This window comes from Taudactylus pleione, unplaced genomic scaffold, assembly GCF_031769625.1.
Source record: "Taudactylus pleione unplaced genomic scaffold, aTauple2 ptg000041l, whole genome shotgun sequence".
NCBI classification, from domain to species: Eukaryota; Metazoa; Chordata; class Amphibia; order Anura; family Myobatrachidae; genus Taudactylus; species Taudactylus pleione.
In genome coordinates this window covers 34,957,985-35,942,423 of record NW_028284443.1, presented here as the reverse complement: position 1 = coordinate 35,942,423, position 984,439 = coordinate 34,957,985, and the positions used below count along the sequence as shown (strand labels likewise).

Below are 984,439 nucleotides of genomic sequence, written 5' to 3'. Positions count from 1 at the left end.
GGTGAAAGGAGAAAGTAACATAGAAAAATGTTTTTGTTTTGCGGGCTGATAAATTCAATCTAGGACACAGGTTCTCAAACTCGGTCCTCAGGACCCCACACAGTGCATGTTTTCCAGGTCTCCTCACAGAATCACAAGTGAGATAATTAGCTCCACTTGTGGATCTTTTAAAATGTGTCAGTGAATAATGAGTACACCTGTGCACCTGCTGGGTGACCTGGAAAATGTGACCTGTGTTGGGTCCTGAGGACCGAGTTTGAGAACCACTGACCTAGGATGCACCTGTTAAACTGGCCACACATCTAAAGATTATCTGTCCAACCAGCCAACTAGTTGACTGGTTGGAATGAAAATCTGGTAAGGTATACAATCAGCAATTTGCTCCCAAACGCTGGAAAATGGACCAAAACTGTTGTTTGAACAAATAGTTTAGATCACAGGTTCTCAAACTCGGGCCTCAGGACCCCAAACAGTGCATGTTTTCCAGGTCTCACAGAATCACAAGTGCAATAATTATATCCACCTGTGGATCTTTTAAAATGTGTCAGTGAGTAATGAGTACACCTGTGCACCTGCTGGGTGATCTGGAAAAAGTGAACTGTGTGGGGTACTGAGGACTGAGTTTGAGAACCACTGGTTTAGATCAAACATTTAACAAACTTGTCTGACGACCATTTTCATCTGTTTTCTGGCATTTAGGAGCAATTGCTGATCATCATTTACTCCCATACATTACCAGATTTTCATTCCAACCAATCAACTAGTTGGATGGTTGGATGTAAGTTGGTCTAGTGTGTGGCCAGCTTAACATTCTGTTCTGTTTATTCTCGTTGTGTTGTAGTCACTTTGGGGTCCATTCATTATGCTAATTATCAGAGGCTGTGCAGCCCCAATAATTATATCCAAGTCGCTGCAAGCAGCAGCAGTGGATACAAAGGGGTATATTTACTAAAGTGAGAGTTTTTAGAAGTGAAGATGTTGCCCATAGCAACCAGATTCTAGTTAATTAATCTAGCTCCTTATAGAAGATGATAGCTAGAATCTGATTGGTTGCTATGGGTAACATTTCCTCTTCTAAAAACCTGCTGTTTAGTAAATATACCCCAAAGACACCAGAGCAATACAACATTGCTCTGGTGCAGAGACAGCTGATCTGAAAATTAGGTGTCTCCACGATCTCTAATACACCGTTTAACATCGCTATTGGTGGGTCACACCTGGGATTTGTACACGTCTATCCCGGTTGCGACCCGCCTGAGACCCCTTTCAGACTGGCGGCCCGACCTGGCATCGCTGCTGAGCCGGTGCTTGGAGATGATCTCATCTCCAAGCGCCGACTCTCCCTATGTACTGAAAGGGACCCCGGTCGCCTCAACCCGGGTTACCCGTTCAGACCACACCACGAGCTGGGTTGAAATGCCCGGTCGCTCGACCCAGGTTATTTCAACTGGGCTCTTTCATATTGCACAGTAACCTGTGTTGCTGCGCATTCATGTACAGTAGCCCGGGTTATTTTAAGGCAGTGTGAAAGGGATATAACACTGCTGCTTCTCGCAGCAGTGTAAAGTAAACTAGTGCCTAGTCTGACTCGGTAGTGCCACTGTGAATGCCCAACCATTGACGGAAGGAGTTTGGGGGGAAGGGATCAGAATGGATCCCTCTTCACATCCTGGGACTCCTTCTCATAGGGAGGAGCTGCGGTCCGGGAAAAATATATATTAGGCACTGTAAACTGCATCTCCCGACTTAAGTGCAGAGCACAATGCGGACCATTGAATAGCTAATTCCCGGTGCTATTCAACATCGCATTTAATTGAATTGCCAACTACACATATGATGCTCACATCTATCCTCTCCGGAACTCTTGCCATCTGTGTTGGTCCTTGTTACTGAATGTCTGTGTGTCATTTCTGCTCAGATGTCCTCGTCACCTTAGGCTCAATCTTACACAACCTTAGCTTAGGATATTATCATCAGCCTGACATCTCTATTTCTGCTAACAACATAACAATAAACCCTATGATTTACACTCGCTGCCTAGGTGTCATCCTCAGCCTCTTAACAGGATGGCAGCGAGCCACCCTAAACTAGTGATGTCACGCCAAAGTGGTGGAGCCGCTGGCTCTGGGAAGTTGAGCACTGCCTGGAGCGTCTTAAGGATGCTCCGGGCAGCTCTACAGGTGCTGTGCCATGGGGCATTGATGGTGCTGCACCCAGGGCTCTGTCCAACTGCACCGATCGCAGACCCACTAGTCATGACACTGGTCATCCTTGACTGTGAAATGTCCTATTACCTACTGTACCTGACATCTTAATTTCTGTTGATAACACAACAAAAGCCTGTAAAAGAAAAAACAGCGCTAGTGGGTATGCATTCGTTGTAATCTAATGAAATCTCATATGCGGCTTGGTCATTGTAAAAAAAACACATGGTCATATGTGTTAAAATGAATACATACAAAAATAGCCATATAATCAATGGACCTGTCAATGAATAAAACAGTGTGCACACTGATCCAGAATATTATTCGGATGGTCCCAAATTCCTGTTTGAGTCACTCTCGCCAATAGCTGATATAGTGGTGTGAATATACTGTAGTATGAGAGTTCCGGTTTTATATCTAGTAAGTAGAGAAACTTGTATTACCCAGAAGCTCAGAAAAAGTCCAAGCTGATATCATTTAGCAATGCGCCCTGGCAAATATCCTAACAGGAGGCAGCAGATGGTGTAAGTGGATATCACTTGTATAACTGGTCCAGAAAATACCTAGAGGACAGTCCAACATACAGCTCAACGTGTTTCCATGTGGAATAGACCCACACCTTCCTCAGGAGCACGTGTATAGGTCCCAAAATATAGTCAGCATGTATCCTACAACAAAAACCTGTACTACTCAATCTCACCGCCTAAGCATTATCCTTGACTCGGATTTTACCTTTTTCCCTAAACCCAATCTGTATCCATAAAATCTTACACTGTATACTCAAGACTGCAAAAACTTAAATTAATTAAATTACTCAAACTCCTGCATTGACTATTGTATTCTTACCTTAGTGGTCTTCCCCTAACCAGACTATATTTTTATTTGAATGCAGCAGCCACACTAATTTTCATCATAAAATATTCTTCTACTGTAGTATAAAATGCTTTTACTAACATACAAGGTGATAAAGCTGCAACAACATCTCTTTACATTTATTTTACAATGTGACTTTTAACCACACTCATAGCCAGCACCCACTTCATGGTTTTGGGCTGCATCCACTCTGTGGAATTCGTACAAGATTGTAACTTTCATATCTTCAGGTTTTCCTGGAAAACTCTCATTTCAAACAAGCTTATCAAATCCCCAAACGACTCAATCTTGCTAACTTTTGCAGGCAGGACTCAAAATATCCATTCTTCTGTGGCAGGTCCACGTGTGTGTGATGCTACAATTTGCGTCACTGTGGCTCTGCTCTATCGCGATTTACAGCATTACAGTCCAGAGGCAGGGCCACAATAATGCAATTCACTGCAATTGCTCCACCCACATAACAGGTGAAGAGGGTGGCATGTGGGAGGGATGCCCACTGTTGGAAGCATAGATCACTCCCACAAAATCAGAAGTCTCCGAGTTATTCCAGGAGAGTGGACAACTATGAGTTCACTTTACTCTTTCTATTCTCAAACAACCATCTGACCCCAAAGCAATATTACTAGACCACATAGCCCTATAAAACACTTTTCCAATAGCAATCTGACTATAATGTGACACTTAACCTAAGCTCACCATACTATCCCTTTAACTTAGATCCTCATGAATTACACAGGTTCTGTGGTTGATTAAATCCAGGTGAAATACAAGCTTGAAGTCATCCAGCCACAGAACCTGTGTAATTCACAAGTTTCCCGGTTTACAGGGATAGTATTGTAGGCTTAACTTAACCTCATGTCTCAAACTCCTGTTTTACTAGTGCAGGGGTTCTCAACCCCCAAGTTTTCCCAACATGTTGTGTGGATTTCTGTCTGTGGAAGCAGGTGGGATACATACAGACCTAGTAAAATAGATTAATGCACCTGTGCATGATTAAATAAATTCACAACACATGACATATAGTGGTACTTGAGGACCTGGGGGGCCTATGTATCAAGCCAGTTTTTACATAAAATTATGCAGAAACTGTAGTTTCTGCATAATTTTATGTAGTGAATCTATGTACTAAAAGCACAATGCAGAAGATTTCACAGAAATCTCCAGCAGAGTGCTAATTAGCACTTCAGATCGCAGTCCCCATTATTATCAATGGGGACTACGATCTGACCTCTATGTATTAAACTCCAAAAAGTGAAGCTTTTTAGAGTTTAGCCACTGTAGTTTACACAATCTGCAAATTATGTAAACTACCGTCAGCCTATGGGGGCTCTAGGTGCAGGAGAGAGATCTCCCGGCCAGTTACGGAAGTTGACACTGTGTGCATGCACAGTGTCAGCTTCCCCTGGAGAAGTCTTTCTTCTAAATGCCGGGGATATAACTCGCGGGGACAGCAGTTACCACAACCGCTGTCTCTGCGAGTTTCTCGTAGTACAGTAACTATATATATATATATATATATATATATATATAATGTGCCAACGCGTTTCATCCCTATTGTGGGACTTCTTCAAGGGCCTTTGAAGAAGTCCCACAATAGGGATGAAACGCGTTGGAACATTATATATATATATATATAGTTACTGTATATGACTATACTACCTACACTGTATGGTCATTTTATTTGCCAATAAAATGGTTATTTTTATTCAATACTGGCTTATCTCCATGCTGCATAATTATGGGTCCCTCAGTTGCATGCACTTAGCCCACCTGGACGCAAGGAGGAGTCAGACCAGCAGATAATCATCCTGGGTAAGTAGATCCCACTTACCTTATACTGCATTATAGTGTCATAAGGCATCCTGATACTGCGTTTCCTATTTCCGAGGTGGCGTTGATTACAGAGGAGGTGGCACCCAAAGCATACAGCTTTCGTCATAACAAAAGTGTTTCACTGCAACATCCAGCCTACAGTTTTTGTCTACCTGTTCAGCCAGATAGACTGATAGCACTATACATCAATTGCATAAGGAGGGATTGTCCCAATTTTTTGGCACCATATAAAGCCCTGAGTACATCATATTTGATTTACAACACCCAGCCTACAGTTGTTGCCCACCTGTCAGAATCAGAGAGACTGACTATTTCAATTTTAAAGAAATCACTGATATACATCATTGGACGAATTCCTCATTTATTTTAAGTTCAACCTCCAGCCTCAAGTTATTGCCCACCTGATGTCATATATTCAAAACACCATAGTTAAAAAGATCAGAATATTTAGACTTTAAATCCTCACACATAATTTGACATTTATATACCCATTTACCACAGAGCGCTTTTCTCCTCTTTTTTAATATTTTGTATTATATCTACCAATAAAAGGTAGGATTTTACACGTTGGGGAACTGATCACAAAAATTCAGCTGCCTCATTACAGGGTCATTCCTGTTTGCATTACATGTCTTTATGTTTAGTCATAGCCTATTCTGCAGCTCCCAACAATGTACATAAACAATTGATTAGAACAAGAAAATAGTGACTTACAGTACAAGACAATGCAGTACAAGTACATGGTACAGTATATAAACAATGCTGCAACAGTGATCATAACACTCAAATAATTGTAATGGTAGGAGTCAAGGGTTAGGATCCGTAAGTAATAGTAAGGGAAGGAAAGCACATGGCGGGAGAAAGGGCCCTGCTCATGAGAGCTTACATTCTAAAGTAGGGGTGGGCCCCCCAGCTGACTACACATTACAGCATGCCCTGCAACAGTTTTGCTATTTGACCATGCTAAAACTGCTGCAAGGCATGCTGGGATATTTCGTTCAACAGCTGGATTGCCGCGAGTGTGTGAAGCTTGAATTGTGTTCTGAACCAGTGTAGGGCTTGTATAAGAGGGGAGACAGATGTGATATGTTTGGAGAGGAAGATGAGCTGGGCAGCAGCATTGAGGACAGATTGGAGTGGAGAGAGGCGGGAGTCAGAGAGCGCAGATAGGAGGTTACAGTAGTCCAATCTGGAGATGACCAGTAAGTAGATGAGGGTCTAACTAGCATCCTGGGTGAGAGAGTGTCTGATCCTTGAAATATTTTTGAGTTGGAAACGGCAGGACTGCGAAAGGTTCTGAATGTGTAGTTTGAAGGTGAGGGAGGAGTCAAAGATAACTCCAAGACAGTGCATTTGGGGGTTAGAGGAGATGGTTGTTACATCAATATATAATGAAATTGAGGTTATGTGGAAGGGTGGGAAGATGATCAGTTTAGTCTTAGATATGAGATGCCTGGGGTTTTGAGGACTGGGAGGAGATGAGGTTTTTGAAATATGACTGTTTAGAGAGGGAAAGGTAGGATAAGAGAATACATTTGAAGTGAAGAAGTTTAGAAGCAGACGATTATGTGGAGATATCGATAAGAATATTGGAAGTCACCTAAGATAATGAAGGGAAGGTCTGAGGAGAGAAAGTGAGGGGGCCAGGAGGCAAAGTTGCCATGACTATTCATCCTTTCTTAAGTACATACTTATGCATCACACTAATACCCCTTTTCCACCTAAATGCCGGGTCTGACCCGGAGTTGGAACAAAGTTCCTATCCGGATCAGACCCGGGATTTTGCCGGCGCTGACTCGGGATTTTCCCGAGTCAGCGCCGCTCACACCGCAGTCGGGTCTGCATAGACCCGGCTTTTGCGGAGTGAAAGTGGACGCTTGGAGATGATGTCATCTCCAAGCGCCACTGAAGCCGGACCAATCGGCCGGCTAGCAGCGCACTCCAGGTCTTCGTGACCCGGAGTGCGCTGTTCCCATAGCAGGGTTTCACAGGCTACGCCCGTGTTAAACCCTGCTAGTTACCTGGGTTGGATTGCCGGGTCACTCGACCCGGCGATCCAACCCTCTGCCCTTTTACACCAGGGAGCTGCCCGGGTTAACCCTTCAAAAACCCGGGTTTTAGCTCCGGTGTAAAAGGGGTATAAATAGCTTGTCCATTTCCTTGTTCTCCCACCATCCCAGTGAAGCAAATTCAGCTCTATGAAATAGATATGGAATCCTCTACTGCACTGCAAGTTTGCAACAATATAGTTCCGGCCATATAAAGAAAGCATTCTTCTCACGGTTTAAGACTATAGATGACAAAGAAGTGCTGCTACATAGTGATAATCTCATTCAATCAAATGAAGCACACACTGGCCCCAGTATATGTGGTTCCATAGAAGCATATAGATGTTGTAGTGCTAGAGGTCTACACTTTGCGGTGCTGTGGAGCGCAGGAGAGGCATGCCGACAAAAGGAAAATACTTTGTTGGACATGTGCAGTTGAACCAGACATAAGCAGAGGTGCAAACCTGTAAAGTGGGGTGAGATGCCACAGGTCTGAGGAGAGAGACTGGGCAAGCAACATCTCTGAAGTGGTGCCAAGGGAAAAAGCCACTGAATACCCAATGAATAAAGTGCTTGGGACTGAGTTTACTAATCTGTGAAGAGAGAACCATTCATAGAGATATAATGCACCAGTTGAATGCTAGACTATCAGTGACAAATCTAATTATTACTGTGCGCCGATGATAGTTATGCTACTGAAGACTGAGCTATACTATCCCAAGCTTTTAGCGCAATTTAAGTCGGATATTGACAACTGGAGTGGCTGCTATATTTCGTGGATTGGTCGGATCAATGCCGTCATAATGAATCTATTGCCGCGATTGATGTATTTATTTCAAACCTTGTTGGTGCGAGTCCTTTCATATGTTTATAAATATCTAAATCATATAACACCCCAATTTATATGGTCCAAAGAGCGACCAAGGGTAAAACGTGACATTTTACAAAAACATACATCTAGAGGTGGCTTAGGTCTCCCAAACTTTATTACATTGCAGCTAGGCTTGCTCAGTGTCTTGTGGAGCCAACCAAAATTGGAGAGAGTATGCGTTATGATTGAAGCAAACGCTATACGAGTAGATTCGCCTTCTACTTTACTATGGCTTCCTACTATAAGTGAGATCATAGCTAAAGTGTGGCACATACAGTATATTTTATGGAATACATGATGAGTATTTTACCCAGTTCTTCCAAAAGTTTTATTAAAATATGGGATCCCTGGACTTCAAACTTTCAGATGTCCCCAGCATTCCTATAAACTTGGTCACGAATATTCTATACTTTAGTTGTATTATGTCTATCCCTATGCATACATTTGGTTCTCCAGTTGTAGGTAAAATTATATAGGAGTCCAAGTCACAACCTTCCTTTTCTCTTTTTTTTTTCCCTCCTCTTTTACGTGGTTTGCCACACCACATGTCTCTCTCTTAGATGAAAACAGTTTATGCAACAAATATTTCTCATTCAAAATGTCAATTTATTAAATTTTTTTTGTTATCATATTGCATATGTTCTGGTTTATTTTTCTCTGTTAAGAGCCTCTGCTTAGGTTCCACTGTTTATTTTTAATCTATTGAAAAATATATTATAAAAAAATTAAAATAAATGTATTATAAAAAAAGAGACTGAGCTATACTGTATATACAGTATTATTGGAGAGCTGAAGCTGTTGTTTTCCTAAAATTAAGGATGATCAGCATTAGATGATAACTTTGACTATTGTGGATTCAAAATACATGCATGTAATAGAACAGTGACCACCTAGCAAGTGAGTACTTCAACGAAAGATCTCTGTGTTCATCTACAAGTTAAATGATAGGGGTGTGCACCAGCCACTTTTGTGTTTTGGATCTGGATCTTTCTTTGTGTTTTGGATCTGGATTGGTTTTGCCAAAACCACCCTTCCGTATTTAGTGTTCTGGGTTTTGTGTTTTGGATCTGTATTTCTTTGGAAAAAATCATAAAACCCCCAAATTCTGTGATTTTAGCTGTTTTTATTTGTTCCTACGCTATTATTAACCTCAATAACATTAATTTCCAGTCTATTCTGAACACCTCACAATATTGTTTCTAAGCAAAAAGGTTGCACCGAGGTAGCTGGATGACTATGCTAAGCAACACAAGTTGGCGGCACAAACACGTGGCCCATCTAGGAGCGGCACTGCAGTGGCAGACAGGATGGCAGTTTGAAAACCTAGGCCCCAAAGAGTACATACTGCAAAAAAAAAAAAAAAAACAGAGATGCAAGATGGAATTGTCCTTGGGCCACCCTTATGTTGAATAAACAGGACATGCACACTTTAACAAATCAATCATTTCAGCATCAGGGTCTGCCACACGACTGTGGCTGAAATTATTGGTTCGTTTGGGCCCCCACAAAACAAGCTGGCAATTAATCTGTCTCTGCACAAACTGGCTCTACAGAGGCAAGATGTCGTCCTCATCCACCGATTTTCCTCACCCTCTTCGGTGTTGTCCTCATCCTCACAGAGTATTAATTCGTCCCCGCTGGAATCCACCACCACATGTCCCTCTGTACTTTCTGGAGGTTGGTCTTCCTGGAAGAATTGATAATTCATTTTGATGAACATAGTCTTCTCCACATTTTGTGGAAGCAACCTCCTACGCCTTTTGCAGACAAGGTTCCCGACTGCACTAAAAACTCTTTCGGAGTACACACTGGAGGGGGGGCAACTTGGGTAAAATAGAACCAGTTTGTACAGGGGCCTCTAAATTACCTCTTTTTCCTGCCAGTACAGGTACGGACTGTCTGACATGCCTACTTGGATGCCGTCACCGATGTAATCCTCCACCATTCTGTCAATGGTGACAATATCATATGCAGTGACAGTAGACATGTCAGAAATTGTTGCCAGGTCCTTCAGTCCGGACCAGATGTCCAAACTTGGTCCTGTCTGCCCTGCATCACTGCCAGCGGGTTGCTAGGATACCCAAGTTGTTTCCTGGCAGCCCCATTTGCGGGAGAAAATGAAGAAGGAGCTGTTGACGCATCACGATCGAGCACGGTGGTCCAATTTCAACAGATTGATCAACCTCGAATCCTGGCAAAGCGAATGAAGGCCTTCATCCACAAGTCCCACATGCCGAGCGGAATCGCTCCGTCTTAGCTCCTCCTTCACTTTCTCCAGCTGCTTCTGCAAAAGCCTGATGAGGGGAGTGACCTGACTCAAGCTGGCAGTGTCTGAACTGACTTCACGTGTGGCAAGTTTCAAGGGCTGGAGAACCTTGCACAACACGGAAATCATTCTCCACTGCGCTTGAGTCAGGTGCATACCCCTTCCTTTGCCTATGTCATAGGTGGATGTATAGGTTTGAATGGCCTTTTGCTGCTCCTCCATCCTCTGAAGCATATAGAGGGTTGAGTTCCACCGCATCACAACCTCTTGCTTCAGGTGATGGCAGGGCAGGTTCAAGAGTGTTTGCTGGCGCTCCAGTCTTTGGCACGAAGTCGCTGCATGGCGAAAGTGGCCAGAAATTTTTCAGGCCACCCAAAGAGTCTCCTGCACGCCCTTGTCGTTTTTCAGAAAATTCGGCACCACCAAATTTATTGTGTGAGCAAAACATGGGACGTATTGGAATTTGCCCAGATGTAATGCCCGCACAATATTGGTGGCGTTGTCAGATATCACAAATCCCCAGGAGAGTCTAAATGGGGTAAGCCATTGGACAATGATTTCCCTCAGTTTCTCTAAGAGGTTGATGGCGGTGTGCCTCTTACTGAAACCAGTGATACACAGCGTAGCCTGCCTTGGAATGAGCTGGCATTTCTGAGATGCTGCTACTGGTGACGCTGCTGTTGTTGCTGCATAAGGCGATACATCTACCCAGTGGGCTGTCACAGTCATATAGTCCTTAGTCTGCCCTGTTCCACTTGTCCACATGTCCGTGGTTAAGTGGACATTGGGTACAACCGCATTTTTTAGGACACTTTTTGTGATGTCTCTGTACATTCTCGGTATCACCTGCCTAGTGAAGTGGAATCTAGACGGGATTTGGTACCGGGGACACACTACCTCCATCAATTGTCTAAATCCCACTGCACTAATGGCGGATAACGGACGCACGTCTAACACCAACATAGCTGTCAAGGACTCAGTTATCCACTTTGCAACAGGATGACTGCTGTCGTACTTCATCCTCCTCGCTAAGGACTGTTGGACGGTCAATTGCTTAGTAAAAGAAGTAGTGGTGTTCCTACTTCCTCTCTTGGATGATGAACGACTCACAGCAGCGGCAGCAGTAGGCGTAGCAATGCAGGATCCTCCAGAGGAATCCCGGATAAGAGAGTCAGTCATGCCAGTGACATGGCCTGCAAGACTACTTCCGATCCTGACTGAGAAGGAAATTGACGAGGAGGGAGTTGACGGTGTGGTTTGCAGGCGCTTGGATACAACAGGACAAAGAGATTTTGGTGTCCCTGGACTGCTTACGGTCTTAGCCACAGTTTCTGAACTTGATAGTAACTTTTTATGATGTATAAGGGAGGATGTTCCTAGGTGGTTAATGTCTCTACCCCTACTTATTCCACCTTTACATACGGTACATATGGCAAGACAGTTGTTGTCTGGATTTGGATAGAAATATTTCCAAACCAAAGAGGAGGAATGTTTGGCCTTCTGCCCAGGCATGACCGTGATGGGCTTTGTCATCCCACAGACAACAACGGTCTCCCTCGGTGCCTGATTTAAACAAACCACATCACCATCAGAAACCTCGTCAACTTCCTCCTCAGCGCCAGCTACACCAATATCCTCATCCTGTTGTACTTCAACAGTGACATCTTCAATTTGAAATATATCAGCAACTGGACTGTGGGTGCTCCTTCCAGCACTTGCAGAGGGCGTGCAAATGGTGGAAGGAGCCACCTCTTCCCGTCCAGTGTTCGGAAGGTCAGGCATAGCAACCGCCGCCACACTTGAACTCTCCTTGGGGATTTGTGATATCTTCTTAGAAGAACGCACAGTTCTTTGCTGTGCTTTTGCAAGCTTAACACTTTTCATTTTTCTGGGAGGAGGAGGGCTTCCATCGTCATGTGAAGCTGAACCACTAGTCATAAACATAGGGAAGTACCTTAGCCATTCCTTGCCACTCGGTGTCGTAAATGGCATATTGGCAAGTTTACGTTTCTCCTGAGATGATTTCAATTTATTTTTTAAGGTAATTTTACTGAACTTTGGATTTTTGGATTTTACATGCCCTCTACTATGACATTGGGCATCGGCCTTGGCAGATAACGTTGATGGCATTTCATCGTCTATGTCATGATTAGTGGCAGCAGCTTCAGCACTAGGAGGAAGTGGTTCTTGATCTTTCCCTATTTTATCCCCCAAATTTTTGTCCTCCATTTATGTGATATTGATATACATGCGGCTAAGGTGCACACAAACACAGAAAAAAACACTTGGGGTTCCACCACCCTTCAACAGACCAGCTGGCCCTTGACTTATGACACAGGCGCACGCTTCGAGCTGCTACTTTGTTGATGCACGTGCGGCTAATGCGCACACAAGCACAGAAGAAAAAAAATTGTTTTTTTTTGCACTTGGGGGGAGCACCTCTGATGGACAGAATACCCCCTGGACAACACTACAGCACCCCTTTAGGACTACAGTGACACAGGAGCCACTGAAGCCCCCCTCTTCTGTCTGCACACAGCTCCTATGGACAACACAGCCTTTATGGGACAACAGCACTGCACAACACAGCCCAGCCTGCCCCTATGGACAACAGCAGCACCAGCACAGCAACCCCCACCCTCCCTCTTCACTGTCCAAGCCGGAGTGAAAAATGGCGCCGACCCGGGGACCTTTTATAGAATCCAGAATCCGACAGCAGTATGATGACGTTTTGTCTCGATTTCAGTTCCGAGCCAGGTGGGAAAACCTGAGCCTGACTCGGTTCCCGGCTCTGATCGAGGGGGGGTTCGGATTTCTAAAATCCGAAGCTGCTCATGCCTAGTAAATGATTGATCAGTCTGGATTATTAATAGTCTGTTGTGTTGTCATATATTTTGCCGTTTCATTATGTGTGCTTATGTGAATGTGGACGCGCGCGCGCACACACATTATATATAATGTTGAAGTAATTAAACAATTGCATTTTCTATTTAGTAATAGCCAAGATGAGCTGCAACAACTAAAGTTAACAGTTTGTTTGCTTGCAATAAGAAAAATAGTTTGTTGGTTACTCATTACAATATTGATAAGGGAATTAATGTATATTATTACAATCTCATTTATGGCGTATTGTGTGTATGGGCCTAGCCTCTCTGCTACAGCCAGCGAAGTCCAAGCCGGAGAGAGAAAGGGAAGATCCACAGGAGCTGCTGTCTCGACAGTAAAGTACTATCAATACCTAACTTATCTGTGCCCACACTACCACATATATGCCCCGAATATAAAATGTTTACTATCTTTTTTTAGGGAGCTGGAAAAGGTGGAGGAAGAGCAGCTAATTGTGGAGGAGACCTGAATGTGCCTCTAGACTGCAAGATAGGTCCACATTAAACACATTGATTATGACAAGTTTCACATGTGTTTTTAAACACCCCAAAATGACATGTACAGTCAGGTGCATAAATATTGGGACATTGACAGAATTTTCATATTTTGGCCTCTATTCACCACCACAATGGCTTTGAAATGAAACAAACAAGATGTGCTTTAACCGCAGATTTAATTTGAGGGTAATTACATCCAAATCAGGTGAACGGTGTAGGAATTACAATGGTTTCTATATGTGCCTCACACTTTTTAAGGGGCCAAAAGTAATGGGACTATCAACTCAAAAGCTATTTCATGGACAGGTGTGGGCTATTCCCTCATTATTTCATTATCAATTAAGCAGGTAAAAGGTCTGGAGTTGATTCTAGGTGTGACATTTGCATTTGGAATCAGTTGCTGTCAACTCTCAATATGAGATCCAAAGAGCTGTCACTATCAGTGAAGCAAGCCATCATTAGGCTGAAAAATCAATACAAACCCATCATAGAGATAGCAAAAACATTAGGTGTGGCCAAATCAACTGTTTGGGACATTCTTAAAAAGAAAGAATGCACTGGAGAGCTCAGCAACACCAAAAGACCCGGAAGACCCCTTTAAACAACTGTGGTGGATGACAGAAGAATTATTTCTCTGGTGAAGAAAAACCCCTTCACAACAGTTGGCCAAATCAAGAACACTCTCCAGGAGGTAGGTATATATGTGTCAAAGTCAACAATCAAGAGAAGACTTCACAAGAGTGAATATAGGGGGTTCACCACAAGATGTAAACCATTGGTGAGCCACAAAAACAGGAAGACCAGATTAGAGTTTGCCAAACAACATCTAAAAAAGCCATTGCAGTTCTGGAACAACATCCTATGGACAGATGAGACAAATATCTACTTGTACAGCAAAAAGGAGAGGGGGGGGGGGGGGGGGAAGGAGCAGGTGCACACTATAAGCACTAAGAATACAAATGATCAAAATATCTATAATAGACTGCAATAATTAACATGGTTTTAAATGTAAGGTTTCTTAGTACATGTTTGGCCAAAGATGTTTGCCCACCTACCACGTCACGGTGAACCTTATACAGGTGGGTCCCTAACATCTCTAATACTGACACACTAATTAATTTATCAAGGACTTACCTATCATAGAGCCCATTAGATGTGTGTACTGCAATGCAAGGACCCATACCAGTTAAAATCACCTGGGGCAGGCAGGAAGAGTGCTAGCCCAAAGAAGGGGTCTCACCTTCAGAATGTACCTTAAATACACACACACAGGAAATGGGAGGGGCTGGGCTGCACATCCTAATATTAAACATAATAGGTGCTACCATGCTGAGACCAATAGTTCTACAGCAAAAAGGAGAGGGGGGGGGGAAGGAGCAGGTGCACACTATAAGCACTAAGAATACAAATGATCAAAATATCTATAATAGACTGCAATAATTAACATGGTTTTAAATGTAAGGTTTCTTAGTACATGTTTGGCCAAAGATGTTTTCCCACCTACCACGTCATGGTGAACCTTATACATGTGGGTCCCTAACATCTCTAATACTGACACACTAATTAATTTATCAAGGACTTACCTATCATATCATGTATAAGGTTCACCGTGACGTGGTAGGTGGCCAAACATGTACTAAGAAACCTTACATTTAAAACCATGTTAATTATTGCAGTCTATTATAGATATTTTGATCATTTGTATTCTTAGTGCTTATAGTGTGCACCTGCTCCTCCCCCCCCCTCTCCTTTTTGCTGTAGAACTATTGGTCTCAGCATGGTAGCACCTATTATCATGTTTAATATTAGGATGTGCAGCCCAGCCCCTCCCAAAGATCTACTTGTACCAGAGTGATGGGAAGAGAAGAGTATGGAGAAGGAAAGGAACTGCTCATGATCCAAAACATACCACCTCATCAGTGAAGCATGGTGGTGGTAAGGTCATGGCGTGGGCATGTATGGCTGCCAATGGAACTGGTGATGTGACTGCTGACAAAAGCAGCAGAATGAATTCTGAAGTGTTTCGGACAATATTATATGCTCATATTCAGTCAAATGCTTCAGAACTCACTGGATGGCGCTTCACAGTGCAGATGGACAATGACCCGAAGCATACTGCAAAAGCAACCAAAGAGTTTTTTAAGGCTAAAAAGTGGAATGTTATGCAATGGCCAAGTCAATCCCCTGACCTGAATCCGATTGAGCATGCATTTCACTTGATGAAGACAAAACTGAAGGGAAAATGCCCCAAGAACAAGCAGGAACTGAAGACATTTGCAGTAGAGGCCTGGCAGAGCATCACCAGGGATGAAACCCAGTGTCTGGTGATGTCTATGCGTTCCAGACTTCAGGCTCTAATTGCTTGCAAAGGATTTGAAACAAAGTATTAAAAAGTGAAAGAAAGATTTAGGATTGTTTAGTTTGTCCCATTACTTTTGGCCCCTTAAAAAGTGGGAGGCACATATAGAAACCGTTGTAATTCCTACACCGTTCACCTGATTTGGATGTAATTACTCTCAAATTAAATCTGAAAGTCTGCAGTTAAAGCACATCTTGTTTGTTTAATTTCAAAGCCATTTTGGTGGTGAATAGGGGCCAAAATCTGAAAATTCTGTCAATGTCCCAATATTTATGCACCTGACTGTAATTATTGGGCCATTTAAGCTACTTATAAACTTCTAGAAACCTTATTAGTCTTTAGGTGAGTGTCCAAGGGGTTCTACACAGTTTCCCGACATTTTTACCTTAAAATAAAGATTTTTCCCTACCATCTTTCACTGAAAGGGGGGTGCACACAAATAAACGCAAATTTTCTCTGAAAATAAAAAAATTAAGTTTTGAATAAGATTGCAACTGCACTTGTAGTTTTCACTACAAACTCGCACCTAATTGGATTGACCCCAATGCCTGATGTGGTGAATCATTAAAGCCAACATGCACTTCTGCCTACTTTCCAAGCATTCTTCCTCACTGGCAGCTTTGCGGAATATCTCAAAGAAATCCTTGAAGCAATCAATACAATCAAGGCAGGCTTAAGGGCCTGAGCAGAGATTCGGACACTGACATGATCTAGTTCCAAAATAGTCGATCCATGGACATCGATGATTGGCGATCCATTGGCGGATCAGGGAAATTCAACATGTTAAAAATCCTGACTCTAGGTTGTGGAATTCTGACTTCGTTGAGTCCAGTGTGAGATTGACTAATGTATTAAAGTTTTTATCTTATGGTACAGGGCTCCAATTAAACTCAAAAATTCTCCCCCAAAATATAGGCCTCGTATTGGAGATTTAGCAATACACCTGGCAATATATATATTGTGGGTATGACGGTTTTCCATAAAGTAATTTTAGACCACTTAGATCCATAAATATTGCATGTACACCTTCAGATTCCTGGAGCTGGCTGCCTTTTGCACATCACTTGGCCTGCGAGATAGCTGGACCATGGTGAACACCTTTAACTATTTGTCATATTCTTCAAACCATTCCTGAACATTTTTTGCAATGTATTTTGCCAAGATGACATGGATACCAACACCACCATCCCCGTCTGGTTCAGACTAGTGCTGGTTATGGGCAATGTACCAGAATTTACCAAAATCCTTGTTATGTGTGCACATCAGGAGAGTGGCTACAAATGGTATTATAGGTAGTACCTGGTCCCTTCCATGACCTGTATCCTCTCCCCATTGACTCCTGGTGGTAAATTTACTAAGAATCGAGTTTGGGTGAGACTGCAATCTCGGGTGAGATGAGGCATGTTTTTCAAATCGCGAATTTACTAAAGGCAAAGTCGGGTGAGTTACAGAGAGATTTCTCTCAACTCACTCGCAAAACTTGGAAGAGCTAGCAAACTCGAATCTTCTCATCATGGGCCAAACTCTGAATTACTTTTCACCTAAAAGATACAGAACGCAAATTTACCAAGAATCGAGACGAGAATCTTTTGTGAGATGCTTGCAAACACTCTGCCAAATTGACGTTTTAAACACTCACCTCCAGAGCTGCGAGTTTGGCTGAAACATACACAAATCATTGTGTTTTGTGTATGTTACTTTTTGTAACTTGTTTAAATAGTGTTAATTATTTAAAAAAAAAAAAATGATGTGAGGTACCCCCCGAAAAGACTTGCCAGCCAGTCCTGGTTCTTAAATACAGTGGAACCCTACACATTTTGTTCCCTGTAATTTTAAGAACCAGGACAGGCTGACAAGTTCGGGGCTGGTTAGTCTTTTGGGGGGGCCCTCACATTATTTAAAAAAAAATAACCCGGTTTTTGCAGGTACAATACAAGCAGCTAACACATATCTCACTGATATGTGCAGCCTGCTAGCTCGGGAGAGATTTGCAGAGAGAAAACACTGCAATCTCGGGTGAGTAATCTCATCTTCACTTGCAACTCGGGGAAGATATCTCGACCTGTATCACCATCGGCAATCTCAATTTCAGCTAAACTCACTTCTTAGTAAATTTGCGAGTAGAAAAACGGGAAAATCACCCGAGATTTGGCAATGCACATAGAGATTAACAAAAACAAACTCGACCATTCTCGATTCTTAGTAAATTTACCCCCTGGAGTCTTACCTGATTCCTGGACCACAAATACTTCAGTAACGTTTTTAGACATATCTGCAGTATCATGAAGGTAACAACTTCCAGTCTCTCACAGAGATAATAAGTATGGCAGGCTAGAGCTATAAAATTAAATGAACTGTGCATTATGAACAATTCCTCAAACATATTTGAGAAACTATGGCATTCATATCTTGCTTATCAGAATGCTGACAATGGGGTCTATGTACTAAGCCTTGCAGAAAGATTAAAGTGGCTGCGTTTGAAAAATGACAGGAGCTGATTGTTTGGTACTTTATCTCCATCCACTTCTTCTCTCCCCAAGGCTTAGTACATAGACCAATATATTTTTTAATAGTTCCCTACATTCTTAACGTACACCTACAATCTGTGGCACCTGAGGCGCAACCTACCGCAGGGGTTCTCCTTCCCTTCTGAGCTTGGTGGTACTGCTCACGCTACCCCATTACTACACCCATGCCCTCCCCTTCCAATTTTGGCCCATTACATTCACTTTTCAACATCTTATGTTGCTCTATTATCATGCTGTAACTTTGCCAACTAATTGTATTATTTCCACAGTTGTTTCATAAATTTGTCTTTATAAAATCACCATGATGCAATCTAACTTCTGAAACGTGGAATATAACTTCTACCTGGAATGAGCAGTTGTCATCACACTGTGTTACTCCATTTTCACTTATGATGAACCTTTAACAACATAAAATCCATGGAACAGTTATTCACAAATGTTATATCAAATTGAGCAACAGTGTTAATGAGGTTACAGGAGATTTCAGGGACACATCCTACTTTCATTAATTGTAATTTCCAGTATAATAATTTTATTTAGGAAAAATAGTTTCTTATTATTATTTCAGTTGAGAATCACCTTAGATATAATGGAGTGCGTAGTTCCAAGGCAAGGGACGCCCCACTATTTGGTACATTGCTGACAGCTAAGAGACGGGGGCTTCCCAAAAATGGACATCATCTTTAAACTGATCATTGGTGTTCACAGGCTTGGAGTGGCACAAAACTATGCTGGCACTGTACCATGCAAAAAGTGGCAGTGGGTAGAAAAAGTGCACAGATTATAAACTGCTTTGTTTCACGGGTAGCATATCACATTCAGCAACTAAAGTACTTTTTATTTATTAAGACAAACCTGGGAAGAACCAACTAACTTTGTTAGGTAATAAAAGAAGCTTAGAGAAGCCATCTGTGGGAGGGAAAGGCAAAGAGGTGACAGTGACCCCTTTTAGGGTCACCTAGATTTTTATTTAGTGTTTGTCACAGGAACAAGAATAAAATAAAATACAGTAATGTATAAGCTACCGTTGTAACATTGTGCTCATACGAGTAGTAATGATATCAATACCATTTTAGTATACTTAAACCAGGTAACAGATACTCACATTAGAGAAAATAAAAACAAATACATATTTTAATAGTAATGTACGACTAACAATAGATGAATAATGTAACACACATGATAAACATTCCAGCATACATCAGTAACGAAATGACAGATCACTGGTTTACACGTACTCTATTTTACAGCGAATCCATGCAAGTCTGTAGAGTCTGGTCCATTTGGACAGGGAGAGTTCATTGTCCGCTTCTTACGGAAAATAAAACAGCCTGCATGTACAAATGCTGGTAAGGCAGGACCACATCTAATTACCTGAAGAGAAGCAGTTACCTACTTTATAGTGTGAAAAAACAAAATTTGTACAAAATAGAGCGTGTGTGTGAAGTTGGAGGTTGTAGCCCTATACTGAGGTAAATAAAAAAAGAGAATACGAGGGGGGTGTGCAATAAGTTTCCGGTTCTGCAGTACATAGGTAGAGTAGACACAATCTGACTGTCTGGTTGTGAACTGTAATCTCGGACTAAAGTTCTTGTGAAATTTCAGGGCACAGAACCGTATATAAGCAACACTGCACACCGACGATGTCAGCTTGTTCACTTCCTTCACAAACACGTTATGGAGCTCAACAAAGGCCACTGGAGAGCCATGATCTTCTACAACTACAAGAGTGGTCTGCGACAGCTGGAGGGTTCTGACCAGCTGCGAGCTGCTTCGGGGGAGGAAGCACAGTCCGGAACCACTATGTTTGAGCGGTATGTTGAATTTCGGTGCGGGAGACCAAGTGGTTTGAGAACATGCAACTTTGCATAGACTCCTTTGGTGAATACTTTGGGAAAATGTAAAGTTCACTTGGTTTGTAAATAAAATACTTTGTGTGCAACCAGAAACTTATTGCACAACCCTCGTACCTATAAACTTTACACATTAGCCGTTTGGACTCATCTTGTATTTCAACATTTATAAGCAATTAAAGCCAGTATTTGATCTTTACCACACGGCAACCCCCCCTTCCCCACAATGACAGAAAAAAAGAAAATGTTTCTGTAGATATTCTCAAGACGCCAGAGGCACATGCAGCATATATTATAAAGGAAATAAATAATGTAACAGTCAGTTTGTTCACTTCAGTTTCTTAGGTCCCACAGTGTAGCAACTGTAGTAAAAGTCCTTATTCATGTAAAAAAAGAAAAAAAGACCATAGTAAACATTTTTCAGAGATAATAAAGCTGTGCATGTTCTACAGAAACTCTGATTGCACAAGAAGTAAATCTTTTGTTTAATTAAATTTTAATCTTTATTTAGTAAGTAGTAAGAAATGATGTACCGTAGTGGTGGGTAAAGACACGTCCAAAGTATCTGTAGATAAATGCATCATTGTCAGCAAGGTAACTTAAATGTCCCTTTTCTTTAGGATCCAGTGGTGTTTGCAGGAATGTCGGTAATGTTACGTCTGATCCTCACACTGCTCCTACATCAGAAGTGGGACTGCTACATGTGACCTCTCATCTGCTGTTGTTCTAGCTTGCGTTTCAACAGACTGTAGTTCTCCCTTGTCCCAGGGGCAGAAGGGTCAAGCTTCATGGACATTTCATAGTATTTCTTGGCCAGATCTAGCTGTCCCCAGCGATGGTAAAGCACAGCTGAAAAAGAAAACAATTTTGGAATGTTTGGTCAATCAAGAATAATGTTTGTTATTTACAGCATTTTAACAGTGTCAGCTTTATAACTTCAAAAAGGATTATGCAATCTTGAAGATGTAAAGCAGACACTGTTAAAATGCTGTAAAATCACATTATTAGTACGTCTGCATCCTGTGTTCGGCCTAACAGTGTCTGCATTCTCAGTGTCTACCTTTAAATGAGGGGGAGATAGGTGAAGTCTTGGTAACTGGGACTAATAGACTATGGGGGCGATTTAATTCAGGGAGATGTTTAGTACGACTAAAGGATTTCTTCTCGCCCCCTCCTGACTTAAGTGCCGGCCGTGTTGCTGTTTTCCGGGTTAGCACAGCGCAAACGGCCTTTCGGCCGGAACTTAGTCTGAGAATGCCAGCTAGTGTGACTAAACACCCAGCTTAAGGCTTGGTATACTGGCATTCTCAGACTTAAGTGGTTCTAGTCTGATTTAACAACACGGTCAATTGACACATTAAACAAACAACTAATAGCACAAATTAGGATACAGCCATAGATTAGTATTCACCATTAGACTTCTGGTCTGAGCTATGTCTTGCATGCTGCTGGACGCACATCGCTGTTCAAATGAAAACCTAGAGAAATTATGTTTTTGGGCAGCCTATAGTTATGTACTTTAAGGACTCTTGTCTAGACAGCTTCAATTAACTCTTTAATTCATATAAAACTGGCAATCTGTAGCCTATCTGGCTCTTTTGCTCCTCTTGCATACATTCTACGCTTGGAGCAGACATTGAGCCTTATGTAGAGCAGTTTGTGTAGGGTATTTTGTGTGAGAACACTCATTACATGGCCAGAAAAGTGATCACATGCATATGCAGCTTTGCAGCAGTTACTCCAAGCTGCTCTTAGAGAGGTGATGGGGACAATCTAACGTAGGCAGGGAACAGTAAGAACTTGCGAACATGCAGACTGGGACACAAACACATATAGATGTTTCCTCACTCGCATTTGCAGCAGTCGCTCCAAACAGCCCCTCTTGCCGTGCCTGGTCCCGTGAGACTCTGCTGGTGACGGGCGTCATTTTTTGCCGATATGCACCAGGAGACTGTGCTGGTTAATTTGAATCAGCATGTGAAGTGCTATGATGCAGCGACCGCAGCTTTTTTCCATGTCAAGTTCTATTTACAGACTCAGTCACACACAGATATACAAGTGTCACATATCAAATTAATCAGCACAGTCTCCTGGTGTGTCATGGTCACATCGCGACTTAGATGCTAGTGTAGTTGCACGAGAACCTGGCGGCTAACTCACGCCAGACATATTGTGCAGCATGGCTTATTGAAGCTAGATGAGCAAGGGCACATCTGAAGGTCTGAGAAAGTTGCATTATTTGCGGTTGATCTAGGGCAGGTGTGAATAGCATATCATGGCGGTCGCCTGTACTAGTGAAGCACTTGTGATTGACTACTTGTGAAGGCACCACTGTTGCCAACTGGCTCTTTTGTCATTCTTCGGATATACTGTATATTCCATGAGAGATGGGAATGGGTTTCTGATGGGAATCGGTATGATTTACCGCCGGACCCATGCCCGGCGGTTGGAATCCCGACAACGGCATAACGGCAGAGGAGGAAATCCCGATCATCCAAGGTAAGTATTCTCTAAGCTAATTCTACCCCCTAACCCCCCTTAGGAGTGCCTAACCCTAACCTTCCCCCCCCCCCCTAGTGCCTAACCCTAATCCCCCCTTCCCCTAGCCTAACCCTAACCTTCCGGGGGGGTGCCTAACCCCAAGTCCTGCGTGGGAACCCTAAACCTAACCCTCCCCGCGGCTTTCTTTGTTTGTTTACTGAATGCAATTGTGCCTGTATCTTGGGGACCAATTGCAGTCAATTCTGTTTTCGAGCCCCTTTACCTGGAAATGTGTAGTTTCATCAGGCAAGATGAGGATAACTTATGAATTACCGACCATAGATTCGAATTGCAAAAATAAAATATAATGCTAATCATCTCATCATCCGCTCAATAAAAATATAATTTGACAGACGGCTCCAGTTCTCCCACAATGTTCCTGCTTTCCATGCGTGTTTTAGTTCTGTGTGCCCTGAACACTTTGACAAGAGTTCTGCTGTAAGAAAAAGCAGGCCTCAAAACAGCGCTTACATTTTTTTCTTCCATTCTGCTCATGCTGTTCCTATACAAAGGGCCCGCACATGGAGACATTTACTGTGCGAACAGTCATCACCTCATAATGGAAATGCTTCACTCCAATAGGTAGGCCTTTTGTACACCCTTATTTTTGATTGATATTGATTTTACCCTTTTCAATTACTACGCAGTGAGAATGGACTGTTAAACATATGCTTCTTGACGTTTCAATCTTGACATTGTTAGATAATTAATTTTCCACTCCATCAATAGGAAAATATCTCACAGTGTACGTATCTACAGTGTGACAGTTTATTCAGTTTCAGATTTTAAATGGCTCTTACCCAAATTGCCGTGATAACTCGCAGACGAAGGGTTTGCTTTAATGGCTTTAAGGAACAAACCTTCAGACTCCTGAAATTAAATAGAAAATCTGTACATTCTTTGAAGGCTAAAGTACAATTTGTCAGAACGATGTGTACAATAGACTAGTGTCAAAATAGTTTCAGTTTTCTCTCATCACTGAAGAATATTCTGACTGCATAGGTTTTGGATAAATGTTCATTACAGTACAAAAGGGAAAATGTAATCTGCAAAGCAATAAGAGACTGTATCTGCATATTTGCATGTATTTATCAGTGGGTGCCAAGTAGCAATGAAATCAGACCATAGAACAATGCCCTCATGTGGCCAAAATGTCAGAACAAAAACAAAAAGTGAAATGCTTACAGCGTACAAGAAATGGTATTGACAAAACATATCACAAATATCTAAATATATACATTAAATGCATTAGTTAAACAAGGGAATTGATTTGAATTGTTTAGTTTACTACATAAAAGGTTTGCCCATGTACTTCTCATATTTTCCAATGGCACATGTATACAGACCCCACAGTAACCTGCTCTTTTACTGCCGCCCAGGGCCGATGCTACCTTTAGGCAGCCACCTAAGGGAGCTGGCCACAGGGGGGCGCCGCTGAGTCCACAAAAAAAAAATAATAATGGCATAATTCACGGTGGCAGGGTTATGAGGTACATTATGAATTTGGGACACTACTTTATGGCATATTATAAACTGGGGACACTGATGCATGGCATATTATGAATTAGCGGCACTGTTATGAGGTACATTATGATTTTGGTGCTCTGCTGTGTGTAATATTCTATATAGTATATTATGAATTTGGGACACTACTGTATGGCATATTATAAACTGGGGACACTGATGCGTGGCATATTATGAATTGGAGGGAGTAGGGACAGTTGGTGAAATGTTGCGTAGGGCGCCCAGAAACCTTGCACCGGCCCTGCTGCCGCCACAGTAATTATTTCTCTGTGCTATTAACTACACTTATTTGAAGACTACAACAGGTACAGTTACACCTGAAGTTTAAAGCCAAAGATAAATAGCACAGATCCGGGTGCAGCCACCGATCACCAATCATGCATAGCACTCAGAGCAGACCAACCTTGTACTTCTGAGCCTTTCCCAGAACATTAGCTAAGGAAAATGTGATGGAGTGGTCATGTGGTAACAGTTTTAAAGCTTCTCTCCCAATAGCTTCAGCCTGAGCCAAATTGCCTAAGTAAGACACACAAATTAAAAAGCAGAAGACAACATGTATTTTGTGTTTAAAAACATTTTTCAAAACAAAAAATAGTTGTTTACCTGTATTATCCAGCAGTATGATCATGTTATTCCAAGCCAAACTGTGTTGTGGCTTCAAAAACGTGGCATTTCTCCAGGCATTCAGTGCATCCATATGTCGATTTAAATCTGCATACTGAAAACCAAGGAGTATTAAACCAGAATCTGTCAGGCTTTCTGACAGATATAACACCAATTATGCCAATAGCGGAACAATGTAAAATGCAGCTTCCCGTTTGTGCCTAGTATTGGAGAATTCGTCCTGTACAATTTTCAGCCCCAACTATCTGCTTTTACCAAATATGTATAAGCCAGATTCTAGGTAGCAATGGCTAGCTCTAGAGCAGTAAAAGCTACAAAATGTGCCCATTTAGAGCTTATGTTGGGGTGTGGGGGGGTGTCACAGAGTAAATTAGCCAAAGCACAGTGCAAACTACACATTTGCAGCATCGTGCAGGAATGTGGTGCTGTTTGTGGAGGAGCACTGGCTGGTAGAAGAAGTTGGACTGAGTGAGGTTGTCCCATGTACAGACTAGGTGTAACAGTTGGACTGAGTGAGGTTGTCCTATGTACAGAGTATGTGTACAAGTTGGACAGAGTGAGGCTGTCCCATGTACAGAGTAGATGTGCCAGTTGGACAGAGTAAGGTTGTCCGATGTACAGAGTAGATGTGCCAGTTGGACAGAGTAAGGTTGTCCGATGTACAGAGTGGGTGTGCCAGTTGGACAGAGTGAGGTTGTCCGATGTACAGAGTAGATGTACCAGTTGGACATAGTAAGGTTGTCCGATGTACAGAGTAGATGTGCCAGTTGGACAGAGTGAGGTTGTCCTATGTACAGAGTGGGTGTACCAGTAGGACAGAGTGAGTTTGTCTTATGTTCAGAGTAGGTTTACCAGTTGAACAAAGTGAGGATGTCCGATGTACAGAGTAGGTGTGCCAGTTGGACAGAGTAAGGATGTCCGATATATGGAGTAAGTGTGCCAGTTGGACAGAATGAGGTTGTCCTATGTACGGAGTAGGTGCACCAGTCGGAAAAGTAAGGTTGTCCTATGTATGAAGTAGTTGTGCCAGATGGACAGACTGAAGTTGCCCTATGTACGGAGTAGGTGTACCAGTTGGACAGAGTGAGGTTGCCCTATGTATGGAGTAGGTGCAAAAGTTGGAAGAGTAAGTTTGTCCTATGTATGAAGTAGGTGTGCCAGATGGACAGAGTAAGGTTGTCTGCTGTTACTAGTTTAACCTTTGCAGTGACAATGGGACCTGCAAAGAAATATCACAATGGGGGAAAACATTCACCCTGGTGAAGAATGAAGAAGAAGAAGAAGAATCTACTCGGCAAAGAACCCTTACATAATTGCTGGAAGTCTTACAGTGAGAACATATCGTGGCCCTCCATTCAAAGTCATTTTCTTAATATACTGTAGCACTCCTAGAAAACTGTAATGTTATTTTAAATTGAGGCAAATGAAATTACAATTTGGCCAGAGCGAGCAGAAGGAGCCAGCAAGAAGGAGAAGGTCCCAGCAGCCCTGGTGACTTCGAGAGGTGATATTATTTGATGGGTATTTGTTTCTTAATGAAGAAAGGTAATAGTCAAAACATGTTCTTATTTTGTAAGTGAATATCAAACTGATTAGAAAAGGGAGACATCTATTTGTTTGTGAATATTTTATTATACTGCTAACTTATGACTTCCAACTTAATAATGAAAATAATAAAATTTTGGGGCGAAAAGTTGTGCCTGGTGGAGGCCTGATCCCAAAATCCGCCACTGTGATGAGACCACATAATAGTGGAGGAAGGTAATTAAGTATTCTGCCCTACTTTCAAAACAAACCGCAGTTGTGAAATTGCTCTTTTGCTTCCCATATGCTGCTCATGTGAATTCTACACAATTATACCAAGTCATGTTTCCAAACAAACTTTATTGTATGCCAGCATGTTTCTGTGACAGTTAACCAATAACCAGCTGAAGGAAAGTGTCACATCAGACGGTGTTGCACACTGTTCAGAAGGGGTTGGGTATGAAATGCGTACGGCCGGGAAGCCGCATGACAAAATCCAGACGCCTCAAGCCCGAACGCTGAAAATCCTGACTGGGGCTGCTAAGTACCCTAACCCTCCCCTCTCCCCCCCCTAACCCTAACCTCCCCCCGATGGTGCCTAAACCTAACCCCTCCTCCCCACACCCTAAACCTTCCGGGGCGGTGCCTAACCCTAACCTCCCCCCCGGGGGTGCCTAAACATAACCCTCCCCCCCCCCCGCAGCTAAGTGCTAACACAGCCCGGCTTACCTTCGCTCGGGAAGCAGCCTGTCAAGATTTCGGCGTCGGGATTTCGACGCCTGTCTTCAGTCCCGCGTTGGTATTAAGACGCCGGGATTTAGACAGACGGCCTTCCGGCCGTCGGCATTTTGACTGTATCCCGTTCAGAACGGATGAATGATTAACTCTCAGTTATACAAGCTTTTAATGAGATTTTACTAGTAAATAAGTGGAGAGCAAGGTACTTTGATCTGTAATTGACATACTGTAATAATCACTATTCTGTATATAAGGTTCTGAGCTAACATAATTTGAGCCAACATAATTTCTGTAACGTCTGGATGTTAATGTGATTAACTGGTACAATGGTGCACTAGACATTGAACTTTAGATCATCAAGTGTTCAACCGCTCTGTAAAAATGTAGGCTCTAGATTTCCTATATCAGTCAAAAGAGTAGTGTATTTTGCAGAAATGAATAGAGGGATAGTGGTCCATGAATATATGTTTATATTTTAGTAATAAATATTAGTATATTAAATGACTGAACTCAATAGAAAAATCATTTTAAGATACCTTTTCAACTAGAAGGGATTTTGAATGTGTTTGTATTAATGACCACAATGAAGAGATCTAAGAATAATGTTTTCTCTAGGAAAGTGCTTCTCACATCCAGTCCTCAGGACACACCAACAGTGCATGTTTTCCAGGTTTCCTCACAGAATTACAAATGATATAATTAGAACCACAGGTAACAATGAATATAGCAAGGATATATGGAAAATATGACCTAGTCCAAGGACTGAATTTGAGAAGCACTGATCTAAGACCAGAGGTGGACTGACAAATCCAGAAGACAGGGATAGGGACCAATATAAGTAGCCCAGCTCATCTGCTCCTTCAGCCACCAATTATGCATGTATGCCAATGATAGTGTCTTCCCCTACTTCTCACCATCTCCACTCTCCTGCATCCCCAGCTGTCTGTCATCATCTCATCTTGGAAGATTCAATAATTTCTTAAAAATGAACATTGCTAAAACTCCCCTAACCCCATCTTCTCTCCCTCTCAGTTGACAACACAACTCTCTCCCCCCCCCCCCCCCAATCTCCCAGGACTGCTGTCTATGTGTCATCATCACTTCTGCCCTCTTCTTCATCCCTCCATTTTCAGTAACTCTCCCAAGAATGTCGCTTCCTTGTTTGTCATTTTTCCATGATGGAGCCCTTTGTCACTGCTACAAGAACACTACTCACTCTCTTGCCTTGATTGCTATAACCTTGTCCTCACTGGCCTACCATTCTCCCGTCACACCTTTCTTTAGTCCTCTCTCAAAAACACTTCAAGTTTACTCTCATGCAGCTTCACCTCCACTCTACCAATCAGTTCACTGGCTTCCTGGCCCATATAGAGTCAAGTTCAAACTACTCTCACTCACTAACAAAACCCTCAGCCAGTCCTCTTTCCCCTAGAAACTCGAAATCCATTGCCACACAAACTCTCACCCAGATACTCCACTCTGCCAAAGACCTTCATCTCCCTTCCTTCTCACTCTCATCCTCGGGACTGCTCCCAAAATCTAGAATGCCCTCCCACACATAGACTTTCATTCCAGGCTTTAATTGGGACATAAACATTTTAATTTTAGCCAACACTCCCTCCTTATAACCCTCCACATCCCCTAGTTTGTTCACCTCTCCCTCTGTGTGTCCACCTACCACCTCTAGAATGTAAGCTCTTTACAGCAGGGCCCTCCATCCTATTATATTCTCTTCATTAGTACTCAACTTACAGGCTGTAACTGTGCAATCATGTACATTTCTGAACTCATCTGTAACTTCTCATATGCCTAGGCAATGATTTTGTAGTCTATCCCCCTATGTACAGCGTTACAGAGGAATCGGTATGATTTACCGCCGGACCCATGCTCGTCGGTTGGAATCCCGACAGCGGCATCCCGGCACAGGAGGAAATCTTGATCGTCCCCAGGTAAGTATATACTAACCTATTTCTACCCCCTAAGCCTCCCTTAGGTGTGCCTAACCCTCCCCCCAGTGCCTAACCCTAACCCCCCCTTCCCCGCCGCCTAAACCTAAGTCCCCTGGGGGGGGGGGTGCCTAACCCTAAGTCCCCCCCGGGGGTGCCTGACGCTAACCCACCCCTCCCCTAGCCTGAGCCTAACCTCCTGGGAGGGTGCCTAACCCGAAGTCCCCCCGGGAACCCTAAACCTAACCCTCCCCCCCCCGCAGCTATCCGCGCTCGGTGTCCCTTTGATCGGGATGCCGGGCGTCGGGCTCGCGGCATATGTCTAATGACAGGGGTCAGCATATCGATGCCTGTCTTTAGACCCTTGCCGGGATATGATAGTTGGGAAGCCGGCTGTCAGGATTAGGTCCGCCGGCTCCCCGACTGCTTACCGTTACAGAACCCTTGTGGCATTATATAAATAAAAGATAATAAGAATAAGGGTTCTCATCTGGAATAAAGTAATCCTAGCCAAAGTTGCATAGACTACTGTATTTTCCTACAGAAGGGTCAATAATCCTTACATATTGGACATAACACCTTTGCCACATACATTAAAGGAATAAATCAATTCTATTCTTGTAAATAACAGTCACAGTTGACCTTTTAGACAAATAACATGCCTGAAAATGGCAAAAGCAATTATACTGAGAGCAAGAGGACATTTACCAGTCGTCCCAAGTTGTAGTAACAGTCTGGATATTTCTTTCTGTATTTGATAGCAATTAAGTAGCTATTTTCAGCTTCTTCAAACTGTTTAAGGCTGTTCTGCACAATACCCAAGTTCATCCATGCAGCAGAAAAATCAGGTCTATAATTGGTATACAAAATACACAGATGAAATAAGGGCAATCCACCAGAATATACAGTACCTACATCTTCCCTATTCACTTACTGGATTGACACAGCTCGAGATAAGAGTTGCTCTGCTTCATGGAGTTCATCTTTCTCTTTAAGTATATTGCCAAGATTGTTCATTGCATGAACGTATTTTGGATTTAACCTGGAAATGTCAAATAGTATGTAAGGAACGTGGCTAAAAACAGCACGACATGCCTCACAGTGTACCTGCCAGATATTCACTATCTAGAGTAATATACAGGTACTGAGATCTTCGCTAGTAAATAGATTATATTAAGTGCTCTTCGTGTTTAGGATGATGGCATCTTCCTGTGATACAAATAAATATTCCACTGTGGAATACTAGTAAATGGAGGGGAATTTCTTATCATTTTAAAACAAATATTATCATTGTTAATCTCTGAGTAAGCAGGAAAATTGCACTTTGTGTGATGCTGTGACAAAGCCAAAGACACCATCGATGCACAACAGAGATTGATAAATTGTGTTCAGGACCTCAGGCTGCTGTACATTATCTGTAGTACAACATTTCACATTATGTTCTGAAATGAACACATTTAATAATAATGCAAATATATCATCACAGAAAACCATCAAACATTACCTTACAGCTTCTCTGTAGTACTTAATGGCATCTGTTTGAAGACCTTGATCTGCTAAATTTTTACCTACATTGTAGTGCACCTATAAATGATAAAAACTATACTGGATCCAATTTGCAAATAAGAAAATAAGACAATACATAGACATAAGACAACACATAAGAAAATGGACAGATATATAAACACACACAGGCAATCTGATCAGTTTGCTGTGTGTGTATGTGGGCTCAACATTAACAGCAGAATTGAAGTACTGATCAATATCATTCCTGAACTACGACAGTCTAAAAATATGGTTGTTTGATTGCTGACCAGCCAGTGTGTGGCTACCAGATGGAGGCACTAACTCCACGTGATCAAATTTCTTGGCCTGAGCTGAAATTTGGTCACCAATGTGGGTGGAAGAGTTAAGCTGGGTACACACTGACACAATGTCAGCACGATATGTAGTTTCCGGCCGACTTGGAATGATATATCGGCCGCAGCGCTCAGAGTGTACGGCCAATATGCGCGCTCCCGTGGTCGCATGTGGTATCGTCCAGTCGGCTGTGCTGCACGTCCAAACAGACTATATTGCATGCAGCCCCGTTGCAGGTAATGAAGGACGGAACGAGGGATCGTTCTGTCGTTCATTTCCTCGTTCTAATATTTACCCGAGGTACAATATGTCGGGCCGACATATCATATCGGTACACATCGCTCAATGTATACACGGCATTAGAAAATAACCTGGCTACCCAGTGCTCCGGAAACCAGGCAGGTCTGTCTTTGTATGTGCAGCTTTACAGAGAATCTAAAGAACACCATATTAACGCAAGTGCACAAATAATCACAAACACCACTAATGTCAAAGCAGGTCTGTCAAATTCATTAATTGTAGCTCTGTTTTCACAGCACTTCCTCTAGTGCGAAGAAAAGTCATAATGAAAAGCTAAGTGTTCTCCTATTAAATGCCAGGCAACATTATGCTTTAAATGAAAACTGCAGTTAAAATGTTGACACTATAATAGGATCATTTTGAAGTATTAAAAAGAAGAAATGAAAAAGATTACCACATGTACCTTATAATACGGAGCAGTTTTAAAGAAAACATGACATTTATTTAGCAGACGCAGCATAGTACAGACATGAAAGCCTTCATCCCACATCATGAGATGTACGTATTGGTGAGCTATGTTTCTGTGTGGATGAGCAACAGTTTCAAAACTGTACTTTTCAGTGGCACAGGTGAGGAGGGGCATCCGATGTCCTAATCCCAAGTAATTATTACCCGCACCACACCTCTCTCATCACCCCAGTCTGCATGTAGCTGTTCCCAGTCCTTCCCCAACCACACCACAGATATAATAAACCAGCTATATTCATAGGGCTCGATTCAATTAAAGAAGGAGCTCCCGAAGCTATTCAATTATGCACGCTGTTCGGTCAGGGAATGCCCACTCTCCCGCCCCTCGAGCCTTAAACAGGGTGTTTAGTTGTGAGAACGGGCATTCTCTGACTAAACATCCCAGCGCGATGCTGTTTCTGCCATGCTAATAATTTATTTTTATTGAAAACCAACATCAAATAAAATAAACATGCCATAACCGGTACAGAAACAGCAAAGTATATCGTAATACATTTAGCATGGTGCCAGAAAGAAAACAGTAAGTGTTGGGTCACATTTTATAAGAAAACAGCACTTCTCAGGTACACAAAAACAAATAAGAAGTATAATCATAATAAAGAGAGGAAGGAGAAGAAAAAAGAAAAAGAAAAGAACCTCACTGCTAGAAAAAAAAAAAAAAGTAGAAAGCAATACAATGAAAATAAGGGAATAGTATGTCAAAGCATTGTACGGCACCCTCGAAGGAGGACAGAAACCTCTCTCCACTTCACCACCCCAGCCCCTTACAGAGCGATTTGTAATGATCAGATTCCTTAAAAAGGAGCCAAGGGTACCAGATCGCTGTGAAATCTTGCTGACCATGATGTCATACAGACCTCCAATATACTGTGATTAACGCCTTTGAGGCACTAAGTGTATGCCGCAGTAAGGTTTTTTAAAAAAAAAAAGTACCTGCGGTCTACGTAGAGTTTCAGAAGCCAGAAAACGGGGCAGGAGGGCAAATCTTCCTGTAAGCTAATACCTGCCGTCTCTATAACCTTATCCCAAAAAGGTCACAATAATGAACACTCCCACCAGATATGCAAATGCTTCATTACATCTCCAGCATGAATTAGGGACATCGGTACCATCAACATAAAACTTTGTAATGCGTTTCTACCACAAACATATTGAGTGAGCTGGAAAATGTGTTAATAAAAATTTCCAGCCAATCATCCTCCCGCAGTAGACCCTGCAAATCAACCTCCCAGTCCATTGTCAATTTAGGTTGGATGGAAAAGAGGTGATCAACAAGCAATTTATAAATAAAGGACAGAGGGTGTGAAGGATAGGAGTGAGACATGCACGTTTTCAAATAGGGTGAGACCACAACCATAAGCGTTAGTGGGTCCCAGGCCTTGGGGAAAGTGCTGAATCTGGAGATATTGCCATGTCTTCCTGTTAGGCAGGTCCCATTTGGCCTGTACAGAGGGAAAACTCATAATACCAGGAGAGTCGAACAATTGGCCTACTGTCAAAATTCCTTGAATGCACCATAATATAAATGATTTGGGCACCAACTCTGGAGAGAAGGCTGGATTTCCATACAATGGAGTTAAAGGGGAAGGACTAGGTGAGAGGAGTGGTTGAGACTGGAAACGTCACCAGCAGGAAATAGAAGGGCCCAGTAAAGGGTGGCATAATTGTGGTAGGGTATGTAGCCAGGGCAACCCATGGGTCAGAATAGAAAGAGAAGCAGCTTCTATATCTACCCATTGTTTCCCATCAGCAACTCTACACCATTCCATAACCCTAGTGAGCAACACAGTGTGGTAATAAGAGAGGAAATTAGGCAGTTGTAAACCCCCCATGTTCTTTCGCCTATACAGTACCTAAAACGTGGCCTCTGACCCGCTCACACATGGGACCTCATTCAGAGCCGGTCGCACAGAGCGTGCGGTTGGTCTGAATGAGGGGAGGACCTCTTGAATTTTCAAGACGTCCTCCTTTGCGGTGGTAAGGCTGTGGATTAACACCCACAGCCTTACGACCGCCTAAGGTGATGGTCGCGATGGTCAAGACCATCGCGACCATCGGGGCTTACGACGAGACCCTAGGGTAGGGTCTCCCTTGTCGTAAGCCCCGGAGAGCTTTCGGCTCTGTCTGAGCCGAAAGCTATACACTGACATCACTAGTGATGTCAGTGGGGCCGCCCCCAAACGGTAGGCGTTCCCATGGGAACGCCTCCGTTTGGGCTGCCACCCCCCCCGGCCCGCCTTCCAAACGGGGCGAGCTGTCAATCAACATCGACAGCTCGCCCCTTTGGATCGAGACCCGCTACGACCGGCGCTGTCGGTCGTAGCGGGTCTCACGCATGCACACGACGGCGCCGGCGCCGTCGTGCGCATGCTCTGTGAGGGGCCATCGACCCGGTCTGAGCGCATCCGCGCTAACGACCGGGTCTGAATGACCCCCATAGTCTCTAATGACAAGGTGCAATTCTGTAAACCAAGAGTACGGTATTGATATGGGAAGAGTTTGCAGAAGATAGAGGACCCTGGGTAGCACATTCATTTTGATTACTTCAAACCTCCCCGTCCACGAGATCCTTTTGGAGCGACAGGATTGAAGGTCTGTTTTGATCTTATTAAGTAATGGAGGAAAAAATCTGGGAGGGGTTCTTATGTAAAAAAACAAACAGGTATTTAGCCTGCGTAGGATGCCACGAGAATGGAGAGATAGAATGTAAAAGCCTTGTAAAGTAGCATTATCCACAGTAAGGTTCAAAGCCACTGATTTGGACAACTTCTCCTTAAAATTAGAGAGGGAACCAAAACATTTAAACTCTGAGACGGTTGGGCACCAAAAACAATGGAATAGTTACTATGGCAAGAAGGTCAACTGCAAAAAGGGCTAAATTAAATTCTCTTTCACCCACTTATACTCCTGATATGTTAATGTTCCGTTGAATGGCCCTTGCCAAAGCCTCCATACAAAGAACAAATACTAGAGGAGATAAGGGACAGCCCTGGTGAGTACCATTCAAAATCGGAACAGGATCAGATAAAGCCCTGTTAATCTTAACCTGGGTTGAGGGGTTGGAATAAAGGGCTCTTATCCTCTGAAAACTAATCCGGCCCAGACCCAAATGCTCCAGCACACCCAACAGGAAATTGCAAGGCCACCCTGTCAAAAGGCCTTCTCCACGTCTGTAGACAGGAGTATAGTTGTACTTTGCTGCCATGAGACCATATGAATCAGGTTCAGAACCTTAGTGGTATTGTCCCTGGCCTCACGAACAGCAACAAAGCCCACCTGGTCCGAATGGATCAAGCTAGGAAGAAGTAATTTGAGGCAGCTGGCCATTAATTTAGCAAATAGCTTCAGATGAACTTTAGCAGGGATATGGGCCTGTAGCTGGAACATTGAGCCGGGTCCTTCCCCTCCTTCGGTATAAACGTAATATGGGCCAATAGAGATGGTAAAGAAAAGGGTGAAAGATCCGAAACCTCACTGAATGCTTGAAGCATCAAGGGGGAGAGAACGTTGTTAAAGATTTTATAATAGGCAACCCATCAGGGCCTGGGCTCTTACCTTTGGGGGTTAACTCAATAGCCCCCTCTAATTCAGTTAGAGTAAATGGCTCCTCAAGGGCCATTACATCGGCCTACAAAAGGGTGGGAAATCCAACCTCCTCAAGGGAAGTCTTCATGGAAGCCTTCTTTAACAACAAATCATCCTCAGTTCTCGGACCCCTCAAATTATATAACTGGGAATAGTATGAACGAAAACCTGAGGATATATCCTTTGTGGAATTTACAAAAAGACATCGATTGGGCTTTTATTCAGGCAATGTATGTGGATGCACGCTGGGAATGGAGAGCCCTAGCCAGTATCTTGCTGGGTTTGTTTTCACAAAAGAAGTAACAGCTACGAAACTTCTGTGCATCTAATTTAATTTTGTCAGACATAACAAATATTAATGGACTGACAAGCATCCGGAAGAGACTGAGAAGTCACCGCGGACAGCGAGGACTTGTGCACAAGTTTCAAGGCCTGTATACTCTGCTATAGCTTCCCTCGCTGTTAGCTGCTGCTTTTTGATATTTGCCCCGAGCTGTAAAAGTTTGCCTCGCAGTACACATTTGTGTGCTTCCCTGATTGTTACCTTTGACGTGTCAGGCATGTCATTTTTGCAAAGGATTTTTCTATCGCTTCCTTACTTAACCTGTTGCCTACAGACTGGGTCTTGAAGCAGCATGTCATTCAAACGCCAAGAATAAGTCTTATGACAAGGCGAGGGAAGCCTAATATTCAGCGAGATAGAGGCATGATCTGACCAAGAAATGTGCCCCATTTTTTGTGTTTTTTTGCTAAGTGCAGATACCTGTGGGGAAGGAAGAGGTAATCTAGTCTGGTGTAAAACTTGTGAGGGTGCAAATAGAAGAAATAATCTTGCATAGTAGGGTGACATATCAACCAGTTTATGTTCATGCAAGATTCGTTTGACTCTACGGTGGAGATTATCAAAATATCTAGGCGATGAGTTGGAGGTGTCTAAAGTAGGGTCTAGAGACCAATTTAAATCACCTCCTAGCACTAACACCCCCTCAAAATTCTGGCTGGACAAGGCTTAGGGCCCTATCAAGGAAGACTGTTTGGGCACTATTTGGTGCATAGATGTTGACAAAGGTGAATGTCTGAGAGTATATCTTGCACTTCACCAGCAAGACACGGCCAACAACTAACTGGGGGGGATAATATCAGCTATAGGAAGATGATGGGCAAACAGAATTGCAACTCAGTGGCGTCACAAGGGGGGTGTGAGCCGCACCTGGGTGTCACCCACCGAGGGGCGACGCCAAGGTGCAGACTCCTCCTTAGTGACATGAGCCGGGTGCTGCACTGTATAATTAAGTGCAGCACTCGGCTCCTGACACAGTGAGGGAGCCGGCCGTCCCCCTCAGGACCTCGGGGGTTTGGCCGTAAGGCCACACCGCTTCCCGCATGGCCAAGCTGCTGCCCGCGAGGCTACGCCCTCTTTTTGGGCGACTCGTGGCTATGCCACGCACACAGCTTCCCTCCCCGCGTGACACCGCGGGGAGAGACGCCACTGTTGCAACTCCCAAGGTCTTACCCTCGGGTTAATAGAGAAAAAGCCACATGGGAAATCTCTATTCCTGAGAGATGGGGCATCATCCCCTTTTAAAGTGTGTTTCCTGTAAGAAGGAAACATCAGCCTTCTCCGCTCTCAATTCACACAAAGCACGACCCCGCGTCTCAGGAATATTATGTCTTTAGCATTAATAGAGACAATCTTCAACTGAGACATCAGAGAATAACAAAAAAGCTGCTGAGTGGAACATAAATATACTTCGTTATGAACCTCCTACAAAAGACAAGACATAAAAAATAGGGAAGACATGCGAGAGACAAATAATGAGTAGTATCCTGGCAGTGAGGAAAAAGAGAAAAAAGTCAAAACAGAAGGGGAAAAAAAAAAAAAGAGAAAATAGTAGACAACTTAAATATAGAAATATGACACGGAAAAATAGAAGAGAGTGCGCTACACCGCGCCTGAGTGACCTAATGAGAAAATCCAGTTCCGCCACTAAGCCCAGGACCATATCTAGTGGTGCAAGGAGGCAACAGGGGACAAAACGGCTGCGACCACTGGCAGAACATCGAGACATGGCATATAAACAATAATATAAATCAGAATGACAAACACATGAAAGAAATCAAATATACCCTAATAAAAAGAAACGCTGTATGAATATGACAAAGCAAATAGCAGATGATGGTAATGACAATGGTAGCTGCTGGCACTAGCAATGTGCTCATGGCTGGATCATTATTTTGTCACAGGCAAGATGGGGAGTTGTTTCTGCCATGTAAAAGAAGTTTTGTAGTTAATTGGTGCCTAAATAGAAAATGCACTTATTTGCACACAAAATAAATGGTATACAAAATGGGCAGAATTACTATATAAATGTCCATGTCGTACACTTGGTGTAAGGTAGAATATGCTGCTGCCGATGACAATGCATCCGGAGCTCTGCGTATGTGCTGAAATACAACTCCATGCCCTATTATTCGTAGATTTTCCTACTGACTCTGCGTCAGTCCCTTAAGGTCTTAGAATATTTTGCTATTAAAATGTTCTTTTAGAAACAGAGGATGCGTTATTCAAGTATTAAATTGTATTTTAAAAGATTTAGATTTAATACACTGACAAGAAGCACTTGAACGCTCAGCCCCAAGGAATAAAGAACCCAAAGGACTTACTTTAGCATTCAGAGGACACACAAAGAGTGCACTCTGGAAGAGGAGCTCCTCAGACTTCCACTGGTTACTTCTGTAGACACAGCGCACTACGTTGATGGCCAGTAGTCCCAGTATAGCCAGTGTCACAAGTTTCTTAAGATAAATAAATAGTACGTACATAAAAATGGTAATTGACTCAATGTGAAAGTAGCATGTTAGCACATACACCACCTAAATAACATTATCATGTTACATTTACATACAGGTTCAAATGTTTCTGAATTAAACTCAGTGCTACAACTGTTACATAACACAACAAAAAATATTTATACAAAATGCTTCTGGAAAGACTATAAGGGGTAAATTTACTAAAGTGACTTTTTAGAAGTGGAGATGTTGCCCAGAGCAACCAATCAGATTCTACCTAACATTTAACTAGCACCTTCAAGATAATAGCTAGAATCTGATTGATTGCTATGGGCAACATCTCCACTTCTAAAAACTTTCACTTTAGTAAGTTTACCCCTAAGAGTTGTGAACAATACAATAACTTCATAAATTGCTATGCGTAACTAAACAAACTTTCACTTTCATCCAATTGGGGACACTCAAAACACTGGATTTAGAGAGTGGTATCAGAAGCTTGGTTACTTTTATAGTTACCTTAAAAAGCTCAAGAGCTTCATATTTAAAGTTATAACGCTAACAAGGTTAAAACTATTTAAATAGCATTACTACTGTGTCAGCATTCTCTGGTCAACATTACACTAGAAAAGAGAATATAGCTTGTCAGATACTTAACAGCTAAAATATCCTTGCGCCTTTATTTAGTTTATTGGTTTATCCACCGTATGTGCTGCTAGTCCAAATTAGCCAGTAACCAACTGTCCCGATTCAGACACACAACTATACAAAATTACAAAAAATGGACTGGGCTACTGGTAAAAAGCATGACAAAAGTAATACTATTATATACACACACATTTTTTTCACCAGTAGCACAGTCCATTTTTTGTAATTTTGTATAGTTGTCAACATTACATTGTCTACATTCTCACTGTTGTCGGATCATACCGTACCAAACCCTTTTTATGAATGCCAATGTCAGGCACTATTTTCGAGAGTTTATTATTTTATCTTTTAATTAACGGTCATCTGTATTTTTAAGTCATGACTGGGGATACCTGGAGCTGGCAGAGGATGTACCTACTATACCTCTGCCACCTTCTCGGCTCTCACTGTGTGATGGCATCTGGAGGAGACCTGGTCACAGCTGATGCAGTTAGTGATGCTAATAACAGGCTCCTGGATAGGAAAATTAAGACCATTCATAAGTCAGCCGCAGAGGCATTCCTTAGCTCATCTTCACTTCAGATTGGGCCAATATAATGCAGTGAAGGGTTGGTTAGAGCAATTTGCGGACGTTTGGAACCTGGCACACCAAGATCGAGTTTGCTAACTGTGGTGGAGCATATCTGTAATGCCTCAGGTTATTCTCGGTTTGCACAGCCTTAGTAGTTCGTGAGAATGATGCATGTTTGCCCATTTTCTGAATTAGATATTGAAGTTACAGTTAGCCTACTGTAGGCATAACTCCTTCACAGGCCCCATCTGGCCTTCAACCCAACAGTAGAGCCATGTTAGTGGGTAGAGCAAAGCAATAACCTACACTAAGAACTGGCAATAGTAATCTTTTCCAGGGAGCCTCGTACATAGAAGAAACCTACGTCTGGGGGAGCCCTGTTTAGTTCTGGCTGGGCATTAAAATTCTCACTGGACCATGGTTGTTTGGGGAGAAGACCATTTTCTAAATAACATTTGTGTAGGAACACCTTATTCAGAGAGCACATACATTTGATATTTATCGGTTTGTAGATCTGCGCAGGAGCAGCATTGAAATGTGCAGATCTGGTTCTGTAAATCGGTCGTAGTGACCCAAGGCTGCAGCATGATTGACATGTTGCTGGCATCTGGGGCGGCGACGGGCAGCATTCCAGAAAACAGGCATGTCGGCCCAGTTTTCTGGTCATGTCGAAGCCAGTGGCTGCATCATTTAACGCAGCTTCACTGGCCTCAGCAGTGTGATTTGTCCGGACATCCCCGGCTACTCAGATTTCCGATGTTCACACAGTTGATCCGCTGCAGCTTCTTCGGACGCAGCCTTCGCATCACAGAAGCCTGCAGTGGGCACCTTTTTACACAAGATGCCAGCTGCGGCTTTTGCATATTTTAGCACACCCGCTGCGTACAAAGATGGAGGAGCTGTGCTATCATGTCCATCTCTGAATAAGGCCCACAGGTGGCATCTAGTTGAAGTCTTACTTGCCAGTTGAAGACTGCTGAGGGCATGGAGATACCTGTGCTTAACTGCTGCCAGGCGGTAGCAGACTTGTGTGAGACTTTTCATAGCTAGATGGGAGCAAATATGGTTATTGGTAAAAGGTGGTTCCCAAACTCGGTCCTCAAGGCACCCTAAGTCCAGTTTTTCAGGGTATCACTACTTAAGCACAGGTGACTTAGGGCCTGATTCAGACCCACTCGCGAGCGGCTGTCCGCTCGCAAGTGGGTCGATGTTGTGCACTGCGCATGCGCACGACGGCGGGAGCTCCGTCGTGCGCATGCGCCAGACGCGGCGAGCGAAGGACTTTCCTTCGCTCGTTGTGTCTGATCAAAGGGGGCGTGCTGTCGATGTTGATTGACAGCACACCCCCTTTGGTGGGCGTGCCTCCCAGACGGGGGCGTTCCCAAAGGAACGCCTACCGTCAGAAGCCGGCCCACTGACATCACTAGTGATGTCAGTGGGAGTGATTTTGGCTCTGATAGAGCCAAAATCACTCCGGGCCTTGCGGTTGAAAACCTCAAAAGCAGGCTCCGGCTCGCAGTTTCGATGGTCGCGATGGTCAAGACCATCGCGGCCATCAAACTGCACGCTCGTATAGGCTGTGGGTGGTGACCCACAGCTATACGAGCGTCCAGGAGGACGCTCCATAGTTATGGAGGACGGCCCTCATTCAGAGCGTGCACTCTGCTCAGAGCGTACGGCTCTGAATGAGGGCCTTAATTAGTACCTCAGTCAGCTTGATTATACCATCTATGCACAAGCATGTATATCCTTAAAACCTCAATTGTTAGGGTGCCCTGAGGACAAAGTTCGGGAACCCCTGGCATAGCTAATTGCATGTGTGTATCTCTGTGTGTTTACTCTGGAATTAACTTAATTGGGAATGTTGTTACTTTGATAGTGGACTGTTTGCCGATTATATATATATATATATAAGCAAACAGTCATTTGCACTGTTTTTCTGTGCATGTTTTCCAACCTGCATCACAGTATTCAACCTCCCTGCTCCTATGTCCATTAACTTGGTGCATTTTGGTTGTGTAATCACAGAGAAGACATTGACTGAATGGACTCCTGGCCATCATTATAGTAGAGAAAACCAGATCATGTGTTTATTTTTGTGTATTAAGCTTTCTACAAATGTCCAGCAAAATGGTTCATTATGGCTTCTCAATTCTGTCTTTGGAATATCATAGAAATCATATTCTTACCTTTTTCTTGAATTGTCTGCAGATTTTACTGTAGCCGTAAGTCAGTAACATGCAATAACCTACACTAGGTAGGTAGAGGACTCTCTCAGCAATAACAAACCCAACTCGGAAGAAAAGATTACTTGCAGGAAGAAAAGGGATTGTGAGAAATCCTAATCCCATGGTGAGGATTCTGGTTAGTAAATGAAAATACAAGTTAGGAACCAGATAATAGAAATGGTTTTATGCATATTACACTGATCAACACCCATTTTATTGCCAATCATATTAGAGAGATCTTGGGGTATCTTTGTGGTGCCGATTCCAAACAGGACATCTGTTTTGGTAAGTTGGCTAATTTTTTGGATACACAGATGGAGGGGGAAAATTGTAGAATGATTGCGGATTGCACACCTTAAGTATTCGCGTGTCTCACCTTCTAGCAAGTTCTGATAGGTTCCCATATGTACGCGTTATGGCTAAGTTCCCTCTTACTTAATGGGATAAGTTATCTCAAGAACTAGAGCAAATTCGAAAAAAGAACTTCAGTAACCCCAAAAATACCCTAAATTCTTTCAAATATCCTTGGCAACTAGTGTGCTCTTCTTAATACTGTAAACCACTAACAGGAAAATGATGTCATGCTCATGGCTATAAGCAGAGTCAATGCCGTGAGCCGCCTCACATAAACAGACATTAAACTCCTTGCAGAAAAAAGTACAGCCAAGCCTAATAATTCAGCCAGTGTCAGAAACGCTGACGTAAGGAAATGAGAAAGCTTGCCCGGTATCACAGTAGTGGTGGAGAGGAAGGAGGGTAGAATGTAAGAAAATGAGCGAGCAGGCAATGGTATGCTGTAACTAGGCATTCAGGGTCATGGTGTAAATTAAGATCTACTTCATTTTGCCAACCTATGTCTCCAAGAAACAAAATAAATATGCCAGGCACGGTTATACCCATATTATTTGTGGTACCAGCTATGTGGCAATACTAATGCCATATAGGAGTATAAAAAGTTCGCAATTGTCCCCAGCCCCGCAAATCTATGTGCATCTAGCACAATGAAAGAATGAGGAAAACTTTCATATTTGATCACAATATTTAAGCCTGGAGTCCAGTGTCAAGGACTCCTCATTTTTTGTAGTGGTGGTGACAACAATTGTCTTTCTATTTAGTATTCAAATTCTCCATTTATGCCATTAATACACGTGTGTGTGTGTATATATATTATATATATATATATATATATATACACACATATACATATACACACGCACACAGTTTTATTATATATTTAGGTAGGGGAAACCCTGAAGGCCTTCACCATTGTCATATCTACTTCTGCTTCCTGGTTTCAGGTCTCCTCTATTACTGCCTTGGCTTACCTCTTTTCATGAACTGTCCTAATGACATCACACTGTTACCTCCATGTAGCAATACAAAAGTGCTCAGCATAGACACTGTGTACAGCTCAGCTGATCCATGGCCAGGAAACATTCTGCTTCTTATCTGGTGCCAAACACTCAAACTGTCTCACAATAGCTTGGTGTGGCAAAGTGGGTGGGGAATGATTTTGGAGAGTTCTACAATATGCAACCGCCATCTTTTAAAACTGGAAGTGTGTGTTATGGGTCCGCTGGTTTAGTAAACTCCACCTTGTTCCCTCCAAGACCACAGGTGTTACACACTAAAAGTGCTTGTGCTTAGCATATTTCAGCTCACTGAACTTTATACAGTTATAACCAAGACAACACATGTTAGGAGGCATGAGATTACTGAAGGTGGTGCTCACAGGTGTTTGTACATAGTCCAAATGTGATAAAATTTTGTAGTGCGTGCATGTGTATTTACACAAGTATAATGTGGCAACTTTATTCTAAAATATGAAGTGGGATTACACCTTCAGTATAGCTACAGTAGACGCCTGCACTTTCCATTTGTACACAGGTAACTTATCACTGAATCAATAACAGGCATTGTATTAAGGCTTGAGCTACAGCTGTACTCTGTAGTATTTTGTAACCAGTGATAAAACCAGTTTTAAAAATAATTTTGTCTTTGGAAATTTTGGTTATGCAACTATTTGAAACTAGGATTGTAGCCATATTACATTTAATGATACATCTTGTATTTGTATTTATTTATTGATTATCCTCCAATACAGAGAATGTATGCATATACAATATAGGTCTAGGGAAACACTAGTTTTGTGTAGATCAGTTGTAGAAGCAGGAAAGGGGAAGATTTAAAGATCATCAAAACACCACATTAAATATTAAACAAGCACCATTACATACTAACATCATATACTATTCATTTACCCATGCACTGAATGAGGCAGACAACAGAAAGTGTTGTGAAAATAAAGAAGGTTACTGTTTATTAGCAGTGTCTAGAAATGTAGGTATCATTAGTTTATGGCTCCCTACTGATAATAAAAAAAAAAGCCAGGCTTCCAATGCTTCCATTATTTGAAATGCACAAAACAACTCACCTTCTCGTGTGGCCATTACTGGAGAATAAAGCCTGGTACAATAAGCCAAGCAAGCAGAACCAAAGTGCTGCTGGTGCCATTATCCGGGAATCGCTGAGAGATTTAATAAGAGGTATGCAGCCCATTGACCAATCAAAGCAGAGCCACCATGGGCACAGCAGCAGCCATCCATTTAAGGAATAATAGTAATTATAGTTTATTACCTGTCATTAAGAGAAGAAAAAAAAAATCAATGTCTAATATTGAATGTTAACAAAAAAATTATCAGTACAGGTGCATATCCCTGTACTGGTCCAGCTTACACAGCTTCAACATATAAATAACCTATGTAGTCTATTTTTGTAAATCACAAATCAGAATGGTTTTAAATTGAGTATACCATTCCTTCAGTGTTCATGGTATATTCGGTTTGAATAATCTACTATTAAGGCATTACTGAATTCTAAGCAGACATTAAATAAAAAGGTAAATTGTTAAATGTAAAGTAATACTGAAGGTTAATAACTATTCCAGATTATTATTATTTTCCTGTGTGTAAGTGGTATTATAATAAGGTATGGTATGAAATAACTACAATAGCTCAAGAGCAAAAGAGTACAATATTAAATGTAATAAATACAGACATGTAAAGAAGGAATGCCAAAAGGATTTGAAGTAATTTAACAATGGCAGCTAAACACTAAAACAGCGCTACATGTTATACTTGCATCTAGCAATCGTTTTCTCACACATACACATTATTAATATACAGTATATATCATGCCAGATATTCTCTAGTGCTGAAACAATTAAGTATATTAGATTACAAATCATGATATAGAAATACATATAAAATGTACAATTAGAAATGTGCACAAATGGTAGAGTGCCCTTTAAGCTTACATAATTTGTAAGGCACTGTGGAACCCTTGTGGCGCCATATAAATAACAGATAATAAAAATAATAATAATATTAATAATATGTATGAGAGCTTACAAATAAAGCATTGGCAAATATGTAACACTAGCATGGGCCATAAATGGTTTATTCCCTGAAGAACTCTCCTGGAGGTGTGAAACTCAGAAGCAACCAGCTGACCTATTGACCTATCTGACTGTTTATCATTTAACATCATTAATTAAGCTTTGTTCAGTTAAAAAAAAAATGTATCAGTGAAGCATTAATCTAGTCACTCTTTCATTATTGGTGGTTCTAGCCACTAACTAATGTATAAGTGTACATCACATGTGACATTATAATTATTTCTGTGCTCGGTACACATAAGAATGCATTTAATTTCAGGTAATTTCCTAATCACACCCTGCAACTATGGGTTTTGCTACAATAAAATGAGATTACGACAATGTAAACTCATAGTAGTCTGTAGTAACAAAAGAGGATTTAAATGTGCTTCATTTATAGTGGTGATAAGCCTATAGGTACTGGGTATTTAACAAAATACCTGCAGAATATAGACAGGAAGCGTCATACTCACTCTCACAAGTGGGTTATCTGCAAAAGAGGCTGGGTTGTCAACATCAGTAAATGCAGGTGGTCCTGTGCCCATTATACGCCAGCGTACATAAAGCATTAATATACCCCCAGCGGCTAACAGGCTTATCCTTGGAAGCAATCCCTTCTTTAGAAAAGATGAATTCTGAAAAAAAATAAATACACAAAACATGTTTGTGTTCTCGAAAATGTACATAGCCCTAAATAAAGTCTTTTTCCTACAGATCTATATCCTAATGCACTGAATAACAGCACATACTGGTAAGATCCAATTTATCATACGCAACAACTTATTCTACAAGATGCCAGAGACACAAAATAATAAATAGCTGAATGACAATAATAGTAAAAACTGTGTACATCTCATAGGAACTGGTGGCTATTTCTGTGATCTGTTCAAGAACTGAATTTATTCCAAGTTACTTCCTAACCACACCTTGCAGAATCAGGATTTTGCCACATTACAGCAAAGGTATTTGCATAGCACCATGAAAATCAAAGGGCAGAAGAGGATTTTTTCGCTACAATAAAGAGACTTCTTTCAAGAATGCAACTGAGCGACAGACATGAGATCACACTGTGCAGTAACCGAGGAGCCCAGAATCTGTTCTGAATAGGAAATGGGAAACTGAATACACTCACCTCTGGGGTTCTGTCCCTGTGCTGTACCTTCTGGATACATTCCAGCATGTTTAACTTGCAGATTACAAAGACATCAAACACAGCATTCAAACCCTAGAAAAGACAATAATCTTTTGTTATTTCCAGAAACCATTAGCTGTAATGAGGGGGAGGTGAGGAAGGGGGTTAGGACAACTGAAATATTTAAATTCAACATTAATAAATCAAACACTATTTTGGTGTAAACAAGATGGGAGGCATGGAAAATAAAATAAAATAAAATCTTATATCAATTCATACATAGCGGACATGGATTTTTTAATGTTCTCCAACAACAGGAGGGTTTTCTTAAATTATTTTACATGGCAGTTTTTTTTACTAACACAGGATTTACTGTGTTTGTACATTCATTAAAGTATACATTATTTTCTTACCAAGACAGTTATGCCTTGCTCTTTGCATAACATGGCAATAGCACCAAGAAAAACGCTACACAGTACCCAAAATACAGACGTATGTTCTTCTTTATTAACTGTGGGGAAAAGAGATGTTCATTCATTTTAACAACACCTGTTCTCCATTATAAACAACTACTAGTGTAAGCAGACAATATTACTACAAATGCTTTTGGTTTTAACATAATTAGATTATTTTTGTTTCACAATTTTCAACAAATAAAACATTACTAGCTGTTAAATAAAACATTACTAGCTGTTAATATTTAGCAAATTTGCTCCACAGAGCTACACATTATGTGTGTACAGAAAGAAGGAGCCGATTACTTGTGAGTACATATATCTTTCATGTGTTAGATTATCAAGAATAATCAACTTCAAAATCAGGGAAAACAATGTTATTAAGTGAAATGATTTGGAAGTAAGCAGCATAGATCAAAAACACAAACGCTGTGAATTAAATTCATACAAGAGCAAATTAATAAATTGACTCTGTAGGATGAGGATATGGTACAAATAGACAGAGGCACCAAACCCTCGAACCTTGGGCTTAACAAATGGATTACTAAAGCATGAATCCCAATATATCTGTATTTCAAATCATCAACAACCTTAAAGTGCTTGTGTGCTGTTCATTAAAAATATAAATTGTAAAACAACTCGAGTTTTAGAATGTTATAGCAGAAAAGAGCACTGCTTACTTTACAGATCAGCTACAAGTTTCTCACTGGATCCTGACATGTAGAAATCACCGGTCAGACTGAGTCTGATTCACTACGGATCGCAATTCTGCTTATACGCATGCACCGCAGTTGCTAATATCAGCGGTGCTATTTAAATGTGTGCATTCACATTGCGATTGCAGCCTGACATGAGGACACCCACTTGCCCTTACTCACATCCGTATACTAGGGCAACATAGCGAAACAATCGGTAACATTGAGTAACATCGGACCCATATGCACACTTGCATAAGCCCTGACTTTACTCAGAAATTGCTAACAGACACGCACGCTATCAATGCTATGACTGATAATGGCTATGCAGTGGATAATTTATGCACATCCTTGCAACAGCGTTGAAACGCACGGGCACGCCTGCGTTAGCCCAACACTCCCCCCGGCCACCACCCACAAACGGCACTTCCCGCTAATCACTATGCTCTGGAACTGCGTAGCCTCTGCAAACACAGTTCCCATCGCAATTGCTATTTCGCACAGGCGCACTGCGATACATATGCAGAACGCAACAATCAACAGTTTGCGTGAGTCTTTGCACCTGCGATCCGTGATGAATCAGGCCCTCTGACAGGTAAACCAGCTGTCCTGCTACTAGCAACACCTGTTATTTACACCTCACTTTTATTATCATACCATTCAGTGCACAATATTTGTCATCCTTAATGTTTCTCATTTTCCGTTTATACGGCTGAACATTGGACATTTGGTGAGATTTATACCACTCACAGTCCAACGCAAAAATAAGTATCTTGTTTTAATATACTTTCATTTTTGTGTTTAATTCAAGTTAAAATATTTGACTGAACAACCAGGTATGCCCTACTTTGGATCGCACAATCCTCTTGTAAATCCATGCAATGGTGTTCATACAGGTTAAATGGCATCCCTACTATTGGGTGGGTATGGGATGCCGGCGTTCAGAATCCCGATAGCGGCATCCCGACAGGGTTAGGATGCCGACACTTGTCAGTAACTATCCTACCCCTACCACTGAACCTAACCCTCTCCTACCTTAGTGCCTAGCCCTATACCCCCCCTCCCCACCCCTCTAGTGCCTAACCCCAACACTTACAGTTGGGATGCCGGCGGTCAGGGTGCCGAAGTCGGGATTTTGACCGGTGTCGGGATTCCGCCGCCAGCATCCCGACCACCGGGATATAAACTACACTCCCTACTATTAATGTAATGCAGTGGAATGACAATATTGCCTGCTAAAGAAACTGCACCAAGCTACAACAAGAGTGTAAGCTGCAATAATTACAAATATCATCAAACATATTTATTGGTAGAAGTACTATCCTATCATTTGATTGTCCATGATGATGACATAGTCTCGGTGTAGTAGCAAATGGAATGTCCAGCAGGGGCGTAACTAGGGGCTTTGGCGTCCAGGGCAAGTTGAAAAACGGATTGAAAAATGGAGCCCCCGCCCCTTAACTTATGTGAACTGAGCCTTTTGCCCAAGGTCACTTATAACCTGTGTCCCTAAAGCACATCTCCACATGGTATGCAGTCGGGATGCCGGCCGCCGAAATCCCGCCTGTCATTAGATCTGCGCCGGGAGCCCAATGCCCGGCATACCGAACGAAGGTAAGCTGGGCACCGGGTGCAGACAGCCGCAGGGGTAGGCGGGGGGTGGAGGTTTCAGGACTTCTGGGGGGACTTCGGGATAGACACCCCCCTGGGAGGGTTAGGGTAGGGGGGGTTAGCGTTAGGCACTCCCCCACACCCCGGGAGTCTTCGGTTTAGGGTGCAGGGAAGGGGGGGTTGGGTTTAGGCACTTACAGGGGGGGCGGGGGAAGAGGGTTAACAATAGTTAGAATACTTACCATCAGGATTTTCAGGGCTGCCGGTTTTCCGCTGTCAGGATTTGAACCGTCGGACATAGGTCCGGCGGTCATTCATACCGATCCCTTCCACACTGTACATTGCCCTAGCTGCCAGAGTCCCCCCTCTGCCGGGCCTGTCCTGGTGACCAGGGCACGGTGCCTTACTCGTACCCCCCTCATTACGCCAATGATGTCCGGGTCATTAGGTAGCAGGCATCACTTTAAGCGGTCATATATGGCCACTCTACATGGTCCTGCTGAACACCCAGGCATGCAGTCAGCTAGCTCTACATGTAGAACATTACAATCCTGTTGGCTAATGACAAATGGTACCTGCCCGATTTGTTTCCTCTCTGAAATTCAGCACACCTGGGTTGAAGTTATGTACAATGAACAATGCATTTATTGAGAAAACCATTCTTAGCAGTCCTTAGTGAAGACCTTTCCTTGATAATGACAGAAGAGGCAAACCCATAAACGACCAGGTAAGATTTATAGTAAAACAGAATAGCCTCCAAAATGACACATTTCATAACTCACGTTGGAAAAAATAAATAAAATTGAAGAGCACCCACCACAAGGTAGAGGTCCCATGTTCTAAAATATTATTTGTTTTTGTCTCGCTTGTCCAGCCAGGAGGATGGCGACTTTGTAGTGAGCCAAATATACTAAAGAACATGTGTGGCATTGCTATCTCTTCCTACCAGCCGCCTTCCTCTCACAATCAGTAAGAGCTAATTCACAGGATGGGAGGCCGCTGCTAGAGCAGTCTGCTTATACAACCTATTCATGTGCAAGTCAAATGGTTGGAGCAGAGTCTTGGGTTGAGCTAATGGATAAATATAATTTATGCGCCGCTCAACAGAAGCTATGTGATTAAAACATAGAATTTGACGGCAGATAAGAACCACTTGGCCCATCTAGTCTGCCCCTTTTTTACCTTTTGATAACCTTAACCCTATGTCATTCTCAGTTCTCTGTAAGGATATTCTTATGCCTATCCCTAGCATGTTTAAATTGCTCTACTATCTTAGCCTCTACCACCTCTGATGGGAGGCTATTCCACTTATCTACTACCCTTTCTGTCAAGTAATTTTTCCTCAGATTTCCTTTGAAGCTCCCTCCAGTTTCAGTGCATGTTCTCGTGTTCTAGTACTTCTCTTCCTATCAAGAATGTCTCCCTCCTGCACCATGATATATTTGAAAGTTTCTATCATGTCCCCCCTTTTCCTTGTCTGCTCCAAACTATAAATATTGAGATATTTTAGTATTTCTTGTTAAGTTTTGTGATGTAGGCCATGCTCCATTTTAGTTGCCCTTCTTTGTACAGTCTCTAATGTATTTATATCCTTCCAGAACTGAACACAGTTTTCTAAATGAGGCAGGACCAATGACCTATATAGGGGCATTATTACTTCTTACTTCCTGCTACTGATTCCTCTACCTATGCAATCTTGTATCAGTCCCCATGTAGATGAAAAATAGAGGAATAGCTCATCCGCTTAGGGGTGTATACAATATAATCACATAGCCACTGGTGAGAATCGCACAAATGATATTTATCCATTTACATTTGTTCAGAGGCTGGACACCATAAATACTACAAATTAGAAGTTTACTTTTAAGAGCAAGTGTCTGATCTACTATATATGAGCTGGAGCTGACCCCCTTCCCTGTGAGCGAAACAGAAGAGGGGGTGATCGTATTGCCCACATACTGCATATACTAGGATCACTAAAATGGCGGCCATCTCAACGGTGAACGCTTCAGCCAACCTATCTTTATATAATAAGTGCAGACTAATTTAATTACAATTACATTTGCAGCTTCCTTGTCCATGATCCCCTGATATAATGTCATTACTATGAAAGAAGTGACATACCCTTTAACTACTATTCATAAGTCAGTGATCAAAGAGAAAATCATGCCTGTAAGTGTTTATTTTAATGTACATAACTTACCAAAAGTTTACATATTTCTTTTCCACCAGAGGAATAACAAAATACTCTGTACAGAACATTTAGTAGGGACACAAATGTTCATCAGTAAACAGATGAATTGTCACATCAGGCTTCCTCTACAGAATTTAGTAGCATATATTTAAAGATGTATTAGTGCTTTTATCAAACGTGGTTATGAATCTTTCTGTTCTCCTCTAACAGCATGGATTTCTCTATGAAATTTAAAAAGGTCAGCGAGTTGCTATTTCTTTGCATAAAGTTAGCTATTGTGCACTTAAAACGTCGTGTGGAAATCGGTTTTCCGATTTGTAATGAAAGTCAAGGGCAGCAGATGCAGTTTGAAGTGTTACTCTATACTGCGTGAGATGCACAATGTCAGCACATAAGCCTTTTGTTAATACTTTTAATGGCGCTGTGTGATTTCAAGCTTTAGAATGTCAATCTAAATACTGTACTATCATCTCAGGATCACAACATGTCAAAAAGCAACAGCTGAAGTCTCATTCCTGGTAACTAAATTACCAGGAACCACTGTAATGCTAACTACTGTGCACATTGGTTAGTATTGCTGCCTCACAGCGATAGGGTCATAGGTTTAATGTCACCCACGGCACTGTGTGTGTGTAGATTCTATGTTCTCCCTGTATGTCCTGTAGCTGCTTTCTAATGGACTCATGGGGGGTGGGGGGGTGTTTAATGGCATTTACAGTGCAAGTTCATATGGGGTAGCGATGCATGCTAATGATTAATCTCTTTAAAAAGCTGAGTAATATGGTAGCAATATAATAAATTATAATACCTGGGAGATCTCTCTTCCTCAAGTCAAAACAGCAAAAGAATAGGGGAAATCCTTTTCATAGACCCCCCCATCACCAAATTACTAATCTCTAACAAAGTACCACAAACTACAGTTATTGGAGAATATTGAAAATGTGCAAAGCTTGTACCAGTCCACAAGATACAGATCAAGAGAGTCTGGGAATGTCATAGCTCAATCAATCAGGTGCATTCTCACAAGCAGTGGTGTCATGAGGGGGGTGTGGGCCACACCCAGGTGTCACCCTCACGGGGTGTGACATCAAAAATGCCGGCTTCCCTGCGATGACAGAAACGGGTGCTGCAGTGTGACATTCTCCTGCAGCACCCGGCTCCTGTCATAGGAGAGGAGCCGACAGCCCAGTCTCCGGGGGAAGCCCAGCATCTCCGGCGATGCTGGGCTGCCCCCGGAGTGAAGTTATCGGGATCCCCCGCGAGGCCACGCCTCTTTATTTTAGGTCACATCCCCTTTTCGGGCGCGCTTCGGGGTAGTCAGAGTGCGGACCAGGTGTCACCAGACCCGGTGACGCCTCTGCTGACAACTAACAAAACTGTGAAGCTATTGAATTGATGCAATGTGAAAACCTCAGCAGTAGTATTCACTGGAGGGAATGTCCTTCCCATACAAGCAATGTATGGTAGAACACACACATCAAATATAAATCCAGCTTTAGATGTGCTGACTAATTTTTTTTTTTTTTTAGCAAAAAGTGTTTATTAGTTTTAATTTAATTCACATACCACTAGGTGTTTGTTTACATTTATTATTATCCTTTATTTTTATGGCACCACAAGGGGTCTGTAGCAGCTTAGACATGAGCAAAAACAGGATTGTGGCACTTACCGATAAATCCCTTTCTCCGATTCCATAGGGGACACTGGACGATTCTAGACAGAGGGGTATAGACGGTGCTAAGTAGGAGCTGGCGCTTTCAATTTTAAGAAGTGTGACCAGCTCCTCCCTCTCTATACCCCCCTACAAGCCCAGTCTTAGAAAACTGTGCCCGGGAGAGCTGAGAAAAAACAAACGGCAGAAGAGGAGGCGGAGCAAGTACACAGAACATATGAAAAGGTTGAAATAACAGTAACACAACCAGACAAACAGTTCTCTAACAGTCATAACATAAAATGACCGCAACCCTGGCAGGAAGGAACAGCGCAGGGTGGGCGTTCGGTGCCCCCTATGGAATCGGAGAAAGGGATTTATCGGTAAGTACCAAAATCATATTTTCTCCTTCATCCACTAGGGGACACTGGAGGATTCTAGACAGTGGGGACATCCCAGAGCACCCATCACGGGCATGAGAGCGCTGAGAACCCTGCAAAACAGACTAGCTAAACTGCTTTGCAGAGGTCACAAACGTGTCAAATCTATAAAAACGAATAAAGGTATGCCGACCAGACCAAGGAGCCGTCCGGCAAAGTGACTCCATGGTTAAAAACCTGCGAGCAGCCGCCCGTAAGGAACTCACTGAGCGAGTGGAAGGCGGAGGCTCCCTAGATGCGGCCACGTACGCCAGTCTGATGGTCAGACGAATCCAGCGGGCTAGCGACTGTTTGGAAGCTGGCCAACCAGCACAGCATAATACAAAACAAATAGAGTGTCTGTTTTACGTATGGTTGTTGTCCTCTCCACATAGTTCTAACAACATCTAAGGATCTTGACGTATGTGAAGCCTGTGGAAGAACCGGAACCACAATAGGTTGGTTGTGTGGAAAGCCGAAACCACTTTAGGAAAAAAAATCCATTCTTGTATGGATTTCCACTCTATCCTCATGAAATACCATGTATGGAAGACAACAGGATAGAGGTCCTAATACCGACACCCTCCTGGCTGATGCCAGTGTGAGAAGTGTTACCTTCCCCGAAAGATATCTTAACTCCACAGACTACAAAGGTTCATACAGAGAAGACTGTAAGAAGGAAAGGACAAGATCAAAATCCCATGGAGCCATAGGAGGAACAAAGGCTGTAACCGAATCGCACCTTGCAGAAAAGTCTGCACCTCCGGTATCAAGGCCAGCTTCTTTTGTAAGAAAACCGTCAGAGCTGAAAATAGAACTTTCAGAGAATCCAACCGCAGACCGGCTGAAAAACCTGTTTGCAGAAAAAGCAGAAATCTGGTTAGGTTGAATTTTGTGGGAGGAGCCCCTCTACATTCACACCATGAAACCTAAGGCCCTCATTCAGAGCCGCTCGTTAGCGGCAGTACGCTCGTTCCGAGCGATGTTTGCACATCTGCGCATGCGTACGGTTTTTAGTACGCATGCGCGAACCAGTCAGTGCGGCCGAAAATCGTTGGTACGCAATATAGCGAGGGCCTGCTATTTTGAGTGACAGAATGAGGCGTATGTGGGTGGTAACAGGGGAAGGTGCTTGAAAATGGGGAGTGGAGATCCGAACGCAGGCGTGCTTAAAGGTCAAAACGGGCGTTTTATGGGTGTGCATATTTAAAACAGCAGCGTCATTGACCACGTCACTGGGTTATTTTATAGCCAGAACTGCTCGCAAATTTGTGGTAGCAAACACCAACCACAAGAATAGCGAGCAGTTCATACGCTGGTCGATGTACTCGATTAATCTAATAAATAGCGGACATGACGTAGGATGCGAGCGGCCAGGGGGCGTTTTTAACAAATAAACGAGCGTATGTTTTGCACGCTCGTTCAGACTTAGAGGTGTGAACAGACTGCAATGTGCGTACGGATCATTTGAATAGCCACCCCTTGTTTTTAAACGAGCGACCACAAATAGCGAACGGCTCTGAATCAGGCCCTAAGTCTTCCTAATACGGTGGTAATGTTTATAAGTAACTTCCTTATGAGTTCCAAGCATAGTAGGGATTGCCTTGGATGGTATCCCTTTACGTCTCAAGATGGCCCTTTCAACAGCCACGCCATCAAACGTAGCCGCCTTAAGTCTGGATAGACTAAAGGACCCTGTAGTAAGAGATCTTCTCTCAGACAAAGGAGCCACGGATCATCAATCAGCAGAAGTTGAAGGCTGGAATACCAAGCTCTGCGAGGCCAACCCGGAACTACCAATAGAACCTTGGCCTTCTCCCTTTTGATGCGTTGTAGAATCCAAGGAAGAAGAGGAAACTGAGGAAACAGGTAGACAAATCTGGAACTGCCACGGTGTTGACAGTGCGTCCACTGCCACTGCCTCCGGGTCTCTCGACCAAGAACAGTAGAGAAGCAAATGATGATTTTTCCTGGATGCGATGAGGTCGATATGGAAGACCCAGTGTTGGACCAGCAGTTCAAAAACCTGCGGAAGTTGTACGTCCTGCCGGCTGAGGTAGTCTGCCTCCCAATTTTCTACGCCTGGAATGTAGATTGCGGAGATTGCCATCACAAACTTTTCCGCCCAGGTTGGAATCGGCTTACCTCCTTTACAGCCGCCCGACATCTGGTGCCGCTTTGGTTAATGTACACAACTGTCGTGGCATGGTCCGACTGGACCCTGACAGGTGATCTGTTGTCTGAATAGTGTATAACACTGCCCGCAATTCCAATATGTTTATCAGCAGACTCGCTTCTTGTGATGTCCAGTGGCATTGGAAGTGATGTTTCTGAATCACAGCCCCACATGCTTTCAGACTTGTGTCTGTGGTGATAAGAGTCCCATCCCACACTCCGAATCTCTTTCCCTCCAGTAGGTGTATCGAGTTCAACCACCAGAGAAGGGGTATCTTCCCCAGGAGTCGAATGCAAAAATGCATAGATACCAGATTATGTCGAATCGAAGGACCGTCCTCACTATCTCCTGAATGGCAGTTGCTTTTTCCTAAGAGAGGAACATTCTCTGACATAAGGTATCCATGATCATACCCAGAAACTGTAGCCTCTGTGTCGGTTGCAGAGGAGACTGGGGAAAATTCAGAATCCACCCATGACGAATTAGACGGCTATGAGTTACTGTGATGTTCTGCAGTAATTGGTCCCTGGAATGGGCCTTCAGCAGAAGATCACCCAGGTAAGGGATAATAGTGATCCCCTGTTACCAAAGGATAGTCCTCATCACAGCTATGACCTTTGTGAATATCCTGGGGAATGATAAGCCGAAGGATAAGGCCTGAATCTGGAAATGAGAGTTCCGAACTACGAATCTCAGAAACGCCTGGTGAGGTGGCCAGATAGGGATGTGAAGGAAGGCGTCCTTGATATCCAGAGATATCATGAATTCGCCACCCTCTAGTCCCTAAATCCCCAACTGAAGGGACTCCATGTTGAACTGGAAAATCCTTAGGCAGAGATTGAGATTAGAGTAGGTCTGACCAAGCAGTCAGGCTTCGGAACCACGAAGAGACTGGAGTAAAAAAAACTTTGTCCGGTCTGATGTCTGAGAACCTGGACCACCACTCTCTTGGATAGAAGCTAGTGTATAATGTAATGTAAAATTATACTCCTGTCGTTGGAAACTGGCCAACCTGTAGTGAAAAAAACCAAGGAGACTGAAAGCCAAGCTTGTATCCCCGAGTGATGAGATACCGTACCCAAGCATCCGTACAAGATTCCGTCCATACTTATCTAAAGTCCTGAAAACGCACTCCCACTCTGGGAACCCCCAGGTGAGAGGAAAGCCCGTCATGCCTAGGCTTGGTAGTGTACTTAACCTCATGTTGAATGGAAGTGTTTTCACAGCTTTCTTCGATTCTGTATCAGCCTTCAGCAGATTACAACGACAGGACGCAGTATCACACCTGCAGCTGTACAAATTCTTCAATCTCCTGTCCGATGTCTTTAAAAGACATGGCCCCAGGAACCGGTAGCATCGACTTCTTAAAAAGCCGTGAAACCGATGGATCTACTGTAGTGGGAGAAAAAGATAATAACCGCCGGGACATCCGGATGTTCCCAAGTTGACATTTTTTGTTTCTTTATAAAGAACTACTGTGGAGTAGGGACTAGTGTCCTCCTCCTGTATGTGCAATACCTGGCGGATTCCAGAAAATAAAGCCTCTATCCCATCTGACACTGTTTAGTGGTACAGGAAACAGCCATGGTTTTGAGATCCCATGAATTTAACTAATGGACGTCCCCCATGCTTCTAGAGCCTCTGACCTGGAAGCCCCTCTCTCTGTCCGAGAAGCCTCCAGCTCAGCCGAGATATGCCATTGCTTGAGCCACAGCGCTCTACGCGCCGACATCACCTCATGGAGGGGGATAAGGAAACGTCATTGGATGCTTCTCCAAGGTAAGACGCAGCTTCACCTATATGTTATGCTAACGGAATAAGCTCCTTAACAGTAGCTTATCTCTTAATCAGCCAATTGCCCAAAGCTCATTTGCTTTGTTATCATTACCTGCGCCGTACAAGACTGCGAATTAGACATCCCTGAAGATTATTGATCAGTATGCAATTTTTACAGGGAGAACACACAAACTCCACACAACCAGTGCAGCAGTGGGAATTTGTGTTACACAATAAGGAGTTAATGACTGCCCTTGTGTAAACTAATCTGCACAATATTTGCAGGTAAATAACAGTTGAGACGCCTCTAGAGCCTCATGATAAATACAGACCGCACACAAGCAACAGTAAAGTGTAGTGAAAAAGGTCAAAAGAAGAAACTGGGATACAGAGAGGCAGGAGAGAGCCACACTTGCCCTAATAGCTCTCCTAGCAGTGCCAGAAAATGCTAGGCATAAAAGGAAGTAATCACAGATACTTAAATGCTCTCCTGACCAGCCTAAACCCCACTGTGTACTTACAGTCCAGGTTAGGCTACCAGTTTTATGCAGCAACGTTTTTCTCAGACAGAGTCCCTCCGTATAATGGCTGCCAGCACACTTCCAGAGAAGCACTGGGACCACTGGGAGGAAAGAGCAGGACTCCGGAGCTCAGCTCCACCTCCCCTGCTATGGCGCCTCATTTAACTAGAAGCGCGCTATGTATTGTGCTCAACATGTTGAGCCATAGTAAGACATATTGGGCCTCATTCAGAGGCGGTCGGAGGATGCAAGCGGTCGCTCAGAAACTGGGCGGCCACTTGCATCCTGACCGCCCGCCTCTGTTGCGGTCGTTAGGTTGTGGGTTAACACCCACAGCTCTAACGACCGCTCCGGTGATGGTCGCGATGGTCAGAGACCATCGCGACCATCGGGGCTTACGACGAGACCCTAGGGTAGGGTCTCCCTTGTCGTAAGCCCCGGAGAGCTTCTGGTTCTGTCTGAGCCGGAAGCTCTCCACTGACATCACTAGTGATGTCAGTGAGGCCTCCCCCAAACGGCAGGCGTTCCCATAGCCGTCGTGCGCATGCTCTGTGGGGGGCCATCGACCCGGTCCGAGCGCATCGGCGCTAACGACCGGGTCTGAATGACCCCCATTGTCTCAGTAATTGAGTGCCATGTATTAGCTTGAGCTATTTAGGCACATGTCTGCCGTTTGGCTGCTCCGCTAGTCGGAGCAGTCTGCTGCTGAATATACCGCCCTTGAAGATAGTAACCTGGCTACCCCGCTAGTCGTGGAGCCAGGGAATACCACGGAGCTGCCCGCTGCCAGCGGCGATAATGACTGATGGGGGCCCTTAAACGCGCTGCAAGCAGCAGCATCTGGAACCCAGTAAGTGGAGACTGAGGTCTCTGTAGTCGGAGACCCCAGGCGAAGTACGTGCACTTACGATTGGGTCCCCACCGGCAGCTCCATCGACGCAGATAGGCAGCAGCTATTGCCTGTCTGTCCTCAATAAACTTCTTTACTTCAGCGCAGCAGCGCTTTTTCTAATTAAAAACCCTGAGGAGAAGTGTGCATACACAACCAGCTCCCCTCAGGCACTAACGTAGACTGGGCTTGTAGGGGGGTATAGAGGAGGAGGAACTAGTCACACTTCTTAAAATTTAAAGTGCCAGCTCCCACTTAGCACCGTCTATACCCCACTGTCTAGAATCCTCCAGTGTCCCCTAGCGGATGACTGAGAAACTAAAAAACAGTGACTAATGGTGTATACACACGGTCAGATTTTTCTTCAGATCTGAACGATAACGATTTTAAAAATCGTTCAATCGTTCATATCTGAAGGAAAATCTGACATATCTGTCAGATCTGTCAGCTGAACGATTTGAATGATGTGCGTTCCCGATGGTCAGATAACGATATCTGACACCTGATGTGTTTGCAGTCAGACGTGGCCGATTCCATCCATTTTAATGCAGTCAAAAATCGTTCAGTCGTTCAAATCTTTGGTAAAATCGTTCATCTGACAGATCTGAGAAATCTGACCGTGTGTATGCACCATTACAGTACAAAACAATGCAGGACATGGTTTATAAACATAGCTGCATCCGCGATCATAACACCTAAATAAGTAGCAGCAGAGGAGTGTGGAAGGGAGACAGAGGAGGGGAGAAAGAGGAGACTAAGGGGTCAATCCTATTAAGTGTGAAGGGTGCGAGTTGCCATTGCAACGGTATTAAAACGCCAGCAATGGACTGGCATGGCACCTCACACCATTCGCTGCCCGCTCTGAACCCGAATTCGCTGAATTTTGCTCGGAGCCCTATGGGGCTGCGAGCAAAATTCAGCAAATCCAGGCTGCCGTAAAGTGCGCCCATTGCCACGATGACTCGCACCAGCGAGATCATCGTGGCTAACAGGAATGAGCTGTATGGGTTTAAATTTAAAAAAAAAAGTGTCATTGTATTTGTCCTGGAAACAGACCATTGATAAGACTCACAGCATAATAATAGCACATGGCAGAGACAAGTAGAAATATTTTGAAGTCAAAACATAACTGGGCATTTATACATAAGTAAAGTATAGCTGTATATCACAGGCAGTGATCCATGTGTATATCATCATGCTAGAACGCATGCTTCCCAGTGAAAGGAGGAGTGACTCAAGTTTTAAGGTAGAGCTGATAGTACATGCAAAGATAAACAGCTGGTACAAGCTAAGGACCTGATTCAGACCAGCTCGCAAGCAAGCGGCCGCTCGTTGCAGATAATGCTCGCTAATATGCGCATGCGTGTAGTTCGCAGTGCGCGTGTGCAAACTAGTACGAGCGATCGGAAAGTGCTCGCTTGCCCTGCCATGACAGCCCAGTGGAATGAGTGACAGGAGAGGCCGTTTGTGGGTGGTTACAGGGGAAGGACAGTAGTAACGGGGCAGTGGAGTTGCGGACGCAGGCGTGCCAGAGTGTTTCAACGCCATTTCAGTGGCGTGCATAATTAACAGGCAGCGTCATAGCACACGTCACTTGGTTGATTTTTACACTGAACTGCTCGTAGTGCTTGCGGCAGGGTACAGTCAACTGCAAGCGCTGCGGTCTGTTACCGATGGTTCCCGATGTACCGATGGTTGCATATATTTCCTAGAGATGACGTACACTAGTGGGCGGCTAAAGACAGGCTGGTGGGTGTCACAAAGTGATCGCTCACCAAGACATACTGGGCGTGCTTATGCCTTGCAGTGCGAGCGGCTGCCTTGATGTCACTTAGCTGAATTACCATACGCTGGGAGCGAGTGGCCGCATCTAGCGAGCAGGTGTGAATCAGGTCCTAAGTTCCAAAGCAGAACACAATATTGACGTATCAGTCCCAATAATCACAATTGCAAGTAATAAGGGGATTTAACAAAATAATGTCTGTATATGGCAACCAGTTTTACAAGGAAGAGCACATTTACATACCAAAGTGCCATATAATACAGATATTAAGGGAAACAACCATATATATGTACATAACCAACACCATCAATAAACACAAATTAGAGAACACATATTGCACTTTTTTTTTAATGGAGTATTTTATTCTTTTTCATAAACATACACATACTCATAAAATAAAAAAAATAAAATATAAGAAGCAACAATCATCAAAAAAAAACAATTGAGCAGACAAAACAGCACATAATACAGAAATTTGGTACCATTGAATCAAAATAACACGTATACATATAATCATAGTGTAACCAAGTATACAAGAAACTCGTACATATAGAAGTACTAAACCACAGTATGAAACACCTCAAACACCTCCATTTAGGGTAAATGAAGAATCACTAGAAATAAAAGTATGACCACAATATGTCACTATGACCTAATCATCCATATTATCTAGTAGTCAGACTATGGGAACGTCGGACCTGTCGACACTTTAGCATATCTGGATTTTAGCTACCTCTGCCAAATAAGATTAAATTTAAATTCAGCCTTACAGGCAATATATAGGTATCGCTCATGGGACACCGTGGCATTTACTAGAGACAGCCATTCCCGAAATTCAGGACCTGTGGTAACCATCCATGAACGTGCTATGCAGACTTTGGCCAGGGAGCACGAATTAAGAATATACTGTCTGGTGTATCGATCAATGGTATCCTCGTCCAGTGTATCTAGTATACAAACTACCGGTGTGAGAACAGACTGAGAAATACTGGTAGAGGTAATCACACGAATCACCTGATACCAGATACCCTGAACCTGTGGGCATGTCCAAAGGAGATGCCAAAAGGTACCCAGAGTGTGTCCACATATGGGAAATTTAGCATCAGGACGACCACCAAATTGGAGAAGACATTCATTGCTGAGATAAGTTCTATGGATCGTAAACAGCTGAATCTGTTGGAATCTAATAGATGCTGTGGATTCACTCGGACATCCCAAGGCCATTGACCAATAGTCATCGCACATCGGGTCCACATCTTCTTCCCACTGTGTTTTTAGGCGTGGTAGATTAGAAGAGTGATGAGCCACCATTATACACAAGTATATAGAGGAGAGAGTTCTTTTAGAACAAATAAAGTAATTTGAGTGGAGGCCTGTATATTGTGTGACATCCCTGAAAATTGATCTGTTAAAGTGGGTCTAAATTGTAAATAACCGTAAAAAATCGTTTGGGGGAGCAAGTACTCATTACGTAGTTGAGAAAATTATTTCAAACACATTACCATTATAGATGTTCCCAGTGTGGCTATGCCTCTGCCACCCCAAAACACTCTAGCTTGAAGAGAGGATAGTTCTGACAGTGACTTGGCATTCCATAGAGGAGTGTCAGGGTCAAGGTCTTCAAGCCTTAGGAGTTTATGAACAGACACCCAAATTTTACCACCCTGAGTGAGCAACTGGGGACCCAAGCGGTATTCGTGGCCTGCAGTTAGGGCTTGAAAAGGAGAGTGTGCTGGTGAGGCCTGAGCTACAAGTAGCATATGAAGAGCACCCACTGAGGTTTCCAGTAGCCAGAGCCGCAAATGCGATTGTTGAGCAGTATAGTAATAAAAACGAAATTTAGGTAACGCTAAGCCCCCATCCATTTTGGCTCTATTAAGAAAATATTATACAGAATTAGAGCATGATCATCCACGTAGACCAGAGAAGAGACCAGACCCTCCACCCTGCAGAATAATGACATTGGAAGGTGAGTGGTGAAAAATATAAAGAAGTTTGGGTTGAACTATTATCTTAACCAGATTTACTCTACCAGTAAGAGTGAGAGGCAATTTGCTCCATGAGCGGGTTTTGGTCTTGAAATATACAAGTTGTGGTTGGATATACAAAACAACGTAATCTGACGAGGAGTTATTTATCCAAATTCCTAAAATTTGAATTTATCTACCCAACTGAGGGGGAGGGGTATCAATGAAGGATCCGGACAGCGGGCCCGATTCATTACGGATGGCTATTGCAATTGCAGCTGCGATTATGCACGCAGTTTCACTGCAAAAATATGCTAATGATTGCAATCGCAATACCGTCGCAGCATAACATAAGGACGCCTACTTTACCTTACACACATCTGTAATACTTTGCAAAAATGCAAAACAATCAGTAACCGAGTACAAATCGGAGCCTCACACACACTTGCACAAGGTCAGACCTTACGCAAGAATTGCTAACTTCATCGCACGCAGCGAAAGACCAAGCTGCATATGGCATCGCAGTGGCTAATTTATGCACGCCTCTGTAATGGCATTCAAATGCACTGGCACGCCTGCGTTTCACCACCACTCTCAAACAGTCACTTCCTGTCAATCACTCTGCAATGGGACTGCGTAGTCACTGCGATCGCAGTTCGATCTCAGTGAAGTCTACGCACACGAGCACTGCGATGCATACGCAGAACGCAACAATAGGCCGATTGGTAATGAATCAGGCCCAGGAACCGCAAAGGTGAAGGATATGTGACTTTTCCAAGTTTGTTGAAAAAGCCAGGAACAATAGGAAATTGGGACATTAACTGAAGTGCAGTGGGCATAGATGTAGAATAATATGAGAAAAAGAGAAGAAGGTCATCGACATATAATGCCACTTTATCCTCTCTGTCCCCTAATCTAAGTCCCCCAACTCCCGGGTTTGCACGCAGAAGACAAGCTAGCGGCTCGCACTCTGCAATTGTTACAAAATGCACAGATGTCCCAGATATCACAAGGCCACAATCAAGGAAAAAATAAATTAAAAAGAGATCCCAAATTCATATCTGAGCGCCAGATAATACATCTAAGATGTTTTTATCTTGAAGCAATGATTAATAATAATTCTAACTTATAGGTTATTAACCCTACTATCATGGTCTGCAATCCTGCAGTATAGTAAAGGGCTTTATTTTTGCTCAAAAAAGCACAACCATCCAGTCCCCAAATATGAGGGTTATAAATCAATATAGGCAAAGACACAAGCTTTCAATTTTCAAAAAGTCAAACTATATACAGGCCAAGGAGGGAGAGAAAAGCTTTAGGAAAAATTCAGATATTAACCAGTTAGTAAATCATTAATCTATGGATACCTAAGAGGGGAATTAATTTTAGTATTATGTTAATTTAAACTCACAGCATATTGTTCTATAGCTTACATATATTATATATAAAACCAGATATATGCGATATCATAAGTGCACTACTAAAAATTCAAATGATGAATAAAAGTGTCCTTTTGAAACAGTGGCCCTGATTCAGAGCCGGTCGCTCTGAAAGAGCGCTCGCTCTGAATCAGGGCGTTTTTTTTGGAGCGGCCTCCCGGCCGCTCGCATAGGTGTGCGTGACCACCCACAGCTATTGCGAGTGGCCAGGATGATGGTCGTGATGGTCAAGACCATCGGGCTTGTGACGAGACCCTTGTGGTAGAGTCTCGTGGCCGCAAGCCCCAGAGAGTTTCTGGCTCTAATAGAGCTGGAAGCTCTCCCACTGACATCACTGGTGATGTCAGTGGGGCCGCCCACAAACAACAGGCGTTCGCATGGGAACGCCTCCGTTTGTGAAGCCACCCCCACGCCACGCCTACAAAACGGGGCGAACTGTCGATCAACATCGACAGCCGCCCCCTTTGTAGTGAGCCACGGAGCGAGTGCTTTTTGAGCTCGCTCTGGGGCTCGCGCGTGTGCACTGGGCCACCATCGACCCGCTTGTGAGCGGGTCTGAATCAGGCCCTGTGTCCAGTCTAGAGTGATTAAACAGGCTAATTTGGCTTGAATCCTCATTAATATCCCAATAGTGGGGGTTGGTGCATCCCATACAATCTGAAAATATAACCATCCACCGAATCACCCAAAAATAAGGGCCCATTGGCCAGTCATTAGTTGATATCAAATATATTTTATTCTTGATAAAACCATATACAAGCTTTAAAATGTGCTTACTGTATAAAAGACGGTGTCAGAGAAACCAATGTTGTTAATAAGGGAGATGTTACAGATACCTGCCAGCACACTTATGGGTGTGAGCTTGAGACAGGATCTACTCAGTTAGCACATGGACAATGACACTCAATACCCAATGCGTTACATCCGTAAAGATGGACTTCTTCAGGGGTATAAGAAGGAGGAAAAAAAAATAACAGCAGAAGACAATTCATGGCTGTTCTTAAGAATGTGTTTGCTCATAAATATCACAATGAGTACTGACTTCAATGAAAAACCAGGGAAGGTCCTAACAGTCCTCAGGCAAAAAGTGGTATCCACCAGTAATGATCTAAAGTGAAGTGTGCTCAATTGCTCCTCTATAGGTCAGCTCCTCAATGCACCATCACATGTAGAAACAAGAAATGGTGGCTTTCATGGTTTTTTATTTTCAATTTAATATTGCTCCTCCTGATGAAGTCCAGCTAATATATAGAGTGACGAAATTCATTGAGGGATTGCGTTGACCTGAACTCTCTTCCAAATAACTAATTTTACGTTTTTCATGTACGAGTTGATATTGATGTTATGTGCTAAGCAATTTATATTGAAAATACGACACCATGGAAGTCACCATTTCTTGTTTCTACATGTGATGGTGCATTGATGAGCTGACACATAGGAGGAGCAATTGAGCATGCTTCTGTTTGGTCCATCCCCGGTGCTGCAGAAAGGACAAGGACCCTTGTTTGCGATTCTGGTCTCTCCTAAAAGGCTCTATTTTGATGTGCCGATTTAGATCTATGCTAGGTATGCATATTGACCAATTTATACTTTTGGTTACTAAATTACTACACTAGAGGGCGCTTGTTTCTCATTCTGTTTTTAGTATTAAATACCTCTGGGACATCACAACGACTGTCTACACGGAGAAACATACAGCGTCCACCTGAAACACGGGGAGTGTATTTATAGAACTTTGCTACAAATACAGACAATCTTTTAGGTGCACAGCTATTTCAATAACCTTTGAATCTTAATTTAAAGATGGATAGATAGATAGATAGATAGATAAATACAAATATGATTACTTACTTCCTGGTAGGGCTTTGCTGTATCCAAGAAATGATAAAACAACAAAAAATGCACAAAGCAAGTCAGCCCTGCCAACAATTCCTGCGACCTATAAATAAGAGAAGATAAAAAGCTCATAAAACATCCAATAGGCCAACACAAATACATAACTGGAAAAAATATGAGATATGGTAAGAACTTACCCTTGTTATCTCTATTTCTACGAAGTCCATAGGGTTCCACAGGATACCTTGGGGTATAGGTGTGACGTCAGTCGCAGGGCACCAAAGAGTTAAGCTTTCAGCCTCCCAGGATGCACTAGGTCCCCCTCCTATACCCCGCCCCCAGGCCAAGGCACCTCAGTTAGTTACCAAGCCATAGGCCGGAGGAGGAGAAGGAAGAGAGAGAACAAAGATCTGGACACATACAAGAATCACATTCTCACCAGAGGGAGACGGAAAACCGGTGACCAGAGCAAAGCCCATCTGCAGCACAGGTGCGACAGGGCGGGAGTCCTGTGGAACCCTATGGACTTCGTAGAAATAGAGATAACAAGGGTAAGTTCTTACCATATCTCATATTTTCTACTTCAGGGTCCATAGGGTATCCACAGGATACCTTGGGGATGTCCCAAAGCAGTATCCTTTAAGGGTGGGGACGCTCCTGTGCAGAAAGGAGAATCCGCCGCCCGAAGGAAGCATCCTGAGAGGCGAAGGTGTCAAACCTGTAATACCTCACGAAGGTATGGACAGAAGACCACGTAGCAGCCTTGCAGATCTGAACTGCCGAGGCACCACGTCAAGCTGCCCACGAAGGACCCACAGACCTAGTGGAATGAGCCTTCAGAGAAGGAGGGACCGGTAGGCCTTCATGAAGATAAGCTTCAGAAATAGCCATACGGATCCAGGCTGCCAAAGTTTGCTTTGAAGCAGGCCAACCCTTTTTACAGAAGCCATAGAGGACAACAAAGCGTCCGACTTCCTAAACAAAGAAGTGCGGTCCACATAAGTCCTTAAGGCCCGCACAACATCCAAAGAGGCCTCACCCACGGAAAGACCCGGTGAGTTAAAGGCCGGAACCACTATTTCCTCGTTAACCTGAAACTGGGAAACAACTTTGGGGAGAAACTCGGGCCGAGTGCGGAGCACTGCCCTGTTCCCATGAAAAAAACCAAGAAAGGGGGTCTACAAGAAAGAGCCCCTAACTCAGAAACACGTCTGGCTGAAGCAACGGCCAGAAGGAAAACAGTCTTAGCTGTTAGCCATTTAATATCCACTGAGCCCAGTGGTTCAAACGGCGGTCCTTGGAGAGTCCTCAGGACCACAGCCAAATCCCAAGGCGCCACAGGTGGAACAAAGGGCGGCTGAATACGGAGAACACCTTGCATAAAGGTGCGCACATCCGGGATTGTAGCAATCCTACGGTGAAACCAGACAGATAGGGCCGAAACCTGTACCTTCAAAGAAGCAAGGCGAAGCCCATGATCTAGTCCCGCTTGCAGGAAGGCGAGAATCCGAGACAGACGAAACTCCCGCGGTGCATAACCTCTCGGTCGACACCACTGGAAGAACGTATGCCACACGCGATGGTATATCCTCGCGGAAGACGGTTTCCGAGCTCGTAACATGGTACACAGCATAGAGCTGGCAAACCCCCAGGACCTCAGCATGGCCATCTCAACAGCCACGCCGCCAAAGACAGCCGAGTCAGGTCCGGGTGAAGACAAGGACCCTGAGACAGAAGGTCCGGTCGTAGCGGCAACCGCAGAGGACTGTCCACGGACAGACCCTGAAGGTCTGAGAACCAGTGCCGTCTGGGCCACGCGGGAGCTATCAACAGGAGCGTCCCTCCTTCCTGTTTGAATTTCCGGATTACCCGTGGAAGAAGGGAGACCGGAGGGAACAGGTATGCGAACCTGAACGTCCACCGGACGGACAGAGCATCCACCAGAGACGCCCCTTCGTCTCTTGTGCGAGACCCGTACACCGGCAACTTGTTGTTGTGCCGGGACGCCATGAGGTCGATTTCTGGAAGACCCCACCTGTCCACCAGTAGTTGAAAAACGTCCGGGTGCAGGGACCATTCCCCTGGATGAACGTCCTGGCGACTTAGAAAGTCCGCCTCCCAATTTAGCACTCCCGGGATGAAGACCGCTGATATGGCCGGAAGATTGCGCTCCGCCCAAACCAGGATCCGAGAGACCTCTACGAGAGCCGCCCGACTGCGAGTTCCTCCTTGCCTGTTTATGTAGGCCACGGTGGTAGCATTGTCCGACTGGACCTGCACCGGGTGACCCTGGAGAAACCGCTGTGCCTGCAGGAGAGCATTGAAGACCGCACGGAGTTCCAAGATATTTATTGGAAGCTCCGCTTCTGTCGGTGTCCACCTGCCCTGGAACAAGTGTGGACCCGAAACTGCTCCCCAGCCTCGAAGACTGGCGTCCGTTGTCAACAGGACCCAATTTGGAACCCAGAACGGACGTCCCTTGTTGAGGTGGGTCATCTTTAACCACCACGCAAGGGACAGGCGAACCTCCGGGGTGAGCACAATCGTCTGGAACTTCAGAGACTGAGGCAGCCCGTTCCACTTGGACAGGATCAGGTGCTGCAGAGGTCTAGAGTGAAACTGGGCGTATTCCACCATGTCGAACACCGACACCATGGAGCCCAGTAACCTCATCGCCGAGTGTAAGGACACCCGGCGGCTGTGCAGACAACTGCGCACCCTTGACTGTAAAGCAGAGATCTTGTCCTCCGTCACGAAGATCCTTTGCTGTCCCGAGTCCAATAAGGCTCCAAGATGCAGAATCCTCCGAGACGGGATTAGAGTGGACTTCTGCCAGTTAATTAGCCAGCCGTGCCGTTGCAGCAGTGCAATGGTCAGGTCCAAGTGGTGTAACAGGAGCTCTGGAGATCCTGCCACCAATAACAGGTCGTCCAAGTACGGCAACATGCGGACTCCTTGCAGCCGCAGAGAAGCCGCCATGACCGCCATAGCGTCCTGTATGTCCAATGACACCATGTAGTCCCCAGGTTCCAGCGCCAGAATGATGGACCGTAGGGTCTCCATCCGAAACTTCGGGACCCGCAAAGACTTGTTGAGTGCTTTGAGGTTGAGAATCGGACGATATGACCCATTGGGTTTCTGTACCAAAAATAGATTTGAATAGAAACCCTGGCCCCTCTGGGAGAATGGAACAGGCACTATAACTCCAGCCTGGAGCATAGTGTGCAATACCTTCCGCAGCTCCGTAGCCTTGTTCCGGTCTGATGGTAGACCCGTGGTGAAGAATCGAGCCGGGGGTCTGTGCCGGAAGGAGAGGGCGTACCCGTGAGAGACCACCTCCAGAACCCAAGTGTCTGTCGTAGTGAACGACCAACACCGGGAGAACTGCAGCAGGCGGCCTCCCACCCTGGGATCCCCCAAGGGGAGACCCGGACCGTCAGGCCGCAGGCTTGTCATCTGGCTTGGGGGCCGGACGTCTGGTACTCCATGCCTGTTTCCGGGGCTTGCCCGATTTCTTAGGGCCAGCCTGTCGAGGAAACGACTGTGGTTTGGGCCTGCCCTGGGCCCTAGATGACCGAAAGGACGATGGTCCAGAACCAGAAGGAGCAGCGGCCGACGGGAGACAAGCAGATTTGGCTGCCGCCAGCGTGGCCACAATCTTATCCAGATCCGGACCGAAGAGAACTTCTCCGGTAAACGGCAACGCTTCCAGACCTTTCTTGGATCTGCGTCCGCCTTCCAGGATCGCAGCCACAAGGTGCGACGAGCAGCTACCGCTGCTGAAGAAATTCTAGACACCAGAGTACTAATGTCTAGAGCCGCCTCGTTGATGTAGGTGGCCGAATCACGGAGATTGCCAATCAACTCCGCTTGTTCGGCCGGACAGTCGGATTCAAAAGAAGCCTCTAATGAATCCGCCCAGCGCTCCATCGCTCTGGCAACCCAGCAAATGGCCATAGCCGGCCGTGCTGCCCCCCCTGCAAGGGAATAAGCGGACTTCAGGCAGATTTCTACCTTGCGGTCCGTAGCATCCTTAAGGGAGGACATGGATGGCATCGGCAATGTGGCACTACGGACAAGACGGGTCACGTGAGAATCCACCTGTGGAGGGGATTCACACTTAGCAAAATAATTATCCGCGAACGGATAAGCCACCGCCAGGCGTCTCTGCGGCTGGTATCTTTTGCCAGGTTGTTTCCACGCCTCCTCTAAATGGTCCACCAACTGACCCGAAAGAGGAAAGACTGTGGCATCGCCCTTCACATCTTTGAAAAAGGCATACTTAGATTTAGCCGCTGGGGGAACTTCGTCCTCAATCACCAAGGCTGTGCGGACCGCCCGAATAAGTCCAGGAATATATACTTTGGACTTAGCATCAGCGTCCTTAGTATGGAAAGGTTCCTGATCGTAAGGATCCAGAATCTCCCCATCATCAGACGTCCCTTCGTCATCCTCATAAGGAGCGGACAGAGACGCCACCGGCCTTTTATGAGGCCGCATCACAGACTCCCCTTGCAATACATCCGACAAGTGCTGTAAAGAACTCGTCAGGGAGTTAACCCACGCTGGCTCCTGAGAACCCGGGAGCGGGGAAATAGGGAGACTGTGGGGTACCACCAATTGTCGTGGGAACCCCTGCATGGGTGACGACACCACAGACTGCTGGGACAAACCCATCGGAGTAAACGCGGGCTGCGGAGCTAACTGGCCCACTAAAGCTGTTAACGCCTGAGCGAAACAAGCCCAGGGCGGCTCCTGTACCGGTGCTGTAACCGTAATAGGCCGCGCCATGGACAACACTGCCGGCAAAGGCCCTCCGCGCTACCCTCCCCCTCCGCTAACGGTACTTTGCACGTGGTACACTGTAGCCGGAGGGGAAAATCACTTTCAGACATGATGGCACCACGTATGTGACCTCTCTCACCAATTAAGTATTAAATAGGCGAGAGACCACCCTGCAGCACCGCACCGCAAGGGCTTTAGCAGAAAGAACAGGGACAGTAATAAAGCTGACAGTTTAGTGAAGAATAGTTACAGGCAGCGCTAGCACAGTCACATACAATGCAGAGAAATAACAATTCCTGCACTAACAGCGCTGATCACTCAACTACACAGACACAGGGCCTGGTAGGACACAGCGCTGCATACACAGACCTGAGCCACAGCGGAGGAGAGGTATGCGGGGGGACCCAGACCACGATGCTTCCTTCCAGACTTCCAGCAGCGTTCACCATGCGTTGCAGAGAAGATGGCCGCCGAGGAGCAGAGAGAAGCTGGCCTGGGGGAGGAGCGCTGACACAGGACCAGTCAGCACAGTGCAGAGAGGGCTGTGTGCAGCGGGGGAGGCGCCGGCTGTGAGACAGGGAAGGCGCGCTCCCCTGGCATGCATTTAACCCCTGGGACGCCGCAGCGCTACCGCTCTGCTGCGGTCCGCTGTCCCAGGGGGTAGTGGAAGCGCAGGTTGGTCGCCTGGCTCCACGCTGCAGCCAGTCCCCAGGGAGCCCCCTGCCTGGGGACTTAGGACCATGTGATCAGCGGGGACCCACCGCGGGACCCCGCTGCTTACCTCTGTCCCCCTTGAATCCGGCCATGGTCCGGAGCATCTGGGGTCACCGCTAGCTGTGACCCCAGACGCCCACCAGCATCCCCGGATCAGTACCGGCGTTCTGGTACCGGCGGGGTGTAGGGAAGACAGCATGGACGTCAGGACTGACTGTCCATGCTGTTCATCCAGTTGTGCAGCCACAGCTGCATGAAGAATAAGCTTCAGGGGCTCTTCTAGCCCCCACTCCAACAGGTGCACCCGACTCCGGCCGGGCACCAAACTAAACTGAGGTGCCTTGGCCTGGGGGCGGGGTATAGGAGGGGGACCTAGTGCATCCTGGGAGGCTGAAAGCTTAACTCTTTGGTGCCCTGCGACTGACGTCACACCTATACCCCAAGGTATCCTGTGGATACCCTATGGACCCTGAAGTAGAAATAGAAACCGCTTCGTTCTGAAAATGGGTGCAATAATGTAAATGCACCCAACAGTCCTAAACTTCCAATGTCAACTACAGGTTTTGCAGTCATCATACTTATTCAGACTGAATGGATTTAATCTCAGGTGATGTGGAATGTTTATTTGGCTATTCACTACATGGGGCAACAGAGAGCCATGTCAAAATCAGCAGCTTGTCCAAAACCACTTTATAAAGGACCACTCTGCCTGAAATAAGTGTTCAGTGTCAGGTCCAAAGTGGGATGTGAACCCGGACTGGGTGCAGGGAAGTCCTTGTGAGAAGTTTCCTGAAACTGAAACGAGGCTGGACGAAGTGGATATCTGTTCATGAATGTCCTTAGTAGAAGTAATGGAGGACGTGATCCTGACAAGGAGTTAAACCCCACAGGAGAGTTCGGAGCACCACGTCTGGAGCAGCTGAGATCAGAAACCTAGTACCGATGCTGGCTAATGTTGCTGGTGGAGGAGTCTCTGTAACGTGGCACAAGCAGCAGGATAGGTCACTAGAACCAACTGGCGGAGGTACTAAGTGGAGCGGGAAGCAAAGAACACTTCAACGGAGGAGTACTGCACACTGGAACGTTGTCACCAAACGAGACTAAAGGAGCACAGAGAACTAGCACACAGACTAGCTGTGTAAGACATTGCACTGGCAACTCTAGAACTCCCAGGAAGCAATAAATACCAGAGCCTCCTATGCATCATGCAGACTGGATTGGTTCATTCCTGTCATGTGGCCAGATCCTAGATGGCGGCGCCCAACACCCGGCAGCATCCGTTCAGCCTCTTAGCCACCACATCCCTGCCAAGCCAGACACTCAGCGCTGCCTCTCGGGGACCCGCTTGCGTACCCTGCCAACCACCTGCACCCGGACCCTGCCAGAGCGCCCGGACAGGCAAGTCCCGGACCCCCATGGTGCTCCAGTGTGGCCCGTGACATTTAGTCAATGCTGCCAAGTTTTTTTGTAGCTGCTATTAAGGATTTACAGATTGATAGGTGTCATGCTACCACTATGGCAACCACAGTCACGTGACATATCATGTAATTAGCAGAGAAGATTTGGAAAGCCTGCATTCTTTGCACTTTTTTTTTTGCAACACATTCTAACTGTACTGTGCAGGGCAAACACTAGACAATATCGCTCATGGAGCATATCGTCCAGTGCAGGGGTGGGGAACCTTTTTTTCTGCCAGGTGCCATTTGGATATTTGAAACATCAGTCGGGGGCGATACCGGCCAATGTGCCAGCGAATCGACTGTGTTCACAGAGTGTGTACCAAGCTTAAGGGACACGCACACACAGGATTACGGGTGCGTGCCCCCCCCCCTCCCTCCCTAAATCCCCAACAGCCCTTTACAAGATGTGCTAATGGGTGACTGCAGGCAGCTCTGGTATGTCACACAAACAGTACAGTAATAGTGTGTACTGACTCATAGATGCAGCCTACTTCCTACCATTGCACGCACGCAGAGATCACTCACCCCCCGTCACCTGCTCACATGGTCTGGCTGTGGTCCCTGCTGCTCCGCCTGCCGCTGCTGAGGGTGCCGCTGTGACCTGATTGGAGACAGCTTTGGCCAGTGCCTCCCCGATCCAGCCGGCCAGACTGTGACAGCAGCCGAGGCTGGCCCAGGAACCCTGCAACTTCAAAGGTTGTGGGTGACTGCCTTCTGGTGCGAGAGTGCGGCAACATATCCACAAGAGACTATCACCATGGCCCCCCTCCAGCAGCCCTGCCCGGACCTCCCCACAGGTTCCTATGCCTGCCGCTGAGTGGGACACCCGCTGCGCTGTCTCTGCTGCCGCTGAAGGGGAACCACGCTGCAGCTGAGGGAGAGAGAGCCACAGCCGGCCGGGCCTGATTAAATGATCTTGCGGACCGTATCCAGCCCGCGGGTCGGAGGATCACCATCCCCGGTTTAGTGGATACCAACCTTTAGCGACGGAGATTGGCATTTTCAATGCACTGTACACTACACTGTCCTTTGACACAAGCACACGACACGAGCTGTCTTAGGGATTATGGGGCACGTGGAAGTATGCTCATAGTAGGTAAATATTGATTCTCTGTCTTCTCCCACCCAAACTGTGATGGCTCTGGGAGATTGGGGTGCTGTTAATCAGCGCGCCACCAATCTATCACCTGGAAATTAGCTCTTAGAATGTAAGGAACTAGAGAGGATCTTGTTGCTGGTAGATTTTCACTTGGAGTACCTTTATTTGTAAACATCCACCAGTGCAGCTGACCATTATCGGAAACCTTCGTTCCTGATGAGTAGACGTGACAATTGCATTGCTCTATCAACTCATTTTCTTTCTTAAATACTTCTAGACTTCCAAGCTTTCCCAAAGCTTCAAGGCTTTTAATTTTGGAAAGCTTTCCATAAAGACAGTTTTCCTTTGTACTTAAAGCTGGTAAAGCTTTCACTTTTGTAGAGCTTAAGTTTGAGCACACACAGTGGAGCTCTATAAATCATCTATTACTTCCTAATCCTGTAACAAACATGCTGTCTGAAAAAGGTTGACCACCCCGGTGAAAGGACAAAAACATCGGTATTAGGTGTAAAAATATGTAGACTAGTAGCATAATGTGTGACATAAAGGAAGTGCAGGATCATTTTTATGTCTCCATCCTCAGGAGTGCTTTGAAGGTCTGTAACAGCATCCCCATCTGCTGATTTTGCTTCATTTCTCCAACTAGCCACCGGGTTTCTTTCTATCCTCTGTGAATGCAGTATTGCTTTGCTTGATATGTATTTTGTTAACTCTTCTCATTAGTCATTAAAGAAAGGTCTGTACCTTCACAAACAAGCTTTGTAAATCATACACAGCAGCCATCCTTGATGGAATGGTGGAATGACAAGCACTTCAGAAGCCTTCACATGTGAAGATGTTCCATGACCTTTCAATTGAACAAAAAGATCGAACTTTACCTACTGAAGTACGATGAAGTTCATATAGTGTTTGACACCTACATAGAAAAATCACTCAAGAAGGAAAGGAGAAGCAAAGTAGAGTCCGTACGAAAATCACGGACTCTACCAATATTGTAAAACCATGAAATTGCTCCTTTCTCATTGTGAAACTAAAGATAACTTAGAAGTTCGGGTGTTGTTGCTCTTCCAATATCTTCATGAGATTGCTTTTGTTTGTAGGCAGAATCATTGTCCCATCTAAGTTGAACATTGAAAAAAGTACAGCAGAAAATTCGTAATTACTCAGGCATTCCTGTAGATCAATCTCATTTCGACTTCTTGAAACAAACAAGTGAAAAATTAACAATCAGCCTTCATCTGCACCACGGTGTATGATGTCTTTACTTTGCATGACCTTTTACACAGCTTGAGGTTCACTGTCTTCATTGCCCATAGGTTACAACCGTCTCGTTGTTGTTTTACATTTGGCATCCTTTTTCTGCCATTCTAGATGTGTTCTTCTGAATGTTTTCATCAAAACTACCTTTGTTGAGATGTTGATCAGATCCTTTCTATTGTATGTCACAGGATTAGTTAATGTCATGACCAAGTTGTAGATCTTTTGAACATCTTCCTTTTGGTGTATCACTTTGGATGATGTAAGGTGGTAATGGTTGTAATCTGTGATTTCCAACATATTTTGGCTTCTGTAGATATCCTTGAGGTCTTAGGAGAGGCTAAATAAACGTGTTATAGCTGTTTTTTTCTGAGTAATAATAACCACACCACCAAGTACTTTCATTGCTCTGTTTTGTTGTTCAAGAGCTTTGTCTGCATCTAACTACCCAATTTTCCCTAATAAACTCATCCCACATTTTTGCTTTCAAGCTTTTTCATGTCTGCTAAGTACCATGCTATCATACTTGCATCGTTCATAAAACCAAAAGTGAACAAGTACTTAAAAGAACTCTTCAAGTGATACAAGGTGTAACTCCCAGTTTGCAGTTCGAACAGATCTAATAAATAAGAGCCTTGTGTCCACCATATGAATGTACTGAAGAGCTACCCTAAGAGTTGCTTTTCCTTTAGATTCTATGGCCTCAAATGCTTCCATTTTGGATATAATGTCTAAATTCTCAAGAACTTTTACAGCATCCGTATGAACAATTTTCTATCTTGAAAATCACCAACTTGTAGAGTTCTATTTAACTTCTTAAGCTCAGGTTCAAGCTTATTCTTGATTTTAATATTGTTTGTAGAATTCATCAATGATGCACTTGAAAAGCACAAGACTTAATGACGTGTGTTCTCAACTACTCTTCTTACGCACCTCCCTGCTAGAATCTTGCATACAACATTATCATAAAAGTACAGTTAAGGATGCCTCCGCTCTTGTATCGTCACAGAAAGAACCAATAGCTTGAAGCATCGCCATTATTATATGTAGCTCATCTAGTCTAAGAATCCAGTTTGTTGAGAATTCTTTTTTTTAGACATGGCTAATTTCAAAACAGGTTTATAAAGGCCAAGATCCTATGATACGACTGTCTTTGATTGTGGAGTAATAAAAGATGTTAAATTCTCAAACTTCTTTAGGAATGTAAGCTGTGTATCTGTGCTTGTTGGGCTGGAATCTATATCAAAAAATGTCTAGAACACCTTTTTGGTTTTTTTTATGCTGAACTAAACAAGTTCTATACAAAATTGTGTTACAACCAAACAAAACACATGGTAATACATGAATATATGCTTCATTACCAATGCATCCCCAGTAGTCATACATTTCCGTCATTTGAAAATCCCATGGAATTACACATGCCCCTAGACTAATTAAGCAAAGTGAGCCTAAAAATGTGCTTCTCACCAGAAATGCAACGCGTAATGTGCAAAACGCATCTCATCAGAGATGTAAAAGGAGCCCCGATTCCTGCCAATTGTACGTTGGTCTTTTTACAGAGTGTAAATGGCTGAGCAAGATTTTAGCAACACCTCTAAAATTGCCCCATCTCCAGCCAATTTTAACATTTTAATCATGTCAGTATGTAAAGCTCACATTTCCACTGCTGGCTAAGACAAGGAGCACTAGTCCATCTGTATATTATTAGGAAGAGCTATACCCTCCTACCCAATCCTCCCATCAGCCATTGCAAATGTCCGCTCCTCTGTAAATGCTGCCTCCTTGCTTCATGAACCTATATACTTTGGTGGAATTCTAGATGAACTTGTGAAAACTTAGTCACATGGCACCTCTATGCCTGGTTGTCATTACCCAGTTATGTTTTATTACTGTTTGTTCCAAATTGCAAAGCACAACGGATTATGCAGTAGCTGTTAATAATAATAATAATAATAATAATAATAATAATCATAATTAAAGAGGTTTTTGAGCTGCACTTTGGCCAATTTTGGTGACTTAAATGAAGTCCAGAATGAAAGTTCTCTAGGTAAGAAAAATACATTCACATTAACCACCTAGTCTACAGCCCTGTAATAAGAAGTGGGACAGTTCTGATAATTATTGAAATGCATGGGTAGTTGAAAAATTAATAACCTTTTGTAATGTGTTCTAAAAGTTAAATTATATTTTCATTTGGAGTAGTTGACCTGGTATTTTTCGTGATAGGATGTTACATATTTTTTTAAATTGGTGCAGTATTAATCCTAAAAATGTGGCCCTGTTTTTTTTTATTTTATTTAAATAATAATATACAAAAGAAGTCTTTTGGCAGCAAAATCACTAACGGAAGAACAGTATTCCCCATTCATTTAAATGTCATTCCAAGTGTGGTGTCCTCACTTAAGACACCACACTTTCCTGATCAGACCATTCTAGAAGGCCAGTGTAACTCTGCCCTAAAGAGAAGGACAAGTTAAGCAAAGGATAGACAAGAAGTAAAATAGCTCACACCTGGCAACTTAATAAATGATTTTGTCATTTAAAAACAAAGAAAAAAAAGTTCCCTGAGAAGTGAGCTACTGCAAGGATGAACATGGAATGATCACCACAGAAACCACACATTACTCCAAAAGACATTGGTATACAGTATATAAGCACATGATGAATAACACTGATGCAATCATAACGCTGGTTCTCCAGCGAAAATCGAGAATATACTTACACATTCTGTATGTACTGGATGCACCGCAAACAACAAGGCACTTAACAATGCTGCCTTGGGAGCATGTATTATTTTTTTTCCTTTGTCGCATGTTCCATCACCAAATAGTAATAAAAAGACATCAAACATGAGAACTGACACAATGCAATGTAAGATTATGTTGATTACATGAAATCCGATTGGGTGCAAACCTCCAGCAAGACTGTAACTGATCCTGTAATATATATATAAAAAAAAAAAAAAAAAAGGTTCATGACGGAGGAACACAATAATATGTAATATATATATATGTTGTCCTGGCGACCGGGATTTCCAAGCCCCCCCCTACCCCCCACCGCCGCAACGAAGCTCCTGCCGGGCGCCCGCTGAAATGTTACCGGCAGATGCCCGACTCTCCACAGCGGCAGCCGGAGCTCACACCTGAAGTCCGGCGTACGGCTACCCCCACGGACAATATGGGAGAGACGTCATGACCTCTCTCCAATAGATCCGAAGAGTGGCAGACGGCAGCGGACGCAGGAAGGTAAGTATTCTGTTTTTTTGTGTGTGTGCGCAGCACACTTAGAGGGGGTTTAGTACTGGGGGCGCTATTAGAGGGGGTTTAGTACTGGGGGCACTATTACAGGGGGCTTAGTACTGGGGGCACTATTAGAGGGATCTTACGACTGGGGGCACCAATATAGGGGGCTTACGACTGGGGGCACTATTTCAGGGGGCTTACTACAGGGGGCACTATTTCAAGGGGCTTACTACAGGGGGCACTATTTCAAGGGGCTTACTACAGGGGGCACTATTTCAAGGGGCTTACTACAGGGGGCACTATTTCAAGGGGCTTACTACAGGGGGCACTATTTCAATGGGCTAACTACTGGGGGCACTATTACAAGGGGCTTACTGCTGGGGGCACTATTACAGGGAGCTTACTACTTGGGGCACTATTACAGGGGGCTTACTACTGGGGGAACTATTACATGGGGCTTACGACTGGGGGAACTATTACATGGGGCTTACGACTGGGGGCACTATTACAGGGGGCTTACTACTAGGTTAAGGGGCACTGAAAGGGCTTGTGTGGTGGTCTATACAAGCTTTCATATATTTTGGTAATGGACGATGGTCTGGCTCCTAAACTTTTAAGATGGCTCCTAGATTTTACAAAAATTTGTCGAGCCCTGATATATATATTTATTTTTTTACTATTTTTTTTTTTTTTAACAGTAACAGTAAAGCATCCAGAGACCATTCATGTGTGGGGTTACCCAAGAGCGTGGGCTCACTCACAATTTTACCTAAGAACACAGCCATGAATAAAGAATAGTACCAAAACATCCTCCAAGAGCAACTTCTCCCAACCATCCAAGAACAGTTTGGTGATGAACAGTGCCTTTCCTAGCATGATGGAGCACCTTGCCATAAGGCAAAAGTGATAACTAAGTGGCTCGGGGAAATAAACATAGAAATTTTGGGTCCATGGCCAAGAAACTCCCCAGACCTTAATCCCATTGAGAACTTGTGGTCAATCCTCAAGAGGTAGATGGTCAAACAAAAACCCACAAATTCTGACAAACTCCAAGCATTGATTAGGCAAGAGTGGGCGGCCATCAGTCAGTATGTGGCCCAGAAGTTGAATGACAGCATGCCAGGGCGAATTGCAGAGGTCTTGAAAAAGAAGGCTCAACACTGCAAATATTGACTCTTTGCATAAACTTAATGTAATTGTCAATAAAAGCCTAATTTTACTTCAGTATACCACAGTAACATCTGTGTGTGTGTATAATATACATATATATATATACACACACACACACACATATATATATTAGTACACAAAGAAGTGTCGGCGCCAACTTGGAGTTAGTTCAGAGGATTAATTAGGATATATATATATATATATATATATATATATATATATACGTACTCCCTTGGTATAATAGGGTGTCAGCTAAGCCCAATGTGAAAGGACTTTTGGAGTAGCCCTTAGTAGTGAAATGTTATAAGTGTATTAGGTGATGAGCGACTGACGTATATTAGTGCAATAATTTATAAAATGTGCAATTTAACCAGCAAAACATAATACACAGAGTGTATATATGAAAAAATATAGGGCCTGATTAAGAGCCACTCGAAGCGGCAGCTCGTTCGCTCCGAGCGATGTTTGCCCAACTGCGCATGCGTACGGATCGTTATACGCATGCGCGAACCAGTCAGTGCGGCCGAAATTCATGTGTTCGCAAAATAGCGAATGCCTGCTATTTTGAGTGACAGAATGAGGCGTATGTGGGTGGTAACAGGGGAAGGTGTTTGAAAACGGGGAGTGGAAATCCGTTCGCAGGCGTGCTTAAAGGTCAAAACGGGCGTTTTAAGGGAGTGCATAATTAATCCAGCAGAGTCATTGACCACGTCACTTGGTTTTTTTAACTCAGAACTGCTCGCAAAATAGTGGTTGAAAAAACCAACCACAAGAATAGCGAGCAGTTCAGACGCTGTTCGATGTACTCGATTAATCAAATAAATAGCGGACATGACGTATGGTGCGAGCAGCTAGGGGGCGTATTTTTCAAATTTACGTTCGCATGTTTTGCTCGCTCGTTCAGACTTAGAGGCGTGAACAGACCGCAAAGTGCGAACGGTTCATTTGAATAGCCACCCCTTTTTAGAAAACGAACGATCGCAAATAGCGAGCGGCTCTGAATGAGGGCCATAATCACAATTTAATAATAAAATACAAAAAACATACATGTAAATAGATACTGCTTAAGTAAGCACAAATTGTGCTGATAAATTAATTATCCACAATGTGCAAAAAGTGCTTATAAATATTTTTAAAAATGCTAAACACAATTCAACCGTTTAAAAGCGATTAAAAGCGAGTAGAATTCATATATTTAAAAAATCCAGTATCACAGAGGAATCAATAAATAAAAACAAGTAAAAAAGCTCATTAAAAAAGTTCCAAACTTGTTCTTTTAAAAAATAATAAGTTTGAGTGAAATATAATGCTTATCTGTAATAGTTAATTTCAGGCAATGGCAGCTCACCCAACGCGTTTCATCCACTTGGGGACTTCATCAAGGGGTGTCTGTAACCAGGGTTTGCCACTTTTTATACCCTTTGTGAGACAGGACTCCAATTGTCTCATAAGGGCCATCTTTGACATCACTTCGGTCAGTCACATCCGGAATTGCGCTCTTTTTATAAAACATTTAAAACTTATTGGAAACATGTAGATTTAATATACATCATCCTTAGTAGACTGTCCATAAGTCTTATATCAGTTCCAGGTTTGTTATGGTGTGACTCAGGGCCCCCGATCGTACAAGGACTTCCGCCCTTATCCGCTCCGCTTCCGCCCAATCATAACATCACATCCATTCTAACATTTATCATAAGCGTCTGCATTAGTGATGTTGCGTCCGCCATTTTGTTGAAGTCTATGCGCGGCTGTATTAGTGGTCTGGTTTGTATCATCCACTTTAGTGACACCTCAACAGAACTTCTGGACTTAAGTTTTGAACCAAGAGGAAGGAAGAGTCATTACTAAAACATACATCAAGGAGGTAGACACCAACAGCTATCTACATTATAAGAATGTCAATGTGGTTTGAAGTACGTAGGGAAAACTAAAAGACCCCCCAAATTAAGGATTCAAGAACACATCCGTAACAAAGAGTAAAGTAGAAGGACATGCGGTTTCCAGGCATTTTATTACGCATCATGATTCTAACCCTGAAGAATGTACTTTTAAAGCGATTGAACACGTGACTTTGGGAGAACGAGGAGGAGATTTGAGTAACAAACTTTCGTGGAGGGAAATGTTTTGGATTTTCCAACTTAATACAATGGGTCCAAATGGGTTTAACGAAAGTTATGAAATTGCCCCTTCCCTATGATGGATGAGTTGGTAGCTGTGGATATCCTTTACATTATCTACAACCTTACCATTGTACTGATGCCCAATCTCGTCTGATCTTGGAAGCTATGCACAATTGGGCTGGGTCAGTACTTGGATGGGAGACCACCTGGGAATACTCAGTGTTGTAGTGTAATATCCACAGTAGGGCGTACATTAGCCACTCAGTCCACCTTAAGGATTATGGGTTACATACGAGTCGAAGTTTTATGGAATATAATAAAATGAAAATGAAGATACTTCTGCTGACTGGCCTGGATTATGGAATACTGACTTTATTTTACCTAATTTATTCCACCTATTTTTTACATTAATCCTGGACTTTGGACAATCATCACCCTATACTAGTGGAATTATATAAATATATATTTTTTCAGTAACATCTTGTCGCTCACTTTTATACACTACACCTATAGAAAAAATATGTACTATATGACGTGATTTACGTTACTAGCTAGGTTCCAAATACACTATAGTGTGTGATGCGATTCATGTTACTAGTCAGGCTCCGTATCATATTTATTTATGAACACATCCACTAATCTCTCCTCCTTTTTGAATCATCAGCTTCATATGGAAAGATGGCGTCCTGGTCACTATGGCAACAGCAACACTGACGTTCCAAGAACAGGAATAAGACACGCAAGCGCCAATCACAGTGCCCAGCAGGGAATAGACTTGATGGTATCAGCGAACGAAGACAGGAGTTGGAGAACGCCTGGAGTATCTGTCTGGATGATACAAACCAGACCACTAATACAGCCGCGCATAGACTTCAACAAAATGGCGGACGCAACATCACTAATGCAGACGCTTATGATAAATGTTAGAACAGATGTGATGTTATGATTGGGCGGAAGCGGAGCGGATAAGGGCGGAAGTCCTTGTACGATCGGGGTCCCTAAGTCACTCCATAACAAACCTGGAACGAATATTATGGACAGTCTATTAAGGATGATGTATATTAAATCTACATGTTTCCAATACGTTTTAAATGTTTTATAAAAAGAGCACATTTCCGGATGTGACTGACCGGAAGTGATGTCAAAGTTGGCCCTAATGAGACAATTGGAGTCCTGTCTCACAATGGGTATAAAAAGTGGCAAACCCTGTTTACAGGCACCCCTTGATGAAGTCCCCAAGTGGATGAAATGCGTTGGGATAGCTGCCATTGCTTGAAATGAACTATTACAGATAAGCATTATATTTCACTCAACTTTGTTGTCCTGAGGAAAGGGTGCCGAACCCCGAAACGTTGATAGACAATAAAATCCCTCTGGTGAAGGTATTTGCATTTGTTTGTCTCAGAGTGCCGCCTGTTCTATCTCCAGTATCTATTGGGGGTGCTGTCCCCCGGGGAGGGCACCGGAGCAAGATTGGGCTGACTGCCTTAATTTTCTAAAGTGGAGTGCCGGAGCATTTGGATATATATATATATATATACATATATATATATATACATACACATATATATATATATACACACACACACACACACACACACACAACAGGATTTCAGCTCTTACACCACCTGCTATTTGTAGTAAAGTCCAGCATTCATGAGGCTGTTAGACTAAGGCAGGCATGTCAAACTCAAAAACGGGAATTTACTACCATTAAATTCGGCTGATTTCTTCATTTTTTCAGGTTGAAATCAGGTGGTTTAAACATTTAATGCCACAAATTCGTCCGTTTTGAACAATAGAAATATCCCCATCGGCTCAAATCGGAAGTACTTTTCACTTTTTTAATCCAAAATTGGGAATTTACCATTATTCGTTTTGCTAAAGTCGCCCGTCTTACACTCAAATCGGGGACTCAATAGAAGTTTTAAATTCACCACATCCTGAGCTGCGAGTTGCCATCGAACATACACAAATCAGTGTGATTTGTGTATGTTTCTGAATGGCAAGTGTGTTCTAAGGGTTAATTTGGGAAAAAAAAAAAAGGCTAATCAGCCCCGGACTTGCCAGTCTGCCCTGGTTCTTAAAATTACAGGGAACAAAATGGAGTAGGGTTGCCCAGTAATTTAAAAAGAAGCACCTGGCTGCAGGGTCAGTCCTGGTTTGAATTATAGGGGAGGAAAAAATTGCGTAGGGGTCCCCCTATAATTAAAACCAGCACCGGACCCTTTCTACGGGGGTTGATGCCACAGCCAGGTGGGCCATTTCACCGGGCCCCCCAGCCGCAGCATTAGTCCTGACCGCTAGGCCAGGATCCCTGGGGAGTTGGGCACCCCTGGCCTAGGCTGATAGCCCGGGGCTATCCCCGCCACCCTAGGGCGGTGGGTGGCAGGTTGAATGGAAATATTAACATTGTCATTACAATGGAACTACAGGTCCCAGCAAGCCTCCCCCGCATGCTGGTACTTGGAGAACCACAAGTACCAGCATACTTGGCATTAAGGGCCTGCTAATACCTGTAGTTCACATGTAAAGAAATGTGTAAAAAAAAAAAACCACACAACACAAACACACACCGTGAAAGTACAGTTTTATTACACACACACACACACACACACACACACACACACACACACACACGAGTGGTCCCCTTGTCCAAAGTAGGCATCCAAGGTTTTCAGAATACAAAAAAAAATGCTAAAAACCGTCCCGCGCAACAGATACCAACCAGGATGTTTGATATCTCCTGAATGAAACGCTCAGACACTGCTTCTGCCTTTATAGAGCCGTATCTGAGCGTTCATTGGCTGAGGGAGGTGAGCCCCCATCTCTCTCAGCCAATGAACAGCTCCTCCATTGAAGTCAATGGTGGGAGCCGCAGGTTACTAAAGTTTACTCTGCAGTTCCCACCATTGACTTCAACGGAGAAGCCGTTCATTGGCTGGGAAAGGTGGGGGCTCACCTCTCTCAGCCAATGAATGCTCAGATACGGCTCTACAAAGGCAGAAGCCGTGTCTGAGCGTTTCATTCGGGAGATATCAAACATCTTGGTTGGTATCTGATGTGTGGGTCGGTATTTGCGTTTTTTTGTATTATGAAGACCTTGGATGCCTACTTTGGACAAGGGGACCACTCCTGGTAATGTAGGTGTGTGTGTGTGTGTGTGTGTGTGTGTGTGTGTGTGTGTGTGTGTAATAAAACTGTACTTTGACGGTGTTTTTTTACACATTTCTTTATAAGTGAACTACAGATACTTAATGCCCCACATGCTGGTACTTGTGGTTCTCCAAGTACCCGCTTGCGGGGGAGGCTTGCTGGGACCTGTAGTTCCACTGTAAAGACAATGTTGTTAATTCTATCTTTTACACACTACATACAAGATCAACCCGCCACCCACCGCCCTAGGGTGGCGGGGATAGCCCCGGGCTATCAGCTTAGGCCAGGGGTGCCCTGGAGAGGGGGACCCCTTTATTGGGGGGATCCCCAACTCCTCAGGGATCCATGGCCTTGGCTGACTAGCGGTCAGGACTGATGCTGCGGCGCCCGGTGAAAGGGCTCCCCTGGCTGTGGCATCAGCCCCCCCCCTAGAAAGAGTCCGGTGATGGTTTTACTTATAGGGGGGACCCCTACGCAATTTTTTCCCCCCTATAATTAAAACCAGAACTGGCCCTGCAGCCTGGTGCTGGTACCTAATTTACGGTGGAACCCTACACGTTTTGTTTCCCGTAATTTTAGGTACCAGGACATGCTGGCAAGTCCGGGGCTGGTTAGCCTTTTGGGGGGGACCCCACGTAAATTTTTCTTTAACATATTTAACCCTAAAAAGAAAAGAAAAAGAACAAACAGTCTGCACATATTTCACTGATATGTGCAGGCTGCTTGTTCGGGAGACAAATTCGGCCTATTTAATCGGGACTTCAAATAGGACAGGATCGACCAAATACACCATCAATCAAAACGAACCTGTCAAAACCGGGACCTTGGTAATTCCCCATTTTATAAGTGTAAAAAACAGCCGTTTTTGATAGATCCAAAACGATTTGAAAAACGGGACAAATCGGGACCAACACAAATGTTAATAAATTTACCCCTAAGAGTGTGAGGGTCGCAAGAATAAAAATAAAAACGTCTTATATGCAATTTTGAAAGGGTTATTATTAATAAAAATAATGCAGTGCCCCCTGTAGTAGTGCCCCTTATGCAATGCCCCCTGTATTAGAGCCCCCTATGCTATGCCACTGTAGTTGCGCCCATTATGCAGTGCCCCTGTATAAGAGCCCCTTATGCAATGCCCCCTGTATTAGAGCTCCTTATGCAGTGCCCCAGTAGTGTCCATTATGCAGTGCCCCTTATTCAATGCCCCCTGTATTAGAGCCCCTTACGCAGTGCCCCTAGTCCATTATGCAGTTCCCCCCTGCATTAGAGCCCCTTATGCAATGCCCCCTGTATTAGAGCCCCATATGTTTTGCCCCCAGTAATGTCACTAGTAGTGCCCCCAGTAATGCCCCTTATGCTGTAACCCCTCTCAGTATAGAAAAGGCCCCACTCCCCTGTGCAGTACTTACCTCTTCACGCTGGCCACTGCTCCCGGGTAGACGCCTGCCGCTGACTGGATCCAACTGGATCCAGCAGGGCAGGCCGCTCACATGACTGGGAACGCTGGCCTCTGAAGCGATCAGAGGCTTCTCTGATTACTTCAGAGACCAGCGTTCCAAGTTTAAACACAAATATTATGTGGCCCTCACCCCTGCCACGATCGGAGCTGAGCTCCAATCGTGGCAGGGGTGACTGGGCTGCATAATATATGTATTTGGGCCCACATAAAAGTGTTTATTTGGGCCGCATGCAGAGCGCGGGCCGCGAGTTTGACATGCCTGTACTAAGGTGTAGAGTTCCCTAAACCACAGGCCTAAGGATGCTACATCAGAAGTTTTAAACCAGAAACATCTTAAATATAGAGAATACATGGCTACACTGTAATTAGCTGAGATACATAGTAAAACAGGTATACAGCTTGCATCATAATTATATTAAGTATAGATGTTCAACATAGCCAGTTGAATTTTTTTTAAAAACAACCCTAATTAGTGAAGATGATAAACTGTTAATTCAATCGCAAAGCCAAATAAACACAACTCATTATCTCACCTGAATGTTAAGACTGTGAGAGGTCTGTAGGATTTGTGGCTAGCATTGCTACTGAGTTTAGTACCCCAGAAATCATGTATCCACAGATCACCAACTGTAGTCTCTTCTCGGAGGTCCTATAATTAAAACCAAAGTACTTTAGTACATATGCAGTGTGTGTATATATATATATATATATATATATTTTTTATTTTTTTTTTACATATTGTAATTTATACTCATGTCATCTTTAACTAGACACTATATATGTTTTTGTAGATATTTTTTTATTAATTATCCCCTATATCGTGAACTGCTATTGTCACCTGACACAGTCTAACTCTAAAATGGTGCTGTTATGAGACAAAAAGCTCAAATACAAGAAGCAAAAAGTGCCAGTTATGCTTGAAGAGACATCAGTGTAATGCAAGATAGGAAAGTACCACATCCTGTTATTTTTCATAAAATTATTGCAACCATTACAAAACATAACCTTAAAAAAAGCAGCCTTCTATTTGGCACAAGTCCCTTTATAGCCTAAGGAGAAATTCAATTAACCACAATAAATTTACCACGGGCTATTTGATCCCCCAGGTCTAATTAAATTCAATTAGCCTCAAAGGCAACCTGCAATTAATGTGGATTTTTTTCGGGACTGATCAGACCCGAAATGAAATCTCCATTAAAGAGCATGTTAACGGGTGCGGCAACTCTGTTATAGCACAGGTCCGTAAACTTACCATGTATTCTATGTGTTAACGCCCGTTAACATGTTAATTTAACGGGCGTTAAAAAGGGTCTCCGGCAAAAAAGGGTCTGGAATTGAACAAGCCCAGGTGTTAAAGCCCAAGGCAACCACTCTTTTTCGCCCCTGTTAAATTAACAGGGTTAATTGAATTTGGTCCTAAATGCTATGATAAAAAGCTTATATTTATTTTTTAAATATTTATCTTTTAATGACATTTTGTCATAAGAAAAACTAACAGGCAAACAATAACATATCATCCAAATTAACTATCAGACATTAACCAGCATATAGGGAGGGGAAGCTATGTACGGAGACACAGCACTAGGCGCTAGCCAAGGTCCAGCTATATAAGATACAGAAAAAACACAGCAGCTACTCCTTAAGAGAGATGTGAGCTCTCCACTAATACAGATAAAGATCAGGGTTTTGGGGTAAAGGAAAGGGCTCAGTATTTCTGTTGTTTTTAACCTCAAATTTATATAAACTACACAATTTGAAAAAACAATACTCATAATTTATTACTCAACATTTTGAATTTTTTTTAAATTACCGTTTGAGGAGGACATGCAATGAACACCTCAATCAATATATTTTTGTGGACCCAATATGGGTCGTTATTTAGAAGTGGTCACATCAAGAAATAAAACATAAAATATATTGCATAAAAAAGAAATAATGAAACTAAAAACCAAGTGTCGGTTTCAATTTCCCTTCACAGTAGGTATGTAAAGTAGGGAGGAAGTAATACTCTTGTTAATATTCGTTCTTAAATCACACCTGTATTAATCAGGGAGAAATGCACATATTGCTTCTTCTCCATTTCTTTGTATATGTAGAGAAGCAAGAGAGTTTAAGAAAGCAACACTGTTGCCAGTTTGAGAGTCCTTTTCATACAATTGTATCCGACTTTATATAGTCACCGAGTTAAAGCCTATGTTTAGAATACAATTTCAGTTAAAATGTCATATATATCCACTGTTAACCGTGGTATAATGGAAAAAAAAAAGTTTAAAAACACATGTATATACGAGAAAAAAAAGGAACGGTCTCACCGCGTTTGTATTCTCCAGGGTCGATTCTGTGTTCCCCTGTGGGTGTTCCGTCTCATATATAGAGAGTGGTAGATATGTGTCGAGATCCTTAAAATAACTTTGAGCTTTGTATGGATGCTCAGGGATGTCCACCCAGTACACAGATTTAGATTGCTACAGCGCAATGTATGCGGCAGCAGTGAAATAGTCCATGCAGCGGGTAGCCATGACTAAAGACGCCCTAAGATGTCCAGGTTGCTGGGATTACTTTTTTGTAAAAGCCGCTAGTTCCGCTGGTGATGTTGTGTTTCAAGGTGGAGTGTAGCTTACGTGCCGCGGACACTTAACTTCTTCTCCTTCAGATAGGGGTTCAGACGTTGTAGTGTAAAGAGGTACCTTCGTTTCAGGCTGTGACAGGACCGATGCCTTGACGCTTTTCTCTGCCTTAGTATCCGGCAGTTTCCTCAGAAGGATCGGTGACCTGTGACTGACTGGGATCGTATTTAGTCCTGTGAATACAGGTGTGGGCAATTTGCATAATTCATCATTAAAGGGGCCTATCCATTAGCAGAGAAATTTAACGATATACCGTTCAATTTATCTGCGATGGATAGGCCCTGAACGATGACAGATGCGCACTCCCGCGGCCGATAAATTGAATCTTTCATCTCTCCAATATGTTGGTCAATTATCGCATATCACTGCCAGATATTATCTGGCAGTTTATATGCGGTAAACGTCGAACGACGAAAGATATTAACAGCAGCTACAGAGCGCTGCAAAGAAACAAATCCACTCCCTGAATAATGTCATGTGATATCGTTCATCTTTTGCCAAAATCTGTCATGTACATGACAGATATCGTTCAGCACAGCCACCGGAATTTTCAAGGGATGTCTTTTGTCTTTCATCCCTAACAGATAGGCCCCTTAAGTAGCCTGTCTTACTAAAAGTTCAATTAGCTTAGAGAAATCCCCAGGAGATGTCTACTTAAGGACACATCTCCCTAGCTGCTACTCCAGTTTCACTTCTATAACACTCCATAAAATACATGATCTGTGAATGTAGTAGCCAAAAAGATAATAGTCTCTTCAGAGAATATTTGTCTCTAGGCTGGTTTCTTGTGTGACTGCTTGATTTGTGGAAGCCGGGTATATATTCATATAGCAAGTGGCAGTTGCAGACGTGGATGTTGCTGTCTACTGTATATGTGTATAAAGTTTATATAACAGATTATAAAAGGAGTCTTTTTATATAAATAATAATAATAATAATAATAATAATAATAATAATAATATTCATACATATTCTAACCATGCATGCATGCATATGGAAATAGATAGTAGGTGCACTAAAATTATACAGTGCCTTCATAATATAGGTGCATCATAAAAAGGGTTGACACTGAGGGTTGATACATATGAGGTCCACAAAAATATATTGATTGAGGTGTTTATTGCATGTCCTCCTCAAACGGTAATTTAAAAAAAAAATTAAAAACATTGAGAAATAAATGATTATTGTTTTTTCAAATTGTGCAGTTTATATAAATTTGAGGTTAAATACAACAGAAATACTGAGCGCTTTCCTTTACCCCAAAACCCTGATCATTGCCGACGCCAGGATTTTGACCGCCAGGATTCTGAGCCCCGGCATCCCGTACCCAACCTGTGAAATGGTTCCACCACATACTGTATTACACAAACTATTCCCAACAGTAACAGTATAATATTTATAAAATGATGATTTTTATAATCATGCAGACATTTTAAATCACATACAGATTGAAGGGAATGTACAAACTTCCAAACAATATAACATGTATCAGCACACACCTTATTATTGATGATCGCTTCAGAGTCATCAAACACAAAGTTGCCATTATAGCTATTTGCGAAACACACGAATGAGAGCAAGCCAATTAGGAATTTAGCCCAGATTCTAGAAATGGAAAACAATGGAATGTCTTGATCCAGAGCTTCTGCTGGTGCCATGGTATGTATTCATGCCCAATTATACACTTCAGCATTCTGTATGGTCACAAACCTAGATAAAAAAAAAAAAATTTATTTCTTGATCTGTTTATTTACATAGACAATTTAAAAAGAACACAAAAATTGATTTGAGTTTTAACAATCAAAAATTAAAATGAACTTCATTAAATTTTTATATATATATATATATATATATATATATATATATTACACACACACATATAAAATATATGAGATATGGTATGTAAGAACTTACCCTTGTTATCTCTATTTCTACAAAGTCCATAGGGTTCCACAGGATACCCTGGGGTATAGGCTATGGCAGAGACATCGGGCACCACAGAGTTAAAGTTTTCAGCCTTCCACTCCTTTAACCCGTCCCCCGCAGGTGGGGAGTTTGACTGGGGCGGTACACCTGTCAAACCGTAATGCAGGTGTCCTAAGGCGAGCTCAGGGAGGACAGAAATCTCCCGTGGAGAGGCAAACCAGTTACGTAACAGGCCATAGGCTGGAGGAGAAGAAAGATCTGGAACACACAAGAATCACATTCTCACCAGAAGGAGACGGAAAAACCGGTGACCAGAGCAAAGCCCATCTGCAGTACAGCTACGACAGGGCGGGAGTCCTGTGGAACCCTGTGGACGTCGTAGAAATAGAGATAACAAGGGTAAGTTCTTACCATATCTCATATTTTCAACTTCAGGGTCCATAGGGTATCCACAGGATACCTTGGGGATGTCCTAAAGCAGTATCCTTTAAGGGTGGGGATGCTCCTGTGCTGAAAGGAGAATATGCCGCCCGAAGGAAGCATCCTGATAGGCGAAGGTGTCAAATGCATAATACCTCACAAAAGTATGGACAGAAGACCCCGTGGCAGCCTTGCACAGCTGAACAGCAGAGGCACCACGTCGAGCTGCCCACGAAGGATCCACATACCTAGTGGAATAAGCCCTAACAGAGGATGGAACAGGAAGGCCTTCATAAATATAAGCCTCAGAAATTGGTAATTGTAGTGCATGTGAGGCGCAAATAGGAATTCATGATTTTAATATGTCAAAAAATTAAAAAATAATAATACAAAGGGAGATCAGTAGGAAAATACACTTGTGAATGTCAATGAATATTAAAATTATTATATGATTAGTCTAAAAAATATTAACACTATAGCTTAGCCCTAAATATGTTAGCACAGCATGAATATAAAATTATAAAATAATGCTACATGTGCTTATAATTGCAATGCAAACATTTAGGCACCTCAGAAAAAAAGGACAGGTCAGTGCATTCCCAATAATTGCATCAATGTGTATACAGCAACATCACACATAATGGTCCATTTTAGCTATTGTAGGTTGCAGAATAAATTCAAAAGCTGTTTTGAATAATGTGAGTCATTAAAACAAACTGTCCTTCACCATAGCAGGTGGATAACTAGATGTTAAAAATGCAGGTTATTCATATAATAATTTTAATATTCATTGACATTCACAAGTGTATTTTCCTACTGATCACCCTTTGTATTATTATTTTTTAATTTTTTGACATATTAAAATCATTAATTCCTATTTGCGCCTCACATGCACTACAATTACCATTTGAGTCCACAGTGGCACAGGAAAGCCACAGACATTTGAAGCAGCACTAGGAATTAAAACAAACCCAAAAAAACATATGAGCAGTAGCTTCCTATTTAGCTTTCTGTTTAAGAGCGCATTGAACCACGTCTTTCTCTTTTCAAGCCTCAGAAATTGCCATATAGAATTGGTACGGTCAATATAAATCCTTAGAGCCCGTACCACATCCAAGGTGGCCTCACCAACCGAGAGGTCTGGAGAATTAAAGGCCGGCACTATGATTTCCTCGTTAATGTGGAAAATAGATACCACCTTCAGGAGAAAACTAGGGCGAGTGCGAAGCACCGCCCTGTCCTTATGAAAAATGAGAAAGGGAGGCCGACATGAGAAAGCCCCCAATTCGGAAACCCTTCTGGCCAAAGCAATGGCCACAAGAAATACAGTCTTAGCTGTAAGCCATTTCAAATCCACTGAGCCCAGCGGTTCAAATGGCGGTCCTTGGAGAGCCCTCAGGACTACAGCCAGATCCCAAAGGAGCCACTGGTGGAACAAAGGGAGTCTGAATATGAAGTACACCTTGCAGAAAGGTGCGGACATCAGGAAGATTAGCAATCCTACGCTGAAACCACACAGAGCAGAAACATGCACCTTCAGAGAAGCAAGGTGAAGACTGTGATCTAAGCCCGCCTGTAGCCAAATCCTGGATATCCGGAACACATGAGGATCATAGTCTCTAGGGCGACACCACTCAAAGAAAGTATGCCATACTCGATGGTAAATTCTTGCAGACGCAGGCTTCCGAGCTCTGAGCATGTTGTTAACCACAGAGCTGGAAAAACCCCTGGACCTTAAGAGGGCTGTCTCAACAGCCACGCCGTCAAAGACAAAAGACTCAGGTCCGGGTAATGGCAAGGACCCCGTGACAACAGGTCCGGACGTAGAGGCAACAGCATCGGAATGTCTACAGAGAGACTCCGAAGATCTGAGAACCAGTGACGTCTGGGCTACGCCGGAGCTATTAACAGGAGTGTGCCGCCTTCTTGCTTACATTTTTTTAACCACTCAAGGAAGAATGGAGGGAAGAGGTACGCAAACTGGAAGGTCCATTGGACCGACAGAGCGTCTACCAGAAGAGCCTCCGTGTCTCTTGTTCTTCACCTGTACACAGGCAGCTTGTTGTTGTGTCGGGAGGCCATGAGGTCTATCTCTGGAAGGCCCCACTTGTCCACCAGGAGTTGAAACACCTCCTGGTGAAGAGACCATTCTCCTGGATGCACGTCCTGACGGCTGAGAATGTCTGCTTCCCAGTTGAGGACTCCTGGGATGAACATTGCCGAGATGGCAGGGACAATGTCCTCCACCCAAGTCAGGATGCGGGCACTTCTGTCAGCACTGCCCAACTTCGGGTTCCTCCTTAGTGGTTTATGTAAGCCACCGTGGTGGCGTTGTCCGATTGTACCTGCACGGGTTTTCCGTGGAGAACATGTTTTGCTTGCTGGAGAGCATTGAATACCGCGCAAAGTTCCAAGATGTTTATTGGAAGCGCAGATTCTGCTGGGGGTCCACCTGCCCTGGAACAAGTGTGGACCAGTCACTGCTCCCCAGCCCCGGAGACTGGTGTCCGTCGTCAGAAGGACCCAGTTTGCCACCCAAAAGGGACATCCCCTGTTCAGGTGAGTCGTCCGCAACCACCAGGCCAGAGACAGACGTACCTCCGGAGAAAGCACCATGGTCTGTGTCTTTATCTGATGGGGCAACCCATTCCATCTGGAGACGATTAACTGCTGTTTTAGTCTGGAGTGAAACTGGGCATATTCCACCATGTCGAACAGTTACACCATGGATCCCAGTAACCTCATCGCTGAGTGAATAGACACTTGGCAGCTCTGAAGGCAACTGCGTACCCTTGCCTGTAAAGCAGAGATCTTTTACTCCGTCACAAAGATCTTCTGTTGTTGAGAGTCCGGGCCCCGAGATGAAGCATCCTCTGCGAGGGAACCAGGTTGCATTTCTTCCAGTTTATTAACCAACCTTGACTCTGTAACATAGTTATTGTCAGTTGCAGATGGAGCTGGAGGACCTCTGGAGACCCTGCTAACAACAGAAGGTTGTCCAGATAAGGAAACAAGCGGACCCCCTGCATCCGCAGCTGGACTGCCATTACCGCCATGACTTTGGTAAAGACTCGAGGCGCTGTTGCCAGACTAAAGGGCAGTTCCTGGAACTGAAAATGTTGGTCGAGCGCTGCAAACCTGAGGAATTGCTGGTGTGTTAAGATAATGGGGACATGCAGGTAGGCGTCCTGAATGTCCAACGACACCATGAAATCCACAGGCTCCATTGCCAGTATAATAGAATGCAGGATCTCCATCCTGAACCGATGAACCCTCAAGGACTTGTTGAGGGATTTGAGGTTGAGGATGGGTTGGTAAGACCCATTGGGTTTCTGCACCAGAAAAAGATTGGAATAGAAACCCATGCCCCTCTGGGAGAATGGAACAGGCACTATAACTCCAGCCTGGAGCATAGAGTGCAACACTTTCTGTAGTTCCAGGGCTTTGCTCTGATCTGACGGAAGGCATGTGGTGAAAAACCTGCTGGGGACCTGTACCGGAAGGAGAGGGCATTCCCCCCAAGACCACCTCGTGTACCCAAGTGTCCTTGGTAGTCAGGTACCAGCACTGGGCAAACCAAAGAAGTCTGCCTCCCACTGTGGGATCCCCCAAAGGGAGGCCTGGCCCATCAGGCAGAAGGCTTATTGTCTGACTTGAGAGCGGGGAGTCTTGTACTCCAAGCCTGTTTTTTTGGCTTGGCAGACTTCCTGGCCCCGGACTGTCTCGGAAAGGACTGCACTGTAGACTTACCCTGAGCCCTATAGGGCCGAAAGGATGAAGTACCAGACCCTGATGGGACTGTTGCCGAAGGCAGACACGCAGACTTCGCTGCTGCCAGAGTGGCCACAATTTTGTCCAGATCAGGACCAAACAGGACCTGTCCATTAAAGGGCAAGCATTCCAATCCCTTTTTGGAATCTGCGTCCGCTTTCCAAGAGCGCAACCATAGGGTGAGGCGAGCGGCCACTGCTGCCGAGGAGATTCTGGAAGTGAGGAGACCTATATCCAAGGCTGCCTCATTAATGTACGTGGCTGAGTCTCTGAGATTGCCCCCTAACTCTGCCTGCTCAGCAGAAGAGTCAGTGTGCAGAGATGCCTCCAAGCTATCAGCCCAGCGCTCCAGAGAGTAACGGAGTGTATGTGACTCCCCTCACAGATAAATGCTTTTACAGTGAGGCAATGAACAACCCTGCAACACCGCACCGCAAGGGCTTTAGCAGAGGAAGAACAGGGATAGTAAAATGGCTGACAGTCAGAAGTGAAAGTACAGGCAGCAGCGCTAGCAGTAAGTCACATACAATGCAGAAATAAATCCCTGCACTACCAGCACTGCAATCAACTACACAGACCAGAGCCTGGTAGGAAACAGTGCTGCATACTCTGACCTTAATCGAAGGAGAAGTATGCAGGGGGACCCGGACCGCGATGCCACCGGTATTCAGCGTCCAGTAGCGTTTGCCAGTTCCTAGAAAATGGGCACCGAGGAGCAGAGAGGAGGCAGGCCCGGGGGAGGAGTGCTGACATAGACCGCCAAGGAAGGCGTGCTCCCCTGGCATGCAATTAACCCCTGGGATGCTGGAGCTTAATACGCTCTGCTCAGCCCGCTGTCCCTGGTGGTCTAGTGGAAGCGCAGGTTAATACCTGGCACTACGTGCAGCCAGTCCCCAGGGAGCCCCCTGCCTGGGGACTTAGGACTGTGTATCGGCGGGTTCCCTCCGTGGGACCCCGCCGCTTACCTGCCCCCTTGAATCTGGCCACAGTCCGGGTAATCCGGGGTCACCGCTAGCTGTGACCCCAGACACCCACCAGCATCCCCGGATCATTACCGGCGTTACGGTCCGGCGGGGTGGAGAAGCGACAGCATAGACGTCAGTACTGACTGTCTAGGCTGTGCAGCTCATCTTGTGCAGCCACAGCTGCCTTGAAGAACTTCAGGGGCCAGTACAGCCCCCTCTGTAAATGGTGATCCGACTCCGAGCCGGGCACCTACGAAACTGGTTTGCCTTGGCTCGGGGGCGGGGTATAGGAGAGAGACCCCAGTGCATCCTGGGAGGCTGAAAACTTTAACTCTGTGGTGCCCGATGTCTCCGCCATCGCCTACACCCCAAGGTATCCTGTGGAACCCTATGGACCTTGAAGTAGAAGGAATAAAAAAGTAGATGGAATAAAAAAACAAACGTTCTGGGTCCCCACATTTTGTGAATTAAAGAATGCAAAGGTGGGGAAACCTTTTTTAAAAAATACTTGTAAAACAAATGCTGCGCTTCATTATTCTGAGTTTTATTGTTTTTGTTATGAAAAATAGCTTGTAAAGATTTTTTTATCGAAAAAGATTTTATACTGGAATAAATATATTCATGTCCACATGAACTGTTGACTTATTATATTTTGGGTGTTCTTCCCTTGGTGTGAGGGTTTATTTCTAGTAAAAGGTTATCCACAAAAAAATTCCTTCCAGAGAAAGGTTACAACGTGGATCATACAGTCTCAGAGAAGACAACAAGAATTCTGGGTCATCATCGTATCTCCCTCTACTAAAAGACTGAATCATTAAAAAGAATAGACTGAGATCATTCATCATTTACAGACTGTAAATCATTATTAGCGCCCCTTCCTATATATTTGGTGTGTTTTTCTAATCCTTCTAACAGGGGATTTGGTAAAGGGAGCAGCTTGTGAACTCACTAAGTACTGTTATTTATCTTCTATATAATTTATATTTGAAGCGCAAGTTGAAGGCATTGTCTTTGTGTGAGATATATATATATATATATATATATATATATATATATCTATATATCATACATACACACAGTATATATGTATGTTATCACACATTCATAGGTTAGTTAGGCGCTTGTGATATGTCCAGGTCAAGCTTTGGTATTACTTATTTGCAGCCTCCTAACAAGTATAAATTCATGTTTCTGTAGGTCTGCACGAGCCACGTATGCGTAAATACAAACTTGCAGTACTCGGCCACTCGCAAGAGCAACCCTTCCGCCCACTAACCAGCCTCTCCAGATGCAAAATATCATAAGTGACAGATGTATGCAGGTCTGAGCATGGACAGAGTAAAATACTCTATGCAAACTATTGTAGTACTCACTCTGCATCAGCGAATGCATAAAAGCCATAACAGTAACTAAGGCCCAGCACAAAAAATAAAAAAACAGGTAACATTCCTCTAAAGCAAATATTTGAAGCAAGACAAATATGGACACAAGTACTACAGTCTTTGCCTTTTGGGGGCTGGAAGTGGACATGATCTCTCAAAGACTGTTCACAACTATTAATAGATTTTTTTTTTATTTAACTTACAATAAACGAGGAATGTTCTACAGCATGTAGCATTTGTATCACCTAATTAATAACAGTTCACATTTTATTTGCAATGCTAATGCACTTATCTGCATGAGGATAAACTACAAGCAAAACAGAGATGGAAAAGGCTGTAAACTTATGAACAACAATGTGATTTTCGGAAATGTCGGTGAGGGTGAATCGTATATTTCTATCAATATATACAGAAAATTATTTCTCACTTTATGAAGGTCAATGTAGCAGCTGTTCATCAGCAAGGATTGGTACTGTAGAACAGCGTTTCCTAACCTTGGTCCTCAAGGCACATTACCAGTCCAGGTTTTAAGGAAAGTCATACTTGACTTAATTAGTGCCTGAGTTATGGCAATTTAACCATCTGTGCTCAAGTATGGATAACCTTAAAACCTGAACTGTTAGTGTGCATCCAGTACAGAGGTTGAAAAATACTACTGTAGACAGTACTTTAGGTTAGAGGTTCCCAAACATGGTCCTCAAGGCACCCCACCATCTCAGGTTTTAGAGAGATTCACAGTTGAGCACAAGTGGTTAAATCAAATTGGCTGAGGTACTAATTAAGTCACCTGTGGCCAAACATGGATATCCTTAAAACCTGCACTGTTATGGCACCTTGAGAACACTATCCGGCATTGTTGTGGTTTTGGGCCAACACATGCAGCGTTATTAGGTCAAATGGCACATAAAGCCACCAGTATTGTAGAGTCTGTGATGGTGCCAATACTGTATTACAGCCTTTAGCAGAGAGCCAGCTAATGGCACTGGAGGACTCAGTCATGCATATTTTTCTATTGGAGAACCATAGATGGCTTTTTATTGCTTACATTTACCCAGCAGTGATAAGTAAACCGTGGTACGATCCAGCTCATGCATTCAGGTAATGCGGGATTTACAAAAGGGTGTCCCATATTTGCTCTAAAGGTGGAAAAGTGGCATATGATATTAAAAATGATTTGTCCAAAATTAGACAATCACTTTAAATATTGTAACCATGTACATCAAAAATAACTTTATAAAAAGGAGAATTATGGTAAAACCTACCCTTGTTAACTCTCTTTCTTCGAAGTCCATAGGGTCCACAGTGAGACAATAGGGTGTAGGTGGGACTTAGGGGACCAACAGCAAAGCTTTTCAATCCCAGGATGCTCCGGTCCTTCCCCCTATACCCCGCCCACAGCCTGGGGGCAAATCAGTTTTGTAAACAAGTGCAAGGCAGGAGTAGGATAGGAGAGAATTAAAACTGGTACACTGAAGAATCGCACTCTCACACAGAGAAGGAAACAAGTGACCAAGAGAAGAAACCCATAGAAGACAGGTACGTCAGGGCGGGTGCCCTGTGGACCCTTTGGACTTTGAAGAAAGAGTTAACAAGGGTAAGTTTTACCATAACTCTCCTTTTAATCTTCAGGGTCCATAGGGCTCCACATGAAGACAATGGGGATGTCCCAAAGCAGTTGTTCAAGGGTGTTGACGCTCCTGAGCAGAGAGGAGAACCCTGCGCCCGAAGGAAGCATTCTGAAAGGCAAATGTATCAAAGGCATTGAACCTAAGACAGGTGTGGACAGAATACCACGTAGCCGCCTTGCATAGTTGTTCAGCAGAGGCACCCACGAGGGACCCACAGAGCGAGTAGAATGACCAGATACTGTAGCTGGCACAGGAAAGCCAATCTGCGTGTAAGCCTGTGAGATAGTCATGCGAATGCATCTGGCCAGAGTCTGCTTTATAGCTGGCCGTCCCTTCTTATGGAATCCATATAAGATGAAGAGGGAGTCCGATTTCCTGATGGAACTGGTGCAGACCACGTAGATCTTTAGAGCACGGACCACATCCAAAGAGGCCTCACCTGCCAAGAAGTCTGGTGATTGAAAGGCCGGAAGCACAATTTCTTCATTAATGTGGAAACGAGAAACCACTTTGTGAAGGAAGCCCGGGCGCGTTCCAAGATGGATTAAAAAAAAAAAAAAAAAAAGTCTGCGCAGTGAGCCACTTGACATATACTGATTCCAAAGGTTCGAATGGAGGTTCCTGAAGTGCATGGAGAACCACTGTCATATCCCACAGAGCCACAGGAAGGACTAAGGGAGGTTATATACGTAGAACACCCTGCAGGAAGGTGTGAACATCCAGCAGAAGAGCAATTCTGCGCTGGAACCAGATGGACAGAGCAGAGACGTGCACTTTCAGAGATGCTAGGCGGAGTCCAAGATCCAATCCAGCCTGAAGAAAGGCAAGTATTCTAGAAACCTTAAAAACTTGAGGGTCATAGTTTTCTAGGGGCACACCACTGGACATATGTATGCCATACTCTGTGATAAATCCTGGATGAGGCCAGTTTACGAACTCTGATCATGGTCTGGACCACAGAGCTAGATAATCTCTTAGACCTTAGGAGGGATGTCTCAAGAGCCAAGCCGTTAAAGACAGATGGGCCAGGTCCAGATGTATGAAAGGACCCTGAGACAAACAGGTCTGGTCGTAGAGGAAGTTGAAGAGGAACGTCTATGGAGAGACTTTGAAGGTGGGAGTACCAATGGCCTCTGGGCCAAGCCGGAACTACCAACAGGACCGTGCCCCCTTCCTGTTTGAACTTCCAAAGAATTTGAAGGAAGAAAGGATATTGGAGGGTAGAGTTACGCCAACTGGAAGGTCAACGTCACAGATAATGCGTCCACGAAGGCCACGTTGGGGTCCCTTTTCCTGGCTCCATACACTGGAAGTTTGTGGTTGTGATTTGAGGCTATGAGATCCACATCTGGTAGACCCCATTTTTTTCACCAGAAGGTGAAGACTTCTGGATGTAGAGACCACTCTCCTGCATGCAAATCGTGATGGCTGAGGAATTGAGAATTCCTGGGATGAACACTGCGGAGATGGCGCTCGGTCCATGTGAGAATGCATGACACTTCTGCCATTGCTGCCCGACTTCAAGTGCCTCCTTGGTGATTGAAGTAGGCCACTGCCGTGGTGTTTTCAGACTGTACTTGTACTGGCCGGCTCGGAAGGATATCCTGAGCCAGAGTGAGAGCTCTGTAGATGGCTCGGAGTTCTAGGACGCTGATTGGTAAGACCGCCTCGGCTGGAGTCCAGCGGCCCTGGAAGGAGTGCTGGCCGGTCAACACACCCCACCAGTGGAGGCTTGCATCCTTGGTTAGGAGTAACCAGTCCGGGATCCAAAAGGGGCATCCCTTGTTCAAGTGGGATGTCTATAGCCACCAGACTAGGGACAGGCAAATCTCCAGGGAGAGACTCCATCTGGGATCTGAGCAGATGAGGCAGCCCGTTCCACCTGAAGAGGATCAGGTGTTGTAGGGGCCTGGAGTGAAACTGAACGACCTCCACCATGTCGAAGGTGGACACCATGGATCCCAAGGTCCGTATTGCAGAGCGAATTGACACCTGTGACAATGCCTGTGTAGTATTCCGTGCACCCGGTTGTTGTAGTACTGAGATTTATTTCTGTCGTTGGGAAGATTCTCTGAACCTGAGAGTCCAGGAGGACTCCCAGATGTACCATTCTTTGAGAAGGTGTCAAGGAATCTTTTTCCAGTTGATCAGCCTACCGTGCATTTGTAGAAAGGCAATGGTTATCTGTAGATGGTGGTGAAGAATTTCTAGGGAGCTGGCCAACAGCAAGAGATTGTCTAATTATGGGAGCAGTCTGATCCCTTGATGACGAAGATAGGCCGCCATAACCTCCATGATCTTGGTAAAGACCCGACCAGCCATTGAAAGGCCAAACAGAAGAGCCTGAAATTGTTAATGTTGCTGTAGTATAGCAAACCGGAGATATTGTTGATGAGAAGGCGCTATAGGTACATGTAGGTAAGCGTAATGAATGTCCAGAGACACCATAAAGTCCCCAGGCTCCATAGTAAGGATAATAGAGCGAAGGATTCCCATACAAAACCTGGGCACCCTGATAAACTTGTTCAGAGACTTGAGGTTGAGGACAGGCCGACAAGACCTGTTGGGATTCTGAACTAAGAAAAGGGTAGAATAATAGCCCTTCCCTCGCCGTGCGGAGGGGATCAGAATTATTACTCCTGAGAGCAGTAAGGACTGAATGGCCTTTTGGACCAGCAGGGCCTTGCGTGGGTCCAATGGGGGACCCGTGCAGAAAAACTGCTGGGAGGGGGGGGTGTCGCCACAGGAAGGATTGGGCATATCCGTGGGAGACCACTTCTCTTGCATCAGACCACAACAGATGCCGAGGTAAGAACTGGGCGAATTGAAGAAGTCGGCCTCCCACCCTGGGAGAGGCCTGCAACTTCAGGCTGAAGGCTTGTCCACAGATTTGGTAGGTGGATGTCTAGTAGCCCAAGTTTGCTTGGTCCTAGGCTTGGAACCTTCTTTGACATTTGATGCCTTGAAAAGAACTGACCTTTAGCTTTTCATTGAGGACGAAAGGACCGAAAGGATGACGTCCGAGGCTTCACATTACTGTATATGCAGAGGGTAGGAACGCCGTCTTGGAAGCTGCCAAGGTAGACACAATTTTGTCCAATTCTGGGCCAAACAGGATATCCACTGAATAAGGCAGAGACTCCAAAGCCTTTTTAGAGTCCTCATCTGCCTTCCATGAGCGGAGCCAAACAATACGACGGGTTACTACAGAAGTGGCAGATGGCTTGGAGGCTAGGAGAGCCGTATCCATAGCTGGTTCACCCAAATAGGAGGCTGCATTTCTAATGTGAGATATGTAGGACAGCTGTTCCCTCGAAGCATCAGAGGGAAATGTCTCTTCTAGGGCCTCTGCCCAACTCTCAATGGCCTTAGCCACCGAGAGGCCGTAGCGCTAGCGGGACGAACAATAGCTTCTGTAAGAGAGTATATAGATTTTAGACAAGGTTAAATCCTTCTATCCGTAGTCTCCTTCAAGGAAGTTGCAGTATGGATAGGTAAGGTAGCATTTTTGACAAGACGTGTCACTTGGGAATCCACTGCTGGGGCAACTTCCCATTTAATGCAAACAGTAGCTGGAAAAGGGTAAAAGGAACTTAAAACACTTAGGCAGCTAAAATCTTTTACTGGGCATATTCCATGCCTCACTCATATGATGAGATAGCTGATCAGAGTGAGGAAATTCTGGTAAAATTACCTTTTGTCGTTTAAAGGATGGCTGTTTTGCCTTAGGAGCAGGTTTTTGTCTCTTCTAATTGAAGAACAGATTTTACAGCTCCTACAAGTGCAGGTATATTCAATTTAGAGAGGAGTGAGAGAGGTCTGCATCTTCTGCCTCCCCAGATGATAAATCAGAATCTGATAGCTGGGTGGACTGGGAAGATAACACAGCACACTTAGTAGGTTTACTAGGTAAGGGTCTCTCTTTTTGCAGCAGTTGCTGAAAAGCTGGTATCCGCCAGACTCTGCACTGAGATAGAAAGTCTACCCATGGGAGAGGCAAAGGATTTGCAGGGAGTACCTGCTGTGGCCATCCCATAGGGAGAGCTACCACAGGGACCGTTAGATGGTCCACAAGTTTTTTCCATCACCTGTGAAAAAGTAGCCCAGGGTGGGTCCTGAGGAGAGGACACCGGGGCTGATGGTCCCGGGGCAGTATAACACGATGCACAAAGACCATCCTAAATGAGGTCCTCTGAAGTTAAGCCTGCTGAACAGGACATACAAGACACCAGAGTGGGAGGAGCAGGCTGCTTGTCAGTCTTGCCTCTGCCGACATAGCTGCAAGAATAATGTAACACAATCTGGCACAGTGCAGTAAACAACCCAGCTGTATGTGTAATATGGCACAGTGAAGTGCATAACAGCGATATATAGCCCTCACAAATATATGGAGATGTGAGGTACAATGAACCCCCTACACCTTTAGTATGCCAGAGTTATAGCAGAAGGGAAAGGTACAAGCTGAGTCATATGAAAAAGAAAACAGACAGCAGCACTAGCATAAGTCACATACAAAGCAGAATATACAATATAACTGCAGTGAGCACTAAAATAAACTACACAGACCGCAGTGGCTGGTAGGCTATAGCACTGTATAACCTGGCCCTTGGGAGAGGTATACAGGGAGACTGGACCCAGCGTTCCCAGAGACCTGAATGCAGAAACTGGCCGCCGTGGGTCTCAGAGGGGGCGGAGGGTGAAGGAGGACAGCAAAACCTCAGTGGAATGGAGCCCTGAGCTGGGGGAGGGGGCCGCAGAGAGAGCGCCTTCTCCCCTATGCTGACTTTAACCACCAGGTCACCTCTCCTTATATATGCCCTGTGCCAGTGCTTATAATGCCCTGGTGGTCTAGTGGAGTCTCGGATGAACCGGTGTCCACTTCAGCGCCACTGGTCTGTCTCCTAAGACCGGAGGTAAGACTGCGCATACACGCGGGTCTCCGCCTTACCTGTCCCATTGAGTCCCGGCTGTAGTCTGAGGTTCGGGAAGCCTCGCTAGCTAGGTCCCCCTCAGAGCCCTGCCGAGAGTACCTAGCCGAGGGCTGGTGTTACGCTGCTGCGGAAGCGTGATGGAAAAGCAGTGCAGACGTCCAAAGGACTGCCTCGTGCTGCTGCTCATTAGAATAAATAAAACTAAAATTAAATCATAAAAATAAACTTGGGCTGCTTAATAACAGCCCCCTGTTAAAACGGTGATCCAGCTCCTGCCAGACACAAATGAAACTGAGTTGCCCTCAGGCTGTGGGCGGGATATAGGGGGGAAGGACCGGGGCATCCTGGGATTGAAAAGCTTTGCTGTTGGTGTCCGGTCCTCCAATTCCCACCTACATCCTATTGTCTCCCTCTGCAGTATTAGACTGTCATTAGACAGTTGTCATGATGATCTTTCTCAACGGGTGTATTGCAGGAATGTATACTGTATATGAGAAGCAGTAGAAACTGGAATGATGGACGTTTTTGGAAAGTTACATACAGATCTGCTCCCAGAGATAGACTGGTGTTCCTTGCCCTCGCCTTGCATTACTAGATGGTGCATTGTTGAGACAGGTGATAAATTAAGCCCCTGCACTACAAAGAGAAAAAAAAAAAACACACCAACTGACCTATTTATGCTTAGAGACAAGGAAAAGAAACAGGAGCATTTTATGATCTACCAGTCTCTACCTAACTTAAGCTGGGCATACACTATACAATTTTCTGTCAGATATCTGTCCAATCTGGCTGGTTGAAATAAAAAAACCTGGTAATGTATGGGAGCAAATAACAATAGAAATTTGCTTCGAAACACTAGTTAAAGGGACCAGATTTTCCTTCCCACCAGACAGATTAGACAGATAATTGTAGAGTGTATGCCCAGCATTAGAAAGGAAGCTGCCTATTGTTATGGCTGCCATGGAGCATTGAAGAAATAAAATCGGTAATTAGTCTGGTATAGTATACAGTCAGTGCTGGATTACCAACTGGGCAGCTGCCCCGGGACCCCCCACACATAGCTACATCACCAATGTAGGAGGCAATGTGACATATGTGAACTGTGGTTTCTGTGTAGCATAATGTGTACTGGGGGCACTACAGTGTGTTTAACACATTTGTGGTGCGAGGAGTAGTTACACATTATACTTTCTAATAACATCTTCAATATATAATATTTTTAATTATATTGGTAGTGGGCCACACAAGTTAGATGCCCTAGGGCCCTAACAAACCTTAATCCGGCCGTGTATACAGTGCTTCTACCATGACAGTTTATTTACTCAAATGAAGTCAGGGATGTTCAACTCTTTCAGGATGATAGCATCCACTGAGCAACTAACAAAAGGACTGCTGAAATCAGTGAAAGGTGAGATGGAGAGGTTTGCTGTATACTACAAAAATTTTGCCTACATGCATGAAATTTCCTATTACACATTAAATTTGAAGTCACCAGCCCCACTTCCATAGCAGCCTTGAGTGGTCTTACCCGAAACCACCACTATTTAAGTGTACTCACCCCTTGCTGGCTACAGTAGATCTTCTCTCTATGCTGATAAGGTGAAAAAGTCATGCAAACTGCAATGTGCCAATTTCTGGAGAACTGACATAGGGTTTGATTTACAACTCTTCCCCATTGCCATACCCCTGTAAATAGATGTACCCTGCAACTGCGGAGCTCCTTGGCTTGAGGACCTGATTCAGACCTGCTTGCTAGGATGCGTTCGCTTGTAGCTGGCCGATTTTCACATTGTGCGCATGCATACACATTACAATGCACATGCGCGAACTAGTGCGAGAGATCGGGAAGCGTTCGCTCGTTGTGCGCATAGACTGCCCAGCAGAGTGAGTGACAGGAGAAGCAGTTTGTGGGTGGTGACAGGGGCTGGCCACTATAAACGGGGGAGTGGAGTTGCGAACGCAGGTGTGTCTGAGCGTCTTAACGCTGTTTCAGAGGCGTGCATATTTAAGAGGCAGCGTCATAGTATGCGTCACCTGGCTGGTTTTTACACTGAAGTAGGTGTGGTTAGCCTCAAGCACTGCGATCGCATCCGATGTACCGATGGTTGCATACACTTCAAGTGGGCGTCTTAAGACAGACTGGTGGGCGTCTGCATACACTGAGCGATCGCACGCCACGACATAGTGGGCGTGCTTATGCCTTGCTGTGCGATCGTCTGCCTGCCAAAATTTGCATATACTGGGTGTGAGCGTACGCATCTAGCAAGCAGGTCTGATTTTGAGCCCTGAGACCTTACGTTGAAGGAGGGGGTTTTGGATCTAAAACATTACTCCATGGGTAGATATTTCCTTTAGGAGTAATCTATTGGTCTTATCTTCCCAATGAACACATTCCCACTTTAAAGATGTTATCTTTTTTTTAATACTGTTAGACCTAATATGTAAATTATTTCCAGAAGCTACTATGAATTCACAGATATATGTAAAATGTATACCTAAACTTGCTATTAATCTCTGTTATCAGCCACTTCAGATTGAGGGGAGGCTGACCACAATGTCTTTCAATGATACTAGTGATAGGAAGCCTGATGTATAAAGGAAGAGGTCTCTCCATGATCACAAGCCTATCTAAGGAACGATCTCTATCTCAGATAAGCTACCAACACTTTTATATATGTATTTATCAATCTTATTAACTTTTTATTTGTATTAATAATATTATTATATAAACTAACTTGTATTACAGGTTTAGGGGCTCTTTAAAGTGGATAACGGAATCATAGACATCATCATACACAGAACTGGACAGGCTGACAACAGATGTAAAGTATTCTAGATAAAACAATGGGAACATTCATTGACTTGTGCCATCACACACACAAAGGGACAACAAACATGATATGTAAGTGAAAGTCACCTTTCATGCACCCTAATTACTTATACATAGACAGTTTGGTGTAGGGTTACCATGCATTATCATACCTGCTGTAGACCTGTGGTCATCCTTAACATACTAACATGTAGTAGCTGAGGCCCCCTCATCTGTACAGGTCAGAAGCCACATAATGCAGGTCCCTCTGTCTACTGCTCCATCTAGAAACGGACATTTACCATCTATACATAATGAAGCTGCAGCAGGCTTTATTTGGGGATAGGGGAAAAAAATAGCTGTGCTTTGTGTCTGAGTGTGCACCCTGTCTGCTGGAAGCCGGAAAGTAACTCACTACTAGACGTTGGCTGCGCTGCTGCTATTGTTACTGTACTAGTACTGCTGCTGCCTTTGTTGTGTCCTCCTCCTCCTCCTGCTGCGGCGGCGGCGGCTGCCTGGCTGGCCGGGGGAGCTGCTCCTGTGCTGCCATCACCAGGCACGGAGGGAAGGGCTACCAGTGCCACACACACCTATCATACACCTTGTCCTGCCCGTAACATCACACTGCCCATATGCTGTGTACAAGAGGCGCCCCTATTGGTCTATTCTCATTGCACACTGATTGGATATTGTTATCTACCTTTCCATTGGTTACTGCGAGGCTTTCCTTTTACATACACACACACAAGAGATATATCTGTATTGGGTATTATTGAGCTGAGGTTAGATGTTGATGGTTAATGCACACCAATGTGTGACATATGTAAGTACAGACGTGTGTGCGCCTGCTGGTGGTTATCAAACATTGGACACGTACCAATGTGAATGTCTCACTGGGATTTGGCTGTGAGCCCACCAGGTCTATATCCAGCTACAACTGGAGCAGATAACAATACAACAGCTCTTTCCCTTGTTTATATCCTCCTGCACCTCTGCATTTCTTTATCTACAGAGTATACATATATCATGTCATGTACAGCCATGGCCAAAAGTTTTGAGAATGACACAAGTATTGGTTTTCAAAAAGTTTGCTGCTTCAGTGTTTTTAGACCTTTTTGTCAGATGTTACTGTTTTACTGAAGTAAAATTACAAGCATTTCATAAGTGTCAAAGGCTTTTATTGACATTATATTAAGTTTATGCAAAGAGTCAATATTTGCAGTGTTGACCCTTCATTTTCAAGACCTCTGCAATTCCCCCTGGCATGCTGTCAATCAACTTCTGGGCCACATACTGACTGATGGCCGCCCATTCCTACTTAATGCTTGGAGTTTGTCAGAATTTATGGGTTTTTGTGTGTCCACCTGCCTCTTAAGGATTGACCACAAGTTCTCAATGGGATTAAGGTCTGAGGAGTTTTTAGATGCTTTGGGCCTGATTCAGAGCCGTTCGTTAACAGCAGTACGCTCGTTGCGTTCCGATGTTGAGTAACCGCGCATGCGTCGGTGTAACACTGCGCATGTGCGTACGGCATTTGCAAGCTTTTTTTGTCTCGTTCGTCAAATAGCCTACAGGAAGTGACATGTCAAATGTGATTGACAGAACCGGGCGTTTTTGGGCGTTGACGGGGGTGGAGATGGAAAAACGCAGGCATGGCGAGGCGTTTTTGGGGCGTACATACATTATTAGATGCGAACGTCAAATGTGTTTGTACCAACTCATACGTCACTGGATGATCCTCTTTCCCTTCAAAATGCTCGCACAGCTTAGGGTCTGGATTACTCGACCACATTGGCGATGGCCTTCTCCTCCGTCCCGGCACTCTACGATGTTGCATCGATTAATCACGGCTTGTCAGAAAATCAATTAGTGTTGTATTGAAATCCGGCTTGGTATGTGTTTTGAAATCAGTTTTTTGGGTTAGCACAAAACCGTACGCAGGTGGAAATCATAGCTGCTAATGTCAGGATTACACAATCAATTAGCGTACATTTGTGGGGGTTTATTTTGGGGTTGTTATTTGGTTTTTGGCCTATTGTAACAATAATGACATCATGTTTGTGTGTTTTTGGCCATTTTGCTTTTGCCTGGTGAATTTGCATCCTTATGTAAATTTTAAAACCTTCCCTTTTTTTCTCATGTAAAATGTTGGTGTTGCGCGTTTTTGCCTTGTGGACCAGGATTAAATGTAAACCATTTCTACAATAATGTCAGAATACAATGTCGTACATTTTTGGCAAATTTATTGGTTTAAAAAATCAATTTCATGCACATTTTTTACCCAAACATTTTTTGCAGTGTTAATTCCAACAATTTTAATAATTGTGCAAACATAAAAGTTATGGAAACGTAAAGCTAAAAATTAAAAACAATTCACAAGAAAGGAGAGGGAAGTTTTGGCCAGAAAGGAATATGGGGCAAGCACAGAAGGAGTGTGGGAAAAGTAGCCAGTGCTGTCAACGTTTTTTCCCCCGTTTGGCAGGGGGAGGGAGGGCGCCAGACCGGGTCCGGGATGTCATCGGGCTGGCCTGTCCAGAGGCAGATGTTGTGGCCTCTGGACTAGGCACATTTGGAGGATTGGCTGATGTTGTGCCAGAGGTGGAGGATCCTGATGTTCCGGCAGGAATGGAAGTCGGCTCCACCATGTGCTGGAGAACGAGCTGCTCCAGGGCATTGGCGATGCGGATGTTGGCCCTGGTATTTTCCGCCAGGGCCTGACCAATGGTCACGTTGGCCGCAGCATTTTGCTCCAGGGCCTCAGCCACCCGTACCAGACTGGCGTCCATCCTCTGCAGAATCTCCGTATGGAAATCCGATTTAAAATTGAGTTCTGTGAGGAGGGACACTGCCTGCGAGGGGGATTGCCCAGGACTGGCTTCTGCAGGGTCCTCAGCCGGATGTACTGGTTCCTCCCCTGCAGAGCCTGCAGAAATTCTGCGGCCAAGGCTCCCCTCTGGAGCAGACTCATCCGCCTGTGTCTCTGTTGGAAAAATGAGAAAAGAGTCACATTAGAATCTACATATTGGCACATTAACATTTCAGAGTTGGCGACATCACAATATTTACCTTGGACAACATGAGGAGCCGCAAAGTCTGGCACGTCCGTATCCATGTTGGACACACCAAACACCTCCACAGCCTGCACACACCCCTGTGCCAGCTCTTCTAAATCATTCAACTCCAATGACACAGGGGTGGGACCCCCACCTGTCCCCCTTGCATGCCTAGCCCTGTCAGCCATTTTTTGTTTCAGGCGATATTTGAAGTCTTGCCATCTGTGGGTGAAAAAGTAGCCATTATTCATGCATTCTTTCACCCAGTTTTTTTGGGTGGTCAAGTTTTTACTTACCGCCGTTTGACATCCCAGGCTAGACGGACAAAATCACCCACCCTATTGACAGCAACGGCTACCTCCTCCCACATTCTCCACTTCTGGCTTGCACTCATATTCCTGTCTGCCTGTGGCAGGATGTCCACACACTTCTGAACCAAAACCTCCATCTCCTTTCTTGTGAATTGTGGCTGCCTTTTCTTTTTGCCAGCTTTTGACGGAATACTGGGCCCAGCAGCCTCTTCCATGTCATCCTCCTCACCTATTTGTTTAAATGCTGAGAATTGTAAGCTTCACAACTTGCACTATATTATGTTTCAAATTAATCATTGTTTCCAAATGCCTGAAATACTTACCGCCAGACTGTTGCCCATTGTTTCCCTGGTCTGTAGCCATGTCTTAGCTCCAAACAAGAAATACACCAGAACTTTTTGGTTGGCTCGTGACGTATTTATACATGCGTCCTTATTTTTCGGCCGCATCATTGATTGTGCGTTCCTATGATCCCTCCTTAATTTGTGCGGGAAACTAAACACTATTTATGGCTTGGGGCGTCTCGAGTCGAGGTGGCGTTTGTTGATTGTTGGAGGTTACGTTGGTCGGAGTTGATTGTTGGCGGGTTTTGGAGTTGGCGTTGGTGGGAGTTGTTTTTGTTTGCTATATTTCTTTATTTTTTTTCCGTTCGCTTTTTTTCTGGTGGTTTTTTTTTTGGCGTTTATTTATTTGGTAAGTTTTTGGCAGTCTAACTTTTGATCAATTTGTGTCTCCTTCTTTTCCTGAATTTTGGCACGTTAATTTATCCAAATTTCATCTTTGTTAGGTTTTTTTTGGCTCTGCCCCAACGACCTTTTGATCCGGAGACTTATATATTATCTATTGGTAAGTTTATTTTTTCACTTGGTTATTAAATGTTCATGTTTGTATTTACGCAACTTTGTTTGACCTTACACTTGTAACCTTTGTTTTTATTAGTCAGAAATGTTTCAAATAATTCGTGTTTTTCTATCTGCGTAGTTTTGTACTTGTATTTGCGAACTAATTAGCGCATTTTTAACTGTTTCTATTGTGACTGGTATTTGCGAACTAATTAGCGCATTTTTAACTGTTTCTATTGTGACTGGTATTTGCGAACTAATTAGCGCATTTTTAACTGTTTCTATTGTGACTGTTATTTGCAAACTAATTAGCGCATTTTTAACTGTTTCTATTGTGACTGGTATTTGCGAACTAATTAGCGCATTTTTAACTGTTTCTATTGTGACTGGTATTTGCAAACTAATTAGCGCATTTTTAAATGCTTATTTAGACCCGTTAAATTGGTTGTGTTTTCCCTTTAGCATTTGTTGACTACATTTGGGCCCAATTTGAGGTAGTCTGCGCAATGTCGTTTTGCTATTTGGGCAAATGTGTGTTTCTCCCCTTTTATGTTTGGTCTTGCACCCAATTTTGATTCATAAATGCCCAGCCTAAATTGTTGCATTTTTATATTGTGATTATTTACAGTTTGTCCCAATCATGACAATACCCCGGCATGTAAGCATCAATGGATTGTATCATCAAGCTAAGTAAAAATCTATTTTTTTGGGGGGGAAAAAAGCCTTACATTCAAATCTTGCCATTTCAGGTTGATCTAGGTCGGATTGTTCTGGCCATGCTCCCGGAAGCCGACCAACCTCAATCTCGTCCCAGGCGTAGGCATCGTAGGCGTGCAAGGCCCCAGATATATCGAACACGTGTCACCCTTTTTGGAATGCCCGATAATGAGGTTTTAAGACGCTACCGTCTTCCTCCCAAAATCATCATAGACACTCTCTCATTAATAGAGAGTGATCTTGAGCGGCAAATTGACAGTCCTACAGCAATACCACCACTTACGCAATTTATGGCGGTGTTACATTTCTGTGCCTCAGGATCGTTTCAAACAACGGTGGGAATCGTGGCGGGCATCTCCCAATCCTCCTTTTCCCGGATCCTGAGGGCAGTGATGGAGTCACTTTTCAAGCACCTCCATCTTTTTATTCAAATGCCTTTGGATATGGGTGCCCTTAGTGTGGCCAAGGCCAATTTTTACCAAATAGCTGGCTTCCCACACATCATAGGGGTTGTGGATGGTACTCACATACCACTTCAGTCTCCAGCACGGCTGGAGGCCATATTTCGCAACCGTAAACACTATCACTCCTTGAATGTAATGGTGGTATGTGATGCCTCCCTCCAGATCCTGTCCATGAATGCAAAATTACCCGGAAGTGCACATGACTCATTCGTCATCCGGCAATCAGGGATATGGCACAAATTAAACAACCTACAAGCTGGTGATGCGTGGCTTCTGGGTAAGTGGAGACCTTTAGTACATAACAATGTTAAGCTTGATACACAGTGATCCTGATGTTGTCACTTGTTTTTCACAGGAGACAGTGGCTACCCTTGCACGCCCTGGCTGCTCACTCCTTATTTGGCTCCCACACCAGGGCCACAAAGTAATTTTAATGCCGCACTTACAGCCACCAGGCAAGAGGTGGAGCGCTGTATCGGCCTTTTAAAAGGCCGATTCAGGTGCCTCCACCGCTCTGGTGGCGAGCTCATGTATTTGCCGGATATGGTTTCGAAAATTGTGGTCCTGTGTGGGATATTTCACAACATCGCCATAAGGAGTGGTGTCCCAATGCAGCCAGAGGATGCCTTACCTGAGGATGGCCCCCCCGAGGTTGGTCGGAGGTCAGTATGTGGAGGGGCCATACGCGATGATGTGGTGGCCAGATATTTTAGGTAATTATTGGCAACACAACAGTGTTTAGACACAATGTGGTAAGGATTGTTTGAGAACATCTAATTATTTTGTGTTTTTTTCTCCATCTTCTGTTTGTTCTCATAATCTTTGGGACTCCAACGATGACTACTTCCTGCTACCCTAAAAAAACCTTCATGTGGAAACTTTGGGAATATATTATGGAACCCATATTGCAACGCCACATTTGTGGAATCTTGTTGGCATGGTCCTTCGTCAACCAGTTCTTGATTTTTTGTTTGAATTTTAAGTTTGTTGTATGTGTTGTATTTATGATTATCACTGTGTGTTTTGTTTGTGAGTGAACACTTTGTTATTTTAGTTATGTTGTGAATAAATGTTTTGAGAGTGTAATTTTGTATCTTTTTTTGCCCATTACAAGCAAGTGTAACCAGGTTCACACACGTTACATTTGCCTAAGGGGTAAGCCTGTAATGACGCAAGTTGAGCTAAAATGTAAGATGTTTTCTGGGTCCAAACCAACACCCAAAGGAATCCTGTACAATCAGTTGGCTTCGTAATATCGGCCTAAGCAGGTTGCCCCCCAAATAGGAACATGTAAAATGTAGTAATATATAATTTGTACAACACCAAAAAAGGCCAATCAGATTGTTACTGTTAGGTGTTTCTTGTGCCTGTTTTCCTAAAAAATACAACACACAATCTTAGTGACAATAATTGCAAATCCTTGCTGGAAGAGTCTACTTATGTCAGTGTAAACAATCTCTGATTTGGAAACAAGGAATGAGACAGAACGTTAAGTTTAAATTTTTAATTTATTTAACTTTTGTAAAAAAACAAACTAAAACTGGTTCTTAAGGAGGACCGACAAATGGTCAAGGACCACCAGCAGCCCGATGACGTGGTCACGCATACGCCCCACACATCCGGCTAATTCAGCCATATGCCTCTGTTCCTCTGTGGGTTAGAAAAGTGTTGGGATTAATACATCAATAATGAAAACACATTAAAAAACAAGCCAAACCAAGCTACCCAAAAATGTCAATATTGTGGCCCAAAGCAGAAAAAACCAAGCACCCCAAAATGGTCTACCCAAAAATTACAAGTCAAAAAATCAGATTCAGACAGGTGTGATATGTGTATGGTGAAATCAGCAGTAACAGGTAAAGACAAACCGAAATCTCCCAAAAAATCGCCCAAAAAAAGGGACAGACACATGATTACATACAAACAGTTTTTGCCAAAAAAAACACAAAAAAAAAACCATACAGTTCAAAATAACGGCCGCTCCAGAAGCCACTCCCTCGTCCTCCTCGGAGGTGCCTCCATTCCCCAACGAGTTTGGCGGGGTGATTTGGGATTCAGGGGAGGGGGTAGTTAGAAGAGGGGTGGTTGGAGGAGAGGGGTAATTGGGATGGAGGGGAAGGAGCCCCGAAACATCCTCCACAGGGTCTGTGCAGGCTGGGGAGGAGGGGGAAATAGGGGAATTTGGGGGTGTGGAGGGTTGGGTTGGGGAGAGTGGGCGAGAGCGCCGTCTTTGATGGCGATGACGCCGTAGTCTTCGCTGTGCCCCTAAAAGATGTGAAACAAATTGTGGTTAGTTTCAAACAAAACCGAGTTAAACACTAATTTATGACAACACAAATATGAAAACATGGCCATGCAGATATGAGTACAATGAATAAATAGGACATACATGAAAACATGGCCATGCAGATATGAGTACAATGCATAAAAAGGACATACATGAAAACATGGCCATGCAGATATGAGTACAATGAATAAATAGGACATACATGAAAACATGCACACGCAGTTAGGGCCACAAAGATAAACATGAAAACCACAGTCCCAAAAACTTACTTTCCGCGATCTGCCTGCGAAAGCATGCCAGCAAGCGGGGCGTCCGCCGTTGCAGGTCCGACCACCTGCGCTCCAGCTGGCCGATCTGGCGGCGTGAGCTGAAGGAACGCAGGCGGCCACGTACCTCCGCATATGCGGAACGCTTCTCTCGATTTGTGATGGGTGGAGGCTGGCTGGTGATCCGCCTATCCATCACCTCGGTTAACACCAGCAGCTCGCGCCTGGTGAATGCCGAGGCTCTCATGATGGCAATGGTGTATTTGTTAAAAATCATATTTAATAAAGACCCGAAAATAAATTTGATTGGCTAATGTATTTGGGTAATTAACAGGACCAATTCTATTGGTTAGTGTATGAGTCATGTGTTCGACAGGGCCACAAATCTCTTGAGAGTTATGATAGGCTTGATGCAGTGACATGCGTAAGCAAATTTAAATAAAGAAATGAACCCAGGAAAATATGCGTGGTTAAAAACAAATAAAACAATTGTTTAATTGGCTCTAACATGTATTTTGACAAATAAAAGCGAATGTTTAAGCCGTACGTATTCTGTGGGTAAACACAAACACGGACAAGATTAAAGTTTATTGCATTGTCAAAAAAACAATTAAGCTAATTGATATATTGATTAGCATGATACGATTGAGGGAGGTAGGCAGAAAAAAGGAGCAGGTAATCGGAATCTGACAGTCCCACTTCCGGTTTGTACTTGTGCGTGCGTTCCCTTCAAGCCACTTCGGGGATGTACGCTCGCTATTTGGCACGCTCGTTAGTTAGAGGAGAGGTCGGTAGAGTTTGGGGAGGATGTTTAGCTGCGTTCGAAAATACGAGCGAGTGCTTGAATTTACATATTTTTTTACGTACGCCGAACGTACGAACGGCCACTTGCGTCCGGGTCTGAATGAGGACCTTTGTTCCTGGAGCCACTTATCACTTTTGCCTTATGACAAGGTGCTCCATCATGCTGGAAAAGGCATTGTTCATCACCAAACTGTTCTTGGATGGTTGGGAGAAGTTGCTCTTGGAGGATGTTTTGGTACCATTCTTTATTCATGGCTGTGTTCTTAGGCAAAATTGTGAGTGCCCAGCCCACTCCCTAGGCTGAGAAGCAACCCCCCACAAGAATGGTCTCAGGATGCTTTACTGTTGGCATGACACAGGACTGATGGTAATGCTAACCTTTCCTTCTCTGGACAAGCGTTTTTCCAGATGCCCCAAACAATCTGAAAGGGGATTCATCAGAGAAAATAACTTTGCGCCAGTCCTCAGCAGTCCAATCCCTGTACCTTTTGCAGAATATCAGTCTGTCCGTGATGTTTTTCCTGGAGAGAAGTGGCTTCTTTGTTGCCCTTCTTGACACCAGGCCATCCTCCAAAAGTCTTGCACTCACACCTGCCTGCTGCCATTCCTGAGCAAGCTCTGCACTGGTGGTGCCCGATCCCGCAGCTGAATCAACTTTAGAAGACGGTGCTGGCGCTTGCTGGATGTTCTTGGGCACCCTGAAGCCTTCTTCACAACTATTGAACCTCTCTACATGAAGTTCTTGGTGATCCGATAAATGGTTGATTTAGGTGCAATCTTACTAGCAGCAATATCCTTGCCTGTGAAGCCCTTTTTGTGCAAAACAATGATGACTGCACGTGTTTCCTTGCAGGTAACCATGGTTAACAGAGGAAGGACAATGATTTTAATCTTCACCATTCTTTTAAAGCTTCCAGTCTGTTATTCTAACTCAATCAGCAAGACAGAGTGATCTCCAGCCTTGTCCTGTCCTTGTCAGCACTCACCTGTGTTAACGAGAGAATCACTGGCACGATGTCAGCTGGTCCTTTTGTGGCAGGGCTGAAATGCAGTGGAAATGTTGTTTTTGGGATTAAGGGCCTGATCCAGCAAGTTACACACGCTAGCAGACGCACGCACCCAGCCGCTGCGAGAATATGCTAATCAATGCATACGCACAGAGACCGCAGCACAAGATGCAGACACCCAGCCCCATATTAAACCGCCCAACTCCCTTTACTCAAAGCCTGATCAGTACGCAAGATAGCATAAACATCGGCAACATCGAGAACCATCGACCACATTTGCATAATAGTGGTTGATCAGACCTTGCGCAAAATCTTGGCAACTTCTTATGTGCACGGAGTCTCATCACTGTCTGTTGCCACACTGGCTTAATTATGGACGTCCCTAAAACGGCGTCCCAATGCTCAGGCATGCCTGCGTTCGCACGACCACCCCCTGTCTCACTACCCACAAACGGCACTTCCTGTCAATCAATATCAGGGTCTGCGTACATGCTGCGTGTAGTCTGCGTATGCTTACCAGATCGTACCAGGTAGTTCGCGCACGCGCAGTACGGAATCATCGACCAAGTGCGTGCGTTCTCTCCTGTGCGTTCCTTCCTTCAGGTCCGTAAGGTGCACACACACGTAAAGATTTTCTGTCCAACCATCTAACTATTTGATTGGTTGGAATGAAAATCTGGTAAGGTATAAAAGCAAATGACAATCAGCAATTTGCTCCCAAATGCTGGAAAATGGACAAAAACTGTTTGAACAAATTGTTTAGATCAAACATTTAAGAAACTTGTCTGACGACCATTTTCATCTGTTTTCTGGCATTTAGGAGGAAATTGCTGATCTTCAGTTACTCGCATACGTTACCAGATTTTCATTCCAACCAATCAACTAGTTGGACGGTTGGACAGAAAATCTTTACGTGTGTATGCAGCTTTAGGGCCTGATTCAGAGCCGCTCGTAAGCGGCCGCTCGTTCGCTCCGAGCGATGTTCGCACATCTGCGTATGGGTCGTAATGCGCATGCGCCAACCAATCAGTGCAGTCGGAAATCAAGTGCTTGCAAAATAGTAAGTGCCTGCTAATTTGAGTGACATGATGAGGCGTTTGTGGGTGGTAACAGGGGAAGGTGCTTGAAAATGGGGAGTGGTGATCCGGACGCAGGCGTGCCAAACGGGCGTTTTAAGGGTGTGCATAATTAACAAAGCAGCGTCTTCGGCCACGTCACTTGGTTGTCTCTTAGCCTGAACTGTTCGCATGATTACGGTAGGAAAATCCTACCACAAGCACTGCGAGCACTTCAGACGCCTTTCGATGTACTCGAATAATCTAATAAATAGTGGAGATGACGTAGGATGTGAGCGGCCAGGGGGTGTCTTTACAAAATAGCGAGCGCATGTTTCGTTCGCTCGCTCGCTCACACATAGAGGCGTCAACAGACCGCAAAGAGCGAGCGCTCAATTTAAATAGCCAGCCCCTTTTTCTGAACGAGCGAGCGCAAATAGCATCCGGCTCTGAATCAGGCCCTTAGTTCATTGTCATGGCAAAGAGGGACTTTGCAATTAATTGCAGTTCATCTGATCACTCTTCATGACGTTCTGGAGTGTATGGATATTGCCATCATAAAAACTGAAGCAGCAGACTTTGTGCAAACCAATAATTGTGTCATTCTCAAAACCTTTGGCCATGGCTGTATAATTATATTATTGTAACCTGAACATATTATTATCCAACCCCCTGCATATTATTGCTGGAAGGTTTACACACTTCACTCTCCACACAGAGAACCTGATTCATAGGTGAACGCTAATGCAGCCGTGTTTTCGTATTTTTCTGTGCGCAACTGCATCTTTATGATACTGCCACAGCCAATGGGATTCATACAGAGACACCCACCGGCTACGGCGATAATCCGCTGCTTTTCATTCATATTAAGACACACATTGGTCGCACCATGTAACATTGCACCAGCCCTATGGAGGTGCAGAATGCATTGAACATGACCGCCGAAAATTACATTTGGGAGCTGATTGGCTGGAGCACCATTTATCATATGCAACAAGTTTTATCACTCATTGTGAGTGATAAAACTAATTGATAAATAAGGTCCATACGAGAATATTCATTATAATAGTTAAATATCCTTTGCGGTAGTAATTAGGTTTAGAACTTGCATGGAGTTCTAATTACCGGAGGAATTCATCATTCCTCCTCTCCATAAGTATCTATTCCGAAAGGCTATAATTTTTGCGATGACAGCTTTTCGGGAAATAGATACTTTCTACTTCAGGGTCCATAGGGTATCCACAGGATACCTTGGGGTATAGGTGATGATGTCAGGCATCGGACACCACAGAGTTAATTTTCAGCCTCCCAGGATGCACCGGGGTCCCTCTCCTATACCCCGCCCCCGAGCCAAGGCAAATCAGTTTCGTGGGTGCCCAGCAAGGAGTTGGATCACGTTCACAGAAGTTTCTTCAAAGAGCAGCTGTGGCTGCATAAGATGAGCTGTACAGCATGGACAGTCAGTACTGACGTCCATGCTGTCGCTCCTACACCCCGCCGAACCAGAACGCTGGTACTGATCCAGGGATGCTGGTAGGTATCTGAGGTCACGGCTAGCGGTGACCCCGGATTACCAGGACTGTGGCCGGATTCAAGAGGGCAGGTAAGCGGCGGGATCCCGTTGCGGGCACCTGCCGGTAACACAGGGCCTGATTGAGACCCGGTCGCAAGTGCTGAGCGCTCGCAACCGGGTCGATAGTGGCCCACAGCGCATGCGCACGACGGAGCCAGCTCTGTTGTGCGCATGCGCGAGACCCGGCTAGCGACGGGCAATCCATCGCTCCGGGTCTCTCATCAAAGGGGGCGAGCTGTCGATGTTGAGTGATAGCTCGCCCCCTTTGGTGGGCGGGATGGCTACCCAAACGGAGGCGTTCCCATGAGAACGCCTGCCGTTTGGGGCTGGCTACACTGACATCACGTGTGCTTCACTGAAGGTGCAGGTTTCTGCCCTCTCAGTGTGGTTTCAGCATAGGATTGCTACACTTCCTGATGTCCACACCTTCAATCAAGGTGTAGTTCGCATACAGCCTCCCTTTGTTCCACCTGTAGCTCCAGCAGTGGTACTCAGATCTCAGGAGTCTATCCATAGATGCTCCGATGCTGTTGCCTCTACGTCTTGACCTGTTGTCTCAAGGTCCTTGCATTCACCCAGACCTGGGCCATCTGTCTTTGACGGCATGGCTGTTGAGACTGCCCTCTTGAGGTCCAGATTTTTTTTTCCAGCTCTCTTGTTTCCACCATGCTCAGAGCTCGGAAGCCATCTTCTGCAAGAATTTACCACCGAGTGTGGCATACTTTCTTTGAATGGTGTCGACTTAGAGGATATGATTCTCAGGTTTTTAGGATATCCAGGATTTTGGCTTTCCTACAGGTGGGCTTAGATCACGGTCTTCGCCTTGCTTCACTGAAGGTGCAGGTTTCTGCCCTCTCAGTGTGGTTTCAGCATAGGATTGCTACACTTCCTGATGTCCACACCTTCAATCAAGGTTTAGTTCGCATACAGCCTCCCTTTGTTCCACCTGTGGCTCCTTGGGACTTGGCTGTGGTCCTTAGGGCTCTCCAAGGACCGTCATTTGAACCACTGGGCTCAGTGGATCGAAAATGGAACCCAGCTAAGTCTGTGTTTCTTCTGGCCATTGCTTCAGCCAGAAGAGTGTCAGATCTGGGAGATCACTCATGTCACCCCCCATTTGTAATTTTTCATAGGGACAGGGCAGTGCTGCGCACTCGTCCTGGGTTCCTACCTAAGGTGGTATCTAGTTTCCACATCAGTGAGGAAATTATGGTACCAACCTTCAATTCCCCAGACCTATCTGCTGGTGAGGCCTCCTTGGATGTGGTACGGGCCTTAAGGATTTATGTTGACCGTACCAGTTCATTTAGGAAATCGGACTCTCTGTTTGTCCTCTATGTTTTCCATAAGAAGGGTTGGCCTGCCACTAAGCAAACTTTGGCAGGATGGATTTGCATGGCAATTTCTGAGGCTTACATTCATGAGGGCCTGTCTGTGCTGTCGAAGTCAGATAATTGGATATGATCGCTTGCAATTATTATCTGACGATTTAGTCGTCTATGGTCTGATGACGAATTGTTTGGACGCTACTCTGCATCAGCGCAATTCCGATACGCACAAATATATATTTATTTTAGTACAAGGTTTAGTCAGAGTGTGGAAAACAGGTTTAACGTGTATGGCTATTGTTGTTTGCATTTGTTTTGAGAAACTCTGCATACTGATACAATATGCCTGTAACAAATAATTAAAATGTAACACAGATAGTGATATGATCAGAGAAGGGTTCTAAATGCAAAGTTGGTAATCATTGTCAGGAACCTGCAGATCGTTAACAATTGTATACCTTTTTGTTCAGTGCTGTTTTGGTTCATAGGAACTGACACCTATACTCTAATTAAGTGGAGAGGGGCCTGTCGCAAGCTACCAGACAAGGTGGCAACAGCAAACAGCTGGGCATCTCCCCCTGCTTAGCAATAAACCTTTATTTACAACTTAGAATTTGGTTCAGGCAATGTCTAAATATTAAAATATGTCAAAAATGGATAATATATATATTAATCCATCACAAATACACTGAATTACATAACACACACACTTAGACTTACATGCATACACATACGCATGCACCTTTGAGTGCGCACACATATACGCGCAACGCAAACTAGAGAAACTACACAATATTCTCACACTTACACATACAATAACTTATAAAAAGGTTCCTTCACATTAAACGTAATATTAGAGGCTTTAGTAGCATATAATTATGTTGTGAAATGTATGTATATGATATTTAAGGTACAGAAGCTAGTATACATGTCATGTTTGGTACCATTCTAAATCCCTGTTTATTTGTAGATTATTAGTACTATTGGCAAGGAAAACGCAGCATGCGTTCGGAAGATATGAATTATAGGTTAGAATGTATCTCTGTATGTAGTGTCTTTTTTATTAGTTCTTCGGAGGGAAACCTACACAAAGAAGCAGTTGGAAAGCTGATCCATACCTCTGATGACACCATATGAACTAACCAATGAACGGAGTGACTTGAAGCAAGAACCAATGAGCATCTGTTATTCTGTGCCTTTGTTGTCTCTGAAACCTGTACCGAATATAGGCTTGTGAGCTGGGGCAGTAGTCAGTCATTTTCTCCATATCCTTGGGTGATAGTGACCGCAGATTCAGTATTGAAATACTGCATACTGGGCCACTGCGCACGCATATGTATCGGTTTGTACCTTTGTATTTACTTGCTTTTTGAGCTAATTGTGTTAGATCTAAGCGTGTAACTTTCTTTTTATTGCAATATAACTTTTTGTGCATTGGAACTACCATTGGATTGGAAAGCAATTATTTCTAATGCGACTTGTAGCACTAAATAGCAACATTTTGGGTATATAGATTTAGGGGTATCAATAGTACCATCCTCTCTTAAAGCAGCTTGCCGTGGTGCCTCTGCAGTTCAGCTGTGCAAGGCTGCCACATGGTCTTCTGTCTATATATACCTTTGTGAGGTATTATGCATTTGATACCTTCGCCTCTCAGGATGCTTCCTTCGGGCGGCGAATTCTCCTTACAGCACAGGAGCGTCCCCACCCTTAAAGGATACTGCTTTGGGACATCCCCAAGGTATCCTGTGGATACCCTATGGACCCTGAAGTAGAAAATAAGAGATATGAACTTACCTTTGTTATCTCTATTTCTACGAAGTCCATAGGTTCCACAGGACTCCTGCCCTGTCGCACCTGTACTGCAGATGGGCTTTGATCTGGTCACCAGTTTTTCCGTCTCCTTCTCGTGAGAATATGATACTTGTGTGTTCCAGACTTTCTTCTCTCTTTTTGTTCTCCTCCGGCCTATGGCTTGTTACGAAACTGAGATGCCTTGGCTCGGGGGCGGGGTATAGGAGAGGGACCCCGGTGCAATCCTGGGAGGCTGAAAATTAACTCTGTGGTGTCTGATGCCTGACATCATCACCTATACCCCAAGGTATCCTGTGGAACCCTATGGACTTCATAGAAATAGAGATAACAAAAGTAAGTTCTTACCATATCTCTTATTTTTCTCTGCCTATTCCTACCTTACCACAACTGTAATCAGTGCTGCGCATGCGCCATTCTGTTCACAAAAGTGGCGTATGCGCTGCACTGATTACAGCTGCAGTAATTGAAAATACCAAAATCTTATGTCCCCGCACCCCACCACCGCCTACCGGGTCAGCTGTCAAACACTGCAGCCGCGGACCCAACCGTTTGGTCTGCAGCGGCTACAAGGGGACAGGACGGCCAGGCAGATGGGGCTGTAGCCTTTTTCTATTTAAACTTTACTGTGTTCTCTACGCCGCAATGCTGCTGCCGCTGCCAGGAAGCATCTCCCCTCCGTTTCCTGGTAGCACTTGTAAGTGCAGTTAATTGAAGAAGCACTGACAAGTGTCACTGGGGAACAGAGGGGACGCTGCCCAGCAGCATTGCGGCGGGGAGAACACACAGCGCAGAACGGGTCTGCTGTCCCACACGCAGTCTGGCAGCAGATTGTCAGAGATTGACAGTCTGTTGCCGTTTCTGGGTGGGGAGGCGGTGACGGCATCCATTTCTCAAAACAGGCGTGTCGCCACCAATGGGGGGGGAGTGGAAAGGTTAGGATCTCCATCGGCTGATGAGATGGTCGGCTTGTGTGACCCCATGTTCACTCAGCTGGCTGATGGAATCGCAGATGATCCAATGCTGCGTCCTTGGTCCCAGTCTGGTTCAAGCCTCCTGTTCCATTTTGGTTCTACTACTGTTACCTCAGGTTTCAATCCAGTTCCAGTCTGGCTAAATCCTGTATGTTTCATTTTGATCCAGCCTGAAGTCTCCTGGGTGTATCATATACTATCCTAGTGCATACAGTGCCAAGTCTTCAGTCTACAGTGATCCTGACTTCAAGCAAGTCCTCCGAATACAACTCTCCTGCTTATTGCAGGTTCAAGTAGACTTTACCTGTATTGCACTTCAGATTACTGTACTTTGCTGCTCAGCAATTGTATTGCCTATTCTCAGCAGCGCAGCTTCTAACCTAGTTTTGGAGCTCTCTACTCACCGTACCATCAGTACCACTATCGGTAGTGGTTGTTGCCCTTATGGTCCTCTCTGAGGGGTTAATTTACTAAGGGGGTCAATCCAATTAGGTTTGAATTGTGAGTAGCGAGTTTGTTTCATGAAACTAGCAGGCTTAGCACGAATGTGCGCACCCGAGAATTTTCCAATCCAATTAAAAATGCCTGTTCGCGGTTTGCGAATTGACTACCAAATGCGATGTGAGATGTGCATGAAAAACCATCCTGAACCCCCACAAACTTGATCAATTCATTAGCAGGACTGTACAGAAGGCTGTTTGTGGGCATTAGAAAAGTACTGAAGGTTTTTAAATTAAAAAAATAAATTTGCCTAACTAACGAAAAAGTTGATTTGAGTGTAATTTGAGTTTTACTTAACCCCCCAAAAATGACATGTGATTATTGGACTAATTAAGCTAATTGGGAACTTCCAATTGTCTAATTAGTCATTAGGGAGAGTGTTGAAGGGGTTCAGCACAGACTCCCGACATTTTAACCTTGAAATAAAAATGCTTCTTTCCATCTCTCACCCTCAGGGAGGTGCCAATGGAAAAATGCGAATTCACTTTGACTGGTTCAGTGCGAGTTGCTAATTGGATTGCAAAATTAATTTACTATGCAAGTTCAAGGAGAACAAAGAAACTCGCACCTCGCAATTCACACCTAATTGGATTGACCCCTTACAATCATGTCTGACCCGTGTTTGTTTGAGATTAAATACAGATAGGAATGATCATACACAGGTTTTTTTTTTTTTTAAAGAAAATCGGAATTTAAGGTCCAGTGTTTGACAGGATCGTGTTTTCCGATGGTGTATGTGATCGTTCCTACCTGTGTTTCCTGCCCATGTTTCCTTCCCGAACAAGCAGCCTGCACATATCAGTGAGATATGTGCAGGCTGCTGTGTGTAATGTTTTAAAGAAATGGTTAATAAAAAAACAAAACGGTGAGAGGTTCCCCCCCCAAAAGCATGACCAGCCCCAGGCTCCAGGAGCCAGTCCTGGTTCTAAAAATACGGGGGACAAAATGTCTAAGGGTCCCCATATTTTATGAATCAGCACTGAGCTCTGTGAGCCAGTACTGGTTTTAAAAATATGGGGGGAAAATGGCGTTGGGTCCCTGTATTTTTATAACCAGCACAGGACTTAAACTAGCCAGAGTGTTATGCCACAGCCAGGGCACCCTTTCACCGGGTCACCCCGGCCAAAGCATTTACACCCCAAACTAGTCAACCCAGGCGGGGATCCCTGGGTAGGTGGGCCCCCCAATAATAATTGGTCTCCCCTCTCCTGAGCACCCCAGGCCTAGGCTGAAGCCCAGGGCTCTTCCCTGCACCCTTCGCCAGGGGGTTCCATGGGTAATAGTGTTAATAATAATAGATGTATACTATTGTTTTTTACAGTGGGACTACAGGTGCCAGCGTGCCTGCCCTTTGGCACTTGTGGACCTACAAGTGCCAGCAGTCAGCCGGCACTGGTAGCCTCACTGTAAAAAAAATAATAAAAATAAGACAGTACACACGCACACCATACATAGTATAACTTTATTACACACTAAACTCATACATATACATACCTTCTCCCCAGTGATCGGTCCCCTTCTCCAGTAGTAATCCATGATTATCCCTTAAAAAAAAAACACCTACCTCCTGGCGCAGGTCGGTCCTCTTCTCCAGTAGAGTCCCAGTTAGACAAGACAAAACAAGTAACGTGACCCACGGACAATGAAGAGATGTATGTGTTTCCACATACATCTCTTCATCGCCAAATGACAGAGACCTCGTGGGTTACGTCAGTTGCTGGGCCGCCAGGCAATCAGAGAATGCTCTAGAGCAAGCGGCTGCTGATTGGCTGATTGAGCTGCAGCTACCTGCATATGTCCCTGAATTACCCTGCTCTGTGAGTCTGCCACATATGGCCTTCCCTAAAGAATTGCAGGAATTTATTGCACAGTGCATTACTACTAACCAGGACCGTTACTAGGGTGTGCGACCTGTGTCATGGCACAGGGCACCGCAGGGCAGGGGGTGCTGTTTGGGTCTGTCAATTTTCCTTTTTATTATCATTCTCACCTCTTCTTTTATTGCCAGCATCTCCTGGCTGCCCCTATCTCTTCCCTGGCCCTTCCCCATGAGGCCATGGACCTTTTTCAGGTGCACTATCTTGAGTCCTTATTTAAAAAATGGGGGGGCGCTAATGCTCTCTGGCACAGGTCACAAAAAAGTCTAGTTACGGCTCTGCTACTGACACCCATCATAAAAGGTATCACTGCCATACACTAGCCACATTGTCTTCTTACCATTCTAGTCTTCATGCCAATCCTGGGCCCACTGCCACCAAAGTAGGAGCTGTGAAAACTGGTAGTGATCACAGCTCTCTAATGGTGCAATAATTAAATTGCTGTAGTTATAACCTCTGCATATACTATGCTAGTACAGAGCACTTCCTGCACTAGTACCCCCGTCATTGCAAACCCTCTTTAATATCCAGTTTATACTTGTCAGCCACAGGGCCTGATTCAGACCCGGACGCTATTTGCGTCCGCTCGCTGGCTAAAAGGGGCCGGCTATTTAACCACTTAACTGACGAATTTTGTTTCCAAAAACCGCTCCAAAATTGTCGTTTTTTTTTATGACTGAATAAAGTCAAGAACATCTTTTTAAGACTTATCCAACACGATTTTATTATTTTTTATTTCTAAACACAGTATACCATAATATTAGCAAAACTTATGGAATATTGTAGTGATGGTTATTGACAGCTGTACCATTGATGATGGGCCCAACTGATGTCAAGGAAACATCGATGACTGCACCTTCAAACAATCGATGATTATCTATCGATGGGGCAACCATCGATAAAAATCATCACTTGTTTTAGACCGCAGCCACCGATGTTTCCTTACAGTATCGGTGACCATCAACAATGGCACAGAAACTTGTTATCGGTCATAGACCATTGATAGTTTTGGAAACCATCGATGGTCAGTGGCAATCCTTTGTATACTGTATAGTATACCAGCCCTAATCGGAGGCCATGTATCGAATCTTGATCGATACAGGACTGCCATAATCAAAACAAAATTGCCTATAACACCTATATAAATATATAATATGTGTGTGTGTGTGTGTGTGTGTATATATATATATATATATATATATATATAAACATACACACACACACACGTGTGTGTGTATATATATATATATATAAATATACACACACATATATACACAGGCAGGGCTCTGGATTGGTGTATATATCCATGGGTGGGAGGGTGATTGGGAGGGACACGGTGGGACCCATATCCAGGGGCTAGAGCAGCTGCTGCCTGCTGGTGGACGAAGGGGAGGGGGAAGGAGGCCCGACAGCTGCCCGGCGGCTGCTCTGTGCGGCTGCTGCTTTGTCCTGGAGCACCGCGGGCTGTAGTCTGATGTGCCCGGCGGCTGCTCCGTCTCCTATACAGCCGCCGTGTTAAGGGGAGGGGGGGGCGAAGCGAGGCTGCCCAAGCACTGCTTCCAGCAGTGAACGGCATAGGGGTAAGGATCTAAGGGAGCAGAGGGACGGGGAGGTCCCTCTGAGATGGGCGGCTGCTGGAAGTTAACTTCCAGCAAGCCGCCCACAGGGCGTTTCTGACTGGTCGTATCAGATACGACCATGTCAGGGAAAGCCCAGTCTGGTGTGGTCGTATCTGATACGACCATGCCAGGCAAGTGATTAAATCATGCTCTCGCACTGCATCGCATAAAGCCGCCCACTAAGTAATAGCGAGCGGCCGCACGATGCGCTCGCACCTGTATAAAGACGCCCCTTTGCCACTCGCAACACACGTCATCTCCGGCAGTTTTAGGATTAATCGGGAACATCGAGAGCCATCGGAGCTGCTCGCAGTGCTTGTGGTAGCCTTTTCCCACCACAACATTGCGAGCAGTTCAGGCTAAAATACAACCTAGTCACGTGTGTAATGACGCTACTTTGCTAATTATGCACACCCATTAAACGCCGTTCTTCCCCTGTTAGCACCCACAAACGGCACTATCTGTCACTCAAAATAGCGGCCTGGCTACGAGCGAGCACTTTCCCATCGCAATATCTGGTTTGCACACGCGCATTGCGAGTCATACGCATGCGCAGATTGTGAAAAATCGCTCAATGCGAGCGCAGCATAACGTCCGGGTCTGAATCAGGCCCACTGTTTCAGAGTGTTCCGTTTCCTAAACACTTCAAGTTACACTTCAGAACTACATGATCCCAGTCATCATTGACTATATGTCTATGAGAAACGTTGCGGCAAGACCGTGTAGCATATCCTTTAAGGACCAGTTGCCATGAAGACCTAGCCTTTACAGGTAATTTCTCCAACAATCATCAGGAATTGGTGCAAGAGTTAACTGATAAACCAGAACTTTTCTCTTCACAGTATTGGATAGTCATATGTCTGACCTCAGAAGAGCCATCTCTGTGCCATTTCAACCTCCATAGAACGTGCTCCTACATTTTCGTGGTAAACAAGATTATCCTTTACCATGCCGTGAATTTGATCACAGTGCAGAATCAATATCCACTTCCTTTAATAACATACTGTTAAAATCTTCACCAAGATAGACTTTACAGGGGCTTACAACCTGAACTGGGCATGGGCCCAAGAGATTAAAGGAAGACATTTCAGAATCAATATGGCTGTCACTAGATCCCCTTTGCCGAAAGGACCTTTTTGAAGTGAGGCGCTGGGCAGAGTCAACGACGGAGGGCAAAGGCATTGGTGGGACTCAGACGTGTGTGAAGTGGTGTAGTTGTGACCGGTGAGGACAGAGTCCATGGTGTTACATGGCATCCATGCTATGTGGCAGCTCTATGTGGCTGGTAGGTGGCAGTGGGATCCCAGGAGAGATGCAGCCAGCACCTGATGACTCTCCGGCCGGTCGCATCACATGTGCTGAGGAGGGGGGAGGGGGGCTGCTAAGTCTGCCTAGTAAGGAGGGAGGGGTATTAGGTGTGCTCAGCATGGGAAAAGGGTGTGCTTAGAGTGCCAGTATGGAGTTGGGGTACTGTGTGCCCAGTAAGGGAGGGGGTGGGGGTGTTACATTTGCCTAGCAAGGGGGGAGGGGTGGTAAGAGTGAACAGAATGTGTGTGGGAGGGTGCTAAGTGTGCCCAGTATAGAAGGAGGTGGGAGTGCTAAGTCTGTCTAGGAAGTGTTTAGGGAGGGGTGCTAGGTGTACCCAGCATGGAGGGTGCTAAGTGTAAGGGAGGATGTGGAGGGGCTCAGTCTAGGTGTACCCAGTATGGGGAAGTGCTAAGCCTGCCTGGTAAGGGTGGAGGGGTGCTAGGTGGACCCAGAGTTGTGAGGGGCTGTCTGCCTGGCAAGGAAGGTAGGGTGATAGGTGTACCTAGTAAAGGGGGGTACTTAGTCTGCATGGTAAGGGACAGGGTGCTAGTTGTGTCCAGTAAAAAGAAGTACTAATTGTGCCCAGTAAGGTGGGTACTACTTGTGTCCAGTAAGGGAGGAACAGTGTGCTAAATGTGGCCACTAAGGGATGGCTTGCTTAGTGTTAGCACGTGAAAGCGCATCGACCCGGGATGTTTGTTGGTGTAAATCGGAATTAACTTGGGAAGTTTGCAGGGTTGACCACGGGTCATTCCTTTGTCACCCTGCAGTGTAAACGGCGCTATCCGGGCAGAGGCGGATTTGCCACATGGCAACATAAGCGGCCACTTAGGGCCCGGCGGGTCCCAAAGGGCCCGTGACCGTGCCCCACAAAACTAAATGGAAGGAATCCTTTTCCTTCCTGGAGGAGCACAGCGTGCACCGCGTGACGTCATGACATCACGCGGATCCGCCCTGCACTTTCACAGTGTCTGCACTGTACTCTACAGTGCTTAGAGGGAGAGTGAGGGGAGTTGCTGCCTAGCTCCATCCAGCCCCGCTGGTGCTGTGTGTAGGAACCCGCTTCAAGTGTCTCATTGGTAATCCCACCCCCATCACCTGTACAGTCTGGAGAGAGGAGGCTGCTAATCTCTGAGTAAAGGAGAGCTGAGCCGGTCTCTGGCTGCATGGCAGTGCTGGAAAAGCTTCCTCCGGAGGTGCAGGTCCATTTTTCCTGCACCCATCTGCTATAGTCCGGGAGGGGGAGAGGGCGAGCAGGGGGGTCCGTGGGGGGTTGTTTGGCTGATGTCTCCAGAGCTCTCCTTCTATAGCACAGGGGGAAGGGGGGCTGCAGGGGGGAGGGGGCGGGGGTTGTGTGTCTTCTTGTGCTGTGTGAATGTATAATAAATGAATGTCTGTCAGTCAGTGAGTGTGTCAGTAAGTGGTGTCAGTGTGTGTGTCAGTAAGTGGTGACAGTCAGTGTGTGTCAGTAAGTGTTATCTTTCAGTAAAGGGTATTTGTCAGTAAGCAGGGGCGGATTGGCCTTTACTTTTATCGGAAAGAATGCCGATTGGTCTGTCGGGCCGCTTGTCAATTGTGGCCCCGCCCCCCGAATTGTGTCACCCGGCTGTCACTTGTTTTTAGCATGAATGCCTGTCACAGTTAGACAAGCGCTCTGCTGCCCGCGGCCCGCCTCTTCTCGCGAGAAGAGGCTTTACTTACTGTTTACAACTCCACCTGGAAGGTGAGCTGTCTCCTACGCTGCCAGCACCAGGAAAAATAGAGCAGCAGATCCGTGACCGGCGGTGGCAGGTGGGGTAAGTAACGGGGCCGCTTAGGCAGCCAGCCCGATTGTCTCTCCTCTCTACTCTGACCCCTCCCCAGGCTGTGAAGTTACTTTAACTTCACAGCCTAAGGAGGGGGCAGAGTGGAGAGGAGACAATCGGGGCTAGCTGCCTGGGGTTCTCAGGCAGAACGGGGCTGGGGTGGCTGCCTGGGTGACAGACAAAAAACAAAACTGCCAGAGGCTTCCATCGGCACCTGCTGCAGGAGTCATGCCTTATTTGTTTTTAAAAGCAGACTGGCTGTACTAGTTTGGGCTGGGAGAGGAATGATATGATGATCTGTACTAGGTTAGGTGCAGGCTGAATATTCAAGATAGGAACAAGGAGCTGGAAACTGACAAGCAGATTCTGGCAGGGTTTCCACAGGATATCAGTAGCAGAGCCAGTAACTAACGGCCTTATTAAGCACAAATCGCACGGCTGCGTTCGCACACACAACTCGCTAGCTGCGCAAATATGCTAATGAATGCAATCGCACGGCAACCACAGTACTATAACAAGACGCCCATCACTGTATAAAGCCGTACACTTCCCATGACATGCATCTGCAAGTCAGCGAAAACATTGGTAACATCGAGTAACATTGGAACTAGAGATGAGCAGTTCGGATTCCACAGAACCGAACATAGGGGATCCGAGTCCACCCAAACCCTGTTCGGGTGTTCCCCGTCTGACTTGGATCCCCGTTCGGGGCCAAACGATGGCCTCCTGATGTCGGAGTCTTGCGAGAGAATCCGACGTCAGGGCTTCTCTAGTGTAGGGCAGATCGCTGTGATAGCGGTCTGCCCTACACAGACACAAACACACAGCCGCCAGCGGCAGCTGTGTGTTTGTAATAGCAGCCAATGAGAGTCAGGCAGAGTCTCATTGGCTGCTGCACGGAGGGAACCAGTTGGAGCTCACTCATGAGCTCCGTTTTCCGGCTCCCTCTGCGCGTAATAGAGCACAGCAGAGTGGATGGTGGCAGGAGCGGGGATACAGGTAAGTTTTTTTTTTTTCATTTTTTATTTGTGTGTTTGTAAGGGGGCGCTACTGGGGGCATGCTAATGGGGGCACTGCTACTGGGGTGCATACTACTACTGGGGGCCTGCTAATGGGGGCACTACTACTGGGGACACTGCTGCTGGGGGGCATACTACTACTGGGGGCCTGCTACTGGGGGCACTACGACTGGGGGCACTGCTACTGGGGGGCATACTACTACTGGGGGACTGCTACTGGGGGCACTACTACTAAGGGCATACTACTGGGGGGCATACTACTACTGGGGGCATGCTACTGGGGGCACTGCTACTGGGGGGCATACTACTGGGGGGCATGCTAATGGAGGCACTGCTACTGGGGGGCATACTACTACTGGGGGCCTGCTAATGGGGGCACTACTACTGGGGGGCATACTACTACTGGGGGCATACTACTTTGGGGCCTGCTAATGGGGGCACTACTACTGGAGGCCTGCTAATGAGGGCATACTACTACTGGGGGCATGCTACTGGGGGCATACTACTGGGGCCTGCTAATGAGGGCACCACTACTGGGGGCCTGCTAATGGGGGCACTACTACGGGGGGGCATACTACTACTGGGGGCATGCTACAGGGGGCACTACTACTGGGGGCCTGCTAATGGGGGCACTGCTACTGGGGGGCATACTACTACTGAGGGCACTGCATAGGGGGGCCCTACTACTAAGGGGACTGCATAGGGGGCACCACTGCTGGGGGCATTGTGTAAGGGACACCACTGCTGGGGGCATTGTATAAGTGGCACTACTACTGTGGGCATTGTATAAGGGGCATTACTACTGTGGGCTTTATGTATAAGGGTCACTACTCTGGGCATTGTGTAAAAGGGTCACTACTGTGGGCATTGTGTAAAAGGGGCACTACTGTGTGTCATAACATAAATAAGAGACACTACTTTATGGTGTAATGTGAATCAGGGACACTATGTGCGGTGTAATGTGAATAAGATTGTGCACTGTGACTCCTAGGGCCGTAGCCCACTTTGTAAACAAGTACTGTGATTCTGCTGGCCGTACCCCACTGGGTGGGTGCACTACTTTTCATTTCTGCCACTGCTGTGTGGCAATGTGTCATAGATGTGCTTTAAACTGTGGTGTCTGTGTCGTTGTGCCGCTGCTGTGTCGCTTAGTAACCAGTCAGCTCACTGCAACCTTTGGCCAATAATGGTGAAAACTATAATTTAAACTGTGAGGTGTTCTAAATTGACTGTAAATGACTGGAAATTAAGGTTATTGACGTTAATAATACTCTAGGAAGAAAAAAATAACCCAATTTATGTGATTTTAGCTTTTTTTTTTGTCAATTTTTGTAAAAAAAATCCAAAGCCAGTCACCGCAGTTTGGCAAATCCAAAGACGGCCGACTAATTAGAACCAAATACAAATCCGGCAAAAATGGTCCGGTGCACATCCCTAATTGGAACCATTCGCACAGTTGTGGTTGACCTGACCCTACCACAGAAACTGCTAAACTTCCTGTCACCATCTAGTCCTCTGCCAGCATATGCAATCGCAGGGGCTTAATTATGCACGCCCCTCTAACGGCGTTCGAACGCACAGGCATGCCTGCGTTCCTTCGACCGCCCCCCCTCTCCACCCCCAAACGGTCACTTCATGTCAATCACTATGCTCACTGCGATCACTTCCCGATTGCAGCTGCCGGTTCGCTCACGCGCACTGCGATGCATATGCATGCGCAGGGCACAAACATCAACCGGCTGCATGCAAATGCAGCCGTGCGATCCAACCTGATAAGGCCCTAAATGCAGAGCAAAAAGCTATAACCACCAGGGAAAGCTAAGCCCTCCCTGCCTTTTAACATAACCTAGGACCAATCAGAACCACAGAACATAGACAGACCCCTTGCAATAATTAAACTGCAGCTGAGTAGCTGCACATACAGATACAGGCCCCTGGCAATTACACTGCAGCCGAGTTGCTGTAAAAACAAAAGGAAGCATCGCTGCTGCCTAGCAACCGAAGGGACTATTGGCCATAGCGCTCATCATGACACATCAATTCATCACTCTCTATTTTTTATCCCTTTTACAGTGAACAGGTATTTTTTGGCAGCTGAAAATTTGAGAACGCCCTTTTGTTTTAAAAATAAGGTACTTGAATGTGATGGAGCTATTTTGAAGAATGCCTGATTATCACGGTAACTTTTTTGTAGCAATATAAACAATTGTTTAATGAGAAGCTTTTTCACGTTAAATATTGTCAAATTTCCAATAGAAATCAATCAACATAGATGCAAATAAATCAACACGACCGTAGAATAAAAACTGAGTGATCGTTAATACTTCAGCGGACCAAATAACATGACTGATCACCATAGAATAGAATAAACTTCTGGAACAGTTGGGTTGAGGACAAAGGTTGCTGGAGCAGTTGTTAGATGCTGTGCTCATCAGACTTGACCTAGACGTATCTGAAAAGAAGAAATCTTCTCTTTTGTTCCTTTTCATGGTAAATCAGACTTCAAAGCTCCAGCACAGTTCCTTTCCTCAGCAACTTGATTGGATGCCCGATGAGATGCATTATCCATTTACCAATAATGTTGTTTTTTTCTCCCCTTTTGGTTATTTTACCACCAAGATTGTATAATTGTGTATCAGGTGCACTTACAATGGGCTCTCACAAAAAAAACAATGTCTCCCTATAAATCTTTACTCATTCAAATAATTAAGGGGAGTACATGTGAATCTTTGACAGCGTCTGCATTAGATCCCACTATTTAGTTTCAACTGTAGTTTGCTGTGAGTTATATATATATATATATATATATGTATATATATATATATATATAGTAGATAGATGCGGACTGGCACTCCTCTAACTAGGAAATATATGCCCAAGTGGCTTCTGGAGAACTGGATTACATAGTATGAAGAAAACAGTGCACTCAGGGCAAAGTGTATTTAAAGATACATCACAGCAAGGGAACCTTGCTGTGATGTATCTTTAAATATACTTTGCTGATTTTTTCACAAGACCCTGAGTGCCGCTGTTTACAGTATATATGGACTTATTTTTTTTCACAATTAAAATTTGAGGAAATATTAGTTTACCAAATTCAATGTAATTAGTTTTACTTTAGACATTTTCTTTACCAGATTTGCTCCTATGACTTTTCAAACAATAACTGACATTTCTTGTAGCAAATTGTGACACAAAAAGTAATAAAGTAAATTGATCATATAAAATGGCTATTTCATAATAAGCTCTGTACAATATACTTATAACAAGTTACTGTATGTGCTCATTAAAAATTATTTCAGCCTGCAATTCTTTCACCTAAAATGGAACAGAAGAAAGTCAGCTCATATAGCTATTACTGTAGGAGGAACCTGAAAAAGAACAATATTTACCAAGGTGCTTGGCTTAGTAACAAAAATATCATTTTATTTAATGATATTGTTTAAGTTATTCTTTAGAATCACAGGTAAATTTAAAGTGATGTACTGTAGATCAATACAATTGTTGTATTTGAGCTATAGTTGTGTTCAGTCCTTCGACTCTGTTTAAAGTAAACAACAGAATATCCTGGGTTCTCCAATATCTAATTTATTATCTGAGTTTAATGTTTTCATTTTAGTCTGTATGATCTGGGATCAGCCACCTGATGGCAGCAGTGAATTTTAATCATTAGACATTTTCCCGGACATTATTCAGTTGCTCATTTTATTAGCAGATAAACGTCTTTGTTTTCTTAGGAATAACCATGTTAAATGTATTAATGTGGAAATACCAATGAAACCTTATAATGTCTGAAGTGCAGGTAATACAGTATATGCAGAAACTGAGCATAGGTAAGAAATGTTTGGCTATCACAGTATGTACAGTATCTGTACTTAACCAGTATAATAAATATGATTTCTCGAGTTTGGATGGTACATTGTATGTTTATATAGTGTCACATTTAATACCTGAAAGAAAAAAAAATATTTTAAAAAAGTAGTGTTATGGTGAGAGTACCTGTATTTCCAAATTAACTAATCCCCAAAAAATGAACCCTTATATTTAAAAATCCCCCCAAAATGAACCCTTATATTTAAAAATCCCCCCAAAATGAACCCTTATATTTAAAGACTTCCTGTATAGGACCTCTACTCAGATATCTGCATTATACTGTCTTAAGTGTTATTAACATGAAGTATTTACTGCCTATAGCCTGTAAATAGTAAAATTACAGAACTCTCCACACCTCCAAGGCTAGCTGTTAATTCAAGCGCATGCACCTTAAGCCTGACCTTTATAAAGAGGGTGGTATGGGGTGACAAATTGTAATTTAACTACACCACACCTAGGCTTCGGTAGTAGCTCTGGGAGTCCAGAAGGTGCCCCAGTGGTTAATGGATTATTCATCAAATAACCTAGTAAGACAGATTTTCTATTATCGTACATCGTGGCAATAGAATATATTTTTGGGGAGGTATTGTCCAGCATCAGTAAAAATAGACTTACCAAATAGCCGGCCAGTCGGGGGCCATTTTGAGCAGACGTGACCTTGCATTCATGTGTTACACAATGCTCTGCACCTGAAGCCCAGTCTAGGGTTTCCAGTTGCAGATTCGTAAATAATTAGGAACAAAAAAATAAAAGTTTATTTAATTATTTATAAAAAATATAGTTAAAAGAGACATTTTCACCAGGTTTAAACCTCTTCTCCCTTTGGTAAATAGGCTTCTAATTGTACAGCAACAGAGGGGATGATTCAGCCCCAGGCGCAGTCCTGAATTGGTTGCAATTTACTAATGATATTGGAGCTGCACATGCACCGGAACTGCAGTGCGCATGTCTTGTGATGGTGTTGCAGCTCTGGTATTAGTGCCGTTAGCTGCAGCCTGATTAACAGACTGCAGGGAATTTGGCCCACCATCGAGGAGCATTCCAGAACACAGGGGCATGTTGGTCCTGTTTTCTAGCGATGCCGAAGCCAGTGACTGCATCCTAAGATGCAGTTTAACTGGCCCCGGCAGCATAGCTTTGCCATGCATCCTGAGTAGCCTGAGGTTTACTAGGAGGTCCAATGCTGTGACCGATGGTCTCAATGTTGATCCGATGCTGCATCTTAGGATGCCAGCAGTGGATCAGAGAAGACATCAGTGGGCATCTTTTTACACCAGACGCCTTCTGTTACTTTTGCATATTTTCGCTCAGCTACTGTGTACAAAAGGGCTGCTGCAGAGACATTGGCTATGGAGAGACACAGGGAAAGGGGGCAGCTGATGCTGTTGGAGAGACACAGGGGGTGCTGTGTCTGCTGGGGAGACATGGGGACGAACTGGCTGAGGTTATGGAGAGACAGGGTAGGAGAGAGGGCTATGGAGAAACACAGAAGGAGGAAGTGAGCTGGGACTGCTGGAGAGACACAGGGGGAGGGAGCTGGGGCTATGGAGAGGCACAGGCGGGAGGGAGCTGAGGCAGCTGGAGAGACACTTGGATGATATTGTTGGAGAAACACAATGGGAAAAGGGCTGGAGATTTTCCACAACTTTCTAGATTAGAATGAAAAGGCTGGGACACAATAATCTTTATTAATACACAAATTCTAAAAACAATGTGATTATTTACATGAATAGTGAATACCAACTGAAGTTATCGTCTGCCCAGGGAGGATAATTTTTTTCACAGGTCCCCCATGCAAGGTGCCCCCCCAAAAATAAGTGTACCGTGCCCTGATATTTCTGTTGCTGGCCCTGAACATTAGCTAGCTGTTCACTATGGGAGATAACTTTCTGGTGGGCTGGAGTGAAAGTGATGCACAGGTGTGGCTGGATGGCTGTGAATGTGCAGTTAAGCAGCCAGGTCCGAACCCACTTCTTATCGTCAGGACGGACTGGTACTGGTGCCCATGTTTTCCGACAATCTCACATTGGTAAATACCCCCCCAAATTTGCCTTATTACCATGGCATGCGACGATAATTTTTTTTTTATTTCAGTGGCATTTCATATTATATATAGGCTTTTAAGTATGAGGGAAAAACCTTCATAGAAGCATGTCAGTGAGCACCTGTTGCATACGTTTCTAAATAACCAGAGGTGCCCAGACCTCGTATGAGGAAAACTAGTCGCATTTCTACAGCATATTAATTTACTATACTATATTTCTCAGGTTTAGTTCCAATTCAATGTTTTCTTTGAAGCATTCTCTAACTAATCAATCTATCCTAATCTTGTAGTTGTAGTATTACTCAAATTGCCAGTAATAAAGCATTGAAAACTCTTTTTTATGTTGGACCTTTATGAAAACATGTCCTGTGGAGATGTGTTTAATATAATGCAGCTTAACCGCATTAAGGTGCAGGTCTGGATTCCTTGTAGGTGAGATTTTTTCAGCTTATTTTACAGCAATGCAGATCTCTCAAAACCACAGTACTGTAACTACAATAAGATGCAATAAATTCAAGTGAATGGAGGTCAGACATTTTCTTGACACGGAGAATCAACTTCCCAATAAACTGAATAAGAATGAGGAACGTGATAGATGGAGAAAACTAAAATTACCTTTGAAGTGGTCTTTGGTTCCTCAGTATAAATCAGAGCTAAATTGCAGTGGATCAGTGAACTGTCAGTGATAGAAATAAACACATTCAGGCTTTAGCTGTACAGAAGCATTTGCCCATTCTGAGACATCATTTGTCATTTCTTCCAGCTGGAGATTTGCTGAAGGAGGGAGCCTATCACTATGGAGCAGCTGTCTGAGGACGCAGATTTTCACATGGCTAGACTTCATCAGATTAGCTGTAAAATACAAAGGAAAACATTTTCGAAGCGGCTGTGTTCTCAGCCTTCGAAGATTTGGAGAGAATTTAGTGAAATAAAACTAGAATTTTTTTGGAATAATAAGGATTTTCTCCTGCATGCATATACTGTAGATCATTCCACACTGATTAAAACAATGAATGACAATGCCGTTACTGAGATACCACAATCTGTAATTGATTTACAGTACCTTGATCAAGTATTCAATCATCTTCGTTTAGACTGTGGGTGTAATGGTTACTAATGCTGTATACATTGATCTGCAGTCACACTAAATTTACTAAGTGGAAGGCTGCAAGGGGTCTAGAAACCAAAGGGACCTGCAGTGGTTCTAAAGCTAAAATACAGCATTAACTAAAGGTCATTTGGCCCTTCTAAACAGAACCTGATGTCGATCCCTGTCAGTTTCTAAAGCAATATCCTGCCGCTAACCCAGTGCAAACCCACCGTGTTTAAAAGCCTGCATGCTTGTGTTTTGTTAAAAATAGTAAAAAACACAAATAAATAATAATAGTTAAAAAAAAGGCATGGTCATCCCCTGCAAATTGATAACCAGCCATAGGCATTTGAGCAGGGGTGGGCAATAAGCGGCCCTCCAGCTGTTGTTGAACTACTAATCCCAGCATGTTTTCCAACAGTTTTAGCATGGCCAAATAGCAAAACTGTGGAAGGGCATGTTGGGATGTGCAGTTATATAACAGCTGGGGGACACTTATTGCCCACCCCTACCTTAGAGCCTAAGTTGGTAATGACAAAAATCAGGGGAAAAGTGGCCTGGGATCCCCTCCTCCCTTCACTGACCAGCACTAGACTGAACCAGACAGGGCTGGTAACACTATGGCAGGGGGACACATGGCGGCACCTCCAGCTCTGACCACACAGAGCAGCCCTAGTCATCTCTGTTAGAGTCTCCACAAGTGAACTCTCAGTCGCAACGGTGTTCCAGAGGGAGCTGTTTCTTTATTTTTTTTGCCAAGACCTGTGGATTCTATATAGAACAAAGGGGACCTGTTACATGGATATATATATATATATGTAATTGTGGAATGAGGGTTGTGGTGGTGTCTTTAATAAAATATTCAGTGTGATATCAGGTACCAGCGGGCCCTGGATGACTGGGCATGCTGGCACTTGTGGTTCTCCAAATACCATCATACCCTGACAGGCTTGCTGGGACCAGTAGCAATTTGGTACAGAATTTGGTTTTGCCTTTAAAATTATTGCTGCTTTAAAAATACGGCAAAACTTACAGGAGTTCCCACAATGGTACCAGCTTGCACCCTATTACATAAACCCCCTATATCTGCTTTCCACTTATTGTTTCTGCTCCTTCCCTCTAGGATGTAAGCTTTCAGGAGCATTTCTCTTTTCCCTTGTGTTTCCCTTCCTTACACTGCACCACTGTCTAACTATTTAACTCTCTAAGCCCAACCTCCTGAGCACTGGCCTACCTGACAGGGCCGTAACTAGGGGTGTGTGTGGTGCGGCTGCACAGAGCACAGCGCTCTGAGGGCGGCACCGCAGCTCACCCACAGGTCCTGCATCTGGCTAGCTGGGGGCTTGTAATGGCACCCTTCTGCCAGAATCTCTGCAGCAGTGCCACCTGGAACGTCCTAAGGACACTCCATACGGTCACAACGCTTCCCTTACAGCACCCCAGAGAATCCTGAGGATGCTCCGGGCATTACTGTAATCACCAGTCCTGGCGCCGGGTTCAGGACACGTCCCCTTCACGTGATGTCATATGGCCTGCACCAGGCGCTAGGAGCACTGACTACGGCACTGCTACCTGACATGGATGCTACTTATTACAGATGCAAACTATCTTGTCGGGTTGGGTATGGGATGCCAGCGCTTAGGATCCCGGTGGTCAGAATACTGATGCCAGTCTCCCGCAAGGTTAGGATACTGAAATCTGTCGGGTAAGTATCCTAACCCTATCTCCCCGTAGTCTAACCCTAAACCTCTCCCCCACAGCCTAACCCTCCTCCCAAGCAACCTTACCCTAACCCTCCCCATAATGCCTAACCCTTAACCCTAATCCTAACCTTCCCCCTAACCCCAATACTTATCATCGGGATGCTGGTGGTCAGGATGCTGGCGCCAGGATTCTGGCTTGAGCGCTGGCATCCCGACCGCTCGGATCTCAGCTGTATCCAGAGTTGTCAATAGCTGGATCTGCAATTCTATGTTCTGTCAACTTTTTGTTGATTGGTCGCTGTATAATGTTACATTGAAGAATTATGTATTATGTCCTCTATGAGGAATAATGCAGCTATCTCGCTGTGCTCCATCTCCACCTGCCACCCTCTGACCAATCAGCGTGGCTCTATTAATTTCCCTATGGAGAATATCCAAAAGTGGCCACTCATTACTGGTGGGGTCCTGAAAGGGACATCTTGCGTTATCTATTATGTTTGTTTTTTATTTTTTCCAAGGACCTTGCATGCCCACATGGACTGAAAAGGACCTCACCCATTGGATTGAGTGAGTAATAAATGGGTTAAAAAGGGGTGTTGGGGAGTGTTTTTCAATAAATAACTTTGTACTACAATGTGTGGGTGCTGTCTTATGTTTAGTATTTGTTTTTACATGACTACATGTGCCAGGGGGCCCTTGATGCTCAGGCATGATGGCACTTGAGGTTTTCCAGGTGCCATCATGCCCTGACAGGCTTGCTGGGGCTAGTAAAGAACAATATTATTTATAGTATTAATTACTCATTACCCCTTACCTAAAGCCCCTGGGGGTACAGAGAAGAGCTCTAGTGCTATTGGCACATGTGTTGGTTGTACCCAGCATGGGTGCCTGCCTACTTTTTTGCGAGCCTTATTCCACTGGGGAAACCAGCCCTGTTGTCAACTGGCCTAGGGTTGGTTGAATCATGATGGGGGAATTCCTACACTGCCAGTCCCCTCTCTATGATACCATTAGCCATAGCTGTTCAAGACTAGTGCTGGTAATGAAAAAAATTGGGGGACCCCATGCACTTTGTCCTGCCCAATTTTTCCAATACCATCACAGGAAGGTTGCCTCTAAACTGCAACCTATCACAATCGGTGAATTTCAGACCAGACTCACCAGAAACTCACAGCAGGAAATTTTGCTGGAAACTTGGAGCCTATTCCATTTCCTCTATATCATTACAAGATTTCTTATGTGATAGTATATTGTACTCATTTTAGAACTTTTGTTTTTATGGACTCAATCCAATTTGCCGCAAAGCAAGGGGAGCATAGAAACACTGACAACAGCACCGCAACTCGCACCCCTTGCGGCCTAATCTCACCCTGGACTCGCATATTTTTTGGGTGCAGCCCTAAGGGGCTGCAAACAAAAGTCTGCACATCTGGTATTACAGCCGCACTTACTCGTGCCCTGCGGGAACTCCCACATAATTAGATTGAGTCCTAAGTGTGATGTGCTTTGAATAAATTGTGTGGATTTGAATGAAACTTTTTTCCGATCATTGATGTTGTTTTATGAACTCTTTGAAAGAGATGTATCCAGGAGTGGCCCATGGCAATAAATCAGCTACTAGGTATCAACTACATTCTATAAAATGGCAGGTAGAAGTTGTTTGATTGCTATGGGCAACTTCTCAACTCTTTAAATGTCTCTATAATATTGATAACATTTAAGAGGTGGATGAAGGTGTCTTGTAACAATTTTCTGACAAATTACTTTTTTTAATGGATGAAGGTGTTATGACCAAGGGAACATAGTAACAGTGTTATTTTAAATGTTGGTAGCCTATTTACTGATATATTTTGTGGCTAAAAGTGCTATGTCTAATTCATGTCAAATGTATCTTTAACTGTAAATATCTCAGTTTCTTCTAAACGCAACATAACACCTTTATCCACTCGCCTCCTAAATTATATAATTCCAATTTATATTAAACTATATGTCCTCCTCTCTTTCTCCTAAACCAGGGGTAGCCAACCTAGGTCCTCGAGAGCTACTACTAACAGTTCACATTTTCCAGACCACCGAGCTGGTGCACAGGTGTATTCATTACTCACTAACACATTGCCAAATTAAGGTCCTTATGGGCCCGGAGCTGAAATTTCTGAAGGGCCAATTGTGTGTTACCGCAGTGGTTGTAACAACTGATTTGGGGGTGTGAACAGTGATCTGGGGGTGTGGTCTGTGCTATGGACCATGGAGCATAGCTACCCACCTACATTCAACCATCTCAATCTCCCTCCCCTCTTTGATTATATGAAGCATACACTACCTGTTCTAAAGAAAATAAATTAAAAAAACACAAACTATGGTTTATTAATAAATGCAACAATTTTTATTAATAAAGTGCTTTACAGAAACATAACTAAAAATTGCTAGTTTTCCCATATTTAATTTTGAACAAAGTTAAAGGTGCAGAACATGAAAACATAATAACTAATATTACAATATTCAGGAATAAGTTTCACATTTTTGGCAGGATGCAGACATAATACTTAATACTCACACCGCACCTACTGTGGCGCCATTTTATCGCACATGATGATATCACAGTCTCACAAGATTCAATGAGACGGAGCATCCACACCACAAGTGAGCTGTAATTGGGATACTGCTGTGCCATTGTTGGCCCAGTGTGTGGGCATTTAGCTTGGTAATTATTATGTTTATAATTATATGCACCCTGACAAAAAATGTAATTGCATTTAACATTCAAATATTGCGCTTTAATTTGCCATTGTTTCAGACATCCAAAAATCAAACATGCTCTCTATTACATATATATATATATATATATATTTATAATATATAAGTTCACTTTAGACAGGCAGCACAAACCTTAAGCTACATAGTTAGGAGTGCCTGGCACATAAAATAGGTAAATGTGAATGTAAAAAAAGAGCCAGCATATCCAAATTAATCAAAAATAGAAAACGTTTTATATCCACATGACATTAGGGTTGGGTATGGGATCCCGGCAGTCGGATGCCGCTAGTCAGAATACCGACAGCGGCATCCCGAGAGTCAGAATCCCGTTACCTATACATAAGTATTGTAGCACTAACCCTAAGCCCTACCCTAATCCTTCCTAAACCTAACCTCAACCTTCCCGCACCCTAAACCTAACACTCCTTCCCTGGTGCCTAAACCTAACCTCCCCCTCCCTGCACCCTACACCTAACTCTCCCCCCTTAGTGCCTAACTCTAACCCTCCCCCTAGTGCCTAACCCTAAACCTCCCGATACTTACCTTCGGGATGCCGATGGTCGATATTCTGGTGCCGGTATTTCGATCATCAGCATACTGCACGCCAGGATGCTGACTACATCCCCTTATTTATATATAGATATACATATATATAGTTACATATATAGATATATACATATGTACTATACACACACACAAATATATATATATATATATATATATATATATATTTGTACTGTCAGTCCGGCACTCCCATATAGTAAAAATGCAACCTTGCCCAGGTGCCTCTATTGAACAATGATGCAGAAATAGACGAAAAAAATGGCACTCCGGGTCTTCAAAAATGCTGATACTTTAATCCATAAGTGGGATAATCAGGCCGATGTTTCGGGGCCACAACGCCCCTTTGTCAAGGTAAGTAACAAGAATGTGAGTAAAGAAGTGACCTTAAATACCAGAGAAGAACCCCGATCGTGTCCGGAAAGCAGGTGAGTGCGCGGCTTGCCGGTCCTGGAAAGATGATATCATCCCGTTGATGACGCCTGGGTTGTCCGGGTAACCAGGAAGCCGTTCAGCCTGTAGTGCGTGTAGATAGAAAAGAAAACTTGAATCAAGGAGAACACCATAGAGAAAAGAATCCCCATATTGACAATGTAAATAGCGTGTCAGGACAGAGCATGCGCATATAGTTAAGAACAAATACAGTAACAGTGAATGTAAATAATCGTTACAAAACATCAAGCCCTTATTTACAAACAGAATGAACAAGGAAATATACAGTGCATCGCTACCTTATCAAATTGACATAAATTTGGCATAACTAAACTGCATGGGTTATATCTCTAAAATTTATAGGGAAATACTTTCCTATCCCTAACCCATACAGAATGGGTGTGCCGGAGTGCCATTTTTTTCGTCTATTTCTATATATATATATATATATATTACAGTATATATAGATACTGTATATACACACAGTATATATATAAGTACATACACTCTATGGACAGATAAGGTCACTTTTATTTTCACTCTTGTACGTGTGATACCTACCATTTGTTCTTTGTCCAGATTAAATATATATATTATGTTTTAAGATATTGTGGAGTTTCCTTATCCTTGGGACCTAAGTGTTCCTAATTACTTTGAAGTATTTATATGTGAATATTATTTACTCCACTGGACACATCTGTATGGTACACACTGTGTGTGATTTTTATGCTTTTCTTTTACATATACACTGAATTTACTTGATGGTCAGGTGACCGAAGATCATTCCTTTTTAATGATCAGTCTCTGGATCCTCTCATATTCTCATGCACTTTATTTGGCACTTAATAATTGTTTTTACACTAGTAGGTGCTCTTCTATTTATATTTACTGGATATATACATATATACACAGTGTATATTTATATATATATATATATATATATAGTATAAATATGTGTATATATTATACACATTTGGATTTTACTCAAAATATATATTTTTATATAATTATTAAACTTTAATAACTTACTCTGCCCACCCTGCATTATGTATAAAATGTATACTACAATACAGCAACAACCAGGCAGTCTGGCCAGCAGGACTGGCAAGCAGCTCACCTCCGGACCGCTGCTGCCAGGCTGCCTTCACACGGATCTGCTGTGCTGCTGAGCATGCCTGTGCTGGTGGACATAGCCGCGGCCAGGCTGATCAGGGTGCGGTGGTGGCTGGCGGCAACTATATGACGTTACGCGCAGTGACATCACATGGCGCAGAGGCGGCATCACTGCAGAGTCACTGTGCGTTAGCGGAGCTGGGAGGGCTACAGAAGCCCTCCATGTGCCACCATCATATTTACGCATTCGGCTTGTGAGCCACCGGTGCCGCGGGTGGAGTGGGGAAGTTAGGGGGTGCGTGTCTGGGGGGGTGGGGCTTTGGATGGCCACTAGCAGGTTGCTGTAGAAGGAAAAAAATCCTGTCTACCGCAGCACACACAGCAGCTGCTTCTGTGGACCTTACCTGATGGTGGGCCTGGAGCTGCAGCTCCATAAGCCCCATTATTAATCCAGCCCTGCACTAACACATTTGAAAAGATCCACAGGTGGAGCTAATTATTTCACTTGTGATTCTGTGAAGAACCCTGGAAAACATGCACAGTTGGTAGCTCTTGAGGACCAGGGTTGGCTACCCCTGCCCTAAACTGTCTATTTCTCTTTCTACAGGTGACTCCTTTCCCGCTCCCTCTCTCCATTTTTTGTATTCTCATCTTTCGTTTTTATTTATTTATTTGTAACTACTGAAATACCTTCTCTTTTTTGCATATACTGTGAGTGGTGTCTTCATTCATTACAACAACTTTTGCAACTTTGAACACTATATTCAAATTCTATAGGAAATTATATAAGCTCTAGGTTTCAACATTTTGCACAAGTTAAGATGAAACTGTGTTTTATTGACCATAGTTAGCATTGCATAATGAATTTTGGGGATCATTCAGACCCGTTCGCGAGCAAAGGACGCTCGCAAATGGGTCGATGTTGCCTCACTGTGCATGCGCACGACGGAGGGAGCTCCGTCGTGCGCATGCGCAAGACCCGGACTGCGACAGCCAAGCTGTCGCTCCGGGTCTCGCACCAAAGGGGGTGTGCTGTCGATGTTGATTGACAGCACGCCCCCTTTGGTGGGCGTGCCGGGGGCGTGCCTGCCAGACGGAGGCGTTCCCATGGGAACGCCTACCGTCTGAAGCCGGCCCCACTGACATCATTAGTGATGTCAGTGGGAGTGATTTTGGCTCTGATAGAGCCAAAATCACTCCAGGCTTGCGGCAGCGAGACCCTACCGCAGGGTCTCCGTCGCAAGCCCTATGGTCGCGATGGTCAAGACCATCGCGACCATCATCATGGACGCTCGCTATAGCTGTGGGTGGTAACCCACAGCTATGCGAGCGTCCATGAGGACGCTCCAAAAAAAGGTAGGAGGGCCCTGACTCAGAGCGAGCACTCTGGTCAGAGCGTTCAGCTCTGAATCTGGCCCTTTGTTTTTAAATTCAGGAGACCTGAAATTTGTGTTTGCTATCCTGCACAAAGTTTCAGCTTCTGAGGGACTTCAACCCCCGGGTTCCTCACCGGTACTTCGTCACTGGACTCAATTAGGAGGCTTCATCTACCAAACACCCTTTGACAGCTACTGTTTTTGCCTTGCGTGGTCTGATGACTGCACATGCGCAACAGCGCACAGGGGTCCCGAAGCAGAAATTAAATGACCGTATTAGTGTTCAGTTTACCTTCACACACTGCAAGAATGGGGTCCTATCCCTGTCCCTGCATGTGATTCTTAATATACTCTGGCAATGCTTAATTTCTTATGCGGAAATTAGAAATAACTATCAGACAGGGGCGGTTTAAGAGAGGAGGGTGCCAGCGTGCAGACCACTTTGTTTGGGCCCCTTCCTTGCTGAGGTGCAGTACACTCTGGCAATGCGGGACTCAGGCCGGCTATTCTTTGACCCAGCAGCATGAAGTCATGGTGTCACGCGTGCTGTGCAGGCAACAAAATATCTTTGCCGGCTGCCGGCCTTCCTATCTCACCCTGACTGTGGCTGTGCCCTGCTGAATACAGCAGAGGCAAGGGGGACACATGAACTGAGCTCCCGAGATTCCTGAGGGGCTGCGGCCCCCTGGAATCTCTGGGCCTAGTACAAGTGTCCCCTCTGTAGCCCCCTGTCACCAGGCCTGTTTGCAGCTATATCATGAAGTTTATTATTATTTAATTATTTAGTATTTTTTGTGCAAACACACTTGTAGAACTAACCTTACCTTTTTTTTGTTTATTTAAAATCATCCATTTTTGGGTCTCACAAAAAGGAAAACTTCACTTGACGTGCTGTCCTACTGAGCTGATTACACATCACAGCAACAAGCCATAATTATCTGTTGAGCAAAATAAATCTGTAAGTGCTTTTATTAACGGTATTTGGTACTTGCGACCTGTCAGGATGATGGACCCAAAAATAAACATCTAAACACGAACATGCCGGAAAAATATGTCTTGTTAAAACTGTTCTACTATTATACTTAACAAGCATCTTACTGACCTTTTTATCTATTACAGCAGCAAAGGTGGAAAGTGTAACTATCACTATGCCAATATCTCTGTTGTCTGTGGTTCAGGAAATGCTTGCCATGCAGATATCACGGCACACGAGAAGATGGAGATTCTGAGCCATTCTACACAGGTTTGGTACTACTAACAAAGATGCGCAAAGTATAAACAGCCTACCCACTCTGCACCAAGAACTGCTGCATGGCGGAATGGGCATTGCTGCTGGGAATCCATATGTCGCCGCCCTCTGGGCCAGCACAGGATGAGACCACTGTGGAAAGCGGTCTTGAAGGGTACTCCAAATATATATAGAAGGAAGGTAATGAATGGTGGTTCTGCTGGTGAATATACAGTATACTGGTGCTGGTGCTGTGAGGTAGAGAGTAATGCTATCTGAAAAAAACAAAGAAAAGAAAGTACAATGTGAGACTATTAAGGTGCACATCAAGACTTCCAGGAATTAATGTTTCCTAATTGATAAAACATAACCTTTATTCTTAGTATCATAAAAAATTTTTTTATATCTTTATTATTTTTCTTAAAATAAAGAAAAAGAAAGAGTGCTTCTAGTAAGAAAGGGTGTTTAAAAATATATAATTTGTTCCACTGAATCACAGTAACATTATTTTCTTTTTTTAGCTAATATCCTTTTAGGTTTGTCATGTGCTCATAATATATTGGCACAATCTGCACTGATATGTATAATTCTGTGTATTTACATATCAAAAAAGTTTATTCAATGTATTTAATGCATAGTTTGATAACATAACCAGGGCCGGATTATAGGAGGGGCGAACTGGGCGATCGTCCAGGGGCCCCCACACCTTGGGGGCCCCCACATTGATGAAAATAATGACTGGAACCTGGCCAACAAACCCTGGCCGGGTTCCGGTCTCGGCAGCATCACAGCAGTCCACTGCCTCTGATTCACCCGACAGTGTCTGTCTATGGAAGCCCCGCCCCTTGTTGACAATGCCGCGATTCGCGGGTGCATGGGTAGGGGGCGGGGCTTAATGCAGTGAAGTGCCCGCCCCCATCAGGAGGCTCATGGGTTGCATGCTGCAGCTGCAAGAGGTTAGTGTGTGCGCTCCCTTCCTCCATCTCTCTCCCTTCCTGTCTCTCCCTCTCTTCCTCTATTTCCCTCCTTGTCTCTCTCCCCATTCCTCTCTGACTCATTCCCTCCCCCTCTCTCCTTCCCTCACACCTCCCTTTCTCTTTCTCCTAATTCTCTCTCCCCTTACTCCCTCTCTGTCTCTCTCTCTCTCTTCCTTCTCTCTCCCTGTAACTTCCTCCCTCCCCCCCACTCTCTATCTTTACTGTACATATATCTAAGGCCCTCATTCAGAGCCACTCGCTATTTGCGGTCGTTCGTTCTAAAACAAGGGGTGGCTATTCAAATGAACCGTTCGCTGTTTGCGGTCTGTTCACGCCTCTATGTCTGAATGAGCGAACAAAACTTGCGTTCGTTTTTTGGAAAGATATGCCCCCTGGCCGCTCGCATCCTACGTCATGTCCGCTATTTATTAGATTAATCGAGTACATCGACAAGGGTATGAACTGCTCGCTATTCTTGGGGTTGGTGTTTGCTACCACAATTTTGCGAGCAGTTCTGACTATAAAATAACCCAGTGACGTGGTCAATGACGCTGCTGTTTTAAATATGCACACCCATAAAACGCCCGTTTTGACCTTTAAGCACGCCTGCGTTCTGATTTCCACTCCCCATTTTCAAGCACCTTCCCCTGTTACCACCCACATACGCCTCTTTCTGTCACTCAAAACAGCAGGCATTCGCTATTTTGCGAGCACATGAATTTCGGCCGTACTGACTGGTTAGCGCATGCGTATAACGATCCGTATGCATGTGCAGTTGGGCTAACATCGCTCGGAACGAACGAGCGGCCGCTTACGAGCGGCTCTGAATCAGGCCCTAAATCTCTTTCTTAATCTATAAATATCATACATATATATATATATATATATATATGTACTTCCATATCTTTGCGGCCCCCTGGTTACGCTACTTACGTATCTTCACTGAATAGTGAACATACGTAAGTAGCGTAACCAGGGGGCCGCAAAGACGGAAGTACCATATATATTCTCAATTTATATCTATCTATCTATATATATCTCCCCACTCTGAATCCTGTGTTTTACCCTGGCAGTGGCCCTTTTTATTTATGGGGCCCCCACAACTTATTTGCCCCGGGGCCCCCACAATCCTTAATACGGCCCTGAACATAACAAACAGTATATATTCTCTGAGAAATAGAAAAATCTATTCTCAGTTATTAGGAGAGCAGTTGCAACAATGTTAGCTAATTTATTGGTACAGTGTTGCCTTAGTCCACAGTAATATTTTTCAGATTGAGAGTAATAATTTTATTAACAAATCTTAATTGTTATATTCCTTTATTTTTATAATGGATATCTTAAAGATGGTAATATATACTCTCACTCATTAAGTTGTTGTTCCCGGCTTACATAATGACAGCTATATTGGTTCTAGTGCATATGATTTATAAGATAATGTGGTCTTTGCTCAGTTTCATATACACTTTATTGTGGTTGTCACAGTGTAATTTTATTTTCCTTTGAGAAATACAGGTTTAACTACTCGTTGTCATCGATTTAAATTTTCATATTTCAGAAATTTCTGTGCTGAAAAAGACAATCAAATGTGCATTTGTAAATCCCCACGTTATTACTGTGGTTTAATTTGTCCGTGCTAGCCAGTATTAGGGAGCTCTTTGTGATTAATCTCCCTTATTTATATATACTATTTTTTATAGTTTGTCCATAAATATGGTTAATACTGGACCATCTAATGTTCTTAAAAGAACAACGCTCCAGTATGCGTGTTGTAAACATGAGCACACTGACCCTCTATATTCATGGGTATTAGCCCACAGATATGGTAAGTAGCATTCACGGAGCAGCTTTTACCCTCATTGTGTTCTGAAATCATGCACTGGTATGCGCGCTATGAATATATACACATTAGTACTGTGAACCAAAAAAGCTGAGTCTCAGCGGTCTGAGCTGTTTATGACCACGCGCTGGTGTGCGCACTATATTTACAAGCACACTGACACTGTGGACCGCCTGGACTGTGATTCAGCGGTCTGAACTATCTATAACCTATACGTATTTCGCTGGATGTCCGGCTTCTTCAGGGCAAGCCGAGCAGGTGTCTTAGTGGGAATTAAATACCCTGCACTTGGTAACCGTTGATTGGGGGTGTGTTTGGAGATTTTCTTCAATAGAATCTTTGTTTTTATCTCCCTGATTGAGTCTTTCTTTATTGTGTTATCATATTAAAGGAATCTGGAAATCCTTAGAACAATAAATATTATTTTAGTAGTTATTTGTAATATATATAATCTCTTAGAATTAAATTAATTAGTTTATTATTTAATAGTACTCTGCATGGAATCATATTATGTGTATGCCTAATTTTTTATTATTATATTTGGTAAGTCTGAACATCTCTAACTATCCCATATTACTTCAATAATTTATTCATAGTGTATCTTATTCACCTACAATCATATTAATTAATTAATAATACCATATATAAAATCGTTAAGTGTATATATTTAATATGATTTATCAATATTTATACAACCATTAAAAATCTTTATTATACATTATATAAGTGAAAATAAACAAATACAAAGTGAAATAAAAATAAGATAAGGTGTTTAAGAGTGTCAGTTGTCTAACACATTTTAAATAATGTGTATAAGGAAAATATCACCCCTGAAAAAAAAAAACTAATTAATATAAAATGTACTCTTTAAAAAGGGTTAAAAATAATAAATTAAAATAATACTCTCTCTTAGTGACTATTCTGCTGTTATTTAACTGTGAAAAAAACCCTCAAATGTGATTATGTGACTATGTTCTATGATCCTATGTATCCTTACGGATCTAATGTGTCACTCCCAATATACTATCAAAAAAACATTAAAAAATATTGTAATAATATATCTATATGTGGTAAATATCGAATATAAACTTAGATATTCAAACTTTAAAATTTATGGATATGTTCTTCTCCATTTTTATTCTCAACTTTGGAATCCATGTATACCATGAAGATACTTATTAGGATATTCATATAGTTTACATCAAGAATATCTTCTTTTTATGAGTCCCCGTATATTGCTTTAGCTACTCTAAAAAAACTATATAATTATTATTTTCGTTTAATCCTTTGGGGATGATTGTGTTCATCATATATATCATCCTAGTTTCTCTTCATTCCAGTTCTTTTTTTATATCTCCTCCTCTGATCCCCAATCGAACCCTTTCCATTCTGAAGGCCTTCAGATGTTTTGGATTGCCTCCATGTTTCATCAGGAAGTGTCGAGCTACACCGGTAAGTTGTTTCATTTTTGTTTTGTCCTTCTCAGCATTTCTGATGTTTCCTACATGCTCCAGAATTCTTTGTTTTAGTTTCCTACTGGTCATTCCTATATATCTTTTTTGGCATTCACATTTCAGACAATATAGTACTCCTTGGGATTCACAGTTAAAATATTCTTTTATTTTGTTGGTATTTTCATATCTGTCTGTGAAATTTTTAGTACTTTTCATATAAATACAGGCTTTACAGTGACCACACGGATAACTTCCTTCAAATTTCCCTTTCCTTTTAAGATTGGAGAGATGACTATGCACTAATCTATCACCAATGTTCTGTGACTTTCTCCAACTGATGTTCACTCGGTCTCCTATTTGTTTGGCTAACTCTTCATCTGTTAATAAAATGTGCCAGTGTTGTTGGAGTGTAATACGGATCTTCTTCCACTGATTACTGTATGTTTCAATAAATTAGATTTTTTCATTTTCAAGTTTCTCATCCTTTTCTTTCGGAATTACAATGTCCTTCCTATCCTTCTGTTTTGCCTCTTTGCTTGCTCTTTTTATGCTTCATTTACTGTATCCCCTCTCCAGTAACCGTTCTTCAAGTTCTTTTGTTCTCATTTCAAAGGTTTTCATAGCCGAACAATTTCGTCTTATTCTCAGCATTTCTCCTCTAGGGATACCATTTCTGGTAGCTAGATGGTGAGAGCTTTCAAAGTGTAAGATATTATTTGTGGTTGTTGATTTCCGGAACATATCTGTTTCTATATTTCCTAATTTTGTGATTCTTATAGTAAGATCTAGGAAGGTGATTTGTTCTTGGCTCATCTCCATTGTTAGTTTGAGATTAAAAGGATTATTATTCAGTTCTCCTATAAATTCTTTAAATAATTCTTGTGGTCCTTCCCAAATTATTACGAGATCATCAATGTAACGATGCCAAGAATTAATGTGTTTTGTGAATTTTTCCAGTCGTTCGTTGAAAACATGCTCCTTTCCCCTTCCCCCCCCCACCCGAGGTACAGATTCGTGTAAGTGGGTGCACATGTAGTTCCCATAGCTGTACCTCAGGTCTGCAGGTAGAATTTATCATTAAAGATGAAATAATTTTTCATCAAGATGAACTCCAATAACTCACACAAAAATTGATTGTGATCATTTTCTTTTTCCATCTTTAGGAAATACTCCGTTACTCGTATTCCGATATCATGATTTATACTAGTATACAGAGACTCTATGTCACATGTGCAAATCCAGGTGTACTTTGTGGTATGTAGATCTTCCAACTTATTTAATATGTCCATAGTGTCTCTTGTATACGATGGTAGTTCTGTTACAAATTTCCGTAAGTATGTATGCACATATATGCTCACTTTGTCTGTCAAGCTTCCTATACCGGACATGATTGGTCTCCCTGGTGGTCTTTTTGCATTTTTGTGTACCTTTGGAAGGACGTATAATGTGGAAATTTTTGGATTTGCTACCCACAGAAACATTAAATTCATCCCTATTGATAATATTCCCCTCCAAAGCTTCCTTGATGATCTTATGGAAGCATTCTTGATAATTGAGAGTGGGATTTGAGAAGACATTTGTAGCATTTTTTATCATTCAGTTGCCTCTGGACCTCTTGTAGATACTCTTTTCTAGGCCACAAAACAATATTTCCTCCCTTGTCTGAAGGTTTGACTATAATTTCTTCCCAACTTTCTATTTCTTTAAGGGCCTTTAGTTCTTCCCTCTTGATATTTCTAGTTTTCTCATGGTATTTCCTGTTTGCAAAGATCTTATCCACATCTCTTGACACCAGATTTTTAGAGGAACAAATATTCATCGTATCAAAATTATTTGATTCTTCCTCTAATTCACTCAGGGCTTTACAGAAGGGAGTGGGAGGACCAAACGAAGAGAAAGTACAGGACATACAAAAAATAACGGAAGAGAACAAATTACAGATAATAAATCTATCAGATAGGATTCTAACAGAAACACAAATAAAGGTATTATCAAAAGGACTTACTTTCTCTCCATCAAGGTATCTGAACAGGTTTGAGGTTGAAAAGGACTTACAATTGTATGTAAGAAAACTTCTATTAAAGAAATTCTTCATTAATAAATGCAAGGATGGAGAAATGATTGGGGACTCCACTTCCTTAACCTTAAGTGAACAGGAACAAGAAGCTCTACAAGCCCTGAGTGAATTAGAAGAAGAATCAAATAATTTTGATATGATGAATATTTGTTACTCTAAAAATTTGAAGAACAAATCCAAATTCACACCACCTTCAAATATCTGTCCACAAATATCAGTTTATCAAAATCTGGTGTCAAGAGATATGGACAAGATCTTTGCAAACAGGAAATACCATGAGAAAACTAGAAATATCAAGAAGGAAGAACTAAAGGCCCTTAAAGAAATAGAAAGTTGGGAAGAAATTATAGTCAAACCTTCAGACAAGGGAAGAAATATTGTTTTGTGGCCTAGAAAAGAGTATCTACAAGAGGTCCAGAGGCAACTGAATGATAAAAAATGCTACAAATGTCTTTTCTCAAATCCCACTCTCAATTATCAAGAATGCTTCCATAAGATCATCAAGGAAGCTTTGGAGGGGTATATTATCAATAGGGATGAATTTAATTTTCTGTGGGTAGCAAATCCAAAAAATCCCACATTATACGTCCTTCCAAAGGTACACAAAAATGCAAAAAGACCACCAGGGAGACCAATCGTGTCCGGTATAGGAAGCTTGACAGAAAAAGCGAGCATATATGTGGATACATACTTACGGAAATTTGTAACAGAACTACCATCGTATACAAGAGACACTATGGACATATTAAATAAGTTGGAAGATCTACATACCACAAACAACACCTGGATTTGCACATGTGACATAGAGTCTCTGTATACTAGTATAAATCATGATATTGGAATACGAGCAACGGAGTATTTCCTAAAGATGGAAAAAGAAAATGATCACAATCAATTTTTGTGTGAGTTATTGGAGTTCATCTTGATGAAAAATTATTTCATCTTTAATGATAAATTCTACCTGCAGACCCAAGGTACAGCTATGGGAACTACGTGTGTGCCCACTTACACGAATCTGTACCTCGGGAGGTGGGAAAGGGAGCATGTTTTCAATGAACGACTGGAAAAATTCACAAAACACATTAATTCTTGGTATCGTTACATTGACGATCTCCTAATAATTTGGGAAGGACCACAAGAATTATTTAAAGAATTGATAGGAGAACTGAATAATAATAATTTTAATCTCAAACTAACAATGGAGATGAGCCAAGAACAAATCACCTTCCTAGATCTTACTATAAGAATCACAAAATTAGGAAATATAGAAACAGATATGTTCCGGAAATCAACAGCCACAAATAATATCTTACACTTTGAAAGCTCTCACCATCTAGCTACCAGAAATGGTATCCCTAGAGGAGAAATGCTGAGAATAAGACGAAATTGTTCGGCTATGAAAACCTTTGAAATGAGAACGAAAGAACTTGAAGAACGGTTACTGGAGAGGGGATACAGTAAACGAAGCATAAAAAGAGCAAGCAAAGAGGCGAAAGAGAAGGATAGGAAGGAGCTGCTAATTCCGAGAAAAAAGGATGAGAAACTTGAAAATTAAAAAATCTGATTTATTGGAACATACTGTAACCAATGGAAGGAGATCCGTGACACACTCCAACGACACTGGCACATTTTATTAACAGATGAAGAGTTAGCCAAATAGGAGACCGAGTGAACATCAGTTGGAGAAAGTCACAGAACATTGGTGATAGATTAGTGCATAGTCATCTCTCCAATCTTAAAAGGAAAGAGAAATTTGAAGGAAGTTATCCGTGTGGTCACTGTAAAGCCTGTATTTATATGAAAAGTACTAAAAATTTCACAGACAGATATGAAAATACCAACAAAATAAAAGAATATATTAACTGTGAAACCCAAGGAGTAATATATTGTCTGGAATGTGAATGCCAAAAAAGATATATAGGATGACCAGTAGGAAACTAAAACAAAGAATTCTGGAGCATGTAGGAAACATCAGAAATGCTGAGAAGGACAAAACAAAAATGAAACAACTTACCAGTGTAGCTCGACACTTCCTGACAAAACATGGAGGCAATCCAAAACATCTGAAGGCCTTCAGAATGGAAAGGGTTCGCTTGGGGATCAGAGGAGGAGATATAAAAAAAGAACTGGAACGAAGAGAAACTAGGATGATATATATGATGAACACAATCATCCCCAAAGGATTAAAAGAAAATAATAATTATACAGTTTTTTTAGAGTAGCTAAAGCAATATACTGTGTCTCATAAAAAGAAGATATTCTTGATATAAACTATATGAATATCCTAATAAGTATCTTCATGGTATACATGGATTCCAAAGTTGAGTATAAAAATGGAGAAGAACATATCCATAAATTTTAAAGTTTGAATATCTAAGTTTATATTCGATATTTACCACATATAGATATATTATTACAATATTTTTTAATGTTTTATTGATAGTATATTGGGAGTGACACATTAGATCCGTAAGGATACACAGGATCATAGAACATAGGGCCTGATTCAGAGCCGGACGCTATTTGCGCTCGCTCGTTCAGAAAAAGGGGCCGGATATTTTAATTGAGCGCTCGCTCTTTGCGGTCTGTTGACGCCACTATGTCTGAGCGAGCTACCGAAACATGCGCTCGCTATTTTGTAAAGACGTCCCCTGGCCGCTCGCATCCTACATCATCTCCGCTATTAGATTAATCGAGTACATCGAAAGGCGTCTGAACTGCTCGCAGTGCTTGTGGTTGGATTTTCCTACCGCAAACATGCGAACAGTTCAGGCTAAGAAGCAACCAAGTGACGTGGTCGATGACGCTGCTTTGTTAATTATGCACACCCTGAAAACGCCCGTTTTGACCGTTTGGCATGCCTGCGTTTGGATCACCACTCGATATTTTCAAGCACCTTCCCCTATTACCACCCACAAACGCCTCATCCTGTCAATAAAATTAGCAGGCACTCGCTATTTTGCAAACACACGATTTCCAATCGCACTGACTGGTTGGCGCATGCGCATTATGACCCATATGCATTCGCAGTTGTGCGAACATCGCTCGGCGCGAACGAGCGGCCGCTTACGAGCGGCTCTGAATCAGGCCCATAGTCACATAATCACATTTGAGGGTTTTTTTCACGATCAAATAACAGCAGAATAGTCACTAAGGGAGAGTATTATTTTAATTTATTATTTTTAACCCTTTTTAAGGAGTACATTTAATATTAATTTGTTTCTTTCAGGGGTGATATTTTCCTTATACACATTATTTAAAATGTGTTAGACAACTGACACTCTTAAACACCTTATCTTATTTTTATTTCACTTTGTATTTGTTACTTTTCACTTATATAATGTATAATAAAGATTTTTAATGGTTGTATAAATATTGATAAATCATATTAAATATATACACTTAACGATTTTATATATGGTATTATTAATTAATTAATATGATTGTAGGTGAATAAGATACACTATGAATAAATTATTGAAGTAATATGGGATAGTTAGAGATGTTCAGACTTACCAAATATAATAATAAAAAATTAGGCATACACATAATATGATTCCATGCAGAGTACTATTAAATAATAAACTAATTAATTTCATTCTAAGAGATTATATATATTACAAATAACTACTAAAATAATATTTATTGTTCTAAGGATTTCCAGATTCCTTTAATATGATAACACAATAAAGAAAGACTCAATCAGGGAGATAAAAACAAAGATTCTATTGAAGAAAATCTCCAAACACACCCCCTAACAACGGTTACCAAGTGCAGGGTATTTAATTCCCACTAAGACACCTGCTCGGCTTGCCCTGAAGAAGCCGGACATCCGGCGAAATACGTATAGGTTATAGATAGTTCAGACTGCTGAATCACAGTCCAGGCGGTCCACAGTGTCAGTGTGTTTGTAAATATAGCGCGCACACCAGCGCGTGGTCATAAACAGCTCAGACCGCTGAGACTCAGCTTTTTTGGTTCACAGTACTAACATGTATATATTCATAGCGCGCATACCAGCGCATGATTTCAGAACACAACGGGGGTAAAAGCTGCTCCGTGAACGCTACTTACCATATCTATGGGCTAATACCCATGAATACAGAGGGTCAGTGTGCTCATGTTTACAACACGCATACTGGAGCGTTGTTCTTTTAAGAACATTAGAAAACAGAGCTGTCCAGTATTAACCATATTTATGGACAAACTATAAAAAATAGTATATATAAATAAGGGAGATTAATCACATAGGGCTCCCTAATACTGGCTAGCACGGACAAATGAAACCACAGTAATAACGTGGGGATTTACAAATGCACATTTGAATGTCTTTTTCAGCACAGAAATTTCTGAAATATGAAAATTTAAATAGATGACAACGAGTAGTTAAACCTGTATTTCTCAAAGGAAAATAAAATTACACTGTGACAACCACAATAAAGTGTATATGGAACGGAGCAAAGACCACATTATCTTATAAATCATATGCACTAGAACCAATATAGCAGTCATAAAGCTGGGAACAACAACTTAATGAGTTAGATTATATATTACCATCTTTAAGATAGCCATTATAAAAATAAAGGAATATAACAATTAAGATTTGTAAATAAAATGATTACTCTCAATCTGAAAAATATTACTGTGGACTAAGGGCCTGATTCAGAGCCGCTCGTTAACAGCAGTACGCTCGTTGCGTTCCGATGTTGAGAAAGCGCGCATGCGTCGGTGTAACACTGCGCATGTGCGTACGACATATTGCGATTTTTTTTTGTCTCGTTCGTCAAATAGCGTACAGGAAGTGACATGTCAAATGTGATTGACAGAACAGGGTAATTTTGGGCGTTGACGGGGGTGGAGATGGAAAAACGCAGGCGTGTCGAGGTGTTTTTGGGGCGTACATACATTATCAGATGCGAATGTCAAATGTGTTCGTACCAACTCATACGTCACTGGAACATCCTCTTTCCATTCAAAATGCTCGCACAGCTTAGGGTCTGGATTACTCGACCACATTGGCGATGGCCTTCTCCTGCGTCCCGGCCCTCCACGATGTTGCATCGATTAATCACGGCTTGTCAGAAAAACAATTAGTGTTGTATTGAAAACCGGCTTGGAATGTGTTTTGAAATCAGTTTTTTGGGTTAGCACAAAACCGTACGCAGGTGGAAATCATAGCTGCTAATGTCAGGATTACACAATCAATTAGCGTACATTTGTTGGTGTTTTTTTTTGGATTGATATTTGGTTTTTGGGCTATTGTAACAATAATGTCATCATGTTTGTGTGTTTTTTTCCATTTTGCTTTTGCCTGGAGAATTTGCATCCTTATGTAAATTTTAAAGTGTTCCTTAAAGAGCCCTTTTTTTTTTTTTCGGTTAAATTTTGGGGGAGCTCGTTTTTGCCTTGTGGGCCAGGATTAAATGTAAACCATTTCTACAATAATGTCAGAATACAATGTCGAACATTTTTAAAAAATGTATTGGAAAATAAAAACATTTTCATGCACATTTTTGGGCCAAACATTTTTTGCAGTGTTATTCCCAAAAAATTTTTTAATTGTGCAAACATAAAAGGTATGGAAACTTAAAGCTAAAAATTAAAAACAATTCACAAGAAAGGAGAGGGAAGTTTTGGCCAGAAAGGAATATGGGGCAAGCACAGAAGGAGTGTGGGAAAAGTAGCCAGTGCTGTCAACGTTTTTTCCCCCGTTTGGCTGGGGGAGGGAGGGCGCCAGACCGTGTCCGGGATGTCATCGGGCTGGCCTGTCCAGAGGCAGATGTTGTGGCCTCTGGACTAGGCACAGGGCTAGGCACATTTGGAGAATTGGCTGATGTTGTGCCAGAGGTGGAGGATCCTGATGTTCCGGCAGGAAGGGAGGTCGGCTCCACCATGTGCTGGCGAACGAGCTGCTCCAGGGCATTGGCGATGCGGATGTTGGCCCTGGTATTTTCCGCCAGGGCCTGACCAATGGTCACGTTGGCCGCAGCATTTTGCTCCAGGGCCTCAGCCACCCGTACCAGACTGGCGTCTATCCTCTGCAGAATCTCTGTATGGAAATCCGATTTAAAATTGAGTTCTGTGAAGAGGGACACTGCCTGCGAGGGGGATTGCCCTGGACTGGCTTCTGCAGGGTCCTCAGCCGGATGTACTGGTTCCTCTGCTGCAGAGCCAGCAGAAATTCTGTGGCCAAGGCTCCCCTCTGGAGCAGACTCATCCGCCTGTGTCTCTGTTGGAAAAATGAGAAAAGAGTCACATTAGAATCTACATATTGGCACAATAACATTTCAGAGTTGGTGACATCACAATATTTACCTTGGACAACATGTGGAGCCGCAAAGTCTGGCATGTCCGTATCCATGTTGGACACGCCAAACACCTCCACAGCCTGCACACACCCCTGTGCCAGCTCTCCTAAATCATTCAACTCCAATGACACAGGGGTGGGTCCCCCACCTGTACCCCTTGAATGCCTAGCCCTGTCCGCCAGTTTTTGCTTCAGGCGATATTTGAAGTCGGCCCATCTGTGGGTGAAATTGGAACCATTATCCTTTTGTTTTAAATGGGTTTTGGTTTTAGGGGGGTCAAGTTTTTACTTACCGCCGTTTGACATCCCGGGCTAGACGGACAAAATCACCCACCCTATTGACAGCACTGGCTACCTCCTCCCACATTCTCCACTTCTGGCTTGCACTCATATTCCTGTCTGCCTGTGGCAGGATGTCCACACACTTCTGAACCAAAACCTCCATCTCCTTTCTTGTGAATTGTGGCTGCCTTTTCTTTTTGCCAGCTTTGGCCGGAATACTGGGCCTAGCAGCCTCTTCCATGTCATCCTCCTCACCTATTTGTTTAAATGTTGAGAATTTTAAGCTTCACAACTTGCACTATATTATGTTTCAAATTAATCATTATTTTGAAATGCCTGAAATACTTACCGGCAGACTGTTGGCCATTGTTTCCCTGGTCTGTAGCCATGTCTTATCTCCAAACATGAAATACACCAGAACGTTTTTTTTGGCTCGTAACATATTTATACATGCGTCCTTATTTTTCGGCCGCATCATTGATTGTGCGTTCCTATGATCCCTCCTTAATTTGTGCGGGAAACTAAACACTATTTATGGCTTGGGGCGTCTCGAGTCGAGGTGGCGGTTGTTGGAGGTTACGTTGGTCGGAGTGGATTGTTGGCGGGTTTTGGATTTGGCGTTGTTGGGAGTTGTTTTTGGTTTGTCTTTTTCTTTAATTTTTTTCCGTTCTCTTTTTTTCTGGTGGTTTTTTTTTTTGGCGTGTATTTATTTGGTAAGTTTTTGGCCATCTAACTTTTGTTCAATTTGTGTCTCCTTCTTTTCGTGAATTTTGGCTCGTTAATGTTTCCAATTTTCGCCTTTGTTAGGTTTCTTTTGGCTCTGCCCCAACGACCTTTTGATCCGGAGACTTATATATTCTCTATTGGTAAGTTTTTTTTTCCACTTGTTTATTAAATGTTCATGTTTGTATTTACGCAACTTTGTTTGACCTTACACTTTTAACCTTTGGTTTTGTTAGTCAGAAATGTATGAAATAATTCGTATTTTTATATATGCGTATTTTTGGACTTGTATTTGCGAACTAATTAGCGCATTTTTATCTGTTTCTATTGTGACTTGTATTTGCGAACTAATTAGCGCATTTTTAAATGCTTATTTAGACCCGTGAAATTGGTTGTTTTCCCTTTAGCATTTGTTTAATACATTTGGGCCCAAATTGAGGTAGTCTGCGCACTGTTGTTTTGCTCTTTGCCCAACTGTGTGTTTCTCCCCTTTTATGTTTTGTCTTGCACCCAATTTAGATTCCTAAATGCCCACCCTAAATTGTTGCATTTTTAAATTGTGATTATTTATAGGTTTGGCCAATCATGACAATACCCCGGCATGTAAGCATCATTGGATTGAATCATCAAGCTAAGTAAAATTTCATTTTTTGGGGGGGGAAAAAGCCTTACATTCAAATCTTGCCATTTCAAGTTGATCTTGGTTGGATTGTTCTGGCCATGCTCCCTGAAGCCGACCAACCTCAGTCTCGTCCCAGGCGTAGGCATCGTAGGCGTGCAAGGCCCCAGATATATCGAACACGTGTCACCCTTTTTGGAATGCCCGATGATGAGGTGTTAAGACGCTACCGTCTTCCGCCCAAAATCATCATAGACACTCTCTCATTAATAGAGAGTGATCTTGAGCGGCAAATTGACAGTCCTACAGCAATACCACCACTTACGCAATTTATGGCGGTGTTACATTTCTGTGCCTCAGGATCATTTCAAACAACGGTGGGAATAGTGGCGGGAATCTCTCAATCCTCTTTTTCCCGGATCCTGAGGGCAGTGATGGAGGCACTTTTCAAGCACCTCCATCATTTTATTCAAATGCCTTTGGATATGGGTGCCCTTAGTGTGGCCAAGGCCAATTTTTACCAAATAGCTGGCTTCCCACACATCATAGGGGTTGTGGATGGTACTCACATACCACTTCAGCCTCCAGCACGGCTGGAGGCCATATTTCGCAACCGTAAACACTATCACTCCCTGAATGTAATGGTGGTATGTGATGCCTCCCTCCAGATCCTGTCCCTGAATGCAAAATTACCCGGAAGTGCACATGACTCATTCGTCATCCGGCAATCAGGGATATGGCACAAATTAAACAACCTATAAGCTGGTGATGCGTGGCTTCTGGGTAAGTGGAGACCTTTAGTACGTAACAATGTTAAGCTTGATACACAGTGATCCTGATGTCACTTCTTTTTCACAGGAGACAGTGGCTACCCTTGCACGCCCTGGCTGCTCACTCCTTATTTGGCTCCCACACCAGGGCCACAAAGTAATTTTAATGCCGCACTTATAGCCACCAGGCAAGTGGTGGAGCGCTGTATAGGCCTTTTAAAAGGCCGATTCAGATGCCTCCACCGCTCTGGTGGCGAGCTCATGTATTTGCCGGATATGGTTTCGAAAATTGTGGTCCTGTGTGGGATATTTCACAACATCGCCATAAGGAGTGGTGTCCCAATGCAGCCAGAGGATGCCTTACCTGAGGATGGCCCCCCCGAGGTTGGTCGGAGGTCAGTATGTGGGGGGGCCATACGCGATGATTTGGTGGCCAGATATTTTAGGTAATTATTGGCAACACAACAGTGTTTAGACACAATGTGGTAAGGATTTTTGGAGAACATCTAATTATTTTCTTTTTTTTCCATATCTTCTGTTTGATTTCATAATCTTTGGGACTCCAACGATGACTACTTCCTGCTACCCTAAAAAATCCTTCATGGGGACACATTGGATATATATTCTGGAACCCATATTGCAACGCAACATTTGTGGAATCATGTTGGCATGGTCCTTCGTCAACCAGTTCTTGATTTTTCATTTTTTTATTCAAATGTTGTTTTATGGGTTGTATTTTTGTTTATCACTGTGTGTATTGTTTGTGAGTGAACACTTTGTTATTTTAGTTATGTTGTGAATAAATGTTTTGAGAGTGTAATTTCGGTCATTTTATTGCCCATTACAAGCAAGTGTAACCAGGTTCACCCACGTTAAAATTTAATAAGGGGTAATCCTGTAATGACGCAAGTTGAGCTAAATTTAAAGATGTTTTCTGGGTCAAAACCAACACCAAAAGGAATCCTGTACAATCAGTTGGCTTTCTAATCTCGGCCTAAGCAGGTTGCCCCCCAAATTGGAACCTGTAAAATGTAGTAATATATAAATTGTCAAACACAAAAAAAGGCCAATCAGATTGTTACTGTTAGGTGTTTCTTGTGCCTGTTTTCCTACAAAATACAACACACAATCTTAGTGACAATAATTGCAAATACTTGCTGGAAGAGTCTACTTATGTCAGTGTAAACAATCTCAGATTTGGAGACAAGGAATGAGACAGAACGTTAAGATTAAATTTTTATTGTAGACAACTATTTTTAAAGAATAAAAAAAAATTAAGGACGCAGGATGACAGACATATGGTCAAGGACCACCAGCAGCCCGATGACGTAGGCACGCATCCGTTCTACACATCCGGCTAAGTCCGCCATACGTCTCTGTTCCTCTGTGGGTTAGAAAAGTGTGGGGCTTAATACATAAATAATGAAACCACATTAAAAAACAAGCCAAACAAAGCTAACCAAAAATGACAATATTGTGACCAAAAGCAGAATTACCCCAAAAATACTAAGGCCCCAAAAATGGACCCCCCAAAAATTGCAAGAAAAAAATCAGATTCTGACAGGTGTGATATGTGTATGGGGAAATCAGCAGTAAAAGGTAAAGACAAACAGAAATCTACACCAAATTCTCACAAACCACACAAAAAAAGGCACAGACACAGGATTACATACAAACAGTTTTTTCTAAAAACTAAAAAAAAAAAAATAACGCCCGCTACAGAAGCCACTCCCTCGTCCTCCTCGGAGGTGCCAACATTCCCCAATGAGGTTGGCGGGGTGATTTGGGATTCAGGGGAGGGGTAGTTACGAGAGGGGTGGTTGGAGGAGAGGGGGAATTGGAATGGAGGGGAAGGAGCCCCGAAACATCCTCAACAGGGTCTGTGCAGGCTGGGGAGGAGGGGGAAATACGGGAATTTTGGGGTGTGGATGTTTGGCTTGGGGTTGGGGAGAGGGGCCGAGAGCGCCGTCTTTGACGCCGATGTCTTCGCTCTGCCCCTAAAAGATGGGAAACAAATTGTGGTTATTTTCAACCCAGACCTAAACACTAATTTTTGAAAACACAAATATGTAAACATGGCCATGCAGATATGAGTACAATGAATAAATAGGACATACATGAAAACATGGCCATGCACATGAGTACAATGAATAAATAGGACATACATGAAAACATGGCCATGCAGATATGAATACAAAGAATAAAGAGGACATACATGAAAACATGGCCATGCAGATATGAATACAAAGAATAAAGAGGACATACATGAAAACATGGCCATGCAGATATGAATACAAAGAATAAAGAGGACATACATGAAAACATGGCCATGCAGATATGAATACAAAGAATAAAGAGGACATACATGAAAACATGGCCATGCACATATGAGTACAATGAATAAATAGGACATACATGAAAACATGGCCATGCACATATGAGTACAAAGATAAACATGAAAACCACTGTCACAAAAACTTACTTTCCGCGATCTGCATGCGAAAGCATGCCAGCAAGCGGGGCGTCCGCCGTTGCAGGTCGGTCCACCTGCGCTCCAGCTGGCCGATCTGGCGGCGTGAGCCGAAGGAACGCAGGCGGCCACGTACCTCCGCATATGCGGAACGCTTTTCTCTATTGGTGATGGGGGGAGGCTGGCTGGTGATCCGCCTGTCCATGACCTCGGTTAACACCAGCAGCTCGCGCCTGGTGAATGCCGAGGCTCTCATGATGGCAATGGTGTATTTTCTAAAAATCATTTTTAATAAAGACCCAAAAATAAATTTGATTTGCTAATGTATTTGGGTAATTAACAGGACCAATTCTATTGGTTAGTGTATGAGTCATGTGTTCGACAGGGCCACAAATCTCTTGAGAGTTATGATAGGCTTGATGCAGTGACATGCGTAAGCAAATTTAAATAAAGAAATGAACCCAGGAAAATATGCGTGGTTACAAACAAATAAAACAAATGTTTAATAGGCTCAAACATGTATTTTGACAAAGAAAAGCGAATGTTTAAGCCGTACGTATTCTGCGGGTAAACACAAACACGGACAAGAGTAAAGTTTATTGCATTGTCCAAAAAAAACCAAAAAACCAATTAAGATAATTGATATATTGATTGGCATGATACGATTGAGGGAGGTAGGCAGAATAAAGGAGCAGGTAATCGGAATCTGACAGACCCACTTCCGGTTTGTACTTGTGCGTGCGTTACCTTCAAGCCACATTGGGGATGTACGCTCGCTATTTGGCATGCTCGTTAGTTAGAGGAGGGGTCGGTAGAGTTTGGGGAGGATGTTTAGATGCGTTCGAAAATACGAGCGAGTGCTTGAATTAACATATGTGTGTACGTACGCCGAACGTACGAACGGCCACTTGCGTCCGGGTCTGAATGAGGGCCTAAGGCAACAGTGTAGCAATAAATTAGATAACATTGTTGCAACTGCATTCCTAATAACTGAGAATAGATTTTTCTATTTCTCAGAGAATGTATACTGTTTGTTATGTTATCAAACTATGTATAAAATACATTGAATAAACTTTTTTCATATGTAAAGACACATAATTATACATATAAGTGCAGATTGTGCCAATATATTATGAGCACATGACAAACCTAAAAGGATATTAGAGCAAAAAATTAATGTTACTGTGATTCAGTGGAACAAATTATATATTTTTAAACACCCTTTCTTACTAGAAGCACTCTTTCTTTTTCTTTATTTTAAGAAAAATAATAAAGATATAATTTTTTTTTTATGATACTAAGAATAAAGGTTATGTTTTATCAATTAGGAAACATTAATTCCTGGAAGTCTTGATGTGCACCTTAATAGTCTCACATTGTACTTTCTTTTCTTTGGTTTTTTCATGTATACTCAGTGAGCAAGGTAGCACTCCATCCCCCCAATATTAAGAAATGGAATATAAATCATATTCTATAAATAATATGGAGTGATAAATATAAGGAGAGGGATAAGACAACTACAAAATATCTTAATAAGATTGAACATTCTGTGCGGGACTTCACACAAACCTTTTTTGAAGTAATGCTATCTGCACAGAAATGCTGGATGGAACTAAGGTATGATGAGGCATGCTGATTAGAAGGGAACACAGGCTGGAACTGCAAGGTATGAAGCACTGCAGGCAGCACTGGAGCATAGGTTGGAACTGAGAGATATTACGCACTATAGACAGCACTGGAGCACAGGTTGGAACTGTAGGAGGGATATTTATATAGTGCAGATATTTAGAAGTGGACTTGTTTCCCATAGCAACCAATCAGATTCTAGCTATTATCTTCTATAAGATGCTAAATAAATGATAAGTAGAATCTGATTGGTTGCTATGGGCAACAACACCACTTCTAAAAACCCACACTTTTAAAATATACCCCTAGGTGAGAGGTACTGAGGGTAGTGCTGGAGCCCAGGATCAAGAGGAGATCTGTAGAATATAGAATAACCAGATAGTTGAACGAGAACAGGAACTGGAGTCACTAGGGAGACGCCAAAAGTCCGCAATCCACAGAGGAGTGAAGAAGATTTGGCAATAAATTGCCAGAAAAGTAGGGTTTAAATTTGGTGCCTGATCTCAGAGTCCCTGGGATAGTACAGACCCGGTCATATAGCTGTATATGACTGGCAGCTTTTCGAAGATTGTGTCGTCCAGGACACGTAGTCGCTGGAACACTGGCATCTGTCCAACGCTGAGAGAAGCGGATCCTACGAGCAAGTAGGAAATAACCAGCACCGATAAATAAGTATCCAACTCGCTGTGAGTAGCAGCTGTAGATACAAAATCACTGGAGCAAATAAGCATTCAGAAAACCCGAAAATAAGCGGACTTCATGTACTTCTTCACTTCCGTAGCAGTGAAACTTGCACTGTCGAGTCTGACTCGGCAGTGCTAGTGTGTCTGCTTGAACTGGGATTCATGTATGCGCACAAAGGCCCGGCGTTCAGCGACAGGAGACGAATATGGGCGGGACAACCCGGGTGCGGGAACAAGCACCATCTGAAGATGGTAAATGTTCCGGTCTCTCAAATCGAGGCAAAACGATAGAGATGAAATCTCGCGGTTTGCAAGTTTTCGTCTCTATGATCAATGTAGTATATAAGGGACCATGTGACAGACGCCAGTTCACTCAGGCTGTGGAGACTGAACAGGGAGGGTGGGTAGTGTAAGGCTGGGAGAGGTGCTGGTGCTGTCTGCTGTGTGCTGGGCTGGTGCTGTCACTGTGCTGTCTGCTGTGTCCATCTGGGCTGTTGCTGATCCATCTGGGCTGTCTGCTGTGTCCTGGGCTGGTGCTGCTGATCCATTCTGGGCTGGTGCTTTGCTGTCTGCTGTGTCCATCTGGGCTGGTGCCGAACTGCAGATACATCTGGGCTGGTGATGTGTCCATCTGGGCCCAAGTGCTGGACTCAAAAAAAAAAAATATAGTAAAAAAAAAAATCAAAGTGTCTTTTATATTTTTCTGTCTGTGTGCGTGCATGTTAGGCTTAACCGCAGTACTGCACAAGATCCAGCCAGCAATGCAAGTTGCAACCTGGTGCTGCCCGACTCGTGATCAATCTGTACTCTGGGCCCAAGTTCTGGAGCTGAATAAAAATAAAAATCAAATTTTTTTTTCTAATAATTGTCTGTGTGTCTGTGCGTGTTAGGCTTAGCCACACAAGATCTAGCAAGTCGGCAACGCAACCTAGTGCTGCCCGACCCCAGTCATCAATCTGTGCTCTTTGCCCAAGTTCTGGACCCGAACCCCCCCCCCCCCCCCCAAAAAAAATAGTGTCTTTTGTCTATTTATTTTCTGTGTGTGTGCGTGTTAGGCTTAGCCACACAAGATACAGCAAAGCAACCTAGTGCTGCCCGACTCCAGTCGTCACCAATATGTGCTCTGGGCCCAAGTTCTGGACCCGAAAAAAAAAATAGTGTCTTTTGTATATTTTTTTTCTGTGTGCACACGACTGCACGTGTGTGAATTTTGTAACCGCACCTTGGCTACACTATTGGTGCTTGTGACACTGCTTCAAGACCACAGAAAATATGCAGGGCTGTCACATGACAGGAGAGCAAGGCCAAGAACCACATGTTGTAGCTGCCGCCAGGGCCGGTTCTATAATTACGCAAGATACGCAGTCGCGTACGGCGCCACATTGTGGAGGGCGCCCTGACTGCGACCATGCTAATTTATTATTCAGCAGCTGAGCTCAGGGCGGGCGGCGGGCAGACTGACACAGCTGCACCGCGCTTGTAATGGGCGGCCCCTTGCTTATAATTAAGACTGACCTGACGTAATGACATCACGTCGCAGGCGCAAATAGGGCTGGGGCTGGACGCCGCAGTGAGGGAGAGTGAGATTTGCGGCCATTTTCTTGCTTTGGACTGACACTGCTGAACTGTGAGGTGGGCGCCGCCAGAGGGACAGTGGTACCACCAGGTTGGCCATTTGATAACAATAGAGAAACTGAGGAAGACACTGCTGAGAGCGAATTCCCCCTGGCCGAGAATCTCCCCGCGGGCGGGCGCGCAGGCAGACTTCAGTTGCCCTCTTCATGCCTGACGCCGGGTAGCAGGTAAAGCATGCGCCCCGACCACTCAAATTTTGTTTATATTTATCATCTGCAGGGTCGCGGGCCCGGTCACACAAAGGTGACATCGAGATATTAATAACTTAAGGCCCCGCCCCCTAGCGTACGGGGCCAGGAAGCAATTGATGCTGTCAATGCTCTGCGTTCTAAACATTAAGTGGGGGAGGAGGAGCCTGACTGTGCAGCCCGCCCCGCTCTGACATGCATCAGCCATCGCGGAGAACAGAGAGCACAGCAGGCAGGAGAAGCAGGAGCAGAGTGGGAGGAGACTGAAGCAAGAGGTGAGTAGATGAACTACAGTAAATATAGTATGTACAGTGGCCAGTTATAGCAAAGCAGGGGTTAATCTGCTGCTGCACGGGACAGTGTAGAGACTGAGGGAGATTCTCACCTCCCCCACCATGTTCTTGGCACATACAGAGACAGCTGATGCAGTGTGCACACTTGGGAGTATAGATCTTCTCCCTGCCTGTCACTACACTGGCTACTATTCTGCCTCTTGAAGCAGCAGTAATGTGACTGACCTGGACGGAGAAAGTAAGGAGCTGCTTTATTTAACTTGATTGTCCCAGTAGCTGCACATGGGAATGGGGAGGCACAGCATGCACAGTCAGTAGCCTTCATGTATACACAATCAGACCCCCTTCTGCCAGCCTGTCACCAGGAGGATGTTGTCACCACCTGCAGAACATCACCAGGTACCTGGAGTCTTCTCCCTGCAGTATTCATGATGTTCTCTCACTGACCACCTTCCCCCGACCAGTTGCATCTCGACTCAGACAGCTATGGCTGTGACCTATGTCAGTCTGGCTGAGGAGTACCATATATATTACAATTTACATGCAGCTAAAAGGTACATATCACAGCCTGCCCCCAAGTCTGTGTGCAGAGCTCCTACACCAACACCCTAACCCCTCTCTACCCACCACTACCTCTCTGCACTACCCTCCTGACTCCTGCATGCCCACCACTACTTCTCTGCACTACCCTCCTGACTCCTCCATGCCCACCACTATCTCTCTGCACTGCCCTCCTGATTCCTCCATGCCCACCACTATCTCTCTGCACTACCCTCCTGACCCCTCCATGCCCACCACTACCTCTCTGCACTACCCTCCTAACTCCTCCATGCCCACTGCTACCTCTCTGCACTGCCCTCCTGACCCCTCCATGCCCACCACTATCTCTCTGTGCTACCCTCCTGACCCCTCCATGCCCACCACTACCTCTCTGCACTACTGGCCTGATCCCTCCATACTGTACCTGCCACTACGTATCCGCACTACCACCTGACCCCCTCCATACCTGTCTTTGCCTCTCTGCATTACTCTCCTGACCTCTCTATACCCTAACCTACACCTCTGCACTATATCACTTAGCCCTACATAATTGACCCTTTCATACCCAGCACTACAACACTGTTCTGTCTGTGAAGCCCCTGGTTTTATTTGCCTACAACCAGAGATTCATTCCTCACAAGGCCACGTCTCTCCCCATGAGACTACACTCACATTTCTGGAGCTCACGCACAATGGCGCACACTACTGTGACCTCCTCGGTGATCAGCACTATATTATGTACAATAACAGAAATGATTGATGTGGGCAGAACACCAAGCGTTATACACTTCACCAGCAATACCCCATCTGTATGCATCTTTATTCTGCATGGAGCCCACAGCTGGTGTGTCTGTGTACTTTAAATGCCAGGGCCAATTTTTGGTCCCAGTCCTCTGCCGTTCTTCCGATCAGCGAGCTTGTCCATGCAGTACAACAGTGTGCAGTCACATAATCACTCTGGTCTGAGTGTCTGGCCAGGCCTAGTCTCCGAGTCCTTTGTCATACACATTAACAGTTATTTGCATGCTGATTGGTGGATATCTCTGGCCACTTACCAATCACTGTGGTCTTCACATGCTGATTAATGTATGGCTGGAGCTATCCACCAATCAGAGTGCAGCTAGCTGCAACAGACAACAAGCAGAGCCAGAGACTGGTGCAGATGGCAGGACAGGAGGGGGAGGAATTTACATTGTCACCACCTATAACCCTGACGTATGGTGAGGTCGTATTACTGCTTTTTAATATCTTGGTATGATTTTTTATTTTTAAATAAAAAAACCCCCACCAATTAAAAATATAGGTATACATCTTTCTCATCAGTTAACGTGCTACAAATATATTCCATTAGCTTGGTAAAAAAAATACAGTGCATGAGAAGCACATTAAAGTGCATTAATAAAAATGCATTTAATGTAGGCTTTAAATAATTTTCTAGTGCATTTTACTATATGTGAATGAGCCCTTAACTTTAAGTATTGTGATGTTGGGATCAGACCCCAATTGTCAAAGTTCACCAACTTATTGTCCCTGGTTCCTATGACCCCTAAACCAGCTCTTTTCAAAAAAATTTATTCAGATTATCCACATATAATAAACTACCTTGTGTCCCAGATGTTGCATTTGTTTTTTTTTCTCCTCTGTCTTTCCTATTATTCCTATATTCCCTCCCTCCTCTTCTCTCCTCTCCAGTGTCTTGCTCCTCTCTTTCCATGTCTCCTGGAAGGTTCTTTACATTACACTCATCAAGCAGGGAGTGCAGCTGATAATCTCATTGCAAGTAATTGTTTGTGTTTATGAGCCACAAAATGATACCAGTACTCACAGGACCCTCACAGGCCACATCTAGGGTCACTAGAATGTTCTCCATTGTAAAATGGCAATTTATATTGCATATTGGTACCTAGAATGTTCTCTGTAATGTATATAGCTTACTATCAATAATTAGAATGGTTCTTGTGTATATAGTGTGTGTGTGTGTGTGTGTGAATATGTGTGTGTGTGTGTGTGTGTGTGTGTGTGTGTGTGTGTGTGTGTATATATATTTCATTTATTTTATGTTTGCCATATCATCCCTTCAATTCGGGACATGTGAATTACACAGGTTCCTTGGCTGATTACGACCTGGTGAAATAGAGATTTGAAGTCCTCCAGCCACAGAACCTGTGTAACTTGTGTGTCCTGAATTGAAGGGATAATATGGCAAGCCTACATATACAGTAGATCACTAAACACAATTCATTGACTATTATAACTGCTCCCACATTATACAAACCACACCTGCAGGGGTTTTTGTTACAACCATTTCTCCATTACAGTAGGCCGGTGGAAGAGCTGAAAGAAGCCAGCCAGCTCCTGATTGGAAACGCTGGAACATGTGCAGTGCATGCATTGTTGTTTGGCTGTGCTATAGCGGGAAGATACAGTAGCGCAGGGAGCAGAGATTGGATACTGGAGCCAGCCCCTTCTGGTATGTGCAAGTTAAAGGATTTACCTAAATTTCACCTAATGGGCCCCATCCATCTGCGATGGATTGCCACGATCCCGCGATGCTGCAACCCGGCATTGCAGAAATCCAACATGTTGGATTTTGCCGATCGAGCTCGAAAAATTATCGCGATCGTCAAATCGCCGACTTTTAACATGACAACTGTCTGCGATCCGGTGACGGATCGCAGAATATCGGTGGTGGGAGGTCGGCGTTTCCCATCGCATCGCCGGATTGTGACTACCAGTCGCTGATGTATGGCCACCTTATGATACACTAGTGGAGCCAATGGTGATACAGTATTGACAATGGGTGACAGCTGTATGTGTGACAATTAGTGACTGTTGTGTTGAGGCAATGGGCAACTGCAGTGTGTATGTGTGTGACAATGTCTGACTGCTGTATGTGTGTGTGATAAGGGGTAACTCTATACACCTGCATAGCAGCCATGTCTATCCTCAGTAACAATAGAAAAAAAACACAAGGTGGGTGGCTACTTTTGGCAAGCAGTGAATAAATGCCGTGTGCATGCGCGCCACATCTATTAAATAGAGAGAAGGACTAGGGGCATGCCCAGCAGCTCCAGGAGTGCTGGGCATGCATCCAGTGTGACAAAAATGTGGTGTGGCTCGTGGGTACGGCTTTTAATATGATAACACACCCCCTTAATAATTTGGGCATGCACCAGAAGTGCACGCAACAATGTGCCTGGGGGCGCCAAATAATATATTCGCTTACCAAAAAAATTGGGCTAGGGCCGGCCCTGGCTGCTGCCAGCAGTCATCATGATAATGCAAGACCATCAACTACCTTGTCCTCTATGAAGGCCCATGCCTTCAATCCTCAAGGGTATCTCAACCATCATCTTTGCACAGTCCTCAACTCTATTAATAATTATATCAATCAGTTTTGAGGCAGCAAGCTGGATGCAACCTTTTGGCCCTTTAACTAGATGAAAAAAAATCAATATTGTGAGCTGTGAGGTAACCAAAATTGAAACTAGTGGAAATAAATGTTGAGGTTATTCATACTGTAGGAACAAAAAATGCACATTTTATGTGATTTTAGCAGTTTTTTTTTATTTTTTAAAGAAAAAATTCCAGTTCCAAAACCAAAAGACGAAAACAAAACACCAAGGAAAAAAATCTAAAACCAGATTCAGATCCAAAACCAGGGGAGATCCAGATCCAAAACCAAAATAAGAGGGTCGGTGCACATCTCTAGTTCCGGTAGTCATGCTCTAAACAATCTGATATTTTCGAAGTTTGATGAAATTTAGGTCCCCATACAAGCGTGTAGGGACAGAGGGCCAGATAGGGGCTGAAAGGAGATATCTGTGATGTCTACTGCATTACCTTAATAATGAATAGCCCCAATGTGTCCTTTGACCTATGCTGAAATTTATTTGTGACATCTATTTCTGTCCCCCCCTTTATCCTCTCTATCAATTGTTTTACTTGTTACAAAATATTGCTCTACCCACTGAATGGAGAGCATTCTGGAGTGAAGATCATGCTGATATTAGCCTCACTGCATTCCCAATCAGCATAATCTAAATTATTTATTTAACTCCACTTTCACTTTTTGTAAAGCTACAACTGGATCAGGCAATCACTCATTTTCTTTTAGAACCCTCCACACTGGTCTGCCTTGATAAACGCTCAACCTGATCAGTAGGATATGTGTCTACCATGCCCAGGGCCGGTGCAAGGTTTCTCGGCACCCTAGGCAGAACTTCAGCCTACTGCGTCCAACAACCAGCAATACCACTTCCCAGCCCCTTAGATCAAAGTGTGGAGGCGGCCTGTAAAAAGTACTGCAGCTAGCGTCAGTATTAAGTCCAACTTAATTTTGTGATAAGCAGACTCAGTGATGCCCCCCAAATCCCAATGCCAATCCGGTCCTGACTATGCCTGCTCTCACTTCTGCTCTTGACTGCTTCCCAATTATGCCCTGTTAAAACTGCACACAATGGAACACTAGCTGAACAAAATGGAGTTTTTTCTTGGACTTTTCACTAAAGCGACTTTCCAGGACTCCACTAAATAATGGCACCTCCATCATAATGACCCCTTATAGGCCTCTGCACCTATTTTATCTTATTACTCCCTCCTTTTAGAAGGTAAGCTTTCAACAGCAGGGTCCTGTAGCGGGTTGGGTAAAGGATGCTGCCGCTCGGGATCCCGGTGGTCAGAATCCTGACGCCAGCATCCCAACAGGGTTAGGATACCAACACCTGTCGGTGAGTTTCCTAACCCTCCCTCTTTCCCTACCCTAACCCCCCCTCCCTGGTGCCTGAACCTAACCTCCCCCTAGTGCCGAAAGCACTATGCCGAAAGTTTATGTCACACAAGGAATAGAATAAAGGCCATTATTACTACAGACGGACAGAGATTGCTTAATCCCTCGTCCATTGAAGATGCATTTGCCGATTACTATGAAAAATTGTATAATATATGCAATGATCCTACTACTCCCCAACCCACGCATGAACTTATCTCCTTATTTCTGGAAAAACTGCATCTCCCCAAATTGACAGCTGAGAAGTTAGAGTCTCTTAATACCCCATGTTCGGAAAGAGAGGTTTTAGATGTTATTAGGGCACTCATTCTGGGCAAAGCACCCGGTCCAGATGGATTCACTAACTCTTTGTACAAACATTTTTCACTTGCAGTTGCCCCTACTCTTACCACTCATTTTAATTCAGCCACTAGACAAGGGTCCCTACCAACTGAGATGTTGGAGGCCCAGATTATCACTATCTCTAAACCTGGGAAGGATCCCTTTTTATGTCAGAATTACAGACCAATTGTCCTCATTAATTCTGATGTGAAGATCTTCTCTAAATTAATTGCTAACCGCCTCTCCCCACTTGTTTCCCAACTCATACATCCTGATCATGTGGGTTTTTAAGGATATTGAATTTCAACCTCTATATGCACCTACCTATACCTTCTAAACCCTGCCTATAAACCTCTAAAATTGACACTATTTGTGTACGCAGTCATACAGTAAAATAAAGACTTTAGACCTTGAACATGTGTTCCAAAGCACAAAGTATTATTCAAGTAAAGTACAGTCAGTTACACGCTGTGATCTAAGTACAATTTAGCGCAAAGAATTATACAGACCCAAGATACAGTCATACATACGCAAGCGCTCTGGACCAGATTCCTGCATCAGCAAGAGACCTCCGTCAATCAGCAATCAGCAGAATAGACTAGAGACCCAGGGTCAGAGCACACATATTTATACCCCCCCAGAAATAGACAACACAATAGAGGAGTTTGTTGCTGACCCCATTGGTTCCCAGTGCGGGTGCATTTGTTACAGGGCATTTAACAGGTTGATTCAAATGGCCACAGTCCAGCCTCCAACAGCTGGTTGCCTTCGTTTTCCCACCTCATGCAAATCTAGACTGTTGGTTTTACAAAGTACATTTTGGTTCTTTATGTCTTTACGGTCTATAAGTTGCGAACGCATGTTCCGATCTTCACACCGATGATAACGGAAAGCTGTGGATAAAGTGCGGATCAGTATAATATCAAACACGGCTTACTTATCACGTATTAAACCTTTAGATACCAAAATAGTTTTTATTTCACAGCATTTGTAATAAATGAATAAAACTTGGATCTTTTACTTTATAGCTATGGAACCTTTTGTGTAAGTGTGCATTATGTAAGTATTAGGGATATGGGAAAAGACGCTAGTTAGGTTTATTTGATTTGGGGCAGATGTGCACGCATGCAGCTAATAAACAGCATTTGCATGCAGGATATTGTGCATTCGCTACTGAGCATAATGTGCGGTGTTTATGCCTGAGATTCTATTTATGATGGCATATACACACACACATATATATATATAATATACATACATACACATACACACATATCTCATTCCTTACTAACAGTTTCAAACTGCAATGCAAATGTGTTACGGGCAGTGAGCTTCACTTCTCAAACAAGGTGGAGAACCCCAGCTGTGAAGCTGGGGCCATTCTGTCTGGGAGTGAGACTAAAACCTGTTTAGGATTCAGGCAAATTCAATTGTGTAGATCAATGTCTGGGTTATATTACAATTGCCACAACTATACTTGTCTATATACAGGGATTCCCAATTTGTATGTAAAACACTCACAGTATTCTGGTGTATTGTCTATTCTATATACTTTTCTCAGGAGGCTGTTTTTCTAGTTGTTTTTGGTAGATTATCAAAAACATTGCCATCTGTACTTAGCTCGTGAGTTGTAACTGAAAATGGCGCTGGCCGCAAAATGGCGTCTTGCAGATTCTTATTTTTAAGGTGGAGTCTAGCTGCCATTCGCAAGATGGTGTCGCGCACGCTAATTTTTACGCTGATTCCGTCTCAGCCACTAATCCAGCTTCGACATTTTGTTAGGGGATGGCAGGCTGCAGATAATACACATAGGGTTTTTGATTTGGCTGAACTGTTAGTTAAAAGGAAACAGGAAGCTCTCTTACTTTTCCTAGATGCCGAAAAGGTGTTCGATCGACTACATTGGAAATTCCTTACCTCTACATTAACAAAGTATGGTTGTCGAGGAGAAATACTCTCCTCTATAGCGGCCTTACATAGCAATCCAACTGCTAAAGTATTGAGCAATGGTTTCTTGTCTTCCCCATTTGCTATTTCAAATGGCACGAGACAGGGTTGCCCCCTTTTGCCTTTGATGTATGTGTTGGCCATTGAGCCTTTCACTGCTCCTGTCTGAGATTTGTCATGTTTCCTAGGGATTGTGGTAGCTTCCACGTGCACAAACTACTATGCTTATTTGCAGATGACGTTTTACTATTTGTTACCAGCCCGGAGTCCTCTCTGCCTGCCCTACATGAAGTTATAGATGGATACAGCAGTGCATCTTTCTATAAATTAAACACCTCCAAGATGGAGGCATTACCCTTTTATATCTCTCAGAAGACACTTACCTCTCTTCAAAATACTTATAAATATCAATGGAAGAAAGAATCCCTCATATACCTTGGTATCCATATTCCAAATAATGATTCAAATTTTGCTGAAATTAATTTTTCTCCCATTATAATACATGTTGCTGGTCTTTTAAAAAGTTGGATGGTCTTTGATGTCTCTTGGCTGGGCAGGTTGCTAGCATTTAAGATGATGGTACTACCCAAGTTAATGTATCTGTTCCGCACAATCCCTTATATGGTTCCACAGCGATATATAGCCCAAATACACAAACTTATATTAAAGTATATATGGAAGGGAAAGACTCCACAAGTTGCTTATAGCCATTTAACACGTCACAAACATCAAGGTGGCCTAGATGTCCCAGATCTTTTGGCATACCACCATGTTTGTTTGGTGGCTCAGATCAGTAGTATTCCTAGTAACTCGAAACCATGGGTTGACTTAGAGAGAGCTTTGTTTCCCCACTTTCCCTTGGCAGAAATTATCTGGACCCCTAAACAACTTCGGCCAATTTCGACAGAATAACCTAGAGCAATATTGGACTCCCTTACAGTGTGGGATGCCACTATAGGAACTTCTCAGTGTATTATTTTACCCACCTGGAATATCTCTCTTTTGGCTCTTTCCCGCTTAATTCCAGACTTGCGTATTACAACATGGTGCTCTAGTGGTATAAACACAATTGCAGAAGTACTTAGTAATAATTCTATGTGTCTCTTTTCGTATTTACAGACACAATATAACTTACCCTCAAGTGAATTTTTTCTTATTTACGTATTAATCATTGGGTCTCTGCTATGTTTCGAATCACTGGTTTTCTAGCTCTGCCCTCTTCTTCTATTTTAGCTAAAGTGACATCTGGTAATGCTCGAGGGGCTATTAGTTTTTGGTATTCCTTATATATAGAAGACAAGACCCCTACTAAATCTTCTGCACAATTACAATGGGAAACGGATTTAAAGATTACATTCACCCCCCAGCAGTGGGAAGGAATTTATTTAACGGCTCATCGATTCTCTAAATGCTCTAACCATCTGGAGATGCAATTCAAGTTGCTACATAGGTTGTATTTTACACCCGACTAAGCTACACAAGATATGGCCATCCCAGTCAAAATTTTGTTGGCGGAACTGTTTGGAGCAGGGAGATATCCTTCATATATTTTGGAATTGTCCAAAAATCCAAAACCTCTGACATGAAGTATTTACATCAGCATATAAAGTTCTTAATACTCAGTTTCAAGAGTCCCCTACCATAGCTCTTTCTCATATTTATCCCACAGAGATGTCCACCCCAGACAGATATATTTTAGGTCATATTTTGATTGCCACTAGAGCGGCTATTGTCCAAAATTGGAAAAGCCCGTCTCTCCCGTCCTTGCATAACATTTTAGGTAAAATTCAATATGCTTTCCAAATGGAGACTTTAGGTATACCATACTCCTCTGCGGCCTCTTCCCCATTGGTAAAATGGTTTAAATGGCATGAATTTGTCACAGATGGTGAGGGCGCCGCACTGTTCCTTGAGGCTAATTGATCTTTATCTATGAGCTGGCCTTTACTGAGGTTGGTGTTATTGTGTGCCGGATACTTTATTACCTAGTATACTGAGTAAATTGTCAGGATTGAGAGTTTGTTATAATATGTATTTTTATTTATATATGTATTTTTTCTCAGTTTATTGTAATTAAGATGTTTATTATATTGACAGCAATGTCTGATTCCTTCCCCCTCCCCCTCCCTCATATTTCCCTTTTTTTCTGTATTTTTCCTTTCCCTTTCTATGTTGTTGTTAATGGAACAAAATTTTATAAAAACTATTGATGATAAAAAAATAAACATTAGAGTTCATCCCAACTCAGAATCCCCCAAAGATACTTGATCCGTTTGCACTCGGAGCTAATACTGCACTTTCAGCTGGAGAGGAGAGAGAGAAGGGGCAGACTTGCCAAGTGCTGCGGAGACCATTGGGATAGAAAGGAGAGCAATTACTGCAGCACCTTGGAGGAGTGCAGACGCAGACACTGCATGTGGGAGCAGAGGATTAAGAGAATGGAGGAAGAGAAGCAGTCTGGGCCCTAAAGGGGAGTGCGGTGCACATGGGGGATCTACACCGCACACCCTGCACCCATTTATTCAATACTTAACTCTCCGGAGTTCCACATCGGCGGTAGCAGCGCTGTGCAAATTGCCTGGAAAGTGGCCGCCACAGCCATCTTCCCAGTCTTTTGCGCAAGCGCAGTGAGGAAATCGCAAGGAAAGTGGTTGCTGCGCCATTTCTCTGGGGACCTGACAAAGACTAGCGCCCAGAGTGTACTGCTATGCTCAGTTCGTTGCCAGCCACTGGGTAGAGAGGAGGGGGATCCTCCTCTCTTAATACGCCCCTGGAAGCAGTCCACAGGGCATGTGGGAGCAGAATGGAGATGTAAGGGAGTGTGAGCAGAATGGAAAAGGAGAAGCAGAATGTCTACTGTATGTTTGTCCTTTGCCAAAATTATCTAATTCCCTGCTGTTCTGACCATGGTATAGTTGCACATTTTGCAGCCCAATCATGAATGATGTACACCTTTATTGTAGTAGGACAGCAAATTCCTATCCTGTTGAAATTAGCTGTTTTATTCAATGTGCATCTCACACACAGGTGTATTTGGTGTGTCTCATACACAGGTGTATTTGGTGTGTCTCGTGCACAGGTGTATTTGGTGTGTCTCATACACAGGTGTATTTGGTGTGTCTCGTGCACAGGTGTATTTGGTGTGTCTCATACACAGGTGTATTTGGTGTGTCTCAAACACAGGTGTATTTGGTGTATCTCATACACAGGTGTATTTGGTGTGTCTCATGCACAGGTGTATTTGGTGTGTCTCATACACAGGTGTATTTGGTGTGTCTCGTACACAGGTGTATTTGGTGTGTCTCGTACACAGGTGTATTTGGTGTGTCTCATACATAGGTGTATTTGGTGTGTCTCGTGCACAGGTGTATTTGGTGTGTCTCATGCACAGGTGTATTTGGTGTGTCTCGTGTGTCTCATGAACAGGTGTATTTGGTGTGTCTAATGCACAGGTGTATTTGGTGTGTCTCAAACACAGGTGTATTTGGTGTGTCTCATGCACAGGTGTATTTGGTGTGTCTCATACACAGGTGTATTTGGTGTGTCTCGTACACAGGTGTATTTGGTGTGTCTCGTACACAGGTGTATTTGGTGTGTCTCATACATAGGTGTATTTGGTGTGTCTCGTGCACAGGTGTATTTGGTGTGTCTCGTGCACAGGTGTATTTGGTGTGTCTCATGCACAGGTGTATTTGGTGTGTCTCGTGTGTCTCATGAACAGGTGTATTTGGTGTGTCTAATGCACAGGTGTATTTGGTGTGTCTCGTGCACAGGCAGGGCTGCCACCAGAAGTTGTGGGGCCCGGTACTAATAAAATATTCAGGGCCCCCCTGGGGAAGAGCATAGTGCAGGGAAGGCTGAACCTTATTGGGGGGGGTAGGTTAGGAAAGGCTGGAGAAGAGGGAGGCACATGGGAGGGAGGGCTGTTAGGAGTAGGGGAGAGGCACAGGGCAGGGGAGGCTGTCTGGACTTGGGGGGGGGTGGATGCGCAGTGAGAGGCTGGCTATGTACTTACTTCAGCTGGTCCGGAGAGAGCGGGGGCCCAGGTTGCAGGGCGGCAGGAGTGCAGTTATGCACCTGCAGCCACCAAGAAAGCGTTGGTGCCATTTACAATAAGGCACTGGCCACGAGCCAATCACAGCTCGCGGACCGACAGCCAATCAGGAGTGGCCACTGCTGATTGGCTGCTCGCGGACCGACAGCCAATCAGGAGCGGCCGCTGCCGATTGGCTGCTCGCGGGACAACCAATCAGGAGCGGCCACTCCTGATTGGCTGCTTGTAGAACAACACCCAATCAGGAGCGGCCGCTCCTGATTGGTTGTCCCGCGAGCAGCCAATCGGCAGCGGCCGCTCCTGATTGGCTGCTTGTAGAACAACACCCAATCAGGAGCGGCCGCTCCTGATTGGCTGCCGTTCCGCTCGCGGCTGGAAAGTGGAAACTTATTTAGATGCTGCAAGTGCCTGCACGCCGCGTCTTCTCCATTAATGCTGACCACCGGGCCCCCTCTCTCTCCGGGCCCGGGACAACAGGCCCGGCAGTCCCCCCCCTGATGGCGGCCCTGTGCACAGGTGTATTTGGTGTGTCTCGTGCACAGGTGTATATGGTGTGTCTCATACACAGGTGTATTTGGTGTGTATCATACACAGGCATATAGCCTACATACTTTGAGAAACATTGCAACTGTATATACTCTCTGGATGTCCACACACTGGTGACTGGCCTCTCCCCTTTAGTGCACCCACTCATTATTTAATGGTTTCCTACCATTGCATTCCACTGGTGGGCCCTACATGCCCCAGTCTGACACTGGGCCAATTACTTTGTTTTGTTTTTTTCTATTAGGGCCAATGTATTTTATTTTGCCCCATCGGGGACAATGTGTGAGTTGTTTTTCTCCGTGAGAGACAATATGTGAGTTGTTTTTTCCCGTGAGAGACAATGTGTGTGTTGTTTTTCCCCATCTGGGACAATGTGTGTGTTGTTCTTCCCCGTGAGAGACAATGTGTGTGTTGTTCTTCCCTGTGAGAGACAATGTGTGTGTTGTTTTTCCCCATCTGGGACAATGGGCGAAATGCAGGAAGGTGAGATTTGACTGCATTTCTTATATGCACCAAGCCCCAGAATGCGATGCCATCCAGGGCTTGGTTGCGATGAGTAATGTTAAATCTGTGACTTATACTTCAATAATGGTTTCTTAATAATCTGGACACTGGGCCTGATTCAGACCCGGTCGCTCTGACAGAGCGCTCGCTCTGAATCAGGGTCGTTTTTTTTTTTTTATTAGAATGGCCTCCTGGTCGCTCGCATAGCTGTGGGTGACCACCCACAGCTACAGCGAGCGGCCATGATGATGGTCGCGATGCTTAAGACCATCGCGACCATCGGGCTTGCGACAAGACCCTTGTGGTAGGGTCTCGTGGCCGCAAGCCCCGAGAGATTTCGGCTCTAACAGAGCCGGAATCTCTCCACTGACATCACTCGTGATGTCAGTGGGGCTGCCCCCAAATGACAGGCGTTCTCCTGGGAACGCCTCTGTTTAGGCAGCCACCCCCCCGGCCCGCCCACCAAAGGGGGCAAGCTGTCACTCAACTTCGACAGCTCGCCCCCTTTGTTGCGAGACCCGGAGCGACGGATTGCCCATCGCTATCCGGGTCTCGTGCATGCGCACGACGGAGCCGGCTAGATCATGCGCATGCGCTGTGGGCCACCATCGACCCGGTTGAGAGCGCTCAGCGCTTGCGACCGGGTCTGAATCAGGCCCGCAGTGAGTGTTGCATGCTTTTTTACTGTAAAACTGCAGGAAACCAAAGACACAGAATACAGATTCTTATGCCAACTAATACACTCAAAAAATAAGATCCGTTGTAACCTTCCTCCAGAATACATATACAGCAATAGGAACTATATACACTACACTTCTCCCAACTTAGATAAATGCAGACATAGAAAGAGGTTAACACTATGCAATGTATATGTTACCCCAGAAGGCTACAAATCAAGCCTTTGGGGTGCCTTAGGAACTCTGTATGGGTAAAGATGTTTAAATCCCAGAGTGACAGGCTGCTTCACCAAAATCACACTAGAAGGTTCAGGATCAGTTGTTGTCACTAAGGGAACCTCCTGCTCAGGTGACTCCGTAACTGGCTTGAGAACAGTCTTTGTAGCAGACCCAGAAGGGTATACATAAACGCTCCGCATCACTTGCTTGGCTATGTCCAGGTATCGACATACAGTACAGTCAGTTTGCCTCATGGCCTCAATTATTTGATCAACATGGTGTTGCCACAATTCTCCTCCCACTTCAATCACGCACATCAGAGGGACGGATTTGGAAAAACTATTCCCGGTTGCCATTTGTCTCCTCTGTAATCATGGACGAGCACCTCTTGGCCAATGTCGAAGGTCCGAGTAGGTTTCTGATAAACAGCTTGAAACTGTTTGTCTTGTACCTTGCATCTCACATCTGGTTTTAACAAGTCCCACTGAGACTGCAAGTTCCATTGCACAGCAGGTGGCTAACCGGTAGTGGAGTGCTCAGTTCTACGATATATAAACAGAAAGTTGTCTATCTTGTGTTGCAAAGGCAGATGTTCATTGTGCATGGACTTGATAGCTTTTTTGAATGTTTGTACAAATCTCTCAGCCAAACCGTTAGTGGCTGGATTGTGTAAAATGTTTAATGCCATTGTCTCGCATGAACTTTTTGAATTCCATGGACACAAATTGTGGCTCATTGTCACTGCATACTTGCTTGGGTAGACCATTTCTGGCAAATATGGTTCGCAGAACAGCAATTGTTTTCCCAGATGTAGTGGATTTCATCTTTATTACCTTCTGGCCATTTTGAATGGGCGTCCACTGCAATAAGAAACATACAATCCATGAATGGACCAGCAAAGTCAATATGTACCCGCTGCCATGGAGATGATGACCATTCCCAGGGGTGTAACCGGGCTAAGGGCGGTGAATTTTTAACTCTTTGGCATCCTTCACATCCTTTGTCAATGTTTCAATTTGACCCTCATGTAAACTTTCCAAAACTCTGTTTCGCAGTTTAGGTGGTATTACTACTTTGGACCCACACAATATAGTTCCTTGATAGACAGAAAGTTGATCTCTCCTGGCCAAAAATATGTAATATTGAGCATTGCCATGTTTAGGCCAACCTTTAAGAGTTAAGACCATTACTTTAGATAGCACCGGGTCTTTCCGTGTTTCCTGATTGGTTATGTAATTGGTAATAGGTAGCTGTTCTATTAACATATTGTGATACACTTCCAGTGGGTCTCTACCATTGTCCTCCTCACTTTGGGGCAAGGGGGAACACAATAGACCATCAGCATTGCCATGCAATTTTGTTCCTTTAAACTCAATGTCATATGTGTGTGCACCCAGGAATAATGACCAACATTGAAGAGAAGCAGTAGTCATGGCTGGGACTCCCTTTTGGGGGTTAAAAATGGATACCAATGGCTGATGATCAGTTAATAGTGTAAACCTTTGTCCATACAAATATTGATGTAATTTCTTTACTCCCCATGCTAGGCCTCTCGATCAATTTGACATAATTCTTCTCTGCTGCTGTCAAGGACCGTCAAGCAAATGCTATTGTTTCTCGCTTCCATCTCTCAGTTGATGTGACAACACTGCTCCAATGCCATATGGTTAGGCATCACATGCCAGTCTGATGGGCAATTTTGGATCAAAACGAATAAGGACTTTATCGGATGCAATCATTTTTTTTGTTTCTGAGAATGTATTACGATCCTCTAGCTATTGCTAGGACCGAGATTGAGGTATTGGAGATACGAGGCACATCGAAGAACAGTCACAAGCAGGATATTAAAATCATGGCAGTTTACTTAATAAGTGATATGGTGGACCTGGAGGGCCAGTACAAACACAACATGTCAATGGTGCAGTAAGGAGCTGATACAATAGGGCAGTCAATAGAATATACTGTAGACTTACAGCCCAAACTAAAGTTGGTGAATGGCCATGAGGCCTAGTTGACAGCCATGCTTGAAACGTGGCATAGAAGCAGGATTGCTGGATGGCCTGGGGGGCCTACTAGACAGTGATGCTTGAAACTTAGTATTGAAGCAGGATTGCTGTATGGCCTGGAGGGCCTAGTAGACAGCGATGCTTGAACTTGGAGTACTTGGGTCACTTAGAAGCCTGGTGAGCAGAGTACACGCATCATGTACAGATTATAACTGTAAGTCTGGATGCACAGTAAGCAAGTAGCATAACCAAAAGTTCCACATGAAAACTCTATAGCCGACAGGGCAGCGACAGTCCAGGAAGTTAACATAGGATCAGCTGCCAATCAGGCAGCACTAGGAGGAAACATGTGAAATCCTCTGACGTCTGGGTCTTCTAGCAACCAGCAACCTAGAAGTATGGTCAGGAGCAGGAGGAATATTGGCAGGAGACAAGTCCTGGACTGGACTTGTAACAGAATGCTTTTGTCCATTTCTTTTGTCCATTTCCAATGTGCATTTTTCTGTAGTAGGGCATTCAGTGGGTGTAGTACTGTGGAGATGTCTGGTAAGAACTTGTGATAATAATAACTCGCTAGGCCCAAGTAAGATCTCAGTCGTGACACAGACTGGGGCCGGGGTGCTTGCAGTACTGCCTCAATTTTTTCATTTGACTTGTGCAGGCCCTCTCTATCAATTACATGTCCACAATAGGAAATGCTTTCTTGGAAAAATGTACATTTGTCTATACTTACTCTGAGTCTGTATTCCTGTAGTCAGGTTAATACTCTTTCCAAATTATTTAAATGATCCACATCATCTTTGCCTGTTACAATTATGTCATCCAGGTAACACTGTGTACCTGGTATTCCTTGTAGGACTTGATCCATTGCTCTCTGCCATAGTGCTGGGGAAGAAGATAGTCCAAACACAAGACGGTTATATTGTAATAAGCCTTTGTGTGTATTGATGGTTAGGTATATCTTGGACGTGTCCTCTATTTCTATCTGTAAGTATGCTTGAGCTAGGTCAATTTTGGAGAAGCTGTCACCCCCTGAGAGAGCTGCCTCTATTTTAGGCAAAGGATACTGGGCCTGATTCAGAGCTGGACTCTCTGACCAGAGCGCTCGCTCTGAATCAGTGCCCTCCTACCTTAAAATGGAGAGGCCTCCTGACCACCCACAGCATATGCGAGCGGCCAAAAAGATGGTCGTGATGGTCTTGATCGGGCTTGCGACAAGACCCTTGTGGTAGGGTCTCGTTGCCGCAAGCCCTGGAGTGATTTTGGCTCTATCAGAGCCAAAATCACTCCCACTGACATCACTAGTGATGTCAGTGGGGCCGGACTCAGACGGTAGGCGTTCCCATGGGAACGCCTCCGTCTGGCAACCACGCCCCCGGCACGCCCACTAAAGGGGGCGTGCTGTCACTCACCATCGACAGCACGCCCCCTTTAGTGCGAGACCCATAACGACGGCTTGGCCGTCGTTATTCGGGTCTCGCGCATGCGCACGATGGAGCTCCCTCCATCGTGCGCATGCGCATTGGGGGAACATCGACCCGCTTGCGAGCGTCCTGCGCTCGCGAGCGGGTCTGAATGACCCCCACTGTTCGTATTGTAGTGCTGGATTTATTGTCATTTTGAAATCTCCGCAAATGCAGATACTTCCCGCTTTGTCCTTCTTTACTACCGGAACTAAAGGTGTAGCCCTTTCACTCCATTCTACAGGGGAGAGTATATCAGATTCTTCCAGTTTCTGTAATTCCTCCTCAACCCCTGGCCAGATAGCATATGGTACTGTACGAGCTTTATGAAACTTTGGAACAGCATGTGGATCCAACTCTATACTGTCCTTAATGCCCTTTAGCGTGCCTATCCCTTGTTGGAAAATGGGTTGTACAGCAGCTAACAATTTCGAAAGTCCTTTAGTAGCTGCGTCACTTTTAGATACATTAGATGTGGCAGGCTGTAACATGTGAATGGAATGCCAATCAAGTTGAATTGTCCTTATCCATTTACGGCCCAATAGCGCCGGTCCACCCTGTGGAAGCACGTATAATTACAGCTTATGGGTGTTACCTTTGTATTTCCCAAATACTTTTATTTTTCCCAACGGGGACACAGGTTCACCTGTATATGTGTGGAGTGCAACTGATGTTTTCTTTTTTTTGGAACATATTTTATTGTAAGACTGAAATAAACATTACAATATAGCAGTCAAGAAATAACATGACATAAAAAGTAGATAAATCCAAAACAATGTCCATGGAGTCACAAAACCACAAACGAGGCACTATAAGGCCAGAAAAGTCAAACAAAATAATGCAGTAGTGGAGACAGAGGGCCTGATTCAGAGCCGGACGCTCTTTCAGAGCGCTCGCTCTGAATCAGTGCCCGCCTATTGTATTTTTAGAGAGGCCTCCTGCCCGCTCGCATAGCTGTGGGTGACCACCCACAGCTAGTGCGAGTGGCCAGGATGATGGTCGCGATGGAAAAGACAATTGCGACCATCGGACTTGCGACGAGACCCTTGTGGTAGGGTCTCGTTGCCGCAAGTCCCAGTGGACTTCTTGCTCTTACAGAGCAAGAAGTCCACCCACTGACATCACTTGTGATGTCAGTGGGGCCGGCCCCAGATGGTAGGCGTTCCCATGGAAACGCCTCCGTCTGGGCAGCAACGCCCCCAGCCCGCCCACCAAAGGGGGCGTGCTGTCACTTAACATCGACAGCACGCACCCTTTGTAGCGAGACCCGGAGTGACGGTTTGCCCATCGCTATCCGGGTCTCGCGCATGCGCATGACGGAGCCGCCTCCGTTGTGCGCATGCGCACTGGGCCAACATCAACCCACTTGCAAGCGCTCGCGAGCGGGTCTGAATCAGGCCCAGAGTACAGCGAGAATTATATATACAGTATATTAAAAAATTTCAAAAGGCGGTAGCACCTGTGGGCAAAATTTCTTAATTATGCCAAGCTGTAAGTTGGACTGCAGCACGGAGCGGACAATGAACCTCATTCAGAGTCGGTCTCAAGCGATGAGCGCTCGCAACCGGCTCAATGTTTTGGTCCTGCGTACGCGCAGCGGCTGCACTGCGCGTGCGCAAGCCCCGGAGCAAGAGAGAAACTCTCTCGCTCCGGAGCTCACTACAAAAGGGCCGGCTGTCGATGTTGATCGACAGCTCGGCCCGTTTTGTAGGTGGGGCGGCGGGGTGGTTTCACAAACGGAGGCGTTCCTGACGGAACGCTTGCCATTTTGTGTGCGGCCGCAGTGATCAGAGCAGGAAGCTCCCTGGGGCTTGCGGCTGCTGAGATCCAACCTTAGGGTCTCGTCGCAAGCCCCGATGGTCGCGATAGTCTTGACCATCGTGACCATCACCCTGGTCGGTCGCTAAGCTGTGGGTGGTAACCCACAGCTTAGCTAGCGACAAGGAGGCTGCACTTAACAAAAAAAAAAGTGGCCGCCCTCATTCAGAACGAGTGGTCGCTTCTTGCGACCGCCTCTGAATGAGGGCCAATGTGTGAATATAGGGGAGATAGATGGTAAAAAACTTCTCTGACCCTTTAGCTTTATTAAGAGATAATTCCAATCAGTCCATATGGAACAAGTATATGATATTCTAGGTTGTAAAAGAGCTAATAGCTGACGGGCACCTTTACGGGGACAAGACGACCCGGATGTTGGCACGATATACCACATAGCCCACTCAGGTGTTAATTCAAAACAAATTCCCAGCGTGGTGGATATATATGTGTGAACTGATGTTTTCTTTGAAGGAATCACAGTAAATAGTAGTTTGTAACCACTTGCATTTATCACTGACAGAGCAGAGCCTGTGTCTAATTCCATTTGTAAGTCAATACCTGCTACATCCAAGGTGACCTAAATCACTTGGCGCTCTTTTGCCGTTATAGAGTGCACCTCTAGGCTGCCTAAACCTTTGTCTGTCCCAGTACTATCAGTAGAGTCTGACTCATTGTCGGCTGCCTTATGCACCTGGGGTGTTCTATATTTTATCCCAGGGGCTTTGGATACTTGCGGGCAGTTGGGTATTTTTCCCGACTGGCACACCCTTTCAAACTGGGCTCTTTTCCTATATATTCTATTTTCTACATATCTTGTCTTTAAGTCAGCACTGACTGGCATCATGTGCGGACTTCCCAGAGCAGACACAGGACTGTCTTTAATTCCAATTAATTGAATTAGCAGTACATTCTGGTCCCTTTTGTTCTGATTCTGATGCATCCCAGGTTGCAGTCTCCATTGAAATAGCTATGGATAGTGCCCGCTCAACCAGCAATTTCTCTTGTATACCTGCACTTGTCATCCCACAAACTAAACGTTCTCTTAAGGCATCTGATAACCCTGCTCCAAACTCACAGTGTTCAGATAACTTTCTCAGTTCAGCAATGTACTCAGACACACCCAGTTTGATTCCTTGCGTGAAACCTGAATCTTTCAGCAATCACTAATGGTTTAGGATTTAAATGCTTTTGTAAAATGTCCACTATGTTAGTGAATTACTTGCTAGCTGGCTTTTCAGGTGTTGTTAAACTCCTCAGCAAACTGTATGTTTTGGCACCCATTACACTGTGTAAGGCTGCTACTTTCTTCACAGTATAATTCCACTCTCTCAATATATGTAGCCCATACTTGCCTACCCTCCCGATTCGGCCGGGAGCCTCCCGAAAATCGTGTGCCGCTCCCGCCCCCCCGGAAAGGCAGGCAAGTCTCCCAGCCCCCGGCGACCCGTCCGGCAACCCCCCGGTTACAGTGTAAATCCCAGGCAGCAGGGGACTGGTGACGCGATTTGCGCTGTATCGCATCATCATGGCCCCGCCCTCTGCTTCACAATGCCATTAATATCGGCATTGTGAAGAGGGGGCGTCGCCACAATTATGCAATTGCGCTGTCATGTACTAGCTCCGCCCCCAAATTCGAGTAATTTGCTGGCCACACCCCCTTTTAACCACGACCCGCCCCCCCTGCCAAGAATGCCCGACAGCTCCCTCCCGGAAGGAGAGAGTGAGATGTCGGCAAGTATGATGTAGCCCAGTCCTCTATAGTACTATCAAAAGCAGCTATTGTGCCAATATATCCTAACATTTTGCCTTTGTGTCATTTTTCCTCCCCTCCTTAGAGAAAGACTGATATAACTCACGTTCCCCTTTATTCAGGCTAGGTGATGCTGGCAGTCTGCATGTGCTGCTCCTTTTGCACCCCATAATTGTGCTGTGTCAGCCCACTGGTGCTCCACTGATCACTGGAGCAATCCTGAAGAAGAGTTTAATCCTTGTCGCCAGTGTTATGTGACTTAGGGGCCTATTCATCACACCTAAACATTCGTTTTTAAGCTACTTTTCTCCAGAATTATGTATCCCTTGTATTCATTAAAAGGCTTAAGGCAGGAGATATGACTAATATCTCCTGGTTAAATCATTCTCCGTTAATTTCCACACTCCCCATATTACTATGTCTAAATACTTGTATTCATCAAAGCCCGAAAATCTTAGATTTACTTACCTGCTTTCAGCGTTGTCCTTCTCCGACTCTCCATCGCTCACTCCTCAGACTTCTGGCTCCGGCTGCACTGTGTGTTCACTGCATGCTGCTGCTGCTGGGAAGCATCTCCCCCTGTTCACCAGTAGTACTTGTAAGTGCTTCTTTAATTAACTGTTTATTTACTATAAACAGTTGATTGAAGACGCACTTACAAGTGCTAGCGGGAAACAGACAGTGGGGAGACGCTTCCCGGCATCTGCGGCATGAAGAATGCATAAAAAAAATAAAATAAAAGAAGTCTGCAGCACCCTCTTCTCATCCCTTTGAAGCCGCTTATAAGTGCAAGGCAGCCGGGTCCACCAGCGGCTACCGCACATATAACATCCGGGCAGTCCCGGAAGGGAGGGGGGAGATTGCGGGGAACATGTCCGGAGGTACCGCCGCTGCCGATGACACCATGGATGGAGCGGGCAGCAGGCAGTGCAGAGGTGATGGAGGGGGCAGACAGAGGACGGCAGGGGATGGACATGTAGGAGACGGGTCCGGAGCCACTGCCGATGACACCATGGATGGAGCGGCCAGTGTAGAGGTGATGGAGGGGGCAGACGGAGGACAGCAGGGGATGGACATGTAGGAGGCAGATCCTGAGCCGCTGCTGATGACACAGTGGATAGAACAGGCAGCAGGTCTGAGCCGGACATGACCCTGGACAGATCCCTGCACAGCAACAGCAGTGCAGAGGTGATGGAGGGGGCAGATGGAGGATGACAGGGGATGGACATGTAGGAGACGGATCCGGAGCCACTGCCGATGACACAGTGGATGGAGCAGGCAGCAGGTCTGTGCCAGACACGGCCCCGGGGGACAGATCCCTGCACAGCACAGGCAGTGCAGAGGTGATGGAGGGGGCAGACGGAGGATGACAGGGGATGGATATGTAGGAGACGGGTCCGGAGCCACTGCCGATGACACAGTGGATGGAGCAGGCAGCAGGTCTGAGGCAGACACGGCCCCGGGTGACAGATCCCTGCACAGCACAGGCAGTATGTAGTTTGTCAAATGCGAACGCAATGCTTGAGGTTGCTTTACCCTACCGCAAGCATTGCGAGGAAATCAGTGTAAAAAAAAAAGACGTGATGTGTACTATAACGCTGCCTATTAATTATGCACACCTCTAAAACGGCGTTAAAACACCCAGGCACGCCTGCGTTCGCATCTCCAACCCCCCCGTTATTAGTGTCCTGCCCCTGTTACCACCCACAAACGGCCTCTCCTGTCACTCATTATCCTGGGCTGCCTTTGCTGGGCGAGTGAGAGGGTTGCGATCACAGTGTGTAGTTCGCGCACATGCAGAATGAAGCGTGCGCATGCGCATATGCAGAACATCTGGCTGCTTGCGAACACACAGCGCGAGCGAGCGGCTCTGAATCAGGCCCTTAGTCCACATGACAGATGACTTATCCAGAGGGTGGTTTATTTACCAGGTAGGAACAGGTGACATAGGGTTAAAAGCAGGTTCAGGTTAATACTTAATAGGAGTGTCTAATTGAAGCCAGGAGCTTTAGGGTTATCCTGGAAGTTGTGGTGCACTGGGTTGCACTCACTGTACTAAAGTCAGTGGTGGTAGTGAGATGCTTATTATAGTAAGCAGTGGTGGGATGGTGGGATAGTGTAGTGGGGTCTCATGTAGGGCTCTCCCACTCAGGGGCACATTTGTTCACTTTTACGAACGGGGAGGAAAGACATGGCGAGGTTCCGTGCATACGCAAAAGGTGCATGTTGGAAGGTGCGCTTCCGTGGAGAGCTGCTGGATCCTAGTGCCTGATGGTGGTTCTCAGCATAGAGAGGCAGGGCAGTGCTTCTCATGTCATAAGGTTACTACAGCTGATAATGTTGCCATGTCAGACTGTAACCCCTGACGGAGAAAGATTACCTTTGCATCAGGAAGCCTATTTAACAAGCATTGTCTCCGTGTCTGTACCATCGCAATACTGTCCTCTTATCGCCATCTGAGGCTTTAGCTCTGCTCTGCCTACAGTTATTTTAGAGCCGCCTATATATGAGGAACTTTTAGAATTTTATTTCCATGACCACATTAAATTCCTAATCCGCCCCTGGTGGGAGGTATGCACACTGGCACTGAAGATACACTGTTATTAAATTTTGTAAATGGATGTTCAACTAAGGATCTTGGCTGACTAGAGAATCTATGGGCCTGATTCAGCAAGGATCGGAAGTGCTAAGACGCACGCAGTCGGACAATTTTCGCGATCTGCGCATGCGTTTGCATTGCAGTGCACAAACTAGTCACTGATTGGGAATGAGAGCGCAGTGTGTACGCAGACCCATCGCAGAGTGATTGACAGGAAGTGCCATTTGTGGGTGGTGACGGGGTGATCGGTAGAACGCAGGTGTGTCAGTGTGTTGGGATGGCGTTGCAGGGGCGTGCATCATTTAGTCACTGCTATACCACATGCAGCATGAGGCCTCATAGCGTGCGCTGAAGTAAGCAATTCCTGAGTGAGGTCTGACCTGCCTTAGCTGTGCATATGGGTCCGATGTTACTTGATGTTACCGATTGTTTTGCTATGTTGCCCAATTGTTCAGATGTCAGTAAGGGGAAGTGGGCGTCCTATGTTAGGCTGAGATGGCAATGCGAATGTAAACATTTACATATCACCGCTGATATTAGCAACTGCACTGCGTGCGTTTAAGCAGAATAGCGATCCTTGCTGAATCTTACATTTTAGAAAAAGCGCATGATGGCGCATGGACGAACTACAGATCAGTGCAGGAGGCAAGGTCTATAAACACTGTCATTGTGTCATGTGCTGGGTTTACTCCTACTGTATGTTTTCACTGACTACTCGAAAACAAAGACATTGGGGAAATATAATTGTGTGCTTCTGTAGTATAATATGATGTTGTATGGAGAATATTAGACAGATGGAGCACATGGAATACTAATACTATCATATTTTATTTTGTAGGAATAAACAGACAGATTATGGGGCATGTTTATCACAATCCTCATCTCAGATTCAGATGGGATGTGATAATATTGCCCAAATTCATAATGCGATATTTGGTTACATCACCAATTATCACATGCAGGGACAGAGCTTGCGAGAAAGCTCTGTCCGTGAATCCTCTTTTTGGAAAAAAGAGTGTGACTGTGCATGTGCCGCCTGCTACAACCCTAGTCCCTCCCCCCTTCCTGCCTCAGCTAATACTTACCTGTTGATCTCCTCTGTGACTCCGGTCAGTGAACGCCGGGCTTCTGCGCCATGATCCCAGTCAGCTGCTCTGTGCTGTGACCCGGCATCTCAGTTTACAAACAGAGCAGCTGACCGGGGTCACGGACCAGGAGCCCAGTGTTCAGCTGGCCAAAGTCACTGAAGAGCTCACTGATCACCAGCCCCTGGTGCAGGTAAGTGTTAATATCATTATTTTTTTTATTCTAATTTATTTTTCTTTGAAATCACCCTTTGGTCAGACACACATGGCTGATTACAGAAACCTACTTCAGGCTCTGCTTTCCCTGTCAGCACGCAGGGAACGCTGAGCTTAAGTAGGGGAAATATTCATAACGTCCCCTCCAGATAGCGTTATTATTGTATAGCGATAATAACGTTATTATTAGTGTTATTATCGCAGGGTATTTTTTCACAATTTATTTTAGTAAATCGGAAGCATATCGCATTTCCCATTACAAGTATGGAAAATGCGATATGCTTACTAATAGAATGCGAAATTAAAGGCTCGGAGTAGTTTTTTATGAAAACTGCTCCAATAGTCTTTTAATAAGTGATGCTAAAATAATGTGAAAAGGGTGTAAATGGCGTCACACCGCTTTACAGTGCCTGTAATATCGGCTCTGTACAGTGGAGGGGCGTGGCCACAATGACGCGATTCAGCCACCACGCCCCCCCACACTGCCAACCTATTACCATGCCACACGCCCCTGTTGTGAGGAGGAAACAGACCTGGCTGCCCCCTCCCGTAGGGGGCAGCCAGAAAGTCAGTAAGTCTGCAATATATCTCTTACAGCAAAACTGAAATAGCTTTTTTTTAAATCATCGTATTTAATGGAAAGTTTGTACCATTAAAGGATTTTATATATGTGTTTGAACGTAATTTACATAGTTATCGTCCTACTCTGTCAAGCTTTATAGTACAGGAAGTTTTTTAAATAAGCTATAAAGCAGATTTCTGGCCTTGGAGACCTAAAGGTTTAACGTATTGGCTTAGAGTTAATTAAAGTAACTTTATCACATCATGGATGTGAGCTTAGTGTCAGTGAGAGAGAGATTCCTCTGCTGCTGGCTTAACAGGAGCATCCTGCCAATCTTATCTGCCTTGACAGCTACGGTTAAACTGTTCATTTTGAGCTATTCACAGTTTAATACACAAGTCAGAGTTAAATATGTCTGTGACATTTTACCATTGGCAACAAGGCCTATGGGATTAATTTTATCATTCTATTATTCTTTTATATACAAATAAAAAGTATTCTTATAAGGGTTATCAATATACATACATTTTATGTAATTATTCTTGAATTACTGACTTTTATGGCTGAACACATGTAATGGGAGTGCAGAAAGTGGCTGCTTTAAGCCATGTTGTGTGCAGTCCTTTTATGCATGTAGAAGGCATTAGATAGTGGTCAGCATTAGGTGGTACAAAAGAATGTTAAAACTAGACACACCATAAATCCTCAAGGCATTGTCTTTAGGCTTCTATGCATGCGTAGTTTGTTATACTTTTCTTATCAGTATTTAACCAATAGAGTAGTTGGAAACAGGCTTGGGGGGAGATTTAATAAAGCTTGGAGAGAGATAAAATTGGAGATAAATAGCACCAACCAATCATCTCCTAACTGTAATTTTTCCGGAGGAGCTTATTGGTTGGTGCTTAGCGTCGTGGGGGGTAGCAGCAACGGTGGGTCGGCCATGCGCGGGCTCTTAGTCGCGGTATTTTTTCCGAAAATATCGCGACTAGAGTGCGGATGGGATCCGCAGGGACAGAGCTTTATCAGAAGCTCTGTCCCTGCAAGGGATTTATAGTAAATCCCTGTGATATTGCCAGAATTCGCAATGCGAATTCACTCGGTAATATCACACTACAATCCGCATTCAATATGCGGATTGTAGTAAATAGAGCCCAGAGTGTGCATTAACTTTCCAATTGTGGACATTTTTATTTGTTTTATTTACATAAAAGCAGGTGCCACCACTATATATTTATTTAAGCTGTCTGTTGACACATACTGTAGCAAAGTTTAGTTTTCTTTTGTTATTTTCTCATACACTTTCTAGCATTATAGAAAGTTTTTAAAATAAAAAGTTGAACTTATAAAAATTACAGTTTATGGCACTAGTTCTATTACTGAATTAGCTTTCGCTATCCACCACTGAATGGAACATGGTAGCACATACTGTATAACCTTTATGCCTCTTAGATGCTGAATAAAAATAAGAACTATGATGTTAAGAAGCATCTGAAGCATCTGCCACATTTAAACATCTCAGCTGCCCAGCTCCAGGCTACTCTGTGAAGAAGTACATGCCGCAGCTGGGATGTAAATGTCATGGAGCAGAAACATCATGGAACAATTAACACTGATATATATATATATATATATATATATATATATATAAAATGTTACTAAATATATACATATATAAACAGAAGTCACCCTGGAAATGCTGGACACCTAAATCCCAGAGGCGGCAGTGTGCCCGGTGCTCAGAGCGGCTTACCTCCCAACCAGCAGATGGGGATTCAGCAGCAGTGGGGGTGGCCCTGGGACTCATGCTCGGAGGGAGGGAAGGACAGTACACACGTGTGGGGGCTGGGTGGATGCAGCTCCAGCATTGGGCTGTAAACATCCAGATGAAAGGGCCTGATGGGGGGCACAGATCCTACACGGCTGGCATCGGAAGACAAACAGGCAGAAGAGACACAATAACAACGATGAGCTCCGCGTGGTCCCTGCTCTGCCTTCCTGGGCACAGAGCACTGGAGCCAGGCAGCGCATAACCGGAGAAGAAACTTCTCCCAGCATGCCACACAGCCAGCACTGCATGAGGCGCTCGGTGTGACGGGGCGTGGGCTCCATGCCTCTATGGTTGCTGCTATTTCCAAGTTGGAGAAAGGACCTCTGTGACGTAGACACCACGTGACCGCTGCAGGAGGCTGGACCGCTCCTGTGTTACCATCCACTAGGGCATAGAGGGGGAATATATATTTGTGGCGAGCGCAGCGAGCCACCGTGCCCGAAGCGTGGCGAGCGTAGCGAGCCCGCGAGGGGACACTTTTGGTCCCCCGTTACCATCCCCGCCCCTCCCCCTTTCAGGCCGAGTCACGTGGGTGTGACGTCACAGGGCCATCAGCCCTGTACAGTCTAGACCTAACCATGCCTCTATGGAGACTCAGCTGGAAGCAGCTATGCGGAATCCTCCATTCGTGGGACACAAATGTCTCTTGGGCCACTCATCTCTCCACAAGTGGTTACGTTAACATGCGGTTTCACACTCCTCCAGCTAACCAGAGGCCGTCCTTGTCCTCCCCATGCTAGGCAAGGTGCATTACAGACAATCGCTGCAATGCTGTCCTAGATGCAGGAGCCAAACGTCACTCTCCCCTTGTCAGTCTTTGAGAAGCCTTCCACCCAGGTTGCTTGGCACTACAGTCAGCAAATAAGGCTGGATGGGAGGGGTCATATGGCAGCAGTGAGGGGAGAGTGGAAGACAGAGCAATAGCTCTCTGGCTGCTCAAGTGGCTCTGCTCCCCCAGATTACACGAGGAGCTGCTGCTGGAATAAGCTCAGTTGCTTATTTCTGTAATGGCTTCTAGATGGGGAGAAAGGATCGATGTGTGTGTATAGCCTATGATCTCAAAGAACATTTCAATGAAAACCCGATCAAAATCTGTTCAGTAGTTCTTAAGTTTATTGCGAATATACATACAAATGAACAATTTTATGTATAAATATATATATAGATATGTACATACAAGCATAAAGCAAAAGTCCTCATAGGCAAATGCAGGGGGGGTTTCTGTCTGCCTGGAAACCACCTCCCCAGCACATACCATGACCACAGTAGAAATAGTAATATAATAGAATTTTACTAGTGCTGCATGTTCTCCTCAGTATCACAAATTAAATAATTAGCACCACCTGGGGATCTTTTAACATGTATCAGCCAGTAATAAATAACCTGTGCACCAACTAGGAGATCTGGAAAACATGCACTGTCAGGGATGCACTGCTATAGAGCACAATATGTAAATATATGTCCAGGGCAGTGCTAGGTTCTTCTGCTGCTCCTCCAGGCTCCCGGACTTGCTCCAATGCTCTAGCGTGGTGCTCACATCTAAAATAAAAACATTCAGTTCAGGCAGGATGTCCTTACTGCCGCATCAAATGACTTATTGTGATCCTGTAGGGAGGCAATCGGGAAGCCGACTGCCTAAATACCGGCAGCCGGCTTCCCGACTGTCTTATCCCGGCAAGGGTGAAAGGCCGGGCGTCTAGATGTAGACGCCTGCATTTCCCCGACGCCGGGAGACCGGCGCCCGGCATCACGATCGTAGTGATGCCGGGCGCCGCGAGCGGACAGCCGCGGGGGGGAGGGTTAGGTTTAGGGCTCCCGGGGGGGACTTAGGGTTAGGCACCCCCCGGGAGGGTTAGGGTTAGGCTAGGGGGAGGGAGGGTTAGGGTTAGGCACCCCCGGGGGGGACTTAGGGTTAGGCACCCCCCTGGGGGACTTAGGTTTAGGCAGCGGGGAAGGGGGTGGTTAGGGTTAGGCACTTAGAGGGGGGATTAGGGTTAGGCACCCCTAAGGAGGGTTAGGGTTAGGGGGGTTAGGTTAGTGGATACTTACCTATCCATGATCGGGATTTCCAGCGCTGTTGGGCTTCCGCTGCGTCGCACTCTGCTTCTGTCGGGCTGCCGCTGACGGGAATTGAACCGGCCGACGGTATTTCATACCAATTCCATCCTGTATGTGCTGGAATTATGACACACAATACACAGTGTATGACGCATATTAAAGCTGGATAAGTACTAATTCTGCCCTCTTCATGGACTGGCCACACTCGCTCTAAAATCAAGCTTTTGGAAACCCCCCTATACAAATCCTGCGTTTGCCACTGGTCCTGCACCTGGCTCTGCTCGGGTGAAAGTCGGTGATCATGGAAGTCACGCACGCCCTTTTCCCTGCATCACTATCAGGACCAAGTGAAGATTTTCTCTTAGGCATTGTGAAATCTCCACCAAAATGAACCAGAAGCTGCATATGTGTGGTGTGTGTATATGCATATGTGTGGTGTGTGTATATGCATGTGTGTGTATATGTATATGCATGTGTGTGTATATGTGTGGTGTGTGTATATGCATGTGTGTGGTGTGTGTATATGCATGTGTGTGTATATGCATATGTGTGGTGTGTGTATATGTATATGTGTGGTGTGTGTGTATATGTGTGGTGTGTGAGTGTAGTTAATTAACATAACGAGATAGCCTGTTACTCGCAGGATCTGAACATTTCAGTGAAAACCTAATCAAAATTGGCTCAGTAGTCCTCGAGTTTATTGGGAACATAAGGAAGGGATGTGCTAAACGAATAATGCGGTAAACCAAGTTGTCAGGGTTTTACCGCATTTTCCGTATGTATCATCAGCTGGCCCCCGGGTCTCCGATGCGGAGGGTAATGTCAGCTTTTGCTGGCGTTACCCTATAGAAGCTTATGGGCTTTCAATCGCGCTGCTATGAGGGATCCGGTCAGATCCCTCCCAGCATGCCCTGCGGCCGCCACATCACTCTGCGCATGCGCAGATAGACTCCCGGGTCATAAACCTGGAGTCCATGGCACAAAGCACATCGCAAAGGACAGCTCTTATTGGAAGAGCTGTCCTTTGCGCTACTGATCGCATATGTTAGTGCATATGCGATCAGTAGGAATGTGAAGCATGGCGGGATGTACTTCGCAAGGTTAGTACATCCCGCCCATACAAAAAATGCAAAAAATGTTGTAGATCTTTTTATATATATATATATATATATATATATATATATAAATTATATATACATACAGATGTGTCTTCATACACTGTAGCTTCAGTCCCACCAAGCACATTATTTGCTCAAAATGTTCGTATTATTCACACAAATAAAACAACTGGATGTGTTAAAAACTACTTAGCTAGACTGCCCTGATCAAATTGATGTGTAACATTTGTATATCTATGTGGGACTGAGTCTGAATTTGCATACAAAGTACTAAGATGCAGCGAACGCAGCTTTTTCTCACGCCAAGTTCCGTTCTGCTTCATCTGCAACTGTATGTTTTTAAAACTAATTCCTGTATGGTTAAAGTCACAGCCCAGCATCTCTAGTACATTACGCTACACTTCTCAGTGCGGCTCAGTTGTGTCAGGTGTCTCCCGAAATCAGGTGGCGCTCCCGGCTGCCCTGAAAAGTGGACAAGTCTCTGAGCCAGGAATTTAACTGACCAAAGATCTAGGTTGCTCAATGTTGTATCTTGGTGGACAGAAAAGCACAGTCTTTTAAAGTGTACATGCCAAGGGGAGATGAAGGAACATAGCAATCAATCTGCATAGGCTTCTGCTTGTATTTGAGAGTCTGAACTGCAATTACTGTGTTCACATTTGAAGGATATATATATATATATATATATATATATAAAATCTTGTGCAATAGGGAGCTCCGTCGTGCGCATGCGCCAGACGCGACGAGCGAAGGAAAGTCCTTCGCTCGTTGTGTCTGATCAAAGGGGGCGTGCTGTCGATGTTGATTGACAGCACGCCCCCTTTGGTAGGCGTGCCGGGGGCGTGCCTCCCTGACGGGGGCGTTCCCACGGGAACGCCTCCCGTCAGAAGCCGGCCCACTGACATCACTAGTGATGTCAGTGGGAGTGATTTTGGCTCTGATAGAGCCAAAATCACTCCGGAGCTTGCGGTTGAAAACCTCAACCGCAGGCTCCGGCACGCAATTTCGATGGTCGCGATGGTCTCGACCATCGCGGCCATCAAAATGCACGCTCGTATAGCCTGTGGGTGGTGACCCACAGCTATACGAGCGTCCAGAAGGACGCTTCCTTTTTCATGGAGGCCGGCCCTCATTCAGAGCGTGCGCTCTGCTCAGAGCGTACGGCTCTGAATGAGGGCCTAAGTCTTTTAATTCAATTTAGAGATTTCAAGGGAAGATAGTGTGTATTTATGAGAGACATCATATATTACTGTACTTGCTGGGCTGTTATTTCCCAGTCAGCTGCAACACAAAATAATAAAAGATGAAAAAATAAAAAACAATTCCTGGTTTAAAAAAAATTCTCAAGTTTTTTAAGAACACTGCATGGTAAAGGTAACAGTCCATCATGTTCCTATCTCATTCTATATCTACTTGGTGTAGTAGCAGTTACAAGTTCAAGTACAGTAGCTTTACTCCTGTCCTGGTATAAATCAATGATAAATCAGTCTATAGAATAACAGGAGCATCCAGGGGCGTATATTGGGCCTGATTCACTACATTTCACTATTTTGATCGCAAGCTGTGATTACACATGCAGACCTGCTGTGAAAAATATGCTAATGTTTCCAATCACAAAGACAGCATAGAGACGCCCACCACCGCTTTTGCACATCTGTAAGGCCTCGTCGACCTGTATATATGAGTGAGTACTCAAACTGCCGTCGCAGTGGCTAGTTTATGCACCCTCAGGAAACGGCGTTCAAACAGACAGGTACGTCTGCGTTTTTCCAACCACTCACCCTTCACCACCCTCAAATGCTAACGTCCCATCCCTCGATCTGTGATGGCTTTTTATCTGTGTAAGTGACCGCAGTGCGATCGCAATGCTAACTTGCGCTCCCACACTGCAGTGCATATGCATGCAGAGTACGCACTAGCGGACAATAAGTGTACACTCTTTCAGTTGTGATGTGTAATGAATTAGGCCCATAGATCGGTGATAGGCACGTCTAAAACAAAAGTAATGGTGGGCGGAGTTACACCAACTCCCAAACCCTCATTTGCTGCATCATCAGCTTCATCTTATTGTCCTGTTTATGACAGCACAAAACTGTGAAGCTGCAGTATTTAGGATCCTGCTTTATTAGGGAACACCAAGCTTCTGGTAAACAAGTCCTGGTGAAACCAATGTCTTCTGTCTCTGGGATTCCCCTTTCAGCACGCTCATCAGTGGCTTCAACTTGGCATAATATTTCACCATTATAGACGTCAGAGTCTTGTTTTACTGTGCTCAGCAGTGACAGCAGATGCATCACTCCCAGTGGTGGGTTTTACATAAGGGCTATAGCCTCCCCAGTAAAATCCACAACCACAATGAGCCAGTGCCTGTACTGTGACTGGCAATGGCTTCCCATTGGTAGCGCTACCTGCCAGTCACGTACAGGACAGGCAACCCCAGAGGAAGGTGTTTTCTTCCCCTGGGACTGACAGTCCACTCTGTGATTAGGCTGCGATTAGCAGAGAGTGGCTTCCAGTGGAGCCACTGCTCTGCCTTTCAGGCAGCCCTACGTGGCTTCTAGGGGCTGCAGCCAATCCAGTCCCTAGAAACCGGTGTTATGCTCATGTGTCGGGCCGGTGCCTGCCAGATCCATTGTGCAGGTGGTGGGCCCAGGTCAACCAGACCAGCAACGGAATCCCCCTCATGCAAGAGGGTGGGAGCCGCTGCTGATCACTAATCTATATTTCACTGTGCCATAAAGGTGGCCTAGGCATGCTGGGACCTGTAGTGTTATGGTTAATTGTTTTTTACACATATTTAACCAACACCCACCGCCTAGGAGTCTTATGAACAGCCTTCTTGCTATCAGCATGAGTCTGATTTTTGTAGGAGAAAAGAATATGGGCATGACCCCTCTCTTAAGAGGAGTATCTGCAGCTTCTTCAACTCTACATAGCTTGTAAGGTGCAGGCCCTTACTGTACTCTGGCCATACACAACTTTATTATCTAATCCCCGGGAGATGCCTGGAGAGCAGACACAGCTGGCCACTGTGGGGGCAGGTTCCTATGTCATTAGGCCCCGTCCTGCATTTTCACTTCATTTATTCCCGCCCCCTCCATAGGGAACCGCAATTCATGGCATTTATGCCATGTTTCTCTGCAATTAATCCTCATCCTGCCCATTAAACTAAGAAGTGGGTGGGATGCGGGAGATCCGGATACTCTTCCAGACTTGCGGGGGGCTGCCCCAAAATTTGTGAGCCTCCCCCAACTTCCGAGAGATTAGGTAAGTATGACTCTGGCTACATCAGCCTGCCCCTTATCTCCCCCGTTCTGCCTCTCTAAGCACGTAGAAGCCAGGGACATGCAGTCATACTCCTGAGATTTGATATAAAAGTGATTAGAAATTTAGAATAATGCAAAGAAGATATTTAGAACTTATAAACATCTTTTTTGTTTATTGTAATAATTTTATAGTTAACACTCACCAGCTTTGTGGAGCTCCCTGGGACTGCAGGGAGAAGAGAGATGAGGCGGCAAAAGCTCAGCCTCACTTCTGTATAGTCAGACACTGCTTGCAGAGCTGGGGGCAAGGCCACACCACAGGCAGTAAGCTGCACAGAAAGATAGTTAATATGGGAGGGGTGTGCCTTGAGCACTGATGGACTTGGATGTGTCATGTGACCAGGAAGTGCACTTTAGCGATCGGAGCTCAGTCAGCAGCAGCAAGAGAAGACACAGTGATGCAGGTAGGAGAATCAATGGACGCTAAAGCTTAGTGTAGTGAGGGGAGAGTTACAGTGAGTAGGGGGTGAGACAGGTTCCCAGCACTCAACCCATCTCCAGGTGTGCCTCCCCAGTCATTGACCACACAGCACGTCACTGGTAGAAGCACAATGGGGAGATGCATCTCCATCTGCATACAGACTGAGACTATTTTTTACTGTGCATGACAGTATGGGAAAAATACATTCTGTGGGGAAAAAAACATGCAAACTGCATTTATGTCCAACTTTATATACATAAGATCCAAAGTACAGATAAACACAATTAGAGAATGCACTTCAGAGTAATAATTTGTCTTAAAAAAACTGCCATGTCACTTTTCCCAATAAATATTTAGATAAATGTAGCTCCATTTTAGCTAGTTATGTGTAGAAATCACAAAATTGATGATCCTGCCAAAGGTTAGGGGTGGCTTAGCTCTTCCTGATCTTACACTCTACCAAGAGGCATGCCTCTTAGCTCAACTTAAGTTTTGGATTGCGAAGAACCCTGAATCCTGCTGGGTTCCTATGGAGAGATTGACATGTTCATCATACCCCCTGGAGGATATTTTATGGACCCCTAAACTCCTGCACCCAGCCTCCTTGTCGTTTCTTCCCTCTCCACATGCTTCTATTCAGGTCTGGGACAAATTATTATCTAGAATTCCTGGCTTCCCCCCTCAGTTCTCAGTTCTTTTGTTATGTGCAATTGCTAAACTTATACCTAATATCAATCTCTCCCGCTGGAAAGCATGTGGCTTAGGTATACAATCGGGAAACCTGCTGCCTTAATACCGACAGCCGGCTTCCCGACTGTCATATCCCGGCGAGGGTGAAATGCTGGGCATCTAGATATCGACGCCTGACATTTCCCCAATGCCGGGAGACCGGCGCCCGGCATCCCGATCGAAAGGATGCCGGGCGCTGCGAGCAGACACCCGCAGGGGTGAGGGTTAGGTTTAGGGCACCCGGGGGGGACTTAGGGTTAGGCACCCCCTGGGAGGGTTAGGCTAGGGGGAGGGAGGGTTAGGGTTAGGCACCCCGGGGGGGACTTAGGGTTAGGCACCCCCCCGGGGGACTTAGGTTTATGCAGCGGGGAAGGGGGGGTTAGGGTTAGGCACTTAGAGGAGGGATTAGGGTTAGGCACTTGGGGGGGAGGTTAGGGTTAGGCACCCCTAAGGAGGGTTAGGGGGTTAGGCTAGTTTATACTTACCTTAGCGACGATCAGGATTTCCAGCGCTGTCGGGCTTCTGCTGCCGGGCTCTGCTCATCTATCGGCCATGCGGCCGGCGGTATTTCATACCGATTCCATCGCTTATGATCCTTAGGCGACCTTCTAGAAGGCACTGTATTGCTTCCAGGGGTGGATTGGGCCACCGGGACAGCAGAAAACCCCTCTTCCCTTTCCTGGGCCGCTTTACATTGACCGCCAGCTGGTCACTCTGACGGCCGCTACCAATTGGGCAGCAGTCATGAATGAGCTTCTGCACATGTGCAGAAGCTCATTCAGCAGTGTAATGTGAAATGGCCACGGAAGGGCTGCTGCAGCAGCTCCTCCCATGGGCCATTGCAGAACACGTGAGTGACACCTCATGGCTCTGCCTCCAAGACCAGCAGCCACAATGCCCACCAGCACAGGAGCCGGGAATGGGGCAGAGCAGCCGACCGTAGGACTCATGGAAGCGAGCGGCCGCGACTGGCACCGGCAGTGGCACTGTGAGTCATATACTGTATATATAGGCTTAATTAAAGACTGCACTCCAAGATTCTTGTAAATAATCATGCATGTAATGGCATCAACGTTTCAGAGCCCCTGTGGCTATGTTTACTTGATTGCCATGAAAAAAGAGCCACGAGGGGCTCTGAAACGTTGATGGTGTATGCCAATACATGTATGATTATTTACAAGAATCTTGGGGTGCCGCAGTCTTTATTTAAGCCTGGCGATCTTACTACTGAGGCCACCCAAGAAGTTGTCTTTATCAGAGAGTGCCAGTCCAGTCTCATATATATATATATTTATATATATATAATATGTCACGGCTGCCGACACTTGATTCTCCTGGAGGGAGGCAGGCCTGCTAGGCACAATAAACTGGGGTGGTCTTAGGAGTGACCTTTCCATGAAACTCAGTAGCACAGGATAAAAGTTAAAATAGAATTTATTCACAAAAGAATTATAATCAGCGAGGTCAAATAAAGTCTCAAACAGCACAGAGGTTCACATATGCAATAATAAGTGTAGGAGAAAATCCCCAAATATATATATGCAGTCTTTAACATATAAGAACTAATGTGGTAGGGAACCACAAGTGCAGAATGAGGCTAACACCTCAGGATTAGATTGAGGATCTTTGCCAAGGTAGAACTCTGTAGTAATGGAAATCCGGAGCAGAGCGGGCCCTGCAGAATAATATAGTTCCGGGACAGGGCCGAGCTCTGCGGTGCAGTGAGAGATGAAGCAGACTTGAGCCTTGTGGGGTAGTGAATTCGGAGCAGGGTTAGGTTAAGCCCTGTGAGGCGATGAAATTCCAGGACAGGGCTGAGCCCTGCGTCATGGTTAGAGTTCGGAGCGGGGTTGAGCCCCGTGATGCTGAGAGGATTGTAGCGGGGTTGAGCCCCGTGATGCGGAGAAGATTGTAGCGGGGTTGAGCCCCGTGATGCAGAGAAGATTGTAGCGGGGTTGAGCCCCGGGATTCGGAGAAGATTGTAGCGGGGTTGAGCCCCGTGATGCGGAGAAGATTGTAGCAGGGTTGGGCCCTGTAGTGTGGCTAGGGTTTGGAGTGGGGTTGAGCCCCGTGATGCAGAGAAGATTGTAGCGGGGTTGAGCCCCGTGATGCAGAGAAGATTGTAACAGGGTTGGGCCTGTAGTGTGGCTAGGGTTCGGAGCGGGGTTGAGCCCCGTGATGCAGAGCTGACACTATAACAGTGCAATTGACAACTGTAACAAGGATGAGTTCAATATCCACAGGAACGGAAAGACAACAGGCAAAGTAAATAGTGCAGCAAAATGGTGAAATTGCAGTGATGGAGCAATAAGCAATACTTAGGCAATAGGAATGCTGGGCCCTGTAGTGCAGCGGGTGACTGACATCAGAAGTTCATCTGGAATACAACAAAAAACACAGCAATCCACAGGCACAGCGGGGATCTGGCAGGAGTCCAAGAAAAGACCTGAAAGCAACGTTGCACAGACACTGAGACACAGTTAGTAACAGGCTTTATACTAGAGTCTGTGATCCATAGGAAGTTTCAGAACATGTGACCCAAATGGAATCAGGTTTGAAATAATGAGCAATCTAGGAATCCCACAACCTGACGACACCTGGGAAACAGATGATCACTTTAACACTCTCTCCCCTGAATGAGAAGCATGCCAGCAAGCAGGATAGCTCCTCCAACGACCACAATGGAACTTTGGCAAAAGTAGTCTATCTTTATGTACTGAAATAGTTGCAGTCCTGACAATATATATATATATATATATATATATATATAAAACAACAGAGGGAATGGGCGCCAATCAGGGTTCTTATACGGAATAAAACACGACACTGTCACAGCATAGTGTGCCCAATGCCATTTCAGTTTAATAACCTTTTACAAGGACAGATTGATTGTGGATCCTTTTGGGAGAGCCCCCGGGGCACCATTCTTAGTTTGTTTATATATATATAATATATATGTATATATATATATATATATATATATATGTATATTTTTATTTTTTTTTTGTGGCCAGCATCTTCCCTGAATCCAGTCACGTCACAGTCATGTGAGGCGTTCCTGTGATGTGTCTGCCCAGGGAAGCCTGGTGTATTGCTGGTGGTATCCAGGGGCGGATCCAGAAAAAACTGACAGGGGGGGCACCACGCTAGGGGAAGGTGGGGGTGGGTGGTTTTTGCGCACGCCGTAGGTGCGCAAGTTCCTGGAAAAGTGGGTGTGCCCTCTAAGCAAAGGGCGTGGCCTGACAGGGAATGCCATACCCACGAGCCACGTCCTCATTTTCAGCACTCTGAGGGCATGGAATACATGCAATAACTAAAGCCAAGACAGTTTATGTCCTACCTGCCAGCTGGTGGTCTAAGCTCCATTGGTAGTTGTCTAAACCTTGGAAAGTTTCAGACCTGTCTGGAAAAGAAATGGGGAATAAATACCTGCATTTAATAGTGTCAAGTAATTTAGATCCCTCCCCCTGAATCTGCAACTGCCAGCTAACATAAAGCATTACAATGCATGGATTTCTCACATTGCCCTCTCCCTGCCCATATCTTTATTACTGCCCCATCCATAGCCATCTCATTGACCCCTCCCATCATATCGCTGATTGCTCCCTCCATTGTTCTCATTCCCTTGCATATCTCCCTGATTGCCCCTTTCATAGCTGTCTCACTACCAGTTCCTTCCACATAACTCTTACCTCTCACTCATTGACTCCCTTACTGCCCCCCTAACAGCACCCAGTGTCCACCTCAGAGCACTCACTGTCCCTTTCATTGTCCACCAAGCAGCACCCCTCCTCACTGCCACCTCACAGCACACCCCTCCCCACCGCACAGCACCCCCAGCCCCTTTAGCAAACACCTCACAGCACTCCCTCGGACCATCCAGTGTCCACGTTACAGGACTCCCCACTCACTAGCACCCTGTGTGAGACATTTTTGAGCGCCTCAATGCAACTATATCCATAATTAATACTTTTACTATTTTTAATATTAAAAACACACAACATTGGCTTCTACTTGGAAAAAAAAACATTGCTCCTCACGGGAAAAAATAAAACACATTTGCCCCATAGGATAACAAAATTGGCCCCACAAGAATACAACACACAGGAAAAAAAAATAATACACCGCTGCCCCCTCACTGACGACTAACATAACATGTCAGTAGCAGAAGCCGTGGACGGCACAGGTCTGGTGTTTGGCAGGGTCAGAGAGTCTTTGGATACAGGTCTGGTGAATGACAGGGTGAGTATGCGGAGTCGGGTATGGTGAGTGTGCGGGGACAGGTCTAGTAGGTGACAGGGCAAGTGTGCGAGGACAGGTCTGGTCGGTGATAGGGTATGTGGGGCAGATGATGAGGGCGACAGGGTGAAAGTCAGTAGGCAGGTCTGGACACAGCATCCCTTCCCTTCTCTTCCCCTCCAATGTTCTCCTCTCACAGTACTTTCCCACTTCAATGCACTCTCTCCCTTCATCATATCACAGCACACACACCCCCACCTTCCATCATTATTCACCACATCATAGCACCCTAACCCTTCCCTCAATATTCACCACATCGCCACGGGCAGCACCAGCAAGCTGCTTACCTTCAAACTAAGGACTCCTGCAGTATCACCCACAGCAGCCTGCCCTGACGTGACACTGCTGAGGAAGAGAGGAGCTAAGGAAGGCGGAGCTGCTTGGGTGCTCCGATTGTGTTATAAGTGTAATAAATACAGGGCAGAGCCCCCACTCCGTGTTTCTGCAAATCCAGCCCTGCAGCCAGCCCCCTTCTCTGTCCCCAACTCCAGTAGCCCCACTTCTGTGTCTCCATCGCCAGCAGTCATCCTTCTGTGTCCCCAGCCAGCCCCCTTCTGTTCCACAACTCCAGTAGCTGCCCTTCTGCATCTCTACCCCCAGCAGCCCCCTTCGGAGTCCAGAGCCAGCACCAGTAGCCCACCTTCTGTGTCCCTAGCACCAGCCAGCCCCCCTTCCGTTGTCTCCATACCCAGTGGACCCCTTCTGTGTCTCCAGCCAGCCCCCTGCCTGTGTCCCCAGGCAGTCCCAGTAGGCCTTCTTTCTGTGTCCCCTGCCCCAGCAGTCCCCCTTCTGTGTCCCAGCTGCCCCCCTCCCCCCGTGTCCCCAGCAGCACCCCTTTTAAGTCCATAGCCATGTCCAGCAGCTCTTCGGTGTACCTAGATCCAGCAACCCCCCTTCTATGTCCAGAGCCAGCCCCAGCAGCTTCCCTTCCACATGCCTAGTCTGCCCCTTTTCAGTTTCAGAGGTTATGGATTATCAATCGCACAGGATATACATGTCTCCTAAGTTCAGGGACAGTGGTAACCCCTTTAAATAATTGTACAATCAAGGGGGTGCTACCATGGACATATGAATTCAACAGCAACAAAAAAGAGAAAGAGGGATTGAAATGTCCAATAGTGGTGCACTAGATTATAACTTTTATTGTGATATGTCAAGTAAAATATATATCCCTGAGTTGTAACAGGGAAGGCAGCGAAAATGTTTAAAATGCAGATAAGTAGTGTCCCCAGCCCCAGCAGTCCCCCTTCTGTGTTCCAGCTGCCTGCCCCCCCATGCCCCTAGCAGCACCCCTTTGAAGTCCATAGCCATGTCCAGCAGCCCTTCAGTGTCCCCAGATCCAGCAACCCCCCTTCTGTGTCCATAGCCAGCCTCCAGCAGCCCCACTTTTATGTCCTTCCATATGCCCAGCCTGCCCCTTTTCAGTTTCCCCAGCAGCCCTCTTCTGTGTCTCCAGCCTCAGCAGAACCCCTTCTATGTCCCTAGCAGCCCCGCTTCTATAGCCCCAGGAGTCCTTCTTCTGTGTCCCCAGCCCCAGCAACCCCCCCTGTGTCCAGAGCCAGCCCCAGCAGTGCACCTTCTATGCCACGACTCCCCAGCCAACCCCAGTCTTTTATGTCCCCAATCCCCAGCAGCCCTCCTTCTGTCTTTAATCAGCTCCCTTCTATGTACCCACTCCCCAGCCTTTTGTCCCCACTCCTCAGCAGCCCCCCTTCTATGTCCCCACTCCCCAGCAGGCACTCTTCTGTGCACCCCATCTTACCTTGCTGCTCAAGGCAAGCGGCTGCGGCTCCTCCCTCCTCTCCTCTCTTCAGCGGTGTGCGATGACATCAGAACTTTATTGTGCGCCGGCAGACGCTCACGTACATCGAGTAGCTGCACAACCTGGGGAAGGCTGACAGCAACAGCCTCATCCTCGTGGCAGCCGTGCAAACAACAACTCCTAAACGACAGGGGGGGCACGTGTCTGGGTGCACCCCCTGAATCCGCCACTGGTGATATCTCTGTATGAATCTGCTATACTTGCTGTCGTTTCAACCGCCATTGCCATTTTTCAGTGTTTTATGATTGCAATAAATTGTTTTACTATTTGATGCACGATGTGGCTCCCCCTTCTTGTGCTTTGATTTTAGGATAGATAGGCGTAAATACTATAGGTACAAGGGATTCAGCTGCTATGGGGCCCAGAGCTTAGGGGGCCCATCTTAATTGTCAACGTTACATGCATTAAATAAATTTTCATCATTGGGTGGTACATATAGGGGCCCTTATAAATTTTGCTATGGGGCCTTCAAATACCTAGTTACGCCCCTGGATGAATGGATAGACACAAACATGTTTTTATATGGTGCATTGATTTGTACATTTATAAAAAAAAAGGGATCACACATCACTGTGTATTTATAAAAACCATACATATCTGTCTATCCTCTAGTCATTGCCATGTATGTAATATTGATGGTGTACAGTAGGAGCATTATACACAGGTGATAGGACACAGAGGATTTGTCTCATATGCAGACCCCATTGTACGGCCTCTGCCTGCAGCCAGGTATGATCTCTGGCTGGGGAAGTGTGTGTGAGCCACATATTTACATTACATTGACCATAAAGAATTTGATTTGGTGCTGGACCACCAACCTGAGGCACGCAGGGTGCCGCGGTGCACAGTTTGGGAACCACTGGTATACAGCATTGTGGGCTTGGTTCTGAGTCAGACGCAGTGACAATGGTGTATGCAGTGGAGCAATGTTTTCATCTGATTTGCACCATGCTTCCTTCCTGCTTTTGTTACAGAGTGTCAGTACTTATTCAGATGTACACACAAAGAAGGGAATTACAAATGTTAAGGGCATTCCTGGGCAGTTACAGGTCTTTGGCTTATTAGATGCAGATGTAGCGCAGCATGGCCATGTTGCTCTAGAGTTGTGGGTGTGTCACTGAAAGTGGCTGTGTACAGAGACTCTAAATTGCTCGCATTGGAGGCCATACTCAGATGGATGATCTGCACCGAGCATTGGGCTGGTGAAAGTATCAATGGTGCGACCGATGGTGCATTTAAGACACACAAAGCATGAGTGCAGCATCTGTAGAATAGTGGGCGTCTCAGTCCTTGCACATTTGGGAGCATGGATGTACACCAGGGAAGGGCACTGTAGCAGCATTAGCATAAAGTCACAGACGAAACTGTAAAAGACATAAGACATAAGGAAGGCCACAACTGCATCCATCTCAGAATCAGGCCCTATGAGGAGGGATCCTGCCCCCTCATCAGGCCACGCCCCAATTAGGGCTACCATAAATTTCCCGGGCTGGTTTTCCATCCCAATGCGCTGCTGATTGCTTCCTGTTTCTCTTCTCCAGGAACGATACTCTCTTCCCCATTCTGAATTACTTCATTATTTTAAAATTCAACAATGGGTCAATAGTTTACCTCGTCCCCTGGGAACCTCCTTGTCCCCTCGCCTCTATAGTCACGGCTCGTAAGCACTCAATTGGCACTAAAAGCAACATCTCTTTTTAGTACAAAATTATTTTAGATCTACTGCCTAATACCAAATCAAATGGCAAGAAACACTGGGATGCCATGGCATGTATATGTGAGGAAAGGTGAGGACACCCAGTTAATAATGCAGAAATCTCAGTCTAACCCCCTTCAATTTAGTCTAAATGAATCCCCTTGTTGTTACTTGACGTCATTTTATATCTTATTGATTATTGATGTTTATTTCTGTACTGCAAGATTTGTCCTTACATGTTTAGTTTATACATCATATGTATTATGTTCTATCCATTTTCTTCTCCCCCTCTTCATTTTTGTACCCCTTCTACAATTTTTTTTTTTCAATAAAAATTATTACTGTTAAAAAAAAGCTGCCATGTAAATTACATTGGGTTATTTACCTTCTGGAGTAGCTTGGGTTCTCCACTGCAAAAAATACTTTCTCTTTTTTTTATTGAAAACTATTTTTTTTTGTATTTGTTCATAGTTGAATTGATGCCATAAAAATAACTTTTATTGCACTTTCTGAGGCATCTCCTAGGACCAGGTGCAAAATGATTCTGTAATTTTATCAAACACCATTTTGCATATGATAAATGGGCTTGTTTGCAAGCAATTGCCGTTCTTGTAGCTTGTAATTAATTTAATGATACCTCTTGCATGCCAGCAAATGCATTAGTAAATCACATGTTAGTGGGAATCAACAAAACCCCCAATGCAAAGCTTTCATTATTATTGTACATAAAGAAATATATTATAATTATTATGGTTTTGGTACATTGAAGTATTGTTATATTTACAGTCTTCTATTGCAATGACCACAATAGGTTAAAAAAAATGTACAGTACATTATTATTCATTGTTATGAAAGAACAAATATATCATGTCTGTAATATATTATTTTTTTTACTAAAAAGGGAAGTTTCTCCAAGAATGTGCATATAGGACTGATTTAGGAATTTTCAATAAACTAAATTCAGTACAATTAGTAAAATTGAATGAAACATTTGCTCTAAATCTCCAAATGGCTCGGGTTCACCCACTAAAATGGTCTGATCATGCCCCTATATCCATTGATCCTTATGGTTTGCTATCTTGTCCCCGCCCCATTAACGACTGCCTGCTCCATAACACAGACGTGGTTTCCCATCTTAGATCTCGGCTGGTGGTGTACTTTGAATTGAACGATTCCCTAGATATCTCTAGATCCACTCTTTGGAGGGCCCATAAGGCGGTTCTCCGGCGACACCGGAGTAGTATGGCTTCCAGGTAAAACAAAATCCCTCACCAAAATCAATGCGCTTTCCATTAGGCTTCACTCCTTAGAGTCCGTGAAACTAAATCGGAACTTGACCTCCTCCTCGCTAAAAAAGTGGCTAAATGTCTTAATTGGCTTCAGCAAACTTTCTACGAAAAGGAGGATAAAGTAGATAAAATTGTAGCGTCACGTCTTCGAACAGCTAGGACACGTACTAATATTATCTCAATTCGTGGTTCTCATAACCAATTATTATCCAGTGGCCATCAGAACTGCATTCCAAGACTATTACACTAATCTCTATAACCTGCTGGTTCCCTACTCCACCCCACTGATTCAGGCCAGTTCTGAATTGGCTGCAGAGTTTGTTGCCAAATCCAAACTTTCTAAACTCTCCAACTCTGCTCTTACACAGCTTAATGCCAAGGTATCTATTGAAGAAATAGAACTTACAATGAAAGAACAGAAGAACGGCAAGTCCCCAGATGGGCTTACGGCCGTATACTATAATAAATTCTCGGGTCTGCTTGCACCCCACCTACACTCTCTTTTTAACAATGTTCTTCAGGGTGCCCCCGTCCCTCCTGAAATGTTGGAGGCCAGAATTCTAGTAATCTTTAAGAAAGGTAAGGACCCTCTTCACTGCGCTAGCTACAGACCTATCTCTTTTCTTAACCTAGATCTGAAAATATAGGCCAAAATCTTGAGAAACCACTTAAATGCATTCCTCCCCTCTCTGATTCATTATGATCTGGTAGGCTTTATCTCGTGACGCCAGGCATGGGGTAACACCAGACGTGCTGTCGATCTTATTCAAATAACAAACTGTGGAAGATCCCCTACTATTAAGCTATCTTTGGATACTGATAAAAATTTGATAGGATCTCCTGAGGATTCATGAAAGCTGCCCTTGAAGAATTCGACTTCACTGGCGACTTCCTCCTGGCATTGTACACTACTCCTTCTGCTAAGATCCTGATCAATGGTACACCATCTGAGTCTGTCGCTATTAGTAATGGCACAAGACAGGGGTGCCTCCTATCTCCCCTGATATTTGCCCTTGCTATCGAACCACTCGCTTTTCAGATTAGAGCCAATCCTGACATCCAGGGTGTGCATTTGGGTTCTACTGTTTCTCAGATTTCCTTTTTTGCAGACGATATCCTGCTTTCTCTGACCCATCCAGCACTCTCTCCCTTCCCAAACTTTTCACTGTGCTTCAGTCCTATAGCACTGTCTCTGGGTATACAATTAATTATTCAAAATCAGAGGCCATGCTGCTCCATGTTTCCCCCCGAAAAGCCAAAGTTCTTAACACTCATTTTAGCTTTAAATGGCAAACTACAAAGATCAAATACTTAGGGATCTACCTCACCTCTGCTACGACTTTTTCACGATATGTAAACCTCTTTTCTCCAAGATGCAGACTGATTTGACCTGTCTTGTTATTTCATGGCTGGGCAGGATCATAGCTGTTAAAATTAATATTATTCCAAAATGGCTCTACTTTTTTCAAATCCTTCTCGTAACTGTCCCCGCCTCCTTCCTTAGAAATATCCAGAAAGTCCTTACCCACTTCATATGGAACCATAGACCTCCACGTTTTCTGCCAATGTCCTGAAGAAACTGATACTAGAAAGAGGCAGAGGTCTCCCGGACATCAAACTTTATTTATCTCAAATTGTTGCCTCTTATGTTAATCTCCCCGACCCCACTATGGGCCCCCCAATGACCTGCGTTTGCTACATAGCTCTCTACTCTTAAATTTGACCCTGCCATATAGGACTTATACTCTTTTAAACTGAATCTCACCACACCATTGTCTCCCTTGCCTCCTATATGGCACAACCCCATTTCCCCCTGGTTCTTCTACTGCAAGATCTCATGACTGGATCCGGGGCGGGCCTTAAATTCCCTGCGGATTCTCCAGCCACGGTCAATGGTTTTCCATAGCTGAGCTTCAACAGAACTCCCTTCCCTGGATACGTAGGACCACATTCAGAGTCGGTTGTTGCGGCCGCACGGTCATACGCCACCGATGTTCGCTAAACTGCGCATGCGTAAAGTTCGCAATGCGCGTGCGCAAACTAGCTGCTATGATCAGAAATTTCTCTTTACTTGAACACAGCCAGGTTGGTAGTTTGAGTGACAGGATGAGGCGTTTGTGGGTGGCAACAGGGGAAGGTGCTTGAAAACGGGGGAGTGGAGATCCGAACACAGGCGTGCCTAATTATGCGAACAGCGTTTTATGGGAGTGCATAATTAACAAAGTAGTGTCATGGCACACGTGACATGGGTGGTTTGTACACTGACCTGATCGTAGTGCTTAAGAGAGGAAATGGTCAACCTTAAGCTCTACGACCAGTTCCGATGGTTACCGATGGTCTCGATTAATCCTTATATGGCTGGAGATGACGTGTAATGCGTACGAGAAGGGGACGTATTTTTTGTCTTACGGCCGCATCCCCCCCTTGGTCGGCCAGCTAACAATCCGATCTTAAGGACGCAACTTGCAAGTGCATCATTTGCATATCCGGCCCCTTTTCCCTTATGACCGTGAGGACGCAACGACCGACTCTGAATGAGGTCCTTAATCCCTTTGAATTTTTCCAAATTCACCATTTTGTTGCGGACATCTTCCATCCTTCAAAACCTTACCATTTTTGAAAGCCTTTGAAAGCCTTTGCAAGCACTACCCTTTGACCAAAGGCTTAATCTCCCAACTTTATTCTATTCTGCTGGACACTGCCCTTTTCTGTTCCAACTCTCATGAGAATGAGTGAGAAAAATATCTCGGTCCCCCTCCGGCTTCCTCATGAGGAAGCATGGGATAGCTAAAAGCTCTATCTCTTCCAAAATTGATTTATTATTTATTTATTAACAGTTTCTTATATAGCGCAGCAAATTCCGTTGCGCTTTACAATTTGAATCAACATTAACATTATACTGAGTTGTAAAAGACATACATACATACATAAAAGACATATATAAGGGTAAGAAGGCCCTGCTCGCAAGCTTACAATCTATAGGGAAACAGGTGTTGATACACAAGGATAGGTGCTACATATTGCAAATTGGTCCAGCCCGATTGCAGATGTTCTTGGTGGGCTGTATAATCCAATCACACATGAAAGTTGGCCTAGAGTTAGGAGGATATTAAATTGAAGAAAGAGAAGATGTGATAGGTGTTTTCTATAAGAAGAGAGTTAGATAGGGAGCTATAAAAGGTTAGGTGGGCGGTCCTGGAATCTGATAAGCTTGTCTGAAGAGGTTAGTTTTCAGAGAACGCTTGAATGTTTGGAAACTAGTGGAAAGTCTTCTTGTGCATGGGAGGGCATTCCACAGGGTGGGCGCAGCCTGAAAAAAGTCCTGTAACCATGCATGGGAACAAGTAATGCACGGGGATGAGAGACGCAGATCTTGTGGAGAGCAGAGATGTAGGCTTGGAAGATATTTTGAGATAAGTGAAGAGATGTATGTTGGTGTGGTTTGGTTAATAGCTTTATCTGTGAGTGTAAGTATTTTAAATTGAATACGGTAGAAGACCGGCAGCCAATGAAGGGACTGACAGAGTGGATCAGCAAACACTGAACGTTTGGTGAGAAAGATCAACCTCGCAGCTGCATTCAAAATGGATTGTGGTGGGGTGAGCCAATAAGGAGACTATTGCAATAGTCAATGCGGGAAATAATAAGTGCGTGTATTAGAGTTTTTGCAGTGTCTTGCGTAAAATATGGTAGAATTTTGGCTATGTTTTTTAGATGTATGTAACAGGATTTAGAGACAGATTGAATTTGGGGAACAAAAGACAGTTCGGAGTCAAGGATGACACCTAGGCAGCGAGCTTGTGAGGTGGGGTTGATTGTCGAGTTGTCAACAGTAATAGAGATATTAGGTTGGTAACTACTATTTCCCCGGTAGAAATATAATTAATTCTGTTTTGGATATATTAAGTTTGAGGTGACGAGATGACATCCAAGATGAAATGGCAGGGAGACATTCAGTGAGACGGACCAGCAAAGATGGTGACAAATCTGGGGAGGATAGGTAAATTTTAGTATCGTCCGCGTACAGATGATACTGAAAACCAAAAGAGCTGATTAGTTTGCCAAGAGAGGTGGTGTATATTGAGAAAAGCAGAGGACCTTATACTGAGCCTTGTGGTACTCCAACTGATAGAGGTAACAAAGTGGAGGTAGAATCAGAAAAGTGAACAGTGAAAGAGTGATTAGACAGGTAGGATGAGAAACAAGAAAGGGCTGTGTCTTGAAGACCTAGGGATTGTAGTGTTTGTATAAGAAGAGAGTGGTCAACAGTGTCAAAGGCAGCAGAGAGATGTAGAAGAATTAGAAGAGAGTAATGGCCTTTAGCCTTGGCAGTGACCAGATCATTTACTACCTTAGTCAGTGCTGTCTCAGTGGAGTGAGACCTCTGAAACCTCGTACAAAATGTATTACTGTCGGTATTATACACCTACGAGACTTAACAAAATGTTCCGCCCTCTTCTCCTGACTGCTGGCGGGACTGTAGCTGCAGGAGTACTATCCTGCATATATGGTGGACATGCCTGATTATTGTTCTATTTTGGGACTTGGTTCATGCGCTCTTAAATTCCCTCTTTGAGGCTACAGTTACACAGGTTCCCTGGATATTTTTACTATGCTACTCCCCCTTCCCCCAAGAGCCTAACAAATTTTCCAAAACACTGGGCGCACACATACTGGCGGCAGCTAAATCTTTGATAGCCTTGAATTGGAAGAACACTCCCCCCGTCTCTCTCTGCACTTAAACACCAGATATGGCATGTGGTGACTATGGAGGAGGCACCCCTTTCCCCTCCCACCGCTGTTCCTATATTCATCCCCCCTACCTTACCCCCATTCCAGTTCACTTTGTTATTACTGTTAATCATTAATTTCTCTATTATAAAAACTGAAAATTGAAACACTGGTCACCTGTTTATGTTTATTCTAGATTATATTATTCTATATTACTGCTAATATTTTGGCACAGTAATTGTTTACTTCAAGATTCGACCTGGTTGCACTGTTGCATTCTCTCTATATTTTCTGTTTGTCTCTTTTCTCTATGACACAATACTATTGATATTCTTTCTGTAATTTTGATTGACAATTCAAAATAAAGACTTATAAAAAAACTGAATGAAACATATTTTTTGCCAAAGGTGAGATTTAATTATTGTTTAATCAAAACAATCAATTGGATGATTGGATGAGCTACAGTATCTAGCATTGCATACTAGAGATGAGGGTAGGCCTCTCAGAACACTTATACCCATTTTCCACCAAAAACCCAGGTCTGACCTGGGTTTTTGGACATGATTCCAACCCAGGTCAGACCCTGTTTACACTGCATCTTCGATCTGGGTTATTCCTGGGTCAGCCCTGCTAAACTTGTGAGGTCATAAAAAGTGGGAGGTCACTGCTCCACAGCCACCAATCAGCTAATTTTAGGCATGACCCGGGTCGGATAACCCAGGTCGCGCCATTTACACTGCACCATTACCCATTTCCAACCCTGACAGCTACCTGGGCTGATTCCCAGGTCACTTGACCCGGGTTATTTTTCAGGGACAATTATTGCAGCAGTGGAAAAGGGATATTAGTGGTTGCTAGAACTCACAAGCAGTGTGGCCATGTCCCACCCAACCCTGCTTACAGCTACAGTGAAAGCTTAATGGAGGTAGATGTACACCTCCCATGGTGGAACTCATTGAACATCCAAAGGCAGCACACCCACCCACCTGCCATTGCCTTCTCCCAGACACCACTGTTGACAGGAATGCACTCCACAGTCATTACGGCCCACACACCTGGTTATATATGAGCACTGGTTGGGAGCAGTGGGAAGCGCAATACACACCAAAGTAGGCTACAGGAGGGCAACTCTTGATATTTTTTTTTTCGTGTAGTGCAACATCATGGCAAAGAGCTGCTGAAGGGAAGAGGAGCAGGGGACAGGACCTGTGAAGATGAGTGAGCATGCAGCCGGAACTGCAGACAGAAAAGGCAAGAAGAGATTGGAGTGAACTAGGAGGGGGACAAGGTCAAAGAGATACAGAGTGAGACTGTTACAAGTCGCGGTCACGACTTGACACTTTCTGACAGTATGCCCAGACAGGACGGGGTTACTCCAGTTCTTCCTGTTGCTAGGAGATCGGCACGCCTCAGGAAGTGATGTGTTTTCCACAAGTGCAAACCTGATTGGAACTTCAGCCTGTTTATTTATACTCACTGATCTATTGCACCTGTGCCGACTATAGAGTGCCTGTGAGTTCCCTCAGCCTGGCTGCAGAGTCAGGTTGTTCCTGTTCTTCTGTTCACTGAACTCCAAGTAGCTTCCGTGCTACCACCTAACTCCAAACGGCTTCCTGGCTGCATCCAGCAGCTCCCGTGCTGCCAACGTTCACCATACGGCTTCCAAGCCACTCCAAGTAGCTTCCTTGCTACCACCAATCTCCAAACGGCTTCCTAGCCGTATCCAGCAGCTCCCGTGCTGCCAACGTTCACCATATGGCTTCCTAGCCGTTCCAAGTAGCTTCCATGCTACCACCAATCTCCAAATGGCTTTCTAGCCACATCCAGCAGCTCCCGTGCTGCCAACGTTCATCCTACGGCAAATACCCCAACAATGGCACCATCGCTGCAACATTGGTGCACTTGCCGCACCATCGGCTCTTAAAGCCATTATCAAACCATAGACTGTTTATCTATGGCAATTGCCCCAACATCGGCACCATTGCTGCAACATCGGCACAGTTGCCGCACCATCGGCTCTCAAACCCATTATTAAACCATAGACTGTTTATCTACGGCAATTGCCCCAACAACGGCACCATTGCTGCAACATCGGCACAGTTGCCGCACCATAGGCTCTCAGAGCCATTTGATAACCCTAGACTGTTTATCTATGGCTATTGCCACACCATCGGCACCATTGCCGCACCATTGCCGCACCATCAGCACCATTGCTGCACCATCTGCACAGCTGTTACATCATCGACTCCCAAGCTATTGCCCAAAAAAACAAACTGTACTCTCACAACATCCGTACCATCGATATCCTTATAATCATCAACTGTGTCAGTCCTAACTGTACATTCTTTACCTATTGAATTCCCCTGTATCTCCATGTGAGCCGCTATTACCTCGAGCATAAGTCCAGGCGGCCGCTTAAGTACCGGTGAACGTATCCTAGTTCTAAGGGAACAACGGGCGGTTGTTATTGGCAGAAGATCTTGCTAGATGGGTTCTTGTGGTGTCACATGGGGTAGGCATCGGAATTTGTAACATTATAGTCAGCCCAAATAATAATAGTTGATACACTAGGATATAGTTACAGTAAGTGTTGTGTCGGACTTATAATTCTGCTGTCATGGAGCAGGGACAGAGTCTTGCTAAGATGCTTGCAGCCCAGATCCAAACTCTTAACCAGAAAGTCCAGGAACTCACTATATGAGTTGAAGAAAACCATTCTCCTGTGCATGCAGCTCCTCATCTAGAACCTAAGATGAATTTGCCAGATCGGTTTTCTGGGGATCGCCAACAGTTTTTAAACTTTCGTGAAAGTTGCAAGCTCTATTTCTGACTTCGTCCGGCCTCTTCAGGGACACCATTGCAACAAGTTGGACTGGTAATCTCTCTCCTTCAGGGGGACCCACAGACTTGGGCCTTCGGACTGCCTTCTACTCACGCGGCATTACAGTCAGTGGAGGCTTTCTTTACGGCCTTGGGACTATTGTATGATGACCTGGACCGTGCTGCTTTGGCTGAGTCCAAGTTGCGTACTCTCAGACAGGGCCAGAAGGCAGCAGAGGATTACTCATCAGAGTTCCGCAGATGGGCTACTGACTCCGGTTGGAACGACCCAGCTTTACGTAGCCAATATCATCTTGGTCTTTATGAGGCCATCAAGGACATCCTTGTGCAACATTCACCATCTGAGTCCTTGGATGACCTCATGCAACAAGCCATAAGGATTGACCGGCGGTTACGGGAACACAAACGTGAACAAGATCTTCCCATCAGATCGCCTCTTCTCCTGCTTGGGTTCCATCCTCGGTCACAGAGGAACCTATGCAGATTGGCGCCTTTCGCCTATCGTCAGTAGAGAGACGCAGAAGACGGTCTCTTGGCCTCTGTATGTACTACGGTGACAAGGGGCACACAGTGAATAACTGTCCACTCAGACCAGTAAAAGACAAGGCCTAAGTGTTCGGGAGGATTTGCACTTAGGCTTGGCATCCATTTCCTCCAAAAATTCTATTTTAATTCCAGCAGTCATCCAGCATGCCAATTCCACTTTGTCTACTTCAGCCTTCCTGGATAGCGGGGCAGCAGGCAATTTTACGGATTTTCTTTTCTGTCACACTCTGGGAGTACCAGCTGTCCCTTTGGAACAAGAAATTCCTATCTGTGGTCTAGACTGAGGTTTGATTTCATCAGGTCATGTGAAGTTTAAGACACCTCCTCTCCATTTATCAGTGGGTTCCTTACACTCGGAGACTTTGGCCCTCATTCAGAGCCATACGCTCTGAGCAGAGTGCACGCTCTGAATGAGGGCCGGCCTCCATAACTCTGGAGCGTCCTCCTGGATGCTCGTATAGCTGTGGGTCACCACCCACAGCCTATACGAGCATGCAGTTTGATGGCCGCGATGGTCGTGACCATCGCGACCATCGAAACTGCGAGCCGGAGCCTGCGGTTGAGGTTTTTAACCGCAAGGCCCGGAGTGATTTTGGCTCTATCAGAGCCAAAATCACTCCCACTGACATCACTAGTGATGTCAGTGGGCCGGCTTCTGACGGTAGGCGTTCCCTTAGGAATGCCCTGTCAGGGAGGCACGCCCACCAAAGGGGGCGTGCTGTCAATCAACATCGACAGCACGCCCCCTTTGATCAGACACAACGAGCGAAGGACTTTCCTTCGCTCGTCGCGTCTGGCGCATGCGCACGACGGAGCTCCCTCCATCGTGCGCATGCTCAGTGCAGAACATCGACCCACTTGCGAGCGGACAGCCGCTTGCGAGTGGGTCTGAATCAGGCCCTTTGTCTTTTTATCTCCTCCATTGTCCCTTGGCTCCAGTAGTTCTTGGTTTTCCATGGCTTAAGGAACATTGGGCCTGATTCAGAGCGCTAGCTCTGAATCAGGGCCAGGCTTTTTTTTTCGGAGCAGCCTCTCGGCTGCTCGCATAGCGTGGGTTGCCTCATGGGTTACCACCCACAGCTATAGCGAGCGTCCATGATGATGGTCGCGATGGTCTTGACCATCATGACCATCGGGCTTGCGACGGAGACCCTGCGGTAGGGTCTCGCTGCCGCAAGCCCTGGAGTGATTTTGGCCTCCGTCTGGCAGGCATGCCCCCGGCACGCCCACCAAAGGAGGCGTGCTGTCAATCAACATCGACAGCACGCCCCCTTTGGTGCGAGACCCGGAGCGACAGCTTGGCTGTCGCAGTCCAGGTCTCGCGCATGCGCACGACGGAGCTCCCTCCGTTGTGCGCATGCACAGTGGGGAACATCGACCCGCTTGCGAGCATACTGCCGCTCGCGAGCAGGTCTGAATGACCCCCTCAGTCCGCTAAAAGGTTGAATTCCCGGCAAGCACGCTGGGCTTTATTTTTTACGCGGTTCAACTTCCTTATCTCCTTCCGTCCTGCTTCCAAGAACATCAAGGCTGACGCCCTTTCCAGGAGTTTTGGACCTAGTCAAGAGATATCCAGGTCACATGAAGCTATCATTACTGACTCTTTCTTCCACTGTGCACTCACCCGAAAGCTGGCAGATCTCATTCGGGCACGTCAATCGGAAGTACCTCCGGAGAAGCCTTCTGGTCGATTGTTTGTCCCAGAGAAGTTTAGAAGAGCAGTTCTTCTGGATTTTCATGCCTCTCGAGTTGCTGTTCTTCTGGCATCAGTAAGACTTTACTCTCCCGCTCTGTTTGGTGGCAGTCTTTGAACAAAGATGTGCATGAATTTGTCTTGGCATGTTAGGTATGTGCTCATAATAAAACACCTCGGACGGCTCCTTCTGGTCTGTTGCTTCCACTTTCCATACCTAGGAGACCCTGGACTCACATTGCCATGGATTTCATCGTTGACCTCCCACTATCTGCTCGATGTTCCATTATCTGGACGGTGGTGGACCGGTTTAGCAAAATGGCACACTTCACACCATTGCAAAAACTTCCTTCCGCTAAGGAACTCTCCGGCCTGTTTCTTCAACACATTTTTTAGGTGCATGGCTTACCGATGGATATCGTGTCAGATAGAGGATCACAATTTGTGGCACAGTTCTGCAGAGTGTTCTGCTCCTCTCTGGGCATTGAGCCTAGTCTTTCTTCAGGTTACCATCCTCAGTCGAATGGACAGACTGAGCGTGTTAATCAGTGTCTGGAACAATATCTATGCTGCTATGTTTTCAAGTGTCATAATGACAGGGTATCTCATCTGCCGCTTGCTGAGTTTGCTTTTAATAATTCATGCAATTCTGCATCTTCTGTATCCCAATTCTTCTGTGTTACAGGACAACATCCGAGGTCAAATGCCTTCGACTCTGGATCGCCAGCTTCTTCTTCTGTCTCTCGGATCCGACATATTTGGGGCAAGGTTCATCAAAGCCTTTGGAAGGTATCTCTCCGCTCCAAAGAATCTGTTGACAATCATCGGAGGTTGTGTTGTTTTAAGAAAGGTGATTTGGTTTGGCTCTCCACCAAAAACATCAAGCTCCGTCAGCCTACACAGAAGTTGGGTCCCAGAATTATTGGTCCATTCCGAATTATTTCACAGGTGAACCCAGTAGCCTTCAAACTTCAATTGCCCAACTTTCTCCGTATTAATAATACTTTCCATTGTTCCTTGCTCAAACCGGTCTTCTCGTCAGCCAATTTCAAACTCAGGTCCTCTGCCAGGCCTGATTCGGTGATGGTCCATGGTCAACACGAGTTCACAGTGGAGAAGATCTTGGACTGTAGAATTTCCAGGGGTCGTCTACAATTTTCAGTCCACTGGAAGGGTTATGGTCCAGAGAAACGTTCCTGGGTTCCTGATTTTGCACTGCATTCTCCCAGGTTGAAAAGGTGCTCCTTTCAGGAGATTCCAGACAAACCAGGTTCTGGGGGTTCTTCAACCCCGCGTCAAGGGGGGGTACTGTTACAAGTCGCGGTCATGACTTGACACTTTCTGACAGTATGCCCAGACAGGACGGGTTTACTCCAGTTCTTCCTGTTGCTAGGAGATCGGCACACCTCAGGAAGTGATGTGTTTTCCACAAGTGCAAACCTGATTGGGACTTCTGCCTGTTTATACTCACTGATCTATTGCACCTGTGCCGACTAGAGTGTCTGTGAGTTCCCTCAGCCTGGCTGCAGAGTCAGGTTGTTCCTGTTCTTCTGTTCACTGAACTCCAAGTAGCTTCCATGCTACCACCTATCTCCAAACGGCTTCCTGGCTGCATCCAGCAGCTCCCGTGCTGCCAATGTTCACCATACAGCTTCCTAGCCACTCCAAGTAGCTTCTGTGCTACCACCAATCTCCAAATGGCTTCCTAGCCGCATCCAGCAGCTCCCGTGCTGCTAACGTTCATCCTACAGCAATTACCCCAACATCGGCACCATCGCTGCAACATCGGTGCACTTGCGGCACCATCTGCTCTCAAAGCCATTATCAAAACCATAGACTGTTTATCTACGGCAATTGCTCCAACATCGGCACCATCGCCGCAACATCGGCACACTTGCCACACCATCAGCTCTCAAAGCCATTATTAAACCATAGACTGTTTATCTACGGCAATTGCCCCATCGGCACCATCGCTACAACATCGGCACAGTTGCCGCACCATGGGCTCTCAGAGCCATTTGATAACCCTAGACTATTTATGGCTATTGCCACACCATCGGCACCATTGCCACACCATCGGCATCATTGCCGCACCATCAGCACCATTGCCGCACCATCGGCACAGCTGCCACACCATCGGCTCCCAAGCTATTGCCCAAAAAACCAAACTGTACTCTCACAACATCCGTACCATCGATATCCTTATAATCATCAACTGTGTCAGTCCTAACTGTACATTCTTTACCTATTGAATTCCCCTGTATCTCCATGTGAGCTGCTACTACCTCGAGCATAAGTCCAGGTGGCTGCCTAAGTACCGGTGAACGTATCCTAGTTCTAAGGGAACAATGGGCGGTTGTTATTGGCAGAAGATCTCGCTAGCTGGGTTCTTGTGGTGTCACATGGGGTAGGCATCGGAATTCATAATAAAAAGGGAGGGCATGTGGCGGGAAAAACAGGACGTTTATACAACAGCATGAGGCTGGAGATGTGTAGGGGCTTGAGGCTGGGAAAAACTTTAATGGGTGGGCACTGCTGGATTAAACCCTGTGGAGGCCCCATGGCAGTCAAAATCTTGGGGCCCTCCTCGCAAATTATCTCCTAATAAGTTTTTAAGTTTAACAATTTGAATAAACCGTACGTAGGATGCACCGAAAAGTTTTTACAAACTGACAGCTGACAGAAGATGAGATTTTAAGAGACAAACTGTAATGTGAATCTGATGTCTATGGTTTATGTACTTTAAGTTGTTAATGGGTACATTACATTTATACAGTATTTTCTCTATAGAGTTTTTAGTGTAAAGTTTTTGTTTCTTTTTAATTGATAAATTTTTTCTATCATTTGGAAACTATGTAAGAATTGAAAGCTTGATTGTAATTTTCTTTCAAGATCAAATCAATATTATTTTGATCCATTGTTGCAGGGGCCCCTAGGTCATAATCCGGAACTGATGGTGGTGCTGGAGAGACTCAGGGGAATGAGGCTATATGGTAATTACAAAAGCTAGCGAATGACTGGTACAAAATATTAGTATGTAGATATGAGAGAGTGCACTTTATATAGCTTTACACAGTGCTGTGATTAGTATTTTTTGTGTAAATGTTTTATATTAATGAGGATCAAACAAGCAATAACAAACAAATGTATAACAAATCTAGAGCTTTCAATTTTGAAATACAAAACTGATGCATTTGAAATTAGCACAGTCTCTGGAGTAAACAGATTATGATAAGCAACAGGATATGATGGCACTAAATCAATGGTAATAATATTTTACAGTAATAACTGGAGACTGGCACATTTATCGGGGAAGAATTGAGCAAAATAGTGAGTACAATAGGTCATTTTAATGTTATGGCTATTTTACATAGACCAATTACTTGGAGTCTATGTGATACAAGTATTGTGTTATTGTAACAGGCTTTACAGGTGTAACACCCCCAATTTGGTGGAATGTCAGTGAGTGGATCGTACCTGCTTTTCTTCTGGAACCTGCTTGGGCGTGGATCAGTGCAGTTCCTCTTTTCAGGCTCCTCCTATCATAGCAGAGAGACAGGAGACCCCCCAGAACCCAGCGCAGAAACCAGACCAATATAAAGAAATGGGGGTTTATTACTCTGGATCACTTTTCTACTAGGACAATTCTAAATGAACATTAGAACATGCAAAGGTACACATATAGGATATCCCATTAATAAGCTTAGATTCACTCTATACATACTGTATGCTTCTAATAAAACCTCAGACTAAACATATGAATGCCAACCTGCTCCCTCTATGTGTTAGAGGTGGTTAAACTAAATATACCAAGTTGCAGTTGTAGTTTGCAGAATCTGGAATGGTTCAACTATAAATTCAATAGAGAGCACAATGGGCCTCATTCAGAGGCGGTCGGAGGATGCAAGCGGTCGCTCAGAAACTGGGCGGCCACTTGCATCCTGATCGCCCTCCTCTGTTGCGGTCGTTAGGCTGTGGGTTAACACCTACAGCTCTAACGACCGCTCGGGTGATGGTCGCGATGGTCATAGACCATCGCGACCATCGGGGCTTACGACGAGACCCTAGGGTAGGGTCTCACTTGTCGTAAGCCCCGGAGAGCTTCTGGCTGTCAGAGCCGGAAGCTCTCCACTGACATCACTAGTGATGTCAGTGGGGCCTCCCCCAAACGGCAGGCGTTCCCATGGGAACGCCTCCGTTTGGTCTGCCACCCCCCCGGCCCACCTTCCAAACGGGGCGAGCTGTCAATCAACATCGACAGCTCGCCCCCTTTGGAAAGAGACCCGCTACAACCGGCGCTGTCGGTCGTAGCGGGTCTCACGCATGCGCACTGACAAAACATCGAGGCGGCCGTGCGCTCGTAGACCGTAGGGCCGCCTCTGAATAAGGTCCAATGTCCCTGGGAGTACTCAGAATTCACTGTACAGCACAAACTTTATAGATAACACTGAACTGTATTACTGGTATCCAAAATGGCGTCACTGTCTCTGCCTGTGAGGTCACTGCACAGTTCTGTGTTATACACTACTGCTGTATATACTGCTGCAGGCTTGTGCCACTGTACAGCAGTATGCTGGCTGCCCTGAGATCACAGACTTATATGTGCTGGCTGATCTCAGTCTTTACTGTGGTGCTTTTCACGTGACATGTGCTGTAATGCTTGGGATACCTGTGCAGATGCCAGCACTTGTCTTTGCAGCATGCACACTCTCTCCTCTCCTTTGGGCTGCAGCAGCTTTAACAGATCTGTGTCCTATCAGCTTCTCTTATCCTGCTGCCTTACATGGAAGGGGTCTCCTCCTCACAGTTACCCTGATCAGCTGCTGATCTCTGCTCTCTGTGCCCTCAGTCACAGCACTCTCCAGCACACACCACGGCTCCTGTCACGCTCTTCTCTCACTTCCTTGGTTTTACTTTCACTCCTGGGCTGTGTAGTGCTGCTCACAGTTGGCTGTTCCTGGGTCCTAGAGTCCCTCCACAATGCAGATCCAGAACATTCCCCAGCACAGGGCAGCACATAAAAGTCCACATAAATGAGATCCTTATGGGGTATCACACAGGATCCTGACATGATGGCCTGTAGGGAATCACCACCTGGCACAGCACTTCCCATATACACCAGGATGGTGGAAGCAGAAAGGGGAAATGTGAATACTCAGTGGAAACATAGCGGAGTGTGTACAGAGTGAGTAGCTAGAATGAGGCTAGCAGTTGCACAGCACTGGCCAGGAAATGATGGGCAACAGATCTCCGTTGAAAGGAAGAGTTTACCCATAGCCACCTGACTCACAAAGGCGGAGGGCCAGACAAGGAACAAGTACAATACCTACTGTAGCAATTTACATAAGCTGTGTCGCTCCCAGGGGCGCTGAGAGAGGGGGGTACTAATCACACTCCCTTCGTACCTGTCAGAGGCATGGGACTGAGGGGCTAATTCAGCAAAGGACAGAATTGCAAAGTTGCACATCAGCAGCATTACAATTCTGTCCTTGCAAATGCAGCAGTAGGTGTATGACACCCCCTGCTGCATTTGCGTTCCCAGCACTGCAACAAACATCTCAGGCTGGGATAACCATCACAACCCATAGTGGACGGCGCTGACCAGCTGGGTACGCCTCAGTTTATGAAGGCTGGCCAGCTTGCGAGGCCAGACATTGTGTCTGTGGACGCAGCCCCTGGCCTTGACACTCCTGTCCCCTACCACCCCTAAATGCCTCTGCCTGTCAATCAGGCAGAGGCATAGCAGGGGCTGCGCGAGATCACGCAGGTGCCGTTCTGTACATGTAATCGAGAATCTGCGTTCAGCATTGCACTTGCATGCTGAATCAGTCCCTGAGCTAGGACGGATTTCAAAGCCTTGAAGGCCCTGCAACAATCTGCTGTTCAGTTGACCATCTGTGGAAATTTATTTTTTGTCAAATCAGTCAGTAGTTTGGCTAGGGTGCTGTAGGGGGGTATAAACTTGCGATAGTAACCTGCAGTTCCCAAAAAAAACATGTCCTGTGCCTTACTCTTAGGGGTAGGCTACGCAGTGATAGCCTCCACCTTGTCTGGCTTTGGGCGAAGGGTACCTATCCCTACTCGGTGCCCCAAGTATTGCACCTTATGCATGCCAAGTTGACCCTTCTTTGGTTTGATAGTCAGACCTGCACCACCTGATCCAGATGGATCAGGTGTTCCTCCCAGGTCTTACTGAACGATGCAATGTCATCCAGTTAGGCAACTACATGTCCTTGCTGGCTCTTCAGGAGGTAATTGACCAGGCGCTGGAAGAAAGTAGGGGCATTTTTCATTCCAAAAGGCATGACGAGAAACTTGAACAGTCCAAATGGGGAGATACGCTGATCTAGCTGCACCTCGGACAGCTACTCACTACGGTGACAAGCTTGGTCCCATGATAAACCCTGACACCTCAAGGTGCTCTAATTAAATCGGATGATGATCCCTGCACCTCAATGGCATGTGACAGTCACTTTGCTGTTCCTAAAGTAGATGACTTCCCAGCTATGGGCTGTGGGCCTGATTCAGGGTTGTACGTTATTGCGACTACAGCTACGATTTTAGCAGCTGTGGATGTGAGAAAATCTGCTAATGTAACAGCCACAGAAACTTGTACTGAGATGCCCAGCTGAGCTTTTGTAGCTGTCCACAACTGCGTACACATATGCAGCATCAGACCCAGGTCAGGCAAACATCAGCTCCTTCAGGGAGTCTATGGTCCCTCTGAATTGACCACTTAACTGAGATGCCGGAGCCATGTTTTCTCCGTACAGGATCAAAGACACCACTGAAAACACAGCTGGAATTGCCCGGAAGACGCCTCTATTTTAGCCATCACTCCCCGTTACTTCTCACAAAATATTTGCATCATGTCAATCATCTGAGATGGAATCCTCACTGCAACCATAATCGCAATTCAATCGCCGCAGGTAAAATTCCGGCTGGGACGCATGCGGAGACCACCGATAATCTCTCAACTACATGAACATCAGAATAACAAATCTGAATCAGGCCCTGTGTGTGGTACTACCAGTGCACTGCGGACATTATTAGCATCACTGCAAAAATCCAGTAATGAAATGGTTTAGCGAGACCAACAAGCAATCAGTCACATGCATGCAGTACCCAATCACCTGACCACACAGCAAAGCAAATTCATATGAGAACCCAGAGCTGTAACTAGACTTTTTGGTGCCCTGTGCCAGAAAGAGCATTGGCGCCCCCCTCATTTTCCAAAGGGACATAATGCACCCAAAAAAGGGGAATGGTCTCATGGGGAAGGGCCAGGGAAGAGATAGGGGAGGGCAGGAGATGCTGGGGATGAAAATAGAGGAAGCTACAAGTGAGAATGATAATAAACAGAAATATGACAGGCCCAAACAGCGCCCCCTGACCTGTGGTGCCCTGTGCGATGGCCGCACTACCCTAGCTACGGCCCTGTGAGAACCCCACACACAAAGCAATGTAAATCATTGCTCACGTATATTCTATATTCACCATAATGGATACAACCCACACAAATATAATCAAATCTTGATGCTACTGTGTAACATTCTGTATAGTATTTCTACCTCCTAGTGCTACTACCAGCACTAAGTGCATAACATATAGATTTCCACTATATTGCATAACACAATATCACATACACAATATATACAAACGCTTCAGCCAAGTCAGTCAGAAACATGTATTGAACTATACAAACATAATTACATTTTTCCCAGAGCACATAATGATATATTTACCTGGAAGCCATAATGTCAGACCTGCAGGGGACATGTATGTGGAATTGGAAAGCAGTATAACAATGTGTTGAATTGGACCAGATTAAAGATGGAAGACAATCTTTGAAGACCTGTTTAAGTGGAGACATTTGGAGAAGTCCACTTTTCCAGCAATGATACATACTGTATATTCATGCTAAATATAAAAAGAAACAAAAAACAAACCAGGAACAAAAATCAGTCCAGTTGCCAATATTTCTCTCTGTTGGTAACAAATGAAATTCACCTGGCCCCAGCAGGCATTGTTATAGTGCTAATGGAAGTTATTTTCAGTTATCATGTCAGGCCGTAAGTATACAAAGGTGGTAATTTCTCTTATAATCTACAGACGGGTTTATGTCTATAGGATAAGCTTTTATCTTCAATGCTAAAACCATAAACATGACAACCGAGATCATTCTCAAAGAAGATAACATATGACCTTCAAATCCCAGATGGTCTTCAGTCAGAATTATCTGAGGCAATGTAATGTTTAGTTTCATGTTTATATTGAGATTACTTTACAATAGATTTATTTTAACAATTACCTTTGCCTTTATAATAACATTGCCATAAATGCATAAGTTATCTCTGTTGAATGACAACCACTTCAAAATTACATTCAAATTCAGTGCTGACTATTCATGTAGGACCCCAAAATGCTATTGACTTGTCTTTCTTCTTTCAGTTCTTTATATAGCATCTTGCAGATTGCAGAGAATCCCAGTTACACCCAAGGGTTTACGTCAGGATTAGGGTTAATGCAAGTTTTAGACTTTTGAAGCCTAAGGGGTATATTTAACACAAACCAGATAAACTAATACTTACATGCACCCAGGGACTGGTGATCAGTGATCCGGTGAACTGTGACTTTGGTCATCTGATTACTGGGCTCCTGCTCTGTGACCCCGGTCAGCTGATCTGTGTAGTTAATTGAGATGCTGGCCAGGACTTCACTGCATCTCCATTTAATGATGAAGCACAGCGATCAGCTGACTGGGTCACAGAGAAGCTTACTGGTCCCTGGGTGCAGGTAAGTGTATTTTTTTTATTTGCTATTATAACTATTTTTATTTCTTTGTGATCAGCCTGTGGTCTATCAGACACACATGGCTGATCACAGAAGCCTAATCCAAGCTCTGCTCTCCCTGTCAGCAGGCTGAGCTGGAGTAGGTCAAGATAACGTTATTATTGCAAGGCTCCATCCCGATATTTTTTTTACAATTTCTTTTAGTAAATCTGAAATGGATCACATTTCCCATTACAAGGGAAATGTGATTCTACTTACTGAAAGAATGTGAATTTAAGGGCTTGGGGGAGTATTTTTTATTTTTTATGAAAACTCCTACAAAAGCCCTTTCATCAATTTAGGTGATACTAAAATAATGTGAAAAAAGGTGTGAAAACTTCAGTTTTCACATTATTTTAGTAAAAAAAAAGATTGATAAATAGGCTCCTAAGTGAGAACCTACTCATAACATTAAAAACTTTATTTAAATGTTACCCTCTCGCCATCAAATCAGCCCAATCAATGAGTCTCTTTCACATGTGTACTTGTAGGCAATGTATCTTGCGGATGACTGGCCTAATCCAGGTGAATGGAGGGAGGACTTCTCAACTATTTTTTAAACAAATACATCAAAAAACATGAAGATTTCTGTGGTCACAAGATGTAAAACCCACCAGGATATGAAAGAAGGAAACTTCTCTGGCAATTTCACATGATGTGAGATAGGTGTTGAGCATCAACTGATAGCATTGTTCCCTATTCTGTAACTTTGAAGATCTGAATGCAGTAGCTTTAGCAATGATATCCAGTTAATTTAGGGGACAACTGAACTTAAGTACAGTATATGTTTCCTAATACCATTCATAAATATATATTTCATATTGAGTATATACAGAGTATAGATAGATCAGCCATTTACTGCAAAAAGGGGTCAAAAGCTGGCCACAATGCTGAATTAATATCCACCAGTAATACATGTATTGTATGTTTGTACATGTTGGGAAATATAGCCTGAAGATGATCAATGTCATCATAGTTAAAATAGTCCAACAATCAATCCAATTATCAAATTACTGAAAATAAACCTCCTCCTGTGTATAGGACAATCTCTCAAAACCTTGTTATAAATATTTTGCTTTCTAAAACACAAATGCATATTTTGTATACATATGTGTTACTATTTGTAGCTTTATACCGACCAATGTTTTGTGGTCCTTTAAGAAATAACCATTCCACTATATAGAGTATCATTGAGTATAGTGATACAGCTGTCATTATGCTTTTATAAACAACAGTCAGAGGAGCCTATTTAACAAAAACTATTTTTGTGGGATATCGTCAGAAAACACCTGCAAATATTAAGAATCAACTGAACGTAACATGAAGGGACCTCAGCAGTCATCGGAGATATCTGCTGTGGTCCCTCCATTTGCGACAGCAGTAGCAGCCCCCATTTCTATAGGGGCTGTTAGGCTGTCGGATTTGCAAAGCATTAGTCGCTGTATCCTATGGGTGCAGAAATTACCCGGAGAAAGTTAATTAGCATTGCAGGCTCCCAGTATAGTATACATTGGTGATCATTTCACTTCTTAAACATCCCAGGGATGGTCTCCTTACAGAGTGCATGGGTATATAAGTACATCCTGGTGAATCTTTGGTGTCTATTTATCAAATATTTGTGGGATATCCCCCGGGGGGTACCCGCAAATATTAAGTATCGAGGGACCACAGCAGATATCTCAGATATTTTGAGCGGTCCCTTCATTTTCAACAGCAGAAGCAGTTCTCATAGGTTTCTATGTGGTCTGCTAAACTGTCGGATTTCCCAGGCTCAGGAATGCAAAGCATTCCAGAGTCTGGCCCCGGCAGCCATCACCATGTTCAGATGGCATTAGCCACTGGGCTACATAACTCAGAAATTACTTGGGGAGGGGAATCATGGCTGCCACACGTAGTAGTGCTGCAGGGTCCTGATAGAAAAGTGAAATGATTGCATCCTTTTTGAGCCCCTGTCCATGCATGTGTATATTAGTACATATTGGAGAATCTTAACTTCATATAGCGGAATTAAAAAATTATAATTATTGGGACTATGACCCGATAATAAATATGCCCTTTAATTTCTTATTACCGCAATTAGCAGCAATAAGAAATTATAATTATCAGGTCTAGGACCCAATCATTCATAAATGTGCCCAAAATACCTTACTCCAACGGTACTTGTCAGAAGCACTTTTTGGGGAACAAAACACTTGGATGTTTAAAGTTTATGGCACAATCAGACTGTTGTGCTGTTGGTGTAAGCCACACTGTTGTGCTGTTGGTGTATGCCATGTCACAGATGCCCTAGGGAGGGAGACTTATTCAGAAATAGAACTCATTTTTTATTTACACACAATAAGCAGCCGACATACACTTTTCTGTAATGTACCTTTAAAACCAAATCCATCAAACGAGAAAACAAGAAAAGAGGAAAAAGGCAATGTTTGGTATTGAATTATTTATTGGTAACCCACGTGTACTTTCTTTAAGAAAGAAATACAATATTTAGTCATATTTACTTACATGTATAACAGACTACATTCATTTCCACTCACAACAAAATACACATTTTCTTCGTGAGTACTCTGTAATCCTGTCAAAATACTGCCTGAGATACAAATCTGTTATACTACAATCACATTTCATAATACAACAGAGAAAAATCTGTTTCACGTGTGTAAAAGATAAATAGTGGAGGTCATTTCCAACGCGTGGCACAGTGCTCTCATGGTGCAAAAGGGAGTCGGGACTGACCATTCTGTTACACCATTGCACCAACATTTTGACTACTTGTATGAAAAGAATTGATTCTTGTGTTTGCAGACATTCACCAATATAGTAGATGTGTGAGCCTGATATTTAATATTTAATGTGTGAGCCTGACATTTAACTGCGGAGGGAGTTGAGTTAGCAAACCATAAAGGTGTCTCTCATAGGGGTCTATTTACTAAGCAGTGTTAGGAGACAGAGTGAAAAGTGATAATAAGAAAGTGATAAGGTGCCAGGCAATCAGCTACCAACTGTCATCTCACAGGCTGTGTTTGAAAATTGACAGTTGGGAGCTGATTTCCTGGCACCTTATCACTTTCTTATCACTTTTCACTCTGTCTCCTAACACTGCTTAGTAAATAGACCCCATAGTTACCAACATCTCAGTCAGTTCCAGGGACAATTAAAGGAACCTAGGCATCTCTTTGGCAGTGCAATATATATGGTTCTTGGGCATTACTATGATGATGAACATGGCTATGATGTCATTTCAAGCAACTGTCTGGAAAATAATGTATGAAAGAACATGTATGCCTTTGTGATTCATTTATTTCTTCAGAATGTGATAGAATAGTCCATTCAAGAGTTTTTTTTTTCTAAACAATGTCCATACTCCACTTGTTCTGTTGGTATTGTACCCTATCTGACGTAACGTTACCTAAATAATCTGCAATTCAACGGGAGGGCACAGTGTGCAGACATGACTACATGAGCGCCCCCCCCTGTCATGCCATCTTACTGTAACGTGTAATTACTCAGTGGTGGGGTGGCATTTAGACATCCAGGGTTGGACTGGCCCACATGGGTACAGGGGAAATCCCCGGTGGGCCCCACTGCATGTGGGCCCACCTGCCCTCCTCTAGGTGTCATGGTTTAGACCTCAAATTATAGGTTGTTACTTTATTAGCCAGTTACCTGGTAGAGAAGGACCACTGATCAAAGGGGGCTTGGTTCCCTTCTATAGACACTACACCAAGATTTGCCTAATCGTTAGCCAAGCGTCTTGTGGTGGCTGGCCACCCCCCCTCTGGCAGATGACCACACCCTTACCACTGATTCCCCGGTGGGCCCCTCATTGCCCAGTCCGACACTGTAGACATCTCTATACACCCTATTCTGCCCTATTACTTCTGAAGAAAACAAGTCCGTCCGTAAATATAGACATAAAAAATTCTTAAAGCAGAGACAATAGGAATGTGAAATGAGAGCTATATTCAATATAAAGAAATCTATCCATATTATTAGGCAGTATTGAAAAATAGCAACTTTTTCAGAGACACAATATTCATGGGTCTGTCCCTAGAAATTGGGGACATTTGGCAGATATGTTTATGTGTGAGGAACTATATGTCTGTCACTGGTAAGCTGTCCATCCATGGCTTGTCATTTACAGTTGGGCTCTCACACTATGGGCCTGATTTAGAGATTTACGCAAAGCCGATATTTTCGCAGATTGAGTGGTTGTTTGCACACGCTACTATTGCGATTACTCTCACACATAGGAACCGCTCGCAAATTGAGTGACAGGTAGTCAGTGTTTTGGGTAAATGGGGGTGGTTAGAAAAACTCAGGAATGTCTGACCGTTTAAACGCGTGCATAAATTAGCCATTGCGTTCTCCTTTGCAGAATGAGAGCTCTCTGCATGTCAGAAGAGCTGCAGTGTTTGCGGCTCCTCAGACTTGAGTTACATGCTGCGTGACTGCCTGATGTGCATCGATGTTACTGATGTTTACGCTGTTGCATGTCGTCGGACGGATATGAGAAAGCAGCAGTGGGTATCCCTATGCTTCGCTAAGCTTTTTCAGGAATTAGCATATTACTAATCGCAGATCGCAGTTGCAATTGCATTAGTGTACATCTTTGAAACAGGCCTTAATGTCGACTTTTCCTTCTTTTCTGTTGTTTACTTTAACTTTGATTGTTAATATGAATGAGAATGACAACCGTGCAGTGTAAGGAGTGTACACACTGTCCAATATAACGATACATTACGCACGCAGTACACACTACACATTCCCGCGTACGACGGCACCGTTCATTGCATTGTACCATCTGCTGTACAGAACAGCAGATGGGATGATGCAATGAACGACGGATTGGGGGTACAATCTATCCACGTCGGAACGATATATCGAACAATACATCTTATCGTGTGTACCCAGCGTATGGTACATTCTAAGGCCATAAAAGGGGGTGAGCAAAAGAAATCCAAACAGTGCATTCAATACTGTCAAGGACCAGCCATCACATGGGACAGATGTGTATAATCAGACTTGAAACAAAAACTAAACATGCATTTGAGCTCCATGCCTACATGGTGATAATGACCCCCAATAAGTGTACCAAAAAAAGAGAAGGTGAGTACCTGTTATTTTTAATTGCAAACATGACCAACACAACAGAGCCAGTATAGGTAATTGGCAAGTAAAGTACTGCTGTGCCCAAAGGTGACACAGTGAAGGCATCATAAAACACTGCATTTACATTACTGTCTGCTCCACACACATAACAGTCTGCTAATCATTTGATATTACTACAACATTGTCAAATCAAAAACAAACAAAACATACAAAATGAAACTAGACAGAAGAATTGCATTATATGTAATCACAGTTCAGGTTCCGCACAGATCTTTTTTTTTTTTTTAAACAAATATCTCAAATACCGTTGGAAATGTTTGAAATGATGTTTACAGTGTTTTAAAGCTCATAGAATATTTATCTGCTATCTACATAATGCAAAATAAAGAAACTTATTTATAAGTTTTATATAAAAAAGGTATTTTTCATGTTAATTATATTGTAAAAAGGGTTCATGTTAATATCTGCTGCTACACCAACCTGCACTGATCTTCCCTGTTTTTCTGGAGAATATATTACCAATGACTGTTTATATAATTGTTATAAATAATTGTTAGGTTGTGCAACATTTCATAGAATACTGTAAACTGTCAGTAAAGAATGTTGAAAAAAATATTAAAAAGGTAGTTAGTAAAAAAAAATATAGTCAAATACATTGCCAAAAAGATAAAATAATGCCCAATTCAGTATTGTTATACTTATTTTATGATTTCAGTTGCTTGCACATATCATAAATGTTCTGGAGGCTATTTATGAAGTGTAAACGTACCTAGATTTCAGCTTGGGCACATTTGTGCGTGCCTAGCCTTTGCAGGGGCTGCTCTCATGTGTACAGGAAGGCACACACTTACATATGCACTTAGCATTGCCTCCCTGGTACGCTTCATAAATCCTATCCACTTCTTTCCATTCATTTATTAGACCTTTCATATTTTTCTACTTTATTTTAGGCACAAGAATATTGGATTTATTAATAATCTAGTAAAATAAGCCAACTTGTAGTAAAGACTGCTGAACACAGTTATTTATAAAACTGGTTCACTGATCACTTCTCAGTGGCCTTGTGTTTTTGACCTGTTCAATATCACAGATATGGTTATGATATGAGATTTAAGTTTTTCTGATCTTGATGCTGCTGAAAGATTGCTCTAACTCCCACAAGACACATTTTTGCCCAGTCAAAGAAAATAAAATAATGCTCAATAACTAATAATGGTTATGAACTAGAATGTAAAATATGTATAATATATAATAGCCCGTCAGAGCCAAACATGAATATATATTGTCATAATTTGGATGAAAAATACAAGTAACATGTACCTCCAAATAACAATATTACAGGACAGGGGAACAGTGCACAAAGATCTGACTGCAGTGCTAGTGTGGGCTTGGGACAAAAAGGGCTTTTCCACTGAGTACCGAGTTTTCTATTGTCAGTGAGGGAACCAGAAATGAGCATCACACAGTGGCACATTCCCAGAATCCTCAGTGCTAGGTGTGACCATTTCTGAAAATATATCTAGGAGTGAGTCCTGGGTAGTTTACAAAATAGTTTGATTAATGCAAAATCTAAGATGAGAACTAGATAAATATGAATGTTAGAAAACCACTAAACCCCAATTTCAATATGATCCATACTATATAGTGTATGCACATTTTCAGCTCAGTAATACTCAGCCTTTTATATAATAATATAAAATAAAGGGTTTTCTTGCTCCTTGAAACATGATTTTATTAATGAATTCATTTGAACAGTAATCTTAATGAAATAAAATTGTGAGACTCTATGAAAATCAGTCACTTGAGCCTTATTGTAATCCTGGCCAGACTGGCTGCATACAGACACATGGATATTTTAGGTTCTGTTTGTTAACAAATAACACAAAATATTTTCAACTGTATGTGTTCAGGGCCTATAAAAAGTATTCACCTCCTTTTGACATATTTTAAATTTAATTCCCATATTTGGTCATTCTTACCACTGAGAAACTGAAAATACTTTACAGGGTTTTTTTTTTGTTTGTGACATACAGTATGGTTTAATAACGCTGTATAATATGGCACAGAGTATTAGACAGTAGCAATGTTTTGTTTCAAACTAGTCCCATCTGTCAGATAAACAATGTTTCATTGGCTTATAAGCAGGAATGCTCAGGCATATAGCACATTAGTAATGTATTTATCATCACTAGCAGATTCTATACATCACCTATCTTTTTCTCAGGACCTGATTGAACAACTGAGTTTGGTCTTTTGGGGGTAGTCTTCTAAATGGTGCATACAGATCTCCAGTGACCTGATGCAAAGCTTCAGCCGCTGTTCTGCTGACAGCCATGGAACCTGCTGAATGAGTACATGGCCATCTAAGCTGATCTATGCTTTTCTTTCATCCTTGTTTCTTTTTTTTTACATATTTTCTGCTGAGGTAGAATTTAAAATTCTCTATTTATTTTCCTTTTCGCCAGCCAGCGTGTGAGTGTGGTGCTCTGCTGTACTGTAACCCTGCCTGCTCTGATTTGCTGGCTAGTGAATCACATTCCTGTGTCTTATTTATCATTTCTTAGCTACATCACATTTGCTTCAAGGCTTTTTCTCCAGGTAGTCACTGACATCTTCTTTTTAAAAATAAATGTGTGCCTTTAATTTTGCATGTTGGCATCTTTAATTTGTTCTTTGTCTTCCTGTTTCATTTTCTTTTCCAAGTGTCTGGTTTGATTGAAATCACATCCTCCCTTGTGTTAATCAATTTGTATTGATAAATTGCACTTTAAACATGTTCCTCAATTATGGAGGGAAAATCCAACAATATACTGTAGACTACTGTTTTTATTCATAGAAACATAGAATTCGATGGCATATAAGAACCTATTGACCCATTTAGTCTGCCCCTTTCTTAAACCTTTTAGTAACCTCAACCCTATTTGATTCTTAGTTGTTTGTAAGAATATTCTTTGTTTCTCAGAATTACATAAAACCAGACTTAAAGCTAATTCCATGTCAAAACAATTTACTGTGACTGTAGGATCACAATGACATTGTCCAGTTAGTGTGTGTAATGGACTGTGGTCATAATACCAACTGCGGGGATTCCTGCGTTCAGAATGCCGTGATTCTGACAGGTGTCGGGATCCTGGCGTTGGCATCCCGACCCCCGGCATCCTGAAGGTAAGTAGTGGGGTTAGGCACTAGGGGATGGGTTAGGCACTAAGGGGGGAGGGCTAGGTTTAGGGTGCAGGAGGGGTAGGTTAGGTTTATGAACTAGGGGGGAGAGGTTAGGTTTAGGCACCGGGGAGGGTTAGGAGAAGGGTTAGGATACCGACCGACAGGTGTCGGTATCCTAACCCCTTCGGGATTCTGACTACCGGGATCCCGATATTCAAGAATTAAATATAGAAAAAAAATATTAAAAGGAAAAAACAGATACCGAGTACTTCACTTTAAATATATTTAAAGTGGCTAAACTGCAGTGAATGCAATCCACCACAGAATGGAATGTACTGTATGTCTAAAACATAATATAGGCAATAAAAAATGCAACACATGCCCTTAATTATCGCTACAGATAATATATAAATAAGAAAGAAATAAAAGCATAAAACGCTGAATAAAATAGCCAAGGCTTAAAACTTCTGTCCTCTATTGTTGGGAGCAAAAGCTCATGTCCTCACTTTATTACTAACATATTGGGGGATAGTGATATGGAAAACAGGTTAGATGCTCCAGATCAGTAGTTTTCACTTTCTACACAGTTTGTAAAGTCTATAAGGTTGTAGTACTGAAGTAGCAGCCTAAAAGCCGGGAGAAGTTTAAAGGTGCACAGATGGACTGCATTGAACATTGCCAATACAACTTAATGGATGGCTGTCATGGTTTTCCAAACACCTGTGTCCAAAGGTTATGGGTAGACTGTGATGTCAAACTGCTCCAGGTCATTATGTTTGCCAGAAGGATTTTATGCCTGAAGAATCAACAACAGTGTCACTAAGCCCCAATAGCAGGGGTCTGGCCACTATATCCCAGAGGTTCTACTAGTCTCATGATGAAATGTTGGGGATCAGATGTAATGCCCACTCTTCCATTAGATGGCATTGGGTTTTTAATATGTAATTATTTTTTTTATTATTATTTCTATAGAGCTCTGCAGCAGCATTACTGCTTACAGAATGATATGTATTAATTATGTACATCTCTATATTATCTCACATTACATATACAGTCATTCTTTTTTAAATATATATATGGCTTCTCCTTCACATTTTACGTAGGAAAGTTCAGCATTCTGCAGGTTTTCACACAAAAAGGGATCTGAGATTAGCAATGGGATGATTAAGAGACATTGCTTTTTTAGAATACCTCTTTAAATCCCCTAATCAAAGTGCACTGGCATCCCTTACCAGGCGAATACTGATCAGTCTTACGGTGGGGTGCAGAGTGTACCAGTTAGGACTCTCCATTACAGGAAGCTAATAACATTTAAATAAATAAAAATAAAAAGTATAATTTTCATCTACCTTATGTTATCATACATAAAGGCATTTCTTTTAATAATTTTAACAAATTATAATTATTAACAAAACAAACAAACATATAATTTCACAGTATTTTTTGTTTCAACTGGATTTTTTTTCCAAGTCAGCACACTGTAAATGTGAAATCACTATCTCAAAATTCATTACATTCATATACAGGATATGACAAACACCATTTTTAACACAATATAAGTTATTTTATAGAATGTTACAATTATGTTCAATATAAAACAATAGTCAATATTAGCAATGTTTGGCCTTGTACATTCTTGTATATATTAGACAAAGATAATCAAGAATAAGAACAAAATGTGAAATGTATTTTAAAAGGTTGTAACCATAGTTCTTAATACTGAGCAGTCCTTTGTTGTATTTTGGTTTATGTCCCAGTGGTTGTATAGTATAGCCACATCAAGGTATATTTGCCAATGCAAACAGATACCCACCAATTATATAGAGAAATATTCTGGTGGCACATGCTAGAGGCGTGGTATATGTGGACCTGCATTTGGTGTCGTGGTGGATCCAGAACATGGGTAAACCGTCCCAGTTTTCTGGAATGCTGGGAAATTTGCAATGACTGATGAGCGATTTTACACATATTGTAATGCATATTTTATGCTTGGATGGCAAAAGCATTACCGAATCCCAGAACATGGTTTGTCTCCTACAGATGATGAAGTGGCATGTTTGCCACAAAGTTATATTTGATAAGTATTGGTATGGTATAGAAAAGGCTTTCTGTGCTGTTACACTGTAGTGGGAATTTTGCTTTGCATTGTCCTTACATATCAAGGAGGTCATCCCCACTTTCATCGCTCTCCACAGTAAGTTGCCTTGTCCACCATTTCTTGACTTCTGAACCACAAGAGGCAGCATCAGACATGGCGTTCATCTTACACACTACAGACTTCATAGTAGTGCGACCTCCAAATCGCAGATTAACAGAGGATACAGAGTGACTTATAGGTTTTGGTGCTGTAAAAAAAACAAAAAAACCCAGAACATTTCTAACTTACAATTTTTTGTTTTTGTTTTAACATTTTATGTTTATTACTATTACTGTAGTTTACTATTGTATAACTACTGGACTGATTAATTTTTTTTAAAGACTGCTCCACAATGAATCCATGTTCTCATGAAGTAAAGCAATTAATTCCGTGGAATGATAGTCTATCATATTGTGTTCTTTCATCTGTGAAACCTTAACCAATACGGTAAATAACTTGAGATTAGGAAGAAGACGCCTGTGCATGCTGATTGATGGAGCATTCTATTCACCCACCTGCTGGTAGATGCCATTGGCCAAACCTTCTGGAGCGTTTTCCAGCTTCAATAGAATCTTGCCGATAGCTTCCTCTATCAGAAAGTGTCGGGCTTAGAAGTTGCTGTTGGCTACTTGTCTGTGGAACAAATAAAATAATATTTTATTAGGTTTCTGCATAAATACATCAATTATTATGAATTATTCAATTTCTAAAATTATCAGTTTTGCTGAATTCCTGGAAAATAACTAGGACACATACTGTAGCTACAGGTTATCACAGCTGTGCAAAATACATTAGCAAACAAGAAAGCTCACTTGTACAAAACTCAAAATAACTAATATAACAGCTAAATATAGTCTATCTTTGGTAAACAATATTTCCAACATTGCTACAAAATATACTGTATATAATTTAAGGGGAAGCCTACAAAACTTAAGGGAGACTACAAAACTGACCCCTCTGCAACCATAAACTGGTCCTTATTCACACTTGCCCAGATGATTGTCAAATAATAGCCCTTTGAATTCAATGTAAAATGTTGGTCACTGTTCCTAGTAGCTACTGTAGATCTAAAAGAACATTTTTCGAAACCTGTCTAGATGTTTCTGACATATCCAATAATAGTTTAAAATCAAATGCAAAACAAAAACAGATGACTTCAACCCATCCCTCTAACATTAAAATAAAATGATTGTACTTCAATTTGATTATTTAAGCTACTTTATAAATGTGAAAATTAAACTGATAAATCATTTTGACAATACCTCTGGTCATTATAGTATTAATCAATGTATATATCTGTGTGTGAGTCCTTTCACTGTTTCTTTTCTAGTTAAAATAAAGTCATATTTAATGTGTTGATAATTGTTCCAGACTAGGCCAGTAAACATACTGGAGTACAAGACAATTCATTTTGTTAACACATCAATTAGAAATAAAACCCTGTAATTGATAAAAAAAGTAAAAAAAAAAAAGTAAAATTAAATAATTAAATATAATTATGCCAATATGTAACACCCAGAGGCGCTGACAGGGAAGTGGGGCTGGTACGAAGCAGGCATGTGCTTACTGGGAAGGCATAACCACACACTGGCAAGGTACAAACATGTTCTGGAGATGGCACGACCATGCCCTCCTTGGTGCATCATACTTTTTGCTCAAACTAGCTCAGCTATGCCTCCTCATAGCCCCCCCCCCCCCGCTCTGAAGGGAGATGACACTTTATCCAACCCTGTTACGCTTACTAGGCTACGTCCCTTTAAGACCAGCAGAAATAAGCAAGCTGTATGATGGGTTTAGGAAATGCCTATGTAATGGAGTACCTCTGGTTGTGCATTGTCTTGGTTACTGAGGTTCATGTCGTCACTCGGCTGTGTAGTCTCAATACTAGGAGGATTCAAAAACCTGCTGAGTTCTTGTTGTTGACTCTCTCGAAGACTGTGGATGATGCTACAGGACTGCTGCTGCTTCTGAAGGGAGTCATAGCAACACAAACAATACATTTTTCATATGAATAACTCCTGCATTCAAAATATAAGCTTTCAACAGATTTCAATACACTTTTCTCTTAATTATTGTAAATGGATGTTTACAGTACATGCTAGGGAGGTTCAAATTTACACTTGATGATTACACTCCCACGTTGTGTATTGAGCATGTTACCATGGTCATTAGTCATTTTTATTTCAACATTTTGGTCATATCACTTTTCTCAATGTGTTTACTTTGCAATAAGCATCACTTTGTTATAACTTTTGTGGAAATATACAACTGAGGTCTTCACCTTATAGTCAGGTTCTGCCCAGAGTCAGAGTCTTTGCCGCAAAACAAGTTACACAACTTTTTGATACTCCACTGAAATCCACGATAAGCTAGTGCGGGTTTCAATGGAAGTTAGTGCGACTTTTAGTTCCCACCTCAAGAGTAGGTGAAAAGTAGGTAAAAAACTTTTAGTAAATATAAAAATGACAGGACACAATGTTGTTCCCCTGTGACACCCCTCACAATGAATAATAGTGTATTGAGAGGTCATTAAGTATAATATGGGCAGTAAAGACATGTCATTTTCTCAAAATAGCTAAAAAAAATAGGTTTAATGATGTGGGACATGTATTTAGAGATGTTATATTGATGGGAAAGGGGATTTTGAGCTTACAGATTTTAGTTACCGGTGTTTTTTTCAGATGTATTTTATATGTATCACTTAAAAATCGCTATAGAAACATTTTAATATATCCAGAAATTCTCTAGATATGTTTGTTTTCTGAATACACTTGCTGAATATCGTTTTTTCATCATTTAAATTAGTTGCAAAAATCAACCATTTAGTGCCATGTAACTGCCTCCAATACTTTGCTTCTGGCCACTAACAGCCTCCTACACTGTCCTGCTTCCTTATTTACCATTTTTAGGGGATTTAGGGTGATTTCCACACTCTTTTATGCACTTCACATAGGTCGTACGCTGCAGAATTAATGTGCAACATTGCCACAATGCTCGAAACTTGACATTGAAATTAATTGCAAAGAGATCAGGAGGATGCTAGATGACAATACCCCGCAAAGTGTGAGTTATGTAACACATGACTTCACACTACAGGGTGCACGGCTAATTGAATTGGGCCCCATATATACTGTCTATACTGTACCTCTGTGATATCGCTGTCCAGGTTTATCAGGAACTGCAGATTAGCCCAGTAAGAGCAGTTGCATTCATGGGTAATTCTTCAGCCCTTTCATGACAAGGTGCCTCTACCTACTACTATTATTTTATTATTATTGTGTAGTTTTATAGTGTCACCATTTTACACAGCGCTTTCCAGCCCCAGCACTGTAAGGCAGCAATGATGACCACTACGGTGGCCAGTACCAATATCTGGGGCTTTGCTCATCCCTACTTGGTGTCCCTGTATTGCCTAAGAAGCACATGGAAGAGGTGGGCAAAGCTGAGATAAGACATAATTGGGTTTCATATGAAGAGTAATCCTATATATAGTAAGAGAAACACCTGAAGCTATGTGTTACTTACGGCTCGGATACGTTTGAGACATTTCTTGAGCCACATGCGTATTGTTTGCTTGGCCACTTCTTCCTCTATTGTGTACTCCAGCTGTTCCCGGGCCAGCAGCTCCTCCAGCTGCAGGCTCTTCCTGATGTCCACAGATCTGTATGACAGCATGCTGCAGGAAACAGGCCAAAGTATATAGAAGGTCACTTTATCTGTATTGTTTCAATTAGCACACAGTGAATAGGAGGAAGTTTAATAACATTCTTTTCCGTAATGTCCCTATCCGTCCCAGTTTACCCCAAACAGTCACAATTTATATGGCACTGGAATCTTTAGTATGGGTGCTTATTGTTATAGGGTGTATAAAGAAAAATCTGGATTATAGAAGTGAATAGAAATGGGCCCCAATAGTTGTGTTTGCTAGAGCCCTGCCAACTATCCTCTCCTGCTAATTTCTTCCTATGAAAGATAAACACCATCACACCTGGAATTAGCATTCTGAAAACCTGGGTTTATAACAAGCAAACATAATTGGTGTCTTTATCTGTATGGTTTATTCTCTTAAATTAAATGTCAAAGCAACAGGAAGCACACTGTATGTATAGGAGAAGCATCACATGCAACAGTAACAGAACGGGAGGGGCAGTGTGTGCAACAGGAAGTACACATGGTAGGAGGAACACTGCATGTTACAGTACACATGGGAGCAGCACTGCTAGTACACATGGGAGGAGCACTGCATGCTTGACATTCTTACCCACTCTCCAGGAACAGCCGTGAGGCTCAAGAAAATCAGGTGGCGGTACTGGCCTTGGAGCTTAAATCCACCCACCCACAACTCCCCCCCCCCGCAGCTACCCACTTACTGAACAAAACTTGCAGTCCGGGGAGAGGGGGGGGACTTGCGGTGATGTGATTTACACAGAATCACATAATCGTAGCCCCTTCCCTGCTTTACAATGCCTGTGATATCGACACTGTATAGCAGAGCCACAATGACACAATCCCCCGCCGATGCTCTGCCACACCCCCTACTGTGCCTTCAGGGAGGGGGTATCCAGAAAGTCATCAAGTATGATGCTTGCATGCTACAGTAAGTATGGATGGGAGAGGCACTGCATGTTATAGTACACATGGGAGGGGCACTGCATGTTATAGTACACATGGGAGGGGCACTGCATGTTATAGTACACATGGAAGGGGCACTGCATGTTATAGTACACATAGGAGGGGTACTGCATGTTATAGTACACATGGAATAGTCAGTGCATGCAACAGGAAGTACACATGGAATGGGCCCTGCATGCAAGAGGAAATACACATGGGATAGGCCTTGCATGCAACAGGAAGTACACAGGTGAGGGGCACTGCATGCAACAGGAAGAGCACAAAGGAGAGGTACTGCATGCAACAGGAAGTACACATGAGAGAGGCACTGCATGCAACAGGAAGTACACAGGTGAGGGGCACTACATGCAACAGGAAGTACACAGGAGAGAGGCACTGCATGCAACAGGAAGTACACAGGTGAGGGGCACTGCATGCAACAGGAAGTACACAGGTGAGGGGCACTGCATGCAACAGGAAGTACACAGGTGAGGGGCACTGCATGCAACAGGAAGAGCACAAAGGAGAGGTACTGCATGCAACAGGAAGCACACAGGAAAGAGGCATCGACAACACCACTGCCAGGTTGAAGGGGGACAGAGATATCAGTAAACAGAAGAGCAGCAAGGGACTTTTAGAGGCTTTAGGGGGCCCAGCTCATTAGGGAGATTTGCATATCACAAGTACAGTGAGTAAATTCAGGATATAATGTTGATCTGGTAAAATTCACTAAATTTTAATTTATGAGTGGAGATTTTCTTTAATTTTAGTAAATGGGGTCTTTTCCATGCCTACTTACAGATCATATCACTATGTATCGGTATGCAACTTGGACACTTTTTCATGGACAAAATGTATTTAAACGGAAAGCAAGAAACATAGTTTACCCCAATAAACTGAATTTTTATTTTAATATTTCACCCTTACTTTTTATGTGACTGTACAAGTAAACAAAATAAACAAATGACTTTCCCTTTTCAGACAGTTATTTCTTAAATCTTTTTAAGAATCTTTAATGGTATAAGATACTTTACCTAAGCACATCATGAAAAGTAACATCACCACCGCTATGCAAGCGTTCCATTTCATAGCACATGTGCTTAAATAAAAGCTTGTCTTTGTCCAAGTCTACTTCTAATCGGCCACGTAACAGTCTCAGGAGAAACTTCACACGAAATGTTGGAATTACACCCTGGGTAGTAATGACACAAATCCATGTAATTTCACTCTATGACAGTACATCTATTTCAGTCATATAAAACGTATTTTTATTATCTATTACTAGTAAAATGGACCCAGCATATGCCGGGTCTCCGCAACCCACCCCCATCCCACCCTCCTGCAATACTTGTGCTAGTTACTCCTCTGCTTGACTGTCCCCTCTCTGTGATGTGAGCTGTTGGATGGGAGGGGGGGGGGGGGTTATTTTCAGGACATGCCATTCTGCCTTATTATATACTGTAGATGGCGTTAGGTCCAGCACATCACAAGCATAAGTGGTTATTTGGCTTATGCAAACTTAATCGCATCATCGTGGCCCCACCCCGTGCTTCACAATGCCATTAATATCGGCATTGTGAAGAGGGGGCGGAACCATGATGACGCGATCGCGTTGTCATGCCGGGCCTCGACTACTTTTACAGCAACACACACTGTGAAAGCCCGACAGCTCCCTCCCGGAAGGAGGGAGCTAAATGTCGGCAAGAATGTTATATAATGTGTCCCTCTAATGTAATGATCACAGTCACCATAAGTAAGCATGTGTAAAAAAAAAAAAGATTACCTCTCTTTTATCATCAACCATATTCCAAATTATTTGATAATGACGGAGGTCATTGGGACTTAATAGTTGATCTTCTTCAGTGGAGTAGAACAAAGAAAAGTTCTCTACAATTATGGCTGAAATAAAAAAAACAAAGATGTGCATGATGCTCTATAAAAATATTTTATACAGTAGGAACAGTGAAATTACAATGGCTCATTTACGAAGTGCACTGCAAAATCGTCTTTAGTAGGGTTGTGCACCTTGATATGTGATGTTTTATTTCTGACATAACACATATGGTTTCTGACCTTTGTAGTACAGGTAGTAACTAAGAAACTCTTTGAAAAAAGTCTCATCCAGTCTCATTTATTATTTATGTATTACCAGTTATTTATATAGCGCACACATATTCCGCAGCGCTTTACAGAAAATACTTGGAGCTTAAAGTCATTATTCTCTACCACATGTACACTACACACGGAATCGGTATGAAATACCGCCAGCTGCATGGCCGGCGGTTCGATCCCGGCAGCGGCTGCCCGTCAGCTGAACAGATCCCGGCAGCGGCAGCCCGACAACGCTGGAAATCCCGAACGTCCTGAGGTAAGTAAAAACTAACCTAACTACCCTAACCCTAACCCTCCTTATGGGTGCCTAACCCTAACCTCCCCCCCAAGTGCCTAACCCTAATCCCCCCTCTAAGTGCCTAACCCTAACCCCCCCTTCCCCGCTGCCTAAACCTAAGTCCCCCGGGGGGCTGCCTAACCCTAACCTTCCCTCCCCCTAGCCTATCCCTAACCCTCCCGGTGGGGTGCTTAACCCTAAGTCACCCCCGGGTGCCCTAAACCTAACCCTCCCCCCCTGCGGGTGTCCGCTCATGGCGCCCGGCATCACTACGATCGGGAAAATGACAGGTGTCTAGATATAGACACCTGTCATTTAACCATTTAACCCACGCCGGGATAAAGCAGTCGGGAAGCCGGCTATTGGGATCACGTCAGCCGGTTTCCCGATTGCATCCCCTACACACACATACACACTAGGGTTATTTTTTTTTGTTGGGAGCCAATTAACCTGCCAATATATTTTTGGAGTGTGGGAAGAAAGCAGAGAACACAGAGTCAACCCACGCAAGCACAGGGAGAATATACAAACTCCACACATGTTAGGGCCGTGGTGAAAATCAAACCATAGACTTAAGTGCTGTGAGACAGTAATGCTAACCATTACGCCATCTGTGCTGCCAAGGGAATCGGTACACTGTTTCACTGTTTTACTCTGTCCTTTCTGGTCACATCCCTCTACTCTAGTAACTGAAAAAATAGGAAGAAACAAAGACTAAAATGTCTATTTATTAAGAAAAAAATATTTATTTAAAATGTCTTGCCAGAACAGCAGCTGTGATAAGAGGCTGTCCCAGTGAAAAATTATCTAGTGGCGTCCCTCGCCTTGGTGTCACCAAGTGCCAATTAACTTATAGGATGCGCGGCAAAGCCGTGCACCGGTACAAAAAGAGGACGTGGGGACGTGACATCGCAGGTAGGGGGATGTGGCATCGCGACCCGAACCCCTGTTTTAGTTACTCCGGGGGTGCCGGAGATGAGGACAGCTCCCGGGGACCAGTCTGTGTGCAGTGCTGGCTCCCTCATTGTGTCAGGAGCTAAGTGCTACACATAATGCTACAGTGCAGCACCCGGCTCCTATCACTTAGGAGGAGTCTGCACTTTCATGTCACCCCTCCTTGTAACGCCACTGGAGCTATCACTATCACATTACTACAATTTCTGATGCTGCGCATGCACGGCAATAAGGTCACACATTAGTGGATGGAGGCTGCTGGAAAGGGATAATGCCATCTTCAGATGGTGTTAGCCAACAGGCCCAAGCTCCAATAAGCTATGCTTTTCGGAGCTTAATAAATAGGGGCAGACCGCAGTCTTCATTAAGAATAATAGGAACTTTAATATGCCATGTTAATTAGCAGAATTCATGAGATATCTCTATCTCCAGCATTAGGCGCTTGCTAAGAAACCTCGGCCGAGCTAACCTGCTTAAAATGATCTCATTTCCTCGCTTAATATATCGTTTACAATCTCTTTCAACTAAAGCAGATGTCCAACGGATCAACGCTCTTTCCATAAATTTATATGGAAGGGGGGTAGATCCCACATGGCCTGTGTATACTCTCCCAGCCTAAATCCATTGGGGCATTACTACTGGGGGCACACTAACAGGGGGCATTACTACTGGGGGCACACTAAAGGGGGCAATATTACTGGGGGCACACTAAAGGGGGCATTACTACTGGGGGCACACTGACAGGGGCATTACTACTGGGGGCACACTTAGGAGGGGGCATTACTACTGGGGGCACACTAACGGGCATTACTACTGGGGGCACACTTACAGGGGACCACTACTGGGGGCACCATATAAAGGGCAATACTGGGGGTACTGCATAGGGGGGAACTACAACTTGGGCCACTATTTAAAGGGCACTATTGGGGGCACTGCATGGGGGGACTATACTGGGGGCACTATATAAGGGGCCCTGCACAGGGGGGACCACTACAGGGGGCACTGCATAGGGGGGATCACTACTGGGGGCACTACTGGAGTCCAGCATATTGGGGACCTCTCCTGAGGCACAAGGGGCACTGCATAGGGGGGACTACTACTGGGGGACTGCATAAGCGGGACCACTCCTGGGGCCCAAGGGGTACTGAACAGGGGGGACAACTACTGGGGGCACTGTATAAGTGGCACTGCATAGGGGGATCACTGCTGGGGGCACTACTGGAGTCCTGCATAAGGGAGACCTCTCCTGAGACACAAGGGGCACTGCATAGGGAGGACCACTACAGGGGGCACTGCATAGTGAGGTCTACTTCTGTGGTCACTATATAAGGGGCACTACTGGGGGAATGCATAAGGGGGACCACTCCTGGGGGCAATGTATAAGGGGCACTACTTGGGGCCTGAATAAGAGGGACAACTACTGGGGGACATTGCATACTGGGGGTACTGTATAAGTGGCACTACTGGGGGGACTACATTAAGGTGCATATGGAATGGAAAGCATTGTTCCCAGAGTGACGAGAAAGGAGTGTGTCATGGTGATGGCTTTTTCCATGAGACCACGGCCCCTTAATTTGTTTGGGCACGCGCAACAATATACCTGGGGGTGCCAAAAAATATACTTGCTTACCAAAAAATTTGGGCTAGGGCTGGCCCTGGGGACACTGCTGTGGTTTCTTTCCTTCACCAACATGACCAGGAGATATTGGAATCTATTAAAGCTAATCTACTTCTGTGGACAACGCGAAAACATTGGCACATACTGCGCCATAAGGCAGGACTTAATGCCTTTCACTCCCTTTCTACCCCTCATCCATGGGTCAAAAGGTCAACAACAAAAATGGTCAACACAAGATTTTTTGTTTTTTTAGGGTTAGGGTTAGGCACTTACCCCAACGGTTAGGTTTAGGCACTTACAGCGATGGTTAGGGTTAGGAACTAGAAGGGACTGTTAAGGTCAGGCACCTACCCCGATGGTTAGGCACCAGGAGGGAGGGTTAGGCACCAAGGGAAAGGGTTATTATTATTATTTGGTGCTCCCCGTCACAGCCGCTGACACTGTAATGTAGCAATTTGCATGCAGACAGGCTATAGAAAGACGAAGGCAGTAGCTGGTGGTCTGACATGGAGCTCTCCACTAGTGTATGGTGCTTCTCAGGTGCCGAGAAGGGGTGCCATGTATTGGGTGGCCGGGACAGTACACTCCGGGTACATAGTTACAGACATAAGCGGGGTGAATATGTTGTGGACAATGGAGGAGGTGCCCCTTCAGAGCTGGAGCCCGGCGGCAGGCGCCTCCATTGTCTCCCATAGTTCAGCCCCTGATCATGTGATATGTATACTGCATACAAGCCTTGTACTCTTACTATACTATCTGCATCTCATTAATAATAATATGAAAAATCATAGCAAGATGAACATGGGATCTCCAGGCAGTAAACACATCACACAGAGATTCTAGGTGAAAGTACAGAACACTCCAAGGACACTGTCACTGGTCCGCACTCTATTTAGTACTGTAGCTAGATTTAGTACTGTAGCTAATTTTTGAAAAGACAAAACAAATTTGGTTTGTTTGGACAGCTGCTATAATTATCTTTTTATGTAAGGATTTGTTTCCCTCTGTGTTTAATACATGTCATTCCCTGGCAATTAGTGCTTGAGCCTTTATCATTTATATATTTTTTTTAACACTACATTTATACCAAAGGGTGATACAATTTATTTATGATATTGTATAAAATGCATATTTGTCTGTTGCACTTACCAACCAGTAGATTTAACATGATATAGGCAATGATGACATAAAAAGAACAGAAATACATAAGTGCTCCAGCGTAATTTCCACAATCAGTTTCCCAGTATCTATTGTTATCTGGAGTGCAAAAAGGAGGCTGCACCTGAAATGAAGAAACAAATCTCACTAAATTGGGTGACACATAAGCATGACTACAGTTCAGACTACAGTATATCGATACAGGTCTGCACATCTTAAGCTGCCCACAAGGCACGAATTCTGATGGCAAATTAGGTCAATTCAACCAAAGTGTCCAGGTATTGTACATTGCATCCTCAAGTGGCTAAAATGTTCACAAATCAAATCAAATTACTATGCTCAGAATGAAACGTGGCCGCCAGCATAATTCTGGAAAGGAAATGTTCAGTCTATAGTTTAGTTGTTAGTGTATTGAAAGATATTTAGATATTAGATCTCATCCGTTGTACATCAGTTTTATGCTCTAAAGCAGAGGTTCTCAAACTCGGTCCTCAGGACCCCACACAGGTCACACTTTGCAGGTCACCCAGCAGGTGCACAGGTATACTCATTACTCATTGTCACATTTTAAAAGATCTACAGGTGGAGCTAATGATTTCACTTGTGATTATGTGAGGAAACCTGGAAAACATGCACTGTTTGGTTCCTGAGGACCGAGTTTGAGAATTTGTGCTCTAAAGAACACACTTATTAAATGGCTTAACAAATTAGGATAAAGGGAATAACACATTCAGTTAATATACCGTAACACACCAGTTTTATTTTTTTTAAAACATGTAGCACATGCTTCAAACAGATTTACAATGTACTTTTAACTTATTACATTTTAGTGAATACTACAGCTATTTATGGTAGCAAATGAAGTGTTTACAACAAGTGGGAGAGGGTAACCTTTACAAACAGAGCAAGGTATTTTTTAAATTTATAATTGTATAATGGACACTTTGTACAGAAGGCATGTAAATACGTATATAAGGGAATATTTGGTAAACACATCAAAGAATATTAGAGGTACTTGATAAAAGAGGTCACAGATATAAAAATATAGTATGAAATGTTGTTGTACAGGATTTGTAGAAATATAAGTACTGTTGTAATATAATTAGTGTATTTGATTTTGCGGTTTCCAAACTATATTTATTATTGTTTGTATGCATAAACATTTGCAGTCATATGGTCACAAACATGTTAAAAATACATTGATTAGTTTTTGTATAGCACACAATTTCAATATCAAGTTTTTTTATTTAAAGTATGATAGCTAGTAAATATGTGGTGTTAGGAAATTCTAGGTTTTCCTTAATTTAACATGTATTAAGTTGTATGGTCCATTAAAACGTGTTGTCTCCATAGTCTGTCCATGATTAATACAAAGAATAAAATACCCCACCTAAATTCAAAGTTAATGAGATACACCAAGGCATCACTATACAACTGTTTAATCGAACTATATATTAAATTCTCAGTGAAGATTTTATTGACTTTTAGCCAACATAAAGAGGTTTGTGTGACATCCCGCACAGAATATTCAACTTTATTAGTTTGTTTTGTAATTGTCTTATCCCTCTCCTGATGTTTTTTCACTCCATATTATTTATGGAATATGATTTATATTCCATTGTCTCTTTATGTCTTAATATGGGGGAATGGAGTGCTACCTTGCTCACTGAATAAACATGAAAAAAGCCAAAGAAAAGGAAATAAAATGTGAGACTATTAAGGTGCACATTAAGACTTCCAAGAATTAATGTTTACTAAATTTATAAAACATAACCTTTATTCTTAGTACCATAAAAATATTGTATTTTTGTTGTTATTCTTAAAATAAAGAAAAAGAAAAAGTGCTTCTAGTAAGAAAGGGTGTTTAAAAATATATAATTCGTTCCACTGAATCACAGTAACATTAATTTTCTTGCTTTGATATCTTATTAGGTATATCGTGTGCTCATAATTTATTGGCACACTCTGCACTTATATGTATAATTCTGTGTATTCACATATTAACAAAGTTTATTCAATGTGTTTTATACATAGTTTGATAATGTAGCAAACAGTATATATTCCCTGAGAGATAGGAAAATCTATTCTCAGTCATTAGGAAAGCAATTGCAACAATGTAAGCTAGTTTGTTGCTACACTGTTGCCTTAGTCCACAGTAATGTTTTTCAGATTGAGAGTGATCATTTCATTCACAATTATTAATTGATATATTCCTTTATTTTTATAATGAATATCTTAAAGATGGTTATATATACTTTCACTCATTAAATTGTTGTTCCCGGCTTGTATACTGACAGCTATATTGGTTCTAGTGTATATGATTTATAAGATAATGTGATCTTTGCTCCGTCCCATATACACTTTATTATGACAGTGTAATTTTATTTTCGTTTGAGAAAAACAGGTTTAACTACTCATTTTCATCTGTTTAAATTTCCATATTTCAGAGATTTCTGTGCTGGAAGAGATATTCAAATATGTATTTATAAGTGTATTCCCGTGTTATTACTGTAGTTTCACTTATCCGTGCTAGCCAGTATTGGGGAGCCCTATATGATTAATCTCCCATTTTCATATGTACTATATTTTGTAGTTTGTCCATAAGTGTGTTTAATACTGGGCAGCTCTATTCTCTAATGTTCTTAAAAATCCACGCACCAGTATGTGCGTTGTGAATGTGAGCACACTGACCCTCTGTATTCGGGCATTTGCCCATGGATATAGTTAGTAACATACATGGAGCAGTTTCCACCTCCGTTGTGGTCTGAACTCATGCGCTGGTATGCGCACTGTGAATATATACACGCTGGCACTGAGAACCAAACAAGCTGTATCTCAGCGGTCTGAGCTGTTTATGACCACGCGCTATAGTTACAGGCACACTGACACTGTGGACCGCCTGAACTGTGATTCAGTAGTCTGAACTATCTATAACCTATACTAGGGATGGGAATCATTTGATGTTTCATTGGAAACATTGCTCAGATGGTTTTGATGTTTGATGTTTAACCCTGCAATGTTTAGCATCCAATGTTTCATTACATCGCTAGTTTTCTCCCCCGATGTTCTTCCCTACTTTTTACTGGTGCGTGGATTTTTAAGAACATTAGAGAATAGAGCTGCCCATACTTATGGACAAACTACAAAATATAGTACATATGAATATGGGAGATTAATCATATATATAGAGTAGTTAAACCTGTATTTTTCTCAAACGAAAATAAAATTACACTGTCATAATAAAGTGTATATGGGACGGAGCAAAGATCACATTATCTTATAAATCATATACACTAGAACCAATATAGCTATCAGTATACAAGCCGGGAACAACAATTTAATGAGTGAAAGTATATATAACCATCTTTAAGATATTCATTATAAAAATAAAGGAATATATCAATTAATAATTGTGAATGAAATGATCACTCTCAATCTGAAAAACATTACTGTGGACTAAGGGCCTGATTCAGAGCCACTCGTAAGTGGCAGCTCGTTCGCTCCGAGCGATGTTTGCCCAACTGCTAATTTGAGTGACAGAATGAGGCGTATGTGGGTGGTAACAGGGGAAGGTGCTTGAAAACGGGGAGTGGAAATCCGATCGCAGGCGTGCTTAAAGGTCAAAACGGGCGTTTTAAGGGAGTGCATAATTAATACAGCAGCGTCATTGACCACGTCACTTGGTTTTTTTTAACTGCTCGCAAAATTGTGGTAGCAAAAACCAACCACAAGAATAGCGAGCAGCTCATACCCTGTTCGATGTACTCGATTAATCTAATAAATAGCGGACATGACGTAGGATGCGAGCGGACAGGGGGCGTAGTTTCCCAAAAAACGACCGCAAGTTTTGTTCGCTCGTTCAGACCTAGAGGCGTGAACAGACCGCAAACAGCGAACGGTTCATTTGAATAGCCACCCCTATTTTCTGGACGAGCGAGCGCAAATAGCGACCGGCTCTGAATCAGGCCCTAAGGCAACAGTGTAGCAACAAACTAGCTTACATTGGCCCTGATTCAGAGCCGGACGCTCTGACCAGAGCGCTCGCTCTGAATCAGGGCCCACCTCCATAAATATGGAGCGTCCTCCTGGACGCTCGTATAGCTGTGGGTCACCACCCACAGCCTATACGAGTGTGCAGGATGATGGTCGCGATGGTCTTGACCATCGCGACCATCGCCAGTGCGAGCAGAAGCCTGCGGTTGAGTTTCACAACCGCAAGGCCAGGAGTGATTTTGGCTCTATCAGAGCCAAAATCACTCCCACTGACATCACTAGTGATGTCAGTGGGGCCGGCTTCTGACGGTAGGCGTTCCCTTGGGAACGCCTCCGTCTGGCAGGCACGCCCCCGGCACGCCCACCAAAGGGGGCGTGCTGTCAATCAACATCGACAGCACGCCCCCTTTGATCAGACACAACGAGCGAAGGAAAGTCCTTCGCTCGACGCGTCTCGCGCATGCGCACGACGGAGCTCCCTCCGTCGTGCGCATGCGCAGTGCACACCATCGACCCACTTGCGAGCGGACAGCCGCTCGCGAGTGGGTCTGAATCAGGCCCATTGTTTCAGTTGCTCTCCTAATAACTGAGAATAGATTTTCCTATCTCTCAGGGAATATATACTGTTTGCTACGTTATCAAACTATGTATAAAACACATTGAATAAACTTTGTTAATATGTGAATACACAGAATTATACATATAAGTGCAGAGTGTGCCAATAAATTATGAGCACACGATATACCTAATAAGATATCAAAGCAAGAAAATTAATGTTACTGTGATTCAGCGGAACAAATTATATATTTTTAAACACCCTTTCTTACTAGAAGCACTTTTTGTCTTTCTTTATTTTAAGAAAAACAACAAAAATCATAAATACAATATTTTTATGGTACTAAGAATAAAGGTTATGTTTTATCAATTTAGTAAACATTAATTCTTGGAAGTCTTGATGTGCACCTTAATAGTCTCACATTGTATTTCCTTTTCTTTGGCTTTTAGCCAACATAATAAGACGTACAATCCTTTTCCCCCAGGCTTTAAATCTATGTACCGGTCTTATTGTGTTCCTCTCTACTTACCATACAGTCATGCATTATTTTATTCCAGTCTTCACCAGTTACTATCCTGAAGAGCACGGTTATAGCTTTCCCTGCTGTGGAGAAGTTAGCATGCCTAGGCAGAAAATAACAAATTAATTAACACACAGCCTACATTGTATTTTTCTAAAGTCTCTGGTTCTCAACTTTAATCTGATTGTTACAGATGCAGATCATTATCTAGTGGAGCTATCCATTAAAATACTTTCTCCAAAAAACTCACGTTTCAATTATAATGCTACTGCGTGTTTGGCAAAGTGTAGCAAAATTGAGCAAAGAATTTAATAAGGAACCATATATTTCAGTACATAAAATAAAATTATTCCCAGTTGGACTTGTTTATTAGGGTTTATGCTCTTGAGCATCTGAAATACTAAAGTTATGTATTTCCCATTCTGTAGAAGTATTCAAAAAAAAAAAAATCGAAAATTGTAAACAATTGTTTGGTGAGCCCAAAAAGATGCTCTTTTGGGAAAAGTAGGCACCTCAGAATGAAGGAACAAGTGACATCAATGTGGCCAGAGGTACTCAGCACCTTGTGATAGACACCAAGCTCTTTTTTTTTTTTTTTAAGAAAAGAATGAGTATTATGGGTCTGATTCTGAATTGTGAACAAAGCAAAAAAGAGCAAGTAACTTTGAAACTTGGTAAAACCTTGTTGCAGCATTTATGGGAACATGCAGAAGCAGCCAGTATTTAGCATGTGCAAAGTTACTTGCTCGTTTTTGCTATGTGTTGATTTATAATAAGACACCATCTATAAGGGCTTCCAGTAGCCAATGTCCTACAACATTAGTGCTAGCTAAAAACAGCAAAAATACAGGGAGCAACACCTGGGGTGTGCAGGTTAAGTGGCTTGGATGATGGCAAATTTGTATGTATTTCGTGAAACACATTAAATACCAGAGATATCATCACCAGGAACATCTGCAAATACAATTGCAGAGTGCAGGATACACTACGCTGCCAGCACTAAATTCTGACCCCTATACAGTGGCCTCTTGTTCCCCACAAGTGTGTAAATTTAGCAAAAATTGCTGCAGCGGACACAGCCTGGATTGTAAGGATTGTTGTATGACCGTACAGACCAACAGGAAACTATTGGTTGCCCAGTCACCTACCCCTATTCAGTGGTGTAACTTCATCCCAGGTGCCCGGAGGCAAGATAAATGTTGGTGCCCCCAAATTAAAATGTACTACCCCCCCAGCACCTATGCCAGCCCCAGCTGCCGCCCCCTATGCAGTTCCCCCAGTAGTGGTCCCCCTGTGCAGTGCCCTCTGTAGAGTTCCCCTTTGTAGTGCCCCCCAGTAATGGTCCCCCTATGCAGTACCTCCAGTAGTGGTCCCCCTTTGCAGTGCCCCAGTAGTAAGGGCCCCTGTAGTGCCCCCCGTAGTAAGCCCCCAGTAGTAAACTCCCTGTAGTGCCCCCAGTAGTAAACTCCCTGTAGTGCCCCCAGTAGTAAGCCCCCAGTAATTCCCCCTGTAGAAAGCCCCCAGTAATGCCCCCTGTAGTAAGCCCCCGTAATGCCCCCTGTAGTAAGCCCCCTGTTGAAAGCCTCCAGTAATGCCCCCTGTAGTAAGCCCCCAGTAATGCCCCCTGTAGTAAGGCCCCCAGATTGCCCCCTGTAGTAAGCCCCCTGTAATGTCCCCTGTAGTAAGCCCCCTGTAATGCCCCCTATAGTAAGCCCTGGTAATGCCCCCTGTAGTGCTCCCAATAATGCCCCCTGTAGTAAGCCCCCAGTAATTCCCCCTGTAGTGAGCCCACAGTAATGCCCCCTGTAGTGAGCCCCCAGTAATGCCCCCTGTAGTGAGTCCCCAGTAATGCCCCCTGTAGTGAGCCCCCAGTAATGCCCCCTATAGTGAGCCCCCAGTAATGCCCCCTGTAGTGAGTCCCCAGTAATGCCCCCTGTAGTGAGCCCCCAATAATGCCCCCTGTAGTGAGCCACCAATAATGCCCCCTGTAGTAAGCCCCCAGTAATTCCCCCTGTAGTGAGCCCCCAGTAATGCCCCCTGTAGTGAGCCCCCAGTAATGCCCCCTGTAGTGAGTCCCCAGTAATGCCCCCTGTTGTGAGCCCCCAGTAATTCCCCATATAGTGAGGCCCCAGTAATGCCCCCTGTAGTGAGCCCCCCGCGAGCACACACACATACAAAAAAAAAAAAAACAATACTTACCTGAAACCCTGCTCCAGTGCTGCTGCTTTCCGTCCCCGGCGCCTGCTCCTCGGAACTATGGGAGTGACATCATGACGTCACTCCCATAGTGCATTGCGGGACCCGAAGCGGAGCTCAGGAGTGAGATCTAGGGATGGGCAGAACAATTCACTACACTGAGTTGAGCCACATGGCTCAACTCAGTGAAGTGTCTCGAGTCAGTGTCTCGAGACATGACCCTTTAGATAGTACAGTGCTGTAGCCAGCAGGGGAGCCAGCGACTCAGAGTGAGTCGCTGACAGCTCCGCACCCCCCCCCCTCCCCCCGCAGCCCAGCACTACAGCTCAGGGTTCTCACTGACTCTCCTGAGTCAGTGCACTCCCCGAGCCCTGGCAGTAGCTGCGCAACTCAGAGTGAGTCGCTGCCAGCTCCGCCCCCTACCCTGCTGATCTGACACAGTGCAGAAGTATAATCAGGTCGGATCAGCAGTGTAGGGGGAGGAGCTGCCATTCACTCTGGCTCCCACTGACAGAGAGGCTAGGGGAGGTGAGTGTCTCGACACACCAAACACTGAGTGACTCGAATCACTCACTTATCTGAATGATTCGAGTCAGTGTGTTGAGACACTCACTCACTAGCCATCTCTAGTGAGCTCCGTTCCTCCGGCTACCGCCGGGGGGAAAGAAGGAGCTAGGCGCCCCTGATAACACACTCAGCGGGCGCCCGGCAAATAGGGGGTGTGACCGCACCCCCCGTATTGACGCCGCTGGAGGGGGAGCACCGATCAGCGGCGCTCCATCTCCATAGCAGTGCCCGGAATGGCCCGGGGGACAATGGAGCTAGGTGCCCCCTTAAGGGCTGGAGCCCGGCGGCAAATGACTCCATTGTCTCCTGGAGTTCCACCACTGCCCCTATTTATTCTACAGTCTAGCTCTACATATTTCTAGGCAAATGGTGCTGGAGTCTTATGACTCCCAAGCCCTAGTGACTCCCATTATAATCGGCCACCATAGCAGGCACTCAGGAAGTAAATAAGTTGGCAGAGTTATGTCTCTCTTTAGCTACCATACTAAGGGAGCGTCATTTACCTAGCATTTAACAGGATCACCTGAGATGTAGCCAGTGGGGTTCTGACTGACACAACAATGCAATATTGCATTGTCCAATATTGTCAATAAGGCGGCCTTTGTATCATCCAGGGGAACTTTACATGAGCATATAGTGATAGGTACACAAATACAAATGCAAAAAACATGTGATTTCTCATTTCTTTCATGACGAATTTAAGACATAAGTGAGGCTATGGCAAACAGATTTTGAATAGAAAAATGGAAATGTTTACATTAATAAATGGTCCCAAATTGATAGTAAACAGAACTCTGAAGTGCAAGGTACCTGCATGGCAGAACTTCCGTAAAGCAGAAAGTGGCATTTACCCATGAATGTGGGAGATAAATAGGTGCATTGGAAGTTACAACATGTTATGGTCCATTTCTTTGCTCCCACAGCTTGTTCGTTCTATTGCATGTGATATACAACATTGCCTGAGAGTGAATATGTATGGCAGTCACTCACATATCATTTGGTCACTATGAATATTGGAGATCATGGGGTCTATTAATTAGCTAAATACTACAGTAAATTCTTCAAAAATTACCATTTCTGAGGATTTCTACATATAGTATCAGGGCTAGTTGACAATGGGCACTGCAGCAGATATTGCAGTCCCTCGGTTATCATTTAAAAAAAAAAAAGCAGCACCCATAGCTCTCATAGGGACTGCAAAAATGTCCCATTTAATAAGCTCCTAAAGCCTAGCTTTTGGTTTCACACACTTTCTTTCCTCACCCAACCCGCTAGATTGCCTTCAGTCAGGCTTTTGTTCCCAACACTCCACTGAGACTGCACTGACTAATGTGGTCAATGGTTTGATCGTTGCTACATCAAAAGGCCATTACTCACTTCTAATTTTCCAGAATCTTTTTGTGCTGCATTTGAATGTGAATTACTGTCTTAGACTCATGCAAATGCTATAAACCTGGTTTTCATCCTACATATCAAACTGCACTTTCAATGTTCGTTTTTCTGGTTGCACCTCCTCTGCACTTCCTTTACAAATTGGAGTACCATGCATTACAATTTGGAGTACCACTTCAAACTTAATCTTTCAAAAACAGAGCTGATAATATTCCCACCGGCCAACAGAAGTTACATACTTGTCAACACAACAATCAATCCTACCCATCAAGCCTGCTGCTTAGGTATCATCCTTAACTCAGAACTGTCCTTTGTTCCCCATATTTAATCTCTCTCTCTCTCTCTCTCTCTCTCTCTCTCTCTCTCTCTCTCTCTCTCTCTCTATATATATATATATATATATATAAGAAATATTTTCAGAATATGCCTGTATCTTACACAAGACACTGCAAAGATGTTATTCATGCACTCATTATTTCCTACATTGACTATTACAATAGTCTCTTTACTTTACTGGTCTTCCCCTAAACAGACTTTCACCCTCACAGTCTATTTTGAATGCAGGAAAACATTATTCTACTGCTGCTCTGCTATAACACTACACCAACATACATCTCTACTTGTATTTGAAAATATACCGCCTCTACCACTCTGCTCTGCACAAGATCTATGTCTCTTGTTCACACTCATTACCTGCTCCCAATCCTGATCATAGGACATTTTGCGGGCTGTACCCACTCTGTGGAAAGCCCTCCCACGCACAACAAGACTTGAAATTTCCCCTCTTCAGACATACATATCATATTTCAGAATCACCCACTTAAGCTATTCTAACTAATTACCTCCCATCTACACAATACCTATGAAATGTACATTTATTGTTCCATGCTCAAACAACCCTCTGACCACAGGCCATAATTTGCTATAAGACTGGATCAAACAGCCCACAAAGCACTTCCTAGCACTTAACCTCATGTACTGTATAAAATTCCCATTTCTCTATAGATTCTAAGCTTGCGAGCCTGCGTTTCTTACCCACAGTCTTGTTTCATCACCGTTTTTTCAATTGTAAAGAGCAATGGAATATGCTGGCATTACATAAATGAAAAAAATATAATAAATCATAAATAACTAGGAAATGCATTGTAGCCTATAGACTACATATATATATTTTTTTTTTTTCTAAGAGAGTGAAATTACAGTATATTTAATTGGGTGACTCAGAAGATGGGTAAATCAGCCCCATGTATTTCACTGTATTGTGACGGCAGTCCTTAATCAGTTTACTAAGTGTGTAATGAGGACAAATCTGCTTCTCAGCTTCAAGGTTCATTACCATTTGTTTTGGATTAACAGTTGATTAAAAAGACAGGTATATTTTTCATTCATTTTCTGCAACAAGGTCAAACTTGGTGCAAAGGTTGGCTGATACATTTTCTCATTGAATGTTGTATACTGACCTGTTAATGTTTTCACCATATTTTACTGTTCCAAAAAGGACAACTCCAGCGAAAGCATAGCAAAGAAGCAACAGAAACATCCCAACAATAATGAAGAAGCTCTTGTACATGCTGACTACAACAGTCAACAACAGCATCTTCAAAGTAACCTGGAAACAGTAAGTCAAATAATTTTATTCAGACACGATGTATTTTAAAAGTTGTAAATATTATTCCATTATTTTTAGTTTAATTATCCAGTCCACATATATGACTCATTCACCCCTATCTATCACACCTATGTACTTTGCAGCTGTCAACTTCTGTCTGAAAACTGCATGAAAACAAGAATGAATGGTTTCTAATGGGCTTATTTCTCCCTACCATTGTGTTCTGGAAAGTAAAGGTCACTTTTGGATTTTAAGATTGCAGCACAACCTATTTATCAGGTGTTATTTCTGGACACCAGTGTAATAGTTTGTATTGGGAAAAGCACAATGCATCAGGGGCCAAATGTAATAGGGTGAGAGTTTAGAAAATGTGAGAGTTTAGCAGTAAGCTGTCACAATTTTGTATTTTCAAAGTGGGAAAACATCTGTATGAGAGTTTAAATTGTGAAAGTTTTTTGAGTCTGATAAACATGTGAGTTTGTCTGTTCTCGGCCTAGTTTACAAAGTGTGAGAATTTACTCTTACATGTTCTAATCTCTCACCCTATTACATTTGGCCCTAGGAATGCTTTAAAATCACATCAAAAAAGCATTGATAAACGTAAAGGTGACTTTCCTCCGCCCAATACCGCTGTACTAAGACTTATATAGCAAATATCGTTCTAGGTTAGCTATAGCCGATCCCAAAGGAATTACATATTTATAACATATGCCATGTCCCTCTTAGAAAAGTGGAATGCTATTTTATCCACAGTACACCAAGCAATAGATAGTGGAAACTACAATAGGCCTGATGCATAGTTGAATGCAAGTTATCTGCAATTGCTCCCACATTGCGTGCAGGGAACCTAAGTACATATAGTCGCCCAAATGCGGAGTTGTATGAATCTTGCATCCGCACCACACATTTCTGCCTATTTAATGTGGATCTGCCTTTTTCGATGTATTTTACGTGGATCTGGCTCTTTTAATGTATATACGGAGGAGGGGGCACTCAGACTTTTATCTTGCCTAGGGCCTCATGGGGTCTTAATCTGTCTCTGTCTGTCTCTCTGACCCAGCCATGTTAAGGAGGATGGTGGTCCTGCACTTGTAACATTCTTATGGTGGGTACACACTGGCAGATGTATTGGCCAATCAATTGATCAGCCAATATATTGTGTGCCCGTCGGCCAGTGTGTACCAGCGATATGTCTGTGAATGATGGCGTTCACAGACATATCGCGTCAGCTGTGCTGCACAGCCGATGGAGAGATATATCTGCAGATATATCTGTCCATTGTGCTATGTGTACGGGTGATCAGCCGACCGCCTGTACACATGCAGCCGCAGGGAGGGGGTCATGGCGTGACCCACGGCCAGATGATGGCTGTTCAGTGTGTATGAACAACCATCATCTGCAGATATATCTGTTAGGTATGTACTCAGCTTTAGTTATCTCTGCCCACTTTCCATGGGCCTGGCCTAGCTGTAGGGCATATTTAATTTATCAAAAGCCACAATGTGGCTGTCCCTGCATAAATAGTTAAAAAAAGCCCCAGACCTTGCTTTACTAGTAGAAAAAACCCAAAAGCCTGGACCTTACTTTTATGAGTAAAAAAAAATAACAAAAACAAACTGCTTAATTAGTTTTAAAAAAGCCACCAGGCAACTATAAAAGTTTCATTTCTGTAATTCATGTTTTTAAAATGTAATTCTGCAAGCAGTTTTATAGCAATAGAGAAAAATATATAGGAGAAGGAACCAAGTGCGCAAAAAGAACAAGCAGCTGGTGCAGTTGGTATTCAGAAGAGATGCCCTTCACCCTCAAATTTTTATCCACATGTAAACAAACGAACACCACAATTCCAGCGCTATAGTTTACAACAATACTTATATCCAGCTGTTTGATGGGAACTGCATCTTGCAGAAATCATCAGTTGGAGAAATGATTCAAAGGGTTATCCTTTTCTTGGTGAAAATATGGAGGATGATAATCCCATATACAAAAAAAGAAAAGTGCATATAGTGCAATATCGTTTAATCATGTAGACATGACATAAGGAAAAAACAGGTGAACATAAAAAAACTACAAGTCCCATGACTCTGCTGCGTCCGGCCAATCTCCTATCTCTGGAATCGGGCACATGACTCCTTAATTTCCGCTCTACCAGTGTGTTGAAGCGACTCGTTTTATCCGTCGCGCGACGTCACTTCCGGTCAGTTTCCATGACAACCGGACGCGTCCACTGAAGCCAGAATGAAAGCCCCGATGCATATATTTCACAATGTAGGGCCAGCGGGTAGGGAGTATTTGGCATAAATAAAGTGCTTTGTGCCTGGCGGTCTTTTTCTCTATAATAAGTCAGAAATAGCAATGAATATCACATATATAGATGGCCAAATATAAAAATCTAAATATAATAAAAATCCCTAATCTATTATAGTGAGAAAACAACAAAGTGCACAGTGCAATAACATTATCCTAAAATGGTCGGATTGAATAAGAAGAAAGGAAGGTGAAATGAAAAGGAAGATCAAATCATTACAGAAACCATTTAATTTCAAAATCGAGGTTTAATCCTCCTGGTTTTAAAGTGTCCAATTCATAAATCTTTTTCATCTCTGCCCTAGCCAATTGTTTAGACAGATCTCTTTGTCTCCAGTTTCCTTTGATCCACATTAATCCTATGAATCTTTTTATGGCTAATGGCGAACAATTGTGATATTCAGATTCCAGAGATAGGAGATTGCCCGGACGCAGCAGAGAGTCATGGGACTTGTAGTTTTTTTTATGTCTAGAGACCAGCTGCGTCCGGTACAGTTAGATTGGACGGGGTATTTAAGAGACTGAGTCCCATACAGGATCACTCTAACTTTGACCTTGAAAAAGACCCAAGCTACGGGTCGAAACGCGTTGGATACTTGTTTCTTCACGGACCCCACGGGACGATAAGGTGCGGATCTTCTAAGGACGCTGATGCTATTTCATCCCAGCCCTGCACGCTGAACTGTGGTATTGCTATATGCACAGGAAAGACCATACTTTTGCCAGCTACACTCCATGATCCGGTAATTGTTGTCCTCCAGCCGATTGGGGATTCTTTGTGATATTTATACCAAACCTTTGTGCTTTTATTAGCACCTGCTTTTGATTGAAAATCATTGTTATTATTTGTGTTCACCTGTTTTTTCCTTATGTCATGTCTATATGATTAAACGATATTGCACTATATGCACTTTTCTTTTTTTGTATATGGGATTATCATCCTCCATATTTTCACCAAGAAAAGGATAACCCTTTGAATCATTTCTCCAACTGATGATTTCTGCAAGATGCAGTTCCCATCAAACAGCTGGATATAAGTATTGTTGTAAACTATAGCGCTGGAATTGTGGTGTTCGTTTGTTTACATGTGGATAAAAGTTTTATAGCAATAAACCACTTTATGTACTGTATATAAACTTTCTATCATGCTTTTATAGAATTTTTGTTTTTCTAGGGGGTGCAGTTTTTCATTTTGCCCTGGTTGCCACAAACCCTTGTTACGCCACTGCTATGCCCATTACTAGTACATTTGAAATTAAAACAAACAAATATGAAATCCAATAGTAATACAAAAGAACACTGAAATGAGATACAGTACCACACTGGTACTTACAGTGTCCCGGATGTTTTAACTATGTTTTATGCGAGATGTAGACACCCCCTATACTAAAGCAGCCAAAGGCACATTTTCACACTGTCAGAACACTGCAGACCAATCTTTCCCTTTTATTTAGGTGCATCAGATTTACCTATGAGTCTATAGTTTGGGATGTTGTTATAATGTCACAATTTACAGATTTATTAAGGACAAAATAAAGCTAGTTAGGAAAAGCATCTCATATGTAATCATTAAAAATAATATCTAAAGATTAACCAGAATAGTTCAATTGTATTCCACTTATACGTATTGGGCCTCCTCCTGCTGCTGTGTATAATATTACTGCTGTGTTTTTCAGCTTGACCAACCTTGGGAAAACCTGAAGTAAATGAGGCACGCTGGGTTTAGGAGGGTGGCACATGGTAGATCAATACATGCCAATGTACCTCCAGTGACATGCCACCCTCTTTTACCTGGAGAGCTCTGCTCCATTCAGGGCCAAACTGCTGCCTATTACTGTGGTCAGAATTAAAGCTTGGAGGTTGTCTCAGATCTTTTAAGTATATTTATCACAAATGTCAAATATATACAACAAGAACTGATGCATGAGACTAAATTAATAAGAAGCTCATTATTGCCCCTTTTGCTAAAACAAAGAGCACATGTGCCATAGCTGTAGTTTAATGCTTCAGTGACCACATACAAGGAGATGAAATAAACAATTCAGGACAACGCAGGCTGGCTGAGTATTATGGGAGCAGGCATAATGTCTTCCCAGAACCTATCTTCCCTCAGGAGATCAGTTACCAGTACCTGCTGGAAGCCAGGAGCACATTATGTCAGTTATCTCCATTATGTCTTTAATCACACCTAACTGAATTCTCTATCAGTCTGCGAGAGGGATGGGGCTAACGTTGTTGAATTGTTGCTTTTTGTTTTTTATTTACTTGCAACTAAAATTATACAGAGAGTAAAAATATATTTAATGTAAAATATTAAACAACCCAAAAACACAATTAACATGAACACAGTATGTGTGTGCACATTGGTGAGCTAAGTGGCATGATGACAAGTGACCAAGAAAAAAGGCATTTTATGCTCTGTTTAGAGATAAGAGTAAATTGCGGGTAGTTATTTTTCTCTCAACATGTCTATTTAGGAGAAACATGATTTGAAGCAAGACATTCTGATACAGGGTTTATTCAGGGGATGTGTTCCCAAAGTAAGGAAATGCAGTTACAGAGACAAAATAAAGAAATAAGCCTTTGAAGTGAGGTGTTTTCAAAGAGATACATTAAATAAATCCACAGTATAATTTACAGAGAAATTACGGCAAGAATACTTTTATCATGTGTCATTGATTCTGTATGTATGTATGTATATATATATATATATGTGTGTGTGCGTGTGTGTATATATTTGTGTGTATATATATATATATATACATACATTACATAAGACTCATATAACGATCAGCCATAACATTGAAACCACCTGCCTAGTCTTGTGTGGGCCTAGGTGTATTTATAATGAGTGCAGGGTGTGTGGTTCACATTGGTCTCTGGGTCCAGGGAGGCCCCTCACCGCACACCCTGCACATAAGGTATACTTACCTTGCTATGGAAAGTGGGTGTTGCCTCTTCTGCTGCGGCGCCATCTATTCAGTGACATTTTGGGAAGATGGTGCTTCGCGGAGAAAGCAAAGACTATTGCACTGTGCCAGAGCCTTTGTTCTCTTGTGCGCATGAGTCATCTTCCCAAAGATGTCACTGGGAACCTGACGCCGCTGTGGAGGAGGCGCCACCCGTTTTCCTGAGCAAGATAAGATGCAGGGTTCGGGGTCCCGCTGCATATGGGCCCCCTCAGATATTAATACACCCCTGCAGGAACTCCACAAGACCTCTGACAGTGTCCTGTGGTATTTGGCACCAAGACATTAGCAGCAAATCCTTTAAGTCCTATAATATGTGAGGTGGGGTCTCCATGGCTCTGACTTATTTTTCCAGCACATCCCACAGATGCTCGATCGGTTTGAGATCTGGAGAATTTGGAGGCCATGTCAACACCTGGAACTCTTTGTTATGTTCCTCAAACCATTCCGGAACATTTCTGCAGAGTCAGGACGCATTATCCTGCTAAAAATAAACACTTACCCCTAGACTCCTATGACAGAGACCCACGTGGTAATTGTCCGTTCTGGAAGCACTATACATACAGTACATGCGCGTGGGATCGTCACAGCTTGTTTTGTTTTACCTGGATCTATTCTTGGTTACTAAACCAACACCCTGGTTATGCCAATCCATATGCACACCTGCAGCACACTCACCACACTAGTCACGTTAGCCAAACTCTGAAATCTAGAAATCATAATGCTGTGATTTATTTTAGATTGTATGTGATAGAAATGGGCTTTATGTCTACATATGTGTAATTTGTACATCTGTATAATATTACATCATAATAAGTCAAATTGGCTGTAGACCGTTCTATTTGGAGGACCCATGTGTATGAATGTTTAAAGGTGGACAGTGTGATACATAAATATAGATACGTATTGGATTGATTTGTATATAGGAACAGAGGTGGTATTTGTATAATGGTGCTATGTGGTACTAATAATGGTGCTTGAGGAAAGATATAGGGCCTGATTCAGACCCGTTCGCTATCTGTGTACGCTCGCTGGATGCGTATGCAAATTTGTCAAAGTGACGCCACGGGAAGCGAACGCTCGCCAAGGCATAAGCACGCCCACCATGTCTTAGCGAGCGGCCACTTTGTGTATGCGTCCGCCCAATCGCACAGGCAGAGCCGCCCACCAGCAACACATCATCTCCAGGAAGTGTATTAAAACATTGGTACATCGAGCACCATCGGATGTAAACGCAGTGCTTGCAGGAGCTTTACCCTACCGCAAGCATTGCAAGGAAATCAGTGTAAAAAAAAGGCAAGTGACGTGTAGTATGACGCTGCCTGTTAATTATGCACGCCTCTAAAATGGCGCTGAAACACTCAGGCAAGCCTGCGTTCGCATCTCCAACCCCCCGTTATTAGTGTCCTGTCCTTGTAACCACCCACAAACGGCCTCTCCTGTCACTGATTACCCGGGGCTGCCTTTGCTGGGGAGCGAGAGGGATGCGATCGCAGTGTGTAGTTCGCGCACACGCAAACGAAGCATGCGCGTACACTGAACATCGAGCCGCTTGAGAACGCACAGCGCGAGCGGCTCTGAATCAGGTCCATAGTTGTGATATACTGTAGCTAGCTGGATGCAATGTAACAGCATAAGGTATAACAAATACTGTGCTGCCATTTTAAACAAACAAATTTAAGTTTAATCAACACACATCCCTCCCCCTCTTTCCACCCATTCACACAATTAGCAGCAGTGTGAGACACATCCCCACAATCCTCACAAGCACAAATGTAAAGTAAAAAGAATATATGGTGTTACCATATGTATTATAACATCTGTACTATTGTTTTATATGGATTATGTGTAAGGATTGCTATAAAACATCAGTAATGAGAATACAAAATATTTTGACTGAGACTATATATACTTTATGCAATCTTTCTTGGTTAAACTGAAATTTACATTTGCGAGTGGTTAATTATTGATATGCGTTATAAATAGTTATGAAAGTTGACCACCAACTGCAAGGGTTCATTATTATTGCATATGAAATGTGTTGGCATATGACATGGCATGTTAATAACACAATGCCAGTGTGTAGGTACAGTATACTGGTTAAAACTGAATGCTCAAATTAGTCCATTGGGCGATTACATTTTTTTCATCCGTGGCTGTGAGTAATGGACGCCTGACGGAGCAATTCAATTGTTGCTCTAGCTCAGTGTTGGCTAACCTTGACACTCCAGCTGTTGTGGAACTATATATCCCAGCATGCCCTGCCACAGTTTTAGCATGCCCTAATAGCAAAACTGTAGCAGTGCATGCTGGGTTATGTAGTTCCATAACAGCTGGAGTGTCAAGGTTAGCCAACACTGCTCTAGCTGGACACATTTCTGCTCACATTATCCTGAGGTGGTAAGCAGAAATGTGTGAATAGTCCTGGTTTTGGGCTCCCAAGCTGCTGTTCAGGGGCACTAACCAGGACTTTAGACAAGTTTAGCCACTTTACGTGGCTAAATTCTGTCTATATGCGCAAAACATGCACGAAAAGGCAATTGAATATCACCCCCATAAGTAAGCAGGAGTTGTCATGACCATTACAAGGAAAAGGTCTAACAAAACATATTTCTGAAAATTGTAATATGTGATTTCACATTTATTAATGTATTATTAGAAATGTAAAATGATACATTGGATAATAGAAAAGTACTGTACACAGTTTGTGCATCTTGACAGTAAGCAAGTGAAGTTGTACTTACATGTTTTCCACATATAGAGAAAAACCTAAAGACTATTATACAGGCGCCCATCATATAAGTATATTCATTCTGTGAAGTAAAAATGACATAGTTAGGTCTCAGAACAGTCCCGCTAGCAGGTTTTTCAGTTTCTACATATTTTACTTAGGGAACCATATAATTTCTACAAGTAGCTGCATATTCAGGGCTTGATTTAGAGTTGGGAATAAATCCAAAAACATAATGCACTTTTCCAACGTGGCAAAGATATTTAGCACTGCGGGGGGTGGGACGGGGGAACGGGGACTTTTAGAGAGGGAAGGTGGTGTGTCCTAGCTCTAACTTTAAGTTTCAGCATAGGAATAAAGATGCCTAGTACTTGTGAGACACATACAAAAGTAGGCAGCATTTTACAGACTCTGGATGCCAAAAATAAAAATAAAAATAAAAAAAAATGATGTATTAAATATCATACTGAAGAAAATAATATTTAATTACAATCCATGATTGTTGTGGAGCTCTAAAACGCCAGTTATCTGCAGACCAACAAAATAAAGTAAAAACTATAAACAATAAGTTGGATGCATCTTTGTTATATATTGTATAGGCGTGCCATTAACGCCACGGGTGCCTCATATCAATACTCTGTACTATTGAGGCCCCAGCATCTCTCCACTATGTAATTCTCACTCTGCGGCTTACTGCTTGGCTCCATTCTCCTCCTCACATTAGGACACTTTCCCCCATCACATGCAGCCCTGGTCACTGTTTCCCGCAATCTCATCATTTCATCTCCTGCTGCTGTAACTGTACCAATAATCTGAACAGCTACAGATTCTTCTATCTCGCCAATATCAAAACTGCCAACATCATGGATAAGCAGGAGATGGGGGTTGAATACAATATAACAATGATGGAAAAGATGATTCAAATTATATCTAATATATAGTGGTGTCTATCTAGACAGACAGATAGATAGATAGATAGATAGATAGATAGATAGATAGCCCTGGCAACCTTTGCTTTTTTAATTATGCTTATATTATTATTTCTATAGCATAATATTAGACAGAATAAGTAAGTATTCTAAATAAGGATATAACTGTTTTGCAGAAATTAATGAAATCCTCTTACAAGTAAGGCAAAATGTAGTATAACCCAAATAACACCAAGGGATGTCACAAGTAGATCATATCGATTTCTCCTACTTTGCCAAAATCCAGCTGGTGACATAGCTGTAATCTTCATTGTTACCTGTATACAACACAAATCAACAACAGGTTATTAATTATATACTGCATGAAAGAAAAAGATACATTTTCATAGTATCAACCAGTTGGCCCATATATATGTATATGTATATATATATATATATATATATATGATGAGCGGCTCAGTTCTACTCGGTTACTTTCGGATCTGCAAAAATGAATAACCATGTGGAACCAAACCGCTCATCTGTAACTTCAGTGTATACAGATGTGCCCACATACATCTAACCTCCGTGCAATACAAGTCACACCACACAACGCGGGCAGGGGCATCGAGAGCCCAGCTGGGCCCAGGTGAAGGGGGTGTGGCCTAATCACGGGAGGTGTGGCCACAACCCCTTGAGATAAAGAAGAAAAAAAACACTTTTGCAGCACTGCATAGTGGTGCTGAGCGCTGGGGAGAGGGGCACTGTGAGCCCCTCAGCCCGGTGCAAAGCCAGAGGGGGGCACAATCAGTGTGATCGCTCCCCGCCACAAGCATAGGAGACTGCTGCGGCTGCTGCTCAGAGCCGAGAGCAACTCCCACTGACATCACTTGTGATGTCAGTGGGGCCGGCCCCAGACGGTAGGCGTTCCCATGGGAACGCCTCCGTCTGGCCAGCCACGCCCCCAGCACGCCCACCAAAGGGGGCGTGCTGTCACTCACCATCGACAGCACGCCCCCTTTGTAGCAAGACCCATAGCGACGGCTTGCCCTTCGCTATCCGGGTCTCGCGCATGCGCACGACGGAGACGCCTCCGTCGTGCGCATGCGCACTGGGCTAACATCGGCCCGCTTGCGAGCGCTCAGCACTCGCGAGCAGGTCTGAATTAGGTCCAGAGAACATAGGCATGCTGCATATTATTTTAATCAGCAGAAGCTGCTTGTCCTATCTATTTGCATCGTTGTACGAATAAGACAGTTTTGAAGGTAAAAAGACGCAAGAAAAGACACTCGGCACTACTGAGTCACAACACGGCATGGCGCGACCAGAAGGGCTGTTTAACGTGCCAGGAGGCTAGATGTATGTGGACCCATCTGTATACACATACAAATTTATGTGCACCTTTATCATGTGACACTCACGGCCGCCTTGAAGAGTGGGCAAGTTTCTCATTCGACCACCACCTGCCCGCACCCACCCCTCCTGCATCCACTTTTCCCCTGCAGCCGCTCACTGATACAATACAATTGGCCGGGCCAGGGGGAGTCGATGAAGCAATTTACGCTGACTCGCGTCATCGTGGCCTCGCCCCCTGCTGCCAATCAGAATAAGAATTTTCTTTATTGGCAAGTATATTTACATATACACGGAAAATGACTTAGTGAAGTAATCTCAGCATTGTGTAGAGGGGCGGGCCGCAATGACGTGATCATGCAGTCACGTCCCCCGATCTGCCCCCAAACATGCGTCACACCACCTGTTGTGCCGACCTGCTGCCTCCTCCCGGACGGGACAGCCAGATTGTCGGCAACTATTATTTTCTACACATTGACAATTTTAGAAGTGTTAAAATTCAGAGGACTAAAAAAGAATGAGTTCTATTTTCAGGGCATTGAACCTTTATTGTTCTCTATAGAAATTGTTGCATCATTAACTGTGTACAAAAGAATGCTGTATTCCACTGCAACCAATAAGAATGTAAGAAACAAACAGTTTTAGAACACTATTTAGAAAATTAAAGCAAATATCTGACTGGTTGCCGTGAGTGTTGGGAACTTTAATTGGTAACTTTAATCTCACCAAGGGGTAAATTTACTAAAATGGGAGCTCTATTTAAGAAGTGATGTTGCCCATAGCACCCAATCAGATTCTACTTCTCATTTATCTACCACCTTCTAGAAGATAATACCTGGAATATGATTGATTGCTATGGGCAACATCACTTCTTAATAGAACTCCCATATTAGTAAATTTATCCCCAAGACACAGTACAATGATGTATTACAGGCATTTCAGCATGGCCATCATACAGGTTGGTTGATGTAATCAAATTATACTAAAATTTGTGTCCATCTATGCAGTTCTTCAAAGTGATTGTGGTGTGATATGAGTCATTAAGCTACTACAGTGCAATCTCCAGTAGTTCCCAAACTGTGCGCCGTGGCACCCTGGGGTGCCTCAGGACACTTGCAGGGGTGCCTCAGATTAGTGGTCCAGCACCAAATTAAAAATATTTATGGTCAATGTAATGTAAATATGTGCACAAACAGAAGCACAAACCTGTCCACCACATCATAACTGAACCTAAGGATGACAGGTAAGCACAATTAACTCACTTTACTAAATTTTTTTCTGAATTTCTCAATGTCAAATTTTTGGCTTAGGGGTGCCGTGAAAACAATACTGATACTCGAGGGCGCCGTGATTCAGAAAAGTTTGGGAACCCCTGCTTTAAGCAATTATCTAGAAGGGAATCGGTATGATTTACTGGTTGACGGGATGCCGGAGGTCAGAAGACAGACAGCGGCAACCCGATGTTGCAAATCCCGACAGGCGTCGGTAAGTAGCCTAACCCTCCCCATCTCCCCCCTAACCCTAACCTCCCCCTGATGGTGCCTAAGCCTAACCTCCCCTGGTGGTGCCTAAACCTAACCCCCCTTCCCGCACCCTAAACCTAACCCACCCCAGGCGGTGCCTAACCTTAACCTACCCCGGTCTGTGCCTAAGCCTATCCCACCACGACAGGGGGGGTTAGGTCCCTAAACCTAACCCCCCCATCCTTGGCCTAATACTAATCGTTTCCTCTTAAGTTTAAACTAACCTTTCCATAAATGTCATAGTACTGTCACCCTTGTATCCAGCCCATCTGTGTCACCCCTGTCTGTCTGGCCCCTCCCCTTAGAATGTAAGCTCTCACGAGCATGGACCTCTTCCCTCATGTGCTTCTCCTTCACTTAATTATACTTTGATATACAACAGCACCCAACCCTTGGTTGATGACACCATGCTGCTTATCTAATTGTTATGCAGCAATGTATTAATCATGTATCTGTCTTGCATTGTTTGTACTGTTAATAACTGTTTTCTTGTGTGCTCATTTGTTTATGTACATTGTAACCCGCATACTTACCTTCGGGATGCCGGCGGTCGGGATGCTGTCGTTGGTATCTTGATCCCTTCGGGACACCGGTGTCGGCATTCTGACGGGCGTTAGGATTCCGGTGTCAGTACCCTGACGTCCGGCATCCTGCCTGCCGACATCTTGACTGGATTCCTCTAAAAGATGTATGCATGCTTTGCTAACATAACTCATTTTATGGTGTCTGTGGGGTAGATGTACTAAGCCTTGGATTGAGATAAAGTGGAGAGAGATAAAGTACCAACCAATCAGCTTCTGACAGTCATTTTTCAAACACAGCCTATAAAATGACAGTTAGGAGCTGATTTGTTAGTACTTTATCTCTCTCCAAAGCTTAGTACATCTACCCCTTATTTCTATTCATCCTTCAATTCAATAGACTGTATGTTTAATTTAACTACAGATGTGTCCTCTTACACCTATCCCTTTTGCGCCATATGTGCAGCGAGATGTCTAGCGTGAATCCAGTGCTTTGTATTTTTCTCCAAATTTTTGCTACTTTTACCCTCAGCTTTGCTACCTCTCCTCTATTGAGTTACTTTTTCCTTAATTTTACAACCAAAGGCCCCTGCACACCAGACCAGTGGCGTAACTAGCGGTGGTGCAGCCGGTGGCTTGCACCGGGGTCCGCTGTGGTGCAGGGGCACAAAGCCGCCGCTGCACCCACCTCTAGTGTCCCCCGGGTCCCACAAGTGTAGTGCAGACCGCAGTGTGAGCGGTCAGCACTACATAGTAACAAACACACAGCCGCCAGACAGACTCTCATTGGCTGCTGCATCCACTTAGGCAGCTGGATGGAGCTCACTAATAAGCGTCAGCTTCAGACTCCCCCCTCAGCGAGTGATGGGACAGTGCAGAGCGGGCCATGAGGAGTGGACAGTGGCGGTCGCAGCAGGAGAATGGATTCAGGTAAGTTGTGTTATTTTACTTTTTTTGTGTGTAAGGGGGCAAGGGAAGACACTGGTACATCATAGGTGGGGCGCTACTGGGGGCACTGCATTGAGGGGGTGGCCGCTACTAGGGGCACTGTATGGGGGGGGCGCTACTGGGGGCACTGTATGGGGGGCGGGTGGCTGCTACTGGGGGCAGTGTATAGGGAGGACTACTACTGGGGGCACTGTATAGGGTGGACTACTACTTGGGGCAATGCATAGGGGGGAATAATACTGGGGGCACTGCATAGGGGGATTACTACTGGGGCAATGCATAGGGGGGCGTACTACTGTACATGCAGAAAGATCTGAGGTTGTAGCTAACAATGCCATGCTGCCGAATGCAGCATGGTTCCCGCTACCCCCCGCCGTTGCTCACTCACTGACGGCATCGCCAAGTGTGTATGCACTTGCCGATACCTGCACCCTCGTCTGGTTCAGTGCGCATGATAGGCCAGCTGGGTACACATCGTCTAATGTGTACCCAGCTTTAGTTTGCAATTAGTGTACTAATTCAGCATTGCATGCAAGTGCAATGCAGAATGCATATTCCCGATTATCAGGAATCTGCGTGTGCGCAGGACCCGTTCTGCGAATGTGCAGATTGGATCCTGTGTGATAGCACGCAGCCCCTACTGTGCCTCTGCCTGATTGACAGGCATAGGCATTTATGGGGCGGTGCGGAGATAACAGCCGTTCCTGGAAATGGGGATGTGTTCGCCCTGTTTTCCGGGAGTGACAAATACAGGGACTGCATTCACGGACGCAGTTTCCTGGCCTCACGAGCCGGCCAGTCTGAGTAAGCTGACTGTCGTCAACCATTACGACCAAAGGTCACGATGGTTATCCCAACCTGCGGCCTTGGTCGCAGTGCAAGGATCGCAAAACCAGCAGGGGTTGTCATACACCTCCTGCTGCTTTTGCATGTTTGCAAGGACGGAATTGTTTGTGTGCAGCTTTGCCATTCCGTCGGTACTGAATCACCCCTAAGTAATCAGAATTAATTTTTTTTTGTTATTATTATCATCCTTTATTTCTATGGCTCCAGAAGGGTTCCGCAGCACCTTACAAAGTACATAAACAGTTAAGCTGAACAAGAGAACAGTAACAAGACAATGCAGGACAAGTACATGGTATATAAACATTGCCACAACAGCGGTCATAACCCTCAAATAAGTAGTACGTGTAATTAGTGTTACAACGGAATGGTATAAAGTTGCAGATTAAGCATAATGATGCATGGTGTGGATGATTAGTAGCGGACTTGTCTTTTGCCTTTTTAACCTGGATTGTGTGCTCGGTGCTCCTACCTCAACTTTGCTACTTTTTCCTAAATTTTGCATCAAATGTTGCTCATCGTTAGGCTAGCCATATTATCCCTTCAAATTCGGAACACATATGAATTACACAGATAATGTGGCTGGTTGACTTCAAGTCTCCATTTCACCTGGTTTTAAGCAGCCACAGAACCTGTGTAATTTACATGTGTCCTGAATTAAAGGGATAATATGGCAAGCCTACATATAGTGCACTAGGTACTTAGGATTAGTGTTTTGGTGCGGCTAAGTAACAAAGTATCTTGTGCGCTAAACGGAGCTATTGGGCTTGATTTTAGGATAGGTGTATGTGGGCACATCAGTACTGCAAACAACTCTTCATGTTTTAATTTCACAAACATTCTGCTGACTTAATCAAAAGTAGAACTAATAAAAATGAAGTGTTCCAAAATGAAGGTTTGTTCTATTACAATGAGTGACAGCTGTTTTTGTTTTGCACATTTTATTTTTTGCACATTTACTTGTGCGACAGTTTTCAGAAATATCCCTCATTGAATATAGTGGTACAACAAATGCCCCCAGAATGATAAATAACTTCCCATTAGTTTGTCTATACATACGATTAGAAAGACTGTATATTACCTCTAGTACAAAAATGAAGGTGAAAACAACTGACATTGTTGCTAGAGGAACAGTTACAGGATCATCCACGTCCCACTGGAACAAAACAAATTGTTATATTGTGTTTACCACTACAGCAGACTATTAGCACAATCCACATACTTTGCAATGTGATTAAAGGAGCTCACTAGCTTGATCTAAATTATATTATACAGTTTATATATATATATATATATATATATATATATATAACAAACGGCCCCAATTGTAGGAAAATGGAACCAGGACCAGCACACCACAAATTTCATGACATTTAATTAGCCAATATAGCAAATCACCATGTGTAGAAATGTACATATACCGACTGGGCACAAAAATGGAACGGGTAGTACTTAACACTTCAAATGCAGGATGGTAACCGGGGAGCTATGGTCTGAACCCGGACAAGCCCCGACGTTTCGTCTAGCTTCATCAAGGGACTAGTAACTGACTATCCAGAACAGGAATAAATACCTTTAAACTGATAAGGCAATACAACTCACCTGCGCGCAGCAACAGGTGGCACCGTCAGGTGCAGGCAGGGTCCACAAGCGCGTGCATATCCCGGTCTGCCACGACCTCCGTCATACTCAGCGCGCCTGCTGATGACGCGACCGAGGTGACCATGGCAATGGCTAACAACAGGACGCCGCAACATTGCTCCCGGCCATCACCACGGCCATCCTGTGCAGGCACAGGGCTAATGCCCACAAAAAACAAATACACAAATACACAGATACTCATATGACAACACAATAAAGACTACATCTATACACAGTAATAACAATCATATCATAATCATCTTAGAGCAACAATTGATATAATTAGCATTAACATAGAGTGTAAATGACATATATAACAGTCATCACAGAGGGTCACAGAATGCCAAAAACCAAGAGTTTAGAGAGCTCAACCATATGTTTATCATTGTATGCATCCAAAAAAATGTAAAAAAAAATTTATTAATTGATGATATTCAACAAAACCTAATAAATTTAATCCAAAAAGGCAGAAAAAGAGAATTCCTCATTTAGTCCATGGGGAACCATGGTCCCAAGCTTGTAAATCCAACTGCATTCCTGTCTTAGAAGCATCCTATGCTTGTCTCCACCTCTTTTGGGAGGAGGCACATGATCAAATGGCATGAAGCAAAAGTCATTGATTGTGTGTCCACTTATAACAAAATGCCTCGCCACTGGTGGCGTATTGCTTTCTAGCTGTGTGTAGGCTTTTTTAATCGAGGATCTATGCATAGATATGCGTTCCTTAAGCATACGAATAGTCTTGCCTACATAAATCTTTTTGCATGGGCAGATAATGCTGTAAGTTACAAATTTTGTGTCACAGCTCATTCTGTGTTGAAGATTGAACACCCTTCCACTGCTAGGATGTGTGAAAGTACTACCCGTCCTCATATATTTGAAATTGACACATCCTGTGCATCTGAATGCTCCATGTTGTAAACTGAGCCAATTGGCCCTATTGGAAACATGAGAGCCAATATCAGCTGTGGCTATTCTTTCTTTTAGATTTCTACTTCTCCTGTAACAAAAGAGAGGTTTAGATCCACATATTTCTTTTAAAACTGGATCAGTTTGCAGGATATGCCAGTGTTTTAAAATGGACTGTTTGACAATCCCTGAGGTAATAGAGTATGTACTGCCGAACACCAACCTGGTGTCGGGTGGTGGCAGTAGTCTGGGTTTTAAAAGGTCCTGTCTGTTTAAGGATAGACATCTTTGTATTGATTGATCAACTTCAATTTTAGAATATCCACGGTGAATGAATTTTTGTCCCATCACCAACAGTGCCTCATGGAGTTTACTCCTATCCGATGTAATCCGAGTTACCTTGACAAGTTGAGAAAAGGGTAGTCCTCTCTTGAAGGGCATAGGATGAAAACTGGATGCTTCCAGTAGAGTGTTTTTATCTGTAGGTTTGGTGTAAACAGTAGTCGAAAATTTACCATCGATAATTTTGATGCAAACATCCAAATAGTCAATAGTGTCCGAACTATATTTGTAAGAAAATCTAATGGACCCTGGCAATTGGTTGAGACTCTCCACAAACTCCTTGAGAGCTGTCTCTCCTCCAGTCCAAAGAAAAAACAAATCGTCAATAAACCTAACGTAAAATATATGACGAAAATAATCTGTTTTGCATAATGTATCTCTTCTTGTAAAAATACATATATAAATTAGTATAAGAAGGGGCCATATTGGACCCCATAGCTGTACCCTTTAATTGAAGAAAAAAAGCATTATTAAACAGAAAATAATTTTTATGCAAAATAATTTCCATCAAAAGTAAAATGAACTCTATAGGGGGGCCTACATAATACGGACTGGAGGAGAGAATCTCTCTAGTGGCATTCAAACCATCTACATGTATAATGTTTGTATAGAGACTCGTGACGTCAAGCGTCACTAAGATGCAACTAGTGGGTGGCTGGCCAAAACGAGCTAATTTGTTCAAAAAATCAGTAGTGTCCTTTAGAAAAAAGGGAGTGTTCTGCACAACTGCTTGAAGAAAGTAGTCCACATATTGTGACAAGCTCTGACAAAGAGAACCTCTAGATCTGATGATGGGTCTACCCGGGGGTCGAATCAGCAACTTGTGTACTTTTGGTAATAGGTAAAAGAGGGGAACACGAGGAAAATCTTGAATCAAAAAACGTACAGTATGCTCATCTATCCAACCATTATTGAAACCAAGGGATATAACAGCATCAATCTCTGTCTTAAATTTATCAGTAGGATCAAATTCTAATTGTTTATAACAGCTATGGTCGTTGAGTTGGCTCATGGCCTCGCTCACATAGTCATCGTAGTCCAACACGACCACACCACCACCCTTATCTGCGGGCCGGATGACTATGTGTGCATTGTCCCGCAACTCCTTGATAGCCAAATCCTCACCTCTAGAGGTGAGGATTTCTCTTTTTCTGCCTTTTTGGGTTAAATTTATTAGGTTTTGTTGAATATCATCAATTAATAAATTTTTTTGAAATTTTTTTTTGGATGCATACAATGATAAACATATGGTTGAGTTCTCTAAACTTCTGGTTTTTGGCATTCCGTGACCCTCTGTGATGACTGTTATATATGTCATTTACACTCTATGTTAATGCTAATTATACCTATTGTTGCTCCAAGATGATTATGATATGATTGTTATTACTGTGTATAGATGTAGTCTTTATTGTGTTGTCATATGAGTATCTGTGTATTTGTTTTTTGTGGGCATTAGCCCTGTGCCTGCACAGGATGGCCATGGTGATGGCCGGGTGCAATGTTGTGGCGTCCTGTTGTTAGCCGTTGCCATGGTCACCTCGGTCGCGTCATCAGCAGGCGCGCTGAGTATGACGGAGGTCGCGGCAGACCGGGATATGCACGCGCTTGTGGACCCTGCCTGCACCCGATGGTGCCACCTGTTGCTGCGCGCAGGTGAGTTGTATTGCCTTATCAGTTTAAAGGTATTTATTCCTGTTCTGGATAGTCAGTTACTAGTCCCTTGATGAAGCTAGACGAAACGGCCGTCGGGGCTTGTCCGGGTTCAGACCATAGCTCCCCGGTTATCATTCTGCATTTGAAGTGTTAAGTACTACCCGTTCCATTTTTGTGCCCAGTCAGTATATGTACCTTTCTACACATGGTGATTTGCTATATTGGCTAATTAAATGTCATGAAATTTGTGGTGTGCTGGTCCTGGTTCCTTTTTCCTACAATTGGGGCCGTTTGTTATATGGATTTCTCTGACCTGGCACCCGCTGTTATTGTATAAGCTGTGTGCGTTCCATTTTTTAGGTATATATATATATATATGCATAGACAATGTGGACCGGCACATCTTATTCAAAAAGCAGCTGCTTGGTTGCCCTCAGTGTCACAAAAACAAAAAGCAAAATAATCTGCGGCACTCCAAGACTGATGATAAAAGTCAAATTGTATTGAAGATATGTGAAACATACACCAACATTTCAAAGCCTCCAGGCTTCTTTGTCAAGGTTTATCCACATAACATACATAAATTCAAATGCATATTCTTACCTTAAATAGGCAGGGACTGAACTGCTGCAGACCGGGGAGGAGGGAAGCACCACGTGTTCCTGGACGTCCCGAGATGACGTCATCACGGCGCTGCCGGGTTGTCAAGGCAACCGGCCAAATGCCGGAAACAGTCTCCCCGGTCTGCAAAAGCAGAATCAGGACAAGAATTATAATACAAATATGCCCAGAACAATAATATAAGTGTTAATTAGCATATTAACACCACATAGCATCACAAATAGAACACTAACCACTAAATACAACCTGAGTGAAATATGACACTCACGGGTGTATAGACAGGGTTACCCCGCAGACAAAGAAAACCAATTGATAGGTGATAATAATAAGATAATGAGAACAGGTCTAAACCAGCATAACATGAGCATAAATATTAGTAAACCCACAGTTACTACACAATTGGGAGAGATCAGGACTAATATAATTACATCAAGACTTTAACGAGTTCCAATTAATTGTTTCGTTTAGTCCTAAACGGGCAATAGTACCAAGTTGATGGATCCATCTAGTCTCCAACGACAAGAGCCTTCCTGCTCGATTGCCACCATGGAGCGAGGCCGGAACATGGTCAATAACCATGTGTCTTAATGAGGCTAATGTGTGACCTAATAATAAAAAGTGCCGTGCCACTGGCTGATCCGAAGATTTCTTTAATAATGCTGATTTTATTGAAGATCGGTGAACGGCCATCCGCTCTCTTACTGTGCGTGTGGTTTGGCCCGCGTACTGTAGTCCACATGGACAAATAATGATATACACAATGAAGGTTGACAAACAATTCAAAAAGTAATTGATGTTAAAGCGTTTGTCTTTGTGAGAATGCTTAAAGGAATCGCCAATGATCATGTGGGAACAGGTGGTGCAGTGAAGACACTTGTAGCAACCTGGAGTTCTATGTAAAAATGATGTCGATCTAGGTTGCGCTTTTGATGTGAGATCAGTTATGTCAGTATGAACTACTAAGTCCCGAATACTCCGGCCCCTAGTGTAGCATGACATGGGTACTTTATTTTTCAAACTTGGAAGATCCTTATCTGTTTTGATAATTGGCCACAAGGCTTTGGTAGCTCTCTGAACCATTGGGCTACTAAGCTGAAACTCCATCTTCCATGGAATTATATTTTTCTTATCTTTAACAACAGGGCTTAGTAACATATCACGTGGCATTTTCAAAACCTCATCTTTGGCTTTATTGAGAAGCGATAAATTATACCCTCTCATGAGGAACTTGTCAATAATCTTATTAATTTCTATGTTAATTTGATTCAGGTCACTCGTGATACGGGCTACCTGTATCATTTGAGATTTGGGTAAACCGTATTTAAGAGGTTTAGGATGGTTACTGCTGGCAAGAAGTAAAGTGTTTTTATCTGTAGGTTTACAATATACACCAGTAGAAATTTTACCATCGATAATGGAAACTTGCACATCAAGGTAATTCAACGAAGATGGACTAAATTGGAACGTGAATTTGATGGGTGAATCTGCTGCATTGATCTCAGACATAAAATGTACAAATCGCTCCTCTCCTCCTGTCCATAGGATAAACAGATCATCTATGTAGCGTGAAAATAATAAAACATATTACAAGATAGATGGATTTGAGAAGAACAATTTATTTTCTTCTTGAAACATGTACACGTTAGCATAAGAAGGGGCGACATTGCTCCCCATTGCGCAACCGGACAATTGCTGGTAAAAGGCACCGTTGTACATAAAGTAATTTCTGGTTAGAGTTAATTCTAATAATTTCATAAATAACTCCATATTGAGGCTAATAGTATGTTGTTGTGATAAAAAGTTACTCCCGTGTGTGGTATAGACGTATATAGACTGCTGATATCCATAGTACAGATGAGTGTATTAGCTGGCACAGAGCTAATAGTATTCAATAAAATTAAAAAGCTGGTCGTGTCTTTAATATACGTAGGTCGTTGTGTCACAATAGGTTGAAGAATGGAGTCCAGGAATTTGGAAATTGGTTGGTATAATGAACCTCTTGCTGATATAATCGGTCTGCCGGGCGGAGAAATTAAATCTTTATGTATCTTCGGCACAGTATAAATGATGGGGACCACCGGAAAGTCCTCACTAAGGACCTCATTCAGAGTCGGTCGAAGTGGCCGCACGGTCGTATGGGAAAAGGGGCCGGATATGCAAATGATTCCCTCGCAAGTTGCGTCCCTAAGTTCGGATCGGTAGCTGACCGACCAAGGGAGGAAGCGGTCGGAAGACAAAAAATACGCCCCCTTCTCGTACGCATTGCACGTCATCTCCGGGCATATAAGGATTAATCGAGACCATCGGAACTGGTCGTAGAGCTTGAGGTTGACCATACCCTCTCTTAAGCTCTACGATCATGTCAGTGTAAAAACCTCCCATGTCACATGTGCCATGACGGTACTTTGTTAATTATGCACTCTCATAATCCGTATGCACTCCCATAAAACGCCGTTCTCATAATGAGGCACGCCTGCGTTCGGATCTCCACTCCCCCGTTTTCAAGCAGGAGCTGGGACCTCTTCGTCCTGGCATTTTATTGGCCCGGCGGTTGGGCGTCTTTTTGTCATGGGATCCACTGTAGTATTGTTGGTATCCCCTAAAGGGACCGATTGGGGTTCTAAAGCCTCATCTGATCTTCGTGTAGCAAATTTGCTATCGCTGTTAGAGGTATAAACCTCTCTTGTTCTATTCTCGCGTCTCTGGCGCCATCCCTGGTGGGGTTTAAAGATGCCATGTTGTGGTAACCGTGACTCTGTCCCCGTCAGCCACCTGTAGACTTTATTGTCTTCATAAACGTTGAGTACGGTCATACGTTTATTCTTTTTGAATTTGATTAACTCTTTGCGATGATCCTCACACAGGGATTGTAATTTATGCCACCAATCCTTATTGCGATCGAGGCTTAGAAGCTATGCGTGACTTTTTATCACAACAACATACTATTAGCCTCGATATGGAGTTATTTATGAAATTATTAGAATTAACTCTAACCAGAAATTACTTTATGTACAACGGTGCCTTTTACCAGCAATTGTCCGGTTGCGCAATGGGGAGCAATGTCGCCCCTTCTTACGCTAACGTGTACATGTTTCAAGAAGAAAAGAAATTGTTCTTCTCAAATCCATCTATCTTGCAATATGTTTTACTATTTTCACGCTACATAGATGATCTGTTTATCCTATGGACAGGAGGAGAGGAGCGATTTGTACATTTTATGTCTGAGGTCAATGCAGTAGATTCACCCATCAAATTCATGTTCCAATTTAGTCCATCTTCGTTGAATTACCTTGATGTGCAAGTTTCCATTTATCGATAGTAAAATTTCTACTGGTGTATATTGTAAACCTACAGATAAAAGCACTTTACTTCTTGCCAGCAGTAACCATCCAAAACCTCTGAAATACGGTTTACCCAAATCTCAAATGATGCGGGTAGCCCGTATCACGAGTGATCTGAAACAAATTAACATAGAAATTAATAAGATTATTGACAAGTTCCTCATGAGAGGGTATAATTTATTGCTTCTCAATAAAGCCAAAGATGAGGTTTTGAAAATGCCACGTGATATGTTACTAAGCCCTGTTGTTAAAGATAAGAAAAATATAATTCCATGGAAGATGGAGTTTCAGCTTAGTAGCCCAATGGTTCAGAGAGCTACCAAAGCCTTGTGGCCAATTATCAAAACAGATAAGGATCTTCCAAGTTTGAAAAATAAAGTACCCATGTCATGCTACACTAGGGGTCGGAGTATTCGGGACTTAGTAGTTCATACTGACATAACTGATCTCACATCAAAAGCGCAACCTAGACCAACATAATTTTTACATAGAACTCCGGGTTGCTACAAGTGTCTTCACTGCACCACCTGTTCCCACATGATCATTGGCGATTCCTTTAAGCATCCTCACAAAGACAAACGCTTTAGCATCAATTACGTTTTGAATTGTTTGTCAACCTTCATTGTGTATATCATTATTTGTCCATGTGGACTATATTACGTGGGCCAAACCACACGCACAGTAAGAGAGCGGATGGCCGTTCACCGATCTTCAATAAAATCAGCCTTATTAAAGAAATCTTCGGATCAGCCAGTGGCACAACACTTTTTATTATTAGGTCACACATTAGCCTCATTAAGACACATGGTTATTGACCATGTTCCGGCCTCGCTCCGTGGTGGCAATCAAGCAGGAAGGCTCTTGATGTTGGAGACTAAATGGATTCATCAACTTGGTACTATAGCCCCTTTAGGACTAAACAAAAAAATTAATTGGAACTCGTTAAAGTCTTGATGTAATTATATTAGTCCTGATCTCTCCCAATTGTGTAGTAACTGTGGGTTTACTAATATTTATGCTCATGTTATGCTGGTTTAGACCTGTTCTCATTATCTTATTATTATCACCTATCAATTGGTTTTCTTTGTATGCGGTGTAACCCTGTCTATACACCCGTGAGTGTCATATTTCACTCAGGTTGTATTTAATGGTTAGTGTTCTATTTGTGAGGCTATGTGGTGTTAATATGCTAATTAACGCTTATATTATTGTTCTGGGCATATTTGTATTATAATTCTTGTCCTGATTCTGCTTTTGCAGACCGGGGAGACTGTTTCCGGCATTTGGCCGGTTGCCTTGACAACCCGGCAGCGCCGTGATGACGTCATCTCGGGACGTCCAGGAACACGTGGTGCTTCCCTCCTCCCCGGTCTGCAGCAGTTCAGCGTGAGTCCCTGCCTATTTAAGGTAAGAATATGCATTTGAATTTATGTATGTTATGTGGATAAACCTTGACAAAGAAGCCTGGAGGCTTTGAAACGTTGGTGTATGTTTCACATATCTTCAATACAATTTGACTTTTTTCATCAGTCTTGGAGTGCCGCAGATTATTTTGCTTTGTATATATATATATATATATATATATATATATATATTTTAGGGATGTGCAGGCTCGGACTTTGTCCAGGAATGATGATGTTTGTCCATGCAAGATGACGTTTTGCCTCTTTATGAGTTCCGTTTTTTTGGAGGGAAAAATCCGAACTCGGCGTGCAAACTCGAACCTATCCGAGCCTGCACATCCCTAATATATATATATATATATATATATATATATATATATATATATATATATATACTGTGTGTGTACTATATATGTTTGTGGAGGAGAAAGATACAGCACCTATAAAGTGCAGATTGTGCAAAAATAAATAATACGTCAGCTTGACTTTGTTTAAGTTGTTGATCCTCATTTTTGATGGTCCAATAGGACAATAAATATATACAGAGTAGGAAATATTAAAGGCAATATTAAAAACATTGTGCATATTTGTAGAACTTTTTGACCCTCCCGCATTATACAATTTTTTATCTATTTTTTAGCATGATAAAATATGATAATAAGAATGGGGTTTAAGCAGGAATCAATCAACAATCCCAATATGCATAAAAACCCAACCAAATTTATATAACAGGAACATTTTATTACATTAAGGATAGAAAAGAAATTCAAAAACATAAACCAGGGGTATGTACGGACAGCGAGCCTCCAATAGGTAATGAACATACAATAAATTAGTATAAAATCGGCTTATCTGTCCAAATGGGGAGTCAGGTAATAGCAGTGTTCCAACGCGTTTCATCCAAATATGTGACTTCTTCAAGGGGATCCCCTTGAATAAGTCACAAGTCTTTATATTTTTTAATTTAATTATGCAGGAGGGACAAAAAGTTCTAAAAATATGCACAATGTTTTAAATATTGTCTTTTATGTTTTCTACTTTATATATATATATATATATATATATATATATATGTTTTGTCCTATTGGACAATCGAAGTACCTGAGGATCATCAAGCTAAACAAAGTTAAGCTGGCATATTATTTAATTTTGCACAGTTTGCACAGTGATTTCACAAATCTATGCACTTTATAGGCGCTGCATCTTTCTTCTTCACAAGTATACCTTTGTATAGTGTGACTTACCACACATATATTGAATATCCAGCTTCCATCTGTTAGAACAGGTAGCGCTGATTAATTTACATAACTGAGTAGAGGAGTGCTTATTTATTATATATATATATATATATATATATATATTAAATGTAAAACAGATTTTGATATGTTTAACACTTTTTTGATTACAACATAATTCCATATGTATTCTTTCATAGTTTTGATGTCTTTAGTATTAATCTACTATATTGAAAATAATTTAAATATACAAAAACCATTGAATGAGTAGGTCCAAACTTTTGACTGGTACTGTATATATACAGTATATATGTATGACAAGGGAACTAAGCACACATGCCGAGAATAGTCATCCTCACTGGATTGAGTACATCTGAGGAATATCTATTTAAAACCATTGCCTCAGCAAAGCATGAAACACTCATTGGAAATTAAGTATATCCAAAAGGAGAGATTTATTTAAGCCAGCTGTGGCTAGATAAAGAATTGAAATATCTATTGGGAATCTCTGTTCGGATATTAAATACCCCTGAAGAGGTTGATATTTGACGAGACGCGTTGGGTGATAAAGCAAAAGTGACCGAAAGTGGGCTAACTTGCTGTTAGCTCAGACTCCTGAAGAGGACAGTCATGTAGCCCATATAGACCACTCTGCATGTGCTATGTAAGATTTCAATTATGAATCATGTACACAGAAACTGATGATTGCATTTTTGGGTTAACTCTGGTGTGAGGGTCTCATTGTAGAGACATAGAGAAGACCCTTATCCTCCAACTTTAACAACTTAAAGAACACTGAAAGACTTAACAGGACAACCAAAACGTTATTGAACCATTATAAACAAACTGTGCTGGCACACCATAAGACCCCCGATCCATACCATATATATATATATATATATATATATATAAGCACTCCTCTACTCAGTTAGGAGATATAAATATATATATATATATATATGCATAAAATTACATAAATTACATAAAATTCCATCCACCTTAACCATATAGATAGATATAGAAATTAATAGATCTGAGTCAGTTGTATATCAATACCAATTTACATATTCTCTCTTTGGGTGAGTCATTTTATAATCACAATTACACCAATTTGCAACAATACATTGTAGAATTGACATAATGTCGTAATCTGGGGTGTAACACTCCATTAATCCATTCTGGAGGGCATTGTTTGCTCTTTTAAGCATGTCTGGGGACTAGTGCATGTGCAGTGTAGTACCGTTGGGTTTTAGCTCACGTATTCTTGTACATTGTTTTTTTATACAGCGTACCTTGACTGAGAGTAAAACTGATTGCGCCAAGACAAGTACTGCAATAGTCCTCTTGAAAAATGGATGCTGTGTTATATCGTACATTCGTGCTCTGAAGCCATCATTGTCTACAAAACAAACACCAATCACAAAATAATTTTTTTTTAAATTGAAGCAACGTATGTATGGTATGCTCTCAGAAGGCCCCATTACAGAAGTCTGCAAAGGACATTTATGTACATGGATGTAAAACACAGGCAATCATGGCTTGGATGCATTTGTCATTAGCAACTGTCCCTAAATCTCCTGTTTGATCTCCTTTCAGGTACATTGCTCCCTAGTTGCATATTTGAAGTTCAACATGATGCTGACCGTTTAATGCCCACATCTGTTTCCAATAGATTAACATGGATGTGCCCTATATAATCACAAACACTATTATATTTTACTGAAAGTCCCAAAACCAAGTTATTACTGATAGTTACACGCATATAAATAAGCAGGTACTATCTAACAGAATTTATTAGGCAGACTCATTATAATTAACAAACAAACAAACACATTTGGGGTGATTGTGAATTGGACGCAGTTGCTGTAGTGGCTGAGTCTTTTTGCGCAGTTGCTACCATGTCTTTTTGATAATGCCTTTGACGATGGGCGTCCTATTGAGAATCAGCTGTGGTGTGATTGTGCTGATGTGTGTACAAAGGCGCACTTAACAGCCTGGCCAATGGACACTGCACCTATGGCAGGCGCAGAATGTCTGACTCACCATGGCCGATGGTGTCAGTGGAACCGCATCTTCAGACACAGTCACTGCCCCCTCCACCGTTACCACTCAGAAACGCCTATCAAAATTGCATGGATCTCTATGCAATTTCGATCTGAGTCCCCCGGCGGTAAACATCTGAACACATGCAGTGCATCATCAATGTATGCGCAGAGGTAAAATATCGGGCGCTTGCATCCGATGTTTTACATGCGTCCGACTGTGTCATTATGAGAAAGGCATAAGTTCCTTTAATTAGTTTTCACTGGCTTTTTCCTATGTCCATCAAAAGCCTTGCAACCAGTGCATTAAAAAGGCTGTGAATGTTGTTTATTATTCTAATTTAAAATAATAATTATTTTTATTTTTTCATACTGTATATTGTAAAATATAGCTATTGTGGCACCTAAACAACAACTTACGTAATGGGCCTGTCCTCAACTCTGACACATATAAATTACTTTTTCGTTTAAAAGCCCCCATACATCTGCGACGGATTGCTGCAATGTCCCGTTTTGCCAACTCAGGGCTGAGGGATCGGGATTATTCAACATGTTGAAAGATTTGATTCCCCGATCCCAACCTGGATTTGGCAAGTCGGGAATTTATAACATTTTAACCACGGACCACTGATTTCACAGATCGGCGGCTTTGGTCACCGATCCACGGACCAGGTCAGTGTTGGCAAAACGGGGAGTTGCGGCTCAGGTGTATAGGTCCCATAACGTAGACCACAGGTTCTCAAACTCGGTCCTCAGGACCCCAAACAGTGCATATTTTCCAGGTCTCCTCAGAATCACAAGTGAAATAATTAGTTCCACCTGTGGATCTTTTAAAATGTGTTAGTGAGTAATGACTACACCTGTGCTCCTGCTGAGTGACCTGGAAAACGTGACCTGTGTGGGGTCCTGAGGACCGAGTTTGAGAACCACTGACGTAGACCAATTCATTCTGATTATTCCCTAAGGGAGGCAGAAACGTGTGTGGCAACCTGTTCCTTTCACTCTACACAATGAAACCAAATAAGACCGTTGCCACTGATTATCCTTCATACATTTCCTGCTACTTTTATTACAGTAAGAGCACAGGCCAAACATAAAACAAATGCAAGTGAGAAGGAACAGTTAGAAGACTTAATACCTGGACGAGGAGGGAGGTGGAGTGGTTGAGCTATCTTGAGTCTGCTTTTAAGATCTTCCCATCTCCTTTGATCAACAGTCAGCAGAGCTGTTCCCTGGGTAGATGAGAGACAAATCGCATGTATTGGTATCACGTTAGGTATGCAGAATAAAGTAGCATGGTTGCTGTCTGAATCAACGGTTTCTGCAGATTCATAATGAGAAGTGTAAATAACAGATAAATAGACATAAAGCACCAAGGGCTATATTTAATAAGCCATAGGTTTTCAAAGCTGCTGTTTCTTGAGATTTCAAACAACAACATTATTGAATGCATTTAATATTATGACTGTTTTAAATCCCGCAGACAAACTCTCTGAAAATTAGTGATAATCTGATAATCTACCTCATAAATATAGCCCCAAACTGCTATAATCCATGCTTCCATGCTTATATCATTCAGTATGAAATTAAAAGTTTTGTTGTCTGTAGAATTTCAAAACCCTATTAAATACTTTAAAAAATATGAAAAGATATAATTCTGAAAATCACAAAACTTTTTATTTAAATACATTTAGGGGTCTATTTACTAAGCAGTGTTAGGAGACAGCGTGAAAAGTGATAAGGTGCCAGCCAATCAGCTCCTAACTGCCATCTCACAGGCTGTGTTTGAAAAATGACAGTTGGGAGCTGATTGGATGGTACCTTATCACTTTTCAATCTGTCTCCTAACACTGCTTAGTAAATAGACCCCTTAGAATGTAACAGTTTTAACAACTTAAATTCTAAATTATCCGGTGCTCAAAGTAGTCTTAATAATCAGTGTTCTGAACTACATAGGAAGAGCAGTCAAGTGGCACTAGCTACCAGATTCACTACAGTTCGTTATTCTGTTTATACGCACGCAACTGCATTGCTAATATCGGCGATGATATTTTAATGTGTGCATTCACAGTGCATACGCAGCCTGACATAAGGACGCCCACTTCCCCTTACTCACATCCATATACTTGACCAAGATAGTGAAACAATCATAACATCGGACAGTTAGAGTAGCCTAGACCTCACTGAGGAATTACTTACTTATGCGCATGTTATGATGTCTCAGGTGGTATCTGGTATCGCAGTGGATAATTTATGCACACCCCTGCAACGGCGTTGAAACGCACTGGCACGCCTGCATTCGTGGGCTCAGGGGAATGGGGGTAAATGGGCTGTTGTCAAATAAGTCAGAGAATATAGTACATAATATGACAAAGAGACTTGAAGTGGAATGAACATACCTTGCAGAGAATAAAGTAAAGCACATAGTGCCTATAGCCTCATCTCTATTCTGATGTATAGTTTCCAGGCAAAGTATTTTTATTATCAAAGACACACCCAATAACTTTAGTCGCTAGAGGGCAGTAAAACTATATCTAAGCACAAATCAAATCACTGATCTGTAGAATGATTAATTAGGACATGTATAATGTATATGTAATATATACAGTATAGATAGGTTAAAGAATGAGAGCATTGAAAAGAGATTGTGTACCTGATTCAGAGATGCACGCATTGTCGATGTTGGACTCAGTGGATCATTTCTTTCCTACTGCGCATGCGCCAAAGCCGCACTGCGCAGGTAGTTAGCATTTGGGGGAGGTAATAGGGGGTGGCTAGAAAAAAGAAGGTGTGTCAGGATAGTTTTTGGAGCGTGCCCTAGAGAGCCTCTGCAAATTTGTTCACAGCTGGAAAGTCCTCGGCATCTTGGGTGAGACGTTCATTCTGAGACAGCATAGGCTTGCTCGGCGGTATGATGTGCGACCGATGTTTCAGCTTTTGTACATAAACGGCGAAGTGAGACGCCAACAGTGGGCGTCTCTGTGCACAAGACAGCAGCTGAGTCATGAGTAGTAATCGTTGACCAAACATCTTCTTCTGGGAGAGGGGGGGTCTCTTAAGTCCTCCTTATACTGGAATATAATACGGGAGATGGAAGGCTCCACTGAGAAAAGAGGGGAGTTGTTAAAGTGGGAAATCATTACATATTGTAAAGGTCTACAGTGACATAGGGGCTCAAAGGAATTCACGGGATGGGACAGAACCAAAACAAAGGAGAGGTAACAAAATGGAGCAATTTAAGATATTGAAATATATTAATCAGGAAAGGAGAATTTCACCTGCAGGTCACCTATGGAAATACAATAAACACATCCATCACAAACTGGGCACCCTTATTGATCCAGGGAGAAGAGCAGGAGAGAGACAAGCCTGGATGAAAATTGGGGTTTCTCCACAGCGAAGTAAAAGGGGAAGAGCTACATTTGCAACACCTGGTGCAGGAGTCCCAAAGTTGACAGGTAAAACTAAAGACCTGGTGAGTAGAACAGACTAGATGCTGGAAGTGAGGGGATAGACCTATAATGGCGAGCAAGGATGACATTGTACATGTCTATGTTTCCAGGTATATCCAACACAGACGACTACTGGAAGTGAACTATGTGAAGGCCTGGCTAAGGTGGGAGGCTAAATAATAAAGCTTAACATCCAGGAAACCATGACCACCATTTGTGGTGGCCCTAGGCAAGTTGGCAAAGCTAGTGCTAGGAATTTTATCCCTCCAGACAGACTGCCCAAAAGCATGGATCTGGGCAAGAACAGTACATTAGGAACTTTACAGGCAGTGCCTGGAACAGGTAAAGGAGCCTTGGCAGGAGATTCATTTTGAGAGCTGCTATCCGTCAGAACCACAAAATGATGTGACCAATCCATGTCACCAGAATAAATATGCTTTTATAGTGCAAAGGACAGTGGGGTAATTTTCTTTATAGAGAGAGTTGCAGATGTGTCCACAAACATCTTACCTCTGTGCGCTACAAGTCACATTAAACATAACGCGTGAGTGCCATGTGACTAGGTAGTGCTTCTTTTGTGCGGCTTTTTACCAACATTACAGTGTCAGTGGCTGTGACACTGTATATCGTAGCTTATATGTCCTTGATGCAAAGTTATAATTATGCCGAAGCTTATCCAAGAGGAGGTGGGAATATGAAACAACTGGGCCTCAGTTTTAGAGTAATTATTCTTCTACCCTGAGATTGTCCCATAGGTGGACAGAAAATTCAAAGAGGTCCAGAAGGGATAGGTGAGAGGAGGAAAGGGTAAGCAAGACATTGTCCATAAATAAGGAAATTTTAACTTTTTGGAGCATATTTTGATACCCATGGCATCTTGGGAGAAGTGGATCCTTGCGGCCAACTGTTCTATAATTAAAATAAATATTAGGGGGGACAATGGGCACCCCTGCCGAGTCCCGTTGGAGAGAGAGAAAGGTTCTGAGACAACACCATTCACTGAAACTCCAACAGAGGGGCTGGAATAGAGTGCACAAATCCCAGTGAGGTAGGCCCTATCACACCCAAAATAGAGAAGAGTTTCAAGCATGAAAGACCAGTCAATTTTGTCAAATGCCTTCTCTACATCCAGAGAAAGCATGAAAGTAGGCACCTTAGCAGTATTAATAGAATGGACAAGGTCAACCACATGTCTGCTGTTGTCTTGTGCCTGCCTCCCTGGTGTAAAATCAACTTAGTCACTATGCATAAGCTGGAGAGGACTGTATTTAAACGGGAGGCCAATTATTTTAGAATAGAGTTTAACGATGGGCACAATGAATAAGGTCCTTACCCTCCTTATGAGTGATTATAATTTTGGCTTCAAGAGCCTGTTTTGTGAAGGGGTTGCAAAGTGGATAGATGGGGGACAAGCACTTTTTGGAAACATTTATAATAAGAAGCGGTAAAGCCATCTGGGATGGGTGCTCTATGTGAATTAATTAGTTTAATAACAGAGCAAATCTCTTGTAATTTCAAAACCAAATGCCTCCATAGTCTCTGAGGAGAGACGAGGGAGGCGGCAACATGAGAGAAACTGTTTTATCAATGACTAGAGTTTGCTCGCAGCTTCGCATGCGTGGATGTCTGTTATTGCTTAGCGGAACTAATTTTACAAAGACAGTAGTGGCATATGATATTGTGATATATATTTTTTATTGTAGACATTGATCATAAAATGTCTTTGTAAACAATATTTGCAGTTTTTCCTTCAGGGATTAACACATAAGATGCTAAGGGCTACTAACTCGTGAGCAAGCCACTTAACCTACAGTAACACTAAAGGTTGCAAGTAACATGAGCAGCAACTTTATGATATGTAGTATTTCTCTTGGTGCTCCATCTACTGGATTGACATGTATACTACAACTTCACGAGTCAAGATAAACTGCCTGATTAGTGTTTAAAATACAGTCAGGTGCATAAATATTGGGATAATAAAAGGGAACAGGGGAGTGGGAGGCTTCTGCACTAGTTAATATGTAGTTAAATCTTAAACCAAATAGAGAAAAAGAATACCCTTAATTACAAATCACCAATTATATTATCGATAGAGTAATAGGGTGTGCTGCCTAGGGACATTAAACAAATGCATAAGAGAAGAAAAAGAACAAGAATGTCCTCTTAGTTGGTGCACTAATGAATCCTTAATAAAATATAACTTTTAATCAAAATATTTAAAAAGCAAAACTAAAGTGAAATGAAATATGGTATCAATGATTCCATACCAAACTAAAATGTATAGTAAATTGTATGTGTCTCTGTAAGCGATTCAAATCATGAGTCATATATATCCACCTGAAAATACACCATCTATTAATAAAATATTTTAATGTTGCCGCTGGGAGAGCAAAGAGTGTTTTTCATCCACGTAAGACAAAATAAGTGCTATGTTGCGTAAGCAAAATTAATTATTCACTGGAGCAATATATGTGATTACTAATCAATGAAATATTGTGATTAAGTATTCATTGAGCCCAGAATTGGGTCAGAGTATATCACATATAGAAAACCTCTCTTATAGATATTGTTACTGCCGAAATATTAGGTAATTGGAGACTGATAAATATCTCTCTATATGAGCTCTAGTGTAGCAGTTCAAATACTGCAACAGTTACAATTACTCAATAGTTTGTTAAGAAAAAAGAGACATTGTTGTGAACACTGTTGCCATAAGTTCGCCTGCCTGTATCTGCTAGGACATCATAAGGAAGCCTTGGTTATAATGCTGAAAATATTTATATGTGGCTTAAATAGGTAAATCACCTATAATTGTATTTCAGCAGTGGTCCTGTCAGATTAGTCAACGCAGATAGATCTCACTATAATATCTCACATAAGGAGAATGTATACGCACAGCAATTAACATATGTCGGTTACTAAATGCTGTGAATATATGGGTTAACAAAAAGCAGTTGCATTCACCAATAACATATTTGTATATACATAGAAATTTGAGATATGTAATGGATATTACTCCTGCCTATTGTGCTAATAACGACAGCTCTCTCTGATAGCAACCCATGTATAAATGCTGTGCGGTTACTGAATGCTGTGAATATATGGGTTATATGGATTAACAACAAACAGTTACGTTCACCAGTAACATATTTATATATACATAGATATTTGAGATAGGTGATAGATATTGCTCCTGCCTATTGCTCTAATGGCGGCAGCTCTCCCTAATAGGTATTAGTACATGTAACAGCGTTCATCACTGTCTTAAGATGCGGCTTGGGTGTAGGTGGAAAATGACTACATTCGCCATTTAATTATGCATTAACACGAGGACACTGTACTGAGTAGTAAAAACTACTCTCTACCCGCCGACGTAGGTTTCACCACTAAAGTTTTGTCAAGGCAACCCGAGTTTGCCGAGAAGGTGTCTAATATTCACATAGGATGACCAATCATATGGTCCATACAAGTCACATGCTTGCGTTAGCCAATGGGTATGAAAATACCCCTTCCTCTCTCATTCTAACTTGTCACATGTATCAATATCAGCCAATAGAATATTATTAACTTCGTGAATAGAGAAAAAGAGAAGAACGGTAATTGTTCATATTAATAGGATCCTTTAAATGTGGATGATTAAAGATGATAGTTGATAGATACCCCAGAATGAATATATAAATGAAAATTAATATTATGTTCTATAATACACATCGATGGTAATCGATGTAAAAAAAATTCCAATATATATAAAGAAATAAATCAGTCAATTAATCGAACATAAAGAATAAATTAGTGTGAGGCAGTGTTATAATACATGAAAGTGATATAGTACAGTGCCCAAAGAAAATATGTAAATGTGTGATCGTGCGAGTGACAAATGAAGATGGAGACGAACAAAAAGAATGGTCTCCAATAAGAATATAAAAATTAAAGAAACGTGACAAAAACTTGAAAAAATTGGTTTAATAAAAAGTGAAAAGAGTTCTTGCTCTTTAAAAAATTATAAGACAGTAAGATATTACAGTGAAGAATGGTGAGTAAAGAGTGTAAGTAAAATGTTAATATGTGCCAGTGCTCACAAAAAATGTTAATTATGAGTGAATAATCATATATTAATAAAATATGTATATGAAAAAATATAGAATTAAGATTAAATCTGGTTAAAGTATTTATGTAATCCAGGGTTTCGATATACTAGATGATCATTTGTATGGCAATTAATATTAATAAAGGCCAACAGATTTTACTACATTCACTGAATTAAAACCTCCCCACCATAACAATCCCCTAATATCTGAATTTTCGGAAGATGATAGACGTATGATTGAAACATTAGAAGATTTGGATTCAGAGACTATTAAACCAACCTCACAAGATCTAAGACCTTTTGATCAAACTCTAATTAAACCGAAATCAGTGTTCTTTCCGGACCTAAAAATCTGTCCTCCAGCGAAGGTTTTTTTAGACCTGGTTTCCAAAGTTTTTGATAAGCTTTTTATGGATTTAACTCACTATAATAGTGCAGATAACCTTACCAAAGGGGAAAGGATAGCACTTAATCAAATATCTAAGCGGTAGGATACTATATTAAAGCCATCTGACAAGGGACGTAATGTTGTTCTATGGCCTAGGTCACTATACATAGAAGAACTACACAAACAGTTGAATGACAAGCAATGCTATAAGAGACTTGTATTTAATCCCACTCAAGATTTTTTGGTGAAATACAAGAATATACTCTCCACAGCTTTAAATGATGGAATTATATCGAAAAAAGACTATGAATTCCTGTATGTAGAGAATCCCAAAGTACCTACATTGTATTTACTACCTAAAATTCACAAAAATGATCGAATACCACCTGGCCACCCAATTGTCTCTGGGAAAGGCAGCTTAACGGAGAAAGCAAGCATATTTGTTGATCAATATCTTAGACAATATGTCTTAGCTTTACCTTCTTATGTTAAAGATACAATGGATGTTTTGAGCAAATTACATGATCTAACTGTTACTCCAGGGACTTGGTTAGCTACCTATGATGTAGAAAGCCTTTATACCAGCATACATCATAAGAAAGGGATTGAGGCTGCCAAATACTTTTTAGATATGAGTAGACATCAAGAACTGAAACCTTTCCTACTCACCCTACTGGAGTTCGTACTAACTAAAAAAATGTTTACTTGTGAGGATCAATTCTACCTCCAGGTTAGAGGAACGGCTATGGGTACAGCCTGTGTGCCTACCTATGCTGGCCTCTACCTGGGTTGGTGGGAAAGGGAATCCGTTTTTGTGGAAGATCATGAGAAATACACAGATCACATCTTAATATACTTACATTATATAGATGATATTCTGGTTCTTTGGGATGGAGAGAAACAACTATTGGATGAATTTATGGATATACTCAACAGCAATAGTCTAAATCTTAAACTTACAGGAGAAGTGAGTCAATCCTCAGTTCATTTTTTAGACTTGACCATTAATATTCTAGATAATGGTCGTATTACCACCGATATATACAGAAAACCTACTGCCACTAATAGCATTCTTCATTTCACAAGCTCCCATTTACCAGCCACTTTGAAAGGAATACCTAAAGGCGAAATGTTGAGAACTAAAAGAAACTGTTCAGAAGATCATGTCTATCACAAAAGAGAAGAACAACTGTGTAAGAGACTAATCCAGAGAGGATATAGCAATCGTCTGATTAAAAGAACTAAGCATGATGTTAAGTCTTACCACAGGAATTCTCTATTGGTCCCAAAAACTAAAACCAATAGGCAGGAACCAGTGAGATATGTGGGAACATTTAACAACAAATGGCGAGATATAAATTCAATTTTACAAAAACATTGGCCAATTTTATTTACAGATCATGATCTAGCCACTTTATTGCCCAAGAAGATCCAAATGAGCTGGAGACGTTCGAAGAATTTGAAAGATCTTCTAGTTCAGAGTCATTTAACACCTATTAAGAAGCTTACTTATCCTATTAATGGTTCATTCAGCTGTAAAAGTTGCAAAGCATGTCAATACATGATTCCGACCAAATTCTACTTTGATGATTCAGGAAAGAAATGGAACATCCATAATTACATTAACTGTAATTCGGCAGGAATTGTTTATCAGCTAAGATGTCCTTGTGACAAGAAATATGTTGGGAAAACGATTAGACCTTTGAAGGTACGAATATTGGAGCACGTCAATAGTATAAAAAATTCCAGCAATGACAAAGCCAAATTCAAAACCCTTACTCCAGTGGCTAAACACTTTTTACAATTTCATAAGGGAAATCCTAAAGGTCTACAAGTTTTTGGCATGAAGCAGATCCAACTAGGTATAAGAGGTGGTGACCTTGATAAGGAACTTCTTAAATTTGAGACAAAAATGATCTTTTTGATGAAATGCATTCATCCTAATGGCCTCAATGAATTTAATAGTTTCTTGCCTTTTTTAGATTAGATCTTCTCAATATATCGTTTTGATTATCGGGTATCTTAAAATGAACTATCTGTATACTTTGACAACTTATAATTGTCCGGGTATCAATTTAGTTATTTATTTGGACAAGGTATATTATTTCTTATCTAAAATCCATCCCTATGTATCCTGCCTGATTGCTCATCATAGCCTTACACATCTAGCTCCACAGATATTTATGTTGATCCTTGTGAGTCCCTTTATGTCTTTCTGTGATTTCTTAATATCCCAATTTACCAATATTGAAGTGGGTACGATGTAATATACTGATTCTTGTTTGTGTCATGTTATAATTCTAACAGGTTGAAATTATGAGATGCCAGTCCTTTGCAGACTGATGGCACTATTACATCCCTAATAGGTTGAAATTTGGAAGTACCAGCTCTGTGCAGATTCATACTTGATACATCTGGTCACACAGATATTTATGTTGATCTTCGTGAGTCCATTATGTCTGTTTGTGATTTTTTAATATTTCAATTTAACAATATTGAAGTTGGTACGATGCAATACACTGATTCCTGTTTAGCTTAAGTTACAATTTAAACGGGTTGAAAATAGGATGTGCCAGGCTTTTGTAGACTGATGGCACTATTATACTCCTAATAGGTTAAAATTTGGAGGTACCAGCTTTGTGTTGATTGATGGTGTGGTAGGGGATAGTTTTGAGTTTCCTCCCTACTATTGCGATCTCATGGTTAGGGATTGTTATGGTGGGGAGGTTTTAATTCAGTGAACGTAGTAAAATCTGTTGGCCTATATTAATATTAATTGCCATACAAATGATCATCTAGTATATCGAAACCCTGGATTACATAAATACTTTAACCAGATTTAATTATCTTAATTCTATATTTTTTCATATATATATTTTATTAATATATGATTATTCACTCATAATTAACATTTTTTGTGAGCACTGGCACATATCAACATTTTACTTACACTCTTTACTCACCATTCTTCACTGTAATATCTTACTGTCTTATAATTTTTTAAAGAGCACGAACTCTTTTCACTTTTTATTAAACCAATTTTTTCAAGTTTTTGTCACGTTTCTTTAATTTTTATATTCTTATTGGAGACCATTCTTTTTGTTCGTCTCCATCTTCATTTGTCACTCGCACGATCACACATTTACATATTTTCTTTGGGCACTGTACTATATCACTTTCATGTATTATAACACTGCCTCACACTAATTTATTCTTTATGTTCGATTAATTGACTGATTTATTTCTTTATATATATTGGAATTTTTTTTACATCGATTACCATCGATGTGTATTATAGAACATAATATTAATTTTCATTTATATATTCATTCTGGGGTATCTATCAACTATCATCTTTAATCATCCACATTTAAAGGATCCTATTAATATGAACAATTACCGTTCTTCTCTTTTTCTCTATTCACGAAGTTAATAATATTCTATTGGCTGATATTGATACATGTGACAAGTTAGAATGAGAGAGGAAGGGGTATTTTCATACCCATTGGCTAACGCAAGCATGTGACTTGTATGGACCATATGATTGGTCATCCTATGTGAATATTAGACACCTTCTCGGCAAACTCGGGTTGCCTTGACAAAACTTTAGTGGTGAAACGTACGTCGGCGGGTAGAGAGTAGTTTTTACTACTCAGTACTGTGTCCTCGTGTTAATGCATAATTAAATGGCGAATGTAGCCATTTTCCACCTACACCCAAGCCGCATCTTAAGACAGTGACGAACGCTGTTACATGTACTAATACCTATTAGGGAGAGCTGCCGCCATTAGAGCAATAGGCAGGAGCAATATCTATCACCTATCTCAAATATCTATGTATATATAAATATGTTATTGGTGAACGTAACTGTTTGTTGTTAATCCATATAACCCATATATTCACAGCATTCAGTAACCGCACAGCATTTATACATGGGTTGCTATCAGAGAGAGCTGTCGTTATTAGCACAATAGGCAGGAGTAATATCCATTACATATCTCAAATTTCTATGTATATACAAATATGTTATTGGTGAATGCAACTGCTTTTTGTTAACCCATATATTCACAGCATTTAGTAACCGACATATGTTAATTGCTGTGCGTATACATTCTCCTTATGTGAGATATTATAGTGAGATCTGTCTGCGTTGACTAATCTGACAGGACCACTGCTGAAACACAATTATAGGTGATTTACCTATTTAAGCCACATATAAATATTTTCAGCATTATAACCAAGGCTTCCTTATGACGTCCTAGCAGATACAGGCAGGCGAACTTATGGCAACAGTGTTCACAACAACATCTCTTTTTTCTTAACAAACTATTGAGTAATTGTAACTGTTGCAGTATTTGAACTGCTACACCAGAGCTCATATAGAGAGATATTTATCAGTCTCCAATTACCTAATATTTCGGCAGTAACAATATTTATAAGAGAGGTTTTCTATATGTGATATACTCTGACCCAATTCTGGGCTCAATGAATACTTAATCACAATATTTCATTGATTAGTAATCACATATATTGCTCCAGTGAATAATTAATTTTGCTTACGCAACATAGCACTTATTTTGTCTTACGTGGATGAAAAACACTCTTTGCTCTCCCAGTGGCAACATTAAAATATTTTATTAATAGATGGTGTATTTTCAGGTGGATATATATGACTCATGATTTGAATCGCTTACAGAGACACATACAATTTACTATACATTTTAGTTTGGTATGGAATCATTGATACCATATTTAATTTCACTTTAGTTTTGCTTTTTAAATATTTTGATTAAAAGTTATATTTTATTAAGGATTCATTAGTGCGCCAACTAAGAGGACATTCTTGTTCTTTTTCTTCTCTTATGCATAAATATTGGGACATTGACAGAATTTTCATATTTTGGCCTCTATTCACCACCACAATGGCTTTGAAATGAAACAAACAAGATGTGCTTTAACTGCAGACTTTCAGATTTAATTTGAGGGTAATTACATCCAAATCAGGTGAACGGTGTAGGAATTACAACGGTTTCTATATGTGTCTCCCACTTTTTAAGGGGCCAAAAGTAATGGGACAAACTAAACAATCCTAAATCTAGCTTTCACTTTTTAATACTTTGTTGCAAATACTTTGCAGGCAATTACAGCTTGAAGTTTGGAACGCATAGACATCACTAGATGCTGGGTTTCATCCCTGGTGATGCTCTGCCAGGCCTCTACTGCAAATGTCTTCAGTTCTTGCTTGTTCTTGGGGCATTTTCCCTTCAGTTTTGTCTTCATCAAGTGAAATGCATGTTCAATCGGATTCAGGTCAGGGGATTGACTTGGCCATTGCATAACATTCCACATTTTAGCCTTAAAAAACTCTTTGATTGCTTTTGCAGTATGCTTCGGGTCATTGTCCATCTGCACTGTGAAGCACCATCCAATGAGTTCTGAAGCATTTGACTGAATATGAGCATATAATATTGCCCGAAACACTTCAGAATTCATTCTGCTGCTTTTGTCAGCAGTCACATCATCAATAAATATAAGGGAACCAGTTCCATTGGCAGCCATACATGCCCACGCCATGACACTACCACCACCATGCTTCACTGATGAGGTGGTATGTTTTGGATCATGAGCAGTTCCTTTCCTTCTCCATACTCTTCTCTTCCCATCACTCTGGTACAAGTTGATCTTTGTCTCATCTGTCCATAGGATGTTGTTCCAGAACTGTAATGGCTTTTTTAGATGTTGTTTGGCAAACTCTAATCTGGTCTTCCTGTTTTTGAGGATCACCAATGGTTTACATCTTGTGGTGAACCCTCTATATTCACTCTTGTGAAGTCTTCTTTTGATTGTTGACTTTGACACATATACACCTACCTCCTGGAGAGTGTTCTTGATTTGGCCAACTGTTGTGAAGGGGTTTTTCTTCAGCAGGGAAATAATTCTTCTGTCATCCACCACAGTTGATTTCCGTGGTCTTCTGGGTCTTTTTGTGTTGCTGAGCTCTCCGGTGCGTTTTTTCTTTTTAAGAATGTTCCAAACAGTTGATTTGGCCACACCTACTGTTTTTGCTATCTCTCTGATGGGTTTGTTTTGAGTTTTCAGCCTAATGATGGCTTGCTTCACTGATAGTGACAGCTCTTTGGATCTCATATTGAGAGTCGACAGCAACTGATTCCAAATGCAAATGTCACACCTAGAATCAACTCCAGACCTTTTACCTGCTTAATTGATAATGAAATAATGAGGGAATAGCCCACACCTGTCCATGAAATAGCTTTTGAGTTGATAGTCCCATTACTTTTGGCCCCTTAAAAGGTGGGAGGCACATATAGAAACCGTTGCGTTCCAGTCTTCAGGCTGTAATTGCCTGCAAAGTATTTGCAACAAAGTATTAAAAAGTGAAAGTTAGATTTAGGATTGTTTAGTTTGTCCCATTACTTTTGGCCCCTTAAAAAGTGGGAGGCACATAGAGAAACCGTTGTAATTCCTACACCGTTCACCTGATTTGGATGTAATTACCCTCAAAGTAAATCTGAAATTCTGCAGTTAAAGCACATTTTGTTTGTTTCATTTCAAAGCCATTGTGGTGGTGGTGAATAGAGGCCAAAATATGAAAATTTTGTCAATGTCCCAATATTTATGCACCTGACTGTATAGTTGGATTTTCCTGCGAAATAGATATTGAGATATATATATATATGCATACATATATAACTGTTTGCTTTCAGGGTGTTAAGGGCTCAGAGTCACTAGTGGGGAAAATCCCTGCACAGCCTTGAGGGCTGGAGTATCTTGGCAAGATGTGGCCGTATAATTGTGATGCGGCCTTTGGGTCCTGTCGCAGACTCTGGGCTGATTGAGGCCTGAGGGCTTATGAGTGGCGACGCGGCCTTTGGGCCGGTAGCAGCCTCTGGGCTGGTTGAGGCCTGTGGGCCTATGAGTGGTGATGCGGCCTTTGGGCCGGTAGCAGCCTCTGGGCTGGTTGTTGCCTTGAGGGCAGAACAACTTGGCAGGAGGATGCTGAGTTGCTACCAGTGCAACCGGGATGACACTGGCAACGGTGCGCTGGATTGCGCACTAAGGATGCTGAGTTGCTACCAGTGTTGCCGGATTGACACTGGCGCTGGACACAGACTGGCACTTCAGGTAGAGGAAGCACACCATGCCGCCTTGATGACACAAGCAGCACGAGCAGGTGGAATGCAGACTGCGCCACCTGGATGGCTCAAACGGCAGTAGATAAACACAGTAGACTGGCTCTGGAACTCGACTTGAAAACAGGACACTGGAACAACCGGAAGTATGAGAAACTCTTTCACCGGCAAAGAGTGAAGGGCTGGCTGGAATTTAACAGAAACAGGGCCCAACCAGAGCAAGTTTCCCTAATGACACATTATTGAGCACCTGGGCTGTGTTCAGACAGGAGAATCAATCAGTGTGCACCTGATTGTGCACACAGACAGGCAATAATTAGTGCAGAGGCTCAGCAGCAACCAAGACTGGAACTGCAACAATATGCTGCTAACCACAGATCCTAACAGGAGGAAGGAGGAGACTTCAGCGAACGCTTGTCCGGCGTTCACCCCGCACAGCATTGGCAGTGCGGCGGCTTGTGACACAGGGTGTGCAATATATACATATATATATATATATATATATAGAACAATGGAAACGACCGGCACAAGTATACCGCAGAACGATGGTATTCGAGCCACTAAGAATTTTATTACCAACCATCCTGATTATATTGGACCAGATCCCGGATTTTTTGCGGCTCTGATTGAACACACCCTGACCAGGAACTATTTCCTATTTGATAGCAAGATATACACCCAACGAACTGGATGTGCTATGGCTTCTTGCGTAGCACCTAGTTTTGCTAACATTTATATGTTTGGTGTCGAAGATGAATTCTTTTTGTTAGATCCCAATATTGTCCAGTATATCAAGGGTTACTCAAGATATATAGATGACATCTTTTTCTTGTGGTCGGGGTCTTTGGAACGATTTTTACAGTTGATGACTGACCTTAATAACAAACATCATGCTATTAAATTTACTTTTGAGTACAGCTATAGCTCAGTCCACTACTTGGCTGTTACCATCAATCAAAGTGATTCATATGAGCTACAAACCACTATGTTCTATAAACCCACAGATTGTAATACCACTTTGCAAGCTAGTATCCATCATCCTAAATCTTTGAAATTGGGACTTCCGTATTCTCAATTCCTCAGAATCTGGAGAATCTGGAGCGATAGAAGTGACGCTATACTACATATTGACAACATGTCTCGGAAATTCTTAAAACGTGGATATCACTACAAAACACTGAAAAGGGCAAAGGATAAGGTATTGGCTATCTCTAGAATCCAGGCATTGACTCCCCGTGGACCTAAAGACAGGTCCAATAAAGTTGTTATACCCAACAATTTACTACAGCCAGCAGACAATTTATTCGTTCAGCTAATGAGATCTGGCCAATTGTTGCCAATGACCCTAAATTACCTGCCCTTCAAGGTTCTTCCATTTTAACCTCCTATAAAAGAGGGAGGAATATTAAGGACATTGTGGTACACAATGATGTAAGCCAGTTCACTAAGACATCGTCTTCTCATTTTTTGACTCGTCCTGCTGGAAATTACAAATGTATTGGGTGCATCACATGCAGTTTTTTAGAAACAGGCAATGCATTCTATCACCCCAGATCTGGCAAAAAGTTTCTGATTAAATATCCCTTGACATGCTCCAGCAAGTTTGTAATGTATATAGTTAGGTGTCCGTGTGGCATGCTTTATGTGGGCAAAACTTCTCGTCAATTTAAAGAGAGGATGGCACTGCACCGCTCCAGCATTAGAGCGGCTATTGAAGGCAGAGTATCGGACCAGCCTGTGGCGAAACACTTCAAGGATTTCCATCATAGTGTTTTCACCATTAAATATAAAATGATTGATTGGGTGCCCACCAACTTGAGAGTAGGTGACAGAGACCGCATTTTGCTCCAAAAAGAAGCCTATTGGATTCATACTCTGCAGACCGTGCAACCACTGGGATTGAATGAAATGCTGTCTTTGAATTGTTTTCTTTAATTGTTTTTGTTATGTCCTACTCTGCTGTGATCTGATTATCCATTTTTTGGATACATTGTGTTCCTTGATACTAACAGGCAGTATTTTGCGTCCATCTCGATACTATTGGATGTATTTATGTTATAGTTTCCAATTACTAAGTTGACTGGTTACGTGGCATCTATGATAGAGCTGGCTGTTAGTATTTTATAATTATACTGCCCTTTGGCATTTATATACTTTATACACACGATATGATGTGAGACTCAACCCGCCTATTAGTGTTAGGAGATCGTTTTAAAGCCCAGCATGGATATAGCCTGTTATGATTGTTACCTGATTCCGTACTGTGACTCAATGGTTGTACTGTTATCCCTAGTTGCCATGGTGATGGTATACACGAGAATCCACGCCTCCCCCTGTGAGTCACCGACCGACGGCGCTATGCGCGCCCATGACGTCATCGGGACTCGAACAGGTCGGCGTGACACGAGCACCAGGGTGATTATGGTATGTATATATGTTTGTTTGCTACATGTTATCTTTTCATTGTGTCTTGATAAAAGAGCTGAGATGCTCTGAAACATTGACTACACATTAGACAGTGTTTCTCGATTTTGTTATACCAGTCCTGGAGTTCCGTCCATCACCTATATCTATATATATATATATATTTATTTATTTATAATTATATGCATATAGTCATTTTGGACTTGAGGAGCCTGTGCAAATTCCGATAAAAACATTTTTTGTCTCCATAGTACATAAACAGTCCCTAAAAGTATATTTGTCCCCAAAAAAATATATTTATATACATCTAGTCACTTTTGTCTTGAGCCTGCACACTGCGCGTGCCGAGTGTCAAGCGTCTGGTTTTTCCTTTATTGCTCCTCCTGATGTCACATTGAGATAATACATGCCTCAGTTTCTTTCTAGGTGAGTAAGCTATATAATATTGATAACTCAATCCAAATTCATCCCATAGTTTTTGCGTGATGCCGACAGAAACAGACATAGTTTCTCCATAGTTCAAAACACAGGGCCTGATTCAGAGTTGGGAATAGAGAGAGATATCTCTCTCAATTGATCATGTTGGTGAAACCATGCTGCACTGTAGGTGGGGCAGATTTAAAATGTGCAGAGAGATTTCGATTTGGGAGGAGTGTTTCCAAGCTGACATGTAAATTGTAGAGTAATAATAAAGCTTTTCAGTATTTGTGGGTTTTTTTGCAAAATCAGCCAGTATTTACCCCACATGTAAAAAAAATTATGTATTTACACCCCTTGCATTGCAACATGGTTTGTTCAGGTTCACAGTTGAGAGAGATATCTCACTCTATTCCCAACACTGGATCAGGCCCACGGTCCCAATGAGTACATTTCTAAAAAAAAAGTTTATGTACAGACACAACCATTACAACTTTATTATAAGTATAGATGAAGAGTGAGCGGCCAAAATGGGACTGGGAAGGTTGTAGAGCTTTTCATAAAATTTAAGAAAGACTTCAGCAATTAATTCAGGGTTGTGGGTAGGCTTAACCTATGGGGTCTTAATGGACAATATATTATTTAATGATGACTTCTTCAGTAACCTAGAAGTTAACAGTCTATCTGCTTTGTTCCCCTTTTCATAAAATGACTGATTTAGCCACTGTAGAACTGTAGAGCATGTTCTGCCTCAGTGGTGAAGAGGAAATTCAGCTCACCACTGGCTGCCACCAATATAGAATAATGCTCTGCCAAGCTGGAGGACTTATGGCCCATGTCTAGGGAATGGACCAATGCCAAAAGATTTGTATTAACCATCTTGGTTTAGTGGTCATTTAGTGCTTAAGTTATGATGAACAACGAAACAATGAAAGAATATTCCAGCACTCAGATAATCTATTCATCTGGTTTAAGATATATTGGTGTAGATTTACTAAGCTTTCTAAAATGAAAAGTGGAGATGTTGCCCCTAGCAACCAATCAGATGTTAGCTATAATTTCCCTGTTTCATTTTAGAAAATGATACACAGATTCTGATTGGTTGCTATGGGCAACACCTCCACTTTTCTGTTTTAGAATCTTTAGTAAATCTACCCCATGGTGTAGGATGAATGTTGGAAATACAAAAATATCAGAAAACATGATACTAGAAGCAAAAAAAAAAAAGGATTGAATATGATAAAGTGAGGTGTATACTGTATGTCAATTATCCTTAATCTGAAGAAAACGTTCTCATACACACAATTTTTCATTGTTATCACAAACCGACTTCTCTTGTTGATTTGTAACTAGTAAGTGCCCACTTGCACCTGCTACCGGACGGGGGCGGCTGCAGATCTATGTTTTGCATGCACAGTCAGTGCTACATACAGTGCAGAGCGGCTCCTGAGTCCCCTCATCAGCATACCTCCCAACGTTTGGGTACCAAGAATAGGGGGCGTGGCTTCATGGGAAGGGGCGGTGCCTCATGAAAACGGGACAGAGCCTCGTGGCAACCCCCATTTACGTCACTATAGGGGGTGTGCCCAGCACTCTCTGAGATGCTGGGCAGCCCCCAGGCTCTCCCTACACTGGTGAACAGATGCCATGCACATGCGCACGGCATCTGTTCACCTTCTGCACACCCACTGCTCTGCTTAGCAGAGCAACGGTATATGCTCTCCCCAACCTCCCCCCCACCGCGGGACACTGCGGCCCGCAAGTGGGACAGCGGGACAGTCCCAGAAAAACGGGACTGTACCGCTGAGAGACACAGGGGAGGCTGTTGACACAGAGGGGGAGGCTGATTGACATAGAGGGATAGGCTGAGAGACAGAGTAGGAGGCTGATTGACACAAAGGGGGAGGCTAAGTAACATAGGGGTGGAGGATGATTGACAAGAGGGGGAGGCTGATTGATACAGAGGGGGCAGAGGCTGGAGTGAGTGCAGGAGGCTGTCCCCTACAGGAAGCTGGAAAGATGGGGCAGGAGGCTGGAGGGGATACAGGGGGCAGTAGGTGATACAGGAGGCACGATTTTGTTTGACCCTATGTTGTATGATGATGACATTGGTTATATTGCTACACAAACAGGCATCTTCTGGATCATGTAAAGGATGGGTAAGGTGCGCTCTCTGGTTGTGCGGGGTAGGGAGGTGGTTGTGTATGTTCGGTGTAATATATGTGCGTAAATGAGAGACTGACGATGAGGTGCAGTGTCAAATATTTTATTAAGTAGGCATAATAAAATAAAATAATTAAATAAAATATTTGACCCTGCACCTCATCGTCAGTCTCTCATTTATTACATATATTACACCGAACATACACAACCACCTCTCTACCCCGCACAACCAGAGAGCGCACCTTACCCATCCTTTATCAGTTCTTCTCTTAGGTAGGAATCGGTACTCCGACCTTAGGTGCAGCACTCTCTCCCCCTCCCCCCCGTACTGCCCTTCACATCCCCCAAATCTCAAATACATCCCATACACACACATTCCCCAACCCCATCCACACAACTCCCCCCCCATTTACCTCTGGTCACTAACGTCCACCCACGCAACCCCGCCCTCCCCTCCCACACCCCCTTCAGTCATACCACATGAGCGAGGTTCACCAACAATTATCTTTAACCATCTTCTGGATCATATGATGTACAAAAATAGTGATTACCGTCTGAAGACACTGGGCCAAATGTAATAGAGTGAGAGTTTAGAAAATGTGACAGTTTTCTCACTTTTTAAACTCGCCCATTATAATAGAGTCCGAGAACAGGCAAACTGACATGTTTTTCAGACTCAAAAAACTGTCACGATTTAAACTCGCATCCAGATGTTTTCCCATTTTGAAGATACAACTCGATCAATCAATGTAATAGTGTTAGAGTTTACTGCTAAACTCTCACATTTTCTAAACTCTCACCCTACTACATTTAGCCCAGTATCTGCCCGGGGAGGATCAGTTTCTTCAGAGGTTCCCAATTGCAGAAAAATCACCGTATACTGATGTCTCCTTTCTCATCTATCTTCAATATGCCATGCAGCACGATTTGCCTGGCGTGAATGAGTTGAAAGGTCCCATGCAACTCCGTTAACATCAGACGTCTTTTTTTCTGAAAATGCGTCTTAGGTGCAATGTAATATGATAGGGCTCCCCTGGCTGTGGCATCAGTCCCCAGTTAGAAAGGGTCCAGGGCTGGTTCTGTGATTTATAGGGAGACCCTACGCAAATATTTCCCTGTACATCCAGAACCAGCCCTGCTTCCTATAGCCCAGTGCTGGTTGTACTGAGTACAGGGAGACCCTACGTCATTTTTTCCCTGTATTTAGTCAACCAGACCTGGGTTTCAGCAGTCCAGGGCTGGTTCTGTTTTGGGGGGACCTCGCGTTTTTTTAATTTTAATTTTAACTCTTTAGTCACTTTTTCCAGGCAGATACATGCAGGCATCTCACTGATGTCTGCATGTATCTGTGTGAGAACGAACTGCTCATGCTGAAAGTGAAAGCATGAAGCAGTTCTAAAGTGTCGGGGATTTGCAGTTCGTTTTGAAGTGTGATTTGCCGTTTGATTTGGACATGAACATGCCGAATCGAACAGCAAATCACTGTTCAAAACCGACTCAAATCAAATGTGTTTTGCAAATTGCAAAACAAATCGAATAATAGTAAATGCGGTGAAAAAACGGTTTTCACTGCATTCAATTTGAGTCGATTTGAGAAGAGCTAAATCACTCCTCAAATCGACTTGCAAATTGACCTTTAGTAAATTTGCCCCTAAGTCGTACACAGATAGTGTCACATATCAAATTAATCTGCACAGTCTCCTGGTGTGTCCTAGTCACATCACACTGCAAAATAAAATGCAAAACATTTGCCTGGTGCTAGCAGAGTCTGATGGGACCAGGCACGCCAAGAAAAGCTGTTTGACACAATTGCAGCAAAGACAAGTGAGGACACATCTGTAGGTAAGGTGTGTTTGGAATGGAATGGAGAGGAATGCTCCCAGAGTGATGAGAAATGGGTGGAGTGTCATGATGACACATCACCATTTTCAGTGACCATGTTCCTCATGACACATGGCCAAACCCATTTTTTGTGCATACAGTACCACGAAGAAATTTTTCTACTTGCACCACTGGCGTCACATGACACATCACATCCGTGATGTTGATGAGGAGACTCAAGAGCCGCTCTGCACTGTATGCACTGTGTGAATGCAGAACACTGAGCTGGAACGGGACCATTGAAGAGGAGCTGGCCACGGAAGGTGAGTAATCAGGGTGCACAGACGGGCATATAGCAGAGCGTCAGTGGAGAAAGTCACGCTCTAAGGCTGACTTCCTCCATTTCAAATTTATTCTCTCTTCCTACAGTGCTGCCCTGTCTCTCTCCAAACAAACATATTTCAAGAACCTCATCTCCTCCCAGTCCTCAAACCCCCGGCGTCTCTTTGCCACTTTCAACTCCCTACTCTGCCCTTCCCCTCCTCGCCTTCCCTCCTTGCTCTCTGCCCTCGACTTTGCCACCTACTTTACATCTAAAATTGACTCCATATGTGAGGACATCATATCCCATCAGACCCTCAGCACTCCTCCCCCTCCTTGCCCTTACCACCCCTCCCCTTCTGTCTCACCAACTCTGACATCCTTCTCCCCTGCTTCTGGAGAGGAAGTCATGGCCCTCATCCGGTCCTCCCCTCCTTCCACCTCCCCTCTTGACCCTATCCCTTCCCGTCTCCTCTCCCACCTGTCTCCTTCTGCCTGTTCCCATCTGGCTCACCTCCTTAATCTCTCCCTATCATCTGGCACTGTCCCTTCTGCATTCAAACATGCTCTTGTCTCCCCCATTCTTAAAAAACCTACCCTTGATCCTAACATACTTTCCAACTATCGACCCATCTCTCTTCTCCCTTTTGCTTCCAAACTCCTTGAGCGTATTGTCTACAACCGCCTTACCACCTTTCTTTCATCCCACTCCCTCCTTGACTCATTTCAATCTGGCTTCCGATCTCTCCACTCCACTGAAACTGCCCTCACGAAAGTCAGCAACGACCTCCTTGCTGCCAAATCCAAGGGCCACTACTCTCTGCTCATTCTCCTTGACCTCTCTGCTGCATTTGACACTGTAGACCATCCTCTCCTCCTGCAAATCCTTTACTCTCTCGGTTTACGTGACACTGCCCTCTCCTGGCTTTCCTCCTACCTCTCTGATCGTTCCTTCGCTGTGTCCTCTCATGACTCCTCTTCCCCTCCACTTCCACTAAAGGTAGGAGTTCCCCAAGGTTCTGTTCTGGGGACCTCTCCTTTTCTCCCTATATACATCCTCTTTAGGTGAACTCATTAACTCCTTTGACCTCCAATATCATCTCTATGCAGATGATACTCAAATTTACCTTTCCACCCCTGAGCTCTCCCCCTCGCTCCTTACCCGTATCTCCAACTGTCTCTCTGCTGTCTCTTCGTGGATGTCCCAGCGCTTTCTTAAACTTAACATGTCTAAGACTGAGCTGATCATCTTCCCACCCTCTTCCACTACATCACTTTCCACAATTTCATTATCTATTGATGGCACAACTATCTCCTCTAGCCCCAAAGTGCGCTGTCTTGGAGTTATCCTAGACTCCTCCCTCTCCTTTAAACCCACCTCATGCTCTTTCCTTCCTATCTTCCCCTTCTGTGTCACGCATGTCTGTCTGCCCCTCCCCTTAGAATGTAAGCTCTCATGAGCAGGGACCTCTTCCCTCATGTGCTTCTCTTTACATTTTCTTCTACTCTCTACTCCCCATTAGGGTACCTAACACGGGACCGCCAACTCCCGGCAGCTTATTGTCAGTGCTTTAATCACTATTTCAGCAATGTATATAAATCGTGTCCTTGTCCTGCACTGTAATGTACTGTAAGTTACTTGTTTCTTGTTCACTTATTAGTTCTATGTACTATGTAAGGCGCTGCGGAACACTTGTGGCGCCATATAAATAAAGGATAATAATAATAATAATAATATAGACGGAGTACTTTACAGGATATTAGGGAGACAGTGTGAAATATTATTGGTTGGGGCCCCTACAAGCCTTAATGTTGCCCTGTATTAATGTTATTATGACATACTGTACAGTCTAAATAAAAAATGCAAATCATTTTGATTCAGTGGTCACAGGTGTACACTTAGAAGACAGTTTTCAGCTGTCCTCTCAGAGAACCTACCCAGTGTCGAACTGGTACATAAAGGCCCCACCAGAGGTTTGCAGTGATAGTGGCCCATGCTTAAGGGATGTGGCTATACACTGCTAAATTTGATTGGCAGCAGTGCGGATCTTGGTGTAGTTTCTATAGAAACATACCAAGCACCGATGTTCATCCATGTTTCTGCTCTACCAGGTAACTGACCCTCTAATAGAGTAACAATGTGTAATAAGATGAACGCACATCTCCGATGTTCAGGGGTCTGCGCCTGTGCAGGATCCGGTTTTGCGCAGGTGCACAATGGGTCTTGTGATCTCATTTGCAGAACCCCTTAGCCGCAGCATGCTGCGGCATTTGGCGGGGCGGAGCGGAGGCGTGCCTGTTCGCTGTTCCCATAAACAGAGGCGTGTTGCCTCCATTTTTCGGGAGGGACGAGGCCAGGCAATGGCGTCAATAGGGGGGTGAGGGCCTCACTCGGATGTCACCCGATGAGACTGCTCCTGACACTGTGAGGGAGCTGGCTGGCATGAAGGCTTCCATAACATTTTTTGGTATTGCCGCCTAGTTAACTGCATTCTGTCTAGAAGGTCTGGATTGAATGCTTGGACCAATGCGGCCGCTATCAGAAGTTAAAATGTCTGTTAATGCTGTAGGAGTATTACAATTATATAATTGCAAGAAAGGACACAATTACCAAAACAGTTAGGCCCAATGGAAGCAGCGAATTTTTCCTTTAGCTGCAGATACGGGTGTAATATGCATTACCGCCGGCCAAGCTTCAAATCCCGACAGCAGAAGCCCGGCGAAGATCCCGATCGTTAATAAGGTAAGTATAACTAACCTTAATTCCCCCCCTCTAACCCTCCCTTAGGGGTGCCTAACCCTAACCTCCCCTCTAAGTGCCTAAACCTAACCCCCCCTTTCCCTGCAGCCTAACCCTAAGTCTCCCGGGGGGCGGATGCCTAACCCTAACCTCTCCCCGGGGGTGCCAAACCCTAACCCCCCCCTTCTCCTAGCCTAAACCTAACCCACCCCAGGGGGTGCCTAAGTCCCCCAGGGAGCCCTAAAACCTAACCCTGTCCGTGCCCGGCTTACCTTCGTTCGGTATGCCAGTCGGCTTCCTGACTACATCCCGCAGATACACCTGCAAATCTCATGGGGAGAGATCTACTTTGCAAAATAGGATGTACTGTCTTTTGCACATCAGATGAAGTTTACTTGCAGATTCAACATAATAAATATTACACAGTACAAGACAGGAGGTTGAGGAAATGGTTAGCCAAATACCTGTAACTTTAGTAACTTATGGACACAGGATTCAAATGATGTTGGTAAAATGATATATGTTAAACCGGTTTAAGTACAACTCAAGCATGGCGTTAAATTCTCTGTATAAGTACCAGAGTATTCGGGAGCCCTTCTGGTTGTGGATTCCACATACCCAGGCCATATCTGGAGAGGAGTAGAGTCACGATGAGGGGCTGTGCCAAAATATATCCTGTTAACCCAAGTAAGTGTGTATCACAGACTCAGAGGGTTCACATATGAAATTTGAGATATTTAACATGATATTGCTATCAGCCTCATTGTAGAGTCTTAACACGTTATCATCATTACTGTTGATTTATGCCATTGTGATTACTGCCATTGCTGATTTTTATTTCATTATCATCAATGCTAATAATGATTTTTCCTACTGCATGTTATTACCAAATGCTATTATTCAATGTCATCACCTTTGTGTTATTGTTCAGCAAATCTTTTTCACTAAAATTATTCTATTGTTATTTAAATGTAATGGTTACAGTTATCTCAGCCACTTTATCTTTGTCAATGACATCCAGTAATAATTTTCTTTTACAGCTGGCCTTTCAGATACCTGGATATATAATAAATTTTCCAAGTGGTTTTTCCCCATTTTTCTGGTGCTGTCTGTGTGTGGAGTCATCATCATTAATATAATACTGTGGTTTTCCAAATTAATCTCCTGTAGACACAATGCTGTAACAGGGCTTTATATGCCCCCTAAGTGTATGACATAATGACGTAATGCAGAGGGTCACCAGCGCTGGGAATTACAGCACTGCCTGGAGCATCCTCAGGATGATCCGGGGGCTGTACACGCTACAGTGTACATGTCTAGAGCTTCCTTTGGACACTCTGGGCTACACTGCAACAGCAATTCTGGTGGCAAGGTGCCATTCCAGGCAACCTGCTAGCCAGATGCAGGGGCCATGGGGCAGCTTGCGTACCCCTAATTAAGATTCTGGTAAGACTGTGTCAATTTCTCAACCCAAAGACAAAAGTAAGATGAGGCACTGCTTTTGAGAGGAGGTCAAAATAACCTAACTGTGAAATTCATTACCCCTATCCCTTACAAGTACATGTAGACATCAGCGGTGCAGGGGCTACTAACATTTGGGAGTTTCATAATTAATATTGTTGGAGTGCATAGATCTTACCTTGTTTTCATTGAAGTTGGCAATAACCACACCAACAAAAAGAGTCAGGCCTATCATGCACCCAAGGAACACAAAAACATGAATATATATTCCATGTATCTGCAAAAAGAGACAGTCAAATGTTAATACAGACTAACACCAACATAGGATAATATAGGAACTATATAAAATATATGTAAATTTACCGGTCCTACACGATGAATGATGACATCTCGGACTTCAACCCAACCTTTTAAAGACAGCACTTCAAATAAAGCCAGCATAGCATTTCCCACATTATCAAAATTAAAGTTACGAGGATTTGCCCTGTAATATTAGAAAAATATTAAATAATCAGCAGAGTGAAACAACATAGTATTTGTATGGGTACAAATCAAAACATAAAGAGCTTACAAAAGTATGTAGTATCATCTCCTAAAATTAATGCAGGTGACATATATATGATTGAGATTGCCAGGAAAACTGGTATCGCACATACATGGGCTGATTCTGAGTCGCACACAAAGGGCCTGATTCAGAGATGGATTGCATTGCATAGCGGCACACAAGCAGCTGTTCTGAAACAGACACCTCCTTGCTGCATCTGGGTGATCCCAACGCTGCGACTGAGGTTGCTGTCTGAGATCACCATTGGAACGGTATGCAGTTATGAGACCGGTGGATGCATGGCCGCCGGTCTCAATACCGACAGCATAATCCCGGCAATGGATCTAACATAGGCGTCGAAATGCCGACGCCTATGTTAATCCCGAAGCTGGGACCCCGACAGGAAACCGGGCCGATTGTCCAACGCTGGGGGTAAGTATGTATGTAGCTGGGGATGGGGGGGTTAGGTTTAGGGCACCCCAGGGCGACTTAGGTTAGGCACCCCCCTGGGGAGGGTTAGGGATAGGCTAGGAGAAGGGGGGGGTTAGGTTTAGGCACTAGGGGGTGGGTAGGGTCAGGCACCACCCCCTGGAGGGTTAGGTTTAGGGTGTGGGGAGGGGGGTTTAGGTTTAGGCACTTATGAGGGAGGGGTAGGGTTAGGCACTAGGTGGGGAGGTTAGGGTTAGGCACCCCTAAAGGAGGGTTAGGGGGAGGGAGAGGATTAGGAATATTTAACTTCTTCCGCTGTCGGGATCTTGTGCATCGGGCTGCCGGCGTCGGGATTTGAACCGCCGGGCTTACGTCCGGTGGTCAAACATACCCATTCCCATTGGAACAATCGCAACCATAGGTTGAGATTGTTTCCCTTTGGCCAGGCTGCAATAGCTGAAGATTACCACAGCCTGACTGGGTCCTGGTAGCTTGCGAGGCCAGGAAATCTGCATCCATGGACGCAGACCCTGGCCTCATCACTCCCAGAAATGAAGGTGACATGCCCCTGCTTCTGGGAATGCAGGCCATCCACTGCACTGCCCCCCAAACGCTTCTGCCTGTCAATCAGGCAGAGCCTTGGGGGCTCTCCGAGCAGTATTGCAGGACCCGTTCTGTATATGCACAGAATGGGTCCTGCCCAAGCGCACACCATGTACCATCAGAGATGTATGCTAATCATAAGGTTATCGTACATCTCTGATTCAGGCCCAAAGTGCCTATAGTTGCTGGCAGCCACATAAGTCTGCTTTACTACTATGCTAATACCACTATCTGTTCAACTAATGCGGTGGTTTGCGCCAGTGTAAGCAGAAACAAGTGCCGCGGATTGATTTTACACTTGCCGTCACAACCATTATCATTAGTATCTGCACTTACACCAGCCCCAGGCTAGAGATGAAGTATGTCTGAAACAGGATTTCCTTCCCCGTACGCATGGAGCATTTGATACACACCCACGACACTCCTACAAGTCAGGATGATTACGTGCAAATGCATTGTCACCCCCCCAGTTCTCACCCTGAAACACCTTATTTCACAGAGACTCAGATTCGGCCGAATTCCATCAGACTCAGGTTAGGATGGATATTAGAAAAGAAGCGGAAATTCGCATCTGCGCATGTGTTGTATGTAAAATGTTGTGCACAGAGATTTCTGCGACTCAGAATCAGCTCCACTGTCTGCAGGTAAGTGTATTAATACAGGGAAAGTCAAAATGATGTTCCTGATTTCAATGATTTCTATGCGAAATGTAATGAGCGTTTCTTGTTGCGAGATGTGGGCTTTGAAAGGTAATCTCTCAAAGTTCAATTCCCCGATGCTGGTTCCACATGGATTCTGCTAATGTTTGTCAGGAGTCAGCTGAGGAAAATGGTGACTAGCATAGAGCAACAGGCATTCTGTGTTCTTGATGTTCATACAAACAAGTCTGTCATGAACGCTCAACAACATTTTTGGACAAAATATAGGAGGGAGCCACCAGTGGTAAGTCAATTCAGAAGTGCTATTTACAATTTCAAGACACGGTCCCCATTTGCAAGTGAGAATAGACTGGGCATCCATCAATAGGGGAAGAAGCAGTGTAGCTTGTCAGATGAAGTTTCGGGAGCAGCCCTCACAAATCCACCCACCGTGCAGGCCGAGAACTTAGTATTCCATAGAAAAATGTATTGCGGGTTCTGCAGAAACATTTGCAATGAGACCCTACTATCTGCAAATGCTGTGAGCTCGGAAGAACAGCAACTTACACCTGCAAGATATCTCTTTGGGCTAATGGAAAAGAACGGTTTCCGTGAAAAGTTGTTTTTTAGTGACGAAGCAGCGTTCAGCATTTCAGGAAACGAAAACCTACATAACATGAGAATTTAGGGGTATTGAAAATCTCTATGCATTCTTGCAACATGAAAGTGATTCCGCCAAACTCGCCGAAGCTATTGTGACAGGAGTTACCTACCTTTTCATGCTGGAACTATGGCTCCTCCCACAGCTGGAAGAAGACATTGCTGACTTCATCTTTTAACAGGATGGTGCCCCTCCTCATTACCATAACGATGTTCTGGGCCACCTCAATGACAAGTTGCCACAAAGATGGGTTGGTCGTGCAGCTGCGGAGTTTCAAGAACTGCTACATTGGCCAACATGTTCCCCAGATCTCATCCTATGTGATTTCTTTTTGTGGAGTTTCATCAAGGATTGTGCTTGTATAACCACTTGCAATGAAGTTGGTTGACCTGTGCACGCACATCAGAGCAGCCATCACAGAAATTGATGCCCACGTGCTACAAAGGGTTTGGGAGTAACTTACTTGATGTGTGCTGTGCTACACATGAAGCGCACATTGAACATTTATAATTTGTCTGAAAGAAACATCAAGTTTTCCTCGTCTTTACCTGCATTACAATAAACTTGAGTAAAAAATCATTGAAATCAGGAACATCATTTTGACTTATCTTGTACTTTCTCATGGCTTAAACCAGACTTCTTCTATACAGTTATTTGTACAGTTAATATTACAATGAGAAATTAAGCATCATGTAAGATAAGATGCCATGGTAGCTTTACTTCTGACATCTTTGAGAAACATGGCCTACCAGGGAATTTGTAATCAGTTTTTATCAACTCCTCAGGTTGGTACTATGGAGCAGAAGACAGCAATACTTTGCATACTGTAACTCTTCACCAATTTTCTTAATATCACAACTTTTTATAACCATACAGTTCCTTGAGAAAGGACAGGCTATAACTGAAGGTTGGGAAGAATCTGGTCAAGCTGCATAAGGAGTTCCAGAAGTGGGGAGAAGTCTTTGAGACGTAATGATAAGTGAAAGGGAGTGTATCTGGTGACAAAGTCAGATTTAAGAGGGGAAAAGTTGGTTATGGTGAAAAGCTTAAACTGAATTCTGGAAAAAATGGGAACTCTGTGAATGGATGAAGATCATTCTCATTGCTGCATTTAAGATGGTTTGTAGAAGAGAATGACAGGTGATAGAAAGGTGGAAAGGGGGTGTATTCTGGCAATGTTAAAAAGAGGGAAGAGACAAAACAGAGCATTGGACTGTATTTGAGCAGTGAAACTAAGTGCAGAGTTGAGGACAACACCATGGCATTGGGCTTTGGAAAACGGGAGATACTGTAGTGATATTGCCAACCATGGTAGTGACTAGAAGAGGGATAGTAACACTAGAAGGGGAGAAAATAATGACTGACCTCCTGTGTGGACATATTGAGTTTTTGGTAGCATTTAGACATTTGAGATGGCAGAAAGGCAGTTGGACACAATGTATAAGAGAGAAGGTGTCTGATCATTGGAGGACAGGTAGATATGTATGCCAGCATAGAGGTGGTACTGAAGGTCAAAGAAGTGTAAACGTTCACAGAGAGAGGAGTTCTAAATAGAGAAAAGCATGGGGCCAAGGACAAAGCCTCAAGGAAGTATAGGAGAGGATGTGTCATTAGCAGAAATACTGAAGTAGCATTCAGAGAGCTAGTTGGTGGACCTGGAGAAAATAGTACTGAAAGTCCAAAATAGCCAAGAGAATGAGGTTTGTTAACTGCTATAAAGTGGCACAGAGGTTCAAAGAGGATGAGTAGAGCATTGAAGTCTCAGTGGAGTGTATGAGGTGGAAGCCTAATGGCAAAGGTTAGATAAGAGAGTAAGAGGAGAGAAAGTGGGCCAGGCATTTGTATACAAGACCTTGAAATCATTTTAAAACAAAGCTGAGAAAAGAAATGAGGCAGTACCTGGAAACAGAAGAAGAAGCAAATATCTTTCTTAAGAATAGGATACAAGAGTGCATGTTTAAAGATGAAAGGTAAGAGTAGATAGGAACAGGTTGAAGGGATGATCTAGGTGCAGGCATTGAGGAGGGTGTAAAGGAATTGGGATGGAACATTTTTACATTTTGATGAGAAATAAGAGGAGGGGATTGTGAAAACCTGATCTACAGCAACAGAAGAACTGAATGTGGGGAATGTGAGTAGAAGAGAAGTTACTGTAGGTGTGGTGTAATGGTTCTTGCAAAAGGAGATTCTTGACGGGTGGTGTAGATTTTGACTATGAAGTAGCAGGTAAAGTCATGAGCATTAAGGGAAAATGGGGAGGGTGGTGGTCGGCAGAGAAGCAAGTTGACAGTGGTAAAGACGCAATAGAAGTTGGTCAACTGGGGGTATATGAGATCCATTAATGGGCTTTATGAAAGTCACCGCTTCCCAGCCGGGTTGCAGGTGAAAATTTAAAATGGCATCCACAGTCAGTGTAAAGCATGCCGGAAATTACACTAACTGCAGATGACGGTTTAAATTTTCACCTACAACCCACCAGAAAGCAGCGGCTTACAAATATGTTGCTTCGTTACCATTTTTACATTCTATTTATTTCTATTAAATTGGACTGAACATATTATCTGCTCCTGTGCTGTGAACTGCTACTACCTTCTGCTAAACTAGCCTGCTCCTAGCTTGTGAGGACATTTATAACCTGTGCTTTACTTGAGGTAATAGTGTGGAGAGCACAATATAAAACCTCCTTCCTCTACCTTACACTAATAAACATTATGTTAATTTTACCGACATACATGCAATATAGATATACTATTACCAGTGGCGGATTTTACCTAGCCCCCCCCCCCCCAGTAAAATCTGACACCCAGCAACAGGCTGCCTGGCAGTTGCAGCTGTGGTGTCGCTATGGGGGTGTGGGTCGCACCGGGTGTCACCAGACCCGGTGACGCCTCTGAGTGGCAGTAGCTTCCATTGGAAGTGCTCCCTGCTAATCACAGCTGCACAGGCAGTACCAGGGGGAGTGTTTTCTCCCTGAGACTGCAAGACCAGACTGCAATTAGCAGAGAGAGTACTTCCAATAGGTGCTATAACGGCAGCCCTATCTGGCTTCTAGGGGCTGCAGCTGATGCAGCAAATAGAAGCCTGATTTATATACAGTATAGATGAGAACATTTTTAAAGTCACTTACCAAACTCTTGGAACCCAAAATCCTGGCTTCTTTTCTCCTGGTTTTAACTTCAAATTTAGATTTTTAGAAACACTGACATTAATCCTAAATATGCCATGGCACCTTTCCTAAAATGGAACATGAATGATACAATCAAATACATTATATAAAGTAATATCTGATGTTCTCAAACTCAAATGCACAGGAGGCCACATTTGAAAAATTGAAAAAGGACCCTCTTCTGCTTCATTGTGTGCTCTTATGTTCATTGAAAATTGCTACAGCACACAATTAGGATATGCATCTTCACTGGGCTGCATATTCGCATACGCTGGATGTTGCTCACTATCACATCATTAATATACTACAGTACTTATGCATGCGAGTGGTACTTAGCACCATCAATGACTCCTTAAGCCAAATGATAAAAGATAATTCTGGGAATAATAAGAATCAATAAACTGCCTTAGCTCTAAGTATATAAGGAGCTGATTTTGAATGTCATGCAACATACCTCCTGGCACACCATAGCTGGGGGAACAGCTACTGTAACGAGCCGTGCAATACAAGCATGCACTAATGAATGTGACACTACTTCTATATGTCATTTGGTAAGGGCTCTCATGGTTATTATCCTGGTCCGAACGGACCCTGATAATTAACATTCCGGCGCGGAGATAGCTGGTCCGATAATAAGCTGTCTCCACGAAACTTTCCACTGCTCCTTTCCAGCAGTGTAACTAGTGCGCCTGCAAAACCTTCAGGTCACGCATGCACACAAGAGCCCCGGCGTCTGGCGGAAAGAGACGGATAGGGGCGGAGGGATCTGAAAGGATCACACTTAGCAACCCGGGACTCCTTCACATAGGGAAGGAGTGGGTTTCGGGAGCACTCGTCATCTGAAGATGGCGAATGCTCCCGCAGTCAAGCTCCGAAAATATTGTATTTTCGGAGCTTGATGAGTGATGAACAGCGGGAGAGAAAGGTAAGCAGGATATATCTGTGATATCGCCTGCATTAACTTTTTGATGAATGGCCCCAAACCTTAATTTCCAAAATAGCAGGTGAAAATTAAATTAAGTGAGGATGAATAGACCCCTTACAGTTAATAAGCTATTATCTAAACATATGAAGTACTAGTACAAGTGTTCCTTTCTGTGTGAGGGCATGCTGTTATTCACACATGAATAGGGAATGATCTAAGCACATTACAGAGCACTTACCCGGGTATCAATATTTGGATCATTGCACTTTGCAAGCTTCCCTGCAAACAGCTGGACACCAAAACTGGCAAATACTAGCATCAGCGTAAGAAGAAGAATGGATACCTGAAAAAGTTATAATTACATTATTATACAATGGGCTATATTGATTGTGAATGCCATGTTTAAACTGATACTAATTGGAGGTCATCATAAAACTTGGAATCATGAAAGAAAGCACAAGACATCAGTTCTGGAAATCACAGAACTCATATGAGGAGTGAACTCGTTTCCAAGCTCTACATCTCCCAGTAAAGACAGGGGTGTTCATTTACAAAAAGGTTTACACAGTGTAGCACAGCTGTATATGCTCGATTGTGCCTACTATAGGGGGTCACCAGATATGTACATATGTTACACCCTACACTAAGGGGCTGAGGGCCTGATTCAGAGATGTACACAATGCCCATTTTTACACAGATGGAGCAATTGTTTGCCATTGCGTATATGTGCCAGCCGCACTGCACAGCGCAGTAATGGGTTTATGACTACGCCCGCACAGTGTCATCTTTGGAGGCGGTAACAGAGTGGGGGGGGGGAGGGTAGTGATTAGAAAAACACAGGTGTGTCTTACCATTTAAACGCCGTTACATGGGCGTACATAAATGAACCAATAGTATATCAGGCTACTGCAGGGGTGTCACATTCGTGGCCATCCAGCTTCTGCTGGACTACATATCCCAGCATGCCCTGCCATAGTTTTAGCATGCCATAATAGCAAAACTGTGGCACTGCATGCTGGGATGTGTAGTTCTACTGCAGCTGGAGGGACGCAAGTTTGACACCACTGGGCTAATGCGACTGCTCGCAACTACACCCACTTTTCGTGCGATTCAGAATCAACCCCTAATTCTGGTCATGATCAATCTGCATATATGCGTGGACTGGTGGAGTCAGACACAGGGAGCAGCTCTAGTGATATCACAGTAACTATAATAACTACATTCTCAACTTTTTATGAAAAAGAGACAAAATGGACAACGTACACTAGGTTTAAATCAACAGGAATTATGTTATAAGCCAGAGGTTCCCAAACGTGGTCCGCAAGGCACCACTACAGTTCAGGTTTTAGAGATATCCATGGTTGAGGACAGGTGGTTAAATCAAATTGACTAAGATACTAATCAAGTCACCTGCGGACAAGCAGGGATATCCTTAAAACCTGGACTGTTAGGGTGCCTTGAGGACCGGGTTTGGGAACCTCTGGTATAAGCAATATCAATAAAAGACAATATAACAGTTTTACAAAGATATATCTTGTTCATATCAAAGTTTAATTTTAAAAAATAAATAAATTCACAATAGTTTGAACATACCAGAAATATTTCCTTGAACCCACTGAAAAGTTCACGTACAACTTTCCTCATCTGAGGTACCAACTTGAATATGCGGAGTGGTCTCAAGCATCTCAGTACCATTAATAGCTGAGTACCAGATTTAGCTGGAACATTGTGCGGCATCCAGCAGAGGAAGATTAAACTGACCTTGGAATTAAAAATATTTTGTAATTATTAAATGAAATGAATATTAATGATAAAAATAACAATCATTAATAGTTACAGTTGAGGTTAATGTCATTGCAAATGTCTATGTGTTTCAACATATTGAAAAGACGAATTAACAATAAAGCAGAGAGATATAATCTCAGTGGAAAAAGGTTGTATTTTACAATTCTTAATCACACATATTGGGGCTGATTCACAGTTGTACACAGCTCCATTTTATGGACCTGCAGATTTTAGTACTACACATGTTCCATGGTTGAGTGCTCGCAACTATGAGCAATTCTGGGCGATTGAGTGGTGTACTCATCTCAGTTGCATCAACACCTGCCACATGAGAAAGGTGCTCTGAAGTCAACTGATTCACTTCCTATAGGATGAGCAGCTCTCTAAAATTGGATCTGCATATATTGAAAATCAAAAGCATATAACAGAAAATCAGAGGCGACTTTGCACGTTTTGCAACTGCGAAAATATGCTAATGTTTCCAAAGCTTACCTGAGCATATTGCCCAGTCACCATCCTCTGATGTGTGATATTGGGTGATCAGATACACCAGCTGCAGCGTATCTGGTCCAAGATCCCAGGTTTTTCCAAACCACAAGAAGCAGGACCTGGGAATTGCTCTAATACCGGACCCGCAGCACAAGCCTGGTCTGTGGCAGGTGTATCTGATCAGAGGGGGTCCTCTGTATGCATTTATAATCCTTTTGCCAGAGTTATGAATATGTATAGAACATAAATCTCACCAATTTGTATGACATCATTTACATATGAAAATAAAATCCACAATGAAAAGTCCTAAGTCACTATAGACAACGAAGACCTTGTGCTTAATAAAATCACTCTGTAAAATCAACTTAATTGTTCTAATACTATGGTTAATCTATAGCTTGTTATAAATATTTACATGGTCTACCAATGTGCTGACTTACAAGATATATAAAGATGTCCATCACACCTCCAAAATCCCTTATAACAGCTGTGGGAGTAAAGAATAAGCCATCTGCCATAATCTTCAGGTTCAGTTCAATGCTCATGAATATCACAAAGACATACTCTGCAATCTACAACACAAGGACAGAAGGATTAGCAAAGTGATAAACAAATGAATTCAAATGAATGAGATTTATAAAGACATTTACCTGCAAAGTTGGTGTGTGCATTACTCTTCTGAAGGGGGATTCAAACATCATAGATATACAGGAGCATATGGTGACCACAATCATGACCCAGTCTAGGTAAGTCACCAGCCCCAGGAGGTCACTGTCAGAAAGCAGACACTGATTAGCACAAGTCCCAAGTGACCTGCCAATGATCAGAGCTTATTCCCACCTATCCACTCTTTGTGCCCTTTTTACACATTCATAAATGCATGAAAAGTGCGTCCAAAAATATTAACACTGTGTTTAAAATGTTAGAATACAGTATGGCCTAATTCTTCATTAACACATACTATCACTTTAATGTATTGTATTTCTAGAAGCACAATCATGCGAATCACATAGAAAAAGCTTAAAAATGCATCTGCATTAGTTTCCAAGCATTTTAATCCATTTCTTAGCGCATATGTTTTCTCTAGGCAAAAATGCTTGGTGACATTTTTTTACTTGTTTATTCATCTTTATTTGTACAATGCCACTGTAATAGTCAGCCAGGGTACAACACAAGCCCTGGGTCCATTGGGTCAGGGACTGATGTGAATGATTATTTACTCAGGAATATGTAGGCACTATATAAATAACTGTTGTCTTCTTTGTATTGGTCCATCTTAGTAAGTATTGCCTGTGTACCATTTAAAATTGTAAATTGCTATGTAAAATGTGTTCTGTATATTAGATGATAATAATAATAATACATATGGAGCTTTATCTCCTTATAATTACAGATAACAAAATAATAAATAACTGTATATATTAAGCTGTAAAACAAGCAATATTCTATAAATGAAATTCACACAATAATAAGTGCATTTTCTGTAATTAGATGCTGTTCTGATTATAATGGGAAAGACTGTGTACAACTTTCTAGGCTCTGAGCAACTCCTTGTCATGTGGTTTCTGTGCTCTTATCTTAGCGATACACAGTATGGTCCTGCCAGGATTCTTCACGTTATGGTGTAAGCCATTAATTATATTTCCCAAGTGACATCAAATGCTCTTGCCTGATATGATTTTCTCTGACACAGAAAGAAAACAGACAATTTCCGTCCATTACATGGATTAAGCCCACATAAGGAGAGAAATGTGCTACAAAGTACGGCATCTTTACAGCAACAAAATCTGTTCTGCTTATGAAATTCTGACAGATTACTGCTGTAGAAACTTGTATAAAAGACCATTATAGGATTTGTTACTAAGAGTGGATAAAAAGCAAGATCTATGGTGTTGGTTTGAAGACAGACTATAAAAGAAGAGAATAATAAACATTATTGAAATGAGATGGAAGCTGGTAAATGAAGTTACAAAACATAGAGAAATACTGTGGTAGCAGGAACAAATATGCTACATGTGCTGAGTACTGGACAGTTGCCTATAACATAAGGATAGGTTTATTTAAAATTTAAAAAGCTAAATTTATACTTAACGAAATAAAAATCAAATACCGTTTTTAGAAATAAAATAAATATCAATATAGACACTACAGCACAGACAACTGATGAATCCCTGCCCACCCACAATATTTTATTTTGGTCTCTATTCCATAGTATCTAGCTTTAGCACAAGCTGCCCAGTTTGGTTAGTTATTGTATATTTCAAGTCAGTAATTTAGGGCTTTGGATTGGGATTTTATATAAAGTTCTGCCTAAAGTTTATTATATCTTGATGTTAAAGGTCCTGTTTTTATAATACATTAATAAAGTTGTAGCTTCAGCATTCTTGACTCCTTTGTTGGTTAAGATAACGGAGGAAATTTAATATGGACATAGTGACATAAAACTCTAGGACCTGGGGCTGCTAGTCAGTAAACACATCAAGGGGATGGGGCCTGTGGTAGCTAGGTTATGTAAGTGACCTATAGGGTTAGGTCATGACATGAGGAGATGGTTGGCCCTTTCTCTTCTTGAGTTATGGCTGGAGTGTGGTCGGTCTCTTTTGCTGGATGATGTTAACCCGCTCTCCCATCCCAATTGGCTGATGTCAGCTTTGCAGATCGGATGGCCTAGTTGGCATGTGACTGTAGTTGGAGGTGCCCTGAGGTGTTTCTGGGTCTGTCAATGGAGGCATAGGCGATTGCCCCATGGAGAATGGGAGCACTATCAGTCCAGGTGGGCTCCTTTTTCCCATGGGGTGAGGCGTTAACAGGCAGCTCAAGTTGGGGGAGGGTGGAGTGGGCAGTTGACCACCACCCTTCCCTTTGTTGTCCAGAAAGGGGGTGGCAGTAGGCCATTAACAAACCCCCTTTTGAGTTGATGTGGTTTGGGCTGGAGCTTGGGCACATCCTCCTATGTTTTGGTAGTTTTAATTGGAAAACTTTTCAGTTATTTTAGTTAATTTTATTTAAGTCACACACAGTTGCCAATTAAGTAGGCCGTCCATTCCTTTGGCACCATACTCCCTGGAATTTTATAAATAAAAGTTAACCTATTTGTTAGTTTGCAATATGGTTGTCCGTGTCATTTATTCGTAGGTGGATGCATGTGTGCATGGGTGATTGCAGGCCCTAGGCCGATAGAAGTTTTATTTATAATATATGCAGATTCATTAATGTGTAAATACTGCCCTCTGGTATTGGTCCAATTTGCAGCCATAGAGGCCAAGGATTACATATTGCTTTTGTACTTATCTGTATTTGTTTATCTTTTATTGGAACTTCTTAATATCACTGTTACAGACATTTCTAGTAAATACTATTATAGAAATAATTAGTAAGAATGGAAAAAGTGTTACATTTTAAGGCTAATGAGTGGTAATAATCTGCCAGAGCTGCATCCTATTTTACTTCCAGTACATGGAATAGAGACACAGGGGAGAGGCATGCAGGTAAGGGATGATTTTATCCTGATGAGGAAACATGTAGCTTGTACACGCTGGTATTTTTACTTAAAGCTGCACTAGTATCACAAACCGTGCTAGAGACCTCCGTCCTAGACCCCTGCATCTACCCATATGTTTGTGTCATTGCTGCCCGCTGAGCCGTTGGCCTGCTGTTCCAGTAATCTCCGATACGGGGCCTCCACTTGCGGATCGTCTGCAGCATCCCCACTGTTGCCTGTGTCCCTCTGCCACAGATCCATGCGCGCACGGCGTGCCAGTATTCAAGTTTCCCAGTACATGGGCGCAGGCATCTTTGGCCAGGTCAGGTGATACTCGTGCATCCAGTCAGCAGCCATCTCAAGTTGCTTCAGCCAATCCGCTTCAGCCTGATGGTATCAAAGACCTTCCTGTAACACATGCTGGTTGCAACAATGTCCATTGCTGCTGCATGACCTTTGTTCCTGAGCTCCCGTTGTGATACCTATGCTTCCTAGCATAGCAAGGCTGATTCTCTGGTTCTCTCTATGTTCCTGATTTCCCAGTGTGCTACCAGCGTTACTCCAGCCCGGAGTCATATTCCAAGTTCCTCAAGTTCATTCCACGTTACTCCAGCCCAGAGTTATATTCCAAGTTCCTCAAGTTCATTCCATGTTACTCCAGCCCGGAGTCATATTCCAAGTTCTTCAAGTTCAATCCTCATTACTCCAGTCCAAGAGTCAAGTTCTAAGTTCTTCAAGTTCAATCCTCATTACTGCAGTCCAGGAGTCAAGTTCTAAGTTCTTCTAGTTCAATCCTCGTTGCTTCAGTCCGGAGTCTATTCAAAATTCTTCAACTTCATTCAGTTCCAAGTCTACGGTTTCTTCCTACAGTTCCTTTCCAAGTTCAGTGACTGCTCAGAGACTTTTGTTTCACAGTTTTATTCAGTATCTTCCAGTTGCATTATCTCTAAACAGAGGACTATATTATAACAACTTATATCACAGTCTCCTCTATTACTTTAAGAGCAGAAACTACATTAAACCATCCAGTTTCAAACTACCTACTGATTCGGGTGTCTCTGTTTTACAACCCAGTTCGGGTACACAACTCCAAGTTCCCCAGTCCGTGACAACTAGCAACTAATGTGCAACCTCACTATAACCTAGGGCTCCTTCGTTCCTCTCAAAACCCCAGTTGAACACCAAAAGATTGTCCTCCCACTCAAACTACCCTTTTCTGATGACATATAAAGATGACTTAATTATTTTCCAGGGTTCTGTATTACTGAACCGACAGAGCCCCCGGCTGCAGGTAGGAAGAATGGGTGTCCCTCCTTTCCCACATCCTGCCAACTTCCTAGTGATGGGGGCAGGATGGAAAGTTTAATGTCGGCAATCATTCGACTGTGGGGAGGGGGCGGGGCCAAAATGTCCCTCAGTGATCAGCTGCAGCTCCTCTCCGGGCTTCCGGATAAGAGAAAAAAAAGGTTAGCAAGTATGCATTTCCCCTATACATATGCATACAGTGGAAGAAAATTATAGCCATGCCCCTCTAGAAATCTGGTGTTTATTCCTGACAAATGTCTAAGAAGTCTATTTTCTCTAAACCCAGCTTAGCATAATCACCCTTCTCTAATTTTGCACAAGTTTTGTTTACATTCTACACCGTGGGGGCGATTCAATCGTTTTTTTTAGCCATGGTAATTAATGGACGATCAATGTACTGGGTCAATTTAATTGTTTTTGAGCGCCCATTAATTATTGCACTTTTCACATCCAATTAGACCGGGTTTAGCTACGTAAAATGGCTAAACCACCTGAAATCCTGGTTAGGGCGCCCAAAGCACAGACTTATTACACATTTCTGCTTGCCACCTCAGGAGGCTGCGAGCATAAAAGGCACCTGAGGCTATTGCACCCAAATGGAATTGCTCTGCTGGGGACCCAGAACTGACAGTCACCAGAGCTTTCAATTGAATTACCTCCGTGATTTTGTGCCTCTTCTCTTTTTTGTGGTGATTCACTGGGAGTTTGAAATGGAAACAAACATTGGGCCTGATTCAGACCCACTCGCGAGCAGCTGTCCGCTCGCAAGTGGGTCGATGGTCTGCACTGAGCATACGCACGACGGAGGGAGCTCCGTCGTGCGCATGCGCCAGACGCGACGAGCGAAGGACTTTCCTTCGCTCGTTGTGTCTGATCAAAGGGGGCGTGCTGTCGATGTTGATTGACAGCACGCCCCCTTTGGTGGGCGTGCCGGGGGCGTGCCTCCCTGACGGTGGCGTTCACAAGGGAACGCCTACCGTCAGAAGCCGGCCCACTGACATCACTAGTGATGTCAGTGGGAGTGATTTTGGCTCTGATAGAGCCAAAATCACTCCGGGCCTTGCGGTTGAAAACCTCAACCGCAGGCTCCGGCTCGCAGTGGCGATGGTCGCGATGGGTGGTGACCCACAGCTATACGAGCGTCCAGGAGGACGCTCCATAATTATGGAGGGCGGCCCTCATTCAGAGCGTGCGCTCTGCTCAGAGCGTACGGCTCTGAATGAGGGCCATTATCTGATCTCTACACATTGGCCTCGCTACAGATGTGCATGTTTATTTTATAAGAAGTGACAAACACTATATTTCCCTTCTTTTTTGTTCCAACTATGCAAGTGCAATGGAATTGTTGTTATAGTGCAGCTTTAAAGCATCACATACATGATAGCTAACAAACAGTCCTGTATGTTCTGTATTTATCCTGTACACACACACACTCACGCACAGTATATACAATTTTTTGTACTTACACAATTTTTGTACTTACTATAGCTGGTGATATTTGGTATTTTTCACTGCTCCAGTAATAGGATCGGTCTTTGAACTGTAAAAAAGATTACATGCAACACAAAAATGTCAGTGTATTTCTTTCTATGACAGTAGACTTTAAAATAACCTTTTATGAATAAGTTATTGAGCAATTTTTGTGGGTTTCTGGAAGGGTCATGAAAAGCTCAATGCAGAATATTTTCATAGTAATGATGTTTTCTTTGGCTATTTCAAAGAAAGGTGAAGACTGAAGCCAGAACTCTGCTGTGGATCATAGAAATGTTACATAATCCTGTAGACTATGTTAAAATATGTTAACAGGTTACATAAGGAGTTAATTGTAATATCAGCACTGCAGTAATGTTTCTCCAACATCAAACAAATGTTTCAATTAAACACTGTAAACTTCTTGAGCACTCTAATGGTGCGTACACACGGGACGATTAAAATGCTCGATATGAACGATGACGTTATCGATTAAATCGTTATCGTTCATACCGTGCATTTTTTGATTGCTTCCAACCCACCAACGGCCAGCGATGCGCGGGCACGCATGGATGATAACGATATCGTCCATCGCCAGTGCATGCAGGCCTACCTGGTTGATATCGTTGATCGTGGGTCGTTGGTGGGTTGGTGGTGTGCTGTATGATCGATATTGATCATATAGCACAGCCGGGATATCGTTCAGTGATACCGTTATCGCTGACAGTCGTCCCGTGTGTATGCACCATAAGGGACTGATACTGAAAAAGCGAAAAAGCAAAAAAGCAAGTAACTTTGCACCTTAGCATAACAATGTTGCACTGCAAATAGAGGAGATATATAGGGGAAATTCAATTAGACTCGATAACTTAGCATGGGTGAAAAGGCAGGTAGTCTCGGGCTTTATCGTCTGAGGCTATTCAAGTAGACTGCCCTTTTCACCCGAATGAGTGTTAAAAAGGGGTTAACGCATAGAGTCAGTGAAAAGTTTACGGTCCTATGCGTCAACTGGGTGTTATCACCCGTTAACTGCACACTTATCAGGAATTTCTGTTTGTGTCTCTTGAGACCTGAAAATAAATCTTTTAAGTTGGGCTAATTGAAAAGCCCCCAGTGAACAATTAACACCTGTTAACTTAACAGGGCTAACTGAATTCCACCCAAAATGTGCAGAAAGGTTTACATTTGAGAGAGAAATGTCCAAATCTAAATTGCAATTTAAAAATAAAACTGGCCAGCATTTGGAGGTACATGCAAAAGCAGCCAGTATGTAGCTTGCATGCAAACATAATAATAATAAATGTTGGTGCAACATGGATTTGTCCAGGTGCAAAGTTACATGCTCTTTTTAATTTGCTCCCAATTCAGAATTAGGATTTTAATATTGGATTTGCTCTGCACCAATCGCTGTAAAATCCTGCACAGTATTTCTCAGACACTGATTAAGTTGTTACTAGCACATAACCCCTTAGTTTAATCCTGGTTCAACTTCCTGTGTTTAGTGATTTAACCAGTGGTGAAATGAGTAACAAATAGAGGGCCTGATTCAGAGGCGCTCGTAAGCGGCCGCTTGTTCGCTCCGAACGATGTTTGCCCATCTGCGCATGCGTACGGATCGTTATACGCATGCGCAAACCAGTCAGTGCGGTCAAAATTCATGTGCTCACAAAATAGCGAATGCCTGATAATTTCAGTGACAGAAAGAGGCGTATGTGGGTGGTAACGGGGGAAGGTGCTTGAAAACGGGGAGTGGAGATCCGAACGCAGGCATGCTTAAAGGTCAAAACTGGCGTTTTATGGGTGTGCATAATTAAAATGGCAGCGTCATTGACCACGTCACTGGGTTATTTTATAGTCAGAACTGCTCGCAAAATTGTGGTAGGAAAAACCAACCCCAAGAATAGCGAGCAGTTCATACCCTGGTCGATGTACTCGATTAATCTAATAAATAGCGGACATGACGTAGGATGCGAGCGGCCAGGGGGCGTATTTTTTCAAAAAACGACCGCAAGTTTGGTTTGGTCTTTCAGACCTAGAGGCGTGAACAGACCGCAAAGAGCGAACGGTTGATTTGAATAGCCACCCCTATTTTCTGGACGAGCGAGCGCTAATTGCGTCCGGCTCTGAATCAGGCCCAGAGAGTCTTAATGGACTAATGGGCATATTTATCAATTATAGGGTTTTAGGCCTGATCATTATAATTTCTTATTGCTGCTATTCACAGCAATAAGAAATTGTGTATCACCCAAATGTATTAAAATACACATGCATACACATACACTCTCCCTCCCCGCACCCTACACCTAACCTCCCCCCCAGTGCTTAAACCAAACCCTCCCCCTAGTGCCTAACCCTAACCCCTAACCCTCCCTCTAACAACAATACCTACTGTCAGGTTGCCGGCAACGGGATTCTGGCACCAGCATTCTGAGCGCCGTGATTTCAACTACCTCCCCATGCAGGGAGAGGGACTACTAGTGATGACCGAAAACAAATCAATGTGTTGTAGTAATTGAGAATCACAGGGCCATTATGTGGAATTATATTTTATTACTAAATTAAAATTTTGCAGAATGAATTTGTTGCAGTTCCGTTATTACTGTAATAATGTCTAATATTCAGCAGCTTACCTATCTCCCTCCTCTCTGCTCCTTTAATCTATCCTTATCCCTACTTACAGCATCATTTTCCTCTCTCGATGTTCCACTTTTGCTGCCCCTCTCTGCCAATTGCTCCTTGTACCATTTACAATCATATTTAGATCTCCCTCTCAGTTCATTTCTCGGGATGTAGTTACTATACTGGCGGTCGGGTGCTGGCTCTCAGAATACCGGCGCCAGAACCCCGACAGCACTCGGAATCCCAGTGCCAGAATCCAGACGGAAAGTATTAGGGTAGGGGGGAGGGTTAGATTAAGGCACTAGGAAGAGAGTTAGGGGGGAGTAAGGGTCGGGATTCTGATTGGGTCAGCATTCTGACTGTTGGGATAACACTGTCGGTATTCTGACCGCCGGCATCCCGACCGCTGGGATCTCGTACCCAAACCCATCTCTCCACCCAAGCTTATGGTAGCCTCATGAAGTTACATTCTCTGCAGTCCCGAACTTTGCTCCCCTTTTCCTGTGTGGCTATCCCTATGTAATTATAAAATCTGCCAATTATAATGGCTATTATGTATATCGGCAGGAGAGTAGCGAGGGTGGTTTCGGAGGAGCATGAGCTTTGGGCGCCAAAATGGACAGATGGTGCCATCCAGGGTTCTGGATTTCATGGGTGCTACTCAGTATGACGGCCGCCTGTTAGCTTTATCTCGGTTTGTTTGCTCTATGTCCTAAATAAGTTACAGATCTGAGATCCGTTTCTACATTTCATGCTCCCTTAAGATTCCCAGATTGCCCCCCATCTGGCCCTCCCTTCTCTGTAATCATCATCTGTCACCTCCCCTTTCCTATCAGATTAATTACATTCACTTCTCACCTCTTTAATTCCCTCCCTTCTCTACCCTGTGATTGGCTCTTTGCCCCTGCCCACACCTTTCTTATTGGCTTCTGTCACCACCCCTCTCCTTTTCCTATTGGCTTCTATCACCTCCCCTCTCAGATCGGCACTTTCCTATCCCCTCTCTTCTTTGATCCCATCCCTCCTTCTCTCCTCATTCATTCATTGTGCTTCAATGGACTTAAAAGTGACACATCTGAGGTAAAGTCCTAAACTTCAATTATAAGGAATTAGATTAAACAAAGTCACTGCTTTGCTATTTAAAGTAATGAGATGTTCCCAGGCATGACCACAAAGTGTTATTTGAAAGGTCTTTTAAAAAATATTAGGAGACCTGATACAATAATAATGGTGGTAGACAGAACATGATTAGTAGTACTCACATTAATATAGGTGCAATGTGTATTTATGAAGTATGAGCATAGCTGAGAAGGGAGCTTCCCATAGGTGTTCCCACTCCAGTGATAGCTGCTTGGGGCAGTAATTGCAGTAATAAGCTGTGCACCCTGTGGAATCTCACTCTAACACATATATTTTGTCAATTTAAGTTAAATGATCAGAATATATAATACAATCTGCTCTATTGACTAATAACAATGATTCAAAGGAGATAAAAGTCAGATCCTAGGTGTTATACATAAATAAAGCAGTGCCAAAGGAGCTACCCCTTAATGTCCGACAGTGCCTCACCAAAGCATTCTATTCCCCCAATGGTACCTCAGTGCCAAGTGTCATACTGACACTGTTTGCTCTTTTTCTCTTCACGTCAGTATTCCCCCACAGACTGCCCATACCCCACTGGCACAGTTCAGTACAGGGAGGGGAAGGGGGGGCGCTAGACATGCACTTTCTACGGACGCCATGGTTCCATGCTACTACTCTGGATATCTGTACATCAATAAAGCTGTGAACCTGTCCACAACTGTCTATAATTGTCCTCTTTGATCTCTCATCTACTATTTATTTTAGTGTACAGTATGTTCCATCCACTATATACTGCACTAATAATTAAAGAAGAAAGACAGCTTCACCATGAACAATTGGTTATTTCATGTAAAAGTGGGTAAGCTGCAGAGAATAATTTTTTTTCAAATTATGCCTTTCTAACTGGAACTGGTATCTGCAGCTACAATTAGTAAAGGATGTATCCAATTGCCATTCTCTTTATCCGGAATTACAGTATTTTACTATTTACCTTATGCATACACAGTGCTCGAAGTGTGCCGGTACACGGTATCACATACCGGCACTTCCTTCAAGCACTGATTTTTTTTTTATTGTTTCAGGGCAGGCGGAGGCATCACTTTAGCACTAGCTTCTCAGGCAGCCAATCAGCGGCCGGCAGCGGGAGGCTGCTGATTGGCCACACGACATGCTGCAAGAAGCTCTACAGAGGAGCTGGGCTGAGACGAGCAGGAACTGAGGGGCAGAGCGATGATGCGGTTGTGTTACATGCTCTGCCTAAGCTTCTCTATTATGCCGGGTGTTCAGCAGCTTCAGCACAGAGCCGCAAGCCATGGCCAGTCTCAGTACCCAGACTCTGCCTGCATGCTGACGATGTGATGTACTGTACAGTACTGTACTTTCACATTGTCAGCGTGCAGCCAGAGTCTGCCTGCAGCCTCTTCACCAGCGGCACTGGCCCCGCGCCACGGCCACTTCCCTCTGATGATCTGGTCCCCTCCCTGAGTTCCCTCCTTTCTCCTCTCCTCCCCACCTGACCTGGCTCTCCTCCCCTCCCCACCTGACCTGGCTCTTTTCCCCTCCCCACCTGACCTGGCTCTTTTCCCCACCTGACCTGGCTCTCTTTCCCTCCCCACCTGACCTGGCTCCCTTTCCCACCTGACCTGGTTTTTTCCCCTCCCCATCTGACCTGGCTCTCTTCCCCACCTGACCTGGCTCTCCTCCCCACCTGACCTGGCTCTCTTCCCCTCCCCACCTGACCTGCCTCTACTCCCCACCTGACCTGGCTCTCTTCCCCTCCCCACCTGACCTGCCTCTACTCCCCACCTGACCTGGCTCTCTTCCCCTCCCCACCTGACTTGGCTCTCTTCCCCTCCCCACCTGACTTGGCTCTCTTCCCCTCCCCACCTTACCTGGCTCTCTTCCCCACCTGACCTGGTTTTTTCCCCTCCCTCCCCACCTGACCTGGCTCTCTTCCCCACCTGACCTGGCTCTCCTCCCCACCTGACCTGTCTCTTTTCCCCTCCCCACCTGACCTGCCTCTACTCCCCACCTGACCTGGCTCTCTTCCCCTCCCCACCTAACCTGCCTCTACTCCCCACCTGACCTGGCTCTCTTCCCATCCCAACCTGACTTGGCTCTCTTCCCCTCCCCATCTGACCTTGCTCTTCCCCACCTGACCTGGCTCTCTTCCCCTCCCTACCTGACCTGGCTCTCCTCCCCTCCCCACCTCGACCTGGCTCCCCCCCACCTGACCTGGCTCTCTTCCCCTCCCCACCTGACCTGGCTCTCCTCCCCTACCCACTTGACCTGGCTCTCCCCCCCCCACCTGCCCTGGCTCTCTTCCCCTCCCCACCTGACCTGGCTCTCCTTCCCTCCCCACTTGACCTGGCTCTCCCCCCCACCTGACCTGACTCTACTCCCCACCTGACCTGGCTCTTTTCCCCTCCCCACCTGACCTGGCTCTCCTCCCCTACCCACCTGATCTGGCTCTCCTCCCCTCCCTACCTGACCTGGTTCTCCTCCCCTCCCTACCTGACCTGGCTATCTGAATAAAGGCAGTCTCCAGTGCCGATGGCGTCCAGGCGAAGAGGAGAAATTGAAAAGGAGTGGAGAAAACAGAAGAAGCAAATAGTTGCAGAAAAAAAGGTGTTATGTTTTAAATGTTTTAAATGTTTATAATATATCTATTTAATAAGGTAATATGTATATGTGTATTCATTTAATAAATAATATATTTAATATTTTAAATGAAAGTATATTTCATTTAAAATATTAAATATATTATTTATTAAATAAATATATTTAATAAACAGGGGTAAATTTACTAAGAAGTGAGTTTGGTCGAGTTTTTTTAGTTTTTAAACTCACTTTGCTTCACCAAAACTCGGGTGAGTTTTTCCTTATCAAACTTGCAAATTTACTAAGAAGTGAGTTTAGCTGAAAGTGAGTTTTTCGATGGTGAAGCAAAGTGAGTTTTTTCTTCCAAATTGTGAGTTTAGATGAGAGTTTAAGGTGAGTTTAAGGAGAGGTTAAGGAGAGTTTAGATGAGAGTTTAAGGAGAGCTTAGATGAGAGTTTAGATGAGATTACTTACTCGAGATTGCAGTGTTTTCTCTCTGCAAAACTCACCCGAGCAAGCAGACTGCACATATCAGTGAGATATGCGTAAGCTGCTTGTGTGTTTTAATACCTGTAAAAAACGGGTTAAATATATATATTTTTTTATACACACATACTTACCTGCTCCCAAATGTTCACGTCCCTTCTCAATGTAAAGTATCCAATGGTTCTACCTGAAAAAAAATCCAATACTCACCTTTTGTCCCACGATGTTCTCCGCAGTATTCCAAAGAGGGCCCCAGAGACACTGTAACAAGACGCTACAGCATATTGTTACAGTATCGCTAATGACAGCTCCGGGCTTGAGCAATCAGTGCTGGGGTACCAGCCAATCAGCGGCGGCTTCCATTAGTGGTCGATCATTGGCTGGGACCCACGTGGAGAAGCTGCTCATTGGCTAAGCCCACGTGGGTCCCAGCCAATGAGCCTCTGCTAATAAAAACCACCGCTGATTGGCTGGCGTCCCAGCACTAATGATTGCTCAAGCCCGGAGCTGACAATAGCGATACTGTACTGGGTTTAGCCAATAAGCAGCTCCTCCACGTGGGTCCCAGCCAATGAGCGACCACTAATGGAAGCCGCCGCTGATTAGCTGGCGCCCCAGCACTAATGATTGCTCAAGCCCGGAGCTGTCATTAGTGATACTGTAACAATATGCTGTAGCGTCTTGTTACAGTGTCTCCGGGGCCCTCTTTGGAATACTGCGGAGAGCATTGTGGGACAAAAGGTGAGTATTGGATCTTTTTTTCAGGTAGAACCATTGGATACTTTACATTGAGAAGGGACGTGAACATCTGGGAGCAGGTAAGTATGTGTGTATGTATGTAAGTAATAAATCTTTATTTTCACGGTGTGTGTTGTGTTTTTTTACACATTTCTTTACACGTGAACTACAGGTACCAGTGGCCCCTTAATGCCCCGCATGCTGGTACTTGTGGTTCTCCAAGTACCAGCATGCGGGGGAGGCTTGCTGGGAGCTACAGTTCTACTATAAAGACAATGTAGTTAATTCAATTTTTAACACTACACCTACACTATCAACCCGCCACCCACCACCCAGGGGTGGCGGGGATAGCCCCGGGCTATCAGCCTAGGCCAGGGGTGCCCTGGAGAGGGGGTCCCCTTTATTGGAGGGGTCCCCAACTCCCCAGGGATCCCTGGCCTGGGCTGACTAGCGGTCAGGGCTGGTGCTGCGGCAGGGGGGGGGCCCGGTGAAAGAGCACCCCTGGCTGTGGCATCAGCCCACCGCTAGAAAGGGTCCAGTGCTGGTTTTAGTTTTAGGGGTACCCCTACGCAAATGTTTTACCCCTATAATTAAAACCAGGACTGGCCCTACAGCCTGGTGCTGGTACCTAATTTACGGTGGAACCATACTCGTTTTGTTCCCCGGAATTTTAGGTACCAGGACAGGCTGGCAAGTCCGGGACTGGTTAGTCTTTTGGGGGGGACCTCACGTCATTTTTTTTTAAATAATTAACACTACTTAAACAAGCTAAAAAAAAAAAAATCACAATGATTTGTGTATGTTTCACCCAAACTCGCAGCTCAGGAGGTGAGTGTTTAAAACTTCTATTTTTCATCTTAAGTACTTCCGATTTTGGCCGATGGTGAGTTCTTTCGAGTTTGCAAACTCACATGAGTTTTAACAGTGAAAAAAGAAAACTCACTTCAAACTCACTTCAAACTCACTAGTAAATTTGCGAGATGAAAAACTCACGTGAGTTTGCAAACTCACTCAAACTCACACAAACTCGACTCTTAGTAAATTTACCCCACAGTGTGTATTTAATTAAAAATATTAAATATAGTATATATTATTATTTATAATTGATGCGGTCATATTCCCGAATGTGGGGATTCCGGCAGTCAAATGCTGTCGCTGGAATCCCGACACTTTTCAGAATACCAGTGGTGAGTATTGAGGTTAGGGGTAAAGTTAGTGGTAGGCCCTAAGGGGTTTAGGCTGTGATGGGGGGTGATAGATTAGGTTTAGGTACTAGGGGGTTAGGTGTAGGTTGCGGGGAGGGAGGGTTAGGGGCATGGCCGGGCAACATAATCAGCCTGCACTGCGCTGCAAGGAAGCGGCAGCCTGGAGAGGCGCCGCCGCTACATACTCCATTTCCCGGGTGCCCGCTGAGATTTTGTTACCAGCAGGCACCCAGCAGCTCTTTCTCTGAAGCGGCAGCCGGAGGCTGGAGCTCACTCCTGAGCTCAGCCTTCCAATTCCCGCAGTGGGTGAAGGGAGATACGTCATGACATCTCTCCCATATTGCCCAGCACGAGGACCAAGGAAGGAGTAGTTAGACAGTGGTGGCTGCAGGAGCGGGGCTTCAGGAAAGTATAGTATTGTGTTGTGTGTGTGTGTCTGTGACTTTGTGTAAGGGGCACTACTACTGGGGGCACTGAATTAGGGGCACTACTACTGGGGGTATTGCATAAGGGGCACTAATACTGGGGGCACTGAGTAAGAGGCATATATACTGGGGGCACTGTGTAAGGGGCACTAGTACTTGGGGGCACTACATAAAGGGTACTACTACAGGGGGCATTGCATAGTGGGCACTATTACTATAGGGAGCATTGCAAAATGGACACTATTACTACAGGGTGCATTGCAAAAGAGGCTCTATTACTACAGGGGGGGGCATTGCTAAAGTGGCACCACTATTACTTTGGGCATTGCAAAAGGGGCACCACTACTAATGTGGGCATTGCATAAGGGGCACTACTATGGGCATTGTGTATAAGGGGCACTACTGTGTGTCATAAAGGGAATAAGGGACATTACTATGTGGTGCAATGTGAATCAGGGGCACTATGTGCGATGTAATGTGAATAAGATTGTGCTACTGTGTGGTTTAATTTGAACTGTGGATACCATTGTGTGACCATGCCCCTTTTTTGTGAGATCACGACCCTTTGTGCACTGAGCTCCTACGGTGCGCACTGTCCCTTTGTAGAAAACTTGAAAGAAGGGCGCAAATTTACTTTGCGCCAAACACCCTAGCACTGGCCCTGACAGTACAGCTCAGGTGAGGGCGGTCGGCTGCTCTGTGTACTGTACTGTAGCAGTGTGTGAGTGTATGGGGGGAGAGGGACGGCCTTTAGATATAAGACATGCAGCAAGATGTTCAATAATTCTCATAAACTGGGATCATTACCCCTGTGGGAGACTACCCTGGATTTATCTCCTGCTCAACTGCACCTGTCCTGAAACACAATGTAAATGTGACCTCCTTATAGAGCAGGTGTCAATGAGCTGTGATTCTGCAGCAGAGCAGGAACCACAATTCCCCGCACTCCCAACCGGCTTCCTTATTCCATGACATGCATGGATTGTACTTAGGGAGGAATGCTCCAAGAGTGACAAGAAACAGGTGGCGTGTCATGTTGACACGCCCGTTTAGAGTGGCCATGCCCCTTGTGATGCCCATATTTTGCCGTGCCTTTGGCGCAATTATTTTCGTTATGAACACTTCTAAATATTCCATACCCCCACACTTCGATCACTGTGGATATACTGTACAATCTCCAACATAATATACTTGATACATTTTTTTTAATGATTTGGTTTTTTTTGCATTTTAAATAAACATCATTATATAGGACTTTTTCAATAAATATTAACTAGCCCAGAAAATAAAAGCAGAGAGTGCCAATGGCATCCAATACTGTATATAGCATATGATAAATTAGACTGTGCAGTTACAATTTGAAAAATAAAGATACAGTATTTCCATAGACATATTGTGAAACCAGAGATGGTAACTTGACATTAGCATCATTTGGCAACTACTGTATAAACCTTTCAAATATATGCCAACTGCATTAGTTTCTCTTTACATAAACTAACTTGTATTTTAAATCGAAAGTTTTTGAAAAAAATGCAGAACAGCTCATATGTTTAAATCTCGTATTTCATTGACAAGCCAAGAGAAAATGGCAAATATCTTAATATGCACTTGGGAATATGTATTTAAAATTAGAAAACAACACTGAGACAATTCCATTTCCATCTGTAAATATGCCACCCACCCAGTCTGCACACATTGCTGCTAGACAAATATGCCTATCATATTGGCTGCTGCAAAGTAGATTCATCATAAGATATATATATATATATATATATATATATATATATATATATATATATATACTGTATACACTGAAACACAATTTTCTGACTGCATTATCCTTGCAAAGGACAGTAGCTTCAAGTATACGTAATGAAAAGGAAAGCAGGAGAGTACTGTTATATCAGAATATAATACTACACAAAATACATTCCGATAATAGTCTGTAGCCACCAGGCTATTGTGAATAGAAAATAAGACATAGAGTATGAATTTAAAGCAGCTAAGTTGATGAGATGGGAGAAACAGTTCTTATCTGTCAGCCATAACATTATATGTTTCTGCCTAGAGAAGAAAGAGGCAAATAATGCCACAATCCAACACAAAGAAAATATTATTAAGGGCAATAACAGCCTGAGGAAATGAAAGGCATGAGCATGAGATAGGAGTACAATAAAAGATGTAAGGATACAAAAACATTATGAAAACAAAAAAAATACTGTATATGCGTCTTTTGTACTATTAAACTTGGACCTACCATTCAGTATGAATGCATGACTCCTGGTACAGGTTTGCTCGAACTACAGAACCAGGTAAGATACTTATTTTTTGTTTTTTCTATGCTCTTCTGCTCCATGAGAGGTTTCTGTTCTCCCTGAGCTCACCTTAGGGCACCTCCGTTATGGTTGCCAGGTGTACCACCCCAGAACATGTATGCAGCAGATAATGATTTGGGCTATCATTTATTTACAGATAGCAATATTCTCCTGCTCTAATTGGAGGTTTCACACCTAAGTAACTTGTTAATGTTTGCTCCAATAATTATTTTATGACTAAGGTGATGATACCCGTTTTTCATTAAAGGAAATCTACATATTCAAATAACTTAAATGTATCAATTATTTGTGTGGTTGCAGCTTTGTATGCCAATAGCTTAAAACAAACAAAAAAAGGCAAAAAGATAAATATATTTAGAAAAAGTTGAAAAAGGGCAAGTGCAAATAAATACACTTTAAGGCATGTCATCTAATGGTGGATAACCAATTTAAGCATAAACAAATAATTTACTCCCTTTTCAAATGACAGCATTGTTGTAAGGGGATTGGTTTAATAGTAGATCCTCTATAAATCCATTGATTGGCACAAGATAGTTGGGCATAGAGTCTAATGGCTCCCAAACAGTGGTCTTGGATGCTGTTGCAAGGTGACCGCATATCGCGGCCTCCCAAAAACTCCCACTAGGTGATGGTCCTGATAATCAGATACTGAGTACTAAACAACTGGGTAAAGGCAATCCAATAAACAAGCCGAGGGCCAGGAACAGAAGGTACTGTAGTCACAAAAAGGAGCTGGAATCAGAAACCAACAAGGAGTTTATGCACTTTTGCACAGCAGAGAAACCTGTAAAGCATACATGGAACACAGGGTTTATAGAGGAAGCCATTTACCGTGATTGGCCACATGGGGGTCACATGTGACAGTCAATGACATAATTATAAGATAAGATAGGCAGAGTATGATAGAACAAGAAGGAGAGGAACTGTGAGATCATGGTTCAAAACCCAGAGGAGACAATTTAGAAATACTATATGATACATGGGAACACAGATACTTAGTAAGAATAGGGGCAGGCATGTTTAGCTTTAGGCCAATATAAGAAATAATAGTTAATATTATTTTGTATATTTTTACAAAATGTTATATCTTTTAAATACTGCAAGAGTCAATTATGTCTGAATAACACTTGGTGCTTGCATTCTAATAAGTATGTGTCTATATAAACAACTCTCCCAATGACCCACTAAGAAGGGTCCTCTAAAATAATTTTTATTTTTAGAAAAATAAATGCTAAGACCTTTATTGCTCACCAAAAACCGCATTAAAACCTAACAAGATTAAGTTAAGAAAATAATTCTAGCTTCTTTCCTGTTATATAAGGACCTCTTGACCTTTTAAAAGTCAGGTTGGGACTATAAATCAACCATTATCCAAAAGCTATTATTCCTGAATTATCTCTGCATAGCTGAAAAGGTTAGAGAACAAGTAGCATATTTAACTCTGGGCTTCCATTTATGTACATTCTTCCCTAGAAATAAATGTCACAGATTTTGTCTGTAAATGCAGATACACTGCAGGGAAGTCTGTTTGTACTTTCATTACTTTCATTTTCTGGCATACATGTTCAGGGCAATATGAGATACTGCTTGGAAACATATTGGGGCTGATGAGTTGGCAGAATATGCATTAAAAATTAAGCTCTAAGGGGGAAATTTATCAAATCTTGAAGAGAGATAAAGTAAATGGAGATAAAGTACCAACCAATCAGCTTCTAACTGTCATTTTTCTACCACAGCCTGTAAAATGAAAGAAGCTGATTGGTTGGTACTTTCCCTCTCTCTTCATGGTTTGATAACTCTCTCCATAAATCTCATATGCTTAGACGCACACATCTCAAGCTGCATCAAGCTCTGTATCAGTAGCATATTCCCCAGCTTACGTCAACCATACCTATACCCACACACATGTATATACACAACCAGGTTATAAGCATAAGAAATGTTTTTTAACATATTCACTGTTAGGCTACATTTGAATAAAAAAATGTATGTATACAGTAGATATTATATTCCTTATTGCATTTGCATATACATATAAGTAGCAAAAAACATTAAAATACACCAACAAAACATAAAATATAAGCACAATCAAAGAAAAAAGTACCTATCAACTTCAGAGATGAACTTGCAAGTAGCAATAAGCCAATCAGAGGTGGCTAGTTAGTGGCAGTGACCATTATGATCATTATTACTGTGTATTTGCACCAGCTCTCAGGCTCAGGTAACTGATACTGCTACTGACTAGCAGTTATGAGTCTCCAGTCTCCACGTGAACACACCCTTACTGTACTCAGCCTACGTTAGACCACCCCTCCTCTCCCACACCCTGCCTCTCCAGTCACAGACGCAACTGTCAGACACCAGCAAATCTGTACACAGGCATATGTATGCAGTATTTTTCTATGGGTATGAGTAGTACAAATTTGCAGAATTTAAGCTACACAAAAAGGCCTACGACCAGCATCAGGACCATTTAACCATGTAATTGTAATTATTAAAGGTATCTGTGATACAATTTTTGAATTCTTCTTGTGCCCAGTCATTCCACGCCGTCTTCTTAAATTCACCTTTCACTGGATTTTTAGGGGTAAATTTACTAAACTGAGAGTTTTTAGAGGTGGAGATGTTGCCCATAGCAACCAATCAGATTCTACTTAACATTTAACAAGCACCTTCTAGAAGATAATAGCTAGAATCTAATTGGTTGCTATGGGCAACATCTCCACTTCTAAAAACTCTCATTTTAGTAAATTTACTCCTTAGGGCAGTGTTTTTCAACCACTGTGCATTAGCACACTAGTGTGCCGCGAGCAGTTGTCAAGTGTAACGCGGCAGTCAGCTCAGCACACTTGTAGTGTGGTGTGTTTTATTCCTGAGGAGGCCACTGTAGTGTGTTTTATTCCTGTGGAGGCCAATGTAGTGTGTTTTATTCCTGTGGAGGCCAATGTAGTGTGTTTTATTCCTTTGGAGGCCAATGTAGTGTGTTTTCTTCCTGAGGAGGCCAATGTAGTGAGTTTTATTCCTGAGGAGGCCAATGTAGTATGTTTTATTCCTGTGGAGTCCAATGTAGTGTGTTTTATTCCTGTGGAGGCCAATGTAGTGTGTTTTATTCCTGTGGAGGCCAATGTAGTGTGTTTTATTTCTGAGGAAGCCAATGTAGTGTGTTTTATTCCTGTGAAGGCCAAAATAGTGTGTTTTATTCCTGAGGAGGCCAATGTAGTGTGTTTTATTCCTGTGGAGGCCAATGTAGTGTGTTTTATTCCTGTGGAGGCCAATGTAGTGTGTTTTATTCCTGAGGAGGCCAATGTAGTGTGTTTTATTCCTGTGGAGGCCAATGTAGTGTGTTTTATTCCTGAGGAGGCCAATGTAGTGTGTTTTATTCCTGTGGAGGCCAATGTAGTGTGTTTTATTCCTGTGGAGGCCAATGTAGTGTGTTTTATTCCTGAGGAGGTCAATGTAGTGTGTTTTATTCCTGTGGAGGCCAATGTAGTGTGTTTTATTCCTGTGGAGGCCAATGTAGTATGTTTTATTCCTGTGGATGCCAATGTAGTGTGTTTTATGCTGAGGAGGCCAATGTAGTGTGTTTTATTCCTGAGGAGGCCAATGTAGTGTGTTTTATTCCTGTGGAGGCCAATGTAGTGTGTTTTATTCCTGAGGAGGCCAATGTAGTGTGTTTTATTCCTGTGGAGGCCAATGTAGTGTGTTTTATTCCTGAGGAGGCCAATGTAGTGTGTTTTATTCCTGAGGAGGCCAATGTAGTGTGTTTTATTCCTGAGGAGGCCAATGTAGTGTGTTTTATTCCTGTGGAGGCCAATGTAGTGTGTTTTATTCCTGTGGAGGCCAATGTAGTGTGTTTTATTCCTGTGGAGGCCAATGTAGTGTGTTTTATTCCTGAGGAGGCCAATGTAGTGTGTTTTATTCCTGAGGAGGCCAGTGTGTGTGTATATTTTTATGTTGGAGCCGATGTTTATGTTTTTTCATTGGTCACGCACAACGCATAGCTGGATAGTTTGCCCTGGCAATTTTAAAATCTTGTGTAGTGTGCCTTGATTTAAAAAGATTGAAAATCACTGCCTTAGGGGGTATTGAATTAGCTCCGAAAAATTTTCGGGTATAAAAAACGGGAGAAAACAGCTTCTTATCAGCTTCTGAGGCAGGCGAAACAAAATCCCGCGAAAAGTGCCGGCTTCAGGGCTAATAGGATAGCCCCGGGCGAGATAGTTAGCAGCTGTAATTTACAGCGGCTAATTGATACCCCCTATGTGTATGAATCGAACTGGGAGTTTTGTATTGTAATTGTATTTTGACAATTACACCCAAGGCATAACACTTTGTGAGTCTCAAAACACATGACAATGCACATAAACTATCTATAAAGATACTACAGCTGGCTCCACCAAACTGTGATGGACCCCCTAAAGTTACTATGGAGGAACACCCTCAGCTCAATAAGCTCTCTGCTGGTTGCAAACACCACACTATGCTCCCCTGAGTGCTGCTTAGATGGTAGAGGGAGATGGGCCCGGAGTAACTGGTGTGAAAGGTCCCCTCAACTTCTTGGCCCCAGTAGTTACATCTATACCCAGCACTATAACAACATTCATTTCTATTAGATCTAAACACTCATTTTCTTCAGTGCAATGCAAATGACATTATATCTGAAAAGCAGGATATTTTGCCTAAGATTTTATTTTATTTTTTCAAAAATAGTTTCAATGAGAATCCATTTTCTGCAGTGCTACACAAGTTACACATAATGGGACATGGGGTAAATACGTTCTATGTGAGAACTCCTGTTACATTCATGCAGAAGATAATACAATACAGTATATGATGAAAGTAGCACAGATCACGGCTTATGAAGACGGTGAGTATGCAGTCTATCCATCACTCACGCGTTAAATCGTGCTCGAACAATCACCCGACAGAAGTTTCTAAACCTGTGCTCACGACCAACGATGAAGAGCGGCTTGTCAAAGTATGGGTGGTTCTCCCGTAGCTCCTCTTCTTGTACTTTCCTTATGGAATAAAGGTAGATCAGCCAGAGCTAGTTACTGTATGCATGTGTTCATCAAGGGGTCTAGTTACTAAGCAGTGATAAGAGACAGAGTGAAAAGTGATAAGTCTGTGATAAGGTGCCAGCCAATCAGCTCCCAACTGTCATCTCACAGGCTGTGTTTGAAAAATGACAGTTGGGAGCTGATTGGCTGGCACCTTATCACTGACTTATCACTTTTCACTCTGTCTCCTAACACTGCTTAGTAAATAGACTCCTTAAACCTTAGAGTAAAGCACAACAAATACCTTTTCATTTCTGCTTGCTCCTTTTTTTCCTGGATCATTTTGATTTCACTGTCCTCTCTCTGGGCATTTCTGTACCTTACAGTGTTGGAGTGCTATAATTATTAGGGGGGAAAGGAATAGGTCTTATGATGCTTTATTGTGCACTTATAATCAGATTGTTTAACATGACAGGAAGACATTTGTTTGCAGTTTATGTACTATAATATAAAACAAATATAATGCCCATCACACACTACCAATCATACAGTAGTACGCAGCTATGTGGGTGCCCAAGCACTCCCAATATTTCTGGTTCCCACACTCATGTCTATGTATAGCATTTTAAATTCATATGGTGGATATAATGTGAGCACCCTCAAAAATGATAAAACGTTGGCTCCCTTGCTGCTAATTCTCATTCCTTCATCTTACTCCACATTAAATATGTGCCAGAGGAAAATCCTTATTACCCCTATTAATTCAACTACCGTACACACCCAACCACAGTCCCAACATTTGTGTGTTAACACATAGCTAATGAGTAACAGGCATCTTTTTGACATGAGTTAGTGTCTACATATTTAATCCTGTAGTAATCTTTGTATTCAACAGTCCCAATAGTTGAAATGACAGATAATAGGATGACAGAACTACAGCACAACAATGTCGTTCTGTCATCCCATTATTCAATGAATATAGGATTTAGGTTTTAAGAATTGTTCTCTTATTTGAGCAATATTTATTACATGTTAAATGACCAAGTGTTGCTTATTATTGACCTGGGAATTCAGTTTGGAGAGAATGGTAAGAAGAACTCTGTAGTTTCATTGATTTGTAGATATGGAGGTAAAAGGGAAAACACAGTATTCATTTATTTATGTAATATTACAATAAATATTAACAAATTATGTAATATTACAACAGTGGCAGAAAGAAACAGATAATCTTAAATATACTGCTGAATGTGATCTATGCTACTGTAAGTAAGATATCTACACTGAAGTGCCAAAAGACGGTAATGGTAGGTGGTGTCACCGTACCGTGACATCTTGGAAATGCCCAGCCATGCATCAATTATAATCTGACATCTCGTGAGTTAATTTGAACACTGGCTAGGCTGTTCATTGCAGGGGGATGTGAATTATCAGAGTTTCAACTGGGCTTGATAGCGGGTGCCTGATGGATGGTACATTCCATTTCCGAAGTTGTGTGAAAGAACCATTCAAAAAACATGCTGTGTGATGGACACATTTCAGTGCCATCATCTATAAACTGTTTTTGCTCACATATAGAGGGTAATTCAGAGTCGGTCGCAAGCGCTGAGCACTCGCAACCGACTCGATGTTGCCCCACTGGGCATGCGCACGACGGAGCCGGCTCCTTCGCTAGGGGTCTCACAGCAGACGGGGCGAGCTGTCGATGGTGAGTGACAGCTCCCCCCGTTTGGGAGGTGGGCAGGGGGCGTGCCTGCCCAAACGGAGGCGTTCCCGCCGGAACGCTTGCCGTTTGGGGGCGGCCCCACTGACATCATTGCTGATGTCAGTGGGGAGTTTCCTGCTCGATAAGAGCAGGAAGCTCCCTGGGGCTTACGAGTGCCCAGACCCACCTTAGGGTCTGGTCGTAAGCCCCGATGGTCGCGATGGTCTTGACTATCGTGACCATCACCCATGTCGGTCGCTCTGTGGGTGTTAACCCACAGTTTAGCGATCGACAAGGAGGCGGTCGTTCAGGATGCAAGAGGCAGCCCTGATTCAGTGCGACCGCTTGCAACTAACGACCGCCTCTGTATGAGGTCTATAATCCTCTCAGCAAAACAACAAAATACTGAGGTTGCGGAAAGATGGATTTTGTTTCATAAAAGTGCATTTTTTTACATATATTTTTTGATATATCTATTACATAGCTCTATGTTATCTTTTGCCGGTATATGTTCAGGAAGCCGGCCGACGCAATGCCGACAGCCGGCTTCCCAACTACTTAATCCTGACGAGGGTTAAATGACTGGTGTCTAAATCTAGACGCCTGTCATTTTACCGACGCCGGGAGACCGGCACACGGCATCCCTATCAAAGTGATGCCGGGCGCCAGACGCGGACAGCCATGGGGGGCTTAGGTTAGGGGCTCCCGGGGGAGACTTACAGTTAGGCAGCCCCCTGGGAGGTTAGGGTTAGGCTAGGGGAGGGAGAGTTAGGGTTAGGCACCCCCGGGGGGATGTTAGGGTTAGGCACCCCCCCGGGGGACTTAGGTTTAGATGGCGGGGAAAGGGGGGGGTTAGGGTTAGGCACTTAGAGGGGGATTAGGGTTAGGCACAGGGGGGGAAGGTTAAGGTTAGGCACCCTAAAGAAGGGTTTGGGTTAAGGGATAGAATTAGATTAGTTTATACTTACCTCAAAGAGGTTTCAATATATTCATATAGTACTCCACACTTCCCTTAGGAATAAATCTCAATAGATATCCTCTGTTATCTTAATATTCATTCCATCTGGATCATAAAGCAGTGAGGAAAAGTAACTACTGTAATTGATAATAAACAGTTCACTGAGTTATATCTGATTAAATCTTAAAAAAACATCAGTCAGCATATCCACTTTGTTTGATTTCCCAGATTCTGTATATCAGTCTAGTATATCAGTCTTGTATATCAGTCTTGTACAGCAATTGCTTTTACTGGGAAAACCTCTTATGATAAAGGAAAAAAAATCCACCAGTGCTGTGTAGATGGGATATAGAGACCCAAGTTAGGTCACTAATGACAAATCAATCTCTGTGTTCAGGTATGTTCAGCAGTGATCCAAACTGCTGACCAGGTAATGAAGTACTCACAGATGGTGCTCAGTGTGATGTTCCCACAGCAGGCAGTTTAGCATTACAACTTCCTACTGCAAGGATGTGTGGAGACCACCAAAGGGAGCCTGTAGCGCGTTTCCCCGCCTTATAGAATACCTCAGCGGCTTCCTATTGGACATTATTTATAGTTCCCAATACAAAGGTATTAGTGAAATAAAAATATAGATTTTACAGATCCAGGAATATTGTCAGTTGCTGAATTATAATTCTAAGTTAAAAATATTAATAGTTATTATTATTACTATGATATGACTGCTAGAATGCATATTAGTGTCTGTTGAAAATACATACATCTTGAAAGGAGAAAAGGCCGAGTAAAAATGGCTGCTGGAACGGTCCTATTGGAACGCATACATAGCAGAAGGAAGGAATACAGGCAGTGGCCAAATTAAAATGGGCACTGGAACGCATAAAGACGTCACGTGGAACGCATAACCGGAATGGGCATGGCCTAAGTCTGCGATGTATGCAAACAGACATAGCAGCTTCATTTAACAGTCAATTAAGGAGGCATAAATAGCTCCAGTAATAGCAATGGAGTCACTCTGTCTGAGGAAGCCGCTGAGATATTCTATAAGGCGGAGAAACGCGTTACAGGCTCCCTTCTGTGGTCTCCACACATCCTTGCAGTAGGAAGTTGTCATGCTAAACTGCCTGCTGTGGGAACATCACACTGAGCACCATCTGTGAGTACTTCATTACCTGGTCAGCAGTTTGGATCACTGCTGAACATACCTGAACACAGAGATTGATTTGTCATTAGTGACATCACTTGGGTCTCTATATCCCATCTACACAGCACTGGTGGGTATTTTCCCTTTATCATCAGAGGTTTTCCCAGTAAAAGCAATTGCTGTACAAGACTGATATACTAGACTGATATACTAGACTGATATACTAGACTGATATACTATAGTGGATATGCTGACTGAAGTTTTTTTTTAAGATTTAATCAGATATAACTCAGTGAACTGTTTATTATCAATTACAGTAGTTACCTTTCCTCACTGCTTTATGATACAGATGGAATGAATATTAAGATAACAGAAGATATCTATTGAGATTTATTCCTAAGGGGAGTGTGGAGTAGTATATGAATATATTGAAACCTCTTTGAAGGTTATGACTGTGTCTTTTGCTGCTATATCAACAAGCTCGGATTAAGCCTGATTTTTTTCTTTTTAAATAACTATTATTTTTATATTGTATTTTATTGTGTTTTTATTATGGCCATAATATCATGTATTATTAAAATGTATTGCAAATGATTATTGTGTAACAAATGTTTCATTTTGGCAGCGCTTCCTATTATATTGTATATTTCCTTCTTTATTCAGTCTGTAAAGGTGTGACAATTACCTCTATTAGGAAGCTGCAGCATTTATTTTAGAGAGATCCTTTTTTCCCCAATTGATTTGGTGCCAGGTTGTATCATTTTTTCTTTTTTACCTATTGGTTACATTAAAACAAACTTCATGGTTCAGGGTGTTGTGTATATCTATATTTTAAAATGGAAGTCTCAGATAATAATGAACAGCCCAAGGTTCCCATGTCTCGGAGAATGATGCTGGTCATGAGATCCATTTGCCCAAGTCTGCACATTTTTATATTTTTACAGTATGTCTGGTATTAAAAACAACTTGCTTTATTTATTGGTGGCTTCTATATGTCTTTTTTTTCCCATCCAGAGCTCTCCGCATGATTTTACCAGCAGAATTTCTCATTTGTGTGGCAGTAATTCAGTGGATTTCTTATGCCTATGTTGGTATCATTCTGATGTATCAGTGCAGTATATTAGACATATTAAACTTGTTATATTTAATCACAGTGGAAATACCACTAGACTGAGACTTAATTTAGTTATATAATTTATTATGTGTTAGTGCTTCTTCTTTGTACATAAGAATCCTCATATTACTACTGTGTGTTGTTGACGGACCTGTTCCAATATAACTTAACTGTCTTGGCTTCCTATGTATCTCCACTCCCATACTCACATAGGGGTCTATTCATCATCACTTATTTTTTCACAAAACCATGTGGAAATGAACATTTTCACATACTTTTGTAAAAAATAAGTGTCAGGGTTATTCATTAAGTTTTGAAAAAGCATTTTTTTCGGAACTTGATGGTGTTACTGAACGCCACTTTCAGATGGCGTTCAGCCCCCAATAATTTTCACAGGCTGCTGTGTATACGCAGCCTGTGAAAATTTACATGGCAGCCACGGCAGAGGGATCTATTCAGATCCCTCCCTACTGTGTCTGCATTGCCGAGTCCCGGAGCTGAGAGCACCGCCAACATGTGGCCCGGCTCACCGAAAGAAGACAGATGAGCTAGGAGAAGGGAAGGGCATGCGGCAGCGAGGGTGATCTGACACCCGCGGGAGGGGGGGGCAGGGAATTGGTCACCGGCGCGGGGGGTGGGTACACTCTGGACTGGATGCGGGTAGTTGAGTGCTGGGAGAGGGAACACAGAGGCGAAGATAGAGGTAGACTGCGGGCTGGGAGCTGCAGCTCCCTCCACAGCACCTTTAGCCTCTCCGGAGGCTTGTCACTGCTCCTGCCTCCATCTACAACACTGCTGGTGGCTCTCCACTGACACTGGAGACAGGCTCTGGCGCTGGCAGGGGAGCGCAGGGAGCATGGCTACGTGAAGGGGAGCATAGGGAGAGGGGACACTAGGGACAGGCAGCGGATTGGGGAGCACAGGGATAGGAGAAAACAGTGGAGAGGATAGAGGCAGAGACTGTGGGTAGGGAGAGGGTAGACACAGGGCAGAGGATGTGGGTAGGAAGAGGGGTAGACATGGGCCAGAGGGTGCGGGCTAGGAGGGAGACAGCATAGATAAAGGGGAAAAGTGTCACAAGTCCAAAAAGCTGTTCTGCAAAAAGAGCAGCTTTCCGGAAGTGATACTTTAGTTAATGAGGTATAATGAATGCCTCCTAATGGTGCTTTGAACTCGCAGCCAGTTCAAAACATAACTATCACTAATGATAATTATGTAATGATGAATAGGCCCCATAATGAGACCGGGCCTGATTCAGACTTGCTCGGACCGACCAATGTTTTGCAATGTGCGTATGTGTATGCATCGCGTGTGCGAACTAGACCGAGCGATTGGGAAGCATTCGCTCTCCCAGCAGAGACAGCTCAGCTGAATGAGTGATAGGAGAGGCCGCTTGTTGGTGGTAACAGGGGCAGGCCAATGGAAACGGGGGAGTGGAGGTGTGAACGCAGACGTGCCTGAGCATCTTAACTCCGTTTCTGAGGCGTGCATAATTAACAGCCAGCGTCATAGGGCATGTAACTTGGTTGAATTATGCACTGAAGTGCTCGCAGTGCTTGCGGTAGGGTACAGTCAACCTCAAGCGCTGCGTTCACTTCCGATGGAACCCGATGTACCGATGGTTGCATACACTTCCTGGAGATGACGTGCGCTAGTGGGCATCTTATAACAGGCTGGTGGGCGTCTGCTTACACACCGCCATCGCATGCCAAGACATAGGGGGTGTGCTTATGCCTTGCCGCGCGATCGCCTGCCTTGCCGTCACTCAGCCGAATTTGCATACGCTGGGAGCGAGCCTACACATCTAGCGAACGGGTCTGAATCACTAACATAACCACACAAGTGGCAGGACCTTAGAAATTCTATTTTGTACATCTGCATGCCTATCTCACCTGCATCCAACCTGTGCATTATGATAACCTGTATGTGTTGGGGTCAAATGTTCTTAATTGGACTGTCTACAACCCAATACAAAAGGGACCATAGACCAGGAATCATATCAGAATTGGATACTATAGGAAAATGAATTAATCACTCTTACTAGCTATCATTTTTACAATACATATAGACATTACAAATAGGATGGTCTCTTCTGAACAGCCTGGAATAGACATACAGCATCTATATACTATAAAGCAGTCACGTCAACTGGTATTTTGATGGCTACATTCAGGTTGATTTGTTTTTATTTGTTCTACACTATGTAATTTCTAGAAACAGTTTCAGTGGGAGTATACAGTGGCAAACGCAGGATTTCTAGTCAAATGCTTGAGCGAGTGTGCCCAGTCCATGAAGAGGGCATAATTAGCAATTAACCATCTTTAATATGTGTCATACATAGTGTATAGCGTGTCATGATAATTCCAGCATATACAGGACCAGTGATCACAGTAAGCCATTATATATGAGCTGAATGTTTTTATTTCAGATGTGGGCTCCATTCCAGAGCATTGGAGCAAGTCTGGGAATCTGGGGGAGCAGCAGAAGAACCCAGCACTACCCTGGGCATTTATGTACATATTGGCCTCGTTATGCACTGGATTGTGTATTATTATATGGTATTAATAATTAACCATATTGATGGTCTATAGCAGTGCACCCCTAACAGTGCATGTTTTCCAGATCTCCTAGTTGGTGCACAGATGTATGTTAAAAGATCCACAGGCTGGTGTTAATTATTTAATTTGTGATACTGAGAAGAACATGCAGCACTAGTAAAATTCTATATTACTATTTCTATTGTGGTCATGGTGTGGGCTGGGGAGGGGGGTTTCCAGGCAACCGGAAACCCCCCTGCGTTTGCCTATGGTATATATTATTTATAATTGTGCCAATTGGGTCTAAAATGTACCTTAGCAAAATTAACTAATTTATACTACAAATACCATCCAGAAAACAGTCATAAAAATATGTGTTATCTTTGTAGCTAATACATCATGTTTTTCAACAAAATATGACAACCCTTCTTACCTATCATGAACGTTGATTAACAATATTAGTCAAACACCAACTGAAAAAAGTTATTAGTCTGCACAATAATTGTCTTGGCCAACAAAAGAGCATTGGTGACACTCACGTCTTGTGTTAATGTTTCCAGAGACTTCCCCCTACTGATTCTTTGACTGTTTGAGCCATGTCTTAGTGATCTGTAACAATACGGAAAATGCAGTTTTACAATGATTAAAAAACAAAACAAAAGAAAGAAACAAATTAAGTACAGTCTTTTAAAGCATGCCGCTTAAGAAAGAAAACAATATTTTCTTTGAGTTTTACATTATTATTCCTGTTGCATGTGAATATATGACATTTATAATAATGCATCTTTCAACAGTATGTGTAAAGGAAATGGTTGACTTTTTATTAGAAAAGTTACAGTAGTGTCTGCAACAGATGCAATAGACTCATACAATGTGATAGTTACTTTAGGTACATGCACAAAAACACCCCACACTTCCTGGGTAAAGTTACCTTCTTTCTTGCCGTATATGATGTTGCACACTAAGGATTGATCTTTCCTTAGCAGGCTGCCCTTCAAACGAACCACTCAGCATGCGCTGCCTTGTGCACGCTCTGTAAGAAATGATTTGCAAAGGAAAATAAATTAGACTGTACAACATGAAACGACATAGAGACCCAGTAGTGTGCTAGATGATATTACAAATGGAAACGTATATTTCTTGTCTTGTAGGTCAAAAATATATACATCACCAAAAAGGGGAATTTTTCTTTTTCTATTTTTTGTTTTTAATACCATCCCTTTTCAAAGACAGGCTGCAAACATTTTTTTAAGCTCAGTAAAAATATATTTAATGAAAAGCCAATAATTTCAAAATGTGCATTTGTAAACATCTATCCTAAACTGGTGTCAGGTTGCGGCCTAGGATCGGCCGTTACTCACCTCAGCGGCAGTTTCCCCTGACGCCAGGTGCGGCAGCGAGTGACACGCTGAGGATTATACCTGGGGTCTGCTAAGACATCCATGTGTTCGCTCCATGATTTGGTTACCGTCATAGGCGCAGGGGTTACCGTCATGGGCGCAGCCATGACAGTCTACATCACCTAATTGCCCTTTACCCAGCGGTAGCATTGGTTGCTGTCAGCTGACCCTATCCTCCAATGGACTGCTACCTTAGGGTATTTAGTCGGGCTCCAGACAACAGGAAGTTGCCTATACAACATCGTTACTTCCAGTGTATACTTGCTGTTGCAGCGTTCCAGGTTCAAAGCCCCTTTCTTCCAGTGATACTCTCCTAGTGTTACCCATGGTGTGTGTGTACTCAGTACGTCATCCGAGTACTATCTCCGAAGTGTCATCTTCCTGTGCCAGTTCTACATCATCCAAGTACAAATGCCTAGTGCCATTCTCCTGTGCCAGTTCTGCATCTGAAGCCACAGCATATGTACTTAGTACATCATCCAAGTACAATCTCCTAGTGCCATCTCCTGTGTCAGTCATGAGTCTGAATCAACAGGGTGTGTACCCAGTACATCACCCAAGTGCAAATCTTCCAGTATCATTCTCCTGTGCTTTCCCTGTGATAGTGTTTTTCCATTTCCCACTTGATACTTGACCAAAGGGCCGCGACTTGCTTGCTGGGTGCAGCTTAAGCCCAAATCCCGCTTGGAGGGGTCAGTGGTGAAGACCTCCCAGTAAGTTAGACTCTGCACCTTTGGTCAGGTCTAGCCAACATCCTAAACTGGTGTCAGGTTGCGGCCTAGGATCGGCCGTTACTCACCTCAGCGGCAGTTTCCCCTGACGCCAGGTGCGGCAGCGAGTGACACGCTGAGGATTATACCTGGGGTCTGCTAAGACATCCATGTGTTCGCTCCATGATTTGGTTACCGTCATAGGCGCAGGGGTTACCGTCATGGGCGCAGCCATGACAGTCTACATCACCTAATTGCCCTTTACCCAGCGGTAGCATTGGTTGCTGTCAGCTGACCCTATCCTCCAATGGACTGCTACCTTAGGGTATTTAGTCGGGCTCCAGACAACAGGAAGTTGCCTATACAACATCGTTACTTCCAGTGTATACTTGCTGTTGCAGCGTTCCAGGTTCAAAGCCCCTTTCTTCCAGTGATACTCTCCTAGTGTTACCCATGGTGTGTGTGTACTCAGTACGTCATCCGAGTACTATCTCCGAAGTGTCATCTTCCTGTGCCAGTTCTACATCATCCAAGTACAAATGCCTAGTGCCATTCTCCTGTGCCAGTTCTGCATCTGAAGCCACAGCATATGTACTTAGTACATCATCCAAGTACAATCTCCTAGTGCCATCTCCTGTGTCAGTCATGAGTCTGAATCAACAGGGTGTGTACCCAGTACATCACCCAAGTGCAAATCTTCCAGTATCATTCTCCTGTGCTTTCCCTGTGATAGTGTTTTTCCATTTCCCACTTGATACTTGACCAAAGGGCCGCGACTTGCTTGCTGGGTGCAGCTTAAGCCCAAATCCCGCTTGGAGGGGTCAGTGGTGAAGACCTCCCAGTAAGTTAGACTCTGCACCTTTGGTCAGGTCTAGCCAACATCCGGTACTTGTGGATGAGGAAGGCATATATCCAGGTCCCTCACCTCAGATTCCTTTCTCAACCAGGATCCACGTCTTCTAATCCCTCTACAGGGGACCACCATAGCCCAAACGTGACAACTGGGTAAAAGCTATAAATGGCCTAACTGCCTTGCCTGAACATACAGTATGTACAGCAATAACACGGCTTCATAATGTGGTGAAGCACAAAAGCTAATAAGTATTTTTATAGTAAGCATGTTCAGCAGAACATCTGGGATTAGTTGCTCTGGAGCAGAATACTGGGGGTGAAGTGAGTACTTTTCAAGCTAAAATAACCAAATCAAGGTTCTGTTGCAGCTCCTCACATTACCCCGAGGCACAGGCAACATCTGAAGAAGAGAATCACTCAACACCCAAAGAAGATTACATTTCTTACTAACAACCCTGAATAATAATTATTGAATATATTGACTTATGTTAATAAGTGTACGTTACAATAGTTAGACATTTCAGCTAGTGGCTTCTGAGAGTGATTTTTAGAAACACTTATTTACAACTGAAATATAGCTTAAATCTAGTTAGAGGATATCACTAAAGCTAAATTATATTTAATGTGTTCCCCTTAGAAGTCAATGAAGTAATGCCGAGATACCTGACAACACTTAATGCTAGTATTCACTTCACACCACACCACAGCCTTCATTACCTGAGGATTTTATTTACTGCAGTTTCCTTTTCCAGGAGATTTCGTGCTCTGATACTAAAAACTGATTTGCGTAGCTGAAAAGAGAAAACAGAACACATTTCTTTTTAAATTCAAACACACTTGTAATTATCAGCACTAAAACCGTAAGTTTCAGCAAAATTAACTTTGAGAACTCAAATTTCTGGGTGAGTTTATTTTAATATTCTGCAAAGGGTCATACAGATAGCAGGTAACAACAGGTGCTGGCATGTGTATTAAGTAAATTAAGGCTCTCCTTTGTAATTCATGGATAGGTATCTTACAAATACAGAATTGATTTTTAAGCTGCAAAATATATCATAGCTATGTACAGCACAAGCTATATTACATACAACCTGTGTGTTATCCTAACTTTTCCCATTCAATTAATACCCCCATTTATTTCAATGTAGTGAAAACACGTGTTGTAGTTTTCACTAAAGAAAATTGAAAACATCCAAAATGTCAGTTATACAAAATCAGCCTTGGACCCATTTTGCAGCAATATTTAAACAACTGCATCTATATTTCTTTAAAAATAGAAAAAATAAAATAAAAATTCTGAACCAAATTATCTCTAAATTATTATCCTATCACTACGTTCCCCTGCCCCTCCAAGCTTCTATAGAGGCTTGCCTACACTCGCCTCACACAACCTACTTGTTTCCCTTTAGTCAGGATTTCATTCCCATCACTCCCCTGAAACTGCATTGACTAAGGTGGTCACGGATAAAGCAAAAGACCACTACTCACTTTATGTCTCCTGGATCCTTCTGCTGCATTTGACACTGTGGACAACTCTCTTTTCATGCAAACGATTCAGAATACTGTCCTGTCCTGGTTCTCATCCTACTTATCAAATTGCACTGTCAGTGTTTGTTTCTCTGAATCCACCTTACAAGTTGGAGTACCACAAGGCTCAGTCATAGGTCCTCTGCTTCTATATATCATATATCTTGGAAAACTAGTAATCTCATTTCTATATACAGTAGTATCAACTCTATGAGGATAACAGGGACGGACTACGTGTAAGAATCACCCCTTGCCGTAGACATGTGCACATGGATAAAAACTCATAGTTATGTGTCATGGGGCATGGCCACACACAACCCGGGGCGCAGCCTCACAGCAATCCCCCTTCTAAACATGCCTGTCTCTCTGCCATTTCATTTTGTATGTCCTCTTACCAACTCAAAAAAACTGAGCTAGTAATATTACCACCAGTCAACAGCCCTCAAACCTTCTACCTAGGTCAGTGTTGGCTAACCTTGACACTCCAGCTGTTATGGAACTACATTACCCAGCATGCACTGCTACAGTTTTCCTATTAGGGCATGCTAAAACTGTGGCAGGGCATGCTGGGATATATAGTTCCACAACAGCTGGAGTGTCAAGGTTAGCCAACACTGACCTAGGTGATATCTTTGACTCAGTGGTGTCCTTTTTTCTCCGCATTCAATCTGTTTTCTAATCTTGTTACCTACACCTCAGAAATATTTCCAGAATACGCCCATATCTCTCACAAGAAACTGCAAAAAACTTTAATGAATAAACACTAATTACCATCCACATTGAATATTGTAATTACTGGTCCTCCTCATAGCAGACTTTCAACCCTACATTCTCTTATGATGCCACCGCTACTGTAGACTGATTTTCCTTGCAAAACATTCTTATACTGCTGCTCTGTTTTGCCAGACCTTACATTGGCTGCCTGTATTTTACAAAATTCAATGTATATAATAATCTGCTAAATTTTGTCCTGACCCAAACATGCATGTGCAGTGGGAGCTAGGGCACACTCTGCCCTTCATATTGCTCCTACTGTTAGGGGGAAAGGACAGACCCTAGTTGGTAAAGGCAGAGGCGGTAAGAATGGAGAAAAGCATGGAGGTGAGGAAGGGCAGTGGACAGTGCGGCAGGGAGGGGTGAATGAGCTGGCTGAGAGGGGCAGAGTGGTACAGAGGGGAATCGAGATGGAGCATAGCAGTAAGGAGTGGGACAGAGCAGTGAGGTGTTGGGAGGAGCTGTATGGGACCGGACCATGGTGACTGTCCAATGCTGAGTCCCTTTACTAGTATAAAATACTTCTACTAACAATGTGATAAACTCTACACCAATATACTGTACATCGATTGTCTCAAAATATCACTGAAAGGACACCTCCACTCTGCACAAGATCTGTGTGTCTAATCCTCACTCATTATCGGCTCCCAATCCCAGTTCCAGGGCTTTTTTGGGGGTTGCACCCACCTTGTGGAATACCCTTGTTTGCACAAGACTTTCTTCTAGCTTCCAAACCTTCCAGCATTCCCTGAAAACCCACCTCTTCAAGCATGCTTATCAAATTCCAGAACTACTCACACAGGACTTGATTCAGAGGTGGAGATTGCAGCATCCATTATTGTGTCTGTTACCGGTGTTTTGGCTGTGATAATATGCAAGTGCTAGTATCAGCCTTTCCCTGGTGTAGTAGCCCACTTTCATTCTCTCTGCACGATGTAACACCACTGGTGATTTTTGATACACCACCATTGGCGCACCATCGCGTGCACCATTGACAGTTACACCAGCCTTAGGGCAGGTGCAGTTTCTCCATCTGAACATGACCTCTGTGAATATGTGTCTGAGAAAGCAGCCACTTTTCACTGACACCCTCAACACTCCCATAACACGCCTATGAAACAGACTGTTTTTGCATTCACGTAGGCCACCTCCCAGTCACCGCCCAGGAATACCCATCACTTTGCCTCTACATATCTGTCCTAATCGCAACAGTATCTTTCTGTGTACACTCATGTAACATGTGCTGTAGGGGTTTTCAGGACTTTTTGAGCATGCACAGTGGCAAATAATCACTGAGAATCAGCACTGCGTTTGAATTGCATGCTCCTCTGAATCAGGCCCATAACCTATTCTAGTTAATTATATCCCCTCCACTCATAACTTTACACATGTCCTCTTTCTACACTCCAGCAAGCCTTTCACCCCAGGCCAACATTGCTGTGTGACTGGGTCATCCAGCCCACTATGCACTTTACACTTGCAGTCTGGCTGGATCAGTATGCAATATGAAGCACTTAACCTCAGGGAATGCAGTCAGGATGCCGATGGTCAAAATCCCGACCGCCAGCTTCCCGACGGTTTAATCCCGGCAGGGGTCTAATGACAGGTGTCGAAATCTCGACGTCTGTCATTTTACCTATGACGCGAGCCCGACACCCGGCATACCGAACGAAGGTAAGCCAGGCGGCGGGCGCGGACAGCCATGGGGGAAGAGGGCTAGGTTAGGGGCTCCCGGGGGGGACTTAGGGTTAGGCACCCCCCCGGGAGGTTTAGGGATAGGCCAGGGAAAGGGGGGGTTAGGGTTATCCACCTCCGGGGGGAGGTTAGGGTTAGGCACTCCCGAGAGACTTAGGGTTAGGCTGCGGGAACGGGGGGATGGGGGGTTAGGTTTAGGCACTGGGGGGGAGGTTAGGGTTAGGCACCCCTAAGGGAGGGTTAGGGTTAGGGGGGGAGAAGATCAGGGTTAGATAGTCTACTTACCGATCGGGATTTGGATGCCTGCCGGTCTTCTGCTGTTGGGAATTGAAGTGCCGGGCATATGTCCGGCAGTCATTCATACCGATCCCAATCTCAGGTATCAAAATCCCTTACATCTGTCTCTCTGTAATTACCCATTCTTACATATTACCATGTTCCCAGTTGTAAAGCATAATGCTGGGTACACACTGGCTGATATATCGGTCATTCAATTGAACGGCTGATATATTGTGGGTGCATTGGCCAGTGTGTACAGACGATATGTCTGTGAACAACGTTGTGCTGTGTGTACGGGCGGTCAGCTGACCACCGATACACTTGCTGCAGATGCTGCGGGGTGGGGAGTGTGACATGATCTCTGACCAGCGGGACCCGTGACCAGTTGACAGATGATGGTTGTTCAGTGTGTATGAACAACTATCATCTGCAGATATATCTTTTAGGGTGTGTAACCGCCTTAACAAAATAATGCTAGCGCTATATAAATAAATGTTATGAAACAGTAATGTTAATAAAAGTGCAATGGGTTTGCAGTGTGTGACGGCAGTATGTAATGAAGCAGAAGTTTGCACAGGATGAAAGGAGGAGTTGAGCGGAGTGAGGGTGTTCCGTGTACAGATACACAACAGGTGTATTGCAGTGATGTGCGGTCAGGTGAGGCCTAGCCTTTCCCGTCATACTTAGGTATACTCCGGAGTTTTTACTATAAAAATTATAAGAAAAATCTAAAGAAAATATTATAAATATCTTCATTGTATTATTCTAATAATTTTTATAGTCAAAACTCTGGAGTAAAAGGTGTGTGGCAGGTGAGGCACTGCCTCCCCTGTCTACCATTTCCGCACATCCCTGATCAAAACACACCAAATTTCCAGCACTATATACTGCTGCACCTTTGTATAATGCCCACATGTACCCTCGGGTTCATATATGTATGTGTAAATCTGGCTCTGATGCCAGCAAGTGCCTCCCCAGCCATTTACCTCACTGCACGTCACTTATTGGTGCACATAGAGTGGTGGAGCAATGCAGAATGAGAATTAATACATTATATAATTCCTTCCTATACGGAGAAGCACATAACCCATTTTCACTTTGTAAACAGCTATTTGAGAGTCTCACCCTATACTTTAAAGGGATCCATTTTATACCTCCATGGTACATTGCAGCAGGCAAAATGGCATAAAAACCTTTACACAAACAATATAATACAAATATTTCTAAAGCCCCCTCACTTCTATTGATTGATTTAAGATATAAATATAGCTATACATTACCAAGCACTGTTTTAGGAGAAAAAAAAAGTTTCAGTTATTGAACTGGTGGTATCTAAGGAGTTGGATTTTGATATGATGTTTAAACTATTACCCAGTGCAGGTTTTCCCACCTCGTTACACACAGATCTAGTTTCCAGAGGCATCTACAGATGTAGAAAGTAGGAGAGCAGCTTGAAGTGTGCTTGATGGACCAATCATCCAATAAAGTGCTGTATTAAGGGGATGTGGTCTGCAACGGTCTGAATACCAGCACCGAAATCCTGACAGGTCGGGATCCCGGCACCAGTATCCTGACTACCACCATCCCAAAGGTAAGTATCGTGGTCTTAGGGGTAAGTTTGGGTGCGGGGTTAGTTAGGCACTGGGGGAGGGTAAGGGTTAGGCAGCGGGGAGGGGGTTTTAAGTTTAGGGTGTGGGGAGGGGGAGGTTAGGTTTAGGCACTAGGGGGAGGTTAGGTTTAGGTACCGGGCAATGGGTGTTAGGTTTAGGGTGCATGGAGGGGGAAGTTAGGCTTAGACACTAGCGGGGGAGGTTAGGGTTAGGCACCGGGGAGGGAGGGTTAGGGTAGGGGTTAGAAAAACCCTTTTCTGTCTTCCCTATTGGTGTCAGGATTCTGGCTGTCTGGATGCCGCTGTTGGTATTCTGAACAGCGGCATCCCAACAGCAGGGATTTCAGATGCAGTAAAGTGCATTGGTGATGTCACTGATGATAGCGCTAATTCTCATGAATATTGGGTCAGCAAACTAAATAGATTTATGTACTCCATCAGCAACAGATGCTGGGAGTTCTTGTGAGGTTCATTGTGAGATATTAAAAGTCGTCAGTTTTTGGTAGTGATACTATATGTGATTAGTAATGTCACTAAATGTTCTCTTCACTCTGTGTTATATAAAATGCCAATGCCAAAAATGATTGAGGTGGAAGACTATACAGGCTAGCAAGCCATAAGAATGTATTTTTAACAAATTACTATTACATCCAAACCTAAATTGTATTTAGTTTTGTTCTTGCTGTTGAGGAACTCAGGAACTCCATTTACATGCAACAATCAGAGATTCTCAGTATTAATGAATATAAATATATATATATATATATTAGGGGTGTGCACCAGCCACTTTTCGTGTTTTGTGTTTTGGTTTTGGATCTGGATCTTTCTTCGTGTTTTGGATCTGGATTGGTTTTGCCAAAACCACCCTTCCGTGTTTTGGGTTCTGGGTTTTGTGTTTTGGATCTGGATTTTTTCTTAAAAAATAAAGAAAAACGCTAAAATCACATAAAATGGGCCTTTTTTTGTTCCTACGCTATTAATAACCCCAATAACATTAATTTCCACTCATTTCCACTCTATTCTGAACACCTCACAATATTGTTTTTAGGCCAAAAGGTTGCACCGAGGTAGCTGGATGACTATGCTAAGCGACACAAGTGGGCGGCACAAACACGTGGCCCATCTAGGAGTGGCACTGCAGTGGCAGACAGGAAGCCAATCAGCGTTATGGTGCCCATTTGCATGTAGCACGAACCCGGGAGATCCGTGCTACATGCATCTGTGTGATTGGCACAGAGCAATGACAGGTCCGGGAGACCCGTCTGTGCTGCTGTGGTAAAAAAAAAAAAAAAACCTGTGTAAAAAAAGAAAAAAATGGCGTGCCCCCCCCCCCCAAAAAAGAGCAACCAGCCCCGGGCATTAGTAACCCAGTGCTGGGTGTGCTTAAATACAGGGGACAAACAACGTAGGGGTCCCCTGTACTTAAGCACAACCAGCACCGGGCTAGTCAGAACCAGCGCTGGTTGCCAAAATATGGGGGACAAACGACGTAGGGGTCCCCCGTATTCTGCGCAACCAGCTCTGGGCTTTGATCCGGTCCTGGTTCTGGAAATACAGGGGAAAAAAATTAGTAGGGTTCCCCTGTATGTTCCAGAACCAGCACTGGACTTTTTCTAGCGGGGGGCTGATGCCACAGCCTGGGGAGCCCTTTCACCGGGCCCCCCAGCCGCAGCATCAGCCCTGACCGCTAGTCAGCCCAGGCCGGGGATCCCTGGAGAGCTGGGGACCCCCCCAATAAAGGGGTCACCCTCTCCAGGGCACCCCAGGCCCAGGCTGATAGCCCGGGGCTATCCCCGTGGCGGGTTTATTGTGTGGTGTGGTGTAAATAAAGAATATCAAACATTGTCTTTACAAGTAGAACTGCAAGTCCCAGCTAGCCTGCCCCGCATGCTGGTACTTGGAGAACCACAAGTACCAGCATGCAGGGCATTAAGGGCCCACTAGTACCTGTAGTTCACCTGTAAAAAAAGTGTTTAAAAAAACACAGGACACACACACCGTGACAGTATAAGTTTATTAAACATACACACACACACACATGTACACATACTCACCTATGTAACCTGTAGCATCGGTCCACTTGTCCGGTAAAGTATCCATAGGGGACCTGTGAACAAAAACATACTCACCATCTCCTATGCGAGGTTCTGTCCTCTTCGTTCCAAAGTAGGCATCCCCGGACTTGGCAAAAAAAAAAAATCGAAAACGCGATCCACGAACTTAGTACCGTTCTATAGAACGGTACTTCCCGAATGAGAGCTTAGCGGCGGGGTATCACCATGGAAACCCCGCTGCTAAGCGTTCATTGGCTGAGAGAGGTCATCTCCTGTCTCTCAGCCAATGAACGGCTCCCTCCATTGTAGTCAATGGTGGGAACCGCAGGGTAAACTTTAATAACCTTGCGGCTCCCACCATTGACTACAATGGAGGGAGCCGTTCATTGGCTGAGAGAGACGGGAGATGACCTCTCTCAGCCAATGAACGCTTAGCAGCGGTGTTTCCATGGTGATACCCCGCTGCTAAGCTCTCATTCGGGAAGTACCGTTCTATAGAACGGTACTAAGTTCGTGGATCGCGTTTTCGATTTTTTTTTTTGCCAAGTCCGGGGATGCCTACTTTGGAACGAAGAGGACAGAACCTCGCATAGGAGATGGTGAGTATGTTTTTTTTCACAGGTCCCCTATGGATACTTTACCGGACAAGTGGACCGATGCTACAGGTTACATAGGTGAGTATGTGTACATGTGTGTGTATGTATGTTTAATAAACTTATACTGTCACGGTGTGTGTGTCCTGTGTTTTTTTTAAACATTTTTTTACAGGTGAACTACAGGTACTAGTGGGCCCTTAATGCCCTGCATGCTGGTACTTGTGGTTCTCCAAGTACCAGCATGCGGGGCAGGCTAGCTGGGACTTGCAGTTCTACTTGTAAAGACAATGTTTGATATTCTTTATTTACACCACACCACACAATCAACCCGCCACCCACCGCCACCAGGGGTGGCGGGGATAGCCCCGGGCTATCAGCCTGGGCCTGGGGTGCCCTGGAGAGGGTGACCCCTTTATTGGGGGGGTCCCCAGCTCTCCAGGGATCCCCGGCCTGGGCTGACTAGCGGTCAGGGCTGATGCTGCGGCTGGGGGGCCCGGTGAAAGGGCTCCCCTGGCTGTGGCATCAGCCCCCCGCTAGAAAAAGTCCAGTGCTGGTTCTGGAACATACAGGGGAACCATACTCATTTTTTTCCCCTGTATTTCCAGAACCAGGACCGGATCAGAGCCCAGAGCTGGTTGCGCAGAATACGGGGGACCCCTACGTCGTTTGTCCCCCGTATTTTGGCAACCAGCGCTGGTTCTGACTAGCCCGGTGCTGGTTGTGCTTAAGTACAGGGGACCCCTACGTCGTTTGTCCCCTGTATTTAAGCACACCCAGCACTGGGTCACTAATGCCCGGGGCTGGTTGCTCTTTTTTTGGGGGGGGGGGGCACGCCATTTTTTTCTTTTTTTACACAGGTTTTTTTTTTTTTTTTTACCACAGCAGCACAGACGGGTCTCACGGACCTGAGATTGCTCTGTGCCAATCACACAGATGCATGTAACACGGATCTCACGAGTCCGTGCTACATGCAAATGAGCACCATAATGCTGATTGGCTGAGATCCATGACAGACGGCTCTGTCAGCCAATCAGCACTTTGCCCATTAAAAGCAAAGGCATTTTTTTTTAAAATGGCCGCTCGAGGCAAAACCTCGAGATCCAACAGCAGATCTCGAGGTTTTGCCTCGGGAGAGGGATCCGGGGCAGACAGGGAGATCCGAGCTTGGGCTCAGATCGCCCCGGATCCCCGAAGTTCGGGTGGGTTCGGTTCTCAGGGAACCGAACCCGCTCATCCCTAATATATATACATATTTATATTGTTTGGTGTATTAATAAACTTGGGGATTGCTAGTTATAACTTACAATAAGGGTTCCTCCTCAGTGCTGGGGTCTCATCTACACTATTATATGGTCAGTTCCATAAAGCCTCCCCCCTTCCTCGTTACCCTACAGTTTTTTAGTCTATTTGGAGAAGCCCTACAGATTTCCATAGGTTTCTTCTAGGGTCCTCCTGACATCAGTGCGATTAGTGATGATGATGGAACGTAGAGCAGTTGGACTTGGTGATGTGCTGGTGGAGAGGCCCCAAATGCGGATAATCACATTTCAGTTTAAATGAAAATGGGAACCCAGATATATAATGTACCACAGAACAGACTATATAAAGTTACGCTGACAATTCACTTTAATGCAGTCAAACCAAATAGTTGCTTGCCAGTTTGTAATTTGTTGTTTTTTTGTCTACAAGAACTACTGTACAGCAAACACACTCCTGAGTTATTAAACATAGAATTTTGAGAAATGGTTCCAGCTGTTTGTGTAACAATGTGTTTCACCTTATTAATACAAGTAATGTGCTTTAAACAAACATGATTGCCTCCAAAGATTTTATATTAGTCTCTAGTATGTACGACTATGAAAGAAAAGGTCAGATGCATTTAAATCTTGGTTATCAATCTTTACACTAATTGCAGCCTGAACTTTCACAGCCGTGGTTACTGAAACACCATTTAGCAGGGATTTCTACCTCTGAATGAGTGGACACATTGATTGAGGTCAGAAGCAGCTGGACGGTGCATGTTTTATGCAATTACTACAATCTTTTGGGAATTAAATGTCTACTATTCAAAATCAGTGTGATTGAAATCTGCCATAAAATTAAAATACATCAGCTCTGCTGTGTAGGATTTCCTATATGTACTACTAAAATTATATTTTGAATTCAGCTATCACATAATAATCAAGAAATATTTCATAATCAACTGAATTATTGTGTAACATGTTATGATTAAACTCCCAAAGGATATACTTTGATTATCAAAACAGTGATAGAACCATCTGCCAATGCTTGTTATCACCAGGAAGCAGGACAAGCTGCTCGGCATTTTCAGAATGTGTTGTGTGGATTATGTGATTTAACATTAACCATCTTCTATGTCAAACGTAAAAAAAAAATAATAATTTTATTTTATTTTTCAAAAGCATACATACCATAGCCAACGAGAAAACAACTCTACTTGCATACACTACACTACATAACCAGCCCATAAAATTTGCATGGAATGAAAACAGAAGCTTTAACAAATTCATGATTCTATGTAAAAAAAAAAAAAAAAAAAATTAATAAGTGCTCAATATTTTGTATCCATATTTGACTTTTTATTCAATATAATATATTTCCCCACAGTAAGACATTTTACAGTAATATGGCTTCTTTATTGCACTTTAAGGCCCGTATTCAATTTGAGGCGAAAAGTCCAGACTTTTCGCCTACTGGACTTTTTGCCTTTTCGTGCCCGCTATTTCCCGTATTCAATTTCAAAGTAGGCAAAATCGGGAACCGGCGAAACTTGCTCTACGTAACAGAACTGGCATGTGGTGTCAGCAGCCCAGCCGCTAGCTGGTGGTGGTGTCAGCGGTTTCAACCCCTAGACATGAAGTAATCATGTAACGGGTGTAGGGGGCGGGAGCGACACGGTTCCTCCTTTCTATGGCCCTGCTTCAATCTCTGCTGTAACACATCCCCTATCACCTCTGCAGTAACACATCCCCTACCAACTACATCCCCTATCATCCCTGTAGTAACACATCCCGTACCAACTACATCCCCTATCATCCCTGTAGTAACACATCGCCTATCACCTCTGTAGTAACACATCCCCTACCAACTACATCCCCTATCATCCCTATAGTAACACATCCCCTATCACCTCTGTAGTAACACATCCCCTACCAACTACATCCCCTATCATCCCTGTAGCAACACATCCCCTACCAACTACATCCCCTATCATCCCTATAGTGACACATCCCCTAACACAGTGGGTTTTCTGTGACGTCAGAAAGAGAAAAATAATTCCTTTTTTGGGGGGCAATCTTTATCAATTCTTCACATAATAACTAAAACATAACTTTTACTGGTAATTAATTAAGATTTGGTTGCAGCATTATCCCTAAGGGTTATATTACATATACAAAAAAAACAAATTAATTCCTAACGCATGCGATTATGCCCGGAATGATCACACAAAATTGTGGTCATATAGACACTCTCAAGTGTGTTAAAGAGAAATTCAAGGGTGAAAATAATTATCCAATTATATCCTATTTCAGACACAATAAATTCTTATTACTCCAGTCAGCAATGTGTAGTTAGTTTACTGGAGACTGAACATCTTTAAACCATTGAAAAAAAGAGAAAGAAGCTTAAATAGCATTGAGAAATGAGAATTTAAAACACAATTAAATCAATCACCTAATGATCCTGTATAAGAGAAAGGAACAGGAGTCCCATCCACCATTCTATTCATATTTATCCATCAAGTCATATATTGTAACAAGCATAAGTAGGCAAAAGGGTTACACAGTGTAATCAATATGTTATGTCAGATAGTAAGTGATTGCATATAGACATTCACATAGAAAAACACTTTATTTGTTATACTTTTCTAAAAAGAGATAAAGATGCCTAGTATTACACTGCCAGGAATATCTGCTTTCCAATCATGTGGACAGTGAATGGTAGATGAGAGAATCCCTGACAGTCTTTTCAAGGCAGAAGTAAGAAAAGGGGGACACTTCTGCTGTCTGTATGAAAAGTTCACCCCTAAGATACCCTGTTACCAAGCATTGCAGCTTGAAAAAAAGGGGACCAGATGAGAGAATGAGAGAGTGTCCAGAGTACCTGATGTGTCAGTGCTGTGCTCAAATAAAACAGTCCTTTCTGCACAGGCCAGGTCCTACGCTGCCGCTTCTTGCAGCTTCTCTAACACATGTTTCACCCTTGGAGGACCTTGTTCAAAGAGTAGCCATGTGTGATGTCCATTTTACCTTTTCCCAATATACATCCCCTATCACCTCTGCAGTAACACATTCCCCATCACCTCAACAGAAATAAATCCTTCTCCCCCGCCTTTGTGGAAACATATGCCCCCATTTCTGTAGCAACACAACCCCCACCTCTGCAATAATAGCACCTCTTACCTCTGTTGTAATACATTCACCCCCACTTATGTGGTAACACATTTATTCCCACCTCTGTAGTAACACATCCCCCACCTTTTGTTAAAAGTTAAAACCCTTCTCCACTACCTCAGTAGTAACATATTCTCCCAATCTCAATAGTAACATATTCTTCAAACCTCTATAGTATTAGTAACACATTCCCCCATCACCTCTACAGAAACACATTTCCTCAATCACATCTGTAGTAGGGGTGAGCGGGTTCGGATTTCTGAAATCCGAACCCCCCCGAGCCCCCCCGATCCGAGTCCGATCCGAGTCAGGCTCGACTTTTCCCGCCTGACTCGGATCTGAAATCGAGGCAAAACGTCATCTTCCCGCCTTCCGAGTCTCGCGGGTTTTGGATCCTATATAAGGTACACACGTCGGCGCCATTTTCTCACTCGGCTGTGGACAGTGAAGAGGGAGGGTGGGAGTTAGGGCTGTGTAGTGTAGTGTAGTGTAGTGCTGCTGTTGTCCACTACTTCAAAGTCCATAGGGGCTGGCTGTGTTGTGCTGTGCTGCTGTTGTTAATAGGGGCTGTGTCCACTACTTCAAAGTCCATAGGGGCTGGCTGGACTGTGTTGTGCAGTCAGTTCTCCATAGGGGCTGTGTCCACTCCAAAGTCCTGTGCAGTGTCCCAGTCCTAAAGGAGTGCTGTAGTGTTGTCCAGGGGGTGCTCTGTCCATCAGGGGTGCTCCCCCCAAGTGCTAAAAAAATAATATATTTTCTGTGTTTGTGAATTGTGTGCGCAGTAGCCGCACGTGCATCAACAAAGTAGTGCCAAGCGTGCGCCTGTGTCATAAGTAAAGGGCCGGCTGGCTTGACCGTTAAGGGTGCTGTAACCCCCGAAAGTACACTCCAGTCCAAACCAAAAAAAAAATTATTTTCTGTGTTTGTGAATTGTGTGCGCAGTAGCCGCACGTGCATCAACAAAGTAGTGCCAAGCGTGCGCCTGTGTCATAAGTAAAGGGCCGGCTGGCTTGACCGTTAAGGGTGCTGTAACCCCCGAAAGTACACTCCAGTCCAAACCAAAAAAAATATTATTTTCTGTGTTTGTGAATTGTGTGCGCAGTAGTCGCACGTGCATCAACAAAGTAGTGCCAAGCGTGCGCCTGTGTCATAAGTAAAGGGCCGGCTGGCTTGACCGTTAAAGGGTGCTGTAACCCCCAAGTACACTCCAGTCCAAACCAAAAAAAAAATTATTTTCTGTGTTTGTGAATTGTGTGCGCAGTAGCCGCACGTGCATCAACAAAGTAGTGCCAAGCGTGCGCCTGTGTCATAAGTAAAGGGCCGGCTGGCTTGACCGTTAAAGGGTGCTGTAACCCCCGAAAGTACACTCCAGGCCAAACCAAAAAAAAATTATTTTCTGTGTTTGTGAATTGTGTGCGCAGTAGCCGCACGTGCATCAACAAAGTAGTGCCAAGAGTGCGCCTGTGTCATAAGTAAAGGGCCGGCTGGCTTGACCGTTAAAGGGTGCTGTAACCCACAAAGTACACTCCAGTCCAAACCAAAAAAAAAATTATTTTCTGTGTTTAGCCGCACGTATATATCAAATCGATATAACATAAATGGAGGACCAAACTTTCTCCGATAAAAATAAAATAGAGAAAGATCAAGAACCACTTCCTCCTAGTGCTGAAGCTGCTGCCACTAGTCATGACATAGACGATAACATGCCATCAACGTCGTCTGCCAAGGCCGATGCCCAATGTCATAGTAGAGGGCACATACAATCCCAAATGGCAAAGTTCAGGAAAATGACCTTGAAAAAGACATTTAAATCAGCTGAAGAGAAACGTAAACTTGCCAATATGCCATTTACGACACGGAGTGGCAAGGAACGGCTAAGGTCGATCCCTAGTATGTTCATGACTAGTGGTTCAGCTTCACATGACGATGGAAGCCCTCCTCCCACTAAAAAAATCAAAAGAGTTAAGCTGGCAAAAGCACAGCGAAGAACTGTGCTTTCTAAGAAGATATCACAAATCCCCAAGGAGAGTCCAAGTGTGGTGGTGGTTGCGATGCCTGACCTTCCCAGCACTGGACGGGAAGAGGTGGCTCTTTCCACCATTTGCATGCCCCCTGCAAGTGCTGAAAGGAGCACCCACAGTCCACTTGCTGATATGCAAATTGAAGATGTCACTGTTGAAGTACAACAGGATGAGGATACTGGTGTAGCTGGCGCTGAGGAGGAAGTTGGCGAGGAGGATTCTGATGGTGATGTGGTTTGTTTAAATCAGGCTCCGGGGGAGACAGTTGTTGTCCGTGGGATGAAAAAGCCCATCACGGTCATGCCTGGGCAGAAGACCAAACATTCCACCTCTTTGGTCTGGCAATATTTCTATCCAAATCCGGACAACAACTGTCTTGCCATATGTACCATATGTAAAGGTGAAATAAGTAGGGGTAGGGACGTCAACCACCTAGGAACATCCTCCCTTATACGGCACCTGCAGCGCGTTCATAAAAAGTTACTGTCAAGTTCAGAAACTTTGGCTAAGACCGTAAGCAGTCCAGGGACACCTAAATCCCGTTGTCCTGTTGTATCCAAGCGCCTGCAAACCACACCGTCAACTCCCTCCTCGTCAATTTCCTCCTTAGTCAGGATCGGAAGTAGTCCTGCAGGCCATGTCACTGGCATGACTGACTCTCCTATCCGGGATTCCTCTGGAGGATCCTGCATTGCTACGCCTACTGCTGCCGCTGCTGCTGTTGCTGCTGCTGGGAGTCGTTCATCATCCCAGAGAGGAAGTAGGAACACCACTACTTTTACTAAACAATTGACCCTCCAACAGTCCTTAGCGAGGAGGATGAAGTACGACAGCAGTCATCCTGAAGCAAAACGTATAACTGAGGCCTTGACTGCTATGTTGGTGTTAGACGTGCGTCCGGTATCCGCCATTAGTGCAGTGGGATTTAGACAATTGATGGAGGTAGTGTGTCCCCGGTTCCAAATACCGTCTAGATTCCACTTCACTAGGCAGGCGATACCGAGACTGTACAGAAACGTCAGAAAAAGTGTCCTCAGTGTCCTGAAAAATGCCGTTGTACACAATGTCCACTTAACCACGGACATGTGGACAAGTGGAACAGGGCAGACTAAGGACTATATGACTGTGACAGCCCACTGGGTAGATGTATCACCTTACGCAGCAACAGCAGCAGCGTCACCAGTAGCAGCATCTCAGAAACGCCAGCTCGTTACAAGGCAGGCTACGCTGTGTATCACCGGTTTCAGTAAGAGGCACACCGCCGACAACCTCTTAGAGAAACTGAGGGAAATCATCGCCCAGTGGCTTACCCCACTTAGACTCTCCTGGGGATTTGTGATATCTGACAACGCCACCAATATTGTGCGGGCATTACATCTGGGCAAATTCCAGCACGTCCCATGTTTTGCTCACACAATAAACTTGGTGGTGCAGAATTTTCTGAAAAGCGACAGGGGCGTGCAGGAGACGCTTTGGGTGGCCCGAAAAATTTCTGGCCACTTTCGCCATTCAGCGACTGCGTGCCGAAGACTGGAGCGCCAGCAAACACTCTTGAACCTGCCCCGCCATCACCTGAAGCAAGAGGTTGTGACACGGTGGAACTCAACCCTCTATATGCTTCAGAGGATGGAGGAGCAGCAAAAGGCCATACAAGCCTATACATCCACCTATGACATAGGCAAAGGAGGGGGTATGCACCTGACTCAAGCGCAGTGGAGAATGATTTCCGTGTTGTGCAAGGTTCTCCAGCCCTTCGAACTTGCCACACGTGAAGTCAGTTCAGACACTGCCAGCTTGAGTCAGGTCATTCCCCTCATCAGGCTTTTGCAGAAGCAGCTGGAGAAAGTGAAGGAGGAGCTAAGACGGAGCGATTCCGCTCGGCATGTGGGACTTGTGGATGAAGCCCTTCATTCGCTTTGCCAGGATTCCAGGGTGGTCAATCTGTTGAAATCAGACCACTACATTTTGGCCACCGTGCTCGATCCTAGGTTTAAAGCCTATGTGGTGTCTCTCTTTCCGGCCGACACAAGCCTGCAGAGGTGCAAAGACCTGCTGGTGAACACACTGTCAGCTGAAGCGGAACGTGACACGTCAACAGCTCCTTCTTCATTTTCTCCTGCAACTGGGGCTGCCAGGAAAAAACTTAGGTATCCTAAGCAACCCGCTGGCGGTGATGCAGGACAGGCAGGACCAAGTTTGGACATCTGGTCCGGACTGAAGGACCTGGCAACAATTTCTGACATGTCTACTGTCACTGCATATGATACTGTCACCATTGACAGAATGGTGGAGGATTACATCGGTGACAGCATCCAAGTAGGCATGGCAGACAGTCCATACCTGTACTGGCAGGAAAAAGAGGCAATTTGGAGGCCCCTGTACAAACTGGCTCTATTTTACCTGAGTTGCCCCCCCTCCAGTGTGTACTCCGAAAGAGTGTTTAGTGCAGCCGGGAACCTTGTCAGCGAAAGGCGTAGGAGGTTGCTTCCACAGAATGTGGAGAAGATGATGTTCATCAAAATGAATTATCAGCTCTTCCAGGGAGACCAGCCTCCAGAAGGTACAGAGGGACCTGTGGTGGTGGATTCAAGTGGGGACGAGTTAATACTTTGTGAGGATGAGGATGTACACACTGAAGAGGGTGAGGAATCGGTGGATGAGGAGGATGAGGATGACATCTTGCCTCCATAGAGCCAGTTTGTGCAGGGACACATTAATTGCCAGCTTGTTTTGTGGGGGCCCAAACGAACCAATCATTTCAGCCACAGTTGTGTGGCAGACCCTGGCGCTGAAATGATTGGTTTGTTAAAGTGTGCATGTCCTGTTTATACAACATAAGGGTGGGTGGGAGGGCCCAAGGACAATTCCATCTTGCACCTCTTTTTTTTCTTTGCATTATGTACAGTTTGGGGCCTAGTTTTTCAAACTGCCATCCTGTCTGCCACTGCAGTTTCACGCCTAGATGGGTCACGTGTTTGTGCCGCCCACTCGTGTCGCTTAGCATAGTCATCCAGCTACCTCGGTGCAACGTTTTGGACATAAAAACACTATTGTGAGGTGTGAGGTGTTCAGAATAGACTGGAAATGAGTGGAAATTAAGGTTATTGAGGTTAATAATAGCATAGGAGCAGAAAAACCTACAAATTCTGTGATTTTAGCTGTTTTTATGCTTTTTTAAAAAAAAATACAGATCCAAAACACAAAACCCAGAACCCAAAACACGGAAGGGTGGTTTTGGCAAAACCAATCCAGATCCAAAACACGAAGAAAGATCCAGATCCAAAACCAAAACACAAAACACGAAAAGTGGCCGGTGCACACCCCTAATCTGTAGAAACATATGCCCCCCACCCTATAGAAAACATCTTACCACCCTTAAAAAGACACGTCCCCCCATAACACATCATGTTCCATTTACTAACTGTAGTAACCCCCCCCCCACATTACAAAACATTCCCCCACCTTAGCATACATATTATCACACCTGTAGCAACACCTGACTCTCCCATGAGGGCATATTAGCACAGTTGTGGGCTATGCAGCATTGGATGGAAGTGTAGCAATGCCTGTTTGTGGTGTATCATTGGCAACAAGCATACAGTGGGCAGGTGTTAATGTCCCCTGATAATGACAAGTATTACACCAAGTGTATGGCTACAGGGCAGGCACACCACAAAGATGCCTGCAACTCTGCATGTGGATGAATATACGCATCCATGGCATTTGTGTTCAACTCAGCATCAGGCCCTAATAGTATAATAAGTTTTCCAGTTGGACCATAAACAATATACTCTTCCCATTACACCTAGTGCCACTCCATACGTTCCTTTCCAGATATTGCAGATTTTCCCAATTCATCTTCCCTCATCTACATTCATTATTTGTCATTTTTATATCATATGTCACATAATTACGCTTTGCCCATGCAATGTTCCCTAATAGAATCTCTTTGTCAGTGTAGTCACCATTAGTGTGATCTCTGCGCTGTATTAACTTTAGTTTCCACACAATAAACCCTTTAAAGACGCACAGGAATTTGTACGGGAGAGGGAAGTGGGAGATATTCTGGGCCCTCATAAACGGTCTAAAATAAAACACGTCAGACTTGTGCTGACACTCCTGTGGGCAGAAGGACACCCTGCTGCACATACTGTAATGGGGGTCCTGCCTCACTATCCTAATTTACTGCAGAAAAATACATGATCTGATCAGAGCTATCACGGAATTCCAAATTCCCGATTACCCTCTGTGCCCCTCGTTTCCTAGGCCCATCCCTCTCACCTCACATCCAACTTAAAAATTTCTTCAATGTATACTAAATGCAGCCAATGCACACACCACCCCTGAGAACCTTGCAAAAGTTTGGATGCCCTGGACAGGGCTGTAATCAGATATTTTGGGACCCGGGACTAACAAAAGAGGCAGGGACCCCCAAGTCCTCCCCAAACTTTCTCTCCCTTTCTCTATTATGTACCCACTTTCTTTCACTGCGCGCCTGGCTGTATAAATATATAACTAATACAGATGGCCCAGCTCACTCTATCCTACTCTCTTACCTCTACACTCTCCCTCTCCAGCCAGGCAGTCCCTACTACCCTCACCCGCATGACATGCTGGCTGCTGCTGCAAGCCTGCAAGTCTCATCATGACTAACCTCCTTGAAGGAGGCTCCTTATTCTCCTTAGCTGGCTGGCTGGTGCGGCTCCTCTCTCTTCCAGTGGCGCTGCGTGACGTCACGCGTGCCGACTAAAAAACAACAACATAATTGAACAAGTGGGTGGGCAGGAGGATCGGCGGGCCTCCTTGTCCCCTGTAAATCAATAAGGTGTTGCACAGGTAGTCGGCACGGTGCGCCGGTCGGAACGGGTCACCCTTTCACTTAAGGGGGTAGTAGCGGGCGGTGGGACCGGGCCCCCCTCCTTTCTGCCAAGTGTCCAGGCCCGGCAGTCACGTGTATAGTCCCGGCAGTCCCCCCTGATAGCGCCGTAGCCCTGGACCTTGGCCAGCCCTCTGCTGAATGCTCTATGATCCCTCTGCATTACTTTCCCACTAATATCATCATCCAAAGAATCCCCCCCCCAATTCCCTATCTTCCTCCTACCTGCATAAAGAGTTATGACTCAGATTGAGAATTAAGGGCCTAATTCAGACCCGCTCGCGAGCGCCGAGCGCTCGCAAGCGGGTCGATGGTGCCCTAATGCGCATGCACACGATGGAGGGCACTCCATCGTGCGCATGCGCGAGACCCGCAAAGCGACAGCCAAGCTGTCGTTATGGGTCTCGCACCAAAGGGGGCGTGCTGTCGATGGTGAGTGACAGCACGCCCCCTTTGGTGGGCGTGCCGGGGGCGTTGCTGCCCAGATGGAGGCGTTCCCATGGGGATGCCTACCGTCTGGGTCCGGCCCCACTGACATCACTACTGGTGTCAGTGGGAGTGCTTTTGGCTCTGATAGAGCCAAAAGCACTCCTGGGCTTGCGGCAGCGAGACCCTACAGCAGGGTCTCGTTGCAAGCCCAATGGTCGCGATGGTCTTGACCATCGCGACCATCTTTTTGGCCGCTCGCCAAAGTCCAATTGGCATATTAATGGTTACTTTTTCAAGAATATAGTATGTGGCTTTTTTATTGCGCAATGGCATAACTAAGGGGAGGTCGAGCAGGGCGTGTGCCCTGGGCGCCATAGGTAACGGCCCGTCCTAGTTAGCCAGTGTAGTGCCGACTGCAGTGAGTGAGGTCAGCACTACACATTTACACAGGAGGGGCGCTAGGCTTCCCTGCGCCCAGCGCCGTCCTGTGCTGCACAGCCGAGCCCCTTAACTCCCCCTGAGTGCTTACTCAATAGTGCCAGGCAGAGGGTGGGAGGCGGGCTCAGGCTGGTGCATTTGTACACACACATCGCTGCCAGCGCAGCGGCGATGTGTTTGTTAATTAGCAGCCAATGACAGACTCCCATTGGCTGCTGCGCCCACTGCAAGAGCCGGCTGGAGCTCACTCATGAGCTCTGCCTTCCGGCTCCTGCAGTGGGTAATGGGAGAGATGTCATGACGTCTCTCCCATAATGCAGAGCACGCCAGCCTGGGAGGTTTGATGTGCAGACGGCGGCAAGGGCAGTAGCTGGAGCGAGGATTCAGGTAAGTTTTTTTTTCTTTCTTTTTTTTACTTGCATTCGTCTGCACTGCATCGGAGGGAGGGGGGGGACCTCTACTGGGGGGGACTACTAATGGGGGCTCTACTGGGGGGGGACTACTACTGGGGGCACTGCAATCAGGAGGGGAGACCTCTACTGGGGGGGACTGCTACTGGGGGCACTGCAATCAGGAGGGGAGACCTCTACTGGGGACTACTACCGAGGGGGGGGACTACTACTGGGGGCACTATATAGGGGGCTTACTACTAGGGGCACAAGGGGCACTGCACTGGGGGGACCACTACTGGGGACAGTACATAGGGAGGACCACTACAGGGGGCACTGTATAAGGGGCACTGGATAGGGGGGATCACTACTGGGGGCCTGTATAAGGGGGACCACTACTGGGGGCACTGCATAGGGGGGACTACTACTGGGAGCACTATATAAATGGCACTGCATAGCGGTTACCACTACTGGGGGCACTGCATAGGGGGGGCTACTACTGGGAACACTATATAAAGGGCACTGTATAGGGGGTACCACTACTGGGGGCACTGCATAGGGGGGGACTACTACTGGGGGCACTGCATAGGTGGGGGCACTGCATGGGGGAGTACTACTGGGGGCACTATATAGGGGGCACTGCATAAGGGGGACCGCTACTGGGGGCACTTTATTAGGGGAACTACTGGGGGGCTGCATAAGGGACCATTACTGGGGGTACTGTATAAGGGGCACTACTAGGGACCTGCATAAGAGGGACCACTACTGGGGACATTGCATACTGGGGGTACTGTATAAGGGGTTAAGGTGCATATGGAAAGGAATGTTCAGTGACGAGAAAGGGGTGTGTGTCATGTTGACATGCTCCATTTTAAAGTGACCACGCCCACTTTTTTGACACCCTGGGCTCCAAATACCCTAGTTACACTACTGTTATGGCGCCATTGCTCCATTATTGTTTAGTATTGTATTTGGTGCACCATTGTTTATTGTTCTTCTATTGTCACTAAAAAATGTTTAATTAAAAAAAAGTGTCAAAAAAAAATAAATTGCAATTTTATAATTATGTCATTGCATAAGTTTTAAATGAAGAAGAGTAATTAGCATACTGTTTATTTCCAGTTGTATAATTGCAGTACTTTGTATAAAATAATAAAGTTGACGTCTGCTATTTGTATGGTTCTTTGAAAGCCTGTATTATTTGTAGCCTTGAAACGAGTTCCCAGAATTCTCTTTACGGACATTTCTTTAACATCCTTCCCACACACTTTTTACTTTATAAATTGCGGTATGTGATGAGTAATCCGCCTCTGACACACCACATAATGCATTTCCAGTTACACATTACAAGAACTATGAATGAATAAAGATTCTAAAAAGATGATAGCTATGATAGTTCTCAGAGCTTATGCATGGCAATAATAACGTTTCCATGATCAGTATGCATCTTTATTAACATATATAAAGCCACGTATGGCATGTTCTGCTTAAATTCAAATAATTTATTCCGTATTTCATGGGCACAGAGATTATTGCAGAAAAGCAACAATGAATGCATGTGTTGTATGGAGAATAGTATATCAGTAATTGATTTTGCACAAGGGGAGAAGATGTCAGAATCAATTGCAAGTGATTGTACAAGTTTTCCAGATTCTGGGATATCAATGATAACAGTAAAAGCACTAGTAGAATTGGTCAGGACTGGTTAAATACTAGTTTAGTAATTGCTGAAATCATGACGGCAATATTTACATTGCGGTACAAGCTACGTTACCACTTTGGTGAATATGCATGTCTGCCACAGTTCGTTGGTGGAGAGGGACCGGAGGACCAATCAGAAACTGCAAACTCCATTATTGTGGCTTCCGATTGGTCTTTCTGCTCACACACCCTCTGTAGTTATGCACTGGCCAGGTTTTCATCTAGTGCAGGGAGTCTAACAATGGAGCGCCAGGAACCACAGCCGCAGAGAGATGCATTTGAATCTCAATGTGGGCAAAGAGCGGAGGTAATGCTGCATTAAACAGAATCTGTGAATAAGTCATTTTGTGTTCACACATCCTTCGTGGCAAAAGAGAAAATAAATCTCAAAATGTAGACAAATAATTGGTTTGTCCTTGGCCTCCCACAGGTTTGTTTTAAATATGCTGCTCAGACTTCCTACCTTATTTCTGTGTCTCACCAAGCACTGTATACCACCTAGGCAAGTGAGGCTATTTTTTGTGCAATTGGATAGGACACAATTCTCTGCACTGGATATGTGTGCGAAATCCAAAGGCAACAACAGTAAAGAAGAAATATCTCCAATGCTTTGATGAAAAACAGGGAAGGAAGCAAGAAAGATAAAACAATGCAAGACATAGTAAAAGTCAAAGGACGGCTTGTGCAAACCAATCAGTTAAAGCTGCATGAAGTGGAAAGTTTCTTTAAACACAATGTTGTAGTGGTAATAGCACACACTCCAGCAATTATAGGGATTAACAACTTTTTGTTTAGTAGAAAAATGTACAAAAATAGACTTATGGATAACAGCATTTCAATAGATATAACAAGAGACTTTATTAATTAAGAATACAGCGAGCTGAAATGCTAATATATGGATACACACACACACTTTACAAGGTGTATTTTTACCTTTTGGTCTATGTACTTATTTTCCTCAATGCCTGATCGTTTAGAGTGATCGCAGGAAGAGGAAGAAGCTGACGGAAGCCTTCTCAGCAAGCAACTCGTGTCCTGCTGTTGCCGATCAATAAATTGCTTCATGAAACTTTCCCTTGAGAAAAGAATTAAAAGCATATAAAAGCAATGTTACAGGCAATGTTAAATAGCAAAATAAAAGCAAGAATGATAGAAGGCACTTATGGTTTAACCCTTAGGGAAGCAACCTGTGTCTGTCCAGCTGTTATGCAACTACAAATCTCAGCATGCCAGTTCAACCAGAGTAAGTTTGTGAAAATAATTTTGATATGTAAAGTGTAAAAAATATTTGTAAATAATTTTATTAATACACCTCTTTGAATCAAGCAGACACCCTTGAAACCATTAGCATCAATATATATATAAATAGAACCTCATTGGCTTCTGTAGAAAGATATGCCACTTGTATCTCTTGCATGGTTGCCTAAGGATGTCCTGACTGCCCTTCAATATGGGCAGTAAGCTGTCTGACATACTTTGTCTTTGAGTCCTATAATATCCAATGAATGTTTCAGCGGTTGTTGGGGATGAAGAACATCCTGGGCTACACAAAACCAGTAATTTATTTTCAGTTTCAAGAGACAACTTCTGCGGTAGCCAACACAGTTTTTGGAATGTGGATGTGTCAATTAAAATCCATGGCTTTGTGCAGATGTTTATCACCTCTGCACCTTTATATAATGCTAATAACAAACTAGATGTCCTCCCATGTGCTCCTTTTCAACTGTGTGCATGTGTGCCCTGTTGTCTGACCTCAACTTTACTGCTCTGAGCTGCTGTGCCCCCTACTTGATACACTTGTGTGCTTGACTATGTGTTTCCACTGACACTCAGATACTGTAAAGCTATGAGTGAGATGAGTGTTTATTAGGGAGATTAAGGTGCATAAAAGGGGTAGAAAGCAAAAGATCAATGCGGGTGGTGTGGCATTCAATGTAGAAGCGGATTGGCAAGTCAAAGGCTGGTCTAAAAACAGCTCCCGCCAAGGTCTAGCAATAAGTGAAATACTGCAACTCCAGCATGAGGTCAACTATTGAATCAAGTAGATGTTGTACCAAGTGGGACAGAGGTCATAAGCAGAAGGTCAGTCTACTGCAGGAAGAGAAAGTGCAGAATCAGGATAAACAGCACATGGTCTGTCAGGTTAAAATCTAAGACCAGGAATACAGACTGGACAGCAGATGCAGGAGCACAGGAACAGTAGTGTGTAAGTGTTGTAACCCAGAGGTTCCCAAACTCTGCCATTACAGTCTAGGTTTTAAGGATATCCATGCTTGAGCACAGGTGACTAAATTACTATCGCAGTCAATTTAATTTAACCATCTGGACTCAAGCATGGATATCCTTAAAACATGGACTAATATGGCGGAGTTTGGGAAAGTCTGTTCTAACCAGTGAGACACTACTTGCTGATTGCTGCAATTTAAAGGAGGTGTGGCCAATGAAGGCCTGCATGAGACCAGCCCCTAGATGACATATCAGACATGTGACCACAAGCATCTAGGACAGACAGGAACAAAACAGATAAGGTAGCAAGGGAGACAACTGTACAGTCTGCTGCCTGCTGCTTCTAACAGCAATTAGGCAGTTTCGGACTGGGGCATGAAGAGCCCACCAGAGTAATGCATTGATAGGGGCCCATGCTTAAAAAATGTGGCCAGTCACCACAGAGAATTTCCGACCATTATAGAGGACAGTCAACATGGATACAACAGTGCATGGTCTATTTATTCATGTTTTTGCTCTAACAGGTAACTGACTCTGTAATGTAATAGAGTAACAATGTATAATTCAAGTGTCTGAAACTTGACATTACAAGAATAGGTAGGCAGTGGGGCCCACTGGGAATTTCCCCTATAACATGTGGGCCAGTCCATCCGTGCAATTAGGTGTTACTGGTCATCCAATAATGCAGAAGGGTAAGACAACACTGAACCCATAAAAATCTTACAATTGTATGTATATGTGCCATTTTGCCTACTGTCTCTTACTACTCCCTCCCTTTAGAATGTAAGCTCACACAAGCAGGGTCCTCTAAGTCATGTCCATTCTCCGTCTTCCTAACATGTCCATATCTGCTGATGAATTGGTTCTGTATGCTTTTTGTACAAACTGCATCCTTTCATCTTATTTTGCATAACTGTTCATGTCTTTCATATCCTAGGTTTTTCTCCTCTTGAAATTGCACCCCATAATTTTTATTCTGCCTACTGTACCTGTAACTAACATTACTGTAATGCTTTGCTCTGTATTTACACTATGGCTATCTATCATGTATTGTACTTGATTATGTGACGGATCGATCATGAGATATTAGACAGCATGCAACCCTTTGTATTTATTAAGTGGATATCTTTAAATTACCAGCATGGTGACCTGCAAATTAATTTTTATGTGTATTTTACTTGACCACTTTTTAAGTTTATAGTCTCTTTTCCCTGACCAGCTTGGAGACAGAGCGTCAGACAAATATAGGGAAGTGCTGAGATCAGGGAACAGATAACAGTTTATGGGGTAGCAGAAGAGTTTTGTATGGTGACTCATTACTAATATGTCAATGAAATACTAATCTACTCTCCAAATTCCTTGAAGATCTGTGAAATATCACAGACCCTGAACCTATACCAAAAGACCTCTCCACACCTGAAAGCATGCTCTAGACAAAGGGTCATAAGACCTCATTTGTATTGACACAGAAAGCCAAGTACAGAATGTGACAGCCGAGGCAGGCATAAAATGCCATGTAGAGTTCTGAAACTTTGTACAATTCTTGGGAAGCCAATCTGACAACAAGAACTGCTCCATTTTATTGCATCTCCCAACAAACAGATTCATGTGAGGACTGTTCATTTCTAACCCTTTCTGTTTATAAGAGAATAATTTGACTAAGACGAAATTCTGTGTCTTTCTTATTAAGTGCTTTTTAATATATACATTAAGCATTGTGAGTATCTTTTTCATATTAAACATCATTTAATAAGATTGGGCTATGTGATTCTCATTGGATCCATTTTGCCTGTATATTCAGCTAATCCCTGCCAAATATCTGTTTTACAGGTTATTATTTGGGTAATGACAACTGGGGCTTAACTGTAGTTGTAGGCAGGGCTGCCATCAGAAATTGTGGGGCCCGGGACTTAGAAAATAGGCAGGGCCCCCCCTCCCATATAGTATAGAAACTGTGAGCCGGAGGAGGGCGTATATACAGTCAGGTCCATAAATATTGGGACATTGACAGAATTTTCAGATTTTGGCCTCTATTCACCACCACAATGGTTTTGAAATGAAACAAACAAGATGTGCTTTAAATGCAGACTTTCAGATTTAATTTGAGGGTAATTACATCCAAATCGGGTGAACGGTGTAGGAATTACAACAGTTTCAATATGTGCCTCTCACTTTTTAAGGGGCCAAAAGTAATGGGACTATCAACTCAAAAGCTATTTCATGGACAGGTGTGGGCTATTCCCTCGTTATTTCATTATCAATGAAGCAGGTAAAAGGTCTGGAGTTGATTCTAGGTGTGACATTTGCATTTGGAATCAGTTGCTGTCAACTCTCAATATGAGATCCAAAGAGCTGTCACTATCAGTGAAGCAAGCCATCATTAGGCTGAAAAATCAAAACAAACCCATCAGAGAGATAGCAAAAACATTAGGTGTGGCCAAATCAACTGTTTGGAACATTCTTAAAAAGAAAGAATGCACCATAGAGCTCAGCAACACCAAAAGACCCAGAAGACCACGGAAAACAACTGTGGTGGATGACAAAATAATTATTTCCCTAGTGAAGAAAAACCCCTTCACAACAGTTGGCCAAATCAAGAACACTCTCCAGGAGGTAGATGTATATGTGTCAAAGTCAACAATCAAGAGAAGACTTCACAAGAGTGAATATAGAGGGTTCACCACAAGAAGCAAACCATTGGTGAGCCACAAAAACAGGAAGACCAGATTAGAGTTTGCCAAACAACATCTAAAAAAGCCATTACAGTTCTGGAACAACATCCTATTGACAGATGAGACAAAGATCAACTTGTACCAGAGTGATGGGAAGAGAAGAGAAGGAAAGGAACTGCTCATGAATCAAAACATACCACCTCATCAGTGAAGCATGGTGGTGGTAGTGTCATGCCGTGGGCATATATGGCTGCCAATGGAACTGGTTCCCTTGTATTTATTGATGATGTGACTGCTGACAAAAGCAGCAGCATGAATTCTGAAGTGTTTCAGGCAATATTATATGCTCATATTCAGTCAAATGCTTCAAAACTCATTGGACGGCGCTTCACAGTGCAGATGGACAATGACCCGAAGCATACTGCAAAAGCAACCAAAGAGTTTTTTAAGGCTAAAAAGTGGAATGTTATGCAATGGCCAAGTCAATCCCCTGACCTGAATCCAATTGAGCATGCATTTCAATTGATGAAGAGAAAACTGAAGGAAAAATGCCCCAAGAACAAGCAGGAACTGAAGACATTTGCAGTAGAGCATTACCAGGGATGAAACCCAGCGTCTGGTGATGTCTATGCGTTCCAGACTTCAGGCTGTAATTGCCTGCAAAGGATTTGCAACAAAGTATTAAAAAGTGAAAGTTAGATTTAGGATTGTTTAGTTTGTTCCATTACTTTTGGCCCCTTAAAAAGTGGGAGGCACATATAGAAACCGTTGTAATTCCTACACCGTTCACTTGATTTGGATGTAATTACCCTCAAATTAAATCTGCAGTTAAATCACATCTTGTTTGTTTCATTTCAAAGCCATTGTGGTGGTGAATAGGCGACAAAATATAAAAATTCTGTCAATGTCCCAATATTTATGGACCTGACTGTATATATATATATATATATATATATATATATATATATTTATTTACGCACACAATCACACACACACATACATATATATATATATATATATATATACACATATACAGACACATCCATATATACATACACACATATATACGTGTATATATAATGCAGATATACACACACACTATATATATATATATATATAAAATGTATATATACCACACACACATATATATATATAGTGTAGATATACACACACACATATATATATATATATATATATATATTTTTATAATGTGTCTGCCCTGCCCAGCATTTTCTGACCTACTTACCTTTTTCCTTGTAGAAGGCTCCGAGTACTTCCTTCTGACTTCTCCTCTTCTCATCCCCCAGCAGATGCTGCTCCTCCATCACTGCGGCTCCTCCGACCTCTTTCCTCAGCGGCGCTGCGCGACGTCATGAGCGCCGACTACAGTACAAAAAAAACTTTATTGTACATAGGGGCCGGCAGGTCTCTATGTGTCCGTTTGTAGGGTGGAGGAGCTGCCCGTGCAGGCGCTCCACTATTTACTTAATGAGGACCAGGTCTGCGGCCAGTAGCAGCGGCTAGGCCTCCTTTTGTTCAAGGGGTAGTGCGGGGCTGCTGCTGGCTGTGCCAGAGTGGTAGGAGCCGGTGGGCCCCCCCCGTTCTGTCAGGATCCAGGCCCGGGACTCAAGTCCCGGCAGTCCCCCCCTGATGGCGGCCCTGGTTGTAGGGATAACTTAAGGCTTCCTCTTTGGAGTGTGTCATTCCTGAAGCAGCCTTATTGGTGGCAGTTATAACAGTGAGTGAAAGAGACACTGGGGAGTGTAATCATTTCTGTAAACAGTGGCTGTTTTTTTTTTATTAATTTTGTGACAGACCCACGTCATGCAGGCTCAAGTGAGTGCTCAACTCAGGGCCAGATTATAGAAGAGATGGACGTGGCGGTCGTCCAGGTGTCCCCATACATTGGGTGGCAAATATTGCCCCAAACTGGACTGGCAGTGTCACAGATGTTTGAGACCCCGAAACAACAAGAAACTAGCATATCTGCCCCCCCCCACCCCGGCAAATGCTCTGCAGGCGGCACGTGCAGACCAGCAGACTGCATAAGCCACTACTTCACAATGCATCCGCTTTACCACAGTTGTTCTTTAGAGTACTCCACTAAGGGTAACTTCCTAGATCTGGTCTCCGCAATGCGCCCACACTTCCATCCCATTGGTGACTACTATCCAAACTTATTGAGGGTAAGTGGGTGCTCAGGTGGGTTGTTACATTTATTGGTGCAGTTGGTGGGAGTACCCACAAATCTTAATCTGGTCCTGGCTGAACCTGACAAAATTATGGACAGCTGTTAGAGATTGCAATATCTTGGAACCAGATTTGCAACAGTACTCTGTAATTGTTTATTTGTTTTAGGTTTACCCCTTGCACAGTGCTGCAGACATTTATGGCACCTCATAAATAAAAGCTAATATTAATATTAATAATTTCATACAGCTGGTATATTATGGAGGCAGTGGCCTTGGAACTATGCTAGTGGTAGGAAGGATTGGATATAAGGAGGGGGACAAAAATGTTAGAGAAGAGTGTTCTCCTGTGCTGTTTCCTCCCCGAGGGGATAACATCACAGAGACACCACCGCGCATGTGCGACTTGGCACACGCCACTTTGTAGAGTGCCACAATACTCAACACAGGTGAAAGTAGTATTACCAGCATTAACGCTATTATAGGCATCACCAGTGACCACCGCTGTTACCCTGCATCACTGTGTATACCGCTATTACTGCTGTTGATCAACTGTGTTACTGCTGTTGCCAATAAACCTGCAAACCTGGTTAAGGACTCTCTGAGTGGACTAACCTCTGTTTCATATTCATATTCTGCTTTTACCTCTCAGGTTCCTCCAATAGGTTATATTATGAGCCCAGTACCCTGAGTGTGAAAGTATACAGAGAAGTCCTGTATTTGGATCAGCACAGACAGATCACAAATGTTGCATATGACAATATAAATCCTGATGAAGGCCCTGATGAAGAACCAGCGCCGGTGAGAATGATGGCACCAGCATCCCGGCGCCTGCGATCCTGGCTGGTAAGTATGAGGGTTATGGTTAGGTTTAGGGTTAGACACTATGGGGAGGGTTAGGGTTAGGCTGTGGGAAGGGAGGGTTAGGGCTAGGCTGCGGGGAGAGAGGGTTAGGGTTAAGATGCGGGGAGGGAGGGTTAGGGTTAGGTGGAGGACCTGGGGTTAGTGTGGGGGGTACTTACCTTTGGACGTCAGGATTCTGACTGTCAGAATGCTGCTGTCAATATTCTATTCCCGTACCCATTCCGTACAGTTTTCCTGATTCAGCATGGATCGCAATTGCAACCGCATACGCAGATCGGCTGATTGTTGCCCACTGCACATGCGTATGCACTGCACTTGTGCGGTGATCGCACTGTGATTACGCACGCAGACAGAAATCCATCACAGAGTGAGTGACAGGCTGTGAGCACTTGGGGGTGGTGACGGGGGAGTGGTAGCAGAAATGCAGGCGTGCCTGTCCATTAGAACGCTGTTGCTTGGGCATGCATAAATTAGCCACTGCGATTGCAATTGGCTACGCAACTTGAGTTCTCACTGTGTGCGACGAGGCTTGCAAATTCTGCGATGGGTCAGACCTGTTGTAATTGTTCGTGAGGGGCCGATGCGCTTCAATGTTACCGTTGTGTACACAGGACTGCAAGGTATTACAGATGTGAGAAAGCAGTAGTTGGCATCTCTATGCTGGCTGAGTGGTGGAAGACATTAGCATATTTTTGTAGCAGCATTGGTGCAATTACATAGCTGCGATCAGCAATTGCGATCAGTGCTGAATCAAGCCCACTGAGCTGTACGAAACTGTGTGCATGCACAGACATGATTGAGTAGACTGACAAGATTTTATCCATTTTCAGCAACTAACATTTTTATGTGTCCAGGTGGATGACAAGAAGGTTGCAAAGGCAATGCTGCAGAATCTGATGCCTGAGTTTGACGTCTTGGTGGTGTCTTTGGAATTCCGTTGTGAGCAAGCTATCAATGGTGATTGTGAGGGCTCAAGTGCTGCTGTTTCAAGAATGCATACCAGTTCAGACAAATGCTGAGAGCTCTGCTTAACTCACAAGCCCAAAGGACATAAGTACAAATGGTTTAATATGTCACTAAGTCAGACATAACGCATCTGAATGCAGACTGAAGACTCAAGTGGCATGCAGAAGAAGCTTGCTAAAAGCTTGCTAAAAGAAATGTCAGCTTTACATGTCACAGACCATGGACAGACCATCTGTCTGTCCATCTCCAGTTAATTACATCTGATGCACCGGCAGGCCACGGCAGACATAGACATACAGCAGCGGTGCAATTTGAATTTGCCACTGGTCGCAAGCCAATCGGAGCTCGCGGACCGACAGCCCATCAGAACCCACCACTGCTGATTGGCTGCCGGTCCGTGAGCTCTGATTGCCTCGCAACTGGTGACACTCTTTCTCCATGACTGCCTGCCAGTGCGTCAGGTGTAATCAGCTGGTGAGCCAGTACCAAATCAACATTGCTGGCTCCTGGACCCCCCTTGGTGACCCTGACTGGACCGGCCCACCTCGTATGCGTGACTTAGTGTAGGGGGAGCGACTGTCCACAGAGGCAGCTCGGGCACCATTGCAGCCGCACTTCTTACACCCCCGGTAGTTACAGATGAATGTTAGCAAATAACTACTAAATGCTGCAAGCATGTTTTTCAGGGTCCAGTCTTCAACCCAGGCAACACCGGGTATCCCAGCTATATATAATAAGCAAAAAGTGTGTCTGTCTGTCCGTCTGTTTGTCCTTTATGCACGGTCAGAGTTTTGGATCTAGCTCCACCAAATTTGCCATGGTGGTGTAGTTTGACCAGGATAAGTTTTTACCTAGGTTTGAACTAAGTCAGAGCTACACACTGTCACACAATCCCAAAAAATGGGGAAACTCTTAAATTATACAGGTTCTGGTGCTGGCTCCAGTGGAAATTGCCAAAAAAACCTGTGAGAAAGCTACACAAGTATATTTTTAACCTCAGTCTGAGCAAACTTGATGACTCAAGCAAGTTCATATTAAATCCAGAGCCTCTGCGTTTGCATGCAAGGGTATAACTAGAACTTTGTGTGCCACATAGCAAGATCTTAAAAGGCCCCACCAGAGGTATAAAAACACATCCATTTGCCCCCACACAAAGGACCTCATTCAGAGTCGGTCGTTGCGGCCGCACGGTCGTACGCCACCGATGTTCGCCAAACTGCGCATGCGTAAAGTTCGCAATGCGCGTGCGCAAACTAGCCACTACGATCAGAAATTCTCTCTCCTTGAACACAGCCAGGTCGGTAGTTTGAGTGACAGAATGAGGCGTTTGTGGGTGGTAACAGGTGCTTAAAAACGGGGGAGTGGAGATCCAAACGCAGGCGTACCTAATTATGCAAACGGCGTTTTATGGGAGTCCATAATTAACAAAGTAGTGTCATGGCACACGTGACATGGGTGGTTTGTACACTGACCTGATCGTAGTGCTTAAGAGAGGGTATGGTCAACCTTAAGCTCTATGACCAGTTCCGATGGTTACCGATAGTCTCGATTAATCCTTATATGGCTGGAGATGACGTGTAATGCGTACGAGAAGGGGGCGTATTTTTTGTCTTACGGGCCGCATCCTCCCCTTGGTCGGCCAGCTAACGATCCGATCTTGAGGACGCAACTTGCGAGTGCATCATTTGCATATCCGGACCCTTTTTCCTTACAACCGTGCGGCCGCAACGACCGACTCTGAATGAGATCCAAAGCCTATTCAGCTTATGCCACACAGACCTCTTTCAGATTTTGCCACACAGAGCCCATTCAGGTTATGCCACACAGTAGTGCCCCCTTATTCACAATGTGCCATAGAGTAAAGCCCTTTACATTACACAGTAATGCCCCTTACACATTATATCACAGAATAATGCCCTTTACAGTAGTAGTAGTAGTAGTAGTAGTGCCCCATATAACACATTATTCCACAAATAGTAGTGCCCCCCACCAGCAACTCACCTCCCTGTGTCCCTTCAGCAGCTTCTCGCCTCCCCCTGTGTGCCATCAGCAGCCAGGTGTGGATTTGGTGCTGGGCCACCAGCTAATTACAGCTGGCACACCGGCAGGCAGCGGCAGACATGGACAGACAGCACCAGTCAAATTTAAATCTGGCGCCGATCGCGAGCCAATCGGAACTCATGGACTGGAAGTCAATCGGGAGGTGCCACTGACTGCCTGCCAATGCGCCAGCTGTAATCAACTGGCGGGCCGGTACCAAATCAACATTGCTGACACCTGGGCTCCCCTCGACAGCCCTGACTGCACCAGCCAACCTTGTGTGCGTGACTGAGTGCAGGAGGGAGTGGCGGCCCACAGAGGTAGCTCTGGCACCATAGCAGCTGCACCCCTTGACCCACGATAGTTATGGCACTGTGTGCATGCATGTTAGCAAACAGTGGGGTCCTTTTCAGGATCAATGAAATGGGGTTATAGACTAGGACAATATAAACAAATAAAGGCTGCAGTTGTACTTCAGGGTCCAATCTTTAACCCGTGCAATGCCGGTTTCCCAGCTAGTGTTAAATTATATAAGAATGAAATATGTGATGTGAGATTACTAAAAAATAAAATCTGCCGACATGCCATGCTTCTGTCAAGTTGACGTTAAAACTGTATCCAATTATATCTAAATAAATTCATATTTAGTTTTTGTTTAACATAGAAAGTTGTTTTTACATTAAATGGTTTAATCCTTTAATGTAATAAATATATAACAGCCCCTCCATTAGGGGCCTATTCATCAAAACATAATTATCACTTGTGATAATTATGGTTTGAACTCGCTGCGAATTCAAACAAAGTTTGGGAGGCATTCATCATGCCTCCTGTCCTAAACTATCACTTCCAAAAACTGCTGTTTCTACAGACTTCTTTCCCGCTCTTCCAGTCTGTCTTCAGTTTTCACTGCTTGTCCAAGCATACACAGCTTGAAGACAGGCTGCAAAGATTCTGCTGCTGCAGGAGAAAAGAACCTCCTTCCCCCACCTATCTGCCCGCACGGCCGCTCACCAACCCCGCCGATGTATGGGGTCAATTCTGTGTCCAGCCTCCAGACTAAACTGTCCCCCCCATCCTAAGCAAAGCTGTCACCGCCACCGGAGACTATGCCCCCCCCGCCTATCTGCCTGAAACACCTACCCTATCTGCCTGAAACAGATCCCTCTGCTGTATCAGATGCTGCAATCTCAGAGTGGCGTACAGCATCACTGTCATTTTAGAAAAAAATGCTTTTTCGAAACTTGCTGAATTACATAATTTCCACATACTATAGTATGGGGCCTGTGGAAATTGTCGGGGGACAACTGTAACCAGGAGATATCAGGGATATCTCCTTAGTTACAAGAATGATGAATTGTCCTGGCACTTAATTTCTACAAAAATAGGTGAAAATCTTAATTTTCATCTACTTTTGTAGAAATTAAGTGATGATGAATAGATCCCTTAGGACTCTATTTACTACAATCCGCATTTTGAATGCAGATTGTAGTGTGATATTACCGACTGAATTCGCATTGTGAATTCAGGCAATATCGCAGGGATTTACTAAAATTCCCTTGCAGAGACAGAGCTTGCGATAAAGCTCTCTCCCTGTGAATCCCCTCTGCACACTTACCACAGTATTTTCGCCAAAAATACTGTGACAAGTGCCGACGCATGCACCGACCGACCGTCGCTAAGTCCCCCCCCAACGCTGAGCACTGCCCCCATGATCATGGACCCCCCATGACCCCCCCCTCCCTTAATTACACTTACATGCAGTGATTAGTGCTCCGGTGATGTCCTCCGTGGCTCAGGTCAGCTGACATCCCATCTTGCACTGGGACCAGTGCAGGATGGGAGACCAGCTGACCGGAGGGAGGTCATCACCTGGAGCCCCGATCACCGGTCCCTGGACTCAGGTAATTTTTTTATTTTACTATTTTTTTGTTCTTTTTTTTTACAGTGTGTCAGCGTGTGGTCTGTATAGACCACACAGCTGATCACTGGGGCCGGCTCCGGGCTCTGCTCTGCCGGTTATTATCCTGCCTGTTAGGTGGTGTTATTATCACAGGGCCTCCCCCAGTATTTTTTTCACAATTTGTTTTTAGTAACTACCAGGCAGATTGCATTTCCCATTACAATTATGGGAATGCGATCTGCTTACTAAAAATTAGTGATAATTAGAGGTTGGAGTAGAAGTTTATGAATTCTACTCCAATTGCCCTTTAGTAACTTTAGGTGAAACTAAAATAATGTGAAAAGGGTGTGAAAACACCCTTTATCACTTTATTTTAGTCAAAATAATGTTAATAAATAGAGCACTCAGAGATATTTACATTGTATTATTAACAACTATGGATATTTACTTAATAGTTGTGTCCCAGCAATACTGTGCTATCACAGTGTACCACATTTTAAAGGACAGTGAGCCTGATTCATGACCCACTCGCAAGTGCTATGCGCTCACGAGCGGGTCGATGTTTGGCCACTGTGCATGCCGGAGCCGGCTCTGATGTGCATATGCTAGTGACGGGCTCTCCGTTTCTACAGGTCTCGCACCAAAGCGGGGCAGCTGTCGATTTGATTGACAGCTTGCCCCATTTTGGAGGCGGGCAGGGGGGCTGCCCAATGGAGGCGCTCCCAAAGGAACGCCTGCTGTTTGGGGGCAGCCCCACTGACATCACGAGTGATATCAGTGGGTGAGCTTCCGGCTCTAAATGAGCCGAAAGCTCACTGGGGCTTGCGGGAATGAGACCCTACCACAAGGGTCTCATCGCAAGCCCCAATGGTCGCGATGGTCTTGACCATTGCGACCATCAACTGTCCTCTCACAATAGCTGTGGGTGGTTACCCACAGCTAAGCGAGCGGCAAGGAAGCCGCACAAAAAAAATACAAAAACGCCCTGATCCAGAGCGAGCGCTCTTTCAGAGTGTCCGGCTCTGAATCAGGCCCAGTATGTGATAGGGAAAACTGGGAGGAAACAGAAACAAGGAACTCCCTTAACTGGTGTGACTATTATAGCTTATAGCCAGGAACTACTAGAAAAAAAAACGGTTAACAGCACTAGCATAGAAATCTGGAATTTACCTGATGTATAAGGAAATCTAATTAAAACAATACAGTTACATATTTTAAAACATTATTAATGTTATCTATAAAGTGATGATGGGGTATGGTGTGGAAATATTTTTTATGGAATAAATAAATTATCTTCCCAAGGAATCTATATATCGTATTCATGTTTAGTATGCATATGTGTGAAAAACCATAACTTGTTTAGATGAACTAATGTTATATACTCCAAAAGAGATATATCCTAGTTATATGATTAATTAGTATAATGCTGAATGCTTCATACTATCCATTTTCGATCACAAAGGCAACACCAATGTGGGCTGCTAAACTGTGAAATTTACCAAGCTTTGTCCTGGTACCAAATGCCATCTTTAAATGCGTTAGCCTTTGTAGCCTATGAGCTATATCACACAAAATCTTCTGGGAGAGGGATCCATAGAATCCCTCCCCAGTACTCTCCACGACCACATACATGGTCTATTGACCATGCATTCACAGCAACACAGCCAGGATCTGAACCCAGAAGAAACTTGATTGCCTTAGCGATTAATTTACTTCTTACACATCACATGGATGTGCTGCTATTAGAGCCCCTGTGCCTGCAGATGATTTTTGGTAAATGCAGGCAATACTTAATTTCTTATTGTCGTGATACTTGATACATACAAGAAAATATGCAACCACATCTGCATAATCATTGTATTTATAAACATCACATCTATATTGTGTGTCCTTGAAAAAAGTCCCATGGATACTGAATAGTTAGATTAAATATGTTCCATACTTTCACTAATGGAAAGTCTTCTTTATGGATTGCACAGAAGTTGCCTATTAGGATATTTACCCCTTGCACCCCAACAATAATGCAGGAAGTCAGTTTGGCAGCCCACCTAAACATATGTAGCTGACACTAGTAATATATGCATCACTACACAGGTGTTACATTTAGTGTAGGTAGTATGCTGTGATGCAGACTGGATGGTAATTATTTGAAACATCCACTGTGGGAAATGCAGAAAAAGCAATTAAAACCAAATTACCTTATTTTAGGAACTGTGAAATCAGAAGGAAGTTTGGAGATCTTCACCATCTGAGGTCTGTTGGGGAATTTTTCAAAGATACGGAGGCGTAATGGTAATTTCTCTTTGGTGTCAGCATTTGCTTCACTTTGCTTCAACTGTACAAAACATGTAGAGAAAAAATATTGAAGCACTGATTGCAAGAAACAGAAGATGGCAGCAAAGTAACATTACTTCAGTGACTGAAGAAAGGACATTATGGTTAATACTGTACATGTTTTCACTGCATGCATATAAGACAATTTCTGAGAAAATATTTTTTACATTTATATAATCACAATTTGCAGTGTGTTTAAATACTTGTATGTGTTGCTTATTTAAAAACATTGGCGATTCCATAAGCAGTATAATGACTGAAAAATGAGCAATTTGAAGAGAATGTATAACTGCATGGCAAGTGCACGGGAGACTACAGTTCATGAAATATCCCACTAACCACAGACTAAGGGGTCTATTTATCAATGGGAGAAGAGCCCTACATCTGCCTTAGAGTTTCTTCCTATTTATCAAACGTTGCAGCCTGTGGTGGCCATTACTGGAGCTCTGAAATGATAGCTTCCCCATGCCAAGCATACATACCAAGGACATGCCGTTCTCTTATGCTTTCGCCATCTCAGGATGACGATAAACAAGCAAAAATACTTTAATGTTAAAAGATATATAATATAATAAAACAATTATTTTTACTGCTGCCGGCTAGCATTGCTCAGCTGCTGCTACAATTGTTTATTTTTTATTAATAGGCCCAAAAATACTTATTTTCTATCACCGCAACACAAACACTGGTCTTTTCGGGCTATCTGATAAATAGGTTCGTTAATGATTAGAACACAAAGAAAAGTCGTTTGCATGACAATGTCTAACACTGCAGAAGGATATGTACTTAAAAGGTTTGTGAAAATATAACAATAAATCATCAGCAATTGCTGACATCACTTCATGCTGAGCTAATATGATTCCCTGACATTCTGTCATTCTCTTACAATGATGTAAACGAGGTTCTACTGTAATGCCAAATTAACATGAAGGACAGCCCTGTCTGGTGCTCTATTAAGTTGGAAGGAACATGTATTTAAGAAATGAATAAAAAAAGACAATGATATACATTTTGGAATATGTGGCTAAAGTCTGGGCCAAAGCATTGATGACTGTGGAGCAGATAGGGCTAAGACACCAAATCAAACACTTTGGCCTGATTCAGAGATTTCCGCAATGCCGATATTTATGCAGAATGAGCGATTGTCTGCCATTGCACATGCGCGAAAGCCGCACTGCACACACACAGCGATTGTTTGCCATTGCACATGCGCGAAAGCCGCACTGCACACACACAGCGATTGTTTGCCATTGCACATGCGCGAAAGCCGCACTGCACACACACAGCGATTGCATTACGATTACATTCACCCAAAGGATTCACTCGCAAAGTGAGTGACAGGTAGTCAGTGTTTGGGAAATTTAACTGGGTGGTGGTTACAAAAACGCAGGTGTGACTGTGTACACACTGTTTCATGGGTGTGTATAATATATATTGTTTATTAAACAGTTCACTTTATAAAACATCAACCAAAACATACAGAGGTTAAAGGAAACAAAATCGTTACACACAACAAATAACAGGTCATATCTAGTATAAGCTCAAAAGTGATCCAATTTTAGGTATAACAAACAGCAAGGGGGACACCCTCAAGAGTAACGGCGTGGCAAACCGTGGGGTAAGGCCTGTGGCTGGGAGCTACAAACAGGAGAAAAAGATAAGGGTAACTATCTGCTAAACGGGGTTGGGGTATTTTGGAGGCCAACCAAGGACTCCAAACCTTATCAAAGGATTTGGACGAATTATTAATTATGCTAGTCATGTACTCCCTCTTATAGGTACATCTGAAAGAACTGACTGCATAGGTGATGTGTGGGCGACCTCCAGTCGGCAGCAATTTGGCAGGTCGTAGCAGAAACAATGTGGTGCATTAACTTTTTTTGGTGCCTGGATAATGTTGGGAGACCCAGAGGAAGGAAAAAGTATTTAGGATCAAAAGGGACAGGGGCATTAAATAAGTGTGATATGACGTTTATTACTTCCTGTCAAAGAATAGTTAACTTTGGGCAAGACCACCAGATGTGGAGAAAGGTGCCGTCATCAGAGCATCCCCTCCAGCATCTGTCTGTAGTGTTAGGGAACATTGCCTTCAGCTGAGAAGGTACATTGGGCCTGATTCAGACACTCACTCGTTCCTGGCTGATGTTATGCAATTGCACATGTGTATGCATCGCAGTGCGCGTGGGTGAACTAATCCGAGCGATCGAGAAGTGCTTGCTCGCCTAGCAAAGACAGCCCAGTGGAATGAGTGACAGGAGAGGCCATTTGTGGGTGGTAACAGGGGCAGGGTAGAAGTAACGGGGGTGTGGAGGTGCGAACGCAGGCGTGCCTGAGTGTTTCAATGCCATTTCAGAGGCATACATAATTAACAGGCAGCGTCATAGTACACGTCACCTGGTTGAATTATACACTGAAGTGTTCGCAGTGCTTGCGGTAGGGTACAGTCAACCAAAAGCGCTGTGGTCAGATCCTATGGAACCCGATGTACCGATGGTTGTATATACTTCCTGGAGATGACGTTCGCTAGTGGACGGCTAAAGACAGGCTGGTGGGCGTCTGCATACACAAAGTGATCGCACGCCAGACATAGTGGGCGTGCTTATGCCTTACCATGTTATCGTCTGCCTTGACGTCACTTAGTTGAATTTGCATACGCTGGGAGCGAGCGGCCACATCTAGCGAGCGGATCTGAATCAGGCCCATAGTACCATCTAAATAACAGTTTATATACATTATCTTTAATTTTAATGCAGATGGAACTGGACACTGCATTGTCCCAAATTTCTGACCTTTCCTCAGTATCCAAATGAATGCCTAGATCGGTTTCCCAGGCTAATTCATGGGAGTCACACGCGGGATGAGTCTCCTTGACAAGCAATGCATATAATACAGAAATTAAACCCTTGGTTGAGGGGTGTCTCCAACAAATAGTCTCAAAAGTAGTGAGAGGCCTAATAATAGATTTCATCTTAGGATGGAAATGCCTGAGCTGTAAGAAACGGAGAAGTCCTTAGATGGGAGTGCTGATTGTTCTTGAAACTGAGAAAACTGGGGGAAATTATTGGGCAATTCAGACTTGCTCGCTAGGCTGCGTTCGCTCGTAGCCAGCTGATTTTCGCATTGTGCGCATGCGTACATATCGCAGTGTGCGTGAGCAAACCACAGCGAGAGATCGGGAAGCGTTCGCTCGCTGCTCATAGACTGCCCAGCAGAGTGAGTGACAGGAGAAGCCGTATGTGAATGGTGGCAGAGGCTGGCCACTAGAAACGGGGGAGTAGAGGTGTGAACGCAGGCGTGCCTGAGCGTCTAAACGCCGTTTCAGAGGCGTGCATAATTAAGAGTCAGTGTTACAGTACACGTCACCTGGCTGGTTTTTACACTGAATTGCTCGCAGTGCTTGCGGCAGGGTATGGTCAGCCTCAAGCACTGCGATTGCATCAGATGGTACTCGATGATGTACCGATGGTTGCATACACTTCCTGGAGAGGACGTGCGCAAGTGGGCGTCTTAAGACAGGCTGGTGGGTGTCTGCATACACAGAGCGATTGCACGCCAAGACATAGTAGGCGTGCTAATGCCTTGCCGTGAGATTGCCCGCCTTTGCCAGATTTGCATATGCTGGATGCGTGCGAACGCATCTAGCAAGCGGGTCTGAATACAGCCCTGTGTCAGGAGTTGAGTGCTGCACTTAATGCTACAGAGCAGCACCTGGCTCCTGTCACTGAGGAGGAGTCTGCATTTTGGCGTCACCCCTCAGTGGGTGACACCCGGTTGTGGCCCCCTTGTGAAGTCTCTGCATGCAGGGGCGGTTTTTGTCCTAACCAAATTAGCAAGTAATTTGCCTGAACAATTACCCCAATGAAAATATTTAAAACAATGTCAATTAATGAACATAATTTTGATAATCTAGATACAGTATAACAAGGATTTTTCAAACATAATCTAAAGTATAGGTACTTAGCATCTTTATAGTTTTACTTGTTCAGGGGACATAAGAACACTAGACTGAAGAGGATGGCACACGATTGAATGTGATTTGGAGGTGGCATCTATTTGGTGAATAAGGCTAATAACATATGCAACTCATTATATAGACAACAACAAAACTGCGCCTTCTTTTCTACTTTTGTATGGTGCAGTACAGTGGGGCTTGGGTATATATCCCATTTAGTTATGTATTTGTAACAAATCAGACCCAATATACATATATATATATATATATATATATATATTGTGATAGAAGCACTGGAGAAGTTAGGGATGGCATGTATATGTGTCCCAGATTCCTGTAATATGTATTTTAACCCCCAGGAAGAGTCTGTTTTACAAACAGATCTGAGTGTCAGTTTTTGGTAAAAGCTGGAGAATGGGTCCTGGGGATGTGGATGTGAGAGAGAAGGGAGGGCTCCATCCACAGGGCCATTTCAGGTGTTAGGCCTTTCAGCCTGAGAGCAGGTTAATTAGGTATTACACCTGGAAGTGGCTCAATATAGCTGTGTAAGAGTTTTGATGCAGTGTCTCACACACCCTGGGGAGAACAGACACTGAGGTTTGTTCAGAGACACTGTGACCTTTTTAAAGTGCTGTGTTTGTGGTGAGGTAGTAGGCCTTGCCACTTGTAGAGAGGAAATTACCTGTCTAGTCAGTGCCCAGCCAGGCTAGGATTTATTTTATGTTTGGTTTATTTGACTACTGGTGTTGCACAATAAAAACTGGTGCCAACCAGCTTGCATGAAAAACCACGACTGGAGTGCTGTTTCCTGGCTGCTGTGTGTAAGGAGGTGCCCATCTACCCCAGGAGAGGGGGCCCCTACCCTGATCTTATCACAATATGTATCACAACACTCAATTTTGAAGCTGCTGTTCAAAAAAATCAGAGGTCACCTGATGATAAGATGTCTGCACGAAGCGTACAGGGCTCACAGGGGGTTAACCTGGGGGCACAGTACTCGGCTGATCCGAAGAGTTTACCTGTTCAGCCGAGTGATCACAAAGGTGTGTACCCAGCTTAAGACTTTGAGATGCTCTGAACATGTTTTAAAAATTGCTTTCTGATGATACAATATTATTTAGAAGCAGTTGCTGCATTTGGTGCCTGATAACTATTCTTTTGAAAACCATTTACAGTCTGATACTGATAGCTAACTAAGGCCCTCATTCAGAGCCGTACGCAAACAGCAGTACACTCGTTGCGTTCCGATGTTGACTAACCGCGCATGCGTCGGTGTAACACTGCGCATGTGCGTACGGCAGATTGCGAGCTTTTTTTGTCTCGTTCGTCAAATAGCGTACAGGAAGTGACATGTCAAATGTGATTGACAGAACAGGGCATTTTTGGGTGTTGACGGGGTGGAGATGGAAAAACGCAGGCGTGGCGAGGCGTTTTTGGGGCGTACATACATTAGCAGATGCGAGCATAAAATGTGTACGGACCGACTCATACGTCACTGGATGATCCTCTTTCCCTTCAAAATGCTCGCACAGCTTAGGGTCTGGATTAGTCGACCACATTGGCGATGGCCTTCTCCTCCGTCCCGGCACTCCACGATGTTGCAGCGATTAATCGCGGGTGGTCAGAACAGCAATTAGTGTTGGATTGAAAACCGGCTTGGTATGTGTTTTGAAAGCAGTTTTTTAGGTTAGCACAAAAGCGTACGCAGGTGGAAATCATAGCTGCTAATGTGATGATTACACAATCAATTTACGTACATTTGTGGGTGTTTATTTTGGGCTCAATTTTTTGGTTAGGGCCTATTGTAACAATAATGTCATCATGATTTTTTTGTTTTTACCTTTTTCTTTTGGCCTGTTTAATTTGCATCGTTATTTTAAATTTTAAACGTTCCTTAAAGAGCCCTTTTTTTTTTGGCATGTAAAATGTGGTTTTTTGCCAGTTTTTGCCTTTTGGCCCAGGATTAAATGTAATCCATTTTGACAATAATGTAAGAATACAATGTCAGTTTTTTATTTTTTTTTTATTGCTCAAACAAAAACTAAAATAATTAACCGATTTGTGGCAAACAATTTTTTGCAGGGTTCATTCCCAAAGTTACAATAATTGGGCCAACATAAAAGATTTATGAATTGTAGAACACAAAATTAAAAACAATTCACAAGAAAGGAGAGGGAAGTTTTGACCAGAAAGGAATATGAGCCAAGCACAGAAGGAGTGTGGGAAAAGTCGCCATTGCTGTCACCGTTTTTTCACCCGTTTGGCTGGGGGAGGGAGGGCGCCAGACCGGGTCCGGGATGTCATCGGGCTGGCCTGTCCAGAGGCAGATGTTGTGGCCTCTGGACTAGGCACAGGGCTAGGCACATTTGGAGGATTGGCTGATGTTGTGCCAGAGGTGGAGGATCCTGATGTTCCGGCAGGAAGGGAGGTCGGCTCCACCATGTGCTGGCGAACGAGCTGCTCCAGGGCATTGGCGATGCGGATGTTGGCCCTGGTATTTTCCGCCAGGGCCTGACCAATGGTCACGTTGGCCGCAGCATTTTGCTCCAGGGCCTCAGCCACCCGTATCAGACTGGCGTCCATCCTCTGCAGAATCTCCGTATGGGAATCCGATTTGAAATTGAGTTCTGTGAGGAGGGCCACTGCCTGCGAGGGGGATTGCCCTGGACTGGCTTCAGCAGGGTCCTCAGCCGGATGTACTGGTTCCTCCCCTGCAGAGCCAGCAGAAATTCTGCGGCCAAGGCTCCCCTCTGGAGCAGACTCATCCGCCTGTGTCTCTGTTTGGAAAAATGAGAAAAGACTCACATTAGAATCTACATATTGGCACAATAACATTTCAGAGTTGGTGACATCACAAGACTTACCTGGGACAACATGAGGAGCCGCAAAGTCTGGCATGTCCGTATCCATGTTGGACACGCCAAACACCTCCACAGGCTGCACACACCCCTGTGCCAGCTCTTCTAAATCCGTCAACGCCAATGACACAGGGGTGGGACCCCCACCTGTCCCCCTTGCATGCCTAGCCCTGTCCGCCAGTTTTTGCTTTAGGCGATATTTGAAGTCGCCCCATCTGTTGGTTAAAAATGGAACCATTATCCTTTTGTTTAAAATGGGGTTTGTTTATAGGGGGGGCAAGTGTTTACTTTCCGCCGTTTGACATCCCGGGCTAGACGGACATAATCACCCACCCTATTGACAGCAACGGCTACCTCTTCCCACATTCTCCACTTCTGGCTTGTACTCATATTCCTGTCTGCCTGTGGCAGGATGTCCACACACTTCTGAATCAAAACCTCCATCTCCTTTCTTGTGAAATGTGGCTGCCTTTTCTTTGTGGCAGCTTTGGCCGGAATACTGGGCCCAGCAGCCTCTTCCATGTCATCCTCCTCACCTATTTGTGTAAATATGCAGATTTCTCAGCTTCACAACCTGCCCAATATTATGTTTCAAATTAATCATTGAGACAAAATGCATGAAAGACTTACCGCCTGACTCTTGTCCATTGTTTCCCTGGTCTGTAGCCATGTCTGTGCTCCAAACAAGAAATACACCAGAATTTAAATGTTGTTTCGTGACGTATTTATACATGCGTCCTTATTTGACGTACTGTGTGCAATGTCGTTTTGCTCGTTGCCCAAATGTGTGTTTCGCCTACTTTATGTTTTGTCTTGCACCAAATTTAGAAACATAAATGCACAGACTAAACTTTTTAAAATTAATATTGGGAATATTTTCAGTTTGGACATATCATGACAATACCCCGGCATGTAAGCAGCAATGAATGGTATCATCAAGCTAAGTTGTTTTAATTTTTCTTTGGGGTGGGTCCAAAGCCTTACATTCAAATCTTGCCATTTCAGGTTGATCTGGGGCGGATTGTTCTGGCCATGCTCCCGGAAGCCGACCAACCTCAATCTCGTCCCAGGCGTAGGCATCGTAGGCGTGCAAGGCCCCAGATATTTCGAACACGTGTCACCCTTTTTGGAATGCCCGATGATGAGGTTTTAAGACGCTACCGTCTTCCTCCCAAAATCATCATAGACACTCTCTCATTAATAGAGAGTGATCTTGAGCGGCAAATTGACAGTCCAACAGCAATACCACCACTTACGCAATTTATGGCAGTGTTACATTTCTGTGCCTCAGGATCGTTTCAAACAACGGTGGGAATAGTGGCGGGCATCTCACAATCCTCCTTTTCCAGGATCCTGAGGGCAGTGATGGAGGCACTTTTCAAGCACCTCCATCATTTTATTAAAATGCCTTTGGATATGGGTGCCCTTAGTGTGGCCAAGGCCAATTCTTACCAAATAGCTGGCTTCCCACACATCATAGGGGTTGTGGATGGTACTCACATACCACTTCAGCCTCCAGCAAGGCTGGAGGCAATATTTCGCAACCATAAACACTATCACTCCCTGAATGTAATGGTGGTATGTGATGCCTCCCTCCAGATCCTGTCCCTGAATGCAAAATTACCAGGAAGTGCACATGACTCCTTCGTCATCCGGCAATCAGGGATATGGCACAAATTAACCAACCTACAAGCTGGTGATGCGTGGCTTCTGGGTAAGTGGAGACCTTTAGTACATAACAATGTTAAGCTTGATACACAGTGATCCTGATGTTGTCTATTCTTTTTCACAGGAGACAGTGGTTACCCTTGCATGCCCTGGCTGCTCACTCCTTATTTGGCTCCCACACCAGGCCCACAAAGTGAGTTTAATACCGCACTTACAGCCACCAGGCAAGTGGTGGAGCGCTGTATCGGCCTTTTAAAAGGCTGATTCAGATGCCTCCACCGCTCTGGTGGCGAGCTCATGTATTTGCCGGATATGGTTTCGAAAATTGTGGTCCTGTGTGGGATATTTCACAACATCACCATAAGGAGTGGTGTCCCAATGCAGCCAGAGGATGCCTTACCTGAGGATGGCCCCCCCGAGGTTGGTCGGAGGTCAGTATGTGGGGGGGCCATACGCGATGATGTGGTGGCCCGATATTTTAGGTAATTATTGACCAAACAACAGTGTTTATACCCAATGTGTTACGGTTTGTTTGCGTTCATCTTTTTTGAAATTCATTTTTGACCCATCTTCTGTTTGTTTGCATAATCTTTGGCACTCCCACGATGACTACTTCCTGCTACCCTTCAAAAACCTTTATGTGGAAACGTCTGGAATATATTATGACACCCATATTGCAACGCCATATTTTTGAAATCATGTGGGCATGGACCTTCGTCAACCAGTTCTTGATTTGTTGTGTGTTTGTTTCCTGTTTTTGGTATGTGGTGTATTTCTGATTATCACTGTGTGTTTTGTTTTTGAGTGACCACTTTGTTTTTTGATTTCTGTGTAACCAAACTCACAAACGTTAAATTTACCTAAGGGGTAACCCAGTAATGAAGCAAGTGGAGCTAAAATGTAATATGTTTTCGGGGTACTAACCAACACACCAAGGAATCCTGTACAATCAGTTGGCTTCGTAAGATCGGCCTAAGCAGATTGCCCACCAAATAGGAACCTGTAAAATGTTGTAAACTAGCATGTTGTCCACCCCAAAAAAGGAAAATGACATTGGTACTGGTAGGTGTTTCTTGTGCCTGTTTGCCTTCAAAATACAACACACAATCTGTAGTGAGATTAATTGGCAATCCTTGCTTGAAGAGTCTACTTATGTCAGTGTAAAGAATCTTGGATTTACTAAAAACGCATGAGACAGAGCGTGAATTAAAACTGATTTATTTGTAAACAATTTGTAAATAAAAAAAAAAAAAATCTAATTCCTAAGGAGGCCCGCCAGATGGTCAAGGCCCTGCAGTAGCCCGGTGACTTGCTCCCGCATACGGGCCACACACTGACAGATTTCTGCCCGACGCCTCTGTTCCTCTGTGGGTGACAAAAGTTTGGTGATTAATACATCAATAATGAAGCAACATTCAAAAACAACACAAAACAAGCAAAACAAAACGTACAAGCTTGTGCCAAAAAACAACATTACACGGATAAAACCCAGAGCCCCAAAATGTCGTAGGCCAAAAATACAAGGGCCCAAAAAAAATGCACACAGGTGTGATATGTGTTTGGTGAAATCAGCAGGAACAGGTAAAGACAACCCCCAAAAAATCCCAAAGGCGACAGAAAGCCCACAAAAATGGGGACGACACAAACAGTTTGTGGTGCCCAAAAAAACAAACAAAAACATACCGTTCTGCAAAACGCCAGAGCGAGAAGCCACTCCCTCGACCACCTCGGAGGTGGCTACATTCCCCAAACCTAGGGGCAGGGTGTGGGCAGAATCCTGGGAGGGGGTATTTGGAGGAGGGGCGGTTGGAGGAGAGGGGGAATTGGGCTGGAGGGGAAGTAGACCCGAAATCTCGGCCACAGGGTCTGGGGAGGAGGGTGTAATAGAGGAATTGGGGGTTGGAGAGAGGGGCCGGGACTGGCGTCTTGTCTGCCGATGACGCCGTAGTCTTTGCTGTGCCCCTAAAAGATGTAAAAAATATTGTGGTTAGTTTCAACAGGAATCCAAATACAAAAAAAAAACATGCACATGCAGATATGAGTACAATGAATAAATAGGACAGACATGAAAACATGCACATGCAGATATGACTACAATGAATAAATAGAACAGACATGAAAACATGCACATGCAGATATGAGTACAATGAATAAATGGGACAGACATGAAAACATGCACATGCAGATATGAGTACAATGAATAAATAGGACAGACATGAAAACATGCACATGCAGATATGACTACAATGAATAAATAGGACAGACATGAAAACATGCACACGCAGTTAGGGCCCACAAGATAAACTTGAAAACCACAGTCCATAAAACTTACTTTCCTCGATCTGCATGCGAAAGCATGCCAGCAAGCGGGGCGTATGCCGGTGCAGGTCCGACCACCTGCGCTCCAGCTGGCCAATATGTCGGCGTGAGCCGAAGGAATGCAGGCGGCGACGTACCTCCGCATATGCGGAACGCTTTCTGCTATTTGAGATGGGTGGAGGCTGACTGGTGATCCGCCTGTCCATCACCTCCGTGAGCACCAGCAGTTCGCGCCTGGTGAATGCGGCGGATCTCATGATGGCAATGGTGTATTTTTAGAAAATTCATTTTAATAAAGCACCCAAAAAAAATTTGATTGGCTAATGTATTTGGGAAATTAACAGAACAAATTCTATTGGTTAGTGTATGAGTCATGTGTTCGACAGGGCCACAAATCTCTTGAGAGTTATGATAGGCTTGATGCAGTGACATGCGTAAGCAAATTAAAATAAAGAAATGAACCACAGAAAATTTGCGGGGATCCAAACAAATAGAACAATTGTTTAATTGGGGCTAACATGTCTTTTGAACAATAAAAGCGAATGTTTAAGCCGTACGTATTCTGCGAGTAAACACAAACACGAACAAGATTAAAGTTTTTTGCATTGTGTTGAAAAAAAAAAACCAATTAAGCTAATTGATACATTGATTGGCATGATACGATTGAGGGAGGTAGGCAGAAAAAACGAGCAGGTAATCAGAATCTGACAGGCCCACTTCCGGTTTGTACTTGTGTGTGCGTTCCCTTCAAGCCATTTCGGGGATGTACGATCGCTATTTGGCAGGCTCGTTAGTTAGAGGAGGGGTCGCCTGAGTTTGGGGCGGATTTTTAGCTGCGTATGAAAATACGAGCGAGTGCTTCAATTTAAATATTTTTTTACGTACGCCGAACGTACGTACGCCCACTTGCGAGTGGGTCTGAATCAGGGCCAATGAGTGAAATGTATTGGAAGTCACTTTGATCATAATTATGATCAAATATAACTATTAACTACACAGATTTGTAGGTGACTCATTTTCTAGCTAGCAGCAGTATTGCTAAAATATGTATATAAAAACGACACTACTTAGTATGCTTTCAAACAAATATACCATTCTCTTTAGGAAGCATGAATGTAATAGATCTTCTGCACAGATTAGTCTGCAAGATAGTTATGGACATAGGAGATAGAAAATACTATTTCCCGGCTGGTGAAAAAAAGGATTAGATATGACTAATCTTGTTTCAAAAGTAATTAACACAATTTGGGGCTGATGCTCAGTAGGACAGAAATTGTTATCCAGCATTGTGTGCACAGAAATAAATGTGTGTATATATATATATATATATATATATATATGCAGAGCCTCCTATCTCTACTCTTGGTTAGCTACTGTATTAGTCATCATCATCAGTGCTCACTTCCACCAGCCTATATTTGGTGTAAAAGATACATCCGGAAACATGCGTATTTATGGTTCCGTCCAGCTCTGCGCAGCCTACAGTCCAGGTGATATGCCCACTCTGAGCTGTGCCTACATCAGAACACCCCATTACAGCTCAGTCATAGGTAGTGGTGGAACTGAAATGCGTATGATTGTGGATAGCCCATTCTGTGTATGCGCAGTTTCGAGCATGTGTTGTGCAAAAACACACAAGATGCTGTATGCTCTGCCAACAGGCATTTGTTCAACTCAGCATTGGGTTTTTTATATTTAGCATAATTGGATATTTATCAATTCTCAGCAACATTGCCTGTAACCTACTTTTCTGGTTGTTTTACCGTTGATTTTAACCACTTACTTGGCATTTTAATTTCCAAAAACTGCTCAGAAATCGTTGTTTTTTTTTATGGTTGAATTGGGTCAAGAACATCTATTTAGAACATATCCAACATGATTTTATTAACAAAAATATATATATTTTTTAAACAAATCACGTTAACATCGATTTTTATTAAATCAGAACATCGTGCTTTTGATTTTCCCAGTGGCTGCTCCTCTGAGCAGACCCAGGCATACACTGGGAGGCTGAGCTGTGGTTAATTTACATTTCACAGGTCGGCTGCTCCTCTCTGCAGGAGCCGGTAGGGGGTTCAGCCTTGCTGACTAATCAGCAGTAATCGGCAGCATGTCAGACACTGGAGGGTGCAGGGATGCAGAGCGGCAGGAGGCCCTTCTGTTAGTGGTGGCTGCTGGAAGATTAACTTCCCGGGAGCCGTCCACTGTGCGTTTCTGACAGGTCACATAATTTGCAACCGCAAACACCTGCACCTCCGCAAACGCTGGCATCTTGATCTATAAACTCAAATTGATGAACTGGTGCATGCACCTGTGTAAGGGCTCTATTTACTACAATCCGCATTTGTAATGCAGATTGTAGTGTGATATTACCGAGTGAATTCGCATTGCAAATTCAGGCAATATCACAGGGATTTACTACAAATCCCTTGCAGGGACAGAGCTTGCGAGAAAGCTCTGTCCCTGCAAATCCCCTCCGCACACTAGTCACGGTATTTTCGCAAAAAAATACCGCGACTAGTGCCCCGCGCATGCGCCGACCGGCTGCCGCTGCTACCCCCCCGGTGCTAAGCCCCATCCCCGTCGTTAAGCCCTGCCCCCCGCAATCGCGGACCCCCTGTGACCCCCCCACAATTCCCCCTCTCCCTTCATTACACTTACCTGCATGATCCGGCCTCCGGTGATGTCTTCCATGTCCTCCGGTCAGGTGATATCCCATACTGCACTGGGACCCGATCACCTGATGACCGGGTCGCAGTGCAGCATGGGAGACCAGCTGACCGGAGGGGAGACATCACCGGAGCCCCGACCACCGGTCCCTGCAGTCAGGTAAGTTAATTTTTTTTGGACTTTTTTTTTTACTTTTTTTATGCTGTATCAGTGTGTGGTCTGTTTAGACCACAAAGCTGATTACTGGGGCCAGCTCCGGGCTCTGCTCTCCCCGTTAGCGCAGGGCAGGAGTCCGGTAACCTGGGGAGACCCTGGATAACGCCACCTCCAGGTGGCGTTATTATCACAGGACTTTCTCCGGTATTTTTTTACAATTTATTTTTAGTAACTCTGGTCGGATCACATTTCTCATTACAATTATGGGAAATGCGATCTGCTTACTAAAAATAAGTGATACTTAGGGCTTGGAGTAGAATTTTACGAATTCTACTCCAATTGCCCTGTAGTAACTTTAGGTGAAACTAAAATAATGTGAAAAGGGTGTGAAAACACAATTTTTCACTTTATTTTAGTAAAAATAATGTTAATAAATAGAGCCCTAAGTGAGGCATACAGCACCAGAAAAGTAATTTTGCGCTGCTCTTCTGCTGTTTAGTAAGTTAGTGCTTGTATGTTCAATGGTAAATTTATTTAAAATAAGCTCATTGTCATTACTTTATTTAGACTGATTTATGAGCCATCACCATTTTAACAGTAGGTCTTTTTTATCCCAAAATGAAATTTAAACCAAACTGTAAGGAGACAGTGACATGAGCTCCGCATAGCAGATTATGATTACAGTTATTTTCAAGATGAAACAGAATTTAAAACAAAGTTGATAAATATAAATCACTTTCTTTAATAAAAGTATATTCTTTCTTTGGAAAGAGGGAAACTAATATTTGTCTGCTATCTGAAAAAGAACAAATCTCATAACTTGTAGAGTAGACTGTTCATCCTTGTCTATTACATCTAACTCCTGTCAGTTTATTATCTAGGACAATAGGACCAACAAATGTCTGTTAGATAATAGACACAGCAAGATTTTAATTCAGTTGCTTATTCTACATGTATTTTGCAAGACGCAGTCCGTTTGTTCCCAGTCAAAAAAGTAGGCAAAAGACTACCCATTTGTGTGAAATCACTCAAGTATAGTGGTCTATTTATTCATCTATAAAAATGTGACATATCCAACAAAAATGGGTGTTTATCAAAGGAGGAACTCAGCAGATACTGGAGATAATCTGTTGTTGTCTCCGCCTTTATGTTCGCAAGTGCAGTCCCCATAGGATTCGATGGGGATTGCGGAAATGCCTCATTTACCATGCTCCAAAAAGTCTAACTTTTTGCAGTTTGGCCTATTAGCTAAAATTCTAAGAGGTAAATTTACTAGGATTTGCTTTTGGTTGATTTGGTATTTTTCTGTGATTTCATTGTGTGATTTTGCAAATCAGAGATTTACTAAAACCCAAATTGATGGCAAACTGCAGGTGAAACACAACTTCGCACTCCAATACACGGCAATACACCATTGGACCAACATTGTATGCTTAACATTGTCAACAATACATATCACGGATTTAATAAGAATTGTGTTAATCAAATCTATCAAAATCCACCAATATTGCAGTACAATGCACTAAATAATAAGTCTGCCTATGATCAAAGCACTGCACAGATCAATATGATCTATGCAGGCATTGGTGTTTAAAGGATTAATCAAAAGATTAATGTTCTTTTTTTAAATGGCTGGAAATCCTCAGGAAATGGGGACCTCAAAAATTAAATGGGGTCCGCCCTCCCGAGGATCAACCAGTCTTCCTGCATCCGTGGAGTCGTTGGGTGCAGGGATAATGGTGTAAAATATAGAATTTATATTGTTCTTTACAATGGAATTACAGGTCCCAGCAAGCCACTTGGGTATGCAAGGCACTTGGAGAACCACAGGTGCAGTACAATACAGCGTGTTCGTGGGTTTGGAAAGCTGCAAGGCACTTGGAGAACCACAGGTGCAGTACAATACAGCGTGTTCGTGGGTTTGGAAAGCTGCAATTTTTATATTTCCAAGACAGGAATACTACTAGACAAGGGAACTAGAGGTACCAGCGGGCCCTTAATGCCTAGACATGCTGGGACTTGTGGTTCTCCAAGTGTCTTGCATGCTGGGTCAGGTTTGCTGGGACCTGTAGTTCCACTGTAAAGTTAATTCTATTTTTTTCCTGCCCTCGGTTGACCAGTTTTGGTATTGTGTCCCTACACTGTGGGTCTCCCAGCTATACTGTAAGCCACCCAGCTGGGTCAGCCTGGTGCTGGTTACTGGCAAATAGGAGGAACCCATGCCAGTTTTTACCCCGATTTTACAGTACCAGACGGGGCTCTGAGGCCCAAGGATGGTTATTCTTTTAGGAGGGGGGCACCTTCATTTTAAAAAGTAACCCTTTATTTACATGACAGAAATTGCTGAGTATCACCATCAAATGTAAATAGTCAGTCAACTACGCTGATTAGAAAATTGGGGTTTTTGACTGAAAAAGTTCTATCGATGCCCAGCAATTATGTTTAGTACCTGCAGATTGGATTCATTGATATATTTCCTATCATTTGTTCCTACACTAAATCTAATACCTTATTTGAAGATTGTTCACAGAGAATTGGAGCACAAGAATGAGCTAATCTACATCATGTCAGTGACAGCCAGGGCTCCACAATGTAACAGCTCATATAGTTTACATGGTTCCTAATCTCAAAGATTCCAGATGATTTGTCCTGAGCTGTCATGTCTGAGATAGGGTAATATTAGTAAAACAAAATTGGTTCCAGGCAGGGTTTGGACTTGAGCCCTGAGCCTCAATATGCTGTTATTAGGATTAAAAAAATATAAACTCATGTTACATTAGGTGTAAACTGTGGTCACAGAGGGTGGTGTGGGTCTTTGTGGACCCTCCTCTGCAACCCAGTTCACACCCAATGTCTAATCAACCAACAATAGGCAAATTGGAGATACAGTGGCCCCACATAGTTGCTCAAAACACAGAAAATTTTTCATTTTTTCAACAAAGGGCTTTTGAGGGAGAGTGTAGGGATGCGAGCACAGGTCACAGCCACTCAGATAAAGTAACCAAACAAAATAGAACACTGTGCTCCACTGATGGAATAATACAAACAATATACTTATGTAAGATCCACAATGTCTGTGCTCCTTTCTCATGTCTGTGACTTCCTCCTTATGTATTTTTCTAGTTAGTTCCTCCAATCAAATAAAGGGAAACAAAGGAGAATGAAAACTGATAGTGTAGTATGTTCCAAACTTTTATTAATATGTCCACACACTCTGTATTGGACTCCAATGTACCAATCCTAAACTATGGGATACGTGTAGGTCTACTGGTAACAGGTCACCCATGAAGAAAAGAATGTAACAGGAGGCTCACAATAATGCTTACATCTGACAATATTCACCATACATATAAAGTTATCTTTTATCCCTTCTGTTCCCTGGTGTTCAGGCCAGTAAGTATCTGTATCTCTAAACACCATATGATATTCACACTTTCACAACATGCTTACATGTATGCTTACATATGTGCCGCAGTAGATCCCCAAATAGTGGTTTCTTTGTCTGTTATTCCTTAGATCTCCTTACAGTAAAAAATGTACGTTTATTTACAGATAACAAAAAAATATAAAAAGCTGCACCTACTGTCTATATAGTTAAAATGTGTACATTACAGATGAAAATAGCCACTTGGAGAAATAAAATAAATAACCTGGGTATTTTTACCCAAGTGGTAAAGTAATGAATCACTGGCAGGTAGCATGCAGGTATTCTAACACCGCACCAACGCATTTCGACTTGTAGTCTTTTTCAAGGCAGTGGTGTCAACTCTTCCTGGACTGGTATTTATACTGTGTATAGTCCCACCCCTTCCCCTGGGTAGGGGCACTGAAAATCCATTAAACCACTCACTTAAATATATTAAAAACATACCTACGCACAATAAATCAGACAAAAATGACAAACATCTATGAATCTTCAACTTATGTAAAATGTAAATTTACTTTATATTAAATCACTTCTGGTTCCGGGAGGTATCGGGTCTCACCAATCCCGCTTCTTCGACACTCACTCGCACTAGAGTATGTCATTTTTAGCCTCTAGTGTGAGGCTAACTCCCGATTTGCGTTCCAGCATCAAACCAGAAGTGGGGCTGACATCGTGTATGCGTGTCTCTCAAACGTAGGTAGTGGGGCTACGATGTACATTCCCAGAGTCTAATGATAGTCCCGCTTGTTCGGCTAACTCACTTACGGAGGTGTGCCTTACAGGGATTGAATATTCCACTGGATAAAATGCATAATTCACATTCATAATAAATATATCATATAAAAATAGGACATATAAATTAGCTATGAAAAAATGAAATTGCTAAAAATTATCTCAAGTCTAAAAAATGCCCTTGACGGATGAATAAATAAATAATTTTCATAAGAACCACTTGATATCGAATTCTGCATTTAGCCCACGTGGTATTAACGTTTTTACTTCATTTATAAATTTAATTGAGCTTTGGGCTAATGCTATACCTGTATTTTTTTACACCAATTTCCTGTGATTTTTTTTTTTATTGAAATAATCTGAATCGATGGAGCATGCATGTACCTGTTTGAAGTGATTAGATAAATGGTGCTGATCAAAGCGTTTTTTTATATTTCTGGCATGCTGTGCACATCTTTCTCGAAGAGTGTGTGATGTTTTTTCTATATATTACAAATTACATTTGCATTCTATTAAATAAATGCAATTTTTACTGTTACTGGTCATGAAATCTTCGATTTTGAATTTCAGATAATTTGAATTGGAAGTGAATTCTTCTACTTTTTCAGGCGTATTCTTGTGTATTTTGCACATCGGACATTCTCCACATCTCTGGAAGCCAGTGGTTTTAATACGGCCTACTCTCTTTTCCGGAATTGCCCTTTTGAGCAGTCGGGTCTTCAAATTATCGGCACGTCTATATACAAAACTCGGTTTGTCAGGAATGATTTCCTTAAGAATAGGATCTTTCGTAAGGATATACCAGTACTTATTGATTATACTTTCAACTTCCCTATATTGACCATTAAACTGTGTTATGAAAGGAATTTTTTGTTTAATGTCAGCTTCTTTTTTCTTTATATATTAATAAATTCGTCCTTCAATTTCAATAATTTCCTTAATCTTTTTGTCGAAGATAGTATTATTATATTCCCTTTCTAAAAAAATATTGTTCATATTACCAACTTGTTTCTTAAATACTTCAAGTTCCAAGCAATTCCTCCTTACTGTTTGAATTTGAGATGCTTTTCAACCACACTGGAGGGTGGTTACTAGAAGTTGGGATATAATTAATATCTGTCGTAAGTAGTTCTTTGTTTCCATTTATCCCCGTTAGTATATATACACAGATCTAAAAAATTTACCTCCTTTTAGCTTATCTCATATGTTAGAACTATATTATATGAATTTGTTTAAGATTTCACAAAATTTATATAGATTGGTCTCACTTCCATGCCTAACAAATAAGATGTCATCTATATAGCGCATCCATTTTTTTAAAATATACTTCAGGTATATATTGTTATCCCAGATGTGTCTATCTTCCCAAAGGAACATAAACATGTTGGCATAAGCCGGGGCAAATCGTGTGCCCATTGCCGTTCCCTTGTTGATAAAATTTGTCTTTAAACCAGAAAAAAATGTTCTTTAATATAAAATGTATAGCTTTGTTAAAAAATTAAATCTTGGTTTGTTCCATCCCTCCTTTCTCAAGATGATGTTCTACAGCGTCCGGGCCCACTTGATGTTCTATATAGAATATAGGGACCCAACGTCAGCGGTTACCAGGAAGTCTCCCTCCGCCCACTGTATATCTTGAAGGTTATTGATGACATTAATGGTGTCCTTCAAGTAGGATTTTATTTTTATCACCTCTGTTTGGAGATAATGATCTACATACTCAGATAAATTTGCTGTTATAGAATCCGTACCCGCTACAATCGGGGGACCTGGTGGGTTATTAATGTCCTCATGTATTTTTGGCAAGATATAAAATACTGGTATGGATGGATTTTTATGTATAGTAAATTTGGATTCTCTTTCATTTAAAATGCCCAACTCCTTATATTTTCTCATCATCTGGTTTAGTTCTTTCTCTATCCTGGCACTGGGATCTCATCTTAAAAGCTGGTAAGTATGTCTATCATTAATCTGTCAGAGCCTGCTTCTCTTAATTATTCTTGTCCATTATGACAATGCTACCCTCCTTATCGGCAGGTTTGATAATGATACTATCATTTTCTTCTAAAACCTTCATAGCGTCCTTTCTTTTTTTGATGAATTCGGTTTTATACCCCATGTTGGTGTAATCTACACACCAATTTATTGAAATGTTCTATATAGCAACCCTTTGCATGTACAGGATTAAAGGTGGATTTGGGTTTGAAGTTACATCAATTATCAGAGCTTCCTTCTCTTTGAGTTAAAAAATATCTCTTTAGAGTCAGGTTTCTTGTAAACTTCTGAATGTGAATGTCCACATAAGAGAAAAATTTATTAATTTTACTATCTGGTGCATACTTTAAACCTTTGTTCAATATTGACGTTTCTTCAAAATGTGTGAACTTAGGTTAAAAATATGGTTATCCTGTTTAGAAATTGTGGGAATTGAGGGATGGGCAGGTTCTGGATTAGATTTTTGATTCCCAATTTTGTTACCCTATCCTCAGATAAAGCAATTCATGCCTCTCCTTGTAAGAGCCCTGCAGCCCAATGACAAAGTCCAGCATTTGCTAAATTGGCTGATATCAGGTCTGTTTTTTTTCAAGTGTGGCATAATGTGAACCGAGGGCACAGTGTGGCATAACTGTGAACTGGTGTGACTACAATGTGCCACAATGTTAACAGAAGGCGCTATGCAGCATAATGTAAACTAGGGTGATGCTATCGGGCATAAAATGAAGTAGGACACTGCTATGGGGCACTAAAAGAATAGGGAACTACTATGGGTATAAAATGAACTAGGATACTACCGTGGGGCAAAAAAGTACAACTTCTGCAAAGAGAGGTGTCTCTCCAGAAGCGTGCCTATTCAAAATGTTTCCCACAAGTTCTAGTTACAGCCCTGAGTAAAAGTGTCAGTGTTCACTTAGGAGCCTTCCAGCAACATATTAGAATCTGGCAAGGAAGACAAAGAGGTGACAGAATTCAGTGTGCAAGTACCATGGGGAAAGTGAATGGTAAACATTAGGAATCTGGATACAAGAGGAAGGTTATGAAGTAGGGAGAAGTCAGGCAGGGGAGATATGGGGCAGACATGAGACAAGGGATACTTGGAGAAGATGAGGCAAGGAGTCATAAGACAAACAATGGACAGGGAACACTCATAGGATGGACACACAGACATAATTCATGTCGGGTCTGACATGCACAAGTGGGACAGAGAAGAAAGAAAATATTAAAGTATCTTGGAAAATATTTAGAGATACAAAATGTTCTGTACTTTAATTAATAATTACATGCAAGTGCAGCACATGTGGTCCTATGCCTACCATATAACAGCCACATGTCCACTACATACATTCCCATGCCTACTATATAACAGCAACATGGCCAACGATTAAAGAATACTGCAAGCAGTGGAGGAATTGTATTATGTACAGAGATCATTCCTGACTAGGAACTGGACCAGACAGGGGTCATTACCATTTGGCACTATCTCTGAGACAGGAGAGCAAGCTACTACTCAGGACTTCTGTAAGTACAATTATATTAAATATTTATTTTAATCCTCCCCTTCCCCTGCATAGTGAACAGTGTGTAACAGGTGCATGCTATCAGTGTGTTCTATTTATAGTAATTACTGTTTATTCATCATTGTATCTGACCTGTTTATAATGGTCAGTGTGATCTGTGTATAGTACCCAGTGTGTACCAGAGTGTTATGTCAATGTGGAGTGTGTACACTGGCTTCACAAGGGGGGTGCGGGCTGCACCGGGTGACACCATTCAAGGGGGTGACACCAAAATAGCAGAGCTGCTCTGTTATTTTGGTGTCAGCCCCTTGGATGGTGTCACCGAGCAGCCACACTGCAGTGAGAGGCTGGGGGCTGCCCAGCAGCTGCTACTGCACTGAGTAAGCCAGGCTTACTCAGCAGAGCAGCACAGAGGCTACTGGACAGCCCCCAACCTTCCCCTGCCCATTGAGTGCCGAGGATGGAAGGCATGACATGCGGTCACATCCCCAAGAGTGGCACACATGAGTGGGCATTGCTTCAAAAGGCCACATCCACTTTTGCGTGCACGGCTCCGACGTGCAAGAAGATGGGGCTCGGACTGACCGCCGCAACGGATGCAATTAAGGTAAGTGACGCAGCTGAGTGTGTATAGTGCTTACTGTGTGATATTGGTGTTGCTTGTGTAGGGTCATCATTGTGTGTGACCTGTGTATAGTGATCAATGTGTGTAATGTGTGTGATGTCAGTGTTACCTGTGTATAGTCAACAGTGTCAATTTAATTAGTCTATGTGCACCTAATAGAGTGGTAAAGCTGTATTGGAGAAGATGAGCCCCAGGCTATTATCTTGCTTAAGGTCGCATGGTGATTAGTACATCACTGTAGGCAAGGCCAGACATGTGTGGGGCATGTATGCACTCTGTGTCCCCCTTTGTGTTTGAATGCAGTATCCTTATGTATGCACCCTCTGGGGTCTGTGCATCACTGTCTCCACTGTATATGTATTTTTTCCCTTTTACTTTATACCTTGTTGGCCACAGATTTATACCCCTTTTAGACATACTGAGATTCCCAGGATTTTGGCCTGCCTCAGCCAAAACTCCCGGGTCTCGTGTATGTGTGAAAGGCACCTACCCGGGAATACGTTCCCGGGTAGCCGACCCTGTAATTGACCAGGGTATTTCCCGGGACTTACTGTAAATCAACCCTGCTCTAGTATGTATGGTGCAACCTGGGATTTTACTCCCGGGCTGCACCTAGCAGCTTCTATAGGCTCTATAGATGTCATTGCTTATTGGGAACAAGCTACAGAAAGTTTTGCTTTGGGAATGCAGTCAACCCTCAAGAACTGCATTCTGTTGATTTGACTGCATTATGAGGATAGTGCATCCGGCCCTTGAAGTGTGCTTCCTGGCTGCCCGCTGGAACCAACACAGCAGGAGCGAGCCTTAAGCAGCACAAGTCTGCAAAGATTTGTTTATTATTTTCAAATGCAAATAAAGATGTCCCAACGATACATGTTAGTAACTTTCTCACTCCCTCATGAATAATTATATTATGCTCCTATTTTCAGACACTAGGGTCCCATATGTCTTAAGTGCCTTAATCCAGCACTGGGTGTTTATATGTACAATGTAGTGCAATATGATAGCATTTTCATATGTTTACAGTTACTATTACTACTAGTAATAATAATTAAATAAAATGTTCTATCACATAAATATATACTCACTCATCAGTGTACTATTTGAATGATATAGGGGAAACCGTAGTACCCGGAAGAAACCCACGCAAACGCTGGTAGAACATACAAACTCCAGCATATGGCCCTGGTTAAGAATTTAACTCATGGCCCTAGTGCTATGCGGCACAAATGCTAATGTCAGGACTGCAACTATTTCAGTACATAAAGATAGACTACTTTTGCCAAAGTTCCATTGTGGTCGTTGGAGGAGCTATCCTGCTTGCTGGCATGCTTCTCATTCGGGGGATAGAGTGTTAAAGTGATCATCTGTTTTCCAGGTGTAGTCATGTTGTGGGATTCCTAGATTGCTCATTATTTCAAACCTGATTCCATTTGGGTCACATGTTCTGAAACTTCCTATGGATCACAGACCTCTAGTATAAAGCCTGTTACTAACTGTGTCTCAGTGTCTGTGCAACATTGCTTTCAGGTCTTTTCTTGGACTCCTGCCAGATCCCTGCTGTGCCTGTGGATTGCTGTGGACTTTGTTATATTCCAGATGAACTTCTGATGCCAGTTATGCGCTGCACTACAGAACCCAGCATTCCTATTGTCTAAGTATTGCTTTTTTCTCCATCATTGCGCTTTCATAATTTTGTTGCACTTTACCTGTTGTCTTTTTGTTCCTGTGGATATTGAATTCATCCTTGTTACAGTTGTCAACTGCACCGTTACAGTGTCATCTCTGCATTACGGGGCTCAACCCCGCTCCTAACCCTAGCTACACCACAGGGCTCAACCCTGCTACAATCTTCTCCGCATCACGGGGCTCAACCCCGCTCCGAACCCTAGTCACACCACAGGGCTCAACCCTGCTACAATCTTCTCTGCATCACGGGGCTCAACCCCACTCCGAACCCTAGCCGCACCACAGGGATCAACCCTGCTACAATCTTCTCCGCATCACGGGGCTCAACCCCGCTCCGAACCCTAGCAACATTACAGGGCTCAACCCTGCTATAATCTTCTCTGCAACACGGGGCTCAACCCCGCTCCATACTCTAGCTACGTTACAGGGTTTAACCTTGCTCTGTCTTCATTATACCACAAGGCTCAAGTTTGTTTCATCTCTCACGGCCCCGCAGGTCTCGGCCCTGTCCCAGAACTAGATCATTATGCAGGCCTCGCTCTGCTCCATATTTCCATTACTACTGGGTTCTATCCTGCCCAAGGTCCTCAAGGCCATCCTGAGGTGTTAGCTTCATACTGGACTCTGGGTTCCCTGCCATGTTATGTGTTAAAGACTGCATATAAATTTGGGGATTCTCTCCTATACTTATTTTTGCATATATAAATCTCTTTGCTGTTTGAGACTTTATATGAGACCTTACTGATTATAATTCTTTTGTGAATAAATTCTATTTTTCTTTTATCCTGTGCTACTGAGTTTCATGGAAAGGTCATTCCTAAGACCACCCCAGTTTATTGTGCCTAGTAGGCCTGCCTCCCTCCAGGAGTCTCAAGTGTCGGCAGCCATGACAGCTAATCACTGAACCACCATGCTGTAATGTTATATTAATATGTATTTATGTAGTAACAGGTACACATGCAGTAATATATTACATTTATACAGCTGAACAACTAAAAATCACCACAAAAACAAAGAAAATTTCTTGGCAGGTAAATCTCACTAAATGTTAGCTATTACAGGTTACAATGTTCCATAATGTTTTCTTCAAGAAAATGCATAACAGTAAATTACTGCCAGATCAGTCAGCCTCCATTAAATTCTACTTTATCTTTTCAGTACCTGCATTTCTTTGTCTCGCATTCAATACTTCTATACACACGATAAAGTGAGCAGTAAACAAATGATAAAATACGAATATAATTTATTCTGGAGTTGGTGAACTATAACATAGAGCTATCTCACACATGTTAAGCTGTAAAAATATGTCACATGAAAATACCTGGAAATTGTGCCTGTGTCGCTAGTGGGATTTAGCAAAATACACGGATATAACAGAGGGGTATATTAATATATGCCAGCACCTCTTAGTCCTTTTTTTCTAAAAATAAGAGAAAAAATAATAAAAAGGAGAATTGTTGCTTCAGTGAAGTTCTCACAGCTCAGTAAGTCTGTTCTGGGCTTATACAGCTTAATTGACAAGCTCATTATCATTGTGGTTGTGATTAAATGCTCCATTGCCATTTCAAGGATTATAAGTATTCCCGCTGAGCTCCACATTTTGGGAAGAATGAGGAGAGCCGCAGTGTTAGAATGATGAACACACACCACAGAATAAGTCTACTTCTTTCATTGGTTTTCATGGACAATATAGTACTGCACAGGAAACTTACACAAGATCAATAATTATATATGATAAATATATGGAAGTATTTGGTCATAAAAGATAATTGCCCTCCAAATAACAAATGTAATTTTTTTTTAATTCCCCTGTTTGGTAGGAAAATTTTATAAAGTTACCTACACCAAGACCACCACCAAAATCACACATACCTCAACCGTAGGGTCACTTATAGGTGCCTCCTCCTGCCCCTCTGTTACCCTGTCACATTTGCATAAAACTAGCTTATATTAGCTTATACTCAGAAAGAAAATTTGATAATTATTAAAGACAATTTTAATTTACCTGTCTCTGATTTTTGAAAAAAGAGTAAATCTGACACACACATTCCTGTAAAAACAAAACAATGGTAGCCCACTTGTAAGACTTTAACTATTGCCAGAGTATTTATTCTCTTTCTAGATCTATTACTTTGTTTTTCTGTATTCTAGCAGGAAGCCTGGATGGCTGTACAGGTTGGGTACGGGATCCTAGCTGTCGGGATGCCGGCAGTCAGAATACCTTACTGCGGCATCCCGACAGTCAGAATCCTGACACAAGTAGGTAAGTGTCCTAACCCTAACCCACCATTCCCACAGCCTAACCCTAACCATTCCCTCCCACATCCTAACCCTAACCATCCCCTCCCACTAACCATAACCATCCTTCCGCAGCCTAACCCTAACCCTCCCCTCCTGCAGCCTAATCCTAACCCTCCCCCCCGCAACCTAAACCTAACCATTCCCTCCCACAGCCTAACCCTAACCCTTCCCTCCCAAATAGTAACCCTAACCATTCCCTCCCGCAGCCTAACCATAACCATCCTTCCGCAGCCTAACATTAACCCTTCCCCCTGTAGCTTAACCCTAACCCACCTTTCCCGCAGCCTAACCCTAACCCTCCCCTCCTGAAGTCTAATCCTAACCCTTCCCCCGCAACCTAACCCTAATCCTCCCCTTAGTGCCTAACCCCTAATCCATACATGCCGACTTTCTTGCAATCCCTTCCGGGAGGGTGCTGCCAGGTTGGTGCAGCAGGGAGAGTGGGGTAGGCTGAAGTGGCCAGAGCGGGGGCGTGTCCTCGCGTTCTCATCATCGCAGCCCCGTCCCCCCGTTTATAATGCCGATATTACCGGCATTACAAAGCAGGGGGCGTGGCTATGATGACTTGATTCAAGGCGAATCGCGTCATCGCTCCTGAACCGCCCACTTTCACGTGCGGTCGCAGTGATTCGCGGGGGGCTGGCAGATGATGTGGTAGACTTGCCCCCTCTTGTGGGGTGCCGGGACCGACACCCGATTTTGGGGAGGCTCCCGACAGTCCCGGGAGAGTAGACAAGTATGCCCTAATCCTAACCGCAAAACTTAACGTCGGGATGCTGGCAGTCGGAATTTTGGATATATCCCAGCTGTACATGTACAGTGTTTGACAGTAAAGAATAGCTGTGCTTCTAAAATCGCAGTTTGAAATAATCTTACTAAGGTTAGACGTAGTGGGTGAGTTAGAGCATGTTAGCTAGTTCCATTCCTAATAAATCACTTATCGCCTTTGTATGCTTTGATCTGGTACAATATGTTATATGGAATATAATCCAGATCACAGTATCATTTTGTTTACATGTCAATTCCTGCTGCAACCTACAGGATTAAGGAGCCTATTTATCAAATAATATTTGAGAGATATATCTCGAAAATATCCGTTTCCAGGGGGTAACCACAAACTTTAAGGATCCCCAGGATATATCAAAGAGGGGCCGCATCTCCGATATCTGCCGCAGTGTTTCTATATCTGACAGCAGAAGCAGGTTTCTCTGAGGGCTGCTAGGCTGTTGGATTTACCTAGTTTGGCCCCGGCAGCTATTATTTCCGGCGTTAGCCACTGTAGAAAATGGGTTACTTACCGCAGAAATTACTGGGAGAATGTTCTGTATGAACCCTTCCCGACAATCAGGGGCGCCGAGAGAGGGGGGGGAGTGGGTACTAATTACCCGGGCCCGGGCTTACTGGAGGGGGGTCTTGGGTCCAACGCCGCCCCGCTCCTTCCTGTCAGCTGAGCAGCCCAGCACACGCTGCTGGGTGCTGGGCTGCATAGGGAGACTACTTGCTGCAGCAGTCTCCTATGTTCCCCCCCCCCCCTGGAAATGCGCTGGGCTGAGGGGCTCACAGCGCCCCCCCTTCGCAGTGCTGCAACAAACTTTTTTCTTAAAGGAGTGTGGTCACACCTCCCACAATTAAGCCATTGCCCTTCACGCAGGACCGGACCGGTTTTTGGCAGCCCTTCCGACAATGGCAGCTGAACATGTGGGGTCAGCAGACTGCGCATGTGCAGTAGCGCTCTGGGGTCCCAATAGAGAAGTAAAATGATTGCATTAGTGATCATTTCACTTCTTACACATCACAGGGACCAGGTCCTTTTGGAGCCCCTGTCCCTGCATGTGATTAATAATACATTATGGAGATCTGTAACTTCTTCATGCCGTGAATAGCGGAAATAAGAAATTATAATTACCAGGTCTGAGACCCGATAATAGGTAAATATTCCCCTTTATATGCAAAAAGGTCCATTTTGTGAATGTACAGTGGGTCTGATTCAGAGCCGGACGCTCTGACAAGAGCGCTCGCTCTGAATCAGGGCCGTGCTACCTATTATTGGAGCAGCCTCCTGGCCGCTCGCATAGCTGTGGGTGACCACCCACAGCTTATGCGAGCGGCCAAAAAGATGGTCGCGATGGTCAAGACCATCGCGACCATCGGGCTTGCGACGAGACCCTGCGGTAGGGTCTCGCTGCCGCAAGCCCAGGACTGCTTTTGGCTCTATCAGAGCCAAAAGCACTCCCACTGACATCACTAGTGATGTCAGTGGGGCCGCCCCAGACGGTAGACGTTCCCATGAGAACGCCTCCGTCTGGGCAGCAACGCCCCCGGCATGCCGACCAAAGGGGGCGTGCTGTCACTCACCATCGACAGCACGCCCCCTTTGGTGCGAGACCCATAGCGACGGCTTGGCCGTCGCTATTCGGGTCTCGCGCATGCGCATGACGGAGCTCCCTCCGTCGTGCGCATGCGCACTAGGGCACCATCGACCCGCTTGCAAGCGCTCGCGAGCGGGTCTGAATAAGGCCCAGTATGTATAGGATATTTTAATTAAATGTGAATATTTTGTCAATAAATATTTTAATAGAATTTAAAGCAATATTATAACAAGATCTCCTTAATCTATTTTTGCATAATGAAAACATACAAGTACGTCATCAATGTGAAAATGGAAGATACCCGACATGCTCCATCCCTGCTGTGGTCCAATAAGTGCACAAAAGGGTTTCTACTGTATTATAATTGTTTTGCATTAGGAATACTACACTGTGCGTTATTGTATGCTGTTGTTTTTTATGTTTCAATCAGAAGAAAACTCTGAATTGCAAACACATGCAGCCCTGTACATAATTATATGCTTTTTATATTCATATAGTCTTAATAATGTGTGGCGACACTTTAGTATATTAGTGTAGCTGCTGTATACCACTTTAATATTGCGCTGTTTTTCTTCTCATTTCCATTCTGTAAAACCCAATGCTGAACTGTAATGAATGTAATAAGAGTGTATAGATTATCTTGAAACATGACATCCCTGCTAGGGATGAGAAAATCTGACTTCAAAGTTGTGATGCTTATGGAGATAGCAGGGATATTATATTTCATGTGTTCTGGAGTTTAAGATAAGGAGGAGGGAGATTTAGTTGGAGGTGGAACAACGCATGTCCTAAAATGAATTTCGGAATTATATTATATTCGCATGAATAGAGTAACAGGAGCAAACAAACATATGAGAACACCTATAAGGACAGAAAGCAGTGCAAGGGGTCAATTCCATTAGGGGCAATTTCAATTGAAACTGACTGTATATGTTTTGTTTTTTATTATACATGTATAGAACTTCTACTTTTAGAAAGTGCATAAATTATTTGATTTATAAACATATGGATAATTCTAGAATGTGACTAAGCAGCGGTTTAGATAATCACTTCAGTGGATATTAGAGATTGGAATGTCTGATTATAATCAAAATCACCATTAACATAATTAAAGTCACCATTTAAATCTATGAGCAATCAAATAAATTGTTCTTTTAGTCATTCGTTAGAATTAGTTACAATATAATAAAAATAAGAAATGGTTATGTCTGTAATAAGCAACAGTGGATTAATACGCAATCCTCCAAATCAGGTTCTTTCAAACCACTTTATTTGCAGATAGAAACGTATAGCATGCAGTAGGAATAGTATGTTTTAATTGACGGAATAATTGAACAGAGAAGAATAGGTCTAATGTAACATAAAAGAAAATGTCATTACTAAAGATGTGGCAAAAGCGGAAGATATCACAGGAAATTAAGTATTTCAAGCCTGAATAGAAATGTTGGGAATGTTTTCTTCTAGAACGCGGCTTCTCGGGCTTTCTCAAAAGATTATAATGGACATGTTGCCTAGTTATGATTGCTTACCCTTTATAACTCCACCTGGAAATGGAAAACAAGTATTGCGTTCCCATGATAGGTAATGTGTTTTTATGCTTAAATACTGTTGTTACTGCTACTGTACTATACAGTAGTTACTTGTGTTTTTTCTCTCACTCTACATCTGTGTTATGCTCAATTATCCATGAAGATGAACCAAATGAATAAATACAGAAAGAGCAAATCAAGGACAGAGCCCTGAATATAGCATTGTATTAATATTAGCATCAGTGTTATAATCAACTTACATAATTAGTGATGTCATACGGTATATTAGTACCATACAGTTGAAATATTATTACATCCAACAGAGAAAACATAAACAATCACAAAAAATATTGCAAGAACTACTGTGTTTAGGGCTGCAGTGTAATGTGTACAGTAGCAATGAAAGTGAAAATGATTAGTTTGCTTTCCAAAGTGAAACATTTTATAAAGAGAAGACTATCATCTGCATCCCTCATAGGGCTTAATTCAGAGATGTACAATGCTGCTGTAGGGGATCGCAGACGCCTGCTACAACCACCCCCAAAATGGCACAGACCTGCCTGCTTTTTGCTGACCACTCCCCCCTTTCCGCCCCCAAATGGTGCCTTCCTGTCAATCATACTGCATTCCTTGATGGTATGCACATGGGATCGCAGAGGGGGCTTGACGCATACGCATTTCAATGCATGTGTAGTTCACTGATAATCGCTTAACTGCTTATATATCGGAACAGTGTGCATCTCTGAATGAGGCCCCTAGTTATAACCTTGTTTACATACACTTTGGATTTCTTTGACATGTATAAAATCACTTGGCACCGGCATTTTTTCAGAGGTGTCTGCAGCACTCGGCAGACAGGTCGGTATAATCTAAGGGTGCAGTGTGTGGTGCCCATTTGTACCTCGCATCCTGCACCCATTATAAATACGCACATGAATATGTTAATGCATAGAGTTTACCTTTTTCCTCTGTAGATACATAATTTACACCCATTGTTTCTTTTTCCCTATTGTAGCTGATTTAGCAATGGCAGAAGTACCAATATGTTGATGCTTTTTGGCCCAGCAGTGAGGAGGACCTGATGATGTTTGTCCATCCACATCTGAGATCCATGCTCTGCTGTTTAGATCATGCCTGCAAGCTAGTGCAGACACTGTAACGCCTTCTTTGAGATTACAGTATCAGAACTGAAATATCATATTTGTAGTGAATCCAGTGTTGCAAGTGAAATAGATTTCTTAGCGGTACTGACATGACCCCATGTCTCAGCTCTCTGGGGCATGCCCAGCACTTCGGCACATTTTATATATATATATATATATATATATATATATATAGATAGTAGATAGATAGATAGATAGATAGATATATAAAACAGAACACTGGATAGATAGATAAAACATAGAACTATATACAGTAAATTGACAAGGAAACAGACACTTAGGGGTATATTTACTAAAGAGCGGGTTTTTAGAAGTGGAGATGATGCCCATAGCAACCAACCATACTGTGACGAATATCTTCTAGAAGGTGCTATATAAATGTTAACTAGAATCTGATTGGTTGCTATTGGAAACATCTCCACTTCTAAAATCCTGCACTTTAGTAAATATACCCCTTACTGTATGTTTGTATACTTGGTTATTTGATTCATTATATCATTATTAATCCAGAAGAAGAATAGCACAACACAGGTCTCAAAAGTGCATTGAGCACACATGAATAAAAACTTGAAACAAATTCTGACCATTTCCTGACCATATAATTGAACATACAGGATCATGCCTAAGGCTGCTGATTGGCCGGCTCAGGAGTGCTTGGAGACAGTGGCGGATCCAGGGGGGTGGGGGGGGGGATTGGAGCGATCGCACCCCTAGCACAGTCCGTCCTTTTTCTCTCCTCCGTATCACTGTGTGCCCTCCCCCTGCTCTGATTCTTGTTCAGTGCCCTGTGCTGTGTTGGGAGCTGCTGTGTAAAGCTGGCCACACACATAGCGATCTGCACATGATCAGCCGATGTGTACGATTTGTGTTCAATTTCCCTTGAAACTCTCCCCAGCAGCTCTGCACACAATCTGCACACAATTTTGTGTCCAATCTTCATACGATCTCTCCTGCATCCAGACTTTCATAGTGCATCGCCTCCTAGATTGTCAGATCTGCCGTACTGCACAGCAGATCTGACGATGCGATGTGGGACCAGCGGGGACGTGCATCACATCGTGATCGTGAGTGGGTACTCACGATTTACTGAGGATTTGGCCATATTTTACACGATTTGTCCTCACGATTCATTGAAATTGTCCAAATCGGGTAAAAAAACGCCATGTGTGTGGGCAGCTTAAGCGCACCGCGTTACCGTCTGGGGGGTGTGTCTGGGGAGCCAGGGAGGGAGAGATGGCTGGCCGGAGACTATCATCCCTACACTGTCATCCATTGCACAGCAATCCTGCCCAACACGTCCTCAGCACAGGCAGGTAATTGGCTGCCGTGGTTCGGCAGGGGCACCACTGCTGTGTGTGTGACTGGAGGCACCTGGAGATACAATAGACATAATGGGAACTTTGATTTGAGTACTCACCGGGGTTTTGGAAAGGAGCTGGGAAGGAATAACAAGGGAGGGCTGCTGCTGCTGAGATAAAGCTGTCAGGGATCAAAGTCTATCTCTTCCCTGACTTGTACAATTGTGGCTTTAGGCTGCTCATAAATCTGTGTTTCTAGCTATTTAAAAAAAATGCATTCTTGTCAGACAGTGCAGTGTATACCCACAGTTTCAGTCCTAGCAGCTGTGCACTGTCTGTTACAGTATTCTGTCCTAGACTGTCCCAATGCTGCTGTTGTCCTAGAGGTACTGAATAGCCATAATTCATAGAGCAGAGCTTCTCACCTGTTTTTTTTTTATTTCTTACATGAGCCCAGTGTTACAGTAAATGTTCACCAACCAGGGGCAGCTCAATGCCCAGGCTGACAGGCTTGCCGGGAGTGCCATAGCCTGAAAGGTGTAGCCCTGCCTCAGCCACTGGCTGAACCTTGTTAGAGGCACACTCTGCGTAGCTCACCACAGAGTTTCAACCTCTGACATGCGTGGTTCCCTGACACGGCTTTCCTCTCCTGAAGCTATTGGACGTGTCCGAGTATCCCACATAACGAGGAGGAGTCGGAGTCAGAATTAACCATTAAATCACCCCCCCCCCCAAAACAAGAGAGTCTGCTTGGAGATGACGTCAACTGTAAACGGCGATGACCAGGGAATAACCGTGAAAGGGGTAAGTCATCTGAAGCCCCATCTCCAACCCATGTTAAGTGTCACGAGTCGTATACGGGTTAGAGCTGGGGCTTCAGTGTGAAAGGAAAATCATCCACTCATGAAGTGGTTAGGTTTAGCTATGATAAAATAGCTGTTACCTATATGTTTGGGAATGTTTTTAGCAGCACTTTGTAAAGGACATCTTATATTTTATGTACAGATGAGCGGTTCGGTTTTCCTGAAATACAAACACACCCGAATTTAGGGGATTCTAGTTGAATCGAGTCCCAGTTAGCAATCACTTAGTGGTCTTGAGTCCCGGTTCTGTTCTGTAATGAGTTTGGAACTCGGATTTAAACATGCTACTTTTGGATTGCATGTAAACAGGTCCAAATTCCTTGATTTTAGCTGTTTTAGCAATTTTTTTTATCGATTTTTAAGGCTTCAAAACCAAACCAATACCGAAACCGAACCAAAACACTTGAGGACGGTTTTGCCAAAATAAAAAAAGTATGATGAATTAGAACCAAAACACGGGGGTCCGTGCGCATCTATAATTGTATGTTAAGTGGAGCTTACGTCAATTCACTCCATTTTTTTTTTCTGCCAATTTGGAAATCACTGATACATTTCTATGTAAGGGGAAAAAAGCTGATCTTTCAATGGTTCAGACTTGAATAAGTTAAGTTGGACACTTTCAACTAAAATGAATATATTAATATATTTTACATAGTGTTTAAAATGCTTTGAAACTGTGGGCCACTGATAGATTTTCCCATTGTAATATAATTGGTGCCATATGTTTTCTTCTGAAGAAATACAATTTAAATGAAGTTTACTTACTGGAATCATGTACAAAACAAAACAGAAAAACAGCTTCTCAGCTGTTAGAGTGTGCATCTAACATATGGCCATTTGCAATTAATACCACAGCAAGATGAGCACTAAAAACAGCGATGCTTCTCTTTTAATCATTGATGCTTCCCAAGCAGATGAGATGCTTTTTGATTTTAAAACTATTTCACTTTAAGTTATCAATACATCTGCTGGTTCTAAGCTGTTCTGTAGCTCCTGTAAACCCCTGCTTATTTCAGTTATGTTTGCCACTTGTCAGTGAGCTAATGGCAACAAGCTAATGTGATGTACATTAAGCATCATTGTTCTAATAGAGTTGGCCTCATTTCCAAAATGGAATAAAACAGCTCCTACGCTCTGCTATTTCACAATACGTAGTTCGTAAACTTGCATCTATACACATCAATATTCTGGGGATATCAGGGCAGTATGTATATCATGTGCAACTATTGTACATTTTAATTTCTTTAATAAATTGGTAGAAATGTAGCCATATGTTGCGGTGGAGCACTGGATGGATTCACCTAAATGTGGAAGTCATAGGTTTGAATGGGATGCGGTCAATATCCCGACCCCCTGGGATTCTGGCGCTCAGAAAGCTGACGCTGGAATTCCGACACTAGTTAGAATACTGGTGTCGCCATCCTGACAGCCCGGATCCCGAAGGTAAGTACTGGGGTTAGGCACTATGGGGAGGGTTAGGGTTACGCACTAAGGGGGGAGGGTTAGGTTTAGGGAGTGGGGAGGTTAGGTTTAGGCACTAGGGGAGGAGGTTAGGTTCAGGCATCGGGGAGGGAGGGTTAGGATACTGACCAACAAAGTGTCTGTATTGAAACCCTGTTGTGATGTCAGTGTTGGGATTCTGACCGCTGGGATCCCAAATGCCGGCATCCCATATGTATTCCGTTTGAATGACCACAGTGGTATGGTTTGTGTAAGATGGCAAAATATTAATATTCTAGTAATATGGTAACAAGCTAAAACTACTAAAGTAGTCATGCAATATAAGCAATATTTTAAAATAAGTAGTGCCCAATGGTGAAGTAACAAAAAATATTGTACTTTGATAAGAAACACCTGATAGTGAGTAGCTACATATTAGATAAATATTAGGAGCTTCTCTGAAATAAACAAAAGGATCTAATTTTCAAGAAGCTTTAAAAGGCTATGCACATGCATAATGTAATACAATAAAAAAAATAAAAATAACCATACAACTATAACAAGTACATCAACGCAATATGACTCTCGGCACAAAACAATATAAACTCCAAGTGTCCTTACTTCCAGATGAGTTTCAGGAATTTCAACGACAGTTTATAACAAATCAGTGAGAGTATATTGGCACCTGTAAAATACCATACTCTAGACTTTTTCAGAGGATTCATTCCTCAAGGTAAATCAATTTACCCATGCTGTATTAATTTCCAGGGAACTGCTGCTCACTCCTGATGCCCTTATCTGGAGAGAGGATCCTTGGCATTACATCTTTTGAAATGTATATTCAGATAAGTTTTTATACATTGTGCTAAGGGTGTAAGGGGTGGGGAGCAAGATGGGGTTGATGGAGGGTTCAGGTTGGGTTTTCTGTCCTATAGTTGGGAGGAGGGTTCATAATGCCTCTATATTAGGGCTATTGAACTATTTTGAGTAGGCCACTCTGAAAAATTAGGGGGATTTGAGTTTTAATATAAGAAGTGAACACAGGTAAAGTATAAAATATATGATATTTTTTATTAAAAGCACGTATAAACTGAATGAAATGTTCAGTAAATAGAAGAGAAAATAAAAAACGTTGCTGAAATGGAAAACATTCCCACTTGGCACAGACTCTTGTGATAAGGCTGTGGTATTGGCCTAACTTCAGGGCCGATTAAGGGCAGGGCGACAGGGGCGATTGTCCAGGGGCCCCCACACACTGTCCCCGGTCCCTGATCCCCGGGCGCTTCTACTAACTACAACTGCTGCGGTGATGGTCCTCGGCAGCTCAGCTGTTCCCTTACACAGCGGCTGCCGAGGAGAGTGACTCACTACAGAGACAGTCACAGTCTCGTGAGATTATGATGTCAAATCTCGCGAGATTTTGACTGGTCTCAGAGAAGAGCCCAGGCTGCCAGCACTGCGTGGCTTGCGTGCAGGGCACAGCAGCTGCTTCAGCGTTTCTCTGTGCGGCTGGCCGTGGAGCAGAAGAGCTGGCGGAAAGGTAGCCCGCTGTCCCACCACGCAATATTATAAATATATGAGCATTTGTAAGTTTGCATGTATGTACTGTGTAAGTATATATATAAATATACATATATACTGTATATACACTGTATACATACACACACATACTTATACTCTCTGTATGTGTGTGTGTGTATAACTGTATATATATATATATATATATATATATATATATATACACAGTACACACACACTTATACTGTCTGTATGTGTGTGTGTGTACATACTGTGTGAATATATATATATATATATATATATATACATATACATACATACACACAGTATAAGTGTATGTGTATATATATATATATATATATATATAAATAAATTGCACACACACAAAAGGGCACTGACCAACACCAAGGTTAATCACACACACACACATATATATGTATATATATATTTTATATATATATATATTTATATATATATGTGTTTGTGTGTACATATATCTACAGTATATATACATATATACTGTGTATAATTTTATTGATTGGGGCCCTCACAAGTTTGTTGCCAGGGGCACCCACAGACCTTAATCCGGCCCTGCCTAACTTTAATAATCAAAAGCAGCTTTTTGCGCAGGAAAATATCCTGCAGAAGCCGCAACTATGCTTGCTGTCAATTTTAGTCACCACAACTGGGTATTTTTTCCTATCTTGGCTGGCAGAGAGGCTGAAAATACAAATCAAAAATTATATGGAATAAAAAAATGTCACCTAAGCTTGCATGCATAATGATCACATCAAGCCACATCACTGACAACCTGATGCCACACTGTAGTGCCCCTTGTTCACAGTATACAGTACCACACTTTAGTACCCCATAACCACATTTCCTAGCATGCCGTGACAATAGGATTTTGAAAGATTCACCTTCATCTCTACAGCTCCATCCTCCCTACATGTCACCAGTATCATTCCACATGTGTCTCTCTAGCACCATCCTCCCTGCATCTATACAGCGTCATCATCCCTGCGTCTCACCAGCATCATCCGGCAAACATCTCTCCAGTGCCATACACCCTACATCCCTCCTTAGGGGTGCCTAACCCTAACCTTCCCCCCAGTGCCTAACCCTAATCCCCCCTCTAAGTGCCTAAACCTAACCCCCCCTTCCCCGCCGCCTAAACCTAAGTCCCCTGGGGGGGTGCCTAACCCTAAGTCCCCCCCGGGGGTGCCTAACCCTAACCCTCCCTCCCCCTATCCTAACCCTAACCTCCCGGGGGGGTGCCTAACGCTAAGTCCCCCCCGTGAGCCCTAAACCTAACCCTCCCCCCCGCGCGGCTGTCCGCAGCGGCACCCGGCATCACTTCGATCGGGATGCCGGGCAAAGGTTTCCCGGCATCGGTAAAAATTACAGGCGTCTAGAATTAGACGCCTGTCAGTTAACCCTCACCTGGATAAAGCAGTCGGGAAGCCGGCTGTAGGGCTTATGTACGCCGGCTTCCCGATTGCATACCGTTATGAATAGCTACAAACACTGTACAATATATGCCATGGACACCTTATCTGCTGTGAAACCAAAGCAATAGTAGATGAAGACAAATATACTGCATACTTAAATTTAGGGGTGAGCGGGTTCGGATTTCTGAAATCCGAACCCCCCCGAGCCCCCCCGATCCGAGTCCAATCCGAGTCAGGCTCGACTTTTCCCGCCTGACTCGGATCTGAAATCGAGGCAAAACGTCATCATCCCGCCTTCCGAGTCTCGCGGGTTTTGGATCCTACATAAGGTACCCGCGTCGGCGCCATTTTCTCACTCGGCTGTGGACAGTGAAGAGGGAGGGTGGGAGTTAGGGCTGTGTAGTGTAGTGTAGTGTAGTGCTGCTGTTGTCCACTACTTCAAAGTCCATAGGGGCTGGCTGTGTTGTGCTGTGCTGCTGTTGTTAATAGGGGCTGTGTCCACTACTTCAAAGTCCATAGGGGCTGGCTGGACTGTGTTGTGCAGTCAGTTCTCCATAGGGGCTGTGTCCACTCCAAAGTCCTGTGCAGTGTCCCAGTCCTAAAGGGGTGCTGTAGTGTTGTCCAGGGGGTGCTCTGTCCATCAGGGGTGCTCCCCCCAAGTGCTAAAAAAATAATATATTTTCTGTGTTTGTGAATTGTGTGCGCAGTAGCCGCACGTGCATCAACAAAGTAGTGCCAAGCGTGCGCCTGTGTCATAAGTAAAGGGCTGGCTGGCTTGACCGTTAAGGGTGCTGTAACCCCCGAAAGTACACTCCAGTCCAAACCAAAAAAAAACTTATTTTCTGTGTTTGTGAATTGTGTGCGCAGTAGCCGCACGTGCATCAACAAAGTAGTGCCAAGCGTGCGCCTGTGTCATAAGTAAAGGGCCGGCTGGCTTGACTGTTAAGGGTGCTGTAACCCCCGAAAGTACACTCCAGTCCAAACCAAAAAAAAAATTATTTTCTGTGTTTGTGAATTGTGTGCGCAGTAGCCGCACGTGCATCAACAAAGTAGTGCCAAGCGTGCGCCTGTGTTATAAGTAAAGGGCCGGCTGGCTTGACCGTTAAGGGTGCTGTAACCCCCGAAAGTACACTCCAGTCCAAACCAAAAAAAAAATTATTTTCTGTGTTTAGCCGCACGTATATATCAAATCGATATAACATAAATGGAGGACCAAACTTTCTCCGATAAAAATAAAATAGAGAAAGATCAAGAACCACTTCCTCCTAGTGCTGAAGCTGCTGCCACTAGTCATGACATAGACGATAACATGCCATCAACGTCGTCTGCCAAGGCCGATGCCCAATGTCATAGTAGAGGGCACATACAATCCCAAATGGCAAAGTTCAGGAAAATGACCTTGAAAAAGACATTTAAATCAGCTGAAGAGAAACGTAAACTTGCCAATATGCCATTTACGACACGGAGTGGCAAGGAACGGCTAAGGTCGATCCCTAGTATGTTCATGACTAGTGGTTCAGCTTCACATGACGATGGAAGCCCTCCTCCCACTAAAAAAATCAAAAGAGTTAAGCTGGCAAAAGCACAGCGAAGAACTGTGCTTTCTAAGAAGATATCACAAATCCCCAAGGAGAGTCCAAGTGTGGTGGTGGTTGCGATGCCTGACCTTCCCAGCACTGGACGGGAAGAGGTGGCTCTTTCCACCATTTGCACGCCCCCTGCAAGTGCTGAAAGGAGCACCCACAGTCCACTTGCTGATATGCAAATTGAAGATGTCACTGTTGAAGTACAACAGGATGAGGATACTGGTGTAGCTGGCGCTGAGGAGGAAGTTGGCGAGGAGGATTCTGATGGTGATGTGGTTTGTTTAAATCAGGCTCTGGGGGAGACAGTTGTTGTCCGTGGGATGAAAAAGCCCATCACGGTCATGCCTGGGCAGAAGACCAAACATTCCACCTCTTTGGTCTGGCAATATTTCTATCCAAATCTGGACAACAACTGTCTTGCCATATGTACCATATGTAAAGGTGAAATAAGTAGGGGTAGGGACGTCAACCACCTAGGAACATCCTCCCTTATACGGCACCTGCAGCGCGTTCATAAAAAGTTACTGTCAAGTTCAGAAACTTTGGCTAAGACCGTAAGCAGTCCAGGGACACCTAAATCCCGTTGTCCTGTTGTATCCAAGCGCCTGCAAACCACACCGTCAACTCCCTCCTCGTCAATTTCCTCCTTAGTCAGGATCGGAAGTAGTCCTGCAGGCCATGTCACTGGCATGACTGACTCTCCTATCCGGGATTCCTCTGGAGGATCCTGCATTGCTACGCCTACTGCTGCCGCTGCTGCTGTTGCTGCTGCTGGGAGTCGTTCATCATCCCAGAGAGGAAGTAGGAACACCACTACTTTTACTAAACAATTGACCCTCCAACAGTCCTTAGCGAGGAGGATGAAGTACGACAGCAGTCATCCTGAAGCAAAACGTATAACTGAGGCCTTGACTGCTATGTTGGTGTTAGACGTGCGTCCGGTATCCGCCATTAGTGCAGTGGGATTTAGACAATTGATGGAGGTAGTGTGTCCCCGGTTCCAAATCCCGTCTAGATTCCACTTCACTAGGCAGGCGATACCGAGACTGTACAGAAACGTCAGAAAAAGTGTCCTCAGTGTCCTGAAAAATGCCGTTGTACACAATGTCCACTTAACCACGGACATGTGGACAAGTGGAACAGGGCAGACTAAGGACTATATGACTGTGACAGTCCACTGGGTAGATGTATCACCTTACGCAGCAACAGCAGCAGCGTCACCAGTAGCAGCATCTCAGAAACGCCAGCTCGTTACAAGGCAGGCTACGCTGTGTATCACCGGTTTCAGTAAGAGGCACACCGCCGACAACCTCTTAGAGAAACTGAGGGAAATCATCGCCCAGTGGCTTACCCCACTTAGACTCTCCTGGGGATTTGTGATATCTGACAACGCCACCAATATTGTGCGGGCATTACATCTGGGCAAATTCCAGCACGTCCCATGTTTTGCTCACACAATAAACTTGGTGGTGCAGAATTTTCTGAAAAGCGACAGGGGCGTGCAGGAGACGCTTTGGGTGTCCCGAAAAATTTCTGGCCACTTTCGCCATTCAGCGACTGCGTGCCGAAGACTGGAGTGCCAGCAAACACTCTTGAACCTGCCCCGCCATCACCTGAAGCAAGAGGTTGTGACGCGGTGGAACTCAACCCTGTATATGCTTCAGAGGATGGAGGAGCAGCAAAAGGCCATACAAGCCTATACATCCACCTATGACATAGGCAAAGGAGGGGGTATGCACCTGACTCAAGCGCAGTGGAGAATGATTTCCGTGTTGTGCAAGGTTCTCCAGCCCTTCGAACTTGCCACACGTGAAGTCAGTTCAGACACAGCCAGCTTGAGTCAGGTCATTCCCCTCATCAGGCTTTTGCAGAAGCAGCTGGAGAAAGTGAAGGAGGAGCTAAGACGGAGCGATTCCGCTCGGCATGTGGGACTTGTGGATGAAGCCCTTCATTCGCTTTGCCAGGATTCCAGGGTGGTCAATCTGTTGAAATCAGACCACTACATTTTGGCCACCGTGCTTGATCCTAGGTTTAAAGCCTATGTGGTGTCTCTCTTTCCGGCCGACACAAGCCTGCAGAGGTGCAAAGACCTGCTGGTGAACACACTGTCAGCTGAAGCGGAACGTGACACGTCAACGGCTCCTTCATTTTCTCCTGCAACTGGGGCTGCCAGGAAAAAACTTAGGTATCCTAAGCAACCCGCTGGCGGTGATGCAGGGCAGGCAGGACCAAGTTTGGACATCTGGTCCGGACTGAAGGACGTGGCAACAATATCTGACATGTCTACTGTCACTGCATATGATACTGTCACCATTGACAGAATGGTGGAGGATTACATCGGTGACAGCATCCAAGTAGGCATGTCAGACAGTCCATACCTGTACTGGCAGGAAAAAGAGGCAATTTGGAGGCCCTGTACAAGCTGGCTCTATTTTACCTGAGTTGCCCCCCCTCCAGTGTGTACTCCGAAAGAGTGTTTAGTGCAGCCGGGAACCTTGTCAGCGAAAGGCGTAGGAGGTTGCTTCCACAGAATGTGGAGAAGATGATGTTCATCAAAATGAATTATCAGCTCTTCCAGGGAGACCAGCCTCCAGAAGGTACAGAGGGACCTGTGGTGGTGGATTCAAGTGGGGACGAGTTAATACTTTGTGAGGATGAGGATGTACACACTGAAGAGGGTGAGGAATCGGTGGATGAGGAGGATGAGGATGACATCTTGCCTCCGTAGAGCCAGTTTATGCAGGGACACATTAATTGCCAGCTTGTTTTGTGGGGGCCCAAACGAACCAATCATTTCAGCCACAGTTGTGTGGCAGACCCTGGCGCTGAAATGATTGATTTGTTAAAGTGTGCATGTCCTGTTTATACAACATAAGGGTGGGTGGGAGGGCCCAAGGACAATTCCATCTTGCACTTCTTTTTTTTCTTTGCATTATGTACAGTTTGGGGCCTAGTTTTTCTAACTGCCATCCTGTCTGCCACTGCAGTGTCACTCCTAGATGGGTCACGTGTTTGTGCCGCCCACTCATGTCGCTTAGCATAGTCATCCAGCTACCTCGGTGCAACCTTTTGGACATAAAAACACTATTGTGAGGTGTTCAGAATAGACTGGAAATGAGTGGAAATTAAGGTTATTGAGGTTAATAATAGCATAGGAGCAGAGAAACCAACAAATTCTGTGATTTTAGCTGTTTTTATGCTTTTTTTTTTAAAAATACAGATCCAAAACACAAAACCCAGAACCCAAAACACGGAAGGGTGGTTTTGGCAAAACCAATCCAGATCCAAAACACGAAGAAAGATCCAGATCCAAAACCAAAACACAAAAAGTGGCCGGTGCACACCCCTACTTAAATTACAATGTTATACACCAAAGTGACGAAATAATGTTTCTGTGTGCAGTTTGTGAAGTCTTTCCCTGTTACTGCAGGAGGTGGATCAGTGGAAAGGTGTGAACCGTGCATTGTTTCCACTCAACACATAAGCAACTCCATTTAGCTCTACAGGGGATATTAATTTACTATATAGCCCTAAATAAATATTCCTATTTTATATGCATTACTTCAAATCAACCAGTATCAGTGCAGTCTAACTTTTATTTTATTTATGTTGGAAGTGTTGTTCTACAACCAAGACTCAGAAAACTCACACTTACTTGCTAGTGTATGTGACCTGGTAGAGTAGTATCCACCAGCACCTCAATAAAATGACAAGAGCCTTAGTTGATGAGGGAGCTCATCAGCTTTCTATACACCCATTCCTGCAGTAACGTTGGGGCCACATAGGCATCTGATCCTGAGTGTATTCAAGTCTGCTCCACTTGCTTCCATATTAAGAAGTAATATAAGAGGATACCTAGACTATGCATGCAGGTCATTCCACATATATGATATGCTGCTGGTCTGAGCCCTCATTCTTCTTATGCTGTACAACCTATTGAGAGCAGTCTACATTTTTGAAGTTTGAGAGATCCATGTCTTCAAACTGCAAGTGTGTAGTCATAACAATAAAATATCCTCATAGTATGCCATCAGTTCATGGTGTCTTTCTGCATTTTAAACAGATTTCCATTACTAGAATTATGACAGCCCTGTCCTGGCTTTTTTTCTATTTGAAATTAGTCTTTATGGACTTTACTTCACAAGAGCAGATGGTGTCCTGACATGCTACAGTATTAGAGCGATTAAGCCATCTCCATGGACAGCTCTGCTGAATGTATTATCGGAAGGGAACTGGAGACAGAGAAAACAAGTGACCATGAGTTTGTGTTGTGATTACAGCACCATTAGAAAGACACATTGGAGGGAGGTGTCTACCATGTACTGCTGTCGCCTGTAACCTTCCAGAACTTTTTGTAGCTTCCAAGAGCTCTATTTATTAACATTATTTTTACTAAAGTAATGTGAAAAAGGGTGTTTTCACACCCTTTTCACATTATTTTAGTATCACCTACAGTTAGTATCACTTATTTTTAGTAAGCAGATCACATTTCCCATAATTGTAATGGGAAATGTGATCTGACCAAAGTTACTAAAAATAAAATGTGAAAAAATACCGGGGAAAGCACTGTGATAATAACTCCACCTGGAGGTGGCGTTATCCAGAGTCTGCCCCGGTTACCGGACTCCTGCTCCACTCTAACGTGCAGAGGAGAGCCCGGAGCCGGCCCCAGTAAACAGACCACATGCTGATTCACTGTAAAAAAAAGTAAAAAGAAAACAAACTTACCAGAGTCCAGGGACCGGAGTTCGAGGTTCCGGTGATGTCCTCCCTCCGGTCAGCTGGTCTCCCATGCTGCACTGGGGCCCGGTCGTCACCTGACAGGGTCCCAGTGCAGTATGGGATGTCAGCTGACCGGAGTGACAGAAGACATCACTGGAGGTCCGATAACTGCAGGTAAGTGTAATTAAGGGACGGGGTGTCGCAGGGAGGGAGTAGGGGGGATGGCAGGGGACATCGATCGTGGGGGGGCGGGGCTTAGTGACGGGGCGGGCTTGGTGACAGGGGGGTAGCAGTGGCGGCCGGTCAGTGCATACGCGGGGCACTTGTCACGGCACTTTTTGCAAAAATACTGTGATAAGGCTCCAGAGGGGATTCGCAGGGACAGAGCTTTCCCTGTGATATTGCAATGCGAATTCAGTCGGTAATATCACACTACAATCTGCATTACAATTGCAGATTGTAGTAAATATGGCCACAAGTACTGTGCATCCTCTTTGCTGTTGTATTTTGACATTTGATTTATAAAAAAAGTCTAATAATTTCACTTATGAAGAATTTACCGTAACTATTATGGCATGAGTTATATACATTCTCTGAAAAGGAGAAAATATTTGCACCTCATATACCACAATTGCCACACTTATTTTACTTTAGCATTGGATGCAGGTCCCGCTGGCAGGGGGCCACATTGCACCCCCTCCCCGTGGCCTCTGCTGCAAGTGTACGAGCAGTCGGCCAACCGCCCGTACACACAGCACGATGGACAGATATATCTACCATCAGCTGTGCAGCACAGCCGACACGGCAATATCTGTGAACAACGTTTCGTTCACAGACATATCGCTGGTACACACTGGCCAATGGGCACACGATATATTGGCCAATCAATTGATTGGCCAATATGTCTGCCAGTGTGTGCCCAGCTTTAGTCACAATGCAGCCGCAGACAAAGCCGCTCACAATATACCATAGACACTAGGCTGCAACTTTTCTCACACAGGATTTGGTACAAGTACTAAGTTGCAGATGAAGCATAACAGAACGTAACAGGAGGAATAGCCACAGCCGCTCGTATCAGAACCCTTTTTACACAGATTTGAAACTCAGTTGCACACAGATGTACAAATACTGCAAGCCCCAGTGGTCAGTGTATATTAGCAAGTACTGTAGTAATGTCGCTTCTGGTTGTTTTAGCAGTGCAAATAAGACACAATTTTGAGTGAATAAGATTCTTGGCGCAGCTGAGCTGTACAGACCCTGGCGAGTCGAGGGGAGCTATTTGGTGCGGCTTGAGCCACAGTGTATAAGAACACAGCTGTATAAATGCACCATGTTAGTATGTTAGTGGCAGAATGCTAGCGTACTAATGAACATGAGAGTAGAAAAATCTTGAGGACTGCGTGGCTTCCACTGTTCTCAGCATAACAAATTCCATAAATCACATCTCTGCACAAAGTAATAGAACTTTCTAAAGATCTTAAGGGCTCTAGGAAATATACAGTATATATTACATGAATTTCTGGTATGTTAGACACATAGATAAAAGTGGTGTTTAAACGGTGTGGGAGCAATACAGCAATAGTGTCCCCATGCAAAATTGAATGGACGTTGTGATGATTGGATTATATTGACAGTAGAACTGTAAACGGTTTGTTTAAATTACCTGCTTCAGCTTTTTCAAATCTTCATCAAGCTCCAGATTGTCCAAGATAACCGCCACAAATAAACTAAGCAAAATCTATTGGAAGAATGTAGAAAACAAAGTTATATTTAAAAAATGTATGCAAATCAGTGACATAATGATATAATGGTTACTGGAAAAATATAACATCTATTGTATAACATGTTATGTTTCTTACCAACTCAGATAATATAAATGTGATTTATTGTACATTTTTCACTTGCAGTATGCAGTGCTGGGATCTGCTATATTAAGAATCTATTTGCACCATTACAGATATTGTCAAAGCCAGTGCTAGTGCACTCCCAAACTTGCCCTACGGTGGGATTCTCAATTTCTCAGAGGGTCTTGCATCTGGCTCACGCTTATTTTGTGGCATATGAGAAGTGTTGAGTGACATGAGGATTTGTCATACCACCTGTGTCTGGCATGGATTTGCAGATTGTACACCAGGGATGGCCAAAATGTTGATCGCAATTGACCGAAGACCCTCGATTGGTAGATCACGGTGGACGTCCAGCAGCAGCCAGCAGCAACCAATAAGAATCAGGCTGATTCTTATTGGTTAGCTGAGCCAAAGCCGCTGCTGGTTGAAGCTGCGACCAACTAAAGCCACAGCTGTCATGTCCTCGTTGTGTGACAGCAGCAGCCAATAAGAATCAGATTGTTATTGGCTGACGCAAGGGCTCAGGGCCAGCTCCATGTGTTGCCGCGCCCTGTGCAGAGAGGGACAACGACGGCCCTCACCCTGAAAAGAGGACATGGCCTAATTACCACACCCCTGGCCACACCCCTAAATTATGCTAATTGGGTGTGCCCATATGGCACGTCTCCCATTTACCATCAGGCTGGGGGAAAGCCCAGTACTCCTTCAGTAGCTGAGCTGCCCCCAGCCCACTCACTGCACTGAATGGACGTGGCATCCATTCCTCTTCTCCGGGGCCGGCACTGGCACACAGCTGCGGCAATGGGGCTGCCCAACCTCACCACCGGCAGGACACTTCGACCCACGGGTGGAACAGCGGGGCAGTGCCCGAAAAATGGGACTGTACCACTGAAAATTGGGATGTTGGGAGGGGTGCGCCCTCTATGGGGTGGTGCCCCTGTTCGACCGCACTAACATGCCTCGAGCTGGCCCTGCCAGGGCCGGAAGGTGTGGTTTCCTGGGGGCTGCATGGTTGCAGACAAAGTTCACCATGCTCACCTGCCTCCACAATCCCAACTGCCAGGTGCCTGCTGCGATGCATGTTTCACAAGCAGTGCACCCTTCTCTTCCTGCACATCCTCAGCGGACAGATCTTCCTGCTCCTGGCTGGCTGCAGCGCCAGCTCCCAAGCCCCAGAAGAACCATGGTCCAGGTGCCCATCCTCAATTTCTCCCCGGAGCAGGTGGCCTGTGTGTGCACAACACTGGAAGAGCCTGGGGACATCGAGAGGCTGGGACACTTCCTGTGGTCCCTGCCCGTGGCAACCAGGGAACTGGTTTAAAAGGAGAAGGCAGAGAGACAAAGCAGCAGCAGCTGCTAAGAACAGGTCAGTCCCAAAAGTATGGCATTGGCCACCCCTGTTGTACACCGTTAGCTACAGGTTAAGTTTACAGTTTGCTGCAGCTTAATTGATTGTGTTATACTGATGCAGACTTGGACCAGTTGCTGGCAATGATTTGTTAACACCTGATGCCTGTTACATCAGCCTCAGGCCTATATGAACAAGCTTCCAACTATCTCCTGGTATCAGCTTCCAATGAACGTGAGTGCTTGAATCCTTACTGATTATGACCTTGGCTTGTCCAACAACCTTCCTGACTTCTTGGGGTATATTTACTAAAGGTCAATTTTAAACAATTTAAAATCAATGAAAATCGTTGAAAATCTATAAACTTTGTGTTTTTGGAGCTAAATCACACATTTGCTAACATACATGTTTTATTTGTTTTTTAAGGTGATTTCGCCCCAGAAACACACAATCAATATTGATTGATTTTCATCCATTTTAAATTGTCCGAAATTTATTAAAATTGTCAGTAAATATACCCCCTTGACTCTGAACTAGGAGTACATGAACTCTATGAGTCCTTGTCCTTCTGTGGCCTGACTAGTCCCACTCACACTGCTGCGGACTTTCTGCTGCTAATGGTCCAAAAACGAAAAAAAAAAAAAGTACATTCAAGTAAGCATCAAATACAATTGTCAAGTTGCAAAACAAATTGAAAACATTGTTACCAGGGTACAAAACATAGTATAATAAATTGTGGCAACCTACTAATAGCAACACACGCCAGTTAGTCAGGCTGATACAGAGTTGCAAGCAAGTTTACATTGTGGATGGGACTTGCAATTCTTTGTACTGCACAGGTTGAGCATGTGCAAATATGAGCACCTATAGGCAATCACAAGTCACCCCAGTTGCTACTAGCTCACCTCTGTTGCTATGTTTTCATGTTGCTTTCCTCTACTAAACAAGGCCACATGATCCTACCCATAAGAATTGGAGCCACACTGGCTGTGACTGGGTGGGGCAAGGGATGCCGGCGCTCAGGATCCCGGCGGTCAGAATCCTGATGCGGGCATATCGACAGGGTTAGGATACTGACACCTGTCGGTAAGTATCCTAACCCTGTCACGTAGGTGCATTCGCATTGCAAGATGCGTAAAACCCTGCATACAGGGGAATATATGCATTTTTCCCACACTATTTTGGTGCAATATATGCCTGACTTACAGTACTTCCTACTCTGCAGAGGGCCGTATTTGTTCAACTTTGCCATAAAGCTGGCAAAGCTGACTCACAGTACTGAGGTCATGGGTTTGATTCCCACTATGGCCCTAACTGTGCGGAGTTTGTATATTCTCCCTGTGATTGCGTGGTTTTCCTCCAGGTACTCCGCTTTCCTCCCACACTCCAAAAATATACTGTTAGGTTAATTGTCTCCCAACAAAAATTACCCCTAGTGTGTAAGTGTGTGTGTATGTAGTAGGGAATATAGAGTGTAAGCTCCACTGGGGCAGGGACTGATGTGAATGGCCAAATATTCTCTGTAAAGTGCTGCGGAAAATGTAAATAACTGGTAATAAATAAATAAATAAATAAAGCCCCCCCTTGCTGTGCCTCCTAACAACTCTGCCAAATGAATTATACTGGCTCAAACACTGTTCCCTGTTGATCATGTTATTAACCAAAGCACTTTCTGGGATGGACTGATGCTGAATGAGCCTGTACTTCCCATCTGCCATTTTTGGAACCAAGCCCAGAGATAAATTGACTAAATTTAACATGGGTGGCTCATGAAATGTGTCAGCCACCGAGAAAATGTTCTTTGTAACCAGAAACCTAAACCAATCCCTAAAACCTGTATGCAAGCAGTATTCCAGCTCCTACCACTTTGGATACCACCGTAGACAGCCCCACTATCATCCTACTCTAGTACAAAGGGCTAGTTGCCTTTGGTCTTTCCATGTACGTCTGGCGCTCAGCTGCCCATCCTTTCTGTTTACTGTATTCCTTTGCGAAATGTTTTTTTTATGCTGAATGTACAAGCATGCTTGTACATTCACTGCACCCATGTGCAATGTCACTTGTTAAAAACCCCTTCAGTACTACAGCTCCTTTGTCAACTCCGGTACTGCCCTGCAATTTACAACCAGACATCTATGTATCTAACTCCAAAATTGTGGTTTTCTACATTGTAACCTAAAAGCTTTGACATAATTCCACCAAACAATACCCCTCTATTAACTGAATGTATACAATTTGTGATATTCAGCATTCCCATAGTGATTGCTGGATAAGCTGATATATACCAATCAATGTAATTTATAAGACTGCTTGCACCACGGTTAGTGTGAAAATGTCTATGAAGTCCCCCATATCGATATCTCTCCTGATCTGCTTTGGTGAATGAACCACCATCTAAGAGGGCGGCATGCCCCCCAGCAGTGGCTGCTGTCCCAGGGTCTTGCTTTTAATGTGCTGCTGATTTCTTTGCTGTGTCTACAAAAATCTTGATGCACCCCCTTTAACACCTGCTGCTTGACTTTATCCTTGAGGCTTTTTGGTAACACAGCAGGTGTAATAGAATTGATTTATCACAGGAGCCATAACATACAGCTTCATTGGTAGGTCTATACCTACATTATCTGCCTATCCTTTATAAAAAATCATAGCAGGACCCTCTCTCTTATTGGATGGTGGTCTTCTGTAGTTTACCACATAGGGGAAGGCGGGATAGGTGCTACAAAGGCAAGATGTTACAATGAATCTAAAACCATGCAACTGGGAACAAGTTGGAAAATGTCACCGTTAGTTCTTCAGAGATTTGAAGTTGTATCTTGGCTGGACTGTTAAAGGTAAGAGCTTATCATTCATTTTGTTAGAATCACAGACCATTAGTGTATTTATTATCATTGTTATAATCGTGAATTGAAGCACGGAAATCGAACTATGGTCATCTTGGTTATCTGATGTCACTTAGGGCAAGTTGTTACACAATATCGGAGGCAAGTTGTTACTCACTGACACTCCCATTAAATACCAACTAGAACTAGAGGCAAATACACTAAGACATTTTTTTTAAGAAATCAAAAAAAGAGGAAAAACTACAGAAAGCTAAGAAATCTTTATTCTGGAATGAAGGCAAAAATAAAAAGACTAAGAAGATGACATCAAAATCTAAAAATAAGAAAGTAGCCAAAACATCGTCGAGCCAAAACCTGGCCAGGAGTGGGTCCAGTGTATTGCATGTAAAGGGTGGTCTCGTATTGCTTGTGTAAGAGGTGATGCAGTAGCATTTACTTGAAGTAATTGTGAATCAGAAGTCGGCAGTGAAGACGATGAGTGATGTCTGTCATTGTCATCAGACTATAAACCAAATATATCCCAAATGTGATTCTGTGATAAACGTAAGTTCTCTCATGAACGCTTTTTATATTAACATTTTGTATATATTATTTTATCGGTAACAGTTTACCCCAACCCTGCAACAACTTACCCATGTCGGAGGCAGATTGTTACGATTATTTTTATTCCAAAAAACATGTTTTTCTTAGTTAATAATAATTATTTGATGTAACTTACACCCAATATAAATAGAAGATAGAATACTGTTTTGTTTGTAATTTTTTCTGTTTGATTGTAATTAAAGAGTTTTAGATATTTGAATTTCAGTATGTTTGTAACAACTAGTTAATGTTAACTACTGAATGTAGCGCAGGTAAGGAGATTTAAGTATAAAATAACTGATCCTGATCACTGGGACCTGATGCAGCAGAAGCGCAGACCAGGAAATGCACTGTAATGGAGGCAGAATCATGTAATGGAATGCTGCCAGCTTCCTTCTTTATGTCTTAAATGCTTTTGGTCTACCCCTGTCTCTGGCCCTCTTCTTGCTTTCAACTTCATCACCAGAGGTGCATAAGGGATTATTACAGTATTCCATTTTAGTCAAAGTCCCTTATTCACTCACTGCACAGAAACTAGGTTTTGGTCCATTAACATATGAACAGACATGGCCATCTCACACAGTGGCAAATGCAGGATTTCTAGAGGGGGTTTTCCAAATGCTTGATATTAGAGAGAGTGTGGCCAGTCCATGAAGAGGGTAATATTAGCACTTATCCAGCTTTAATATGCGTCATACAAAGTGTATTGTGTGTCATAATTCCAGCATATAGAGGACCAGCGATCACAGTAAGCCATTAAATGCGGCAGTAGGGCCAACATGTCTAAGCTGAATGTTTTTATTTAAGATGCGGGCACCATTCCAGAGTATTAGAGCAAGTCCGGGAGTCTGGGAGCAGCAGAAGAACCTAGCAATACACTGGACATATATGTACATATTGGGCTCTATAGCAGCACATCCCTAACAGTGAATGTTTTCCAGATCTCCTAGTTGATGCACAGGTTATTTCTTACTAGCGGATACATGTTAAAAGATCCACAGGTAGTGATAATTTCATTTGTGATACTGAGATTAACATGCAGCACTTGTAAAATTCTATTATGTTACTATTTCTATTGTGGTCATGGTGTGGGATGGGGAGGGTTTTTTTTCCAGGCAGACGGAAACCCCCTCTGCGTTTGCCTATGATCTCACACACAAGTCCTCGCCTGGGAATAAAAAACAAGGTTCTGACCACTTCATGTGCTGGTCAGTGGTCACACCCAGAGGTGAGCACAAGAATATCCCAGCTCACACTAACACTCTGGCTCATACTCTGAAACTCACAGCATGGATATGGACTCAACTGGATGGCTAAGTATCAGATCTCTACTTTATGTTAGGTAACCCACACATGGCCAGATAATGGAACTTGGATAGGGGGCTTTAATGATAATGGTTATTGTGTAATTATGTGGTAATTATGTGTAATTATGTGTTAAAGATATAGATAATTATGTGTAATTATGTTATAGATAGTATTTATCTCTTTATTTATTACCAGTTATTTATATAGCACACACATATTCCGCAGCGCTTTACAGAGAATATTTGTCCATTCACATCAGTCCCTGCCCCAGTGGAGCTTACAATCTATATTAACTATCACATGCTCACACACATACACAGTTAGCCAATTCACCTACCTGTATATTTTTGGAGTGAGGGAGGAAACCATAGTACACACGCAAGCACAGGGAGAATATACAAACTCCACACAGTTATAGCCATGGTGGGAATTGAACACACGATCTCAGTGCTTGTGAGGGAGTAATGCAAACCATTACACCGTATGTGCTGCCCACAGTATATTCTTTATATTGTAGTTTTAGTATTTACAGTAGTTCTGTGGTGATTTGTGTTATAATGGCAGTATTCACTATGTGCTGTTTATGGTAGTTTCAGTTATCTGTAAGAACAAGTGTTGGTATTGAGGATGGTGATTTGTGTATTGGTTTATTAATGTATATATTTGATGGAGATGAAATAGTTAAGTATGTAGAGGATAGTGGGATCAGCTTATGTAATACTTGCCTACCCTCCCGATTTGGTCGGGAGCCTCACGAAAATCGAGTGCCGTTCCCGACCTCCCGGGAAGGCAGGCAATCCTCCCGGCTGCCGCCCACCCCTCCTAACCCCTCCACAATTACCTTTAAAGCACCCGCAGCGGGGGGGGGGGCGGTGATGTGATTCACGCTGAATCGAGTGCTTCACAATGCCTGTAATATCGGCATTGTGTAGCGGGGGCGGGACCAAAATGATGCAATCATGTGGCCCCGCCCCAAAATTTCAGTCGTCAGGCCAGCCCTGCCTCCTTTTGCTGGCCACACCCCCCTGTCATGCTGATCTGGCTGCTCCCTCCCGGAAGGGGCAGCCAGAAAGTCGGCAAGCCTGGCTTATGTATTATACAGTGTTATATAGTTATTACATACTTACCTACTCTCCCTAATCTAGTCCATTGTCTTAATAGTTTGTACAAGGGACTAGACTACATATAATAGATATCATACAATCATAGGGGCCTATTCATCAAAATATAATTATCACATGTGATAATTATGGTTTGAACTCGCTGCGAGTTCAAACACAGTTAAAAAGGCATTCATCATGCCTCCTGTTCTAAACTATCACCTCCGAAAAACTGTTGTTTCTGCGAAGCAGTTTTTCGGAAGTGAGAAACTTTTCACTGCCTGTCTTCAAGCATGCGTAGCTTGAAGACAGACTGCGGGCTTCACTGCCCCCCATTCTCCCCCCCCCTCCCCCGTGGGTGTCTTCTTTCGGTGAGCCGGGCCACATGTCTGCAGTGCCCCGGAGCTCTCAGCTCCAGGGCTCGGCAGTGCAGACTCAGCAGGTAGGGATCTGAACAGATCTCTGTGCTGTGACTGCCATGTAAATCCTCACAGGCTACCGTATAAACAGCAGCTTGTAAAGGTGGCCAGCGGCTGAACGCCGTTTGAAAGTGGCGTTCAGTAACATCATCAAGTTCGGAAAAAAATGCTATTTCGGAACTTGATGAATAGCCCTGACACTTACTTGTCACAAAAGTACATGAAAATGTTAATTTTCACATGCTTTTGTGGAAAATAAGTGATGATGAATAGGCCCCTCAGACTTAGTATTTTAGGAATGGATCTGACTATAGATCAAATAGGTCTGCTATGACATGTCTGGGGTCTATGTCTCTGTAGTATCATGTTGGGAAGCTAATCACACCTCATTTTTCAATTTCAGGATTGGAAAAATCTCAATCCCAGGATACCCAGGATTAAGTTGATCAATGAAAATAATATTAATCTGTACTTTTTCTAAGATAAAAATGAATGACTAGTACAAATAAAATTGTGAAAAGGACTTGCTTTTATTAACATTTTCAAAATACACTTATTAAAGTCTTTAAAGGCAAATTTAAATAACTTTAGTAAATTATTCAAGTATCAAAAGAATGGTGATGGTCCTTGATCTCATTATGAATATCTGACAGCTGTCAAGTATTAAAGCCTTTGTTTAAAGTCAAAGATAACAGAATGGACCCTGATCTGAGTCTGACTACGAATAATCTATGTAATCTGACCACCATCAGCAGCAAGTATTAAAGCCTTAAAGGCAAATTTAAGTAAAGTAAGTTATTGAACCATCGACAAGAATGGAGTATGGAGTGGACCATGATCACCCACCGTGGTCCTCTCACAACAGCCAGTCACTCAACTCCAGTCCTCGTTCTCAGGCCGCAGGCGCTGCTTACAGTAAAGCTGGCCACACATCTAAAGATTATCTGTCCAACCAGCCAACTAGTTGATTGGTTGGAATGAAAACCTGGTAAGGTATGAAAGCAAATGACAATCAGCAATTTGCTCCCAAACGCCAGAAAATGGACAAAAACTGTTGTTCGAACAAAATTGTTTAGATCAAACATTTAACAAACTTGTCTGACGCCCATTTTCATCTGTTTTCTGTCATTTAGGAGCAAATTGCTGATCATCATTTACTCCCATACGTTACCAGATTTTCATTCCAACCAATCAACTAGTTGGCTGGTAGGACAGATAATCTTTAGATGTGTGGCCAGTTTAAGAGTATCAGCACTCAGCCTCCGCTTAACAATAGCCGACCGCCCACAACTGACTCCACAGTGCGGACAGGTACGGCTGTATAAGGGGTGGGCTGAAGTGCCCCATGATGTCACAGACAGCCACACAGCGCCACTGTATGAGGTCCAGGGGCAGTCGACGGAACTAGTGCTCAGTGTTGCCTGGGCTGAAGAAAGATGCGCATTTTAAAGCCAATAATCCCGGCATTGGAGGCACCAATCCGTGATTCAAATCCCAGTGATTTTACCCTAAATTCCGGGATCCCGCCAATCCCTATACCGGGATTGACTTCCCTAGTTTCATGGGAGTTTAACAGTAATGAGCTTTCAGATGAGGCAGAGCCTTTCTTGTCATCAGAGATAATTTCATATTCACTGGTTTCCACATAATTATATTGTCAAACAATCTCTCATGATTCCTCAGGAATCCCTCAATATAAAAACTGCCAGAAAAAATGTTGGCCATAAAGTTACCATAACAATTATCAGCTAGACAATTACCAAGCTGTCCTTGCATCACTACCAGTGATGTGTGGTCAGGTGAGGCAGAGCCTTTTCTCTCATACTTAGATACTCCAGAGTTTTGACTATAAAAATTATAAGAAAAATGTAAAGAAAATATTATAAATATCTTCTTTATATTATTCTAATAATTTTTATAGTCAAAACTCTGGAGTAAAAAGTGTATGGCAGGTGAGGTACTGTCTCCCCTGTCTACCTTTTCCGCACATCCCTGATCAAAACACATCATATTTCCAGCACTATATACTGCTGCACCTTTGTATAATGCCCGTCTGAACCCTCGGGTTCATATATGTATCTGTAAATCTGGCTCTGATATTAGCCAGTGCCTCCTCAGCCAGTTACTTCACCACAGGTCACTGGAGTTTAATGAATAACCGCTTGTAATGGCACATTAGAAGTGGCTTTGTGGTAATAATGGGTATTTTCCTACTTTCCAAGATGGAGTTTGTGTGTTTAGTTTGGTAGGCCATGTGGCCTGAAGAAAGGATTCCATGCGGTCCTCCCCTCCCCCTCACATTACCAAAGCTCCCTCACACCAATCTACTCTTTAAGAATATGATCAGTGGCGTCCCTAGCTGACACCGAGTGCAGTTAGGGGTGGACTGCCTTGTAGTGCCGGCAAAAAAGGGGGCGTGGGTCACGGGTGGGGGCGTAGCCTGGCTGCCCGAACCCCCGTTTTTGTTTCTCCTGGGGTGCCGGAGATGTGGACTGCCCCGGGGACCAATTTGTTTTTCAGTGCTGGCTCCTTCACTGCGTCAGAAGCCGAGTGCTGCATATAATGCTACAGTGTAGCACCCGGCTCCTGTCACTAAGGTGGAGTCGGCACTTTGGTGTCACCCCTCGGCGCCACTGGATATGATATTAAACAGAGAACTCTAAGTTGGGAAAGATTTAGGGGTCTATTTACTAAGCTGTTAGGAGATAAAGTGAATGGTGATAAGGTACCAGCCAATCAGCTCCTAACTGCCATTTTTCAAACACAGCCTGTGACATGGCAGTTAGGAGCTGATTGGCTGGTACCTTATCACCGTTCACTTTATCTCCTAACACAGCGTAGTAAATAGACCCCTTAAAAAGTAAAGTGCAAGTTAATTTAGAATCAATCAAGGAGCAGAATATGGAGATAGTGACAGTATAAACATCCTTTTATAGGGATTATAGGCTTACATATCTGTCTCTTCTTGCTTGGTTGTACTGCTCTGTCACCATTCAGTGCCTTCACGCTCATTTATAAAACTTTGGCCCTCATTCAGAGCCGCTCGTTAGCGGCAGTACGCTCGTTCCGAGCGATGTTTGCACATCTGCGCATGCGTACGCTTTTTAGTACGCATGCGCGAACCAGTCAGTGCGGCCGAAAATCGTTTGTACGCTATATAGCGAGTGCCTGCTATTTTGAGTGACAGAATGAGGCGTATGTGGGTGGTAATAGGGGAAGGTGCTTGAAAATGGGGAGTGGAGATCCGAACGCAGGCGTGCTTAAAGGTCAAAACGGGCGTTTTATGGGTGTGTATATTTAAAACAGCAGCGTCATTGACCACGTCACTGGGTTATTTTAGAGCCAGAACTGCTCGCAAATTTGTGGTAGCAAACACCAACCACAAGAATAGCGAGCAGTTCATACGCTGGTCGATGTACTCGATTAATCTAATAAATAGCGGACATGACGTAGGATGCGTGCGGCCAGGGGGCGTTTTTAACAAATAAACGAGCGTATGTTTTGCTCGTTCGTTCAGACTTAGAGGTGTGAACAGACTGCAATGTGCGTACGGATCATTTGCATAGCCACCCCTTGTTTTTAAACGAACGACCGCAAATAGCGAACGGCTCTGAATGAGGGCCTTTATTGTTTCTAGTAAAACTCAGACCTTTACAATTATTAGGAGAGCTTGTAGTATAACCAACAGTATATTTTACTTATAGTCTCTCTCTCTGCTCAGGATACCTGTATATCTTATAGCAAGACAAGTGGCCTTGGCTATGATTGGATATCGTCTGAGAACCTAGCAAAACAGTTAGTAGTTATAAATGTGGAGAAGGAGCTCTTCTGTAAAATAGGAACAATAAGGTTCTATGTGGTACAACTTTATAAGTTGCCTCACTCAGTTGCCTTGAGAAAAAAAATACACGTACGGGCATATCCAATTAGGTGCGAGGTTACCAAAAACCTAGCTCCTGTAGTCATTTTTCCACAGGTGCAAGATTTTTGGTATTCAGTTTGGTGTGAGGTTTTAATTTTTTGAGCTCCTCCAGAAAAGGTCTATATTTTCCATAAATGCTTATATTAAGGACTAGCTTCTGGACCCCTGCGACAGCAACGCAACCCCCCCGCAATCACTAATTGGAAGTTTTCAATTAGCTTAATTAGTCCAATAATTATTGACCTTCAGGCAGCACTGTCCTCCTCCGCTTCACCGGCATGCTGCAGTCTTCCCTCCGACGTCTGCAGAATGTGTGAGTGATCTCTGTGTGTGTGACCCCAGTCACCTCCTGTCAGTGTGTGTGTGTGTGTGACCCCTGTGTGTAATCACATCAGTGACCCCCTGTCAGTCTCCGGCATGCTGCAGTCTTCCCTCCGACGTCTGCAGAATGTGTGAGTGATCTCTGTGTGTGTGACCCCAGTCACCTCCTGTCAGTGTGTGTGTGTGTGACTCCTGTGTGTAATCACATCAGTGACCCCCTGTCAGTCTCCGGCATGCTGCAGTCTTCCCTCCGACGTCTGCAGAGTGTGTGAGTGATCTCTGTGTGTGTGACCCCAGTCACCTCCTGTCAGTGTGTGTGTGTGTGTGTGTGTGTGTGTGACTCCTGTGTGTAATCACATTGTCACATCTGAGACTGGAGTAGAAGACGTGGAGGGCCTAAGTTGTGGGAGGAGGCGGAGACGAGGGGCCTGGATATATGTTCTCCTCATCCACAGGTCTTGAGTGCTGGCGAGACCTGGGCAAAGGTGCGGAATCTAACCCACAGGATGGTGTTCGCCAGTGACCCCCCCAATTGGGATTTGGGCTTAGCTGCACCCCGTGAGCAGGTCGCGGTCCTTTGACCAGGTACCCAAGCCCTGCGGGAATAGAGACCCAACACCCGTGGCCCAGAGAGGTGATGCCTGGATAGGCACTAGTAATACCCTAACCGTACAATAATTATATCTTGACACGTGGATCAAATATCAAGTGGAGACTCACGGTTACTTGAGAAATCGCCAGAAACAGAGGGCACACAGGTAGGGATGGTATACACTGCTGCACGGACATTCACCAGAGACGGGAGGCACACAGGTGGAGATGGTGTACACTGCTGCACGATATTCACCAGAGACGGGAGGCACACAGGTGGAGATGGTATACAATGCTGCACAATATTCACCAGAGACGGGAGGCACACAGGTGGAGATGGTATACACCAGAGACGGGAGGCACACAGGTGGAGATGGTATACACTGCTGCACGATATTCACCAGAGACGGGAGGCACACAGGTGGAGATGGTATACACTGCTGCACAGTATTCACCAGAGACAGGAGGCACTGGTGGAGATGGTATACACTGCTGCACAATATTCACCAGAGACGGGAGGCACACAGGTGGAGATGGTATACACTGCTGCACAATATTTACCAGAGACGGGAGGCACACAGGTGGAGATGGTATACACTGCTGCACGATATTCACCAGAGACGGGAGGCACACAGGTAGAGATGGTAACACTGCTGCTGTAAGAAAGGTTTAGGAACCTGGACCGGGAACTCACTAAGGCACGCTAGGAGACAACCGTTGTTCAGGCAACTTCCTGGAACCTGTGGAACAGTTATATACCCAGGGGGACCCTTTGATAGGTGCACAGCGTCAGCTGATCACTCACCTATCCTGGGAAGAAGATGCTGTCACATGGGCCGACTGTCATGGCGGCGCTCATGTCCGGAATTGTGATGCCAGACACCAGCCCACCAGGAAGCCACTGCATGCGGGGAGAATACTCAGCTTCTCCCCCGCCACCGCGCCAGCTGCCCGACCACCCAGGATGACAGGGGAAGCCGGCGGCGCGGTAAGCGGGAGCCGATCCCCGGCTGAGCCCTGACACACATCAGTGACCCCCTGTCAGTCTCCGGCATGCTGCAGTCTTCCCTCCGACGTCTGCAGAATGTGTGAGTGATCTCTGTGTGTGTGACCCCAGTCACCTCCTGTCAGTGTGTGTGTGACTCCTGTGTGTAATCACATCAGTGACCCCCTGTCAGTCTCCGGCATGCTGCAGTCTTCCCTCCGACGTCTGCAGAATGTGTGAGTGATCTCTGTGTGTGTGACCCCAGTCACCTCCTGTCAGTGTGTGTGTGTGTGTGTGTGACTCCTGTGTGTAATCACATCAGTGACCCCCTGTCAGTCTCCGGCATGCTGCAGTCTTCCCTCCGACGTCTGCAGAATATGTGAGTGATCTCTGTGTGTGTGACCCCAGTCACCTCCTGTCAGTGTGTGTGTGTGTGTGACTCCTGTGTGTAATCACATCAGTGACCCCCTGTCAGTCTCCGGCATGCTGCAGTCTTCCCTCCGACGTCTGCAGAATATGTGAGTGATCTCTGTGTGTGTGACCCCAGTCACCTCCTGTCAGTGTGTGTGTGACCCCTGTGTGTGATCACATCAGTGACCCCCTGTCTGTTGTGTGTTACCCCGCTATGATGTGTGTGACCCTGTCCAGTGTGTGTGACCTCAGTGTGCTGTGCAGTCACTTACCTGAAGAAGTCCATGCAACAGCCAGTCACAACTAGTCAGCAAAAAACCCTGCAACCAATTTTTTTTAACTGGTTAACGTGGGTATCGGGAGCTCGCGCATACCCGTGGTAATCCAAAATTGGTTGCAAGGTACGCGTAATATTTTGAAGGCAAAACCTCACGCCCATTTGGCTATGCCTCATACAGTAGAACAGCTGACTAAGAATTGGTCAGCTAAATGAAGGCACCAAGTAACATTGCTAAACAATAGACAATCATCAACATAGTATGCCTTATTGTTAAATGTTTTTTTATTTTAAAAGTCCATCACATGTATATTATTCAATTAAGTAATAATTCCGGAATAATAGAAAGGTTAAGGACCCTCTCAAAAGAACAATGGGGTGAATTTACGAAGCAGCGGCTTCTGTAAGCTGCTGCTTCATGGTGGGTACATATTTAAAACGGCACCTGGAATCAGTGTAAAGGTGCGTATCTACTAGGCGATTAAAATGAGCGATTGAACGATAACGACATCGCTCCTGCTGGTCGTTTTCGACATCAATCATCGCCTGAACATGCTGGGCAATCTGCCGATAATGACGAGGATGAGGGAGGGTGCCTGTACTGAACGATATATCGTTCAGTGTAGGCACTTACAGGATGAGGAACGACTATACGATTACAATGTTGTAATCGCACTGTTGTTCCTCTATCGCCTAGTGGATACGCACCTTTAAGCACGCCGGGCTTTACACTGACTCTGGGTGCCATTTTAAAGATGCACCTGCAACCCTGCCGGGAATCAGCGGCTTACAGAAGCCGCTGCTTTGTAATTTGTCCCCATTGACTATGGCCCTCATTCAGACCCACTCGCAAGCGGGCGCACGTACGTTAGGCGTACGTACAAAATTATTTAAATTCTATGGCTCGCTCGTATTTTCGTTCGCATCTAAAATTCCTCCCTAAACTCAGGCGACCCCTCCTCTAACTAACGAGCGTGCGAAATAGCGAGCGTACATCCCCGAAATGGCTTGAAGGGAACGCACGCACAAGTGAAACCGGAAGTGGCCTTGTCAGATGTCGATTACCTGCTCCTTTATTCTGCCTACCTCCCTCAATCGTATCATGCCAATCAATGTATCAATTAGCTTAATTGTTTGTTTTTTTTCAACACAATGCAAGAAACTTTACTCTTGTCCGTGTTTGTGTTTACCCGCAGAATACGTACGGGTGGAACATTCGCTTTTATTGTTCAAAAAACATGTGAACCACAATTAAACAATTGTTTTATTGCTGTGGATCCCCGCATATTTCCCGGGGTTCATTTCTTTATTTAAATTTGCAAACGCATGTCACTGCATCAAGCCTATCATAACTCTCCAGAGATTTCTGGCCCTGTTGAACACATGACTCATACACTAACCAATAAAATTGCTCCTGTTAATTTCCAAAATACATTAGCCAATCAGAAATTTTTTGCACACTTTATCAAAAATGTTTTGTATGAAAAACTCCATTGCCATCATGAGAGCCTCCGCATTCACCAGGCGCGAGCTGCTGGTGCTTACGGAGGTGATGGATCGCCGTTTCACCAGCCAGCCTCCACCCATCACCAACCGGCAGAAGCGCTCCGCGTATGCGGAGGCACGGTCCCGCCTGCGGTCCTTAGGTTCACGCCGCAACATCGGGCAGCTGGAGCGCAGGTGGTCAGACCTGCAACGGCGAACGCCCCGCTTGCTGGCATGCTTTCGCATGCAGATACTGGAAAGTAAGTGTTATGTATTGTGGTTTTCATGTTTGTGTTTGTGGGGCAAACTGCGTGTGCATGTTTTCCTGTCTGTCCTATTTATTATTTGTCCTCATATCTGCGTGTGCATGTTTTCCCTCTATTTCTGTTTTTTTCATTCTACTCCTATTTGCATGTTTTTTGTTGGTTGCTTTTTGTTTTTTATTTGGGCCCCGGATTTGGCCAGAAACTAACCTCAATTTGTTTGACATATTTTAGGTGGACAGCCAAGACTACGCCGTCACCGTTCCCGGCCACTATCCCCAACCCCCAGCCAACACTCCACCCCAAATATTTCCCCTATACCCCACTCCTCCCCAGCCTTCCCAGACCCTCTCCCGGAACTGTCGGGCCTCATTCCCCTCCGTCCCACTTCCCCCTCTCCTCCACCCACCCCTCTTCCAATTACCCCCTCCCCGGAGTCCGTCATTACCCCTCCCCGTTCTTTGGGGAATGAAGGCTCCTCCGAGGAAGAACATGGAGGGACTTCCGGAGCTCCCGTTTTGGCTCCCGGTATGTTTTTCTTTCGAATTTTTTTAAGCACAAACTGTTTGTATGTAATCATGTGTCGTGCCTTTATTCGTGATTTTTGGGGTTACTTTTGGTGATTTAGCAGTTTGCCTTTACCTCTTCCTGCTGGTTTCAACATACACATATCACACCTGTGGGAATTTGTACATAGGCCTTGTATTTTTGGCAGCACCCCCTTTTTGTTTTGGTTTCTTTTTTTTAGGTTTAGGAGTGATTTAGTTGTGTTTTTTTTTTTTTAATGTGGCTTCCCTATTGTTTTATTAATCCACACACTTTTCTCACCCACAGAGGAACAGAGGCGTCGGCAAGAGGTGGTCGAATGTGTTGGCAAGATGCGCCAACATGTCATTGGCGTTCTTGTGGGCCTTGACCGGCTGTCTGGCATCCTTCGCCGGTAGTTTTTTTTGTTTTTTTCGTTTTATAAATAAGTTGTTGATTTCGAATATACGTTGTGGCTCATTCTTTTTTTCCCAAACCACAAAAAAATTCCCTGACATAAGTTGACTGTTCCTGCAAGGATTTCCCTTTTTTAAAAGTTAGATTGTGTTTTGTATTTGTATGTAAAACAGCCACAAGAAACACAGAACAGTAACAATGTCATTGCCCTTTTTGGGTGTAGTGTCAATTAGATATTTCTACATTTTACAGGTTCCTAGTTGGTGTGCAAGCTGCTTAGGCCAATCTTCCAAATCCAAAGGTTTGGACAGGCTTCCTTTTGGTGTGGGTGGGGAACCTGAAAACATATTTCAGTTTACATCAACTGGTGTCAGTACTGGATTACCCCTTAGTCAAATGTAAGGTGTGTTAACCTGGTTACACTTGCTGTTAACGTCCAAAAAAAGGAAGACCATTTCACTCTCCAAACATTTATTCACAACATAAATGAGAAATCAAAGTGGTCACTCCCTCAAAAAAAAACACAGTGATAAACTCAAATACAACACAAACAAATAAAATATTTAAATTAAAAAAACAATCAAGAACTGGTTGACGAAGGACCATGCCAACATGATTCCACAAACATGGCGTTGCGATATATGGGTTCCAGAATATATGCCCCAAATCACCAGATCCAGGTTTGGTAAGGGTAGCAGGAAGTAGTGAGCGTTGGAGTGCCAAAGATTATGTGAACAAACAGAAGATGGTGAAAAAAAATCAAATAAATTAGATGTTCGTAAACAAACACAAACACATTAGGTATAAACACTGTAGTTTTGGTCAAACTTACCTAAAAAATCTGGCCACCACATCATCGCGTATGGCCCCCCCACATACTGACCTCCGACCAACCTCGGGGGGGCCATCCTCAGGTAAGGCATCCTCTGGCTGCATTGGGACACCACTCCTTATGGCGATGTTGTGAAATATCCCACACAGGACCACAATTTTTGACACCATATCCGGCAAATACATGAGCTCGCCACCAGAGCGGTGGAGGCATCTGAATCGGCCTTTTAAAAGGCCAATACAGCGCTCCACCACTTGCCTGGTGGCTGTAAGTGCGGAATTATACTCACTTTGTGGGCCTGGTGTGGGAGCCAAATAAGGAGTGAGCAGCCAGGACATGCAAGGGTATCCACTGTCTCCTGTGAAAAATAAGAGACAACATCAGGAACACTGTGTATCAAGCTTAACATTGTTATGTACTAAAGGTCTCCACTTACCCAGAAGCCACGCATCACCAGCTTGTAGGTTGGTTAGTTTCTGCCATATCCCTGATTGCCGGATGACGAAGGAGTCATGTGCACTTCCTGGTAATTTTGCATTCAGGGACAGGATCTGGAGGGAGGCATCACATACCACCATTACATTCAGGGAGTGATAGTGTTTCCTGTTTCTAAATATTGGCTCCAGCCGTGCTGGAGGCTGAAGTGGTATGTGAGTACCATCCACAACCCCTATGATGTGTGGGAAGCCAGCTATTTTGTAAAAATTGGTCTTGGCCACACTAAGGGCACCCATATCCAAAGGCATTTGAATAAAATGATGGAGGTGCTTGAAAAGTGCCTCCATCACTGCCCTCAGGATCCGGGAAAAGGAGGATTGGGAGATGCCCGCCACTATTCCCACCGTTGTTTGAAACGATCCTGAGGCACAGAAATGTAACACCGCCATAAATTGCGTCAGTGGTGGTATTGCTGTTGGACTGTCAATTTGCCGCTCAAGATCACTTTCTATTAATGAGAGAGTGTCTATGATGATTTTGGGAGGTAGACGGTAGCGTCTTAAAACCTCATCATCCGGCATTCCAAAAAGGGTGACACGTGTTAGAAATATCTGGGGCCTTGCATGCCTACGATGCCTACGCCTGGGATGAGATTGAGGTTGGTCGGCTTCCGGGAGCATGGCCAGAACAATCCGCCCCAGATCAACCTGAAATTCAAAGATTTCAAAGTAAGGCTTTTGACCCACCCCAAAACTATATTAAAACAACTTAGCTTGATGATACCATCCATTGCTGCTTACATGCCGGGGTATTGTCATGATACGTCCAAACTGAAAATAAAGACCAAAATTACTTGACACATTTCACTCTGTGCATTTTTGTTTATAAATTTTGTGCTAGACCAAAGTTAAAATATGCCAAACACCCATTTAGCAAAACCGCAAAGCTACATTTAACACAGTACATCAAAACGGGACGTAATGTTGGCTCAAAAAGCGAAAGATAAACCACCAAAAATTTAGAATGATTATTAAGCTGTTTAAAATGCGCTAATTAGTTCGCTACTACAAGTCACAAGAGTGACTACTAAAAATGCGCAAATTAGTTCGCTAATACAAGTCACAAGAGTAACTACTAAAAATGCGCAAATTAGTTCGCTAATACAAGTCACAAGAGTAACTACTAAAAATGCGCTAATTAGTTCGCTAATACAAGATAAAAAATGGACTTACCAAGAGCAAATATCTAAGATTCAAAATCAAAAGGTCTTTGGGGTCGAAAATAAACAAAATCTAAAATAGAAGAAATTATGGATCCAAAAATTACAAAATATACGAAACACAATGAAACAACAATTGAACAAAAGTTAGACTTCACAAAACTTACCCAATCAAGAAACGAGGTCCCAAAAATATAAACCAACAAAGATAACGGAAAAAATAAACGCAAATCTAAACAACAAACGAATCTCCAACCGCCAACTCCTTTCTACGCAATCAATAAACTCCAGCCAAGATAACCTCCAACAATCCAAAAACGCCACCTCGACTTGAGACACACCAAGCCATAAATAGTGTTTCGTTTCCCGCACAAATTAAGGAGGGATCATAGGGCCGCACAATCAATGATGCGGCCGCAAAATAAGGACGCATGTATAAATACGTCACGAAAACACATTCAAATTCTGGTGTATTTCTTGTTTGGACCTCAGACATGGCGACAGACCAGGGAAAAAATGCCCAAGAGTCAGGCGGTAAGTCTTTCATGCATTTTCTATCAATGATTAATTTGAAACATAAGATTAGGCAAGTTGTGATTTTGTGAATTCTGTAAATTTACACAAATAGATGAGGAGGATGACATGGAAGAGGCTGCTGGGCCCAGTATTCCGGCCAAAGCGGCCAAAAAAAAAAGGCAGCCACATTTCACAAGAAAGGAGATGGAGGTTTTGATCCAGAAGTGTGTGGACATCCTGCCACAGGCAGACAGGAATATGAGTCTAAGCCAGAAGTGGAGAATGTGGGAAGAGGTAGCCGTTGCTGTCAATAGGGTGGGTGATTATGTCCGTCTAGCCCGGGATGTCAAACGGCGGTAAGTAAACCCTTGCCCCCCCTAAAAACAAACCCCATTTTAAACCAAAGGATAATGGCTTCCATTTTTCCCCACAGATGGGGCGACTTCAAATATCGCCTAAAGCAAAAACTCGCGGACAGGGCTAGGCATGCAAGGGGGACAGGTGGGGGTCCCACCCCTGTGTCATTGGAGTTGACGGATTTAGAAGAGCTGGCACAGGGGTGTGTGCAGCCTGTGGAGGTGTTTGGCGTGTCCAACATGGATACGGACATGCCAGACTTTGCGGCTCCTCATGTTGGCCCAGGTAAGTATTGCGATGTCACCAACTCTGAAATGCTATTGTGCCAATATGTAGATTCTAATGTGACTCTTTTCTCATTTTTCCAACAGAGACACAGGCGGATGAGTCTGCTCCAGAGGGAAGCCTTGGCCGCAGAATTTCTGCTGGCTCTGCAGGGGAGGAACCAGTACATCCGGCTGAGGACCCTGCAGAAGCCAGTCCAGGGCGTGCCCCCTCGCAGGCAGTGGGCCTCCTCACAGAACTCAATTTCAAATAGGATTTCCATACGGAGATTCTGCAGAGGATGGACGCCAGTCTGATACGGGTGGCTGAGGCCCTGGAGCAAAATGCTGCGGCCAACGTGACCATTGGTCAGGCCCTGGCGGAAAATACCAGGGCCAACATCCGCATCGCCGATGCCCTGGAGCAGCTCGTTCGCCAGCACATGGTGGAGCCGACCTCCCTTCCTGCCGGAACATCAGGATCCTCCACCTCTGGCACAACATCAGCCAATCCTCCAAATGTGCCTAGCCCTGTGCCTAGTCCAGAGGCCACAACATCTGCCTCTGGACAGGCCAGCCCGATGGCATCCCGGACCCGGTCTGGCGCCCACCCTCCCCCATCCAAACGGGCGAAAAAACGGTGACAGCAATGGCGACTTTTCCCACACTCCTTCTGTGCTTGGCTCATATTCCTTTCTGGTCAAAACTTCCCTCTCCTTTCTTGTGAAATGTTTTTAATTTATTTTTGTACGTTTATGTTAGCAGTTATTGATTATTTATTTTTGTTAAAAAGTATCTTTGCCAGAAAAAAAGAAAACAAAATATTATGCCAATTGGTTTGTGTTTAAACAATAAATTTATGATAAAAATCTGACATTGTATTGTGACATTATTGTACAAATGGGTTACATTTAATCCTGGCCCTAAAGGCAAAAACTGACACAAAAAAACATTTCATTTTTTTAACAAAAAGGCCTCTTGAGGAACGTTTAAAAAATCACATAACGATGCAAATTCCACAGTAAAAAAAAAAAGGGGAGCTAATTAAAACATGATAACATTATTGTTACAATAGGCCATAAACAACAAATTGAGGCCAAAAAAACCCCCCAAAAATGTACGCCAATTGTGTAATCCTGACATTAGCAGGTATGATTTCCACCTGCGTACGGTTTTGTGCTATCCCAATAAACTGCTTTCCAAACACATACCAAGCCGGGTTTCAATACAACACTAATTGCTTTTGTGACCACCCGCGATTAATCGCTGCAACATCATGGAGTCCCGGGACGGAGAGAAGGCCATCGCCAATGTGGTCGAGTAATCCAGACCCTAAACTGTGCGAGCATTTTGAAGGGAAAGAGGATGTTCCAGTGACGTATGTGACGGTCCGAACACATTTGACGTTCGCATCTGCTAATGTATGTACGCCCCAAAAACGCCTCGCCACGCCTGCGTTTTTCCATCTCCACCCCCGTCAACACCCAAAAACGCCCTGTTCTGTCAATCACATTTGACATATCACTTCCTGTACGCTATTTTAGGAACGAGAGAAAAAAAGCTCGCAATCTGCCGTACGCACATGCGTAGTGTAACACCGACGCATGCGCGGTTAGTCAACATCGGAACGCAACGAGCGTACTGTTGGTAACGTGTGGCTCTGAATGAGGGCCTATATTCTCTATACTGCTGTATATGTAAAGGAACCTTACAACAATATACTTAGGGCCACTGCATTACATTAACTAGTACTTCAGAAATTATAGCAAAGCATCTTCCAACAGTTTAATACAATTTTGAAGCCAATTGTTATTACTAATATACTGAAATGCAACTGCTGAAATATGGGTATCTCCTGAAGGCATGACATACTGAATGATGATGAGGATTGTATTGTTTGCCTTAATGGAAAATTGCAATCAAATTATAATTTGTACATAGAATGGGAGAATAAAATATAACACAACATTACCATTTATTTAATTTTGATAAAAAATAGTTTGATTACACTGTATTTATTATTTCATTACAGTGTTCCAATGCTTTAGTATTTTCCTGGCAATATAAATGTTTAATATTTAACACTTTGATGATGTGTGAAATCTTAAGGATCGGCTAGAGTTTCTGTTTATCTGGGGCTGGGGGTGCCTGGTGGCATATTATTATTATTATTTTTATCATCATTTATTTATATGATGCCACAAGTGTTCCGCAGCACCTCACAGAGCATAAACAAACAGGTGACCAGTGACTTACAGTACAGTACAATACAAAACGATGCAAGACAAGGACATGGATAATATATATTGTTACATTACCAACCATAACACCCACATAAGCAGCAGAGCATAAGCAACCAAGTGTTAGGTGCCCTAGTAATGAGTATAAAGTAGATGAAAGTAAAGTAGGGAGAAGCACAAGAGGGTAGAGGGCCCTGCTCGTAAGAGCTTACATTCTAACTATCCAACTGTCCTAAAGTCATTGTGACAGTGCACCCCTTAAGTACTGACTAAACTCAATGCTTGATAATGGGGCAGCTATAAAAGTGGTTCTACTAGTTACTGGCCACCTTACTGTATATCCAGAAACTGTCAGTTTTGTCCTGACCGCAAAGTATGGTAACCGCACTTTGGCCCTCATTCAGAGCCGCTCGTTAGCGGCCGTACGCTCGTTCCGAGCGATGTTTGCACATCTGCGCATGCGTACGGTTTTTAGTACGCATGCGCGAACCAGTCAGTGCGGGCGAAAATCGTTTGTACGCTATATAGCGAGTGCCTGCTATTTTGAGTGACAGAATGAGGCGTATGTGGGTGGTAACAGGGGAAGGTGCTTGAAAATGGGGAGTGGAGATCCGAACGCAGGCGTGCTTAAAGGTCAAAACGGGCGTTTTATGGGTGTGTATATTTAAAACAGCAGCGTCATTGACCACGTCACTGGGTTATTTTAGAGCCAGAACTGCTCGCAAATTTGTGGTAGCAAACACCAACCACAAGAATAGCGAGCAGTTCATACGCTGGTCGATGTACTCGATTAATCTAATAAATAGCGGACATGACGTATGGTGCAAGCGGCCAGGGGGCGTTTTTAACAAATAAACGAGCGTATGTTTTGCTCGCTCGTTCAGACTTAGAGGTGTGAACAGACTGCAATGTGCGTACGGATCATTTGAATAGCCACCCCTTGTTTTTAAACGAACGACCGCAAATAGCGAACGGCTCTGAATGAGGGCCTTTGATTTTATGTATATCCATGGCATAAGCTACAGCGTGCTTTGATGTCCTGTGGTCTCTATGTATGGACAAACGTCATATGTTACTTACTCTCTATTGTATTGTGATATAAAATATATATAGAGTGAGTTACATTTTGGCAACAAGTAATTTTTTGTTTAATATGGTATGTAAATAAAGGCCTTTAAATCATTCCTTCCTTATTGCATTTCAATATATCACTACATTTTGCACTTGACTTGCCAGATACAAAATATAAATGTATTTTGATTTTAAGTTTCTTTATGGAGACATTCCATTCAAAAGTACTTAGTCTTAGCTGTGTTGTACAGTAATACTGTAATTAGCTATTTCAGTTTTCTTTATATCTATAAATATTTTAAAAGTATATCATGCCTGATCACTCAAGTCAGTAATCTGTAACCTCTGTTAAATGACAGATTTTCTTGAATCCTGCGTGCCATAGATTTATTTGCAGATGCAATCAGCTTTGCATTTAATGGTCCAATTCTCTTGAATAATGCTAGGCTCATGCACATAAACACAGGTTCATTAAAAACTAATAAATGCTGTCGATACTAGGTGCGAACCATTAGAGGTTTTACAATAATAAACTTGCTGCTTGTGTGCCATATGCCTTGTGTTAAACTTGCCAATATGACTCAGTTTCACTGTGTGATAATGTTCTACCCCAATTATTTTCCAGCTGCAATAACTTCAATCTTTTTATGTAACTAATGCTAACTCAAAGTCATTCAATAGGGGTAATCTCTTTCTTCCAAATACTAAATCACAGTAACCTACTAATACACTCAATCAGAATTTCTTGCAGTGACTACTGTAATCCCTTTTTGTGGTTAAACGGGTGATTTTTGCTTGTAATTCTGCCATTTCTCGTGTTGCCCAATAGTTTACCACCAGCGAAAGCCATTGCAAGGGGAAGCCTATTTAACAAGTATGGCATTGGCACTTACACTGCCATAATAGTTGTTCTGTAGCACCATCAAGACAGTGCAATATATAAAATCATTGATAAATGTATTACTGATTTAATAAAGCATTTTTTCAATGTTTAGTGGTTTTGATTTTTTTTCATTTATTTAAAACAATGTATCCATTGTTTATTTTGCATAATAGTGGAACAGAAAGTACAAATTGTGTGTTAATAATAGGGACTGGCCCCGCGAAGTGGTAACTTTAACTTACCTTTCTCATTTGCAATTTTTTTTTTAAATAAGTACAGTGATGAGAGCTATAAAAAAAAAGCATCATTATGGCTGCAAATTTTTAAATTGACGCTATATTCTCTCCAGTCTGTCACTAGAATCAGTAGCATCTCTGCCTCCTACCTATATGTGTTGTTCCCTTCACTGGCTTTCTGTGTCTTATACAGTAAGGGGTAAATTTACTAAGATTCGAGTTTGGTCGAAACCCCAGGCATGTTCTGAAGCCTGGGGCACTTCCCCGCACCCCTGGAGCGTTGGGTACAGGGGTAATAAATGGTTAAATAGTAGTAGTAAACTATTGTATTTTACAGTGGCACTACAGGTGCCAGCATGCCTGCCCTTTGGTACTTGTGGAACAGTGCTAACCTACTCCCCACTGACAGTGAGTCTGGAGCCGCCAGCCAATCAGCGGCCACTAACTGTAGAGCAGCTGGCGGCTCCAGACTCACTGTCAGTCGGAAGCAGGTTAGCAGTGTAGGTGGTCACACACATGCAGCGCTAACCTTAGTAAATGGTTCAGGTGTTCGTTTTATTTTTTTGGAAAGACCCCCCTGGATGCTATGGAGACCACCGCGATGGAGGAGGTGAGTATAGGAACTTTATTGCAGGTACTCCAAATGGGATTCTACTCGGACAAGTGGACAAATCACCTGGCAGCTGGTAAGTATGTGTGAGTGGGTAGGTGAATGTAATAAACTTTTACTTGTCACAGTGTGTGTCCTGTCATTATTTAACTTTTTATTTTACAGTGGTGGTACGGGTGCTGCCCGTCTGCTGAAACTTGTAGTTCCAAAAGTGCCAAAGGGCAGGGATGCTGGCACCTGTAGTGCCACTGTAAAATACAATAGTTTACTACTATTTAACCATTACCCCCGTACCCAACGCTCCAGGGGTGCGGGGAAGAGTCCCGGGCTGCAGAACAAGCCTGGGGTTTCGAGAGAGGGGGGGTGCCCCTTCTTGGGGGGGGCCCCCACCTCCCTGAGATCCCCGGCTTGGTCTGACCGGCTTGGGGTTGTAATGCTTTGGCCACGGAACCCTGGTGAAAGGGTCTCCGGGCTGTGGCATTACACCCAGGTTGGTTTGGTCCAGTGCTGGTTTTAAATATAAGGGGTACCCTGCTTAATTTTTTTACCCCCTAAATTTAAAACCAGGAGTGGCCCTGCAGCCTGGTGCTGGTTCCTAAATTACAGTGAAACCCTACTCATTTTGTTCCCTGTAATTTTAGGAACCAGGACTGGCTGGCAAGTCCGGGGCTGGTTATGCTTTAGGAAGGGGGACCCTATGTAATTTTTTTTTTAAATAAAAACACTTTATATTAGGTATACAGGCTGAAACATATACAAATCACACTGATCTGTGTATGTGTCTACCAAACTCACCACTCAGAAGGTGAGTGTTTAAAACTTTAATTTCACAGTGAGTTTGCTACAATCTCACACGAGATTGGAAACTCGAATCTTAGTAAATTTGCGAGTTGCATCTTTTCCATCTAAAGTACTTCCTAATTTGGCCGATGGTGAGTTTTTTCGAGTTTGCAATCTCACATGAGTTTTAACAGTGAAAAAAGAGAACTCACTTCAAACTCACTTGAGTTTGTCTTTATTAAATTTGCGAGATGAGAAAAATGGCTAAACTCACGTGAGTTTGCAAACTCACACAAACTCGTCCCTTAGTAAATTTATCCCTAAGTGTCCTATACGTTTCTGTCTGTGTAAGCCCCTAATCTACAGCCATGGCCAAAAGTGGTGAGAATGACACAAGTATTGGTTTTCACAAAGTTTGCTGCTTCAGTGTTTTTAGACCTTTTTGTCAGATGTTACTATGGTATATTAAAGTAAAATTACAAGCATTGCATAAGTGTCAAAGGCTTTTATTGACAATTACATTAAGTTTATGCAAAGAGTCAATATTTGCAGTGTTGACCCTTCTTTTTCAAGACCTCTGCAATTCGCCCTGGCATGATGTCAATCAACTTCTGGGTCACACAGGGCCGGACTATCGTCTATGGGGGCCCCCGGGCAACAAACTTGTAGGGGCCCCTTATGCAATGTCCCCAGTAGCAGTGCCCTTTATGCAGTGCCCCCAGTAATGGTCCCCCCTATGCAGTGCTTATATAATGCCCCCCAGTAGTGGTCCCCCTATACAGTGCCGCAAGTAGTGCCCCTTATATAGTGCCCCCAGACCCAGTAGTGGTCCCACCTATGCAGTGCCCCTTATATAGTGCCCCCAGTAGTAGTACCCCCCCTATGTATTGCCCCCAGTAGTAGTCCCCGCCAATACAGTGGGGCCAGTAGTTGTCCCCCATATGCCTTGACCCTAGTAGCACCCCCCCAGTGCCCCCATGAAGTGGCCCCCCTATACAGTGACCCCTGTAGCAGCCCCCCTATGCAGTGCCCCCTGTAGCACCCCCCCTATGCAGTGCCCCCTGTAGCGGACTCCCCTATGCAGTGTCCCTTTATGCAGTGCTCCCTGTAGCGCCCCCCCCCTATGCAGTGCCCCCTGTAGCGGCCCCCCTATGCAGTGCCCCCTGTAGCGGCCTCCCTATGCAGCGCCCCCTGTAGCGGCCAACCCCTATGCAGTGCCTTTTACAAACACACACAAAAAAAACTCTGTTATGTTCGGATCTTAGAAACAGCAGTTTATTGGCTCTCCGACTGTTACCTGTTTTGGATAGTCAATAAGATAGATCCAAACTTGCACCATTTTGGCGAAAAAATTAAAACCGAACCATTCATCTATTTTTTATACATTAGAGTAGAAAAATTTAATTTCACACAGCTTTTTCACGATACATTGTGATTTCTTATGTTAATATTCTGGAATAATTATCATTTTATTTTGGTTAGAATACATACAAAAAACCTAGGAAAAAAACGACTCTACAGTACATTACATTGCACAATATTATATACTCATAATTAGCAGATCTGTGGATATAGGGATACAGTATGTCAATATTAATTGCATACCATGCAAGTGTACTCCAGTACTTCATGTATATTGTACTTATGGTTTAGAAAAGTTGCATGGACTTGGGAATTTTACCTACCCAAAGTTTTGCTACCTGAAACTTAATATTTCTAAAACAGAATTAATTATATTTCCACCGGCCAATAACAGTTACCCATCTGATCTCTTTATCACTGTTGATAACTCAACAATCCACCCCACCCCACAAGCTCGCTGCCTTGGTGTCATCCTTGATTCTGACCTGTCCTTTGTTCCCCACATTCAATCTGTCTCAAAATCATGTTACATACATCTAAAAAACATATACAAAATTCGACCATATCTCACACAAGACACTGCAAAAACTCTAATCCATGCACTCATTATTTCCCACATTGACTATTGCAATAGTCTCCTTACTGGTCTTCCCAAAAACAGGCTATCGCCATTACAATCCATTATAAATGCAGCTGCGAGGCTTATCTTCCTTGCCAAACGTTCATCGTCTGCTGCCCCGCTCTGTCAGTCCCTCCATTGGTTGCCGGTTTTCTACCGTATTCAATACAAAATACTGTTACTTACACATAAGGTCATTAACCGAATTACACCAACATACATCTCTTCACTCATCTCAAAATATATCCCAACCCGACCTCTCCGCTCAGCACAAGATCTGCATCTCTCATCCCCGCGCATTACTTGCTCCCATTTACGGTTACAGAACTTTCTTCGGGCTGCACCCACTCTATGGAATGCCTTACCACGCACAATAAGACTTGCCTCTAGTCTTCAATCCTTCAAGCGTTCCTTGAAAACTCACTTCTTCAGACAAGCTTATCAGATTCCAGAACTGACCACATAACCTTCATAGCTTCCATGTCTTATTACATCCCCTCTCACAGTCCACACATAACCTCACATATTATCTTTCCTTCACATACTCCTGACATTTGGCCGACATTCCTGTGTGACTGGATCATGCAGCCCACTAAGAAACTCTGGATTCTGGCCGGTCCAAATTGCAATATATATAGCACCTATCCTTGTGTATCAATGCCTATTTCCCTATAGATTGTAAGCTTGCAAGCAGGGCCCTCTTACCTCTATGTCTGTCTGTTATTACCCTGTTTTGTTCTATAAATGTTTCCAATTGTAAAGCGCAACGGAATATGCTGCGCTATGTAAGCAACTGTTAATAAATAAATACCCAGTAGTTGGCTTAAGATTAATTCTCATGAGCACTGTAGCCATGAGTAGATTTACACTCCACTTTAATTGGACCAAAGAGACATTTGTTATATCTTGTGATTTGGGTGTTTTCAAAGTCAACAGCTCTGATTCCTCTAAGAAAATTCCATCTCAAATTCAACAATATCAGTGGTTCTTCATGTAATCAAGCCATAGGGCAAAATTTACTAAGCGGCGGGTTCTAAATCCCGGCGGTTTGGTGGCGGTTTGATGGCAGGTTCTATTCTGTTCTAAACCCCGGGGGTTTGGTGGCGGTTTTGCAGCGGTTTCTAAATGACAGCCCTGTTCTATTCTATTCTAAAATGTGTTTTGACGGCATCCTCAAAGCCCACACTGATGCCTATCACAATGCCTCCACTCACATCTCACTGCTCCCCCCTCACAGCACATTGCCCCTCTCACCACTTACACTGTCCCCTTAACAGCTCACCTTGCTCCTCCTCACCTCTCACACTGCCCTCCTTACACTGACCCCACTCACAGCTTACTGACCCTACTCAGAGGTTCATGTCCCCCATCCAGATCAAACTGCCCCCAACAGCTCCCTTCACACTCCCCCACTCATAGCTATGACTGTCCCCCCTCACAGCCCACACTGCTTCCTCTAACAATGCCTCAACTTACTGATTCCCTCTCACCACTCACACTGCCCCCACCTCCTCCAGATCACACTGCCAATACACCCCTAACCCCTCACCCCCTGCTCCCCTCATATCTCCAGCACACTGACCTGCACACTTTGGTGTTGTCTCATCCCCTGCCAGCATCCTTGTAAACAACAGCTGCCCTCCACAGTCCGCAGAAGTGCTCCACTCCATCCCAACAGCTAGTGTGGCCAGTGTTTGACACTGAGCCTGCGCTGGCTTTCACTCAGAGGAGCCACTGGGACCCCCCCTGCCTTGAGAGAGAAGGGGGAGGGACACATCTAGGCTGGCACAGCGGGAATTGCCCGATGTCCCGGCAGAAGCAGAATCCACCCCTGTTCATCCTTCTGACACTGCCTGGGTGCGGGGGAGGTCAGGTGGTCTAGAGGGGCGGGCCAGAGATAAAAGTCCCAAGCCACCTGCCACCTGCACCATGTATATCAAGGATATTTTCTGTTTAGACAGCTCAGCAGCGCCCTCCAGTGGCCGGCGCCCTTAGGCTAGTTTCACAGTTGCCGGTTTTGACGAGCGGCAAAAAGCCACCCGTTTTTTTGCCGGGTGTGAAATATAGTTAAGCAGGGCAGCAGGTGGGTCCTTTCACACGGCCCGGGCACAGCACTGTTGCCATGTAACAGCCGGGAGTATCCATTGGGCAGGACGGCTGCCGTGCCCGTGCCATCTCTGCACGCTAGTAGTGTATAGGAAACAATGTTTACTTACACTCACACCGGCTGACTTGTGCAGCACCTTCTGCTGCTGCGCATGCCCAGTAGCTAGATAATAATAAAAAAATTATTAAAAGCGTCTCAAAGCCGCTGCTTGTGAAAGGCACTGAGTGCCTAAAAAAAAAGTCCGGCTTCCGCCTGTTTCTTGCTGCCTAAGGCCAGGTGTGTAACTGGCCTTAGGCAGCTGCCTAAAGCTACCTAATGGTAGCGCCGGCCCTGAGCATAATGCTCATTCTTATCCAATATACAGATAGAGCAGAGCTTATTGTAGCAATCGTAGCACAGAAGCTATTTACTGCTAAACTATTCAGAAATTTGCTCCCAAATAGCACAAATGTACATTTAATCTTAGCCATGAAGCAATAGACACTAGATTACCTGTATTTCAGCTTGGTATATTAGCTCAACAGTGACAATGTCAACATGAGAATGTCAACTTGGTTATAATTAGGGGTGAGCGGGTTCGGATTTCTGAAATCCGAACCCCCCCGAGCCCCCCCGATCCGAGGCCGATCCGAGTGAGGCTCGACTTTTCCCGCCTGACTCGGATCTGAAATCGAGGCAAAACGTCATCATTCCGCCTTCCCGGGTCTCGTGGGTTTTGGATTCCATATAAGGTACCCGCGTCGGCGCCATTTTCTCACTCGGCTGTGGACAGTGAAAAGGGAGGGTGGGAGTTAGGGCTGGCTGGGCTGTGTAGTGTAGTGTAGTGTAGTGCAGTGTAGTGTTGTATTGTGCTGCGCTGCTGTTGTCCATAGGGGCTGTGTCCACTCCTCCAAAGTCCATAGGGGCTGGCTGTGTTGTGCTGTGCTGCTGTTGTCCATAGGGGCTGTGTCCACTCCTCCAAAGTCCATAGGGGCTAGCTGTGTTGTGCTGTTGTTGTCCATAGGGGCTGTGTCCACTCCTCCAAAGTCCATAGGGGCTGGCTGGACTGTGTTGTGCAGTCAGTTGTCCATAGGGGCTGTGTCCACTCCAATGTCCTGTGCAGTGTCCCAGTCCTAAAGGGGTGCTGTAGTGTTGTCCAGGGGGTGCTCTGTCCATCAGGGGTGCTCCCCCCAAGTGCAAAAAAATAAATATTTTTTCTGTGTTAGTGAATTGTGTGCGCAGTAGCCGCACGTGCATCAACAAAGTAGCGCCAAGCGTGCGCCTGTGTCATAAGTAAAGGGCCAGCTGGCTCGACCGTTAAAGGGTGCTGTAACCCCCAAAGTGCACTCCAAAATAAATAAAAAAATATTTTCTGTGTTTGTGAATTGTGTGCACTGTGGCTGCACGTGCATCAACAAAGGAGCAGCGCCAAGTGTGCGTCTGTGTCCCATAAGTAAAGGGCCGGCTGGCTTGTCCATTAAAGGGTGCTGTAACCACCAAAGTGCACTCCAAAAAAAATAAAAAAATATTTTTTTTTGTGTTTGTGAATTTTGTGCGCAGTAGCCGCATGTGCATCAACAAAGTAGCGCCAAGCGTGCGTCTGTGTCATAGGTAAAGGGCCGGCTGGCTTGACTGTTAAAGGGTGCTGTAACCCCCAAAGTGCACTCCAAACCAAATAAAAAACTATTTTCTGTGTTTGTGAATTGTCTGCACTGTACGTGCATCCTCAAAGCAGCAGCGCCAAGCGTGCGTCTGTCTGTTAAAGGGTGGTGTAACCCTCAAAGTGCGCTCCACAATGAATAAAAAATTCTTTTTTTTTCTGTCTTTGTGAATTGTGTGCACTTGTAGCTGCACGTGCATCAACAAAGGAGCAGCGCCAAGCGTGCGCCTGTGTCCCATAAGTAAAGAGCCAGCTGGCTCATTTCTTAAAGGGTGGTGTAACCCACAAAGTGCACTAGTCTCCAACAAAAATAAAAAATAATTTTCTGTGTTTGTGTGCACCTTAGCCGCACGTATATATCAATATAACATAAATGGAGGACCAAACTTTCTCCGATAAAAATAAAATAGGGAAAGATCAAGAACCACTTCCTCCTAGTGCTGAAGCTGCTGCCACTAGTCATGACATAGACGATAACATGCCATCAACGTCGTCTGCCAAGGCCGATGCCCAATGTCATAGTAGAGGGCACATACAATCCCAAATGACAAAGTTCAGGAAAATTACCTTAAAAAAAACATTTAAATCATCTGAGGAGAAACGTAAACTTGCCAATATGCCATTTACGACACAGAGTGACAAGGAACGGCTAAGGTCTTTCCCTATGTTCATGACTAGTGGTTCAGCTTCACATGACGATGGAAGCCCTCCTCCCGCTAAAAAAAATCAAACGCGTTAAGCTGGCAAAAGCACAGCGAAGAACTGTGCGTTCTAAGAAGATATCACAAATCCCCAAGGAGAGTCTAAGTGTGGTGACGGTTGCGATGCCTGACCTCCCAGTACTGGATGGGAAGAGGTGGCTCTTTCCACCATTTGCACACCCCCTGCAAGTGCTGAAAGGAGCACCCACAGTCCACTTGCTGATATGCAAATTGAAGATGTCACTGTTGAAGTACAACAGGATGAGGATACTGGTGTAGCTGGCGCTGAGGAGGAAGTTGGCGAGGAGGATTCTGATGTTGATGTTGTTTGTTTCAATCAGGCTCCGGGGGAGACAGTTGTTGTCCGTGGGATGAAAAAGCGCATCACAGTCATGCCTGGGCAGAAGACCAAACATTCCACCTCTTTGGTCTGGCAATATTTCTATCCAAATCCGGACAACTGTCTTGCCATATGTACCATATGTAAAGGTGAAATAAGTAGGGGTAGGGATGTTAACCACCTAGGAACATCCTCCCTTATATGGCACCTGCAGCGCGTTCATAAAAAGATACTGTCAAGTTCAGAAACTTTGGCTAATACCGTAAGCAGTCCAGGGACACCTAAATCCCGTCGTCCTGTTGTATCCAAGCGCCTGCAAACCACACCGTCAACTCCCTCCTCGTCAACTTCCTCCTTAGTCAGGATCGGAAGTAGTCCTGCAGGCCATGTCACTGGCATGACTAACTCTCCTATCCGGGATTCCTCCAGAGGATCCTGCATTGCTACGCCTACTGCTGCCGCTGCTGCTGTTGCTGCTGCTGGGAGTCGTTCATCATCCCAGAGAGGAAGTGGGAACATCACTACTTTTACTAAACAGTTGACTCTCCAACAGTCCTTAGCGAGGAGGATGAAGTACGACAGCAGTCATCATCCGGTATCCGCCATTAGTGCAGTAGGATTTAGACAATTGATGGAGGTAGTGTGTCCCCAGTTCCAAATCCCGTCTAGATTCCACTTCACTAGGCAGGCGATACCGAGACTGTACAGAAACGTCAGAAAAAGTGTCCTCAGTGTCCTGAAAAATGCGGTTGTACCCAATGTCCACTTAACCACGGACATGTGGACAAGTGGAACAGGGCAGGCTAAGGACTATATGACTGTGACAGCCCACTGGGTAGATGTATCACCTTACGCATCAACAACAGCAACGTCACCAGTAGCAGCATCTCAGAAACGCCAGCTCGTTCCAAGGCAGGCTACGCTGTGTATCACCGGTTTCAGTAAGAGGCACACCGCCGACAACCTCTTAGAGAAACTGAGGGAAATCATCGCCCAGTGGCTTACCCCACTTAGACTCTCCTGGGGATTTGTGATATCTGACAATGCCACCAATATTGTGCGGGCATTACATCTGGGCAAATTCCAGCACGTCCCATGTTTTGCTCACACAATAAACTTGGTGGTGCAGAATTTTCTGAAAAGCGACAGGGGCGTGCAGGAGACGCTTTGGGTGGGCCAAAAAATTTCTGGCCACTTTTGCCATTCAGCGACTGCGTGCCGAAGACTGGAGCGCCAGCAAACACTCTTGAACCTGCCCCACCATCACCTGAAGCAAGAGGTTGTGACGCGGTGGAACTCAACCCTCTATATGCTTCAGAGGATGGAGGAGCAGCAAAAAGGCCATTCAAGCCTATACATCCACCTATGACATAGGCAAAGGAGGGGGTATGCACCTGACTCAAGCGCAGTGGAGAATGATTTCCGTGTTGTGCAAGGTTCTCCAGCTCTTCGAACTTGCCACACGTGAAGTCAGTTCAGACACTGCCAGCTTGAGTCAGGTCATTCCCCTCATCAGGCTTTTGCAGAAGCAGCTGGAGAAAGTGAAGGAGGAGCTAAGACGGAGCGATTCCGCTCGGCATGTGGGACTTGTGGATAAAGCCCTTCATTCGCTTTGCCAGGATTCCAGGGTGGTCAATCTGTTGAAATCAGACCACTACATTTTGGCACCGTGCTCGATCCTAGGTTTAAAGCCTATGTGGTGTCTCTCTTTCCGGCCGACACAAGCCTGCAGAGGTGCAAAGACCTGCTGGTGAAAACACTGTCAGCTGAAGCGGAACGTGACACTCCTTCTTCATTTTCTCCCGCAACTGGGGCTGCAAGGAAAAAACGTAGGTATCCTAAGCAACCCGCTGGCGGTGATGCAGGGCAGGCAGGACCAAGTTTGGACATCTGGTCCGGACTGAAGGACCTGGCAACAGTTTCTGACATGTCTACTGTCACTGCATATGATACTGTCACCATTGACAGAATGGTGGAGGATTACATCGGTGACAGCATCCAAGTAGGCATGTCAGACAGTCCGTACCTGTACTGGCAGGAAAAAGAGGCAATTTGGAGGCCCCTGCACAAACTGGCTCTATTTTACCTGAGTTGCCCCCCCTCCAGTGTGTACTCCAAAAGAGTGTTTAGTGCAGCCGGGAACCTTGTCAGTGAAAGGCGTAGGAGGTTGCTTCCACAAAATGTGGAGATGATGTACATAAAAATGAATTATCAACTCTTCCAGGGAGACCAGCCTCCAGAATGTACAGAGGGACCTGTGGTGGTGGATTCCAGCGGGGACAAATTAATACTCTGTGAGGATGAGGATGTACACAACACTGAAGAGGGTGAGGAACCGGTGGATGAGGAAGATGAGGACGACATCTTGCCTCCGTAGAGGCAGTTTGTGTAGGGACAGATTAATTGCCAGCTTGTGTTGTGGGGGCCCAAACGAACCAATCATTTCAGCCACAGTCGTGTGGCAGACCCTGGCGCTGAAAGGGAGGCAATCGGAAAGCCGACTGCCTAAATACCGGCAGCCAGCTTCCCGACTGTCTTATCCCGGCATGGGTGAAATGCCGGGCATCTATATATAGACGCCCGCATTTCCCCGATGCCGGGAGACCGGCGCCCGGCATTACGATCGTAGTGATGCCGGGCGCTGCGAGCGGACAGCCGCGCGGGGGAGGGTTAGGTTTAGGGCTCCCGGGGGGGACTTAGGGTTAGGCACCCCCCCGGGAGGGTTAGGGTTAGGCTAGGAGGAGGGAGGGTTAGGGTTAGGCACCCCCGGTGGGGACTTAGGGTTAGGCACCCCCCGGGGGACTTAGGTTTAGGCAGCGGGGAAGGGGGTGGTTAGGGTTAGGCACTTAGAGGGGGGATTAGGGTTAGGCACTTGGGGGGAAGTTAGGGTTAGGCACCCCTAAGGAGGGTTAGGGTTAGGGGGGTTAGGTTAGGTTAGTTGATACTTACCTATCCACGATCGGGATTTCCAGTGCTGTCGGGCTTCCGCTGCGTCGCACTCTGCTCCTGTCGGGCTGCCGCTGACGCGAATCGAACCGCCGGCCATGCGGCTGGCGGTATTTCATACCAATTCCATTAGAACAGTGACCCAGATAAAACTTTGGGTTGGCAACTGCCTCTGGCTCCCTTGTGTCTAAAATGCAGGACAGTTCTAGACAAACTAGTACCAACACCTGGCTTATTTAAACAAGCAATACCATACTACATCTATATACTAATGTTATTCTATTGTTACTAAATAGCTGAACTATACTACAGGTCTCCTCTGGTTACTTTACCATAGTGAAATATATTTTAGTATAAAATAAATTAACAATCTATATGCAAAGCTAAATGTAATTGGATTATCTTTAGTTGTTGCCCACCTAGCATAAAAATACAGGGTCATGCAGTCATAATGTCGACATTTATTATGTCGACATCCATAATGTCAACAGTTATGTTAACATGGTAAAAATTACGACATTGACAAAATGTTGACATTTTATATGTCAACAGTGAAATTATTGACGTTAGGGGTTAAGTATACCTCACAAATGCATTTTCGACATTATGACATTTTGTTTGAAGACATTATAGCTAGGGGTGTGTACCGGCCACTTTTCGTGTTTTGGTTTTGGATCTGGATCTTTCTTCGTGTTGTGGATCTGAATTGGTTTTGCCAAAACCACCCTTCCGTGTTTTGGGTTCTGGGTTTTGTGTTTTGGATCTGTATTTTTTTGAAAAAAAGCATAAAAACAGCTAAAATCACAGAATTTGTGGGTTTTTCTGCTCCTATGCTATTATTAACCTCAATAACCTTAATTTCCACTCATTTCCAGTCTATTCTGAACACCTCACAATAGTGTTTTTATGTCCAAAAGGTTGCACCGAGGTAGCTGGATGACTATGCTAAGAGATACGAGTGGGCGGCACAAACACGTTGCCCATCTAGGAGTGACATTGCAGTGGCAGACAGGATGGCAGTTTGAAAAACTAGGTCCCAAACAGTACATAATTCAAAGAAAAAAAAGAGGCGCAAGATGGAATTGTCCTTGGGCCCTCCCACTCTTATGTTGTATAAACAGGACATGCACACTTTAACAAACCCTAATCCCCCCTCTAAGTGCCTAACCCTAACCACCCCCTTCCCCGCTGCCTAAACCTAAATCCCCCGGGGGGGTGCCTAACACTAACCCTCCCTCCCCCTAGCCTAGCCCTAACCCTCCCGGGGGGTGCCTAACCCTAAGTCCCCCCCCTGGAGCCCTAAACCTAACCCTCCCCCCCGCGGCTGTCTGCTCGCGGCGCCCGGCATCGCTACGATCGGGATGCCGGGCGCCGGTCTCCCGGCATCGGGGAAATGCGGGCGTCTACATCTAGACGCCCGGCATTTCACCCTTGCCGGGATAAGACAGTCGGGAAGCCGGCTGCCGGTATTTAGGCAGTCGGCTTCCCGATTGCCTCCCGTTCTAATGTTCAGGTTGTTCTGTTGTTTGGTTACTTTTGTCAGTTAAGGGGGCCTTGCTGTGCACTTACTGTTTGTGGGCCTGATTCGGCGTTGCGCGCAAAAGTGAGCACAGCAGCATTTATTGCCAACTGTACCAACTCTATGGCAGTTGCAGTTTCTTAGTCTGACCATGGCATCTAATGCTTGGGGCTGTGCATCTGGGAATGCACCAGCATACACTGACATGCCCACTGAACGAACCATTATTGCATGTACTATTATACACTTACAGAAGAGAAGAGAAACCGTAGTGTTGTCCTGAAATTGGCGCACTAGATTATGCAATATTATTTGAAAAATAAGATTGAACTTTTATTATATTTCCCTTATAAAAATAGACCTAAAGGGTCCAAAAAGAACAATATTCTTAACATGACCAGCAAAATATGTTAAAATTACGATTAACAAATATAATGAAAATAAGAAGTGCTAAAAAAATATAGCAAAGACTTGTTTAATTGTGAAAATAAAATTGAATTAAACTTATTGTCATGTTAAGAATATTGTTCTTATTGGGCCCTTTAGGTCTATATTTATAAGGAAAATATAATGAAAGTTAAATCTTATTTTTCAAATAATATTGGATAATCTAGTGCGCCAATTTCAGGACAACGCTTTTATCTTTTCTCTTCTGTAATTACTCTTCTGTTGTTTTTTGGCAGTACCCCTGACAAGAAAATATCTAATATACGGTATAGATGATACAGGGTTATATGAATACTTAATTTACATAAATATATATGACAATGTAATGTGTGCAGGTATATATCCACATCCTTTTTGAAAACTATTATACACTTCCCAGTTATTGCCCAGTAATGCCCATAAGTTTTCAGCCACTTTTCTACTGCTGTCTGAATCAACCTTTCTGATACCATCTGAATCGATTGTAAACACAACTTTGGGCGTATACTCTGTGTAAAGCACGCGCCGAAGGAAAAATCAGTATTTTTTGCACATGCACAGTTGCAAATAATCGCTCAAAAACGTGAACATCGGAATTGCAAGCAGATTGCTTGCGGATCTGAGCCCGTGCTTCATTCGAGTGATTGAATACCCACGTTACCTCACAACTACAGTATATATTAAGATTTTATTCAGCAGACATAGCAGTGACAACATATCGATTTTATGTCTCTCTGATGGTATATTTATTATATCTTCAACTCTTTTCTGTGGGAACGAGAGAGTGGGTTTCTGCTGATAATTCTCTGTTGCTAAAGGGAATCAACCAAAAAATTGAAAACAATAACAGAGTTCATATTATTCACCCTCCATGGGTCATTTAGGAACGTCTGCCAGTATAAAAACCTAGGCCCTGATTCAGAGCCACTCGCTATTTGCGGTCGTTCGTTCTAAAACAAGGGGTGGCTATTCAAATGAACCGTTCGCTGTTTGCGGTCTGTTCACGCCTCTAGGTCTGAACGAGCGAACAAAACTTGCGTTCGTTTTTTTGAAAAATACGCCCCCTGGCCGCTCGCATCCTACGTCATGTCCGCTATTTATTAGATTAATCGAGTACATCGACCAGGGTATGAACTGCTCGCTATTCTTGTGGTTGGTTTTTGCTACCACAATTTTGCGAGCAGTTCTGGCTATAAAAGAACCCAGTGACGTGGTCAATGACGCTGCTGTTTTAAATAAGCACACCCATAAAACGCCCGTTTTGACCTTTAAGCACGCCTGCGATCGGATCTCCACTCCCCGTTTTCAAGCACCTTCCCCTGTTACCACCCACATACGCCTCTTTCTGTCACTCAAATTATCAGGCATTCGCTATTTTGCGAGCACATGAATTTCGGCCGCACTGAGTGGTTCGCGCATGCGTATTACGATCCGTACGCATGCGCAGTTGGGCAAACATCGCTCGGAGTGAACGAGCAGCCACTTGCGTCCGGCTCTGAATCAGGGCCCTAGTTCAATGATTAAAAAAATGCATTCACATTTGCACTTGTTCAAATGCTTAAATAATGCATAAATTTAAGTCTAAGAAGACATGGAGACCATTTTGTGTCCAATGTACTCTGAACACAAAGATGCAAAGTAATGTTGAATTACAAGGGGGTGCAGTGGCAAAGAGCTTTGGAAGTGAGGGAGGAGTTTGAATTGGATTCCTTAGGGAATTGGGAGTCAGTGAGGATTGCAAGGGGTATATTTACTAAAGGTCGATTTTAATCGATTTAAATTCATTCAAAATCACACATTTACTAATACTGAAAAAAATGATTAGCAAATGTGTGATTTATCCCCAGAAACACAACATCAATGTTGATTGATTCTCGATTTGCATCGATTTTAAATCGATTAAAATCGACCTTTAGTAAATATACCCCAATAGTCAAGACAATGAAAGAGTAGAATTTTTGTACTGTTAAGGGTGAGGGGTGATCTTCTGCTCTGGTCCCTGCTTACCAAGATCTTTGGAGGAGTAATACCATACTCCAGCCAGAGTGCTCTTGAATTTTTGATTTCTGCTGCTTCAGCCAAACAGCAGTTAATCAAACCTGCTGCATTCCCTAGTAGTTAATAAGCTACACCCGGCCTTTTTTTTATTATAATTCACAGTAGGAGATACATTATTCCCTTTAATAAAAAACAATATATATTTACGTGAGTGACCGCATATAACTTCTAGAAGAATTAAGATAGTTTACGAAACAATCAGTTAAAGTGTGCCTATTACCTCCACACAATGAAAGCAGTTAGCTTGGGGGGGCTATAGCAATATTTTTAAGAATTAAGTCCAAAAATGTTCTAGGTATTACTGAGATCTAAAAACCTTTTGCCCTTTCAAAACCACATATGATATAGCCCATATGACCAGACCAATTTTCAAATCACCCATCAGTAATAACTTTTTTTTTGCAATCTACTTAAGTGAATTTTAGATTATTTTTAAACAAATTATCACTCATCTTGGTAGGAAAAATCTATATTTTTAATTTGTATACTACATGGAAAGATACTAGAAAAAATACAACCGACTGTTGGGTTGATGCAGTTAATGCAAAAACTGCCCTCCCACTTTTCCCCTATGCTATAAAATCACAAACACACACGCACATTATTTCATACCCAATGAAATACATAATATATTGACAGAACTTTGTCAAGTGTAAGATATTGTAGATTTAATTAATCTATTAACATACGACAGAAAGGAAAAATGTTCTTGTACTCAAAATGCTGTGGCTTTTAAAGCAATTTTCCCACCTGCCACCTGCACTACTTAGAAACACTACAATAAGGCAGTATTTAAGAAAATAACTTCCTAAAAATGATAACGATATAACCAGTTTGGCAGTTAAGCTTTAAACCACCCACCATTTTTGACAGCTGAGTGGGAGTAATTATATAGCAAATTGTTGTTAAACCAGTAACCTAGCTATAATGCCAAAGCATAAACTGAGACAGATCCTCTGAAATCTCATAATGAGAATGTTTTCTACAAAAACAGAATAAGATAGCATCAGGTAGCAATATATCTGTTCCCCACAGGAAGAAATTTGACATAAAGTTGGGAATACCTTCCACACACACAATGTTTGACAGAAAGTTCATGTTTATTTTTATAACACGATGTATGCCATACAACCGTGTATATATATATATATATATATATATATATAATTATATATATATATATATATATATATATAATATATATATATATATATATATATATATATATATATATATATATATATATATATATATATATATATATATATATATGGATAATTGGATGGATTGCTAAAGAGATTTTTTGGAATTAAATTATTTTACAACATTTTTCAACAAAAAGGTGTCCTCTAACCAAATTTATTTGTCATCTTATTTTGGGTGGAGGATTGTAGTTAACTAGATGATAAATATGTATTTTGGGTGGGAAAAGCCCTTCATGGGTCAAGTCAATAATGAAAAGGTGTGGCTGAGCGTAAGCCAAGTACTTAGATTTCCTGCTGAAATTGGAGTGTCCATTTGGGATCTGAGCCTAGGACAAAGAGATGAGGTCCTGGGACTTTACTGTGCTCTGTGGGAGTGGGTGCATGGCAGTTGCCATGAGGGGACCTTAACAAATTGAAGAGAGGAGAAGATTGTTTAGTGAAGGGAAAAACACAACACCAAGAAGAGGCCAAGTGCCGATATACTGTATAGAGAAGTGGAGTTCCCCATTATGTAGTGAGGAGTGAGCACCCCACAAAGCATGGGCAAATTGCCAACATATAAAGAAGGATAGTTGCCAATGAAAAGGGAGCAAGTGCTCAATTATGAAAAAAGGGGTAAAAGCCCCAAATACCTGTATATTGCTGGGGGGTGGGCAAAAGAGAGATACACCTATGATGAGAGTTTGTATATTGCTAGCCCTGGGAATCAATTGGAGAGCAATGGAAAAAAGGCCTATGAGAAGGGTCATTCATACTGTGTGGGGGAGAGAGAGTGCTGAACAATGTGTGTTCATTGAGGCACCGTTTACCAGTAGAGACTGTGGAGAAAAAATGTTTATACACTGAGACACCATCTCTTTGCCAGTAAAGAAAGCAGAGAGTAGTAAGGCATCATGCTACTATCTATATTGCACTTCAGAGAAAGTTTGGACTGAGTGTATTCCTGTCATAAAATTGAACAGGGTGTGGGAAGGAGATGTACATATTTACATTTTTGCAACCAAATATATACGCTGGAGGATATGTATATGTATTTCTTTTACCATTTTGTAACTAAGCAATGAGCTGGGGGATTTGTGATAATAAAATTTGGAAAAGAGATGGCCTGACATGCAATATATTTGTATTGCACTTCTTCACTACTTGACATCAGGGCCGTAGCTAGGGTAGTGCAGTCAGTGCCATCGCACAGGGCACCACAGGTCAGGGGGCGCTGTTTGGGCCTGTCATATTTCTGTTTATTATCATTCTTGCTTGTAGCTTCCTCTTATTTCATCCCCAGCATCTCCTGGCCTTCCCTATCTCTTCCCTGGCCCTTCCCCATGAAGCCATGGCCCTTTTTTGTGTGCATTATGTCCCTTTGAAAAATGAGGGGGGCACCAATGCTCTTTCTGGCACAGGGCACCAAAATGTCTAGTTACGGCTCTGCTTGACATCACCTGTGTCCACATGGAAAAACATTGATGTAAAACCTGAATGGGCAGGGACCTCATTGCCCATAGCCACGAAACAGCCAGGGCAAATTAAAGTGTCAGATAGGAGGTGCACGGACTACTCAATCACTTTATGACCCCTATAGTAACACTAGGGGCTACACCTAAATTCACTTTGTGGAAGAATTAAGTAAGATTAATTCTAATACAACAACTATCTGGTAACTTACTTATGCTAGTCTGCTTTTCATTTTGGTGGTCAAGTGTGTGGTTGACTGGATTATTATAATGTGTTTCCTCTTAGGACCACACAGTGAGATATTGGATCAGCTGCCACCTCTTGTAATTTACAGTTAGGGTACATAGACTTATGACCTATATGAGCCTTATAAATAGACATATATGCCCCCCTCTTTACCATGGGTTTTCTCAACTCAAAATCATCCCTCAACCACTCTGTAATCAACATGTGTCAATGGGCCTGATTCAGAGATGCACGCAAACCCTGAATAACTGGCTGCAGCCGTTTGGGAAAAGAGAAGGGCGGCACATGGCAGCAATCCCGAAAACAGGGCCGTGTTGAACCTTTTTTCTGCGTTTTCCAACGTATACTTACTGGCCTTGGCAGTGTGTCAGGATGCGGCCTGGGATCGACCGATACTCACTTCCACGCCAGCGTCTTTGGGCTCAGGTGTTAAGTCGCTGGGAGTGGAGGTGAGTAGTGGCTGAGTATTCTCCCTGGGGTCTGCTAGGGCTTCCGTGTGTGCGTGCTGGTTCCCACGGTAGCGAGCATGGGTGCAGCCTTGTTGGTCCATTTCACCTAACTAGTCTCTCCCAATGGTAGCCCTGTGGTCACTCAGCTTATCCTCTGATCCAATGACCAGCAACCCAGGGGTATTTAGCCTGACTCCAGGAACAGGAAATTGCTGTTCAACTTCACTGTTCCAGTGACTGTGATACTCACCAGTGTTTCTCCATGTTAATTCCTCAGTATGTTGCTTCAGCCTCCTCGCTTTTCTCCTGTTTTATTTGCATCAGCTCCCAGCTGACTTCCTGTGTTTTATTTCAGTTCTCTCACTGAACTCCAGGTCTTTACATAACAGCTCCTATGTTGTTATTATTGTGCTGTTCAGTTCCCCAGCTGTCTCCACGTGTTACTGGTTTCAGCTCTCATGCTAGTTACTAATTAGCTCTCAGCTGGATCCTTTACAATTCTCAGTGCATCCCTGTGTAACATTTTCCTGTGTTCTAAGTGCAAGTCAGCGACTGGTTCCTTTACAATTCTCAGTGCATCCTTGTGTTACATTTCCCTGTATTCTCAGTGCAAATCAGCAACTGGTTCCTTTACAATTCTAAGTGCATCCCTGTGTTACATTTCCCTGTGTTCTCAGTGCAAGTCGGCGACTGGTTCCTTTACCATTCTCAGTGCATCCCTGTGTTACATTTCCCTGTATTCTCAGTGCAAATCAGCAACTGGTTCCTTTACAATTCTAAGTGCATCCCTGTGTTACATTTCCCTGTGTTCTCAGTGCAAGTTGGCGACTGGTTCCTTTACCATTCTCAGTGCATCCCTGTGTTACATTTCCCTGTGTTCTCAGTGCAAGTCAGCGACTGGTTCCTTTACAATTCTCAGTGCATCCCTGTGTTACATTTCCCTGTGTTCTCAGTGCAAATCAGCAACTGGTTCCTTTACAATTCTAAGTGCATCCCTGTGTTACATTTCCCTGTGTTCTCAGTGCAAGTCGGCAACTTGTTCCTTTGCCATTCTCAGTGCATCCCTGTGTTACATTTCCCTGTGTTCTCAGTGCAAGTCAGCGACTGGTTCCTTTACAATTCTCAGTGCATCCCTGTGTTACATTTCCCTGTATTCTCAGTGCAAATCAGCAACTGGTTCCTTTACAATTCTAAGTGCATCCCTGTGTTACATTTCCCTGTGTTCTCAGTGCAAGTCAGCGACTGGTTCCTTTACAATTCTCAGTGCATCCCTGTGTTACATTTCCCTGTATTCCCTGTGCAAGTCAAGCGACTGGATCTCTACAATCCTCTGTACACCCGTGTTACATTCTTTGTGTTTCTCAGAGCAAGTCAGCATCTGGATCATCTCCAGTAACAATTTCAATTCTAGTGTTTCTTAGTGTTATTACATTTCTATGGTTTCCAGTGCTAACTCTCCTAAATATAGTTACCAGTCTTCCTGCCACTCCCAGGTACCTGTCCAGAGGCCCGCGACCTGCTCACTTGGAGGGGTCACTGGTGAAGACCACCAAGTGAGTTAGACTCTGCACCTCTGGGTAGGTCTAGCCAAACCTGAGTTTTGCCGCAATAGGAAGACCTAGTCACTGTCACTCTCCTAGTTGTTCCCTAGGCACCCTAACCCCCTGGGTTTTGTCCTTATCTGAGGAACTTCCCGTATGGATCGTGCCACAGCACAGGTGGCTAATCTGATTAGCTTTAGCCTTATTCGCAATGATGATCTGATCATGTATCTTCAGATGCTGGTTGGAGGCATCTTTTTCCTTCAGATGCCTCCTGCAGCAATAGCATAATTGCACACTGCCGCCTCCAAAGATGCAACTGCTGTGTGCAAAGCGTACATCTCTAAATCAGGCCCAATGTTCCTTCACAGGGATGGAACATAATCAAATTTGGCCAGGCTCCCGACTCTGCTCTCACAAGAATAGAGCAAAACGCTCTACTAAGGATGTGCAGTCTTGGCACATCCTTGGAAGGCACCTCTGGGCCCCTTAGCAGCTGCACCCATCAAGGTTCTTCTTCACTGTGCCTTTTGTCTTTATTATGTATCTTCAATGTCACTAAAACCCCATGCCTCTGCAAATATATCTGCTGTTTCACAATACATTCCATTTGCCTTGTGTGTCAGAGTGTCACAAACAGTGGCGATGAGTTCAAGACAGCCATGCCGCACTTATGCAATCTGGTACAGTTATTTCCAGCAGCTTGCCTATCACTATGTTTCTTGGGGTTCAAAATCTTGGCCTGCCAGTGTGGACAGAGGTCCGCCTCATCTGGGCCGCAATGGAACAGGCTTTGACTTTGAGTACCCTGCAGCAGTGTCATCAGTGGACAATAATTGCTCTAGCCCTATTTAAGGAGGTCCTGACCTTTCATTAATTGCTTGGATATCATAGTTACCATAGGCATCAGAAAGAGGGGGGGGGCAAGGGGGTGGCTCGCCCTTCCAAACATTTGAAAGGAGTGGTGGTAGCGGTAGGTCATGGGCACAGAGGAGGAGGTTTAATGTGCAGTCTTTAAGTTAAAACACCGCACATTACACCTTCTCCTCCGTGAAGTGCAGGGGACGTGCAATCTATTGCTATAAAGCACTGCCGTTGATTGTCCGTGGCTGCCGCTCACAAAAGGAATAGAGAGGGATGGAGGAGAGGATAGGAGAGGGGGGAGGAGAGAGGGTAGGGGGGGCATTCCGATGACCCTGCTGACCGGTGACACTTATCACATGTTATACATTATAAACATTCCCCTGTTACTCTTCTGTCCCTGTAATATGGTATTTACACATCATCCTCATCTCACCTGCAGGCTGGTCCACCCCACTAGCATCCAGTAGTACCAGCAGCAGTGCAGCAGTGACTGTACCCTCCCAGAGCCATGGTGGAACCACTCCCGTCTCACGGGATCCACAGAACTCACAGTAACTTCACTGGACAGATACCTGGAAGTCTCCTCTAGTATCGGAACCGCCTGACCAAATATTGTCCACCTGGTGACCCGGGGGGAGGCGGGATTGGTCGTGCCGGAACAATTTTATGTTGCCCCCCAACATAAAATAATTCTGATGCCCCTAATAGCTACTGTATACCTGCAGTTTTTGTCACTAAATTCATTGCAACCTGTGTTTCCCATGTACTGACTCCCAGCTTTCTTTTTCAACCGCCCTACTGCTATTGCCCCCTCACTGCATTGTGGGACTTGCAATATAGTTCTCCTGAATTCCTGCTCCACATTGTTCATGCTATATTCCTGTACTACTCTACTTTGAATGGATGTGCTCCTGCAATTCATACTCAGACCAGACTGTAATCCTGTGCATCAAACCAGGCTTTCCTGTTCTACTGTACTCCAGCAATTCATATCTATCCGGACTGGCATTTGGTTTACCGAATCTAACTTTCCTGACTACGCTTCTCGCATCTACTGTCTCTGTCAAAGGGCCTTATTCAGCACTGCACGAAAGTGCAATGCTTAATGCAGATTCCCGATAGTCAGAAATCTGCACGTGCGCAGGACCCATTCTACATATATATATATATATATATATATTCATCAGCCATAACATTAAAACCACCTGCCTAATATTGTGTAGGCCTCCTTTGTGCTGACAAAAAAGCTCTGACCCATGAAGGCATGGACTCCACAAGACCTCTGAAGGTACCCTGTGGTATCTGTCACCAAGACATTAGTAGCAGATCCTTTAAGTCCTGTAATTTGTGGCCTCCATGGCTCGGGCTTGTTTTTCCAGCACATCCCCCATGTCAACACCTTGAACTCTTTGTCATGTTCCTCCAACCATTTCTGAACAATTTTTGCAGTGTGGCAGGGTACATTATCCTGCTGAAAGAAGCCACTGCCATCAGGGAATACCGTTGCCCTGAAGGTGTGTACTTGGTCTGCAACAATGTTTAGGTAGGTGGTATGTGCCAAAGTAACATATACATGACTGCCAGGGCCCAAGGTTTCCCAGCAGAACATTGCCCAGAGCATCACACTGACTACGCCAGCTTCCTTCTTCCTACAGTGCATCCTGGTGTCATGTCTTTACCAGATAAATGACGCACACCTATCCAGCCATCCACATGATGTCAAAGATAACATGATTCATCAGACCAGGTCACCTTCTTCCATTGCTCTATGGTTCTCAATCTTACATGTCCATTTTAGGTTGCTTCTGATGGTGGAAAGAGGTTAGTATGGGCACTCTGACTGATCTGCGGCTATGCAGCCCCATGTGCAAGCTGCGATGCACTCTGTGTTCTGACACCTTTCTATCAAAGCCAGCATTAACTTTTCAGAAATTTTGGCTACAGTAGCTCTTTTGTGGGATCGGATCAGACGGGCTAGCCTTCACTCCCCACGTGCATCAATGAACCGTGAGCAAACATGACCCTGTCGCCGGGTCACTGGTTGCCCTTCATTGGACCATGTTTGGTAGGTACTAACCACTACATACTGGGGACACCCCACAAGACCTGTCATTTTAAAAATGCTCTGACCCAGTCATCTAGCTATCACAATTTTGCCCATGTCAAAGTTGCTCAGACCCTTATACTTGTCCATTTTATATAATGACATTCAAAAATGACAAAAAATTTAGTTTTTTCATGGAGTGCCGCTGACTTTCTTCATATATATATTTATATTTATATATATATATATATATATATATATATATATAAATATAAATATATATCTCAGCCATAACATTAAAACCACCTGCCTAATATTGTGTAAGCCTCTCTTGTGCTGAAAAAACAGCTCTGACCCATGAAAGTATGGACTCCACACGACCTCAGAAGGTATCCTTTGGTATGTTCATAATGTTGTCCTTTAACATGTCGACACCAGAATATCGATACACAGGTTTTTTGCCTATTTTTAGGGTTAGGTTTAGCGTTAGGGTTAAGGTTAGATTTAGAGGTAGGCTAAAATAAGCAAAAAACTATACTGACATTCTGGTGTCGACATTGTGAACATGTAACATTTTTGGATGTCGACATATTGCTTGTCAACCAAAAGTCCATGTCAACATTCTGTCTACTTACATTCAGAACCTGTTGACATTCTGAATGTCACATTTTTCATATCACACCCAATGAGATAATCAATGTTAGTCACATATCAGTGGTTTTAATGTTATGGCTGATGGGTGTATATGCTATGCACAATAGGTGCCCCTGTAAAAGCCTAGTGTCTGGTCATTACCAAAAGTCTGAGAGAGGGCATTCAAATGTCAAACCTATCTCGATTTTTTTCTTTTTTTGTTGCAAATTCCCAGTTAATCTATTTATAGCATTTTGGCTTTATTAGTGCAGCAACGAAGCAAACCCCTGGTGTTCACTTTAAGCCAGACTTTAGGAAATAGCTGAACTGATTTCTAATCAAGTGCTCATACCCAAGAGCCTTTAAGTTTTGTCTTCGGTTTAATTACAACAGTGATGAGCAAACAGGGAAAGTGAAGAGAGCCTATCTGCATATATGAATACATGACACTATTGCATTGGGTGATCATTTAATGAACACATCGCTAAGGTTATCTGCAAGTACACTTAGACTAAGGTTATATCAAATAATATTAGCTAACAAAATCTTTATCACCAGCCTGTTTATTAACATGTATGAAATATAAATCTCTGAAAAATAAGCATGGCTAAAATAGGTTGTCACATAAAATATGCTCATGGACTCACCAAAGTGGCAAAAAGATGGTAAAGGATGAAGTAAATGGCAACCACAGGAGCCCACATATGTCCAACAGCGTTAAGGGTTTGATCCATCACATCAACCCATCCCTCCTGTGTCAAAATCTGAAACATTGACATGAAAGCCTGAAAAGAAGAAGGCACAAACATGAAAACCATCTGGGACAGTCACAAAGGAACAGATACAAAGTAGTGAATAATGTAGAAAGGTGCGCTACATATATATATATATATATATATATATATAATATATATATATATATATATATATATATATATATATATATATATATAGCACTCACTGTTCCCAGGCTAATAATCACTGCTGATCCTTGTTGACTAACAGTAAAAACTAACAATTGCAGTGAATACCCAGTCGCCATTAAATTCCCACTTTCCATGTAGTGCTTTATAAATGGACAGGAGGAAGTGGATAATATTGGGCCATTCACTGACCAACAACAGCCATTTTCTCCAGACAGTGTTGGAGGACTGGCGGTGAGTGAAGGACAGGTAATATATTATGTAGGGTGGCAAAGGGAAAATGGTCCAGCAACTGCTACATTTCTTTGTATTTATTATTTAGATATATTTTTAACAATATTTTTTTTCTACACTATACCTTGGGGAAGGGCAGACCAGTATGCTATGGTCATGCTAAAAAAAGGACCAGAATTGGCCCTAACACAAGCAGTTATTATAGAGGGTTAACGGCTTCATTGCACAAAGTATTTTCCACAAAATGTAAAATGTCATATTTAATCCTTTCGTAATATGTAGCAAGTTTAACATTACATTAATTGTAACCATGCTGGTAATGATTTACAGGATATATAGTAAAAGTTCTATTGTAAAACATGTTTTTATCGAAAAGTAGCAAAAATCTGACAAGAAATTCCAAAACAGTTTATAAAATACCAGAAGGCAGTTCAAAGTGATTACAGTATGCGCTTCACATTGCACTTTTGTTTTTTTTATAAAAGGTAAACCTACATCAGCTTATGCTAAAATGAATCTGAAATGCAACCATCAAATTGACAGAGCCAACAGCTGTGAGAATGAAACCATGAGATTTATGTTAATATGGAATTTCTGAATTAATTTACCTTATAATACAGACTGTCAAGTTTTTCACTATTAATGTCTATCATGTACAGTATATTACATATATAGCCACTTAATGGAACACTTAATAACTCTAATTTTTTCTCTCTGCTTTCTGGGACAATAAATAACTTGTATGATATTATACATGGAATATATTTTCCAACATCTAGTTTTTTTGAACAAAAAAAGAGTGATTAGCAATGGAAATGATTCCTATAATAAAGTAAATAAAATGTTAGAATGTAGCTTTTTCATAGAGGCATATAGATTTATAGATAGATAGATTTGATAGATTTAAATAACCAGAAGTCATGTAATAAACATTCCAGGGTTATCCTATTTGGGCATGTTCCCCATCTCCTTGCCCTTGTCTGTCATGAAGTAGAATTTATGAAATTGCAAAATACATTGTACATTTTTTTTTTTTTGTACCAAAACTTTTCTGTGTCCAACGAAAGAGGTACTGTACCTTCCGGCTGGACTTTTTGGGGAAATTTCTAGACGCACTTCGACCAGTGTAATAAAAACATTCAAACACACAAATGTAACACATTTATTATAGTCAGTCCCTGTGTGCCCTCACACATAGGATGAATTTAAGACATTAATTAGGCTAAATTGAGCAGCAGGACCGTAACTAGGGTAGTGTGACCAGTGCCATGGCACAGGGCACCACAGGGCAAGGGGCACTGTTTGGGCCTGTCAATTTTCGTGTTTATTAATATTCTCACTTGTAGCTTCCTCTTTTTCTATCCCCAGCATCTCCTGGCCTCCCCTATCTCTTCCCTGGCCCTTCCCCATAAAAACATAGAATTTGACGGCAGATAAGAACCACTTGGCCCATCTAGTCTGCCCCATTTTTAAACATATTATTACCTCAACCCTTACTGATGCTTACTTCTTCTGAAGGATATCTTTATGTCTATACCATGCATGTTTAAATTGCTTTACTGTCTTAGCCTCTACCACCTCTGATGGGAGGCTATTCCACTTATCCACTACCCTTTCTGTGAAGTAATTTTTCCCAAAATTTTCCCTGAACCTACCTCCCTCCAGTTTCAGAACATGTCCTCTTGTTCTAATACTTCTCTTTCTTTGAAGAATGTCTCCTTCCTGTACCCTGTTAAAAACCATTTATATATTTGAACATTTCTATCATGTCCCCCCTTTCCCTTCTCTGCTCCAAACTATACATATTAAGAACTTTTAATCTTTCCTGGTACATGGTGTCGACCTTGCACCATTTTAGTTGCCCTTCTTTGTACAGTCTCTAATGTATTAATATCCTTCTGGAGATATGGCCTCCAGAACTGAACACAGTATTCGAGATGAGGACGTACCAATGACCTATACAGTGGTATTATCACTTCTTTCTTTCTGCTACTGATTCCTCTCCCTAAGCAACCAAGCATCTGACTTGTCTTCCTCGTTGCTGTGTTACAATGTTTGCTTGCCTTTAAGTCACATGAAATAGTGATTCCTAGATCCCTTTCCTCTTCAGTAGTTTCCAGTATAGTGCCATTAATACTATAATTAGCCTTTGGGTTTTTGAGACCCAAGTGCATGATCTTGCATTTTCTGGCATTAAAATGTAGTTGCCACGTTCTTGTCCCATTCCTCTAGTCTACCTAGAGGCCATGGCCATTTTTTAGCTGCACTATCTTATGTCCCAATTTAAAAAATGTGGGGGGGCAGTGCAAATGCTCTCTTTGGCACAGAGCACCAAAAAGGCTAGTTACGGCTTAGCTGAGCAGTATTTGAGTATAAAAATGTGTAAACTGATAAGTGGGAGATTCTACTGTTAGTGTGCTGTAATGCCAAGTTTAATATGTATACCATGTCAGCGGCACCACAACGTTTTTAGGTTGGGGAAGCCAAGATATAATTTCATTTTGGTATCCATAAATCGATGAATGTCGTTCCCTCAGGGGCAGCTGGAGTAACTCACCCCACCACTTACCTGATGACAGAGATCAGTATGCCTGAGGGGTCTTTGTTTTAGCTGATTTGGCCTCTGTATGCATACATCACTGCACTCTCCCAGTCTCCTCACTCACAGACAGGGACGTGCAGTCAGGGGAGGCAGGGAAGGCAGAGCCTCCCCTGTCATACTCCCTCCCCTATCATACTCCCTGTCATGCTCCAGAGTTTTGATATAAAAACTGTGTTTTTATACATGTGTCCCCAAACATTGACCTCACTGCACGTCACTGCTCACAGACACAACACTACCGAGCAGCTACGGGAACACATGCCACAAACAGTGCATCCCTGTACAGATAAGTTATCCAACCAGTGCCAGGAGAAGAGGAGGATGATTACCTGGAGTTGGGTATGGGATCCCGGCGGTCGGGATGCCGCCAGTCAGAATACTGACACCATTAGGCAAGTATTCTACCACTAACCCTTACCCCTAACCTCCCCACCTAGTGCCTAAACCTAATCTCCCCCTCCTTAAACTTAACACTCCCCCCTTAGTGCCTACCCCTAACCCTCCCCCTAGTGCCTAACCCTAAACCTAATCCTCCTCTAACCGTGATACTTACCTACGGGATGCTGGTGGTCAGGATTCTGGAGCCGGGATACCAATGCTGTCGGGGGTTCTGGCGCCGGTAATTTGACCGTCGGATCCCGCACGCCGGGATACTGACAACGTCCCAATTTTCTGCATGCTGCCTGGGGTTGTAGTTTGGCGTAGGCTTAGGAACTTATTGCTATGGTGCACTGAGCCCTGCTATAGAACTACAGTGACCAGTTTCCTAACTTTATCAAACCGGACAAATCAATGAAAGGCAGTCTAATAATAAAACCTTGGTTTTCTGATCTGACCCTTCACTGACTGGTGCCCTGTAACCATTACATTGACTGGTGCCTCTCTCAAATATCACTTATTATTTAATGATTTAGGTATCATTTACTGCAGGGATAGGGAACCTCAGGCCCCGGGGGCTAGAGTCATTTGGTCTTGCCGTCGGGGCTTTTCTCGGCTAGCCTCATCTGGCTAGCAGGGTGCTTAGAATGGTACCCTGCAGCCAGAATCTATGCAGCAGTGCCGCCTGGAGTGTCCTTAGGACCCCTCAGACGATCACACCGCTGCCCTTACAGCTCCCCGGAGCATCCTCAGTATACTTCGAGCATTGCTGTAATCACTGGTGATTGTAGCCCCTCCCCTTTTGACATCATATGTAGGGAGTGTGGTCTGCATATGTTATATATATCAAAATGGCCCTCGGCAGAAAAAAGGTTCCCCACCCCTGATTTACTGTATAGTGTCTGTTAGAAATGACACCAATGTAGCAGCTGGCGCTTGGAGATAAATGCCAAATCTCTGCATGCCAGTGTGAACTTACATGGATTTCAGCTAACCCACATTAGCACCTTACTCTTGACAGAGCTTCCCTTCTCTCCAGAGGTGCAGCCGGGTGAGTTATCCACCCTTGTGATAGATCCTGCTTCATAGTCTGCTCTATCGCCTTGATGCTGATACTAATTCCAAATATTGATTTCTTGTTGCTAATTTGATTTATTTTGACTACATTTATTTTCTGCCAGCCCCGCCCCTTGTCTTTGGAACATTTAAGGATTATTGTTTATCTCCCTTGTGACATTAGTGTCACGGCATTAGGAGGTTGGTGATCCAGGTCGGGACTCCTTGCACAAGCTGAATGTGCTGGAGTGTTCCTTGCACAAGCTGAATGTGCTGGAGTGTTCCTTGTGTAATACCCGGCAGAGCCAGGCTTAAGCTCCGCCCCCGTATTTAAGCTCCACCTCCTGGTGACATCATCTGTCAATCACCAGGAGGACAGGAGGAAGCAAGCTGAAAGGGTGGCGTGGCCTCGCGGGGAAAAGGGGGCGTGGCCTCGCGGGAGCGCGAAAAAGTGTCCTTGGAGGGAGAAGAAGGAGTGTGGCCATCTTAGGCTGGGGCCGCGGGACGGGAGGAGGGAGGTCCCGCGGTTCCCTGAGGTTCAGGGGAGGGAGCATGGCTGCTGCTATGAGCCACATTTCATATGTACAGGGGAATGCCCCTGTAATGCAGTAAGGGGCCCCCTGCAAGAAGCCCCTAGGCTATAAGGAGTCTTGAAGTCCCTGGATACAGACAAGGGGGGGAGTCACCCTTCCCCACAGTCCTGCAAGGGAGCTGCTGTATGAGGAGCAGCACTATTGATAATGAGACTCCCTTATTAGAAGAGGATTGGGGAGTGCTGCAGAAGTAGCAGCTGGAAGCAGAGTGCCTGTTAGAGTGAGGAAGTCACTGCAGAGGAAGTGCTGCCTGATGCCACAGTGGAGGATGAGAGATCTCCTGTGAAGAGACAGCCCATGTGATGAGAGGGTGAGTGTCTGTGATGCATAGTGCTGGATCCCTGGTTAATAGCCCCTGGAGAAGTGCCCCAGAGTGAGGGAGGGCTCAGTGTAAAATGGCAGTGTGGCTAGAGGGGAGTCCTATAGAAGAATCCTTTGTAACCATGTGCTGACGTAGAGAAGCTCAGCAGTGAAAGGGTTAATGGTCTGCATGAAGTTGCCAGCATGTCAGATGAAAGGTCCCTGGATAGTGGGACTTGTACTAATGGCAGAGTCCTGGGATATACAGGATGTTAGTATGCCTGAAGAAGGTGTATGCGGGGTGATGGGAGAGAGGGTCCCTGTGTAATGGGATGTGCCGCACGTTAGCAGTCTCTCGTGAGGATAGAGATGAGTGCGATGAACTTCGAATCTGGAGTCCCCTGTATGCTGTATGAAGTTTTGTTGGGCTGACGTGTAGAACTACTGAGCCCAGCAACACCGGATATGTGCTACTATTTCACTGCTGTGTCATATGTTTAAGTCTGCGCTGGAGGTGTTCGTTTGGAGTGGAACGTAACCAATCTATAACCATTAAGTGTAAATCACAGCATTTACCATCTGCTGCAAGAATTGTGCTGGAGGAAGTTGTCGAAGTAGAGCTTGTAACCGTTACGCTTACTGTGCTGGAGGATATGGAGGAGTGTAAATAAAGTTTTCCTGTTATTGCATTATGAGATGGTCTGGCGCCCAACATTTTTTTATTGCACTGCACCTGTTGTCCACATGTGTTCCCTCCATCAGGTACTTTGTGCTAAGCACCCGAGTATTCGGGGGCCCTGCTGGTGATGGATGCCATACCCACGCCATAACCAGAGCAAAGAAGAGTCACCGTGAAGAGGTGAGAGACAGTATTCAGGTACTCCATGTAAGTGTACCACAGTACCAGTAGGGTTTCACATTTGCACAAGCTAAATGTGCTGGAGTGTTCCTTGCACAAGCTGAATGTGCTGGAGTGTTCCTTGAACAAGCTGAATGTGCTGGAGTGTTCCTTGCACAAGCTAAATGTGCTGGAGTGTTCCTTGAACAAGCTGAATGTGCTGGAGTGTTCCTTGTACAAGCTGAATGTGCTGGAGTGTTCCTTGCACAAGCTAAATGTGCTGGAGTGTTCCTTGCACAAGCTAAATGTGTTGGAGTGTTCCTTGAACAAGCTGAATGTGCTGGAGTGTTCCTTGCACAAGCTGAATGTGCTGGAGTGTTCCTTGCACAAGCTGAATGTGCTGGAGTGTTCCTTGCACAAGCTGAATGTGCTGGAGTGTTCCTTGCACAAGCTGAATGTGCTGGAGTGTTCCTTGCACAAGCTGAATGTGCTGGAGTGTTCCTTGCACAAGCTAAATGTGCTGGAGTGTTCCTTGCACAAGCTAAATGTGCTGGAGTGTTCCTTGAACAAGCTGAATGTGCTGGAGTGTTCCTTGTACAAGCTGAATGTGCTGGAGTGTTCCTTGCACAAGCTGAATGTGCTGGAGTGTTCCTTGTACAAGCTGAATGTGCTGGAGTGTGAGTGAAGCTGAATAATGCTTCTCTTCTTGCAGACCACAGGTAGTGGTAGCGGGACACTGATGCTGCAGAGGAAGTTAGAAGGACAGATACTGAGACTCGGTGAAGGTTAGCAGGATAGCCTGTGGCTGTTGCAGGTCAGCAGGATTTGCAAATAGCTTGAAGATAGGCAAATGCAGGTTTACAGGCATATACTGATATCTGGAGCAGACTGCAGATTATACTGGAACTGGGTGCTGGAAACACAACTGAAGCAGGCTGCAATAATATACTGGAATCTGGTGCTGAAGCAAAACTGGAGCAAACGGCAGGAATATACTGGAACAGGGTGCTGGAAGCACAAATAAAACAGGCTGCAGAAATATACTAGAACTGGGCAGTAATGGAACTAGTGAGGGCTGGGCCCAGGTGCAACAATATGCTTTGGGCCCCCAAATCCAAAATCAGAGACTGTGAGCACCAAAGGTGCGTGCCTGAAGACAGGTGTGGCCTTGTGAGGGAAGGGGTCATGGCCTCGCAACTCACAGGGTATCAGTATTATTCATGTCTGTGACTGCCATAAACTGCGTTAAACAGCCCTTCTAGTCAGTGCATCTGTGATGTGAATAGGAAGCACAAACAGCATATGTGATTAAAATGATATGCGGCATGTCTATATTCCGTGTGTCACTGCGGCTGAATGCTACTTTACAGTCATGTCTGCTGACACTGTAACATAGCATTTCGCATTCAGATACAGCTGCAGTCGCATACAGAATGTAGGCATGCCGCAATCATTTTAATCAGCAGAAGCTGCTTGTGTATCATATTCACATTGCTTTTCAAATAAGATGCACTGTACGGGAAAAAATTGCATGAAAAGATACTTGGTGACAATGAGTCACATGGCACTCACGTGTTATGTGTAGGGTAACTTGTAGTGCATGGAGGATAGACATATGAGCCCACATCTGTACTACATTGTAAATGAATATGCTACAAATATATACCACACCATATACTACAGACAGTATTAGTGACCACCATATACTACACTTTACATGAATATACTACATATATATTATTCCATATACTACAGAGAGTACTTGTGACCACCATATACTACATTGTAAATGAATATACTAAATATATACTACACTATATACTACAGACAGCATTAGTAACCACCATATACCACATTGTACATGAATATACTACATATATACTACAGAGAACATTAGTGATCACCATATAATACAGACAGCATTAGTGACCTCCATATAGACAGCAACAGTCTGTCTGTCTCCATATAGACAGACAGCAATAGTGATCGCTATATAATACAGACAGCATTAGTGACCTCCATATAGACAGCAACAGTCTGTCTCCATATAGACAGACAGCAACAGTGATCGCTATAATACAGACCGCATCAGTGACTACCATATATTACAGACAGCATTAGTGACTACCATATACTACAGACAGAGTTAGTGACTGCCATATATGAGGGTGGTTTAATAAGTAAAGCAACAAGACCTCTCACGTATGTAATGTTCTCTATTTCATTCTAATATCTCACCAGGCCAGAGCAGGTAGACCACTGCTTCCCCTTAGGGCCAATAGACTGCGCCTCATATCAGTCATACTGTTCTAACATCAATTGCAAGATAGAGGGGCTGGCGGAAACATGGGCAAACATTGAGGTCTGTAGTGTGATCAGATTTCTGCATCTAAAGATCATATAAGCAGCTGAAACCCAACTTGGGTTTGGAACATGGAAACAGATTTGGTTTTGGTGCACTGCCTTTGATACTGGCAGGACAGAATTTCAAGATGAGCAGTGATCCGGCCAGCCAAGCACATCCACCACAGATGACAATTTGTGCAGCACTGAAGGCCTGATTCAGGAGGACAGATGTATTAGAGTTAGTGATATTGCTGGTGAACTAAACATCTCAGTGGGTATTGTGCACAACATTGTTAATGAGCGACTGAGGTGCCGGAAAAAGTCCACATGCTGGGTACCGAGGCAACTCACAGAAGTTCAAACAACCAATAGGATGGGATTGTCTCTCATGCACTTGACACGGGACCATGAGGAGGGACTGCAGGTCCTGCAGCATATTGTTACATGCAGTGAAACCTGGGTCCATCATGTGAAATCGGAGATGAAGCAAGCATCCATGACATGGAAACCAGCATTGGCCCACCTTTGGGACCAAAAGGGCATCCTTGATTTCCTCACCAAGGGAGATACTGTGGATACTGGGCATGATTCATCACGGCTCACAACCGCAACAGCATACGCAGATCGGCCAATGGTGCATGCTGTGCATGCATCGCAGTGCGCCGACCAGTATTGCGATCATGTACGCAGATACAAAGCCATCACAGAGTGATTGGTGGGACATCATTGTTTGGGTGTGGTGACGGGAGAGTGCTTGGAGAAACGCAAGCGTCTGTCCAGTTGAATGCCATTGCTTGGGCGTGCATAAATTAGCCACTGCGACTGCATACGCAGCTTGTGTACTCACTGCATGCAATGAGAGTTGCAATTTCTGAGACAGGTCTGACCTGCTGTAATTCTGCGTGAGGGTCCGATGTTACCGATGTATTCGCAGCATTGCGAGGTCTTACGGATGTGCATAATTGGTAGTGGGCGTCTCTATGCCGGGTGAGCAGTTGCAGACATTAGCATATTTTCGCAGCAGAACTGCGTGACACTGTAAGCCAGTTGCAGAGAACAATTCATTGAAAATGCTATGGGTTGCTGCAAACAGGCGTCATATTGCTGCACGATAAAGCTAGGTCAACCGAGTAGTAGCGGCACTACCATTGGGAGGTGCTGGACCATTCTCCCTACAGCCCTGACCTGGAACAGAGTTATTTTCATCTCTTTGGACCATTGAAGTGACGGTGAAGCACTCATTTCTTCTATGCCGGGATAGATGCCTTGGTGTACCATTGAAACAAATGTTGAAAAATAACCTGTACCAAGATCATACTATTGATTATACCTATATGTACGAGTTGAGTAAATTTATGCAGAGGTCTTGTTACCTTATTTATTGAACTAACCTTATATTACAGACAGCATTAGTGACCACCATATAATACAGACAGCATTAAACTCCAAATTACATCCCTTAAAACAGTGTGTATGTGTATATATATATATATGTATATATATAGCCTATTTAGAGTTTTTGATGGGGAGTACTTCATCCAAATTGTTCTGGTTCTTGAGGGCTCTAGGTTTGGCTTTCAAAAGGTCTGTTAGCTGATATCCCCTGTTCAGGAATTTAGTCAACAGACCTTTTGTTCTTGATAAAAGTCTACACCGACTGAAACATTGAACGAACTACACTGCTGTGTCATGAGTCTCATTTGAAAGTCCCATGAGTGCAGCTGTTTCTTTTCCCTGTATGCAGGGTAACTACACCTCGGATGGCACCAGGGCGAGTATTGATGCTTAGTTTGTGGAGTGCCAGCTGAAATTGACATATATATATATATATATATATATATATTGTGACAAGATCACTGTCATAGTGATGGATGGCAAGGTGTTTATTTTTGTTATTTTGTTTTTGCTGCATAATAAAACTGGCTGAGGACGGTTGCACCAAACCACTAGATATGTGTGATCTCCCAGCTGCTGCTCAGTGCCATCTACCCCAGGAGATGGTACCGGTTCCCCTACACTGTTACTATATATATATATATATATATATATATATACAGTATGTGTGTCCCTGGCTCCGGCAGTAAGGCTCCTCCAGTGTGTCCAGACTTCACACACAACAGATAATTCCCACCCCTTCTCCCAGCAGTCAGTGCACGTTCAGGTGGCAGAGAGAGTCTGACAGCTGCAGCCTCGGAATCGACTCAAAATGTCACCCTCCATCACACGGGCCAATTCTTTGTTATGGCCCATGGTGCAGTGGTGGATGGCATATAATGAGTAAGAATGACTCACTGTAATGCCGCTGACTTCTGGCACTGTTCATTGTGACTGGCCCTTGTGCAATGCAACAGCTGCACTGCTGCTAGTTCTGCCCCTGGAACTGGGTGCGACAAGAAAAACTGATGCAGGCTGCTGGAATGTACTGTAACAGAATGCCAGAATTACAGCATTGGTTACTATAAGATTACAAGGCAGATGTTATTCCTATATTATCTGCATCTGTGAACATTAAACTGAAACATTTTAAGAACCTCTATATTGACCTGGTTCATGTCCTATCTACTTATAAATTCAACAGTACTCTGTTAAGTGATAAAGCTGATAAGGGTGTTTGGATATAAGGAGGTGACTGCTATAGGTGAAGTTCTCTATTAGTGCTTAGGGTCACTGGCCCTCATTCAGACCCACTCGCGAGCGGCTGTCCGCTCGCAAGTGGGTCGATGGTCTGCACTGCGCATGCGCACGACGGAGGGAGCTCCGTCGGGCGCATATGCGAGACGCGCCGAGCGAAGTGTCTCATTAAAGGGGGCGTGCTGTCGATGTTGACTGACAGCACGACCCCTTTGGTGGGTGTGCCGGGGGCGTGCCTGCCAGACGGAGGCGTTCCCAAGGGAACGCCTACCGTCTGAAGCCGGCCCCACTGACATCACTAGTGATGTCAGTGGGAGTGATTTTGGCTCTGATAGAGCCAAAATCACTCCTGGCCTTGCGGTTGAAAAACTCAACCGCAGGCTTTTGCTCGCAGTTTCGATGGTCGCGATGTTCAAGACCATCGCGACCATCCTGCACGCTCGTATATGCTGTGGGTGGTGACCCACAGCTATACGAGCGTCCAGAAGGACGCTCCATATTCATGGAGGTGGGCCCTGATTCAGAGCGAGCGCTCTTGTCAGAGCGTCCGGCTCTGAATCAGGGCCATTGTCCTGCTGAAAGATGAACCGTTGCCCCAGTCTAAGGTCAAGAGCGCTCTGGAGCAGGTTTTCATCCAGGATGTCTCTGTACATTGCTGCATTCATCTTTCCCCCTATCCTGACTAGTCTCCCAGTTCCTGCCGCTGAAAAACATCCCCACAGCATGATGCTGCCGCCATCATGCTTCACTGTAGGGATGGTATTGGCCTGGTGATGAGCGGTGCCTGGTCTCCTTTAAACATAACGCCTGGCATTGACGCCAAAGAGTTCAATCTTTGTCTCATCAGACCAGAGAATTTTGTTTTCATGGTCTGTGAGTCCTTCAGGTGCATTTTGGCAAACTCCAGACAGGCTGCCATGTGCTTTTTACTAAGGAGTGGCTTCCATCTGGCCACTCTACCATACAGGCCTGATTGGTGGATTGCTGTAGAGATGATCGTCCTTCTGGAAGGTTCTCCTCTTTCCAGAGGAATGCTGTAGCTCTGACAGAGTGACCATCGGGTTCTTGGTCACCTCCCTGACAAAGGCCCTTCTCCCATGATCGCTCAGTTTAGATGGCCGGCCAACTCTAGGAAGAGTCCTGGTGGTTCCGAACTTCTTCCATTTATGGATGATGGAGGCCACTGTGCTCATTGGGACCTTCAAAGGAGCAGATATATTGCTGTACCCTTCCCCAGATTTGTGCCTCGAGACAATCCTGTCTCGGAGGTCTACAGACAATTCCTTGGACTTCATGCTTGGTTTATGCTCTGCCATGCACTGTCAAGTGTGGGACCTTATATAGATAGGTGTATGCCTTTCAAAATCATGTCCAAACAACTGAATTTACCACAGGTAGACTCCAATTAAGCTGTAGGTACATCTCAATGATGATCAGTAGAAATTGGATGCACCTGAGCTCAATTTTGAGCTTCATGGCAAAGACTGTGAATACTTATGTACATGTGATTTGTTAGTTTTTTTTAATAAAATTTGCAAAAATCTCTAAAAATTTGTTTACACGTTGTCTTTATGGGGTATTGTGTGTAGAATTTTGAGGACAAAAATGACTGTATTCCAGTTTGGAATAAGGCTGTAACATAACAAAATGTGGAAAAAGTGAAGCGCTGTGAATACTTTCCGGATGCACTGTATATTGGGCCTGATTCAGACTTGGGAATAGAGAGAGAAATATCTCTCTCAACTGTGAACTTGAACAAACCATATTGCAATGCAAGGGGTGTAAATACATACAATTTTTTACATGTGGGGTAAATACTGGCTGCCTTTGCATGTAGCCCACAAATACTGCACAGCTTTATTATTACTTAACAATTTAGATGTCAGTTTGGACACCTTCCTCCCAAATCTAAATATCTCTGTACATTTTAAATCTGCCGCACCTACAGTGCAGCATTGGTTTCACCAAGATGATTAGTTGAGAGCAATATCTCTCTCTATTCCAAAATCTGATTCAGGCCCATTGTGTATGTATCTATATCTATCTAATCTATCTAGCTCTATATCTATATATTCGTGCCTTGTTTTAATTATTCAAATCCTTGTTCTGACTGTCCTGACCCCATACTTACCTACTTTTGTTGTCTGCTCCCTGGGAGTTGCCTGGAGAGCAGACACAAGTGGCCCTTCATTTGGAGGGGAGTGGATTATTACATCATTAGGCACCACCCCCATAACGGCAAACTGACGCGAATTGCGGGAGCGTGAGGAGGCGGCAGGGCTAAATGACGCAAAATGCACCATTTAGCCCCGCCCCCTCCATACGGACCTGCGATTCCTGGCATTTATCTCCCCATCCTGCCCACTTTACTAGGAAGTGGGTGGGATGTGGGCGATCCGGATACTCTTCCGGGGGTGCAGGGAGCTACCCGAAAATTCTGGAGCCTCCAGACACTTCTGGGAGAGTAGGTAAGTATGCCTGACCCCCATCCCTATACTTTTGTTTCCCTAAGTTCTGTCCATATACTTTGACTTATAATTACTTATAATTACTAGTATATTTGTTTGCCTGTTGTTTTGTGACTGGGTTTATGCTCAGTAGCAAACTTTGCAAAGTATCTTGCTAGAGGTAGGCTAGACCCTAAAAGACTTTTAAAGTTTAACAACTGCCTGAGGTCTCTGCCTGGGGTCTGCCATGGCTAGTAATCTGCAAACTAAAATTGTATTTATCAAAGCTTGGAGAGAAATGAAATTGTGAGAGATAAAGTATTAACCAATCAGCTCCTAACTTACATTTTACAAACTGTATTTGAAAAATGACAGGAGCTGATTGGTTGGGACTTTATCTCTCACAATTTTATCTCTCTCCAAGCTGATATATAACCCCCTAAACCTGTTGGCAACTGACGAAATTGATCTCAGAGTGGTCAGTGATCAGAGACTAAGTACTGAATTATAGGGCTGAATATGATGAAGGAAAGTGTTTCTCCCTCCTACCTGCTGTGCCTGGAGACAAGACTGGGCCACCATAAAACTCAGCTACATAAAATGATTACATTTATAAAAAGAAGTGTAATATTAGTGTGAGTTATTTACATTAATAATATACAACTAGCTGTCAGCTGCCTCATTCTTTTCTTCTTCTCAAGGAATTTATGACGCTGGAAAGAAATTTGTCAGTCACACTATATGGGGTGGGCAATTAGCGGTCCTCCTGCTGTTGCTGAACTACAAATACCAGCATGCGTTGCAACAGTTTTAGTATGGCTAAAAAGCAAAACTGTGGCAGGGCATGCTGGGATGTGTAGTTCTACAACAGCTGGGCGGCTGCTTATTGCCCACCCCATATAGTATTAAATTCTTATTCTTTTGTTCTGATTTCTCACATATTTTCAAGTTGGTACAATGTAATAAAGGTGTGACAAATGCAGTCATACGAAATGTATTTCAGGAAGGGTACAAACAATTGAAAGTGGTTGTCACAGTGAGGAGATAAAAGCACAACTTTCATCACCATATTGGTAAGTGCTGGGGAAATGTGCACAGCGGCATTACAGAGACATCACAGTCAGGAAGCTGAGAAGTGGAATCTTCATTATGTTTACAAAAGATGATATAATAATAGCTAAAATGATAGCTGAAACATTTCGGGCAAACAGCACAACTATACCTCCATTACATAACTGACAGCTGGAACAGACTGGGATTACTATATATTTTACTTTCACTGAAAACGATACCATTTTGTAGCGGGTCACACTGTCATTGCTACTGTAGTTTCTCACACCCAATCCATGGGATGACTTTTTCATAAGACTCCTTATGCCATAGCAGCCATCATATGTTGGGATTACAGGTGCCAACTACAGTTTAATTAGATGTTGAGGTTTCTTTTCATGCTAATTCTTATTTAATGAAATAGTGCACATGTAACACCATGTTGTGCGACTCAGAGGAGATTAAATTCTCCATGATGGCCGCCAAGTGGTTCCCGAATGAATGTACTTCGCAACCAGTAACATCTCTAAATTTCATTGGTATCCCGTAGAAGTGCGTTAAAAAAATAGCAATGTTTAACTTAAATAATATACGATGATGTGTGCGGCTGACCATCGCTGTGACACATTGCAGAGAACTAAATCTCCCCCACAGTGTCAGTTGTTACAACAGATATCAGATTTAATATCTTATTGGTCGGCAGAGTGTACAGGACATCATTACACTGTAGGCCATGTCATTACACAAGGTGTACTGTGAGCTGTCAGGATACTGTAGTTACATGCAACTGCCAATCTGAAAATAGTTCATGAACTGGTACAAAAGCATATTTCAAAAGCCTTTACCATGCCAATGGAACAAATTATCTCCCTCCCTCTACAAACAAATAACGATCTGTGCCCATCCATCTGCCCACCTACATTTTTACTGTCTTCTACAGTGGAATTCATTGCAGTCATTGAAGAAAACACAAGATTAGAGCTACAAGAGTCAAATAATACAAACAGTTGGTTGTACCTTTTACTGTTCCTCTGTGTGGGCAGTAAACCACAGGAAAGGAGCTCACAAATGTATCAAGACACTCCTGAGGTCTGGATGCAACTGTGACTAAGTATCTGTATATTACTTCAATGCACAGCATTATAAAAAAAACTCTAACATAACTAATGAAAGCAGAACTCTTTCAATATGCAAATATACCAGGATTTGTGTCCTTCCATATTAAAATGATCAGCTCTGATAAAAATGTAATGTGTTTAATCTTTTGGAAGCACTAAAGAAAATGTGTGTGTTTGCTGGCACTTTTCAGATAAAATCAAACCATCAGAGATACAGGAATAGCAAAAAAGATAACTATAATTTGTAGCCATGGCAACAATGAACTGGTGCTTATTCTCTGATGTCAAGTAAAAGAATAACTGGGAGAAAACATACAATTTAAAAGCATTAGCGAAAGTGGGAGGTCTAATTTTGCCAAGGACCTATGCTGTGAAATGGCTAAGCAGTTTAAAGTTACTTTGCTCTTATATAAGGATGAGCACATTGATTTATATATCATGTAACTTCTTTTTTAAACTATTGTGATTAATAGAATAGTATATTTACATATTTTAATTTCAAAACCAACTACATTTCTGTTAACTAAGTTAATTTTAGCCTAGGGCAAAATATTGTGCATTTTGTTATTTATTACATATATTGCAAAACAACAATTTTAAAATGAAGTTTGATTAAGAAACAATTGAAATAATATTACAAAGTGACTTAAATTGGCAGTGCATATATAGTGTTACAATACTTTCTCATTTTTAGAATATACACATTTATTATTTTGTTTTTCTATTTGTATTCATTTGTGGTTCTACCATGTACATTTGTACATTTTCTCTACTATGAAATTTCACGGAAAATTATATATAAGAAATATATAAAACATACAGTAACATTAACGTTGACCATCTCAAAAAGTTGTCCTCAAGTTTGCCTACATCATCTTCTGCATGGGGACATTTGCATTTCCAAAACCAGCTTTTATTGTGTATAATGATCATAAAATTGTGTATCAATGATTAACAGTTATTAATCCATCCTACTAATTATATTGTTACATTTTATTATTATTAAAATTGTTATTATTGATAAATATTACATAGGTATAGATTGGTAAATAACAAAATCTATCTACACTAATTCCTTCTGTAATTTTACAGTAATTAGAGAATGTACATATAATTGCTCTTATTTTGTTGTGATATGTTCAAGAAAAGTACAATTCACAGTAAGATTCACTAGAGGGTAGTAGAGAGACATTGTTGGTGGTAATTTCTTCAGCTTGAATGTCACTATTTAGTAATTTTAGTAAACCAGTATATATTTGCTGCACAGTATACAGCACATATGTCTTTATGTATGAATGTTATATAATGATATGTAGTAATGACCACTGACTACAAATTTCTTTCATTTCTCCCAGCATCTGTAAAAAACGTCAGGGGGCGGATTTATCAAAGCTTGGAAAGAGATTAATTGTAGAGAAAGTATCAACCAATCAGCTTTTCAAACACTGCCTGTAAAGTGACAGTTAGAAGCTTATTGGATAGCACCAAACTCTACCAAACTTTGATAAATCTCCCCCTAAATATTGAGTATTGCATACTACAACATGGCTTTCTTAACATCAAGGCTTTCTTTGCATTTTCAGTTGGTATAGCTTTATGCAAATGTTCTATTATTATTTTACATAATCGTTTACACATGAAACTGACAGTTTACATGTCTGTCGTTGCAGTCCAAGGGTGTATAAGGGGAAAGGAGAGGTGCTATAGACACAAGCAGCTACATAGATGTCATTAGTATTCCATGCCATGCAGGCACTGCTGCACTTGTCACACCTACACTAGGCTTATCATTCTTGCACTGCAGGGGACTGTAAATTGAGCAGATTTAGGTTAATGGCATAAAATGCTAGCCGTTATGCATGGTGTGAAATTGCTAAGGTGATATATATAGTAGTGAATGAAGATTCAGAACTGGCAGGTGTATATATACAAGTTTTATGTCCCCAATCATTACTATGCTTCATTGCATTAGCAATTACATGCTCCACTAAAAAGCAAGTACAGTATTTTCACTACTCTTAATTGGCTGGGGAGCAGCTGCAGCGCTGTTACATACCATCAGCCATGTGAGGACGGTGCAAGTGAAGAGGCACAAGTGGTGGAAGAGTGTCATTCAAGAGATTTCACTGTGAAAATTCTCATATACAGATTATAGCTATTCATAATTGGAGAACTACAATTCCTAGCATGCCACAACAGCCAGATGGCATGCTGGTTTCACACACAAATATGGCATATGGCTTCATTCATTTATACCAGGGATGGGGAACCTCAGGCCTGGGGCCGTATAAGGCCCGCGGAATCATTTGGTCTGGCCCTCTGAGCTTTTTTCTGCTAGCCTCACCTGGCTAGCAGGGTGCCTAGAATGGCAGCCTGCAGCCAGAATCTATGCAGCAGTGATGCCAGGAGCGTCCTTAGGACGCTTCAGATGGTCACACCGCTGCCCTTACAGCTCCCCAGAGCTTCCTCAGGATGTCTCGGTCATTGCTGTAATCACCAGCGATTGTGGCCCCACCCCTGTGTGACATCACATGGAGGGGCGTGGCCTGCATCGGGCCCGTGAATAATGTTATATATATCAAAATGGCCCTCGGCAGAAGAAAGGTTCCCCACTCTTGATTTATAACTATCAAAACATAGAAAAAGGGTAGTGGCATTTCACTACTGTACAAAAGGCTTCCTTTGTATTTATCTGCCAGACAGCAAAAACTACAACCCAAGACTTCCGGGTAAAATGTTTCGGCTAATGCAAAGACAAATGTATGCCCCTCTGTGGAGCGTATCTTGTGTGTGGTCCCTGATAATAAAGTGTCCAACACGCTGCAAGTAGCAGATGTGGAAACAAAATGACCATAGCAATTCAACATTGCTCCGATGAGGAGACAGCTGATCTGCATGGTCTGCGTTACCCTTATAATGAAAGGCCCTGATACTTAATGTATACAAAATTAGGTGAAAATTAGTAAGGATGAGTCTTTCAGAAACCACCACCAAACAGAGAATGTCCATCCAAGTCACCCCTAAGGTACTGAATGAAACAAGTATGCTGAATAATGGCACATCAATATGTCAAACAGGTGCACATCGGAACTAGATAGTCCCAAAAAAGTCTCATTTTTTCCATTTCAGGAAAGTCTCCCAGTTACTAAGGTGTCCCAAGAAAGAAGTGGATAGTGTAAAAATGTTTTAATATAGTATTCAATAAGCATACACATGAATACCCAAATGGTGAAATGCTTTTTGAAATTGGAGCTGGCCTTGAGCCAGTGAAAGCTTGCACACCGGGAGTCAGTCAGTCAGTCAGCCGTGGCAAGCCTATTCCAGCTTACCATGGTGTTGCCTCCTCGCTACGGCTGAGCAGCACACAAGAAGTCTGGCATAGGCATGGGAGTGGAGAAGAGCTCTCAAAGAATATCATGAAAAGGAGGCACCACAGAAGAAAGAACAGCTCGAATAAGACCAAAGACGCTAGCGACAGTAGAGAGGAGAAGATACCAGAAGGAAGAATGGAAGAAGATGTCAAGCCAAGCCCAGCACTATTTGGCTGATCTCTGCAAGTGCTCCAGTGTGCTCTGCATGCTCCATGGGGGTGGGATAATATAAACAGTGGTCTCTAGAGGCACTTGGGGTGTAATGCTCCATTAAAAAAAAGTGACAAAGGGGCATGGAGGGATTTTAAAAAATAACAATGGCCACTGGGTGGAGGGGTGGCATGTGCCAAATGTGGGTGTGGGAGGGTTACACAAATGGAGATCTATATCACTGGGGGTGTGTGGAAGGTAATGCTAATGGAGAGCAATTGCCACTGAAAGAGTCTATTGCCAATGGCGGTGGGAGGTAATTAAATAACGGCGTTTTATGGACATGGAATGATGCGAGACACCCCTAATAATTTTTTACAATAAAATATTTAAATTCATTTTTAAAAATCTATTTTTTTATGTTATAAATAAAAATATGTCAGTTAAGTGTTAAATATTTATTTTTGGGGAAATAAAATAAAACCTCTGAAGATCCTGCATAATTCTGTGTGACCAACAGAAAAGAGTCTTATTCATCCTCTGGCAATCCTATGTTAAACTCAGAAATCTGAACTCTGAACTCTCACGCTTGTCTCTGAAGAATCTCCTGCTAAGGAGTTGAAAGCTGAGGTCTGGGGTTGAGGGAGGAATCACAGGAGAGGGGCCTGAATGTATGATCTCCTCATCCACAAGTGTCGGATGTTGGCAAGACCTGTCCAAAGATGCGGAGTCTAACCTACTGGGAGGAGTTAGCGCATAGGTGAGAAACTGCCAATCCTAGAATAGAACCTGACATGAACCCAGCAATCCTAATCCAAATTAAGCAGCTAAGAGGATCCAGCCATTGTAACCAACAAAGAAGTGATGCAGCAGCTACACACACCACCCAAAAGCAAGCAGTACCCGTTGCTGGTCATGGAACCTTGTGGTTGATGGTGGCTATTCACCTATTACTGCAGGTAAGTGTAATTAAGGGGGGGGGTCGCGGGGGGAGGGGTGTGATCGCGGGGGCGGGGCTTATCAATGGGGGGCGGGGATTTGCGACAGTCGGTCGGCGCATGCATCGTAACTTGTCACTGTATTTTTTCCGAAAATACCGTGGTAAGGTTGCGGAGGGGATTCAAAGGGACAGAGCTCTATCGCAAGCTCTGTCCCTGCAAGGGATTTGTAGTAAATCCCTGTGATATTGCCTGAATTTGCAATGCGAATTCAAACGGTAATACCACACTACAATCTACATTACAAATGCGGATTGTAGTAAATAGAGCCCCAAGTACCTACAATTTGCGTGATCAGTAATGTTACATTACTGATGGAATAAGGAAAATGTTGGGAAGTATGTAAATGTGAAACCTCTCTACTAAAGAGCACACAGGTCACTTAGTGTAGCTAGTAATGTCACATTAATGACATTACTAAGAAGAGATTAGATCTAGACCCCATAGTGAGAACTAAAGAAATATAGTAGTCACTTACATCTAACCAACCTATGGCAGTTTTGTACAACCTTGATATAACCTAACCACTGGCCCTGAACTCAGGGGCCTATGAAAGAATATTTGTGGGGTTCTTCCCCAGCACTCTCTGCTCTCAGTAGATCTGACCACGCATGCGCAATAGCATGGCCGGCCCCGGAAACTGAAAGTACAGTGATCACATTAGTAACCACTTTACTTTTACACATCGCAATGACAAGCTCCTACTGGAGCCACTGCCCCTGCATGTATATTTTAATACATTCCAGCAATACAAAATTTACTATTGTCACTATAAGCGGCAAGAAGAAGTTATAATTATAGGGTCTAAACCCAGATAATAATTGGGCCCCTCAGTGAGAGCCTGACACAGTTACAGTTACATGGTAACATTTCCATAGGAACATGGTGAGAGCCATTTAGAATAAAAATGTCAAACAGCGCAGAGAAAACTTGTGAAGCCTTTTGACTGCACCGTCATTTGTAATACCTGGGATGTGGAGGGTCAATTCCCCGTCATCAGGATACCCTGATGACAGGGAATTTAGGCCCTCATTCAGAGCCGCACGTTAACAACAGTACGCTCGTTGCGTTCCGATGTTGACTAACCGCGCATGCGTCGGTGTTACACTGCGCATGTGCGTACGGCAGATTGCGAGCTTTTTTTCTCTCGTTCCTAAAATAGCGTACAGGAAGTGACATGTCAAATGTGATTGACAGAACAGGGCGTTTTTGGGTGTTGACGGGGGTGGAGATGAAAAAACGCAGGCGTGGCGAGGCGTTTTTGGGGCGTACATACATTAGCAGATGCGAACGTCAAATGTGTTCGGACCGTCTCATACGTCACTGAAACATCCGCTTTCCCTTCAAAATGCTCGCACAGCTTAGGGTCAGGATTACTCGACCACATTGGCGATGGCCTTCTCCTCCGTCCCGGGACTCCACGATGGTGCTGCGATTAATCGCGGCTGGTCAGTAAAGTAATTAGTGTTGGATTGAAATCCGGCTTGGTATGTGTTTGGAAAGCAGTTTATTGGGATAGCACAAAAGCGTACGCAGGTGGAAATCAGAGCTGCTAATGTCATGATTACACAATCAATTAGCGTACATTTTTGGGGTTTTATTTTGGCCACAATTTGTTGGTTATGGCCTATTGTAACAATAATGTCATCATCTTTTAATTAGCTCCCCTTTTTTTTGGTTTACTGTGGAATTTGCATCGCTATGTGATTTTTTAAACGTTCCTTAAAGAGGCCTTTTTTTTGTTTTAAGAGGGTCAGTTTTTGCCTTTAGGGCCAGGATTAAATGTAACCCATTTGTACAATAATGTCACAATACAATCTCATTTTTTTGTTTTTAATTTATTGTTTAAACACAAACAAATTGGCCTAATATTTTGTTGCCTTTTTTTGTGGCAAAGATATTTGTTCAAAAAAAAAAAAAACCATAACTGCTAACATAAGCGTAAATACAAAATTTAAAAACATTTCACAAGAAAGGAGAGGGAAGTTTTGACCAGAAAGGAATATGAGCCAAGCACAGAAGGAGTGTGGGAAAAGTCGCCATTGCTGTCACCGTTTTCTCGCCCGTTTGGCTGGGTGAGGGTGGGCGCCAGACCGGGTCCGGGATGCCATCGGGCTGGCCTGTCCAGAGGCAGATGTTGTGGCCTCTGGACTAGGCACAGGGCTAGGCACATTTGGAGGATTGGCTGATGTTGTGCCAGAGGTGGAGGATCCGGATGTTCCGGCAGGAAGGGAGGTCGGCTCCACCATGTGCTGGCGAACGAGCTGCTCCAGGGCATCGGCGATGCGGATGTTGGCCCTGGTATTTTCCGCCAGGGCCTGACCAATGGTCACGTTGGCCGCAGCATTTTGCTCCAGGGCCTCAGCCACCCGTATCAGACTGGCGTCCATCCTCTGCAGAATCTCCGTATGGCAATCCGATTTAAAATTGAGTTCTGTGAGGAGGCCCACTGCCTGCGAGGGGGCACGCCCTGGACTGGCTTCTGCAGGGTCCTCAGCCGGATGTACTGGTTCCTCCCCTGCAGAGCCAGCAGAAATTCTGCGGCCAAGGCTCCCCTCTGGAGCAGACTCATCCGCCTCTGTCTCTGTTAGGAAAATTGCGAAAAGACTCACATTAGAATCTACATATTGGCACAATAGCATTTCAGAGTTGGTGACATCACAAGACTTACCTTGGCCAACATGAGGAGCCGCAAAGTCTGGCATGTCCGTATCCATGTTGGACACGCCAAACACCTCCACAGCCTGCACACACCCCTGTGCCATCTCTTCTAAGTCTGTCAACTCCAATGACACAGGGGTGGGACCCCCACCTGTCCCCCTTGCATGCCTAGCCCTGTCGGCAAGTTTTTGCTTGAGACGATATTTGAAGTCTGCCCATCTGTGGAATGAAATTGGAACCATTATCCTTTTTTTTACAATGGGGTTTGTTTATAGGATGGGAAAGTGTTTACTTACCGCCGTTTGACATCCCGGGCTAGACGGACATAATCACCCACCCTATTGACAGCAACGGCGACCTCCTCCAACATTCTCCACTTCTGGCTTTGGCTCATATTCCTGGCTGCCTGGGGCAGGATGTCAACGCACTTCTGGATCAAAACCTCCATCTCCTTGCTTGTGAAATGTGGCTGCCTTTTTTTTTTGGCAGCTTTGGCGGGTTGACTGGGGCCAGCAGTCTCTTCCATGTCATCCTCCTCACCTATTTGGGTAAATATGCAGATTTAGCCACTTCACAACTTGACCAATATATTTGTTTTAAAATAATCATGGAGACAAAATGCATGAAGGCCTTACCGCCGGATTTTTGGCCATTGTTTCCCTGGTCTGAAGCCATGTTTCTGCTTCCAGAATGAAATCAACCAGAAATTCAATGTGATTTCGTGACGTATTTATACATGCGTCCTTTGTTTGCGGCCGCATCATTGATTGTGCGTCCCTATGATTCATCCTTAATTTGTGCGGGAAAATAAACACTATTTATGGCTTGGTGTGTGTGGAGTCGAGGTGGGGTTGTTGGATTGTTGGCGGTTAAGTTGTTTGGATTTGGTTGTTTGCGGTTGGAGGATTTGGCAGAGTTGGTTTTTTGTTTGTTTTTGCTACAGTTCTTTTGTTTTTCCGTTCGCATTTTTTTCCTTTTTTCCACATCCTTTCCTGATTTGGTAAGTTTTGTGCAGTCAAATTTGTGGCCAATTGGTGTCTACTTCTGTTTTTTGGTTAGCTAATTTTTTTAACACTAATTTCATCTTTTTTAGTTTTTTTTGGCTTTCGGGCCCAAAGACCTTTTTTTTAGAAATCTTATATATTCGAGTTGGGTAAGTCCATTTTTTGTCTTGCATTTGCGAACTAATTACCGCATTTTTGACTGTTGGTGTAGTGACTTGCATTTGCGAATTAATTACCGCATTTTTGACTGTTGGTGTAGTGACTTGCATTTGCGAATTAATTAACGCATTTTTGACTGTTGGTGTAGTGACTTGCATTTGCGAATTAATTACCGCATTTTTGACTGTTGGTGTAGTGACTTGCATTTGCGAATTAATTACCGCATTTTTGACTGTTGGTGTAGTGACTTGCATTTGCGAATTAATTACCGCATTTTTGACTGTTGGTGTAGTGACTTGCATTTGCGAATTAATTAACGCATTTTTGACTGTTGGTGTAGTGACTTGCATTTGCGAATTAATTACCGCATTTTTGACTGTTGGTGTAGTGACTTGCATTTGCGAATTAATTACCGCATTTTTGACTGTTGGTGTAGTGACTTGCATTTGCGAACTAATTAACGCATTTTTGGCGGCTTCTTCATCATGTAAACCAGTTTTGCTTTTCCCTTTTCCATTTTTGGGGTCCATTTGAACCCTATTTGACGTACGGTGTGCAATGTCGTTTTCATCGATGGCCAAATGTGTGTTTCGGCTATTTTCTGTGTTGGCTTGCAACAATTTGAAAAACAAAAATTCACCCTCTAAATTTTTGATGTCTCATTTTTGGCTTTTTTACAGTTTATACGTATCATGACAATACCCCGGCATGTAAGCAGCTATGGATGGTATCAGAAAGCTAAGTTGTTTTTTGTTACTTTTGGGGTGGCTCAAAAGCCTTACATTGTAAACTTTGAATTTCAGGTAGATCTGGGGCGAATTGTTCTGGCCCTGCTCCCGGAAGACGACCAACCTCAAACTCGTCCCAGGCGTAGGCATCGTAGGCATGCAAGGCCCCAGATATTTCGAACACGTGTCACCCTTTTTGGAATGCCCGATGAGGTTTTAAGACGCTACCGTCTACCTCCCAAAATCATCATAGACACTCTCTCATTAATAGAAAGTGATCTTGAGCGGCAAATTGACAGTCCAACAGCAATACCACCACTGACGCAATTTATGGCGGTGTTACATTTCTGTGCCTCAGGATCGTTTCAAACAACGGTGGGAATAGTGGCGGGCATCTCCCAATCCTCCTTTTCCCGGATCCTGAGGGCAGTGATGGAGGCACTTTTCAAGCACCTCCATCATTTTATTAAAATGCCTTTGGATATGGGTGCCCTTAGTGTGGCCAAGGCCAATTTTTACCAAATAGCTGGCTTCCCACACATCATAGGGGTTGTGGATGGTACTCACATACCACTTCAGCCTCCAGCACGGCTGGAGGCAATATTTAGAAACAGGAAACACTATCACTCCCTGAATGTAATGGTGGTATGTGATGCCTCCCTCCAGATCCTGTCCCTGAATGCTAAATTACCCGGAAGTGCTCATGACTCCTTCGTCATCCGGCAATCAGGGATATGGCAGAAATTAACCAACCTACAAGCTGGTGATGCGTGGCTTCTGGGTAAGTGGAGACCTTTAGTACATAACAATGTTAAGCTTGATACACAGTGTTCCTGATGTGGTCTATTTTTGTTCACAGGAGACAGTGGATACCCTTGCATGTCCTGGCTGCTCACTCCTTATTTGGCTCCCACACCAGGGCCACAAAGTGCGTATAATTCCGCACTTACAGCCACCAGGCAAGTGGTGGAGCGCTGTATCGGCCTTTTAAAAGGCCAATTCAGATGCCTCCACCGCTCTGGTGGCGAGCTCATGTATGTGCCGGATATGGTGTCTAAAATTGTGGTCCTGTGTGGGATATTTCACAACATTGCCATAAGGAGTGGTGTCCCAATGCAGCCAGAGGATGCCTTACCTGAGGATGGCCCCCCCGAGGTTGGTCGAAGGTCAGTATGTGGGGGGGCCATACGCGATGATGTGGTGGCCAGATTTTTTAGGTAAGTTTGAACAAAACTCCAGTGTTTATACCTAATGTGTTTGTGTTTGTTTGCGAACATCTAATTTATTTTTATTTTTCTCACCATCTTCTGTTTGTTCACATAATCTTTGGCACTCCAACGCTCACTACTTCCTGCTACCCTTACCAAACCTGGATCTGGTCCTTTTGGGCATATATTCTGGAACCCATATCGCAACGCCATGTTTGTGGAATCATGTTGGCATGGTCCTTCGTCAACCAGTTCTTGATTTTGTGTTTTTATTTAATTATTTCTTGGTATGTGTTGTATTTGAATTTATCACTGTGTTTTTTTTTTGGGAGTGACCACTTTGTTTTCTCTGTTATGTTGTGAATAAATGTTTGGAGAGTGAAATGGTCTTCCTTTTTTGGGACGTTAACAGCAAGTGTAACCAGGTTAACACAAGTTACATTTGACTAAGGGGTAAACCAGTACTGACGCCAGTTGAGCTAAACTGAAATATGTTTTCAGCTTCCCAATCCACACCAAAAGGAAGCCTGGCCCAACCTTGGGATTTGTAAGATTGGCCTAAGCAGCTTGCGCACCAAGTAGGAACCTGGAAAATGTAGAAATATGTAATTGACACTACACCCAAAAAGGGAAATGACATTGTTACTGTTATGTGTTTCTTGTGTCTGTTTGACATACAAAGACAAAACACAATCTAACTTTTAAAAAAGGGAAATCCTTGCAGGAACAGTCTACTTATGTCATGCTAAACTATCTTGGTTTGGGTTTTTAAAAATGAGCCACAACGTATATTTGTCTTAATAAATTTAATTGGAAAATATAACAAAAATAAAAAAACTACTGCCGAAGGAGGCCAGACAGCCGGTCGAGGGCCACCAGAATGCCAATGACATGTTGGCGCATCTGCCCCACAACATCCGCCACCTCTTGCCGACGCCTCTGTTCCTCTGTGGGTGAGAAAAGTGTGTGGGTTAATACAACAATAGGGAATCCACATAAAAAAAAAAAAACACAACCAAATCACTCCTAAACCCAAACCAAAAAAAAAAAGGGGGGGGCTGGCAAAAATACAAGGCCTAGGTACAAATTCCCACAGGTATGATATGTGTATGTTTAAATCACCAGGAAGAGGTAAAGGCAAACCTTCACAATCACCAAAAGTCAAGCCACAAAAACACGAAGAAAGGCACGACACATGATTACATACAAACAGTTTGTGCTTTAAAAAAAAAAAAAACATACCGGGAGACAAAACGGGAGCTCCGGGCAAACCTCCATGATCCTCGGAGGAGGATCCGTCATTACCCAAAGAATGGGGAGGAGTTATGATGGACTCCGGGGAGGGGGTAATTGGAAGAGGGGTGGGTGGAGGAGAGGGGGAAGTGGGACGGAGGGGAAGGAGGCCCGACATTTCCGGGAGAGGGTCTGGGAAGGATGGGGAGGAGTGGGGAATAGGGGAAAGATTTGGGGTGGAGTGTTGGCTGGGGGTTGGGGATAGTGGCCGGGAACGCCGTCTGGACGGACGGTGACGGCGGAGTCTTGGCTGTCCCCCTAAAATATGTCAAAGAAATTGCGTTTAGTTTATGGACAAATCCGGGCAACCAAACTAAAAAAAAAAAAAAAAAAACAACAAATAAGCCAAATAGCAGTAGAATTAATAAATCAGAAATAGAGGGGAAACATGCACACGCAGATATGAGTACAAATAATAAATAGAACAGACAGGAAAACATGCACACGCAGATATGAGTACAAATAATAAATAGAACAGACAGGAAAACATGCACACGCAGATATGAGTACAAATAATAAATAGAACAGACAGGAAAACATGCACACGCAGTTTGCCCCACAAACACAAACATTAAAACCACAATACATAACACTTACTTGCCAGGATCTGCATGCGAAAGCATGCCAGCAAGCGGGGCGTTCGCCGTTGCAGGTCGGACCACCTGCGCTCCAGCTGCCCGATGTTGCGGCGTGAGCCGAAGGACCGCAGGCGGGACCGTGCCTCCGCATACGCGGAGCGCTTCTGCCGGTTGGTCATGGGTTGAGGCTGGCTGGTGATCCGGCGATCCATGACCTCCGTAAGCACCAGCAGCTCGCGCCTGGTGAATGCGGAGGCTCTCATGATGGCAATGGTGTTTTTCTTAAAAATCATTTTTGATAAAGTGTGTAAAAATTTTCTGATTGGCTAATGTATTTTGGAAATTAACAGGAGCAATTTTATTGGTTAGTGTATGAGTCATGTGTTCGACAGGGCCAGAAATCTCTGGAGAGTTAGGATAGGCTTGATGCAGTGACATGCGTAAGCAAATTTAAATAAAGAAATGAACCCAGGGAAATATGCGGGGATCCACAGCAATAGTACAATTGTTTAATTGTGGTTCACATGTTTTTTGAACAATAAAAGCGAATGTTTCATCCGTACGTATTCTGCGGGTAAACACAAACACGGACAAGAGTAAAGTTTCTTGCATTGTGTTGAAAAAAACAAACAATTAAGCTAATTGATACATTGATTGGCATGATACGATTGATGGAGGTAGGCAGAATAAAGGAGCAGGTAATCGACATCTGACAAGGCCACTTCCTGTTTATACTTGTGCGTGCGTTCCTTTCAAGCCATTTCGGGGATGTACGCTCGCTATTTCGTACGCTCGTTAGTTAGAGGAGGGGTCGTCAGAGTTTTGGGAGGAATTTTAGATGCGAACGAAAATACGAGCGAGCCATTGAATTTAAATATTTTTGTACGTACGCCTAACGTACGTGCGCCCGCTTGCGAGTGGGTCTGAATGAGGGCCTTACTCCGAAACGTTGTAGTAAAGCACTGGCTGTTGTTTTTGCCTTACAAGTCCTGGAGTGCTGCCTTTTTCTAGTGGTTTGTGTTGAGGGGGCGGTGGTGGTGAGCACCTTGGCAGGTTATTCAATCCTTTTTTTTTTCGTTTGAGTGTCGGTACTGGAGTGCTGCCTTTTTCTGTGGTTTATATATATATATATATATATATATATATATATATATATTAGGGGTGTGCACCGGCCACTTTTCGTGTTTTGGATCTGGATCTTTCTTTGTGTTTTGGATCTGGATTGGTTTTGCCAAAACCACCCTTCGGTGTTTTGGGTTCTGGGTTTTGTGTTTTGGATCTGTATTTTTTTTTAAAAAAGCATAAAAACAGCTAAAATCACAGAATTTGTGGGTTTTTCTGCTCCTATGCTATTATTAACCTCAATAACCTTAATTTCCACTCATTTCCAGTCTATTCTGAACACCTCACACCTCACAATAGTGTTTTTATGTCCGAAAGGTTGCACCGAGGTAGATGGATGACTATGCTAAGCGACACGAGTGGGCGGCACAAACACGTGGCCCATCTAGGAGTGACACTGCAGTGGCAGACAGGATGGCAGTTTGAAAAACTAGGCCCCAAACAGTACATAATGCAAAGAAAAAAAAGAGGTGCAAGATGGAATTGTCCTTGGGTCCTCCCACCCACCCATATGTTGTATAAACAGGACATGCACACTTTAACAAACCAATCATTTCAGCGCCAGGGACTGCCACACGACTGTGGCTGAAATGATTGGTTCGTTTGGGCCCCCACAAAACAAGCTGGCAATTAATCTGGCCCTGCACAAACTGGCTCTACGGAGGCAAGATGTCGTCCTCATCCTCCTCATTCACAGATTCCTCACCCTCTTCAGTGTTGTGTACATCCTCATCCTCACAGAGTATTAATTCGTCCCCGCTGGAATCCACCACCACAGGTCCCTCTGTACGGTCTGGAGGCTGGTCTCCCTGGAAAAGTTGATCATTCATTTTATGAACATCATCTTCTCCACATTTTGTGGAAGCAACCTCCTACGCCTTTTGCTGACAAGGTTCCCGGCTGCACTAAACACTCTTTCGGAGTGCACACTGGATGGGGGGCAACTCAGGTAAAATAGAGCCAGTTTGTACAGGGGCCTCCAAATTGCCTCTTTTTCCAGCCAGTACATGTACGGACTGTCTGACATGCCTACTTGGATGCTGTCACCGATGTAATCCTTTAACAGACAGGCACACGCTTGTCGCTGCTGCTTTAAGGATGCAGGTGCGGCTACAGCCCACACATTTCACAAAGACAGAAAAAAAAAGAAGAATTTTTTTATTGTTTGTGGAGCGCACTTTGAGGGTTACACCACCCTTTAACAGACAGACAGACGCTTGTCGCTGCTGCTTTGAGGACAGTATCATATGCAGTGACAGTAGACTTGTCAGAAATAGTTGGCACGTCCTTAAGTCCGGACCAGATGTCCAAACCGGCCCTTGACTTATGACACAGGCGCACGCTTGGCGCTGCTACTGTGTTGATACACATGCGGCTACATCGCACACAAGTCACAAACACATAAAAAAAATAGTTTTTTATTTTTTGGAGCACTTTGAGGGTTACACCACCCTTTAACAGACAAACGCACGCTTGTCGCTGCTGCTTTGAGGATGCAAGTGCGGTTACAGCCCACACATTTCACAAAGAGAAAAAAAAAGAAGAATTTTTTTACTGTTTGTGGAGCGCACTTTGAGGGTTACATCACCCTTTAACAGACAGACGCACGCTTGTCGCTGCTGCTTTGAAAATGCAGGTGGAATCTAGACGGGATTTGGAACCGGGGACACACTACCTCCATCAATTGTCTAAATCCCACTGCACTAATGGCGGATACCGGATGCACGTCTAACACCAACATAGCAGTCAAGGCCTCAGTTATACGTTTTGCTTCAGGATGACTGCTGTCGTACTTCATCCTCCTCGTTAAGGACTGTTGGAGGGTCAATTGTTTAGTAAAAGTAGTGGTGTTCCTACTTCCTCTCTGGGATGATGAACAACTCCCAGCAGCAGCAACAGCACTAGGAGGAAGTGGTTCTTGATCTTTCCCTATTTTATTTTTATCGGAGAAAGTTTGGTCCTCCATTTATGTTATATTGATATAAACATGCGGCTAAGACGCACACAAACACAGAAAATATTTTTTTATTTTTGCTGGAGGGTAGTGCACTTTGTGGGTTACACCACCCTTTAAGAAATGAGCCAGCCGGCTCTTTACTTAAGGGACACAGGCGCACGCTTGGCGCTGCTCCTTTGTTGATGCACGTGCGGCAACAGTGCACACAATTCACAAACACAGAAAATATTTTTTTATTTTGTTTGGAGTGCCCTTTGGGGGTTACAGCACCCTTTAGCGGTCAATCCAGCCGGCCCTATATTTATGGGACACCGGCGCACGCTTGGCACTACTTTGTTGATGCACGTGCGGCTACTGCGCACACAATTCACAAACACAGAAAATATTTTTTTATTTTGTTTGGAGTGTACTTTGGGGGTTACAGCACCCTTTAACGGACAAGCCAGCCGGCCCTTTACTTATGACACAGGCGCACGCTTGGCACTACTTTGTTGATGCACGTGCGGCTACATCGCACACAATTCACAAACACAGAAAATATTTTTTTTATTTTGTTTGGAGTGTACTTTGGGCGTTACAGCACCCTTTAACGGTCAAGCCAGCCAGCCCTTTACTTATGACACAGGCGCACGCTTGGCACTACTTTGATGATGCACATGCGGCTACTGCGCACACAATTCACAAACACAAAAAAATATATATTTTTATTTTGTTTGGAGTGCCCTTTGGGGGTTACAGCACCCTTTAATGGACAAGCCAGCTGGCCTATTACTTATGGGACACAGGCGCACGCTTGGCGCTACTCCTTCGTTGATGCACGTGCAGCCACAGTGCACACAATTCACAAACACAGAATTTTTTTTTTTATTTTGTTTGGAGTGCCCTTTGGGGGTTACAGCACCCTTTAGCGGTCAATCCAGCCGGCCCTTTATTTATGGGACACAGGCGCACGCTTGGCACTACTTTGTTGATGCACATGCGGCTACTGCGCACACAAATCCCGAACACAAAAAAATATATATTTTTATTTTGTTTGGAGTGCCCTTTGGGGGTTACAGCACCCTTTAGTGGCCAATCCAGCCGGCCCTATATTTATGGGACACCGGCGCACGCTTGGCACTACTTTGTTGATGCACGTGCGGCTACTGCGCACACAATTCACAAACACAGAAAATATTTTTTAATTTTGTTTGGAGTGTACTTTGGGGGTTACAGCACAATTTAACGGACAAGCCAGTCGGCCCTTTACTTATGACACAGGCGCACGCTTGGCACTACTTTGCTGATGCACGTGCGGCTACTGCGCACACAATTCACAAACACAGAAAATATTTTTTTATTTTGTTTGGAGTGTACTTTGGGGGTTACAGCACCCTTTAATGGTCAAGCCAGCTGGCCCTTTACTTATGACACAGGCGCACGCTTGGCACTACTTTGTTGATGCACGTGCGGCTACTGCGCACACAATTCACAAACACAAAAAAATATATTTTTTTATTTTGTTTGGAGTGCCCTTGGGGGGTTACAGCACCCTTTAATGGACAAGCCAGCCGGCCTTTTACTTATGGGACACAGGCGCACGCTTGGCGCTACTCCTTCGTTGATGCACGTGCAGCCACAGTGCACACAATTCACAAGCACAGAAATTTTTTTTTTATTTTGTTTGGAGTGCCCTTTGGGGGTTACAGCACCCTTTAGCGGTCAATCCAGCCGGCCCTTTATTTATGGGACACAGGCGCACGCTTGGCACTACTTTGTTGATGCACGTGCGGCTACTGCGCACACAATTCACAAACACAAAAAAATATATTTTTTTATTTTGTTTGGAGTGCCCTTTGGGGGTTACAGCACCCTTTAATGGACAAGCCAGCCGGCCTATTACTTATGGGACACAGGCGCACGCTTGGCGCTACTCCTTCGTTGATGCACGTGCAGCCACAGTGCACACAATTCACAAACACAGAATTTTTTTTTTTATTTTGTTTGGAGTGCCCTTTGGGGGTTACAGCACCCTTTAGCGGTCAATCCAGCTGGCCCTTTATATATGGGACACAAGCGCACGCTTGCCACTACTTTGTTGATGCACATGCGGCTACTGCGCACACAATTCACAAACACAAAAAAATATATATTTTTATTTTGTTTGGAGTGCCCTTTGGGGGTTACAGCACCCTTTAGCGGTCAATACAGCCAGCCCTATATTTATGGGACACCGGCGCACGCTTGGCACTACTTTGTTGAGGCACGTGCGGCTACTGCGCACACAATTCACAAACACAGAAAAAATATATATTTTTTTAGCACTTGGGGGGAGCACCCCTGATGGACAGAGCACCCCCTGGACAACCCTACAGCACCCCTTTAGGACTGGGACACTGCACAGGACTTTGGAGTGGACACAGCCCCTATGGACAACAACAGCACAACACAGTCCAGCCAGCCCCTATGGACTTTGAAGTAGTGGACACAGCCCCTATGGACAACAGCAGCACAGCGCAGCACAGCACAACATTACACTGCACTACACTACAGTACACTACAACACTACACTACACACAGCCCAGCCAGCCCTAACTCCCACCCTCCCTCTTCACTGTCCACAGCCGAGTGAGAAAATGGCGCCGATGCGGGTACCTTATATAGGATCCAAAACCCGCGAGACCCGGAAGGCGGGATGATGACGTTTTGCCTCGATTTCAGATCCGAGTCAGGCTCAACTTTTGCTGCCTCAACTTTTTTCGGCCTCGGATCGGGGGGGCTCGGATTTCAGAAATCCGAACCCGCTCACCCCTAATATATATATATACACACATATATAGTGGCAATATCACCAGAGATGGCACTAGTGAGCAGCAGATTCTAAGCTGCAGTCTGAGGAAGCCAGAGTTTATACCTGGAAGAGACAGGGAAGGACACAGACTGACTGTGTTGTGTAGCTGTGGCAGCCAAGCCAAGCCAGGCTGGAGCCAGCAATAGACATGCAGAAATGCAGGCAGAGATTTTATTGGCAGACTAGCTGCACCATTATAGTCAGGGGTCAAGAAGTGAGTTAGACGCCCTAAATAGGGGCTAGGCTGTTTATTATTTTCTTTTCAAATTTGATTCTTGGTGACAAGAAAAGCTCCATTTATTTGATTATACCACGGAAGTTGTGTGTGGACCCACATTAAAGCACCCAAACACTGTACAAATCCACCCTCTTCCAAGCTAATTACCCCTGTGTCATAACAATATATATACATATATATATATATATATATACATACAGTCAGGTGCATAAATATTGGGACATTGACAGAATTTTCATATTTTGGCCTCTATTCACCACCACAATGGCTTTGAAATGAAACAAACAAGATGTGCTTTAACTGCAGATTTTCAGATTTAATTTGAGGGTAATTACATCCAAATCAGGTGAACGGTGTAGAAATTACAATGGTTTCTATATGTGCCTCCCACTTTTTAAGGGGCCAAAAGTAATGGGACTATCAACTCAAAAGCTATTTCATGGACAGGTGTGGGCTATTCCCTCGGTATTTATCAATTAAGCAGGTAAAAGGTCTGGAGTTGATTCTAGGTGTGACATTTGCATTTGGAATCAGTTGCTGTCGACTCTCAATATGAGATCCAAGGAGCTGTCACTATCAGTGAAGCAACCCATCATTAGGCTGAAAAATCAAAACAAACCCATCAAAGAGATAGCAAAAACATTAGGTGTGGCCAAATCAACTGTTTGGAACATTCTTAAAAAGAAAGAACGCACCGGAGAGCTCAGCAACACCAAAAGACCCGGAAGACCACGGAAAACAACTGTGGTGGATGACAGAAGAATTATTTCCCTGATGAAGAAAAACCCCTTCACAACAGTTGACCAAATCAAGAACACTCTCCAGGAGGTAGGTGTATATGTGTCAAAGTCAACAATCAAGAGAAGACTTCACAAGAGTGAATATAGAGGGTTCACCACAAGATGTAAACCATGTAAAACATTGGTGAGCCTCAAAAACAGGAAGACCAGATTAGAGTTTGCCAAACAACATCTAAAAAAGCCATTACAGTTCTGGAACAACATCCTTATGGACATATGAGACAAAGATCAACTTGTACCAGAGTGATGGGAAGAGAAGAGTATGGAGAAAGAAAGGAACTGCTCATGATCCAAAACATACCACCTCATCAGTGAAGCATGGTGGTGGTAGTGTCATGGCGTGGGCATGTATGGCTGCCAATGGAACTGATTCCCTTGTACTTATTGATGATGTGACTGCTGACAAAAGCAGCAGAATGAATTCTGAAGTGTTTCGGGCAATATTATATGCTCATATTCAGTCAAATGCTTCAGAACTCTGTCAAAGCTGAATAATTGGCTGAGACAAGTTCAGTTTAAAATTTAATCGCGGCGACGCCATCTTGCGAATGGCCGCAAGACTCCATTTTGGAAATGAGATCGCAAGACACCCCTCAAAGGATAATGTACCACTCTACAGTCTTAAAAGAAAATCCATCACAAGTAGATGAAATGTTGTCCCAAATTCCAGATTCCCTTTGGACAAAAGATGGACAGGACACTGGATTAATGGCAAACGTAAGCCCGGTAATGATAAACTTAAAAAGCGGTAGGCAAGCTCCAAAAATTACCCAGTACCCACTTAAACAGGAAGTGGAACTAGGGGTGTTTCCAATAATCGAGCGATTATTGCAACAAGGAATTTTAGTTCGTACAGCTAGTGTAGCCAACAGTCCCATCTTTCCAGTAAAGAAGAGTGTTGGGAGGGGTTATAGGGTGGTGCAAGACCTTAGAGGTGTTAATAAGGTAGTAGAGAGCCAATTCCCTGTAGTGCCAAATCCAGCTATCATCCTGATGCAGATCCCACCAAATTCAACCCATTTCACTGTCATTGATCTCTGTTCTGCTTTCTTCTCTGTGCCTCTCCATCCTGACTGTCAGTACCTATTCGCATTCACATACAGAGGTGTACAATATACATGGACACGATAGCCCCAAGGTTTCATAGACAGCCCCAGTATTTTCTCCCAGGCATTGCATGACTGTTTACAAGCTTTTCAACCTGCCAATGGATCAGTTCTAATTCAATATGTGGACGATTCATTGCTATGTTCTGACTCTTTTATGTCATGTGTGAATGATACTAAACTTTTGTTACTTCATCTCTCGCAAACAGGACACAAAGTGGCTAAGGACAAGTTACAGCCATGCCAGCCCAGAGTAAAATATTTGGGACACTGCCTAACCCAGGGGTTTACGACATCTCACAAATGATAGAATCCAGGCCATAGAAAACATGACACTGCCGCAGAATCAACAGCAAATTCGTACCTTCTTGGGAATGTGTGGATATTGCCGAATGTGGATACCAGGTTTTTCTATTTTGGCCTTGCCTTTACAGGAGCTAGTCTCTTCCTCAAAGCCCGATCGCGTCATACACACTGAGGAATCAGAACAGGCTTTTCTTAATCTTAAGGATAATCTGACAAAAGCTCCTGCATTGGGAATACCCGATTATGAAAAACCTTTTGATTTATATTGTACGGAAGCCGATGGTTGTGCTGCAGGTGTCCTTACACAAAAACATGGTGATGCCAGTAGGTCCGTAGCATACTACAGTGCCCAATTGGACACGATAGCAAGATCACTCCACACCTGTTTGAGAAGTGTAGCAGCTACCGCTTTACTGGTGAGTAAAAGTGAGGACGTAGTATTGGGCCATGATATGATTGTCTACACTCCCCATGCTGTATCTGCCCTGTTGAACTCAGCTCAAACCAGACACGTCTCCTCGGCTAGGTTCTCCAAATGGGAACTAGCCCTAATCGCTCCTGCAAATATTACAGTTAAACGTTGCAGTACGCTGAATCCAGCAACATACCTGCCATATGTACAACATGATGTACAAAGGGTGGAAGGAGAGGAGTTGCTGGCGGGAGGTGAGTTCGGCAGACATGATGATACTCACGATTGTATGACATATCTGAATCAGACCTTTACTGCTAGACCTGACATACATGACACACCTTTAGAGAATGTGGATGTAACTTTCTATACGGATGGGAGTTGTCATAGACAAACAGACACAGGTGAATTATGTGCAGGTTATGCTGTTGTAAATGACACAGACATCATGGAAGCTAAACCTCTCGGTCCTCCTCACTCAGCCCAGGTGGCAGAGTTAGTAGCACTGACTAGAGCATGTGAACTGGCAGCAGGCAAATCTGCTAACATTTACACTGACTCGAGGTACGCGTTCGGGGTGGTGCACGACTTTGGGGCCCTATGGCGTCTGAGAAAGTTTATGACAGCAGCAGGCACACCAGTTGCACACTCCCGACACATAAAACATCTCTTAGAAGCAATCCAACCTGCCCAAAGCAGTGGCAATAATTACATGCAAAGCCCACACATGTGAGGATGACCCAGTGTCACTGGGCAACAACAGAGCTGACGAAGCTGCAAAATGGGCAGCGGGGTTAAAAATGCCTTCTCCAATTGAAACAATTATGTCATTCCAAACCATTGATATGCTGAAATTAATTGAGATGCAAAATTTGTGTTCAATTCAGGAAAAATCCATTTGGAAGTCCAAGGGGTGTGGGCAAGAGTCTTCCAGGCTCTGGAGGGATGGACATGGTAAGCCAGTAGCCCCCAAGGCATATTACCCCAGCCTGGCTGAAGCAGCACACGGTCTGACTCATCTGGGTAAACAGGGCATGTGCAAGTTGGTGAGGGCATACTGGTGCACACCAGGGTTTTCTTCACAAGCAGAGAAGATAGCAATGTCCTGTCTGACCTGCTTGAGAAAGAACATAGGGAAAGCGATCCCTACCGAACCGTCCCACATTCCACCGACTGATGGACCTTTCCAGGTGATACAAATTGATTTCATCCATTTACCACCCTGCAGGAACCTTAAGTATGTATTAGTGTGCACAGACGTATTCTCTAACTGGGTTGAGGCCTACCCAGCAGCCACTAATACTGCTGCGTTTACTGCCAAGAAAATAGTTCAGGAATTTGTATGCAGGTACGGTATCCCTAGAATCATCGAAAGTGATAGGGGTACCCATTTCACAGGTGATGTTTTCCAAAATATGTGTAAGCTGATGGGTATTAATAGCCGACTTCACACCCCCTACCGACCGCAAGCCAGTGCCAAGGTAGAGAGGATGAACGGGACTATTAAAAATAAGCTAAATAAAATCATGGCGGAGACTGGACTGGGATGGCCAGAAGCTTTACCTTTGGTCCTACATAGTATAAGGACCACTCCTAGATTTCCTCTGAATCTGTCCCCATTTGAAATATTGTTTGGCAGACAACCTCATTTGATTATAAGTCCACAGGAAGATCTAAAGGGTAACAACGAGGTAACTGTGAAGTATCTTATATCAATGAGTAAGCAGTTAAAGCAACAGCAGCAGAAACTGAAATTGTTGTCCCATGATATGCCTGAAATGAACTGCCATGATGTTGAACCAGGAGAATATGTAATGATCCGAAATTTCTTACGTTCAGGTTGTTTGACTGATCGGTGGGAAGGTCTGTACCAGGTGCTGCTGACAAGTACTACATCTTTGAAGGTGGCCGAGAGAGATACCTGGGTCCATTCCACTCACTGCAAAAAGGTCAATCAACCGGTGGAGAAACAAGTCGGAGACAAAGCTGATAGTGTGGATCTGTCACTCGCGAGCTTGTTCCGGGAGGATTGAAAAGGTTGTAGTGAGATATCTGAACTGAGAGAAATTTGCAGGTCTTGTTGTGACAATGGACGGGCCTGCTGTGTTCATTTTCATATTCTCTTTTAGAGTGTTCACCATCCTGGTCAGTTCGGGAATATCCAGTGTCTGTGATGGGGGACCTATTGAGGAAACAGGAGCTGATGGCAGTGCTGATGGAGTGGAGAAAGGAGGAGTGCAATGCCAATCAGGGGAGTGTCTGACCAATCTTAGTACTGTTATTGTTAAGAGAGCTGTCATTCCGGATACATGGGGAAGGTGTGAAGGGTTATTGTCTGAAGATTCCTGTATTTGTGAGTTTTGTGGGTCCCTAGTTGATGAGAACTGTATTCAACGGTGCCAACCTAAATGTAACCCGTACTGGGGAGGGTATCCTTTAGAGGATTATCACAGCATGGTAGGCAAAGTGTTAAATCAAACCGATTGCTGGGTGTGTTCACATGTGCCACAGGGACAGCATAATGTAGGGTTGGTGCCATTTCCGCTGAATATCACGGAAATTTTAGAATTACAAAAGGGGAAAACATTGGATGGAAAATTCCTCTCATCCAAACCGCCTCATTTCAAACTTTATCAATTTCAAGTAGATAAATCACTTTTGTGTTTAAACATAACCAACCCCAATAAACCCGGAGGTTGGGAAGTGACGGGGACGATCACCTTCTCACAAAGAGCTGATAATGAGTCCATAAACTATGATCTGCTACGTTCAATTAAATCAAGTGGGAAATATTTTAGATACCGGTATACATTGAGTTCCACCAAAGAAATGATTGGTAAAGTACCAGATGGTTATTGTGCTAAAATAATACAACCAGAAACTTGCATATACCAGATGGAAGAGCCTGAGATAGGATTGTTTGCAAGAGAAATGTGTTTAATGATAATGATGCATACCAATCCTTATATTCTCCCTGATAATGTATATTTTATATGTGGAAGAAAAGCGTATAAATGGCTCTCCCCGAGTTCCGAAGGTTTGTGTTATCTGAGAAGAGTAGTCCCAGAAGTTATGACCCTCACACATGTTGAAATGTTGGGAATACATAAAAACACACCGTCACCATATCTTCACACACAATATGAACACAGAGGCAAGAGAAATATGATACCTGGTGATATGCATAAAGCCGCTCAGTTAATCAGTGAGACAACTGGCTTCCAAGTTTTAGTCGCCCTGGATCCCACCAGAATTGCTAGGGGTACATTAAATTTTAGATATATCCAGGAACTTGCTAAATTAATAGATAATATCACCGAGATGTACGATGACACATTCAGGTACACAGGGAGAGAATTGCAAGCGTACAAGAAAGAACTAGTGCAACACAGGCTAGTGTTGAATTATTTAACTGCTGTTACTGGAGGATATTGCATAACGTTAGACACCCAATTTGGAGTAAAGTGTTGCACTTATGTCACCAATGATACCAGCGACCCTAAGGAGGTGATAGACCAGAAGATGGATGAGATTCTGCAGCTAAAGTGGGAATTTCGTAAGAACCATAACGCATCAGTGGCTGAAGCAGGGGAAAAGATAGAAGGATGGGTGTCATGGCTGAACCCAGTGAAATGGTTCTTGGGTCTAGGAGAGTGGGTCCAGGAAGTGGTCGCCAGCGTAGGCAAATTCTTGATCCTTATACTGATTGTCATCATAGTAATTGGCATATGCGTCCGGTGTGTTCCTATTGTGTTGAAGTGTGGAAAATGTGAAAACAGAGTGAAACGAAGGAATGAAACTATGATGGTGGTCAGAAATGATAATATGTATACCGAGGTAGATACAGAGCTGCACTACAACCCTGAGCTAGGAAGTACCATCATTTAAATGTATAATATTTAGACATGCATAGAAGATATTATTGAAATGTAATTTATAGAACACCCAGACAATGTAAAGTCTCAAATTCCCCTTCAAAACTGCTGTTATAAGACTGGTGCATTCCCACATCTGTCACATGATCTCCCAAGATCCGCGGTGTGCGTATAATAGTAGTTTTATGCCCCTGCCTAGAGACACATTATTGATGGATTAAGAACCACCTTGTGCCATCCCATAATAACACCAAATAATATGTAAATGTAAGCCTAAATTAAATTCTAATAGCAGATTGTGATAGCATGTTTTTTGCTATCAAAGGGTGCACTGTCGAAGCTGAATAATTGGCTGAGACAAGTTCAGTTTAAAATTTAATCGCGGCGACGCCATCTTGCGAATGGCTGCAAGACTCCATTTTGGAAATGAGATCGCAAGACACCATTTTGTGGCCAGCATCAATTCATGTTATAACTCAGGAGCTAAGAACAGATGGCAATGTTTTTGTTAATCTACCAAGGGCAACTGGAAAAACAAGCTTTCTGAGTAAAAGTAAATAAGAATAGACAATGGGTATTTTTACATACAAATTGGGAATCCCTGGATGCAGATAAAGTATAGTTGTAGCAATTGTAATATAATCCAGGCATTGATCTACACAATTGGATTTGTCTGAATCCTAGACAGGATGGCCCCAAACTCCACAGCTTGAGGTGGTAATACATTTGCATTTCACACAAGAGTCTGTGAGAACAAAAGAGGTTTTGTTTTCCTTTGAACACAGGTGGGGGCCTGCTGACAGAGGGCATGTAGAACTACAACCCTCAGCCATCCACACTGCTGGATGTTCACTTCGTGTATGAGAGATTATGCACTTAAATCTCACCCATTAATAACTAGCGTCCTTATACCAAACCCCGAATACCCACACACTACATATTTGCACACAAGGTTCCATTAGCATCAAATTGTATGATTCAAGTTGGTTAAGTTAGTTTAAATGCTAAGAAATAGAGGTTTTTGATAACTAAGGTATTATACATGATAAGCAAGGTGTGTTTGGTTTCGTTCTGATGCGTACGCTTTTTATCCCGGTGTTATCGGTGGAGAGATCGCATCATGCAAACTCAAGTTACGGATCGCAGAACTTACAAGCAACAAAATGTTTAGCTGATGGAATGTTACAGGAGGCGTTACTAGAAAGACCCCTGTTGTCGGAGGAAGGAAAAGTCTATTTGAAACAACCTGTTAAATGTGCCGTAACATATGCTTCTCCTCTGGGAACCAATGAGATCAGCAGGAAGTTTTCCCTTTGTCCTGTTTCAGTCTGGGGGGGAATAAATACATGTGTCCAAATACTGGTTTGCCAGTTCATGCTGAATTTTGGGTGTACTGAGGATATCTAGTCTGAGGTCTATCTCTGGGTCCAGAGGCGCAGCGTAAGTATACTGTACTTGGGTCTGTATTATTTCCTTTTACGCCTAACTTGTGTATGTATAGATTGCGTGTAACTGACTGTACTTTTACCTGAATAATACTTGTGCGTTGGAAACACAGATTCCACTCCTGTCTTTATTTGCGGTTATACTGCGTACGCAATTAGCGTTCTGTTTAGAGGTTATAGGCAGGTTTTGTCTTAGAGGTTCTAGGCATGTGAATCTTAGAGGTTTATAGGCAGGAATATATTAAAGGTTAATACTGACGATTCAACAACTCATTGGATGACGCTTCACAGTGCAGATGGACAATGACCCGAAGCATACTGCAAAAGCAACCAAAGAGTTTTTTAAGGCTAAAAAGTGGAATGTTATGCAATGGCCAAGTCAATCCCCTGACCTGAATCTGATTGAGCATGCATTTCACTTGATGAAGACAAAACTGAAGGGAAAATGCCCCAAGAACAAGCAGGAACTGAAGACATTTGCAATAGAGGCCTGGCAGAGCATCACCAGGGATGAAACCCAGCGTCTGGTGATGTCTATGCGTTCCAGACTTCAGGCTGTAATTGCCTGCAAAGGATTTGCAACAAAGTATTAAAAAGTGAAAGTTAGATTTAGGATTGTTTAGTTTGTCCCATTACTTTTGGCCCCTTAAAAAGTGGGAGGCACATATAGAAACCGTTGTAATTCCAACACCGTTCACCTGATTTGGATGTAATTACCCTCAAATTAAATCTGAAAGTCTGCAGTTAAAGCACATCTTGTTTGTTTCATTTCAAAGCCACTGTGGTGGTGAATAGAGGCCAAAATATGAAAGTTCTGACAATGTCCCAATATTTATGCACCTGACTGTATATATATATATATATATATATATATATATATATATATAATATATATATTAATTAGCTAAAGTACCCGGCAAGGCCATTAAGTTTTATTATGTGATGTCGTCAAAATCCATCCAGTGGAAGGCCCAGAGTAAGCTCCCTGGGTCAAAGTTCTGCCCGGCACACTCCGCCATGAGGTCCAACTGAGGGCCTGATTCAGCAATGAACACACGCTAGCAGATAGTTTCATCACAGTCGGTGCAGGGGTGTCCAAATGCATAACCGGACAAACAAACAAATGGACTAATAAGTTTATACAGAAGATTTTATTGTGCGCACTTTATGGTGTACTTTTAAAAGGTAATATAACAAAAGTTAAGTTTTAATAATTTTTCATTTTTTCATCTAATCTATATACTAAGGGCCTGATTCTGGGATTTACACTAATACAATTGCAACTTCATTCTCTCATGGATCTGAGGGGGTCATTCAGACCCACTCGCGAGCGCAGGATGCTCGCAAGCGGGTCGATATTGCCCCACTGCGCATGCGCACGTCGGAGGGAGCTCCGGGTTCCGGGCTCTCCGTCGCTCCGGGTCTCGCACCAAAGGGGGGCGTGCTGTCGATGTTGATTGACAGCACGCCCCCTTTGGTGGGCGTGCCGGGGGCGTGGCTGCCAGACGGAGGCGTTCCCATGGGAACACTTACCGTCTGAAGCCGGCCCCACTGACATCACTAGTGATGTCAGTGGGAGTGATTTGGCTCTGATGGAGGCAAAATCACTCCAGGGCTTGCGGCAGTGAGACCCTACCGCAGGGTCTCCGTCGCAAGCCCGATGACCATCGCAACCATCATCATGGCCGCTCGCTACAGCTGTGGGCGTCCATAAGGCCGCTCCATTTTCATGTAGGAGGGCCCTGATTCAGAGCGAGCGCTCTGGTCAGAGCGTCCGGCTCTGAATCAGGCCCTGAGTTGCAAAAATATGCTAATGCCTTCCAAAGCAAAGCCGAGTATAGGAACGCCCACTGCTGCCTTCTCATATCCGTCCAACGATGTACAACAGTGTAAATATTTGTAACATTGACGTCATCGGGCAGTCACGCAGCATGTAAGTCGGGTCTGACCAGCCGCAAACACTGCAACTCTCCTAACACGCAGAGATCTCATGCTGTGAAGGAGATGGCAATTGCTAATTTATGCACACCCATGAAACTGCATTCAAACGGTCCGACATGCGCAGGGGCAATAATCACTCAATTTGCGTCAATCTTTAAATCAGATCCTAAGAGCCACAAAAAGATTGAAACAGGTAAAGACAGAAAGGAGGAGAATGATGAGATCTGGAGAGCATGAAAGCATTCATGTGGAATTAGCAGAGGCTTTTCACAGAAAGGGAAGACCTTCTGCAATATAACTTCAACATGCAAATTAACATAATGCCATTTTCACAATGACTTAATATTAGTAGATACAGTTGGCTTCATTCACATTATGTGCGTGTGCAGATGAGTGCGCATTTCCCCAGATTAGCTACAGTACCCAGCTGTCAGTGTTAACAGCGGGATCTTGCAAAGTCAGATACTGGAAGACAGACAGTTGTTTGGTGAGAAATGCCTGCATACATTTGCATGGAAAAAGAAAAAAAAAAGATGCATCTTACACATTAATGAACTTTCAAAGTCTGGCCTATTTTCTATTGTTTAGCATATAGCTTTCCTGGGAGCATAGGCCTGATTCAGAGATGGACGCTAATGCAAACTTCACGCAGATCTAATGATTATTTGCCATTGCGCATACATCGCAGTGCACGTGCATGAAGGCTGCGAAGGCACGCAGGCCATGGAGACCAATCGCAGAGTGACTGTCAGGTAGTGAGCGTTTGGGGGTGTTGACAGGGCGTATTCAGAACAACGAATGTGTGCCTGGCCGTTTGAATGCCATTACGTCGGCGTGCATAAATTTTAGCCACTGCTATTGCACACGCACCTCTGCGTGTCAGAAGAGCAACCAATGCTGCGGCAGGTCAGACCTTCCACAAGGGTAAGATGGCCACCGATGTGCTTCAATGTTACCGATATTTACGCAGGTATGCGTCATCGCACGCAGGTAAGAAGGCAGCAGTGGGCATCTTTATGCTGAGGTGATCTTTCCTAACATTGGCATATTTTCACATTAGCGTTCATCTCTGAATCATGCCCATAAAGTATATGTCAATTAGTGTACTATGGGCCTGATTCAGACCAGCTCGCAAACGGATAGCGCTCGCAAGCGGGTCAATGGTGGCCCAGTGCGCACGCGCGGCGTGCGCAACCCCCGGAGCAAGTGCAAAAAGCACTCGCTCCGTGGCTCACTACAAAAGGGGCGGCTGTCGATGTTGATCGACAGCTCGCCCTGTTTTGTAGGCGTGGCCGGGGTAGTGGCTTCACCAACGGAGGCGTACCCAAGCGAACGCCTGCCGTTTGTGGGCGGCCCCACTGACATCACCAGTGATGTCAGTGAGAGAGCTTCCGGCTCTATTAGAGCAAGAAGCTCTCTGGGGCTTGCGGCCACGAGACCCTTCCATTGCGACCATCATCCTGGCCGCTCGCAATAGCTGTGGGGGGTCACCCACAGCTATGCGAGCGGCCAGGAGGCCGCAACTAAAAAACCCAGCACCCGCCCTGATTCAGAGCGAGTGCTCGCTTTTTGCGAGCGCCTCTGAATCAGTCCCAATATCTCCAGGTACATAATTGTTGCCATTTATTTACAGAGTTAATAACTTTGAAAAATAATCTATACTGTAATATTATTTCTAAAGGTAATACGAAAGAGATACTCTTATAATACTGGTGCCTAAATATATCAGTATATATTAGGGATGAGCGGGTTTGGATTTCTGAAATCCGACCCCCCCTGATCCAAGTCGTATCCGAGTCAGGCTCGACTTTTCCCGCCTGACTCGGATCTGAAATCGAGGCAAAACGTAATCATCCCGCCTTCTGGATCTCGCGGGTTTTGGATGCTATAAAAGGTCCCCGCGTCGGCGCCATTTCTCACTCCGGCTGTCTACAGTGAAGAGGGAGGGCGGGAGCTAGGGCTGGCTCTGCTGTGTTGTGCTGCTGTTGTCCATAGGGGCTGTGGGCCTGATTCAGACCCACTCGCGAGCGCTGAGCGCTCGCAAGTGGGTCGATGTTGGCCCAGTGTGCATGCGCGAGACCCGGATAGCAACGGGCAATCCGTCGCTCCGGGTCTTGTACCAAATGGGGAGTGCAGTCGATGGTGAGTGACAGCACGCGTGGGCGTGCCGGGGGGCGTGGCTGCCCAGATGGAGGCGTTCCCATCGGAACGCCTACCGTCTTGGGCCGGCCACACTGAAATCACAAGTGATGTCAGTGGGAGTGCTCTCGGCTCTGATAGAGCCGAAAGCACTCCAGGGTTTGTGGCAATGAGGCCCTACCACAAGGGTCTCGTCGCAAGCCCGATGGTCGCGATGGTCTTGTGCTGCTGTTGTCTGCTGTTGTCCATAGGGGCTGGCTGGGCTGTGTTGTGCTGCTGTCATAGGGGCTGGCTGGGCTGTGCAGTCAGTTGGCCATAGGGGCTGTGGGCCTGATTCAGACCCGCTCGCGAGCGCTCGCAAGCGGGTCGATGTTGGGCCAGTGCGCTTGAGCACGACGGACCTGGCTCCGTCGTGCGCATGCGCGAGACCTGGATAGCGACAGGCAAGCCATCGCTATGGGTCTCGCTACAAAGGGGGCGTGCTGTCGATGGCGAGTGACATCATGCCCCCTTTGGGGGGCATGCTGGGGGCGTTGCTGCCCAGACCGAGGCATTCCCATGGGAACGCCTACCGTCTGGGGCCGGCCCCACTGACATCACAAGTCATGTGATGTCAGTGGGAGTGCTTTTGGCTCTGATAGAGCCAAAAGTACTCCAGGGCTTGCGGCAGACGAGACCCTACCACAAGGTCTTGACCATCGCGACCATCTTTTTGGCCGCTTGCTACAGCTGTGGGTGGTCACCCAAAGCTATGCGAGCGGCCAGGAGGCCGCTCTAAACAAAAAGAGGGAGGGCACTGATTCAGAGCGAGCGCTCTGAAAGAGTGTCTGGCTCTGATTAAGGCCCTGTGTCCACTCCAAAGTCTATAGGGGCTGGCTGGACTGTGTTGTGCAGTGTCCCATAAAGGCTGTAGTCCTAGAGGGTGCTGTAGTGTTGTCCAGGGGGTGATCTGTGCATCAGGCGTGCTCCCCCAAAGTGCACTCCAAAATTTTAGCAGCAATGCCAAGCGTGCGCCTGTGTCATAAGTCAAGGGCCGGTTTGGACATTTGGTCCGGACTGAAGGACATTCCAACAATGTCAATTTCTGACATGTCTACTGTCACTGCATATGATACTGTCACCACTGACAGAATAGTGGAGGAATTATTTTCTGTGTTTGTGAATTGTGTGCGCAGCAGCCGCACATGCATCAACAAAGTAGCGCCAAGCGTGCGCCTGTGTCATAAATCAAGGGCCAGCTGGCTTGTCCATTAAAGGGTGCTGTAACCCCCAAAGTGCACTCCACAAACACAGAAAATATATATATTTTTTTTAAGTGTGTGCACTGTGGCTGCACGTGCATCAACAAAGGAGCAGCGCCAAGCGTGCGCCTGTGTCCCATAAGTAAAGTGTCGGCTGGCTTGTCCATTAAAGGGTTCTGTAAACCCCAAAGTGCACTCCAAACAAAATAAAAAATTATATTCTATGTTTGTGAATTGTGTGCACTGGGGCCGCACGTGCATCAACAAAGTAGCTCTAAGCGTGCGCCTGTGTCATAAGTAAAGGGCCGGTTGGCTCGACTGTTAAAGGGTGGTGTAACCCCCAAAGAGCACTCCAAACAAAATAAAAAAATATTTTCTCTTTTTTGTGAATTGTGTGCACTGTGGCTGCACGTGCATCAACAAAAGAGCAGCGCCAAGCGTGCGCCTGTGTCCCATAAGTCTGTTAAATTGTTTATTTTTTGTGCAGTGCACCCCCAAGTGCACTGCACAAAAAATACACAATTCTTTTTTTTCTGTGTTTGTGTGCGAAATGTATGCGTAGTAGCCGCACGTGCATCAACACAGCAGCAATGCCAAGCGTGCGCCTGTGTCATAAGTCAAGGGCCGGTTTGGACATTTGGTCCGGACTGAAGGACATTCCAACAATGTAAATTTCTGACATGTCTACTGTCACTGCATATGATACTGTCACCACTGACAGAATAGTGGAGGAATTATTTTCTGTGTTTGTGAATTGTGTGCACTGTGGCTGCATGTGCATCAACAAAGGAGCAGCGTCAAGAGTGCGCCTGTGTCATAAGTAAAGGGCCAGCTGGCTTGTCCGTTAAAGGGTGCTGTAACCCCCAAAGTGCACTCCAAAAAAATAAAATTCTTCTTTTTTTTTCTGTCTTTGTGAATTGTGTGGGCTGTAGCCACACCTGCATCCTCAAAGCAGCAGCGCCAAGTATGAATCTGTCTGTTAAAGGGTGGTGTAACCCCCAAACTGCGCGCCACAAAAAATAAAAAATTCTTCTTTTTTTCTGTCTTTGTGAATTGTGTGGGCTGTAGCCGCACCTGCATCCTCAAAGCAGCAGCGCTGTGTGTGCGTCTGTCTGTTAAAGGGTGGTGTAACCCCCAAAGTGCGCTCCACAAAAAATAAAACATTCTTCTTTTTTTCTGTCTTTGTGAATTGTGTGGGCTGTAGCCGCACCTGCATCCTCAAAACAGCAGCACCAAGCGTGCGTCTGTCTGTTAAAGGGTGGTGTAACCCCCAAAGTGCGCTCCACAAAAAATAAAAAATTATTCTTTTTTTCTGTCTTTGTGAATTGTGTGGGCTGTAGCCGCACCTGCATCCTCAAAACAGCAGCACCAAGCGTGCGTCTGTCTGTTAAAGGGTGGTGTAACCCCCAAAGTGCGCTCCACAAAAAATTTAAAATTATTTTTTTCTGTCTTTGTGAATTGTGTGGGCTGTAGCCGCACCTGCATCCTCAAAGCAGCAGCAACAAGCGTGCATCTGTCTGTTAAAGGGTGGTGTAACCCCCAAAGTGCACTCCAGCAAAAATAAAACATTTTCTTCTGTGTTTGTGAATTGTTTGCACTGTATGTGCATCAACAAAGGAGCAGCGCCAAGCGTGCGCCTGTGTCCCATAAGTCTGTTAAAGGGTGGTGTAACCCCCAAAGTGCACTCCACAAAAAGTAAACAATTCTTTTTTTTCTGTGTTTGTGTGCGAAATGTATGCGCAGTAGCCGGACCTGCATCCTCAAAGCAGCAGCGACAATCGTGCATCTGTCTGTTAAAGGGTGGTGTAACCCCCAAAGTGCACTCCAGCAAAAATAAAACATTTTCTTCTGTGTTTGTGAATTGTTTGCACTGTATGTGCATCAACAAAGGAGCAGCGCCAAGCGTGCGCCTGTGTCCCATAAGTCTGTTAAAGGGTGGTGTAACCTCCAAAGTGCACTCCACAAAAAGTAAACAATTCTTTTTTTTCTGTGTTTGTGTGCGAAATGTATGCGCAGTAGCCGCACGTGCATCAACACAGCAGCAGCGCCAAGCGTGCACCTGTGTCATAAGTCAAGGGCCGGTTTGGACATCTGGTCCGCACTGAAGGACTTGCCAACAATTTCTGACATGTCTACTGTCACTGCACATGATAATTGTCACCACTGACAGAATGGTGGAGGATTACATCGGTGACAGCATCCAAGTAGGCATGTCAGACAGTCCGTACCTATACCAGCAGGAAAAAGAGGCAATTTGGAGGCCCCTGTACAAACTGGCTCTATTTTACCTGAGTTGCCCCCCCTCCAGTGTGTACTCCGAAAGAGTGTTTGGTGCAGCCGGGAACCTTGTCAGCGAAAGGCGTAGGAGGTTGTTTCCACAAAATGTGGAGAAGATGATGTTCATAAAAATGAATTATCAACTCTTCCAGGGAGACCAGCCTCCAGAACGTACAGAGGAACCTGTGGTGGGACGAATTAATACTCTGTGAGGATGAGGATGTACACAACACTGAAGAGGGTGAGGAATCGGTGGATGAGGAGGATGAGGACGACATCTTGCCTCCGTAGAGCCAGTTTGTGCAGGGACAGATTAATTGTCAGCTTGTTTTGTGGGGGCCCAAACGAACCAATCATTTCAGCCACAGTCGTGTGGCAGACCCTGGCGCTGTGATGATTGGTTTGTTAAAGTGTGCATGTCCTGTTTATACAACATAAGGGTGGGAGGGCCCAAGGACAATTCCATCTTGCACCTCTTTTTTTTCTTTGCATTATGTACTGTTTGGGGCCTAGTTTTTCAAACTGCCATCCTGTCTGCCACTGCAGTATCACTCCTAGATGGGCCACGTGTTTGTGCCGCCCACTCATGTCGCTTAGCATAGTCATCCAGCTACCTCGGTGCAACCTTTTGGACATAAAACCACTATTGTGAGGTGTGAGGTGTTCAGAATAGACTGGAAATGAGTGGAAATTAAGGTTATTGAGGTTAATAATAGCATAGGAGCACAAAAACCCACAAATTCTGTGATTTTAGCTGTTTTTATGCTTTTTTAAAAAAAAATACAGATCCAAAACACAAAACCCAGAACCCAAAACACCGAAGGGTGGTTTTGGCAAAACCAATCCAGATCCAAAACACGAAGAAAGATCCAGATCCAAAACCAAAACACAAAACACGAAAAGTGGCCGGTGCACACCCCTAGTATATATGTTCAAGCTTTTCCACCAAAATGTTTAATGCAGACTGTTTATTTTCCTAGGACTAAAGCTATACTGTAAGTGCACACTATAAGATTTTCCAAGCGATGGAAACAACTAGACCGATTTTGACCGACCGAACGATCCCGATGTACAGTATCGTACACACTACCCAATAATCGTTTAGTTCTAAACAATCCCTTTGATTCCAAATTATCTTGTCTACATAGGGCAGTGATTCCCAACCTCGGTCATCAAGGCACACTAACAGTCCTGGGTTTGGTGAATGCACAGATGGTTTAATCAAAATAACTGAGATACTAATTTAGTTGCCTGTGCTCAAGTATGGGTATCCATAAAACCTGGACTGTTAGTGTGCCTTGAGGACCATGGTTGGGAACCCCTGACGTAGGGGAATGCTTACAAATTAGCAGACATCGGCCAAGGTGCGTAGTTTTGCACAATGCATTTTCTCATTGATACCAAAACGACGTGAACGACATAACGTGCAGCACACACTATATTGGGAGCTGATCTACAGGTTTTGAACCGACCGTCAGGTCCTGGTGCAGTGTACATACTAATCTGTCATGTCGGCCCAAACACTGTATAGTGTGTACCTAGCATTAGACTCCTCTTTTGTAAAAAGATACAAAATTATTGGAGTTCTGCATATGCCCTGACAATGACTACATCAATGCCTGCTAATATGTTAGCATTCCCCTACGGTTTATCATTAAAATCTAAAGGAGTGAAGAATAGATGCAATCAGTGAATGAGAGATTAATGTGTCAGATTATTGTTTAAAAATAAAATAGGTGGGTGGAATTATAACAATCACATAATCATGTTGAGCATTTAGGCAACAATTAAGAAAGTAACAATACATGGTAGGGTTAGTGATGAGTGGGTGAACATACTGTAGTTGTCACCATTTTCCAGATGCATTTAGACAGGTCATATCCAGTATTAGTGAGTCAGACCTTTGTGTTCTATAAGCCCTATGATATGATTACAAAACTTGTTGCAGCTGCTACTGTGTCTGTATGGTAATGCTGCAGCCGATGGGTGTCCTATTAAGTCATCCACTGGCCACGGCGTGAGTCTGACGATTTGCGCACAAAGGCAAACCGTCAATCGGACATCGGCAATATCATTGGACTTCTTAGCAACCCTATAGTTGCTCAGAACGTCCTTTGGTACATGGTGTCCCTGACACCGACACTCCCCTGACATTGTGCGGCCATCAATGAGATGCAGTCATTAAGACAATTAGCCTGCAAAGATCTATTGGCATCATTATGCGAGGCTCTAGATGAAAATACGTTGCTAGTACTCATTTCATTTTCAGCAGTTACTATGGCGCAAAGACCAGTTTACACAATAACTTTTTTAAACTAGTCTATAGGAGTATAAATCCAGCAGTCTGCCCAGTAAGCCAAAGTCTGATTCAAATGACTAATGCTGCCCATCCACTAGGCAATTAAATAGAGCGATATCGTTATAGTTCAATCGTTCATTAATCGTTTGCAAATCGACTCATTAAAATATCTAAAACGACCAGCGATGCGTGCTCCCGCTGGTCGTTTTTAGACATCTATCATCGGGCAAACATACTGGACAACAGTTAACACCATCTTCAGAAAGCATTAGCCCACAGCAGTCTATGAGCTATCTTTCTGCATTGCTTTCTCTGTCAGTCCATACTGGTGCATGCGCAGCCAGACAGCCTTGCAAGTACATAAGGCTTGCCGGGTATGCAACCAGAAGTAAAGTGATAGTAGTATAGTTATCACTTTGTTGCTAATCCTCGCCAGTGAGGGGTGGCGAGCGGGGCGGGAGTGCCGCCACCCCCTTCCTCCCTCTTACCTGTCAGCAGCCTCTCTACTCACTCCCGCAATTAGGCCACGCCCTTGAGCATTACCGGTTCCCGAACCGGCTCTCTACGGGCCTGCTCGCTGGGACAGAGCTCTCTCACAAACTCTGTCCCAGCACATGAAGATAAATTCTGGCGAAACCTGTAATGTGCACAATGCGAGTTGCAGCAAAATTTTCACTCCACAGTCACTTTTCAAATGCAGATTGTGTCTTGTATCGTTTGGTGTATATCACAGCAATACAGCATACTTGCCAACATTCTGGCAGCCCCATCCGGGAGAGGGAAGCCAGGTCGGACAAATGGAGGCGTGGAGCAGTAGAGGGGGGCGCGGCTGGGGATACTACCTGGCAATGGGGGAGGAGCGGGGAGCGCAACCACGGAATCACCTCATTTTGGCCCCTCCACCGCTACGCAATGCCGAGATTTTGGACATTGTAAAGCAGGGGGCAGGGTCATGATGACGCTATCCAGCGCAAATCACGTCACGGTGGACCTGCTGCGGGAGTTTGTCTGGAATTCGCGGCGGGGTCCGGGGGGTTGGCGGCCGGCTGGGAGGTGTACCTACTTTTCCGGTAGGCCGGGAGTGCCACCCAATTTTCGGGAGGCTCCCGGCCAAATCGGAAGAGTAGGTAAGTATACAATACAGTATAAAACAGAGTTTCTGCTCTAGTTATCAATCCGGGCCTCTTCCTCCAAAGTGTTTTTCTCCATCTCACCTGCAGCCTAACAGGTTCCAATAATATGTGTATGTGAGGCCAGAGCGCATAGGTATTTTTCCTGGTTGGGAACCAGAAAAGCCTGTCTGGCTTCATTGGTTTCTCATTGCCGGGAATGGTTAGCAGCATCCTCAAATGGCATTGGCTAGCTACACTAAGCTATGCTTTTCGATGCTTGTTAGTTAGAGTCAGGCCACCATCCTCATGTTCTCTGTGATCTCAGGTGTAAACATTGGATAATCTGAGAGAAACGCAGGTAATCTGTTTATCAGGCAAAAACTCCAGATAAAGGGCTCATCCCAGTATCAAAAACTGACCTGATACATCCCACAGACACCAAACGACATTATTATAAGTTTACTATATATGCTTTTCCACCAGTTTGGTCAAATAAATATACATACATCACAAAACAATTCTCTTAAATCCACTTCCATTGCATAATGTGAGGTAGTATAGCAGACATCATGTGTATCTCCATATAAATGAGCGTTCAGCTAATAGGATAGGTTTCCAACCTCAGTCACAGTATCCCACACAAACCTTCTTCAAATGGTACTGAATAGACAAAAATAAAGTGAAAATTAACTAAAATAAAAAGTAATATAAAATTGGGAGTTTGGGGAGAGCTCTGGTATTCAGTTGGGCACAAATGCAGCAAAATTACTGTTGAAATCTGCTTAATAGCCTGTTAATACCGTATATGTGGATCTCCCCAAAATAAAGTAGTTGAGTGGATGATATTCAAACTGGCCTGTAAATCCAGCTAGCAGCTGCCCTCTATCTGACACATTGGCAGACATCTGCCAAACACACTAAAAAGCCCCATGAGATGTGGTCACACAGAAGGAACAATCTACCAATCTGACCATAAACGTGAGTGGCCTAATTGATAACACAGCCCAATAAACAAAATTGCTTCGTTGCCAAGGATATTTGAACATATTTTGGTATTTTGGGGCTGCTGAATTAAAAAAATAAAGTATTTTTTTTTAATTGTCTCTAGTTCTTGAAATAATGGATACCCTCAAGTAAGAGGGACCTTAGCCATAATGCGTGCATATTGGAATCTTTTGACACATTCTAGAAGGTGAGACAAGCGAATGTAAGGTGTTTACACCCCGATTATTCTACAATATTCTCCCTCAATATATAAGTGATAGGCCACCCAAGCAGCAGTCAGTTTATAGTTGTATATTGTGTTTTTCTTGTTTATCATCCTTGTATCTCAAGAATTAGAGCCAATCTAGCAAAACCGATGTCATTTACGGAATCAGCAGCACCATGAAGTTACACCAAAATCGCTCTAATATGATTGGTAATACAATGAGTGCTGCTCAGTGTAATAGGTCCTGTCTTTCAGAGCTCAGGCTAAAGGCACATATCCACCTACACAACTAATGAACGACTGTACGATAACGTCATTGTTATTGTTCAAGCGTTCATTTTACTGTGCAGTGGATATTGTGCCCACACTGAACGATATGTCGTTCAGTGCAGTCACCCTCCCTCATCCCCGAACATACACAACCTGACGATATCGGCAGGTTGGGCAGTATATTTAGGCGATGATAAATGCCAACAACGACCAGCGGGAGTGCGCATCGCTGGTCGTTGCTGGCATATTCACTGCACGATTGATTAACAATTGAATGATAACGATGTCATAATCGTTCAATCATCCATTTATATCGTGTAGTGGATACGCGCCTTAAGTCAGAGGTCTCAGCTCCTACCAGGTTTGGCTTTTTATCAGCTGATATATTTTTTACCTAAGCATTGTTATAAGATAAAACAAATTCCATTCACTTTAAACCATTTAAAGGGTCCAATCATAAATGCTATTTTTCATTTGAAGAGTTGAATTACAGAAACAAACAAAACGAAAAACAGCAACACACTCCGCACTTACGACAACACGCTTTTGTGTTTTGCTTTCTATACTTAAGGGGCATAAGAATAAAAAAAATGTATCTGACAGATCCAGGCTAAAGATGTCTACATTTATTTTAAACAGTTTACTAGCAGCTTGATCAGAGCTGACAATGTTCCTGTAAACTTGGACTTTCACAAATCATTACATCAGATTGCTTAGCACAAATGTGCAATTTGCTTGGGGGTGACACCTTGTTTTTATTTATGTAACAACAATGCCCTTTAGAAGAGCTGCCTGTTCCATCAACAAAATATTACATAGAGGCATGCAAGGAACAAGGTCAATGGTTCTAATATTCTATATGATTTGTGGCTAAACAGCTCAATCAAAGTAAAAACAACAGTTGATGAATGGCAGAATGTGTTATACAGACAAACAGAAAACAAGCCACCCCAGGTATTTACGTTTGGCTGAGCAAATTAGGATGGATGATTTGGACGTGCTTATGTCATGAAGGAATAACACAGAAGAACATAATAATCTGAGCCAAAGATTTTCCAATTACATCTGATCATTTACAGTTTTGTTGAGAAACTGAATAAGGGTAACTATGGTGTACAATGAGCAAAAACTGGGAGAGTTGGGGGACAGCTGATTGTGCTGCCACTGCTCCAGTTGCATTATGCATGAGGGAAATCCACTGCATGTGTACAGCCCCTAACCAGCAGGTACAGCACCGGCTCTTTACCAAGGCTTCACACACAGGCAAGGGGGAACCCAAGTATCATTTGTAATGGGGCCAGAGAGTAATTGGTGGCCCAGCACAGAAGCGTTTTTCATGCTAGTTCTTTTAGTTGTAGTAGAGATGTGGAGGATACCACCGTGAAGTTGGGAGTGGGCAGAATTGTAGCATGCTGATGCACATCCTGTAACCATGCAGTGCTGGATGGGGCATGATGAATCTAATCCCATCATCATGCAGCAGGCGGCAATTGTTCTACATATCACTTCTCTGACTGACCCAACTTGTAGAAAAAAGGACAACTCCTTGCTGCGTCTGCGCCGAATGAAGCGTCTGTTTACGATGCCTCGAATCATCATTATGACTGGCTGATACTTTGGGCAGGCTGTGTAAGCTGAGACTTAGGACCGGGTACACATTAGGCAATATATTGGACGATATTTAGTTTTCAAGCAAATTGGAATGACATTGTTTAGATCGCATAGTGTGTACGCTCAATCGTGCGTACACGTGCAGTGTCAGCGGGGTCGTTCCATCTGATGTGCTACATGTCAGATGGGCTGACCAGGCTGATGACAGCATTCACTTGCGAGGCCAGGAAATCTGCATCCACTGACACAGACTCTGGCCTTGTCCCTCCCAGAAAACGGGGTCGACATGCCCTTGTTTCTGGGAATGCTGATCAGTTACGCCCCCACTCCACCCTCCAAATGCAGCAGCATGTCAATCATGCTGCGGCTTGGGGTATCTGCAAGCGTTCTGCACATGCACAGACCTCAAAATCATGGAGAAGTACTTTAACCAAAGGGCTTGTGTACATCTCTGAATCAGACCCCCTGACCACAGCCTAACCCTAACCCTACTCACAGCCTAACGCTAAACCTAACCCTAAAATTGGTAAAACACCACTATTAACATTCACAATGTTGACATTATGTCATGTCAACAATCTGTCATTGTGACAATCTGTGCATATCAACTTTCTGTATGTCAACATTCAGACCATTATGGCATTCACGTGTTGACATTGTGAACATACAGTACAGTTTACCACTGGGAAACTGCAGCACTTTTAAATCTCACAATTTATAGTAATATTTTAAATGCCCTGTGACAGGTTCTTCTTAAATATAATGTATTTCAGTTGATGTGTGATTAAAACTCTAGTGTGACATCCACTCTTTTATTCAGAGATTAATTAATATAACAGCGTACCTCACCTGATCACATTATAGCACGCACTATGGGAGCATTACTGATGTGGTAGTCTTTATTATGTGCTATAATGTAAACCGTGGAGGAATAACAGTAAAAAATAATGAATAAATGATCCCTCACTGTCAGGGCCGGCTCCAGGGGTTGGAGCACCCTGTGCCCGCAGTGTGCGATGAAAATGGGGGCGTGGCCTAATTACTGTAGGTCATGCCCCCTACGTGACGTTATTTGTAGATGTGCCCGCATGGCACACCTCCAAATAAGATCTACCTTTCCACCCTTGACCTCTCCCACTTGCACCTTACCCGTATCTTCAACTGTCTCTCTGCTATCTCTTCATGGATGTCCCAGAGCTTTCTTAAACTTAACATGTCTAAGACTGAGCTGATCATCTTTCCACCCTCTTCCATTACCTCACTTCCCACAATTTGTTTATCTATTGATGGCACAACTATCTCATCTACCCACAAAGTGCGCTGTCTTGGAGTTATCCTAGACTCCTCCCTCTCGTTTAAACCACACATTCAGCACCTCTCGCAGTCCTGGCTCTTCCACCTAAAAAATATTTCCAGGATTAGACCCTTTCTTACCCAGGATGCCACTAAAACCCTCATCCACTCACTGGTCATCTCCAGATTGGAGTACTGTAACCTTCTCCTAGCTGGCCTCCCAGTCTCCCACCTCTCTCTACTACAATCGGTCCTCAATGCTGCTGCTCGGCTCATCTTCCTCTCCAGACATTTTACATCTGCTTCCCCTCTCCTTCAAGCCCTACACTTGCTCCCCTTCCCCTTCAGATGCCAATTCAAGGTTCTTACACTCGCCTACAAAGCCCTCACTAAATCCTCCCCCATATACATTTCTGACCTTCTCTACCTTCACACTCCCTTCACACTCCCGCCTGCCCACTTCGCTTGACAAATGCATGCTGCCTCTCTTGCCAACTGATTACTTCCACTCCCGTATCCAAGATTTTGCATGTGCTCCTGCCTACCTTTGGAACTCTCTCCCTCTCCCTATCCAACTTTCCACCTCATTGCATATCTTCAAACGGGCTCTCAAAACCCACTACTTCATCAAGGCCTTCCAGCTCTCATCCTAACCCACATAATACTCTCTCCTCCTTATCTTCCCCTTCTGTGTCATGCCTGTCTGCCCCTCCCCTCTCATGAGCAGGGACCTCTTTCCTCATGTGCTTCTCCTTACACTTTCTTCTACTCCTTACTCCTCATAAGGGCACCTAACACGTCTCTGCCAACTCCCTGCTGCTAATTGCGAGTGTTTTAATCACTAATAATAATAATAATAATAATTTTATTTATATAGCGCTTTTCTCCTAAAGGACTCAAAGTGTTTTACATTTATAGTACAAAATACAAAATAAGCTTAAACAATGGACATTAGTGAAATGCTTGGTTGAATAGGTGAGTCTTGAGTCTATTTTTGAAAGATTCTAGAGTGGAGGCCTCTCGAACTGTGCGGGGAAGTGAGTTCCAAAAGGTTGGAGCCACAAAACTGAAAGCTCGACCCCCAGATGAATTCCGTGAGATTCTAGGTACTGTTAATAGTCCTTTGTCAACGGATCGCAGTAATCGAGTGGGACAGTAAGGAATCAGAAGCTGCTTCAGGTACCCTGGGCCATGGTCATGAAGGGCTTTGTAAGTTATTAATCCAATCTTGAAAGCAATTCACCATCTGACAGGCAGTCAGTGAAGGGAGTAGAGAATGGGTGTTATGTGGCTGGAACGGGGCTGGTTGGTTAATAGCCTGGCAGCTGCGTTTTGTACCATCTGCAAGCGGTGTAATTCTTTTGCTGGGAGACCGAGGTAGAGGGCGTTGCAGTAGTATAGGCGTGATGATATTAATGCATGTATGACTTTAGGCAGATCTGAGGGAATTAAGTGCTTGATTCTGGCTATGTTCCTCAGATGAAAGAATGAGGATTTGATTGTGGCTGATACCTGATGTTTAAGTGTCAAGCCACTATCCAGAACAACACCAAGATTCCGCACATGTTTAGTGTTTTGTAATTCTGAACCCCCAAGCGTAAGTCCTGTTGGTTGGCTATGCTGTAGCCCTGTCCTGTGACCTATCATAAGAACCTCTGTTTTATCACGGTTCAGTCGCAGCCAACTGGCACTCATCCACTCCTGAAGCTCAGCTAGGCAGCCATTTAGGGTTGTTATTGGGTCCTTTGTACCTGGAGCAAAGGACAGGTACAGTTGTGTATCATCTGCATAGCAGTGGTAGACCAGGCCATGACGTCTGATTATTTCACCCAATGGTAGCATGTATACTGCAAAAAGCATGGGAGATAGTATTACTCCCGAAGAAACTCTCTGTGACCTGCCAGTGAGAAATGATTTGAACCATCTATTGCAGCAATGTATATAATGGCCTTCACTGTACTGTAAGTTACTTTTTTTTTTTTCTGTTCACTTATTAGTTTTATGTACTATGTAAGGTGCTGCCGAATACTTGTGGCGCCATATAAATAAAGGATAATAATAATAATAATAATAATAATTGTAGTACATACCCGAGGAAATGTGGTGAAGCGGTCTAGCTCTTCCACAAAGCAGAACATTTGCAAGCTGATTGCTGACATTACAATTAGCAGACTGGCAGTGAATACTACTAGGCTTCCTAATTTTTTACCAGGTCCAAATATTTTATATACAAAGTCTTCCAGAGCTGGTGATATCTTGATCAGTCGAACTACCCTTAGAACCTGCAAATAGAAAATACCATATGCAACATTATTTAGCAATCATGCACAAATAATTTATTACACTTAAGTTGCAGTTAGTGCATGCAGAGTTTGCTTGTGATAAGTGTTAGGTGGCTGAGATAGTAAAAATTGACCAAATAGTATAAAATATGATATGCCCATACTTTTTTGTGCCGTAATATCAATATAAACTACAGGGACTATCCCTAGGTGTGTCCTTGTGCTCTATTTATCACAATCCGCATTTACATTGTGGTTGTGATGTGATCATCAAAACGATTTAACTCGCATTGCGAATTATGCTTTTTTCATATGAATTTATTAAAATTGCAAAGCCGGAACAGACCTTGCGAATAAACTGTGTCCCGGCGTGGCCCTTCAGCAGCCTTATCACTGTGACAAGTGCCCACGCATGCGCTGACCGGCCGCCGCTATCCCCCCCGCGATCACGACACCCCCCAGTGCGGCCCCAGTGCTTGCGACCACACAGCTGATTACTGGAACCCGGCTCTGATCTGCCTGTGAGAGCAGAGCAGGAGTCCGGTAACCGGGGAGACCCTGGCGACATTATCACAGCGCTTCCCCCAGTATTTTTTCACAATTTATTTTTAGTAACTTGCAGACAGATCGCATTTCCCATTACAATTATGGGAAATGCGATCTGCTTACTAAAAATATGTGATAATTAGTGCTTGGAGTAGAATTTTACGAATTCTACTCCAATTGCCCTTTAGTAAATTTAGGTGCCACTAAAATAATGTGAAAAGGGTGTGAAAACACCCTTTTTCACTTTATTTTAGTAAAAATAATGTTAATAAATAGAGCCCATTGTCTTAAAAACTACGATTTCCTTGAGTCTCAAAATACATCACTGCATACTGAAAAAATGGCTTCACAGCTAACTCTGGACCTACTGAATTGAAAACTGATTAAGGAAGAGTTGCATACAATGTATGAACCTTTTATTTAGTATGCTGTGATTTCATGCATTGATTTTTGCTTTTTTAATTACATTACATTACATGTATGACCAGTTCATAGGTTACAGAATTTTAGGAACTCACACAGTAGCTCTAAAATATACAAAACTTTGGCTATACCTGTCCAACGTATGCTTTTATATTACTGGTAGAAAGATATGAAGTAAAACAGCTGCAACACATACAGTACCTGAAAGTAGGTAAACTGAGAGTGGTAAAGAACTGGATAAATGTGAAGAGTTGTCCCTACTACAAGGAGTAATTCAAATTTGTGAAGAGAGGAGCTAATATAGCCCGTAAATCCTAGGCACCAAATCTTCAATAGAGCTTCCAAGTCGAAAAGTACAGTAAATGCTACCTGTGGAGAGGGGAAAAGAAACACATTAATTACCCAATACATAACACTTGAGAATGTGACTGATATTCTGTGTAGACTGCTAATAGTATTCAGTTCAATGGTTTGTTTTGGGGTGTAGCAATAGTTAAGGAACTCACAAAATTTCTGATGAGTCCACATATTAACCTTAATTGCACCCCCTTCTTTTATTTTAATGATGTTTTTATTGAGCATATCTCAAATTGTACAGAGTACTATGAACAATACTGAACAGCATATCCACACAAAAACACTATGGATAAAATATAACATGTATCCATAAAGGTAGCATGAGGTACAAGTTGTACTTCGAATTACTATATATTTACAAAGGAACAGTAAAAAAAAAAATAATAATAATAATAATAATAAAAAAAACATTTTCAATAATAAATATGAAAAATAATAAATAACAATAAATCAACAATTAGTAATAAAAAGACAAAAAAAAGAGAGGAAAGGGGATGTAACTTCGTCCCCCAAGTGGGCAGCCCCAAACCCACATACAGTATATGACCATTAGAAAAACACCAAAACGACTACAGCTGAATAGTCTCATCTTCCAACAATATTCCCTTCTAATTCTAAATGTTTAAGCTTAAAAGCATGTTTGATTTGCATGTAAATGTTTATATTTATCAACATGTTTCTTATTAGAAAAAAATAAAGTCTCTCATTTGATGGCATTTTAATTTAATCTCAAGTCTGAAAAGCATGTTGTAGAGTACTTATGCAGTGCCGGATAAACTAGCCAGCTAAAAGTATATTAGTAAATGCTGGTGTATTTTTAGAAGATTTTTAAGCAAGTAGTAAACTGTGGAAGAATGAAGACATGTTGGTTTTGAGTTCTACTCCTGTCTGATGCCGACTTTAACATCCTCATATGTCCGAGCAGCACTTAGTCCCTAAATTTACACATTGCTGTACAACAGGCACCAAAATGAGCCACAAATGTGAGGCAGAGGTGTTTGTGGAGACGGTGCAGATCTCCCAGTACTTGGCTGAAAATGACAGCAGCATTGTTGCTAGTACAGCTGAGATGCTAGATATGCAGGAATGAGAAAATGTGTATAGCTATGAAGTGTCAGGTTGGCCTCACATATCCCCAGGAAGAAATCAGTTCTTCATACTCTAATACTGTTAGAAGGCTGCAAAAGTGGCATGTGCTCTCTTTCATGTGATGCTGGGCAAGGGTCCACATGGACTGATGCCCAGCATGTGATGCTGGTGGCTAATGGTTAACCCACCCTGATTCAGATCTAAGAGGCTATACAAAAGATCCGCCAAAATATAAAGACAGCAAAAATTCAAGGGATAACAGTGTAGCTTACCCTGATTAAGCAGAACATGCAAAATTTGCTCCAAAATCCACAATCAGCAAATGTTGTCATTTACTCAGTGAGAATGTAAGGGAAAAGACAACTCACCACATTATTAGACAAAATGTTCTACACAATACAACGCATGATGATGACTAGTAGTAAACAAGGTACACACTTAGATGTGGTCACATGACAATATGAGTACCACTCTGCATATCACTGACTGTACTGTACACATTTTTTCCATGCACGCTTGTTTTGAGAACAGTATGCCCAATTTACAGATGTGTCCACTCTGACCATTGGCCTATACTTCTAACTATATGTGCTCATAACAACACAGGAATAGGGACATAAAGGTTAAGTCCTTTATGACTAGATGCTCCTAAAAACTGCAGTTATGTATGGAATTATTTGGGTCCTTACAATGAAAATTCTCCCTCTGTATCCATGCTATGGATATGGGACATCTTCAGGGAACATACAGGGGGCAGCTCCTTTCAACTCTGGCTGGATATAGGCCTACTGGACTTGGAGAATGGCTTTACTTATGCTGTCCCCACTCCTCTAAGCTGTAGCCATTTAGCCACTGGTATTACTAATTAGAAAATCCAAGGAATAAAAAGGAATCAGAATTGGGCGTGTGAAGAAGCAGGTATCCCTTTACGCTTACACTAGGGTCTATGGGCAAAATTTACTAAAGTGCGGGTTCTTAATTCTGGCGGTCAGCGGATAACAAAGGTCATTTGCTATCCACTGATTTACTAAGGCCAAAACCACCGATAAAGCACACTTTAGAATAGAATAAAACATAACTGAATATCAAAGCACCATCAATGTTCCCCACTTTAATACTTACAAAATTCATGAAGCAGGTCCTCTTTGGTCCATGTAGGCATCCCGGAATCTTTGCAAAAAACCCCCCATTGAACTGTCCCCTTACAGGACTGAGAGCGGCAGCTTCCACTCTCTCAGCCAATCAGCACATCCCCATTTATTTCTATGTAGTGACCGGCAGTAAGTAACCTGTCATTTTGCAGCGCAGCCTTGACTTTTTTTTTACCTAAATAATACCAAAACACCACTTAGTACATTTTGCCCTATGTCTTCTTCTATAGCCCTTGCACCAGTAACTTCTTTTAAATGAATGTGTGTTTAAAAAAAACAACCTATTTAGCCATATAATAGCCTTAATGTTCAGCTTTGCCGATTGGACTGTTATCTAATCTAAGGTAACATTAATATAACCAAAACCATATATTTACTGAAATTGTTGTGGGGTCAATTAATGATGCTAATTATCTGGGTCCCAATAATTAACATTCTAATTCGATGTGAGCGCCGAAGCAATTCAGCATTGGTCTGGCGCGGAGACAGCTGATCCGAAAATCACTGCTCTGAAAGAAGCCGGCCAAAGGATCCCTCTTCGAAGAACAGGACTAGTGGGTTGCGAACCCGGAGTGGGAGCATTCACCATCTCAAGCTCCGAAATCATAATATTTTTGGAGCTTGTTGAATTCTATGGGGACAGCGGGCTATTCCGCCAGAGGAAGGTAAGCAGGAGATATCTGTGATACTAGTGTATGGGGACAGCGGGCTATTCCGCCAGAGGAAGGTAAGCAGGAGATATCTGTGATACATTTTATGGGGACAGAGGGTCATTCCGCCAGAGGAAGGTAAGCAGAAGATATCTGTGATAATAGTGTATGGAGACACAGGGTCATTCCGCCAGAGGAAGGTAAGCAGGAGATATCTGTGATACTAGTGTATGGGGACAGTGGGACATTCCGCCAGAGGAAGGTAAGCAGGAGATATCTGTGATACTAGTGTATGGGAACAGAGGGTCATTCTGCCAGAGGAAGGTAAGCAGAAGATATCTGTGATACTAGTGTATGGGGACATCGGGCCATTCCGCCAGAGGAAGGTAAGCAGGAGATATCTGTGATACTAGTGTATGGGGACAGCGGGCTATTCCGCCAGAGGAAGGCAAGCAGGAGATATCTGTGATACTTGTTATGGGGACAGAGGGCCATTCCGCCAGAGGAAGGTAAGCAGGAGATATCTGTGATACTAGTGTATGGGGACACAGGGTCATTCCGCCAGAGGAAGGTAAGCAGGAGATATCTGTGATACTAGTGTATGGGGACACAGGGTCATTCCGCCAGAGGAAGGTAAGCAGGAGATATCTGTGATACTATTGAATGGGGACAGAGGGCCATTCCGCCAGAGAAAGGTAAGCAGGAGATATCTGTGATGCTAGTGTATGGGGACAGAGGGTCATTCTGCCAGAGGAAGGTAAGCAGGAGATATCTGTGATACTAGTGTATGGGGACAGAGGGTCATTCCGCCAGAGGAAGGTAAGCAGGAGATATCTGTGATGCTAGTGTATGGGGACAGAGGGTCATTCCGCCAGAGGAAGGTAAGCAGGAGATATCTATGATGCTAGTGTATGGGGACAGAGGGTCATTCCACCAGAGGAAGGTAAGCAGGAGATATCTGTGATACTGTTGAATGGGGACAGAGGGCCATTCCGCCAGAGAAAGGTAAGCAGGAGATATCTGTGATGCTAGTGTATGGGGACAGAGGGTCATTCCGCCAGAGGAAGGTAAGCAGGAGATATCTGTGATACTATTGTATGGGGACATCGGGCCATTCCGCCAGAGGAAGGTAAGCAGAAGATATCTGTGATACTAGTGTATGGGGACAGAGGGCCATTCCGCCAGAGGAAGGTAAGCAGGAGATATCTGTGATACTAGTGTATGGGGACAGAGGGTCACTCCTCCAGAGGAAGGTAAGCAGGAGGTATCTGTGATGTTTCCTGCTTTACCTTCTTGATGAATGGCCGAACACTTATTTTTTACAATTGCAGGTGAAAATTTTAATTTTCACCTGCTTTTGTAAAAATTAAGTGATGATAAATAGGCCCATATGTGTCCTATATAAATCTGTTATACTCCCAGGTGTGTTTTTCAAAATATTAATAGACTTGTCAACTTTTTTATGGGAATCTTCTCCTTCCAATATGACTAGAAAGATATTACAGTTTCCCATTGAGTTGTGCAACTCTGCCTTACAAACTGTGTGCATATATACTATTCAGCCTCCCAACCTATTCATACTTGTGATTTGCCAGAATTTTAGTAGTGTAACTATTACTTTGAAGCAGTAATGGCAACAGGTGTCCACAAGGTTGCAAGCACCATTGATCTTCCGATATGTTTGTTATAGCTACTAACACTTGTTTAACATGCTTGCTGATATGATATTACTGAGACGTGTTTCTTTTATTGATTAAATGTATATTTGAAATTACTATTGAAATTAAAGGTTTAGGTTTTGAAGATTAGAGGGCCAGCCAATGTAGGCCCTGAAGTGTATCAAGTTGCCATATCAGTGCTCTATAGGCTACAAGGGTACTTTCAGTGTTGGGAGAATCCTGTAGAGGTGTCAGCTTGTTTAGGTCATCATTGTTGGCCCCATGATGTATATCTAGAAATTTGTAATATTACATTTTGGTTTAATCCTAGCTTTTGGGGACTAACTAGTATTCCAGAGTGTCACAAGACTAGGGAAAAGTTATTACCCAATATGTTCAGAGGAGGACCTCAATGGCATGAGTTCAATTTGGTAATGGCAATGGGAAGTGAGGAACAAGAGTTGTTGGGTTTTAGTAGGATTAGAATGCTTAGATGGTAACACTAAGTTAAGTGTAGTCTGGGCAGTCCTGGTTTCAGTACACATATAAACAGGTGATAGTATCAAAGGGTTTAGCAATAGTGTAGTTAAGTCCCTTACAGATACAGTATGATATGGGCAGATGGGATGTAATCCCGACGCCGAAATGCCAGCTAGGGATTTATGACAGGCATCAAGATACCGACACCTGTCATAATCCCGGCGCCGGAATGCAGAATGACGCGGGCCCGAACGAGGTAAGTACGGGCGCCCGTCCTCTTAGCCGCGCGGGGGGGTGATTACGTTTAGGGCACAACGGGGGGACTTAGGGTTAGGCACCCCCTGGGAGGGTTAGGCTAGGGGAAGGGGGGTTAGGGTTAGGCCCCGGGGGGTTAGGTTTAGGCCCTAACGGGGGAGGTCATGGTTAGGCACTGGGGGGGAGGTTAGGGTTAGGCACCCCTAAAGGAGGGTTAGGGGAGGGGGAGAGGGGATAGTTAGCTGTACTTACCTACGCTGTCGGGATTTCCTGCCTTCGGCCAGCCATTGTCGGGATTTGAACCGGCGGCAATACAATCCCATTCCAGGCAGATAACAAAAGGATCAAGCAATAGCAGGATTATGCAAACACGTAGTCAAAATCTAGCTAAGGTCTGATACACAGAAAGGTCATAAACAGCCAGAAAGAGTAGTCAGGAATCGCACCTAAATAGGTATACAGTAAGATCTACCAGAGCAGAATGGTTAGCAGTGATTTTCAGCACACACTAAATAATCATCTAGCACTGAATGCTAGATAAGATCCAGTTTTATAGCACCTGGCTTTGGGGACCTGAGATCAGAAAAGTTTTCCAGCAAATCGGGCATGTGCAGTTTAGTTACAGCAATGTCAGAGGTTTTCCTCTTTATTAGCCTGTGGTTCATTTTATCAAATATATGTGAGCCAAATTGTTTAGCCATTCTCGTATAATGACACACAAGAACCTGGAACAAGCACTGGTCAAATGGTGTTTGCACGAGACTTCCTGACAGAGAGGGTCATATGTGGGAAAGATATGGGACGTAGTAATTGCATGAACTGTAATGCAGTCCTTCATCAAAATTGTTTGCAAAGCTCAATTATGAACTTGAGATCCCAAACAATATCTTTTTTTTATGCACTTAGGGGTAAATTTACTAAAGTGAGAGTTTTTAGAAGTGGAGATGTTGCCCAGAGCAACCAAACAGATTGTAGCTATTATCTTGTAGAAGGTGCTAATTAGATGTTAAGTAGAATCTGATTGGTTGCTCTGGGCAACATCTCCACTTCTAAAAACTCTCACTTTAGTAAATATACCCCTTACAGTTCAGACATGCGGCTTTGACTCAGTTTGGTTATCTGATGCCAATACACTCCTTGGAGCACTTCATCATGGAGCCACATCTAAGAAATGTCTCTTCTTACCACTATTATTTTTTAAAGAGGATTCAACCAATATATACTACTTAATGTTATACTCAGTGAAAGAGTGGAAAATATAGTAATATTTTGCAGGCATCACAAGAATGAAGAGTCTTCTTGAAATTACGTACAGTAGTTTTATGCCACAAAACCAACCTCATGCAAAAAGTAGTAGAAGCAAGTATAATATGTATTTTCCCATCCAATTTGGTTGGATCTGTTGGTTTCTGGATAAGCTCTACATTATTAGCTGCAGGAATCTGATAAAGTCCTGGACACTGAAATAGTTGCACTAATATTAAACTCTGCCTCATCACCTTGAGATGTCTAAATGTACTGTATAGGTGTATAGGTGAATCAATGGGTGTATATCTAGGGGCCATTTATCAATGAGTTTTATCATACGCACGTTCTAAAACTCATTGTGTATGTTAATGGTGCTCCAGCCAATCAGCTCCTAACTGCAATCTGTTTGAAATATGACAGTTGGGAGCAGACTGACTTGAGCACCATTTATCATACACAACACGTTTTAAAACTTGTTGCGTATGATAAAACTCATTGATAAATGAGACCCCTAGTTTGTTAATGCAGATTTTATACTGTACTCAATGGAAAATGTAATACATTTGTCTTTTAGAAAAAAAAAAAAATAAGGCTGGTACACACACTAGACGATACCGACCTCCTAAGCGACGGCACCCAGCGGGGTGCTGGCATCGGCAAGTGCATACACACTTGCCAATGCCGGAGGCGACGGTTGAGGACATGCTGCATTTGGCTAACAATGTCCAACGGGCGATGTTGTTGATGACGAGCATCGTCAGTGACATTGTGGGTGCACACTAGACGATGTGCCCAATATGTCGTCCGATATGTCTAGTGTGTACCTGGCATTATAGACATATTGCTGTCTATAAGATAGGGAGTACACATCAATGAAACCTAGGTAAAAGCCTGACAGTCTTACTTTAATGGACCAATGTACTATATGGCTATAGATGTAAAGCAATTGATGATACAGTAACAACGCTGTGTTCACTGACGTTCACTGACAATGCCTTGCCTGTAAGCACTGCTGTAAACTTCAATGTGTCAAGAGGTGTCAGATCACTGGATGCCCTTTGGTCATTGGCCTTGTTTACTGCATCCTATTAATCCCATCTCTTTCTTAGAAGCTCCCATCTAGTACAACATTCAAATCTGTTAACTCAGAGTTTTTACTCCTGCCCTACAGTGCTCTTACTGTATATTTACTTAATCTGGCTGTCACTGCTACCGTTTATTTCTATAAATGGATAGTTCCATAATGCATTAAAATACATAGGGGTCTATTTACTAAGCTGTGTTAGGAGATAAACTGAACGCTTATAAAGGAACCAGCCAATCAGCTGTTTTTCAAACACAGCCTGTGACATGGCAGTTAGGAGCTGATTGGCTGGTACCTTATCACTGCTCACTTTATCTCCTAACACAGTTTAGTAAATAGACCCCATAATCTGGTAGGGTTGTGGCCTTGACAGTGATGTTAGAGAATGTGAGCGAGGACAGCCCCGTTTTAGTGCTTTAACCCATGCATGATTTCCCTGGTTCATTTGTTGAAATATAAAACAAGAGGAAGAACAATCTGATTTGGGTTATTATTATTGTTCTCCTACTGCTATTAGTAAAGACAAGAATGTAAATTATAAAATAATTGAAAATACATTTTACCTCCTCCTGTTTGGGACAATGCACACTTCATTGTTTAACAGATTAATAATATCGAACCTGCCACTTTCAAAATGAAGATATGGCACAGGAGATCCAGACATATCATATACCAGATCTAAAGCCAAACCTCTGACACTATAATCTCTTATTGGTAGACTGATCAGGCAATATAAAGTTATCTTTGAAAAAAAGCAATTGGTAAGGTTTTTTTAAACAAGGAAATTTCCGTCAAGTAAGTTGAACAGGCTAGTCACTTGCTGGATCATATGTCAAGAGCTCAAGCGGATTCTATTCTTATACTTATCTTCTGCAGGTATCCATTTAAGTGCAAGCAAAAGATGTTCTTTCTATACTGGTATGTATTCAGGATGTCATCTGCGTCACTATCACTTCTTGAACACCTAGGTTCCCTTTTAAAGATTTTCTGTACACAGAACGGATCAGCTTGAGTTTCCTTCAACCTTGAGGAGAAAGGCCATTTAAACTTCAAGGGTTTGGGGTAGATGTACTAAGCCATGGAGATTTGTTCCCAAACTACTTGATGTACTTAACGCTGACTTTGAAAGTATTTATTTAACTGAAACTATATAAAAGGTAACAATGCTGGTGTCCCTTAACCTGACAAAGACTACCTCTTATGTGAGTATTATATCCCCGTATCCCTGTTAAATTAAAAAATGAAAATGATGGGCCCAGTCCTTGTTCTTCAGATAGGCTGCAATATCTACCATAATCCATCTTGATCAATTTGGATTCAAACCACGTATATTAACTTCTACAAATATTAGGAGTGTCCCATGTAATAACAAAGGGGATAAAACTGTACTATAGCTCTTACCTGAATGCAGGTAAAGTTCTTTTATAGCCTTTAATAGCCTTATTTGTGGATTGCAATTTATAGATTGAATGCTGATCCAGGTTTTATTACATTGGTAAAATTACTAAATGTGCACCCTCCAAATGAAAATTTGGGTCCCATAGTCAACTGTTTTCTAATACAATGAAGCACCAGTCAATGCACGACTTTATTGTCCCAAAACACGGAACAATTGCTGGCCTTTATATGGGTGGTTTTGTTTACGGTGGGATTCTTTTATGAGTTTTGCAAAAGGTCATCACCAGTTTGATGCAGCCATGGACATTTTAAGCATTTTTTTGTTTCCCATTACCCACATTAAGAGAGACTATCAATATGAAGAACATATGTCTCAATGTATAACCATTACTAAATACATTTCGGCATGAAATATTTAACTTATTACTTATTGGTAGAACCAATGTGATAAAAACTATATTGATATTTCAATCTTACACATAATTCTCCAACATAGCCTTCTAAAAAAAATTTAATATGGTTAATCTGTTTTTTTGAGAATGTATATGAAACCTGTTTCTAATCCGTACATGTTCTTCCTGGCTGCTCAGCTTTTTAACACATGGATAACTGGATTTCTAAGCTGAAACAGTGCTGCAATTAGCAGCTGAGTATATGGAATCTAAAGAGTCATTAAATAGCCTGGAGCTGCTGACTTCCAGGTTCTGGCACAAGGCTACTAGAATAAAAAGTAATGCTGGGTTTACTACATACTCCCCTCTGTGGAATATAGACACAGATATGCAAAGTCATTACGGAGAGGAATGTGGGAGGCAAATTTGTTACCTAATATATGTTAATTCGATTACAAATGTGTTAATAGCTTTTGAGGACTTTCAGAGTAATTGGTTTATGACAGAAAACATTTTTTATTCAATCCTTACTGTATATCTTTAACTCTACTTTGTTATACAAATGCATGGTAAAACTGCTGGCTTGGTATAGCGGATTATTTCTGTAATACCTAATTGAAGTATGGCCTTATATTTCTTTTATATACCAAGTAACAGCAGGCCACAAATGTACCAGCCAGGGCAAAATAGGTATAAAATGTATGAAATACTGAAGAGGAGCCTGGTAATAGCAGAGAAGATACCTTTTATGGGGCTCTCTGTTCAATGTGGTAGGTTCAGCCTTGCTCAATTAAATAACAAACAATTGAAATAGGAGGGCTGAAAACAAGAGGGATGCAGCACCAATAAGTGTATAATAAGAGATTTAGATAACCAGGCCTCTTGTGGTAGTAATTGTCATTAATATGGCACTACTAGGCCACCAAATTACACAGCAAAACAATTCTGGTATGAAATGCAGTTGTGCTGGTTACTTCATAATGGCATGAACATATGGTGATGCCCTACTGCACCTTTCAGTTCACTTGAAGCAATTTAGAAGGGGCACCAAATAATGCTTTTTGTAAGCCCAGGAAGTCTCATCATGCACAATTAGGGGCATATGTATCAAAGCTAGATGTGAGATAAAATTGTGAAATATATAACACCAACCAATCAGCTCCAAACTATCATTTCTTAAACACAGCCTGCAAAATGTAAGTTAGAAGCTGATTGGTTGGTGATATATATCTCATAATTTTATCTCACATCAAGCTTTGATATATATGCCCCTTAGGGGCCTATTCATTAAACATAAAAATTCTCTGGAGATAATTAGCTTTAGAACTCTCATGGAGTTCTAGCTAATTATAGGTGGAATTCATCATTCCACCTCTCCATAAGTATCTATTCCGAAAAGCTGTCATTTTTGCGATGACAGCTTTTCGGGAAATAGATACTTTTCCCTGCCTACACTAACTTATCGCATCTGGAAACAGTGCTGCGCATGCGCTGTTACATCTGTAAAACCAGCGCATGCGCAGCACTGCCTACAGATGCGGTAAGTTTCGTACCCCCCCGACCCTCCCCCCCTCCCCCCTCCGCTCACCTTCCCCCCCCCCCCGACTTACATGTCCGCGCAGCAGCCTCCGGCTCCATCCTGCTGGTCTGTCATGTGGTTTCCCAGCAGACCACATGACAGATTAGAAAAACTTTCTTGTGCTCTGCTGGGGAGCACACATGTCCGACCAGCCTCCGGAGCCTGAGGACGGAGCAGAGTGCCGGAGGGACTCGTCGGGGGACCTGCACACGTGGATACAGGTAAGTTTCACCTGCTATTCGCCACCTCACAGTGGCGAATAGTAACTGCATCAAATTCCGAACATTGATAATTTTCGGAATTTGATGAATACCATAATTTCCACATGGAAATTAACGCAGGGGAACTTAGCAAGGAGATATCTGTGATATCTCCTGTGCTAAGTGGCTACATGAATACCAAAATAACGTTATTTAAGGAAAATGTCCTTAAAAACGTTATTTTAGTGTTGATGAATAGGCCCCTAATGCATACACATTACAACAGGTTCTAAATAGATCTGAATTACCTTTGCATCGAAAGACGTCCAAGTGAAAATTAGAACTTTAACGCATGAAGCACTTATGTGGTGACAAATCATTGACTGAAATCAGGAAATAAAATGAGGTTTTCCATTAATTATTTTTAATATAACCATGTTCTTACAAGATGTGCCATTTAAGGTTTGAGAACTGTTATATAAGTGTTCCTGTCGGTTGAACTCTTGATGATAATAAGCAGCTTAGCAACCATCATGGATTGCCTTCAGAGGTTCCACTCAAGCATCAGCTCATTACCACTGACATTTACTTTCTGGAAAGCAGCTTCCGGATTACTGGCTGACAGCCTTTATTCATTGTCACACAAAAGAATTTGAACAAGTTGAGAATACATCACTGGAGATCTTCAGGGAATAATTTATAGTATATTGAACAGTAACTACGTAACCACTTGAAATAGCAATTTGTATACTCACCTCGGCAAGATAGAACTCATCGTACTGTCTTTTAAAGTTCTCTCCCTTGTAGTAGTTGCTGGCAGCTACAATTACATCCACTGCAACCATGCTTAGTATAAACATGTGGAAAATGGACGATCGCATCATTTTCTGCACATAGACAAATATAGACAACACAGAATATAAAAATTACTCCATGACAGTATTCAGAACAGGAATTCTTACATTTTGTTCATGTCACATGAATTGTTTTTGTATTATACATATAGACCAATCAGCAGTCATTTTACAAACTCTACATGGTTAAGATGTAAACTGTAATCAGCATGGCTTTTATTCATGCATCTAGTGGCTAGTGCATGTGAAAAGTAAAAGCTTATTACATCATTATATCAGAATCGGTATGTAATGCCAGCTGTCGGGATGCCTCCTGTCACAATACCGACAGCGGCATCAGGATGCATGGTATCCCGACGGGTTGGGTAAATATACTTACCCTCCCCCCTTCCTCTCCTAACCCTCCCTTCTTGTAGCTTAACCATAACCTTCCCTACCCCGCACCATAACCCTCCCCGTTAGTGCCTAAACCTAAGTCTCCCCCCTTCGTGTCTAATCCTAACCCTGCCGGTCTCATAACTACATTCCATTATATCATACTGATTTTGTACAATGCCAAAAAGCTGCCAAGACTAGCAAAGACATATACCAAGATCAGTCTCATGCACAAGGTATGATTCAAAATACAATATACTATTTAGTTTAACATTTTAAAGTTGTTTTTTAACAAAATTCATATAAAGAAAATCCACAAGATTTTAGAAAATAATTTCCAAGATAAAGCAGAGCAAACTATACAATAACACCTTCAATTGTGCTTTAATGTAGTGTATAATCTGATCTGTATAAAATTATCTGCAATCCACTTCAGAGGTGAGATTTTCATTTTTCTTTTATGCTTTATTTTTTAAACCTGATTTTTAACTTGTGTTACTGTGTTTTAAAATGATTTGTATTTTTAATTATTCCTTTAACCATTACTGTCTACAATAGTGAAAACAATTTTATTATGTTTAGATTTAGTTTATCCATGAAGAATAGTGATTGTATTATGATGCCATTAATTGAAATAATAAATCATTTGATTATTGATTATTTATTTTTTGTTGGGTCATCCCTTATTTGCCAATTGCAAACCATATTTCATTTTTGGGTAAAAGGATATTTGACCACTATTTTACTAGGCTCACATTTATGGCGTGTAATGTTGGGTATACATTAGACCAGTGGTTCTCAAATTCGGTCCTTAGGGCCCCACACAGTTCACGTTTTTCAAGTCAATCAGCAGGTGCACAGGTGTAGTCATTACTCAATGACACATTTTAAAAGATCCATAGGTGGAGCTAATGATTTCACTAGTGATTCCGTGAGGAGACCTGGAAAACATGCTCTGTTTGGGGTCCTGAGGACCGAGTTTGAAAACCGGTGCATTAGACGATATTTCAGGCGATCTGACGGATTGGGCCGACATATCGTTAAAATCGGCTAATGTGTACTCTTTATGTCGGGCCTTGCGAGGTCCTGTTTGGTTGTCAGTCGCATTGTCAACGCGTCCCTAGATGCAGATCAATCTGACAATGCGAATGACGACCTCATGCAGCAGGATGCGGCTGGTGCCGATATATCAGGCACTCGGCACAGGATCGTGTAATGTATACCGTCGACCCGATATGTTGGCCCGTCTCCTGTGCAGTCGGTCATCTCATTGCTGGGTACAAACATCGTTAAGTGTGTACCCAGCTTAAGATACTAGTTTTGCATAGCAGGAGTATCACAATGAAGTTTTAATCTATAAAGCAGGCATTTTAAGACAGGTGGCAGTGGCACAAATCTATAGCAAACAAATCTGACAATAAAGCAAAATTAAGAAGGCGCTACAGGTGGAGTATCGTAGGGTCCCTTGTTGCCCACAACTTGTATAAACACTCGTTAATGCATAGCAGTTTCGACAATCTTGCCAGACAGACATTCTCTGGCATTATTTTACTCAAATTGCCAGTGATTTTGGCCTTTCAAACCCTTTGCAATAGACAATACCATTTCCTGCCAACCTACTACATGGTTTTGTAATCTTTAAATATATAACACATGGAATCATATCATTGTGGCCCCCCTCCATATGCAAGATCATGCTTTAAACAGCACAGTGCAGAGCCAAGTTGACACAATGGCGGCACAATGCCTCCCCAGCACCTCAGACATGGGTCCCTCCCCAAGGGACTTTTTAAAAGTCGGCAAATATGTCCAAATGGTTTAAAGCCTAAGTCACTCCCCACTGCTGACCCCTTCCTTGATGAAGTCCACCTCCGGTATGGAGAAAACACGGCAACTTCACTCTTTTGGAAGCACTTTGCTTCAGTACTTCTTAATGGCTCAAGCAACTTGAGTCACTGACTGATCACCCTGACCAGCAGCAGGAGGATACAGCAAGGAAGTTACCAAATCCTCCCTCTGAACCCCATCACCGTGGCACTACACCGCATAGATAGCAGCCAGACCTGAACCAAACCTCAGCTCAGAGATTCTACCAAACCAAAAAGGCTTACCTATTACGCATCTACATCAAAAACATATACCACCTGGAACTGAAACATTAACACCAATACAGGAATCAAAGCATATTTCCTATATAGGACAATTATAAATCATGAGTCTAATAAGAAATCAAGTTATCACACTCAAAACTGACTCGATTCAATGTAAAATAACTTATTCTAAATTACTTTAGTTGACTTTTATTTTCTATTTCCAGTTTTCCCAGTACCCATACTAAATTTCCAAATATCATTATCCAGTGCCATTGCTGAGTATATTTTGGCACTTACAGAGCCTTTTTTATTACTCAAGAGTACAAAAATTACTTATCAACAACCAAACAAACTGACTCCCTTTTTAGCACCATTATACAACAAGGTGACTTATAATAACACTAATTGTTTTGCTACTAACTTTTGCAGGCTAATTACCCATGCTCAATGTATTTTTAGTGCAAATTGTTTTTTATTGATAAATTTGCATGAAATAGATAAACAAGACATAGAAATCACATGAAAATCACAATTTACATACAAATAAAATATGAAAACGAAACCTTACAATACTAATAAATCAAGAAAAAGATAATAAACTAGAAGGTGTAAGGGGAAAGGAAGGAGAGAGAATGGGGCAAAAGGTAAGAGAGAGAGAGAAAAAAAAAAAAAGGAGAAAAAATACAGCTCCAGGTCCAACAAAGGCAAACAGGAGAGAAGTAAACTCCACTCTATCAAATCCAAAGGCCAGTCAAATAAAAAAAAAAAACAATCATTGACAAAACCAGGGGGCCACGGACCCCGAGGGTACCGCAGACCATTAAGACCATTAAATATCTTCCATTTCCATATAGAAATCAATTTTATCGAACCAGTCCCTAACCGTTGGAGGAGAGGAGGAGCGCCACTTTACCGGGATAACTGACTTAGCAGCGCTATTTAAATGGCACAACAGGGATTTTTTATATCTCGAAATAGGGGCGGGGGATAGGTGAAACAGCCAGAACAACCGATCAGAGAGAACCAGGTCCCCTATAATGACTGCAGAAAGTTTAAGGACTTCCGACCAAAACGGATGGAGAGAGCATTGCCATCATATGTGAAACGAGTTGCCAGGGGCATTTAATCACCGCCAACATGTATTCGGCACGCCAATCACCATCTTGGAAAGGACATCTGGAGACCAAAATTGTACTCACTATAGGAGAGCAAGCATATGCTAAACAAAATATTTTTCAACCCAGTTGGCCTCCCCCACCTCTTCACCCAACTCCAGGTCCCATGTTTTAGTAAAGTGTGGAAGATGGATACTCGCATCCTCCGAGAGAAGGTTATAAATCAGAGAAATAGTATTAGAAGGGGGCAAGGGACCGGCACAAAGGAGTTCAAAAGGCGTAAGAGCTGTATGAAGTGTGCCAGCGGGGCCAAGAGAGCGAAGGAAGTGGCAAACCTGTAGGTATCGCCTAAATTCCCCTTGAGGTAAGTTCCAATTGCCTTGTATGTTGGCAAAGGATGCAACTTTGTCCCCACTCACCAGCTGTCCAACTCGAAAAAGATCCCTATCTAACCAACTGTCAATGTATTTTTAATTAATATGCCTCCTTCCTTTTTAGTTTCCATTTGCACATATTTGTTCCATTTTCACTAATTAGCTTATGTATCTCAAACAGTTGTATTCCCCTAAGGCAATATTTCACTATTTATTATATAGAAATGCTTTTAATTTTATGTTGGGTCTCATGAAGGGAAAAAGGTATGTTTATTAAATGTGAATGCTATTAATTTAATGTTGAGGCTGATTGGGGGAAAGTGGAATTATTATTAAATATTGGTACTTATAATTTAATTCTGGAGATAACTGAGTATTGAGAAAATATTTATTAAGTTTGAATAAATTTTATTTTGGAGCTATGTAATGCTTTTTGGGTGGGAAGAGGGGTCATTATTAAACGTGGATACTTTTGATTAATTGTCGGGCTGGGTGAGGAGGGGGCAGTCTAGACTATTGACTCATTGTTTGCCTTTCCAGGAGGTGAATAGTAAAGATCTATTTTTTAAACAGAGTCCCAACATCCCAGGATAAAGCCAAGCAGAAACTGAGCTTAAGACACTAGCAGCAGCATCAAGTTGTCAAAGTTTCAAGAATATGAGGGACAAAAGCACAGGGCTGGAGGGAATTCTAGTGCTTGTAAATGCCCTAAAAGCAAAGTGACTACACTATACTTCCTCCATCGATGTGGCAGCGTCTACTCCCCTGACGATGGGTACACCAGTTTTGAATCTTACCCAGGGCATTAAAACATCTGCAGTATTTATGGATCTGCATCAGAGATAACTTCAACAAAATTCACTGGTTTCCACAGAATAATATATATTTTCAAACAATCTCTCATGATTCCTCAGGAAATACCCCAATATAAAACTGTCAGAAAAAATGTTGGTCAAAAAGTTACCATAACAATTATTAACTAGACAATTACCAAGCTGTCCTTCCATCACTACCAGCTGTCAAGGTTAAGAAAAGAGTGGCTTTTAATCATCTTGGGAAAATGTAACTGCCCATCTACGAACCACCAACATATCTTAGCACAAAAGTACTGTAACATATGTGTATGATCTGGAGAAACTATACAATGTACACACATTTGTGGGAAAAAGCAGAAATTTTACCTAAAAAGTGCTAAAAAAATCTAGCCCTTGTGGTCGCAAGGCACATACCATTCATTGTACTTTGTGCACATACTGTATATACAGATGTGTCCTCATACACCTTTCCTTTTTTGCTTCATTTGGCACGAGATGCCGTCACGGCTAAAGGCCCCCATACATCAGCAATTGATTGCAGCAATCGTGCAATTTGCAATCGATTGTGTATAAATTTTTTTCCCTTTTTCAATCGATTGTGGCAATTCTGCAATCTGCAATCGATTGAAAAAGGGAAAGATTTTTATACACAATCGATTGCAAATTGCACGATTGCTGCAATCAATTGATGATGTATGGGGGCCTTTAGATGCATCACAACGAGTAGCAATTAGATAAATGCCAATTTTTTTTTCCTGCACAAGTATTTGTTTAAACTATCAAATTAAAGTAGCAAATTTTAAGAAAAATCACAAGGCATGGCTATTTAGCAGATTTAAAGACACGGCACATTTGGCCATATGGCTCGATTTTAGGAAAGGTGTATGTGGATACATCTGAATATAGACTCTATTACATGCAAAGTAAATCATACAGTATATACACTCATGTGCCACAAGAACTGAGACAGCCGCTTCCATTCCCAATACATGCCACTACACCCCTGAATTAAATGGTATATTCTGTAATTGAATTACTACATATAGAAAGATATCTCTGCAATCTATTGTCGTATAATTCACAGTGAAGATGGCAGCGTATCATGATTTAAGAGGCTATGGGCCTGATTCAGCTTGGATTGCAGTTGGTAGTACACACGCAATCAGCCAGTTCTTGCTATTGAGGAAGTTGTGGGTTCTCCACGACGAAACGCGTCTAGCACCCCACTGGCGTTCATTTGATCTAACACTGCAACCTCATTGTGGACTTTCCAGACCGGCACTATCCATCAGATTCCAGCAGCACCACTCCAACTCTACACTACTGCGGGCATTATTGCCAATGGTTAGGATGTGATAGTGCACCTTAAGGCTGGTTTTTACTTTCATGGCTGGACAATATTCTTGATCATATTATTGAGGTCAATGACTTTGTTCATAATTACTGATTGTCATTTGGATTACGACCTTTTAGCAGAACACCATACAGAAACCATTATTAAATTACTTTTGAAACTTTTTTGACATTTATCGAATTTTAACATCTCTTCAATTTTATTTTTTTCTTACTGATTATTGGTCTTTTCATATATGATTGAACTGTTTATTAATTGACATTATTTATTCATTATATGGTTTTAAACAGGCAGCAATAAATGATTATCTGCGTTTTTCAACTCAAGCCGTATACAGTCATACTTTTATTTTACTGCATTTATAAGTGTATTGATTTTGAATATGCATGTTGCCAATTAATGCACACTAATTTTGATTAAGGTGATCTTTAGATAAAGTAATTGTTACTGTCACTATAAGTACGGTCCATCTTTTTACTGCTATCGGCCGATTGTTGCATTCTGCGCATGCATATGCATTGCAGTGCACAAGCCGGCCACTGCAATCGGGACTGCGATCACAGTGACTATGCAGAGCCATCGGAGAGTGAATGACAGGAAGTGCCATTTGTGGGTGGTGATGGGGGGTGGTCGGTGAAATGCAGGCGTGCCAGGCGTGCGTTTGAACGTAGTTGCAGGGGCGTGCATAAATTATCCACTGCAAAGTCCTACGCAGCCTGAGGCCTGATAGCGTGAGCTGAAGTTAGCAATTTCTGAGTAAGGTCAGAACTATTTGAAATGTGCGTGAGGTTGCGATGGTACTCCATTGTACCGTTGTTTTTGCAGTCTTGCTAAACATTACGGATGTGTGTCCTTGTTTAGTGCTGCAGCGGGATTGCGATCGCAATGAATTAGCATACTATCGCATTTGAACTGCATGCGTAATCCTTACTGAATCACACCCTATGGCCAGTATCCAATTAGCCCTGAACATTATTCGGGCACTATGTATCCCCTGGGGCTGTCAAATATGCCCTGAAAGCTGGCACTTATTGGGGATTGTGTTTCACCTGCCTCAGTCAGGCAAAACAAAATCCCAGAAAACAGCCCGTTTTTGTGTCCGAGATCATGAAAACACACAAGTTTCACGGATCCTGTGTGTTTTCTTACAAAAATGGGAAATTTTTCTCATGAAAATAACAGGCTCTAACTGGATAGCCTGATAATGACCATTGGACAAAAATCGCGTCCGTTTTTGTTTTCATGAGAAAAATGATCGGGGCTAATTGGATACCGGCCTTTGAATGAGGTTGCCAGAGAGATAGGTCAATCCATCTCCGAAATCAACAAGAAATTTGGATTTCCATTTGTTACAATTTTAAGGGTGTACTGCAACTACACAACATCAGGGAAGACATTCAGCATGAGGACTAGAGCTACCCTGGACGATCGTGGATAGCATCTAGCATGCATTGTAACATTCAACAACCATGCGCCATTGCCGCAGATAACAGCAAAATCTAATGCTGGGGCAACAAATAACATCAGCATTCAAACAGTGCAACCTTCACTTTCTTGTATGGAGTAGAGAAGTTGACGGCCCGTTAGGGTCCCATTGCTGACCTCACGACACAAGGCTCTACACCTGGGCTTGAGAACATCTCCACTGGATGCAAGATGACTGGAAATGTGTAGCCTGGTCTGACAACTCAAGGTGCCAATTGTTTCAGCCAGATGGACGATTCAGCCAGATGGACGATTACAAATGTGGAGAAAACACCACAAGGCAATGGACCCCACATGCCAACAAGAGACAGTCAAGGGCTCTGTTATGGTGTGTGTTTTTTTCAGCTGACACACATTGCCCGATACATCTGCAGACATCACCGACGCTACATAACCATCCTTGCAAATTATTTGGAAGTAGCAAAGGAGCAATCTGATTATATACATACTGTATATGAGATAAAGTGCACTGTTACTGGAGATACAATGCTGAGATAGTCTGGAGCCAAAGGGTAAGAGACAAATGGGCCTAACAATTGGAGACAGAGGCTTGATAAATTGTGTTGAATTAAAAAGAAGGGCAGGAGAGGGAATATTCTTGAAGGAAGTCTTGGAAGGTACAGTGTGGAGAATAAAGGGTGCCTATTCTGAATCCTGATCTGTCCCCAGGTTTGGCAATGTGGCTGAGGTAGTATCCCTGTAGGAGCGATGGGGGAAGATAAGCCAGGAATCTGCAATGGCAAAGAGATTGAACTGTCTTCAAAGGAACACATCAAGGATAGATGCTAGTTTGATACAAATGGACCTTAAAATGCAGAGGAAAATGGGAGGAATGCAAATAAGATTAGACAGTTTAAAAAGTGCAAAGTATATGGGAAGAGATGGACGGAAAGATGAACATGAGCAGATAATTGGGATTGCACAAGGCCCAGGGTTGTCATGGAGTAGTTTTCAGCAGACATGAGAAATAGCAGGAAGAAAAAAGGACATGGGACACAGATGTGTGGATGTGAGGATTATTTCTGAGTAGGTTAATGAGTGAGATGGGAGATGAGTGCACAATATAGAAAAGGGAGACAAAGTAACAATGATTTGTGAGGGGTAGCGTGCTGGAAAGAAAAGATGAGTTTGGAGCAATGTCTGATAAAAGTGAGTAGGAAAAATAGAGAATGAAAGTTCAGTAGGTGTATTGACATTTGTGCTCAGTTGGTCCAGCAGCAAAAGAAAGATACTAGACAAATAGAGCCTGGAAACAAACTTGTTTTTGGTGTAATTACAGTCCTTAACGGTAAGGTATCATTGGCCATAAATCTTACCTAATGTGCAGCTATCTATAATTACTGTCTACATTCCATAACTATATTTCTTTATATGTGCAAGTGAGCATACTTGTCCACCAGGCACACTCCAAGGAGCGTACTTGCTTTACGCTTTTTGAAATAATCTCAGTAAAATCAATTTGGTAATTGTAAATTCTATGGAAAACACAAATAGAATAAACAGTAAAAATGTCACATCAAAGCCCAGTTTACAACAGCATTAGGACTATCCCCTTTATTCAAATGCTTTCTATCATATGCTGCTTGGTATAGCCTTGTGTATTGAGTGTGGGGACAAAGCTTCTGTGGTGATTATTTGTTCCACTCTTGTTTGTTTGAAGTTTTTTTTAATTACATTGGTTGAAACTCTATGATAGAAATGCAGGCTGAAGATGCAAAATACTTCTCACTAGAAGTACAGGTTGAGTCTCCCATATCCAAATATTCCGAAATACGGAATAGTTTTAGCATGACTGAGAAAGTGAAACCTTTAATTTCTGATGGTTCAATGTACACAAACTTTGTTTAAAGCACAAATTATTAATAATATTCAGGCTGTGTGTATAATGTGTATATGAAACATAAATGAATTTCATGTATGTACACAAACTTTTTTTGATACACAAAATGATTGAAAATATATTATAAAATGACCTTCAGGCTGTGTGTATAAGGTGTATATGAAACATAAATGCATTCTGTGTTTAGATTTGGGTCCCATTCCCAAGATATTTCATAATTTTATGCAAATATTCCAAAATACGGAATATTCCGATATCCAAAATACCCCTGGTCCCAAGCATTTTGGATATGGGAGACTCAACCTGTATAGGGATGAGGCACCTCCAAGGTGGCAGAGGACAATATTCAAATCATTTCATGGAGAGGAAAAAGTTGTGAGCCAACTTTTTTCCCTGGGGGAAGAAAAGAGGTTGATGGGGGTGTTCTGATGCCCAGAAATTCTCTTGGGTGCTAAAAATGATTGTATAACTTGTCTGTCACTGGGTGCTCAGAAAAAATGCATGCAGGTTACATGCAGGATTTTGGCGGGACAGTCATGTTTTTCAAGCACTGTCACGCTGTCCCACCCACAGGCCACAGTGTCCCGCTGTGGAGGAGAGGTTGGGAGGCTTCCTTTCACCCACTCCTTTGCTTAACAAGTGGTGAATAGATGTTGTGCGCTTGCATGCGGCGTCTGTTTTGTGGAGAGAGGGATGGACTGGTGACATGTCCAGCAGCTCTCTAAGCACTGGTTATGCCCCCAGCGTTACAAAAAGAGGGGCATGATTCGCAAACACATAATTTTCTGTGAGGCCATGGCTCTTGCTACAAGGCCACATCCTTTTTTGGGTGCATGCAAAAGTCCAGATCTACTATCCACAAAGGTTGGGAGGTATAAGGTTGATTGTGCACTTTACTGGGCTGCTAACAGAGGGAAGGTCTGGGACTAGTTCAGGAAGCAGAACAGACCAATCATGTACTGAGTCTCTCCTCTATGTCATCAGGAAGCTCCTAGAACAGGAGGAGGAGGATAATTGGTAGCTGCCTGATCCACAGGGAAAGAGGGTAAACATTGTCAGTGTCAATGAGCCTGTCTCCCATACAGGGCCGGCTCGAGGCATGTTTCACCTGTTCGGCTGCACGAGGGTGCCACACTATATGGGCGTGCCGACACTGCCGATTTTCCGCTACCCGATGTCCGCCCTGCTTCCTAGATGTAGCGTAGTGTACACACAGACACACTCACTACACTGAGCGAGCCAACACTGACTCAGCCAACTGAACTGGGCAGCCGGGCCCACAGCTCTTCTCCAAACCCGCCTTCTTCCTCTCCCACAGCTCTTCTCCACCCACCTTCTCGCTCCCGGTCCCCACAGCCCTCCGCTGCCTGCTCTGTGCCTTCTCCCTCCTGGTCCCTGCAGCCATTTAGCCTCCTTTGCTGGGGGGGGATGCTATTCCACCTGGAGCCGGCCCTGCTCCCATACAGTGTCAATGTGTCTGTCCTGTAACCCTGTCTCCCAGCGACGTCAGTGTGTCTGCCTGTGTTGTGAGCCTCCCTCCAACACTGTCTGTTGGCTGTATGTCCTATGAGACTTTCTCAAAAAATGGTGAGTGTATCTGTCTACTCTGTCTGTCTGACATGTAAGCCTGTCTCTAGCATTATCTGAGTATTTGTGTGTCATGTGAGCCCATCTCTCAGTACAGTGTGAGTGTGTCTGTCCTATGATCCTGTCTTCCAACACTGTCATTGTGTGTGTCTGTCTGTCCTATGAGCCTTTGTGGCAATGTCTCTCAGCACACTTCTGGCCAGATACAGAGGTGGACGCAGACATGGCAGCGTCTTTTGAGCAGCATCTGTGCCTTTATGCTGCAGCTGATTCTTATCACACTGAGATGAGCATTGACAGCAGTGCTAATCAGTCTCAGTGTGTCTTTAACCACAACTTCGGCTTCACCATTAAAGCTTGCACCAGCCTTATGGCAGGTGCAATTTCTCTGTCTGAACATGGCATGTAAGTGCTTCTACGACACGCCCGAGTCTGGCTAGACACCCCCGTTACCTCCAATTTACTTCCACTGAAATCCACAGCTCTTGTGTCCAAATTTGTTCTGCTTTTCCCTGAGGTAACCATCGGGACGCATGCGCAGTGCGACTCAGACGCATGCAGAGTACTTATTATGTTGGCCAACTGTGTGCATATCGGCATTGCGTGCAATTAACGTGCACCTCTAAATCAGGCCCTTTGTGTTTCTATGTTCTCTCAGTGAGCCTGTCACCCAGCATTAGTCAATCTGTTCCTCAGTGCTGCATCAGCTGCAGCCCCCCCTTTTAAAATCCAACACACAATCAATGAGCCTACCTCACCTCAGTAAGCCGCCCCCAGTATGTGAGTGGAGTTAACTGCACTCAGTGGCATCACATAGAAAGCTCACTTTGCTAATCATGATGATTATGAATGACGAAGGATGACCCTTTCAGTAACGGCTGGGACTACTGATGACCAAGGCTTATGCAGGAACTCCCCCAGCCCCTGGCACTGCACTCTCACCTGTCAGCAGAGTCAGCAGCAGTGGTGTCAGCTCCTTCCCTTTCCTCCAGTCCTCTCCTTCCCTTGGGGGCCAGCCTGTCACTCACATAAGACGTACTGCCCCCTACACAACACGAGGAGCTGCTGCTGCTGCATGGAGCCTGGTATGGTAGGTTATGACTTTTTGATGAAGAGAAAGGATAAATGGGTGGATGATTGCATGTGTAGGGGGAGGGGGACTTGTCTGTATGTGTTAAGTGCAGACAGAGTTACTGTGTGTGTGTGTGTGTGGGGGGGGGGGGGCATATGAAAGGATCAGTGTGTGTATGTGTGTTTGTGAGGGGGTGGTTTTATTGAGTGCTGGCAGTGTGAGTGTGTGGGGATGAGGGTAAATTGAATGTTGGCAGTGTGAGTGTGAGGGGATGAGGGTAAATTGAGTGCTGGCAGTGTGAGTGTGTGGGGATGAGGGTAAATTGAATGTTGGCAGTGTGAGTGTGAGGGGATGAGGGTAAATTGAGTGCTGGCAGTGTGAGTGTGTGGGGATGAGGGTAAATTAAGTGCTGGCAGTGTGAGTGTGTGGGGATGAGGGTAAATTGAGTGCTGGCAGTGTGAGTGTGTGGGGATGAGGGTAAATTGAGTACTGGCAGTGTGAGTGTGTGGGGATGAGGGTAATTTGAGTGCTGGCAGTGTGAGTGTGTGGGGATGAGGGTAAATTGAGTTCTGGCAGGGTGAGTGTGCATGTGGGGGACTGTTAATGAGTGCAGACAGGGTTAGTGTGTGCGTGGGGGGGTTGGTTTATTGAGTGCTGGCTGGTGCGTGTAGGGGATGGTTTAATGAGTGCTGGCAGGGTGAGTGCTGGCAGGGTGAGTTTGTCTGTGTGTTGGGGTTAATGAGTGCAGACCGGTTTAATGTGTGTGTTTTTGGTTGGTTGGTTGGTTGGTTTTATTGAGTGCTGGCAGGGTGAATGTGTGTGGGGTTGAGATTAATGAGTGCTGGCATGATGAGTGTGTGTGTGGGGGGGTTTAATAAGTACTGGCAAGGTGTGTGTGTGTGTGTGTTAATGAGTACCAGCCATGTGTGTGTATGCATGTGTAGGGGGGGTTAATGAGTGCTGGCAGGGTGTGTGTGTGTAATATGTGTCCTTGCAGGATGAGTGTGTGCTACTGAGTGCTGAAAGGGGTATTGTGTGTGGGGGGGTTGGTTAATGAGTGCTGGCAGGGTGTGTGTGTGTGTCTGCAATGCATCCTGGCAGGATGAGTGTGTATGTTAATGAGGGCTGAAAGGGGTATTGTTTGTGGGGGGGAGGTTAATGAGTGTTGGCAGTGTGTGTTTGTGAGGGGGTGTTAATGGGTGCTGACATATATTGGGGCATAGATGTGTGGAATAAATATGTATTGGGACACGGATATGGGACCACAGCTGTATGGGCATAGAAAGAATTTGGGGCACATGTGTGTCATATATATTGGGGGCATTGTGTCGCATAATTCATGGCTATGTGGCATACAATAAATTTGGTACTTAGCTGTGTGGCATTTGTATTGGGGGACAAATATGTGGCAGATTATGTATTGGGGCACACGTGTGTGGCATGTTTTATGTATTGGAGCACTGATATGTAGCATAATTATAAGGTGGGAATACAGTACAGTGGTGTGGTATATTACGAATTGGGGGCAGTTATGAGGTATATTATGAATTTGGGGTTCAGCTGTGTGGCATATTAGTGGGGACATAACTATATAATATATTATGAATTTGGTACACTGCTGTGTAGCATATTATAAATGAGGGACACAAATGTGTGGCATATTATGAATTGAAATGTTGCTTAGGGGGCCAAGAAATATTGCACCAGCCCCGTCAGTAGCCCTTGCACAAGCTAAGTTGATTTTGTTATGTGTTAGTTTGTAGTATTTGTTAAATGAACTCAAACACACTAGGTAACCATGAAAACATAAAACATTAGCATTTTAGTTGCAGTAGTATTGACTACTTGGTGGACTCAACAAGAATTCTCTACTATACAGTACAGTATATATATTTTGCGGCATACTTACTGCAGTGCTGAACGTGCCTCAAACAAACACTGGGTGACAGATGCAGCTAACTCCACTGCCGGAAAATGTTATTTTATAGTGTGAAAATATGTTTTAACTTTTTAAAGATACTTGTTATATCACTAGATAAGACTGTGTAAATAAGCAACACTTTGGGACTTCACCATACTTGGTATATATTTAAGACAATTTAACCACAAAAAAGGGTCTGCATATATAAGATACACTTCACAACAAACTCAATTAATTTGTATATTGTAAATATTATGCTACTAGCCCATTTGTAAACAATGTATTTTATCATTTGTTTTGATAGAGTAGATGAATTCACTATTAGGTTTGATTTGAATGAACAGAAAAAAATCTTGGGGGACTTTAACATCCCTATTGACAATCCTACAGACATCGCTAACTTCAAACATCTCTCCTTCTCCTTTGATCTATCGCAATTTACTTCCTCCACCATCAGTACTGGCTAGTCCCTGGATCTGATCTTTTCCCACCTCTGTGCTGTTTCTGACTTCAACAACTCATGTTTCCTTCTGTCTGAGTATCACCTCCTCACTTTTATCATATCCCTAAGCCTCTCACCTCCATCCTCCCCTAAACCTACATTCACCAGACAAACTTGATGATGGGATTCCCAGTCTTGACTATGGATGACTATGTAAGCAGAGGCATATTCTCTGTGAGGTTCTAGCAGTCTGTCCATTGCCCGCTGAAATGTGGCTGGTGGCCCATGCAGGCCAAACGGCAACATCTTGTACTGGATCAGCCCTTCCGGTGTCGAAAAGACTGTTTTGGGTATGATGAGTGCCAGTACCCTTTTGTTAAATCCAGGGTAGTCAAATACTGACTACTGGCCAGATTCTCCACCAGCTCATCCACACATTGCATTGGATAGACGTCGAAACTCAGAAAGTCAGAGGTCCAAAAGGCCACACAAAACAAGTTTAATCACAAAAGGACTTCATCAGAGGGCGTGGCCTATGGTACCACTGAAGTTGTGACATCACACGCCATTCACAGTGGTCTGATATTTTGCCGGGAGGTTACAAGCTGCTGCTAAGATCTTACTTGAAGCGGTAGTTGCCCGGTGGCACTATCCGGAGGTATCGGAGCTGAATGCAGAGCCAGGAGCTTATAATACTCCAGATGTTCTTTATTATGATGTCTGTGAGCATTTAATTACTGCGAGCACCCTCCATTTTCTGCTCACATGTGCTGATATGAGCCTGTGGTTAAGGCTTTATATATATATATATATATATATATATATATAACTGCTATGTTTATGTACAATCTGATAAATAGAAATAGGCAATCTTTTAGACCAGCCAATCCACATTGGAAGCAAATAGATCAGAAACAAAGCAGTAGTCTTAAGGCCCCCATACATCAGCGACGGATCGTCGCGATCCTGTAACTCGGCATCGCAGGATTGCTGAAATCCAACTTGATCATGAATCCAAAAATGATCGTGATTGGCAGATCGGTAAAATTTAGCATGTAGAATTTCAGCGATCCTGTGACGGTTTCCCATCCCATCGCTACATCGCGACGATCCGTAGCAGATGTATGGGGGCCTTTAGCATAGGCAAGGGTCAGTTGGGAAGCAGGATATTACCAGTTGTTACAGTCAAAGCAAAAGTTTAAAAACAGGAAACAAATAGACATTAAGCATACTCTAATCAGACAAGAATGATTTGATCCAATGTTTATTTGATATTTTAAAAACAATATAAGTATGTAAGTACGTTATCTGGACTATATGGTAAAGTATGGTGTGAAATAGTTAATATGAAAATGGTCAGAATGCAATTTCCTTTTACATAAACATGCCTAATGCAAACAATCCTAAAGGTCAGATTGGTTTATTCATTTGGAATTAAAGAATGCGATTTAACATGAATGTATTTTTTTTTAAATAATAAAATATAGCATTTATTTTCTAACATAATGTCAAATAACTTCCAGCCCACTGACCCAGATTTTGCAAACGGATACAGATTAATGAGTCATACAGTATGTGGGAGTTAAAGGATCACTAAACCTCAAATACAGGTTGCCTTATATGAAGAGTTACTAATATCTACAGAAATATACATATACCCACAAATATATAGAGGGTTGGTGCACGCTGCTGGCTGTTCTGGTTATTTACAGCCTTCTCAGCAAAGAATCCTTATCTTGGAGCTGATTGGTCAGAGGAGTTCCCTGATGCCAGTACAGAAGAACTATTTCCACTTGAGCTTCTATTGTTGTATGATATATGCAGAGATCTTATTGTATTAAGATTAGTGTCCTTTGTTTTAAAATATATTTCAATATAATATTGCTTTTATACCTAAATTCTGGGACTGACCCGGAGGTTGGAACAGGGTACCAAACCGGATCAGACCCGGAATTTAGCCGGCACCGACCCAAGAGATTCCCGAGTCGGCGCTGTTCGCAGCGGAGATGGGTCTGCAGTGACCGGCGTGGAAGTGGACGCTTAGAGATGACGTCATCTCCAAACGCCACTGAAGCCGGCCAATCGGCAGGCATGCGGAGCACTCCAGGTCATCGTGACCCGGATCGCGCCATTTACACTGCAGGGTTTCACGGGTCATTCCCGTGTTAAACCCTGCAAGTTACCTGGGTTGGATTGCCGGGTCACTCGACCCGGGAATCCAACCCTGTCCCCTTTTACACCAAGGAGCTACCCGGGTTAACCCTGCAATAACCTAGGTTTTCTGGTGTAAAAGGGGTATTATGGTCTTCGCTATTTTTACATTATAACACAAGATATAATTTTCCCGATTTTCTGAGGTAACTGTGTATATGGACAATCCATATTGCAATGCAAGGGGAGCAAATACATTTTATTTGAATGCAGGGTAAATACAGGCTGCTTTTGTATGTAGCCCACAAATGCCAGATAGCTTTATTTTTACACTGCAATTTAGATTTGAAATTGGACATGTCCCTCTCACATTTAAATCTCTCTGCACATTTTGAATTTCAAAAGGAAAAAGGCAAAAAGTACTTCCCCATGGGGCACACTAAATTCAGAAGCTATAAAAGGATCTTACCTAAATATAATTGGTGGCTGGACTGACTTACACAGAACATACAAAAAACACACAGGGCATGTATACCTAATTGGTTGTGTATAATGGGATAGCTGAACTGGATGAAATTCCACTATCAATCAATTAGGGTCCATAATACCATTAACACATGATCTAAAAACCATAAATACTAGACTAATAAGAAAATGGCAAACTATGTGATATACGTAAATAATATGAAAAAAGACAATGTATAAAGACGATAATAAAATGATACCACACCCCCTGAATAAATATATATTGGTCTATTGGTCAAATTGCATGTGTATTATTCCTGTTCCGTATAATCCCTCCACAATAGGGATACTACTGGGTATAATAAGTAAGGAATAAAATATTTCAATATATAGCCTCTCCTCTTGATCCTAAAGGTCTGTTGGTCACTTAAGTGTGTTTAGCAAACATATGCTGTCGTCAGGCAGCTTTATTCCTGCTTATTATTCAGCAATTAAGGATCAGCTGCTGATGTATTTATGCTGTAAGCAGTAAAATCACAAACATATATGAGATACATGCAAATATCCACAGTGTAACTCATGAGGAAAGAGGTCATCAATAACCATTAATAGTTTGCAATGATACCTCACAAGGGGCTGCAGTTATAATGCCGGCGGATGGGTTGCCGGCAATCGAAATACCAACGCCGCAATCCCACCGCGTGGGCATAATGCTGATGCCGATATCCCGATGGGGGTGGCTAGGATTAGAGGGACTTAGGGATAGGCACCCTCCCGGGAGTGTTAGTGTTAGCGTGCGTGAAGGGGGGGTTAGGCTCCCCCAGGGGGAGGTTAGGGTTAGGCACCACTAAGGGTGGGTTAGGGTTAGGGGGGGGGCAGGGTAGGGTTAGATTACTTACCTAGCCGCATCGGGATCTACTGCTGTCGGAATTCTGGAGGTGGTATTTGAACCAGCGGCTAAAGAGCCGTCAGTGTTTCAATACCATTCCCTCACAAGGGCTGGCAATCGAAACCGTCGCTTAAAAAAGAGTGCATGCTTGAACACAATAACAATAAACAGCACAGTGATAGATGCAGCATACATCAAGCTGATGTATATGTGCTGTAAGCAGTGAAATGACAAAATAATCACAGACATATATATGAGATACATGCATATCCATAGTGTAACTCATGAGGAAAAAGGTCATCAATAACCATCAGCTGTTTGCAAGGATATCTCACAAGGGCTGCTAATCGAAGCCGTCACTTTAAAGAGAGTGCATGCTTGAACACAGATATCTATTACAATAAACAGCACAGTGATACATGTAGCATACATCAGGCATATGTGTACTGATGTATATATGCTGTAAGCAGTAAAATTACAGACATATACATGAGATACATGCAAATATTCATAGTGTAACTCATGATGAAAAAGGTGTTCATTAACCATCAGCTGTTTGCAAGGATATCTCACAAAAACAAAAGTGCATGTTTGAACACAGATATCTATTACAGTAAACAGCACAGTGATATATACAGTATACATTAGTCATTCGTGAGCTGAAATTCCTCATATACAGGGGAAAGAAATTATTATTTATCCCATTGCTGGGCTGCTACATTTTTTTGAGCTATCACTGTGGGTGAACAGTTGGCACTGGCACTGACACTGTTTGGAAAGAAAGCAGCAAAGCCTGAGCACTTGCAGGTTGCTGACTGCTGCTGTCCCCGTTTGCCTGGGCATTGGACGGTAATGAGAGAGTAGGCACAATGGCTCAGAGAAAGTAAGTTTAATTAAAGTAAAGAGCTGCCTCTACTATTAGCCCCGGAGGCAGGGTACAGGCCTGATGCTGCAGCAGCGCAGGACGGACCCTACAGAGTAAGCTAATGAGAGTACAGCTGAACAAGAAATACCTTGCAGTATTGGAGTGAGGAGCACAGGAGGATGTGGCAGATGAGGAGCCCCAGAGGACTACCGGGGTCTCCCTAGTCCAGACGTACATTTCGCCGACCTGGGCTTGTTCACTGAACAGCTCATGAGTGGTACCATCGGTCTCTGCTATAACCTGATATAGAACCAATCGGATTCATTTATTGTAATGAATGACAGTTGTATTAGCCTATCCATATCACGGTGGCGTGGCCTAAATCAGGATTTGAATGCTGCTGCTCTGACATCAGCTGGGGGATGAGTTAAATCTATAATAGACATACTAATTAGCAAATCAGAGCTGGAAGGTGGGTTGAGTCTGATAGACATGCTGGTTAGCCAATCGAAGGCACCAGAATGTGTACACTACGTTATATAGTGCTAAGGATACTATGGGCTCTATTTATTAACATTATTTTTGCTAAAATAAAGTGAAAAAGGGTGTTTTCACACCCTTTTCACATTATTTTAGTATCACCTACAGTTACTATAGGGCAACTGGAGTAAAATTCGTAAAAGTCTACTCCAACCTCAGTATCACTTATTTTTAGTAATCAGATCGCATTTCCCATAATTGTAATGGGAAATGTGATCTGACCAAAGTTACTAAAAATAAATTGTGAAAAAATACTGGGGAAAGTACTGTGATAATAACGCCACCTGGAGGTGGTGTTATCCAGGGTCTCCCCCGGTTACCGGACTCCTGCTTGCTCTAACGGGCAGAGCAGAGCCCCGGAGCCAGCCCCAGTGACCACACGCTGATACACTGCAAAAAAAGTAAAAAAACAGACCACACGCTGATACACTGCAAAAAAAGTAAAAATAAAAAGTTAAAAAACCCCCAAACTTACCTGACTCCAGGGATCGGTGATCGGGGCTCCAGTGATGTCCTCTCTCCGGTCAGCTGGTCTCCCATGCTGCACTGTGGCCTGGTCGTCACCTGACAGAGTCCCAGTGCAGTATGGGATGTCAGCTGACGGGGAGAGGGGGGGGGTCGCGGGGGGTCAGCGATCGTGGGGGCGAGGCTTGACGACGGGGGCGGGGCTTAGCACCAGAGGGGTAGCAGCGGCGGCCGGTCTGCGCATGCACGGGGCACTAGTCAAGGTATTTTTTTGCGAAAATACCGTGACTAGTGTGCAGAGGGGATTCGCAGGGACAGAGCTTTCTCGCAAGCTGTGTCCCTGAAAGGGAATTGTAGTAAATCCCTATGATATTTCCTGAATTCGCAATGCGAATTCACTTGGTAATATCACACTACAATCTGCATTACCAATGCGTATTGTAGTAAATAGAGCCCTATGTGTCAGACTGGTATGTGTGGATGTATCCGCACACGGTTATTTAATTACATTTAGAATTTGCCCCACCTGCAGTGCAACATGCTCTTGCCAAGGTGCACAGTTACAGAACTTGCTCTTTCTTACTATATTCCCACCTTTAGAATCAGGCCCATTGTATCATGAGGAGCTGCTCTCCCTCAGTTTGGTCACATTACAGTGATTTAACAGAAGAGCATTTCATTACACCTATGGTACTAACAATTATTGCACCTTTACTATATACTGTACCATAAGTTACACACAGTGGTGTAACTAGGGTATTTGGAGCCCAGGGCAAATGTGAAAAGGGAGCCCCCCCACATCCGGATATGTGCGCGGGCCGAAGGTGCGCGCGGGAAAAAATGGGCGTGGTCACTTAAAAATGGGGCGTGTCAACATGACACACCCCTTTATTTTCAAGCTGAACATTCCTATCCATATGCACCTTAATCCCAGTAGTACCCCTATACAGTACCCCCAGTATGCAGTTGTGGTCCCTCTTATGCAGGCCCACAGTAGTGCCCCTTATACAGTATCCCCAGTAATGGTCCCCCTTATACAGCCCTTAATTAGTTCCCCTTACTCAGTGCCCCCAGTAGTGGTACCCCCAAATGCAGTGCCCTATGTAGTGTTCCCCCTTATGCAGTGCCCCCAGTAGCAGTCCCCACAATGCAGTGCACCCAGTAGTGGTATCCCCTTATGCAGTGCCCTTTATATAGTGCCCCCAGTAGTAGTTCCCCCCCTATGCAGTGCCCTTTATATAGTGCCCCCAGCAGTAGTCCCCCCCATGCAGTTTTCCCAGTAGTGGTCCCCCTTATGCAGGCACCCAGTAGTGATCACCCCCTATCTAGTGCCCCCTGTAGTGGTCCCCACAGTGCCCCTAGCAGTAAGCCCCGTTATATAGTGCCCCCAGCACTAGTACCCCCCCTCCCATGCAGTGCCCCCAGTAGTGGTCCCCCTGATGCAGGCCCCCAGTAGTGACCCCCCCTATCCAGTGGTCCCTGTAGTGGTCCTTCCTGTTATTGCCCCCAGTTGTGGTCCCCCCCCAGTGCAGTGCCCCTAGTAGTAGGCCCCTCTTATAATGCCCCCAGTAGTAGTCCCCCCCCCAACTAGTGGTCCTAAGTTGAGGTTCCCCCTCCCGATTAAGTGCCCCCTGTGATAGCCCCCCCCCCAGTAGAGGTAATTCCAATAATGGTGCCCCCAATAATAGCCCCCCCCCAGTAGAGGTCCTCCCAATAATGGTGCCCCCCGTTGTGCCCCCACCCCAGTAGAGGTCCCCCCAGTAGTAGCCACCCCCCTCCCCCATTGTGCCCCCAGTAGTGCTGACAGGTTTTAAAAAAAATATATATAAAAACATACTTACCTGAATCCACGCTGCTGCTCCGGACCGCGACACTGCTCCCGCCGCCGCCGCCAGTCCTCCCGGGCTGGCGTGCTCAGCATAATGGGAGAGAAGTCATGATGTCACATGACGTCTGTCCCATTACCCACTGCAGGAGCCGGACGGAAGTCCGGCTCTTGCAGTGGGTGCTGCAGCAGTCAATGAGAATCTGACTTTCATTGGCTGCTGTTTAACACACGCATCGCCGCCAGCGCTGGCGGCGATGCATGTGTTGTGTACAGCCTGAGCCCGCCTCCTGGCGCTATTGGGCAAGCGCTCAGGGGGAGGGAACGGGCTCAGGTGTGCAGCACAGGACCGGCGCTGGAAGCCTAGCGCCGGTCCTGTGTAAATGTGTAGCGCTGATCACACTCATTGCTACACTGGCTAACTAGGGCGGGCGGGCCGGTACCGTGGCCGGTGGCACCCACCCGCACCACCGGTCCTACGGTGCCCAGGGCACGCACTCCACTCGCCCTGCCCTAGTTACGCCACTGGTTACACATAATACTGCACTATCGTTTGCTCATGTTATCCTATTCGGGTTGTGTATGAGCCCGAAGGTGGAGAATCCTGACGGTGGTGGTAAGTAACCTAACTCTCGCCCGCTCCTAACCCTCCCTTAGTGGTGCCTAACCCTAACCTCCCCCCGGTGGTGCCTAACCCTCCCTTCCCACACCTTAAACGTAACCCTCCTGGGGGGGGTGCCTAACCCTAGCTTCCCCCCAGCGGTGCCTAACACTAACCCCCCCTCCCCGCAACCTAACCTCTCCCCGGTGGTGCCTAACTCTAACTCCCCCTCCCCGCAGCCTAACCCTAACCTTCCCCCGGTGGTGCCTAACTCTAACGAACCCTCCTCGCAGCCTATTCCTAACCCTCCCCAGGGGGGGTGCTTAACTCTAATTTACCCCTTGGGGTCCCTAGTCCTAACCCCCCCTTCCCCTGGCTAACCGCACGTACTTACCCGGATCCATCGTTCGAGATTCTGGTGGTCGAGATGCTGACGCCGATATACTGATCCCCTTTGGGATAGCGGCATTGGCATTTTGCCGGGCAGCGGGATTCCGGCATTGGTATATCGATGGCCAGCATCCCATCCGCCGGCATACCCACTACATCCCATTCTATTCATATACACCCCTTAGACAGCCTCAACCCTGTGCCCTACCTAAAGCGGCATACTTGCCTACACTCCCGGAAGTCGCGGGAGGCTCCTGATTTTTTGGGTAGCCCCCGCACCCCCGGATGTGTAGGCAGATCTCCAGCATCCTGCCCACTTCCTAGTGAAGGAAGGAGGGACTTGGTAGGTTAGGTATAGTATGTCCTGAGGGGAAATGGTAGTGTATGTCCTGCGGTGGTCGGCTTGTATGGTGTGTAGTGTATGTCCCAAAGGAAGAACGAGGGGAGTGGAATGGCAGTGTATGTCCCAACAGTGGAACGGGCGGGTAAGTGTAGGTCACAGGGGGTGGGACGCGAGAATTGATCACCCCTCGCCCTGAGCCTGCACTCTTCTATGATTTTATATACAGTCAGGTGCATAAATATTGGGACATTGACAGAATTTTCATATTTTGGCCTCTATTCACCACAACAATGGCTTTGAAATGAAACAAACAAGATGTGCTTTAACTGCAGACTTGCAGACTTTCAGATTTAATTTGAGGGTAATTACATCCAAATCAGGTGAACGGCGGAGGAATTACAACGGTTTCAAGATGTGCCTCCCACTTTTTAAGGAGCCAAAAGTAATGGGATAAACTAAACAATCCTAAATCTAACTTTCACTTTTTAATATTTTGTTGCAAATCCTTTGCAGGCAATTACAGCCTGAAGTCTGGAACGCATAGACATCACCAGACGCTGGGTTTCATCCCTGGTGATGCTCTGCCAGGCCTCTTCCGCAAATGTCTTCAGTTCCTGCTTGTTCTTGGGGCATTTTCCCTTTAGTTTTGTCTTCATCAAGTGAAATACATGCTCAATCGGATTCAGGTCAGGGGATTGACTTGGCCATTGCATAACATTCCACTTTTTAGCCTTAAAAAACTCTTTGGTTGCTTTTGCAGTATGCTTCGGGTCATTGTCCATCTGCACTGTGAAGCGCCGTCCAATGAGTTCTGAAGCATTTGACTGAATGTGAGCATATAATATTGCCCGAAACACTTCAGAATTCATTCTGCTGCTTTTGTCAGCAGTCACATCATCAATAAATACAAGGGAACCAGTTCCATTGGCAGCCATACATGCCCACGCCATGACACTACCACCACCATGCTTCACTGATGAGGTGGTATGTTTTGGATCATGAGCAGTTCCTTTCCTTCTCCATACTCTTCTCTTCCCATCACTCTGGTACAAGTTGATCTTTGTCTCATCTGTCCATAGGATGTTGTTCCAGAACTGTAATGGCTTTTTTAGATGTTGTTTGGCAAACTCTAATCTGGTCTTCCTGTTTTTGAGGCTCACCAATGGTTTACATCTTGTGGTGAACCCTCTATATTCACTCTTGTTAAGTTTTCTCTTGATTGTTGACTTTGACACATATACACCTACCTCCTGGAGAGTGTTCTTGATTTGGCCAACTGTTGTGAAGGAGTTTTTCAGTTGTTTTCCGTGGTCTTCCAGGTCTTTTGGTGTTGCTTAGCTCTCCAGTGCGTTCTTTCTTTTTAAGAATGTTCCAAACAGTTGATTTGGCCACACCTAATGTTTTTGCTATCTCTCTGATGGGTTTGTTTTGATTTTTCAGCCTAATGATGGCTTGCTTCACTGATAGTGACAGCTCTTTTGGATCTCATATTGAGAGTCGACAGCTACTGATTCCAAATGCAAATGTCACACCTAGAATCAACTCCAGACCTTTTACCTGCTTAATTGATAATGAAATAATGAGGGAATAGCCCACACCTGTCCATGACATAGCTTTTGAGTTGATAGTCCCATTACTTTTGGTCCCTTAAAAAGTGGGAGGCACATATAGAAACCGTTGTAATTCCTACATCATTCACCTGATTTGGATGTAATTACCCTCAAATTAAATCTGCAGTTAAAGTACATCTTGTTTGTTTCATATCAAAGCCATTGTTGTGGCGAATAGAGGCCAAAATATGAAAATTCTGTCAATGTCCCAATATTTATGCACCTGACTGTATATATATATATATATATATATATATATATATATATACAGTATATATATATATATATATATAGATAGATAGATAGTATTTATATATATATATTTATATATATATATATAGAGAGAGAGAGAGAGAGAGAGAGATGTGTGTGGCCCTGTTTGCAGACATAAAAAGAGTGCGGTGGAATAGAGGTATGTTTACAGGAGGTGGAATAAATTCATAAGACTACAAAACTTCTTGTATGTAATTAGAAAATAATGTAGTGTAAATCTGCCACCCTAAACAAGGGACCACCACTGATCATTTAACCGATGTCACAAGAGAAAATAAGAACCGGTTTAAAATCTATTTAAATAACCAAGCATATTTAAAAGTTTTTCCTTAAAAGTATTCCCTTGTATCTAATTGTTTGTACCTAGTAACCAATACTAAAATCGTTTTTAATCATTTTCTAGTATGATTGGTTGAAATGTGCAATATCTGCCTAATTTAAATCACTTTTTTGTCTATTAAAGTTGAAATTTGTTCACATATTTGTATAGAATAAGTTTATAATGTAAAATTGGACCATGTGACACTGGGTATAAAACCCTGAATACCTAGTCAAGTGACCCCATTTCTGATACCATCTGTCCTGCAACAGCACCTTTGTGTGTGCACTCTGCATAACACATGGGCCATAGAGGGTTTCAGGTCTTTTCGTACATGCGCGGTTGCAACTAATCACTCAACTATGTGAACCTCAGTATTATATTCGAATTGCATGCGTATCTGAATCAGGTCCACTGTCAGCTCTGCATTCAATGTTGTTATTTGTTACTTATGGTCATATTACCATATAGATCTAATATACATTGGATCATATCAAGGATCATCACTGATTGAACATTTTGCCCATAATCTATTATGATTTATATAATGATTCAATCTAATTGACTTCTGTTAATATATCTACTGCTATACACTATTAGCTATTATTTTATCAACTTTCTATTTAGTGGAAACCTTACAGAGGAACATGTATTGTGCAGATTTACTCCCATTACATAGTTACACAGTTATCCATCAGTGTTCCCATTGCGGTCCAATGTATAGAACAGAGTAATTTTATTGCTCCGATATCCTATTATGGTAATATTAGTGCAAGGTATCATGGGGGAGATGTATGAAGGGGCGATATGGGGAGAGGAGTGGTATCAGCGCACGTTATGTGCGCTGATACCGCTTCTCCCCCATGTGTTATTGTGGTGTTGGGTGCGCCCCTGTCATTATCGGCACCGCTATCTACACCAATGTGCCAGGCAATGTATGAACGATCAGCAGCTGTAACTATTGATTTTGACAGCTACAGCTGTCATTGTCTGATGCATAGCACAGTCCCTGGCTGTCGCGCAGCCAGGGATTGTGCATTAACAAACAATAAAGTTTTTTTTTTTTAATGAGCCACAGGTGCTGCTGTGGGGGTTTCTGACTAGCACATGTGCAAAGAGCCATTCAGAAGCCTAATGAGGGAGAGTGCCATTCGCCTGAGAGGTGAGTTAACACTCTCTCTCTTCGGCAACTAAATTAATAATACATGCCGCCGATGAAGGGGCCTGCTTCGCCACGTTAAATGGGCGAAGCAGGTCCTGAGAAATGATGCCCACTGCCTTCCCCTTCATACAACCCCCCACATGTATATTATTTTATTGGGCATCCAATTCATGGCAACAGTAATATTGCAAAATTTTACCTTAAGACTTCTGTGCAGATCTCCCAAAACTATATTTGTTCTTTGCCGATCGCGCTACAAACGTGCGCACGCATCACGCCACACGATTATCCACAGTAACATATGCTATGGCGCACACTGCGATCACACCATGCATTCCTATGGCGGCACGGGTGCGATAGTGCGCGTATCCGCTTGCGAGCACCCGCCTCGCACCATGCGTGCCGTGATTTGCTGCATACACAGCAACGATGTAGCTGGACACATCTATACATACATACCATAGTCATCCAAGCACTATTTATTGTATAGACTATAAATTACATGAAATGCTGAATACTGAATTTACAAATACTGTACACTGAAGAATGGCAAAGCAAAAGCCTAATTCATACTTTGTACAACAGTAAAGGCCCCCATACACGGTGCGATTTTTTACATGATTTGTCCGTTTTCGATCGATTGGAACGACCAATCGTGTAAAATGTGCCGTGTGTGGGGATGAACACGATGCCGATGCGTGCCCCCGCCATCGTACATCGTCGTCACTGATCAATTGAACCTGCAGAAAGATACCGACCTCTCTTTCACGATTTGGCACACATCATTTTGTGTGTGTGTGCATGATGAACGATGCGATGGACGATGGATGATATGTTGTCACTGTTCCTCGAATTAATTAAATTCCAGCATCGTGAGGTTGTTTGCTACAAACGATATATTGTTTACGATGTGCAGTAATTTACGACCCATCTATATCGTTTGGTCATTTGTACAATCGTTCCGTGTGTGGGCACAATATCATCTGACCGGGAGAGTTCAGGAATTCAAGGGAAATCGCAAACAAGAGAGGATCGTTTGCAAATTGCACAGTGTATGGGGCCTTAACATTAAACCTCAGTGAAACAGACTGTTACAGCAAAATGCATTCACTACAATCCCGCCAATACTAATCTCTCCTGTTGAGGTATATCATGTAACATATTTACATGCTTATTTTGTTATTCTGGTTTAAATGTGTGTCTTATAACTGTATTTTAACCACTTGCCTGGCATGGTCGTAATTTTCTGACCGCTCCAGGCAATTCTTTATCTGCTCTGGTCGCAAAATTTCGATCAGTCAGATAAACAGGACGGCTGCTGCAGGAAGAGAATCTTCCCGGCAGCTGCTGCTCTCAGAGACACCTTCTGGTCCCTCAGCTTGCCTGCACCCTCTCCCCCTGTGTCTGCTGTGCTGCCGATCACTGCTGATCGGTCAGCAAAGCAGGACCCCCCACCCAGCAGCTGCAAAGATTAGCTGGTCTCAAATTGAACGTTGCGATGGTCACGATGTTACCGATGTTCCAATGGTGGTTCTGCTGTTTGGAGAAAAAAACCAATATATATTTATTTTTTTTACAAATCTTTTTTTTTATGAAATCATTTTGAATAGAGTAAGATAAAATGGATGTTCCTCACCTAATTCACTCATAAAAGACCAACAATTTTGGAGCGGTTTTTAGGGAAAAAAAATCATCAGTTAAGTGGTTAATATGTTTTTAGTTAATAAAATTGTTTTGTATTTTTTATATATCTACCTGCACATTTAATTGAAATTTTTACTGTATATGATTTTTTTGCAGCGATCACTGCCATTTATTGACAAACTGTGGAATATCACAATAAACCTCTGCAGATAGCTGCTTCCAGACAAATTTTATTGGTATGTGTAAAAAAAAAAAAAAAAACAAGACGTTATATATTCTAAAGTATGTGTGAAGTCTGTGCATACAAAGTTCAGCAGCTACATTGTACTTGTGGAATTCCCCGCTAGGAAGACATGACATTTCAATATTTAGCAATGGATCCTATTTTTTATTGAACAGCAGGGAATGCTTTGTCATATTTGACAGGTGGAAATGTCAGTACTAAGACGTTTTTTTGCTAGTAAATATTGCAGTTTTGTTTGCACAGAAATACATTTGTATTATATGTGAACTTCATGAATATAGTTACTTTTTTTAGTTACTTATGCAAAAACTCTCAACTTCCATTTCAATTGCATAATAAGCATAGCTCCCAACATGACCCATTCCAGGAGAGACAGAGGCCCTCATTCAGAGCCGTACGCTCTGAGCAGAGCGCACGCTCTGAATGAGGGCCGGGCTCCATTTTCATGGAGCGTCCTCCTGGACGCTCGTATAGCTGTGGGTCACCACCCACAGGCTATACGAGCGTGCATTGTGATGGTCGCGATGGTCGAGACCATCGCGACCATCGAATTTGCGAGCCGGAGCCTGCGGTTGAGGTTTTCAACCGCAAGCTCCGGAGTGATTTTGGCTCTATCAGAGCCAAAATCACTCCCACTGACATCACTAGTGATGTCAGTGGGCCGGCTTCTGACGGGAGGCGTTCCCGTGGGAACGCCCCCGTCAGGGAGGCACGCCCCCGGCACGCCCACCAAAGGGGGCGTGCTGTCAATCAACTTTGACAGCATGCCCACTTTGATCGGACACAACGAGCGAAGGACTTTCCTTCGCTCGTCGCGTCTGGCGCATGCGCACGACGGAGCTCCCTCCGTCGTGCGCATGCTCAGTCCATAACATCGACCCACTTGCGAGCGGACAGCCGCTCGCGAGTGGGTCTGAATCAGGCCCAAAGTGCTCTGTTCCTGTACTTCCCTCTTAATTTATGCTTCCTGTCACCTGTGGTGAAACACCTTTCTTGTCAATTACCTAGTTCAACACAGGTGACAGCAATAACAAATTAAGAGGGAAGTCCAGGAACAGAGCATTTTGTCCTTCCTGGAATGGGTCATGGTGGGATGTATGCAATGGAGGATTATAAATTGTAGACCGGAGAGGTATTTAGCATCTGAATATATTGCAATTATTAACTATTTTGAGTTCAATGAAAATGTACGAAAATAGTAAATTGAGCTATAGTACTTATTCGTCTGAGTGCCAGTTCTCTTTTATGCCAAGAGTCCCTGTATCATTTCCTCAGACTCTACAAGAAGCTTCCAACAGAATCTACTTTAATCTCAAACCTCAATGTGACACAGTTCTGTTCCTATAAGTACTAAAGAAAACATTTAAGGATAATGAAGCATAACAAAACTGGTAAGTGTAGAGCCATATTTAATGTACAGCATGAGTAACTGTACTGTTTTAAGAACTCACTTCCCATTGGGGTTTAGTCATCATGTCGACAATCACGATGTCGACAGTCAGGGCCATAGAAAGCTCAGCCGGGCCCGGGAACTTTTCAGAGGAGGGGCTAATTGTGGGAGGCGTGGTTATGCCCCCTTTAGGGAAAGAAAATATTTAATAAAGTATTTACAGTGCCAGGGGGGTGATCAGGCAGAGGAGACTGCTGCTCAGCGGCAGCAGCCTCCCTGACCCCACTGCAGTCCAGCATACAGCAGCAGACAGGTAAGAGATAGGGGGTATGGCGGTGGACCCAGGCCCCCTGCCGGGCGCCTTCTACTCACCAGGGTAATTAGTACAGACTCTACCCCTCTCTTGGCAGCCCTGTTGACAGTCAAAAGGTCAACACCATAATGTCGCCATGGCTAAAATGTTGACACCCAATATGTCAACACCTGCAAAATGCTAACACAGTCAAAATGTCAACAATAGATATTTTAGAGTTATGTATAGGCATGCTGGCTGTCTATATTTTTAACCTGTCACATTTTGTCAGTGTCAACATTTTGTATGTCGACGGAGCAGTCAACATTCTGAACATGTTAACATTTTGCCTGTCAACATGTTGTACCTGTTGACTTTGTGGTGTCTATAATAATGACTGTTAACAAAACATACTGAAACCCTTCCCTGTACTGACTGAAAGTGACTAGTGTAGTGTGAAAGTGACTGATTAGCCAAGAAGATACGCACCAAAATGATTTTAATACAGATCCTTCTTTCAGAGCTGTATCTCACCATCACCATAACATCCTAGGGTTATATTTACTAAAGTGAGAGTTTTTAGAAGTGGAGATGTTGCCGATAGCAACCAATCAGATTCTACCGAACATTTAACTAGCACCTTCTAGAAGATAATAGCTAGAATCTGATTGGTTTCTATGGGCATCATCTCCACTTCTAAAAACTCTGTTTTTAGTAAATATACCCCATAGAGTTACAGAGTTAGGAGGAGGGGTAGTAAGATACAGTAGACTGGAAAAGGCACGTTTGAAGGCTGGGAGGCTGGATGAAAGTCTAATAGAGTGTGGGAGGGCATTCCAGAGATTAGAAGCAGCCTGAGAGAAATCCTGAATGCGAGGGTGGGATGTGATGATCAAGCAGGAGGTGATCATTAGTAGAGTGAAGAGAGTGGAAGAGGGCATGTGAGGATAAAAGAGGCTGGACATGTAGGGAGGAGGTTGAGAGATTTGTAGGTGGGAGATAGAAAGTTTGAATTTGATTGTGAATGGCAAAGGGAGAGAGTGGAGGGACTGGCACAGTTGGGAAGCAGAGATAGACTGATGAGAACAGAAAATGAGGTGGGCAGCAGAGTTCAGGATAGACTGCAGAGTGGCAAAGTGGGAGCTTGGAAGGCCAGGGAGAAAAAATAATTGTAATTACTGGAGAAATGCCAAGGATGTGAATGGGAGCTCTAGTAGTGAGGAAGGGCCTTACTCTGGATATATTGCAGAGGTGGAAATGGCAGGATTGGAAAATTGACTAAATGTGGGGAAAAAACGAAAGACAACAAAGAATAAGGAGATATTATCACGTGAGAGGCAGAGAGAGTAGGGGGCCTTGGCTAGGGAAAGATGATGGGTTTGGTTTTGAAATAGTGAAATTGAGGAACTGTGTACCATCTACTGTAGGATGAGATGACTGAAAGACAGAAGGTGACAAGGGAGAGGACAATGGGAGAGAGAGCAGAGGAAGAGGGTTACATTTGGATATTGTCAACAGAGGTTGAAGTATCAAAGGCCAATGGAACTGATAAGTTCACAGAGAAAAAAAGGTATAGGTGGATAAGAGAAGGGGGCCAAGGCCAGAATCTCGGGGAACCCCAACTGGAAACAAAAGTGAAGGGAAAGTGGAGGTGGGTATAGATAGAGAGAATGAGGCAGACCAGCAGAGTGTTTTGTTAAGCCTGATCAAGTGAAGAATTGGAAGTAGGATGGAGTGGTCAATGGTGGTGGTGGTGGGCGATTTGCTGAGGGAGTGAAATGTCATGGCAGTTATTTCATAACTGGTTGATGACTAAATAAAAAACAGGTTTATCTAAAAATGTGTTTACTTTTTTTCTGCTGTTCTCTCCTATGTATAACATAGGCATTTTTACTAGGGATGTGCGCCGGACCATTTTTGCCGGATTTGGATTTGGATTTGGTTCTAATTCGTCGTCCGGCTTTGGATTTGGATTTGGATTTGCCAAACTGCGGTGACTGGCTTTGGATTTGGATTTGGATTTGGATTTTTTTACAAAAATTGACAAAAAAAGCTAAAATCACATAAATTGGTCTTTTTTTTCTTCCTAGAGTATTATTAACCTCAATAACATTAATTTCCAGTCAATTTAGACCATATCACAGCTTATAATATTGTTTTCAACATTATTGGCCAAAGGTTGCAGTGAGCTGACTGGTTACTAAGCGACAAAGCAGCGGCACAACGACACAGACACCACAGTATAAAGCACATCTATGACACATTGCCACACAGCAGTGGCAGAAATGAAAAGTAGTGCACCCACCCAGTGGGGTACGGCCAGCAGAGTCACAGTACTTGTTTACAAAGTGTGCTACGGCCCTAGGAGTCACAGTGCACAATCTTATTAGCATTACACCGCACATAGGGCCTGATTCACATTACACCATAAAGTAGTGTCTCTTATTTATGTTACGACACACAGTAGTGCCCCTTTTACACAATGCCCACAGTAGTGACCCTTTTACACAATGCCCACAGTAGCGGTGTCCCTTACACAATGTCCCCCAGCATTGGTGCCCCCTATGCAGTCCCCTTAGTAGTAGGGTCCACTATGCAGTGCCTCCAGTAGAATTCCCCCCAGTAGTATGCCCCCCATTAGCAGGCCCCCCCAGTAGTATGCCCCCCATTAGCATGCCACCCAGTAGTATGCCCCCCATTAGCAGGCCCCCCCAGTAGTATGCCCCCCATTAGCATGCCACCCAGTAGTATGCCCCCCCAGTAGTATGGCCCCCCTAGTAGTATGGCCCCCCCAGTAGTAGGCTGCCCCAGTAGCAGGCCTCCCCCAGTAGTAGGCTGCCCCAGTAGTAGCCCCCCCTGTAGTATGGGCCCCCCCTGTAGTATGGTCCCCCCTGTAGTAGGCTGCCCCAGTAGTAGCCCCCCCCAGTAGTAGTAAGCCCCCCCAGTAGTATGGCCCCCCCCAGTAGCAGGCCCCTCAGTAGTATGGCCCCCCCAGTAGCAGACCCCCCCCAGTAGTATAGCCCCCCCCCAGTAGCAGGCCCCTCTGTAGTATGGCCCCCCCAGTAGTGCAGACCCCCCCCAGTAGTATAGCACCCCCCAGTAGCAGGCCCCTCTGTAGTATGGCCCCCCCAGTAGTATAGCCCCCCCCAGTAGCAGACCCCCCCAGTAGTATGGCCCCCCCAGTAGCAGGCCCCCCCAGTAGTATAGCCCCCCCCAGTAGCAGGCCCCTCTGTAGTATGGCCCCCCCAGTAGCAGACCCCCCCCAGTAGTGCAGACCCCCCCCAATAGTATAGCCCCCGGCCCAGTAGCAGGCCCCTCTGTAGTATGGCCCCCACAGTAGTATAGCCCCCCCAGTAGCAGACCCCCCCCAGTAGTGCAGACCCCCCCCAGTAGTGCCCCCGGCCCTTGCACAAATAAAAAAATAAAAAATAAAAACTTACCTGTATCCCCGCTCCCGCGCCGTCCGCTCTGTCACACGCTGAGGAGGGAGCCGGAAGACGGAGCTCATGTGTGAGCTCCAGCCGGCTCCCTCCGTGCAGCAGCCAATGAGAGTCTGTGTGACTCTCATTGGCTGCTGTAACAAACACACAGCTGCCGCTGGCAGCTGTGTGTCTGTGTCTGTGTAGGGCAGAGCGCTATCACTGCGCTCTGCCCTACACGCGAGGAGACCTGATGTCGGATTCTCTAGTGAGAATCCGACATCAGGCGGCCGCCGTTCGGCCCCGAACGGGGATCCGAGTCAGGCGGTGAACACCCGAACAGGGTTCGGGTGGACTCGGATCCCCAATGTTCGGAGCGGTTCGGATTCCACAGAATCCGAACCGCTCATCTCTAATTTTTACAAAGGCGAGAATTGATTCTGACATACAAATAAGACAGTATTTATCATAATTTAATGGCAACTTTGGAGCTGGGAGTCGGAACTTCTCTTTTTATATCTGCCATGTGTCAGTGTGTACCTGCAGATTTCCTTGTTGATGTTTAGAATATTAATTAGCATTTGTAAAAGCTTGAACATACTGTAAAACATTAGCAGGTGTTGTTTTGTTTTTGTGATATTAATAATCTTAATGATCTTATCTTTGAGGTTCTTAGTATTAAGCTTGCAACTCAGTATAAACTACTGTATGGACTAAATTTACTGAATTGTTTGAAAAAGGATATCATTACAATCTATCAGCAATGTTTTGCAGTCACTCAAAAAGAGTTTTCATTCCCTAAAAATATAGTACTTAAACATGCCCTATATTCAGCATGTACAAACAAAAAAAGTGTCATGGTGTTCCATAGTGAATTCTATGTACAGTTACAGTAGATGAAATATGACTACAGATGTGTTTCTTTAACTATCCTTCCGGCCGTACATTTGCATGATTCAAAAACATCTACTGAAAAGGTGTCATAACTCATGAAAGATGTCAAGAGCTAGTATTTGTAGAGTTCTATAGAATACTAGCTTGAGACGAGTTGGGTACGATATCCGGCGGTGACCATCCCAACGTTCACAATATCGGCAGTGGAATCCCGACGGTCAAAATCCCAAAGCATGTTGTTATGTATTCTAACTCTAACCCTAACTCACCCCTCCGGCAGTCAACTCTAAGTGTCCCCTGTGGCGGCCTAACCCTAACCGTCCCCTCCAGTAACCTAATCCTAACGGTTCCATACTGTAGCCTAGTGCCTAACCCTAACCCAATACTCACCGTTGGGATTCTGACTATTCCGGAGCCGGTTTTGTGAAGACTGTCGGGGTTCCGTAGTTGTATTAAGAACGTCGGGATGGTCACCGCTGGAATCCTGACCACATCCCCTTGTGACACCTTATTACGTGGTTGTGATATCTTATCACAATATTTTCTTTTCCATTATCATATCCCAAAAGCGTTCTAAGGGCCTGATTCAGACCCGGTCGCTCTGACAGAGCGCTCGCTCTGAATCAGGGCCGGGTTTTTTTTTTTGGGTGCGGCCTCTTGGCCGCTCGCATAGCTGTGGGTGACCACGCACAGCTATAGCCGCAAGCCCCAGAGAGATTTCGGCTCTGAGCCAGAATCTCTCCACTGACATCACTCGTGACATTAATACATGTCTACACATTGAGTGTCGACATCACTCGTGATGTCAGTAGGGCCGCCCCCAAACGGCAAGCATTCCCTCGGGACGCCTCAGTTTGGGCAGCCACCCCCCCAGCCCGCCCACCAAAGGGGGCGAGCTGTCACTCAACATAGACAGCTCGCCCCCTTTGGTGCGAGACCCGGAGCGATGGATTGCCCGTCACTAGCCGGGTCTCGCGCATGCGCACGACGGAGCCGGCTCCTTCGTGCACATGTGCTGTGGGCCACCATCGACCCGGTTGCGAGTGCTCAGCACTTGCTACCGGGCCTGAATCAGGCCCTAAGTTAATGCTGGACAGAAGGATAGTTAAATAAGGAAAAATCTATATGCCATACATGGAATTCAAAACACAAGCAATCAGAGACACAGACAGGGTTTTACAATGTTTTATCGCTACAACTATCCTGTAATCAAACATGTAAAATAGTCAAAAGTTTAGACAATTAACAAATTATAAGTGAGGGAGGGTTATGGGTGAGGGTTAAGATTACATACAGAGGGCCTGATTCAGAGCCGAACGCTCTGACCAGAGCGCTCGCTCTGAATCAGTGCCCACCCACAACTATAGCGAGCGTCCATGATGATGGTCGCGATGGTCTTGACATTTGCGACCATCGGGCTGCCGCAAGCCCTGGAGTGATTTTGGCTCTATCAGAGCCAAAATCACTCCCACTGACATCACTAGTGATGTCAGTGGGGCCGGCTTCAGACGGTAGGCGTTCCCATGGGAACGCCTCCGTCTGGCAGGCACGCCCCGGCACGCCCACCAAAGGGGGCGTGCTGTCAATCAACATCGACAGCACGCCCCCTTTGGTGCGAGACCCGGAGCGATGGAGAGCCCGTCGCTCGCCGGGTCTCGCGCATGCGCACGACGGAGCTCCCTCCGTCTTGCGCATGCGCAGTGGGGGAACATCGACCCGCTTGCGAGCGTCCTGCGCTCGCGAGCGGGTCTGAATGACCTCCAGTATGTCATAGAAAAAAAAAGAGACCAGATGCACCATACAACCGTAAATAATTATACATAATGTTTTGGCATAAATTTGGCCAACATTATGAGCTTCATCGGGTAAGTCCATAACACTATGGGGGATCATGTCTGGGGCCATCCCAGCCAAACCACCCCAGGGCATCACACAAAATAAAATAAAAAATAGCAATGAAGTGTTGAGGTGTTGGGTAAGTGAATGTGGCTGCTTTTTTCTATGTTGTAGTATTGTCTCAGCTAGGTAGCACATCCCATTATAAAAAAAAGAGCTAGGGTGTGCAGTACAGGCTCCCTTCCCCCCAAAATACATACAGTATGTGTCAAAATTGTAAACAGTCTTCAGTAAATGTTTAAAACAGGAAGAGACAGAAAGAAGAGTCCATTTTGCTGTCTAGAGAAATATGGTAGCTAAGAAGCAGAAACAATTATGTCTCCACCTTCTGTATTGCGGTGTTCCTGTGGTATCCTATCAGAAGGTCGACAGAATGCCAAAAAGTTCTTAATGTCGACACGGTCATTAGGTCGACAATCAATATGTAGACATGCATTTAGGCCGACACTTTAAGAACTTATGGTTTTTTGTTGATTTTTAGGATTAGGTTTAGGGTTGGGTTTGGGGATAGGGCTAGGTTTAGGTCTATGGTTAAGGGTTAGGTTTGAGTTTAAGCTATAATAACATAAAAAACACATGTCAACATTTTGGTGTAAACATGTCAAAAGGTGACATTCTGAATGTGTTGACATTTCAACCATGTCGACATTAATGCATGTCTACACATTGAGTGTCGACATAAAGGCCGTGTCGACATTCTAACTGTCGCCATTCTGAATGTTGATAAGTCACACCGTTCTGGTAGCCTGTGCACCTGTAGAGGAATCTTACCTTTCCTGCAATACTAATAAAGATCCCAGCTTGGTCTGGTTGCCAAGGCAAGCTAGTCCTTGGAAAACCATGATGCCAAAACCAGGGTCAGCAGGGACCTGGAGTTTAAAAAAAATGATTAAGGGGTCCCTCAGGGGGGAGAGCAGTGGTAAATGGATGATGTGAGCAGGCTCTGGGAGAGGCAGGAGGTTGTCCAGCAGCTCCCGGAGAGCTGGCCAATCCCTAGCATGACAAAAACGGGGGTGTGGCTCACTGGTAAGGAATTTCCCACAAGGCCATGCCCTCTTTGTGCTAAGCTACTCCCCATAATGTCAACGCGCACAATTGTCCCATGGTGTGACTAGAGGAAGTGAGGGACATGATGACAGTAGAGACCTCCCTGTCTTCATCTATTTCAGAATATTTCCAGGTCTGCACCAATTACATTGAATTTATAAAACCACATATAAATAATAATATGTCATAGCTATGCAGTGGTGGCACTGAGACCGAAAAGAGTGCTTGGCCTCGTTGGGAAGGGGTGTGGCCTAGTGGCACCGCTGTTTCATAGCTCTGGGGGCGTGTCCAGCATTCCTAAAGATGCAGGGGTTGCTCCCAAAGAGTTTCCCTGCACTGCCGGCTCCTTCTCACTGGCTGGGACCCGGGTGCTGCCCTGTAATGTTAGTGTGTAGCGTCCAGGTCCCTGTCACTGAGGAGAAGCCAGCATTTTGGTGTCACTCCTTCGGAGGGTGACGCCCTGTGCAGTTCGCACCTCCCTAGAGACGCCACTGTAGCTATGTGCAACACCCCAAAACAATTTGCAAGTAAGTCTGCACTGCTAGCATCCATTAACAGAACCGTGATACTTTGTGGTTTATTCCTGGAACAGCTGCTAAAGGGAGTTTCATAAATCTGCTCTGTCATAGAAACACTAAAATCAGTCTCTAGCCTTTCTCCGACCCAACCTATATGCGTTCTTTTGCTACCTCCATAAATATTGTAACTCAGAAGGGCATGAGTCATATTCATTATTTATTAAAGCAGCTTACATGCACTTCTAAAAATGCCATCATTCTCATGTGGGCAGAAAGGGACATCTGACTGTGCGGGCCTCCTGTGTCACATTTGATCTCATGTCTATGTTCATGTACGTATGGCTATTTAAAGCACACAGTTATTGCTGCAGCTAGCGTGGTTACTGGCAAAAAGAATCTTCTCAGTATTTACATATATTTTATTGAATATTTACCAGCAATAGAACTAATACTTCAAATTTTAGTTTGCCTATTAATATGTTCTTTCATTTTATTAACTGTACATACATACAGTATGTACACATGGGAAGCTGAGAGCACAGGGAGAGGTTGTAATGCCTTTTCACAGATAAACACATATAGGGGAATTCAATATGGAGCGAAAACTCAGTTTTTTGCGTTAATATTGCACCTATGACGTCATTATCGCAGGTTTTAGTTTTACACCGTATTCAATTTCAAAGACTTTTCGCAGGTTCGAAAAGTCTTTGAAAAAAAAACGGGGATAACTTTTCACCACTGAATAGGTGGCGAAGAAAAGTGCAGAATTGGGGTTTAGGGGTGCAGGCTTAAAAAAAATAGCCTGCACCCCTGGGAATGACATTGTCAAAAAAAGTAAAAAAAAAAAAAAAATAGGGACACCCCAAAAAATTATTTTAAAAATTGGGGTAAAAAAAAAAAAGGGAAATTTTTTTTAAACAATAGGGAAATAGGTTCAGGGCTATTCTGCATGTATGCGGCAGGTGTTTTCTAGAACAGAATTATAGCGGCAGGTGCACAAATGCAGAATTTTTAAAACTTACTTTAGGGACATCAAAATATGCTAGTACCCATTTTCATGTACCCCAAATTTGATGGGATCACTTAAAAAAACGAAAAAAATAACCTAAGTGCTCTTCTGCAACACTTCTTCAATGTCGGGAAAAAACCACCTGCTGCGGCTATTTAAATCCCCGACTTTCATTTAAAGGCTAAAACGGGGGTACCCATAGTGATCCCCCATGTTTTTACAACTTTAGGGGGGTCCTACAATTTTTTTAAGGAAAATTCCGTAACTTTACGCAAATCCCACTTCGCAGGCTCCTGTTTTCGTTAGTTTCATATTGAATACGGGGATAAGCGGGCGCGCGCACAATACTTTATCCCAGGTAAAAGCTCCGATATGAAACGTAAACTTCGACAGCGAAGTTTACGTTTCATATTGAATTCCCCTCTTAGTCAGAAATTAAACAAATTGTAAACAATTGCACATTCATTAATATATGAACATTTTCTTAAAAAAACAGTTTAAGATATGTTTTCATTTTGGCATGGCTAGCAAATTATTTATTTCGCCTTTTTAATGATCCTACTTCACTAATTATTGCAGCACAACACTGACATAACAAGAAAATTTACATTAAATTGTAGATAATATACAGTATAAGAGGAATCAACTTACATTTGCTTAGTATTGAAGAATGGGGACGTTTGCAAAGACAAATATTTAAAATGGTGACTGTCCCTGAAAATTCAGGTCTCTTGGCAACTATGCAATAACACAATTATACAATGTTTACAGCACAAGGAGCAGTACTATCATTTTCTGTTACATTATTTTAAATATGATGCTCACCACAGCCATCATACACTGCTTACACTACTATGACTGTACACGTTACCTGCAGGCATGCCGGAGCTCTCCCCTGGGGCTTATTCACATCAACAGCTACTAACTGCCATCCTCCAGTTGAATCTTCATGGAACATCTTAAGAAATAAAAGTTAACAAAAGTTAAGATGTATTAATTGTACAATATTTAAAATATGTATGTGAAAACTGATTTAAAATAAATTTAACAAACTAACAAACATTTAACTAACAATCATTATCTTCTAATTGTAGAATGTTGAAAAAGAAAGTGCATTTCACTACACAAATACAAATTCTTGGTTATTATTATTGGGCTATCCAATTAGAGTGTGTTTTTTCATGAGAAAAATTTACCATTTTCATGACAAAATGCACAGGGTCCTTGAAACCTGTGTGTTTACGAGATTGCCGACACGAAAACAGGGCTGTTTTCGATTAATTTGTTTTCCCTGCCCTGAGGCAAGTGAAACACAATCCCCAATAAGTTCCGGCTTGCAAGGCTAATTGGACAGCCCCTGGGGATCCATTAGCGCCCAAATAATGTTTGGGGCTAATTGGACACCAGACATAGTACAAAAACCCAGGTTTATGCATGTTAACGTGCATCAACCCGGGTTTTTGCTATGTGTGAATGCAACCGACCTGGGTCGAAGTCCTGGGTCCACGACCCTGCCCTATACTACCCCTTTCCGACCGAAGGCTCGGATAATACAGGGGTTTATCAACCTGTGCATTTCCTGGGTCTCAGTCCCCGACCCTGGTACAGAGCAGGGTCGTGGACCCAGGACTTTAACCCAGGTCGTTTGAAATAACATATAGCAATTGGATTGCCATAAGGACCAAATTCTGTCAAACTTTAACAGACACTTCCTTTTTGCATACATAAATAGCTCATGGGAAACAGTGGAATTAACCAGGCCAATTCAGGAAGGAAGAGGAGGAGCCTGTGAGGCCATCCACTTTCTAACAATACACACTTTAGCTAATGTCATAAGAATAAAGATAGAAATTTGCAGATAAAGGTTTAATACATCTGCAAGGCCAAGACAGACTAATTATAGGGTCAGTCAAACACATCTAATCTCAAAAATAGTCAGAGGCTGTGACACTGTAACGTAGCATTTTGCATGCAGATACAGCTGCAATCACGCACATAATATAGGCATGCCGCATATCATTTTAATCAGCAATCTTCATATTAATCAGAATAAGCTGCTTGTGTGTCCTTTTTGCATCACTTTGCGAATAACTTGCATTTTAAAGTTAAAAGCTGAACAAAAAGACGGAGCACTACCTTGAAGAGCTATTTAACATGCAAGGAGGCTAGATGTATGTGGACAGATCTGTATCTAGCAATCTTTGTGAAACAAAAAGGGAAAAAATTAACTGAGGAATGTTGTAGAACATAAAGAAATTTGGGCTGAACAACCATCTTTACCCTTCAAATAGCGGACAAAGGAAGCCTTAGCAAGACTTTTGTTTTTTAAGGAAATCAATTTGGGGTTGAACATTCAGGGAGACATAATGAGTCACAGATTTACTCCATTTAATCCAGGGGTGGGGAATCTCCGTCCCTCAGGCCGTATACGGCCCGCAAGGTGAAATCATCCGGCCCTACCGGCTGTCAGCGGCAGCAGCAGAATCAGAGTAGTGTAGCGGCTGTCAGCGTCGGCAGGGAGCGCAGCGGGGGGAGAGGGGATGTCAGGATTGTCATTGGCGGCTGGTAGCACAGCAGGGGGATGGTGTGTGTCAGGGCTGTCATTGGCTATCAGCGGCGGGAGGTAGTGCAGCGGTGGGGGGTGTCAGGGCTGTCATCGGGTGGATTAGTGCAGGGACTCTCTCCCTATCAGCGGCGGCAGGTAGCACAGGGAGGGGATCAGGGTGTCAGGGCTGTCATTGAGTGCCATGCAGGGCTCTCTCTCATCTGCGTCAAACAAAAGGGATTAAATCTCCACAAGGAGGCTCTCCTAGGAAAATAGCAATCAAGGGTTAACAGCAGTGGAGAGTGGTCTGAAACACCGGGGCAGATAAGCTACAGACTGTAGATCAGGGAGTAAAGAATGAGACACTAGACCCATATATATGCTGGAAAAAGTATTATGAGAGGAACAGAAGGAGGAGTAGCACCGCCCCAGAGGATATTTGTATCGCCAAGCATCCACCAACCCCATCTTGGAAACAAGACAAGAAAATAAGGAGGCCCCGTCACAGAGGAAGCGTGTGCCCTGTCACCATCTATCCAACTTATCATCCAAAACAATATTAAAATCTCCTACACAGGAAACATAGGGTATTTAGTCAGAAATCACAAGCCTTATCAAGGATTTTAATGTGATAGGATATAGAAAGAAAGAAGAGAACTACCGCTCTCATACCTATAAGTATTCTGAATCGGTGCGTGTATAAACAATCTAACTCTATTATTTATGTATAAATAGATTTCTCGGTAGCAGTATACAACGTTGAGCTCCTATGCAATTGTGTGTCTAGAAATGGGGGGGTGTCAGCTGCAAGACACTGTCACTATAATGATGTGTTACACCTTAGATCAGACCTATAAGTTTTGATAATATATATACAAGGTGATAGGATATAGATCGCAAATAAGACAAAGGGAGAGACATGGACTGAACCACTAAGAAATATAAATCACCCTAAGGGATCCAAAACTTAATGATTCACTAATAAGAACAGATACGCCTCAGGAATGGGTGTGAAAAGTGGAGTTGGAAGACCACCCCACCCATGGTGTTTTAAGGAACAAAACCCAACCAACCATTAAATGGGTGTCCAGGAGACATACTACAATGGGTGCCAGGGCTTTAATCTGCTGCAAAACCATGGACTGTTTAATCTTATCATTTAGCCCACAGACATGCCAAGACAAGATCTTGACCAAAGAGAGAAGAAAAAGGGGGGCAAATATCCAAGAGTAGTACCACTCCACCCACCATCACAAATAAAACAACAACAAAAACATCTGTAGGTGTCCAGTGTGTCCCAAGCAGAGGAGCTAGTAAGAGCTTCCTACCACAGCCACTGAAGCTCCTCTCAGAGGGAGACTCTCAGTGAAGATGGTGGCCAGTGCAGCTTTGAAGCTGGGGTTCCCAAAAAGGAGAGCATACAGAGGCAACAGATGGAGGCAGAAGGAAGTGGGGTAGCAAACAGAGAGCCCATTCCCACACGCATTACCCCCTGAAACGAGCTGGAGGAGCCACCACAAAGGATGTAGCGGCTTTCAATACAGCAGGCCCACACTGGGGGGAGTACACAGGTTCCAGAGGTCCACAGCAGGCTTACAGCTACACACTTAACCTGGGAGGGACAGCATAGGCACCATTAGGTACAGACAGGTAATGTCCAGCTGGAACAAGTAATATATCCAACCAGAGGTGGCTTCTGCAAGTTTTGTCCTGGCGAATAGTTAGAAGCAAAGCAATAGCAACCCTAACACTTTGCTTCTGGGTACGAACCCAGAGGGCCAATTGTGTATGCACAGCCATCGGCCTGCACACGTGTTTGGAACGGGGCGATAGGGAGTGTTCTGTAGGATCCCTCTCGATAAAACAATGTGCTAAACTGTTACATTGGCTACTAGGGGCTGATGATAACAATAGCAACTAGTGCTAAGAATAGTAAATTTGGCAGTTTAGTGCCCCTACAGATATCCATGGGGGCTGCTTTTGCAGTCGAAAATGGAGGGACCCCCTTCATATAACCTAGGGATGCTTACATTTTGCAGGTATCCCTACAAAATGACTTTAATAAATATGCCCCATAGTGTTATTTTTCAGTGAGTCTTCTGGTTCTTTGAAATGCAAGTTCTAATAACTTCCCACAGAAATAGTGCATTGCACTCTAATAGCAATAACAAAAAACCTTCCATGTGACTGAATGAATTTCGCTATTTTATTTATTTTTCATGTGCTGGGTATGGGGAACCTTATGGCCAACGGGATATAATACTGGCGATGCTGGAGAAATGACAATAAGATTAAGCCCATTTTGTAGACAAATTTTGTGATGGATGTGGTGCAGTGGCAAAGAGACAGCCATCTCTGAAAACAAAGATCTGCATTTATTTCTGTATTTGCAGTATTTCTTTTATTGTGCTAATGAAGTTAGAAGGGGGTTCTTTTGTATCACTGATTCTGGTGAATCCCTGGTGGGCACATGAGCCTGATTAGAGGCAGGTGCTTACAACATACACCAGAAAGCACATAACTAACTGCCAATCAGACCCAAAAAGGGCAGCTGTGTCATGTGTTTCTCCTTTACTTTCTGCAGTGTCGTATCACCAGTATATGTTCAGCTTGTCTACATTCAGAATCTTGACACAATGTTGACATGGTCCGAATGTTAACAATAACAGAATGTCAAAATGACATAAAGTTGATATTGTGAATGTCGACAACAAAATGTCAACAACTGATTTTTGGATTGGTTTACGGTTCAGGTTAGGCTTAGCGTTAGGCTGCAATAAGGGTTAGGGTTTGGGTAAGGGTTAGGATAAGGCATACTCCCCTCCGGAAAGGAAATCCACATGGTCGACTTTCACAATGTCAACAATCTGTCAATGTCAACATTGTGAATGTTGACATTTGACATATTTGACCTCACGTCCATGTCGACATTCAGAACATTCTGTTAACATTCTGAATGTTGCCAAATTCTACCACACCCTATGTCATTATGGAACAGTTCCCTATTGAAGGTTCTCTTCTTCATGTCTGATTGACAAAAGGTGTAATTCCCTTATTTTTAATGAACAGGGGGTTACCCTCATGATATCTCCCTACTCTGATTCCCACAATGCACTCCTGAAAAGAGCTGAGACTACCCACAGTTGTAGATGCTGCTAATAATCTTTATACAAGCACATTAGATTTCCAATTGCTGATTTCTATCTACTGTACCTTTTATTGAAACACAATGCTGTGAATTACACTGTATTGCTGAGATTACATTTTTATGTATAAAGCTACATTATATACTAACCAAGTTTTTCCCGTGTGTTCTAATTCAACCCCAAGGGATATTTTGTCCCATCTGCTCCTTTCTGTGGACAGCACATCTACTGTACACGGATGTAGCAACAATTTGCTTCATCATATGGAGTGCGCTGTGGAGCTTCTGTTTGTATTACAAGGTAAGCCAGATTTATTTTTAATCAACTTGTCAGTAGACAAAATATCTGTTTGAGAATTATTTTCAAAAGTTGTAACAGGAGCAAGGCAAATTCATTTTCGCAGTTACCAATGTCTTCATTTAAAGCCATTTGTAGCATTAGCTTTTTGGTACTGAAATATAATTTAAAAACATTTATTTTATGATTCCTATGAGGCTGATGCAGAGTTAGTACGTTGCCAGTTAGTGTAACCTATTCTGTGTGAATTCGTACTGTGCATGCCCAGAACGGTGGGCACACGCATATAGGCATTATCTTGGCATTGCCACTAGTTTGGCATTATTCTGGCACTTAAGTCTACATGGGCAGGGGCATTTCTAATGTGTGCAAATACAATAATGATCTGTTCAAGCAATTACGGACACACATAGGGCCTGATTCAGAGCCGCTCGTAAGCGGCCGCTCGTTCGTTCTGAGCGATGTTTGCCCAACTGCGCATGCGTACGGATCGTTATACGCATGCGCGAACCAGTCAGTGCGGACGAAATTCATGTGCTCGCAAAATAGCGAATGCCTGATAATTTGAGTGACAGGAATAGGCGTATGTGGGTGGTAACGGGGGAAGGTGTTTGAAAACGGGGAGTGGAGATCAGAACGCAGGCGTGCTTAAAGGTCAAAACGGGCGTTTTATGGGTGTGCATATTTAAAATAGCAGCGTCATTGACCACGTCACTGGGTTATTTTATAGCCAGAACTGCTCGCACAATTGTGGTAGCAAACACCAACCCCAAGAATAGCGAGCAGTTCATACCCTGGTCGATGTACTCGATTAATCTAATAAATAGAGGACATGACGTAGGATGCGAGCGGCCAGGGGGCGTATTATTTCAAAAAACGACCACAAGTTTTGTTCGCACGTTCAGACCTAGAGGAGTGAACAGACCGCAAACAGCGAACGGTTCATTTGAATAGCCACCCCTGAATCAGGCCCATAGACAGGGAAAAAGATGCATGTATGCCTGAGAAAGCCATATTATTTAGGAGTAGTGCAAATAGCAGATATTCATGGTAATGATAGGGTCTGATTAAGTAAGGATTGCAACTGTGATCACGGCTGCGAATACACACGCAGTCTCACTGCGATGATATGCTAATCCATTATGATCGCTATGCTGTCGCAGCACTACATAAGGACGCCCACCTTACCTTACACACATCCGTAATACTAAGCAACACTGCAAAACCATCGGTAACATCGAGTACAATCGGAGCCTCAAGCACACTTACACAAGGTCAGACCTTACTCAGGAATTGCTAACCTCATCACACGCAGTGAAATGCCAAGCTGTGTATGGCATCGCAGTGGTTAATTTATGGACAGCCGCTGCAATGGCGTTCAAATGCCCTGAGTTTTGCCGACCACCCCCGTCACCTCCCTTAAACGGTACATTCTGTCTATCACTCTGCAATGGGTCTGTGTAGTCACTGCGATCGCAGTCCCGATGGCAGTGGCCGGTTCGCGCACGTGCACTGCGATGCATTCGTGTGCGCACAACACAACAATCGGCTGATTGGTTGCGTAACTTCCAGTTGCGACCCTTGCTGAATCAGGCCCATAGTCACTGGCACTAGTGAACCACTTATGACTGGCTGTATGTAAATGTCCTGCTGGCGTTGTTTAGTCCTTTCTTCATTGCTTGGGCATAGATTTTGCATTTGTGAGTGTTTCTATGCAAATTGGCGATTGCTACTGCTACTGTATATTATAGAGGTTTTTGTAGTTCAATTAATGGCTAATAGTGAATGCATTTTTTGTACATAAAATAAATACGTTGCAAAAGAGAAACAAGAAAGTGTCAGTAACATGTGCCTGGCGTAAACCAGATACATATTCCATTGTTGCTGACTGGAACGTCTTGAGCTCTGCACATGGACAGAAATACACTATTTTTAAGTTGCTTTTTCTTGGTGTAATTTACTCCCATATTGTAACTCATACCCCTTTCACATCGCAAACTAATCCGGGATATTGCAAGGTCGACCAGGGTCGAGGTAAAGCACGAACGCGCCACCAGAAACATTCCCGGGTCGAGCAATCCGGCATTTCAACCCTGCAATTGACCAGGGTTGAACGCTGGACTGACCCAGGTCGTAGAGCAGTGTGAACAGGCCCTACCCGGGTTATCCAGGGACTCAGCAAACACAGCTGATTTGATGTTCCTGGGTCTCACTTGATGAGGTCAGCAGCCAGACACACAGGCAGCACATTGCAGACAACAGCAGAGGCAGCATTCCATCAGTCTGAGTGGGGTTAATAGCACTATGATCATTACAGTGATGGCAATTGGAGCGATGAAGAAGTGAACTGTACACTATGCTGTCAGAAGCTGCATCATGCTCTCACTGGTTGAATCAAACATCAGTAAAGCACAAACACTCATGAACTCAGGGCTTCACATTGGAATCCATCAGCCATGATTCCTGCAATGCTGGGAGCAGTCCTCACCCCTCCCCTTTGTTCACTTTTGTCATCTTATCTTTGTGAGCCTAAGAAAGTACATTTTGAATGATATTCATAGGGTTTTACAGGGCCAACCTGGGAATAACCCGGGTCGAAGGTGCAGTGTGAAAGGGTTCTTACCCCGGTCGCAGCTGGGTTAGACCCGTGCTCAAAATCTCGGGTCAAAGCCGGGTTTGCGATGTGAAAAGGGGTATCACTCTCCATCAGCCTGTTACGAACTCATACGATGATGAGACCGCGGGACTGCTGACAATGGACAAGACTGGGTAGAGAAGTAGCAGTCCTTCCACAACTGGAGCTAGCTGGAGTGAGGCTCCAGAAAGATGGCACAACACATAGGGAACACAAGCAGCAACAGGTCACTATAGTCTGAGGAATGTCTATGGACTGTAGTGCAGCTTAGGATGCTAGACAAGGAATGACTAGACACAGAATATGAGCTGCAGGACAGGAGCGACCAGGACTATAGTATGCAGGATGTCAGACAAGACTGGCAAGACTGGACTCGCAAGGACAAGACAGGCAAGACTGGACTGACAAGGACAAGACAGGCAAAACTGGACTTGAGGGCTGAGGTGCGACTTGAGACAGGACGGAGCGGTCTTGAGGGCCATGGTAAAACAAGAACTAGATGATGCAGCCTTGAGGGCTGAATGGTCACGAGACAAGAGTTGAGGACTGAGGTGCAACTTGAGACAGGATGGAGCGGCCTTGAGGGCTGTGGTGAGACCAGAATTAGACGGTGCAGCCTTGAGGGCTGAAGTGCGACTTGAGACTGGATTGGAGGGCTGCGGTACAACTTGAGAGAGGACAGAGTGGTCTGGAGGGCCGTGGTGAGACCAGACCTAGACCGTGCAGCCTTGAGGGCTAAAGTGCGACTTAAGACAGGACAGAGTGACCTTGAGGGCCGTTGCGCAACTGGAACGGGATGGTGCGGCCATGAGGGCCGTGCCTGGAACCGGGTGATGCGACTGAGACTGGCTGGTACAGCCTTGGCGTGACAGGAGTAAGGTGATGTGACTGAGACAGGACAGAGCGGTCTTGAGGGCTGTGGCGTGACTGGAACCGAGTGATGCGACTGAGACTGGACGGTGTGGCCTTTGGGGCTGTGGCGTGACAGGAACAAGGTGTTGCAACTGAGACATGACAGTAAACAGCTGAACTTAGACAAGGAAGAAACACTGACTGGAAGCAGCGTGGATGTGAACACTGCAAACTAGACTCCGGTGGACATAAACAGACACAGCTGGAAAGTCGATGGATATGCAGGCTGAGATGCAGGAATCAGATGGCAGACAGGTGCACTCAGACATGGCAGGAATACAGGCTGGATGACACACAGGCAGATCCAGATCAGACAAACAGGCACTGGGTACTGGAACAGCAGAACTAGGAAAACCGGCTAGAACTCAGGTTACCTAGAATACGACCACATACTCTGGAAGTTAGGCAGTATAACCGGTATGGAGTGAAGGGCTGGCTGTAACTTAACAGATGCAGGGTCCAATCAAAGCAAAACCCTGCAAGCCTCCCTAATGACAAACTAGTGTGCGCCTGGCCTGTGCAGTTGCGGATCCTAACACAGCCCTTATGTGTTAATAAGCATTGATGCAAGTAGTTTGTACAAATGTAATAAATGTTATACATATGTATTTGTTTTAAAGTGCATCTAGCATATTGCATAATATAAAGTGACATCTAGTTTCTGCAGCTAATTGTGACTGTAAGGCAGGTAACTACTGGCATTAAATACCAGTGGCACCACATGCCATAGTAATCCATGCAAGTGATCAGGAAAGTGGAGAACTTAATGGAGGAATGTGAGACTATAGGGAATGCAGTATTTGGAAGATGCCATTCTGATCGCAGGTGGAAGTACTGTAGGTCTGGATTAATTGGAATAAGGTTTCATCATCATTCTCATCTCTATCAGGTAACAAAAACATGATTTCTACCAACTGGTGGTCAAGGGGACTATTATGAAGCAAAAATGCAACGAAAGCAACTGGTGGTCAAGGAGACTATTATGAAGAAAAATGCAACGCAAGCAAAATTGTACATCACCATGACACTTTTTTAGATAAGTAACAATATATTGTCTGTGTTATCATATTATTTATTTATAAAGTGCTAACAGAGGGCCTGATCATTATGGATCACTATTGCAATCGCAGCTGTGATTACGCACACAGGCCCTGATTCAGAGCCGGACGCTCTGACAGAGCGCTCGCTCTGAATCAGGGCCGGGCTATTTTTTTTTTTTGAACGGCCTCCTGCCCGCTCGCATGTGACCACCCACAGTTATAGCGAGCGGGCAGGAAGATAGTCGCGATGGTCAAGACCATTGCGACCATCGGGCTTGCGATGAGACCCTTGTGGTAGGGTCTCGTTGCCGCAAGCCCTGGAGTGCTTTCGGCTCAAACATAGCCGAAAGCACTCCCACTGACATCACTTGTGATGTCAGTGGGGCTGGCCCCAGACGGTAGGTGTTCCCATGGGAACGCCTCCGTCTGGGCAGCCACGCCGCCGGCACGCCCACCAAAGGGGGCGTGCTGCACTCACCATCGACAGCACGCCCCCTTTGTTAGGAGACCCGGAGCGACGGCTTGCCCGTCGCTATCCGGGTCTCGCGCATGCGCACGACGGAGCTGGCTCTGTCGTGCGCATGCGCACTGGGCCACCATCGACCCGCTTGCGAGCGCTCAATGCTCGCGAGCGGGTCTGAATCAGGCCCACAGTCTCACTGAACAAATATGCTAATGAATGCTATCGCAATGCCTTCACAGCCTAACATAAGGACGCCCACTTCCACTTATACACATCCGTAATACTTTGCATGTCTGCGAAACCATTGTTAACATTGAGCCTCAGGCAAACTTGGTCACTTGGTTGTATGGTCACGCATGCAAGGTCAGACCTTACTCAGAAATTGCTAACCTAATCATACGCAGTAAAAGCTCAAGCTACGTATGGCATCGCAGTGGCTAATTTATGCACGCGTTCAAATGCTTTCACGCTTGCGTTTCACTGACAACCCACCCATCACCACCCCCAAGCGCTCACTTCCAAACAATCACTCAGCAATCGGTCTGCGTGGACACTGCAGTGGAGCCTTTGCGCACGCGCACTGCAATGCATACGCTGCACAGAACACAACAATCGTCTGATTGCGTGCGTAATCGTAGTTGCGATCGGTAATGAATCAGGCCCATAATTCACACCGTTATACAATGAGGGGATCATGATACAAACAAATTGATGACATCAAACAGAATGTAAAGAAGGCCCTGTCAAAATGAGTTTTGCCATGTCTCTCTTTCTTTGTTGTGCCACACACACAGCACTTGGTTTACCCATTTGCATTGCACTGTGCACATTAACTATATACATTTTTAGCAAAGGTGGGAGATAAACTGTTTTTTTTTTCCAAAGTGACTGTTGCGTAAGGACAATAAAATGTTGCACAGGGCACAAAAAATGTCAGTTATTGCACTGGGCATATGACAACAGTGCATGCTCTGTCACTATATATTCCTCTAAAGGCCCCCATACATCTACAATGGATCATCATGATGTAGCGATGGGATCGGAACCGCCGATCCACCAGTCGAGAATGCCAACCGGCAGCCATCATTGTTTCCGCTATCAGTCGCAGGATCGGTGAAATTCTACATTTTACAGATCTTCCCATACCGATAATTTTTTGATTGTGATCGGCATATCTGTGAAATCCAACATGTTGGATTTCAGCAGTCCTGCAATGCCTGGTTGCAGGATCACTACATCACTGATGTATGGGGGCCTTTAGGCAGTGGTTCTCAAACTCGGTCATCAGGACCCCTCACAGCTCATGTTTTACAGGTCACCAGCAGGTGCACAGGTGTATTCATTACTCACTGACACATTTTCAAAGATCCACAGGTGGAGATCATTATTTCACATGTGATTGTGTAAGGAGACCTGGAAAATATGCACTATTTCGGGTCCTGAGGACCGAGTTTGAGAACCTGTGCTGTAAGACATTACATGCAGTTGTGCATAGTAATACCTCTTTTCCACCAAAAACCCAGGTCCAACCTGGGATTTTAGACATGGTTCCAACCCTGGTCAGACCCAGATCAGACCCATTTACACTGCACCTTTGATCTGGGTTACTCCCAGGTCAACCCTGTTCACACTGAACTCAAGTCTGCCCTGCTAAACCTGTGAGGTCATAAAAAGTGGGAGGTGAATGCTCCACAACCACCAATCCGCTCATTTAAGGCATGATCCAGGTCAGATAACCCGGGTTGCACCGTTTACACTGCACCATTACCTGGGTCCATCCTGGGTCCAACCCTGGTAGCTACCTGGGTTGGATTGCAGGGTCACTTGACCCAGGTTATTTTTCAGGGACCCTTTTACACTGAGCTGCGACCCGGGTAGATCCAGCAAAAACCCAGGTTTTTGATCTGGTGTAAAAGGGGTATTATTTGATATCGTGTGATCTTGATACATGTTTTGCATTTTGTTGTCACATACAGCTTTGTGATGCTAGATAGGTTTAGCATGTAATCTATAGTCGCAGAAAAGCAATAGACAATGCCACGTTGAAATGAAAATTTGCAGAGCTTTTTGCACGTCTGAAAAGATCTGCAATGACTTGTTTCTAAAATAATTAGTGTTCCTGTGATTTATCTTTATTGCACACTTGTATTTGCCTGGACCACAAGTTAAAACCATATTATACATTACAGCCCTTTGTATTCTGTAGTTTGTATTTGTAGATCCATAAAGGAAGTTCGTCGTCACGGTGGCACTAACATGGCTATCAGCTTTATAATAAACCAGCTGTGTGATGTAAAACTAAATGGACACATATGACCACAAGGGACAGTGCTTTAGAACATTTGACCTTAAGCAAATGTCTTGGCGAACAAAATCTGACATGTTGCAAACAGCATCTCGTCCAGTGTACGTCTTGAAAAGATATTTTCAATTTTCCTTCAAAGCTATCCTGGAGGACAAGTCTAACCATAGTACTGTAACCCTCCCTGGCTGCTGTGTCCTGAGGCAATGGATTAGAATTCTACACAGGAAAACTCCTCACAGAGAAAGATGAGTGACACAATAGATGTTTGCTCCTTATCTAATTTATCTAGCAAAGTGATTTGTTGCAGTTATGCTCAGGGTATAGATGGGCAGGTTCGGTTTCCAGGAAACCGAATCCAGCAGGGACTCGGATCTCCCCACTATTTCCGAATTCCAAAACGAGGCAAAATATCATCTTCCTGGAGTTGGAGCTTGTGTGTTTTGGATTCGATATAAGTCCCTCCCGCGGTGATTCGGGCGGCATTTGACACAGAACTGCAGCTCAGCCAGGATAGAGGAGTTGGATGTTAGCTAGGACTAGGAGGAGTGACATAACCCTTAGTGTAATACTGTCCAAGCTACTTTTTGTTGTAGGCAGTTAGCAAAACATTGTTTTTACAGGTACATCTATACTATAATAAATATATATATATATATATATATACACATATATATATATTTATATATATATATATATATATATATATACATACAGTCAGGTGCATAAATATTGGGACATTGACAGAATTTTCATATTTTGGCCTCTATTCACCACCACAATGGCTTTGAAATGAAACAAACAAGATGTGCTTTAACTGCAGACTTTCAGATTTAATTTGAGGGTAATTACATCCAAATCAGGTGAACGGTGTAGGAATTACAACGGTTTCTATATGTGCCTCCCACTTTTTAAGGGGCCAAAAGTAATGGGACAAACTAAACAATCCTAAATCTAACTTTCACTTTTTAATATTTTGTTGCAAATCCTTTGCAGGCAATTACAGCCTGAAGTCTGGAACGCATAGACATCACCAGACGCTGGGTTTCATCCCTGGTGATGCTCTGTCAGGCCACTACTGCAAATGTCTTCAGTTCCTGCTTGTTCTTGGGGCATTTTCCCTTCAGTTTTGTCTTCATCAATTGAAATGCATGCTCAATGGGATTCAGGTCAGGGGATTGACTTGGCCATTGCATAACATTCCACTTTTTAGCCTTAAAAACTCTTTGGTTGCTTTTGCAGTATGCTTCGGGTCATTGTCCATCTGCACTGTGAAGCGCCGTCCAATGAGTTCTGAAGCATTTGACTGAATGTGAGCATATAATATTGCCCGAAACACTTCAGAATTCATTCTGCTGCTTTTGTTAGCAGTCACATCATCAATAAATACAAGGGAACCAGTTCCATTGGCAGCCATACATGCCCACGCCATGACACTACCACCACCATGCTTCACTGATGAGGTGGTATGTTTTGGATCATGAGCAGTTCCTTTCCTTCTCCATACTCTTCTCTTCCCATCACTCTGGTACAAGTTGATCTTTGTCTCATCTGTCCATAGGATGTTGTTCCAGAACTGTAATGGCTTTTTTAGATGTTGTTTGGCAAACTCTAATCTGGTCTTCCTGTTTTTGTGGCTCACCAATGGTTTACATCTTATGGTGAACCCTCTATATTCACTCTTGTGAAGTCTTCTCTTGATTGTTGACTTTGAGATCTATACATCTACCTCCTGGAGAGTGTTCTTGATTTGGCCAACTGTTGTGAAGGGGTTTTTCTTCACCAGGGAAATAATTCTTCTGTCATCCACCACAGTTGTTTTCCATGGTCTTCCGGGTCTTTCGGTGTTGCTGAGCTCTCCGGTGCGTTCTTTCTTTTTAAGAATGTTCCAAACAGTTGATTTGGCCACACCTAATGTTTTTGCCATCTCTCTGATGGGTTTGTTTTGATTTTTCAGCCTAATGATGGCTTGCTTCACTGATAGTGACAGCTCTTTGGATCTCATATTGAGAGTAGACAGCAACTGATTCCAAATGCAAATGTCACACCTAGAATCAACTCCAGACCTTTTACCTGCTTAATTGATAATGAAATAGCGAGGGAATAGCCCACACCTGTCAATGAAATATCTTTTGAGTTGATAGTCCCATTACTTTTGGCACCTTAAAAAGTGGGAGGCACATACAGAAACCGTTGTAATTCCTACACCGTTCACCTGATTTGGATGTAATTACCCTCAAATTAAATCTGAAAGTCTGCAGTTAAAGCACATCTTTTTTGTTTCATTTCAAAGCCATTGTGGTGGTGAATAGAGGCCAAAATATGAAAATTCTGTTAAAGTCCCAATATTTATGCACCTGACTGTATATATATATATATAATATATTACTTACACTAGAAACACTACTTGCTCTACAGTTAGCGTTAGCTGGCGCTGATTGGATGGCAGCTCCTGACAGTTTCCACATGGGGTCTACAATCACTTGCCGGGTAGCGATATATGTGGTCACACATACATCACTACAATACGAACTGGCCCGTGTGTCGTTTTGTTATTTTGAGAAGATCCCTGGATGCTACAGAGACCAGCACAAGGACTTAGGTGAGTATCAGCATTTTTTACAGGTAACCCATTGTAATTCTACTTGGAGAAGGGGACCAAACATCTGGCAACACGTAAGTATGTGTGAGTGTGGTTGGTATGTAATAACATTTTACTTACTACAGTGTGTGTGTCTTGTGGTTGTTTTAACTATTTTTTTCACAGTTGGGGCACGAGTGCCGGCTGACTTCTGACACCTGTAGTTCCATAAGTGCCAAAGAGCAGGCATGCTGACACCTGTAGTTCCACTGTAAAAAAACAATAGTTTAATTCTATTTTCTACACTATTACCCCTGCACCCAATGCCGAGGGGTGCGAGGAAGAGCCCCGGGCTTCAGCTTAAGCCTGAGGTGCTCGGGAGAGGGGGGACCCCTTTATTGGAGGGTCCCCACCTCCCCTGAGATCCCCGGCTTGGGCTGACTGGCTTGCGATGATAATGCTTTGAAAGGTGAAAGAGTCCCCTGGCCGTGGCATTACACCCCGGCCGGATTTCAGCCCATTGATGGTTTTGAAAATAGGGGGAACCCTACGCAATTTTTTCCCCCTATTTTTAAAACCAGAACAGGCTCAGCAGCCCAGTGCTGGTTCCTAAAATACGGGGGAACCCTACACATTTTTTCCCTATATTTTTGGAACCAGGACTGGCTGAGGCGTCCAGGGCTCCTTATGCTTTAATTCACATTTAATCCTTTTTGTACATTAAAATCACACAAGCAACCTTCATATATCTCACTGATATGTGCAGGTTTTTTGCTCGGGAGTGTATGGCTGTGTTCAGACACTTGCAACTCGGGGGAGAAATCTCAAACAGATGCAGCATCGAAAAACACGATCTCAGCTAAACATGCTTCTTGGTAAATTTGAGTGTTTCAGAAGCCTAAAATTACCCGATTTTCAGCGATGCAAATCGAGTTTGTAATCTGCAAAACTCGATCAGACGAATCTTAGTAAATTTACCCCTTACAGTCAGTAGGTCAAGGGTGACCGCATTAATATTATCTGAGCAGTGCCTTGCAGTTGGTGGGCAGTTTGTATTATTTGTTTCACTTTCATTTCAATATTTTTGTTGTGCATTGGAAAAACTTCAGTCCGTTATAGTGTGTTGTTTAATAAGAACACTAACGGTCAGTAGGTCAGGGGCCACCACCTTAATAATATCAGTGCTGTGAATTGATATGGATCATGATGATCAATCGAACAACAGTGGCAGCAACCAAGTACTAGCACTGTAGATGTTGCAACAAGTCATGACGATACTAGTCTTTCAACGCCATCTACTAAACCTGGTGCTCAAGGACATAGAGGGTTTAAGCAGTGGCAACTAAAGGCTCAGGCCTTTGTCTATATTTGTGAGTGGTGGTTCTGCAACTGCTGTCAGTCAGGCATCTTCTTCTGCCTCACATGACGATGCAGGAACTTCAAAGTCTAAAAGGATAAAACAGGAAAATCACTGCTGAATAAAAGCACTGTGACAGAAGAACAAACTATGTGTTCAAAAATGTCACAAATCCCTGAGGAGAGTCTAAGAGTATCCATGAGTGCTAAGTGTGAGCCTGACCTTTCTGATACAGGACACATAGAGAAGTCTCCTTCCACCATGTCTGCCAATGTGGGGATGAGCAGCACAAGTAAAGATGCTGACATAGGAATTGAGGATGCTACTGAGAATGTGTAACAGATGAGGGGGATATTTGTGTAGCTGACACCATTAATGAGGATGTTGATGATGAGGATGTTGTTTGTGTAAGTGAGGCGCCAGTGGAAGCAGTTCTTGCCTGTGATAACAAGAAGGCCATTGGTATGCCTGGGCATAAGACCAAAAATTCCACCTGTTATGTGTAGAATTAATTTTACCCACAGCCTGACAACAGTTGTCAAGCTATCTGTAGCATTTGTAAAGCCAAAGTAAGTAGAGGTAGGGACGTTTACCATCTAAGAACCTCCTCGCTGTTACATTATTTGCAGCATGTTCTTGAAAAGTTTTTGACAAAATCTAAAAAATTCTGCTAAAGTAATAAAAACAAGCAGTCTATCATCAGTTTGTTCCCATCTCTCAGCTAGCTCCCAGCACCTGCAAACTCCACCATCAACACCTTTATCATCAATCTCCTCATTAATGATTGGAGCTACTTCTGCATCCAATTTGCTAAGGCTAACTGAGTTCTCCTCAATCCAGTATTTCCCAGAAGAATCCTTGAGCACTAAGCCTGTTGCTGCTGCTGGGGTGGATCTTCATCCCAGAAGGAGACTAGTACTTTCAAAAACAACTGACTGTTAAACAATCCACTGCAAGAGGAAGCAAGTAGGACAGCTGTCACCCAGTTGCACAGTGGATCACTGAAGCCATGACGCGTATGCTTGTATTAGATCTGAGGCCAATATCTGCCATTAAAGCATCTAGATTTAGACAGTTAATTGAGGCCCTGTGTCCCCAGCTATCAAATTCCATCTGAGTTCCATTTTACCAGAAAAGCAATTCCGTGCCTGTATGAGGACATTAATAAAAATTAATTCTTGGCCTACAAAATTGTAGCCACTGTCCACTTAACCACAGATATGTGGAAAAGCAGTACTGGACAAACGAAAGATTACATGAGTGTGACAGCCCACTGGGTGGGAGTATTGCCTTCAGCAGCAGCAGTAGGTAACACAAAATGCCACCTCATTCCCAGGCAGGTTACTTTCTGTCTTACCAGCTTCACTAAGAGGCTATTTCGCATTCAGCAACTGCATGTAGAAGATTTTAGAGGCTGCAAGAAAAGTTCAATTTGACATGCCACCAACTGAAGCAAGAGGTAGTAACAAGATTGAATTCCACCCTTTATATGCTTCAATGAATAGAGGAACAGCAACAAGCCATCCAAACCTACACAAAAAGCCATGACATGAAGAGATCATTAACAGCACTGTTAGCTGCCTTAAGCCCATTGGTAGCTTGCTTTGTGTGGGCTCAAACAGATCAACTACTTCAGCCACAAGTGGCAGTCCCTGTCGCTGAAGTGATTGGTTTACAAACCAAAACTGTGCATGTCCTTTTTAATATACAACAAAAGTGCGGGTGGGAGGGCCCAAGGACAATTCCATCTAGCACCTCTTTTCTTTGCATTATGTGCTGTTTGGGTCAGTGCTGACTGACAACAAACATTTTTATAGTTTATAGTTTATTAAACTGCCATCCTGTCTGTCACTGCTGTGTGGCAATATTTCATAGATGTCCGATATTCTTTTAAACTGCTGTGGGTTTGTGCCGCTGCTCTGTCACTTTAATTTAGCCAGCCAGCTCGCTGCAGCCTTTGGCCTTTATTGGTGAAAAGTGAAAACAATATTGTGAGCTGTGAGGTAGTCAACGTTGACTGGAAATGAGTGGAAATTAATGTTATTGAGGTTAGTAATACTGTTGGAACAAAACAGGCCCAAATGATGTGATTTTAGCTAATTTTATAATTTTAAAAAAACTACAGATCCAAAACCAAAACACTTGAGTGTGGTTTTGGCAAAACCAAAACACGAGATGAATTAGAACCAAAATCAAAATACGGGGATCGACACACATCTCTAGTTCAGGGTTATTGTTAGGCTGTGTTAGGTTTAAGATTACGCAGCAATGTTAACATGTAAATGTTCAGACGATGTCGATATTCTGGTGTCGATATTTTGAATATCGGCATTTTGTACTACTTTACTGTGGCTACCTGATTTTTCCTTTGGGATAAGTTAGACAGCGTTTGTGACTATAGTTCAGTGGGCTCCATTGATGTGGGAGTGATTCTTCTAGCAAGTAAGCCCTACATACAAGTATATGTAAGCATGTGAATTAATACATACAGTGCCTTGTAAAACTATTCATATCCCTTTGCATTTTTCATGTTTTGTTGCTTCACAACCTGGAATTAAAATTGATTGCTTGGAGGTGTGCATCATTTCATTCACAGAACATGCCTACAACTGTGAAGTTGTGGGTTTTTTTTATATTCACCCCCCTAAAGTCAGTACTTTGTCAAGCTCCTTCATGTTGGATGGTTTCCACTTGTGAACAGCAATCTTCATGTCTGACCACAGATTCTCAATTGGATTGAGATCTGGGCTTTGACTAGGTCATTCCAACACATTTAAATGTTTCCCCTTAAACCATTCGAGTGTTGCTTTAGCAGTATGCTTCGGGTCATTGCCCTGCTGGAAGGTGAACCTCCGTCCTAGTCTCAAATCACAGGCAGACTGAAACAGGTTTTGCTCAAGAATATCCCTGAATTTAGCACCATCCCTCTTTCCCTCAACTCAAATCAGTTTCCCAGTCCCTGCTGCTGAAAAACATCCCCACAGCATGATGCTGCCACCACCATGTTTCACTGTGGGGATGGTGTTCTTGGGGTGATGGGATGTGTTGGGTTTGCGCCAGACCTAGCGTTTTCCTTGATGGCCGAAAAGTAAAATTTTAGTCTCATGTGACCAGAGCACCTTCCTCCATACATTTGGGGAGTCGCCCACATGCCTTTTGGCAAACTCAAATTGAGTCTTCTTATTTTTATCACTAAGTAGTGTTTTTTTCTCCGGCCACTCTTCCATAAAGCCCAGCTTTATGGAGTGTACAGCTTATTGTGGTCACATGCACAGATACACCAGTCTCTGCTGTGGAACTCTGCAGCTCCTTCAGGGTTACCTTTGGTCTCTGTGCTGCCTCTCTGATTAATGCCCTCCTTGCCCGGTCTGTGGTTTTGGTGGGCGGCCCTCTCTTGGCAGATTTGTTGTTGTATCCGGGGGATCATCAAAGATTTGGATATTTTTTTATAATCCAACCCAGAATTGTACTTCTCAACAACTTTGTCCTTAACTTGTTTGGAGAGCTCCTTGGTCTTCATGGTGTGATGCCTTTTGCTTAGTGGTGTTGCAGCCTCTTGGGCCTTTCAGAAAAGGTGTGTATATACTGACAGATCATGTGACACTTAGACTTCACACAGGTGGACTTCATTTCACTAATTATGTGACTTCTGAAGGTAATTGGTTGCACCAGATCTTTTGAGGGGCTTCATAGCAAAGGGGGTAATTACATATGCACATGCCAATTTTTTATTTTGTGCAGATCCATCACATAAAATTCAGTTTAAAAAAATAAATAACTGACAGGTTGTAATGTAACAAAAAAGGTAAAAAGCCAAGGTGGGTGAATACTTTTGCAAGGCACTTTATACAGTGTATTGAAAATGACACTTACACAGATTGTTCCAGACACTATTGTTAACTGTCATTTTGTTGAACAAAAATAAAAACTTATGTTACTTATATAAGTATTCAAACCCTGTGGTGTAGAAACTCCAGGTTTACACAGATGGAATATATTGCTAGATTGCCATAACTATTGGCTTTCAAATAGCCTCTACCTACCGATGCATCACTAAAAAAGGTCAGCATTTGTGGATAAAAGAGCCCCCTAATAAAAAAAACATTGGTCATACTGTAAATATAGATAGATAGATAAAAAACAGCCACGGGCTTGGCACTCTTCCTCCAGGAAGTGTAAGGTGGGTGCCCCCCGCAAAATAGAGAAGTAGCAAGCAGACAACGGTGGCACTCCAAGTATAACAACGTTAAAGCCGGGTCAATAGACCACCGACATGTTTATTGTAAATCAACGTTTCAGTCCTTGCGGACCTTCGTCAGGAATAGAATACATACATGAAAACCGCTTACCTGAATACAAAAAAAGACTCCACCACGAGTCTGCACCCCACGCCAACCTCCCGGAGCTGAGCCATGACGTCATCAGCGTGCACTACACAGCACACACGGCGTATGGTAATCAGCTCACCATGGCAACGCTGCAAACATAACAGCGAAGCCAGAAAACATTAGTAGTGATAAAGAAAAGATAAACAGATCACTGGTAACAAAGTAAGAGAGTTGCAACATATAAAGCAATAAATGGTGTATATCAAATGAATCATAATTACATCAAATATCAGAGAGAAAACGTCTTAATGTTAAAAATAGTCAAGAACATCATACGAAGCATGTGAGTGAAAGCTTTATCACTACTAAAGTCATGGCTCAGCTCCGGGAGGTTGGCGTGGGGTGCACACTCGTGGTGGAGTCTTTTTGTGTATTTAGGTAAGCGGTTTTCATGTATGTATTTTATTCCTGATGAAGGTCCGCAAGGACTGAAACGTTGATTTACAATAAACATGTCGGTGGTCTATTGACCCGGCTTTAACGTTGTTATACTTGGAGTTCCACCGTTGTCTGCTTGCTAGATAGATAGATAGATAGATAGATAGATAGATAGATAGATAGATAGATAGATAGATAGATATGCACAACATAGGAAAAGGCTGCAAAATAATATCCAAGTGTTTGGAGATCCCAGAATGCACTCTTGGATCAATTGTGAGGAAATGGAAGCTGCATCATATTTCCCAACCACTGCATACCACTGCATAGACAAGGCCATAAAACTGAGCATCAGAGCAAGAAGGAGACTTCTGAGGGAAGTCACAGAGAGGCCAACCAGAGGCAGGGCCGGCATCAGGGGGTAACTGCCGGGCCTGGACACTTGGCAGAAAGGAGGGGGCATGTCCGGTCCTACTGGCTGCTACACCTTAAGTGTAAGGGAGACCCGCTCCAACCGGCCATGCCGCAACGGCACGCCACGCCGACTACCTGCACAACACCTGATTCATTTACAGGAGGCCCGCCCGCCGCTCCTCCTGCCCACCCATTTGTTCAATATTTTTTTTTGAGTCCGCACGCATGATGTCATGCCGCACCACTGGAAGAGAGAGGGGGCCATGCCAGCCAACCATCCCAGGAGAAGAAGGAGCCTCTACAATGAGGTAATTTATGAGATTTGCTTGCTTGCAGCACCGCAGCAGCAGCCAGTATGTCATGTGGGGACTGCCTGGCTAGGACTGGAGAGGGAGGAGAGTGTAGAGGATAGAGAGTAGGATAGAGTGAGCTAGGCCATCTGTATTAGTTATATACACACAGCCAAGCACTCAGGGAGAGAAAGCGGTTACATAGTAGAGAAAGCGGGGGGGCTTGGGGGGCCCCGACTATTTTGTTAGTCCTGGGCCCTAAAATTTCTGATGGCAGCCCTGACCAGAGGCATCACAATTGGTGGTGACACCCAGTGCAATATGTATTGACCCCTCTCGTGAGCGAAAGGGGGAGTGACCTTTTGCCTTTTGTGGGTAAGGCTCTCCCAGCACAGGTTGGATGACGTGCGCATGCTGAAGCGCTGTTCAGTGACACCAGCCAAGCAGCTCTACTATTTTGATGTCACTCCCTTGGATGGTGTTACCCGGCATGAAGCCGCTGAGGGTAACTATCACTTTGAAGAAGCTACAGAGTTTAGTCACTGAGACTGGAATGAAGGTGCACAGTTAACCACATCAAGAGACCTGTATGGGATGGTGGTTAGAAAGAAGCCATTACTGAAGAAAAACCACATCAAAGCACACCAGGAGTTTGCCAGACAACAGTAAAGCGGCCCAGCTAAAATAAGATTTCTTATTTGGATGGGATGCGCATCTATAAAGGACTGGCAAGCAACTTTCTAAATATGAACTTGGCATTCCTGAAAATATGGCACACAGCCATTTCTTTGTTATGTATCTACCCTAAAGTATACTTAAGCTGGCCATACACGCTACAATTATCGGAGCGATTTGCCCGATATCCGTGGATCGCCCCGATAATTGTAGCGTGTGGGGGGGGCGACCGAGGGTTAAATATTGCTCGGTCGGGCATGCCAGATTGTCCAGCATGCCCGTCCGATGCGATATTTACCGGTAAACTGTCGGCCGCATCGGGCAGTGTATGCCCAGCCGCGGCCGTCAGACAGACATTTCCTGTGTTCCTTCCCATGGAAGAACAGGGAAATGTCTCCTCCCCCGGGGGTGGAGCGCAGATGTCGGCCGAATACACTGTCAGAGATCTCACAGTGTATGCCGGGGACATCTGCGCTGGCAGCCGGCCAGATAAAATATCTGTCGGTCTGACAGGCATTTTATCTGGCCGTGTGTGGCCAGCTTTAGGCAAAGCTGACACTTAGATCTCAACTTTTACTTTGTTGTAAGATTTCTACCAGGATTGCTCTACTACCATTATCTGTACTTCAGTGAACTTGTCAGATTCTGTATGTTGTTTTATTTCCAGCTGCTTTACTTGCAGCTGGAAATAAATTAGGACCCAGATGTCAGAGGTGGCATGTTAGTAAGAATTTCATGATACTTGCAAAGTAAAATTGACAGAATAAAAAATATATGTGTGTGCTATGCGCTTGAAATCCTATATGTATAAAAAAGCTGCTCGAAAACAAAAGTAAAATTGACGTTCTAAATACAAATGAGCCATATCTATGAACAGATTACCGTGGTGGTAGCAGTTGAAGTAGTGCTGCTTCGAGAACCCCACATCTGTTGAAACTGCACTCTGATTTCAGCAAAGGTCTCAATGATCACAGCAATGAAGACATTCTAGAAAACATAAGTTTCCACAATGTTTAGAAGAGAACAGTCATTTGGTAATCATTAACAGGAATGATGAATATATATATATATATATATTCAGATAACAAATTATACAATACCTTAACAAGCCAAGCAAGGAAGAAAATGAGAGTAATGAAATAGAAATAGGAGCGCCATCTGGGGAAGCTGTCAATTGCTCTGTACATAAGGAAAACCCACCCTTCCTGAGATGCAGCTTCATATACAGTAAATATGCTGGTCCCTGTAGGAGAGAAACGGGTTTTTAACAAAATATGCAGACAAAATAGCAGATGCTGTATCCTAGGATACAATGTACTGATACATATTCCCTTCACAAATTCCCCATCATGCTGCATGAGTCAGAGCCTGGATAATGGATTCAATGTCTGATTCCTACATACAGTATGTAGTAAAAAAAAAACGATATAAAGGTAGATTTAAATGTATTTGTCTTTTTTTTTACTGGTTAATCAATTAGTATCAATATTATAATAGACTGTAAAGAACAGTTACCGTTAAAGTATAAGCTGTGTGAAGAAGCTTTCTGTAACACTGATATACACTGCTCAAAAAAATAAAGGGAAGACTAAAATAACACATCCTAGATCCGAATGAATGAAATATTCTTATTAAATACTTTGTTCTTTACATAGTTGAATGTGCTGACACCAAAATCACACAAAAATTATGATTGGAAATCAAATTTATTAACCCTTGGAGGTCTGGTTTTGGAGCCACACTCAAAATTAAAGTGCAAAAACACACTACAGGCTGCTCCAACTTTGATGTAATGTCCTTAAAACAAGTCAAACTGAGGCTCAGTAGTGTGTGTGGCCTCCACGTGCCTGTATGACCTCCCTACAATGCCTGGGCATGCTCCTGATGAGGTGGCGGATGTACTCCTGAGGGATCTCCTCCCAGACCTGGACTAAAGCATCTGCCAACTGCCAACTCCTGGACAGTCTGTGGTGCAACGTGGCGTTGGTGGATGGAGCGAGACATGACGTCCCAGATGTGCTCAATTGGATTCAGGTCTGGGGAACGGGGGGGCCAGTCCATAGCATCAATGCCTTCGTCTTGCAGGAACTGCTCACACACTCGAGCCACATGAGGTCTAGCATTGTCTTGCATTAGGAGGAACCCAGGGCCAACCGCACCAGCATATGGTCTCACAAGGGGTCTGAGGATCTCATCTCGGTACCTAATGGCAGTCAGGCTACCTCTAGTGAGCACATGGAGGGCTGTGAGGCCCCCCAAAGAAATGCAACCCCACACCATTACTGACCCAATGCCAAACCGGTCATGCTGGAGGATGTTGCAGGCAGCAGAACGTTCTCCTTGACGTCTCCAGACTCTGTCACGTCTGTCACATGTGCTCAGTGTGAACCTGCTTTCATCTGTGAAGAGCACAGGGCGCCAGTGGCAAATTTGCCAATCTTGGTGTTCTCTGGCAAATGCCAAACATCCTGCAAGGATGTTGGGTTGTAAGCACAACCCCCACCTGTGAACGTTGGGCACTCATAGCACCCTCAGACACATGCACATTTGTGGCCTGCTGGAGGTCATTTTGCAGGGCTCTGGCAGTGCTCCTCCTGTTCCTCCTTGCACAAAGGCAGAGGTAGCGGTCCTGCTGCTGGGTAGTTGCCCTCCTATGGCCTCCTCCACGTCTCCTGATGTACTGGCCTGTCTCTTGGTAGCGCCTCCATGCTCTGGACACTACGCTGACAGACACAGCAAACCTTCTTGCCACAGCTCCCATTGATGTGCCATCCTGGATGAGTTGCACTACCTGAGCCACTTGTGTGGGTTGTAGACTCTGTCTCATGCTACCACTAGAGTGAAAGCACCGCCAGCATTCAAAAGTGACCAAAACATCAGCCAAAAAGCATAGGAACTGAGAAGTGGTCTGTGGTCACCACCTGCAGAACCACTCCTTTATTAGGGGTTTCTTGCTAATTGCCTATAATTTCCACCTGTTGTCTATTGCATTTGCACAACAGCATGTGAAATTGATTGTCAATCAATATTGCTTCCTAAGTGGAGTGTATTGTGTTGTTTAAGTGTTCGCTGTATTTTTTGAGCAGTGTACAATACAGTATCATAGGAGGAATTTACCACAATAATATTACACATATTCTCCTGTATTCAGATGTTCTGATGAGTGTAAAAACTATTTTCAATCAACAATATATACAGTATGCATTACTATGCTACTATTTGTTATTATTATTTTTTTTAATATCAAACATTTTATATTATTTTAAGCTCATTTTAGCTCCATACTACTGAGCCCCATATGAATTCTGGACTACCACAATTTAGAAACTGAAACCTGAGACACCCACGCATAACTGCCAACATTTCCGATTAGAAGATTGGGACCTTGAAATACTCAAACCATGCCCATCTACTATGAGGTCAGACACCATTACCAATAATAAAACATTTAATTCCTGAGTGCTCCCATACCTAACGCCATCTAGAGATGGCATTTAGGTATCAAAGGACTGGGGTAGCTTTGCATGGCTTCACAGGAGTTTCCCGGTGAAGGCTATTGCCTGCAATAACCACAATAGCGGGTGAGCTTTGATAAATAGGCAGAACTCCTACATTAGTGGATTTTTACTTATGCTAAATAGACCCCTTTGTCTTAGTAGTTTCTGTTATCGATTTAAAGTACTTCTGTACTACAGTGTATTTGGCACCAAAAATCAAAATTTTATGGTTTGAGAAAACAATGCCACAGAACTGATCTGGTCGGTTGTTAATATAAGCACAAAATACCATAATTAAAACTACAGTTCACACATCAGCAACATTCCTCACATGCATTTCACAAGCACACGATGGCAGCCAATCTGTACAATCCACATGTTGAATGTCTATTGTGCCAAAATTACCACTGCAGCCAGATTAATCCTTAAAGCATTAATACGAGATAATCTTAATACATGATTCAGGGTAACTGCAATTGATCTTACAATAGCAACACATGCTTACTACAATATGTGAAGCCCTTTACAACATAGTAACATCTCCTTGACACACAGTTTATATTACTAAAAAACACAAGTAAGATAACTAAAATATGCAAAATATTAGCTAACTAATCAAAGAATAACCGCCATCTATTACCAACACTGATACAAACGATTTATAATGTTACCATTCTTATCCACTCTTGTTTTGGAATTCATATCTAGGCTCTCTGGGGAAATAGAGATGATGTTTCTTTGAGTCCATGGTGTAGATGTTTGAAGAGCCAGCTAGCAAAGAGAGAGTGTGGGATCATTTATAGGAAGCAGTCACATCTACTCAGCACCAAAACAAGGCTCACTGCCACCCTGTGCAGCCCCCAAACAAGTGAAATCACATGAGGGGGGCGGGGCCACTGGTAGGAGATAGTGAAGAGCTACCTGGATGCTCTGGGTGGCTCTACACATTACAGGGTGCATGCTGTGAGAATCCTGAAGACGCTCGAACAGCACTACAGCAGCACTAATGGCCACAGGGTATCATTCCAGGCACCCTGCTAGCCAGATGCAGGGGTTGTGGGATAGCGATGGTCCATGGCCCTGCGCCTAAGGTGATGGCATTGCATGCACACCTACAACCCTGCATCTGTTTAAAGGTAAAGGCCTTGTGTACAGTGTGGGGAATCAATGCAGCCATATTGCTGTGCAAGTGTGGACAAAGGATCTCCTAGGGCAGAGGTGGCCAAAGCGTTGATCGCGATTGACTGGTTGACCACAGACACTCAACCAGTCGATCGTGTTGGCCCGTCTAGCAACAGTAAGCTGCGTCTAGCTGAAGCCACGGCTGCCATGTATACTTGCAGCCCACCAGCAGCCCAAAAGAATCAGGGTGATTCTTATTCACTAGCTCAGCTGCGCCAAACTGAAGCTGCGGCTAGATCAAGCCATGGCTGTCACTGTGACAGCAATAGCCAATATGAATCAGGCTGTAACAGTCTCAATTGCACCAGTGCCAGGAGTGGGATAAGGAGAGCACGGGGGCAGGGCCGACTCGAAGGTGCCAAACCCAAAAGGGGGCACAGTGCGGCACCCTGGATCAATCAAGACTGACGGGTCTGTACTCACGCTGCTGCTGTACTGCTGGTGCCGTCCGCGGCTGATGGCAGGAAGGGACTGGGAGCTCCTCTATCTCAGACAGGTCAGTCTTTTGTGGGGGGCTGGGGCAATTTAATGTTTAATTTTTTTTGTGTGAGGGACAATGTTTTGTTTTTTTCCTGTAGGGGGACATTTTGTTTGGGGTGTTTTGCTGTGAGGGCCAATGTGTGTATGTATTTTTTTTCTTCCTCTGGGGGCCAATGTGTTTAATTTTTTTCTTGTGGGGACCAATGTGTGATTTGGGCGGGACAGTCCCCACGTCACTTGCTGCGATGTCACATCACCCTTTGTGGCATGCCACGTTCCCTTTTTTGGCCACAAGCCTATGTTGCGCAAATGTAGATACTTGGTAGATAATGGAAGATTAACTTTGAAAGTAGATCACCCTTGTCCTAGGTTTTGTGTCCTACTAGGCACCAGGGGGCCCATTTATCAATGATCGCTTTTGCAATGCGATCAGGGCATGGCAGTAATGCCCATGATTGCATTGCAAAAACCGATCCTATCTGCCGGATGTATTATCCGGGACATGCAGGGACACGGGCTCCGAAAGGAGCCCATCCCTGCGATGTCTCCAGAGAGCTGCCGGCCAGTCCCGTTGACTGCACATCCGCCATAGCTGGGGAAGGTTCCGGCGGATCCCTCCGCCGGCTAATAGTGCGCGATGTAGACCATAGGCTACAGCGGCTAACGCCATCTCCAGATGACGTTAGCTGCAGGGGCCAATATCTGAAATGCATCGCATTCCGGATAGTGGTAAATTTGGAAGCATCCCCCATTGAAACCTACGGGGGATGCGGCTGCCAGCGGTAATGAAGGGCTCACAGCAGGGGGGTACTTAGTATTTGAGGTAAACCCCTGAAAATGGGTGTTTTCGGGGAATATACCTCAAATACACTTTGATAAATGGGCCCCCAGGTATTAATATGATAATATAAGTTGCACAGCATCAGCCAACTTGATGTGTGTCTAATATAAATGATAAGAAAAATGGGTGATCGGAGCGTGGCCTCGATGGCCTACATAATCTTCAGATGGCACTAGTCATGTCCAAATGGTAATAGATGTATTAGAGCCGCTGCCCTGGCAGTGGTTTTCAATAAATAGGTAAAAAAAATAATTTCTACTCCCCGCATTATGCAGCAATAAGAAATTGTAGTTTACTTGGCCCCACTGCCCCAATGATAGACCCCCTAATACAGAGACAGTCCCTCCAAAAGAGGGACAGTTGTGGTGGTACTACAGTGTTCCATTATAAGTAAGTAAATGTGACACATTATTTGTTCTTATTTATCACAATTTAATAGTTTGTGGATTGTAAAAGGAAATTATCATGCCATTTATGTTCTCCTTGACTAAACTAACAACCAGTCATTACATTTCACATGAAACTTGTGAAGAGGAAGGCTGAAGCTGAATAGTCATTTGTTCCCATTTGTATACCTTATAGACGGATTATTGTCTTTTGAATAAACTATTACTTAAAAGGAAAGAAATAAAAGAGACTGCTTCAAGTATTTTTATCTACCATGATTAGCAAAGCTTGACTTACACTGTGAAAATCAGTAAATCTTGTAATTTAAAGATTATAAACAGCCCCATGGTTTAAAATAGGAAAAACAGACTGATAATTTGGGCATGCAATTATTTTATATATAATGGCATCAGAACACAATTTATGGAGGTTTATCATTAAACGAGCAGACTAAAATAGAGTGAGATTTTAACTGGAGCAGTTACATATTTCTATACTGAAATATCAAATAAGTATGCATTTGATGACATACAGTCAGGGGGGTCACAAGGGGGGTGCGGGCTGCACCTGGGTCTCAGCCACCAAGGGGTGACACCAAAGTGCTGGCTCCCTCACAGTGACAGGAGCCATGTGCTGCACTGTAGCATTAAGGAAAATAATGCTATAGTGGTGTAAATTAATCACAGATACATATAAGTAAAATATGTGTAATAATGAGGGGGGCAGTACACCGAGGATACCTGGTACCTTTACCTGTCTGGAAAAGTCTATGAGGCATAATATCCCATGTTGAGGAGCCAGTGCTAGTTATGCAAGCCCCGTAACAGGGTGCTTCAGCGCCATATACTGCACCCTCCCCCTGAGCCATCATAACTGAGCGCTCCAGCGTAACGGAGGGTGGGAACACCTGCTGCTCGGAGCATCTTAGAGAGGCACCGAGAGGCAGAACAGATCCCATTACACTGTGGAAGAAGACATAATGTCTCTCCCCACACTGTGCAGGGATTCTGAGCCAGAGCAAGGCGCAGATAGCAGTGTAGGGTGAGTACGGCTGGTACCGCCATGTGCGACGGCACTGACTGCACCGCCATCCTTACGGCCCTGAGTAATGCCAAGTTTTTCTTCAAATTACAAAGAGCATCTGATATCTGTAACCCCTTTTTGCCTGTGAGAGCTGAGACACAGCTGCGCCTTTGAGACTAAAGCATTCCATTTACCCTTAACAGAAAATGACAAACATTATTTCATCTCCTCCAATATGGCAAACACTTGATTTTCAATATGTATAAAATGAGTAAAGTGCTACGTGGAGAATGAAGGAGTGGGGGAAGAGGGATGCCTACTGTCATCAATATTAGACCATGTCAACAATTGCATTATGATTTTCCAGACTTGCACACTTGAATGCTATATTCAGCAATCGATTAGCGAAAACAAAAATATAGGGCTTGATAATTTGTACAGCAAAACAGAAAATGAGTCACTGCATGTTCATATGCTGTGCACTTACAGCTACTAAGACATGTTAATTTACCATGCAACACCGTTGTCTTTACAAACAAGTTGAATACTGTTAAGGAAACAAATTGTTTATTGCTTAAAGAAAATACCCAGAATGATTTGGTTGTACAATGATCACTCCAATCAGCTAACAGTACTGCACAGCATATAATTCATGGTACTTGTAAGGAGCTCTGCATGAGAAAAACCAAGCAATCATGAACACTTCAATGTACCGTAGAAATCACATAGTGTAATTGTGCAACATGTGTATGATCACCTTTTAAAATGAGCTTGCAATTAGATAATTTTAACAGTATATAAAACCAGATGTATCCAATTTTCTAGGTACTCAGGGAAATGAATGCTTATATTTAATATAAAAGGCCTACTAACTTTCTTTAAAAAAATTGCAAGATCTTAGAGCATAAAATAACAGCAATACTTTCAGATATCACATGAAATATATGAAATGTAACACATTTAACAGTGTTAGGATAAAATAGGTGAGATTAATTAACACTATGGTATAACATATTAAACATGCTGTTTTCAATCAAAAACAATAAAATTGAACAAACACTATAATTATTGCGTGTACAGTATGTACAAGAATAAAACATGATATTGAATGACTTCTAATGTAGGAGCAAAAACAAGCCTTACCTCCACTCCACAACATATTTTTTGTTAATTATGGGCCTGATTCATTAAGGATCGCTATTGTGATCGCAGCTCCGTAATCTCACACAGGTCTGCTGCGAAATATGCTATACTGCCAGCATAGAGACGCCCACTGCCTCCAACTACCGCTATCTCACATTCGTAATACCTTGCAAACATCCATAAACATCGGTAACATTGAGTACCATTGGCCCCTCAGGCAGAATTACAGCAGATTACAGCAGCCCTGACCTTACTCAGGAATTGCTAACCTCATTGCACGCAGTAGGTACTCAAGCTGTGTATGCAATCACAATGGCTAATATATGCACGCACATGCAACGGCTGCATTTCGCTGACTACCCCCACGTTACCACCCCAAAACACTCACTGCCTGTCAATCACTCTGCGATGGCTCTGCATGATCGCAATGGTGCCATCACGCATGCGCACTGCGAAGCATTAGCATGCGCTCAACGCAACAATCGCTCTTCTGTGTATGCTTTAGCAATAGCAATCTTTAATGAATCAGGCCCTAAATTGCTAAATGTATCAAAGCACGGCCCACATTCAGAGCCTCAGAGAATGGTAGAGATGTTTGAGAGTTATGACCAGAGTACAGTCTATCTTATGGCCAAGAAAAGGTGCATAGTGAGGTGAGAGTTTTTAAAAGTGGAGATGTTGCCCACAGTAACCAATTAGATTCTAGCTATTATCTTCTAGAACACAGGTTCTCAAACTCGGTCATCAGGACCCCAAACAGTTCACGTTTTCCAGATCTCCTCACAGAATCACAAGTGAAATAATTAGCTCCCTCTGTAGATCTTTACAATGTGTCAGTGAGTAATGAGTACACCTGTGTACCTGCTGGGTGACCTGCAAAACGTGAACTCTGTGGGGTCCTGAGGAACGAGTTTGAGAACCACTGTTCTAGAAGGTTTTAGTTGTATCCACAGCACTTCTATTATTGTATCATATAGTCCATACTTACCGACTTATAGCTCCCTCCTTCTGGGAAGGAGCTGTCGGACTTCCACTGCGGGGGGTAGGTCCACGCAACAAAAAGGGGGTGGGGCATGGGCGTGACAGCGCCATCGTGGCCCGCCCCTTCGTCACAATGCCGATATTAATGGCAATATGAAGCAGGGGGCATGAATCGCATCACACCCCCTCCGCTGCCAAGGTTTATAGTGTTACCGCAGGGGGGGGTGCAGACAGGGTTGAATCGTCCATTTTATTTTACTGCAGTTATTTTGTGTATGAGTTGCTGACAGGAGCTGTGTTTAGTCTCCACTACCCTACTAGCTTATATCTTCTTACTGCACATTGCTTATTATATCTTATTTCATTTGCTACCACATGTACAGTGACCTATTCTGCAGAACCACAGCTGTATTATATAGACAATCATTTCAGTCTGTAAAAGGTAGAAAGTTCCAGAAATCTCATTGTCTGTGGATTAAGAGATGAACTTGGTTTAGCTATCTGAATACTTACACACTCCTTATGTGTAATGAGGGTCAGAATAGTAAGAACTAGAAGATAACCTTTCTGCGGGCTCAGGCTTTACAGACTTAGCACAGTGTGTACGGGCTTCTATGGGATCGGGAGGTCGACCCCAATAACTATTAAACCGCACATAAGATGCGACCTCCCGATCCCGACCGTTGCAGGAGCGTTAATAGCTGTTTATCGGCTAACACTCCTGCATCAGGACAGCGTATACACCTATACAATCCAACGGCCGTTCTCTCGAAATTGGATGAATGGCCCAATGATTGTAGAGGTGTGTACCCAGCTTAAGTGTGTGCAGCGCAGAGCATATCCTGATAATCAGTCATAAACCTGCAAATGCCACATCATGGCAGACTATGGGGTCTATTCATAAAGAGTGTTAGTTTGTAGAGGTAATTATCATCAATTCACACTGAAAAATTCATAAGTCAAGGAGTAATTTATGTACGCTCACCCCTCCTGAGATATGAAATGAAAAATCCTGTCCTCTGCGAAGTGGAAATGTGCTGTGCGGTGACATATTACTCAACCCCATAAAGATTTATCTGAGCTGTAGCCGGCCACTACCGAGAGACGATCTCCAGACACTGGAGAGGGGCTGACCTTTTTCTCCTTACACAACAGTGAGCCTGCTGAATTATGCTGCCAGAGCCCTGCAGAGACAGAGGAGAGGCAGCCTGACCTGTGAGCAATGACCTGGACTGTGCATTAGAGGATGTAGCAGAGCCGACGGAGACCTTCAGAACACACAAGGGACCCAGGTGAGGAATCTGTTGCACAGAAAGGACACAGCCACATCCCTTCCTGCAACGTGCCACCCGCCATCCCTCCCTCCTCCTTGCCAGTGCAGCATGGGTATTCCCGGGGTGCAACCCGGCCCGTGGGTAAGGCACAGAGAGAAGACCAGCAGGGATGGTGGTGGTGCGGAGAAGAGGGCACAGTGTGCAGACCAGGGGGTGAGGGTTTGGCAGCAGAGTGAGGTGACCCAGTGCTAGGTAATTTCACATATACATAAAGCGGGGGCAGTGGCAATCACCAGGGTGAGTGACCCGGCATATGCAGGGTCATAATATACTGTGGAACCTCTCTGAAGCAAAAGGTTAAAAATATCTTCTATCAGATCTTACCCATTGCTTAAATGGCAGTGCTGTTAAGTGCCACAGACACTGGAGGGGGGCGGAGCGACTGGTGTGATCTGATTGGCTGGCATTAAAGAAGGGGCAGGGAGAAGGCTGGGAGACAGCTGTCTTCCCTGCTTTTCTCCACTCAGGAGGCACATTACTCCATCCTGAAATGGAGAAAAAAAAAAGCAAACAGAAAGCTGAGCGTTCTGTGCTTCTATGAATCGCTCTCCCCATACTTGGCCATGGGGAAGCGTTGTGTACACTAATCAGGGGCACCGCTGGAGAAATCTCAAATAACCCCTTCTATGAATAGGGAGAAGCAGTGAAAAGCCCTGTAATCACTGAAAAAGGGGTTTTCACTGCTACATGAATAGACATCTATTACTCTAAAGTAGAAACTGCTGAAAATGCAGATGATGAAATCCCATCACAGCCCCAGAAAGCCCAGATGGCACTAGACCTATACGTTAAGCTATCTGAAAAGGCCAGGGATAAATACATCAGTGAGAGAGATGAATATCAAGAAAGACTAGAAAAAGCATGGGATATAACTAAAACCGATATGCATAAATTGACAAACGTGATGAGTTTTCAGGAACGAATTCAAAATACTTTGGATCAACTCAAGTCCAGTTATGTGACCTATAAATTGCAGTCAGAGAAATATTACACCATGTTAACCAAAACAAATGTGGAAGAAAGCTTGAAGTAACGTGACATACCAAGAAACATTGATCTTATATGTAATGCAGTCACAGAGGCTGAAGCTAGACTTGAGGAGTTCAGTCCCAACTCCTCCTCCAGCCATTATGCACAGAAATCAAGGTCATTATGTCCAATATGAGCGCTGTTGCCATCAAAGCATGTGAAAATGCTGATGCTGCAAAAATTAGGAAAAGCACGTCTGGAAGCCAGTTGAAATGCACTGACTCAAGAGAAAGAAGCAGCTACTGCTGTGGCACAGGCTGAGGCCCTTGACAGAGCCATAAACCAAGATAGCAGAGAGGATCTAAGTAGCCCAATTATCTCAGACCCTGATAAACACACCAGAGAATATGTACTAAGGCATACTAGTAAGCACAGCAGCTCACCCTGCTCTGAGAATGAGGAACCAGACTACAAATACCCGATTAGCAGAAACTTGCCCCACTCGTCATACAAAATAATCAGTGAAACATTGAATCACAACATCCAAAATACACCTTATACACAGGCTGTTAAATCAGAGATTACAGACTTTGTTAAATTCATGGTACGCCGTGAGCCAGTTAACACAGAATTTACAAAGATTGTGAAGGTCCAGCTTTAAGAACTCTATCAATGATCTGATCATCACTGCAAGTGAAGAACTTGATCTTTTAGGAAAATGGTTGGGAAGCAAGTCTTTAGAATACATGTAAACACTTGGGTCACTCAATGTGAATAATCCCTCAATAGGATTCAAACTAGTATGGGAACAACTTGAAGATTATTATGGTAACTCAGCAGTTATTGTAGAAGCTCTTCTCAACAAAGCTAAAAATGTTCCAAAGATTTCAAACACAGATAACACAGGTCTGTGAAATTTAAGGTATTGAAAGCTTTTTTAATAATACTTTTATATTATTAATTATACTCCTGTGTAAGTCAAGAAATAGTATATTATAAAAAATTACCACATCACATTTACCTACAGTATAAGGGGGTTACATACATTTTTAAGAAAAAACAAGGTTTAATTGTTTTTGACATATTTATTGTGAAATACTAAGAAGTGTAGATGATATCACTGTCTTTTTGTCTTAATTACATAAAAAAATAACAATAAAATCAAACAATAATAGAAACAAATCCATAATTATTGAAAAAATCGTTAATATCTTGTTTTTTTTGTCTTCAAACTTTGTTTTGGCGCTTTTTGCTTATAAGCTTTTTCTGTGTCGTCTCTGTGTATCATCCAGCAGTAGTCAGCCATCATGCTGATGTCCCAACAACCCTGGTATCTTCTTTCTACATCTTTAACGTCTTGGGGAAACCGTTCACCCTGTTCTTCACTGTAGTCTCCGAGATTATCGGGAAATGGTCAATATGGGAATTTAAAAAATGTACCTTTAAACTCATATTGCAGCCAAGGCTTCTGTAACTATTAAGCATTTCCCTGACAATTTCTTTGTAGTTTGGATCCTTGACATTGCCTAAAATTTTGAAATCACTTGTTTGAACGAAGTCCACACTGAAAGTTCCACAATATTCATTACACGCCCAAAATGTTCATATTTTATTAACTTTCTAATGTCAGGGCCTGTAAAAATGCCTTCCTTCAATTTAGCATCGGATAGGTTAGGGAATATGGTGCAAAGATGTTTGAAAGTTTCTCCATGTTTAGGCAGTGCTTTTACAAATTGTTTCATCAGTCCTAATTTTATATGCAGAGGTAGAAGTAAAACTTTATTTGGATCTACTAAACTGGATTTGATGACATTATTTTTTCCAATTTCTAAACTTTTTCAAGCTGGCCAATTGTTTTTTTGCCAATGTAAATTTTTAGCTCTGCTATCCCACTCACAGAAAAAACATGGGAATTTAGTACCTGCTTCAGAGCAGCTCGCAAAAAGCGAGCGCTCGCTCTGTTTTAAATAACCCAGCCTCCTGTCCGCTCACTAAGCTGTGGGTGACCACCCACAGCTTTAGCGAACGTCCGGGTGATGGTCGCGACCATCGGGCTTGCGACGAGACCCTTGTGGTAGGGTCTTGTCTGCCACAAGCCCCAGTGAGCTTCCGGCTCTGCTCACTAATGACATCCCTCGTGATGTCAGTTGGGCCGCTCACAAACGGCAGGCATTCCTTCAGGAATGCCTCCATTTTTCCAGCCACCCCCCACCCCGCCTACAAAACGGGGCAAGCTGTCAATCAACATCAGGGTTTGTAGCAAGCCCCGGAGGGAGAGAATTTCTCACTCGCTCCGGGGCTTGTGCACGCCGTGCGTGCGCAATGCCCCACCATCGACCCGCTTGCAAGCGGGTCTGAATCAGACCCTTAGTGTAACCTTGTTGCTGGCCAAGTACCATGCATAAATTTTAAGATCTCCACATAGTAACCAGTTGTGTCTTGCATATCCAATCAGTTCCAAAACATGTGGACCTTAATCTGGCACTGGGCTGGGGGAAGTTTTATAACGAGATCTGAATTGCAACATTCTATACTACCTACTGTATTCATTTAAGACAATGTTTTATAATAAATGTAGGCAGAATACATTTATTACTTTAAAAATATGAAAAAAATTACATTCATAAATACACATTTTGCAGAAAAACGTGATGTAATATGCAAAATCGGGAGTCATTTTCGTGTTCAGAAGCCAAAAAGTATCACATAAATTTGTTAAAAAAGCTTTTTCACCACAGACCTGTGTAATCAGAAATTATGAGAACTTGGGAGATCTGCTGCTAGAATTAAAGTCAGCTAAAACTGATCCATTTTTACCAGGACTCAGCTATTTAGATACTGTTCAAGGGATGAAACCCATTGTTGAGAAACTTCCATATAGTATACAATAAAAATGGACCTTCCAAGGTTCAAGGAAGAAAATAAAGTGGCATTTCCTCCCTTCTCTTTCTTTTCAAAGTTCATTCGGAACAGCGAAAACAAAAAATTATCCAAATTCTACCCTTAACTCCCAAAATACAGCCAGTCCAGATTATCCAAAAGGTGAAAGAACTACGAAAAGATATGATAACTCCAAAATACCTATTTCAGTACAGAAGACAGAAGTGAAAACACTTGCGGCTTCTTCTTTCACAATGGGTAAAAACGTAGAGGATCGAGGATCTTAGGATCTTAGAAAATGTTGTACTTTCAGAGAGAAATCTTTAGGAGAGAGAAATAATTTACTTAAGCACCTCTCTAGAGACTGTAAATCTACAATTAAATGTTTGGAGTGTGACAGTGAGAAACATGTAACTGCCTTATACCCAGACACCTTTAACCCAAATTCTGCCAACACCCTCGGCCCTGCGTCAAAGGAAGGCGGGGAGAAGGAGGATGAAAAGATGAAAACTTTAATCACATCTACATATACAAAGAAGGTGATAGCAGTTGATCCTGTTCAAAAATATGCCTGGTCAAGGTGTATCTCAAAGGACATTCCGAAACATCCATCAGAATGCACACCATTTAGGATAATCAAAGTAATAGATCTTTAGCTGAGTCAGAGTTCTTTGACCTATTCAACATAGGGGAGAACCCCACTCCGTACACACTTAACACATTTGCTGGGACGAAAGATACATTAGGAAGAAGAGCAAGTGGATATATAATAGAGACTGTGTATGGAAGCCTAAAACTTCCTCTTCCTACACTTATAGAGTGTGATCAATTGCCAAGCAACAGGAGTGAGATCCCTATGCCTGACAGTGCACATCAACTTGAGAGCTATTGCTGATCACATCCCACCATTGGATGATGTCATGCAATTTCTTCTTCTGCTTGGCAGAGACATACTGAGGGTACACAAAGTTCATCAACAATGGCCTTCGCAATGCACCCTATGCACAAAAACCCGACTTAGGATGGGTAATAATGGGTGATGTTTGTATTAATAAGGTGCGCAGACCAGACAATGTCAATGCCTTCAAAACAAGTGTGCTGGAAAATGGTTGTGTATCCCTATTTGAACACTAGAAAAGTTCAACAAGGTCAAGTGAATCATACTGACAGAGAGGTTACTACATGTGAGAAGGGTGGTGAAGGTCTTGGTGATGCTGTATTGCAGACAATGAAGGATAACAATAAAACTGCACCTTCAATGGAAGACAAGGAATTTCTAAAAATTATGGATAAAGAATTCTTGAAAGATGAATCAAATAGTTGGATTGCCCCACTCCTATTTTGTTCAACTAGATGTCATCTTCCCAACAATAAGGAGCAAGTTCTTGCAAGATTCAACTCACTTAGTTGTAACCTATAAAAGAATTCAGAAATTAAAGAGCATTTTGTAGCCTTTATGAAAAATATACACCATGCAGAACAAGCTCCTCTACTTAAAAAGAGGGAAGAATGTTGGTATCTCCCAATCTTTGGAGTGTATCATCCATGAAAGCCAGGTTAGATAAGGGTGGTATTTGACTCAAGTGCGACATTTTGAGGTACAACGTCCTCCTCAATTAGTTTCTCATAAGCCAGATCTCACAAACAACCTCCTGGGAATGTTAATTTGCTTCAGGAAAGAATGTGCACTATGACAGCAGATATCCAGCAGATGTTTTATTGCTTTGTTGTTAGAGAAGACAATAAAAACTATTGAAGTTTCCTGTGATACCGCAACAACAATGTGCATGATGAAATCATTGAATACTGAATGAAAGTGCATGTTTTTGCTAATAGTCCTTCACCTGTAGTGGCTACCTATGAATTTAGAAGAACAGTTCAAGAGGGAGAAATGGAATATGGCACTGATACAAGGCATTTAATTGAAAGGGACTTTTATGTGGATGATGGACTTAAATTCCTGCCTACTGAAGATGAAGCTATACATCTACTCCAAAGAGCTAAAGTGATGTTAAATGTTGCTAATTTGAGAATTCACAAAATAGTTTCATACAGTACCCGAGTTATGAAGGAGTTCAACTCAGATTATGCAAAGGATTTAAAGAACTTAGATCTAGCCGTTGATACTCCTCCAATTCAGCGCAGTCTAGAAATAAGTTGGGATATAAAGACAGACACTTTCACATTCTAAGTGTCAATGGAATAAAGACCATACACCACAAGAGGTATCCTGTCAACAGTCTCTATGACCCACTTCTTTGTATCTCTAGTAACAATACAAGGGAAGTCTTTGCTAAGGGAGCTTTCAGCAGATTGACAAGACTGGGACACACCATTACCTTTAGAAAGGAAACAAGATTGGGAGATGTGGAAAGATTCCTTATGTTGCCTAGAGCAAATCCAAGTTCCATGTTGCTACACCTGTGTCACTTATTGCAGTAAAATGCAAGGAGATTTGGATTTTCTCAGATGCTTCAACAAAGGCCATAGCTGCAGTGGCTTACCTAAAGTTGACAGATCCTAAGGGAGCTTGTCAGGTGGGATTCATTCTAGGCAAGGCTAAGTTGGCACCACAACCTCAACACACTATTCTGAGACTCAAACTGTGTGGAGCTGTACTAGCAGCAGAAATAGCAGAGCTTATATTAGCAGAATTAGACATCAAATCGGATCGGTTAAATTCTACACTGATAGTAAGGTAGTTCTAGGTTACATATATAACCAAACAAAAAGATTCCATGTGTATGTCAGTAACAGGGTAGAAAAGATCACACATTCTTCCCACATAGGTGAAGTTTGGGAACGCATGATTGGAACTTCTCGACATATTCTTGATTCTATGTTGTTAGATGTCAACTCTAAGCGATTAACTCATGAGGTGTTGACTAGTCTCTTAGCAGAAGTTTCAACTATTATCAACACAAGACAGCTTGTACCAATTTCCATCTGGAAACTAATGATAAAGACTTGTACTAACGAAAGTGGAAACAGGTGCATTATCTTGCCAATACCTTTTGAATAGTTGGAAGCATGAGTACCTGACTACTCAATAAAATCATTGTAAATGGCAATCTAATTGTACCAACTTACAAGTAAAAACACCTTGTGCTACTTAACGACAAGCAGGTCAATCAAAATGAGTGGCCAATGGGACTAATTGTTACAACCTTTCCCAGTAGAGATGGAAAGGTTCAGAAAGTAGCTGTCAAAGTAATTGAAGATGGAACTGCTAAGACATTCGTCAGACCAATTACAGAGACTGTGCTTCTTATGTCTCATAGGGATCTTGTGTAATTGTTATGCATGCATTACAATGATTTTGTCTTTCTTTTTCTTATGTGTCTGCATAGTTAAATTGTGATATCTACAGATATCAGATGGGGAGTGTACTGTATCCACAGCACTTCTATTATTGTATCATATACTGTAGTCTTGACAGTGATTTTATGTGACAAGCTTATGTTTTGCACTCTGCTGGTTAAGCCTACTCTGTTCTGTGCAGATCTGCGTGTGTTTGCTTATGCCTAACTACCTTTTACCATGTGACAGGTCAAAGGGTTGAATCCTCCATTTTATTTTACTGCAGTTATTCTGTGTATGGGTTGCTGACAGGAGCTCTGTTTAAAGCTGGGTACACACTAAACGACTGTGTACCCAGCGATGCGACCCACAAACCCAATGCCAATGGGCCATTATATCGAGCAGTCTGTACACACTGAACGATCCAATGCCCAACCGCCCGATATGCCAGCTGCATGGGATCATCAGCCACATTGCATGTTATCTGCATGTACAAAAGATCAGGCGATTCGGCTGACGACCACACGGGAGCGCGCACTACACAATGTAGTGCATACACACTACACGATATGAACAAATTCTTGTTCTGATGCATCGGAAATGGCCAACTCGTTAGCAATATTGTGTAGTGTGTAGGTGCCTTAAGTCTCCACTACCCTACAGACTTATATCTTCTTACCGCACAATGTTTATTCTACCTTATTTTATTTGCTATATAGATGCCAACATTCTGGCTGCCCCTTCCAGGACGGGGCAGTCAGATCTGCAAAATCGTAGGCGTGGCCAATGTTTGTGGGCGGAGCGGGGTCGTGGCCGAGTGATTACGTCGTTTTGGCCCTGCCCCTGCTACACAATGCCGACATTTCCGGCATTGTGCAGCAGGTGGCGGGGCAAAAATTATGTAATTCGGCGTGAATTGTGTCACCGGCACTCCGCTGTGGGGGATTCTCATACAATCGCGGGGGGAGGGCAGGATGGTTCTGCGGGCTGCGCGGAGGCTTGCCTGCCTTTCCGGGGGGCCGGGAGTGGCACTCGATTTTCGTAAGGCTCCCGACCAAATCGGGAGGGTAGGAAAGTATGATTTGCTACCACATGTACAGTGACCTACTCTGCAGAACCACAGCTGTATTATATAGACAATCATTCCAGTCTGTGTTAATAAAAGGTAGAAAGTTCCAGAAATCTCATTGTCTGTGGATTAAGAGATGAACTTGGTTTAGCTATCTGAATAGTTACACACTCCTTACGTGTTATGAGGGTCAGAATACTAGTTAAATGTTAAGTAGAATCAGATTGGTTGCTATGGGCAACATCTACATTTTGAAAACCTCTCACTTTAGTAAATATACCCCACAGTATGCTCATGACAGTGATGTGGCTGAGCCGAAATCAGGATGTTTGGAGGCATGATTAGAAACAGTCTCCCTGATCCAATTGACAAACACATAAATGTATAATTTGCCTGCAAGATTCTGGTTATTGTTTGTATTGTGAAGTAGTTTATAGTTCTGAAGACTTAAAATCAGGATCAGTATATACGTCCATAGGTGGAACTAGACATGCCCTTTGGGTGGAGCAGACCACACCCCCACAATGCCGCGCGGAGCGCGGCGCATTCTACGGCCATCTGCAATCTCCCTCAAAGTAATTTTCAAAAGTAGGCAAGTATGACCATGACATATTCTTATATTATAATTTAATTAAAACATAACCAGTATAATAGAGACTCTGCTATAACCTTGCCTTCCTGTCTTTCTGAAGAATCATAAATCATTGCTCAGGTCCACAAGTGTTTCCAAGCAATTATTTAAAAATATAAATAAGGTCCCAGAATGCGAAAGCAACAGATGGCTTATTTTTATTAGAAACAGAAAGGAAACTGAACATGTCAACCTTCAAGCAGAAATTTCACCTAGGAGATTTGAATATTCAAATGTCCTGGGATAAATAACATGTCATCCAAGCAGAAAAACTATAAACCTATATGTCACGACTGGCAAGCTGATAGTATATACCATTTTTTTATTTTATCAATTCAAATCTACTCTCATTTACATACAAACCATTTCCAACAAGAAAGCACATAATAGAGGATAAAGATAAAATGAATGAAAAACATAACTATTCCAGGAGCAAATAGCTACCAGTGGTTGGCAATGTTCAAAGTTCCAGTAATATTAATTTTCACTCTGGTAATACTAGTCACAATATAGAGATCCCAACGGTGAGCTGTATGCTGCCTACTCTTGTGTGTTCCACAGGAGGGACACTGACTGCTAAGGTAAGTAGGACCAAGGTGGTGGCTGTATATTTGTACAATTTTCTACCCAAATATTGTAACTTCACTTTAAATAACAATAGATAAAGGTGAGTGGAGCACTGTCTAACCAACAGATATCAAATGTGGAGAAAAATGTTTTTATCTTTAATAGTAACAATCATATAAAATACATAAAAAACATAAAATATGCAGATGATGTGAAATATTAAGGACATTTTCCTTAATTGTCAATTCTAAGTCCAGTAGTAAACCTCATAAAGGCATTAAAAATAACAAAATATAATATTTATATGACAGTCACCTTTATCTATAGTTCATTTCTCTATTTTAGAGGGTCAGCTCCTCTTTGTTGTGACGTTAGTGATAAATAAGCGCCCTTGAAGAGTCGAAATTTTTTTGCACTTTAAATAACATGTCAGCAAAGACATGTCAGTGGGCACATGGGGGCATACCTACTGTAGATGGCTCAATCCACTTATGTCAGCAAAAATAAAATCTTGTGTGGGCACATGGGGGCATACCTACTGTAGATGACTCGATCCACTTATGTCAGCAAAGACAAAATCTTGTGTGGGCACATGGGAGCATACCTTCTGTAGATGACTCAATGCACTTATGTCAGCAAAGACAAAATCTTGTGTGGGCACATGGGAGCATACCTACTGTAGATGACTCAATGCACTTATGTCAGCAAAAATAAAATCTTGTGTGGGCACATGGGAGCATACCTACTGTAGATGCCTCAATGCACTTATGTCAGCAAAAATAAAATCTTGTGTGGGTACATGGGGGCATACCTACTGTAGATGACTCAATGCACTTATGTCAGCAAAAATAAAATCTTGTGTGGGCACATGGGGGAATACCTACTGTAGATGCCTCAATGCACTTATGTCATCAAAAATAAAATCTTGTGGGCACATGGGGGCATACCTACTGTAGATGACTCAATGCACTTATGTCAGCAAAAATAAAACTGTGTGGCACATGAGAGCATACCTACTGTAGATGCCTCAATGCACTTATGTCAGCAAAAATAAAACTGTGTGGCACATGAGAGCATACATAGATGCATTAATGCACTTAGACTGCACTCAGTAAAGAACACTACGATCAGCCAGACTCCTCTCATTAGAAAATGATAAATTTTACATAGAAAATCCATGTATGTTGCAAAAATCTACAGCATTTGTGCCATAAAAGGTGGAGAAGCCATTTGTACAGAATCAGTATTATTTACCACCGGCGGTTCAAATCCCGGAAGCCCGACACAGGTGGAAATCCAGAACGTTGGAAGGTATGTATAAACTAACCTATTCTGCCCCCTAAACCTAACCCTCCCTTAGGTGTGCCTAACCCTAACCTCCCCCCCAAGTGCCTAACCCTAATTCCCCCTCTAAGTGCCTAAACCTAACCCCCCCTTCCCTGCCGCCTAAACCTAAGTCCCCCGGTGGGGTGCCTAACCCTAACACCCCCTTCCCCTAGCCTGCCCCTTACCTCCGGGGGGTGCCTAACCCCAAGTCCCCCCGGGAACCCTAAACCTACCCCCCGCCCCCCCGTGGCTGTCCGTGCCCTGCGCCTGGCATCCCTTCGATCGGGATGCCGGGCACCGGTCTCCTGGCGTAGGTAAAATGACAGGCGTCGAGATTTCGATGCCTGTCATTTAACCCTTGCCGGGATTAATCAGTCGGGAAGCCGGTGGTCGGCATTGCGTCCGCCGGCTTCCCGACTGTTTCCCATTAGTACTTTGGTGCATTTTTTAAATGTTGCAACTGACCCTAAATATATTTAAACTTTAGGCCATTCTCAACATATTTTTCTGCAGCTTAATATACAGTGCTAATATTTACAGACTGTAACAGCTATTTTTTTATTTTCTACACTTTGCTATGCATCACTCTAATGGGAATATTTGGGCTTTAGAAGTGGAGGTGTTGCCCATAGCAACCAATCAGATTACACTTATTTATAGATAAATACTTAGAATCTGATTGGTCGCTATAAACACGGACTTTAGTAAATATACTCCTAAGACTTGTTTTTGAGAATCTGTATATATACAATATATATAGTACAATACTAAAACAGGGGTATTTTCAGTTTATCTTCTTACAGAATCAATCCAAATCTAACATAACAGAAGACCCCCAAAATATTAATAATTCTTAATCAGTATCAATAATGGGGGTGCTACCACAGATTCTGCAAATTGCAACTAGAAGAAAAAAGGGAATCTGTATATGGTGCACTTAAATTAAAATGTAACCTTTATTAGTTTACTTAAGATATTAGAACAATACAAAAGCAATGCAAAATATATTGGTTAAAATAAGATTTGTGTATTAGATGTGAAAAAAAGTGGTTAAAATAAAAGAGTATACATTCTTTCAATGGCCAAGTGTCTGTCTGTCTTTATTACAACACCATTTTGGAAGTCGTGTTGATGTCTACATTACTAATTATCCATTAGTTTCAATGATCTATTCAGTCTTGCAGAAGAAGACTCCCAATGAAAGGTCTTAAATTTACACCATTTGTAAAATAATAATAATAATTATTATTATTATTATTATTATTATTATTATTATTATTAGTGGATCCAACTCATTATATTCACAGTCTTTGTAAATAAATAAAACAACAATACAGTATATTGACACTAAAACCAAAAAAACTTCAGCTGATATATTAGTTGACCACTGGTGTATTCAGGAATTGGAATATTTGCCACAAGAAAGTGCAGACACATCAGACATTTAACTGTCATTTTTTTATATCAATACATTATAGTAATTTCTAAGGACTCAAGGCCTGATTCAGAGGCGAACGCTCTGACAGAGGTTAAAGAGGAGTAATATTAACTGTAGAGAATGATAGGATCGAAGGCGAGGACAGTAAAGTAAATGTCTTTATTGAGCAGCAGGTCGGAATGGGAACTGGATATATAATACTGAAGAGATGGGCAGAACTGGATTGGGACCGATGATGTTGAATTGCGAGATGGACTGGTTTGAGATCAATATTGATGAATTGAAGAACTTGATTGGTTTGAGACTGATGTTGATGATTTGCAGTACTGGGTCGGTTGGATCCAATTATGATGATTTGCAGTACTGGATCTGTTTGGGACCAATGGTGATGAATTGCATTACTGGGTCGGTTTAGAACTGATGATGATTTGCAGTACTGGATCGGTTTGGGACCGATGATGATGAATTGCAGTATTGGGTCGGTTTGGAACCAATGACGGAAGTATTGGATGGGACCGATGGCTGGAGGTATCGGCTGGAACTTATATATGTTAATGTTAACAATTATCTGTAGTAAAACCAGACTGGAATGTTAAATGGAATAGTAAACTTGATAACCAGACTTGGAATTGGAATGCAACGAACTGGAACCGTTCAGATACAGAGTACCTGGGAGCTCATCAAAGAGCTGTAACTTCAGCAGGAGCGACATTGTACTGACAACAGAGGCCAGTCAGGAAATGGAATTTATAAGGGAGGATTCCCAGGGATTGGTTGCTGTGATCAGATGGCCTGGGAGCAGCGCTCTGAGTGGGGTAAGAACGTCAGGTGGCAGAGGGCCTGATTCAGCAAGGAACGCACAGGAGAGAAAGCACACACTTGGCCGATGTTTCCGTGCTGCGTATGCATTGCACTGCGTGTGCGCAAACTACCCGGTGCATTCTGGTAAGCATACGGTAGCCATATATTCCCTCTTCGGTTTCGGAAACAGCTGCTATGTCCGACTATATAAAGGAGAATCTTGCCAAGGGTTTTATAAGACCATCTTCCTCTCCTGCTGGGGCCGGATTCTTCTTTGTCAAGAAGAAAGACGAAGGTCTCAGGCCCTGCATAGACTACAGCGGGCTGAATTAAATCACCGTAAAAATAAATATCCTTTGCCAAAATGCACACAGAAGAATGGGCAAAAATCATGTCCAAACAGTGTGAAAGCCTGGTGGAAACATACTCCAACAGACTTAAAGTTATTACAGCAAAAGGTGTTTCTAACACGTACTAAAAAAAAAAATGTCGACAAATAATGAATAATGAGTTTGAAGTTTACTTTAAGAGCCTACTGATTCTCAACAAAAATACTCTCTGGAACAATCATTTGTTGTAATACAGACAAACTTTTTGGGGATGATTACTAGAAAGCAAGTCTGGTGAGTGCACCCCTCCTTTGTTCTATTTTGGATACTGGACAGATGTCCCTATCTTTTGTGTTCCCAGCTTTGGAAATGTGAGTGGGGACTTTCCTTTTTCTCACATTAGCGTCTTTGCGGCACTGCTACAGCACGCGCAATTCCAATATCTGCATTATCAGTGTGAAAAAAATGCAAATTCAGCATAAATACTGAGAGACAAAACAACTGATGCGGCTTAGTCGCATTTTTCATGGCGCCAAACAGGGCTATTTGGCATTATTTAAGAATATGTGTGTGTGGGCACATCTGTACAGACATTTATTCCTTTAATATATTTCTCTTTTTTAAACAATAATAATCCCTTCACATGCTCTCAATAATTCATATATAACATCCTCCAATAAAAGTCTTTCTGAACACACTCGCTGCTCCTCCTTGCCAGATGGGCTCTGAAAAATATCACAAACATTCCCTGTTATAGAGTGACTTGATCAGCCTATAATAGCCATTTGCTGGTTGTGGCTTTTTGTTCCCCCCCTGTATTAGCAGCAAGCAGCATGCTGGTGCCGAGATCATTTAAAAATGTATTTATTTTTTTAAAAAAAAGGTCCATTCTTACGATGATCATACTGTGTTTGTGACAGGATTCAAGCACACAAGAAAGAAGTTACTGTACTTAACCTACTGTACTTCTTCTCTTTGTGCCTCTGTAAATGTAAGTAGTCGTAACTTACAACTCGTAAGTGAAAAATGCAACCGAACTGGCACACAGATATATATATATATATATACATACATACGCTTCTTTGGTACACATGCACACTATGGAAATGCAAAGTTTTATCAGATGTTTTGCGCTCAACTTTATAAGGTTATGCTGATGAAAGAGTGTAATACTGACAGGTATATTTCCTAAAGCTTCAAAAACAGACAAGTGGTGGTGTTGCTAATAGCAACCAATCAGATTCTGTCTATCATTTCTGTATTGCATAAAATGAGAGACAGTGATTGGTTGCTATGGGCAACACCACCACTTGTCTGGTAACTGTTAGAAATGGGCATTACAGATTTGTCCAGCTACATCTTTGCCCATCACGCTACAAACGTGTGTGCACATCGCGCCATGCGATTACCCGCAGCAGCATATGCTACGGTACGCTATGGCGCGCACTGCGATCGCACCATGCAATTCTATGGAGGCGCGAGTGCAAACGCACCACGCGTATCAGCTCGCAGGCGCGAGCCTGGTGCAATGCGTGGCGCAATTTGCTGCGTATGCAGCAATGATGTAGCAGGACACATCTGTAGCTTAAAAAAGTGTTTTGGGAATGAGCACAAGGCTTACTGTTAGGGAACAGTTTGCTTAGTAAAAGTCAGGCAGGCAGGGATTTTGTTATGCTTATCCTCTTTGTTGGATACTCTGAAACATTTACATGCCAACACTTATTATTATAACTAGCTATGAGCTAATTAAACAACTGTTTGATTCTGCCTGTGTTTCCTGTGTGCCTGCTCTCATGTGCCCAGTCTACCCCAGGGGACAGTGGCTCTGCATACTAATCTCTAACAAATCCATGGCATTGCAGCTGCACTTAGAAACAGTTCCTTTATTAATGAGCAATGTTTCTGATGCTCCCATTATCATTATCCAGCCAATTACTTCACTTACATATATGATTTATCACTTATTATAGATGATTATCTAAATCCATACCTTCACCATACTGATAAAATAGAATACACACGTTTTGACTGATACATTTAAATAATACAATTAAAAACAGACACTTGATCAATTACCAATGAACTGGCAAACTTGAAAAAATTAGAGCAATAGGAATAAAACACTAATAAATTATTAATAGCCAAACTGTACAGATCACATGACCTTTTTGAGGCATAATGAGCCTGATACAGCAAATGTGTTTTGCTAACGGATGTTGTCACACTGCGCACATGTCAGAGATAAGCATGCGCAACAATGAGCAGATACGGGAGATTCATAGTCATATACAGCTTTGCCACATCTCCACTTACGACTGAAAGGGTGTCACTGGGCATTCGGACATAGGCTAAGTGGGGGATGTAATAGGGAATCGGCATGATTTTAGCAATTATGCCTGTAGATTTAAGGCGGAAATCAACCAACCTGATTTTGCCATTTAAATTATTCTACAAGCTTAATCACCAAAAGCATGCCGGTTGCCAGAAATCAGAACCCCAACAGGTTCTGAGGGCCTGTCGTGGGCATGTAGTCAGAATTGCAAGCTGTGAATAGTTGAGCGTATAAGGACATCTGTCTGATTTCGTATGGATCTCTGGCACCAGGTACAGTATAGAGTTGGGGCATTTGTGTGCTGATACTGATTACTGCTATTTTCACAAGTGGATGGATGGGTAAGATGTGGCCATACAGATGTGTATAATACTGCATACGAGCAAGATCTGCATTTACGCAATATACTGCACTTGTGTCTCACTTGTGTGTTATTCTGAATCAGACCCCATGTATGTAAATTGTCAATGTAGATAACCTATCAAAACTTTATTCTGTTACTGTTAATTCTCCAATATGACCACATTTCTGATAAATAATCTAAAGCAACTGTACTTTTTTTTAAAAATTTTTGCAAATTTTAATGTTATTTGTAATAAGGGATATTATTTAGTAAACTAAAAAGAGAGTGGAGGCAGGGGCGGATTTAGATGGAAAACCAGCCCGGGAAATTTTTGGAAGCAGCCCTAATGGGATGGGCTCAGTTGAGAGGACAGGGTATGGTGAGGGGACAGGATACTCCCTCCTTATAGGGCCTGATTCTAAATTGGATGCAGTCGCGGCTACTACTAACCCATTGCATGATGCACAGCGGTAAATACAGCAAAACACCAATACAGATGCAGTCAAGGGTGCCACAACATTTTTAGGTTTAGGGGGTGGGTTAGGGGCTAGGCACTAGGGGGAGGGTTAAGGTTAGGTACAGAGGGAAAAGGGTAAGGTTTAGGGCGCGGTGAGGGGGAGGTTAGCTTTGGGAACCAGGAGCGGAGTCTGGATTTTGACTGCCGGGATCCCAAGTGGTGGCATTCCATATATAAATCTATATATACAGTATATATATATCTATATATATATATATATATACACACACACACAAATATATATATATATATATATATATATATATATATTGTTGAAGCTGAATAATTGGCTGAGACAAGATCAGTTTAAAATTGAAGCGTGCGCGACGCCATCTTGCAAATGGCAGCTAGACTCCATTTTAGAAACAAGAATCTGCAAGACGCCATTTTGTGACCAGCGTCATTTCAAGTTACAACTCAGGAGCTAAGAACAGATGGCAATGTTTTTGTTAATCTACCAAGGGCAACTGGAAGAACAAGCTTTCTGAGTAAAAGTAAATAGAATAGACAATGGGTATTTTTACATACAAATTGGGAATCCCTGGATGCAGATAAAGTATAGTTGTGGCAATTGTAATATAATCCAGGCATTGATCTACACAATTGAATTTGTCTGAATCCTAAACAGGTCTTAGCCCCACATACAGACAGGGTGGCCCCAACTTCACAGCTTGATTCACAGTTCACACAAGAGTCAGGGAGAACAAAAGAGGTTTTTTCCTTTGAACACAGGACAGGTGGGGGCCTGCTGACAGAGGGCATGTGGAACTACAATGCTCAGCAATCCACACTGCTGGATGTTCACTTCGTGTATGAGAAATTATGCACTTAAATCTCACCCATTAATAACTAGCGTCCTTATATCAAACCCCAAATACCCACACATTACATATTCACACATAAGGTTCAATAAGCTCTAAAGTGTATGATTTAAGTTGGTTCAGTTAGTTAAATGCTGAGAAATAAAGATATTTGATAACCAAGGTATTATACATGCTAAACAAGTCGTGTTTGGAGTTGTACTGATGCATATTCTTTTTACAGTATTCCGGTGTTATCGGTGAGGAGATCGCATCATGCATTCTCGAGTTATGGATCGCAGAGCCTACAAGCAACAAAATGTATATTTTAGGAACAGCTGTTATGATGTTGCAGGGGGCGTGAAGAGGAAGATCCCCAGCTGTTAGAGGCAGGGAGAGTCTGTTTGAACCAGCCTGTTAAATGTGCTGTAACAGATGCTTCTCCCCTGGGAACCAATGATATCAGCAACAGACTTCCCTATTGTCCTGTTTATTCTGGGGGGTATAAATATGAGTGCACGAACGCTGGTTCTCAGTCTTCATGCTGAACGCTGTATGACTAGGGCTCTCTTGCTGACGCCTATCTCCGGGTCCGGAAGCGCCTGCGTATGTATACTGTACTTGGGTCTGTATAATTTTCCTTTTGCGCCTAAATTGTGTCTTGATCAATTGCGTGTAACTGTCTGAACTTTTACCTGAATATCACTTGTGCTTTGGAACCACAGATTCCACGTCTAAGTCTTTATTTATGGTATGACTGCGTATGCAAACTAGCGTCATCCTTAGAGGTTTATAGGAAGGGTTTTAGAAGGTACAGGCAGGGGTATATAGAGGTTCATTTTAATATCAACAATATATATATATACACTATAGAAATAAACTGCGGCACTCCAGGCTTTGAAATATAATAAACAAGCTGTACAATGACTACGAGGAAAATTGAGTCTACAGATGGCTGACAGGGTCAGTCTCACGCCCAGGAGCACAGGGGCCTAACCGACAGAGAGCAAGTTGGAGAAAACATAGAGAAAACCAATCCAGAGAGATACAAACGTCTAACAGTGATAGCGATTTCGCAATCAGGGACTCAAATGATATATCGGAACCTGCCACTGTCCCTTTAGAGGTGCCTTCCTTTCCCTCCGAGGAACCGGTTACAAGAGGCCGCCTACCCATAGGGGACAACAAAATCAAAGGCAGAAGAGGGCAACCCTCCCGAAAGAAAACTTAATTTACAATATTTCCACTCGTGTGTTAACAGCTGAAGAAACACAGGTCCTTAATAAGGGCCTAACCTTTGTCCACACATCCTTTCACGATGACTTCACTTGGAAATTAGATGCCAATCGGTTCTCACGTAAACTTCGTCTCCAAGAATTTTTTCAGAATCAACCAACCGTTCTCACCCATGAGCCTCATAATGACTTTATTATATGTCGTAGTTGTTCCCAGTCCTCAAATGCATCATTGAAAACCTTTAACAGATTGGTGGACGATGCAGTTAATAGATATGTCCACACTCCCCAACAACAACATCCCAACCTATCAAATTTGGAATATTCTGCACTCAGGAACCTGGGATCCTATCGTGACATCATAATTCGTCCGGCGGACAAAGGCAGCGCTATCGTCATCCAAAATTTGACAGACTACCAACAAGAGTGCATGCGCCAATTGTCGGACAGTGAGACTTATCATCTGTTGTCTCATGATCCAACACGAGTTTAAACTTGAATTAGATTCAATTCTTCAAACAGCGGTAAATCAGGGGCACATCTCGGAGAAACTTAGGAAAGCCCTGAGCCAGGAGCATCCTGTCGTCCCAGTTTATTATACAGTCCCCAAAATACATAAGGACGCAGTTTCTCCTCCAGGCCGACCCATCATCTCGGCTAGAAACTCCATATACCAGCCTATTTCAAAGTTTCTTGATTCCATCTTACAGCCCTTGGTAAGGACATTACTAGTTTCTTATTAGCATTACAAACAATCAAGGAAATTCCTCAAAACACATTGATGTGTGTCTTGGATGTCAGTAGCTTGTACACATCCATCCCGCACCAGACAGGACTTGAAGCGATGCACAGCTTTCTCCTTAAGGAACAGGTCTCTAACATCAATATTGATTTCTTCATGACACTGTGACAGCTGACTTTGACACGAAACTATTTTTTGTATGACGGGAGATTCTACCAACAACTTCGCGGTTGCGCGATGGGCAGCAATGTCGCTCTGTCTTACGCAAACATTTTCATGTTTAATGAAGAACGTAAGATGTTTTTTGATGATCCCATAACCTCGGGAGCCATATTATTATATTGCAGATACATAGACGATTTGTTTGTACTGTGGTCAGGAGGGGCAGAGCTACTGGAATTTGTGTTGACGCAACTTAACAGTCGCGAGTCTCCCATTAAGATCACTTATCAGTATAGTGCCATTTTTATCAACTATTTAGACATAACGATTACTATTGATCAGGGCCGAATAAGTATAGGCGTCTATAATAAACCCACAGACTGCAATACACTTCTATTAGCTAGCAGCTACCATCCCAAACCACTTAAGCGGGGGCTGCCGAAATCGCAGATGTTGAGAGCTTCTAGAATTTCAAGTGACGTGGCCAAAACCAACAAGGAACTGGACAAAATTATTGACAAGTTCGTGATTTGTAGCTATGACTTAAAATCCTTAAGAAGGCAAAAAGATGAAGTGTTGCAAATTCCGCGGGAAGAGTTACTACATCCAGAAGTCAAACCACCTAGGTTTGGAAACAACGTTTCCAAACGTCTAGCCCTGTTGTCCAGTGAGCCAGTCGGGCACTATGGCCTATAGTGGCCACGGATAAAGACTTATCTAGTTTACGGAATAAGACTCCTATGGCCTGTTATACTCGCGGCCGTAACATACGTGACATAGTGGTACATACTGACATCACGGGTTTCCCCAAAGCAGCAAGACCACCAATTTCTTCTTTTCTACAGAGACCCCCAGGGTGCTATAAATGTTTACAGTGCACCACTTGCAAGTATATGATCACAGGGTATTGCACCAAACATCCTCACAAGGATAAAAAGTACCGTTTTAAACTGTTTATCTACCCATGCCATCTATGCCATCATTTGCCCGTGTGGCTATTTTTATATTGGTAAAACCATTCGTACTTTCAGAGAAAGAATGGCCTTACATAGGTCGGCAATTAAATTGGCAGTGAACAGGGGCAACACGGAACAACCGGTAGCTAGACATTTCCTTGAAGCTGGACACCCCCTGGCTTCCCTTAAACACATGGTTATCGATCAGGTACCAATCTCCATCAGGGGAGGGGACCGTGAAAGTACATTATTGTGACTGGAGCCTCGCTGGATTCATCAACTTGACACTATTGCCCCACGGGGCCTCAACGAAAAAATTAACTGGAATATCATTTAGTCCTGCAACTAGCCATGTTTAGCATAGACTTACCCGTGTTTGTCTTAGAGATCAAGTCTATAGTACCACTTGGTATGTGAGGAATTGCACGTTAACTCAATGCCATGGTCTATATATGTCATTTATGTATAATTGGTCTATGAGGTTGAAGGGACTATTTATCTATGTTTCTGTTTTTGTGACACTCTAACGGGTACAGTCTGGACCCAATAGTAGATTTTATATGTTTCTAGACGTAGTCTATGTCTTCACAGCAGTTACCTATAGCCGTGCGCCAGGTGACTTTGGCCAGGTGTGTTAAACGCTGTGCACTGATCTTCATTAATATGTTTCTTTTTAGGACAGTTGGGCGCTTGATATTTACAATGCGCACTTTGTATTTATTGTTTACATAGTGCTGTGGTCTGCTTAGCAGACCGGGGAGACGCTGCCAGGTTTCCTGGCAACCAACTCGCGACTGACTGACGTAATTTCGACGAGACGCTGGCCCTGGCATGGGCGCGCGCTGCCCAGTCTGCAGCAGACCAGGGATCTTCTCTGCCTATTTAAGGTAAGACAGTATGCTTAACATGTTTGTAAGTTTACTATTTATGTGCTGTATGTTGGCTGCCTTGAAAAAAGAAGTGTTGCTCTGAAACGTCGGCAGTGTATTGCCTAATACAGCTTGTTTATTATATTTCAAAGCCTGGAGTGCCGCAGTTTATTTCTATAGTGCATTTCTACGTTGACTGAAGGCACCCACCATTTTCCACTACTATCTCTGTATTTGAGTGCCAGTCTGCTTGCGCAGTATATATATATATATTTATACACACACAAGCACACATATATATTGAGATATATATATATATATATATATACACAGTCAGGTGCATAAATATTGGGACATTGACAAAATTTTCATATTTTGGCCTCTATTCACCACCACAATGGCTTTGAAATTAAACAAACAAGATGTGCTTTAACTGCAGACTTTCAGATTTAATTTGAGGGTAATTACATCCAAATCAGGTGAACGGTGTAGGAATTACAACGCTTTCTATATGTGCCTCCCACTTTTTAAGGGGCCAAAAGTAATGGGACAAACTAAACAATCCTAAATCTAACTTTCACTTTTTAATACTTTGTTGGAAATCCTTTGCAGGCAATTACAGCCTGAAGTCTGGAATGCATAGACATCACCAGACGCTGGGTTTCATCCCTGGTGATGCTCTGCCAGGCCTCTACTGCAAATGTCTTCAGTTCCTGCTTGTTCTTGGGGCATTTTCCCTTCAGTTTTGTCTTCATCAAGTGAAATGCATGCTCAATCAGATTCAGGTCAGGGGATTGACTTGGCCATTGCATAACATTCCACTTTTTAGCCTTAAAAAACTCTTTGGTTGCTTTTGCAGTATGCTTCGGGTCATTGTCCATCTGCACTGTGAAGTGCCGTCCAATGAGTTCTGAAGCATTTGACTGGATATGAGCATATAATATTGCCCAAAACACTTCAGAATTCATTCTGCTGCTTTTGTTAGCAGTCACATCATCAATAAATACAAGGGAACCAGTTCCATTGGCAGCCATTCATGCCCACGCCATGACACTACCACCACCATGCTTCACTGATGAGGTGGTATGTTTTGGATCATGAGCAGTTACTTTCCTTCTCCATACTCTTCTCTTCCCATCACTCTGGTACAAGTTGATCTTTGTCTCATCTGTCCATAGGATGTTGTTCCAGAGCTGCAATGGCTTTTTTAGATGTTGTTTGGCAAACTCTAATCTGGTCTTCCTGCTATTGAGGCTCACCAATGGTTTACATCTTGTGGTGAACCCTCTATATTCACTCTTGTGAAGTCTTCTCTTGATTGTTGACTTTGACACATATACACCTACCTCCTGGAGAGTGTTCTTGATTCGGCCAACTGTTGTGAAGGGGTTTTTCTTCACCAGGGAAATAATTCCTCTGTCATCCACCACAGTTGTTTTCCGTGGTCTTCCGGGTCTTTTGGTGTTGCTGAGCTCTCCGATGCATTCTTTCTTTTTAAGAATGTTCCAAACAGTTGATTTGGCCACACCTAATGTTTTTCCTATCTCTCTGATGGGTTTGTTTTGATTTTTCAGCCTAATGATGGCTTGCTTCACTGATAGTGACAGCTCTTTGGATCTCATATTGAGAGTCGACAGCAACTGATTCCAAATGCAAATGTCACACCTAGAATCAACTCCAGACCTTTTACCTGCTTAATTGATAATGAAATAACAAGGGAATAGCCCACACCTGTCCATGAAATAGCTTTTGAGTTGACAGTCCCATTACTTTTGGCCCCTTAAAAAGTGGGAGGCACATATAGAAACCGTTGTAATTCCTACACCGTTGATTTGGATGTAATTACCCTCAAATTAAATCTGAAAGTCTGCAGGTAAAGCACATCTTGTTTGTTTCATTTCAAAGCCATTGTGGTGGTGAATAGAGGCCAAAATATGAAAATTCTGTCAATGTCCCAATATTTATGCACCTGACTATATATATATATATATATATAGAGAGAGAGAGAGAGAGAGAGAGAGAGAGCGCAAGTGGATGAGTGGCATTCTAAACGTTTATATGTACATAAATATATATATATAAACACACACACACATATATATACACATACATGTATATATATAAATATATATATATATTAGGGATGTGCAGGCTCGGATAGGTTCGAGTTTGCACGTGGAGTTCGGATTTTTCCCTCCAAAAAAACGGAACTCAGAAAGAGGCAAAACGTCATCTTGCATGGACGAACATCATCATTCCTGGACTTTTGTCCAGGAATGATGATGTTCGTCCATGCAAGATGACGTTTTGCCTCTTTCTGAGTTCCGTTTTTTTCACGGGAAATATCCGAACCCCACGTGCAAACTCGAACCTATCCAAGCCTGCACATCCCTAATATATATATATATATATATATATATATATATATATTTATATATATATACATGGCAGGCAGATATATTTTAGATATAATTAAACAGGTTACTTACTGACTGTCAGCTGTCACACTGTGTGACACAGTCAGAATTTGCAGGCTGCTGCTGTGCCCGGCATTCTGTGTGTGCACAGGCTGCTTGTTGTAGCTGCCAGCGTGCACGTAGATAGTTATCCTGGACGGAGGCTGGCTGCAGAAAGCCTGGAGGCAAAGCCGTCAGTGACAGGCTCCGCAAAGGATTATGGGAGGAGCTGCTGCGGCTGGGCATGCGCAGCAGCTCACCCAGCCAGGGGCGGATCTAGACTGTTCTTTTAGGGGGGGCGATTAATGATTATAACTCCTCTTCTTCCTGTATTGGCACCTCCCCTTTCTGTTCGAATGCCTCCCCTTTACAGGTTTTTTTTGTGGCCACATTTATTATTACAATGTATATATTTATGTATTCACTATGTGTGAATACACAGTTTGAGCACCAGCAGCCATCTCTCTGCTTCCCCCTCCCCCAGCTCCCCACTCCTCCCACCAATTCCCTGCTCCCCCGTTCCCCAGCCATCTCTCTGCACCCCCCTTTCCCATGCCCCTGTAGTAGTGCCCATATATGTTCCCATAGTAATGCACCTGTGCCCATATGGTAACGCCCCCATAGTAATGCCCCTGTAGTAGTCCCCATATGGAAATGACCCCATAGTAATGCCCCTGCAATGCCCATATGGTAATGCCCCATTAGTAATGTCCGTGTTGCACCCAAATGGTAATACCCTATTAATAATGCCCTTGTAGTGCCCTTATAGTAATGCCCCTGTAGTGCCCTTATAGTAATGTCCTGTAGAGCCCTTATAGTAATGTCCCTGTAGTGCCCTTATAGTAATGCCCCTGTAGTGCCCTAATAGTAATGCCCTGTAGAGCCCTTATAGTAATGTCCCTGTAGTGCCCTTATAGTAATGCCCCCTGTAGTGCCCTTATAGTAAAGTCCCTGTAATGCCCTTATAGTAATGCCCCTGTAGTGCCCTTATAGTAAAGCCCCTGTAATGCCCTTATTGTAATGCCCCTGTAGAGTACCCTTATAGTAATGCCCCTGTAGTGCCCTTATAGTAATGCCCCCTGTAGTGCCCTTATAGCCGCTGACACACAAACACAAAAAAAAACTTACCTTAAACCCGCTCCTGCGTCCTCCTCCCTCTGATCCGCCAGGCTGCTCCTCGGAACTATGGGAGAGATGTCATGACGTCTCTCCCATAGTGCCCGTGGGGAGAGCCCAGGGGCGAACTCCAGCCTCTGGCTACCGCACAGTCCGCATTGTGCACTGAGCTGAGCAGTCTGTGTTCAGCCTGTGCTGTGATCGGAGCCTGTGTAATACGCTCTCCGCTCATTGCACAGGCTCCGATCACAGCACAGGCTGAACACAGACTGCTCAGCTCAGTGCATGATGCGGAATGTCTGCGCTAGGGGGGGCGATCGCTCCAATCGCCCCCCCCCCTGGATCCGCCACTGCCCTCGGCGGCCATTTTACTTTACATACAGTGTAGCAGCCTGTAACGCTGGCTTCCATGTGTCCGTGCGGCTAGGAGCATAGGTGCCACCTGTAATACGTCTGCCATAGGTGCAGGCTGTAATATCTCTGTTTAGGGTGAGCTGATAAATTTGTTATTTAATATTTGTGTGGTCAAACTAGTGCTCCACTCTCTTTTTAGTCTATTGTGTCTTAGCAGGTGCAAAACATGCTGTGTGAGCTGCCTGTTTGCCATCTGGCAACCATCTGGTTAATTGGCACACCAGTTTTTGTGTTTTTGGTAATATTATTTGGTTAAACAGTTTCAAGCTAAACTTTCTTTTATACTGAATGATGAAGCAAGCACAAGTCTTGAGAAATGTAATTAATTTACTTCTAAATTGCTTGATATCCCCTTTACCAGGCACATTAACCTGTGAGAAAGTCTATTGGCCTGATTCTGAGTCGCTGCAATGCGGATATTTGTGCAATAGGCAATGTTTTTCATTTCATTGAAAAATCGCACAGCGCATGCGCCCCATGGTGTGTGCTGTACGCACAGAGGCACAGTAGCGATTAAGACGCATTGTCCCAGTAACTGGGAGGTGGATATTCAGACGCGTGGAGATGCACTGTTAATGGGCATAACTGGTCGTAAAATCGAGCACTTAATGGCTCACACTGGAGGCCATACTCTGACAGAGAATCTGCACCTACCGTAGCATGCGCCTGCTGCAATTTTCCATGCTGCGACTAATGGTTGCATCTCAAGACGCACCAAACAAGATTTTTGTGTCTAGATTAGATTCACAAAGTGGGTGTCTGTCAAGAATCAAGGTTTTGTTTGTGTGGGCACAGGGCTGGGACCCTGGGCAGTATTGATGGCGCTGCCATGAGTGATGACTGTGTATGTGATGCTAAAACTGAATAGTCAATAGGGAGGTTCTTTATTAGAATGACTAGACTCGAACCGGGAGATGACCGGGACCGGTACTGGAGCCAGACTGGAACCCAGAGATGACTGGACTGGGACCATTTATACTGGATGCCAGGCTGGGACCAGCTAGGCACAGATTCTGAGCTGGGACCAGTATTGCTGCGTACGAAGCTGGAACTGGTGATAGGCTAGACCAGGCTGAGTGGTAACACTGGTAGCTGACTGACACCAGTAGTGATGTGGATAGGCTGGAACTGGTGATAGAATAGACCAGGGTGGTAACACTGGTAGCTGGCTGGGACCAGTAGTGCTGCGGACCAAGCTGGAACAGGTGACAGAACAGACCAGGCTGAGTCATAATTCTGGTAGTTGGTTGGTACCAGTAGTGCTGCGGACCAAGCTGGAACTGGTTATAGAATAGACCAGGCTGCATGGTAACACTGGTAGCTGGCTGGGACCAGTAGTGCTGTTATGTGGTATAATTATTATATGTGCTCTGCTGCTGAGGAGTATATGGGAAACGAGGATCTCTGTGCTGACACCACAGGGGAGAGGTGAGATAATAACCAACTTGAATTAGTACTCTGCTGCAGCAGTGGAACTGGCACAGATAGCAGAAGATGGAACTTGCTTGCAGGAATATAATGGGTTAAACTGCATACAAAGAACCAGGGAAACTACAGGTTACTGGTATGCACTTGTTCCAAGGAGTAGAATGCAGCTGTATATATAGACAGGCAGATAAGAGACACACTGCTGATCTAGGAGGCAGCAGACTGAAGTACACTGGTATTGATTGAAGCTGAAGCACCACAGGTAGGAAGCACTTAAAATGAGAGATTTACTCAGCAGAGTAGAAACAACAACACTGCTGAGAATTGGGAGTATAGATAAACGTGTTGCTTGCAGAGAGGAATTGCAGGTAAAGTGACTACAGTAGTAAACAAGAAGGTATTAAGTAGGCTGCCTAGGGAGCAGATAGGCTGCAGTGATCATGTGGAGTAATGCATGCACCAGATAGGTGCAGGAGTGATCACATGATGAGAGTCAAGATAGCTGTGCCCATACTGAGCTGGGTCTAGTCACATTACCAAACTAGATACAGAAGCATTGCAGAAGGTGATCCAGGAAACCTGGCATGCACAGAGGATCACAAGACACGCCAGCCAGGATGCAACATGAACAAGGTAACCTGATCTAGAGGAGCGGGGCATGACAGTGCCCCAGTTCTTGCACATTCAGGCACACAGTTGTAAACCAGAGAAGGGCTTACACATTAGCATAAAGTCACAGACGCGACTACAGCAAAAGATGCTAAAGAGTTCGCAGCAGCATGCATCTCTGAATCAGCCAATATGTTGCAAAAAGTATTTAAGTCCCTGGGAGCTCTTCAAATTGATACAAATTAAGAAACTTTATATGATCATACTCAGTGGTGCCAAGAGGGGGGAGGGGAGCAGGTACTAATTACCCAGGTCCGGGCTTGCTGGAGGGGCCTGGCGGGAGGCCCGGGTCTGGCGCGGTTCCCCCTCTCTCTTACCTGACAGCAGCCCTGTACACGCTGCTGTGTGCTGGGCTGCAGTTGGAGACTGCTCGCGGCTGCTGATCGCGCCCCCCCTGGCTTTGCACCGGGCTGAGGGGCTCACAGCGCTCTCTACCCCAGTGTCTCGACCGCCGGGATCCCATACCCAACCCTGTAGGAAGTTACTATCTCTATAATATATTTTTACAAAATAAATATTTGCATCAGAGAAATAAAAACAATATGGTTATATAAGATTTTTAAAGGAATTAACAAAAACTGAATTATCATTTGTGTGGCCAGGTTTTACAGAGAATGTGTTTTGTAAGATACAGAGTGGAATAAACAATATGTAGTTCCAATACTTCAAGTCCAATATGTGATATGTAATGTGCTTTCCAGGCAAATTTAGATTCATTCAACTCAACTGAATTACCAAATACTGATAAATAATGTGAAGCCACAATGCTTAACTATAAGGTTTTAATGGTATTATATTAAGGAATACTTTTTAACAATTAAGAACTCCCAGGTTATTATTTGGCATACTTCCGGGAGGGAGCTGAATGTCAGTTTACAGCGCAGGGCGTAACCGCACAATAATGTCGTTGTGCGGGGGCTTGGCCGGGGGCGTGGCCATGAGATCGCGTCATTGCAGCCCCGCCCCCTCTTTACAATGCCGGTATAAACGGCGATGCAAAGTGGGGGGCGGGTCCACGATGACATGATTCAGAGCAGGGTTTTGATATTAACTCTGCGGGTCTACGGAGGCTTGCCTGCCTTTCTAGGGGACGGGAGCGGCACCCGATATTAGGGAGGCTCCCGGCCAAATCGGGAAGGTAGGGAAGCCTGTTATGTGGTTATATTGTTTTTCAAACATTACTTACTGTTTTAAACCTACAAAAACCAACTAAAAGCGAGAGTCGTATTGGCAAGATGTCATTGTTGAGTCAGGGCATCACTTGAGAGGCTTTAGGTTTCTTAGTTCTCATTTGCTTTAGATATCCCCCTAAAACAGGAACTGCAACCTGACTGTGAGAAACTAAATGTTGTAAACAGTGTTTAGCCACTGGCAGTCTTCAGTTGTATCCAAAATGAGAATTTGAGTGAAAACCTACCACAAATCCTGAGTGGGGTTCCCTGTGTAATCTGAAGGTCCCCATACACGGTGCGATATGCACCTTGCAATGCGACGGGGAATCCGACAGCCGACATATTGGGTGGTTCCCACACACGGAGCAATCGGATGGCCGCCCGGCCGCCCAATATGCCGGCACCTCCCCCCCCGCATAGTGCTACACGGGATCATACATCACATTCCTAGATAAAGTGAACATGCAGTAAGATCTGGAGGTGCGATGCATGATCCCACAGGAGCGCACACTGGTCGATATCATGCCCACACGGTACAGTATAGCAGTAATATCGTACCAATCCGTCGGATCGACTGCTATATCGCACCATGTATGGGGGACTAAAGCCATACAATCATTTATTGTATTCATTAGATATGAAGAATTTAAAGACTTTCAGCCCTGATTTCAATATGCTCTGTGTTGATGTCCCTTTGGGATAATCTCTATATAAAATGTGATAAAATGTTACTTACTGTTTTTGGCTTGGTAAGGGGAGTGGGAGCAGCCAATGTCATTGTGACTACATTACACTAAGGGCCCGACTCTGAGCCGGACGCAATGTCGATGCTGCATGCAGTTGGCCGATGTTTTAAGGCTGCGCATGCGTCTGAGGTGCACAGACGCAGTACAAAATCAAATGCAGGGTATGTGATTTTTAGCGGGCGTTCTGGTGATGGTGGCAAAGGCGACATGGGCGTGTATCGCTGTAAGTGGCTCCGTACAAAGATGCTGAACCACTCACACAGGAGGCCTAAACTGCTCCTGTTATAGGGCTGGTGCAAGTTTCGATTGTGCAACCGATGGTGCATCTAAAGACGCACAGAGATGGAAATCCACTGACTCAAAATGCTACAAGTGGGCGTCTTAGTTTTGTGAAAATCGGCCGCAACATTAGCATAAGACGCAGATGTAATGACTGTTAAAAAGACTCAGCCATGGCCAAGTCTGCATACGACAATGAATCAGGCCCTAAATGTATGAAAGGCATATGGCACAGTAGTTAGTATTGCTAGCTCAAGAAAAAACACAATTCTGGCGCTTCTAGCTAATCACTGTATATCGTATATGAAATAAAATAGAACTGCAGCAGATAGCAAACCTCTGTGTATGTTGGTAATTTGGAGAAACCGAAAAAAAGCAGAATCTGCGCTGACTCTATATTAATTAAAATAGATGATTGGAAAAGTAGTGATGCGATAATGAATGTACATTAATACACAATAAATATTTAATATCCACTAAAGATGCCACATAAAATCAATGCACAAAAAATAAACATATATAACACTCTAAAAAATCAATCTAATTTTGTACTTTAAAATGATTAAACTCTGTGTGACTATTAAAAGTATCGATACAAAAGTTGCCAAAATCTGTAGTCCAGCACAACAGAATAAAACACATATATTAGATGCTAAGAGCTGTTAGGTGTTTCTACAGGCCAGATAGTAAATGCTTCCACAATGACGATAATGATGGCTAATTGATTTAGTGGGTGTAGAGAAAAAAAAAAAAACAGTCCTCAGTGTTGTTTAAAAAGAAAAGTCACATATGATCATATGCAGTGACCTGTGCTGGGGTCATGTGCTCCAATTTGAAATGGGACTGTTGTGAATGGTTACATATTCACTGCACAGCATTATTATGATGGTGTTATTAATAAAAGAAAATGTGATTGAAGCAGCATGTTGGTGCAAGTCCTTTCTAGGCTCATGTAAGTGTTACATTCAATCTCTGTTGAGCACCATCTGAATGGTAGTTCCAGCACTCACCTCCACTTGCCCGAATAAAATGTTCAACAAAAACAGTCTAACACACAGATTTACCCAAGGCTCAAAGCCGTGGATGTGCCAAGCCTACCTCAGGGATGAAGCAGGGGTTTACAAGGCAAAAACAGGATTCCACAATATTCAGAGATATTATATATGGGACTGTATAGCTGATCCTAACTAGTAACAATATACTAACAAAATGTTCCTGAAATATTGTGTACAGCACATGAAGTATTGTCTTAGCATCTGGCCTGCATTATTAACAACTAACGATACTAACCTGCCTGTGGTTGAGACCAACAAATTAATGTTTCTGCTGAATATGTGCAACAGCTAATTAAGATAGAGGTGCTCACAGTAATACTGACATTTTTGAGTATATTCAAATTGAGGGGCCTATTCATCAAAACATAATTATCATTTATGATAATTATGGTTTGAACTCGCTGCGAGTTCAAACACAGTTTAGGAGGCATTCATCATACCTCCTGCCCTAAACTATCACTTCCGAAAAACTGCCATTTCCATGAAGCAGTTTTTTTCGTAAGTGAGAAACTTTTCACTGCCTGTCTTCAAGCTTGAAGAAAGTCTGGGAAGAGAGACCAGCTCCAACTTAACCCTGCCGGTGTCTGTCACCCCCCCATCCTTGTAAAGCTGCCTACCCCCCCTCCCACCCCACGGGAGTCCGATCCGGAGCTGATGCATCTTCTCCCTCCTCGGCTCACATGTGTTTGGTCGGTGAGTCCGGGTTACATGTCTGCAGTGCCCCGGAGCTCTCAGCTCCGGGACTCGGCAATGCAGACACAGTAGGGAGGGATCTGAATAGATCCCTCTGCTGTGGCTGCCATGTAACTCTTCACAGGCTGCCGTGTAAACAGCAGTCTGTGAAGGTTATCGGGGGCTGCACGCCATCTGAAAGTGGCGTTCAGTAGCATCATCAAGTTCCGAAAAAAATGCTTTTTCGTAACTTGATGATTAGCCCTGACACTTATTTTTTACAAAAGTATGTGAAAAATTTAATTTTCACATGCTTATGTGAAAAATAAGTGGATGACTAGGTCCCTGAATATATATATATATATATATATATATATATAGCAGTGATCAAGCTGTACTCTTTTTCTAGTTTTATGCTGCTTTACGCATTAGCAGGTATCTGTATAACACTGCCTACAGGTGTAATAACCTAGCTTATCATCTATTATATAGTGCCAAGGGACCAATTTTTGCATTAATTGCAAATGTCGTCCCCTTATTTCTTGAAATGACCAACGAATAACCAACCACATGCTGATCCAAATAATTTATTACACTTTGTGCTAGTGTTTCAATTATTGGCTAGCCATTTCATAAACCAGCAAATTTCAGCATAGGGCTACCCATATCATGCGAACATTGTAATAATGTATCTACTGTAAATCTTCAGATTTGAAAAACCTTGACTCAAAAATAACAATCTACTGTTTTCAATTTAAACAGTAAAATAATAATTGTCCTGCTTTTACACGGCCAAATAAGCAGCATGTCAGTATTTTTCTGTGATATTGGATGATAACTGCCATGAAATGGAGGTAATTAGAATGTTCAGCAAGTAGTTTATAAAAAAAAAAAACATAAATGTGTCAAATAAGTCAACCTGTCGATCCCAACTCCATATGTTCTTCATAAATGTACAGATACTGTCACCTAAAGGGAAAGGCATGTATTTCACAGCTGTTTAGAGTCATGGGGCTAACAGCACATTACATGGCATGTGTTAAAGGATTTCAGAGATTATTATTATCCTTTATTTATATGGCGTCACAAGGGTTCCGCATCACCTTACAATGTACATAAACAAATGAGCACACAAGACAACAGTTACTAATAGTACAAACAATGCAGGACAAGTGCATGATTTATAAACATTGCTGCGTAACACTTAAATAAGCAACAGGGTGTCAGCAACCAAGTGTTAGGTGCCGTTGTAACTGAAAGTATAAGTAAGGCAAGGAGAAGAATCTGAGGGAAGAAGGCCCTGCTTGTGAGAGCTTACATTCTAAAGGAGAGGGGCAGACAGACAGGGGTGACACAGATGGGCTAGATTGTGAGGAAGGAGCATGGAGTAGTGGGTTAGGATGAGCACTGGAAAGCTTAGAGGAATAAATGGGTCTTGAGAACCCATTTGAAGATTAGGAGCCAGGAAGAAAGGTTATCGAGGAATTTTGAGCTAAGGGGACAAAAAGAGAATGCAACTTTCATAGGGTACAAGTGCTTGTAGTGTTTAAAACATAAAAGTGAATTTGCATAATGATTAACTGGGTTTCACTTACAGTAGACAAGTATAATGGAGAAATGCGTACCTATTTTTGCTCCATTTAGAGTTTTGTTTTTGTTTATGAAGTTTCCATGATAATAATGGAGGATGGATGAACTCCTTTCTAAATTGAACAATGGAATGCCATCGCTAAGTCTAGCCTACCTTAATTTCTTTTCCCCCTCATTTAATCACTATGACCTCAGTACACCGTTTTACTGATCATGTTGTGTTTATAATCCCCTTCTGCTCTCCCATTATACTCATCACATAGCAAACCTTGGGCAGGGCAGTGACCATGGGCAATTACAAAGCTGCGGCTGGTAAAAGCTCTATGATTGACTGTTTACCTGTAGTCTTAATTATTTGAGCAAAGACCAGGAAACAATTAACAAGGTCCAGATCACAGTGATTAACAAATTACTACATTAAAAGTAAACGTGTTTAGAAAACTAAAATTGATGGCTTATAAGAGCATTAGAAAACAACACTGTATAGAGCAGAAAAAACTTGTCCTCCATCACTTCCATGGAACCCCATTATATTTTGCAAAGTGTTAATGCAAGCAACATATAAGTCTTTCCACATAACAGTAATTAGACATTTTAGTGCCCTGTGTCATAAAGGACATTGGTGCCCCCACCGGAGTGAACATTGTGTTTAACAAACTGAGTCTATGGTAAGCCTTTTTTCAATGGCTGGACCACCCTTTAATCCTCACCAAGACACCTACATTCTCCCAATTGGGACTTCTTATTGTTGCCAAGAGGGCTGTGCAGATGAGCAGGATACACCAGCCTGTGCTGCCCTGGTAATATTAAAATAATATAAATCATAATCAAGCAAATTAAATAAATACATAAACAATTAATTCCACCGCCAGCGCAGGTCTGGATTTTTTTTATGTCACAGCATATATTAGAATAAAATTGAATTTCCATCTACCATTGACATTTTAACATATGTATTTTCTCCTCTTTCCTGTTTAGTCTCTCTCTCTCTCTCTCTCTCTCTCTCTAACTCTCTCTATTTTCCTAGCAGTGAAATGTATGGCAGGGCAAGGAGCTCTGTTGCTAAGCATCTCAATAGCCACTCTATCATGATCCACCTTTGGTTGTGTGCACTGGGCATGGCAGGTCTCACTGTCCTCTGTCCTTTCACCTACTTTTTAACTATGAGCCTTATAGGGCATGTATTAGGTTTTAAAGATTGTGAGTGATAACATTATCAAGTATTTTTGATGGTAAAGAGGATTTGTTTAATTTCTAGTTAAACGATTAATCTCACAATAAACCTTGTTTCCAATTTAGCATTATGGTGATTGCACACATGTGGTAGCTCTGGGATGTAGTTATGAGACTGGCGGCCATGATGCCGCCGGTCTCAATACCGACCAGGGAATCCCAACGAGGGATTTAAGATATGCATTGAAATACCGACGCCTGTCTTACTCCTGAAGCCGGAAAGCTGAAGGGCGCCAACCCGAACAAGGTAAGTCCAGGGCGCCCTTAGCGTTAGCCGCGGGAGGAGGGGGGGTTAGGTATAGGGAGAGTACCGGGGTTATGTTTTGTGGGGGAGGTTAGGCACCCCTAGGGAGGGTTAGGGTTAGGCACTACTGGGGGGGTTAGGGTTAGGCACTAAAGGGGGAGGGTTAGGCACGAAGGGGGGAGACTTAGGTTTAGGCAGTTAGGGTTAGGCTACAAAAAGGGAGGGTTAGGGGGGAAGGGGGGAGGGTAAGTATACTTGCCCGACCCCTGTCGGGAAACTAACCATTGGGATGCCGCTGTCGGTTATCTGATAGGAGGCATTACATACCCATTCCGGTAGCCCCATAAGTGAGAGAAGTAAAATACCATTTGGGATGTGCTCCTATTGCCTCATGTTGTGTGTTTAAAATGCATTGTAAAGGTTCTGCACCTTTGGTGCCTTATTCCAATAAGTATCAGCCAAAAAGCAGAGCTTCAGTTTTTTTGTTTACTTAGGTGAATAATCAAAGGAGTTGAGTTTTCCAGACGGCAACATTTTGAGGGTTTACCTAATGTTTGGTGCTGCAGAGTCTGCACTCGTGTTATAGTGTGGACAAAAATTAAGTTCTGAAAAATAAATGAGATCGCTTTGGTTCCGGGGGCATATAAAGTTACGGGACCATGAAACCAACCCGTCTATTTTAGGGACCAGTAATCAGGAGAACAAGTAAATAACTGTACAGAGTTATGCATTACTACTTATTTTAAACATATTATACCTTGTTGGTGTAATCAAGGAACATGTAAAATTGTTCTTCTTCTGGTAAGTTTTCTCTGTGTAATGAGAAGCTTATCAGAGTAAAAAGGATCATATGCTACCAAGGAAAAGCCCAGTCTGTGCAGGAAAAACTGTGTATACTAAAACTCACCTATGTAAAAAAAAAAAAAAGTGTAAGAGTTACAGTCATACTTGCCAACCCTCTCTGATTGTCAGGGAGACTCTCTGAAATAGTAGCAATCTCCCTGACTCCCTGAAGGGTCTAACAATCTCCCTGATTGTATCTTACCCCCATTAAAACAGAGATATGTACATTTGAATGGGATCATTAGTATAATTTCCCTGTATTGGTTATAGGGCACAATGATCCCTATGGCTACATACATTTTCTGAAAAGTATCAGTGTGTTTCAGCAACACATAGATCTTACTAACTGCTTTGGGGATCATTTACATTTGGATGTAAGTCAGGTTTTTGGCACGCCTCTCAGATGTAGCAGTACACGCCTACTTTACTTTCACACTCATACTGTAGGTGTTGCTTTCACAATCTCCCTGAAATGCTTTTTCAAAAGTAGGCAAGTATTGGTTACAGTATGTTTCCAAGAATGTCTCCAATACTTTACACAGGCTCTTGCTGCATTACATTATCATTCTACCAATATGTCTTTTGCAAAGCTTGTACAAATACAGTACTACCTATTGACCACCTAAAACCTCCCACAAGTGTAATAATGGGCATGATACAGAGGTGGACACATTTAAAACATCGGGCGCATGCAATTCTCATAGGTGTTCCTGGGGGTGGCTTTCGTCGACGAGCGTGTTGGGAGCATGTCGGTATCAGGGCCTGCTTCAGAAGACACAGTTCCACTGCCGTCAGACATTCTGATTAACAATAGGGTTGCTCTAATGTGCGATTATGTGGCCAATGCCCATTCGATGGTGCGACTATTTGCGCACCACAGCAGATTAGAACCACAGCCACTCAGTAGACAGCCCATCAGCTGCAGTATTAGCATAAATTTGCATTAGCTTCCAGCTCTGAGTCAGGGCAAATATCACCAACTTCGCTTTACTATTACACTCCAGTTACAGTTGCTTCTTCTGATCTTCTAAGTACAGTAAATCAGGGTATAATGGGAAGTGAGAAATAACATAAATATATTATACATATATACGATTATGTAGCTCTGACTATAATAAGATATTATAAGATATTTCCACGGGACTGTTCTCAAATTTGACACCAACATGATTTTGTAAGGAGAATATTTTTTGTGCAAAATTTGATAAAAGCCTTAATAATTGAGAAATCAACAAAAGAAATGGAACATGAGTGAAAACCATTCAGAGTACTACTCAGGATACTTACGTATATACATTAGGCATTTTTGCAAATTTTTTAGATCACAGAAAACACCAAAAGATACTATATCTGGTGCAAAGGTAAAGTTATCAGGGGAGCATAGCAAAAGGTTAGTGCTCTAATTGGTATATTTACTTTACACATATTGCACAGAGATTTTAATTTACAAATGGATTTATTTTTCTATGGTTAGTATGTAAAGGTATGTAAATTCTTATAGACAACATAAAAAACAAATAGTGTGTTTCCTATTTTCTAAAGTTGCTTCAACTTGATGTTTCTACATTTAAGAGTTAAAAACAAGAAAGAAAGCTGCATTTTTTTATTTAACGCGATGAATAAGGATGTAGACAGCAGTGACTTTCTGAATATAGATGTTCTCTCAACTAAAGCCACCTGGGGCTGTGTCTCATCCAAATGCAAATAGTTGCGTTGTTTACTATTCCTTTGCTCAAACTAAAAAAGAGCTTCCCAACCCTAGTTTCCATGCCTTTACATTGGTAAACCCAAATAAATATTGCTTTGAATAATCAGGAGCACAGATAACACTTGTAGAACTTTCCACTCCAGTGTACATTTTAGCACAAACTTAAAATCTAAATTCTGAGAATCTAGCAACAAAGTCTGCATAGAGGGAGCATGGGAAGATAGAAATTTATTGGGTTGCTTCTTCTATAGCCAGTAAGGCCTCTGTCTTATTTCTATAATAGGCATTTAAAAGATACACAAGAATCAGAGACTTTGGGCCAAATGTTATAGGGTGAGAGTTTAGAAAATGTGAGAGAAACATTTTTAAACTTGTATGTTTTTCAGACTTAAAAAACTCTCAAGACTTAAACTCTCATCCAGGTGTTGGCTGTTTGAAAATACAACTCGATCAATGTATTAGTGTGAGAATTTTACTGCTAAACTCTCACATTTTCTAATCTCTCACCCTACTACGTTTGGCCCTTGATTGTATTACCCATTGTAGCAGGATTAACTTGAAGGCTTTCTTTAGTATCATTTTCACTATCCAGGGGATAACATTATGATCTGTATTCTTATACCCCAACAACACAGCAAATAAGTCTTTGGGTCCAATTATCAATATTATTTGTACTAACATAATGTGAAAACAGTGGCGGTGACGCATGGGCAGAACCACTCTAAAGACGTTTTTTGTGAAAAATATACTGAGAAGTGTTCATAGAGGATTCGCAGGGACAGATGGCCTGATTCAGACCCGGACGCTAAGCAGCGGACGCACGCTATGGCCGATAGTCGCCTGTCTGCGCATGCATCAATATGCGCAGTAGCAAAACATCACTCAAATACGTCATCATCGGCATTCTGTGCAGCCCTGAATCAGTCCCATAATGCATTATATCCACATGTATTATGCACAAATATCAGCCAATATTCAACATATTTTGTATAAGAAATGGCTCACTTATCAGTAACCGTCCCCAGCCATAATAATGCCACATAACCACTTTGACAGAAATAAGAAATTGTCTTTCAATGGTACTATAGAGTACCCAGAGGAAACCCACACAATATATATATATATATATATATATATATATATATAGCAACAAAATGTCTCTCCCTAATGAGGTATACCCCCAGGAAAAACAACACAGGAGGCACTCCCTTAGAAAAACGAAAAAACGTGTAATATACTTAAATCATGGTGAACAAAAGGTACAGCAGCATGTCGACGTTTCAAGGTCCTTAGACCTTTTCATCAGGACTGTATAACTGGTGACAGAGATAAAGTCACTAGTCACTTTATCTCTGTCACCAGTTGTAACACTGTATTGCCCCCACAGACTTAATATACACAATATTACCCCCATACCAAACCAACAGTATATACAGCATTGCCCCCACAGAATATACAGAACATTACTCCCATAATGCTGGTATTGGGGTAATATTATTGTGTATATTACATCTGTAGGGGAAAATGCTGTGTATACTGCTGTTATGGGGCAAACATTGGCCCTCATTCAGAGCCACTCGTAAGCAGCAGCTCGTTCTCTCCGAGCGATGTTTGCCAAACTGCGCATGCGTACGGATCGTTATACGCATGCGCAAACCAGTCAGTGCGGCTGAAATTCACGTGCTCGCAAAATAGCGAATGCCTGCTAATTTGAGTGACAGGATGAGGCGTATGTGGGTGGTAACAGGGGAAGGTGCTTGAAAACGGGGAGTGGAAATCAGAACGCAGGCGTGCTTAAAGGTCAAAACGGGCGTTTTATGGGTGTGCATATTTAAAACAGCAGTGTCATTGACCACGTCACTGGGGTTTTTTTAGCCAGAACTGCTCGCAAAATTGTGGTAGCAAAAACCAACCACAAGAATAGCGAGCAGTTCATACCCTGTTCGATGTACTCGATTAATCTAATAAATAGCGGACATGACGTCGGATGCGAGCGGCCAGGGGGCGTAGTTTCCCAAAAAACGACCGCAAGTTTTGCTCGCTCGTTCAGACCTAGAGGCGTGAACAGACCGCAAACAGCGAACGTTTCATTTGAATAGCCACCCCTATTTTCTGGACGAGCGAGCGCAAATAGCGACCGGCTCTGAATCAGGGCCATTGTGTATATTATATATGTGTGGGCAATGCTGTATTTACAGCATTGCCCACACAGATACAACGTACACAATATTACTACGGCAGAATATACAGCATTGCCCCTACAGGCATGATACGTATAATATTGTCCCCGGCAATATTGCTCATGCTGTCTGTGCCTCAGCCAGTCAGCCTGCATGCCCCAGTTGTTATCAGCAGCTGTCCTCACCTCAGGCTGATTCTTCACGCAGCTGCTGGTCAGTCCTCATGCAGCTGCCTGTGTACATGTGCTGTTTCTGGTAGCGATGGTGGAGGGGCAGCACCATGGAGGCACTGCATCACTATAAGTATGCCGCGCTGAGACGCGCAGGAAGGGCTAGAGAAGCCCGTCACTGAACTGCCACATGCAACAGCCGCCATACTGATTCCGATGTGTGACCCACCGGTAATACGTCTGGGTGGAGGGGGGTCGCGGTTCATGAGGGCGGGGCCACGGACGACCACTGGCAGTCTGCTGTAGCAGGAAAATAAAATCCTGTCTACAGCAGCCAATTAGTCAGACAGGCTGTGGGCCTATTTTGATTAGGGCCCTGGAGCTGAAGCTCCATCCGCCCCATTGGTAATCTGACACTGTATTTAGTACTTTTTTGCAATGTATTCAAGTATTTTCGCTTTGCTAATCCTGGTGAATTTATCTCATCACATCTGCATCGGACATGCGGATTGTGATAAATAGGACCCTTTATCTAAAGTTTTGCTAATAAAAATACAGCTTCCAAATGCCATGCCTCAATTCTTTCTCACACTTGGGACATCCATTGGTAAAGGGCAATAACATGCTGTGATGTCTATTATAGGGGTTATTATAAGCCCTATGAAAGATTTTGAATTGAGTTTTTCTTCAAATCTAAAGGCCCCCATACATCAACAACTGATTGCAGCAATCATGCAATTTGCAAACGATTGTGTATAAGAATCTTTCCCTTTTTCAATCGATTGTGGCAATTCTGCAATCTGCAATCGATTGAAAAAGGCAAAGATTTTTATACACAATCGATTGCAAATTGCACGATTGCTGCAATCAATTGCTGATGTATGGGGGCCTTAACCCTTTTTGTTTTAACCTGGTGCAAATTATCACAATTAAACTTGGCTTGTTGGCGATTGATCCTATTAAGCTCTGTACAACATTGTTAAATAATTATATTAAGTTGTCAAACACTTACTGGCAGGAATGAATTACTTTTCTGCCTACAGTTTTACAATATCAACTTACAATTGCTTTGATATTACACCTAAAGGCAGCCTTCTGTGTTTCCCAGGAAAGGGCTGTATTTTGCTGATGTGAGTTTTCTGCAATAAAATGCACCTATGAATCATATTAAATACTTTGTTTTAATAAAATAATCTTTGGTTGAAGGTGGGTAAATTAAAGATCTAGCCAAAGAGGCCGATGATGAAACCTTTAGATAAAGAAATACAGTACAAGATTTGCATAAATACATGGATCTAACACTGTATGCATAGGTACCATAGTTTGGGACCAGGAGGGGCCAACATCTCAGATGGCAGCTGATAGGTCATGGTAATGTTAAATAGGTAACTTACATCTACCTCTATGCCGATGATAGTTTTCTGCATGCTGTGAGCTAACCTGCATTCAGGGTTGGACTGGCCTGACGGGGGCCTGGGTAAATCCTTAGTAGGCCCCCACTATCATTGAGGGCAGGGCCAAAGCAGCGGCAGGCTGGTGACTGGTCCCTATGGGACTGTCTTGGCTGTCTCCATGTAAATATAGCTGCTGTGTTGCCCAGCAGCCCAGTGCACTGTTACGTGTGTGTGTGTGAGAGACAGAGAGGGGCACAATGTGTATTAGTGAGGATCAGTGTGTGTTAGAGAGGCACATAGTGTGTGTGTGAGAGACTCAGTGTTTGTGAGAGGCACTAAGTGTGTGTGAGGGGCACAGAGGATGCGTCAGGGTGTGTGAGAGGCAGAGTGTGAGTCAGTATGTGTGAGGCACAGAGAGTGAGTCAGTGTGTGTGTGTGAGGCACAGAGTGTGAGATTCTATGTGTGTGTGAGGGGCACAGTGTGTGTGAGAGGCACAGTGTGTGAGTGAGGGTATGTGAGAGGCAGAGTGTGAGTCAGTGTGTGTGTGAGGCACAGAGTGTGCGTCAGTTTATGTGAGGCAGAGTGTGAGTCAGTATGTGTGAGGCACAGAGAGTGAGTCAGTGTGTATGTGAGGCACAGAGTGTGTCAGTGTGTGTGATAGGCACAGAGGGCCATGATTCAGCAAGGATCACAACTGCGAATACCCACGCAATCGGTTGATTGTTACGCACTGCGCATGCATTGCATACGTGTCTCAGTGCGCAAACGCTCCACGGCGATCGGGACTGCGTGATTGACAGGAAGTACTGTTTGTGGGAGGTGATTGGGGGGTGGTCTGCGAACACAGGCATCCCAGTGCATTCATACGCTGTTGCAGGGGCCTGCATTAATTAGCCACTGCGATACCTTAAGCAGTCTGAGGACTCATAGCATACGTGGAAGTTAGCAATTTCTGAGTAAGGTCTGACCTTGTGCAAGTGTGCGTGAGGCTGCGATGGTACTCCATTGTACTCAGTTGTTACTTCCGTAATGTTTCGCAGTCCTGCTAACTTTACGGAAGTAAAGTGGGTGTCTTTGTGTAGTGCAGCGGAGTGGCGGCTCCGGAGGTGGGGCTGTAGCGCAGTCCAAAATTCAAATAGGGGAGCCACACCAACTGCCACTGAGTCCCAGCCGGAGATGTTTGGCAGTACTTATAAGGGCAGTTGGTGTGGCTCCCCCCTCTGGAGCCTCCACTGATTAGCATACTGTCGCAGTTGAACTGCGTGCGTAATCGCTATTGCATTCGCAGTTGCGTTCCTTGCTGAATCAGGCCCAGAGTGTGCATCAGTGTGTGTGAGAGACACAGTGTGAGTGAGTGCGTGTGAAAGGCACAGAGTGTGCGTTAGGGTGTGTGAGAGGCCATAGTGCGTCAGTGTGTGTCAGTGGCACAGAGAGTAAAGGGGCACCGATTATACTGTTATTAGATAGTTATTAAACTAATGGGGGCACAGATTAATATTATTATTATTTTACAAATGCTGCCACTGATTATTATTATTATTATTATTATTATTATTATTGGACTAAAGGGGGCACAGATAAAACCTATTAGACTAAATTGAGCAGAATGATGTGTCTGGGATTTGAGAATACATAATATGCTGTGTCCTTTGTGGGATGGTCACGCCCTTCCTGTTGAGGACCACACCTACCCAATGGTTGGTCACACCTTTTCAGCAAGCCTTTGCAGCTGCATTTTCCTGGGGGGACCTGGATGCTCCAGTCTGACACTGCCTGCATTTTGTTGGATTGATCTTTTGTTGCCGGCCTATTTTTGACTTTGGATTTCGCTGACCTCTCCTGCTCCTGACTTTGATGTGTCTCTGGATATTGTCTGTTTGCTGCCAACCCTGACCCAGCTCTGTGAATCAACATGGCCTGTCTGCAGAGGTGTAACTAGGGTAGGGTAAGATGATAAATTGCATTCCTCTCCTTCTGCGCGTTGCCCTTCTGCTACGTTGCCGCCTGCTACCTGACTATATTTTAGATTAATAAGTATGTGTAGTATCTTGATATAGTTAAGGCGCATATCAACTACACAATATAAATGAACGATAACAACATCGTTATCGTTCAATTGTTCATTAATCGTGCAGTGAATATGCCGGCAACGACCAGCGATGCGCGCTCCTGCTGGTCGTCGTCGGCATCTGTCATCGCCTGAACCTGCTGTCCAACTTGACCATATCGTCAGGTTGTGCAGGTTCGGGGATGATGGAGGGTGTCCGCACTGAACGATATATCGTTCAGTGTGGGCTCAATATCCAGTGCACAATATAATGAACGATTGAACGATAACGATGTCGTTATCATTCAATCGTTCATTAGTCGTGTAGTGGATATGCACCTTTAGAATTCACAGGCTTTCACTATAGTAGCAGGTGGCTCAATTGGTAAGTCTGACTGCAAAGCATGAAGTAACAGGTTCAATTCCCAACTATGACTGTATTTTAAAGTAAGGAGAATGTAAAGTAGCTTGATATAGTTAGAATTCACAGGCTTCCCTTGTAAAAGCAGATAGCTCAATGGGTAAGCTGTCTGACTGCAAAGCATAAAACTGTACAGGTTTGATTCCCAGCTATGACTGTATTTTAAAATGTGAATATGACTGAAGGGGAGGAGATGTGGTCAGACGCATAGAGGAGAGGCCAGCCCGGGACTCACAGAGCACAAAGCTACATGAGAGAAGATGCTGGCCCGGGACTCACAGAGCATGAAGCTACATGAGAGAAGATGCTGGCCCGGGACTCACAGAGCACGAAGCTACATGAGAGAAGATGCTGCCCCGGGACTCACAGAGCACGAAGCTACATGAGAGAAGATGCTGGCCCGGGACTCACAGAGCAGGAAGCTACATGAGAGAAAATGCTGGCCCGGGACTCACAGAGCAGGAAGCTACATGAGAGAAGATGCTGGCCCGGGACTCGCAGAGCAGAAAGCTACATTTCCGATGGACGTTTCTTGTATAACAGCAACTTCAGGATACGCTGCCCTGGCCGCGGCGCCCCCCTCTGCTGGGCCTGCTAAGGCACCCAGAGCACGTACACTACCCTGACCGAGCTCTGTGAAACAACATGGCCTGTCTGCGCCAAACCTGACCCAGCTCTGTGAAACAACATGGCCTGTCTGCCACCAACCTTGCATCTGTTCTGTGAAATGATGCTGTCTGTCTCCTGCCAGCCTTGATTCAGCTTTGTTTCACAACACTGCCTTCCCCAGCACGGTTTTACAATACTGCCTCTCTGCCACCAGTGCAGACCCGAAGCCTTTTCTGCATCTGTTACTATCTGTCTGCTGGCAGCCCAAAACCAGTTCTTTATATTTTACTCTCTGCCTGCGTAATTTCTGCCCCATTCCTGGTGTGTTATTCTGTCTGATACTGCCAGCCTTGAAGCAATTCTGTTTACTGTCTGGTTTATCATATACTGTAGTAGACTGCCATCCAACCTCATCATAGCGTTGTGGTGATAACCTTCTATAACATGGAGTAGAAGACCTGGGGACCATTGGAGGACTGATAAATGCATAAAGATTTAAGAGAAAGGCGTTTGGCTGCTATAGGTGAGAACCTCTAGAAGCGGTAATAGGGGTCTTATAATCATTCCACTGGTATTGTCATAACACAGATTCAGTATGTAACATACTGTAGATACAGCAACACATTTTCTCCACTATGAAGATGTATTTTTTTATATACATTATAACAGTGCAACAGTAACTAGGAGTGTGTGAGCAGTGCTACCGCACAGAGTGCAGGGCCCTGTGGGTGGCACCATCGCTGCCCCATGGCACCCGCACATGGCTTGCAGGGTGTCTGGAATGGCACCCTGCAGCTAATAGCACTACCACAGAGCTTCCTACAGAATCCTTAGGATGCTGCTGGCAGTGCTCTACTTACCGGAGCCAGCGGCTTCGCAAACCTAGGCATGAAAAATGCTATCAAAGGTGTTGGGGGTGGGGCACGCACAGTGCCGGCTTTCTATGGCACTGCAATATAAACATATGTACATCAGACAATGTAGCATTGTTTGCAGACAAACTTCACTGACACTTAGACAGACTTCTGGGGGTTTATTTACTTGTTCATGTTCATGTCTGATATTTAAAAGGGCAGTGCTTTTACTATCTGTGTCTTGCTAGTAAAAGCATTGCCCTTTTAAGCATCAGGCAAAAAGTCAAACAGTAGTGTCGGGTTTTAACATTTTCACCTGCAATTGTAGAAATTAAGTTTTCGGGCCATTCATCAAAAAAGGTAATCTCTCTGTCCCTGTCCGGCTCTTTACGCCGGAAACCGGGGCTCTTGTGCGCATTCATGCATGTGCACTAGTTTCACTGCTCCGAAAAAACTCGTGGAGACAGCTGATTTTTGGATCAGCTGTACTTGCACCGGAGCAATGATGAATTGCTCGGGTGCTCGCATCACATAAGAATGTTAATTATTGGGGTCCGTTCAGAACCATGATAATTAACATGTTGAATAGAGCCCTAAATGATTTCTTATCAGCAGTTTGTATACAATTTGAAATGTTGAATATTGCGACTCATTAAAGATTATTTCTATGGTGTATCCACTTCTAATATACAAAATACTATTGCTTGCTGCATTTAAAGATCCACAAAAAGGAGAAAGGGCTGGTTTTATATGAAGAGAAAGAGGATAGGTTGCGCTGCTGCTGCAAGATGTAATTGACTTAACTGATCCACATACACAACTTCTCTGAATCACAAAAACATTTAATACACATATAAAATTGACATGTTAATAAACATAAGATCTCTATAGGGAATAAAATTCAACAATTTAGTTGCAATCTCTGTGACAATTGAAATATCTGGAATAGATGTATCTATGATTAGATACAATTAAATACAATTCCTCACCGCTCAACGTGTCAATTGTATTTACTATCCAACTGGATTCATCTAAAAATAGTATGTCAATTTGTACTGTTGGTACATCAAAGTCCTTTGTGTTGGAGCATATAAAGATTTATAAGGGGTATACCCACAGTGACTTATTGCAAATATCTGGAATTTGATCTACCAACCGCCAACTCTACCAACGGTCCAGAAAGGTGTTGATCTGCGCTAAGTTCAAACAGCTGCTAACCAGGACTTGAGAGCAAGCGGCGGCAAACATACCTATAGAGGGGCTATTAGAAACTGGCTGGGAGCGTGCCCTGCTAAGCAGCAAACATCCTGCCTTTTCTAAACAACTGACACTCAGGCTGCGAAAGCAAGCGGTATCATCCGCATCACTAGTGAGGACACGAGACCACTGCCCAATCACGGTGCAGGTCAGAAACGTGCTCGACTTACAAGCTGTCATCTCTTGCCTCGCTCCCCAGGCGGTTCCATCCGCATCACCACAGAAGATACGAGACTACTGCTAACACCGTGGGGCCGGTCAGGTACGTGCCCGGCTTACTGACTGCCGTTCTTGTCCCAGGGTCCATGCGGCTGCATCCGCATCAATAGTGATAACACGAGACCGTTGCCTTATCATGGTGTCGGTCAGGTACAGGCCTGGTCTACACATTGCCGAATTGCCTCATTATCCAGAGGTGTTTTTATTGGCATACAAGCTACCATAGTGTGGATATTATTCCAGTGACTTTTTTCTATTACACTAAGTACTATACATCCTCCCTACGAACAAACAACACTGGTGCACTATTCCAATTTGTGGTTTTATATGAACACTTAGCACAGCAATGGAAATTCACCTATTGACATAACGGGATGTAGTTAGGAAGCCGACGGTTGAAATGCCGACTGCCAGCTTCCCGACACTGAAATCCCAGCATTGGAATAATGATAGTCGTCAAAATACTGATGCCTATCATTAGCCCAACGCCGAAATCCCGACGCCCAGCATAACGATGGTAGGTAAGCCGGGCTTCGGGAGCGGATAGCCGTCAGTGGGAGGGTTAGGGTTTCCCGGGGGGACTCAGGGTTAGGGTAGGAGAGTTAGGGTTTCCCAGGAGGGTTAGGCTAGGGGAAGGGGGGTTTAGGGTCAGGCATCCCCGGGGGCTAGGCACCCCCTCGGGAGGGTTAGGTTTAGGGTGCATGAAGGGAGACTAGGGTTAGGCACCCCTAAGGGAGAGTTAGGGTTAGGGGGGGGAGAGGGGAGAGTTAGGGTAGTTACTTACCTTAGTCGGGATCTTCATCTGGTGGCCTTCCGGCATCGGAATTTGATCTGCCGGTCATACAAACCGATTCTGACACAACAAATAGAATATGCACTGTATTCTGTGAAGTGTATGGTTCTCCAGGTATCTGTGACTTCCAATGCTCCTTTTAATAAAATAATTGCTTGATTTCCTCTATCCCCATCATCTGCATATTCTCTCTGCTTGATCTTTCCATATCTAAGTCACTATTGATGTTGGCTCCTGTCTATGAGCTCCTTCCATAACTGGAAGTGCCATTTACTATGAGGCATAACATGAACAACTGATGCCTCTCTAGAAACATTAGGGTGGGGCCCAGTCGAAATGTTGATAATGGGTCCACAAAGTTCTGGCTATGCCCCTGCCTGCACCTCACTGTACAATGCCACAATTTGGGGGATGGGACCACAACAATGGAATCCGTGAGACTGGTATACTCTCTTCAGTTAGCTCCCTGAAATTTGGGAGTACATTCTGGGAAAGTAGGCAATTATATCCTTACATAACTATGTGTTAAATAAGAATGGTTGTCAATCCTAGACTGTGTGCTGTATTGTAAAGCTGAAAAGGCAACATAGCTTTTTCCTTTTCTTCAGTGACACTACTAACTGCATTACTGACACATCCTTTAAGGACTGACTGAAATATAAAACCAAAGAAATAGCATAAATAGTAGCTTTGAAAATAAATCCTGTAGTTTATTGACTGGGTGTCGTAGTGCCAGAAGAGATAACTTATTAGCAATTTTTCTTTAGAATAGATTCTTGCTTTTCTTTATAAGTTGCCTTCTTAGGAACAAAGGAACCTATGTATTAGCCATTCATTTATTCATATTTATTAACTATTTATTAAAATCTTACTGAAGCAACTGAGCCATCGCTGCTAGTAATCCATTTTCTGTATTGGGGTGAAAACACATTTTAGGGATGAGCACTTAGGTTCTACTTTGTTCTTTTTCACCAAATTAGCGCAAGTTCGGCTTTATGTTACTGGCTATCCAATATACGCGAGAGCCGGATAACCAATATGATGCTGTTTTTCAGATCCAAATGTAACCGAGTAGACAGAACATCTTACTTCTAATTTTATCACCAGCCATATTCCAGGCCACCCACTGTATTTAACCTCAGTTTGACACATATTTGAAGTTTTGCTTTTAGTTAAATTAGGACATTTGAAAGTGAAATTAGCCCTTTAAACATACACCTGCTGCCAAAGCCTCATCGTATTCTTGAGCTATGCCAAATCAATAATTTGCAAAAACAAAATTTGACTTCCATCAGGGCTGCCCTACATCCTTGCTGCTAAGAAATGAATGGTTTAAATTGATTCAATGTGACAACAATGTATTCTCACAAATGGTTGGTGGGGTGATAAAGTTAGCTAGTTAATTCTACCACTGGGTCAATCCTGATCACTACATAATGAAAGTGAAATCGTTTTCTCCTTTTCCCTAAACTGTGTTTTAAAATTACTTTTCTGTTTTCATTCAAAATATCTATAGTTCATTTTTGCGCACAGATAATAGGAACTGCAAATGTGCAAATCCGGTTGCAAGTGTGTAATTATCGATTGCTGTTATTTTTAACTAAAAAAAGAGCTTTGAGAATGTTCTGTTCAGTTTAAATTGGACAGTGTGAAGATCTTTGACAAGTGATTGCTGATTTGAGTTTTATTTTTTTTGTGTAGCCTGTTGTTATAATTCAGACAAAATGATGTGTTGTTGGGATAGTATATTTGGAGAGATTCAGTTATATATGCGATTTGTGGTTAAATAGAGAATGAAAGCCCTGCTTTTTCGCTCTTAATTCTATGGGGTTCGATAAAAAAATAGCAAGATTTTTCTTCCAGATAACCTGCATTGCAGTAACATGCAAGATTCTGACCCTAATCTTCCCCAACTTTTGAAGAAAACCCTAAAGCACTCTCTAGAAATGTAAAACGTAAGTTATTAGACACACCGCACTAAAGGGTATACAATCGGGAAGCCGGCTGCCTTAATACCGGCAGCCAGCTTCCCGACTGTCATATCCCGTCGAGGGATGAAATGCCGGGCGTCTAGATGTAGACGCCTGACATTTCCCCGACGCCGGGAGACAGGCGCCCAGCATCCCGATCGAAGGGATGCCGAGTGCCGCAAGCGGACAGCCGCGGGGGGGGGGGGGAGGGTAAGGTTTAGGGCACCCGGGGGGGACTTGGGGTTAGGCACCCCCCCGGGAGGGTTAGGGGTAGGCTAGGGGGAGGGAGGGGTAGGGTTAGGCACCCTCAGGGGGGACTTAGGGTTAGGCAGCGGGGAAGGGGGGGATTAGGGTTAGGCACTTAGAGGGGGGATTAGGGTTAGGCACTTGGGGGGAGGTTAGGGTTAGGCACCCCTAAGGTGAGTTAGGGTTAGGTTAGTAGATACTTACCTTAGGACGATCAGGATTTCTAGCACTGTCGGGCTTCCGCTGCTGGGAACTCTGCATCTGTCGGCCAGGCACTGCCGGGAATGGAACCGCCGGCCGCATACTGATTCCCAATATAGAATAGTGCTGAATAAAATAAGAAATGTGAGCCTGTACATAATGTATTAATTGATGGTGGATCTGTTAATAAAAGAAACTGGCTTAATTATAACACTTTATTAAAAAGTTCCCAAAATCAAATTTCACGTGTGCAGTGCGGCCATTTAGATGAATATGGGTGATGAACTGCATTTATTTGGAAGTAATTCAACTGAATTTGTGGGTTAATCTGAGCTGAGGCCCATAATGCATGATGATATTGGCCTAGCTCTAAAATTGAGAGTGTAGACCGCTTAAGTCCTCTGTCCAGTTAATGTTGTTCAAATCAGCTAGACAGTATACAGAGGATGCAATCGGGAAGCCGACTGACATTATACCGACAGCCGGCTTCCCGACTGTCATATCCCGGTGAGAGTTAAATGACCGGCGTCTAGATGTAGATGCCAGTCATTTTACCGACGCCGGGAGACCGGCACCCGGCATCCCGATCGAAGTGATGCAGGGGGGGGGGAGGGTTAGGTTTTAAGGGTTCCCAGGGGGGGCTTAGGGTTAGGCACCCTCCCGGGAGGTTAGGGTTAGGCTAGGGGGACTTAGGGTTAGGCACCCCCCCGGGGGACTTAGGTTTAGGTGGCGGGGAGGGGCGGGTTAGGTTTCGGCACTTAGAGTGGGGATTAGGGTTAGGCACTGGTGGGGAAGGTTAGGGTTAGGCACCCTAAAGGAGGGTTAAAATTAGGTTAGTGTATTCTTACCTTAGACGATCGGGATTTCCTCCTCTGCCGGCCTCCTGGTGTCGGGATTCCAAACGCCGGCCAGGGGACCGGCGGTAATTCATACCGATTCCATATACAGAACACAGTGGGCTCTTAGCTCACAGGGTGTACAGTATAGGCAATAAGGTTCATCCCATTAATGGCAATTTTACAAAGATAATAAATAACTGTTATAAATACACAAACCTCTGTTCATTAAAATGCTTAGCACAGCACGAGGGTATTGCCAGTGATATAATCTGTGGTAAGCCCTACTAGCTTTGCATAGGGTGAACTAAGGATTCCCAAGGAACTTGTACCACTGCAAAAGTTGTTCTATTGTTGACATTTAAAGTACAACAAAAGAAAATCATAGTAGAAATATTTTATTCTTTGAAATTTTTTGTCTATATTCAAAGACTTTCATTATTATAACTTATTAACAAGTCTGTGTTTTCACTTGCACTGCACATGTACATTTTGACAGATTGGTCCAGACGAGTGGTAAAAACACTTACATATCCAGCCCAGCATAGTAGAAACTTTGGGCCTGATTCAGACCCACTCGCGAGCGGCTGTCCGCTCGCAAGTGGGTCGATGTTATGGACTGAGCATGCGCACGACGGAGGGAGCTCCGTCGTGCGCATGCGCCAGACGCGACGAGCGAAGGAAAGTCCTTCGCTCATTGTGTCCGATCAAAGGGGGCGTGCTGTCAATGTTGATTGACAGCACGCCCCCTTTGGTGGGCGTGCCGGGGGCGTGCCTCCCTGACGGGGGCGTTCCCACGGGAACGCCTCCCGTCAAAAGCCGGCCCACTGACATCACTAGTGATGTCAGTGGGAGTGATTTTGGCTCTGATGGAGCCAAAATCACTCCGGAGCTTGCGGTTGAAAACCTCAACCGCAGGCTCCGGCTCGCAAATTCGATGGTCGCGATGGTCTCGACCATCGCGACAATCACAATGCACGCTCGTATAGCCTGTGGGTGGTGACCCACAGCTATACGAGCGTCCAGGAGGACGCTCCATGAAAATGGAGCCCGGCCCTCATTCAGAGCGTGCGCTCTGCTCAGAGCGTACGGCTCTGAATGAGGGCCTTTATCGATAAACTGCAGTAACAACACATTTTCAAATGCCACTATAAGCAGTGATAGAAATTAATTATTATCTTCACTTGTTAATAAATACAGCAGGCCACTTATATCTGTTTAACAGTTGTCATTTTATGATAAACGTGCACCTTTTCAAGTTACTGCAATACATTTGGCCAGGGCTGCTAGTAAGGAAGGGGGACAAGTTGGGATCTCTGTCTTGTCATCAGGCCAGTGACGGGTTTACATGACGTCCATCACACTGCTCCTGAAAGCTTAAAGCCCCATGCATCATGAGCTGGTTGTCATGGTCATTTGGCTAGCGGCCAGGATGCCGTGCAACCATGTCATTTTTCAATTCTAAATACAGTGCATATAAACATGGTATTACTCTACAGTAAAAATTACATAATCTATTCTATAGCTAATCGTCTGACCTTCAGTAACTGGGAATACCCACTTCAAAGTGTACACCCACCTGTTAGAAAACCACCACAAATGTTATGCTTAAAATGTTAGGTTTAAAGTTTTATGTTGCATTTGTTTCATTTATACAACCCAAAATATAATAACATAATTGGGGATGGGTAAGGAATGCTGGCATTCCTGACAGGTTTAGAATACCGTCACTTTGTCGGTCGGTATCCTAACCCTCCCCCTCTCCCTACCCTAACCCTCCCTCCCTAGAACCTAACCCTAACCTCCCCCTTAGTACCTAAACCTAACCTTCCCCTCCCTGCAACATAATCTTAACCTTCCCCCTTAGTGCCTAACCCTCCCCCTAACGCCTAACCCAAACCCTCCCTCCAACCCCGCTACTTACCTTCGGGATTCCGCTGGTCCGGATGCAGGCGCCGGGATTCTGACCTCCGGAATCCCCGCTGTCAGCATTTTAACCACATCTCCATAATTTTGTAAATTAAATTCTATTAATAATGCTGGGCATACACGGCAAGATAAAATGTCTGTCAGACCGACAGACATTTTATCTGGCCGGCTGCCAGCCGCAGATGTCCGCGGCATACACTGTGAGAGAAATCTCACAGTGTATAGCCCGACATCTGCGCTCCGCCCCCGGGGGAGGAGACATTTCCCTGTTCCTTCCGTAGGAAGGAACACAGGAAATGTCTGTCTGTCGGCCGCGCTGGGCATACACTGCCCGATGCGGCCGACAGTTACCGGGTAAATATCGCATCGGACGGGCATGCTGGACAATCCAGCATGCCCAACCGAGCAATATTTAACCCTCGGTCGCCCCCCCCCACGCTACAATTATCGCGGCGATCCGCCGATATCGGGCGGATCGTCCCGATAATTGCAGCGTGTATGGCCAGCATTAGACATTAAAATATAACATTTTCAAACTCATCTCTCGAGAACATGGGCCAATGATCAAAATTTAACATTGGGGCCATTATTCTGATGGACAGCCCTGTATCAGGGAAATTATTCATTGTGCAAAATAGTATTTTATGAATTCTAGCTCAAGGCATATGAAAGTTTTGGTAACAAGTCCAATGTTGTTCTACCCTACTAAAATCAGCACAAGCTAGTAAACATAAAAAATAAATATGTAAATTGTATATTCTTATGAAAGATCAAGGGGAGCGAAATCACATCAAAAGATCTGTGCATTTATATTAATTCTTCATATTCTTGGAGGCATTTGAAATGTTCAAGCTGTTTTCTGTTTTTAGTTATAAAGTATTTGCATAATCAGAACATCTACATAATTCAGTCACCAGGAGGATGTTATGTTGTATTCCCATTTCATGGCCTTCAGAAACATGATTCCTTTGTAAGCAAAAAAAAACAAAAAACATTGTCATATGTGTTCACAAGTAGACACTGATAGCTTGATAGACTCAGCTAATGGGTGTAAGCTGCAAGTAGATAAGGTGGAAGAGGAATCTTCCAACACCAGACAGATGGAGGGAAGATATGTTATATCCATACTGTAGGTGATTTGGCAAAAGAGAACACACTAATCTAAATGTAATTTAAGCTCTTTGTAAAAGAGATATCAAATAAATTGTCAACATTTATCTGTACAAAATAGTGCAGAAATATTTTAGTGTTCTAGTTACTGGAATTTCAACAACTGAGCTCTCCCTACTGTAGAGAATGGGATTGGGGCAACTCATACTTAGCTACTCTCTGTATTCTGGGCAGTTTCCTGACTCACAAGACAGTAGACCACCTGTCCACTTCCCCAGTGAAGAGGGAGGGGGAGCGAATATGTAATTTGTGGTGAACTGCATGATCATGGCCCCAACCCAGCTGTGTGGTGCTGCAAATCGCAGTGTTTTGCAGCAAGGAGACTGTTCATGATAACATGAATAGCATCGCTATGCCCCTTGCACTTGACCCTGGACATCCCCTCTGGGATCTCCCAGAGGGAGTAGGGAAAACTAGGCAAGTATAGGGCAAAGTTAATAAATTACTTAACCCAATACTTGTTCCCTGAAAAAGGCTCTTTTATAACTGAAAGGTGCATTCTTTTTATACATTTTGGACAACCTAAAATGTTATTGTTTAATCCAGAGGTTCCCAAATGTGGTCCTCAAGGCTCCCCAACAGGTCAAGTTTAGAGATATCCATGGTTGAGCACAGGTGGTTAAATCAAATTGACTGAGAGACTAATTAAGTCACCTGTGGTCAACCATGGATATCTCTAAAACCTGAACTGTTGGGGAGCCTTGAGGACCGCGTTTGGGAACCTCTAGTTTAACCTCTAGCAGTTTGCCTCTTACCTTTGTACCATTTCAGGTTATTTACTGGACTTAAATGGAACATTGGTGTGTATTTGACCGGTACTGTATAAATGCTATGTGTGAGTGTGTGTGTATATATATATATATATATATATATATATATACACACACACACACACACATACAGGAATAGATGATGCCCTTATCTTGCGCTGTGATGTACAGAGATTGCTGCACCTCAAGTGGAGCCCCTGTTAGTGGGAACCTGACAAATTAGATACAGCAAACAATACTTAGAGGGCGCACTGAATATCCAGTTGTAAATAGTCAATTTATAAAATAATGTCCAGTTTTAGTCCTTTTGGATAAACCTCTTTTTTTATATTTATATAAACAATCAAGGTGAGTCCAATTATAAATCTGGACTCACCTTGATTGTTTATCTATTTTAAGATATATATACCCCTGAGGAAGTCCTAGCGGAAGTCCTAGTGTAATTCTTTAATATGTCAGAAGGGAGAAACCTGCCGTGAAGTTTTACCTTATAAGGGGAAATAGCAGGACAACTAAATGTTATCTTCCACTGCTTAATCTTAAACCGTGTAAGCAATTTTATGGATTTATTTTTATGTCATTTGGACAGTTAATTGTTTTAATAAATATATTATCTACAATACCTAATAGTAGGCCATTGGGCCATCTCTTGGGTGTTTTTTCAGTGAGTGGGTCTTTTTCAGAAAAATTATCATTGGGAGCCTATGAAATCTACTATCAACCGTGTTTGAAGGTTTTCAAAGTGAAGAGGTCTATCTAATAAGACGATTTTGGACAACAATTCCTATATAAAAAAGAGGTTTATCCAAAAGGACTAAAACTGGACATTATTTTATAAATTGACTATTTACATCTGGATATTCATTGTGCCCTCTAAGTATTGTTTGTTTGTTATATATATATATATATATATATATATATACATAAAGGGCCGTTGGGAGGGGTGCACTGGTGGGGCCGTTGCTGCCCTACAAACCCTGCATCTGGCTAGTAGGGTGTCTGGAATGGTACCATGCAGCCAGTAGTGCTGCTTCAGTGCTGCTCAGAGCGTTAAAAGGATGTTCCAGGCACACACGCTGCAGTGTGTAAGGTGTTCCACATTCTACTGCCTCCCGCATCGCATGATATGATGTATGCTCGGGATGGGGCCTGCACATGGCGGCCGTGATGTGTCCTCATACACTATTGCTGCAGTCGTGTCACACAGCCCTTCTCGGCGCACCACATGCTGTGCGATTTAGCTGAATTACTGAACTCAGTTGAGTCACTGAAAGTTTATATTATTGTTTTTTATAGTATAACTTGTATTTTTAAAAGAAATACAATATATTCCAATACTCAAACCCCTCTCACCCATTTATTATAAATAGAGAGCTGCTGTTTTTTCCTCTTAGGTGCACCCACTTCATTTTATATCAGATTTGACAATTTAGAAAGATTGTCAGCACCCTACGGCAGCATACTATCTCTTGTACAAAAGTAGTGAGTGCAAACATATTTGTTCTATACTTATTATCCAAAAAAATCCCTCAAAGGATGTATACTCCCCGATCTCCAGGTGGCAGTCTTTCAACAGGAACCTATAGTTCATAGATGGAAATTCTGATATAAATTAAAACAAATAGCGCCTCCTAGTGTAATATATTAGTGAAACTTCAAAACATAAAAGTGATTCCAAGTGCACATGTATCATGTGTATAAACAAAAATTTCCTTAAATATGTCTAACCATGAACTTTCATCTTAGACGTGTATAGCAGTTATTGACCATCAGCAAGCTCAACTGCTCCGAAGTACAGTAGAGGGAAAAGAAAATTATAGCATATAGTGTAAAGCCGGGTATCCACTTGCAGATTAAAATGAGTGATTGAATGATAACGATATCGTTATCGTTCAATCGCTCATTAATCCTTCACAAATCGGGCATGAAAATGTCGGAAACGGCCAGCAATGCTCGCTCCCGCTGGTTGTTTCCGACATCAGTCATCGCTTGAACATGCTGGTCAATCTGCCGACAGATTGACCATGTTCAGGGATGAGGGAGGGTGTCTACACTGAATGACATATCGTTCAGTGTAAGCACTGCAGGGGAAGAGGAACGACTGTATGATTACTATCTGCTAGTGGATACACACCTTAATACGTCTAAAACACATTTATTACACAAAAAAACAAATAAAGTGTGCATTATAAAAGCATATTCATGCTTATCTGAGCAGCAGAAACAAAGCAGCCAGAAAGATGGAAAGGTCCAATATAAAGAGAAAACAAAACCTTATGGTTTCACATGTCCCATTAAGGCTTCTTACACATGATCTTAAATTTCATAAAACTACAGAATACCTATCACTCAAACTCAAAAAAGTAATGAAATTCTGATCATTAAGGCTGGTGCCTTACGCAATACAGATATGGTATGTCATCACACAATACAGGTTATGGTATGCCATCACATAATATAGATATGGAATGCCATCACACAATACAAATATGGTATGCCATTACTACACCCTGTGGTTAAAAAAAAAAAAAAGATATAAACCCCAGTGCTCCTTTTGGGAATAAGCAGTTCTAATTAACTCACACCTCAGTGTGAGCAATCAACAGTGATGAGAAAAGAAAGAGCGCTAAATGAAATTAAATACAATTGAATGTGAGTAAATCTAATAGCAGCAGCATAAATGAAATAAAATAAAATAAATCAACAATAAATTATAATTTTGACAAAAAATGGGGTGAAAAAGTAGGAAATGTATTAAAATGTTAAGGAATAGAACCATATAAGGATTTCAGTGTTTTGCTTATAGCTCCTTTGAGACAAAAGTAAGTCCTGTAAATAGAGGACTGCAAGGTTTCCAACTTTCCCTATCTTACCCTACCGCCTTGCACTGGTTTTCCGGCTGCTGCCTCAGATTTGTTGAAATGCGTTGGAGGCTACACAGCGGGTGCAGACTGAGAAGATGCTCTGATTTAAACCACGGGCACCAGACACTCTGTCTGCATCCACCCGCAGAAGACCTGCTCAGCCGCCGATTTGTAATACAGCAGGAAGCCGGCTGTGAGACGCTTGGTGCAGGGGGAATTACAGGACGCGGGATCCCTGCACTTTCACTATCTGAGGCAGCAGCCGGAAAGCTAGTGCAAGGTGGAAGGGTAAGATAGGGAAAGTTGGAAACCCTGCAGTCCACTATTTACAGGACGTATTCACTTTTGTCTCAAAGGAGCTATAAACATAACACTGAAGAACCTTATCAGGTTCTATTCTTTAACATTTGAATACACCCTGTGGTTAACTGCAGATTCAGCACTCTCACAGAGTGAGATTGCTGTCACTCACACAATGGTGGAGCTGCTAATTCACAGATTTGTGTGCTCACTGGAATACACACATGCAGTCTATGCATCAGAAGTTATATTATATGGTACACACATCCCACTCAGTGCCAACAACCATCCCACTGGGTTCCAACATCCCTCTAACTCCCTACATCCACATCCAGCTCCCATAAACATTCCGTTTAATAGCCAAAACCATCACACTCCGTCTAATGTCTATGCTTCCACACACTCTTTCTTCCCCCATCTGCGCCGCTCTGTCCTCCCCATCGCAGAACTGATTATAGTTGGGTTATAGAAAGTTAAAATGCTCTTTATATAATTCGTAAAATTAGTAATATACCTGTTACATCTGCACTTAAAAGAAAATGTAATTTCACAAAACATTTCCCCAGGATTGAATGACACTGGAAATTGTGGATGGGAGTGGAATATAACAATGATTGGTGATTAAGGTGCATAGTTGAGTTTACTAATGTAAAATGTCATTATATCACACTGAGTCAGTGAGAGTAACTCATCATGAGCAGGCTCCAAGGTATGGCTATGAGGAGGCCTTACAGACAAACAAAACAGCACCCTTGTACAAACAAGCTTTATATATGGGTGGTGTATAACTCAGAGAGAGAAAGATCTCTCTATCACGAGAGCACTGGGGAAGAGCTTAGTTGAAAAGACCTGTTTTTCCTGTGAGTGGGGTCAATCCTGGAGAAGCTGGCAGATCTATTGGATTGTCTATATTACAGTACATTAGTGTTAGGGATGGAGGAAATGGATTTTTATTATAATCTTGTTTGCCAATCTAACAATAAAATAGTAGGCTGTTATACCAGAAATACTTTGCAAGCACCATTAGGAGGTGCCCATGTCACAATACATTATATTCAATTTAACTTACATAGACACTGAGGATGCTCTGGGGAGCTGTAAGACAGAGGTGTGACTGTCTGAGGCATCCTAAGGACGCTCCAGGTGGCACTGCTGCATAGATTCTGGCTGCAGGGTGCAATTTTAGGCACCCTGCTAGCCAGATGAGGCTAACAGAAAAAAGCTCCGAGGGCCAGACCAAATGATTTCGAGGGTCTCGGGCCCTCGGTTCCCCATCCTTGGTCTAAATGGATTTAAGCATAGTGCTGATTAGTTACTATGTATTACTGCATGTTTGTAAGGCTGAAACCTACAACACTCAACTACTTGTAAATATGAACATTCTAATCATATTTTATTGCATTTGTGTTTAACTGACCAAAGTATGCCTTCATCTTTAAATGTACTGTCCTCACATTCCCAGAATTGACATTTGACTTATTAAAAAGTACACATACCTATCTCATTAAAGCCACTGTATCCAAGCTCTTGCCTGCTCAGGCCAAGGTCTTTCAGGTCCATGCACTTAAAACCGCGGGGACACTGGTATCCTTCTCCATCTGGGGAACAGTGAGTATCCGGAATGGCAAGATTATTCCACGTGACGTTTCTAGAATAATAATTACAGAATAAATAATGCATTAAATTACAGATAAGGATAGGAATGGAAAGACGCAGGAATGAATACGTAGTCACTCGCTTGAAAAGTATATAAAGGGTCCACAATTCTTGTAGTATTAATTGTAAAGCAACTTTGTGGATTATCTTTGTAATAAATTAAAACCTATAGTTACTATATACACCTTTTTTCAATTAAAAACTCCAATTTCAAAGATGAGAGATAATGAGGTTCCTCAATTCATCTCCCTTGATGAGGTAGGACAAGGTGTTAAGAAAACTTGCACAGCTACGACCTCAATAGGGAAATAATATAGTGTTAATGCATCCTACAATAAACTCCCTATGTCTTCTGAGGAAATTCTTCTATGTCCCACCTAGAGCGTTGTGGGTCCAGTATATAACACAATGATCATCATTTGTCTTTTTAAAATAATTATATTGATAATAAGGGGTAAATTTACTAAGATGAGAGTTTTTAGAAATGGAGATGTTGCCCATAGCAACCAATCAGATTCTAGCTATTATCTTTTAGAAGGTGCTAGTTAAATGTTAAGTAGAATCTGTAGTAGTAGATGTCGCCACGTATTGATTTTCTGTATGTATGTACTAGAGGTCATAGTAGAATACTGTGGAAAATTACAGCACAATTCTTCTTTTATTTTTGCAGATACTGAATAATAAACAGAACAATATCACTAAAATTTGGGAAAAACATCACTAAAAGTTGTGAACATGGAGTATACTGACAAATGGAGAAAACTGAAATATGAGTCGTCATTAAATATCTGCAAATGAAGAAGATGACGACTACTGAAATTCACACACAAGCTCAAGGAACATAATCGTGGGAAGTCTTTTGAGTCTGATGACGATGTCATGACAGCTGTACAAGACTGGTTTGGGGACCAATCACCGGACTTTGGGAAAGATTTAATAAAGCTGGAGAGAGAAAATTGGAGATGAATAGCACCAGCCAATCAGCTCCTAATTGTCACTTTACAGGCTGTGTTTGAAAAATGACAGTTAGGAGCTAATTGGTTGGTGCTACTTATCTTTTAGATCTCTCCAAGCTTTATTAAATCTCCCCCTTTTTCCTGAATGGAATCAAGAGGTTGGAGCATCGAAGGGAGAAGTGTACTGAAGTAAACAAAGACTGACAAAAAATTAAATGCCATTTGAACTTAAATTTCTCTTTTATTCATGGTCAGAACACCGACTTTTGGATCCATTCTTGTATGTTTCCAACGACTGCACACTTGCCAGCATAATCGCACTCCTGAACTACTTACCACTATCACTCCACAAGTGTAAGCAATAGCATCACTCACAGAAAAACTACTCAGCACATCACTGCTTCACTGACAGTAATACAAATATGAACTGTTTTATTCACTTACACTGTTATCCAGTTAAATGTTTATTCATTAAAAATAATTAAAATTAGCCTATTCTGAACAATGGAAGCTTTCAAATAACAGATAAGATTACTGATAATTTTCTAAGAAAAAATACAAATATCTTAATTATTTCATATATTTGTAGGAAGGAGCAGCGGGTTTGTAATGATTTGGAAACTGATGGAACCCACCATGAACTGATGGCAGCAGGGCCGTCAATAAGCAGGACAGGGGGTACACAAGATAGGGGGCTTATCTGGCACCTGCACTGCAGATGCTTTGCTTTACAAGGAGCAGTGCCAGGTTGACAGAACAGCTAACATGGCTGAAATGGAGCACCCCCTCTTATGGACCTTTGTGGAGTTTGCAGGGTTCTAGTATCGGGGAATGTCTTGCAAAGCTCTAGTGCCATGCTTATTGGTGTAACTAATCGGTGCAAGGGGTGCACCTGCTATGGGGTCCAGAGCATAGGGGGGTGCAACTTCTTGTGAAAGCTACATGTATATAAAACATGTATATATAAACATTTTTCACCATTGGGTGGTACATAGAGGCCCTTACAAAGTTTTGCTATGAAGCCTTCAAATACTTAGTTATGCCTCTGGCATGCCCCCACCAAATAAGAAGCGCTATACGCAGCACTGGGACAATGTCAGCAGCTGACCAGGGTCTCCAACGAGCCCCTCCAGCAAGTAATCAGTAATTACAGTATCAGCGCATCTGATGGGGTCAGTACAATTGGCATAATAACAATTATTAATAGGAATTATATTACTCTTCTATTGTCTACTTTTATCATATTGTTATCATATTAATTGAGGGCACTACTATTTGGTATGATATAAAACAAGGGCATAATGTGAATTGAGGATACTATGTGTGGCATATTATTTGGGGTCACTATTGATTGATGTGGGCAAAGAAGTGCTCTGACCAATCTGAGTAACTCCCAATGCAAACCTATGCCAGTAAGTGGCAGTGAACTGTCACTTGTGACGTGGCGTCATAAGAGGCAGTATTGCTTCAACTATGGGGTTGTTTTTTTTTTTGCTAAGATCTCACAGATGCCTACATATCCCTATGATTATATAATAATTATATTATTGTTATTTATATTGCATTTTTCTCCTAAGAGGACTCAAAGTACTTTACATTTGCCTTTACAGCACAAAATACAAAATAAGCTTAACAAGGGACATTAGTGAAATGCTTGGGTGAATAGGTAAGTCTTCAGTTTATTTTGAAGGATTCTAGAGTGGAGGCTTTTCGAACTGTACGAGGAAGTTCCATATAGTTGGAACCACAAAGCTGAAAACTCTCCCAGATGAATTCCGGGAGATTCTAGGTACTGTTAATAGTCCTTTGTCAATGGATTGCAGGAATCGAGTGGGACATTAAGGGATCAGAAGTTGCTTCAAGTACCTTCGGCCCTCGTCATGTTGGGCTTGAAAGTCAGAAAGCCAATCTTGGAAACGATCCGCCATCTTACAGGCAGCCAGTGACGGGAGTAAATAATGGATGTTATGTGGCTGGAACAGGGCTGATTGGTTAATAGTCTGGCAGCGGAATTTTGTACCATCTGCAAATGGTGAAATTCTTTTGCTGGGAGACCAAGGTAGAGGGCATTGTCGTAGTCTAGGCGTGATGATATAAATGCATGTATGACTTTAGGCAGCTCTTCTGAGGGAATTAAGTGCTTGATTCTGGCTATGTTCCACAGATGAAAGAATGAGGATTTGATTGTGGCAGATATCAGTTACTGTGCCTGGTGACTCCATACATCAGGAGGCAGAATATGAAGTTTAGGAGGGCCATCTATGCTGAGGAGAGGCTGATTGCTACCCTGATGTACCTGGCCACTGGCAGGTTCCTGGCTGACCTGAAGTTTGGCTCCCTTATCTCACCTCAAGCTTTGGGCCTCATCATCCCAGAGACCTGCAAAGCCATCATTACTGTCCTGAAGAAGCAGTACTTTAAGGTAAGAAAAACACGAGTCTTTCTTGTGAAAGAAAAGTTTTTTATTCAGACTAGAAAACCTGCACCGTTTGAGGACGGCAGCATATTTCATTCTTTTAAAGCATTTTAAAATATATAAATAACAATATGCACACTAAAGAAATAACAATACAGTATGTGCAAAAATCAGTATAAAATGGTATTGGTCAACAACAAAGATGACATGTCAACAATGGTAACTTTTGTCATCATTTATCAACAAGTTTTATGATATATGGTGCTGCAATTAGGCCTTATGGAACGTGTTTCATAAATGACATCAGTCAAGTGATTGGCGGGAACACCATATATCATAAAGCACCAAAGTTATTAGATGTGATAAGACTTGTTAATAAGTGGGGCCATTATTTAAAAAAAAAAAGATAAACCGTAAAAATGTGGCTCAACTGGTGGTGGTTGGTCACAGTGCAGCATAGAATATATGCCGCTTGAAGTGGAGGAGGGATAGATGGGAGGGGAATGAGCAGATGATGAGGTGGGACCCATTATGGGAGTAGTGCTGACGGGATGGTGTTGTGGCTTTACAATCTGTGTGCAAGGCGTCAGTTGCCCGCCTATGCCCCATGCCAACAGCTCATATACCAGCCTTTCAAAATGGACGAGCTGGTCACTCCATGTTCCACAGCCTACAAGCAAGGTGGTACCCAAAATATCCCATTGATTGGGAGGATTTTGCAGCACTTTTCGTGCACTTTCAAGGACATTTTGGGACAATGAAGAAGGGGCCCCTCTCTGTTCCTGAAGATTCTTCCGCTGTTTCTTTGGGGTGGCAGGGGTTAGGAAGCACTTTCTCCATCACTTTCTGGCAGCTGCAACATTGTTTTTGGAAGGAGATCCACCACAAGGTCAAGGGTTGCAGTCTGTAAAACAATAAAGATATGGTAAATTTCATGTATTTACAAATACATTTTTTTTGTTTTCTAGTTCCCCACCACCATGGAGGAATGAAAAAGAATTGCTGAGGAATTTGAAAGATAGTGAAACTTCCCTAACTGCGAGGGAGCAATAGATGATAAACATGAATGTACTGAGTTACCTAGAAGTCCACGTCTGAACCATCGATGGTAAATATTGTTATACGTATGTATGCACAGTCTGTCCAAGATAGGAATCTCACCACATCCAGGTAAGTGACAAATGGCAGAATCTGCTCTTACATTCACAGGTCTCCAGACCTGTAGCAGTGCGCGCCGCCCTCAGCTGCAATGACGCTGCGTGTGTAATGACAGCTTAGTGTCCAATGTTCCACGGGCAGAAGTAAAGTTCACTTGTGACGGCGGGAATGTTATATAGGTGAGAAATCCTGCGGGGCTGTCACAAGCTGACTTTACTTCTGATAGAGACCACATTGGAAAAGGAAGTCCGTGTCTAAATTTTTTGACACCTGGGAGAGCTATATCTCAACCCTGTCTGTTGATTTTTGGAAACATATTAATGTATCATTTAAGAATACTCAATGGTATAACCTCCGCAAATTATTCAACGACCCCCCCGATTATTTTGGAATCCTGAGTAGAATCTATAGAAGGATTTTCTTTTTCTTTTCTTTTTTTTTTATTTCTGTTTTTTTTGGTGTTTGCAGGGTTCTCGGTCTCGCCTCATGACTTCTATCTCCCATTCTCTGTTGAATGGAATTGGGAACCTAACTGGGACTTTTATTATTGTGTTGAAGGATGACTTAATCAGTTATGTTCTGCTAATTTTCAACTGATTTTGTATTATTATTATGATAATTTCTGTATTACTGTATTTAAAAAAAAACCCATACTATTCTGTTTTTTCAAATGCAAAACCAGAATTGTAACATTTATGTTTCTTTTTTCTGTTTGTTTTGTACAGTGTTTGAATAAAGATTATTTAGAGAAAAAATGGCCCCTGTTGTGATGAAATAGGGTGAAACAGATACAGAATAGGAGGAAAAAAATGTTCAGAATAGGCTGCTTAATTAGAATTATTTTTAATGAATAAATATGGATAACAGTGTAAGTGAATAAAATAGTTCATATTTTTCTGTCAGAGATGTGTATTTCTGTCAGTGAGGCAGTGATGTGCTGCTTTTCTGAGAGTAGTCTCTCTGTGAGTGATACTGTTTATACTTCTGGAGTGATACTGCTGTGGCTTTGTCATGAAGTTTTGTTTCTGCATGATTTAAATACAATTTGGCTTGCTAAATAGACCACTAAGTCATGTTCTGTCTTGCAACATTCACAATAGCAACCATGTGTCTCCCTCACTTAGGGATCAGAGGTTTTCTTTGGGGATGTCAGACTATGGCATGCGGTCTAGAGCTTGAATCTCCTGCAAGATGAGCTGAGTTTTGTGTGTTTTAATACAAAGAGTAATGTACACTTGTACGTTTTTCCAATATTAATTATATTTGTAAAAGCATATACTTAGAAGTTGGAGGAATCAGGAATAGTCAGGGGATGAGTCTATTCCAGGTGCCAGATGCTGACGCTGAGGTGGGCCTGTGTTTTAAATGCCAGGACCTATTTTTAGTCCCAGTCTACAGCTGTACACAGCTATGCCAGATGACCCTGAACAACCAGATGACCAGGATCGGTGCAGCAGGGGTTGTACCAACAGCCACTGCTCTGGCCAAACAAGTCAGGGATGAATACCTGACCTATGTTAATGGTGTGTGGGCAGGATGACTTCATAAAGTAAAATTTAGTGGCCAATTTATATCTTTATTTTGTATTTTTGAACATTCAGCATGGCGTGTCTCCACTTACCAAATTTCTTCTCCCAGCCTTTGGTCCAGCAAGCTTAGAGATGGGCACTGAGGGTCCAGCTCAAGTGAAAATTTGAGCAGGTCATAGTACCACAAGGTGGGGATGTGGTGCTCATCTGCCCCACTCCAGATGCCATGGACTTTTTTACTTTCTTATGTTTTTTTTTTAAAAACACTGTGCGCATGTTGTGAATTTTTTTCCGCACTCAGCGTCTGCAGCATTGTGGTGCAGTTTGCAAAAATCAACCATTACCTGGATGCTGCTGTTCTTTAAGATTTTGTTGGAATAGTCCTTCGATTTCACCATCCATAGACATTCTTTTTCTCTATATAATTCTATGAACGAGGTCCAAAAAGCAGTGTTCTTCTCCATGGCCATAACTTCAATAATAATGGAAATAAAATTAAATGTAATTAGATAAACTTTCTGCAAGAAACAATTGAAAAAATGTGGCTCATCAGTTGTGGGTTGGTCACAGTGCAGCATGGCAGAATATATGCTGCTTGAAGTGGTGTAAAGATAGGTGGGTGGGTTATTTGCCACTAACTGGCTACCCACCCCCTGTAGGGGGTGGCCATATTGGTCATAATATGTGGCCTCCAATCATCGGGGGCCTTTTTAAATAATTATTTTGTTTTTTTTTATTTATCAGAATAAAAGAAATGTTCTTTTAAAAATAATTTTAAATGGATTTTAATAAAATAGTTTTTTAACTTTTTTACTATTATAATATAAAGTTTACTTTTAATGCTGATGTTTTTGTAGTTAAATGTTCAGTTCTTAATAATTTTTGGTTTTTAAATGTTCAATGGTGTGTTAAATTCTAGGTATGCATTAATCATTTGCAAAGTTTACACAAATTGACTGCTCATTTAAAAAAACAAAACACATGTATTAAAATAGTGTATAGGGGGCAAAGTATTCACTACAAAGTCATTGCCCTTTTTCTGGTGTCAAGGTAAACCAGACCACATAAAAAAAGCATGGTGACATGTGTGAGAATGAGTGGTGAAATGATTAAAGCACATATCACTAGGTACATAGGGCCTGATTCAGAGCCGGACGCTATTTGCGCTCGCTCGTTCAGAAAAAGGGGCCGGATATTTAAATTGAGCGCTCGCTCTTTGCGGTCTGTTGACGCCTCTATGTGAGCGAGCGAACGAAACATGCGCTCGCTATTTTGTAAAGACGCCCCCTGGCCGCTCGCATCCTACGTCATCTCCGCTATTTATTAGATTAATCGAGTACATCGAAAGGCGTCTGAACTGCTCGCAGTGCTTGTGGTAGGATTTTCCTACCGCAATCATGCGAACAGTTCAGGCTAAGAGACAACCAAGTGACGTGGCCGATGACGCTGCTTTGTTAATTATGCACACCCTTAAAACGCCCGTTTTGACCGTTTGGCACGCCTGCGTTCAGATCACCACTCCCCGTTTTCAAGCACCTTCCCCTGTTACCACCCACAAACGCCTCATCCTGTCACTCAAATTAGCAGGCACTCGCTATTTTGCGAGCGCTCGATTTTCGACCGCACTGACTGGTTGGCGCATGCGCATTACGACCCATACGCATGCGCAGATGTGCGAACATCGCTCGGAGCGAACGAGCGGCTGCTTACGAGCGACTCTGAATCAGGCCCATAGACAGCAGTACACATGGGGGTATAGCATTGCATTTTACGCATGGATATCATTAGGTAACATAGGGGTCAGCAGCAGCACACGTAGGAGAATAGGGAAGCATGCATGGACAACACATACCAGTGAAGTTCTGATAGGATCCCCAAGATGCTGCTGATGCTGCAAAAGCTGTGCTACAAGATGCGTCCTCTACCCAGCTTCAAAAGCAAAAATCCTCCTGCAAAAAGGAGCAGATGGTGGTGTCCAGGGAGTGCCTCTGGTGAAGTCCACATCGGCCAGGTCGGAACGACATATCGTTTATTGTTCAGTAGAGCATACACACTGCACGATTTGCACAAAATTGTTGACGAGACCCTCAGATTGCGCAGCATGTATGGGCGACCTGAAGATATAAAAGACGACACCACGGGAGCGCGCCAATGTACGACACCTTGGAAGCACACATAGGCCCTGATTCAGAGCCGGACGCTCTGACCAGAGCGCTCGCTCTGAATCAGGGCCCACCTCCTTAAATATGGAGCGTCCTCCTGGACGCTCGTATAGCTGTGGGTCACCACCCACAGCATATACGAGCGTGCAGGATGATGGTCGCGATGGTCTTGACCATCGCGACCATCGCCACTGCGAGCAGAAGCCTGCAGCTGAGTTTTTCAACCGCAAGGCCAGGAGTGATTTTGGCTCTATCAGAGACAAAATCACTCCCACTGACATCACTAGTGATGTCAGTGGGGACGGCTCCTGACGGTAGGCATTCCCTTGGGAACGCCTACGTCTGGCAGGCACGCCCCTGGCACGCCCACCAAAGGGGGCGTGCTGTCAATCAACATCGACAGCACGCCCCCTTTGATCGGACACTACGAGCGAAGGTAAGTCCTTCGCTCGTCGCGTCTCGCGCATGCGCACGACGGAGCTCCCTCCGTCGTGCGCATGCGCAGACCATCGACCCACTTGCAAGCGGACAGCCGCTCGCGAGTGGGTCTGAATCAGGGCCATAGTGCATACACACTTGACGATGTGAACAATTTGTTGTTCCAATCCTTTGGAACCGGGCAAATCGTTCAAAATATTGTCTAATGTGTACCCATCTTAAGTGAGTAAAAAAGTGGTGATTGAGAGTTTGTGGGAAGTTTTTATTTAATAAAATACTTTTGTTATGGTGTGTGTCTACTGTCTATATATATATATATATATATATATATATATATATACATATATATATATACATATATATATATATACACACACACACACACACATACACACACACATATAGTTTTTTTGCAGACGGGCATGCTGGCACTTATGACTCTCCAAGTAACAACATGACCAGGCAGCCATTTAAATTGGACATGACATGACTAGCTGTGACATGTAGTGCCCCAGCAAAGATCAATATTATTTTATTTTTTTTACACAATAAATATTAATCCCACACTCACTACGCCAGGGATGTGGGGAATGGTCCGAGTGCTATCAACAATGGAACTGCCTCTTTCTGGGAGTGGGTCACTTTTTTTTGTGGGCCCCACACTTCCTTAGGAATTCCAGCTCTGTGTTAATGACATAGGGCTGCTTGGGGACTATGGCGGGTCACCACACACGGCGTATCTCACCTCCGGGGCTGCCATCAAAGGGGGATAGCCAGCACTCCTGTATCGGGCCCGGACAACTGAGGGGCTCGACCACCAGCAGGCAGAGTTAATCGCTAATTTATCACCCTCATACAGGACAGCTAAGTGCTGGCTGGACTAGAGAGTTCTATGAATGAGTCATCACACACAGCTTCTGAAACAGTGAATCAGGACCAGCTTATATAATAAAGTTAGGAGCACTGAGCCCACTCTCACAGACAGAACCCCATCATATACTATAACTTACTTCACCTCTGCCTCCATAGTTGCTCCACCCCCAGCTGTCCTACTCTTCTCCCCACCCTGTTCTAATTGGCCAGATATTGTTTATGCACTGCACTGAGGAAGGAAATGTGGGAGAACTGTGGTGCACACACAGAGGTGCCTCTCCCCCTCCGATGCCCCACTGTCCCATGTACTGTGCCTGAATCCTGCCTCTGCCCCTTCCCCCTCCTATACAATCTGCCCCACTGTCCCCTGTACTGTGCCTGAATCCTGCCTCTGCCCCCTCCCCCTCCTATACAATCTGCCCCACTGTCCCCTGTACTGTGCCTGAATCCTGCCTCTGCCCCCTCCTATACAATCAGCCCCACTGTCCCCTGTACTAAGCCTGAATCCTGCCTCTTCCCCCCTCACCCTCCTATACAATCAGCCCCACTGTCCCCTGTACTAAGCCTGAATCCTGACTCTTCCCCCCTCCCCCTCCTATACAATCAGCCCCACTGTCCCCTGCACTAAGCCTGAATCCTGACTCTTCCCCCCTCCCCCTCCTATACAATCAGCCCCACAGTCCCCTGTACTAAGCCTGAATCCTGACTCTTCCCCCCTCCCTCCTATACAATCTGTCCCACTGTCCCCTGTACTATGTCTGAATCCTGCCTCTACCCCCCTCCCTCCTATACAATCTGCCCCACTGTCCCCTGTACTATGCCTGAATCCTGCTTCTGTCGCCCCCCCCAATCCCAAATCTCTATCTCTGTAAGGCCCCCATACACGGTGCGATTTTTTACACAATTTGGCAGTTTTCAATCGATTGGAATGACTAATCGTGTAATAAGTGCTGTGTGTGGGGATGATCACGTCGGTGATCAGTTGAACCTGCAGAAAGATATCGACCTATCTTTTACGATTCGTGTGTGTGCATGATGAACGATGTGATGGACAATGGATGATATGTTGTCACTTTTTCACCCATTATTTAAATTCCAGCAACGTGAGATTGTTTGCTAGAAATGATATATCATTTACGATCTGCAGTCGTTTACAACCCATCTATATCATTTGGTCATTTGTACAATCGTTGCGTGTGTGGGCACAATATCGTTTGACCGGGAGAGTTCAGGAATTCAAGAGAAATCGCAAACGAGATTGGATCGTTTGCAAATTGCACCATGTATAGGGGCCTGTACTCTCCCCATATGTGTCTCAATATCTGTGCCCCTGTTCCTCCATACCTGTACCTTTACCCCCTCTCCATATCTCTGCCTCTGCCCGCTTCCCATTTTTGACTCTGCTCCCTTCCTATCTGTGTCTTTGTGTCCTTTAACTAAAGGTGTGTATACACTTGCATGATATCATTATCGTTCAGTCGTTCACTATATTGGCCAGTGTGTACACTAAAACAATGAATGATAATGATCAACAATGCACGCTCCCGTGGTTCGTTGATCATTGTCGTTCATCGCCCTAACAAGCAGCCCAACCTGATGATATTGTCAGGTTGTTACATGTTCGGGGATGAGGGAGGGTGCCCAGCACTGAACAATATTGTTCATGATATCATTCAGTGTGTGTGCTCAATGTCCTTAACAACATTGAGCACACCCCTGCTGGGGATACACTAGACGATATCGCTCATGGAACGTATCATCTAGTGTGTACGCACCTTAAGTGTGCCTCTCCCTATTTGCACATTTGTCCCTTTTACCAAGGTGTGCCTCTCCCCATGTTTGCCTCTGCCCCCTTGCCATGTCTGTGCTTAACCACCGGATGGCAGGTAAGTACAGTTTTCTGTTGTAAATCATTAGGCTTTTCTCACTTTAAAAAAAATCCTTTATTCCTTTGTAATTTGTAAAGGCAAACAATCTATATTTTTTTAAAATCTACTGTTTAAATATTTAATTTTGTTCTGTGTAATGTGTGTATATTTATATATATATATATATATATATATATATATATATATATATATATAAAAACAGAGCTGATCGTCTTCCCACCCTCCACCATAACCTCACTTCCCAATATTTATTTATCTATTGATAACACAACTATCTCATCTAGCCGCAAGGTGCGCTGTCTTGGAGTGATCCTTGACTCATCCCTCTTCTTCAAGCCACATATCCAGAACCTCTCACAGTCCTGTCATTTTCATCTCAAAAATATTTCCAAGATCAGACCCTATTTCACCCAGGATGCTACTAAAACCCTCATACACTCACTGGTCATCTCAAGATTGGACTACTGTAACCTCCTCCTATCTGGCTTCCCCAAATCCCATCGCTCTCCTCTCCCGTCTATCCTTAATGCTGCTGCTCTGGTCATCTTCCTCTCCAAACACTCTACATCTGCCTCCCCTCTCCTACACGCCCTCCACTGGCTCCCCTTCCCTTTCAGTACCCAATTCAAGGTTCTCACCCTCGCTTACAAAGCCCTCTCCCAGTCTTCTCCCATTTATATCTCTGATCTAATCTCCCTTCACTCTCCTGTCCGCCCTCTTCGTTCAACTAATGCACGCCGCCTTTCATGCCAACTGAATACTTCCTCTCACTCTCGCCTCCAAGATGTTGCCCGTGCTGCTCCGTACCTTTGGAACTCTCTCCCTCTCCCCATCAGACTCTACAATCATTCAAATGGGCTCTCAAGACCCGCTACTTCAATAAAACCGCCCAGCTCTCATCCTAACTTGCTGCTATAAGCACGTTCCTCCCCATCTAACGCATCTGTGTCTCACCAGTGTGTTTGCCCTTCCCCTTTAGAATGTAAGCTCTTATGAGCAGGGACCTCTATACTCTTGTGCTTCTCCCTACTTTACTTTCATCTTCTTCTTACTCGCCACTAGGGCACCTAACACTTGGTTGCTTAAGCTCAGTTGCTTATGTGGGTGTTATGGTTGCTAATGTAGCAATGTATATCATCCATGTCCTTGTCCTGCATTCTATTGTATTGTACTGTAAGTCTTTGGTCACATAATTGTTTATATATTTTGTAAGGTGCTGCGGAACACTTGTGGTGCCATATAAATAAATGATAATAATAATAATAGATATATGAAATAAATGGATACAGGAGAGCGCACTCAGTAATAAAGTAAAACACACTCTTTACTTGTGTAAATATCCACATACATTTAAAGTTTAAAACAGCAAGCATGAAATTTCAGTGGTCACCCACTCCCTGGCAGATAGCAGCAGCTCCAGGAATGAGACCTCCTACATGAGTAACGCCGGCTTTGGACACAGGCAGATCTCGTTAGAGCGTCCACATAACAAGCCACACCTCAACATGTTTTGTCAATGACTTCATCAGGAGGTGTGGTTCTCTTCCCCCGGCTTCAGTTTAAATACCCATATCAATATATTGACTGGTAACATGCTTATAATGAATAAATCAATAAAATAATAATTGCAGCCAATAAAGCATAATCTGTCCATGTGTATATGCAAATTGTGCACAATATAAAACTGCTTAATTCCTGTGTATGGGGCTGGGAGCCCAGGGAATGTAGTGCAGTTTTAAAGGAAGCCAGCTGATATAGATTGCTGGGAATCTGGCTTGCAAGTCAAAGTTAATTAAGCATGCTATATTTATCCACAAAGTGGAAAAGCAGTGTAATATGGAGGAGCTTTTGAAAATTTTTACTGAACTAGCAGCAGGGCAGCAAGCAAAGATGCAAGGACAGCAAACTTTGATTCAGGGTCAACAGACTCAAATTCAGTTATTACATGCAGAATTAACTGAAATGAGGAAAGGTGGGCATGACGAGAGATGTTACAGAAGCTTACCCCATCTGATGACATTGAAGCTTTACTGTGCACCTTTGAGCTAACTGCTGCACGTTATAATGGCCTAAGGAGAAGTGGGCTGCGAGACTTGCTCCCTATCTCACAGGAAAACATCAGAGAGCATATGTCGATTTGACAGAGGCAAACTCCTATCCTCACCTGAAAAAGACCATACTCAGCAGGGTTAGAGTGACAGGCCCCAGCAAAGCTCAGGAGTTTCAGGAATGGTGGCTGAACTCGTCTGAGCCTCCAAGGGTCCAGCTGGCCAAATTAGCCCGGCTCATGGTTGCAGCGGGAAAAAAACTCAGCTCAGCATATAGTAAAGATGGTGGTTTTGGACCATGCTGTACGAGTATTAGACTGTGTAATACAACAGTGAGACCTATAGGCTGATCTTCAAACGTTTAAGGAGTTAACAGTGGTAACTGAATGGTACCTGACTCTTGGATAATTGAGACCAAACAGGATTTCCAGCCAGTACCTAAGCCCAGAACCTACATCTCAGTTCTTAAAGTGAACCCACCTCCAGCTGTGTATTTTAATTACGGATCTGCCCAAAGCAGGGCGAGCCGATGGACTGCAGTGCTGGAAAAACCACTCGACCGATGGCCAGCAAGGCTGCTAGAAGCACTTCTCCGGCGGAAACCACCTTGTTTCGTTTGTTGGTGTGAGTGGAGTTCTGGGAGGTCTGGGCCTTAGTGGATACTGGCAGCGAATTAACCATCATCTCTGCCAACCTGGTTCCACCCGGGGCTGATCAGGGGCTACACCCGGTAAAGATTATGGCCCTGATTCAGACTCGCTCGCTGTCGGAGTCACCTCGCAGGTCTGAAGGGCATTTTTTTTTATTTGGAATACGGCCTTCTGGCCGCTCGCTAAGCTGTGGATGACCACCCACAGCTTTAGCGAGAGGTCAGATGATGGTCGCGATGGTCGTGACCATCGGGCTTGTGACGAGACCCTTGTGGTAGGGTCTCATTTGCCGCAAGCCCTAGTGAGCTTCCGGCTCTAATAGATGTCAGTAGGGCCGCCCACATACGGCAGGTGTTCCTTCAGGAACACCTCCGTTTGTCCGAAGCCTACAAAACGGGGCAAGCTGTCGATCAACATCAACAGCTGCCCCGTTTGTAGCAAGCCCCAGAGTGAGAGAATTTCTCTCTCACTCCAGGGCCTGTGCACACGCATTGCGCACGCCGTGCATGCGCAATGCCCCACCATCAACCCACTTGCGAGCACATATCGCTTGCGAGTGGGTCTGAATCAGCCCCTATGTGTACATAGGGATGTAGAAGAATGCCCCCAAGTGCACCTCCCGATAGTGATAAAAGGGTAATCTCTGAAGGTGGTAGCCGGAGTAGCTGCCAGACCATCCTACCCATTGATCCTAGGTCGGGACTTTCCGTTACTACAAGATATGGTTACTTGGCATGATGAAAGCAGATGGATCACATCAGAGGTGTCCCAAGAAACAAGCTCTGCCGTATGCCAAAGTTTGTTGACTTTAACACCCTCCTTGGCCAGTGAGCAGCAGGAGGGGAGTGAGATCGAGGCACAGTGGATTACCATCGGCAAGGAAGTGTCTTTACAGGACTTTGGCCAAGACAAACAGAATGATGGGAACTTGATAAACGCATTTGGAAATGTTATTGAAGTAAATGGTAAAGTAATCACGGCTTTGCCAACAGAAGGTGTACCATACTTTGCATTGAAAAATGATTTGTTATATTGTGTAACCTATTTGCAGGGTAAGAAAGTAGACCAATTGTTGGATCCCCAGAAACACGAGCAGTTGGTGTTGAGAGCGGCTCATACACACCTGTGGGATGGCCATTTAGGGGAGGAGAAAACTCTCCAGCGTATTCAGTTAAGATTATTTTGGCCAGCCATTCATGCAGCAGTATTTATTTATTTATTAACAGTTTCTTATATAGCGCAGCATATTCCATTGAGCTTTACAATTGGAACATTAATAGAACAAAACTGGGTAATAACAGACAGATATATAGGTAGGAAGGCCCTGCTCGCAAGCTTACAATCTATAAGGAAATAGGCACTGATACACAAGGATAGGTGCTATATATTGCAATTTGGTCCAGCCAGATTGCAGAGTTTCTTGGTGGGCTGCATGACCCAGTCACACAGGAATGTCGGCCAAATGTCAGGAGGATGTGAAAGAAAGACAATGTGTGAGGTTATGTGTGGACTGTGAAAGGGGATGTAATTAGACATGGACGCTATGAAGGTTATGTGGGCGGTTCTGGAATCTGATCAGTTTGCCTGAAGAGGTGGGTTTTCAGGGAACACTTGTAAAAAAATATTGTCAGGAATGTCAAGTATAAAAAGAGTCCCACTCCAGCACTGTCAATATTCTACAAACTTTTAAAGGGATCAATCTCTTACATTTAGTGGGATGGAAAGTCCACCAGATAATCCTTCTATGGCTCAGAAAAATCTTATTCCAAAGGCCTTCTTTTTTCCTTTTCCTTTTTTGCCTTCTGGATTTATTCAATAGAGGACCACAAAAGACCTTTTTCCTTAATGTTCCTCGCAAAGAAGAAATTAAAACATAGTGCAATATCGTATGATGCACAAAAGACACAACTTTAATAAATCATCGCACTCACATATAAATTAAAACATGGAGCATATCACATCACACAGGATGCATACAAACTTGGGAGTAATGCTGGACATGGATACCAGGGGGCTTTTTGATGTTATCAGCAAAAACGGGGGTCCCGGACACCAACCCAATTCTCGCTCTGTCCACCAGGTCACCAGACCAAATAGTCCTTCACCTTCACTCGCTTAACGCGTTTCAAACTGGTCTCATGCGTTCCATTGTACCAGAAGTCATCATTGACATTCATCTTCCATAGTTTCGGCGCCATGACGCACTTCCGGTTCGCGGCCGGCAACTCGAGCATGTTATTGGGTATATCCTGCCCATCCAGTACTGCATTCCAACACCCAGAAATATCCCAATCCAAATGGATTTCAATTGCAAAGTCCCGGATAAAGTGCAATATAAATACATAAAAAAGAAGAAAATATATATATAAAAAAAGGAAGAGGTAAAAATATAAATATATATATTAGCAGCAGAAAGAGTGTAATAAAATTAATATACTAAAACAGTACTATAGTTTTAACACTAAGATATAGCTCATCTTGATGTGCTAAAATATATAGATATTCCCAACATTAAAAACAACAATAAGTACATACTATATCAATAAAAAAAATCATAAAAACCACTTGAGTTCAAATTCTCCATTTAAACCACCAGGTACAAGAGTTTTAAGTTTATGAGTCTAACTTCCAAATCCTTGGTTCTCCATATAGAATTTATCTGTTGGATCCCCCAAAAAGATTTCAACTGACAAGGGTTTGACCCGTGCATTGGTTTAAAATGTGCAGAAACTGTGTGGGTTTCTAAACCATTTTTAATATTGTATATATGTTCTGTCAATCTTATTTTTAAATTACGACAGGTTTTACCTATGTATACAAGGCCACATCTACATTCCAATCCATAAATGACGTTCTTGGAGTTACACATACTAAATTCTTTTATCGGGTAGTCAACCCCTTTTGGATTAAGGGCCTGATTCAGAGCCGCTCGTAAGCAGCCGCTCGTTCGCTATGAGCAATGTTTGCACAACTGCGCATGCGTATGGGTCATAATGCGCATGCGCAAACCAGTCATTGCGGTCAGAAACCATGCGCTCACAAAACAGCGAAGGGCTGCTAATTTGATTGACAGAATGTACCATTTGTGGGTGGTAACAGGGGAAAGTGATTGAAAACGAGGGAGTGGAGATCCGAACGCAGGCGTGCCAAATGGTCAAAAGGGCGTTTAATGGGAGTGCATAATTAGTAAAGGAGCGTCATCGACCACGTCACTTGGTTGTCTTTTAGCCTGAACTGCTCGCAGTGATTGCGGTAGGAAAAACCTACCACAAGCACTGCGAGCAGTTCTGATGCTTTTCGTTGTACCCGATTAATCTAATAAATACCGGAGATTATGTGTGTTGCGAATGGCAAAGGGGCGTCTTTACAAAATAGCGAGCGCATTTTTCGTTCGCTCAATTTAAATAGCCGGCCCCTTTTTTGGAACGACCGTCCGCAAATAGCATCCGGCTCTGAATCAAGCCCTACATTTTTTTATTTTAGATGGTCCCTTCACTGTTCTGCACATAATACACATTCCACATCTGTGGAAGCCTATACTCCTAATGCTAACTCTTGGATTAATGTCAAGGGAGCTTCTCAACAATTTATCCTTCAATTAGGGTTCTTTTTATAAATAAATGATGGTTTACTAGGTATTTTATTGCCAATAATTGGATCTTGTTTCAGAATCTTCCAGTTCCTTCTAAACACTGCCTCTATCTCTTTATTGTGAGAGATGAAACTAATTAAAGAAGGACCAATCAAATCTATTGACCTTATTTTCTTTATTCCTACTCTTCTTATTCGTTAAACGGTCAATCCTATCTATAGCACATAGTCTATCCGGAGCTCTCTTAAGGAATTCTTTACTACAACCCTCCTCTAAGAAGCGATCTGTCATTTAATTTAATTGTAAATTGCACACTTCCTGCTCAGTACAATTACGCTTCACTCTTAGGTACTGGCTGAATGGAATCCCTTCAAGCCAGTTACCATGATGTTGGCTGTCCCTCATAATGTAACTATTAGAGTCAGTACTCTTTCTATATGTTTTGGTATGCAGCTTACCATTTTTAACATAGATATTTAAATCTAAAAAACAATCTCCTGTTTACTTATAGAGAAGGTTAACTTAATGTTAAAAACATTCCCATTCAGTGACTGACAGAATAAAAGCAATTCCTCATCCATACCTCTTCAAATAAATAAGACATCGTCTATAAAACATTGCCAGGATACCAGGCCCACCCCAGCTAATCATCGTGCCAAACCAACTGATCCTCTCAATAGATCATAAAGAGGTTGGCATAACTGGGGGCAAACCTGGTACCCATGGCTGTACCAACTACTTGCAGATAAAAACATCCGTTAAAATAGAAATAATTATTGGTTCAAATAAATTAAATACTCTCTAAAATGAACTCTTTAACTGGTAATGATAAATCAGATAAGTCTAAAAAGTAGGACACTGCTCTCAAACCTTGATCTCTCTGGATAATGGTATATGGAGTAGACACATCTGCACTAATTAAAGTATAATGTTCTTCCCACTCCATATCCTTTAATTTAATCAAGACGTCACTTGTGTCTCTAAGATATGCTTTTGTCTTTTTAACTAATGGTTGTAGATATGCATTCACCACAGCAGACAAATTTGAAGTAATGCTATTTGTCCCAGCGATAATAGGTCTCCCAGGGGGGTGGAGGGGATCCTTGTGGATTTTTGTCAAAATATATATTGTTGGTAATGAGGGGTATTTCAAATTTATAAAATCACACTCTGATTTAGTTAATACCCTGTTCTCCATAGCCTTACTGGTAAGAGACACCAGTTCTTTAGTAATTCTACTTGTTGGGCCATTTTTTAGTTTTTTATACTGTATGTATTACCCTTTTCTAACTGTCCATTAATTTGTGCCAAATCCATAAGGACCACTGCTCCCCCCTTATCTGCCAGTTTTATGATTAAATCCACATCATCTTTCAAGGCTCACAGTGCTAGACATTAATTCTTAGTTAAATTACATTACCCTTCTTCCTCTTTTGATTTACAATTTTCTCAGTCTCAGTATTAACAATTAATAAAACTACCCTTTTGATAGGCTGGTTAGAACAATGATTTGGGTTTAAATAAGGACCCAGAAGGACCACTATTCTCCTCATTCCCCACAACCTCATTAGCCTTAGATAAAAATAATTTTTTGACCGTTAATTTTCTAGTGAATTTTTGTAAATCAATAAATAAATCAAAGGAGTTGATCTGACTTGTTGGGGCATATTTAAGACCTTTTTTCAGGACATTCTCTTCATCTGGGTTTAATACCCATTTACTAAGATTAAAATTTTTTACCTCATCCCTCTCTCTTATTATAGCCAATATATCTTTCTTTTTATTAATCATATAATTCCTTCTTTTATTTTTTCTCTGAATGTTTCCCCTCCTTTTCCCTCTCCTCTTTTTACCAGTATCTAATTCCATTTGTTTCTTGGATCAGTCTAAAAAAGACAAATCATGTTCCTCTGCATCTTCCAATAGTTGGTACCTATTACTTAATCTCATTGGACCTCCCTTTTGTTTGAAATCATTACATTGATTGGGCCTAGTAAACCATCATTTACTTATAAAAAAGCACCCTCATTGAAGGATAAATTGGTGAGAAGCTCCCTTGACATTAATCCAAGAGTTAGCATTAAGAGTATAGGCTTTCACAGATGTGGAATGTGTATTATGTGCAGAACAGTGACGGGCCCGTCTAAAATAAAAAATGTTAATGCAAAAGGGGTTGACTACTCGATAAAAGAATTTATTACGTATAATTCCAAGAATGTCATTTATGGATTGGACTGTAGATGTGGCCTTGTATACATAGGTAAAACCTGTCGTAATTTAAAAATAAGATTGGCAGAACATATATACAATATTAAAAAGGGTTTAGAAACCCACACAGTTTCTGCACATTTTAAACTAATCCATGGATCAAACCCTTGTCAGGTGAAATCTTTTTGGGGGATCCAACAGATAAATCCTATATGGAGAACCAAGGATTTGGAAGTGAGACTCTCAAAATCTTTTTTATGTATTTATACCACACTTATCTGGGAATTTGCAATTGAAATCCATTTGGATTGGGATATTTACAGGTGTTGGAACGCAGTACTGGATGGGCAGGATATACCCGATAACATGCTCGAGATGCCAGCCGCGAACCGGAAGAGCATCATGGTGCCGGAACTATGGAGGATGCGTGTCAATGACGACTTCCGGTACACTGGAACGCATGAGACCTGGAATATTTCTCCTGTGCCACTTCCGGAGGAGTGGCTCTGAGAAGTGCGGGAATCTATATTGCTTATTGAGGAGGGTATTTAAGCCTGGTTAGGAGGGCATACCACCACGCTTCTGAGGAAGGACTTTACAGTCTGAAACGCGTTAAGCGGGTGAAGGTGGAGGACTATTTGGACTGGTGACCTGGTGGACAGAGTGAGAATTGGATTGGTATCCAGGAGCCCCGTTTTGCTGATAACATCAAAAAGCCCCCTGGTATCCATGTCCAGCATTACTCCCAAGTTTGTATGCATCCTGTGTGATGTGATATGCTCCATGTTTTAATTTATATGTGAATGCGATGATTTATTAAATTTGTGTCTTTTGTGCATCATACGATATTGCACTATGTTTTAATTTCTTCTTCGCGAGGAACATTGAGGAAAAAGGTCTTTTGTGGTCCTCTATTGAATAAATCCAGAAGGCAAAAAAGGAAAAGGAAAAAAGAAGTCCTTTGGAATAAGATTTTTCTGAGCCATTGAAGGATTATCTGGTGGACTTACCATCCCACTAAATGTAAGAGATTGATCCCTTTAAAAGTTTGTGGAATATTGACAGCACCGGAGTGGGACTCTTATCTTTTTACTGTTTGCAATTTAGGGATTTATAAGGAGTCCCTGGAGTCCCTACTGGCTGCAGTTTCTGTGCAGATTCAGAACTTTTCAAATCTATATATTTTTAGGAATGCCCAGTGTGTCAGAAGACAGCACCCCAGCCAGGGTTTCGGGCACCCTTGGTTCCCCTCCCTGTCATTTCTGTACCTTTTGAGAGAGTTGGTATGGATCTGATAGGGCCGGTGGAAAAATCTGCTCATGGGCATCAACACATATTTGTGGTAGAAGATTATGCCACAATGTACCCAGAGGCCATAGCGCTACGTAATATGAAATCTAGCACTATTGCCAGGAGTTATTGATGCTATTTACCCATCTGGGAATACCAAAAGAGGTCCTGACGGATCAAGGCACCCATTTTGTATCTAAATTAATGAAAGATTTGTGCCGACTGTTAAGGGTAGATAGGATTACCACCTCAATTTACATCCGCAAACGAATGGCCTAGTAGAACGCTTTAACCAGACCCTTAAACAGATGGTAAAGAGGGAGGTGTCATTTACTCCTGCCTTACTTGATGTTTGCAGTTCGAGAGGTGCCCCAATCCTCGATGGGGTTCAGTCCTTTCAAACTCCTCTATGGGAGGCAACCTAGAGGGATTTTAGATGTGTTAAAGGAAGGGTGGGAGCAACAGTCATGCCAAGATCCTAATATCGTTCAGTTTGTGTCCGAATTGTATGGCCAGTTAAGGCAGATTGCACCACTGCTGAACGAGCATATGGACAGAGCTCAACAGCGTCAGAAATGCAATTACAACGTTACCACAGTCGACCGGTCTTTCAAACCGGGAGACAAGGTACTCATACTTGTGACTACTACTGAAAGCAAATTGTATGCTCAATGGCAAGGCCCATTATGAGATCATAGAAGCGGTGGGACCTGTAAACTACAGGGTATGACAGGAGGGTAGAAGAAAGGAGGCACAAATATTCCATGTAAATTTATTAAAACCTTGAAAAGAAAGTGCCAGTCAGCCTTCTTTAGTGGCAAAGAAAACCCCAGACCATCAGGTACCCATTGAGGTTTCCCTCAGTCTGAGCCAAAAACAGGAAGTGGTGAGCTTAGTAGCATGAAACCAAGATTTATTCTATGCTATTCCGGGAAAGATCCAAATCATACAGCATGATATTGTTACTCCTCTGGGGTGATAGTAAAGCAGAGACCCTATCACATACCTGAGGCAAAATGGGCAGCAGTAAAACGAGAGGTGGAGGAGATGCTGCACTTAGGGGTCATAGAGTAGTCAAACAGTGAATGGAATAACCCCATTGTCTTAGTGCCTAAGTCTTCGGGGGCTTTAAGATTCTGCAATGACTTTCACAAGTTGAAAAAAGTTTCTCAGTTTGATTCCTACCTAATTCCCCGGGTTGACGAGCTGGTGGAGAATCTAGCAAAAAGCCAGTATCTCACCACTCTTGATTTGACAAAAGGGTAGTTGCAGATTCCTTTGACTGAAGCTGAAGCATTCTCTACCCCAGAGGGCTTGTTCCAGTACAAAATGCTAACTCTTGGTTTGCATGGAGCCCCAGCAACATTCCAGAGGGCTATTAATTAGTTGCTTCGGCACCACAGGGAATATGCAGCTGCATATTTAGACAGCATTGTCATCTTTAGCTCTGACTGGGAGTCACACCTTCCAAGGGTAGAAGCAGTGTTACAGTCTTTAAGAGCACATGGGTTTACCGCTAACCTTGAGAAATGTGCCATTGGAATGGTGGAGGCGAAATACTTGGGATATGTCGTATGCAGAGGGCAGGTTAAACTTCAGCCCAGTAAAGTGGAAGCAGTTCTTATCTGGCTTAAACCCAAATGTAAAAAACAACTCAGAACATTCCTTGGTCTGGCGAGTTACTACCGCAGATTCATATGTGATTTTGCCACTAGGGCAGCTCCACTGACTGAGTGCCTTAAGAAACAATCCCCAGACCAGATAATATGGTCTAGGTCAGCAGAGACTGCTTGGCAGGATTTAAGATGAGCATTGTGTGTAGAGCATGTTTTGCAAGCTCCTGACTTTAATAAGGAGTTTGTGTTGCAGACTGATGCCTCTGGGACAGGGATAGGAGCAGCCCTTTCCCAGGATGTAGATGGGGAGGAGAAACCTATCTTACGCTATCTTGTTGCTGAGAGAACACAAGTACTCAACTGTGGAACAGGAGTGCTTTACGATTAAGTAAGCAGTAGAGTTGCTAAAATATTATCTGTTGGGGCAAGAATTCCAGCTAGTCACAGATCATACTCCCTTACAGTAGATGCACACAAACAAAGAGGTGAATGACCGGGTGACCCGCTGATTTTTGGTTTTACAGCCATTCAAATTTGAGGTACAGCATCGACCAGGGAAAATAGCACCTCAATGCTGATGCCCTTTCCAGAGGGTTTGTGGGTCCCAAACCTCCGAGCAACCGTATGGTGAAGCTTGGGGAGGAAAAGGGGATGCAGGGCGAGCTCTAGAAAGTGGTAGAGGATTGTGTTTTCGGACGGATGATGCAAATAGAGGTGGGCAAGACAGAGAGCTCGCCAGAAAAAGTTTTATCTTCACCAGGGTGGTTGAAGCTAAGGAGGAAAGAGTGTGACAGGGACAGCATGCTTTCACATGAAGTTAATGTGGAGCAGCAGGTTTAAGCAGAGATGGAGCAATAAACTGCATGGTAATGAGATCCAGTCCAGGTGTTCCTGGGATCACTTGTAAGCCACAAGCAAGGCTAATTAGCAGCACCTGTTAACTATCTTTAAAGCTGTGTCAGTACAAATCCACAATGATCCTGATGGTGAATTAGCCACTCAGTTTATAGGCCCGGGGGTGACTAGTGTTAGCAATCCTGGACTTGAGGGTCCACTAAAAGAACTGTGTTGCTGTATGGAAGATTCTGTGTACCTGCTGTAACATCTTGTCTGTGAACACTGCACTAACCTGTATATCTGCCTATGGTGAGAAAATAATCTTCTGTTGGATTTAGTGATTCTTGTCACTATATATATATATATATATATATATATAAACACATATATATATATACACATATATACAGTATATATACGTATATAAAAAAAACTGTAAAAATCCTGCGTGTGCCCCTGCTTATTATAAAAAAGGTACAGTCGAATGAGCAGGAGTAAAATAATTTTAGGAATATACTGAAACCATTGCATAAAAGGTAAAAAGACAGCATAATAATGAATAAATCAATAAAATAATAATTGCAGCCAATAAAGCATATAATGAATAAACAACATATGTTATTCTATCCAATATATAATATATGCACAATCCCAACTACTTTTTACACATATACAGTGTACAAATGTAAAACAATTATAGTCACAACAGCCATAAACGCTATTATCTGTTTTACCAAGTGATAATTGCAAAACATGTACCATCTTCTGGAACTTTAATTTATACTGTGCATCTGCAACACTTAAACCACACAGATCTGCATATATATTAGATATAATTAGGATTTTAGCACAGAGATAGTACAATATTTTATTACAGAATTTGTTTTTATTGGAAAATGTCATATTATCCATTAGGAGTTTAAGATGAAAACTGTTACACACATCATAAAAATATTACAGACCATTTTCGTAAATTCAAACTTATTTTACTGTCACTAATTGACTACTCAACCAATGGGACAGCTGGGTGCAAGTTGGGGAGAAGGGTTGTTTTACTTTATGCCACTAGCAAAATAATTACAGAACACAGCTGAGCTTATTCAACATCTGCCATCTCCAAATCAGTTATTAAGTCAGTGACTTAATGAGTCTTTGGGCTTTAGGTTTCCAGATATTTTTAACTGGCATTCAACTGGTAAAAAGTGGATTAATATATAATTATTATATAATTTATGAAAAGAACAACAATATCCCTCTTCCATATTATGGCAGCATGTTGATAATGATATAAATTTTCATTTGTCTCTGAAAGACCATTGCAATAAATATTGAAAAATCATCTGGGAGGGTTTGATATTTCTCTATCCAAAAATAGCATATCTGGCTTTCCTGCTGCTCTTTTTCTATGGACACTGTTCAATTATCAATAGACTAACTATATTGTTTTATGTTTCCTCTAAATTTAGCCAAGTTACTACACACTATAAAGATTCAGCTAATGTAAGCTTTTAAAAGTGAACTTTACTGTGTGTTGTAAAACTTTCTAATATAATTATTAGCATGAATATATCCACTTATATAATTATAAATTACACACCATGGAACAATATGTTTACTTGGAATCAGTATGATTTACGGCCGGCGGTTCAAATCACAACAGCGGAAGCCCGGCAGTGAAGATCCCGACAGGTACGTATTTTTTCTATTTACTAACCTAACTTCCCCCCTAACCCTCCCTTAGGGGTGTAGCGTTCCCGCTAGGCTGTTTTAGCGGGGCACGGCGCCCTGCCCTCTTTCTGGAAGGCAAAAAGCGCCCTGCCCTCCAGAAGGAGGGCAAAAAGCGCCCTGCCCTAACAGCCTGCGGGAACCGTCTTCACCCGCAGGTCGCAGTGTCCCGCGGGTGAAGAAATGTGCGGTGACTCGGTCACAGATGGAGAATAGATGCCGGGCGCATGCGCACGGCATCTATTCTCCCGCTCTGCAGGGCTTGGGGGCTGCCCGGCGTGTCCGTAAGTGCCGGGCACGCCCCCAAGAGTGACGAAAAGGGGACGTGTCTTATAGACACGCCCCCTTTTCGATGACCACGCCCCCTTCTCGGTCGCGCACGCGCCTTCGGCGCGCGCATGAACGTGCCCTCTCTAGCTCCGCCGCGAGGCAGCTAGAGTGAACTCTAGGGGTGCCTAACCCTAATCTTCCCCCAAGTGCCTAATCCTTACCTCCCCTCTAAGTGCCTAAACCTAACCCCCCTTCCCCACAGCCTAACCCTAAGTCTCCCAGGGGGGGTGCCTAACCCTAACCTCCCCCCGGGGGTGCCTAGCCCTAATCCCCCCATCCCTAGCCTAACCCTAACCTCCCTTAGGGGTGCCTAACCCTAACCTTCCCCCCAAGTGCCTAACCCTAACCTCCGCTCTAAGTGCCTAAACTTGACCCCCCCTTCCCAGCAGCCTAACCCTAAGTCTCCTGGGGGGTTGCCTAACCCTAACCCCCCCCCGGGGTGAATAACCCGCCCTTCCCCTAGCTTAACCCTAACCTCCTGAGGGGGTGCCTAACTCTAATTCCCCCCCGGGGGCCCCTAACCTTTCGCGGCTGTCCGCGCCCGTCTTACCTTCGATTGGGAAGCCGGGCGTCGGGCTCCCGGCATAGGTAAAATGACAGGCGTCGGGACTTCGACGCCTGTCATTAGACCCTTGCCGGGATTAGACAGTCAGGATGCCGACGGTCGGCATTTAGACCGTCGGCATCCCGAATGCATCCCGTTTACTTAGGGTTTATAGCTTTACCAACACACAAAAGGGCATCAACATGTATTGCTAACTATATAAAAATACAAATAGTGGCAATAGATGGAGCATAACTCTAAAAAGGCTATTAATTTAATGCCTAGTCTTGCCATTACAGTCCCTCTTTTATTCCGCACAACACATTTTCCTCCTGCGAATTGGATACTAATAACTATGAGGTTTGTCCCCATAACTGGTACATATAATACATCTTGGATTTCTGTGACTTTAATTGTGGAGATATGGACATCATCCTACTAATACAACAATATGCTGCCTGCAAGCCTGTCCACATGTCATGTGCTGACACCTTCCAATGTTTTACAGAATAAATGTGCTGTTCAACACTTAAGTCAATAGTTCCCATGGCTTTATTTACATCATCGGGAGTTGGACTGTCTCCTGGGACAATAGTAACCTTCCACAGCCTCTCATGCTTAAGTTGCATTTCCAGGTGACATATTTCTCTAAGCCTTTAAGTTTAGTGAAATGCCTTCAAGGATGTAGCTACTGGGTGCATGATTGTGTGCTGGAATTCTTTACAGCTTTACTGATTAACTTCTCAAACATACAGCGTTCTATGAAGTCTGGTGTGTCTCAGTGCCTGGGCCCAGAACCACGTTTACTATTCTGTGAAATACACAAGATGGTGAATAGTAGACACCAACAGAAAAAAATATTGGAGCACAACAGCAGGTTAGATTTAACCAGGATTATTTATGGTGCTAAGTAAAAGTAAAGCCATGCTCACAGATACACTTATGAGTAGCAGAGATGGAGTGGTGCATAATTCGGTCCAGCTAGTCATGTATGTAGGTACTGGTAGCAGGATATCGCAGGATTCCCCATGGAGGTATGTGGTACACCGCCGTATACCTCCGTGGCGCTCAAACAGTGAGAAAGGCAAGATGGGTGCTGTGTATGCATAGACTAAATTATGGTGGCCATCTTGGTTAGGTATGGGCAAATGCTTCAGATGTGAAGCAACATGGAGGGGAGTGCAGTAGCGCACTCTGTATTCCAACAGATACACTTTTATATCTCTTACAAAGTATAAGGATTTAAATGTTCTTACTTTCTCAACCTAATAGGTTTTGAACATAATGATGGCAAGACAATCTCTTGATGTATATAAAACAAGAAAGCTATTTTTGGTTGGAAGGAAGGGTCCGAGTTGTAAAAGATGCACAGAATGTGTGCTGCAAAACACAGGAAAATATATACCTGCCTCAAGCTAGCGAATCTAGTCCGAGCATATGCGTGTTAGACAGAAGCCTTCACAGATCAGTGTAATCTGTGAAGGCTTCTGTCTTTGTAAAAGCAAGTAAATAGTTAAAAAAAAGATGTTCCTCCCCCATTCCACAAGCATAACCAACCTGAGGTTCTGTTGAGCCTGTCCTGGCTCTTAAAATACAGGGGAAAAAATGTGTAAGGTTCTGCTGTATTTTAAGAACCAGCACCAGGCTCTGTTGAGCCAGTATTGGTTGAAAAAATACGGAGGGGGGAAATGACGTAGGGGTCCCCTGTATTTTCATCAACCAGCACCAGGCACTGTGCAACCAGTCCTGGTTGTGGAATACGGTGGACAAAATGAGTAGGGGTCCCCCGTATGCTCCGTAACCAGCAATGGACTCTTTCTAGTGGGGGTGTAATGCCACAACTTGGGTACCTTTTAACTGGGGATCCTAGGGTAGGTGGGGACCCTTCAATAAAGGGTTCCTACTCTGCAGGGCACCCCAAGCCTGGGCTGATAGCCCGGGGCTATCCCCGACACCCCTGGGTGAGAAGTGCCGGGTTGATTTTATAAATGTGTAGAAAATAGAATGATTACAATTGTCTATTTACTGGAGAACTAGAGGTCCCAGCAAGTCTCCCCAATGCTGGTACTTGGAGAACCACAAGTACCAGCACGCGGGGCATTAAGACCCCGCTGGTACTTCTAGTTCACCTACAAAATAATTCTTAAGATACCCAAAAGACACACATATGGAGACAGTATAATTTTATTTAAACATACAGGCACACTCAAATTCACACTCGCGCATACTCACCTATAATCCCTGTAGCCAATCACGTCCTCTTGTGCAGTAGCATCTACGCAACCTGTAAAATAAATCCATACTGATCTACCCCTTGTTCGGTCTTCTTCTGTCCCTGTAGGCATTCATATCTTCAGGGAAAAAAAATTACATTACACGAGCCCACAGACAGGTACCATCCTCTAAGGACGGCACTTCCTGAATGATGGCTCAGCCATGGCATTTCACATATAAATGCTTTGGCTGTGTTCATTGGCTGAGAGAGGCGAGCCTCCACCTCTCTCAGCCAATGAGCGGTTACCACCATTGACTTCAATGGTGAGAACCGCTAGGTTACTAAAGGCTACCTAGCGGTTCCTATTGAAGTCAATGGTGGGAATCGCTCATTGGCTGAGAGAGGCTGAGGCCCGCTTCTCTCAGCCAATGAACGCTCAGTCCATGCATTTCTATGGGAAATTCAGCGGCTGAGCCCTCATTCGCGAGGTACCGTCCTTAGAGGACAGTACCTATCCGTGAGCTCGGGTATTGCTGGTTTATTTTTTTCCGAAGACCTGGATGCCTGCATGGACTGAAGAGAACAGGAACCAAGGGGTAGGTGAGTATGGATTTTTTACAGGTGTCGTGGATACTTCTGGACAAGTGGACGTTAATGGCTATAGAGATTATAGGTGAGTATGTGTGAGTGTGCATGTATGTTTTAATAAATTATACTTGTGCGAGTCTTGTCTTATTTTAATATTTCTTTTGCAGGTGATCTAGAGGTACCAGTTGGCCCTTAATGCCCCGCATGCTGGTACTTGTGGATATCCAAGCTTGCTGGAACCTCTAGTTCTCCAGTAAAAGACAATATTAATAATTCTATTTCTTTTATACAATCAACCCAGCACCTGGGGTGCCCACGAGAGGAGAAACCCCTATATCGGGGGGGTCGCCACCTCCCCAGGGTTCCCCAGCCTGGGCTAACGGTCAGGTGTGAAAGGGTATTACACCCTCCACTAGAAAGTGTCCAGTGCTGGTTATGGAAAATACGGGGGACCCCTACTCATTTTGTCCCCCATATTTCCAGAACCAGGACCGGTTCACTAAGCCTGCTGTTGTTTGATGAAAATACAGGGGAACCCTATGTTTTTTCCCCTATATTTTCACAACCAGGACTGGCTCAGAAAAGCCCAATGCTGGTTGTGCTTTTAGGGGGGAACCCCATATCATTTTATTTTTTTAAATTTAATTTTAATATTTTTTTAAACACAGAAGCATGCGTGGATCTCACAAATCTGTGCATGTTTCTGTGTAACTTTGACCTGCTCAGGCTAGACTTGCTAGCCTGAAGCAGGTCTGTTTTTTTTCGAGGTTTCAGTCAGTAATAGAGTGCGCGTTAAACACTCTCACTCTATTACATTGCCCGAGTTGTATCCTCAAAGTGGCAAAACATCTGGATGCATGTTTTGCCATTGAGAGTTGCTGGGGTGTGAGAAACATACAATTTTGTATGTTCTCGCACCCTATTACATATTGTAAGGTCTAAAAATGTCAGAGTATAGCACTATACTTGCCCTTTTTCAAAACTCGGACCCTATTACATCTCGCCATGGAATGGCAAGCCCACCTACTTTAAAGATAGGCAGCCAATCAGGAGCAGTATTTCATCATTCACATCAGCACACTGAACAGTCTTCATTTCTGTAGCTCAAACAACAATCCACTTCTCCAAGAGGTATTAGTCACGGTAGACAAAACACTGGGCAACGGTGCTTGTCCATAATTTTTATGCATGATGGGATGTTAATTACTTAATTAAATAGGAACCACAGCTGTGGGTTAATCACATATCTGATTTAGGTGTTATTTAATTTATATAGCCTGAATATAAATGTATCATTATTTCTAATGCTGCATTTCAGGATTTTAGTATTAAAATGATGTTAAAACATCAACTGAACAGAACTTATAAACCAATGTTTACTTATAAAAGGTTTGACAAAAAAGGTTGTAAAAGTGTCAAATAGTATCAATTTTCCTATTATTTCTGTAAGGACTCCTTCTTACAACACGCCCACACTTATAAAAATCCCCATCTACATTATTTGTTGATCCAACAACATATATGGTAACTTGTTCTCATGCCCATCTTTTTAGTAAAATGCAGTGGAAATGCTGATGCAAAGCATTTTCCTTTCCCATTTAATCTACCTCTGTCACATCAGCATGTGAGTCACCACTTTGTCTCATCAGAATCACAGCCTCCATGTTCCTATTTAAATTAAATTGTCACACCATTATGTTTACTAAGCACTATTCTGTGTCTTGAAAATTATGTTACCATTTTGAGTAGTCTATTTTCACTTTACAGTATATATGCTGAACTTTAGTTATTAAAGCACTATAGATTATCACAATGTATATGTAACTTTCAGAATGTGCTGAACCCTTCAGAGGTTACATGACCTCAACTCTGTGTTTAGATCAGGGCATACTTACCGACTTTTAGCCCCCTCCTTCCGGGAGGGAGATGCCATGCTTCCACTGCGGGGGGCGTGTTGCAGCAAAAGGGGGCGGAGCATGACAGAGTGATCACTTCATCGTGGCCCTGCCCCCTCTTCACAATGCCGATATTAACGGCAATGTGAAGCAGGGGGCGGGGCCACGATGACGTGATCCTGCTGGCGGGGTTTATAGTGTAACCGCGGGGGGGAGGGGGGGCGGGTGGACGGGTTGCCAGGGGCTGGGAGGCTTGCCTGCCTTTCCAGGGGGCTGGGAGCGGCACCCGATTTTCGTGAGGCTCCCGGCCGAATCGGGAGAGTAGGCAAGTATGGATCAGGGGTTGATTGATTGGGGGTGTTGTCATTTGCTCCTGTCGGTTTAAATTAGGGGTGTGCACCGGCCACTTTTCGTGTTTTGTGTTTTGGTTTTGGATCTGGATCTTTCTTCGTGTTTTGGATCTGGATTGGTTTTGCCAAAACCACCCTTCCGTGTTTTGGGTTCTGGGTTTTGTGTTTTGGATCTGTATTTTTTTTTAAAAAAGCATAAAAACAGCTAAAATCACAGAATTTGTAGGTTTTTCTGCTCCTATGCTATTATTAACCTCAATAACCTTAATTTCCACTCATTTCCAGTCTATTCTGAACACCTCACACCTCACAATAGTGTTTTTATGTCCAAAACGTTGCACCGAGGTAGCTGGATGACTATGCTAAGCGACACGAGTGGGCGGCACAAACACGTGACCCATCTAGGCGTGAAACTGCAGTGGCAGACAGGATGGCAGTTTGAAAAACTAGGCCCCAAACTGTACATAATGCAAAGAAAAAAAAGAGGTGCAAGATGGAATTGTCCTTGGGCCCTCCCACCCACCCTTATGTTGTATAAACAGGACATGCACACTTTAACAAACCAATCATTTCAGCGCCAGGGTCTGCCACACAACTGTGGCTGAAATGATTGGTTCGTTTGGGCCCCCACAAAACAAGCTGGCAATTAATGTGTCCCTGCACAAACTGGCTCTATGGAGGCAAGATGTCATCCTCATCCTCCTCATCCACCTATTCCTCACCCTCTTCAGTGTGTACATCCTCATCCTCACAAAGTATTAACTCGTCCCCACTTGAATCCACCACCACAGGTCCCTCTGTACCTTCTGGAGGCTGGTCTCCCTGGAAGAGCTGATAATTCATTTTGATGAACATCATCTTCTCCACATTCTGTGGAAGCAACCTCCTACGCCTTTCGCTGACAAGGTTCCCGGCTGCACTAAACACTCTTTCGGAGTACACACTGGAGGGGGGGCAACTCAGGTAAAATAGAGCCAGTTTGTACAGGGGCCTCCAAATTGCCTCTTTTTCCTGCCAGTACAGGTATGGACTGTCTGCCATGCCTACTTGGATGCTGTCACCGATGTAATCCTCCACCATTCTGTCAATGGTGACAGTATCATATGCAGTGACAGTAGACATGTCAGAAATTGTTGCCAGGTCCTTCAGTCCGGACCAGATGTCCAAACTTGGTCCTGCCTGCACTGCATCACCGCCAGCGGGTTGCTTAGGATACCTAAGTTTTTTCCTGGCAGCCCCAGTTGCAGGAGAAAATGAAGAAGGAGCCGTTGACGTGTCACGTTCCGCTTCAGCTGACAGTGTGTTCACCAGCAGGTCTTTGCACCTCTGCAGGCTTGTGTCGGCCGGAAAGAGAGACACCACATAGGCTTTAAACCTAGGATCGAGCACGGTGGCCAAAACGTAGTGGTCTGATTTCAACAGATTGACCACCCTGGAATCCTGGCAAAGCGAATGAAGGGCTTCATCCACAAGTCCCACATGCCGAGCGGAATCGCTCCGTCTTAGCTCCTCCTTCACTTTCTCCAGCTGCTTCTGCAAAAGCCTGATGAGGGGAATGACCTGACTCAAGCTGGCAGTGTCTGAACTGACTTCACGTGTGGCAAGTTCGAAGGGCTGGAGAACCTTGCACAACACGGAAATCATTCTCCACTGCGCTTGAGTCAGGTGCATACCCCCTCCTTTGCCTATGTCATAGGTGGATGTATAGGCTTGTATGGCCTTTTGCTGCTCCTCCATCCTCTGAAGCATATAGAGGGTTGAGTTCCACCGCGTCACAACCTCTTGCTTCAGGTGATGGCGGGGCAGGTTCAAGAGTGTTTGCTGGCGCTCCAGTCTTCGGCACGCAGTCGCTGAATGGCGAAAGTGGCCAGAAATTTTTCGGGCCACCCAAAGTGTCTCCTGCACGCCCCTGTCGCTTTTCAGAAAATTCTGCACCACCAAGTTTATTGTGTGAGCAAAACATGGGACGTGCTGGAATTTGCCCAGATGTAATGCCCGCACAATATTGGTGGCGTTGTCAGATATCACAAATCCCCAGGAGAGTCTAAGTGGGGTAAGCCACTGGGCGATGATTTCCCTCAGTTTCTCTAAGAGGTTGTCGGCGGTGTGCCTCTTACTGAAACCGGTGATACACAGCGTAGCCTGCCTTGTAACGAGCTGGCATTTCTGAGATGCTGCTACTGGTGACGCTGCTGCTGTTGCTGCGTAAGGTGATACATCTACCCAGTGGGCTGTCACAGTCATATAGTCCTTAGTCTGCCCTGTTCCACTTGTCCACATGTCCGTGGTTAAGTGGACATTGTGTACAACGGCATTTTTCAGGACACTGAGGACACTTTTTCTGACGTTTCTGTACAGTCTCGGTATCGCCTGCCTAGTGAAGTGGAATCTAGACGGGATTTGGAACCGGGGACACACTACCTCCATCAATTGTCTAAATCCCACTGCACTAATGGCGGATACCGGACGCACGTCTAACACCAACATAGCAGTCAAGGCCTCAGTTATACGTTTTGCTTCAGGATGACTGCTGTCGTACTTCATCCTCCTCGCTAAAGACTGTTGGAGGTTCAATTGTTTAGTAAAAGTAGTGGTGTTCCTACTTCCTCTCTGGGATGATGAACGACTCCCAGCAGCAGCAACAGCAGCAGCGGCAGCAGTAGGCGTAGCAATGCAGGATCCTCCAGAGGAATCCCGGATAGGAGAGTCAGTCATGCCAGTGACATGGCCTGCAGGACTACTTCCGATCCTGACTAAGGAGGAAATTGACGAGGAGGGAGTTGACGGTGTGGTTTGCAGGCGCTTGGATACAACAGGACAACGGGATTTAGGTGTCCCTGGACTGCTTACGGTCTTAGCCAAAGTTTCTGAACTTGACAGTAACTTTTTATGAACGCGCTGCAGGTGCCGTATAAGGGAGGATGTTCCTAGGTGGTTGACGTCCCTACCCCTACTTATTTCACCTTTACATATGGTACATATGGCAAGACAGTTGTTGTCCGGATTTGGATAGAAATATTGCCAGACAAAGAGGTGGAATGTTTGGTCTTCTGCCCAGGCATGACCGTGATGGGCTTTTTCATCCCACGGACAACAACTGTCTCCCCCGGAGCCTGATTTAAACAAACCACATCACCATCAGAATCCTCCTCGCCAACTTCCTCCTCAGCGCCAGCTACACCAGTATCCTCATCCTGTTGTACTTCAACAGTGACATCTTCAATTTGCATATCAGCAAGTGGACTGTGGGTGCTCCTTTCAGCACTTGCAGGGGGCGTGCAAATGGTGGAAAGAGCCACCTCTTCCCGTCCAGTGCTGGGAAGGTCAGGCATCGCAACCACCACCACACTTGGACTCTCCTTGGGGATTTGTGATATCTTCTTAGAAAGCACAGTTCTTCGCTGTGCTTTTGCCAGCTTAACTCTTTTGATTTTTTTAGTGGGAGGAGGGCTTCCATCGTCATGTGAAGCTGAACCACTAGTCATGAACATACTAGGGATCGACCTTAGCCGTTCCTTGCCACTCCGTGTCGTAAATGGCATATTGGCAAGTTTACGTTTCTCTTCAGCTGATTTAAATGTCTTTTTCAAGGTCATTTTCCTGAACTTTGCCATTTGGGATTGTATGTGCCCTCTACTATGACATTGGGCATCGGCCTTGGCAGACGACGTTGATGGCATGTTATCGTCTATGTCATGACTAGTGGCAGCAGCTTCAGCACTAGGAGGAAGTGGTTCTTGATCTTTCTCTATTTTATTTTTATCGGAGAAAGTTTGGTCCTCCATTTATGTTATATCGATTTGATATATACGTGCGGCTAAACACAGAAAATAATTTTTTTTTTGGTTTGGACTGGAGTGTACTTTGTGGGTTACAGCACCCTTTAACGGTCAAGCCAGCCGGCCCTTTACTTATGACACAGGCGCACGCTTGGCACTACTTTGTTGATGCACGTGCGGCTACTGCGCACACAATTCACAAACACAGAAAATAATTTTTTTTTTGGTTTGGACTGGAGTGTACTTTCGGGGGTTACAGCACCCTTAACGGTCAAGCCAGCCGGCCCTTTACTTATGACACAGGCGCACGCTTGGCACTACTTTGTTGATGCACGTGCGGCTACTGCGCACACAATTCACAAACACAGAAAATAATTTTTTTTTTGGTTTGGACTGGAGTGTACTTTGGGGGTTACAGCACCCTTTAACGGTCAAGCCAGCCGGCCCTTTACTTATGACACAGGCGCACGCTTGGCACTACTTTGTTGATGCACGTGCGGCTACTGCGCACACAATTCACAAACACAGAAAATAATTTTTTTTTGGTTTCGACTGGAGTGTACTTTCGGGGGTTACAGCACCCTTTAACGGTCAAGCCAGCCGGCCCTTTACTTATGACACAGGCGCACGCTTGGCACTACTTTGTTGATGCACGTGCGGCTACTGCGCACACAATTCACAAACACAGAAAATATTTTTTTTTTTGGTTTGGACTGGAGTGTACTTTCGGGGGTTACAGCACCCTTAACGGTCAAGCCAGCCGGCCCTTTACTTATGACACAGGTGCACGCTTGGCACTACTTTGTTGATGCATGTGCGGCTACTGCGCACACAATTCACAAACACAGAAAATAATTTTTTTTTTGGTTTGGACTGGAGTGTACTTTCGGGGGTTACAGCACCCTTAACGGTCAAGCCAGCCGGCCCTTTACTTATGACACAGGCGCACGCTTGGCACTACTTTGTTGATGCACGTGCGGCTACTGCGCACACAATTCACAAACACAGAAAATAATTTTTTTTTTGGTTTGGACTGGAGTGTACTTTCGGGGGTTACAGCACCCTTAACGGTCAAGCCAGCCGGCCCTCTACTTATGACACAGGCGCACGCTTGGCACTACTTTGTTGATGCACGTGCGGCTACTGCGCACACAATTCACAAACACAGAAAATAATTTTTTTTTTGGTTTGGACTGGAGTGTACTTTCGGGGGTTACAGCACCCTTAACGGTCAAGCCAGCCGGCCCTTTACTTATGACACAGGCGCACGCTTGGCACTACTTTGTTGATGCACGTGCGGCTACTGCGCACACAATTCACAAACACAGAAAATAATTTTTTTTTTGGTTTGGACTGGAGTGTACTTTCGGGGGTTACAGCACCCTTAACGGTGAAGCCAGCCGGCCCTTTACTTATGACACAGGCGCACGCTTGGCACTACTTTGTTGATGCACGTGCGGCTACTGCGCACACAATTCACAAACACAGAAAATAATTTTTTTTTTGGTTTGGACTGGAGTGTACTTTCGGGGGTTACAGCACCCTTAACGGTCAAGCCAGCCGGCCCTTTACTTATGACACAGGCGCACGCTTGGCACTACTTTGTTGATGCACGTGCGGCTACTGCGCACACAATTCACAAACACAGAAAATAATTTTTTTTTTGGTTTGGACTGGAGTGTACTTTCGGGGGTTACAGCACCCTTAACGGTCAAGCCAGCCGGCCCTTTACTTATGACACAGGCGCACGCTTGGCACTACTTTGTTGATGCACGTGCGGCTACTGCGCACACAATTCACAAACACAGAAAATAATTTTTTTTTTGGTTTGGACTGGAGTGTACTTTCGGGGGTTACAGCACCCTTAACGGTCAAGCCAGCCGGCCCTTTACTTATGACACAGGCGCACGCTTGGCACTACTTTGTTGATGCACGTGCGGCTACTGCGCACACAATTCACAAACACAGAAAATATATTATTTTTTTAGCACTTGGGGGGAGCACCCCTGATGGACAGAGCACCCCCTGGACAACACTGCAGCACTCCTTTAGGACTGGGACACTGCACAGGACTTTGGAGTGGACACAGCCCCTATGGAGAACTGACTGCACAACACAGTCCAGCCAGCCCCTATGGACTTTGAAGTAGTGGACACAGCCCCTATTAACAACAGCAGCACAGCACAACACAGCCAGCCCCTATGGACTTTGAAGTAGTGGACAACAGCAGCACTACACTACACTACACTACACAGCCCTAACTCCCACCCTCCCTCTTCACTGTCCACAGCCGAGTGAGAAAATGGCGCCGACGTGGGTACCTTATATAGGATCCAAAACCCGCGAGACTCGGAAGGCGGGATGATGACGTTTTGCCTCGATTTCAGATCCGAGTCAGGCGGGAAAAGTCGAGCCTGATTCGGATCGGACTCGGATCGGGGGGGCTCGGGGGGGTTCGGATTTCAGAAATCCGAACCCGCTCACCCCTAGTTTAAATAGGCAGTTAGCATCCCTGTCGGCGATAATTCCTGCACTAGTGGTTACTACCTGTGCTCCTGGATTCCAGTTCATTATTTTGCTTATTTTGGGACCTCAGCTATTCCATTTTAACCACTATTCTGTGCTGCATGCCGTCACTTGGAAAGTTTTAGAAGAATATGTTTGTCTATTGTTCTTAACTTTATTTATTTGACATTGTTTGGGGCCAATTCAATTCAGCGCAATGCTGAATACCCCAGGAAGAAGTTCCCGGGGCTATTTTATTCACCGCACTGTTAAGTCCGACTAGAACCACTTAAGTCGGAGAATGGCAGTTGCCGCACCTTTAGCTGAGTGTTTAGTCGCACTAATCGACATTCTTTGACTAAAGTCCTATCCACGAGGCTGTTAGTGCCGAGCTAAGCTGGAAAACAGAAATCTGATTTAAGTGCCTGCCGCGATGCTGTTTGCACATCAGGAGGGTGCGAGCAGAAATCCTGAAGTCGGACTTAACAGTATGGTGAATTAAATAGCTCCGGGAACTCCTTCCCGGAGCTATTCAGCATCGCGCTGAAAGGAATCGCCCCCTTTGTTTCTTAGGTTTCAGGGGGAACAGTTTGTCAATTAGATGGCTGCTGTTGAACCTCATGGCGGAGGGTCTAGTTTGGTGTTCCATCAAATGTGGAGCATTATTGCCTACTATACATTACCCTTCTTTCTTGCCTAAATAATAATTGCTGCAGAATCTTATGCCAGTGGTTCTTATTGTATATTTGTATTATCATGTATATTGTACTTCATATGTACTATTTATTTGAGTTTGCAATGCTGCAAAATCTCCTGCATATGGTTCTAATTATATACATTTTGTTATTTTTTTATTGGAAAGCTTGTTGTCCTATACAGGGGTGTCAAGGGCCGTGCCGGGCAGAAGGGAGGTTGGTGTGCCCTAATCACAGGAGGCGTGGCCACGCCCCCTTAGGATAAAAAAATGGAAAAAAATATTTTTACAGCACCACGTAGCAGCACTGCACACCAGGGAGGGGGGCACTGTGAGCCCCTCAGCCCGGCGCAAAGCAACGGTGGGCGCGATCAGTGTGATCGCTCCCCCCACAGGCATAGAAGACTGCTGCGGCTGCTGCTCAGCAGCTGCGAGCAGTCTCCCACTGCAACTCAGCACACAGCAGCTTGTGCTGGGCTGTTGTGAGATAAGATGGAGGGGGATGGCGCCGGGCCCCTGTAGCAAGCCGGGGCCCGGGTAATTAGTACCCGCTCCCCCCCTCGCGGGCCCCTGATCCTATATATCTATCCTGTGCCTTATATTGCCTAGCACATAGATGAGATGTAGTTAATAGGGGATGTAGTCAGCATCCCGGCAGATGCCAACGGTCTAAATACTGGCGCCGGAATTCCAACAGTAGTCGAGATCCCGGCTCCAGAATCCCGACCGCTGGCATCCTGAAGGTAAGAATCGGTGGATAGGGGAGGGTTATGTTTAGAGTTAGGGGTTAGGCACTAGGGGGAGGGTTAGGGTTAGGCACTAAGAGGGGAGGGTTAGGTTTAGGGTGCGGGGAGGGGGAGGTTAGGTTCAAGCACTGGGGAGGGAGGGTTAGGGGTAAGGGTTAGTGTTAGGAAACTTACCTGTTAGCTATTCAATCCGACGATCATCGATGGATCGACCATCGATGATCGACGATCCATCGGCGGATCGGGGAAATTCAACAATTCAACATTATAAAATCCCAGACTTGCCGGTTCACACTGTTTTTGGGTCAGGATCGGGGAATCGAGATTGTTTAGCATGTTTAATAGCCCTTATTCCATGACAGCAATCAGTTGCAGATGTATGGGCCCCTTAAGCTGAAGTCCTGGCAGAATCCATGCACTGGTGAGCATGTCAGGATTTAAAAGGAATGGTGCTTGTTACAGGTGAATATTTGGGTTCTGATCCTAAAGATTTATCACAAATTTATGGTGTTATTCAGAACAGTAACATTGTATACTGTATGCTCAGTTTGGTACAAAATATCTACTCAAAGAGACAATGAGTAAAATGTTCTTGCATATCTCTAATAAGATCTATAATATGTAATTTTGAAATGCTCTATAATCATTATATAATAACAGCAGACTTTGCTTGATTCCCTAATCATAATAATCCAAAGGTTATGGTGGCTGAGAATGAGGAGACTATTTAAGTGGTTTTCGAGAAGGTTGACATCCATATCACAGAGATTTGGAGCTAATGTTGATGTAGAAAAGCAAAATGGTAAAATACAAAATAAAATAACTTCATTGTTTTCAGAACTGATGAAAAACTTTTACGAAAACCAATGCAAAGTACAAAAATTGATGCATCCCATAGCAATCAATAAGATACTGTAATTTTTCTGTCTAAAAAATGAAATCATACAGTATAATTAGTTGTTATGAGCAACATCATATTTTTCCTTAGAAAAAAAAATGTAATTCGTAAGTGAACCCCATGTATTGTGGTTGTAGTTATCCAATATGCACAGTCAGGGCCGCAGAGAGGGTTCCCAGGCCAGCGTGAACGGCATTCTGAAACGCATGCGCCTGGGACAAAACTGTGAGCACTATTTGGCTGATCTTTGCAAGTGCAGAGATCAGCTGTAGCTGGGGAGACTGATGATCAATTTAGGAGGGGGGTGGGTTAATGTAACAGGGGAGTGGGCTTTACCACTGGGTATTTATTACAACAAGAGGGTAGGGAAAATGGGAAATCTGTTAACACTCTGGGCGGGAGGTACAATTACAAGGGGGACCTATGGAATATGGGAGAGAGGTGCGAGCAGAACCGTTTTAGGGTCTGGGGCTCCCAGTGCGAATAGTTAAAATGCGCCCCCCACCCCTTTCCCCCCGAGAAGCTGTAGATACTAATTTTGCATGCGCCTCCAGGAGTGGTCTCATTGTAAGGGGCATGATCTCACAGTTAGGGGGTGTGGTCTCAAATAAAAAGACCACAGAATGTCAGCTGCTGTGACTGCTGAGCCCAGGGGTGGCTAATCAGTCAGAGACAAAAAGTAAAAAAATATCTGTAGTTAAGTTAGAGTCAACAGCATGCACGCGCCTAAGGCATGTGCTCAAAATTGAGGCGTGGCCTAGCTGTCACAAGGCCACACCCATTTTTGTGTGTAAGCCTTTGGTATGACATTTGCAGGAGTCACCTAGTGTCACACCCTCGTTTTTAGTCATGCTGACGGCGAGCCCAGCAAATTGAAAATACAAGCCAGATCCACATAAAATATACTGAAATAAGCCAGATCCACATAAAATACACTGAAAACAAGCCAGATTCACATAAATTACACTGAAATAAGCCAGATCCACATAAAATATACTGAAATAAGCCAGATCCACATAAAATACACTGAAAACAAGCCAGATCCACATAAAAGACACGAAAAAAGCCACTTCAACATGAAATACACTGCAACAAGCCGCTTCCACATAAAGGACCTCATTCAGAGTCTCTTGCTAGATGCGGTCGCAAATTTGTCAAAGTGACGCCACGGGAAGCGATCGCTCGCCAAGGCATAAGCACGCCCACCATGTCTTAGCGAGCAGCCAGCGTACGCCCAATCGCACAGGCAGAGCTGCCCACCAGCACACGTCATCTCAAGGAAGTGTATTAAAACACTGGTACATCGAGGACAATCGGAAGCGATCGCAGCGCTTGTGGTTGCCTTGCCCTACCGCAAGCACTGCGAGGACTTCAGTGTAAAAAACAGGCATGTGACATGTACTATGACGCTGCCTGTTAATCATGCACGCCTCTAAAATGGCGTTGAAACACTCTGGCACGCCCACGTTTGCACCTCCACACCCCCGTTATTAGTGTCCTGCCCCTGTTACCACCCACAAACGACCTCTCCTGTCACTCATTTCACTGGGCTGTCTTTGCTGGGTGAGCGAGCGGCCTGTGATCGCACAGACATGTGACGTGTACTATGACGCTGCCTGTTAATCATGCACGCCTCTAAAACGGCGTTGAAACACTCTGGCACGCCCGCGTTTGCACCTCCACACCCCCGTTATTAGTGTCCTGCCCCTGTTACCACCCACAAACGACCTCTCCTGTCACTCATTTCACTGGGCTGTCTTTGCTGGGTGAGCGAGCGGCCTGTGATCGCACAGAGTAGTTCGCGCATGTGCAGAACGAAGCGTGCAAATGCGCGTACGCAAACCATCGGGCCGCTTGCGAGCACACAGCGCTAGCAAGAGACTCTGAATGAGGTCCAAAATACATTGAAAAAGCCAGAGCCACATAAAATGTTTTAAAAACCACATAAAATACATTTTGAAATCCAGAACCACATAAAATACATTGAAAAAGCAAGATTCACATAATACACACTTCAGCTCCTCCATGTGTCACTCCAGCTACCTCCCTTGCCATTCCAGACCACATTCATGTGTCATTGCAGCCCCCCCTCATGCCATTGCAGTGGCCCCTCATGTGTCACTCCTGCCACCCCCCCGAGTTATCTCAACAGCCCCACTCTACCCCCATAAGCATGAAAGCAGGCATCATCCCACCAGCTCTGAGGCTGTCTCCCCCCCCACTGACTCTCAGCCAATATTGTCCATTATGATGTACCCCCTGTAGTTGTCCCCATATGCAGTGCCCCCTGTATTTGTACCCCTTATGCAGTGCCCCCTGTATTTGTGCCCCTTATGCAGTGCCTCCTGTATTTGTGCTTCTTATGCAGTGCCCACTGTAGTTTTGCCCCATATGCAGTGCCCCCTAAAGTAGTGCCCCATATGCAGGACCCCCTAAAGTAGTTCCCCATATGCAGGGCCCCATAAAATAGTGCCCCTTATGCAGTGCCCCCAGCCCAGTACTTACACCAGCTAGATCCAGCAGGCGCTCAGGGCAGACTCGCTCCTCACAACGCGGGTGACATCATGGCGTCAACCGTTCCGTGTATCACTGGGAACGTTGGCCTTTGAAGCGATTGGAGGACTTTAGCCTCCGATTGCTTCAGAGGCCAGCGTTCACAGTTCCAGGGAGCTGCATGAAAAAGTAGGGGTTGGAGGAGGAGCCTGCCCCTAGAAACGGCCCTAGGTGCAAGACACCCCCAGGATTTTTAATTTTTTGAAATGTAAATACATTTTTCAAAATACATTCTAAATTTCATCTAAATAAAAACAATTCCTGGGTGGTTATGGTGGAATAAAATAGATGGCTAAGTGGTCTGTTTTCTAAAAAATCAAATCAAATCAAGCATCTATGTATTGAAACATATCCGATTTAATGTGAACCATAAACATATGATGAATGTATATTTATTTGTAACCTGCTGATCTACTCATTTGCTTTGATTTGGGCTTGGTCCATAGGACCTGATTCAGAGATGTACGCTAACCCGATGGTTAGCGCACATCTGCGATGATGGGAGGACTGCACATGCGCAAGCGATGTACTGCGCATGTGCATCCCTCCGTATGTGCGTTCGCTCGTAGAGACTCACAGTCAATCAGGCTGCGGCATTTAGGAGACGAAGCGGGGGCGTTCCTGGGCAGTGTTCCCGATTTGTGGGAGGGATGAGGCCAGGGTCTGCGTGGATGCAGACTTCCTGGCCTTGCAAGCTGCCAGGACTCGGTCAGGCTGCAGTAAGCTTCAGCTGCCACAGCCAGTGGCAAACGCAGGATTCCTAGAGGGGGGTTTCCAAATGCTGGATTTTAGAGTGCGTATGGCCAGTCCATGAATAGGGCATAATTAGCACTTATACAGCTTTAATATGCGTCATACAAAGTGTATTGTGAGTCATAACTCCAGCATATATAGGACCAGCGATCACAGTAAGCCATTAGATGCAGCAGTAGAGCAATCCTGCCTGAGCTGAGTGTTTTTATTTCAGATGTGGGCATCATTCCAGAGCATGGGGGCAAGTCCGGGAGTCTGGGGGAGCAGCAGAAGAACCTAGCACTGTCCTGGACAACCAGTATATGTACTTATCGGTCTCATCATGCACTGGATAGTGTATTATTATATGGTATTAATAATTAAGCCTATTGATGGTCTATACATAGCAGTGCACCCCTAACAGTGCATGTTTTCCAGATCTAATTGGCGTATAGGTGTATTTATTACTGGCTGACATATGTTAAAAGATCCACAGGTGGTGCTAACTATTTAATTTGTTATAGTGAGAAGAATATGCAGCACTAGTAAAATTCTATGTTACTATTTCTAGCGTGGGCTGGGGAGGGGGGTTTCAGGCAACCGGAAACCCCCCCTGCATTTGCCTATGGCAGCCTGGCTGAAGGGCCAACAATCGCGACTGATGGTCGCATGGTTGCGATCACGCAGATGCAGCAAGGAGGTGTCTGCCCCTCCTTCTGCATTTGCATTTTAAATGGATGGAATTGCACAGCCGCTTGTGTGCGGATTTGTCATTCCGTCCATCTCTGAATCAGGCCCATAGTCCACAATAGAGCTTGAATAGCTAACATGTCAATATGATAGATAACACTACATTTGTTATAAAGAGCTGCTAGAAAAGACCCTTAATTAATGCTCCCTTGCCTTATATAGGAATACAGAAATATGAGAGCCCCTAAATTCAATGAAAACGTAGCTGCCAGCCTGGACATTGGCTCAAGTTATAACACAAAACATTGGTTCTAAACTGTTGTGAGCAAAATGAATGTAAACTAAAACCAGTGTATTTTATTTATTTAACTTTTTAGGATGAAAATATATTAGAAAGAATAATGGGTTGCATCTAATAATAGTAGCGATGGAGTTTAAAATACTAAGCTGCAGTAATTACCTTTTTTCTATAGTATTGCACACTGGGGCTGATTCTGAGTCGTATGCAAAGTGGGTTTAGTTGCAGGCAGCCGTGCAAGCTTGTTCTACTACCCAATGATAATGTGAGTAACCGTTTAAATAATGAGGGGGATCCTGCGTGGGCAAGAGGAAACCACTGCTGCCCGTTGATTTTACGTCAACAGATGCACCAGTCGTTAGGGACGAAACTAGTGTTTTTGTCACCCGGGGCAAGACAGTAATTTGGCGCCCCCCTCCCCCTGGTAATGCCCCCGCAGCAGTGCCCCCATAGTAATGCCCCTTCAGTAGTGCACCTATAGTAATGCCCGCTGAGGTAATGCCCCTGTACTAGTGGCCATATGGTAATGTTCCCATAGTAATGCCCCTGTAGTGCCCATATGGTAATGTCCCCATAGTAATGCCCCTGTAGTGCCCATGTAGTAATACCCCTAGTAATGCCCCTGTAGTGCCCATGTAGTAATACCCCTAGTAATGCCCCTGTAGTGCCCATGTAGTAATACCCCTAGTAATGCCCCTGTAGTGCCCCCTAGTAATGCCCCTGTAGAGCCTCCTGGTAATGCCCCTGTAGTGCCCATGTAGTTATATCCCTAGTTATGCCCCTGTAATGCCACCTAGTAATGCCCCTGTAGAGCCTCCTAGTAATACCCCTGTAGAGCCTCCTGGTAATGCCCCTGTAGTGCCCATCTAGTAATATCCCTAGTTATGCCCCTGTAGTGCCCAATTAGTAATGCCCCTGTAGTGCCCATGTACAGCCCTCTGCTAATGCCTCTGTAGTGCCCCCTGGTAATGCCCTGTAGAGACCCCTGGTAATGCCCCTGTAGTGCCCCCTGATAGTGCCCATGTAGAGCCCCCTAATAATGCCCCTGTAGTGCCCCCTGTTAACGCCCCCGTAGTGCACCCTGTTAATGCCCCCATAGTGCCCCCTGCTAATGCCCCTGTAGTGCTCCCTGGTAATGCTTCTGTAGTCCCCCTGGTAATACCCCCGTAGTGCCGCTTACACACACACACAAAAAAAGAAATACTTCCCTTAAACCCCGCTCCTGTGACCGTCGCCGTTGGGTCCGCCCGGCTGCTCCTCGCAACTATGGGAGAGACGTCATTACGTGTCTCCCATAGTGCCTGTGGGGAGAGCCGGAAGCTGGAGTTCAGAAGAGAACTCCAGCCTCCGGCTAGTGCGGCGCTGCAAAGAAGAGCCGGGCGCCCGCTGGTAATAACATCTCAGCGGGCGCCCGCCTCAGAGTCTCCCTGCGGCGCCGGGCTGGAGGTCACTGACGCCGGGTGCAGCGCTGCACCCGGTGCACGTGCACCTCCAGCCCCCCCTAGTTGCGGCCCTGCAGTCGTCATTATTGGCACTTGCGCCAGCCCAATGGTCGGTGCAAAAGATCAGTCAGAAACAAGATTCCCTTCCCCATACGCAAGGCAGGATTAAGGACCGCATGGGCCTGTGGCTGAAAATGTCCAAAGGCCTCTTAAAAGAAGCAGATGAGATGTGACCAGTGCAGTGTGGGTGTGGCTAGTGCCATGTGTACACCTTTATACCATCAGCCCCAATTTCTCCCTAAAATGTAAAAGTATAAAAATTGCATTATTTATTACCCATTGTGTGGCCAGCTGGTGGCTGACCATCATCATGCTTTCAAGATGATGGGCCTATTTTTATGTGGAGGCCTGGAGTTGGACCTCCATCTGCCTTATTGTAATTCTGGCCCTGCCCATACGCAAGACTCAGAATCACATGCAGCTTTTAATTCACACCCACGACACTCCCGTGACACTCCCACAAGTCAGGGTGGTTCCCTGTGATCGTTTTGCCAGTCCAATTCCTGCCCTGAAACTCCCTATTGTCACGTCTGAGGGTTGGAGATGGTTGGAATAGGAGTGGGAGGCTGAAGTGGAGACTTGGGTGGCATAGTGGAAGTTGGGAGTCTTGAGCCAAGACTTCCTCTTGTATGATATGAGGAGTTAGGGAAACTGTAGAGGATGATGGGCCCAAAGGCAAGGACAGGAATGCAATGTCTTTATTTAACAGTGAATAGAAATGAGAACTGGAGATGATGATACGGTATAGATGAGCAGAATTGGGTTGAGACCAATGATGCTGGATTGTTGAGTAGGACTGTGTCAGGCTGCGGCCTAGGATCGTCCGTTACTCACCTCAGCGTCAGCTTCCTCTAATTTCTAGAGTGGTCAGACGCCAGGTGCAGCGGCAAGTGAAACGCTGAGGATTATACTTAGGGTCTGCTAAAACGTCCATGTGCTCGCTCCGTGATGTGGTTTCTGCAGTTGCCGTCATGGACGCAGCCATGACAGTCTATTTTCACCTGACTAGCCCTTTGCCCAATGGTAGCATTGGTTGCTATCAGCTGACAGTGTCCTCCAATGGACGGCTACCTTAGGGTATATAACCGGGCTCTGGACAACAGGAAGTTGCCTGTATAACGTCGTTACTACCAGTGTAAGCTTGCAGTTGCAGTGTTCCAGGTTCCAAGCTCCATTCTCTCTAGTTATGTGTCTAGTGTGTTCCACAGTGTGTGTACTCAGAACATTTTCTGAGTACAATCTATTCAGAGTCATCTACACTAACTCTGCATCTAAAGCCACAGCGTGTGTACTTAGTACATTCATCAAGTACCATCTTGTGACACCAATCTCCTGTGCCAGTTCTGAGTCTGAAGCCGCAGTGGGTGTATTTAAGTACCATCTCATTACATCATCCTCCAGTGTCAGCTCTGTGTCTGAAAACCATTAAGTGTGTATTCCCTACATCACTTTATTCTAAACCTCCAATATCTATCACCTATGTTTCCCTGAGATAGAATTCAATCATTTGTTCCCAGCTGTGCCGGATACCTGATCAATGGGCCGCAGCCTGCTTACTGGGTGCAGCTTAAGCCCAAATCCCACTTGGAGGGGTCATTGGTGAACACCTCCCAGTAAGTTAGACTCTGTGCCTTTGGTCAGGTCTCGCCAACATCTGATACTAGTGGATGAGGAAGACACTGATACAGGCCCCTCACCTCCTGTTCCCTCCTCAAGCTGGATCCATGTCTTCCAACTCCATGGCAGAGAAACACCCTAGCCTGATCATGACAGACCGGAGTGACTGATAATGCTGAACTGAATCATGCACCGATAGTGTTAAACTGGAGTTGTGAGTCGGTTGGAGACAAATGAGATGTATTGAAGTTCTGAATTGGTTTGAGACCGATGATGATGAATTTGATTTCTGAATCGCTTTGGGACCGATGATCAATGTATCGGATGTGACTGATGTTTGAAGATGACAGATGGAATCGATGATTGAAGATAATGAACGAGACCGATGATTGGAGGTACTGTATGGGACCGATGATTGGTGGTATAGAATGAAACCGATGTTTGAAGGTATTGAATGAGACCAATGATTGGAGGTATCGGATGGGACCGATGAAGGCAGTTATGAACAAGTCTCAGTGGTAAAACCAGATTGAAGTACAAGATGGTATTGGAGACTTGTATACCAGACTTGGAACTGGATATAACGTACTGGGACCACTCAGATACAGGGGCCCTCATTCAGAGGCGCTCGCAAGAAGCAAGCGCTCGTTTTGAAAGAGGGCGGCCGCTTCATTTTTGAAGTGCGGCCTCCTGGTCATTAGGTAAGATGTGGGTTACCACCCACAGCTTAACGACCGACCAGGTTGATGGTCGTGATGGTGAACACCATCGCGACCATCGGGGCTTGCGAGGAGACCCTAAGGTTGGGTCTCGGCAGCCGCAAGCCCCAGAGAGCTTCCTGCTCTGAAAGAGCACTGACATCACTGATGATGTCAGTGCGGCTGGCCACAAAACGGTAGGTGTTCGTTAAGGAACGCTTCCATTTTGGAAGCCACCCCCCAGCCCGCCTACAAAATGGGGCGAGCTGTCGATCAACATCGACAGCCGCCCCTTTTGTAGAGAGCTCTGGAGCGAGAGAGTTTCTCTCTCGCTCCGGGGCTTGCGCACGCGCAGTGCGGCCGCTGCGTATGCGCAGGGCTAACTATCGACCCGGTTGCGAGCACATCGGTGCTTGCGACCGGGTCTGAATGAGACCCAGAGTACCTGGGAGCTCAACACAGAGCTGTAACTTCAGCAAGAAGCCACATTGTGCTGGCAATGAGGGCCAGTCAGGGAATGGAAATTATAGAGGTGGATCCCCAGGGATTGGATGCTGCGATCAGCTGGTCTGGGAGAAGCGCTCTGAGTGGAGGAAGAGCTTCAGGTGACAGAGTCCAACATGGCTGCACCCATACTGTTGTTCTGGAGGGAACTCTGGCGTGCAGTTTGTATCCCATCATGCTGTGGAGACACTCTGGGGGTCATTCAGACCCACTCGCAAGCGGCAGTACGCTCGCAAGTGGGTCGATGTTCCCCACTGCGCATGCGCACGACGGAGGGAGCTCCGTCGTGCGCATGCGCGAGACCCGGACTGCGACAGCCAAGCTGTCGCTCTGGGTCTCGCACCAAAGGGGGCGTGCTGTCGATGGTGACTGACAGCACGCCCCCTTTGGTGGGCGTGCCCGGGGCGTGCCTGCCAGACGGAGGCGTTCCCATGGGAACGCCTACCGTCTGAAGCCGGCCCCACTGACATCACTAGTGATGTCAGTGGGAGTGATTTTGGCTCTGATAGAGCCAAAATCACTCCAGGGCTTGTGGCAGGGAGACCCTACCGCAGGGTCTCCGTCGCAAGTCCGATGGTCGCGATGGTCAAGACCATCGCGACCATCTTTTTGGACGCTCGTATATGCTGTGGGTGGTCACCCACAGCTATACGAGCGTCCAGGAGGACGCTCCATTTTAATGGAGGAGGGCCCTGATTCAGAGCAAGCGCTCTGGTCAGAGCGTCCGGCTCTGAATCAGGCCCTCTGTGAGCAAGGGACTGTGGAGAGCCATCTCCATGCTCAGTGACAGGACGCTGAGCGAACGGGGCAGGAGCAGTGCAGGCAGACCTCAGCACCAGCTGGGAGCAATGTGCAGCACGAGCGGACCTCAAGCGCGAGCCTGGACAGGCACCGGAGAGGTAAGAAAGAGGTTTTAATTGTCCGGAGTATGACCTCTATTTCATAGAAAGACAGATCTGTCCAAGTTGCGTGCAAAATGCATAAAGTCCCTTCTGTACATGTGCTCTATTTACGGATGCAAATCTGCCATTTGCATCCGTAAGCAGAGATCTGTGTGACCAATAATCAGCCCCATTTTCCCTTTTAAAGAGTGAGAAACCAAGGAACACCTCAATTGACTTGCAGCAACCTGGGCTACTAATGACCCATTCCCAGTGAAATAAATCATGCGCCATAACAAAAACAAGGTAGAGTCCCAGTGATGCAATAACTTTTCAAATAATCGAACAGTGAAATTAGGGCCTGATTCAGAGCCGGACGCTATTTGCACTCGCTCGTTCTGAAAAAGGGGCCGGCTATTTAAATTGAGCGCTCGCTCTTTGCGGTTTGTTGACGCCTCTATGTCTTAGCGAGCAAACTAAACATGCGTTCGCTATTTTGTAAAGACGCCCCCTGGCCGCTCGCATCCTACGTCATCTCTGCTATTTATTTGATTAATCGAGTACATCGCAGTGCTTGTGGTTGGATTTCCCTACCGCAATCATGCGAACAGTTCAGGCTAAGAAACAACCAAGTGACGTGGTCGATGACGCTGCTTTGTTAATTATGCACACTCTTAAAACGCCCGTTTTGACCTTTTGGCACGCCTGCGTTCGGATCTCCACTCCCCGTTTTCAAGCACCTTCCCCTGTTACCACCCCAAACGCCTCATCCTGTCACTCAAATTAGCAGGCACTCGCTATTTGGCAAGCGCTTGATTTCCGATCGCACTGACTGGTTGGCGCATGCACATTACGACCCATACGCATGCGCAGTTGTGCGAACATCGCTCAGAGCGAACGAGCGGCCGCTTACGAGCGGCTCTGAATCAGGCCCCGAGATCAGTGCTGCTCATCTTATGTTGTGGGTTATTAAGATGCTTACACTATGATACCCAAAAGCTAACTGAGGATTCTCCTTATATGTGCCATCCAATAATAATAAGACTGATGTTATAAGCAAAACAATTTTTGCATGTTCATTGATTAACCACTTGCATGTCATGGTCGCATCAGATGCGACCACACCAGACTGGGCTTTCCCCGACATGGACGCATCTGATGCGACCAGTCAGAAATGCCCACTAGGTGGCTGCGGGAAGCTAATCTTCCCGCAACCTCCTATGTCAGAGGGACCTGCTTGTCCCTCTACACCCACGGCGTCCCCTCCTGTATGTCCCGATCACTGCTGGCCACAGCAGAGAAGAGCAGCCGCCGGGGAAGCCAGTGCTGATCCTGTCTCCCGCTGTGTATACCCCAGTGGCCAAAGAGATCAGCTGCCGCCGGGGAAGCCAGCGCCGTTCCCACCTTCATGTTTATACCCCAGCGACTCCAGAGAGCCGAGCTGCCAGGAAAGCCAGCCTGCCCTCCCCCTGCATATACCCGGGAGCAGCAGCAGCCACTGGTAAAGGTAGCGCCACCCCCCTCACTGTTTATATCCCGGTGGTTCCAGATGCCAGCCTGTCCTCCCCCTGCATATACCCGGCGGCTGCAGGGAGCAGCAGCCGCTGATGAAGGTAGTGCTGCCCCCTCCTTGTTTATACTTCGACAGCTCCAGAAAGCTGAGCTGCTGGTGGAAACCAGCGCTGGCCTCCCCTCAAGCCTGCCCTATTCAGCAGGGGTGACTGATCATCAGACTCCCTTGACAAAGTAGGGATGGCCATCGATGGGTGAAAAGGTTTCAAAATACTTGTTTCACACCATCGATTTTTAACAATCGATGATCAACCATCGATGGTTGACCCACCGATTGCCATCCCTATGACAGAATGTCATCTGCGCTCTGCATGTGGGTGCGGGGAAGGGGGGGCAGGGAGTTAGGGAGTGGGAGGGGTGTTTGTGGGTGTTAAGGAGGGGTAAAATCTGGAGGGGAGGGGGGCTTAAAGTAATAATAATTTAATAAAAATTACACTAGTGATGGGGGATAAAAAGTCAGATTATAATGGGGGCATATGGACAAGAGGGTGGTGCAAGACAACCCCTAGGAATATTTTTTAATTAAATATTTAAAAACATTTTTAAAAATACTTTTTAAACTATATTAAATGTAAAAAAAATCATTTCTGACCAGTTTTGCCGGTAAAAAAAATCGCCAGTTATGTGGTTAATAAGCTTTTATTTTTAAGCTTACATTAAAGTATTGGGTATACCCATTTTGGATGTTATACAATTTTGTCCAAACCTTACTAGTCTGCAACTGCACACAGGGCCTGATTCAGACCCGCTTGCAAGCGCTTGAGTGCTCTGTGGCACACTACAAAAGGGGCGGCTGTCGATGTTGATCGACAGCTCGCCCCGTTTTGTAGGCGTGGCGGGGGGTGGCTTCACAAACGGAGGCGTTCCCAAGCGAACACCTGCCATTTGTGGGCGGCCCCACTGACATCACCAGTGATGTCAGTGGGAGAGCTTCCAGCTCTATTAGAGCCAGAAGCTCTCTGGGGTTTGCGGCCACGAGACCCTACCACAAGGGTCTTGTCGAAAGCCCGATGGTCACGATAGTCTTGACCATTGCGACCATCATCCTGGCCGCTCGCAATAGCGGTGGGTGGTCACCCACAGCTATGTGAGCGGCCAGGAGGCCGCACATAAAAAAAAACAAAAAAAACACCCTGATTCAGAACGAGCGCTCTTTCAGAGCGTCTGTCTCTGAATCAGAGCCACTTTTATACGTGACAGCATATTAAACCTTTAATTTATAGCATTAAATTAAAAGGATTTGCCATTGTTCTTTATACATTAGCATGTTTAACATTTTAAACTGGGGCAATGATAACTGCTTTCTAATAAAGGAGTCATATCCAAGGAAGATGCAATCTTGCTAATCTGAGGAAGCATTCTACTTGAAACCAAAATGTTTTCCAAAGTCTTCAATTTCATATATAGGGTGTGTCGAAGCTGGATAATTGGCGGAGACAAGATCAGTTTAAAATTGGATCGCAACGACGCCATCTTGCGACTGGCCGCAAGACACCATCTTGGAAATGAGATCGCAAGAAGCCATTTTGCGAATGGCCGCCTAAGCGCCATTTTAGATAAACTCACACTTTAGTACATGTGGCGATATTACTATTAGCATCATGCAATTGCATCTGTGACCATCGCCATAAGTTACGGCGATTCATCAAAAGCCCATTTCATGACTTTACATAGTTTGGGTGCTCTGGATAAAATGTGTGTATTATTATAATTCCCCTAAAGGATATATTTCAGAAATGGATGTACAGTATGTCAAAATTGGATTGCATTAGCTAAACAGAGCAAATGGCCACGTGACAACTAGCCTGTGAAGACAAGCTTCATGGACATAACGTCTGCTCTCACTCCAGGTGGCCCTGCTCGAATACAGCAAGAGGGTCGTTTGTAGCACCTTACATTAGCAGGCTTCCTACAATAAAATACCTTCAAAGCCAAGAGTGTTATCTGAGGTTTGGGTCTTGTAGCTGTGCTAATTTACATCCACACAGGCCCTGGGAGAACAAAGACCAGTATTTTGGAGCCTGGAAAGGGTGGGGGCTGCTGGGGCATGAGCAAGTCATGGAACTATAATGCTCAGCATTCCACACTGCTAGGTGTTCTCATACACACATTAATACGCACAATTGCGCTGTTAACTAGTCGCATATTAGCGAATGCATAAGACCCTGTATGAAAACGCTAAATATTAACTCCATGCACATGCATCTGCCCCAAGTTAACTAGCATCTTTACATCAAACCCCACATACTCACACATTACATATTCACATACAAGGTTCCATAAGCTTTAAGGTATAAGATTCGAGTATGCACATTTATTATCATTGCTAGGAAATAAAGGTTATTTCGTAACTAAGGTTTTATACATGATAAGTAAGCCATGTTTGGTATTGTACTGATGCGTACTCTCTCAACAGTGTCCCGGTAATATCGATGGAGAGATCGCAACATGCATTCTCAACTTATGGACCGCAGAGACTTCAAGCAACAAAATGTACATTATATGAACAACTGTTAGGATTTGCATGAGGCGGGAAACCAGAGACCACCAGTTGTTAGAGGCTGGATCGTGTCTATTTGAACCAACCTGTTAAATGCCTTGTAACATATGCCCTCTCCTTTAGGGCCAATGGTATTAGCAACAAACTTCTCTATTGTGTTGTTTATTTCTTGGGGGTATAAATATGTGTGCTCTGACCCTGGGTTCCTAGTCTTCGTGCTGAATGCTGATTGAGGAGGGGTTTCTTGCTGATGCCTAACATCTGGACCAGAGAGCGCTGCGTATGTATAATTGTACTTGGGTCTGTATAATCTCTTTGCGCTAAGATTATATGAGGATCATAGCGTGTAACTGCTGTATTTTTACTTGAATAATACTTTTTGCTTTGGAACCACAGGTTCTAGGTCTGGAGTCTTTATTTACTGTATGACTGCGTACGTAAATTAGCGTCATCCTTAGAGGTTTATAGGAAGGATATTAGAAGGTATAGGCAGGGGTATATAGAGGTTCAAAGGCAGTATCCTTAGTTGGGGGCTCATAGTGAAGTCACTTACCCACTCACACGGCACTTACGGTTATCGATTTCTCACCAAAGGGTGGAGTGGCCACATGCAGGGTTTACCTGCAACCGCTCGGTGCTGAGAGATTGCTACCCGTTTTCGTGTGAGCCATGGACAAGAGATGAAAAAGTTTGTTTTCCTTTGTTGATAGAACCTAACATTTAAAGGGGTGCCGCAGTATTGAACACACGGCTGAGTCGCAGTTTTGCGCACAGTAAAGACGCACTTTTGTGTATGCAGCTAAAGGTTGTCATACGGTTGTGTGGTAGTCGCATTATTGTGTATGCGACTGGTCGCACAATAGTGTATACGTACTTCCGGTCGTGCTGCCACGTGTTTAAACGAAGCCGTTGAGGTTTACATTCTTTTCAATTGTTGTCAATATCTGGGTTAATGTGTATTTTTCTGCACAGGAAAAAAGTGTGTAACAGTGAGTATTTGTTGGTAGGGGTAACTTGTTCCCTAAAGTTAGAGGTACCGTATGACCTTTAAGGGCTAAGTGCTAGCCGCTCGGTAAGCAGCTTACCGTTCTATACACAGTAGCAGGTGTGCATGTTGTCTTTGTTGTAGAGAGGTGAGTGGAAGTAGCCGACTTAAACTTCCATAGGTGTGGAAGTTGCCTTCTTAAATCTTATCCGGGTGGGTGGAGTAGCCTTCTGCAAATCTTCACAGGTGTGTGGGCGCTGCCGTTAAATCGTCCACAGGTAAGTGAAAGTATCTTGACTGTCTTTCACCAGTTTAAATCTTTATTGAAAAACATAGGAGTTGTCTCAGAATGGGAGCCATGCAAACAATAGAGATGTTAGACAATGATGTGCTGCTAACGGAAGCGCCATTTGGATCGGCCCATCGTATTATGCATACTAAGTACGGTACTTATGCAATAAGGTATTGTGATGTATGGTTTAAAATGACGATGAAGAATGTTAGACCGTTTCCCAGAATTGGTAGTTTTGATAAAGCTGTATTTGATAATGTCCGGGATCACATCAGTCTGATGCGCTCTCGAGAGAAAAAGGTCAAATATTATGAATGTTTAAAGTTGTGGCAGCATGAAGGGGATGCGTGGTTTAAAAATGCGCAAGCAACGCAAACTAGCGTTGCGAGCGCATTGCCAGAGAATACATCCGCGATGCTGAATTGCAATGCAGGCGAGCCACAAAATGGCACGCATGTGCGGCAAGGTAGTGTTGTAGAAGGTATTGCCAGCAGTTCACGCACACCACCTCCACCTTATGTGGATGGAGGTGCAAGTACAGTTATCAAAAATACCCATAAAAATTTAACAAGCAATTTGTACCCTCTCTTAAGCAACTATAAAGAAAATGTTGATGATGTCGATTATGAGCCTATTGTAATGTCTGCCATTTCCCATGCTGTACAGATGATAGATGCTGCATCACAACAATCATGAGTGGTGCCGCCATCTCCATCGGTAACAGTAAGGGAAGTGCTAATACCCTCTGCACCCGTAGAGGAAGTTGTTAATACCATACGTAGCAGCAACAGATTAAACCCCCAGCCAGGTAACAAGGTCAAAGGTAGCAGCGCTACCGGTCTGCATCCCATTCGGACAATAACTGTTCCGAATGGAAATGCAGATGCGAACGGTGTAGTGCCCACGAGGGAAGTGGTAATGCATTGTCCTTGGACAAGAGCAGAACTAAATTCCATCATAAATGATTTCCCCGATCCCAAAAAGGAACTAGCCAAATGTCAGAGATTTTTGAGGAAATTGGGTAGTTCTCATGAGCCAACTAATAAAGATTGGCGTGTGGTGTTAAGGGCCTGTCTACCACGCAATACCGACTTGACAAAATTTGTCATGGATTGTGTATTGGATGGTGACGTTCCCTTAACAGACCAAGTAAACCAAGATAATATTACCCGGGTTCAGACCTCACAGCCTGGCTGGAGGGGAGTCACAATAGATACCCTCATAGAATATGTCATAGAACATGATAAAAACATCTCAAAGAAGAGAGAGACCCAGAGTGAAAAACTAATGGCTGTCAGTATCCAAGCTCTGGAACGAATGACTGTAACATCACAGCCAGTAGACACACCTGCACTATACACACACTTGCACCTGAACGGTTACACGTCCTCACCAATCCCACACCACAGCAAACACATTCTTACCCCACATATCATACACAACCACAGGTCCCATGCTACCCACAAATTTCATACCTCCCACCATACCCTTATCCTCCATATTCCTACCCATACCCACCTCTTTCCCTCTTGTTCAACTCCCACAACAATCCTTTCATCCACCCCGTTCAAAAAGATGTTTTAACTGTCACCAAGTGGGACACATAAGTAAGTACTGCAAAGTGAAGAACACCACACATGAACACAGGTTTCCCATGGGTTCATAGGCAACCCCACTATCTTCTCACAGGCCTTATATAACTGTTTACAATCTTTTCAACCTGCCAATAGATCTGTTCTAATGTAAAATGTGGACGATTTATTGTTGTATTTAGGTCATGTTTAAATGATATTTAACTGTTGTGCTTTATCTCTCACACACAGGACACAAGCAGGGGTGGATTGGCCACAGATTTTTACATGAATATTCCCGGTGGGCCGATGGCTCATAGGGGCCGTTTGTTCCAGCTAGAGTATATTGGGGCCGTCATGTTACCTGTTTATTAGTAGGCAGTCCCGATCCCCAACATAAGCTGCTTTCTGGTGGCTGGCCCCTCCCACCTGAGGAACTAGTCACGCCCACAATCTTACTACACCATGCCGGGCAGTGTGATTAACTGCCCAGCGGGGGCCACAGATGGTACACGCTACAGGTAAGCCGGCTCCTACCTCCTTCACCCCGGACCTCTCCTCTCTTCCACACACATTACTGTCCAATGCATCAGTCGGGTCTCTGTGATCAGCAGCCTCCAAGCCAGGGCTGAGGGAGCTGATCTTCTATTAAGCCTGGCAGCATGGTGTGAGCTGGGGCGGCTCTAGTTTATAAATAGCCGGCCCTAGAGATATGTTTTCCTGGTGCCTGGCCCCTCCCCGGGCACCAACCAACTTACTGCTGTAGTTGCACAAATCAGCCCATGGCTGATCCGGACTGTCTGTCCCCCACCTCCTCTGCCACTGCCTCCAAAATGGCCCAGCTTGGTGACATTTGCTCCCCTTCCCTCCCTGAAACAAGTGGCAGCCAACAGGGAGGAAGCTCAGATCTGTAATTTATAATGAGTGTTCCTTGACACTTACAGGCCCTCCAGTGCAGCAGCATCTCTGCTGATTACAGAGGCTGTACACCAAGAGGTTTAGCAGACTGGGGATCCAAAATTCTGGGGTCTCCTACATAACCAAAATGATACCTGTGTTTCCTGCGTGTGTCCCCCCCCTCCACACACACACATACATAACCCTTGTTCCCCTTCTTAAACACTTTTTTAAGCCATACCCATGTTACTAGTACTTTTGGCATTGGAGGAACACCCATCAGCAACACACAACTCACAAAAAGCCCTGGGGGACTTAATGATAACTACAGGATTCTTAGTACAGAGACCTCACTGGCTAACACATACGACCAGCAGAAGTGTGATTTTCCTCCTCTAGGGCAGCGTCCTGTGACAGCGCCTCCATGCTGCTGCTGATCACTGCTTTGCACACAGTGTTGAAGGTAAGGGATGTTAGAGGAACACTACATTATTGTTTTTTTTTTATCTCCCTCTCAACTCACACCATATAATCACTAGCAGAGCTATCTGCATATTATACATTACTCAGCTGGCTGCTGGCAGCTGAATGTACAAACTGACAGATGTACTGTATATGATTAATGCCATTATTACACTCCTGTTGTGTTACACACTAATAAGTTGGTCTCTTTATTCCTAGGACTTCAGTATATGAACTACCAAAGGGGTGTTATGATGTTTGAATATTCACTTCTACTAACGCAATATAGTTTCTTCACTGGACTGTTTACTTTTTGACTCTCCTGCCCTGCATATTTTATTATCGTCTCAATTCATTTATATTTACATGAGCTGCATGAATGTACCATTCACATGCATTATATACAGATAGTGTTCAGAATTATGCCTTGCAGGGCAACTTAATTTTGGGTATTATAACACCGCTGTTATCTGAATATATTTGACTGTTTCAGGACTTTGATATGTGAATATTGTATATACACTGACTACATTATTACTTGATGTTATATCTATTATTTTCCCTCTTCCCCTAGATGTGTGATACAGTCATGGGGACCCACAAAACACAATTTTACATTATACTGCTCAGTATTTTATCTATGACTAACTGTTTCATTATCTGACATCGTACAAATAAGAATTGTATCCAGCGGTGCCAGCCTAAATATAACCTGTACTGGGGTGGGTATCCTTTAGAGGATTATCATAGCATGGTAGGCAAAGTGTTAAATCAAACTGATTGCTGGGTGTGTTCACATGTGCCACAGGGACAGCATAATGCAGGGTTGGTGCCATTTCAGCTGAATATCATGGAAATTTTAGAATTACAGAAAGGGAAAACATTGGATGGAAAATTCCTCTCATCCAAACCACCTCATTTCAAACTCTATCAATTCCAAGTAGATAGATCACTTTTGTGTTTAATCATAACCAAGCCCAATAAACCCGGGAGTTGGGAAGTGACAGGGAATAATCAGACGATGACCTTCGCACAAAGAGCTGATAATGAGTCCATAAACCATGATCTGTTATGCTCAATTAAATCTAGTGGGAGACATTTTAGGTACCGGTATGCATTGAGTTCCACCAAAGAAATTATTGGTAAGGTGCCAGATGGTTATTGTGCTAAAATAATACAGCCAGAAACTTGCATATACCAGATGGAAGACCCAGAAATAGGATTGTTTGCAAGGGAAATGTGCTTAATGATAATGATGCATACCATTCCTTATGTTCTCCCTGATAATGTATATTTTATATGTGGAAGAAAAGCGTATAAGTGGCTCTCCCCGAGTTCCGAAGGTTTGTGTTACCTGGGAAGAGTAGTCCCAGAAGTTATGACCCTCACACATGTTGAAATGCTTGGTATACATAAAAACACACTGTCACCATATCTTCACGCACAATATGAACACAGAGGCAAACGAAATATGATACCTGGTGACGTGCACAAAGCCACTCAGTTAATTAGTGAGACAACTGGCTTTCAAGTTTTAGTCGCATTGGATCCCACCAGGATCGCTCGGGGTACATTAAACTTTAGATATATTCCGGAACTTGCTAAATTGATAGATAATATCACCGAGATGTACGATGACACATTCAGGTATACAGGGAGAGAATTGCAAGCGTACAAGAAAGAACTGGTGCAACACAGGCTAGTGTTAAATTATTTAACTGCTGTTACTGGAGGGTATTGCATAACGTTGGCCACCCAATTTGGAGTAAAATGTTGCACCTATGTCACCAATGATACCAGCAACCCTAAGGAAGTGATAGACCGGAAGCAGGATGAAATTCTGCAGCTAAAATGGGAATTTCGTAAAAACCATAATGCTTCAGTGGCTGAAGTAGGGGAGAAGATAGAAGGATGGGTTTCATGGCTGAACCCAGTGAAATGGTTCTCAGGTCTAGGGGAATGGGTCCAGGAAGTGATCGCCAGCATCGGCAAATTCTTAATCCTTATACTGATTGTCATCATAATAATTGGCATATGTGTCCGGTGTGTTCCTATTGTGTTGAAGTGTGGAAAATGTAAAAATAGAGTAAAACGAAAGAACGAAATTATGATGGTGGTCAGTGTGAATACTGCGGTAAATACAGAACTGCATTACAACCCTGAACTAGGAAATATCATCATTTAATGTATTATATTTAGACATGCATAGAATGTATTATTGAAATGTTATTTTAAAACACCTCAGATAATGTAAAGTCTCAAATTTCCCCTTCAAGACTGCCTTTATAGGACTGGTGTATTCCCATACCTTTCACATGATCTTCCAAGATCCACAGTGTGCGTATAATAGTAGTTTTATGTCCCCACTCAGAGACACATTATTGATGGATTAAGAACCACCTTGTGCCATCCCATAATAACACTAAGTAGTATATAAATGTAAGCCTAAATTATATTTTAAAATCAGATTGTGATAGCATGTTGTTCGCTATCAAAGGGTGGACTGTCGAAGCTGGATAATTGGTGGAGACAAGATCAGTTTAAAATTGGATTGCAGCGACAACATCTTGCGACTGGCTGCAAGACTCCATCTTGGAAATGAGATTTCAAGACGCCATTTTGCGAATGGCCGCCTAAGCGCCATTTTAGATAAACTCACCCTTTAGTACATGTGGCGATATTACTATTAGCATCATGCAATTGCATCTGTGACCATCGCCATAAGTTACGGCGATTCATCAAAAGCCCATTTCATGACTTTACGTAGTTTGGGTGCTCTGGATAAAATGTGTGTATTATTATAATTCCCCTAAAGGATATAGGCCCTCATTCAGAGCCGTACGCTCTGAGCAGAGCGCACGCTCTGAATGACGGCCGCCCTCCATGAAAATGGAGCGTCCTCCTGGACGCTCGTATAGCTGTGGGTCACCACCCACAGCCTATACGAGCGTGCAGTTTGATGGCCGCGATGGTCTTGACCATCGCGACCATCGAAACTGCGAGCCGGAGCCTGCGGTTGAGGTTTTCAACCGCAAGCCCCGGAGTGATTTTGGCTCTATCAGAGCTAAAATCACTCCCACTGACATCACTAGTGATGTCAGTGGGCCGGCTTCTGACGGGAGGCGTTCCCGTGGGAACGCCCCCGTCAGGGAGGCACGCCCCCGGCACGCCCACCAAAGGGGGCATGCTGTCAATCAACATCGACAGCACGCCCCCTTTGATCAGACACAACGAGCGAAGGACTTTCCTTCGCTCGTCGCGTCTGGCGCATGCGCACGACGGAGCTCCCTCCGTCGTGCGCATGCTCAGTGCAGAACATCGACCCACTTGCGAGCGGACAGCCGCTCGCGAGTGGGTCTGAATCAGGGCCATAGTTCAGAAATGGCTGTACAGTATGTCAAAATTGGATTGCATTAGCTAAACAGAGCAAATGGCCACGTGACAACTAGCCTGTGAAGACAAGCTTCATGGACATAACGTCTGCTCTCACTCCAGGTGGCCCTGCTCGAATACAGCAAGAGGGTCGTTTGTAGCACCTTACATTAGCAGGCTTCCTACAATAAAATACCTTCAAAGCCAAGAGTGTTATCTGAGGTTTGGGTCTTGTAGCTGTGCTAATTTACATCCACACAGGCCCAGGGAGAACAAAGACCAGTATTTTGAAGCCTGAAAAGGGTGGGGGCTGCTGGGGCATGAGCAAGTCATGGAACTATAATGCTCAGCATTCCACACTGCTAGGTGTTCTCATACGCACATTAATACGCACAATTGCGCTGTTAACTAGTCGCATATTAGCGAATGCATAAGACCCTGTATGAAAACGCTGAATATTAGCTCCATCCACACGCATCTGCCCCAAGTTAACTAGCGTCTTTACATCAAACCCCACATACTCACACATTACATATTCACATACAATGTTCCATAAGCTTTAAGGTATAAGATTCGAGTATGCACATTTATTATCATTGCTAGGAAATAAAGGTTATTTCGTAACTAAGGTTTTATACATGATAAGTAAGCCATGTTTGGTATTGTACTGATGCGTACTCTCTCAACAGTATTCCAGTAATATCGATGGAGAGATCGCAACATGCATTCTCAATTTATGGACCGCAGAGACTTCAAGCAACAAAATGTACATTATATGAACAACTGTTAGGATTTGCATGAGGCGGGAAACCAGAGACCACAAGTTGTTAGAGGCTGGATCGTGTCTATTTGAACCAACCTGTTAAATGCCTTGTAACATATGCCCTCTCCTTTAGGACTAATGGTATTAGCAACAAACTTCTCTATTGTGTTGTTTATTTCTGGGGGGTATAAATATGTGTGCTCTGACCCTGGGTTCCTAGTCTTCATGCTGAATGCTGATTGACGAGGGGTTTCTTGTTGATGCCTAACATCTGGACCAGAGAGCGCTGCGTATGTATAATTGTACTTGGGTCTGTATAATCTCTTTGCGCTAAGATTATATGAGGATCATAGCATGTAACTGATGTACTTTTACTTGAATAATACTTTGTGCTTTGGAACCACAGGTTCTAGGTCTGGAGTCTTTATTTACTGTATGACTGCGTACGCAAATTAGCGTCATCCTTAGAGGTTTATAGGAAGGATATTAGAAGGTATAGGCAGGGGTATATAGAGGTTCAAAGGCAGTATACTTAGGTGTTATATAATTGTTAGTTTTAACCAGAAATCATTTAATAATATATGCCAATAGCAGTTATTGTCATAATATAAATTGCTATAGCTCATAATAAATTAAGCATTTTTGTACTGCTCATGTAAGTGCCATTTACTTTTTTCTTTAGGCAATCTACTTGCGTCAGGCATCTCTGTCTGTAAAAAGGAAGTAATTAATTGGATAATGTTGTTCCATAAATCTTTTTTCTGAGAATCCTAACTTGAATGCTGAAATAATCATTAATCGTACAATTTCTACATACATATTTGAATGAACAAAAAGATACTTTCTTCCCTCTTTTTCAAATGACAGCTTCTAATGTCTAAAAAGCTATTAGCATTCACAGATTTAAAGAATGTTTTAGAAATGCTCTTACCCGTGAAATTGGTTGATAAGAGAACGCCTAGGTATTCAATTTGTTTGTCATTTGTATTCTGGATAAATTTAGTTCGCTAACTATTGCAATTTAAATGAACCACAAATTGGGAAATATCGACTGAATTCCCATGACAAATGAAAATTAGATGGTCTATAAAATGGCAATAGAATACCAGATTTGCAACTTTGGGTTCCAGAAACATACCGATGAAAAATATTACATAATTCTGCACAAAACTGATCCCCATCACTGTACTTTTGGCTTCTGACTAATCAATTACTGAACTATAAAAAAAGTGTTTCAAAATGTATTCGTTTGTTGTCATTTATGGGTGCAGAGCACCATCCTGGCTATTCACAGTACAGGGTGGGACACGACGTGGCTGAGACTGAGCTATCTTACAAGTCGGTTCTAACTGGGGTTTTTTAGAATTGACTAAAAATTTAGTCCACTATCAACAACAAAGTTGCATGAAACGTGTTGGGAACCTGGGAGTACCGACACTTTGTCACCTGGAAGTGAAATAACGGAGTGTTTCCGAACGTCCGGCGAGACGGAGCGTGCATGCAGGGAAGAAGACCACACCATATCGGTGAAGAGGACACGGCAAAAGACTGAGCCCACCACTGCCAAAGGACTAGAGGTAACAAAAGGGACAGTTAGCTAGTCACCCTTCTTCCTTTTTTCACGTGATGCCCTGGGGGGTCCTGGGCTGGACATTTTTTGGGGTGCCCTGCTCCCCGGACGTGAACCCCTTAGTGTTAAGGACTGCTAGTGACAGAGAAGCCGTGACATGGCCTAGCAGCATCCCATGTATTTGCAAATGCATGCAACTAATATCTCTGAATTTCTATTACCATATAGTATTCATATATTGTTGCAAGTATAACTCAGTGTGCTAAGGAACAATAGGGGGTTAACCCCCCCTTTTTTTTCTACTTGGCATGACCCCCTTCCTTTCATGCACCTGAATAATACTGCCAGATTGATTGAGCGGCTGCTATTTTTTGTTTGTTGTTATGAGATGCATGATTGAGCCAGTAGTAGGAGGGCATGCTAGTTCTAGTAGTGCTAGTTGGAGTTCCCAGGGGTGACTCCCAGTTAAGCTTGCTCTTAATTTGGATGCATTTATGTACGTGCCTTTATCATGAGGCCTTACATTTGTCAAAATATATATGTGCCTTTATTATGAGGCCTTATAATTGATATATATTACATTTGGGGTGAGAATTTGGGCATAGGGCCCCGAGGCTACGCTGGCTGGGCCTCCTCATGGCATCACCACTAAATACACATATTTACTTTTCACATCACCTTTAATGTTTGTTTTTTATTCATGTTATTTTTCACATATTATTTTAACACCTTTTTCAACAATATTGAATTAGTCTTACACATCTATACTTTACACTTTACTGTCACCCTTCTTCCTTTTTTCGTGTGATGCCCTGGTGAGGTCCTGTGCTGGACATTTTTTATTTTTTTGCAGGGCATGCCAGGGAAAAAAACCCCACAAAATCTAATTTACAAGAGCTACTGGTGACTTATTCATCTTCATGATGTTTAGGATTTTGTTGCAACCATTGCCTCGTGTGCCCAAACACAAAACTCCCCATCAGAAACCTTTGGTGCCATTACATTCTTTTACAACTCTAGACAAGTCTGGACCCACATAATGTGATTTTATATAAATAGTGATTAAAAGTCCATACCAATGTCTTTGTTGTGGGCAGAGACTATTCTTATCTCCTTTTGATTGTATACTCACAAAATATGCTGTGAAGTAACAGGATATCAAATGATGAGATCTCCACTTTTTGTCATCCTGACATCCAGAGTGGAAAATATCAGAACTATCAGGAGGCCACAGTAAGTATTTTCCTTTACTGGAGATTGACCCTCCAATAATAAATTCCTCAGAAAATAAGAACAATAGAGCACTGATGTAGTGCATTATCTTCCATACACATATAGAATTATTTATTATTATTATTTATTGCACTCAAAGAATATGCATGTGTGCATCATATTATATAAAACGCAGGTAACTTTTAATAGAAATCTTACACAATAGCAGACTCTTATCAGTTGGCATTCATAATAAAGAACATAACATAATACATAATAGAACTTTTTCACAGTGAATAAAAATTGAGTAATTGAGAATAGATCCTTGGGGGTAGATTTATTAAAGCTTCTAAAACACATAAGTAGGGGTGAGCGGGTTCGGAATTCTGAAATTCGAACCCCCCCGATCCGAGGCCGATCCGAGTCAGGCTCGACTTTTCACACCTGACTCGGATCTGAAATCGAGGCAAAACGTAATCATCCCGCCTTCCGGGTCTCGCGGGTTTTGGATTCTATATAAGGTACCCACGTCGGCGCCATTTTCTCACCCGGCTGTGGACAGTGAAGAGGGAGGGTGGGAGTTAGGGCTGGCTGGGCTGTGTAGTGTAGTGTAGTGCAGTGCAGTGTTGTGCTGTGCTGCTGTTGTCCATAGGGGCTGTGTCCACTCCTCCAAAGTCCATAGGGGCTGGCTGTGTTGTGCTGTGCTGCTGTTGTCCATAGGGGCCGTGTCCACTCCTCCAAAGTCCATAGGGGCTGGCTGTGTTGTGCTGTGCTGCTGTTGTCCATAGGGGCTGTGTCCACTCCTCCAAAGTCCATAGGGGCTGGCTGTGTTGTGCTGTGCTGCTGTTGTCCATAGGGGCTGTGTCCACTCCTCCAAAGTCCATAGGGGCTGGCTGTGTTGTGCTGCTGTTACTCCTCCAAAGTCCATAGGGGCTGGCTGTGTTGTGCTGTGCTGCTGTTGTCCATAGGGGCTGTGTCCACTCCTCCAAAGTCCATAGGGGCTGGCTGTGTTGTGCTGCTGTTACTCCTCCAAAGTCCATAGGGGCTGGCTGTGTTGTGCTGTGCTGCTGTTGTCCATAGGGACTGTGTCCACTCCTCCAAAGTCCATAGGGGCTGGCAGGACTGTGTTGTGCAGTCAGTTGTCCATAGGGGCTGTGTCCACACCAAAGTCCTGTGCAGTGACCCAGTCCTAAAGGGGTGCTGTAGTGTTGTCCAGGGGGTGCTCTGTCCATCAGGGGTGCTCCCCCCAAGTGCAAAAAAAATAAATATTTTTTCTGTGTATGTGAATTGTGTGCGCAGTAGCCGCACGTGCATTAACAAAGTAGCGCCAAGAGTGCGCCTGTGTCATAAGTAAAGGGCTGGCTGGCTCTTCCGTTAAAGGGTGCTGTAACCCCCAAAGTGCACTCCAAATAATTATAATATATATTTTTTCGGTTTCTGAATTGTGTACGCAGTAGCCGCACGTGCATCAACAAAGTAGCGCCAAGCCTGTATCATAAGTAAAGAGCCGGCTGGCTTGACCATTAAAAGGTGCTGTAACCCCCAAAGTGAACTCCAAACCAAATAAAAAATTTATTTCTGTCTTTGTGAATTGTGTGCACTGTGGCTGCACGTGCATCAACAAAGGAGCAGCGCCAAGCGTGTGCCTGTGTCCCATAAGTAAAGGGCCAGCTGGATTGTCTGTTAAAGGGTGCTGTAAACCCCCAAAGTGCACTCCAAAAAAATAAAAAAAATATCTGTTTGTGAATTGTGTGCGCAGTAGCCGCACGTGCATCAAGAAAGAAGCGCCAAGCGTGCGCCTGTGTCATAAGTAAAGGGCCGGCTGGCTCATCTGTTAAAGGGTGGTGTAACCCCCAAAGTTCACTCCAAACAAAATTAAAAATTATTTTCTGTGTTTGTGAATTGTGTACACTGTGGCTGCACGTGCATCAACAAAGGAGCAGCGCCAAGCGTGCACCTGTGTCCCATAAGTAAAGGGCCGGCTGGCTTGTCCATTAAAGGGTGCTGTAACCCCAAAAGTGCACTCCAAAAATAAATAAAAATAAATATTTTTTTGTGTTTGTGAATTGTGTGCGCAGTAGCCGCACGTGCATCAACAAAGTAGCGCCAAGCGTGCATCTGTGTCATAAGTAAAGGGCCGGCTAGCTCATCTGTTAAAGGGTGGTGTAACCCCCAAAGTGCGCTCCACAAACAATAAAAAAATCTTTTTTTTTCTGTCTTTGTGAATTGTGTAGGCTGTAGCCGCACCTGCATCCTCAAAGCAGCAGCGACAAGCATGCGTCTGTCTGTTAAAGGGTGGTGTAACCCTCAAAGTGCGCTCCACAAACAATAAAAAAAATTCTTCTTTTTTTTTCTATCTTTGTGAGTTGTGTGGGCTGTAGCTGCACCTGCATCCTCAAAGCAGCAGCGACAAGCGTGCGTCTGTCTGTTAAAGGGTGGTGTAACCCTCAAAGTGCGCTCCACAAACAATAAAAAAATTCTTTTTTTTTCTGTCTTTGTGAATTGTGTGGGCTGTATCCGCACCTGCATCCTCAAAGCAGCAGCGACAAGCGTGCGTCTGTCTGTTAAAGGGTGGTGTAACCCTCAAAGTGCGCTCCACAAAAAATAAAAAAATTCTTCTTTTTTTTTCTGTCTTTGTGAATTGTGTGGGCAGTAGCCGCACCTGCATCCTCAAAGCAGCAGCGACAAGTGTGCATCTGTCTGTTAAAGGGTGGTGTAACCCTCAAAGTGCGCTCCACAAACAATAAAAAAAATATTTTTTTTCTGTCTTTGTGAATTGTGTAGGCTGTAGCAGCACCTGCATCCTCAAAGTAGCAGTGACAAGCGTCCGTCTGTCCATTAAAGGGTGCTGTAACCCCCAAAGTGCACTCCTAAAAAAATAAAAATATATATTTCTTTGTGTTTGTGAATTGTGTGCGCAGTAGCCGCATGTGCATCAACAAAGTAGCGCCAAGCGTGCGTCTGTGTCATAAGTAAAGGGCCGGCTAGCTCATCTGTTAAAGGGTGGTGTAACCCCCAAAGTGCGCTCCACAAACAATAAAAAAATCTTTTTTTTTCTGTCTTTGTGAATTGTGTAGGCTGTAGCCGCACTTGCATCCTCAAAGCAGCAGCGACAAGCATGCGTCTGTCTGTTAAAGGGTGGTGTAACCCTCAAAGTGCGCTCCACAAACAATAAAAAAAATTCTTCTTTTTTTTCTATCTTTGTGAGTTGTGTGGGCTGTAGCTGCACCTGCATCCTCAAAGCAGCAGCGACAAGCGTGCGTCTGTCTGTTAAAGGGTGGTGTAACCCTCAAAGTGCGCTCCACAAAAAATAAAAAAATTCTTCTTTTTTTTCTGTCTTTGTGAATTGTGTGGGCTGTAGCCGCACCTGCATCCTCAAAGCAGCAGCGACAAGCGTGTGTCTGTCTGTTCAAGGGTGGTGTAACCCTCAAAGTGCGCTCCACAAACAATAAAAAAAATCTTCTTTTTTTTTCTGTCTTTGTGAATTGTGTGGGCTGTAGCCGCACCTGCATCCTCAAAGCAGCAGCGAGAAGCGTGCGTCTGTCTGTTAAAGGGTGGTGTAACCCTCAAAGTGCACTCCACAAACAATAAAAAAAAATCTTTTTTTTTCTGTCTTTGTGAATTGTGTGGGCTGTAGCCACACCTGCATCCTCAAAGCAGCAGCGACAAGCATAGGTCTGTCTGTTAAAGGGTGGTGTAACCCTCAAAGTGCACTCCACAAACAATAAAAAAATTCTTCTTTTTCTGTCTTTGTGAATTGTGTGGGCTGTAGCCGCACCTGCATCCTCAAAGAAGCAGCGACAAGCGTGCGTCTGTCTGTTAAAGGGTGGTGTAACCCTCAAAGTGCGCTCCACTTTTAATAAAAAAATTCTTTTTTTTTCTGTCTTTGTGAATTGTGTGGGCTGTAGCCACACCTGCATCCTCAAAGCAGCAGCGACAAGTGTGCGTCTGTCTGTTAAAGGGTGGTGTAACCCTCAAAGTGCGCTCCACAAACAATAAAAAAATTCTTCTTTTTTCTGTCTTTGTGAATTGTGTGGGCTGTAGCCGCACCTGCATCCTTAAAGCAGCAGCGACAAGCATAGGTCTGTCTGTTAAAGGGTGGTGTAACCCTCAAAGTGCGCTCCACAAACAATAAAAAAAATTCTTCTTTTTTTTCTGTCTTTGTGAATTGTGTAGGCTGTAGCAGCACCTGCATCCTCAAAGCAGCAGCGACAAGCGTGCGTCTGTCTGTTAAAGGGTGGTGTAACCCTCAAAGTGCGCTCCACAAAAAATAAAAAAATTCTTCTTTTTTTTCTGTCTTTGTGAATTGTGTGGGCTGTAGCCGCACCTGCATCCTCAAAGCAGCAGCGACAAGCGTGTGTCTGTCTGTTCAAGGGTGGTGTAACCCTCAAAGTGCGCTCCACAAACAATAAAAAAAATCTTCTTTTTTTTTCTGTCTTTGTGAATTGTGTGGGCTGTAGCCGCACCTGCATCCTCAAAGCAGCAGCGAGAAGCGTGCGTCTGTCTGTTAAAGGGTGGTGTAACCCTCAAAGTGCACTCCACAAACAATAAAAAAAATCTTTTTTTTCTGTCTTTGTGAATTGTGTGGGCTGTAGCCACACCTGCATCCTCAAAGCAGCAGCGACAAGCATAGGTCTGTCTGTTAAAGGGTGGTGTAACCCTCAAAGTGCACTCCACAAACAATAAAAAAATTCTTCTTTTTCTGTCTTTGTGAATTGTGTGGGCTGTAGCCGCACCTGCATCCTCAAAGAAGCAGCGACAAGCGTGCGTCTGTCTGTTAAAGGGTGGTGTAACCCTCAAAGTGCGCTCCACTTTTAATAAAAAAATTCTTTTTTTTTCTGTCTTTGTGAATTGTGTGGGCTGTAGCCACACCTGCATCCTCAAAGCAGCAGCGACAAGTGTGCGTCTGTCTGTTAAAGGGTGGTGTAACCCTCAAAGTGCGCTCCACAAACAATAAAAAAATTCTTTTTTTTTCTGTCTTTGTGAATTGTGTGGGCTGTAGCCACACCTGCATCCTCAAAGCAGCAGCGACAAGCATAGGTCTGTCTGTTAAAGGGTGGTGTAACCCTCAAAGTGCACTCCACAAACAATAAAAAAATTCTTCTTTTTCTGTCTTTTTTTTTTCTGTCTTTGTGAATTGTGTGGGCTGTAGCCACACCTGCATCCTCAAAGCAGCAGCGACAAGCGTGCATCTATCTGTTAAAGGGTGGTGTAACCCTCAAAGTGCGCTCCACAAACAATAAAAAAATTCTTCTTTTTCTGTCTTTGTGAATTGTGTGGGCTGTAGCCGCACCTGCATCCTCAAAGAAGCAGCGACAAGCGTGCGTCTGTCTGTTAAAGGGTGGTGTAACCCTCAAAGTGCGCTCCACTTTTAATAAAAAAATTCTTTTTTTTTCTGTCTTTGTGAATTGTGTGGGCTGTAGCCACACCTGCATCCTCAAAGCAGCAGCGACAAGTGTGCGTCTGTCTGTTAAAGGGTGGTGTAACCCTCAAAGTGCGCTCCACAAACAATAAAAAAATTCTTTTTTTTTCTGTCTTTGTGAATTGTGTGGGCTGTAGCCACACCTGCATCCTCAAAGCAGCAGCGACAAGCGTGCGTCTGTCTGTTAAAGGATTACATCGGTGACAGCATCCAAGTAGGCATGTCAGACAGTCCATACCTGTACTGGGAGGAAAAAGAGGCAATTTGGAGGCCCCTGTACAAACTGGCTCTATTTTACCTGAGTTGCCCCGAAAGAGTGTTTAGTGCAGCCAGGAACCTTGTCAGCGAAAGGCGTAGGAGGTTGCTTCCACAAAATGTGGAGAATATGATGTTCATAAAAATTAATTATCAACTCTTCCAGGGAGACCAGCCTCCAGAACGTACAGAGGGACCTGTGGTGGTGGATTCCAGCGGGGACGAATTAATACTCTGTGAGGATGAGGATGTACACAACACTGAAGAGGGTGAGGAATCGGTGGATGAGGAGGATGAGGACGACATCTTGCCTCCGTACAGCCAGTTTGTGCAGGGACAGATTAATTGCCAGCTTGTTTTGTGGGGGCCCAAACGAACCAATCATTTCAGCCACAGTCGTGTGGCAGACCCTGGCGCTGAAATGATTGGTTTGTTAAAGTGTGCATGTCCTCTTTATACAACATAAGGGTGGGTGGGAGGGCCCAAGGACAATTCCATCTTGCACCTCTTTTTATTCTTTGGGGCCTAGTTTTTCAAACTGCCATACTGTCTGCCACTGCAGTGTCACTCCTAGATGGGCCACGTGTTTGTGCCGCCCACTCGTGTCGCTTAGTATAGTCATCCACTACCTCGGTGCAACCTTTTGGACATAAAAACACTATTGTGAGGTGTGAGGTGTCCAGAATAGACTGGAAATGAGTGGAAATTAAGGTTATTGAGGTTAATAATAGCATAGGAGCAGAAAAACCAACACATTCTGTGATTTTAGCTGTTTTTATGCTTTTTTCCAAAAAATACAGATCCAAAACACAAAACCCAGAACCCAAAACACGGAAGGGTGGTTTTGACAAAACCAATCCAGATCCAAAACACGTAGAAAGATCCAGATCCAAAACCAAAACACAAAACACGAAAAGTGGCCGGTGCACACCCCTACAGATAAGTGGTGGTGTTGCTCATAGCAACCAATCAGATTCTGCCTATCATTTTCTAAATGCAATCGAGAATAGAGAAATGATACACATATCTTGATTTGGGCAACACCTCCACTTTTCATTTTTAGAAGCTTTAGTAAATCTACCCCATGGTCTCTTTACATTGCTGGATACCAGGGAGTCCTGCTGTTTGTTGTAAATGCATGTAGTAAAATGTACACCTCAGCAGATTGCAAGATGACACAAGAACCAGTCCAGTGTAGCTTAACCAGTGTGGTTTATTACGCAAGCAGTAGTACAGCCGTACTCACTGTTATAGTGGTAGAGGAGGAGCATGAAGAGGAGCATAGTTTATACAGATTAGCAGCCAGGTATGCAGTAGTGGTGCAGGTGCTGGTACAGCAGTTAAAAGCAGTTGAAAGGTCGCAGGTCTTTATAGCTAAGGGGGATATATCCGTCTCCACGCTGCCTGCGCTCAGAATACCAGCACCGGAATCCTGACAGCAGTCAGAATCCCGGCACTAGAATCCCAACTACCGGCATCCCGACGGTAAGTATTAGGTTTAGGGAGAGGGTTAAGTTTATGGTTAGGCATTAGGGGAAGGCTGCGGGGGGGAGGGTTAGGGTGCGGGAAAGGTGGGTTAGGGGTAGGGTTAGGAGTTAGGCTTATGCTACTTACCTTTGGACATTGGGATTCTGATTGTCAGGATGCCACTGCTAGTATTCTGACCGCTGGGATCCTGTACCCAACACCCGTCTCTCACCATGTCACTCATACACAGTAAGCAAGATGGTGCCACACATGCATAGTAATAGTACTGGTGCCAATCTTGGTAAGAGAATGAAGTATTATCCCTGGAGGAGTCACACTGCAGGCTGCGCTTTCTAACACTGTTAGTATGGCAATTAGGGGTATATTTACTAAAAGGCAGGTTTTCAGAAGTGGAGATGTTGCCCGTAGCAACCAATCAGATTCTAGCTATTCTCTTCTATAAGGTGCTAGATAAATGTTAAGTAGAATCTGATTGGTTGCTGTGTGCAACATCTCCACTTCTGAAAAACCCACACTCTAGTAAATATACCCCTTACAATCAGGTCCTTCCCATAGTAGTCCCTGTTCTTAGGATAGACAGTAGAGTAGAGGAATAGAAAGTCTTCTTGAGTTAGAAAGTAGTAGCATTAGAACATTCTTATAAGGCACTTGAACAGGCATATCTCCTGGATAGACTAGATTCTGCCCCGATAACTTGGCTGGTGACTCAAAAGGATTGGTCAAACCATCTATTATAAAAAAACGAAGCATATTCATTTATTTTCTGGTCATCTTCAATCTACAATAATGTGAATAGGAATGGTAGATACTTAGCTTACTTGGGGGCCTATCCATTAAACCTAAAAATTCTCTAGAGATAAGTAGGTTTAGAACTCGCATGGAGTTCTACCTAATTATAGGTGTAATTCATCATTTCACCTCTCCATAAGTATCTATTCCGAAAAGCTGTCATTTTTGCGATGACAGCTTTTCGGGAAATAGATACTTTTCCCTGCCTACACTACCTTATTGCATCTGGAAACAGTGCTGGGCATGCACTGTTACATCTGTAAAACCAGCGCATGTGCAACACTGCCTACAGATGCGTTAAGTTTGTGTACCCCCCCCTCCCCCCCCTCCGCTCACCTCCCTCCCGCCCCCCGACTTACCTGTCCGCGCAGCAGCCTCCGGCTCCGTCCTGCTGGTCTGTCATGTGGTTTCCCAGCAGACCACATGACAGATTAGAGAACAAAAAACTTTTTTTTTTTTTTTTCTAAACTTTGTTGAGCACACATGTCCGACCAGCCTCCGGAGCCTGAGGACGGAGCAGAGCGCCAGAGGGACTCGTCGGGGGACCTGCACACGTGGATACAGGTAAGTTGATTCTGCTATTTGCCACCTCACAGTGGCGAATAGTAACTGCATCAAATTCCGAAAATTCATAATTTTCGGAATTTGATGAATACCACAATTTCCACGGGAGTGTGGAAATTAATGCAGGGGAACTTAGCAAGGAGATATCTGTGATATCTCCTGTGCTAAGTCTGTTCATGAATACCAAAATAACGTTATTTAAGGAAAATGTCCTTAAAAAAGTTATTTTAGTGTTGATGAATAGGCCCCTTGGTGAGGGCGGAGAAGGCCTGTGCTGCGGCCCCATAGATCCTGGACACAGAGGGCAATACTAAAACACAGATTACAAACATTGCTGCTGTTTTTCTGTGGTATTATGCAGATATATATCAGTTCAGAGTAAGCTATGACCAGGAATCTCTTGCAGCTTACCTGGATGACATACTACACACTTGCCCTTCCTGTTTTCAAATGCCAGGGCAGAGGTTTCCAAGCTCCACCATTACAGTCCACATTTTAAGGATATCCATGTTTGAACACAGGTGACTTTATTAGTAACTCAGTCAATTTGATTTACCCATCTCGACTCAAGCGTGGAATTAATTAAAACCTGGACTGTAATGGCGGAGTTTGGGAACCTCTGTGCTAGGATGTTTCTTAATGCTCCACCTACCCTGGAATAGGTAGATCTAGCTGTGCAGTCTTTTCAGGGTGGTAAGGCCATAGGGATGGATGGCATGCCAATGGAGATTAAAAAAAAAAAAACTCAAAACACTGCATTCTACATACCCTAATATTCAATGGCCTTCTTCCTCAGTCCATGTCAGAGCCACTTATTGTGTTACCAAAGCCTAGGAGAACCCTCTGCTTCCTGACACTTAACACCCTACAGTATATCCTTGCTTCCCACAGAGTTCAGAGCTAACAATCTTACTACTTGTTTAAATCAGGTCATTACATATATTATCCACACAGATCATACTGCATTCATGTATGGCCAGGCCATGTCCGTGAATTATAGGAGATTATTCATTCTCCAGGTTTCCAACATAGCAGAGACTATTGCAGTTTTTTCTCCCTTAGATGATGCAAAGGATTTTGAGAGTAGCCCATCTTTCTCTGGGAACCTATTTAGAGATTTCTGGTGGGGCCAGTTTTGTTAAGCTGCTGTAATTGTATCCTATCTGAATCTGCGTGAATAGGTTCATATTTGCTCCCTTTTATTTAGAGGCACATGGCAGGGTCCAGCTCTATTTGCTATTGCGAGTGAATCCCTGGCCTGGTAACTGAGAACACACTAATGCAGAGGTTCCCTAACTTTCTTGAATCACACCACCCAAGAGTATCAGCGTTTTTCTCACAGCACCCTTAGGCCAAAAGTTTCTTATTGAGAAATTCTGCAAATATAAGGATGAGAAGTGCTTATTTGTCATTCTTATATTCAGTTATGTGGAGGTGGACAGTGTTTCACTTCTCTTTGTCCACATATTTTATGACTGACAGCCACAGGCTCCTGTTTTGCCTATGACATGGACCATAAATAATTTCATTTGGTCCTGTACCAACAGCCCGTGGCACCCCTGAAAGTGCCCCATGCCAACCCAGGGTGCCACAGAACCCAGTTTGGGGACTACTACACTAATGTATCGGGGGCCTGCGCCTAGGTCAGAGAGTGGGCACATACGTGTTGTATGCAGACAATATGCTGCTTTTCCTGTCTGATTATGGTGCCTCACTGTCTACCATGCTTGAAGTGGTGGAACAATTTGATCTTTTATGGCCTCTGTATCATTTAAACAGTGTTATTTTTCTGTGTTAATGTGTGTTAGCCGCACGTGCATCAACAAAGTAGCAGTGCCAAGCGTGCGCCTGTGTCATAAGTCAAGGGCCGGCTGGTCTGTTGAAGGGTGGTATAACCCTCCAAGTGCCCCAAAAAAGTAAAACATTTAAAGTGTTTATTTTTCTGTGTTTGTGTGCGCGTTAGCCGCACGTACATCAACAAAGGATGAGTATGACACCTTGCCTCTGAAGAGCCAGTTTGTGCAGGGACAGATTAATTGCCAGCTTGTTTTGTGGGGGCCCAAACGAACCAATCATTTCAGCCACAGTCATGTGGCAGACCCTGGCGCTGAAATGATTGGTTTGTTAAAGTGTGCATGTCCTGTTTATTCAACATAAAGCTGGGTGGGAGGGCCCAAGGACAATTCCATCTTGCACCTCTTTCTATTCTTTGGGGCCTAGTTTTTCAAACTGACATCCTGTCTGCCACTGCATTGCCACTCCTAGATGGGCCACGTGTTTGTGCCGCCCACTTGTGTCACTTAGCATAGTCATCCAGCTACTTCGGTGCAACCTTTTGGCCTAAAAACAATTTTGTGAGGTGTTCAGGATAGACTGGAAATTAGTGGAAATTAATGTTATTGAGGTTAATAATAGCGTAGGAACAAAAACAAAAACCCAAATTCTGTGATTTTAGCTGTTTTTATGCTTTTTTCCAAAAAAATACAGATCCAAAACACAAAACCCAGAACCCAAAACACGGAAGGGTGGTTTTGACAAAACCAATCCAGATCCAAAACACGAAGAAAGATCCAGATCCAAAACCAAAACACAAAAAGTGGCCGGTGCACACCTCTAGTAAATACTGGCTGCTTTTGCATGTAGACCACGAATACTGCACAGCTTTATTTTTACACTGCAATTTAGATATCAGTTTGGACACACTCCGCCCGAATCTAAATTTCTCTGCACATTTTACATCTGCTCCACCTGCAGTGCAGCATGGTTTTACCAAGATGATCAGTTACGTGCTGTTTCTCACTCTATTCCCAAAGCTGAATCAGGCCCAGAGTTCCAATACTAGCAACCATGCCATTGCTCACACCACATATACAGTAGTTATGCTTAATGTGCAACTTTATACCAATCCCTTTGTGACAAAAGTACTAATCTGTTGTGCCTGGTACACTGTGAGCAACTTTGTATTGGGCTTCAATACTAATCAGATGCAAAATTTATGAAGTACAAGTCGCACCAAGTACCTTGCGCAATATCGTTCAAAAATGCTAGGAGAATGAGAACACTAGGAAGCAAGTTTAGCATAAGTTGCTCTTGTCACGGTATAGTCAACCTAGTAAAGATGACTTTCCAGCTCAAACTTCTGTACGTTTTCCAGTAGTAGCCAGAGCTTATCCTATTTCAAATATTCCACCAAATAGATAGTTATTTATCCTCCCTACTCTGGGTTTACCAATGTCCTCGCGTTGAGCTGGCCACGCTCACATTTTCATTTGTATTTTTACGTATCCAAACTGGCCTATCTGCGCTGCGGACAGTAGCGGTAAAAGTTGTGCTCTCCTTGTGCTTCTGGTTAGCCAGAATGACTCTGATCACTATCCCTTGCAGGCCTTGCTGGGAGGTCAGGAGGCCAAGTTTAGGCTCTCCATGCTGCATCAGACTATCAAAATCTCAAATCAAGTTACTAAAATGTTGAGGTACTCAGGTCTTGCTTCCAACACACCTCTGTGGGAGTCCACTTAGATGCTAGAGCTTGAGAGATACATGCTGGTACTGTCTGGAGCTGTCCTTGTTGTCTAAGGGAGGGTGCTCTTAAATCCTTTGCACAACAAATTTAGGACCTCATTCAAAGCCGCTCGCAAAATGCGAGCACTCGCTCTGAATGAGGGCGGCCACTTCTTCTTTAAAAGCCGGCCTCCTGGACGCTCGCTAAGCTGTGGGTGACCACCCACAGTTTTAGTGAGTGACCAGGTGATGGTCGCGATGGTTGAGATCATCACGACCATCGGGGCTTGCGACGAGACCCTTGGGGTAGGGTCTCATCTCCCGCAAGCCCCAGGTAGCTTCCTGCTCTAACAGAGCAGGAAGCTACCTACTGACATCACTGCTGATGTCAGTAGGGCCACCTACAAACGGCAGGCGTTCCTTCAGGAACGCCTCCGTTTGTCCGGCCACCCCCCCTCTCCGCCTACAAATCAGGGCGAGCTGTCGATCAACATCGACAGCCGCCCCTTTTGTAGCGAGCCTGGGAGCGCAAGGCCTCACCATCGACCCGCTTGCGAGCGGGTCTGAATGAGGTCCTTAATCTGAGTTTGGGGTCCCAAATGAATACTTTGATCACGACGCAGTTCAGACATGCTTTGCATATTCAATTTCCTGATGGCTTACCTGGGTCCACCCTAATAAAAATGTCTTAGTTCTGCGCAAACTTGTCTCTTTCACTTACGTTTATCTTGTCAATGTGGTGCATGGAGATGCCTTACATGGGAAGGTGACATAGGGGCACTACTAGATAGGGGGCGGGGGGGGGGGATTCTGTACTGAGAAGTTATTTTACTTCTACCATTTCAGTGCATTTTTCCAACAAATTCAGTTTTTTACATAGGACATACTGTATCTTGCCACCGTGTGCCTTTGTAAATTTGGGTGTGCAGCTGATTCTAGCTGCCCTAAATGCAGACCTTTAACAGGGCAATTTTCCATCCTGTTCCGGCTACCGCCCCAAACATTTGATGTCATTATGTCATGCTGAGAGGGTGGGGCCAGCGAAACCAGGAAGAATAGCAGCTCTATAGGCTGCAGGGTGTCATTCCAGGCACAACGTAAGCCAAATGTAGGTGCTATAAGGCAGCTGTGGCACAACTTGCTCACTCCTAGTTATGGCACTGCTTAAGTGTTTGACTTAGGCAGGGGCCATAGGGGGCACATTCTATAATTTTCTACTGACCTATCCTGGGGTGAGTGACATATGGACCAGAGTTAGAAGGGCAATATTTGCTACTGCTGTGTCTCTTCAGACAGTCTTCTTGGCATTGTTGATGAAGTTCTTTTTGATAGATATACTAGACAATATGTATTTCATACCTTAGCATTAGTGAAGGTTTGCATAGGACTAGATTGAATGGTGCCCCTTGGGCCCTTCCTTTGCTGACTGGGTGTCCCTAGTGAATGAAACTGTAAGCCATGAGAAATATGTTTACACTGGTAGGACTGCTATTCTTAAATGTGACCGTATCTGGACAAAGTGGTTGTGATCCCTCTATGCTATCTGTGATGTTCAAGATGATGTTGCTGAGCTTCCATGGCATGGCAGCCACCGGGCCTTAATTTGTACATTCCTTTCCTATACCTGAGTAATTCTCCTCTGCTGATGACCATGCTCTGTTATCACATTGTTTAATAGCAGACTGCTCTCCCATACATTTATATTCAATGCCTATTCCGACATTTTCCTACGTTGACTCTTCCTGTTTATGTGCTTCCTTGTCGCTGTTTCCTTTTGTTCCTCTGTGTATGTATAATGCAAACAATTTCTCTCTCAAAATACTGTAAGCTCAATTTGAAAAGAAAAAAATTGAAGCATAAGAAGATTTTCTATTGTTGTGATAGAAAAATCATTTTTCCTATTGTTGAATATGATAAATAGACCCCTGAATCTGTAAACTCCATAAAACTATTCCTCCATACAACAGTTGAAATTCAGTATTATGGTACAGTATAAGCATTACAGATATTTTCTTTATTGCTTCTGTACAAAGTAACTGTTAAGTGTGAACTTTCTAACATTCATTCAGATTAATAAATAACAGTGGTCCAAACTACTCTGACAAAGATGGAAATTTGTTTTCCAATAAGTTGGATTCCTAAATGGTCAGTTGAAAATACTTATTTTCTGTATCTATTTAATAGGCTTCTTCTACCATGGTTAGTTTTAAATTAATTTGTTTGTTTCAAAAGTTGGAAGTTTAGGTTGTAGTTATTGGCTTTTGAGCTGGGCTACCTTATGTATATATGCTGGCATATGAAGAGAGTACTTGTTTGCTTTATAAATGGAACCTCTGAACTTAAACTGATATAGAAATTCTCAGTATTGATATTATTATTGGAGGGGCAACCAAAGCCCATCACCTACTAAGTGGTCTAGTCCATTTTGGACTTTGTGACAGGTTGCAAATATAATATTACTCCTTTTTCAGGATGTCGCTTTCGTGGTGTTGAAAGAGTATTTGTCAGCTGGTCGGTTTATTCAAGTGATCAGCAGAATGGATCAACTAAACTAAGGGTTTTCTCTTACTCTCAAACTAATTTTGGTTGTATCAAGTTTCTGATTTGTGCTTGATGCTATGTTGCATTCTGATTAAACTCAAATCCTACAAAATTAAGAGGATCATACAAATGTTTAACCAAAGAAAAGACCACCTTGATATCCACTGTGTAAGTGCCAGATGGATGAAACTGAAATTTAAAAAAACAATTTCACAACTTTCTAAGTAGCTTGAATGGTATGCGTATATGGTTGCTTATGGTTTTGCATGAGTTAATTTATATTATTTTGTACAGTGTTGAAGAATGTCCCAGTTTAAAACAATAGTAAACTTATACTCCCCAACAGCCCCTTTTTTGGCAGACCCTGAAAGGGGCATGACTTCACTGCAACAAGGGTATAGTTTAAATATATCTGGCCATGGTTTGGGCATATCATAGTAGGGCATTATCTGTGTTCTAATATTGCTTTTTGAAATGTTTGGACATATTGTAAAACAGGCAACTAAATTACTGTAAATACAATATAGTTTAGATGTTGGCAAAATGAGCACTGCTAAACTCTTTCACCTGGAGAGAAGTATTCAAGTCTGATAGTACATATTGTTCAGAACTTCAAAGTCATTGTTTAATATTTGTTTTTTATTTACTTTATTGTTATATAACGGCTTATGTCCAGTGGCACACACAGTGGGGGGTTCTGAGTCCCCAGAAAATGCGCTGACGCACCAAATAGTTTTTTTAGATGGAGACAACTTTGGCCATTTTTTGTGTTTCTTGTACTCTTCCGTCCAGGCTTACTATACCTAGCATTTTAACACTCACACAAGGGGACTCCTAGTGTAACAGCACAGCTTGCTAAGAGTTAAACGCACGCCTGTTGTTATAGGATTGGAGGAAGAGCCGACATTGATTGGCTGGGTTGTGTACTAACTCCTTACATACATGATCCCCACAACTCAAATATACTTTACATGCTGATCCCACCACTTCACATAGTCTTTAAATGCTGGGTTCCCCATTACACATGTTCTTGCCTGACCACCCAATACACCTACTCTTTACATGCTATGTCCCTCATCCCATATACTCTTTACATACCTGCTACCACCACTTCACATACTGTCTATATGCTGGGTCCGCTATTACACATTATTTACATGTCTGATCCACCATCACATCTTTACATTGGGAGTTGGATGATCTCATCTGTGTGGCAGAAGGGTGATTCTTGGAGTTTAAAAATGTAACCTCTGCGGTGGGGAAGGGGGAATTGGGAAAAAATTCTAGAACTCTCAGGCAGTGTCCTCAGCAATATGCATTAAGTTCAGAGAGTCCTGTGCATCACGCAGAGTTTTTGAAAATCTCAGTAGGAATAGTTTACTGTAGTGAATTTTTTCTGGTGTATATTTTCTACCAACAAAGTATTTAAGACTTGGACACCAGAAACAAAATGGTGGTATAGAAACAGTTCACGTACTCAAATGTACATACATATGTAAATGTCCCGTGCGTCACACAAAGTATTGCCTTCTTGTACTCTAAATATATGACAGTTTATTGGACACTTTCCAGTCCCCTTTAACCTTTATTCTTAGCCACGCAGTCCTTTCATTCCTCTAAAATTAGAAAAATGTATGTACCCAAAACCCCCTAAAATAATTCAGGCAGGTGCTGATCTCATCTTCTGTAGAATTCAACCACCAGGTTAAATTCAAGAGGCACACAGCAGACTATATAGTCACCTGTTCATTATGGCTTATTAGAGCTAATATAGAGAGTGAAAAACATTAATTCTATGTTAATGCTTCGATGTAGTTCTGAATTCTATTATACCACTTTATCACACACTAAATCATGCACAGCTGTAAAAAATACAGAATTCTTCACAACATTTAAACTAAATCTGCATAACTTTGTCTGAATTCCAGTCAGACCATGATAAACCTATTCCATATACAAGCCTGAATCCAAATCAGATACTGCTACACCTATAACCTGTTGACACCTCTGTGTATGCATTGTATCATGGTCATAGTGGGTGGGTAAGGCTATGCACTGCAAGTCTGCTTATTTCTGACATGGATTTATAGGTGTACACCTGCAGTAGTTTTCACAATCCTAACAGTAAAACTTCAATCTCAAAAAGAGTTTACTATTACTGAAGCAGCACCTTTCCTACATAAATATAAAGCAAGTGAATGATCAGAATGTTTCTTAGCTCAAATGATCTTCACACACCAGGGCAACGTCTTAGGATTTCACTTATCTATATTAGCATCTGATAAGAACTATATATTATAGTACATGGCTAAGTATATCCATAGAGATTCATTTTCCTGACTTGAACATATGAGTCCTAAAGCTGGGTATACACTAGACGATATATTGGACAATTTGTTGTTTTGAGGCGAATTGGAATGACAAATCGTCCACATCGGCCAGTGTGTACGCACTATTGCGCACTCCTGTGTGTCATTCATCACATCTTCAGATCTGCAGGCCGCTCGGAAGATCCAGTGGCCGACACCATGCTTCTGGATGTGGCGGGGGAACGAGATATCGGGCGATTGTACAGCAGCCCACACGATATAGCATGCCATTGTATCTGCCGTCGCTGGATACACACATTGTCTAGTGTGTACCCAGCTTCGATCTCTATACCTATTCGCTGTCACAGCACAGCCGAATCCAGGTCCCTCTTACCTGGTCCAGTAACGCTGGACTCTGGGCTGGCATGGGACAGCGGGCGGGAGATCCCCGGTGCCTGCTGTCAGCTGTCCTCCCCCTCCTCCTCCGGAGGCTGTGTGCAGGTAAGGACATGCACATAATTTGGTGTAAGCCACAGAAGGCGCCAAAATCAAGCCCTGCCTATATAAGGAAGTCTAGGAGAGCATTCCTGTGCCAGAGTATAGGCTCATTTACCATACTCTGGCATTCCTGTGATATTTCATTACCTGTTTCTGACCTTGGCTTAGTTTGTGACTCTGATTTCGCCTGTCCCCTGGTACTGCATCTGATATCTGGTTTTGACTTCTGCTATTCCCTGTGACCTGTTTACGCCTGCTCCCTGGTACCGTCTAGTCCGTTGGTTCTGACCCGGCCTGTCGACTAAGCTATACGTCTCCTCCACTGCATCCAGAGTTTACCAGCACCTGTATAAGGGAACCTATCCTGAGGGCCGCGACCTGTGTGTCGGACGCAGCCAAGTCCATACCTTCTTGCGAGGGTCCCTGGTGAATACCGCCAGCACATTATACTCTGCGCCTCAGGCAAAGGTCTAGCCAACTCCCTAAATACAGGCCGCATCCATAATCCATCCGAGAAGTGTGACATCCGCTAGCCACACCTATGTTATATTCCATAAGTCTGCTGATCCTATCATAGAACTTTCTTACTTATAACTTTCAGTTCCACACAACATTGACCAACATCAGTTGACTTTTCTCAGTTACTGTGTTCATTATTCCTTACTGAGGCAAAAATGTTGGATAAAGGCATTGTACATGTTGCCTTTCAGGCTAAAGTGCTCCTAGACAACTGTGACAGGCCTATGACTAGTGCTTATTACGGACATGTGAAGCTCAGTGTTGTAACAGAGGCCTGGGTTAAAAAAATGAATACTTGAAATTCTAATGAGAGAACACAATATTTATATTAATATGAATTGATGTTTCTGCATAAAATGCATGACTAAACCACCATGTTCTTAAGCTGACAAACAAAAATAGGAAACAGAAATTATTATTTTACACTGCACTAGTGAAATCCTCTATTAACAGAGGCAACGTGGATTTGCAATCATTTAATCCTTAATTTACAGATTTGATTTGAGTTTCACCTTGGTTAAACCGCATCTTAGAAAATAGACAACATTCAAAATGTACCATTTGTTCCTTGGAGAAACTATAATCAAATACTGCAGAGCAACATGCTTCAGTGGTGAAAAACAAACAACCAAAAAAAACATACAGATGTACAAACCGTATGTAATGAAAAATAAATGCAAAATGAAATGTTTGCACCAGCTGCTTACACAATTCATTATTGAGTCGTAAAAACACAGACTGAAAAAGAAATGGTGACCAGGTAACAGTACCACATAACCATAGTGTGATAATGTAGCTCAGTATGGCATCTTTGCCTTCAGTGCTGATACAATAAGTAATCATCTTTGCATAATGCAGTGAAACTAAAAGTGTGTGTTATGAGAAATTCATTGTTGCTTGGAGCTTATGAAAGATATTACAATATAATATAATATGAAATTGTTATGATAGGACACTGCTTCAGGTAAAATCAAATATTAAGCCATGTAGATTGCTAGAAGCAGAGTGATCATTATACAGAATGGAAGATTATTAATCAATAACTCTACTCTTCTACTGAATCCCATCTGCAGACACTCATTTACTGACCACCTGTAAAGCTAGAAGATGATTTTAATGTTTAGTGGCTACATGAGTTAATAGAGCTACATGGAACAGCTTAAAGGCATAAACCAGAAAGCATCAAAGCTTCATTAACATGTGCTAGCAGTGCAAACTTACTTTCATATGATGCTGTAGTGTCATGTGCAAAATTTATATTCATTAACCTTATGCATTTAATAATGCACAGTTAAAATGTAATTGGTGCTGACCTGGAAATATTGTGAATAGATAAAGAAAGACCACAAAGTCCCTGAATATGCCCTATCCTGAATAAAGATCATGCCTGGATTGTCATTGTAACCCTAATTTCCTCTGGAGTCAAATAATAGACTATGGGTGCTCACCATACTTCCCTACTTTGAAAATCTCCTCTCTGGGAGAAGCCCAGAGAGAAGATGCAGCTGGTCACTTCAGGGATGGGGTGGGACTGTTACATCATTAGGCCCCACCCAGTCACTGCAAAATGCAGTAAAGGTTTAGTCCATGGGGAGGGGTAGAGCTAAAATGAAGTGATCACATCATTTTAGCCCGTCCCCTCCCTACAGACTGGCAATTCCTGGTATTATCTCCCCATCTTGCCCACTTCACTAGGAAGTGGATGGGATGTGGTAGATCCATCCACTCTTCTAAAGATGCAGAGGACAGCCTGAAAATTCAGGAGCCTCTCGCACCTTCCAAGAGACTAGGCAAGTATGGCACTGCTTACATGAATGTTAGATATAGGGTCTGTGTCTGCGCTGTCTCTAGCAAGATCAGCATGACTAAAGCTAAGTAAAATAACTGTTTGAACTTACATTTTCTCTATTCATCTCTTACTAGTGACAGTTTACAGTGGCAGAGTGTGAGAGTCCCACCGCGATTTCTCCAGCATCCTCTGCATAAAAATAATTGCCTAATTTTGAATTACATACATAATACTTAATAACCTATAACACCATGTTTATTCACAGCAAGTAATCACTGTGGTTGGTATAAACTTACCCAGGTTGTGTATCATTTGTCACACAATGATACGTAAAAGTTCCAAACATCTGAACTCCAAGAATTCCATAAAGAAGCAGAAAAAATAGTAAAAATATGGAAACACTCCAGATTTGTTCTCCTGATCGCCTAAAAAGAAAGACATATGTATATAAAGTTATAACATAAGTTCAATGCACTTTACAATTAAATTGTTTATATAGCAAAAGTTATTCCCTAAAATAGTATTACAAACATATTTTACTATTACCATTTAATCATTTATTAATAAAAGGTGTCATGATGTTCATCACAACTGTACAACTTTATTGAATCAAACTGAGACACAATGATCATTGAGTGGACAAATGTTTTGTACTTTCAAGTATACTTAATTTGACCTCTAAAATTCTTTGTATCATGAGAAAAAATGTCGGGCATTAGGCACAGCCATGGCGAAGGTGTGTTGCTGTATTTAAGAAGATTGTTTAATAAATAATATAGTACAGATGAACAAAGCTTAATGGAAAAAAAGTCATATCAAGACTGTGTGTCTATGTGCACCATTCATACCACTTACTTACCACACTTCACTAATACAATACAATCATAGTGGTAGGTGTTTGGTTACAATAATCTGGCTTGTTCTCCTCTCTAGGGGAAGGTAGAATTACATTAAGCTTATTCTAGGATATATATCTGTACTGTGTGTACTTGCACATTAAAAGTCTGACCATTTATCAAATAAATACAAATCAGAATGAATAACTTTTTATTACTTTATGATTCATCATTTTCATGTTTTAAATATAAATTTCACAAGTATTTTTTTGTCGATGCAAGCAATTTTATAGAATGTGAGAGTGCTCTGCAGTGGCACTTTCTTTTAATACCATGCTAGAATACTACAATACATATATATTATATTCTATGATCTATATTATGGAAATTATCATACGGGGTAAGGCAGAGTTATACACATTTCACTGGCATCTATACACCTGACTAAAGAAATCGAACTGGTTTTGAACAGGGCTTTCTCATCTAGGCAAAGTTCAGTGAGGGTGTGCGGATGGAACTGCAGGCTATATAGACGTAGATAAGAGCAAAAATGCAAGTGGACAGGTCGCTTAACAGTAAAACGCTATTATGAGTACTTTAAAAATGCTTGATTACAGAGCTCTGTATGACTGCCACCAGGCCGGAGGAAGACTGGTTGCCATCAAAATGAGGTAATTGGGTTTCTGCAGCACCCTTTATGTGGAAATAACATTTCTCTTTCATCCACTAGGGGACACTGGAGGTTGCTTACGCTGGGTATAGAGGCGTGGATAGCTGCAGCTGGCACTTTAAATAATTTAGCAGTGTGAAGCTCCTCCCCCTCTATGCCCCACCAGCCCTCAGTTTAGAAAATGTGCACTTTGGAGCTGGTCACAATCTGCTGTGTTCCAGCAATACACTTATTTTTTATTTAGATTTATTTTTTTCTTTACATCTTTTACACTTGATGGGTACCCTTCGCCACCTCTCTAAAGGTGGGGTCCGGGTACCCGGCGCCCTGACTTGTTAGAAGCAGGAAGGAGTGCACAGTGCTTATACTAAAATCACTGACAGCTCCTTATCGCCACAGCACATCTCCAACAAGAGAAAGAAGTGCTGAAGCTGAGAGAGCCCTCCGGGGAACGCAGTGAGTATGTGGCTGCGCATTCCCCGCTGCTCCCCCCCCACCCCGCGCTACATCGCGATTCTAGCTAAGTCCAAGTGACTCAGCAGGTTAATGCTATTAAACAGTCCACTACCCAGGTACTTAGCGCTACAGCGCTGATATCTATTCAGCCTCCACTGGTAAAGAGGGTGCCGCGCGTAAGTGGCTGCAGCATAGTGGGGCTCACGTGTCCCCCGCCCGCCGGGACCTTCACTGCGGCAGCGGGGCGCTGTATGCCGGCGGTATTACACGTGGGAGATGGCAAACACTGTCGCTGCTCCCACACGCACTTTCCGCGGCCGCTCTCCTCCCCCCGCTGAGAGCTTTACTGCGGGAGCAGGGGGCACTGTAAAAGTGTTGGATTCTCCATTTAACGGAGCTAAAAGCCATTTTTGAGTCCTGGGGACTTTAAGCAGGGGGCGGAGCCTATATAGCGCGGGCTCTCTCTCTGTAAAGGCACGGCAGAGAACTGTTATGAACAGCGTGTATGCCGTTTTTCACTCAACCTGCACCTCTCCCTCATAGAGGTAATGTGCAGCTGTCATGGCTCCTGCTTCCACTACAGGATCCTGTGCAAAGGACTGTAAGTGATTTACACTGAAAACAGAAGGCTGGATTCCTCTGCTGCCATCCCTGTGCTGCAGGACATTTACATCACCTGACTACAACCCTGGTAAAGAGGCTGTAAGTAACTGGGGTGTAAGTGCAGGGGAATCTGATCTGTGGGAAGGGGGTACCTCCTCCTCTGTGTCCCAAACCAGCCTTCTTTGTCATTTCTGTGTCTTTTCTGTTTAAGCTGGGTGACTGTGTGTACCATGTCCAGCAGAACCAAGGCTTCTCAAAAGCTGTTCAGACCAAGCCGCATGCTACTGGGTCCATGTTATGTGATGCTTGTATAACAATGGATCTTCATATGACTATTACTGACTCATCATCTCCTCCATGGGCCGCTGACATGGTAGGAGTTATGTCAGATGTAAGGTCATTGTTAGCTGAGGCTCAGTCTCCCTGGGTGGCTGGGTTAACCAAACACCCTGGTACAGGTTATGGGTACAGCGGTGTCTGCACCCTCCACTTCCTATCAACGATGACACAAGAGCGTACTCTAATGACTGCTCTCCAGTCGGAAGAAGAACTCATCGCCACGGAGGATACCGAAGGGGGGGGGCGGTACCCCTCAAGAGTTAGAGTCCGCCTCTGCCGGGGTGGAATCTCTAATTTTTTATCGGTCAGAAATGTCCTTAATTTACCTGAGGATATGTTTCCTGCAATCCAGGAGTGTGAATTATTTCAGAACAACCTAAGAGCTCGGCTGTTTTTCCTTTTTCATAGCGGTTCCAAATTCCACGTTCCGTCAAGCCATCCTTTTGCATCATCCATGATGGAAACACCTCCTCCTGTAGATGCGTCTGTCTCCCGTCTCTCTAATAACGGCACTTCCAGTGCCGGGAATTACAGTGTTAAAGGACCCTTCGAATAGTAAGTGGGAGACAACACTAACAAGCAGCGGGGGGCTCAATTAGAGATATCTGCGTATGCTATTTAGGGCCGCAGACCTCTCTGGTTGCGCGCTTGGCAAGCGGACGTAGAGTCCAAACGTGCGGTGGAGGGTTTACCATTTACTGGTGACATGCTTTTGGCCCGGAATTGGATATCCCAGGCCTTTGGGGGTAAGTCTTCTTTCCTCCCATCTACTGCTCCGGCTCCCAGAAGAGCTTACACCTTAATTTCATGGTAGAGCCAGAGGTGCTCCCACGCAAGCTAGAGGCGCCAGAGGTAGAGGTCGCCCACACACTGTTGCAGGAGCCATAACCAGCTGAAAAACAGGTGGCATGACGGTCTTCCACCCCACCTGGGGTCTCCTGCAGTGGGAGTCCGCTTGCAGAAATTTCAAACCGTGGATTGGCAGACTAATTTACCTGGGGTACCGAATAGACTTCAGAGTCCCCCATCCACCTCGGCTCTTCACTACCTACAGACAAAGCCAGGGTTCTACAAGAGGCTATCCAATCTCTAATAGTGTCATCTCTACTTCTGGTTCTGGAGAATCAACGAGTTATGGAGTTTTTTTTTCTACTCTAACCTGTTTGTGGTGCACAAACCAGTTGGTTCGGTCAGACCCATTTTAAACCTCAGGTCCTTAACCCTGTATCTGAGGATGTATCGTTCCAGAATTGGAATCTCTGCAGTCCGTCAGGGGTGAGACCAGGGGAATTCCTTTTATCCCTGGATATCAAGGATGCCTATCTCCATGTTCCCATTTGGGAACCGCATCAAACTTTCCTGCAGTTTGCTATACTGCAGAATCACTACCTATCTCGAGCATTACCGTTCAGGTTATCCTCGGCTCCCCACATTTATACAAACTCATGTCAGTCATGATTGCTTTCCTTCAGTCATTGGGAGTGAACATATTCCCTTATTTGGATGACCTATTACTCAAGGCTTCACCAGTAACCCTTCTCTCAGACCATGCCTTACTGACATATCACAATTTAATCCAACACAGTTGGATAATCAACTTCAAGAAATCACATCCCTATCCATCCCAGAAGCTCCTGTTTCTAGGCATGATCTTGGATACGGCATCAGAGGGTTTTTCTCTTCTGATAGACAAAACCCGGGATATCCGGTTGTTAGTTCAGTTGGTCCTCAGACCGAAGAAGGTGTCCCTACTTCTTTGTCTGCATCTCTTGGGGGGAAAAAATAAATGGTAGCTGCTTTCCAGGCACTACAGTTTGGACGGTTCCACTCCAGAGTGTTTCAACCGGACCTCCTGTCACAAGACTCAGAATCTCATCTGAGTCTTGTACCTACAGATCTGTCTGAACCTGGTTACCAGAGGGGCTCTCCTCTGGTGGACACAATACAATAATCTTCTGGCGGGCCGAAGATTCGGAGGGTGGGATTGGACTATCGTAATAACGGATGCCAGCCTTCGAGAATGGAGAGCAGTAAGTAGTCCTCAAGTATCACTTTCAGGGTAGTTGGTCCCCTCTGGAACAGAAGTGACCCATAAATGTTTTGGAACTCAGAACGATTTACAATGCTCTTATAGAAGCAACAGAGTTTCTAAAGTTTCGTCCGGTAAGAATTCAGTCCGACAACGCGATGACTGTCACTTAAATCAACTGACAGGGTGGGACTCGAAGTCGCATAGCCATGCGAGAAGTAACTCAGATTCTCCCGTGGGCCGAAAATCAGTCAGTAATCCTGTCAGCGGTATTCATCCCGGGTGTGCACAACTGGGAAGTAGATTACCTAAGTCGCCAGGACATCCATCCCAGGGAATGGAAGCTTCTTCCAGACGTGTTCTATGCACTGATTCATCGCGGGGGTGGGGGGGTCCTCAGGTGGAGCTCATGAAGTCATGATTAAATCATCAGCTCCCAGTATACGTGTCAAGAACTCTGGATCCGCAGGCAGAGGTAGTCGACGCTCTGACAGTTCCATGGATCCACGACTTCATTTACCTTTTTTCCTCCGATTCCTTTTCTTGATAGTCTTCTCAAGAGAATACAACACGAGTCTGCCTCTTTCAGTCTAGTGGCTCCAGGCTGGCCTCGGAGAAGTTGGTTCTCGAACCTTCGGTCCCTATTGGTAGACGACCCATGGGCCCTTCCTCTGCGGCCGGATCTTCTTCAGCAGGGTCTTTTCGTCCACCCCAATTTAGCGCAGCTGAGTTTAATGGGGTGGCTCTTGTAACGATATCTTAAGACATAGAGGCATCCCAGACTCTGTTATTCCTACCATGCTGCGCGTCAGGAAGCCAGTTTCGGCTGCACATTATCATCGAATCTGGCGTTCTTATATGTCGGGGTTTTCCAATCTAGGATTTTTCATCCTGACTGGATTGGATTATGGCTTTCGCCTTGGAACTTTAAAGATGCAGGTCTTTGCCCTTTCCATTTTCTTTCAACGGTAATTGGCCCTCATTCCTGAGGTGCAGACGGTTCTTCAGGGGGTCTTGCATGTGCAGCCTCCTTTTGTACCTCCGGTAGCTCCTTGGGATTTGAACTTAGTGCTTCTGTTTCTTGAGTCGCCCTTGTTCGAACCTTTGGAAGCGGTTGATCTTAAGTACTTGTCCTGGGAGACGGTCATCCTCTGGCTCTAGCTTCGGCTCGTAGAGTTCCGGACTTGGGTGCTCTGTCCTATAAGCCACCTTACCTTGTGTTTCATGCTGTTAGGGCGGAACTTTGGACGGTAGCCGCCTTCCTTCCCAGGGTTGTGTCAGTTCCCATATCAACCAGCTTATTGTGGTTCCGTTGTTGGTGGAGAACTCGGGTGATTCTTCTACCTTGGGGGTGGTTAGAGCTCTCCACATTTATGTTGTCAGGACAGCGTCCCTCCGTAAGTCAGTCGCTTTTTGTCCTATGATGCTGTTCGGAGGTGTTGGGCAACTCTAAGCAGACATTGGCACGTTGGATAGGTTGACTATTCATCAGGCTTATGTTAGTGCTGGACGTCAGCCTCCTTCGTCCTTCTCGGCTCATTCCACACGTTCTGTGGGTGCGTCGTGGGCGGCCGGTAGGGGAGCCTCCATGTCACAATTGTGCAGTGCGGCCACTTGGTCTTCTGTTCACACGTTTGAAAATCTTTTTTAAAGATTTGACAAGTTTGCTGCTTCAGCATCTCGTTTTGGCCGTCTTGTTATACAGGTTCTGCAGAGCGCTCCCACCCGTGGGGAAAACTTTGGGACGTCCCCAGCGTAAGCAACCTCCAGTGTCCCCTAGTGGATGAAAGAGAAAATGGGATTTTGGTACCTGCCGGTAAATCCTTTACTCTGATTCCACAGGAGACACTGGACGCCCACCTCTGCGCTCTTAACCTGCCTGTTCGGTTTGTTCCGTATGTTGTATGTTTTCATTATTGTGTGATCTTCTCTCCCTTTTACTCCGCTTGTTCTCCATCTCCTCTCGGTCTTCATTTTCTAAACTGAGGGCTGGTGGGGCATAGAGGGGGAGGAGCTTCACACTTCTAAATTATTTAAAGTGCCAGCTCCAGCTATCCACGCCTCTATACCCAGCGTAAGCAACCTCCAGTGTCCCCTGTGGAATCAGAGAAAAGGATTTACCGGTAGGTACCAAAATCCCATTTTCAGCACTGGGACATATAAATTGATTGCTATTTATACAGTGATAATTAACAACCTGGTTATATAACTAGAAGTAAAGAGGATCCTGAATCACCATCACAAATGGCCTGAATATTAGGGCAGTTGTTTAAAGTAAGTCCCACTCACCACTGCTCTGCGTAGCAGAGCAATGGTGAATTGAATCACACACCCAATTACCATGGTGTTAGTGGCATTCAAAGGGCAGGGAACATAATGTAAGTGCTGGTAGCATGACTACACCCCATGTCATGAAAGCTCTTCAATATTCCCTGAGCTGTAAAAAGTCCATCTAGCACATACAGTAACTTATCTACCTCCCTGTACTGAACCCATTGCTTCATTTGTAGATGAATCTTTAAAATATTATTACATATTATCAGTGCTTGTTTCTGATGGCACCCAATGGTACCAAGTACAAGTACATTTTATCATACAAAAATGATTTTTAAAACATATATGTCATATATAATTATATAACAATTATGTTTAAACATTTAAGACTATATGGGGTGAAAAGTGTCGGAAAGACCTTGGAGCTAAGCAGAAGTGCTGGAGCTACGTTCCTGTACATTCCAGCATAAGTGAAGCCCTGACCCAAGATCACACTTAAAAACGAGAAAACCATCACTGTATGTTGCCCTGGTGGAACCAAATTCTTCTTTTCCATTTTATGTATGACCCGTAAGTGTTTATATTTCTTTCCATACATACAGAACATTAAGATGTCAAGGATGTGCAGCAAGTTATGCTTAAGAGTATTTAATCTCCACACAATCCGCATTAATTTTATGATGACTGAGAACATGGAATTAACTCGCTTTTGTAACAAATAAGTTAGATGTGCAGCTAAAGAGAAAATATAAGCTGAGAACCAGTAATACACAGAAACAGCATGAACATTGCACCTGCATTGCCAGCCTTTTAAGGGCTTCCTAAACTCACCTGTACCTCTCATGGAAATACAAAATTTTATGTCGATAGTCAACATGTCAACGGCATAATACTGCCATGGTTGCAATGTTACTTAAAGCATTTTAACCGTGTTGGCATTATATAGTTAAACAATATGGAAAAACACAATTAAAATGCTTTAAGTTACAATACAACCATGTCAGCATTCTACCGTCATCATGTCATCTGTTGACATATTGAGTTTCGACATTAAGACTACTTCCCCTTTTGTGCTTGTCGGCTTCAATAAAAGCCCATACACACCACAGTGTCCAAGTACCCTGAGCACAGTTGCAGATATTGTCTCAGAATAAACTGTTTTATTAGTGGAATTCCAGAAATATTTCTAAAGCTATGCTACATATAGTAAGGTCCTATCTTGTAAGTTCCTATATTTGCATGTTACATTTTTTAAGCGTAAAATTATCTGATTTAAACAAATGACAGCCCTAAAGATATAACATTTGTGTGATAAATATTAGTTTTAATCCGTGACAAATACTGTAATCAAAGGTTGTCTATTTGATATATTGTAGCATTATTCATAACATAGTATCATGAATCTCTTTCAAAAAGCTGTGTTTTGTAATGGGCACTAATATTTGTGTGGTGATCAATAGGATGGTATCTAAAGACACTTTCTAAGTTTTCAATTAGTGGCGATATTATCACCCATTTTCCGGCGATATTATCACATCTGCGATAATTTATCAACGATTTTTCAGCCCCCCTAATGATACTTTGTGAATTGCGTACTTTGGTGAAAAACAACCGCTGAAATTTCGGTCAAAAATGATATTTTTTTTTTCATGAAAAATGCATTTAATGTATTGGGGCTGGTATTTCGGAGGGACATAAAGATGCGCCAAGTGTTTTGCACGTGGCTGGCACAGGCGTTTTTTTTAACAGTTTTAAAAAACCACCTGTGCCAGCCACGTGCGATGTTTAAAACACTTGGCGCATTTTTATGGTCCTCTGAAATACCAGACCCAATACGTTAAACGCACTTTTCACGGAAAAAAAACAAATTTGACCGAAATTTCACCGCCCGTTTTTCGCCAAAGTACGCAGCTTACAATTTCTTTTTCGCTAAAGTATCATTAGGGGGGCTGTCCAAAGGGTTCTGTAAGAAATCTCCAAATTTTTACCCAAAAATAAAGATTTTGCTAATTTTTTTCGCCTGCCCTAGGCTGGAGAAAAGTTTTTTTCAGTTTTTAGGCGAAAAACGCCAGTTTTTTGCCATCGTCTGTGAAGATGGCCGATTCGCAAACAACGGTGAAAACAGCCGATTTCGCCTCTAATTGAATATTTTGGACTTTTCGCATGCCGGATTTTTTTCGCCGTCATCGCTAGTTTTGGCACCTGAAAAGTATCGTGCTTGTCACCACGATGCGCCATATTCAATTACTAAGGACGCGAGAACATGTCCCGGCGAAACTGAAATCAGCGAAAAGTCCTGTCAGATTTGGGGAAATCACCATGACACCCCCCAAAAGATGCACTGACATGGGGGATCACTATGGATACCCCTGAATAGCCCTGCTGAAAGGTATTTGGGGTGGTTAAATGCTCTCAATTGCTGATATTTAGCGTCTTTGCACAAGTGGTGAAGAATAGCAATTAGCTTTTTTTTGGGCAAAAATAAGTAGTCCCAGCAAATTTGGGGTACATAAAAATGGGTGCAAGCATGGTTAAAAATCGCTAAAGTGCGTTTTTAAAAAAACGTTAAAAAATGCACCTTCAGCAAACACCTGCAAACCAAAAAACACACGGGGCATACTTGGGGGACCCCCTGGAGTCTATTTCGCTAGTTTTTACGTTTGTCCCCAACTTTCTTTTTTTTGGCCCCCAAAACAAAGTACTTTTTTGGGGTGTTCGAAAGTATTTTTTAAACTTTTTTTGACGCAGTTTACCTTTGGGGGACCGTCCCAAGGCTCCAGGGATGTTCCCACAACTTTGCACCCCAAATCCCCAATTCTGCACTTTTTTCCATTCACAGGCGAATCTTTTCCGATGGTTACAATGCGCAGACTTTTCGCACCGGAAAAGTTCTCTCCTGGCAAAATGACGTCACCGGTGACAACTTTTCACCGATCTCAGCTTTTTGACGGCAATTGAATATGGCCCTTAATCTACTTATTTGTATTTAGTTAATTAAAAATTTACTATGGTATTCAGTTAGAGGCGAAATCGGCCATTTTCGCCATTGTTGGCGAATCGGTCGTCCGATCGGCCGCGTTTGGCCGATTTCACCAACAATAGCGGAAAAACGGCCATTTTTCATAGCCTAGGGCAGGCAAAAAAAATTTGCAAAATCCCTAGTTTTGGGTAAAAATGTGGGGATTTCTTACAGAACCCTTTGGACAGCCCCCCTAATGATACTTTAGTGAAAAAAAAGTTAGCAAGTTGCGTACTTTGGCGAAAAACGACTGCTGAATATTTGGATGCGCCAAGTGTTTTAAACATCGCACGTGGCTGGCTCAGGTGGTTTGGAAAGCCTGGCCCTCCGAAATATCAGTCCTAATACATTAATCACATTTTTCACGAAAAAAAAATTTTTTTGACCGAAATGTCATCTGTTGTTTTTTGCCAAAGTATGCAACTTACGATTATTTTTCCGCAAAGTATCATTAGGGGGGCTGTCCAAAGGGTTCTGTAAGAAATCCCCATATTTTTACCCTAAAATAGGGATTTTGCACATTTTCCCCCTTTTTAAAACGGAGAAAAGTTTTCTCCATTTTCACATGAAAAATCGGCAATAAATTATCGCCGATGCGATAACAAAATCGGCGATATTATTGCGGGTGCGATAATATTGCCGCTAATTGAATGTATCCTCCATGTATAAAAGAAGTCAACCTACATAAAGGCACACACATTTAGTCATGATCCTGAAACATATATATATATTGTTGCTATGGCAGCCATGTGAGTAAATCAAATAAACATCTTACTTTAAAATATTTGTTATCCTAGATCTTGGCAGTTCAAATCGGAAATAAATACGAAAAGCACGAATCATAATCAGAGGACGTGGAATACGCAACATTCCCCATGGAGACATCTGGTCTACAACGTCTGCAATTTCAAATACCTGTGTACAAAGCAAATAATAGAATGAATGATGAAATCCACAGGGGTTTTTGTTAATTAGATATCCATACAAATAAGTTTAATACAGGTCTATTGGTTGGTGCGCAACAATTAATTAACAATTGCTAGAAACTTTAGAAGCAAGTTTCTTCTTGGATTCTTAATTTGTCTTACGCTTGGGTTCTGTTCCAGCCAATGTTAAGATGCGTATCTACTCCTAACGGGACCAGATTAACAATGGGGCAGATGGGAATACAGCAAAAGGTCTCCATATAAAAATAGGCCCATCATCATGACAGCATGATGAGGACCCGTCAACCAAATGACCACATGGTTAGCCATAAATCACAAATATTAAAATTGCATTTCTATTTTCCTTACAAAATTATACAGTTTTTCTACTTTTCCGTATTTGGGGCTGATAGTGTAAGCAGTGTACATGACCACGTGGCACTGGTCACAGCTAATTCATATTCTCACAATAGGCCCTTGATTATTTGAAGCCCCAGGCCAAGTAGGTCTTAATCCGGTCCTGACTCCTACGGGAACATTTACTGTTGGTTTTACAAAGCTGAAAATGATCAGAAAATGATAGGCTGGTTTAGCATTTATTTCTGTTGTTGCTTTAAATCCATTGGTCAAAGCAGCTGATCATCAGCCGCTTTGAAAAACCACCGGATAGTAAATCTAGTGCCTAGGCTCATCACAAGCCACTACTTAAAAAGATAATTTTCTATTCACATGAATCTGTTTTTCTTAAATATATGTTTATTGAAGATCAACACAGAAAGATAATGCAACAATAAGCAAACAATCTGAGAACAAGATTAAAAACAGACAACAACATGCATATTTCTGTGAGTCCCATTTTTGGGGGAATATGGATAGAAGGGGGGCAAAGAAAGAAGGGGGGGGAGAGAAAGGAGGTGAAAGTTAAATTAATGGGGAACTAGCATTGATGAAGAACAACCAGGGGCCCCAGACCTTGTCAAAGGACTTAGAGGAGTGGTCATGAATTCAATGTGCTGTACCAGACAGACCCTATGAATAATTGATTGAAGGGTGGTGGGAGACGGCTGCTTCCAGTCAGCTGACAGGTGGCTGCTGAGAATGTGCCTGATTCGTTTATTTTGATGGTATGTGGCCTCGGGATGGCCAAGGGTAAAAGAAAACAAATAGGATCCATAGGGATTGAGAGTTGGAGAATCGAAGAAATCAAATGTCCAAAAACCAGTAAGCTTTGGACAACTCTAAATGTGGAGAAACGTGCCCTCCAATGTGCAGCCACACCAACATCAGACAAGCATCTTTTTCAGACAGAAGGGGACCAAGTACCATCTGTAGAGAATTTTGTATACATTCTCTTTTATCCTTCCACAGTTTGAGCTAGAGGCAGCTCCCTCTCTAAATTCAGCCCAGTCATCATGATCTATGGATTCTCCCAGGTCCCGCTCCCAGGCCAACTCGTGAGGGTCTCGTGTGGGAGCCTATAGTATAATGTCAAAAACAGCCCGGCAGTGGAAGACTGATGTAGGCAGAGCAATTCAACAGATGTCAGGGGGCGGAGAGCAAGAAGGTGTTTAACTATGCCATGAACATTTCGTAGCTGTAGGTATTGGAAAATTTTTTAGAGGGGATATAACATTTTGATTTCATGTCAGAAAATAGGGGAAATGTGGTGTCGTGAGTCAAACCATTTAGGTATCTAATACCATATTTTAGCCAAAGGGAGAATGCTAAGGGAACCATACCAGGGGGAAAATCCTTAGAGTTAAACAGTGGAATGATTGGGGCAGGAGATGGAGAAAGGCCAAATGTTCGGGCAGCTGAGTCCCATAGCAACAAGGAATGGGAGACAATGAGGTGGTTTCGAGCTATTTTTAGGTGATGAGCCTGTTGGAGCCAGAGGAGGGAAGCAGGAGAAAGCAGCCCCAGAGCCTCCACCTCAAGATGAATCCAAACTCTAGAGGAACCTGAGCTATTCCATAAGATGCATTGAGCAAGCTGTGCAGAGAGGAAATAGTGCTTAAAATTAGAGATACCCAGACCATCCCCCTGACTGAATCTTTGGAGGATTCGGAGGTGAACTCCAGGTCTGGAAGAGTTACAGGAGCCTAGGGAGGATGTTTATTTTAGTGACACTAATTCGGCCTATCCGGGATATAAAGTGGTGGGGCCACGAAGTAAGGCCTGACTTAATTTGGGAAAGTATGCGTGGGAAGTTAGCCTGAAAAAGCTAGGGGTAATACCTGGTTATGAATACACCCAAATATTTAAGACACCAATTGAATGGAAAGAGATGTCCCAAGTGGGCTATGTTGTCTTGTGAAATGTAAAAGTCAAGGACATCTATCTATCAAGGTTAATCTTATGACCGGGGAAATGACCATATAATTCAAGTTCAGTCAGGGTGGGTGGGAGTGAGGTAAATGGATAATAAGTTATCTGCATATAAGGCCAGCTTATGCTCCATGGACCCAACACAAACCCCAGATATCTCTGAATTGGCCCTAAATTTGGCAGCCGTAGGTTATATAATGAGAGCGCAAATAAGCAGGGAGAGGGGGCATCTCTGACACATACTGGAAAATGTCACTATGGGACCACAGTGCTAACATGATAAGCAGATCTTTGAGCAGTCTATTAATAGCTTTGTTTAAAAGTTTTAAAAATAGGAGGCACATTTAAGGTTATATTTTATGTATAGATGAGTGGATTCTTTTAGCTAAATTGTGTGAATTGTCGACCCCATGAATGGTAAGGGCTCTAATCCCAACACTCTTAAGAGTAAGCTAGCTATGTGGTTAGAATTAGCAGCACAATGACAGATGCCTCATTGTGTTTGCCATAATTAATCTTGCTTCATATCTGTATAATATATTTTACAATATGGACCAAACTTGGTTAATGATTTTGTAATTATAATAGGCTACTCTCATTCCTCACTTTTATCAAAATGCTATAGGAATCCACTTAGAATGGGGAATTTTACCACCATCTTCTGGTAAACTTAATTCCACTCTGAGAAAAGCTACTTCTCCTATCTAGGGCGGTCATCCTACATAGCTTCATTCAAGACAATATGTATTGAAAATGTAATACTTATGAATCTGCATCACAGCAATACAGATGGTGAATTCAAAAACACAAGTAGAAAGGGGGAACTCTAACCAGGGGTAAGAAGGGGATCTTAGAACAGTGGTGGAGTGTGTGAGCTTATACCAGGGGTGGAGTGGGTGAGCTTAGACCAGAGGTGGAGAGGGTTAGTTTACAGCAAGGTGAAGAGTAGAATATTAGAACAGGGGTGAAGAGGGTGAGCTTAGATCAACGGTGGAGTTGGTGAACTTACAGCAGAGTGTAGAGTAGAAGAGTAGAATGGGTGGAGATGCAGGGGAAGCTCAGACCAGGGGTGGAGAGGGTGAGCTTACAAAGGGTTGGAGAGTGCGATCTCACAACAGTATAAGCTTAGAACACGGGTGGATGGAGGAGCTTAAAACAGGTGTAGAGAGGAGGAGCTTAGAAAAAGGGTGGAGATGGGGAATTTAAGACGTTTGGAATGGGGGAGAAATAGTGTATAGTATTTACTTAATAAAAGTTTTGGTTTGAATTATGAATATTTACATACACTGCATCTTTAAACATTACCTGCAGAACGAGGGATACCCACAGACAAAATACCATGAATCCATCAAAAACACACCAACGATCCTTCACATAGGATGTGTCTCCCTGAATATTAAAACAAATATTGAATATTTTGATTTTGTTACTATTACAATAACATTAATAAAATATATACAAACTGACAAAATGGATCTTTACTTAAACATACAACATCAGTCCTTCGTACATTAAAACCCAGTGTATAAATATGTATGATGACAATTGGTTAAGCAAGAAATGTATGTAAAATATCTTAATTGGGATATGAAAAACTAAAGTAACTTGGTCATTTCAAAGGCATGATTAAGGAATTCCACTTTTTACTCCCCTTATACAAACATTGCCCACAGCTGAGATCTAACAACACTAATCTGGAACATTTTATAGAATAGATGCTCCTGAGATGTAGATGTTTTTCCCAGTTGTGTATTTTGCTCTCCTTATAATAAAATGTCATCCTTTAGTCATATGACCTAACCCTCATCTTATTATAATATCTGTATTTTCTTGAAAAGTTTCCATCTATTTATAGATCCTTCTACAGTTTCTGAAAAACCAAGTCTGTCTCTGCACATTCTTAATAAATGTTTTTGCAGTATTCACTTCATACATGACAGGTTTGTCTATCTGTTGTGTCAATAAATCCAATAACAGATGTACACACTAGCCTCAAATAAACCTAGTTTTATTATACAGTATGTATAGCTAATAAATGAAGTCCATACACACAACAAACCAGACTTATCTTCAGCTAGCTGAAGCATACGTGCCAGCTCTCCCTGATTGCACGCATATACCCTTTATCCCCTTCCCAAAATAAGGCTTGCTCTGAATTTGCCACCCAAATGTAGCACTCCTCAAAGTGCCCCATATATAGGTTGGCAAAACTAGGAGCAAACCTGGTTCCAATCGCTGTCCCATGTGTTTGTAAATAAAATTGTGACTCAAACAAAAATAATTGTGATGTAAAATAAACCGAATTGCGGACATTACAAAATCACATGATGTTTCAGACAGGTGGGGATTTTGTCATAAATAATATTCTACAGCTGAAATATCTTGTGCATGTGGGATATTGGTATATAAAGTTTCTTTGGATATCACATTTTCCTCAAGAGCTGGATCCAAACGATCTCTTCATTTCTTCTGGAATTTTGATGTGGGATCAGAGAATAATTTTCTATAAAACATCTCAATTTTAAGTTGTCTATAGGTTTCTGTTTAGTAATCTTGTTTATTTAATTGCCTGTTTAATGATCAAATTCTCAGACAATGATTATTTTAGAGCCAGTCTGTCTCCACTGGACAAATTGTCTCTATTTTTTCTTTTCTGTTTTTGCTCCAATTTTTTTTACATAATTTTTGAAAATCTTCCATCATCCTAGAGTAAAAACTCCCCACAAATAGCCCCTGATATTGAAGAGGTTAGAGATCAGAGGGGTTCCTGAAACGCTTCCCACTTTTTTAACATCATATACAGGTTGAGTCTCCCATATCCAAAATGCTTGGGACCAGGGGTATTTTGGATAACGGAATATTCCGTATTTTGGAATAATAATAATAATTGCATACAATAATGAAATATCTTGGGAATAGGACCCAAATATACACACAGAATGCATTTATGTGTTATATACACCTTATACACACAGCCTGCAGGTTATTTTATACAATATATTCAATCATTTTGTGGCTCAAACAAAGTTTGTGTACAGAAATGAAATTCATTTATGTTTCATATACACCTTATACACACAGCCTGAAGGTAATTTTATACAATATTTTCAATAATTTGTGCCTTAGACAAAGTTTGTGTACATTGAACCATCAAAAATCAATGGTTTCATTATCTCAGTCATGCCAAAATAATTCCGTATTTCAGAATATTTGGATATGGGAGACTCAACCTGTAGTTTCATGTTGGTGCTAACAGGAATCCCTTCACCCTCTAATCTTAATGATGCGAAAATATCAAGGGGTATTTCATCATTCGAATCTAGCACAATAAGCAATCTATGTACTTCCTTTTTCTCCAAAGCTTTTAATGCAAAATATCTTTTATGACTCAATGTTCTCACATATTTGTTCAATTAAATCAACAAATAAATAAGTTTGGTTTCACTGTGGGGGGCAAATTTAAAGTCCTTATTTAAGAGTGACAATTCGTTTGTAGAGAGAGAGCTGTCTGATAAATTAAATATACCTTTTATTTCTAACTCCTTTTAAAGTTTTTGTTTCAATTTCATATTTTCCTCCCAGAACTCCTCTCTTTCTTCCCCCTTTTCACTTTTTTCCCTTTACTCTTGGTACTTGTCCTTATCTTTTTTGTAATGAGGGGGACCTTAGATGGTTTGAAGGTATCTCTTTCCTTAAAAAACATTGTGTCAGGATGAGGGCCTAACTTCCTTAAGAGATGGTACCCTTGAGCAAGTCTCTAAATCATTCCTGTCATACAGGCAGTCAAATCTATTAAGCTGGCCACACATCTAAAGATTATCTGTCCAACCAGCCAACTAGTTGATTGGTTGGAATGAAAATCTGGTAAGGAATGAAAGCAAATGACAATCAGCAATTTGCACCCAAACGCTGGAAAATGGACCAAAACTGTTATTTGAACAAATTGTTTAGATCAAACATTTAACAAACTTGTCTGAACGACCATTTTCATCTGTTTTCTGACATTTAGGAGCAAATTGCTGATCATCAGTTACTCCCATACGTTACTAGATTTTCATTCCAACCAATCAACAAGTTGGCTGGTTGGATGTAAGTTGGTCTAGTGTGTGGCCAGCTTTAGGGTTGGTCACCTCAGACCAGGATTCCTATTACTCTGAACTATATGGGTGATTGATTGATTGATTGGATTGTTTGCAGGCGTCCACTGATTTTAGTTAGTTTTAATATTGGTATTTTTTCGTTTTTTAAAACTTTATGTCATTAACTACTGATTGTAATAAATTTCATATATACTGTATATACTGTTTCCGGAGAGTGTTCATAGTGCTGGAAAACAACCTGAAAACTGCCGGAAAGCGCCTCTGTTTTAGCAGTCACTCCCTGTTACCTCCCACCACATATTCACTTCCTGTCAATCAAATGTGAATGAATTTTCACTGCAACCATAATCATAACTCAATTGTCACTGGTGCACATTGTGGTTGTGAAGCATGCGCAAACTACCGATAATTGCACAACTGTGTGAACATTGGAATAGCATACAACTCTGAATTAGGCCCCATATAGCTATATACAATCAATATGTAGACAGTCAAATGTCGACAAGGACATAATGTTGACATGGACATAATGTAGGCAATTAATATATAGACAGATTGAAATTTCGACAGGGTCAAAATGTCAACAGGTAAATGTCCACTATTAAAATACAGAGATATTATAAGGCTATCAGAATCATATAATGTAGTCCATGTTGACATTTTGGTTGTCTAAATAATGTATGTCGACGGTGTCATTTTATTATGACTGTTGACATGTTATAATGGTTGACATTTTAACTGTGTCTACATTTTGACCCTGTCAACATGTTGTCCCTGTCGACATTTCTAATTCAATGACGACATTGTGATTGTATCTACCTTTTAACTGTTGAAATGTCCACGTCAACATTTTGCTCGTCAACATTTTGATTATATCCCATAGTAAAGCCAGTCTTGATAACCCCTCACTCTAATAACATTTTTAAGACACACAGGGCTGAGCTAAACAGTGTTTTAGAATAAAGAGAAAATTTTAATAAATGGTTATAAAATGATTTTGCATAACACTAAGATGACGGTTTACACTTTGCTACATGCGTTTCCGCGTGGACCCAAAATCCCACAAAAAGCTCTATAACACATTTTTAACGGGACAGTTCTGGAAAGCCAAATAGGTAAGGCGCACCTATGCATGTGCCAGGTGCATATATAAGAGATTTAAAATAATTACACATCATAGGGGTGATTCTGAGTCGGACGCAGTTTCGGAAGCGGCTGCGTCTTTTTGTGCATCTGATACTACGTCTTTATGGTAATGCTGTTGACGATGAGTGTCCTATTGAGACAAAAAATGCATATCAGTGAGCCATCAGCCTGGCCACCGAACATTGCACCTGCTTATGGCGCAGAATGTCTAACTCACCACGGCCGCCGGTGTCAGTAGAACACTGACATGTCCCAACACACCCGTGACGTGTAGCCATTCCTTCTACTCCCCACTTCCCATTACCACCCTGTAGCAGGTTAGACATCTGCCACATTTATGAAATGGTTACCCTTCTGTGGCTCAGGAAAGAACCACACCCTTTCTTCAATAAATCGGAGTTAAGGTATATAAACCTACTAGTGTGGGTCATTCAAGTGGGAAAGATAGGAGGCTGTGCACCTTTTGCATCCCTCTGTGTACTGGACGTTGCATACACTGATTTACCACATTGCTGTTCTCCTGTGATGCCATATTGCTATGTTCCTGACCTGCTGTTCGTACTCCTGAGTAAGAAGCTATTGCACTGGCTGTACCATTTGGTTAAAGAAAAGCCTATTTGATTTCAAGCATTCAATCTCTAGCAGTCACCTGAATCTATCCGCTACACACCCAGAAACACCTATCATATTGCATTGATCTCCATGTAAATTCTATCTGCATTCCCCAGCAGTAAAAATCGTGACGCATGCACATTCGACTGAGAGTCACCCCCCATGTCTACATATTCTGCAGCTAGTAAATATATTACTGTCTCTTCAGTCTTCTATCCATGTTTCATTTCACAAGACACATTATAGAGCTATTTATTTTAAAAGCCTATGGTATTCAATGTGTACTAGTTTTTCTGGTACAATGTTTATTGACTTGTTGCAAGGTCGAACGTATTCAATAGTTTTAAAGTGTATGGCACTTATATTCTGTATAAAATACGTAAGACCATGATTCTACATGTGAAGAATATCTAGTTACGGCTCTGGCTTTTAGTAACATAAAACAACTGACTCACTGTAGCTTACTATTGCTAGGTAACGTATTGAAGAGTATTAATGTTCTTTATTGCAAATTCAAGTAGAAACAATTAGAAAACTCACTATGATTTCCACATTGCATACAAAAAGCAGTAGTGGGCAACATTATACAATTTAAACAGAAAATGCTTAGGTATGACTTGCAGAATGCATTTATTTGAATGAATGTGTTTGAGAAAACAATGAAGATGATAATTTCCCTCAAAAAACATGTTCTCTAATTAAATTCATTATGCAGGGTACTACAAATTATTGGAATAAATATGAAACATAAAAAAATGTAAATCACCTGCTAAAAATTCAGAAAGATAGAGTTGCCCATATTTTACTGATCTATTGACAAAGGATGTAGTCAGCCTCCTGGTGCATACAATGCAGACGGACAGAATCCCGTCAGCCACAATCCTAATGGTGAGTACTAGGGTTAGGCACTAGGAGGAGGGTTTGGGATAGGCTGCGCACGGGGGGGGAGGGGGGTTTCTGGTTAGGCTGTGGGAGGGATGGGTTAGGGTAAAGAGAGGGTTAGGGTAAGAGCTAGAATACTTACTTGCATGCTTTGGGATTTCCACCGTCGAGATTCAGCTGCTGGGATTCTGACCGCCGGCATTATCAGCACCGGGATCGCGTACCCAACCCATTGACAAGGACAAGCCCTCTTTAACAACTTTGGCAAATATGGAAACAAAATGTGAACTATTTGTTTACATTATCTTATGCATATGTTGCTAAATAGGGACAAAATAGAAATTTTATTATATGAACTTTGAAATAAGATACTTAAGTGGCTGTCACTGGGGTCAGTGTCACTTAGTGTGCCAAAAAGAGCCCCGCATGCGTTGTAGGTGCATATGCCAAAAGGTAGCATATCCTCATGGGAAGGGGGCATGGCTCGGGGGGCGCCCCCTTTTCATCACTCTGGGGGTGAGCTCAGCAATCCCGAAGACACCAGGCTGCCCCCAGAGACTCTTCCTGCACTGTCGGCTTATCCTCAGTGAGCAGAAGCCGGGCAATGCACAATAACACCACAGTGCAGTGCCTAGCTCCTTGTTACTTAGGAGAAGTTGACATTTTGGTGTCACCCCCTCAGATGGTGAAACCCGGTGTGCTCCGAACCCCCCCCACCCAGTGCGACCACTGGATATATCATTCAAAGATAAATTATTCAGTGTTAGTCCAACATTCCAGTGAAACTCTGTTAAAAAGTAAATTATTACCTCCTCATTCAGGGGTATACTCAGAGAGTAGGGAGCCCGTGTGCAGTCTCCATCTCCTTTATTTCCGGCAAGTCACAGTCTGAACATGTACAGTACAACAAATTTTCTATGCAGTGCCCCCAGTAGTGCCCTCAGAAGAGGTTCCCCCTTATGCAGTGCCCTCAGTAGTAGTCCCACCCATGCAGTGTCCCCAATAGTAGTCCCCCCTATGCATTGCCTGCAGTAGTAGTCCCCCTATACAGTGCCCCCAGTAGTAGTCCCCCCTATGCAGTGCCCCCAGCAGTAGTCCCCCTAGGCAGTGACCCCAGTAGTAGTCCCCATATGCAGTGCCCCCAGTAGTAGTCCCCCTATGCATTGCCCCCAGTAGTAGTCCCCCTATGCATTGCCCCCAGTAGTAGTCCCCACTATGCATTGCCCCCAGTAGTAGTCCCCCCTATGCAGTGCCCCCAGTAGTAGTCCCCCCTATGCAGTGCCCCCAGTAGTAGTCCCCCCTATGCAGTGGCCCCAGTAGTAGTCCCCCCTATGCAGTGGCCCCAGTAGTAATAGCCATCGCATTACTTGATTGGATGATTGAAGCCCAACAACTATTCGATGCCAGGCTTCCGATGTCCATCCCTAGCACGGACTCTGGAAATAGTGTAGTGGTCATTTTCCCAGTGATTTTCTTACTGTGCATTCACAACTCGCTGGGAAAATGGCCGCCATACCATTTTCATGGTGATTTGCGCAGCACTGCAACTGCTGGCACGGGACTCCAGAGAAGTAAGTATTAACATGGGTGCAGGGGGTGCGGTGTGGTCCTATTGTACACCACACACCCTGCGCCCATTATAGATACACCCTCATTGTATTACAGACAGCTGATGCCTCTCCTAGATATTTAATACAATGCCCTGATAGGATATGACACAGAATAATTTAGTAATTTCAGCTGCTGTGACATAAAGGGTCCTGCTCCTGTGTATCAATCATCTATCTACACAGTCTACCAAGCTGTCAGGCACTGTATCCTCTAAATGACTCAATAATGCATAGCTTTTGATATAACAATAATGTTAACTGATGACTATACTTGCCCTCTAACAGCCTGTCAAATGGCAGCTATAAACAGGTGGCAGCAAAGTAAGTTGTAGTATCTAGCATAATGTTTTTAATTAGTCTAAGTAATATTTGATAGGAATGAATTAAAAATAATCATGAGAATCAAATAAGTACAAGCGAATATATGAAAATAAAGTGGCATCATAAAAAATGGTCGCAGCGGCCATATTCCGGTGTTCTGAGCAGCGCTGACACCCGTCGCGGGACCACGGACAGGTAAGTTTAAAATAACATGGGTGCATGGTGTGCGGTGCGGGGCCCCTCTGGACCCGGGGGCCCGTGTGCCCTGCACACACTGCAACCATTATAGGTACGCCACTGTTGCTACTGTATTTCATAGAGGCACTCAATCACCAATGTCGTGAGACAATTGCATTCCCTGCAACCTGCAATTCTCATAGAAATGTTCTAACATTACAATAGGGATACAGAATAAGGATGTCTGGGTGGTTATACAGTAGGTGCAACTAGACCATCATTTTTCCACAACCACTCATTGTATGGCATGTACTATATATATTAATATACAGTTAATAAAATATAACCTGACTCACTTGTTTACGTCTTGCAACTTTCCGTAACTATAGCTACTTTTTTTAATAACTTGTATCCTATTGCAACAGCCAAGAACTTCTGGAAGAAAGAGTGAGCTTTAGACTTAATGCCCCAGTTTAAAGCATGTACCATAAATGTATACATTTGCACAGTGCGCTAACGTGGCCATTTACTTGGAAAAAAGTCATTCAAAAGACCAGCTGCTGTAGACATTTGCAAACAACAAAAAGAAAAGGAAATGAAGTGTTTTATAAACATGAATTAAGTTGATTGCTATTTTGTACACATCAATATTGGTGAAACATAAAATATCTAGAGATAAAGGACTTGTGTTGCTTTACGTACAGGATAAAAAAAAATGTCAGTGCTGTATTTACAAATGTTATTACTTGTGTTAGTTGGTCAGAAAAGAAAGAGGCATCTACATCTAAGGAGCTCATTCAGACCCTCTCGCTAGATACGAACGCTCGCTCGATGCATATGCAAATCCAGCGCACACCCAGCACGGCAGGCGATCACACTGCAAGGCATTAGCATGCCCACTATGTCTTGGCGTGCGATCACTATGTGTATGCAGATGCCCACCAGCCATTCATAAAATGCCCACTTGCGTACGTCATGTCCTGGAAGTGCTTGAAACCATTGGTACATCAAGCACCATCGGCTGCGATCGCAGCGCTGAAGGTAGACTATACCCTGCCGCTAGCACTGCGATCACTTCAATGTGTATTTCAACCAGGTGACGTGTACAATAACGCTGCCTGTTAATTATGCACGCCTCTGTAACGGCGTTGGGACACTCAGGCACGCCTGCGTTCGCACCAACACTCCCCGGTTTCTAGTGGACTGCCCCTGTCACCTCCCACAAACGGCTTCTCCTGTCACTCATTCAGCTGGGCTGTCTATGCTGGGCGAGCGTACGTGGGTAATAAGATTGGAAAAATTAAACAAATCTGGTGCGATTTCCACTTTACAACTACATTTCAAAGTTCATGACTTATCTATTATTATATAATTAACTTTAATCATTAAAGTTAATTAAAGTATAATCATTATCCTTATTCATTTCACACTTCTTTAAATCAATAAGACCTGGATCCACATCACGCAAGAATTAATTGACAGGTTCATGTTACAAACCCATCAATCACTGTACAACAGTTTTATATTCAGTGATGTAAAATGCCCTATTACCGATTAATTAAGACAATAGTTTATTCTGTTACTGAAGCAGCTTCTATCAGCTAAAGCCATGCTGAGAACAGGTATTCCAGCTGTAAAAGTACTGCCACCATACTTTATACCACAATCTGTTATGTGCTCAGTAAAAATATAAAGCCTCTTGTGCTGCATTTTCTTGCATCGGGTACTTTTTAGGCTATGGTGGCAGCTTTCCACAGCCAACCTTATCCTTGCGTTTGTTCCAGGTCATAAGAGCAAAAAAAAAAAAAATCCTAAATGTCAATATGTTATTATTGAGTTACAGACTATGGCCCTCATTCAGACCCACTCGCAAGCGGGCGCACGTACGTTAGGCGTACGTACAAAAATATTTAAATTCAATGGCTCGCTCGTATTTTCGTTCGCATCTAAAATTCCTCCCTAAACTCTGACGACCCCTCCTCTAACTAACGAGCGTACGAAATAGCGAGCGTACATCCCCGAAATGGCTTGAAAGGAACGCACGCACAAGTATAAACAGGAAGTGGCCTTGTCAGATGTCGATTGCCTGCTCCTTTATTCTGCCTACCTCCATCAATCGTATCATGCCAATCAATGTATCAATTAGCTTAATTGTTTGTTTTTTTTCAACACAATGCAAGAAACTTTACTCTTGTCCGTGTTTGTGTTTACCCGCAGAATACGTACGGATGAAACATTCGCTTTTATTGTTCAAAAAACATGTGAACCACAATTAAACAATTGTTCTATTGTTGTGGATCCCCGCATATTTCCCTGGGTTCATTTCTTTATTTAAATTTGCTTACGCATGTCACTGCATCAAGCCTATCATAACTCTCCAGAGATTTCTGGCCCTGTCGAACACATGACTCATACACTAACCAATAAAATTGCTCCTGTTAATTTCCAAAATACATTAGCCAATCAGTAAATTTTTACACACTTTATCAAAAATGATTTTTAAGAAAAACACCATTGCCATCATGAGAGCCTCCGCATTCACCAGGCGCGAGCTGCTGGTGCTTACGGAGGTCATGGATCGCCGGATCACCAGCCAACCTCAACCCATCACCAACCGGCAGAAGCGCTCCGCATATGCGGAGGCACGGTCCCGCCTGCGGTCCTTCGGCTCACGCCGCAACATCGGGCAGCTGGAGCGCAGGTGGTCCGACCTGCAACGGCGAACGCCCCGCTTGCTGGCATGCTTTCGCATGCAGATCGAGGAAAGTAAGTGTTATGTATTGTGGTTTTAATGTTTGTGTTTGTGGGGCAAACTGCGTGTGCATGTTTTCCTGTCTGTCCTATTTATTATTTGTACTCATATCTGCGTGTGCATGTTTTCCTGTCTGTCCTATTTATTATTTGTACTCATATCTGCGTGTGCATGTTTTCCTGTCTGTCCTATTTATTATTTGTACTCATATCTGCGTGTGCATGTTTTCCCTCTATTTCTGATTTATTCATTCTACTCCTATTTGGCTTATTTTTTGGGTTGTTTTTTTTTTTTAGTTTTGGTCCCCGGATTTGTCCATAAACTAACCGCAATTTCTTTGACATATTTTAGGGGGACAGCCAAGACTCCGCCGTCACCGTCCGTCCAGACGGCGTTCCCGGCCACTATCCCCAACCCCCAGCCAACACTCCACCCCAAATCTTTCCCCTATTCCCCACTCCTCCCCATCCTTCCCAGACCCTCTCCCGGAAATGTCGGGCCTCCTTCCCCTCCGTCCCACTTCCCCCTCTCCTCCACCCACCCCTCTTCCAATTACCCCCTCCCCGGAGTCCATCATAACTCCTCCCCATTCTTTGGGGAATGACGGATCCTCCGAGGAGGATCATGGAGGCATTTCCGGAGCTCCCGTTTTGGCTCCCGGTATGTTTTTATTTTGTTTTTTTTTAAAGCACAAACTGTTTGTATGTAATCATGTGTCGTGCCTTTCTTCGTGTTTTTGTGGCTTGACTTTTGGTGATTTTGCAGTTTGCCTTTACCTCTTCCTGGTGATTTCAACATACACATATCACACCTGTGGGAATTTGTACATAGGCCTTGTATTTTTGGCAGCACCCCCTTTTTTTTTTTTTTTTTAGGTTTAGGAGTGATTTCGTTGTGTTTTTGTTTTTTTAATGTGGATTCCCTATTGTTGTATTAACCCACACACTTTTCTCACCCACAGAGGAACAGAGGCGTCGGCAAGAGGTGGCGGATTGTGTTGGCCAGATGCGCCAACATGTAATTGGCATTCTTGTGGCCCTTGACCGGCTGTCTGGCCTCCTTCCCCAGTAGTTTTTTTATTTTTGTTAACTTTTCAAAATAAATTTTTTCAGACAAATATACGTTCTGGCTCATTTTTTAAATCCAAAACCAAGATAGTTTAGCATGACATAAGTAGACTGTTCCTGCAAGGATTTCCCTTTTTTAAAAGTTAGATTGTGTTTTGTCTTTGTATGTCAAACAGACACAAGAAACACATAACAGTAACAATGTCATTTCCCTTTTTGGGTGTAGTGTCAATTACATATTTCTACATTTTACAGGTTCCTAGTTGGTGCGCAAGCTGCTTAGGCCAATCTTACAAATCCCAAGGTTGGGCCAGGCTTCCTTTTGGTGTGGGTTGGGAAGCTGAAAACATATTTCAGTTTAGCTCAACTGGCGTCAGTACTGGATTACCCCTTAGTCAAATGTAACTTGTGTTAACCTGGTTACACTTGCTGTTAACGTCCCAAAAAAGGAAGACCATTTCACTCTCCAAACATTTATTCACAACATAACAGAGAAAACAAAGTGGTCACTCCCAAAAAAAGAACACAGTGATAAATTCAAATACAACACATACCAAGAAATAATTAAATAAAAACAAAAAATCAAGAACTGGTTGACGAAGGACCATGCCAACATGATTCCACAAACATGGCGTTGCGATATGGGTTCCAGAATATATGCCCAAAAGGACCAGATCCAGGTTTGGTAAGGGTAGCAGGAAGTAGTGAGCGTTGGAGTGCCAAAGATTATGTGAACAAACAGAAGATGGTGAGAAAAAAAACACAAAATTAGATGTTCGCAAACAAACACAAACACATTAGGTATAAACACTGTAGTTTTGTTACAACTTACCTAAAAAATCTGGCCACCACATCATCGCGTATGGCCCCCCCACATACTGACCTCCGACCAACCTCGGGGGGGCCATCCTCAGGTAAGGCATCCTCTGGCTGCATTGGGACACCACTCCTTATGGCAATGTTGTGAAATATCCCACACAGGACCACAATTTTAGACACCATATCCGGCACATACATGAGCTCGCCACCAGAGCGGTGGAGGCATCTGAATCGGCCTTTTAAAAGGCCGATACAGCGCTCCACCACTTGCCTGGTGGCTGTAAGTGCGGAATTATACGCACTTTGTGGCCCTGGTGTGGGAGCCAAATAAGGAGTGAGCAGCCAGGACATGCAAGGGTATCCACTGTCTCCTGTGAAAAAAAATAGACAACATCAGGAACACTGTGTATCAAGCTTAACATTGTTATGTACTAAAGGTCTCCACTTACCCAGAAGCCACGCATCACCAGCTTGTAGGTTGGTTAATTTCTGCCATATCCCTGATTGCCGGATGACGAAGGAGTCATGAGCACTTCCTGGTAATTTAGCATTCAGGGACAGGATCTGGAGGGAGGCATCACATACCACCATTACATTCAGGGAGTGATAGTGTTTACGGTTTCTAAATATTGCCTCCAGCCGTGCTGGAGGCTGAAGTGGTATGTGAGTACCATCCACAACCCCTATGATGTGTGGGAAGCCAGCTATTTGGTAAAAATTGGCTTTGGCCACACTAAGGGCACCCATATCCAAAGGCATTTTAATAAAATGATGGAGGTGCTTGAAAAGTGCCTCCATCACTGCCCTCAGGATCCGGGAAAAGGAGGATTGGGAGATGCCCGCCACTATTCCCACCGTTGTTTGAAACGATCCTGAGGCACAGAAATGTAACACCGCCATAAATTGCGTCAGTGGTGGTATTGCTGTTGGACTGTCAATTTGCCGCTCAAGATCACTTTCTATTAATGAGAGAGTGTCTATGATGATTTTGGGAGGTAGACGGTAGCGTCTTAAAACCTCATCATCGGGCATTCCAAAAAGGGTGACACGTGTTCGAAATATCTGGGGCCTTGCATGCCTACGATGCCTATGCCTGGGACGAGTTTGAGGTTGGTCGTCTTCCGGGAGCAGGGCCAGAACAATTCACCCCAGATCTACCTGAAATTCAAAGTTTACAATGTAAGGCTTTTGACCCACCCCAAAACTATATTAAAACAACTTAGCTTTATGATACCATCCATAGCTGCTTACATGCCGGGGTATTGTCATGATACGTATAAACTGTAAAAAAGCCAAAAATGAGACATCAAAAATTTAGAGGGTGATTTTATGTTTGTCAAATTGGTGCAAGCCAACACATAAAATAGGCGAAACACACATTTGGCCATCGATGAAAACGACATTGCACACCGTACGTCAAATAGGGGTCAAATGGACCCCAAAAATGGAAAAGGGAAAAGCAAAACTGGTTTACATGATGAATAAGCCTCGAAAAATGCGTTAATTAGTTCGCAAATGCAAGTCACTACACCAACAGTCAAAAATGCGTTAATTAGTTCGCAAATGCAAGTCACTACACCAACAGTCAAAAATGCGTTAATTAGTTCGCAAATGCAAGAAAAATAATGGACTTACCAAAATCGAATATATAAGATTTCCAACAAAAAGGTCTTTGGGTCCGAAAGCCAAAACAAACTAAAATAGATGAAATTAGTGTAAAAAAAAAAATATAAAACAAAAAACCAGAAGTAGACACCAATTGGCCACAAATTAGACTGCACAAAACTTACCAAATCAGGAAACGATGGCAAAAAATAAACCAAAAAAATGCGAACGGAAAACCAAAACAACTGTAGCAAAACAAAAAAAATACAAACACCGCCAAATCCTCCAACCGCAAACAACCAAATCCAACCAACTTAACCGCCAACAATCCAACAACGCAACCTCGACTCCACACACACCAAGCCATAAATAGTGTTTATTTTCCCGCACAAATTAAGGATGAATCATAGGGACGCACAATCAATGATGCGGCCGCAAACTAAGGACGCATGTATAAATACGTCACGAAATCACATTTAATTTCTGGTTGATTTCATTCTGGAAGCAGAGACATGGCTTCAGACCAGGGAAACAATGGCCAAAATTCCGGCGGTAAGGCCTTCATGCATTTTGTCTCAATGATTCTTTGAAAACATAATATTGTGCAAGTTGTGAAGTGGCTAAATCTGCATATTTACCCAAATAGGTGAGGAGGATGACATGGAAGAGACTGCTGGCCCCAGTCAACCCGCCAAAGCTGCCAAAAAAAAAAAGGCAGCCACATTTCACAAGCAAGGAGATGGAGGTTTTGATCCAGAAGTGCGTTGACATCCTGCCCCAGGCAGCCAGGAATATGAGCCAAAGCCAGAAGTGGAGAATGTGGGAGGAGGTCGCCGTTGCTGTCAATAGGGTGGGTGATTATGTCCGTCTAGCCCGGGATGTCAAACGGCGGTAAGTAAACACTTTCCCATCCTATAAACAAACCCCATTGTAAAAAAAAGGATAATGGTTCCAATTTCATTCCACAGATGGGCAGACTTCAAATATCGTCTCAAGCAAAAACTTGCCGACAGGGCTAGGCATGCAAGGGGGACAGGTGGGGGTCCCACCCCTGTGTCATTGGAGTTGACAGACTTAGAAGAGCTGGCACAGGGGTGTGTGCAGGCTGTGGAGGTGTTTGGCGTGTCCAACATGGATACAGACATGCCAGACTTTGCGGCTCCTCATGTTGGCCAAGGTAAGTCTTGTGATGTCACCAACTCTGAAATGCTATTGTGCCAATATGTAGATTCTAATGTGAGTCTTTTCGCATTTTTCCTAACAGAGACAGAGGCGGATGAGTCTGCTCCAGAGGGGAGCCTTGGCCGCAGAATTTCTGCTGGCTCTGCAGGGGAGGAACCAGTACATCCGGCTGAGGACCCTGCAGAAGCCAGTCCAGGGCGTGCCCCCTCGCAGGCAGTGGGCCTCCTCACAGAACTCAATTTTAAATCGGAATTCCATACGGAGATTCTGCAGAGGATGGACGCCAGTCTGATACGGGTGGCTGAGGCCCTGGAGCAAAATGCTGCGGCCAACGTGACCATTGCTCAGGCCCTGGCGGAAAATACCAGGGCCAACATCCGCATCGCCGATGCCCTGGAGCAGCTCGTTCGCCAGCACATGGTGGAGCCGACCTCCCTTCCTGCCGGAACATCCGGATCCTCCACCTCTGGCACAACATCAGCCAATCCTCCAAATGTGCCTAGCCCTGTGCCTAGTCCAGAGGCCACAACATCTGCCTCTGGACAGGCCAGCCCGATGGCATCCCGGACCCGGTCTGGCGCCCACCCTCACCCAGCCAAACGGGCGAGAAAACGGTGACAGCAATGGCGACTTTTCCCACACTCCTTCTGTGCTTGGCTCATATTCCTTTCTGGTCAAAACTTCCCTCTCCTTTCTTGTGAAATTTTTTTAAATTTGGTATTTACGTTTATGTTACCAGTTATGGCTTTTTTTTTTTTTTTTCCAAATATCTTTGCCACAAAAAAAAGGCAACAAAATATTAGGCCAATTTGTTTGTGTTTAAACAATAAATTTAAAACAAAAAACTGACATTGTATTGTGACATTATTGTACAAATGGGTTACATTTAATCCTGGCCCTAAAGGCAAAAACTGACCCTCTTAAAAAAAAAAAAAAGGCCTCTTTAAGGAACGTTTAAAAAATCACATAGCGATGCAAATTCCACAGTAAACCAAAAAAAAGGGGAGCTAATTAAAACATGATGACATTATTGTTACAATAGGCCATAACCAACAAATTGTGGCCAAAATAAAACACCAAAAATGTACGCTAATTGATTGTGTAATCATGACATTAGCAGCTCTGATTTCCACCTGCGTACGCTTTTGTGCTATCCCAATAAACTGCTTTCCAAACACATACCAAGCCGGTTTTCAATCCAACACTAATTACTTTACTGACCAGACGCGATTAATCGCAGCACCATCCTTGAGTCCCAGGACGGAGGAGAAGGCAATCGCCAATGTGGTCGAGTAATCCTGACCCTAAGCTGTGCGAGCATTTTGAAGGGAAAGCGGATGTTCCAGTGACGTATGAGACGGTCCGAACACATTTGACGTTCGCATCTGCTAATGTATGTACGCCCCAAAAACGCCTCGCCACGCCTGCGTTTTTTCATCTCCACCCCCGTCAACACCCAAAAACGCCCTGTTCTGTCAATCACATTTGACATGTCACTTCCTGTACGCTATTTTAGGAACGAGAGAAAAAAAACTCGCAATCTGCCGTACGCACATGCGCAGTGTAACACCGACGCATGCGCGGTTAGTCAACATCGGAACGCAACGAGCGTACTGTTGTTAACGTGCGGCTCTGAATGAGGGCCTATTATCCTTGTATTCCCTAGTAGATTAATACAAGTGCTGGGTGCTATTGCTTGCACTTATTTGGAATTCACAATGCTGCACAGAATGGTAGAATCTTTTCGTACATGTAAAAACTTCCATTCCATGCATGTGCAAGTGGCTAATGATGCCAGACAAGGAACTTCCCACTAGGCTCTATGTTGATTTCTTATACTAGTATCATTTATGTTTTATTTTGCAGGGTAAGCCTGATACGCCACTCACAAAACCTTTTAAGGGCCTGATTCAGAACGCATGATAATGCCGCTGTCTGTGAACGCAGTGGATGTGTGAAAATCTGCGAATGTCGCAGACGCTGAGGAATGTAGTGAGATGGGCTCCTTCAGTCTTGCAAATTCAAGCATCTGCGTACAAAGACGCATCATCGGTCGTAGATCCTTCCATTATCGGTCTTCTGAGTAACACTATGGTAGTGCAGAATAACAGCGGGAACGGAGACAGTTCTCTAGCGTATGGGATGGCAGACATCTATTTTTTTTAAGACAACATATTAATTTTGGAAATTACAATATTTTCTAATTTCCAAAATCAATCAGTGTACTTTGGAGAGTACGCTGATACTTTACCTTCTTTCGCATTGTTTTTTGCTCTCAGACAGTTGTTCATTCTCTTTTCACTGGAAACTTTAACTCTTTTGCCTCCACACCATTTCTAGAGAAATCACAGATGATCGCGCAATTTACTCTTTTTTTGTAATTAATTTGGACTTTTCATGTATGCCCATATTTTTGTATAGGAAAAAAAACACTTGGTTCCAAGTATGACACTTTTTGTTAGCAAATGCAAGAAAATGTGTGACAATGTGTGAAGTTGAATTGTGAGAAGTATTTAGAAGCACGTTTTCACAGGTGAATTAATTGATTTGCGTCCTTAGTGTAGTGTCACACAAGGGGTGTGATTCAGAGGTGCACACTAAGGCAGCCACGACTGCATTATCTGCCGCAGACGAACTGTGTCTTTATGCTAATGCCACAGCCGATGGTATTCGTTTACAGACACACACTGGCTGCGGCACTGCTGTACTAATCTGCCGCTATGCGTACTAAGATGCACAATTGGATGCTCGGTCGCATCATCAAATATTGCACCAGCCGTATGGAGGCGCAGATTATCCGTTTGAACATGGCGGCCTGTGTCAGTGCAACTGCGTCTTAAGAATCGGTACGAAGAGGTGAAATACAGCAAATTGTGTAAAATGGCAAGGATAATTATTATTATTATCATTACCAGGGAGCAAAAGCCAACTAGATATCAAGGCGAGGGGATTACATTTAATTGCTCGCAAATACAAATCACCACCAAGTGCAAAATCCACCAAATATTTCATTATACTTTTTCATTTCTTTTAAAATACAGAATGGGACAATATTAAATTCTTTTATCATTAACTTTTTTCTTATGTTGTTATCGAGACCTACAGTAACATCTTATTTTCCATATACAGTACCATCTGTTTGTCACTCACTTTCGAAATCTGCATCCTAGATATTTAGAAATTTCTGCATAAGCATTAAATTTTTACTTTCTGCGTATATGCTGGAGAGCTCCTGTAGGAGATATTCAAATATTTTTTAACATGTCGAATTTGAGGGAATTACCTTTTGTTTATTAAATATATGTTTAAATTATAACACTATGGGCCTGATTCAGACCCACTCGTAAGCGCACTGCACTCGCAAGCGGGTCGATGGTCCCCCACTGCGCATGCGCCGCCTCCGGCGTGAGCATGCGCGAGACCCGTCCAGTGACGGCTGCTCCGTCGCTACGGGTCTCGCTACAAAATGGGGCAGCTGTCGATGTTGATTGACAGCTCGCCCCGTTTTGTAGGCGGTGAGGGGGGTGGCTGCACAAAGGCAGGCATTCCCTTAGGAACGCCTGGCATATGTGGGCGGCCCTACTGACATCACTAGTGATGTCAGTAGTGGACTTCCTGCTCTATTAGAGCAGGGAGTACACTCAGGTTTGCAAGAGCTTAGACCATACCACAGGGTCTCCTCGCAAGCCTGATGGTCGCGATAATCATGACGGGCTCCAGGTCGCTCACAAAAGCTGTGGGTGGTCACCCACAGCTTAGCGAGCGGCCTGAAGAAAAAAATTTAAAAACACTCATTAGACCTGTGAGCTGCCTCCGGCAGCGAGCAAGTCTGAATCAGGCCCTATGTGTCTACTTTTTTCCTCTGAGCAACATCTGATTTGAAGACAACAGGATAATGTTCAATTTCAGAACATGGGACCCCCTGGGTTAGCATAACTAAATCACTTCAGAACATCAGTAAACTTGTTCAGAACATTAAGTAAACTAATTTAACACTACTAAAGTACGTGTTTTTAAAAGTGGAGACGTTGCCCATAGCAACCAATTAGATTCTACCTAACATTTAACTAGCACCTTCTAGAAGATAATAGCTATAATCTGATTGGTTGCTATGGGCAACATCTCTACTTCTAAAAACTCGCACTTTAGTAAATATGCCCCTTAAACTCCTACTTCTTACTAATGTAACGCTTTAGTAAACTGTTACTTACTAATGTAAATCTTTTCTGTATCTTCTCATTCCTTCCTCATTTAACACTTTTCAGTGTCCTCACTGTCTGGAGGATAAAGAAGACATGTCTGTAGGAGGACCTGACTGCACACATGCTCCCATGGTAATGCTAACAGCTGGGAGGACCGCCACCTCCCACACAGTCCCCGCCACCACCAGGGCTGCCAAGAGAAATTTTGGGCCCCTGTACAGCAACTTCCTGGGGCCCCCCCTGGAGGAGGTGTGTCCACAGCATGTTGTGGATGTGGTTGCACTGTGGCATAATATGATCTGTACAATGTGAAATATAGCACTGCTATGGGATGTAGTTATGAGACCAGCGGCCACGATGCTGCCGGTCTCAATCTCGACTCTGAAAGTCCGACACGAGACTTAAGATAGGCATCTTAATCCCGAACACAGAAGGTTGCCAGCCCGAACTAGGTAAGTCCGGGGCACCCTTCGTGTTAGCCGTGGTGGGGGGGAGGGGAGAGTGTCAAATTTAGATAGCATAGCGAGGTTAGCGTAAAGATGGGCACAATTTGGTGTTAAAAAACTATCCAAATTGACCCACGATCTATCGTGCATCCTTACCTATTCCAGAGCATCATGACTGAGATTTTCTGATCTTGCCTGTAGCAGGCAAGATCTCTCGATGCGATGTACGACCAGCGGGTACGCGCATCAGCATCATGATTGTCAGTGGATACTCACGATTAGGACAGATTTTACACGAGCTGTCGTTCCGATGCATTGGAATCGGGCGGATCGTGTAAAAAAAATCGCCTAGTGTGTAGGCACCTTTAGATTTGGGGGAGGGGGATAGGGTTAGGCACCCCTAGGGGGAGGGTTAGGCACCACGGGTGAGGGTTAGGCACTAAGGGGGGAAGGTTAGGTTTAGGCACGAAGGGGGGAGGCTTAGGCACTAACGGGGAGGGTTAGTCTACAAGAAGTAAGAGTTAGGGGCAGAAGGGGGGAGGGTAAGTATACTTACCCAACCCCTGTCGAGATACCAACCATTTTGACAGGAGGCATCCCGACAGCTGGCATTACATACAGATTTCCACTGCTATGGGGCATAAAATTAACTGGGGCACTATTATACATAAAATATATGTATAAATATAAAACCACTGCAGAGAATGTAGTCTCTCTATAAGCATGGGTACGGGGAAATTTTGGTATACAACCCACAGTACACATCACGCAGTACTGTGCATTACACTATAAAAATACATAGCACTGTACAATATACAGAGTTTTCATATACACATCACTGTGCAGAAAACACTGTACACACAACAATGTACATTACACTATACACATAGCACTGTATACAGAACTCATATACCCTGCACTGTGCAATATACACAACACTAAGCAATACTACACTACTCACATCAGACACTGAGAATTATACACTACACATCACACCGCACTGTGCATTATACTATACACATACATAGCACTGGGTGCAAACACCATAGCAAATAACATACTATTAACATCTAATATTATACAACTATATGAATATTAATTTACCAAAATTAGATTGAAATAAACTTTGTGACAATTAATATATCTACTTTTAGGCAAAACCTTTAACAGTTGTAGTATTGTTTCTATTCTGCATGTTGTATTTATATATGGCACTTTGAGTGAGCATTACTGTACTAATATAGTTTTATACTTTGGAGGTGTTTTAATACATTATGCATAAACATTTGAGTACTCTGGTGTGTACAGGTATCCTATCGTATAACACTTCAAAATGGTCCATTGCATAGTATGTGCTGCTGGCCAATACCCCTGCATAAAGTCTCCTATAGTGGACCTATAAAAAAAAGTGGGATCATTTATATTTACTTACAGTACTCCAAATGTTTTAAACATTCCTTCCTACTGCCATATAGACTATAGTAGTTTCCAGGCTGTAGTTCCAAGTGACCCTGTGCCCATATCTGGGAGTAAATGTTCCTTACTGCTTCAAAGGGGGCTTGAAGTTGCACCCCACCTGTCACATCTTTTAGAATGGCATCAAACGTCCCCACTTGCTTCTAATGGATCAGCATGCGTTATCTAAGTTGAAGGGGTCTCACTTCATGTAAATGTGCACTATATTGACAGTATTTTGTTGGGTTGGGGGTTAGCGATCACCCCCCAACGCCTGCACCTGCTGCTGCCTGCATAGTGTGAATGGGGATTGGGAAACCTACCTGTGTCCACACTGAATCACAGTGCAGCCTGGCTGCCCACCACTACACAGTCACAGTAGAGGATGTCACTGCACCATAAGAATATACCCCACACAGTGCTGCCTGCTCCTGCTCTCAGTCCTGGAGCCTGGAGAAGAAAGAAACACTCACGAACTGATAGCTCCGCAGCGGCGAGGCGTCTGTGTGGTGCGAGCAGTGAGCACTAACAAGTAACAAGGAATACATTACAGTGACAACCCAGTCATCGGCACTCGTCCTTTGACAGGAGCGGTCAACTCCCCCCTCCTTTCATAATTCCCCACCCCCGGCCACCCGAGTCGGAATTCTGAAAGGTATTGAAAAAATCAAACAAAAACATCATGAGATGAGTACTGGGGGCCCCCAGGCCCCCTAGCATGCCTGGGCAAATAGTACCCACTCCCCCTCACCTCTCGGCGCCCCTGGCCACCACTGGAGAGGAGCCAGACCGCAGACATGCTCCCATGGTAATGCTAATAATAATAACTAGGGAATCCCAGGAGTAACTGCCTTAGTTACTGAGGATATTATGGAGATAATGAGTCCATAATCTGAGGGTATTTGTCATAAAGAGTTCTGATAAATATGGTGGAACAGCCACATTGTGACAGTAGTCTGAAAAATGCCCATTAATCTCCTCCTACCAAGATAAGATATATAGGTATTTAAGAAAGCCCATCTTACATTGGAGTTCAAAGAGAAGGCTTCACTGCTTTATTATATGGTCTGTTAAATTACATTAAAGGATCTCTGATTTGTGACTATTAACCTTACAGCTGGACTGGGAGCCAAAGTCTGATCAAAATAATAAAATGACTGAGCAAGATGAGGGGTCTAGAGAGGTTCAGTTGGATATCATCAAAGATCTTATTTGAGGGATCTCTCTAGTGCAAGGGTGGGCAATAAGCGGCCTACCAGCTGATGTTGGACTACATATCCCAGCATACCCTACCACAATTTTAGCATTCCCTGATAGCAAAACTGTAGAATGGCATGCTGAAATGTTTAGTCCCACAGCAGTTGGAGGGCCGCTTACTGCCCACCCCTACTCGAGTGGTCAGACCATGAATTAATTTGTATCTCATCATAAAACAGTAGATGAATAATAACTGCAGCCAAGTAGCATATCTACCCTTAAGTATTAAGTAGTGTAATCACAAGTTGTAGTATAATTGAGCAAAGAGGGGTTGAACACACTTCATGCATCACATAAACCCAATTCTTACATGAACTTTTGAGTGACAGTATGGTGGTAAGTTAGCTGACCTTTTTGGTCTATAGGGAATCTGGTCCAAAACAATTTGGATTCAGAAATAAAACCTGGAATAGGTTTTGTAAGCAATGGAAAGATGACTATATTAGCATAGTAATTTCATTATTTGTAACTTACCTTAATATTAATTAAAGTTATTAGAGTGAACTCTGATTCTGAACAAATGGACAAAAATATCTTTGTTCTCCAATTTTTCTTATCTTCGAATATATTAACAATTTGTTTTATAAAATCACAAAATATGTCACAATATTTATTTCCAGACCTGCAGCTATTCAGTATTTAACTGCTTATGACATAAATATAAATGAATTCTGCGGAAACATATGAAAGGGTTTCCCCAGTTCTTTATCGCAGCATGAGAACTTTCTCTTTTCTTATCTCATTCCCTGGGGTCAGTTCATTTCCTTCTCAGCCATCTGCTTTAGGATTCCATTTTTTTCATGGGAATCCGTTTTATGCAGAGATTTTAATCTGTGACTTGCATCTGCAATGATATTCTGCTCTTGAAAGTTTAATTTTCAATTAGAATATTTCTTCCACTAAAATTAACTGAACTGTATCAAATACTGTGAGTGTACGTTTCTGCTACTAAAATTATATGTCCTTCAAACTTTATATTTAATTACATCTACCATCATCCTTTATAGAGATTATATATAAGATTATTTTGAATAACGGTTATGGACAATTATATTTTTCTACTCAAAAAAGACGACACTGTATGAGACAAGAAATTTGTTTCCATAAAAAACATATTTTGTACAACAAATGCAGTAAAACAAAATGTTAAATTAATACTGCAAAAAGAATGAATGAGTCTATTTATGCAGCTTTCTTTCCTGGAGATAGAGTATTTCCCTATTTAAGAACGGTGAACTTCTTGGACGGAATTGCACCTCCATGATTCTGCCCTTTACCAAGCATATATAAGTAGGATCACAGAGGTACTTCCCACAATGGTGATACTGAAGGACATTTTGAGGGAATTATGCCTTATCATTTAAATATTTTTATTTAAAAAAAAAAAAGAATGTTATTTTTTATTTTAATTTTTTTTAACTTTTAACAAATTTTCTGCAAAAGTAACAATGGTTATCTAGCAAGATGCCAGTTTCTCTGCACATGCAAGCGTGTATATACAGAACGCTTTTGAAGTGGCAAGAGCCCTCCTACCTATGCCATCCAGCATCATTAGGAAGCTTAACGTTTCAGCTCCTTTGCAAACTTTTATTAATTAATTAATTGTTAATTAATTGAAGATTTTCTATCACTGTGAAAGTAAGGTTTTTTTATTGCCACATCTTGATAAATAGACCCCTAATTCTGAAAAAAAATACATATATCAAATAAAGATTTTCAGTAGCAAAACATAGGATTTCACTGGAAAAAATGTGACAGTAATTGAGAAAATAAAACAACAGCACTGACCGAAGGTAAGAAATGTGCGCCCCTGCAATAAGCGCCGTCTTTACACACTAGCCTAAATACACTATTGTCATATAGCGAACACACTATTGTCACACTGTCACACTAATATTAACACACTATTGTCACATAACGAACACACTATTGTCACACACTATAATATTAACACACTGTCGCATAATGAAGAAGAAAATATACTGTATTTACCAGCTGAGCTACATTATAATGCATTCATAAAATACTTTATAATTGTCACTTTCCTTCAATAGCAAGCCTTAGCAACCATAGGTATCTACTATTGTCTCAGCAACCTGTATAACTTTCTTTGTGATATACCCCTTATTTCAAGCCTTTGGCATAGGTTTGTATAGATGCACATACACCTTCACTGGCTGTCAAATAAATAAATTAAAACTACACCAAATAAATAAATTACATTAAAACAGGTCTCTCATGTTATAGCGAGATTTAATATACTGTGTGTGTGGGGGGGGGTTGTATTAAAATGTATTCTATGTTTATTTCTATTCTGGGACATATTGACACAGGCATATAAAAATGTCTGTATACAAATCAGAAATGGTTATTAAAAAAGAAAGATGCACCTCCCAAGCTTCATGCCATATGCCCCTAATTTTACATGAATGCGTCTGGCTTTACAGGCCAGTTCAATATGTTTTTTTTTTCTTTTTGTACGGGAGGAGCTGGGCAGATTAGGGGTTTGCTTGCCATGGGCATGTAAGGTGCATAAATACACCCAGTTATGCACCCTATACAAAAAGAGGATTGTTCGCTCTACAAGATTCTTAAATTAATATGAGATTCAAGGGGCCAAGAAGATACCTAAAGGGGGGCCATAGAGAGTTTTCCCACCGTAAAAGGGCTTTCATTTCACACGTCCTTGGAATTGACGGGACCAAGAAGGAAATTTTTGTTGACAGCTTTGAAACCAAAATGACACTGCTAGTGGTTTTCACTATTAGATATTTAGGGGCCTATTCATCATCCGTTAAATGGCTCGGTAACCATGTGGAAACCCTAGTTTCTGCATATTTAAGTTACCAAGCCATTCATCATCAGGGGTCCGAATAGGACCACCTGATATTCAGCAAAGCCAACGCCTCCTCATTGACCCCCTGTCGGCTTTGGGGCAGTGTTAGAGATTTATTCACTAAGAGGGACATTCTTACCGACTTTTTAGTAATGTTTACACTGTTTAATTAATTTACTAAACATTTTATTAGTATTCCCTGGTAAACTCCTGTAAAGTAATAAAAAAACTGTAGTTTTGCCAGAATCAAGAATAAAACTGACCAAAATCAACAATGCCAATTTTCTAATGATCAGGGTGGCAAGAAAGAAAAATTCAAGACAGAAGAAAGGGTGTAGGTAAAAGCCACTTGAAAGAGAAACACAAATGAAAAAAGGGACCAGAGCTTAGGAACCAGGCAGGGCCTGATTGAGCATGGATCACTATTGCGATCGCGACTGCATAATTGCACGCAGTTGTGCTGATAATATGCTAATGTTTGCAACTGTTCAGCCAGCATAGAGACGCCCACTACCGCTATCTCACATCCGTAATAACTCACAGTCCTGCGTACACATCAGTAACATTGAGTGACATCGACCCATCATGCACAATTACAGCAGTTCTGACCTGTCTCGGAAATTGCAAGTCTCGTCGCACGCAGTGAGCACTCAAGCTGCATATGCCGTCACAGTGGCTAATTTATGCACACCCATGTAACGGCGTTCAAACGTACTGGCACACCTGCATTTCTCTCACCACTCCCCCGTCACCACCCCCAAATGCTGATGTCCCATCACTCATTCTGTGATGGATCCCTATCTAATAGCGGATCCCTATCTAATAGCGTAATAGCAGTGTGATTGCAATGCTGTCCTGCACATGCGCAGTATGCACCATCGGCCGATCTGCATACGCAGTTGCAATTGAGATCCATACTGAATCAGGCTGTATGTACGCAGTTACAGATTAAGCAGGGGATTATCTAAACAGAGAAGTCCAGGGCACACAAATTTTATGAAGAGTATTATTTTCAGGATAGTTAGTTCAAACTGGCAAGTATGCCATATGACAGAGGTTTGCAAATTCGGTCCCCAAGGCACCCTAATGGTCCAGGCAGGGGCGTATATATAATGGGTGCAGGGTGTGCGGGGCACACGGTCCAGAGGGGCCCACACCACACACCCTGCACCCATACTTTGAAATACTTACCTCTCCGTTGTCCCACGTCAGCTAGAAAGGCGATACACAGAACGCCTGGAAAGTGCCTGCATCGGCCACTTTCCCGTCTGCGCACGCGCAGTAGGGAAATTGCCGGGAGAATGGCTGCCGCGCCATTTTCCCAGTGTAAGTACGCCGCGGCCGCTGGAGAGAGAGGAGGGGGCCCCGATGGTGAGTGAACATGGGCCCCCTCCTCTCTAAATATGCCCCTGGGTCCAGGTTTTTTATCCATGGCTGAGCACAGATGGTTAAATCAAAATACAGAGGTACTAATAAAGTCACCTGTGCCGAAGCATGTTATCTTTAAAACATGGATCATTAGGGTTTGAGAACCACTGCATTATGAGGTTGTGCACCATTATTATGGTCGGTGGGTTCCTCCAGAAGGCCCATGTCCGACATCAGCACAGCACTTTTGACATATCTAATTGAAGTAAGTGCTTGAGAATATCAGGATGGGCTAAAAAAGGAGAATACATTGGGATCATGTGGGATAGAGACACTGGTGATGGTGGAGAGCAGGTTGAAGTTTGGGGCTGTGGTATATTTTTATGTACATTTCACAGATACTATTATTTAAAAAAAAATTACAATATTTTAAGCAAAACATCTGTTCCAAAGGTAATAGATTTAAATGTAGCATTTAGCACTTAAAGGTCTGCAGGGGGGCAATTGCCATCAGTCACTTCAATGGTGAAATAAGCAGATGGATACCTACAGTATGACCAGTTGCCAGGTGTTCAGAACAGTGAAGTACTTTGCATGAAGCAAGGAACAATTCCAGTTGACCATTACTGAACTCTGCGTATTCTGGGACTGATTCAAAGCCGGACGCTCTGACAGAGCGCTCGCTCTGAATCAAGGCCGGCCCTCTGGTTTTTCAGAAAAGCCTCCTGGCCGCTCGCATAGCTGTGGGTGACCACCCACAGCTATAGCGAGCGGCCATGATGATGGTCGCGATGGTCAAGACCATCGCGACCATCGGGCTTGCGACGAGACCCTTGTGGTAGGGTCTCGTTGCCGCAAGCCCAACAGTGCTTTCGGCTCTAACAGAGCCGAAAGCACTCCCACTGACATCACTTGTGATGCCAGTGGGGACGGCCCCAGATGGTAGGCGTTCCCGTGGGAACGCCTCCATCTGGACAGCCACGCCCCCGGCCCGCCCACCAAAGGGGGCGTGCTGTCACTCAACATCGACAGCACGCCCCCTTTGGTACGAGACCCCGGAGCAACGGTTTGTCCGTCGCTATCCGGGTCTCGCGCATGCGCACGACGGAGCCTGCTCCGTCGTTCACATGCGCACTGGGAGACCATCGACCCACTTGCGAGCGCATAGCACTTGCGTGCGGGTCTGAATCAGGCCCTCTGTGAGGATGTATTGATATTGGTGGTAGTGATGTAGGTAGAAAGACAGTGAATAAAAAAAAAACATAATGGAGAGATGGGAAATAGCAAAATTAAAGAAACAGAACAGAACAGACAACAAAAAATTGTACACAAAAAAGACAGGGAAGTCATACAGTATATGAGCAGTCTAGGAATAGGGACAGGAATTGAAGAGCCAGGAGAGGTAAACCATTGAGCAAGGACAAACAAAGGAAGGTGTCAGACAGGCATTCAATGCACAAAGGGTGAAATCAGGAGACAGGACAGACACATAGGTTCATGAGGGAACAGAGAATGAAAAGGTACTAACAGATGGGAAAAATAAGATATAGGCGGAGAAACTATGGTAACAAATGAGCAAAAAGCAATTTATTCACAGCGTGCATTAGCTACAATAGAGACAATAAGACAGTTGAAACATAATAATAAAATAAGGACATTTGAAGGAAAAGAAAATCCAGAGCTGTTACAGCTGAGAGAGAAAATATTATGTTTAAATGATTGACTGTAATTAAAAAAAAAATAGGAATAGAAATAAGTAACTTTGTTAATTATATCTACAAATATGTAATTCATTATATCACCTCTGTATATAGTCGTATATATGTACAGATTAACATTCTTCATATGTGTAAAATAGTATATTAGTTACACTTCCTGCAAAATTTGTGTTTTTATACACAGAGAAACAGTATAGAACAGGTTTAATCTATCACCAAGTGATGCCTCAAAAAAATATAAAAAAAATCTAGAAAATGTTTTAATTTCTCAGAAATAAACTTGAACATGTTATATGGCTGAATAACCGCTTTAAATGTGCCCGTAATATATTTCATAAATCATTTAATGATATTATGCACACTGCACTGCCAACATTTCTTTGGACAATTCTGATCACAATTATAGTGTATTTAATTAAACACACCAAGATAAGAAAAAAATGAAAGTGTGTGAGTGACAAAGTGAGTCTCGGCTTGGTATTCAGAGAGGCGCCACAGCTCTGGTGCTAATCCACCCCTGTGCATATTAAGATGCACTCTCAGACGCATTGGTCGCACCACTGAACATTGCACCAGAACTATGGACGTGCAGATTATCCATCTGAACATGGCCGATTGTGTTAGTGTAACTGCATCTTAAGACACACCCGCAATTGTCTAGCCACCCCGTTACCACCCAGAAATACCTACCGAAATTGCTTCTCTCTGTGGCCAAATTTGTTCTGCGTCGCAGAGCAGTAACCATTGGGACGTATGCACAGTGTCACTCATATGCATGCGCAGACTGAAAACATGGTCTGTCTGCGTACGGCACCGGTATTGCGTGCACCTCTGAATCAAGCCCTATGTGTGCTAGGTGAACTAACCATGTAACTACTTTCTGTTCCTGAAATTTATTGGTAAATGATAACAAAACAGTTGTTGAAGAGGTAGAATTGCCACAGCGCTTGTGAGCTATAGTGACATATCAACAGAAAAAGTAAACTTTAATCGTTAACTATAAATAAGTTTATTGTAAGTTTTAAATTACCAACCTTTTATATGCAGTAAGGTATATAATGCTGTTGATGTACGTGCCTTTAAGTACTTTGTTTTAAAACTTTGATTATTTCTTACATTTCAGTAAGTGTCTATCTCGCTCTTCTTGACTCCAAAGTGGTCTCCAGTTAGGGGGAATGGGTTTGACCACAAGAGACCTCATAGTCGAGCTCTCAAGCTTGTTTTTTCATCTTGTTTGAGTCAAGAGTGACCCTGCTTAAAGGAGCCATCTAACATCAAAAGGTTTCTGTAGGAACAAATACCTGAATGCCAAATTCTACATGGCCTACACAAATGCTGACTTTGACACAAGACATTTAGGGGCCAATTCATCAACACCAAACTAACGGTCCATCTGTGTTAATTTCCAAATTTTTGGAATTTGATGAATAGCTTAATTTCATTAAAGAAATTAAGCTATTCATCAAATTCCCAAAATTTGATGGTGCTACTATATGCCACTCTCATATGCCGTATAGCCCCAGATTGTGTACACAAGCTGCTGTCTACACAGCAGCTTGTGTAGGAAAGGGACAGTACTTACCAGCTTTCAGCTCCCTCCTCCAGGTCCCTCATTCGGCTAGGTCCTCCAGGTTGCTCCGGCTCCAACTTCGGGTCTCTCAGCTCTCTCCGATGTGTCCCTCAGGCTCCCGGCTCCGGCGGCCCTTTCTCCCCGCCAGTCCCACGGGCTTTGGCTCCGGTGGCACTTTTTACCAGCAGGTACTTGGGCTCCGGCGACACATTCTCCCCACTGGTCCCTCGGGCTCCGGTGCCACTTTCTCCCTGCTGGTGTATGTTACTGCTGATGGGAAGCGTCTCCCCTCCGTTCCCCGGTGGCACTTATAAGTGCTTCTTCAATTGTTAAGCTTACTTATAAGTGCCACCAGGGAACAGAGAGGAGATGCTTCCCTTCAGCAGCAGCAAGCAGCGGCGGGCAGAACATACATTAGTATTTTGCAAAAAAAATAATATTATGTTAAATTAGCGCAGCTGTAATCAGTTCTGTGCATGCACTGCTTCTCTGAATAGAAGCGGTGTATGCACAGAACTGATTATAGCTGCGGTAAGGTAAGAATAGGTAGAGAAAAGTATCTATTTTTTGTAAAGCTGTCATCGCTAACATTACAGCTTTTCAGAATAGATACTTATGGAGGGGGGAATGATGAATTCCTCCGGTAATTAGGTAGAACTCCATGCGAGATCTAAACCTAATTATCTCCATATATTTTTTAATAATAAGGAATTGGCCCCTTAGGGCCTCATTTATCAACAAGTTTTATCATTCACAAAAAGTGATAAAACTTATTGTGCGTGATAAATGGTGCTCAAGCCAATCAGCTCCCAAGTGTCATTTTACAAACTGATGACAGTTAGTAACTAATTGACTGGACCACCATTATCATATGCAATGAGTTTTAAAACTTGTTGCGTATGATAAAACTTGCTGATAAATGAAGCCCTTAATATTGGCCCGGCCTGGCAGATGTCTCTTTGGACCAAACTTGAGCTGATCACCTTCCCCAGGCCAAAACAGACCACAGCATCATCTTTCCTCCCCCATTCATCTCTCACAACTGACAACATGCTCTACCTGTTCCCCATGCCCACTCCCATGGTGTAATCATCATCTCAGACTCCCTACACACATCCACTTCCTTATGCATTATTGTCACCTCCTCCTTTCCATTCTCCCATTGACTACTGCTATCTCCTGTTATAGTATCCGGCACTCACCTATTTATTCCCTATACAATTCATCCTAAATGCATCAGTGATTCTAATATTCATCTTCTGCAACTTTTCATCAACTGCACCACATTGCAAATCCCTACACTGGCTCCCCATTAGTTCTAGAATTCAAATCAAGCCTCTCACCCTCATCTACAAAGCCCACATGTCACCAGCGTCTGCACTTCATACATCTCTGACTTTATCATAAGATAAGATACCCTCCAACCCAACCTCTCTGTTATCTCCTCTCCTCTGTTACCCACATCTCATTCCCACCTCAAATGCTTTTCTCATGTTGCTACCCACTGAGGGAACTCCCTTCAATGTCTGGCCAGCCCACCCCTCAATCTCTAATTATATCTGTGCTTTGCCAAAACCCACCTCTTCACTATAGTCTATCTTACCCTTACCTAAGACTACTCCGTCTGCCTGCTCTTCTTACTATGTTCACTCCTGTCCCCTTAGCGTGTATTGTATTGTATTGGCTTCCCTCTACCCTCTATCTAATATCTGCACCTCGTGTGTCTGCCGTTTATGTATTTGTTTAGTTTTAATGTTTCATTTACATTTGGTATAATTTGGAGTCTGTTCAGCACTTCAGAGTTTGTCACTCTTTACAAATAAACAATAATTACAGTATGACAAACCTGCCCCTGTTGGAACTTCCATTGTGAACGCTATAATTTGCATCAATTATCAGTTTTCCCATCAGTATGTTAACTAACATAGGGCCTGATTCAACTGCAATAGCGATTACGCAACGCAGTGTGACTGCGATAGTATGCTAATACATTGTGATCGCTATGCCGTCGCAGCAGTATATAGGGACATCTACCTTACCTTACACACATCTGTAATGTTTAGCAAGACTGCAAAACCATCGGTATCATCGAGGACCATCGCAGCCTCACTCACACTTGCACAAGCTCTGAACTTACTGAGAAATTGCTAACTTCATTGCACGCTATGAGTACTCAAACTGCATAAGGCATCGCAGTGGATAATTTATGTACGCCCATGCAACAGCGTTCAAAGGTACTGGCACACCTGTGTTCTGCCGACCACCCCCCCATCACCTCCCACAAACGGCACTTCCTGTCAATCACTCTGCGATGAGTCTGCGTAGTCACTGCGATCGCAGTCCCGATCACAGTGGCTGGTTCGCAGTCCCGATCGCAGTGGCTGTTCCGAGTACATGCACTGCGATGCATACACATGCGCAGATCGCAACAATCGGCCAATTGCGTGCAATATCGCAGTTGCGATCCGTAATGAATCAGGCCCATAATATCAATTTTGTTACCATGCATGTTAGAACTTGGAATCATTTTATATCTGTGGAAGCATATGATCATAGGTATTTCCACTATGACATTTTCATGATAGACTTTATCAGTATGCTAACTTGCTAAATACATCTTATTCATGCAGAGTCATACCCTTTAATCTGCTATTGGTTATTTAAAGGCAGAAATTGAGCTAGTCCTACAAGTCTCCAATCAGTGCAATAATTCTATTATGTAGTAAAAAGTTGCCAACACTAAAAATATGTAAGTCTGGTGGCAGCAATTATACCTCTGAAAGTCTTGTGTCTTTGGGGAAATGTACTAACCCTATTTTTAGGGCACAGGGCTTTAGTTATCTTCCTCTTACCAGTAAGCACAGAAGCCACTGTGGTAGGTGGCAGATGCTTTCAAAGTGTTGTTATAGCTACAACTGTACTGAAATTCTACTAGAAAAGAAATACTTAGGGGTCAGACATGCTGTCTTTGTTCACAGCCGAGAACGGACCACAAGAGGGTAAAGATGAGATTCCATTTTCACATCATTGCAACGGTAACTCACTCCCTCCGCAGCTAATGAAATTGGCCCATTATTGCCAAAAACTTTTTAGCCATATAAATTGGATAAAACATATAATAAGTTGCCTTTGTGCATTACAAACATTCCGCCTCTCCCCAGATATAGCACTTACTTTGTACTCACTGTCATTTACATAACTGGCACCTCTCCTAATACTTCAACCTTTTCTCTTTATGCTTTTTTTTGTAACGATGCTTTGCTAATATAGTAATCACTGACTAAATGTGCACGACCACTTCTATTTAGTTGCTCATTATCCTTCACCATTCTGTATGTGATGTACATTGAACTGCATTGAAAGTTAATATTTAAACTACTGTAAACACAACTGGCCAATTGCTAGAGTGTGTTTGGGGCACCATACTTGCAGACAATTATTCTTCCCCCTCCGGGAGAATTCCCGGGGGAGATATACATTTGGCCACTGTGAGGGGTGGGGTGAATAGCTTCATTGGGGCCCTGGCCCTGCAGCATTACACAGAACAGGGGGGAGCTATGATGCAATTCGCCAAGAATTGCAGCATCATACCCCTCATCATGCTCATTTCACTAGGAAGTGGGTTGTTTGGATGCAGGAGGGTTACCTGTTCTCCATGGCACGCTCCACAAATTTGGAAGATTACCGGACATTCCAGGAGTGTAGACAATTTTGATTCAAATGCCAATAATTGTTTTACTGCAAAGTGACATGTTAATTATTATTAGGCCATGGCTTGGTGTAGAATGGAGGTGGATGCTGGTCTTAATTTTTTCTGCAGCATCCAATCATTAAATCCTGTCAGCTGTACTCTGGTGCTCTGTCTTTGGCCAGCCCACATGCTTGTCTCAGCCTGTTCAGCTGCTGAACACATTGGTGGCTTTTGACGTTATTCTAGGGCTTCATTGGCCTAATCCGGGATGTGTTTCCACTTCTCGCGGCACCTACCGCCTCCTGGTACCATCTGTGTTCCCTCTTCTCTAAGTGCTGCCACTGCTGTGTAGAGACACAGTACCTCAGAGTTACTGTTTGCTGGACTCAGTGATCTGCGACTGGCACCATTTGTGGCTGCTTGCTCTGCATCACTGGGCTACTGGGAATTTGGACAATAACTTCTGGTGGAACTCGAAGTTCGGACCATGTCTGCCTGCGTTTTTTGTTGAGAGGCCGCCATCTTGGATTCTCTAACACTGCTCCTGTCTGCCGTGAGGTTGCTGGTCACTGCCACTGATTTTTCTTCAAGTATGTTTGGGAGTGATGTGAGTGCCTGCTTTTAACACCTTTTGCACTAGACATACTGGTTGCACTATACATATACTCCTCCCACTCCCAATGCTCAAGGGGCATTACTGGGGTCCTGTGCGTTCCTGGTGAGGGTGATATCCTGCATTATCCTCCTTGTGTGCTACACTTCATCTGGGCCCCTCTTCTGCACTGTCCTATTTCCATGCTACACTCCATTTGTGAAGGTTTTCCTGCATGATGCTACTAGTGTTCTACACTCCATATAAGGAAGCTCTCCTGTATTATCCTACTTGTGTACTACACTCAACCCAGTTCTTTTCTTGTCCCTCCCTGTACCACATGATTGGAAGGCACACGCAGATTCCGTAGGGATTGAGTAAAGCGGACCAACTCCTCAACTGACAAACGAACATCCAAGATATTAGAATGATACCAAGATGGAACTTTGGGTTGGCAACTGAATCTGGATCTCTTGTGTTTACAATGCAGAACACTTATTTACAAACTAGTAACAACACCTGGCTTATTTAAACAAGCAATACTATCCTAATCTATGTACTAAAGTTATTCTATTATTACTAAATATATAAACTATATGTCAGGATGTGGCCTGGGATCGTCCTCTACTCACCTCTGTGCCAGCGTCCTTGGGCTTAGGTGTTCAGCTGGGCGAGTGGTGACTGAGTAATCTCCCCAGGATCTGCTAGGGCTTACGTGCGTGTGCCCTGGTTTCCGGGGTGCCGGGCATGGGCGCAGCCATGTTGGTCCATATCACCTGACTAGTATTCCCCAATGGTAGTCCTGCGGTCAATCAGCTGATCCTTTGATCCAATGACTAGCTACCTAGGGGTATTTAAGTCTGACTCGAGGAACAGGAAATGGCTGTTCAACTTCGATGTTACAGTGACTCACCAGGGTTTCTTAGTTTTAATTCCTCAGTGTGTTGCTTCAGCCTTCTTGCTGTTCTACAGTGTTATTTGCATCAGCTCCCAGACTGACTTCCAGTGTGTCATTTCAGTTCTCTCACTGAACTTTTCATAACAGCTCTTGTGTTGTTATTTTTGTGTTGTTCAGTACCCCAGCTCCCTCCCTGTGTTACTGGTGTCTGCTTTCATGCTAATTATTAGTCAGCTCTCAGCTGGATCCTTAACAATTCTCAGTGCATTCCTGTGTTACATTTCCCTGTGTTCTCAGTGCAAGTCAGCGACTGGTTCCTTTACAATTCTCAGTGCATTCCTGTGTTTAAGTATTCAGTTCATAAGCTGATCTCCTGTGTTCATGTATTCAGTTCACACGCTGATCTCCTGTGTTCAAGTATTCAGTTCATATGCTGATCTCCTGTGTTCAAGTATTCCGTTTGTGTTCAAGTATTCAGTTCACATGCTGATCTCCTGTGTTCAAGTATTCAGTTCATATGCTGGTCTCCTGTGTTCAAGTTTGTGTTCAAGTATTCAGTTTGTGTTCAAGTATTCAGTTCACAAGCTGATCTCCTGTGTTCAAGTATTCAGTTCACACGCTGATCTCCTGTGTTCAAGTATTCAGTTCACATGCTGATCTCCTGTGTTCAAGTATCCGGTTCACATGCTGATCTCCTGTGTTCAAGTATTCAGTTCATATGTTGGTCTCCTGTGTTCAAGTATTCAGTTTGTGTTCAAGTATTCAGTTCACAAGCTGATCTCCTGTGTTCAAGTATTCAGTTCACACGCTGATCTCCTGTGTTCAAATATTTAGTTCACATGCTGATCTCCTGGGTTCAAGCATCCGGTTCACATGCTGATCTCCTGTGTTCAAGTATCCAGTTCATACGCTGATCTCTTGTGTTCAAGTATTCAGTTCATATGCTGGTCTCCTGTGTTCAAGTATTCAGTTCACACGCTGATCTCCTGTGTTCAAGTATTCAGTTCATATGCTGATCTCCTGTGTTCAAGTATTCAGTTCATGTTCAAGTATTCAGTTCACACGCTGATCTCCGGTGTTCAAGTATTCAGTTCATATGCTGATCTCTTGTGTTCAAGTATACAGTTCACACGCTGATCTTCTGTGTTCAAGTATTCAGTTCATATGCTGATCTGTTGTGTTCAAGTATTCAGTTCATATGCTGATCTCCTGTGTTCAAGTATTCAGTTCACTACCTGATCCCTTGTGTCCTAGTTAATTAGTTCTTATGCTGGCCTCTATCTAGTGTTATACCTTTATTTTCTCCATGCTGGGTTCCTGTGAATTAATTCTCATAAATATATTTACAAGTCTTCCTGCCTCTCCCAGGTACCTGTCCAGAGGGCCGCGACCTGCTCACTTGGTGCAGCGAGACCCATATTCCATCTGGAAGGGTTACTGGTGAAGACCATTAAGTGAGTTAGACTCCGCGCCTCTTGGCGGGTCTAACCAAACCTGGGTTTGGCCGCAATAGGGAGACCTAGAACTATCACTCATCTGCTTGTTCCCTAGCCAACCTAGCCCCCTGGCTTCTATCCTCACCTGAAGAACTTCCCATACGGTTCCTGACAGTTTGAACAGCCCAAACATGCAAGGCACCGGGTTTCAGGGTGAAGCAGTTTTTCAAAAACCTAATTCTTCATATGAATACTCAGGAAACAACTCAGCAACTCATGAGACAGCAGCTGCAAGAACTTTCTAGTCAATTGAAGGTTATTCATTCCGTTCTTGTTGCTTTGACTCCAGTCACATCACAAGTCCCATCTGTGAATTCTCCTGTGTCTTCTTCTCTGGAGTTTTGCTCTCAAGTTCCAACTGCTCCTACAGAAGAAAATGTTTTTGTGTCTACTAGTCTACCTCTCAAGTGTCCTCTGGCTTCCCAGTTATCTGATATTTGTGACCTAGAACATTTCAAGAGTTTCTACGGGCTTCTTGAACAACTTCAAAGTCTTTTCCCCCAAAATTTTCAAGTTATTCCCAAGATTTTGCCTTTGCTGGTCACAGCCCGGATTCTTTTCCTGCCGGTTACAGCCCGGATTTTGCCTCTGCCGGTAACAGCCTGGACGTGGCTTCTGCCACGTCACAGCCTGGACATTGCTTTTTCTACTGGAAGAGTCAAGCTGGTCATCCCTGAAGAACCGTCTGGACTTCCAGAGTTAAGCTCTTCAGATATGAGTTTCATGCCCCAGGAGGGGGTTTCAGTTTGAGTTTCACACCCCAGGTGAGGGTCTCCTTTTGGAGTTTCATACTCCAAGAGGGGGTTACAAGTTTCACACCCCAGGAGGGGGTCTCCGTTACGAGTTTCATACCCAAGGAGGGGGTTTCCAAGTGTCTCACCCCAGGAGTGGGTACCTAGAGTCATATCCCAACAGGGGGTTTCCAGTGTTATGTCAGAGAAGGAGATTTCAAGTGATTTGTCCATCCCAGTCAATATGACTATTTTGTCTAAGATATCTTCCTTTCTAGAAGGAAAGGGTTCTAAGTTAAGAGCTAAGAAACCTTCAAACTTGTGTCCTGATTTCCGGGGTGCCGGGCATGGGTGCAGACATGTTGGTTCATGACACCTGACTAGTATTCCCCAATGGTAGTCCTGCGGTCAATCAACTGATCCTCTGATCCAATGACCAGCTACCTATGGGTATTTAAATCTGACTCCAGGAACAGGAAATGACTGTTCAACTTCACTGTTACAGTGACTGTGACTCACCAGTGTTTCTCTGTTAATTCCTCAGTGTGTTGCTTCAGCTTTCTCGCTGTTCTCCAGTGTTATTTGCATCAGTTCTCAGACTGACTTCCAGTGTGTCATTTCAGTTTTCTCACTGAATTCCAGTTTTTTTCTTAACAGCTCTTGTGTTGTTATTATTGTGCTGTTCAGTTCCCAAGCTGCCTCCCTGTGTCACTGGTGTTTTCTTTCATGCTAATTGCTAGTCAGCTCTCAGCTGGATCCTTAACAATTCTCAATTCATTCCTTTGTTACATTTCCCGGTGTTCTCAGTGCAAATCAGCGACTGTTCCTGATCTCCTGTGTTCAAGTATTCAGTTCATACATTGATCTCCTGTGTTCTAGTATTCAGTTCACACGCTGATCTCCTGTGTTCAAGTATTCAGTTCACACACTGATCTCCTGTGTTCAAGTACTCAGTTCACATGCTGATCTATTGTGTTCAAGTGTTCAGCTCAATAGCTGATCCCTTGTGTCCTAGTTAATTAGTTATTACGCTGGCATCTAGTGTTATACCTTTATTTTCTCTGTGCTGGCTTCCTGTGAAGTAATTCTCATAAATATATTTACCGGTCTTCCTGCCACTCCCAGGTACCTGTCCAGAGGGCCACGACCTGCTCACTTGGTGCAGCGAAACCCATATGCCACCTGGAGGGGTCACTGGTGAAGACCACCAAGTGAGTTAGCCTCTGTTCCACACGTCAGGACAGGGTATTAACTGAGAAAGTCTGTCTTTGCCCTTGCAATGAGAAATAACAAAATAGCAAGGCTAGAGGTTCGTTTAACACCACTTTCACATGTGAGAGGTGGTCCTCCCATGCCTAGCTGAAGATGACTTTGTCAACTAAGTACACCTGGACAAACTCTTGGAATCTTCACAGCAGAGCTACTGCACACTGAAATGTGTCTGGTGCATTATTCTTCCCAAAAGAATAGTCCAAAATCGGTGTGATAAATGCAAAGCACTCCTATGCCTCCATGGTATGAGTTATCTGCCAATAACCCTTACTAAGGTCCAAGGTACACACAAAGCAGGCCACCAATACCCTGTCCAGGAACTCATCTATGCAAGGAATGGGCTTTAGAGTAACCTTGTTCAATTTCCTATATAGCCATTGTATTTGCTGTTGCTGACTTGTGGAAAACTGATTTCCAATAGAGACCGTCGTTATGCCTAATACCTATTTAGTGGTGGCCAGTTTGTCTGGGATGGGGTCACTATCTGGGTCATCCTTAGGTGGGCACCAGATGGCTACCGCACCTACCTTTTTAGTTCCACAGGCCTTCAGGTTGTTTATGTGGTAGGTAAGCTGTCCAGGGCTACCACATAATTAACCTTACCCCAATGTTCAATTACTGCATATGGACCCTCCCACGAGTATTAGAGCTTATGCTTACTTGCAGAAACTAGCATAATCACTTTCTGGCCAATAGCCAGGTGTCTAACGCGATGTGGAACTGGTGATCTTAATATCGTCCTAATCTGTCCTGAGCCCCTTACAGGTTGTCACAAGCTAACTACATCAACCCCTGCAGTCTGGTTATGCTTTTGGGGCAACCCCACGCCTTTTTTTTCAAAATGTAACTCTATATTTGCGTTATTGTAGGCAGAAGCATGCATGGATCATACTGATCTGTGCATGATTCTGCTAAACACGCTGCGCAGGAGGTAGTCTATTTACAACTTCTATTTTGGACCTAGTTTGCTTAAATTACACCCGTGATTATAATCATAATTCTTGGTAAATTTCCATGTTGTATTCCTGTTTATGGAAATTACCTGCGAGTTTGGTCGGCATCCCATATTTATTCCTATTTGTGTTTTCACCCGTGTTTTGAAGAGAGCTTCATCATTTCTCACCCGAGTTTGCCTTTTGTAAATAGTGTTATAAAAAATGCCTAAACACACCTGTGATTGCCATCTCGAACAAAGAAGGAGCTTAGTAAATTTACACCCAAGAATCTTATTATGAATCACACGCACTGCTAATGTTGGATGCAGCGGAGCAATTTTTGGGGGTTCTTATATACTTCACATGCGTCTAAGTTGCACAGCGCATGAATCCCGATTGTCACAGACTCATCACTATTATTCAGACGCATAGTGTCTGAAATGTATTAGAAATTTATTGGGCATTGCCGGGCAGTGACAGCGGGGGTGGCTGATTTAATCAGATGCTTGAAGATGCTGCTAATGGGAGTGTCACGGGCGTGTGGCTGACAGTGGTTGCATACAAAGACGCTTCATTGCTCACATTGGGGGCCATACCCAGATGGAGAATCTGCACCTAGCATAGGGCTGGTGCATGTTTCGATGCTGTGACTGTTGGAGGCGTCTAAAGATGCACGAAGAAGATATTTGGATGCACACAGCTGTACAGCGTTCCCCACACCATTAGCATAAGGTCATATGCTACAGTGGCAAAAGGCGCAGGCACAGACATGGCTGCATCCAATTATCTAATGCATATTAACCTCCAATTATTAACTTTGTCACTTTCATTCTTCCTTTGCTTTACAGTCACAAGCAAATTGGCATTTACACCAGTATCAGATGTGCTAATGTTGCAGGGCTCTAAACTGGTTGGTTATGGTATTCCAGTAGTCGCGATGCCTGCAGTCAGAATAATGACAACGGCATCCCAACAGCCAGAATCCTGATGCCTTCAGATAAGTACCCTAACCCTCCCCCTAATCCAGTGATGTGTGTTGAGGTCAATGGCTGGGGAGGCACTCATGGAGAGTTCTGAGTGCTAGGAGCCTGTCTCACCCCCTACTCACCTACTCACTTTAACTCTCTCCTCACTACACTAAGCTTCTGTGTCCACTGATTCTCCTACCTGCATCACTGTGTCGTCTTTTGCTGCTGCTGCTGACTGAGCTGAGCTCCGATCTCTAAACACTGCAGGGCACTTCCTGGTCACGACACATCCAAGGTGTCCTTCAGTGCTCAAGGCACGCCCCTCCATACTCAGAGGCATGCCTCTATTAGCTCTCTTTCTGTACAGCTTACTGCCAGTGATGTGGCCCCACCCCAGCGCTGCAAGCAGTGCTTGACTATACAAAAGCGAGGCTGAACTGTTGCTGCCTCATCTCTCTGCAGTCCCAAGGATCTCCACAAAGCTGGTGAGTGTTAACTATAAAAATGATTACAATAAACAAAGAAGATGTTTATAAGTTATAAATATCTTCTTTGCATTCTAATCATGTTTTTATTAAATCTCCGGAGTATGATAGGGGAGGCTCTGCCTCCTCTGCCTACCCTGACAGCTCGTCCTTGCCCTAACCCACTTTTCCTGCAGCCTAACCCTAACTCTCTCCCTAGTGCTTAACCCTAACCCCTACCTTTATCCTAACCTTAAGCCTAATACGTACCATTGGGATGTCAGCGGTCGGGATTCTGGATCTGAGATTTCGACTGCTGTCGGGATTCTGATCGCCCGCATTATGTTCAAATACTGAAGGCACACCTATCCATTTACTAATTTACTTTCCAAGTTAGTGAAGACATACTAACATCCCCTTACTAACTATTGTCATTCTGTGATAACTTGCACACTAAAATCGTGTTAGCATATCAGGCAGGTGCATAACCAGAGGTGTGGGGGCCCCGTAGCAAAATTTCCTTGTGCCACCCCTCCAGCCCCATGATACTTACACCACCTCCAGCCCTGTAATACTTACCTCCTCCTGAGTCCGGCACGCTACTCCATCTCTCCTCACTGAAGCCTAAGAGAGCCAATGTCATTTTTAATCAGGCACCAGTCGCAAGTCAATCGGAACTCGTGGACCAACAGCCACTGCTGATTGGCTGCTGGTCCACGAGTTCCTATTGGCTCGCGACCAGCTCCTGATTAAATAAGACATCGGCGCTGTACTACTTGGCTATAGAGGGTGCAGGGGGTTGCTTGCTTGGCCGCGGGCCCCTTAAGCAAGCACACCCCTTGCACCCTCAATAGTTATGCCAGTGATATCAGGATTGGAGGAGTTAATGAGTTTGAATACACTTTTAATTGGAAACATCTGCCATCTATCTCTCATCTGTGGCTGTACAAAATAAGAAGATTTGGAGAGAAGAATCTTAGTGGTTTTCTTATCTCTGTTTTATGACTGTCTTATGTGTTTTTTCATTTGATGTATGTCCATTTTCTGTGATTACATTTTTTATTAGATTTTTCATATTGATTCATCTATCCCTATATTGTTGTTTGACTTTATTTTTTTATGATCGATTGATTGCTTATATGGTCTGTTCTCTTCAGCGCCTCTTATAGCATTGTTTACTCTTCCTTCAAAGTAGTTTGCAGCATCCTCTTAAGGTTTAGCAGAGGTTCAGTCTGAAAAAAATATTATATTGTTTGTTATTTTTTCAATACCATAGCGCCATGCTAGTTTTCCTATACTCCAACTGATTCGGGTCTCCAGCATTATCCTACTTGTGTACTACACTCCATGTAAAGATGAATTCTTGCATTATCCTACTTGTGTGCTACATTCCACGTGAGTAAACGCTCTAGCATTATACTAGTTGTGTACTAATCTCAATCTGAGAATGCTTTCCTGCACTATACTACATGTTTACTGCTTTCCAACTGAGGAAGTTCCCCTGAATTGTTCTCCTTATGTACATCATTCCAACTGAGGCACTCTCCTGCATTCTCCTACTTGTGCACTACACTCCATCTCCTGCATTATTCTGTGTGTGTATTACTCTTCATCTTGATCAGGAAGCCTGGACATGCAGCCACTGCTGTGGACAGTTTTCCCGCTCCTTCTAGTCATGAAGATTCCCCATCTCTTCAGCAGATGTTGGAGGCAATCACTGCTTTTGAAAAATTGGTCACAGATAAGATCAAAGAGGTGCAAGTGGAAATCTCATTGATCCAGCAAGATCATCAAATAATGAGGGAGTGAGTAAAGGAAAGCCAAGCATTGTATCTCCCCATTGGATGACATGACATCTTCTATGAAAAGTGAAAACAGAATTTTGATACTTACCGATAAATCCCTTTCTCCGATTCCAAAGGGGACACTGGAGAGCATAGACAGTGGGGTATAGATGGTGCTGAGCGGGAGCTGGCACTTTAATTCTTTAAGAAGTGTGACTAGCTCCTCCCCCTCTATACCCCCTCCAAGCCTCAGTATTAGAAAACTGTGCCCGAGGGGAGCTGACAAAAAACAAACGGAAGAGAAGGAGGCGAAGCAAGCACACAAAACATAGGAAAAGGTTTAAAAAACCGTAACACAACCAGAGACAACAAATCATTGTCCAACAGACATAAAATAAAAAGACCCCAACCCTGGCAGGAAGGAACAGCACAAGGTGGGCGTTCAGTGTCCCCTATGGAATCGGAGAAAGGGATTTATCGGTAAGTACCAAAATCCTGTTTTCTCCTTCATCCACTAGGGGACACTGGAGAGCATAGACAGTGGGGACGTCCCAGAGCTCCCATTACGGGCGGGAAAGCGCTAAGAACCCTGCAAAACAGAACGGCCAAAGTGCTCTGCACAGGCCGCAAACATTGCCAATCTAGAAAAAAATAAAAAATAAAAGGAATGTCGGCCAGACACATTTCCGCTTGGCAAAGTAATTACATGGAAAAACCCCGCGAGCAGATGCCCACGAGGAACCCACAGAGCGAATGCGTTGTAGTAGAAGAAAAGAAAGGCCCCTAGGTGAAGTCATATACACCTGACAGACAGTCAGACGAATCCAGAGGGCCAGTGACTCTGTGGAAGCTGGCCAACCAGGACGAACAGCATCATATACAACAAAGAAAGCTTTCTTTGTATATAGCTGCAGTCCCTACCATATAAAAACGAAGAGCCCTAACAAAATTGAAGGATCCCGACTAAGCAAAATGTCGTGGAAAAAACGGTACCACAACAGCTTTGTTGATGTGGAAAGCCGAAACCCCCTATTGAAAGAAAATCCATTTTAGTACGGTGTTCCACTCTGTCCTCATGAAATATCAAGTATGGAGGACGACAGGATAGAGCTCTCAGATCCGACACCCTCCTGGCTGATGCCAGTGTGAGAAGAAGTGTTACCTTCCATGAAGGTATCTGAACTCCAACTAAAAAATGTTGAATAGAGGAGACTGTAATAAAGAAAATACAAGATCCAAATGCCATGAGCCGCTGGAGGAAGAAAGGGTGGATGCAACTGAATCACACCCTGTAGAAAGTCTGAACCTCCGGTATGCAAGATGCATCAGAGCTGAAAAATAAACCTTCAGCAAAACCAACCGCATACCGGCAACTTGTTTGCAGAAAAAAATAAAATAAATAAATAAACAGAACTGTGGCTAGGTTGATTTCCGTAGGAGGAGCCCCTCCACAGTCACACCGCTCAACATAAGTTTTACCATAACAGTGGTAATGCTTAGAATAACCTTCCCTCCTAGCTCTAATCATAGCAGGGCTTACCCTGGATGAGATTCCTGTACTTCTGAAAATGGCCCTTTTAAGAGCCACGCTATCAAACATAGCTGTTTTGGTTAGACTAAAGGAACCTGTAGTACAAGAAATTCTCTCAGAGGTATAGGCCACGGAACCTCGATCTGCGGAAGCTGGAGATACCAAGGCCTTCACCCTTCTGATGTGTAAAATCCAAGGGAGAAGAGGAATGGAGAGAACAGATAGGCAACTTGAACTGCCACGGTGTTGACAATGCCTCCATAGTCACTGCCTCCGGGTCTCTTGTCTTCGAGCAGTAGAAAGTCAGTTCATGAATTTGACTTGATATCATGAGGTCGACCTGAGGAAGACCCCACCCTAGGTGAAAAAAGACCTACGGGTGTAGAGCCCTGGATGCACGTTCTACCGGCTGAGGAAGTCTGTTCTTCAATTTGCTACACCTGGAATGAAAATTTACTAGATTGCCATTGCAAACTTTTCCACTTTGCCGGACCTATGCACTGTGATTACTGTACGCCACTGTCATGATGTTGTACCCTGACTCCACAACAGCAGATCTGCTGTCTAAATAGTGTAGGAAACCGCCGGCTATGCCAATATGTTTTATCCGGAGACTCGCTCCAGTGATACACAGTGGCACTGGAAGTGCTGTTCCTGAAACATCTCTTCACATCCTCTCAGACTTGCATCTGTGGTGAAAAGAGTCCCATTCCCCACTCTGAATGTGTTTTCCTCCAATACCTCCAATAGGAATATCAAGTTCAACCCCCAGAGAAGGGTATCCGAGTTCTGGGACTTAACTTTTCCTGTAGGTGAAGGAAAAGATGGGATTCTGCTCACTGAGAGAGGAGGAGGAGTTGAAAAATCTGGCCTCTAATGCCTTGATCCTCTACTCCAGGAGTCGAGTGCAATCATGCACCAATATCAGACAACGTCGAAGGACCGTTCTCACCATGTCCGGAATGGAAGATGCTCTTTCCTGATGAAGGAACGCTCTCGGACATGAGGTGTCCATGATGCGTCATTGCAGATGAGGCTAGGGAAATACAGCAACCATCCCTGAATATGAGATGGCTCTGAGTTAATGAGACATTTCGCAGTAATTGGATCCTGTAATGAGGCTTCAGCAGAAGATCGTCTAGGTAAGGGATAATCGTGAACTCCTGTATCTGAAGGAGAACCGTCATGACAGCCCTGACCTCTGTGGAAATGAGTTCCAGAAAACGAATCTCAGAATCGCCTGGTGAGGCGGCCATAAAGGCATGTGAAGAAGTCGTTGTTGATATCCAGAGATATCAACATTCGACGTTCTCTAGTCCCGCATCAACTAAAGGGACTTTGGACCTCATTCAGAGTCGGTCGTTGCGGTCGCACGGTCGTACGCCAGTGATGTTCGCTAAACTGCGCATGCGTAAAGTTCGCAATGTGCGTGCGCAAACTAGCCGCTACGATCAGAATTTTCTCTCTCCTTGAACACAGCCAGGTCGGTAGTTTGAGTGACAGATTGAGGCGTTTGTGGGTGGTAACAGGGGAAGCTGCTTGAAAACGGGGGAGTGGAGATCCGAACGCAGGCGTGCCAAATTATGCGAACGGCGTTTTATGGGAATGCATAATTAACAAAGTAGTGTCATGGCACACGTGACATGGGTGGTTTTTACACTGACATGATCGTAGAGCTTAAGAGAGGGTATGGTCAACCTTAAGCTCTACGACCAGTTCCGATGGTTCCTGATGGTCTTAATCCTTATATGGCCGGAGATGACGTGTAATGCGTATGAGAAGGGGGCGTATTTTTTATCTTCCGGCCGCTTCCTCCCCTTGGTTGGGCAGCTAACGATCCGAACTTAGGGACACAACATGCGAGTGCATCATTTGCATATCCAGCTCCTTTTCCCGTACGACCGTGAGGCCGCAACGACCGACTCTGAATGAGGTCCTTTATGTTGAACTGGAAAATCCTTAGGAATAGAGTGATAGTCTACCAGTTCAGAGAAGGTCTGACCGAGCCCTAAGGCCTCGGAATCACACAAAGTTTGGAGTAAAAACTAGTCCGGTCTGATGGCTGGAAACCTGGTTATCACACTTGTGGATAAAAGTTAGTGTATAGTATGCTGTAAAAACAATACTCCTATTGTTGGAGACTTGGTAAAAGAGCAAGGTAGAGGGTGAGACTAAAAAGTCAAGCTTGTATCCTCAAGTGATGAAAACCCGGACCCAATTATCCGTACAAGACTCCGTCCACAAAACTCTGAAGTCCTAAAGACTCGCTCCCACTGTGGGGACTCCCAGGTAAGAGGAAAACCCATCCTGAACTAAACTTAGTAATGGACTTAACCTGATGTAGAGTAGATGTTATAGAGACTCTACCGCGACCTCCAGAACCATAGGAAGTTGATGGTTCCCTGAACAACTGGGAACACGAAAGGGCCGAAACAAGGGTCCTGTATAAGGACTTCTAGGAAGAGCAATCGCAGACAGAATACGAGAGGAATTACCCCCTGTAGATTACCCTGACAGGGCGCAGTTCAAACTCCTCTCCAATGTCTTTAAAAGACATGACCAATGATCTACTTCAGTGGGATTCTCACATGCTGTACTGCTTTGCATGAAAGAGAGAAAAAGATATATATAAAACTGCCGGGACATCTGAAATTTGTTTATCCGGATGTTCCCTAGCTGACAGAAGCTAATCCAGCTGTATTGAAACTGGAAATGCAATAGCAAGTCTGTTATCTCCTTTTAAAAAGAAAACTGTGGGACAGGACTAGTGTCCGCCTTTTGTCATACCTGTCGGATTTAAGCCTACAGAAGCTGGCATTCCTAGGCGGTCTCCAAGTACTAACCAGGCCTGACCCTGCTTAGCATCCAAGATCAGACGAGATCAGGCATGTGGCTGTAGAAAATAACTCTCTTTTATAAAATATTTTCAGAATCCCATAGTGGAATTCGGTTTCCCGTCCTATATAACAGGCAATGTAATTACCTGCCTACCAGGGATGTCTCTAGACTCACTGCAAGGAAAAAAAAACATCCATGCATGGAAAAGTTTTTACAGAATCTGACACCGATCAGTACGGGACTGAGCCTTGCGAGTATAAAGGTAAAAACTCCTGTCTATATCCGTCAGTAGAGAGATATGTATTCCACTGATAGAATAAGCTCCTTAACGGGAGTGTCATATGCGCTACACAATAGGGAGTTAGTGTTGCACAATATTTGCAGGTATGTAGAGACTATTTAAAGAAAGATAGGAGTGCTGCGCTCATGTATTTGGGAAAGCAGCTCAATTGTTATTGTTATAAGCTATTTTTTCATGTTGAATACTGCGGTAAACATTGAGAATATGATCTCCAGGGACAAGGATTTGCTGTGAATACTCAAAGAGTTGTATTGACTTATAAGCTGCCACTGCAAAACGGGGAGTGCACTGCACAAAAGGGATGTATTAAAAAGAGTTTTTTTTATCATCTCTTTTGGTGTTTATTTTTTATGTCTCACTGGGTAGACTGAATGTATTAGTGCCAGCAGCATCACTGTTGTATTCTATATATATAATCATCAGGGATACATATAATACAAACAACTCACCTTAAATCCACCGCCAACACCACGTGCAAACCCGGCCTTCCAGTCATGGTACTCCGTGCCCACCAATGACGTCAGAGTCCATAGCCCGTTGCCAGGAAAACAATAAGTGCAACTACTAAACACAATCCTACTACCATCAAGAAAGTTGCATACCATATATAAACATTTTTGAAAAATCCCATCTCGTATAATGTTGTCATAAAGTTACAGATGTTAGAGTCATAAATTAGAATCAATAAATTTGACCCTAAATTGTACAAAAAATCCCATATAATACCAACAGCCATAATGTTATCATAGAGACTTAGTAATAAGAGTCATAAATTAACATCATCAAGACAAGAGTCATAAAATACATATTCAAAATTAACCCGATAAATAGCTCTATAGTCATTATATGCATACATAGCTACCTCAAAAGATTCATAAATAGCAATGCAGTCCCAGGAATTCATTTAACCCTTTCGGGGATAATGTTTCTAATCTATATATCCACCAAGATCACATCTTAACGAAGTCCCGGGCCACGGGCTGATCACTTTGCCCAGACTCAAGGGTACTTCTAATGGTACTTCGATGCAATGCCATCTGTTCCCCGAGGGTTCTGCAGTCTTACCGACATAACACAACCCACAGGGACACGTGGAATCAGTATGATTCCACGTGTTCAAATCCCGACAGCGGCAGCCCGACAGGAGTGAAAATCCCGATCGTCAAAAGGTAAGTATTCACTAACCCTATTCTACCCCCTAAGCTTAACCCTCCCTTAGGGGTGCCTAACCCTAACCTCCCCCCAAGTGCTTAACCCTAATCCTTCCTCTAAGTGCCTAAACCTAACCCCCCCTTCCCCACAGCCTAAACCCAAGTCCCCCGGGGAAGTGAATAACCCTAACCTCCCCTATATTGTGTTTAGTTGCACTTATTGTTTCCCTGGCAACGGGCTATGGACTCTGACGTCATTGGTGGGAGCGGAGTACCATGACCGGAAGGCCGGGTTTGCATGTGACGCTGGTGGTGGATTTAAGGTGAGTTGTTTGTATTATTTGTGTCCCTGATGACGATGAAGTAAAGATCGAAACGTTGGAGTATTCCAATGTCTTACTACCTGAGTGCCGCCGACGAAGCAATATATATATATATATATATATATATATATATATATATAACGATCTATATGTGCTTGGTAAAAACAAAGACAAACTACATAAGTGAACTCTGCATTGCCTTGACATTTCCCTAGTCCACAGGTTCTCAAACTCGGTCCTCAGGACCCCAAACAGTGCATGTTTTCCATGTCTCCACACTGAATCAAGTGAAATAATTAGCTCCACCTGTGGACCTTTTAAAAGGTGTCAGTGAGTAATGATTACACCTGTGCACCTGCTGGGTGACCTACAAAACGTGACCTGTGTGGGGTCCTGAGGACCGAGTTTGAGAACCACTGCTCTAGTCTATCAATCTCATTAAGATAATGTACTGCATCAGTTTCCACAGGTTTTATTAACATCACACGTATAACAATTCGTGTATTTCAACATCCAGAAATATTTCTCAGGAATAATGCAGACTCACGTAGTACAGTTTAGGCAGCAGGTTATCATCAATAAATATAAACTGTGCATAGCTCACAGAATAAGAACTATACAGAAGAGATATTATTAAAATTCCAGGACAAATCCGGAAAAATTTGCATTATTCATGAAAAATAGAGACATTTGTCAAGTGTGCATTTATAATGGGTAACACATAAATTGTTACACTGGAACTGAAAAAAAACATCTAAATTGAGACTGAACTTGGGCAAGGAGCATTGGTGTATCTATAATGTGTGCAGGGTGTGCTGTGCACACGGGCCCCTGGGACAAGGGGAGCCCATACCGCACACCATACACCCATATAATTGTACGTACCTCTCTGCAGTCCTACGTCGGCCAGCCTGCAGAGCAGACTAGAAGTGGTTGTGGCCATTTTCCCAGAGATTTGCGCATTTGCAGTAGAGAAGTCACCGGGTGCGCAGCAGACTCTTGCACAAAGCCAGAATCTACTGTGCTGCCAAAGAGGAGGGGGCACATATGGAGCCTGCACACGGGACCTCTCCTCTCTTATACTGCCTCTGGCAATGAGGATTGGTTATTCCCATAGCCAGTGGCTTCACTGGGGTTGGTGTCACCCAGAGCGCCTAAATTGTCTGACACCCCTGCTTGTATTGTCTTGTTGCCCTTGCACGTGCCAAAGGTGCCCATGCGCTCATGGAAAGGGACATGACCTCATGCTCGCAAAGCCACGCCACCAGCCTCTCCGGGTGCAGTGTGGATGACACAGACAAGCGTGCTTCATCCGTCACTGCTATCAGCGCTGTTTGGCGACACCATCCCAGGCGGCCACACCAAAACAGCATAGCAGCTCTGCTATTTTGGGGTCACCCCCTTGGATGGTGTCACCAGATGTGGCCCGCACCCTCCTAGTGAGGTCACTGCCCAAAACACTTCTGTTCAATGTCTATGGTGCCTGATAATAACAAATCCTATAACAGTGTCAGAAAAGGTTTATTGTATATTATTTTTTGGAATATGTTTATTGATTCGCATACAAATTTCTTTTTACACTCTACAACTTTAAAATTGAAATAAAAAAAATAAAATAAAGTGCCAACATAAATACAAAGAACTAAACCTACGCAATTACATTTGTGTACTTACACTGCAATTATGTCCCAGGATCCAGTGAACTGTGCATAAATAAAACGGAAAACAAATTGCTATGAAATAAAAAAAATTGTTCATCTCACCTTGACAATTCCTCGTATGTGCATTTTTGCAATCATCTCTGCGGTATATAGGAACATCAACAGCGTATCAAGGGCAATTGTCACATACTGTAGAGGAGGATAGTGTTCAAAGGTCTTTGGGGTGTTCATACAAACGGAAATGACACTGATAATTGCACAGATGCGTAGTAACGAGTGCACCCACTGAAAAAGAGAGAACATTTTAATAACATTTTCTCAATTCGAACATCTACTTTATATATAATTTGCATCATGAACAAAAACTTCTCTTTCAACTAAAGGGCTCCATACATCTGCGACGGATCGTCGCGATGTAGCGATCCTGCAACCTGGCATCGCAGGATCGCTGAAATCCAACATGTTGGATTTTACAGATATGTCGATCTCGATCAAAAATTATCGTGATTGGCAGATCGGTGAAAATTAACATGTATAATTTCACCGATCCGGTGACGGATCGCGGAACATTGATTGCCGTTGGTCGGCATTTCTGACCAGCGTTTCTGATCCCGGCGCTACATCACGACGATCCGTCGCAGATGTATGGGTACCTTGAGTCTTCTATACATAGGGCCTGATTCAGAGCCGCTCGTAAGCGGCCGCTCGTTCGCTCCAAGCGATGTTCGCACATCTGCGCATGCATATGGATCGTAATGCACATGCGCCAACCAGTCAGTGCGGTCGGAAATCGTGTGTTCGCAAAATAGCGAGTGCCTGCTAATTTGAGTGACAGGATGAGGCGTTTGTGGGTGGTAACAGGGGAAGGTGCTTGAAAACGGGGAGTGGAGATCCGAACGCAGGCGTGCCAAACAGTAAAAACGGGCATTTTAAGGGTGTGCATAATTAACAAAGCAGCGTCATCGACCACGTCACTTGGTTGTCTTTTAGCCTGAACTGTTCGCATGATTGCAGTAGGAAAATCCGACCACAAGCACTGCGAGCAGTTCAGACGCCTTTCGATGTACTCGATTAATCTAATAAATAGCGGAGATGACGTATGATGCGAACGGCCAGGGGGCGTCTTTACAAAATAGTGAGCGCATATTTCGTTCGCTCGCTCGCTCAGACATAGAGGCGTCAACAGACCGCAAAGAGCGAGCGCTCTATTAAAATATCCGGACCCTTTTTCTGAACGAGCGAGCGCAAATAGCGTCCGGCTCTGAATCCGGCCCATTGTTCTTAAATGGCATTGAATATATATATATATATATATATATATATATATATATGTGTGTTAAAGGTGGGCATAGTGGGACAGCAGAAACAAACATTTTATGTGATAAAACAATATACAGTATTCAGTGCATCGACTCACCAGTTCCCAGTGACAACGCCGAGGCACAATGACCCAGTGTTGTCACCAGAAAATACTGGTTTTATCCATAGAAATACTGATTCAGCTCCCAAAATCGCTACCTACGCAACATACTGTACACTACGTTTTTGGGGGTAGGAGGAAAGGGATCCGATTTACTCTGAGAGAATGTGTGGTCCCTGTCATGTTATATATAAAGAGTGCAAAAGAAAATTATATAAAACAGTCTGCTCTGATTTTACTTCATGTGATATAAATATTTCAAGAAAGTAACAAAATGTCAGTTAATTGAAATGTTGGATATACTTGCAATTAAATATTATTATTATTATTATTATTATTATTATTATTATTATTATTATTATTATTAACAGTTGATATTAAAATATGGCAGTAAGCATTTAGTAACTTCTGAATTATTTGATACAATCTGACATTAAGTTCCAATAGTAGACACTTAGCGCTAAATGTAATAGAGTACGAGCTGGCACCGCTGTGGGAATACATGCAGCATGTTAAAAACCAGCTTGGTTTTGCCTTTAACATGCTTGCTGTTTAAAAAAAAAAACGGGAATACTTGCATGTATTCCCACAGAGGCGCCTGCTCGACTCTATTACATTTGGCCCTTGTTCTTTCTCTTACACTTCACTACATGTTAAACTTACAGTATTTAAGACCCAGCAATGATATAAGGAGTTGTTTAACAACAAAAGGAAAACTGGCAAGTAGGACAGGTTGTTTTCTTTTTGAAATCTGCACTCTGCTATTAAATATATAAGCCCATAAAATAAAAAGTAGCAAACTTACTGGCTTATTGATCCACAGTATATCTGCATTATCAGACAGCGATTCATCGGGGCCAAAGTCTGTAACTGGCTGGGCTTCAACTCTGGAGCTCTGCTTTCGCTTCAGCATACTGTTGTCACTTTTGGTTTTCTGTAATAAAAAATAAATAAAAAAAGCTTGTGAACAAAGTATCATCACTGAAAGTATTTGTTTTATATGACACAGTCATAGGCATAACAACAAATAGATGTAAACAACATGTATAGTGTCTTTAAAAGCACTCTAAATATCCCCTTATGCAGAGCCGTAACTAGACTTTTTGGTGCCCTGTGCGCCAGAGAGAGCATTGGTACCCCCCCATTTTTTAAATAGGGACATAAGATAGTGCACCTGAAAAAGGGCCATGGCCTCATGGGGAAGGGCTAGGGAAGAGATAGGAGAAGCCAAGAGATGCTGGGGATAACATAAGAGGAAGCTACAAGTGAGAATGATAGTAAACAGGAAAATGAACAGTCTCAAACAGTGCCCCCTGCCCTGCGGTGCCCTGTGCCATGGCACTGGTCAAACTACCCTAGTTAAGGCCCTGCCCCTATATATTGATGGCACATATAAGTTAAATGGGCCTTTGACAAATATTATAGCAGGGGATCCAAATAAATTTTGCATAGTAATCAAATATTATTGTACATATTGCTGGCTTTTTTGGTTTCGGAGTAGTCTAAAAAAAAATGTCCAACATTCCAAATGGCCAAATAAGGACCATTATAAATTTGTTATAAAATTGCAGTGCAGCCTTGTACCATCTAGAACATCAATTTTATGCCTTTCATTTTGGACGAAATTTACAAGCTAATTTATTCGTATTTAGAAAGATCTGAGAGAGTTCTTTAAAATGGAAATAGTTATTTTCTGCATTGGCAGATACATACTGGCATACATTGCTACATATTTCATGCCTAAAAACACAGGAACATTCACAAAACTAAATCAATTCTGACTACTCCCAGAACAGCTAGAGCACAGCCATTAAGGAACCCTGCTCCTGCAAACAATTTCTTATGTTTCCTTGAAGCAATAAAATACCACTTAAGTAGCTGCAGTTAATATAAATGTAATTATGTTAGTTATCATGTGAACATTAATTGAAGGGTATACATTTGTTTCAGAATACAGAACTAAAGGGTTTTAACAACACATTTTATTTTATATGAAGTGTCCATATCTTGAACACAAATTGGCCTTTGGAAATATTCATTAATTCATTTAATTGTAATAAATAAAAAACGTAAAGTAGTATCTACACATCTTTTTATGTCCAACAACTTTGTCCATGTGCTGTATATATAAGGAAATCATCCAACCAACACAGAATGCAGCCTCTGCAAACCTTTAAAATCAACAATTTAAATCCCACTGGATATTTTGAGCATGACCATAGGCAAGAGGTGGGACAAAATATTTTAATTTATTATTTATTTATTACCAGATATTTCTAAAATATAACCTAGAGGTAGACAATGATTTACTGGGTCTTATTAGTAGGACAAGGAACAGCATGTGAAGTGCTATGGATGGAAATCAGGGCCTCTGAGAGCAGGCAGGTACTACTCCCCAGGGCTGGCTGGAGGGACCCGAACCGGGTCCCTCCAGTAGCACTTCAGGCAGGGAAAGAAAGGAGACTGCTCAGTGGAAGGAATCTCTCTCTATAGTACATGCTGCTGTGTGCTGGGTTGTGGAGGGTCCAGGGAGGCTGCTGCTGCACTAGGGCTCGTTGTACCCAGGAGGGGGGCCAGCACAACACCCCTGGAGAAACCAGCCTGGTGCCAAATGGCACTTGGGCTTATGGAATCATGGAGAGGGGGACCCCTGTATTGCGGGTCTCCCCTCTGTGGTTCCACTAGCCCTGCTCAAGCCTAGTGCTGGTCATGGAAAAATGGGGGGACTCCACGCTCTTTTTTCCCCTGGTTATGTTTAGATGGGGGATCTCCATAAACACGCAATCTATTACATTTGTTGAGTTTAGGCTCCAACTCGCCAAAGACCCACAGCGGGTTCAGGTGAGTTTAATCTTGACGAAAGTTTGCAAACTATTTAATTCCCCCCATAAATTTTGCTGCACAGGAAAATGTTTGGGCTAGGATACCATATTAAGCAGTGATGTACACTGCTCTATATCTCAACCACACATCGCCACTAACTGAATACAGCCCATTGAATCGAATGGCTGACATATACAATGGCTTCCAAAAGTATTCAAACTTCTAAAAATGGGGTTATGCAAGTAGCATTTTAAAGGTTTTTTATTTATTTTAAATCTGCAGACAAATAATGAACTATGGGCCTGATTCAGAGCCGTTCGTTACCAGCAGTACGCTCGTTGCTTTCCGATGTTGACTAACCGCGCATGCGTCGGTGTAACACTGCGCATGTGCGTACGGCAGATTGCGAGCTTTTTTTGTCTTGTTTGTCAAATAGCGTACAGGAAGTGACATGTCAAATGTGATTGACAGAACAGGGCTTTTTTGGGCGTTGACGGGGGTGGAGATGGAAAAACGCAGGCATGGCGAGGCGTTTTTGGGGCGTACATACATTATCAGATGCGAACGTCAAATGTGTTCGTACCAACTCATACGTCACTGGATGATCCTCTTTCCGTTCAAAATGCTCGCACAGCTTAGGGTCTGGATTACTCGCCCACATTGGCGATGGCCTTCTCCTCCGTCCCGGCACTCCACGATGTAGCATCGATTAATCACGGCTTGTCAGAAAATCAATTAGTGTTGGATTGAAAACCGGCTTGGTATGTGTTTTGAAATCAGTTTTTTGGGTTAGCACAAAACTGTACGCAGGTGGAAATCATAGCTGCTAATGTCAGGATTACACAATCAATTTGCGTACATTTGTGGGGGTTTATTTTGGGCTTAATTTTTGGTTTTTGGCCTATTGTAACAATAATGTCATCATGTTTGTGTTTTTTTGTCCATTTTGCTTTTGCCTGGTGAATTTGCATACTTATGTAAATTTTCAAACGTTCCTTAAAGAGCCCTTTTTTTTTTTCATGTAAAATGTTGTTGTTGTGCGTTTTTGCCTTGTGGGCCAGGATAAAATGTAAACCATTTTTACAATAATGTCAGAATACAAAGTCGTACATTTTTGGCAAATTTATTGCTATAAAAAAACAATTTCATGCACATATTTTACACAAACATTTTTTGCAGTGTTCATTCCAAAATATTTAATAATTGTGCAAACATAAAAGTTTTTGGAAACGTAAAGCTAAAAATTAAAAACAATTCACAAGAAAGGAGAGGGAAGTTTTGGCCAGAAAGGAATATGAGGCAAGCACAGAAGGAGTGTGGGAATAGTAGCCAGTGCTGTCAACGTTTTTTCCCCCGTTTGGCTGGGGGAGGGAGGGCGCCAGACCGGGTCCGGGATGTCATCGGGCTGGCCTGTCCAGAGGCAGATGTTGTGGCCTCTGGGCTAGGCACAGGGCTAGGCACATTTGGAGGATTGGCTGATGTTGTGCCAGAGGTGGAGGATCCTGATGTTCCGGCAGGAAGGGAGGTCGGCTCCACCATGTGCTGGCGAACGAGCTGCTCCAGGGCATTGGCGATGCGGATGTTGGCCCTGGTATTTTCAGCCAGGGCCTGACCAATGGTCACGTTGGACGCAGCATTTTGCTCCAGGGCCTCAGCCACCCGTACCAGACTTGCGTCCATCCTCTGCAGAATCTCCGTATGGAAATCCGATTTAAAATTGAGTTCTGTGAGGAGGGACACTGCCTGTGAGGGAGATTGCCCTGGACTGGCTTCTGCAGGGTCCTCAGCCGGATGTACTGGTTCCTCCCCTGCAGAGCCAGCAGAAATTCTGCGGCCAAGGCTCCCCTCTGGAGCAGACTCATCCGCCTGTGTCTCTGTTGGAAAAATGAGAAAAGACTCACGTTAGAATCTACATATTGGCCCAATAACATTTCAGAGTTGGTGACATCACAATATTTACCTTGGACAACATGAGGAGCCGCAAAGTCTGGCATGTCCGTATCCATGTTGGACACGCCAAACACCTCCACAGCCTGCACACACCCCTGTGCCAGCTCTTCTAAATCATTCAACTCCAATGACACAGGGGTGGGACCCCCACCTGTCCCCCTTGCCTGCCTAGCCCTGTCCGCCAGTTTTTGCTTCAGGCGATATCTGAAGTCGGCCCATCTGTGGGTGAAATTGGAACCATTATCCTTTTGTTTTAAATGGCTTTTGGTTTTAGGGGGGGTCAAGTGTTTACTTACCGCCGTTTGACATCCCGGGCTAGACGGACATAATCACCCACCCTATTGACAGCAACGGCTACCTCCTCCCACATTCTCCACTTCTGGCTTGCACTCATATTCCTGTCTGCCTGTGGCAGGATGTCCACACACTTCTGAACCAAAACCTCCATCTCCTTTCTTGTGAATTGTGGCTGCCTTTTCTTTTTGCCAGCTTTGGCCGGAATACTGGGCCCAGCAGCCTCTTCCATGTCATCCTCCTCACCTATTTGTTTAAATGTTGAGAATTGTAAACTTCACAACTTGCACTATATTATGTTTCAAATTAATCATTGTTTACAAATGCCTGAAATACTTACCGCAAGACTGTTGCCCATTGTTTCCCTGGTCTGTAGCCATGTCTTAGCTCAAAACAAGAAATACACCAGAATTTTTGGTTTGGCTCGTGACGTATTTATACATGCGTCCTTATTTTTCGGCCGCATTATTGTTTGTGCGTTCCTATGATCCCTCCTTAATTTGTGCGGGAAACTAAACACTATTTATGGCTTGGGGCGTCTCGAGTCGAGGTGGCGTTTGTTGATTGTTGGAGGTTACATTGGTCGGAGTTGATTGTTGGCGGGTTTTGGAGTTGGCGTTGGTGGGAGTAGTTTTTGTTTGCTAAATTTGTTTTTTTTTTTTCCATTCGCATTTTTGTTCAATTTGTGTCTCCTTCTTTTCCTGATTTTTTTAACGTTATTTTTTCGTAATTTCATCTTTGTTAGGTTTTCTTTTGGCTCTGCCCCAAAGACCTTTTGATCCGGAATCTTATATATTATCTATTGGTAAGTTCATTTTTTCACTTGGTTAGTAAATGTTCATGTTTGTATTTACGCCACTTTGATGGACCTTACACTTGTAACCTTTGTTTTTCTTAGTCAGAAATGTTTCTAAAATGTTGTGCTTTTCTAGCTGCGTTTTTTTGAACTTGGATTTGCGAACTAATTAGCGCATTTTTAACTGCTTCTATTGTGACTGGTATTTGCGAACTAATTAGCGCATTTTTAACTGCTTCTATTGTGACTGGTATTTGCGAACTAATTAGCGCATTTTTAACTGCTTCTATTGTGACTGGTATTTGCGAACTAATTAGCGCATTTTTAACTGCTTATTCAGACCCGTTAAATTGTTTTTGCTTTCCCTTTAGCATTTTTTGCTTACATTTGGCCCCAATTTGACGTAGTCTGCGCAATGTCGTTTTGCTCTTTGGGCAAATGTGTGTTTCTCCCCTTTTATGTTTTGTCTTGCACCAAATTTTGAAACAGAAATGCCCAGCATAAATTGTTGTATTTTTATATTGTGATTCTTTACAGTTTGCACGTATCATGACAATACCCCGGCATGTAAGCATCAATGGATGGTATCATCAAGCTAAGTAAAACTCATTTTTTGGGGGGGTTAAAAAGCCTTACATTCAAATCTTGCCATTTCAGGTTGATCTGGGTCGGATTGTTCTGGCCATGCTCCCGGAAGCTGACCAACCTCAATCTCGTCCCAGGCGTAGGCATCGTAGGCGTGCAAGGCCCCAGATATTTCGAACACGTGTCACCCTTTTTGGAATGCCCGATGATGAGGTTTTAAGACGCTACCGTCTTCCTCCCAACATCATCATAGACACTCTCTCATTAATAGAGAGTGATCTTGAGCGGCAAATTGACAGTCCTACAGCAATACCACCACTTACGCAATTTATGGCGGTGTTACATTTCTATGCCTCAGGATCGTTTCAAACAACGGTGGGAATAGTGGCGGGCATCTCACAATCCTCCTTTTCCCGGATACTGAGGGCAGTGATGGAGGCACTTTTCAAGCACCTCCATCATTTTATTCAAATGCCTTTGGATATGGGTGCCCTTAGTGTGGCCAAGGCCAATTTTTACCAAATAGCTGGCTTCCCACACATCATAGGGGTTATGGATGGTACTCACATACCACTTCAGCCTCCAGCACGGCTGGAGGCCATATTTCGCAACCGGAAACACTATCACTCCCTGAATGTAATGGTGGTATGTGATGCCTCCCTCCAGATCCTGTCCCTGAATGCAAAATTACCAGGAAGTGCACATGACTCATTCGTCATCCGGCAATCAGGGATATGGCACAAATTAACCAACCTACAAGCTGGTGATGCGTGGCTTCTGGGTAAGTGGAGACCTTTAGTACATAACAATGTTAAGCTTGATACACAGTGATCCTGATGTTGTCACTTCTTTTTCACAGGAGACAGTGGCTACCCTTGCACACCCTGGCTGCTCACTCCTTATTTGTCTCCCACACCAGGGCCACAAAGTAATTTTAATGCCGCACTTACAGCCACCAGGCAAGTGGTGGAGCACTGTACCGGCCTTTTAAAAGGCAGATTCAGATGCCTCCACCGCTCTGGTGGCGAGCTCATGTATTTGCCAGATATGGTTTCGAAAATTGTGGTCCTGTGTGGGATATTTCACAACATTGCCATAAGGAGTGGTGTCCCAATGCAGCCAGAGGATGCCTTACCTGAGGATGGCCCCCCCGAAGTTGGTCGGAGGTCAGTATGTGGGGGGGCCATACGCGATGATGTGGTGGCCAGATATTTTAGGTAATTATTGTCAAAACAACAGTGTTTAGACCCAATGTGGTACGGTTTGTTTTAGAACATCTAATTTTTATTTTTTTTTCTCCATCTTCTGTTTGTTTTCATAATCTTTGGGACTCCAACGATGACTACTTCCTGCTACCCTTAAAAAACCTTCATGTGGAAACTTTGGGAATATATTATGGAACCCATATTGCAACGCCACATTTGTGGAATCATGTTGGCATGGTCCTTCGTCAACCAGTTCTTGATTTTTTTGTGTGTTTTTTTTTAGTTTTTGGTATGTGTTGTATTTATGATTATCACTGTGTGTTTTATTTGTGAGTGACCACTTTGTTATTTTAGTTATGTTGTGAATAAATGTCTTGAGAGTGTAATTTCGTTCCTTTTTTTGCCCATTACAAGCAAGTGTAACCAGGTTCACACACGTTACATTTGCCTAAGGGGTAATCCAGTAATGACGCAAGTTGAGCTAAAATGTAAGATGTTTTCTGGGTCCAAACCAACACCCAAAGGAATCCTGTACAATCAGTTGGCTTCGTAATATCGGCCTAAGCAGCTTGCCCCCCAAATAGGAACATGTAAAATGTAGTAATATATAATTTGTACAACACCAAAAAAGGGAAATGGGATTGTTACTGTTAGGTGTTTCTTGTGCCTGTTTTCTGAAAAAATACAACACACAATCTTAGTGACAATAATTGCAAATCCGTGCTGGAATAGTCTACTTATGTCAGTGTAAACAATCTCTGATTTTGAAACAAGGAATGAGACAGAACGTTAAGTTGAAAATATTAATTTATTTAAATTTTGTCCAAAAAAATAAAAAAATCTAGTTCCTAAGGAGGACCGACATATGGTCAAGGACCACCAGCAGCCCGATGATGTGTTCCCGCATACGGCCCACACAGCCGGCTAATTCTGCCATACGCCTCTGTTCCTCTGTGGGTTAGAAAAGTGTGGGGATTAATACATCAATAATGAAACCACATTAAAAAACAAGCCAAAACAAGCTAACCAAAAAAGAAAATATTGAGACACAAAGCAGAATTACACCGAAAAAACCAAGGCCCACAAAATGGTCTACCCCAAAATTACAAGTCCAAAAATCAGAATCAGACAGGTGTGATATGTGTATGGTGAAATCAGCAGTAACAGGTAAAGACAACCCGAAAACTCCCAAAAAGTCGACCAAAAAACACAAAAAAAGGGAACGACACATGATTACATACAAACAGTTTGTGGCGCTTAAAAAAAAAAAAAAAAAACATACCGTTCAAAATAACACCCGCTCCTGAAGCTACTCCCTCGTCCTCCTCGGAGGTGACTCCATTCCCCAAAGATCTTGGCGGGGTGATTTGGGATTCCGGGGAGGGGGTAGTTAGAAGAGGGGTGGTTGGAGGAGAGGGGGAATTGGGATGGAGGGGAAGGAGCACCGAAATATCCGCCACAGGGTCTGGGCAGGCTGGGGAGGAGGGGGAAATAGGGGAATTTGGGGTTGTGGAGGGTTGGCTTGGGGTTGGGGAGAGTGGGCGAGAGCGCCGTCTTGGATGGCGATGACGCCGTAGTCTTCGCTGTGCCCCTAAAAGATGTGAAACAAATTGTGGTTAGTTTCAACAAAATTCGAGAAAAACACTAATTTATGACAACACAAATCGGAAAACATGGCCATGCAGATATGAGTACAATGAATAAATAGGACATACATGAAAACATGGCCATGCAGATATGAGTACAATGAATAAATAGGACATACATGAAAACATGGCCATGCAGATATGAGTACAATGAATAAATAGGACATACATGAAAACATGGCCATGCAGATATGAGTACAATGAATAAATAGGACATACATGAAAACATGGCCATGCAGATATGAGTACAATAAATAAATAGGACATACATGAAAACATGGCCATGCAGATATGAGTACAATGAATAAATAGGACATACATGAAAACATGCACACGCAGTTAGGGCCACAAAGATAAACATGAAAACCACAGTCCCAAAAACTTACTTTCAGCGATCTGCATGCGAAAGCATGCCAGCAAGCGGGGCATCCGCCGTTGCAGGTCCGACCACCTGCGCTCCAGCTGGCCGATCTGGCGGCGTGAGCCAAAGGAACGCAGGCGGCCACGTACCTCCGCATATGCGGAACGCTTCTCGCGATTTGTGATGGGTGGAGGCTGGCTGGTGATCCGCCTATCCATCACCTCGGTTAACACCAGCAGCTCGCGCCTGGTGAATGCCGAGGCTCTCATGATGGCAATGGTGTATTTGTTAAAAATCATTTTTAATAAAGACCCGAAAATAATTTTGATTGGCTAATGTATTTGGGTAATTAACAGGACCAATTCTATTGGTTAGTGTATGAGTCATGTGTTCGACAGGGCAAGAAATCTCTTGAGAGTTATGATAGGCTTGATGCAGTGACATGCGTAAGCAAATTTAAATAAAGAAATGAACCCCGGGAAATATGCGGGGATAAAAACAAAAAAAACAATTGATTAATTGGGTCTAACATGTATTTTGACAAATAAAAGCGAATGTTTAAGCCGTACGTATTCTGCGGGTAAACACAAACACGGACAAGATTAAAGTTTATTGCATTGTGTAAAAAAAAACAAAAAACAATTAAGCTAATTGATATATTGATTGGCATGATACGATGGAGGGAGGTAGGCAGAATAAACGAGCAGTTAATCGAAATCTGACAGTCACACTTCCGGTTTGTACTTGTGCGTGCGTTCCTTTCAAGCCATTTCGGGGATGTACGCTCGCTATTTGGCACGCTCGTTAGTTAGAGGAGGGGTCGGTTGAGTTTGGGGAGGATGTTTGGCTGCGTTCGAAAATACGAGCGAGTGCTTGAATTTACATATTTTTTTACGTACGCCGAACGTACGAACGGCCACTTGCGTCCGGGTCTGAATGAGGGCCTATGAGTTTGAAACTATACTTTGATTATTGAATTAGATAAAAAATAACCTGAAAATCTGTAAGCTCCTATGTATATGTTTTCAGATCAAGGAACAGATTAAGGGGTTTATTTAAGAAGCGCCTGATATTTAAAAAGGCAATGGTTTCAACTAGCTGTTTGTTGCTGGGTAAAAGCATTGCCCTTTAAATATCAGACATAAACATGATCAGAAGCGTCGGGTTGCCTTGTAGCTAAACCCCTAAATGTCAGTCTCTTAATGTAATGTGTTGTTGCCTTTACAGTTCTCACTTGTACTGTAAAAGCTTTGGATTTGAATGTACTACTGCCAAATACCTACAATGCATAGCCCATGATTAATGATTTCATCATGTGTAATGTTAAAATGAATAATGGAGGTCACATTGAGAACCTTAGTTTACACTAAAAACCAGATGCTGGTGACGATAAATAATTAGAACACTTAATGTAATAGCAGCATCTGGCATAATTTGTGGTCTCATCTGAGGTAACTGTCAGTCACGTGCAGAAAATAAAAACACAAGAGGCTGAATACTGAAGTGATTGACAGTTACCCCTGCTCAGACAACAGATGCTCCATTGTGTAATATAAAAAAAATTAAGATAAAAAAAAAAAAAATCTATGCAAACCTAAGACATAAACTGTCTTAATTTCCAATATAACAGGCATACACATAGCATAAGGGTTGTCCGATTTTAGTGGAAGTGTTAAGTGTCCCTCTGATATAGTCAAAACCAGTCCCAGACTCTTTCACTTTATTGCTTGAGAGTCTATAAAGATGGTGGGCACCAAAACGAAGAAACACAAAAACATGCGCCCATTATGAATGCTTCTAGTGACTTCCTGGCTCCGACTTTGGCTATTCTTCTGACCTAATTCTGTCCATTCCCCAGTACCGCATTACCCGGTTCTGACACAACGACAGTGCGATGCAACAATACATAGCTCGCCGAACACACTGAATGATCCAATGTATGACAGCGAGATGTGTCGTTACATGCTGTATGTAATAGCACCGGATCAATCATTGCATCATCCCATCTGCTGTGGAGAACTGCAAATGGGAAGATGCGATGAACAACCATCGTTAACGATAGATCGGATATACACATTATAATATAAGTACAATATATCATTCTGAATCATGTCTGAACGATATATCGTACAATTTACATCATATAGTGTGTACCCAGCTTTAATGCCTGCCTTCGTATCCACCAGGCCGTATAAAAGAACTTAGTCAGAGGGCCTAGGCCTGAATATCAGGCACAGCGAAGCTCAAACTTCCTTGTGTGGATCCCTGGTGAAGGCCATCGATACATTAGACGCCATTCCTCTATTCTGGGTCCACACCAATCTTAATTGTATGTACAGGAGTTCTGACAGAAGAAAAATAAGTTGTATGACAGTTGAGCTGTAAAAGGGTAGGAATCAGTATTATAGTGTTAGGGTGTCTGCTCCTCTCCATGGCTCTATGCTGCTCATTCCTGATTCTTGACCACCAGTACTAGAAGTTATTAAAGTGATATGCATTGAAGATTTTTAATAAAATTGCCAGAGGCTAAAAACTAAGCGGACTTACTAGATCAGGGCTCGACAAGGGGGCCAGGTCGCCATGGCTACCAGATTTTGCTGCCTGGCTACTAGATTTTGCAGTGAGGGAGGAAGCAGATCCTCATCAGCTCCAGCAGAGATTTGTGTCTATGGTATTGCGGTGTTCATATCATGCACAGGAGTGCATGTGCTGAGTGTCGCCTGTACTGAAGACTCCTCTCCATCCTGGACTGCTCTGATCCCTGCTGTCTGTCCCAGTCTACACTGATCCTCCTGTACGTCCTGGCTGTCTACTGTCTCCTATCTCAGGCTGCATACAGCTCTCCGGTAGTAGAGTCTATGCGTGGCCAGGGATTATGAAGCGGCTTCAGAGGGATAGTGGTGTTACCATGAGTGGAGGAGGGTTTTGTTGTACTTTCTGGCAACATAATTTTCTGTGAAATTAGGTCTGTTATTACTGGAAGGTGGGGGGTGGAGCTGTGCAGAGCAGTGAGGGGGCCTCCATTTTACTGTATCCATTCAACTGTGACTATATCTTGGACTAGTATAGTGTGTATAACAGTTACATGACTCACAGAGCTGTGCTCCTCACTCACTCCTGTAATTTGTTGGGGGGTGGTGGTCTGGCTCCTACACTTTCATCCTGGCTCTTAGATTTTAAAAAGATTTGTCAAGCCCTGTACTAGATGATCTTGGTCTGAGGTCTCTGCATCTAGATTGTGCATGTGTGAGTTGCTGACAGCCTTTTGTAAACTCTGGTCCCCTCCCCCATGTGGCATTAAGCAGTTTTTAACTCCATAACCATGATTAGTCTCTGGCTGCGCCGTACAGACCATAAACAATGTATACCAGACCCTTGCTATGTTCCAGAGTATTAAGAAAAGGAAAAAGAAAAAAGTACTCCTCTTTAGTGGGGCACACCTCATGTATTTTAATATTTAACTTTTATTATGTTTCGTTAAAACATGTGATATAGTCACGATATTATGAGAACATGCAAATTCAAATGAAAAAATTCCATTGTGAGATGTAGAGAGGTATCTGGGCTGTCACAAATATCCCTATGTACCTCCTTATATATTGAATCTCACAATTAATACAATAATAAAACACCTCAAAAAAAACCAAAATGGACAAAAGCAAACACAGAACTACCTATAAATCCCAGTGAGATATATACATGAGATAATTGATGATATGACAATAAGATATAATTCCTGTCCAGAGAATGTGCGCTTATATGAAATACTGACAATATTCACATAGATCTGGACTGATAGATGGAGTTAGTAAAAATAGTTGTACACGTCCTCTACTATGTCAGGAACATTAGCTTAACCTCTCACTGGAATACTAACGTTGACATAGGAAAAGCAACAATCATAAAAAACCATGTGTTACTAGGTGTTTGTATAGGCATATATCGATACAAATCAATAGCTCTAAATGGAAAAATCTATTGTAATAAGTGGTTTACATATGCAAATACACATGTATCGGCGAACATATAGGTACAAAAATAGAAAAAATATTAATGACGTACAATACACACAATTTAAAAGATTAGCACCTTTAACCAGACCTGTTGTCACCAATTAATTTGTTGGGTGAGGCGTCCCTCATTTAACTGGGAAATTAGTTTGTCAGGAAGATTTTGCTGCCTTGATATGTAGTATAGAATGAAAAGCAGTATCCGTGCATTTAGATACACTGGGATCTGCTTTCCCCAGTCATATACAAATATCAGACTGGAGATGAGAGTCCCTGTGTAATGGCACAGTTAAGGAACATAGAACCGCTTCTGCTGCTTGCTCTGGTTCACAGCTTTGCCCTGTTGCTATGCATTGCAGGGATCAGCATGGATCCTAAGATAGTGAGAGAGCAGTGAAAATAAGAGCAAAGTACCTGATAGTAGTATATTGTGAGATCCCAGTGGACATAGGTCTGGTGGTGCGAGGGTCCTCTGTGCGCACAGAGGTACCCGTGGAGCAGTGCCTGATGCGCGTTTTGCCGGGGGCTTTCTCACAGGAAGCTTTTTTACTAACTCCATCTATCAGTCCAGATCTATGTGAATATTGTCAGTATTTCATATAAGCGCACATTCTCTGGACAGGAATTATATCTTATTGTCATATCATCAATTATCTCATGTATATATCTCACTGGGATTTATAGGTAGTTCTGTGTTTGCTTTTGTCCATTTTGTTTTTTTTTTAGGTGTTTTATTAGTGTATTAATTGTGAGATTCAATATATAAGGAGGTACATAGGGATATTTGTGACAGCCCAGATACCTCTCTACATCTCACAATGGAAGTTTTTCATTTGAATTTGCATGTTCTTATAATATCGTGACTATATCACATGTTTTAACGAAACATAATAAAAGTTAAATATTAAAATACATGAGGTGTGCCCCACTAAAGAGGAGTACTTTTTTCTTTTTCCTTTTCTTAATATGTCTATAGCTCCTAGGGAGCACCCTCACTTAAGATTGTGATTATATATTGTCCTTTTTGAAAATTTATATACCATCTCTCTGTGCGGTGTCTTACCCTTGATTTATCCTTCCTTTTTTCCCCATTTCCCTATTTTTTCCTTATCCCCCTATCCAACACAATATATGTTCCAGAGTACCCTGATCACCAGACCCCTGCTATGTCTACTGACAATGCTTCCACTTGACCTTTTGTTAGTACTGACCAGCATTATGAATCAGACCCTGCCATTTTTGAAAATATGTGCACTGGAACTCGGGAATGTCTTAACCTTGCACGTTGTCTATTCTATAGTATTCTATAGTATTACTGTTAATGTCACCTGTGTCAATATTAAATATCCTTGGACCTCTGGCAATCTATTGTATAGCATGCTTCCTTAACCCTGCCATACCAGCTACTAGCTCCTGATATTGGGGTCCTTCTCTGAAACAACTATATGCTACTAAAACAACAGTCATGTCCATACCAAGATGTTACACTTCAATACAGATAACTAAGTATTTATTTAAAACAATTGATACAGTAACATAGACGACTATGAGCAATTATATTAACACCGAAAGATCAAATTCCTATTGCTAACAAAGATAACAGCACTCCTGTGGATACAATGAATGTCTCACTCATTGTCAGTGGGACTGTGAATATGAAACCATACCACCAATGCATATCAAGATTATAGAAGTACACACTTAAAATCTCATTGTCGATGTGGTGCAGTCTCACAAGTTTCCTATAGTTCTTGGAATGCTGTGGCTTAAGAGGCACTATATCCATCTTCTGACTGGCATGCCAGAAACATGTACTTCAACTCTGAATCTTGCCTAGAAAGATGCATCAAACCTCTGTGACACAGTCAGATTAGGAGGTCCCTCTCCTGGGTAGGGGACTCCTTCCTTACACACACACACAGCAGCAGGGAAGCAGCACACCAGTCTGGATGCGAGTACAAGCTGGTCGGCGCCAGTCTTTATTGTACAAATGTCAGAAATAACATAAAGAAAACATAAACATAAATCCTAGCCCTGCCGGGCACTAACTTCACAGGTGGTTCCCTCACTACCAGAACCTGGCAGGGCCTAATGCCCTCACCAGCAACAAAAGGCACAGCACAACACTCACAGTTAGGTTTTCAGGTGTCTCTGAGCAAACTCCCTGTCTGCTCTCCCAGGTGAGACAATCAGCCCTAAACACACTAGGCTTATATTGGCCACTCTCAGGTGGAAAACTAACAAGCCTGTTACCAGGCTGCGAGAACCAAAACCTGGAGTGGCCGTGGGTGGAGCCCTCCCTCTCCTCTCACCCACAACCCCCAGGTCCCAAACCGGCTTTTCAAAAAGCCGAAACTCAAGCCTGCTACACTGCAGACTTTCTCCTGGGGGTTTAAAACACAAAAGACAGGAATCTGGGACAAATGTACCTGCCACAGACCACTTTACCAGTGATCCTATCACACCTCCTAAATATCTGCCAAGTATCTCTGTGTCACAGTATTGACAGGACTGTCAATATTTTGAGAATAAAACAAGCAGAAGCACTTTCACCACGTCAAAATTATTACGGTCTGATTGCTTTGCTACCAGGTGCTCATATTCCCTTTGAACACATTTATTCCGTGTTCATACCATGCTTCAGACTCTAAAGGAATATACAGACCATGAATTCATACGCTGTTGACTTTACCAGCACAAGCCCCCATTTTCTTTGTGAGGAAAAAGAGATTATGGCCGTGCCAAGATTATAGAGAATTTAGGGGGTGATTCAGCAGAGGACGCAGTGACAGGGATCACGCAGATTCCTGATTATCGGGAATCTGCGCCTGAGCCGTACTGCATATGTGCAGTATGAGTCTGCGATCCTGTAGGCATTCAGGCAGCAAACTATCTGTGATTGAAAGTCTGTTGCCATTTCTGGGCAGGGAGGAGGCAGCGACGGCCTCCATTTCCCAAAATGGAGATGTGCCACCGCTGTTAGGGGGGGGGGGGTTGTTGGGAGAGTGGAGCGGCCAGGATCTCTGTCAGCTGACTGAGATTTCCTGGCCATTTTTACTCAACTGTGGTGGCTGGCTTGCTCGACCCCCTGGTCACTCAGAGGGCCTATTGCAGATGATCCGATGCTATGTCCTTGGATGCAGCTCGGATCAGTAATGCATGCAGGAGGCGTGACACTTCCTGCTGCATTACCATATTACAGCTATCGCAGCTGCTAACATGTTAGCAGCTGCGATAGCTCCTGCACCCTCTGCTGAATAACCCCCTTAATGCAGTTACCATGAGATATCGTTATTCATTACTGCTCATTTCTGAACTTTTCTAAAAGCTTCATGAAGTTAAGTCATTCACCAAACTGTATCTGAGTGACATATATCATTTGTAATTAATATTTGTTCCAGGGATGAATGCATTACAGCTCTCAATACACAATATAGTGACTTGTAGTGTGACATGGTGAATGCTGCAACAATCTTCCAGAACTTTATCAACAACATTTTCAGAGACACTTTAGATCAGTTCGCTGTCATTTGTTTCGATGATATCCACATTTATTCACAAACTAAAGCAGAATATCATAGTCATTCCAGAAGAGTACTGGAGAGTTTGAGAATTTATGTACTCTACACAAAATTGGTAAAATCTATCTTTGAGATGGATCATTTAGAATCCCTTGACATATTGTATCAGCTCAAGGTATATGACTCTGGTAAATGAGAATTGTCCAAAAGTCAGTCTAGCATTTTTTAGTTTTTTGGCAATTAATATAGCTGTATTATAAGAGATTTCACTGGAATTGCCTTATGCAGTGGTTCCCAAACCCGGTCCTCAAGGCAACCTAACAGTCCAGGCTTTCAGGATATTCATACTTAAGCACAGGTGACTTAATTAGTACCTCAGTTAGTTTGATTATACCATATATGCACAAGCATGGATAGCCCTAAAACCTTGTCTGTTAGGGTGCCTTGAGGACCGAGTTTAAGAATCCCTGGCCTAACCGATGACTGCTTTAACTAGGGGTATATCTTTCACATGGATTCTAAAACAGCAGTTTGAGCTATAATTTCACATCACAGTGGTCCAAAATAACTTTTACATCCCTGCACATATCTCTCAAAAAAGCTCTCTGCAGAAGAAAAAACTATTCCATCGGAGACTGGGAAGTTTTAGCAACCCAGATGGCACTTAAATAATGAAGACAACGCCTTTAAGGAACCTAGTTCAAAAATTATGTAGACTAATCAAAATATTTAGACTATATCAAATATGAAAATTGATCACATGCTAAACAGGCAAGATCAGCTTTGTTTTTCACCCAGTTAAATTTTATTGTCTCTTACAAACCTGGCTCCCATAATAAGAACGTGGAGGCACTCTCCAGACAAATTGGAAACACTTGAGATTTATCTCCAGTTAAAGGTAAATAGAGCTCTGAAGAGAACTGTGGCAGAGGACTTTGTATTGAATCTCTATTTGAGCTCACATTTAATAGGCTATTATAATTTCTGATTGCTTTATATGCTTAGTAAGTGTCTAATAAGTGCGGTAGCAGGTGCTATCTGATACCTGTAGTTATTTAAACCATTATATGTTTGTTGATTGTATCTACTGTAATTGTGATCATAGAAGCAAAAGAAAAAGTTTTGTCTTGTAAGTGGTGCACAGAAATTATTTAGTTTATTATCATCAATCATTTAAAAACTTAAAGTTTATTGGATATACTCTAAAGTATGCCCCTATGTCATTAGTGTGAAAAAGCTTGTTGTCAGCGAAACGCGCGTCGGCATGTCTGCACTGCGTGTCCTCACCTCAGTATAATCCAAAATATTTACTTCAAACAAGAAATATAATAAAGTGAAATTGGTTATATGTAGTAAACATCCTAGTTACAGGGACATTAACATACAGAGTTGTGAGTTATATTAACCTCTGTGTAAGCAACATTGTTGCAGTTTCAACTATGTTCTATTTACAGAGACACAGTCTTACAGATTTGTGAATCACACCAGTCTCTATAGGATAATACTGCTGCGGTATCTGTCCTTTTACATACCAGCTACAAATATCCAGATGTTTGAATTATATCAATACTTATGTGATAGCATTACTGCAGCATCTGCTTCTTTCTTGTGAATAATATTATAAAGCCAATATCTTAGTTACAAGGATAGATACAATTACTACTATAGTATATGTCTAACTAGGCATGTATTATTAACATGAGAGGATAATAACAGACCTTAGAGTTGGGGATTCTTGAATAATAAAACATAATGAATCTGTAGACTGTTAAAGACCATAGTAATAAAGACGATATTTGGGAAATCTGGAACATATACATCCAGGAATATTTAATATATTTCCCTATCATTGCTTAATACTCAGAATGAGATACCAATTACTGGAATAGGTAAAGGGATGAAATAATTATACAGGACACACAGCCAGGACAATTCTTTATTATGTTTAATGCTCATTTTAAAACACAGCTTTAGTATATATCTTCTTAACACCACTTTCTTTATTTTTTAACCATTATTTCGCTGAGCTGAGGGCCTGATTCAGAGCCGGACGCTATTTGCGCTTGCTCGTTCAGAAAAAGGGGCCGGCTATTTAAATTGAGCGCTCACTCTTTGCAGTCTGTTGACGCCTCTATGTCTGAGCGAGCGAACAAAACATGCACTCGCTATTTTGTAAAGACGCCCCATGGCCACTCGCATCCTACGTCATCTCCGCTATTTATTAGATTAATCGAGTACATCGAAAGGCGTCTGAACTGCTCGCAGTGCTTGTGGTTGGGTTTTCCTACCGCAATCATGCGAACAGTTCAGGCTAAGAAACAACCAAGTGACGTGGCCGATGATGCTGCTTTGTTAATTATGCACACCCTTAAAACGCCTGTTTTGACCGTATGGCACGCCTGCGTTCGGATCTCCACTCCCCGTTTTCAAGCACCTTCCCCTGTTTCCACCCACAAACACCTCATCCTGTCACTCAAATTAGCAAGCACTCGCTATTTTGCGAGCGCTCAATTTCCGACCGCACTGACTGGTTGGCGCATGCGCGTTACGACCCATACACATGCGCAGATGTGCGAACATCGCTCGGAGCAAACGAGCGGCCGCTTACGAGCGGCTCTGAATCAGGCCCTGAGTCCCAATAATAATGGGCATATTTTAGAGTATATCCAATAAACTTTACGTTTTTAAATGATTGATGATAAACTAAATAATTTCTGTACACCACTTACAAGACAAAACTTTTTTCTTTTGCTTCTTTGATCAATGTTACTATTTTTTATCGCCTGGTAGCACCCTCAGAACTAATAATAATCCCATTAGGATATAAGATACGAGGTCTTCACTTTTCAATTGAATAATGTGTGCAGATATGTCAACCCTCTTGTACATATATCTACTGTAATTGGTAAGCCAATTGTTACTCTGTCATGTGAATCTTAAAGGAGATGCCTGATTGAGTATTGTGCCTTAATTGCTCTTACATCTTATATGTATATATATTTATTTTTAATTAGGCTACTCTGATATGGAAGTTGCTAGGAAAAAACTGTAGTTGTGTTTGTTAAGACAGAGAAGATGAACCAGAATAAAGAGTCCTACCACATCTTACACTGATAGCCCAGAAGGTCAGGCACTAAAGCACAGTGTTCATGGGTTCAAATCCGCTGCTGACTTTTACTGGGGTACTAGCACCTTACAGGTTCCCTCTTTAGAAAGATAAGTAAGAAATATAGGCAGGTCCACACTTACAGGGTAGTTCACAATTATCACACACACTCAAGTTTCAGATTTTGAAGAGGGACAAAATTTAAAATGCAGAATTTCAGATTTGGGTCTCTATGTTCAACACTTTCCAAAAAAAAAAAACCAGACTAATCTATACTAATATAATGTGTCTGAGCAATAACAAAAACAACATTTATTGACCTCATCAATGCAAGAGATAGGTGTGGCCATAATGCGCATGGGCAGTAAGGGATGGGGGAAGAGGTGCTTTGGGCCCGCATTCACTTAAATAGAATAGGCTACATAGCAGTCTGTGCACAGGACACACAGTGACATTGGTGTGAGTGGCAGGTGAAGGAGCTGCTGCCACCAGACTGTATAGTGCTACTGGTCACGTAGGCCACTCACGTGACAGGGCCACTATGCAAAGCAATACAACTAGAACACTTCTAACAAGAAAAATGTTGGCAGAAGCAATTTCATCGTGTGTGAAGCTGCATTCAACAACTAGTTACTAATAAATTCTAAAAACATAATTTTTTTATAGTTTGTGGCTAAATAAAACTAGGTGGCAATAGTGAACTATGGATTCTGTGTGGGGCTGGAAGGACCTACCCACACAGGGAAGAAAAAGGAGGTGTGATCACACCTAAATGGCTTCCAAGTGGAATCAGTCCAAGGAAGACTGAGACAGCCAAAGAGCCCAGTGTGCCAAGGCAGGCCAGTGGGAGGCCAGGAGGCTATGTCCATGCCTATGAGGAAGGAAGGATCACATATGTCTGACTGTTTATGTGAAGCTGTGGTAGCTAAGCCAGGCCAGCAGGCCAGTGTCCAGACTTGCAAGAAGGACCACAAGAGAGACTGTGTGATTTGGCAGACAAGCCAGGCCAAGAGGCCATGTCTCTACCTGTGAGAGACAGGATAAAAGACTGACCTGTATTACATTTGCAAACTGGCTGTCCAATAATGATTGGGGCCAAGAAGGGAGGTAGTACCTGCATGAGGGCTAGGTCATTTTTTATTTTATTCCTATATGATGATAGCAAAGCACTATTTGTTTAATTTAACCTGAAAGCTGCATGTAGACCCTTAATATGCACATAGATTCTGCACCGACTGACCCATCTACCGAGCTAAATTATCCCAGTATATCACATATGGAGGAGAATGCGGGCATGCATAATCATATCTATGCATAAAGAGATCTATGCAGAAATAATAAATGCACAGCATAATGGAGACAACAAGATAGGACTCACCTGAATGAAACTGGAAGGAGGTGGTGAGTGCAAAAAAGCCTATTTGAAGTGTTGTTTGAACAGAAAAATTGTCTGCAAATGTGCAAAAATATGATGCACAGTTTGCTAAAAGTTCTAGTGTGTGAATTCACAAGTGTTAAAATGTATACTTGGGGCTCTATATACTACAATCCGCATTGGTAATGCAGATTGTAGTATGATATTACCGACTAAGCAGTATCACAGGGATTTACTACAAATCCCTTGCAGGGACAGAGCTTGCGATAAAGCTTTGTCCATGCGAATCCCCTCCGCACACTAGTCACGGTATTTTCCCCAAAAAAATACCGTGACCAGTGCCATGCGCATGTGCTGACCGACCGTCGCTGCTACCCTGCCCGGCGCTAAGCCCCGCCCCCATTGTTACGCCCCACCCCCCATCATTGCGGACCCCCGCGACCCCCCCTCTCCCTTAATTTCGCTTAACTGCATGATCATCTCAGGTGATGTCCTCCATGTCCTCCGGTCAGGTGATATCCCATACTGCACTAGGACCCGATCACCTGATGACCGGGCCGCAGTGCAGCATGGGAGACCAGCTGACCGGAGGGAGGACATCACCTGGAGCCCCGACCACCGGTCCCTGGAGTCAGGTAAGTACATACTTTTTTTTACATTGTATCAGCATGTGGTCTGTTTAGACCACACAGCTGATTACTGGGGCCAACTCCCACCTCTGCTCTCCCCGTTAGAGCAGGGCAGGAGTCCGGTAACTGGGGGAGACCCTGGATAACGCCACCTCCAGGTGGCATTATTATCACAGGGATTTCTCTGGTATTTTTTTACAATTTATTTTTAGTAACTCTAGTCGGATCACATTTCCCATTACAATTATGGGAAATGCAATCTGCTTACTAAAAATAAGTGATACTTAGGGGTTGGAGTCGAATTTTAACGAATTCTACTCCAATTGCCCTATAGTAACTGTAGGTGATACTAAAATAATGTGAAAAGGGTGTGAAAACACCCTTTTTCACTTTATTTTAGTAAAAATAATGTTAATAAATAGAGCCCTTTGTCCTTAGAGAGGAAGAAAAATAAGTTGTTGATTCATGTCTGCAAACAAAAGTGGTTGTGAAATATATTACAACTGAGAAAAGGTTAAAGGAAATATTGTGTTTCTCTGGCTCATTAAAAAGCAAGGTGTGTTTCTGCTGAAGAAAGAAAAAAAACAAGTGTTTTAAATCTCCCTCATCAAGGTGGAGTGTGGAAGATTCCTTTTGCAAGAGCAATTAAAGGAACAGTTGCTGTGATACATGCTGGTAATTGTAGTTCTACAGCTGCAGTGTCAAGAGAATAATAAAAAAAAAAGTGTGCTGAGAATACCTTTGAAAACAAAGTATGATACAGTGAAAAGAAAAGCTGTTCCTATGTTTATGCTGGGTGCCTATAAATATGGGAAATAAAAAGAAATATGCTCCCAGAAGGTTTCTGATGCCTACAAGTGTTTACTCACAAGTTAGATTAGAGAGTTGCAAATCCAGGACTGATGTCTACAGTCTGAAGTTAAATTTGGAGCGGCCTTTTGGACCCACCCACAGCTTATGCGAGCGTCCATGATGATGGTCGCGATGGTCAAGACCATCGCAACCATCGTGCTTGCGACGAGACCCTGCGGTAGGGTCTCGCTGCCAGTGGGATATAAGAAAATTATGTTATACTGGGATACTATTTAACCAGCTTATACTGGTTTGAGGAAAAAATATACCTATGATAGGCTGATTTAATATTTGTCTATTCTTTTACTTATGGTGACAGTATAAGCTGGTTAAATAGTATCCCAGTATAACATAATTTTCTTATTTCACCTCTGGATGGTTAAAACGCAGAGCACTAATACAAAATATGGAAACTTTATTCATTGGCAACAGTGTATAATATTAGGGAAATTAATACAAATGAATAGATTGTTGTATTTAATTCAACTTATTTCTCTCCTATTATTACCTAAGTAGGGAAAATATCAATGGTGAAGACATATAATAATAATAATAATTACTAGACAGAGGGATTTTGGAAAACTTTTTTATTTTCACTGTATATTTTTTTATATCATTCACATATTTTATTTTTGTTTAATGTGTGTTATATATTTTTTCTTTAATTATGAGTTATTGATTTTATTCATATTTCGCTATATGGTACCCTTAGTATACATATTTTAATATAATGATTAATAAAGATTATATATTTTAATACATACATAATGCTAAAATAACTGGTGGTATACAATAATGTATTAGAGTGCACCAAAGATAAGAACTCTATCTTTCTTTTCTTTTGTTTTTTTGTCTATGTGATATATAGAGGTATTGGTGGCACCATCCAAGTGATAAAGTATTCATATTGTTGGAACTAAAATTCATAATAGGAATTTTGTACTTTAAAACACTTGGAATGATAAACATTAAAATTAATATTACTTGAAATTATATATGTTTGAACTAGGGGTGAGCGGGTTCGGATTTCTGAAATCCGAACCCCCCCGAGCCACCCGATCCGAGTCCGATCCGAGTCAGGCTCGACTTTTCCCGCCTGACTCGGATCTGAAATCGAGGCAAAACGTCATCATCCCGCCTTCCGAGTCTCGCGGGTTTTGGATCCTATATAAGGTACCCGCGTCGGCGCCATTTTCTCACTCGGCTGTGGACAGTGAAGAGGGAGGGTGGGAGTTAGGGCTGTGTAGTGTAGTGTAGTGTAGTGTAGTGCTGCTGTTGTCCACTACTTCAAAGTCCATAGGGGCTGGCTGTGTTGTGCTGTGCTGCTGTTGTTAATAGGGGCTGTGTCCACTACTTCAAAGTCCATAGGGGCTGGCTGGACTGTGTTGTGCAGTCAGTTCTCCATAGGGGCTGTGTCCACTCCAAAGTCCTGTGCAGTGTCCCAGTCCTAAAGGAGTGCTGTAGTGTTGTCCAGGGGGTGCTCTGTCCATCAGGGGTGCTCCCCCCAAGTGCTAAAAAAATAATATATTTTCTGTGTTTGTGAATTGTGTGCGCAGTAGCCGCACGTGCATCAACAAAGTAGTGCCAAGCGTGCGCCTGTGTCATAAGTAAAGGGCCGGCTGGCTTGACCGTTAAAGGGTGCTGTAACCCCCGAAAGTACACTCCAGTCCAAACCAAAAAAAAAATTATTTTCTGTGTTTGTGAATTGTGTGCGCAGTAGCCGCACGTGCATCAACAAAGTAGTGCCAAGCGTGCACCTGTGTCATAAGTAAAGGGCCGGCTGGCTTGACCGTTAAGGGTGCTGTAACCCCCGAAAGTACACTCCAGTCCAAACCAAAAAAAAAATTATTTTCTGTGTTTGTGAATTGTGTGCGCAGTAGCCGCACGTGTATCAACAAAGTAGTGCCAAGCGTGCGCCTGTGTCATAAGTAAAGGGCCGGCTGGCTTGACCGTTAAAGGGTGCTGTAACCCCCAAAGTACACTCCAGTCCAAACCAAAAAAAAAATTATTTTCTGTGTTTGTGAATTGTGTGCGCAGTAGCCGCACGTGCATCAACAAAGTAGTGCCAAGCGTGCGCCTGTGTCATAAGTAAAGGGCCGGCTGGCTTGACCGTTAAAGGGTGCTGTAACCCCCGAAAGTACACTCCAGTCCAAACCAAAAAAAAATTATTTTCTGTGTTTGTGAATTGTGTGCGCAGTAGCCGCACGTGCATCAACAAAGTAGTGCCAAGCGTGCACCTGTGTCATAAGTAAAGGGCCGGCTGGCTTGACCGTTAAGGGTGCTGTAACCCCCGAAAGTACACTCCAGTCCAAACCAAAAAAAAAATGATTTTCTGTGTTTGTGAATTGTGTGCGCAGTAGCCGCACGTGCATCAACAAAGTAGTGCCAAGCGTGCGCCTGTGTCATAAGTAAAGGGCCGGCTGGCTTGACCGTTAAAGGGTGCTGTAACCCCCGAAAGTACACTCCAGTCCAAACCAAAAAAAAATTATTTTCTGTGTTTGTGAATTGTGTGCGCAGTAGCCGCACGTGCATCAACAAAGTAGTGCCAAGCGTGCGCCTGTGTCATAAGTAAAGGGCTGGCTGGCTTGACCGTTAAAGGGTGCTGTAACCCCCGAAAGTACACTCCAGTCCAAACCCAAAAAAAATTATTTTCTGTCTTTGTGAATTGTGTGCGCAGTAGCCGCACGTGCATCAACAAAGTAGTGCCAAGCGTGCACCTGTGTCATAAGTAAAGGGCCGGCTGGCTTGACCGTTAAAGGGTGCTGTAACCCACAAAGTACACTCCAGTCCAAACCAAAAAAAAAATTATTTTCTGTGTTTAGCCGCACGTATATATCAAATCGATATAACATAAATGGAGGACCAAACTTTCTCCGATAAAAATAAAATAGAGAAAGATCAAGAACCACTTCCTCCTAGTGCTGAAGCTGCTGCCACTAGTCATGACATAGACGATAACATGCCATCAACGTCGTCTGCCAAGGCCGATGCCCAATGTCATAGTAGAGGGCACATACAATCCCAAATGGCAAAGTTCAGGAAAATGACCTTGAAAAAGACATTTAAATCAGCTGAAGAGAAACGTAAACTTGCCAATATGCCATTTACGACACGGAGTGGCAAGGAACGGCTAAGGTCGATCCCTAGTATGTTCATGACTAGTGGTTCAGCTTCACATGACGATGGAAGCCCTCCTCCCACTAAAAAAATCAAAAGAGTTAAGCTGGCAAAAGCACAGCGAAGAACTGTGCTTTCTAAGAAGATATCACAAATCCCCAAGGAGAGTCCAAGTGTGGTGGTGGTTGCGATGCCTGACCTTCCCAGCACTGGACGGGAAGAGGTGGCTCTTTCCACCATTTGCACGCCCCCTGCAAGTGCTGAAAGGAGCACCCACAGTCCACTTGCTGATATGCAAATTGAAGATGTCACTGTTGAAGTACAACAGGATGAGGATACTGGTGTAGCTGGCGCTGAGGAGGAAGTTGGCGAGGAGGATTCTGATGGTGATGTGGTTTGTTTAAATCAGGCTCCGGGGGAGACAGTTGTTGTCCGTGGGATGAAAAAGCCCATCACGGTCATGCCTGGGCAGAAGACCAAACATTCCACCTCTTTGGTCTGGCAATATTTCTATCCAAATCCGGACAACAACTGTCTTGCCATATGTACCATATGTAAAGGTGAAATAAGTAGGGGTAGGGACGTCAACCACCTAGGAACATCCTCCCTTATACGGCACCTGCAGCGCGTTCATAAAAAGTTACTGTCAAGTTCAGAAACTTTGGCTAAGACCGTAAGCAGTCCAGGGACACCTAAATCCCGTTGTCCTGTTGTATCCAAGCGCCTGCAAACCACACCGTCAACTCCCTCCTCGTCAATTTCCTCCTTAGTCAGGATCGGAAGTAGTCCTGCAGGCCATGTCACTGGCATGACTGACTCTCCTATCCGGGATTCCTCTGGAGGATCCTGCATTGCTACGCCTACTGCTGCCGCTGCTGCTGTTGCTGCTGCTGGGAGTCGTTCATCATCCCAGAGAGGAAGTAGGAACACCACTACTTTTACTAAACAATTGACCCTCCAACAGTCCTTAGCGAGGAGGATGAAGTACGACAGCAGTCATCCTGAAGCAAAACGTATAACTGAGGCCTTGACCGCTATGTTGGTGTTAGACGTGCGTCCGGTATCCGCCATTAGTGCAGTGGGATTTAGACAATTGATGGAGGTAGTGTGTCCCCGGTTCCAAATCCCGTCTAGATTCCACTTCACTAGGCAGGCGATACCGAGACTGTACAGAAACGTCAGAAAAAGTGTCCTCAGTGTCCTGAAAAATGCCGTTGTACACAATGTCCACTTAACCACGGACATGTGGACAAGTGGAACAGGGCAGACTAAGGACTATATGACTGTGACAGCCCACTGGGTAGATGTATCACCTTACGCAGCAACAGCAGCAGCGTCACCAGTAGCAGCATCTCAGAAATGCCAGCTCGTTACAAGGCAGGCTACGCTGTGTATCACCGGTTTCAGTAAGAGGCACACCGCCGACAACCTCTTAGAGAAACTGAGGGAAATCATCGCCCAGTGGCTTACCCCACTTAGACTCTCCTGGGGATTTGTGATATCTGACAACGCCACCAATATTGTGCGGGCATTACATCTGGGCAAATTCCAGCACGTCCCATGTTTTGCTCACACAATAAACTTGGTGGTGCAGAATTTTCTGAAAAGCGACAGGGGCGTGCAGGAGACGCTTTGGGTGGCCCGAAAAATTTCTGGCCACTTTCGCCATTCAGCGACTGCGTGCCGAAGACTGGAGCGCCAGCAAACACTCTTGAACCTGCCCCGCCATCACCTGAAGCAAGAGGTTGTGACGCGGTGGAACTCAACCCTCTATATGCTTCAGAGGATGGAGGAGCAGCAAAAGGCCATACAAGCCTATACATCCACCTATGACATAGGCAAAGGAGGGGGTATGCACCTGACTCAAGCGCAGTGGAGAATGATTTCCGTGTTGTGCAAGGTTCTCCAGCCCTTCGAACTTGCCACACGTGAAGTCAGTTCAGACACTGCCAGCTTGAGTCAGGTCATTCCCCTCATCAGGCTTTTGCAGAAGCAGCTGGAGAAAGTGAAGGAGGAGCTAAGACGGAGCGATTCTGCTCGGCATGTGGGACTTGTGGATGAAGCCCTTCATTCGCTTTGCCAGGATTCCAGGGTGGTCAATCTGTTGAAATCAGACCACTACGTTTTGGCCACCGTGCTCGATCCTAGGTTTAAAGCCTATGTGGTGTCTCTCTTTCCGGCCGACACAAGCCTGCAGAGGTGCAAAGACCTGCTGGTGAACACACTGTCAGCTGAAGCGGAACGTGACACGTCAACGGCTCCTTCTTCATTTTCTCCTGCAACTGGGGCTGCCAGGAAAAAACTTAGGTATCCTAAGCAACCCGCTGGCGGTGATGCAGGGCAGGCAGGACCAAGTTTGGACATCTGGTCCGGACTGAAGGACCTGGCAACAATTTCTGACATGTCTACTGTCACTGCATATGATACTGTCACCATTGACAGAATGGTGGAGGATTACATCGGTGACAGCATCCAAGTAGGCATGGCAGACAGTCCATACCTGTACTGGCAGGAAAAAGAGGCAATTTGGAGGCCCCTGTACAAACTGGCTCTATTTTACCTGAGTTGCCCCCCCTCCAGTGTGTACTCCGAAAGAGTGTTTAGTGCAGCCGGGAACCTTGTCAGCGAAAGGCGTAGGAGGTTGCTTCCACAGAATGTGGAGAAGATGATGTTCATCAAAATGAATTATCAGCTCTTCCAGGGAGACCAGCCTCCAGAAGGTACAGAGGGACCTGTGGTGGTGGATTCAAGTGGGGACGAGTTAATACTTTGTGAGGATGAGGATGTACACACTGAAGAGGGTGAGGAATCGGTGGATGAGGAGGATGAGGATGACATCTTGCCTCCATAGAGCCAGTTTGTGCAGGGACACATTAATTGCCAGCTTGTTTTGTGGGGGCCCAAACGAACCAATCATTTCAGCCACAGTTGTGTGGCAGACCCTGGCGCTGAAATGATTGGTTTGTTAAAGTGTGCATGTCCTGTTTATACAACATAAGGGTGGGTGGGAGGGCCCAAGGACAATTCCATCTTGCACCTCTTTTTTTTCTTTGCATTATGTACAGTTTGGGGCCTAGTTTTTCAAACTGCCATCCTGTCTGCCACTGCAGTTTCACGCCTAGATGGGTCACGTGTTTGTGCCGCCCACTCGTGTCGCTTAGCATAGTCATCCAGCTACCTCGGTGCAACGTTTTGGACATAAAAACACTATTGTGAGGTGTGAGGTGTTCAGAATAGACTGGAAATGAGTGGAAATTAAGGTTATTGAGGTTAATAATAGCATAGGAGCAGAAAAACCTACAAATTCTGTGATTTTAGCTGTTTTTATGCTTTTTTAAAAAAAAATACAGATCCAAAACACAAAACCCAGAACCCAAAACACGGAAGGGTGGTTTTGGCAAAACCAATCCAGATCCAAAATACGAAGAAAGATCCAGATCCAAAACCAAAACACAAAACACGAAAAGTGGCCGGTGCACACCCCTAGTTTGAACATACATTATATTCCACATTCTCTAGTGCGGGACTGTTTTTTGTTCCACAATAAAAATAAGTGATACTTAGGGGTTGGAGTAGAATTTTATGAATTCTACTCCAATTGCCCTGTAATAACTATAGGTGATACTAAAATAATGTGATAAGGGTGTGAAAACACCCTAAGGGCCCTATTTACTACAATCCGCATTTAGAATGCAGATTGTAGTGTGATATTTCTGACTGAATTCACATTGCGAATTCAGGCAATATCAAAGGGATTTATTAAAAATCCCTTGCAGGGACAGAGCTTGCCAGCGAATCCCCTCGGAAAAAATACAGTCACAAGGTGCCGCACATGCACCGACCATCCCCACTACACCTCCCCCCCACGCATGCGAGCCCCCACGGCCCCGGCCCCCTGCGACCCTTCCCCCCATCCTGCACTGTGACCCGGTCAGCTGTTATATGCAGCAGCTGACCAGGGTCACAGTGCAGGATTGGCAACTCCAATTGCCCTTTAGTTAATTTAGTTGAAACTAAAATAATGTGAAAAGGGTGTGAAAACACCCTTTTTCACTTTATTTTAGTAAAAATAATGTTATTAAATAGAGCCCTATGTGTGACTTTGTGACAGGCAAGCCAAACCAGGAGGACGTGTCTATATCTGAAAGAGACAGGACTAAAGACCTGACAGAGCGCTCGCTCTGAATCAGGGCCGTCCCTTCTCCTTTTTGGAGCGGCCAAAAAGATGGTCTTGACCATCGCGACAATCGGGCTTGCGACGAGACCCTGCGGTAGGGTCTCGCTGCCGCAAGCCCTGGAGTGCTTTTGGCTCTATCAGAGCCAAAAACACTCCCACTGACATCACTAGTGATGTCAGTGGGGCCGGCCCCAGACGGTAGGCGTTCCCATGGGAACGCCTCCATCTGGGCAGCCACGCCCCCGGCATGCCCACCAAAGGGGGCATGCTGTCAATCACCATCGACAGCACGCCCCCTTTGGTGCGAGACCCATAACGACTTGGCCGTTGTTATTCGGGTATCGCGCATGTGCATGATGGAGCCGCCTCCATCGTGCGCATGCGCACTTGGGCAACATCGACCCGCTTGCGAGCGCTCAGCGCTCGCGAGCGGGTCTGAATTAGACCCTGAGACTGTATTATGTTTGCAGACTAGCTGCCCATTATAGGGGCCAAGAAGTTAGGTAGTGCCCTAGGTCATTTATTATTTTGTTACTATATGCTGATAGTAAAGCAACATTAGTTTCATTTAACCTGAAAGCTGCATGTGGATCCTTATTATGCAGCTAGGTAACGCACCACTGACCCATCTACTAAGCTAAACTACCCCAGTATATCACAAGTGTTATTGCAGTTTTGTAACAGTTTATTTGATACAACTTATCTTATTTCTTACTTAAGCTGGGCATACACTATACAATTATCTGTCAGATATCTGTACAATCTGGCTGGTTGGAATGAAAACCTGGTAATGTATGGAAGCAAATGACAATCGTCCATTTGCTTACAAACACTGAAAAATAGCCAAAAATGGTTGTTCAGACAAATTGGTTAAAACACACAAATTTAACCAATTTGAACAATTCTTTTTGTCCTTTTTTCAGTGTTTAAAACCATATGACCGACTGTCATTTGCTCCCATACATTACCAGGTTTTCATTCCAACCAGCCAGATTGGACAGACATCCAGTACCGGTTCTAGGGGCAGGCTAAAAGGGCCATCACCCGGGGCGCCGGCCCCTAGAGGGCGCAGCTGAGTCCCCTCCCCATCAGTGAGCTGTGGAAGAACCGGCCGTTGCCTCTCTCCACCCGCTGGCACCACAGCTTTCACACGCGTTTGCCGCTCCCCTTACAAGAGTACACAAAGTCTCTCTGATCTTTCTGCTCCCTCCATCCCACAGTCCAGGCAGCTGAGAGCCACATAGCAGGGTAATTACAACACTGCCTAAGCTGTACTTTCCTGTCACAGCCATGAGGAATGTAAATTAGAGACTTTTCCCTCAGATCATCCCTCTGACCAGCAGCCCTGCCGGCCGCCCTCATGGAGACGTATGATTTCCAGGGGTTCCTGCGATTATACCCAGCAAATACCCAATCATGAGGGTCCTGTGATTATACCCAGCAAATACCCAATCATGAGGGTCCTGTGATTATACCCAGCAAATACCTAGTTATGAGGGTCCTGTTATAGAAACTTAGCAAATACCCAGTTATGGGGGTACTGTGATAATAAATTGGCAAATACCCAGTTATGGAGTGCTGTGATAACAGCAAATACCCAGTTATGGGGTACGGTGATAATATCCAGCAAATACCCAGTTATGGAGTGCTGTGATAACAGCAAATACCCAGTTATGGAGTGCTGTGATAACAGCAAATACCCAGTTATGGAGTGCTGTGATAACAGCAAATACCCAGTTATGGAGTGCTGTGATAACAGCAAATACCCAGTTATGGGGTACGGTGATAATATCCAGCAAATATCCAGTTATGGAGTGCTGTGATAACAGCAAATACCCAGTTATGGGGTATGGTGATAACAGCAAATACCCAGTTATGGGGTACAGTGATAATATCCAGCAAATACCCAGTTATGGAGTGCTGTGATAACAGCAAATACCCAGTTATGGGGTATGGTGATAACAGCAAATACCCAGTTATGGGTTAAGGTGATAATATCCAGCAAATACCCAGTTATGGAGTGCTGTGATAACAGCAAATACCCAGTTATGGAGTGCTGTGATAACAGCAAATACCTAGTTATGGAGTGCTGTGATAACAGCAAATACCCAGTTATGGGGTATGGTGATAACAGCAAATATCCAGTTATGGGGTACGGTGATAATATCCAGCAAATACCCAGTTATGGAGTGCTGTGATAACAGCAAATACCCAGTTATGGAGTGCTGTGATAACAGCAAATACCCAGTTATGGGGTATGGTGATAACAGCAAATATCCAGTTATGGGGTACGGTGATAATATCCAGCAAATACCCAGTTATGGAGTGCTGTGATAACAGCAAATACCCAGTTATGGAGTGCTGTGATAACAGCAAATACCCAGTTATGGAGTGCTGTCATAACAGCAAATACCCAGTTATGGTGGTTCTGTGATAATACCTAGTTATGGGGCCCCCATAACTGGGTATTTGCTGGTTATCACCAGACCCCATGACTGGGTATTTGCTGGGTATTATCACAGGACCACCATAACTTGGTATTTGTTAGATATTATCACCATACCCCATAACTGGGTATTTGCTGTTATCACCGTACCCCATAACTGGTTATTTGCTGGATATTATCACAGGACTCCATAACTGGTTATTTGCTGGATATTATCACAGGACCACTATAACTTGGTATTTGCTGGATATTATCACAGGACCACTATAACTTGGTATTTGCTGGATATTATCACAGGACCACTATAACTTGGTATTTGCTGGATATTATCACAGGACCACTATAACTTGGTATTTGCTGGATATTATCACAGGACCACTATAACTTGGTATTTGCTGGATATTATCACAGGACCACTATAACTTGGTATTTGCTGAATATTATCACAGGACCACTATAACTTGGTATTTGCTGGATATTATCACAGGACCACTATAACTTGGTATTTGCTGGATATTATCACAGGACTCCATAACTGGTTATTTGCTGGATATTATCACCATACCCCATAACTGGGTATTTGCTGTTATCACCGTACCCCATAACTGGGTATTTGCTGTTATCACAGGACTGTGATAATAACCAACAAATACCCAGTACCTGTAATGGGGTTTCTGTGATAATACCCAGCAAATACACCTCTCCTCCCCGGGCTGGATGAGTATTACGGACAGTTTAATATCTTTATTTATTATTCCTCAAATAAAACTTTGGGTAACAAACGCCAGTCAAAAATATACCCGATTTTACCTGTCAGTCGCAAATCTGCGCTGCAGAGCTTGTAATCTAAAATCATTAGAAGGATGCATCTACATATTAATTAGTACACACAATCGGATGTATATAACTATAGTTGTGAAGGCTATGATCAGCAGAGCAATTCGGGGGTTCCTGGCACCGACTTCTCAGAGGAGAGGACTGTCACTGCTCCCTCCGAGTCTGCACTAGCCACCAACGCCAAGCAGCCACATGGAGGATGCCACAGCAGCCCACCACAGGGTCACACCCACAGGCTGACAGTAAGTGTGAAGGGCATTGGTATTGTTTGAATTTTTTTATTTGATTTTTTTATGTAGTAGCCTATATGTGTGTTTTTTCATGTGGTAGCTGATATTTGTGTGTTTTTTCAAGTGGTAGCTGATATGTGTGTGTTTTTTCATGTAGTAGCCTATATGTGTGTGTTTTTTCATGTAGTAGCCTACAGATCTGCCCAGCTATTTTGTTGCTCATGGCGTGGCGTGAGTCGCGCCATGGACTTGTGGCGTGGCGTGCAGGCCTCTGAGTCGTACCATGGACTTGTGGCGTACCGTGGTATTCTTCAACGAAGGATATGCTACGGGATGTAATACAGTGCTTAACCGCTGGGTGGCGAGTGCTCCACTGTTGTAATTGCATGTAATACAGTGCTTAACCGCTGGGTGGCGAGTGCTCCACTGTTGTAATTTGTACTGAATGCCTTGTACTGAATGCCATACTGTTAAACTTACAGTAAATTGGATGGATATCACATTCACAGCATTTGCATGTTCGAAACAACCAATATTTTTCATGTCACATAATGTACATACAGTACAGTACTGTACCGTACAGGGAGATCTTATAACAGGATGAAAATCACTGCACATACAGTATTGTGCATACAGGGGGTCATTCAGACCCATTCGCGAGCAAAAGATGCTCGCAAACGGGTCGATGTTGCCCCACTGCGCATGCGCACGACGGAGGGAGCTCCATCGTGCGCATGCGCGAGACCAGGATAGCGACGGGCTCTACGTCGCTACGGGTCTCGCACCAAAGGGGGCATGCTGTCGATGTTGATTGACAGCACGCCCCCTTTGGTGGGCGTGCCGGGGGCGTGACTACCAGACGGAGGCGTTCCCATGGGAACGCCTACTGTCTGAGTCCGGCCCCACTGACATCAGTAGATAGAGCCAAAATCACTCCTGGGCTTGCGGAAGCGAAACCCTACCGCAGGGTCTCGTCGCAAGCCCGATGGCCGCGATGGTCTTTGACCATCGCGACCATCTTTTTGGCCGCTTGCATAAGCTGTGGGTGGTCACCCACAGCTATGCGAGCGGCCAGGAGGCCGCTCCAAATTTAGCTGGGACGGCTCTGATTCAGAGCGAGCGCTCTGGTCAGAGCATTCAGCTCTGAATCAGGCCCACAGCACGGTGCAGTAACTGAACAGTAGAGAAGTTGCCCGAGTTGTTATCATGGTATAACCGATACTGTAGATTAATGAGATGCACGCACAGCTTTCACTGAGATGGGATGAATTACAGTATGACAATTTTTTTTTAAATTAAAAACAGCAGCGGGAGGAGTACACAAGGATGAGGCCGCTCTGTGCGGTTTACTGTAGCTGTCGTGTGGGCTAGTGGTTAGGTGATCACTTTGGAAGAATTATGGTCCCGGGTTCGATCCCTGGAAAAGAATATACTGTTTACTGTATATTTTTTTTTATTGGCACTGTCTGCTCTGGACACTATAGTGAAACTACGTTAGTTTGTTTAAAAGGCTGCTTAAAAGTAAGACATTACAAACTGATTGCGTGTTTAAATAGTGCAAAACTTTCGTCAATGTCTGCGCTGTGGTGGCTGTCTGCTTCGAGGGGTTGCAATGGGATTACATGCGCATACCCAGTGGAGGGCTCTGTATTACAAACTGTGCCTAAAGTGCAAAACACAAAGATGCGACAACGTAGATGCGGTCTCAGCCTTACACACTATAGCGACGTCTCTTGGACTGTGTCTGAGATTGGTTTCTGTCTGTGAGAGAGCTCTCTGTGTTCAAAGCTGATGGTGCGTTTGAAGCGCAAAATAGCGTTGCATCACAAACTTGTGACAATGGTGATGCTGTTCCAACCTTGCACACTATAGTGATTTCTCATGTCCAGTAAGTACGGTAGTAGTGGGATCTGTATGAGAGAGAGCTCTCTGTATTACACGGTTGGCGCTATGGTGGCTGTCAGCCATCTGCGATGGATTAGAAATGGAGGGGGTACAATGGGATCTGTGGCGCCAAGCCATACGCCATGTAGCGCTATGCCATGGCGTATGGAAGATCATCACTGAGCATGCGCAGTTGGCTGTATTACTGCAGTCGGTACACTGTTGAATTTCCATCTCTGGCGGGCGCATGAGATGGAATGCTACGAATAGTGACCATTGCCAAGGACACCATACCCCATCTGCTAGGACAACTAGTGTGCCGCTATGAATGTGTCTGTACTGTATATTAAAAACTGATGGTGCCGTTGAATTTTGCACCACACAATAGTGATTTCATAACTGCAGAAACTGGTAGTGAATGGACTGTATAGAATGAGAGAGAGGACTCTGTATTACAAACTGCACCTAAAGCGCAAAATGCAAACATGCGACAAAGTAGATGCTGTCTCAGCCTTACACATTATAGCGACGTCTCTTGGACTGTGTCTGAGAGTGTTTTCTGTCTGTGAGAGAGCTAACCCCTTGCTCACGTCTCTCCTAGTAAGAATTGCATCTGTCCTCTACAGTACTTTGTGACATCTACAGTACCGTACGATGAAGTACTCAGGCGTCTGTAGCGTAGAGGTAAGAAATTGAACTTCTACATTGCAGACGTCTGTACAACCCGGTTCCGGGTTCGAAACCTGGAAGGTTAAACTTTTTAAAAAAAATTTTTTTGATTATTATTAGACAGTCAAGGTTACACTTTTTATTTTTAATATTATTATTACACATTCAGTGTGTAATACGGAGATCCCACTTTCACTGTGTGTGAATCATGACCCGCTACTGTATGATCTTCCATACTGTACGCCATGGCATAGCGCTACAAGGGTATGGCTATGGTGCAGCACCACTGGCAATGCATTGCAATCCCGCCACTGGGCACGCGCCAGAGATCCTATTTGTACCGTAACCCCTCAGAACTGGCTATAAGTCACCACAGCGCCAACTGTGCAGACATTGACGCAATTTTGCGGTTTAAACGCAGAGTCAGTTTGTAATGCAGAGACCTCATTCTCAAACAGAGTCAACTATCAGTTACTGAACTCATTAAATCACTAAAGTTTCCAAGTCTGGGACAGCATCGACATTGACGCAAGTTTGCACTCTAGAGCACAGTCAGTTTGTAATACAGAGACTTCCCTCCCAAACAAAGCCCACTACTGTAGCACTTTCTGAAGTCATGAAATGAGTATTGTGTATACTGTAAGTCTCGGACCGTGCAGAATGGCACAAGTGTGAAAATTCAACAGTACTGTAGCAATACAGACAACTGGGCATGCGCCATGGCATTGCGCTACTTAGTTTATGGCTTGGCTCCACTGGGCATGCAGCACACATTCCATTGTCATTGTAACCCCTCCACTGGGCATGCGCTGACATTGACGCAATTTTGCAGTTTAAACGCAGAGTCAGTTTGTAATACAGAGCCCACTCTCTTTAACAGAGCCCACTACCAGTTGACGGTCATAAAAAATCACTATAATGTCCAAGTCTGGGTCAGCGCCGGCATTGACGCAAGTTTGCGTTCTAAGGTACAGTACTGTATGTACAGTAATAAAAATCCAAATTTCGCTGTTTGACTCCCGAAGCACTGGGCATGCGCTCCACATGTACTGTATTGAATACTGAATATTTTAAGTGAAGATTTTAAAAATAATAAAAACATATTTTCAAGGTCTCTAACCCACGGAACAAGAAGAGGGGAGAAGCAGTGAGACTAGGCATTAGACCGCTAGGTCACACGCTTCACCCATTACTAGAGTTCTGTAGTTTGTAAAGTAATGAAACCACTACAATGTCTAAGTCTGGGACAGTGCCGACAGTATTTACATTTGCGCAAGTATGATTTCAACCTCACAGTCAGTGGGTAATACAGAGCTTAATGATTTCAAACTTTATTAGACATTCTTCTACCGCTTTATTATACCGTACATTCCTGATTCCATGTGGAAAACGCTGTAATACTGTATAGTGTACGGAATCACCGCTTCTGTCAACCAATCATCGGGCGGTGATACAGAACATACCGTACGGTACATTGGAAATCACACGCATGCGCTATGTAGTTTAGGAAAAGTGACACCTGGTGGGCAAAATGTTGTATTACACGTAATGAAATCAGACGCATGCGCTATGTAGTTTAGGAAAAGTGACATCTGGTGGGCAAAAAGTTGAATTACACGTAATGACTTTTTTTCCAGCGTGGCGCGACTCATGTCGTGGTGTGTGGCGCGCCATGCGTGGCGTGAGAGATAACGCTGTGATGCCACGTGATAGCTGGGCACATTGGTATATGTGTGTGTTTTTTCATGTAGTAGCCTATATGTGTGTGTTTTTTCATGTGATAGCCTATATGTGTGTGTTTTTTTATGTAGTAGCCTATATGTGTGTGTTTTTTCATGTGGTAGCTGATATGTGTGTGCTTTTCCATTTGATAGTTGATATGTGTGTATTTTTTCATGAGGTAGCCTATATGTGTTTTTTCATGAGGTAGCCTATACGTGTGTTTTTTCATGTAGTAGCCTATATGTGTGTGTTTTTTCATGTGATGGCCTATATGTGTGTGTTTTTCATGAGGTAGCCTATATGTGTGTTTTTTCATGAGGTAGCCTATATGTGTGTGTTTTTTCATGTGATGGCCTATGTGTGTGTTTTTTATAAAGGGCATTACATGTGTGTGGAATAATGTATTATAAAGGGCATTACATGGGTGTGGCATAATGTATTATAAAGGGCATTACTGCGTGTGGCATAATGTATTATAAAGGGCATTACTGTGTGTGGCATAATGCATTATAAAGGGCATTACTGTGTGTGGCATAATGTACTATAAAATTACATGTGTGTAGCATAATGTATTAATGGGCATTACATGTGTGTGGCTTAATGTGTTAGGGCATTACTGCTTGTGGCATAATGTATTAGAAAGGGCATTATTGTGTGTAGCATAATGTATTAATGGACATTACATGTGTGTGGCTTAATGTGTTAGGGCATTACTGATTGTGGCATAATGTATTAGAAGGGCATTACTGCTTGTGGCATAATGTATTAGAAAGGGCATTACTGCATGTGACATAATGTATTAGAAAGGGCATTATTGTGTGTGGCATAATGTATTATAATGGGCATTACATGTGTGCGGCCTAATGTGTTAGAAAGGGCATTATACGTGTGTGGCATAATGTATTATAAAGGGTGAAATAGTGGTGTTGCTCAATGACACGTCCCCCCACAATCAGCCATGCCCTCTTTCCAGAAGCCAACTGTACAGAATTTTTTTTTTTTTGGGGGGGGAGGGGGGGGGGCTGTGCAACTGGGAACTTCCGCCCTGAGCTCCACAATGTCTAGAACCGGCCCTGCAGATATCTGACAGATAATTGTATAGTGTATGCCCAGCTGTAGTATTATGATGGATTTTTGTAAAGATCTAAAACTGGTTGATTCAATTAAGCTATTACAAAATGCAACAACATTATTGAAAAAATTTTTTGCTTTTATACTAATAATTCTGCTACTTTCATCCCTTTTTGCATCTATTATATAGTCAGACACACACTCACTCCTATTAATACAGAAAGTGAAAATAGTATTAAAGGAATTTTTATACTGCTGTGAATATATATTTTAGTTTATAAGGTTACACAATGGATTGGATCAAATTGCAAGTTCCATATTAAAAAAAATTTTTAATCTGTTTAACACTAGTTATTTTGGATAGATTTGTCATTATGCATATATTGCTAGCAGTCATTCAAAATGTTTTCAATAGTCTCTTTTACATTTTCTAGGACATTCTGGATAAATAAATTTAGCTTTGAGTCAGTGGGCCTGATTCAGAGGTGGATGCAAAAAAGCATGTAGGAGTGTATATTGGAGGTCGCCCATCTGCGACTTTATGCAAATGCCGATACCCATATGATCTTACATACTAAGGGGAAAGAGTGAACAGATGGAGGGTGAACTGGGAAGTGTCACGTTTGAGGCTTGGATTTGGTCGGAACAGGCGTGGGAGGCTGAAGAGAAGACTTGGGAGGCATGGATGAAACTGGGTGGCTTAAGCCAGGATTTCCTCATGTATGATGTGAGGAGATATGAACTGTAGAGGATGATGGGCCCGAAGTAAAGTAAATGTCTTTACTGAGCAGCAGGTTGGAATTGGGAACTGGATATATGATACTGAAGAGATGGGCAGAATCGGATTAGGACCGATGATGCTGGATTAAGAGCTAGATCGGTTTGAGGGCCTGATTCAGAGCCGGATGCTCTGACCAGAGCGCTCGCTCTGAATCAGGGCCCTCCTACCTAAACTTGGAACGGCCTCTTGGACGCTCGCATAGCTGTGGGTTACCACCCACAGCTTATGCGAGCGTCCATGATGATGGTCGCGATGGTCAAGACCATCGCGCCCATCGGGCTTACGACGAGACCCTGCGGTAGGGTCTCGGTGACCGCAAGCCCAGGAGTGATTTTGGCTCTATTAGAGCCAAAATCACTCCCACTGACATCACTAGTGATGTCAGTGGGGCCGGACCCAGACGGTAGGTGTTCCCATGGGAACGCCTCCGTCTGGCAGCCACGCCCCCGGCACGCCCACCAAAGGGGGCGTGCTGTCAATAAACATCGACAGCATGCCCCCTTTGGTGCGAGACCTGGAGCGACGGCTTCCCCGTCGCTCCCCAGGTCTCGCGCATGCGCACAACGGAGCTCCCTCCATCGTGCGCATGCGGACTAGGGCACCATCGACCCGCTTGCGAGCGCTCAGCGCTCGCGAACGGGTCTGAATCAGGCCCAGAGACAGATATTGATGAATTGAATAACTTGATTGGTTTGAGACCGATGTTGATGAATTGAAGAACTTGATCGGTTAGTGACCTATGTTGATGAATTGAAGAACTTGATCGGGTTGAGACCGATGTTTGAGGATATCGAATGGAACTGGTATTTGGAGGTATCTGATGGGACCAATGTTTTGAGATATCAGATGGGACTGATGTTTGGAGATATCGGATGGTACCGATGTTTGGAGATATCGGCTAGAAACGATGAACAAGTCTCTGTGTTAAAACCAGACTAGAGAGATAGATGGAATGGAGACTTGTAATCAGACTTGAAGCTGGAATCACAATGGACTGGAATTGTTCAGATACCTGGGAGCTCAGTACCTGTAACTTCAGCAGAAGTGACGTTGTACTGGCAACAGAGGCAAGTCAGGAAATGGAATTTATAGGGAAGGATCCACAGGGATTGGATGCTGTGATCAGCTGGTCTGGGAGCAGCACTCTGAGTAAAGAAAGAGCGTCAGGTGACAGAGTCCAACATGGCTGTGCCCATACTGTGGTTTAGGAGGGAACTCTGGCATGCAGCTTGAGTGCCATCATGCTGGGAGAGCCATCTCCATGCTCAGTGACAGGACACTGAGCGGACAGGGCAGGAGCAGCACAGTTAGACCTCAGCACCAGCCGGGAGCGATGTGCAGCGTGAGCAGACCTCTGTGCTATCCAGGAGTGATGCACAGCATGAGAGGACCTCAGTGCTAGCCTGGACAGACATTGGAGAGGTAAGAAAGTGGTTTTTAAGGGCTGGAGCATGACAGGGAGTATATAAAGTGGAGGGTTAGAGGAGAGCAGTGTTAAGTAATCAGAATGGCGGTACACTTGAATAAAAGGTACATTTTAAGGCCACATTTAAAGCTGGGGAGACTAGTTGAGAGTCTGACTAGTCGAGGTAGTGAGTTCCAGAGGATGGAGAGGGGGCATCAAGAAAATCCTGGAGATGAGCATGAGAGGAAGTGGCCAGAGTGCAGGAGAGGTGCTAGTCTAAGGAGATGTTGAGTTCAGAAACATAGGGAGAGGAGGATTGGTTTAAGGCTTTATAAGTGCGGGTGAGTAGGCTGAACTGGATTCTAAACAGGATAGAAAACCAGTAAAACAGCCTGCAATGTGGGAGGTGGGGGGGGGGGGGAGAAAGGAAAATTAAAGGAATGGCAGCATTGAGAATAAATTGAAGTGGGAAAGGTGAGAAAGCTAGAACTGAGAGGAAGCAGTAGCAGTAGTCAAGGTGAATAATGTCTGTGATGGCATTGGGGGTAAGAAAGGGCCATTATCTGGCAATGTTACAGAGCAGGATGCAGCAGTTTTGAAAGATGGACTGAATGTCGGAGATGAAGGAAAAGGCAGAGTTGAGGATGGGACAGAGGAGATGCTATCTACAGAAAGAGAGAGGGGGAGTTATGGACGGACCCTGGAAGAAAGAAAAACAAAAAGTTCGGTCTTGGTCATGCTGAGCTTTAGGAAGAGCTGAGATACGCAGGAAGAAATTGCAGACCAGCTATTGACGAACCAACGGAGGATGGTGGGAAAGAGGTCGGGGGGAGGAGAGGTAGATCTGGGTGCCATCTGCATAAAGATGGTATTGAATATACATGAATAGCATCTGCATATTGGGAACATTGATCACAAAATTTGTATAATGAATAGAGAAACTTGAGACCTGGGCTGTCTTTCAATTAGCGCTACAATAACTTTGACTCATTGTGTACCATAGCTTTTGAAATGTACTATTGATGCAAATATTCCTTACTATTGATTGCAGATACTTTTTACACTTTCGTTTTAGTAATGTTTTGTCAATTGAACTGATCTAGTAAAATTATAAATTTTCTGATATGTAAAAATCTCTGCAGTGCTGGGTTTTTCCCGCAGCCACTGGGTTTTGCTATTCAATTAAGGGACTGAAAATAAGATGCAGTGATGTCTATAGAAATCACTCCATCTTGTTTCTCGCGCCTCTAGAGCAACTCTGATTTTTCCTAAAAGACCCCCGGACATGTAAGTATTATTTATTATTATTATTTTTACGCACCAAAGGGTTTTCAGCTTTGAAATACCCTGCATCCACTTTTTTTTAATTGGATACCGCTGGTATAGGGAGTGCGCATATCCGCGTTAATCCAAAATTGGGCGCAAGGTTTTTTACTTAGTTAAACCTCGCCCCCAATTGAGTATGCCCCCATGTATTTGGTTCACCTGTAGTGATAAGCGCTTCTTCTTTATCTCTATATATGTACTTTAAGTAGATGCAGATCCTACTATAAATAATGAATCATGAGCAGTTATGTGCACAGGCAGAATTGTTTTTTTCGAGCGCACATACCTGTATTTACTATGGAGCAACGTATTTTGCAATAGATTTCTATGTAAGGGTTCTCTCTCAGTCCAGTGTGGATAATATAAATGTAAGCAGGTATAGGTAGGCAAGCTGTTGACTGCTGTTTATTTTTATTAACATCCCATTTATTGTGAACAAGGAGCATATCTTCCTCCCAGAAAAGGCTTGACGATGTAATTTGCAATGAAAATGCTACGCTGTTAATTGTGGGGCCAAAATTATGCAAATGGCATTGTGGCCCCGGTATACAATCGGGAAACCGGCTGCCTTAATACCGATAGCCGGCTTCCCGACTGTCATATCCCGGCGAGGGTGAAATGCCGGGCGTCTATATCTAGTCGCCTGTCATTTCCCCAACGCCGGGAGGCAGGCGCCCGGCATCCCGATCGAAGGGATGCCGGGCGCCGCGAGTGGACAGCCGCAGGGGGGAGAGTTAGGTTTAGGGCACCCGGGGGGGACTTAGGGTTAGGCACACCCCGGGAGGGTTAGGCACCCCCGGGGAGGACCTAGGGTTAGGCACCCCCCTGGGGGATTTAGGTTTAGTCAGCGGGGAAGGGGGGGTTAGGGTTAGGCACTTAGAGGGGGGATTAGGGTTAGGCACTTGGGGGGAAGGTTAGGGTTAGGCACCCCTAAGGAGGGTTAGGGTTAGGGGGTTAGGTTAGTTTATACTTACCTTAGCGACGATCGGGATTTCCAGCGCTGTTGGGCTTCCGCTGCCGGGAACTCTGCTTTTGTCGGCCAGCGCTGCCGGGAATCGAACCGCCGGCTATGCGGCCGTCGGTATTTCATACCGATTCCGTGGCCCCACACCACACTACACAGAGGCGTGATTCTTATTCTTGAATTCAACAAGACCCAAAGCTGATATAAAGCTCAAGCAGATAAACACCATAGGCCAACCAAGTTTGGTTATCAAGACAAATATATTGATCTATCTAAGGCAGTCATTTTATCTGTAGTGACGATTCATCTCCCAAGTCCTATGCACTGCATCCATCCTATGTTCCATATATCCCAGGTCATACCAGCAATAAATCAATTCTCACAAACTTACCAGCCCCCCTCTGCCCCCCTCCCATCAAGATCCATGGGCATGAATAGTTAATTCATTATCGAGAAAAAACTCTATGCCAGAATACGCCAGGTAAAGTTACTGTACATTATTAAGTGGAAGGACTATTTGTTGGAAGAGTGATCTTAGAAAAAAGCTGAAAATATACATGCTTCCAAATTTCTCCTAGCCTCTTAGAAACAGGAAGCAGACGAAATCCCGACCGCCGGCTTCCTGACTGTCTAATCCCGGCAAGTGTCTAATGACAGGCGTCGACATCCCGACGCCTGTCATTAGATATACGCCGGGAGCCCGACACCTGGCTTACTGATCGAAGGTAAGCTGGGCATGGGGAAGGTTAGGGTTAGGCACCTCCCCCTCCCGGGAGACTTAGGTTTAGGCTGCGGGGAAGGGGGGGTTAGGTTTAGGCACTTAGAGGGGGGTAGGGTTAGGCACTTGGGGGGGAGGTTAGGATTAGGCACCCCTAAGGGAGGGTTAGGCACTTGGGGGGGAGGTTGGTACATAGAAAATATACTTACCTGTTGGGATCATCACGGACGGCGGTAAATCATACCGATTCCCTTAGAAACAGCACCTTAGGAATCCACAGCATTTGTCAGACCACTTCTTATGCCTCCACATCAGATTACATACAGTATATGTTTAAAGTTAACTTGTATATAAGCCTCCCTGCCAACTATAGCTCACACATGTTCTCATGTTTGGCATCCAGGCTGAGACAGAAGATGCGGAAGTTGCAGTTCCCAGTGTACCCAGTAGAGCCAATCAGAATAATATACATAAATTACATAAATATATAAAGGGTGTTTTTATTCCCCCTGGCGCGTTATCATCATTGGTGCCCAGCGTGCCTCATACAATATATATTTCCAGCAAAGTGATTACTGTACTGCCAGATTATTGAGTTCTAATCAGTATCTAGTGCTGCCTTGCTCATTGCTCGTCTCCTCTACTGTGTACAAGACACTGGTTTGACCACTGCTACTATTACCGTTTTTGTGCTTCTGTATACCAGATCCTGGCTTGTCTCTGACCACTGTTATTAATATGTGTCTTCACTTTTGTGTATCAGATCCTGGCTGGTCTCTGACTACATATACTGTATACAAACTTAAGCTCCACTCCTTATTAACCATCATAGATGTCAATCATCTCAGTGGTCTCCAGCCACTGGGGTCCATAGTACTGCATTAGATTAGTATCGTCTATACAGAACATGCATTTTTTGTGTAATAAATACAAAGTGATATGCACATGTATCATCTATATAATAATGGATAATCGAATAATCTATAATGAGAATGCCCCCTCTTATCCCGGCTATTGGCTCTTACTGTGTGGGAAAGATGATGGAACTGGGAATTATGGCCTGGGTAAGTGTAGATGCAGAGGAGAGAGGAGAGAACCCTTCTATATACCGATGTGTCCACATACGTCTATCCTCGGTGCGCTACAAGTTGCGCTACACATAATGCGGGAGCTCAGCGTGACTCGGTAGCCTGAGAGTCTTTTGATGCAAATTTTTACCTTCAAATGCATCTTATTCGCAAAGCGATGCGAATAGTTAACACAAGCAGCTTCTCCTGATTAAAATGATATGTGGCATGCCTATGTTCTGTGAGCGACTGCGGGTGTGAAATGCTACTTTACCGTGTTACAGCCACTGTACACTGGAACGTAGCATTTCGCATGCAGATACACCCGTAGTCACACAAAGAATATAGGATGCTGCATATCATTTTAATCAGCAGAAGCTGCTTGTTACTGATTCACATCGTTGTGTGAATAAGACGCATTTCAAGGTAAAAAGTCGCACAAAAAGACGCTCGGTGCTACAGTGTCATGCTGTGGCATGGCGCGACTAGAATGTCTGTTTAACGCGTAAGGAGGCTAGATGTGTGAGCAGGGCCTGATTAAGGTCTGAGGGGGCCCCTGGGCAACAAACGTGTGGGGGCCTATATATATATATATATATATATATATACAGTCAGGTCCATAAATATTGGGACATTGACAGAATTTTCAGATTTTGGCCTCTTTTCACCACCACAATGGTTTTGAAATGAAACAAACAAGATGTGCTTTAACTGCAGACTTTCAGATATAATTTGACGGTAATTACATACAAATCGGGTGAACGGTGTAGGAATTACAACAGTTTCAATATGTGCCTCCCACTTTTGAAGGGGTCAAAAGTAATGGGACTATCAACTCAAAAGCTATTTCATGGACAGGTGTGGGCTATTCCCTCGTTATTTCATTATCAATTAAGCAGGTAAAAGGTCTGGAGTTGATTCTAGGTGTGACATTTGCATTTGGAATCAGTTGCTGTCAACTCTCAATATGAGATCCAAAGAGCTGTCACTATCAGTGAAGCAAGCCATCATTAGGCTGAAAAATCAAAACAAACCCATCAGAGAGATAGCAAAAACATTAGGTGTGGCCAAATCAACTATTTGGAACATTCTTAAAAAGAAAGAACGCACCGGAGAGCTCAGCAACACCAAAAGACCCGGAAGACCACGGAAAACAACTGTGGTGGATGACAAAAGAATTATTTCCCTGGTGAAGAAAAACCCCTTCACAACAGTTGGCCAAATCAAGAACACTCTCCAGGAGGTAGATGTATATGTGTCAAAGTCAACAATCAAGAGAAGACTTCACAAGAGTGAATATAGAGGGTTCACCACAAGATGCAAACCATAGGTGAGCCACAAAAACAGGAAGACCAGATTAGTTTGCCAAACAACATCTAAAAAAGCCATTACAGTTCTGGAACAACATCCTATGGACAGATGAGACAAAGATCAACTTGTACCAGAGTGATGGGAAGAGAAGGAAATGAACTGCTCATGATCCAAAACATACCACCTCATCAGTGAAGCATGGTGGTGGTAGTGCCATGGCGTGGGCATGTATGGCTGCCAATGGAACTGGTTCCCTTGTATTTATTGATGATTTGACTGCTGACAAAAGCAGCAGAATGAATTCTGAAGTGTTTCGGGCAATATTATATGCTCATATTCAGTCAAATGCTTCAGAACTCATTGAACGGCGCTTCACAGTGCAGATGGACAATGACCCGAAGCATACTGCAAAAGCAACCAAAGAGTTTTTTAAGGCTAAAAAGTGGAATGTTATGCAATGGCCAAGTCAATCCCCTGACCTGAATCCGATTGAGCATGCATTTCACTTGATGAAGACAAAACTGAAGGGAAAATGCCCCAAGAACAAGCAGGAACTGAAGACATTTGCAGTAGAGGCCTGGCAGAGCATCACCAGGGATGAAACCCAGCGTCTGGTGATGTCTATGCATTCCAGACTTCAGGCTGTAATTGCCTGCAAAGGATTTGCAACAAAGTATTAAAAAGTGAAAGTTAGATTTAGGATTGTTTAGTTTGTCCCATTACTTTTGGCCCCTTAAAACGTGGGAGGCACATATAGAAACCGTTGTAATTCCTACACCGTTCACCTGATTTGGATGTAATTACCTTCAAATTAAATTTGAAAGTCTGCAGTTAAAGCACATCTTGTTTGTTTCATTTCAAAGCCATTGTGGTGGTGAATAGAGGCCAAAATATGAAAATTCTGTCAATGTCCCAATATTTATGGACCTGACTGTATGACACAGTACATATATACATTACTTACTGCTTCAGAGGCAGGGAAAACATATTGGCCAGCAGCAGCAGAAGGGGTGGAACCAAATATCGGGGTTGGGGCTTAATCGCGGGCTGTGACAGGCGGCCCCGATTTAAGAAAAAAAAAAAAAAAACAGTTCATCTTGGGGACTGGGGACGGGGACACTGTGTGGGGGCCCCTATGTGTGGGGGCCCCGGGACGACCGCCCCTGTTGCTCTCCCTATAATCCGGCCCTGTGTGTGAAGACACATCTGTACTAGTATTAAATAATATACTTTCATGTATCTTTTCATGTATATCAGAAAGGAAAGGAAATGTTCCTAAAACTTATCTGCTATAGTATCTGCTCAGCAGATAATAGTTTGAAAGCAATTATTTCATTTAATCAGCAATTTGAGAATGCAGTACATTATCAGTTGCACCTCCTTTGGGCTTCAATGGAGAATTCTGTGCACGATTGAGAGTTAGCACAGTTTTTTTTTATCTACAATTACTTTTTTTCAGACAAGCAGAATGAAGAGGATTAGAGATAAAGTGAATATTTAAAAGTCTCCTGTACCAAGCACATTTTTCTTATCTACTAATCTGATAGGGCTATTAAATCCATTTTTAACTAAAGAGAAAACAATTAAGATTGTTTAAAGTGGACTATGGGCCTAATTTAGCAGTGCATGCTAGTGCAACTCTGCGAGTGTGCAGACTGGGTCCTGCTAACTCGCTCGCAGACTGGCAGCATGTCAGTGATTGGCAGACTGCCATTTGGAGGTGGCAATGCCCTCCGTTTCCCGAAACAGGGAAAGGGAAGAAGCCAGGATTTCCGTTGGCTGACAGAGATTTCCTGGCCTCTTCCTCTAAACTGCGGCTGCCGGCTGCAGGACCCCATGGGTCACCGCAGCCGGCCGATGGTACGCAGATTATGGACAACGCAGCTTGGATAAGTATTGCACAGGAGGCGTGATTACCATATTTGCAAGCATCACAACTGTGCAATTACGATCCTTGCAGAATCAGGCCTTATATTAGAGCTTTTCTCATGTAAGAATAATACCTCTTTTCCACCAAAAACCCAGGTCCGACCTGGGTTTTTGGACATGGTTCCAACCCTGGTCAGACCCAGGTCAGACCCATTTACACTGCACCTTTGATCTGGGTTACTCCCAGGTCAGCCCTGTTCACACTGAACTCAGGTCCGCCCTGCTAAACCTGTGAGGTCATAAAAAGTGGGAGGTGAATGCTCCACAACCACCAATCCGCTCATTTTAGGCATGATCCAGGTCAGATAACCCGGGTTGCACCGTTTACACTGCACCATTACCTGGGTCCATCCTGGGTCCAACCCTGGTAGCTACCTGGGTTAGATTGCAGGGTCACTTGACCCGGGTTATTTTTCAGGGACCCTTTTACACTGAGCTGCGACCTGGGTAGACCCAGCAAAAACCCAGGTTTTTGCTCTGGTGTAAAAGGGGTATAATATATAAACAGGGTAAAGCAACATACATCAGTACTGTGCATTTATAATGTGATCACCACTTTTCCAAAAACGTCTAAAGATACCCACAACCTCAGTGCTGTGAGGCAGTAATGCTAACCATCACCATCTGTGCTGGCCAATTGCAAATGTGTCTAAATGCAATTGGCAATATCCAGTTTCTTAATTGTATAACTGAAAATCACAATAGAACTGTCCCTCTATGAAACAAATTATTTTTATTGCTCATTCTAGATCACAAAGCATTTAGTGAAATGGACAAATATAACATTTAAGAGGTGGATGGACTTCTTTAAACATTAGCTATTTGCTTGGATGTCTGCTGTATGCACTAGCCACCTGGCTAAAGGTCTAGTTTGTCCATTAGCCAGTAAATTGGAGGTTTGGTTTCTATTGGGGACGTGCAGTCAGGGCAGACAGAGCCTCCCCTGTCATCCTCCTGAGATTTGATATAAAAGTGATTAGAATAATACAAAGAAGATATTATAACTTATAAACATCTTTGTTTATTGTAATCATTTTTATTTTAAACACTCACCAGCTTTGTGGAGCTCCCTGAGACTGCAGGGAGACAAGAGGTGAAGCAGCAACAGCTCAGCCTTGCTTCTGTATATTCAGTCACTGCTTGCAGACCTGGAGGCGGGGGTCACACCACAGTAAGCTGCACAGAAAGACAGCAAATAGAGGCATGCCTCTGAGTATGGGGGCCTTAAGCACCGATGGACACCTTGGATATGTCATGTAACCAGGAAGTGCACTGCAGTGTTTAGAGATCGGATAGGATTATCAGCAGCAAGATAATACACAGTGATGCAGGTAGGAGAATCTATGACCACTGAAGCTTAGCGTAGTGAGGGGAGAGTTAGACTGCAAACCCATCAGATGTCAGATATCGTTATCTGACAAACGGGAACGCGCATCGTTGATCGTCCATCGTTCAGGCATGTCAGATATGAACGATTTTCCTTCAGATATGAACGACTGAACGATTTTTAAATCGTTATCGTTCATATCTGAAGGAAAAATCTGATCGTGTGTATGCACCATTACAGTGAGTAGGGGGTGAGACAGGCTTCCAGCACTCAGACCCATCTCCATGTGTGCCTCCCCTGCCATTGACCTCAGCTCATGTCACTGGTTTCTATGTTAGGCACCAGACTCAAGGACTAATTTCTACAATAGAAACCAGACTGGAAGTTTGCTTTAGAAACTAATCTACACTATGGGGTCAATCCTATTAGCCACGATAATCTCGCCGGCGCGAGTCATTGCGGCAATGGCTGCACTTTATGGCAGCCCGGATTCGCTAAATTTTGATCACAGCCCCAAAGGGCTGCAAGTAAAATTCTGCGAATTTGGGCTCAGAGCGGGCTGCATAGGCTGCGAGGTGCCAGTCCGTTGCTGGCGTTTTAACGCTGTTGCAATGGCAACTCGCACATGATAGGACTGGCCCCTACTCAATGTCTACAGTGAGTAATAATATGTACAAACTGCTGAGATCCTCCAATACTTTGATAGCCTTCCATAATGTATGTGATACTTTGGCATAATGATTGCATTTTAAACCACCTCTTCTTTGTTCTATTGCCTTTGCCTATACTAAACTGTGTCTACCTTTGTGCCTTTCATTTTGGTTTGTTTCTGGGATTAACAGTTTCCCCCATATGCAATGTCAGAAAATGGGCATTGTCCTCATCGTATTCTTGACTGTTTACCAAGTTGGAGGTGTGGGATTTAAACACTGCTCTATTAGGCATGTCATTTATAAACTGCTTACTTTGGGCCTGATTCAGACCCACTCGCGAGCGGCTGTCCGCTCGCAAGTGGGTCGATGTTATGGACTGAGCATGCGCACGACGGAGGGAGCTCCGTCGTGCGCATGCGCCAGACGCGACGAGCGAAGGAAAGTCCTTCGCTCGTTGTGTCCGATCAAAGGGGGCGTGCTGTCAATGTTGATTGACAGCACGCCCCCTTTGGTGGGCGTGCCGGGGGCGTGCCTCCCTGACGGGGGCGTTCCCACAGGAGCGCCTCCCGTCAGAAGCCGGCCCACTGACATCACTAGTGATGTCAGTGGGAGTGATTTTGGCTCTGATAGAGCCAAAATCACTCCGGAGCTTGCGGTTGAAAACCTCAACCGCAGGCTCCGGCTCGCAAATTCGATGGTCGCGATGGTCTCGACCATCGCGACCATCACAATGCACGCTCGTATAGCCTGTGGGTGGTGACCCACAGCTAAATGAGCGTCCAGGAGGACGCTCCATGAAAATGGAGCCCGGCCCTCATTCAGAGCGTGCGCTCTGCTCAGAGCGTACGGCTCTGAATGAGGGCCTTTGTTTGTCTTTCCAAACATACACAAAATTATACACTGAATGGTCTCTGCTTTGTGTAATAGCCACCAGAGAGGAGTGTATATGGCTTCTCTTATTATCAAATTGTAGGGATTCCCAACATTTCCAATTGCTGCTTTGTCTGCAATTATAGATTTGTGTGAGCTGCTACCTGTGCATTCCCCCCAGGATCACTAATCACGAGTCATGTGCTGATGTGAGTGCTACTGTACTAGACTTGACACATTTTTCCTACATAGCGATCCCTAGGACCTCTTATTTCCTGAAAGCAAATTAGAAAGTCAGAGTCTTAATTTACCATGCCTTATCCTACTGTAATTTAAAACATCTTAATTACACGGATGGGAACCATAATGACATAAAATCAGAGTTTACTGTATATTAAGTTTCACAAAGAAAAGTATCAAAAATGCAGGCCTACATTACTAGAATTTAATGCCGCATTTTTCCTGCATGTACATACGGAATGGGATTGAAATGCCGGCGGTTCAAATTCTGACAGCGGCTGCCCGACAGGATCAAGATCACAACATAGACAGGTAAGTACCCTAACCTCCCTTGTCCCCCCCTAACCCTAACCCTCCCTTAGTGGTGCCTAACCCTAACCTCCCCCCCCCCCTAGTGCCTAACCCTAACCTATTCCCGGAGGTGCCTAACCTTAACCCCCCCCCTTACCACTTCCTAAACCTAACCCTCCCGGAGGGGTGCCTAACTCTAACCTCTCCCTGGGGGTGCCTAAATCTAACCGTCCCCCCTAGGGGTGCCTAACCCTAATCTCCCCCCCAAACCTAACACCGCTAGACTCCTTACTCCTTACCCGCGCCCTCCCCCCCCCTCCGCGGCTAACGCTAAGGGCGCCCAGGACTTACCTTTGTTCAGGAGGTTGTCCTTGGCATTCCGGCATTGGTATTATGATAGGCGTCGGCAGGGCCGGATTAAGGCTTGTCGGGGCCCTGGGGCAACTAAGTTGTGGGGGCCTCCACCAAGCCACACGGAGCCTACTCCCCCACACCCTTCATACAAAGCCTACCCCTACCCCTCCTGATTACTTACCTTATGGCTCTGTGTTGTGAATACAGCAGCACAGTCAGCGCTGCTGCATAGAGTGCAGAGCGGCTTCTGAAGCCCGGCATCAGTGGTCAGCTTCACGGACATGATATGTCACGTGATGCTGATGATGGGACTCGGGAGCCGCTTTATGCAGATGCGCTGACTGTGCTGATGCATTCAAAACACAGATCAGCGGCAGCTCAGCCCCCATCTGGGAACAGGGTCCACATACACATACTGTATATACACATAAACACATGTATACACATATATGCACATATATACACAACATACATACACATAAACACATACATACACAAAAACACATATATATATATATATATATATACACATACATACATACATACACATAAACACATATATACACATACTGTATATACACAAACACATATATACACATATATACACAAAAACACATATATACACATAAACACATATACACAACATATTTACACATAAACACATACATACTCATATATAGACAAAACACATATAGTCATATATAGACAAAACACATATACACACATATATAGACAAAACACATAAACACAACACATATATACATATAACACATATACACAACATATATATAAACACACACATACATACACATATATACACTAGGGATGAGCGGGTTCGGTTCCCTGAGAACCGAACCCACCCGAACTTCGGGGATCCGGGGCGATCCGAGCCCAAGCTCGGATCTCCCTGTCTGCCCCGGATCCCTCTCCCGAGGCAAAACCTCGAGATCTGCTGTCGGATCTCGAGGTTTTGCCTCGAGCGGCCATTTAAAAAAAAATGCCTTTGCCTTTAATGGGCAAAGTGCTGATTGGCTGACAGAGCCGTCTGTCACGGCTCTCAGCCAATCAGCATTATGGTGCTCATTTGCATGTAGCACGGACTCGTGAGATCCGTGCTACATGCATCTGTGTGATTGACAGTGACACAGAGCACAGATGGGTCAGTGAGACCCGTCTGTGCTGCTGTGTATTTCAATGACACAGATGCACGCACGGACCAGGAGATCCGTGCTACTTGCATCTGTGTCATTGACACAGAGCACTAACGGGTCCGTGAGACCCGTCTGTGCTGCTGTGGTAAATAAAAAAAAAAAAACCTGTGTAAAAAGAGAAAAAAATGGCGTGCCCCCCCCCCCAAAAAAAGAGCAACCAGCCCCGGGCATTAGTGACCCAGTGCTGGGTGTGCTTAAATACAGGGGACAAACGACATAGGGGTCCCCTGTACTTAAACACAACCAGCACCGGGCTAGTCAGAACCAGAGCTGGTTGCCAAAATACGGGGGACAAACGACGTAGGGGTCCCCCGTATTCTGCGCAACCAGCTCTGGGCTCTGATCCGGTCCTGGTTCTGGAAATACAGGGGAAAAAAATGAGTAGGGTTCCCCTGTATGTTCCAGAACCAGCACTGGACTTTTTCTAGCGGGGGGCTGATGCCACAGCCAGGGGAGCCCTTTCACCGGGCCCCCCAGCCGCAGCATCAGCCCTGACCGCTAGTCAGCCCAGGCCGGGGATCCCTGGAGAGCTGGGGACCCCCCCAATAAAGGGGTCACCCTCTCCAGGGCACCCCTGGCCCAGGCTGATAGCCCGGGGCTATCCCCGCCACCCCTGGTGGCGGTGGGTGGCGGGTTGATTGTGTGGTGTGGTGTAAATAAAGAATATCAAACATTGTCTTTACAAGTAGAACTGCAAGTCCCAGCAAGCCTGCCCCGCATGCTGGTACTTGGAGAACCACAAGTACCAGCATGCAGGGCATTAAGGGCCCACTAGTACCTGTAGTTCACCTGTAAAAAAATGTTTAAAAAAAACACAGGACACACACACCGTGACAGTATAAGTTTATTAAACATACACACACACACACACATGTACACATACTCACCTATGTAACCCTGTAGCATCGGTCCACTTGTCCGGTAAAGTATCCATAGGGGACCTGTGAAAAAAAACATACTCACCATCTCCTATGCGAGGTTCTGTCCTCTTCGTTCCAAAGTAGGCATCCCCGGACTTGGCAAAAAAAAAAAAAACGAAAACGCGATCCACGAACTTAGTACCGTTCTATAGAACGGTACTTCCCGAATGAGAGCTTAGCGGCGGGGTATCACCATGGAAACCCCGCTGCTAAGCGTTCATTGGCTGAGAGAGGCCATCTCCCGTCTCTCTCAGCCAATGAACGGCTCCCTCCATTGTAGTCAATGCTGGGAGCCGCAAGGTTATTAAAGTTTACCCTGCGGTTCCCACCATTGACTACAATGGAGGGAGCCGTTCATTGGCTGAGAGACGGGAGATGACCTCTCTCAGCCAATGAACGCTTAGCAGCGGGGTTTCCATGGTGATACCCCGCCGCTAAGCTCTCATTCGGGAAGTACCGTTCTATAGAACGGTACTAAGTTCGTGGATCGCGTTTTCGTTTTTTTTTTTTGCCAAGTCCGGGGATGCCTACTTTGGAACGAAGAGGACAGAACCTCGCATAGGAGATGGTGAGTATGTTTTTTTTCACAGGTCCCCTAGGGATACTTTACCGGACAAGTGGACCGATGCTACAGGTTACATAGGTGAGTATGTGTACATGTGTGTGTGTGTATGTATGTTTAATAAACTTATACTGTCACGGTGTGTGTGTCCTGTGTTTTTTTAAACATTTTTTTTACAGGTGAACTACAGGTACTAGTGGGCCCTTAATGCCCTGCATGCTGGTACTTGTGGTTCTCCAAGTACCAGCATGCGGGGCAGGCTAGCTGGGACTTGCAGTTCTACTTGTAAAGACAATGTTTGATATTCTTTATTTACACCACACCACACAATCAACCCGCCACCCACCGCCACCAGGGGTGGCGGGGATAGCCCCGGGCTATCAGCCTGGGCCTGGGGTGCCCTGGAGAGGGTGACCCCTTTATTGGGGGGGTCCCCAGCTCTCCAGGGATCCCCGGCCTGGGCTGACTAGCGGTCAGGGTTGATGCTGCGGCTGGGGGGCCCGGTGAAAGGGCTCCCCTGGCTGTGGCATCAGCCCCCCGCTAGAAAAAGTCCAGTGCTGGTTCTGGAACATACAGGGGAACCCTACTCATTTTTTGTCCCCTATATTTCCAGAACCAGGACCGGATCAGAGCCCAGAGCTGGTTGCGCAGAATACAGGGGACCCCTACGTCGTTTGTCCCCCGTATTTTGGCAACCAGCGCTGGTTCTGACTAGCCCGGTGCTGGTTGTGCTTAAGTACAGGGGACCCCTACGTCGTTTGTCCCCTGTATTTAAGCACACCCAGCACTGGGTTACTAATGCCCGGGGCTGGTTGCTCTTTTTTGGGGGGGTGCACGCCATTTTTTTCTTTTTTTACACAGGTTTTTTTTTTTTTTTTTTACCACAGCAGCACAGACGGGTCTCACGGACCTGTCATTGCTCTGTGCCAATCACACAGATGCATGTAGCACGGATCTCCCGGGTTCGTGCTACATGCAAATGGGCACCATAACGCTGATTGGCTTCCTGTCTGCCACTGCAGTGCCACTCCTAGATGGGCCACGTGTTTGTGCCGCCCCCTTGTGTCGCTTAGCATAGTCATCCAGCTTCCTCGGTACAACCTTTTGGCCTAAAAACAATATTGTGAGGTGTGAGGTGTTCAGAATAGAGTGGAAATGAGTGGAAATTAATGTTATTGGGGTTATTAATAGCGTAGGAACAAAAAAAGGCCCATTTATGTGATTTTAGCGTTTTTTTTTTATTTTTTAAGAAAAAATCCAGATCCAAAACACAAAACCCAGAACCCAAAACACGGAAGGGTGGTTTTGGCAAAACCAATCCAGATCCAAAACACGAAGAAAGATCCAGATCCAAAACCAAAACACAAAACACGAAAAGTGTCCGGTGCACACCCCTAATATACACATATATACATTTAACACATATACACATCTATATAAACACACACATACATACACATATATAAACAATAAAACAGTACACATACACTTACATTTTATGCAGCTGCTGTTCCCTTCATTAGGCTCCGTCCCCATTACGCCTTAATTCCACGATTCGTGGGTCATATGAGGGCGGGGCTTACCGTATTGGCTCCGTCCCCACTTCGGCCACGATAGCAGCACTGCTGCAGCAGGGGAAGTTGCTAAATCTGGCCCTGGGCGTCAGTATTTCAACGCCCATCATAACTCTCTAGCCGGCATTCCGCTGTTGGGATTGTGACCGGCAGCCTTGCGCCCGCCGGTCACATGACTACATCCCATACATACACATATTGACATCACTCATCATTTGAGTGTAGGCTGAAATGGAAATTTGCATGCAAGAAAAAGTAAAAAAATGTTACTTTAAAAAAGTAACATCCTGTTTTTAATACATTAGGGTTAGGCACATTAAAATGTGCTTTATGGTGTAACAGGCATCCTATAAAAAGTATAGGCCACCTCCAAAGATGTGCAAACTTCATGTTTTAATGGGGAGGCTATGCAGCAAACTGCTAAACACCATGCAAAATTAACACATTGAAGCTATTTGAAATATCTTCACCCGTAAGACCCAAAAAATGCCCATTCAGCAAGCGATGTGCCGATCATCAAATCAGAAGCAACATTTTGCACTCCCACAGTTAATGCCACCTTGTATTTTGTAATGGGCTTTCCAACAATAGCAGATGCAGTAGTGAAGAACTAGGTACAATATTCCAATAAACAACATTTGGCCTATGACCCACATTTTTGCAGCTTCATTGTTGACGCTTATTATGAAACCATTGCATTCTATAAGCAGCATCTGTTTGGATATGTCAGGCTAGCTTGTCTCGTGTACAGTAGGTCTACGGGTGAGAAGGTCTGTGCACCCTCCTGTACACACATGTCACATATGCAGTCCTTCTCTGTAACAATCCTCAGGAATACACAACATTCATTAATACCATTTTAATTAGCTGTTGTAAAGAATGTGTCAGGTACAGTAATCAGGAAGTTTGCAAGATAAATAGTTTGAAATGAACATTTTTGAAATAGTTTTTCATGCAGATAAAACAGTTATAAAGTCAATATGCAAAATAATGCACAAATAAAAAATCAATAAATGTAAATTATTTGACACGTGACCTATTTATTTACACCTATGGTTCTACAATTTTGTGCCATTAAACAAAAACCTATGGCACAGATGTGTCCTCCTACACTGAGCCTCTTTATGCCATACGGCATGAGACGCCTGGTGCACCTGAGACACTCTCTGTGTTTTTCTTTACATTTTGCGTCTTAGTCGCATCGCAGATGCAGTGAAAGTCACTCACAGTGTGCCGGGAACGCTAGGCTGTGACTTTAACCGCACACCAATTGGTATAACACATGTGCAAACTTGCAGTTGCAGCACAATGGAACTTGGGGTGAGGAAAAGCTTTGACTGCTCACATTGGAGCTCTTTTTACACAGATTCAGAATCAGTGGCACACAGATGTAGAAATGTTGCAAGCACCAGTGGGGGGGGGGGTATGGGTTTGTGTGTGTGTGTGTGTGTGTGTGTGTGTGTGTGTGTGTGTGTGTGTGTGTGTGTGTGTGTGTGTGTGTGTGTGTGTGTGTGTGTGTGTGTGTGTGTGTGTAAACACTGTAGTTTTGTTGCTTCCTCTTGTTTGAATTATGTGAACAAGACACACACTTTGAACAAAAAAGATGGTCGGCAGCAGGTGGAGTCGGAAGGGACCAATAGGGGCTACTTGACGTGACTTGAGCCACAGTATAAAAGGACATTTGTATAAAGATGAATTCACTCTCTCATCAATGAACTACAAAGCTCTTCATCAACTGGAGAAAAAAATGCAAAATTACATAGAAACTCATTAATGCATTTTGTAAACATAGTGCAGTCTGCATAGCAAAAAAGGAGCAATTGTGTAGCACCAAATACTTTGTAAGTAAACACAAATTCAAAAACTTCAAGGCACTACACATAAACATACAGCAGCACATACCATGCCTCTTTGAGTCTCTGTTGCTCTTCTCTATCTTTTCCTCTTATTGAATGCAAGTCCGTCTGCCTCTCTCTGGCTTCTTCCTGGGGTGCCTTGAAGTTGTTGTAAGTTTACAGAAGGGGCAGCCAGCCCAGTTCCATGCTCTGCAGCTGACATGAAGGTAGGGAGTGGGCAATGTTCACAGGGTGCTGATGACCTCCCAATTAAACGTAGCCTACCACCACAAGTAACACAATGACCAGGTATAAAACAACAAACATCAACAACAACAACCACAAACCACCTGTCCCTCCCGACATGTACATATGGTGAGATGGCAAGCACCCAGAGCTCTGACAAGCGTTATAGGCGACATGACAATGATATCAAAATACTTCAACTTTGCTTAAGCTCATACTGTACATAATGGCTGTTATGATCAATGAGCCACAGATTTAAGGTTTGTCAGGTTATATTTTATCACTGTGTTGCTTCATTTTGTTACCACCTAACAAAACTGTCTGAATCAACTATTTAAGAGGCATATATTTTGCAGAAGAAATCACCATTGGTGTCTGATTCAACTGCTACATACACAAATCATAAGTTATATGTTGCTTTTTTTTACCTGTAAAACTATTACTCCTCCCATTTTATCATTTATGCTGTCACAACAGCCTGAATACTATTTACAACCACAGCTGTTTATCAAGCTGTTAAGCTGTATAAAGCTGTATTCTTTGGGTTAGCGTGTTGTTATTGGTAAAAATCTGCAATTAACACTGAAAGCCCTCTAACCAATATTCCTAGAGTAGCAATTACAGTGTCACTTGGCAAAAGCACAAATCAAATTTCCATGGCTTAGATAATATGTGTGATTAGCAGAGGTTTGGAAAAGTCTAGTTCCACTCATCTGGCAACTTTTAGCTACGGTAAACTTTTGTGGTTGTGGAAAAGTTATTACCAATATAAATTGTTGTTCAAATATTTTATTAACAATAAAGTACTAAAGATAAAATCATTCACATTCTTTTCAGGTCAGTATAAAGTAAAACCACTTCCAAAGTACAACACATAAAACAACATTTTTGTGTTGACCTTTTCATGTCGAACTTTTGACCCTGTCGACCTTTTGTAACTGTCGACCATTTTACATGTCTAACTTTAGTGTGTCTGACTTTTGTCCCTGTCGAAATTTTGTCCTTATCGAACTATTCACTGTCTAACATCTGGTGTCTATCTAGACGTCTATCTAATTACTATCTATCTCTTATACCACACCCGGCATTGCATAATTTGCTCTAATGCAGGAGGCACTACATAATGGGCACAACTACAGGGGGCATAGAATAAGGGGCACTACTACTGGGGGCATTGAATAAGGGGCACTACTACAGTGGGCAATGCATAAGTGAAACTACTACAGTGGGCAATGCATAAGCGGCACTACTGTGGACATTGGACCTGATTCAGAGCCGGACGCAATTAGCGCTCACTCGTCCAGAAAATAGGGGTGGCTATTCAAATGAACCGTTCGCTCTTTGCGGTCTGTTCACGCCTCTAGGTCTGAACGAGCGAACAAAACTTGCGGTAGTTTTTTGGAAAACTATGCCCCGTGGCCGCTCGCATCCTACGTCATGTCCGCTATTTATTAGATTAATCGAGTACATCGACCAGGGTATGAGCTGCTCGCTATTCTTGTGGTTGGTTTTTGCTACCACAATTTTGCGAGCAGTTCTGGCAATAAAAAAACCCAGTGACGTGGTCAATGATGCTGCTGTTTTAATTATGCACTCCCTTAAAACTCCCGTTTTGACATTTAAGCACGCCTGAGATCGGATCTCCACTCCCCGTTTTCAAGCACCTTCCCCTGTTACCACATACGCCTCTTTCTGTCACTCAAATTATCGGGCATTCGCTATTTTGCGAGCACATGAATTTCGACCGCACTGACTGGTTCGCGCATGCGTATAACGATCCGTACGCATGCGCAGTTGGGCAAACATCGCTCGGAGCGAACGAGGGGCCGCTTACGAGCGGCTCTGAATCAGGCCCATTGTGTATAAGGGGCACTACTGTGTGTTGTAACTTGAATAAGGGACACTACTATGTTGTGTAATGTGAATAAGATTGTGCTGCTGTGTGGAGTAATTTGAATTGGGGTTACTATGTGATTTCGCCAGTACAGACCGCGTGTCCCTTGCTGCTAGGTCACGCCCACTTTTTTGCATACCATGCCACTTTTCTGGCTCAGTAGATCACAAAAAGTTTTCAAGTTTTAAAAGTAGATCACCAAGTCCAAAAGTCTGGTCACCCCTGGCCTAGAAGAACAGTGTTGCTTCCCCCCACAAAAGCTGCAACCACCACAAGAAATGACAGGCTGGGCTGTTTGCATATAACAAGGAAACCTATAGTGTGGTGCCCCCTGCAATATTGTTACACAGCACAGGATTATTCAGAATGAGGCAAAACATTTAAGGCATTGGTTCCCAAACTGTGCCATTGCAAACTCACAGGGGTATTGCGTGCAGGTGGTCTAGACCCAAAATCTAATATTTAGTCAGCATCTTTGTATGCTCTACTGTGACCTGCCTGCAGCCTTAGAGGTGTGTGCCCATTACACAGGCTACACATGCTTTGTGAGTGCCTGGGTACCTCTGCTCCCTCCCTTATATGAGCCTCCTCCTTCACGTGCAGCCTCCTACAGACAGAGGGCCTGATTCAGCATGGATCGCAATTGCAACCGCATATGCAGATCGGTCGATGGTACGTACTGAGCATGCATTGCGGTGTGCGTGTGTGAGTTAGCATTGCGAACACACTGCGATCACATACGCAGATACAAAGCCATCGCAGAGTGAGTGACAGAACATCAGCATTTGGGGGTGGTGAGGGGGGAGTGGTTGGAGAAATGCAGGTGTGCCAGTCTGTTTGAACGCCGTTACTTGGGGGTGCATAAATTAGCCACTGTGACGGCACAGTTCTTGCGACGAGAGTTGTAATTTCTGAGACAGGTTAGGGCTGCTGTAATTGTGCGTGAGGGGCCGATGTTTCTCGATGATACCGATGTATACGCAGGTCTGTGAGGTCTTAGGGATGTGAGATAGCGGTAGTGGGCGTGTCAATGCTAACTGAGTGGTTCCAAACATTAGCATATTTTCGCAGCAGAACTGCGATCCGTAGTGAATCAGGCCCAGAGTTCCTGGCTCTCTGCAGACTGTACTGTCAATAGGGTCCCCCTCTATTTCCCAACACCCCAACACCATGAATAGATCGCTGCAAGACGATCTATTCATGGAACCCTTGAAGGTTTGAACCATTGTTTAAAATATTAATTTAAGGCAACATTGCCCAAAATCAGATGTTGATGGAGCATTGTCCATTCATTTATACCCCTTTTAGGCATACGACCCGGGAAATGTCCTCCTCAGACCCGGGAATTTCTCCTGTGTAAAATCCTGGGTATTTGGTCGAGACCCCCCATTCACACTACGGCTTAGACCAGGGAAATTCCTTTTTAGACATAAGCAGGGTTTTTCAGTTTTTTACACTGGATGTCTGATAATAGCTAGTGTTGTAGGTGCTTATTGAAAGTGAGATGGATCAGACTGCAGTGTGAATGTTTTAGGATCCTCCGCTGCTGCAGTTTCCTCACCTCTCACTTCCTCTCTGAGGTGACAGCACCACAGTCTATTCCAGACATGTCGCCCACGATATGCTAGGGGACAGTGAGGGACTAGCCAGGCTAGAGTCGGTACCGCCATCTGTATGGGGTTCCACAATTGGAGCCAGGATGACGGCGCAGCGCTAGAGCCGAGCTCGGTGACCCCAGAAACCCCTCCCCAGTGACCTGGAGCAGCGGAGCCACCTCTTACAGCCTCCTCGGCTCTGCCCCTTGCCATGTCCAAGATGCCGGCGAAGAAGAGGAGCTGCTGACACAAACGTACCGGCCGGACTTCAATGACGGTGAGGAAACGTCTCTGTCAATTATGACAGGAATGACCGTCAGCCAGCCAATCAGAAGCTGCTTGGTGCAACCTGGGACTAAATTCCCGGGTAGCACCATTCAGACATGAGCCGGATAATTTCCCGGGACTTAAGTACTGGGAAATTCCCTGGTCGATTGAAAGGTTGGCTACCCGCGAAGGTGTTCCTGGGTAGGTACCTTTCAGACAAACTCGGCAACATTCAAAGGCTTTTCACCTAGTAATTACATTCTGGGACAATTCATACCCCTTTCAGACATACCGTAAAATCCCGGGAATTTGGCTGAGGAAGGCCAAATTCCCGGGATTTTACGGTATGTCTGAAAGGGGTATGAATTGTCCCAGAATGCAATTGCTAGGTGAATAGCCTTTGAATGTCCAATTTCCTAATACCTAGGGTTTGTGTGACAGAGAATGACAGTGTATCATCCTGTTGAGGTAAGATACCACAGTTATTGCCCAGACAAAATGAAATTGCGGAATTCCCATAGGTGACTGGGAATTAAAGCGCTGATAGTAATGTGGCTGGCCTTAACTTGAGCAGATTGATATGAGCCTACTGCTCCATTGTGGAGCATCTGCCTCTCACTGCCTGGTTCTGAGTGAATGCTCTCCAACCTTTTAGAGATGCAAATACTGTAAGTTCTGTGATCGTTTGCAGTGTAAGGTAACATGGAAAAGCCTCAGAATTAAGGCCTTCATTTTTTCTAATAGCTTTGTATATCCCTTTACTGTATATATTGACTTGGAACTATCATTGAAACTTAATTCTGATAACTTTTCTGGAAGAAACACCAGAGAAAAAGAAGGGATATTTCCTATGGGATGGAGTCAGAACAGATTTTAGCTCATTTATGGATATTCCAAGCTTGGTCAGGGTAGACAGAGTTAGACCTTGGTAACCGCTAATATAACCTAATCTATTATGCAGTGGACTCCTTTCTGACAAAGGTGACAATAATATAATATAATATGGAACTTCTGCTTTCATTAAACGTGTGCAGGTGTAGGGTGCTGTTGAGAATTCAAACACTACTGCAGTTCACTGAAAGAGGTAGTCAATTTATTAGAAAATGGTTGTGGAAGACTAATGCTGGGTACACAAGGAACGATCATCAGCGATAACTTTATCGCTGAACGATCTTCCTTTAAAAAACCTGGTATGCTGGATGAACGATATTGTTCATGCACATACCCAAAAACCACCAACGACCCACGTTCAACGATCACGGATCCCTATGGAGAGATAACGATATTGTCCAGATTGGCATGCATGCGTGGATGATGGTCGATATCGTTATCACTGGTCGTTCATTGCATACACACGGAACGATATATCATTGAACGATATCATTATCGTTCATATAGTTGAAATATATTGTTCTGTGTGTACAAGACCAAAGGGACAACCTCTTATAGGTATAATTTGAAGCAAAACCAATTAATGGTCAAAAGAAAAAGGGGATATATGTTAGCCCTTTCTTTCTGAACTATGTATTCAGGGCCCGATTCAGACCCGGACGCTAAGAAGAGATCGCTCGTAGCTGGCCGATTTTCGCATTCTGCATCGCAGTGCGCATGCGCGAACCAGTGTGAAAGATCAAGAAGCGTTCGCTCAGCGAGCATAGACCGCCCAGCAGAGTGAGTGACAGGAGAAGCCATTTGTGGGTGGTGACAGGGGCTGGCCACTAGAAACGAGGGAGTGTAGATGTGAACGCAGGCGTGCCTGACCGAAATAACGCCATTTCAGAGGTGTGCATAATTATCAGGCAGCGTCATAGTACACGTCACCTGGTTGTATTTCACACTAGAGTGATCACAGTGCTTGAGGTAGGGTATAATCTACCTCAAGTGCTGCGTTCACTTTCGATGGTACCTGATGTACCGATGGTTGCATACACCTCCTGGAGATGACGTGCGCAAGTGGGCGTCTTAAGACAGGCTGGTGGGCGTCTGCATACACAAAGTGATCGCACGCCAGTACATAGTAGGCGTGCTTATGCCTTGCCGTCGTTTAGCCGAATTTGCATACTCTGAGAATGAGCGAACATATCTAGCGACCGAGTCTGAATCAGCTTCTCAGTGCCTTCACATTTAGCTCTAGTCTGAATTACACATTTGATCTCTATGGGAAATGAATCAAGCAGACTTTGGTGGCCATGACTGCCAAACCTGTTTTCTCTTCTGCCAAGCTATAGACATGACTTTATTTAGCAAGGGGCTGCAACTTTTTGGGCATATTTTACAAAGGAGAGTGAATGAGGATACTCGGGTTGTGTGAAAGTATTTATAGGAGCCACCTGTCTGAGCATGACCTGTGGGCCTTGAATGTGACCCCTGACTTCACCTATGAAATCTGGCCAAAGAGGAATGCATCTATAAGAATGGGCATGTCAAAGTGGCCTCAGGGCTAAACTCATTAGTGAACCAGCGACCTAACTAATTGCCTTAAGTAGGATATATTTAAAAGCTACTAGAGACTCTATTGTACAGAAAAAGCCTACAACTCCTGGTCTCCCATCCAGAGCACTGAAGGGCTCACACTGCTTAGCTTTCCAGCTATGACATAATCAATGTTTCAGAACAGAACATAAAGAACCAGTAGCATCGGTTATTTTAAAACAGAATTTGCCTTAACATTTGGTGCATGGGGTTGCTTTAAGGTTTATCACCCTCATGTGAACATAAAAAGGAGTCAACTTCAGGGCATATAGTGCGTCTGGGAGCCCTGTATAACTCCTTAAACCCAATTTGTCATTTTTGACTATGGTTGCTCTGCAGTGGCGGTGGGAAATAAGCGGCCCTTCAGCTGCTGCTGAACCACACACCCTGCCACAGACTTAGCATGCCCTGATAGCAAAACTGAGGCTGGGCATGCTGGGATGTGCAATCCGAAAGCAAGTGGAAGGCTATCTACAGCTGGCCTAAAGGCTAGTTGGGCAAACTTGTACACCTCATACCTCTGACTAAGGTTCCTGTGTGAAGTATATAATTTGGTGGGAGGTTTTACCCGCTAGTGCAATGCTGGCCATCTGTATGTCACTATACTTGCCTCTTTGAAGAGGCTGAGGAACTAGTCACCTCTTCTGACTCACAGCCCACTGAAGAGGGACATGGTGGACATACATACTCAGGAGAGTTTAATAGTGGAGCATGGTGTTGGGACTCCTTCTATCTTGGGTGTTCTAATGGTGTCAGCTTTGGGCAGAGGTACTATGTCAGCTACGGGCAGGAGAAATGTGTCTGGTTGCGGACACTGGTAATTTGCCACCTTTAGGCAATTTCAGGGAAGGATCCATTTGTAACCTGAAGAGACATCCCTGGGTGAATTTTTCGCCACAATCACTTTTGCACCTCATTCTTTGCCGCCTTGGGGCAATTTTAGGGAAGGATCCATTTGTGCCTGAACAGGCATGCCTGTTTGAATTACCACCTAATATTTTGCCACCATTGGGCAATTTTAGGGCTGCTACATTCCCTGAGTAGTCTCTAGAGGGAGAGTTGGCTTTTGGCAGTGATTTGTACCATTTATTCCACTTACTTGACTAAAAATATATATTTTCATCATAATAGTTTAATTGAGAAAGAATCACTGCTAGCAGGAAGAGACCACTTTACTTCTATCTCTTGAACAGAGGAGAGAGGTTACTTTTGGCAGTGACTTTACCTCACACTCTGAGGTAGAAAGAATAAACAAACAATTACACTCAACTGATTGTAAATGATAAAGAATTACTGCCAGCACAGTTTAGTGGCTGTCCTGTCAATGGTAATGGGGGGCAGATGTAAGTATTCTGTCAGAGAAAAGCCTGGTACACACTGGAGCAATGTCGGCACAATATGTCGTTTCCGTCCGAATTGTAACAACACATCGGCCGCATCGCTCAGTGTCTTTGGCCAATATGCACGCTCCCACGCATGCCTGCGAGATCGTCTGGTCGGCCATGCACCGGAAGATATCGCAAGCGGCCCCGTTGCAGGTAATGAAGGACAGAACGAGGTATCATTCAGTTGGTCATTACCTCGTTCTGATGTGTACCCATGATCCGATATGTCAGCTCGTCAGGCCGAGATATCATCTGGGAACACGCTCAATGTGTACCCAGCTAAACAGATTCAGCCTGCTCCCGTGTCTGCGCTGTATAAAAATCTACCTGAGGGTGGGCTCAAGTGTTCACATGACCATTATCTCAGAGAGCAGATGCTTAGCCCTGCCCCCCTGTGTAGGGACCAGCTAAGAAACTGAAATTGTTTGCACTTTACCTTGTTCCAGCGGTATTCGGGAGGCTTGCTCATGCACCCACCAGCTGTTGCTAGGTGGCAAGCCTTCCGACGAACAAATATTGTAATGAGCTGCATCAGAACTACTGTACTTTACACACGTTACTTGTGTATCTTACTACTACAGCAGACTTATTTTAGTTCATATAGGATTTATCAACCACATTCAGTATACAATCAATCAGCACAGTTTATTCCCCACATACAGGAAAGAAAATGTTAGACGTGATATTGCAACCACTGTTCTCAACTGTGTGTATTATACTTGCAGATGTCATTAGTGTTCAGCTGTTGATAAAGTTAGATAAAAAATATAAGGTAGCTAGGGGCTGTGTTTATCCAGTCTCTGGGGTCTATTTATGTAGATTTGCGGTACTGAATTGCTACTTTTCACTATAGATCGCATCTGTTTGATGCGATTGATACCTTTGCTAACTAGCAATTTATGTACATTTACCCCTCCTGTGCAATTAAATGAAAATCAGGGTCTGAGCAAAGCGCTAACCTAACTCCACGATAGGAGGAAGAAGTGCCTTGTGTCTGGTGAATTAGAGCTGGGGAGGGCTCTTCCTGTGTCATGCCGCTGCTGCCCCGGTCCCCTATATCATTTAGAGATGAGCGGGTTTGGATCTCAGAGACCCGAACCCACCTGAATTTCGGGGATCTTGGGCGATCCGAGTGCAGCTCGGATCCCCCTGCCTGCCCCGGATCCCTGACCCGAGGCAAAACCTTGCGACCCCTCTGTCGAGTTGTGAGGTTTTGTTTTGAGCGGACTTAACGCTGATTGGCTGAGAGAGCTGTCTGTCACAGCTCTCAGCCAATCAGTGTTAAGCCCATTGAAAACAGCACAATCAAGAAAAAGATGGCGCCCGCCATCCCCCGCCGCCTGACACCGCCGTCACCCCCCGCTGCCGACACCGCCGTCAGCCCCACTGGCAGCATCCCCCGCTGCCGACACCACTGCTGCTGACACTCCTGCACTGCTGCCTAACATATAGAGGACACCGTCAGCGACCCCCACACTGCTGACACTCCCACACTGAGGACACCACCAGCACCCCTGCACTGCCGACACAGTCAGCAAACCTGCACTGAGTACACCGCTGGCACCCCCGCACTGCCGACAGTCAGCAAACCTGCACTGAGTACACCGCTGGCACCCCCGCACTGCCGACAGTCAGCAAACCTGCACTAAAGACACAGCTGGCACCCCCGCACTGCCGACACAACCAGCAAACCTGTACTAAAGACAGCGCTGGCACCCCCGCACTGCCAACACAGCCAGCAAACCTGCACTAAGACACCGCTGGCAACCCCGCACTGCTGATACAGCCAGCAAACCTGCACTAAAGACACCGCTGGCACCCCCGCACTGCCGACATCACCGGTACCCTTCACTGAGGACACTGCCAGCACCACAGCACTGCCATTCCATGTACTGAGGACACCGCCAGCAACCCAGCTCTGCCGACACTGCTGTCACAGTAAGTGCACTATTGGTGTATCCAACCACACTGTATGACACACTGAATCCGGGTTGGAAATTAGAAACTGAACTGCCACATGTTAGTGCCGCCCACTGTATCACTTAGCTTAGTCAGCCAGCTAGCTGGATGCAACCTTTTGGCCTTAACTAGATGAAAGCAAATAATATTGTGAGGTGGTCAAAATTGATTGGAAATTACTGGAAATAAATGTTATTGAGGTTAATTATACTGTAGGAAAAAAAACAGGCACATTTTATGTGATTTTAGCTGTTTTTATTATTTTTTTAAGAAAAAATCCAGATCCAAAACACGAAAACAAAACACTGAGGTGAGGTTTTCGCAAAACCAATCCAGTTCCAAATCCAGGGTAGATCCAGAACCAAAACCAAACCAAAACACGGGGGTCAGCGCATATCTCTAATATCATTATGCCCGGCAATCTGGCTGCTGTTTAAATGGATTTCTCTCCTCCTGCACATGGTAGCCGGTGTGTCCTGTGCTCCAGCGTCGTTCGCTCTCCACCTGCTTGCCTCTGCTGCTGCACTACAGTCTCACTGGTTGGGCTGTGGATGTAGCCAAGCAGGATTTAAAAGTGGATTGCTTGCGGGCAAGTGCTCTGTTCCCGCAGAGAGCCTACCCCATAACCCGCCTGAGATGCTCACAGAGCGGTGCCAGGTACAGCAGGGAGGCAGCAGCAGCCTGAAGTAACCCGAAGTGAGGAACAGCGGGCAGTGCGAGGGGGGAGAGGAGGGCAGTGCAAGGGGGAGCAGATAGCAGTGCAAGGGAGAGCGGATAGCAGTGCAAGGGGGGAACGGAGGACAGTGCAAGGGGGGAGCCGGGGGGACAGTGGACAGTGTGAGAGGGGAGCAGGGAGCAGCGAGCAGTACAGATAAGCGGTTCTGGTCATCTCTAGTTAAGAGGTGGTGACCCGACATATGCTAGGTCACCGATCATTGTAGGCATGGCGGCTGGGGTAGAGCAGAGCAAGGGGGCATTGGCTAGGCAGTGGGCAGTCAGGAGGAGGCGACCCGGCTTATGAATATGCATGTAATGGCATACTCATATGCCCTGGGCTCCTCCGATTGGCTGCTGTCACAGAAAGGGGGCGGTGCCATAACAGAGGAGTGCCTGAAGGACAGGGAAGTATTCCACTTCCCTGTCCTTAACATAGAAACAAACAGATTGCGCCGTCCAGACAGCAAATCTTTTCCAGCAAGCAAAATGGAAAATGAAGCTTAAACAAAGCAGAGGTGCCGAAGGAGAAAGTCTAACTTTCTCCATAGTAAGCCTCTATGGGCCTGATTCAGAGCCACTCGTAAGCGGCAGCTCGTTCGCTCCGAGCGATGTTTGCCCAACTGCGCATGCGTACGGATCGTTATACGCATGCGTGAACCAGTCAGTGCGGCCGAAATTCATGTGCTCGCAAAATAGCGAATGCCTGTTAATTTGAGTGACAGAATGAGGCGTATGTGGGTGGTAACAGGGGAAGGTGCTTGTAAACGGGGAGTGGAGATCCGATCGCAGGCGTGCTTAAAGGTCAAAACGGGCGTTTTATGGGTGTGCATATTTAAAACAGCAGCGTCATTGACCACGTCACTGGGTTTTTTTTAAGCCAGAACTGCTCGCAAAATTGTGGTAGCAAAAACCAACCACAAGAATAGCGAGCAGCTCATACCCTGTTCGATGTACTCGATTAATCTAATAAATAGCGGACATGACGTAGGATGCGAGCGGACAGGGGGCGTAGCTTCCCAAAAAACGACCGCAAGTTTTGTACGCTCGTTCAGACCTAGTGGCGTGAATAGACCGCAAACAGCGAACGGTTCATTTGAATAGCCACCCCTATTTTCTGGACGAGCGAGCGCAAATAGCGTCCGGCTCTGAATCAGGCCCTATATGAATAGAGGAAGGCAGTGAAAAGTCCTGTTTTCAGCTAAACACGGCTTTTCACTGCTACATGAATAGACCCCTCTGTTATAGAAGGAGGAGTTCCCTCTCTCCTATCCACCTTGTTGAAAGCAGCATGTTAGGTATGCGGCATGTGTTTGATCCTGTTTATACATAAATAAAGAGTTCCTGGTTATTTACACTGCTGCAACTATGTAACACATATGCTAACAGAAAAAAAGCATTGTGCCCAGTAGGTACCACACCAGTGAAGAGGCAAGCTATGCACTATTATGTTCTGCTAGGCACAAGGGGCCTCATTTGTCAACTAGTTTTATCACTCACAACGAGTGATAAAACTTGTGGCTTATGATAAACGGTGCTCCAGCCAATCAGCGTCCAACTGTCAATATTTCAAACAGGTGACAGTTGAGAGCTGATTGGCTGGAGCATCATTATCATACGCAACAAGTTTGATCGCTTGTTGTGAGTGTTTCAACTTGTTGATAGATGAGGCCCAAGACCTGCTATCCACCTCTTTAACCACTTGCCTGGCATGGTTGCATCAGATGCGACCACACAAGGCTGGGCTTCCCCTGACATGGTCGATTCTGATGCGACCAGTCAGAAACGCCCAGTGGGTGGCCTGCTGGAAGATAATCTTGCAGCGGCCGAAAAATCTCAGAGGGACTTCCAGGTCCCTCTGCACTCATGGCTCCCTCCCCTGTGCTGATCACTGCTAGAAGCAGTTGTCGGGCAGCCCGATGCCAGCGCACCCCCACCCGGTGGCTGTAGAGGAGACGGAGTAGCCGCTGGGCAAATAAAACTAACAGCCGCTGTCCTCCTCTCCCCCCACATCCGCCGCCTACCCCCACCGCTGCCTAGCTAGAGGCAACCCTGAGACTCGATACAGGGCCTCCAATTAGGGATGGTGTATTATACAGTATACTAAAGATGGCCACTGACCATGACCGGACTATGGGCCTGATTCAGCAAGGATCACAATTGCAAAGCTGCACGCAGGCTATAGATATGATGTATGCACGCAGGCAGCTTTGCAATTGTGATCATTGCAATAATGCAAATGCAGCAGGAGGCGTATGACACCCCTTGCTGCATTTGCAGAGGTCGGTGGTCGCAGGCTGGGATGAACAACGCGACCATCGGTGGTCGATGGTCGCGATGGTGGACGACGCCGGGTCTCCGGCCAGCTGAGTGAGCCTCAGCTTACTCAGGCTGGCTGGCTTGCAAGCCCAGAACACTGTGATCAACCCAGATCCTGGGCTAGCCACTCCCGGAAAACGGGGCTTACGTGCCCCCTTTTCCTGGAATGGCGGCCGCCCCTGTCAATCAGACAGAGGCATTCAAGGGTTCGCGTGCGACTACGCAGGACCCATTCTGCACACTCACAGAATGGGTCCTGTGCATGCAGATTCCCGTTAATCAGGAATCTGCGATCAGCAGTGAACTTGTATTCACTACTGAATCAGGCCCTATGACCGTTGATAAATGGTCGGCACCAATGCTGCACAACCAATGGCAGCCCTAACCGATGTTAAGGAAATATCGGTAGCTACGGTCTCAAACAATCAATTATTGTTATCAATGGTTGCCCCATCGACTACTGATGGTACAGCCGTCAATAGCCATAACTACAGTATACCATAAATATTGCTTGTGTGTTAAAAAAAAAAAAAAAACATTTTTAATAAAATAGTGTTGGATAAGTGTGTTGTGAATGTGTTGGATGTTCTTGACCTAATTCAATCATAAAAAACCCCTAACACTTTTTGGGAAAGATAATAGTCAGTTAAGTGGTTAATAGAGTGGCAGTATCTCAGCACAATAAAAAAAAATAAGCAGACGCAACCAGCGGTCCTAACTTTTATCACCTGCTGCCATGGACAGATTAGCCATGAAATAAGATCAGCTCTACAAGCCTGCTGTCTTTCTTACCCTGATTCCGTCACCTTCTCTGCCTTATTGGCAAACTCCAGCCCCTAACCTGCAGCTCCAGCCATAGAAAATGGGGCCCATACATTTGCGATGGATTGCCCCAATTACCCATTCTGCTGATGCTGGGGTAGGGGAATCTGGGAAATTCAACATGTTAGAAATCCTCAATTCGCTGAGACCGGACAAAAAATTATCAGGATGGACGAATAAGGGATATTTAATATACTGTTTTTCCCCCGTAATGTCAATGGATCATCGATCGCTGCCAATCGACAGAACAGGGAATCGAGGCCGTAGATGTATGGCTCACATTAAGTGATTTGTTTCTGCTATATATTTGTACATATAGTCAGCTCTCACTAGTTTGTACTTCCTAACACTATATTGAAGTCCCATTAAATTTATAGCAACTGTTACTTGTCCTGTAGCTCCAAAAAAACTACATTCTCCTTTGATTGTATCTAAGTATTACAAGCATAAATAAATACATACAATACATACCTACATATTTACACACAGACATAGAAACAGTATGAGAAACCCTTAATAATTACTAAAACATAGTAAAGAAATCCAGGAATGTACCCGCATCACCTCTAAAGGGGCCTATCCATTAGCACAGGGGTGGGGAACCTCCGGCCCACGGGCCGTACACGGCCCGCAAGGTGAAATCATCCGTCCCGGCCGGCTGTCAGCGGCAGCAGCAGAATCAGCGTAGTGTAGCGGCTGTCAGCGGCAGCAGGTAGCGCAGTGGAGAGCGGGATACCAGGATTGTCATCGGTGGCAGGTAGCGCAGCGGGGGAGAGGGGATGTCAGGATTGTCAGCGGCGGCAAGAAGCGCAGCGGGGGAGAGGGGATGTCAGGATTGTCATCGGCGATAGGTAGCGCAGCGGGGGAGGGGGATGTCAAGATTGTCAGCAGCGGCTGGTAGCCAATGACAGCCCTGACACACCCCTTCCCCCAACTGCGCTATCAGCGGTGGCAGGTAGCACAGCAGGGGGAGGGTGTGTGTCAAGGCTGTCATCGGCTATCAGCGGCGGGAGGTAGCGCAGCGGTGGAGGGTGTCAGGGCTGTCATCGGGCGGATTAGTGCAGGGGCTCTCTCCCTATCAGCGGCGGCAGGTAGAACGGGGGGGGATCAGGGTGTCAGGGCTGTCATTGAGTGGCATGCAGGGCTCTCTCCCCATCAGCGGCGACAGGCAGGCAGCGCACAAGGGGGGGAGGAATCAGGGCTGTCATATGGCTGCCATTGAGCTGGTTAGTGCAGGGGTGTGCAGGGTCTCACCCTAACAGCGGGGCAAGCAGGCAGTGGTGGCACAGCAGGGGGTGTGTACAGTCAGTGCTGTCATCAGGCTGGTTAGGACTGAGAGGACCCCAGGGCTGCCTTATCAATCTGCCTGTCACACATCCATAGGGACTGCCCCTCCAGACTCTGCCTGGCAACATACCAAAGAGAAGCAGTTACTTACAGCCATCGCATTAAGGGTGAGTTAATAACATTTTTAATCAAATATAGGAGGCAAATTTTAGGTTAATAATTTTGTATGGCCCCTGAATGATTTTCTAAAAATCAAAATGGCCCTTGGCAGAAAAATGTTCCCCACCCCTGCATTAGCAGATCTTCCTGAAAGACAAAAGACAAAAGATTTATCTTTTGAAAATTCTTGGGGCTGCTGTGACAGATATCTGTCATGTACATGACAGATTTTTGCAAACGACAAACGATATTGCATGATATCATTCTGAGAGTGGATTTTTTATGTTTATATTCATTTTCATAAAAAAATCGTTCATCGTTCGTCGTTTACCGCGACAGATATTTCTAATATCTGTCAGCGATAATCGATAATTGACCACCATGTTGGAGAGACAAAAGACCCAATTTGTCGGCCGCGGGAGTGCACATCTTTATCGTTCAGAGCCTATCTATTAGCAGATAAATTGAACGACTGAACGATAAATCGTTCATTGTTCAGATTTATCTGCTAACGCAGAGGTTCTCAAACTCGGTCCTCAGGACCCCACACAGTTCATGTTTTCAAGGTCACCCAGCAGGAGCACAGGTGTATTCATTACTCACTGACACATTTTAAAAGATTCACAGGTGGAACTAATTATTCAGCTCACATTCTGTGAGGAGACCTGGAAAACATGCACTGTTTGGGGTCCTGAGGACCGAGTTTGAGAACTGGGTGCTAATGGATAGGCCCCTTAAGGAAATATTTTGAATCTACTAAACATTTATGGAGCGTACACACGGTCAGATTTGTGAGACTTGTCAGATTTGTCAGATGAACGACTGAACGATTAAACGATTTGAACGATTTGGACGATTTGACCAAAGTTTTGAACGATTTGAACGATTTTTGACTGCATTAAATTGAATGGAATCGTCCAAGTCTGACTGCAAACCCATCAGATGTCAGATATCGTTATCTGACAAACGGGAACGCGCATCGTTGATCGTCCATCGTTCAGGCATGTCAGATATGAACGATTTTCCATCAGATACGAACGACTGAACGATTTTTAAATCGTTATCGTCCATATCTGAAGAAAAAATGTGATCGTGTGTATGCACCATAATAAAGAATAGCTCAGTGAATCACTACTAAGCCCTGAGCAAGTAATAATACGCTCTTTCAGATGAAAATATTAACATATTTGTATTGTTTAATCTGACCAGTTCATGAATCTATGGGCTGACCCATTAGAGTGAGCACTGATTATTTGCATAATTCTCAATTTTACATAAAAGTCATATATCAAAGTGCAATGGTGGTTTACAGGCAGCTGATGATGATAGCGAACAAGACACAGTTCTCCAAAAGGAAAGAGCAGCAGGATTTCTCTAACTGTAATTGCTCACCAAGCCCAGAACCCACGTTTGGAGAGGATGCACCTCAAAATATTAAGTAGATGCTTTCTAGTTAGGCACAAGAGATTAAATATACTTTCCAAATGGAAATGAAAAGAGCAATTGCAGACTTTCAGTAGGAAATAGCATACTTGGAAAGTCACACTGATGCTTCCATGCTAACACAGACTAAGGGCCTGATTCAGCATGGAGTGCAATTGCGCACGCAGACACCATTGCGATCGCACTGTGATGACTACACGCAGATAGAAAGCCATTCCAGAGTGAGTTACGGGACGTCAGCATTTGTGGGTGGTGACGGGGTAGTGGTCGGAGAAAAATAGGTGAGCCTGTCCGTTTTAACGCCGTTGCATGGGTGTGTATAAATTATCCACTGCGACGGCATTTGCAGCTTCAGTACTCACTGCGTGCAACGAGACTTGCAAATTCTGAGACAGGTCACAGCTGCTGTAATTCTGCATGAGGGTCCAATGTTATGCGATGTTACCGATCTATACGCAGGACTGCGAGGTATTACGGATGTGAAAAAGTGGTAGTGGGTGTCTCTATGCTGGCTGAGCGGTTGCAAACATTAGAATATTTTTGCAGCAGAACTGCGTGTGTAATCGCAGCTGCAATTGCAATAGCGATCCATGCTGAATCAGGCTCTTAGGGCCAATAGTAATATCCTGTAAGATGCAGCAAGTGCTGAGATTTCTGTGATATAAAGATGTGTCCTCATACATCTAGCCTTAATAAGCCATGTGGAGTAAGACGCCAGGGACTAACAGAGACGCATGAAAACTGGTGGCTCACTTGCGCCGGGCGTCTTTTTCGCCCGGAAATGCATCTTAGTCGCAATGTACTGTTAGGATGCACCAGGAGACTGTGCTGATTAATTTGACGTGAAACAAATATCTGTGTACGATTTCAGTGTCACCCCCTGGGATGGCATCACTCGGTGCGCCCCGCACACCCTTAGTGATGCCACTGGCAGTGTGTAAGATACTGCCACAAATTGTGATGCAGAAGATAAAATGATCAAGATAATGGAGTTGACTACACCTAAGAAAGGGACATGGACAGGGAAGGGGAATGTCCTCTATCTTCAAATAATATGAGGATTACATACTAAACTAAACATATCCTATTTAAACATTAATATGATTATATAAATTGACCACTACATACAGAAACTATTGACTTTTATTTTGTGCCCGCTGTCAGTCACTAGCTACAAGAGGTTGCTCACATGGCTTATCATAGACTTATGTGAGGGGTGGTTCCCCAGCATGGTGTCTCAGTGGAGGCTTGCACAATGGTGGGAGCAGGCGAGCGAGATTTATGACAATGGGACCTATGTACTGTATCAAAGCTGTTTTGCCATTGAAAGGGTCTTGGACACTTTTATCGCATTTATATTTTCTTGGCAGATGTATTCTATGTTTTATCACATTTTTATCAGATTTTTTCACATTTTTCGTTGCATTATTTGTCTACATTAGTAATAGCGCAGAACAGTTCCGGAACTATAGAAATGAACTGAATTGTGTTAATTTTCATTTGTATCAAAATATAACTTTTTTTCGCCTTATGGGTTCTACAATTCCCAGCATGATCTGATGGAGTAATCTGGAATAGGTTTTTGTAACCTTATACAGTATTGTTCATGTAAATATTAATTTTAAAAAAATCTAATATTGTTAAATATATTTTGTATTAAGTAAATTTGTATTTAATATACATTTTTTGGTAATTAAAAAAAATCGCAAAAGCTATAGTTTATTGCATTTTCATTTAAGCCAGCAAAGCATTGAGACATACAGTATGGTAAAAAAAATCAAATTCAGAGACACGATAACAGGTGTTAAAAGTCTGAAACAGGTCTCTTTTGCGAATAATGATACATATGCCCCATAGAAATTAAATTTTAAGTGAAAAGTTTTGGAGATAGCATCTTTCTCCAGGAAAAATGGGTGTTTTCTCTGGATTTAGGGCATCTTCCTATCTATTAAAGGGTTAAGCGTCACCAAAGAAAATATTCGGCAGGTTTCTCTGAAGAGGTTTAGAACCATGCAAAGCAAACGGAAGGACAAAAGTGGTAATCCTCTTGTCACTAAGGCAACCTCAAGATAGCGATAGCAGCAGACAATTACAGAAAAAAGTTTTATTTATTTTAAGCACTTTTTCTATTCTGAAGACCACCAAATGAATTGTTAACTTACATATACAGTGCATCCGGAAAGTATTCACAGCGCTTCACTTTTTCCACATTTTGTTATGTTACAGCCTTATTCCAAAATGGAATAAATTCATTTTTATCCTCAAAATTCTACACACAATGCCCCATAATGACAACGTGTAAAAAGTTTTTTTGATAAATTTAGCAAATTTAATTAAAAACCCAAAAAAACTAAGAAATCACATGTACATAAGTATTCACAGCCTTTGCCATGAAGCTCAAAATTGATCTCAGGTGCATCCTGTTTCCACTGATCATCCCAAAGATGTTCCTACAGCTTAATTGGAGTCTACCTGTGATAAATTCAGTTGTTTGGACATTATTTTGAAAGGCATACACCTGTCTATATAAGGTACCACACTTGACAGTGCATGTCAGAGCACAAACCAAGCATGAAGTCCAAGGAATTGTCTGTAGACCTCTGAGACAGGATTGTCTCGAAGCACAAATCTGGGGAAGGGTACAGAAAAATATCTGCTGCTTTGAAGGTCCCAATGAGCACAGTGGCCTCCATCATCCGTAAATGTAAGAAGTTCGGAACCATCAGGACTCTTCCTAGAGTTGGCTGGCCGTCTAAATTGAGCGATCGTGGAAGAAGGGCCCTATTCAGGGAAGTGACCAAGAACCCGATGGTCACTCTGTCAGAGCTACAACAATCCTCTGTGGAGAGAAAACCTTTCAGAAGGACAACCATCTCTGCAGCAATCCACCAATCAGGCCTGCATGGTAGAGTGGCCAGACGGAAGCAACTCCTTAGTAAAAAGCACATGGCAGCCCGCCTGGAGTTTGCCAAAATGTACCTGAAGGACTCTCAGACCATGAGAAACATAATTCTCTGGTCTGATGAGACAATGCCAGGCGTTATGTTTGAAGGAAACCAGGCACCGCTCATCACCAGGCCAATACCATCGCTCCAGTGAAGCATGGTGGTGGCAGCATCCGGCTGTGGGGATGTTTTTCAGCAGTAGGAACTGGGAGACTAGTCAGGATAGATGGAAAGCTGAATGCAGCAATGTACAGAGACATCCTGGATGAAAACCTGCTCCAGAGCGCTCTTGACCTCAGACTGGGGCAACGGTTCATCTTTCAGCAGGACAACGACCCTAAGCACACAGCGAAGATATCAAAGGAGTAGCTTCAGGACAACTCTGCGAATGTCCTTGAGTGGCCCAGCCAGAGCCCAGACTTGAATCCAATTGAACATCTCTGGAGAGATCTGAAAATGTCTGTGCACCGACACTTCTCATCCAACCTGATGGAGCTTGAGAGGTGCTGCAAAGAGGAATGGCCGATACTGCCCATATAGGTGTGCCAAGCTTGTGGCATCATATTCAAAAACACTTGAGGCTGTAATTGCTGCCAAAGGTGCATCAACAAAGTAAAAACTTTTTACACGTTGTCATTATGGGGCATTGGCCCTCATTCAGAGCCGCTCGCTATTTGCGGTCATTCGTTTTCTAAAAAGGGGTGGCTATTCAAATGAACCGTTCGCACTTTGCGGTCTGTCCACGCCTCTAAGTCTGAACGAGCGAGCAAAACATGCGAACGTAAATTTGGAAAATACGCCCCCTGGCCGATCGCACCATACGTCATGTCCGCTATTTATTAGATTAATCGAGTACATCGACCAGCATATGAACTGCTCGCTATTCTTGTGGTTGGTTTTTTCAACCACTATTTTGCGAGCAGTTCTGGCTTAAAAAAAACCAAGTGACGTGGTCAATGACGCTGCTGGATTAATTATGCACTCCCTTAAAACGCCCGTTTTGACCTTTAAGCACGCCTGCAAACGGATTTCCACTCCCCGTTTTCAAGCACCTTCCCCTGTTACCACCCACATACGCCTCATTCTGTCACTCAAATTAGCAGGCATTCGCTATTTTGCGAGCACATGAATTTCGACCGCACTGACTGGTTCGCGCATGCGTATAGCGATCCGTACGCATGCACATTTGGGCAAACATCGCTCGGAGCGAACGAGCTGCCGCTTACGAGTGGTTCTGAATCAGGCCCTTTGTGTGTAGAATTTTGAGGACAAAAATTAATTTATTCCATTTTGGAATAAGGCTGTAACATAACAAAATGTGGAAAAAGTGAAGCGCTGTGAATACTTTCCGGATGCACTGTATATTCACACACACACACACTAATGAAGTCACCTCAGTGAATGCCCATAATATATATATGTACCCACTAGTAGGGATGGCCATCGGTGTGGTTAGCATTGATAGTTACCATTGATGGCTATATAGCAAATGGCCATCGATGGTTACCATCTATGCAATGGATGACAATCGATGGGCCAATCAGAACCTATGGAAGGGGCTTCGTGTGTATCGGGGGCAGGGCTATGCTCAGTGTCCCGGCACCTTGTAAACAAAAAAAAACAGAAAACAAAAACATCTGGTTGTGCTGTGCCATTGATGGAGGGAAACCATCTAGTTCTACCCCATCGATGGTAAAAGCATTCAATATAGACCATAAACCATAGATAATTATGAATCATTGATGGTCGATGGCAATCCCTAGTGAGATATGTCAATGTATGCCCACAGTGCTTCCTGCCCCCTCTCTGCCTGCAGCACTGTCACGCTCTGTCCCGCCCTCCCTTTCTCTGTCTGCTGTCATACCACCACCTCTGTGCCTTCTCTTATGTCACACTCTATCCCCCACTCTGTCCTGCCCACCATTCTGTCCCACCCACCATTCATGCCCTTCCCCATACTTACCGGCGGCCCTGGTCCTGCATTCATGGCTGCCTGGCGAAGATGTCTTGGCGATATTTTATTGGTAAATAGTGGCGGTATGAGATATTATGTAGACCCTTCTTACAACCCAAAGAGGTCTCTGTTGCAATGGTTGTCTGCATTTTGCAGGAGATAAGCTATATCTGAAAAGTTAGTGTTGGAGATGAATGCTAAACTCACAGCACACGAATGTAAAACAGTTGGAGTGATCTCTCAGTAGGAGGAAGTATATATCCTTTCTATGTATGCGAGCCTTCCTCCATAACACAGCATTTATTTTTCTTTTACAGTCAGGGAAGGTGTTAATTCTGACACCTGGGCTCACATTGCTTTAAGCTTTCAATTGTGCAAAGTTAACAACAAAATACATTGTTAGCTTGGATAAGCTTAATGCAAAATCAAGCCTGGTTTTCTGTGTATACAGCTTGATTTAATTTTAACTACATTAAAATATTTTATTAAAAGGCCTCTTTATTCAAAGATCCAAGCCTCCTCTGACTTCATTCCAAACATATCATTTCGCTTACAAAGGACAACATCTTAGGCACCTTGATTTTGTGTTTACTCTTTTGCTGCTGGTATGAGTTTTTTTTTTCACACCTAAAAGCCTCAATCCTCCATGTGTGATAATGTCGCCTCTATTACAGTGCTGCCAGCTCATCTTCAAAGCCACTGAATGAGACGGCAGCATCTAGACAAAATTGAGCCTTTAGCAGAAATCAAGGTGAGACAGTGTGTTCGTCTATTACTCATTGGATGATTGCACACATATATGTATTTATTAAAGTAATCTCCAACTTTGAAGATTGCAACAAATGAATGCACAAAATGCAGAGGTGTTTAATATAATATCCACTTGTATCAAAAAGGCTACACTGTAAACCCAACTACACACCCCCTCCAAGAAACAAATTATGTAAAATACTATGCATGGCGCCAAAGTGAGACATTTGTCCCCCTTCAGCAGCTGACCTGCGCCTCTGACTACATATAGTTTGCGTGATGACCTAATTGCAGTTGTGGCACATGCACGTAAAACTTAATGTGCACAGCGCGTGTCTCAGCTCCCACTGCACGCACCATGCATGCTAGGTGTGACCAGGAACGTAACAGTGCATAAATGTGCCCTGTGCCGGGCCTTCCCCGAGTGTGCAACATCATGACATTGCGCAAAAGCGGCAGAGCCAGTAGCATGGGTATATGCAACAGTGGCTGGGCATCCTAGCCAGTAGCAAGGGCCGTGGGGCGGCAACAGTGCCACCCATAGAGTCCTTGCGCTTTGTGCGGTGGCACCAGTTGCCCACCCCTAGTTACAGCTCTGGTTGTGATATGCACGTGCTGCAGCGACAGGAGAGAAAACCACCTGGAATGGGGGTGTAAGAATAACTACACAGGAGGCTAACGTGACCCGGGACCATTTATTTACTAGAACTTAATAAGCTGATAAAACAAATATATTTAGAACTAGCTGGGATAGCCGGCATTGCCTGGGTGAAGACTGGACCCTTAAGTACACCTGCAGCCTTTGTTTAAATTGTCCTCTCCTATAACCCCATTCCATTTATCCTGAAAAGGACCCCACTGTTTGCTAACAGGCATGCAAACTTTGGCGTAACTACTATGATGCAAGAAATGCGGCTACAATGGTGCCCGAGCTGCCTCTGTGGCCCACCGCTCATCCTGCACCCAGTCACGCACACAAGGTGGGCAGGTCCAGTCAGGGCTATCAAGGGGGCCCTGGGCATCAGTGATGTTAATTTGGTAACGGTCCACCAGCTGGTTACAGCTTGCACACTGGCAGGCAGTCATGGAGAGACAGCGCTGCTGATCGCGAGGCAATTGGAGCTCGCGGCCAGCGCCAGATTCTAATTGCACCGGCGCTGTCTGTCACTGCCTGCCAGTGGACCAGCTGTAATTAGCTGGCGGCAGGGCCCCAAATCCACACCTGCTGACGACTCACAGGGGGAGGCGAGAGGATGCGGAGGGACATGGGGAGGTAAGTTGCTGGGAAGAGGCATAACGTGTAAGTGGCCCTACTACTGTGTGGAATAATGTGTTATATGGGGCACTACTACTATGTGGCATAATCTATAAAGGGCATTACTGTGTGGTATATTGTGTAAGGGGCATTACTGTGTAGTGTAAGGACCATTACTGTGTGGCATATTGTATAAGGGGCACTACTACTGCATGACATAATGTGTATAAGGAGTACTACTGTGTGGCATAACCTGAACGGGTTCTGTGTGGCATAACCTGAATGGGATCAGTGTGGCATAACATGAATGGGTTCTGTGTGCGGACAAATGTATGTGTTTTTATTACTTCTGGGGGGAACCTTTTTAAGATCTTGCTATGTTGCCCACAGAGATCTGCAGATGTGTCCTGATACATCTTTGCTCCATACGCCATGCCATGTCGCTGCTTGCCGTTCTAAGTCACATCATTCTGCAGTGATTCACAACGTAACCTACTGAGGCGCTGGAAAAGCCGGAGAGTGTAATACAACTTTCTGTCCACCAGATGTCACTTGTCCTAAACCGCACTGCACATGATTCAAATAGACAACAAAGCTTCTGAAGTGCCGCTGGCTGATTGGCCGACGGAACCTGTCAATCGTTAAACTATACAGTAGTACTGAACAGCATTTTGTCAGGAATCCAGAGGTACAGTTGCCTGTGTAATAAAGGATTAAATGATTTGGTGTGAGTCATGTAATTTATAAGAATACATATCTGCGTTGGTGTGAAGACGAACACGCAGCATTTCATAAAGACGGATCAATTCAAGTTAATACATTGCTCCAAACTTGCCACCACTTTTAATTTCTATGTTATGCCACCCAGCTGCATTTTACTCCTAAACCGCTCTAGACATTGTATTGTACTCATTACGGGCTGTCCATACTGTATACTGTCATTACATGGTGTAAAGATGCCTGGACTAAAAATGCATGGGCAGTTTTTCATAAAGAGATCATTTTAGGTTCAATGGGGCATATGTATCAAAGATTGATGTGAGATAAAATTGTGAAATATATATCACCAACCTATCAGCTCCAACCTATCATTTCTTAAACACAGCCTGCAAAATGTGAGTTAGAAGCTAATTGGTTGGTGATATATATATCACAATTTTATCTCACATCAAGCTTTGATACATATGCTTTATGTATTGCTCCGCACTTTCGTCATCCCTTCATCTCTATGTTATAGCACCCAACTGCATTAGACTCTAAACCACTATAGACATCATATTCTACACGTTATTTGGTGTAAAGATGCACGCTTAACATGACATACACAACAGGTGTGAATGCTGCTATGGCTGGCTTGAGTAGGCTAGTGGTTAAGGTGAGCTCTTTACAAAGCTGGCATCTCAGGTTTGAAGCTTGGAAAGGGACGATGTCAATTTAGAAATCTGTATTTTTTATAATCTTCAATACAGGATTAGATAAAGGATTAAATGATTTGGTGTGTGTCCTGTGTTTTATAAGAATACATATCTGCGTTGGTGTAAAGACGCACATGCAGCATTTCATAAAGATGGATCAAATCATGTTCAGTATTCTTAAGGTACTCTGCCAAACTTAATACATTGTTCCAAACTTGCCACCACCATTCATTTCTATATTATGCCACCCAGCTGCATTTTACTCTAAACCGCTATAGACATTATATTGTGCTTGTTACCGGCTGTCCGTACTGTATACTGTCATAACATGTTGTAAAGACTATAACAAACAAAGAGATAACAGCGCTCCAATAAAAATAATATAAAATAGAGGAGTTTATTAGCTAGATATATTATCATGAAAATTATACGTAAAATCAATACAGTACATGTAAATATAAAACCATAAAGGTACAATTGCATCACCCAATCCACCATTTATATAACTAGTCCATGGATATTAGGAGGCATATATTGTAATCCAGTAATTAACAAAGCTTGTGTGTTGTTGATAATAGTCCAGACCAATATTTACCAAGTCCAGTGTCCAAATATTTGATGGGGTCCTAATTAGCAATGCTGGCAGGCCTTTGCACGGATCCGGTTCCCTGGGCACATGTGCAGTGATAGGCTGGTATAACTGAATAAGCACGCTGGTAAGCAAGGTGGATAGCACTCCTCTGGTTCAGAAAGGTGGTGGAGGGTGTAGCAGCCAATCACTGACGCGTTTTGCTGTGTCAAAATCACAGCTTTATCAAAGGTGATGTTATGGTGGCTGCAGAACCTTTTTATAGCAATATTCCAAAATGGCTGCTAATTAGCAGCTGGTACGTATTAGTAGACTATTTTTATATATACACACTTTAAACAACATACTAATCATAAGGAGTATCACAGTTAGGGGAGACAGACTTACTCAAAAAGAAAGCAGATTCATATATAGAAGTTACGATCCCGCTCATCCACGTGATATAAACAAAACAAGCTTGGAAGAGGTGGAGCTGTTGACATGGCAACAATCTTCGTCACCAGCAATAGGTCCAGTCACGCTCATGTGATACAAACCTGCATCACATGATACAGAACTATGTAGTTGCAGACAACATGGTCACGTGATGTCAACAATATGTATGTGTGCCATGTCAACAGCTCCACCTCTCCCACGCTTGATTTGTTTATATCACGTGGATGAGCGGGATCGTAACTGATAAGTATGTTGTTTAAAGTGTGTATATATAAAATTAGTCTGCTAATACGTACTACCAGCTGCTAATTACCAGCCATTTTGGAATATTGCTATAAAAAGGTTCTGCAGCCACCATACCATCACCTTTGATAAGTACGATTGGCATTATCCCCCCACTAGTGAAGCCCGATGCTGATTCTAAAAATACATGGGACCTCTATGCAAATTTTTCTCCATATTTTTAGGATCAGGGCCTGATTCAAGAGCCCGGTGCAGGTTCATTAAATACGGGGATCCCCTACACATTTCTTACCCCATATTTTTTGAACCGGGCTGGCACAAAGAGCCCAGGGCTGGGTATGCTTGGGAAGGGGGACCCCACAACATTTTATTTTAAATTAACCCCTTAATTCCTTTTTTTTCACTCAGAAGCATGCACAGATCTTGGCAAGTATGATGTCATAGTGTAAAATATCACTCTGCTTCCAGCTCTTCGCCAGGACGGACTCTTATCGGAGCCCATCTCCTGGCAAGAGAAACATCGCAAATTTGTGCAAAAACACTAATTTTCACATTGTGAAAATGTGGTCACATGCAAAAAATGCCGAACACATCCGCAATTAAAATGCGGATTGCAATAAATAAGCCCGTTATTGTCTTTTATCTACAGTTGTTAGGCAACAACTTTATATGATGTATCAAGGATATACTTGAATATGAGAGTAAAGTACTTTGGGCTCTATTTCTACAATCCACATTTATGATGCGGTTGTAGTGTGATATTTCTAACTAAATTCACATTGCGAATTTAGGAAATATCACATGGATGTACTAGCATCCGCATGCAGGGACAGAACTTGCGATAAAATTCTGGCCCTGCGAATCCCCATCACACACTTTTCACTGTATTTTCTGCAAAAAATACTGTGTGTGTCCGTGCATGCGCCGCCGGCCGCCGCCACACCACCCCTCCCCCCCGCGACCGCCCCCCCTGTAATCGCCCCCCCCTTCCCCCATTTTACACTTACCTCCACTGATCGTTGATGTTCTCCGGGGGTTCCGGCCAGCTGGTCTCCTGGCCTGCACTGTGACCCCGGTCAGTAATTCTATACTGCAGCTGACCAGGGTCACAGAGCAGGAGCCGGGAGACCAACTGACCAGAGCCCCAGAGCCAGGGGATAATCACCAGAGCACAGATCTCCGTCCCTGGACTCAGATAAGTGTTTTTGGGGTTTTTTTATCTATTTTTTTTAGCAGTGATTAGCTTGTGGTCTATTTAGACAACACAGCTGATCACTGTAGCCCAGCTCCCAGCTCTGCTCTGCCTGTTAGAGCAGAGCAGAGCAGGCATCGTGAAACGGGGGAAACCCTGGATAACGCCATCTCCGTTTCATATTTTTTCACATTTTGTTTTTAGTAACTCTGGCCAGATAACATTTCCCATTACATTTATGGGAAATGTGATCTGCTTACTAAAAATATGTGATAATTAGGGTTTGGAGTAGAATTTTACGAATTCTACTCCAATTGCCCTTTAGCAAATTTATGTGGTACTAAAAAATGTGAAAAAAGTGTGAAAAAATCCTTTTTCACTTTATTTTAATAAAAAAATAATGTTAATAAATAGAGCCTTTTATAACTAAAGTTACTGAATTTAGGGACATCCATATATTTTCCACACATTACTTTTTTTTTCAAAATGTTTTTATTGGAAGTTTCACTATAATGAATACAGTAAATTGTATAAATATACAACAACAAAAGCGATAACAAATCGGAAATTAGCAATGATCACACTACTGACATCGTATAACAATTCAATAGTAGGGGTTATATTCCCACTTAAAAAAACAATTATACAAATTATACAACACACATATAAATTATAAATTACACAAAATTATTGATAAGAGGGAGAAAAAAAAGAAAATGGCATAAAGGACAAGAGACGGAATGGGAGAGAAAAGGAAAAAAAGAAAAAGAGAGAAAGAAAGGTAGAAAAATCACTTGCAACCCAATATCATCTACAACTGGAGTCATTATATTAGCCCAGTTGGATAGGAGAATCAGATGGAAACATTAAAGTTTTGTACTATAATGTGAATTTGTTGTTTAATTGAGACATGTAAAGTATCAATAAAAGATTCCCATATAGAGAACAAAATTTCCAGTCGTTGTTCTTTATGTAAGGACGTCTCTACCCAGTCCATCTTGAACACCTGAAAAAGCTTTTCCGTAAACATTTGTATAGAGGGAGGGAATGACTGTATCCATTGCTGTAGTATACACTTCCTCGCCACGGCTGAGAGAATCAAATATGATTGACAACAACCTGGAGAAATTGTAGAGGTGGTTGTGAGAATGCCAAAAATGGCCCATTCTGGGGTTAACGGTAAAAAATGTACCAGTTCCGACAAAGCAAACTGCTTAACTCTAAGCCAAAACATTTATAAAGAGATGCAATCCCAAAAACAATGATAGAGAGAAGCATCTGGTCTTGTACATTTTGGGCAAGTAGATGAAGAGGAATATCAAATTAAATGACTATGAAAGGTGGGAAAATAACCTCTATAAAAAAATGTGTAAAACATTTCCTGATAGGTGGTAGCAGACAATATTTTAATGGAATATATAAGGGCATTTAGAATTTTGGATTCACAAAGGTCAGGAAAGTGCTTCAGCTAATGAGTAATTCCAGTGTCATAATGACCAGTATAATACGGTGCCCTAAGTAATTTATAAATCAAGTAGATGTTACCCCTAGACCCAATAGAGGATTGGAGGTCTGCATCCAATTGATTCGTCCAGTACATAGGAGAAGGAAAGAAATCACCTTAGAGGCATAATGCTGCACCTGAAAGGACAACAAGTTATGAGAATGTAAAAAGGGGAAAAGAGTCTGAGAAAAAGATATAATGGGCATTGTGATGACAAATCTGTAAGTTGACGAACTGCATTAAGACCATTGGACGCCCAGAACGTAAAAGGACAGGAGGCCAAACCATGTTGAAAGCTGACATTACCCAACAGAGGGAGAAATAAAGAATACAAGGTATATAAGTGCCATTTATTACGTATAATGTGCCAGACTGACATGAATAAAGAGTTGTCTAACACATTCACAGGTAAATCAAACTTATTCAGGTGCAAGAAACTCACTAAATCCATATTGGGAAGAAAAGATTTCTCTATCAAATAATTAGTATTTAAATTGGAATGTGAGATCCAATCCTTGATGTGTTGGAAAATGGCTGCAAAATTATATAATGCCATGTTTGGGAAATTAATTCCCCCTTCCAATCTATTGCACTGCAGCAATTGTAAACTGAGTCAAGGTTTCTTTTTCTTCAAAATAAACTGTGGAAAGGCTGCGTAAATTTGTTTAACATCTGTTTTTGTAAGGTCTACTGGTAGGACCTGTAAGGGGTATAGTAGCTTAGGAAAAGTAATTCATTTAAGAAGATTGGTTCTGCCCAAATAAGACAACTGTAGTTCTTTAAGAGCTGTATATATGACATTTTTAACATTTATTGTATACAAATCATAGACATTCTTGGGAAGGCGAATTCCCAAATAAGGAATATCAGTCTCCACCTATTGTAAACCACCCAGCTCTAGACTATATCTATGGAGTGAGGTGCTCAGGGCCATCGCTAGTGATTTTGTGTATTTTATTCTAAAGCCTGAAATTCTACCAAAATCATCTAATTTAGAGAGAAGGGGAGCTAGGTAAATTTGTGGGTTGGAAATAAAAAAGAGAAGGTCATTGGCAAAGGCAGTGATCTTCACACATGACTTCTTAAGGTTTATTTTTTTGTTTATTTTTTTGTTAACTACATAATGACAAATTAAATCTGTTAACTTTATCACATATGACTTGGGGCATAGTTATTAAAGTGCATCTGGCATCATAAGTAAATTAGTAAGAGAAAAAAACGAAGGTATAAAAATGATTTGCTGTCAGATGTTGCTATTATTAAGAAGACACTTATATCTGTTCTGCTAAGTAAGGGTTATCCAACCTTAAATAAGCAATAACCCTGCTCATCCCCTCTTTTTAGGTGTTTACCCAATGATGTAAGCACCTATTAACTTTGTTTTTTTTGTGAGATCTCCTGCTTGGTGACCAGAAGCAGTTTGCTTATTAGATGCAGTGCAGGACAGCTCAAAACCTGAGATAGACCAGACACAAATGAGAGACCCCACCAGAAGGACTTGAGGATATTAATAAACGTGAGTTCATCCAAGAATAAAAGCAAGATCCTATATCCTATTAGATATGGTGGATTTTATACAAATAGTACATGCATCATATAATGGGTTGTGAGGGTTATATTCAACTCAATTATTTACAATCTATATGTACAAAACAAATATATCTCACTGTGGCTGTTTTTTTATTTGTCCTGTGTATTTTTGGGGGCACCATTGTTTTAGTATAGAATTATGACTACAACAGACACAGAGACACTATTTAATGTCCAAATTCACCTTTAATAGGCGACTGTGGCCCTGATTCAGAGCCGGACGCTCTGACCAGAGCGCTCGCTCTGAATCAGGGCCCACCTCCATAAATATGGAACGTCCTCCTGGACGCTCGTATAGCTGTGGGTCACCACCCACAGCATATACGAGCGTGCAGGCCCCCGGCACGCCCACCAAAGGGGGCGTGCTGTCAATCAACATCGACAGCATGCCCCCTTTGATCAGACACAACGAGCGAAGGAAAGTCCTTCGCTCGTCGCGTCTCGCGCATGCGCACGACGGAGCTCCCTCCGTCGTGCGCATGCGCAGTGCACACCATCGACCCACTTGCGAGCGGACAGCCGCTCGCGAGTGGGTCTGAATCAGGCCCTGTGTTTTTAACATATGACTTTTAATAATCGCAGAGATTTTTTCTACTGTCCACAAATGTGTTTCTTTCTTTTCTTTGGCGGAACTCTCAATAAATGTCACCAACACTAAAGAAAGGCTGTTATACGCAGGTCTACATTATACTTGCCAATATTTTTGATATCCAGTGTTAGATTCTGGAAGGGAGGCGCATAGGCAAGTGCAGGAGACATGGGAAATTGATTCGCATCATCTTGGCCCTGCCCCTGATGCGCAATTCACTTAATTCCACAGCGGGAGGGCGTGACCATGATGGTGCAATTGGCAGCGAATTGCATCTTCAAGCCTTCCCCAACATCACTAGAAGTGGAAATGATGCAGGAGGGCGGCCCATCCAAGACTTACACACTTTTCAATTTTTTTATTCTTTTTGGGGTCCCTCTGCATCATTTCCAGTGGAGCTTCATCATTCCTGCCAGAGTAATGGGACTTTATTTAGACTATTAATGGTACTATACTAACGGTGTCACATATTACAGCCTGCTGTTTTACAGTCCAGAAGCCCTGCCTGGTTTTTTCTAAGAAACGTATTTATCACAATCCGCATCTTTAATGCAGATGTGATATTTTTATCGTAAGTTTGCAACGTGAAAATTAATATTAGTCTGTTCACAGTAGAGCCCTGTTACAGCACTGATTGGCAGTCCTTTCCAGATTATTAGTTACCTTTGTGGAAGATGAGCCTTGCTGTTTACAATGTTAATGCTGCTTAGACCGAATTTTGACCCTGCCTTTGTCTGCCCCTTTTGTACCCATTGGCGGATCTACATTTTTGGGGCCCTAAAGCTTGAACTGTTATGAAGGCCCTTTTGCAACTAGCAACAATATGACAACATCCAATAAGGGTCTTGCTGCCCTGGCAAGAACCTTGAGGCACAAATGACAGAGATGTAGAACCCCCCAGAGAGTGAGAGACTGTAGATAGATAGATATAGAAACCCCAGAGAGTGAAAGACTGTTGATAGCTGGATAGATAGATAGATAGATAGATAGATAGATAGATAGATAGATAGATAGATAGATAGATGTATAAACCTCCCACAGTGTAAGAAACTCTAGACATAGATGTAGAGACCCCCAGAGAGTGAGACACTGTAGATAGATAGATGTAGTATCCCCAGAGAGTGAGACACTGTAGGTAGATGGGTATAGACAACCCCCAGAGAGTGAGAGACTGTAGATGGATAAATGTAGAACCCCCAGAGAGTGAGAGACTGTAGATAGATATAGAAACCCCCAGAGAAAGACTGTAGATAGCTGGATAAATAGATGTAGAAACCTTCCAGAGAGTGAAACACTCTAGATAGATAGATAAATGTAGAAACCGCCCAGAGAGTGAGAGACTGTAGATAGATAGATATAGAACCACCCCCCCAAAGAGTGAGACACTGTAGGCAGATGTAGAAACCCGCCAGAGAGTGAGAGACTGTAGATAGCTGGATGGATAGATGTAGAAACCCCCCCGAGAGTGAGAGACTGTAGATAGCTGGATGGATAGATGTAGAAACCCCCCCGAGAGTGAGAGACTGTAGATAGATGTAGAAACCCCCCAGAGAGTTAGACACTGTAGATAGATAGATGTAGAAATCCCCCAGAGAGTGAGACACCATAGATAGATAGATAGATGTAGAAACCCCCCAGAGAGTGAGACACTGTAGGTAGATAGATAGATGTAGAAACCCCCCAGAGAGTGAGAGACTGTAGATAAATATAGATCGATAAAGGTAGAAACCCCCCAGAGAGTGAGATACCGTAGATAGATAGATGTAAAACTCCCCAGAGAGTGAGACACTGTAGATAGATGTAGAAACCCCCCAGAGAGTGAGACACTGTAAATACTGTAGATAGATATAGAAACCCCTCAGAGAGTGAGACACCATAGATAGATAGATGTAGAAACCCCCCAAAGAATGAGACACTGTAGGTAGATAGATAGATGTAGAAACCCCCCAGAGATTGAGAGACTGTAGATAGATATAGATCATGAGAGTGAGGCACCATAGATAGATAGATAGATAGATGTAGAAACCCCCCAGAGAGACACTGTAGGTAGATAGATGGATGTAGAAAACCCCCAGAGAGTGAGACACTGTAGATAGATGTAGAAACTCCCCAAAGAGTGAGGCACTGTAGATAGATGCAGAAACCCCCCAGAGAGTGAGAGACTGTAAATAGATATAGAAACCCCCCAGAGAGTGAGACACTGTAGATAGATAGATGTAGAAAACCCCAAGAGAGAGAGACTGTAGATAGATCACATACAAAACCAAAACATATTCACTTCCTCTGTAGGATCCCAGCTATGTATCCACCTTAATGAGATCTCTGGAATACCCCTGAGGTCAGGTTTCTTCCCCATGCTGCATGCTCCCGCCTCTGAGCTGCATGCCATGCCTCAGTCAGCTCGGCTTTCAGTTTGCAGTCAGTACTGCAGGACTAACTTCTGGTAATTGGGACAGCACAAATAGAGATGGGAGCATCTAGTGGCATCTGGCAGTACTGCACACAGCAGTGACACTGACAGCAGCTCTCTATTCTGCATCCGGCCGGCTCATAAGATCCATCCTCTGGTCGGAGCTATAGATAGTGTCTTCTGGCAAGTACTGATCAGTGGCAGTTTCTAGGTAATCAGAATATGCTCTACAGTAGTGCATGTAGGGGGGTTTCTAAGGTCAATATTAAGTACTTCAACCCATTGGCTTATGATAAAATAACCTTATTTTAATACCACACACTTAAAAACTTCAAAATTCACTCATTAAATAAAAAATTTGCTTCAGGGCCTCTCCGGGGTTAGGGGCCTGAAGCTTCTATTGCTATTAATAATGCTGGCCTTCTGATTCTCGCCTACAATTCAATGCTTATCGGACTTTTTCCCATGTCAGTTTACATCTAACTACTTTGAAACACTGGGGGTCATTCAGACCTGCTCGCGAGCGGCAGTACGCTCGCAAGCGGGTCGATGTTCCCCACTGCGCATGCGCACGACGGAGTGAGCTCCGTCGTGCGCATGCGCGAGACCCGGGGAGCGACGGGCTTTCCATCGCTCCGGGTCTCGCACCAAGGGGGGCGTGCTGTCGATGTTGATTGACAGCACGCCCCCTTTGGTGGGCGTGCCGGGGGCGTGCCTGCCAGACGGAGGCGTTCCCATGGGAACGCCTACCGTCTGAAGCCGGCCCCACTGACATCACTAGTGATGTCAGTGGGAGTGATTTTGGCTCTGATAGAGCCAAAATCACTCCTGGGCTTGTGGCAGGGAGACCCTACCGCAGGGTCTCCGTCGCAAGTCTGATGGTCGCGATGGTCAAGACCATCGCGACCATCATCATGGACGCTCGCTATAGCTGTGGGTGGTCACCCACAGCTATACGAGCGTCCAGGAGGCCGCTCCATTTTCATGGAGGAGGGCCCTGATTCAGAGCGGGCGCTCTGGTCAGAGCGTGCAGCTCTGAATCAGGCCCACTGTCCTTTATCTCAGCTCTCCTGCCTAGCCTCACATCCTCTATCTGCTTACAATCTGCATTATTTTTCAAATTCTGCACACATTAGATCCCCACTTTTAATCCTCCCTATAACAGTCTTGTTAATCTGCATACATATTGATACACTGTTTTTTGATACATTACTGTTTTTTTGTTTTTTTTTACTTGCATTCCTACAAATTTCTTGCACTCATATCTTATTTACATTTCCAAATTTAATTCCTCTTGCTTACTTATAAACACCATGACAAGGTTTTTGTCAACTCCCTCCTTCACTCAGTCTCTACCTAATCCTCTGTTCTGCCCCCTGCTTCCACCTTTATCCTTTCCCCCTTATCTCTTCCACCTCCTCCTTCCCTTCTCCCCCTCCTCTGTCTGCCTACTCTCCCCTCCTCTCCCATTACTCCACTTTCTTCCTGTTCTACCCCCCCATTGTCCTACTACCCCACCACTAAACCCTCCTCCTACACTCCTCTCCCTGTCACTTCACCCCATTGCCATCCACATCTCACTCCCTGCTCGCCTCCTACAGGTTCCCTTTCTAGCTCAGGTGCCCGCACCATCACTAAACTCTATTCATATCGGTCCCCAAATTTATCTTACCACCACGTTACAGCAACCCAGATAATCGTATTCACATCTCCCCAACAAATGCTATCTCTCTATCCTGTGCCCTCTGGAATGCCAGGTGAGTCTGTAATAAACTGGTCCCTACCCATGACCTTTTTATCTCCAACTCTCTGAATCTCCTAGCCATCACTGAAACTTGGATCTCACCCTCTGACACCACTTCTCCTGCTGCTCTCTCCTCTGGGGGCCTTGCCTTCTCCCACACCCCCTGGCCTGGGGGTCGCCATGGTGGTGGTGTTGGGGTCCTTCTGTCCACCAGTTATTCCTACCAGCTAATACCCTCTGAACCATCCCTCACATTCCACACATTTGAGGTTCATGCTAATCGCCTCTTCCAACCAGTAAACCTCAGAGTAGCTGTCATTTACCATCCCCCTGGCTCTACCTCCAAATTCCTTGACAACTTCGCTTCCTGGCTCCCTCACTTTCTCTCCTCAGATCTTCCCTCCATTATCCTAGGTGATTTTAATATTCCTATTGATATTCCCACAGAATCCTCTGCAACTAAACTCCTTACCCTCACCTCTTCATTTGGTCTCGCCCAATGGACCTCCTCATCCTCCCATGTGAGTGGGAACTCACTTGACCTGGTCTTTACTCACCGTTGTGGTATTTCTGATTACTCCAATTGCCCATTCCCCCTCTCTGTCCATCACCTTCTCTCTTTTAACCTATCCCTCTCTCTTTCCCCTCCTCTAACACTAAGGCTACCATTACTAAGCGTAATATTGAGGCTATTGACACTGTTGCTTTTTCCTCCCTGCTGGACTCTCTTCTCTCCCCTATCATTTCGCTCTCCTGTCCTGAACAAAGCTACTTCCCTGTACAATTCCTCCCTTACTTCTGCTCTTGACTCTGTTGCTCCAGCTATAACCACTCACCCTCGCAGATCCACACCACAACCCTGGCATTCCAAATGCACCAGATACCTACAAAAGTGTTCAAGAATTGCAGAGCGTCAGTGGAGAAAGTCACGCTCTAAGGCTGACTTCCTCCATTTCAAATTTATTCTCTCTTCCTACAGTGCTGCAATGTCTCTCTCCAAACAAACATATTTCAAGAACCTCATCTCCTCCCAGTCCTCAAACCCCCGGCGTCTCTTTGCCACTTTCAACTCCCTACTCTGCCCTTCCCCTCCTCGCCTTCCCTCCTCGCTCTCTGCCCTCGACTTTGCCACCTACTTTACATCTAAAATTGACTCCATACGTGAGGACATCATATCCCATCAGACCCTCAGCACTCCTCCCCCTCCTTGCCCCCTCCCCTTCTGTCTCACCAACTCTGACATCCTTCTCCCCTGCTATTGAAGATGAAGTCATGGCCCTCATCTGGTCCTCCCCTCCTTCCACCTCCCCTCTTGACCCTATCCCTTCGCGTCTCCTCTCCCACCTGTCTCCTTCTGCCTGTTCCCATCTGGCTCACCTCCTTAATCTCTCCCTATCATCTGGCACTGTCCCTTCTGCATTCAAACATGCTCTTGTCTCCCCCATTCTTAAAAAACCTACCCTTGATCCTAACATACTTTCCAATTATCGACCCATCTCTCTTCTCCCTTTTGCTTCCAAACTCCTTGAGCGTATTGTCTACAACCGCCTTACCACCTTTCTTTCATCCCACTCCCTCCTTGACTCATTTCAATCTGGCTTCCGATCTCTCCACTCCACTGAAACTACCCTCACGAAAGTCAGCAATGACCTCCTTGCTGCCAAATCCAAGGGCCACTACTCTCTGCTCATTCTCCTTGACCTCTCTGCTGCATTTGACACTGTAGACCACTCTCTTCCTGCAAATCCTTTACTCTCTCGGTTTACGTGACACTGCCCTCTTCTGGCTTTCCTCCTACCTCTCTGATCGTTCCTTCGCTGTGTCCTCTTATGACTCCTCTTCCCCTCCACTTCCACTAAAGGTAGGAGTTCCCCAAGGTTCTGTTCTTGGACCTCTCCTTTTCTCCCTATATACATCCTCTTTAGGTGAACTCATTAACTCTTTTGACCTCCAATATCATCTCTATGCAGATGATACTCAAATTTACCTTTCCACCCCTGAGCTCTCCCCCTCGCTCCTTACCCGTATCTCCAACTGTCTCTCTGCTGTCTCTTCGTGGATGTCCCAGCGCTTTCTTAAACTTAACATGTCTAAGACTGAGCTGATCATCTTCCCACCCTCTTCCATTAGCTCACTTCCCACAATTTCTTTATCTATTGATGGCACAACTATCTCCTCTAGCCCTAAAGTGCACTGTCTTGGAGTTATCCTTGACTCCTCCCTCTCCTTTAAACCGCACATTCAGCACCTCTAGCAGTCTTGCCATTTTCACCTAAAAAATATCTCCTGGATTAGACCCTTCCTCACCCAGGATGCCACTAAAACCCTCATCCACTCACTGGTCATATCCAGATTGGACTACTGTAAGCTTCTCCTAGCTGGCCTCCCAGTCTCTCACCTCTCTCCACTACAATCTGTTCTCAATGCTGCTGCTCGGCTCATCTTCCTCTCCAGATGTTCTACATTTGCTTCCCCTCTCCTTCAAGCCCTACACTGGCTCCCCTTCCCCTTCAGATGCCAATTCAAGGTTCTTACATTTGCCTACAAAGCCCTCACCAAATCCTCTCCCGCATACATTTCTGACCTTCTCTCCCTTCACACTCCCGCCCGCCCACTTCGCTCAACTAATGCATGCCGCCTCTCTTGCCAACTGATTACTTCCTCCCACTCCCGCATCCGAGATTTTGCCCGTGCTGCTCCCTACCTTTGGAATGCTCTCCCTCTCCCTATCAGACTCTCCACCTCTCTACAAATCTTCAAACGGGCTCTCAAGACCCACTACTTCATCAAAGCCTTTCAGCACTCATCCTAACCCACCTCATGCTCTTTCCTTCCTATCTTCCCCTTCTGTGTCACGCCTGTCTGTCTGCCCCTCCCCTTAGAATGTAAGCTCTCATGAGCAGGGACCTCTTCCCTCATGTGCTTCTCTTTACATTTTCTTCTACTCTCTACTCCCCATTAGGGCACCTAACACGGGACTGCCAACTCCCGGCAGCTTCTTGTGAGTGCTTTAATCACTATTTCAGCAATGTATATAAATCGTGTCCTTGTCCTGCACTGTAATGTACTGTAAGTTACTTGTTTCTTGTTCACCTATTAGTTCTATGTAAGGCACTGCGGAACACTTGTGGTGCCATATAAATAAAGGATAATAATAATAAGTAGTTTCACAGTAGATCCGCCTCTGTTTGTACCTTCTGCTGCTGTATACTTGTGAACTGAATTTGAACAGTACTATGACTACTGCCTCTGCTGGATACCTGTGCACTGAACTTGGCCTGGAGTCTGACATCTGCCTTTGCCTGCTCCTTCAAAACCTTTAACAGATTTCCTGGGCGCCTTATCCTGGACTGTTTCCTACTACAAGCAGAGTTTGCCATGAAGACATCTCGATGGTGTGATGAAACTCCTGCACTATTGCATAAGACCCCTAGAGTTCCTCTATGGAGGGTCTTCTGCCTATAACAGCTACATGCTGTTCCCTTAGTGTTAGACGCACACACCGGTACGTAGGTGGCTGCCAGGTCTTATACCTCCAAACAGTAGAGGCTTATGTAACAGACAGATCACTAGGTAATAACTAGGGGTGAGCGGGTTCGGATATGTGAAACCCGAACCCCCCAGGACAACATAGGGGCTGTTGTCCATAGGGGCTGTGTCCACTCCTCCAAAGTCCATAGGGGCTGGCTGTGTTGTGCTGTGCTGCTGTTGTCCATAGGGGCTGTGTCCACTCCTCCAAAGTCCATAGGGGCTGGCTGTGTTGTGCTGCTGTTGTCCATAGGGGCTGTGGCCCTGATTCAGAGCCGGACGCTCTGACCAGAGTGCTCGCTCTGAATCAGGGCCGTCCTATTGAAATTTGGAGCGGCTATTTTGGACGCTCGCATAGCTGTGGGTTACCACCAACAGCTTATGCGAGCGTCCATGATGATGGTCACGATGGTCAAGACCATCGCGACCATCGGGCTTGCGACGAGACCCTGCGGTAGGGTCTCACTGCCGCAAGCCCTGGAGTGATTTTGGCTCTATCAGAGCCCAAATCACTCCCACTGACATCACTAGTGATGTCAGTGGGGCCGGCCCCAGACGGTAGGCGTTCCCATGGGAACGCCTCCGTCTGGCAGCCACGCCCCTGGCACGCCCACCAAAGGGGGCGTGCTGTCAATCACCATCGACAGCACGCCCCCTTTGGTGCGAGACCCGTCGTACGCATGTGCATTTGGGTACCATCGACCCGCTTGCGAGCATCCTGCGCTCGCGAGCGGGTCTGAATGAGACCCTGTGTCCATTCCTCCAAAGTCCATAGGGGCTGGCTGGACTGTGTTGTGCAGTCAGTTGTCAATAGGGGCTGTGTCCACTCCAAAGTCCTGTGCAATGTCCCAGTCCTAAAGGGGTGCTGTAGTGTTGTCCAGGGGGTGCTCTGTCCATCAGGGGTGCTCCCCCCAAGTGCAAAAAAATAAATATTTTTTCTGTGTTTGTGAATTGTGTGCGCAGTAGCTGCAAGTGCATCAACAAAGTAGCGCCAAGCGTGCGCCTGTGTCATAAGTAAAGGGCCGGCTGGCTTGACCGTAACCCCCAAAGTGCACTCCAAACAAAATAAAAATATATTTTCTGTGTTTCTGAAATGTGTGCACTGTGGCGGCACGTGCATCAACAAAGGAGCAGCGCCAAGCGTGCACCTGTGTCCCATAAGTAAAGGGCCAGCTGGCTTGTCCGTTAAAGGGTGCTGTAACCCCCAAAGTGCACTCCAAACAAAATAAAAAAATATTTTCTGTGTTTGTGAATTGTGTGCTGTGGCTGCAGGTGCATCAACAAAGGAGCAGCGCCAATCGTGCGCCTGTGTCCCATAAGTAAAGGGCCGGCTGGCTTGTCCGTTAAAGGGTGCTGTAACCCCCAAAGTGCGCTCCACAAAAAAATAAAAAATTCTCCTTTTTTTTCTGTCTTTTTGAATTGTGTGCACTGTAGCTGCACGTGCATCAACAAAGGAGCAGCGCCAAGCGTGCGCTTGTGTCCCATAAGTAAAGAGCCAGCTGGCTCATTTCTTAAAGGGTGGTGTAACCCACAAAGTGCACTAGTCTCCAACAAAAATAAAAAAATATTTTCTGTGTTTGCGTGCGCCTTAGCCGCACGTATATATCAATATAACATAAATGGAGGACCAAACTTTCTCCGATAAAAATAAAATAGGGAAAGATCAAGAACCACTTCCTCCTATTGCTGAAGCTGCTGCCACTAGTCATCACATATACGATAACATGCCATCAACATTGTCTGCCAAGGCCGATGCCCAATGTCATAGTAGAGGGCACATACAATCCCAAATGACAAAGTTCAGGAAAATGACCTTAAAAAAAACATTTAAATCATCTGAGGAGAAACATAAACTTGCCAATATGCCATTTATGACACCGAGGAACGGCTAACGTCTTTCCCTATGTTCATGACTAGTGGCTCAGCTTCACATGACAATGGAAGCCCTCCTCCCGCTAAAAAAATCAAACGAGTTAAGCTGGCAAAAGCACAGCGAAGAACTGTACGTTCTAAGAAGATATCACAAATCCCCAAGGAGAGTCCAAGTGTGGTGGCGGTTGCGATGCCTGACCTTCCAAGCACTGGACGGGAAGAGGTGGCTTTTTCCACCATTTGCACGCCCCCTGCAAGTGCTGAACGGAGCACCCACAGTCCACTTGCTGATATGCAAATTGAAGATGTCACTGTTGAAGTACAACAGGATGAGGATACTGGTGTAGCTGGCGCTGAGGAGGAAGTTGGCGAGGAGGATTCTGATGGTGATGTGGTTTGTTTAAATCAGGCTCCAGGGGAGACAGTTGTTGTCCGTGGGATGAAAAAGCCCATCACGGTCATGCCAAACATTCCACCTCTTTGGTCTGGCAATATTTCTATCCAAATCCGGACAACAACTGTCTTGCCATATGTACCATATGTAAAGGTGAAATAAGTAGGGGTAGGGATGTTAACCACCTAGGAACATCCTCCCTTATACGGCACCTGCAGCGCGTTCATAAAAAGTTACTGTCAAGTTCAGAAACTTTGGCTAAGAAGGGACCGTAAGCAGTCCAGGGACACCTAAATCCCGTTGTCCTGTTGTATCCAAGCGCCTGCAAACCACACCGTCAACTCCCTCCTCGTCAATTTCCTCCTTAGTCAGGATCGGAAGTAGTCCTGCAGGCCATGTCACTGGCATGACTGACTCTCCTATCCGGGATTCCTCCGGAGGATCCTGCATTGCTACGCCTCCTGCTGCCGCTGCTGCTGTTGCTGCTGCTGGGAGTCATTCATCATCCCAGATAGGAAGTAGGAACACCACTACTTTTACTAAACAATTGACCCTCCAACAGTCCTTAGCGAGGAGGATGAAGTACGACAGCAGTCATCCTGAAGCAAAACATATAACTGAGGCCTTGACTGCTATGTTGGTGTTAGATGTGCGTCCGGTATCCGCCATTAGTGCAGTGGGATTTAGACAATTGATGGAGATAGTGTGTCCCTGGTTCCAAATCCCGTCTAGATTCCACTTCACTAGGCAGGCGATACCGAGACTGTACAGAAACGTCATATAAAGTGTCCTCAGTGTCCTGAAAAATGCGGTTGTACCCAATGTCCACTTAACCACGGACATGTTGACAAGTGGAACAGGGTAGACTAAGGACTATATGACTGTGACAGCCCAGAGAGAGAGAAAGAGGGAAATCATTGCCCAGTGGCTTACCCCACTTAGACTCTCCTGGGGATTTGTGATATCTGACAACGCCACCAATATTGTGCGGGCATTACATCTGGGCAAATTCCAGCACGTCCCATGTTTTGCTCACACAATAAACTTGGTGGTGCAGAATTTTCTGAAAAGCGACAGGGGCGTGCAGGAGAGGCTTTGGGCGGCCTGAAAAATTTCTGCCCACTTTCGCCATTCAGCGACTGAGTGCCGAAGACTGGAGCACCAGGAAACACTCTTGAACCTGCCCCGCCATCACCTGAAGCAAGAGGTTGTGACGCGGTGGAACTCAACCCTCTATATGCTTCAGAGGACGGAGGAGCAGCAAAAGGCCATTCAAGCCTAAACATCCACCTATGACATAGGCAAAGGAGGGGGTATGCACCTGACTCAAGCACAGTGGCGAATGATTTCCGTGTTGTGCAAGGTTCTCAAGCCCTTCGAACTTGCCACACGTGAAGTCAGTTTAGACACTGCCAGCTTGAGTCAGGTCATTCCCCTCATCAGGCTTTTGCAGAAGCAGCTGGAGAAAGTGAAGGAGGAGCTAAGACCGAGCGATTCCGCTCGGCATGTGGGACTTGTGGATGAAGCCCTTCATTCGCTTTGCCAGGATTCCAGGGTGGTCAATCTGTTGAAATCAGACCACTACATTTTGGCCACCATGCTCGATTCTAGGTTTAAAGCCTATGTGGTGTCTCTCTTTCCGGCCGACACAAGCCTGCAGAGGTGCAAAGACCTGCTGGTGAAAACACTGTCAGCTGAAGCTGAACGTGACACGTCCACAGCTCCTTTTTCATTTTCTCCCGCAACTGGGGCTGCCAGGAAAAAACTTAGGTATCTTAAGCAACCCGCTGGCGGTGATGCAGGGCAGGCAGGACCAAGTTTGGACATCTGGTCCGGACTGAAGGACCTGGCAACAATTTCTGACATGTCTACTGTCACTGCATATGATACTGTCATCATTGACAGAATGGTGGAGGATTACATCGGTGACAGCATCCAAGTAGGCATGTCAGACAGTCCGTACCTGTACTGGCAGGAAAAAGAGGCAATTTGGAGGGCCCTGTACAAACTGGCTCTATTTTACCTGAGTTGCCCCCCCTCCAGTGTGTACTCCGAAAGAGTGTTTAATGCAGCCGGGAATCTTGTCAGCGAAAGGCGTAGGAGGTTGCTTCCACAAAATGTGGAGAAGATGATGTTCATAAAAATGATTTATCAACTCTTCCAGGGAGACCAGCCTCCAGAACGTACAGAGGGACCTGTGGTGGTGGATTCCAGCGGGGACGCATTAATACTCTGTGAGGATGAGGATGTACACAACACTGAAGAGGGTGAGGAATCGGTGGATGAGGAGGATGAGGACGACATCTTGCCTCCGTAGAGCCAGTTTGTGCAGGGACAGATTAATTGCCAGCTTGTTTTGTGGGGGCCCAAACGAACCAATCATTTCAGCCATAGTCGTGTGGCAGACCCTGGCGCTGAAATGATTGGTTTGTTAAAGTGTGCATGTCCTGTTTATACAACATAAGGGTGGGTGGGAGGGCCCAAGGACAATTCCATCTTGCATCTCTTTTTTTTCTTTGCATTATGTACTGTTTGGGGCCTAGTTTTTCAAACTGCCATCCTGTCTGCCACTGCAGTGTCACTCCTAGATGGGCCACGTGTTTGTGGCGCCCACTCGTATTTCTTAGCATAGTCATCCAGCCACCTCGGTGCAACCTTTTGGACATAAAAACACTATTGTGAGGTGTTCAGTGTTCAGAATAGACTGGAAATGAGTGGAAATTAAGGTTATTGAGGTTAATAATAGCATAGCAGCAGAAAAACCCACAAATTCTGTGATTTTAGCTGTTTTTATGCTTTTTTTCAAAATAATACAGATCCAAAACACAAAACCCAGAACCCAAAACACGGAAGGGTGGTTTTGGTAAAACCAATCCAGATCCAAAACACGAAGAAAGATCCAGATCCAAAACAAAAACACGAAAAGTGGCCGGTGCACACCCCTAGTAATAACTGGGAGTGGTAATGTATAAGCAACAGTAATATGGCAAGGACACAGTTAACTGAAGTACTGACACTAGTTTGCCCAGTACACTGAAACAGGTAGTAGCAAGGGTATAATATGCAGACAGAGGATATGAACATCATGTAGAGCAGGGGTGGCCAAAATGTCGATCGCGATCTACTGGTCGACCGCAAACATACGACCGGTCGATCATGGTGGACCTCCAGTAGTAGCCAGCAGCAGCCAATAAGAGTCAAGCAGATTCTTATTGGCTGCTGCACCCAGGGCCGGCGCAATGTGCTTAGCTGGCGCCAGGCTGGAGAGGAGCCGCGCTGCATACTGCATTTGCCGGGCGCCCGCTGAGATTTTATTACCCACGCGCGCCCGGCAACTTCTTAACTGCAGTTTCTGCCGGAGGCTGGAGCTCACTCCAGAGCTCCGCCTTCTGGCTCCTGCAGTGTGAACTATGGGAGAGACATCATGACGTTTCTCCCATAGTACCGAGTGGAAGGAATACTAGGATGGCGGCAGGTGCATGAGCGGGGATTCAGGTAAGTATAGTGTTGTTTGGGTGTCTGTCTTTTATGTGTATGGGGCACTATTACTGGGTGCACTGTATAAGGGGCACTACTGAGGGCACTGTATAAGGGGCACTACTGGTGGCACTGTATAAGAGAAAATACTGGGGGCACTGTATAAGAGGCACTGCTGGGGGCACTGCATAAAGGGCACTGTATAAGGGGCACTACTGGGAGCACTATATAAGAGGTACTACTGGGGGCACTTTATAAGTGGCACTACTACAGTGGGCACTGCATAAAGGGCTCTACTACTGGGGGAATTACATAAGGGGCATCACTGAGGGCATTGCATAAGGTGCACTAGTACAGTGGACATTGCATAAGGGGCGCTACTGTGTGCCATCCCTTGCTGCAAGGTCATGCCCCTTTTGCATGCCACCCCCCCTTTTTTGGGCTTGGTAGATCACAAAAGGTGTGTAGCTTCAAAAGTAGATCACCGAGTCCAAAAGTCTAGCCACCCCTGATGTATAATAATGCAATCCTTGAAGTGCAGCACAGTATTTAACCACAGGTGAAATGCAAGTGATAGAACACTCAGATCTGCACAGTTCTCAATGCTATAGTAATGGTTAAACAGTCACTATTATTGCAGCAGCACCAGCATAGCACAGCAATCCCAATATAGAAATCACTGATATTTAAAATAGTGATTCCAGCAAGACACAGGTGGATTGCTCAGCAGATAATGCATGCACAGGTGACACAGTAGAATACTAAGGAGTATATATCAGCAGGGTAAATGCACAGTAGTGAAACACTAAAGCTGCATACACACACAACGATTTTTTTAACGATTATCGTTAAACGATATCATTTATAAAAATTGCTCACTTTCTGAGTCAAACGATGAACGATTATCTTTCATGCGCGTTCACGTTTGTAGTTTGTAGTTCAGTCAGACTTGTCAAGTCAACGATTTTCATTAAGGGAATATGCAAAAATCGTTTGTAAGTCAAAAAAATCATTCATTACACTTTAAAAAATCTGACACGTAATCTGACAGATAATCTGACAGAAAATCGTTCATAAAATCGTTGGTAACAAAATCGTTGTGTGTGTATGCAGCTTCAGGCCATATTCAATTTGGGAGCGAAAAGTCTGTGCTGGACTTTTTGCTCCACATCGGAGGTTTTTGCAGGGATAAAGTATCGAGCCGTGCCCACTTATCCCAGCTTTCAATTGGAGGCGGCGAAAACGGGACCCGGCGTAAAGGTAAGTATCGGAAAAAATCGGGGAATTTTCGGTAAATCATCCAGGGACCCCCCTAATGATGTCCTGACATGGGGGATCACTATGGGTTTCCCCGTTTTGGCCTGCGGAAGGTAACTAGGGTTTTTAAATAGCTGCGGCAGGTGCATAAATGTGTCTGTGAAGAACGGGTGAAGAATAGCACTAGTTGCATTGAATTTGCGGTACATGAAAATGGATGCAAGCATACTTTTAAGTCCTTAAACTGATTTTTTTAAATTCTTCAAAATGCACCTGCCACTACTAGCCGCAATGAAGAAAACACCTGCCGCATACTTGGGAACCCCTCTGGAATCTATTTCGCAACTTTAGGATTTTGTCCCCCATATTTTTTTTTTTTAAGCCCAAAATTCAAGTTAATTTTTTGGGATGTCCCGATTTTTTTTAATACTTTTTTTGACACACATTAATTTTAGGGGCCATTCCCAGGGGTGCAGGCTATTTTTTTTAAGCCTGCACCCCTAAACCCCAATTCTGCACTTTTTTTCGCCACCTATTTTGTGGAGAAAAGTATCCCCGTATTTTTACAAAGACTTTTCGCCCCGGCGAAAAGTCTTTGAAATTGAATACGGGGATAATTAAAACAGGCGAAAATGACGATAAAGTCTCTTCAAATTGAATATGGCCCTTAGCTGAGTAATTCCTTCAGGGACCGAATGACAAGGGTCCAAGAAGAACTATCTCCTGCAGGAAGTGTAGGGCTGGCTATAACTTATCAGAAGCAGGGACCAATGACAGCAATCCCTGCAAAGAGCCACCCTAATAACTGAATGGTTTGCAGCTGAGCTGCACACAGACTGAGAGGCTGCAAAGACACAGGCAGAGGCCCTGATTCAGAGCCGGACGCTCTGACAGAGCGCTCGCTCTGAATCAGGGCCGTCCCTCTTACTTTTTGGAGCGGCCTCCTTGCCGCTCGCATAGCTGTGAGTGACCACCCACAGCTATAGCGAGCGGCCATGATGATGGTCGTGATGGTCAAGACCATCGCGACCATCGGGCTTGCGACGAGATCCTTGTGTAGGGTCTTGTTGCCACAAGCCCAAGAGTGCTTTTGGCTCTAACAGAGCCGAAAGCACTCCCACTGACATCACTTGTGATGTCAGTGGGGCCGGCCACAGATGGTAGGCGTTCCCATGGGAACGCCTCCGTCTGGGCAGCCACGCCCCCGGCATGCCCACCAAAGGGGGCGTGCTGTCACTCACCATTGACAGCACGCCCCCTTTGGTGCAAGACCCATAACGACGGCTTTGCAGTTGTTATTCGGGTCTAGCGCATGCGCATTTGGGCAACAACGACACGCTCGCGAGCGCTCAGCGCTCGCGAGCGGGTCTGAATCAGGCCCAGATTTCCAGCTGCCTGCCTGCATTTGTCTCCAGAAATGGACGGAAGGCTCTTAAATCTCGAGAGCATTCAAATATCACGGAGGCTGCAGTGTACACTGCTACGTCTGCCCTGCAGCATCCACTTTCCCAATAAAGTGGGCAGATCAAGCAGATGTCGACACTATTCGCACTAAATCACGTCATTGTAGCCATGCCCCCACTTTATGATGAGGTGAGTGCACAGTCATGCCACCCTCTTTGACATGCCCACTGCTGTCGTGACCTGGCTGCCCCACCAGAAAGTCAGCAACTACGACTTATTCATATAGTGTTCTTGTTTTGGCAAGGTGCACCACCCTGCCAGTATTTTAAATGTAGATATGCGCCCTGCCTGTTTTGCGAGTGCAGGTTTGTACCCTGTGCCAGCATTTCCCCAGTGCAAGCCGGAACACAGAGAAGCAACAGGAGATGGGCAGAGCGAAGGGCCGGGTGCCCCACAACAACCCATCCCCCAGGAGATAGGCCGCACACCATAAAAAACAGTAGGGAGGAGTCAAGGACTTTGTTAATTGCACTGAATGTCACTAGCAGCCTGCCACCCCTCACAAGCAGGCAGCCAGTGTATGGGGATTTAGGGGGTCTCGGCTTAGCTGTTAGCTCCATGATGGCAGCATGTCTCTACAGAGTGGAGTGCGGACTCCAGAGATGTCAGAGCAGATGAAGGAGATCCCAAAGGTACAAGCAGAGAGAGGAGGCCACACTATAACACCCTAGGGGATATCTCAGTTAGATTGGATCTCTGTTGAACTGGCGGAACCTTAACAAAGGCACCAGCTGAAGATCCCTGCCATAGACCAAGAGAAGAGGCTAGCAATGTGTAGTTCCAGAGCAAAGTTCTGGTTATGAAGGAAATAGACCAAATGCATATAATATTTCCAACAAAGTAGAGTGGAGCTAATGGTTGGGTTGCGATGTAAAATAACCAAGGGGTAATTTCAGACAATGTAGAAGACTAAGCTTTTCAAAGGAGACACATTGTTGTGTGTCTTTCACCGTAGTCCATTCCAGTATTCTATTTAATACAATAACATGGTAATGGGATGCGTTCGGCATCCTGGTGGTTGGGATGCCAATGCTTACATTAACGGTGCCGGAATACCGACACCGGTCAGAAACCCGGCGCCACATTCCGACCGCCGGGATGCCGAAGATAAGTAGCTAGATGGGGCAGAGGGTTAGGGTGCCGTGTTAGGCACTAGGGGGAGGGTTAGGGTTACCTCCAACATAACCCACTCCATGGTACAAAATGCTCTGCTCCTGGACTTCCTTCTTAATTTATGATTGAAGCGATGTATATCATTGGCTGGTACATTTTCACAATAGTACGTAGCAAGCCAGAATTAATTATGCACTGCATCGTGTTGCTGTAGGAGCATCGAAAGAACGGTCAACCAGAATGGTCAGCAGTTTGTACACATGGCTCTTAGGCCCGATACTGTGCCATCACATCTGATGAAAATTAAACTTCACATAAAACCTGACTTTCAGATGTGACCAGTTTTCTTCAGCGAAAACATGATCAAAGGTGTAGACAAAAAATGGGTAACAATAGGTGCGCTTCTATAATTATGAAATGCTACAAAGGGTTCTGGTGCACACCCTGTTAGACACACCAAATAATGACAATAAATGACAGAAACAAACCCTGAGCAAAATCTTAATTGGGGATCGCAGTCTTATATTAACATAATGCTAATGTCCGCTGACACATGGACTAAAAATGTTCTGAAATGTACTTAGTAGGGAGAGAACTCCCCCGTTTTCAAGATACCGGTAGGTAAAAAGGTAAAGATAGCTTCTTAGAATCCAGACAGTCAGCCCAATAAAATTTGTCACTTTATCCTCTTCTCACACCAGCGTGCATATCCCTTGTTCCTCAAACGATAAGAAGGGGAACAAAGACGGGTCTCAAATAGTGTGATACAATTTTATTATGAGGCAAATTTCTTTAAAACAATTGTGAATCAGCGTACCTCAAGACCAGGTGTATACAAACACCATCAAGCGTTTAGTATAACTTATACACAGGATACCTCCTGGGACCAAGAATCTACCTGCTGTAGCCCAGTCTGGATGGTCACCTCCTCACAGTTCCACCACCAACGCGTTTCTGCTTGAGAAAGCCTTTATCAAGGTGTATAGGGCTGTACTGACTGTTACCTTTAAATACCCCTCCCTCCTCATTCATTGGTCCATTACTGGAGGGGAAAAATATACTAAAAAATACCTTAAATTTATAAAATAATTCAATAAACATACATTACGTTTTTTTCTTGACGGACTTATAGAAATTCCTTTGTTAAAACCTAAGAACTGTGTATACACATATCATTTGCGTTCCACTACATCATGCACGTGGAACGCATACATTTCCGGTTCCTGTCGGCGGGCCTGATGTGAATATTATCCCTATAGTGCTATAAGTTCTATAGCTGGTCATGGATCTTACACAATGAGGCCATCATTCCTTGTGATGAAGGACTCACCCAGTCCCCATGTATTCCCCTAGGTCGGAGTATCCCCATGGTATTGTATGCGTTCCACCTGACGGATCCTGTGGAACGCATACACTTCCGGTTTGCAGAAGTGCTTCGGGCGGGTCAATGCGCTCCACTCATTATATATAGCCAGTGGAATGCATGCATGGAGCGTGGAACTTCTTTACATGTCTCCTGTACCATGCTTGTTCATAACACTATACCTTTTAAGTGTGTACCAGGTCTAAACACATTCCCATGTATAATATAGGTAGGGGTAAGATATAAATATATAAAATACATTTTTAAACACATAGTAAAAACTTAAACATAATATATCTCCTTCTGCATATGCCCAATTAAAAATTTTTTGATATCAATATATAAACAGATTAAGGAGAATGGACTATAAATCCAATGTGATAAGATACAAACAGATAAAATGAATATACATAAAATTAATAAATTATATAATTTATAAGAACCATTTTAATTCAAAATCCATATACATTCCCTTTGGATGTAAAGTGCCTAATTCATAAATCGTTTTCATTTCCATTCTCGCAATATTACTGTCAAGTTTTTTCTTTCTCCAATGTTTTTCTACTAAGCCCATAGCTTTACGGACATCTCTAATGGAGCTATTATGATGTTCCTTGAAGTGTAACGATAATGAATGTTTTTCGAAGCCCTTTTTGATATTTCTAACATGTTCGGACCATCTCTCTTTTAAGGACCTGGAGGTTCGTCCGATGTATTGGAGTCCACAACTACATTCTATTAGATATATGCAATTTATACTGTTGCATGTAATAAATTGTGTGATGTCACGTGTTACTCCAGTTGTCTTAGAACTATAATTTTCAAGTTTATTGGGTTGGTTAACATGGTTTTTACACATTTGGCATAAGCCACAACGATAAAATCCTTTCGATTTAATTCTATTTGTCCTCTTTATTGGGATAGTACTTTGAACTAGTCTATTTTTAAATTGTGGGCTTTTCTATATATAAAGGTTGGTCTATCAGAAATTACAGGATTCAAAACTGGGTCCTTCTGTAGTAAATACCAATATTTACGTACCATTTTTTCTACTAATTTGTATTGGCCGTTAAAGGTGTTAATAAATGGTATTTTTAACTTTTCATCTTCCTTTCTTTTACCTTCTTTTGTTTGTAATAATAATCCCCTGTCTATTTCTTTCATTTCATTAACTGGGATTTCTAATTGTTTTTTAGAGTATCCTTTAGCCACAAATTTCTTTTTCAAATTTTCTGCTCGTTCTTCTACTTCAGTGCAGTTTCGTCTGATTCTTCTTAATTGACCTTTTGGTATGTTTCTTAGCCATTTGGATGGTGGTTGCTTGACATATTGATATATGCATTACTATCCGTAGGTTTCATATAGTTTTTAGTGTGTATTTCATTATTTTTGATGTAAATGTTGAGATCTAAAAAATTGATCTCCACTTTACTATGATTGTAAATTAAATGAATGTTAAAATCATTATTATTTAAAATCTCACAAAATATTTTGAGTTCTTCTTCACTTCCTTCCCATATAAAAATAATGTCATCAATAAATCTGTACCATAATTTAATATTTTCTTTATAGGTATTATTAGTCCATATAAAATGTTCCTCCCAAAAACCCATAAAGAGGTTTGCATATGATGGCGCAAATCGAGTGCCCATTGCTGTTCCTCTTATTTGTTCATAAAAAGTGCCGTTGTGCCAAAAGAAATTATTTTTTAAAATAAAATTTATACTTTCTAAAATCAAATTAATTTTTCTTTCATTTAGATTACTTTGATTCAGAAAAAACTGTGTTGCTTCTATACCCTTGTAGTGGTCTATAATGGTATAAAGACTACTCACGTCAGCTGTTACAAGAATAAAGTTTTCTTGCCATTTTACATCATTGATTTTGGTAAGAATATCCATAGTGTCTTTAATATGAGATTTTAATTTATTAACTTCAGGTTGTAGGTGGTAGTCCGTATAGTGTGATAGGTTTGAAGTAATCGAATCTGTTCCTGTCACTATCGGTCTGCCAGGGGGATCGTTTAGACACTTATGAATTTTGGGTAGTATGTAAAATACTGGGAATGAGGGATTATCTTTCACTATGTACTTAGCTTCATTGTCTGTAATAGTATTGTCCTCCTTGTATTTATTAATCAATTTGATGATATCCCTTTCAATACGTTCACTGGGATTGGTCTTAAGTGTTCTGTATGTGATTTTATCATTCAATTGACGTGCTATTTCTTTCTCATATTTACAAGTGTCCATAATGACAATTCCCCCCCCCCTTTATCTGCTGGTTTGATAGTAATCAATTCGTTGGTTTCAAGACTTTTTATAGCCTCTCTTTCTCTCTTACTCATATTCTTTTTAATTTTGTTCCAAGTTGGATCCATTTCTTCTATTTCTGTACATATGGCCTTTTGGAAACTTTCAATGAAACACCCTCTATTATAGGTAGGGTTAAAATTAGACTTAGGTTTGAAAATTTCTTTTTGACTAGAATTATCTGTCCCTTTTTGGGTGAGGAAATATTTTTTCAGGGAAATTTTTCTTATAAACCTTTGGAGATCTACATAGGTCTCAAATTTATTCAATTTGGACGCCGGTGCGAATTTCAACCCTATTTGAAGTACCGCATTTTCTTCATGGGTTAGGTTATGTGCACTTAAATTGTAAACCTTGGTAGCAACCGTATCATCGTTATCTAATGTACTGGCATGTACCTGGTTGAGTTTTTTTAGGTTACCCTTCCCCCTACATCCCCGTTGGGATTTTCTTTTTTTATTATTGTTCTTCCTTATATTGCAGTCTGCTAGCCGTCCCTGTTCCTCCTCCAACTCCTGTCTAAAAAATCCTTATCATTCAGTAGGTTGAATCTATTTGTATTGTTTCTCCTAGGTTTACCGGGACAATACGGAGAGGAGTACCATTCATCTTTGATATAATTATCATCATTTTGGGGAGTTTTGTACCTTCTTTCATTCTTAATAATTTCATACGGTCTCCTAAAGTTGTTTGTTCTAGTTTTATCATATCTCGAATCTTTACATGGGGGATATCTTTCTGACCTCAACCTTCCCCTTCTACCCTATTGTGGTGAAATAGGCACTACCCTTCTTTTTGGGGTATAGGTTTCCTTAAAACAATCACATGGGGTGCTAGTGTGTCTTCTTTCTCTATTTATCCTCTCTAATGGGGGTTCATCATTCAGATCTTCCCTGATGTTGTACCCACTTAGTTTACTATTTTTATCTCTTAGATATTTTCTTTGTTTTCTAAGTATAATGTCTTTTTCTTTTCTTATAATTCTTTCTTTCATCTCCTTTTCTAAATCTTGATACTCCTCTTGGTCTCTTAATGGTTGTACCAGAGATGTAAGCCTTGTGAGTTCCTCTTCTATATCACTTAAATTCGTCTTCCTTTCTTGTATTATGAGATTAATTAAAGCAAACGAGCATTCTTCTAAAATTTTATCCCATTTCAAATAGAATTCCTCACTTTCTTTATTCCCTGCTGAAGTTTTTTTAATTATTAAACCCTTAGGTATCATCCCTTCAGCAATATATTTTTCTAAAGTAACGGTTTCCCACCATAGCCTACTTTCCTTACACAAGATAGAGGAGGTATCCTGTGTATAAGTTATACTAAACGCTTGATGGTGTTTGTATACACCTGGTCTTGAGGTACGCTGATTCACAATTGTTTTAAAGAAATTTGCCTCATAATAAAATTGTATCACACTATTTGCGACCCGTCTTTGTTCCCCTTCTTATCATTTGAGGAACAAGGGATATGCACGCTGGTGTGAGAAGAGGATAAAGTGACAAATTTTATTGGGCTGACTGTCTGGATTCTAAGAAGCTATCTTTACCTTTTTACCTACCGGTATCTTGAAAATTGGGGAGTTCTCTCCCTACTAAGTACATTTCAGAACATTTTTAGTCCATGTGTCAGCGGACATTTGCATTATATTAATATAAGACTGTGATCCCCAATTAAGATTTTGCTCAGGGTTTGTTTTTCTGTCATTTATGATCAAAGGTGTGTACTCTTCAGATATGGGCAGTATTCTGAGGAAGCCGCTGATGCTATAAGTAGGTGGAGAAATGCGTTATTACCCCCATTATCCAAAGGAAGCTGCACAGTTGGAGCTATAAGCAGATTACCAAAACCCAGGAAAAGAGCATACACTGGTTTTTCTTTCCAGATTGGCTGTATGATCCGATATTGTAACCAGCAGCAGGAGGCACAAGTGATCAGCTGTCTCCCTGGGAGTCAGTCTGGATGGTGTCCTTACACAGCTACTATAAGGAACCTATCAGAAATCAAACGGTATATGTATAGCTAAGTTGCAGATTAACAACTAACCAGTTGGGAAAAGGATATTAGTTGTTGGTTCATGGTTATAAAGTGACTGTCTATTAAAAAATTAAAAAGGTCTTTTTAATATTTTTGTGCACAATAAGCATGCTTTTTTAAACAATTTTTCCTTTGCTGGCTGAAAATATCAACTAACCAGTTGGGAAAAGGAATTGAGGGCCTGATTCAGACCCGGTCGCAAGCGCTGAGCGTTGGCCCACAGTGCATGTGCATGGTGCATGGTGGTCCAGTGCATGGTGGCCCACAGTGCATGTGCACGACGGAGCCGGCTCCGTCGTGCGCATGCGCGAGACCCGGCTAGCGACGGGCAATCCGTCGCTCCGGGTCTCGCACCAAAGGGGTGCTGTCGATGTCAAGTGAAGCTCACCCCCCTGGTGGGTGGGCCGGGGGTTGGCTGTCCAGACGGAGGCGTTCCCATGAGAACGCCTGCCGTTTGGGGGCGGCCCCACTGACATCACAAGTGATGTCAGTGGAGAGCTTCCGGCTCTGTTAGAGCCTGAAGCTCTCTGGGGCTTGCGATGAACAAGACCCTACCACAAGGGTCTCATCGCAAGCCCGATGGTCGCGATGGTCTTTACCATCGCGACCATCATAATGGCCGCATGCTATAGCTGTGGGTGGTCACCCACAGCTATGCAAGCGGCCAAGAGGCTGCTCCAAAAAAAAAATCCCGGCCCTGATTCAGAACGAGCGCTCTCTCAGAGCGAGCGGCTCTGAATCAGGCCCTGAGTTTTTTTTAAGTCATCCTAAAGACTGTTGGAAATGAATATGTATATATTGGAAGCAATTAGCTGAAAGAACTTAGCATATGAATTGAATACAGTAATATATTGTGAACGTAATATGAATTATTGTCTTTATATGTACCGTATATACTCGAGTATAAGTCGACCAGAATATAGGCCGAGGTACCTAATTTTACCACAAAAAACTGGGAAAACTTATTGACTCGAGTATAAGCCTAGGGTGGGAAATGCAGCAGCTACTGGTAGTAATCCCTCCCCTGGTACTGCCCCCAGCAGTAATACCCCCCCCTGGTAGTGCCCCCAGTAGTAATACCCCCCTGGTAGTGCCCCCAGTAGCAATATCCCCCCCTGGTAGTGCCCCCATTATTAATCCCCCCCTGGTACTGCCCCAGTAGTAATCCCCCCACTGGTACTGCCCCAGTAGTAATATTCCCCCTCTGGTAGTACCCGCAGTAGTAATGCCCCCCTGGTAGTGCCCCGAGTAGTAATACCCCCCTGGTAGTGCCCCCAGTAGCAATATACCCCCCTGGTAGTGCCCCCAGTATTAATCCCCCCCCTGGTAGTGCCCCCAGTAGTTACCCCCACCTGGTACTGCCCCCAGTAGTAGCCCCCTCAGTAGAGAGATGTAATAAAAAAATAAAAAAACACTTACCTGAAACCCTGCTCCCGGTCCCGACGTTGCTACTGGCTCCTCCGGTCGCTTTGCATTATGGGAGAGACGTCGTCATGACGACGTCTCTCCCATTACCCATTGCGGGAGCCAGAAGATGGCTCCCGCAGTGGGAGCAGCAGCAGCCGATGAGAGTCTGACAGACTCTCATCGGCTGCTGATTACAACAAACACACAGCTGCCAGCTCCGACGGCTGTGTGTTTGGCAGTGTGTAGTGCTGACCGAACTCCGTCCGGTCAGCGCTACACACGCGGTGCAGCTGTGTCACAGAGACACAGTCTGCACCGCGACCCACATGGTATGCTACTCAGCTGCGTACTATGTGGGCATGACTCGAGTATAAGCCGCGGGGGGGCTTTTTCAGCACAGAAAATGTGCTGAAAAACTCGACTTATACTATACAGTATATATAATTTATTTTGATTATTTATTAATATTTTTTTAATAAATTGAATATTTTTCTTGCAAGTTAAAAAGCGCTTTCTTTTTTATGAAGTGTCATGAAATTTGTTATGTTGAATTAAATACGGGAGCAATACCGTGTAGAAAGCTGCAATTTGACTTGAAGTTATTGTCACCAGAAAGACCAGCACCCTAAATATTATTTGTGTTTTTTATCTTGGGTATTCAATTAGTTTCGCCTCTGCAATAAAGTTTGCCTGCCTGACTTTTTGCCTACATCACATGTTTTGGACGCGGAAACTTACCGTGCATGTCCCGGCTATTCGCCGTATTCAATTCTAAAACACGTGAAAACAGCAAGCGTCAAAATTCAGAACAGGCGGAAAGTGCTGTCAGAATTGGGGAAATCAGCCTGAACCCCCCAAAAAGATGCACTAACATTGAGGATCAATGTAGATGTGTCCGAATAGCCCTAATAAAACTGCTTGGGGTACTTAAGTTGTTTCAATAGCTTCTTATTAGCGTCTTTGCACAAGTGGTGAAGAATGGCATTAAGCAGTATTTTTTAGTAAAAATAAGTAGTCCTGTCAAATTTGGGGTACTTGAAAATGGGTGCTAGCATATTTTTAGGTCTCTAAAGTGAACTTTTAAAAAACGTGAAAAACCACCCTCATACATGCACCTGCATTCCCCAAAACACTTGGCCCCTCCTTACAGCACCCCAAGAAGTCTATTTCGCTAGTTTTTATGCTTGTCTTCCCACCTTGTACTTTTTTGCCCCCAAAATAAAAGTACTTTTTTGGGGTGTTCTTCTGTTTTTTTCTCAGGATTTTTTGACATATTAGTCCTTTGGGGGGGGGGGCTGTCCCAAGGGTTCTGAGTGGTTTCCCCATGTTTTCACCCCAAATTAAAAATGTTGCACTTCTTTTTTCCTGCTATTCTTATTCAAATATTTTCGCCTATTACATTGCATTGACTTTCCGCGTAGGCGAAAACCAGCTGGAATTGAATTTCGAGATAAGTTCCACGCGAAAAGCCCCGATCCGCAATACTTTTTCTAACTGAATATGGCCCATAGCATGAATAGGTCGGGAATCGAGAGAACGGCCCAGCTATGGTACAGGTGTGTACCCAGCTTTAATACTAAATCACTCTTGTTGTACTCTAATGAGCAATACATCTTCACTGAAAGAGAAATACACTGGTCTCCAATATGGATCCTGATTACTTCACAAGAGGTTCACTGATTGTACACTTTTTGACATGTTCAGAGTTAAGGCTATTCCTATATAGGGAAATAATTATATGATATAAAAATAACAAAAATAACTCCTGGCGCTACAAATCAAATTTAAGTTTAATATAAATATATAACAATGAATGTGTCAAGGAAAATATGTAAGAATATATATATAGATATAAAAACCACCTATACAGTATATTTACAATATGCAGCAAGTGATAGGAGGGTAGTGTAAACTGCCTCTTACTGATCGATCAAAACATGTATCACTGAGATTGATATTAAAATAGTATAGTCTGGTGCTTATAATAAGAAACTGATAGGCTTTGATAACATACAAATGTAAATGTAATAGAATTATTACGAACTACAAATACATGTCTAGATAAATTATATCCAAGGCACTTCCCAAGGAGCAATCTAAGCACCTGTCAGGTCCAAGAGACCTTGCAGCAGATCCGTAAAACCTCCTGTTCAGGTATAAAGGTACAAATAATAACAAATAATAATGATCCGCGCTGAGGACCTCTATTGCAGATTCCGAGGATGCTCGGACGGAGGGTCCAGACATTTCAAGACCGCAGTAACGTGAGTTGGCACACGGCTAACGCCAGGTGGTGTACGCCTGCCTTATTTTCATTAGAAGCAGGCACATTTACCAAGCGGTTTATACCATAAGAGGGACTTTATATATGCATGCTGGCATACTCATATTGGATATCCAAGTCCTTGGTACTGACTGTTGGAAATTTCCCTATTAAACAACGATTCAGTTAAATCCTGCTTGCATAATCCAATTTTTTTGCATACACTGCATGTTTTCAGGATTACCCGGGCTACACTCTATGACTTTATGTGCTGACTGCTAGATTTCTACAGTGAATCCTTCATTGCGGGGATCACATTGATACTTTTAAACAGACAGGTTTTTCAATTAGAATTGACTGCTACGTATTGCAACATCTTGGATTGATTTATTTTTCTTTTTTTAGCTTTCAATTTGCTACAGTTTTTTTATACAGTATTAGAAGGCCTTCTAAGTCTTTTTATTGTATTGTTCATATACGTATCATTTATGGTTTTCTTCTACGCTTCCTCCCTTTCATACTATGTTTATTCTATAAGTTTTATATTACGGATAACACTGTGTATTTTACTGTTTAGTAATTTTGAATATTAAATATGTGTGACCTCATAATATGGCTCTATAATATATAATATATATCATACCATTTCTACATAGACACTCACCGCAGATCATTATCATTTGTTATTACAAATACATGACATATATAAAAAATAAATAAATTAACTAAGACAATAAGAAAATAATAACAGATAATAGTAATCATCCTGCACAACAGTCTAAAAAGTATGATTGACACTCTGGGGGGTTTCCAATTAGCCCCGAACATTGTTCGGGTGCTAATGGATAGCCGCAATCGGCTAGAAACGGGGATTTTTTTTCGCCGATTATCCCCGTTTTTCACCTAGATTTTTTTTCACCCTATCCTATTATTTCAGTCGAAATAATAGGATAGTTCTCCTGAAAACATATAGGACCCGCGATAAGCTCGCGGACCTATGTGTTTTCGCCATTTAGGTGGTGAAAAAATTGCACTTATCGAGGATTATTTTTCAGGACACATCAGGTCCTGAAAAATATCCATGATAAGTGCCGTTGTTGGGCGGAACTTCGGGGGTAATTGGATAGCCCCGTCACGATCAATTAGCAGCGCTACTTTAGTGCTGCTAATTGGATACCCCCTCTGATCATTAATGTCCAGATAAAGCAAAATGTAGAAATTAATAGCAGTAGGTTAATAATGAGCTTCATTTATGTTAGTCTAATATAAAACTGTTAATTGCAGATATTAATAGCCTGCATTAATAATTACGCTAAAAGTTAAAAAAAAAAAAAGCATCTTCATAAAAGTTCACCATCTTTGCACAGCAGCTGACCGAAGTAGAAAATAAAATGATCGCGGATGCCCGTCCCAGCGATTAAGTAATAATACCTTCAAACTAATAAGGATTCCTTAATGCCCTGAATTGCAGCAATAAGGAATCCTTAATATCGGGGGCACACAGCAAGAAATAATAAATATGCTCCTTTGTGTCTTGTTATCAATCTCAACAAATGGTTGAGGATATTATGTGATGTGCTAAGTCCTTTGTACGTCAAATGTTTTATCATGGAACAAACATATTAGAGTGGTGTGTAAAAAGGCAGAAAAATAAGAGAAGATGTATAGAAGCAGATAGAAGTTCCAATCAGCTGAATTCATTCAACGTCTGCTATATTCATTCTACATATTGATTTGAAGTAGATGGCGATAGGCTAATCATAAACAGTATGAAAATATATTTTTTTAATTTATAAAAGCCAAATGGTGCTATACTATGATAAGAGCCTTCATGTCATTTAATATTCTCTAAAATCTACAGTATTAATGTTCAATTTACTATTACCTAACAAACATTGCTGTTTTTACTTACATTGTAATAATTTATCAAAATTCTCAAGTTCAGGGCCTGATTATGGGTTTAGGCCGCCCTAGGCTAATAGTAGCACTCTGTGTCTTACTCCCCCTCCGAATATTTACCTTCAAAGTCACGACAATAGCAGACATATTAGAGGCCTGTAGACAATACAGGGATCATCCCAGAGGCAAAATATAATACAGAGAAAATTACAGAAACCAATATACAATACAGAGAGCATTGTAGAGCATGATAAACAGTACAGACAGCATTCTAGTTGCTAATATACAATACAGAGAGCAGCCTATTGACCGTTCTACAATACAGAGAGCAGCCTAACAACCAATGTACAATACAGAAAGCACCTTAGTGACTGCAATACATCATTTGTAGACTAAATGTATTTATTTCACATAAATGCATGGAGCATTACTGCCATGATGTGCAATCAGGTATAAAAGGAGTATAAAAGGAGTGTGGGTGAAGCAAAGGCTGCTTGAAGAGACGTAAAAGTAAAAGGTAAATTGGTAATGCATGCATTAGCATACAAAGATTAAAGACTAGTTTTTTTTACAATTGTCCAAGATGAACAAACCTGTGACCTTTATAACATAACCCCAAAATATACACTAGCAGTATCAGATGGCAGCAAAACTAAAAACTAAACTAAATAACACACATGATAAGACCACAAGCAGGATGCTAATGGCTGCCTTACTAGTTACTGTACACTAAAGTAATGCAATTTTAAAGAGGTTTCCAGCCCATTCCTCACTCTTTTTGCAATTAAACTTTATGTTAAATAAAAACAAAAATAAACACTTGTGGAGAAACAATGACCCAAACTTTTCAATGTCTACTATATACTGTAAACATGTGCTTCACAAACCTTAGTGTGTCACAAGTTGGTCCCTGGCATGTCAAACACATATTGACAGATTGGTGATTAAAAAAAAAAAAAAAAGCCAGGTTCCACAAGGCAAACTCTGGCCAATCAGCAGAGTAAGGTGAGTAGAGTGTGCTTTCCCCCTCTCGCGCTTGTTTCACTGGATACTGCGTGGGCTGGACAAACTAAAGTCCCATCCACCCCCAGGCTTCCTGTATCATCAGGGAGGAGCTGGGAGTAGACAGGAAGTTTCAGCAGTACAGACATCAAAATTATAACGTCCCATCACGGAGAGGAGCAGGTAGTCGCAGACTCAGTAGGATGGGGGACTAAAAGGAAATGAAGAGGAAAGAGGTACTAAGGTAAATAAACTATAATAATTAAAGAAAATGTGGGGGAAAGGGGTATTTGGTGTGCAAAGAGCTGCCGGGAGTGTGTGGTCTGGATACACTAAGGTTCATTTACATTTATTTTTATATATTTGACATTTTGTCACATATGTAGATGTCACTCTTCAGTGTGACACTGCAAAAAAAAACACTGCTGTAGACAATATTAACTATATCTCATCAGCTTTCCCAAATCTGTTCTCACGGATGCCAGATATCTCAACTACTGCTGTCAAATAGCTAAATTGCTTTATATCTCGCAAGCTTGAGACCAGGGACATGCAGAGCCTCCTGTCATACTCCTGAGATTTGATACAGATATTTATAACTTATAAACATCTTGTTTATTGTAATAATTTTTATAGTTACCACTCGCCAGCTTTGTGGACCTCCCTGAGGCTGCAGGGAGACGAGAGATGAGGCAGCAACAGCTCAGCCTCGCTTCTGTATAGTCAGACACTGCTTGCACACCTGGGGGTGGGGCCACACCACAGGCAGAACGGTGCACAGAAAGACAGCTAATAGAGGCATGCCTTTTAGTATGGGGTCATGCACTTAACACTGATGTGGATGTGTCATGTGAACAGGAAGTGCACTGCAGTGTTTAGGGATCGGAGCTCACATCAGGAGCAGCAAGAGAAGACACAGTGATGCAGGTAGGAGAAACAATGGAGACTGAAGCTTAGTGTAGTGAGGGGAGAGTTACAGTGAGTAGGTGGTGATGAAGGCTCTCAGCACTCAGACCCATCTCCATGTGTGCCTCCCCAGCCATTGACCTCACCACACGTCACTGCTTGTGAAAGTCCCACTCGATGTCGGGAGCAGCATGTGTGGCATAACCTCCCCTTAGTGCTTCTTGTACAGTGCACACATCAGGGGAGGCCGATAGTGATGCGTGTGCAAGATGGATCAGCTTCTGGCTGATTCATGCAACAAACATAAGAAGGTGGCTGGTCTCTGGGGAGGTACCAACTACCAGGATGCAAATCGATGTCGCAGCCTGCCCCAAGTGCACAGTTAGTATAAATAAAAATAAGTATGTCTCTTTCATAGACCTTCTTAGTTTTAGTACTCGATGACACCCTCTAAATCCCGCGCCCTAGGTTGCATCCTGATAAGCTTAATGGTTGATCAGGCACTGCTTGCAGTATTAATTATGAACAATTTCTTAAAAACTTTTTTTTGTGCCCCTTCTTATAAACTAGTGGTTTGAAAAATAAAATGAATGCTTAATAAGTAATTATTTGGCCCAGCTTACTTAATTCAGTTAATTTATAGATTAGTATTAGTGAATATTAGATCCATAAAAGATATGTATGTCACGAAATTATATTTTGTGTGATTTGGACTTGAGAACCTTTCATAGGCTGGGATCATATATGTCCCCACCTTGTGATATGTGACAGGTTTCCTCAAGCTCACACTGCAAGAGAGCTGAAATATTCAGCGGAAGCTGACCCAGGATTGACAGTCACCTTCCTAAGTGGGCTTTCAGACTGCACTATGCTTGCTTCAGGATGTAGTTAGGATGCCGGCCGTCGAAAACCCGGCATTGGAACCCAGACCCGGGACTAAAGATAGGCGTCGAATCCCAACGCCAGTCCATATCCCGACGACGGAATCTCGACAGCCGACGTTCCTAACGAACGTACAGCGGGGCGTCTTAGCTGTTAACCGCGGGGGGGGGGTGTAAGGTTAGGTTTAGGCACCACGGGGGTTTTAGGAATAGGCTTTGGGGTGGGGGTTAGGGTTAGGCACCACTGGGGGAGGTGTTTAGGGCTAGGCACTAAGGGAGGGACGGTTTGGCTTAGGCATCCTTGGGGGAGGTTTAGGCACTAACGGGGATGGTTAAGGTACGGGGTGGGGATGGTTAGGGTTAGGTGCAAGAAGGGAGGGTTGGGGGAGAAGGGGGGAGGGTTTGTATACTTACCCGATCGGGATACCAAGTTTTGGGATGCCGCTGTCGGCATTTTGACAGCAGGCATCCCGATTGCCGGTATTTCATACCCAACCCGCTTTCCTGGTGAACTTCCTTAATAAGTCACTGCTCTCCTGCTGAGTGGGCTGAAAAAGCTTGTCATTGGACATAGGTCCATTTATATTACGTTTTCTCACCTGCTTGTTTTTATTTGCTACATAATGCATAAGCCACTATGTAGTAAATGAAAAAAATCTAAATCAAATATTTAACTCTATTTTATATGGGTAACTAAAATGAGGAAATCATTTGACAATAGTATACTTAATATCTAGACAAAAGTAAAATGAATAGTAGGACATGGAATACAACTGAACCATGGGTAGTAAAGCAGAATCTGAGCCCGAGCCTACAAAGGTCAAGGTATAAACATTTGTGTACAAATACACAAGATAGATGCATATCTTTCATCTTAATTATTTAGGGTCCCTTTTGAGAAAATACAATCTAAAGCCGGGTACACACAGACAATGTCAACATCTTCAACATCGAGAGCCGGCATCGGTAAGGTAATACACACTTGCCGATGCCAGTAGCGATGGAGTGAAGGCAGGGGGTATGCTGGCAGCATTGCCCTCGCTAATGACATCCCCCGTCGGACCTGCATGTAAGTCCGATGGAGGATGTCGCTGACGACAAGCGGGAGTATGCATCGTCAGCGACATAGCGAGTACACCCTAGCCGATGTGCCCAATATGTCGCTCCGATCCGCCATATCGGACGACATACTGTATCGTCTAGTGTGTAACCAGCAGTATTGATCACGATCGCCCAAATGAAGGGAATAATAATAGTGGAATAATAGTATTACTCAATATGTCACAGATAGATGGAACCACAGTATGGATCAGTAATCCCTAGATCAGTGGTTCCCAAATTTTTTCAAATCACGGCACCCTAGAGTATGGGTGCCGTGATTTGGCATGTTTGGCATGATATTGGCATGTTTTCCACGGCACCCCTGGGCCAAAAGTTTCTTTTTGAGAAATTCAGCAAAAATTAAATAGTAAATTGTGCTTATATATCACCCTTAGGGTCAGTTATGTGATGGTTGACAGGGCTGTGCTTCTTTTTGTTGACATATTATTTATTGGCAGTCATTAGCACTGATTTTGCCTATAACACTGAATAAAAATAATTTTATTTGGTACTGGACGACCAATCCGAGGCACGGCTGCAAGTGCCCTGAGGCACCCCAGGGTGCCACGGAACCACTGCCCTAGATGAATGGAGCCATACTGACCTGATATTGAGTCAAGGTGCGAATTACAAAATGAAACTCTATTTTCCACAGTGTACAGTGCTTTTTTCTTTTTTGTAATCCTCCAGATTAATGTATATTTCCATACTCTCATCACACCTACTTTAAAAAGTTTTATATTGCATTTTTCTCTCTCACTTAGGGCCAAATTCAAAAAGCCACTAAAAGTGCCGTTTGAAGAAAAAATTTCTCAGATTTGCACTTTGCGCCTGTTTTCAAAGTATCTCTTTGGGGTACAAATGTGGGGACTTTTTCAGACTTTGGACACCCCCTTAATAACTAATATGCAAAATGTAAATGAAAAAAGTGTTGGAAAATGGGAAAAAGTGGGGGGCCTGGTACTTTGGGGGCTATATGGTCGGGACAAGTGTTTTTGTGATTGCACGAGGCTGCAGCAGGTGTATTTTTGAGATTTTTTAAATCTTCATTTGAGAGACATGAATATATACTAGTACCCATTTTCATGTACCCCAAATTTAACTACGGTACTTTTTATTCAGAAAGAACATTGCTTTCTATCATTTTTCCACACATATGTAAATATGCATATAACAGCCCTTTGCAACAAAATAAGTTCACTATATACCTTTATTAGGGCTACTACTATTATTCTATATTGATTCCCAGGGTCACTGAAGCTTTTTATGGGGTACAGACTGATTTCCCCCAATAAAGATGTCTTTTTCGCTAGTTTTGCTTTGGAGAACATTCGCCTATCCGCGTTTTCGCGTGTTTTATAATTGAATAGGTCAAAAATGGGGACGCGCATGGAGATAACATCGCCTCAAACAGGCGAATGAGGCGAATTAAATCCGCTTTTCGCCAGACGGCATTTTTTTTTATTAAATTTGGCTCTTAAAGTACTCTCTACTACAACAGCACTCCAGACAATGGTAAAAGGTATTAAATAAATTGACTTTAATCCCCAGCTTTGATCATACTGTCCTGTCTTGTTTCTTAGTAACCATATTTATGTTGCTGTACTGTACATAAATGTATAAAATGTAATGTAACCTGTTTACAGTCTCCCTGTCTCTCTCCATCAGCCTCCTAGGATTTGTTGTGCGTAGCTGAACCTTGGACTCTGATGTCCCTCCCTCACCTCCTCCCCATTCACTACTAGAGTGCTGCTGCAGCTGGCAGCTCCGTCACCATGACAACCTCCTGTAATTTGGGGGAGGGGACCAAAGTGCTGCTTCTTTCACCTGTAAGCTGTGCTCACACATATTATCTAAACCAAAGAGATGGGTATCCCACACAAAACATAAAAACACTACATAAATCCCAGACGTATACAGCAAATGAACTGTGCCAATGAGGATTAATGTGTTTATGTGATTCTCAGATGGCCATAGCTATCCAGTTTAACAGCATTCAGCATCATGTAGATGTAAAGCATCACATAAAAAACACACAACTGTACATAGGGCCTGTCTGGCTGCAGCTCCATCACCTCTCCTCAGCAAACCCACACACCACACATCAGCAGGAAACATCAAACTGGGTGCAGAAGATGGGGACACAGCTAGGGACATATTAGGAGATGAGCAATACAACAACAAGGAGTGAGAAATAACCTACCTATTGCACTGCCTTTTCCTTCATTGCCTGGATGTTGTGCCTGCACCTCTAGCTTTTATTCATTCTCGGGCTGGGTTTGTATGGAGTGCAGAGGATGAAGACAGTATTTGTGTTGATCCTTCCTCCCTTAGGAGCCTGATGATGGGGGAGAGAGGCAGAGGACAGGCAGTCAGGCACACACTCTGCTATGGCAGCAGTAGCCGGGACGCAGCATTTGCATGTGAGGAAGAGGCTGCTGCTCAGGTTCCTTCCTGCTGCCTATCATCAGTCTGAGAGCAACACAGCTGCTCCTGCTGCTGGGATCCTCTCTTATGGACATATGATTCCCATCATTTTCTAATACGCACAACCCACATAAAATCTAAATACATTACACTGACATGTGGGTCCAGTCACAGATAAGACACCTGTACAGTACACATTGTTATCCATTCATATAGCTCAGTAATATACTACAAAATAAGTTGCCCAAAATAAGTCTCTTCTGACAAATAAAATATTTTTTGTTGTCACTTTTTTTTTTTTTTAAATCACATTCAAAACTTTTAATTTAAGAATGCATTTAAAGCAAAAAATAAATAAAATTACATTATACCGTACATGGGCAATGAGATTATTATAGTGGGGAAGCGTGAAAGAAAATAAAAGTATTGTGTTTGAAAATGTATAACACCACACTCTCTACCCAACTAGAATAGTCATGGAACCCCTGCAGCAGGCGCTGTACTCACCCCTCATCTTTAGTGGTCAGTTCTCCAAGGATCAACATTGTAGAGAACTTTGAGTGATGCAGTGAGAGGTAATTGGTCATTAAAGCACCATATTAAGCAGGCCTGTGCAGACATAGGGAGGAGTATGACATTTATGAAAGGTAAGTAGCACTTATGCCATTAATCTACTGGTGCTCCTAAGACAAGCGTCAAATGTCAGGTGACATACTGTAATGTAATGTAAGTGCAGGCTGTTACTCAGAGGACAATTATAAAAACTGTGCTGCTTCTCTATAAAGTGGTTATATATGCTTGCTCATATTCTGCTGTTGTATTTTTGCAGGTATTTTGTGCAAGCATTTTTATAATAATTATGATAAAGTTTCCCAAATTGTGGAATTATGTAAAGAACAGTAATAACGCAGGGAATAAAATTGTCATTGAACAGTATGGTTGGGGGACGTGTACCATAGATCACATGGGGGCCTTATGGCATGGAAGTAGTTTATTGGGGTTTTTTTGTTGTTTTTAAACATATCTGTTCTTTTTTTGTTACCATATCATCAGCAGCTCCTTAGCTCCCAATGGTCACGATATTAGTGGGAAAATCTCATACTGTAATGGATGCATGGTATAATGGATAACAGGTTTGCCAAAATGTGGGAATGGTTCAGAGATCTGGCTGGGCTTATTTTGTACCAATTTTTGTTTTTAAAAAGTTTTAAGGTATTTTCATCCAATTGATGGTCTTGATCTGTAAACTACTGGCCAATAATACTCCAATTGCCATATAAAACTCACTGAAGGAGAAACTATGGGCTTTCTAACTGCAATAATAATAATAATAATAATAATAATAATAATAATAATAACAATAATATTTGGAGTTATTAATGGGTGATACATAGGTGAAAGGTTTAATTAAAATGCTAAGAAAAAATAAATAAATATATGTATACAAGAAAATAATAATAATAATAATAATACTCCAAGGGGCACTGCACCCCAAACTCATCCCCACCCCATTTGGGGATGAGTTTGGGGTGCAGTGCCCCTTGGAGTTGGTATGGCTGTGCTGCTCTGGAGTGGCACATTTTAACACTTTATTTAGCACTTTAACACCTTCAAATTATTTTTTTTTCTTTTATTGTATATATATTTATTTATTTTAATTTTTTATTTTTTCTTAGCATTTTAATTACACTTTTCACCTATGTATCACCCATTAACACATAGTTTTTGCTTTATTCTTATTAACACATACTAACACTTTAGTCTCCCACTGGTGTGCTTCACTGGGGTGGCTGGCCTTCGCCGGATTTTTTGGGGTTCTGCACCCCAGACTATGACCAAGTGATAGGGACCTCCAGTATCAGAGATACCATGAAGTGGCCTGGAGGCTAAGCCATATTTTTGCAAATATAAGTGAGATCTCTGAAATATCTACCACCATTTATCTTTAGATGTCTATTTTAGAATCACATGTGGGTTATTTGCCTCTTTTTACTACAGTGTATATTCATATTTTCTTCATATTTTTGTATGGCATGATTCTTTTCTCAATAAAAAAAAACATTTTAAATATAATATTAATTTAATAAAAGTAACTTGGAGTCCTAGAAGCAATAGGTGAATGGATGGGGCTGCAGGTCAGATGATTGCACACTCCCCCTTCAATGTGAGTTGTGACAGCACACTTGTATTGTTAGAAAGATGTACAATCGCCAAGTTTACCAGCTAAAGTTTACCAGTTCCACTTACTAGCCAGCAAGTGAGCGTTAAAGAAAAGTAAAAACTGGAAGCATATTGAAGTAATTCTGATAAATTAATAATTAGGTTTAATCTGGTTTGGGCTTATTATATTTTAAAAAAAATATTTGCTTCACAATGATGGTGCTCAGTAAAGAAATGAGCACGGGAAGTGTTCTCTTTCTGTATTCTCTGCACCTTGGCGTGAATAAGGGGACAGAGTTTACCTGGAAAAGGGGGTGGACTTATTAGTGGCAATATGGTCTGGGATTTACAAAAAGTTGATACCAATTGTGACAAAAAAAAGACTGAAATAATGGTAAATGAGAAAGCTTGATTCAGAGTTGCGCGCAAGTCTGTTTTGCGGAGTGATCTTGCAACATTTTGCATTGCACATGCGTCTAGTTCAAACATACGCAAATACGAGTAACTATGGGTGATACAGAATCAAATGCATAACAGCCAAATCTCCACTTGTGGCTGAATGGGAGTTACTGGGAAGCAAAACTAGGTACATACTGGACGATGTGTACCAGGACGATATGTTGGTACTGCGGGCACACATTAGAGTGATGTTATGAACGATGGAACGACCACTCTTTCCATCCTTCATTAACATGAATGGGGCCACTTGCAGTATCATCAGGTTTGATGTGCAGCACATGGAACCTGACGACATCGCAAGCGACTGCGGGAGCGTTCTTATTCTGCATACACACTGCACGATATGTCATTATGACTTTGCCATATCGGCCAAATTGTAACGACATCGCTGCAGTGTGTACCTAGCTTAAGTGTTCTGAAAATGTGTTGTGGTCGTGTAGGCAGAATCGCAGGATATGTAAAGCTTTGCGTACACAGAGATCCGTCTGATTTTTGCCGGACTTCTTGCACCAGATACAGGACTGGTGCGGTTGGCTGTTGGTATCGATGACATCTTGCATACATCTCTAAATCAGACCCAATGTATCTGCCTGTCTTGTGTTAATTGAAGCTGGCCACACACATAGCGATATTTTACCCGATCTGGCCGATTTCGACACATTGGAACGACAGATCGTGTAAAATATGGCCAAATCCTGAGTAAATCATGAGTCCCCACTCACAATCGGGGTGCGATGCACGTCCCCGCTGGTCGCACATCGTATCGTCAGATCTGCCGTGCAGTAGGGCAGATCTGACAATCTAGGACCCGATACACTGTGAAAGTCTGGATGCAGGAGAGATCGTATGAAGATTGGACACCAAATCGTGTGCAGATCGTGTGGAGATCGTGTGCAGAGCTGCCGGGGAGAGTTTCAAGGGAAATCGTACACATTGGCTCATCGTGTGCAGATCGCGATGTGTGTGGCCAGCATTAGTCTTTGATTATTCTTTTGTTGTGCATTTCTATTAATAGATACATTTAATTGTTCTATTTATAAATATAGCCCTACCATGTCCTGCACAGACATGCTTGAATAATGTTACTGTAAACCAGGCATGGGGAACCTCCGGCCCGCGGGTCGGATACGGCCCGCTAGACCATTTCATCAGGCCCGGCCAGCTGTGGCTCTCTGCCCCACACGATCTGCAGGGCTGCTGGACTGGAGACAGTCACGGGAAAAACATATTTTCTTGTTACAGCAGGCTGTCAGTGGCCACTCAAGACTTCCCGCCTGCCTACCCACTGGCGGTTCAAGTGCCGCCATGCATAGTACTGGCGGCGCAGTGGGAGGCTCCATAAGCCTTCCCTACGATGCATGCAGTCACCCGGTGCCTTCCCCTTGCCATGTGACATCACACTGCGTGGTGTCAGACAAGCGCCGCCGGCCGCACAATCATGCAAAACTTGAGCTAAGCTCAGCTTCGTGAAGGAGACCCGAGTGACTGAGCTGATCGGGGATGGATTGCAGCTGGTGATCGATGAAGCTGTGTCCATGTCAGTGCCTCTGAAGCAGGAACGCTCCACTGCCACCGACCAAAGATTTTAATAATTGTTTTGTCATATATATTTATTGTAATAAGTATATATGTGTGTATAAGTGTATGTATGTATGTGTGTGTGTGTGTGTAAGCATGTTTATGCATTTAAATATATATATTTTAGGGATGAGCAGGTTCGGATTTCTGAAATCCCAACCCCCCAGAGCCCCCCCGACCTTGAGCCTGACTCGGAACTGAAATCAAGGCAAAACGTCATCATCCCGCCTTCCAGATCTCGCAGGTTTTGAATTCTATAAAAGGTCTCTGTGTCGGCGCCATTTCTCACTCCGGCTGTGGACAGTGAAGAGGGAGGGTGGGAGCTAGGGCTGGCTGGGCTATGTTGTGCTGTTGTTGTCCATAGGGGCTGTGTCCACTCAGTCCATAGAGGCTGACTGGGCTGTGTTGTGCTGCTGTTGTCCATAGGGGCTGGCTGGGCTGTGTTGTGCTGCTGTCATAGGGACTGGCTGGGCTGTGTTGTTCAGTCAGTTGTCCATAGGGGCTGTGTCCACTCCAAAGTCTATAGGGGCTGGCTGGACTGTGTTCTGCAGTGTCCCATAAAGGCTGTAGTCCTAGAGGGGTGCTGTAGTTTTGTCCAGGGGGTGATCTGTCCATCAGGGGTGCTCCCCCAAAGTGCACTCCAAAAAAAAAAAACTGTTCTGTGTTTGTGAATTGTGTGCGCAGTAGCCGCACATGCATCAACAAAGTAGCGCCAAGCGTGCGCCTGTGTCATAAGTAAAGGGCCAGCTGGCTTGACCGTTAAAGGGTGCTGTAATCCCCAAAGTGCACTCCAAAAAAATAAAAAAATATTTTCTGTGTTTGTGAATTGTGTGCACTGTGGCTGCATGTGCATCAACAAAGGAGCAGCACCAAGCGTGCGCCTGTGTCCCATAAGTAAAGGGCCAGCTGGCTCATCTCTTAAAGGTTGGTGTAAGCCCCCAAAGTGCACTCCAACAAAAATAAAAAATTATTTTCTGTGTTTGTGAATTGTGTGCGCTGTAGCCGCACGTCCATCAACAAAGGAGCAGCGCCAAGCGTGCGCCTGTAGCATAAATCAAGGGCCGGCTGGTTTGACCATTAAAGGGTGGTAACCCCCAAAGTGCACTCCAACAAAAATAAAAAATGATTTTCTGTGTTTGTGAATTGTGTGCTCTGTGGTTGCACGTGCATCAACAAAGGAGCAGCGCCAAGCATGCGCCTGTGTCCCATAAGTCTGTTAAAGGGTGGTGTAACCCCCAAAGTGCACTCCAAAAAAAATTAGAAATGATTATTTTCTGTGTTGTGAATTGTTTGCGCTGTAGCCGCACGTCCATCAACAAAGGAGCAGTGCCAAGCGTACGCCTGCCATAAATCAAGGGCCAGCTGGCTTGACCGTTAAAGGGTGCTGTAACCCCCAAAGTGCACTCCAAAAAAAATTTTAAATTCTTATTTTCTGTGTTTGTGTGCACCTTAGCCGCACGTATATATCAATCAATATAACATAAATGGAGGACCAAACTTTGTCCCCTAAAAATAAAATAGTGCTGAAGCTGCTGCCATAGATGATAAAATGCCATCAACGTCGTCTGCCAAGGTCGATGCCCAATGTCATAGTAGAGGGCATATAAAATCCAAATGACAAAGTTTAGGAAAATGACCTTAAAAAAAAACATTTAAATCATCTGAGGAGAAAAGTAAACTTGCCAATATGCCATTTACGACACAGAGTGGCAAGGAACAGCTAAGGTCTTTCCCTATGTTCATGACTAGTGGTTCAGCTTCACATGACGATGGAAGCTCTCCTCCCGCTACAAAAATCAAATGAGCTGGCAAAAGCACAGCGAAGAACTGTGTGTTCTATGCGTTCTAAGAAGATATAACAAATCCCCAAGGAGAGTCTAAGTGTGGTGGCGGTTGCGATGCCTGACCTTCCCAGCACTGCACGGGAAGAGGTGGCTCTTTCCACCATTTGCACGCCCTCTGCAAGTGCTGAAAGGAGCACCCACAGTCCACTTGCTGATATGCAAATTGAAGATGTCACTGTTGAAGTACAACAGGATGAGGATACTGGTGTAGCTGGTGCTGAGGAGGAAGTTGGCGAGGAGAATTCTAATGGTGATGTGGTTTGTTTAAATCAGGCTCCGGGGGAGACAGTTGTTGTCCGTGGGATGAAAAAGCCCATCATGGTTGTAACCAGTGGGTTAAATAGTTAATTTCTACATAGGCATATAAGTTGTAACACACACCTATACCCCTTGCTAGGCCTCTTTGAGGTTTGAAAAGAGATTGTACTATAGTTGCAGTCTTTGCATAGAGTGGTCAGATATAACCTTTTGAGGTCAAAGAAGACATAAATATTGAGGCCAAGCTCCTACCTGCCATTTCTACTACTAGAAGTATAATGAGCCATTCATAGCTTCTATGTTCTTATCAGTTAGCTACATTCCATTGTAAGATGTGTAGAGATGCTAAGCATTATGGGTAATTAACAGTGATGTCCAGACTCTATACAAAGGAACCTTGAAATAGAGTTCATCTCCAGACATTAGGATACGTCATTAATGTATGTCTTTGTCTGGTAATATGTTAGTGCTTATGGAGATAAGTTTGGTCAATGCTACGCTGGACCACTGAGTGCTTGATACCTAGCACTGTATGTAACTGATATGGGCTTAATATCCGGAAAGCCAACACCCTATACTAAGGTATATAAACCAGAGGTACACAAAGGAACCATTAGCTCATGCACGGATCTCTAAGTCTGCAGAAGAGGTGCCTGCAATGTATATTGATTATCTGGGCGTTGGAAACAATGGGCTCCCCAGAAGAAGAAGATAAGATGAAGTACATCTTATGCTGAAGATGATGATTTACCGGTGTCATCGGAATACATAGACAAAAGTTGAGTATACAGTATACTATGTATGTTGTTTGTTAATTGTTTGTTTGTTACTTGTAAATAAAGTGTGTTCATTTGTACTCACTCATATTGGTCACATGTGTGTACTATTTCATTTCGATCAGAACGAAACCCACCATTATGCACTTGGTGTCGAGAAGTGGGATCGGAAGGGTTAAATAATTTGTGACCAATTGACTGATTCTGTAAAAAAAAAAGTGCAAAATGATGTTTTGCTTTTTCTCTGCTGACCAGTGTATTGCATTGTGTATGTTTTCTCTGTCTCATTCCTATGAGAAAAAAGATTGTGATTTAGCTTAAATCACATTGTATGTTGTTTTGTCTTTTTCTGTAAAAATGTTTTGCAAATTGTTGAAACGTGAAAATTGTAAAATATAGAGTACAGAAAAAGTTGGTGAAATTTCAGAAATGTGTTAAAAAATCTTGGATTAATCCAATATGTTTAGGGGCGCCTTTACAATGTAGTGATGTGCGATTTTTAAAAGCAACTGATTGTGAATCAGATGAAGTTTTACGTGTTTCTGAGTATTCTGCCAGTCTACCTTTAAAAAATTCCTTAGGGAGGAGGAGAGAATCCTCAGAAGTAAGAGATGAGATGTCAGCTAGCACAGATATAAGTGCTGATTTATTACACACAGAAAGTGTAGAAATTAGTGAGTTTGAGATACAAAGAAAAGTGTGTGAAGTTACGCAGAAAGAACTTGAAACAGAAATTATGCATTGTATTCACACTACAGTAAATGTGTTTGATCAGAGCAGTGTGATGAAAATTTCTGATTTCACAAAATGTGAACCAAATGTTGAAATCCATGAATGCAGGAAATATGTCCAGAAATCAGATTCAAAATTGAATGCAGATGAGGTTTGTTATAACATGCCATTGATTTCTGGTACTGTTGAGGTGAATGATGGTATGCATGAATTGTCCAGGACTGTCCCACTTGCCATGCATTTTGTAATGATTAAAAAAAAGGATGCGTCTGCATGGCCATTCAGAGTGGTGTCGCTAAGTAAAGTGGTGGTGATGATGCCTTTTGCCTTGCCCAATGAGACATGGGCATTGCCCAAAGCCAGAGGGTGGGAATTAGATAGAATTTCAGTTATAGACCATGCCCCTGAGACTGAAGACTTCCCCCATGACGACATTAAATTTACATTGCATGATCAACATGTCATTGTTGAGTTTAAAGATGCAAAAAGTACACAAGATGTGTTTTCTGATGAAACACCCACTGCAAATGATGTTCATGGTTTACTTGCTCATTGTGAAGGAGGGGTTGGTGGGTACAGACTGACTAACGACAAGGGGTATACATGCAGTACAGACATACTGATTGTGGGTTTGTTTAGTGACAAAGGTGCAGATTTTGTGTTTGGTAATGAAATTTGCATCCCAGTGTATTTCCTTACAAAGCCTTACCAACCAAAGGTTTTGAAGCAGCTGAAGTTGCTAACGACAACAGCAGAAACTGTCATGCTGATTGGGGAGTTTAAAGCACTACTTGCTGGCCGAGTGAAATTTAAACCAATGTTTGAACTGTCCATACTGGATTTCTTTATGATCACATCTCCATGGTGGTGGGAAGATTTCCAAGACAGAGAGCATTATTGGTTCATGGACTATGGTGCTATCTGCACCCACACAGGACTGTTGTGGATTTGTGCTGAACCAAAGCAGCTAACTTTACAAGCTGACAGCCGAAAGACAGAAGAAGGGGCCAGCGAACTTGTTGCATCTATGACTGTTTTCCAAGTCACTGACAAGACTGGATGCCCTGTAAGTCTTCACAATGAGAAATGGACATTTGATACAAAGTCTGTATGTGCTGCTGTCCAAAGCTGGAAGAACGACGTGGGACATGCTGATACATACACCTAAAGCTTCAATGGTGTGTGCACAAGTGAACTGAGCACAGAACATTGTGTGCAACTCACCGTAAAGACAGCACTGCTGGTGCTAGGAGAACTGTTAAGCCATGACGGAGCTGATGCTGCATTCGAGCAAGCTCAAATCAAAGGGGTTCCTTACATCCAAACCATGGTCAGAGACATTGCAAAAACCTGTTACGTTTGCCAACAGCTGGCAATGTGGCCTACCTTGCTTGCTACTGATAAAGGCCTCATATACTGTGAAATTACTGTACAAGTCTGGCCATTTGAATTCATCGTTTGCCACCAAGAAGATGGAGGACAAGTGTTGTACTGAACAGCTACAAAACACTGTCATTCAGGAGTGAAGTTGTCTCAAGCAGAGTGATACAAGATAAGAGACTTTCCTGAAGATGTGACACAGACTGACTTGTTGTTATTATGGGATGTCTGAGAAGATTCAAGCAGACAAAGACACCCATTTTACAGAAATAACATGGAGTATATTGGGTTTTCTATGCTTCATAATAGGGGTGAGCGGGTTCGGATTTCTGAAATCCGAACCCCCCCGAGCCACCCCAATCCGAGGCCGATCCGAGTCAGGCTCGACTTTTCCCTCTGACTCGGATCTGAAATCGAGGAAAAACGTCTTCATCCTGCCTTCCGGTTTTGGATTCTATATAAGGTACCCGCGTCGGCGCCATTTTCTCACTCGGCTGTGGACAGTGAAGAGGGAGGGTGGGAGTTAGGGCTGGCTGGGCTGTGTAGTGTAGTGTTGTGCTGTGCTGCGCTGTGCTGCTGTTGTCCATAGGGGCTGTGTCCACTCCTCCAAAGTCCATAGGGGCTGGCTGTGTTGTGCTGCTGTTGTCCATAGGGGCTGTGTCCACTCCTCCAAAGTCCATAGGGGCTGGCTGGGCTGTGTTGTGCAGTCAGTTGTCCATAGGGGCTGTGTCCACTCCAAAGTCCTGTGCAGTGTCCCAGTCCTAAAGGGGTGCTGTAGTGTTGTCCAGGGGGTGCTTTGTCCATCAGGGGTGCTCCCCCCAAGTGCAAAAAAAAAAAATGTTTTCTGTGTTTGTGAATTGTGTGCGCAGTAGCCGCACGTGCATCAATAAAGTAGCGCCAAGCATGCGCCTGTGTCATAAGTAAAGGGCCGGCTCGCTCGTCCGTTAAAGGGTGCTGTAACCCCCAAAGTGCACTCCAAACAAAATAAAAAATTATTTTCTGTGTTTGTGAATTGTGTGCACTGTGGCCGCACAGTTATCAACAAAGTAGCGCCAAGCATGCGCCTGTGTCCCATAAGTAAAGGGCCGACTGGCTTGTCCGTTAAAGGGTGCTGTAAGCCCCAAAGTGCACTCCAAAAAAAATAAAAATATATATTTTTTCTGTGTTAGTGAATTGTGTGCACAGTAGCCGCACGTGCATCAACAAAGTAACGCCAAGCGTGCGCCTGTGTCATAAGTGAAGGGCCAGCTGGCTTGACCGTTAAAGGGTGCTTTAACCCCCAAAGTGCACTCCAAACAAAATAAAAAAATATTTTTTGTGTTTGTGAATTGTGTGCGCAGTAGCCGCATGTGCATCAACAAAGTAGCGCCAAGTGTGCGTCTGTCTGTCATAAGTAAAGGGCCGGCTGGCTCATCTGTTAAAGGATGGTGTAACCCCCAAAGTGCACTCCAAACAAAATAAAAAAATATTTTCTGTGTTTGTGAATTGTGTGCACTGCGGCTGCACGTGCATCAACAAAGGAGCATTGCCAAGCGTGCGCCTGTGTCCCACAAGTCAGTTAAAGGGTGGTGTAACCCAAAAAAGGTCACTCCATAAAAAATAAACAATTCTTTTTTTTCTGTGTTTGTGTGCGAAATGTATGCGCAGTAGCCGCACATGCATCAACACAGCAGCGCCAAGCGTGCACCTGTGTCATAAGTCAAGGGCCGGTTTGGACATCTGGTCCGGACTGAAGGACTTGCCAACAATTTCTGACATGTCTACTGTCACTGCATATGATACTGTCGCCACTGACAGAATGGTGGAGGAATTATTTTCTGTGTTTGTGAATTGTGTGCACTGTGGCTGCACGTGCATCAACAAAGGAGCAGCTCCAAGTGTGCGCCTGTGTCATAAGTAAAGGGCCAGCTGGCTTGTCCGTTAAAGGGTGCTGTAACCCCCAAAGTGCACTCGAAAAAAAATAAAAAATTCTTCTTTTTTTTCTGTCTTTGTGATTGTGTGGGCTGTAGCCACATCTGCATCCTCAAAGCAGCAGCGACAATCGTGCGTCTGTCTGTTAAAGGGTGGTGTAACCCCCAAAGTGCGCTCCAACCAAAATAAAATAATCTTCTTTTTTTCTGTCTTTGTGAATTGTGTGGGCTGTAGCCGCACCTGCATCCTCAAAGCAGCAGCGACAAGCGTGCGTCTGTCTGTTAAAGGGTGGTGTAACCCTCAAAGCGTGCTCCACAAAAATTAAAACATTCTTTTTTTTCTGTCTTTGTGAATTGTGTGGACTATAGCCGCACCTGCATCCTCAAAGCAGCAGCGACAAGCGTGCGTCTGTCTGTTAAAGGGTGGTGTAACCCCCAAAGTGCGCTCCAACCAAAATAAAATAATCTTTTTTTCTGTGTTTGTGTGTGAAATGTATGCGCAGTAGCCGCACCTGCATCCTCAAAGCAGCAGCAACAAGCATGCGTCTGTCTGTTAAAAGGGTGGTGTAACCCTCAAAGTGCGCTC

The 984,439-nt window shown here is 43.6% G+C and overlaps 2 protein-coding genes and 1 pseudogene across 5 annotated transcripts; 1 reads left to right on the top strand and 2 right to left on the bottom strand.

The window, feature by feature from the left end:
• Positions 1-19,275: 19,275 nt before the first annotated feature.
• Positions 19,276-107,084, bottom strand: TMTC4 (transmembrane O-mannosyltransferase targeting cadherins 4). 4 transcript variants are annotated; one of them, XR_015872849.1, is made up of 19 exons: positions 106,882-107,084; positions 90,134-90,344; positions 86,541-86,656; positions 77,580-77,793; positions 65,558-65,645; positions 46,544-46,641; positions 46,131-46,223; positions 45,472-45,633; positions 43,997-44,199; positions 41,524-41,695; positions 37,993-38,124; positions 30,620-30,699; positions 30,050-30,157; positions 29,824-29,965; positions 24,887-25,001; positions 24,687-24,799; positions 23,560-23,629; positions 20,752-21,067; positions 19,276-20,594 (listed from the first exon to the last, which is right to left on the bottom strand). XR_015872849.1 is itself a non-coding variant. In XM_088458129.1 (18 exons), the coding sequence occupies exons 2-18, from the start codon at positions 90,290-90,292 to the stop codon at positions 20,916-20,918; spliced, it is 2,217 nt and encodes a 738-aa protein (XP_088314255.1). In that variant the 5' UTR covers positions 90,293-90,344; positions 106,640-107,084; the 3' UTR covers positions 19,276-20,915. The 4 variants fall into 4 exon arrangements, 3 of the variants coding, with proteins under 3 accessions (XP_088314255.1, XP_088314250.1, XP_088314268.1); XM_088458129.1 differs by having other exon boundaries at positions 19,276-21,067; positions 106,640-107,084; XM_088458124.1 differs by having other exon boundaries at positions 19,276-21,067.
• LOC148538089 (5S ribosomal RNA) lies at positions 81,505-81,623 on the top strand (annotated as a pseudogene).
• Positions 107,085-241,424: 134,340 nt separating the features above from the next.
• NALCN (sodium leak channel, non-selective) lies at positions 241,425-907,023 on the bottom strand. Its single transcript, XM_088456607.1, has 44 exons — positions 906,947-907,023; positions 849,041-849,169; positions 846,918-847,100; positions 796,360-796,443; positions 792,576-792,715; positions 781,871-781,999; positions 697,138-697,289; positions 628,752-628,894; positions 628,534-628,638; positions 605,100-605,186; positions 565,406-565,537; positions 553,311-553,478; positions 551,949-552,140; positions 492,356-492,493; positions 443,135-443,209; positions 397,485-397,621; positions 383,363-383,504; positions 360,344-360,417; positions 357,596-357,697; positions 357,204-357,273; positions 349,514-349,605; positions 349,105-349,227; positions 332,730-332,786; positions 327,111-327,231; positions 326,901-327,032; positions 325,780-325,947; positions 324,425-324,529; positions 323,223-323,329; positions 317,584-317,704; positions 317,399-317,497; positions 291,934-292,027; positions 290,046-290,152; positions 278,690-278,764; positions 272,639-272,758; positions 271,526-271,594; positions 263,357-263,505; positions 257,751-257,844; positions 252,664-252,796; positions 248,337-248,452; positions 247,588-247,745; positions 245,468-245,618; positions 243,763-243,909; positions 242,458-242,575; positions 241,425-242,150 (listed from the first exon to the last, which is right to left on the bottom strand). The coding sequence occupies exons 1-44, from the start codon at positions 906,947-906,949 to the stop codon at positions 241,957-241,959; spliced, it is 5,235 nt and encodes a 1,744-aa protein (XP_088312733.1). The 5' UTR covers positions 906,950-907,023; the 3' UTR covers positions 241,425-241,956.
• Between the last annotated feature and the right edge of the window lie 77,416 nt (positions 907,024-984,439).

What these genes read in the sequence shown, in the direction of transcription:
- TMTC4 (XM_088458129.1), bottom strand. Translation starts at nt 90,292, where the DNA reads ATGGCACCAGCAGAAGCTCTGGATCAAGACATTCCATTGTTTTCCATT. An exon ending in CAGATAACCCACTTGTGAGA is followed by an intron (nt 44,200 to 45,471) that starts GTGAGTATGACG and finishes TCTTAATGACAG; the next exon opens with GTAATAAACTATAATTACTA. An exon ending in CATACTGCTGGATAATACAG is followed by an intron (nt 24,800 to 24,886) that starts GTAAACAACTAT and finishes TGTCTTACTTAG; the next exon opens with GCAATTTGGCTCAGGCTGAA.
- NALCN (XM_088456607.1), bottom strand. An exon ending in TTCACAGTTCCTAAAATAAG is followed by an intron (nt 383,505 to 397,484) that starts GTAATTTGGTTT and finishes TCTTTTCTCAAG; the next exon opens with GGAAAGTTTCATGAAGCAAT. An exon ending in TACTACATTTTGCCTTACTT is followed by an intron (nt 271,595 to 272,638) that starts GTAAGAGGATTT and finishes TTTACTTCACAG; the next exon opens with AATGAATATACTTATATGAT.